The sequence below is a fragment of the Halichoerus grypus genome, chromosome 12 (genome assembly GCF_964656455.1).
Source record: "Halichoerus grypus chromosome 12, mHalGry1.hap1.1, whole genome shotgun sequence".
NCBI lineage: Eukaryota > Metazoa > Chordata > Mammalia > Carnivora > Phocidae > Halichoerus > Halichoerus grypus.
The window spans coordinates 34,462,366-35,510,679 of NC_135723.1; the positions used below are offsets into that span (position 1 = coordinate 34,462,366).

Here is a 1,048,314-nt window from a genome sequence, read left to right on the forward strand (position 1 = left end):
GGAAGGGAAAAATGAAGGGGGGGAAATCGGAGGGGGAGACAAACCATGAGAGACTATGGACTCCAAGAAACAAACTGAGGGTTTTAGAGGGGAGGGGGGTGGGGGGATGGATTAGCCCAGTGATGGGTATTAAGGATGGCACATAATGCATGGAGCACTTGGTGTTATATGAAAACAATGAACCATGGATCACTAAATCAAAAACTAATGATGTATTGTATGGTGACTAATATAACATAATAAAATAAAATAAAATTAAAAAATATATATATAAGTCTATATATTTTTTGTTCTTTATTATGAAATACTTTTTCCCATTTTGCTTGTCCAAAATACAATTTTAAAATAGTCAATCTTACACTTAAAAAGGAATCAAGAATTTTTTCTTGATTCTTCCACTAAAAAAAAAAAAGTAAAATTAGAAAAATGACAACAAGCAATTATAAGAATAATTTAGATCCAAAAATTCTTCTAATAAAGAATGAAATAATACAGGTCAGCCTGAGTTAATCTCTTGTCTATACTGATCAAATGCACAGAAAAGTTGTTATTTCTGTTCTAATTGGCCTATGTAGACACAATTAAAAGATTTATTATAAATCTCTCTCTCCTTTCTCTACTCTTTGATCTCCAATGGGAAAAATAAAAATACCTAACAATGCTGCTGACGTTCTCTTCCATGTAACTTGAGACCCTTCACAGTATCATCTCATTAATTCTGACCATATTACTTAGGTAAGTAATGGGGAAATATCATGATGTGCATTCATGGACATGTGTTAAAGCACAGAAAAATTAATTAACTTTCTGGAAATCATACATCAGTCAACCTGAACCACATCCATTGTCTTCAGTCTCCTAAGGCCTCACGTTCCACCTTCTCTGCTTGCCTCACTGCTCCCTGCCTCCACCTGGGAAAGTGAGCCTCTTTGGAAACTTAAGCAATTTTATGGTTCAACTTTGGTTTTCATCCAATCATTGTGCTTTGTCTTTTCAGATTTGTATTTCTAAGTGCTTGGGTTGGAGGTGATTTTTTTTTTTAACTTTGAGCTGTGAGCTTTTCACTTCTTCAAAAGTTTTGCAATAGTGCTCTCCCAATCCATCAGTGAATCATAAGGTGTCTTTGCTTTTTTCTATATCTAGTTCATGTCAATGCAAAACAGTTTGGAATCCAGCCATCAATCTGGATTGTCTCTCATAAACCTGAGATTCTGCTATTTTGTGACCATTTCTTAAATAGATACTACCTGCCTGAAATTATAACAGGCACTGAATTTTGGAATGCAATGAAGGAAGAAAATATTGCAGACTCATACTATATTAGGTGAGGGAGTGACAAGAGGCTATCTGGAGAGTACTGTGAAAGAGGTTTAAATAAATGGGCTGGGGGATGGGGACAGATTATGAACAACCTTAATAAAGGACAGCTATGATGGCCTCTGAAGAGAAAGACCTGATACTGCCCTGTGGCAATCTGTGTCTTGGTTCTTTTGAATAGGCTGATATTAATCCAGCTGTGATAGTCAAAGTGAGTCTGAATGTGTTTAGCTGGGCTTAAGAGGACCATATAGGGCATGTTGTGATAACCAATGCAAACTGACCAGTTTCTTGTATGTGAAGATGACATAAAAGCACTTCAGGATGAGTTGGGTGTTGGAAGTCAAAGTTGTGTTGGGATTCATGGTAGGTTAGAGACAAGAGTGTGGGATGCGTGGTTGATTAAAGTGAAGTAATACTGGAGGTGTAGAATAAGGTTTGGTGGCTCGTAAGATGATGAGGACCTAGATTAGGGTGGTGATCACAGGGAAAAAAAATAGAACAAAAATACTAGAATGGAAGTAACATGTCAAGGAGTTAAGAGGTCATGAGAAGAAAATTGAAACCATGTGTGTAGATCATTCACCAAGTTATTTGGCAGGAAAGGGGAGAGAAAAATAGGATGCTAGCTAGGAGAGGCAGCAGGATAAGGCAAAGTTCAGTTGAGTAGTGATAGAATCATGTTTGAAGGCTGATTCCAATGAATGAATGAATGAATGAATGAATGAATGAAAAATAAACACACAAACTATTAGTGAGGGACTGGCCAATCATCAATCAACTAAGCAATCAGTAAAATCATCATTGAGGAATACTGTGACTCAGGCAAGGTACTAGACGCTGGAAGTACACAAATATGGCATAATTACCTCCCCAGGTAGCTCACTGCAGGGTGGGAAGACAGGCAATAGATACAAACTAGATATAATGTGGCAAGAGCTACCGACGAAAGAGCAACCTAAGCAGGAGGGCTGAGACTAGGCTTTGCATAGTGGAGGGCATTAACAGTGAGTTTACCCGTTAATAGGTAAGGGTTGGAAAGATAGTTAGATGGGCTCTGTAGGCAGGGAACCTAGTGTGTGCAGAAGAACAAGGGCATGGGAAAGCTAGTAATTCTGAAAAACAGTGATAGTTTTAGATGTATGGCATATAGGATGGAAACGAGGGAGTCAAAACAGAAGAAACCTGAATTAACAGTTAAAGCCAAATGACAAAGGCCATAAGTCAAACTCTAGAGCTTGATTTTTTTTCTGAAAGCCACTGAGATTCACTGGAGAATACGATGCAAAAAATAACAATATGGTCTTTAAAGAGGCTTTTGATGAATACTGTATTCATTTCCTATTGCTGCTATCACCAATGACCTCAAATGACTTTGTGGTTTAAAACAATATAAATCTATTATCTTAGGGTTCTGGATGTCAGAAATTCAAAATGGGTCTCCCTAGGCTGAAATCAAGGTGACAGCAGACTGTGTTCTTTTCTGAAGGCTTCAAGGGAGCATCTGCTTTTCTTGCCTTTTCCCATTTCTAGGGATCTCCCGCATCTCTTGGCTGTGGTCCCCTTCCTTCTTCAAAGCCACCTATGTCCTGTCGAGCCTTTCTCACATCTCATCACTCTGACATTCTATTGCGCTCTTCCACATTTAAGGACCCCTGTGATTACACTGGGCCTTCCTCAGATAATCCAAAATAATCTCCCCATCTCGAAATCCTTAATTTGATTGCCTCTGCAAAGTCCCTTTTCCTTCATAAAATAACATATCCACAGTTCCAAAGATTAGGATGGGGACCTTTGAGAGACCATTTTTGACCTATCACAAATAGCTCACATTTTTTGTTCCCTTTGTACCTGGCTTCACTGAGAACAACTGCATTCTCATATCTGCTTCTGACTCCATGGGCTGCAATGGCATACAGCAAGCAGCCTCCGGAAAAACCCACTGTACACTTGGGAGAGAATCGGAGTGAAAAAGGCAAATAAGGTTTAAGCATTATAATGAAAACAATTTTGATCACATGAATTGCCTGAAAGGGTCTCAAGAACCCAGGGAATCTCAAGCTGCACTTTGGAAACTAGCTATACGAGTACTTTATAGACTATGAGAATCTGAATATTACATAATGTAGCTGAGTAGTTCACAGAATTGTTGCAGTAAGGTGAAAGGCCTATTATTACCTCTGAGAATGAGTTCTTTTTACTTTGAATATGAAGTTAGAATATTTAACCGCCCATCATCATTGGCTGTTTATAGTGAAAAATATATATATATATATTCTTATGGAATCTATTACAAGAATATGTCATTTGTACCAATCAGAAATTCCTCCTTCCTAAATCCTATATGAATTTTCTCAATTCCTTTCAAGGCAATTTGTGGAGAAAGGCTTTTGAGAAATGTACAGTTAGAAAACTAGGTTAAATGAATGCACCACTGTATAAGAAAACAACTGAAATCACAGGTATTCTTAAGGGTTTTCTTGAATTACTCAACCCTAAAAATCTGAGTGAAACTCAGAAGGCAAAGTTCTGGACAAGGGGGAGAATGTAAAAGAAGGCAGGGTGTCTCAATGGAATATGCATTTGCCAGGGACAATGGAAAAACAAAGGCCATCGTCATTTTTCCCAAATCAAATTTGAAGGACTAGTAAAAGAGAATATATTTCAGAATCTTTCACAGTCCCAAAGATCCCTCTGTCCTCATGTATAAAATTATTTAAGTGTGAGATTCCAAGGACATTATATATTAGCCAAAATACCATGCTTGGAAAATAATAAAAGTATTATTTGCAAAAATAACTACGGGGGGGGTTAATTAAAAATAGTACCTTGAGGGGCACCTGGGTGGCTCAGTCAATTAAGCATCTGACTCTTGATCTCAGTTCAGGTCTTGATCTCAGGGTTGGTGAGGTCAAGCCCCTCGCTGGGCTCCACACTGGGCATGGAGCCTCCTTAAAAAAAAAAAAGAAAAGGGTGGATAAAAAGATGGCACCTGGCTTTACTTCCATAATGCAATCTGTCCCCCTTTCTGAACTATCTCTTAGAAATAAAATAAAAATGAAAAGCAACAAAAAATAAGACTAATAATAGTCAACCTATGGCTAGAAACCAGAATTTTTCCATAACTATACCTTACCAATATCACTGATCAAACTTATTGAGAAACACAATTTATGATTCATGAATACTTTGCCAGCTGGAAAAATAGGTTGCCTATCCTAAAAAGTGTGGGGAAGGTACACTTTCAATCACTCAATCAAAAATTCAGGAGCTGTACAAGCTGAGTAGATCTGAGTAGTCACTCCATACTGAGCGGACATTGTATTTTGAAGCAACCAGAGTTGTGCACCTTAGCTCTCTCTTCAGTTTCTCTTTCTGTAGGCACATTTGCAATAAACAATAGCTCAGAAACAGAGAAGGAAACCCTATGTTGTCATATGCTTCTGGGGTAGTATAGACCCCACTAGTAAAGTACTTCAGGTAGAAACAAATAGAAAGAGCTCAGGTAGCTGTACAGGTCCTGCATTGCTTCCTAGTGCTCGACTTTTTAAGCAGAAGTGGTAAGAGAATAACGCACACTTTGCTCACTCCAGCAAAAACAGATGACTGCTAGATATTAGGAATTAGTCTCATAACTACACAGCTACCTGGTTTCTGTGGAGAATTTATGGCATCAAGTTGGCTAATTGTAGTCCAGAAACTTGGACCATTACTATTACTATAACTATTAACAAACATCCTAGGTGGAAAGAGCTCTCTTCATTCCAGACATCATAGAAAGCCTGGTCTTTGAATGCACATAGTCATGAATTTTAATCTTGACTTCTACATTCTAAGTCTTAGCTTCTTCATCTATTAAATGAAAATAATAATCATTAATGCCTGGAAATATCCAGCACAGTGTCAAAGCTGGAGTCAGTACTCAATAAGTGACAGCTATTATTATAAGAAAAAACAAAGGGAGGAAAATTATGATGAGCTTAAGCAAAAACCTTGAGGATCAAGTAAGAGACAACATAGTAAAAAGGAAAGCATGTCTCTAAAAATTATTAACTACAGGAATCAGAGGAAAATGTTTAAATACAATTACACTTTCTCAAAAAAATTAAAAAGTCACAACCTCTACCAAAAAGAAACACAGAGCGGTACCTGGGTGGCTCAGTCAGTTAAACGCCCAACTCTTGATTTTGGCTCAGGTCATCATCTCAGGGGCATGAGATCAAGCCCCCAGTATGGCTCCCCATTCAGTGCGGAGTCTGCTTGAGATTTTCTCTCTCCCTCTCCCTTTACCCCTCTCCCTGCTCTCTCTCTCTCTCTCTCTCTCCCTCAAATAAATAAATAAATCTTAAAAAAAAAAAAAAAAAGAAAAACACAGAAATCCAAAAGGGTAACAGAGTGAAGTTAAAAATAAAGAAGGCTGGGGCATCTGGGTAGCTCAGTCAGTTAAGAATCTGACTCCTGATCTCATCTCAGGTCTTGATCTCAGGGTTGTGAATTCAAGCCCTGTGTTGAGCCTACTTTAAAAAAAAATAATTAAAAATAAATAAATAAATATGGTCAAAAGGGATCTGAAGGGTAAAATTAAAATGTGAGTGTTTTAAGCAAATATTAGAAAAAAATAAAATATTACTTGTAATAAAAGTTGCAGAGATGATACAGAGGAAAATAGAGTAAGTGATGAGAAGTATAAACTTGAATGCAGAGAGAAAAGAAATAAATGAAAAGACTGAGGGCAAAAGGAAAGAAAAACAGAGATTAAAATTCTTGATTTTTCTGAAAAAGAAACAAGAATTATCAGAACAGATGCAATTTATCAAAAATGAAACTGAAGTAAACTTTCCTGAGCTGAGCCAAAGCAACATGTAAGAAAAACATACCACTTGGATACCCTTCCTGAGGAAGTAACTCAAGAGGTATTCCAACTCTATGGAACTTAGATCAGAATGATGAATTCAAGAGGGAAAAAGATGACGAGATTTAAAAAAATGGTAATGGGTGGATGAAGACCCACTGGAGGGTTAAATTACTATAAATTATACCTAATACAAAACACAACTACCTGAGCACTAGACCATGAACAAAAGTAGACAGACTCTGCTAGGGAGCATATGCTAAAGGAAGAAAAAAAAGGGAAGCTGTCAGAAGTAAATTTCAAGATTTTCTGGTGTTTAGACTGAAACTAAGTGCAGTTGACATACACATTGGAATTGGCAGGCACGGGCACTAGAGGGAAAATGCACAGTCCTTCTTACATAAGCATACACATTAAGAAATCAAAGCATTTTTCTCGCTATGTCTCATTGACCAGGATGACGTTATCTCTGATCCAGAACACATTCCAAACTAAAATGTATTAATGTCGAACACTTAATACATAGGCAATATGATTTTAATTCTCTCAAAGACAACATAATTACAATAATAATTTGTGGGATATTCCTACCAGAAAAAGTGGGCTGGCACTGCTTTTTCTTTCTTTATCCAGAGATAAAATAAACAAAAATTTAAGACATCACCTATACAGTTATAATTTTTATAATTTTAGTTATTCATTTTAACCAGAAAGAGCACAATTATTCTTCAATTCAGTTGATGCTCAAAAATATTACAACTAAATGTCCAGTGGCAATCCATGCTCAGAGATTCAGAGACTATGGTTCCAAAACAATTGCCAAGAAAGTGTCAAATAATCCCTCTGTCTCCAGAGAAGTTTCTTCCAAGATTATATTTATCATAACTTTCTAGTGTCACAGGCATTTTTAAGTTACATTTCCTTACTGCTCAAGTAAATAAAGGAAATGCTTAACATATGAGGCATAATCAGATTTTCTAAGATATTCTATCAGAGGTAAAGTAAGTTGGTAAAAATCTAATTGCCTTTTTAAAAGGATTATAGTAAAATCACAATATATATGTTTTATAAGCAACATTTAAAGAAGAAAACCACTTTATATAGGACAGATGTAATAAAACAATACTTAAGACTTCATATAAAACCATTTATTTTCCATTTACAATGTCCCAGTTCCTTACATTATCAGATATGAGCATTTATCACTAAGAGCAGTTTTAAGTCATTTTATGAACAATTTATCCAAAGTATAAAGTGATATAATTATCTTAGGTGCATTTTGCAATAAAGTGAAGCCTTTTTATGGTCTTTTAAAGATAAAAAGAAAACATTCACATTAAAACATTTTACCTGATTTATTATAATGGAAGATTATATAAACCAAAAGGCTAATTTGATAAATCAAATCCAATTGTAAAATTATATAGAAATACGACACTGTAGAAAAAATCATTCTTTCTACTTCACATGTTTTGAAGAACTACATATCATTGCTTTGGGGAAAAAATACATTTCAAGTTGTTAAATATTTCCCAAAAAAATGCAATTGTTAATGTGTCTGTTTCTACCCACAACCTGGTTTTCTCTCTGACTTCTTCAAGATGTTCTGACGTGCCCCCAAGTCTGGGAAACATTGGTACACAAGATCCCTCTGACACAAACCCAACTCTAAAGAAACCCATGAAGATATCAACTGACATTTATTTACAGTTTTGGGTTTTTTGTCATTTCATGGATACTGTATATTTTAATTTGTGTAAAAACGTTCCTATCTCCTTGACAGAGACTGAAAATTAAAATCAAAATGTTTAGCTTTATTCTAATTCCTTGAGTAAGCAATACTTCACAGTCAAAATTCCAAAACAACAAAACTGACTTAAAAATGGAATGTTTGCATATCTTTTTTGTACATTTTGAACTGGAAATATGGCTTTGAAATAACATAAAGGGTCATCCACTTTGAATACGGTGGCATATTTCCCTTTCAGAATTTCCCTCTTGGAAATCCCACAAAGTAACAAGGAAAACAAGATTAGAGATTAAAATTCTTTCTCTATTACATCTAAAATACAGCTTAAAAGAACCCACATAAGCATAAATAAAATTCCTTTAAAGCAGACCAGAATAATGAAACATTGCCATTATTAAAAGATATAATGCAAGAAAAAAATACAATAATTCAGAATCCATACATCAAATGGCAAGTCATTCTCCAAGGGAAAAAAAAATAGACCAAGGACAATCAACATCAATTAATGGCTTTGTAAAGCCATAAAAATTCAAAAATGAAGAAGGAATAAATTGGGAATACAAGGGGAAAACAAGATCAAGTCATTCAATGGGGGAAAAAATCAGTCTCACATTTTCTTGAGATTGTTTCAAAATCTCCATAGTAACATCCAACATTTAACAAGCAGTAGAGCAATTATAAAAATTGTAACCCAAGACATAAACATAGCTAAATGTTTTTTTTAATATAAAGGCAACATTCAACCAATTTTTAACATGGAGAGAATTCTCATTCACCATTCCCAAATTCCTTCTATGTGGAGGGAGTTCCACTAGCAAAACATTCCTCTTCAATCTCTCTGCCTCCTCATCCTCTCCTGAGAAGTGCCTTAGTTTATCATTCATGTGATGGAATTAGGATCTCAACATCATGCCCCAGCCCCTCCCTCTCTACCATTACTCTTGAGAGTTACCTGAGGATAGAGAAAATATCTCAGCTATGCTCAACCATGTATCAGGTCTCGTACAGCATTCCTGAATGTGGGCAATTTTGACATTTGGGGAGGGATAATTCTTCATGCATTAAAGGATTTTAAACCCTGCTCCCCACCTACTAAATGCCAGAAGTACTTTCCAATCATTGGGACAACCAAAACTTCCTATTCAAAATCAACCTGTAGGGAAGAACACCTCCACCCCAGTCCACCCCACCTCCAACAACTGTGACTCTCCAGACTGCTCATGACCATAATGATATATTTACCTAATTCTTGAGTTCAGTATTAGTAAGCCCACCTGCCTGCAGATAATAAAACATAATTGCTAATATTTATTGAGTGCATACCAACCCAAGTACAATCCTAAGCATTTTAAATGTATACAACACTGAATCCTCAAAAGTAGCCTTTAAATTAAATAGTACTATCTTCCCATTGATCCTCTCATTTGGTACTTGGGCAAGAAACATTGAAAAAAAGAGTCAGATATGGGGGAGTCATATATTATATGCAGATTATGTTTTCTGATACAGCCAGGAAATGGCTTTAAATCAGGAAGTATTTTACTAAGTACAGATCAAAGACAGTTCTTGACCTCTGTAAAATTAGTATTATGGAATGAATGTTTGTGTGCCCCCAAAATTCATATGTTGAAGCCCCAATCCCTAATGTGATGATATTAGGAGGTGGGGCCTTTGAGAGGTAATTATGTTTACCTGAGGTTATGAGAGTGAAACCCTCATGGGATTAGTGCCCTTATAAGAAGAAGAGACCAGAACTCACACACCCACACCAATGTTTGCTCTTGCTCGCTTGCTCTCTCTCTCTCTTTCTCTCTCTCTCTCTCTCTCCCTACCATCCCTCCTTTGCTCCCTCTGCCATGTGAGGATAGGCACAAGGAGGCTGCTGTCTACAAACCAAACCAGTGTTTGTAGACACTGGATCTGTCGGCCAGTTGATTTTGGATAGTTAGAACTGTCAGAAATAAATGTTTGCTGTTTAAGCCACTCAGTTTATGGTGTTTTGCTGTAGCAGCCAGAACTAAGACAACTAGTGAAGAAGCATGAGAAGGAGAAAATATGGAAGTCATGGAGAGTATGATACTCTGGAAGCCAAGTGAAGAAAGTTTTTCAAGGGTGAGAGAGAAATCAACCATGTCAAACACCTGCTGAAAAATCAAGTAGAATGAGGACTGAGAACTAATGACTAGCGATAGGGAGGTTACCAATGACCTTGAGAAGACCGTTTCAGTAGAATGGTATGTGTGTGTAAAGGGGGCAAAAGCATGATTGGAGCAGGCTCGTAAGACTATTGGGAGGAATATAGACAACTCTTCTTGAGGAATTTTGCTACAACAGAGAGCAGAAAAATGGGGCAGTAGTTGACAGCAGGCATGGGGGTCAGAGAGGTGTTTTGGGTTTTTTTAAGATGGAAGAAAAGGGCCCAGTTCCTGGTTCACAGACAGCCATCTTTCCACCATAACCTCACATGGTGAAAGCTCAGGATGGCTCTCTCTGTGGCCTCTTTTATAAGGGCTCTAATCCTCTTTGTTAGGGCGCCACCCTCGTGGCCTAATCACTTCCCAAAAGCCCCCCCTCCTGATACCATCACTTTGGGTGTTAAGATAACACCTCTAGGTACCAATTTCCTGTCCAAGTCTGTTCAGGCTGCCATAACAAAAGTATGATAGACTGGGTAGCTTATAAACAATAAGAATTTATTTCTTACAGTTCTGGAGACTGGTAACAGATCTACAGTTGTAAGATCAAGGAACTGGCAGATTCAGTGTCTGGTAAGAGCCTTTTCTCTGGTTCTCAGATGGCTGTCTTCTCAACTGTGTCCTCACCTGGCAGAGATGTCTCTGTTATAAGGGCACTAATTGCATTCAGGAGGGCAGAGCCCTCTCCCAAAGGCCCCACCTCCTGATACCATCAGACTGGGCATTAGGATTTAACATATGAATTTGGGGAAGACAAAACATTAAATCTGTAACACTGTCTCTCCCCCTCACTCACATCATTCCAGCCACATTAGCTTTCTCATTGTCCTTTGAACAAGCCACATATTAGGGATTCTGTTTTAACTATTCTTCACCCAGAACACTCTTACCCAACATCTGTTCACTTCCTGAAAGGTTTTGTTCAAATCAAGGCCATTACCTGGACCACTCTACTTAATATTTCAACCTGTTCTCCCCTGCCCAGAACTCTACTCCTACCTTGCCTGCTTTCCTTCTTCTTTTTCCATAGCCCTTAAAGCCCCCTAAATGTTTACTGATTTGGTGGTTTCATTGGTCATTGTCTATTTCACCAACTAAAATGCAAGTTCCATGAAGGCATAAATCTCTGTCAGTTTTGATCCCTAATGTTTCCCAGTGTCAGGAAAAATTGTCTGACTATTGGAAAAGAGCAAGAGAGATTACTGGGTGTCTTTTCAGTGGAATACTGAACATTTCCAGTAAACCTTCTGAGGGTTTTCAGATTCCATAAAAGGTGTATACCTTTGGTTTGTCTTTGATAGATTCTGTACGGATAGAAGTTAACTTACTAAAAAACTAATTGCAATGCAAGTGTCTCTTTCCATAGTAATACAAATTATTTCTGTTCACAGCAATACAAATGTATTTTGTTCACCACTTCTTATTGGTTTCATCGTTAATTAATGAGTTAAGAAAAATATTTGAACATGTTCATATTTTATTTCTATCAATGTCATATTTTCACCTTTTTGAAAATTATCTTTTAGTGTTTTTGCAAATCGCTAGACTGACTTGATGGATCCAGGTAAACTGGGTTGCCAGAGAAGCATACTTCATTAGCTATTTAAACCCAGCACATCTTTTCTTGGTTTCCACAGTGAATCCCAAGGGGCAATAGAAGCTTAGCTTTGCCAATGGTTTCTCTAGGACTTTTGTTTCCTCTCTACTGAATTTGTGTTTTGTTCTTGCTTCTGGTTTGTACCTAATAAAGTAATTCCCCATTGGTGGCAGCAATGATTGGGAATTTGGTTTATAATCTAACCATCTGATGAATTTCTTAGAGGAGGATGGAGAAGCATTTTCTGTTAAGTGAGAGATAAGAGAAATCTGATTAGCTAGTCTTTTTCGTTTGCTTGTCTATTTGTGACCACGAATCAATTAGGATTTCATACCCATTGAGAAGAAGAAAGTCCTTGAGATCTGAACCAGAGAGTTGTTATTTTTCTCCGTTTATTTATTTACTTTTATTTTTTTAGAGAGAGAGACAGAGAGAGCAAGAATCTTAAGCATGCTCCATGCCCAGAGCAGAGCCCTATGTGGGGTTCAATCTCACAACCCTGAGATCATGACCTGAGCTGAAATCAAGAGTCGGACACTTAACCAACTGAGCCACCCAGGTGCCCCTCTGTTTATTTCCGATCAATAGCTAAAGTTATACAATTTAGTTATACAACACGCTATCCACGTGTCTGGGTGTCTATATGTTTATAATTGACAAAGGTCTTGACCTCTTGTTATGTGAATGCAAAATGTTATCCTATCTCCAAATAGTATTAATAATTTAGATTATATCTCTGAAATTGAAGGAGTTCCATTTTAATTAGTTTATAGAGATTGCTATCAAGATTGTCTAAGCAACTATCATCTCTAATATTTCCATAATTCACAAAACAATAAGGAAACTGAACTTCTAAGGATAATAAACTTCTAAATGCACTGGACATTTAAGGAAAAAAGTCCTGTTATGGAAACTGTTAGCTCAGAAATATTTGAAGAATCCAAGATCACATAATTAAGGCTTAGTTATATGGGCTTAATAATTTTTTAAAAATAAGCTATGTCTTTTCTCTAATTTATCAGAGTAACAGATAATACAAGTGTATATTTTTTTCTTTTCCTTCTATGTCTGTTTTTCATCAACTGCATTTTTTTTCTTTTTACCTTTTGACCCCTTTCACCCATTTCTTCTACCTCCTACCACCTGCTTCTGGCAACCACCAATATGTACTCTGTATCTACGAGCCTGGTTTTGTTGTTTTTGTTGTTGTTGTTGTTGTGGCTTTTGTTTGTTTTCTTTTGTTTTGTCTCTTTAGACTCTACATATACGAAAGATCATATGTTATTTGATTTTCTCTGTCTGACTTTTTTCACATAGCATAATGCCTTCAATGTCCATCCATGTTATTGCAAATGGCAAGATTTCATTCTTTTCAGTGGTTGAATAATATTCTATTGTATATATATACCATAATTTCTTCATCCATTCATTCCTTCATCATTTTACTTTTTGTAAGACGTAGGTTGTTTTCTCATGAACATGAGAGTGAGTGTATCTTTGTGTCATACTGATGAACATGTTCATTTTTGGTACTTGAATATGTGAAGGTATTCTGTGTGGCCAAAGAGAATTTTGTTATGTGCATGCACAGTCATAGTCTGCTAAAATGCTTGTATTGACTGTTTTCAGTTACCTGTCCCTCAGTTTTCTCTGTGCAATAAAAGTCAAATATTTTGATTAAAAGTTATAATATTATGACACAGAGGAAAATGGCAGTGGAGTAGGAGAACCTAGGCTCATCTCATCACACAAACACAACTAGATAACTATCAAATCATCCTAAATGCCCCAGAAATTGACCTGAAGAGTGAGAACAAACTCCACAAGTAAAGGGATAGAAGAGGCCACACTGAAGAAGGTAGGAAGTGCAAAGATGTGGTTTAGGGGAGAAATGGACTGCAGGTGCTGTGGAAGGGAGGGAGCTATGGTCATGGAGAAGGGCAAGAGAGAGTGGAGCACACAAGGAATGCACAAGGAGAATGTTTCCCCAAAGCCATTGGCTTGGAAAATGAGAGGGGTTGAATTTCATGAGTTCTTGCAACCAGCAAGGCTTAAAGCTTAGATTTTTAAAAGTCACCAGGCTTGGTTGGGATAGAGCCAAGAGGCCACTGCACTGCTCCTGGAAAGAAGGCAGGCAAACAACCTGGGGGCCACACAGCGTGGAAACATCAATCTGAAAAATGATCTACAAACCCCTGGCCATGCCACATCTCCCAACCAGAGAATTCTGCAGGGCCTCAGTTCTGGTGGAGCTGGTGTCAGGTCTCATTTCACAAGCAGACCAGACCACACCTAGTTAAAACTCATGACATTCAGGCCAGGAGCCAAACACTGCCTACAGCAGGCAAGGAGAGCCTCTGCAAATGACTGGCCTAAAGGATAGAGCAGCCAAAACACAACAGCAGAGTGCACGCAGCACACACCAGAGACACTCGCTGAAGCGCCAGGCCATAGACACTACATGACCTCTTCTTCATAAAGCCATTATTTTCCAGAAGCAAGAGACATAATTGGCTTTTCTAACACAGAAAAGAATGCAGAGACTTAGACAAAATGCCAAGACAGAGGAATTTATCCCAAATGAGAGGACAAGATTAGGCCATGGTCAGAGATCTAAGCAAAACAGATATAAGTAACATGCCTGATGGAGAATTTAGAGCAACAATCATAAGGATACACAGGGGCCTTGAGAAAAGAATAGAAGACATCAGGGAGACCCTTACCACAGAGATAAAAGAGTTTAAGAAGAATCAATCAGGGATGAAGAACACACTAAAAGAAATTGAACCAGGTCTGGAGCAATGAACAGCAGGCTGGAAGAAACAGAGGAATGAATTAGTGACCTTGAAGACAAAATAATGGAAAATAATGAAACTAAACAAAAGAGAGAAAGAAGAATTATGGAACACTAGAATAGACTTAGGGAACTCAGTGACTCCATCAAATGTAATAATATTCATATTATAGGAATATCAGAAGAGAGAGAAAAGGGGACAGAAAATTTATTTCAAAAAATAATGGCAGAAAACATTCCTAATCTGAGAAAGGAAACACAGGAGGCACAGAGAATTCCCATCAAAATCAACAAAAGCAGGTCAACACTAAGACACATTGTAATTAAATTTGCAAAATATAGTGATAAAGAAAAAAATCCTAAAAGCAGCAAGACAAAAGAAATCCTTAACTTACAAGGGAAAATCCATAAGGTTAGCTAGAGATTTCTCAACAGAAACTTGGCAAGCCAGAAGAGAGTGGCATGATATATTCAAACTACTGAATGGGAAAAATCTGCAGCCAAGAATATTCTATCCAGCAAGGTTATCATTCAGAATAGAAAGAGAGATAAAGAGTTTCCCACACAAACAAAAACTAAAGGAATTCATGACCAGCCCTGCAAGAAATATTAAAGGGGACTCTTTGAGTGCAAAGAAGAGACCAAAAGTGACAAAGACAAGAAAGGATCAGAGAAAATCACCAGAAACAATGATAAAACAAGTAATAAAATGGCAATAAACACATATCTATAAATAATTACTTTGAATGTAAATGAACTAAACACTCCAATCAAAAGACATAGGGCATCAGAATGGATAAAATAAAAATAAAAATAAAAGACCTATCTACATGCCACCTACAAGAGACTCATTTTAGACCTGAAGCCACCTGCAGATTGAAAGTGTGGAGATGGAGAAACATTTATCACACAAATGGATGTCAATACTTATATTGGATAAACTAGACTTTTTTGTTCTTGTATTGTTTTTATCCTGCTTTGGTATCAGGGTAGTGCTGGTCTCATGAAATGATTTTGAATGTGTTCCCTCTATTCCATTATTTGTAAGATTTTGATAAAGATTGACATTAATTGTTTTTTTAAATGTTTGGTAGAATTCACCAAGGAAACCATGTGGTCTTGGGCTTTTCTGTACTGGGAGATTTTTTATTCCTAATTTAACTTTCATTCTTGTTACTGGTCTAAGATTTTCTACTTCATGAAATCAAGATTCATGATTCAATTTTGGTAATTTGTCCATTTTTAGGAATTACCTGGGTTTTTTCCTAAATTATCTGATTTTTTAGTATATAATTGTCTATAGTAATCTGTTATCACACTGTGTATTTCTGTGGTGTCTGTTGTACTGTTTTCTATTTCTCATTTTGGTTTTTGAGTCTTCTCTCTTTTTTTTCTTAGTATAGTTAAAGCATTGTCAATTTTGTTGTTTGTTTTTTTAAACTGGCCATTACTTTCAATGTTATGTTATTATTTATTCTAGTCTTTATTTTATTTATTTCTGATTTTTCTTGGTTATTTCTTTCCTTTACTAAATTTCAGGTAAGTTTCTTCTTTTTCTAGTTCCTTGTAATGTAGTTGTATATTTGAGCTTTTTTTCTTAATACAAGCATTTATAGCATAAATTTCACTCTAACATCTGCTTTTGCTGCATTCCATAGGTTTTGGAATATTGTATTCTCTTTTCTTTTGTTTTGATACATATTTTGATTTGCCATTTGATTTCTTATGTGGCCCATTGCTTGTGCAGTAGTGTGTTGTTAAATGTTTACATATTAAATATTCATAAAAACAAACAAAACTACAATGAGATAACCCCTCACACCTGTCAGAACGGCTAAAATCAACAACACAAGAAACAACAGGTGTTGGCAAGGATGTGGAGGAAAAGGAACCCTTGTGCCCTGTTGGTGGGAATGCAAACTGGTACAGCCACTGTGGAAAACAGTATGGAGGTTCCTCAAAAAGTTAAAATTTTTACAACTACCTACAGTCCAGCTATTGCACTGCTGGGTATTTACCTAAAGAATAGAAAAACCCTAATTCAAAGGGATACATGCACCCCAATGTTTATAGCGTCATTATTTACAATAGCAAAGATATAGGAGCAACCCAAGTGTCCATCAGTTGATGAATGGATAAAGAAGATGTGATATATACACACAATGGAATGTTACTCAGCCATTAAAAAGTATGAAATCTTGCCATTTGCAACAACATGGATGGAGCTAGAGGATATCACACTAAGTGAAATAAGTCAACCAGAGAAAGACAAATATCATATGACGTCACTCATATGTGGAATTTAAGAAACAAAAAATGAACAAAGAAAAAAAGAGACAAACCTAAAAATGGACTCTTAACTATAGAGAACAAGCTGATGGTTACCAGAGGGGAAGTGGGAGGGAGGGATGGATGAAATAGGTGAAGAGGATTAAGAGTACACTTATCATAATGAGTAATGTATAGAATTGTTGAATCACTATACTGTACACCAGAAACTAATACAAAACTATATGTTAACTACATTGATATTAAAATGTTTAAAAATATAAACATAAAACATAAAAATAAAAATGAAAGTTATAATATTATGAATGGTTGAGACTCTACTAAACAATAGCAATAGAGAACTACAACTGAGCATGTGGGGGAAAAAAAGTACAGTTTTGTCCTAAAGTAGAATGTCAGTTTGTCCTAGAATATGAAAAAACATAGTAAAGGACAAAAGTTGAAGCAAGTGGATTTTATTTGCTTGGTTTATAACACCTGAATTTGGAGGGGAAAAAATATATATATATATAAAATGCATTCCAACCTTGGGGCACCTGGATGGCTCAGTAGGTTAAGCATCTGACTCTTGATTTCAGCTCAGGTCATGATCTCAGGGTCATGACATTGAGCCCTGAGTCAGGCTCCAGCTCAGCACAGAGTGCTTGAGATTCTCTCTCCCTTTCCCTCTCCTTCTACCATTCCCCCCAGCTCACGATCTCTCTCTCAAATAAATAAATAAAATCTTTTTTTAAAAAGTGCATTCAACCTTTAGGAAATGTTGAACAATTTTGATGGTCTTTTGTTCTAGCACATTTATAGATAGATAATTTCATAGATAATTCTTTACCTTTTATAAACCTATCTAGATTGCAGAGATTCTGTTTCTTAACAGAATAATTTTTCTGCTCTTTATGTTGACACATTCACTCAATTAATTTAAAAAAAGTGCTAAGGACAAAAGTTTTTTCACTGGTGAAAGAGCTAAGTTTCCTATACTTGAGTTACTTTCTTCTGTGTTCGTTTTAATATACTTTGTGTTCAGTTTGGTTGAATAGGAAAATCAGTGTTATTTCTTAGAAACCCATGAGCCCATCTTCAAAAATTGACAAAATCTTCTCTGACAACTGCTCACTTTGTTTTCCGAACATCATAGCCTATGGTTAGAAAAAAATAATAATAAACTAAAACTTTCAGGATATCCTTTATAACTAAAACTATCTTTGACATTTCCCAGAAGATTCCTGGAAAAATCACAAAGATTTGTTCTTTCATCTAATAAAAAGAAGGATGTTCTTGACCAAGATGGCCTTAATGCTCTCTTCAGCTTGACTAAACTTTAGACAAGCTTCTTCCAGATACTAGGCCCCTACCCTCCCTTCCTTAGACTATTTACTTTAGAAAATTTGCAATCATAAATCCTTTCTCTTTCTCTTTGATATGTAAATCTTTGAAAAAGCCTCCTGCCAGTTTTAGAGCTGAGGACCATCTTTTGCAAAGACCTAGGAACCATCCCTTTGAAAGGTATCATCAAGGAAGGTAGTGCCCCTATCTCTTATTCTCCGTGGGAGAGTAGGAGACTAGCTGTAGTGACTGCCTTGCTCCAAGTTGTAAAACCATCTCCTGTCATGAAGATACAAGAAAATGTACTTTTCCTATGGGAAATACCACTTAGCAAACATGACTAGCCTACAGTGCCCCCACCTCAGCTCTTCAAAATTCTCCTGATGTTTATTTTACTGGAGTTAAGATTTTAGGTCTAGCCTCTCTCCCCTATTGCAATAGCCTTGAATAATGTCTTTCTTGCCTATTTAACTTTGTCAGGTATAATTTCTGCTTTGACCCTATAAATAATTAGATTTGATTTGTTCCATAGGGATCTTAATCAGATTCGATAGAGGAATAGCTGCATAGGAAACACTGTCAAATCAAAAGATATATTCAACCTTCCTTAGATTAAGGTAAAAAGTTACCAAGGTAAATATTTCAGAAAGTTTATGTGTTATGGAAAAGCCTGGTAGATTTGTCAATGCCTTACTGTTTATAACTGGTTTTTAACCTCAAGGAAAGTGCTGATCAAACTCTTAGGAAATCATATGTACAATACTCCAATAAAGAATTTTACTCTTCAAGGAATCAATTCCATTTACAATAGCACTAAAAACCGTAAGATACCTAGGAATAAACCTAACCAAAGAGGTAAAGGATCTATACTCTAGAAACTACAGAACACTTATGAAAGAAATTGAGGAAGACACAAAGAGACAGAAAAACATTCCATGCTCATGGATTGGAAGAATAAACATTGTGAAAATATCTATGCTGCCCAGAGCAATCTATACTTTCAATGCAATCCCTATCAAAATACCCACTGACATTTTTCACAAAGCTGGAACAAACAACCCTAAAATTTGTATGGAACCAGAAAATACCCCAAATCACCAGGGGAATGTTGGAAAAGAAAACCAAAGCTGGGGGCATCACAATGCCTGACTTCAAACTCTATTACAAAGCTGTGATCATCAAGACAACATGGTATTGGCCCAAAAATAGACACATAGATCAACGGAACAGAACAGAGAGCCCAGAAATGGACCCTCAACTCTATGGCCAACTAATCTTCGACAAATCAGGAAAGAATATCCAATGGAAAAAAGACAGTCTCTTCAATAAATAGTGCTGGGAAAAATGGACAGCTATATACAGAAGAATGAAACTCGATCATTCTCTAACACCATACACAAAGATAAACTCAAAATGGATGAAAGACCTCAATGTGAGACAGGAATCCATCAAAATCCTAGAGGAGAACATAGGCAGTAACCTCTTTGACATCGGCCACAGCAACTTCTTTCAAGATACACCTCCAAAGGCTAGTGAAACAAAAGCAAAAATGAACTTTTGGGACTTCATCAAGATAAAAAGCTTCTGCACAGCAAAGAAAACAGTCAACAATACAAAGAGGCAACCCACAGAATGGGAGAAGATATTTGCAAATGACGCTGCAGACAAAGCACTGATTTCCAAGATCTATAAAGAACTTCTCAAACTCAACACCCAATAAACAAATAATCCAGTCAAGAAATGTGCAGAAGACATGAACAGACACTTCTCCAAAGAAGATATACAAATGGCCAATAGACACATGAAAAAATGTTCAACATCACTAGCCACCAGGGAAATACAAATCAAAACCACAATGAGATACCACCTTACACCAGTTAGAATGGCAAAAATTAAAAAGATAGGAAACAAGTTTTGGTGAGGATGTGGAGAAAGGGGAACCCTCTTACACTGTTGGTGGGAATGCAAGCTGGTACAGCCACTCTGGAAAACAGTATGGAGGTTCCTCAAGATGTTAAAAAAGGCTCTACCCTACAACCCAGCAATTGCACTACTAGGTATTTACCCCAAAGACATAGATGTAGTGAAAAGAAGGGGCACATGCACCCCAATGTTCATAGCAACAATGTCCACAATAGCCAAATTGTGGAAGGACCCAAGATGTCCTTCAACAGATGAATGGATAAAGATGTGATTCATATATACAATGGAATATTACTCAGCCATCATTAAGGATGAATACCTACCTTTTGCATTGATATGGATGGAACTGGAGGGGATTATGCTAAGTGAAATAAGTCAAGCAGAGAAAGACAACTATCATATGGTTTCACTCATATGTGGAACATAAGGAATAGCACAGAGGACCATAGGGGAAGGGAGGGAAAACTGAATGGGAAGAAATCAGAGAGGGAGACAAACCATGAGAGACTCTGGACTCCAAGAAACAAACTGAGGGTTATAGAAGGGAGGGGGATGGGGGGCTGGGGTAGCCAGGTGATGGGTATGAAGGAGGGAACGTGTTGTGATGAGCACTGTATTATGCACAACTAATGAATCATTGAACACTACATCAAAAACTAACGATGTAGGGGCACCTGGGTGGCTGAGTCATTAGGTTTCTGCCTTCGGCTCAGGTCATGATCCCGGGGTCCTGGGATCGAGCCCCGCATCAGGCTCCCTCCTCCTCAGGAAGCCTGCTTCTCCCTCTCCCACTCCCCCTGCTTGTGTTCCCTCTCTCGCTGTGTCTCTATCTGTCAAATAAATAAATAAAATCTTTAAAAAAAAACAAAACAACTAATGATGTAGTATATGTTGGCTAACTGAACATAATAAAAAAAAATTTTTTTAAAGAATTTTACTCTCCTCCAGCCCATATTAGTGGTTATACTGGATTAAATTAATCATAACTATTCAGTTTAGGCATCTATAGATAAGTTTGTTTTACTTTGGTGCTTGCCTGCAAGCTCTGCTACAAGTTCCTGATCAGAGTTTGTATCTTCAACACAGGATAGATTCATGTGATAACAGTCTCACACAAAGTACCAGGTTCTTTAAATTATTGCTACTTTAGAAAATAAGTTCTTAGGCACAGAGCTCCAAAGTGATATCACTTAGACAACTTTCAAAAAGTACCAAGGTGGGGGCGGAGCAAGATGGCGGAGGAGTAGGAGACCTGGATTTCGTCTCCTCTCAGGAATTCAGCTGGATAGGGATCAAACCATTCTGAACACCTACGAACTCAACAGGAGATCGAAGAAAAGAATAGCAACAACTCTCTGAACACAAAAGCGACCACTTTCTGGAAGGTAGGACGTGCGGAGAAGTGAATCCGAGGCAATATTCGGGAGGATAGACGGCGGGGGAGGGGCCTCCGTCGGCCGCTTCTGGCAAGTGATAGAGCCACGGAGCACAAAATCGGAACTTTTAGAAGTCGGCTCCGCTGAGGGACGTCACTCTGGTGGCGAAGTGGGGGGTGGAACCCTCGCGGGACAGTGTGGTCTCAGGACCCTCGGGGTCACAGAAAGACCGGGGGTGCCTGAGTGCGGCAGAGCTCCCAGGTACCGGAGCAGGGAAGCCGGCTGCAGAGACAGAGCCCAGGCGCGGGCTCTCAGCTCGGGGTTGCCATAAACCGTGATCCGCGGCACAGTCAGGCCACTGCTCCTCCAGCAGGGACCCAACAAGCGGCAGATCCGGGGAGACTCACCTTCTTCCCCCGGAAGGAGAGGTGCGGGAGCGCACCGTGGGGATCTGCAGGGTTTGGAGACTCCACCCGGGGTCGGGTGCCAGATAGAAAGGCGCGGTCACAGGCCGGGTGAGCGCGGAGTGTGGCCGGAGACCGGGGAGACGGGAGTGACTGACTGCTTTTCTCTGGGGGCTCGCTGAGGAGCGGGACCCCGAGTTCTCGGCTCCTCCGGGGCGGAGACTGGGAGGCCGCCATTTTCACTCTCCGCCTCCAAAGCTGTACGGAAAGCTTGCAGGGAACAAAAGCTCCCGAGAGCAAACCCGAGCAGATTACTTAGCCCGGACCGGCAAGGGCGGGGCAATTTTGCCTCCGGCAAAGACATTTGGGAACCACGGCAGCAGGCCCCTCCCCCAGAAGATCAGCGAGAACAGCCAGCCAAGACCAAGTTTACCGATCAATGAGAACGGCAGAACTCCAGCGCTAGGGGAATACTGCACATAGAATTCATGGCTTTTTTACCATGATTCTTTAGTCTTTCAAAGTTAATTATTTTTTTTAACTGTCTTTTTTTCTTTTTTCTTTTTTTCTTTTTTTTTGAATTTTTCTTTTTCCCTTTTTCAACCAACATCTTATCAATCCCTTTTTTAAAAAAAAAAACATTTTTATTTTTCATTTTTAAAGTCATATTCTATCCCTTCATAGTAGTTACCTGTATTTTTGGCATATATATATAAGTTGTTCTCTCTTTAAAATCTTGAGATAGTTTCTTCTAACAGATCAAAATATACTCTAAATCTCTAGTGTATGGTTTTTTTCTACTCCCCTGCCTGATCACATTCTCTCCCTTTTTTCTTTTTTTTTTTTTAATCCTCTTCTTTCTTTTTTCAAACAACTTATCAAATCCTTTTTTAAAATTTTTTATAATTTCCATCTTTACAGTCATATTCCATCCCTTCATCATATCAACCCTTATTTTTGTACATATATAAGTTTTTCTTTCTTTAAAATTTTGGGAGGGATTTTCTTTTAACAGACCAAAATACACCTAAAATCTAGTGTGTGGCACTGATCTATAAACCAGCCTGATCATATTTGATCACATTCTGTTTTTGTTTTGTTTTGTTTTGTTCTGCTTTTGTTTGTTTTTATCTTTATCTTTATCTTTTTCTTTTTTCTTTTTTTCTTTCTTTTTCTTTTTTCTCTCTTTCCCTTTCTTTTCCCACTGCTTCAGGTCTTTTCTGATTTGTTTAGAGTATATTTTCTGGGGACGTTGTTACCCTGCTAGCATTTTGTTCTCTCATTAATCTATTCTCCTCTGTACAAAATGACAAGACGGAAAAAATCACCTCAACAAAAAGAACAAGAGATAGTACCGACTGCCAGGGACCTACTCAATACGGACATTAGTACGATGTCAGATCTAGAGTTCAGAATCATCACTTTAAAGATACTAGCTGGGCTTGAAAAAAGCATGGAAGTTATTAGAGAAACCCTTTCTGGAGAAGTAAAAGAACTAAAATCTAACCAAGTAGAAATCAAAAAGGCTATTAATGAGGTGCAATCAAATATGGGGGCGATAACTGCTAGGATAAATGAGGCAGAAGAAAGAATCAGTGAGATAGAAGACCAAATGATGGAAAATAAAGAAGCTGAGAAAAAGAGAGATAAACAACTACTGGATCACGAGGGCAGAATTCGAGAGATAAACGATACCATAAGACGAAACAACATTAGAATAATTGGGATCCCAGAAGAAGAAGAAAGAGAGAGAGGGGCAGAAGGTATAATGGAGCAAATTATAGCAGAGAACTTCCCTAATTTGGGGAAGGAAACAGGCATCAAAATCCAGGAAGCACAGAGAACCCCTCTCAAAATCAATAAAAATAGGTCAACAGCCCGACATCTAATAGTAAAACTTACGAGTCTCAGAGACAAAGAGAAAATCCTGAAAGCAGCTCGGGAGAAGAGATCTGTAACCTACAATGGTAGAAACATTAGATTGGCAACAGACTTATCCACAGAGACCTGGCAGGCCAGAAAGGACTGGCAGGACATATTCAGAGCACTAAATGAGAAAAATATGCAGCCAAGAATACTATATCCAGCTAGGCTGTCATTGAAAATTGAAGGAGAGATCAAAAGCTTCCAGGACAAACAAAAACTAAAGGAATTTGCAAACACGAAACCAGCCCTACAAGAAATCTTGAAAGGGGTCCTCTAAGCAAAGACAGAGCCTAAAAGCAACATAGACCAGAAAGGAACACAAACAATATACAGTAACAGTCACTTTACAGGCAATACAATGGCACTAAATTCCTATCTTTCAATAGTTACCCTGAATGTAAATGGGCTAAATGCCCCAATCAAAAGACACAGGCTATCAGATTGGATTAAAAAACAAGACCCATCAATATGCTGTCTGCAAGAGACTCATTTTAGAACCAAAGACACCCCCAGATTGAAAGTGAGGGGGTGGAAAACCATTTACCATGCTAATGGACACCAAAAGAAAGCTGGGGTGGCAATCCTTATATCAGACAAATTAGATTTTAAACCAAAGACTGTAATAAGAGATGAGGAAGGACACTATATCCTACTTAAAGGGTCTATCCAACAAGAAGATCTAACAATTGTAAATATCTATGCCCCTAACATGGGAGCAGCCAATTATATAAGGCAATTAATAACAAAAGCAAAGAAACACATCGACAACAATACAATAATAGTGGGGGACTTTAACACCCCCCTCACTGAAATGGACAGATCGTCTAAGCAAAAGATCAACAAGGAAATAAAGACTTTAAATGACACACTGGACCAAATGGACTTCACAGACATATTCAGAACATTCCATCCCAAAGCAACGGAATACACATTTTTCTCTAGTGCCCATGGAACATTCTCCAGAATAGATCACATCCTAGGTCATAAATCAGGTCTCAACCGGTACCAGAAGATTGGGATCATCCCCTGCCTATTTTCAGACCACAATGCTTTGAAACTAGAACTCAATCACAAGAGGAAAGTCGGAAAGAACTCAAATACATGGAGGCTAAAGAGCATCCTACTGAAGAATGAATGGGTCAACCAGGAAATTAAAGAAGAATTAAAAAAATTCATGGAAACCAATGAAAATGAAAACACAACTATTCAAAATCTTTGGGATACAGCAAAGGCAGTCCTAAGAGGAAAGTATATAGCAATACAAGCCTTTCTCAAGAAACAAGAAAGGTCTCAAGTACACAACCTAACCCTACACCTAAAGGAGCTGGAGAAAGAACAGCAAATAAAGCCTAAACCCAGCAGGAGAAGAGAAATAATAAAGATCAGAGCAGAAATCAATGAAATAGAAACCAAAAGAACAGTAGAACAGATCAACGAAACTAGGAGCTGGTTCTTTGAAAGAATTAACAAGATTGATAAGCCCCTGGCCAGACTTATCAAAAAGAAAAGAGAAATGACCCAAATCAACAAAATCATGAATGAAAGAGGAGAAATCACAACCAACACCAAAGAAATACAAACAATTATAAGAACATATTATGAGCAACTCTATGCCAGCAAATTAGATAACCTGGAAGTAATGGATGCATTCCTAGAGATGTATCAACTACCAAAACTGAACCAGGAAGAAATAGAAAACCTGAACAGACCTATAACCACTAAGGAAATAGAAGCAGTCATCAAAAATCTCCCAAAACACAAAAGCCCAGGGCCTGATGGCTTCCCAGGGGAATTCTACCAAACATTTCAAGAAGAATTAATACCTATCCTTCTGAAACTGTTCCAAAAAATAGAAATGGAAGGAAAACTTCCAAACTCATTTTATGAGGCCAGCATTACCTTGATCCCAAAACCAGACAAAGACCCCATCAAAAAGGAGAATTACAGACCAATATCCCTGATGAACATGGATGCAAAAATTCTCACCAAAATACTAGCCAATAGGATCCAACAGTACATTAAAAGGATTATTCACCACGACCAAGTCGGATTTATCCCTTCGGTTCAACATCTGCAAATCAATCAACGTGATACAATACATTAACAAAAGAAAGAACAAGAATCATATGATCCTCTCAATAGATGCAGAAAAAGCATTTGACAAAGTACAGCATCCTTTCTTGATCAAAACTCTTCAGAGTATAGGGATAGAGGGTACATACCTCAATATCATAAAAGCCATCTATGAAAAACCTACAGCGAATATCATTCTCAATGGGGAAAAACTGAGAGCTTTCCCCCTAAGGTCAGGAACGCGGCAGGGATGTCCACTATCATCACTGCTATTCAACATAGTATCGGAAGTCCTAGCCACAGCAATCAGACAACAAAAAGAAATCAAAGGCATCCAAATTGGCAAAGAAGAAGTCAAACTCTCACTCTTTGCAGATGATATGATACTTTATGTGGAAAATCCCAAAGACTCCACCCCAAAACTGCTAGAACTCATACAGGAATTCAGTCAAGTGGCAGGATATAAAATCAATGCACAGAAGTCAGTGGCATTCCTATACACCAACAACAAGTCAGAAGAAAGAGAAATTAAGGAGTCGATCCCATTTACAATTGCATCCAAAACCATAAGATACCTAGGCATAAATCTAACCAAAGAGGCAAAGGATCTGTACTCAGAAAACTATAAAATACTCATGAAAGAAATTGAGGAAGACACAAAGAAATGGAAAAACGTTCCATGCTCATGGATTGGAAGAACAAATATTGTGAAGATGTCAATGCTACCTAGAGCAATCTACACATTCAGTGCAATCCCCATCAAAATACCATCCACTTTTTTCAAAGAAATGGAACAAATAATCCTAAAATTTGTATGGAACCAGAAAAGACCCCGCATAGCCAGAGGAATGTTGAAAAAGAAAAGCAAAGCTGGCGGCATCACAATTCCGGACTTCCAGCTCTACTACAAAGCTGTCATCATCAAGACAGTATGGTACTGGCACAAACACAGACACATAGATCAATGGAACAGAATAGAGAGCCCAGAAATGGACCCTCAACTCTATGGTCAACTAATCTTTGACAAAGCAGGAAAGAATGTCCAATGGAAAAAAGACAGTCTCTTCAACAAATGGTGTTGGGAAAATTGGACAGCCACATGCAGAAGAATGAAACTGGACCATTTCCTTACACCACACACAAAAATAGACTCCAAATGGTTGAAAGACCTCAATGTGAGACAGGAGTCCATCAAAATCCTAAAGGAGAACACAGGCAGCAACCTCTTCGACCTCAGCCGCAGCAACTTCTTCCTAGAAACATCGCCAAAGGCAAGGGAAGCAAGGGCAAAAATGAACTATTGGGACTTCATCAAGATCAAAAGCTTTTGCAAAGCAAAGGAAACAGTCAACAAAACCAAAAGACAACTGACAGAATGGGAGAAGATATTTGCAAATGACATATCAGATAAAGGGCTAGTATCCAAAATCTATAAAGAACTCATCAAACTCAACACCAAAAGAACAAAGAATCCAATCAAGAAATGGGCAGAAGACATGAACAGACATTTTTCCAAAGAAGACATCCAAATGGCCAACAGACACATGAAAAAGTGGTCAATATCGCTCGGCATCAGGGAAATCCAAATCAAAACCTCAATGAGATACCACCTCACACCAGTCAGAATGGCTAAAATTAACAAGTCAGGAAATGACAGATGTTGGCGGGGATGCGGAGAAAGGGGAACCCTCCTACACTGTTGGTGGGAATGCAAGCTGGTGCAGCCACTCTGGAAAACAGTATGGAGGTTCCTCAAAAAGTTGAAAATAGAGCTACCATATGATCCAGCAATTGCACTACTGGGTATTTACCCCAAAGATACAAAAGTAGGGACCCGAAAGGCTACGTGCACCCCGATGTTTATAGCAGCAATGTCCACAATAGCCAAACTGTGGAAAGAGCCAAGATGTCCATCAACAGATGAATGGATAAAGAAGATGTGGTATATATATACAATGGAATATTATGCAGCCATCAAAAGGAATAAGATCTTGCCATTTGCAACGACGTGGATGGAACTGGAGGGTATTATGCTGAGCGAAATAAGTCAAACAGAGAAAGACATGTATCATATGACCTCACTGATATGAGGAATTCTTAATCTCAGGAAACAAACTGAGGGTTGCTGGAGTGGGGGGTGGGGTGGGAGGGATGGGGTGACTGGGTGATGGACACTGGGGAGGGTATGTGTTCTGGTAAGCGCTGTGAATTGTGCAAGACTGTTGAATCTCAGATCTGTACCTCTGAAACAAATAATGCAATATATGTTAAGAAAGAAAAAAAGAAGAAGAAGAATGTAGCAGGAGGGGAAGAATGAAGGGGGGGAAATCGGAGGGGGAGAAGAATCATGAGAGATGATGGACTCTGAAAAACAAACTGAGGGTTCTAGAGGGGAGGGGGGTGGGAGGATGGGTTAGCCTGGTGATGGGTATTGAGGAGGGCACGTTCTGCATGGAGCACTGGGTGTTATGCACAAACAATGAATCATGGAACACTATATCTAAAACTAATGATATAATGTATGGGGATTAACATAACAATAAAAAAATTAAAAAATAAATAAAAATAAATAAATCTTAAAAAAAAAAAAAAAAAAAAGTACCAAGGTGCTGAGTCAGGATTTCCAGGACTCTTTTTGGTCCAGAAGCAAATGGTTTTATGAAAACATCTGATGACTCCAGCTCCAGAAGAACAAGAATTAATTACATAGGACTAAATGAACAGATGAAGGAAATTTAATTATGGATACTTATTTGGAATATTATTAATATTATTTTAATTTTAGGTATATATATATATGTTAGCACTTCCTCTTTTTCTTAAGCTCATCTCTAGCCCTCAATTTCAGTAAAATCTGCTTTTGAAAACTGATATGAAATACTTTAAAATGGAACCTAATTCTCACTGGACTCCTCCAGATTTATAATTTCTTTAACTGAGCCTACTTACTTTTTATGGCAATATGGTTATTTGCATAGATTTAATAAAAATTTCTCCTTCTTTTTACCAGAACAGAATTGGACAAATCAATGTTGAATCTGGAGCAGCATATCCGAGAATGAATCTCATTTAATCAGGCATGACAAGCCACCGTTAATGAAAAAATTTGACTTTATATATGGATCCAATGTCTACAATGTTCTTCCAGGAAAACCGGCCTCACAAGGGGAAAGGAAGGTCACTTGCTGACAGGCCAGGAACCTTAGCAAATTTTAGGGACCTCAAGAAGAAATTCACATAAATTTAGTTACTATAGGTAAAGTCTGATGGACTTGGTTTCTTAACCTTGGGATAGAAGAACAAATAACAGAACCTTTTAAAGTCCAATCCAAAAGTCCTTATAACGACTTCAAAATCAAAGTTAATTTTGCCTCTGTAGTTTTATATTATTGGCTGGATATAGATTTGAAAAGCAAACTCAAGGAGGCCTATATGGATAACTATTAGTCTTCTAACAAACAATATTAATAATCAGGCAAAACATGATGAGACCAGCCTTTTGGATATTATTTTATGATCACAAATGGGGGAGGCTGAAACTGTCAGAAAAGTTGCCAAAACTTGGAAAAATAGCAAAAGGGATTACTGGGTGTCCTTCACCCCACCCCCAGAATTCTAATGTTCTCTAAATGTTATAAACATTTATTTTAAAAATACTACAGAGGACAGATATGTATTCAAAAAACACAGAGTCATATACAGAAACAAAATATACTGGACCCCCCCCCAAAAGAAAATGACACTATATGCATTCTAGAAGGGAGGAAAACTATTTACACATCATTTATGAAAAAGCAAGTCTAAAAGAATGTACTGCCCTTCCAGGGGAATGTTGGTCATTTGTCTAATACATTCTCCAGGAATATCTGATTCCATGGGGCTGTGCACCCTTGATAGTCTTTGATTGCCTAAACTATTTAACAATCTCTTTAGGGATAGAAGTTAACTTATAGAAAACTGAACAGTAATACAAATGTTTCTAGCTTGTAGCAATTTAAATTATTCCTGGGGCACGTGGGTGGCTCAGTCAGTTAAGCAACTGCCTTCAGCTCAGGTCATGATCTCAGAGTCCTGGGATCGAGCCCCACATCGGGCTCCCTGCTCGGCAGGAAGACTGCTTCTCCCTCTCCCACTCTCCCTGCTTGTGTTCCCTCTGTCGCTGTCTCTCTCTCTGTCAAATAAATAATATCTTTAAAAATAAATAAATAAATAAATTATTCCTGTTCATAGAGTTGCAAGTAAATTTCATCTGATAGAGAATATAAATCTCTGTAAATCAAATTCTCTTTGAATTAGTTTTAACACTACTGGTTCCCTCATTAACTAAAGAGTTAATTTAAAATTTGGCAGATATTCATTTTCTATTTGTATGAGAATCATGACTTTGCATTTTTTAAAATTACTCTTTATTACCATGAACCTAGTATTTATGCAAATAAAGGACAATTAGTGAGAAATATATTTTAATTGAATTAGATTATGTGTTAGCAATCATGAGAATAGTTACTATTTATTAGGCTTTTAGTAAATAGTACCAATACTATGCTGATGCCAATACTTTAGTTATCTTTCCAGGGACTCCGCATTATTACCATTCCCACTTTTTAGATGAAGAAACATGTTCGAAACTATGAAGTTGCCCAGGATCATGGAACTGGTAAATTAAAATCCAAGAATCAAAAGCAGATCTGGCTGATTTCAAACCTATTTCCACTAGCAAGGCTGCCAGCCAATCTCTTAATCTCTCTGGATGTTAGTCTTTCCCTTGTTACCTAATGGCAACCTTTCAAAGTCCGACAAGTTTTTAATTGCCGTACCTTTCTCAGATAGAAGTCTTCATTCACTCAAGTGATTTCAAATGTGTTCAATATATCAAAAGGTGAACTTTTAATTTGAGGAGTCAAGAGACAAAAATAATACAACACAGCACTAATTAAAGTAACTGAAGAAAATCAGCTAAAATAATTAATAAAGCATCCAGTTAAAATACTTATTTAGGCACCCCATTGTGAATGGGCACATTTCAAACAAGAAATAAATGTGAGGGGAAACACAATAAAAGAAATTAATGACCCCTTTTAACATTACAAGTGATAAATTGAAGCTCAAGTAGAACAGCAATGCAAATTAAGTGTAAAGAGTGTTGTAAATTTGAAATTAAGAGGTACCAAAAGAAGATAGGCAAGAATGAAAAAGTCAAGAGTCTGAAACCTAGAGAAAGCTATCTGCAGAGGCAGTGGGAGATGGCTTCTAGACAAGGTTCTCCAGACTGAGTCTCTACAAAGTGTTGTGGAGGACACAGGGAAACTACCCAAAAAACCTGGGTCCTCCAACCTGCTATCATATAACTATCCAATTCATCACCTATTGTGCCTACATAATATAGCCAGAAATTTTGACACACTACAGGTGTCAGCTCCGAATAACCATCAGGAGGGAAACACACACACACGCAAGAAGAGTCACAGTAATCACACGCTTAAAACTTCTAGCTAGATAATCCCCTGCAAGCCTGAAGTATTTAAATTGGGTAAGACTTTTCGTTCGAAACTTACATATAACCTCAAACTTAACTTTTTCTGAAGCTGATCCAATTTCAGATGATGTAAAGAAAGGGTTCCCCGATTTGCTTCACTCCTGAGGCCATGTGATAGAGCTTGGAAGTTCAAGTCAGAGATACCTGGGTTTAACTGGTTCACTTACCAGCTCTGTGACTGTGAGTAAATTAGTTATGTCCTCTAAATCCCAGTTAGATGAAGCAAAAGAGCAAAAGAATACCTACCTCATTAAGTTATAGTGAGAATTAAACACAATAACATACTGAGTACCCGGCATGAGCCTACCACAAGAAATCCACTCAGCAAATGTTCTCATTCCTTTCTCTTCTTCTTCTTTTTTTTTTTTTTAAAGATTTTATTTATTTATTCATTAGAGACAGAGAGGGAGAAGCAGAGGGAGAAGCAGGCTCCCAAGGAGCAGGGAGCCCGATGCGGGACTCGATCCCAGGACCCTGAGATCATGACCTGAGCCGAAGGCAGACGCTTAACCATCTGAGCCACCCAGGCGCCCTCTTCTTCTTGCAAAGTGTAACTGTTTGGGGAATGATTTGGGGATCCCCTGCCCATTTAAAATATTCTATTCCAGAGACAAGTTATATCTACTGAGTTTTTTCCCAATAGAATTAAATCACTGGAAACATTTAAGTTCTATAGAATCGAGTGCACCTTCAACTTTTCCATGTCTTGGCACATTTAGAAAGTAATACTATTCATATGGTGCACAGGGATTAAACAGTCAAGACTGATCACAGTCAGAGGCCATAGGCCTATGACTCTGGCACTTCTGTGACCCATTTGCTACCCCAAAGATGCAGTTGTCCATATTTAAGCTCATCTAAAACCCACTTGAGGTACAAAACTGAGTCATGGGTCACCCATTAGAACTCTAAAATGGTTCTAAAAGTGTGGTTCCCAGACCAACAGAAACCTGTTAGAAATGCAGTCTCTTCACCACCCGACTCCTACAGAATCAGAAATTCTGGGATTAGAGATCAACAATCTGTTCTAATAAACCCTGCAAGTGATTCTGATGCACATTGAGGTTTGAGAATTATGTATGCTCTGTAAGGCTCTCTTAAGTTCTTAAATAACAACACTTTCCATTTTATTGAATGTTCTCATTTTTAAAAAATCTTGCCATTTTAGTGATACATGTGACCCTGAGGTGACCCTAAGGTAGGACCCACTCTTGGATTATCTTTCTCCACGTATGCATGGCATCTTCAAGACCGAATGGTAGAGTTCTATCCCCTTTACAGCCCAGCACCATATGTGTCCCCTCATGGGCCAGAGGCTTAGTATTTGCAGGGAGAGGGATAAGGGAAATAAAATACAGAGTCCAACTGGAAAATACTTCATTCTTAAAAAAAAACTTTTCAAAGGGCCTTAGGTCCTTTGCTGCCCTCTAGAACCTATTTCCTTGAGCACCTATGTAACTTGATCTTTTGCTAAAGCCATTCTTGCCTAGAAGATGAATGAAATTTCCTACAAGACGGGAGCCTTTGACCTTTCCTACTCCATTACATTATGAAAATTAAAGTTAAATAGCCTAATGGAGAAGAGGGGAATTTATTTCATGTTTAATAATTAAAGTCATCATGATGATCAATTGAAAGCATGCAGTGTATTAGGTAGCAAATGTGAAAAAGAATTGTTCTCCAGATTAAAGTGCCATTTTATTATAAAGCAAGCATTTTTAAAAATGCTTTTACAATTCAAACAGCATCTCTCTTATCCCCTATGACCACAAAAATGAGAGACTTGTTCTTTTGTTGTGAGTAATTTCCAAGTGAAAGAGTCACAGTAGGAGTGAGACTAAGTACAGCTCCAAAAGATCTTAAAAGAAAAGATTGATTCATCTTTTGACATTTTGGTTTCTTGTATACTTATTAAAAAGTATACTGTTTTAGTGGAATGGGTTTTAACAAATGTCAACCTCAAGCATTTTTACACTTTTTAAAAACCAGTTCTACACATCAGCTGCTTCCTTATTCACACCTCCGATCCTGGTCCAGCCTGAGGAGCGTGCACTTAGTAGTCACTTGTCTCCACGGAACTTTTGTCAGAGGATTTAATGTCTCCCAGCACTGTGGTTAAAGATTTCTCTTTGTTATTCCACTAGTTTATATTTCATGTGTTCTCTTCCCCTCAAAAATGAATGTTACTCATTTCTATTTTTAATTTTGCTATTTTATACTTAATTAAATTCTACAATATTCATTTCTGAAAAATGTCTTCTAAATTTCATAATATTCTCTACCAAATAGTCTCTAAATTAGCCACAGTCAATAAACAATTTACTCTCCTACTTTTTTTTTTTTTTTGCTGGGTATATTAATCTAAAAAGAACTTTATTTAAGCCAGATAATTGAAATTTTATGTGTTTATAACTCTGTCATTCATATGCAAAATAATGTCATTACTATTGGATCTCAAAAGATATAATCTACTTATTTACAATATTTAAAAACTATGTTTTCCATTACTTTGTCTTGTTTCTGTGTTTTCTGTTTGCTTGTTTGCTGTCTGTAGGTTAATTTCTGCCTCTACCAAACAAGTGATTTTAAAATGTTGGATGGGTGTCTTTCCATCCAGCATCCAATGCTTTATGTATAAACATAAGGAATGATAGCCTTCCATCCAATTAAAAAAAATGGGCAGAAGACCTGAATAGACATTTCTCCAAAGAAGACCTACAGATGGCCAACAGACACACGAAAAGACACTCGAGATCACTCATCATCAGGGAAATGCAAATCAAAACCACAATGAGATTATTACCTCACACCTGTCAGAATGGCTACTTTCAAAAAGATAAGAAATAAGTGTTGGCCTAGATGTGGAGAAAAGAGAAACTTCATGTACTGTTGGTGGGAATGCAAAATGGTGCAGCCACTTTGGAAACCACTATGGAAGTTCCTCAAAAAATTAAAAATAGAACTACCATGTGATCCATCAATTCTACTTCTGCATATTTTTATAAAGGAAACAAAAACATTAATTCAGAAAGTTATATGCACCCCCCCCCCATGTTTACTGCAGCATCATTTACAATAGCCAAGATATGGAAGCAACCCAAGTGTCCATCAATAAATGAACTGATAAAGAAGATGGGGTATATATAAATAAGGGAATACTACTCAGCAATAAAGGAGAATGAGATCTTGCCATTTGCAATAACATGGATGGACCTAGAGGATTTTATGCTAAATGAAATGTCAGATAGAGAAAGACAAATACTATATGATCTCATTTATATGTGGAATCTAAAAAATAAAACAAATGAACAAACAAAACAGAAACAGACTTCTAGATACAGAGAACAATTTGGTGGGGAGGCAGGGAGAGGAATGAAGAAATAGGGGGAGGGGATTAAAAAGTATAAACTTCCAGTTATAAAATAACTAAGACATAGGATGCAATGTATAGCATAAAGAATATAATTAATAATAAGTTATAACAATTTTATATGGTAACAGTAGCTAGATTTATTGTGGTGATCACTTCATAATGTATATAAATGTTGATTCACTATGTATAATATTGTATGTTAACTACATTTCAATTAAAAAAATTATTTTTAATTAAAAAAAGAATGGTAGCCTTCCTTTGGTGATTTTACCAAGAAGTTCTAATTTATCTAGCAACAGGCAATAAAATGTAATGGTTTTGAAATCAGAGATTCCTGGGTTCTAATTCTAGTTCTCCCTCTTAGACAAGTTGAATGACAATGAGAACAATGCTAAATTTCCAGTGCATGGCATATAACAAGCCTAACAGCAACTAAAAAATAGTTTTAGGGTGTTTGGCTAAGCCATATCACCCTCTGACCTGCAGGGTAGATACAGTTGATTCAGTTGTTTACATGGGTCCCCATTCTATTCATCAAAATCCCAGGCATTCTCAAACACTTTATCTAATCCTTCTGGATAAAATTAATTTCATTCTCTAGCATCTCTCAATACTGTGAAGTTTTAACTCAATTACAGACCTTATTTGACTCCTGAAATTCTCTTTTCAGAATTAGATCAGACATATATGCATTAAATAAAATAACATAGCTCTTATATCATACTGCCTTGTATCATAATTGCATATAATATTACCAAAACTAGGTTTAAAATGCTCTCAAATCTTTAAACCTTCCATTAAATTCTCCAGACTGCTTAACATAGAGTAGACATTCAAATAAATGTCCCATTTGATGACCCAGAATTGCAACAGATTATTTGAAGCTAGTTGAGGAAAGAGAAAATTGAGTTTGTTTCCAACATTCCATTCATCCTCCATCTAGACCCACATTTACTAAACTCCTTAAGACAAGAAGATAAAACAACATATTTTACCTTCTGACATTAAAATATCATAGAGAAAGATCCATCTTCAGTTTAATGATTTCTGAGAACTAGGTCATATGCATCTTATTACCACATTATTTGGGCATTTCCATACAGCCAGAGTGAAGATTATAGTGCAGCTAACAAATGCATTCAAATAAATGTAAAAAGTCAGTGTGCATTATTCAAATCCAAAATACATTAAGAGCGGGTTTTATTGGCCTATATCATCAGGAGAATTTCCTCTCCACTTAGTTTACTTGCATTGGCACAGCTTTAGGGAAATGAATCTACAGATAATGCTTTACTTTAAATGGAGCCAGGGAGGGAATCCTATAATTCTCATTTATTTCCTGTATTGTCTTAACTTCCATTTCATAAGAAAAATATTCCCCAATAAACTAGAGTTAAAACTTTGGTGAGTTGGGATCTAACCGAAGAGCTTCTTAAACTCTCTAGCCTTCCAAAGGATATAAGTTCTAGGAAACGGAGAGCTCTCCTAACTTCTTGAAGATTTTTTTTTTTTTTTGGGTGCCTGGGTGGCTCAGTTGGTTAAGCGACTGCCTTCGGCTCAGGTCATGATCCTGGAGTCCCGGGATCGAGTCCCGCATCGGGCTCCCTGCTCGGCGGGGAGTCTGCTTCTCCCTCTGACCCTCCTCCCCCCATGCTCTCTCTCTCTCTCTCAAATAAATAAATAAAATCTTAAAAAAAAAAAAAAAAAAGATTTTTTTTTTTTTTTAATTTCCTTTCATTGTTGGTCACACTCCTAGTCCTCAACAAGTTCTCCAGTCCAGCCATAATTCCCCTCTTGCAGCTCCTAACGTTGTGGGTCCTTCTTGCTTTCGTCTAAGTACTTACCAAATACATTAAAATTTAGCTGTGTATTACTCTCTTTTAGGTACCAATTGTTCACCTTATACTTAAGGAATAAAATAAACCTCAAAATTCCTTACATGAGATTTTATCCCTACTTCCTTAAGCCTATATACTATATATTGTGTTCATTAGCAAAAAATCTATTAAGAATGAAGGGAAGTGTCTATCCATATTACCATTCTTGGTATCTTTTTTTTCACAGGCTCAGGGAAAATAATTTGAACAACACATTTATTGCTAACGGTAGTTCACATTTATTAGTCACTATTCTAAATGCTTTGCATGGATTAGTTCACTCAGTCCTCACAACAATCTCATCAGGCAGGTACTATTATTATCCCCATTTTATAGATGAGAAAATTGAGGCACACGAGGTTAGTTAACCTGCCCCAGATTAAACAGTTAGTGACAGACATGGTATTTGAACCCAAGTAATCTGGCTCCAGAATAAATGTTTTCAATTACTACATTACACTACGTCTTTTGAAATCATGAGCAAGAAAGTCAATCATCTGAAATCCCCATATTGAGGAATAATACAATTAATATTTTAAGTATTCTTTCAAGCATGTCTTTAGATACATTTTCATTCCCAAGATGGCTCCTTCACTCGTATAATCTGACACCTTAACCTCTCTCTCTCCACATGGCACCTCATTTTCGAGGGCTTCAGGGTTTTCACACTTCTCTCATGGTGGCTCAGGGCTCCAAGGGAAAGTGTTCCAAAAGAAGAAAGAGAAAGCTGACACTCACTTCAAGCCTAATCCTGGAAAGTGGTGGAGCTTCACTTCTGCTATGTTCTGCAAGTCAAGCCAGTCATTGAGTCTGTCCAGATCTGAAGGGAGAGTTCATGGATGTCCATATCTTGACAGGAGGGCCATCAAGAAGTTCTTGGCCATCTTTTATCTGCCACATCACAATTAATATATTTTAAGCAGTCTTTCAAGTACGTCTTTAGACACATAGTCACATACACTGTAAATTTTAAAGAAATGGAATTACAAGACAAATGCTATTTTTGTGGACTCCTCTCTGTAAGTAGTTGACTTTTCTCCTCCCAAACGCATGCCTCCTTCTGCCAGCCTGGTAGCCAATGTTAAAATCCTTTTCTGTAGTTATATAATCATATGTTTTACACACACACAAACACACACACAGACACACACACACACATCTTTAGGTAGTCATTTAACAGTTGACAAAGATTCTTTCCTTGACCAAACTTTAGTCAGGCTCCTCTAAGCCCTCTTTTCAGCTAGGCTTTGCCCTTGAGTTTCAGTGTCTGTCCTGTTACATAGCCCATTTTAGCAAGAATCCAAAGTCAGTTTACAGCAAATCTACTCTCTATATCTGATTCCGTAATATATGAGGAGATTCCTCATTCCCTACCTCAGATATCTGATCACCTTGGCCTGCCTTCAGCAAGAGTCCTGTCAAGTTGGTGTAGCCAGAATTCCCCCTTACTCCTAACATTTCCTCTTAATAATTTTTCATCCACTGGCTCCTACCCAGCTCCTTGGCTATAAATGCCCACTTGTTCATGCTATATTAGGAATTGAGCCCAGTGCCATATGGAGGTCTTTTTTCCCCCATTACAATAGTTCCTAAATAAAATCTGGTTTTACTGCTTTAACTACTGTCCAGTTCTGGTTTTTCTTTAACATAAATACATGGGAAATCACTCCAAGTTGCATGGAAAGGAGTTAACATTCTTTTTATTGGATATATATCTATGCTATTAATATATCAAAATGCATTCAACCATTCCCTTGAAAGATAGAAATTGATATTCAAGAAAATTATAAAAAGAAAGTGCTGATGGAGATAAAAAGGTGGATTAAACAAATGGGTCTACTCCTGACCCTTCCTGAAAGCTTACTAACATGCATTCACAGGGAATTTACTGCAAATCTCAAGCCTACAGTGACAAGGATAACGGAAGAGCCCATAACAGCAACAAAATCTTGGAAACTAGAAAGCAGATGATGTTTTGTCAGCCATGTTACAGACCTAAGAACATGAATTCCTCTCAGTATTGAGGAAAGCCAAAACAAACCTATTTATACTGTTAAATCCCCAAAGGATCAGAATTGGTGACAACACATATCTCTGGAAGAAGGGTTGTATGGGAGACTAAAGTGGATTGATTGCAAGTCTATTTAAGAAACAAGAAAGGTGGGGCGCCTGGGTGGCTCAGTTAGTTAAGCATCTGCCTTCGTCTCAGGTCATGATCCCATGATCCCAGGGTCCTGGGATCGAACCCCGCATCGGGCTCCTTACTCAGTAGGGAGCCTGCTTCTCCCTCTGCTTGCTGCTCCCCCTGCTTGTGCTCTCTCTCTCTCTCGCTCTGTCAAATAAATAAATAAAATATTAAAAAAAAAAAAAAAAAGGAACAAGAAAGGTGACATCATCAAGATGGCAACGTAGGTCATTTCTGGCTTCAGTCCCCCTCACAAAAAGACCAACTACCAACTATCCACAGACAAGACATCACTGTGACAGTCCCAGAACCTGGGGGTGAGGCTGAGGCACCCCCCGCCCCCGGGTGACAGGATCAAGAAGGACCATATTAGAAGGGTAAAAGGAGCAGTTTCACTTTGATCTCATTGTCCCTCCCCCAGGCCAGCACAGCACCATGAGGAAAGGGCCCCCTTGGGCCTATGGTTTCTCCAGTGGGAAAACAAGAGTCCAGAGTGGACATCCAGCTGCCCCAGCATTGCAGGACCCTTCTCAGGAGGCCCACTCAGGTCTTTCATCAGGAGGATCACTGAGAGAATCTGCAGGGCTAGACCACTAGGTATCAGATAGAGAAGTGGGGTGGAGGTATAGCAACTAGTGCTCAGATCTTGGAGGACCACATTCTTTCTCATAGTTCTGCCTTAGCAGAGATTTCAGCCAGCAGCTCTGTCCATCTGTAGAACCAAGCCAGTGGCCTGGTCTGGCCAGGGAGCTTGGTTGGCAATTTTTCCCAATTTGGATCCGTAGCCAATGGGCTATACCTGCCATGAAGGCTGTTCTATGGCCCCATGCAGTCAGGGAAGCAAATTCTCAGCTCTATCCAATTGCAGAGCATAACCTCCAATCCTACCTGATCACAAAGTCCACCCTATCATATGATCCAGCAATTCCACTTCTGGGTATATATCTGAAGGAAATGAATCACTATCTCAAGGAGGTATCTGCACTTCCATATTTATTGCATCCTTGTTTACAGTAGCCAAAACATGAAAACAACCTAAGTGCCCATCAATGGATGAATGGATAAAGAAAATGTCATCATACACAAACAAACACACACACACACACACACACACACACACAATGGACTATTATTCAGCCATAAAAAAATAAAAACAAAAACCCAGAAATCCTGCCACTTACAACATGGATGGACCTTGAGGATATTATGCAAAGTGAAATAAGACAGAGAAAAACAAATGCTGTATGATCCTGCTTATATGTGGAATCTAAGAAAACTGAATTCACAGAAAGAGTAAACTGGTGGTTCTCATGGACAGGGAGAGGTGGGAAAAATGGATTAAGGTGTTCAAAGGGTACAAACTTTCAGTTATAAGATGAATATGTTTTGGATCACAAGCTCTTCAGGAGCTTCCCAGGTGTAATTTGAAACTAGCCCCCTACATAGATGGTAGGGAGACACCAATGAAAGACACAGGCCACTCCAGGTTGGTAGACAGCAGTTTCAGAAAGCAAAGGGAACTTACAAACAAGCCTTGTCTTGGGCAGAAGCAAGATCTCTGTACCCGTCACCAAATCTTAAACATTTATATAGAGGTCTTAACTGGGTTCAGTCACATATAACGGCCAGCACCGGCCAGATGGTTTCAACACCACATCACTATCTCAAGGCTATGTCCTTGGAGCAGCCTTCAGGAGCAGGGAAAGCAAGTGGAATCCACATTTCAAGGATAGGGGAGGGGTGAAGAGCCTCCAGTTGCTGGGGTCCAGCTCATGCGTCAACGGGTGGTCAAGTCTTCTCAATGATCTTCCCCAACAATATGTTCTGGGATATAATATACAGCATGGAGATTACCCTTAACAACATTGTATTCTTTATTTGAAAGTTGCTAAGAAAGTAGGTCTTAAAAGTTTTCATCACACACATACAAAAAAAAGCTATATGTGAGGTGTTGAATATGATAACTAACCTTATTGTGCTTACCATTTAACAACATATATGTATATCAATCATCACCTTACATACCTTAAATTTACACAGTGTTATATGTCTATTATACCTCCAGAGAGCTAGGGGGGTGGGGAAGAAACAGATCGCAACTCCAATCAGAACAATCAGATTGCCTCCCCACCACCCACCCCAGCAGAAGACTGGAGGTTTAGTCTCTAAAGAAGGAAAACAAAAGATGTGGCAGTTACTGCTATGTGTTCACCAAAATCAGTTTTCCTTTCCTTCCAGGAAAACAGCTAAACAACATTTGCCAGTCTCACTTTCAGGGAGATGCAAACATGTGACTGAATTACAGCCATTAGAATGTGAGCGGGAGTGATGCCTCTCATCAAAACTTCCCATACATTTTTCTCCTTTTGGCCAACCAGATGCAATGGATCCAGCATAAATTCCAAGGCCATAAAATTGAAATAACCTGGCTCCCTAAAGTGAAATAAGTAAGACCAGAAAAAGACAAATACGGCATGGTATCACTTACATGTGGACTCTAAAGAAGCCAAACTCATAGATACAGAGACTAGAGGTGGTTGCCATGCTGGAGAGTTGGGAAATGGGGAGACATTGGTCAAAGAGTGTAAACTTTCAGTTAAAAGATTAATAAGTTCAGGGCGCCTGGGTGGCTCAGTCGTTAAGCATCTGCCTTCGGCTCAGGTCATGATCTCAGGGTCCTGGGATCAAGCCCCGCATCGGGCTCCCTGCTCGGCAGGAAGCCTGCTTCTCCCTCTCCCATTCCCCCTGCTTGTGTTCCCTCTCTTGCTGTGTCTCTCTCTGTCAAATAAATAAATAAAATCTTTAAAAAAAAAAAAGATTAATAAGTTCTGGGGATCTAATGGTGATTGGTGAATGATGAAATGTAATCTGGTGATTACAATTAATAATACCATACTATACTCTTGAAAGTTTGCTGAAAGAGTAGATCTGAAATGTTCTCACCACAAAAAAAGAAATGGTAATTATGTAACATGATGGAAGGTATTAGCTAGCACCATAGTGGTAATCATTGTGCAATATGTAAGTGAATCAAATCAACATCTTGTACACCTTAAATTTATTCAATGTTATGTGTCAATTATATCTCAGTCAACCTAGGGGAAAAAAGAAATCTATAAAAGTTCAAGTTCAAAAGGATCTTCATTAACTTCCCAAAATGGGTATAACTTTCCAACAGAGTAGGTGGAACTGGTTTTGAAGTTACAAAAAGAACTCTGGTGAACTGAGCTCTATCCTCCTGACAGCATCATTCCGTCACACAACTCCAGGGCACATGATTCCAGTGGGTAATTGTGAATGGTGTCCCTTGGATTGATGCAAGATGGCAGCCTGAATTCCTGTTAAACTATCTCTGTTTTGAACTGCAATAAGTTGCTTTAGACTTATTTGCATTTAAAATATATGAAAGAGGGGCGCCTGGGTGGCTCAGTCGTTAAGCGTCTGCCTTCAGCTCAGGTCATGATCCCAGGGTCCTGGGATCGAGCCCCGCATCAGGCTCCCTGCTCGGCAGGAAGCCTGCTTCTCCTTCTCCCACTCCCCCTGCTTGTGTTCCTGCTCTTGCTCTCTCTCTCTCTGTCAAATAAATAAATAAAATCTTTAAAATATATATATATATATATATATATATATATATGAAAGAGTTCTCAGAGGACAGTGCCATTCGGGTGAATCCATGTTCAAAACCCCTGCTCCCCAGTGCTCCCCAGCATGAAGACACATGCTGAATAAAAGAGCGATGGGGAGAGAGGTCAGGTTTTTCTCAAGTGGCTATTATCTAAAAGCTCAAAGATGTACCCATGTAATGTGTCAGGTGGCTAAATTTTGGCCTAAATAAATAAGTCATCTGGCTCCCTAAATAACCATATAGAAAGCTACCTACTGAACATTACATTAAATTTTGGGTAAGCAAAGTATGAACTTTTACTGTGTTAAGCCATTATGATTCGGGAATTGTCTGTTATAACAGCTAATATTCTTTATCCTAATTTCCATAGAACCTATCCCTCTGAAGTGGGGAGTTTTTTATAACAGAACAAAACAACAAAAAAATCTAAAATGTGTGGGGTTGACATGAAGTTCAAGTAAACAAACATGAGAGTCTGGAAGGCCTGAGACCCTTGTAATGCCAGGCAAAACATTTGATAAAACTGCTGTCTATGATAACTTGAAAGATAGGCCACTGCCTACAAGTTTGGAGCTCCAGGGGAAGTGGCTGGAAAGTGTTGGAGAGAACATATATATTGGCTATTATTGCCTGCTGTCAGCAAGGTATTACATGTAAAAGATGAGCTCAGGTAAGAATTTGTCCGGTTTTCAAGCAATAACAGAAAAGAATAGAGTCCAAAGTCAGAACGATTTACTGGGTTAGAAAATCTGTCTCTTCTTTCACCAAATATTAAGAAATAAGATTTTAAAACACCTTAAGCAACAAAATCCAAAGAGACTTTTCAGCTAAGCAAGGGAATTCAGCTTTGCTGCAGATACAAAATAAGGGTGTCACCTTCCAACCAAGCCACGACTCAAAGTCGTCACTCTTAAGTTGAACGATATGAGAGTGAAGAAATACACAGGGAAAGCTTGAGAATTATGTCTAGGGAAAATCTGTGTGAGTGGTAACCAGTATTTGGAACTTATTGAAAGTAAGTTTTTATTTAAAAACCATCAAAATTTTGGTAGACTTGCCAAAGAAATCATGAGGCTGCTTTAAAGGAACCTGAATTGGAAAAGTCTTAATACAACCCTCCAGAAAGAAGGGACAATGAGAGCTATACACACTCCCAAAGAAGGCAGACTCATCAAAGTCTACGTCTGATGTGAGCATAATGTGCTACGGTGAGTGCTGGAAAAATGAAGGGGGGGAAATCGGAGGGGGAGACAAACCATGAGAGACTATGTACTCTGAGAAACAAACAGAGGGTTCTAGAGGGGAGGGGGGTGGGGGATGGGTTAGCCTGGTGATGGGTATTAAGGAGGGCACATACTGAATGGAGCACTGGGTGTTATACGCAAACAATGAATCATGGAACACTACATCAAAAACTAATGATGTATGGTGATTAACATAACATAATAAAATAAAATAAATAAAAAATTTTTTAAAAAGGTAATGGAGGAGAAAGAACCTCCCAGAAGGAGAGCCAGGGGCCATGAGGAACGGTATCAAGGAAATTCCTCTCCAAAAGCAGAATCAGAGCCACACAAGGAATTTCTTCATCCTCAGGCAAGGACACCTTTATAATGCTTGCCTAAGAGAATTTCAGAATCTATGGACCAGAGATTGTTGTATGTCTCCAATCCTTTTTTTTTTTCCCGGCTTTTCTTTTCCTGAGTAGAGTCTTCTCTGTGTTTATCCCATCCCTGCTCCACCATCACTACAGTGGTAGGAAGAGCAGACAACTTTTCTTCCTTGTGTACATGGAAGTCCCTCATAGTGGGACAGCATATCACACAGAAATCTCAAAGTCAGAACTGGATGCAGTGACCAGATGGGTTGTCTGCCTTGGGGAGGCATGGGGGGTGATATGTTCTATGTGTAGGAGGAATATGAGACAGATCCTAAGTGACCAGCAGAGGAAATGACCACAGAAGTCTCTTTACATTCACAAAACCCTCTTCTTCTCCTCCTGGACACATGCTAGACTATATTTTCCCAACTCGCTTATATTTAGGTGTGACTGAGTTTGGCCAATAGGATATAAATGTAATGATGTCTACCATTTCTAGGCCTGACCCATTAAAACCTCCCTCTCTTTTCCTATCTGCTGGCTAGATTCAGAGATCCAGAGGATTCCAAGGCCCTCAGGGATAGCAGAGCCACAAGATCAAACAAACAACAAAAAACCTGGGTCCCTGTAGAACCATGAAAGAGCAAGGACAATGAGGAGGGGACCATCAACAAAGAGTTGAGAAAATTTTACAGAACAAAAGGATATAAGCTCTATCAAAGCAAAAATATACCAGACAAAGTTCAACAGGCAAAGAAGACTTTATGCAAGGCTATTGCAACAGGCAAGAGAAACCAGAACTAAGTCTGGTTCTAACCTTTGGGAGAGGCTTTAAGACTCGAGTGAGGGGACTGTAGGCCACTTGTGTTTGCTAATTGGCCTTACCCAAAGGGTAAGTAAATTTTCTTGTATCTTTTTTTTAAGATTTGCTTATTTATTTGAGAGAGAGAGAGAGCAAGCAGGGGGGGCATGGGGATAGGGAGGAGAGAGAGAATTTTAAGCAAACTCCTGCTGAGCACGGAGCCCAACGCGGGGCTCAGTCTCACCACCCCGAGATCATGACCTGAGCCAAAATCAAGAGTCAGATGCTTAACTAACAGAGCCACCCAGTGCCCCAAATTTTCTTGTATCTTTATGACGGGAGGTAGTTTTATAACGTGGAGCAAGCTGCCTACCAAAGTTAGGCAAAAATCTGTCTCTATTAAGCCACTGTATTCAACTCAATTTGTCATTGGTATGGTAAAGGATAAAGAGTAAAACACAAAAAAGCTAAACCCAAATAGATCCCACTATATATGGTAACTTAATTATGAAAAAGGTGATATTTAAATTCTATAGGAAAGAAGAGCTTGGCACAAATGACGAGTCATCTGAAAAAAATAAAATGATAGCCCTATCTAAACAATATATAAAAATAAATTTAAGCTACATTAAAGACTTAAATATACAATAAGGGATTAAAAATTTTAAGAAAAATAAGTTTTTTTAAGAAGGTAGATTTATTTGACTGCATATATGAAGATATGCTTGAACTTGCAGGTAATTAGAGAAAAACAAATTAAAGTAGCCATATTATGAGTTTGTGTATATATATATACACATTAGATTAGCAATTTTCTTTAGTGAAGCCTACTTTGATGGCACTGCCGGGAGAAGGCACAACTAGCAGAAATGTCAGTCATTAAGAGTGTTTTTAAGAAACAATCTGCCATTATCAATTAAATTTAAAATTCATATAGCCTCAGACCCAGGATTCCCCTGCATGGATATTAATCACATCTAATAAAATGCCAGTGAGTAAGAATAGCAATACAAGGGTGTTTATTGTAGCATTGTTTGAAGAGGCAAAAACTGTCAACCCGGAGGGGTTTTTTAATGGCACCACTGATGAAAACAGCTATTTCAATAAGTTAAACCAGAAAAACTGAATCAACACACTCTGTTCCATTTAAACACCACCTTTAGGGGCGCCTGGATGGCTCAGTCGTTAAGAGTCTGCCTTCGGCTCAGGTCATGATCCCAGGGTCCTGGGATTGAGCCCCGCATCAGGCTCTCTGCTCAGTGGGAAGCCTGCTTCTCCCTCTCCCACTCCCCCTGCTTGTGTTCCCTCTCTCGCTGTGTCTCTCTCTGTCAAATAAATAAAATCTTTAAAAATAATAATAATAATAAAATAAAAAATAAATAAACACCACCTTTGACTTATCAAGAAAGCTAGTATTTTCCTTCCTCTTCCTTTTTTACACCCTGTCTCTTGGTTACAGTCATTCAGACACTTTCAAATCTCGGAACCCCATGTCAGCAAAATCCCTGGAACCCACAAAAACAGTCACATGTCCAAAGCTTTTCATCAGAAAAAAATTACTCTATTTCTCTTTTCTATGTTCACCACTGTTTCCCTTTAGACCATGCCTCCTTTTAATAAGATATTGCTTTGAGATTCCAGGAAACTGAGTAATGATTATACAACTAAAAAGCAGCAGTATCTACTGTAATCCTCCTCGCATGTAACAATATCTATCTTTCTCTAGAAAGGCGTACACCAAATTCTCAACAGAAGAATAACTCCACTTGCTTGATGAAATTACCATTCATTCTTACTTTCTTCTTTCTGTTCTATAATTTCCACATTTCATTCAATAAACAGTACTTTTGTCATCAGAAGCCACAATAAATATAATGTCTTAACTTAGCATTATCACAGTTCCAATTTTTGTCTTCACCCATATTGATGTATGTATCTGAGAGTGGGAGGGAAGGAATAATCTTTTCTAAAAGATACTTATTTGAATAGTGAAATGAAAAATCTCATTAACAACATATAAAAATGAACCAATAAAATGGTACAGTGACTCTATGTCTGAGCCCACAAATAAAATTTTCAATGTAATTTTAAAGGAAATGGTCCTTCCATTTTAACAGCCTCTAAAACTTGAGAAACCATTCAAAGAACTACTCCCCACTTCCTTTTGTCCAGTAGCCATGTATACAAAAGATAGATGCTAATATATCTATGTAAGTAAGATTTTTTTTCTCTAAGGAAGACCCAGAAAGCATAACTCTATGGAAAATATATTAGCCCATAAAATCAAGTTACTGCTTTTCATATTGGGGATCTTACTGAGAAATAAGTCTCTATAAGGTTATATCATACGTAAAGATAATAGAAAGCATCTTGAAGAGGTCACACACAAAAGAAATCATAATTCTCTCCTAACAGGGAAAAATCACATTACACGTAGCCTTTGTAGGAAGAGATGTATTGAATGCACCATGAACTTGAGGAGACTATGCCAAGGAGAACTGACTCTCCACGTGAGTTGTCCTTCTGATTTAAAGTTATAATACCTTGCCCTCCCCCAATTCCAAATGGCACTATTTCAGCAACTCAAGGCTCTGAAGTGAGCCCATATAATACAGACAAAGTATATCTCAGTCTCATGCTCGCAAATATCCAGATTGACATAAAGCAATGTGAGCAGTGGTAAAACAACACCAGAACCAAAGGCAGGCGTTCTGGATTCTAGGCCAAGAGCTGCTGCTACCTGACCTTGAGTAAGTCCCAGAATTCACTTTTCTCTCATGCATCCTGGTTAAATCAGATGATCTCTAAGTCTCCTGCCAGAAAGTCTATGACTTTGGGGCTGGTTGTTACCAGGACATAGGAACTAACAGCTTCTGCCACCTGCAGATGCCACCAAGGGCCCCTGTCCTCTGCCCTTCATTCCCTCACGTATCTGGCCTGCCTTCCTTCCTTTGCACGGGCCTTTCCTTCCTCCTTCTGCCAATTCCCTGCCTTCATTCAACACTATCACCCATAATTCTCCAATAATAATGGCAACATTCATGGAACCCTTTCTATGTGCCATACAGTTTACATTCATTTCCTCATTTACCTGACAACTACCTTTATGAAACAGGGTAAATTATTTTCTCATGTTCTAGGCCATGAACCTGAGTTAGAAAGACAGTTTTTCCTTTACTCTACCTCTGACCACTTATATACAATAAAGTGATCATTAAACACCTGGTATGAAGTCCTTGGCCATGGTGACCAGAATAAAAGGATCACATGGGTGATCTCACAATGTCTCAGTTCACGGCAGCTGTTCATGAGTTTTGAGCAAATCCCTTAAGTAGTGTCTGAGGTTTAAATGGGGCTGTTAAAGTTCTTGGGGAATGGACTGATTTCTTCCATCCTACGGTAGCCTGTGCTAGTAGTCGTGCTTCCGCTGTAGCAGAAGTGTGGGTGTGATGTGTCTACTTTGACCAAGGACAAAATCACCACACTCAAAGAAACTAAAATTCAACAGGTCAGGAACCAGAGACAAACACTTGGGTCATCAAGACTTTCTTCCCTATTTAATCAATTGACTATAAACTGCTCCTATTTCTCTATGCATATGTATCACTAAGATGTTGTGAAAGTTAAAGGAACTATCAGAAGTATCACACTGTGTTTGTAAAGAATAAAAAGGCTTTGTGTGCTTGAGCAGGCTATTTATCTTCTCTAAGCATCAATTTCCTGATTTATAAAATGAAAAAAGTACCTATTTTCAAGGGGTTTGTACAGAGTAAATAAGATAACTTATATCACCTCACAGCTGTTAGAATGGCTATTATCAAAGACAAGAAATAATGAGTGTTGGTGAGGATGTGGAGCAAAGGGAACTCATGTGCACTGTTGGTGGGAATGTAAATTGGTGCAGCCACTATGGCAAAGAGTAAAAAATTACAGCTAGAACTACCATATGATCCAGCAATTTCACTCCTGGATATGCATCTGAAGAAAACAAAACCCCTCATTCAAAAAGACATATGCACCCCCATAGTTATTGAGGATTATTTACAATAGTCAAGACATGGAAACAACCTAAGTGTCCATTGAAGGATGACTGGATGAAGAAAGTGTGGAGTGTGTGTGTGTACAATGAAATATTATTCAGTAATATAAAGGAACGAAATCTTGGTAGGAGCTCTTTCTCACTCTGGCCATCTTGGTGACTGCTCATGGCTGGGGCTGTCCTGCACCTAAGGCAGGAAGATGGTGGCCACAAAGAAGATGAAAAAGTCACTGGAGTTGATCAACTCTAGGCTCCAACTCATTATGGAAAGTGGAAAGTACTCACTGGGATACAAGCAGACTCTGAAAATGATTAGACATGACAAGTGAAACTGGTCATCCTCGCCAACAACAGCCCAACCTTGAGGAAATCTGAAATAGAATACTACGTACACCATGTTGGCCAAAACTGGTGTCCATCACCACAGCGGCAATAATATTGAATTGGACACAGCATGTGGGAAATACTATGGAATATGCACTCTGGCTATCATTGATCCAGATGATTCTGATATCATTAGAAGCATGCCAGAACAGGCTGGTGAAAAATAAAGCACGCAAAAATTTTTCTTTAGTAAAACTGTCCAGAGCTTGTTTAAAAAAAAAAAAAAAAAAAAAGGAATGAAATCTTGACATTTACAGCAACATGGATAGATCTTGAGGGCATGATGCTAAGTGAAGTAAGTCAAACACAGAAAGACAAATACTGTAGGATCTCACTTTTATGTGTAATATAAAAAAAAAAAAAAGCTGAGCTCATAGATACAGAGAACAGATTGGTGGTTGCCAGCGGTGGTGGTGGGGGGTGGGTGGAGAATGGGTGAAGGGGGTCAAAAGGTCCAAATTTCCAATTATAAAATACATAAGTCACAGGCATGTCATGTATAGTGTGGTTACTATAGTTAATAATACTACATTGCAGAATTGAAAGTTGCTAAGAGAATAGATCTTAAAAATCCTCATCACAAGAAAAAACATTTTTTGTCACTATATACAGTGACAGATGTTCACCAGACTTACTGTAGTGATCATTTTGCAATACATACAACTATCAAAAGATGTTGTAAACCTGAAAGTAGTATAATTTTAGACATCAATTATACCTCCCTAAAAAAATAATAATTTATGGAAGTGCTTGAAGTGGTAAGCATTTAGTACCATTTAATTCAGTAAATATTAGATACAGATGTAGATAGAGATAGTAGAGGATATGATGTAACGATACACACATATATACTCATAAGCAAACAGAGATGATAGACCGACACACACCCAGGAGTCTGAGCATACGGAATCTGATGCTTACTCTCAGCCTTGTGGAAATTATTTAGACCCCGGAATATGCTCAGCTATCATAATATGAACACAATCACTAAAAAATGCACTCTTCTCTCTTTACAGTGAGTTTGAAGAAGTCTGGTGAAACCATGCAAGCAGAAAGCAGCTTCGGCAGATACCCCAGGATAGATGTGTTCATTTTCACTACAAAGGGCTCTGGAGCCACCGTGTGGCCACGTAGCACACCAGCCTACCACTACGTCAACTCCGCAGAAGCTGTTAAGTCTGAGTTTTCCAAAAGCTCCCTTCCACACTGCAAAGATGAATAGTTTCCTTGATTGGAAGAAGAACCCTATCCCTTCTCAGACAGAAACAGTGCATAAAGCTTGCTCTATTGTTTGAACCTATTTTTGTGTTTTGTGTTGGATGATCGCAACTAACCACTCTCCCCGTGAAGCTCCTGGTGGGTCTGTCGCTGCCAATCAGTAGGAAAGATAGGCATGTTACATGACGGACTAGAACATGATCAGAAATGAGCTATACTAGAGGTGTGTGGACAGAAAGGAGGGCTTTGGGGGACACTAACTGGAATACAAAAGCAGGACCAAGGACAGCTGACAGCAAGGGCTGAGTGGGAGAATTCAACTCAATTTTTTGTTGTTTTTGGTTTTTGAGCTGCAGCTACTATGTGTCATGCTCTCTGCTAAGGGCTAGAGAGCTGAAGAAAGCTAACACCTTCAGAAGCTCAGTGAGGAAGGAGAAATCTTGAGGAAGGGCTAAGGAATCACAACCAATATACCATGTTAGAAATTCTCTGGTTAACCCAAACGAGCAGTGCTCTAGGGAAGGAACCCTACTAAGTTTTGTTTTTTGTTTTTAATTTTATTATGTTATGTTAGTCACCATACGTTAAATCATTAGTTTTTGATGTAGTGAAACTTTCCTGGACATAAACATGCTACTAGACCAAAGAAAACTTTAATCCATATATGCCACTTCTGGTTTGGAAGAGAAAACAAGACCTTTCCCTTTCTTTGGCCCGGCGAAAAATCTCTCACTCTTTGGAGGCCAAGTTCAAAAGATCCACTTCTCCACTGGATCTTCCCTAATCAACGAAATGCCAAATCATTGCTTTATCACTTCTTTGAGTTTTAGGCACCCTGTCTTTATTTTATTACCCAGTACTTGGTTCTAAGTGACTTTGCGTTTTTTTCCTGGTGAACTCAGGTTTTCATATACCTTATCGTCCCATTTTACCCAAACAAATGTTAGACCCTCTGAAGACTGAGAATAACTCGTCAGTTTTTGTAGTTTCAGAGTCCTTACCTTGCTTTCCCTTCAGTGGGTCCTGACTGCCATCAGACCCAAGCTCACTCACTGTCCTTCACCCCTCCCCACAAGGCTGTGTGCATCTCCCATTTCTCTTCTTTCTCCTAATCCCTGAGAAAAAGGGGGCCCCTACTTCTGCTCAAAGATAATCTTTCCACCATGTTCTGCCTTTCCTCTCTGTTCACTTTTCTCCAGCACCTAACTCCATCAATTAGTCTCTTTTTTTCATAGCTCTTCAGTCTTTCTCTTTACACAGCTCTCTTCTTCTCAGCCTATAAGAAGAATCAAATCCCACTCACCCTGTTCCCTGACGGCTGCCCCAACTCTCCTTCCTTTCTTATCCAATCTACTGGGGCCATTTCTGCCTTGATACACTCAGTCTGGCTTCCTCCCTCAATTGTTTTCATAAAGTCATCTCAAATGTTGGATCCAACATTTATTTCTTACCTTATTTGATCTTTTTTTTTCCTACCACTTGACACTGTTGGCCACTTGCTCCTTAAACTCTCCCCAAGGAGAAGCAATTTATGGGCTCTTCACTATATACTATGTTCTTTACTGAGCCTGAGAAGTCAAACGAAAAGAAATGGTCCCTGCCTCCCAATAGGTTACGGTCTAGCAGAGAAAGCTGAGTACGAGGTAAGGAAAGTGCAGAAGAAGTCTCTTTGTCTCCTGGTTCTCCTACTGAACGTTTCCATGTTCTCCTTTCCCTACAACAAAGATCTCTCCAGTTTTTGATCACACACCCTATCAATATATACATCCCTAATATACTTATAAATATAAGCACATACATACAATAGAGGCTAATATCTCAAGATAATTAGGTGAGACATGTCATTATCTATGCTGGACATACATTCACATTTCAAATAGTCTTCTGGGTGGCTTCCCCAAAATTACTTTGTAATGAAACTGACAAAGAGATTTAACTTGGAGTAAGAAAAGATACCAGCTCTCAAGGAAGTGGAGAAAAGGGAGCCACTATACAATCTTGGTGGGAATGTTCACTGGAGCAGCCTCTATAAAAAACAATATGGTGAGTTTCTAAACAAATTGAAAATAGAGCTACCATATGATCCAGCAGTTCCACTTCTGGGTATATATCTGAAGGAAATAAAGTCACCATCTTGAAGAGATATCTGCACCCCATGTTCATTGCAGTATTATTTATAATACTCAAGACAGGGAAACAACCTAAGTGTCTGTTGGAGGATGAATAGATAAACAAAATGTGATATATATCATATATATGACATATATATATACACATAATATATAGTATGAATTACATGATTATATTATATATTATGTATTTGATATATAGATTTGTATACACACAAATACACACTCTGGAATATTATTCAGCCATAAAAAAAGATGAAAATTCTGCCATTTATGATAACATATATGAAACTCGAGGGCATTATGCTAAGTGAAATACGTAAGAGAGAGAAAAACAAATACAGAGCAAGATCTCACTTACATGCGGAATCTGAAAAAACTGAAGTCATAGAAACAGAGAATAGGCTGGTGGTTGCCAGGAATCAGGGCAGGGGTGGGAAGGAGTGGAATGGACGAAAGTCATCAAAAATACAAACTTTCACTTATAAGATGAATAAAGTCCTGGGGATGTAATGTACAGCATGGTGATTATACTTAACAATACTGTATTGTATATTTGAAAGTTGCTAAGAGAGTAGATCTTAAAAATTCTCAACACAAAAAAAATTGTTAGCAATGTGAGTTCATGCCATATATATAATATATATAATATATATTATATATAATATATGAAATAAATTATATTATATATTAATATAATATATAATAAATGATTATATATATTATATATAATCATTATGCTGTACATTGCATATGATTGCATATGTTATAGGTCAATTATATCTCAGTGAAGCTGGAAAAAATAAAAATAAAAGACAGCAACAAAACATACCAGCTCTTTCACCTTCTTTTTGCTGATTATGTTTTCATTATGGATATTCATTTTCAAACTGCAATTTCTTTGCAAGAATCTTTTTTTTTAAAGTAATCTCTACACCCAATGTGGGGTTTGAACTCACAACCCCCAAGAGTTGGATGCTCTATTGACTGAGCCAGCCAGCTGCCCCCTTTATAAAAATCTTTTTCAGTGACTGTTTAAGTTGGACTTTATCTTACAGGATTCAGCACAAGGCCATATATATGTATATATATACATATATATACTGCATTTAATGAGTATTAATTAATAAATTAATATGCATTAGAGCTTAGGTATTTTCTGTGCTAAGAAAAAATATGTTTCGGGTCCTTAGGAAGACTTTAGAAACCCAAGGTGCTGTGAGAAACTGGAAAAGCTGCTAAGAAGTGGTTCTGGATCACTGTGCATAAATACTCCACTCTTGGAAATATAAACAACATAAGTCATATAGATTTGCCTTCTTGGTACCGCTAGTATTGGTTTTCAGTTATGGCACCTGGCTCTTTTTTTTAATTAAAAATAAAAATCAATTCTAGGGGAGTAGGGAGTCCCACGGTGGAACCAAGTGGTGTTCCCACTGAGTATTCCCCATGTCCAACTATACGTGAAGAGCCAGCAGAAAGACCATGTGAGAGAACCTCTACACAAGGATGCTCATGGTCAAGATACACAAGAGCTCACTTTGGTACTAATAGCCTCCAGTGTAAGACTAAGCTGTGAGTAATAAGTTTACTCTGAACCTTCAGACAGGCTTCAGAATGAGGAAGACAGTAAGCCCAATGAAGGAAGAAATCAAAGTTCCCAAGCTTGGTATGAACATAAAGATCAGAGTTGGAGGTGAGAATGTGGTGGAGACTTCTGGTTGTTCACCAAACTTTGCTACCCTTTTCCATGCTAATACACCTTAACATCCGACCACCCAGCCAGAGACTGCATCTCCCTGCCTACCTTGCCATATGAGTAAATTATCATCAATAGAATGGGAGAGGAAGTGATCAGGCAACTTCTGTCTCAATTCCTATTAGCAAACAATTGCTTCGGACTTGTACTCTTTCCCTTTCCTGCAACTCGATCATGGACATGCCTATGCCACCCTTCAATCATGATGCCAAGAACAGTGCCCTAGGACACAGCAGGGCAACCAGGTGGAAGGAGTCGGTGTGCCTGAATGACCTCGTGGAGAAGAACAACCTCACCACCTTGGAACACTCACTGCAGGACTATGACCTTACTGCTCTGCGGGAAGCCTGCTTCTCCCTCTCCCACTCCCCCCTGCTGTGTTGTCGTCTCTCTCTCTGTCAAAAAAAAAAAAAACTTTTAAAAAAAATAAAAACTGTACAACTTTGATGGAGTTACTTAAACTTTCTAAGCTTCAGTTCACCTATAAACAGAGGATAATAACAATATAGTGGGGATACTGAGAGAACCAAACCCAGTCCTGGGAAAGAGTAGGCATTTCATAACTGATAGTATCCTCTCTTCTGGAAGCCCAAATCCAGGAATTGGTAGGCACGGTTCTTTATGCCAAGGACTTTACGAGGCAGAGTCCATCACCAGAAATTTTAGGTCCAACTCTCCCAATCAGCCTTCTTGAACTCTCTACTGAACCAGCTCTCCCTATCCAACACTCTCCACTCCCCAATCTCCTACCACCCAAGACACATAAGGTCTATAATTCCTGTGACAATGGCAACTCTGAACCCACATGTTCCTATAGCAGAAAACAAGAAGGACCCAGACTAAGAAAGGTGGGTAAGAGTGTGTGTTGCGTGAAATAAATAACAATGGATATGTGCCCACAGTTTGGGTCTAAATGATGTCTATACATTCATGGACTCCATATTTATGTGCCCTACACAACTCTCCTGAGACCAAGGGCTAAAATCACATTCCACAAACATTTACAACGAATCTATTCCATCAATCTCTAAGTTACAAGAGATATAAGGATTAAAAATGGCGAGGCCTCAGGGGTGCCTGGGTGGCTCAGTCAGTTAAGCATTTGACTCCTGATCTCAGCTCAGGGCTCGATCTCAAGGTTGTGAGTTCAAGCCCCATGTTGGGCTCCATGCTAGGCATGGAACCTACTTAAAAAATAGAAAGTTAATTAATTAATTTTTTAAAAGACAATTTAAGAGGGTAACAGAAACATATATAAACATCTTCAATACAGACAGACTCTAAAAAGTGCTGTAATATATCAAACAATCTAGGGTATGGACTTAACTACTATAACAAAGAGGACCAAGATAGAGTGGTTTAAATAAGAGATTTATTTCACTATCATGAAATGTTTGATATGCACGTGTGACAAAAGGAGGAATTGCCTAGTTTAAGTAATATTATGAAAGTGGTGAAATCTATCCTCTTGGTCCCAGTGCTTCTTTTTCTTCTAAGATACAACCCCTTTACAACCTTCCCAGTGTAAGTCTTCAATATCCTGGTATATCACCCCCTATGCTAGAATATATTTTCAAAAAAGTACTGAAGTATTTATTCATAGTAGGATGTAAATAACTTGTAAGACTTAACATGGTACCATTTCCAGAGATTTTAGCCCTTTGATGAATTACCACAGAAAAAAAGACAATAGAATATATTTTATCATGGAATTTTGAGCATCATTAAGCAGTATTTGGGCAGAGATGGATCTGTGAGGATCGAAATAAACCACCTGTTCTTAAAACATATCTAGAATAGATGTTGACTGTTAACAGTGTTGGTGAATGAGCAATAAATTGCATTGGGGGGAAATATATGGAAAAATTTTTTAAACCTCCAACCCCAAAGTTAGGCCTTCTCTCTACCCCCAATTACTTTAACTTACAGACTTGGGGACAAACTGACCACGTACAGTACTTTGATCATTACCAGGAGATCTTGAGTGAGTGAAGAGAATTTATCATATGAGGCCAGTAGAATCAGAAAATTAGGCCAGTTCAGCTTTATCATGACTGCACTAAAATGATCATTTTGACGAAATATTTCTTCATGAACTTAGGGTAATTTTTTCCTCGTCTTAAAATAAACCTGACTATTCTTACATAGTAAGAAGTAGACTTGGAATTATGATGATCATTAATTCCTGAATTACTGTGCCCTTAGGAGTTAATTTGATTTCCCAAGGAGATAAACTAAAGTTCTTGTCATCAACTTACAATTTGCTGTGTATTGCTCATTGTGATTATTTGTAATGGTATGATCGTTTTTATTTTATCTTTTACACCATCATACTCCATTCTTCTTAAATGGCAGTCCCATCAAGTTCTAAGATTAGGTTGCTTATTGGTCAGGGAGAAGTATTCATAGATTCCAAATTATTATATTTTCCCTGTGATACATTCATGTGAAATCACTAGTTCAGCATTTGATCCCAAATAACATTAAAGAATTGTTTTGTTAATATGCTCTCTTACTATAGTTTGTTTGTTACAAATATTCTAAATGATCCAATTCGTTTGTAGCTCACAGTTGAATTCCTCTTTTAAAATGCTCTAGTTCTTACGAGTCATGCCAAAACCAGCAATCTGCTTTTCAAAATGTGTAATAGTCTAACGCTGTTTTCCACAAATCATACTGGTTTTGAAAAGTATGCTATATAGAAGCTGACTCAGAACATTTTTAGATGCCTTGGCTTTGTGTTTCTAAAAAAAAAAAAAGGAAGCAGCAGAAGAAGAAGAAAGGAAAAAGAAAAAGAAAAAAGAAAAAATCTAGTCATACCCAAATCACAGGTCATTTTGGCCATTTGCATGCAAAAACTGCAGAAATTTCATCTGTAATATTAACTCCTGATAATTTAATAAAAGTTCTTTAATACCAGTTTTTAATCCAATATTGTACTGCCTTTACAATATCTACAAACTAATTTGTAAACAACCTCATATTTTCAATCTTTTTACTTAGAAACATACTATATTCACCACACTAAAATATTGAACAAAAAAAACTTTCAGAAGAAATGCAGAAAAAAAATTGTTAAATTATAAAACAAAAACATTTGGGCCTTGATTTTAAATGTTTTAATTAGAAGCAGAAAAGCAGTCTTAATTGGAGTTGGCTATAATTAGCCAACTTATATTAATATAATAATAACTTCCTTGCCCTCTTCATGTGCAAAATAGATTATGAAAAAGAGAAGGATCTTTGTTCTATGGAAGCTTAAAAAATGAAAGCATATTGCTTTGTTTGATCCTTTTAGACCCAAGATCATTTTAAAAATTCAACAATGCTTAGACTCATTTAACAATCTCTCTTAATTCTTTGTGGTTTGTGCTACAAACACAGAGATTTTTTTTTCTAAAACTTTTTAAAGTGAATATATTCTCGTTTCACTAGAAATAAAGAGTGTAAGATTCTGTTTCTACCACAAGGCGTCAGGCCATGGTAATTTAATCTTCAAAGGGCTTTACTATTACCCCGTGCAAAGTCAAAGACTACAAAAAAGTACATATTAAAACTGAATAGTCCTTAGTTGCCTTAGCTTTGATTAAAGAACAATCACAGAAATTGCGGTTGAGCGGTTGAGCGTTTATTTTCCTTTGTTTTTCTAATCAGATTAGTTCTGAGGATGTTGCAAAATCCTCTTGCAATTCAGGTCTCAGACACTCTACCCTGAGGCTGGTTCCAACTCAGAAAAATAACCCCCCCACCCCCACCCCGCCCCCGCACACATTCTCTCTTTCTCCATACCCCTTATATTTTAAAAACATCCCCCGAAACTTTGAAATAGCGACAGTAGCTTTATTTTAGGGTTGGAGTGCCTGATTGGGTTAGGGTATGGGAAGTTAGCTTCAATATCAGAGGCAAGGAAGAGGAGTTAACGTGGGGTTTAAGAGCCTATTCAGCCAGGGGACAGGATTCGTGCGGTTTAGGGTACAAGATTTGTACAATTTAGGGGGCAAGTCACTCTCAGAGATTCGCATTCGGATTCCCCAACTGTAAATAGCAATCACTTCAGAGAGTTGCTGCGAAGTTTAAAACGGGCTGGCTAAGCTCTAAAGCAGTCCATCTCAAAGTGTGATCTGAGAGTGCTCCAGCATCGCCAGGGAACTTGCTGGAAACACAGAATCTCAGACCTCATCCCAGACTTAAGGATCAGGAAACCTTGAGGGGGAAGGAGGCAAATCAGTTCTAATAAGGCCTACAGGTGATACACGTTAAAGTTTGAGAACCACTGCTCCAAAGAATTGCACGAATGTTCGCTACTCGGGAGATTAACGAAAGTGGGAGGGGCAGGGCTCAGACGGAAGACAGGGCCATTTGAGAGAAAACCGGGAGCGGCCTGGTGGCAATGTGGGGAAACCGTTGGCTCGGCTGCTGGGACCTCCGAGGACTGTCCCTCCGAGGCAGGAGCCGTGCCGTCGCCCGGCACCTGCAGGTGGCGCTGGACGGACCTTTGACAAAGAGGCGGCGTCTGCAGGGGGAAAGCAGGCTCGGCATTCCGGGACTCGGACACCTCGTGGGGCTGGCCGGTCCCCGCAGCAGCTGCGCCCCAACTTACCGCCTGGTCGCGCCGAGGAGCGGGTGAGTCCCTTGAATCGTCCCGGCTCGCTGCTTGCTCCCCGCCTCCGTGTGTCCCCGCGGGGGCGGGCGCGGGCTCGCAGCCTCGCGAGGGGTGTAGCGGCTTGCAAGCCTTCCCAGCCCTGGGGCGGCGGCGTTCCGGGCGAGAGCAGCTCAATTCGCCGCTTATGCGCGGCTCCAGGACGCGCTGCCCTCCAGCGCAGCTCTCGGCCGGACCACACTGCTCCGTTGTGGCCGGTCCAGGGGCTGGGAGCCAGGGACTCACAAGGAAGTCCTTTCGCTGGGGGCTCGAGGGATACGATTAAGGTTTGTCCTTCGGTTGGATTCTGATGGCAAGTTTTCCAGCTTGGCAAAATCGCTGCGAGTTTGCATAGCATTAATGCATGATTGGTTCGTAGCGCTTAAAATCGTGTGACTTGCCTTCAGGTTTCCTAGTAACAGGAAGTTTTCATTTTAAGTTCTGGGATCATTAGTCCTCCTCCTTCAGGATCTGGTTTGGGGTTCAAGTTCTATCCAAATAGTCGATCAAGGAAGGCTTCATATAATGCGTGGGTCAAACCCACTGGAAGGGGAGACATAAAATTTACAAACACTTCTAAATTTTTTTCTCTTTATTTTTTTTTTTAATTTTTTTTCTTTTTTTTTTAAGATTCTGTTTATTTTTTGACAGAGAGAGAGACAGTGAGAGAGGGAACACAAGCAGGGGGAGTGGGAGAGGGAGAAGCAGGCCTCCCGCGGAGCAGGGAGCCCGATGCTGGGCTCGATCCCAGCACCCTGGGATCACGACCCGAGCCGAAGGCAGACGCTTAACGACTGAGCCACCCAGGCGCCCCAAATTTCTTTCTCTTTAAAAAAAATTTCACGGGGCGCCTGGGTGGCTCAGTCGGTTAAGTGGCCGCCTTGGGCTCGGGTCATGGTCCCAGGGTCCTGGGATCGAGCCCCGCATCGTGCTCCCTGCTCAGCAGGGAGCCTGCTTCTCCCTCTCCCTCTGCCTGCTGTTCTGCCTACTTGTGCTCTCTCTCTCTCTGTATCAAATAAATAAATAAAATCTAAAAAAAAAAAATTTCACACGACATCCTGACATTTACTTAGATTTATTTAACACAGATATTAAGCAATGCTTAAAAAAACAGCCCAGGGAAGAAAAACATCTTACCTTTAGGTAGTTAAATGTGGGGCAGCAAGTACATACTTGAAAGTATAGAAGGTTTGGAAATGCAGTGCAATCCATATTGTGCTCCAGTCAATGAGTTTCTTCATATTCTAAACTCTTTGACAAAAACATGAGTCAGTTGGGCTGTGTCAATATTTAGCAGGAACATCAGGTCAGCCATCCTGGTACAGCAAAACGGAACAGTCACATCAGAACTATGTTTTGCTTTTGAAAGGGGATGAAAGTTAGAGAACTTTGGGTCAAATCTGGAGTTCCTAATATCTGAACACTGTGTTGTTTCCCTTTTTTTTTTTTTTTTCATGAAAAGATGTTACTGCAGAATTTAAATTATACATTTGGTTAATGTCTGATGGAAACCAACATATTTTATTTGACAGATATTTTATTTTCTTGGCTTCTGGCACAAATTTGACTGTGGACCACAGAGCCAACAGGCTCCCTCACTGCCCTGGGCTTTTCCTTGGCCTTGCTCTCCAGTATGGTCTCCCTACCATGCAGATGAATGGGTGGATACTTCTCCAAGGCCACTGTGCCTTTTCACCCAGATTCTGTACAAAGTGGCCCTCAATCAGCAAATACTGCCAACTTGCTTGAGGCCCTAGGACCAGGTCTACAAGAGAGCCCTCACCCTTTCCAGCCACGATCTGCCTATAAAACTGTCTTTCTTTGGAATCTATTGCACTACCACACAGTTGTTGAAATTTCTGCCTTTTCCCCTAGACTTTGAGTTTGTGAGAGCAGAGGCTCCATCTCATTTAACTTAGTATTCCCACTGCCTAATATTGTTGTTCACAATATAGTTAATGAGTTAACATTGAATAAGTTAGATTTGCATGTTAACATCTTTGCTGTCCTACAACACAGTTAAAACATCTAAACATAGTGAATTATTCCTTGTTTGGTTACAGTAGATAAAACTTCTATTCCTGGGGTGCCCAGGTGGCTCAGTTGGTTAAGCGTCTGCCTTTGGCTCAGGTCATGATCTTGGGGTCCTGGGATTGAGACCCGAGTCAGGCTTACCACTCGGGGAGCCTGCTTCTCCCTCTCCTTCTGCTGCTTCCCCTGCTTGTGCTCTCTCTCTGTCAAATAAATAAAATCTTAAAAAAAGAAAAAAAAACTTCTATTCCTATTCCTAGACACATACTTACCTCCCAGATTACTCTATTTATAATGTTGGTTAAATCACTAAATGATTTGGAATTATACTTATTAAGCATATAGACCGGAGGCCCTCCAGAACAGACACAAAGTCTCATTTCTTTTTCCTCCTCCGTTGTCTACCAGAGAGTTGAGTTCCATAAATACCTGATGATTGGCCTATGTTTTACTCAGAACTCTTTCAAATGCCAGTGATAGACACCCAAATCAAACTAAAGCAAAAAAGGGAATGTATTGGCTTGTGTAACTGAAAAATTCGTGATCTGGTCTCAGGAACTCTAAATACTTAAAATATACCACCAGGACTCTTCTATGTCTTTCCCCATTTCTCGCTTGTACTTTTGTGTGTTGGCTTTCTTCTGTTCTATTGAAGACCTCTTCCTCCTTAGAGCAAGTAGAAGAAAGCATGGTAGGCTTCTTTCATCCCAACTTAACAAAATGTTAAAAGACATCTCTTTATCTTCCACTCCCATATATAAATATCAGAGAAGGACTCTAATTGGTTCAACTAGGGTTGTATGCCATCCCTAAGCCAGTCAATGCCATCAAGGGAATAGAGAACTGTGATTAGCCAAGACTGAGTCGTATGGCAAAGAAGGGACCTTTCTCCAAATGGAGGAAATGTTTTAGATCATTAAAAAGTAGGGGGAGCCACTCTGGAAAACAGTATGTAGGTTCCTCAAAAAGTTGAAAATAGAGCTACCGTACGACCCAGCAATTGCACTACTGGGTATTTACCCCAAAGATACAAATGTATTGACCTGAAAGGGTACGTGCACCCCCATGTTTATAGCAGCAATGTCCACAATAGCCAAACTATGGGAAGAGCCAAGCTGTCCATCAACAGATGAATGGATAAAGAAGATGTGGTATGTATATACAATGGAATATTAGGCAGCCATCAAAAAAAACCTGAAATCTTGCCATTTGCAACGACGTGGATGGAACTAGAGGGTATTATGCTAAGCGAAATAAGTCAATCAGAGAAAGACATGTATCATATGATCTCACTGATATGAGGAATTCTTAATCTCAGGAAACAAACTGAGGGTTGCTGGAGTGGTGGGGGGCTGGGAGGGATGGGGTGGCTGGGTGATAGACATTGGGGAGGGTATGTGCTATGGTGAGCGCTGTGAATTGTGTAAGACTGATGAATCACAGACCTGTACCTCTGAAACAAATAATACCTTATATGTTTAAAAAAAAAAAAAAAGATAGGAAGGGAAAAATGAAGGGGGTGAATCGGAGGGGGAGACGAACCATGAGAGACTATGGACACTGAGAAACAAACTGAGGGTTCTAGAGGGGAGGGGGGGTTGGGGGATGGGTTAGCCTGGTGATGGGTATTAAAGAGGGCACGTATTGAATGGAGCACTGGGTGTTATACGCAAACAATGAATCATGGAACACTACATCAAAAACTAATGATGTAATGTATGGGGATTAACATAACAATAAAAAAAAGTAAAAAAAAAAAAAAAACTAATGATGAAATGTATGGTGATTAAAAATAAAAAAAATTTTTAAAAAGTAGGGGGAAAATGTGGGCAGACCAAAACAAATATCCTCAGTGTGAATGTTGCACAATTTCAAAATAGATAATATATGGAAAATGTTCTCCGAGCACTTGAACAAAGGCAAATGGTTGGCATTATGTAAAGATGGCTCCTCTTTATTTTTTGAGAAAATCAAGCCTTTAAATTTGGAGAATGTTTTAACTATTTTAAGCTACTCCTGGAAACAACTTTCCACCTGGTAAAGTGTTATAGGTGTTCTAAAATTCAGAAACACTTGGAATGTTTCTGATAATCAAGTTGTTGTATATCTAATCTGTTTTTCTCATTGAATTTCATAAAGTGCAAATTGGCGAGGTATTCCTCTAGAAATAGATTTAGAACTAATGAAAACAGTGAATAATATTGTGATATCATATGTTCCCTTCCTTTAAAAAAATGCTACACCAAGCCTTAGGAGGATCTGTGAAGCGTGTTAAGGCAAAGAATACTTTGTCGGGTAGGAAGTTTGACAAAACTAATTTCCACAGGGTTGACCAGAAGAATAGGCAGTCAGTGATTGAACACAACTCAACAACTCCATTGGAACTGTACTAACAATTCATGTCTTACCAACAAAAACCAGCCTGTTACTCTGATGAGAAAATGGAACTCTGAAAATACAGCCTTTTGGTCCTTTATGCCACTATCAGGGTCCACCTTACCAAGAGTGTCAGAATACATTTCCCCATAAAATCATTTAATTATTATTTCAGATTCCAATATCAACCCCAAAAGTCTATCAAATACAACTTCCTAAAGTATAATCTTACTTCAGCTAACTCCAACCTGTACTGATAACATTGTTACTCAAAAAAATGCATTCCTAATTCTATTTACCTTTGAGCAGAGTTGGCTTTCCTCTAAATGAGCACCTGGAGTTAACTTCTCCTAAAATAAAAGGCAACATCTGACCCTTTGAATTCCATATAGACAGTTTGTCATTCATTGCACCAATAGCTGGACAAAGCAAAGCTGTTATTATTGACACAAGGGCACTGGTTTGAGATTCCGACAGATTATGTGAGGTTAAATGGTAAATCAGTCACTATTTTAATTGTACTTTCTAGGCCACTCTAGTCCTTATGTAAGTAGATTTTTCTATTGCCCTATCAAACATTAATGTCTTAAATAGTATAGACGTGAAGAAGACAATGATGTTTATTTCTCATTTCCATGGCTGACGCTATTCTATTTTACAGAATTAATGGAGAGCAGACAAGATATTACAAACCAAGAAGAACTTTGGACAGTGAAGCCTAGGAGAAATCCAGAAGAAGATGATTACTTGGTAATATATTAATAATAATTCACTGAAATCGGGGCACCTGGGTGGCTCAGTCGTTAAGTGTCTGCCTTCGGCTCAGGTCATGATCCCAGGGTCCTGGGATCGAGCCCCACATCGGGCTCCCTGCTCAGCGGGAAGCCTGCTTCTCTCTCTCCCACTCCCCCTGCTTGTGTTCCCTCTCTCGCTGTGTCTCTCTCTGTCAAATAAATAAATAAAAAATCTTTAAAAAAATAAAAAATAATAATTCACTGAAATCTAGAAACAGAATTTCAGTGCTGTCCTGTATCTCCTAGGGTTCTCACAGTGATTTTCACCCAGTTGACAGGTATCTTCACTCTGATTCCTGTCACTGATACTGCGATGGGCAAAGGTGCAGGGTGGTATATAAGAGAAATTGTATCTTGACGACTGTCATGGACTTAGCTGAATAACCTCAAATAAGTCACTGAAAATCCTGGGTCTTGGTTTATCTATGAAATGAGAGAGTTGGACCAGATCAGCTCCAAGGCCCTTCCAATTCCTTCTAACTTTCTGTGGGTCTAAGTTTCTTAAGAGAGTCATCAGTGCCCATATAACAGTAGTTTTGTAAGCATGCATTTTTTTCATAGGCTTTATGGCAGCTTACCAAGAGATCATCAAGTTGATTGATGATTCACCGTTTAAACAAATAAATTCAATTTTGGAATAAGAATCACTTGTCCCACTTTTGTGCCACCTGAAGATTAAATGTTTCTTACTACATTATTTGACTGAAAAAGTGGTGGAAATTTTCAGTTCCAAACTCTTTTTGCCTTTCTAAATGATGTCAACTGCAGTTTTTACGGAAAGTATTTTATCTTAATTATTTTAATAGGAAAGATAGTGTATGCAGTAATTTTATATAACGTTACTTTTTAAAATTATTTTTGTTAGTTATTTTAATAGGAATAATAAGATATTACAGGTGCATATTCTATAAAGTAAGTGTGCATAAAATAAAACCATTTTCATTTTTCAAGTTAACCATCTTCCTTGCTGTTCTATAATTTTTCATCGTTAACCAGAAAATCGATCTCAGTTGATTGTACTTAGATTGTTTGAACATGCAGAGATGACAGAAGCTGTCCTATGTATCATGCTCAACTCTCTTCTAAATGGGGTCACCGGAAAAAGCATTGGATGTAACAGTGATTTATCACTGAAAGTAAAAGTCAAATGGCGAGAGGCTACTTTTAAACACCAAAAATTATAGAGAACTATGTGAATTAAGGTTTCTCTGCATAAAATGAGGAAATGAACAAGATAATCACATCACATTAAACATTAAAATGTTACAGTTCTACATAGAGAGCTATAAGAAATGAGGAATAGCCTATTGAGTGAAAAAGTAAATTAATTCATTAAAGCAGCACAATATGAAACATCCTAAGTTCTTATATAGAAGTGTTTTGTTTTTTTAATTTTCTGGTATATCAGTCAGTTGGGGAAATGACAAAATAGTCAACATAACCTTTTGTGAATTGTTGACTGCTTAGAAATGCAACTGGATAAAGAAGTATGACTTTCTTAGGAAATAGATCATCTCTATGGGATTTAACTATGTATATAACCTTTGTACCTTCTGATAGAGTATTTGTCAATCATTACTTGCAGAAATGAGATTTTAGAAATATAAAATCAAAGTACAGCATGATGGAAATTATATATTTTTATAACTGTAATGACTATATTATTCCTGACCCTTTGTACTTGAATTAATGAAGAATTTGCTCCTCAGTTCTTTGTGGAGAGTTGCCCAATTACCAGTAAGAATATTATAAAACAAATTCAACCATTACAATACAAGTTTTGTTATTTTTGCCCAAGATTACTGGATTTTTTTTTACGTTTTTCAATTTTAGTTTCCCACTTACATTATTCCATTTCATGCCTTCAAGGTAGAAACACAACGGTCTCAGCTTTCATGGGTAATCTTCTGTCTTTAAAAAAAGCATGTATTCCTTTGTCTTAAAGAAAAACAACAGAAATTAATGGAGAATCCCAGCACAGCTAAATCCATATTCAATCAGTGCTACATCAGTATCCAAAAGCAAGGTTCTGAATGTCCTAAAATTTTTTACTGATAAGCACCATGAGCAAAATAAGTAATGCATTAAAGAGAAATCCCATTGTTTGTTTAAGATGTTGATTTTCTTCCCTTTGTAGGATAAGGACTCGGGAGAGACCAGCATGCTGAAAAGAACTGTGTTTTCACACATGCACCAAACAACCCACTTTGATGGATTTGACTGCCCCTCTGAGCTTCAGCACAAACAAGAACTCTTTCCAATGTGGCGCTGGCCAATTAAAATTGCGGCTGTCATATCATCTCTGACTTTCCTTTACACTCTCCTGAGGGAAATAATTCACCCTTTTGTAACTTCCCACCAACAGTATTTTTATAAAATTCCAATCCTGGTCATCAACAAAGTCTTGCCAATGGTGTCCATCACCCTCTTGGCACTAGTCTATTTGCCGGGGGTCATAGCAGCCATTGTACAGCTTCATAACGGAACCAAATATAAGAAATTTCCACATTGGTTGGATAGATGGATGTTAACAAGAAAACAATTGGGGCTTCTCAGTTTCTTTTTTGCTGTGCTGCATGCAATTTATAGTCTATCCTATCCAATGAGGCGATCCTACAGATACAAGTTGCTCAACTGGGCGTATCAACAGGTAGGGTGACGATGTTGACAGTACCACTAAACTAAAAAATCTAAATCATCTAACAAATCAACGCTTTCTTATTTTAATATCAATACCCCAAACCTCTTTTGAAATGCTGTGTCGGGAATGTAATCTGCATTTTTCAATGTTTTATTATAACGCTTCATTGGAGCTTGGTTATATATAGTTTCACACGGAGGAATTTTTTTTTATGTTGAAAATAGTAAACTATAACTTTAACAACTTAAACGCATATTTTGTTCATGGACAGGGCCACACAACAACCTTCTACCACCCCCACAAGATTACTTTTTTAATGCTAATTGTTCTTATTTACCACACAAGCATGCACATTACAATCCTAACTAGCAAGTAACTATTATATGAATTAACAAAACAGATTTATGTAAATGCTGCATTCAAGGAAAGAGATTGAGCGCTCCTATGTCGTTTGTCATAGAAGAATGCACAAACAAAGTCACAAATTCGTGGAGGCTCCTAGTTATCAGGCCCTCCATCGTGGACAGAGGGAATGTAGAAGGCGATTCATCTGCCGGAAACAGATGTTGTTTGCATTCCTTCTTTCCCCTTTTCACCCTCTGGTAGGTCCAACAAAATAAAGAAGATGCCTGGATTGAGCATGATGTTTGGAGAATGGAAATGTATGTGTCTCTGGGAATTGTGGCACTTGGAATACTGGCTCTGTTAGCTGTGACATCCATTCCATCCGTGAGCGATTCTTTGACATGGAGAGAATTTCACTATATTCAGGTAAATTATATATCAAATAACTCTGGTCCCTCAGAGAGGCAAATCTTTTCTGTGCTTAGAATACCATCAACTATATTGACTTTGTCCCATAAAAAATAACAAATGGTTTTCCAGTAGCAAAGATCCCATACTTGTTTCAATCAAAAAGGTGCTCCCTGATAATTTTTCCTTATCACTTCTAAGTAGAAGTGTTTTCTAGACACAAATAAAAAGCATTACTCAAAGAAAACTATTTCTAACCTTTGAAACTTGTTAGACAATTTTCTGTACACCTAATAACTCCACAGGTGATATTTTAGGAATTTAATATTCACGGTTTATTCGTTCTGCCCAAATAAAAATATTCTTTTGCCTGCCCCCTGATTTTACTTACGCCTTTTAAGTTACACAACTTGGTACTACCTTTAAAAAAGCATCTCTCATTGAAATTTGGAGTTTTAATTACCAAAGGCATTCTAATATCTAATTTTATTTTTTTTTTAAGATTTTATTTATGTAAGAGAGAGAGAGATTGAGGGGGGGAGGGTCAGAGGAGAAGCAGATTCCCCGCTGAGCAGGGAGCCCAATGCGGGACTCAATCCTGGGACTCCAGGATCATGACCTGAGCCGAAGGCAGTCACTTAACCAACTGAGCCACCCAGGTGCCCAACTAATATCTAATTTTAAAGACTGCTTTTTCCAACTTACATTTTATGTAGCTTACTGACTTGAAGTTTCTCAATATTCTTGGAATTCAAGATTATCTCGGACTTACGGAGGTTCATCTCCTAGTGGTAGATTACACCATAAGAAGAGCAGTGTGCCAGAACTCACGGGAAATCCGTGTCTGACAGGATGCAAAGGATGAATTTAGTTTAATCGTAAGCACTGCCGAGATTTTTTTAAAGTACATAGTTTAGCTTCTATGGGTGCTCATTTTTGGAAATTCCCACAAAGTCAGACATTTCCCCACTATCCCTTTTACATGTTTATACATACACTCCTACAGAAACTTTACCAGAACATCTGATTAGGCAGGAAAACATGTCTCCATCTGAATTATTACAATGGAGCTTAGAAATGGTGCCACATTTTCCAAGCACAATATTTGCTGATTGTGTAGGCTTAGCTTGATAGCCATTAGAGTTCTCTGTTCCTCATTAAATACCTTGTTTTTACATTTGCTCTTCCTGTCACACATATGCTGAGCACCACTTTTTACGTTTAATTAGGAATCCAAGCACTGCATCTTGACTACCCAGCCCATTCTACTGTGTACACAAGACCTAATCCATGATAAGTATACAGTACACATTTGGTAAAATTAATCTTCAACCAATCACATATATTTTTCAATTAATAACCTAGAAACTTTCCATTTACAATCCGAGAATTAGTTATTCTATGATTTACCTTGGAGATTGATATTTGAAAATATAAACTTAGCTTTTGATTGTATTCATTGGGGCTTAAGAGTGCTTACTGCTGAATAATTGTGAGTTGGATTCATTCTGGCAGGCTAATGACCATTTCCAGTAAAGCGAATAGAAGTCAAAACTTATCTAGAAGAGCTATTGTCAGAATGCCATAAAATTACATAGGTGAACAACTATTTTTAAGCAACTTTTTCTGGATAGTGCCAAGTATCCCAATACAAGTTGAAATTTTTCTTCACATCTTCATATCTCTATGTAAACAGTGGAAATAGTTGTTGGCATTTTTCCACTTTATCAGGATGTTTGATTTTTTTTTAATTTTTATTTTATTTTTTTAAGACTTTATTTATTTGACAGAGAGAGAGACAGCGAGAGAGGGAACACAAGCAGGGGGAGTGGGAGAGGGAGAAACAGGCTTCCCGCAGAGCCGGGAGCCGATGTGGGGCTCGATCCCAGGACCCTGGGATCATGACCTGAGCCGAAGGCAGACGCTTAACGACTGAGCCACCCAGGCGACCCTGAATGTTTGATTTTTAACATGGGCCACACTCATTCACCTTAGTATTCATGTACCAAAATCAGAATCAGTTACTCTGGTTGCTTTCATAATTGATAAAGATCACGGATATCAAATTGATTTTTGCACTAATCGTCAGTCAACCTATTAATATTTACTGAGCACCTAAAATGCACGAATCATTGTGTTAATTCTGCAGGGAATCTGTGATGAGTCAAAGTCCCCGATTGTAGATGTCTCTTGATAGGCAGAATGAAGGCAAATGCTCAAGAGACAAAGCACCAGACAGATGAACAAAGTATGGAGAGACATCATCATCAGACAGATGAACAAAGTATGGAGAGAAAAGAAAGATGGTGTTATTGATTAGCTGAGGTTGAAAGGAGATTGATTGTGAATTTTCTCAACTTAAATCACCTGTGGACAAAACATTACCCAAAGTAAGGGGGTGAGGTGGGGATGTGTGAGGAGAATGGAAAGATGTGAGTGGGCATTGTTGAGAAATATAATTGGGAAACGATTACAGATGAATGAAGGAGTTTCCAAGCAACAGAACAGATGAGGTAGGATGGAATAAACTCTTACTGAACCAATCCCACCATTTTTTTTTCTTTTGCAGAGCAAGCTAGGAATTGTTTCCCTTCTTCTGGGCACAATACATGCATTGATTTTTGCCTGGAATAAATGGGTAGATATAAAACAATTTGTGTGGTACACACCTCCAACTTTTATGATAGCTGTCTTCCTTCCGATTGTTGTCCTGTTCTGCAAAGCCATACTGTGCCTGCCATGCTTGAGGAAGAAGATACTGAAGATTAGACATGGTTGGGAAGATGTCACCAAAATTAATAAAACTGACATATCTTCCCAGTTGTAGAATCACCGTTTACACACATTTTTGTTCAATTGATATATTTTACCATAAATGTTTCAGATTTGTATTTGTTTAATAAAGTGACCACTTGAGGGTCTTAATGTATCTCTTTGTTGATGAATCCTGAGTTTGAAGTATGTGTAGTTCTCTGTAGATTTGATTCAAAGCAATAAATAAAGCAATCTTGAGCACATTCTCTATGTTCAATAGAACTAAGCATAACAAAATAATCACATCTGATTTGTCAGACTGTGCAGCATTATAAATAATAAAAGGCCTTGCAGTCCCGGTCCCTACAACTCATTAAAAGATATCATGAGCCATGAAAAAATATATTATCTGAATCTACCATGCAAGTATATCCAGTATTTATGATTGTTGTTAAAGATGGGTTTCATTTTCCTGTAACTGGGTGTTATTCATGAAACACCGATTGCAAGAAACACACAGGTTGTGTCTACACGAGCAAAGCAACAGAATAACATCAGATATATCTCCAGGCAAAATAAAACTCAAGCTTTCCAGGAGAAAAAGTAAATTCACTTTTCTCTATATGAGTTACATAAACTCAGTTGAACATAATACACCGGTGAAAGCATACCTTGAACCAGTTCCTCAAAGAGCAAAGTATACATCGGCTGTCAGGACTCGCTAACCCAACAGACTACACTTCAGAGGTTTTTTATAATGAGAATAACTACGAACAATATCTTTTGTATAGGTAAACCATTATAATGATTTAGAATAATAGAGCTAATGCTAATGATACAAATTAGGAAAAACAGTATATTCACTGAGTGTTCATTTTTTTTTTTTAATTTTTTATTCTGTTAAAAAAGGACAATTCTTTTGGCGCCTGGGTGGCTCAGTTAGTTAAGCTTCCAACTCTTGACTTCGGCTCAGGGTCGTGAGATCATGGAAACTGCTTAAGATTCTCTCTCCCTCTCTCTCTGCCACCGCCCCCCCCCCCGGGTCTTTCAGAAAGAAAAAGAGAGAAAGAAAAGAAGAAAGAAAAGAAAGAAAGAAAGAAAGGAAAGAAAGAAAGAAAGAAAGAAAGAAAGAAAGAAAGAAAGAAAGAAAGAAAGAAAGAAGAGAAAGAAAAGAAAGAAAAAGAAAGAAAGGAAAGAAAGAAAAAAAAGAAAGAAGGAAAGAAAGAAAAAGAAAAGAAAGAGAAAGAAAGAAAGAAGAAAAAAGAAAGAAAGAAAGAGAAAGGGAAAGGATCATTCTGCATTATTACATGGGGACTAAGGAACCATCTGGAGTATAAATTTGAGTTCTATGCACTATTGAGATTCAGACTTACAGAGATAGATCTATGCCTGGAGATAGTGAAGAGTTCAGAGTAGCGTAATTGGAAAGAGCAGACAATAGTGCCCTAGAGAAATAATTCACCATTAGAGAAGGAATGTAGGGCTTTAAAATGACAAAGCAGATTCTTCAAGGGGATATAACAATGGTACCTCTTCACTAAGCGTGTGATGCATGTCATACCCTTACCAACCAGCCACGGGATGCCACGGTAAACTACCCGCCCTCTCAACTGCATTGCATGATGGCATAGTGGCAGCATGTCCAGTACTGAGAGGGAGGAATCAAGTGCTGGCCTTCCTCCCACCAAGACATCCTGGAGGCTGCAGCTTGGGAACAGGGTTCCAACCTGAAGCAGCATTTCCGTGAAGCTGTCAGGGACAAACAGCTGAGTTCTGGCTTGGTTATTGGAGTCCTATCTCTGTTCGCCATGGCAACACAGAACAACAGGCCTATTCTGAAACACAGAATAGACCCTTTAGGGAATTCCTAATGGTAGAAGAAAAGGAGTCTACGAGGACCTTAGAAGTAAGGCATAAAAAGATAGAGATTCAATTGGTACTCATAGACTTTTGAAAACCAGACCATTCAAACTTGGGTATCTTTTCTGAATTTTTTACAATGGTTGGATAGTATTATTACTAGAAGAAAACAATAAAAGTTGTCTTAAAAAGAACAAATATTATATTCTGGTGTGAGCTTGGATTTCCTTTTACTCAATGGATGTTTATAGAACACCTCCCCTATATAAGGCCCAGTGTTAGACAGAAGGTATATCAAGAGAGAAATAACCAGTCCCACTCACCGTCTCAGAGGAAAGACAAATTTTAGGTCAGCAATGGATTCTAGGCTTACTGGTATCCCTAAGGAGGAAATGACCAGTTCTGCCTAGAAGGACAAAGTCAGAAAGCTGTGAAGTTGATGCAAAAAAAAAAAAAGGAGGAACTATCTGAAATAAAGTATATTAGAGTCCTTCAGATAGAATGGGAAGCAAAAAGAAAGGTATTTCTCAGCTCCTTTGATAAGGTGATTTTTTTAAATGAAACTACTGATAGAATTAACATGATTGTGGAGGACAGTCACACAGGGTCTCTCACTGGAGCACAAAGAACAGCACCTAGAAAAGCTGCTGGCCAGGAGCCCAAAGCCCTCCTTCCCCAGAGCTTCCTTTTCTACTTAAAATGAAGTCTGTCTAGGGTTTATTTTCTTTAAGCATTTGCTCTATAGGAATCTTACAGTCTTTCATTTAAAAAAAATTGTAAAAATGATGTCATTTTACTATTTTTTTTAAAAGATTTTATTTATTTACTTGACAGAGAGAGAGACAGTGAGAGAGGGAACACAAGCAGGGGGAGTGGGAGAGGGAGAAGCAGGCTTCCCGTGAGAGGGGAGCCTGATGCGGGGCTCCATCCCAGGACCCTGGGACCATGACCTGAGCCGAAAGCAGACACTTAACGACTGAGCCACCCAGGCATCCCCCTTTTTACTATTTTAATAATGAGTTCATTTAATGTTTTAAGACAAAATAAAAAAAGAAATGTATGATTCTGATTTTCAGACCATAGACCACACATCTGAGGAAGCCTGTAAAGAATTATTAAGCACAGGATCTATAAAATTAAACATATAAATTAATAACAAAAATATGTGATTTTCATTGGTAACGTTAACTCTGGAATTTTCTTCCAAGAAAATGAACAAGTTGTAGTAGCTCCTTTTCCTAAAACTGGTCTTCAGAATACAAGCATTAGAAATTTTCCAGCTTGGATTTAATGTTAAGTTTTATTCGGTTAACTAGAAGTCTTCCTTCTTCATGCCAATTTTTCCAGGTGTTTTCAAGAGGCCCTCTGAAGAGGTAATAAATTATGTGATCCATTTGTGGAAAATAATCCTATGCTTGAAGAAATTAATGAATCACTGACTTGTGACCATTACACATGACCCGAGGCTAAAGTTCAGTCCTTTCTTCTCAGCTAATTCTACTTCTTCAGCTGGTCAGGGGGTCCTCACATTTCTTGCTAGTAAGTTGTGAGATTACCAGAACTATTAATGGATGCCCATTTTAACCGTGCCAAGAACAAGTTGCCAGTTCATGTAGCTGTAAAATTATTGACCTGGAAGAGACCGATGAGATCACCTGAGCTGCTAATCCCTTGCCCGGAGGCATGACCCCCACTGAAATGAGGCTCCCTCAGCAAAATGTTTGTATTTCTGGATAATACTAAAGAGAGAGAAGAAGGGAAAGAAAACACAGGTGCCGGTATTGTAATGTGAAGAACCTGTTGATCTTCCCAGAACCAATGCTCCCCTGCACCTCCAGATCAGGGAGTGGCTGGTTGAACAAGATCTGAGAGTCAGAGAACCAGGAAGCTAAGCTCAGGGATTCCTGATGCCTTGGCCCATAATCTGGGAAATGACTTCAGACCTTCCCTGTGTTGGAACATGAAGTTGTGACCACAAAAGATAAATATTAATGGATTTACACAGTGTAAGTGTTGGAAGAGTAGGTTCTATTTTCATTTTTTTAATACAACTTTTTTTTTTTTTTTTTTTTTTTAGAGAGAGAGAGAGCAGGGGAGGGACAGAGGGAGAGGGAGAGAGAGAATCCCAAGCAGACTCCATGCCCAGCCCAGAGACCTACGCGGGACTCAGTCTCATGACCCTGAGATCATGACATGAGCCGAAATCAAGAGTTGGATGCTTAACCCTCCTGAGCCACCCAGGTACCCCTTTAATACAACATTTTTAAGCAAAATCCCTAACAAAAGCCCAGCATGTAATAGAGGTCAGATTTGAAGTGGGCTAGTAGGACCAGAAGCCATACTTCTTTGTTCCTTCTTCCATCCTGCTCACAAGCCTCTGTGACAACTTGGACTCCACAGTGCACAGTTTGAAAACCACTCCTCACTTATACACATGAGGGAACTAATCTTTTTGTCAAAGATTACTTATTTGCAAAGCACAGAAACCTACTCAAAGTCGCTCAGGTAAAGGAGGAAAATATTGATAACATAAAGGGGACACTGATATAACCCACAGGTAGAGGGGATGACTTACCCTTCTGGGCCCTAGAGCTGGTCCCACAAGCCAGGATCTAAGTGCCTCTGCTTGTGCCTTCTCTGCAGACAGATGTCACAATGACGTGAAGTTAAAAGTGGGTTCTTGCCTTTTGTCTCAAATTTGGCAACTAGGCCCACAGCTGAGAACCAAAAGCGCTAAGTAATTCTCCTCATTTCAGTGGACAAGCAGCTGTGGGGTCAGATGGGGTTTGCCGAGACGTTCTTTTCAGCAGAACCAGCCCTACAACCACTCAACATCTCATCGCCAATACCTCTAAGAGGACAGAAGGAGGGGTGAGGGTCTCCTTTGGTCTGGGAAGAGAAACTATGCACACGTCTTACCTCACTTCACCTGAGCACAGAGTAAACTCTTCACCTTCTTTGCATCCTCAATGCACATGGACTTGGCTGGAAAAGACCTACAACAACCGCACTGACTAGCCCTGCTTGACACGGATCATTAACAAATGTTATGTGAACTCTCAACGCTGCTCTCAACTCTCAACCTATGACCTTTGTATATTTCCATAGGAAGTCTGTTTTTCCTATTGTTAAAACTGTATCACACCATCCCTCTGCTCCAACCAATAATAATCTCTCCTCCTACACTCCACTGGTACATTTTCTTTTTTTTTTTAGGAAGTAGATGTACTCAGAAGAGAACTGTCTCATCTTCTTAGAAATCTATCTACCAATATACACACACCTCGTGCCTTTATCCTCTGCTTGTTAAAGCGTTGTCCCTGTCCCTAAGGTCAACACTTCTGTTGCGGCGCCAAATCTCATCCCTTTTTCTACTCAAAAAACTTATAGACATCTTTCCTGTGTCATCAATTTACCTGTCTCCACTGTAGTATTCCCGTTAGGAAACAGTATTAAAAAACAAATAAATAAACTGGCTTGAACCAACGCCCCCCTCTAGTTCTTCACCCATTCCTCAGCAAACTTAAAGTTCCTCAAAAAACTTGCCTATTTTGATAGTAATTTATCTATTCAGCTTTCTTTAGATTAATATTTGTATGGTATATATTTTCCCATCCTATGACTTGCAACTTTCTGTTTTCCCTTATTTTTAGGTATGTGTTTTGAGAGCAATGCATATTTGCTGTTTTTTTATCCAGTCTGGTGACCTTTGCTTTTAATGATAGCATCTACGCCATATATATGTAACATAATTATTGAAACATTTGAACTTCTACCATTTTACTGTTTGCGCCCTATTACTTACCAGTTCTGTTCTAAATTTCTTTATTATATTACCTTCTTTCAGATTGAGATTATTAATTATTCCAGTTTTCCCCCTACAGCAGTTATACTTTTTTTTTTTTTACTATTTTTAGAAGTTACACTGGAGTACAGCATCACTGACTTAGCAAAATCTAACATTAATTGGCACTTTTACTTCTTACTGTTCAATGTATGAAACTTAAACCTTTTTATCTTCATTTAACCCTCTCTTGACATTGTTGTTGTATATTTTAATTCTACATATATTTAGGCCCATCAAGAATTATAACTATTGTTTTATACAGTCATTTACATTTATATGCATTTACCCTTTTGGTTGGTCTTTATTCTTTCCTGCATCCCCTAGGTTCCATCTGATTTCATTTTCCCATTACCTGAAAAAAAATCTTTAGTGTTCCTTCCAGGGCATAATACATGCCTACTGGAAAAAAATTTTTTTTTCATAAGGTGTTGGTCTGAAAATATCTTGATTACATCTTCATTATTGAAAGCTCTATTTTTAATGTTTAGAAATCTAGGTTGGAAATTTATTTTCTTTCAGAACTTTGTAGAAGTTCCATTGTTCTCATGAAAGAAGGGAAATCTCATTCTAACTCTTGGTTCATGAGGTTCCTGTGGCTACTTTATGATTTTTTTCTTTTTGTCTCAGTTTTCAATAGTTTTACTAAAATTAGGCTAAGTGTGGTTTTCCTTATAGTTATCCTAGTTAGGGTTGATAGTGTTTCTTGAAACTGTGGTTTGATATTCATCAACAGATTTGGAAAATTCTCAGTCAGTGTCTTTTCAAATATTGCTTATGTCCCATTTTCTCTCTCCTCTGCTTCTTTCCGGGCTCCAGTGACTCATGCCAATGTTCTCACTATATCTCCTATTTCATAACCTTCTTGCATTCGTTTTTTCTCTATACTTTATTCTGGTAATCACTTTTACTTATCTCCTAGCTCACAAGTACTCTCTTCAACTCTGCCTAATCAGTTATTAAGTCCCTCCATTGAGTTTTGGGGTGTGTGGGTTTTTTTAGTTTATTTATTTATTTATTTATTTATTTAAGTCATCTCTATACCCAACATGGGGCTTGAACTCACAAACCTGAGATCAAGAGTCACATGCTCTTCTGACTGAGCCAGTAAGGCAGTCCCCCCCCCTCCCACATCCATAGAGTTTTTCATTTCTGTTACCATGTACATTCAGTTTTAGAATTTCAGTTTGGTTTGTTTTCATGGCTTACAATTTTCTGTCAAATTTCCTAATCTGTCCTTAATCTCCTTGAGTGTAGTAAGAATCCTAAAGATAAGTTCATGATGCTCCTGTGAGTCTGTTTCTATTATTAAGGGTTTTCCCCACTTGGTTTTCACTCATGTCATTTTATCTCCTCATGTGACTGGGGTTATTTTATTGAGTGCAAGACACCATATATTAAGACATTGTGGAAATAATTTGAGGCCTTAAATGATATTATCTTACTCCAGAACAAATTTATGTTTCCTCTGGCAGGTAGTTAGGGACACTAACAATGTAAGATTTCCTTAATTCCATTTTAATAATTGAGTTTATTTGAAGCTGGGCTTCAGTTTCTGCCAGACTTGAATTACTTCTGATTCACATTTCTTCCATAGAGTTAGTTCTTTGGGATTTCAATGCAAAGCCTAGTGGAGGATGACTACCTAGCTCTCTCCCTTGGCATACTCTGGATTACATATTTTGTCCAAATAATCTCTTGAGGCTGTTAAAAATCCTGTTGAGTTTCTCAACCTCTCAGCTACCTATTCTCCTAATAAAAAAATAGATTTTGGTGCTGAGTTTGTCTCTTTGGGCTTCTTTCTACTTCCAAAACTTATTTTTCTTCACCACTTTGTTAGCTATCCAATACCTTCAGGCAAATAGTTTTTATAATGAGGCTTGTTTTTCTAGTGGTTCTCAGGATTGGAACATATAACTTAGGCAAGCCTTACTGGAAGCAGAAGTCCCTAGAGAGAGTTTACTGTTTCTGTGTCCTCTTCTTCCATTTTCTGTCGTTTATTCTGAACAGCTTTATCCCTCACTATTCCACTGCATCCTCTCTTGCAAGATCACCAAGTGATCAAGTTTCAGTCCTCATCTCATTGGCTCACCTCATCTCAGTAACATTTGACAAGTTTGATGACTCTCTCTTTCTTGAAACATTTTCTTTACTTGGCTTCTGAGCAACCATCCTCTCTCTCCTACATGCTTTCTCTGGTGCCTTTGCTGGCTCCTCTTCTTTTTCCCATCATCTTGGTTAGCAAGGCTAACTCCTTGGCCAGATCTCTGTCTACACCCACAGAATGGGTGATCTTCCTTCAACCCTATGGCCTTGTATAAAACATTGAAAGTATGTTGATGTGTCCCAAATTTATATTTTATTTCCAGCCTTGACCTTTCACCTGATCTCCAACTTATTACATTTAACTACCTTCTTGACAACTTTATTTGAACATCTAAAAAGCATCTCAAACATAAAATCCTAAAAGTAAAATCCAAGGTCTTTCCCATCTCCACCAGTTACTCAAGACAGACACTCAGGAGATATTTTTAGCACTGCTCTTTACCTCACATTCCACATCCAATTTATCAGCAAATTCTACTGGCTCAACTATCACAATATATTCTGCATCCAGCTGTGTCTCATTACTAAAATCATATTGGTCCAAGCCACGATAGTCATACTTGCTCTTTCCTCTTCCTGGAATTCTCTCCCTTTCCCATAAGTAAGTCTTTTACATCATTACATCTATGTTGGTATGTCATCTCTTTAGAGCGACCTTCCCTGACAATCCTGTCTAACATAGTTCTCTTTCCTTGCCACTCTCCTTTTCCTGGGCTTTATTTGTGTAGTTCTTCTTACTATCCAATGTTATATCTTTTATAGAAATACTTGTGTTTGTCTGGTCATCTGGTTCCCCCACTCATGAGAACAGAGACTGTGTCTTGTTCATGACAATATTCTCATGACCTGGAACAGAGCCTGGCACATAGCAGAAGCTCAATAAATACTTGCTGAATGAACCAACAAATGAATGCATGAATGAGGAACACAGTTGTATTATCAATAAATGGTTGAGATGGTGGTATTTAGGAAATAAAAATTATTTAGATGAATGGGTTCTCAAAGTATGGTCCATAGACCAATATTATCAGCATCACTTGGGAGCTTATTAAAACTGCAAATTCTGGAACACTCCCTCCAACCCCAGACCCACTGAGTCAGACACTGGAGGTGAAGAGAGCAATCCCTTCCAGAGATTCTGTTGCATAATCAGTTTGAGAACCCCTGGCTTCAGGGATAGGCCAAACCTGGCCCACTGCCTATTTTTATAAGTAAAGTTTTATTGAAACATAGTCACTCTCATATATTTATATACTGTCTAGGCTGTTTTTGCACTAAAACAGCAGTATTGAATAGTTGCAACAGAGACCTTATAGCCCAAAACACCTATAATATTTACTATCCGGCCCTTTGCAGAAAAAGTTTGATGACCTCCAGTTTAGATTAGCACCTTAACTGTGTGATGATGGCCATGTAAACTCATATATTTATATATCTATCTCTTTCCCACCTAAATGCCACTGAAATTAAAGAAAATCTATGATTAAAGAAGGATCCATAACAGAAAACAAGAAAAGGTGGTATCAGTGAAGCAGAAAACTTAAGGAATTTCCAATTCACAAACAGCATTTTGGGGAGATTAGGGGGAAGCTGATGAGATCAGCTTAACAGAGAAACAAGTGGGAGAAGCTGCAACACAAGATTCAAATAAAAGCTATTCCAAAAGGAAGCAAAAGTTCTTAAGAAAACCCTGGGTGAGTTTTACACTCTAAGCTAACCAAACCAAATCAGTCCTGGAGAAATCACTGGATGAGTCATTAAAGGACCAATCAGAGAATCTGGCCAGTGACCCTTTCACCCAAAGATCGAAACAGCTGGCTGTAGACCTCATTTATAAACAAAGCTAAAAGACTTTGGGAAAGGCTCCTGGCTTCAGTGCTGGGGACTGACAAGCAGAGTCCAGCAAGACATCCACAGTGGCAGCAGAGGACAGAAAGAAAAGGACATATGACTCAAACATTTGTACCAGGATAAACTGTCATGCACAGCTCTCCAAATTTGGATTTCTGGAATCAGAGACTCCCAGAGTAGCTCCTGGCACTGGAGAAGCAGAACTATGTTCAAGGTAAGGATGGGAAGTCCACTTTTACTAAGTGGACAAGCTACAAACCCACTATTGTAGGTCAAATTGTATGTCTCAAAAAGATATGTTGAAGTCCCAAACCCTAGTAGCTCAGAATGTGACTTTACTTGGAACTAGATCATGGCAGATACCATTAGTTAAGATGAAGTTGTAATGGAGTATGGTGGAGCCTTTAATCCAATATGATTAGTGTCCTTATAAGAAGAAGAGAGAGATATAGAGACAAGAAGGTCATGTGAAGACATAAAGATACACGGATACAGAGGGAAGACCACCATGTGAAGACAGAGGCAGAGGCTAGAGTTATGCGGCTGTAAGCCAAAGCACTCCTGGGGCCACCAGAAGACAGAAGACATAAAGATGGATTTGCCCATAGGGGCTTTAGAGATTGCATGGCCTTGCCAACACCTTGATTTTGGATGCTTAGTCTCTAGGACTGTGGGAGAATAAATTCCTCTTTTTAAAAGCCACTCAATTTGGGGTACTTTGTTAGGGCAACCTCAGAAATTAAATCGCCAGCCCTCTGGGCCACACATTCCACTGTGCTCCCCCATTATCACCCAAAGTGGAACCTGCATTCATAGACAAGTAAACGGGGATTCTCATTAGGCCAAGGACATAGACCCTCACCAACAATAAAAACAGATAATCATCACCAAATATTTGAGAAAAATTAACATCATTAGAAAGGATCATCTGATTCAAATAACAGAATAAATAAAACCTACAGAAAATTAATGGAGGCAACAGAATATGACTTTAAAATAAGTATATTTTTGGAGAGATCTAAGAAGATACTACATTCATTAGCAAACACATGACTGCTAAACAGAAACAACTGGAATTCTTGGGCATCAGATCTTCACCACAAAAAATTTTTTTTTAATTTTATGCTGCATAGCACAATATTGTATATTTATCAGGTCAGGAAAAAAGCATGCAGAGAAGACAACAAAATATATTTTGGCATGCAAAACTACATGCATAGTTAAGAACATATATCAAACATCTTAAATGGAAACAGTGGTAGGGAGAATGGGAATGCAAATCAGGGAGGAAGTTTTGAAAAACAAATAAAATAAGACTGTTACATGAACAAATGATAATGTTGTGCTGTGAACTAAGGTGTTATAATTAAGCCAACTGTCTACACTAGGGATTCAAAAAGGAAAATAATTAAATATTAGTGGAAAATTGGAATTCCAAAATAGATATAATTGAAGATTAATTTATAGGACTATAAGACTAAACTGAAGAATTCCTCCAGAAAGTAGTGCAGAAGAAAAAAATTCATGGAATGGAAAATGTTCAAGAAAAGTTAAGGTACTTGGAAAAGGGACCTAGGTGATTTCAAATACCTCTTGTGTAAGTTTCAGAAGGATGGAATGGAAACAATTAAAAAGAAAATAAATAATAAAAGACAATTTTCTGGAGCTAGAGAAGGGCACTAGACTTCAGATCAAAGGGCTCCCTAAGTTGAATTAGGATGTGGGGGAGTATGGGAATCCACACCTATACAATCTTGGTGAAATTTCAGGCCACCAAGGATAAGGAAGAAAAAAAAATCCCCAAAAAGAGAAAAAAATCAGACTATTCACTTTAGAAAAAAAATTTCTAAGTTCTAAGCAATTGAGCAGAGAGTAGGTAGTTATGTGCATCCCTAAAATTTGGCTCTAGACAAAAGCTGGGTAGTAGATGGTATTACTAGAAGGGGTGTCATTAATAATGAGCTAAGGATACTAAAATTATTACTTTCCTCATAAAGCCTCATGTTCTGACAGGAACAAGGCAATTATAATTCTGGTCCTTTCTATAAATGAACTGGTGCCAAAATATCAATGCACCATCACCGAACTTTTTATGTAAAACTGGCCTAACATCCATCTCACAAAAGAAGCAGAGTTTATAAGATCACATTCTAATCTCTACATATCCACAATCCAAAATAATTTCTGTAAACTCTAATAAGTAGTATAATTTCGTGTCATAAATCCTCCATGAAGTCCCCCATTTTGCAGACGACACTGAGGCCAGAGAGAGGAGACTCTTCCAGAGTCACACTTGTAAGTGGCAGAACAAGGCCTGAGACCCAGAGCTCCCGACGTTGTAACCACTGTGTCATGCGGAGAGCTTAGCACTGATCCTTCTACACTCTTGTGTTTGCTCTCCTCTGGGATAAAGGATGGGCATTTGTGTCATTGGGTTGGCAGAGTCCAGAGACTCAAAACAAAGCAAATTTCCCTGTCTTTTGCAGAAATCCTCAGCAAAGCTCTCCACTCAGAGGCAGGAAATCTGAGTTTACTTCAGGTTACCAGATGAGGGAGGTGCGTAATAGTGCTGGGAAAACAGCCATCTGAAAACCCATGTCTAGGCATTGTTTAATGACTACTAATAATTCTTCTTTCTATTGAGACAGAAGGCTAGAAACAGTCTGACACCCCCATTAATCACCACCATAACTTCCTGACTCATCTCAGTTTTTCAGATCCCTGGGCCTCGTAGGTAAAATTTAAAAAATAACTCTGGCAATCATTCCTCCTCCAAAGTAACCCCAGAATAATCAGTAAAATCCCATGGACTAGTCACAATAGCGAGTTATGCTTACAAATTAAGAGGCACCATTTCTTCCTTTTAAAAATTTGTTTTTTTCCTAATCATCCAAAAAGCAAATCTAATGTGAAATTTATTAAATACTGCTTTAAAAACCTGAAATTCAAATAAAAAATAGCCTATTAATGTCTAACTTTTCCATACCTACTAGAGTTTCCTAAATCTATATTACACAGGCTATAAAATGAAATCTTGTCTTTATCTAAAGAAGTCAAATATAGTCTTCCTGAATTTTCTTTGAGGTCAATTGTTTTAATATAGACCAGTATTTTACCTGCTTTTCCTATCTCTGTTAGTCAATCCCAAACCACGTTCCCTTCCACATAACAGTCCTTTGAAAAAATCTATCATTTTGTTCTTTTCAGAGAATAAGACAGAAACTGTGACTAATTCATAAGGAGACGTCAGTGAAAACCAAAGTTATTTCAAGTTTTCACTACATTTGTGCAATGTCACCAGTAAAAGGAGAATGGCTTTCCAGACAATTTTCTGGAAGGAAAATATGAGTGGGAAATACACCAAGCTTGTAGAGTTAAACAATCCCAAGGTAGAAATCACTTTTCTCCTTGGCAACCAAATGCTTGATTTTCATAGTTCAACATATAATTTTAAACTAGGGCAACCAGATTTGCAACATGAAAACTGGAATTTTATTATTAAATGACACCAGGATACTGCACAAATCATACCAAAAGAAACAGCAAAACATTTTTAAAACAGTCTTTTACAATGAATGCTCAGGAATCTTCTCCCTGAGGTAACTATAGAAAAAAAAGAACATTTTGTCTGCTGAGGGCTCAGCTAAATTTGTTCCATAAAAGCTGATGGGATCTATTTCTCACTTCTAAGGGGATAGAGAAGGAAGAATGTACATTGTCTTTAAGAACATCCAGAATGTGGGGGCGCCTGGGTGGCTCAGTTGTTAAGCGTCGATCCCAGGGTCCTGGGATCGAGCCCCATGTCTGGCTCCTGGCTCAGTGGGGAGCCTGCTTCTCCCTCTCCCACTTCCCCTGCTTGTGTTCCCTCTCTCGCTGTGTCTCTATCTGTCAAATAAATAAATAAAATCTTTAAAAAGAAAAATCCAGAATGCGGCCAAAATTCTGCCTCCCACTTGGGCATTCTGCCTTTATCCTGAAAGATAATATCTTTGTGTTATAATAGCTGATGGTAAAACAAACTGTTAACAAAAGGAGGGAGGCTGGAGAGACAGAAGGAAAGGAAAATTATGATTCTAACAGAGCCACAATACTTTCTTGGTTTGTGTTTATTTATACAAACAGAATTAAAAAGTCAAATAGCCCTGTTAGCCAGGTACGGTGTAGTTAGAAATGACTGACTGGGAATTCCCCTGCTTTCATTAAACAATTGATGAGTGAATATTCCATCAGCTTGGTCTTTTTAACATTCCTAGATGGCATAAGAAAACCTTAAAATGGTAAGTGTGTTTCCAGTGATGAACAATTCTCCTGTGTGGTTTTAGAAAAATCATTAAAATTATCAATGCTTTTGCTAATCCTTCTACACTTGCCAAAACAAGTATTTTTAAAGAAAGGCTCTATTTTTTGTTAAAACATTCAACTGGATGCAGGGAAAGTACATAATAAATCTCTAGGGTCGGCATCTACCAAATCATGCAGGCATAAGAGATTTTTCCAGAATTGAAAGAAAAAAGCACTCGGCGACTCCAAGGTGTGGCTGAAAGGAGATGGGAGAAAGAGGCAAGAATCTGATGGACCTGCTTTCTTTGCATTGTCCCACTTCCTTGTTTTCTGTGCTGCACAAACACTATTAAATATCAAGATTTGGTTTCTCCTGAATAAGATACTTAATAAAGAACCATGTTAGCCCTTTCAAGCCCATAAATGCCTTTTAAGTGTTCACAGAATTTTACAACAATTTGATGAAAAAATGTAGCTTGCATAAATTTTATCACTACAAATACTTTTAACTATTAGTAAAGGAGCTCAGCGATGCTGCATACTAAATACATAGGATTTGCTATTTAAATTTGTAAGCTAAGAGGAATCCTAGCAATTGTCTAGTCTAACTTCCTTGTTCTACATTTCTGTTTTATTGTCCCCAAGCTATGTATTGTATTTGCTTCAGGATTATGTTAGAGAAAAGGAGAAATGCTTTTGGAAACGAGGACTAGATGATAACCCTTTTTTAAGGGAAAAGAAAATTAAGGGAGGAGGGAATTTAAGTGTATTGGACACTATAGGAAAGATATTTATGGGGCATAAAATCATTTCTGATGGAAAGAACACATATGAGGTTCAGTTTGCTGGAGTACCTTTTGGTTTCCTCTTTTTTTAAATTATTATTATTTTGTGAGAAGGCCAGTTTTATACAGCATAGAATCAAGTACGAGTGGAGATAAAGTATTTCGCAAAGTTAAGAGATGTGACCATGAGTCCCCTGATCCTGGTTTCAGCCTGCCTACTAAACTGGGTAGGTGCTCCAACAGAGATTATAATTCACCTGAAGCAACAGTGAAAAACAAGGAGAAAACTGTTAAGAGCTCTATGGTAGGAGCTCAGTTAAGCATCCGCTCTTGATTTCAGCTCAGGTCAAGATCTCAAGATGGTGAGATCGAATCCTGCGTCCAGGGAGTCTGCTTGAGATTCTCTCCCTCTCCCTCCCTGTCTGCCTCTCCCCATTAACTCAAGCATTCTCTCTCACTTTCTCTCTCTCTCAAAAACAAAGAAGTGATTTTAGATGCCGTATTATTATAATAAGTCCAGTCTCCAACATCCTTAATAAGGAATCAAACTGACAGAGAACTCACTATTTTGTGAGACAGTCTACTTTGTTTTTCTAAATACCAGCCATTGTGCATAAAACTGCTATTCAGAGTTTAAACCTGACATAAATTCCTTATCTCCTCCTGTTCATCTTGCACAACAATAACAAATCCTCCTTCCAGATATTGTTACATCTGTTAACGATATAACCATTTTGTCAAACTTAAAAACTTTGTGTTCTCTTACAACTAAAAGTCCAACCAATTACCAAGTCTTGTTGATTCCGTTTTGGAATCTGTAGCTTCCAGTTTCAGGTACAAGATACCAGCACGTCTGCTGCATACTCATGTATCACAAAGACCAGCCCTACTACAATATGGAAGGAGACTACGCAAGGATATGAATATCAAGAGGGAACGCTGAGGACCATCTTGGAATCTGGCTAGCACACAATGTGACGGGAAAGATGACCACTGACAATGTTAGGATCCCTGGGGAAGAGGGTATTTATCCTGATCAATCTAGCAGAAAAAATTCTAGAGATAACACTAATTGGCTCAATTTAGATCATATGCCCATCCATGAACCAATAATTATGACCTTTAGGAATAGACTCTCGTAGTCAAGTAGATCAGGGTCCTGTGCCTACCTGTGGCTCTTGGGGGGAAATGGTGCCATCTCCACCTGACCCACTGAATCAGAAAGAAAGACATGCTAAACAGAAAAACATCATGATGTCCTCTGTTCTACCTCACACCTGATGCTTCACTAAGTCTTCTAAACATCCACATATCACCTTGTCTCTTTGCCCTCCTTTTCAAATGGCACAAGGCTGACAAAGTACTCTTTCTAAAAACTCAACTTGGATCAAGCTTTTTCTTTTATCAAAATCTTCCCCAAATACCTCCTCACTGCTTACAAAATCAATCCTTAGTCTTAATCTGGCATTCACAGTATTCCACCATCTCACCCCAAATTCCTTTTTTAGTCTAATCTATAATTTTTCACCTCTCGGTAAAACCAATTTACTCGCTCTCCTCCAAAAATGGCTTTGTCTCCACGGTCTCGCTCACACTGTTCATATCTTTTATTCTCCAAGAAAGCCTTTTTCTCCCTTCTTCCATTATTCAAAGTCCACTCATTCTATAAAGTACAACTCAAAGTTTACTTTCATATAATTTTCCTTAGTCATCCTAGCACAGAGGAACTCCTCTCTTCTTTCTCATGATAATATTTTTGTTGTATTATTGTTTGACAAATATGATGTACAGCTTTATTCTTTTCTTTCTTTTTTTTTTTTTTTTTAGTGGGGGTGAGGGGCAGAAGGAGAGGGAGAGAGAGAATCTTAAGCAGGCTCCATGCCCAGTGCAGAGCCCGATGAGAGGCTCGATCCCAGGACCCTGAGATCACAACCTGAGCTGAGTTGAACACTCAACCCACTAGCCACCCAGGTGCCCCTATACTGGCTTTATTTTATCATGAATTCATATTTCAATAAATAACACACACTATCTACCTATACCTACCTATCCGGATTGTAAACTTCTTAAAGGCAAGGATTATGGCTTCTATTTCTTTTCAGTGAATGTAAGGCTTAGGTTACAATTAATAAGCATCTGTCTATTTGATTTTGATCATACAGCCCTGCAGATTTGTAGATATGAAAGTCTTTAACCCAGTTTAGGAATTTGACTCTCTGATCAATGTACACATTAAGGAAAAATGCCAAGTTTCTATTGACTTTTTAGTTACCATACACTGACACTCATATATTTTTTAATCCAGTCAACACAATTAGCTTCAAACTCCACACTCAAGGAAGAGCTGAGTACACATCTAAAAAGATGTGTACTTTCGGGCGCCTGGGTGGCTCAGTTGGTTAAGCGACTGCCTTCGGCTCAGGTCATGATCCTGGAGTCCCGGGATCGAGTCCCGCATCGGGCTCCCTGCTCAGCAGGGAGTCTGCTTCTCCCTCTGACCCTCCCCCCTCTCATGTGCTCTCTCTCGCTCTCTCATTCTCTCTCTCAAATAAATAAATAAATAAAAAGATGTGTACTTTCTGCTACATTATCTACAGAAAATGAATCTCAACCTTCTAAAACAAATTGAATTGCTGATGCAATAATCTAGATGATTTTAACCAACAGTTAAATACGGCTACACCAATCTAGTTATCTTCAATGATTAGATTTACTACATACTGCTACGTCACTTTTCAAGGAGCCTCTTTGGACCAGAGCACAGTCAATGCATGTTGCTTCCAGGAAGTCATTTCTGAAAGAATTTGGCTGTTTATGCTTTGGCCAGAATTATTTGAATTTTGGCTTGCAATCTCTATTTTGCTTTCCTCACAGAAACATGTACTCACAGCATCCTGGTAACGCCCCACCAAAAGAAAATGAATACTCCTTCATCATGAAAAGACAAGAGCTCTTCCAGGTAGACCCTTGACACGTACTCTAAATGCAGTGAACCCACCCCTCATTTCATCCTTACCAAGTGTCTAATAAGACAAGACAATGTTCTAGGTATTATGAAAAACACTGTGCTAGGTTTTGCAGACCTACAAAATCATCCAAAGTTTACTCCAGTAAGAGAAGTGATACCAAATAATGAGCATGCTCTACATCAGTAATAGGATAAGTGCCATATGTAATGAGAGGAGAAACCTCAAGGGAGGTTTCATAAAGGAAAGGAATCAAGCCAGTGGATCATTAGTAGAGATGGGTCATTTAGTAGTCTCACCAGTGGATAGAACTGCAAATGACATATTGTAGACCAATAAGATGTAAAAAGAGAGCTTACACAAGGGTGTAGTAAGTAAAAGAAGCTAGGGAATTTGGAACAACCCTAGAGAAGAGTTCTAATAGTCTATGTTTTATCCTATAGACAACGGAGATTATCGAAAGTTTTGGAGCACCTGCAAAATAGTGTTTTAATATCAAAGTGAGAAATAATTAAGTCACTAAAATAATTTTCAAAGAAAAAGAAATAGACAGCTAAAAACAGAATCTTTTTCAATAAAAATCACAGATAGCTTAAAAAGGAATTAATAAAAGTCAGAGTCTACATGATGAGTAGGAAGCATAGATTCTAACATTATAGTGGTTGGACCATAAAAAGTAATAATATTATGTAACTGAAATAATTTAGTACTTTCATTCACATTTCATGCTTTTTCCTGATTATAAAACAATCCATATTCACTGCCTAGAAAAAATCCTTAGAAATTTTAACTCTGTAAAATATTACTGGAAACCTGGTATGAAGGAAAATTTAAAGGAAAAATTTAAAAGCTCTGTGATATAAAAGGGACATATCAAAAATCTTTGCTCTAAAATGCAAATACATTGTTTTTAGGGAAAACTTCATTCAAAACCTATTTACAGATACTTTTGACATGGTTATATCAAACTTTTATCTAGTTTATCTGTTTTTAGCACTTTGGATACAACAACTTAGAGAAGTTTTACTGCTAGGGGCTGGCATATTAATAACACCAGAAAATTAAAGCTCATGTTGAGAATAGAGATCAAAAAAACATGAAAAATTTACACTCACTAGTTAGCGTAGTCCCCTTAAGTATAAAACAAACAGCTACTTGCGTCTAAAATTATTGTAATTATAACAAAGTAATTTACATTCTTAATGACCTTGCATCATGAAGAAAACATAAAATTACATAGCACTTAATATGTTTATTACAGTTTGAGAGATGACTATCAAGCATAATTTTTTTAAAAACTTTTGGACTTAAAAGAGAAATTTTCGATTATTTAAATAATTTCATAATTACTCAAAATGATAAGCTGTGATAATAATAGCTTGGGAAAGTTGTCTATTACAACATTTTAACAATTAGAAAAATATAAAATATTAAAGTAAATGATAAGATAACATGAAAGTTGCAATTATACTAAAAGTCAATATGATTCTAATGACCTGTGGAAACAACTGGAATACAAGGAATACAATATAGAAGTCACTATCTCAAGAAGTTTTTAACAGTATTTTTCAGTCAGAATGCCACCACACTTTAAAGGAGCACTTCTTACTGAATCCTAATCCCTTTCTAGCCAAAAGTTAAAGCATGAGTTGGAAAGTTATGGATACAAAATAATTGAGGGATTTAATAAAATCATTATGCCTCTTAATAGGTTCATTATAGCTAGAAATTCAGGTTAGCAAAAGTCAAACAGGAAAAACAAGGATTTTAAAAGTTGGTATAAGATGAGAAATGCTAACTGAAATATTTATTGTACCTATTTTATGTTTGTGGCTCTACACATTTCTAATTTTTCCTGCCTAAACTTTTCCTCTTTGAGTAATTCATTCTGGCATTCAACTTTTCCCAACGGAGTCTATGTGCTTTGAAGGAAAATGACCTCTTCCCCAGCTACAGGGGTGAACTCTGGATCAAACCATACCTGAAACTCTCACCTATTGGATTTTTCTTTTTTTTTTAAGTTTTTTTTTTAATTTTACTATGTTATGTTAATCATCATACATTACATCATTAGTTTTTGATGTAGTGTTCCATGATTCATTGTTTGCGTATAACACCCAGTGCTCCATTCAGTATGTGCCCTCTTTAATACCCAACACCAGGCTAACCCATACCCCCACCCCCTCCCCTCTAGAACCCTCAGTTTGTTTCTCAGAGTCCATAGTCTCTCATGGTTCGTCTCCCCCTCCGATTTCCCCCCCTTCATTTTTCCCTTCCTGCTATCTTTTTTTTTCCCTAGAATTAGATTTTTATTTTTTTTTAATTTTTTATTGTTATGTTATCACCATACATTACATCATTAGTTTTAGATGTAGTGTTCCATGATTCATTGTTTGTGCATAACACCCACTGCTCCATGCAGAATGTGCCCTCTTTAATACCCATCACCAGGCTAACCCATCCTCCCACCCCCCTCCCCTCTAGAACCTCAGTTTGTTTTTCAGAGTCCATCGTCTCTCATGGTTCGTCTCCCCCTCTGATTTCCCCCCATTCATTCTTTCCCTCCTGCTATCTTCTTCTTCTTCTTTTTTTTTTTTTAACATATAAGGTATTATTTGTTTCAGAGGTACAGGTCTGTGATTCAACAGTCTTACACAATTCACAGCGCTCACCATAGCACATACCCTCCCCAATCTTTTTTTTTTTAAGTTTTGTTTATTTATCAGAGAGCGAGAGAGCACAAGCAGAGGGAGAGGCAGAGGCAGAGGGAGAAGCAGGCCTCCCACCGAGCAGGGAGCCCAATGCAGAACTCGATTCCAGGGCCCTGGGACCATGACCTGAGCTGAAGGCAGACACTTAACCAGCTGAGCCACCAGGCATCCCTCTCCTATTGGATTTTTCAATTATGAAAGTCAATATATTTCTTTTATTAAGTCATTTTGAATTGATTTTTGTTACATTATAAAAATGTTTTCAGTTATATATTTATATGTGTGTATGAAATATGTATATGTATGCACAGTTAAAATAATGTAAAAGGGGCACCTGGGGGCTCAGTCGGTTAAGCATCTGCCTTCGGCTGAGGTTGTGATCTTTGGGTCCTGGGATGGAGCCCCACATTGGGCTCCCTACTCATCGGGGAGTCTGCTTCTCCCTATCCCTCACCCCTCCCCTCCTCATGCTCTCTCTCTCTCTCTCTCTTAAATAAATAAAAATCTTAAAAAAAAAAATAAAGAAATGAACACCCATGTGGCAGACATTCAGCTTAAGAAATAAAATATTAGTGTCTCAGAAGCCCCCTGAGTGTTCTTCCTTGTTGTATCTGGCTCCCCACTCCCACCCTCAGAGATAGACAGCAACCTGAATTTTTGGTTAATCATTCCTTGCTTTATCATTTTAGCTCCTATGTATATACCCATATATAAAACCACTTTCAAAATAATACTAAGATATTATATGACTTTTTTACTCTCATTCTCTTACAAGTGAACAGTGGAGTTTTCCAGAGGCTACGTGACCTGTGATATTGCAACAGACTGAATACAGAAACAAGTAAGACAATCCAGTTGTCTATTAAGCCAGGCATTAAAGAAATTTTCTTTTCTTTTCTTTTCTTTTTTTAAAGATTTTATTTATTTATTTGACACACAGAGAGAGAGAGAGAGAGAAAGATCACAAGTGGGGTGGGGGAGCAGAGGGAGAGGGAGAAGCAGGCTCTCCACTGAGCAGGGAGCCCAATGCGGGGCTCGATCCCAGGCCCCTGGGATCATGACCTGAGCAGAAGGCAGACGCTTAACCGACTGAGCCACCCAGGCACCCCCATTAAAGAAATTTTCAAAAAAATATAAAACAATGCCACTTTTCTCACTCTTTGTTTTGGAAAATATAGTTATTTTTCAAAAACCGTTATTTATGTTAACATGTAATTGGTCTAGTGTTGTTATTTTGCAACGACATGGGTGGAGCTAGAGGGTATTACCCTAAGCGAAATAAGTCAGTCAGAGAAAGAAAAATACCCTATGATCTCACTCATATGTGGAACTTAAGAAACAAAACAGATGAACGTGGTGGGGGGAAAAAGAGAGGCAAACCAGAAAACAGACTCTTGACTACATATAGAGAACAAACTGAGGGTTGATGGAGGGAGGTGAGTTGGGGATGGGCTAAATGGGTGATGGGGATTAAGGAGGGCACTTGTCGTGATGAGGACTGGATGTCGTATGTAGGTGATGAGTCACTAAATTCTACTCTGGAAGCCAATATTACACCGTATGTTAACTAACTAGAATTTAAATAAAAATTTGGGAAAAAAAAGAAATGAAATAAATATTTTTTAAATTTTTTCAGTTTTAATTTGGCAAATATTGATAGATATAACATACAGAAACAAAAACTCTGGGGTTCTTCAATAATTTTTAAGAGTGTAAATAGGTTCTGAGACAAAAGTATTTGAGGCAGGTAACAGGAGGAGTACTGCTAGGGTGAATACTATGCATGTTTTTTTTTATTTTTTATTGTTATGTTAATCACCATACATTACATCATTAGTTTTTGATGTAGTGTTCCATGATTCATTGTTTGTGCACAACACCCAGTGCTCCATGCAGAATGTGCCCTCTTTAATACCCATCACCAGGCTGACCCATCCTCCCGCCCCCCTCCCCTCTAGAACCCTCAGTTTGTTTTTCAGAGTCCATCGTCTCTCATGGTTCGTCTCCCCCTCCGATTTCCCCCCCTTCATTCTTTCCCTCCTGCTATCTTCTTTTTTTTTTCTTAACATATATTGCATTATTTGTTTCAGAGGTACAGATCTGAGATTCAACAGTCTTGCACAATTCACAGCGCTTACCAGAACACATACCCTCCCCAGTGTCTATCACCCAGTCACCCCATCCCTCCCACCCCCCCACCACTCCAGCAACCCTCAGTTTGTTTCCTGAGATTAAGAATTCCTCATATCAGTGAGGTCATATGATACATGCCTTTCTCTGTTTGACTTATTTCGCTCAGCATAATACCCTCCAGTTCCATCCACGTCATTGCAAATGGCAAGATCTCATTCTTTTTGATGGCTGCATAATATTCCATTGTATATATATACCACATCTTCTTTATCCATTCATCTGTCAATGGACATCTTGGCTCCTTCCACAGTTTGGCTATTGTATGCACATGTTTTTAACCATTTTTCTTTTGCGTTGCTGTTGCTCTTATAAATTTGTAGTCTTTCGTTTTGGACACTAATGATTTGCTTATATGTGTAGCATGTGTGTTTTTACAATGTGACTAGTAATTTTCAGTCCCTTTGTGGTTTCTTTTGATCATAACGAGTTTCAATTTCAGCATCAAAAAGATGGATCTTTTCCTCTTTTGGTTCACATCCTTATATGTGCATTTTATTTAATAGATCTATCCTGTTCAAAGGTCACAAAGATATTTTCCTGTGTTTTCTTTCTTTTTTTTTTAAGATTTTATTTATTCATTTGAGACACAGAGATAGAGAGAGCGCGAGAAGGAGACAGAGGGAGGGGGAGAAGCAGGCTTCCCCCTGAGCAGGGAGCCCGATGTGGAGCTCGATCCCAGGACCCTGGGATCATGACCTGAGCCAAAGGCAGACGCTTAACCATCTGAGCCACCCAGGCGCCCCTTTCCTGTGTTTTCTTCTGTAAAGATATTTTCCTAGGTTTTCAAGTTTTCCTTTCATAGTAAGTCTTTTCTTTTCTTAGAACTGATTTTTGTGGGATAAAGTACAACTTCATTTTTTTCATAAAATGATTTTTTATGTTAATATAAACAATAGCGCTTCCCTCCCACTGACATTACAAGACCTGCTCTGCAATAAATCATGTTCTTTTTTCCTTTGTGCCTGGGCCAGTTTTAATGTTGTCTGTTCTATTCCCTTGGCCTATTTATTTAACTCTGTGTTATACAATTTTCACAGCATTATATTAGCCTTGTATCTGGAAGGGCAAATCATCCTATATTCTTCTTTTCTGGGAATTTCATGACAATTCTTGACCTCTTGCTCTTCCATATCAATTTTAAAATCAATGTGTCTAGTTCCATGAAAAACCCGGACAGAACACCCACTAGAATCACATTGACTCTACAGATATATTTGGGGACAATTTCATTTTCACGATACTGAGTCTTTTTACCCAAGATTATGGAAGAACCTCACATTCATTTGGATATTCTTTAATACTTTTTCAATGTGGTTTATAATTTTCTCTGTAAAGAGTTAATGTATTTTTGTTAGATCAGTAGGTGCTGGGTGGTAAGGGTGCTATGACAGGTAGTATCTGCCCTGATTGCATTATTTACCTGCTCGTTGCTGCTGTAGGAGACATGCAATTGATTTTTTATAGTGATGCTTTTATCTAACAACCTTCCTAACTCTCTTATTAAATCTCGTAATTTATCTGTGAACTCTTGGGCTTTCTATATAAAGTCAGTTCCTCTGTGAATAACGACAATTTTGTTTCCTCCTTTTTAATCATTATACATTTTATTTCTTCTTTCCTTACTACAGGATCTAGGACTGCAAGTTCAACAGGTTTGAACAGTGATGGTGACAGAGACATCTTTGTCTTGTCGCTCATTGAAGGACACGCTTTACCCATTACATTGGGAAGTGTTGTAGGGTTTTTGTGCAGGCTCAATAGCAGGTTAAGAAAGTTCCCTTGTAGTCTACGTTTACCAAGAGTTTTTTCATGAAAAGAGACAGGCAGGATGTTTTTTTCTGCATCTGTTGAGTTGCAGATTGTCTCCTTTGAATTGTTACTATAGTGAATTACATTAATATATTTGCTAATATTAAATCATCTAACATTCTTGTAATGAACCTAACCATAATGTATTACATTTTTTAATTTGTTAGATTCAGCTTGTTAATTTTTTATTTTTGCATTGATGTTCAAAAACAAAATTTTGCTATTTTTGTCTAATTTTGGCTCCAAGGTTATGCATACCTCATAAATTGAATTGAGGAACACTCTTTCCCATTCTGTTTTCTGGAAAAGTTTGTGTTATACTGGTTTAGTCTGTTCTTTGAATGTTTGACTAACTGACCGGTCAAGTCTCTTAGGCCTGATTTTGTTTGTTCGTTGCTTATGTTTTTACTTTATGGAAAGATTTCAATTAAAGATTCAATTTCTCAAAAAAAAAAAAGTGTTAAAATCTCTTACTGTGGTGGTAGGTTTTTAAAAATATACTTATAGTTCTGTGACATTATGCTTCAAAACTCTGTTATTGGAGAAATGCAAATTTAGAATTATCTTCTTGGTGAACTGATTTTTATCATTGTGTAATAACCCTCTTTAAAGTCATTTTGTCTGGTAGTAATATACTTAGATCATGTCTTCCTTATTTGATATTTGCCTGGTACCCCTTTTGGATCCTTGATTTTTAATTTTTCTATGTCCTTGTGTTTTACACCTGACTCTTACAAATAGCATAAATATTTGTTTCAACACAGTCTGAAGGTTTTGCTTTTTGACTGCAAAGTTTCTCCCATTCACAGCTGTGGTGATGATAACTGGTACATTTAGATTTAATTGTGCCTTCTTATCATGTGCTTTCTATTTGTCCATTTTTCATGCCTTTTTCTCTTTCCTCAAATTTCTCTTCTCCCCCATCCTCATTCACAGCAGAGGATATTGCTTCCTATTTCACTGAGAAAAATGAGCAATCAGAGGAGAACCTCCACAAGCTCATCCATGGCATCTAGTCACTTCCATGCATCTGAACCCATCTGTGTGCCTTTTCTTCTACCGGGTATAAACTGTTCATTCTCCCAGCAAAGACCAGCCCCACCATTTGTGCACTAAATCCGACCGCCCCCCCCCCCCCGCCCCATCCCGTTTCTTGCCTTCTCAGTGACTTTGCTCCAGCAATTCTTTACTCTCTGTTCTGTATCATCCATCTTCTGCTCTTTCTGGGATCTTTCCCATAGTCATATGTATGATTTCTTCTTCCATCTTAAGATATTCCTGTCTCTGGATGTTAATTCCTCCTCCAGCTCCCACTCCACTTCTCTTCTTCATTTTACAGCAAAACTCTTAAGAGTTGTATATACTTATTGCCTCTAGTTTCTGTTCTCCCATTCTCCAAACCAATTAACATGAGCTGAGTTACCAATGACCTTCACGTTTTAAATCTTGTTCTCATTTCTCATCCTACTTGATCATACAAAATCATTTGACACAGTGGATTATTCCCCTTTCCTTGAGCTATTCTGTCCACTTGGCTTCCAAGACATTCAGCTGTCCCCTTGTTCTCTTAGCTCCTTAGTGGCATCTTATTTCCTTTGTCCTTTACTCCTTATCTTTCTCACCACCAAACCTTGGAATGTGCCAAAGCTCAATCCTTGGAATTCTTTTCTTTTTTAACAACTCTTACTCTGTTGGTGACTTCCTGGTTTAAATATTTTGTCTGTCAATAACTACCAAGTTAATATCTCAGGCCAGACCTCCCTCCTGAAGATCAGATTCATAGGCAATACCGCCGTTGTCTGTAACATAACACTCCCAGACTGAACTCCTGATCTTGCACCCTTCCTAATCTGATCTAGACACAGTCTCTCCCTTCTCAATGAATGGCAACTCTGTTGATCCTGTTGGTTAAGCCTAGATCCTTAGCATTATCCTAGATACCTTTCTTCTTTCAGACACTACATCCAATCCGCAATCACATTCTTTGGCTTTACCTTTAGGATATATCAAGAATCCTACAATTTTCCTAGCTCCTCTCCTACCACCCTTGTCTGTACCACCAATACCTCTCACCTGGATTATTACAATGGCCCCCTAAATGGTTTCCCAACTTCCATCCTTGTCTCCCTTCAGTCAATTTTCAACATGGTAGCCACAGTTAGTATGTTAAAATCTTCCGAGGTTTCTCATCTCACTCTTCATGAAAACTAAATTTCTTACATTAGCCTTTAAAGACCTACACAGTCTAGGCCCACCCACATCCCCACATCCCACTCTCTGTTGGAGATCTCTGTCCTCACCTCCCATGGCTGATCTCATTCAACATGCTCTAGCCAAGCAGGCCCACTCTCTGGACATGGCTCCTGTCAGTCCTCAGGATCTTTCTACTTGATTCCCCCTTGTTGGGACACTTTTCCTTTGCTGACTGCATGGCTTTCTTCCTCATCTCTTTCACTTTTAAAACGTTGCATTGGAGACCTTCTTGACCACAATCCATATTTCCCTGTCTTATTTTGTTTTTCCTATAGCACTTACTATCATCAGACACGCTTTATGTAGCTTATTTATTTTTCGTCTTCTCCCAGTAGAATTAGGGTCTCACTTTTAGCACATTGGTGCAAATGAGAATTTTACTCACTCCCCTCACCTGCCCTTTCCCCCATTCAATGGCTCAGCCAGGTGTCTTTTTTTTTTTTTTAAGATTTTATTTATGTATTTGAGAGAGACAGAGAGAGCACAAGTGGGGGGAAAGGGACAGAGGGAGAAGCAGACTCCCTGCTGAGCAGGGAGCACAACGTGGCGCCCTGAGCTGAAGGCAGTGGCTTAACCAACTGAGCCACCCAGGCACCCCTCAGCCAAGTGTCTTTGGACAGTGCATTATCACACACAGGACTGATAGCCCCAAGTATTAATGCATGCTTCAGGAAAGCAGAGATCTGTTTTGCTTGTCGTGTCCCAGCCCCTTAGGATGGCACACACAGGACACTCAATAAATACTTGTAGAATAAATTAATCGTTTGAAAAAAACACATAAAGTAAAAGTTATTAGTTACTTACTGTTTTAAAATAAAACACGGGCCCTCTTAACTAAATGACATACTCCTGGAAAATATAGGATTAATTCATATAACTTATGTCTTAACTAAATGACATAATACTGAAAAATATAGCCTCAAAACAGTAATGACACCCAAAAATGGGTGTATTTCCTGCAGCAAATTTACTACAGTAAAATAACCTAGGAAGATAAAAAGGCCCAATATATACATAGAAGATTGGAAAGTCTGGGAATTCCTTTATTATATAAGTGCATAATAAGGATAAGAACAAAAGAAATGTTGTCCCTGGCATTTTTAAGCCAATGGCCTACATCTTACTTTTTGCCTCCGCAAAGATTCCCTGCAAATTTTAAAGAGTTCTTTTAAGTGGTAAAACCTTTGGTGATTTGCTTAAATACTCACTACTGCTCAAAATTAACCCACAGGAAAAGAATAAAGAGATTATAGAAAGCCTCTAGACGGTATCTTTCCCAGTGTCTCTGTTTATTAAACAATTTTATATCTTCTTTATTAAAATATTCATTTAATTATTTTGCGTATTTTTTGAAGCCTAAAGTTTTGCTCCTCTTCTGAATTTGTGTGAGCTATTTAAATATTTGACATTAATCTTTTGTTAAGTTGACAGGAAACATTTCCCCTCAGTTTATGTTTTTATAAAACATAGAGCTTCAACTCTTATTTTGTTAAAACTATAATTCTTTATTTTGGGGATTGCTTCCATTTATTCAAACTTAAAAAGTCCTTTCCCCACTAGAAATATGACTAATATTCACTTTGGTTTTATCTGATTTTCTTTATCTTAGTCTTTATCATCTGACTTAACCCTTTGACCTAAATAGAATTTATTTTGGAGTATTGCAGGAAATTAAGTATAAAACAATCGTTATTTATAAATGCTGTGATCAGTTTTTATAACATTTGTATAAAATTAAGTCATAATATCTTTTTTTAGAGATAGTTGGGTTTAGAGTCATAAAATTCCAACACTTCGAAGAACATTTCAATTTTACTTAAATGTGTTTTAAATTAAATCAACTAGGTTAAATATAACTTTAAAAATAATAAAACTGATTAAAATAGACTCCTGTTTAATATCTCTTTCTTTCCTAATCTTCTCTGATTCCTTTACAGTCACAGTGTCAAATATTTATGTTTATAGAACTAGCACTTGGGTTTTGTTTTTTGTTTTTTGTTTTTTTATCTTATTTATTTATTTAAGAGAGAGAGAGAGAGAGCACAAGCGAGCAGAGGGGAGAGGCAGAGGGAGAGGAAGAAGCAGACTTCCCGCTGAGCAGGGAGTTCTCTCTCAGGACCCTGAGATCATGACCTGAGCCAAAGGCAGAAGCTTAACTGCTTAACCGCTTAACAGACTGAGCCACCCAGGCGCCCCTTGGGTTTTGTTTCTTAAAGCTGATTTCTTTCATGGGTATTAACAACAGGATTTGTAATGTTGGAGATGACTCAATTATTCCTGGAACTACATCTTAAACCAGGCATTAAAAAAATGATGAAATGACATGAAACCATGAAATAATGTCTTTGTAATTTTTTTTTTAAATAATGAAACAAGGAAATAGTGTCCTGAAAAAAAATGTTAATGGCTGTATTTTTAAAGTTTTTTTTTTTTTAAAGATTTTTATTTGACAGAGAGAGCACAAGCAGAGGAAGAGGGAGAAGAAGGCTCCCTACTGAGCAGGGAGCCCGATGCGGGACACAACCCCAGGACCCTGAGATCATGACCTGAGCCGAAGGCAGCTGCTTAACTGACTGAGCCACCCAGGTGTCCCTGTATTTTTAAAGTTCTTATGAGAGATATGGGAAAAAGGTATTACTGATCGAAAAAGAGAGAGCACATTTTTGGTGCATAAACAAGTTTATCCATCCCTGCATAACACATTGCCCCAATATTGACAGCTTAAAACAACAACTGACTACTTTTCACAGTTCTGTGAGTTGACTGACCTCATCTTGGTGATTCTGATTTGGAGTCTTTCATGCTTTTGCCATCACATGGTAACTGGGGCTGACATCATCTGAAGGTTTAGGTTGGATCCACGATAGCTTCTTCACTCATATGATTTACACCTCAGCTGGGTGGGTTGGTCAGGCACCTGTCTGCACATGAGCTCTCTTCGAGTCTAGGCTGGGTTTCCTCACAGCATGGTGGTCTCAAGGTAAATTTCCAATGGCTACTCGCTTCCCCCAGGGCAAGAGTTCTAAGGGACCAAGGCGGAGGCTACAAGGCTTCTTGTGTTCCAGCCTTAGAAATCACAAAGCATCGCCACTACTGCAGTCTATTTGTTACATGGAGCTAGCCCAGATTCGGTGTGGGGAAAGACTGCACCAAGACATGCCTACTGGAAGGTGGAATTCACTGGGAGGCCATCTTTGGAGACCAGCTACCGCAAGCGTTTTCTACCACATTTTACGTGGTGACTGGTAAAGATGGTGCCCAAAATGACATCAAAAGAATATGATGTGGGGGTGCCTGGGTGGTTCAGTCGTTAAGCATCTGCCTTCGGCTCAGGCCATGATCCCAGAGTCCTGGGATCGAGCCCTCCATCGGGCTCCCTGCTCCGCAGGAAGCCTGCTTCTCCCTCTCCCACTCCCCCTGATTGTGTTCCCTCTCTCTCTGTCTCTGTCAGATAAATTTTAAAAATCTTTTAAAAAAAAAAAAAAGAATATGATGTGGTTAAAAAATACAGAAAAAAAATCAGGAATGATTCTTTAATTACTATGCAGCCAAGTGTGAATTTCCCAGTTTATTTTTCAATCTTTAGATAATCCATATAGCCCCAACTTGTGACCATTTTCCCTTCTGCTACTTTGGAGAATTTACCTGTGTATTCAAACTGATACCAAAGAATGAGAAAAGGGCCGACCACCCATCCACTCCCAACTGGGTGATACCACAAGAAAGTCAGGCACCTTGAAAGGCACATCTCTGTATTAAGTACTAGGTGTGCATGACAACCTACCACAGAACAATAGTTGGTATACTGAAAATGTCGTAGAATTTTAGACCTTGAAGGGATTTGAAGATCAGTCTTCATCTTCAAGACACTCTACCTAAGACCCAGAGTGGTTAAGCAACTTACTAAAGGTTCACATAAATCACTGAACACATTCTAACTTCTGGTCCACAAATTTGCACTACAACATGCTGCCTTTTTCATTTACCTGGTAGTATTTCAATCAAAATGCTAAGTTATGAACAAGGCAACTGGACTTGGGTATGGTTGATCCTTTTTAAATTTTAAGACTTAAAAAGTGAAAGCTGTGGGGTGCCTGGGTGGCTCAGTCAGTTAAGCAATGACTCTTGATTTTGGCTCAGGTCAAGATCTCAGGGTTGTGAGATTGAGCCCCACGTTGGGCTCTGTGCTCAACACAGAATCTCTGCTTGAGATTCTCTCTCTTCCTCTGTCCCTTCCCCCCACTTGTATGCTCCAAATAAATAAATAAGTAAAATCTTTTTAAAAAATAAAAATAAATAAAAAGTGATAGCTTTGAGATAGTGAAGAGTATAGAGTGAAGTATGGAGAGAAAAAAAGCCCGAGTTTATTCTACACCAGTGTTCTCCAAATTTGAAGTATGAAATCTTTTTAAAGAAAAAAGAAGGGGGGGAAGCCCTCAATAGCCATATTGTTGACTTAAACTTTTTATTTAAAAATTACAAGAATATATTCAAATATAAAACTTGGTATAAATTTCTTATGCTTAGGGCACGTACACAACTATAAAACCAAAACAAACTTGCAAGTTATTCAATAATATCCAGCATTTATACTAGTTAATAGGTACTAGGCTCTTTACATATACTGACTCATCTAATACAACAACCAATATTAGGTGCACACTATTATTACACCCATTTACCAGATGAGCAAATTGAGACAGAGATAACAGTCAGCAGCAGACTGAGCAACTAGTCCAGTGTTCTACAGCTGGTAAGTGGGAGAACTGGGTTTCACAAAAAGTTCAAAGATAATTAAGTGAATGTGAAGAATGATATTGTTTGATGGGAATTAAATCACTGCTTGTAATGTGGGCATGGTACTGACTATAACAGTGCAGAATTCTGGGTTTTAACATACCTGCATGAAAATAAGCTGGAGAGTGGCTAATTTCTCCCATCACTTTTTCCCTCTTCTGTCAACTGCGAAATACACCATAGCAGAGGACAGATTAACGACATTTGGTCTTCATTTGAAGGGGATGCTTGTTAGAAATTGTCTACATCTGCTCACTCATTAAGGTTTGGGTTTTGGTTTTTTGTTTTTTGAGACAATCCCTGATTACTCTTTTTTCTTTACTATTGAGATATAATTCACATACCGTAAAGTCCACTCTTTTAAAGTGTGCAACGGAGTGGTTTTTAGTATATTCACAAAGTTGTACAACCATCACTACTACCTAATTCCAGCATATTTTCATCACATCAAAAGAACCCCTCCCCCCAAATAGCAGCAATTCCCCATTCTCCACCCCACCAGTCAGTGGTTTGGCAACTCCTAATTTATTTTCAGTCTGTATGGGTTTGCCTATTCTGGACATCTTATGTAATAGAATCATAAAATATATGGGCTTTTGTGTTTGGCAGCTTTCATTTAGCATACTTTTTCAAGATTCATCCGTGTTGTCTGTATCAGTACTTCATTCCTTTTTATAATAACATGGGAATCATATTCCTTATATGGATAGACTACCTTTCATTTATACATTCCTTAATTTATAGAACTGGTAATTGGGTTGTTTCTACTTTTGAGCTATTACAAATTGCTGCAATAAACATTTGCATGCAAGTGTTTCTTTTCTTTTTTAATGGCTTTATTTATTTATTTACAGACAGAGAGAGTGAGAAAGCACAAGCAGGCGGAGCTGCAAGCAGCGGGAGAGGGAGAAGCAGGCTTCACGTTGAGCAGAGAGCCCGATGTGGGCCTCGATCCCAGGACCCTGGGATCATGACCTGAGCTGAAGGCAGACGCTTAACCGACTGAGCCACCCAGGCGTCCCTCATGCAAGTGTTTCTGTAGACATGTTTTCAATATCATGACGTTGAGCTGTCAAACTCTTTTCCAAAGTAACTGCATCATTTTACATTTCCAACAGCAATGTAAGAGCGTTCTAAATTCTCCACTTCCTCACCAACACTTGATATTGTGATACTGACTTTTTAATTATACCCATCCTAGTGGATGTGAAATGATATCTCATATGGTTTTGATTTGCATTTCTCTAAGGGCTAATGATGTTGAGCATCTTTCCATGATCTTATTGGCCATTTGCATATCTTCTTCAGAGAAGTATGTATTGAAATCCTTCATCCATTTTATAATTGGATTTTTTGTCCTTTTTTGTTCAGCTGTAAGAGTTCTCAGTAAGGTTTGACAGGGTGATATTGCTAGACACCAATGCAATACTAAATGCAGAAAACATGGGCTCAGAAATTGCATGGTTATACTCAGTTATAAGGTGGTCATCCATGAGATCCAGAATCAAGTCTGCTTGCACTGAAGTTTTTATCATTTTTTTAAAAATACACATTTTTAGGGGTGCCTGGCAGGCTCAGTCAGTAGAGCATGCGACTCTTGATCTTGGGGTTGTAAGTTCAAGCCCCACATTGGGGGCAGAGATTACTTTAAAATCTTTTTAAAAAATACACATTTTAAAAAAATACACATTTTAGATGGGTTAGCCTGGTGATGGGTATTAAAGAGGGCACGTACTGAATGGAGCACTTGGTGTTATATGCAAACAATGAATCATGGAACACTACATCAAAAAATAAATACATAAATAAATAAATACACATTTTAAATGTTTAATAAAGAAATATTCCCGGCGCCTGGGTGGCTCAGTCGTTAAGCGTCTGCCTTCGGCTCAGGTCATGATCCCAGGGTCCTGGGATCGAGCCCCGCATCGGGCTCCCTGCTCGGCGGGGAGCCTGCTTCTCCCTCTCCCACTCCCCCTGCTTGTGTTCCCTCTCTCCCTGTGTCTCTCTCTGTCAAATAAATAAATAAAATCTTTAAAAAAAAAAAAAAAAAAGAAATATTCCCTCCACTTATTACCCCCAAAAGTGAATTGTTCAAAGAAACTAAAGCAGTGTTAGTTATACTAGTAAAAGCATCATAAAATTATTTTCCTAAAGCTTAGGATACAAAATGACTGTATTTCAATATTATGGACCATGTAGTAATTAAGAATTATAAGTATCTAGACCATGTTGATATATGGAAATATATTCATGAAACAATGTTAACTACAAAATACCTATCTTATACAAATGCACATTCATATACTTTAATAGATTTATAAGTATTTCTGTCATTTTTTTTCTTCAGACAATATCCATAAAAATATATTTATTCTTATAAATCTATTAAAATATATGAATATACTTATAAATGTTTCTGTCATCTGTCTTCAAACAAAACCCATTTTGAACGGATTATATGTATATTTATGAATCTATTAAAATATATGAATGTGCATTGACAAATTGGATCCCTTGGTTTCAAAAAACCAGTTTCAGAAAAAATGGTTCTATTTTATGAATAAGCATTCTTCACAAAATTTCAGTGCTCAAAACAAATATGGGAATTTGGGGGAATAGATTAGGTAAATGTCTTTATGGTAAAAATTCTGAGGCTCTAATCCATTAATATTCATCACGAGTCTCTAAAATGAAAAAAGTTCTTATTATTTATCTCAAAGTCTGTTATTTTCATCATGATTTATACTTATTTTACGTGCATAAGCAAATTTGTATAAATCTTATTTGCATTTGTTTAGTGATTCATTTAGTGTTTAAAACTATAAATTCTAACAGGATAAATGTATCTGTGTTCTTCACCATTGTTTCTAGTGCCCCAGCCAGGGGATATAGTAGGAGCTCAATAAATATTTTTGTAGTGAATGAATTATTGGAGGAGCATCTTCAGGGACTAGTGCTTAAGTTACACACTTTGGGAACTACCATTCTAAAGTTACTCAATTGTATAATAACTAATTTCAAAGAAAAAAAATGTGTTAACACCTCTAGGCCACGAGAGATCCATTTAATGAAATTACTGCTTCACTTCAGTGGAATCAGTTACTACTTCAGGGAACTGTAGAGATTTCTCAGAGAGCACATCATGACCTGGAAAAATCTTGCAAAAATCATTTTTATACTCTAAAAACTCCAACTCAAAAACAGTAGTAAAAATTTCAGTTACCTTGGAATAAGCTGAAAGGAATCATGTGTGCATCCATGCCAACAATTTTGGGGACACATTTGGCAACATGAGATTTTTCCATCAAGGATATTTGTTTCTTTTAATAGTTCAAATATGAAAAGCAGATATTCCTTCTGGAAATTACAAATTATTGACTGATTCTCTTTTAAGTGATTTTGTATAGAACTTTTTTGTTTTTTTGTTTGTTTTGGTGGAGGGGGATAGTCCACTGTTAAGATAGCTTTTAAAAATATCTAAAATAGGGGCACCTGGGTGGCTCAGTTGGTTAAGCGACTGCCTTCGGCTCAGGTCATGATCCCAGGGTCCTGGGATCAAGCCCTGCATCAGGCTTCCTGCTCAGCAGGAAGCCTGCTTCTCCCTCACCCTCTCCCACTCCCCCTGCTTGTGTTCCCTCTCTCGCTGTCTCTCTCTCTGTGTCAATTAATTAAATTAATAAAATCTTAAAAAAAAATCTAAAATATACAGTTTAGGGGCACCTGGCTGGCTTAGTCAGTAAAGCATGCAACTCTTTATCTCTGGGTCCTGAGTTGGAGCCCCAAGTTGTGGGTAGAGATTACTGAAAAAAAAAAATCTTTAAAAATAAATAATAATAATAATTTAAAATAAAATAAATGGTTTACATGTTTAAGTTTTAGGATAGTTAGAAAGTGGTATATTTTTAAATAACCTTTTGTGAAAGTTATATAATAGTATTGTTTAAAAAAATGAGAAAGCTGCATACTTTTCATTAACTATTAAGACTCATGAATTTCCTCTACTTGTCCTCCAGAAGTGCTAAAAAAAAAAAAAAGCTAATTTCATTATTTGAGAGTAGTATTGAAGTAAAAAAAATAAAAATTGGTATAAAATTTAACTATTTTTTTTCCAGTTACCAAAATGGAAAGAATTTCACCAGCTGTCAATACCTCAACATCACTACAAGCTTAGCTTATGCCTAAATTTGAAACCTTAATAATATTTGGCGGTGGGGGAGGGGGCAAATGTCAAGTCAAACAAAGAATGTATTTCCAAAGCAGCATTTGCAAAGGTTAATCTGAGTGGACTACAGAGGGGAAAGTGCAGTTGTCCAATGATCGATCCAAGACCCCCTTCTCGGCTTTTTTTCCTGGTTAATAAACCACCAGGGAGAGAGAATTTTTAAACTTAATTTGCTGAAATGAGAATTTACTAACGTATAAAAAATTTTACCCAAATTTGAGAATTTTCCTAAATTGATTTTCATTGTGAGATTAAAGATCTCTTGCAAAACATAAAGGAGTCATGACTACTTGGTAATCTGCAGGGAGAAAATTTACAGAATCCCAAAGCCAGAGCCCTTAAAGCTCAGAGATCCCCTGGGCATTCAAGGCCATTGTGGCCCTGAGAGTGAAGTGGCTTTCCCAGGAACAAGTTCTCCTGACTCCCGGTCTAGCCCTCTGTTCCCCAACTCCGGAGCTAGCTTGGCACCGGCTACAGTGAAGGTCAAAGTCAACAGACTAATCTGCAGTCCGCCGGCTGTGAGGATCCTTCTATCTGAGGGAGTTTTAAAATATGGTTCATGAAAGGGCATTTCTAAACATTTTATTACAAAGACACAATCCAGACAAAAGATGGTTTGGGTGCGTAGAGGTGAGGAAAAGAACACGTAGAGGGAAAAAAAGCGCAGTTTCTTGGAGACTTGTCAGGAGCTGAGAGTATGGAAGAGGGATCGGGGAGGGGGTGGGGCACGGCGTAATAAAAAGCCAAGTGTAGAGTGGAAAGGCGACTACGCAGCACAAAAGCAGTGGAGTAGAGAAGTGGGCTTGATTTTTCTAGAGCTGCTTCAAAAGGAACCACGGGGGAGCCTTGCGGAGACTGAAGGCGGGGTGCGGGGCGCAGGCAAGCGGCGAATACTCCGCAGCTCCCAGGCCGGGGAATACTCAAAGCTGGGGCGAAGCAGCCGAGCTCCCCGCGGCACTGCTTGCCCGGGTCGGCACTCACGGTCCTCCCCCAGCTCTCTCTGGGCCCCCCCCCGGACCCCTCCGAGCTCCCGGGCGCCGCACCGCTCCCCACCTCCACCCGCGCGGCCCTCCGGTCGGCGTTCCCGGGCCCGCTCGGCGCTCGGCGCCCTCCCCGCGCGCAGCCCCTAGCGGCGCGTCACTGCGAGGCCGGCCTCCGCGCGCCTCCCTCCTCCTCCTCCTCCTCCTCTCCTCCCGCAATACGCGAGCCAGCTTGGGGAGGCGGGGAAGCAGCCGGAGCTCGACAGCCGCGGCAGCCACTCTGCAGCCGCCCGACGGAGGCGCGGTCCCTAGGCCCTGGTGCCCGGGCGGGCCCCTGGGGGAGTGGGCGCCGCGCCCGGAGAGCCGCCAGGCTCGCCCCAGCCCCGCGTGGGGGGGCGCAGAGGTGAGCGGGTCGGGGAGGAGCGCGAGACCAGGTGGTGGCGGCGGGGTTGAGGGTCAAGATGCAGTCGTCGCCACACGCTGCCTGGGTCCTCCCCGGATTCCGCGCCCTCTGCGGGCGTCCGTCCTCATCTCCAGGCACCGGGAGGTGGGGAGTGGGAAGGCGGGGGAAGGGTGTCTGTTCCACCGATTGCGCCTTCTACTCCTCTTGGTCTTCCGCGAGCTCCCCAGAAAGTCCTGAGGCTGGGCCCGGGAGAAAGGAGGCCAGGAGAGACACCGTCCCAGGTAGGATGTGCCCCACGGGAAAAGGACGGGCAGGTTACCTTCGCCTTCCTGATAGTCTAGCTACTACTTTGGGTTCAGGCGGCGCATCTCACAGAGTATCATGCAGCGCTGCTTTGCGAAAAAGTATTTCTAGTAGTCATTTTGTTTATTAGCCAATTATGCGACCCTGGTGTGTTAAGGCCATTATGTGTTAGGAGGTAATTGGCCTCTTCTTTGAAGTGTCCTAAATTATCTTTGAGCCCCGTGTTCAGCCACAGCCAAAACTTGTTGAAAATTATGCCCTAAAAATCTTGCTCTTAAAATAGAGCAGAGAGATAAAATTTTGTCCAGAGATTTCCGTTTATTATCTTCCCCACCCCTTGGAGAAGGATTGGTGTCAGTTTTTACTCCTCAGGCAGTTCGTTTTTTAGATGGAAAAACTTATTCCGGGCCATGGTTAATTATCACTCATCACTGTGGTGGGTGAAATTGGGAGAAGTAGAATTTGAACTCCTGCCCCTTCCCCCACCCTCAGGATTAAGACTGAGTCCTAGTAACAGCCCCACTCCTGGGGACCCTTAAAATTCTCTCCAAAACACCTCCTCCAGGCCTCCCTGCCCGGCCCCACCCCCCACACAGTCTTTCCACTTTTATTATTTCTTGGTTGTGTTGATCTCCTCTGTTTATTTTTTTTCTTTTGGTGAGTCTGTATTTTTTTACCTTGCATCTCTCCCTCTCTTATTTCCAAGCTTAAAAGCTATTTACAGAAGAACAATACCCATCCTAGATATTTTGCAGGCTATTTAGAAATGGTTTGCAGTTTCTTTCACTTAGCTAGTCAGTCTTTTTTGGGGGGCGGGGGTTGAGACAGTATAAACAATGATAAATTGAGCTAATTGTACAAAAAGGAAATGAAAAGCTGTATTCAAGCCACTTTTTGTTTTACTGGTGACATGGGAAATATACTTGTAGTGAATGAGCGTAATTATATTTTAATACTGAAAATGTAGCACAGATGAAGGCAAATACAATTTTAAAGAAAGGATCATAAATGAGTAAGAAAGGTGAGAAAGAGGGTACCTCAGAAGTTGGAAAGAGTAGGACTGCAGTTTCCAAAAAGGACACAATCAGGACATGAGGAGAGGCGTTTATTCAGTGCTCAGCCAGTAACCATGACATTGACATATCACTTACTTTGGCCTGCCATGTCTTGATCAGCAAAGAGAGGGATCTTACCTATAGACCTATTACATGTCTTTTGGTCCTCACATTTTTTTGATACATTCAACAACAAAGAATATTTATTGCATTCTTATTTACAGGGCTGATTCAGTGTCTGGTGGGGACCCACATCCTGGTTCATAGACTATCATCTTGCTGTCCTCACTTGGGAGAAAGAGAGAAAGAGCTCTCTAAGGTCTATTTTATAAGGGCACTAATTCCATTCAAGAGAGTTCCACCCTCATGACCTAATCGCCTTCCAAAGTCCACACTTTCTAATACTTTCCATTGGGAGTTAGGATTTCAGTATAAGAATTCAAGGTGGCAGGCAGCAGGGGGTGGGGATGGGAACACAAGCATTTAGTCCTTAACAAGAGTTGATCTTTTTAAGCAAGTGACCATAACTATATGCTGTGGAATCTAGGGTGGGTAAAGAGAAACCAGGAGGAGGCTGATGGAGAGTGAGAAAAGAGTGGATCAGTGCATCAGCTTTCTTCAGCTGACTTGAATTATCACTGCAACTCTTTGACTAAGATTATTGGAAGGCTCCGAGATGGTGTTTGGAGATGTCAGAAAGTGAATGACTGAGTGGGGTGGAGCAGAGATTCATTGTTTTTGATGAATGACTGATGTAAACAAGAGGCCATGAGGTTGAACGCCTTATCCATTTGAATGAAGACATCCTGGAGAAGGATGACAACTGTTGGTTGGCCCAGAGAGGAAGACTGTGTGTGTAAGACTATGTTTGTCAAAGTCACTAGTGATAGAGTAAGCTAGAAGTCTGTAGAGGACAACAGTGCTTAGAGGGAGGTGTTACGAGGTGCCACGAGCCTCGAAGGAGCTGAGTGTCTGTAGGAAAGGAGAAGAAAGGTTCAGATGTGGCCTTGCAAAGTCAAAAATACACCTACCCCATCCTCGTGGCTCCGGGGGATTACAGTTTCTTGATAACCTATCTAAATCATCAGGTTGTAGATGTCATCCAGATCTCTGAGGACAAATTAATGCCCTAGATGTTTATATGTGAAACAAATTAGGTTCTATTTATATAGCATAACAGCTGCCATTCAGCCAGAGGAATGTCAAGGAAACCCTTCTAAACAAAATCTTAGGAGGCCACATAGCTGAGTATAATCCAGTTCTTTGACCCTGATGATTTAATACTTGAAGTATTAAATGCAAACAGCAGGTCAAATGGCCATTCAAGAAAACTGTGACCTTGAAATTTCAAGGAACCCATGTGCTACTTAAATACACTTTTAAATCAAGCTCATAAAGTTGAAGTGTCACAGTGTTAAATATAAAGTGATATTACTATTATTATATAGCTTTAAGACTTGGAAACAAAAGGGTTTTAGTATTGGACTGCAGGCGTCAAGTACAACCTCTTTGTTTCCCATGTAACAGAGGAAACAGACTCAGAAAACAAGATTTCAGAAGCCTCAGCCTGTCCTTCCTCCTCAATACCTCAAAAACAAAACTTTCCCTCAATGCCATAGTCTTCTCAATTCTTTCGTCTGTATTACCTGGGAATAGCATTAAATGAAAAGGTAGAGAGACTCTGGGGCCTTGCTAGTCAAAGTGTGGCCCATGAACCACTAGGACCAGGGGCATCACCTGGGAGCTTGGGAGAAACAGCATCTTGAGCCTCACGCCAGACGTAGAGAATCAGAATGTGCATTTTAACAAGATCTCATATTCACATGGAAATTTGGTAGGCAGCATTCTAGAGCAAGTCAGTCCACTTGGAAACCCATCCACTCCAATCAGCAGGGCCTCTGATGCCTGGAGAGCTGGAGTCCCTTGTCAGACAGAAAGAAAAGATACCATTGCTGGACCATTCTGGGATGTTATGACCATTCTGAATGTTATGAAACAACAGGAACAAAGTATGCTGTGCAGTGGGATGACACATTTTAAGGAGTGGTACTGACCTTTCCAGAAAGCGGAGAAAGGGATATTGCAAAATAATGAGTGGTCCTTCTGACACTGCTTCTGCCAGAGGAGGAGAGGGGGCGGGGCAGCACACATGTTCCTCAGCTTCCCGCATTCGGGGCAACTGTTACTCTCTGGCTAGTGTTATTTTTCATTATTACAAACAATGCAAAAATGAGCATAAATGAGGATCAAAATGCCACATTTGTTATTTCCAAAGACCAAACTAAATATTGGCTTGAATCCTGAATCGTTTAGTAGAGTTGTTTTCAAACGTGGCCACGTTAGAACACCCGATGATCTTAAAAAAAAAAAAATCCTGATGCCCAAGCTGGACTCCAGAGCAATTAAACACAAATCTGGGTGGAGGTGACTAGGTATCACTGTGTTTTAAAGCTCCTTGGGTCATTGCAGTGTGCAGCTAGAGCTGAGAACCACTGCTTTAGTAGCTCTGAGACTACAATTCTGCCTCTCCACTTACTCAAGTGATGGGATCCTCTGTGACTCCCAGAGCACCAGGCAGAGTCAGCAAGCCTCACGCTCTTGCTTGTGTGTTTGAAAGCCAATGGGGCAATTTGGGAGATGCCACAATCTCTACTCAGAAGAACTCGGGACTGGGATATAGGCAGGACACTTGGGTTCCTGTGTGTGAGTCTAGTAACTCTTTTCCCCCTTAGGCAACATATATGATTAGGGGTACGTTGGCCAGGTTACCTTGGATCGTTGAATGAAATGAGCACTGATTTAATGACTTGTGGTTCCTTTAACTCCTCTTGATTCCTAAGATAGCCAATGATCTCTCCAAGAGGATGTTGATGTTTTGTATTACTCCGGCGCCTCTGACCTCTGCCTGGCCTTCTGAGTGCATGGGGAGCAGATAATTACCACCCCTTCTATCTTGAAAAGTGTGAAATGAAACGTGTAATAGATTCAAAAATAGTGCGTTTTCTCCTTTCCCAGGATCTGAGTTAGACATTAAGATCACTAGCTAATGCTGAGGAGTGAACCACGGCCAGAGAAGGAGAATATACTAACCTGAGCACAACCATCACTGTTCCAGCTTGTCCCCCCACCCCCCTTAAGAAAAAGCCCTTAAATTCTGTACCTGCACCAAAGTGACACGTGCCTTAGCTGGACTGCCTGGGTTCTAATCCTGGCTCCCCAACTTTCGCACTCATCCCCTTGGACATATTAATTAATTACCTTCTGCTTGCCTCAGTTTCCTCATCTTCTAAATGGGATGACAATGTTAGCACCTATCTCATAAAGCGGTCGTGGGGTTCAGTCTGTTAACACAAACAGCACAAACAGCTGGTACATAGAATGTGCTTTATGAGTATTAGGTAATATTGTTTTTCTAAAGATGAACTTACAGGTTTTTTGGAGTCATTGTGATCATTGTGATCCATTTGTAGGGTAAAAAGTTGAGTTTTTCTGTGTCTAGTCTAAATTCTAACTTTCGTAAAAAAACCCCAAAACATGTTTTTCGAAGCATTCTACCTGTTCCTGTAAAGCCCATTCAAGCCTCTGTGGTGACCCGCATCTGCTGTAAGCATGAAAGAAATTGTACAGTGGGGCTGGAGCGGAAGAGTATTTTTTGTTCAGCTCCAACAGCAACACTGATTCATGGCCATCTGATGTGTTTTCTTGAGCAAGTTATTACAAATATCAACATTTCAGACGTGAGTCACTTAAGTAAAAGAGAATTTGACGGATTTTTTCAGGAAAAATAACTGCGTCGTATTCTATGAAGCCAACAAATAAAAGGGGAAGAAAAAGATTTCCTAAGTATTGTGTAATTTAAGACCATAAAAACATTGCTAATCCCATTTTCACTGGAAAGCTTTCTCAAGAAATATCATTTCTTGAGAAATATCCCTTCTATCATGAATGATAGAAGTCAGTGGTATTTAATTAATCCTTTGTTATATTTTAAAGTCTGTTTTTCTTAAAATATTATTTAAATGCCGGGGAGGGGTTCATTTTTTATTAACTGGTTTATCTTACTGTCATTTAATAATAAGGTCACTCATTAGCTATTGAGGTATTAGGATAATTTATAGACTCCACCCCGAATGATTCTAGCCAGTTTTAAATAGGGTTTTTTTGTGGCTTTTCTGTCTTCTCTTGTCATGTATACCCTCACATGCTAGCACAGTCCCCGCCACCTCTAATGGCATTTCTGACTGGCTGCCTCTGATCTGGGTAATCACTTGGTAGAACTGTGTTTTTAAAAAAATTCTAGGCGAAAACTTCAGTCTCTTGCCTTTTGTGCTCTGCTTCTCGAAGAGAGGTCAGGAGCCCAGCAGCCGTTGGCGCCACCTTGTTGGAAAGGGAGACTGTCGGGCCTCACTCCCGACCTACTGGGTCAGAATCTGCATTTTAACGAGATTCTCGGGTGATTCATGTGCACATGAAAATTTTAGAAGCCCCACTTTAGCATATCAACTTTGTGACGGTTCATTTTTCTACTCTGACATCCTTTGTTAGCTTACAAGTTATGTCTGGCTGGGTTCAAGGTTTTTATAGCTTGCCAAAATATTTTACCTCTAGAAATGAGGGGTGTTATTATAATGTCTGGAAGTGGATGAATGCTTGGTAATAGGTAATTGATGATTTTATTTTCTCTCCCCTAGGATTTCTCTGGTGATCTTGAAAGAGCCCGTATCATGGAATCGATCTCTATGATGGGAAGCCCTAAGAACCTTAGCGAAACTTTTTTGCCGAATGGCATAAATGGTATCAAAGAAGCAAGGAAGGTCACTGTGGGTGTAATTGGAAGTGGGGATTTTGCCAAATCGCTAACGATTCGACTTATTAGGTGTGGCTATCATGTGGTTATAGGAAGTAGAAATCCCAAGTTTGCTTCCGAATTTTTCCCTCATGTGGTTGATGTCACTCATCATGAAGATGCTCTCACAAAAACAAATATAATATTTGTTGCTATACATAGAGAACATTACACCTCCCTTTGGGACCTGAGACATCTGCTTGTGGGTAAAATCCTGATTGATGTGAGCAATAATATGAGGATAAACCAATACCCAGAATCCAATGCTGAATATTTGGCTTCATTATTCCCGGATTCCCTGATTGTCAAAGGCTTTAATGTTGTCTCGGCTTGGGCACTTCAGTTAGGACCTAAGGACGCCAGCCGGCAGGTATGTATTTTTTTTTTAATTTTTAAAATTTTAATTTCTTATTTAATTATTGAAGCATAGTTGACATACAGTGTTATATTAGTTTCAGGTATGTAAGATGGTGGTTCGACAATTCTGTACGTCACTCGGTGCTCACCACGAGAAGTGCGGTCACCATCTGTCACCGCACAACATTATTAAAGTACTATTGACTATGTTCCCTCTGCCGTACTTTTCATCTCCGTGGCTTACTTATAACTGGAAGTTTGTACTTCTTAATCCCCAATTTTATTGGTATTTATCTGGTATTTTGTATTCATATAGTGAAACAAATGTCATCCATTTAAAAACCACATTCTGACACTCTCCAATGATTATCATTTTGAAAACCGTGTATGAGCCCCTGAAAATTCATGTCCTGACCTTGTAAGGGTACATTTCTATCCCTATAAAATAATGTGGAAAGCTGAGAAAATTACTTGGACTTTCCTGTCATAACCAGCTAATTCAGGAAAGGGCAAAGTTGGCTGACGAATAATGGGACACATTACATTGGGTCTCTCCTGGCTTCCTCAAAAATAGAAACAATAAGGAATATGTCTTTTTTCTACCTCTCTCTATCTCCCCAACTCTCCTCTCTCCCGCCCCCCCTCCCTCCTCCTTCCTGGCAGCTATTTCGTAACAGTATTCCATCTGTGTAAGAAACACTATTTAGTATGATCCTCAAGAAGAATGCTTTAGAAGAACCTTTTTATTTTATGAAGATTATTCGTAGAATTTAAAACAGTGCAGTTCGTTTTATTTAAAGTGTAGATTTTAATCTGTGTGGGGAGGTAGATTGGATTTCTTAGGTTCTTTTTTAGGGTATGGGTTCTATCTAGTTCAACTTGAGAATAAAGAAGATGGGGAGCTCCATCAATGCCTTTAGGGAACGAGAGCTTTTATAAGTAAACACATAAAATAATGCACCTTAAATATTTTTTAAAGGTGTAGTTATGCATTATAGGTGAGCATGATGATAAAGTACTTTCATTATTTTTGTTCATAAAGACAGTTCATGCCTTAGATTCAGTGTCTTAGAAAATGAATTCAAGTATTGTTATCACTGTGATAACCATTCACTTTCAAGCCTTTAATTTGGAAGACTAGTAAAAGATTATATACTTTCTAAATCCTTTTTTCTTTTGGATATCCATCAAAGTTTAGGAATGGATACATACCAAACAAACTAGGGATAAACCTAAATTTAATCCTTTGCCCATAATTGTGGTAATTTTAATTCTTTAACAACTACAAAAAATACAAACTACAAAAAATATGGAATTGAATTCAAAGTGAGCCACAGAAGTAGTTTCATTTGTATTCCATAGTCCTGCCTTTGTTATGAATGTTTGATTTATACATTTAGGTTTGTAAATTAAATGAATTTTAAATTTATTTCAATTTAAATGTTACAGTTTATAGGTTATATTTATAGTTAAATTTTATTACAGGGTTTGTTTTTTTTTTTTACAAGAAATAAAAAAAGGTCAGCATTGTCACAGCTGTAATAAATTAATTTAGAATGCTTTTCTTTATTTCTTTGGCCCCACTCCACTTTAGAAGTTCATGAAAATTTGTGTAATAATATAGACTTTGTTATTCATCTGGCTAACGTTAGGTAAGATTAATAATCCAAAGAGCTCTACATTGTCAGCATAATGCAGATTTTAGCATGCAAATATTTCAGTGTGGTCTGTTCCAGAGACCTTATATAAACATCTTCAGGGATATATTTAGGAATATGTTTTCCCCAAACATTACCCAGAGACTTTATGGCAATATTTTTCGAGCCCTGAGTGAGTTGACCTACCCATAAGTAAGGGTGGCTCACTTCAGCAATGAATTTGTGCTCAACAAGTATTTGTTGAATTCTCAACTACAGTAATATTTCTAAGAGGTTTAGATAGTTTGAAAGTCCAACCTCACCCCCACCCGTCACTTCATTATATAGAAGTAACACCTTAATCTTAGATAATGACAGTTGCTTTACCGTTTAAATTAAGCCTTATAATACCATTTTTTCCCCACACAGGTATAGTATCCTTATTTACAGATGAAAGAATTTCTTATTCTGATCAATGAAGCAATATAATAACTTGAGATTATTCATGGTTTTTTAGATAACTTGGTGAATCGGTTTCTAAGCCAAAGATAAATTTTACGAATAGTACAGCATTGTGACATAAGTTAGAGATTTTTAATTGCAAATTCAACCATCCAAAGTCCATGCCCATCTTCTCTCTTGCTGAATGTCTGTAAAGGACAGTGCTTGTAATCCCTCTACTAGACAGAATCACTGCAGTCTTAGAACAAGATATTGTCCTCGGAAGCCTGGGGAGCCCACCCTACCCTGAACTCCACCTAGACCTTACCTTGCCGCTACTGAACCACACGTTCTAGAAACCTTTCTTTCCTCCTCCTTCCTTCCCCTGCAGACGCCCCAATCCCAGTTTCCAGCAGGTTTTTCCTGCATTTTATTTTCATGTCATCACAGGTAGCAAGGACTTTGTTGTTTCTATGACACTGTTTTAACCTATTAATAAATAGATTAATATGTTAGTAAATGCTTTATCTCAACTTTTTGCATCACTCGAGGTCATCACATGCTCCATACGTGAAGTGGACCTTGTGAACGTCACCATTTTTATAAACAATAGTACTGATGAGTCTTTTGTTTTTGCCGCAGGTCTATATATGCAGCAACAATATTCAAGCTCGACAACAGGTTATTGAACTTGCCCGTCAGCTGAATTTCATTCCTGTTGACTTGGGATCATTATCATCAGCCAGGGAGATTGAAAATTTACCCCTGCGACTCTTTACTCTCTGGAGAGGGCCAGTGGTGGCCGCCATTAGCCTAGCCACGTTTTTCTTTCTTTATTCCTTCATCAGAGATGTGATACATCCATATGCTAGAAACCAGCAGAGTGATTTTTACAAGATTCCTATTGAGATTGTGAATAAAACCTTGCCCATAGTTGCCATTACTTTGCTGTCCCTGGTATACCTAGCAGGTCTCCTGGGAGCTGCTTATCAGCTTTATTACGGCACCAAGTATAGGAAATTTCCACCTTGGTTGGAGACCTGGTTACAGTGCAGAAAGCAGCTTGGATTACTAAGTTTTTTCTTCGCTTCGGTCCATGTTGCCTACAGCCTCTGCTTACCAATGAGAAGGTCAGAGCGGTACTTGTTTCTCAACATGGCTTATCAGCAGGTAGGGAACATACTTGTTATTCATCAGATACTAGTAAAATACCTTATCAGTATAATCTGTAAAACGTGAGATTTAAAATAGTGTCAAATTTTACAGACCTTGTGATGGAAATTTTGGCATATTTAGGGAGGGGAAAGAATTTGTTCTTTATACAATGTTTCTGTATAAGAATTATGTGGCCGATTCAAAATCACTTAGGCTAAAAGCTGCTACTATACCTTTCTTTGAAGAATAAGAACAGAAATAAAGGGTTAGTAGGTTTTTTCATTCCCTTTTTTTGTTATGACTGCAGTGATTGCTTTTAGCATTAAACAGTTATTTCAATGTTTAATTTGGCCGTGTTCTGTGAAATGATAAGGCAATTCTCAGTAAACATATGCGATAAAATTAGAACCACTGAAAATACAAAACAGAATAGGAAGCCAAGATCAGGAGGCATACATTTACAAGGCTTTTGTTATCAAAAAGAGGAGGAAATCACTCAGGTGAAGCTTTAGTTCCTCACGCGAACCTTTATAGCACTCAGCTCTGAACGAAAATCTCACAAAGCTTCATGCAAGGAGCTTGATGATGGAGCCGAGTGAGTTTCCTCAATGATTCCCATTCAGCAAATGTAACATGAGGGGTTTCACTGATGCTGTTTGATGTAGCATTTACCAGTGACAGCGAGGACACTGCACCAAAACAAATGGGAGCTTTTGCATTTCATAAGGAACCAAGGCATCATGATCCAAGTATGTAGCGCTTGGTACTTAGGCCTGTTTCAACAGCTTCAACCTAAAATAATGTGAAAAAAATTAGTAAATTGATGTTCTTTAAGCCATTGTCTCTGTAAAACCCTTCTTCTCTTAACTGAATACTAAGGCTTTGATAACTGCTCCACCAGCCCCCTCGCCGGGCGTGGAGTTGTTTGCACAGATCTCAGCCCCTCACGGAGGCCGAGCCTGGACACCATCTTAAATTCTTCAAGCTCCTTCCGCCTCAGCCCTTACCCTCCCCCTCCCTGAGGCCCTCCTACTCTGCTCTACTTTCACTTTTTTCAATAGCGTTTACCACCTCCTGATACACTTTATGTTTTCCTTGTTTATTGTATGTACAATAAACTGCTTACCAGTGAGAAGGTCAGAGAGACACTTGTTTCTCAACATGACTTATCAGCAAGTAAGTTCATCGGAATGTACGTTCATGAGAGGAGGGACCTTTGTCTGCTTTGTTCACTGATAGATGCCTAATGCCTAGAACTGTGTCTGGCACCTAGTAAGGCGCTCACGAAGTCTATCTGTGGGATGAATGAATGAACTGGGAGGCCGGGTAGGTGCAGGTTGTAAGCTCTGGGTCTACCGAGGCATGTTGCTGTTCTGTATTGTTGTGTAGACATCAAACAAGATAATAAGAGCCTTTTTCCACAGAGGAGCTCTGTGGCTTTTTTCGGGATGTTGGTATGATTGTTCCAGAGGCCTAAGGCTCAGAACTAACTTTTTTTTTTAAATTCCAAGTTTGTTTGGTTAACTGGAACTGGACAGAGTTAAACTGTGTTAAGTTAGAATCTGTTATCCATGAATAGATACTTATTTAAATCAAAGCTTTAGCCCAGGGAGTCCAACCTTTGATTTATACTCTAATTATATTGTTTACATGTAAACAGACAATTCTGAAAGTAGTCCCTATAGAGAATACCACACATTCAGAGTTAATCAAGTCTGACTTGATTATATATGTATTATCAATGTAAGGAAAAGACATTTGGAAAAGTACTATAGAGGAATGAGGCAATAGGACAGTTGGAAAAGTATAGCAGTGAGGCAATTCAAGAGAATAAATATTTGCGTTCAGTCTCACTTTATCCATAGGGAAATCTCAGCTTCCTGAGGAAAAGAAAGTAAGAAAAAAGAAATAAATTACATACAAATATTCTTCAAGTGAGAAAAAGAGATACATAATTTAGAAATTCTCTTCCTGGATTCTAAGTTGATCTAAAGCCAGGATGTACCCAAAATAGTCAACCGAGTTTAAACCAACTTAGAAAAGTACCTCAAAACTAAGTCTAACTGCCAGTACTTTTCTTATGTCACCTTGGAACCAACCACTTGGCATTCCTGGTCTTGGGACTCCAGACTCCCTGTAACTGTGATGTATGACAGTGTAGGTGGCAGATTTACCCACCCCCTCGCATGTATGCAAGGAAAGAGAGACTCTTAGTCCTCCTTTTATTTAACTCTCCCTTCTCTTTTCCCCACACCTGGCACAATACCATCCGGTAATAGGTTCTCCATCCCAGTCTGTTAAATTGAAAAAATACAGCTTAAATATGTCTATATATGATGTATTCTTATGCCAAGAGTGAACTGTGCTGAATCTGTGAATATTCTGCCAAATAGAGGAAATTCACATTTACTCTCATTAGGTTCATGCAAATATTGAAAACTCTTGGAACGAGGAAGAAGTTTGGAGAATTGAAATGTATATCTCCTTTGGCATAATGAGCCTTGGCTTACTGTCCCTCCTGGCAGTCACCTCTATCCCGTCAGTGAGCAATGCTTTAAACTGGAGGGAATTCAGTTTTATTCAGGTACGTGGGTTTTTTTGGTGAGAGGTTGGGCGGCATAGAATTTAAGTGTTAAGTACAGTTTAATTTTAAATATGCTTTTTTTTAAAAGAATGCCTTTGGGGCTGCATTTATGTATCTAGCTCAAGGAACAAAAATTGCTGGAAGCCAGCCTAGGACCATTCTGGTTTAACAAGCAAAAGACCAGTACAGGATTCTACTAGAAGACTTTGATAGCACTGCCTACTGTGTTATGGATAAAGTTTGTTTTAAAAAGAAAAAAAATGAAGGTGGGGGATGGGTAAGCTTAGATCAAGTTCAGTGCCAAAAGTCAGTTTGTTACTTGACCAATGAGTGAAGAATTTCTTTATGTTTTGAGTCACTCTGATCCGTCTAGAAAAATCTCATTAATTTGAATTCAAGTGGGGAGGTCAGTCTGAATATTGTAAAAGAAATGTGTGTGTAAACACACAGACACAAATAGTGGCAAATTAGGTAACTGGGCTGATGGATTGCAACAAGCAACCACCCTTATGAATCTTGTTCGTATATGTATTTCATGTATTAGTTGTATATATGTGTCTATGAGTATATACAAAAGGGTTTCAAAACAGCTCTGTGTTCTTTAATAAACATTCACCTTCTCCAGTAAGTTACTTAATAAATGTACATATTTATAAAATATGTAACTCAAATTTAGACCCCACCTATATTATCACAAAGTCAGTATTGGTTGTATCCAAATAGTTTATAGCACAATATGTGGGTGACTCTCACTTGGTGGTACACTCAATTCTGTTTTGTTTTGTTTGTCTATGTGCTTGAGCTTTTTTTTTTTTTTTTTTTTTCCCCCCAAGTCATCTAAAGAGCTCATTCAAGTTAAGGGCATCTCCCTATCTGAATTCATTTTTCCTTTTTGAAGGAAAGAAAACATAAATACTTTTCCAACTGTCAGTTTAATCACACCTGAATAGAGATAGAAGGCCCTCTGATAAAAGGTGTTAGATGGGTGCAAGTGATCATTAAATTGAGATGAGTAGCTGCAAAACAGAACAGCTTTCTGCTAGAGAGTTGATCCTTTCCCAGTGAAGTTAGACATTACATCATTAGACTGATGTAATGTTACAGAGACCATTTCTCAAAGTAAGCAATCAAACGTAGTAATTTAGGGAGCCCAGAATGCTGATCTTTTAGATTTTCACCTATGAACCGCTTAATGGAAGTACTCTTAATAATTTCATTTAATGTGGTCAATAAAACCACATGTTTGAAATGTTATTCATATTACATGCTAATACTATAAGATTTTTCATATTTACCTCCAGCTAGTATATATATGTGGGGCAGGGTGTGGGGGGAGTGTATACCCATGAGAATGCTTTTCAGCACTTAATTTTATTATATATGTATATATATATGTGAATATATATACATATATATACATATTTTTTAATACACATAACTGGTGGAAATGTGGATAACCTTTGTAAAGAAGTTTTGCAGTTTTCATCAGTACTCTTAAGGAAAACCCAGATGTTTTGACCAGTAATCCCCCTATTAGAAATAAGTTCTAAGGAAATAAACCAAAATACAGAAAAGGGCTTATAGGGGAGGAAAGTTGGAAACAGTAAATGATCAACAAAAAAGGAATGACTAAGTAATTTATAACACATCCATTCAATAGAATATTATATAGCATTTGAGTCATGTTTTCATATTTAATGACATGAGGAAAAGGTTCTTGATATAATAATCAGTATTAAACTATATGCAGTGTGGCTTTATTTGTATAAAATAAGATGTGCAAACACATAAATATATATGAAATTTATGGAAATATTAAAATTGTTTAATTCAGTAGAGAACAAAGAGTAGCTCAATAATTTAAGATAAAATAGTTTTAGCACACTGTAAGTATGGTGTAGCTGGACAGGTTAATTTATGAGTTTGAATAATTTGTTCCTTATTCTCTGTTTCTTTTTCTTCCTCCTCTACCCAAGTCTACACTTGGATATGTCGCTCTGCTCATAAGTACTTTCCATGTTTTAATTTATGGATGGAAACGAGCTTTTGAAGAAGAGTACTACCGGTTTTACACCCCACCAAACTTCGTTCTTGCTCTTGTTTTGCCCTCAATTGTAATTCTGGGTAAGATCATTTTACTCCTTCCATGTGTAAGCCGAAAGCTAAAGAGAATTAAAAAAGGTTGGGAAAAGAGCCAATTTCTAGAAGAAGGTATTGGAGGAGCAGTCCCTCATCTCTCACCCGAGAGGGTTACAGTAATGTGATGATAAATGGTGCTCATTGATGCCATGTAGAGTTCCACTCATGCCATCGTTTTTATGACTTTCTTTATGTCATTTGCAAGTGCACTGTCAAATTGATGTGGGCTGAAATCTGTCCAGTAAGATCTCAACCAAATTAGTGGTAGGAGTTTCTTGAAATTAATTTTCACAGACGTCATATTTTGGCAATATGAATTTTTGTTGTCAACTTGTCCATTTTGTTTTGCACAACCATAACACTCCTGTTATTTTAACAAACTGTATTCCATAATCAGGCAAAGATATTTCTGGTTAGTAATATAGATACAACATAATGTTAAAAAAAACCAGAATTTTAAGTTTTAGTATAATTTAATGGATATGTTGTTTTTTTTTTTTCTGAAGCTTACCTAAGGTTTTCATTGTTATCCAGCTCAAGAAATAGAAATGCATAATCACACATTAACTTTAAGAAAGGTCACATTACATTAGCATCTAGGTAAGGGTAAATGGTAACATTCCTATATTTTTCTCATAAGATCGATTTTGAAGAATGTAATTAATTGTATGAACCAGTGTGATCTGTGAACAAACACAAATTTAAAAAAAAAACAAATCGAATCTGAAATTATATTTGAAACGCAATGGAGACATGAAATACATACTGATAATATGTACCTCATGAAAGATTTTATTCCTTATCTTGTTACAGAGCAGTTTCATTTGCCTGTTATTATGTTGGTTAGGGAGAAGACCATGATATTTGGCTTCCAAAAGTGATTTTTCTAATATGGTACCAAGCCTGGGAATCTTACAGTTGTTTCCACTTAGAGGGAAGGTGTGAAGTTTACCCACCAACAGTTGCTTGTCAGCTGATCTACATTGTTGCACGTTCGTCAGACCCCACTTTTATCTGCTATAAGATTTTACTGACGTTCACTGAGGGATGGTAACATGCCAGGCACTGTTCTAAGCACTTTACTTATATTATCCCATGTTGATATTTACAACAAGTCCACCACAGAGGTAGTTACTATCCTCGTTTTACGTATGAGAAAACAGAAGGTTTTAAGAGTAATTTGCCCAAGGTCATGCAGAGCCAGCATTCAAGTTGAGGCAGTCCGATTTCAGAGGCTCCAGTTTTAACCACCAGGCTGATGGTCCCTGCTCCGTCCCCATGCGTTACCATGATGCCAATCTGGATGCTTCCTCTTTGGTCAGCAAAGGCATTGACATTCTTTACAGTGTGTTGTGGGTATCAAAAATTTATGAAAATATTACAGTCATATATTTATGATTGCTTGTGGGATAAACTACAGTTCCTTACCTTGCAAGAGGATCTTGCCTGGGACATGACCTTGGAGACCCATGGCGGTCCAATACGATTCCCTATGCAGTGAGGGACTCCAGGAGAGATAGGACCATAGCAGTTTTAATGAATGGCTGAGGTCCTACAGAATCTTTAAAAATCCCTGTAGAGTTTTTTCTCTTCCAGAGAAGTCCTCCTGCCTGTTCAACCGTTCAGTAGGGACCAGTTTGCAAGCATTAAGGATATTAAGAAAAGTGGTTAGGGGCGCCTGGGTGGCTCAGTCGTTAAGCGTCTGCCTTCTGCTCAGGTCATGATCCCAGGGTCCTGGGATCGAGCCCCACATCGGGCTCCCTGCTCCGCGGGAGGCCTGCTTCTCCCTGTCCCACTTGCCCTGCTTGTGTTCCCTCTCTCACTGCGTCTCTCGTCAAATAAATAAATAAAATATTTTTTTAAAAAAAAGTGGTTAATTATAAATCTACTCTAGAGATATAATAATCATACATATTATTCATAAAATTTTTTAGTGCTGACATTCCACATTAAAACTGCATTTTGTTCAAACCTTGATTAGAATGCCCAACATTTTTTTCCCATTTGTTCTTTCCTTATTAAACTAGAAAGTTGCAGATAAGATACAAGTATGCATTATGTAATTATATATCCTGAAATTATAACTTTTCTAAACTTACCCACTGAGGTACTACTGAATGCAGCCAAAATAAAAGGAGTTTTGGTGTGAGGGCAGAGGGAGAGAGAGAATCTTAAGCTGGGTGCATACCCAGGGGCCCAATGGGGGGCTTGATCTCACGACCTGAGCCAAGATCAGGAGTCGGACACTTAACCAAGTGAGCCACCCAGGCATCCATAGAAGGAGTTTTATTTAGTGGAAGCTACCTTTCCCACCATTGGCTCTTTCCCTACTGCTGCACCCTGTCAATTTGGTAAATCACTCATGATTCTCTGGTGTTCTCTTCTTGGTGAATTTAAGTATCTTGTACTTCTTAATTGAGCTCTCCATTTTCTTTATTTTAATTCTGTTCTTTCCCTCTTGATAATCACTTACTTGCTAGTTCTTAGTAGGAATTCAGTTGGGTGATAACTTTTAAAGGGAAATACCCATAAACTGTTGTAGGGCATTACTGAAATTAACAGCATATTTTCAATATTTGCTCCTCAAGTTTCACTCTCAAGACCATGCTTTCACCAGTTAATGTAAAAATACAATGAAATATTCTTAAAAGTTAGATGACTATTGAATTATATTGTTGCATGTGTATATTAAGTAGCCAATAATATAAATAACATTATCACTACTACAGATAAATGGGGCCTTTGAAAATGTGAAAATAAAAACAAAATTTATGAAAATGTATATAGGATGTAGCTTTTGTTTCAAATGATAATATCTCCTTTTTAGTACTACAAAGATGAAATAATTTTGAAGTTTTAGAATAAATGTAATATATTCATTATAATTCTAAATGTTTAAAAGCCTTTCTAAAAATACAGAGATATTGACTTTTGTTTATTTAATTGACTTTTAATTGCTTTATTTTACCATTTTCTACCAGATTATTTTTCTTACTTATTATTTCTCATAATCACTTTTTTTTAAGTCATTACTCTGGCCTCAGAAGTAGGACTGAATTCTGCTCTTGCTAGGTATGAGAAAGTGGTGGGAACTTTCAAGTAGTGCAGTTTGTTTCCTGATGTGTATTTTGAGAAGTGCCCCTGAGAAAATTATAAGAATGTAGAAAATATACCCAGTCTTAATCCTATGCAAAAAAACTAAGTAATTTTTTCCTAAGAGGAAAATAATCATGGGCTGAATCATGCTATTTAGCGTTTGTGTGCAGATTTCATATGTCTCCTCTATTAAGAATATTTAAAACCATGTTTAAATAAGATTATATTCATGCTAACATATATTTTTCAAAGCATATATGGAAATTTAGCCCAGATTGTCTACATGTAGAGATTTTTATTTAAATTTTAAAATATTTTAAAGTATGAAGAAATTATATTTATAGGTATTTATTGGAGATAATTATTTTGTGCTACATACAGGATTGGCTAGTGAGCTCCAGTATTAAGCTACCTGATTAATTTCTTATAAATTAGCCTAATCTTGACTTGATTAAGGAATTTTACTTTCAAAATTAATTTGATAATAGTAATTTAAGGTATATTCATACTTACAAATTATGAAAATTATTTGTGTAAAAGGGCTTCAAGAATATATCATATCCGATTTTTGTATTGTTTATCTCTTACATAATATGATAAAATTTTAATTGTTTTTAATTGCCGTTTGCCATTAAACTGTTTCATAATAAATTCTGTATGAAGAGTTTTGCCCCCAAATAGAGGTTTATTTGTGAAATGTCAGGTTTCTTATGTGATATTTTAAATAAAGTACCCATAAATGTAACTCATAACTATTTCTTTAGGAATACTTTAAACATTGAACCTGTGTCAGTCTATAGAATCTCTGTTTTGAAATAAGTATTCAAACAGCCTAAAATTTGGTGTTGAAATTATTTTGTGAATTCCTGATGTAAAGTATTGCTACACATAGTATAACATGCCTCAGTCGTGTTACGATTTCTACTTGTGATGTGTTGTCATGAAAAGGAGATAGATGCTCTACCCTCAATTGTTCATAAGTCAGTAAAACAAATTCTGGTAAATATTCAGTATATGTAATTGCTCTAAATGAACCTGTACTGATTTTCGTGGAAACACAGTCTGTTCTTACCTTTGAACAGTAAATTTTACAGGAATGAATGGGTTCTTCAATTTTTTTAATGCAAGAAAATTATAAAGTGCTAATATTCAGAGATTCTGTCCAAAACAATATTTAGTTCAGCCTAAGACACATACATACTGATGTTTTTTTAATTTTCCAAATCATTGGCCTTCCATCATGCAGTCATCCAAAATTAGGGCAGGCTATACATATAGGATTCTCCCAGTGGCTGGATAGGCTAAATTAAATCACCAAAACAGGTGCTTTTGTATGATTTTCAAATTGCCAGCTTCAAGGAAGTATCCTCTTAAGATTTTCCTTGAAGGTCCTTCATAGCTTTGCAGGTATCCAGCCTGCAGAGGAACTGGAAGTTGTCTCCCAATGTCTGGTTACCCTACTTCTTTAAAAGCTGCTGCCCATCACATTACTCAACTGCCCTTGCAGTTAGGTGTCCCAATGGGACTGAGGGTTGGCCAGTGAGATGTAGGGGGACGTATGAGTAACTTCTTAGAAGTCTCTTCAAAGAAAAGCAGCATGTGTTCTTTATCTCATTCCTCCATCTTGCTGCCGGAATTGTGGATACAACAGGAGGCCTGGCAAATGTCCAAGAGGACCAAGGCCACACCTTAAGGAATGCCAGTTAGAAACTGGAAAGATCTTGACTCCTTCACTATTCGACTCCCTTTTCCTATATTTGACCTGCTGTATATTTGGGTTTCTTTATATGAAGTCAAAACAAATCCATTCTGGCCTTCAGTTCTTTGTCGTGATACTGTTTAACACTGTTTGAATGAACTAGATTGCAGTAAATCTTACCTTTAAAAGTTTTTAAAGGATAATGTGCGATTCACATTAGAATTGATTTTCCACTGTTAATTATACTCATTTTCTTGCCTTGATCTTTCATTAGATATTTTGTATCTGCTTGGAAAAATACCATCTTCTTTATAACTGTGTAATGGGTATTTGTTAAAACTCTGTAATCTCCAAAATATTGCTATTACATGCCATGTTTTTATATCATTCTCATAGATATGCCTTATGAACATCTAAATAAAAAGTGTTATTTAATGTGTTTTAACTTCTTTTTTGAAATGTTATATTCAAATGGATTTTTCTTTCTTACTGAATAATAATTTCAATATTTGATGGAGACCATCTATTTCTTTGTAGAAGTATCTAGAAAGCAATACATGTAATAGTTTCGGGGTTTTGGAGGTTTTCTTTGTTTTTGCCAAGATAGTCATTTAGGAAAATATCCACCGAATGAGGTAGTATTTTAAAAATTATTTCAGGGGCACCTGGCTGGCTTAGTCCATGGAGCATGCAACTCTTAATCTCGGGATTGTAAGCTTGAGCCCCACATTGGGTTCAGAGAGTACTTAAAAATAAAAACTTTAAAAAATTTTATTTCATTTTACTAGCATTCATTAAGTATCTTTAAACCAGGGCTCAACATATAATAGTCAAGCTATATTTTCTAAGCTCCCTGATAGCAAAAAACTGTATCTTATTCACTAGTATATTCCCAGTGTCTAATGCAGGATGATTCTACAGATACTAATGAGATAATGAATGTTGACTCATCTTTAGAGAAAATTATGTTATTTATCACCCTACCTTCATGCGGCTGTGCCTGCATCCTCCTGCCCACACCCCTCCCCATCATTGTCTCTATCTCTTGCCTTGCCTGCTGGCCACCATCACCACCATCGCCACACTGTGTTGAGGAGAAACGGACATTGGTGCCTGTGCACAGGATCTGGGGAAGCTCTAGCTTCCCCCGCAGCTGCCAGGAAATGCATGGGTGTTAATGTCCTGAGAGTAGGGTTGCCAGGTAAAATACAGGACACTCAGTTATTATGAAATGCAGACAAACAATGAATAATTTTTTATGTAATTCTATTACAAATATTGCATGGGACTTTTTTTGTTTGTGTTTGCTAAATCTGGCAACACGACCTGAGGGTGATCTTTGACCAAAGAGATGTAGCACAAGAGGGAGCTGGTGCATAAATTCTCCCTTCCTTTCCCCCCGATAAGCTGTTCCTTAGTGCAGTAATTCTTAAGGCCTCCATGAAAATATCATAAAAGACTGAGCAGTTAATTAAACTGCATTTGTTCCAAAGCTATGGCCAGCTCAGTAACACCTATATTTGCCTGCCTCAACTTCTACCTTTTCCTGACCTGCTTCCCAGAGTGCCACCCATTAAAGTGGCAGCAGGTAAATGTTTGTCATTTGTTTATGGTAGGCTCTAGGGAACCTAGGCTGGCAAATTAACTTTGGTAGTGGATTCTTCAAATAGAAAATGAAACATGACATAAATGATGATTTTGACAAAGTCAGGCACTCAGGCGCAAAATTCAGATCAGTTGGGAGCTCAGAGTGGCTACATCTCCCAAGGGCAGATTCACGTTGATCAAATATACAGTGATTGTTAAATCAGAATAGCCGTTTATCACCACTGTGAGAAATAATCAATGTCCTACAGGTAAGGATACCAGTGTTGCCTTAACTAAGCATATTATATTCTTTAATTTGTTCTTTATAAGAATTTATATTATAAACCAAAGTATGCTGGGATTTGTTACAGACTGAATTATATCTCCCTAGAATTCATATTAATTCATAGGGCCTTTCAAGAGGTAATTAAGTTAAAATGAGTTCATATGGGTAGGCCCTAATCCAAGGATGACTGGCGTCCTTACAAGAAGAGGAGATAAAGACAGAGAGGGAAGACCATGTTACGACAAAAGGAGAAAATGGCCATCTATAAGCCAAGGAGAGAGGCCTCAAGAATGAAACCAATCTTGGACATCTTAATCATGGAGTTCTAGCCTCCAGATTGTGAGGAAATAAAATTTCTGTTGTGTAAGCCACCTAGTCTGTGGTATTTATTTTGGCACCCCTAGCAAATTAATATAGAACCTATGGAATCTGAGCAGGTCAAGTCAGTTATAGACCTTGAATAATTGATGTTATTGGAATAAACTTATCTCTTTAATCCTGCTCCACAGTAAAGACGGTTCTATCCTGGGGGTACTACCTCTAACCTCCCACCATGTAAATACAATAGTTTTTAGTTTTAAAAGCTTGAGAGCATTTTCATTTCATGGAATATTCCTATGTCATGGGACTGAAGCCTTGATCAGGTAAGAAATGCTCCATAAATTTGTTTCATTTACATATTACCATTGATTTAGTTCCTCCATTAAGCATGAATAGCTCCTCCACATTCTTGTTTAAAAAATCACTTGCAATTTGGATTATTAGTACATTTTTTATTAGAATGGTTGACTTCAGAGGTGGCTGTTCTTTTACTTTTGTTTTCTGTTGCATGTACTTCTTACTCCCAGATTTGAACTAATGATTCTGTTGGAAAGAAGCAATTACTTTTCTTTCTCTCTTAGGCTTTGTTTCTGTAACAATCAACCTGAAAGATTTTTTAAAACACTAAAGTAGATGAAATTCCAGCTTTATATGTGTTCTTCCTGTTACATAATTCCCCTAAAGCTAATCTACTAAGACTATACTCTAATTACATTTTCTTATGTGCTATAAAAATTCTCTGTTTAAAATAGATTACTCTGACTCACAAAGGAATAACATTTGCTTGAACATTTGGAACATCTGGCATGAGTTTAGAGACTACAAAATTCATATGTAATCTAAAATATTTAATAGAAACATTCTTAAGTTGTACTAATGCATAATTATAATTTTACTAAACATTGCTAATTAGGCAGTGTGCAAACAAGTATCAGAAAAAATATCAGAAGGACAATGTTATTTCTTAATATTACACTTATGTTAAAAATATACTTTATTTTAAAAGTTAAAAATCTGGAACTCATGATGTAATATATGTTGGCTAATTGAATTTAAATAAAATAAAAAATAAATGTATATACGTCAACATATTAAAATGTCTAATCTTCAATCTACAGCTTTTAAGAAATTGCAATTTTAACTTAACAAAGATGTTAAATTCTACAAAATTGTTATCAGAGTGAAGCATTTCTATTCTCTAATTCTCATATGTTTCTTTACTATTATCTTTTTGTTGAAATAATTTACCATTTCAGTAGCCATTTTACCTTTACATCCTTTTGTGTTCTGGTGTCTGGAAAATGTCCTGTGCTCTTGACTTAGAGCCTTCAGAAATCTGTATTAAAGAAGGTTCCATGAATAATGATTAAACTTAAATCCACTACCTAATTTAAACACTTAAGGCTTTTTTTTTTTTTTAAGATTTTATTCATTTGAGAGGGAGGGAGAGGAAGAGGGAGAGAGAACCTGAGAGAAAGTGAGAGAGAGAAAGGAAGAGGGAGAGAGAATCTGAAGCAGACTCCACAGTAGCACAAAGCCCGACGTGGAGCTCCATCCCACAACCACAAGATCATGACCCGAGCTAAAACCAAGAGTCACTTAACCAACTGAGCCACCCAGGTGCCCCCACTGAAAGCTTTTTAAAAGCTTAATTGGTGCACTTACCAAAAAGTTAAGTCGGTTGGGCATCTGCCTTTGGCTCAAGTTATGATCTCTGGGTCATGGGACCGAGCCCCATGAAGGGCTCCCCACTCGGTGGAGAGTGTGCTTCTCCCTCTCCCTCTAAACCCCACTTATGCTCTGTCTCTCTCTCAACTAGATAATTAAAATCTTTAAAAAAAACTCCAAAATAATACTAATGAAAACACAAGCACATACACACTAGACCAGTGCTTCTCAATTTTAATGTGCATACTAATCACCTGACAATCTAGTTAAAATGGAGATTCTGCTTCACTCAGTCTCTCCTGGGGCCAGAACTTACACATCCCTAACAAGCACCAAGCCTATGTAGGTAGTTCAAGGACCCCATTTTGAGTAACAAGGACTTAGTGTTTACCTTACTCTGGGTAGCTTATGAAATGCTTTAATTTGGCTTCAAATCAAATTTAAAAATGAATTTATAATTTAATAAACATTTACTGAGTACCATTCGCCAGACCAGGAGCAAAACATCACCCAGTAACTTGTTACACGTGCAAACCCTTGGACCCCAGACTTAACTGAAGCTGACTCTGGAGGTGGGGCTCAGGTGTTGGTTTTAATTAGCTTTCCAGATGATTCTGATGCATGCTAAATTTTGAGAAACACTACTCTAGATACTGTGCTGAGGGTTTGGGGTGCAAATCTGGATAAGAGGTTCTCCTTGCTTTCAAAAGTCTCTAGTAGGAAGGGGTTGGGCAGCTGAGTCAATAAATACCACTAAGTATGTGGTGAGTACAAAACCATATGACAAAGTGGCATCTAACAGAGGATGTAAAGAAGGTTCCCCCCCCAAAGTCACATGAGCTGAGTTTCATAGGGAGCTAAACATCAGCAGACAGTCCCATGTACAACATATGCAAAGGTAAGGCAGGAAGAAGCTTGGTAGCTTCGTAAAACAACAAATAATTCATTCAAGATGGCTTGAATGTGGAGTGTTGGTTGCTTCTCACCTGGTTGCCTCTCACAGAGTAAAACAAATACCATTAAAGCTAAAAAACAAAAACAAAAACAAAAAACAAAAAAACCACAAAATTGGGATCTTTTAACTTCCCAGGTAAGGCAACCCATTTCTATGAAGAATTTCACTGATTTCACTGAGACGGAGAAGAGTTTTTAAGTGCTAGAAAGGGGAAGCTCATGGGAGTTATGCTAATTAAGCATTGGAAACTGGTGCTCTGGATATAGGACAGAATGAATATATAGGTTTGTAAACAATTGAAGTAAAGTAAATATCCTTGTGCTTGTGTGTCAGGAAAGTGCAATTAAGTCCAATGAGGAGAGTGTGACTTTCCAGTCACTGAGGTTTATGGACCCTTATCAGAATCAGCCTATTGTGCTGAAACACAATAGTCAGTTGATAACCCCCAAATAAGCTCTGCTTTAAGTGGAAAATTTTTCTTCACAGTGCCTCCCCTGCATCTTTCCTTCTGAGATGCCAGGCTCAACACACAAAGGATAACCAAATCATCCAGTTGTCAGCTCTCCATTACTATACTATATTTGGGTGCCATTCTCACAGAATTCCATTGTGTTTATTCAAGTGATTTCAGTCTCTCCTTTTGATGTGGTATACTCAGAATGTGCAACAGCAATTTAGCTGACGTTAATACACTTGACACACCCTTTACACTCTCCTGGAGTAATAGCAACCTTAGACCTACTGAACCCACCTCTAGTTGTAAGGTCTGAGAGGAGCTCTAAAAATACCAAGGAGTAGCTGTAAAGATAAAAGAAAAAAAGAACGCTGAAGTCGAGGCAAGGGAGTTACAAGAAGGGGAGAGTGGTCAATAGGGTAAAATACTAGAGATTAAGTACAGCAAGATGAGGACAGGAAAGTGTCCACAGACCTTGACCACAAGTGTAGGTGACCTCAGGGCAGTTTCAAGGAACCTGGGATGAGGAAAGTGGAAGAATGAACATAAGTGAGGAAATAGTTACTAGAAATGCTCAATTCTCTTTCAAAAAAGCTTGGTTCCTTTGGCTATGATTTACATCAAGTGCTTCCATGCCCAATCTAGTTTTCCTGTTTCTTTTTATTTGTATCACCAGAAATGTCATTCAGTCAAATGTCGGATGTTTGAACCGGTTAAGGAACCTTAGAAATCACCGACCAACCAGCTCATTCTACAAATGAAATGCTGGGAGGTGAAGTGAAATTTATTTTCACTAAGTTTGTTACGTGTAATTTTTAAGGCTATATACTTTATAGACAATATAAAAATTCACGTTTAAATCTTGAAGAGTTTCTGAAGCCTAAAAAAAAAAGACTGAAAGGTTTAAAGGATTTTAAGATAAGTTTTCATAGCCACGGCTTTGGGGGTGATTAACTTATACTGGTGATTATCATGAGCAGCTTTCCATTAAAGTCTTGACCCTTCTTGTGTCATTACTCAGGATACGATGGATAGATAACACAGTAATAAAGATAAAGATTATCCTGACCATTTACCTGGGTACTTATTAAATGCCAAGCACCGCTTTACAAAACTACCATCTCATTCTACCCTCTCACAGCAATCCTATTGGTAAGAAAAGTGAAAAACTGACGAGAAAAGAGGGGAAAGTGGGGCTTCCTTGTGTTAATTTGCTCTAGATTCCATGATTTGACTCAAAAGCCTGTAACACTGTGTACAATACCTTGTTTGTTATTTAACTGTCTGGTAGAGCCACTAAAGTACAAAAGAGATAAAAGGCAGGGAATGTCGGTGACACTGGTCACTTCTCCGCGATGATAAACTGCTCCGCTTCTACCGCTATGTATCCATCATCCATCACTCTCGTGTCCGACATCCACCTCTCATTTCTCCACCCACTCATGATTGATTTAAGAAGGCCCTTGAGAGCTTGTTTGGAGGTTCTAGCAGGGGAGATTTAAGAAGGCCCAGCGCAAACTAGCAAGACTGAGACACGTAACGCCAAGGTAACACTCCACTACTACGTACCGAAGTCTTCTACTGCCTCCTCCTTCCCGCGCGCGAGCAAACCCAGCCACTGCGAGCGGGGAGACACCCATTAGGGTTTGGGGTAGTTTGGCTCCCCGGGCTTCCGTAACAGCCGGCGCTTCTGCAGCCCCGGCCCCGCCCCTAGCAACGCGCTGGCTTGTTAACAACCGGCCAGCCCGCTAGAGCCAAAGTCGGCCGGTGGGCTGCGGCGGGGTGATGCGGCTGGCGTCGCGGTGGCCGGGGCCACTGTCGGGCCCCCGGGGCTTTTCGCGACTGTAGCGGCTCTCAGGCGGCCTTCCCTTTTCGGTGGCGGGGTCTCTTTGGGTCCTGCAGCTAACGGGAACAGGGTAGGACAGAAGGACCCTCCCTCCCATCCCTCACTCCGCCGCTGCAGCCATGTGGACAGCGGGGGCCGGTGCGACGGCCGAGGTCCAGGAACCCGGAGGCAAGATCAGGTCCAGGAGCACTCGCCACATCCCGGTGGTCGGGGTGGTGACGGAGGACGAGGAAGCGCAGGTACGGACGGGTGTCTGTGCTTTGGGAAGTGGGGGGGGGGGACGTTGAGATCTGGGGACAGGGACGAGCACTGGGGCAGCAAGAGCGGAAATGGGGGCCGGAATGGAAACTATCGGAACCCGCGGGACCGAGGTTCCAGGCGCGGAGCTGATGCCTTCGAGAACTGCGCCGCCTGAGGGAGGGGTTGGCTGTCGTCAGCCAACCTGTCCGGGGACTTGTGCCGCGAGCTTCTCCCGGAGCGTCTCTCTAAACCGAGTAAGCGAGGTTTTGCCGCTCTTCTTCGGAAAGTGTGACCACGAAGGTCTGGGAGGCAATGAAACGTTTTTAGTGGGAAAAAAAAAAAAATGGAGTTGATGACCATTTTGTTTGCACTGGGCAACAAATTTGTATTTGTATGTAGATACCTGTTATCAAGTGATGTTCTTGATATAGGCCTAAATTCTCTCGTGTTTAAATTTGCTGCTATTTTAAAACCTGCACCTAGAGGGGAGGAAAACGCTGTTAAAATTAGAAATTAGCCTCGTTTTCATATGAAATAGGAAGCTGGTGATGGAGTCGGAATGAATCGAGAAAGAACAGACCTTATATATTTTACTGTACTTGTATCTGGTTTTGAGTTTACCTTTATTATGAATACAATATTAATTCTTCCAAGTCGGTCTGTTGAGGTATTTCACTTCAGAACCCTCGGCTGGATCTCCACTGGTGGCGGAGGTGTTTAGAAACTCTAAGTCGTTAACATGCTAGGGTTCCATTGCTCCTCCCTAGAGAGTATTGATCAAACCCTAAAACGTGAATACTATGGAGGAATCCTGCCCTGCCTCCTCACACTTGATGGCGTGGGGTCACTATGGGAATTCCTGTTGAGGTTTTGCTAGTCTCAGGCTGCGTCAGGAACCCTGTCTCCTACGTCCACATCCTGGAACCTTGGAGAGTTCCTTGGGAGTGGCCAGTTGACTGGGGACCTCTTCTTTGGGAATAAGGTTGAGCTCTCTGAGTACTGTGTGACATTTACACTGTAGTAACCTGTGGAGCAACAACACTTTTCATGAGGAGCGGAATGCTAGGGGAATTGACCTAATCAGTTTTGTGGAAGTATTCCAATCTGACGGGGAGAAGAAGGACTTTCAGGAACAGCAGCTCTCCACTCGCAAGGCTACAGGGGGTCTCAACTCTACTGCCATTCTCCCAGACATAGCACAACTGAGAAGTAGGTGAATTTGGTATCTGACGGCTCTCCTTGTTCCTTCACTCAGTGTAAAAAAGTGGGGGGTGGGGGGACGAGAGCCGAAGGGTAGGGGCAGTGGCAAGGTTGTATGAGGTAGGCTAGTACCAGTTAAAAAGAAAAAAATGGGAAGTAACTTTTAACAAGCCATTGCCAAGATAGTCTACAACATATCAAGTAAAGCAAAACAAGTAAACCTGGTGTGTATGTGTGTGTATTTTCTCCCTTCCCTTTCTTTTTTCCGCTTCTTTCATTATTACCCCTCCTTACAGAGCCTTGGATTGTCATCCGGGAAGAAATCAATTTCTATTAGAGTTTTTAGCTTATTAATAACTATTTGTAGAAGCATTAATATTTTTTAAATTACTGGAGCAGAAGAAGGCAGTTTCTCTCAAAAGAAATGAAATAAAAACTTTTTAGAGCTGGGAGAAATGATCATTCAGCATTTTTGGGTTTTGTTTGGTTATTTTTACAAATGAGGACCCTAAGGCCATGAGAAGTTAACAGTTACTCAGTTTCTTTACTCAAGTGGGGTCTAGCAGTCTTTGCCATCATTAAAATGATAAACTTTTAGACTTTTGCCTTAGACCAGTGGAGGAAAGATTGTTAGAACTCTTGGAACACTTGAGGTACAGTATATCCGGTAGCTAAGAGTGACTTTGGCGAGTCTACCTCAGTTCATTAAGCCAACTCCATCCTATGCTTGAAATCACAAATTGTTTACCTTTATCTATTTCCTATTTATTTTAATGTTGCTCTCATTCTAAAGAATTGGAAGCCCTTTAGAGCAGTGCTTCTCAAACTTTAGTGTGCATTTGGAACGCCTGGGGATCTTATTAAAATACAGATTGTGATTCTGTAGGGCTGGGGAGGAGCCCTGGATTCTGCCTAACAGATTTCCAGGTGATGATGCCATTGCTACTGGTTGGAAGACCCCATTTCCCACTCTAAGTAGCAATGCTTACTGTATTATAGCTGCAGTAGGGTATGAAGAGTGCTACAGAATTTCACAGGTAACACCGGGAAAGCTGTAGGAGGTAGTTTCATATGGATCTCTTTTCTTGTCACCACAAGGTTTCAGTCAATCTTGGATTAATGTCACATCCTAGTCAGCACCTCTCCCTCTCTTCCCAATCTGTTTCCCGTAAGTACTACTTTATTGTCCTCCTTTCTCCCTCTGAGCCCCACCCCTCTTTAGGATTCCACAGAAGCTTCTTATTGCTTACCTCACCAAATATAATTACACTGACCAAATCACTTAATTCTCTAGGCTTTGTTCCCTTTTCTATAAAACAAGCCTGTGTTAGATGAGTGTTCCCCGAACCAGGGTGGCCATCACAGTTGTCTGAGCAGTTAGAAAAACTGTACATACCTGGGCCCTAACTCACATCTACTGAATCATAATCCCCTGTGTGGAGTCTGGGACTTTTTAAAAAGCTCTCTCAAGTGATCTTTAGCCTCAAAACCACTGAACTAGTTGATATCCAAAGTCTGCCATCCCTAAAGTGCCTCAGGTCTATTCTGTTGTGTTTTCAGGGTTTCCCAATGCATTATCTGAACTCATCTGTACTGGATGCTCTGTTTAGTGCCACGAGGGCAGAATTCTTGCTAGTAGTTTTTTCCTGTAGTGTCCCCCCCCATAATCTCCCAGGATTCCCCAGTAGCACCCAGCACAATACCTGGTACTCAAGAGGTGATATTAAATATTTACTGAATGAATGCCCTCCCCTTTTTTCTGAATTTAAACCTTACCCTACCTCCAGATCCTGCCTCTCTGACATAAAGTACTCTCCCAATAGGAAGCACTACCCATTTATCTTCACCCTCATAAATCCTCTCATAAATGAGCATAGTCCTAGGTCTGAGTCATACCATTTCTCCCCTAATTATCACTTGTGTTATGTTGGCACCTGTTTCATTTGTCTAAATTTTGTCTCTGCCCCTAGAATATGGATTCCTTAAGTGTAGGAAATTTATCTTAATGCTTATGTGTCCTTCTCCCCTGTGACTCTGAGCTCAGAGTAAAAATTTTTTTAAACATAATATCTTACTTAGTCCTCAACTTTACCATATAAACTTAGTATTATTATCCTGTTGCTGAAGCTGGGGCCTTACTTGTTAAGATCACAAAGCTAGTAACTGGGCTAGCAGGTTCCAACTGTACAACACAGTGATTTCACAGGCTTGTACATGATGCTATGCTCACCGCAAGCGTAGCTACCATCTGCCACCATACAGTGCTATTATAATATCATTGACTATATTCTCTGTGCTGTACCTCGCATCCCTGTGACTTATTCATTCCATAACTGGAAGCCTGTATCTCCTATTCCCCTTCACCCATTTTGCCCATCCCCACCATTCTCTCCCCTCTGGCAACCATCAGTTTGTTCTCTGTATTTATAGGTCTGATTCTGCTTTTTGTTTGTTTATTCATTTGTTTTTTTGTTAGATTCCACATATGAGTGAAATCATATGGTATTTGTCTTTCTCAGTTTGATTTATTTCACTTAGCATAATACCCTTTAGGTCCATCCATGTTGTCACAAATGGCACAATCTCATCTTTTTTTATGGCTGTGTAATATCCCAAAGTATGTATATATTACATCTTCCTTGCCCATTCACATATCATTGAACACTTTGGTTGCTTCCATATCTTGGCTATTGTAAATAATGCTGCAATAAGCATAGGGGTGCATATATCTTTTGGAATTAGTGTTTTTGTTTTCTTTTGGGTAAATATCCAGGGGTGGTATTATTGGGTCATATGATAGTTCTATTTTTTAACTTTTTGAGGAACCTCCATACTGTTTTCCATAGTGGCTGCACCAATTTACATCCTACCAACAGTGTACTAGGATTCCTTTTTCTCCACATCCTCACCAATACTTGTTATTTCTTATCTTTTTTATTTTAGCCATTCTGACAGGTATAAGGTGATATCTCACTGTGATTTTGGTCTGCATTTCCCTGATTGTTAGTAATGTTGTTGTTGTTTTCACATGTCTGTTGGCCCTCTATATGTCTTCTTTGGAAAAATAGCGATTTATGTCCTCTGCACATTTTTTAATTGGATTGTTTGGGGGTTTTTTTTGGTGTTGAGTTATGTAAGTTCTTTATATATTTTGGATATTAATTCCTTATCAGAAATGTCATTTGCAAATATCTTTTCCCATTCAGTAGGTTGTCTTTTTGTTTTCTTGATGGTTTTCTTCACTGTACATAACAAAATATATTGATTCTATATGAAAGCAGGAGATTTTGTATGTTTTATTCAATACTGTATCTTTAGCATCTAGAACAATGTCTGACACAGGGTAAGCACTAAAAAATATTTGTAGAATAAGTAAATTGTGATTACTTGACTTGCATAGGTCTCATGGCTGAGCTTTCTTGCCCAAATTTGCTCTCCCTCTGAAAACCTCCACAATCTTCTAGTTGATGTCCTATCCTGCCACTGTCTGTAATACTGTCATGGACTGTGTCATTAAAATTGCCTACCCAGGTTTTAGAGTAATTGCTAAAAATAATCTCTGTGTTCAATTGAGAAGTCAGGCAGAGAACTAAGGTGCAAAGAACCAGCACTGCTGCATCAGACAGACCTGCTCGCCCAGTTACTAGCGCTGAGATCTTAACAGGTCCCGGTTTCAACAGGATGATAATACTAAGTTTATATGGTAAAATTGAGGACTAATTGAGATATAAAGTTTAAAAAAAAAAGGGAGGTGGCACCTGCTGGCTCCATTGGTAGAGGATGCGACTCTTGATCTCAGGGTCATGAGTTCAAGCTCCACGTTGAGCATGGAACCTACCTACTAGAGAAAGAGAGAAAGAGAAAGAAAGAGAGAGAGAGAGAAAGAGAGAAAGAGAAAGAAAGAAAAAGAGAGAGAAAGAGACAGAGAGAAAGAAAATAAGAAAGAAAGAAAGAAAAGATATAAAGTGCCAGACACATAAAAGAAGACATAAATTGCCAGATATATAAAAGGACCACAGTAAATGTTAATTCCTTTTCCTATAAGTATATAACAAATGAGCAGGATTTCTCCCCTTTGACATGTCTCTTGGTAAAATGGGAAGATAAGTTCATCCTATACCTGTAAATGAAGGTTTAATTTTCTTCAAAACAGCTTATTAAACTTTTGATTTAAAAAGGTTTTGTTAAATGTTTTTACAATTCTCCATAAATATAACAGCAATTATTTTGATACTTAACCTCTGTATGTCCTCTTTTGCTTCACTCTGCTGTGTGCTCTCATTTACCCAAACTCTTACAATTATTACTTTAAGCCTCTGATTTGGAAATCTCTGCCCCCCAATTTAACTTATCTCCAGCCTCAACACAAGCCTGTTCGTCCAGACTTTCCTGTCTCAGCAAAGGTTGCCAATACTTCTATAATTCCTCAAGCCCAGGAGTCATCATCACCTTTGCTTCTCTCTCCCACGAAATCAAATCACTCCTTAGGTCCCACTGATTCTACCTCCTTGATGTTTTTCAGGCCATGCCCTTTTGTCAATGCCAGTACCGTAGTGAGGGCCCTTTACAGATGTCTCCCACCTCCTTTCCGGTTCATCCTAGACCTTTCCAATTCAGTCTCTACTCAGCAAACTAAATTACCTTTTTATTGTTACGCTCCTCTGGTTAAAGCCTGTGGAAATAAACAAAGACCACTTTAATGAGAATAAGCAGGGACTATTTAATATTCAGAGCTTACTATAGAAAGAGAGTCAGCCATCATTACTTAATTTGGCAGAGACTCCAAGGCAGGTAGGGAAGCTTTGAAGTGAAAAAAAAGGAATGCTTCTGGTATGCTCTGGTTGGAAGTTGTTGCCATAGGGAAGCTGGAGGTGGGCTACCTACAAACAGGGCATTCTATGTGATTGATTTGGGAAGCATATTTGGCTTTTTCTGGTTGGCCCTACATAGCATATGAGGGGCAAAAAATAGGGAATCTGGCAGTCATTGGCCAAATCCTGACTTCCCTGAGTAAATTGCTCTTCAGTTTGGTTGCTGCAAAGATTGTAGGCGAGAGTTCTGTTGCCATATACAGTCTGGCCATTGTCTGTTCATATACAGTCTCTCAAACCATTCAATAGCCTCTAAAGATCCTTAGCGTAACATACAAGGCCTTCTGTAAAATGGAGTTGATAATAGTACCTACCTCATAGAATTCAATTAGTAAATACATGTAAAGTGCTTATGACTGTACCTGGAAATAGATATCGCCATCATGTTATGATCATTATTGTTATTCATGATTTTGTTGTAGGAAAGATGTTAGGGTTCAAAGCTGATGGCCAAGAAAGAATTCTTGAGAAGTCTTTGGTGCAAAAGGGTTTTATTAAAGTATGGGGACAGGACCCGTGGGCAGAAAGAGCTGCTCTGGGCTCCTGAGGAGTGGCCCATTATAGACTTTCAAGTTAGGAGGGGGTTAGGGATAGTGTAAGCCTCCCAGGTATTTTTGGAAACAAGGTTTCCAGGATCCTGAGGGGGCTAGCTATTGTTAGGAAAAGGTCATTTATTACTGTTTAGTAAAAACTCAATTATGAGACTCTTCAGATATATATTGGTGGGTCATATGCTTGGAGGATGATTGCCAACATGTATCTTGGAGGGGAGGGAGTGAGAGAAAGGAAGTTTCCAAAAGAATTTTTATATGCTAAAGTAGACTTACAGGATCCTGGGGGTTGGGCTAAGATTGCCTTTTTGCCCTTAGCAAAGTATTAACATTGAGGCAGCTGAGTCTCCGCCTGTTTCAAGGACTTGGGATTGGGCTGTAAGTAGGAAGGAAATTTAAGTTTTCTTTTGCCTTTGTTTCTCACATCTATTTGACCTCTCCTTACCTAATTAGCATCATTTATAGCCACTATTCCCTGTACTATCTTCTCCAACCTAGTGAGCTCCTCTCCATCTTCTCAATGTCTTATTTTCTCTTCCTCCAGGCCCTCACACATGCTACTCCCCCATCTCCATCTCTCAAACCTTCAGTTCATCTCACAAATCTTACTCCGTCTCACCTCTGCCTGCAGATTACTTCTTCCGAAAGCTGTCCTGTGCCTTTCTGTGCCTAGTCCGTATGCTTCCAGAGTACACTTTTCAGCATCTGTGAAGCATTTTGTAGCATGTTATCTGTACTTGTATTCCATTCCAGACTGATAGCTACTTGAAGTCAGAGCAATGTTGTTCCCCATACCTAGCAGTCTCTGAAACAGAGAAGCTGCTTATAAATATCTGTGGAAGGAGAAAAGGCTAACGGAGGGAGTGAAGGAGAAATCTTAGAAATATAATATATGCCAAGCAAGTAAAACACAGAGTAGTATGAAGTAATAATGCAACAGAAATCTAAGAGGAACCTATGCCCTAATCTTTACTACTCTCTGTTTTTTAATAAAAGTTATACCTGCTCATTTGAGGAGAACAATTCTGATAATACATGCAGGTATTAAAAAGAAAATTTTGCATTGACTTTACATTTCAATATGCTTTCCAGCCCTCAAAGCCAATATTTCAGAAAATCTGAAAATAAAAACTCACTATATATATTTCTCAGAGAACACAAGAGGAAAAAAGAAGACAACTGAGGTAGTGGTAGATGGCACTGTTAAATCCCCAAATCTTAGAAGGCAAAATTGTATCCATCAAATTTTTTGGTAACAGTAAATGTAATCAGTTAAGCAGTTAACAGTAAAATATAACAGTTTTTAAGGATAACCATAATACCAGGTATAGATCAGTATTTAGTAAATCATTTTTCATTAATTTTTTAAGAAAAATCATTTTGAGTTAATAAACTCACCCAATTACTTATTCTACAGACTTAAAATTAGAATACCTAGCTCAAAATTGTTTTTGAAAGACATTGCCTGAAATCAGAATATGAGTTTGTAATTGTGAAAGGAAAGGAAATTCTAGATTTAAGAGGCAATGGAATAATATCTATGTAGAAATATGGAAAGGTATGTATTATAGATTTAAAAATCAGAAAATAAAATGGTGTTAACACTAAGTGAAATTAGGTATTTACACATGTAAACAATAAGAAAACAGTATATAAATACATGTATTTATATATGTAAACAAAAAGAGAAAATAGTATACAAAAAATTTTTGTATAACTACTTAAATTTGGGATGATAGCACCTCTGTTCCCTTCTCCACTTACCTACAAATAACTTTATATGCCAGGCCCAGTTTTTGGTGCTGGGGATGCCAGAGAACAAGTCTTGTCTTCAAGTGAGCTTTGGGGCCGGGTGTGGTAGGGGATAAACATGCAAATCATTTTAGAACTATGATGGGAATTGTAATGGGTATGCCCGTAGGGTACTATGGGAGCACAAAGGAAGGATATTTGTTCTATACTTTTTCATCCCTTGGGGAGGCAAACACCTGAGCTGAGTTTTGAAGCACATGTGGGGGTTAACCAAGGAGAGGAATAGGATTATCACAACAAATGAAAATATAGGAGGAGTGAGGGCCATTAATGGAGAGTCATTGAATGATTTAGATGAGTTATATTCAGATTTGAGTTTTATTATCCAAACCTAGAGTAGAAGACCCATGTTTAACTGTGCAAGAGTAGAGGCAAGGAGAACAACAGGGAAACTTCCCAACTGAGTGAAAGATGAGAATCTGAATAAATCAGTAAGATGGCATGGGCTCAAGAAATATTTAAGATATAAAATTTATAGACCTTGGACATTCTGTTTTCTTTTTCTTTTTTTCTTTAAGATTATATTTATTTATTTGAGAGAGAGTGTGCACAAGCAGGGGGTGTGGGGGGGGAGGGAGAAACAGACTCCCTGCTGAGCAGGAAGCCCCACAGGGGGCTGGATCCCCAGACTCTGGGATCATGACCTGAGTCTGAGTCGAAAGCAGATGCTTAACCGACTGAGCCACCCAGGAACCGCAACATTCTGTTTTCTAATGCAGGTGACTGTAAGAATGCTGGTACTAACTGAGAGAGGGGATAATCTTCCTTGTTCAGGAAGGTAATCTCCTACCTGTAGTTTAGAGGCAAGTCTTATGTATATCTGCATAGGCAAACTCAGTGTAATTTGCATGCTTGGGATGTGTAATATCTATGTACAGGATCATTTCACTTTCCAAAGTATGGAAGGGCTATTATTCCAGATGCATTCTTGGGCCTTTCAGGACTAATAAAATTTAAAGAGAGTAAAATTATAAGATAATACTAGAATTCAAGAGGCGTGTTTTTTTTAATTTTTATTTTATTATGTTATGTTAATCACCATACATTACATCATTAGTTTTTGATGTAGTATTCCATGATTCATTGTTTGCATATAACACCCAGTGCTCCATTCAATACGTGCCCTCTTTAATACCCATCTCCAGGCTAACCCATCCCCCCACTCCCCTCCCCTCTAGAACCCTCAGTTTGTTTCTCAGAGTCCATAGTCTCTCATGGTTCGTCTCCCCCTCCGATTTCCCCCCTTCATATTTCCCTTCCTATTATCTTCTTTTTTTTTTTTTTTAACATATAATGTATTATTTGTTTCAGAGGTACAGGTCTGTGATTCATCAGTCTTACACAATTCACAGCGCTCACCATAGCACATACCCTCCCCAATGTCTATCACCCAGCCACCCCATCCCTCCCACCCCCCCACCACTCCAGCAACCCTCAGTTTGTTTCCTGAGATTAAGAATCCCTCATATCAGTGAGATCATATGATACATGTCTTTCTCTGATTGACTTATTTCGCTTAGCATAATACCCTCTAGTTCCATCCATGTCATTGCAAATGGCAAGATTTTGGGGGTTTTTGATGGCTGCATAATATTCCATCGTATATATATGTACACCACATCTTCTTTATCCATTCATCTGTCGATGGACATCTTGGCTCTTTCCACAGTTTGGCTATTGTGGACATTGCTGCTATAAACATCAGGGTGCACATACCCCTTCGGATCCCTACATTTGTATCTTTAGGATAAATACCCAGTAGTGCAATTGCTGGGTCCTATGGTAGCTCTATTTTCAACTTTTTGAGGAACCTCCATACTGTTTTCCAGAGTGGCTACACCAGCTTGCATTCCCACCAACAGTGTAGGAGGCTTCCCCTTTCTCCGCATTCTCGCCAACATGTGTCATTTCCTGACTTGTTAATTTTAACCATTCTGACTGGTGTGTGGTGGTATCTCATTGAGGTTTTGATTTGGATTTCCCTGATGCCAAGCGATGTTGAGCACTTTTTCATGTGTCTGTTGGCCATTTGGATGTCTTCTTTGGAAAAATGTCTGTTCATGTCTTCTGCCCATTTCTTGACTGGATTATTTGTTCTCTGGGTGTTGAGTTTGATAAGTTCTTTATAGATTTTGGATACTAGCCCTTTATCTGATATGTCATTTGCAAATATCTTCTCCCATTCTGTCGGTTGTCTTTTGGTTTTGTTGACTGTTTCCTTTGCTATGCAAAGCTTTTTATCTTGATGAAGTCCCAATAGTTCATTTTTGCCCTTGCTCCCCTTGCCTTTGGCGATATTTCTAGGAAGAAGCTGTTGCGGCTGAGGTCGAAGAGGTTGCTGCCTGTGTTCTCCTCTAGGATTTTGATGGACTCCTGTCTCACATTTAGGTCTTTCATCCATTTTGAGTCTATTTTTTTTTTTTTAAGATTTTATTTATTCATTTGACAGAGAAAGACACAGCGAGAGAGGGAACACAAGCAGGGGGAGTGGGAGAGGAAGAAGCAGGCTTCCCACTGAGCAGGGAGCCCAATGCGGGGCTCGATCCCAGGACCCTGGGATCATGACCTGAGCCGAAGGCAGATGCTTAACGACTGAGCCACCCAGGCACCCCCATTTTGAGTCTATTTTTGTGTGTGGTGTAAGGAAATGGTCCAGTTTCATTCTTCTGCATGTGGCTGCCCAATTTTTCCAACATCATTTGTTGAAGAAACTGTCTTTTTTCCATGGGACATTCTTTCCTGCTTTGTCAAAGATTAGTTGACCATAGCGTTGAGGGTCCATTTCTGGGCTCTCTATTCTGTTCCATTGACCTATGTGTCTGTTTTTGTGCCAGTACCATACTGTCTTGATGATTACAGCTTTGTAATAGAGCTTGAAGTCCGGAATTGTGATGCCACCAGCTTTGCTTTTCTTTTTCAACATTCCTCTGGCTATTCAGGGTCTTTTCTGGTTCCATACAAATTTTAGGATTATTTGTTCCATTTCGTTGAAAAAAGTTGATGGTATTTTGATAGGGATTGCATTAAATGTGTAGATTGCTCTAGGTAGCATTGACATCGTCAACAATATTTGTTCTTCCAATCCATGAGCATGGACCGTTTTTCCATTTCTTTGTGTCTTCCTCAGTTTCTTTATGAGTATTTTATCGTTTTCTGAGTACAGATTCTTTGCCTCTTTGGTTAGATTTATTCCTAGGTATCTTATGGTTTTGGGTGCAATAATATATTGCAATAAATGGGATTGACTCCTTAATTTCTCTTTCTTCTGTCTTGTTGTTGGTGTATAGGAATGCCACTGATTTCTATGCATTGATTTTATATCCTGCCACTTTACTGAATTTCTGTATGAGTTCTAGCAGTTGTGGGGTGGAGTCTTTTGGGTTTTCCACATAAAGTATCATATCATCTGCAAAGAGTGAGAGTTTGACTTCTTCCTTGCCGATTTGGATGCCTTTTATTTCTTTTGTTGTCTGATTGCTATGGCTAGGACTTCTAGTACTATGTTGAATAGCAGTGGTGATAGTGGACATCCCTGCCGTGTTCCTGACCTTAGGGGGAAAGCTCTCAGTTTTTCCCATTGAGAATGATATTCGCTGTGGGTTTTCCATAGATGGCTTTTATGATATTGAGGTATGTACCCTCTATCCCTACACTCTGAACAGTTTTGATCAAGAAAGGATGCTGTACTTTGTCAAATGCTTTTTCTGCATCTATTGAGAGGATCATATGGTTCTTGTTCTTTCTTTTATTAATGTATTGTATCACACTGATTGATTTATGGATGTTGAACCAACCTTGCAGCCCAGGGATAAATCCTACTTGGTCATGGTGAATAATCCTTTTAATGTACTGTTGGATCCTATTGGCTAGTATTTTGGTGAGAATTTTTGCATCCATATTCATCAGGGATACTGGTCTGTAATTCTCCTTTTTGATGGGGTCTTTGTCTGACTTTGGGATCAAGGTAATGGTGGCCTCATAAAACGAGTTTGGAAGTTTTCCTTCCATTTCTATTTTTTTGGAACAGTTTCAGAAGAATAGGCATTAATTCTTCTTTAAATGTTTGGTAGAATTCCCCTGGGAAGCCATCTGGCCCTGGGCTTTTGTTTGTTGGGAGATTTTTGATTACTGCTTCAATTTCCTTAGTGGTTATAGGTCTGTTCAGGTTTTCTAATTCTTCCTGGTTCAGTTTTGGTAGTTGATACATCTCGAGAAATGCATCCATTTCTTCCAGATTATCTAATTTGCTGGCATATAGTTGCTCATAATATGTTCTTATAATTGTTTGTATTTCGTTGGTGTTGGTTGTGATCTCTCTTCTTTCATTCATGATTTTATTTATTTGGGTCATTTCTCTTTTATCAATCTTGTTAATTCTTTCAAAGAACCAGCTCCTAGTTTCGTTGACCTGTTCTACAGTTTTGGTTTCTATTTCATTGATTTCTGCTCCAATCTTTATTATTTCTCTTCTCCTGCTGGGTTTAGGCTTTATTTGCTGTTCTTTCTCCAGCTACTTTAGGTGTAGGGTTAGGTTGTGTATTTGAGACCTTTCTTGTTTCTTGAGAAAGGCTTGTATTGCTATATACTTTCCCCTTAGGACTGCCTTTGCTGCATCTCAAAGATTTTGAACAGTTGTGTTTTCATTTTCATTGGTTTCCATGAATTTTTTTAATGCTTCTTTAATTTCCTGGTTGACCTATTCATTCTTTAGTAGGATGCTCTTTAGCCTCCATGTATTTGAGTTCTTTCTGACTTTCCTCTTGTGATTGAGTTCTAGTTTCAAAGCATTGTGGTCCGAAAATATGCAGGGAATGATCCCAATCTTTTGGTACCGGCTGAGACCTGACTTGTGACCTAGGATGTGATCTATTCTGGAGAATGTTCCATGGGCACTAGATAAGAATGTGTATTCTGTTGCTTTGGGATGGAATGTTCTGAATAGATCTGTGAAGTCCATTTGGTCCAGTGTGTCATTTAAAGTCTTTATTTCCTTGTTGATCTTTTGCTTAGATGATCTGTCCATTGCAGTGAGGGGAGTGTTAAAGTCCCCTACTATTATTGTATTGTTGTCAATGTGTTTCTTTCTTTGATTTTGTTATTAATTGGCTTATATAATTGGCTGCTCCCATGTTAGGGGCATAGATATTTACAATTTTTAGATCTTCTTGTTGGATAGACCCTTTAAGTATGATATAGTGTCCTTCCTCCTCTCTTATTGGTTTAAAATCTAATTTGTCTGATATCAGGATTGCCACCCCAGCTTTCTTTTGATGTCTATGAGCGTGGTAAATTGTTTTCCACCCCCTCACTTTCAATCTGGAGGTGTCTTTGGGTGTAAAATGAGTCTCTTGCAGACAGCATATCGATGGGTCTTTTTTTATCCAATCTGATAGCCTGTGTCTTTTGATTGGGGCATTTAGCCCATTTACGTTCAGGGTAGCTATTGAAAGATGTGAATTTAGTGCCATTGTATTTCCTGTAAGGTGACTGTTACTGTATATTGTCTGTGTTCCTTTCTGGTCTGTGTTACTTTTAGGCTCTCTCTTTGCTTAGAGGACCACTTTCAATATTTCTGTGTTGTGTTTTTTTTTTTTTAATTCCAAAATTGATTTACTCTTTTTTTTTTTTTTTAAGATTTTATTTGTTTATTTGACAGAGAGATAGAGAGCACAAGTAGGCAGAGAGGCAGGCAGAGGGAGAGGGAGAAGCAGGCTTCCCGCTGAGCAGGGAGCCCGATGCAGGGCTCGATCCCAGGACCCCGGGATCATGACCTGAGCCGAAGGCAGCTGCTTAACCAACTGAGCCACCCAGGCGCCCCCAAAATTGATTTACTCTTATAAGCTTTTCACTCTCCCCCTTTTTTTAATTGAAGTATAGTTGACACATAATGTTACATTAGATTCAGATGTACAACATAGTCATTCCACAAATTTATAGTTATGCTGTGCTCACCACAAGTGTAGCTCCCATCTGTCACCAGACACTATTACATGCCATTGACTATATTTCCTGTGCTGTTGGTACCTTTCATCCCTATGATATTCATTCCATAACTGGAAGTCTATATCTCTCACTCCCCTTCACCCATCTTATCCATCCCTCCATCATCCCCTTCCCCTATCTTTTTGTCGTAAGATATTTTTAAGTTGCCAAGGGATATCATGTAAAAATAGTGTGTTTGATGTGATTTCTTGATTCTCATGACACAAATTCTAAGAGTTGTGTGTGCTTTTAGGGTGCTTTCAAGACCATGGACCTAAATCGTGTCATCAACCTCCTTGAAGAGACTGATAAAGTAAGCTTTGAGAGAAAATTTCTCTGCTATATCACTTATAAACTATGATTTCCCTGAAAGGTAACATGTATTCCCCCAAAATAAGTCTCCTTTCTTTTTTTTGTTGAAAAGATTTCAACTAGTAAGTGTCTTGTATTCAAGGACTGTTTAAATAAGTTAGTATGCATGTATTTAACCTGGAAGGGAGGCTGGAGGAGGAGATTACATTTGGTTTTGTGGGATGAACAAATGAATGGTGATTATAAACAGAAGATATCATAAGAGTAGAGGAAGACTCTTCTAGCCTTTATTAATTGCTTGTTACCAAGTAGGATGTGGGGAGCAAGGGTAGAAAAAGCATATCATGATGTACTACTTAAAATTTTCTGATATGAAATCCGGAGATATATATACACACATACATACATACTCATACATACTCATAAGTAATCTGTTTTGAGAAGAATCTTATATGGAAATGGAAATGAAATTATTTCAGATATAAGATTCAAAGTGGAGAGTTTAGGCATTGGGAGAAAAGATAATAAATGCATTTAATGCATGTTTACACACCACACTCTCCTGACATTACCCAAGAATCAACAGAGTGCCTAAAAGCCAACACAAAGTATAAAATTACTACAGGATAAAGATTGCATACTTTTAATATGTGGAAAATGGGTTGATCATGGTAGAGCCAATCAAAACCAAACAATGTCTAGTGATTAGTAGGCACAAAAATTTACTTATTATTTTACATTTTTTAGTTTCTACATTTTAAGATAGAAAAAAACACAATAAAAATAATGTATCTCTTGCTGGCTGTGTTTGTTGTAAAAGTTATTTTTAATTTTGAATATATCTGCATTTTAAAAAAAGAAAAAAAACAAAACTCAACGACATAGAGCTCCTACTAGTTGTTAAATAAGGGTAGACCAAAAAAAAATTAAAAATGTATAAAAAAATGCCACAGCTTCTCATGAAGGATATAAGAACTTTAAAAGGACAGAGTGATTCAGTTATGTAAACAAACACATCACTGTATTGATTTTTGTTTTGTTTTAACTGGCTGAAGATGTTTGTGCCAGTATACTGGGCATAATTTAGAGGTTAAAAATACAATTTCTGCAGACAGATTGCCAAATTTGACTTCTAACACCACCACTTATCAGCTAGCTGATATTGGACAAATGAGTGCTTTGCTTGAGCTTCCTATTCTGGAAAAGAGAGATAGTAATGGCACCTTCCTAATAGGGTTGTTTTAAAAATTAATGAAATGACATGTATCTATAGTACATATATGGTGCATGGCATAGAAAAATGCTCAGCAAATTCAAGTATTGTTAATATTATTTCTGAAAACAAATGCTTGCTGGGGCGCCTGGGTGGCTCAGTCGTTAAGCATCTGCCCTTCGGCTCAGGTCATGATCCCAGGGTCCTGGGATCCAGCCCCGCATCGGGCTCCCTGCTCTGCAGGAAGCCTGCTTCTCCCTCTCCCACTCCTCCTGCTTGTGTTCCCTCTCTCGCTGTGTCTCTCTCTGTCAAATAAATAAATAAAATCTTTAAAAAAAAAAAAGAAAACAAAATGCTGCTTTTATATTAACTTAGTTTTGATTCTCAGTTGCCTAGTCAAATTTAAATGATACGTTTATTTTTACCTTCACTGTTTCAGGAAACATTTTATAATGCTTACATTATAATATAGTAATTTAAGAATTACTTGATAAATTTAATGTCTACTTTCTTTTTATATTAAAGAAATTTTAAAAATCTCAACAGATTTAATAGCACAAAAGAACTAAAATAGATAACTTGTTTTAGGATGATTTAGAAGAAAAACAACTTAAATCTGTCAAGAAACTGATGCAGTGTTATCAGAATGGACTTGTATCCTTTACATATATATGTATGTTTGTTTCATTTATCCTGAATTGAGAGAATTTTTATTAGAAAATATATTATTTTCCTCTTGCTGCTGTAACAAATTACCACAAACTTAGTGCCATAAAACAGCTTAAAGCTTTTATCTTACGATTCTGGAGGTCAGAAGTCCAAAATCAGCATCACTGGGCTAAAGTCAAGATATTGGTGGGGCTGGTTTCCTTCTGAAAGCTTTCGAGGTGAATCCCCATCCTTGCTTTTCCCAGCTTCTAAGGTGGCCAGCATTCCTTGGCTCATGGCCCCTCCCTCAAAGTAGCACCACTCTCACCTCTGTTTCTGTGGTCCCATCTTCTCTGATCCTCTCCTGCCTCTCTCTTTCCCAGGTAGGATCCCTCTGATTACTGTGAGCCTATCTGGATAATCTGGGATAACTTTCCCATCTCAAGATTTTTAATTTAATCACGTGTGAAGTCCCTTTGCCATGTAAGGTAATATATTCACAAGTTCTGGGACTCAGGATGTGATCATCTTTGGGCAGGCCATTATTCTGTCTACCACAGAAAATATCTAACATTTTGTGTTTTTCACAGAATTATACTTTTTGTTTTTCAGAATATAAAATTGAAGAAACAGATTAATGTACTTAATTCTGTGCAGATAATGGCAGTTTTTATAGACTCAGAGAGACAGTGGATATAGTTAGGAGGGCCAAGTCAAAGTCTTCTTTCGACCAATATACTTGATTAGTTGTAATTTTGATAAGCTTCTTAACTTCTCCAGCCTTATAAAATGGGGATAACAGCACCCACTGAGGTTGCTAGGAAGACTAGATGAGATAATGTACATGCAAGTGCTTGATAACCAGTAAAATATTATATAAATATGTTATTCCCGTTGTATATACCACCTGATCGGAATATATGGAAACCAGTGCAACTCAGAACTGTCTGTGCTTAAGAACCAGTTTATTGTTAGGTTGTTGTTGTTTTTGTTACAAGCTTTGCATGCATTAGCTATTACAGAAGGCAATACAGTTGTCACAGGAAACTCTCACTGTAGTCGTCTTACCACAGACTGGTAACAGAGAATTTCAGAACTGGCAGTGGTCCATAGAGCACCCCTTCAGTAGTAGTGATCTCCACAACCTCCAAAAATTGTCTAAAGATTTAAGTCTCTAATATTAGCTTGTTTCAGTATTTCAAACATCTTAAGCCTCCCACTCAGGGAAATGTGCCTTAAAATTTTATTTGAATTCTTTTCTTGCCTTATTTTAGCCTCCTTTTATATGGATTTGTTGAGTCCGTCAGTTACCTGAGGGCTTGTGGATATCGAGCATTATTTACTGGTAGCCAAAAAAGTCTACTAGCAAGTAATTTCTTTCCCTGTCTGACCCTGATACCTCAACACCTCCATCGTTTTTTTCTTCTTCAAGTTAGAGAGTTGGTGGCAAATGGCTCTATTTTTTTTTTTTTTTTTTTTTAACTAGGCTCCACACTAGGGCTTGAACTTACAACCCTGAGATAGAGATCAAGAGTCAGACCTGGTTAACCGAGTGAGCCGGCCAGGTGCCCCCAAATGGCTCTATTTCTGAAGGCCTTTCATAGGCTGGCTTTATATGTGATAAAACATAAAGCAAAAATAAGTTAGAGAAGTATCTTGGTCACTTCCGTAGGTACAGAGGTTTGTACTTCCAGTATATCCAGCTTTCCCATCTTTTCCTAAGAAGCTCCTAGAAAGAGACTAGAAGTGATAGGACTCAACCAAAGAAGTATGTCACAACTATCATGTTTCCTTGGCTTTAAAAGAATATCCGTGAAATTTGTTTATGTACCAGTTGAGTTTTTTAAATAGATAAAAAGTGCTGTTACTTCAAGATTTAGAAGAGGTAAATTTTGCTTTTATACTAGTTTTAAATGAAATAAAATCTCAACTTATACCTTAAAAGCAAGAAAATGCATCTGAATAATGTTAATAAAATAAAGAAAAGGTAGGGTTGGGTTGTTTATTCTGGAGCACTGTATGTTTTGTGTGTGAGTGCGGAAAAGATGAAGGATAAAAGTGAGTCATCAACTGTTTTCAATGTGTTATTACTTATTGCCAATAGTTATTGATCAGCTGAATCCATGGTATAATAGTTAGTAATCAAATTCTAAAGATATGGTGAGAAGAGAAAACAATATTTTGAATAAGAGGTTACTGAGACAAAAATTAAATAATGTTCCTGAAAAAAATATGGTTCTAAGTTTTCCTATATACAGTTCAAAATTAGTGTAATTAAAACATTGTCAACCACATTTAACAAAATAGATGGAATTCTATAGATTTTCTTGACAGAAATCTATAAAGACTATGCTAATAAATATTAATCTTAATTTTATTTCTTAACTAAAAGTATTAAAGCCCCTAAGGGATTTAGCACAAATATTTAAAATTTTGAATCTGTGTGCAGAAAAAATTGAAAACCAGCCCCACTTTATAGAATCTGCATGTAATATCCTAAAATTATGTGGGTAAGTTTTTTTTCTTTAATTTACATTAGCATGCAGTATTTTATTATGTTTTATTTTGTATTACAAAGATATGCAGTATGGTATAGTAAAGAGATGACTCAGAAAACTTCACCTGATCACTTGATTCCAGTTGATATTTCAAAGGCAGTCAATTTTATTGTAGTCCAAGATAGCTAGCCACAAGAGATTGAACTGTAAGTATATTAAAATGTTTTGTCATAATAAGTTGTTCTCAAGTGAGCAATAAATGTGAGGTGAAAGCAAGAAATTGTGACTTTTTAGAGAATTTTTGAGAAAATTTATGAACACAGCTAAATAGTTTCAGTCTAGTTTTTTTTCTCTTTTTAGAAAATTTGACTCTCCAAGATACATTAATTTCTGAGTCATGTTTTATTGATTTTTCAAATTTGAATGAAGAATAAAATATCACCAGTCATTTCTGGTATATATTTTTATGTAAATTAGAGGTCAGCATTATAAAATCAATTTTAAATTTGTTTATGTAAATGTAAATTACATAAATATAATTTTTAAAGTGTAAATTAGAGGTCAGCATTATAAGATTAATATATCCTATCCTCCATATTATTGTTTCTCCAACCATTTGGGGGAACTAGTAGTATCTTCACCTTGTTTGCTGCCACATAGTAGCTAATCCAGATATACATTAAAATATCCATTTTTAGTTTTCAATAAATATAGTAGAGATTTCTTTAAGTAGGAATAAACCTTTCCATAAATTTAACCTTCTAAATCTTTCTACCAATTTAACTTTTTAAATAGCATGTTTCTTTTAGTATACAAATAATAGTAGTAGTATGTATACATGGTAGTATGTATACATGGTAGTTTCAACTCTTACTTTTAGTTAGTAGCAATAACATTTAAAAATTTTATAACTATATACACTTCATTTTTTTTGATATCTGAACAAAATCATAAAAAATACTTTATTGAATGCCTTTACCAGGGCTTACTTTTTAATACAGATTGTGAAAAATAAAGAAATAAACTATTGCTCTGGTGCTTTCAAGGAAATGTTATGTACTAATCGGAAATTATTATTATATTGATGTGAGATTATATTGTTATCATTTCAAATTTCAAGGTTCTGCAAGTCCTAGAATACCAGGCCTATAAGCATTACTTTGAGCAATGCCAGTGAAGAGCGCCACCAAGAACTGGTTCTCTGTGAAAGCTGTGATTGAATGTTTCCATACATAAAATGACAAGACTTTTGAATTACACTCTTTACTTTCCCTCAGATTTCATAATTATTCACATTATTTCATTTTTTTCTCCTTTCCTAATTTCTGTTTTCATCCTGTATATTTCTCCACACCTCACGCTCACTTGATCCCCTTCTCAAGACAATTTTGGGGGATAAAAACATTGAAAATAAAAAATAAAACCTAGCCTTTCTGTTTTGGCTTCTATGTAATATGTTTTCTCGCTACATCAGAAGTATAATGCATATTATTTTTATGACCTTTTGAGGGGGAAACTCTTCTAGTGCTTTATCTTATAGATTGTTTCCTCTGGTAGAAAAGGAAAAAGTTTGAGGACAAGAAGAAGTAATTTTAGAGTTCTTCACTTTAGAGATCCAGCTTGAGCTGGATAACAAGTAATAAGTTATTGGTTTCAAATGAAAAATTCTAACAAACACTAAAAAATGAACCTCTGTGGCATTTATAAAATTGTTCTTTCATAGCTTGCCCTTGAAATATCTTGAATTTTTTTCTTGAAAAACTTGAATTAAAAGTCCTATAGAGAGGATATATTATACTTTTATATAGCACATGAGGTTCAAATTTTGAACTCATGAAATACCAAAATAGTTCATATTTTGTATTGAAGAAATAATTTTTATTTCTCCTTTGACATTTAGACTAATGACCTAGGTTTGAATGCCCTGTCTTTTATGATTTTTAAATAAATTATTTTCAAGTAACTTTGGTTATAGTAGCTGTGAAGTATAATTCTAATATCATTAATATTTGTTATTGTTTTTATATAATTAAATATTTAAATTTTTTATTTATACAGTGTTGCAAGATGGCTTTCTTAATCCTTTCCTTTTATGTTCATCTGTCTTCATTTTCATAAACCTATTCTATCTTCTATTTGATCAGTTAGAAACACAAAAATTTTTTGATAGTTGCCAGTTCTCCCAGGGCTACAGAACAGGATATTATCCTCATTTTATTCTTTAGAAAGGATTTTCCCCTACTTTGCCAATGATGGTTCAATTAAGGACTTCATTAAACATAACTCCTGCATTCTTCATTCTTATTGAAGCTTGCCGTTTTTGAAAAAGAAAGTATCAGATGAAATAACATATGCTGAAGATACTGCTAATTCAATCGCGCTTCTGGGTAAGTTAAGATTTCTTCAAGATCGAGGGGTGTAGCATAGGACAGGCCCTACTGACAAGAAAGAAATGTCTTAATCACTAAGTTTTAGAGTACTCTTCCAAATGTAGGTCCTTTTCTTGTTTCTGATTGGCAATTAATCATAGTGTGCTTGATGATAATTTTTTTATTGTTTTCCACTGAGGCGTTTTATGATACCAACAAGATTCTGTGTTCCTTAATTGAAGGATTGGCAGATGCTTATTTGTCTTGATGTTATTTAGTTTGTTGGAATATAACTTTTTTGTAAATCTGAAGTATATGTACCTCTCAATAATCACAAAAATGTTTTCAAATTAAACTCTAATAATTGCTAGAATCTAATTAATTGCTAGAATCACTGAGATCCAAATTATTCATTAAATAATCTAAAATTTTAAATAAAATCATAAAATAGGGAGACATTAATCCTTTTATATCTAAATAAGTTTCATAGTCTTCAATGGTAGATATTCTGGGAGAAATTATTATGGCCTAGAGTGGATAAAGGCATCAAGGAAATTAGGATAAACATGGGGAGTTAGATAAGGTGACCGCAAGGAACAACCAGGTTGGAAACTAACAGGAAACTAATTCTGTGAATCTCTAGCATCGAAATTTACACTGGGAAGCCAACCCATTATCATTAATGATCATTAATCATAATATTAACAGATAAAAGATGTAGGTTTGGTTGATAACATTAAAAAATACCTCTGTTACCCTTATTATTTTTAAATGTTGTCTCTAAGAGTATTGGTAGGCATTTGTATGATAAATACATGGCTCTTTCTTACTGTGTCAGTCTGCTCTTTGCTGAATAATTGCTTGCCTGCCTTCGAACACTTGAAGAAAGTATGAACTCTTAGCTTAAAATGAGCTCCCTTCACTGATTATTGATTGCAAGTGCTACTGTTCTGTACCTTGTTTTTTAATAGCTGGAAACATGAGTTTAAACTAAAATAATTGTATAGATTATAAAGGGTTGAACAAAGCTGTTCGTTTTTACTAATAACTTCCAGTTTCTACTATGTAGTATTAAATCATATTACTTTTTCTTTTAAGTGATAGTTATTTCTGATTCAAGAGTAGGATTTTGGAAATGTATGAGGGAAAAAGTTGGTACTCTGTCTTGAGATTATGAAACAGGAAACTGTGAGAAATGATCTAAACTTAAAAGAATTAAAAGGGTAGAGAAGCAGATGAGAAACCTTAGAATTTCCCATAAACTTGAACATTTGTTTAGTTTTGTTGGAAAACTTTAGTTGTTCCTATTGAATAAATTTTTCCAAAACATAGTGATTTTTTTCAACATCAAAGGAAGTGTTCAAAAAAAATTAAGGGAATCATCTTGAAACTGTCTTCTTTTCTTCTTCTTTTTTTAGTGGTATCTTTTGCAGATAGATTCTCCTAAAGCAAGGGTGACATTTTCCTATGTGCTTCCTCCTTCTGTCCATTTGCATCCCCACTCACTGATCATTTCCAGAGGTGAACATTATGCAAATCCTAATGCAAAACAGGAGTGTTCCAGGAACACCTCATTATCTGTTTTCCTCACAGAATCCACTCACATCTGGTTCAGCCCTGAAGCTGATTCTCCCAACTCCAGTTGTCCCAGGCATGCAGAGGACATGGAATAGTTCCAGAATCCCACAGATCATTTTCAGATTCTCTTAGGGATCATAACTTGTAGTTCGTCGGAGCAAGAACAATCCAGTTTGAAGTATAGGCTGAAGCCAGTTCAGAAGTAATTTAGATAGGCCTGAAAAGGAACCTTCCCAATCCTTCATCTCCACCAAGATAACTTGAACATGAAACTATTATATGTAGGGCAAACATTGCCTAGAAACTCACTGTTTTCCAGTCTGTCTGCAAATTGAAAAGCAGAGCTCACTTGGAACTTCTCTAACCAAAGGATGCATTATTAGAGGCAACAAATTACTGATTCTCTAAAGAGAAAAATGCTAACCCATATCTTGCCAGAATAATAATAGCAACTTACTATATGCCAAACGCTATTCTCAGCTTTTTTTCATATTAATTCCCACAGCAATCTTTAAAGTAGTAACTACCGTTATACACATTTTATAGGTGAGAAAAGTAAGACACAAGTTCACATAGGTGGTAAGTGGCAGAGCCAGTATTTAATCTTAAACAATCTGGTTCCATTATTTATGTTATTAACCATATTTTCTTCTTTTCTTCCCAGGAAGGAGAGGCTGAGTTGATTGAGGGGCCAAATATTATAAGGCTAGGTCCAAGATATTTCACGTATGCATGTGTGCATGTATAAAATTACATGGTCCAGTTTGAACTTCTAGTGGGGATATTTTTAATCATATTACTAACACATTTAAATTTGCAAGTAAACATGACAGTGTTATTAAATAGCAGTCATTTCTCTTTCTGGCAGGTGAATTAATGAAAATACCAAATTCTGAATTGAGGATACAAATTTGTAAGTGTATTGTTGACTTTTATCATGCAGAACCACCAAAGAAGCATATTACAGGTGAAGTTTTCAAAGGTCTTTTAGTAATAACTTATGTCTGTAAAATAATATTCTTTCTCATTCTCTTTGAACTTGGAAAGACACAGTGGGATTGATGCAGGTGAGCTAGGTCTGAGGACCCAGAGGGGTTCCCACTGGACCAGCCAAAAGGGTCGTTGGCTCTGTGCAGGATAGGAATCAAACACAAGCCAAGTGGAAGTGAGAGCAGAGATTATTGAAGACATAGAGAGAGTGTAGATATGGACAGAGCATCCAGAAGACTCAGAAAGGAAAGAAGAGTGAGTCTTGTCCTTGCTTGGGGCCTGTGGTTTTTATTGAGGATTATGGTCAGGTGCACCTGTCTTCTCAGGCTCCCAGAAACAATAGGTGTCTCCACTAAGTCACTTATGCCCTTGAGCCAGGTGTCTTGATGAGTCAATATTCTTGGAAAATGTTTACGATGACTCTGCCCAGTTACTCTTTAGATATTGTCTATTCTGCTGGAAGACTCCAAAGAAATAATTAAATCCTTGACCTTTATAAGGAGGACATACATCATTATATTATATATATAATATATATATTAAATTTAATTTTTTAAATTTTTGAATTGACTCATTACCTGGGCTTTTATAGAAAAATTTTTCCCAGGGGTGCCTGGGTGGCTCAGTTGTTAGGCGTCTGCCTTCAGCTCAGGTCATGATCCTGAAGTCCTAGGATCGAGTCTGCATCATTTGGCTCCCTGCTCAGCGGGAAGCCTGCCTCTCTCTCTCCCACTCCCCCTGCTTGTGTTCCGTCTCTCGCTGTCTCTCTGTCAAATAAATAAATAAAATCCTTAAAAGAAAAAAGAAAAAATTTTGCCTATCCCTGTTCAATACCATTTTAAAATGCCATACACTTTTTTTTAAAGTTGTTATTGCTGTCGTTTAATAATATTACTCATTCCTTTGTCTGAACATAGATGATTACTATGTGAGGTAACTTACATATTTATTAACTAATTGTTGTTAGGTTACCAGCAAGCAAGTTCATCATACAAGATTAAGATGGCTGAGGTCGGAGGATTGGCAAAAACAATGGTCCAATCATTGACCTTACTTGAAAATCAACTTGTTGAGAAACTTTGGGTGCTTAAAGCTCTGCAACATCTCTCAACTTCTGGTTTGTATATTATTAAATTTAAATACTTCTTTCTCAACTATTTTTGTTTCTATTTAACCGTGTCAAGACTGTACAATGTAAATAATTTTTAAATTTATTTTCAGAAGTTAATTGCACTTTAATGATGAAAGCACAAGCAGCCAGTGGAATCTGTGCTCACCTCAATGACCCAGATCCCTCTGGACAGCTTCTGTTTCGTTCATCAGAAATACTTTGGAATTTATTGGAAAAATCTCCAAAAGAAGAAATCATACAACAGCTTAGTAACTTGGAATGTTTGCTGTAAGTAAACAGTTAGGTAGGAATGTTTTTTAACCTTAAAATGATAACCAATAACATAACTAACGTCTTTGTTTGAATTTGTGTTCAATTAAGCTTTTGAGTCATGTAATGACTATGTTTCAGGACATCATTTTTATGCTGTGGTAGAAATGCATCTGTGCAATAGCAAGCCATTTTTTTTTTCTATTTGGAAAGCTTTTAAAGTAGCTTGTTAACAAAACTAAATTATGTCTTTGAAGATGTATAAAATAAATTAGACATTTAAAAGAACTATTTTGTTCATTCAATAACTTATTTTTAAATACTTACTCTCTTCTGGATATTGCAATAAGCATTAGCAATAAAATATAAGTGAGCCTTTAAGTTACTTATTCATTTATTCATCAAATAATTATTGTCTGCTCTGTGCCAACTTCAGTACTAGGCCGTAGAAATACAAACGAAAACAATGCAGACATGATCTCTGCTTCCAAGGAATTTGCATTATGTTAGAAGATGGACAAGTAAACAGGCAACTAAATGCTATGAAAGAGACTATCACAGGTGCTACATGTTCTCTAGAAAAGAGTGATTCAGCACACACCCAACCCAACTGATTTAAACCACATTGGATACTTATGGGCTTATAGAACTACAAGGTCAAGGATAAAACTGGTTTCATGTGCTCAGCAAATAACAGGATGTGACCTTCATCATCCCTCTACAGTCTTCCACGGTGTTAGCTTTATTCCCAAGCTCCACATGGTGAGACCTAAAGGAAGTTTAGCTTCACATAATTACAACCCCAAATCAAGCAGAAGAGAAGACTTCCTCTTCTGAAAGGCCAAAGAAAATTCTTTGAATTGAGTCCCTGTTGGTCCTGAGTGGTCTGGGATGGCCATATGCCATTCCAGAATGATTTACTAGTGACAGAGAAATGCTCTGGCTAAAAGGAAGTTGAAGGCAACTTTGCAAGACCAAAAGAGTAAATGCCTAAATAGAAATAAGGGAACTATTATCATAAGAAGGGCAAGTAAGGGGCGCCTGGCTGGCTCTGTCTGTAGACTATGCGACTCTTGATCTCGGTGTTGTGAGTTCAAGCCCCACACTGGGTTTAGAGATTACTTAAAAAAATAAAATCTTAAAAAAAAAAGATGAACCTGATGAACCCTAATTTGGTATCTAAATGATAAATACAAACTGGCAACACAGAAGAGTTTTGCATTCAGAGAGCATCCTAGACAGAGGAACAGAAGTGAAAATAGAACTTAGCAAAATAAAAAACTGGAAGATACTCAATATATTGGGAGCAGAAAATAGAATCGTGGGAGATGAAGCGAACAGTGTTAGCAGGGACCATAACATGAAAGGCTTGATAAGCCTTGGTAAGAAGGTAGGACTTTTTAATCTTAAAGAAAAACCTTTAAGTAGTTTAAAAAGGAAAATGATATGAATTAATCTTTACTTTAGAGCAGTCACTTTGCCCACAGGTATAGATTTGGATTGATGGATTCTTATCTGATACAGACTTGAATTCTATGGCATATTTGGAAATGTAGAAAAGGTCAGAAATACTTTGAAATGAATAGTATAATATAAAAAAGGGGATTTTGTTGATAGACACTTAAGTAGCATTTGTATGGAAATACTGTTTTAAAGATCTGATTTTACTTTCCAGGGCTTTGAAGGAAGTATTTAAAAATCTGTTTATGAGAGGTTTTAGTCATTATGATCATCAGCTTAGAAATGATATATTAGTAATCACTACAATTATAGCTCAAAATCCCGGAGCACCAATGATCGTAAGTATGAGTCAAACTGCATTAATTTTGATTGTGGAAATAGCTGGTGTGGGGGGAAGGAGTCCTAAACAACGTTGTAAAATTTATTAACTTTGTTGTGATAGCAAGTTATGTTATAATGTCATTATGGTCACCAGTAGTTCTGCCAGTTCTTTACAACCTTTTGGAAACTTGAGATTCTCTTTCATATTTTATAATTCGCTTACATATTTACCATTTATGATGCATTTCTTTCCTTGCTGATGATACGAGTTTATATCTGGCATCATTTCTCTTTCACCTAAAGAATTTCCTTTCCCATTTCTTATGATGCAGATCTGCTGGCTGCTGGCAACAAATTCTCTTAATTTTTTTTATCTGAAAATATCTTTAATTCAGCTTAATTATTGAGGTCTGTGTTCATAGAATATAGAATTCTAGGGGCGCCTGGGTGGCTCAGTCGTTAAGTGCCTGCCTTCGGCTCAGGTCATGATCCCGGGGTCCTGGGATCGAGCCCCGCATCGGGCTCCCTGCTCGGCGGGAGGCCTGCTTCTCCCTCTCCCACTCCCCCTGCTTGTGTTCCCTCTCTTGCTGTCTCTCTCTCTCTCTCTGTCAAATAAATAAAAAAAAAAAAAAAAAAAAAATCTTTAAAAAAAAAAAAAAAGAATATAGAATTCTAAGTTGAACATTTTTATCTTTTGGCACTTTGAAGCTATTGTTCCACTGTCTCCTGGCCTCATGTTTCTGATCAGAAGTATTTGTTATTTCAAGTTGTTTCCCCATGGACAATGTATCAGTTTGCTTTGTGGCTGTTTTTCAAGATTTTCCCTCTACCTTTGGTTTTCAGCAGTTTTACTGTAATGTGCCAAGATGTGATTTTCTTTGTATTTATCCTGCTTGAGATTCATTCACAGAGCTTCCTGAGTATGTAAATTGACTAAATTTGGAGCATTTTTGGTCATTATTCTTCAAGTATTTTATCAGCCCTTTTCTCTCTCTCCCCTCTTCTGTAATTCAGATTACATGCATGTTTGTCGTGAGGTTCTGTTCACTTTTTTCAATCATTTTTCTCTCTATACTTCAGATGTGATAATTTGTATTGGTCTATATATCTAAATTCACTGACTTGTTTTCCCTGTCATCTTCATTCTGTTATTAATCCTATCCAGTGCATTTTTATTTCAGATGTTGTCTTTTTTAGTTTTTGAATTTTTGTTTCCTTTTTATAGTTTCTATTTCTCTGCTGAGAGTTCTTGTCTTTCTGTTTAATATGAGCATCTTTACCATGGATTCTGGTGTACTCTTCTGAAAAATATTTATTCTTTTGTATTAATAGGCATTTAGTTTGGCTCCTCATCCCTACGGTGAATGGCAGGTCAAATCTCAATTCATTTCTTTTAGCCTTACCTAGGATGCTTGAGTAGTCCCTGCCTTAGCATGATTCAGGCATTAGCCAGAGACTTGGCAGTTTATACATGGAAGTTGAAGTTCCCTTTCCACAGCTCTCTCCTTTATGGGATTTCTCCCTTCACTTTTCAGGAGCAATAGTTGCCCTGAGATTACCTCTGCCCTCTGAGTGTTCAAACCACTAAGATAACAGCTTTATCCTGAGTTGTAGCATCCACACATGGTGTGGACTAGGGCCTGGCTTCAATCTAAAAGCCATTTTTTAAAGAAGGGAAACTCACGCAGTACCATCTCCTTCAAAGTTCTGACTCCCCTCCAGTATCTACTTGTCACAAGACAGTTGTTTTTATATTTTGTTCAGAGTTTATAATTGTTACCTGTAGGAAGGTTTCTTATAGAAGCTACTCTGCCATCCCAGAAGCTGAGCCTCCCCATATTTTATAATGTAAAAATCACTGAATGATTGACATCCCAGAGTAGAGATCTTTGGCAATGATATTCACATAGCCACAAACTTTCTAAGTTGTATTTAAAGGAAATTTGGGAATGAAGTCCTCAACCCCAATGGTTATCAAATGATTATCAAATGATTATTGGTTATCAAATGATCTCAACAAAGAACAATCATAGAATTTATATGTGTAAATGGGGGCAACAATCCTACCTAGCTTTCTGGTCAAGGCTGCAATGTTTGGGTAAACCTATGTTTCTTTGGAAGCCCCTGGTTAGTTAATAAATTCTCATTAGCATCCTTGCAAACATTCAGGTGAGTTTTATGAGTCAAATAACATCTTCACATTTAAAGAAGCCATATGGATCCTAAAGCAGTAGCACCATAACACTGCAAGCTCAAAAGCCTAGGGGTTTGCCCCTGTAAACTCTCCCTAATTAAAAAGTCCAATTAGGATATCTCTGACAGGAATGGGTTCTCTCATGCTGAAATGTTTGGAATTCTGGTTATTCTTCAGGGCTTTTCATGTTAAGTAGGAACTGTTATGTTATCTCTTGACGAAACTTTTCACATGAGAGTGGTTGGGGTCAAGATGGGAAGGGGGGTTGTTTAAGAAGAAAAACTGTCGAAAATATCTTTCACCCTTATTTTGTCACTTAAAGGTATAGATAATGAATTAGATAAGTAATTTGTAGTCTTAATACATTTTGGGTAATTACCAAATTTTAAACAGCATCTTATAAAATATTCATAGAATACTGTAAAAATATTTCTTAGAGCCAACAGAAGTTTATATTAATTACAAGTTTATTGGGCTGTATGTTTCCTGCTTTCATCCCTTTCTATTATTAGTACTTTATGAATTCAAATGAATGACAAAGGGAATCTGGTTAAGATAAATATTAGGTAAATATAGGCATCTGTAATTTCCATCTAATTAAATTATCCTTCTGTGTATTTATATTAGGAATGTGGCTTTACCAGGGATTTGATACTATTTGCAACCTTTAATGAAGGTAAAAACCATAAAACTTTCAACCTATAATTATCTTGATGAATCTTATACATTATTTTAGCTTTTACTTTATTTTCTTTTTTTTCCCCTCTCACAGTTAAAAGTCAAAATCCTTTGGTAAAAGGTCTTAAGCTTTCTAATTCCTATGAAGATTTTGAATTGAAGAAATTGCTATTCAATATAATTGTGATCTTATGTAAAGATTTACCTACTATACAGGTAAAAAATAACCAAAGTGTCTCACTTTGTAGTATAACTTTTTTAAAGTCATGATGGCAAATCTTTCATTAACCCATATGTTTACCATAGAAAGTAACTCTTATTGGCCAGAATTTCATCTTCTCAAAATTTCTTTTGCTTATCTGTTAATAAACAGTGAATTCACCAAATTTAAACCACATAAACAAAAAAAGGCAGGAGAACCTTAGAGATTTTTTTATGTATTTAGATCTCCTGAATAAGAAAACATAAAATGAAAAAAAATCCATATAGGCCCATCCAGCCTAATAGTCTACCTCTGACCATATTGTGGTTAAGGCTTTAGTCAGGCAGAATGCAGTGCCGTCATTTTTCAGCAATGTGATCCTGAATAGGCTGTTTAGTTTCTGTAAATCCCAGATATCTTTTTTTTTTAAAAGATTTTGTTTATTTATTTGAGAGAGAGAGAGAGCACAAGCAGGGGGAGCAGCAGGCCAAGAGAGAGGGAGAAGCAGGCTTCCTGCTGAGCAGGGAGCCCCATGCAGGCCTATCATGACCTGAGCTGAAGGCAGATGCTTAACCAACTGAGCCACCCAGGTGCCCCAATCCCAGATATCTTAATTTCAAAATGAGGATAACACCTATCTCATGGAATTATTATGAGAGTTAAAAGAGCTCGGAATTTTTTGGTAATACCACTTTGAGGAACACACACATATATACGCACTAAAATATGCTCAGAGAAGGAAAAAATTGTCTTTACAGTTACAACTTTATTATTTACATCAAAAATATATGCTCTATAGAATCTAAATGTATTTTCTGAAATGCCAAATAGAATATCATTACATAAAATATGGTTTTATTAGTACAGTGAAGTATTATATAACTATTAAAATCTCTATGGAGACAAAATGTACACTACAGTTTATAAACCACTTTAGTTGACAACAGAGTCAAATGGCATAAAGACTATGGTGAGCTTCTTAAAGCACTATGTGAGAGGTGGAATCAACTAATTTTTTTTATGTCGTATGTTTGTGGCCCAGTAATTGTAGTGATAATGAATATGTGTACTGTTAGTTTTAGTTCATGGAGTATTTTGAAAACATTATCCACTTAACATTTATAGTAATGCTAGAACTAGCTGTTGTTCTTATTCCTGCTTTCTCAATTCTAAATCTTGTGTTCATTCCCAGTGGACTAGTAGAAAATTTAGAGAAGTTCATAGATGTTATTGTGAAAAAGTCTTTATAAAATAATGCCAAATGAAAAGAAAATTGAATAGAATATGGCACATTGTCTGCTGCTATCTTGTGAACCATACATAAGCATCAATCAGAATCAGCCATAATATTAACTACGTTGTCATATTATAATAGCTATGCATTTTTCTATTTTATTGAAATCATGGATTCAGTACAATTTTAAAATTCTAGGCATGTAATTATAAATATGGGTTGTGACCTGAGTGGCATTGGTTGACTAGAATATTTGTATAAGTTCTGTTGCAAGTGCTTAAAAATTAGCCACAGATGGGGCGCCTGCATGGCTCAGTTGTTAAGCTTCTGCCTTTGGTTCAGGTCATGATCCCAGGGTCCTGGGATCAAGCCCTGCATGGGGCTCCCTGCTCCGCGGGAAGCCTGCTTCTACCTCTCCCTCTCCCACTCCCCCTGCTTGTGTTCCCTCTCTTGCTGTGTCTCTCTCTCTGTCAAATAAATAAATAAAATCTTTAAAAAATAAAAATAAAAAAATTAGCCACAGTCATTATTTTGGAAAAATTGATATTTTTATAGTATACAGTTGAGTCTGTGAAATGTTTCTTTTTCAAAAAGTGAAGGGAAGAGAGAAATGCCAGCAGTTTATTTGCCCCAAATTTTCTGCTCTTGTGGTTTGATCATAAGCAGGAGTTAAATTACATATATAAGCATAGACAAAAAAATTAACATACATTTATATTATTGTCAGCTAGAGAGTGCATATCCGAGATAAGGGGATCACAGCCAACTGGTTGTTTTTTGTTTTTGTTTTTGTTTTGTTTTGTTTTTGGTACTTACTGTAGGTTGGGATCTTTAGGAAGGAAATTTTTTTAAATTCCTAATAAAACATCACACTGGAAATCTTTAATTTTCTTAGATTAAAGTTGTTTTAATTATGTTTCTAACAAAGTACTTTTTGCCCTTCCTCATAGCTATTAATTGATGGCAAAGTTATCTTGGCTTTGTTTACCTATCTTAAAAAGCCTGAGAAACACAAAATAATTGAATGGTCTGCGGCACAGTATGAAGAATTACAACTGCATGCAATTGTCACTTTGTCATCAGTGGCTCCTTTATTAACAGAAGAGTATATGTTGTGTCAGGGTAATGCTCGAGTCCTTGCATTTCTAGAATGGTGTGAGAGTGAAGGTGAGTGGTATCTGTCAAAATTCTAATTTACATATTTCAATTTAACTCTCAATATATGCATAGAAAAAATAAAATTAATTAAAGAAAAGAGAAATAAAAATATAGATCTGATTTCCCTTTGATTTTCACGTATTTACATGTTGTTTTAAAGAAAAAAATCTGAGATTTCATTTAAGGTTAGACACATTAGTAATTATCGTAACTATAATTGATGCATACCTCTCAGTAAAAGAAATCATTCATATAACCTGATTTAAATTTTTGTATCATTAGGCTTATCCAACAATTATACTAAGTCCTGGAAATATTTTAATTATTCATTCAACAAATGTTTGTTGAATGCCTACTAGGTACTAGATTGTTTTAGCTGCTAAAGATACATTTATATTCAAAATAAATAAAATCCCTACCTTCATAGAGTTTAAAATCCCCAGCCAGAAGTAATGATTCCACATGCAGTCTACCAAATTAGCAGACTACCAATTTGTACAAATACTTTATTTCAGTTCTCATCATTCTTAGAAAGGATATAAGAAATACTTTCTTTTTAAAAAAATGTTTATAAGGGAGTTACTGCATTTTTTTTCTGGAAGTTATTTTGCTTTGGAAATAATTTTATATGATACATTTTCAGTAGATCAAGAAAATCATATATCCATGAGGAAGGAAAAAAATTATAGCTGATTTTTTTTATTCTCTAGTTTCTAATACGCAGAATTACTAAATTTATTCTTGTTAAGTTGTTATGCATTAAATAAAACAATTATTCTGTCTATCCTTTATATCATTTATGTCTACAAAATACTATAAAGCAAAAGAGGAAATGCTGCCTAACATGGGGAAGACTGATAGCTAACAGTTATTGAGTACCTACTATGTGGTAGGCCTTAAACACCTTATAAGTATTAACTTATTTAGTCCTCACAACAAATCCAGGGGTTGAAGGTACTATTACTATCCATGTTGGTCAGATGGGTAGAACTCAATCAGAAAAGTTAAATAACATGTTCTTGGTCGCACAGGAAGTGTCAGATCCAGGATTTAGTACAGGCAGTCTAGCTCTAGAACCTACATTTTTAACCCATACAAAATACTCAGAACAGTATTTTTTAATTTTTTTAGCTTTAAACATAGAACCTTTGAAAAAATGCATATTATTGTAAAGAAGAAAAGAGAACTTGCCTTGCTGTTTATCAAGACCTACCATAAAGCTATAATAATTTAAACTGTATGGTACTAGACAAGGAATAGACCAATGAAATAGCATATATGGGAGGTTGGCATTAACGAAAATGTTATTGCCTTCAATGAAAATAAAAATTAGGTTCTTTCACTTTGTTAAAAAAAATCAAGTGCAAAATGAATTAAATCCCTAAATATGAAAAGTTAAACTGTAAAAATCTTAGAAGAAAACATGGGAAAATATCTTTATGATAACAGGGTAGGAAAAGACTTTGAAAAACCAGAAGAACTTAAACTATACAGAAGATTAATGCATTTAATAATGTAAAATTTAGAAGTGCTGTATGACTAAATCTGAATAAAATAACAATCTCAAATTGAGAGAATATTTTCCACCCCTGTGACTGATAAAGGATTAGAATCCAGACTCATAAAGAACTCAAAAAAGAAAATAACTCTGCAAAGAAGTAGACAAAGAATAGAGACTGCCAAGTCACAGACAAAATTTCAAATTTAAAAATAACATTAAAAGATGTTCAATCTTATTGGTAATCAGAGAAACACAAATTAAGATAATAATGAACTGTCATTTCTCATTTAACAGATTGGGAAAATCTATTCGTCTTGTACATTGTGTCCATATAACCACTTTGAGAAGCAATTTAGGAACTTTAGTAAAATTCAGTGTGGGTATACTCTATATGATTCTGGTGTCACATGGCAAAACCTTTCTCAGTGGGAATAAGAGGACATGAACCAGAATGCTCATTGTAGCAGTTTGTACTAGTGAATGGATAAACTGTGATTTATTTATAAAATGATTGCCAAGGGGCGCCTGGGTGGCTCAGTCAGTTAAGAATCGGACTCTTGATTTCAGCTCAGGTCATGGTCTCAGGGTTGTGAGATTGAGCCCCACATGAGGTTCCACACTGGGCATGAAGCCTGCTTAAGATTCTCTCTCCCTCCGTCTCTGCCCATCCCACACTCTCTCTCTCTCTCTCTTTCTCTCTCTCTCTAAAACAAATAAAATGAATGCTGAAAGCAATTAAATGATTTAGATCTGCTTGTGACAATGTAAATACTTTAAAAAGCATAATATTTAGTAATAGTAGCAAGTTACAAAAGATACACACAATATGACACATTCGAGTAAATTTTTTTTTTTTTAAGATTTTATTTATTTATTTGACAGAGAGAGACACAGCGAGAGAGGGAACACAAGCAGGGGGAGTGGGAGAGGGAGAAGCAGGCTTCCCGCTGAGCAGGGAGCCCGATGTGGGGCTCGATCCCAGGACTCTGGGATCATGACCTGAGCCGAAGGCAGATGCTTAACGACTGAGCCACCCAGGCGCCCCTCAAGTAAATTTTTAAAGCATATTTCTATTCTGGGAATAGGAGAAGGGGGAAAGGATAATATTTATTCCTCTAAAAAAAAAAAAAACTAAAGCAAGTATGACAAAATTTTAACATCTGCTTAAACTCAAGGGTAGATATATAAGGTATCTGATATATTCTGTTTTATTTGAAATGTTTTTGCTTTAAATTTCTTGATGTAAGGTATTAAATTATTAATATTTCTCCACAGATTCTTTCTTCAGCCATGGTAATAGTTTTCATAGTACAGGTGGCCGTGGCAACAAGTTTGCCCAGATGCGTTACAGTTTAAGACTCTTGAGAGCCATGGTCTACCTTGAGGATGAGACTATAAACAGTGATCTTTGTGAAAAGGGAACAATTCAGCAACTGATAGGTAAAACATGTTTGTGTACTTATCAAAGTAGAATACTTATAAATTAGAGGTTTTGTTTAAAATGCTTTTTACAAATTTATTTTATCATTCTAGCTAAGAAACTCCTGAATATTCTCTTGATTTTTGTTTCATATTTTTGCTATAAATCAGTTTGTCATTACTAAAACATCATGATCACTCATTCTGTAAACATCTGTTTACTCCAGATACTATTTCATTTAGGATTATCTTTTTTTTTTTTAATGGGCTACTGTTATCTTTATTTTTCTGGTAGTAAGATGACCACTTTTTGGCCAGGCTTTTGAAGTCATTTAAAAGAGGATAACATTACAGTGCATTTGACATACCAGAACACTAGTATGCTGGGATATACAGAAATGTACACAGGAGATTCTTTTCTGTTATGATATAGCAGGATATCCTTGATTTTCAACTTAGAATTGACTATAATGAATCACCTTATCCCCAAAATACATACATGTGAGCTCAGAATAAAATTCAGAACCCCAAACAAAAGCTTTTTACCTTTGTTAATTAAAAAATAAGTAGTCTTCTGGCCGTAACATTTCCTGACTTTGAAAAGATCTATTTTGGTCATATTCAAATTCAGTGATTGCCTCATGAGTAAGAGATAATTTGCTGGATGTCAATTAATTACAAATGCCTGCTCAAAAACTCTTCTACATGTTAAGTTAAAGTGCCTACTCTTCCATCATTAGTGGAGTGGAGTGGTGCTCTTTAAAATAAGGATACTGAAAAGGGTGCTAAGCAAAACACTTTCTGATGAGTTTACTGAGGATGACCAAACCTGAAAGTAGATTTTATCACTTCCATGCACATCCCATTGTACAGAACTCAGTGTTAAGGTTCCAACCTAACTGGATGGAGTCCAGAAAATACTATATTTCATATGTCCAGGTAAGAGTCTTAATCTTACCTGGGTAGGAGGTGTGGGGTAGAGAAAAGGGTTCTTTTCTTCTTAGGATCTTTTCCCTTTAACTTGAAAGAAGCTGATCTTTATCATGTGAGTTCTTAAAGGCAGTAACCTTCCTTCGCTTACACAATCTAACAGAGGACTTAACAAATAGTTAGCTCGACAAATAGTAACTGCATTGTAATTGCAAATGTTTACAATACTCTTTGTGCAAGCACTGGTATCACAAACATATATAGAACAAGACACTGTGGACCTTGCCCTAATGAGAACAAAAAAAAGATGTGTATCCTAGAAAGATAGCATGTTACCCTACACCATCAGCAAGGCCCTTAATGAGTAATACAGAGAGTAAATACCACAGACACCAAGAGGTTTCAGTAGTTTTTAAGGCTAGGTAATCTTGTTAAGTACCTTTATTGAGCTTGGGTGTGAGGGTAAAGCTAGTTCTGAGAGGGAAAAGAGGAGATGGTCTTTAAAGCAAGGGAACGGCATAAGCAGAGACATGGTGTTAAAATATGTATGACAGTGTGTTCAGAGCTAGCTTAAATAAAGTCAGTTTTATGAAGACATCTATCAACTATACTTCAATTTAAAAATAAAAAAACACATTGGAAAAATGTTTTATGAAAACAAGTAATATGAGATATAATATGTCTGTTCAGGAGGCAAGCTAGGAAGAGTTTTAAATAGCATCCTCTTTAGATGTGGGGAGCCATTAGTGGTTTTGATCAGGGAAGTTATATGCATGGTGCTGTTTTAGGAAAAGGAATCTGGAAGAAATTATCAGATGACTTGGAATAGAACAAGGACAGGGTAAAGGCAGGGAGCTAAAGGATACTGAAATATGAAGGAAATAATTCAAAACATAACATGTGTTACAGACAACAGAGAAAGTGGCATGCCTGCACTCACGTAGGAAGGAAAATGAGATCACCTAGAAAGGAGAAGCAGACCTGTGGCCAACCAGGTTGGATTCCTACATGTTCCTAATAAAGGAGCATAGGCCCATCTGTTCCTGGCATGCTCCTGAACTGAGCCTCCAGCATGCTCAACTAGCTCTGCTAGGGACTGATCCTGCACCTGTCATTCATCCTAACAGGACCAAGAATCATCCCTTCAGGGCCAGCTCCGGAAATAAGTTGTGATTTCCCTGTCCCTCTTACTTTGGAACATAAGTCCACTCCTTCCTGGTAGTGCCAAGGACCCCTTTAATAGAGAAGCAATGATTTTTGTTCCTCATTTAAAGCTTAAAGGAAAATTCCTTTATGAGGCAAAATTTTATTGTGACTGTCATTCCATCAGTGTAAGTGGCTATTTTCCAGTCTTTCTAAATTTTGATTAGAAGCAAGGGAGATATTTCAAAGGACATGCGAATACTGCTACTTAAAGTTATTGAAGATACCTCCAGGTAGGCATAAGGAGAGAATGCAGAAAGAAGTAACAGGAAGAAAAAACATACTTAGAGAGGTCTTCTATCTTTGCCTAAAATTGACCCTGTTAACCATGAGGAGATGAGCAAGTTGTGATGAGGCATTTTAGTCATATATTTGCAAAGGCACTCATCTCTGCCTCATGACACTGCATATTTCTATAAACAGTTCTGTTTGCTGCGCAAAGCATCAGGTTGTTAGGGCATCTTTTAATAACACTCCATTAATTCTGTACTAGAAATGCTATATATATGGGGCTACTGATTGTATTCAGAGCTCAAAGAATCCACTTATCATCTTCTGTCTACAGCTTCTACATAACTGTGCAATTAAAATAGCTCCTTTTAAAATAGTTTCTCTAACTGAAAGTTTATAAGAAGAGATTTTTTTTAAGAAGGGATTTCAAAACAGTAATTGATCAAAATAAAAATACAATGTCCAATAAGTTTACATTCTTTCAATTTTTTCACACCAGGAGTTTTTAAAAATACAATAAGCAAGGCTAATGACAAAGAAGAAGCCATTGTTTTGGAAATTCAATCTGATATATTACTTATCTTATCTGGTCTTTGTGAACATCATATTCCTAGGAAGGTATGTATGCCTGTGAATCAAAGTTTTGTTCAGATCTTCCAATCCAGATGAACTGTTTCTTGGTGTCCATAAATGTTGGGTTTTTTTTTAATCTTGTGAGGATTTAATTTAATATTCTTTTTTATAAGGAGAGTATAATTATATACAATAAAGTATATATATATAAAGTGTAAATTTGATAGGTTTTGATGAATGTATATACCCATTTCACCAATACCTCAATTAAAACAGAGATGACTGTTATTCTCTTTGAAATTATTTCATGCCCCTTAGTAGCCATCCCCCTATTTGCCTTCAGGTGACCACTATTCTGATTTCTGTCCCCATAAATTAGTATTGCCTATTCTTTTAGTTTATATGAATGGAATCACATTCATATAAATGTGATTTATATGAATCACATATAAATGTGATTTACTCTTTTATATCTAGTCCTGTCATCATATTTCTCAAATATATCCACGTTACTGCAAATATCAGCAGTTCATTCCTTTTTATTGCTGAATAGTATTTCATTGTTTGAATATACCCATTTTTTTTCCTCCATTCCCCTATTGATAAACACTTAGGTTGTATCCATTTGGGACTATTATGTATAAACCTTCAGTGGAACATTTTTGTAGTAGTCTTTCTGTGGACCTAATGCTTCCATTTCTCCTAGATACATACCTGGGAGTGCAATTTATGTTCATAAAGTAGGTATATGTTTTTAAGAAACTGGCAAACAGTTCTTCCAAAGTGGCTATCACATTATAAATGCTGTTTTGAGTTTAAATTGGATTCAGGGTGATGGATATGTGATGAGCACTGAGTGTTGTATATAAGGGATGAATCACTAAATTCTACACCTGAAACTAATATTACACTATATGTTAACTAGCTGGAATTTAAATAAAAACTTAAAGAAAAAAATCAGGTTCATACCTAGAACTAAAACTTAGAAAAAAAGAGCTTAATTCCCTTTGATCTTTTTAAATTTTGTAACAAACTCTGAGTCTCTAAGATTAATAACTTAAATAGCAAAAGACAGAATTGGAAAGATAAAAATTTTGAATTATGAAGTTTCCAATAGAGGGAGTCTAGTGAGAGGCAAGAAGAACAGTAAATGCATACCAGCTCTGAACTTTGATGCAATTTTTTCTTATATTCTGCCACCCTGCGCCTGTGTTCTTCTGGAAAAATACTCATAGTCTTGCTTACTGGGTACCAGAACTGAACAACAAAACAATGAGAAAGGTAATTGGTAAGCAACAAATAATAAGTGGTAATAACTTAATATAAATTATTAAAGGTTTTAACTACCATTTAGATGTTTATTTCTCTCTTGGGAATATTAAAAAGTCTTCCATGATAGAATTTTAGCCTCTTAGATTAGTTTTTGCTACCTAGTATTCATCTGACAGGATACTGGACTACATTATTATAATGCAGAAGAAAATCATGGGGCAAGCTTATGGTTTATTTTTTTAAAAAAGAAAGGGAAAAAACAAAAAATAGAAAGGGACATTAAGCTGGCATATTGATTGATACCATTTCTAAAAATGATTAGCTTTATAATAATTTGTCTTAAATTCCTGAGAGTGAGTGCAAATTTGAAAAAAAATATTTGTATAAAACTAACAATGTTGTTCTATTTTTCTGGTATAAAGAGTTTTAGGGGACGGGATGAAACAGGAAAGAATTAGATTATTTCAAAAAATAATTTTAAATAAATCTCTTAGGAAATTTTTGGAACTGAAGGAGTGGATATAATTCTTCGTGTAATGAAAACAGACCCCACAAAGTTACAGACTGGATTAGGCTATAATGTACTTCTTTTTAGTACATTGGACAGCATTTGGTGAGTATTACTGTACCCTAGTTAGAACCTCAATACAAGAAAATTACTTCTATGATATTTGTTGGCTTGAGGTCTGATTTTTTTTTCCTGATAGATTTAAGATTTCTATCCAATTTTGAAAAACTACATAAATTCGTATGAAATAAAGCCTAGAAAAATTAAAACTGTGGATTGAATAGAAATAAAATTAATCCGGGCGCCTGGGTGGCTCAGTCATTAAGCGTCTGCCTTCAGCTCAGGTCATGATCCCAGGGTCCTGGGATCGAGCCCCACATCCAGCTCCCTGCTCTGCAGGAAGTCTGCTTCTCCCTCTCCCACTCCCCCTGCTTGTGTTCCCTCTCTCACTGTGTCTCTCTCTGTCAAATAAATAAAATCTTTTAAAAAAACCATAAATAGGGCGCCTGGGTGGCTCAGTCGTTAAGCGTCTGCCTTCGGCTCAGGTCATGATTCCAGGATCCTGGGATCGAGTCCCACATCGGGCTCCCTGCTCGGCGGGAGGCCTGCTTCTCCCTCCCCCACTCCCCCTGCTTATGTTCCCTCTCTCGCTGTGTCTCTCTCTGTCAAATAAATAAATAAAAATCTTTAAATAAAAAAAAAAAAAAAAAAAAACCATAAATAAATAAATAAAATTAATCCTAGTATGCATGATAGAGGAGGGAACATTTTGGTGCTATAATTTCTTCATGGTGTTGGACTTAGATCAGTTAAAATGTATTTCTGTACCATAATTTAAGCTTCAGTAAAAGTTTGCTTACTTCATAAAAAAAGTTCTTCCCTCAAAACCACACCAGAAAGATAACTCTTCCAATACCTTTTTCAATAGTCCAGAAATGACACTTACCAATGTCCTTTGGAAAGTAATCTTGTCCATAGCTCATTTATAAAACCATTATTGTATCTAAACTTAAATCCTTGTTTTTATTATTTGAATCCATTCCATTTTGGCCTCATCTGGGAAAACACAAGCATCTACTCTTACACGGTATTCTTATACTTGAAGACTGTTGAATTCCTCATTCATCTCCTCTTCAAAGAGCTGAAAACCAATTGATTAGGTATTTCCTAAGCAATATTTTTTCTCAAACTTTTTAGCATTCCTAAAGGGCAAAAAATAAATCATACATATATACATACACACATACTGCTTTTCTTAACATTAATTTAAAAAATTTTGTCTTGGACAAAATTACTTGAGTTTCATGTATCATTAACACTTAACACATTTCTTTTGTCCTATTTGGGTGGGACTCATGAAAGCCACACTGCAACATATTTGGGGGGAAAAATAATGACTATGGACCTAACAGGCATATGCAGAATATTCCACTCAATAGCAGCAGAATACACATTCTTTTTAAGTGCTATGTTAAGAATACACATTCTTTTTAAGTGCTTTATATTAAGAAATATATATTTGGTCCATTCCTAGTACACAGCTCCTAAAACTTTTGTCATTTCCTAATCAATAAGAGCAATGAGAACATCTTTTGTTACAGTATTTGGTCTTTTATTCTCAGTTCCTGTAATAGCTTCAGAGTAATAACTATGAAGGTAGTGTCTTTTGTTATTCATAACAAGCCCCTTTCAGCCACATCTGAGTTTATGTTAATGAGGTAATTTTTAAAAAGATTTTATTTATTTATTTGAGAGAGACAGAAAGAGCATGAGTGGGGGGAAATGCAGAAGGAGAGGGATAAGCATAAAGAAGAATGGGGGTGCCTGGGTGGCTCAGCTGGTTAAGTTAGACTCTTGGTTTTAGCTCAGGTCATGATCTCATGGGTCCTGAGATCAGCCCCGTGTAGGGCTCCTTGCTCAATGGGGAGTCTGTTCTCCCTCTGCCCCTCCCCCCAAAATAAATAAACCTAAAAAAAAAAAAGAATGACTCAAATAAACAACCTAACTTTAAACCTAAAGTAACTAGTAAATGAAGAACAAACTAAGTCCAAAGTTAGCAAAATAAAAGAAATAATAAAGATTAGAACAGAAATAAATGAGAGAATAGAAAAAAAAATGGTTTGTTTTAAAAAGACATCAAAGTCTACAAGCCATTAGCTAGACTAAGAGAAAGAAGGGAAAAGACTCAAAATTAAGATAAATAAAATAAATGAAATAGAACATATCACAACAGATGCCACAGTAATAAAAAAGATCATAACAGATTATTATGAACAACTATATGCCAACAAATTGGACAATATAGAAGAAATAGATTCCTAGAAACATACAATCAAGATTGAATCAAGAAGAAATAGAAAGCCCAAACAGACCAATTACAATAAGGAGATTTAATCAGTAATCAAAAACCTCCCAACAAAAAAGCCCGGGACCCAACAGCTTCACAGGTGAATTTTACCAAACATTTAAAGAATTAATACCAATCCTTCTTAAACTTTTCCAAAATATAGAAAAGGGAACACTTCCAAATTCACTTTATGAGGCCAGTCCTGAGGAACACGTAAGCAAAAATCCTATAGGAAATATTAGCAAACCCAATTCAACAGCCCGTTAAAAGGATCATACACCATGACCAAGTGGGATTTATCCCTGGGATGCAAGAATTGTTCAATATAAGCAAATCAATGTGATACACCACATTAACAGAACGAAGGACAAAAATCACATAATCATCTCAGTAGTTGCAGAAAAAAAGCATTTGACAAAATTCAACACCCTTTCATGATAAAAACTCTCAACAAATTAAGTAGAGAAGAAACTAACACAATAAAGGTCATAGATGAAAATTCCACATCTAACATCACACTCAATGGTAAAAAGCTAAAAGCTTTTCCTCTAAGATCTATAACAAGGCAAAGGTGCCCATTCTCACCATTTCTACTCAGTACTATAAGTCCTAGCCAGAGCAATTAGGCAAGAAAAAGAAATAAAAGGCATCCAAATCAGAAAAGAAGTAAAATTATCTCTGTTTGCAGATGACAGGATCTTTTATGTAGAAAGCCCTAAAGATGCCACCAAAAAAACTGTTAGAACTAATAAATTAATTCAATAAAGTTGCAAGATACAAAATCAAATACAAAAATCAGTTGGAGGGGGAGACGAACCATGAGAGACTATGGACTCTGAAAAACAAACTGAGGGTTCTAGAGGGGAGAGGGGTGGGACGATGGGTTAGCCTGGTGATGGGTATTAAAGAGGGCACGTTCTGCATGGAGCACTGGGTGTTATACGCAAACAATGAATCATGGAACACTACATCAAAAACTAATGATGTAATGTATGGTGATTAACATAACATAATAATAAAAAAAATCAGTTGCATGTCTATACACATTTCTATTCACACTATAATGAACTGTGCAAAAAGAAAATTAAGAAAACAATCACATTTGCAATAGAACCAAAAAGAATAAAGTACTTAGGAAGAAATGTAACCAAGGAAGTGAAAACCTTATGCAGTGAAAACTGTAAAACACTGATAAAAGGAATTAAAGCAGACACAAATAAATGGAAGGAAATCCTGTGTTCGTGGACTGGAATAATTAATATTGTTTAAATGTCATACTAGCCAAAGTGATGTATAGCTTCATGCAATCCCTATTAAATCCTAAAGATATTTTTCTACAGAAATAGAAAAACAATCCTAAGATTCCTATGGAACCACTAATCAGGGAAGTGCAAACCAAAGCCACAGTGAATTATCACCTTATACCTGATGGACTGATTATTATTAAAAAAAAAAAAAAAGATATGTGTTGGTGAGGATGTGGAGAAAAGAGAACTCTTGACATTGGTGGGAATGCAAATTGTGCAGCCACTGTGGAAAACAGTATGGAGATTCCTCAAAAAAATTAAAAATAGAACTACCATATAATCCAACAATCTCACTTCTAGGTATATATCCAAAAGAATTGAAATCAGGATCTTGAAGAAATAGCTACACTCCCATGTTCACTGCAGCATTATTCACAATAGTCCAGATATGGAAACAACCCAAATGTCCATCAATAGATGAATGGATAAAGAAAGAAAATATGGTATATACATATAATGGAATATTACTCAGCCTTAAAAAAGAAATAAATCCTACCATTTATAACATGGATGGACCTGGAAGACACTATGCTAAGTGAAATAAGTCAGTCACAGAAGACTATCTTTTTTTTTTTTCTGTCTAAATGTGAGACAGAAGACTATCTCTTATACATTATTTGTTATATGAGGCATCTAAAACACTCAAAAAATATAGAAGTAGACAATAGTATAGAGACAGTAGAATCCTTGTTAAGTGAGTAACTTCCTTTTTATTTAAGGTGCTGTATTTTGGGGTGTTATCCCTCAGAAGATTACTTTCTTGAAAAGGAAGGCATTTTTCTCCTTTTGGACTTACTGGCAGTAAGTATGATTGTTAATAATTGTAAACAAATAAATAAATATGTTTTTATTAACTCTTTCCAAAACTAAGTGCCACAGAACACTATTCTATAATTAAATATGCCCACAAATTGTTTAGATGTTTGTTTTAAAAAACAAAATCTCACTTGAAGATCCATTATTATTGCATTGGCATAATAAAGGCTCTGAAAATTCCTCCTGTGAAGAAACCTATTTACTTAGGTCAGCACTCCCAAACACATAACAGCAGATAGTTTGTTTTATGGGATTTTTCCCACCCACCTTTAAAGAAATAGTTTGTGAAATGCTAGACAACATCAAAACCCATAAGCATTATTAATAACGTCTAGCTTCTTCTCTTAGTATTAAAAGTTAAGGGCCACATTAGACAAAGGAGTAAAGATTAGCATTTTTAAAGAACTGAATAGTTTGTAGGTAATGTGAAGAATCGAGTGTGTCTTAGACCATTTTACAGAATGAGCAGGAATGAGTATATTAAGTTTGCCAGAAAAGACAGTTGCCATCTAACACCAACAAAGAATGGCAAAGACCCTCAATTATCCTCAAAGTAATTCCCTACTGGCCTCAATTCTAAGTAGGTCCATGTCAAGATGATGTGGGACAAGTGTAATTTGGTTTCAATAAAACTTTGAGAAAAAAAGAAAAACAACTTTGAGAGCTATTCTCATGTAGAGTCCTACCTATGGCGCTGCCTTGACTGCCACCATTCATGATTTTACTAACACATAACAAACCGTGGGGTGCCTGGGGGGCTCAGTCGGTTAAGCGTCTGCCTTCGGCTCAGGTCGTGATCTCAGGGTCCTGAGATCGAGCCCCGCATCGGGCTCTCTGCTCAGCAGACAGCCTGCTTCTCCCTCTGCCCCTCCCCCTTCTCATGCTCTCTCTCTCTCTTTCTCAAATAAATTAAAATAAAATCTTAAAAAAAAAAACCCAGAATAACAAACCTACTTGGATTTAGCAAAGGTACTAAAGTGATTTGTGTCCCTTCATCTCTCTGAAAGAAAATTAGTTGGCATTACATATAGGAGAGCAAACTCATTAGATATAAAACATTACAAACAAAAAATAAATTAATAATAATAATAACCCATTTTGATAAACAGGAGTGAGTCATAACTAGAAGCCCTTGGAAGGTTCAGAAAATTGGACATAATAACAGAAAGATATATGTGTGGCTTTACTAAGTGCTCTATAGCTCACCATGTTTCTCTGATGAGAGTACAAGTATGCCCAGAGACACGTGATTTGTCAGGAGTTTTTCAAAGTCACAGAATTAATTTGGCACGTCTTCCTAGAATCTTGTTTTTAGTTAAAGACTAGGAAATGGGGGTTATATTAAACATGTATATTCTAAATAATTAAATTCGATGTGAATATTTAAGGTTATATAAAAGACTTCAAAGACATTTCTCACTTGTGTTCACTCTCCTTCACCATTAGGGTTTCTCTGATGGAAAGGCATGAAGAAGACTGGTAGGAGAAGCCATATAGCACAGTGGTTATGAGCATAGGCTGCAGTCAGTCTGACTGAGGCCTCCAATACTTGTTAGCTGTGTAACTTGGACAAGTATTTAACATCTCTGTTATATGTTTCTTCATCTGTAAAACAGAGATAACAACAGTATCTATCCCATGCACTGTTGGGAGAATTATATGAGTGATTATGTGTGCATGTGCACATATGCACATATATATACACATATACACTTACATACAGTCTTTGGAATAGTTCCTGACACATATTTTTGCCATGTAAGTGTTCTCTATTTTTATAAATATAATTATTAGATTGTGCTTAAGGTGGATTAAATCAATCAAGTTAATTGCAGATTACAAATATTATTTAATGAAGTTTTTTTTTTAATCAACTCCAAACCTTGAAATTTGCCTCTTTCTCCTGAAAGTGAAGTATAGGAATAAAAACCCAATTGAGGCTCTGTTTAATACAATCTGCTAAAATATTTATTCAGTGTGCAATGATAATAATTGCTAATAATGTTAAATATTATTTAGAGCTTTCTATGTGCCAGGCAGTCTTGTATAATTCATCATAATAACTCTCTAAAGCAGGTAATATTATCCTTCATTTTATAAAAGAGGAAACTGATAATGTTTGCAGTTTAAACAACAGGTTACATGTTTCCTGTGCTATATTCTATTAGCGGTATACTATGATTTAATCAACAAAAAATATTCCAGACACAAATTATTACTGTGTGGAGAATATAACTCTAGATGGACTTTTCTATACCTAAATTTTGGTTTGCTGAAAGCTAGTATCAAAACAAAGGAAATATACTTGATAATTTTTCTTAAATGCTTACTTTGCAAAATACAAAATTACATCTCATTTTGATTTTTTTTCGAATGTGACTGCCACTTGCAGTTACCATCAGTTATTTTCTTAGTCACAACAAGGTTGTAGTCGTTATGAGTCTTTACAAACCTTAATAAAGCATGTAAATTGGAAAGATCCTATAATTACAGTGAACTATGTATAGTACTGTTTACCTTGCTCCACTTAAAATGAACATCTTCACTTATTTTTACAATCTCTCTTTTTCTGGACTGAACCAAATCAATTACATTTTTGGTCATGACATATATTTATGACTACATCAGAATTATATTGAATCTTTTTCTTTTTATTCTTTCTAACTCTTAATGTCTGAAAACATACTTTTTAATGAGATTGTCCCAAGTCATACTTAAGTAGAGTGTGAATTTTTTAAGGCAGTCATTTAGAAGAAAGTTACTGGTTAATAAAAGTGTTTCTTAGGGTTTGTTTGGTTTTTTTTTTTTTGAAGGCAATAATTCTTAAAATTTATCGCAACTCTTTTCCTTTTCCATTTTCTTGCAAAAGTTGAATCAAAAAAAATTCTGTAATCTAATACTTGGAATAATGGTTGAATTTTGTGATAATCCCAAAACTGCGGCTCATGTCAATGCTTGGCGAGGGAAGAAGGACCAGACAGCTGCTAGTCTTTTAATTAAATTGTGGAGAAAGGAAGAAAAAGAACTGGGAGTAAAACGTGATAAACACGGGATGATCATTGGTAAGTGTATTTATAACTGTTAGTAGTAGAAATTAAATGCATATATTTAACTGAGATATAATTGACATATAACATTGCACTAGTTTTAGGTGTACAATATAATGATTTGATACATGTACATATTACAAAATGATTACCACAATAAGTTTAGTTAACATCCATCACCACACAGTTACAATTTTTTTTTCTTGTGATCTTTTAAAATCTACTTTTTTTTTTTTTAAGATTTTATTTATTTGACAGAGAGAGACACAGCGAGAGAGGGAACACAAGCAGGGGAAGTGGGAGAGGGAGAAGCAGGCTCTCTGCTGAGAAAAGAGCCCGATGCGGGGCTCGATCTCAGTACCCTGAGATCAGGGCCTGAGCCGAAGGCAGACGCTTAACGACTGAGCCACCCAGGCACCCCTAAAATCTACTTTCGTAGCAACTTTCAAATATACAATAAAGTACTGTTAACTATAGTCACCACCCTGTTCTTTACATCCCCAGGGCTTATTCATCGTTCACCCATATTTTTAAAAAGAGATCTTTAGAAGATATTAGGGAAGTATGAGGACTTCCACCCCTTTGTTTAAAGTTCTTTTCACAAGAGTTTGTAGAACTTGCTATCAAATTCTGAATGAATGGAAGAAAACCAAGTAAATTAGTAGCGGGTTCATATTTTTATAGAATATTTTCAGGAAGTGATATTTGATTATATTGTTTAACTCAAAAAAAAAAAAAAAACCCAAAAAACCTAACATCATGTCCTAAAGAAGTTCGTTGAGTTACTTGCTTTTACAAATAGATTCAGTAACATTTCATTCACCAATTAAATTTTGGATGTAAATAGAGTGCCTGAAAACAATTTTTATAGTATTTTGTACATTTCTGTTGATTCATATTCATGAAGCAAGTTTACTTTTTATATAAAAGAAGAAATTGTTTTCTTTTTTTTTTTAAAGATTTTATTTATTGGGGCACCCGGGTGGCTCAGTCGTTAAGCGTCTGCCTTCGGCTCGGGTCATGGTCCCAGGGTCCTGAGATTGAGCCCCACATCACGATCCCTGCTCTGCGGGAAGCCTGCTTCTCCCTCTCCCGCTTCCCCTGCTTGTGTTCCCTCTCTCGCTGTGTCTCTCTGTCAAATAAATAAATAAAATCTTTAAAAATAAAAATAAAATAAAGATTTTATTTGCTTACCTGAGAGAGGGGGAGGAGGAGAGAGAGAGAGAGCACAAGCAGGCGGAGGGGCAGAGGGAGAGGGAGAAACAGTCATTGCTGAGCAGGGAGCCCGATGTGGGACTCAATCCAGGACCCTGGGATCATGACCTGAGCCAAAGGCAGATGCTTAACCAACTGAGCCACCCAGGAGCCCCAGAAGAAATTATTTTCTAAGTAAAAATAAATAAAATATTCATAAATTTTAATTACCAGCAATCTACAATTCTAGAGTACATTTTCTAAGCCTCTTAAGTTTCTTTTCATCTAAACTGTTAGTATTGTTGGGACGCCTGGGTGGCTCAGTCGGTTAAGCGGCTGCCTTCGGCCCAGGTCATGATCCCAGGGTCCTGGGATCAAGTCCCACATCAGGCTCCTTGCCCAGCAGGGAGCCTGCTTCTCCCTCTCTCTCCTTCTGCTTGTGCTGTCAAATAAATAAAATCTTTAAAAAAAAATAAAAATAAATAAAAAAAATAAACTGTTAGTATTGTTAATTTTTAAATGAAAATAGTTCCCCTTTAACTTCTGATTTCTATTTCTATTTATTATTTCTGAGTTTTGATCTGTAACATCATAAAATTGTTTTTATATTTATAGCATAATATATAGAACTCAATAGCAAAGGAGATTACAAATTTGTTAAACTGACATTATTCAATTTCTGGATCTCAAAATTAGAAAAGTTATTTACATAAGAGTTTCACTTTTTAAAAAGTTATTTTGTGAAATTTCTATATTTTATGTATAATTAAAATGAAAGCTTTAAGTTTTGCCACAGAATGAGGAATAACTGATTACTAATGCTTTCAAAAGAATAACCATATACAATGTACTATTTTATTCTGTTATAATATTTTTATATATTCTATGTCTGGACTAAAATTTCAAAATTAGATATTAATTTACTAATGTTTTTATCTGTCCTTTCTGTTTTCATGATATGCAATGATTAGATACAAAGAAACCTCTATTTACCAGTTTCCAAGAAGAGCAAAAAATCATGCCATTGCCTGCAAACTGCCCGACTCTTGCAGTTATGGATGTTGCCGAGAATATCAGAGCAAAAATTTATGCTGTGCTGGGCAAGCTGGGTAAGAAGCTACTTGTCAAATTCTCAAGAGACTCTGTTTTGCTGAGTTTGCCAGGTGATTTTGCTTTGGAGTCTTTTCAAACATGATGATCAAAAGTCCCTTTATACAGATAAGTGCATGTTCCATTGTTATCCCAATGCCCAAGCTATGCCCTTGATCAATTAAAATCAGAATCTCTGGGTTTGGGGCCCAGGCATCAGCATCCTTCAAAGCTCCCCAGGCAGTTCCAGGATTAAAGGTGGTGAGTTTAGATGATTAGGCTTAAACATTAGAATTCTGAAATACCTGAGTTTTTAAAGTCCTTGCTTCCTATTAAGGAAAAAAGTTGTCAAACACTCTTCAGCAAGCCAGAGGCTCACAGAACTAACTTTTTCATAATCAAGATGAAATAAAAACTAACTCTGGGCATTAGTTTTTATGATAGATACATACATTTTGGAATCACTTGCTTTGTTACAGTAATTCTTTCTTTATAAACTTTGTTTAGATTTTGAAAATTTACCTGGCCTATCTGCTGAAGATTTTGTCACTCTTTGTATCATACATAGATACCTTGATTTTAAAGTGAGTACCTTCTTAATAATCTTACTATTAAACTCTAATATGACAAAAAAATCAATTGGGAAATAAAAGATCTATTCATAGTTGTAAGCAATCATCCATGTACTCTATAGTTTTTATTTTCCATTTTGCATCTGGTACTGTTCAAGAAACCTACAATTGATTGGGTATCTTCCATAGGATACGATTTCATCTAACTATTACTTTATAAAAGAAGATGGATGTTACTGACAGAGCTATTCAGAAGCTTAACAGAATTTTTAAAAATATAATTTCTTCTCTTTAGAGAGCATTAGGAACTATAGTTAAATGAATTATTGCTTATTAACATAAATTATTAATGTTTATTAAAGATTATTTTATCCTTAATTTATATGATGATCAAATATCAGTTAAAGGATATTAGGTTTCTCACCCTGTTGGTTATATTTTTATTGGCAAATGAATACTTTTGAAGTTTCAGCAAAGTCTTTTTAAGTACATTCTCTTCTGATATTAGTACTATGTTTTTGAATGTTATAAATGAGTAAGTCTCTATTTTCAAATGAAAACAAAGCTCAATTTTATCCCAATCCTGGATATATAAATTTTTCTACAAATATAAGCATACTCAAGCACATTAATTTACAGACAACCTAGAATATGAGATGGAGCTGTCAGTATAATGAAACCATGGAGTTAAGAGCTTAAGATTCAATTACTTTCTGAGCTAGAAGGTAAGGGGCAGGGGACAGTGCTCTGGAACCCCAGTTATCCCCATGGTAATTGCCCTACAAGTTCAGCTTGACCTAACTTTGATTTATTTTTTAAAAGCATTCCTATTCTTTTTTTATTTTTTATTTTTTTAATTTTTTTAAGTAAGCTCCACACCCAATGTGGGGCTCGAACTCACGACCCCAAGATCAAGAGTTGCATGCTCTACGGACTGAGCCAGCTAGGCACCCCCTCAACCTAGCTATTAATACAGGGCTTTTGGGAGGAATACATCAGTAGTTCAAAAGGATAAGAATAAAGCAGCAGTTTCTGCAGCTGTGAAAACGGTGTGACTATAAACCAGAGGGCAGTGACAATGGTAGTGAACTAAACCTAGGTAGTGGAGCCTCATCCACGCATACCTTATCATTATAAAACATTTGAGAAATTACTTCCGAATACTCAACTGTAACTGGTGCCTCAAATCATTCCCAATACACTTATTCCCAAGTAGGAAGATGAGGAGAGGTGGTTCAGTAAGTGTTAACTTTGGAACAACCACCCAAATAAAGGATTACCCAAAATTATATCATTTATTTTTGGTTAATTTAACTTTTTAAACTTAAACTTTGTTATAACAGATTGGAGAAATATGGAATGAAATATGTGAAGAAATAAAATTAGAAAAGTTAAGACCAGTCAATACAGATAAAAAAATTTTGGAAGTTATTACAACAGCATCAGAAAATATTGGAAAGATGGTTGCTTCTCTTCAAAGCGAGATGATTGAAAGCCAAGCAAACCAAGATGTGCAAAATGAACAAAAAGTATACACAAAAGTAAGTCACATATACCATTAAGGCAGGAAATAATAATTTCAATAAACAAGCTTACCATAGGATATATTTGCCTTACCTCTGAATGTTTCAGCACTTAGAGTTATATTGTAGTTTTTCTTACAATTATTTTCAGTGTTTCTGTGCAATTTTTAAAGAAACCATGGAATCAACAGCCTGAGATTCAATTACTATATTCAGTACGGGTTTATGGCATTATGATTTGATTTCTGTAGGCTTACATTTTAAAAAGTAAACAGATACCTGGGGCTCCTGGGTGGCTCAGTCGGTTAAGCGTCTGCCTTTGCGTCAGGTCATGATCCCGGGGTCCTGGGACTGAGCCCGTGTCAGGCTCACTGCTCAGTGGGGAGCCTATTTCTCCCTCTCCCTCTCCCTCTGCCCCTCCCCTCTGCTAATGCTCTCTCTCTCTCAAATAAATAAATAAAATCTTAAAAAAAAGTTAACAGACACCTGAGACACATTTTTTTAAATGTCAGAGTTCCGAAAATTGTGGTCTATTTAAGTGTATATGTTTAGCAAATTCTGACAGTGTTATCTCTGTGACTATATATGTATAACCTCACTGAGAAAGTTGACCCTCATCCCTCATTCTGTGATAGGTCCTTACTGGTATGCCAACCATAGGCATATTGATAAAAGCTTCAATCCTCACTTCAGTGCCATAAAACTTACAATGAATGTTCTATCTATAGATCCAGAGGTAAGCTGGTCTCTGACTTTAACTAATCAGGAAAAAGCCTGCCAGGAAAATATAAGCCATTTTCCTAAAGCTTTGTGTTCAGTTGGAAACTGAACACAACAGAAGTTTTTGAGCAAATGGGTCTTTAAGTGGCTCTAGCTTGTCCCCCAAATACAAAGACAATGCAGATTCCCCACTTCTGCTTGGTGACCCTTCATGATTACAATTAAATGTTTAAAACTCTTTAAGGTGCTTTCCAAAGTGTTTTCTATTGCCTGATCTTTCACATAGTCTATTAAATGTTTATATCTACAGCCTAGTAGGAATTCTGTCTGCGTCCATCTGTGAATTCCACTCCATCTTAGACACCAATTTGCTTGAAACTTTTATTTAAGAGTTTTTATTGCATAGATGCTGCCATTTAAGTAATTTATTTGTTCTCAAGTGGGATAGCCCTATTGGAAGTTCTGCTGCCTCATTAGTTCTGTTGAATGGCAGAATGTCTGCTGTGTGGACGAGCTATTGTTGATTTGTTGGTTATCGTTGATTTGTTATCATGGCTTTGACCCCACTTATTTTTAAGCAGTTGTTTAATTAAATACCCTTAGGTTCATAATCTATATTTAATAACATATTATTTACTAACCAAGGGCATGTGTTCTCTGATTATATATTTAGAGAACTATATAGTCTTTGCAGTTTGTTAGTGGTTATCTCCCTAGACTGCATCACCACAACCAACTCAGCACTCTCACAAAACTGCTTATCTTAAACTGCTAGTCATAACTTAGTAGTTTTACCAATATAACCTTCCGTAAACTATTATCAGTGGCAGCAGGAATCTCTTTATTTTCTCCTGTGAATTTGCTGTTGGGTCATTTATATAGCTTGTTCTGGATTATAATCTGTCTTCACAAGTGATAATCACATAAAGCAATCAGTCTTGCTGAGAATGATTATTGTTATTTTTATATTTAATATTTTCATAACAACAGTTTTACTTTACATTTAATGAAAAGCAGTTCAAATCTTAGCCAAATAATGCAGGAAGGATTTTACTCTAATCCTTTTGCTAGTCAGCCCTAAAATTAACATTGGTAAAATCTAGGTCTTCCTTCAAAATAAGGTCTTTAAAAACGCCCTTTGTTATCCTTTCATAGGAACTAGAACTCTTAATTATCTTTCTCATTTCAGATACAAGCCACACACAAGCAAAGAGAATTGGCTAATAAATCATGGGAAAATTTCTTGGCCAGAACATCAAACACTAAAACTTTAAAGGTAGGATTTTTAAAATATTGTGGTATCCACAACAAATAGACAATGCTGACAGGCAGATTTTTTCAGGAATAAATATTCAGTCACCTTTTCTCCTGACCTTTCTATAGAATACCAACACTGTTAGATCCTTATAAGCAATGTAGGATGAGAACTATGCATTTTCGTAGTTTCAGAAGACGCTACTTTGAGTTTTTTTGCTCTAGCAGTGGGGAGCAGGGGTGATATTCCTGGCTTGCCTAAAGGAGATGATCATTAGCCAGGAATAAGCAGGAGAAATGTGCTCCTACTTTCCACTTTGTGTCATTGATCATTTCTGTAAGAAGCAGAGTGAAGAACAGAAAAAACAACTGTCTGGGTTACCCTCTCCCCCAAGGGTATTTCCCCTCTGTGACCACCAAAAGAAACATTATATTAACACTTAAATGAGAACTGGGGATAAGCATCCCTTTGGGAAAAGGTGATAAGCTGCTTTAGGAATAAGCTGGAAACTCATCTAAAAATTTTATAATGTTGATTGTTCACTTGAAATATGTGAGAAGCACCATGTATTTTCAAAACCTCATTGCTTTTCCCACTCTTTCCACTAATACTTTGGATATGTTTTTATGTAATGTTACAATTCTTCGGCTAGATATGAAATTGTTGAATGTTAAATTAGTCCATGAAAACAGTGAAACCACATTAAGGTAGTGAAACCAAAGTTAAGAACAAAAGCTCACTTGAGATACTGTGTCTCCCCCTTCTCACTAAAAATTCTTCCCAACTCTACTTAAAAAATATCCTCACAACTGCCTGTACTTTGAAGGAATAATTAATGAAAATCAGCCATTCCATGCAGATTGTTACCACAAATTTTACATGTTCTAGTGCCTCAACTACTGAGTTTGAACAAAAGTGCAACAAATTATACAATTTATATTACTCTGTTTGAAAATAATTAAGTGTTCTGAATTAGTATTTATGCAAAATATTTTGAAAACATGTGTCACCTGAGGTAAATTTAGTAATTTTATTAAATTATGTGCTAAAATGTGATTTCCATAGGACCTGCTTTATTCCTTGGTCATATATGAGTGATACCTCTGGAAATCTCAGTAATGTTCTCAGGTGACTGGTGTCTTCTGCAATGTATAAAAGATGTAACTTACTAAAAACTATCTTCATAGCCTAAGTGAGTAAACACAGGTTACAGTGCTACTTAATAAACAGTTCAAGTAGAAATCAGGCATAATTAAATGTACTTCACATACTTCATTGCAAGTATGATAGTTAATGTTTTAATAGTAATTCGTATTACTTTCTTTCTAATTTAAAAATCTTCAGAAAGCAAAAAGACTTCAGGAAAAAGCTATAGAATCCTCTAGATATGGTGAGCATCCACCAAATGCAATATTTCACAGGACAGATATTAAAGGCCTTAACACAACGGTAAGTTTTTTTGTTTGTTTGTTTGTTTTGCTTCATAATTTTTCTTAGTAGATACTGAATTTAGTCTCCATAGAATGATATTTCCATGGGGGTTTTTCCTCATATTTTTTCTTTTCTTTGGTCAAATTTCACATAATTAAGCCATATTTATATCCAAGATACCTTTACTCTCACCCAGTACTGGTTTAGACCCGATCAGCCCTCCAGGATTCCCAAGAAACAGCTATAAGTTTGTATCTTTTCTAAAGTCAGCTGAAGGATGAATGGGTTTTTCTCTTATTGAAAAATTTTGTAAATGAACTCTTATATATACCTTTTGCTTTGTCAGGTGCCTTCTGGTCGGGTAGTAACAGTGGAAAGCACTCCTGCCCGATTACTGGGAGGACCTCTGGCTGATACAGATATTGCTCTTAAAAAATTGCCTATTCGAGGAGGAGCCCTACAAAAGGTGAAAGCAGTGAAAACTGTGAATGAGTCAAAGAAGAGTGTTCCTACATAAAATAATCTACAGACATTTTGAAAAAAAGTTTGCTTATAATTTTTTAGTTAAATATATCTTTATAAACAAAGCAAATAATTTAGTAAAATACTATGAAAAAATAAAAGTAAGCACATGTAATTTATTTGTATTGAAAATATCTACATATAGCATCAGAAGAGTTGTCATTAATTTCTTTGGATAGATCACTAATTCTCTTAACTGAAATTGTAAAACATACTGTGTCAGTTCAACTCCGTTGGTTGCATGTGAGCTACTCCATCTGGTTTAAGCCAATAAAAACTTTTATAGGCTCTGTAGCTATCAAATGTAGGAGTAATTAAGACTACAGGCATTGTTGGATGTAGGAATGGAACTGTGAGTAGGATCTTCTCCTTCCCTAGCAGTTCCTGGATTATAGTCTCCTGAGTTGATACTCAGTAGAAAAGAATACATGCCTGTTTTTCAATAGTCTCTGCAACTGCCTCTGCATCTTGGGACCCTTGATTGGCCACATGCCCACTCCTGAGCCATTCACCATGACTTTGGCCAGATCTGAGTACTGCCTATTCCCAGAGCCAAAAGTAGGCCAACTCCAACCAAAATATATGGATGGAGTGGGGGATCAGGATATCGTTATCCTACGTATATATAAATACTGGGCAGCAAAAACATTTGCAACAAATTTGTTGGTCAAAGTAAAATAAGTTATCTCTGTTATAAAAAGTAAATGTTAGTCATCAGCTAAACAATAAAAATAAAAAATAAAAATATAGATGGTTTTACTCTTAATATATAAATATGCAAAGCAAACTCTAAAGCTACTACTTTTCTTCTTTAATGGGGAAGGGAAGGGGAGAGTGAGGAAATGTTTTCCTTCCTTTGGTGGTGAAGGTATTTTGCCAAAGAATAGGAGATAGATGCCTTAATGCTGGATGTAGAGCAAAGTGCCCCTGTATGCTATTAAAAGATTTCCATAGCCTGTCTCCATGCCCATCAACCCCACCCAGGAAGCCACAAAGTTGAGTTCATGTCCAGCACTGGGAGAGACAAGAACCTCTTTTCTTAAATTGGGAAATACACTGGAATTTGAGTCTAGATTCTAGGCCCAAAGGCACACTCAGCAGTGTACTGGTAAATGTGTAACAATCAGCTCTTCAAGGGGAGAAGGCCCTAATTTGTAGTGTTTGCCAATTTGGATGGTGTAAATACTCCCACTGTGACCAATTACAAGCTACTAACATGATCCTACTGAATGCAAAGTTGGGAAGACCTGCATAAAATCTACTTTATCAAATAAGAGAGGGCTCCATCACCCCCTTGGGCTCACCTTCTCCTACTTCCTCCTTCATCCTCCTCTTCTTCCCGCAACTCACATTCCTCCAGGAATTTTCCATTATCCCCATCTGTGAAGTTAGTAGAATCTATAATGAAGAGAGAAACTGCAACTGTTGTTAATGTTCTAATTAGAATGAGTTGATAGTACACCATTAGCCAGCAGCTTCTCATCCTGGCCCAACTGCCCATTCTTGTGGCCCATAGGAGTAGATAATGTACATCAGCTTACCAGGGAACTTTGCCTCTCCTGAATCTTTTCTCTGTTATCACCACCACCACCAAGATATTAGAAGGCATAATTTGTTCCTCTTCTTCACACAGGAAGCCTTAAGCACAAAGATTCCATCAAAGAGTAGTTACTGGCATACTGGGACAAGAATGGACATAGATAGGAACATGCAATGATGAGATGACCATACGAAAAGCACAGATATACCTCAAGTATATCAGATACAGAATCAAGATGAAGAGTCCATGGTTAAGAACAATAAATCTCTACCTCATTTTGTAGACTATAAGCTCCTTTCTCAGATGCTAAGCTCCCTAAGGTAGAAACCACATTTCATTCATCATTGAAATAAGCACATCAGTAAATAAATTGCTAAATAAGTGTGATGGCGGCCTCAGCTCCTGGCAGCCTTTCGCTTGAGCTCTGCAAGGGCAGCAAAGTCCTGAGCTCGAAAGGAAGATTCATCCAATAAAATACTATACACGCAAGGCTAAACACAAACATTATTAAAGTTTTCAAATGCATTTACTCCATAACAGTGATAGACTTTCTCTAAAATGATGAGACAGAAATACTATTACATTAACCGATACTATTACATAACCAATGTGTAGAAATAGAACTGATATCATTTGGTTGAATATAATTTTTGTATGTAGTACAACTTGGTATCTCCAAACTAATTAGGACTGACTACAATCAAAATAATCTGTGATATCTGTGGACCTTTCCCCCCCTGCTGTGTAGACCTTACTCATCAGGAAGAGGAAAGGTAAAATAGGGCAGGTTGTTACCTAGCAGCAAATTTAACAGCTGAAGAAATGTAGGTGGATGAAGCGTAGTGTTGCTTAATCCAGATACTTGCCCTTGGTAGACAGACATGCATCGAGCTTGCAGATTACAATTCCAGCCACCCTTGCAGTGAGCAAGTGAATCGGTCTGACGATGTCACTAACTATAATAGGTCTCTGTCTCTCCTCACATCCAGTGCTTCCAAGGCACTCCTGAGTCCACTTAGCCTATCCAGTCTGACTGAAAGGCGGACAATATATTTCCCTTCCATGAGTCAGTTGAGACAAAATTTCAAGCTCTCAAACTGAAACTTCTGCTAATAAGCTAAATGAAAATAGAGTCAAAAGAATAAAAATGGAGTTTAATGCATGCAGATGAAATGGTTTCGACACACTTCAGTAATGAGATGTTTACCACATGAGGGAGCTCATTCCTTGGTTAAACTGTTGGCCAGTTATTGCTTATATTGGAGGAAAACCAGTGAATAATCAAGTGAATAACTCATTCATCTCATCCTCAGTCTGTCTTCTGGAACACAAAGTACATTTCATATCACAGGAAAAAAAACTATCATGTTCAGCCTAAATCTTTTCAGGTCAAATATCCATTTTCTGTAATCATTCTTATTTAATCATTCCAGACATTATATCTGGCCAGCCCCCTCTGAAAGGCCACAATTTGTTAATATTCCTCTAAACTGTGACCAAACTGAACAAAGATTTCCAGGTGTAGTAGGACCCATGAAGGATATACTGAAACTAGTCTTCCTCATTTTTGCACACTTTCTGCCAACATAGCCTATGCTTACATTAGTTTCATTAGCAATTATGTCTCATAATTGCTTGTATTAAATTTCCAGTCAAGGATGCTTTTTGAGAAAGAAAAAAGCAGCCCCTGACATTCAGGAACTGGCCCGGTACTATCAGGTCAAAATTCTACAGAAAAACCTATTGCCCAGATCTTGATTTCTAATTAATATTCTCCAATAAAAGAAACCAGGTCTCTTTGAAGAAATGGCTGGTTCCAGGGATGGGTGGAAATACACAAGATGAGTCTGGAGCATCCTATAGAGTTCCTAATGACCAAAGCTGGAACAATTTCAGCAACAAAATAAATAATGTAGTAGTACTGGATTATAACCCAAAGTATAAATAAAAGTCTGAAAGTCCCTACTGATATAAGTAAATAATGAAAGAACAGGAATGAAGAAAGCGGAAGAGAGGGAGGGAGTGAGGGTAGACAAATCTCCCAATACAAAGAATTCCAGATAATTTACGTAGATATTCCCTCCTCCAGTCAGTGGGACATAACTGCCCATTCCCTTAGGTGTGGGTTATGCTTAGTGACTTGCTTCTGAAGAATACAGTATAGAAAGAGAAGAGAAAATAACATTACAGTGGAGAAACCTGGTATCTACTACTTTAGCCAAGGTTAAACATCAGTGATAACTCATGTTGATGGCATATACCCTTGATCTGAAGTATTGAGAATAATCCTTCTGAGGTCTTCATCCATAAAGTCTATAAAGTCAGTCTAACCATGAGAAATACAATCAGGCAAACCCAAATTAGATATTCTGCAACATACCTGACCAGTGCTCAAAATTGTCAAGGTCATTGAAAACATCTGCTTAGAGCCTAAGGAGACAAGATAACTCCATGTAAGGTGGTGTCCTGGATGGAATCCTGGAACAGAAAAAGGGCATCAGGGAAAAACTAGTAAAATCCAAATAAAATATGAAGTATGGTTAATAATTTATCACTATTAGATCATTAGTTATGACAAACATACCATACTAATGTAAGATGTTAACAATAGGAAAAAATTGATGGAGTATACACAATTTCTCTGCACCATCCTTGCAAATTTTCTGCAAACTTAAAAGTATTCTAAAATAAAAATTTTATTTAAAGTTTAAAAAATGATCTTTTGACTCATCTAGTCAGATAATTTTGAATAGGGCAAAAGAGAAATACACATTATTCCCCACTCAACCACATTTTGATCACCATTTCTCTTTTTTTAACTTATTTTTTTTTTTTAAGATTTTATTTATTTGACAGAGAGAGACACAGTGAGAGAGGGAACACAAGCAGGGGGAGCGGGAGAGGGAGAAGCAGGCTCCCCGCAGAGCAGGGAGCCCGATGTGGGGCTCGATCCCAGGACCCTGGGATCATGACCTGAGCCGAAGGCAGACGCTTTATGACTGAGCCACCTAGGTGCCCCTTTTAACTTATATTTTGATATCATAAAACTACTTCTGAATTATTGTATTATTTCCTACTCTACCTTTGTCCCACTGCAATGACAGCTCTGTGAGTCAAGGATTATTTAGTAGCATGCTTCTAAGCTCAATGAGTTTTTGTTGAGTGAATGAACGATGAAAAAAAATAATAAATTTTTCTATATACAAATGACTTGATTTGTACCAAAAATTGCGGGGTAGAGAGGGGATTTTTAACAGAACATGATATCTAAGTACCAGGAAAAAGGCTTAAGATGAACTGCTCTAAAACCAGAATACCCATTTTGGCAAATGTCCTTATTTTTCCTATGTTTAATAATCCAATGTAGCCTGTAAATTCAATTAGGAGAACTAGAAACCAATTTGCAATTAACCTATTTTGGAAGGCTAACAAGTTTAATTGATTAACACTAAAAAGTTCATCATTGCTGCAATAGAAATTTTTATGACAACTATGGTGATGACAGCTGGTTGAACCATTTTTTAGGCTAAAATTATCTGGTTTTGCTTTATGCCATTGAACTTTTGAGCTTCGAAAATTTGCCCACAGGTAAAAGAGAGATAATCTCTAAGGAAAATCATGACCCTGTGCCTCCACCTGTAGGAAATTAATTAGGCAACTTCTTGTGTATCTTTCTGGTCATTTGAATAAGAGAACATAAGACCGACCCTCCAACCAGTTGATTTTATGAGCTTAGCGATCTGTCCTTAATTGGCAAGATAAAATATTTTCAGTGTGGAAATTCATTAGACTTAAAACTTCATATTATCTGCAACCAGTTATATAAAACTCAGTTATATGAAATATTGGTAAGATAAAACTTGAAAGCTATGTGATCCATTTATTCTTTAATATTGGGGATTCTTTAAAAATTGAAGCAAAAAAATAAAATTAAAAAATATATTGGAGATTCTTAACTTGGGGTTCATGGCCCCTCCCCCAAAAATCATACACAAATGATGGACACTCTGTACATACAACTCTTGGTAAAGTGTCTATAGCTTCATCAGAATTTCAAAGTGGTCCATAACTCAAAGAATGTCAGCCCCCACTCCACCCTTTAAAGTTTATTCTTGAATCAAGTCAAACCATCAGAAAGTTGCACATTTGTTGAGTATTATTTGGGGGCTTTTAAAATTATATGTAATTGAGTTTGGCTGTGCAGGCATCAGCTTGCATTGAAGGGAATCCGACATTGCCAGGAACTTGAAAACACAGTGCTGTATACCATGGTAGCCAGCATAAAAACCTATGATTTTTATTGGTTCTTAGTCCTAGCAAAGGCTGGGCTTCTCCTAAACATGTTGTTTGGTTCTTCTTATCAACAGTGTGAATCTTGAAACTGCTCATGAGTCCTTCTTCACCTTGAGAAGTAGGAAACTCAGACCAATTTACAGCTACCCTTTTATCAAAGATATAGGTTTTTACAACATGCATTTGAAAGTATTAATCTAAACTACAACTACATATTATTAGTTTCCTGTCTTCATTTCCCATCATCTCAATTTCCTCATCTACTTCATGTTATCCTATTGTTTGGTATATATTTTTAAAGCTTCATATCCTTTTTGGAATAAGATGTGAGATGTAAAAGGAAATATATTTAAAAAAGAAGAAAACCGAGCTTATAACTAAAGGCAAAAATTCTATCAGACTTCACTTTACTAAAACAAAGTTTCTCATTACGTTTCTGTTTGTTATTCTTTTTAAAAAATGAAGACAACAAAAGTGAGAACATAAAAAAAAAAGTTAGTCCTTAATGCATAGAAAAACACTTTAATATATAGGATGGCTTGGTGATGAAATGTACATTTCAGAAGCCACTCAGTACACTACATCAAGATTAAATATTATTTTTTAGGACAATACTGGCATTAATTTTGGCACAGTTTTAAAGTCAACATTATGTATAAGATACCTTATAAAATTAGTTACAGCATTACTCCATTGACTGCTGTATTTAAAAATATATTGCATTTGAATTTTAAATGTTTTCTTTAAGATAAAGATGCTTTACAAAGATGCCTTCCAAATAAAAAATTGACAAGTTACCTGAAAACACGGAAATGCTAATTCAATAGCCATAAAGCATTTACACAACAACAAAAATACAACTTTCATAAATATTAAAGAATCAGAAATAACAATTTTGATAAATACTACAGGAAATATTTGACCTCGGAAATACTGACAGAATTAAACTTTCAGGTTGATGTCACCTTGCTTGAGGTCTTTTCCATGTTCTTTCTCTTATACGTAAAACTCATGTTTTGTAAAATCCAGTCCTATAATATTAGAGAGGAGAAATTGTTAATTGTCACTCTAATGTGACTCTCAAGATTTCTTACTTTTAAATAACCCTATTGAAAAAACTTTTAAAACCTAACTACATGTCCTATGTTTAAAATTTCTTCAATAAATGTAATAGGAATAATTATAGTGTTAAATAGCTTTCTTATGAACTATTCATGGGGAAAATAAGGTAATAATTTTAATGGTCTACCAAATGTATTATGTCTCAAGATCATTCAGATCTCTGCATATCAGAGCTCCCGCAGGTTCTAAATAATACAAAATTAGTAAAAATGAAAATCAAACTCAATCATATTAGGAAAAAATAAGGCAAATTTGCTACCTTGTTGGCAAATAAGGATTAAATATTGAATTTTTAAGAACACTAAACTGCTGTTCTCTTAAGTACACATTTAAATTACCTCTTGTTATCTTCTGTGGAAAATCATACTTGGGAGGCATCACCTGTCTTCTGCCCATTCCATGAGATCGTGAAAGCAAACAGTCTACATACATGTCCCAGAAATCCTGAGCTATACTTAAGAAGACATTATAATGTCTAGGCCGCTGGGATTTTTGCAAGAACGACATGAAATTCCAGAAAACATCCACATTATGCTGTATCTTGAGTTCCTTGAGATCTATCATGGTCAAAGAGCAAGCATTCCAACACTGGAAATCAATATCTTCTGTGATGCCTGGGCTGATGCTAGCAAGCACCCCCTTTTGAAATTCAAAATCAGCATTAATCAGATTGATTAGCATCATGCAGCCCAGTGGTAGGTAGAACCATCTTCTTGTGACAAAACCCATATTCTATACAGAAGGGAAAAAAAAAAAAAACCAAGGAATATATTTTTTTAAGTTTTTATTTTTTTATTTAAATTCAAGTTAGTTAACATACAATGCTACACCGGTTTCAGGAGCAGAACCCAGTGATTCATCACCCACATACAATGCCCAGTGCTCGTCCCAACAAGTGCCCTCCTTAATGTCCATCACCCATTTAGCCCATCCTCCTACCCACCTGCCCACCAGCAACCTTCAGTTTGTTCTCTGTATTTAAGAGTCTCTTATGGTTTGCCTCTCTCTCTGTTTTTATCTTATTTTATTTTTCCTTTCCCTCCCCAATGTTCATCTGTTTTGTTTCTCTAAAAAAAAAAAAAAAGAGGGAATATATTTTTAAGTTAAAAAGAAAATTATTCGGGACGCCTGGGTGGCTCAGTCTATTAAGTGTCTGCCTTTGGCTCAGGTCATGATCCCAGGGTCCTGGGATCGAGTCCCGCATCGGGCTCCTTGCTCAGTGGGGAGCCTGCTTCTCTCTCTGCCTGCAGCTCCCCCTGCTTGTGCTCTCTCTCTGACAAATAAATAAAATCTTAAAAATAAATAAATAAAGATAAAAAATTTATTCAATTACTTAATGATCTGTTTAAACCTAAAAATTTGTAAATACATACATATGTGGTTTTGATCAAGCCAAATTTGCCTTCTATGTATTTGTTGGTTTTCCTCTAAGTTGCTGACTCTCAGACCTTCCTTTGAAAAAAAAACAGTTAAAATTTGTTTACCAACCTTCTGATAAAGTCTTCAGGAGCCACTGAAATCCAAAACATGTTTATGAAGATGTGATGGATTCATTTCATCACAGACTTTTAGAGCTGAAAGAAATCTTTAAAAGCATGCGCTCCAACCTTCTCCCTTTACAAATTAGAAAAATGCTCCTGATATGGCTCAGCAAGTTCTCAGGTCTCCGGTCACCCTATCCAAGACTCCTACCACAACACATTCCAACTAAGGGGATCAGAATACAGTCCATTCTATGTGTAGCCATGAGAAAAAGGTGTTTATTTATTTATTTAATTTAGATGTTACCAGTCTACTAACCCAAATGGTGTTGGATGCTCAAGCACCAATTTTCAAAATTACTGATGCTTCTTACATTTATTCATTGAAAAATATTTGTTATGCACTGATGCCTGGTACATCCCTGGCTTCTCTCAGGTTGTTCAGGATCTGTTTGGAGATTGACATACACACCTGAAGGAGCACGAAGACAATAAAGGTAATATGAGCTAATATGATATAGTGCAGGGTCAATGACATTCGGCAAAATCTTGGCATTTTCTAATGGTTCTTTGCCCAAGTTTCCCTGCCAACTGATCACTCAGTAAACTGGCTACATAAGTGGACATCGAGGGCTAAATTGGCTTTGAATTGCCACGGAGCTACTATTCCAGGCTGACATTGGAAATGTCCCTGACACAACCTTGACAGCCGGGGGGGGGGGGGGGGGGCGTGTGACAGATCCAGAAGACTCACCACCTCCTTACTGATAGACCGCTGTCTGACACCTCCCCTAAATAAGTTAGGATAAAGAAACAAATCAAAAGAAACAAATTTAAACTTAGGTTATTCCGGTCGTTTCACATTGTCGAAAACTGTGCAGATTCCCCCAAACGAGCTGAGAGTGCGAATTTATGATACGAGCTCTAAAAGAAAAGGACTGGGTGGGGCCTGAGAATTTTCTTCCACACGAATTTCAGGTTACACTCCTGACCAGTGCCCTCCTCCGGGTCGGTCATCCGGACTCGGAAGAGGGAACGCGAGCACGAATGGAGTACCTCTCCTCCGCGCCGAGGCGCGCGTCCAGCGCGGTGTTCCCGTGCGCTCAGCTCGCTCGGGGTCTCGGGCGGCTCCTACCTGGGAGGAACAAGAGGTCTCAGCGCGGGCACCGGACGACTCCCGGACCTCCCGGCTCCCACCCCGCGCCCAGCCGGACCCACCCCCGGCGGCAGACGAAAAGCGGGAAGCCGTCCTCCGCGGGCGCCCAGAGCGCCTCGAACTCGCCCTACTGAAGTGCGTCGGCCCCGCGGCGCTCCGGGGCTGGGAGGCTCTGGCTCGCCGAGGGCGGAGCTTCGGGCTCTGCTGCGAACCTCGCGGGTGGCGCGGTGGTCAGCCCCGCAACCCGAACCACGCTCCTTTTCTAGAGAAAGAGGCGGCAAAGAGTGGGTGGCCACGCTCCCGAGGCCCAGCCCTCGTTTCGCCCATCTTCCCTGACTGGAGACCCACTGGGCCCGCCACGCCCTGCACTGGGTCGCTGCTCCTGTCTTGTACTCCTCCGAATTTCTCGAAATTACAGCGGCTCAGGTATTCCTCGCTCTTTCCCTTCCTCTTTCTGCCTTTCTCTGAGAAAATCCAGCACAGCAGTCAGTCTACTATATACCAAGGGTATCTCCTCCCTCCACCCACCCAGCCTTCCGCCCTATTCTACTATCCAGAGAAAAACTTTCCTAAGGCTATGGACTCTATTAAAATGAACCTCCTTGATGAGTTCTAACCTCTAGCTAAGTGCCATTTAAATTATTAATACTAACACATACACACTTGAAACGTATCTTCCCTGCTACCTAAATAGACAGTGTTTAACGCTGAGAAGAGAGTTTTCCTTAACCTTTCGTAGAATGAAGACTCGGCTCAAGTCCCTTAAATATCTTGACACATCATTTGGACTACCTCTGTGTTTAAGTCTATGCCCAAACCCCAATAGCAATCATCACAGGAGCTGTATGGGAAATCAACCTAAAGCTAGTTGCCATATCCCTACTTACCCTTAGGCAGGTCACCCTTTCCTCATGGGTTCTTCAGCTGGGATGGTGAGGCTATGGTCAAACCCAACAGCCCCATCTCCCAGCAGTTGTCCTCCCTAAAGTCCACTTCTCCCAGCCCTACGGCTATTCAAAGCTCCACTCTGCCCTCCTCATCATATCAGTACAGCCATCATTAGTCCTGCCCTGGCAATGCCTTCTCAGGTCCCTCCCAACTTTAGGACCAGCTCTTCCACAAAACAGAACTGAGAAGTGATTCATTTACTCTGATTAGGTAGAATGCACACAAATCCATCTCACAGCAGATTTTCTGCAGCTCTATGTTTCCAGGCATTTCAGTCCACTATTAATCATGGACTCTTAAAATTAGCAGAGACATTAAAAATTACCTAATCCAACATCCAACATCCCATCTGAAACTTGAACCCCTCCCTCTCCCAAAGAATTCCCCACCCACCAAAGCTGTTGTCCAATTTGACTTGACCTTGGACACTCCACTCCTATAAAATAAGCAAAGGACACAAACTAGTAATTCATAGAAGAGTAATAACCAAAATCCAGTATATATGAGAAAAGATGCTTGCTTTCAAGGAAATAATACATTGTTTTCTCTAATTAAAGTTTAACAAAAATTGAAGCATTTGATATTATACACTAGCAAATTTTTGAGAAAATGAACACTTTCATATGCTTTTGAGAAGAGTGTCAGCTAGTAAGTATAATCACCATGGAAGAAAACTGGCATAATTTTTTCAATCTGAAAATGATCCAGAAATTCCACTCTTACTGTCTACCGTCAAGTCAATGACAGAAAATATCCACTATACGATTGATTTCTCTCCAGGGTCCACTGCTACATTATAAATAGAACCTGTCTAAATGATGACAAATGTATTTTTTAAATCATTGTTGGATAATCCAGAAAGTGAAACCTCCAAGGAAAAAAGGTAATAGAGGAGAAAGAAGAAGAATCAAAGAGTAAGGAAAAGGGGGAAGAGGAGAAAAACAGAAGGAGGCTAAAAAAGTGAGATATGGATAGTAAATTTGGAATTTGTTAATTGATAAATACATATGGTAAAAAGTGAGATATAGATATTGAATTTACACTTTGTAAAGTTATTAAATATGTATGGTAAAATTTCTTGGGTAATTTCTAAATGACAGAAATAAGGAACACAACTTTTGAACAGGTAGAAAATAAAAACTAAGAAAAACAGATTGATATGTGAGCAGTGTATGTGGTCTTGCTCTGTGCTTCGCTGCAGGCTGCAATTTTGTCCTCTGACTCATGTGGGGTTGGCTGACTTTTCTCCTGATTCTAACACAGCCCACTGTTACAGTGAGCAGGCCACTCCAGGCCCTTCCTCCTGGAGGATCCAGAGAACTTCCAGAAGTAGAAGGCAGCTCTACTTCTCTACAAAGGAGTGGGATCTTTTCAACCACAAAGCCTATTGTTGAACCCCCACCTCTTAGGTATGGTGCTGACTCTGCTCTCTTGTCTTTATTAGACTGATGGAGTCCCTGGGGGCTTAGTGGAGAGCCCGTTGCCTGGGAGCTCCTGGACCACCAAAAGTCAACTGGCTAGCACAGAGCCCCCAAGCACCTTCCAGACCATCCATCTAGAAGGGTGTGGATAAGATCTCCCTCCACCAGCTATAACCTTGGAACATGGTACTAAGCATGTCCAGCCAGGTGTCAAATTCCTGGGCAGGCAAATTCAGAGCATAATTGTTATCAGAACTTGAAGGTCCTCTCCATCTGGATGTCCCTTGTCCTGGATAAAGAGCCTGTTTAATACACACATGTGACTGGGTTGCCTATAACTGTGGGATGGAGTGATGTCACTCTTCTCCTTGGGTTCTGCTGTATGCTTTGCTGTCCTTGGCAACTGGACATTGGCTCTGACGTCTTGGCTCTTAGATGGGGGTTTGTGCTTCACGTTTAGCTGCTGGAAGATGGTGTCATCTTCATCCTTGCTTTCTCAACATCTGCCAAGAGTTCCTTCATACTTGGGTGTCTTATTGTCACTTTATTTGGTGTTCAGCCTCTCTTCCATGAGAACTTGTCTGTGTGCAGATAACAGTTGAATCAATGTGTAGGTTGGCTGTAGGAAGGGGGATGATGGAGTAGTTAGTATCCAATTCTTGTTTCACATGTCAAAGTCCTTTCTTCAACATAGTGTGTATGTGCATATATTGGTCTGAAGGGGGCAGTAGAACGGCAAAGCCTGCTCAGGACATGGAATTATGGCTACCATGTGGCTTAAATGAATTTTTCTCATGAAATAAAATTGAATATATATTTTTTAAAAAGAAAGAAAAAGGGATTAGCAAATAGGAACTCAATTCAGAAGGCAAGAATAGAGGGAGAAAAAAAGCATAGAGAAAAATGACAAGTAGAAAGCATATTTAAGATAGAAGAACTAAATCAATAATCACAATAAATATACCTGGTCTGAACTTGTCAATTAAAAGAGGAACAATATGGTTAGATTTTAAATTCTGCTATATGCTGTTAAGACAAGATACACAAAAAAATAAGGACAGGGAAACTTAAAAAGAACAGAAATAGATATACCATGCAAATGTTAATTGTTTTTTTAACTGATACAGTTTTATTAATACAAAATAAAAGAAATGATAAAGGAGAAAAGAGGAATACTGTATAATGATAGAAGATGCAATTCAGGAAGAAGATACAAATATTCTAAATTTACATACAGTTCAACATAGCCACAAAATACATAATGCAAAAATTGACAGAAGTAGAGGGAAAATTGGACAAACTCACCATCATAATGAAAGATTCAACAAACTTTAGGTTAGGAAAACAAATAATTTCTTAAAGTATAGATGATCTGAATGACACAGTTAACAAGTTTATATAGAACCGTGAAACATACAGTTAGAGAACACATTCCTCTCAATAGAAAATAAAGTAAGTCTCATGGACATAAAGCAAGTCTCAACAGATTTCAAAAACTGTTATCATTCAAATTTTGTTACCTGATCGTGATACAGAAAGTTTACAAATAAAAGCAAGAACATAAATTTCCATATGTTTAGAAATTTAGACAACAAATGTTTTTATTTATACAATAATTTTATTTAATAATAAATTTTAAAATAAATTACAGGAGTGCCTAGGTGGCTTTTGATTTCAGCTCAGGGTCCTGGGATCAAGCTCCGCATAGGGCTCTGCACTCAGGAGGCAGTCTGCTTCAAGATTCTTTCCGTCTCCCTCTACCCTTCCCCCTGCTCTTGCACTCTCTTTCTCTTTAAAATAAATCAATCTTTAAAAAAATAAAAATAAATTATAATGGCAACCATAAAATATATAGAACTGTATAATAATAAAAATATGGCATATCAAAACCTGTGAGAAGTCATTAAAATCATCCTTAGAAGGAAATTTACATCTTTAAATTCTTGTGGCAAAAAGGAAGACAGGCTGTGAATTGATGATACAAGGAACCAAATTTAACAGTTTGAAGAGAAATAACAGAATAAAGACCCCCAAAGGATAAAATATTTTATAAAACTACACATTAATGAGCTAGGGAAAAAACAGTTGATTCTTTTTAGAAAGAATAATAAAATAGACAACCTCTGTTGAGACTGATCAAGAAAAAAATGAAAGGAGGTACAAATAATATTAGGAGAAAAATGGTATATATCTTATCTATACATATAAAAAGGAATTAAAAAGATATGTGACCATGAAGAAACATGATATACCATAAATTTGAAAACATAAATGAAATTAATATATTCTTAGAAAAATATATTTGTAAAATTCATATAAGAATGCAAAACCTGAATAGTCAATGACATTTAAAGACCTTGAATCTTCCCATTGGAAAAAAAAAATCAAGCCCATATGATTTTACACTCAACTTTCAAGGATCAAATATTTCCTGAAAATTAAAAAAATGATAAAGCCCCTAAATTCATTTTAATATACCAAAGTGAGAACATAGTGTGAAGAGTAAAGGCACAAGCCCATCTCACCAATAAGTATAGATAAAAAATCCCAGAAACCCCTCGTTGCCTCAGTTGGTAGAGCATGGGAATCTTGATATCCCGGGTTGTAAGTTTGAGCCCCACATTGGCTATAGAGATTACTTAAAACTCTTAAAAAGAAAAAAATCCTAAACAAAATACTAGCAAACCAAATTCGGCAGGATTTATAAAAACACGTCAGTATCGAGCTAGGATTATCCTAGGGTTGCAAAGTAGTTCCACATATGAAAAATCAATTACTGTATTCACCATATAAACAAATTAAAGGAAGAAACCACTTGATAAAATTCAACACACATTCAAGATTAAAAAACAAAACAAAATGAAATAACTCTTAGCAAACTAAGAATAGAAGGAAATTTCCTTAACCTCATATCCACCAAAACCCTAAAACAAGCATCTTTCTTACGGTAAAAAATTAAAAGCATTCTCTTTTAAAGCAGGAATTAGTCAGGGGCACCTGGGCGCACAGTCGGTTAAGGGTCTAGTTTTGGCTAAAGTCTAAGCTCAGGGTTGTGAGATCAAGCCCATGGGGCTCCTCCATCAGTGTGGAGTCTGCTTGGGTTTCTCTCTCCCTCTTCTTCTGCCCCTCCCCCTGTGCTCTCCCTCTCTCTTTCACTGAAATAAATAAATCTTTAAAAAAAATTCGGAACTAGGGGCGCCTGGGTGGCTCAGTCGTTAAGCGTCTGCCTTCAGCTCAGGTCTTGATCCCAGGATCCTGGGATCGAGCTCCACATCGGGCTCCCTGCTCAGCGGGAAGCCTGCTTCTCCTTCTCCCACTCCCCCTGCTTGTGTTCCTACTTTCGCTATCTCCCTCTCTGTCAAATAAATAAATAAAATCTTAAAAAAAAAAAAATTAGGAACTAGACAAAGATGCCTATTACCTCGGCTCACATTCAAAATAATACCTACATAGAAAGGTTAAAAAAGGGGGGTGGGGGTAGTAAAAGCGCTGCGAAGAAAGACTCAGAATTGTTTAGCCTAGTAGAGAGGCAGTAAAGCTACTGGTTGAACATGAAGTTTAGACACCAACTGCCTAGTTTTAAATCCTGCCTTCTAGGTTAAAATGACAATTTGTGGCTTGGGCAAGTTACTTAATGTCTTTGTGACACTGTTTCCTTATTTGTAAAACGGGGATGAAAAACAAACCTGCTTCATAGGGCTGTTTAGATAATTAAATATTTATAAAGTGTTTGGAACAGTGCCTAGCACATAGTAACCATGCTATATATAAGCTTCTGTTTAAAAAAATAATAAAATAAATTATATCCACAGACAAATTAAATTAACAAGAGAGTTTTGTAAGGTTGCTGGATATAGGATCAATCTACAAAAATCCAATGCATCTCAATATATGAGCAACACACAGAAAATATAAATTAGAAAAACAGGTGCTATTTACAATAGCAACAAAAATATAAGGCATTTAGAAATAAATTTAACAAGGGCATATACATCGTTTATGGAAATTTTTAAAAATTTGACTGAAAGATATTAAAGAATCTAAATTTAAAAAATGCTAATATATGGTGTATAAAGATATCCATCTTCCCTGAATAATATATAAAATTCAATCAAAATCAACAAGGTTAATGAAAAGTTATTCTGAAAGTTGTATGATAATGCAAAGATCCAAGATAACTAAGATTTTCCTAAAGAACCACAAGAAGGAGAGAGACTCACTAGTAATTAAACAGGGTGTTATTGGCTCAGGAATAAATAAATCAACCAGTGGAATAGATTAAAGAGCCTCAAAACAGACCCTACACATTTATGGAGACTGTGTATGTAACATAATCAGTTTTGTAGATCTGTAGGAAAACAGTGGCTTTTTCAGTAAATAAGGCTAGGACAGTTGGTTATCCATATGGAAAAAAATAAAAGTGGATTCCTACCTCATTTTATCACAAAAATTAATCCCAGGTAAATTAAGAACTTAAGTGTGAAAAGCAAAGCATTCTAACTTTAAGAGAAATTCAGAAGAGTATCTTTCTGATCTTGAGGTTGGCAAGGATTTCTTATACAAAATGCAAGTAGTGCTAACCATTAAAAAATTAATACATTTAACTACATTAAAATTACTGTTCTGTTAATCACAAGACATCATAAGCAAAGATAAAAGATAACTATAATCAGGAGAAGATAATTACACTACATAAAACTAAAAATAGATTAGAAATAGGATCCAAGATCTAAGAGTCTTCCATGAAATCAATAAGAAAAGTACAAATACCATAATAGAAAACTGAGCAAAAGTCTTAAAGAGGCATTTCATAAATAAGAAAGCATTATGAATGAATGCATAAATATATTCATAACCTCAATACAAGCAGGGAAGTGCAAATTAAGACCACAATCAGATATGAACTAATACCTATAGAACCTAAAGAAGTCTAGCAACATCAAGTACTGGTAATCATATAAAGTATCTTAGTCAGGGTCCTCCAGCGAAACATGGGAAAAAAGAAATATATGTGTGTGTGTGTAACTTTACATATTTAAAAATTTATTATAAGGAATTAGCTCATGTGATTATGGAGGGTTGGAAGTCTCATGACCTGCTGTCTACAAGCTGGTGACCCAGGAAATCTGGTGATGTAGTTTCAGTCCAAGTCCAGAGGCCTGAGAACCAGGAGAGCCAATGTGGGTAAGTCCCAGTCCAAGGGAAAGAAAAAAACCAATGTCTCATCTCAATAAGTCAGGCGAGAGAGTAAATTCTCCCTCACCGGGCCTTTTTGTTCTATTTAGGTCCCCAAGAGATCTCCACCCACTTTGGAGAAGGCAACCTTCTCTGCTCAGTTTACCAAGTCAAATGTTTATCTCATCTAAGAACACCCTAATAGACTCACCCAGAAATTCCATTTGACCAAATATCTGGGTACCCAATGTCCCAGTCAAGTTTACTCATATAGTTAACCATCACACGTAGCAACAGGGACTCTTACACAGCTAAGAGGAGCATAAATTCGTTCAATTAGTCTAGAACACAAATTGGTACTATCTTCTAAGTTTGAACAAGCACATAACTTACAATCTTTTCACTCCAAGAGTATATCTTGAAGAAAGTCTTATATGTGGGCACCAAGAAACTTACACTAGAATGGAATGTTCTTAGCACCGTTCATAAATGCGGAAAACATGGAAACAATCAAAATGACTATTAACAGGAGAATGGCTAAATTAACTGATATGTTCTCATACTGGGATGTTATTCAGTAGCGAAAATGAATGGACTCCAGGGGTGCCTGGGTGGCTCAGTTGGTTAAGTATCTGCCTTCTGCTCAGGTCATGATCCCAGGGTCCTGGGATCGAGCCCTGCATCGGGCTCCCTGCTCAGCAGGGACTCTACTTCTCCTTCTCCCTCTCCCTCTGCCCCCGTCTTGTGCTCTCTCTCTCTCTCTCGTGCTCTCTCTCTCAAGCTCTCTCAAATAAATAAATAAAATCTTAAAAAAAAAGAAAATGAATAGGCTCCAGCTATATTCTTTATAGATGAAAAAAAGCAATTTGCAGAAAATACCATATTTATAAATTTTAAAATTTATAAATTTTAAAGCAAAATGAAACCATATGTTCTTTACAAATACATATATATGATAAAATAATTTTAATAGTAAGAAAGTGATTAGCATGAAATTCAGGAGAATGGTTAGGTTTGGGTATACAAGAGAATGAGATCTAGAAAGAATGTATAAAGAACTTCAATGAGTGGTGGATTCACTAGTCATTTATGATTATGGTTTCCAACATATATATGTTAGGTATATTCTTTCCTACTATGGAATAATGCATAATAAAAGTGTCAGGATAGTACAGAATAATATATTTCAAATACAGAAAGACAAAGCTGGCTGACTGGTCACAATGATTTGAAATGGAAATAAAGAGAACTTATGTTTTTAGCTTACCTGCTTATGGGGGTGATAATAATAAATATGAAAGATGGAAAGGAAGATGATTAGTGGGAAGGATAGATTTGATTTAGTATTTACTGCATTAGAATTGACTTTGAATTTTCTGGAGTATCTAACATTTAGCTAGAAATATAACTAAGTTGAGAGGTCTCTATTTTGACATAAAATTAATTACTGCTTTGAGAATATACAATGATAAAATACAGCTGAGATGAAGATGGAGGACTATGCCTAAATTTAGGGGTCCTTGAACTGCAAATGGAATCAATGAAGGAAGGAGAGAAAGAACATCCAGTCTATACAAGCTCTAGGGTAGTATAATGTCACAGAACCAAAGGGAGGATTTTATGGTCTGAATGTCTGTGTCCCTCCCAAAATTCATATGTTGAACACCTAACTCCCTAAAGGTGATGGCATTAGGAAGTAGAGATTTGGAGGAATGCTTAAGTCATGAGGGTCGAACCCTTATGAATGGAATTAGTGTTTTATAAAACAGGTTCCAGAGAGATCCCTAGTGCCTTCCACCACGTGAGGACACAGTTAAGAATTAGGCAGTCTGCAGCCCAGAAGAGAGCCTTCACTAGAACCCAACTATGCTAACACCCTGATCTTGGACTTCAATCTTCAGAACTGTGAGAAATAAATTTCTGTTGTTTATAAATTACCCAGTCTTTTGTATTTTGTTATAGCATCCCAAACAGACTAAAACAGAGGATATATTTCAAGAATCAGAAGGCTGCAGTAGGTCAAACACTTTAGAGAAGGCTAGGACAATTGGGTCTTGAAATACGATTTTTCATCTGGCAAAAAGGAGGTGCAGTGGTGAAACTCAAAACCACACAAACACATTTTAAAATAGCTATGATAAATTCATGCAGAAGTTTAGATTTAACAGTGTCTGTAATGCCAAGTTAACTAATCACCTAAGTTATCATTATAATGAAAATAAAACCTCTAACTAAACAGATATGTTTTTCTAGCCATGTATTATTTTAATTAAAAATCATCGTTACTACCAGCAGTATATTCATCACCATCCTATCATGAGCATCCTGTTGCTGGCATATCCCCATCATCCAGAAACTCCATCTCTGAGTTGTATTGAAAGCATCTTTCCCTTTCTGTCACTTTAGGTCCTAACCTACTTCAAAGTCCCTTCTACTTAATTCACTCTTACTTCTGCAAGGAGGTGATCATTTTCACTACATTACTTGGTATCTATTCATATTTGTATTTGTATTCAAGAAATATTTTTAGCTGATTTCTCCTTCATATCCATAATATTCCGTCCATGTAGGAAGATGTGTCAGCTTTTCCACAAGGCACACCTAAGTCTTTCAGAACTCTAGTGTTGCCTGTGAGGATTGCCTGGTTGAGTCAGGCCAGTAGCCTATTCATTCCCCCCAATGCCACCATGCTTCTTCCTACCTTCCAATCACTGAGTTGCAGTTCTGTCACACTTGGGTTATCCCATTTCTACTTTATACAGCATGCTTCTCCAAGAAACACTGCCATCATCACAACCCACAGAATTTAGAAGAGCACTCCACACACAGCAGGGACATGGTGACTGACTAATGCTGAACACCTACAAAAAGAAGAATTTTTCAATTCATTGATTTTCTGACTCACTATATTAAAGACATTAATTTGAAACATCTACAATTGCATTTGCTTCTAGTAAACCTTAATAACAACGTATTTATCAAAATGTGATTCAATGACCTTGGGGAGAAAGAGCAGGAAATGAAGTTGAAACAAATAAGTACCCTGCAGAGAAAACAAGCACTCCTTGACTGTGACTAATTGAAGGGAAAGAAGGCATAATTTTTTCAGAAATACTGAGACAAAGATGAACAAAATGTTGTCTCTGGAGACAAGAGAAAAAGAAAAAGTTCAGGAGAGAAGTTGAAAAAAGATCATTAATCCTTACCCTTGCCAAAAAATTAGTAGAAAATATTTTGTTGACATTGTTTAAGAGGAATAAGAAATAAAAGTGTATCTTAGCTTTACTTTATCTTTAGTTTAGCTGAAACATAGAAAGTGTATAAATACCTCTGTATTATCTTGTACTGGTTGCTTTAAGGATCACAATATATAATCTTAACTTTTCACAGGAAAGTTAGGGTTAATGTTGAATCGATTCATGTAAAATGTAGAAATCTTGCCAACTATGAGTTCATTTACTCACCTTTGCATCCTTTTTGCTGAAGTTGTCAAAGGTATTACATCTACATACATTAGATGATACAATATTATAATTTCCATTGTTCTTCATTCCTCCTCCCTCTACTAAGATCTGAATTTCCATCTGTTTTTATTTCTCTTAACCCTGAAGAACTTTCTTAATATTTATTTTTTCAAATTTTTAAATTTAAATTCAATTAACATATAGTGTATTATTAGTTTCAGAGGTAGAGTTTAGTGATTTACCAGTCTTGTATATTACCCAGTGCTCATTATATCATGTGCCCTCCTTAATGTCCATCACCCAGTTACCCCACCCCTCCCACCCCTCTCCCCTCCAGCAACACTCAGTTTGTTTCCTCCGATTAAGAGTCTCTATGGTTTGTCTCCCTCTCTGATTTCGTCTTTTCATTTTTTCCCTCCCTTCCCCTATGATCCTCTGTCTTGTTTCTCAAATTCCTCATATCAGTGAGATCATATGATAATTGTCTTTCTCTGACTGACTTATTTCGCTTAGCGTAATACCCTATAGTTCCATCCACATCATCGCAAATGACAAAATTTCATATTTTTTTGGATGGCTGAGTAGTATTACATTATATATAATGTTACATACCACATCTTCTTTATCTATTCATCTGTCTACAGACATCTGGGCTCTTTCCATAGTTTGGCTAATGTGGACATTGCTGCTATAAACTTTGGGGTGCAGGTGCCCCTTTGGATCACTACATTTGTATCTTTGGGGTAAATACCTACTAGTGCAATTGCTGGGTCATAGGGTAGCTCTATTTTCAACTTTTTGAGGAACCTCCATACTGTTTTCCAGAGTGGCTGCACCAGCTTGCATTTCCACCAACAGTGTAAGAGGGGTCCCCTTTCTCTGCATCCTCGCCAACATTTCCTGACTTATTAATTTTAGCCATTCTGACTGGTGTGAGGTGGTATTGCATGGTAGTTTTGATTTGTATTTCCCTGATGCCCAGTGATGTTGAGCATTTTTTCATGTGTCTGTTGGCCATTTGGATGTCTTCTTTGGACAAATACCTGTTCATGTCTTCTGCCCATTTCTTGACTGGATTATTTGTTCTTTGGGTGTTGAGTTTGATAAGTTCTTTATAGATTTTGGATACTAGCCCATTATCTGATAAGATATTTGCAAATATCTTCTCCCATTCTGTAGTTGTCTTTTGGTTCTGTTGACTGTTTGCTATGCAAAAGCTTTTTATCTTGATGAAGTCCCAATAGTTCATTTTTGTCTTTCTTTCCCTTGCCTTTAGAGACATGTCCAACAAGAAGTTGCTGCGGCTGAGGTCACAAAGGTTGCTGCCTGTATTCTTCTCTAGGATTTTCATGGATTCCTGTCTCACATTTAGGTCTTTCATCCATTTCGAGTCTATTTTTGTGTATGGTGTAAGAAAATGGTCTAGTTTCATTCTTCTGCATGTGGCTGTCCAATTTTCCAGCACCATTTGTTGAAGAGACTGTCTTTTTTCCATGGGACATTCTTTCCTGCTTTGTCAAAGATTCATTGACCAGAGAGTTGAGGGTCCATTTCTGGGTTCTCTATTCTGTTCCATTGATCTATGTGTCTGTTTTTGTGCCAGTACCATATTGTCTTGATGATGACAGCTTTGTAATAGAGCTTGAAGTCCAGAATTGTGATGCCACTAGCTTTGCTTTGCTTTTTCAACATTCTTCTGGCTCTTTAGGGTCTTTTCTGGTTCCATACAAATTTTAGGATTATTTGTTCCAGCTCTGTGAAAAAAAGTGGATGGTATTTTGATAGGGATTGTATTGAATGTATAGATTGCTCTAGGTAGCATAGACATTTTAACAATATTTGTTCTTCCAATCCATGAGCATGGAATGTTTTTCCATTTCTTTGTGTCATCTTCAATTTCTTTCATGAGTGTTCTACAGTTTTCTGAGTACAGATCCTTTGCCTCTTTGGTTAGGTTTATTCCTAGGTATCTTATGGTTTTTGGTGCAATTGTAAATGGGATTGACTCTTTAATTTCTCTTTCTTCTGTCCCTTTATTAGTGTATAGAAATGCAACTGATTTCTGTGCATTGATTTTATATCCTGCCACTTTGCTGAATTCCTGTATGAGTTCTAGCTATTTTGGGGTGGAGTCTTTTGGGTTTCCCCACATAAAGTATGATGTCATTGCAAAGAGGGAGAGCCCTCTCCAGATGTTGGGCTCACATCACATAACTCAAAGCCCCAACCCCATAAATTACATGGTTAATCATTCTGGTGTGGCCAGCCTCCATCCTGAGTCATCTTATTAGCATAAACTCAGGTATGGTCCCAGGGTCCTATTATAAATAACAAAGATATTCCTGTCATTCCAAGAAATTCCAAAGATTTAGAGGTTATCTCCTAGGAACTAGGGACAAAGGCCAGTCAATTCTTTATAACAGTGTGGTTTTCTTTGTATCTATACTATTTGGGTTTGTTGTGTTCCTTGAATGTGTAAATTTATATCTTTCACCAAATTTAGAAAATATTCAGCCATGTTTTCCTTAGATACTGTTTCTGCCCATTCTTCCCCTCTCTCATCTCTTCTGGGACTCTAATTACATATATCTTAGATTTTTTTTAAAAAGATTTTATTTATTTATTTGTCAGAGAGAGAGAGAGCATGAGAGCACAAGCAGGGGGAGCGGCAGGCAGAGGGAGAAGCAGGCTCCCCATTGAGTAAGGAGCCTGAAGTCGGACTCCATCCCAGGACCCTGGGATCATGACCTGAGCCGAAGGCAGATGCTTAACCAACTGAGCTACCCAGGTGCCGTATCTTAGACTTTTTTATATGGTCCTTGAGGCCTTGTTTATTTTCAACATTCTTTGTGTTCTTCAGATTAGAGTCAGGTTCTCTTGACTTATCTTCAAGATTGCTGACTCTGTTTTGTCATCTGCATTTTGCTGTTAAGTTTATCTGGTGAATTTTTATTTCAGGTATTACTTTTTTTTAGTTCTAGAATTTCTGTTTCTTTTTTAAAGTTTCTATTTCTCTGCTAGATTTCATGTATTTCATTCATGATGTATATATTTTCTTTTATGTCCTTAAATACGTTGATAATAATCACTTTCAATCTTTGTCTGCTAATTCCAACATCTGGGGCATTTCTGAGTTGATCTCTGTTGATTGTTTTTTCTCTCAAAAATGAGTTACATTTTCATCCTTTCAATACCTAAAGAATATTAGGTTTTTTGTTTGTTTTGTTTGGTTAGCATGCAACCGAACTGACTGGGCTCAAATATCAGGTTAGTTCTTTTAGACAGGGCTTGACTTCCTGAAATTTGTCCTATTCAGGCACTGTTCAGGAGTCAAAAAGAGATTTATAAAAAGAATTTAAAGACTCCCTAGGTATCTTATGGTTTCCTTTTTCCTTCTCTGGCTCCCTTTTTCCTTTGATTTCCCTTTTACTTTCTAGCAATTGTACTTATCCCAAACTCTGTTCTTTTACTCTTCAAGCCAGAAAAGCTTGAAGCCATAAAACATGTTTGTTTGTTTGGTTTTTTTTTTTAAGATTTTATTTATTTATTTGACAGAGAGAGACACAGCGAGAGAGGGAACACAAGCAGGGGGAGTGGGAGAGGGAGAAGTAGGCTTCCCGCCAGGCAGGGAGCCTGATGTTGGGCTTGATCCCAGGACCTCGGCGTCATGACCTGAGCCGAAGGCAGATGCTTAACGACTGAGCCACCCAGGCGCCCCCATAAAACATGTTTTGTATGACTTTTCGCCAACTTGCAGGGAGCAAATTGAGGCCTGCCCTTATGTCAGAAACCGTGAAAACAGAATTCTGAGTACCTCTCTTCTTACAAATGTCAACTGCCCTTTTGGTCATTCTCCAACGCCAATGTCTTCAAGTTATTTGTTCTTTATCTTTCGCTTAGAGTTTATCTTTGTTATATGTAGGAGGATCAATCTCACAAGAACAACTCATGCCAGCACTCCTCTATGGCGCTTACTTTGTAGGTTATGTAAACAGAAACAGAGGTGTTTCCTTGTTCACTGGAATTGGGGTTTGTCACCATGAGAGTGGAATTGTAGTAAGATAGAGGTTATAAGGCAATTTCCTTAAGTGTAATAAATACAACTAGTTTGAATTCATTGGAGTAACACCCAGTGTTAGTCAAAATTCTATATTATAAAATAATGTAAAAGAAATGTTATGACTTTTCATTATATTTTAAGGAGTTTGCTAGCAAAGTGTTAAAAATGGAGGTTCTTAAAAGATGTTTTATTAAGTATCTTAAAACTGAAATTAGCATACACATATATATGCAAACAGATCATCTAATATGAATGTTTATTTCAAAAGTTAAAGTAACATATACAGGGGTGCCTGGGTGGCTCAGTTGGGTAAGCACCAGCCTTCGGCTCAGGTCATGATCCCAGGGTCCTGGAATGGAGCCCCATGTCAGACTCCCTGCTTAGCAGGGAGTCTGCTTCTCCCTCTCCCTCTGCCCCTCCCCCTGTTCATGCTCTCTCTTTCTGTCTCTCTCAAATATATAAATAAAATCTTTTAAAAAAATAAAATATACAAAATATACAAAATATACAAAAATATACAAAAAACATTATTACTTTTCTGGATTATAGAATTTAGAGTATTTTTTCCTTTTGTTTGTAATATTTTGAGCTATATTGCTTTGTAATCAGAAAAAAAGTGATTTTTAAAATGGAATACATTCTAAAGACATTTTATTCATATTAAAGCATTTTAAAATTCTTATTTATTTATTTTTTTTAAGTAGGCTTCTTGCTCAACATTGGGCTTGAACTTACAACCTCAGGATCAAGAGTTGCATGCTGTACTGACTGAACCAACCAAACGCCCCTAAAGCATTTTAAAATTCTATCCATGCTTTTCTCATAGACTGTGCAATTAATGCTGCATCCATATCACTAGAAATTCTAAATTATCATGGGCTCCACTGAAAATTATACTAAAATAAAAGCAAATATCTGAGTTATTTGCAATTAATTTCCTCATAAACTTATGTCCTTATACCATAAAATCTTTAAGTAGTGAAAGGATTAAAATGCTTAATTTTTAAAGGAAAAATTGTTATATGTAAGAAAAATATTCATAATAATGTAAACATAAGCAGAGAAAGAGAGAAACAGAGAGAGCACTAGCAGGGGGAGAGGCAGGCAGAGGGAGAAGCAAGCTCCCCGCTGAGCAAGGAGCCCGATGCAAGACCCTGGGATCATAACCTAAGCGGAAGGAAGACTCAACCGACTGAACCACTTAGGCATCCCAAGCAGATGTTTTGAAAGCAAAGATCTGCATTAGTAGTACCCTTTTAACCTTCTACTTGTACTTAAAAGTTAACAATGATTTCTAGATTTTGAAGAAAAATTTAGGCTTTACATTTCTTCCCAATGAGGAGAATGTTTTTTGAGCTTTAAGAACAACTGTCACATGTAAGTTCGAGCCCCACATTGGGTGTAGAGATTACTTAAAAATAAAAATAAATCTTAAAAAAAAAAAAGAATTACTGTCACAGGTTGGCTTCTCCAGGAAGCAGGTTCTGTGATAGCATTTTGGAGGCAGGATGTTTATTAGGGAGTGCTTTTGGGATCAACACCTGTAGGATGGAGGGAAAGGAAGCAGGATTGGGCAGAGGGAGAAGTTGAGCTGTAATGCATTTTCAGTGAAGTTCTCAGTGAACTCCATGGGAAGTGCTGAAGCTGAAATTGCCCATCAGAGTTACCCATGTTGAGTCAAACTGGTCAGCCTTTTTAAGTCCCCCCCGCCCCCCGCCCCGCCCCAGCCATTAGTCATTGGAAGACCATGCCTGAATGGATACAACCTTGGCCAAAATGGCTTTTGCAGCTGAGACAATCCTTGAAGGGGCCTACAGCCAAAGGCTATTTGTGGACATCATTCTCAGCAGGTGAGGCAACATGTTCTTCCTTGAAGGGCTCCTGGTGCTACATCTCCATATTTATCACAGTTATGAAATTTCCTTTCTACTGGAAAATTCAACTCAGTGCTAGGTTCAGTATGAAACAAGTAAATTTATAACCATATTTAAAGAAAATCAGAAATTTGGATTATTTCCCAACATGATGGGACATAGAATTCTGGGCAGTAAAGGGGTCATTTATAAAATGTAGTTGAAACATAATTATTTTAACTAAAAACAAGAGACATAATAAGAAGTAGATGGGATTATCTGGCAAAATGTCTAAGAAAGTACAAATACTGTACAAGAATAAAACAATCTTCTGGAGCCACACTTTGTTGCTAAATCTCTTTAGAATTCTAGGAGTTGAAAATAGAGTGCATCAACCAGTATTCTAGGATGTGAAGCTTCTGTACTCTGAGGGTTACAGCTCCCTTTGTGCACTCTCTGCATAGGTCCACAGTGCAGAAGCAAGAGAAGGCTGTACACCAGAAACCAGAGAGAAGGAAGAAGAATGCAAAATACTAAAAAACAAGGCCCAGAACAGAAGAAGATGCCAGGCATAAAGAAGAACTGTTCTACAAAGTCAAAAGGCAAACCAACATAACATGAATACAACTTTATTGAGGTTGGATTAGGTCATCTGGCACTCCACACGACCCAGACTAAGATACACATTCAGTGGCCAGTATTGTACGTCTTCTGACAGGAAATGCCAAAGGAGGGAGTGCTTTCTTAATAAACAATACACCTTAATAAACTACCTTCTTAGCCCATCATCATTCCTCTTACTATTCTCTAACACCGTAGCTATTCCCAGAAACTCTAATTCTTCTCCATTCTGAGTTCCCTGCCCCCCAAAACTTCTCTGACTACTTCTTCATATGTCTTTTCTTTCCACCTTCTCTCTTTCTTTCTTCTGTAGCTTTTTATTATGTAGCTTCACATAGCTTTTCTGGTTTCATTTGTTTTACCTTGTGTATTTGTTTAGACCCACACTTGAATTTAGGAGACCAAATGATAGCCCCAAGGGACCAAAAAAAAAAAAAAAAAATCCTTTCTCTTATGTGTAGGGGATGTTCAAGGAGAACAGAGAGACCATGAATGTTCACAAATCAGTAATTATGACTACCCCATACAATTAATAATTTTATCTCTATTACAAATAATAAGAAGAGTACACTGTATTTTGGAGTTTCCCTATTAGATGTGGCAGATTTTGTTAGGGGTGATTGGGATCTAGACCCATTTGTGAATTCTGAAATAGATACAGAGAAGCTTTCTGGAACTATTTTATAGACTACAACTATTGATTTCCTCTAAACTCTGCTGGGTGGAGATAGAGAACAACTTGATGCTTAGTCCTTTTTAGATTAGAGGAAATATGTTTTAAAACCCATATCTTATGTTAATTTTTAGCTAGAATCCGTGAGTAATGTAGCACATTCAGCTCCCTACATCTAGTTATTTGGGAGTGTTACCATTTAAAAGACCTAAAGCAGATTGGACATCATCAAGAACACAGCCAGTAAAAAATAAAGCATGACTAATCAGGGATTACTATGGGCCCGGCAACACCATGGTGAATTTAAGGGTAGAAAAGCTAAAGAACAGGGGTGCCTAGGTGGCTCGGTTAAGCAGCTGCCTTCGGCTCAGGTCATGATCTCAGGGTCCTGAGATCAAGCCCCACATCAGGCTCCCCCCACTTGGCAGGGAGTCTGCTTCTCCCTTTCCCTCTGCCTGCCGCTCTGCCTACTTGTGCTCTCTCTCTCTGTCAAATAAATAAATAAAATCTTTTTTAAAAAAAGAAAAGCTAAAGGACAGTTTTAGGGTTCAAGGGTTTAGATGTTTACCCTAATGATGGACCAGCTTCCTGAAGGGGACAATTACAGAAAGAATGAATGCTGGTATAGGAGACACTGAGAGAGCAGTTGGAAAAGGGAATTACAGATTATTGTCATTTGTAATCACTGTGATTCTAAACAATCCAGATTCACATTACAATCTAGACAGGTAATATAAGTCTTCACAGTAAATATGTATAGGTTTCTGTAAGTTTCTATAAGTATATGTTATAAAAACTAGGACTACAACTGTGACAATATCAACACATTTCATAATTTTTTATAAAGGAAAATTACCACACTCTTCATTCAACAAGTATTTGATGAGCACTTCTTGTCATTTGATGAGCACTTCTTGTCAGTTGCTGAGCTAAGTTTTGGAGTTGCAGTGGTAAACAAGTAAACAAGGCCCTAGAGGAGGGAGACAGACAACAAACAGGTAAACAAATGTATAAATAAAAGGGATTGCTGTGGATAGTGGCAAGTGTTATAAAGATAATAAAATAGAAAGTGACAGGTGAGTGCTATCTTGGAGATGGTGGTTTCAGAAGATATCTCTGAAAAGATGACATTTAAGAAAATTTTTTAAATATTAACATATAATATATTATTTGTTTCAGGGGTACAGGTCTGTGATTCATCAGTCTTACATAATACACAGCGCTCACCACAACACATACTCTCCCCAGTGTCCATCACCCAGCTACCCCATCCCTCCTACCCCCTCCACTCCAGCAACCCTCAGTTTGTTTCCCAAGATTAAGAGTCTCTTATGGTTTGCCTCCCTCTCTGGTTTCGTCTTGTTTCATTTTGAAAAGATGACATTTTATGCTGGGACTGAAATGATAAGAGTTGGCCAAGAAGATAAGAAGAACTGGCTGTTCTAGAACATGCCAAACAGAGGGACAGCTAGCAAAATGGCCTTAATTTGGGTACATGTTGAGTGTGTTCAAGAGAGTATCATAAACAAATTGTTAGTGGCCAAGTCATGTGGGACCTTAAAACTTTGGATTTTACTCTCATTACAATGGGCAGATAATGGCGAATTTTAAGCTAGAAAAGAAAATGATCTGCTTTACATTTTCAAAGGCTCCCATAGACCACTCTATGGAGCATGGACCAAAGGGGTCAAGAGTAGAAGTAGGGTTATCAATTAGGAGGCTTTTACTACAGTCCAAGAAGTTAAATAAGGGTAAGAGTGAAGGTGGTGAGAGGTTATTGGAATTGGGAAATATTTAGGAGGTTTGGTCAAATAGATTCACTGATGGATTGGATGTGAGAAGCCAGGAAGACTGGAAACAAGATTGACTGAGGTTTTTGGCTTATCAGTTATGTGAATGATTATGCTAATAACCAAGATAGGGATGACTGAGTAAAGATGATGTCACAGAAGTAATGGTAAGGGGGTACAAAAACTCCCTATATTTACATGAATGGGCTTTGCAGAAAGATCCTTGAATGTCCTTAAATGGAATGAAAATTTTGTGGATATGTTCACACAGACTTTAAGTGGGAATATGCAAAAGTGTCATTATATTCTTAAGAGAATTTGAAAAGTTAACTTTGGAAAGTAAAGTCAGCCACTTCTTAACATCTTGCCTTCTGGCTTTTCTTTTTCTTTTTTCCTTTCGTGTTTACAATTATGTGAAAGTAGAGAAGAAAGATCAAAGTTGTTATTAGAGAATTTAAAATATATGTAAAGAAAAGGACACATTTTGAGAGTTGGTCTTTTTTACTTCATTGAGAATATAAATATATACAGGATAGACCTAAAAATACTTCTGGATTCCTTTTTAATTTCCTTGTATATTCAAGATCTTTTGGCATTCCTTGGTATAGGCTATGCTCTGGCCTTCCTGGTCTCCCCTAAACAGACATTTTCTTTGCCATGTCCAAGGGACATTTTTTACCTCGGGTTTTTTGAGCTCTCCCACTGAGGTATAACTAAGAGTATCTCTTATAATCCTTTCTATAAATAGGCATTACATTAGTTGTGTTGAATCAAGAAAACAGAACACTATGAATAGTATGGAATAAGGGACTTATTATAGGTATTAGAATTAATACAACTGGGGCACCTGGGTGACTCGGTTAAGCCTTCAACTCAGGTCATGATCTCAGGATCCTGGGATCAAGCCCGCGTTGGGCTCCCCACTCAGTGAGAAGCCTGCTTCTCCCTCTCCCTCTGCCTGCTGCTTCCCCTGCTTGTGCTCTCTCTCTCTCTGTCAAATAAATAAATAAAATCTTAAAAAAAGGGGCGCCTGGGTGGATCAGTCATTAAGTGTCTGCCTTGGGCTCAGGTCATGATCCCAGGGTCCTGGGATCAAGCCCCGCATTGGGCTCCCTGCTCTGGGGGAAGCATGCTTCTCCCATTCCCCCTGCTTGTGTTCCCTCTCTCGCTGTCTCTCTCTGTCAAATAAATAAATAAAATCTTTAAAAAAAAAAAATCTAAAAAAGAAAAAAAGAATTAACACAATTGTGAGAGAAGCTGAGGAAAGAAAGATCTGAATGTGAATAGTTGGAGGATTAGAGAAAAATCACTTACAAAGGACCACAAAAGGAGGTGTGAAAAACTCTGTGGAAGGCTGCTGCCTTTGTGTCTAGTGGGGGGCCTGAAGTTATTGTAAATCAGCAGGTCAGAAAGAATCAGGAAGAGAAGCTGGACAGACATTAGGGTAAAGCAAGCACACGTTTTTCTTCCACAAGTACAAACTGGAACCTGTGCTGGTCACTCATTATGTCAAACTCCAAGGAAGCAGACCTTGGGCCCGCAGAAAAAGTTGCTGCCTTTGACCATCTGTCAATACATGCTACAGGCCCAGGAACTGGAAAAGTTAAAGGAGGCCATCTTATGGGAGCTAGAGAAGCTGTGGGCCTGGGTGCTAATCCATATGAACAAGGTGAGCCAGAGCATCAATAACCACACACACACACACACACAAGCTCGTGCATGTGCAAGGACACAAGCGTGTACTGAGCAGTGCTGCCTGATGGGAGCTAGAGAAGCTGTGCGCCTGGGTGCTAATCCATGTAAACAAGGTGAGCCAGAACATCAGTAACCACACACACACACACACACACACACACACACACACACACACACAGAAGCTCGTGCATGTGCAAGGACACAAGCGTGTACTGAGCAGTGCTGCCTGAGGCCCGGCATCAACCCTCTGAGCATAATGGCTGCTGTTTCTCCCTTCCAAATCTCATGCAAATTTCTCTAACGGCCAGCTCTAAACTGAAACTACTAACGGGAAAGAAATTCTAGAAACCATAGTTACAGCTGAATTGACACAGTATGAAATTATCAGTTGTGCTGTTCACCAAAATACCATGAGAAGGAAGATAGTGATTCACCTCAACCCCAATCATGGCTTTCGTTAAAAAGACATGGAGTGAGGCTGGATGTATTTAAGACTTACAAAATGTGACAGGACAAAATAATTCAATGAACTCAACTTTCTGGTTCTAGCCACGCTACCGTTTCATCTAAAATTCTCAGACATTAGGACTAGCACTTGCATAACAGTTTTCATAAACTTGGGCTACTGTTGTTAGTAAAATGTTGGCCTGGGCGGATCATAACTTTGACTCAGTCATAATTCCTATGTGCCTATGTAAATAAAATGGGTCAAGATTATTCAATTTTATGTCCTCTCTAATTCTGCTACAGCCTTTTATATCTGGCTTCAGGGTAATGTTTTATAAATAGTAATCTTTGTTTTCTTGTAGCAACACTTCAATGTCTTAGAAGGAAGTAATAGGAAATTGAGGTACTTATTGTTTTCTTTCCCCTTTGAGCCATAATTTCCATACATGACAGATCTCATCTTCTTTTAACAAAATGTGTTTGGGGCACCTGGGTGGCTCAGTTGGTTAAGCGTTTGCCTTGGACTCAGGTCATAATATCAGGGTCCTGGGATCAAGTCCTGCATCAGGCTACCTGCTGAGCAGAAAGTCTGCGTCTCCCTCTGCCCCTCCCCCTGCTCATGTACTCGTGCTCTCTCTCCCTCTCAAAAATAAATAAATTTTTAAAAATGTGTTTGGGTGCCTGGGTGGCTCAGTTGTTTAAGCGTCTGCCTTTGGTTCAGGCCATGATTTCAGGGTCCTTTGAATCGAGTCCCACATTGGGCTCTCTGCTCAGGGGGAGTCTGCCTTACCCTCTCACTCTCCCTCTCTGCTCTCCCTCTCTCTCTCAAATAAATAAAAAAATAAAATCTTTAGAAAGAAATGTGTTTATCAGCTATAAGACACCATTTTTCTTTGATAAAAAAAATAAAGTACCTTTTATCTATGAGAGAATTTTCTGTCAGAAATCTTACATGGCAAGACAAATGACAATATAAAAATTTTTTTCTAAGATGACTTTTCATATGAGAGATGATTTCCTTAATGAAGAGATGCAATCATTCCTAACTGTTGGAGACATAATTTACACAGTAGGCAAAGAGAAGTCCAAATTTGAAATTAATGGCATACAAGAGAGCAGTTCTCACTGTCCAAGATCAGCCCATAGAGGTTTACTTGAAGGATTGTTAATTCCTTTACATTTCAGAAGGGGGGAAAAATGATAAAAGAGGAGGTAAATATCATCCCCAAATAAATATCAGGTATTATAATAGAAAAGTTGTAAAGAGAAAAAAATTCATATTAACACAGTCTTCAGTTCCCCATAGCTAAATTATTAATGAACTAAGAAATGACAAAAGTTCATGCACAGAAGAATTGAAAATAATATATTCATGTTTTAGTCAAATTCAGTTCTAGCCCCAAATTTCATATTTCCCAAAAAAGGAATATCTCGGGACATTGACAAGTTATAGCTGACACATCAAGACGAAGTAGAAGCTTCATACTAAAGTAAGGCTCCAGACCCAAATTCAAATATTTTTATTATTATTTTTAATTCCAGTATAATTAACATACAGTGTTATATTAGTTTTAGGTGCACAATACAGTGAACAAGTTCAGATTTTAAAGGAAATGATAACAAAACTCTTGGACCTCTCAGGTCCTCCATCCCCAAAGGGTAGGGAATAGGGGATGCCTGTTCCCTCTCCTCACTTTCATTTGGATATGCAGGGGCCTCCAAGAAGCCTACTGAGAAAGCACACTGTCTTATCCCTGCAGTGGTGAGGCTTAATGACTACTCTGATTCCCTTCCAGAGGAATCAAGAAGTCAAGAGATCAGCTTACCAAATGCTGTGGTGCTAAAGGAGAAGAGGTTCTATTGTTTGGAGATTGGCCTGCACTCTCAAATTTGCCCAGGTAAAGTCTATATGAGGGTTTCCCATAGCTGGATGTGGGCCATATATGTAGAAGAGCTCAACTTGGATTCAGTTCGATAGAGCTACTGAAAGGGATCAAGGGGTCTATCCACAAGGATAGGATCTAAGTGAATTCCATATGTCTAGAGGTAGCAAGGGTGGAAAGATCAAGGCAGCATTCAAACACAAATTTATCTATCAGGGAACCAGAGGTGAGAGACCCCAGTGGTAGGACTCTTTCAAGTACCCACAAAAGCATCCATAAAAGAGTTAGCCCTAAATATCTGCCAATCCCAGGAACTCAAATCTAGCCCACCAAAGTCAAGTTCAAGTAAAAATATTCTTATCATCTTTTTCTTCCTGCTTCTCATGCTCCAAATCTAGAATGGCCTGAAGCCAAGGTTAGCAAAATGGTACCTAAAATCAGCACAACCTGAAAGAAGGGGTGAAAGATGTAACTTTCTCCCTATGCACCTCCCCTGACTCGTGCTCTCTCTCTCCCTAAAACAAACGAATCTTAAAAAAAAAAAAAAGAAAGAAAGAAAAGAAAAGCTTGGAACTCTAATTCAATAGTGGGGGAAAATTTCCACCATTGGAAAGATTTAAAGAGATAATGGAAAGCAAAAAAAAAAAAAATGTGTTTTATTAGGTCTTACGCTTAGGGCTTGTTCAATGTAAAAGTAATTTTTAAAAAAATCACTCACACATTATACCAATTCCACCCTATAAGGCTCCTGTGTAAACAACTTATTCTTTACTTGCCCGAGATAGAGACTCATCCTTTCCATTGTTCAATTACTGCCACCTCTTTTTGACTCATCAGAAACTTTCTTAGCATTCAGGGGAGCCAATGTATAATTGCTAAACTTTGGGTTTTTTTCCACTTAGTTTTGTTACACACTGGGGTTTGAGCCTCATTTTTTTTACTAATATTATATAAAAGAATTACATAAAATCAGTTCCATATTACCTTTTGGTACCTTCATTTTTTTCCCTCTCCTATCTGTTAGCATTCAGTTTGGTCAACAAAAATGGGAGAATATCCCGTAACTGTAATTGCCTCACTAATAGACATTTCCAGATCAAATAAAATATGTACTGAGAAAAGGACCTAATGAGTATAATTTTAATGAAATACTAACAACAGTAATAAAGCTCTAGTAGGTTGAAGAGTCAAAGGGAGATAGGGAAACTGATACCAGAAATGAATACCGAGGGGCGCCTGGGTGGCTCAGTCGTTAAGCGTCTGCCTTTGGCTCAGGTCATGATCCCAGGGTCCTGGGATCGAGCCCCACATCGGGCTCCCTACTCAGCGGGAAGCTTGCTTCTCCTTCTCCCACTCCCCTTGCTGGTGTTCCCTCTCTCGCTATGTCTCTCTCTGACAAATAAATAAATAAAATCTTGAATACCAAAATTTCTGGGAGCTCTACATAACTAAATGAGAAATTTAGGGGCACCTGGGTGGCTCAGTCGTTGGGCATCTGCCTTTGGCTCAGGTCATGATCCCAGGGTTCTGGGATCCAGTCCCACATCGGGCTCCCTGCTCCACAGGGAGCCTGCTTCTCTCTCTCCCACTCCCCCTGCTTGTGTTCCTGTTCTCGCTCTGTCTCTCTCTGTCAAATGAATAAATAAAATCTTTTAAAAAATAAATAAATAAATGAGAAATTTAGTGCTGTTGGAAGAGTTAGATTGAATGAATAAATGAATTTAAAATCCAACCAGAATTATTACAAATCCAATTTTTTTAAATTATCTCTTTGAAGTGTATCAGGTCCTTAGGAAAGATTAAAAAAACTATATATTTTTTTATGTTCTATACAATTCTTGAACAAAATAAGTTCTTAATTTCACTTCTGTTCACACAACCATATCCTCTAGTAAGTTATGTGTTCTTCACCTTCTCAGAGTATAATCTCTGCCATGCGTCCTATGCAGGCTACGTAATGGGTGCAATGTACACAAATGCTTTTCCATGCTAAAGCTGTAGCTTACTGTGTATGGAGTGATAGTCTAACACACATGCATAGTGTGACAGTGCTCCAGCTGGTCTTAAGGGCTAACTTGCTTCAAGTTAACATGCTCCTTGCCTGCTCACTTAAGGCCCTTGATCTGTAACAGAACTAATTTGCCTTCTTTGAGATTTGCAGACCACTGACCTTGGGGTATAAGGGACCAAAACTCCCAGGCCACAGAGGCCAGCAAGTCGGCTTGAAGCCGCCTTGGCTTTCTGATTAGCCCAGCAATCTTCTAGCAAAATGTTTTTTCTTTTTAAGGTCACACAAATGACTTTACTGACCTCTGCACATCTATAGAGCATACCCTCCTTTGCAGAAAGAACAGAGTACTCCTGCAAAACCACCCCCTGGTACCAAGGAACCAGAACTTCTTGCACAATTTCTGATTACCAAGATAACTCTGTAGTTGGCATCATCGAGTCTGCATGTGATCAAGAAGTGTCACAGACCACTGTACTCCTTTAACCAATTAAAACCATTTAAAAATCTCTGGGCCAGGGCGCCTGGGTGGCTCAGTTGGTTGAGCGACTGCCTTCAGCTCAGGTCATGATCCTGGAGTCCCGGGATCGAGTCCCACATCGGGCTCCCTGCTCAGCAGGGAGTCTGCTTCTCCCTCTGACCCTCCCCCCTCTCATGTGCTCTCTCTCTCTCTCTCTCAAATAAATAAATAAAATCTTAAAAAAAAAAAAAAAAAAAAAAAAAACGTTCAATTTCCTTTAAAAAAAAAAATAAAAAAAAAAAAATAAAAATCTCTGGGCCAGGCAGAAACCTCAGAGTTGGCCTTTGGACAAGAGTCCACCTTCTCCCCCAGTAGCTGGCTTCCTGAATAAAGTTCATATTCCTTTCCAATCAAAACTCATCTCTTGAGTAGTGGCCTTTTGAGCGACAGGCAGCCAAACTTGGGGTTTCGGTAACAATAGGACAATGATTTACATGTTCTTACAATACCACCTTCTAGGAGAGAATATTCTAGATGATTAATTTATGATGAGGTAGTAATAAAGACTTAAAATAATACATGAATATGTTAATATAAACATTTCATTTCCTTATCTGGAATTATTATTCAAATTATCTAAGAATTCTATTTTACTGCGGGTGGAGATTGCTTTATGGAGTATCAGTAACAAGCAACAAAGAAAATGGGTTAGGTAAATGAGAATCTTGAATACATTACTGAATTTCCTGCTGTATGAGCACTCTTGTTTTGGACAGGCAGGAAGCAGCATTATCAAAGGTCCTTCTGATAATTCCACTGCCATTCTTATAGCTGTAGATGATTAAAGGAAAATATTAAAAAGAGAGCAGTCAATGACTCATAGTATAGTAGAAGCCTCTTAAAATACTTTTGTCCCTCTAGTACAAGTAGTTGACAATGGGGGTCTTAAAAACATGATTCAACCAATTCTTAGGATTTCTATAAATATTTCTAAGAAAATAACCTTTTGATGACATTCTTCAAATTAAAAACAGGGTGCATGAAAAGCAAAGCAAAACCATGTTCATTAGGAATAAGTTTCTCCACTCACTATGAGTTCAGGTATCAGAAATAATAGAATTTATTTCTTGCTTTCATTAACACAGCTACTCTGCTTAATTATTCTTGCTTAGTTATTCCAGTAACTATGGCAGTGTCTTAGCCCATATCTGAGCATGTAGGATAAATTAGGAACTCAGTAATTGTTATATGAGTGAAGGAATGAACAAACCATAAATCCCTAGGAAGAAAGGCAATAAATCTACTGTTTTTCTTCACATAGGTTTTGTTTCAGGGCAATAATTATATGACCTGAGGCCCTCACTTTGACAATGCGATATTTTAATCTAGAGAGAGAAAGTTTAGCAGGTATATGGCTCTAATTTGTTCAATCTATTTACCTTTATTACTTAGGAGAACTTGATTTAATCACTGAGTGTAAGACCCCAATTAATAATCATTTTCAGAGTAACAATATTTTTAACTGCAAGAAACTAAAAGAATTTATGTTAATTTTGGAGATTATAAGGCTAACATAACAAGTGAAAATAACTCCATGCCCCACTTCAGGTGATTCATATATCATAGGAGTTAGCAATCTAGCCACTGTCTTTCTTAAGAATAAATTAATTACAAATATTCAGGGAGTATATATTGAGTCTGAGGCTGAGCCAGATGTACCCTGTTAGGAAATATTAAAAAGTATAAGACATAGACATCTAAATAGTTGGAGATGACAATGTAGCCAGCTTATTTTTTAAAAAATCATTTCAAGATTGAGATGGCAATGAGACATAAGAATGAAACTTCCAAGAAAGCAACTTTATAAATGTTCCCACCTGGAACATGGCTATGATGGCTAGAAATACAGCAGTCATTCTGAGACCATAAGGAGATCTTGAATACACTGACATGATCAAATGCATAAGTTTAAGAGGGAAAAAAACACATCTGGAGATCATATGGATAAAGGGCTACAGTGAAGAAGACCTTTGGGTTACATTATTTTCTCTGTATATGAAAACTAGTGAAGCCTGATAACAATGCGTTATAGAATCAACAAAATAATTAAGATTAGAATGAATCTTAGAGAAGCAATGTAAGCTGCCACCTTCTGTTATACTGAGGACACCAAGAAACCTTCCTCTTTCCACGTATTCCCCCACTGGAGGATCTCCCACACTAAAGCTTGAAATTCTTTTAGTAGAAGTTAGGGCCTTTTGTTCATTTCACAAATAGAGATAAAAACTAAAAGTAAATGCCCCAAGGAATTAATGCACCTAGTTAAAATCATGTCAGCTTGTAAAATACAGGTATCATATTCATGCCTGAGATCCAGTTTTGATGGGCACTGTGAGAGGAAAGCAGAAGGGTACTTAGTACCTATAACAAAAAGTAATTATAATGTGCAGATGCAGAAAAGGAAGCTTAAGAACACTAAAAACAAACTATCATTTCAACATTTTGTCGTTGGGGTGGTTCTAGATGAGGAAATGCAGAGAGAAAACATTTTGTTAGTAAATACTAGTAAATCCAATCTAATGATTACTTCTTGCTAACCTATAATATTCATTAAAAAACCACAGATACAAAAAAAAAAAGAACCATAGATGCTGAAAAGTATCAGAAAGTTAATCTCATAACAAATTTTGGGATAAACTACCTCCTGAGTAACTATATGAATAGAGAGAAATGAGATGAATAATATAAAACAATAAAAATGTTTTTTATAGTACTATAGTATAATATAGCACTATACTTTCACTTATGTGTTGTAGATGAAATTTCCTGCAAATCTGAGTACAGTTATTACCTTATAAAAAGAAACAGCCTTATTTATTTATTTGGGAAATTAGTTTTGGGTGTAGAGGAGAAGGGGCGGGCAATGCAAGGAAGTTAGTCAATATCCAAGGGAGTGGTGGAAAATTGATGACAGTTTCACATTACAGACCCTTTAACTTAGTTACTTTGACTTCTCTTGGACAGCAGAACCAAAAGCATGATAGACAAAAGGTAGGAATCTAATTAATAGAAGGTCAGAAGACAAAAGACCAATTTAGATAATCTACAAAGCAGATAATCAATTTAGACAATTTTCATTTTAGTCTGCTGACAAAATTATATAGTACAAAATCATAAAATGTTAGATTTGTTAATTATATATTTGTTCATTTTATACTTAAAATAATAACTACACTAAAATATTTATCAGAATAAATCTAATGTGGTATCCAAGATTATATTCTGGAACAGAAAAATGTTGTAGTTGAAAAAGTAATGAGATCAAATAAACTCTGTAGTTTATAGTATTGTACCAACATAAATTCCCTAGTTTTGACAAATAGTTGTATGTTAACATTAGGGCAAGCTGGGAACTCTTTGGGCTATCTTTGTAACTTCTCTGTAAATTTAAATTTCTTCCAAAATAAAATGCTTATTAAAATTTTTGTATTAGAATAACTCTAGTTTATATTAAACATTTTTTGAACTCAAATTGTGAGGTATGCCAGTGGCTCATTTGGGACTACCATGCCTATTATGCAAAATTCTCTAGTGCCACTGAGTTTAATGGTTTGCCTATACTTTTATCTCCAGAGCAACCATGGGGACGAGAGTGGTGTTTTCTCAGTGGCAGAGATAGTGATATTTTTATCCAACTATGTCTCTGCATCAGGTCTGGATAATACCTTAGGTCATTTCACTTCGTGTTCATTTTAGCTGCACATGTTAAAGGTGACAGTTTCCAGTTTCATGTTTCTTTTACTATCTGATAACCAGAGCTATAATAAATATCTCAGGCTCTGACTGTGTTTTGTTCAAGGAAAATATACTTTATCCTTTGTTTATAGTACATAATGTTCTTCTGTATTTTAGGATGTTTTAGTATCATTTTCTCATTTATTTTTCATTTGCTGTTATCATTTTCCCATTTATGTATTATGGGAAAGAAAATAATTTTGGCCTGTGTTCACTAATAAGAAAAAAAACTTAGAAAATAAATAAGTAGATTGGGCTTAACACTATTCTGACAGAAAAGACCTAGTAAAGATAGTAATCTAAATGGCAGCAAATATTAGCAAGATTAAACTAAGCATCTACATACTAACAGCCTAATGTCCTGACTAATCACAGGTTAAATGACAACCACAACTTTATCGACTGGTGGGGAAGAGTGAGGTTCAGTAGCAACAAAGAAATCAAGACAGAAAGGGATATTTTTCACATTTTGTATTTCCAAATAATCACTTTCATAAAAGAAGGGTAAAAATACGAAAAGAATTCTAGAAATGAAGCCTGAGTGGTTAAGAAAGATTCCAGTAAGACTGGCAGTGTGGTGCGGGTCCGCCTAACTTGGCTGTGGACTTTTTTTTTTTTTTTAATTGCACGAGGCCTTGAGGGAAAGGAGGTGGGTGGAGCTGACTTCAGGGCGGCCACTCTGCTGCAAGTCCTGCTCAGGCTGAGGAAAAGTTATGCTTTTTAATTCTCACAAAGGCGCGCTTTAAATGTGAGGTGGAGAAAGACCCTTGTCTACCCACCTCCAAGAAGCTAACGTCTCACTGTTTAAGAAAAATTTCCTTCCCCACTAAACACAATGAAATTGTTACAGCCCTAGGTCCTGACGTTTGTGTCCCAAGTTTTAGATGCATTGTCTCCGAGCATTTACTAAAGATGACTCGTCAATGAACGAACAGCTTTTCGGGCTCTTTTTTCGCAATTGAATTTGTGACTTTTACGCGTTTGGCTTTATTGTCTGTTGGCGGTTTCTTTGGTTTGGTTTGGTTTGTTTTTTTCCACTCCGCTGCCCGGAGTGAAGACTGTGGTACCTTTGGTCACCTCGATTAGCATAAAAATTCGTGCAAGGCAGTTCAGTGTCCAGTGCCATCCCATACAAAATGTTAACTCCTCAGGTATCCACTGCGCATCCGATTATCCGGTGCCTCAGCGCGCCTCAACATTTTCTCGGTGTTTTTCGCTGTTTTATCCCTACACAGGTTAGTTTCTCCCACCTACCAGTAAGGCACACCGCTCAGCGCCTGCGCCTGCGCCTGCGCCTGCGCGTTCCGCGGGAGTTCGCCATACAGCGCATGCGCCGTCCCTGCAGCTGCGTGCGATGGAAAAAGTGCCGGCCGCCGGTGGTGACGTAAAAATTCTGCGCGTTACCTCGATGCGCACACCTTCTGCGGGAGTGAGCCCTGACAAATCGCAGTGATGGTGCATTGCAGTTGCGTGTGGTTCAGAAAGGTCCGTGACTGGTGTTTCTCATCCTGTTCCCCAGAGCTTGGTGCCTGTAGCCCCACTTGAGAACTGTGGTTCTCCTTTCCTCCCCTTTTTCTTTCTGGGGGCCTCTTTCCTACTTGGTTCTCCTATAGTTGTCTCAGCCCTTCCCGGAGTCAGGCTTGGCCCATGAAGGGTGAGAAGAGTATATCTACCTGGTACGGTTTAGGATGGTTGTTTGGGGGCATAGGGTTTTCGGTTCTTCAGGGGAATTGTGTGCATGTGGGATGGGGAGCTGGGGAAACCTGCTTGCCTTTTAGACTTGCAATGTGGTATACATAGCGTGTAGGTTGACGTTTTCTTTTGGCTCAAATAGTCTGTTTTTCTTCTTTTAGGTAATAATATCCATAGCCAGTTCCTATATATGTTTTCCTGGAGTGCATTCTTTTTAAGAGCTTTCTAAAAACTACTTTTCATCAGGAAACGAAAATAATGTAATTGGCTTGCCTTCTTGCAAGAAATTTAGGTCAGTTTTTATGCAGTGCTCATTTTAGACATCGTTTCTGTAAAAATTTACAGTTGCTTCAAAATTAAAGAAAAAATCTTAAAGAGTCTTACTAGTAATGTTTTGAAACTTGCTGGCATCATTAAAAATGACAAGAGTCAGAGACTCATTTTAAGTTTGGTTTCTAAACCTCTGAATATGATGAATCTAGAGTAGTAAGAAATGTGTCACACATTGAACGAACTTTAAAAACAGGAACTTTCTTTTACTGGAGAGAGATGCATGGTTAGTAATATTTCTGAATTAAATTATACTTTTTTTTTTTTTGAGTTTGGAAATTTTTTGTTTTTTCAGTAAGCTCTACACCCAATGTGCGGCTTGAACTCAGGACCCTGAGATCAGGAGTTGCAGGCTCTACTGACTGAGCCAGCCAGGCATCCCAAATTAAATCATACTTCATCCAGTCCTCAATTTTCCAGAAAATAGGTAGTCAGTAGAAAAGAGACTTGTGAAAGGTTGTATTTGGGTATATGAGGTAACTAATTCTTCAGCTAAAAAGAAATTGCTTCTTCTTTTTTTTTTTTTGTGGTTCAGTTCTGAAAGGCTGCTTGTGTAGCCTTACTGCCATGAACAGTCACCTCCACTAAATGTTGTTTACAAGGGGAATCTATTCACTTATATGTGATGCATTTCTGATCTAGCCTGGCAGAATCAAATTATAAGTTCTTCACCTCCAAGAAAAATACTCTGGCTAGCCCTCAAGTTCATCTTTTATATGTTCCTTCTACCCTGTTCCCTTACAACATTCTATGTCATGGGTGTATTTGCATACTCAAAACCTGAATTTTGAATCTTTGTTGTGCTCCCATCCATTGCAATCTGAGCTCTAGACTGCATCAGGATCACCAAGGGAGCTTTTGCTAAATGTGCTGGTTAGAACTATCCTTATCCCCTTCTCCAGAGTATAGTGGAATGGTCAGTGGACTATACATATTTTGGAAAAAGCTCCCAGATGTTTTTGATACTTAGCCTATGCTAAATGACTAAAGACCATGAATTTAAGAAATTACTCTGTAAGGAATTTTGATAGTTTGAGAGGTTAGTACATAGGATCTTTACCTGCAGAAGTTTAGTGAGGAAAACAAGTAAATACTAAATGCAGTGTAAGATTTCAAAAGGCATAATAATAAAGATATGATCTAATTGCTGAGAGAGTCCAGCAAAGTCAGTGCTAAGTGTTGACTAGAGGAATAAAGAGAGACATCAGAAAATGTGAGATTTGGGTGGGCTTATGATAGAAAAGAGCAAATGACAGTGGAGGAAAAGCATGAGCAGAGTGGCATGGAAATGTGATAGTAGATTATGTAGTACAGAGCAAAGAGGAAGGAGAGGTAGAGGTTGGACAAATGAAAATGAAACTGGAAGAGTAAGTTAATTTTTTTTTTAACGTTTTTTTAAAATTTTATTTATTTGACAGAGAGAGAGACAGCTAGAGAGGGAACACAAGCAGGGGGAGTGGGAGAGGGAGAAGCAGGCTTCCCGCCGAGCAGGGAGCCCGATGCTGGGCTCGATCCCAGGACCCTGAGATCTTGACCTGAGCCAAAGACAGACGCTTAACAACTGAGCCACCCAGGCGCCCCAGTTAAGAACTTTTACTACTGAGAATTTTAGACTTTATTTTATAAGCAGCCATAACAAAAAAACATGAATGGTTTTTGAGTAGGGAGAAATATAAGTAGAGATCAGATTTGTTTTCAGAAAAATATCTCAGGCGGCAGGACAAAGGCTGAGTCAAAGGAATGATTAGACATTGCAAGAGCATTTTAGGAGCCAATGTAATGGTCAAAATACTAAGGCACTTGCACCAGAAAGGAGACATAGGTAATAGAGCTTTGAGAAAAGAAGCAGGTATAGTCAGAGATTCCCCAGTGTAGACTCAATGACTAGATAAACTGTGGTTCCATTATTTGAGAGAATATTGGGGGAACAGAATTTACCTGAGGAAAAGTTTGATTTTGCCATGTTATCATGTATCTAAGGTGACTATTATCCTTTCAACTAATATCTAAGAAAGAGTTGCATATTTGAGAGGTTTCAAATATAAATTAAATGCAGATCTTGCTCTTGGTTGCTTTAGACTATTAAGCTTACTTCCTGATGGAGATGTCCAACAGACTAGACATAGATAATATCTTACCTAGGTGAAAGTTAACTGGTATAGTCTGATATCACCTGGAAGAGAAAGTCTAGATTGAAAAGTAGGACAGGGGCATCTGGGTGGCTCAGTCGGTTAAGTGTCCAACTCTTGATTTCGCCTCAGCTCACGATCTCAGGGTCATGAGATCAAGCCCTGCATTGGGCTCCCCGCTGAGCGTGGAGTCTGCTTGAGATTCTCTCTCTCCCTCTCCCTCTGCCCCTCCCCTGTGCTTGCACGCACATGCACTCTCTAAATAAATTAAGTAAGTAAATAAAATCTTAAAAAAAAAAAGTGGGACGGTGTCAGAAACCTTGAGACAGAAAGTGGGACAACAATTGACAATTGAAAAAGATCTTTTTTTTTTTTTTAAGATTTTATTTATTTGACAGAGAGAGACACAGTGAGAGAGGAAGCACAAGCAGGGGGAGTGGGAGAGGGAGAAGCAGGCTTCCCGCTGAGCAGGGAGTCCGATGCGAGGCTCGATCCCAGGACTCTGAGATCAGAGGATTAGGTGTTCTAACTTGGTAAGCATGTTTGGTATACAAATGATCTCTTTCTCTTTTTTAAGTATGGAAACTTCATTGATAACCTAAGACTCTTCACCAGAGGAGGAAGTGGTGGAATGGGTTACCCTCGCTTAGGTGGAGAAGGTGGAAAAGGTGGTGACGTCTGGGTTGTAGCCCATAACAAAATGACTTTGAAACAACTTAAAGACAAATATCCTCAGAAACGGTTTGTGGCTGGAGAAGGAGCAAATAGTCGGTAAGTATTTACTGAATGACTTTGATTTTAGAAAATTAATCCCTCCCAGAGGAAAAAAAGAGTTAGAAGATCAAAATCGAACTGGTAATTTGAAGGAAAGTATAGTCTATATTTGTAAATGAGCAAAAGTCTACAATAATTGTCTCGACTCTAGTAAAGATAAAAGGTAGATACTAAGGAATGTTTTGGAGTTTTTAAACATTTTTATCCTTTTCTTCTCTCAGTGTCTGTTTATATTCTTTTGCACTTCAGAAAAATGGTCTGAATCTTCACTGTTTTCTTCTAAAATTAAATTTTTAGCAATCTTTAGGAAACCTTTTTCAAATCTCAGCTGTTCTACCCACCCTACCATCACCGATAGTTCTACCAGGATCTTAAGATTTAGAGCCTGTTTCACTCATAAGTCCCTTGTGTATTTTCCTTTGGCTTATTTGGTCTTCTCTCTGTGACATCAAAACCTTCCGTTTATTTTTTGTAAATTTTTGTTATTTTTTATGGAACATATTATGCCGCCCTCAAAATAGGAAAAGAACTTTTTCTTTCGTTACAAAGAAATTGAAGAAAAATCTTACTCAGTTATCTATTTTGGAAGTGGTGCTTGAACCAAGTCTTGAAAGGGGAATAGAACTTTGCCAGATAATCAAGGCAGGAAAAGGTGTGTTGGCAAGTGTACAACATTTATAAAGGCAGTGCATTAGGAGGGAACAAACTGTTTGGTGAAATAATACTTATTTCTAGCATAACTGTGGTACAAATGGGGTGGCTTATTTTAAAATAAAGACATTATAGTCCAGATCATGAAGAGCCTGATATGCTATGTAACAGAGTTTGAAGATTATCTTAGAGTGATGGGGAGTCATTGAAGGATTTTAAATAGGCAAGTGACATTAATAAATTAATGTCTTAGAAAAATCACCCTAGGGTTAATTGGTTAAAGAATGAATTAGAGGTGTTGATTGAGACTAGAGACAGGAGATCAATTTGGAGAATACTGCAATATTTCAGAAATGATGAAGTTCACAGTGTCTGGCCTATACCCATCATTCTAGTTTCATCTCCCTCTATGTTCTGTGTGTTCTGCATTACAGCCATGTTGGCTTTCTTTTAGTATCTTATACTGGTATTTGTCTTCTATCACTGGGCTTTTGTTTGTGTTATCTTTTCTGTAATGCTTTTTCCTCCCCTTCATCCAGCTGCCTCCTATGAATCCTTTAGATTTAAGCTCAAGTCTTTCCTGATCTCCTTGATTAGGTCAGGATTCCAATATGAACTCACATGTCTAAGTTCTAATTCATAAGACGTCAGTTATAATTTTCCATTTTCTCATGTATTTGATCAATGTCTGCTCTCTTGCCAGACTACCATTGAGGTCCATGAGGACAGGGAACGTAACAGTTTAGATCATCATTTCTTCCCAGATATCTAGTACAGTGATTGGTACATAGTAGATACTCAGTTAACATTAGTTCAGTAATGAATTAGATTGACAGAAATGGATGGATTAGAACTATATTAAAGAAGTAAAATAAATAAGACTTCGTGATTGATGGATTATTGAAAGAGAATGATAAATCAAGGATGACTTCCTGGTTTTGACTTGAGGAGTGGGTAGATGATAGTATCATTCTTTGAGAAGGACTGCAGTAGGAAGTGGCATCTGAGATGTAGAAAAAGGGAGTTGTGAAGGGCCCTTGGAGATGTCAGCAAGCACTTGAAATACAGGTCTGTGATTCAGGAATATGGTCAGGTCTAGAGATAAATTTATTGATCATAAGCATGGACTTGAGTAAGTGCATTACAGAAGAGAAAAGGATTGAGGATCAAATTCTGTTATTCACCAACATTTAAGGAAAAGAAACAGAAAGTGTGATCTAAAATAGAGAGTCAGGAGAGACTTAATGTCATGGGAGCTAGGGAAGAATTTAAAGGAGGAGGTAACAGTCTTATTTATCTTGTGGAGTTCAGGTTGATTAAGCCAAGAAGTTGAATAAACTTACTGAATGCCAGAATTTGAATGAACTATTTTATAGTTTTATGAATTATGCCATCATATGTCTCGATTTGGGTCCTACAAGAAGCAGGTACCAAAGTAGGATTTGATGAACAAGAGATTTCCGGGGAAAACATCTATAAAGGCAAATTGGGGAGGGACCTGAAGGAAGTTGGGAAAGTTGTCGGACCACTGTGCAAGTCTAAGCCTTATGAAGGAGAGAGGGAAGGGCAAAGTTTTAGTCCATTGTACAGTTCTGAGAAAGTTTAGGCAAAGCTGATGGTGACTCCTTAAGCAGAAGTTGCCCATCAGAGGAATCCTTGTCTCCTACAAAGGGGCTGCCATAGTAACTCTGCCGTACCAGGTAATTGGCTGGAAGTAGACTGTGGGAAGCATCATCTCTTTAAGATTTCAGAGCATACCAGCTGGGGCCATAGGTCTTTGATGTTCCCTGCAGTCACATCTAAGATGCATTTTTATGGCCCGCTATGGCATGCAATGTTCAATGTTATTTTTATAATCAATTGTTCAATGTTGTTTTTTATCAATATTCAGAAATCTACAAGAGTTTTGCAGGTTACCTTATATGACATTTTGTTTCTGGCAGTAGGACCAAAGGATGAGATTCTTGGATTGATGAAATTGAGCTATCATTTATTTTCATTTTGCAGTGGTAACAGAGATAGTGTCTATTTTGTTCAATTCAGCACACACTTTTTGAGGATCAAGTGTAAACAAGATACCAAAACAGTATCTTACATGTAGTAGACTCAAAGATGAACTCATACAATGGGGTAGGGTATATCATGCTGTGATTTTAAGGTATTGCTTTGTAAATTGCAGTGCAAAAGCATTGTATAAGTTAGTTAAAATCATAAATGATTGATTTGAAAATTGGTATTTTAACTTTTTGAAATATGTATTTGGAGTTTAATATTTAATACAAGGGAGTTTTTTTATATTACTGGTATCTACACATTGCCTCATTTATCTCCCCTTTTACCTCAAGAATGCTTTCCAACCAGGCTGTGTCCTTACCTCAAACAACCGAGCTTTCTCAGTACAGTCTCACCCCTCGCACCTACTCCCACCTCTCCTCATTTTCTGTTTTTCAAACGAAACTCACTTCCTTCCATCTACAGAGATTGTTCCCTATTGAGTATAAATCTGAACTCCCTTCTCTTCTTTTTGTTCATGTGCTTTAGTTTTTGGGATATGAAGAAGTTAATCATGGGAAAAAGAGCTCAACTATTAGACTCCCTTTTAAGTACTCTCAAGTAGTGTTTTTAGACTGTGTCTTTCAATTCTTTAATATGGTAGTTTCAAACCATTTTTAGTGCCACCCATACTGAGAAACATTTTATACTTTTACCCAAACATGTGTATTATCTCTGTTTTCTGTTCTGTGGCATATTGTACATTGTTGTTTTCCTTTATTTTGGGAAAATATACATAACATGAAATTTACCATTTTAATGTGTACAGTTCTGTGGCATTGTACTACATTCATATTGCTGTACAGCAATCACCTATCTCATTTTAAATGCTGATTATGATTGCATTTTGAAAAACATTGCCATAGGGTTGTAAAATCAATTTATTAGATTTCATATAAAAAGTAGAATAGGAAACATTAGCACATATCACGTAGTAAGTACGGTTTCACAAAACTTTAAAGTCATACATATATATGATTTGTGTGTGTACATGTATATGTATGTATATATGTATATATACATATGTATGAATGACTGTATCATTTCTTACTGAGTTGCAGTTGAAAATTGAAAACTCCTGCTCTGAAGAAGCCATGCCTTCAACATGTAAATACCTTTAAAGTGTTCAAGATCTGTATAAAAGTGTCTGTTTCTTCAACTATAAAGTAGAGATAATAATAGTACCTATTTCTCCTTGAAAAAATTAATAAAATTGATAAACCCCTAGCCAGACTTAAGAAAAAGAAAAGAGAAAGGACCCAAATAAATAAAATCACAAATGAGAGAGGAGAAATAACAACCAACACCACAGAAATACAAATAATTCTAAGAGAATATTATGAAAAACTATATGCCAACAAATTGGACAACCTGGAAGAAATGGATAAATTCGTAGAAACATATAAACTATCAAAACTGAAACAGGAAGAAACAGAAAACTTGAATAGGTTGATAACCAGCAGAGAAATTGAATCAGTAATGAAAAAACTTCCAACAAACGAAAGTCCAGGGACAGATGGCTTCTCAGGTGAATTCTACCAAACATTTAAAGAAGAGTTAATACCTATTCTTCTCAAACTTTTCCAAAAAATAGAAATGGAAGGAAAACCTTCAAATTCATTCTATAAGGCCAACATTATCCTGATACCAAAACCAAAGACTGCACTAAAAAAGAACTATAAGCCAAAAATCCCTCATGAACATGGATGCAAATTCTCAATAAAATACTAGCAAATCAAATCCAACAGGACATTAAAAGAATCTTTCACCACGACCAAGTGGGATTTATTCCTGGGCTGCAAGGGTGGCTCAATATTTGCAAATCAACATGATATACCACATTAATAAATGAAAGGATAAGAACCATATGAACCTTTCAAAAGATGCAGAAAAAGCAATTTGATGAAGTACAACATCCATTTATGATAAAAACCCTCAACAAAGTAGGGATAGAGGGGGAGCATACCTCAACATCATAAAGGCCAGATACAAAAAACCCACAGCCAATACTGTCCTTAATGGGGAAAATCTGAGAACTTTTCCTCTACAATCAGGAACAAAACAGGGATGTCCACTCTCACCACTGTTAGTGAATATAGTACTGGAAGTCCTAGCCACAGCAGTCAGACAACAAAAAAATAAAAGGCATCCGAATTGGCAAGGGAGAAGTCAAACTTTACTATTTGCAGATGACCTGATACTCTGTGTAGAAGACCTGTAAGATTTTCTCTAAGATTGCTAAGACTCTACCAAAAAACTGCCAGAACTGATACAGGAATTCAGTAAAGTCGCATGATACAAAATCAATGTACAGAAATCTGCATTTCTGTATACCAGTAATGAAACAGCAGAAAGAGAAATCAAGGAATCAGTCCCATTTACAGTTGCACCAAAAACCATAAGATAGTTACGAATCAACCTAACCAAAGAGGTAAAAGGTCTGTATTCTGAAAACTATAAAATAGTGATGAAAGAAATTGAAGATGACACAGAGAAATCGAAAAACATTCCATGCTTATGGATTGGAAGAACAAATAATGTTAAAATGTCTATATTATGCAAAGCAATCTACATATTTAATGCAATCCCTATCAACATACTAACAGTATTTTTCATAGAGCTAGAACAAATAATCCTAAAATTTGTTTGGAACCACAAAGACCCCAAATAGCCAAAGCAGTCTTGAAAAAAGAAAAGCAAAGCTGGAGGCATCACAATTCTGGACTTCAAGTTATATTACAAAGTTGTAGTGATCGGTATGGTCCTGGCACAAAAACAGACACATAGCTCAGTGGAACAGAATAGAAAATCCAGAAATGAACCTACAACTATAGATGAATTCATCTTGGAAAAAGCAGGAAAGAGTATCCAGTGAAAAAAAAGTTTCTTCAACAAATTATGTAAGGAAAACGGGACAGCAGCATGAAAAAAGAATGAAACTGGACCACTTTCTTACACCATACACAACAATAAATTCAAAATGGATTAGAGATCTAAATATGAGGCAGGAAACCATTAAAATCCTAGAGAAGAACACAGGCAGTAACCTCTTTGACACTGACCATAGCAACTTCTTACTAGATTGTCTCCTAAGGCAAGGGAAACAAAAGCAAAAATAAACTATTGGGACTTCATAAAAATAAAAAGCACAGTGAAGCACACAACCCACAAAACTAAAAGGCAACTTATGGAGTGAGAAGATATTTGCAAATGACATATCTGATAAAGGGTTAGTATCCAAAAAATATAAAGAACTTAATAAAAACTAAACATCCAAAAAACAACGCAGTTAAAAAATGGGCAGAACACATGTCTTTTCCAAAGAAGACATACAGATGACCAACAGATATATGAAAAGATGCTCAATATCACTCATCATCAGGGAAATACTAATAATAACCACAATGAGATATCACCTCATACTAGTCAGAATGGCTAAAATTAACAACACAGGAAACAACTGGTGTTGGCGAGGATGTAGAGAAAGGGGAGCCCTCTTACACTATTGGTAGGAATGCACACTGATGCAGCCGCTCTGGAAAACAATATGGAGGTTCCTCAAAAAATTAAAAATAGAAGTACCCTATGATCCAGTGATCACACTACTGGGTATTTACCCCCAAAATACAAAAATACTAATTTGAAGGGATACATGCACCCCGATGTTTATAGCAGCATTATCAACAATATCCAAATTACAGAAAGAGCCCAAATGTCCATTAACTGATGAATGGATAAAGAAGGTACGGTATACATATATAATGGAATATTATTCAGCCATAAAAAAGAATAAGAACTTGCCATTTGCAAGGATGTGGATGGAGCTAGAGAGTATTATGCTAAGTGAAATACATCAGAGAAAGACAAATACATGGTTTTACTCATGTGTGGAATTTAAGAAATAAATGAGCATAGGGGAAAAGAGAGAGGCACACCAAGAAATAGCAAACTGACAGTTACTAGAGGGGAGGTGGGCGGGGGGATGGGTGAAATAGCTGATAAGGATTAAGGAGTGCCCTTGTGATGAGCACCGGGCATTATATGTAGGTGTTGAATCTGAACACCTGAAACTAATATACTGTATGTTAATTAACTGGAATTTTAAAACTTTAAAAACATAGGGATGCCTGGGTGGCTCAGTCGTTAAGCATCTGCCTTCGGCTCAGGTCATGGTCCCAGGGTCCTGGGATCGAGCCCCGCATCGGGCTCCCTGCTCCGCAGAAAGCCTGCTTCTCCCTCTCCCACTCCCCCTGCTTGTGTTCCCTCTCTCACTGTGTCTCTCTGTCAAATAAAATCTTTACAAAAAAATAATAAAAAAATAAAATAAAGGGGCACCTGGGTGGCTCAGTTGGTTAAGCGACTGCCTTTGGCTCGGGTCATGATCTCAGGGTCCTGGGATCGAGCCCCGCATCGGGCTCCCTGCTCAGCGGGAAGCCTGCTTCTCCCTTTCCCACTCCCCCTGCTTGTGTTCCCTCTCTCTCTGTCTCTCTCTCTCTGTCAAATAAATAAATAAAATCTTTAAAAAAATAAAATAAAATAAAAACTTAAAAAAAAAATAACAGTACCTATTTCATAGGATTGTCCTGAATCTTAAGCTAATATAAATAAAGCTTTTAATAGTGCCTGGTACATATTATTGGCTGAATAAGTGGTAGATGATTATATAATAGCCTTAATGTGGTTATCATTGTGTAATTGTATAATCTTTTTGTTTGTATATTTTTCTTCATTTTATCTCTACATAAAGGTTATTCAAGCTCATTGTAAAAATATCAGATAAAATAAAAAAATTTGAAAAAAAGTCAAATCACCTGTAATTCTTCCACCCATATATAACCACTATTAATCTTTTCTTGACTTTCCTAAGTCTTTTCTATATGTTTATGCAAAATGACTTGTAGCAGTTAGCTTGTAATTATGTGGATGTATATAAAATTGGGGGGTACAAAAATGAGAGCACAATATTTTCCAGCCTTTTCTTTTCTGTTAACATTTTTTTTCCATGCCAGAGAATTGTTCAGAATGGCTGCATACTAAAATACTATTGGAAATAACTTTTTTGGCATTCATTTATTTAGGTAATTATAGACTTTTTTCACTGTTATAGTCACAATGTAATATATATCCTTGTATATATAGTGTTTTACATGATTGTTCAGTTATTTTTTTTAGGATAAATTTCCAGAAGTAGAATTGCTAGTTAAAGTTTGTACCAATTAATTCTATCATGAGCAGTGTGAGAGTAGCTAGATGAGTCTCTTATAACTAAAGTACTCTTATTTGAGGTCAATTTGTTAAAATGTTTGTTACTTAATGGATTTTCCATTTTTTTTTCTAGCTTCTTTGTGTTATAGCAATGATCTCTCTATTTTAGGCATATAATATTTTAGTTCATTATGAGTTAAAATGGCTTGGCAGTTAGCTTGGTAACTTAAATCATTACCTATTATTATTATTACTTGTTTTTATTTTATTTTTATTGTTTTTATATGGTAGTCTAGAATGCAAATAAATAACGATAATTTTCTTTTCCTCTGATATTTGGCCATTTAACATCTGCATTAACAAGACAAGTTGGTTGCTAGTCTTTGTAAACCATTATATTTGCTTGAGTATAGTCCATTCAATATAGTGGGTTTTCCCTATTTTAATTTAGCTTTATTTTTTTGTAGAGTTAGTGCACTGAAAGGGTCTAAAGGAAAAGACTGTGAAATTCCTGTACCTGTGGGTATTTCAGTAACTGATGAAAATGGTAAAATTATAGGTAAGTGTATTGTAGATTCTTTTTTTTTTAAGATTTTATTTATTTATTTGACAGAGACAACGAAAGAAGGAACACAAGCAGGAGGAGTGGGAGACGGAGAAGCAGGCTTCCTGCAGAGCAGGGAGCCGGATGTGGGGCTCGATCCCAGGACCCTGGGACCATCACCTGAGCCGAAGGCAGACACTTAATGACTGAGCCACCCAGGCGCCCCTGTATTGTAGATTCTAAGGTTGTGAAAAGTGTATATATTTTCTAAAATTGTTTGGGAGCTGTGGGGAATAGCTCCTCTTTAAATTTTTTAAAAACTATTTTAACTGCTAATTTATAGGAGATTTTGAAAACTTTATATAAAAGTTGTTCAAGGGGAAAAAAAAAAGTTGTTTAAGGGGCACCTGGTTGTGCGTCTCACTCTTGACTTCAGCTCAGGGTCCTGGGATCAAGCCCTGTGTGAGGCTCCTCACTCAGCGGGGAGTCTGCTTGAGATTCTCCCTCTCCCTCTGGCCCTCCCCCTCACCCCCCAGTGTGCAGGTGCTCACTCAGGCGCTCTCTCTCTCTCAAATAATAAATAAATCTTTTTTAAAAACGTTCAAAATTAACTGCTAGATTTAAGATTATTGTAAAGATACAGTTCTTGAGATTTATAAATTGGAATTTTTTGGCATCTGTTTCTGAACGAAAAATGTCGTTAGTGATTAACCTCACTTAGTAATCTTTGTTCTAAGTATCTTTCTCTGTCTTTTTAAGGAGAGCTCAATAAAGAGAAAGACAGAATTTTGGTAGCTGAAGGAGGTCTTGGCGGTAAATTACTCACTAATTTCTTACCACTGAAAGGCCAGAAACGAGTCATTCACCTTGATCTAAAACTTATAGCTGATATAGGCCTAGTGGGGTAAGTATCATTTGTATTTTTATTTTTACAATTTCAGAGAGAGAGTTCATGAGTAGGAGATAAATATAAATGGTAATTTGGGACCAGTGTTATTTATGGAATTTGTGTGTTTTTTGTATACTTTGAGGATGCTGCTAAATATAGTTATTTTAATATTGTAAACATAGAGTTTCACAATTAATATTTATTTGTAAAAAGAAAGGAAGATCATAGCAATTGAGTAGGCTAGTGGGAATGGTAGGGAATGAATCAAGAAAGAAAAATCAATCAAATGCAGTAGTATAAGAAGGTGAAAGAAAGTTACCAGATACTAAGGAATAAAATTAAAATTCCAAACCACATTTTATGAAGTGTATAGGAGGAAATAAAAAGAGAAAAAATGATTTAGATATTCTTATTCTTATAAGCCTTAATAGAGGTATCACTAAATTGTTGATCAGGTGGCTAATGGCCAATACAGACAGTCTCAACCATCAGACTTAGACACTATTGAGCACCAAGTTGGATCTCGATATGATGTTTTCCTGTCCTTCATGCTTTACTTAGGCTCTGTCCATTCTCAGTACTGCAGACCCCCCCAGTGTTGTCCTCTTTCACAGGCTTCCATTGTTTTCTCAGACAATGTTGTTTAGCTGTAGGGTTTGCAGTACTGGCACCTGACTGAGGGGGACAGCTAGCAAGATAGAAAGTAGGTAAAGGAAGGGAAGACTTCAACTTTGCATTTCTTCTCTCCCTCTCTGCCTGGCCCCCCTTCAGCATTACACAGTAGTCACATGAAACACCTAAGAAAAAGGTAGGAAACACTGCCTTATAGCTGGCTCTACTTCAAACTTCCAGTTCCATTCCTCGCCTTATATAGCTTCTAACTCTCTTTATCTACCATTCCAGCCATCTCACTGCTTCTTTACTAGAGTCATCAGTCTGAATCCCTCACCTCTTGCCATGCCTGTCTAGCTACTAGGTCTTAACATCAGTGGCTTAGAATTCATAAAGGCCCCATTCCTGCTGACATAACAGGGAAAGATGTGATCCTGGGGTTCAAGCTTGTCATTTGCATTTAGTCTTTTCCATAAAACAATATTATCAGGCATAGTTTCTGTAATAATGTATATTTTTCACAACGTTGTGGGCTTAGTAAGATTTTGTGGACAAGACTGAGAATCTCGCCATTCACAGTCTCATTTGTTACAAAAATGTGTTTCAAGTTCCATAGAGACACCTCTGCAGACTAAGAAGAGCCTCACAAGGCTGAGTAGTAAACATCGGGTGAGGATGGGGGACTCAAGTGAGAGACTTTTTGGGTTAGAATCTCATATCCTCTGGAGACCACCTGGAAAATATTGGATAAATTTTGGAACGTCTCTAAGCCTTTGTTTTCTCATTTTTAATAGTGGCTGGAGATGTTGTTAAAATGTTGTTGTGAGTAAGATAACACATTTACAGCACAATACATGCCTTGGATTTATGATGCTTAATGAATGAATGGTAGCTGCTGTCATCATTACATTGCCAACTTATTGGAGAGTACATATAATGAAATACTAAGCTTTTTAGAAGTGGATTTGATATTACAGTCAATAATTAAAGCATCACTTTTTTTTTTTTAAGCATCAAGTTTCTTAAGTACAATGCTTAACGTATGTATTTTAGTGCTTTTAAATTAGGCAACTGTTCTTAAAAAGTTACTACTGTGCATACCAGCATAAACAGATACCTGTTTGCTGGTTTCAGGAATGAACTGAAATTTAGAAGAAAGGTGGGAAGAAAGAAAGATATTTGTACTGCTGTTGTCAGATCTGATCTTTGCATAGGTTGGATTTCAGCCTCTAAAATTTTTATTAAGTACTTTTCAGGAAAAATCTCAATTATCATTTCTTCAACCATTAACATCCTTTTTTTTCTCATATTTTGATCTCTTTGGAAATAGTTGCTGGCATTTTTCTGCATTTAATACTGTTATGAAAATATGAGGATAATGGAAAGAAGTAAGCAAGTCTAGTTAGGGATAATCATGAATAAAAATTATTGCAATTTGCATTTCAGAAAGTTACAGGGGCCTGGGTATAATAAGATATAAGACAATACTGTATTTCCACAGGAAAATGAGTCATTAAAATATCTCACCTAATTTTACTTAAAATTCATTCTAGGAAGATATATTTAATGAGATATTTTAATTAGATTTATTTTGAATGTTAAAAGAGCTCTACTAAGAGGTTATAAATTTTTATAGAATTTCAGATTAATATTTCCAAAATATTATACCATCAGTCCAAGTGAAAGTTTGGCATGTTTTGTAAGAAGAGCTTTCTCCAGTTTGAATGAAAGCTGTGAAGGCAGGGATCACATTTCTCTCATTGATTGCGGTATTTCTGATGCCTAGTATATTGCCTGGTACAAGTTAATGATTAATAAATATTATTTGGATAAATTTAATGAAAGTATTTGAATGGAATTGAGGAAATCATCTCTTTTTTTTTTTTTTTTTTTTTTAAGATTCTACTTATTTATTTGACACAGAGAGAGAGAGAGATCACAATTGGGGGGTGGGGGCAGAGGGAGAGGGAGAAGCAGGCTCCTGGCCGAGCAGGGAGCCCGATGCGGGGCTCGATCCCAGGACCCCGGGATCATGACCTGAGCCGAAGGTAGACGCTCAACCGACTGAGCCACCCAGGCGCCCCGAGGAAATCATCTCTTAAGTGACTCTCATTCCTAGTACTTTCTTTCATATATGGTGGGCCTTTCCTAAGGCAAATTTAGCAATAAAATCAAAGCCTTTAAAACAATATACATTTTAATTATATTGTAATTCAGTATTTTCTTATCAAGAAATATATCTTAAGGGGCGCCTGGGTGGCTCAGTCATTAAGCGTCTGTCTTCGGCTCAGGTCATGATCCCAGGGTCCTGGGATCGAGCCCCACATCGGGCTCCCTGCTTCGCAGGAAGCCTGCTTCTCCCTCTCCCTCTGCCCCTGCTTGTGTTCCCTCTCTCGCTGTGTCTCTCTCTGTCAAATAAATAAAATGTATCTCAAAAAAGAGATAAAAAATGTATCTCAAAAAAGAGATTAAAAGTGTATGTAAAAGTTCAAGGATAAGGGCGTGTGGGTGACTCAGTCGGTTTGGCTCAGGTCATGGTCTCAGGGTCCTGGGATTGAGCCCTGGATTGGGCTCCCTGCTCAGCAGGGAGTTTGCTTCTCCCTCTCCCTCTGCCCTCCCCCACGCCCCACCGCTCGTGTGCTCATTCTCTCTCTCTCTCAAATAAGTAAAATCTTTAAAATGAAAGTTCAAGGATAATAGCTGTAGTGTTTAAAGTTTTAAAAGTTACACAATAAATGCTAAAAGAAAATTTTCTGAAAGAAAAAAGTAGTTATCTATTAATTCTACCACTTCGGGGTGACTGTTAATGTTGGTATATGTCCTTCTAGCTGCATACAGTTTTTTTGCAATGTTCTTTATAATAGTAAAAAATTGGAGATAACCTAAATGCCTAACAATAGGAAATTAAGTAAGTTACAGTGTGCCCTTGAAAGGCGTTCACCTTATATTACTCAGTTTAAAAAGCAGGCCAACCAACTATGAAGTAATCTTCCAGAAAAAAAAAATCAAACTGAACCTGATCAAGGCTTTATCTCAAACTAACAATTTATAGAAAAACTGGGGCAAAGGAGCATGCTAAAGGACATCATGGGGATGTCAGCAAAAAAAAAAATCCAGGCTATGGGAAAGAAACGCTACAGGACAAATGACCCAGTTTCCTTCAAAATAAAATTGCAGGGGCGCCTGGGTGGCTCAGTCAGTTAAGTGGCCAACTCTTGATTTCCACTATGGTTATGGTCTTAGGGTCCTGGGATCAAGCCCCATGTGGGGCTCCACACTCAGCGGGGAGTCTGCTTGAGGATTCTCTCTCTCCCCGTGCCCCTTCCCCTGCTTGTGCTTGCAGTGCGCACACATTCTCTTTCTCAAATAAATAAATCTTTTTAAAAATATAAATAAAATAAAATTGCAAAGAGGAAACAAAATGGGGGGAGACCTTTACCAAGAGAAATTTAAGGGATACATCAATCAGTTGTAATACATGGACCTTAGGTGAGTCCCTGTACAAACCAACTTCAAAAAAAGTATTGGGAATGTGTTATTTGTTGAAGCTAGGTGATTGCTAAATGAGATTCAGTACTTCTCTCTACTTTTGTATGTATTTGGAAATGTCCATATAAAACATATTAAAGAAAAATCTACAAAGCAATATAAGCAATATTTTGTCCTTGTTTGGCTAGAATTAGTGGATTGTTGGTATTTTTATTAGTTTCTTTTTGTTTTTCTATGATTTGCAGGCTTTTTAAAGATAATTGAATTATTTACTCCCAATACTAAAGCATCTCTAGTGCCCAGCATGAATATCTCTTTACTTTTTTCATATGTATATTTCATTCAAGTTTTTCAGGATTATTTTTAATTTATATTCTACTTTTATTCCCGGAAATATTCAAGAAATCTACTTCCTGAAATGTTAGAAATTCAGAGATAAGCAAGTATTATTAATAATACTAATATTTGTTTTAATATATTATTTTTTTCATTTCAGATTCCCAAATGCTGGAAAATCCTCTTTGCTAGGTCAGGTTTCTCATGCAAAACCTGCAATTGCAGATTATGCATGTAAGTATCATTTGTTGTGTGTTTTAATGTGTGGTGGTAAATTTTTAAAGACTAATCTTTCTTTGAGTATGAATAAAGTGACAACTCTGAGGGCCTTAGTTGGAAAACTCTTGGCCGCTAGAATACATGCATTTCCCATTAATCCTTGAAATCTCTTTAGCCCTCAGCAAAGTTCCTAGTACTTTTTAGACACTTGCTTTTTTGCATTTGTTTCTCCTTTGCATATTCATTTATTTGATTTAGTTGTGATTTTATGAGCACCTACCCTTTATCAAGCACTGTTCTTTCATTTAACAAGTATTTGTTTCTGTGAACTACAGTGGGTTCTGGAGTTACAAAGACTGGTAAGCAGAAACAGATACTGTTTGGACTCTTACTGAGCTTACAGACTAGTAGGGAAAGGCACATATATCACACCTGACTGTGGGGGAATATATTATGATTCTATGGAAGAGTAGGTAGCTGCTTTAAATTTCTTTGGGAAAGTGTGATGCCAGGGCTGAGGTGTGAAGAATACATGCGTTCATCAGTGACAGACAGTGGATGTGAAAGGTGCTTCTGTCAGAGGAAATAGCATGGTACACAAAGGCTCTGTGGTGGCAGGGAGATCTGTGTGTCTAGAGAGCATGTAGTAAGGGAAAGAGGGAATTGATGAGGTGGGAGATGTAAGTAGAGACCATATCATATAGACCAGGTAGGCTTTATTTGTTCTTTATGTCTAAAGAGCAGCTGATAGCCTTTTAATCAAAGGATAAAATGATTAGATTTGCTTTTCAAAAAGATCTCTCTGCATATAATATAGAAAATTGATTGGTGTGGGATATAAATGGGTCTGGAAAGAATAGTTAGGCTGTTACGGTAGCTAGATGAAATATGCTTAGGCCACGTAATGAATAAATGTGATAGAATCTCTGCCCTCATTAAACAAAAAGAAACAGAAGCATCCATTAACCTGGAAAATACAATTAAGCCATTCTAAAACTCTGATGAAATAGAGTTAATTTGGGGCTAATTGCTATAAATTACATGCCCAATATTTATTGTTATAATACAGGGACTCTTGAGAAGGAAAGAGGAAGAAAAGTTCAGTCATAGGAATAGGAAGGTGGCTAGTGCAGAATTGATGAGGCTTGAGGATAAATGAATGAGAAAGGACTAAACAAATTTCACCCACAGACCCAATGATAGAAACCTAAATTCTGTTCTACCCACCATCACCTTTATCACGCTCCTTAAAGTACAAGCAAAGAATTTTGAAGCCCACTAATTAGATTAGATCTATGCCTATGCAGATTATAATTGTATTTTCCATTCCAACAAATGAGAACATAATCTGAATTAAATTGTTTATAAAAAAGAAGTATTATTTATTTTATACATAATGCTAAGACAGTTTTGAGAGTACCAGCCTTTTTCTAGCCTTAATTTGTTATTTTCTTTTAGTTACAACATTAAAGCCTCAACTTGGAAAGATTATGTATAATGATTTCAAACAGGTGAGTATTTTTAAAATAAGACACTTGGTTAGAAGTGAAAGTACTTGCTTTTGGTACTTGGACTTTGTAATATTTGATTGTTTCTGTGGTGTTAGGGGGGGAAAAAGTACCAGAATTTTGTTTTTGGTAAATGAGACCATGATCGAATCAATTCTGCTAAGCACGATCATAGTAAAGTATTGTATAAAAATATAACTTTTTGTCCTTCCAAAGTTTAGGTCCGGTTTATCATTATAGCATAGAATCTTCTTTATCTCTTTGATCTCTGTTTGTTCTCATTGCAAGTCCATATTTTACTGCCATATTTGATTATTGATTTTTGTTTCCTAAAAACATTTTCTAAAGTTCATGGAATTGATTTTATTCCAACTTTCTTTCCTAAAAAAAGTTTTTAATTGAAGGGGATTCTGGTCTAGTTATTAAAATTTATTTTTTCTTGATAAGGAATAACTATAGATCTTTTGAATAATTAGAGTAAAAACAAATAACAAAGGAAAGTAACAAAATTTTTAAAATGTGTAATGTATGATAAGCACTTATGCTCCTTGGTACTTACCCAAATGAATTAAAAACGTACATACACACAAAAACCTGCACATGGATGTTTGTAGCAGCCTTGTTCATAAGTGCCAAAGTTTGGAAGCCACCAAGATGTCCTTCAGTAAGTGAATGGATAAATAAACTATGGTAATAATGGAATATTATCTAACACTAAAAAGAATTGAGCTGTGAAGGCATGAAAAGACATGGAAGAACCTCAAATATGTATTACTAACTGAAAGAAGCCAGTCTGAAAAGGCTACATACAGTATGGTTCTAACTATGTGACATTCTGGGAAAAGGCAAAACGATCAGTGGTTGCCAAGGATTAAGGGGAAAAAAAGGATGAATAGAAGAGTACAGAGGATTTTTTAGGGCAGTGAAACCATTCTGTATGATACGATAATGGTGGGTACATGATGATATACATTTGTCAAAGCCCATAGAATGGACAACACCTATATTATATATAACTATATAATAGTTATATAACAGTAAAAAACTTAAAAAAACTTCAGCAGTTATATAGAATAATAAGTAAAATTATAAATACAGGATAGTATGAATATGGAGAACAATATTTAGAGGAAAAGAGAACGTTGTATATTTTAAGGGAAACTTAATTCTCAATAGCAAAATTCTCAGTGGAGAACCTGCAAACAAAATTTCAGGACATGATGAAAAAAAATATTTTCAGGACATGAGACCTCTGTTGTATTTTTCTGTGTGACTGCTTTGTCACATAGCCACAATTTCCTTTAAAATTCTGAAATCCTATCCACAGGGGCAGTATATGAAGAGCAGTGCTTCTCACCCCTTACTGCACATCAGAATTAACTGGGTGGCTTCAGAACAACAATGATAAATGAAGCCTGGGGCCCGGAGATTTGAAACCAAATTCCTTGGGGTAGGGCCTGGGTATCTCTACTTTATAAAAGATCCTTGGGTGTTTATAATGTGCAGTGAGGTTTGAAAACCACAAATGTAGACTAATGGTTAATAACTTATAATTTCAAAAAGGAGTTATAAGAACCTTATATCCTTTACTTTCAAAAATGGTCAGTAGTCCTCCTGGTAGAACATAAACAGAAAAGGAATAATTATGCCACATAATCGATTACATATGGAATTTAAAACTTGAAACTACGGAGCTATACTAAGTCAATGTCTGTGGAATTAATATCCTATACTTTTAAGAATTCATAAAGTTGAAATTCTATGACAGGTTCATATTGAACAATATAATTGATGGAATTCTAAAGAGAATTTATGTGATTAATAAATGTTCAACTAATCCCTAGAATTCTTAAACTGTTAGATTAGTAAGTAAAAATGGGACTCTAATTTCTGATAACAAAGCGTTTTGATTTTTTTTTTTTAAAGATTTTTATTTATTTATTTGACAGAGAAAGAGACAGCGAGAGAGGGAACACAAGCAGGGGGAGTGGGAGAGGGAGAAGCAGGCCTCCCGCTGAGCAGGGAGCCTGATGTGGGGCTCGATCCCAGGACCCTGAGATCATGACCTGAGCCAAAGGCAGACGCTTAACGACTGAGCCACCCAGGCACCCCGATTTTGATTCTTAATACCTTGGCTTTATAAAGATGCAGTGATAATCACAAATTAGTAACTGTATTTGAAATATGAAAATTTTAGGATGTAATTGTTTTCTTTTTTTCAAACCATTTAACTTTGTATTAGATATCAGTAGCTGATCTTCCTGGTTTAATAGAAGGAGCACATATGAACAAAGGAATGGGCCACAAATTCCTCAAGCATATAGAAAGAACTAGACAACTACTGTTTGTTGTAAGTCATATGTGTACCAATGTAATGTTCAAATGAATGTGAGAATCAATGTGTTTAGTTTTCCTAGAAATTTTTTATAATAATAAGATTTAAAGATAAGGTAGTTATCATATGTTACTCCACTAAGTGTTTAAATGGGGGTCAAAATACAGTAAGTAATCTTCATTTATAATACAGTGGAAATGGCATTACTGTATCAGATGTAAATTTGGCCATACTTGTCAAGGTTTAACTCCTTAAGATTGTCAACATACTGCTATGTTATATAGTATCTCTTTCCTACTTCACTAGTGGTGCTAGAGCTATATATGAGATTGTCTGTATAGTACATACAGATTGTTTTATCTATACTAGTTTCTCAATTCATTAATGATTGTAATTTTATCAGAATAATTATGGCTGTCTTGACACCACAGTTTCTCTTACTTATTTTGAATTACTGCATTACCAATAGTGTATAGATTGAGAAATTATTTTTGGCTTGAGAAAGTAAAACATTTCAAAACATTGAAATAATTATTGTTTTTATGTTAAAAACTGTCTCTTTCCATATTTTTTTTAGGTCGATATTTCTGGATTTCAGCTTTCTTCCCAAACTCAATACAGAACTGCCTTTGAAACCATAATACTGCTTACAAAAGTAGGTTTTCTGTTTTACTGTGTTCTGCATTTGGTCTAATATGTAGGCATATAGACCTGTATTAAATAACAGATAATTAGAATAAATACATATCCCACCTCTGCTTTTTGAAGCTTTGATGTCAAAGAATCATCTAAACTTGTTTCCTCCAGTTCTATATTAACCCACTCTTCAACCTATTACATCCAATGAAATCCTCCTCTATTCTAAATCCGTATTACATCTCAGACTTTATCTTGCTTGAACTTTTATTCCTACTTTTTAGACTATTTCTCAATCTTTCTTTTTTTTAAGGTTTTATTTATTTGAGAGGGAGAGAGAGCACGAGTGGGGTGAGGGGCAGAGGGAGAAGCAGGCTCTCCGATAAGTAGGGAGCCCCATGTGGGGCTTGATCCCGGGACTCCGGGATCATGACCTGAGCCAAAAGCAGACGTTTAACCAAGTGAGTCACTCAGGTGCCTCTCAGGCTATTTTTTTTTTTTTTTTAAGATTTTATTTATTTATTTGACAGAGACACAGCAAGAGAGGGAACACAAGCAGGGGGAGTGGGAGAGAAAGAAGCAGGCTTCCCACTGAGCAGGGAGCCCGATGTGGGCCTCGATCCGAGGACCCTGAGATCATGACCTGAGCCAAAAGCCGACGCTTAACAGCTGAGCCACCCAGGCACCCCCGCTCAGTCTATTTTTTTATGCTCTTTCCTGTTTATTCTTTAGGTAGCATTCAGTTACAGTTAATATGCTGATAACTGCCAAATCTGTTTCTGATACCTACGTCTTTTTGGTCTTTCTTTAGACTGGCTGCCTAATAGGTATCTTTCATTGGATGTCCCATTACATTCTCAAACTTAATATGTATACAACTGAACTTTACTAGTCTTGTAAACTAGGGTGTTTGGTTTCAATTCTATCTTTCTCACCACCTGCATTAAGCCCTGTCAGTTCTATATCCTAAATCTCTCTGCAATTCATCCACATTGTTATAATCATCAGTCCCCTCACTAGAATGCTTTAAATATTCCTGTGCCATCTCCTTGCTTCCAGTCTCACTTCTTTCCAGTCCATTTTTTTAATTGAAATTTAGTTGACACACACAGTTACAGTATTTTCAGGTGTGTACAACATAGTGATTCAACAGCTCTATACATCATCATGCTATGCTCACCACAAGTGTAGCTACCATCTGTCACCACACAATGCTATTATAATATCATTCTCCAGTCCATTTTTTTTTTATGGCCACTAGAGTGATCTTTGTGAAAGAACCAAGCTGATGCTTGTTCTCTACTTAGAACACTTCAATGGTCCCCCACTGTTGTTAGGTTAAAGTCTTACCCTGAACATGGTTTTTGAGGTCTGGCAAGGGTTGGCTCCTACCTAGCAGTTCATCTCTGCCCTTCCTGCCTTACTTTCTATTCTCAGCCACATGATTTCTCTCTAGCACAACATGATGTTGCTTACCTCCAGGACTTTGTATATCTTATATCCTTGTCACTTTTTATCTATTATGAATAATGCTCCTGTGAGCATTTGAATATGGGTTTTTGTATGGACATGTTTTCATTTCTCTTTGGCATATATACCTAGGAGTAGAATTGCTAGATAATATGGTCAGTCAATGTTTAACATTTTGAGGAACTGCCAGACTTTTACAGAGTGGTTGCACCATTGTACCATTTTATAATTGCACTAGCAATGTATGTGAGGGTTCTAGTTTTTCCACAAGAATGCCAAAACTTGTTATTTTGTCTGTGTTTTTTATTTTTAGTTATCCTAGTAGGTGAGGTGGTATTTCATTATGGTTTTGACCTGCATTTCTTTAGTGACTAATGATGTTGAGCATCCTTTCATGTGCTTATCAGCCATTTGTATGTCTTTGGAGAAATGTCTGTTCAGATTCTTTGCCCATTTTTTAAATTGGATTGCTTGTCTTTTTATTGTTGAGTTGTAAGAGTTCTGTATATTTTGGATACAAGTCCCTTATCAGGTACATGACTTGTAAATATTTCTCCCGTTTCACTTGTCTTCACTTTTTTTTTTTTTTTAAAGATTTTATTTATTGGGGTGCCTGGGTGGCTTAGTCATTAAACGTCTGCCTTCAGCTCAGGTCATGATCCCAGAGTCTTGGGATCGAGTCCTGCATCGGGCTCTCTTCTCAGTGGGAAGCCTGCTTCTCCCTCTCCCACTCCCCCTGCTTGTGTTCCCTCTCTCGCTGTCTCTCTCTGTGTCAAATAAATAAATAAAACCTTTAAAAAAAAAGAATTTTTTAATTTATTTCAGAGAGAGAGAATGAGTGCATGAGCAGGGGGGAGGAGCAGAGGGAGAGGGAGAAGCAGACTCCCCGCTGAGCAGGGAGCTGGCAGCCTGACAGGGGGCTCCATCCCAGGAACCTGAGATGATGACCTGAGCCAAAGGCAGACACTTAACCGACTGAGCCACCCAGGTGCCCTTGTCTTCACTTTCTTTATGATACTTTTTGAAGCACAAAATTTTACATTTTAATGAAGTTACGTTTGTCTGTTTTTTCTTTTTTTCTTTTTAAAGATTTTATTTATTTATTTGAGAGAGAGAATGAGAGAGAGAGAGAGCATGAGAGGGGGGAGGGTCAGAGGGAGAAGCAGACTCCCTGCTGAGCAGGGAGCCCGATGCGGGACTCGATCCGGGGACTCCAGGATCATGACCTGAGCCGAAGGCAGTCGCTTAACCAACTGAGCCACCCAGGCGCCCTTGTCTGTTTTTTCTTTTGCTTGTTCATTGGTGTCATAGCTAAGAAACCATTGCCTAATCCATGGTCATGAAGATTGACTCCTAAGCACACTTACTTTTTCCAAGAATAATATAAGTATAGCATTAGATTGTCATTATTTACTTCTGAATTATATCAATGTGCTTAATAGAAGTCTAGATATCTGTATTTGGCCCTATGCACAGATCACAATGTCTCTAGGATGTCATTTGAGTTAAAATATATTAACATGTGACCTAACCAGTGAGCATTTTATGAATTTTCTTTGTCACTTAATTTTGTGGTTGTTGAGGTTTATTGCATTTCAGAAATGTGAGTGCGCTCTAGATTACCTAGGCCTACAAAGTAAAGAAAGATATTACTAAATAGATAATCTATATAGATTCTTTAATAAAATTACGTGGTTTTTCTTTTTTGATTTGAAGGAATTGGAGTTGTACAAAGAGGAACTTCAGACAAAACCTGCACTCCTGGCAGTTAATAAAATGGACTTGCCAGGTGCTCAGGATAAATTCCGTGTACTGATGAATCAACTCCAGAATCCTAAAGGTAAACCCATTTGTTCATTTAATGCCAATTTAATGATTACCTATTGGGTGCAGAGAGTGCTAAGTGGTATAATCAATGGAAAAGAAAACTGACAGTTGCTACTCTTAAAAAACTTATGTTTGAAGAAAGAACACATTAATATGAAACTTTCAATAACATTGTAACATAATACTTATCAAGTTTCAGAATTGTGATATGGGCAGTAAGTTAGAAGAGACAAAAGGAAAAGTCAGGCTTCATGAAGAAGTAAAATTTAAACTGGGCCCTTAAAGAGTTAATGGGATTTGGATCACAAAAGGAGAAAGTCAACATCTACCTGTAAATTCTTTTACTTTAACATACCTCACAAGTGGGGCGCCTGGGTGGCTCAGTTGGTTAAGCGACTGCCTTCGGCTCAGGTCATGATCTTGGAGTCCCTGGATCGAGTCCCGCATCAGGCTCCCTGCTTGTCAGGGAGTCTGCTTCTCCCTCTGACCCTCCCCCCTCTCATGTGCTTTCTCTCTCTCATTCTCTCTCTCTCAAATAAATAAATAAAATCTTTAAAAAAAAAAAAAAACATACCTCACAAGTTCTAGACCTTCATTCCCCTAATACACCATAAATTTAAAACCAGAGCAAATAGTTCTAAAGAGGTATGTATCTTTGCAATGCCAGCAAAGTACTGTGAAGAGTGCTAATCTTCTAAAAAGAACTTGAGTACCTACGTGTGTGTGACATAGAAAAATAGATGCTGTTATTGCAAAAGGATTTATTTGTTTGAAATTTGTTCCTAAATGGACCACTTTGTGTAAAGGAACTTAAAGGGACTCTCCACAGTTTTGAGTATTTACCTTTGTAGAACACTTCCTATCCTACAGTAATGATGCTTTCATTTTTCTGAGTCTAGTAGAGGACCTCTTCACAGATGAGGAAAAGTCGGGTGGATGGAAGGTGGCCAGTATGTTTTTAAATAGTACTAACTTCTCTGTTTTTATCCTTCTGATAGAAAGGGGGGAAATAAATTATAGTGTACTAGGACTAGCACACATCACCAGAAGATCCTTTCTCCCTCGAAAAAATCTTTCCCCTGCGTAATTTATGTATTGGAGCTGTCCTTGAGTTAATAAATTACTTTCAGGATATAAATACTTCTGGAACTACTGAGTACTCTTTATTCTTTAATGTCACTTGCTTTATGAGGTCATTGCTGGTTGGTCTTGCAGAAAAGGGAGTTTTCAGAGGAGGTATCAGAAGGGAGGGTAACTCTCTTGTTTGTGCCTATCTTGGACTGTCATAAAACAAAATATAGTGCCCTCAGTGATAATTCCTGAGTTAGCTTCTTTGGACTTACTTGCAGACATATGAATCTCAGAACTGAAGCTCCGTGTTGACTTGTACGGTCTCTCTCAGTCCAGCCTTTCCAGCTCATATCCATGTTAACCCATCCCATCAGTGTGCCATCTCCCTTCCCATTGTCTTGAGGGCAGGGAAGAGGAAAAATTAATATAATAGCTGTCAGCCCCTGTGGGGTGATAGATTGGACTCATCTGAAATGATCTCCCCTTGAACTGTCGCCAAACCTTTTCAATTTTAGTATGGCTCCTAACACCAGTGATAATAATCCTGTAGTTTAGGGCAGCTAAAGGGCAGCATGTACACCTGTGTACTGGGGAAAGCTACTATATCCCAGTCATGAATGATGAAAATCTGTGTTGCCTGATTTCATTGAACTCCTCCAAAAAAAACAAATTTATTGCTTCTGTAAGTAAATCATATATGATTATCTTTTATTCATACTTAATTTGGTTTAAAATACATTCATCCAACAAATATTTGCTAAGCACCTATCATGTGCTAAGAATCTTACCACTGTCATTTGTAAAAACAAGTTTCTGAGAGCTTATTAATGAGGGAAGGAAAAAAGGATTAAAAATAAGTTTTTGGTACCTTGATTCATAAATCAGACCTCTAACATAGTTTTAATTTCAAAGACAATGAAAATCAGCTTAGTTTTGTGTTCCTTGTTTCAGATTTTCTGCATTTATTTGAAAAAAACATGATTCCAGAGAGGACCATGGAGTTCCAACATATCATCCCCATCTCTGCAATTACAGGAGAAGGAATTGATGAATTAAAGAACCATATAAGAAAATCTCTGGATGAACATGCCAATATGGAAGATGATGCATATCATAAGAAACAGTTGCTTAATTTGCAGATTTCCAATACAATATTTTATAGTGAGCCACCACCAAAGAATTCTGTTACTAGCCCCAGATAGATGTAATTTAAACCTATTAAAAATGATACCGAAATTATATTCATTTGAAAGTTTTTCCACGGACATGTATTTTTTAGAAGGTTAGTTATTATTAACTTTCTGCTATAAATGCCATCATTCAAGAACCATACCTTCTTGTTTTATAGTTAAGTGTATAGATAGTAAAAAACTGAGACCTAAAAATGACAACTTAAAATTTTATGGCCAATCCACCTATAATAAAATCCTCTGATATGCCTGTATTTATGATGTCTCTAGTGAGATCATTTATATATATATATAATTACATTATGTAAATATAAATATATTTATATTTAATAATAAATAGAAAATATAATAAAATATAAAACAAAATAAAATAAAAATACATTTATATTTATAAATATACATTTTTATATGTATATATAAATATACAGAAGAGCATTCTCTAGAATATTATTAAAATGAGCAACCAGGTTTTGTTTTTGAGTCTGTCATGTATCTGATTCTACTAAATATATAATAGTTACCTTTTTTGGAAAACCTCAAAACCCTAAATTTCAACATATGTTCAGTGATAATAAAGATCACTGATAATATTTAACAGAAACAAGCAGGTAGATGTTTACAATTTCACCTTTTGGAAATTTTTCTTTCTTAAGTAAAAGTATTTTTTCCTGCTTTGGAGCAGACTGGTATATGTCTCATTTTCTTGCACTCAAATCTGTCTTGTCTATTTTCATATTTTAGTAAAGAGAAGTAATAGGAAGTGCAAAGTTGAAACAATATTATCAATCATCAATATATTAAGATTAAAATTTGTAAATTTCTGAGTTTCAAAAATATAATCGGACATTTTCTCTTCATAAGTTTTATTATAAAATATACATGTTCATTGTAGGAAATAAAATTTAAACCACACAAAATCTTATAAAGGAAAAAAAAGTCCCCATCTTCCTACATTGGGCCCTCTGGTCCTTCCCAAAGAAAATCACTGTTAATAGTTTCTTATATTCCTACAGAATTTTTTTATTCATTTATCTTTTTACTCAAATGAGTTCATCATGTAAACCTTTTCTAAGTTGGGTTTTTTTGTTTTGTTTTTGTTTTTTTTTAAATAGTAGCAAGTTAATGAGCTTTTAAAAATTATACTTCAAAGCTGCTTTTAAATTATTAGAAATTATTTTGGAATTTAAGGCTCAGTGAAGCCTTTACATAATGGTAATAAGTATTACATAAAAATGATGTAAGTATTGTTCTACTTAAATTTCTTCTGATGTGACACTGAGTTTTTACGAGCATTATTTCACTTTTATTTGTTCTGTTTTCTGTTCTCCACTCCCACGTCCCATTTGAGGCCCCAGATTGGTGGCTTTTTTGGTATTTCCTTCATTGCACAGGTATTTATTGAGTGTCTCCCATGTGTCAGGCACTGTGCAAGGCACAGCATGTACAATGTTAAAGACAGGACCTGCTGCCCTTATGGATCTCACATTCACAAGCAGAAACTGCAGGGGATTAGAATAGCCTGGTTCTGCTTTACAACAAAGAAGTAAGAGTGAGAAGAGCATTTGGAATTTAAACATCAGTACTGATCATTCTGACCATGTTTCATTTTGGGTATGTTTTACACTTACAACTTTAGTATCCTTTTTCTCTCTTACTTTTAATATTTCCTAAATATAAAGAAAGAGCAATGTGAGGTCAGTTTCATCAGGTGAATTTCTGAAGTTCTGACACCATAATCTTCTTTTCTGCTGTGGCAAAGGATAGTAGGTATGTGCTAAGAATTAAGAGGAATTAGATCTTACTTGCTCTGTCAGTAATGGCCAGGTTACTACTCTACAAACTAACTGAAGCATTGTGTTATGTAACTCACTAAAATGTTCCATGATTTGTATTTTCTAGTTACTGAAAGTTGATAGTTTTTATTCTAAACAGAAGGAGAAAATCTGGATCCCTTTTTATTTTACAAACAAATACATTTTAAAAACTTAAAGATTTATTTTGAAATATACTAACATCTCAGATACCATTTATTCTGTCCTTAAGCAAGATTTTTTTCATTTTCACCTTTCAAAATATATATACTTTTTGGAAGACTTAATTTTTATATTACTGAATAGCCAGGGTATCAATGTGCTATGTATAATAAATTTTTACCAAGTCCCAGTAGTTCTTGAAGAGCTTGCTATGTCAGATTCATTTACCATGATGAATTATAAGTTTATACCACCAGACGCTGTCAAGTATTAAGTATATTATACTGTGAAGTTGGATTTGTGCTTCGAAGATTTCACCTATGAATAAAAATGTTCCAGAAATATATTGTTATTTTTGCAATATATATCCATATTATTCTTATCATAGCAAAGTGAACTTTATGGAAAATTAATGTTATTTTAGATTTTATTTATTTATTTTAGAGAGAGAGCGAGCATGAGTGGGGCGAGGGGCAGAAGGAGATGAATAAAGAAGGACAAGCAGACACTGCAGTGAGTGCGGAGCCCTATCCAGGGCTTGATCTCACAACCCTGAGATTATGACCTGATCTGGAATCAAGAGTCAGCCGCTTAACCCGACTGAGCTACCCCAGGACCTCTAATGTTTTCTTTTAAGTGGTAAACATGTATTATCTAATGGGGGGGGGTGTCTTCATAATGGGAAAAATCGGGCCAAGGGTCTTTTATTTCAGGTTTTATCTAGTTAGTTTTCTTGTAAAGTTATGTCATTGGGAGGATGGAGTACAGAGATTCCTTTGAGAAAGTTAATGAAAGCTAAAGATTTTTTTTCTTGCCAACATGTACATAAACACATGGACTATTTTCTAAGTAGCTTCATAGGGTTTGCAAAGTTCAGATAAAAAAAATCAGTTAAAGGTAAGCTCCCTGTAGAAATTTGTAATATCATTAAGTTACATTAAAAATGTTTCTGGCGCCTGACTGGCTCAGTCAGTAGAGCTTGGGACTGTTGATCTCAGGGTCGTGAGTCAAAGCCCCACATTAGATGCAGAGCTTACTTTAAATAAATAGATAGATAGATGGATAGATAATAAGTGGCAGCTATTTAAATAAAAGCATACATAATAAAAATTTTTTTAAAATGTTTCAAAGCAGCACCATAAGTTAGCTCACAAACTATAGCTTAAAAATGAAATGAAAATTAGCAGTAGTTTAGGGGAGGGTATGTGCTATGGTGAGCCCTGTGAATTGTGCAAGACTGTTGAATCAGATCTGTACCTCTGAAACAAATAATACATTATATGTTAAAAAAAAGAAGAAGCTAGCAGGAGGGGAAAAATGAAGGGGGGGATAATCGGAGGGGGAGACAAACCATGAGAGACGATGGACTCTGAAAAACAAACAGGGTTCTAGAGGGGAGGGGGGTGGGAGGATGGGTTAGCCTGGTGATGGGTATTAAGGAGGGCACGTTCTGCATGGAGCACTGGATGTTATACACAAATAATAAATCATGGAACACTACATCAAAAACAAATGATGTGATTAACATAATAAAATTAGCAGTAGTTTAAATTGTAAACCTTATACAGAAGACATCTTATTTCAAAAACATGATAACATTTTGTTTGAAGACCAAGTGGTGAATTGAATTTAATGTATATTTTTAAACCTTTGAGTATCTCAAATTTAGTTTAAATCTGTCTCTCCTAATGGAAGAGACAAGTGAAGCAAATCGAGAAACAGTACATTGTCTGTGCTGGTAATAATATCTAACAGTAATGTTTCCATATGCTGGGCAGTGTACTGAGTTGTTCACAAATATCTCTTTTAAACACTACACTATATTGCTTTTTGGTCATTTACTAAGTTGGGTCCTGGGTACATGAATGTTTTGGGGCTTTTTGGTTTTTTTATTTGAGAGAGAACGAGAACAAGTGGAGAGGGGCAGGGCAGAGGGAGAGGGAGAAGCAGGCTTGCCGCTGAGCAGGGAGCCCAATGCAAGGCTGGATCCCAGGACCCCGGGATCATGACCTGAGCCGAAGGCAGACACTTAACAGACTGAGCCACCCAGGCACCCCTGTTTTGGGGTTTTTTAACCTTTTGGGGAGTCTACTGTATTTTATAATTTAAAAAATGTCTTTCCCTTATAAGAGTTTATACCTTGGGAATAAGGCATTTAGATAAACATAGTTAACAAATGTTGGCAGACAACATGCTGTAATATTTACTGCAAAGCTAAATAATAATGAAAAATTTATTTTTTTTCTTAAATAGCTATGTCAGAGAAGCATTGTGTTTGTTTTGTTTTGTGATTGGAGCTTGGCAAGTAGAGGGAAAGTATCAGAGGAATCTCTTTAGCTGTAAGTGGGTGTCACAAGCCAGCTGAAGGAAAAGCAAAATCAAGCAGGTAATAGAAATGAGAAAAGGAGAGAGAAAAGAAAGAAAAGCATGTATGTTGGAAAGTTGTAGTATTTCCCTGTGGATAATTCAGGAGTGATGTGGGTTATTGCCTCAGTTGTCTGTCAGAAGGATGAAAAAGCCAGGCGCAATTTCAACTACCATTTCTGACCATAACCAATCATTAATTTTAGGCAGTTCGAATTTTTGTACTTTTACTGTTTCTCATTATATGACTGTTGCTTAATTAGTAGTTGTGGAAGACTTCAGAGAAGCAGTCACCTTTGTTTATATTATTAACGTGTTTGTAGTAGAGATTAAATTTGTTGGGTTGCCCCAGATACTAAGCTATGTGAAGCACAGCTATTATTTGAATCCAGTCCTCTGAAATACTTAGAATTTGAAGAACAGCATGTGCAGTTTATATTATAATTAATTTTGGAGCAATATATGGCAAAGTTGGGGGTTTTTTTCTATTTATTTTGTAAACTTTAAGTGATTGAAAGTTGAAAGCGAAGAACAAACCTTCCTTTGTTCATGGCACATATTTCAATATATTTTTCTGAAACTGCCAATATCTTCTGACCAGTGCCTTCATTTTCTTATTTGTTATCAAACATTATTACCAGTATTATTCCAATATGAAAGGCTTTAAGAAGACCATGGTGTAATTTTCTTAAGAAAAAGGGTATGATTATAAATCTAAAATATGCCTTCAGTTTTATTTGTATATGGTTTGCTACAAATTGAGGAGATTGAAAATACTTTAAATCAAGAGCAGGCATTGAGTAGAAGCTTCTGGCTTTCAATGGATTTGCAACATGATTAAATGACAGTAGATAAAAGCCTCTGGTCAAGCAAATCCTAAAGGGGAGAAATAAGAGTAGTATAGAATAATTGAGCCTCAGTTTCAAAAACAAATCTTAACATGAACCGGTACTACCTTGAGGTCAAGAGAAATTATAAGAACAATATAATGTGCACGCATGGCCTTTCCTATAAAAATAGAAACCAGAAAAACTCACCTGCTTTAAAGAATCACTAATGGTGTAATTCCAAATTTGTAACACATTCATCAAAAGTTTAACATACAGGTTTATCTGTAAAAACTAGATTAAAAATAGTGGCAGTGGAAGGAGAGGGTAATAGGCATGGTAAATGACAAAGATTTACAACACCTGAATGCAATTACAGGCAAAAGCCTTCAGTTATCCTACTTTAAGCCAATTCTTTTGTACAATTTCCTTCCCTGGGGCACCTGGGTGGCTCAATCCTTAAGTGTCTGCCTTTGGCTCTGGTCATGTTCCCAGGGTCCTGGGATCAATCCTGGGATCGAGCCCCACATTGGGCTCCCTGCTCAGCGGGAAGCCTGTTTCTCCCTCTCCCACTCCCCTGCTCGTGTTCCCTCTCTTGCTGTCTCTCTCTGTCTGTCAAATAAATAAAATAAAAAAATTAATTAATTAAAAAAAATAAAAACTTTAAAAAAATTTCCTTCCCTCCCTCCCCTATTCACCAGTAACTTTATTAAAGAAGATTGGAAACATGTGCGGTCATCCTACCTCTTTTACAGTAGACAACAAAGTCCTAACCATTTTTAAAGTGACAGCTCACTGCTTGATTATCCAGAACCTTCTTCCCTTATTTCTTGTATTAGTTTGCTAAGGCTACATTAACAAAGTACCACAAACTGAGGGATTTGAACAAAAGAAATATATTGTGTCACAATTCTTTAAACTAGAAGTAGGAGATGAAGGTACTGACAGAGGTGGTTCTTTCTGAGGGCTGTTGAGGGAGATTCTCTTCCGTGTCACCTGCCTAGCTTCTAGTGGTTTGCAGTGTTCCTTGGCTTATAGAAGCAACACCCCAGTTTCTGCCTTCATCTTCACATGGCATTCTCCCTGTGTGTGTGGTTGTCTCCAAATTTTTCCTTTTTATAAGGAAATAAGTCATGTTGGATTAAGACTCAAACTAATGACCTCTTTTTAACTTGATTACCTCTATAAAAACCCTGTCTCCAAATAAGGTCACATCCTGAGGTATGTTGAGAGAGTTAGGACTCCAACATTGGAATTTTTGAGGAACACCTTCTACCCATAACATTCCCCTACTTTTCTCTCTATACTTCCCAACTTCCCAATTAATAGTTATTTATTATTTTTTATTTGATAGGCTCCTCTAAAAACTAGTATATGGGGAGGGTTTTTTTTTTTAAAGAGGTATTTATTTCAGAGAAAGAGCATGCATGGTGTGGGGGATGGCCAAAGGGAGAGGGAGAGAGAGAATCCTAAGTAGACTCCCTGCTGAGTATGGAGCCCGTTGTGAGGCTCAATCTCAAGACCCCGAGATCATGACCTGGGCCACAGTCGGACACTCAACTGACTGAGCCATCCAGGCGCCCCCAGAGTTTTTAAAATTAATCTGAATTTGTTGAGTTTCAGTCAGGGACTTGGAAATACTATGGTGAGATATGACTAACACATAAAAAAGGAATATTATGTGCCAGTTAGTTTCCATTTGGAGTTGATGTGTGTAATTTACAGAAGATAAAATTATTCAGAAAAGGGGGAAGGTAGGTAGGATTTGGGTGGGCAGAAAGGGTAGTAGAAAGACATTCCAACTTCAGGAATAGCTTCAATAAGCGTTTAGAGTAAGTAAAGTTTTAGCTACAGAAATCCAAAATAAGGAAACTGCCCTGAATCTGAAGAGTTCTGACTGGTGACAACAACATTTTGGGAATATCCTCCACTTACTATTTCTTGATTTTGAGCACATTATTTAATCTCTCTGCATCTCAATTTCTTTGTCATTAATATAGATTCATTGTGATTAAATTAGATAATTCATAGAAAATATCCTTGGAATGTAATAAATATTGAATGTTCTCTATTATTTTTAAATCGACATTAATATATATGTAAAGAAATTATTGCACATATCTTAATGTGAAGAGGTAAGGGCTTAATTTTTTTTAAAAGATTTTATTTGAGAGAACATGAGAGTGCGTGTGAGTGGGGGTGGGCAGAGAGGGAGGGAGAGGAAGAGGGAAAGAATCTCAAGCAGACTGTGAGCTGAGGCTCCACACGGGGCTGGATCCTATGACCCTGAGATCATGCCTGAGCCAAAACCAAGAGTCCAATGATTAACTGACTGAGCCATCCAGTCACCCCAAGATGAGGGCTTCAAATAGGATTGTGACAATTCTTTGTAGTGAATAAGGGACAAATGGATATTTCAAAGAAAGAATCAGGATGTGGTTCCTAATTTGAGTAAAAGATATGAAGAAGATATCAACAAACAAAAGATAAGAAAGAGGAAACCACTGACAAAATAAGGAATGATGGAAGACATAAGCAGAACAATCATTATTTTTTATTTGGAGAATGTTGAAATTAAAGTAATAAGTTAATCATATGAGCTGGTAATTAGAAACAGTACTGAAGTTATGAAAAGTCTTAGCCAGATGTGGATTTGGGGAGATAAAAAACGGATTGCCCTCTGAAGAAGTTTTTATTGATAGGGCCCCAGGACAGAGCCTTTTGATAATTGGGGAGTGAGGAGGAGAAAGTGAAAGCAACAGGTAGACAGGGAACAAATCAGGTAAACTAGAAGAAAAGTAGAAATGTTGGTGTTTCCAAAAATGAGAAAGCAGAGTTTAGGAAAAAAAGAGGCAATCAGAATTGTGCAATGTGGACCTAAAGGAGGTGGAAGAGAATGAGGACCAGAAAGAGACCCTTGGATTCAAATAGAAAGAAGTGATTAGTGACTGTGGCAGGCAGAATAATGGTTCTGTAAAGATGTCTTCATCCTCATCTTGAGAATCTGTGAATACATTCAGTTACATGGAAAGGGAGTATTACAGTTGCTCATCAGATGACCATAAAATAAAGAAATTATTCGGGGTAGTCTGAGTGGGTCAAATGTTATCACAGTGCTCTTGAAAGATGAGAGATGCAGAAGAATGTCAGAGTGATGTGATTTAGATGTTGAAAGATTCAAGCAGCTATTGCCAAGTTTGAAAATGGAAGGGGATCATAAGCCAAGGAGTGCAGGTGTCCTCAGGAAGCTGGAGAAGACAAGGAAAGTCTCCCCTGAAGCTTCCAGAAAAAATACAGCCCTACCAGCACCTTTAGTTTAGCCCAGTAAGATCTGTGTCAGGTTTCTGACCTCCAGAACTGTAAAATAATAAATTTGTGGTTGTTTTAAGCCACTGAATTTTGTGGTAATTTGGTACAGCAATAATAGGAAACTAATACAGTAAGTAGATATTTGTAGAATTTTGGTGGTGGTATATTGCAGTGAATTTGTTTTAAGATTTGACTTACTCCTTAATGAGTCTCTGTTGAGAAAAAATGGAAAGCCAGGATTGTTAATTGCTGATCTAAAGTCTTACCTAGGGGCATCTGGGTGGCTCAGTCAGTTAAGCGTCTGCCTTCAGCTCAGGTCATGATCTCAGGGTCCTGGGATCTAGCCCCACATTGGGCTCCCTGCTCAGCAGGGAGCCTGCTTCTCCCTCTCCTCCCCACTTGTGCTCTCTCTCTCTCTCGCTATCTCTCTCTCAAGTAAATAAATAAAATCTTAAAAAAAAAGAAAAAAATAAAGTCTTACCTAAAGTACTTCTGAGAATGACATTCTAATAATCTAGTCCCATAGGGTACATAAGTATTTTGTTCTATCTTTGCTATACTAAAGGCCAGGCTAACCATAGATGTGAACTTACCAATAAGTTTAGAAATAGTCCTTCACTTCCTTTTGGTGCTGTTATTTTTTTTTTTTTATCATTATAATCAACTACATATTCATCCCAGCTAAAAGCTGCTAAACCAAGTTAATTCATCAGTGATTGGGAACTAAATTATAAAATGATTTTGTATACAGTTATTGGATTCAATTCAGTTTTATAGATGAAAGAACTGAAATTCAGAGCAAAGAAGTGAGATATGCTGTGTCATATTGCTGTCATCCCTCTGGCTGGCCTGCGCTCAGAGATCCTTTTACCCCCAATCTTTCTTTCTCATAATTACATTTCTAGGTCTAACTTTGGGATTGGATTGCTTCAGGCCTTAGATAACTCTATCCATCCTCTGAAGCAGTATGGAAGATTAGAAGGTGGTTATAATGGACAGATAGTGAGTGGCCTTTTCCCCTTTTCTATCACTAACAAAAAGTTCCTTGAGCAACATAAAATGAAAAATGGTAAAAACAATGTCAGACACTGTTGTAAACTTCTCTATGTATAGTAACTCATTTAATCCTTACCATTATTTTTTTGATGTAGATAACATTATTACTACAGGTAAATCCTGAGCCAGAAGGGGGTCACTTAACTTGCCCAAGTTAAATACAGGCAGAGTGGGATAGGGATGGATGCAACCCTTTACTTTTGTTTAAAACTGTGATGCTTTCTACTGGGTATTTACCCCAAAGATACAAATGTAGTGATCCGAAGGGGTACGTGCACCCTGATGTTTATAGCAGCAATGTCCACAATAGCCAAACTGTGGAAAGAGCCAAGATGTCCATCGACAGATGAATGGATAAAGAAGATGTGCTATATATATACAATGGAATATTATGCAGCCATCAAAAGGAATGAAATCTTGCCATTTGCAACGACATGGATAGAACTGGAGAGTGTTGTGCTGAGCAAAATAAGTCAATCAGAGAAAGACATGTATCATATGACCTCACTGATATGAGGAATTCTTAATCTCAGGAAACAAACTGAGCGTTGCTGGAATGGTGGGGGGGGTGGGAGGGATGGGGCAGCTGGGTGATAGACATTGGGGAGGGTATGTGCTATGGTGAGCGCTGTGAATTGCGCAAGACTGTTGAATCACAGATCTGTACCTCTGAAACAAATAATACATTATATGGTAAAAAAAAAAGAGAGAGAAAAGAAGAAGATAGCAGGAGGGGAAGAATGAAGGGGGGGAAATCGGAGGGGGAGATGAACCATGAGAGACGATGGACTCTGAAAAACAAACTGAGGGTTCTAGAGGGGAGGGGGGTGGGAGGATGGGTTAGCCTGGTGATGGGGATTAAAGAGGGCACATACTGAATGGAGCACTGGGTGTTATATGCAAATAATGAATCGTGGAACACTACATCGAAAACTAATGATGTAATGTATGGTGATTAAAATAACATAATAATAAAAAAATAAATAAAACTGTGATGCTTTTCCTCAAACTTTTTATCTTGAAAAATTTTAAAGATACAGAGAGTTGGAACAGTAAATGAACACCCATACACTGCCTTTCTCTAGATTCAGCAATTATCAACATTTGCCACATTTACTTTATCTCCATTTGGTGTGTGATCATTTGAAATTAGTATGCAACGTGACACTTCAACATCCTTTTTTTTTTTTTAAAGATTTATTTATTTATTTGACAGAGAGAGACACAGCGAGAGAGAGAACACAAGCAGAGGAAGTGGGAGAGGGAGAAGCAGGCTCCCGCTGAGCAGGGAGCCCGATGCGGGGCTCGATCCCAGGACTCTGGGACCATGACCTGAGCCTAAGGCAGAAGCTTAACGACTGAGCCACCCAGGCCCCTCTCAACATCCTTTATACATATAAAATACATCAGTCCTATACAAGACTTCTGAAACCTTTATTTTAATTCAGATATTCACTAATGCAGTACTTCATATTTAGAAGCCACAAAGAAAGGGCCAGGATAGTTGGAATTGTGCAGAAGAGTAAAGTTACTTTAAATATCTAATAGCTAGTTATGTGCTCAGTGCTTTGCCTGTATTTAGTTCCTTAATTTTCAAGACAATTCTATGATGTAGGTGATCTTATTATCCTCATTACAGATAACCACAGAGAGAGTTACACTTGCCCAAGGCCACCCAACTAATATGTAGCAAAACCCCATATTAAACCAGGCAGTTAAATATATTTTTAAATATTTAAAACAAAGGATGCTGAAGTGTCATGATGCCTATCACCTTAGTGATCACACACACACATAAGTGGAGATAAGATAAATGTGGCAAATGTTGATAGTTGTTGAATCTAGAGAGTAAGCATATAGGTGTCCATTGTACTATTCAAGTTATCTGTATCTTTGAACATTTTCAAAGTCAGTTCTAGAGTTTGAGCTTTTCTACTTTGTGCCTTGGTAAATACTTTGTGGAAAAAAGTATTTAAGGATTTTTGCTAACAAACCTTAAGGGGGGAGATCACATTTAGTAGTAAATATTTACTTGGGTACCCAACCTGAAACTATTTTTAGTTTTGTTTCGTTTAACTTTTTTTTTTTTTTAAACACCTGTAACCCAAATCTGGAAGGAACTGAAGGCGCAAGGGGAGTAAGGGGGCCCGGGGCCAGGGAGAAAGAAAGGCAGAAGGTGATCGCAGGATGTTGCCTGCGGCCGGCGGCCCAGTGGCTTCTGGGAATTGTAGTCTCCCAGTCATCCAGGGCATTCCTGATTAGGGCCTCGGGAAAACCTGACTACGCTCCCAGAAGCCTCCGGTGCGGCTCGCTGGGAACGCACTTCCTGGGACGCTGCGAGGGAGACGCTCTAAGAAGCTCCTCAGTGTGGGCGAGTGAAATGTCTTGGATGTGAGAAACAGGTAGGTGTGGTCAGGAATCTGATTTTTGGGGTCTTTTGCATAAGTCGTTGAGGATTTTGTGTAAAATAGCTAAATCGAAGGGAATCAGGGACACTGAAAACTGTTGACCCCACATCTGTGGACGTGAAAATTGAATGAGGAGGTATTTGATCAGGCTTTTAAAAAACTGTGTACACCGGAGTGTGGGAAATGTCGAGGTGTCTTGCCGGAGCAGCCGAGGGCTTGGGCTTGGCCAGCGGGGTGTGCGGTGTGGAGCTCCAAGTTGCTATTTTTGAATCACCAGTTGGTTGTGTAATGATGACCTGCTCGCGGTTCAAACCCACTCGGTGTTGCAGGGATGGGTTTGTTCTGAGAGCGGTAACAGTCACTGTTGCGGTCTCTTTCTATTGGCTCTAACCAGGAGAGCCCCCCCCCCCCTTTTTTTCCTTGCTTTCTGCTAGCTCTGTTGCTCCTAAGGACAGGGCTCGAAGAGAAGGAGAGGAGAGGAGGGGGAGTGCGGTTTGCTGTGGAAGCTTGGTTTGCTTTACTCTGAAGCCCAAGTTGTGTGTAATAGGCCTTGGAAGGGGCCGGTTACCACGTTAGAGAAAGGCCAGACTTGGTGACCCCACTTAGAATGAAAGCTCAGGGATCCTAGTGTGTGTTTTTAATTGAAAACGATTTTCCCTTAATTTGGAGTGAGCAGTTATGCTTGATACCAACTTAAGAAACATACATTTAGAAAAGAAAAATCATAATTTGAAATCTCCTCTGTGCAGACTGTTGAGGACAACATTCTACATAATAATAATGGGGCTAGTGATAAATGCCTTAATCCAGGAAGTTCTCTGGCGTTTATAAGTTTGCATCCTGCCTATTGTAATAAATAGTATTTGAAAAGGAAGTTGTTGGTGCCTAAAATAGATCTATAGAAACATATTTAGATGGCAGGTTGAGCCATTGGTGGAACTGTAAACTCAAAAAAGCATTCTAGTTGCAAATTTTAGGATGCACAATGCAGATCAACTTAGCCTAGTTTTGTTATCAGTGACCTTTTAAAAGGTACAAAAGTTTCTTTTACTTCCAAGACAACTAACTGCACAGTGTTTCCTTGGGCCTCCTTATTCTTAGTTGTGAGTAGGATCTAAAAAATCCATTGTGTGTGTGTGCACTCTCGCGTGTGTGTATAACACACACACATATATATATAATTTAAAGAAGTATTATATTAATTTAGGACATTTTCCCTATTTCTTTAGGCCCAGATCATCTCTACTATCTATTCAGATGTGCATATATTTCTTCCCTAAGTTGATTGAAGTTGTTTTACACCTGTCAAGTACCTCAAAGAGTAAGTACATCCTTTGATTTTACTCCTTTTCCTTTTTCCACCATATATCAGATGGCATGTTTTTCTCTTGTTCAACAAAATGAAGTTATAAGATAGACTTCCCTTGTGAGAGCAATGATTGATAACCTGTAGTTTCTAAGAAAACTCCAATTACAGGTGGAAGGGACTGCTAGTCTTACCATCAAGAAGTAATGTAGCTGCTGTTACACATGTCTTCTATAGCTGTTCCTGGGATTGTCCCAGAAGAAATTACATAGTGATGGGTCTGTGAATTCCTAAAGCTGTTAGCCATTATTCCTGCCTCGGACTTCTTTGAATGCTATTCAAAACCACAAAACAGGTATCTTTTTGAAAATACTTTTAGTTGAAAATGATATATTTGATAACTTTAACTGTGTACCGGATTTTATCCATCTACTTCTGAAAGTCACCATGGAACAGATAGATGACAAATGTGAAGTGCTTGTTTTGAAACAGAGTCCTTATTTGATTTGGTCAGTAACTGCTCCATAGAGAATGCTCTGTTATTATTGTTACATGGCTGTAATCATCTGTGATTGATTGCTGAGACCCAGAAGAAAAGCACATTCCTGGCTAAAGAAAGTAAATAAGCCTACTAATAATCATTATAAATTTAAATTTCTTACCATACTCTGTTTTACAAAAGGCTTTACTATTCATGATCTTATAGATACCTTGGGGGACACTTTACTGTTGAGATTTTTGAGGTTCAGAGGACATAGATGACTTGCCCAGTTTGTAAATGGTAGGTTGTGACTGGCATTGGGTCTCTGGTTGCCTGGATGGTAGTACCAAGTTGCCTCTCACACGGAAACAACAAGCCCAGACATCTATATATTTGACCCAGCTTGAGGCTGTTGCCTAGTTAGTGTTCAAGAGTACTACTTAGATTTGTTGGATTAGTGTGTTCTTAACCTGGCATATTTTCTACAGTCCCTAATAAGGGATTTTCATATGGCAAAAAGATGTTTATCTTTTTTCTCCATTGCTATATTAAAAAGAAAATATAAATACAAATATAGTAAATTGTTCTGCTTTAAAAAATAGTTTTGCTTTGATAAACAGGCATTAATTTGATATATTAACCTGTTAATAAAAAGGGGTATATCCAGTAGTAACAAGCCTGTTGAGTTGAAAACATGAGGATCAACACAGGTACAATTGATTGACTCCTTGGCCACTGTGCAAGTTAACCAGTGTTGCCAAACTTAGTTATGTATTTTTGGAAGAATAGTCTTTATGTAAATACTTGGGAATCGCCTCAGTTTTAGGGGAATTTTTTAGGGGAAGAAAATCACCTTTGTTTTAAAAAATGGGAGAGACTGGCCAATAAAGTGGAAAGTGGAGGGCATGGTTTAGAAGCAGCTTGGAAGCTTCAAAACGTAAGATATGAATGAATGAATGAATGAATGAATGAATGAATGAATGATAACAGAGCAGATTTGTAACTTTCTCTCTGGATCCTGACCATACCCATATGGAGCTTACATTTGTTTCTTTGTTTGTTCAGTTATTTAACAAATAATCGAGTGCTTTCTGTGTACCAGTGTGGGACACAGTGAATAAAAGAGAAGGCTTTCTGTCCTCCTGGAATTCAGACTAGTGAGAAAGATAAATACTGAACAAGGAATTATAAGCATAATCACTGCTCCCAAAGAGAAGGTGCAAAGGTGATTTCAGAGCATTTAACCAGGGCTGGGGAAGGTAGGGGATCGGGGAAGAGAGAACAGGTTTAGGGCCAGCCTCCCTGAAAATTAGAAAAATGAATACCTTTTGGGTAAGCAAAGGATAGAATGGAATTAAGAAAGTTCTAGAAGGAAGAATAGCATGAAGTAAAGCCCATAGCCAAATTTAAAAGTGCCAAATTTGAAGACTGAAAAGAAAAGTAATATGACTACATAGTCTGTAACATGTTAGATGGGAGAGTGACACATAAGGAAATTGAGAATTTGACAGGAACTGATGGTGGGATTTGAAACTTTGGAAGCTATAAAGTTTTAAAATTTAGAAACTATTCTGAGGGAAATAAGAAGGCATTGAATGTGAGAAATGTAGTGAATGTGAGAAATGTGGCTCAGCTGGTGGAGCATGCAACTCTTGATCTTGGGATTATGGGTTTGAGCCCCACGTTGGGTATAGAAATTACTTAAAAATAAAATCTTAAAAAAGAAATATAGTGAAATAATCAGATTTGCATTTGAAACAAGTTATTTTGGATTAAAAATTAATTGGCATAGGACAAGAGTAGAGATCTTTCACCTTCTTAATATGAACAAATCCTAACCTGAGAGCATTATTTTCAGTTTTAAATCACTAAACATACTCCATCTCCCAACTATCCCTATAAAATGATACTTCATCCCTCTAGTGAGATATATGACTTATCAAATCATGCAGATGTGGAGTTAAGAACAGATCATAAAAAGGAAAGTAGCCAAAGAAGGTTAAAAAGAACAGGGACATTAATTCCAGCACTGAGGTTGAAATTAGCTAAAGAAGTGAGGTTAATAGTATTTCCCTTCTGAAAAAATGCCATGGTATCCTTGTTGACTGTGTAAATTAGGATTTTAGTCAATCTCTGGGCTCTGAGCTAAGAATGCTTCAGTAAAAGCAAGTTCAGGGGACTGATAGGACATTTGTGTTGATTGGATGCAGGATAAGTTCGAACACACTTGATCCTGATGTAAATATTGACCCACCTCTGTTCATTAGTGTCATTTGATAGTCTATAATCTAAGAACTACAGGAATTTATTTATAATAAGTCATTCATTCTGATCTTGTTTCTCATTCCCTTTTCATTGTAGGAATTAGTGGTACAAGGCAGCTTGATTGGAGAAATCTCAGTATTTCTGATACTCCCAAGTTTTTTACCCCTATCTGTGAAAGCAAGAGAAATTTATGATTGGGTTAGGACTCTGAGTACGTCGCCTGAAGGAGTTCTGAAGCTTTGAGAGAAACAGAGGGAACCTTTTTCTTATGTCTTTACAGCTTTAATCAAATCATCATTCTCTTTCCTTGCTCAGTCTTTCTCTAACTCTGGGTGATACATTTTTTATGAACAGGTACCTTATTGGTTCACTTTGCTTAATATCTAACAATTATCCTTTGACATGTAGTGATCATACAATTGATTCACTCTCAGCATATTGACTTCTCATAGAACAGCATATTCTTTCCCTCAGTCTGATTGTTAATACATTGGAGCAAGGTCCAGATCTTAGTGGCTTCAGTGTCCCTCCAGGACCTAACAGTATTTTGCATGTGCTGGATACTCAGTAAATACCTGAGTTGAATGAATTGATTCATTGAATGAATTATTACTTGGTAATAGCTACTTCCTTGCCCGATTCTACATTATCAATAGCCTACCTTTGTGAGTTACTGTGGTCTTGGAACAGTGCCCAGTACTCATTTATTCAAATATCCCTAGAATGACTTAATGTTGGGCACTGTGCAAGTTGCTAACAGTGTATGGGGGAGACAGACAGGTAAATGAGCAAAAGCCAGTAAGAAGCTGCATTTTGGAGCTTGACATCATTAGTAGCCTTTTCCAGTGTAAACATCCTCAAACCTGCACCACAGTTTCCATTGCTGGAACAAGGTAGTTTGATTGCTAAAATTAAGCAAGACAGTTTTTCTCCCCATTTTGCATGAAAAATATAAATTAGGACTATAATTATTTTGTTTTGTTTTCATATGTAAACAGTGTATTTGTAAGTAATTGCTACTTCTGGTAATATTGACAGAAGACAACATGATAAACAAGTAGTAAACTAATATTAATGGAGAAACTTAGAACTAATTATGCTTAACTTGAGGCCTTTGAAAAATGGTTCACTTGTGCTTAAACTGATTTTATATTGTACAGTTATATAGATATGTATGTGTAACTACATATTTTCTGCTAGTAAAATTTTTCCTAGTTTACATGATCAGATTAAATATGCAAATAGGTTGTTTTCTAAAGAAAAAAAAATGTGCCTTCCCATTCAGACACATTTGATCAAGTCCTAACCCAGTTTAGCATTTTGATCTTCTTTCTGGCCTCTGAACTCCTGGAAATGCTATTCCACCATCGCAGCAGATAATATTTGACTCTGCAGAGGATCATGGGTACTCTGAACACATACTGTATTCAGAAACAATAATATTCTCAACCTTGCCCCTTCATCATGATCTGACTAAAAGAAGTAAATGTGCTACCTTAAGTAGTCTGTTGTGTTGCCTCATTGGGGGCGTGATAGAAGGCAGAGAAAATATACTTGGGTGGTGTTTGGAGAGTGAGTTTCAAACTCTTAAACTAAAGCTGAATAAGATATTGGTCTTTATACTTTGTCATATGCAGAAAAAGAACACAGTCTTTTAATTTGGAATGAGAGAAAGGCCTGGCTACTTTTTTTCTTTTTCTTACAATAGCATTAATAGAGATAGGTTGTCATTACCTCAGGAATGTGAGCAGTAATGATAATAATAACCAATAACCACAAGTGTAATAACCGGAAGAGCATGCAAGTCATCTTGAATCAGCCAGGAAGTAGTTGAGTAGAATCATTTCAGGGATCTTTGTTCTCTTGTTTTCATTTGACTAATTCAATGGAGAGGAGTTCATTTACCTTTTGTAATTATCCAGTATGCCTAGTATATAGGAATGAGATGTTGCTTTTTCTTATTTAACATTTATTCAGCAAATGTTCTTTAAACTGCTCCAGTATGCCAGGCACTGAGCTGGTCACTGAGTGCTAAGAAGTAGTTAACACTTGAAGTGCTCTTAAAATGTGCCAGATATGTTTTAAGCAGTGGACAGTATATTAACTCACTCAATACTTAACTCTGTGAGGTAGGTACTGTTATTTTTCCCATTTTACAGATGAGGAAAAGGAATCACAGAGTTCTGTAGCTGACCCAAGGTCACTTGGCTAGTAAGGGAGGAAGTGGGGATTAGAACCCTAGCAGTCTGGCTCAGGGTCCTCCCTCAGCCAGTCTGCTGTCCTGTGATCCTTCTTTCTCTACGTCTTTGTCTTTTATGAGCCACCTTCACCGCAGCTGCATGCTAGTTTCATTTTCCATTTGCATGAGCACGGGGGGCTGAGTTTGTGTTGTGTGTTGTTGACGGTTGATGAGTGCTCTGACCTTATATATTTGAGTGGCTGACACATGAAAGTATTTGGTAGATGTGTGTTGAATGAGTGATTATTGACAATTGGGAGACTTTCATATGTGATGTTAAAAGGATTTGAAATTATTTTGATTGTTCCTCTGCTTTGCTGGGAAGTAAAATACTCATGTCCAAAGACTTTAGTTCTTTGGTCACTACCTGGCCCGGCCACTGGTAACCAAGCATAGGTGAGTGCACCTGCGCTCTGGGGTCACAGGCACATGTGTTTATGTGCCTTCATATTGTACGTAGGAACCAGGGACAGACTTCCCTCTTTGCATTGACATCATTAGTTGTGCTGCCAATCAGCACCACCCTTCCTGCTCTGCTCGCCTATTGTCCCCTCATGATTTGTCCTCTTGTGTGTCACCCCCCAGTCTGACTGACGGTACTGCACAAGCCTACCTGCCATGGGCTGTCGGGATGTCCATGCAGCCACAGTCCTCTCCTTCCTGTGTGGAATCGCCTCGGTAGCAGGCCTCTTTGCGGGGACTCTGCTTCCCAACTGGAGGAAATTACGACTGATCACATTCAACAGAAACGAGAAGAATCTGACTGTGTACACTGGCCTGTGGGTGAAGTGTGCCCGATATGATGGGAGCAGTGACTGCCTGATGTATGACACTACTTGGTACTCATCAGTTGACCAGCTGGACTTGCGGGTCCTCCAGTTTGCCCTGCCTCTCAGCATCCTGATTGCGATGGGTGCCCTGCTGCTCTGCCTGATCGGAATGTGCAACACGGCCTTCAGGTCCTCAGTGCCCAACATCAAACTGGCCAAGTGTCTGGTCAATAGTGCAGGCTGCCACCTGGTGGCCGGGCTGCTGTTTTTCCTGGCAGGTACTGTGAGCCTCTCCCCTTCCATCTGGGTCATCTTTTATAACATTCATCTGAACAAGAAGTTCGAGCCAGTCTTTACGTTTGACTACGCAGTGTATGTCACTATGGCCAGTGCGGGGGGCCTGTATATGACTTCCCTTCTGCTGTTTATTTGGTACTGTGCATGCAAATCTTTGCCTTCTCCTTTCTGGCAGCCACTGTACTCCCATCCTCCCGGTATGCATACCTACTCACAGCCCTATTCAGCACGCTCCCGCCTCTCTGCCATCGAAATTGACATTCCAGTAGTTTCACACACCACCTAATGGGGAAATGGTTAGTTCTCAGAGAAGACTTGTAGCCTCACATTTCCCTTGTACAAGGACCCGTATACATTTTCCTTTGTTTCTGACCAGTCAATGAAGCCAAATTTGTATGTCCTGGTAGAATGAAGTGCTGCTAGTTTTATGAAAAGTACATTATTTTAAATGTGAATCATTCCTTTTATCTTGCTTCTTATGCTAGAAAGATTTTTAACCTCTATATTGATACCTAATCAGTTATTCAAGTGGAAAGGGCCTGTGTCTCAGTTGAGGTAATTTAGAGCAACATGATAAAGTAAAAAATAAAGACTAAGAGAGGCTATTGTACATGATCTTTATGAGTATTTTAGAATGTGTATTGTCCTCTTTCTATAATACCTTACACTGGGAAAAAAGGGCAATTTCAAATATAAGAAATTTCTTTCAGGTAAGAGTAATATTTTAACAGTAGTCAGTCTACCAGCTTAAGGCTGTAACTTTTCTTACTTCTCTCTCGGGGCTAATTATATAAAACAGAGTTTCATATTTTGAAGATACTTTTCTTTTGTGCGTTCCTTATCTTCTACCTCATGGCAGTGTATAAAAATAAAATGCATTTTAAGTGATGTCAGAGAGAATAAGTCTAACATTTTAAATAACTACTAGTATGGATACCATTTAACATAATTTTAAAAGTTAATGATTCTATAAATTGTATTATTAGAGTTAAAATGGGCCATGTGATGGATCGGTGCTTCCCCTCTGAGGCAGAAAAGCCTTTTTTTTTTTTTTTTTTCCAGATAGCATCCACCAAGTAGTACTCAAGGTCCTGTATAATCTCTTAGTGACAAAGAGAAAGAAAGAGGCCCAAGTGGTGTATTCTCTTTGAGACAGTGGTAGGGGACAAGCATCTATTCTTCATTGACAACATCAGAGATTCATTCTGGTGGACTGCCTTTTGAATGATGAGTGAAGTAAGTTATGGCTTCACCATGACCACATTCACTCTTGATTCAGTTCCTGCCCTCGTCACTGATTACTTCCTTGAGCATGTATCTTTGCTCCACACTTTAGTGGGTGCTATAGAGGATACATGAAAAAAGTATGAGATCCGGTCCCATCCACTAAGAAATTTTAATATAACAAAGAAGATCAAACTGTTATCTAACAATAGGAAACAGTCTGACTTTATTGGCAGCTGGTCTTAATTTCTCAATCATTGATCCAGGAATATATTTCAACATGGCTTTCTGACAGACAGGCTTATTGTACAATACCAGCAATATTCTGGAACTTAGAAATTCAATTCATTGGATCCTTTAGCACTTACCTTAGCCTAGACACTGTAATAACACTATATCAGATTCATGAGAATGGGCAAAAGTGGTAAAGAAATTAAATTGTTCCCTTTTCACCTCTGAAAGTATGATGATGTATTGAAGAGGGAGGAGTATTTAAAATCTCTTCTAATGGGGTAACATTTAGATGCACCTACATTAACACTGAGATGAATGCTTAGAAATTCAGGGATATTGGGTCTTTACCCTTATGAATTTGAGCTGCTGACTTACTTGGTATAATTTGCTATATATTAGTATCATGTTCATAAGGATATTGTTTTATTAACCATTACAGATTTCACAAACCACTAGTTGCATGGTAAACAGATTATTCCTCTTTGCAAATCTGGATATGATTCTGGTACTTCTGTGGATGTAAGTGCTACTTTCCTTTTTTTCCTAATTACAGCACTGGTTTATGTATATAGCAAATAAATCCAGTTGTAGAATTTTTAAATGCCATCAGTATAAAGCATGCAAAACTATGGTTTTTTTATTTACAGCTTCTGATTACCTTCAGTTCCATTCCTTTTTACTCCTCTCAGACGTAGCTGAATCTTGATCACTCCAAGACAATGGCAGGTAGAATTTTAAGATTAATATTAATTTACTCCTTTGCTAATTAATATCAGTCCTCACTCTCACTAAATTTCTCCAGAAGTGTCAAGAATTTACCATCTTCCTGTTCTTAGTATCAGCAATGTTAAAGAAAAGTTGACTCAGCCATTAATACACTAGACAGGTTTTAGTCCGTGGGATCATAAATGTAAATGTGAAGCTTTTTCTGTAAGCATCTTTTGCAGTCTTTTCATAATCTGTAGCCTCAAATTAGTATTTACTATGGCTACGTTAGGCAAAAGAAACAGATGTTTCCCTTATTGTCTTTAATATTTCAGATTTGCTCTCAATAGCTATTCTTCAAGGCCATCAAAGGAAAACAAGTATTTACAGTTCTTTTTAGTAATTTTTGAGCACTCATCAGGCTATCATTGTGATGGGGGATATGGATTTTTTTGTTGTTGTTGCTGCAAGTTATTAATGTTAAGGGCCTTTTACAGAAGCCAGCTTGAAACAACCTTAAATGTGGTATCATGCACCAGATTTGGTTTATCCAGCCATGAGAGAAAAAAAAAAACAACAACTCTGAGTTTACTTTACTTGTAATTATACACTATAAGAAATAATGTTTGTTGTAAGCTGCAATGTAAAACCTCAGTGAAACTGCACTGTACTTCTTGGTGTTTATTAAAAGATGTATTTTTACAAGTTTTTGTTTCTATCCTTTTCCTCAATGCTTTAAGGTAAAATATTTTAAGGGGCGCCTGGGTGGCTTAGTTGGTTCAGTTTCTGACTCTTGATTTTGGCTCAGGTCATGATTTCAGGGTCATGAGATCGAGCCCCATATCAGGCTCTGTGCTGGGCGTGGAGCCTGCTTAAGATTCTCTCCCCTTCCTCCTCCCCCCGCTCACATGTGCACTCTCTCTCAACATAAATAAATCAATAAATAAAATATTTTGAGAAATGTTTCTCAAATATATGTAAATTGAAAAAGATACAGCCCCATTTAAAGCCCTACAGAATAGCAATTGGAAAGGAATTAGAAAACATGATTTATTATTCCAGAAGCATCAAGACCTTTCATCCATTTCTAAGAGTAGTCCTAGGAATTCACTGGACTGTTTGAACATTCCACAAAAAAACACTGAGTGAAGTTGGTGTGCCAGATTTGCCTCATCAATGGAGTTTTCTAATGGTCTGTGTTCTTGAAAATTGAGAGTTCTCAAATGGTTAGGTGGGAGGACCTTTCCTTACTCTTCAGAACATGAGGTTTCCAGGAGAAGTGGTCCTGATAGGTAAGTCACCTTAAAATTTCTGAAGCTTGGGAGGAGCTTTTAGTTTTTTGGATTGCAGCCTTCTCGGATAGTTCTCACATGCACTCCTCACTGAACCCCTGCTCTATGGTAGCACCTTAGATGGAAGAGCCATCCATTGCACTAGAAATCTGAAGCTGCTTCAGGTTGGACATCCCCAGCTGAATACGCTAACAATTCAGAGTCTGCCCCTCAGTTGGACAGGTTCATTGAGGGTGACTATGTGCTAGAGAATCCCTTCATGCTAATCAAATTCAAAAGAGACTGATTTACCAACCAGAAATGATGAATACAGATTACTTACCACCACTATCCAAGAACTGTTTTTAAAAATATACCATAGGGGTGCCTGGGTGGCCCAGTCATTAAGCATCTGCCTTCAGCTCAGGTCATGATCCCAGGGTCCTGGGATTGAGCCCTGCGTCGGGCTCCCTACTCAGTGGGAAGCCTGCTTCTCCCTCTCCCACTCTTGCTGCTTGCGTTCCCTCTCTCGCTGTCTCTATGTCAAATAAAATAAAATCTTTTTAAAAAATAAATAAAAATAGACTGTAAAACAGATTTCCTTCAAGAAAAAACTGATTCCAGTCCTGGGATAGGGAAAGTACAAGACAAGCCCAGCATATCTTGTTCTTCCAGAAAGTAAGGAAACATTCAAAGAATGATGGGGAGTTATCAAATTACATAGGAGCCAGCTTGAGGTTCCCACTGACCAAATCTGACAATCTGAGCATCAAAATAAACAGTAATGGGTTATAAGCTATTGAATAAAGCAAAACTCTGTGTGTCTATACTGATAGAAATGGAAAGAAAGAAAAGCTGTTTGTTAGAGTAAAATACCAAGAAATAAATATAGAAAAAAAAGATGGAGTTAGGAAAACATCAATAGAACTAAAGCTGGTGGGTGAAAGTTTGATGAAAAATGGGATAAATATCCTGTAAATACTTAGTCTCAAAATTCTGCTCCACAAATGACTTGTTAATTTCAAAGGGAAGAATAGTAACTTTATAGTGGGTAAACTTGCCAGACACAGCTTTAACCAAGTGATCAAATTTATCACCGATAATAAGACCAACACCATTCACCTCCTGATATGATGCAGTAAGACCACACCATTGCTTTTGTGGTGTTTCCATTAAAAAAATCCAAAAACATAGCTTGAGGGGCGCCTGGGTGGCTTAGTCAGTTAAGTGTCTGACTGGCTCAGGTCATGATCTCAGGGTCCTGGGATCGAGCCCTATGTCGGGCTCCCTGCTCAGCAGAGAATCTGTTTGTCTCTCTTCCTCTCCCTCTGCCCCCCCCCCGACTCCCCCCGTGCACATGTGTGCGCACGCATTCTCTCTCAAATAAGTAAAATCTTAAAAAAAAAAAATACATAGCTTGAGATTAATTTTGAGGAAAGATGTGCAGCTTGTCAGTTCCATTTTTGCTTTTTGCTTTCTTCTCTTTATCCTGCTGTCACTCTTCTTCAATTTTATAAAAAAGCATAAAAACTTACCGTCTAAGTTGTCTCCAAAATACTGTATACAGTAACTCTTTTAGGAGGGATTTTGAAGAGCTTGTGTTAGGTCTTCTGAAAAACTAAAAAGGAAAGATCCCTTGCAGAAGAGCTGTAAATCAAAGTCACAGAACCACAGGACTCAGGTCTTAATTAGCTGTCCCATTTCCATCGATTAGGAAAATATCTTCAGTCCTAAGATATACTGACCTGTTAGCCTACGAGTCTCCCCTTGCTCCCCCTCCCCCACAGTGGAGGAACCTTTCTAGGCGAAGGTCATTCCCCCTATACCTGCTGGATGTCTCCCCGCCCTCTAGAAGGGCTGTGGAATTTGGGTAGAAAAAGCACAACTGTAGCCTGCCTAGTATTCATATCCAAATCTGCTCTTAATGGGGAATTTGGGTTGGTTTGTTGTATTTTGTTTGGAAATATGCCAACCTTCAGACTGTTCTATAAAACAAATTCTTTTTTTTTAAAGATTTTTATTTATTTGACAGAGACACAGCGAGAGAGGGAACACAAGCAGGGGGAGCGGGAGAGGGAGAAGCAGGCTTCCCGCCGAGCAGGGTGCCTGATGTGGGGCTCGATGTGGGGCTCGATCCCAGGACCCTGGGATCATGACCTGAGCCGAAGGCAGACGCTTAACGACTGAGCCACCCAGGCGCCCCTATAAAACAAATTCTTAAGCAAATACTGAGGAAGAACATGAGATGGTGGATGAGAAAAAGAGAAAATTTTCCTTATTTTGTATGAAAAACCAATGTGACTGGGTACTGTTAGCAGGAATCTGATAATTGGAATTTTGAGTGGTCCTTGTTCATTAAAATCCTCTGTAGAAAGAATGTATCTTCATGTCTCCAGAGTTTTACTTTATGGAAAAAGGTAACAGCCGCTGCTCATTAAGAGAAAAGGTATTATTGATACTTTAACTGTGTTATAACTAGTGGCCTCACTCCAAGATTCACTCTCAACAGTTTGAAAGGATACTTAGGGTAAATAAATCAAGATAATTCACTTAAATTTAAAAATAATTTTTGCCTCTACCCCCATGTTCCTTTTCTTGCCTTCACTCTCAGAACCTACTCCTGTGATCTGGAAGGTCCAGGTGGGAATTGTAGCAACAGAAGTTTGCTGTAAGATAGGACCCCCAGGTCCTATCAGCCCCCTCTAGGATAAGCAGGTGTCTAGGAATCCTGCCTTCCCCCTTGCTGGCCATGTGGACATGGGCTTTGGCTTAACTGGTCCCTCATGTCCTAGAGCTGCTAACCTGCTCCTGACTACTTCTGTTTTAAGAACTCAAAGGTCCAAGGGGATGCTGGAGCCAGGTGATACCGGCCAATTCTGCACATCTCTTCCCAGCTCTCTATCCCATGACATCATGTTGGTGGCTTGACACTGGCCATATTGGAAGTATGTATGTCACAGAAATTAGCAAATGCCACAAATTAGGGCTTTTCTTTTTTTTCCTTTCTTTCAATTCATTGAACTTCAGCCTAGTTGATTAAGAAATTTGTGATGATAGTGAGTGCTGAGAGCTGTAAAACTTCACCTGCGATAAAAGGACTCTCTGAAATAGACTTTTTTTTTTTTAAGATTTTATTTATTTATTTGAGACAGAGAGAAAGAGAGAGAGCACATGAGAGGGGGGAGGGTCAGAGGGAGAAGCAGACTCCCTGCTGAGCAGGGAGCCCAATGTGGGACTCCAGGATCATGACCTGAGCTGAAGGCAGTCGCTTAACCAACTGAGCCACCCAGGTGCCCTGAAATAGACTCTTAACAGGTCTATCTCCAGTATTGCACTGTCTTCCTTTGCACCACCACTTCATCCTGTACACAGGTAACAATGAACCTAATAAAATGCAAATATGACCTAGCCTCTCCCCTACTTAAAATAATTCAGCAGCTACCCTTCAGAGCAGAATCTAAGCTCTTGCCTTAAGTCCTAATGGAAGGTCTCATACAGTAATACAGGGTACACCAAAGAATATAGAGCCAGCCAAAGTGAACTCCCTGGCATAGCACAATGACACAAGAGTTATCTGGAAGGGGATTTTATCCCCATGCCCATAGCTGATCAGACTTCCAGCGATTGTTTACACTAACAATATCTCCCAAGTCTAATGTGTAACAAAGAATGCAAATTCAATAATAAATAATAGGAAATACCCCTTTTCAGTGACTAGATTGGTCACATGCTTTATTCAAGGAACTTATATTTTGTATGTGACAGAGTAGCATGATGATAGCTATCCTTTAAGATGGCCCCTAATGATCCTTATCTTCCAGCATTCATACCTTTTTGTGGTCCCATGCCACTGAGCAGGGCTGACCTATGTTTCCAGTAACATTTTGCAGAAATGATAGTGTGTGATTTCTGAGGTTAAAGTCATAAAAGACATTGTAGCTTCTGGCTGTCCCTCTTGGATCACTTTCTCTGGGGGAAGCCGGCTGCCATGTTATGAAGATGTGGAAAACCCTATAGTTAATATAGGAGGATATCAATAGCCAGTACCAAACTGGCAGCTCTTGTAAGAGAGCCATGTTGAAAGCAGATTTCCTTAACCCCAGCCACGCCTTCAGATGACTGCATTCCTGGCCAACATCTTGATTGCAACCTGATTGAGAGACCCCAAGCCAGAATCACCCAGCTAAGCTGCCCCCAACTTCCTGACCCACACTAACTGAAATAATGCTTATTGTTGTTTTAAGATGTTACGTTTGGGGCCTGTTATACAGCAATAGATGACTAATACAAAAAACGTAGAGCAAATGCAGAGGACCAGTCTTTAAGAGTATTTGTTTTTATGCTGTGAAAAATATTGTGAACTTTCCTTGCTCACTATTAGAAAAAAATCTCTGTCATGACCCCAGATGCCCTTGAAAAGTGCTGAATGTTGCCCAAGTGTGGTAAAACAGTCTAATCTGAAGTGTGTATATAGGGAGTGGGAGGTGAGAAAGATCTGAGCTTAGTTTAGCAGAGCTCCTTCTAATTTTGGTTAGGTTGTGAGTGGCTACATTTGTTACCAGAGAAATAAACTGAAGAATAAACATACACAGAGTTTGGAATAGAAGTTAAATACATTTATAGTCAAATTAATCTGATGCACATAGTGGTTATGTTGTTTTATGGTTACCAGGAATAAATAAGCCATACTTACGAAAAATACATAACTTGTTTTTATCTAACCATCCAATTACATCCAGCTCTACTGGAAGAATACAAAACAGATAGTTGCCTATGTAGAAGAGGAAATAGCTGATTCTAAGACTCATCAGGCAGTTGAGATGACAAGTAATACCTCCCTCTAGTAAAAACAAATAGCAAGACAAAGAGCCTGTGGCAGGAGTCCTGAGAGAAGGGTTGCTAGAGGGAAACTGAATTGTAAAGACATTTCATTACAGTGAATATAATCTGATTGCTCTCAACACTTGCCCTGAAAAGGGCAATCAGCCTAAGGACACTGAGCTCCTTGGTTGGGTAATAAAAGGGATTCCAAGGAGACACTGTGACCTGAGCGGAGGGATGGCTCAGCAACGCAAAACGTCAAAAGCTAAATTTTCCTACTCTTTTTAGGTTGCTTCTCTCCCCACCGAGCTTGTCAAGCACTGAAGTGGAGAAAGTCATAAATGCTAAAGTGGATTGGAGGAAACTGGTAAATTTTCCCCAGGTAGAACCACAATGCCCGTGGACTTAAGAGCGCTTTGACAGAGAACAGAGTAGGAATTAAGGGAGTCCTAACACCTTGTGGTAGAATTACCTGTAGTTTAGCTCAGGTCAAGTGAAACTCTGTGTCCTTAGAAATGAAGCTGCAAAAGAATGATGAACAAAAATTCAGTTTGTTCAGAGAACAAAAGTGTATGAGTGTTAAGGAAGTAAAGGAATCAAACTTTTAAGATTCTCCAAAGAGAAAAATGGCAAATAAAAAAAAAATCATCTCAGTCTTACATTTTACTTAAAAAAACCAGCTATTGTCAGTCGCATATCAAGCAACTGGCAGCCTGTCTTTTTGTATTTATATATTTGCTTTTGTTTTTACAGATGCCTCTGAAATTTTTGTTAGAAGCAAAGTCACTAAGGTTGCCAAGAGAAATTTGCAATGCTTCCATGGTGGCATAGACATGAATCATGCCAACAGGAACAAATAAGAACACCCCTTTCCCCAATTCCCACTACATCTGTGCTTTTGGAAGGCATTGTGACATAAGGGCAGGACAGGCTTCATGGGCATGAGACCTGTGCCGCACACAAGGCCCTGTGCTCAGAAGGGCCCTGTCCCTGGTTTAATATTCTGTGGTCACTGTCTTGAAATTCTTAATTTTTGAACAAGGGGCACTACATTTTTACTTTGTGCTGGGCCCCCAAAATTATCTAGCCAGTCCTCCATGAGGTCACTGTGGGAAAGGCAATGCACCAGTTTGGGGGCATGCAGATTTGGGATTAGACATCATTGTGAAAGAATGCAGATCAAGCACCTGGTACAGTATGCCTGGTTTTACTATGAGTATTATTCATGAAAGCCAAGTCTAGATCTCAGATCCCAACTGATGTTAGTGTTGGCCATAAAAATAAGTATCTTTATAAAAACATAATTCTATTTTTGCTTTACATTTTAGAGGTGGTTATGGATTTACATTACCACTGCTGTCACTTTTGCTAGGATCCTCATGCCTTCTTATGACTTTACTTGGAGCCTTTAGTAGAGACTAAAAAAATTAATAATTTTCTTAAGTATTAGCTACTTCATGTAGGGTAGTTATGTTTTTCATGATTCTACTGAGAAACAAGGAATTCAGTGATTCCTGATTCTCTAAGAAAACATGAAGATGACTATATACACTAAGAAAACATGAAGGTGACTATATATACCATACTATTATGGTGTCATTTCTGATAGTCTGGGACAAAGGATTTTTCTACTCTCTCCACTATCAAAGCAGCAGGCCCCCTCTCTGGTTGAAGGGAATATAAATTTGAAAATGTATAAAGTGATCAAACAGGGCGCCTGGGTGGCTCAGTTGGTTAAGTGACTGCCTTCGGGTTGGGTCATGATCCTGGAGTCCCGGGATCGAGTCCCACATTGGGCTCCCTGCTCAGCGGGGTGTCTGCTTCTCCCTCTGACCCTCTTCCCTCTCATGCTCTCTGTCTCTCATTCTCTCTCTCGCAAATAAATAAAATCTTAAAAAAAAAAAAATTAAAGTGATCAAACAAATTGTTCATCTTTTAAGCCAGCCCCCAAATAACTGCAATCAGGGAAACATACTTACTCTTTACTTTGGAGAAAAGAGTGATATTGGAGCACCAATCGAACCTTAAGTACTACATTGAGCAGCTCAAGTTGTCCTTACTGTGGGGAGAGGACAGGGAGCCAAGATAGGTCCTGACATTACACAGGATTGAGATAATGTACCTCAAACCAACACATATGAGGTTGTATCTAAATATAGTAAATTCTCATTATTCATGGTAGTTATATTCTATCAGATCACAGTGAACACTGAATTAGTACTGACCCATTGCTCCTGGGATAAATAGAGAGTTAGTTTCCTGGAAACTTCTGGCCATAACATTTTCATCAGTCAATGACTACATAACCTTGTTTTATGTGTATGTCTTTTCAACACCTTATTTATCATTGATTCATTAACATTGAATTCAAAGCCAATAGCACTATAACTCATGCCTGAGCAAAGCTTATCTAACACATGTGTTTTCTCCCTAAAGCATATAAGAACTTTCTTGTACTTTGGAATATTAGACAGCACTTAAGCACTATGTTTGAGGGTGCTTTTAAGCAGTAAAATCACCAATAAAAAACCCCCAAATGTGAAAAACCTGGCACTAAATAGATTGCAAAAAGGGCACTTGTTTATGAGAGCTGTAACAAGAAGACAGTGTTATGCTTTTTGACCTCAGCTAGGAACGAGCAAGATGGGTCATTTGAATTTTTTGCTGCTCTACTTGTGTCCAGGAATGACCATGAAAGCTCATGAGTATTGATTTGGGGGTTACAAATAAATTTTACTGAGTAGGCAAATTTATAAATATGGAATCCATGTGTATATGGAAATTGAGAGGGAGTGATTTCACTACCTTAGTGGACTTGAGAAAAAAAATCCAGTAGGTTTGTTAAGAGATGCACGCAGATAGGAGATCTAGCCGTCTCTCTCATCTCCTTTTCCAGAAAGATGCAGCAGAGAGCACCCTGGACATGGAGTCAGGAGAACTGAGATCTCTACAATTCTTCATCTTTGTCTTACCAGCTGGGCAACCTTGGGTAGGCATCTGAAACTCCATGTTCTTATTTCTCAGTTTCCACATCTGTATGTTGAGACCAAAAACATCTGTCTTCCTTCGAAGGGTGGTTGAGAGGGTCCAATGGATTTTTAAGTTCTGTACCATCTGTACCGTAAACCATAAGGTGTCATATTATGTATCAGAATCTTCCTTTGTAGATGGTTTATCTTCCCAGAAAAAACAAAAGCCAAGTCTATGCTAATGTTTGGATTTGGATAATAAGTATGTTTCCATTCAAAATGCATTATGAGGGCACCTGGGTGACTTAGTCGGTTAAGCGTCTGCCTTCGACTCAGGTCATGATCTCAGGGTCCTGGGATTGAGTCCCGCATCGGCCTCTGTGCTCAGCGGGGAGCCTGCTTCTCCCTCTCCCTCTGCTCCTCCCCCTGCTCATGCTCTCTCTCTCTCTGTCTCAAATAAATAAAAAAAATCTTAAAAAAAAGAACATTATGAATCCAAGGGGATATAATATAAGTATATTCTGGTTAAATTGTCCTTTCTAAGTAAGATAAAGTAATTGAGCCAATAGTTTTAAGACCTACCCCTACTTCTAGGATTTTAGGGACAAATATGGGAGTGAAAATACTTGTGATGTAACAGTGTTGGGATGGGGGCAGTGAAAAGTTGACCCTACTCTAATGTGCAAGAGTTGGGGTGGATGAAGGAGACACTACAAAGGACCAAATCCTTGGTGATGGTTGCAAAACTTTTTTTTTTTTTTTTTTAAGATTTTATTTATTTATTTGAGAGAGAGAGACAGCGAGAGAGAGAACACAAGCAGGGGGAGTGGGAGAGGGAGAAGCAGGCCTCCCGCAGAGCGGGGAGCCCGATGCGGGGCTCGATCCCAGGACACCGGGACCATTACCCGAGCCTAAGGCAGACGCTTAACGACTGAGCCACCCAGGCGCCCCGATGGTTGCACAACATTAAGAATATATTCAGTACCACTGAACCACTTAAAAATGGCTAACGTGGTAAATTTTTTATTATGTGTATTTTACTATAATAAAAAATTAGAAAAAATAAAAAGTGAAAAACCAGTGGTGGGCTGGACTTGGCTGGCTGGAATTTGCTAGCCCCTGCCCTAGTAGATCATCATGGGGGGCATTCCACTTAGGAGACTCTTGGTCTGTAAGAGAGAAAGGGTCTGTTTTTGCACAGTTCTCCAATAATGTGAAGTAAAAGAAATTCTTTTTTTTTTTTAAAAAGGATCCAGCCCAGAGCTACTGCACTGTTCTTCCATCACATTAGGAAAAAGATGCAGCCCTAACCCTTGAGTTCTAGGGCAGAACATATGGAATATGCCGTGGTCCATGAAGAGTCATTCCTATTTCATCATCTGTAAGCTCTGTCCATCTGAAGGAGATGTATGCCAGAGCTGTGAGTGGGTCCCCCCAGACAGGGGACTGGGCACTGATGTCATTTCTAGCTTTTACAGTTTGTCCACAAACTTAATAGGTAGATTTATTTTCTTCTTTTTAAAGTGGCTAAGGTTAAAGATATTTAATTTAGTTGAATTATAGATAGGCTAGAGAAAGTTGATAATAAGCTGTTAGTATTTTTTAAATGAACACCAAAAAAAGTAATTCTTCAGGAGAAAAATCAAATAAGGTATGTAAACCTGTTTTGAAAATTCTAAAATGTACCATGACCAGAAAGCATTAGGAATTGACTGGTATCTCTAGATAAATATGCTTACAAATATCACTTTGTTACCATAATTCCTTTCAAATGAAAGATGTTTAAAAAGTAGTTGCATCTTCAGGTTTGGTATGCCTGGCAATGCCAAACACATTAGTTTGCCAAGACGAGATTTTCTCAGCCCTTTTCATTATTATGCTTTTATTTTATACTTGATATAAACCCAAATAAATGAACAGCTATTTCTGAAACTTATCACCTAACACTGTTGATTCACTTTCCTGTTCAATTGGCATCTCCTGCTTCTTTCTTTGATGAAGAAATTCTCAAACATTTATGTAACCCTGTGTCTACATGCAATTTTTATATTTGGAGCGCCTTAATCAGAAACTAAATATGGATTTCATTTCAATATTTGCCTTAGTAATTAGTTTATGAGAACATAAACAAATAAGTGACATCTATTGCCTAATATATTTGTGCTTATTTATTTTAGATCAACATAAAATATGTCACTTGAAGAAGAGCATTAGGAAATACTTGTGACAACATGGATTTTGATAAGCTGAATATTGTATAAGGTCTTAGGTTTCCCCGTGTATTCATACTTCTCAGTAGTAAGATTGCACCGAATTGTATCATCATTAGCTTAAAGGACAATACAGGAGACATACAAAGCCCAGATTAAGAGGCACCTCTTCCTAGTGTGCTGTCATCCCACCCGTCTCTTTCTAGGCGAACCCAGTGAATTTTTAAAACTATTCAACAGTAAGTCCTTGAAGGGTCACTCCATCCAGAGATATTTTACAGTTAATATGCCACTCCTAAAGATTGGAAACTGTTTTTTTTTTTGTTGTTGTTTTTTTAGATTTTATTTATTTATTTGAGAGGAGAGAACACACATGAGCAGGGAGAGTGGGAGAGGGTGAAGCAGGCTCTTGACTGAGCAGGGAGCCCGATGCGGGGCTCCATCCCAGGACCCTGGGATCATGACCTGAGCCGAAGGCAGACGCTTAACCCACTGCCACTGAGCCACCCAGGCTCCCCAAGATTGGAAACTCTTAAGTTCTTCAGAATTAATCAGCAACAGTGGAATTTTAGGTGTTATTCATGCTAGAAGTAAGATTCTTTGAAGCCTGAGTTTCTCCTGGAAACTCGCAAGTCAGACCATGTGAAACTACCCAATTTTAGTGCATTTTAGGCTAAAGCCTAGTCAAAGCATATGAAAATTTGTTGAGACTTCTTTATGGAAAAAATATTTTTTAAAAGATAATTTGAAGATCATTTTATGAAATGCTGTATTTTGCAGAATACTTTGTGATATGCAAAATAGTTCTTGTTTTAGAGCTGCACTGGGAAGCATGTATAAGTACCAATTATTTTAAAGCGAAAGGCCATATATGGAAAGTTTTTTCCAACCTTCAAATTCTCTTGAGCTACCTGGCTATAGTTTAATTTTTGTGCAACAATTGTGACATCTGGTGGTTAAACTAAGTAATTCCACTGAAGGGTTTCACATGCTGTTTTCCTTAGTTAAATTCTTTTAATATGGGATCTTGCTATTCATACAATACTGTACAAATATCTTTGCATACTTAATCATAAGGCACAAAGACCATAAGGGACAAAGACCAAGTAGTGGAATTCCTGAGTGAAAGGATGTATGTATTTAGAATGTTAATATTGTTAATTCACCATTCAAAGAAGTTTGTACCAATTTACACTTCCACTATGACTGGGAGTAGTTATTCATATCATCCCAACAATGTGTATTACCAAATGCATTCATTTTTGTTTTATTTTTAACTTCTATATAAATGGGGCAGTTCATCCTCTTATGGCTTTTTTTTCCTTTTTCTTTCTTCTGTTTTTTTTTTTTTTTTTGGCCACTTGCATTTCATTTATCAGTGAGGTACCAGCCCACATCTTTATCCCATTTTTAGAAATGTACTGGTTCTTGAGCATGTTTTCTGTGTGCATGTGTGTAAAAGGTTTTTGCGTATTGAGGAAGTTAGTCATTTATCTGTCATTTGCACTGAAAACATTTTTCCCTTTTGTCATTTATTGTTTATACTTTGTGATTGTTTTCTACTTTGTAACATTTTAAATTTTTATGTAGTCAGATATAACAATTTTTCCTTTTATAATTTTAATTTTATGTCATATTTTAAATGGGATATTGGCAAGATACGCAGAATTTTGCTTTTGTTTCTGTACAATTCTCTACTACTTGAAGATATTAATATGAATGTGAATTATATTATAAAAATTATTTTAAGGGAATATTGCATACCATGGAAAGATAATTAGGATCTATAGTTAGCTGAAAAAACAAATTGTAAAATATAATCCCACTTTAGAAAATAAAAGAATGTTTATGCAAACAAAAAAGACTGTATGGAAATGCACCTAAATGTTAATGATCTCAGAGTTGAAGGATTTGAGTAACTTTTATTGTTTTATTTTTTATTAATTTCTATTTTTTAATCACTCTACAATGCACTATATTACTTTATGATTATAAAAAGTAAAACAAATTATCAGAATTAATTCCTGTATATAGATTTCTATACAGTACTTTAAGTATGATTTCATATAGCTTATGTTTTATTCACGCAAAGGCCTAGCACTGCCCTTCTCTCTATTCCCCACTCCACGGACCTATTTCATTCTTAAGAAGTTTGATTCGTCAGACATTTCTTATAAAATAAGATGATATACTCCATTAATACCTTTAAAAAGAGAAATTTCTGGTTCCTGGAGCCAGAAGATAATTGGATACAAAAATATCTGACATGAAGGTTATTTCTTCCACCAAATTTCAGTCATGCAAGACCCTTAATCCTTAGATTTCTCTTCCATACTTGACTGATTTCATCTATATCTTATGTGGGATAAGTAGCAAATATTTCTGTTCTTTGAATTACTTAAAAATTATTTATATAATTATACTCACCCTGTTCCAGAAATAATTTAAAGTAGTAACAACTCACAAAGTTTAAAGCTAAATAAAATGTAGCCAGATGACGTAAAATATAAAATAAACAAGCAAAGAAATCAGAACAAAGAAAATAAGAGATAAAGAGTGATAAGATGAAATCTAGCCCTTAGGGATCAGCGCTCTTCTTGAGGGTGAAATTAACCTTTCTAAGCAGCTCCCTCACCACTACCACCCACCCCCTGTGAAAGAGACTGGAGTTTGAAAAGGTCACGGTGTCCTGAGATTGAGGCCAGAGGGAAATTATTCAGGTGCAGGAGGTTTACCTGTGACAATAGCATAAACTGGGGCTTCCTGTGGGTCAAGAACAAAGCTAAACTCTTTAAGTCCTGGTTCTGTTCAATCTTCACAATAACCCCATTGTTAGTGGGGAACATTTATTCCTGCTTTCCAAGTTTCCACTTGACTCCCTGGGAGGGAAACACAGGGGAGTAGTCCTTTGGGCTTCTCAAATCTGCCCCCTTAGTAACTTCTTCCTCCTCTGGACGAGTTTGGGAGAACTGGTGAGTTTGAGAGAAGGAAGGGCAGCTGCAGCGCCTTCCCCGGGGAAGGCTTGTTCTCCTGACTGGGAAGGTGGGGGTTTTCTCTGGCCCCCTGCGTACTAAGCTTGCTCTGGAGAGCTCTGTCCTTATACTTGTGGGGTTCTGATGTAGTTCTCAATTCAGCTTTGTCCGTAATAAATGCGACACTGTCCACAACCCTTTATCTGAAACTCCTGGGACCTGGTGGGTGGGTTCCAAACTTCAAAAATTTTCAGATTTTAAAAATGTTGTATGGTTCATTTATGGTTTCTGGGACAACTCTCCCTTATCAACCATTATTATTTCTGCACTAAAAGGTATGAATATTCACACTGAGTGGGATAAATTAAGACCATATCACATCAATTCAGATCAGATTTTACTGTCAAATGAGTTCAGATTAAATTGGATTTTTCTGCCAAATGAGTTATGAAAACACTTTTGGCTTTTAGAACTTTTTGGATTTTGAATTGTAAATAAGAGATTACTTGACTGTGTTTTGATCTCTAACTGTGACTTTTGTGTCTACTTTTTCAGTTGGTTCCTGGCCTGCAGAGCAGAGGAAAGCAGAGGTAGGTATACCAAGAAGCTAATAAAGCTTCAGGACTCCTTCTGTGATCTCATAACTTACTTTGTATTTATAATGTCAAATTCTTGCGCTTAATGAGACTCTTCAAAAATATAAGCTTCAGGTCCTACAAAACCTAGGTTCATCTGTAGAGAGAGGTATGATTGTCTTCCCTAAAAGCCCAGTAGCCTAAAGGTAGGTAGCATTATCATCCCCATTTTACTAAGGAAGAGACTGAAGCAGAGACATTAAATTATTTGGCATCCAATTGTAAATGGCAAAATCTGGATTCAAACCCAGTGGAACTCCTGAGTTATTGCTTTTAACCATTGCCTTTCTACATCTGTGGATAAAAATAATAGCTGACATTCTTTTTCCAATTAAATTTCAGAGGTTAGCCTTTATCCCAACAAAAATAACCTATGGCATCTTAATTTCTATCAAATGTCTTAGTCTGATAAGAGAAAAATGAAATTTTTCAAATAAAGTTCTCTAGTAACTAAGGAAAAAAGCACTACAATAACAAACACTTTGGTACATTTTCTTCCAAAGATAATCCACAAGATTATGTCCTGTTTACAAATTATCATTTTCCTGGGGCGCCTGGGTGGCTCAGTCGTTAAGCGTCTGCCTTTGGCTCAGGTCATGGTCCCAGGGTCCTGGGATCGAGCCCCGCATCGGGCTCCCTGCTCAGCGGGAGGCCTGCTTCTCCCTCTCCCACTACCCCTGCTTGTGTTCCCTCTCTTGCTGTGTCTCTCTCTGTCAAATAAATAAATAAAACCTTAAAAAAAAAACAAAAAAACCCAAATTATCCTTTTCCTGATAGCAAGCCTTTAATGTTAGGCAGAATCTACTCCTTTTCTCCAAAATGTAATTGTATTTGCACTTCCCAACAACTATATTTGGCTTTTCGTGAAATTCAATCCAGAAATCAGTGAAAACTGTGTACACAGAATCCTCTGACATTTCTATAACAGTAAACGGTTTTGTGAATATATGACCTCATTTCTCTGCATAACAAGCCTCGAGAAAGGGAAACTGAATACCCACATTTTACAAATGAAGACAAGAGAAAGTAACTTCTCCAAGGTCACCAAGTAGTGGTAAAATTGGCACCATGACTCAGGACATTTCCTCTCCCCTTGTCCAGGGCCAGTATTACCACCTCTGTTTTATAAAAGCCTGAGGGAGAAGTTTCTTCCTAAGGGGAAATGTAGAAGGATGTTTATTTAAAGAGCATCGACTCTGGTCATAGAGGCTCCAGGTAGTCTGATGTATAACTTCATCTGCTGGCTAATTGCTAACTTCACGTTTCTAAGAACAACAAACCCCACACATTCAGACTGATTTTTATTTCGTTCTCAAATTGTGTACTTGGCGTAAGAGAACAATAAGGAAAATGTTCTGTTCCTCACAGTTACAATACTATTTTAAACATTTTGTTATGAAATATAAAGTTATAGAGAATAATGATGATCTTTTAAAGAGGATAATAACCCACCTACGATATGCCTTAACATTTTGCCATATTTGCTTTGGGTATTTTCTCAAGCAATAAAGTCTCAGTGTTTTCCCAATCCCATTCTTTTCTTGCACTACCCAGAGGTAAAACCAGAAAACTAAATTTTGTATATTAATCCATAAATATTTATATAATACTTTTGCATTTACATGTTCTAAATACAGGTTTTTTTGGTATTATATAAAAAGGTAAATTTTATCATTTATATAAATATCTTGTATCTACCATTCTGCAATTTGTTTTTTTACACTCAGTGTTGCTTTGGGATTCATGCTGGTTTGAAAGCTAACAGATATATGCCTTTAGCTTTTGTGATATTGTGGATGGGATCTTCATTTCAACATTTCCTATTTGGTTGTAACTGGTATATGAGAACACTGTTGGTTTGGGATCAAGGAAACTTTGTGAACTCATTTATTAGTTTTAATAACTTGTAGATTCTCTTGGCATTTCCATGTGGGCAATCATCTGAAAATAAGTCCAGGCAAGCATTTTTAAATAATCTTATTTCTCAGTGTGACCTGCTACTTTACATAATAAAAAGCTCCCAGGATATCTGATTTCTAAAATAAAATCATTCTCCAGTATCTACAAGCATATGTTCAAGTGCAGATATTCAGGAAATGCCTTCTTTCCCCCGTCCTGCATGTTTTTCAAAAGGTGTAGTTATAACCATATTCTTTTCTTGCTCTGTCACCCTAAGACTTTATTCTCAGACATTATTGCTTGGTGTGACTTCAAATGGAGCACCAGCAGTTTCAAGAACAAGAAGCAAATGGGTCACTTTTATTTCAAAAAGACCATATTATCCCACTTAACATTATCTGTGATTTTATAGAACAGTGGAGAAATATTTTGGAGAAATAGTCTTTAGCTTTAAGAAGCTCCTAATCAGATTTCTCTGTAAATTGAGAGAAAGGTGTTCTCTTTTTATTTTTTAATAAAACAAGTTGGAGATCAGATATGAATTCAACATCATCTGTTCCCATTGAGAAGAAAAGTTAAAGAGTCAGATAATGAAAATTAAGACCAAAGACCCATTATCTTTGTGGCCATTTATTCTGACCACCTATCAGTACTGGGCAAAAAGACCAGTTGTCTTAATAAAGCAAGTCTCCTGGGAAAGCATACTCTGGTTTCCATGTGAACTGGGAGCCAGAGTTTTAACTTTATGTCTTTTCTCATTATTTTGAACTGACATCATTAAAGGACATTTTTCTAAAACTCTGCTCAATAGAAGACATTATTAAATACACACTATGTGTCAATTAGGCCTCTTTGGATGCAAACAATAGGAACTGATTACTTACGCAAAAAGTTATTGGCAATAGTCTAGGTAGCTCAGAGAGTCAAAGGGAATGTTGATGAAGGGAAAGGGATGAAGGCACTTCTGGGAATCTAGGCAACTAGGAATGAGTAGAGAGTCTCTGCAGAGAACTGCCGCTTGTCAGCCCTACACATAGTCCTGTCTGTGTTACCCCACTCAAGATTCAGACTCCTGGAAGAGAGAGACTGGTTTGCCTGACTCATGCTCTGTGGCCCCTCCTTGGTGTGTGTTTTTGGTGGACTGAAGAAGGGTGGCAGGGAGGGCACCTTCGTTTCCATGTCCTTCCAGGAAATCAGGGTTTTCTTACCCAAGTAAAGGGGAGAATTGCTGTACAGGAGGACACAATAGATACTTCATTCCTCCTCCACATGCTTTTATCAAAGCCCAGTGCAGAGGTTTCCTGGCAGAGCCTCTTGGTAGTGGCACAAAAGGGGTCTCAGAGCCCGGAAGGAGATAGCGCCTCTGAAAGTGGTCCTGAGAATGTATGGAGGGGAGCCTCCATCAAGTCGACCAAGGACAGCAGGCTGCCAGCGTGGATCTGAGTCCTCTTGAAGAAAGTAGCCTTATCATACACAACGAAAAATGGGCTTAAGCCTTTTAAAGATTTGTATTTATTTATTTATTTTTTAAAGATTTTATTTATTTGACACAGAGAGAGAGAGAGAGAGAGAGACAGCAAGCACAAGCAAGGGGGAACGGCAGGCAGGGGAGAAGCAGGCTCCTGGCCGAGCAAGGAGCCTGATGCAGGACTCCATCCCAGGATCCCGGGATCACGACCCAAGCTGAAGGCAGCCGCTCAACCGACTGAGCCACCCAGGTGCCCCAGATTTGTATTTATTTTAAACAGAGAGCGTGGGTGCCAACAGGGAGAGGAGCAGAGGGAGAGGGACAAGCAGACTCTGCCCTGAGTGCAGAGCCCAACCCAGGGGCTTGATCCCCGAGATCATGACCTGAGCCGAAATCAAGAGTCAGATGCTTAAGTGACTGAGACACCCAGGGGCCCCGGGGCTAAGGCTTTAGAACTGAGAAGTGTCTGCTTGGTGGACACTTATGGGTAGGTTGACCTAGATGGCTTCCAGGAAAGCAAAAAGGTCCTCTAAAGGGACTTTTCTTTTTTTAACTTCAGACTATTGTTAGAGCAGTTAGCTAGCTCTGCCACGGGAGTTCTGTGGTGCCTGTCTCCCTGTTGGATGCCTCGGCTCCACTCCGTAGCCAGGGAGGTCTCTCCCTAAAACATCTCTCCCATCATCCTTGTTTTGCTTCTGTTGCTGCTCCCGTTGCCTTTGCCTATAAAGCAGGTAAACGTGTAGACTCCAAAGTGGACCACCTTAGTTCAAATCCTGAACCTTCTACCTACTTTCTGGTGACCCTCTATATCCCTATCCTGGCTAATCCGAGTGACCGTTGTTGCTAATATCTAATCACTTATAGCTCTCCAGTCTTCCCTCCTTCTTTGTAACATTTATTAAGATACCCAATCATAGTATTACCCCCTTCTCCTGAGAGCATCCAATGCAGAGGAAAGTCTTACTTCCTTAAGCCCTTCCCCAAGCACAAGGCCAAATCCTTTAACAACTCCTTTCAAACACCCTCTTACTGAGATACCCCACATTTTCCCATGTTGTGCATCTTCCTGCTCTGTTCTAAGAAATACACCCCGTGTGTTCAACTTCAGGTGTGTTCCTCGTGGTCTTTAGCTGGAGGGTATTGGCACAATCATGGGTTTTGAAATTTCAGTGACCTGGTTTAGCATTCTGGCTCCATTAACCAGCTATATGAACTCACAGGTCTCTTAACCTCTCTGTACCTCATTCTCCTCATTTGTAAAATGGAGGTAGTTGTAGCACTTTTCTATCTGAACTGTTATGAGTATTAACATGTAAAGAGCTTAGCACAGCGCCTGACACATAAGTTATCAATAAATATTTGCTATTTTTATTTGCTCAGCAATAGTAGAATTTTCTTACTTTAACAGAATACTAATTCCAAGATTTGCATTTGATTTTGTCCTTTGATTTGCATTTGATTTTGTCCTTTGATTGGTGGAATTATCCTTGATTTTATTCCATGATTCTTGCCAAATTACATAAATTTGAATTCCAGTGTATGTGTGTGAATGTGTGCATGCATGCATTTGCTGAGAGGATGAAAGGAGGGCCTAACATTTACTGAACATTACATACCAGACACTTTGCTGGGGTTGTTTATTTTTTGTAATGAACAAAAGCTAAGGGGATTTTCATGAAAAACTTTTTGAAGCTAGATGCACAATTTTCCAGCAGAGCTGCAAACAGTTCTGCTGAAAAAAAGGGCCATTTAGCCATCCTCCTGAGGAGTTTGAGTCTGATTTAAGTCTGAAGCAAGGATTTAGATTTAATTTTCCTGCAAGGGGTAGAAAAATTCTCTGCCAAAGACGTGACCTTCAATTTTTTTTTTTTCCCCACAAAATGCCTTTCAGAGCCTGCAGAACAAAGTTAACTCACATGAAAATGTAAATCAAGTTAAGATATGAAATCACATATGCTATTTACTGGCTCTATAGAAGTTTGACAGCAGAGTTTAGGTTGCGACAAGCTTCAAGATATCTGAGAAGACCTTTCATTTCAGGGTCTGGAATGATTAAATGATTAAAATTGCTTTTTAATAATTAAACGTGCCATCTGTATAAGGTAGAGCGTGACCTTTCACCCAGGTCTCTCAGGCTGTTCTAGAATTTCTGCATTTGGCACATATGGTATCAGAAATCCATTGCTATTCTTCCTTTGAAATATTAGAGGAGCAGACTTAGAGCAGCTGTTTTTGGGCTGCCAGATTTCATTGAAATGTGGGTTTTAAAAGCCCTTGGCTTGTCATTTTGAGTTAGCTTACCTTAATCACAAATTTCACCATAATATAATTCAACTGATGCCTGAAACTCAATATAGCAGAACATTTGCTGAACAATGCACTTAACAACACTAACCAACCAGAATGTATGTTTTCCTTCAAAATGTCCCTTTCGGGGCACCTTTGTGGCTCAGTTGGTTAAGCGTCTGCCTTCGGCTCAGGTCATGATCCCAGGGTCCTGGGATAGAGCCCTGAGTCTGACTCCCTGCTCAGCGGGGAGCCTGCTTCTCCCTCTCCCTCTGCTGCTCCCACTGTTTGTGCTCACTCTCTTTCTCTGTCAAATAAATAAATAAAATCTTTTTTTTTTAAGATTTTTTTTATTTATTTGTTTGACAGAGAGAGAGATAGTGAGAGCAGGAACACAAGCAGTGGGAGAGGGAGAGGGAGAAGCAGGCTTCCTGCCGAGCAGGGAGCCCGATGCGGGGCTCGATCCAGGACCCTGGGATCATGACCTGAGCCGAAGGCAGACGCCCAACCGACTGAGCCACCCCAGCGCCCCATATAAATAAAATCTTTTAAAAAAAAATGTCTCTTTCATGTTATATGTGCCCTCAAAAATGTCTAATAGCTTATAAGTGTTCCTTTTCTACAGCAACAAAATACAAGAAAACAGTCTCCACCATGCTGTCTTTCCCCTGGTGGGCCATGTAAAAGGGAATATGACATTTGGAGAACTACCTGCTCTACTATTGCAGTACTACTGAAAAATTGATGCAACCCAGTCATTAAGCCAACTCTAGTAATTAGATAGCAAGCAATGAGTACACTTGCATATTTGTCTCAAATGTCATTTCAGACAATTTCCACAGCTCAGAGATTGACAGATATAGCGGTCAGAACAAAGGAATATCAGTCACCATAAACATAATTTCTGTGTGTTGGGGTTGGCTTTCATAGTGCTCATTAATTAATCCGTAGTATCCTGGAGACTTTTCATCTGCTGGCCTTCAACAGGCTGTTTAGTTATTAAAATTCAGCTTTGAGACTCCATTTGAATGCTTTAAGTACTGACTTAGTGCTTCCTTTGGAAATAAACTCAATTCAACATTTGCATTTAAAAGTGTGGATTTTTAATCTAGAAGCAAAGACAAAGGAGCTAGTCTTATTTTAAAATATGCTGCAAATTTTATTTTTAAAAGCCAATCCATGGGAGAAACTCTTTTAGAATCTGCTATTTAAATTTATTGCTCACATAAACTTATAGCTGGGGATCAAGAAAAACTATCGTGTTTGCCTTATTGTATTCAGGAACGAGAGGAAATTCACTGGGTGTTAAGACATAAGATAAAATAAGGTACATTTGCCCTTTTTACCCACAGCAAGATTTTTAAGCCAACGGACAGATAATAAGTATTCATTCATTTTTTTATTTATTTTAAAAAATGTTTATTTCTGAGTTCCTCCTATATATATATATATATATATATATGGGTACTGGCACACTTACCACTATGAATGAGATTTGTAAGAACTCCATCTGGGTTGAATATAGAGAGCGAAATACATAAAATAAGTATCCATAATACTAGGTGATTTTATATATATACATAGACACAGACATGTGCGCTTGCGCACAAGGATTTATAAATCAAAGGAGAGGACATTTCACTTTGTGAAGGAAAGGTATGCTGGTTATTTACCAGCTCACCTTCCAAATCCATTTTTGACCCTTCTCTTCCCTGCCCTGACCTCTACAGATCGCCTTACCCGAGTTTCTTTGTCTGTCTGGCTTTGGGAAGGTAGATAGTAGAGAGAGCTCGGGGTATTTATTCCCTCTGCTCCCTGAGCCAAACTACGTTTCCCCAACTTTATGACCGCAGCTCTTATCAGCCAGTCCCTCTCCAGTTCTCTTCAGATTGTGGTCTCTCAGGCCCCACTTTGCCCCTTCAGTTCCAGGACTGGTAAGAGCTTCCCTTTGGTGGTCGGTCATCCCTGGGTGCTCCACCATCCTTTGTTCTTGTCATTCCTGCCCGTGCCTCACTATTCAGTCCTCTGCTTGACTTCTCTTCATTTAACTCTCCTGCTGGTGTCTTGACTGACACAGAAAGAAGGAATACAGAAAGTCAAGAAAGGTAATATGGAGGTTCCTATACCTTTGAATGTTCTACAGATACACTTTGGTAAATCGGAGCAAAGTTATTATCCCAGCTAAAAACATGTTTCTCTTGCCACCAGCAGGTGGCATTAGCAATCATATCAGTCATGTTAGGGCTGTGCATTGTTCTTTTTTTTTGAGTCTGTTGGCTATTGTGATACTGTGATTTATAAAAAGAAATATATATTTGGTCTTCATCCATATTTTTGGCTTGGAGCTCCCTAAAACCCTTCGAATTTCCTGAGTGAGAAGAGCAATAAAGTTGTCTTTTGTTATGTTCATGAGGCGACTTTTAGAAAGCACCTAGGGATGGGGGCTGGTAGCCAGAACCAACCCTGTGATCTGAGGGTTGGAACTTGTACTTCTATTTCCCCCCTCCCCCACCTCTAGGGAAGGGAAATGGGCTGGAGGTTTGAATCAATTGCCAATGGCCAAAGTTTAATCAGTCATGCCTCGTCATGAAGCCTTTGTAAAAACTCAAAAGGACTGGGTTCAAAGAACTCCCAGGTTGGTGAACCTATGGAGATTTGGGGAGAGAGGCATGCCTGGGGAGGGCATGGAAGCTCTGTGTTCTTTCTCCATACCATGCGCTGTGCATCTCTTCATTCTGGCTGTTCCTGACTTAATCCCAAGTGGTCTAGTAAGTAAAGTGTTTCTCTGAGATCTGTGAGCTACTCTAGCAAATTAATCAAACTCAAGAGGGAGGTCATGGGAACCCCTAATTTATAGCTGGTTGGTCAGAGGCACAGGTGATAGCCTGGGTTTGTGATTGGTATCTGAAGTTTGTGGGGACAGTCTTGTAGGACTGAACCCTTAACCTGTGGAATCTGATGCTACCTCTGGGTAAATAGTGCCAGAATTGAGTTGAACTGTAGAAACAGAGCTGATGTCCAGAGTATTGTTTGCTGGCGTTGGGGGGACTACCCTTCCCCCACCACCTACACATTGAAATTGGTGACCAAAACCTAAAAGAGCTATTTTTCTCTATTTTTAAAATGTTATACAAACATTAATTCTATCTACCTGAGAAAAGCAAAAGCTGTGAAAGAGTTGAAAAGCTATTTTAATAGGCACACATTTACTTTTGATAAAGGCAAGAGTAAAGATGATTTGGAAAAAATGCAAAGGAGAAAGAAAAGAACAAATTTTGCATGTGCACAAGGAATGAAATTCTTATGTACTGACAAATAGACAGTAATCCACAAAAGACTAATCCAAGAGGCTGAGGCAATGAAAAAAATGTGTGTGTGTGTGTGTGTGTGACTAAAGGATCATAATTAACACAATTAATGCCTGTTAGCATTAGGAAAGGGCTAGGAATTTGTTCCAAAACTTAAAATGAGGAATGACTTTGAGGCTTGTCTCTTGGGTGACTGGATGGATATTAATGCTATGAATCAAATTCAGAAAACAGGAGGAAGAACAAATTTGATAGAAAATGTCAGGGAACAAGAATTCCTGTCCCCTTCAAGGGTCGTTCTAGCTGGACTAGGAATCAAATTGACATGAGAAAGATTAACAGGAGAAAATCGAATGTAATAGTGTATGCCCAAGGAATCCATGCAGACATGGAAGTTCCAAAGATAGTCAGGCAAAATGAGGAATATATGTCATCCTACCCCAAGTGGATAGGGGTCTGGGACTTCAGAGGAAAGGAATGCACTTCACAGAGTGATAAGAAGAGCAGATGTTTGGTAATTAGATGTTTGCTCTGCCATACAAATGGGTGACTCAGATAAAATTTATCCCTGCTATTAATCCTTATTCTGGGAGAGACTCCCCAATTTAGATTCTTCTATGTAGTTAAGGGAGAGGCAAAAGTTTCTCTTGAGCCTGTAAGGTCTTGATTGCTGATTGCCTTCAGTTCAGAATAATCTTCATGCCCAAGTGGCCCATCCTGGGGTGGCCTGTCCTTGGCCCTACTGGAAGATGCCTCTGACTTTGGGTTTAAGGTGTATGAAGGACATTCAGGTAGAGATTTCTAGATGGAACTTGCAGTATAAGACCAGAACTAAGGTGATAAATGATTTTGGGATATAGCTTTAATTTTTAAAAGTATTTATTGAGCGCCTACTATATGCTAGGCACTATTGCTAAGATTGGGTTATATCAGTAAACAAAGGAGAAAAAAACGCCTACTCTGTGGAGCTTATATTCTGGTGGACAGGAGAAAGGAAAATAGCAATAACATAATAAGTAAATTATACAGTGTTTTAGGTAATATGATACCTGGGAACAATAGAGCATAGTAAGGGGATTGGGATTGCTGATATGAACAGATGTAGGTTCCAATATTCTCTGAGGTGGTTCAGATTAAGCCTCATTGAGAAGGTGCCATTTAAGCAAAGACTTGGAGGACCTGAGGAAGTTAGCCAATGGGCTGTCTGAAGGAAGTGTGTTCCAGCCACCATAAAGGTTCTGAGATGACAGCATGTCTGATGTATTTGAGAAACAACAAAGATGCCAGCATGGCTGTTGCCTAATCACACAAGAGGAGAGTAATAGTAGATGATGCCAGAGAGGCAAGGTGGAGAAGTGTCAGATCACATAGGCGTCAGCTTTTTGTAAAAAGCTGGGGTATTACTCTGAGTCAGATGGAAGGTTCTGAATAGAGGTGTTCCCTAGCTTGACTGACTTCCTTCCTTCCTATTTATTTTTATTTATTTATTTACTTATTTATTTATTCTTTTTATTAAGTTTTGAATTTTAATTCCAGTATAGTTAACATACAATGTTATATTAGTTTCAGGTGTACAATATAGTGATTCAACAATTCTACACATTGCTCATTGCTCATCATGATAAGTGTACTTTTAATCCCCTTCACCTATTTCACCCATCCCCCCACCCACTTCCCCCGGGAACACTCAGTTTGTTCTCTATAATTAAGAGTCTGTTTCTTGGTTTGTCTCTCTCTTTTTTCCCCTTTGTTCATTTGTTTTGTTTCTTAAATTCCACATATAAGTGAAATCATATGGTATTTGTCTTTCTCTGACTGACCTATTTCACTTACCGTTACACTCTCTAGCTCCATCCATTTCATTGCAAATGGAAAGATTTCATTCTTTTATAAGGCTGAGTTTATATATATATATATATATATATATATATATATATATATATATACACTACATCTTCTTTATCTATTCATTAGTTGATGGACAATTGAGCTGCTTCCATAATTTGGTTATTGTAAATAGTGCTGCAATAAACATAGGGGTGCATGTATCACTCTGAATTAGTGTTTTTGTATTTTGGGGGTAAATACTTAGTAATGAGATTATTGGATCATAGGGTAGTACTATTTTTAACTTCTTGCGGAAACTCCATACTGTTTTCCACAGTGGCTGCACCAGTTTGCATTCCCATCAACAGTGCCAAAGGGTTCCTTTTTCTCCACATCCTCACCAACATTTGTTGTTTCTTGTGTTTTTGATTTTAGCCATTCTGACAGGTGTGAGGTGATATCTCATTGTAGTTTTGATTTGCATTGTACTGATGATGAGTGATGTTGAGCATCTTTTCATGTGTCTGTTAACCATCTGTATGTCTTCCTTAGAGAAATGTCCATGTCTTCTGCCCATTGTAACTGGATTGTTTGTTTTTTGGGTGTTGAGTTTTATAAGTTCCTGATATATTTTGGATACTAACTTTTTATCAGATATGTCATTTGCAAATATCTTCTCCCATTCTATAGGTTGTTTTTAGTTTTGTTGGTTGTTGCCTTTGCTGTGCAGAAGGTTTTTATTTTGATGTAGTCCCAACAGTTCATTTTAGCTTGTTTTTCTCTTGCCTCAGGAGACCTATCTAGAAAAATGTCACTATGGCCAGTGTCAGAGCAATTACTGCCTGTGCTCTCTTCTAGGATTTTTATGGTTTCAGGTCTCACATTTAGGTCTTTAATCCATTTTGAGCTTATTTTTGTGTATGGTATAAGAAAGTGGTCCAGTTTCATTCTTTTGCATGTAACTGTTCAGTTTTCTCAGCACCATTTGTTGAAGAGACTTTTTCCCATTGCATATTCTTGCCTCTTTTGTCAAAGATTAATTGACCATATAATCGTGGATTTGTTTCTAGGCTTTCTAGTCTACTCCATTGATCTATGTGTCTATTTTTGTGCCAGTATTATACTGTTTTGATTACTATAGCTTTGTAGTATAACTTGAAATCTGGAATTGTGATACCTCCAGCTTTGTTTTTCTTTTTCAAAATTGTTTTGGCTATTCTGGGTCTTTTGTGGTTCCATACAAATTTAGGATTATTTGTTCTAGTTCTGTGGAAAAATGCTGTTGGTATTTCGATAGGGATTGCATTAAATCTGTAGATTGCTCTGGGTATCATGGGCATTTTAACAGTATTTGCTCTTCCAATCCATAAGCATGGGATATCTTTCCATTTGTTTGTGTCACCTTCAATTTCTTTCATCAGTGTTTTATAGTTTTCAGAGTACAGGTCTTTCACCTCTCTGGTTAAGTTTATTTCTAGGTATTTTATTCTTTTTTGGAACAACTATAAATGGGATTGCTTTCTTAATTTCTGTTGTTTTATTATTAGTGTATAGAAATACAATGGATTTCTATACATTGGTTTTGCATCCTGCAACTTTACTGAATTTATTTATCAGGTCTAGTAGTTTTGGTGGAGTCTTTAGGGCTTTCTATATAGAGTATAATGTCATCTGCAAATAGTGAAAGTTTTATTCCTTGCTTACCAAATTGGATGCCTTTTATTCCTTTTTGTTGCCTGATTGCTGTGGCTAGGACTTCAGTACTATGTTGAATAAAAGTGGTAAGAGTGGACATTCTTGTCTTGTTCCTGATCTTAGAGGGAAAGCTCTCAGTTTTTCACATTGAGTATAATGTTCGCTGTGGGTTTTTCATATATGGCCTTTATTATGTTGAAGTATGTTCCCTCTAAACCTACCTTGTTGAGGGTTTTTTCATAAATGGATGTTGTACTTTGTCAAGTGTTTTTTCTGCATCTATTGAAATGATCATATGGTTTTTATCCTTTTTCTTGTTGATATGATGTATTACATTGATTGATCTGTGAATACTGAACCACCTTTTTGCATCCTGGGAATCAATTCCACTTGATCATGGTGCATGATTTTTTAAAATATATTGTTGGATTTGGTTTGCTAATATTTTGTTGAGGATTTTTACATCTGTGTTCATCAGAGATATTTGCCTGTAGTTCTTTTTTCTTGTGTCTTTGTCTGGTTTTGGTATCTGCATGCCTTATAGGATGAATCTGGAAGTCTTCCTTCCTTTTATATTTTTTGAAATAGTTGAGAAGAACAAGTATTAACTCTTCTTTAAATGTTTGGTGGAATTCACCTGTGAAGCCATCTGGCCCTGGACTTTTGTTTGTTGGGAGTTTTTTGATTACTGATTCAATTTCATTGCTGATAGGTCTGTTCATATTTTCTATTTCTTCCTGATTCAATTTTGGGAGGTTATATGTTTCTAGGTATTTATCCATTTCTTCTAGGTTGTCCAATTTGTTGGCATATAATTTTTCATAATATTCTCTTGTAATCCCTCATATTTCTGGGGTGTCAGTTGTTATTTCTCCTCTTTCATTTCTGAATTTGTTTGAGTTTTCTTTCTTTCTTTTTTTTTTTATGAGTCTGGCTAAAGATATCAATTTTATTGATTTTTTCAAAGAACCAGCTCCTGATTTCAATGACCTGTTCTTTTCTTTCTTTCCTTTTTTTTTTTTTTTTTTTGGTTTCTATTTCATTTATTCTGTTCTAATCTTTATTATTTTCTTCCTTCTATTGGTTTGGGGTTTCATATGTTTTTCTTTTCCTAGCTCCGTTAGGTGTAAGGTTAGGTTGTTTATTTGAGATTTTTCTTATATCTTGTGGTGGGCCTGTATTGTTCTAAACCTCTCTCTTAGAACAGCTTTTGCTACATCCCAAAGATTTTGGACCATTGTGTTTTCATTTCCATTTGTCTCCTTGTATTTTTTAATTTCCTCTTTGATTTCTTGGTTGACCCATTCATTGTTTAGTAGCATGTTATTTAACATCCATGTATTTATGCTCTTTTCAGATTTTTCTTGTGGTTGATTTCTTTTTTTTTTTTTTAAGAGACACAGTGAGAGAGGGAACACAAGCAGGGGAAGTGGGAGAGAGAGAAGCAAGCTTCCTGCTGAGCAGGGAACCCAATGTGGGTCTGGATCCCAGGAACCTGGGATCATGACCTGAGCCGAAGGCAGATGCTTAACAACTGAGCCACCCAGGCACCCCTTGTGGTTGACTTCTAGTTTCATAGCGATTTTATCAGAAAACATTCATGGCATGACTTTGATCTTTTTTAGTTTGTTAAGACTTGCTTTATGGCCTGATATATGATGTATTCTGGAGAATGTTCCATGTGCACTTGAAAAGAATGTGTCTTCTGCTAACGTAGGATGTTCTTTTTTTTTTTTTTTTTTTAAAGATTTTATTTATTTATTTGACAGAGAGAGAGACAGCGAGAGCAGGAACACAAGTAGGGGGAATGGGAGAGGGAGAAGCAGGCCTCCCGCTGAGCAGGGAGCCCGATGCGGGACTCGATCCCAGGACCCCAGGATCATGACCCGAGCCGAAGGCAGACACTCAACGACTGAGCCACCCAGGGGCCCGACCTAGGATGTTCTAAGGGCACCTGGGCAGCTCCATTGGTTAAGCGTCTGCCTTTGCCTCAAATCATGATCTCAGGGTCCTGGGATCGAGCCATACATTGGGCTCCCTGCTCAGCAGGGTATCTGTTTCTCCCTCTCTTTCTGCCCCTTCCCCCCCGCTCATGCCTCCCCCCCGCCGTTCAAGTAAATACATAAAATCTTAAAAAAAAAAAAAAAGGATGGGATGTTCTGAATATATCTGTTAAATCAAGCTGGTCCAATGTGTCATTCAAAGCCACTCTTCCCTTGTTGGTTTTCTGTTTGGATAATCTGTCCGTTGATGTAAGTGGGGTGTTAAAGTCCCCTACTATTATTATATTACTATTGATTACTTCCTTTGTATTTGTTATTAACTCCTTTAAGTATTTGGGTGCTCCCACTTTGAGTGCATAAATACTTACAATTGAATCATTATATAAAAAACTAATGATGTTCTATACGTTGGCTAATTGAATTTAAATAAAAAATATTTACAATTGTTATATCTTCTTGTTGGATTGTCCCCTTAATGATTATATAGTGTCCTTCTTTGTCTCTTGTTATAGTCTCTGTTTTAAACTCTGTTTTGCCTGATACAAGTTTTGCTACCCTGGGTTTCTTTTCACAGCCATTTGTATGATAAATGCTTCTCTATCTCTTCACTTTCAATCTACATGTGTCTTTAGGTCTGAAAGGAGTCTCTTATAGGTAGCATATGAGTGGGTCTTTTTTTTTTTTAATCCCATTCTGTCAGCCTAAGTCCTATGATTGGAGTGTTTGGTCCACTTACATTGAAAGTAATTATTGATAGGTAGGTATTTATTGCCATTTCGTTACTTGTTTTATGGTTGTTTTTGTAGTTTTTCTCAGTCCTTTCTTATCTTGCTCTCTTCTCTCATGATTAGTTGGCTTTCTTTAGTGATATACTTTGATTCCTTTCTCTTTATTTTTTGCATATCTATTACTGGTTTTGTGGTTACCATTTGGTTTGTATATAACATCTTCTGTATATAACAGTCTATATTAGGTTGATGGTCGCTTAAGTTTGAACCCATTCTTTACTCCTGTCCTCCTCACGTTTTAGTTATACGATATCATACTTTATATACTTTTATTTTGTGAGTCCCCTTGATTGGCTTTTTACAGATACACTCATTTTTACTGCTTTTGTGTTTCCTACTTTTTATTACTCTTGCTTACGGTCTTTGCTTTCCACTCTAAGAGTAATGTAGGGCTGGTTTAGTGGCCATGAATTCCTTTATTTTTTGTCTGGGAAACACTTTATCTCTTCAATTCTGAATGATAAACTTGCTAGATAGAGTTTTCTTGGCTGCAGAATTTTTCCTTTCAGCACTTTGAATATGTCATGCCATTTTCTTCTGGCCTGCAAGATTTCTGCTAAAAAATCAGCAGGTAGCCTTATGGGGTTTCCCTTGTATGTAACTGCTTTATTTTCTCTTGTTGCTTTTCAAATTATTTCTTTATCACTACTTTTTGTCATCTTAACTACTATGTGTCTTTTTTTCTTTTAAGATTTTATCCATTTATTTGAGAGACAGCAAGCTAGAGAGAGAGAGCATGAGCAGGGGGAGGGGCAGAGGGAGAAGCAGACTCCCTGCTGAGCAGGGAGCCCAATGCGGGGCCTGATCCCAGGACCCAAGATCATGACCTGAGCCAAAGGCAGACACCCAACTGACTGAATTACCCAGGTGCCCCCCCCCTTTGTGTCTTGATGTGGACCTCCTTGGGTTGATTTTTTTTTTGGGAGAAAGATCATAAGTTTTGAACATGTAGAGATGAAATGTTTGTTTGACCTTGTTTGAAGATGTTGAATAAGTATTTTGAAATATTTGACTGGAGACAGGAAAGGTCCAAGCTGGAGATATAAACTTAGGAGTCAGCAGCACATGGATGAAGAGGAGTAGAGGAGAGTTGTTGGAGCAATGCTATTGGAGAGATGTGGAAGGTGAGATCTAGTGCCCTTGGGGCAGGTTTGGTTTTGAATAGGAGCATGAATAATTCCTCTATAGCAACAGGCAGAAAGGCAGAGAATGAGAGTGGAGGCACTAGGGTAAATGTGGAGGTGGAGTCTAGATTTCCTCTTGACTGGTTCTATTTTGCCTGAGATAATAAACAAAGTCATCAACTAAGGTTGATTTGGGAGGGTGATGAATAAGGGACAACTGTTATGTCAGGAGTGTGTGAGATTGCTGATTCCAAGTCAGCGAGAGTTGGGGCTACGTCTCTGGGCAAATTTCTCTCTGGGCAAGATGAAGCGATGAAACGTCATTCATAAAGCACCAAGATACTGAAGTCAGTGTAAGATTTTCAGGCATGATGGGTGGTAACATCACTTTCTCAACTCTCTGCCTGAGGTGGGATGTTGCAATTATCTGAACAGATTCAGGGACTCAGAGCTGGTGAGCTATACATTTGGGCAAGGGGAGGCTTATAGTTAGGGACAGCAAAGTGACGCTCTGAGGGAGGGAGTGTCCTGATCTCTTCTGCTGTTCTGCCCTGAAAATTATGGGTTTTCTGTAACAGGCAACAATCACAATCTTCTGTTCTTAATTTGGGACAATATCAAAAAAGTTTCCCTTTATCTTTTATTTATTTGGATAAACAGATAATTTTTGTTCATTTTGTAGTATGTGTATATAAGTATACATACCTGTATGGAAATGCATATATGGCTAGAAAGAGCAAGATAGCAAGCTTGATTTATGAACAAAGGAGCTTTATACATGGGATTTGTAGACTTACATATTTCCCTTCCTCATTGCAGATATTCAGATCAACTCTAGGAAAGAGCACAGGGACCTTGCTTAAGAACAATAATCACATCTGTTATCATCATTTTTCCTTCCTCTGAGGAATCTTAATATGTTGCTTTCAAGGAAGGAATGCTCAAGAGACGTAAGAAAACATAAGTTAAACTGGCTTAAGCAAAAGGGGAATTACTGATTCAGATAATAGAACAAATTGACTCCAGGGTCTGTCTGATCTAGTTTCCAGATAGATCAGCAGGATTCTGTTTCTTCTTCTGAAATGACTCCATTCTCATGCTGGCTATTCCCTTATGAAGCAGAGTCCTTTGAGAAGCAGATGCCGACACAGAATTAGACATGGTGATTCAGGTCTCCATGAATCAATGTCAACTTGGGCCCTGTGTATAAAAGTCCTCAAAAATGTCAGGTATTCCTCTTTTTACACTTTACAGCCACTCTGGTAAATAATCGTAGTGAATGGGGAAGGACTGGAAGAATCATTATAGTATATTTTTGATGCAGTTGTTTGTGGAGTCCCTTCTAGGACCTGGACACTTCTTCAGTCAATGAGTTCTGGATTTGAAAATTGGCTCAAGTTTGGACACTGAGGAAGGGATTGTGACTTTTTATTGAAGCTATGACCTCAGCCTCCTGCTCTTCCATTCCTGCCCTTTTCTGATTGTGGATGTTAAGCAGCACCCTTGATTAATGCCTCTATTCTACCCCAAGGAATGCCATGTTCTTTTAGCCATCTCCTATGATTCAAGCCCCCATTTGCCGGCCCTCTGACTTTGGCTGTTGTTTTGATTATTGTGGCCTCCTGAATTCTTGTGTTTAAGTACCACCACTTGACCATTATAATTTGGGAGCTCCATCATTCCCATTGGCTATAAGCAAGCCCAGTTCCATGACTGCTTCTACTATCAGTCTTGGCCTACATCACTAAACACTAGCGCCCTCTTAGCAGCATGTTTCTGATGGCCTTGATGTTTTCTCTGGACCCTCTCCTGGGACATAATCATCTGGTGGTTTTTCTAGCCTCACATAATGCATCTATTTCAGTAAGCCCAATTCTCTCAGCCTTTCTATTCCTTCCTCTTCCTTCTGTGTAGGCAACTCAGGCATTACCACTTTCCTCCAGGTTGGCCCTCACTTTCTTCAGACTTCTAAAAGTCAGCCCAACAATGAATTTGCCCCATGCCCTGGGGTCTTGCTAGGGTATTAAATCCCATGTCCCATGAAAGTACCCCCAAGTCGATGAAATCTCACTTATCCAGTTTAACATTCTAGTGCCTGGATAAGCATCTTCAAAATTCAGTATCAGTGATACTCATTGACTCCTTCCAATACAAGCTAGTTATACTATGGAATATAGTTTTTTTCCTCTCTTATCAGCCACAGTGTGTCCTCATCTGGATTCTACTGAGTTTAACTCTAGTTATTGGCCTATCAGCCAGGAGAAGGGGTAGTAGGGACTCCCAGCATATGGGTAGTCCACCTCCACAAGCTCTGAGGTTTCAAGGGGACCTGTAGAGTCAACATCACATCCTCAGGAGGATCCATCCATTTACCAAGGCCATCAGGTATATGGTGGTAAAAAGAAAACTGCATCACTAAGAAATTCAGTAGCTCTCCTCCATAAACCAAAACTGACAGTAGAGATAGTCACAGAACTGGGCTCATTAATATCCATGGAATTAATGAGGCTTCCAAAGTAATAGAGACCAGGTGGTGGTACTTAAACACTGAAGCCATGTTTCAGTCAAGCTTTCCCAGCCAGAACTTTGGCCTTAGCATGAGACCTGCCTGGCTCGACACATAAATGTCTATGGAACTCTGTCACTATCAGGTCATCATTCTTCTGCTTAGCTGTGTCCATTCCCACTACAGGAGATAAAGGCTACCAACAAGATCCTCTGGCTTTCACACTTAGTCTTTAACTGCTAGTCAGTAGCCCTTGGTTTCTCATTACCCCTCTGAAGGGCATCAATACAACTCTATAACCAACCCATTCTGCTGTCCTTGTAGGCACCACTCCCCTTTATCTTTCAAATGATTGAATCATTACACCTGCCAGGACATTCCTCTCCACCATATCATTTTCCTAGATGGAAAATATTTTACCACTAGTGAATTTTTTTTAGCAATTCAGCTCTCGTCTCTCTCCAGGGACTATTCATACTCCACATACTGCTCAAGATGGCATCATTTTTACCCATTGAATAGTAACTGAACCAGTTTCAAAGCTTTACCTTACCATTTGTTTCCTCCAAAATTTCTAGTGGTGTTTGTATTAATTTGTATCCTTCATGGATCAGCTGCCAAGATGCTACTAGAAGTGCAAGAGGTTTATTGGGGAAACAGTTGGGAAAGATAACAGAAAGGGAGCTAGTGAAGGTGAAGAGAATCTTCAAACAGTGATACAGGGATGACACCTGTAAAGGTGAGGTGAAGGAATGGAGATTTGTTTGGAAGGATTTCAGAGTACAGCCTAGTTCTAAGAAAATTTCAACCAGATTGATGCGGAGTCCTCAAGCCAAAATCTTCCATTAGAGGCATTCTGGATTAGTGTTCTTACCATGTTTAGTCTTGGCTGAGAGAAGCCTGTAGGAAGCATGGCTTTGGCATGAATATGGTGGAACATCTATCTGAGAGACAACAGCTGAGGCCATCAGTCACTTATGCTCTAAACTGGGCATTTTCACAGCCACACACTACAGGGTTTCAAGCATGGCTTTTAGCAGCTACAGGGATTAAATCCTTTCAAGTTTGAATCCAGAGAAAGATAAACATCTTTGTCCTAGCATTTCTAGCAGAAGCCCTGAGATTAACTTGGACTGGACCAGCGTGGGTCATGTGCCCACCTATCTACCTCAGCGTGGGTCATGTGCCCACCTATCTACCTCAGGGAAATAGCATGTTCTAATTTTTTTCAGGTCTAGTTTTCACGCCCCACTTCCAGGATAGATTTTGGGGCCCCATTCATACCATGAGAACTGAGCAGTGGTGAAAGGCAGATTCCCAAACAAAAACATGCACATAAAGAATATATGTATTTTTAATTTTAAACGCTATTGCCAGGTTGCTTTCCATAGACATTGTAACAATTCAAAGTTCCACCAAAAAGGAAAAAATGGTACTTTTTCTCCATATCTTCACCAGCAATATGTGTTAACTTTGTTTTAATATTTTTGCCAACCTGATGGATACAAAATGCTAGCTCATTATTACTTCAGTTTACAATTTCCTAGTACTAGCATATTTTGAAATATTTTTTCACACATTCATTGGCTACTTGGATTTACCTTTCTATACATAGTGTCTTTACATCTTTTGTCCATTTTTCCATTGTTTTTCTTTTTTTTTGTCTTTTTCTTGTCAGTTTATATTTTTCATATTATAGCTAATAACCCTCGGTTGGTCTGTCCTCTGCATTGCAGATAGGCAAGGAAAAAGCCTGAAACTCTGCTTATGTCTTGCCCATCTCCATCTTTATAGTCAGTACTAGATCATAGGCCTCAGGGTGCAGTTTAGATCAATATGCCAAGCCTTGGGACAACTGCATCATTCATTTTTGAAAAACAAAGCAAGATAGGACCCAGTGAAGCACAAGTTTCCATGCTCCATCCTTGCTCAAATTTCAGTAATTCTGGAACCACCTTAACAATTTTGTTGTATCCTTTAAATTTTGTACTACTATTTATATTTCTGAAACTTGGCATTTTAACATAGATTTATTTTAAAAGTTTATGTTGTTGCCATTATATCACTATACCCACTAGTTACAGTTTTCCAATACACATTAAAAATAAATTCACAGGGGTGCCTGGGCTGTGCAGCCGGTTAAGCCACCCACTTGGTTTCAGCTCAGGTCTCTGCTCAGGTAGTGATCTCAGGGTCGAGATGGAGATGTCCAGCTCCACGCTCAGCTCAGAGTCTGCTTAAGTTTCTCTCTCCCTCTCCCTCTGCCCCTCCCCCTTACACTCTCTCTAAAATAAAGAAATAAATCTTTTATTAAATAAATTCACAACTATGAAAGTAAAGGATCTCCGTCTGCATACCACTTAGAATACACCATACTTTGGGAAATGACATCAAAGCGTACCCTAGGTCCACAGACCAGTCAAGGAGAAAATCAAGGATTTACAGAGCTATCAGTTTCACTGCTTATCTGCAGCACAGCAACCCCCATGGGGTGGGGTGGATGGTAGCTTCATTTATATCTGAGGAAAATAGCACAGAAAGGTACAAGTGCTTTCCATGCTATTGAGTGGTGGACATTAGAATCCAGGCCTTGCTCCAAAAGCAATAGGGTAACAGGGACCCATCAAGTCCAGTGGGTGAACTTTCCCTAGTGGTCAGGGCTCTAGGAAGCCTGAGCCCAGGGCAGGCCGGGATTGCATTACCAACATTCCGCGTTCTGGCTGGAACACTACAAGTTCTAAGGTTCTGCGAATTATGCTGGGGTCTAGGGCTCAGAAGGGGCTGCCTCGGAAGGTGCTGTGATTTGGTCAGGTCACAGTCCCATCAGGGATCCTCCTGTCCAACCTGGTACCTGGTGCCCACCACAGTCCAGCTGGCCTGGAACTGGCGGAACCCAGGCTGAAGGAGTGATGTGCTGGCTGCGGGCATGGCGCCAAATCCTCTTGCCAGTTTTCCTCTCCGTCTTTCTCATTCAACTGCTTATCAGCTTCTCTGAGAATCATTTTTCCCACATCGCCAGACAGAGGGGCAAGCAGAGATCAAAGTCTTTGGATGATGGTGAGCCATTCCAAGCCCAGAGGCCGATGTCCTATACACACCGCTGCCACCATATTTCCTTTTGGCTGTGCCACTCTGGCAGCCTGAAATTTTCATCTCAAAGTTGTTGTTTAGTGTTGGTGGTAAGATATTTTTTAGGGCTCTTTATGTTTTTGGTGAAATCTAATTTAATTGGACTCAAATTAATTTGCTTTATCAGAAATGTGAAGAGTGGATTAAAACAGTTTAAAAATTTGGGAAAGCATGTGCCCCCCCACCCCACTCACTTTTTACACGACCTATAAATCACATAAAGTTTGTGCTGTAAGCTGTAAATTAGCTAATCAGACTCTGCTCAATAGTCATGGCTAGTCTTAGTGGCTTAAGGTTTTATTTAATACATTCCTTAATTTGTGTCTTAAGAAAGAATTGCTTTGGTCTGGAGACTTCCCTTAGTTTTCCTCCCCAACTGAAGAAATTTTGGAACGTTAAAATTCATGCTGAGTTGAATTCATGAACCTGGAAATAAGATTTTTAGTATCCTAAATTGAGATTGTATAGATAGAATAAGGACAGGATTTGAATTACTTGGAAAATGCCCTGTAAAGCCAAGATTGCTATTTGTATGAAGACTATAAGAATTACTGCTGTCTGGTTTCTAGAGTCTGAAAGAATGTTAGTATCTATAAGGAAATTGGTCTTCCTTACTAAAACCAAACCCAAAGCTCTCAGCTTTGTCCCGAAATGAGACTGCCCTTTGAGAGGATGGGGAGTAGGGAGAGGCTGAATCAAAAGGCCTAGCTTGTTTCTTTTGGTTTCATCTTTCCCATAGATTTTTCTCTTTTGACTCCTTGGTCATCCCCATACATACTCCAAGAGGAACAGTGTTCTAGTACCATCCCCACCATGTTCTCCACACAAACAGTGCCTAAAAACATAGGCCAAGCATAGAAACAAATCCTTCTTTTTGTTCCCTAGCAAATTGGAGTCATACTGGAATTTTTCTAAAGGCTTTATTAAAATGCTGATGAAGAACTAAAAGGGAGTGAACAAAGACACAAACAAATCAAGAATTGTAGGTAATATAGTCTGGTCTCCAAAGACTGAAGGTTCTAATTCTAGGTAGCTCAATTCTAGGACTGACCAAACCTGTTCGATGTTTCTGTGGAAACAGTTTCCCTTTGTGAGGGAAAGCCTAGTTCAGCCTGTCCTGGACCTCCCCCCACCCCCCAATTTTTGCTTCCTAGCCTGAGGCATTTCCCCTTTGTGCTTGCATTCAACCTTCCCATCTAACAGGGACATGGTTTCTTAGACATCATTCCTTCAGCTCCAAATCTGAGAAAATGATTCTAACCCCTACTATGATCCCCACCTCCATCCTTCCTGGCACTCAGATTGATAGGCCTTTCCCACAGGACTTTGTGAATGATCCCACAACAAGTGAGACCTACCACAAAGGGGGTTGCTTTGATCCCCAGAGCTTTTAACCCTGATATTCACTTACATCCGAGAGCTCAGTAAGCAATTTCCTATGAAATTATAGTTGCACTTGGAACTTTGGGTTAGGAATCTTTTCCCCCAATATCTAATGAAAGAGTAAAAAACCACACTAGGGCGCCTGGGTGGCTCAGTTGGTTAAGCGACTGCCTTCGGCTCAGGTCATGATCCTGGAGTCCCTGGATCGAGTCCCGCATCCGGCTCCCTGCTCGGCAGGGAGTCTGCTTCTCCCTCTGACCCTCCCGACCCTCCCCCCTCTCATGTGCTCTCTCTCTGTCTCTCTCTCTCAAATAAATAAATAAAATCTTTAAAAAAAAAAAAAAAAAAAAAAACCACACTAACATGTAGTGATGTTCTTTCACCAGGAGCAACCAAACAACAAAGGGGCATAGTCTAAAAAGCCACTGGCAACCAAGGGAAAAAATAAAGGAAAGATTCTGCATCAGAACAGAATAGTACAGCGTGACAATGCTCCAAATACCACTATCACCCTTTAGAAGTCACTAGTGAGTAACTAAATTCCAAGAATTTTCATTAATACTCCTGGAACTAGAGAGATGCAAATTGAGTGGGTATCCTATTCTTTACCGTTCTGAAGAATAACAGAGGAAATTGTTACAGAGGAGAAAAAAGGGAAAAAGAAGAACTGAACAATGGATGGAAAGGTCAGTTCCTGGGCTGCAAACTCGATTTAGGGGCAGATCTACAGTCCCTTTTATGGAAATGGGTAATGCCTCCAATTAGCTAGAATCCTGGCAGAGGAAAATGACAAAATCTTAAAAGAGTGTAGAGCCCAGATATTCTAACAAACTCTGGCACGGCCTCACCTGAGTTCTTTCCCTTTGTCAGGTGCTGAGAACAACTGAATGAATAGAACATAAAATACCATAAAACTGTAGTTTCTCAGAAAAACATCTCAAGGATAGTTTTAGATGGTCAAGGTGTCACCTACATCATGTCAGCACAAATAGAAGGTCTGAACCCAACAATCCAAGCATTAGTAAGATGAAAATAGACAACAGAGCAACTATGCAAACACTGCATAGCTAACTAAATAATGAAATTAAGGAGTTTGGTAGCATGTAGAAAACAGATAATGTACCCTAGAATAAAACGTAACTCAAGGAACAAATGCAAATGTCCCCACAAGTGCTTTTAGCTAGAGAATCACCAAATAAGAAATAGATTCAGTGAGGGGCACCTGGGTGGCTCAGTTGGTTAAGCATCTGCCTTCAGCTCAGGTCATGATCCCAGGGTTCTGGGATCGAGCCCCCACATCTGGCCTCCCTGCTCAACAGGGAGTCTGCTTCTCGCTCTTGCGCTCTTGCTCTTGTGCTTTTATGCTGTCTTTCTTATTCCCTCTCAAATAATATCTTAAAAAAAATAGATTCAATGAAACGAGTCTCAAAGTAAAGATATCAGAATGAGGTAAAAAGGGAGATTTCTCTGACGAAATACATTGAAGGCTAAATAATATGAATATGAGGCAAGGCTTCCAGGTTTTCTCCTTATTTCCATAAGTACCCATTTATTTCTGCTAATGTTGAACACACCAAGAATATTTGTCATTTACACTCTAAAGTATGCATGTTATATTGGGCTCTGATAGCTGCCTCCTTCCCCTTCTTCTAGCCTAGGGGCTGCTGATATCTGGGAGGAAGTGGGGTTTCACTGTCTTTCCCCTCATGGACTTTTCAGTTTCTTCCATCACCTGTACCCCTAATTCCCAGTACTAAGTTTCCTATATTATATATACTTAGAGTAATTGCTATCACTCAAGACCCTCTCTGAAATTTATACTCCAAGATATTATTTAGAAAAATGAAAATGAACCAAAGGGAAATGTAGCATTCAAGAAAGAGTAGTAAACAAAGAGACCAATAAAACTTAGAGTTAATTTTAAATGTTCGATTTTAAGTCAACAGCAACTTAAATATAATAATAATTTAATAATGATTCATAAGTATTTAATAGTAATTAGAATTCTTGATTATATCTACCTGGGAAGTGGTATGGAGAGGAAAAGGAAGAAAGCAAAAGCATATTAGGATCCTTATATAGGTAGAGAATGTAGATCCTGATTAGGCAAAGATTATAAAGAGGCATATAAGGGGTGCCTGGATGGCTCAGTATTTATGCATCTGACTCTTGATCTCAGCTTAGGTCTTGATCTCAGGAACATGAGTTCAAGCCCCACATGGAGCCTACTGAAAAAATAAGGCACATAAAATATATATCTCAAAAATTTTTAAATAATAGCTTATATGTAAATAGAAACAGGAGGTGTGGCTTCAAAACCACTAGAGGAAATAAGGGAACAAAGAATAAACTGATGGAATAAAATTTACCTTTCAAAAATGCCACTGAAAAAGAAAGCAAGTATAGTAATCTTAATATTGGATAAAATAGAATTTAAGTAAAAGAAAATCTTTAAGTAGAAGTGATAGTCCATGCTGATATTATAGCACAGTACATGAAGATGACATATGAAGCTTTGTTCATCAAACAACATAGTTTTGAAATAGATGCAGCAAAAGTTGATAGAAATAGAAAGAGCATTTGACAAGTTAAATCCACATGGGATCACTTTACATGCCTATATCAGAAATCAACAGATCAAGTATATAAAATATAAGGCTACAATATAGAGAATTATAATATATAAAGCCTTGTGATCTGGCCCCCCATTGTTTTGTTTTGTTTTGTTTTCCTCTTAGCTGTTCTTAAAACAATTCCCCTTCCAGGTAAACATTAGAATCAGCTTGTCTGATTAAATTGTTCTATTTTTTAAATTATTAATTTATTAATTCATTGCAATGCCAATCAAAAAGAAAGTTCTTGTTTTGATATCTGGTATAATATATTTTGATGCCTAGCATCTCTAGGTGTTTCAAATTGTGGTCCTCATGGGAGAAGAGAAGAGGACCAAAGATGGAACTTTATGGAATAACATTTTAGACATTGGTAGAGGAAGTGGAACCAGTCAAAGAAATTCAAAAAGAGTGGCCAGAGATGTTCCAGGAGAACTAGAAGAGAATGATGCCGCACAAGTTGTGAAAAAATATATAATTAAGAGGAAGGAAGTGACTAGATAGAATATAGATGTACAAAAATCAGGCCTGTGGGGTAAGGGAAGAATCTGGTACCTAGCTGTTTAAATAGCTAGTACCTCTTTCTTCAGGAATAGAGTGAAAGAAAGAAAGAAACTATTGCTTCATGTAAAATATGATCATGTAGGTTAGCTGGTCCTCACTGGTTCTCCAATAAGGGCAGGAAAGACTATAGGAAAAATTGCTGGGTAGTTACACAAATGTTTAGTCTAAACCTCTGAGATGGACCGTATCAGGTCATTCACTGACATGAGAGTCAAGCTAAAAGAGAGGGAAATGAGGCCATGAGGGGCAAACAAGTTCAAAGTCAAGGAAAGTGAAGTTCTGAGTGAGGTCAAAATGCAAGTGAGAGAGGAAAGGAAAGAAGATTCCAGTTAGAGAATAGAATATTGGAGTTTAAGATTTCATGGTTGGAGCCATCCAGAATGATGCCAAAATCTAAGTTGAGATTATGGAAATAATTTGCTTAAGATGAAGAATCAAGAGTTTTTCTGGATGGTGGAATTTCAATGTTTGTTTTTACTGTGTACATATTTCTTATATTGAACATGTATCATTTTTATAGCTACAGAAAGACAATAATCCTGTTTTAATTTTGGAAAAAATATAAGTATCAGGAATGAAAATAAGGAAAATATCAGGACTTAGTGGAAAGAAACAAAGCTGTGGACTTTATACTAACTGGAATGTTTTTAGATGCAGTGTAAGAAACCAAGACTTTACATGTAAGAAAAACATAATTTGTCTTGCTTAAGTGAAGCAAAAGAAATGTATGGGACCTCAGAAATGAGTGAATCACCATCATCTCCTTATTTCTCCTTTGTTGTCTCTCCTTTTCTCTGCTTATCAACCTCATTCACTCCTATTAGCTTCCTCCTCAGGGCTTCTATGGTCACTGGAAGCTCCATCCTCTCAACTTCCCAAACAAAGAGAAAGTGGCTCCCTGCCACCTCTTAACCCTCATGTTTTCATTTGTAAATCGTCAGAGGAAGACTCTCATTGGCCTGACTTGGTCATATTCCCTCTCCCTAGACCAGTGTGGTCTGGGATTCGCCCCGTTTGGTTCAGGTGTGCCTTACATGCCTGGCTGGGACCAGGGAGTTTGTGTAGGAGGGGGCAGTTACCAATTGTACCATGTGTCTACTGCTGAGGAAGGAGCAGTCCTGCCAAGGAAGGATGGGTTATATTTCCCAGGAGAAAGGAGAGGTTCTGGTGGTCAAAACAGCTTAAACCCACATTCTGTCATTATTAGCAAGTGAACTTCAATGTGTTATTTGACTTTTCTGAGGTCAGTTTCTTCATCAATAAAGTGAGGTTAATAATAACCACCTTTCAGGATTGTGAAGATTGGTTATAACTGTTTTCAAATAAGCATTTATGTTTATAAATTGCTTAATAAGGATTCCACATAATCTGAGAGTGAAGGCCAATTTATATTTCCCATGAAGCTGGATTGATTGCTGGCTGTGGCTGCTCAGAAAGGGTTTGCATTTTTCTAGTTGGTTCTTTCAGAGAGTCAGCTTTTCCTAGTTTAAACAAAGATGCCCTGTCTTCAACTAGTGCTAACAGCAGCCCTTCATCTTCAACTTTCTCTAATGTATATAATATAAAAAAGGTAAATGAAAACCATGTTGATATCATGTACATGGTGGTATGATGTGATGTGGCAACTTCACCTCTGCAGTATTCTTCCCCCAAACCCATATCTTCAGTCTAATCATGAGAGAAACAGACAAATCAAATTGAGGGATATCCTACAAAATATTTGGCCAATACTCTTCAAAACTGTCAAGGTCATGGAAAACAAGGAAAGACTGAGACACTGTCACAGACTAAAGGAGACATTATGACCAAATGCAATGTGGGATCCTGGATCTTGGAACAGAAAAAGTGCATTAGTATAAAAAACAATGAAATCCTAGTAAAATCTGGAGTTTAGTTAAAAGTAATGTATTGGTGTCAATTCCTTAGTTTTAATAAATGTACCATAATAGTGTAAGATGTTAGCCATGGGGAAAACAGGTGAGAGGTATACAGGAACTTTCTGTATAATCTATGAAATTTTTCTGTAAATCTAACATTATTCCAATGTAAAAACTTCAGCTGTGGGAAACAAGTAGAATTTGGAGAGCCCATGTGGCTAGGTCACATGCCTTTTGTTTCCCTGCTCCTGCCTCCTGAAGTAAGCCTGAAGCCGGCTGCCCCCAACATAGCTGAAGCAGTAGAATCTTTCCCATTGACCTTGCCTTTTAGTCAACTTCCCTTTGGAGGCTCCAAAAGGGTAGGGAGAAGTAATATTCAATAGGGCTTAATTTGAAAAACTCTCGTAAGTCTTTTGCCAGCCAAATCAGATCTGTATCCAATCAAACAATTTGAAATTAAATAGAAAGGCCCGACCTTTCCCACAGAGCTTATGAACTCTGTCCCCAAAATAATAAAGTGACTTTATTGTTATTGCATCACATGAAAGCTAGGGTATTAATTCCAGGCTCTACTTACTTTACAGAGATGTTGGAGTAAGAAAAAGAACCATCAAAATGCTTTTTTTCCAGACTTATAGTTTTTATTCTAGAACTTTCAAATATAATTATATTGTTTATTTTTTTATGAAACAAGAAGAATGAAAATCCTCATCTGGGAGAAGTTTTTAAAACTTGTGGCACAACAAAATGAAGAATTAATTTTTTTTTAATATTTAAAGACCTGGGGTGCCTGGGTGGCTCAGTCGGTTAAGCATCTGCCTTTGGCTCAGGTCATGATCCCAGGGTCCCAGGATTGAGCCCTACGTCGGGCTCCCTACTCGGTGGGGAGTCTGCTTGTCCCTCTCCCTCTGCCACTAAGGACTAATTAGGCAGGAATATCTTAGCAAAACCATGTTGAATAACAAAGGAATTACTAAAAGATGTTTTTAAAGTATGATGTTGTAAATATATAGTGATATTGCCAATTTGTTTTTCCTTATTGGTTTTTGGAAGTTATTTATTAGAACTTAACTTGACTAATCAAAGTTGGATAATGCCATTTCACATTTTTCCCAGCAATAGTAGAAAATAAGAGAGTTAGGATTTAAATAGTACCAATGGGAAAAGTGTCTAGATATGTGAAAATAATGAAATAAAACACTGGGGTATAGATGAGTATGCCATTAAACAGGAATGACTAAATGAAATGCACTTTTATATAAAATTAAGCAACAAATGGTCTTTGCATTTACATTTTTGCACTTAATTTTTTATAGCATGTGCTGTAAAGAAAAATTGTCAATTATGCACAGAAGATAAGAAAGTAAGTTAACTTATATATGAGAAAATTGTCTTGGGAATGTTATAAAGTCACATAATTTACAGTTGTAAATGTACTTCCTTCTAGAAAATTATGCTTTAAAAACAAAAAAAATTTTTTTGCTTGAAAAGAATTATACTTTGGGAAGAATTTTTTGTAAGTCAAGGAAAAGATAAGCCCTTTGAGATGCAGTGAAAATTTCCTTGCTACTCTATTATCCCAAAACTAGAAAGGATGACACATTGTTCCTTAACTAAAATGTAGCTAAGTTCCCTTCTCTGATGATTAGGTAGCTGACATTGTTCTTCACTTCAGATTTGGAAGAAAGTAGAAATGCCATAAGAATTGAGGGGTATGGTGTTACAGAGAGCTTTGCAGCAACCCTTACAAAACCATTCAACCAGTATTGGAGAACTGACAATTAACACCAAAGACAGACATGAAATCACTAATTAGAAAAGAGCATACTCTAGTAACTGGTATCTGTCATAGTGATTTGGATGCACAATTCTGTGCGCCTTCTTATGGTCATCCATGCCAGTCCTTCATTTAATGAGGACCTGGGCTCCTGGCTCATGGACTTCTCCATCTAACCTATGTGCTTTTTAAACTCGGCAAAGGCCCAGACACACTTGATCCCTCAGGCTCCTGACTTCCTCAGGTCTGCATTAAGAAGTCACTTCCCTGGCCACACCCTGAACCCTGCACAGTCTACAGTGGCTCCTAAATTTTCGTTCCCCTTACACTGTACTTACTTTTTGGCGTCAGCTAGACTGCCCTCTAGTCCTTTAATCTCTCATTTTTCCTTCAGCTTATTGGCCCTCTCCTATGGATTCCTTCAAGCATCCTTCCTGTGAATTCTCATGGCTGTTCACTTGAATGAAATATTCTTCCACATTTCTTTGTTTGTTGCAATGGAAATTTTCAAACACATAAAAGCAGAGAAAATGGTATAATAGAACTGTATACCTGCAAGATCCATCTTTTTTTTAACGTTTTTTTTGTTGTTGTTATGTTAGTCACCATACAGTACTTCATTAGTTTTTGATGTAGTGTTCCAGGATTCATTGTTTGCATATAACACCCAGTGCTCCATGAAATACGTGCCCTCCTTAATACCCATCACTGGGCTAACCCATCCCCCCCCCAAACCCTCAGTTTGTTTCCTGGAGTCCATAGTCTCTCATGTTCGTCTCCTCCTCTGATTTCCCCCCTTCATTTTTCCCTTCCTTCTCCTAATGTCCTCCATACTATTCCTTATGTTCCACATATAAGTGAAACCATATGATAATTGTCTTTCTTTGCTTGATTTAGTTCACTTAGCATAATCCCCTCCAGTACTATTCATGTCATTGCAAATGGTGGTTATTCATCCTTTCTGATGGCTGAGTAATATTCCATTGTATATATGGACCACATCTTCTTTATCCATTCGTCTGTTGAAGGGCATCTCGGCTCCTTCCACAGTTTAGCTATTGTGGACATTGCTGCTATGAACATTGGGGTGCATGTGCCCATTCTTTTCACTACATTTGTATCTTTGGGATAAATACCCAGTAGTGTAATTGCTGGGTCATAGGGGAGCTCTATTTTTAACTTTAGAGGAAACTCCACACTGTTTTCCAAAGTGGCTGTACCAACTTGCATTCCCACCAACAGTGTAAGAGGGCTCCCCTTTCTCCACATCCTCTCCAACATTTGTTGTTTCCTGCCTTGTTAATTTTTGCCATTCTAACTGGAGTAAGGTGGTATCTCAATGTGGTTTTGATTTGAATTTCCCTGATGGCTATGATGTTGAACATTTTTTTCATGTGTCTTTTAGCCATTCATGTGTCTTCTTTGGAGAAGTGTCTGTTGATGTCTTCTGCCCATTTTTTGACTTGATTATTTGTTTTTTGGGTGTTGAGTTTTAGAAGTTCTTTATAGATCTTGGATACCAGCCCTTTATCTGTAATGTCATTTGCAAATAACTGCAAGATCCATCTTTCATATATGCCCTCTCCCAGCCAAAATGGATTATTTTGAAACAAATAAGGATTTTGATACTGTATCATTTTACTTACAAATACTTATCACTCTCTCCCCCTCTCCCTCTCGCTCGCATTCCGGGTATGTGTGTGTGTGTGTGTATGTGTGTATATGTATGTGTATATATATATATATATATGTATATATATGTGTATATGTATATGTGTATATATATATATAATAGATACTCTGCTTTAAAATATTACAAGTCCATCATTATACCTAAAAATTAACAACTTTTTTAAAAAAGATTTTATTTATTTATTTGACAGAGAGAGAGAGAGATAGTGAGAGCAGGAACACAAGCAGGGGGAGTGGGAGAGGGAGAAACAGGCTTCCCGCCGAGCAGGGAGCCCAATGCAGGGCTCGATCCCAGGACCCCGGGATCATGACCTGAGCCGAAGGCAGACACTTAACAACTGAGCCACCCAGGTGCCCCCAAATTAACTTCTTAATATCATCAAGCATCCAGGAAATAACCACATTTCTCTTGTTGTTTCATAATTTTTTTGAAGTTCATTTGAACAAAGTCCATGCATTGCAACTGGTTGATATATCCCTTAAATCTCTTTTTATCTATATGCTCCTTCTCCCTCTTTTTTCTTTATTGTAACTTATTTGTTGTAGAAACTGAATTGTTTGTTCTATTGCGTTTCCCACAACCTGGATTTTGCTTTATCCTGTGCTCCGTAATGTGCTCTATCATGTTCCTCTTTCCTATTTTTTGTTCTTGTAAACTGATGATTACATATAGAGGCTTGATCAGCTTCAGTTTAGTTTTTTGGCAGGAATATCTCATGCTGAGGACTTTCATTAGAAAGCAAATAAGTTTGTTGAACATTTTGTGATGTCAGCAGCCTTGATGATCCTTGCCTATACAAATTATTTTATTTCACTGGAGGTTGCAGAAATCACCACTGCTTTAATGTCCTTGCCTTCTCATCTTTAGCTGTGTTGGATCTGCATTCCCTAGACCTGATTGGTCCTTTGGTCTGTTTTTCATTTGTTACGCATTATTAGCCTATTGCTGCTGGAGCATATTGTACCAAAGTCTGCATTAATGCAACTACAAATCCATAGTTTCTCATCTCACCTGAGTCCCAAGACTACCCATTTCTTGCCTTTGGTTAGCAACATTCCCTCAAATTTCCCACAGCAGCAATTCCAAAACTTTTTTGCCATCCTTAATGTTCCAATGTAATCTCACATTCCCTCATTCTCAACAGACGGGTTTTTCTCTAATTTTATAGACAAAAGTAGAGCCTCCAGGGGCAAACTTTACTCCCCAAACTGATAAATTTCTGTCATTTTTCCTCATCCTTATGCATTCTTCCCTTCCTCTTAAAGCAAGAAGAATACTTCCTTCAATTCCCCTGTATTTCTGTTCTGGATCTTGAACATGTACATTTTTGGATTGTAACTCATAGCATTCAGATTGTTTGCATATTTACCTTCCTCCCATTCTCAATTCCCTGAGGGCAGAGTGCATGTTTTATTCCTCTTTGCATCTCTAACAACCTCACACATTTCCCAGCACATGACAGTTTTTGATAACTATTGATTTGAATTAACACTTGAGCCACTAGAAGGTATTTGAAGTCATTAAATTATATTTAATATACTCTATAATATAAGAAGGTAGAGAATTTTATCTTAAAATATTTATATACATAGCCATTCTGGCAATTCTGGGCATAGGATTATTTGAGCATCATTTTTAATATATTCCCAGTATCTCATAGAAGCGAACTAAGGGATAATTCCATATGGTCAACACAGAATTAGGGTGTTATCTTTTGCAAAAAGATGGCCTCTGCTGGTACCTGTTGGTACCTCCCAGACTTTCGGTGACAATGCCTGCCACCTCCCAGAGGGAATGCCAAAATTTATAAATGGCAATTCATGAAGCAACCAAGAACATTTGAGTTCTTCTTGCACTATAAAGGACTGGAAGAGATGGCCTGGTATGCCTAGGACTGTCCTATTTTATGGTGGTTCACCACCATTGACTTGGTGAAATTATTGTACTGACTCCTTTTCATTCCCCAAAATATTCTAATTTGAATGGTATATTATATGCTTATTTTTCTAACTGTAAGGGAATCTTCCTCAGATTCCATCTGAAACATTTCCTTGTGATTTAATAGTATATGGCTAGCCTTTTAAGAGTTAGAAAACATTCTTACCAAAAACAATACTACCCCCCAACACATAGCTCATAACACAGCATATGGAAAACATCTTTTTATTGGTATCTTCTCTTCATAAGAAATAAAATTTCAAAAACCATGCTAAGAAACTTAGTGCTAAGTTTCACCTGGGCTTTCATTGCTGTTGAGAATCATTATGTGTCACTGTTGAATCTTTGGAGTGATAGTTTTCAATCATAGTGTTACAATGACAAATCATGTCATAAGTAATTTTTTTTTTTTTGCCAGGGCCAATTAGAAAACTGGGTTTTGCAATTTAGTAGATTCTAGGTTTTCCCCATACTCACATCTTTCTCATTCATTGCATCTTGATATGGATTATTGCTTGGGACAAAAAGGAATAAAGTAACGGCAAATCCAGTGGGTTTTTTGGAATCTTCCACAAACTACTTTATCTACTGCACAATTCATAAGAAATGACCACTACTCACATGCTTGTAAAATACGCTTATAAATCCCATTCGTCACATCCCACAAAGATGCCCACCTTGATATTATTTTTTCTGAAAAATTGTGTGTGGTGCGTGTGCATGTGCGTGTGTGTGTGTGTATTAGGGCCTGGAGTAGGGGAGGTGGATAGGGTCATAGATCCAAATCTGGATATGCCAGTGAACCATGGATATCACCGATTTTGTTTTTGTAAAGCGTACATATTGCACCTGCTGATTAAATTGTCACTCTCTAGAAAGCAAAAGCAGTGCTTTATATATCTGTGTAACCTCTGCTTTACTTAGTATTTGCCCATAAATAATGAGTAAATGCTCTTTTGATCTTCCCAATGTCCACTACTTTAAAATCTCCCTTTGCACAGTAACAGTTAAAATTTTTCTAAGTATAATATTGCTTGGTTTATACAATGTTAACAAACCACTAAACATTAGTATGTCTTCCCCTTTCTGCATTTGTTTTCATTTTAATGATACTTGCTTATAAAAATGTCAATTTTTATGTCCATATATGCTTATTAGAACAGAGTTCTACCCTAAACCAATACTCTAGCTTTCCCATGGAGCAATATTTACCATCATTTTAAAGTCTTTTAGCTGACTTCTCAGTTGTCACTCTCTTGAGAGTCAGGTTGGCATGGCTTCGTATTTATGTGGGTCATTTTCCTTAGCTACAAGAAAAAAATCCATGTAATTGTCTTAAATTATGCATTACCAATTTAAGGATGTTGAATATAATATGCTGTTCCTCTGGATAATGTGAAGTTCTGCTCTTTGAAGACTTTTTAGACTTAGTTAAGGTGTTAGTCAAATCTTTTTTGTGGTATGTTACAGAAGCCCCCCTCAAACTAATTTAATAAACAGAAATCCAACTCAAACTGATTTTTATTGACTCACAAAAGTGGGAAGTCCAGAGGTGGCCTTGGGATCATGCACAGCTAAATCTCCAAGGATGTTTTTCCCATTTCCTCTCTTTTCATCTTTCAGCTCTGCCTCCCTCTATGTATTGACCTCCTTTTCTCCTATGGCAAATGTGGACATTTTCCATATAGCTCGAAAGAACCTGGCTCCCAACAGATACCTCCCAACGTCTAATTGGCTTGCCAAAAGAAAATTCTAATTGGCTTTATTTGGGTCTTCTGTCCAGTCCAGCACTAGTTACTGGGCCAGAGGGATGGGCTACCCTGACTACCACTGACTGGGTTGGATGATTCCAGTAGGATAGAAATGGTGGAGCAAAACTGACGGACAGCTGCAGAACCACTTAGAACTGAAGGATGACAGCCACAAAGGAGAGAAGGTGTGGTTACCAGAAGGACAAGGCTGGTGACACGAGCTGAGCAAAAGAGTAAAAACAAAAAACAAAAAACAAAAAAACGACCTTAGTCTACTGTATTTCACCCTTCGACTTTTCAGGATGTGAAGATCCTACTTTCCCTATCTCTGCATTTTAAAAAATGTTCCTAGCAAATAATACAAATAACCCTCAACTAAAATTGTCCTTCCCCAAAGTCAGTTAGTTATTGCCCTCTAGCTCTGTCTGGAATCTCAGAGCAGTGTGCATGATGTGCAGATGTTCTGTTGACTGTCCCTGGCCAAGCAGTGAGTTATTGGTCACCAATCTGGCTGCCTTAGGCTCAACCCGTGAAGGAACTCCCTGTTCCATTGTTCTCTGAGCTTCTGTCAGAGAGAGGCGCAGGAGAGAATGTCTCCTTTGGGGACTGCACTGCTTTAGGAGCTCACTTGATGTGGACTTGGTTACTGGGGCCTGGGAATCAGCTTAGCACTGAGTAACCACAAGGTCCTGTCTGACAGGTTCAGGTTTTTTTTTTTTTTTTTAAGATTTTATTTATTTGACAGAGAGAGACACAGCGAGAGAGAGAACACAAGCAGGGGAAGTGGGAGAGGGAGAAGCAGGCTCCCCGCAGAGCAGGGAGCCTGATGCGGGGCTCGATCCCAGGACCCTGGGATCATGACCTGAGCCGAAGGCAGACGCTTAACGACTGAACCACCCAGGCGCCCCAGGTACAGGTTTTTCTGGCAATTCATCTCCCATAAAAACCTGCTGGATGGCATGGATTTGATTCCTAGAAACGCTGAGAACTCTTAACCAAGGTGAGAAGTCTCTGGGCTATAATCTGAATCTAGGCTTTGAGTTTGCAGTTCTAGTCTTTAAGCAACAGTCCAAGAGGATAGGACCCATTCAACCTAAGTGACTCCATTTGACTTCTGGTCTTGGTTAACATGAGAGAAAAGCTGGCCTTAGATATACCACCTGCTCTCAGGCAGTGACTAAGGGGTGGTTCTTTACTTGGAATGAGTCATTATCTCTGCTGGTCTCAGGATGTTCAGCAGGAAGTGATTTGGAGGGGTCTGGGATCAGTCTTATAGGATTGGTTACCAGCACAGAACCAGATTGATTAGGTTAGAATCCAAGCTCCTCTATTCACTAGGTGTGTGACCTTATGTAAGTCATTTGACTGTTCTGTGCCTTATTGTCCTCATCTATAAAGTGGACATAATTTTTCTTAGCTCACAGGGTTATCATAAGGATGAAATGAGTTAATATATAAAAGGGCTTAGAATGATGCCCGTCACATGGTAGGCTCTATTTAAGTGACATTTTTACCACTCTGTCCTCATTTTTTTTTTCCTCTTCCAGATTCTAGTCTTATCTCCTGCAATGGTTTCCACCTTTGTACCTTCCTTTTGCTTACTTCAGCAGGGGACTTAGAATTCACTTTTCCTATTTTTCACGTGATTATCTCAACACCAATGAGCAGAAGGGAGAAGGGCATGAGGTATGACTGATTGACAGCCCCACAAAGCCCACATGTAACAGAGGAATCCCCAGAGGAAGGAGTGAGTGCTACAGACAAGGGGAATGGGAATGAGTATTGAGGGGTGAGAGAGAGGAGAGAGAGAGAGAGAGAGAAACCCTATCTCCTGTAGTTGTTATTACTACTTTATGAACTCATGTCTCAGGTTTAGTTCTCTAAACATAGAGCCTAAGAAAGGGATTCAGGTACATGTGATTTCTTGAATGATTGCTCTTTAGCAAAATTCTATGGAATAAGGGACTCAGGACAACAAAGGGACAAGAGCCAAGAAAAGATATGGTCTTGGGATGCCTGGGTGGCTCAGTCAGTTAAGTGTCTGCCTTCAGCTCAAATCATGAGGACATTGCTTTCATTTTTTTTTTTTTTCTTTCCAAATATAGTGTTTTTGGTGCAGTGAAGAAGGGGCTTGCAAAAAAATGTGTCTTCCATATTTCGGGTGTCAATTCAGTTCTGTATATTGGTCAAACTGTAGAGGTGAGTTGTCTTTATTTGAATTTTTATGTACTTTTTTTCCAGTTAACTTGCAAATACTATATTTCACTATATTTGGAGGATTATAAATTATTATATTTGCTTTATTAAAAATATAGCAAATCTGTTCATTGATGTTTCCTTGGATACAGGCTGATACTGGTTGTTTCCAACCAGTGTTGGTTCAAGCTAGGTCAACATTCATTCTGATTGGTGAGTACCTTACCATACTAGTTGTTGACTACTTTAAGTTTCAGCTCTAATGTACTCTAATAATGATAACCATTACCCAGTGAAGGGAGGTGTTTCATGTTGTTTTAGGAACTCCAGGAGTTTCTTATACACTAGCCTTGGGGTGAGGACATATTGAAATATGCCCAGGAACATTACTCTAACTTGCATTTCCTCAACTAATATAATCTATACTGACAGTTGCCATTCAGAACAGTGACTCCCTAGGACTGAACAAATTTTAATCATCTTTATATCCGTAATGTGTTTTTTTGGTATGTTATATGGTACTTACCAAAGCAGGGAAATGTACTAGAACCTTATAATAAGTTTCCAAAAATGGCGAAATGAAAGCTTTCCTAGTGAACCCTAACTGTATAAGAAAACCCAATCTAGAATCTATGTTTATTTCTTAATTGAAGTGAAAAAAAAACCACATGAATTTTGCCCTCAATTCCCTGTTCTTTCAGGTACTATCAGGTATATTTAAATCATAATTGATTGTAGCAAAGAGCTTATAAACAAGTAATGGTTCATATATTCAGTATGAATGGGAAGCCAGGTTTCCATTTCATGTTCTGTCCTTGTAGCTTCATTTTACGGATGTACACTGGGGGTGGGGGCGATGGAATCTGTAAATGCTAGAACTCTGGTCTCCCAGCAAGCATTTGTTGTCTCTTTGATAAGGAGCTCCTTAACTCAACAAACCTCCCCCTGCTATCTGCATGCATCTTTACAGAAACGGCAGACTGAGGGATCTGCTCCTTTCTGTTGAGATACTGCCTGGAATGAGTTTAGAGGGAAAATACAGGGAAAAAAATAAGCCAGTGGCCTAATAGTTTACCAATCTGGAGATGAAGGACATTAAATGCTACATCCTTTTAGCAGCTCAGATTCTTTTCTAATATTGGTGATTGTTGTATTAATGGTAGTTTTACTGGAGTATATGATGATGTATGTTATACCGTTTTTCCATAACTTGTTAATTTGTATTTAAGAATCAAACTGCATGATACTAGAAAAGATAAAAATATAAGAAATTATTGCTCTTCTATTAACTTAAAATATATTTCTTTTCATGCATTTCAGTTGACATGTTTGGATTCCTGATGCTTCTACTCATCATAATATTAATTGCAGTACTCATTTGGTATTGCTGCATCTTTCACTATTACCTGCAGGAGTATGTTCATTTTCTCCTTAGTAAGAATGCACTTGGGGATAATATCACTGAAGAGAATGCTAAGCTAGTTATCAGGAAATGTTTTACCTTTTTTATGTAATAAAAATAACATATCTATATGATAGGGGGAAAAAACGTTCAGAAGGTAACAGAAGATTATAAAATGAAAAGGAAAATTTAACTTGCCCACCCCCTACTCTACCTCTTACACCTCCTCCCCAGAAGTAATCCTTCTAGTATGATTCTAATGCAGTTCTTCTTTTGGTTACTTCCTATATTTGAACAATATGGTTATGACTCCTTCTCATGATTTATTAACTTCAGATGTTATCTATTGAGTCCCCAGAATGAAATCTGAAAATTTATCTTGCACTATCCATAGTCTTCTGTTATTTTGCTCTTAGTGGGTATTACCATTTTGTTATTTTTGAATTTTAACTATCATTTTTCATTCTTGGCTCTTAAGATTTCTAATATTTCTTCTATTGGTTATTGTTTCAACTTGATTGACTTGATTACTTTGAGTAATTGGTTTAGTGCTCTGTCCCTATATACCAAGTCTTCTCCCATTATTTAAATAAGAGAATTTGGAACTCTGTACTTCTGTCTATTCTTTCCTCCTTCTATCTCCTAAACTCTGTAAGCTTTCTCACTCATTTGACCTTTTTTTTTTTTAAGATTTTATTTATTTATTTGACAGAGGGAGACACACAGTGAGGGAGGCAACACAAGCAGGGGGAGTGGGAGAGTGAGAAGCAGGCTTCTAGCTGAGCAGGGAGCCCAATGCGGGGCTCGATCCCAGGACCCTGGGACCATGACCCGAGCCAAAGGCAGACACTTAACAACTAAGCCACCCAGGCACCCTCTCACTCATTTGACCTTATCAAGTATATAATGTTTACTTTCTGTTCTGTAACTATATCTTTATATCCTGAAATGCTTACTCTATAGTTTGAATCTAAAATTTTAAAAATAATAAACATAATTTTTAAAATCATGATTGTATAAATATTGCTCAGTAAAGACCAAACTGAAAATAGAAAATGTGATTCTATGTCATTAGCTATATTACTTGAAAGAGAATTATCTAGTGTCTGATCAAATAGATTCTCTTTCCTTACTCTCCATTTCTCAAAATCATGCTACATTTCATTTTGTTTCATGTTTACATTGTGACTTTCTTATACAGCTTTTGCATTTTCTAGGGTTTTAAATTACCTTCATTATTTCCTGTCAAGAAGGATAGTCGTGTATATTTATTCCTATCACTGTGATCATTCATCTTAGTATTTGGAAAAATATTTTCATTTTCATCTTATAGACACTCTTCTAAAAGTCTGAGTTTTTTTCTAATTTATAAAAATTAGTTTCTTTTCAGGGCTCTACTGAGCTAAAATAATTTTTTGGATCCTGTATCTTCCTCTTTTTAGAATTCTTTTTTTCCCCTTTTACTGGAATATTCCTCAAGCAACTTTTTCAAAAGGAGTTCACAGAAGATATGTAAAGTGTTTCCATAGTCCATACATGTTGAGAAATTTTTCTCCATTTTCCTTTAGCCAGCAATGCATTACTTTCTTTCCTTATATTGTATACCTTTTCCGAGAAAGACCCATAGACAAGATAGAAAGACCCATAAATAAGGTAGGTGCATACTAATAGGCTCATCTGTAAGGAAAATATGCCCTATGAAAAGATAAAGATTAGCCTAATGTCCTGTTTGTTTACCTGAGACCTCCACTTTGTCTAGGACTTCATATTTTTTTTGGCTTTCAGATTTTATATCTTTTCCATATTAACAAACAAGAATAAAAGAAAACGTAAGATGGAAGATCATTTCTTATTCTTTACCTCTAGAACAAAATTATATCCAGAAGGAAGAACCAATAGGGTATATATTACATGTGTGGTAAAAAGTTGTGGCAAATACATTGTTCTTTTCTTTTTTATATTTTCTTCCCAGGATTCTGGCATCTTTAAAGTGTCATACCTTTTTTTGTACAGTGCTGAGTAAAGTGGCAAATTATGCCCACAAGAGAGTAGGGACCTGAGCAAACATACATCACTGAAGCTTCTTTTGTATGTAGTTTCACAGGAAAACCCTGAAGCCTCTCAGCAAATACGGTCCAACAATTGTATTCAGTTCTGGTTAGCTCTGCTATTCACCCACCATCTCGTCCTTTTCAGTTTCCTTTAGAGATCTTCTAGATATTATTAATTCAATGAACACTGTATACTGTTAGAAGAATTTGTCATATTAAGGACTTATTGCACTCCATAATCCAAAAATCCTGGTTGCATTCCAGAAATATTCATCTTTCATTTAAAAAATACCTTTGAATGACTAATGGAGCATCAAAATATTGATGACTACATTTGATCTAATATTCTTTTTATTCAGCAGATGTGATTTAAAAGTTAAAGCACTTTTAAAAGTTCCAAATGTTAAAGAATATAAATGTTTAACTGCTAATGTACTTAGTGCCTCCTTGACTCTCATCTATTTCAGCAAATATTTACTGAGTATTTATTATGCCCTAGGCAGTGTTGTTGTCACTAAAAAAAGATCACATCCTTACCTTCATGGTGAGGATATACTCTACTAAGGGGACACAGACAAGTCAAAAAGCAATCGTTAATTCTATTGCTAACTTATTGATATTTTTATTGATATTCCACTTATTTTAATTGTGTTTTTCTTAAACACTAAAATCCCCATGGTGGATACATAAAAGGAGAATTTAATTTAATAAACCAATAGTAATAAAAAGTTGCATAAATGCAGTCTAATGTAATGAAATACAGTTGACCCTTGAACAACACAAGTTTGAACTGTGTGAATCCACTTTTATGCAGATGTTTTTCAATTAATACAGTGCCGTACTGTAAATGTATTCTTCCTTATTTTCTTAATAACGTTTTATTTAGCTTACTTTGTTAGAGTACAGTACATATTACATATAACATGCAAAATATGTGTCAATCAACTATGTTATCAGTGAGGCTCAATAGTAGGTTCTTAGTAGTTAAGTTTGGGGGGGTCAAAAGTTATACAAGAATTTTCAACCATGTGATTAGCACCTCTAATTCCCATGGTGTTCAAGGGTTAACTGTAATTTCAATGATAACCTTAACTATTCTGAACATAAACCTCATTAATTCTAAGTTCATCATCATTTTGAACAGAGCTCAAGTCTGTGTTGCTGGAAGACCACGCACAGTTTATATTCACCGTGGGCCTACTGCTGGCAAGTGTTTTCATTTACTTGATGGGATGTCGCAGACCCTCAGTAACCCACAGATGGAAGTCTTGCCCTTACTTTTTTTTAGGCATCAAAATTAAAGTATGGGTAGAAAACACAAGAGCAGATTTCTTTGCTCTAATTTCTAAGACACATTCTTATGACCTCAATAGTTAGTCTAGGATGGGTAAAGCCACAATGTTGATAGAGAAGAGGTAAAAATTTCCAATCCAAATGGGATATTAATAGATTTCCCAGTTCCCCCAACTCCCACTCCACAAAAGCAATTCAACAAAAGTTGACCTTTGCCTTGAGGAATTAATTTACTTCATCTTACCTAGTTGGCTGACCCTCTATCCACTCTTTTCAACTTGATTATTTAAACTTTCCCTTACTTACAAAATTCAAATCTTGGCTTCCTTCAGCTCACCATGCATAGCTCCTGGGCAGGTCCTCTGACTCCCCTGCTACCCAGGCCTGGATCCTAGAACCCCAACTGGAGTCAGAACTGTACCCTCCCCACCTCCTTTCACCTGGGTAATTGGACCATAAAAAATTTTAGGTCAGAATATGGCTGAGGAAAGTGTTTTATAACTGAAATAGAACAACTACAAAGTGCTTCATAATTACTATTTAAAATAACTTTGGGGGGCATCCAGGTTTTTGTGCTGTTCTGGCCCTGTAGGACACAATACTAAATCTGAACAAGAAGCAGGGTGAACCTTGTAGGGGTAAGGATGAAAGGTCAAACACATACACATTCCATTGCCAACTCCTAGATCTTCTTATGTAAAAAATTTTTTTTTTTTTTGTAAACAGGATCGTGAGGTGTTCCAAAAAGCTATTTGAGTTGGGGAGCTGAAGTTCAGGGTGATTGCTGTTTCCTGGGGTTGAAATCAAACCAGAGGACTGCAGAGAATAGTTCTGTGTTTCAGTTTTTCTCCCTCCATTTAAAACTTCACAGCAAACTGGGCTAGGAGAAAAGCTTTGAAAAGAGCACAAGGTTGGGTTTTTATTTATTTTGGTAGAAACAGTTATCTATTCACAGATTGAGAACAATTAGTTACACTAGATTCATTGTAGGGACTACAATGTAATCAAATTAACAAGGCAGGATTATTTTCCACCCAAGTGAATAAACTGCAAACCCCGGGGGGAATGCTTGTATTAAAGCGTTGAGTAAAGGAGACAGGATTCTTCAAAAGGAATTGAAGATGGAAAAATGGGAGATAGTGGTGTCATAGAGATCAAAAAAGGAGGGTCTGAATATGGAGGGAGAGAGATTCATGGGTGTTCTTTGGATTTACAAATTGGGGAGTTACTGGTAACCTATTTGCATGTGATAGTCTAATGAGCATTTATTTGAGACATAGAATAAGTGGACTTCTGATTTATGGAAGAGGAAAATAAGTAACCTTATACACTCTGTATTATTTGACCATGATGCTCCTCACCCACAGTTGTTTTCCAGGAGTGGTGGTAATATGCCCCCCACTTAGTCCTTGGTCTATACTTCTCTAGCAAGTGAATTCAGAAGATGATTTGCTGGGATTATGGATTCATTGACCATCCACAGGTTTTCTGTCACTGGAGACAACTAGTCTTGTGGTCACCACAAAATATTTGACCTTTTCCTCTTTGTTAAATTCATACCCAAGCCGGTTAAGACCTTAAGTCTCTTGGAGCCCTAAATGTTAAAATCACAGTAATATTAAAATCTCAGAGTAGAGATCATATTGTTATTTACAAATATTTTGTATTTAGCATTTTAAAAATTGGTAAGTCATCATTGACTTTTCAGAAAGACTTTGTAAAGGTAAATTGATTTTCTTTTTTCATAGGATATGATGAATAGATAACTGGAAGAGATTTCCAGAGAGAGAATGATGGTTTCTTCAATGGTAAGCTTCCCAGTTGTATTGTATGAATTGTCTGCATGCCTTTTCCCTCCTCCTATTAAGCAACTTTTAAGAAATGTAATCAGAGTTAATTAAGAAAGTAAGTTGAAACCAAATCTGTAAAATGTAAATGATTTTCAATGCCTGAAAACATGTAATAGAAGGCAGCAGAAAAAGGAGATATAACAGCTCCTCAGTCAGGCTGCCTTAGTTGAAATCTGGGCTTCATTGACTAAGTATGTCATATTGGACAACTAACTAAATCTGTCTCTGCTTTAGTTTACCCATTTGTTAATATTAGCTAATAATAGTGACTAAATCATTGGGTAGCTCTGAGGACAAAATGAGATTTTACAGGTAAAATTTTTAGAATTTTCCCCGACATTGTTACTACTGTTACCACCAGTGTTCCTAGAGTAGTCACAGAATCTTGGCACTTATACCTCAGGGTATAAAGGTCATCCTGCCCAAACCCTCATCCAGTGCGAGGACCCTCTTATCAACATCTCCAGCCTGTTGGATGATGAACAGCTTGCGACTGTCACTTGGATGGAAACAGTTACTAATTTGGCTTGGTGTGTGTGTGTGTGTATACCGCATGCAAAGTAATTCATGAATTTACAATGATTTCCTCTTGATTTTCTTTCAGCTTAGTTTTCCCCTCCTCTCCCTTTCCCTCCCTGCCCTTCCCCTTCCTTCTCTTGTCTTTCTTCCTTTTTCCCTTTCTTCTTTTTCTCTTTTTCTTTCTTTCCTTCCTTCCTTCCTCCGTTCCTTCCTTCCTCCGTTCCTTCCTTCCTCCCTTCCTTCCTTCCATCCAGAAGCAGACTCATCAAAGAGGAACTTGATGATAATAGGATTGTTTTAAAATGTTTTATGTCTTCTCATGCTGTGTTGTTGTCTAACTTTTGTATCAGAACATTTCACTTTGAATCAAAATGCTATTGCAGGTGGGGGGATTATTGCAGAAGAGCTTTCACTATACAGTTGACCCTATGATAATCATATAAAGACTTTAAGCGCATAATATAAAAGGCAATATTTAATGCTTTTTGGTTAGATATTGTGTTAAAAATAAAACAGTGAAACATTTAAAAAATTAGACCTGATATTCTAGTACAAAACTTCTATATGGCAACACCTTAAAATCTTAGAATAAGACATTAAAAACATACTAGCACAAATCATAGAACTACTTACAGATTCTTTTTCATATCGAATTAGTAGACTTAAAGAAAAGATAGTGAATTCTATTGAGAGAAAAGGAATTGACCAGGCTTGTTAAGACACAGGACTGTGAGGAGAGAGACATAAAGAGTAAGACTGGGACTGGGGAAGCTTTCGTTTGGGTGATGAGAAAGCATTTGAAGAAAGCAGCTGTCTTAAACTGGGTTCCCTGCTAAATAGGCTCCAAGGCAGAGATTGGCCTACAGGGCTTTACTGGGGAATGCTTGTAGGAATAACACTTGTAAGAGAGATAAACAGACTTGGGCAGGGGGAAGAGTTGAATCGTCATACGGTCACTACCTGGGACAATCTTAAGGTGAGCTCTGGAACCTGGATGGTGTCCCTAATTGAGGCACAGGAGCCCAAACCCCAAATCAACCATCCTTAGATGTGGGATGCTCTCTAAAAGGAGGCTTAGGGGCACCTGGGAGCCTCAGCCATTAAGTGTCTGCCTTCGGCTCAGGTCATGGTCCCGGGGTCCTGGGATCGAGCCCTGCATCGGGCTCCCTGCTCAGCGGGAAGCCTGCTTCTCCCTCTCCCACTCCCCCTGCTTGTGTTCCCTCTCTCGCTGTCTCTCTCTCTGTCAGATAAATAAATAAAATCTTTAAAAAATAAATAAATAAATAAAAGGAGGCTTAATGTGGAGTGAAGCGACTCCCTTTGAAGGCAATTCCAAAAAGAGCCTGGCAGCTGGAAGAATGAGTGCCTGATCCTGGAAGGGTGGGCTGGGCAGCGCACAGTAGCATCTACCACAGCAGTTGTCATTGGTTTGGGGGAATACTAAGAATAGTGATGCTGGGAAGACAGGACTTTGAAGTGTTCTACTGCTCATTAAGGGCACAATCCTCCTTCACCACTTAAATGCTTTCTATACAACCTAAGTAAATATTTACATTTCTTTTAATTCTATCTTTCCATTGTTATTGAATTGATGATGGTGATGATGGGGAGGATGATTTGACCCAATGCAGAGATTGGGTCAATGTGACCAGCTTTATTTTCAGGTTAAATAAATTTTGGAATGGGATTAGTTGTGATAGTGACTGAGAAGGGAAAGATACGTAAACTGATGATGGTAGGTTTACTCGAAAAAGAAGGTAATTGAAAAATGGGATGTCTTGAGGAAGTAGAAGCAAACAGATCTAAAGGGACAGAAACTGGGGGAGTAGATTGTGGCCAGAGAGTATAATCTCCTTCTAGAACATTGAGAGATGCAACAGTTTAGAAGACAGACTAGCAAACATTTTCTATAAAGGGCCAGATAGTAAATATTTTAGGCTTTTGGGGTCTTATCTTCTACTCAGCTTTGCTGTCATTGTGCAAAATCAGCCATAGACAATACATAAATGAATGTACATAACTATGTCCCAATAAAACTTTATTTACAAAAACATGCAGAGGGCCAGATTTGGTCTGAGTCATCGTTTGTGGACCCCTGGTTTAGATGACAAAAAAAGACCGCTGAATGGCTGTGTTTGACTAACTTGTTACACTGATTTGTGACTATATATATATATATATATATTTTTTTTTTTTTAGAGAGAGAGAGAGACAGTGTGCACCCTAGCAGGAGAAGTGGGAGAGGGAGAGAGAGAGAATCTTTAGCGGGCTCCACGCTTAACGTGGAGACCAACAGGGGCTCTATTTCATAACCCTGAGATGAGATCATGACCTGAGCCAAAAATCAAGAGTCAGATGCTTAAATGACTGAACCACCCATGCACCACTGTGACAGTTTTTTTAAAGATACCAAATAAAATAGCCAAAGGAAGATACAAAGAGAAAGCTAGAATAAAGTAGCCACATGTAACTCATAACCCCATCCCTTCTGTCACACGCTTGATTATGCATAGCCTTTCACTTCATGATTTCCTAAGTTCTTCATGCTTCACATTTATATGCTTACTTTGGAAATAATCAGTTTTTGAGATAGAAGCAATGATTAATCCAACCAACATGTGCCACCCTGATAAATCCAAATGGGTTTCAACAGACGCATCATAAGAAGTAGCTAATCTCATTGATAAGAAATGTAGCAGCAACCCAAAGGAATAGATTAGACTTCAGGAATACACGTGACAGGGAAGGGATCTTTCCACTTAATTTGTGTGATTTTTGACAAATCTTTTACCCTCCTATACTTTATTATGCAGCTATCTGATAAAAACACATTTGGTACTTTTCCAGAGTTTTGAAATCTATGTGACACATTTTAAACTCATTTGAAAATGATGTTCAATGCCTTTTTGCAATAAGGCAGTGTTTTTCACATCTAAGTAGCCACCCAGCCAAATCCACAAACAGGGATGTTATTAAGGAAAGCCTTTGTTGGGCTGTAGGGGAGAAGGGATGATCCTAACAATCACAATTGTACAGCCAGTAGAGATTTGCTTCAGAATTTCATTCACTCTTATAATTTCGGTGCCCAAGTAATTAAAAAGGGGAATGAGGAGAAGGCTTTATGTCTCTTAGCTGTCTTCTGGGAAACATATGCTGTTGAATTACGTATTAGGCATACCAGAGCCTAATGAGCAAATTGTGACTGATAATCAAGGAGAAAGTCTTAACCTGGGTGTCCTTCTGGTGGAGGAGAGGGCAGTTAAAAGGCTGAGGGTGAGTGGCAGAATGACAATAGCTTTGTTAACCTGACTCTGTAGATTAGATGATCATTGCCTGAAATGCCAGCGTCTGGTTGGCTGTAAGAAAATGCCTTTTTCTCCTTTCACTCACCAGTTTTTCTCCCTCCATTTAAATGGTAATTACACATTTGTAATGCATTGCAAGTGTGTCTAGTTTTACTCAGAATCCTCCAGGAGGGGCGCCTGGGTGGCTCAGTCATTAAGCATCTGCCTTCGGCTCAGGTCATGATCCCAGGGTCCTGGGATCAAGCCCCGCATTGGGCTCCCTGCTCAGCGGGGAGCCTGCTTCTCCCTCTCCCACTCCCCCTGCTTGTGTTCCCTCTCTTGCTGTGTCTTTCTCTGTCAAATAAATAAATAAAATCTTTAAAAAAAAAAAAAAGAATCCTCCAGGAGCTCTAGAAACTAGTACTTTTATAACGACGGATACTTTTTTGGAGTTATTTCTTTGCTTGGGATGATTTTGTTTTTATTAATTTTCAACATTCACCTGCATTTTCCCCCTTCAAAACCAATAGGATTTTCCCAATCGAATAGTAGCATTGGCAAAATTGAATAATGACATTCAAGTCATGTAACATTAAATAATATCTGTATTTTAAGTATCTTTTAATTATCTTGGTAGTTACTGCATGCATGTTAATTTGGTATTGAGTATTGTTTTCTCATAAATAAGTCAGGCAATTTCTCGTAAAATCACCATCCCCTAATTATTCCTTTTCAAAATTATATTCTTGTATTCCTTTAAAATCTAATGGTTAATTCTGATACTGCATATTTCCTTTTCCCTCTCTTCTCTCTGTGCATGGCATTTAGTTCAGATTCATTTTGGCATTTATATCAGTACCCACTTATTTCTTTAGGTGTAGTATTTTATCTTGACCTTCCAAGCTGAATGCAGTAGAAGCACCAGGCAAAACATAATGATCTGGAGAAATTAATAAAGACAGTACTAAATATAGATCCCTCAGCATGTTCCTGACCTAGTGTTATTTACATAAGCAATCATTTTCTATCAATAACTTATCTTTCTGATATCAAGATCATCTTAATGTAAAACTCCATCAAATTCTTGGAAGAACAAGCTTTTTTTTTGGACAAGTTATTTATAGGATTATGTAAGATTGTGTAGTCAATATGTAAAGAAAAAAGTTGACAAAATGTAACGCAGGAGTAACATTTTTTCTATAAATGTATACAGTGATGGTTCTATCAAAAGGTATCTAAATGAAATAGAACCACATAAATGAAACCCTGTGACTAATAAAATAATAATTATTATTATAATCAGAAAGGCAGTAGTATTTTTTTTTTTCTTAAGGGACTCCTCCTAAAATATGACAAGTGCTTTTTTTGGTTGGTGGGGGCAGGGGAGTTAAGCAGTCAGGTTTGAAAGTTGCATCTGGAATTTATTAGCTGTGAGATCTAAGGTAAATAGCTTAACATCTCTGAGCTTCGATTTCTTTATGCATATAGGAATAATAATAATCATTTTGCAAAGAAGCTTAGGAATAATGTAGGAAAGCTCCTGAAATATAATATATAATCAACAAATGCTAGCTCTTGAGCAGGGGAAAGAGCCAGACAACATACCACCATCAAGTAGAAAGAGTCCAATCCCCAAACCAGCAAGCTCCTGGGTTCTGTTCTCTGCCCATCACCTGTTAGCTAGTTAATACTGAGCAAATTATTTAAATACTAAGTCTTCCTATCTAAAAGGGAAATAATAAAACTATGAAAGTTGTGTGAGAAGTAACTTAAATACTGTATGTAAAGCACTTTTTTATAGTACCTGGCACCTAGTAAGTACTCAATAAAGGGTTCTATTTTTGCATATTATAAGCCTATAATGTCACTATAGTTCTGTAGGCACTTGGGAACATGTAAAGGAACCTTAGAGGGTAACTTGAGACACTTTAAAATCTTTTAAGGAAGATAAGACCTTGAGATAAGTATAAGTTTCCGTAGTATAAAATATAGTAGGTTCCATAATGGGGGTCCATAGGTACCTGAGAGATGAGTTAAAGTCTAGAGAACCTGTGTTTGCAGGATCAAGTAGTACTACATGGTGGCCATTGTTGCATCTCAGCTGAGTTTGAGGGTGGGCAGCATATCTACCGGCAGAGATTGGAGCTTGTTAGGGGGAGAATGTTTGGAAGAGGAAGCAGAATGTGCAATAAAGGTCACGAAAGTGAAAAAGCACAGATTATATGTGAGTTTTGGTTAGAAGGAGGAAGTTTTTATGTTGAATTTGTGGTAATAGCAAGTTTCTAATGCACGTAGACACTCCAGAGTTGAGAGCATGGTTGCGGAGAGCATCTGCCTGGCTCAGTCGGAGGAGCCCGCGACTCTTGATCTCGGGGTCGTGAGTTCGAGCCCCACGTTGGGTGTAGAGATTACTTAAATAAATAAAACTTAAAAAAAAAAAAGGACAGAGAGTTGGGAGCATGGGTGTGGCATGGAGGAAATTTGAGCTGGAGACCTAAATGAGGAAACAGTGTATATGTAGCCACGGGTGTGGGTGAAAATACTGTGGTGTGTGTCAAGAGAAGAACAGAAGGTCAAGGATGGCTCCTTCAGGACGGCCTTAATCTAGGATGTGGCAAGAAGATGGAGGAGCAACTCACACAATGAGCAAACCAGGAGGTAGTAATGCTAAGGTGTAGAATAAGGGCAGTCAGAAGCACCACACACATGCCACAGGCAAGAGGTCTCCATACACATAGTCTGTTTTGTAAACTGCAGTCATGTTTTTATACTATTAAGATGTTTCAGGATACTGAATAGCACTTTGCTAAGTACTAGGCACTATGGTAGCTGAAAATAGATTATAGCTTTCTAAAGTGCCTTAAATTTCAGGATACATTTTCTGTCCTATGGGAAGGGCCATGCACAATAAATGGTTTATCTGACAGGATACAGGTTGCCTGGAGCATCATGTAGAATCTGAGCAATGCGCAGGCTCAGTGGGAAAGAACACTGAGATCTATTAGCAATATCTCCACTCTGAAAGGGGTAGGGAATACTGTTTCTAAGTCGGTCTTCTCTTGATTAGATGCTTTCTAAGGTATTGTGAAAACTCTAAATTTCTATGGTTCTCAGAACCCCATTTATCATACACATCAACTAAAAAAAATTAAAAAAGCAAATGACTCTTCATGATTTTGTAGCCCAGTTTTCCAGTGCTAGGACTTGTAAAATGAAGCTGGATGTTGGGCTTTCTAGAGTGAATAAATGAAATGAAAAAAAAAATTATGTGCATTCAGCAGAATATGTAAGGGAGAATGACTGCACACCTTCAACTCAGCTTTTAACTACTTAATGCAAGTGTGAAGTGTGTACGTGTGCCTGTGTGTGTCTGTGTGTATTTAGTTGTTTGGGACTTTAGATAAATGTTCTACTGGGAGTATGGTGGGACTATGTAAAGGGAATTGAAGGTAATTGCTTTTTACTGTAAGATGAAAAAAGGTTATTTAAATTTCTCCAGTCAAGGACTTTGATTATAGAAAACCACAGGCGGGGAACATAAAGAGCAAACGCTGAGTTGAATTATTCACTGAGGGGAATTTATGGTAACCACATTAATAAAGTTTTCGATGAGACTCTCCACTGTTCTATGTGAATAACTGATGTAGAGAAACTTCTATTTTATAAGGACTCCTTATCAAAGAAATTTGCTGTCTTTTTTAATGACTCACTAGGTTAATTTTATTTTTTAATAACCCCAATACAGAATAGATTGATTCATTTTATTTTTTCTTAATTAAAACATTTTTTTAAAAATTTTTTAAAGATTTTATTTATTTATTTGAGAGAGAGAGTGCAAGTGAGAGAGCACAAGCCAGAGGAGCAGCAGAGGGGAGGGAGAAGCAGACTCCCCACTGAGCAGGTGCGGGCCTTGATCCAAGATCATGACCTGAGCCGAAGGCAGCCGCCCAACCAACTGAGCCACCCAGGTGCCCCTAAAACATTTTGTATTGAAGTATAGTTGACAAGCAATGTGCTATTAGTTTCAGGTGTACCACGCAGTGATTTGATGACTCTATACATTATGCTGTGCTCACCAAAAGGGTAGCCTCCGTCTGTCATCATACAAGGCTATTACAGGACCATTGACTCTGTTCCCTATGCTGTGCCTTTCATCCCTAAAATTTACTGTTCTCAGTCTTTTTTTTTTTTTTTTTTTTTTGAGAGAGAGAATGAGAGAGCACGAGAGGGGGAGGGTCAGAGGGAGAAGCAGACTCCCTGCCGAGCAGGGAGCCCGATGCGGGACTCGATCCCGGGACTCCAGGATCATGACCTGAGCCGAAGGCAGTCGCTTAACCAACTGAGCCACCCAGGTGCCCCTTACTGTTCTCAGTCTTGAAAAGGTCTTGAAAAGGTTGTCCATAAACACTCTTGGAAAATACCATTATAATTTAAATACCTACTAGAATTAATTTTAAAATGATTTGCTTTGCAGAATTCTAGTGCTCTATAGCCTCTTGTATTTCTTCTAACATATTTACTGTGTTGTAAGACTATACCAATCATTTCATCCCTGTGTCAGAATATAAACCCCTTGACAGCAAGGGCGCTATTTTATCACCAAACCATTGCTGTCACTTGTGTGTAGTGCCCAGCTGCTCTCTAGCCCTCTCTGACTTTTCCTCGTGTCCACTGCTATTTTCAACCCCTCTGACAAAAGTGTAAGACATGGTGCCTGCCCTCAAAAAACTTAAAATCCAGTTGCTGAGAGAATAACCACCAGAAATAGATAATGAAGTGGGGAGATAACCAAACACTTAGAGAATAGGTCCGAAGTGATTATTATCTTAAAATCTTAATTATATTTTCATGCCTTTTTTGACAACAGATAAATTCTCGGTGATAAGGCAAGGGCTTTCCCTATTTGGGCTCAAGAGATGGGACAACATGTAAAAACTCTACTATCTCTATCTCCTGTGCACACTTATTATATCTTTTCCTTGTATCTTCTATTTTCTTTCTGATAAGGGCCTCTTACACCAATTCCTGGTACTCATTTATTAAAACTCTAACTTTTTTTCAAATCTCACCTTAATGTCACCAAATTTTCCTGGTCTCCCTTCAGCAGATGTTACCTTTCCTCTTAGAATCCCTTTCCCTTTGCCCCCACCCCACCCCACGCCCCGCTCACGCTCACATGTGCATTTTCTCTCTCTCTCTCAAATAAATAAATAAAATCTTTAAAAAAAAAGAAATGAAGAAATTCTGAGGATCTAATATATGGCATGGTGATTATAGCTAATAATACTGTATTATATACTTGAAAGTTGCTAAGAGAGTAGAACTAAAATGTTCTCACACAAAAAAGAAATGCTAATTATGTGAGCTGATGGAGGTGTTAGCTAAGGCTCTGGTGGTAATCATTTTGCAATATATAAGGACCAAGTCAACACACTGCACACCTTAAATTTACACAACGTTGTATGTTGATTATATCTCAGTAAAGCTGGGAAAAGAAAGAAAGACAATGATCCCAGCGTAGATACAAAAAAAATGAGGAGCAAAGGAATATAATTCTGTTGCTTGGAAGAAAAGATGGGACTGAAATTTGAGGGGGGGCGGCGAGGTGGGGAACCTGCTTGAGATAAATAGGAAGGGCCTCCTTGAGGGAGTAGGGTTTAAGCAAAGACCAAAATATGATAGGGAGTTAGCCAGGAGCAAGGTAGGGGGAAGGAACATTACCAGGTGGAGACTGGGATGAGACAGAGATTGGCGTTTTGGAGAAACTGAAGTTCAGCCTGGCTGGAGTGAGCAAGGATCAGATAGTGTGGGCATTTATAGGCCATTAGAAGGAGTTTGGGTTGCACTAGACTTGACTGAGAGGGTGTGATTCTCAGCTGGGTTTAATAAGCCTATGTTAAATGTAGGGGAGTAGGTATTTGAGATGGAAGAGCAAAGTCACGGGATTGTGACTAAGAATGGTGTCAGAGAAGGCAAGAAATAGTCTGAAGAGGAGCTGATTGGTGCGTATGAGAAGCTTCTCTTTGGGAGGGCATCATGCTATATATAGCACAGCGACGGCCTTACAGTAGCCAACTTTGATGGGCTCTTTCTCGGAGCAGACAAAAAGTCAACCTGACGTGGTGACCTTTTGGAAGAGATGGTTTCTTTTCTGAGAAGTTGAACCTTTTCGGGGAATATATGTGCTGAGTGAGCTCTCTGACCTTCGGGCAGGGTGCATAAATGCTATCCTTCACGAACATTCAACTCTTTTCCTTTCATGTCAGCAGAAGGAAATAAATCATTTATGTTAGTTTTGGTAACTGAAGGCTTTTCATTTCCAATTTACCCCCGTGTGTGTGACTAACTTGAGTTGATAGTCATTATTCGCCATGCACAGCTTTTCAGTGGATGGACCATGAGTTGGAAAGCATTACGTTTCTGTGAAAATTGGTGTAAAGGCCTTGAATTTAAGCTTTCTAGTCTAAACATGAAACCTGAGAGTTTACATTGTATTACATTTTCAATAATGACTGTGTCCTTTTTCTTTCAGGCTTCCTTCAGGATTTTAATCATCCTTACAGCCTCTTTGAAAATGATTGAACTTTCAAATTCCCTTAAGTTAAAATTTTAAATTCTATTGAACATTTTTGTAGAGTATTTCATTACTTTTACATTATGACTTGTTCAGTAATTTGAGATCATAAGGGTTGAAGAAGCTCTTGAGACAAGATTTTATGGTGAATTTAAAAACTTTTTAAAAACTTCTGAATAATCTCCTTCCTAGCTAGTTTTACAATCTTAGTGTTCTTTCCTTGGAACATAAAGTGGTATAAATATAGAATGTTCAAACATCCAACATGTAAATTTAAATATGGCATAGGGATTAGAGGCTACACCCAAGATTACGTATGACATTGTTGTTTTCTAATCAGTGTTACCAGACAATAAACACTCGAATTCTAATTTTGTTTATATTTATTATTACCAAAAAAACCCTGCTCCACTATTCAAAATCTTCCCTGGAATAGCAAATCTGAGGTAATATTTGGTATCATTAGTATCTGTGTTGATGACACTTTGGGTGGATTAATGACAACATTTTTTTTTTTTTAAAGATTTTATTTATTTATTTGAGAGAGAGAGAATGAGAGAGAGTGAGCACATGAGAGGGGGGAGGGTCAGAGGAAGAAGCAGACTCCCCGCCGAGCAGGGAGCCTGATGCGGGACTCGATCCAGGGACTCCAGGATCATGACCTGAGCCGAAGGCAGTTGCTTAACCAACTGAGCCACCCAGGCGCCCAATGACAACATATTTTTAATGCTGTAGATACTTTAAAAGAGGTGAAGACTCTTAACCTCTTAATTTAAGGAAACTCTTAATTTAAGGAAAATACTAGAGGATTTTTTTAATGGAGCAAAATTATGCCAGACTACCAATACCAGGTAGTTTCTTCATTAAAATTCAGTAATGTTTTGATACATTAATTAATAAGTGTGTTTCACCAACTTTTTTTTAACTTCTGCCTTTTAGGCAAAATTTGGAAGATGAAGCATAAACTTATATTTGATATTGTTGCTATTTGCCGTACTTTGATATAAAACTAATGTGGCTTTAGTTAAATTTGACAGGGGAGGGAGGATCATCTGATACCAAAAATTGTGAAGAAAATGATCCATTGTCATAATGAGGATGAATAAAGCTTGATTCTATATATTTAGACTCCCCCCGCCCCCCCGCCCAAGATATCAAGACTGGAATTACTAGAGCTAGGAGAAACCAAATTTGTCTAAGTTGAGGTGGCCATAACATCCAGCAAGACAGATCTTGCACTGGATCAAAGATTGATTTCTATGTTTGGCAGAAAATTTGACTTTGGTTGAAGAACTGAAGCAGCAATATAGAAATAAGTAATTTGTCTTGTTCCACCAAAACCCAAGAACTTCCTCTGTCTTTTTCCCCATGAAGTGATAGACCATCTAGTCAATCAAGGCTCTCTCCTGTCTGCCTCAGGTAATGTCTTTCCACTTAAGCTCATTTCCTGGACTTTGTCCTTATTTTATTTTCTCCTCAGCTTTACTGAGGTATAATTGACAGGTAAAATCATATATATTTAAAGTGACAATTTGACATACATATACATTGTAAAATTATTACCACAATCAGTTTAGTTAATACATCTATCACCTCACATAGTTACCTTTGTGTGTGTGATAAGAATGTTTAAGACTACTCTCATCGCAAAGTTCAAGTATGAAATACAATATTATTAACTATACTCACCATCACTCATCACATCTCCAGAATTTATTCATCTTATGACTAAAAGCTTGCACCCTTTGACCATTTTCTCTTCATTTCCTCCACCTGCTAGCCTGGTAACCACCACTTTATTCTCTGTTTCTGTGCATTTGGCCTTTTTTTTTTTTTTCAGAGCCCACTTATAAGTGAGATAATATAGTAGTTGGTACTTCTCTGGCAGGTTAATTTCACTTAGCATAGTATCTTCCATGTTCACCCACATAGCTGCAAATAGCAAGATTTTCTTCTTTCTTATGGCTGAGTAATACTCCATTGTTACACACACACACACACACACACACACACACACCCACCTTAGGGTGAATACTGAACCTCACTGTGAAAAGAATACATAGTCCTATAGAACTCTGTTTGCCTTTATGGGTTTTTTTTGTAATATGTTTTTCAGTAGCTTTCTCGGGGCTTATATATGCAATGCGAACCCAATCAGCCTCATTCTTCAGTTGTAAACACAGTGCTGGTACTAAGATAGCAGACAGATGGGGCCCAGGAAATGCAAGTTTTATTAAACTTGTTACAGACTGAAGCTTTATTCTCATAATTCTAGGTAAAGGTGTAGAAAAATTTTGAAAAATAACCAGGAGTACTTGTTTTCCTGTTTATAAGATTACCATTTGCCAGGTTTAAATATATCTTTTTTATTAGAAAGATTGATATCTCCAAAGCATACTAACTTTCAAAATGTTAAAAATATATCCATTTTGTGTTAATTCTCCACATATGGCTGTTTTCACAAACTTTTCAAAATCTCATTAATTGATGTCTTTGGGAGAGTTTCATCTTTCTCTTCTTTCACCATAACAAATTTCAATTTCATTTCTCACTTCAAAAACAATTCAGTATGGACTGTTATTTTCTGTAGAATGTCATGTCACCTCCAATAAATTGTGAAAAAAAATCATCCTTTAATCACACAACCTGAGTATGGCTCTTGATTTATAACCACCTGAAAAAAGACTTCTATAAATAAATACCAAAGGAAATAAAAAGTATTAAGCCATGCTTTATTTATTTTATTGTAATTGTAGTAGAATTTTCAATTAATTTCTTCATTAATGGCCCTAATTAATTCATTCTAGAATCTACTATAATTCTATATTTTAAAAAATTATTTACTGACTTTTTTCAATTTTTTTCTTACTTACTTTATATGATCAGATTGAATAATTATCAATGTATCATAAAATACTATATTTAAAGAATTAGTGATTTTGGATTTGTTTGGTGTTAAATGAAATTATGAATAACGTTGTTCTCTTGTGCTCTGTTTGACTTTTTTCTTTCATCACCTATTAGGGAATCTAAAAAAGTAAAGTGCAACTCAGCTGGCTGTCTTTGAAGAATAACAATTTGAGATGAGAGTAAGTTGATAGTGTAGTAATAAGGTCTGGTGATACGTTTCCCAGGAGAGATCTTATGCAAAAATGATAGAGGGCTGCCCATCATTGAACACAGAATGCTGACATTCTTGACTTTAATAGGGACGCATTTATCTCTCGCACCTGCCCCAGTATATGCGTAGCTGTCATGTACTCCAACAAAAGAGAGGAAAAATCGTCACTATGATTTAAGAAATATGCCTTGGCATAAGAAAAAGCAAAATATTTTGAGCACTTAGAATTTATTATTATTTTTTTTTTTGCTCTATTACGCCTGGCTTCTAACAGTGAATTATTTAAGTTATATGTAATAGTATTAGAATTTTCCTATTGAGTTCATCAGTATGACTTCATCATTGTAGAAAGCTCTTTGAATTATTGAAAAGACCCTGTGTGTGTGCTATAGGAGTAAAAGGTTTTTGCATTTGTGATTACTGAATTTTCAGCAGTACATAACAAATGAAACACCTAGATAAAATGTAAATGCGGTCTTTACAAGTATATCAATAAGACATAAAATTTAAAGTTGATAAAGTTAAAACTTATCCCAAACACTTCACTAATTAAAACAAACAAGCAAAATCATGGAATAAAATGCATATTGAAATTGATTATTGAAAAAACAAAGGGGGGGCGCCTGGGTAGCTCAGTCGTTAAGCGTCTGCCTTCGGCTCAGGTCATGATCTCAGGGTCCTGGGATCGAGCCCCGCATCGGGCTCCCTGCTCGGCGGGAAGCCTGCTTCTCTCCCTCTTCTACTCCCCCTGCTTGTGTTCCCTCTCTCGCTGTGTCTCTCTCTGTCAAATAAATAAATAAAATCTTTAAAAAAAAAAAAAAAGAAAAAACAAAGGGTTCTTAAAGGTTTTTAGATTCCTGACAGGTTGACTATGGAACCAGAGCCTTTAAATGTGTTCAAAATATTGAAGTGCTATTGCTTTTTTTTTTTTTTAATGGCATTTTTATTCCTATTACTGCTTCCTTGGGTAAAATTATGAAGGAAGTCTGTCAGATCTCTTACATTTATATTTTCTCAGCAGGTATGCCCTCCCATGGCATTTTACATGCTGGCTTTTCTGCTGCTGCTGGCTTTCAATTCTAACTCTTCTTTTAAAAATATGCAAGAGATTTTAAGTTTATGTACATACATGTGCATGCATAGTGTGTATCCATATATAAAGCATAACAAAAATTTACTTTGACGGATCTTTTTTCTTACTCATTTTTTTTTGAAACAGATTTTTTTTTTAAAAAAAGCTTTTATTTATTTATTTGACAGAGAGAGAGTTAGCGAGAGCAGGAACACAAGCAGGGGGAGTGGAAGAGGGAGAAGCAGGCTTCCCGCGGAGCAGGGAGCTGGATGCGGGGCTCGATCCCAGGACCCTGGGATCATGACCTGAGCTGAAGGCAGACGCTTAATGGCTGAGCCACCCAGGTGCCCCTTTTTTACTCATTTCTTAACAAACACTAAAATTAAGTACCAAAATTAATTTTCTCCCATAAGAGTATGTACCATTAGAAATTATTCACCTATTTCCAGTGCTGCTGATATTACTTAAAATGTCTTTGGACCTCTTCCTTTGAAATGTCCTTAAAAACCTGCAAAACATTTAAAATACATCTTTAGTAGTGGCAGGTCATCATTCTTTGAGGATGGCTGAGAATGGGAACAAAGAATTTGTTTTTGAAAGGCAGAAAGGCATTCAGAGCCATATGTGATGAACAGGTAACAGATTGTTGCAGATAACCCATTTTTGGTCAAAGTCAGGTTTAGACTATAAAGAACTTATGTGCACAGGAAAGGAAAAAAATGAAAAAGCAGGGAGGAAAAAGTGGGGGGCGGACCAACTATGATAGCCATTTGTAAAGAAAAATCCAAAATAGTTGCAGCAGTTGAAAAAAGCTTTGTGTTTTTCATGGTGACTTCTTTGAAAGAATGCAATCATTTGGAAGTACTGGCAGCCCATGAAGCTCTGAGGTTTTAAATGATTTTCATTTATAATTCTGAGCTCATTATATCCACATTGGGATTTAAAGTGAACAGCATATAAATTAAAACGGACTCTGATTAATTCTTCCTAAGGCTCTATTCTAGGCCAAAAACCTTACTCCCTTACTTTCCCTTTTGTACCATCCTGTGTGATTTTTACTGAGGAGACATCTTCTTGGCTTTGTGGAGTTTCAGAAACCTCTTGATTTGCATAGGTAATGCTGAGTCAAGATGGCTCTAGGAAATGTCAGCTTTGGACAAAAGGAGTGAAGCAAATTTTAGGAAAGAGGGAAAGGCGCCTAGATTCAGAGAGAATCACCATTCTAACCAGAACTTGGGGTAGTTTTCAACTTCGGAAGCTACAACCTGAGGAGGGATCAAAAAAGATCAATTTAGGGGCACCTGGGTGGCTCAATCTGTTAAGCCTCCGACTCTTGGTTTCCGCTCAGGTCATGATCTCAGGGTCGTGAGATTGAGCCCCCTTTGGACTCCGTGCTCAGCGTGGAGTCTGCTTGAGATTCTCTCCCTCTCCCTCCCCCTCTGCCCCACCTCCAGTGTGTGTGCACGTGCTCTCTCTCTCTCAAGATAAATAAAATAAAATCTTAAAAAAAAGATCAACTTAATACCAGTTGCCAACTGCAATTTCATACTAATTGTCCAAACTTCTTTGTCTTATGTCGTGAGATTGATGTTATGCTTGGAAGAAGAGACCAAATTTTAGACTTGGAGACCTAGTCTGACCCTGAATTACTTGTGATCTTGACAGATTTCTTCAAGAAAAGGGTGGTTTTTCTCATTTTCTAATGAATCATTTGAGACAGACAGGTAAGAGTGCCCCAATTGTATAGTTAAGGAACTTGAAAAACAAGCTTGACACAGTAGAATGAATTGCCTAGGATCATTTGGCTTTAAGAAGTGGAGCTAAGCTTGAAAAGACATAGTTTTTGTCTCATAGGAAGCTGCTTCTCTGGGACACCTGGGTGGTTAGTCGGTTAAGTGTCAGACTCTTAATTTTGGCTCAGGTCATGATCTCGGGGTTGTGAGATTGAGCCCCTTGGGCTCTGCACTCAACAGGGAGTCTGCTTGAGATTCCCCTCCCTCTCTCTTTGCCCCTCCTCTCTCTCTCTCTCTCTCTCAAAAATAAATAAATAAATCATTAAAAAAAAAAAAGAAAACTGCTTCTCTCTGAGATTATAGCTAAAAAATTTCCTTTAAGTTTGTCTAAAATCACACAAGAAAGAGGTTATTGTGTTAGAAAAATACTTCTGTCAATGAAACTGAACAATTCTGGAGGAAATGCTTTCTCAACTGTGCAACAGTAAACCAGAAAAATCCATGCTTGATTATAAAGTTAAGGATAGGTTTACTTTTTATTACCCTTTTATTTGGTTCAAACACTTCCAGTGACTTCCAGTGACTTCCAGCTCAAATGTTTTCTTTGTTCATCATTGTGAAATTCCCAAAGCACATACGATTAATACATTAAGGGCAGTCTTCTAGTCATCTGAAAATCAAATTCCATGAGGAATCAGGTTCTATATTTAGAAATGAATTTATGTTGAATTTTTAATCCTAACAACATTTGAGACCCTACTATGTACAAAGCATTATAGGTTGTTCAGAATAATTTCAATAACAACACTGCATATAAGAATATTATATAATGCCCTGGATATCATACGCTGTGGATACAGATTCTAACTAAAAGGATATTTTCATATCCTCTTGCATAAACTTACTGTTGTAGATGGAGGTTATTTCATTTGAAAAGATAATTGCAACCAAAAAAAAAAGATTGAGTGTTTATAAACATCTGCAATTGCCAGTATGATTTTTTTTTTTTTTTTTTTTGGTATGAAAAGAGGGCAGAAGAACAAAACATCCATGTTTCAAAATGCTTAATCAAATGTCTCTCATTCTCTCCAATTGTCTCTTCAAAGATGCCTGGCAAAGTTTCTCCAAAAGAGCCCTCATCATTCTACAATCTTGCACATTTGGTTTGTACTAAGGGAAAAAGAAAGGCTAGATTGCTTCAGGAGAAAGAACCACTTACAATGTTCTATGACATTGAGCCACATTAAGTACGATGTTAGGAGATGATTACAGTATTCTATTTAGTATATACTTTTTGAAGTGTTACGTGGTATATGTCATTTGATATATACATATTTATATATAAATGTATATAATAATGTGTGTATATATATATACATTTTTAAACATAACATTTTGCTAACTTTTATAAAAATACTGACCCTCAGATCCCTTAATCAAGAACATAATTTTGCCATACTTCTCCTTGGCAAGAAAATGAATCAATTTAATTATTATTATTAACTTATGCAATAACAAGGATAAAATTTTGTGTAACTTTATGATAACAAAGCATTGTCAGAATCTTATAACCCAACAAGAGGCTTTTTTCTTCTTTCCCCATATTCCTCTCCCTTTACCTCCTTCATTTTTTTTTGTTTTTCCCTCAGTCTTATTGAGATATAATTGACATATGACCTCGTATTACATTTAGTGTTAGTATACAACATAATGATTTGATATATGTACATATTGCAAAATAGTTGCCACAATAAATTCAATTAACATCCATCACCTCACATAGTTAGAGTTTTTTTCTTGTGATGAAAACTTTTAAGGTCTACTCTCTTAGCAACTTTCAAATATGGAATATAGTGTTGTTAACTACAGTCACTGTGCTTTATATTACATCTCCAGAACTTACTTATTTTATAACTGCAAGTTTCTACCTTTTGACTGCCTTCACCTATTTTACCCACTTTCCGCTTCCCGATTCTGGGAACCACCAATCTGTTCTCTGTACCTGTGAGTTCAGTTTTTTAGATTCTTCATATAAGTGAGATCATACAGAATTTGTCATTGTCAGTCTGACTTCACTTAACATAATGCCCTTAAGGTCCATCCATGTTGTTGCAAGTGGCAGGATTTCCTTCTCTTTTATGGTTGGATAGTGCTGCATTGTGTGTGTGTGTGTGTGTGTGTGTGTGTGTGTGTATATGTTCACACTGCATTTTCTTTATCTATTCATCTGTCACTTAGGTTGCTTCCATGTCTTGGCTATTGTAAATAATGCTGCTATGAACACAGGGGTGCAGATATCTCTTTGACAGAGTGACTTCATTTCTTTGAAGAAATACCCAGAAGTGGAATTGCTGGATCATATGATAGTTCTGCTTTTAATTTTTTGAGGACCCTTCGTACTGTTTTCCATAGCAGGTGCACATTTACTTTCCTAGTAACAGTGCATAAGGATTCCCCTTTTCTCCACACCCTTGTTATCTCCTATCTTTTGGATAATAGTCATGTTAACAGGCGTGAGGTGGTGGTTCACTGTGGTTTTGATTTGTGTATCCCTGGTAATTTGTAATTTGAACACCTTTGCATTTACCTGTTGGCCATTGTATGTCTTCTTTGGGAAAAAAGTGTATTGAGTTCTTCAGCTCATTTATTATTGGATTGTTCATATTTTGCTATTGAGTTGTATGAGTTCTTTATATATTTTAGATATTAACCCCTTATTGGATATATGATTTACAGTTATGTTATCCCATTCTGCAGGTTGCATTTTCTTTTTGTTGATGATTTCTTTTGCTGTTCAGAATCTTTTTAGTTTAACGTGGTTCTACTTTTTTATTTTTCTTTTGTTGCCTTTGCTTTTGGTGTCAAATTAAAAAAAATCATCACCAAGACCAAAGTCAAGGAGCTTACCCCCTATGTTTTCTTCTAGGAGTTTTATGGTTTCAGGTCATACATTCAGATCTTTAATCCATTTTAAATTTATTTTTATGAATGGTGTAAGATAGGGGTCCACTTTTATCCTTTGCATGTGGCTGTCCAGTTTTCCCAACACCATTTATTGAAGAAACTGTCCATTCCCCACTGTATATTCTTGGCTACTTTGTCATAAATTAATTGGCCATATATGTGTGGATTTATTTTTGGGCTCTCTATTCTGTTCCATTGATCTGTGTGCCTGTTTTTATGCCAGTATCATAGTGTTTTGATTACTACAGCTTGTAATATAGGTTGAAATCAGGAAGTGTGATGCCTTCAGCTTTGTGCTTTCTCAAGATTGATTTGGCTATTCTTTTGTGGTTCCACACAAATTTTAGGATTGTTTGTTCTATTTTGGTGAAAAATGTCAATGGAATTTTGACAGGAATTGCACTGAATCTGTATATTGCTCTGGGTAGTACAAGCATTTTAACAGTATTAATTCTTCCAATCCATGAACTTGGAGTAGTTTTCAGTTTATTTGTATCTTCAATTTCTTTCATCATTTTTTATAGTTTTTATTCTGTAAGTCTTTTCACCTCCTTGGTTAAATCATAGGTATTTTATTCTTTATGATACAGTTGTCAATAGGATTGTTTTCTGAAATTTTCTTTCTAATAGTTTATTTGTATGTAGAAATGCAAAACTGATTTTTATATATTGATTTTGTGTCCTGCAACTTTACTGAATTCATTTATTAGTTCTAACAGTTTTTGGTGGAGTCTTTAGGATTTTCTATATATAATATCATGTCATCTACAAATAGAGACAATTTACTTCTTCCTTTCCAATTTGGATGCCCTTTCTTTCTTTCTTTCTTTCTTTCTTTCTTTCTTTCTTTCTTTCTTTCTTTCCTTGCTTTCACCTTTTTAAAAAGTTTTTTAAGATTTATTTATTTGAGAGAGAGAGCAAGCAAGAGAGAACATGAGCAGGGGAGCGGCAGAGAGAGAGGGAGAAGCAGACACCCTGCTGAGTGGGGAGCAGGACCCTGGGATCATGTCCTGAACCAAAGGCAGGTACTTAACCAACTGAGTCACCCATGTACCCCCTTCTTTCCTCCTTTTTGCTTGATGGCTCTGCCTAGGACTTCTAGTAGTATGGTGAATAAAAGTGGCAAAAGTGGACATCCTTGTGTTGTTCCCGATCTTAGAGGAAAAGCTTTCAGCTTATCATTGTTGAACATGATGTTAGCTGAGGGCTTGACATGAATGGCCTTTAATATATTGAGGTACCTTCCTTCTATACCTAGTTTTCTGAAAGAGTTTTTTTTTTTTATCATGAATGGATATTAAATTTTGTCAAATGCTTTTTTTGCATCTATTGACATGATCATATGATTTTTATCCTTCATGTTGTTAATGTTTATATCATGTACATTATGATCAAGTGGGATTTATTCCAGGGATGCAAGGATGTTTCAATATCTGCAAATAAGTCTTTCATTTATGTTTGTTTAAGTAACCATATGTCCCAATTTTCCCAGGACCATCCTACTTTATACCTGTTGTCTTGGGGTAATTAAAAATAGAACCCCCTCAAATAAGCACATGAAAACATGTTCACCATGGTTAGTCATTAGGAGTATGCAAATTAAAGCCAAAATGAGATATCACTACACACTCACTCAATGGCTCAAATTATAAACACTGACCACCAATTGTTGCTGAAGATGAAGATGTGGAGAAACTATACTTTTAATACATTGTGTAAAGAATGTAAAATGGTGCAACCACTTTGGAAAATTATTTGATAATTTCTTAAAAACTTAAATACACCTACCATACCACCCAGCCATTTTATGCCTAGATATTTACATGTGGAAAATGAATACATATGTCCATACCAAGACTTTTACATGAATGTTCATAGCACCTTTCTTTGTAATAACTCTAAACTGGAAACCCAAATGTTCATCAGTAGGAGAATGGACAAACAAATTATGGTATAGCCGTAAAGAGGAACACTACTCAGAAACAAATAGGAAAAAATTATTGAAACAACATATAAGAATCTCTATGTGAAAGATGTCAAACAAAAGAGGACCTAGTATATGATTCTGTTTATATAAAATTCTAAAAAAGCAAACTTGTGACCAAAATGAGGTCAGTGGTTGCCTGGGAATAGAAAAGGGGGATGAAAGGAGAGATTACAAGGTGACACAAGGAAACTTTTTGGGACGATGAATATGTTTATCATCTTGACTGTGGCAAGAGTTTCACAAGTATATGCCAAAACTTACCAAAGTGTAAATTTAAATGGGTGAAGTTTATTATATATCAATTATACCTCAATTACACGTTTTTAAAAATGCCACCTTTCACTCTCAAAGGTATTTCAGCTCAAATGTTGGTATTATTCTTTCTTAGTCTGGGTCCTGATTTCATAGATTTTTAAGTAGGGTATTGTGATTTATTCAGTTTGTGAAAATCTACTTATAATATGTGTACTTTTCTGTATATATATATTATACTTCAATCAAAACATTCCCCCCCCCCAAAAAAAGCCTGAAATATTCCCTGAGGGAAACATGCAGGAAGTGTTCCAGTTGGAAAGTAAATTAAAGGATGACCCTATCCTTTGTATTTTTATTTTTTTAATGCTAGAGAAAAGAAAACTAAGACTATAAACAACTTGCAAAAAGCCACAAAAATAGTAAATATTTCCATGGAGACTTCAGCTAGTTCTTTCTTTCCTGAAAAATCTATGTCCTTTCCTATGCTTTTCAGGCCAGTGAAAGAACTGGTCTCTCTTTAATGAAGGATTATTATGTTAAAAAATAATCATCTTATTTATGATCATCCCTTATATATTTATGTCATAATTCATGATCATTCACAATAGATTTGTTCAGAGCCGAAGAATAATATTCATTTCAATACTCCAGCAAGTTTTGGGACAGAAAGAAACTGACTTTTGTCAATTAGTTCAGTGGTACCAATATGGTCTTTGGGACAAGAAGCTGTATTAGAAAAGGATTTTAAGAAAACAAAAGACCTAATCTCAGGAAACAAACTGAGGGTTGCTGGAGTGGAGGGGAGTGGGAAAGATGGAGTAGCTGGGTGATGGACATTGGGGAGGGTATGTGCTATGTGTATGGTGAGCACTGTGAATTGTGTAAGACTGATGAATCACAGACCTGTACCCTGAAACAAATAATACATTATATGTCAATTAAAAAAAAAAAAGACCTCCCACTAGTGGAGAATATAATACTGAGGATAGAGTGAAATGACCAGTAGAAGATAGTAATCCACTTATAAGCATTTTGAGATAGTGAACACTTAAGAAGAAAAAAAATCCATGCATTGATATGGATTTTTATGTATTTTGGTGCCAGCAACTCAGTGGAAATCTTTTCTCTGTGGAAGATATTTTTTTATTACCAGGGTAAAAAGAAACAAATAAATCTTTGATATTAAGTAGCAATTTAGTTTAGAAATTGATTAATATTATAAAATAATAAACTGCCTTTTAAGTAATATGGCTTATAGCATTTTAATAAATACTCCTTAAAGATTAAGTTATATTAATATGATGCTTTGCATACAGTAGGCCATCAAAGTGGCATAGACTAATTTCGATTCATAGCTGGTTTAGGGGAAGCAGAGAGAGGGAAAAGGTAGTAAGGCAGATAGGGAAGAAGGAAAAAATAGGCATAGTAGAGCAAGAGACAGCAGAGAAATGTTCTGTTGGTTTCTAAAATAAATCATTTTTAGTGATCTTCAGCTGTTACTTGAGGCTCTAGCTACTTACAGAGTGTAGAAGATTCTATGGGTTGCCTATTCAATATCTACTTCCTTATATGCATATGTTAAAATGACCCTGATTTTGTTCAAATAGCTGTCCTCCATGTGGCCATCTACTCAGAGAGTCTGGTCCCATTCCCAGCCCCAGAGGGTAAATCCTAATTGGTCTAGGGCATTCTCATTTTCCTTGCCAGTAATTGTTTTAGAAAGGACACATGACCCAATTCTGACCAATCAGAAATGAGAAATCTGCTGGGAGTTTCTAGGAAAGGATTTCTCACTCTTAGATAAGACACAAAAAAGACACCTTCCTCTTCTTTATTTGGGCAATATTATATCTGAATGTGACTCCCAGAGCTGCTTCCACGACTTTCCTATCATGAGACAAACAAGTCTGGAAAAAGTTGATACCTAGAGAAGAGCAAAACTGAAAATTGGAAAGAACCTAGGGCCCTTGATGATGTGATTGAGACACTAAATTATCCAGCCCTGGGGTTACTACTCACCAGCCAAATGATCTCGAAGATTGATCTGGGCCTCAGTTTCCTCAGCTATAAAATGAGGAAGATGAATTTTTGACTTGATCCAACTGGGACCTTCAGCTCCATTATCATCCCATGGTTCTCGAAATCCATAAACCATTTCAATGACGTTACTGCACTCTTCTTGCTGGTGAAAATATATAACCCAGGGAATGCAAACATCAGTAAACTCTAACATGATTTTTTCAGGGTCATTTCTAGGAACACGAGTTTTAAAAGTTGCCTAGGGCCAAGCTATTAAAAGATTTCCAGGCATTCCAAATATCAAAAGCTGATACATGCTCAGTGTTATCATAATGGAAGAAATAATTGGTAAGAAGCTCAAGGAAGTGCTGAGAAGCAGAACCTAGGCTGTAACTCCCAACATTCCTGTTATTATATTGATCACAATATAAAAAAAGAGATGGGCTAAGCCAGGCAATCTCACCTCACCCATTTTTCTTTGGGTCATTAGACGTTCATATTAAGGTATTTTGTAACTTGGTGACTTTCACGCTACTCTGACTTTACAATTTTGAAATTTCAGCTTAAATGAGATGAAATGGAATTGTCTTTTGCACCAGGAGGTCACGAGAACCCTTCTATCTCTTTTGCTTTCTGTGGTGTTGCTGCTACCACCTGTTAACTAATATCCAATGTTTCAAAACCATTTTCTCTTGGTATGGGTGTGTTAATGTTTCAGAATTGCCTGACCTTTCAAGAATTTACTATTTATTTTCAAGGCAAAAAGAAAAAAAAAGAAAAGAAAAGAAAAGAAAAAAGGATTTTACATCAAATGAGGTTTTAAGCTAAATGAAATGCAAGGCCTATCCCACTCTTGAGAATCCCTGAGAAGTAAACATTTTCCCCAATGGAATTTTTTCTATTTTCAAAAGCAACTATCAGTGTTTCCAAGTTATTGATAGAAATGGAAGTTTTTAAGCCTTAATCCATCTAAAGCCTGCCTTATGTGTAGGCCAAGAAGTGGAGATTTTCAGGTGTCTTGGGATGTTCCTATTTGTCCAGCATCTGTGCTTGAAATGCCTGCATAAGGCAATTAACCTCCACCTGGGATAGGCTTCTCCTCTTCCTAGAAAAGATGGAAAAGAGGACTCTTGAAATATTTTTCCAGGCTCAAATTTCTATGAATAATTATGATATGAATTAGGAAATTAGTAAAGGCTATTTTACTTCCTTCCATATAAATTGAATATTTATACCTGTAATGTACAAGGTACTATGCTTTTATTTTATGCAAAAGTTAAAGTGTTAGGGCCAGACAATTAAGCCAATAGAAATGTAGACATCACCTTAGAAACCCTGGACAAAGAAAACAAGTGATAGAGCTAGTGGCAGGAAGAGGTAGGTAGAAAATCCTGCAATTTGTGGCTTAAATTAAATTGTATCTTAGTTTCCCATCTATAAAATGATAGTACATTGAATGCTTTTGGCTATTAATAAAAGCTACTTGTTTATAAAGGACTTAAAATGTTATGAATTATTGCAGAGCAAATATAAGCTTGACTTGGGAATCTTAAAACTAATGATATTCTCACCAAATGCTTTTTAAAAAGTGCTCAAACTCTCTTTTGGTCATAATGGTTCTAACATTGCAAATATCACTGTCAAAACCACAGGTTTTCTCTGACCAGAGTCTTCTTTGGAAGTAATGTTAGGGAAAGCCAGCCCATTTTCATCTCCCTGCCTCATTTCCTCTCCTTTGTCTTTTCCAAGGATGCCCTCTATTCCAAGGTTGCCCACTATTCCTAATTCCACCCATAATTCTGTTTAGTAATAAATTCCGCAGACTATCTGCAAGCTTTTCGGAGTTAGCTCATCATACCAGACCTGAATCTCTGAGCTGTTCACTCAAACGTCTGTTTTCGACAAGCTTGGAGTCTCTGCCGTGCCTTAGATTCCTTTCTCCTCTCTCCCTTCCCCTGGTGGGCTTGTCCATGAATACAGCATCTGCCTCAGTCACCCTGTTTGCCTTCTCACCTTCCTTAGCTAAGAGTAAGGCCTCTCTTCCTAGGATCAAGCAGGTCCTGCGAGGCCATCCGACAAAACAAGTCATCGATATCTTAGAACTGAGCACCAGACAATATTTTCCAGTATTATGGCTGGCCTCCTGGCTTAAACACTATTCCTCCTCCTTTCAGAAGCAGTCCCAACTTTTGTTTGAGATCCACCTTTCCCCCGCATTTTAGTCAAATAGACAGGGTAGGCCTCTATTCTAAGCCCTAGAGGATGAAGTTTGGGACCCAAGAGAGCCTGTTCCCACAATAATTGATTCAGAGGTGGGAATGTGACCTAAAATGAACCAAGCAGAGAAAATGATAGGACTTCCCCTAGAAGTTGTAGGATAGTTGCTTTTTCTTCTTTGGTTAAATTTAAACCTGAAAGGTTATAACTGAAGCAAGTTTGACCTTAATATTTGCAGGTCACAGAACAATAAAACAAATACAGGTCTATGTTCTAAACATGGAAACATATGCCTAAATATGTAAAAATTATAAAATCAAACACAATGTTAAATAACAAATTGTTGTTTTTCTCCTATCTGGATGAATATATTTTCATAATGACCTGTAAGTTCAGGTTAATTATCTCAGACCTAGATTTCTAATTTGGAACATGAAAAGGTCACACATAGTTTAGCTCATCTCTTCTTCTCACTCCTGCCTCAATTCTGTACCACAAGAGGATTAATAAGCCATGTATGAATACCTCAGACTGTTCATTCGAACTCTATACACATCTTCTGCAAACAACTAACTCTTGGACCTAAAGGTAGGCAAATTGGCAATTTAGTTCACCCTTAGGTGGATAGACTCAAGGAAGAGGCCTACATAGGGCTGAGAATTAGCTTGGACATTTTTCGCAGAGAATTCTTGGGTCTGTGGTACCCAGATTATAATCTAGAGGGATATGAAAAGATTCTAGGGGAGTACATGCCTTTGGCTCCAGAGCTCTTTGCACCATGGGGAGGGGACATGGCTGGAGGAGAGCAGAGAAAAACTCTCTATAGTGCAAAGTCCAGGGGAGGGGATCCTTTTGCCTGGATCTAAGGGTAGCACTTAGATGCAGGAAACCATCTTACAACCATGAGGGTAGAACCTATCTTAGAATAAATCCAACATAACAAAGAGGAACAAGCCAAACCAAGAGATAGAGGTAACTGGGTTATGTTTATATCACATGAGACTCCATATAATAAGCCACACCTAAAGCTAACCTCATCCTGGGACTATCCATTTTATGAGCTGATTCATTTGTTTTTTTGGTTAAGCCAATTTGGGGTGAGATTTCTGTCACTTGCCAACTGAAAGAATCATGTCTGATATAGGCTTCTTAATGGTGTTGTGTGAATGACTCATGTCTGGGCTGCTCTGCTTCCTAAGACTGTGGGGTTAACCTTGATCTAACCAATCTCCTCAAATCAAAGAGTTCCCCTACCTCCTCCCATATACCCTGGTGGGGAGGGGCTTCCATGTCCAATGTCTTGACAATCTCTTCTTTGTCAGCCCCATTTGCCTAGGGACCAGCCTGCCTCATACCTACATTCTCCTAGTTTGTAAATGGAAGGAGCTTTCAACTGCCAAACAATAATCCACTCATTAAAGTATTGCTAAATTTATAACAGCCAACAGTTGAGCCAACTGAAAATAGGCCTCAATGTGATAAACCACAAAGAAAAGACTCAAACAACCTAATGAACACTATAGTCTTGAAAGCATCAATTCTTCATTATCAGCATCCTCAGTAAGGACAGTCCAAACATGTAGAAAGGAAATAAATACTCCCATTTTGAAAACTGGTTCTTCTGTTTATTGACAGGTTGCATTCATAATTTAAGAAGATGTGTATTTGTGTACAAAGTTTTGTTTCCTAGTTCCCATCTCCAATGGCCCATCTGATGTTAGCCCCAGTTAATAAAGGTTCAGCTCAGAATTCTGGCCCCCTAACAGAGACTCTAAACCCTAGAAATTAACTTTCTGAGGTCATATAGAACACTACATGATAATGAATGAATGAATAAATGAATGAAAGAAAATACTTTATCAATTTCAATTGATATATCACTATTTTCCCCATGAAATCATGCCCCAGTGAAGTGTGTGATTTTTTTTTTTTAACCAAGAAAAGTATTGAAGATGGGGCCATACATGTATATTTTTAAAAGTGAATATCACAACATAAACTTCTCTGGACATTAACCCAACTACAACGAATCCCTAGTTATCTAAGAAAAATTGTCCCCTGCTCCCATAGATGGAAGGTATGTCTGCTCTATTCATACACATGCCTCATCACCACTGCATTCACTTTTGGCCACAGAGAGGAAGGGGATGGGAGCAGGAATAAAGTTGACAAGCAAAGAAACAAAGATGACAGACCAAGATGAGAGACCACAAAGAGACTTGCATACACAAAGCAAGAGTGATGGCCAAGGATCTTGACAGCTTTCAGTTCCTGGTTCTACTCTCATCTGAGGTCCACCTTTGATTCCTGCCTATTAGCTCTGAGAAATTCCCCATAGACTTCCAAGAAAAAAAATTTTTTTTCCTCTTTAGGCTAGGTCCAGTAGGTTTTTGCTAATTCAAATGGAAATTCTTAACAAACATATGCTTTATAAAAGTTTGTCTTCTAATTTGTGTACAATCATGGATTTTCAGCTCATTAAACTTTAAAGAAAATCTCAAGAGTGACTTGTTTTGGTCTAAACATATTCTGAAATTCTGCAATTATTGTCTAAACAAGAATTTGCTCTTGAATAGAAAGAACAAGAAAGTCCTATTTAAAGCAGTTCTTTTTACTGTGGATAATGTGAATAGTGTAATTTGCAATGTTCATGGAATTTTAAAGATCTTTCCCCCTGAATTTCTCAACAGTAATTAGATCTCTAATCAATTGCTAAAATCCATAGTGACTCAAATCATCAGCAAACTTGAAGATATTGACCTTCACTTCTTGGTTTTAATGGTCTCTATGTACTCTATATTTCAGTGATTCTAGCACACAGTGACGTTGTCCTTGAGTAAAAGAAAAGAAGTATTTTCTATCTGCCCTTTTTTTTCTAACCTTGATTTATTCCCCATGCTTTCTTTTATTTAAAACAGAAAACAAAAACAAACGTCTATAAAAACCTCCTTATCATTTAAACATTTGTATTGGTTTGCTAGGGCTGCCATAACAAAGTACCACAGACTGGGGGGCTTAAACAAGAGGAATTTATTTTCTCACAGTTCTGGAAGCTAGAAGTCCAAGATTGAGGTGTCGGCAGAGTTGGTTTCTCCCGAGGCCTCTCTCTTTGGCTTGTAGATGGCTGTGTTTCTCCCTGTGTCTCCACATGGTCTTTCCTCTGTGCCTGTGTCCAAATTCCCTTTTCTTATAAGGACAGCCTTCGTATTGGATGAGGGCCAGCCTAATGACATCGTTTAACCTGAATCATCTCCTTAAAATACCTACCTCCAAATACAGTCATGTTCTGAGGTACTTGAGGCTTAGGACTTCAACATCCTAATTTGGGGTGCGGGTGGGAGGACAGTGCAGCACATAACAACACTTAATATTTTTTTGAGTACCTCATATGAGCTATTTTAAAGATTGGGAACAGCTTTACCCTCGTAAAGGCTCCAGTCTCGAGGGGCATCTTTTATTTAGAATGCTGTTTAAGCCTCTGTGACGTAGAATAGGTGGGAATTCCTCTCCCACGTTAGAGTTCCAAGGTGAGCAGCCCAGGCCCACTGGATGGCTGTGTGCTGTCCCAGCACTCACTTTCTGTCTGGCATGGGTGGTTCCTCTGGTTCTCACCACCACCTCCACATCACAGCCAGCAGGAAGGAGGAAAGGGAAACGCACACTCCTTTTAAGGGCATGACCTGGAAGTTGCTTCTAGTCAAAAGAGAGTCATAAATCCACTGGTGGCTTCAAGGAAGGCTGAGAAAATGTCCGTATCTAAGTGGTCATGGGCCTAGCTAGAACACGATTCCCTGTGGATAAAAGAGCAAATGGGTATTAGGGGACAATTAATGGGGACAGGGGCCAGAAACAGGCAATGACTTTACATAATGGACTAAGTGAGAAAGGGGCATTGGGTACAGAAGCAGCCAAGGCTGTTGTAAGAGATGGAAAAAGACAGAGATGCACAGAGAGATAGAAACTAGAGACCAAAGACCAGAGAGAGGGCAAATGAGAAGGAAGCTGCCTGGTTTCCACAGCTTTTTAGATCCCGATTCTAACCCCTTGTGGGAGTCCTCTCTTAGTCCTTATTTTTTAATTCTAAGTTGATTATAAATTCAAGTTTTAGTTTCTTTCCAGAGTGACCTTCCTATTTACAATGTCCATTTACCTGCCAGACAAGTGCTTGCTTTCAACTAACAATTCAGAAAACTATGTCTTAGTCCTCATTCTAACTGGAAAAAAGACTGCCATAATGACAAGTAGGAAAAAAGTCAGCTTCACAGTTGTTTGATTATATACACTGGTATTTTAACTATGTGACCACAAGAGTCTTTTTTTTAAAAAAGAAGAAATGTATAAAAGAGGCTGAAAGTTATTGGCAAGGCTTGCTAACCCTGTTAAACCCTTCTATTTTTTAGTAAAACATCCTTTAAAAGAAATAGTCCTCTTAGAAAAGGTGCCACACACATTAGAAATTGTTACCACAGGATTGTAGTTTTTTTAGCAATGAGGTTTTCCTATATGGTATGATAAATGCATGCAAAATATTTCAGTCAAAATTTTGATCTACCAGTGGTTGTTGAAAGCCACAAAGCTCAGATGATCATATAAAAGTTTAAAAGGGAAAAGCATGTACTTTATTTATTTCCTAGAGAGGTTCCTAAATGGTAATCCATAAATACTTCTGGATAAAAAGAAATCTGAGATTCCAAAATTATTTACTCTGTAATCAATGTCAGTGAAAATGCACCGAAGCAGCTAGATTTTGCTCATGGGTCCTTGGACTTTGGCCACCCAGCATTCATTCCTCCTTCTTAACAGCACCCAGTTTCCTTTGAGAAATTACTCCTTCTGCTTTGGAAATACTCCTGGTAAACTGATATGTTAAGGTCTCTTCCCTGCCGCTACAGATGAGAAAGGGGCCTTTGGAGGCTCTTTTTTTTACCAGAGCCTTTTATTCTACAACCAGCTGGAGCTGGGGGCTAACACTTGATGTAAGCTAGGTCAACTTAAAGCTAATGCCTGGGCATCTAAATCTTGAATAGAGTAAAAATGAAATGGACATTGATAGGATTTACTATTCCTGCACTGGCACTTTACTCACTGAATCTAGGCACAGGCCTCCAAAGATTTGCATAAATTCTATGAGTTTTCATATAATTCCATTGTCCTTCTATTCAGCAGACTTGATTTGTGTTGTGTTCATTCTAAAAGCTATGATTCACCTTCTATCTATTGATTTATAAATTGACCACATTGAACTATGATTTCAAAACTAAACCACAGACACACACACCACCGCCACCACCAACAACAACCTTACAACCTATGAAAGAATTTAGTCAGGAAATACCAACAAATGAAAAGATGGACGGAAAGAGACAAGTATGAATAAAGCTGTTACAAAGTTTTCAAAGATCTTTACAAACATGGTAATTGTCCCCAATAGAAAAAAAGAGGGGCGGAGGGAGGAAATATCAGAGTATCACAGAAAAAATAGTTTGACTTTATCAGTAATCAAAGAGAAATAAAAACTAGATACCAACTTTTCCTCATAAAATCGAAAGTGATTTAAAACATCAATACTGTTGAAGAGGTGGTGAGATAAGCAATAAACTTCTGGTGGGTGTTTAACTGGCTATGAGTTTTCCAGAAAGCAATTAGCAATATGCAACACGAACCATCAAAATCTCATAAATTGTATGAGTCAGGCAGGTAGAACCATGATGAGGGTTACAGAAAATGGGATTTATTATATGAATAGAGCTGTTAGTTGTGGGAAAAGCCCAGAGAGGATTTGAGAATCAGAGAAGGAGTCACTAACCAATACTCAAGCACCAGGGTGGGTGGACAAGGCAGAGCAAATCTGAGAAACTGATGTAGATATGCAAAAGGGGATTTGTGGGAATGTCTCTGGGGGACCATTGCCTTTGAGGATCCCCAGCCAGACAGGATGGCTGATCTTGGGCCACTATCCATCAGCAGGGCCAAGGGACAAGAAGAAAGGCTGGGTGCCAAGGTACCAGGAGAAGTGTGGGGACAACCAGGAACCTGATGAGCAGCTCAGTTTCTGACGACAAAGATCTTCAAAGAGTAAGCCAAGCTGCTGCCTCACTTCTCTTTCCCAAACTTCACATGAGTTCCTCTTTTGGCCAATTCTACCTCTAAGTGTGCAGGGTAAGGAATTCTGGGTAATATAGTTCCCAGTGTAACAAAGTTGAGAATAGAACAACCCAGCACCCATATCTTTTGATCCTGTAGTCCCATTCCACACTTAGGAATGGATCCTAATGAAGTGGAAAATGTAGCCAAAGATTAAATAAAAATATAAAAGGGCTGTCATAGTTAACACAGACAAAATTAGAAATAAGTTAATTTCCAATAATAGGGGAAATAGACTAAGGTAAGACACAGAAAGGACTTCCACTCATTCATTTAAAAAATTATTTCAAATGGCCTTTTAATGACATGATTGTGTCCTCATGATATAGAATAAAAAAGTAGGCACAAAATTGTATCTGCATTAGAATTATGATTTTGGAAACATGTGATTTGACTTTCCTTTTATGCTTTCTTATTCCCTTCCTTATTCATTCTTCACAAAGCAAGCAAATCCCAATATAGTTTTCCAACGCACCTGGAACAAAATCCAAACCGTTCTCACAGTCTGCAAAGTCCTTCTTGGTCCTGCCTTTGTGTTGATCTCTGATGGCTCTTTGCTTGGCTCATTCAACTCCAGTCCCACTGGGCTTTGGACAGTTCCTAGCTGAGGCTAACATTCTCCCGCCTTAAGGGCTTGGCAATTATTACTTTTGCTTAACATGCCCTTCTCCCAGATCCTGACTGACCCCTTCTCGTTATTCAGCTCTCAGCTCAAATGTCACCTCCTTTAAGAGGCCTTTCTCTGAGCACCTCATCTACTGTCTCCATTCCCCTTCCCACCCAGCAGTCATTCTCCCTCTCATTACCCTGCTCATTTTTTTCCTTAACTAAAATTATTGTGCTTTTTACTTAGCAGTCTACCTCACTAGAAAGCAGGGAGGGCCCACAAAAGCAGGAACATTATCTGTCACATTCATTGTTGTACCCCTGTGACTCTAACAAAGCCACTAAGGCTCACTATGTTTTCACTGATTGAATGGATAAATGAACAAATCAATTTTCTGAGTTTTCTACAATGAGCATCTTCCCTTTTATAGTAAAGAAAAGGTATTTGGAAGGAATATGTTGCTTGAAGGGCAATCTTGTGTCAGGAAGGATTTCACCTGTTACATAACGTAAGCTTTCCCAATTGTCATATCTAGTGATTATCCAGGACTATTTTGGCTGTTGTATTTCTCTTAAAAGATAGGTAGGAGTCTCCACTGTACAGGAAAAAAAAAATGTGAATTCAGTGTCAGCAAAAGCACAGGAGTTTGTAAAGCATTCTCCTGGATAAATCATGTCATGTGTAGCAGTTAAGTAGCCAAAACCCATTTTACCATGATAACACTCTAGAACTCCCAGAGATCATGAACTCAAAGCCTGTTTTAGGGCTACAACCACCTCCCCTTCTAGCTCAGTGTTCAGTGACTGTTAGCACCTCTGTTTTGCCTCACCAACGCCACCCATCCTGCCCCAAGTCTACTCTCTTCAAGACTCTCAGCCCTCCTGGCTTTGTGTCTTACCCTATCATGACCAAGGGGCCAACCACCCTGACTGGTTAATCCTAAACTTCCTTTTCTCTATACTTCAGACTCTCTGAGAAAATCTCAACTATAGAGAAATCCAACTGCTTATCTTCTCCATGTTAGTGTCTTGGCTTTAAGCTGTCTTCAGAAGAACAAAATTTTATCTCCTTTTGCCTTAGATTGCCTTTTTTACGTTCCAGTCTTTTGATGTCCCTAGTTCACTAGGTACTTAAATATAATGGAAGAGGTGAGGCAAGGCTTTGTGATGTCAGGCTATGGAGCCCAAACATTTTCACCTTCCCAATCCAACAACACACACACGCACGCGCGTGCGCGTGCAAGAGCCGGAGACAATACCCTGTATGTTAGGTTTCTTTGGAGCCTTCCCTCCACTGCAGTGGCCAAGAATCATCCAGGCAGCTGACATATGATTCACTCACTTGGCTGAGAACTAACATAAAAGGGTAACACATACTCTCTGAAACCAGCCAGGCCTCTAGTCTGGGGAAATGTTTCATTCTTCCTGGGATAGGGCTAAGTTTTAGGTATAAGAAATGAAAGCATCCAAGTAGAGCTTTAATTAGATTTTATCCAGAAGGTAGAGTAAAACAGGTGCACCTATTTCTCAAAAAGTCATTTTGGGGGATTTTTCATAAGACAATCTTTTCCAAAATAATCAATGACAAACTTCTAACACTCTCCTGTGGCTGATGAGTTTAACTATCTTTAGCAAGCATGAATTCCACTGAAGGCAGATAAATAGACAACTTTATGGCAGGTAACTCTCCAATCTGGCCTGTTTTGTGCTAACTTGATTCTGAATTTTGTGGCAAATGAAACTCTGTTTCTTTTTTAGACTCTGAAACTGGCAGCTATTTTGTTCAGTTTTATGGTTAAATAAATTTTGTTATCAGCCTCAGTGATTTTTCATGCTTTCCATGTCCCCCTAAGAGAAAGTAGGCAATCATCAGAAAATAGCCATGGAGACCTTCCTCTTGCTATTACTAAGTGATGCTGGAGAAAAATCACCCTATTAGGCAGATTGATTTCTCTATAAATTTGTGGATACCCACTTCAGCTGGGCTCACAGCATTCCCTGTCAATCTTCTGTTTCTGAACTCACTTCCTTCTCTTATTCTCAAACAACTTTTTCAAACCTCTACTACCAACATTCCAATTCTTTCTTTATTCTCAGGAAAAGACTGTATGACTTACTTGGCATAGAAAATACAAGCCATCTGAAACACACTCTCTCCACACTCAACTACAGTTATACAAAACTAATCTAGATCCAACTCTTCCCCCTTTCTTTCTATTACCATAGAAAAGATCTCCCTCTTCTGCTTAAAGTTCATCACTCTGCAACAGACGGTCTGTAAGATGGATCCCAAGAGGGATGCCTGGGTGGCTCAGTCAGTTAAGCAGCTGCTTTCAGCTCAGGTCATAATCCCAGAGTCCTGGGATTGAGCCCCGCATTGGGTTCCCTGCTCCCTGCTCAGTGGAGAGCCTGCTTCTCCCTCTCCCTCTGCTGCTCCCCCTGCCTGTGCTCTCTCTCCCTCTGAGTCAATAAATAAATAAAATCTTAAAAAAAAAGATGGCTCCCAAGGATCCTCACTTAATGATATTCATGACCTTGTGGTATCCCTGATCCTCCAAAGAAGGTTGGAAATAGGTGACTTATTCCAACAAATAGAACACAGTGAAAATAATAGAATGTCACTTCTTGTTAAAAATGTTGTAACCTCTGTTTTGGGTATTCTCTAGTTCTCTCTTGTTTTTTCATTTATTGACCCTGAAGGAAGCCAGCTGCTATGTTGTGAGCTGCCCTGTGGAGAAGTTCATGTGTCTAGGGAGGCCTCTGGCTGACAGCCATCAGGGAACAGAGGTTCTTAGTCCAAGAGCCTGTGAGGAAGTGAATGCTCACAATACCCACATGAGCAAGTTTAGAAACAGATCCTCTCCCTTCCCCCTACTCTTGAGTCATCAGATGAGACCACAGCCCAAGCAAGTAGCCTCACAGCAACTCCATGAGAGACCTTTAGCCAGGTGCACCCGGTTAAGCCGTGCCCTGGTTTCTGACCTATAAGAACTGTGAGATAATAAATACTTGCTGTTTTATGCTGCTAAATTTGGGAGTAATTTATTATGTAGCAATAGATACCTAATACAACCTTCATCTATGCTCTGGATCTTTCTCACCTGCTTCTTTTTTCCACATCTTCAAATCTTCCCTCTCAACCCACTCCTTCTAATTAGCAAGTGCACATGGTAAAATGATTTTTTAAAAAAGAAAATCTTCAATTCCAACTCCCCTTCCAGCTACAGCTGTATGTGTCCCTTCCTCTTAGAGCCAAATTTCTTGAGTTATCCACATGTACTTAATTCCCTTTCCATTCATTTTCTTTCCATTCCATTCACTCCCTATTCATTCCACTGCAATGTAGTCTTTAGCCCCATGAATTCTACAGAAACTTCTCTTCCCCATGTCTCCAGTGTATCCAATGGGAATTTTCAGACCTTATTTTGCTTGACATTCAGTACACTTCATTCCTCTGAAAAATGTTTTCCTTCCTTCCTATCAATTATACCAGACTCCCTGGTTTTCCTCCTATCTTTCAGAACATTCCATTTCAGCCTCTTTTGCAGGCTCTTTTTACTCTGCCCTAAAAGCTTGTGCTTCTCAGGGCTTAGCCCCAGGTAGTCTGTACTTCTCACTCTATATATACCACTTGGGCAATCTTACTTCCTAATGAATCCCAAATTGATATTCCCAGCTCCTTCCTCAGCTCCAAACACATATATCGAATGGCAGGGAACTGAAAATTTTAAAGTATTTTGAAATAGTTCTTTAGACTGCAGAAAGAACAATGAATTGGAAACCATTTGGAAGGCTGCTACAGTTATCCAGGCAACAGATAATAATGGTGTCCTGGCCATGGTTGTGGCATTGTGAGTGGAGAGAAGTGGACAGAATTGTAAACTATTAAGAAAAGAGAAAGATAACAATTGCATATACAGACAGATGGAAGTCAAGCTGACTACTTTTCTAGTTTAGGCAAGAATGGCCAAATAGTAATATCATTTGCTAGGGTAGAAGAAAAAAAAATGGCGGATGAGGGTAGTACTTAATGACAGGTTTTGTTCTGTATTTGCTGAGAGGAGCAGTGGCTCACAAACTTGCATGTACATCACAATTACCTGGAGGACCTGTTAAGTCACAGATTGTTGGGCCTCATCTCTAGAATCTCCAATACAGTAATTCTGGAGTGGGGCCTGAGAATCTGCATCCTAGCCAGTTCCCAAATGGTACTGATGCTGCTGATCTTGGGACCACACTTTGAGAAGCACTGCTCTGGTCTTGTTGAAAATACAGACTCTTAGGCCCCATCCTTGTACTACCAAATCAGAATCTACATTTTTAAAAAAAATCCTCGCATTATTTATATGAACATTAAAGCTTTTTTATTGAGGTGCAATTGACATATAACATTATATTAGTTTTGGGATGAACATTAAAGGTTGAGAAGCATTAAAGCTCTCATTTAGATGGTCTTGTGTAAGTCAGGCTATTTCAAGTTCACCCTGTAAATATGGCTTTTGTGCTGTAGAATTATTGTCATAACTTCATGTAACTTTCATCTTTCAAACCGGTTTAAAAAAAAGGGGTCAAATCATGTGTGTGGCCGTACTCTTTGCCTCATTAATTAATCCTCCTCTAGATCTAAATTTCCTTCTTGAAAACATAGAAACCCTAACAATAAATGCACAGTGCTTCACATAAATTGGAATATGTTATATGTAAACCAAACACTTGGTATTCTCTCTGTGGTTTGTATTCTACTTGCAAAGTTTTTCAGTTGATTTGTTAGGCTTTTCACAGGTTGCCTTTTTTTTTTTAAGATTTATTTATTTATTTTAAAGAGAGTCTCAAGCAGACTCTGTGCTGAATGAGGAGCCCAACGTGGGGCTTGATCTCATGACCCTGAAATCACAACCCTGAGATCACAACCTGAGCCGAAACCAAGAGTGGGAAGCTTAACCAACTGTACCACCCAGGCGCCCCTCACAGGTTGCCTTTTTGAGGTTGCTGCCTGCCACACTTTTCAGTTTTACTCCAAGCTGAAATATAACCCCGTCTTAATTTCCCAAAGCAAGACCTGGCTATAACTTTACCAAAGACTTGGGGATCTATGGAATGGAGACTTGCAGAAAACCAGCCCCTGCACACAAGTGCTTCAGGAGTTCACAGCTACTCCTTCCCAAGGAATATTCTGACCTTTGACTTTATTCCTTGACCTGTTGCTAAAATGTACTTCACCTTCCACCCTCAACATCTGCCTTCTGCCCCATGTTTATGCCTCTTCCAAATTACCACCTACTTGGAACACAGAGAAAAATCTAGTTTTCCCCTCTTGTCCTGGTGCAAAGCCTGCCCCGCTCCGTGGGTGTCATTTGCAGTCTAGCTCCTTGGAGTCCTTGAAACTCTCCAACCTGGAAGAGATTTTGGCTTTATCTTTGCACAGTCAAAAGGTCCACTGGAGGTTTCTAATCACCACTCCTCTACCCCCCACAAATTTACTTGCCTTCAGAGGCAGTTGGTGAAATAGAAAGATGCTGCAGGGGGCTGGGGGGCAAGATGGCGGAGGAGTAGGAGACCTGGATTTCGTCTCCTCTCAGGAATTCAGCTGGATAGGGATCAAACCATTCTGAACACCTACAAACTCAACAGGAGATCGAAGAAAAGAATAGCAACAACTCTCTGAACAGAAAAGCGACCACTTTCTGGAAGGTAGGACGTGCGGAGAAGTGAATCCGAGGCGTTATTCGGGAGGATAGACGGCGGGGGAGGGGCCTCCGTCGGCCGCTTCTGGCAAGTGATAGAGCCACGGAGCACAAAATCGGAACTTTTAGAAGTCTGCTCCGCTGAGGGACGTCACTCTGGTGGCGAAGTGGGGGGTGGAACCCTCGCGGGACAGTGTGGTCTCAGGACCCTCGGGGTCACAGAAAGACCGGGAGTGCCTGAGTGCGGCAGAGCTCCCAGGTATCGGAGCGGGGAAGCCGGCTGCAGAGACGGAGCCCAGGCGCGGGCTCTCAGCTCGGGGTTGTCATAAACCGTGATCCGCGGCACAGTCGGGCCACTGCTCCTCCAGCAGGGACCCAACAAGCGGCAGATCCGGGGAGACTCACCTTCTTCCCCCGGGAGGAGAGGTGCGGGAGCGCACCGCGGGGATCTGCTGGGTTTGGAGACTCCACCCGGGGTCGGGTGCCAGATAGAAACGCGCAGTCACAGGCCGGGTGAGCACAGAGTGTGGCCGGAGACCGGGGAGACGGGAGTGACTGACTGCTTTTCTCTGGGGGCTCGCTGAGGAGCGGGACCCCGAGTTCTCGGCTCCGCCGGGGCGGAGACTGGGAGGCCGCCATTTTCACTCTCCGCCTCCAAAGCTGTACGGAAAGCTCGCAGGGAACAAAAGCTCCGGAGAGCAAATCCGAGCTGATTACTTAGCCCGGACCGGCAAGGGCGGGGCAATTCTGCCTCCGGCAAAGACATTTGGGAACCACGGCAACAGGCCCCTCCCCCAGAAGATCAGCGAGAACAGCCAGCCAAGACCAAGTTTACCGATCAATGAGAACGGCAGAACTCCAGCGCTAGGGGAATACTGCACATAGAATTCATGGCTTTTTTACCATGATTCTTTAGTCTTTCAAAGTTAATTATTTTCTTTTAACTGTCTTTTTTTTTTGAATTTTTCTTTTTCCCTTTTTCAACCAACATCTTATCAATCCCTTTTTTAAAAAAAAAACATTTTTATTTTTCATTTTTAAAGTCATATTCTATCCCTTCATAGTAGTTACACGTATTTTTGGCATATATATATAAGTTGTTCTCTCTTTAAAATCTTGACATAGTTTCTTCTAACAGATCAAAATATACTCTAAATCTCTAGTGTATGGTTTTTTTCTACTCCCCTGCCTGATCACATTCTCTCCCTTTTTTCTTTCTTTTTTTTTTTTAATCCTCTTCTTTCTTTTTTCAAACAACTTATCAAATCCTTTTTTAAAATTTTTTATAATTTCCATCTTTACAGTCATATTCCATCCCTTCATCATATCAACCCTTATTTTTGTACATATATAAGTTTTTCTTTCTTTAAAATTTTGGGAGGGACTTTCTTTTAACAGACCAAAATACACCCAAAATCTAGTGTGTGGCACTGATCTATAATCCAGCCTGATCATATTTGATCACATTCTGTTTTTGTTTTGTTTTGTTTTGTTCTGCTTTTGTTAGTTTTTATCTTTTTCTTTTTCTTTTTTCTTTTTTTTCTTTCCTTTTCTTTTTTCTCTCTTTCCCTTTCTTTTCCCACTGCTTCAGGTCTTTTCTGATTTGTTTAGAGTATATTTTCTGGGGACGTTGTTACCCTGCTAGCATTTTGTTCTCTCATTAATCTATTCTCCTCTGCACAAAATGACAAGACGGAAAAAATCACCTCAACAAAAAGAACAAGAGGTAGTACCGACTGCCAGGGACCTACTCAATACGGACATTAGTACGATGTCAGATCTAGAGTTCAGAATCATCACTTTAAAGATACTAGCTGGGCTTGAAAAAAACATGGAAGTTATTAGAGAAACCCTTTCTGGAGAAGTAAAAGAACTAAAATCTAACCAAGTAGAAATCAAAAAGGCTATCAATGAGGTGCAATCAAATATGGGGGCGCTAACTGCTAGGATAAATGAGGCAGAAGAAAGAATCAGTGAGATAGAAGACCAAATGATGGAAAATAAAGAAGCTGAGAAAAAGAGAGATAAACAACTACTGGATCACGAGGGCAGAATTCGAGAGATAAACGATACCATAAGACGAAACAACATTAGAATAATTGGGATCCCAGAAGAAGAAGAAAGAGAGAGAGGGGCAGAAGGTATAATGGAGCAAATTATAGCAGAGAACTTCCCTAATTTGGGGAAGGAAACAGGCATCAAAATCCAGGAAGCACAGAGAACCCCTCTCAAAATCAATAAAAATAGATCAACACCCCGACATCTAATAGTAAAACTTACAAGTCTCAGAGACAAAGAGAAAATCCTGAAAGCAGCTCGGGAGAAGAGATCTGTAACCTACAATGGTAGAAACATTAGATTGGCAACAGACTTATCCACAGAGACCTGGCAGGCCAGAAAGGACTGGCAGGACATATTCAGAGCACTAAATGAGAAAAATATGCAGCCAAGAATACTATATCCAGCTAGGCTGTCATTGAAAATTGAAGGAGAGATAAAAAGCTTCCAGGACAAACAAAAACTAAAGGAATTTGCAAACACGAAACCAGCCCTACAACAAATCTTGAAAGGGGTCCTCTAAGCAAAGAGAGAGCCTAAAAGCAACATAGACCAGAAAGGAACACAAACAATATACAGTAACAGTCACTTTACAGGCAATACAATGGCACTAAATTCCTATCTTTCAATAGTTACCCTGAATGTAAATGGGCTAAATGCCCCAATCAAAAGACACAGGCTATCAGATTGGATTAAAAAACAAGACCCATCGATATGCTGTCTGCAAGAGACTCATTTTAGAACCAAAGACACCCCCAGATTGAAAGTGAGGGGGTGGAAAACCATTTACCATGCTAATGGACACCAAAAGAAAGCTGGGGTGGCAATCCTTATATCAGACAAATTAGATTTTAAACCAAAGACTGTAATAAGAGATGAGGAAGGACACTATATCCTACTTAAAGGGTCTATCCAACAAGAAGATCTAACAATTGTAAATATCTATGCCCCTAACATGGGAGCAGCCAATTATATAAGGCAATTAATAACAAAAGCAAAGAAACACATCGACAACAATACAATAATAGTGGGGGACTTTAACACCCCCCTCACTGAAATGGACAGATCGTCTAAGCAAAAGATCAACAAGGAAATAAAGACTTTAACTGACACACTGGACCAAATGGACTTCACAGACATATTCAGAACATTCCATCCCAAAGCAACGGAATACACATTCTTCTCTAGTGCCCATGGAACATTCTCCAGAATAGATCACATCCTAGGTCATAAATCAGGTCTCAACCGGTACCAGAAGATTGGGATCATCCCCTGCATATTTTCAGACCACAATGCTTTGAAACTAGAACTCAATCACAAGAGGAAAGTCGGAAAGAACTCAAATACATGGAGGCTAAAGAGCATCCTACTGAAGAATGAATGGGTCAACCAGGAAATTAAAGAATTAAAAAAATTCATGGAAACCAATGAAAATGAAAACACGACTGTTCAAAATCTTTGGGATGCAGCAAAGGCAGTCCTAAGAGGAAAGTATATAGCAATACAAGCCTTTCTCAAGAAACAAGAAAGGTCTCAAGTACACAACCTAACCCTACACCTAAAGGAGCTGGAGAAAGAACAGCAAATAAAGCCTAAACCCAGCAGGAGAAGAGAAATAATAAAGATCAGAGCAGAAATCAATGAAATAGAAACCAAAAGAACAGTAGAACAGATCAACGAAACTAGGAGCTGGTTCTTTGAAAGAATTAACAAGATTGATAAGCCCCTGGCCAGACTTATCAAAAAGAAAAGAGAAATGACCCAAATCAACAAAATCATGAATGAAAGAGGAGAAATCACAACCGACACCAAAGAAATACAAACAATTATAAGAACATATTATAAGCAACTCTATGCCAGCAAATTAGATAACCTGGAAGTAATGGATGCATTCCTAGAGATGTATCAACTACCAAAACTGAACCAGGAAGAAATAGAAAACCTGAACAGACCTATAACCACTAAGGAAATAGAAGCAGTCATCAAAAATCTCCCAAAACACAAAAGCCCAGGGCCAGATGGCTTCCCAGGGGAATTCTACCAAACATTTCAAGAAGAATTAATACCTATCCTTCTGAAACTGTTCCAAAAAATAGAAATGGAAGGAAAACTTCCAAACTCATTTTATGAGGCCAGCATTACCTTGATCCCAAAACCAGACAAAGACCCCATCAAAAAGGAGAATTACAGACCAATATCCCTGATGAACATGGATGCAAAAATTCTCACCAAAATACTAGCCAATAGGATCCAACAGTACATTAAAAGGATTATTCACCATGACCAAGTCGGATTTATCCCTGGGCTGCAAGGTTGGTTCAACATCCGCAAATCAATCAACGTGATACAATACATTAACAAAAGAAAGAACAAGAATCATATGATCCTCTCAATAGATGCAGAAAAAGCATTTGACAAAGTACAGCATCTTTCTTGATCAAAACTCTTCAGAGTATAGGGATAGAGGGTACATACCTCAATATCATAAAAGCCATCTATGAAAAACCTACAGCAAATATCATTCTCAATGGGGAAAAACTGAGAGCTTTCCCCCTAAGGTCAGGAACACGGCAGGGATGTCCACTATCACCACTGCTATTCAACATAGTATTGGAAGTCCTAGCCACAGCAATCAGACAACAAAAAGAAATCAAAGGCATCCAAACTGGCACAGAAGAAGTCAAACTCTCACTCTTTGCAGATGATATGATACTTTATGTGGAAAATCCCAAAGACTCCACCCCAAAACTGCTAGAACTCATACAGGAATTCAGTAAAGTGGCAGGATATAAAATCAATGCACAGAAGTCCGTGGCATTCCTATACACCAACAACAAGTCAGAAGAAAGAGAAATTAAGGAGTCGATCCCATTTACAATTGCACCCAAAACCATAAGATACCTAGGAATAAATCTAACCAAAGAGGCAAAGGATCTGTACTCAGAAAACTATAAAATACTCATGAAAGAAATGGAGGAAGACACAAAGAAATGGAAAAACGTTCCATGCTCATGGATTGGAAGAACAAATATTGTGAAGATGTCAATCCTACCTAGAGCAATCTACACATTCAATGCAATCCCCATCAAAATACCATCCACTTTCTTCAAAGAAATGGAACAAATAATCCTAAAATTTGTATGGAACCAGAAAAGACCCCGCATAGCCAGAGGAATGTTGAAAAAGAAAAGCAAAGCTGGCGGCATCACAATTCCAGACTTCCAGCTCTACTACAAAGCTGTCATCATCAAGACAGTATGGTACTGGCACAAAAACAGACACATAGATCAATGGAACAGAATAGAGAGCCCAGAAATGGACCCTCAACTATATGGTCAACTAATCTTTGACAAAGCAGGAAAGAATGTCCAATGGAAAAAAGACAGTCTCTTCAACAAATGGTGTTGGGAAAATTGGACAGCCACATGCAGAAGAATGAAACTGGACCATTTCCTTACACCACACACAAAAATAGACTCCAAATGGTTGAAAGACCTCAATGTGAGACAGGAGTCCATCAAAATCCTAAAGGAGAACACAGGCAGCAACCTCTTCGACCTCAGCCGCAGCAACTTCTTCCTAGAAACATCGCCAAAGGCAAGGGAAGCAAGGGCAAAAATGAACTATTGGGACTTCATCAAGATAAAAAGCTTTTGCAAAGCAAAGGAAACAGTCAACAAAACCAAAAGACAACTGACAGAATGGGAGAAGATATTTGCAAATGACATATCAGATAAAGGGCTAGTATCCAAAATCTATAAAGAACTCATCAAACTCAACACCAAAAGAACAAAGAATCCAATCAAGAAATGGGCAGAAGACATGAACAGACATTTTTCCAAAGAAGACATCCAAACGGCCAACAGACACATGAAAAAGTGTTCAATATCACTCGGCATCAGGGAAATCCAAATCAAAACCTCAATGAGATACCACCTCACACCAGTCAGAATGGCTAAAATTAACAAGTCAGGAAATGACAGATGTTGGCGGGGATGCGGAGAAAGGGGAACCCTCCTACACTGTTGGTGGGAATGCAAGCTGGTGCAGCCACTCTGGAAAACAGTATGGAGGTTCCTCAAAAAGTTGAAAATAGAGCTACCATATGATCCAGCAATTGCACTACTGGGTATTTACCCCAAAGATACAAAAGTAGGGACCCGAAAGGCTACGTGCACCCCGATGTTTATAGCAGCAATGTCCACAATAGCCAAACTGTGGAAAGAGCCAAGATGTCCATCAACAGATGAATGGATAAAGAAGAAGTGGTATATATATACAATGGAATATTATGCAGCCATCAAAAGGAATAAGATCTTGCCATTTGCAACGACGTGGATGGAACTGGAGGGTATTATGCTGAGCGAAATAAGTCAAACAGAGAAAGACATGTATCATATGACCTCACTGATATGAGGAATTCTTAATCTCAGGAAACAAACTGAGGGTTGCTGGAGTGGGGGGTGGGGTGGGAGGGATGGGGTGACTGGGTGATGGACACTGGGGAGGGTATGTGCTCTGGTAAGCGCTGTGAACTGTGCAAGACTGTTGAATCTCAGATCTGTACCTCTGAAACAAATAATGCAATATATGTTAAGAAAGAAAAAAAGAAGAAGAAGAATGTAGCAGGAGGGGAAGAATGAAGGGGGGGAAATTGGAGGGGGAGAAGAACCATGAGAGACGATGGACTCTGAAAAACAAACTGAGGGTTCTAGAGGGGAGGGGGTTGGGAGGATGGGTTAGCCTGGTGATGGGTATTGAGGAGGGCACGTTCTGCATGGAGCACTGGGTGTTATGCACAAACAATGAATCATGGAACACTATATCTAAAACTAATGATGTAATGTATGGGGATTAACATAACAATAAAAAAAATTAAAAAAAAAAAAAAGAAAGATGCTGCAGGGTTTCAAAAACGCTAAACTTCTAGCTGCAGATAGAGCACCCTTTCCACATAAAATAGTTTTGTTCATTCATTCAGGTGATAGATCCAACTGTCAGAAAGTCACATGTGTGATGGCTGTGTTTTTAAACAGTATTAGTGGTCATTTGCGCGTACTTGCTGTATGACTACAAAGAATGACTCAACTATGAGTCAAATGCCCATTTTTTACTTCTCATTTCCTTTTTCCAGTATTTTTCAAAAGTTTCCTGCTTATTGACATAATTTCAGTGAAATTAAACTTGAACAAAATCTTTTTTATCAGGCAGTGAGGGAACAAACAGATATTCAGTGGGGGGAAAATGAAACTCAACTTATACCTCACACCATACACAAAAATTAATTCAAGATAGATTATAAACTTACACATAAAATGGAAAACTATAAGGTTTCTAGAAGAAGTCATAGGAAAATATCTTTGCAATCTTTGGGTAGGCAAAGATTTCCCTAGGAAAGCACAGAAAGCACTAACCGCAAAAAAGAAAACAAGAATTGGTAAATCAGACTTCATGAAAGTTAAACACATTCAAAAGACACTGTTGAGAGAATAGACAAGCCACAGACTGAGAGAATATGTTTGCAATACATACATCTGACCAAACACTTGCAACCAAAATATGTAAAGAATACATACAACTTAATAATGATTTAAAAAACCCAATCTTAAAAATAGGCAAAAAGATTTGAGCAGACACTTCATAAAAAATATACATCAGTGGCCGATAGACACTGGAAAGATGCTGGACATCATGTTCTCATATAATTTTAAAGCACAACGAGATACTACACATCCACTAGCTAGAATGGCTAAAAGTAAAGAGAATAAAAACTCTAAACTCTCATATATTGCTAGTGGGAGTATAAAATGATGTAACCACTCTGGAAAATTGTTTGGCAGTTGCTTGTAAAGTTAAACATATCCTTACCATACGTTCAGCGATCCCACTCCTAAATGTACACCCCAGTGAAATGGAGGGACGACTGCCCAGACACCGATATGCAAATGTTCATAGCAGCTTTGTTCCTAGTAGCGCTAGATTGGAACCACCGCGGGTATCCATTAACAGGAGAATGGATAAACAAAGCGGGGTATAGTCATAGAGTAGAATACAACTCAGCAATAAAACTAACAATTGATGCAACAACAAGGATCAATCTCACAGCATTATGTCCTACTAAAAGAAGCCAGACTCAAAAGAGTACATACTGTATGATTTCACTTACATGAAGTTCAAGAACACATAAAACTGATCTATGGTTACAGAAATCGGAACAGTGGTTGCTTGGGGATGGAGGTGGTAGGAATGACTGGGAATAGGCCAAGAGAACTTTCTGCCATGACAGAACATTCTATCTCTTGTGTGAGTTTTGTCAAAAATGATGGAATTGGACACATAAGATCTATGTGTTTCCCTCTATTTAAGTGATATCTCAATATTTTAAAACTTGAGCAGCTTAAAATAATATAGTAACTGCATTTTGCCTCTCTTATAGCCATGGATCCATTGATCCTACTAATTCTACCAATGGTCAACTACTCAATGGTAGTGATGGATAGCAGTTATATGTGTCATCTAGTCAGGTAAAACTATTGTTACTATGAATCTTCTGAATTTTGTTAAACATACCTGCAGATTTATTTTAACTTATGTATTCAACTATACCAAATGTAGATTTGTTTTCAACTCACTTTTTTCAATGCTTTTGTTTATCTTTATCTTCTCATCTGAAATGTCTTCAACATGTTGTCCCTTGCTACCAAAATCCCCCCCAATGCATTACACGCAGTCCAAGTGCCGTTTCCTTTGTGAAGCTGTTATTTCCCCCGCAGCTAACATAGCTCTCAATTCTTCCCTAAAGTAGGGAAGCGCTTTTTCTCTCAAGTACTAATTCCCATGATGATGAAACAGCTTAAAATATATTTGGAGTTTTGTTTCTGGAATGACCTTCTTTTCTAGAATGTAGGCCACGCAGGGTTAGGCACACAGAAGGCACTCAAATGCCTAAATAAATATATGAACTAAAAAAAGTTTAATCTCATATAATGTGGATTTCCTTCCCCTGAACTCAGAGTATACATGTAAGAGATAATTTAAATGTGTCCAAATAGGTCTTGCCTTAACGAAAAAGAATAATTATAGGAAAATTTGAATGATACTTTAACTTTTAAACTCTTATGGTAAAAAATACATTGTTTTAATAACCAAGGTTATTTTATACATTACAATCATTATACTAGAGAAAGTTCAACAAAATAAAATAAAGGTGATTGACAATTTCCTCCTTATTATCAAAAGACAAGAGACTGGTTTGACTAGAAGTATCTGTTTTCAATAGGCACGTTCTGCTTATCTTTGGTAGGAAGTTAAAAGATAGCTCTATATTTCAGATTATTTGGGGTAGTGACAAACATTTAGCCTATTCATTAATGAGAATATTTTATACTTTCATTGCAGAGGTTAGTTGTATTATGTGATGTGAGAGCCTGTAATATGTATGAGGGACTGTCGCTAAATAAGTGTATTTTGGTTTTCAGTGGTTACATTCTGTACTTGCTGACTGAGGTTCCTATCAGTCAGTCCTATATTATAAAGCAATAACAGAAATATTGCTAATAAGTGACGATTCATTACACTGGACGTACAAACTTGGCTTCATGAATTTGTTAATTGTTTTTCACTGTTCTGGACAGTAGCCAGTCTCCATTCTTTTTTTTTTTTTTAAGATTTTATTTATTTATTTGACAGAGAGAGACACAGCAAGAGAGGGAACACAAGCAAGGGGAGTGGGAGAAAGAGAAGCAGGCTTCCCGCCGAGCAGGGAGCCCGATGCGGGGCTCAATCCCAGGACCCTGGGATCATGACATGAGCCGAAGGCAGACGCTTAATGACTGAGCCACCCAGAGGCCCTGCCAGTCTCCATTCTTACTACATGAATATTTCAAAGGCCCTGCCAAATAAGTTCATAAAGAAAGTAGGAATTAATATAGTATTAAACAAAGTACAGTAATGTAAATATTCTATACATCAGATCCTAAGGTAAAGATATTGACTAAATTGAAAACCACCAGAGGGCAGCTTAATACAAAAGTGATGGATACTTAAAAGAGTATGGTAGTATTTTTAAAGTAATTCCAGTAAGTTAAATACTATAGATACAGAGGAAAGAGAGTGACAAAAGACATATTTAATAAAATACTTTAAAATTTCAATTATAACAGATGTTTATGAGTTTAACATATTTGTATATTCTATATTCCGTGTACTTTTTAGTTGATCTTCAAATATGAATGTGAATTAAAATCCCCTCCCCCCATTTTTTTGGCAGCAGCTAAATTGGACAGGAGGTCAGGCCACTTGGCCAATATTAAAATTTTTAAAATGTGATCTTAGGTTTTCCTTCCTGTGGTGGCCAGTGCTTTTCCTAAGAAAGAAGTCATTGACACCACTAATTTGTTTTGTTCTAATTTAGTGGAATTAAAAATGAAAATTAAGATGATAATGATGATTCTCTTTTAAGTACTTTTCATAATTTTAAATAATTGATGTATGCAGCTGTTTGCTTTTTGTCTCTGCCTCTTGTTTAAATACTCTATGAGGTCAAGGACATGTACTTTAAGGACCTTGCCAAGTACAGTGGCTAGGAGGTTGGTTTTCAATAATTACTTGTTTCGATTAAGTAATTAACTGTAAATTCTTAAGGGACTAACATTTCTGGAGACTATTCTATGTTTTCATGTAGTCAACAGCAATACCTCTGTCTATCCATCCACACACCCATCCGTCCATCCATCCATCCGTCCATCCCTCCATCCACCCATCCACACACCCATCCATCCATCCACCCATCCACACACCCATCCATCCATCCACCCATCCATCCATCCATCCACACAGACATCTAACCCTCAAAGAGAATCTTCAGAAAGGGTTCCTTTCTCTTTGGTAATTGAAAAAGAAACTTTCTCAGTGAAGATTTCCCAGTTCAAAGATCTTCCTTCTAGAATGCATAAAATTGCTTGAGGAATCTTTACAATAGTGGAAGCCTCTTTTTTTTTTTTTTACAAGACTGACAGCTCTCTTTCTTGTTGGCCAGTTCCATGGTGAGAGTACGGGCTCATCATGCTGTTTCCCTCCTGGTTGCTGGTTAAGAACTACCTTTTGACAAACTAAAAGGTGAAGCCTTTCTTCTTTCACATGATTTATGTTATTTGTCTTGTAATGTGTCAGAGTTTCTGAAGAAAATTCATTGTCATTCTTGTGGCTTCTTAATAATAAAAATGAATCTTAGGACTCTACCCTGGACCATGATCTCTTCTCACTTAAAAGCCCCACAACCTTAACCATCACCTCTATGCTGATGCCTTACAAATTTGTACATTAAGCCCTGACCGTTTCCCAAAACTTCAGATTTTTGTATCCGCCTGGATGATCCACAGCCACCTTCTACCCATAGTAAGAAGGAAAGGAAAGGGAGGAAAGGGAAGGAAAATGAGAAGAGGGGAGAGAGAATAGAGAGACTGAGTGTTTTTGTAGTTTACTTTCCACCTCTCCTCCTCCTTAAAAACTGTGAGAATAGAAACTTCTAGAAATTTTTGGCATCCATCAACAGCAGAGGCTTGTCTTCCTTCCATCTGAATATCTGGGAAGACAATGCCATTCAGAGAGCCCAAAGACAGCATGGGGCAGCTGAGATAGAGTAAACTGTCAGTGTTTCATTTTTAGGCAAAAAGTGAGGCAGAAGAAGATACCTCTCCCCCAAGTTCTTCAAAGCCTACAAGAGGCAGAGAGAAGATACAAATTTCCATATCCCAAGGCTTGGGGACGCTAAGGATTAAAGCCAGTGGTCTGCCAGAAGTCACTGTAAGGGGATCACCTAGAACTGGGGGCTAGGTGGCAGAAGGACATCCTCCCCAAGAGGGCTGAAGGGAGGCAAATCAAGGGCATGACAGAGTGATGGGGTAGGGAAGGAGGGTCAGGGATTGGGGAAGAGAAAGGACAATCACAGGTCCTTAACAGTGTTTGCCCAGAGAGGAGACCGAAAGTCACACTGTCCAGGCACTCAAAGAGCACTTGCAGTAAGGGTGGGACAAGACACCCCTCACCTGTGGTCCGTGGGAACCAGCATCCTGCCCCCAGTGCCATTACGTTCTGAAAACTGTCCCATCCCCCAGAGATCCTGAGAAGGGAGGGAATGGAAGAAATCTTGAGAAATGAGGGCAGGAGTTCACACTTTGTAATGATAAAATAGTGAGCCAACTCTGACTGGATGTTTACCAAAAGGCACTCAGTTTTATGCTGAAAGTAACTAAGCTCCCTATAATTGACAAGATTAAGTGTTTTCACTGTCACTGGAAATGGGATCTCACAGCAAGTGGAGCTCAGTCTGAAGTAATAAAGTAATATTTCTATATAACGGAGATGTGATTGAATTTTGTAGCACCTACACAGAACTTATCCCACATTCTCTCACCTGCAGATGAATTGTATGTTTATTTTACTATCTTTTCCCTCTTTGCTATGCATAACACCAGATTTTTATAATGTTGGGTTAACATTTAACTGTCTAACCAGTTCTTTTTTTCACTTAGTCAAGAACTGTGAACATTTTTTCAAGTCACCAAATATTTTCCCTTAGTGTAATTTTTTTAAAGACTTAATTTTTTAGAGTAATTTTAGGTTCACAGCAAAATTGAGAGGGGCTTTCCTATAACCTCCTTGCCCCCACACATGCACAGCCCTGTTATCAACATCCTCCTACCAGTGTGGTACATTTGTTACAACTGATGGATATACATTGACAGCTCATGATCACCTAAAATCAATAGTTTATCTTAGGGTTCACACTTGATGTTGTGCATTCTATGGGTCTGGACAAGTGTATAATGACATGTATCCATCATTAGAGTATTATACAGAATATTTTCACTGCCCTAAAAGTCCTCTGTGCTCCACCTATTCATCTCTCCCTGCAGCCCAACCCCTGGCAACCCCTGATCTTCTTACTGTATCTATAGTTTTGCCTTTTCCAGAATGTCATATAGTTGAAATTACACAGTATGTAGCCTTTTCAGATTGGCTTCTTTAACATGGTAATATGCATTTAAGGATCCTCCACCATCTTTTGATGGCTTGGTAGCTCACTATATTTTAGCACTGAGTAATATTTTATTGTCTGGATGTACCACAGTTTATTTATCCATTTACCTACTGAAGGACATCTTGACTGCTTCTAAGTTTGGGCAATTATGAATAAAGTTGCCATAAGCACCCATGTGCAGGTTTTTGTGTGGGCATATGTTTTCAACTCCTTTAGGTAAATACCAAAAACTATGATTGCTGGATAGTATATTCAGAATAGGTTTAGTTTTGTAAGAAAATGCCAAACTGTTCTTCTAAAGGGGCTGCACCATTTTGCATTTCCCCCAGGAATGAATGAGAGTTCCTATTGCTCCGCATCTTTGTCAGCATTTGGTGTTGTTAATTTTGGCCATTCTAATAGATATATAGTGATATTTCATTGTTGTTTTAATTTGCATTTTCCTGATGACATATGTGAAGCATCTTTTCATATTCTTACTTGTCATCTGTATATCTTCTTTGGTGAGGTATCTGTTAAATTCTTTGGCCCATTTTTAAAAATTGGGTTGTTTGTTTTCCTAGCGTTTTAAGAGTTCTTTGTATATTTTGAATAGCAGTCCTTTATCAGATGTGTCTTTTGTAAATATTTTCGCCCAGTCTGTGGCTCATTCTCTTAACATCATTGTTCATAGATGACCATGTTCATGAGAACATCATTGTTCAGCAGAAGTTTTTAATGTTAGTGGAATCCAGCTTATCAATTATTTCTTTCATGGATTGTTCCTTTGGTGTTGTATCTAAAAAGTCATCACCACACCCAACATCATCTAGGTTTTCTCCTGTGTTATCTTCTAGGAGTTTTATAATTTTGCATTTAACATTTAGGTCTATGAACCATTTTGCATTAATTTTTGTGAAGGGTGTCAAGGGTGTCTAGATTCATTATTTTGCATTTGGATGTGTAGTTGTTTCAAGTACCATTTGTCAAAAAGACTATCTTTGCTCCATTGTGTTGCCTTTGCACCTTTGTCAAAGATTAGTTTAATCACCTTTACATGGGTTTATTTCCAAGCTCTCTATTCTGTTCCACTGATCTATTTGTCTGTTCTTTTGCCAATATCACACTGTGTTAATTGCTACAGCTTTATAGTAAGACTTGAAGTTGGGTAATGTTAGTCCTCCAACTTTGTCTTCTCCTTCAATATTGTATTGGCTATTCCGGGTCTTTTCCCCCTGCATATAAACTTTGGAATCAGTTTGTTGATATCCACAAAATAACTTGTTGGGATTTTGATTGGGATTGCATCTAATCTATAGATCAAATTGGGAAGACCTGACATCTTGGCAATATTGAGTCTTCCTATCCATGAACACAGAGTATCTCTTCATTTATTTAGTTCTCTGATTTCATTCATCAAGAGTTTTGTAGTTTTCCTCATACAAATCTTTTACATATTTTGTTAGATTTACATCTAAGTATTTCATTTTTGGGAAACTACCATAAATGGCACTGTGTTTTTAATTTTAAATTCCATTGTTCATTGATGGCTCTCAGTATAATTTTTTTAAATTTTATTTTGTTATGTTATGTTAATCACCATACAATTTTTAACAGCAGCATTGTAATTGATCATATGGCTGTTTGGTAACTTAATTAACTAACCTCTTTCTTTTAAACAATATTTAGATTGTTTCTTGTTTTCTGCCTTTTTAAATACCAATAAGATAATGAACAATCCTATACATATATCTTTAAACGTTCCTAAGAAAATTTCTTTAGAATAAATTCCTTAAATTGGAATTTCTGGATCAAAAATTATGCTACTTTAAAGGTTTTTGATACATCTGGCCAAATTGACCTTGAGGAATGTTAACACTTTAAATTTCAACTGACAGTGTGTAAGAGTGCCTCTTTCCTTACATCCTCAGCAGTGCTGGGTATTACAGTGTTTAAATTCTCTTTTGAAAAAATATTTTTGATTGAAAAAATTATGTTATTTTAGTTTGTAATTATATCATCACTAGGGAAATGATACAGTAAACCCCTTTATTGAGGATACCAATAATTTGCCATATGCTGTCAGTATTTTCCCCACTTCGGTATTTTTTTTTTTTTAAGATTTTATTTATTTGACAGAGAGAGGCACAGCGAGAGAGGGAACACAAGCAGGGGGAGTGGGAGAGGGAGAAGCAGGCTTCCTGCCGAGCAGGGCGCCCGATGTCGGCTCGATCCCAGGACCCTGAGATCATGACCTGAGTCGAAGGCAGACGCTTAGCAACTGAGCCACCCAGGCGCCCCTCCCCACTTTGGTATTTTGACAGGTATTGAGCTCATCTATGAGTACAGGAGAGTGGCATCGAAGGTATGAAAATATCAGTAATGACACAAGCAATAGGTATGTGTGTGCATGTACATGTGTGTATAACCAAATGATTTATGCTTAAAGAAGTGGTTAATGAACATGGTATAAGAATCCTCTTTTACTCCTCAAAAAGTTAAACATAGTCCAGAATAGGAAAATTCATAGAGACAGAGAGTACACTAGTGGTTGCCAGAGGCTAGGGGGAGGGGAAAATGGGGGTAACTACTAAACAGTACAAGGCTGCTTTTTGGAATGATGAAAATATTCTGGAATTAGACAGTGGTAATGATTGCACAATTTTGTGAATGTACTAAAACCAACTAAATTGTACACTCTAAATGAGTGAATTTTATGGTATGTGAATCATATCTCAATACATTCATTATTTTTATTTATTTTTTTTATTGTTATGTTAATCCCCATACATTACATCATCAATACATTCATTATTTTTAAAAGTCACTATGCTTATTTTTCAAGTATACAAGTGATAATTTGAATAAAAGGACAATGTGTTTTAAATCATTTTCCCAGGGCAGAAGAAAGAGCAGAGGACTCTAGGCTTATTGAGCCAACATTAACTCAAGGATAATGGGTGCAAGGTTTCCATTTGGGGTGGTAAAATTCTTCCTAGAATTAGATGTTGATGATGCTTACATAGCCTGATGAATACACTAAAACCCAGTGAAGTATACACTTAAAATGGTGAATTTTATGGTATGTGAGTTACAATCTCAATTTTTTAAAAAGTGTTTTTAAAAGTTGACACAAGGACGCCTGGGTGGCTCAGTCGTTAAGCGTCTGCCTTCGGCTCAGGTCATGATCCCAGGGTCCTGGGATCAAGCCCCGCATCGGGCTCCCTGCTCGGCGGAAGCCTGCTTCTCCCTCTCCCACTCCCCCTGCTTGTGTTCCTGCTCTCACTATCTCTCTGTGTCAAATAAATAAATAAAATCTTTAAAAAAAAAAACAAACCCTAAAAAACAAAACCACTCTACAAATGCGAGAAGAATTTATTCAAATAACTTTCTTCTTTTTTTTTTTAAAGATTTTATTTATTTGACAGAGAGAGACACAGCGAGAGAGGGAACACAAGCAGGAGGAGTGGGAGAGGGAGAAGCAGGCTTCCCGCCGAGCAGGGAGCCCGATGCGGGGCTCGATCCCAGGACCCTGGGATCATGACCTGAGCCGAAGGCAGACGCTTAACCGACTGAGCCACCCAGGTGCCCCTCAAATAACTTTCTTCTTACCCAATTTCTTTTTTGCCTGTCACTCAACAGCAGACAGACTGGATTATCTGTCAGGAGAAACAGTCCTGAATTAATCGCATTCACAGTTGGTGTTTTCTTTTAAGATTTATTTATTTATTTGAGAGAGAGAGTGTGTAAGTGTGAGCAGGGGGAGGGGCAGAGGGAGAGGGAGAGAGAGAGCATCCTTGAGCAGACTCCCTGCTGAGCAGGGAGCCTGATGCAGGGCTTGATCCCAGGACCCTGAGATCATGACCTGAGCCAAAATCAAGAATCCGCCGCTTAACTGACGAGCCCCTCCATGCCCCCCTTTCACGTTTGAAGTGCTCTTACCAGTATCTGTAAGAGAAAAATCAATTTGATTAATCAACTGGAATTCTTTTTTTTTTTTTTTTTGGTGCCAATTTTAAACAGTTTTATTTAAGACACTGCATTTTCCACTTAACAATACAGTGCTTATAAAGTGCAATGTTATTTCCTTTCCTTGTGCATATATTCCATACCTGAGTATCAAGAATGCCCAGTGTATTTACTATAGCAGCTTGACTTTAAAACTACCATGAAATTTGCACAAACCTGGGTCCTTCAAATGTTTTGTGTAGAACAATGCTAGACCTATTTTCAGGTTGGCTTAATCAACCTCTTCAATGGTGGGCCCAGTGGAGGCACCACCGGATAGAGGAGTTCCACCACCAGGGAAGCCCCCAGGCGTTCCTCCTGCACTGTGGTACAGCTTGGTAATGATGGGGTTGCAGACTTTCTCCAGCTCTTTCTGCTGACTTTCAACTTCTTCCTTCTCTGCGGTCTGGTTCTTATCAAGCCAGCTGATGATTTCATTATACTTGTCAAGAATCTTCTGTTTATCCTCATCATTGATTTTGCCCTGAAGATTTCATCTTCAGCAGTTGCTTTCATGTTGAATGCTTAAGATTCAAGCAAGTTTGAACTAACAGGCGTACGTTTGCCCACCCCCCACCCGTGGCGTTCCTTAGATTGAAGTCGCTTTTGATGATGCTAATGCATCTTCAATGTCTCTGCTGTAGATAAGAGTACAGGAAAAGAGAACAAGATTATATCACTACAGACAAGAGCCACTTGAGCAAGGAAGACATTGAGCGCATGCTCCAGGAAGCTGAGAAGTACAAAGCTGAAGATGAGAAGCAGTGGAACAAGGTGCCTTCCAAGAATTCACTTGAATCTTACGGAGTTCTTTATTGTTTGTTATAAATAAATGATGCCTGGACAATGATAGGTACTGAATTTGGTTTGCTGAATGAAGTCACAAGCGCTATAACTTAAAACATTTGACAAGATTCCACCTCCAAGGCTGTTAAAAGTCAAAACAATGGCTAAAACAGCCCAGTTACCAGGGAGATGTAATTTTTGTGGAGAGAGAGTTGAATAACAAGAACCACAGCCATGTGGTAAATGCTCTTCTTCTGGCAAAATCAATCATGTGGTGACTGTCCAGCATGAGTGCATAATACCAACATTATTTACCATGTCTATTAAAAAAAGAGTGCAAGGTAAAAGTAAAAATGTGAAGATGGCATTAAACTCTGTATTGTTCTATACTACAGCATGATGCTGCACAACAAAATGCACATAGATTCCATAAACTCTGCGAGAAAGTAGGACATTTGCAACGTGCACAAGCATAGAACAGTGAATCCCTAAGGGAGAGAGGGAGAAATAACCTCAAGTAATAGACTCAAGACCTAGAAAAGGGTTAAAGGAGTCATTATAAATTCAAGATATTGGTAAATGCTAGCCATAATTCATGAAGAAGGTTGAAAGGAACAGACTGGTCCTTTCTTTGAGGTTTTCTTTATCACATTAGCAAAGACTACCTTCTACCATCTGTTTTCAACATTTGTTTCAACATTTTGCAACAACTTGATAGTATTTTTTTCTTAAATAGCTTTATTGAGATACAATTCTTACATAGCACATAATGCATACATTTATAGTGTACAGTTCAATGGGTCTTAGTATATTCAGATTGTGCAATCACTAGCACCATTTAATTCCAGAACATTTTCATCACCCCTCAAAAAAGCTCCTACTTGTTAGCAGTTGCTCCCCATTCTCCCCCTCCCCACAAGACAACCAATAATTCACTTTCTACCTCTATAAATTTGTCTATTCTGGACATTTCACAAAAAAGGACTCATACTGTATGTGATCTTTTGTGATTGGCTTCTTTCACTTAGCATAACATTTTCAAGATTCGTCCTGTTGTAGCGTGTATCAGTATTTTATTTCTTTTTATTGCTGAGCAATATTCCATTGTATGGACATACCACATTTTGTTTATCCTTCTATAAGTTGTTAAGTAGACACTTGGGTTGTTTTCACTTTTATAAATGCTGCTGCCATGAACATCTGTGTACAAGTTTTTGTGTGGAGATATGTTTGCCTTTCTCTTGGGTATATACCTAGGAGTAGAATGACTGGGTCATATAGCAACTCTATGTCAACTTTTTTTTTTTTAAGATTTATTTATTTATTTTAGAGAGAGAGAGAGAAAGGACCAAGGGAGAGGGAGAGACTCCCAAGCAGACTCCAAGCTGAGTGCAGAGCCCGACATGGGGCTCGATCTCATGACCCTGAGATCATGACCTGAGCCAAAACCAAGAGTCAGATGCTTAACCGACTGAGCCACCCAGGCACACCCCTGTTTTTGTTTTCGTTTTTTAATTGTAGTACAGTTGACATACAATGTTGTATTAGTTTCAGGTGTACACCATAGGGATTTGATAATTCTATACATTACACAATGCTCACCATGTTAAGTGTAGTTACCCTGTATTATTGTTATTACAATATCATTGACTATATTCCTACTATACTTTTCATCTCCATGACTTCTTTATTTTACGACTCGATGTTCATACCTCTTAATACCCTTCACCTGTTTTGCCCATCTCTCCACTCACCCCACTCTGGCAATACGAGTTGGTTCTCTGTATTTATGAGTCTGCTTCTATGTTTGTTTGTTTTATTTTTTAGATTCCACATATAAGTGAAATCATATACCTGACATTTCTTTGTCTGACTTCTTTTACTTAGCATGATACCCTCTAGGTCTATCCATGCTGTTGCAAATGGCAAGATCTCATTCTTTTTTCTGGCTGAGTAATATTCCATTGTATATATGTATATCATATCTTATTATTCCACTCATCTATCATTGGGCACTTAGGTTGCTTTTGTACCTTGGCTATTGCAAATAATGCTGCAATAAACATGGGGTGCATATATCTTTTCAAATTAGTGTTTTCTTTTTCTTTGGATAAATACCCAGCGGTAGAATTAGCGGGTCATATGGTATTTCTATTTTTAATTTTTTGAGGAATCTCCATACTGTTTCCATAGTACTGAACCAATTTACATTCCCACCAACAGTTCAAAGGGATTCCCTCTTCTTCACATCTTCCCCAACACTTGTCATTTTTTGTCTTTTTGATACTAGCCATTCTGACTGGTATGAAGTGATATCATTTTGGTTCTGATTTGCATTTACCTGATGACTGGTGATGCTGAGCATCTTTTTATGTCTGTTGACTATCAGTATGTCTTCTTTGGAGAAATGCCTATTAACGGGGCCCTGGGTGGCTCAGTCGGTTGTCTGACTTTGGCTCGGGTCATGATCTCAGGATCCTGGGATGGAGCCCTGCATCAAGTTCCCTGCTCAGTGGGGAGTCTGCTTGTCCCTCTGCCCCCCCCCCACTCGTTCTCTCTCCCTGTCTCAAATAAATAAATAAAATATTTTTTAAAAAAGAAATGCCTATTAAGGTCCTCTGAGCATTTTTTTAAAAATTATTTATTTATTTATTTATTTGAGAGAGAGAGTGTGAGCATGAGTGGAGGGGAGGGGCAGAGGAAGAGGGAGAAGCAGGCTCCTCACTGAACAGAGAGCCCAACACAGGGCTCGATCCCAGTACCCTGAGACCATCACCTGAGCTGAAGGCAGATGCTTAAATGACTGAGCCACCCTGGTGCCCCTGAGCATTTTTTAATTAGGTTTTTTTTTTTTTTTTTTTTTGGTGTTGAGCTGTAGGAGTTGTTTATATATCTTGGATATTAACCCCTTATAGCTATGTCATTTGCAAATATCTTCCCCCATTTAGTAGGTTGCCTTTTTGTTTTCCTGAGGGTTTCCTTTGCTGTGCAAAAGCTTTTTAGTTTAATGCTGTCCCTATAGTTTATTTTTGCTTTTGTTTCTTTTGCCTGAGGATACAAATCTGGAAAAAATGTTGCTAAGGCTGATGTCCAGGAGATTACTGCCTATATTTTCTTTTAGGTGTTTTATGGTTTGGGGTCTTAAATTTAAGCCTTTAATCCATTTTGAATTTATTTTTGTGTATGGTGTAAGAAAGTGGTCCAGTTTCATTCTTTTGCGTGCAGCTGTCCATTTTCAGTTTTTTTTAAACAATTTTTTTTTTTTTAATCCTCACAAGAACCTTGGGAGTGAAGCTAGGCAACACTTGCCCCATTATTCTTCAGTGGATAAAGACATGAAATCAGGGAGATTATGTGATGTGTTTGCTCAGAGGTGTATAGGAATCCAGAAAGTCTGACTCTATTTTATTTCAACTTCACTTCTAGAATCAAACAAGGCTGATAAGCAAGCCTCCCTAACATTTTCTAAACTATTTTACTCAAACTTGATTCTAACCTAAAGTTACCTTTATGAGGAAAAAAACCCCACTGAGCTCTTTGCTCACTGGGATCTGGTATTCCATCCAATCTCCATATGTCAGTATATAAATTGACTCAAGTTAAAAAAAGAAAACAAAATATTTCCTCAGTGTTTGGGAATGGTGAACCAGAAAAGATTACCTACAATGTATGAAGAGGTAAAGTATACCTCTGCTTTTTGGTAAGAAAAGTTCAGAAATGATTGTGCTTTTTTTTTTTCTTTTTTAAAGAAAGGACTATGTTTAGTTAATGAAAATTTCACAAAACTTATCTTTGGCTAGATATTAAACATAAAAATATCCATTCATTCAAAATGATAATTTTTATAAAATTATACATAGTAAAAGCACATGGATCAGATTCTTCATCTGTTGCAAAAATTTTACAGCTTTAAACATTGCCCAAATGTGTGTAAGTGCTATATTTGGAACCATTTCATAATAATAATTTCTCACTTTTATCCAGCACTAATTGTGTAGGGTGTAGGAAAAAAACCTATATTCCTCCTCCTGTGTATCTCTCTTACTCTCACACTATCGTTACCTCACTCACAGCACTTCTGACACCAGATGTGTGGGGTTTTTCCCCACCAGGCAGATCTGGGACACCAGCTGGGTGTCCTACAAGTTAACTCAATTCTGACACTATCTACCTGGAGGTAGCATCAAATTCCATAGATTCCCATGACCTCCTCCCCCTTGGATTCATTTATTTGCTAGAACAGCTCACAGAACTCAGGAAGACACTTGCTTATGTTTACCAGTTTGTTAAAGGCTATGATAAATGATACAGAGGAGCATCTAGGTGGAAGAGACATGGAGGGAAAGGTATGTGGGAAAGGACATGGGGCTTCCATGTCTTCTCCCAGCACCTCCGTGTGTTCACCAACCTGAAGTCTTTTACAGATTTTTGTGGAGGCTACATCACGTTGGCATTATCGATCATTAACATCATCTTTAGACCTCTCCCTTCTCTAGAGACCGGAAGGTGGGCTGAGAATTCCAAGCTTCTAATTGTGGCTTGGTCTGCCGGTGACCAGCCCCCCTCCAGGCACCCGCTAAGAGTCACCTCATTAGAACAAAAGACACTGCCATCACCCAGGACATTTTAAGGGATGTGGGAGCTCAAATATTAGAACCAAAGATGCTCCTAATGCCCTTGTCACTTAGGAAATTGCAAGGGTTCTAGGAGTTCTGTGCCAGGAACTGGAGGCAGAGACCAATATATATATTTTCTATTATCTCACATGTACTAAGAACTATTATAAGTGGTGTTTATAAGTATTAAATTATCTAATCCTCACATAATGCTATGAGGTGAGCTCCATATAACATAACAGAATTTGATGTGACATGACATAATGTAATCAAACATAATATACCTTCATCTTACAGATGAGAAGACTGAGGCAGAGGGAATGAGTTTCTTGACCAAAGTCTCATAGCTTTTATGAACTAAGGTCAAGATTTGAACTTAGGCACTTACGTACTACCTTCTTTAGATCAGATGCTTTCACGTTAGGCGCATGTTCTTAATTCAGGTATCAGCCGCTTCCCCCATACTTGTCGAAAGCAAAGAGTGAGTTCACCAACACCGGGGCCTTAGCAAATTTGAAATCTTTCTTTAACATCTTTCCATTTCCCTTTTTTTTTTTTTAAGAATTTATTTATTTATTTGAGAGAGAGTGAGAGAGAGAGTTCACGAAAGGGGTAGGGTCAGAGGGAGAAGCAGACTCCCCACTGAGCAGGGAGCCCAATGCAGGACTCGAACCCGGGACTCCAGGATCATGACCTGAGCCGAAGGCAGTTGCTTAACAAACTGAGCCACCCAGGTGCCCCACCACTCTTTCCATTTTCCTCAATATATCTGTAATTCCTTTCTTTTGTCCTCGTCCACCCTTTTCTGTCCTCCCATGGGCTCCTGCTCAGACCCCCAGACCCAATCCAGGACAGCCCTTTTATCTAGCTGAACTGTTCCTTCTTTTTTCTGAATCTAAGTGGGTCCCCGTGTTGCCTCAGCTATTATGAGGAAAGCCCAGGAATATTTTATGCCTACAGAGGAACCTATTGATTAGGCCACAAAGTCTGGTCAGGATTTGAAGGTGACCAAGAACAATGAGTCCTAAGGTTGTTTTCCCTTTGGCTTATTCCAACTTAGCCAACAAACAATGCAAGGGATAGATAAGAAATGAAGGATGCAAAGGAGTGGCCTTGACTATCCACTACCTCCTCAGTTTCCTACATGGTGTATCTGAAATTTAATGGAATTTCCTGACCATAGTGAAAAAGCACTAGGTCAGAAGAGCCCAAACTCCGGGCTAACTTCCTTTGACATGTGTGGTAGGGAAAGGAGTCCCATCATGGCTCAAGGGCCCACAATTTTTGCCCACTAGGAAATGCTTGCTGTGCCATAGTCACTTAATTCTATGTTCCAGGTTTTGGGGGCCTACAGAAAAATTTATCATAAAGCTAATGAAGTTTAATCTTCAAGGCTCTTCATTTCCCCAGGCCCCTGGGAGTGGCGGGAGTTGCTTGACGTTGTAGAGTGTTCTAGGTGGGAAAGGGAAGCCAGGCTGTAAAGGAAACGTGTCTGTGTAGGCATTTCTGGTATATGTCCTAGAGACCTCAGACAAAAGGACTTGAGCCTTTCAAGCTCCGGTGTTTTACTGTGATTTCTTTTCTCATTCTAAATAAATAGCCAGTTTGTACTCAATTTATAATTGTAAATTTGTTTAATTAATTAATTAATGCGTGTAGAGGGCTCATAAAATTGCATCAGCATGAGGCCACACCTGGAGCCTGCCTGGTCCTTCTTATCTTAGCTGAATTAAAAAGGACCTGAATTTGTTGGAAAGAGATGGGGGAGCCGGCAGCCTGTGCTGGACATTCTGCTTGCCACTCCAGACCCCCTCTCCACGCTTCTCTCCCCTAGTCTGTAGCTGAGAAGACTCTCCTCTTCGGATGCATCCCTGGATCCCTTGCGATTTAGTCAGGGTCCACCTGTGGGGACCCCCACAGGAGGTGGGACGACAGGAGGAAAGGGCTGATGCCCGTGGCTCCTTCTTTGGTCCCAGCTTGGCAGCAGGGAATGGGACTGTGTCGTCAGTAGGCCCCCACGCTTGGCAGGGCCCCGCACTTGACTTAATGCTTTGCTGACACAACTGGGAAATCCTTAATTTTATCTTTGAACGTGTGTTTTGTTAATGAAGTCTGATACACAAACAGAGGAGATACACACTGTCTGTGTCGGCCAGTCCCGGCTGCCCCATTTGCATGTAGCATCTCCAGTGCCCCATGATAATAGGATTCCTGTGAATCTGTGGGAGTTCAGTGAGACTCAAAGCAAGAACAAGGTAAAGCATATCACATCTACAACTGATTAAACTCTAAAATGCCTCTTTCCACAATGGATCGTGGATCACCACATCAAAAACCAATGATGTATTGTATGGTGACTAACATAACATAATAAAATTAAAAATAAATAAATAAATAAATAAAATGCCTCTTTCCGTTTGAACCAAAATTTGCTTCAAATTCAGAAGAAAGGCAATGACATTCTAAGAAACACGAACAGCCAAAGAACTCTTATCATATTCTTTCCTACTCATGTTACTTCCCTGTATTAGCCAACCACTTACACTAAAAGTGATACCACAGAAAGAAAGGGAAAGATAGGGCAATCCACAGCCGCTTTTCCTTTTAGTTCCTCTTTACACATCAGTAAGCCAGAGGCAAAGAGCGTTGGTATAATGTGTGTATATAAAGAAGTGAAATAAACAATTGAGTTAGTTTTGTGCAGTGTTTATACTGTTCTAGTAAGAAAAAAAATATGTATGCAGGAACTATAAAATACACATTGTATCATTTTGGTGATTTTGCATATGTGTTAAATGCTCTCATATTGCATCTAAAACTAACATTGCACATTGTAGGGGCGTCTGGCTGGCTCAGTTGGAAGAGCATGCGACGCTTGATCTCTGGGTCGTGAGTTCGAGCCCCATGTTGGGTGTAGAGATTACTTAAATACATAAATAAATAAATAAACTTAAAAGACAAAACCAAACTAACATTGTACATTGTAAATGACAAGATTCATGATAATGATTTAAACTTCTCATTTTTTCTTCATTTAGAATGGTGTTAAATTGAAACATTTAAAAACATGACCAGTCAAGAGAGAGGGAAGAGATACTGTGGAAGAAAAGCTAAAGCTTTATAATGTAGGACTTTTTTTTTTTTAAGATCTTTATTTATTTATTTGCCAGAGAGAGAGAGTGTGAGAGCACAAGCAGGGGGAGCAGCAGGCAGAGGGAGAAGCAGGCTCCCCACCAAGCAGGGAGCCCGAGGTGGGACTCGATCCCAGCACCCCAGGATCACGACCCGAGCCGAAGGCAGACGCCCAACCGACTGAGCCACCCAGGCGCCCCTATAATGTAGGACTTTAGCAACATTTTTTTTCTTGCTTTTTTCAGTTCGCGCTGAGCTTCACACAGTATGTCTTGGGCCATGGTGGCCAGTGGCCGCATTACTCCACCGAAGGCCACAATTCCTGACAGGTGGCCCTTTTCCTACTCCTCCAGGGCTCCCTGGGTGCCAGGAGTTGGTCCTTTTCCCTCGTGCCTTCAAGCCTGCTGCTGGTAGCATTTCCCATTGTTGCCACTCCCTAGTTTCCCTTGAACTCCTGCCCACAACTTTGCAAATAACTTTCATCAGTCTCTCTTTTACACTCTTCTCTTTGTTTTTATATATTTCACTCTAGACAATGTCAAACACAGACAAATAGAGACGAGGATAATGGACACCCACGTACCTACTATCCTGCTTCAACAGTACTTCTTTCACTCCTTCGGAGGGTGCCATTTGTTTCCTGCGGGGATCCTGGCTGATGGAGGGCCTTCCTGTGCATTTTGACTGTTCACTACAGCCTCAACAGGGAGCAACAAATTGGCAGCTTATTTCTGAAAACAACCGAATGGACATTATCGCACAGATTAAAATGGAGGAAGTGGTTTTAGACAACTTCTCTGCCTGTTCCGTGAAACTTGGTTCCTTAACTCCTTTCCAGGCACCCTAGCTCATCTTAAACTGGGCTTTGTTTTGTACACAATACTACAGAGAAGGGACACATTTGGTGCTGTCTAAAATAAGTGAATCACATTGATCAACAACATTTATTCCCACAAATTAATAAATGCTTTATCTTTTCACTCATAAGACAAAAGGAAACACTTGGGAAGAATTTTTTCTTTGTGAGGGAGTCCTTTTTATGAGAGGATTGATTGTGTGGTCATAGATAAGCAACCTATCTGTCTTCTACAGTTTCATGAAAATAATTTTGTCATTAATGAGATTTGCTAGTAAGGCAGAAAGGTCATATCTATAAGGATAGAGTCATTTGTAATATGAGACCCTGGTCTCCTTTCTCATCAAGAGAAAGAATCATTTCAGATTTAGTCTCTTTGCCAGTAGATACAATAAAAGTAATATACAATTTTATGAATTAGTATTTGGAAATAGACTGTTTTTCATCATGACCCATCAGGGGTCCATAGAATTGTCTAAATCAATAGGAAGCTAGAGAAGGAAGAAGTAGGGAAAGAACTAATTTTATCGAATGCCTTCTTTATATTATAAGTGCTCTCAGCTTTATTATCAGTGTAATCCTCGTAGTAATCCTAGGAGGTAGATGTTATTATTCCTGTGATAGACAGGAGGGAAGTGAAGCTCAAGGAGGATAAGGTGCTCCAAAGCCCACAGCTACCTCATTACAACAGCCACTATTTACGTATTGCCGTGTTTGATTCTATGGGCAGCACTTTACAGCCTATGAAATTTAACCTATACCCATAATTCAGATAAGGTGGCTGAAGCATCTTGCTCCACGGTCACATAGATGAGGACTGGCAGGTTAGAATTCTGAGTCAATCCTGGCTGATTTCAATCCTTACTATTCTTACTACCGTCTGTTGGCTCCCAAGGGAGATGGGTACGCTGTTACAATTTCTTTTTCCATCTCCAGCTTCTCTTCTCCTTTACCAGTGTCCATTCAATCATTCTTTGTTAGATCTTTCACTTTGATAAAGGACACGAAAGCAAATGTGTGCAGACAGGTCCTTTGTCATCATATTTCATTGCACAATCAGTCTCAACAGTGGGCCTGTTCTTTCCTTGCTCATTTTGTTGTCTAACATAATTTTCTCCTTTCATTGTCTCCAGTCATTTGCACTCAAGTACTCCTGAAATATTTTAAGAAGCAATAAATTCCTCACCACATTTCTAAGTTGATGCCTAAGATTCTTTATCATGCTAAAAGAGTTGTAAATATACATATAAATTCCAATGACATTTAAAAATAAGCTGTCACATCACTATTTAAAAACTCTCTAGTAGAATCTAAATAATATAGCAATTTGATGCCCCATCATACATTGGAAGTATACATAAATAAGTTCTTCTTTACCTGTAGGAAATTTTCTTTTGTTTGTTTTTCTTCTTGAAATTATATTTCCATTCCACTTCCTAATACATCTTTATACTTCAAAAATTTCATGAATCACATACTTCTATGCAATGAAAATATGTCAATAAAGGGAAATAATTTTAAAGTTTTTGTGACCATAAGGCTCTAAGTGTTAGAAAATTCTACACAATTTCGCAAAATAGCATAAATGCATTACAAGTATTGATGAATAATTACTAGATATAAAATGTAAAATTGTATTGGGATTGTGGTTCTTAATGAGATGGGTAAAGTCTTTCTCCCCAGATATCCAGGGATAAATATAACAGGCTTCAGCATTAATGATGAATGTAGGATATGTAGGTAACAAGTCCTGAGAAACTCTTCACCTAAATAAGTAAATAGGAACAATAGAGGTTTGTTATAGCAATAGGGCTCAATTCTTTGAATGCCTCTCAGTTCTCTGCCAAAATTTACATGGTAATCTATCATCAAGATTAGTTTTAGTAATTTCTCATCTGACAAGTCAATTAGGCTTCCTTCCCTTTGTGGAAAACGGAGAATCGTAGTCCATCTGACTTGCAAAAGGATTAATTACCCTATCATTAGAGTCATTCATTCCCCCTTTCTTGAGCACCCTAAAGGTTCTTCTAACCCAGGCAATGACTTAGTAGCTTTGGGAGGAGTGTGAGGTATGCCTTTCTATCATCAAGTGATACAAGAAAGGTGACTGCAGAGGAGAGAGGAAAGGAGAGACAGCCTAATAGGAGCTTTCTTGTGTCATTCCATTTTAGGAAAGCTTATCTGAAACAATCCATGGCCACTTATTCCCTTCCTCACCCCCACCCCCAGCTCCAGAAGACCACATACCTCCCCTCCCCCAGTGGATCCTGTTCTCTTGCATTTGTTTTTCAAGGCTTTGCTCATTTGGCCCTTAGCACTTGGCACTGGTGATAAACGCTGTGACTGGCTTTTTTTTTTTTTTAATTTTATTTATTTATTTGAGAGACAGAGAGAGCATGAACAGAGGGAGGAGCAGAGGAAGAAGGAGAAGCAGACTTCCCACTGAGCAGGGAGCCCGATGTGGGCCTCCATCCCAGGGTCCTGGGATCATGACCTGAGCTGAAAGAAGATACTTAACTGACTGACCCACCCAGGCTCCCTGTGGCTAGTCTTTTATGTGTCCTGTGAAATGGGTCTTTTTCCTTCCCATCTTTAGTACACATTGTCTTAAAATTTTAAGCTCTTCCAAAGAGCTCCCCTTAGGGCCTTGTAAATAGGGCAACTATATGAGCACAGATATTTATCCTGGCCAATCCATTTGGAAAGAAAGAAAGGAAGGAAAGAAAGAAAGAAAGAAAGAAAGAAAGAAAGAAAGAAAGAAAGAAAGAAAGAAAGAAAGAAAGAAAGAAAAGAAAAGAAAGAAAAGAAAGAAAGAAAGAAAGAAAGAAGAGAGGGAAGGAAGATCCCAAATACTCTGGAAGATACAGAGAGGATTTTACATTATAAGAGGTTGAACCTGTATAAAGGGGCTGTACATCAGGCGAGTTATTCAAGCCTCTTAGACTTACACAGATATTGATTGGTTGCCTCCATTCAACATCTACTCCTCACTTTCCCCAGCAAGAACACCTCCAGCTCCTTCTCAGTTGTATGGCTTTGGTGGTTGATGCCATCTCAGCTCTGCGGTTAAGACCTGGAATCTGATGTTCCTGGCCATAGGAATTGATTAGTTCAAGATAGCACATAATTCAACCCAAGAGATTTTGCCCATGTTTCTTGAGAGAAAGAAAACATTTAAAAAATTTTAAATATATGTTTTGACAGATGGTCCTGACAGAGATGCTTTCTTTGCTGCTGGACACGAGTGAAGAGAAGTAGCTCCAGGAATCTCTGGTAGCCATCTTTGAACCACAAGGGAGAGGTCTCTTAAACATTATTTGTTTGTAGTATAATTTCCTTTTCCATCTTGAGCTTCTCAGAGCTCTTGGCAGAGCCAAAAAATGGAGAGGAAAAAAAACCTGGGAACTGGTCATGGTCATTTGATCTAGGATCAGCCTCTCCCTGATGTGGGTAAATTCCCCAATATTCAGTTATGTGAACCAATGAATTTTTCTTATTGCTTGTTAATCTGAATTGAGCTTCCTGTTACTTGCTACATAAAAAGTAGTAACTAATTTAATCACTACTGTAATCAGAATATCTCTGCATTTTTTTTTGTTAATCATTTTTTTTTCACAAATTGGGACTAAGATATACATGGTTTAAAGAAAGGATACCATCGTTTAAGAAGATTGAAAAGCGACAGGCTTAGATTTCCATTCATTTCAGGAAAGAGATATTGGTGTTTGTATGGGTCAACATACAGCACCTCTCTTTTCTCTATGTGATCTCCAAAGACGTTGAGATCTAGATCAGAATGTCAGCATTCTTACTGATGGAGCTGCTGTGGTCAGAGCTTAGCTGTATCATCATAGTGGGCTTCCTAATACTTTAGGCCTGAACTGGACTTCACACTCAGCCACAGACACTGAACCAGCACAGGCCTGTTCTTGTAAAACTCCTGACAAGGGCATGCAGACAGATACACGCTCAGTAGATAAGCTGGCTTCCAAGAAGAGGGAGAAGCGGGGTGGGGCTTGGCTTCAGCATCCAATGTCCTATGCCAATCAGCATGTCAATCCTCTGATCTAGAAGGAAAAGGGAGGGGCAGGGGCTGAGAGTCAAGAAAGCAAACATACAAAAATATGTAATCAGAATTGTAGCAAATACAGGGAGGGAAACAAACAAGGCCTTGTGTAAAAAGAAAAACAAATGAGTGAGGTTGCTTTAAAATGTGTAAGCTGGAAGGCTCTCTGAGATGACATTTAAGTTGAGACTTGAAGGATGAAAAGGAGCCTGTCATTCAAATGAGAGGAGAAGGTTGGAGTCAGGGAGCATTCCAGGTAGAGAGATCAGCAAGTACAAAGGCCCCAAGGTGAGGAAGAGTTGGTGGGGAGAGTCAGGCAGGGGCTGAACCACGTGGAGCTATGAGTGACAGTCAGGTGTTTGGATTTCATTCCGAGTGCAGCGGGAAGTTGTGAAACCATTGAACAGTTTAAACAGGAGAGTCAGGAGAGTGACATGAACTTTCATGGTTTAAAAAGATCCCTTTGGCTGTTCTGAAAATGAACGGGCAGGTGCCAGAGCAGAGACAGGGAAGTCAGTTGGGAGGATATAGCAATAGTCCAAATGAGAGATAATGATGCTCTGATTTAGAGTAGTAGCGGTGGAGATGAACAGAAGGAGAAGAGTTGGAGACATTTTAGAGATAGGTTAGACACAGTTTGCTCGTGGATTAAATATAGTTAATTATATTATAAATATGATTAAATATGGGAAGTAAGGGGCATCTTGATTTTTGGTTAGAGCAAAATGTAATCCTTCCTTCCTTCCTTTTTCCCCTTTCCTTCTTCTCCTCCTTTTTTGTCTTCTTATTACTATTCTTACTACTCTTAGTATGAGAAGATTACATCAGTATTTTATTTGTAGACATGTTAAGTTTGAGATACATAGCTGAGACTCAACTATATGGATATATGAATTTGGAATTTACATTTGGGGTATACATTTGGGAATTATCAGCAATTAGATGGCATTTAAAGCTATGGGAATGATTGAAAGGCTCTCCAGAGAGAGTAGATAAAGAGAGAGGCCAAGGAATCAGAGGGTCCTCAACATTTAAAGGTCTGATAAAAACAAAAGGGCTAGAAAGGAGATTGAGAATGAGTAGCCAATTGGATAGGTGGGAAACCAGAGGATAACATCATGGAAGTCAAGAGTATTTCAAGGAGGGAGTAGCCAACTCTACCATGTGTACTCCGAGAACACCATAAGATAGGACAGAGGGGTCTCCTGCGTTTGGTTCCATGGAGGTCTTGCCCTTGACAAGAGTGATTTCAGCAGGGGAAAGAAACCTAACTAGTGCACTGAAGAATGAATGGGAGATGAAGAAGTGGAAACAGAGTTGTGGGCAACCCTGTGGAAAGATTTTGCTATGAAGGGGAGTAGAGAAGCTATAAAGTTTAGGGAAGGAAATGTGGGGACAAGGGAGGTGTGTATGTGTGTTTAAAGACAAGAGATTTTAAAGCTGTTTGTTGCTGATGGAGATGGTCCAGTAGGGTAGGAGACAGTGACATGCAGGAGAGAAAGGTTAAGCAAAGCAGTGAGGTCCTTGAGAAGGAGATTGAATCCAGAGCATAACAGTAGAGACTGAAAATTGAGTGGAAGGGCCTGTCATCTACCTGTCAGGACAGAACAAGGAGGTGGGAGCAGAAGTGAGCAGAGATGAAGGAAGGTCCATTTGATCCTTATGCTGCCATATGTAAATCAAATATGGTTTAATTTATAACATTGTGAGACTTTTCACAGATACAAATTCACAAAGAAAAACAAATTTCTTGGTCAAAGCCTATGTGTAAATTTTTTCACTAAAAGTACATTCTGATTGACCATATTTTGAATTAAGTATAAGAGAACCAAGAGCATTCTATAATTATGATAATAGATATGATTACTGACATTTGGAAGCTGCTTGCCTAAGTAGACCAGACAATTAGAATTTCACATGAAATAGGCTGAGGTTCAAACCTATATGGGACTGAGTACTTTGCACAGAGAAAAATTTCCATGGCGGAGAACTGCATTCTTAACCTGTGCCAGGTATTTAAAAAACCTGCTGTTTTGGTCATAAGGGAGCATAGGGAGGGGGTGGAATGGGTGGGGAAAGAAACATTACGGATGTTGTGCAAACTCATCACTGCTGTTGGAAAAACAACACAAAACCACAACCAAGTCAGTAACATTATCTTTGGCCTGTAAAGAATGGTACGTTTTTTTGGCTGACTATCATCCTCAATAATTTATCTTGTTGTTACATAATGTGTTTCCTTAAGAAAACTCAAAATGCCCTACACAAGTTATTTCATTTGTCTTCATTGCATTATGAAGCTGAGAGCAGAAGGGAAGTTGTCTAGACTAGGGCTGTCTAATAAAAATATAACCCAAGCCATGTATGAGATTTAAAATTTTCTAGTACGTACGTTTTTTAAAAAGGTAAAAAGAAATAGGTGAAATTAATCTGAATATTATGTTTTATTTAACCTCATATATCTAAAATATTATCATTTCAACATATAGTGAATGTTGAATGAATATAAGCAATGGCTTATGAGATCTATTTCATTCTTTTGTTGGTACCAAGTCTTTGAAATCTGGTGTGTATTTAACACTTAGAATACATATCAGTTTGGATTGGGTGCATTTCAAGTGCTTGGTGCCACATGGTGTCTCGATTCTAGAGAATAATGGAAAGGATGATGGTCACAGGATTCAAAGCCTGGGCTCTGTTGCAAGCTAATAAAATGTGAGTAAGTGTTTATCACTGTCCTGCTCAAAATCCTCCCAAGACTTCCCATCACTCTTTTTTGTTTTGTTTTTTAAAGATCTTATTTATTTGAGAGAGAAAGAGAACAAGCATGAGGGGGGATGGGGCAGAGGGAGAAGCAGGCTCCCCACTGAGCAGGGAGCGAGATGCAGGACTCGATCCCAGGACCCTGGGATCACAACCTGAGCCGAAGGCAGATATTTAACCGACTGAGCCACCCAGACGTCTCTTCCCATCACTATCAGAACAGCTAACCTCTTACCTATGAAGCTGAACATGATGCAGCCCTACCTCCCTTACCAATTTTATGGCTTACCAGTTTTCCCTTGATCTTTCTGTACCCACTCCTGCCTCTGCCCTACCTTAGATGGTGGCACTTCCTCCTCCGTCAGCCTGGAATGCATCTTCTCATGGCTTAGTAGATGAATTTATTCAAGTTTTAGCCGAAGTGTCATCTCAGGAAGACAATGATCTAAAATAGCAATTTTCTCTAGCCACTCTCCAGCAACTTACCCTCCTTTCTTAGTGTTCATTACACTAAGTTCTGAAAATATGCATGCACTTCTTAATTTGTTTACTATCTCCTCCAATAGAAGGTGAAGTTCTGTGAGGTCAGGGGCATCGCTTTGTACGCTGTTGGATCACTAGCAGCTGGAATGGTGCCTGGCACACAGCAGGTTTGTTGAATGTATGAGTGGACGGTGTTATTTATGGCAGATCATTTAGAGGGTATAGTGTAATGTTTAAGGGTGTACATTCTGGAGTTAGACTCCTTGAGATCAAATTCTAGCTGTCTGCTTACTATCTATTCCTTTGTGTAATTATTTAACTTTAAACTTCTGCTTCCTCATCTGAAAAATGGGGTTGTTAATAATAGCATCTATTTCATAGAAATGATATTGTTTGGTTTTGAGGGTTAAATGAGATGAAGTATATAAAGTACCTAATACAGTATCTGGCCTGTAGAAAGGACTCAAGAAAATTTCCCATTATTATCTGTGAAATACAGATTAAAATGAGTGCTTTGGCTTACATGCATCCCTCAACCTACCCCAGTGCTCCAGAGACATGGCTCTTGACAAGGATACTAACACTCCTTTCCCTTTGCCTCTGCAATGCGTATGTTCCCATTTCTAACTCGGCCACCCTTTTAACTCCACTGGATACTGTCAAACATTTTTTTTGACTTCCATAGTACATAGGCCTTCCTACTGCTACTCTGCCAGTTCTCTCTCACTTCCCTTTGCCGACTCCTCTTCCTAATCCCTTGATTATGTTCCTCCAGGCTCTGCTTTTGATGCTGCTTGCTCTACACCCACTCCCTGAGCAGTCTCACCCACTCCTAGGATTTCAATTGTCATTTCTCTGCTGCCGATTCCGGATCTACATTTCCAGCCCAACTTTCACTCCTGAGCTCTAGGTCCATATCCGCAGTGGGCTTCTAGCCATTCTGCTTGGATTTCCAATACTGAAATCATTCCATTTCCTCCAAACCTGCTCCTCTTATAGGTGTCCTATCTTAATCAATGGCCCCCACCCACCCCTTGTCCAAACCAGGAAATGCAGTATCAGTCTTGAGTCCTCCCTCTTCCAGACCACAGTCCAATCAATCACGAAGTACTCACAAATCTGTCTTTTACCTTCTCCTGTTGTCCTACCTGAATCCAGGCCAACGTCACTTCCTGTCTAGATTCCGGGCTAGACTAAGCTTCCTAATAGTCACCTCTGTATCCACTCTTTCCTCCCTCTAATTCTCTACAAAATAACTAGAGTAATCTTTTTTTTTTTTTTAAGATTTTTATTTATTTATTTGACAGGGAGAGACACAGCGAGAGTGGGAACACAAGCAGGGGGAGTTGGAGAGGGAGAAGCAGGCTTCCCGCCGAGCAGGGAGCCCGATGTGGGACTCGATCCCAGGACCCTGGGATCATGACCTGAGCCGAAGGCAGACACTTAACCACTGAGCCACCCAGGCGCCCCAATAACTAGAGTAATCTTAATGAAATAAAATTCGGTCTCACTATCATGCCCAGAGCCTCATTGCTTAGAGCTGCAAGGTGATACATAGCTCCCCATTGCCTTTAAGGATAAAGTCAAATTTAGCAGTAATTTAATTATATATGTTCAAAAGTTAAACACACATACAAACAAAACAGCAGTCCTCAGCATACCCTCTTCCATGTTAGTGTCCATCATCTCTTGTGCTTTAGCTCCCAGGACGCAACCACTATCAATTATTTTACCTGACTCCTTTGGAATCATTTCTGTACCTCTAAAGAACATGTTTATATTGCCAATTTTTTTAAAAAAAATAAGTGACCTCCAACTCTAGAAGTTGAAGATTCAGCTTATTTTCACCAACCCCTACAGTACTTACCATATACATGAATACTTCCCATTCCTCATCTTCTCAATGTGGCTAAAACTTAATTATATTGCATTTAGTATTTGCGCTGATAGGGCTTTGTAAATCATAGTGTATACTAAGCTGTGAATATTTATCTTTTCTTATATAATTTTTTGCTTTTTTCTTGGGTTAATTACTGCCACCACCACCCCCGCCCCCCGCCATAACTTGGTTTTTGTAATAAGAGGCTTGACTCCATTTTGATGTTTGTTGACAGTTTTCAGTCTCTACCCCTCATTTCCTATCTCCCCCACATCTGAGTAACCAAGAAAGAAGACCTGTGTAGGCTTTTACCTCTAAGTGTCAATGGGAATTTCAAATATAGTGCAGGCTCGAATCCTTGTTGAGTGGAATCCCCACTATGCTGACTCTATCCTTTAATCACAATCAAAGCCCCAGACCACTCCTAGCCCTTTGCTCATTCTCTCACCATACCCCTGAATGAACCCTTTCCCTGCCGGGAACCCCCAGCTTAGTGTTAGTACTAAATATACTTCATTTATATTCACTGGTGGGTGCATTGTGTCACGTGTCTGGACACTCAAATAAATTCCTGAGTGGTGATCATGCCTACCTCTGGGTAGACTGATCTATGTACTTTCTACATATTTATCATTAATACATCCCCAAACTGCCCACACCCTTGGTTTTGTAAATTTTCCCTCAACATACTTTAAACGCCGGTTATTTTATCCATGTCATTTTCTTGATGATCTTTCTCCTGGGGCCTCTGGTTGATCTTTAAGATTCCCTTAGAGCCATGGTCTTAGATTTTTTTCCTTTCACCATCATCCTGTCTTTCTCATGTATTGGAATCTCATTTCCTAGATTCCATTTTCTCTTTTCTTATTTTAGTTGAACAAATCCTCTGATAGCTTCCTCTGAGAGAAATGGGCCTATGAAGCAACATTTTTGATCTTTCATGTCTGAAAATATATATTCTGTCTTCCCACTTAATTAATAATTTGGCTGGGGAATTCTACATTACAAGTTACTTTCTTCTACTATTTTCTAGCATCCAGTGTGGCTGTTGAGAAGTCTGAAGCCATTCTGGTCCTTAATTCTTTTTAGATCCTGTTTTTCTTTTCTGGCAGTTTGTCAAATATTCTAATACCACAAAAGGTTTTGCAATTTCATGATGTGTCTCCACGTAGGTTTGTTTTCATCCACTGTCTTGGGAGCTCAAAAGGCTGCTTCAATTTGGGAAGTCATGTCCTTTCATTCCAGGAAATTTTCTCAAATTGTTGTTTCCTTGATAGTTTCCCCTCTCCATTTTCTCTGTTCTCTCTTTCTAGAACTCCCATTATTCAGGTATTGAACTTCCTGGACTAGTTTGTCCTTTCTCATTTTAAAAAAATCTCTTCTTCTCTTTCCATCTTTTTGTTTTACTTCCTGGGATTGTTCCTCATCTTTATATTTTAAGCCTTCACTTGAAGTTTTCTTTTATACTATGATATTTTTAATATTGAAGAATTCATTTTGCCCTCTGGCTGCTACTTTTAAAAATATTTATAACATCCAGGGTTGCTTGGGTGGCTTAGTCGGTTAAGCATCTGACTCTTGATTTTGGCTCACATCATGATCTCAGGGTCTGGTCTCTGGCTAGAGACCAGAGTTGGGCTCTGTGCTCAGTGGGGAGTCTGCTTCTCTCCTTCTGCCCTTCCCCCCTCCAAATAAATAAATCTTTATTTTATTTTATTTTTTTTTTAAGATTTTATTTATTTATTTGACAGAGAGAGAGACACAGTGAGAGAGGGAACACAAGCAGGGGGAGTGGGAGAGGGAGAAGCAGGCTTACTGCCGAGCAGGGAGCCTGATGCGGGGCTCGATCCAGGACCCTGGGACCATGACCTGAGCCGAAGGCAGACGCTCAGTGACTGAGCCACCCAGGCGCCCCAAATAAATAAATCTTTAAACAAAACAAAGTTAAAAAAATATTTGTGGCATCCTGTTCTTATCTAATGATTGCAATATCTTATACTATTTCACTATCTTTGAATCTTTGAAGATATTCATAATAGGTTTTTTTTTCCCCCTCCTGCATAGTCTTTATTTCTTCCTGGTTGCTTTTCTTTTTCTTTTCCTTTTTAAAGGTTTTATTTATTTATTTGTCAGAGAGAGAGAGAGAGCACAAGCAGGGGGGGCGGCAGGCAGAGAGAGAAGCAGGCTCCCTGCTGAGCAAGGAGCCCATTGCCGGACTCGATCCCAGGACTCTGGGATCATGACATGAGCCAAAGGTAGATGTTTAACCGACTGAGCCACCCAGGCATCCCTTCCTGGTTGCTTTTCTATGTTAGTTTTGGCCTCTTTCTTATTAGAATATTCCATCAGCTGTCTGGAGATTTTTGTCTATCCGCCCAAATCTAGGATACAGGTACTAAAAAGTTTTAGGCAAAGTTAACTTACATTGTTGGGCCTGGAAACTGGGTTTCACTATAGGGCAATCAGTTGGTCAGAACCATGGGAAGAAAGTGAGGAAAGAAAGTTAGGCATCTTGACATTCAGTTATAAACCTTCACTAGGTTGCCTGTCAGCCCTGCCAACTGCTGGCTTAGGGTTAAGCTTTCTTGGGGCTGCCAAGTCAGTAACTACTCAATTATGGTTTTTCTGGCTTCGAAAATTGTTTAGGTGTTGTTTCTTCTTTTATTATCTATGTGCTTGTGGACTTTTGCTTTAAAAAAAAATCCATTCAAACCATTCATGATTCAGTCAGTTAAGTGTCCGACTCCTGATCTCAGCTCAGGTCTTGATCTTAGGGTTATGAGTTCAAGCCCCATGTTGGGCTCCACTTAAAAAAAAAAAAATCCATTCACTATGATTTTGTGGGTTTTCAAGAGGAACAGAAAGTACCATGAGTGTTGTCTAACATTTCTAATAGTCCTTAGATAGCCTTTACTGTGTGATCACTAAAGTGACTACTTTTTGGTCCTTGTCAAATTCACCAGACCATTTCATATCCATTTTATACTCAAACCACCTTTCAGTTTCTTGAATGCACTATGCTCCTCCTTTTTCATCAGGCCCCAAGTGCTGATCCCTCTGCCAGGGACTCCTGCGTGCCACCTAACTACTTCTACAGATCTTTCAGGTCTCAGTTTAGCTGAGATTGCTCAAGGTGGACTTGTCTGACCCTCAGATTAAGGAGAAATCTCCCTATTGCATGGTATCGATAGCACCCAGTTCTTCCTCTGTTTTAAAATGGGTCATCTTTTATTTTCCCTCACTAGTCTGCAAGCTCTGGGCAGGCAGGGGCTGTGACTATGCTCCACCCCTTTCATTGCAGTGTATCCGCTCTTAACACAGTGCCTGGGACATAGTAGGTGTCAAAACACATTTGACCAAGAAACAGACTCTAAACTGTAGAGAACAGACTGATGGTTACCCGACCCGAGGGGAGGTTGGCAGGGGGATGGGTGAAATAGGTGAACAGGATAAAGGAGGGCACTTGGTGTGATGAGCACGGGGTGATGTATGGAAGTGATGAATCACTAAATTCTACACCTGAAGCTAATATTACACCTATGCTAACTAACTGGAACATAAACAAAAACTTGAAAACAAAATAAAAAATAAAGCATTTGATAATTATACAAATGAAAACAAGTCAAATTACTTGCTTATGATAAGAAAATAGAGATAGTGCTGGAAACTGATTCTCTCAATCCTTTCTGTTCAAGTCTATCGGCCAATCTCTGTTTTCTTGGTTTGCAATTAGAAGAAATTACATATACTTGGTTTTAGGAAAAGGAGATGATGATCTCTTAAATTTGTAGGTGGGAAGGACCAGGATAATTGTCTATCTCTTGTTTACAGCTGAGAAAGCAGAGGATTGGTGATGCTGTAGAGGTCATTACAGAAGGTTCTGGAACTGAGAGTATCTTCTGGCTCCTAACCCTGTTTTCTTTTTTACCATTTGAAACACACCTAGGATGTTACCTCTCCAATCTTACTGTCTTTTATGCTCCATGAATATTTCTCCCTGGTCTTCTCTATCTGATTTTCATCAAATAACTACCATCATATTGTTACTTAAGGGACTAAATCAATGATTCTTACTTGATGGGGGTTGTACAGGAATCATCTTGGAGGTTTCTTCAGTCTGTATGTGCCCCTTCCTCCTCCTGCCTCTCCAGTCCCTGCCTAGGATGTTCTAGAATGATCCTTTGAAAACGCTTCCCTAGTGCTACAGACTGAATGTTTGTGTCCCCCCAAAATTCATATGTTGAAACTTAATCCCCAATATGATGGTATTTGGAGGATCTTTGGGAGATGATTAGGTTATGAGGGTGAAGCTCTCGTGAATGAGATTAGTGCCCTTATAAAAGATGTCCCAGGGAGCTCCCTCACCCCTTCTGAAATGTGAGAACACAGTGAAAAGTTGACAGTCTCCAACCTGGAAGAGAGTTCTCACCTGAAGTCAACCATGCTGGCTTCCTGACCTCAGACTTTCAGCCTCCAGAATTGTGTTTAAAAGCCACCCAGTCTATGGTATTCCATTTATAGCAGCCCAAACGGACTAAGACACCAAGTGATTTTATTTTTTTTTAAAGATTTTATTTATTTATTTGACACAGAGAGAGAGAGAGAGAGAGAGCACAAGCAGAGAGTAGTGGCCAAGGGAGAGAGGGAAGCAGGCTCCCCACCGAGCAGGGAACGCAATGCAGGGCTCAATCCCAGGACTCCGAGATCATGACCTGAGCTGAAGGCAGATGCTTAATTGACTGAGCCACCCAGGCGCCCCAGACACCAAATAATCTTGATATGACTCATCCTCATAGGTGGGGAATATTTTATTAAATATTGGTTACGACCAAATTGCATTTTATTAATCCATTACCCTGACACACGCTGCAATGGCTCAACAAGTGATAGTTTCAGAATGTTTAGTTCATTTACAAACACCAGTTAGAGTAGAAAGGAGCCTCTTTTTCAAAGTTGGTTGTATTATCTTTCAATACCATACTTTTAATATTTCCCTTATGGTAGGAAAAAGCAAAATACAGCACTGGGATTTAGGAGCTTTGATCCATCCATTAACCTGCTTGAGTTTGGCTGGTTTTTTGAACTCTCTCTGCTTCAGAATAGTTCCTTTCTATACAATAAGGACAATCCTAATTATACCCAAAGTATAGCAAAAGAAAAAGAAAATGTCCTATAGCATGCTACAAAAATGTTTTATAAAAGAAAAGTTTTTGGTAACCAAACTGTATCTCAATCTAAAACTGGATGCTGTGTGATGATCTTGGGGATGGTCTCTTGGCATCTCCTGGCCCATTTCCTTGTGTAACATAATGATAATGATAATGTCTCTTAGAGTAGTATAGGTTAAAATGAGATCATCAATTTATAGCCCATTATAAAACCATAAGTATTTTAATTACATTTAAAAATAATAAGTAGTGAGTTTAGCTAGCGAATATGATATGTCTGATGATACCATCAATATAATTATCCTATGGACACATTTTCTGGCTTATAAGCCCTTGATTAGAATAGGCATGTGAGGGTTGCCTGGGTGGCTCAGTTGGTTAAGCCTCTGCCTTCTGCTCAAGTCATGATCCCAGGGTCCCAGGATTGAGCCCTGCACCGGGCTCCCTGCCCAGTGGGGAGTTTGCTTCTCTCTGCCCCTCTGCCCCTCTCCCACTGCCCCTCTCCCACTGCCCCTCTCCCACTCGTGCTCTCTCTCTCTCTCTCAAGTAAATAAATAAAATCTTTAAAAAAAAAAAGGCATGTGAATGCAGATGAACTGTCAAGGGCCTTGGAAAGAAAGATTAGGATGTTTTTGATAGAAGAGCTGCATTTCTGAACTTAATTGCCCCTAATAGGACTTGTCTAGACTGATGAAAAGGCATAAGGTTTTGATTCCCTAAAGCATTAGCTTCTGACCACTTTCACATCCATATCTAGAGTTCAATTACAGGACTGATCCCTGAAATTTAATTCTGGTGGATGTGGAATATGGTGCATTGAAATGGATGACAGTCATAAATGGGGACCCTTTCTTAATGACACATCTATATCACACACACAAATAACACCAAAGGGCCTAATTAAGTGACTTGTATCTTCGTTAGAAATGGTGGTTGGTATTTTCTTATATGGACTTCCATTGTACAAATTATATAATAATGGAAAGCAGGAATGAGGTAACATTAACATTTATTTAAGCATGGTTTTAATAGGACAGGGCAATTTACCAGTATTTCGATGCATGCTTTGACCCTGGTAGTTAATTTTCTTCAAAACTCTTCTGAGCTAATTTATACTTGACATCATTTGGATGTTTTGGCAGCTTCTCTGTTCTTATTATAGCCATTTGCAAGTAGATCAATTACTTAGGTCCCTAGGTCTCTTGAATATATGATGAACAAATATAGAATTACCTATAAAACAATCAGACAAATACAGGTTTTATTTCTGCACAAGCTTAGAGGTTTGTGGCAACAGTGAGTGATTCTGTAAATGTGAAAAGGATTGAAATTAGGAGTCACTAGGCAATGGATGGCTGATAGAACAGGGTGAGGGAAAGTTGGGGGGCTCCATTTATATGAGTGTGAATACCGTGGTTTCTGCAAACTTCCATTTTCCTCCCCCTTTTTATTTTAATTTGCTCTATGTCAAAAAAACAAAAACAAAAAACAGGAACGCTTAAGGCCAGACATTATCCAACAATTGGAACACAAAAGTTGGTGACAAGAGTTTCGGATTCCATGTACTAGTTTCACTGATGACTCGCTGGGAACTTGGTGTAAGTCACCTAGCCTTGTGCTCCTTCAGTTCCTGCTGGATGTGTTCAAAAAAGGAGGATAATATTTGATCCTAAAAAATAATTAACTAGAGTGACTGTTTAGATTTTCTAAGAGGATATTTAATTATGTAAATTTCTGCCACTTTAATAATTATAACCTGCTTGTATGTCTTAATATTTACCCTTTGGCTAAATTCTAAACTTTTACATTAATAAACATACATTTTCTCTCTTTAACTTCACTTTCTAACTCTATGCCCCACGTACTTGGCATCCTTGTTTCATGGATTTTTTTTTACTGACAATATCTTTTCATACTGTTTCAGATTGGTAAATCTGTTTCTGCTTTTGCCGGATTCTAGATTCTAATCAAATCCTCTATATTTCATCTTATTTGGATTAGGATTCATTCCCTTAAAATTTACTGCCAGCGTATTAGCCTGCTATTTTTCTTATATGGACAAGATCCATTTATAATAAAAACATAATTTATGTATAACTGAACTAGAAATAATGTATCCCATTTCACATAATTTTTGTTGATGGTCTTCGTCTGTCTTATTTGCATGTTAATTACTCCTCATTAATATATCTACCTTGTATATAAGCTGGGAGAGGAAAAATTTCACCATTCAACTTAAAATCAGAATCTTGCAGCTATGAATGCCCTTAGAGGTCATCTAGTTCAAGCCCCTCATTTTATAGATAAGAAAGTGTGTAAGTCACTTACTTATCTAAGGCCACACAACACTTAAGAGTTGGCTCTCCAGCCACTGTTGCTACTGCTCAAGGTCTAATTAATACATATGCATGCTTTAAATGATGAGTTTGATTAAGGTCAACCCATGCTGGGTTCAGCCTCTAGGTAAGCTTATCTGTTTGTATTCAGATTCTGCACCTTTAATTCAGGCCAGCCAAAACGATAACCTTGTGAACTGGAAGTTCGGATGGAGAACTGGCACAGATCCATCCTCCCACTGAAAATACATATGCCACACAGATGCTGGATAATCATCTTTGTTTCTGAGGACAACACATCACTTCTCAGTGGCAGCAGTATATTCCACATTCATTTGACATTTAATTTATATCCACTATGAAATAGACATTGCACTTTTTGTACCTAAGGTCCCTGCCCTCAGTGAACTTAAAATCTAGGATGAAGACAGGTGAAACAAATAACTGTGTCAAGAGTTGAATCCTCTAAGTGTTCACATTTTAAAAGCATCCAGTTAAAAATTTCCTTCTTTGTGTCACGGTTTCTTGCAAAACTAACCATTTTAATATATAACCAACAAAGGAAGTTGTTAAGCATATAATGGAAAGTCGGTTATTCATATTTGACAAGGTTTATTTGGTCCATTACTGTCTCTCCTGTTAGGTATACTATTGTGATTAGGTGAAGCTTGTTGGAGGTGGGAAAGCTGAAGTTTTGGAGTGGGGTAGATAAAAATGAAGTAAATATTATTTTTATGTTTTAAATTAGTATTTTTATTAGTATTTATAAGTAATGTGTTCTTTGGGTAAAACATTCAAATTATACTTAAAGGTATAAAGGGCAAAGGGAACATTCTATTCTGGTATGCACACTTAACAGTTCTTTGTTCTTTTTAAATTTTTATTTATTTATTTGAGAGAGAGAGAGAGAGAGAGAGAGACCTTGCGCAAGTCGGGGAAGGGGCAGAGGGAGAGGGAGAGAGAGAGAATCTCAAGGGGATTTTGTGCTGAGTGCAGAGCCCTATGCAAGGCTCTATCCCATGACCCTGACATCATGGCCAGAGCTGAAATCAAGAATCAGACGCTCGGGGCGCCTGGGTGGCTCAGTTGGTTAAGCGACTGCCTTCGGCTCAGGTCATGATCCTGGAGTCCCGGGATCGAGTCCCACATCGGGTTCCCTGCTCAGCGGGGAGTCTACTTCTCCCTCTGGCCCTCCCCCTCTCATGCTCTCTCTCTCTCATTCTCTCTCTCAAATAAATAAATAAAATCTTTAAAAAAAAAAAAAAGAATCAGACGCTTAACCCTGAGCCACCCAGGCACCCCTTTGTTCTTTTTTAAGAGAAATTTTCTATGCACATAGAAATATATTTCCTCCCACAAATGTATTAATGATTAATATGCTTTTTATTCACTTACCCTAGATATATTTATCCAACAATACATACTGATTTATCTCATTTAAAAAATGTTTACCTACTGTACCTTTGTATGGATATACCATGATTTACTAAGGCAGAAGCTGACCTTTTAAAAAGTTGGAAATATTAAATACTGGGGAGGTGAAATGGAGAATCTATATCTGTATGTGTATTTACCTATATGATACTGTCAGAGTGACTAGGATAGCCACAGACATACAGTAGTCAAAGTTTATTTTTAAATTTTTTTTAAAGCTTTTATTTATTTATTTGACAGGGAGAGAGAGCACAAGCAGGGGAAGAGGCAGGCAGAGGGGGAGGGAGAAGCAGGCTCTGCGCTGAGCAGAGAGCGGGATGGACCTGGGGCTCGCTTCCAGGACCCTGGGATCATGACCTGAGCCAAAAGCAGACACTTAACCCACTGAGCCACCCAGGCGCCCCGCAGTCAAAGTTTATTAAATTAGTAACTATTTTATCTTTGTTGACTGGTAGATAGAACCCATCAGTATGTTGATTGGTTGCTTTTTGTCTTTCCATTCATAGCTGCTGATAACTTTCTCCCTAACTAACCCGAGGAAGTGGTAAAAGTCAAACTCTTTCCCGTCTGAGGACATACTTGGTGCTGTCTGTAATATCTAAATATGGTCACTAGGACCCAACATCCTTGCATTTTAACTCATACGGACTTTCTTGATGAATTCCCCACCCTCCTTGGCTCCCCACTTGGCTTGACTTCCTGTCTTTTATCAGGAGCAATGTATCAAAGACCCTATAATGTGCTCATTACAGAGCAGAACAAATCGAAGTGTTCTACCTCACAATTTAAGGAAGGCAGGGGGCTAGTTTTTGTTTTAAGATAAAAATCTTTCAACAAAATACAAACTCCCCAAAACTTCCTTTAAACCAAACAGCATTGTCACACACTCACAAGCTCTTATTACTTACACAGCCAGATGACTCAAGATTACTAAATTTCTATTCATAAGGAGTTTGCTGGCCCCAAATCAACATTCAGGCCCTCCCCCATCTTCCTTCTCTCTCCCCTGGGAGACTGACGTTTGGAGCGCTCGCTGCACCACATTTTAAGAGAATGAAGACGATGTGTGTTTGCTGCCTGAACTGTTTGTTCTGGGATTTTATAAAGCCTCCTCCAACCCCCTCCTTTTTAAATTTTTTTTTGTGTGTGTGGGGGGGCGGGGAGAGGAGGTCAGAATCTTTTTGGCCTCCAAATCTTCCAGTTTGGAAATATATTCTAAAACTGGTAGAGACGAAGGACTTCTGTTTGCTATTTACTACGGAACTGGGTGTTCCTATCAGACATTAGCTACATCTACATTCCCATCAGTCACTCAGAGTGACACGGGGTGAAGGAAACAGCATAGCCCTGCCTTGGGGGGTTACAGTTGACGCTTCTACCTCTGCACTTGACTCCCCTAAAAAACGGGCCCACCTTTCCCTTTGGATCTTTCACTTCACAGTCTTTCTGGCAAAACTGGCGGTAAAAAAAGTCACCGTCAAACCTGAGTGGTCCCCCAGGCCTTTCCATTCCCCGGACTCAGAGGCAGTGGTGGCGGCCACCCCCTCCCCCGCAACTCCTCGCTCTTTTCACACGCGTTCGTGGCAAGGAGAAAACCACTCAGATAAATGACCGAGATCCAGAGCCTTCCCTTTGGGTGGCCTCCCCACAGCGTGAGACGGAGTCCCCGTCGCGGCCCGTTCCCAGCCCGGGCTGCTCGAGGCCCTCCGCCGGCCCCGGTCGTGGAGCGCGCGGCCGGGGCGGGGCGGGCCGGGCCGGGAGAGGCGCGCGGGGGCGGCCGGGAGGGGGCGCCGCGGGGGCGCGAGCCCGGCTGACAGGCCCGAAGAGGACGCGACTCCGAGCCCGGGAGCCGAGGTCCCGCCGGGGTCCCGCGCCCGGGGTCCTTTGCCCAGGGAAGGCGGGGCGGAGGCGGCGGGAGGGGCGGTGAGGGCGGGGCGGGTGGCGGTTCCGCGCCGCGGCTCTTTCTCCCGAGTGCCCGAAACTCGGGGCTGAGAACTTCTCCCCGCCTGTGCCCGTGCACTCGGCGACCCCCGGCTCCCGCACCTCGTTCCCAGCCCGCCCCGCCCCGCCCCGCCTCCGGCCGCGCCGCCCCCACTGCCGGCCGCCCGCCGCGCCGCTCTCGGTTACAAAGGAGGGAAAATGAGCCGGGCGGCGGCGCGGCACGGGGCTACCGCGGCGGCGGCGATGGCGGCCGCCCCCGGCACCACGTAGAACGCCCCCGCCCGCCCAGCCGCGGCCCAGGCCCGAGCGGAGCCTGCAGCTCGCCACTCGCCTCCCGAGCCCAGCGCGTCGCCTCCTGGCCGGAGGAGGAGGAGGTGGTGGAAGAGGAGGAGGAGGAGGAGGCGCCGCCTTCTTGCCGCGCGCCCTCGCCGTTGTCTGCGCTCCGCTCTGGACCAGTTTGGGGAAGTTGCCGGAGCCCCGTGTCGCCCAGATGTGCGACCTCATTGAGCCGCAGCCGGCCGAGAAGATCGGCAAGATGAAGAAGTTGCGGAGAACTTTGTCGGAGAGTTTCAGCCGCATTGGTGAGTGGCGCGCTGCCCCGGGCACCCGGCCGGTCGCCCCCGTCGTCTGCTCCTCCTCCCCGCGCTTCTGGCACCACCAATGCAGCGGCCACCCGGGGCTGGCGTGGGCTGCGCTGCGAGCGGACGGTGGACCGAGCAGTGCCCGGACCTGGGGGGAGGGCGACAATGGAAAGGAGAGACACCCCTCTCCCTCAGGATCTGGGGGTTCGTTTGTGGATGATCTTAAGCCTACAGTTTGGGTTCCGTCTCCTCGCCACTAGCGCTCGGGCTTTCGCGCCCGCGGTGGACAGGCGATGGGACGCCCCGGGCCCCGCTGCGCAACCGGCTGCACGGCCGCCTGGGTCACTTGTTATTTTTATTTATTTATTTATTTATTTATTTATTTATTTATTGCGCGCAGGCTTTGCTCTGGGGTGTTTAGTAAATAATTTAGCTTTGGAAATTGGTGAGACGTTGAGTTGTGCCTTGGTATTGTTTAAGACATCCAACGTAAAGGGAAGTGGGACAGATACCTTGGGACCTTTTGTTCGGTACTTCGGGTCCTCGAAAGCGAGATTTGGCTGTTCCGTCCCGAGCTCTCTGAATCTTTCCATTGCGGCAAATAAATGCGCGCTGTGAACTTATCTGAACATTTAGGAATGAGTCTCCCGAACTTCTCACATTTACTAGAGCTCCGGAACTATTGTCTTTAAACCAGCCAACCAACCAAATGATGTACAAATAAAAACTGACTGAGAAATGTTTAGGACATTTAAGAATAAATCCATGTCACAGACTATAACAGGGTGACAACAGTATTGTGTGGAATGGGTTTGTTAGCTTTTTAGGGTTGGCCGTAGAAAGCCCCTTTTAACCTTAAGACGGTAGCTGCTTCCTCTAACATTATAACTTTCATTTATGTAGGTAACTGTTTTCAGCAAGAGAATCATACAAACACTAAAAATAACCCCTCAGATTCCCTAAGAAGCCTTCTAGCCTTTGTTTCACTTGTTTAACATGTCATCCATGTTAATGAACGTGTTAATGGAAATTAAGCATAAGGTACTTAATTCCTTAAAATAAACCCCTGGGGTGCATATGAGTGTTGTAGTCATCCTTCCATCCCTTCCTTTAAAAATCATTTTATAAGTGCACTCTAAAATATGCAAACTTTGTTCAAGCAAGAGAAAATATGGATCAAAATTTAGCCTAGTTTTCTTTGTCTTTAACTTAAAATTTCCTATTGGTATACAAAATCTCTTCCAAAATGGCTGTAAAGTTATGGTGTGAAACCAATATTTAATCCTGGTTTTACTTATTACATGTATCGGATATTTGCAGTTTCACTTTTACTTAGGGATGCATATGAAGAGTTCCTACATGCAAATGAAGATTGAAACCAAGAAGAATGTGAGAGAGCAAGGTGTTGAGTTGGTGTGCATTTTTAAGGAGAGTGTTCTGCCCGGGACCCAAACCATCACAGAGGCGGGTTCTGGAGTCCATTAAGCCCTGTTCTAAAACACATTAACTGTATATTTACTAATGCTAATGACTCTGTTGGAGCCCTTCCAGTTTTGTGTTAAATAATTCATTGCGGTTGAATCTCAGTAAGAAACCAAGGACATTAATACAAAAATTCCTTATGTTTAAGCAATTTCAAGATTTTGATCTCCAATCAGTAAAATTTGGATTAACTACAGTGCTGGCAAGTGGGGTATTACAGTTAATTGGATTTTCTAGCTTACTGAGAGTTAGTGATGTGAAACTCCTTTTGATTCCAACACTTCTTAAAATATGTTCTAAGATATAGTAGATTTTACTTCCTCCCTTTCAGAAACAGTACAGTGCAGTGAACATAACTGATTATTTCTTGTATTGATGGAGGGTCATGATTCTGAATAGTAACTCTCATTCTGGAATACTGTAAAAGGAGATAAAGAGGTTTACATGGTTACGCTTGTATATAGCAAATCCAAGACATGCATTGGAAATGGGATTACAGAAAAATGCATCTTTGTTATCTATGTATTTTCTTAATGTTTTATTAGCAAAATTACAAAGCAATAAAATCAATTTGATTATGTAAAGATTTTAAGGTGCTTGAGGCTATGGAAGGGAGTTTTTACTATGGAATTATATAGTGCATAGATTCAGGATGTGGGCTGTGTGTGTCAGACCACTGGGATTTCCCATCTTGCCACTTGTAGCTGTGTGACCTTGGACAGGTCCCTCCACTTCTGAGCTTCAGTTTTTCATGTACACCTCAGTTTTGTTATTGGCACTTAGTGAAATAACGCATATGATGTCCTGTATGGTACATAGTGCAGACTCAATAAATATTCATAATATGTTATTACCGTTATTGGTGATTACATCATATTGACATAATTGATCTTCTGGGTGGGAAGCAAGAGAAGTGAGGGGAAGAAGTGGCCACTGACTTTACAGTATAAAAACAGGATGGGTTTTGGAGTTAGTCTGGTCTGGGTTTGAACCCTGTTTTCCCAGCTTGCTGTGTGCCTTGGGCAACTAGCAGAATACCCCTAAACTCCAGAGTCCACAGGTATAAATTTTCTCAAGGTTGTTGTGAAGATTAAATCAGGTAGGACACATAAAATATCTAGTGCAGTATCTGTTCCATGTGAAGAACAGTACTGGGGGCTGATATTCTTCCTTCCCATTTCTCTGTTTATCCCCCATCTTCCTCCTGTCTTCACTGGTACTTCACGAGGAGATCAAAGAGCGAATGGTTTATTCTTGTTGAATAATACAACATCTCAACATTTTCATTCCCTTTAACCAATCTACAATGGCTTTTGAAATAAACATACTGACTTAATTTTGCTTTTTTAGGATGATTCAAAAGTGTAGCTTGTTATATGGCAAAATATACAGTATCATTGTTTAGCCATGAGAAATTAATCATTGATAGAAAATGAGGACAACGTTTGAAAGTATGTGATATTCAGTGTTTATTATTAACGGTTTTGACTGTATAAAAGTGGTAATGCTAATGTTTAATTCATTCACACTTGAGTGATCATGTCAACTTTGTCACTACCCATCCCAAATACAGCTGATCTGAAATTACTATATTGTATAAGGTCTAATAAAACACATTTGCTTTCAAGCCATAGCACTCTAATTTATGACATCTGCCAGAGAGTGACTATAACACAGTTACAGTTCTTTTATAAGATGGGTGTAATTGAATTTCAAAGGCAGTCACTGATTTCAGTGGTGAGTATTTATCGTTTTCTGCTAAATAGTGTCAGTGTGTTCACTTATTTAGGAACTACTGTAGTTGTCTTATGTTTTTTGTTGTTGTTTGTTTTTTTTTTTTTTTGGTTAGCATAAAAAACGACAAATGGGAACTTAGTTGTTAAAAAGGTTATATTAGGGGCTCCTGGGTGGCTCAGTCGTTGGGTGTCTGCCTTCAGCTCAGGTCATGATCCCAGGGTCCTGGGATTGAGCCCTGCATCGTGCTCCCTGCTCCGCGGGAAGCCTGCTTCTCCCCCTCCCACTCTCCCTGCTTGTGTTCCCTCTCTCGCTGTGTCTCTCTCTGTCAAATAAACAAAATCTTTAAAAAAAATAAAAAAAAATAAAAAGGTTATATTAAAATCCTTTTCCTCTTTTCTTTCCTTCTTTCTTTTAATTTTTAAATGATAGCCTAGGAGGAGGAAGGCTTTCTGTAATATCTGGCGTAAGAGTAAGGTCAAACTGGCATTTCTTCATATTCATTTGAGTGCATTTCTTCACACTTATTTGGATTAACTTGTAGAGAAAGGAAGTTTGTACTCTGTGATATTGGAGATGAACCCCATGTATACCATTCCTTTAAAAGATGTAGTTTGTGAGAGAACTGAATGAAAGGAAGAGGCTATGGTTACATTGAATTTTGGGGTTTGTTACCTTGTGCTGTAAGTGTGTAATGTAGGGTCCAGCTGTCATGTGATAAGTCCATTCTTAAGAGTAAAGGTTCAGGCACAGAATTTAAATATAGTACCAATGTTCTCTCCCCATGTAGTTTCAGAAGATTTTAATTTGCCAACTGTGAAATGGAATTTATATCTATGATCCTTTCATAAGAGAAAATAGTGTATGGTTTTCATATACCAAAACTTTAGTGTGTCTCAAAATATAAGAGGCTGTTGTTTTGCCATTGAGGTAGAACTCATTAATTTAACAAATAATTATTGAGTACGTCATATGTGCTAGATACTGTGCTGACATTGAGATTCAGTGGCCACTCTTACCAGTCCTCAAGGACTTTAAGAGGATACAGGCCAATGAATGGGCACTGACAATATAGAGTGACAAATTTTACCAGGAAGATTAACATAATTTGCTGTTGGAGAACATATGAAGGACACCACTTTAGTCTTGGTGGGATCATGGAAAGCTTTCTGGAGGAAGCAGTGTCTGAGTAGAGGACTAAATAGGATATCTGAATATCTTAAATGATTTAATATATACCACCTTGTTAACCCATAAAAATGTAATATGCTCGCTATTCCAAGATACCTTCGAAGACAATTGTGAGTTTACATTTACATGAATGATTAATGACAATCAGGGAATGTAATCAATAATGACATGTTGTGTGCTTGTTTAGGTCAGAGTTTATTCATCAATGACCTGATAAATATTTGGCAGAGACGTCTTTAATTGGTCTTTGTTGTTACTGTTAACTGCTGTTCAGGGCAAGGATTCAATATTTATAAGTAACTGTATAAAGTGTCAGTCTACCAATAAAGGGTTTCAACGAAGCCATAGCTTTTTTGGGGTCTTAAAATGTTCTCCCCTGTGGTATCTTGGGCTTGAGAATAGAATGCGGGGGAGAGAATCTAGCTTCCTGCTACTTATATTTTAGAAAACACGCCTGCAGTTCCTCTTCTATTTCTTCCTTCTCTTTCTGTCTTCAGACCCACCTCTTTATCCAGGAGGCAAGAAAGAAAGAGCCCCGTCCAGATGTCAGAGACATTTTAGTTTTTTGCTTTCTCTCAGCTTGAGGGTCTTCATTCTGTTTGCAGTTACCCGAAGGATAGTATCAACTGTAGTTCCTATTTGATGCTTTGCTTAAGACAACCCATGGCTAAATTTTGGAACTTTATCATGTCCAAAGTAAATAAACTATAGGAAGTTTGTGCTGTGAATTATAAGTTTGGTGCTTTAGCTTTGCATCTTGCATGACAGCCACATAATTTTTCATTTATCTTTGTTAAATGAGCTAGGTATGAGGCTGTACAGTGATTGACTTTGTATTTGAAATCACTGAGCTAATCATTTCTTATTCCAAAAAAAAAAAACCACTTTTTTTTTTTAGATGGGACAACTTGCCTATATTTATGTAGGTCATTAATATTTTATCTAGGAATCACTACTGAAGTATGTTGATTAGAGGACATGCCTTAGGTTTGAGGGAAGTGAGGATTGTAGTTTAGTAACATGGTTGGTTGATATTTAAAGAAAGCCTTTCAGATTAGAAGTTTTACATTCTAAGTTAAAATATAGCAATTAAAGATCATCTAGGCTCTTAGCTTTCTCAATAGCTTTCTATCGAAATAGCTTATTTTGGATTTAATGTAAGTTAAAGCAAATACATAATAAAATGTGTGTAAGTAATTGAATGCAAGATAAGCCATTTCAGACTAGGAGAAAGGGCTGTTTTTTAATTTTTCACTCAGAAGAAGTTGTCTTCTAATAAAGCAAGTAGAGAAATTTATTACAGATCAGTTTCTTAGGCAAAAAAGAGGAAAACTAAGAATTAAACTTTCAAAAACATTTTATCTCCCTCAATCTGCCCTCATCCACCTTAACTCTCCACAACCTCATCTATAGTAGGAAACAGAAAATACCCTCTTCAAGATTGCTACACTGTGTAGTATAGGCTCTGAAATGATAGCTTCAGTTTAAGCACATGACTTCTCTCAGAGCTTAATTGCCAACATAATTTGCTTTCCATTGCTTTTGTCAGAACATAGCTTTCCAAGTAAGAGCGACACAAGTGCTTCTATCCTGACTAGAACTGTCTAGTATAGACCAGTAAACACCTATGCACAATTCTATAAATTGGAAACATTTCTCCAATTAGTGGTTTCAGCCAAATTAGTTCCTTTGTGCATTCTCCTTAATATGAAACATTCTAAGTAATTGTAGGATTTAAGGAACTAGGGTGTTTGCCAATAATGCATGAAATACTTCTCTTTCTCTTTAGAGTAATAAAATTCCAGTTCTGAAGCTGCACATTTAAATAAATTTTAAGTATTTGCTAACTCCTATAAAATATTCTGAATGTATTGTTTCCTTTCGTGATACTTTGTTATAAAATGGATCATGTTGAAATGCTTGAATTATGTCTCTGCAGTGCTTATTTTACATGCTTAGTCTTTTCTCACCGTATTTAAACTTCCCTCGGCCTGAAAATCTCATTCAGGGCACAGTGCAGAGGGGGTGTCATCCTGACAGTTGGTTTGGGAGGACCACACACTGTGCCCAATGATATATGCTCAAAACCCAGGAGTTGAGGGGGAAATTTCTTTAAGATTACTTTTTGATGCTTTCATACTTTCATTAAAACGTTTTTCTACTAAAGAAGAGATAGGGGAAAGATATGCATACTTCTTTTCCATACTTGGGAGGATCGTCCATTTACATATTTATGAAAGTGTTTCACAAAGATGCATGCTGTGCAATTCTCTGTCTCATTTGCAGCTTTCCTATTTGTATCATAACATTGTTATTCAGGTTGGGGTACAGTTTTACTTTCTGAAATGAAAACACCATACTGCTTTGTTTTCCTTCTGTTTTCTAGAACTTAGATGCTTAGCCTCTTTGAGATGTTTCACAATAACTGTTTCCTTTCCCTTTTTATTTTATAGCTTTGAAGAAAGACGACACCACCTTTGATGAGGTAGGTTAAATTTCTTTATCTAACGTTAGATGTATTTAATTACCGCCAGGTACAGTTAATAGGTGCCAACTTCACACTTAGAAAAAAAATGCCTTAAAAAAAAAGATGACATCTCTCTAGTTACATTATTTTCAGTTTTAAGTAATCATTCGAAGGAGTTTTGGTAGCAATCAACATAAATATGTCTTTTTAAATGAATAAAGGATACCCGCTGGCCTTTGTATTGCTGCTTTCTTAATGGTGGTGGAGCTGGTGAAGCCCAGTGTGAGGTGGATGCTTAGGGCAAGTCTGGAGTTGTTGGGGAGTTGGGCATCACGGCTCCCTGCAGCCCTCCTCTGAGTCCGGGTGTGATGTGATGTTGACGCCACATATTGTCTGTGAGACTCCCACAGGAGAAGCTGACTTTTCCTGTTCTTGTTTTTCTCTTCTTTGTATATCAGATCCGTCTTTATCTACTTGCTACAAAGTAGCAAAAAAAAGTCTGTTCCAGTAAGGCCGAGGGTTCCTATGTAATTAATAGCATTCTGAATGTGATTTTTAAATTGTATTCTTTCCTGAGTTTTGTGTAGTATCAGTGGGAATCACGAGAGACACAATGTGTTTACAAAATATTCTCAAGAGAGCTATAGAGTGAAGTGTTTCATTGTCACCATCCAAAGCCACAGTTACTGATCTGTGTTATAAACTGGGCCACGTGTGTCTATATATTGGGAGTTTATATGTGAACACAGAGGTATACACACAACGTGCTTATCCTGCAGCCTAATGGAGCCTAGATTAGTTTGGTTGTGGTTGTGATTTTTCAGTTGCAGATTCTATGAAATATGCTACCTGTCGTCCCTCTGTGTAGTGCTTCAGAGAAGTGAGGACATTTGTGCTCAGGGAAAGGCCCCTTGACCATGTGGTTGGCCGGGGTGCAGGGCAGGACCACACAGGGAGAGCCTGCTCCAGATCGGGATTTTGGATGGGGCCAGTGACGTTTGGTTCTCACGGTCTGCTGCTTCGTCGTTTGCACCTGTTCTTTTTTTCCTGGCACCCAGCTCTGTGGAGCTATGTGTCCCTGGACTCCAAAGCAACTTCCCCTACCAGGAGTCCTGAAACATCCTGTAAAACTTAGTTATTCTAGACCTGAAGCAATAGAGGACTATTTTCTTCCTCATCTGTAGTAGGTAATAATGATGTTCACCTCTAAACCTGTATTTCTGGAATGTCTGCAGTGTTACTGAGATGCTTCTAGGAGAGTATTTTCTTCTCAGAAGAAATCAATGTGAGAATATTGGACACCTTTTCTCTCTTTGTAAAGAAAAGTCTCCCCTCTAATTATGGAGGTAATTTAAGCTTACATAAAAAAGAAAAATAAGGAAAAAGAGAAAGAAAAATCTGCCAATCCTATTATCTAACTACAACCACTGTTGAATGTTCTTGCTTCTTTCTCCTTGTTCAGAAACCAAAAAAAAAGCCATATATTGCATCCTGCTTTTTTTCTTATAAAAGCAATAATGTGGTATTTTCCCATGTTTTTACAGAGGACTCCTAATCATTATTAGGGATTTGAAAAACCTCCTGTTTAGTTTAAATGCCATTGTTAATGACTGTATGTTATTTTTCACGTGGCTGTGAGATTAGCTTTCACAAAAATCTGAGGCTGGAACCTAGATGAAAGTTAAGGATATATCAAGCCAATAACAACCCACCCTCCTTTACCCGGAAACCTCTGCACAAAGGTCTGGATTTTGTCATTTGGGGCAAAATTATCCTTAGCTTTTACAAAGTGTTTTCCTTCCTCTGCACTGCAAGAGATTGGTTAAAAACCTCAAATTAGTAAATTGCAGAATGGTACACCTGGAAGAGATGTTGGAAATCATGTGACCAACTTCATCATTTCACTGATGAAGAAATTGAGGTCCAGAGGGGCCAGGGAATTTCCAGTTAATTATGGGAAGTGCCAGGGTCAGGCACCCAGGAGACAGTAGTAGTAAAGTCATGTCTGGGTGTAAACCCGAACTTGACTACCCTTTCAGGGGCAATTGACTTACTTTTTCCAAACCTTTTATCAATTAGAGATACTTATCTCCCTCCTAAGATTGTTCTGAAGATTAAATAAGCTATGTATGTAAAGGTAACAGGTAGTGATGGGCACATAGTAAGTGTCTCAGTTGGTATTGTCATTGTCTTTGTCGTTATCATCATCATCATCATCATCATCATTTCTTTACCGACGTTCTCACCATGACATCACCTTCTGTATTTGGAAGGGCTACAAGGAGGAAGGAAAGATTTAGTTCAAAATTAAGAATTAGAGCTATAAAGAGAGTTACTTTCGGATACTCCTCTAAAATTCAGCTTTGTAATCCTCGGGTGTCTTGCACGTGGTTAACATTCAATAAATATATCTGTTGAATATGAGTAAATATCTGTTGCTAATAAGGAAAGAGAGTGTTGAACCAAATGTTAGTGTGGATTCTCCTTTGCCAGTTTCTAGCCATTCAGTTTTCTCATTTGTAAAATCAGTCAGGTAGATAGATGATCATCCTCAAATTGCTTTCTATCTTTAAATGTAGGCTGAAATCTTACGAATTTACAATTTTACTAAGATCAGAAAAGAGCACTGCGTCTGTGATTAAATAAACAGAAAATCACCAAGTTGTTCAATGACTGTCTTCAAACTACAGTGTTAGAAGTTTTCTTGAACTCATTTCTTGGTCTTCTTTTCCTCTTGTAGTCTTTTGGAATTCAGGTAAGATTTGACTCTTCAAACGTGGGGGCTGGGTAAGGTTCTTAGATATACATCAAGGTGTGGCAACTCTCTTCTCACTCAGTATTTATGAGGTGGAGGGCTACTTAGCTCGAGGCTAGAGTGTAGTTGCTACTCCCTGATTGCTACAGAGGATTTCTCTAGGGTTTGTGTAAATGTTTGACCTTGAGGAGAGGAGAAAAAGAAATGTGGACCTATTTGAAAGACCTATTTATTCATTCATTCTTAAATAGGCTAAAATACCATGACTGCAAATTTTTAAAAGCATCCTGGAATTATATTCAGGAACAGTGTGCTAATGGTTGTTGTAGAGAGAGAATGAGGCACTTTGGAAGTTAAGTATGGAGGGATGTTTACAATAGGCAATTTTGTTGGAGTAGGAAATTTTGTTGAAGCCCATCATATTTGGGGAGAGGATGACCTTTTGGCCTTCATTCATTGTGTATCTGGGCCCTGATTAAAATAGGAAGCATTTTATGCTCTGCGGGTTTAATCTATATATTTGATGTGGATAGACTAACCATTTATAAGGATATCCTGATATCCTTATATAAAGTTGCAGAACTTTCCAAATTCTTTCTCACCTTTTTGTCCCCAGTAGATGTCGTAGGCCATGTCCCCTGAGTGGTCCCATTTTCCCTGTGCCAGTGAACAATATTATACTATGACTTCAAGGAAGGCTCTGAATCTTATTTTTTTATTTAGTGATTTGTTTTAAAATGAGACCTAAAGTACATTGGGGAGGGTATGTGCTATGGTGAGCGCTGTGAATTGTGTAAGACTGATGAATCGCGGACCTGTACCTCTGAAACAAATAATACATTATATGTTAAAAAAAAAAAAAAGAAGATAGTAGGAAGGGAAAAATGAAGGGGGGGAAATCGGAGGGGGAGACGAACCATGAGAGACTATGGACTCTGAGAAACAAACTGAGGGTTTTAGAGGGGAAGGGGTGGGGGATGGGTTAACCCAGTGATGGGTATTAAGGAGGGCACGTATTGCATGGAGCACTGGGTGTTATATGCAAACAATGAATCAAAAACTAATGATGTAGGGGCGCCTGGGTGGCTCAGTCGTTAAGCGTCTGCCTTCAGCTCAGGTCATGATCCCAGGGTCCTGGGATCGAGCCCCACATCGGGCTCCCTGCTCAGCGGGAAGCCTGCTTCTCCCTCTCCCACTCCCCCTGCTTGTGTTCCCTCTCTTGCTGTGTCTCTCTCTGTCAAATAAATAAATAAAATCTTTAAAAAAAAAAAAACAAAACTAATGATGTAATGTATGGTGACTAACATAATAAAATTAATAAAAAATGAAAATAAAAAAATAAAATGAGACCTGAAGTATAAAAGGTCAGAAAATACAGTTAATCTCTTCCAATGTAAAAGTACTTTGCCTAAAACTTTTCGAACTTTGAAAGTAAAAAGTTCTGAGTAAGTATAAACATATGTATATAGAAAGAGTTGGAAATGTCTAAAGCCACAACAATTTATGAATTGTTCTTGTGTGTAAATGAAAAAGGTTAAATTGTGTAGTTTTTGTTCTGCTTCATGCCTTTGTGTTATTTTAGCTCTGATGAATTGCCAGAACAGTGTTGACTATGCTTGGCTCTTTAGTGAGACATACAAAAATTCTAGTGATTGAAATAAACCTTTGAAAATACAAAGAGTTTTGTTTGTTTATCATATATAATCCAGATAATGAAGCACTTATTCGTTTGGAAAAAAATGAATGGTCACTTATAAGTTTTCTAATTCTTCTGTGCCCTGGTCAGTTGTTCCTTGTTTGCACAGTAGAAGGGCCTGCCAGCACAGGTTTGGGCATTTTCCAGCTATTTTATTTCTTGTATCCTAAGGAAATGTGTACAGAGCGTCTGAAATGTCTTAACATTTTTACATCTGATCTCTTAACTTCCTCAAGTACATTTTTATAGGTTAACTTGCTTCTTCCCTACTTAATATAATAATTTTGTGTGCTAGATGGGGGTAGTAAGCATTGATCTCTGCTTCTAGCCCAAGCCGTCTTTGTAATTATGTATAAAGATACACTGGAGAGGACAGATTTCCAGTAGTGATTTTTCTGAGAACCCGATTCTAGGAAGCAGGTACAGATATGATTTGGGGATAGCCCTGGGCAGTATTTTCCCTGCACTGTGGGTGGCGGGAGCCGTTGCCGTCTTGTTCAGCACCTGACTACTGTTAGCACCTCAGGCCTCAGTCTGCGAGTCACGTACAGATTGTACACAGCCGTCGAGCCGCCGACTTCCCAGACTTCCTCATGGAAAATACGAAATCCCAGTAACAGTCTTTCCCTGTTAGCTTCCCCATGCTTTCTTTTCTTTGCTGGCTCCCTGTTTCCAGATGACCCCTTCTCCACCTGCCCTATCCCCTTCTTCAGCCTGCAACCCATCCCCCTCCTCTGTTTCCTTCTCTCTTCGCTCATTGTACATCACTCCCCTGCCAGTATCCTCAATGGCCGTATCCCTTTGTACTTTGCTGGTAATCTACTCTGCCAGCCCTCGATTCTGACCTGGCATCTTTTCCTCTCTTACCCACTGGCTGCCAAGAGCTGCTTGAGGAAATCACTCTGTAAATAAATTTATCATCTCCGGCCTTCGCTGGAACCCGAGGCAACTGTGCGCAGTCTTGCACTGTGTGGCTGGCCTGTTTCCTGCTAAAACCTTTCCACGTCCCTCAAACCTCCTAGCTACCCTTCTCCACCCCTCCTTCCTTTAGGAGATGACTCCCCCTCTGTATTCGTTTGCTAGACTTGCCATAGAAAAGTACCACAAACTGGGTGGCTTGAACAACAGAAGTCAATTGTCTCACAGTTCTGAAGACCAGAAGTCTGAAATCAAAGCGTGGGCTGGGCTGGTTCCTTCCGAAGGCTGTGAGTGAAGGATATGTCCCAGGCCTCTTTCCTTCGTTTGCAGATGGCTTTCTTCTCCCCGTGTGTCTTTGCATCACCTTCCCTTAATGAGTGTCTGTGGATCCAACTTTCCCCTTTTTATAAAGACACCAGTCCATGAAGGAGGGCACGTGATGTCATGAGCACTGGGTGTTATATAAGACTGGTGAATCACTGACCTCTACCTCGGAAACCAATAATACATTGTATGTTCATTAATTGAATTTAAGTAAAAAAAAAAAAGAAAAAATATAAAGACACCAGTCATATTGAATTAAAGGCCCACCCGACTCCGGCATGTCCTCCTCTTAATTTAACTAATGACATCTGCACTGACCCTATTTCCAAAGAAGATCACATTCAGAGGTACGGGGTGGGGGTGGGGGTGAGGAAGACTTCCACGTAAGAATTGCTGGTGGACACGGTCCCACCCGTAACACCCTGCAGCTCCTTGGAACACTTGGTACTATTAGATGTCAGCACCTTGCCTGCGTGGGTACCTTCATTTGCTCCAATTTTACTTCCCTTTTTCTGGTCTCAGAGGAGGATGTCTTTTCTGCTGTCCCAGGCTAGTTCCTCCTCCTTCCCTCTCCATTCCTTTCCCTGCTTCCACTCCAGGAGTGTGTGTAATTGAGTCTTTCCTTCCTTGTCTACTTGTCCTTTCTTACCCTGTCTCTTCCTTTGTACAGGTGTTCTACCCGGGGCGCGGAGCGCGGGCAAGCCCTCCCCATCTCTTCCGTGGCAGCGGAAGCCCTCTGTCCACTGTGATCATTTTGTCATGCTCCCCCGAGGAGTCTGTCCAGCCCTTGCTTTTGGCTACTCCCTTATTATACTTAAACGTGCCTGGCTGACCTCGCTTGCTGCTCTGAACTCCACGCCCAGATATTAGATGTTTCTCCCTCTGTGTCTCCACGTCACAGTCTCAGCACATACAAAATACTCCTAAACCTCTGCCTTTTCTCTTTCCCGTATCAGTGATTTTCCAAGGCAGAAGCAACCTGACACCGACCTGCGCTTCCCTCCAGGCCCCACATCCTGCCACTGGCTTGGTCCTTGTTGCCTCCTGCCACCTCCCTTCCCGCTGCTGAGGTGCACAGTGAGCCTCAGCCTCTCTTGCCTGGGCTTGCAGTCAGCGTCTCACGGCTTCCCTGCCTACAGCTTGCCTCCTGTTCCAGCACTGTACCAGATCTGAAATGCCAGTCATGCGTTTCTCTGGCTTAGTATTTTATTTTTTTATTTATGTGTTTATTTATTTTTAAAAAGATTTTATTTATTTATTTGACAGAGAGAGACACAGCGAGAGAGGGAACACAAGCAGGGGGAGTGGGAGAGGAAGAAGCAGGCTTCCCACCGAGCAGGGAGCCCCATGCGGGGCTCGATCCCAGGACCCTGGGATCACGACCTGAGTCGAAGGCAGACGCTTAACCGACTGAGCCACCCAGGTGCCCCTCTCTTGCTTAGTATTTTTTTTTTTTCTTTTTTCTTAAGAGAGGGAACACAAGCGGAGAAGGGGGGGGCTAGAAAGGGAGAAGCAGGCCTCCCGCGGAGCAGGGAGCCCGATGCGGGACTCGATCCCAGGACCCTGGGATCATGACCTGAGCCGAAGGCAGACGCTTAACGACTGAGCCACCCAGGTGCCCTCTTGTTTAGTATTTTAAAAGCTCCCTCTTGGCTGCAGGTTGAAGTCCAGACTCTTAACTTGGCATTCAAGGCCTTCTGTGATCTATCTCTTGCTCACCTTTGCACCCTCATCAGTTGTCTCTTACTTTAATGCCTTCATTATCATTCCAGCTGCCACCACCTCAGTTCCGACTTTATCACTTTTACCTTTTTTTTTTTTTATCCCAGTAACCTCTTAATTGGTCTCACTGTTCCGCCTCTCATTCCTCTCCGCCACCCTTCCCCACATGTCTTTCTTGTCATGACACTTCCTGATTCAAAGATTTGTGCAGCAAGTATTTATTGATGTGTTTTTTATGTCAGCCTCTGGATATGCTCTGAACCTGACTCTCAGTCTAGTAAGTCTCACAGAATTTAATCCCACTGGCATGTACCTGTTGGCCCGCTCCTGTCATCGTGGAGTATTGGGCCTAGGCACAAATTCAGCCTCACTCTCTTTATCGTAAGATTTTACATGACTTTATATCCGCTTTTATTTTCACCGTGGTCATGTCTGACATCCCTGGAACCTGTCCTGTGTAAGAAGTCTGGAAATTTACAGACTATTCTCTGACTGTGCCAGTAATCTGGTACGTACTAATTTTTCAAATGCGACATTTCAGGTGGCTGAAAAAGAACCTCACTTCCTCCTTAATTCTGTCATTGGAACTTAGTTGAAGTTTTTGGATTCTTAAAACTTTCTGTGCTTTAGTTTTTCCTTTATAAATGTTTGATCCCATTTACTGTCTCCCTAATTATGGTAGACATAATTACAATAATTATGTCTCGTCCCAGACAGTGGCTAGAATGTGTAGGTAGTGCTGTAAAAATTGAGAGAGGAAGTAACATGTCACACAATGTAAAATGTATGACATTTGGGAGAATTAGTCACTTCCATATTCTTAACTCCCAAAAGATAGAATGTTACAGAAATTGAAAGCATGAGTTGGGTCCCGTTTGTCTTCGTGAGCTCTGTGCATCCTGCTGGCAGGCCTGTTAACCTGTAAGAGTCTCACCTGTAAGGGTAGTTGATGTTCCCTTACTGGGTGTGCTTTGATTTGCATGTTTGAATTCTTTTGTAGAGAGCTGACCTTTGGTGTAGGGAGTGTTTTTAATACAACTTAAGTATTCATGATATTCTTCAACAAGAACAAAATGGGCCCAGCTACAGGGAGTATGTTATACCCATTTTCTTTCTCACTGAAATTTGAGCCAGTGATTTATAATCTACGAATCCTTAAATTGCTTGGTTGCATTTGCGATGGCCTCTTACTCTGGGCACCATAATGATAATTGAAATCAGCTAGGCCAAGGGGTTAAGGTTTTCACAGGACTGGAATCATGTTCTGTACTTGATCAGGAGTGTGCTGACCTTTAGATCAGTGTGACAGATAAGTGGCCCTTCTCTGAGAGATACACTTACTAATTTTTTTTTGTAGTCTAAAACACACTTAACTCTTTTTATTCTCTGTGTCATAAAATTGACAAAAGACACAATTACAAAAAATTGGAACCAAAAAATTGCTCTCTATTTTGCAAGCTTGATTCCTCCAGGATGCATCAGTATGAGGTTTTTGGAAGGCGCTCTTTCACTATGTAAAGACAATAATTGAAGGAATATTCAGTTTTTCCTTCTGAATCTGTTTTGTTGTCAGTATATAAAGTTGGTTTAGTTTAGTTTTTAAGTTTTCTTTCTTTTCTTTTCCCTCCCTCCCTGCCGTCTTCCTTCCCTCCTCCCTCCACCCCCTTCTTTTTTCTTTTCTTTGTTTTAAAAATATGGGTCTGGGGATTTCCTTAAAAAAAAATTTTTTTTTTAATGATCTGAAAATATGGCAGTAGTCTGTACTACAGTGTCTTGTGCAATATTATGTGCTTGATTTAAAATGCTTCTTTTCTGAGAGTATGTCATATCCCACAGGTGTGTTCAGATGATGAAAATGACTGAGAGCCACTTTGTGTATATATGTTTTTGAACTATTAGAAAGGAATTGAAGATGGACATTAATATAGTCACGTGCGGTCTGAATTTTTTTGAAGAGCTCTTGATTTCAGATCATGCATCCCGATTTTTGGCTCAGAAAAGTAGTTTTTTTGTGTGTGTTTAAGTCTTTCTAAATAGCGACTCTAAATCCTAAATTCCATGATATTAAATGTTATATGCAAGAGTAAGGAATATGTGGACCAAAAATTTTTTAAGGCTTTTACGACTAAAGTAGAAAAAATTGTTGTAACATGTAATTGTATACTCAGCTTAAGTCTTGTCAGATAGAGTACTTAGTTGACTTTTCACTGATAACATATTTTTCTAACCTGGCAAATCAGACTCGTAAGTATTGAAAGAGACTTGGAATTGAACACAGTCTTGGAGTCACCAATTCTCTGTGCTTATTTGTGTTTTCTCAATCTATGTATACTCTCACGTGAGATGTCTGTAAAGTGTGATGTCTAGAAGGTATCTTCATATTCAGTGTGTGGGAATTAGCGTTCTCGTCTAGCCAACCTCAAACACATTGTTACAACTCTGTGTTCTTATCAGCTGAAATATTGAAGTGTGCACATAATTTCCTTTAAAAAAACGTAGAGCAGATTGATGTCAGTCTCTCAATTGTTTTTTGATGTATTTTCTTGAATGGGAAAGAAAGGGGCTGAGTTGCAGTTAGAGTACCAGGAATTTGGCATATCCAGAGTTTGCCCATGGGAAACGTGCCAAATATGAAAGTATGACATTTGTCTTGGTGGATACAAACTAGTCTGTTCCTTGCCTTAAAGCTGGGCTTATGACTGTAACTTAGTTACTTCAGAGCATTATTTCTATTTTTAAAGGATTTTGAAAAAAAGGAGATTGCACCAGCTCTATAAAACAGTGATGAGTGTGAAGGGTGAGTTTCTAAATGCTTCCTAAAGATGTCAGTGCACTTCCCCTACTAAAATCACACACTTTGAGAATACTGCTGCTGCATCTAACCAGGCTTCTTTCTTGGGAGTCTGTCATTTCCCACAGGTGTGCTCAGATGATGAAAATGACTGAGAGCCACTTTTCTGAGTATCTGTTATTGAACTATTAGAAAGGAATTGAAGATGGACATTAATATGGTCACGTGCGGTCTGAATTTTTTTGAAGAGCTCTTGATTTCAGATCATGCATCCTGATTTTTGGCTCAGAAAATGGAGTCCTAGTTCTACAATTGTGTATTTCTTCATATCTCAGTTTTCTAGATATTTTAGCCAAAAGAAAACTAAGACAGTGATCAAGAATAACAAGGAAGGGGCTAAGTAGACATTAGTCTACAACAGAGAAAAATGAATAAGAATAACTTACAGTTATTTTTTTCAGTTTTAATGAAAATTTCATTAATTAAAAAGTTAAAGATAAAGAAGAGATAAGATTGATGAGATAAAATTGTGTTAGTAATCGTCATTCAAAGCATGAATTACAACTTTTGTGTTGTAGGTGTTCATTTATTTAAATCTTTAGTTGTGTAGTTCTCTTTATATCGTCTTCAAGTGAAATGATGGAGAATGTTCTGCAGCGCTTGATTCTCTTCTCTGAAAAGAAAGACTATTTAATTTTATAAATGAGCATTCTTGGGTCATTAGATATTGGGGTTCAGGTGTGCAAAAGGCCTGGTAACATATGGCCTGTCCCCAGACGCCCTAATTGAGCTCAGAACTTTCCCCAAGAGGTTTGCATTACTTTATCTAAATGATGTGTTATATGTGCAACAAAAAGGTGCTTTAGTCATAAAAGGAAGAAATAAATAAATATATACTTTGTAAGATACACTGGTTTGCCTTTATATTAATTTTTGTACAGTTATTAGAAGATAAAAATCTTAAAGCCCATATTAATGACATTAATTGGATGACCACAATTTTGGATGATTCACTTTTAGTAACTACAACGTTTCCTTTATTTTCCTTATCATATTTTTATATATATGCATTTATATACATACATTTCCCTCCATTTGAATATATTTTTAGGTAATACGGGTATATCGAACTCACCCTGGACTTTTTTTCAGGTTCAGAATTTTTCCTTCTTATCACAATTGCATATTTTTCACTGAATAATTTTAATACTTGCTATTAAGAAAGTAATCATGCTCATTACAGGCAATTTCTTAAATATTAAAAAGCATAAAATAAACGTTACAATGTTGAGTGAAAACAACCATTACACATCGAGTAGGATCTCAGCTTTGTAAAACATACGTATCCCTGTATGCGGGGAACATCTGACAAAAGGAAATACAACAAAAGGGTAATATGGAAATTGAGGCTCATTGAAGTTGTGACTTGCTCAAAGCCCCTCAGCTAGACAGTGGTCTAATCCATGATTGCAACCCATTCTGTCTGACTCCAGCATGTGCTTAGCATTTTCCTGGGCTGCTTACCAGGAGAAGGGAGAAGAACAACAACACAGGCCCTATGGGTGTACTTTGTGGCGTACAGATGGGGGGAGGACCTAAAGTTCTTACAAGGATGCAACTGATGTTTGGTAGATGAGTGATTTTCCTAATAAGGAATAAGAGCAGGTAAACTTAAAGGGTTCCTGCAGTAGATCTGTGTCATTTTTGAGCCGAGTTACACTCATTTTACAGAGAGGGAACAGGGCCAGGAAGATTAAATAAGTTGCTGAAGAGAAACATGGGTAGTGTGAGATCAAGAAGGCCTCTTGTCTGAATTATTCTTTGCATTTTAGATTTCAATTTCAAGGTTATGTTAAAACTGTGCTTGTATTTCCATTTTTGTCTGGATTTGGGTGGGGATTGGATGGAATTATTTGAGATGTAAGCTTGATCCTTCTGGTAGTAGGAGTTGAATACAGATTTCCTTAGGGCTCTGCAGACAGTGAAGGCTATGGAAGGGTGATGATTGGACCAGGGACCATGGATCACCAGCTTGCCTACAGATTGGTTCCAGCTGGGAGGCATTATGAACTGATGCTGGCGTGTGTTTTAACTGGCATGGTCAGAAAACAGTGTCAGAAGATCTTCCAATGGGTGTAAAATTGCCTCCTTAAACAAGACAAGTAGTTAATATCAAACAGAAAATGTCAGATAAACTCAGTTCTTTTCTTTAAATCCTGTCTACACACACACACACACACACACACACACACGCACACACACACATGGGCATGTGAAGTGACTCTAGCTTCATTTTTATTTCATATTGTGACAACCAAAATCTCTATGAAGGTTAAAAACATGGCAGAGAAAGGCAGATATTTTTAATATTTATACCTTAGCCGAAAAAGAAAGATTTTATAGGTGGGCATGGAGAGAGATGTTGACTACTTTGTATTCCTTTTCATTGATAACCTGGGAGCTGAGAAAAGAAACAGACCAGTTTTTTCTCTCTTTCTCTTCTTCCTATGCTTCTGACATCACTGGGGTTTCTTCTTTCCTTTTTCACCCCGCAAACTGCTTGGTCTTGCTGGGGACAGTGAGCTCCATCTTGTCTGAAGCAGATGGCTCAGCCGCCTGCACGATGCTTCTCTCGCCCTGAGCCCCTTCACAGCCCAGGCAGTGGGTCCAGGCTCCTGATGACCTGCGGGCTGCCTGCGCCATCCTTCCACTGTGACCAAGATCATTCTGTTCTGGTTCGTGACTGGGCGAGGGAAGAAGAACACAAAAGCAGGCAGGAGATGCTGATGTAAAGGAATTGGCCCCTGTTTGACAATGACCAGAATGACCCCTGAAAAAAGACTTGAACTTCCTTATTCTCCCCACTGCATTTCAGGGACTGGTTCTGGCACATAAAATTTTTGTCTTCTTTGTTTACCACCAGTTGAGTAGGGAAGATTTGAGGGCATGAACATAAAGCGTGATTTTAGATTCTTCTCTGATACAAGTTGGGCTCAGAAGCAGGAGAATTTGTGCCTCCTTAGTGGTTTTTTTTTTTTTTTTTCTTTTTGATGAGAAGGATCAGAGAAGTGAAAATATCAAGAGAGCAGAATCAGTTTTCCGGTCACCAAGCTCATTAAAGTTAATATTTACTTTAAAAATGAATGTATTTGCCAACCCTTCCTACTATTTGTTTGGGGCGCATTTAACTTATGTGGGAGAGCCTCTAACTAGTTTCCATTTCCATTTGGGCATTTTTCCTCCAAGGCCAGTGGCGTGTGTGATGTGCTGCTGAGCTCGGTTGTAACACCTATTTTTTTTTTTTTAACTTCAGATTCCATTTATCTTGAGGGTAAAGGAAGGGAAAGAAATGAAGCTGTCAGATTTTTCCTGTTTCTCTGTGTTTACTGCTCAATCTTGTTTTCAGTAACTCAGTTGACACATTCAGGGGTTTATGAAAACTAGAAATTTGATTAAAATATAGCCTTGAAACTCAAAGATTACATTTGAAAACTTTTGATATTTTTATTGTTCTTAATTAGAATAGTGTTATATTTTTATACATAAAATGACACCTGGTCACTCATGAAAAGATAAAAAAATTCAGATGATAAAAAAACCTGAAAATTTAGAAAAATAAAATTTCATATTTAGTAAGGAATTATCTTGAATACTTTTAAAAGAATATCATTTCAGTTTACAGTGTTTTTTTTCCTGTGTAGGAACATGGTATTTCCCAGTGCTGTTCATGTTTTATCTTTTTTAAATAAAAATCTCTTCATAAAGTACATTATTGTAGTTTTCTTAGTCTTTGTGGCTTGCTTTTTTCATTTGTCATTAATGTTATTTTAAGACATCTCTTGAAAAATAATTGCTAATTCAGAATCAATTTTTATTGTTCTTGTTCCCATAGGATTTTATATATTTATTTTCTATTTTGCTTTTTTACTGAACTCTGTGGGTTCCAGGATTTTTCAGGGGCTTCCTTTGGGTTTTCTAGGTATATAATCATATCATCTGCAAATGATTTTTTAATCTCTTCCTTTCTTGTATTTATCAGTTTTTTCCTCTTGATGCTTGTAACTTTCTAAATGAAAGCTGTTATTTTTCTTTAGGTCTCAGATGAATATTTTTCAATATAAAAATTTTTAATGAACATAAAATATTGATTATTTCAACTTCTCTAGATATTTAATAACCAAAGGGTAGAGTAAGTTTGGTTGCTGAGTTTTTAAAACATCCTGTGTCGCAGAACTGATGATTAGGCTTAATTATTTGAAGGTTGTTTTGAGGAATGTTTAAATTTATACGTTTTAAAAAAAGAGATACTATGTGCCTCTTTAGTACCTTTAGTTTGACATTCCTTTGCTCTTAAAAGTCTATTAAATATTTCTGTAGTGAAAGCCACAAGTGTGTCCTGTAGATGGTACAATTAGTGCATAGTATTTTTGTCCAGTTAGAAATCTGAAAAATGCGTATGAACTTTTAGTGGGACATCTACCACCATTTCGGGGATCAGTGAGGATCACCAGTTTGGGGGTGAGTCACAGGAATTATTGATTTGATGTTTGATGGGCTAGGTATTTGTCTTTGAGAGTTGATTTATTTTCGAATGATTAACTGATCGGCACTGGCTGTCTTTGGTTGTGACTGTGTTCTCTATGTTCTCCCGGGCTGTGAACCCATTCTTCTCCACCCTGTGCTCCCTCTGATGTAGGGCGGTGAGTAAAAATCACTGTGGGATCTTGCTGCTCCATCTTCCAGCTGGATTGCCCCTTTCCCCACACAGACAATCTGTGTGCGCCTCCTTTTCCTTAACTGTACAACAAGGATCGTAATCTCTACCTGGCAGAGTTATTGTGAAGATCAATCAGATAATGCTTGTAAATTCTTTAATAGGTCTTGGGACATAGCAGGTACTCTTCTTCATAGAACTTGATTGTACCACTCGCAGCACCCGTCACACTCGGTGACATTTATGTCATCCTCCTTTCCACACAAGCTGAGGGTCGCATGGTGCCTGCCTGGCTTTATCATGGGACATCAGTGATCTAATTTTAGGAACCTCCTCATTTTAAAGATGGGGAAACTGAGGCTGGGAAGTCCAAACTTAGGCTTCCTCCTGCCACTGTTCTCCTCTGCTGTCACAGTAGCCTTGCCTTGACCATGTGCTGACTGGATCTGGCAGAAAGCAATGTCCACTTGTGGGTTTGTCAGCTAGATGGGCTTCGGTGGATGGGATTTTATATCCCAGAAGATACTCAGGAGCTCTGCGTTTGTGAACATTCTTAACCAAAGCTTTAGTAGGGAACAGTGCTCACATCCATCCCATCTAACAATGTGCATTTGGTGACAGGAATTTCCAGGAAGATCTGTGATGATTACCCTGTTTTCAGAGGGAGGAAAATCTTCCCCTGCTTTCCCACTTCTGGGTGGCTGCCTCCCCTGTCGTCTCTGATGATGTCCATGTGGTTCTCTTTCTTGGTTACCAGCCTTTTCATGGGAACCTATTCATTGTCTGGGCAAGGGGAGCCCTTAAGTCCCTACTCTCTATTCTGTGTCCATGAGTTGATGAAATGGGAAATTTTCTCCATCAGGATGTTCTCCTCTCATACATTTATTATCACAATCTTGGGACCCGTTGTCTGAGTAGATATTTGCATCCTTACAATCACCTCTTATTTCTCCCCCACGGGAGCATGTGGTTTTTGGGGGGAGGGGTGCGTTTCTACCTCCTTCTGTATCTCATTTGCTCAGCGTGGTGTTTTGTACCTGGTATGTGCTGAGTAAGTGTTGCTTGAAAGCATAAAGGGACACTAGTATTGGGGTCTTTCGGTGAGTTTAGTTCTATAATTCAGATATAAGATTTCTTTTGTCCTTATTTTTCAGAATGCCATAGAAATTCACCAATCGTTTATTGACGGTGACACTTAAAAAAAAACCCCTTAAATATAAATAAAATAAATGGAATACATTTTTAAATCTTCTCAAAACATTGGCATTATTATTTCTACTTTTACAGATGGGGAAACTGAGATTTAGAGAAGTTAAGCAACTGACACAGGGTCGCAGGGCTAGTGAGGTGTTGGAACTGGAGGTGACCTGGACAGCCCCCTGGGCCACAGCTGAAGTGGGCTGGGCATGCGGGGAGCCTCCTGGACTGTGGCCTTTTTAAAGGAGCCTTGAAAGTTCCTTGCATTTAAATGGGCTGAATTACATTTACTGTTGAATTGTGTGACTTTTAAGTTGCAAATGAATGCTAAGAGTGTGTTAGGGTAGCCCTTGGCTGTGGGACTAATTGAGAAACAAAATGAAAGTGCTGCAAATAAATTGATTTTCCTACTTAGAGTAGGTGCTCACTCCACTTCTATCAGTCTTGTGGCGTTTGCCTTCAGGAGTCTTTCTTGTCTAATTAAAAGCTACAGGCCAGATGTTGTGCGGTGTCAATAATTTAGTACCCACGTCTTTCCCCCCACCCCCAGTTGTTTCTTTGGAAACAGTTTAGAATAATCTACACGTTTTTTTAAAAAAAGTGAAGTGACTGTCCGTTTGTGTGGCAGTGTTTTTACTTATTTAGAACGTAAGGATTTTTCTGTGCTTCGCTTGAAACTATTTTCTAGAAAGACTGTGGATCCAATGTGATGACCTTTTCAAGTAGTCTCTCGCTTGTAATGGGAGGGAGAATCAAGCTGTGATCCATGAACACATGTGTTGGGGTTAATTCTCTTTTTATCTTTGGTTTTTCCTCCTCATTCCCGAGATCTGTGAAGATCAAGCATTTGAGATTGCACACTAGTGCGTTGGGTTTTCATCTGGGGCTGTCCCTTCTCTAAGTGGGGAGTGAAGGTATTGGGAGGGTGGGGCAGTTTCCCTAACCTTATCAGTGGTTTGGGAGATATATTATTCTAATCCTTAACATCCTAAGCAAAGACTACCCTGACTGTGTTTTTACTGAAAGCACTTCCTGTCATTCTGGGTAGTTTATACTGTTTATTTATTTACCTTTGTGTAAGGAAATTCCTTCTTTACTGTCCTATCTTATCTTCGATCAAAGTTTCCACCCAGGGACCCTTACTTAAATAGCTTTGTCTGAGGCTTGTGTGTGTTTTCTTTCCTTCCTTCATTCTTTCTTTTCTTCTCTTTGAAAAGCTGTCTGAGTTTTTGCCCCATCTGCACTCTGGTTTTCCTTCTTTCTATTTATGACTATTGTGTAATGAATATTCATGGTTCCCATTATTAATGTAGTAGCAAGCCATTTGTCAGCTTACTGGCTTCTTTGTACTATAATTTTTAAAAAAATCTGTTTCTTTTATTTATTTTTTAGTTTTGTCATCTTTCTTTGTCTTCTTAAATTTTGTTTTTTCTAGAGTTTGTAATCATATCAATCCCTGGCCCCCAACCGAGACATATGTGCAAGTCTAAAACTGCACAGTACAGGATGTCGAATGGCTTACAAGGATTTCTGTTGTGGACTGAAAGAGTGGATCTGTGCCTTCTGAGCGTATAGTCTGACCGCATGAATACTAATAATTAGACATCTTTTATTTTAAGAGAGGGGCAGCTGTTACTGTAGTTGAATTTGAAGATCTTTCGTCATTTTGCTCCTCTCTTTAAAGGGCTGTTCTCCATATATGCATGTCCTTGGCAGAGTTGATTGCAGACCCAGATACTGCCATGTTGATAGCGTGAAAAAAGGAGGAAAAAGAATTTGACAGGAAAATATGAAAGGTTCTGAACATTAGATTTTAAGGTGTTAGGTTTGTTTTCTATTTATTTATTTATTTATTATTTATTTGACAGAGAGAGAGACACAGGGAGAGCAGGAACACAAGCGGGGGAGTGGGGGAGGGAGAAGCAGGCTTCCCGCGGAGCAGGGAGCCTGATGTGGGGCTCGATCCCAGGACCGTGGGATCGTGACCTGAGCCAAAGGCAGACGCTCAACGACTGAGCCACCCAGGCGCCCCTAGGTTTGTTTTCTTAAGTCTTTTTTTTTTTTTCCAGTTTATTAAAAAAAGAGTAAAATACCTAAGCATTGTGCATGTCAATTCTTTTTGAAGTGATTTGAAGGTAGAGTTTCCACCGTCTTGCATTTGACTGGAAGGTCTAGCAGTGAAAGTTCCCCTAGAGCATCCTCAGCTGTCCCTTGGAGACTTGATTAGGATGGCATTTGCAGTGATGATTGTGCCTTCCTAGATTTTCAAGCTCTTTATTTAAATCAGTACTTATTATCTCTCATTGTTGTTAAAAAAAAAAAAAAAAAAGCTTCTGAACCTTAAAATCCAGTGATCATTTCCCCTAGAGGGTTGAGTTACTGAGTATGTGGTATTAGAGGGACGGACCTCTGTCTCCCTCTTTGCCAACATCACAAGCCCTGAAACCCCTATGCATGCTGGCTAATCCAGGCAAGAGTGTCACTGCATAATCAGAGCAGATTTTGTAGGGCTTCAAAGTTTACAAAACAATCTCATATGTTATTTCGGAAAATTCTTGCAACAACCCTGTGAAGTGTGGTGGGTAAGTATTTTCATCCCTGTTTTGTAAAGGAGGAAATTGCATTCTGAGAAGGTGAGCACTGTGCCCCAGGCCACAATTTTCTCTTCTCACAGTGGAGCTGGGCCTGGAGCCCACGTTTCTTGTCTTCCTACCTTCCCTGCATTATTCTGCTTCATCTGACAAAGTCAGGATTTAAGGACGTTGTGTTCAGGATCAGATTAGGGAAGGTGTGTGACCTAAACACGCTAGAAACAGGGATTTCAAAAATGTTAGTTCTTTCCTCGGTACTTTAATGACAAATACTACGAGTTACCCACTAATTTGTCCATTCAGACAAATGTGTTTTATTTTCCATGTTCCATGACAGACTTACAGACCTGAATCCTTAAATTCACATCCCTGTGAAGAACATAAGTCCTACTTTGTATTCTTCACATGCCTCGAGAGCCAGCAGCTCAAACTGTGGCACGAATATTGAGAGTTTGGCTAAGAGGAAAGAAGGGAGAAGTGTGGCTAGCAACGATCCTCTAGAGAATAAGAAGAAACTATGACATTTTTGGACGGCATTACGAACTGGGGCAAAGGTTTGGCGAAAACAGGAAGCTGCCTTTGAGAAGAATTTGGCGTTAGATACGGATTCGAATCCACGTTCTGCCACTTAGTAGCTATGTCACGAGGAACAGTCAGTCTCTCTGTGCCAGTGTCTCAGGGCCCTTCTCTGAGAGGCTGTGAGGAGGCTTCATGGCCCCGGTGAGAAGTCAGGGTGCTCCAGCCAAGCGGCCGGGTGTCCTAAGCCTGCAGTCATGTCCAGGCTCCAGCACTTCTTGGCTGTGTGGTTCCTAAACTCCCCATGCATCTGGAGCAGGGGGGTAAGAATTATACCTGCCCCGTAGGGTTGTTAGGATCACATGAGTTTTAATACATGTAAACTCCTTAGAACCATGAATGGCTCATGATGAATTCTCTACTAAAAGTTATTTTTAAATGGGATAAGGTAGGGAAGCCCCTGGTGCCTCTATTAAGCTCTCACTACGTTAGTTTTTTTTCTCTCCTATATAGATTTGTTAAGATTAAGCCTAATGAATCTAAAAAACCCCAGAATAGAATGTTTTCATATTGCATCAGATTTCATTCATGTAGTTGGTGGCCTCTTACATCTTAGACATTTATTTTTTTAAATGTGATCTTTTTGTACGGTTAATCACTTAAAATACTGTGTTATATCATGTCTAGGAAATTCAGTATAAGCCTTTCTGAGAGAGAAGGCTTTGTGATAAAAGCCAGCTGCCCAGACATTTCCAGCCTCCTCACCCATCCCCCAGCCGACCGCCGAAGCGGCAGGTTGGCGGAGATCCAGCTTTCCTCCGAAGCGATGGGATTGTTCCAGGGGCCAGGAATGAGAGCAATCTGCCCAGACTGGAGACGGCTTCAGCTCCTCCACTTGCTTCATGTTCCTAGTCTCCTTCCCCAACGGACCCAGCCCCATTTGCCAGCGTTGGGGATATTGTTTTAGCACTGGGACGCATGGAGGTCTTCATATTAAAAAAATGATTTTTGAATCTATTTTTTAATTCCATGGAAGTTTTTCTGTTTTTCTTTGTACCCCGGGAGAAGAGCTGTGAGTTCATTTTAATTTACAGCTACCTGTCTGCCAATTGGTAGGGGTCGCCTCTGGCTGTTGTCCAAGTGTAGCACCTTTTTGGATCTGACTCAAGTGTCGAGACTGTGGTTTCACCTTCCCCGATTTACATCGGGGAGGGAAGGTTTAGTTATTTGACTGGCTTAGGCCAGGAAATTATTGGCTATTGTCAATGGAATTTGTTTATCTTTTCCACTCCTCTGCATTCCTAGACTCTGAGAGAAGTCATCATCACTGTGATTGCACTCCAGTCTAACTCCTCCCCTTTGTCTCTTTTTATTAAATGCTTGCTATTTTTCTCTTTTTTAGATATAAATTCAGGGACCCCCATACAGACATTTCAGAAAGGGGTCCCTGAATTTATATCTAAAAAAGAGAGAAATAGCAAAAAAAAAATCTACCGAACATCTCTTCTGTCCTCTTTTTATTTGGCTACCGCCTAAATGTTTTCCGCAGGTATTCTCCAGGATTTAGGATATATCTATCTACGTAACTTTTGGCTTGATGCATGCATAATTCTCGTGAGCTTCTAGACCAGCACTGTCCAACAGAACTAACACAAACTGCATACGATTAAAATCTTTCTAGTAGTCTTATTACAGAAATAAAAGAAATAGGTTATTTTAATTTTATGATGTATTATTTAGCTCAATATATAAAAATATTATAATTTGGACATGGAATCGATGTAAAATTATTATTGATATATTTTCTACTTTTTTGTACTAAGTTTTCAAAATCCGCGTGGCATATCTCTGTTTGGACAGACCCCATTCATGTGGTCAGTAGGCAGATGTGGCCATATGTCATATGTCACCACAGATCTATGCTGGAACTTTGCTTCTGTCCTGAAAAGGCATTGCGCTGTACTGGCAATTATGTCCCCATCGCAGTGGCTTAGAAAACAGGCCTGAGTCTGTGCCTCATGTCTTTGCCCATAATTAACACATGCCTAGAGAGATTTCCTTTGTTAGGAAAACTAATTGTGGGATAAAATATCCTAAAACGTGAATTCAGAGTAGCTTGTGTCAAGTCACCCAAACAGTTGGCTGACTTACTGACTGCTCGTGATAAAAATTGCTTTGTCTTCTGGAAGCACGAAGCAGTCAGAGCAGGACTCAGCATTAAGCCCAGTCCCTGGATGCCTTCTCTGACCCAGAAGCCATGGAAGTCCGTTTCATGCTCCTGAAGACCACAGCAGCGCTGCGCGTGGTGCTCGTGAGTGACCTGGGGCTCTCACGCCTCGCTCCCCACCGCCGGTACCATTCAAGGTCACGAGGTTTCAAGGGTGAAAGGTGATTGATGTTTAGGATGCTAGCTCCCATGCTTTATGCCTCATCTTGTGCCCTCATTTTTCCAGGACCCCTCAATTACCTTCTTTGAGAAAATGGTTATTGAGTGTTAAAGACCATTACTGAGTCTCAAATGTACATGGTTATGGCTGGATTTCGGCCACTGGAGGGTCAGTATAGTCTATTTTAGGACAGCATTTCTCAAACCTTAATGTGGATGAGAATCACCTGGGGATCTTATTAAAATGAGATTTTGATGCAGCAGGAATGAAGTGGGGCCTGTGAGTTTGCCTTCTTCAGAAATTCTCCGGTGATCCTGATGCTGCTGGTCCAGAGACCACACTTGGAGCACAAGGATCTTATGGTCCAGAAATGCCAATCTGTGATAAGTTTTTATCAAACTGCAGCAAAAAGAGGAAAATAATAATGTAGTGAGTGAGATTTTCTACCACTTTTGCTTTATGTTTTTTAACATTCAAAAATAATTTCTTTTCTGCCTTCTTGTTACCATAGTGATTGTAAATGGTAGTTATTATTTAAAAAAAATTTTTCATTGCAAAATTAAAAAGCTGACAACCCTATTTATGTCTCCAAGTTAATAAAAGAAAATAATTTCACTGATCCACAAACTGTTAAAGTCTGATGTCACCACCACCTAAATTAGGAGTTTGTAATTTCCTTTCCTGGCACTTACAGTATTTTGTATTGATATAATTACTTGGGTAGTTGTTTAATGCCACTTTCCCCACTGTGCTCTAAGCCGTATATATATTTCCTCCCCCCCCCCCACTACTTTGTCCCTACTGTCTAGCACTGGGTCGGGTATCCTGTTAGTCCCTAATCAGTATTTTTAGGACAGTTTTATTCAGTGGGTCTTAGTGGGAGTGTTTTGGAAACTCGTGGGAACGAATTTTGGTTGTCCACAAGAATGGAGTATGCCACTGGTGTTTGATGGGTGGAGGACCAGAGGTGCTAGACATTCTGGGGTATATAGAAAAATAGCCAACCGATGAAAGCTTATTCTGTGCATTCTGCACAATCTTAGAATGTCTCTATTGAAGATTCAGTTGGTGATAAAAGCTATTTGTAATTACCTGAGCCAAATATCTAACCCCGCTTAACATATGAAACAAAAACTTTTGTTTTTTTGGCCCAGTTTTAATATATTCTGAAATTTTCAGTAATGTAACTGCTGAGTACATCAGAGTTGTACTTTGATTTATTGGAGACTTTGCAAAGACATATCCACCATTTTGGCAAATCCCATCACTAGAAGCAGTGCTGCTTGTGGTATTTAAATTGTACCAACACACATTTATGGACAGTGTGATGAATATGGATATACATATATGTATACACACATGCACACACACACAAGTTCAGTCTTTATTTAAAAATATCCACTAAAGAGTATTGACAATATGCAGGTGAATGTCTGTCTTTTAAATTCATATTTACTCATTAAAAATAGTTGTAAGCATCTTATTATCTCATTATATCATTTATTGTAGTCATGTCTATTTGCATACTAAGATATATATACATATATACATACAGTTTACACATCTGAAAGACAGTAAAAAATTACTTCTCTTTATTTTGCCTCTATATTACGGTTTTCTCTCTCTTTCCATGTGTGTAATCACTATCTCTGGATTTCAAGCATTTGCTGTGAAAAGGTGGCACTGATCTGATGGGGCTGAAAATCCCTGTTCTTACAGGAGCATCAAGGAATCAAACATTCCTACATTCTGGCTTTGGCTGATTTTTCCAAGCTGCTCATTGAGTAGCTGTGAATTCGCTGGGTGATGGACATCATGCAAGTGATAGTGTTTTGTGAGTGACTAAACACACAGCGACATGCCTTAGCTGACTTGGTGACTCTGCCTAGAGCTCCTGGGAAAGGCAGACTGCTCACCTGAGACCCACTGTTGTGCTTCCCCTGTATTTTCTGTTCGGGAAACAGACCATCTTGGAGGAGGGGGTTTGCCAAATGCTGACATAGGATGGGGTCTAGGGAGTGCTGGTAGTGTTGGTGGGGCTATTTTAATGAGTTAAAATTCAAGTTTGTCAGGTGAACAGAAGTAGATGATGTTTTATCTTTCCAGGAAGAATTTCAGATACTTAGACCAGGGGTCATTATTGTAAGAATTTTTGGACAGTTATATATTTGTCTGTTTGAGAGTGACTTACGACAAAATCCATTAAGTCTCACAGCCTGGGGAGACTTGTGTGTCTTTCTCAGCGGTTGGCTTGGATGTGCTACCAGGCACAAAGGCGGAGGGGAGTACGCAGTGTACACGTGGTGCCAGGAAAGGGGACTGAGTTGGGGAAAGACGGTAGTAGTAGGTTCCACAGCAGAAAGCCCCTTCTCACACAGATAATTCCAGTAGGCTTAGCTGGCTAGAATGTTGCTCATTAATTGGAACTAGAAAGATGTAGGAGGCTCAAGGGTAATTGGCACTGGAAAAAGTTCACCGAAGGTGAATCCACTTAAGATGGAGATCAACATTTCATGTCTCATATGCATCCAAGGTTTAATTGAGATTTGGTTCTTATGGAAAAAGAACTGATAATCATGAAAATAAAGTTTGTTCTGGTTTTTATTTGCAACTATGCGCTGCTTTTTAGAAAAAAAATGAATTAAGGTTTTCTTTGGAGTATTCTGGAAATTTTCTGATAACACATTTGCTATCCATCATTTAAACATAATCATAAAGGGTCCTTTTTGTTTATTTTTATTTTTTCGAGGGATTTTAAAAAGTTTGGTAATCATTTCATTCTCTTTTAGAGCATTGATAGAATTAGCAATTGCTTACATCTTTAATTGTTAATTAAATTATCCTGAGATCCTCATTTTCTGTGGTCTTTTCCAAAGTCGCTTTCATTATTCTCATGAAATATTATCTATTTTGCAAGATTTGTAGTTGATTTGTTTGAATTTTCATGCTACTGGCAGGAGGAGCAGATTGGGGGGAAATATTTGACTATGGAACTGATTTTAGAAGTCATCAGTTCTCCAGAGAATATTTTTGAGTTCTCATGACCTAAGTTTGGGGATAAATATTTGGATCACAAATCCCCTTGTAACCCTCAGATTCTTTGTCTATTTTGTGATGCCAGTTTGGTGATAGAATCAAGGGATGAAGTGTGTTTATCCTCCATATCTCTATCACAGAGTCTTATGCAAAATAACTTTTTAATAAATGCTATTGAATGGGATTGTTGAATTTATATTCTTCTATAATTTCATATTTGCAAAGTTTCTCTGTGTTGCCCAAGGTAGTTATAACATCTTTTTTATGCTATACTTTATAAGGTATCATTTTCACCTAAAATTTGGATCATGACTATTAAACATTTGCTTCAAAGAGAACACTTTATTCTTTGAAATTAATAATAATTAAACACACACACACACACACACACACACACACACACACACACAGAGGATAGCATCTGCGCAGGGATCTTTCCCCTCAGTGTTACGAGCAATTATGAATCATGACCAAAGAGAGAGGCCTTGTAAATTATGAATATTCTGAAAACAATGAGGCATATTCTCCTGCTACAAAGATAACACCAGAGTTAATGGAAGCACCATATGCCTAGGGGGAGATGTCATCAAGACAAACATGTAGTTTGTCAAAGTGACATTTGGATGAGTATAAGCAATATTAACCCAGTCATAAGCTCTTGTCAAGTTTAAATCTGATTTTAAAAGTAGCTGCATTAGGTTTGTTTGTATATCTCTGTCTAGTGTAGCAAGTGACTTGAAGCCATCAAACTTTTAGGGTAAAAGAAAATGACATAAAAGTAATCAGTAGTAAGATCGCTTCTCACCAACTGCTGAAATACAAACCTTCTTTATTATTTTAAATGTCTTGACTGCTTTGACCCATCCTATTTTATTATGAAATTTTGGATAAAGTAAGCTGCTTTCTCCACCCAAGATACCACTTTCTGTCCTGTATAGAAAGAGGTGTTAGCAAGGAGAGACTTTGTGTAATAAGACAGGTATTCATTATGCATAATCACCCCAGGGAGCATAAGACCTTCTAATGCAGTTGTCTTCCAACTGGGGAACATGTACACTTAGGGGAGTAGAAAAAGAATTTCCAAGAGGTATGTAGGCTGGATAATTTTAAGAGAATCCCTTTCAGATCCTTATTATTAATTGGATGTATTCTTTCTGAGAATTGATCTCCCTGAAAACACACCTATGGCTGGGCATCATGCAGACTCTTCTTTCCCACTTTTCCTTCTACCATAGGTTTCTCCTGTTTCTCACACACACACAAATACTGTTCCCCATCTGTAATCTAGCTGTGGCATATTGGCCCCAGGTTTTCAAAGCCCTGACCTTGATCAAATGAAGGACCAACCAGTTCGTAGCTTTGATTCAGGCAAATCTTAAGGCCTCTTAACCATCCCCTACCCCATCTATTTTATTAAGCAATACATTGCCAAAAAAATTTATTCCTTATGTTTAATGACTATCACAATAAACACTGTACATATTGTGTCCTATTAATAATAATTATAAGTAACATATTAAAAATAGAAAAATAAAAAATAGAAAAATAATTATAATAACTGAATGCATAAGAAAAATATTAAAGCTTAGAGTTATATTGTCACAGGAAATCAAAGACATTTAAGTATTGTGACGTATGTATAAAACCTTTTTGGCAGAGAAGTATGATAGAGTATTCATAAATCAGTAAAAGACTTTCAGGCATAAGTATATTAGGATAAAATTCTGAGGGAAAAGAGGAATGAGATAGGATTTCAAGGAGAAAAGGAGATGATGTAAATTTTCTTAGCACTTGTTCATGTACATTTTATGTGGATTATGGTAAGAATTGGTATGGATTATGGTAAAACACATTTAAAAGGACACACATTAATAAGTGAAAAGACAGTCCACAGAATGGGAGAAAATTTTTGTGCATGATGTATCTTATAAGGGACTAGTATCCAGAATATATAAAGAGGTACTACAACTCAACAATAAAAAGACAATAAAATGAATTAAAAATTGGCAAAGGATCTGAGCAGACATTTCTCTAAAGAAGATATACAGATCACCCATAAACATAAGAAAAGATGGTCAGAATAAAGATTTTATTTACTTATTTGACAGAGAGAGAACACAAGCAGGCAGAGTAGCAGGCAGAGGGGGAGGGAGAAGCAGGCTCCCCTCTGAGCAGAGAGCCCTATGTGGAGCTTGATGCCAGGACCCTGGGATCATGACCTGAGCTGAAGGCAGTTGCTTAACTGACTGAGCCACCCAGGTGCCCCCCCATAAACTTATGATGAAGTGTTCCAGATGTAACCTTAAAAATTAAAAAAATTGTGCACAATATTTCTTCAGTCTTAAGTATCAATTTTTTGGTTGTATAATATTTCATTGAGTTGATGCATGCTACTTTGCTTATTCTCCTCCTATATAAAGACTTTCTTTTTCTTTTTATTTTATTTATTTATTTATTTTTAAAGATTTTATTTATTTGACAGAGAGACAGCGAGAGCAGGAACACAAGCAGGGGGAGTGGGAGAGGGAGAAGCAGGCCTGCCGTGGAGCAGGGAGCCTGATGCGGGGCTCGATCCCAGGACCCTGGGATCATGACATGAGCCGAAGGCAGTCGCTTAATGACTGAGCCACCCAGGCACCCCTATTTTTATTCTTTTAATTAATGAAAATCTCTGTGACATTTTAGTTACTTTTACTTTCTTTTCTTTTTTTTTTTTTTTCTTTTTGCTGTTTCCTTTGGAAACAATCCTAGCTGACTCTCAGGAATGAATAGATTGCTGAGACTTTTTTTTTTTTTAAGATTTTATTTATTTATTTGAGAGAGAGAATGAGATAGAGAGAGCATGAGAGGGGGGAAGGTCAGAGGGAGAAGCAGACTCCTTGCTGAGCAGGGAGCCCGATGTGGGACTCGATCCTGGGACTCCAGGATCATGACCTGAGCCGAAGGCAGTCGCTTAACCAACTGAGCACCCAGGCGCCCGAGATTTTTGATAGGTATTTCCATGCTACTTTCCTGAAGGGTTGAAGTAATTTTTGTCATTTAAAATGAAATTTTACTCTTGTGTTAAATATATAATGTTCCCTAGTTTAGTAAAAGTTGCTTTACGTTGTATTTCTTTGACTAAATTGTTTTGAAACCTGTGTTTATTTCGCATTATTACTTCATGAATGATGAGCATTTTATCTATTCAATGAGCACTTTCTGAATACCCACTCTGTGTCAGGACTTGTGCCAGCTACTGGAGATACAAAGGTGAGAAAGACTTATTTAGCCTGTGCATTCAAAATAATTCTGCATCTCATGGGGAAATAATTACAGTAGGTAAAATGAGGGCTTCAATCAAAGTATAAAAAAGGTGCTTGAGAAGGAGTTTGGGGGATGTGGCAGTATAGGAGGCGAGGTGATCTATGTGTGCAGCTTGGAAGATGAACCAGCCTTTGCCTGGAGGAGAGATAAGGGGCCAAGAGAGGGCATTCTGAGTGAAGTGGGCAAGGAGTCCCCAGAGTTCCCTCTGGCTGACAAGTTGTCAGCTCCCTTGCGTTTCCTGTTGATTCACTAGTACATGCAGTTGCTGTTGGTTTTAATATGCTTGCACTCTTTATATCCCATCAAATATTAATATAAATGTTAATCTTTGTCATGTTTAAGGCAGATATTTTAGTCTGTTCTTTGACTTCTTATTTTAGCTACTTTTCATCTTTTACATTCTCATCACACAGGATTATAATTACTTGTTTTGATGTGTACCATATGGAAATTTCTTAATTCATAAAATTATAGATTTGGCTGATCCAATAGTAGCAAAATCTTGTTTCTGAAAGTGGTTTTCCACTATGTGATGAAAAGAGTTGTGAAATGTATGTGGAGCCCCTATTTCCCACACCCAAGTTCTTTTTTTGTCTGACGCCTTATGGTAATACAGCCTGGTATTATTCTGACGGCTGAGTCAGGAAGCCAGGAGACCAATTTCTCTTTACTTGCCCATCTTCTCCAGGTAGAGTGGCTTAATTTATTTAACCCAAAGAGCCAAGCCGGCGGTATTACGCTGTATGGTTCTATGGCGTCAGTGAAGGGACAAACTTGTTCACTTCTCAACAGCCTGAGATTTTTATTCTTTCAGCAATATAGTAGATACTAAGAAGTGAGAGAACAGAAATCAAAGGGAGGGCACTTGAATTATGACTAAATTATGTTTCCCCCCAAATTCCTGTGCTGAAGCCTTAACCCGCAATGTGACTGTTTTTGGAGATAGGGCCTTTGTGGAAGTAGTTGAAGTTAAATGAGGCAAAAGGGGAAGCTCTGATCTGATAGGGTTAGTGTTATTATTGGAAGAGACACTGGACAGCTTTCTTTCTCTCCCTCTCTTCCTCCAATGTGAGGACACAGTGAGAAGGTGGTGGTCATCTGGAAGCCAGGAAGGGAGCCCTCACTAGAAACTGAATCTTGCCAGATTTTAGTCTTGGACTTTCCAGCTTCCAGAGCTGTTGTTTAAGTCACCCAGTCTGTGGTCTTTTGTTACGGCAGCCCAAGCAGTCTAAGACAGGCGTAATGATAATAATCAAAGCAATTATTGACTGCTTAACATGTATTAATTTTGGATTTCTTTTCAGCAAAGTATGAGTTAAGTCATATCTTTATCTCCATTTTACAGGTGAGGACTCTGATGATTAAGTGACTTGTTCAGGTCTCAGTGTTGGGAAGGGATCTATAGATCCCTGTTGAGCTTATGTCCAATTTGAGGAAACAGCTCCATGTAGTTCATTTACAAAGTGAGTGTGGATAAAGATTCACCAATAACCACACGTGCAGATTACAAAGTGTTTCCTGCTCAAAGAAGCTTGGGAAACTTACACCCTTTTCTTGGTAGATGCACATTTAATACTCAAGTTTCAGAAATTCTTCAGTGAAGAAACTTGTTTAAATTTACCCTCATGTTTCTCAGATCACTTCCCAGGGGTATCCCCAGTGATTTGCCATGGAGCAACATCTCTGGGACACCCATTTGGGTATGCAGCTCAGAGTGGCCATCAGACTCCTGCACTGGCCACCAAAGGCCAGTTTAATTTACAGTGTACTCAAATGTTCAATGAACATGGATGGATATTTATTATAATTTATGGAATTAAAACATGTAATGAGGTTAGTCGGTTTGGCGTCTGACTCTTCATTTCTGCTCAGGTTGTGGTCTTATGGGGCTCTGTGCTCAGCGCAGAGTCTGCTTGAGATTCTCTCTCCCTCTCCCTCTGCTCCTCTCCCCTGCATACACTCTCTCTCTCTCTCAAATAAATAAATAAATCTTTAAAAAAATGTAATGAGATTATGTTCATGTTACTTCAAAACATTCAGTTCAATTTAGCTTTTATTCTTGCATAAAGATTAGGCAAAAAACTCAAGGTAAATAGTTAGGAACTTTAGACATCTTACCTCTAAGGAAAGAGTAGATGCCTTTATAAAAATGAGCTCCTCTGATTTTAGTGAGTACCTGCCGTGTGGCAGGCATTTTACAGGAAAGAACGAAGGTCCCAAGCTCATGAAATTTACATTGTACAGAGTTGTGGAGATGAGAGGTTACATGTGTCCTTTTCAACATGTTTATATACATCCCTACAAATTATTATAGTTGGAAGGTTTTCTACACATTATTACTTTGGGCACTTGGCCTTTTCTTGATAAGTCCTCAGTTTTTTCAGGCACTACTGTTTTGACTATGGAAACTAACTTTGGGCCTGTCCTTGGTTTACAGTGTATCAGTCTATAAATAAATCTTAGATCTAATTATTAAAAGAACTCTTTCCCTTTTTAACAACCTCAAAATGATTTAAAATCTCTAAAAGAGACTGGTTAGACTGGTTCTACAGTCCACCTCTCCTTTTTTTCTCTGTGACTCAAAAGGAGTTTTAAAATTCTAGACACTTGCCAGGTATGAACTGAGAAAGAATCTAAACATCTGGGTGAAAGTGTTGGCAAGGTTGTTTAGGGGTTTTCTCTCTAGTCTCATGCTAGCATTGCTTACAATGGTTTCTTAGGAAAATTCTGGGTATTTTCCTCCTTCATAAATAGGTCATAACACATATTTGATATCACTTAAATGAGTGTTTTTAGACAGCTGTAATTTATTTTTAGTGAGATTAACCAAAGTGCCCTCACTGGTTAGCAAACACAAGCCCATTTTAAGACATAAAGTTCTCATCTTTAACATATTGGCCAAAAGAGAAAAAGACTGTTCTTTTTAGAAGCACGTTGTCCTGCATCAGTTTCCTTCTAAGTCATACGCACGGAGAATAATTAACAGCTACTTACTAGACTTCCTTTAAGCAGGTCACTGATCTGGGAAGTGGTCACTTTGTCTCAGAAAGGGTTTGGTCAGTGGAGAAGAAAATCGCACCTGACATTTATGGGTAGAGCCAATGGGCGGGAGCAGCCAGCTTTTTGATGGCAGTTGTGTACTCTGGATGACTCCCCGCAGTTAGTAAGATGAATGCTGACTTCTCTTTATTTCTTTAACCTTGCCACTCTTTGCCTAAACATTCAGAGAAAGGCAATTCTATCACAGTTCATGAGTCACAAAGCTTAGAGCAGGAGGATGCTGATCTTGTGGATGCCTCCAGTGCTTGAGTTAGTGGTTTGCGTTAAGATGGCAAAAGAGCTTTCATTCCCTAATTAGTGGGAGGCACACTGACAGTGTGAAGGACCTTTTTGCTCCTGGAGATGATTTGTAATGGCTGAATGTACATGCGAGTGGCTTAAACCCAAAGGCAGACCCTGGCTGCTTTGGACTACATTGTAAAATTAGTTGAAAAATAACTCTAACTTAAACCTTTATTTTTTTCTTTTCTGTTCTTTTTTCATGTTAAGCTCTTCCCCTTACTTAAAAAAATTAGAAATACATGCATGCAGGACAAAAGAACATACAGTAAAATGTTTTTCTCCTCCCAAGTCCCTAGTACTCCTCCCTAGAGGCAACTATGAACAGCATTTTTAAAGATTTTTATTTATTTATTTGACAGAGAGACAGCGTGAGCGGGAACACAAGCAAGGGGAGTGGGAGAGGGAGAAGCAGGCTTCCCACTGAGCAGGGAGCCTGATGCGGGGCTCGATCCCAGGACCCTGGGATCATGACCTGAGCTGAAGGCAGATGCTTAACGACTGAGCCACCCAGGCGCCCCTGAACAGCATTTTTAAAACTCCTTTCTGACACTTTCTAGGCTTATGCTCTCCTTCCTTTTTATACTAATGGGGCATATCTTGTTTTTCTTCCCAACAATATCTTCTGACGGTGTTTCATATTAGCCCATATGCAGCTCCAACTCATTTTGTTTATAGGGTTGCATGCTGTTCATTGTATTGTTGCATTACAATTTATTTACCCATTTTTAAAATTGATGAACATTTCGGTCATTTATAGAATTTTATCCTGACAAACAGAGGTAACTGGATAGTTTTGTTCACAACTGGAAGTGCTGAGTCACTTAGGCTAGGTATAGTTGTAGTTTTAATATATATTGCCAAGTTACCTTTCAAAGAGTGTGCAAGGATCCACACTCTCACCACCCATAATACCTGTGTTTCCACCCTTTGCCCTGATGTGTTTCCTGAAACTTGCTGATTTTTCCAGCCTGGCCCATGAAAATTAATGCTCTACTAGTTGTTTTAAATTTGTATTACTTTATTAGTTGGGCTAAGCATCTTAAGTTTATAAGCTATTTTAATTCTCTCTCTCTCTCGCTCTTTCTCTTTTCCTTTGTCTTGTGAATTCCAGGCTTCTTTCAATACTTAGTTATCCTTGATGATTGCTGCACAGTTTAGCGGGGGGACACCCAGAGACTTGTGTCTTAGAACCTTCTTAGTGTCACTAGAAACCTTGGAGGTCATGTAATTCCACCTCCCAATAGGTATAAAAAATTTTTGTAATCTTTGATCATCTGCTTGAATGCTTCCAGGATTACGGGGGCTTAAAACGTCATGGGCATCTAATTCCTCTGCTAGCTTTGGTTGACAGAAAATTCAAGATAGGTTAAAAGAGTAGTGGAATAGAGAGGATGGGAGTAGCTGGACTCTTTAAAGAAACCACATTAATGAGGCTAGAAGATTCCTTCAGGCCCAGTCAGGGGACTGGGAGCAATGTATGTTAAGTGAGTCTTGTCCATTTGACTAAGGAATGAGAGGATATAACCAGGGAGGACTTTTTGAGGGCATGTATGTTGTTGCTCCATAGTAAGTTATCTGGAAACATAGGCCTTAAAATAATAATAAACATCTGTTAGATGTTTATTTAGAGTTAACTAAGGTTTCATTAGAGTACATTAGAGTTCCTGTTGGTCAGGAATTTGGGAGCCACCTAGCTGGGTGGTTCTGGCTGTGGGGGTCTCGGAGGTTGTAGTCCAGATGTTGGCTGCAGCTGCAGGCATCTGAGGGCCTGACTGGCCTGGAGGATACGCTTGCACCATGGCTCACTCGCGTGGTTGTTGGCAGAAGGCCTCAGCTCCTTGCCACACAAACATCTCTGTAGAGCTAGAGAGGATGTTCTCAGATTCAGGCAGCGGGCTTCTCCTGGAATGAGTAATGGAAGAGAAAGCAAGATGGAAGCTGTAGCATCTTTTATGACCTCAGAAGTGACACATGGTCATTTCTGCAATATCCTGTTGGGTATACAGGTCAGCTCTATTTCACATCCACCAAGAGTGTGAATACTAGGAGGCAGGGATCACTGGCGGCTTTCTTGGAGAATGACTACCCTCTGGCCCCCAAAGATTCACATCTCTCTTACCTGCAGAACAAAATACACTCCTCTCAGAGGCCCCAACTCTCATTCCAATACAGAGGCCAACTCTTTGTGTCAGAGAATTAAGAGATACTTAAACAGATTTTAGACATGCTAAGAATCTATTAAGAATTTTCCTTTGTTGGAAGAAATTGTTGTTATTTGGGCAGTGTTCTCAATTATACCAGTATTTCTGTATGTACTATCCTATGAAAAGTCTGGCCCAAATACATAGGAAATAGGTTTATATCCTTATATTCCTTCCGACGGAGGAAAGGAGTTCTAGTGAAATATTCCAGCTTATTTTTGGTCAAAAAACCTTCATTACATTAACCAATTCTCGAAAATCAGGGTTAGGTTCTTAGAAAGCCCATACTGGGGAGTTCTCCACCAAGGAACTTGAAACGGAATGGGGAAAATATGGATATCAAACTGTGCTGGCTATTTATTTGTGTTTTCAGCTTCAAGCCCACCATCTCCTACTTTGTTTTGGAAGGCTGCAAAATCCACTTCCCAGATTCCCTTCCCGGCTGGATTCCTGTTGGTTTCCGGCAGTAGGAGACACTCGTGGGAAGATTGAAATGGAGGAGGAAGGCGGAGGAAGGATTTTGCTGTTTTCAGCTCCTGTCAGCCTTTCTCCTGTGGCCAGCTGTAGCTCAGGTCTATAGTTTCTTTCGGAATTTTTGACATCAACTTTGGCCCCTAACCAAGGTCCAAGGGTCAGTTATACTGTTGTGTGTCTTGTTCCCTCCACCCTCCTTGTAGTCCCTTACCAGCCCCTCCTTGGAGCACCCGGGTTCTGATAACCCCACATCTTCCCTTTTATTTCTTCAGTCCCAAGGTTGTAGCTGCTTCTAGCAGTTACTAATATTGGGGTTATCTCTGTGTTTCCGTTTTACTTGTCCAGTCTCCCAACACGTATGTAATCACTTTCTTCTATTAAACCTTTGCCATTGAAGATACCTAATGTCTGGGTGCCTGGGTGGCTCAGTTGGTTAAGGGACTGCCTTTGGCTCGGGTCATGATCCCGGAGTCCTGGGATTGAGTCCCGCATCGGGGTCCTTGCTCAGCGGGGAGTTGGCTTCTTCCTCTGACCCTACCCCCTCTTGTGCTCTCTCTCTCAAATAAATAAATAAAATCTTTTAAAAAAATAAAATAAAATACCTAATGTCTCAGATTTCTGCATTCTCACGGACTAAAAGAGTTACTCAGGTTTCTAGATTAGTCATCCTTCGTAATTACTATGACCTGTTCGTGGTTAAGTTTTCTTTGTTGCGAGGTCATAGCTAGAGGCCACTGTCCTTCATCTGTTCTTTGTCCGGATGTTTGGTGCTTTTCTGATTTTTAGTGCTCATAGTCGTTGACTTCATTTTATGAATCTGTACTCGTGAACAAGCCTCCAGGATCCCTGCTTCCTTGTTTCCATAGTGGTCTTAGAGGTGCAAGTTACCCGAGATACCTGAGTAGTTTCCTTCAATGTACTTAAAACCAGTACTTTCTTCATTGATTCCCAGAACAAGGGAGTATATCCTCTGTCCTTGGCTCTACCTGGTCCTTCCTGAGCACCTGCGTTTTGAGCCTCTGTCCTCCTAAATACTGCCCACTGGTGGGCAGCTGGGGACCTGCACTTATTTTCCCTCTTCTTTTCTCTTTCCCAAGACTTTTACTCCTGCTCTGCTAATCTGCTTTCTTCCCCTTCTCCCAACTCCAGTTTTCTCTTTTTCTTATTATCCCCAATGGGAATGCTTTATAGTTTGTACATATTAAAATTTGAAGCACTTGCCGAAAAGGTGTATCTGCTGAATTACTTGAATTTTATATAAGGAGAATTTTTGCAGGAGGAAGCATAATTACATTAACTTATGAATCAAGTGAGCATTTTCTTAGACCAGAGGAAAACAGCTAGTGATTTCATTAGTGATAATTCTGTTCTGCAGGTGAATAAATTCATTAAGGCTTTACACTTTTATTAGAGGGGTTTTGTGGGTTGTTGTTGATTTTTAGTAAACATTTATCTTGCTGCCCTGTTTACACAGTGCTATATCAAGTAGGTGCATTGGGGGATAGCAGAGGAGTAAAATGACCCAGGACTTGCCTGTCTTCAAAGACTGTACTGTGTACCTGGGGACATAGAACACATACACTGAACAGCTACGGGAACAAAATAAGTGTGAGAGGATGTGATAGAAACTGTACTTAAGTGCGTGCAATGGGGCATATAATAACGATGCTTCCGGTGTACAGGCACTAAGCACTTTATGTTGTCTCATTTAATCCTTACAACTCTTAAGCAGTTCCTCTACTTAGTCCTCTTTTGCAAGTGGTGAATCTGAGACTCAGAGGTCTGAGGATACATACCTACAAAATGTGAGTCTGAAGACTCGAATGGGTAGAAGTGAAGGTTGTGTGCACTTGTGTCATGCTTGTGTGCATGTGTATTCTGGGATGTGCCAGATATGTTCTATTTACTCCCCTGGATCCCTTCTCCATTCTTCTCCAGCCCACTCTGTGCCCTGGGTGACTGACCTGTGTGGATTACACCAGTGAACAGCCTAGCCCTTGGGATTCCAGACAGATTTGACCAATGGGGAGACCCACTGGGGAGAACTCTGGAGATCTGAGGGCAGATGGAGAGTGATTCTGGGTGTTTGGTCCTCTAGCTCTTCTGTACTAAGTCTTGGCCTGTTGGCTCCATAGCACTCCCTGCCTCCTGCTGTCCTCCCTCTGTCCCCTCTCTGAATTCCAGGAATCAGCTCACCCCTTGACCTTTCCAGCACAGAGGGGTAAGGATTATCCCCTTAGTAGCACTAATCCTACCCCTGACTTTATTTTATTTTTTTAAATTATTTATTTGAGAGAGAGAGAGAGAGCACGCATATGTTGAGAGAACACGCAGTCGAGAGGGCACGCTTGGGAGAGGGAGAGGGAGAAGCAGGCTCCCCACTGAGCAGAGAGCCCGACATGGGACTTGATCCCAGAACTCTGGGATCATGACCTGAGCCAAAGGCAGACGCTTAACCGACTGAGCCACCCAGGCACCTCCTGCCCCTGATTTTAAAAGTTGTTTCTTGGTCAAACTCCATTTGAATGCATTACATCCAGTTTGAGTGTATCTTGTGTTTCCTGTTGAAACTGATGGGAGGAAATACTTGTAAGGCATTCCTCCCTTCCCGTCCCTCCCCTCCTTCCATCCTCACAGACTGTTCTGCATAGAGGATAAGAAATAGCTAAGACATGGTCTCTCTCAGGGAACTTAGAGTATAGGGTAAAATATGACTAATAATAACAGAAAGGAAATGGATTTGAGAAGTCAAGTGACTGAAGAGAGAGTCTGGCACATGAAATAGGTGGATTACCCAATGTGAAATGTAGCCGGCAATTCACAGATTTGTTGCTTATTCTTTCTCCTTGTACGTTAGCTTTGTCCCCTGGCCAGAAGTTTGAAAAACTCATCTTTATTTAGTTTAATAAAACAACATCAAGGAGGGTGCAGAGTCTTTTTAAAAAAGTACATAACTGGAAGTGTGGTTTTCAGAACTCATTATATTCACTAAAAATGTAAACTCACCATAAGTGTTGTCAATCAAATACAATTCTCTACATGTGTCCCTGGATTTAAGATGCATATGAAGTTTTGGAAGGTCTACCAGTTGTCACTGTTCTTGTTTTAAACTAATAGACTATTCTTTGGAACAGGTTCAGGTTTACAGAAAAATCAAACAGAAATTAGTTTTCATATCAACTCACAACTCCCTCTTTTTACCCTCCCAGTTTCCCCTGTTATTAATATCTTGTATTAGTGCGGTACATTTGTGAAAATTGATGAGCCAATATTAATTATTATTAACTGAAGTCCGTAGTTTACATTAGGGTTCACTGTGTTGTTCACTTGATGGGTTTTGACAAATATATAATGACATGTATCCACTGTTATAGCATCATACAGAATAGTTTCGTTGCCTTAAAAAGTCCTCTGTGGTCCACCTATTCATCTCCTCTCCCCTTCCCCTGAATTCCTGCCAACCATTGATCTTTTCATTGTCTCCATAGTTTTGCCTTTTCTAGAATCTTGTATGAGTTAGAATCATACCGTATGTAGTCTTTTCAGATCAGCTTCTTTTACTCAGCAATATGAATTTAAGGTTTCTTCTTGTATTTTTGTGGCTTGACGGCTCATTTCTTTTTATTGCTGAATAATATTCCGCCGTCTGGATGTACCACTGTTTGTTTAACCATTGACCTGCTGAAGGACATCTTGGTTGCTTCCAGATGTTGGCAAGTATGAATAAAGCTGCTATAAACATTTGTGTGCAGGTTTTTATGTGGACCTACGTTTTGGAGTGGTGTCCCAGGATTTAAGAGGTAAGTGGAGATTGGGAGGGTCTATCATGTTTTGTTTTGTTTTGTTTTGTTTTTGTAAATAGCTAGAAAAAATATTGTTTTTGTTTCTGCCCATATTCAGTTCTGGTGCCATTATATTGGTGTGGCTGATTAGATGAGCACTTAAGGCGAGGACATAACATCAAAAGACAATACAGGAAAAGGAAGTATTTCTGGAGTCAACTACCCATTCTCAGATGTGAAGTCCGGTCTCTAATCCTGAAAAGGGGTTTTTTTTTTGAACTAGTCAGAGCCAAGGGCAGATTCTGGCTTCCTTGCCAGACACACTGAGGCTGAATTAATCACATAGTTTTATGGGAAACCTGAGAATCAGAGTTGAAATACAAACTGAATATCTGATCTACTAAATCAAGTATAAAATACTGAACTGTTTTGCGATTTTATATGAGCAATTTACCCAATGACTTTTATTTCAAATTGAGGAGAGTAAACACATTACAAATGCATATCTCGTGTATGAACACATCTTTGGGATGTTAATGTGGCTCTTCCTTGCTTTTGGGTAAGCAAAGAGTCATTCTTTCTCTAGACTTCCTGTGGCCACCAATAATTCTGTCAAGGGGTCCGACATCCTGGGAATTTGCCAGCCTTTCTTCTGAGACTTTGACTAATGCTGAAACGCCCTCAGGGTTTCTAGTGGTCTATTTAAGTCTACTGGTTCAGTGTATGTGGGTGCTGAGCCAGAATATATAAATTCCCATCTCGAAACTCCTGAGTGGTGTAACTTCAAGAAAATCACTTCAACTTTTTTGTGTTTTAGAAAGTACCAAGCCTGTCTCTGCTGCCTGGGGATATTATAAAGGTGGATTAGCCCATGTTTTTAAAGCACTTAAAGCTTCCCAGGGGAAAGTGCCTTGCAACTTCCAGGCATAATTACTGGCTCTATTCCAGCTGGAATAAGGCAAGCAGAGTGCACTCACTTTAAGCCAAATGCTCACCCTTTTCTTTTGAGGACTCCACTTAGCTCCTTTGTAGAGGTAATGTATCTTGCATGTGAAAGCATTTGAGTTGCAGTGAGGGATATTTTAATTATTATTCAGTATTCCATCATAGATTTGGACTCATCATTTTGTATCCGAACCTAAAGATATCATACACAGTGGCCCAGAATCTTCCTTAACTTAAATGAAAGTGGACAGGTGCTTCTCCTTCATGTTTCTAAAGAGCACTTAGGCTAAGCTTCTTGATCTGGTTTTTCCTGTTTAATGGAACCGTTCCAGCCTGCAACATTCTGCATGTAGTTCAAAGCATCCGGTGTGATAATAAAAGTGAGAAACATTAGGGAATGGCTTTCTGATTTCCTACAATTATTAATAAAAATTATAAACAAGATGTGTATATTTATAAAACATTTGTTTTGGTTTCATAATGGCAAAAATATTGCACAACATCTTACTGCTCTTGGAGATTTAAGCCTCCTGTGTTGACATCAACAGATAACGTGGGAATTGGAAATAGGTGCAGAGAAATAGATATTTTAAACTATTTTCTAAAAAATAATTTATGGAGGAGAAATCGATGTCACAAACATTTGGTGGATTGCCAAGATCACTGTTGCTCCTTTACTGAATTTCTTCTTTTTCTTTTCGTAGTAATAGGCCCTCATACTTCTCTTCGGATGGGCTCATTTGACAGCCCCGACTATTCACTGGGATAAGGACTTTGGTTGCAGTTTGATTTGGTTTTGTTTCTTCTTGTTTGAAATATATTTAGCAAATTTTCAGTGACTTTATTTTTCCCTCCATCTTATTACTGTCATGACAGAACTTTTGGTAGTTGATGCTAGCAGTTTTCTTTCTTTCTTCCTTTCTTCCTTTCCCATTCATTTTTTTTTTCAAAGATTTTATTTATTTTTCAACAGAGAGAGAGACGGCGAGAGAGGGAACACAAGCAGGGGGAGTGGGAGAGGGAGAAGCGGGTTTCCCCCAAGCAGGGAGCCCGATGTGGGGCTCGATTCCAGGACCCTGGGATCATGACCTGAGCCGAAGGCAGATGCTTAAGGACTGAGCCACCCAGGCGCTCCTGTGCTAGCAGTTTCTTAAGTTCCACGTAAAAGCTCAAAGCTGGGTGTAAAGTTTAACATGATAGTTCATTTGAGTATCTTTAGGTTTTTAGTGCAAGGATGGTAGAAATGCTGTAGATCTGCACTGTCCAATACTGTAGTCACTAGACAGTAGTGACTATGAAGCATATGGAATGTGGCTTATGGGACTGAGAAACTGAATTCTTAATTTTAATTAATTTAAATTTAAATAACCACACAGTTAATTTAAGTAACTGCTGTATTGGACAGCGCAGCGCAAGTGAGTCATTTAGTTACTAAAGGCTTGCCTTAGATTTTATCTTAATGTCCTGGCAGATGCAGCAAAAAAAAAAAACAAAAAAAACCAAAAATAAAAATTGATCCATCTGTTTACTTTGTGCTAGAGATTTCACTGGATATTTAATTTTTTATGATTTATAACACCCCCATGAGCTCCTGTTTTACTGTGAGGGATCCAAGGCCCAGGGAGCATAAGTAACTCAACTGAGGTCATAGAGCTAGTCTACATTTGTTCTTTCTGTTTTGTCACAGGATATAATTTTGGGTCAAATTGTGACATCAGTTTTTTTGTAGAACACCTCTCAGTTTAGGTTTGTCTGATGTTTTCTTTTGATTAGTTCCAAGTTTTATAGTATTTTCTTCACCCCCAAATGAAACCTCATACCCCCTAGCAGTCTTCTCCTAGTGCCTAGCAACCACGAACATTCTTTCTCCACAGATTTCCCTATTCTGAAGGTATCACATAAATGTAATCATACACTACAATATGGTCTTTGTGATTGGCTTCTTTCCTTTCACATAGTGCTTTCAAGGTTCATCCTTGTGGAAATATCTGTCAGTACTTCATTCCTTTCTATGGTTGAATAATATTACATTACATGGATATGCCACGTTTTGTTTATTCACTCATCAGTTGGTGGAGACTTGGGTTTCTAACCACTTTTTGGTTATTATGAATAATCCTCCTATAAATATTCATGTATAAATTTTGGTGGAGACATATGGTTTCTTTTTCCTTGGGTGTATACTGTATACCTAGGAGTGTAGTTGCTGGGTCCTGTGGTTACTCTATGTTTAGCATTTCTGAGGCAGGGGTAGTTATTTTTTGATAAATGTGGTTGGTTCTCTATTTTTTCTTGCGGTTTCCGTTCACTAGTGAATTAGGGTTGCAGTGAAGTGTAGGTTCAAGACAGCAATAATAGTGGATCTGGTACCCTCCTTTAGTACCACAGAAAACATTTTTTAAAAAATAATCTACTTGTTTTTACACTTCTGCACATATGTTTGGGATTAAAAAATGGATGATGTTCTTCCTCATATCTTTTTTTATACTTTTGTTTGAAAAAAAATATATATACAGGTTGGTATTTATATAAGCAGTATTCCCAGTGTAATGTGGATAGTAGGAGTCTACAGATTGTTGGTAGAATATCAGTTGAAATAAGAATTTGTACTTTTGAATAAGTATTCAAGATCGCTGTGGGGAAAATTTATGAACTTGAGACAGGACAATCTCTTTTGGTTTATGGCACTTTTCTAGGCCTTACTGTGTTCAGACCCTAAAGGATTGGACTACATGCCTCCTTGCTGATCTGTCTGCAAGAAACAGCAGCATTTTAAGGCGATATAGCTTTTTTTTTTTTTTTTTTTTTGCTGTTGCTTGATAAATAGACGTTTCTTTCTGAGACGACAGAAGTCTGCAACTACTTCTTAAAAGTACACATAGTTTAACTCTGCAAATGTTGCCAGAAATGATGTTGTTAAAATAAGGTTATGATGTACTTTGGTCTGTAAGAATATAACTCTAAGTTACAGCACAGTTGATTTAAAAAGAAAGAAAAAGTCCTGAGATAAGAATCTCCACACTTGTGGTATTTTCCTAATTTCTCCTGTTTTATCCAGATATTTCCTATTGTATATTTTTTGTGCTCGGTGCTAAGAAGATCATAAAAGTATGTGTGTTGTTCTTGTCTTTAAGGAGCGTATGCAAATAACGATATAAAGCAGAAATGAAGAGAAGGTTCCAAGAATGATACACAGAGATGTGGGAAGGTTTCAAGTGGTTCAGAAAGAACTGAGCAGTGTGGGGTCCTCGGATGGGATGGAATCCTGGAGCTCGGGGCTGTATGTGTGTGTAAATCTTTTGGGTTGACTCTTTTTTCTTTTTTTTTTTCCCAAAGACTTTTTGTTTGGTTTTAAGTTTACAGTAAAATTGAGAGGAAGGTTTCCCCCTAAGGTCAGGAACGCGGCAGGGATGTCCACTATCACCACTGCTATTCAACATAGTATTGGAAGTCCTAGCCACAGCAATCAGACAACAAAAAGAAATCAAAGGCATCCAAATTGGCAAAGAAGAAGTCAAACTCTCACTCTTTGCAGATGATATGATACTTTATGTGGAAAATCCCAAAGACTCCACCCCAAAACTGCTAGAACTCATACAGGAATTCAGTAAAGTGGCAGGATATAAAATCAATGCACAGAAGTCAGTGGCATTCCTATACACCAACAACAAGTCAGAAGAAAGAGAAATTAAGGAGTCGATCCCATTTACAATTGCACCCAAAACCATAAGATACCTAGGCATAAATCTAACCAAAGAGGCAAAGGATCTGTACTCAGAAAACTATAAAATACTCATGAAAGAAATTGAGGAAGACACAAAGAAATGGAAAAACGTTCCATGCTCATGGATTGGAAGAACAAATATTGTGAAGATGTCAATCCTACCTAGAGCAATCTACACATTCAATGCAATCCCCATCAAAATACCATCCACTTTCTTCAAAGAAATGGAACAAATAATCCTAAAATTTGTATGGAACCAAAAAAGACCCCGCATAGCCAAGGGAATGTTGAAAAAGAAAAGCAAAGTTGGCGGCATCACAATTCCAGACTTCCAGCTCTACTACAAAGCTGTCATCATCAAGACAGTATGGTACTGGCACAAAAACAGACACATAGATCAATGGAACAGAATAGAGAGCCCAGAAATGGACCCTCAACTATATGGTCAACTAATCTTTGACAAAGCAGGAAAGAATGTCCAATGGAAAAAAGACAGTCTCTTCAACAAATGGTGTTGGGAAAATTGGACAGCCACATGCAGAAGAATGAAACTGGACCATTTCCTTACACCACACACAAAAATAGACTCCAAATGGTTGAAAGACCTCAATGTGAGACAGGAGTCCATCAAAATCCTAAAGGAGAACACAGGCAGCAACCTCTTCGACCTCAGCCGCAGGAACTTCTTCCTAGAAACATCACCAAAGGCAAGGGAAGCAAGGGCAAAAATGAACTATTGGGACTTCATCAAGATAAAAAGCTTTTGCAAAGCAAAGGAAACAGTCAACAAAACCAAAAGACAACTGACAGAATGGGAGAAGATATTTGCAAATGACATATCAGATAAAGGGCTAGTATCCAAAATCTATAAAGAACTCATCAAACTCAACACCAAAAGAACAAAGAATCCAATCAAGAAATGGGCAGAAGACATGAACAGACATTTTTCCAAAGAAGACATCCAAATGGCCAACAGACACATGAAAAAGTGTTCAATATCGCTCGGCATCAGGGAAATCCAAATCAAAACCTCAATGAGATACCACCTCACACCAGTCAGAATGGCTAAAATTAACAAGTCAGGAAACGACAGATGTTGGCGGGGATGCGGAGAAAGGGGAACCCTCCTACACTGTTGGTGGGAATGCAAGCTGGTGCAGCCACTCTGGAAAACAGTATGGAGGTTCCTCAAAAAGTTGAAAATAGAGCTACCATATGATCCAGCAATTGCACTACTGGGTATTTACCCCAAAGATACAAAAGTAGGGACCCGAAAGGCTACGTACACCCCGATGTTTATAGCAGCAATGTCCACAATAGCCAAACTGTGGAAAGAGCCAAGATGTCCATCAACAGATGAATGGATAAAGAAGAAGTGGTATATATATACAATGGAATATTATGCAGCCATCAAAAGGAATAAGATCTTGCCATTTGCAACGACGTGGATGGAACTGAAGGGTATTATGCTGAGCGAAATAAGTCAAACAGAGAAAGACATGTATCATATGACCTCACTGATATGAGGAATTCTTAATCTCAGGAAACAAACTGAGGGTTGCTGGAGTGGGGGGTGGGGTGGGAGGGATGGGGTGACTGGGTGTTGGACACTGGGGAGGGTATGTGTTCTGGTAAGCGCTGTGAATTGTGCAAGACTGTTGAATCTCAGATCTGTACCTCTGAAACAAATAATGCAATATATGTTAAGAAAGAAAAAAAGAAGAAGAATGTAGCAGGAGGGGAAGAATGAAGGGGGGGAAATCGGAGGGGGAGAAGAACCATGAGAGACAATGGACTCTGAAAAACAAACTGAGGGTTCTAGAGGGGAGGGGGTTGGGAGGATGGGTTAGCCTGGTGATGGGTATTGAGGAGGGCACGTTCTGCATGGAGCACTGGGTGTTATGCACAAACAATGAATCATGGAACACTATATCTAAAACTAAGGATGTAATGTATGGGGATTAACATAACAATAAAAAATTAAAAAAAAAATTGAGAGGAAGGTACAGAGAGTTCCCATGTACCCTCTGCCCTCACACATCATAGATAGCCTCCCCTGTTTTCAACATCATTTTTCACCAAGGATGAACCTTTGATTGACTCCTTATAGTAAAAGTACAGCCATATTAACTTGGACTTCACTAATTGGGAACTTTTTGTGAAATATTGGGTAAAGGTTGAGCTTTCACAGATTTATTCCAAGAAATTAATAGCATCAGTGACAAAAAGTGAATTAATGGCATCAATGACATGAAGTAAATGTTCCCCTGTTTAGGAGAAGAGACTGGTTCAAAGTACTTTTGTAATGAAGGAGCCATGCATAAACGTTCCAGCAACATTTACTGAATAGTAGAATGGTGAGAAAGAAGAGTGCAGTGGCCAAGAACACAGATTCTAGTATCTGACTCCCTAGTTTCAAATATTGGCTCTATTATTTACTAGCTCAGTGTCTCAGGCAATTTATGTTAACTTATCTAAGCTTCAGTTTCTTCTTCTGTAATATGGGAATGATAATCTTGTCTACCTCATAGCATTGCTGTGATGATTGAATGTATTAGTACACATGAAATACTTAGATCCATGTTTGGTACCTGATGAGCATTCATTAAGTGATAACTTAATGGGTTCCTAGCACTGTGTTAAGTGCAGTGGAGAGATAGAAGAGAATTTCTGGTGTCAAAAATCTTACAGACTAAGAGGTAAAATAACATGTGTTGATATATAATATACATACAACTTCACTATAATATAATTCAGATAAATGCTTATTTTCTTTCTAATTTGTGATTTAAAACCTATAATCAATTCAATGGACTTTGAAAGACCTAGCTCGAATCTCTTCAGATAACAGAAAAGTAACAGCCATTCATATAACATGCTCTCTTGTTAAGACTTTTTCATAACTCTGAATGACCTTCCCTAGTTGGGTTGATTTAGTGATATCCGACTAAGCCCGTTGGAGTGAAGGCACACTAACCTTCATCCTCACGTATCTGGTGAATGTATCAGTTACGAGAAAATGTTCCTGTTTCTTGAATATATTCTTATAGCCCAGCTGCAAAACATTGGCTCTTGAGCCTAAGTAAGTAGAAGCTGGCAAAATCATGGAGCAAAGCCACTGCGTGAGATACCACTTGGCACCGAGAGACCGAACTGATGTTGGTCATTGGGCCATTTCCCAGTGATTCTGAAACCTTTCCTGAGAAAATGTTAAGACACTGGGTAGTTGAAGTCTGTGTCTGCTTCAGGAATCCTGCAAAAACTTTTGAGAGGTTGAGATTTGCCCTTTGAGGTCTACTCAAGCTGAAATTAAGAACTAAAATACTTTGCACAATTTCTGTTGGCAAAAGATACTTGTGGCTACTGCTGTTCCTTTTCTAGCTTTGTTGTTATTTTAAAAGTGTGCTGAGGGCAGCTGTAGTGCACAACTCCAGGGGACAATACTGGTGGATGGTTTATGTAAAGCGTGCCCCCTGGAATTGTGCAGTACGTGGCCTGCACAGCTGCACATGGAGGTCCTAGTGCTGCATTTGGCTTCATCTTGTCCTTAGAACCTGTTGTGACAAGTTCTTTGGAATGTGTCTTAGGAGTGAAATTGGGCCTTTCACTGGATAAGGTCTTGAACTCTAAATACTCAGATAACCCTGTATTTAACCGCATGCCTTCTCTGTCTGGTGGCATTAACCCAAACTCTCAGGGTTATTACCCAGGTTAGTATGACATGCGTTATCACTGTAAGGCATCTAGTGACTGGTTTAAAGGATTTCTAACCCTTGTGCGCTGGGACTTCACGAAGCATTCTTCACTTTGAAGCCTGATTTTTGTTGCTACAGCCACTGTTGCTGGGATCGAACCTTCTGTTGTCACTTGAAGGTCCGGGGGGGTTATAAATGCACGATGCTCGTGTGCAAGAAGCTGCTCGATCTCATACTGCAAGTTGGGCCTCTAGCGGCTCTGGGTGGGGCCTTGGGGTCTGGAGCAACTGCAACAGCTGCCCTAGGAGTCATCAAAGCCCTCTCCTGCATTACAGTAGGATTAAATATGCTATTTGCTAGAGCTGTGTCTGGCAAGAGTCTTAGACCACTTCCAGGAAAGAAAAACAAAATTACATTTCACAAAGGAGTAAGAAAAGTTGGCCCTGGTCTCCATGAGGTCACTTCACTTCATACAAGAAGTTTGTGCTTTTTATTTTAACCAGTTTTGTCGGTGCTTTGAGGAAGACTAATTAAGCTTGTGATTCTAACTTAGGGAAATTGGAAAAATAACTATTAACTTTGGGGTGACTGGAACCAAGGTGATGTATTTTGCTCATTTAGGTTATTATTAATTTATATTTACTAATCAACAAATGAGATCGCTGTTCTTGCCCAGATTTTTTAATTTCACATGTTTGGTAGTTAGGACTATTGGTATAAAGTAAGTCTGCTGACTTAAACACAGACATCTAGAACTGGAAGAAATTCTTTTTTTTTTTAAAGATTTTATTTATTTATTTGCGAGAGAGAGAATGAGAGACAGAGAGCACGAGAGGGAGGAGGGTCAGAGGGAGAAGCAGACTCCCCGCTGAGCAGGGAGCCCGATGCGGGACTCGATCCCGGGACTCCAGGATCATGACCTGAGCCGAAGGCAGTCGCTTAACCGACTGAGCCACCCAGGCGCCCTAGAACTGGAAGAAATTCTGATACCATTTATCACAAGCTACTCATTTTACAGGTGTCAAAGCTGAGACTCCAAGAAGCTAAATAACTTGTGCAAAGTGACAGAGCCGATGAGTGGTAGACTCTGATCGGCACCCAGGCCATGCTGTGCTGGCGAGACATGAGTCACGCTCCCTTCTGTCCCCATGACAGGCACCCTGGAAAAGCCAGGCACTGGCCCGGGCAGGTACAGAACCCCTCTGTGCAACCGAGGTGATTCGCATGTCAGCACTTGATTTGAATGGTGTGGGGTAATGGTTATAAAAGACGCTAGGATTTACTGCAAGAGTGACCCTGCGGTCACTTAACTTCTCTGTCCCTCAGTTTCCCAAACAGTAAAATCGCATTTACTCCACATACAAACTCAAGGATGCTATGAGCGAATACTTACAAAGCACTTACTACAGTGTTTGGACCACAGTAGGTGCTCTGCAACCATGAACTGTTAGGATTATGTACTGGAAGTTGCCTTTTAATTTTCTAAAGCCCAAGTGTAGGAGAGGAAGTATCTCTAGAGAGGTGTAGACAGTCATCTTGTGATTTTGCTTGTGAGTTTGAAAAATGGAACAACTTTGGCACCAGGTGATCATAGTTTGAATCTGGGCTCGTCTACTTTCTAGCTATTTGACCAGATTCAGCTCTTGCCACAGTTTATCCAGTTAACCTGCCAGCTGAACACCCGCCCCATCTTCATCTCTCCTTTTCTCAGTCACTGTTTTTAATCTCAGCACCTCTATGTGAATGCTTTCTGTTTCTTTTTCTTCTTCTTCTTCCTTTTCTTCTTCTTCTTCTTCTTCTTCTTCTTCTTCTTCTTCTTCGAGAGAGAGAGAGAGAGAGAGAGAGAGAGAGAGAGAGACAGCAGGAGCCAGGGGGCAGAGGGAGAAGCAGGCTCCCCAGTGATCAGGGAGCCCAGTGCAGGGCTCGATCCCAGGACCCTGGGATCATGACCTGAGCCGAAGGCAGACCGCTTAACGACTGAGCCATCCAGGCATCCCTAAGGCTTTCTGCTTCTGATCTCTGAAGAAAATCCATTATGCCTTTGTGACTGTTGTTGTAGCACAAGAAACTAGAGTTATTCCCAGGCTTTGAATTTTTATTAGCCAAATTTCTGCTTAAGATTTTTGGTCATACTCTTCTATTCAGAGTCTCTCTCTAAAAATTCATTACAACCTTCAATCACCCTTAATAGAAAGCAAAAACAAATTTCTGTCATTTTCATGGTTCAAGAGTTCCTTGATAATGCTTTCATTTTATAGACCTCTCCTCTGAAGAATAGAAATTGCTTTTATTTTTTTTTTTAAAGATTTATTTATTTGAGAGAGAGAGAGAGAATGTGAGCATGATTGGCAGGGACAGAGGGAGAGGGAGAGGGAGAGAGAATCTCAAGCAGACTCCATGCTGAGCGTGGAGCCTGATGCAGGGCTTGATCTCAGGACCTGAGAGCATGCCATGAGCTGATACCAAGAGTCAGACACTTAGCTGACTGTGCCACCCAGGCACCCCAGGATAGAAATTGCTTTTAAGGAAATATTTAGTTTTTAGAGTCTGAAGCCAGTGAAAATTGTTTACAGTATCCATCTGGAGGGTTTTAAAATATAATATTTTCTAATATGTTTTTTGTAACACATTTTTTTATTTCTCACATTTGGTGTAAAAACTTTCTAAATGGATTTTTTTCTCTGGCGCGTAAAATTGTGTTGTTAATAGTATTTAAAGAGCATTCATTCATTCATTATGCGTTTTGGCAGGTGCTGTGCTAGGTTCTGAGAACATAGTGAATGACAAATTTGGCTTTAGCCCTTAAGTAGTTTACAGTGTAGTGGAAAAAAAAACCAGGTCTTCAAATGGGTAAGGAAAGGTTAAAGTCAACAGAAGTCACTAAACTGTACTAGTTCTGAACCAATGAATATTAAAAGAAAAACTGTTCAAGAGGGGATGAGCTGTGAAGATAGGTCAAGATGCATGTATTTTTCCCCTCTATGATTGTTTACTTTTGCAAGGACTATAACAATTTATTTCTCCAAACTTTATGTGGCACAGAACTCAAAGGATCTTAGATATTTTTCTCTAGGTATCTGAATCTATGACAGATTCAGCCCCATTGGAGCATAGTGTTTGAACTTCAGTGTGCAGCAAAGCAAGGGAAAGGAAAAAACATCCATCTATAACTTAAGACCACAAGTAGAGACAAGGTGACTCTTCTCTGATGGACAACCCCACAGTTAAACGAAATTTTGAATGCCTTTACTCTGCACTAGATATTTATCTAATGATTATAAAGTTGGATTATCACAGATAATCCCCCTCCTGAAGCCAAAAAAGAACAAGCAAATAATCTCAAGTCCCCCTTGTTTCTCCACTGCTTGATGATATTAGGAAAGCTCACATCCAGTATAAAATGTTTTCTTTGCCCTTTTTGAAAGAGGTAGGAACTTAATACATTTGATAAAGTTTATGACTCATAAATGGTTTATGGTCTTTATCTTCTATTGGACATCACCTACACAGATAAGTTTGATAACCCATAGCAAGATCATCGCAATCTGGAGCCTGTTCTGTGCTTGAGAGAAAGTGTACAGATCTGAAGAGTAAAGCTGATTGAAGGGACTCTACTTTTGGGGGTAAATTCTGATAAACCTCAGCTGATGGTCAGCTTAGCTCTGTCTTGGAACCCTAAAATTTTTATCTAATGAAAAAGAATATGAAGTCATGTTTTACCTAGGCCAGGTCATGATTCAACTGCAGTAATTACTGCATTTTATATAATTACATCCACCAGATGCCTGGAAAATCTATTTGCTTGTTCCTTTTAATTGGTGGGTATTGTTTTTATTGTTAATTATCCCATGTTATGTATTCAATTTGATAAACTGCATTTTGGGCGATGTTGTTTAGATCAGCATAATCCTACTTAATAAAAGTAAAACCAGGCATCAGAGTGCACAGTGCCTGAATGTAAATAAATGCACAAAGTGCAGGGTGGTAGGGTGCTAGGTGTAGTTGGAAGGCTCATCCTTTATCTGTAGCTGTTTATATCCTGCAACAAATCCAAGCTCAGTATTGTCAGATCTTTAAAAATATCAAGGCACTCAAGAAATCCAGACTTTATGTTAAATCAAAAAATTTAAAAATATCCATAACTAATTATTATTATTTTTTTAAAGAGCACAATGGATGGCAAACAAACCAGTTACAAAGCAAATCCCTAGCCAGACAGCAAGGGGACAGTTTTAAACCTCAGCTGCAGTCAGGGTCGATAATTGAAAGCGCAACACGGGAAATGACTACAGAGCAGCTTTTAAGTAATGAGGGGCAATTCTTTCAAGTGGCAGTATATCCTGGAAGCTTTCTCCTCTTTCTAGAAATCCAAGCATAAGAGGAAAACGAGATTCTGGAGAGGTATTTTCCATGTGTGCAATGCAGGAGAATTGCACATTAAAAAATGTCTGCATTTGTAGCTGATAGTAGGGTGAGTTGGAATGGTAGTAGTATTGCACGAGTGAATTATACCCAGGCTGAAGTTTAAATAATTGTAAATATGGAAGAGGAAGTTGCTTCATTTAGCAAATCAGATCTGATGTGCACATGTGACTTATCCAGGGCAGATCATCATGCTTCAGGGTAGATATGTATCTACTCGGGGAAACCAAAAGGAATTACAATTTGGACTACATAACTCCTCTGTTTAGTCCTTCAGTGGCTTTCCAAACTTAGTAGCCCAGCAAAGCCCTTCTCTGTCTGACCCCTTCCTGCCCCTTCAGCCTCATCTTCTGCCAACCCTCATCCCCTCATGTATTCATTCCCCTTTTTCAGTAATAGGGGGCCACTCTCAGGTCCCAAATGCTTTAGTGGGTCCCTTTGCTTTTGCATCCCTGTACCTGTTACTCCCTTTGTCTTGAATGCGGTGTTGCCTGGTTAGCTTCTCTGATTTCCAGACTTAGCTCAAATATCTTTTTTTTTTTTTAAAGATTTTATTTATTTATTTGACAGAGAGAGACACAGCCAGAGAGGGAACACAAGCAGGGGGAGTGGGAGAGAGAGAAGCAGGCTTCCCACTGAGCAGGGAGCCCGATGTGGGGCTCAATCCCAGACCCTGGGATCATGACCTGAGCCGAAGTCAGACACTTAACCGACTGAGCCACCCAGGCGCCCCTCAAATATCTTTTCTTAAGCAGAATCTTTCTTATATCTAAGTCAGCATTTCATAAACTCTAGTTCAGGATGGATCTTAAAAAAAGACAAAAAATTGTATTAATATCAGCCTCAGAAATGATTCTGATTCTCTGCCAAGGTTTGCAAGAGAAGTATTTCATGAGCTTACTAGGTATGCTGTATAAATCAGTGGATTTACGTGAGTTTCCCAAATTAGGCATATTATAGCTCCTTTTGGATAACTCACGGCGCACATGAGCATATTAATGACTCTGAGAATTAGGGTAGTAAATATATTACCTTTGTTTGACCCAGTGTTTCTCAAACTTACTTGACAATGGAACACTTTTGTTTGAGAACATCTGCTAATGTTTTGAGGAATGTCTGATTTGGGAGTATAGTTTTGGAAAATACTGCCCTAAAATATGGTTTTGGTTAATAAGAGGAAATGTCTTAGGAAGGAATGTCCTAGAAGTAATGGAAACAAGAGAGTGTTTTTGTCCATTTCTTTGAATGGATTTCATGACTTGGTTTCAGTATTTCAATATTTACATTATCAGTGGAGACCCTTTAAAGCTCTGGCTGGCCTAACTGCCACATGGTGCGTCCAACAATAAGAAATGCAAATTTCTATTACAATCTCTTATAATTTTTTCTTTGAAAAATTTCATACACACAGTAAAGTAAAGAGGAGGGTATGTTGAACCCACATATTCCTATTATGCAGCTTCAACAAAAATTTTGGGACTTTTATTCTTTATCATGTACCCTCTTTCTGCTGACCTATTCTAAAGCATATCCAAGATGTCATGTCATTTCATGCTTACACTCTTCAGTATGCATCTTCATAAAAGGGGTTGTTGCCTTATATTACCTCAATAATATTGTTGCACTTATGAAAATTATAATAATTCCTTGGTAATGTCTAATATCCAGTCCATATTGAAACTTTTTAAAAAATTGAGGTATAATTCACTATACCATAAAATTCACTCTTTTAATGTACAAGTCTGTGGTTTTTAGGATATTCACAAAGTTATGTAACAATGACCACTATCTAATTCCCAAACATTTTTATCAGCCCCAAAGAAAACCTGTACATTAGCAGTCACTCCCCATTTTCTCCTCTCCCCACTAACCTAATTTTTCTCTCTAGATTTTGCCTGTTTGGGGCACTGTGGGATCTTTTGTGACTGGATTTGGGATGTTTCCACTTTTTGGTTATTACCAAAAAAAAAGCTTTATGAATATTCATGTATCAATTTTTGTGTTGACATTTTCATTTCTCTTGTGTATATTCCTAAGAGCGGAATTGCTGGGTCGTATGGTAACTCTATATATGATTTTTTGAGGAACTGCCAAACTGTTTTCCAAAGTGATTGCAACATTTTACATTCCCACCAGTAGTATACGAGGATTCCAGTTTCTCCACATCCTTACCAATACCTGTTATTGTCTATTAGGTTTTAGCTGTTTTAGTGGATGTGAAGTGGTCTCTCGTTGTGGCTTTGATTTATATTTCCCTAGTGACAGATGACGTTAAGCACCTTTTCATTTGGATATTGATCATTTGTGTATCTTCTTTGGAGAAATATGTATTCAAATCCTTGCCTAGTTTTTAAGCGGGTTGTCTTTTTATTATTGGGTTGCAAGAATTCTTTATATATTCTGAATACTAGTCCTTTATCAGATATATTGATTGCAAATATTTTATCCCATTCTTTGGGTTTCATTTCACTTTCTTGATAGTGTCCTTTAAAGCACAAAATTTTAAAATTTTGATCAAGTCCAATTTACCTATTTTTTTTTTCTTTTGTTGCTTGTGGTTTTGGTATCATACCTAAAAACCATTGTTTAATCCAAGGTTGTGTAGGTTATGCCTATGTTTTTTCCTGAGAATTTTATAGTTTTAGCTCTTACGTTTAAGTCTTTGATATATTTCTATTTCATTTTTGTATATAGTGTAAGGAGGGGACCACACTCTTAAAAGTAAAATGTTAGCTTCAGCCTTCAGGGTGACCTAGAAGGATAGCTATTTTCCCTTTGCCTCCATCTACTCTGTACCCATCCCCCGTTCCAACTCCTCCATCCTTACTAATCATGACATAATTCATTAGAATCTATTTGTGTACTAGGGAGTAGTATAATCAGAGTCTATGAGAGGACAAAGTTTCTATTGCACATGTGATTACATTTAATTAAGCAAACAACCACGTTGTAATGGACATCTGCTGTTTTTGCCTTTCTTGCCTACTCTTTATGTTTTTCTGGAAATGGCACTTGGTTTGTTCTTTGGAGTCCCCTCCGCACAGTCTCTGTCTATAGGCTGACCTTACAGCACAGACTCCTGCTCAAGGTGTGGGCAAATTGCGCTGACTTAGCCAATGAGCATTTTATCTCTAGAGCCATAGTGATTGGTTCAGAGATGGGCACGGACCCAAAAAGGGTCAGGAGAGAGATACCTATAATTAGTGGGAAAGAAAACTGATGTAGCCTGAAAGTACTACTATCTTATTACCAGAAAGAGGTGTCTGCCTGTTTATAAAAGCAGTGTGAATAGGAAGATGAGCTGGGAGATGGCTTCTTGACTGCCCGTTGAATGACTGAATGTAGCTTTGCCTGAAGCTTAGACTGCTCCGGTCCTTTCTGTTACACGAATCTGTATATTCGTTTTTACATTCACAGCTGAGAGAGTTGTGGTTGTTAGAGACAGCATGCTAGAAGCTGAAGACACAAAATTTCTATAAGATACTTTCTGCTTTCATGGACTTGACAGCCTAGAAGGGAGACAATTTTTTTTGGTATTTCATATCTTCTATTTTGGCTTGTTCTTAAGAAAGAACCCCTTTCTTAACAAAAGCTGGTAGGGTTTGCAGTAACATTCTTGAGAAAAAAGTAAAGAATAGAGGAGAATTTTCTGTGGATGAGCCTTTTGTTTAGCACGTTGCCAGCTGGATGTTTTCATCATTCGGAGTTTGGTACCCAGACTCCACTGGAATGGCTGGATGGCTGCCATTTTTCATCCAGATGGTGCTCCCTGTGCCTGTTAAATCAGGCGGGAAGTTGTGGTCCTCGTGTAGATTGGCAGCATACCTATTTCCAGCCTGCAGGATTTCCAGCATACTGAATTTGAGATCTAACAATTATTAGAAGTCACAGATTCTTTTTTCTGTCTCTCAGGAGATTGTTTTCTTGATTTTCTTACTGAGCTACTGTCTCCTCTGCAACCCCCTTAATTAGAAGGTTAGACAGACTCACTGTAGCGTGGAATAAGATGATCAGAAATAAGTATGAAAATGGTAAGATTTAAGCAAACAACAAAAGAGAAGTCAAAAAATATTGTTTTCTTAAGTATTGAGGCTAATGTTTGGTGCTGTTCCAGGGGCAAGCACTCAAAATCTTTATACAGAAGAGGCTCAGAAGGGGAAATCGGTGTGGTAATCAAGATGATGTATCTTGAAGTTTCATTTGGACAGCAAGACCATATTTTCTCACTTTGTATGTTTTTTGGGGTGGTGGAATAAGGGGCAGCTGACGGAGTGATTCTCTTCCCTCCCTCTTCCCGAGCAAACTTCAGTATGTACCGCCGCTTATTTCTTGTATCATTCCCAGTGCTCAGTGGCATTGTTTATAATGAATTTGCCACTCTTGTGATTGTGATTGTGGAACTTGCCTAATGGATAAGAAGTTCCTGTGGCACATTTACTAGTGGTGTGTAAAAACAAAAACTAAATCGGCATGACATATGCCCACTGAAAGTTTGCTGTCTAAAACTGAGGATGACACAAAAAGACAACTGTGTTTAAGCTGGGCTGCAGATTATTCTGTTCTCTTAGGTGTCCAGGAGCCATTTGTCAGAGCTTTGGGAATAGAAGAGCCTGTTATCCTCATGTTGAGTGTAATTTATTTGGGGGGATAGGTGGGAGGAAAATAGAACTTTTGGAATTACTCGGACCTAGTGTGAAAGGGTGACTGGAAGAAGTGAAATCTGAGTAAAGCAGGGAGAGAAGAATCTAGAAGAATATAGGAATATAGAAAATCCTGTAATTTTTTTTTTAGTCATAGCTTTATTTAGATATAATTCACATGCTGTACAACTCATCCATTTAAAGTATACAGTTGAGGGGCGCCTGGGTGCCTCAGTCGTTAAGCATCTGTCTTCGGCTCAGGTCACGATCCCAGGGTCCTGGGATCGAGTCCCACATCTGGCTCCTTGTTCAGCGGGAAGCCTGCCTCTCCCTTTCCCACTCCCCCTGCTTGTGTTTCCTCTCTTGTTCTCTCTCTCTCTCTGTGTCAAATGAATAAATAAAATCTTTTTTTTTTTTTTTTAAAGATTTTATTTATTTATTTGACAGAGACACAGCCAGAGAGGGAACACCAGCAGGGGGAGTGGGAGAGGGAGAAGCAGGCTTCCCGCTGAGCAGGGAGCCCGATGCGGGGCTCGATCCCAGGACCCTGGGATCATGACCTGAGCTGAAGGCGGATGCTTAATGACTGAGCCACCCAGGCGCCCTAAATAAAATCTTTTAAAAAAATATACAGTTGAGTGGTTTTTAGTACATTTGTAGAGTTGTGCAACCATTACCCCAATAAATTTTAGAATGTTGCACCTCAAAAAGCAGCTTTATGTATTTTACTATCACACCCCTATTGCCCTTTGCCTTCTCCCCTCCTCAAGCCCTAAGCAACCACTAATATACTTTCTGCCTCTATAGATTTGCTATTCTGGACACATTTATATAAATGGAATCCTATAGTTATAATAGTGGCCTTTCATGTGTGTCTTTCACTGAGCATAATGTGTATAGACCCCCTCCCTGTTGCAGTACTTATCACTGTTGCATTCCCTTTTGTGGCTGAATAATATTTCTTTTTCTTTTTTTTTTTATGTACTGTGTTTTTATTAAGTTTGGAATATTTCCTATTTTCTTACTTTTTTTTAATTGAATAATATTTCATTGTAGGGACTTATCATATTTTGTTTATCCAGTCATCATTTGATTTACATTTATGTTGTTTTTACCTTTTGGCTATTAGGAATAGTATTGCTATAAGCATTTATGTGTAAGTTTTATTCTTACATGGATGTAATAACAGGTCAGTGGGAAACTATTCTAGCCAATATGTCAGAAACATTTAGTTTGCCATAGTTTCAATGCTGGTTGACCTTTTATACCACAAAAACTGTGACTTACTTCTAAGGAACAGATACAGAATTCAGGAGACTGATTTTTAGTTCAAGTTATGGAGCTGGAACTTTAAGTGGTTCCATTCTGAGGAATTATTAAATTTATTCCCTTATACACATCGCTCTTCAAGACAGTGGTTCTCACACTTTTAACATTTCACTCTGCCTAAGGGAGAGGACATTCTTCCATCAGACTCTGTGAGGATCTCTACTGGTGATTCTCAGGGAGCAAGAAGGGGCAGTAAGTAGACGAAATAAACATACGGATATCCTTCAGTGTGTTCAATACCATCATGGTAACTTGGTGATAGGAGAAAGAAGAGAGATGGTGCCGCCATCCTGGAAGAGTCAGTGAAGACTTCACAGTTGTGGTCACACTCAAATTTGAATTTTTAAAAAATGAGAGCCTGGATTTTTGCCACATTATAAAATAGCTTAAACTTTTGCTCACTAATTTTTTTATTACCATCATAATCACTATTGTTTAGCACTCAATATTTTTTTTGTTTTTAAGTGCCACTCCTTTCCCTTTTTATTAGAGAAACAAAATAAAAGAAATCATGTTTATGTAACAAACTACCAAACTGTGTCAGTTGAACAGAATTAATTTTTTTTCTATGAACTATTATTACTGCTTTCTTCTGAGCTATTTTATATTTAAGTTTTGACTGGCTTTTTCGTTCTTTTAACCAACTACTAAACAGAAAACTTGAAATGGAATAGGTGGAGCTTTATGTGGAAAGATGAAGTTCTTAGTGTGGAAATAATAGATTTTATGAGTTTAAAATCTTAGTTCTAGTGTTACCATTAATTCAGATTTTTGCATAAGTTTTCTCAGTATACTTTCACCATACAAATGACATTTTGAAATGTAGGTTACTGTTTAAGGAACATGAATGAATTATTGTCTTATTATAGATGTTATGAAAATTGCTTAGTTTATTATATTAACTATAGAATTTGGAAGAAACTCTTAAAATTGATTAATCCGTTGTCCAGAGGTACAGTAGATGGTGCTTGTTGGCAAGATTTTCTCTAGAAGTCTCTGGCTTCAGTATGATGATTATTCCAACACACGGCATTACACTGAAAAAAAATTGTGTGTGAATAACCACAAATCCATCTTTTATAGATCGCAAAACTATAAATATCAGTCCTATTTGTTATTCAACACATTGTTGCTTTGCTTTCATAGTTGCTACTAATTGCACCAATAAAATAATGGAATACTATGATTGGTGCATTTTTAAGAATTTTGACATCCTCTGAGTTTATATCAAAGTTAAAACTTATTTTTATAGATATCAAGAATTGAATAAATGGAATTAACAACTTGTTTGTCACTCCATAAACACGCCACTTACTGTTTTTTATAGACTGTTCAGTCATGCTGATTGTATTGGGATTAATGCTTTCTTGTGGAAACACTCTGACATTTGGGCTTTTGAGTAAGTTGGTTGTCTTGGACCTTAGTTCCATAGTGAGATGGTCTATTGTTCATAATGAAGGGGGCTCTAAAATTGCAAGGCAATTTTGAATGAGTCTTATGAAAAGGCTGCTTCCAAAGATAGAACAGTAGTTTTAAGAGTATGGTTATCTATAGCAAGAAGACAAATACAGCCTCTAAAACAAAGCCATGTGTTCGTAATCAGGCTATGGGTCTGCCAGGGTAGGATCAGGAGGGAGAGTCTGTAGAGTTGGGCCTCTGGCTGGGGGAGGTGGCAAGGATCACTCGGTGGGATTGTCAGTGTGGATTGGAGGTTTCAGCCTGAACAAATCCTATCAATCTAGAGAGATCCTGGTCATAGCTAGAGAAAGACAATCAGTTTGGAAAGGTAGAACCACAACTCCTCTAGAATAATATGAAAGATGAATTTCCACAGATGTAGAGATGTTGAAGGTAAGAAGAGAAATGAGCTGTAGACTACCTTCAGCAGCTTAATTTGCTTCCATAATTATTCTGGGAAATGCAATGGTAAAACAAATTTGAACTTTTAGATTTAGATGTTTTAGGGATGATTCTTTTCTCAGAGGTCTAAAAAAAAATCATGCAATGCATAATTATGGTCTGTGCAAGCATCTTTTCCAAAACATTTTGTCTAGGCAGTTTTACAAATGGTGAATAGAAACCACAGTTACACCTTTGCTCCCCAACCCCCCTCCCAGGAAGCACTGCCCACTCCTGCCCTGCACACTGGCAGCTCCAGGCCTCCTGGAAGAGGCAAGACCTCTCTCAGCACTCCCATTCTGGCTTGGTGACTAAGCCAAGTGCATCTTTTACCTTTCCTTCCCTGCCTGGAGGGGGCGCCCCACTCCAATCAGAAGTTAGAGCCCAGCCCTATCCATCTGGGATTTATTTTGGTACATGGTGTAGAAGAAGATTGAAATAGTACTGCTTCTCCCCAAGAGTTGATTTTAGGAGACCTGTTTATTGAGTACAGTTCGTTCTCATTACGTAGTGCTTGGCTATGGTGGGGGGGGGAGCCATATGGGCTTATCCATAACATGGATCTCATTAGTACTGAGATGGGGTTGGTGATGGTTTTGAGGGTCAGAAAGCCTGGAATCTTGCCCATTCAACCTTCCTTTTCCATATACTAACTTTTATATATAGTAGTAGTTTTTTTCTTGAGATACTATTTTCCATTGATCTTTGTGTATATTCTTGTGTAACACTTTCTAATTCTTGGTGTGGCTAGTCTGCCCTTCAATTCTGTTTTCAAACTACTTTTAAATATTTCTTCTGTTTGAATGCTTTGCTTTTATGGTCTGAATATAGGCCCTGCCCCTTCCGTGCCCCCCACCCCATGTTGGCATAGACTATTTAGAACTTTTTTCTTGAAATGTTAATTTGGCTACTTTAGCAAAGTAACAATAGTTAATTAGAGGGTATCATGAAGTTGATAGGAAAGGATGTGCTCTATAAAATAACCAGTCAACTGTAACTCTATTAAAGGGTATATATGCTTAACTTTTAAAGAGCACCTTCTTGAATTATACTCAGAAATAGAACCAATTGAATGCACCAATGTAATTTATTCTCTTTTCTATATATGCAAGGAGATATACAAATTGCCTGTTTTCTATATCAGTTAAGTATCAGCAACCTCTCTGTGAGCTTATATGATTCAGACTTTGCAAAAAGGTACACAACAGAGAAAGAGAAACTTTCATGGCAACCATGATCTTGCTTCTGTATTTATTGATTTCTTTACATTCTGCTTGTTTTCACAAACATTTCAGGTTGCTTACAATAAAAGTCCATTTAAAAAATACTTTATTTATTTGAGAGAGAGAGCGATAGAGCGGGAGCGGGGTGGAGGGGCAGAGGGAGAGGGGGAAGCAGACTCCCCGCTCAGCAGGGAGCCCGACTTGGAGCTCCGTCCCAGGACCCCAGGATCATGACCTGAGCAGATGCTTAACCGACGGAGCCACCCAGGTGCCCCAAAAGTCCATTTTTAATAAGACCTAAAAAAATGAATATAGGAAGAAGAGAAGTAGGAGGGGATGGATGGTGAGGCAGTATGCCAAGAACTTTTGGCTAGGCAAAGGTCCCGTGAGCTGAGGTTAACAGACTTCACAGCTCCTCAAGAAGGCAAACCGGTAGGCCAGTCTAAGAACAATCTTTATAGATTCCTTCATCTATTTAGGAAATATCTATTGAACACCTACTGTATGTCTGGCACTCTTTTAGGCATTGGAAATATAGTGGTGAGCAAACCAGACACAAATCCCAGCCCTCATAGAGCTTAAATTTTAGTAGAGAAGCCACAATAAACCAAATGTATAACCCATGTGGTTACATTTAATGGGAATAATTGCTAATGAGAAAAATAAATTATGTGTGGAAGGAAGATAGGAGGTGTTGCTCGGGGGGGAATGCTTACCATTTTGATGGAGTGGTGGAGGGAAGACTTCTTTGAGAAATTGACTTTGGAGAAATGGCCAGAAGATCATGCTGGAACAGTAGGGACATCAGGGGAAGAGAGGTGCTGGCAGAGGGAGCTGCCGGAGCCAAGGCCCTGGTGTGCTTGGAGGAGGGGAGGAGGGACAAGAGGCGGGGGAGGTGAGGGAGGGGAGACTGGTAGCTGGGTGTGGTTAGCACCTGCAACTCCAGGACCAGACCTAGATGTTTCAAGGTTCTTCAGGTAAGAAAGGGCAGGGCCACAGATAGAACCGAAGAAACTAGCCACACATACCTTCTAAGTTTTGTTCGGTTGTCTATCAGGTTTTTAATGTGCTCTGAGTCTCCAACACCTTGAAGAGTGAGCAGTAATGGTGTATATGGGTACAAGTTTACAGTTTCTTTTCTATTTACCTGGACATAGACCATTTTGAAACACTAGCAGACATTTTAGGATGTACTTCTAAATTTGATATATTACTGTTGCTTTTAGAAACAAACGAGAAAATTCTGACCTCTCTGGATACACTTGGCATTATGAATACGTAGACAAATACCCAGTAAGAGAGTGTTGTGCTATCAGCTTACGAACTCTGTGGTTCGTAATCTAAGTAACGATCCCTGAAATATAATTTCCTGTCATTCCGCTACCTGCCAATTTCCCCCTAAATTCATGGGTTCTACAAAACTTACTGTGAAACTTGAGATGCTGAGAATAGTCGACTTCAGATTAATTTTATACTTTTTTCCAGACAAAGGTGTGTTAAAATTATGCCACTGCAGTCCTGTAGTCATTTTCACACTTATGGTGTTGTTGGCTGTTTGTTATTATTGAAAGAAAATAGAGTGATGTTTATAAAATCATGGTTTCAGTTCTGTTCCAGGAAGTCTAACCGGGTAGTCATTTTGCTGAGGTCTCTTCTGTGTACTCACTAAAGGGGAAAACACCCAATCACTCTGCCTTTTCGAGGTGATGGGGAGGAATACATAATGTATTTTCTTGGAAGCTGTTTTTTCCTTCTTGTGAATAGGAGGAGGGAAGCCTACCATCTGTGCCCTGATGCATGTATAATCAAGCCTGTTGCCTCTGAAGTTGATGTTTGGTGCCGAAGATGAGTGGATTTTTCCATTTTAGTGACATTTATGATTTTTATCACTTTGTTTGTGGAAAGGGAGATGGGGGCGAGTGTTATGAATGTCAGGTCTCTGTGGTTGATCCAGGGCACGTTGTTTCTTTAGGCCACCAGGGGAATGGATTAGGAAGATGCCCAGTGGTGCCCCACACAGCTGGACCACAGAGGCGCCTCTTTGGCAGAGTCAACAGTTGGGCCAGAAAAGCTGTGGCTCAGTGATGAGTGTAAACACTGTTTAGTTGGAATTAGGAGTGGAGCTTCTGGTCTCCCGGTTATTAGCTAATGAAGAGTGAAGTGGAGGAGAGGGGCAGCCTTTGCTGGAGAACAGCACTGTTTGAAGCATGTGATGTAGCGGCCTTATTAAGGGAAGCCGCTTAAGTTCAGAATATGTGATGGAGCCACAGCTTTGGAAGACGGGCGTTTGGTGGGTTCTGCAAGACTGAGCAGAGGGACTAGCAGAGGGGAAGTGGTTTGCCTGGCCCCCTTGGCCAGTGCTTGGAATAAAAGCAAGGTGTTGGTTGCCGAGAGCCTTCACCCATCACATTAATTGGTACATGAGCAAATAAACCTGACCTAGAGCTTTAGAGGGGAAGAGTGATAGCAAGAACCAGGGCACTAATTATCGCCTGCATTATTATTTATGTTTATATCTTCCCCACTAGACCTTGCATGTCCTGAGAGTTGTGTTTATGCTTAGTCATTTTATATCACTGCTATATACTGGAATGAACTGACGGATGGGATGAATTTCTCCTTTTAATATCATTTTTTTAACCTCTTCAGTAAGGTAAGGTAACTTGATATTCAGATATATTTTGAGTAGCCCACAGTATGTAGCATCACTTTTCTTCCTTTTAAAGGTGTGGGATTTAATGAAGAAGGATTACATAAGGGCCGAGAACAGGGTCGTCTTCATATAAATGCAGAAGTAATCACTGGTTCATTGTATATCAGTTCATTCATTCATATATTCATCAGACATGCACTGGGCACTGCTTATCATGTGTCAGGTGCTGGGGATGCAACACACAACATAATCAGTCATTTAAGAAGGAGCTCACAGACTTCCGTATTTGAAATAGAAAGAACAAGAGAATAATCATCCACCTAAATTGTTTCCCAAGGAATTGTATTAGGAAGAGTTGCAAAGAGAGTCGGGAACAGTTCTTAAGAAACCTAGTTCAGAGATAATATTGTGTGATCAGCTTAAGATATATTAACTGAAATAACTTGAATTAAAATAATTTAGGGGCGCCTGGGTGGCTCAGTCGTTAAGCGTCTGCCTTCGGCTCAGGTCATGATCCTGGGGTCCTGGGATCAAGCCCTGCATCGGGCTCCCTGCTCTGCAGGGAGCCTGCTTCTCCCTCTCCCACTCCCCCTGCTTGTGTTCCCTCTCTCGCTGTCTCTCTCTCTCTGTCAAATAAATAAAATCTTTAAAAAAAATAAATCAAATAATTTCAGTTACATCTTCAGATAATAACATTTTAAAGCTTGTTACTTAAGATTAATTTTTCTGATAATATACGCAAAGTATTTCCATTAGTGTTTTATAATAATACTAATGACTTATTAGCCTAGGTAATATATTGTCTCCTTATTGGCCTGTAATGGAAGTTATCTCAAACTGAATAAATGTACGTTTTGTCAAATTGTTTACTCCTTCCAAGGACCTCTAGAAGCACCAGTCCTGAAAGCAGTTTATTTTAAAAGAAAGTTATAGGTCATATTGCAAAGAATGAAGAAAGATCCAACTGGTATAATTTTTTTTTTTAACCTCTTAAAATACTCTGCACGTTGTGGATGTGCAAGAAATGCTCTTAGTGACCCCAGTAGATTTATTGAATCCGAGGAGGTGGTTTTCCTTTTTACTACTTTTGTTGGCATAGTGCAGCTATGTTGTATGATTTGCTATATAAATCACTGAACCTCTCATTTTTAAGAATGAATTTTTTAAATGATCTTTTGCTATTTAGATTCATAGCCACCATAGGCTATTGAAGAGGCTACCTTAGAGTGTTGAGGATGGATGTCTCCACTCAGAAATGTGCTGGGCTCTCAGAGGTCATTATCTTCATTATCTTTCTCCTAGTGCTTTGGATGTGATTAAAAATGATTCTGTGTAGGTAGAGTATGAGGGTTTTATAGCATTAGCATCTTTTTGTTTATATATATATATATGTATGTATATATATAAAATTTTTGTTTATATATACGTATTGGTTTATATATATTTTACACACATATGTATATTTGTGTATGCGTATATATATAGTGTATATGCATACATAAAACATATATATCCCTATCTATATATGATAATTTGAGAACTGAATACGAAAATATCTAGTCTTGTGTAGCATTGGAATTTCTTTATATTGTGAAATATTAGCTCTACTAATGACATTCATTAGAAGGACATCAGTTTTTATCTGTCTTGGATTTCACGACAGCCTCTTTGAGGTGAACTTGAATTTTCTTGCATCATTAGACATATTTTCTAAGGTCTGATTAAAAAATACTCAGTTTATTTTGTTATCTTAGGTTGTCAAATATTATTTAATATAATGAAATTTCTTCATCCATAAGCAATGTGGATAGAAGAGCACCAGTTCCTCATTGATTGGAGAAATAAAATATAGCATGAATAACAAATTTAAAATCATGGTGTAGAAGAAGCCAGATGAGACCCTGGAGTCAGACAGAATGAGTTTCTATTTGTCTTGCTTTCAAAGACACTGTTATATGTTGGAAATCTATTGGGCAAATTAATCACATTCCCTCTATAGGCAGTTCATAACAAAGCAGTGCATTAAGTTGCATGTCTTGTTGTCATCACATATCACGTGTGCATAACGTGTCCTGATTCGGATCAGCTGCTGGAGTGATTGGACACTTTTGTTCCTTCGAGTCCTTGAGGGTAGAGAAGAGGTGGGTGATAGAAGTTAGTTCTGGGGACCCTGACAATTACCATTGCTTTATAGGTACGTATTTCCGATGGAGATGCAATTGTGGTCACAAATTAGAAGACCGAATAACTCATTTTTAATGGTTTAAAACTTTGTGAGGCAAACCAGACTTCAGCCATGCCTGGGTGTACTTTAGAATATGACTGTCTGCACAGTTAACACATTTTTCCAAAAACTCTGTTGGAAAATTGAAGCCTCTTTTATGGATTCTGTGAAGAGACCAATTCCTGCGTCTGGGAGCTGTGTACATGTTCGAAAGTACGGATGCTCGGATTTATTTTATGGGAGAGGATCAAAGTCAGAGTTTTAACTCCCCTTTTGTCCTATGTTCTTGTTATTCCCTTTTTATTTGTACATTCATTTTTTTATGAAATACTTTAAAATTTGACTACTTGGCACACATTTCAAACTGTATTATGTAGCATCAGACATTTCTGCTCTCTCATATTGCTGGTCTATGAGAAAACAGGGAAGCTCTTAAGCTGAGCCTACTTGCCTATAAACTTGATCAAATGTCACTTTAATCCCTGTGCACGTCTGGAAAACCAAGAGCTATTCATGCAGTGCTTATTAGTTCACTTGTTTGAGACAAATATTTTCATTATATACTTGGTGGAGGTGACCCCATTTGGGTATCTACCAGACACTTTCATAGCTGATCTCTACTTAATAGACGTGTGGATTAACAGGTATCCCCCACTTCCTCTGGGAGCGGACTGACTGGCAGTGCTCAGCTACTTTGTAGGAGGCCCATGCACAGCTGCTCATTGGCTACCTGCATATTTTCGCTAATTGTACTTGTGTTTGTAATAATATAATTAAGTAACAATAAACTGGTAAGATATAAATGCATAAAGAAAAAGACTGTGGTTGTTGCTATGAAAAGTAAGTTAAATGTGTTGGAAAGATAGGATACAGGCATGTTCTTTTTTAAAAAAAATATTTATTTTAGAGAGAGAGTGAGTGAGAGTGAGTGGGAGAAGGGGTAGAGGGAGAGGGAGAGAGAATCTCAAGCAGATTCCCCGCTGAGCATGGAGCCTGACATGGGGCTCCATCCCACGACCTTGAGATCATGACCTGAACCAAAATCAAGAGTTGGACTCTTAACCTACTGAGCCACCCAGGCACCCCAATACAGGCATTTTCTAAACATTTTTTTTTTTTCTGTTGACTTGGGTATAGGAGAGATAGCTCTAAAGATTGTACAAATTTAGGAGACTTTAGCCCAAGCATCTTTAAATCTTTCCCTTATGAAACTCAGTGGTGGAATTTGTAGATGATGTTCTATGGTTGTAGTTAATGTGGGGAAGAGAAAAGACTGAGTTCCTGGACCATCTTCAAAGAAAAATCCTTCATTCTATTTCAAAAGATACCTGTGTGAATGTCCATTTATAAGAATTAAGTAAAATGTTTGGGGCGCCTGGGTGGCTCAGTTGTTAAGCGTCTGCCTTTGGCTCAGGTCATGATCCCAGGATCCTGGGATCGAGCCCCACATCGGGCTCCCTGCTCAGCGGGAAGCCTGCTTCTCCCTCGCCTACTTCCCCTGCTTGTGTTCCTGCTCTCACTGTCTCTCTCTCTCTCTGAAATAAATAAATAAAATCTTAAAAAAAAAAAAAAAGAAGTAAAATGTTTAAGGAATACATTATGCTTTTTTTGGTGAATTGTTACCTTAAATAACATCTTTTTTGTACTGTTCCTTTAGTAGTGGTATCTACCAATGGGTAAATTATTAATTTACATTTTACATTAACTTACCTGAATCCTTTTAAGCACTGAGGTTATATTTGAGCTTCATTATTTTGTGATTTTTAATTCAGATAGATCCCCGAATATTAAAGTTTATATATTCACTATCTAGTAAGAAAACATCAAGAAAACAGTAATAACCTAAAAAAGCTTTCAGGGAGAATATATAAGTATCTAAAAGAAAAGCTTTTCTTGTAAAAGTAGAAGCAAGCTAAATACATTTTAACCTTTTTATTTGGAAATAATTTAAAGTTAATGTAAAAGTTTTAAGAATTAGTGCAAGAACTTTAAGATATCCTTTACCATTTGCTTTGTTGTTTGTCCTATCTGCCTGTCTGGCTAGCTAGCTATCATTTATCTAATGTGTGTGTACAAATAGATATAGGTTCTCTCTGTCTCTCTGTCTCTCTGTCTTTATCTCTCTCTCTTCCTCTTTTGTTCACACACGGACTCACACAGACACACACACTCTTTTTCTGACCTATTTGAGAGTAAGTTGTTTATAAGATAGTATATATTTTCTAAGAATAAGGATACCCTCCTATGTTACCACAGTGAAGTTATCAACTTCAGTATGTTTAATATCGATCCAATATTTTTTATCTAATCTGTGGTCTGTTTTCCAATTTTGTCAATTGATCCAGTTACCTTTTTTATGGCATTTTTTTTTCTCCTCCAGTGCAGAACTAAGCCCAGAATCACACTTCGCAATTAGTTGTCATGTCTTTTTAGTCCTTTTAAATTTGGAATGGTTCATATTTTATGACATTGATATTTTTAAATATAGTTTCTTTTTCTTTTTTCAAAAATGGAGCATCTCTCGTGTTATGTTTGTGTGATGTTTCCTGTGTTTAGATGCAAGTTGTGTGTTTCCTGCTGGAATATTTCATAACTAATGATGTGTTCTCAGGGTTTCACATCTGGAGGCACATGATATCTGTCTCCTCCTCAGTTTTGATGTTAATTTTGATCATCCACTCAAGGTGTTAGCTGATTTCTAAATACTACTTTTCCCCTTCCTATTAATAGGCTATCTGAGGGGAAACATGTTATTTCCGTGCAAAGATCTTGCTCCTCATCAAAATATTCGTACCTAGACTTAGTATCCGTTGATTGTTCTTTACCGTTCTTTACCGTTGCAAAATGGTGATTTTCCCTCTGTGTTGACCCACCAGTGCTTGGCCTTCTTATATAAGCAATTTCTTTTTCATTTATTTATCTACTTATTGGTGTGAACTCATAGTTTCCTGTTTTTTCCCCCTCTGGTTTATAATTCATTACTTTTGTAAAAGTTATTTTGGTGCTCAAATTATCTGAATGGGTGTGGGAGCCTCTTCAATGTGGCTCTTATCTTTGTGATATGCCAACCATTTCATTTTAGTTCTTACTTTATGACACAATTAGGTGTTATGGCCTTATTTTATGCCTTCCTGATCCAGCATTTCCCCAAGGAGCCCTGAATTCTTTTTGAGTGGGGACTGATGTTAGAAACCCAGGTTCTGAGTGCGTGTGTTCCTTGCTTCTGGGAAATCTGCTTTTAGGCCCTTTGAGCAGACAGAGCTAGAAAATGTATGCATGCAGGGGCGCCTGGGTGGCTCAGTCAGTTAAGCATCTGCCTTCGGCTCAGGTCATGATCCTGGGGTCCTGGGATCGAGCCCCCATCTGGCTCCCTGCTCAGTGGGGAGCCTGCTTCTCCCTCTCCCTCTGCCCCTCCCCCCCCACTTATGCTGTCTCTCTCTCTCTCTCTCTCAAGTAAATAAATACAATCTTTTAAAAAAGAAAATGTATGCATGCATATTTTATACATACATGCATATATACATTCACAACCCATATATGTATATATGTGTGCATGTACATACCTTTACACATACATATTTTAGAAATCTTGAGTCCACACCTACCCCTCATAGAGTTTTTCTTTGTGTTTCTCCATTTCCTATCTGTATCTCTCTTCTTCCATGGTAAGAACCCTAGCTTCCAACAACTTCAGTATATTTACTCATTTGTTGAAATCTTTAATGTATCTCAAATAGTTTCAGAATTGTTTTGCCCTAACACTCTGAATCAAGCCTGATAAAATGAATTTAGCGTTGTTTACCAAGTTCTCTGCCCCTTCCCTCCTTCCAACTAAGAACACTGTTCATAAATTGTGTAAGTTCTTCTCCCCCTCCCTCTTCTCCTCCTTTTTTGATGTTGCAGTGTGGTTATATCATTCATTTAAAATACAATTTGGGATGATTTGTTTCAGTTTGCATTCAGTTTTAGTCCTCCCTGCCTGTCCTTGTTCATTTAATTTTATTTTTTGAATATCAGTAACATTAATATGCTTCCAAAAGTTAAAAGTACACAAAAAGATACACCAGAAAAGTATCACCCCCTCTAATGTCCTTAACACCCTTTTCCTACTCCTTAACCCCATACGGGCAACCACCTTCTTTGTTTCACCCACACTGAAGAGGTGGGGACTGAGGATCCATCTTTTGAAGGGAAGCGAATGGAAAAACTGGGAGATGTGTTTTATCACCACCATGTCATGTTTATGATTCTTTAAAACCTGTCTGTCTGGGCGCCTGGGTGGCTCAGATAGTTAAGCATCTGCCTTTGGCTCAGGTCATGATCTCAGGGTTCTGAGACCGAGCCCCACATCAGGCTCCCTGCTCAGCGGGGAGTCTGCTTCTCCCTCCCCCTCTGCCTCTCCCCCTGCTTGTGCTCTGTCTCTCAAATGAATAAATAAAATCTTTAAAAAAAACCTGTCTCTCTATCTCATGTACATACATATGTTTAATTTCAGATTCCAATCATGTACAAACACCCAGTGAGGCCATCTATATACCCTGTAACATAAATGAGGTTGTCTTATACTTACCTTTTCCACTTATAATATGCTGTGCACACGAGCATATTAAAGTTTCTGAGAAACTTTTTAAAAATCAAACCAAGTTTTAAAAATTTTCTTGACCATAGAATTTCCTCCTACTTCTCCACCCTTAACTTTTTAATAATGTTCCAAGGAGCTAGTCACCCTATACAAAAACTTTGTTCTGGTATCATCTTTAAGCACAGTACTTATTGTTGTTTCAAGTGTTTTCATCATGTTAAATATGTTTCTTTTTATTACTAGTTGGCTGATTATTTTTTTAAGTAGCAGGACTATCTTGAAAGTTACCATGTAGTTCTTTTTTTTACTGTTAGAGATGTTCTGTGATATTCATTGGACCCATTAGTGTAATATGTAATTACTAATATATAATTACTTTCATCTATTTCCTAACGTTGGACAGCTTTACAATCTTGGAATACATCCTGTTTCATCGCAAATTTCATTTGCCAGTGTTTTTATGAATTTTATATTCATATTCATAAATGAGACTGATTTAGGGTTTTACAGTTTGCGTTATGTTTGGGTGTGAGGGCTATGCCAGTGATTAAAGAATTATCTGTTCCATGAAGATTCAGCAGACTTGCCCCAAAGCAGCTGGGTCTGGTACCATTGGGATGATAGATCTTTGATGACTTTTAAATTTCTTATGTTGTACAGCTTGCTACATTTCTTGGATTAATTCTGGCAATTTATATTCTTAGAAAATCCTCCATTTAATCTACTCCCCCTCCCCAAAACGCTCAGTCCTGAGTATTTCTCCTATTTTGTTTTTCCATTCAAACTCATTAATTTCTGCTTTTTTTCTTTTTTATTCCATTATTCTTCCACCTACTTGTTTGGGGGTAAATTGTATATGATGGAGATCTGCTATTTAGTCAAAAAATGTAATGAACATCTTTTAAATCCACTAAATACTTAAAAATCACAATTGTGATGCATCCTATCCTGATTTATTTAGCTAGTTCCCTGGTTATAGACAATTAGATTCTTTTTGTTTTTCTTGCTATTAAAGTCAAGGCTGTGATTTACATCCATATACATATATCTTTGTATATGTTTTATCCCTCAGAATACATTTTGAGAGAATTTCTAAGTCAGTGTGAAATTATGTTTTAACGGAAAATGCTAAACTGTTCACCCGAAAGACTATTCCAAGGTAATCGTTTGAGAACCCCATACCATTGCAATTTCTGGATCCTCTTAGCTTTTACCTAAATTGACGTGATGAAATTATTTTGTTTCTATTTGTATTACTTTGATTTCTATTAAGGTTGAAGTATTTTCATTGGCTTAATGGTCATTTGCTTTTGTGTGTGTGTGTGTGTGTGTGTGTGACTAGTCTGTTTCTATCCTTTGCCAATTTTTCCATGGGTAGTAATTTTTTCTTATTTTAGGAGCTGATTGTATTTCTAGGGACAGTAATCTTTGCTTTCCATATCTATATAGCAAATAATTTTTTCCAGTTTGTCATTTTTCTTTCAAATATGCATAATTATTTTTTTTTCATTTTCAGGGAATCAAGTCTATCACTGGGATTGTGTTTAAGTTTTCTATACTAATATGAGAAAAATATCCACTTATATTTTCTTCTGGTAGTTTCATTTTTTGCATTTATACTTTTTAATTATCTAAAATTTATTTTAGCATAAGGATCGAGTAGGGAACTCATCTTTCCCTTTCTTTTAAATCGCTTTTCAGTTGTCTCAATAGCATCTATTGAACGATCCATCTTTTCCCCACTGCTTTGAAGTGCTACCATTATCACAAATGAATTTTCAATATATACTTAGGCCTGTAACTCAATGATAATATTACATTGATTTGTCTTTCTTTTCCTGTGTCAGTACTGCTCTCTTTTAATTACCAAAGCATGATAATACACTTGGCGTACATTTAGTCTTCCAATAAATATTAGAATTTCTTTTCAAAATTAAGACCATTTCCTATTTAGATTTTGATTAGCATGGCATTGTATTTAAAATTAATTTAGGAAGAATTGATATTTTTAGTATGTTTAAATCTTTCTGTTCAAAACAAATTATTTCTTCGATTATTTGTTTTCTTCTCTGTTTCTTATTTGCATTTTCTAGTTTTCCTCATATAGGTACTGTGGATTTCTAATTAATTATTTCCTGAATATTTTAGGGTTTTTTTCTTGATATTTTGATTATACTTTGTATTCAGTTATATTTTCTGTCTGTTTTAACACTTTAAGAAAGCTGTTGTAATTTACATGTTAACTTTAACAAACCATATAGCATAGTATGTGTCTTTGGGCATGTTGCTTGCTCCAACTTTCTCCTAAGAAGATAATAGTTGTAGCTGCCTCATAGGGATTGTTTAGAGTTTAAATAAGATGATATTTTAAAGGAATTAATGCATAGTTCTAAACAAATGTTAATTGCCATTATTAATATGATTTTTAGTTTTTGACCATTTTTGTACCGAATTTTCTTATTACCAGTAGATTTTTCATTTTATTCTCTATAATTTCCAAATAGTCAGTCATTCACCTGTAAATAAATATTTTGCCTTTTTAGTTCCAATTAGGTATGATTTCAAAGTGCATTTCTGAAAAGCAGTTTAATTCAGGGAAAAGGTGTCGGATCATTACCATTTTCAGCTGCCTTTGACTTACTGAAATGTCAATCATCTCTTAACGTAAATGAATTTGGGGAATGAACTTGTGAAAAATGAATTATATGGTGTGGTTTTCTTTATTTTTTTGAGAAGCTCCTGGAAGACCTGGTCTGTAAGAAAGGCCTGTTGCCCACAGTGTCTTCATTAGACCCTGAAGTCAGTGTTATCCTATTAAAAGAGGAGTCTGTCTTGTTCTCCAGTGGAGCCCATCTCCCCATAGAAGTACTAGTAAATATTGTCAGTTAAATGGAATAACCAAAAATTGTTATGTGGAGTGCACAAGATGATATTAAGAGAATTTTTAGAAAATATTTTATTTATTTGAGAGAGGGGGGTGGTGAGGGGAGGGGCAGAAAGGGAGGGAGAGGGGCAAGCAGACTCCACGCTGAGCCTGAGTGCAAGCCTGACAGGGGGCTCAGTCTCATGACCTTGAGATCATGACCTGAGCTGAAGCCAAGAGTCGGATGCTCAACCAACTGAGCCACCCACGCGCCCCAAGAGTACTTCTGTCATTATTTTCTAAAAGTAAGGTGCTGTCAGGAAAACGGTAAGTCCAAATTGCCACTAGTGGCTACCAATCCTGAGATAGAGATTGTTGAAGTCAGTAGAATATTATTTTGCCTTCAATTCAAATTTTCCATGTATTAAATATTCAGTTGTGCTTAAAGTGAATTTTAAGTGAGTAATGTGGCTTCATTATATTGTATGAACAACAGAAAATTTAAAAACTTTATCCAAATACCAAATTGTTCATGAGCTAAAGACCAGGGAGGAAGAAAGACTCAAAAACCCATTTATCATGGCCTCCTCTAATGAGTGAATGCATGATCTAATCGTGAATGAATTTTTTTTTTTTTTAAAGCAGCATCTGCGACTTATGCAATTTAGAAATGTTAACTTGCAACTAGGTCAAACCATTCACATCAGGGCAGAAGGTATAATTTATTCAAAAAGACATTTCAGTATTTCTTAAGCCATGATCTGGGTGGGCTGCAAACTGCATGTAAACATGACAAGTAGAAAGATTTAAGGGATGGCTAGAGTAGTGAAATATGTTCCTTTTTTCCCTTTAAACCTAAAATACCATTTTCAACATGGGTCTGTTACATTAATCAACCAATGTTAAGGGTCTATTTAGAGCTGCTTTGAAAGTCAGGCTGGATAAGAAGCAGCTCTGGGCTATTGGACTTTTGGGTTGAGGGACATTAATTAAAACAAGACTATAAGGAAAAAGGCTTTACTGAGGAGGTGGAATTTAAACTGGGTTCTGAAGGGTGAACAGGGTTTGGGGAGCAGGTGAAAAAGGGAGGCACAGGGGGAAGATGGGAGTGGTGGGACTGAAAATAGGAATAATTATGGGCTAGGAGGGCAAGAACTGATCCAGATACATATTAATGACTAAATGTGTAGTGGGATGGGGAAATAGGGAAGCAGTGTGCTAGGGTTTTGGACTGTCTTATGACTGGGGAGGTTTTTACCTGAGGTACTTTGGGCAACAACCCTCCCCACGCCCCAAAGAAGGATTTAGGCAGGTATTTAAAACATAGCATTTTACCTTTAAGACCTAATTAACTTTTTCCAAGGGAATCTGTAAGAGAAAGGCATTATTAGTCTTGAGGAAACTTAACCTGGATCTTAATTTCTGGATATTCTGATAAGACTGTGAAATGGTGGCATCTTTTGCTGATGATCTACAACAAATAGGAACAGTTGCTGCAGCTGAAAGCAGTAACTGCTGAGGGACAGAAAAGACAGCCAATAAATACTTGATTTAAGTCACCAGGTTTGACAACTGAGAAATGTGACTTACAATTATGATTTCTTTTTTCACAATGTCACCTAAATCAATACCAACAATATTAGAATGACAAAGTATAAAATTAAAGAGCTCAGACCGTAAGGACACGATGAGGAGGGGAGTTCCAGAAATTCAGGCTGGATTGTGGTAATCACGGAGCAGTCAGAATACACATGTAGAACACATTCCCGTGACCCTTTCCTGCATTGAAAATGAACCGAATAGAATTATTGCTTCACAGATTTCCTGCAGACATCCAATATCTGTTTTTGACACCTGGGATCAGTCATAGACCAGTGAATACAGATTTCTAATAGAAGTCAGTAATGACACCTGAGAAAATAAATAAGATGGAAATATAAATAGAAATGACATGTCACTTTGTGATCATATTTAAAAACCCAATAATTTCTTGAAGACTTATTATTATTATTTTTTACTTAGGTCATAATTAATCATCGCCATGTGTCACTACTATTAAATTATTTAATTAAAAACCTGTTTAATAATTTCTGCTTCATAAAAACATTGTTTTTTCATTGTTTATTATTTCAATGGAAATGGCATGACAGTCACACGTGTTACAGCATTGAGTCATTAATTCATGTGCAATGACAGTAACCACTATTAAAATATCCACTGCTAACGGATTATTGCAAAAGTAAACTGGAGAACACAGTGTATTGCAGGTAAACATGATATATTGAAAATTACTATTGTAATAAAAATGATCCTACATAGTGATCTAGTGGGAGAATGTACTAAGGGGATTTTTGAGACCACAGGCATTAAAATCTGCCTTGGTGTCCATGCTGACTTCAGAGACAGTTTCAAATAGCATAGAAACAATGTTTACAAGGTGATAATGTGATTAAATTAGGCCACCAACTCAAACATCATAATAAGTTTGCGGAGTCCTTCTCTTTGTTTTCCGTTCTCCTTCTTTCTTTTCTTTCCTCCATCCCTCTCCCCTCCGTCCCACCCACCGAAATGACTGTGTTCCTGATGTCTACCAGATGGTGTGTTCAGGGGTGCAGCCCTAGACAAGACGGAGAAGTCAGTCTCTCGCCCTCCCACAGGGTTTGCCCTGAACTCTGCTCCCCTGTGTTCTGCCAGTGCCCCAGTTTTCAGACGAGTTGAACAGTCAATTACAATACGGTGCTCGTATGATTATCAGAGTCATTGATAGGATATCTTTATCCTGGCACTCCGGGAGAAGCAAATATGGCTAAATGTGGTTGAAGAGGTAGAAAGAGACTTGTGGAGTTCTTAAAGGGACCTGTGGTGGCTTTCAGGAGCCACAGAAGATGATGGTGCTGATTTTAATGATGAACTTAACCTCAAATTTATGGTTTTAAAAATATTTGGTACTGGTACCGATTAAACACTACCTTTATGTTTATCTGTTATCATCGGGATCATTTGTTATTTTATGTGTGGACTGAAGGGATGTTTAGGGAAGCTGGGTGTGGGTAGAGAATTTCTCTAAGTTGTTGAACCAAGAAATGACAGAAAAGGGAGGCAAGTATTAAAGTGGGAGGGTATGCAGGAATGAAAATAAAAAGGTGTAGATTAAGTGAGCTGTAGTCTATGAGTCCTTGATCTCCCTTGAGGAGGAAGACCGAAGGCATTTTTACAATTTAGGTCTTCCTGTACTGGTCCCCAGGGGGAACTGTTAACCTAGAGTAGTTTACTTGCTGACTGGGAGACTGTCCCTTGTGGAAGGGTAGCAGATCCGTGGTTGTTGGGGACAGACTGCGTTTGGATATTCAGTGTGTATAGATTGAGTTTCCCTAAGAGAATTTTTACCTCAAAATAATATTTGAAAGTCCATTAAATTTTCTCCAGTTACTTGGAAGACATGAAATATACCTTATCTATTTTTGGATCCCTCCCTAGGTAGGCTCTAGGCACTTAATCATTGTTTGCTGAGTGGATGGAAGAATTTGAAAGTTGCTAATAAATCATGAATTACTTGGAAATCATTCTTTGATGATCTTACTGTAAGAAGAGAAACTTTGGGTCTTCTTTGAGAAAGTTTTTACAGAATTTCAGATTCATGATTGTTATAAGAGACTTATGCAGTGGGGCGCCTGGGTGGCTCAGTCGTTAAGCGTCTGCCTTCGGCTCAGGTCATGATCCCAGGGTCCTGGGATCGAGCCCCGCATCGGGCTCCCTGCTCCGCGGGAAGCCTATTTCTCCCTCTCCCTCTCCCCCTGCTTGTGATCCTGCTCTCACAGTGTCTCTCTCTGTCAAATAAATAAATAAAATCTTTAAAAAAAAAAAAAAGAGAGACTTATGCAGTCTAACTGTTCTATTGATAACTTAACATTTTTAGGTTTTATTTAAAGTTTCTAAAGTTAGGGGTGCCTGCCTGGCTCAGTCGGTAGAGCATATGACTCTTGATCTCAGGGTTGTAAGTTTGAGCCCCACTTTAAGTGTAGAAATTACTTAAAGGTAAAATCTTAAAAAATTTTTTTAAAAGTAAATAAAATTTCTAAAATTAATGGAGACATATGAAACTGCATTAGAATAACCTGACTATTCTGAGCATCTTCATTTTTAATAAAATGATGTACCATCAAAATTGAGGGCCCACATCTTTACACTGTAAATCCTCTAAGGCAGATATCAGCCTATTTTTAATGCTCTGACAGGCGTGCAAGGTGGGTTTGCTTGATATTTGCTGTCTCAGAAGAGGCAGGTAGTGTCACACTTAAGCATGTGGGCTTGATAAGGTGTGTTCCAGTTTGAATTCACACTCTACTAGGATTCCTATTAAGTGGCTTATTTTTTCAGTGCTCTAGTTTTCCTCACCTGCAAAATGGGAATAACAGTGTATCTACCAACCTTAAGGGACTTATGTACAGATTAAATATGGCAATTCGTGTAGAACAGAACTACCTGATGGTGTTATTATTAACATTATTAACTTACTTCACTATGTCTATGCAATTTTTTATTTAGGAAGTGTTTCTTAAATGAATTTAATTAAATGCCACACCTTTATTTCATCTATGAAGGAAATTCCTTTAGAAACACTGAATACTCCATTTGTAACAGTATTCGATATAATAGTGTGGTTTCTCTCATATTGAGCCAGATGGCGTTCTCTAGCTACAGAATAAAGAATCCTTTAGCTGTGTGTCATTTTTGGAGCAATCACATACATTACTTTAAAATGAAATTAACATGGAATTAAAAATTGATATATGGTAATTGTATAGAATTTTCCACTTAATTGTAAGAGAATTATTTTTGCATCTAGATATTTTAAGAGCATCAAAAAGATTCATTACAATAATTACACCTGAAAGGGCTTGTTTTGACAAAGATTACTTTAGAAAGTAAGCAAATAAAAGTGAAAACAGAAAAAGCCTGTAAGTTTAATTATAAATGTGACCACAGTTCTCTCAATACTCAACTCAGATTTAAGTCTATACTGTACTCTGCATTGTGAATTTTCTATTTCATTTTTATTCATGGTAATAATTACTTGAAAAAAATTTTTTTTTGAATTCTAAAATGTATTCTTTATTTGGTCACATGCAGTTTGGTGATTTGCAAATAGAAATTCACAAATACTTACTGAATACCTAGAGTGTGTTTTATCTCAGCTCTGAACTTTGAGGCTATAGCGGTGAACAAAACAGACAAAAATCCCTGCCATGCTGGAACTTAATTGTGAGGGGAGACAGGTAATAAACACAAAGGTGAACTTTATTTGTCTGACATTAGTAAGTACTATGGGGAAAAATAAAGCAAGAGAATATATGGGAAAATTCGTAAGTTTAAATAGGATGGTCAGGGGTGCCTAGGTGGCTCAGTCGGTGAAGCGTCGGACCCTTGATTTCGGCTCAGGTCATGATCTCAGGGTCATGAGATCAAGCCCCGTGTCAGGCTCTCACCCTCTCCTCCTCCCCACCACTTGCGTACTCTCTCTCAAATAAATAAATAAATCTTTAAAAAAAAAAAACAGGATGGTCAGAGGAGACCTCATGGGAAATGTGGCTTTTGAGCATAGACTTGGAGGCCGTGAGGGAGTGAGCCAAGTGGATGCATGGGGGAAGAGTATTTCAGATAGAAGCAACAGCAAGGAAGCTATCGTGGGTGGGACAGAGTGAACAAAGAAGAGTAGTCGCAGTGATTTCAGAAACATAAGCAACGTATGGGGTCTTATTGACTAGTGTAAAACTGACTTTTATTCTTTTTTTTTAAAATTTTTTATTGTTATGTTAATCCCCATACATTACATCATTAGTTTTAGATGTAGTGTTCCATGATTCATTGTTTGTGCACAACACCCAGTGCTCCATGCAGAACGTGCCCTCCTCAATACCCATCACCAGGCTAACCCATCCTCCCAACCCCCTCCCCTCTAGAACCCTCAGTTTGTTTTTCAGAGTCCATCGTCTCTCATGGTTCTTCTCCCCCTCCGATTTCCCCCCCTTCATTCTTCCCCTCCTGCTATCTTCTTCTTTTTTTTTTTTCCTTAACATATATTGCATTATTTGTTTCAGAGGTACAGATCTGAGATTCAACAGTCTTGCACAATTCACAGCGCTTACCAGAGCACATACCCTCCCCAGTGTCTATCACCCAGTCACCCCATCCCTCCCACCCCACCTGCCACTCCAGCAACCCTCAGTTTGTTTCCTGAGATTAAGAATTCCTCATATCAGTGAGGTCATAAGATGCAGGGGGGGTCGGTAGAGGGAGAGGGAGAGAGAATTCTGAGCAGGCTGCTGCCCAGTGTAGAGTCCAAGGCAGGGCTCGATCTCATGACCCTGAGATCATGACCTGAGCTGAAATCAAGAGGCGGACACTTCACCAACTGAGCCACCCAGGCGCGCCACCCGTTGGAAGTTTTTGAGCAGATTGAAGTGATTTGGCTTCCATTGTAAGAGCACCATGTCATCAGCTATTCTGACAAAAGACAGTAGGGAGCAGCAGGAGACCAGATGAGAGGCTCCTGCAATTATCTGTAAGATGATGGTGGATCCGATCACCATCCAACTAGGGTGGCTGCTCTGGAGATATGGAGAAGTGGTTGGAGTCCTGATTTACTTTGAAGGTAGAGTCAATGTGATTTGCTAACGTATTGGATATCAGATTAGACTCATCAAGGCTTTGGATCTGAATAACTTGACTGGTGGAGTCACCATCAAGTGATCTTTGAGGAGACTGTTGAAGGAGTCTGTTCCGGGATTGCTCTTGGGCAGGAGATCAGTAGTTTTGTTTCAGATGTGTTGAGTTTGAGGGAAAAGGTACACATTTCTACGTATATCCCATAGCACATGTGTGTTCTTTAAAGATATAAAAAATAAAGAAAAATGAGTTATGGAGTGCTCCAATTTGAGAAATACATGCATTTTACATTTAGAATTATTTTAATGATTCACTTGATTGCAAATATTTAGGAACCCGTATTTCTGGCTTGCTTCCTTGTGTCATTACTCCGTCTAACACTTTTTTCCCTATAAGCCGAGTGTGTGTTTTTGTTTGTTTTATTGGTTTGGTTTTAGATAAATACACCCAGATATTCCATTACATATCTATCTTTCAGGAACTTATCTTTCAGATATTATCTACATCGGATAGCCATGTGTTTATCCCAAAATGATACCACAGTTGCTCAAATTATTTTTTCTGTAATTCTGTTTTTAAATTAATTCAAAACTAGCTTATAAGCCACCCGGGAAAATTAGTCTTGAAGGGATTTTCAATTTTTAGACATGGACTTTCATTCAACCTCAGCTTTGGCACATTGTACATTGATACCCCTTAAGAGTCAACAACTTTTCATGTGACAAGCTTAGTCTTTCACTCATAAGTAGACTCATGTGGACTAATGAAGGTACATGAGGGCTCTGCTTGCTGGAGACTATGCTGGGGATGCTGGGGAAGGCAGGGGCCCATGACTGTCCTCTGCCTCCTTCTGCCCAGCACTGCCAGGCACTACGACTGTTCTCACCTCTCAGGCTGCAAGGGGCGGGGGGCGGGAGAGGGGTGGGGGTGGGGGCAAGGGGCGGGGGGGGTCTTTTTATTTCTCTGAAATAGATATTCTATTTTAAAAATCTGTTTACTCTCAGTAGATACTTTTAAAGTAAATGAGGTATTGTTGTATTTGCTAAAAAAGGGATATTCTTCAATTATATAGTATCATCTTAGGGAAATCCTTGTCACAAATTTTCCTTGTTTCCCAGATCAGGATTAGTTACAATTCTCTTGAAGATACTGGCTTTTGACTTTATTTTTAAAATCTTTACAAAGACTCAATCATGTCACTTAACATGGCAGCTAAGAAGCTTACAGTCAGATTTGTATTTGTTGTCTAGCAAATGTGAAATCCTTTTCCTTTGACTTAATTTTTTCACACACTTAATTTTTAATTGTGAAAAAAACCATATAACATGAAATTTACCATCTTAACTGTTTTTAAGGGTATAGTCCAGTTGTGTTAACTATATTCACATTGTTGTGCAACAGATTTCTAGAACGTTTGCATCTTGCAAAACAAATTCTATGCCTGTTGAATAGCAATACCCCATTCCCCCTCCCTCTCATCCACTTATTTTTAAAGATTACTTTGTAAAAATCAAACACAGATAGAGCATTAAAATGTCAGATCATACTAAATGGATGATTATTAAAAAAAAAGCACAGCAGTTTATTTCCCATGTGTACCCTCATTTTCCTATTTCCCTTTACTTGCCCTAATCTATGTAGACAGTGACATTCAACTCTTTTCACTATTTCTCTAGTATTTTTAGGTTGTATCATCATTCTTATTTAAATAAGTAGTGTATATTTTTCATTATGAAGATGTCAGTGTTCACTATCCAGTGCTATCTTTTGCCATTCATGTACACCTTTTTGTTTCAATTTGAGTTAATAATTCACACTTGTTGCCCATTTGCTTACTTTTCCAAATTCCTTATCCTTTTTATTTCCTCCCAAATGTGCTGACAATCTTTTAAATGATTAAATGCTTTTGGGGACTTCTGTCTCACAGCTTCCACTTTTCCAGCTCGAGGATAGATGGCCTATTCCAGGCCTGAAGAATCTCCATTATCCTGGGACTTCCCTCAGTACTCCATCATGTTGGATTGCCTGAATGAAGATTCCATGCCTGTGCTTCCTGTTTGATAGAACACTCAACCAGTAGTTTCCCTAAGGAAAAGAATATGGGTGGCTAAATTTTTGTTACTTTCATGGCTGAAGCTGCCTTTATTTCTGATCTCACACTTGAATGATAGTTTGACTGGGTATAGAATTCTATGTTTAAAATACTTTTATCCTCTAAAATTTAAAAATTAATGTTCTATATTGTCTTATAGATTTAATTTTCACTTTCAAAAACTCTTTGCCATTGTAATTGCTAATTTATATATGTGTATATGTATCGTAAAAAATATTTCTTTGGAAGCTCTTGGGATTTTTTGTATATTATTATTTCTGGTATGATACAATTTCTTAATAGTTTGCCTTATAATAGGTGTCTCTCTCTCTCTCTCTCTCTTCCCATTCATTGGGCTAGACACTTGATGGATTTTTTGAATCTGAAGACTTGTAACCTTTGGTTCTGGGATAGATCCTGGAGACTTTTTGTCTTTTTATTCTGGGAAATTTTCTGGTTTCATTACTTTACTAATCACCTCTCCTCTACCTTTTCCCTATACTTTATGAAACTCCTGTTAGTTAGATTTTGGATCTACTGGATTATGAGATTGGTATTCTAATATTATTTGTTCACTTGCATTTCCTATCCTTTGGTCTTTTGTTTCTGTTTTCTAGATTTCTTTGATTTAGTTTTCCAACTCCATGCTTTCAACTTTTACTTGTTAATTATATTTTTAATGTCAATCTATTTCTTGGTCATTGATGATTTCTTTTACATAGCATTCTGTTCTTTTATATATGTGATCATCTTCTTTCTCTGAAGATATTAATTATAGATTCTATTTGTCTGTATTTAAATTAGTATTCTCTAGGGGATATTAAATATGACTTTTTTTAAAACAATATAAAAAGGTTTTTTTGTTTTGTTTTTACTTTTAAAATATTATTCTGTTTTATGCAATGTCTGTGTTATATCTAGATCCCCCTTTCTCCCCCTGTTTATTTTTGTACGTTACTCTTTATATTGGAGACTGTTCTTAAATGTATGGTTATCATTTTCTATCAAGTGTTTTTTAAAAGTGAATCCTGACATGTTGATTAGTACCTCTCTCTGTGTGTATAGCTTATTGGCAGGTTGTTTTGTTTGTCTGGTGATGAAGTAGCAAGCAAGTTGCTTCATCAAGGGATTCACAAATGTCAGTATGTGAAGTTTTTCTTTTTAGACAAGTTTATTTTTCCAGAGGAGACTTGTAACATCTTGGTTGGGGAAATTGGGCTCCCTATATGGGAGCAGATCAGGGAGTAGATCTGAGAGTCTCAGTATTTTTCACTTTGCAAATTCTCACACAGTCCCTCTGGGTTCAGTCCTAATTCTCAGTCTGCTTTCCCTTGATGATAACTCTGATCCTTATACCTGTAAAGATCACTTTCTCCAGAAGATAACCTGGCTGCATTGCGGAGATCTAGGGGTTTCAGTTGCACCATAGAGAGATTTCACCCAGCTCTCTTCTTTCTGCTTCTGTTCCTCACTCCTCTGTCCTTGGTTTACTTGGCTTGTCTGAGTTTTGTGCATGAATTGGCTCACATCTCATTGGTATCCCCCTGACAGGCACTTGACCAGCAGCTTTCTCTGCTCTGTCAAACTGATAATTGCTCCACCGGCACTGTTGAAATGTTTCTAACTTTCTCTTTGTTCTGTTAGGCTTATGTCCTTTTTATTCCTTTACTGGCATGTATTTTTAGAGGAAAGGAAACAAAAAGGTCCAGGTGGCTAATCTGCCATGTTTAACCAGATGTCCCCTTCAGCTTTTTGAGGTTTTATTTTATCTTGCTATATTGTAAGTATTTCACTATTCACCTTAAAAATCATTTCTGGAATAAGGCTGGGTATAAAATGTTTTGAAAGGTGGTACCGTGAGTGAGTATAAAACTGTAATATGTAGCAGGACACAGAATTGAAAGTTAATGAAACCATAATATAGTGAAATAGTGAATAGAATTTAGTGTGATTAAAGACAACCTTGCATTTTTAGATGTCTGAAATATATAATCACCATTCTTTCTACCTGGATTGTCTCCCCCCAAAACAAAAAACAAAAAAGAAAAAGAGAGAGAGAGAGAGGAAAAAATGACAAAGAATAATGGATTATGCCCTTAAGCATATTTTGTCTCCTTTACTACATCTTTTTCACTGCCCTATAAGCACTTTAGAGATGTGGGCACCTTGAAAAATGGCTGTGCGATTCTTGCTGACTACCGTAATTTTTTATAGATTCTATTACTAAAAATAGATTTTAAAATAAAAGAATTCAGATTTTATAGTTTGTAGGTTTTTTTTTTTAAAGATTTTATTTATTTATTTGACAGAGAGAGAGAGACAGCGAGAGAGGGAACACAAGCAGGGGGAGTGGGAGAGGGAAAAGAAGGCCTCTTGCTGAGCAGGGAGCCCGACGTGGGGCTCGATCCCAGGACCCTGGGATCATGACCTGAGCCGAAGGCAGACGCTTAATGACTGAGCCACTGAGGTGCCCCTATAGTTTGTAGGTTTGATCAGTATCTGTTTTTCTGTGTGAGGGAACTATTCTAGGAAAGTTCTATGAAAGTTCGTAATTATTACACTATTATTTTTTAAAGATAAGTTTAATCTTTAGTGGTCATGTGACTTAAATTTAGGTAGGCAAGTGAAAAATGTGTAAGAACCATTTTATATTTTTGTTTGCTAAGTTGGGTAGCTAAGGTTATTTATTTGGAGTCTAATCAAAAATAGACCAACTCCTCATATTTGTATTCTATATATTTTATTGAGTTAGCACATTTTTGTATATATCTCCTAAACAGTGAATAGTGCATTCATATAAAAGCACTTTGTTTGCTGCAGTATATTTCGTATATTGATATACAGATATAAAACGTTGTATTTGAAGGTTAATTAGCTTTTGAGCACATTGTAATTGGTTTTTTCATGTCACTGCTTCTGCATTGGCCAAAGTCCAGAATTATTTTTATTTTTTATTTTTATCATATGTAGTAAATGCATCTATAGTGTTTACTGTGTGCAGGGCACTGTCTTAAGTCCTTCATGAAGATCAGCTAATTTATTTCTCACAACAACCATCTGAGGTTGGTACTGTTTATCCCCATTTTCTGGTGGAGAAATCTGAGAGAAGTGAAGGAATTTGTCAAAAGTCACACAGCTGGTAAATAGAGTCATGCTGTGAATGCAGGCAGTCTAGGTCCTGCGCCCATCATCCTGACCACTATGATTTAAAATAGTAACTCATTCCAGAGTGATTGCTCTGCATCCACAAAAAGTTGGGACAGCTCCCCTTCAGTCTTTATCCAAACCATGATAGACATTAAAGGGTTTCAGCTAGTACTCATGGAAATAGGACTGCCTCCCACTTTATTGAGACTCCGTGAATATCTTAAAAAGAAGATAAAATCAATCTGGCATGGTAGAACCTGGGAGATTTTATAATCCCCCCACCATAGCCAGTGAACCACAGAGAAGGCAGGCGGCCTAACACCTTAAATGTCTCAAAGGTATGCGTTATTGACCAAAACCTAATGGATTCCTCCAGCACAGGGGTATGCCCAGTTCTCTCCATAACCGTCCACATTGTATCACTCTGAGAGGGTGGGCCAGATGGCCAGTTTTCAGAGGTAGTAAAATAAATTCGCATGTCTTCAGCTTGGAATATCTGTATTTCCTCTTTGTGAGGTCCTCATAGATGCACATTAGACTTTGATAGACAGTGTGATGTTGAGTCCTTCCCACATTTGTAGGTCAGCAGATAAATAATCAGAATGACTCAGACCTACTGTCAGTGTGGGGGGAAGATGAAGATCCTTTGAGACAACGAAGGAGCGCAGATTATCTCATTCCTGTGTTAGAAGATGAGTGTGCTGGATCGAGGACTCTACACAATTGAATCCCAGAGCTGTTACAAGTCCACAAAGCTCAGATAAAAGCACAGAATATCCCTTCTTGTGTCTGAAGCCAACATGGCACCCACCATGTGCTGTGTTAAGGAGAGACTAACATGACTGAAAGATTGCACCATAACAGAAACCAGAATATGGGGAATAGTATGGAATTAAGGTGTTGTGTAATAAAAACTAGGTACTTCTCAGTAAGTAGATGCTTTCCAGTTACCCACGAATTCAGAATCCTGGGAGGTTTGGCAGATAAGGAACAATTTGGCCTGCAGGCTTTGGCATGAGCAGACTCAAGCTTGAATCCTGGTTCCACCACTTATGTGACCTTGACCATGCTGCTCAATCTCTTTAAGCTTCATTTTTCTTCTATGTAAAATGGGGGAGAATAGTAGTACCCATCTCCTAGGATAATCAGTGGGATTAAATGAGATATTATAAACAAATGTTTGGTACAACGACAGGCACATTGAAGCACTGAGTGCCTTTTAGTGATAATAGTGTTAGTTGTAATCACCATCATCATCAGCCGCAGCAGCATCTCCCTCTCCTTCACATGCTCATCTTGTTGATTTCATGTGCTAAGTGTGTCCAGATTTCTTTTCTATTCCTGTCACCTCAGTTTTAGTTTTCCTCTCTAACCTACACTTGTACAGTACTGTCCTATTTGGCTTCAGTGACTCATCTTATACCTCTAAAATCCCTTCTCAAAATTGTTGCTATTGATCTTTTTAAAACTCAAATGTGACCATGCCCCTCACTGCTAAATCCCTTTCAGTGTTCCTCAGAGCCTTCAGGATAAAGATGATCCTTCTCATAGTTATAGGACGAGATTTTCTCTTTGGGTTTAAGACCCAGGTGGTTATTTTCAGCTCTTACAGGCTACATTTCACAATCTTGGTGAAAGGGACAAAGGGTTATGCTTCCTTGCTACATCCTAGATCATAAAGTCAACCACTGAGCACTCTGCGTTGCTACATTGGCCAGGTTTATGAAAGAGAGCTAATGATCTTGAGACCCCCGCCAGCCATGATCATACAGCTCTTTAGTCAAGTCAGTAACTATTTATGGAATACTGTCTATGAATTTAGCAAATTAGATTGGACTTGTTCTTTCTGAATCTCAGTCTGATACCCTTTTCATTTAAGCAATTTCTGAATTTACTGTGGGTCACGAATCTTTGGGGAATGCAATAGCAAGTAGAGTTTATGTACTGGTTATTTTTATCTTATTTTGACTCCACCAGAATTTCTATATATCTGTTTTGACGATTTGGAAATTTGGGAAGGCAGGTTATAAGACTTGGCTTCCCAGCAGTATCTGGGTCTCCCTTCAAAGATATCATTCTCAGGAGGGGTTCCTACTTGCATAAGATTATTTTATATTTTCTTTGTTTCAATTGTGTGGACTCTAAAGTTATAGATCTGATATCTTTGTAGACGCAAACCCGGTTTCATTTTCTACCTTATAGCATTGACTTGCATTTTTCATTATATTTTGCATAGAGGTCACTGCACTGCTAAGATGAGAGAGAAAACCTGCTTTAAATTCAAGGCATTTCTTCTATCAAATTAAAAAAAAAAAAAGATTCTCCCCAGAGAGAAGCATTTTGCCAGCAGGGTTCTGTAGCTTGTAGGGTGTACCAGGAGAAGGTGCATAAAAATGTGAAGCACATGAACGAAGGTATAGTTCATTTAGCCTGTGTGTGAAAAGCCAGATTTCTTTTTCATGCTGTTATAGGAAGTATTTCAGATTTTGTACATATTTGCTCTTTTTCCATTTTGAAATGGTTGCTCTGTGTATTCTTCCCAAAGGTATTTAAAATGTGATGACTTCTGTGGAATGTAAATATTAAGGTTGATGTCTAAAGGTCGTTTTTAAAATTTAAAACATCTGCACTCCCTCATACTTAAATATTTATTGAGCAGAAGTTGTATAAGTTATATAAGCTGGTGGCGAGTCCTTGTAATAGACCCTAGTCTGTGATGCCCACACAGATTTGGAGGAAACAGGCCAAGATTAGCACCCATTTTGTAAGTGTTCCCACCTGGCGGCGGGCGTCTTCAGGGGTTTCCCCATTCTTCCCTAACTTGAATCTTTGTAATGAATAGCTTTTGCAGATACTGTTCTTTTTGGCTTTTTCGGGAACACCACACACTCACAGTTGTGTTGGTGGGGAACTTCCGGGAGGGGCTCCTCAGGGACGTGGCTCGGGAGAGCAGAAATTGAGCTAGTTTGTGCTGCAGTGTAGCTGTGCGGTGTTGCTTGTGTGTCCGGAGTCAGTTCAGCGGAGGTCCCAGGCACACGTGAAGTCCAGTGAGCGAACATCTACTCTGGTCATCGACTTTGGGTCCTCTGCCTTTGTTCATTATTAACGATTCCCTTTCTAGTTCCTCTCTGACTTGATATGAATCATAAACCTGCTCACGGAGCAGAGAGAAGTTGTTTAAGCTGGCTCTGATATCACATGTTGTTCATTCACCTGAGTGGTTTTGCTTCCTTTTAAAATGGATGCATAGTGTAAGGATGGTAATGTGAGAGCTCATTGAGGCAGAACAGATGTGTCATTGGAATTAAGTCATTTGCCTGAGGAGATAAAAGCAGACATAGGTGGGTTATATAAATTAAAGCCACAGTTCACACCAAAGGGATGGCCAGAGGGTGGGAAGGAAGGAAGAATGGATTGCTGTCATCAGACTCTGCTTCAGGGTGGAGCTCTGATCTTTTCACTTTTGCACCTGAGCACTTGGCCCTGTGCCATACCTGTGATGGGTGTTCAGTATATGTTTTTTGAAACAGTCGAAGATGGAATAACTGTCAAACAAGATGTTGACAGTAAGATCTAAGAAAAAAGGGGAAGTAGTGATTACATAACAAACACTAAGCATACAGAGAAAGCCAAGAGGAATAGAAGGCAAACCATGATTTAAAAAAAAAACACAAAACAATGAGGGCGCCTGGGTGGCTCAGTCATTAAGCGTCTGCCTTCGGCTCAGGTCATGATCTCAGGGTCCTGGGATCGAGCCCTGCATCGGGCTCCCTGCTCTGCGGGAAGCCTGCTTCTCCCTCTCCCACTCCCCCTGCTTGTGTTCCCTCTCTTGCTGTGTCTCTCTCTGTCAAGTAAATAAATAAAACCTTTTTTTTTTTGGCTATTTATTTATTTATTTAAATAAAATCTTAAAAAAAAATAAAAACAGTGAAAGCAAACCCACTTAAGGTTAATTGAAAGGCATCTGATTCAAAAAGAAACTTCGTAGATTGACCATATTTATTCTATATTAAGTTTCTTTATACAAAGAAATATTAAATATGAAAATCAAACCTGTTTTAACCTTAACAACACAGGATTTTTTTTATATGCCTCTTGTCTGGAGCAACTGATTTGAATTCTAGGCTATTCTGGTATGTGATCAGATGCCAGTTTTTTTACGAATTAAAAAAAATAATTGAGTTTTCTTGTTGAATATTTCGCCACCCAAAGTAGTATTAACATTTAGTATTATAAGTAAGTTAACTGATTTACTGTGCATATGTGAGAATCTGTGTGCATTAATTAAAGACGGTCATGTGAATGTTCTTGAATTGAAGCGCTAATTGATTAAAAGTTGAAAATATTCAAATAGGAACATGCTGAGAAATGTTTCATTGGGAAAATTAGAGGAAAGTATGAATGTGCTAAGATATGTTTCATTGAGAAAATTAGCTAAAACTTTTTGAGCAAGAAACTATGAATACCCTTTAGGTATGAATGTTAAGGGGTTAAATAATCATTCAAGACTGGTGTGGCGTGTCTTATTTCTATGCAGACCTTGAGCAGCTAAGTTGCTACTTCAACCAAGGACAGACATGGTTATGTGGGTTATATAATCTTATGTGACCAGAGTAATTTTTCACAAATGAAACTGCTATTTTTCTGCTTATGACTGCTTGTTGCCTACAGGATAACATCTAAAACAGGCCGGCACACAAGACCCTTCGCTATTTGTCTGCTTTCAGTGTTACCACAGTTCAGTTCAGTTTACCCATCCCACTTCCTTCTTCCCCTGCTCTCTCCCCAGATTTCCTGTAGGGAACTCCTTACATTCCTATAAATATGTTACAATATTTCCTATCATTTGTTGTGCCCATGCTGCTCTTTCTGTGTAAACATTCCCTAGCTAACATTATGAGGCTGTAAAAATGTAACTTGGAAAATAGTTGATGGCTCCTTTTGGTGTTATACCATCTGTATTAAAGGAATAAACAATCGAAATATATATTGTCTGTTCCCATAAGCAGCGAGTAAGAGTATAGAAATGATTATTCATGTATTCATCCAACATATTTATTGAGCACCTATTTGCCAGGCACTGTGTTTGGCCCTGGAGATTTATGAGTAAGCAAGACAGAGAAATCCCGGCCCCCAGGAAACGTTTACTTTAGTGGGGATGACAGGCGGATAATAAAGAGAAGTAGAGTGGTCGAGAAGAAGTGCAAGGAATATCAAGCAAAGCAAGGGAAGCGGAAAGAGACACATGAGGGGAAGTGTTAATAAAGTGGTCGGGGAGAGTATGTCTGAGAGGGTGACATTTGAATGTAGATCTGAAAGAAAGTAGGGAGCAAACTGGGAGAATATCTGGAGGAAGTGGCCTTGAGGTACAGAGGGGCTTCATGTTCTTAAGAAACAGGAAAGAGCTTAGGGTGGCTGGAGTACCATGAACAAGGGGACTGGTAAGAAGGTCAGAAAAGTAGCCCCTTGCCGGTCATGGTTATGATGTAGCATGTTATTCTAAGTTAGAAACTGTTGGGTTTTGAGCAGGACAGTGACACTTTTTAAGATACTGGTTGTTGTGTATAGACTAGGGCTGGGGGGGAAGAATAGGAGAGTGGCAGCAGAGAGATAAGTTAGGAGGCTGTTTTGATCATCCAGAGATGCATGGTGGCTTAGACGAGGGTGGAGGCAGTGGAGGTGCTGAGAAGTGGCTGGATCTAGTATATGCTCTGAAAATAGTGTGAAGAGAACTAGCTGTTGGGTTGGATGGAGGATATCAGAGAGAGCAATCAAGGGTTCTCAGGTTTTTGACTAGGGAAATCGAGTGTATTAATGGTAGGGCCATTTATTGAGATGTAGAATATTGGGGTTGGGAGGGTATGAAATCAGGAATGTGGTTTTGGACCTGGTAAGTTTGAGATTCATGTTAGATATCCAAAAGGAATTGTCTTATAAACAGTTGAATATATGAGTCTGGGGATGAGGGAAAGGTAAGGCCTAGAGGTATAAATTTGGGAATTCCCGGTATATTGGTGACATTTAAACCATGACATTTAAGATTCCCTAAGGAGGGAGTAGAGACAGAGATGAAAAGAGATCCACATCCCAGTCTTGGGACACCATCATCTTTGGAAGTTGGGAAGAAAAGGAACCTCCAGCAAAGGCCGCTGAGCAGCAGAGCCAGTGAGGCAGGAAGAAAACTAGTGAAGAAAGAGTTTCAGGAACGAGGAGATGATCAGTTATGCCAGTTGCTGCTGGGAGGTCCAGGTGAGGTCTGGGAATTACCCACTGGAATTGGTATGTGGAGGCCACGGCTGACCATGGGTGAGGTGGAGAGAACAGAGATCTGATTAAAATGAATTTAAGGGAGTTTTTGCTTTTGTTGTCTTTACTTTTTGCTGTCAAAAAATCATTGCCATGACTGATATGTGGCTATCATTTTGCAATATATACGTATGTTAAATCATTATGTTGTGAACCTAAAACTACAATGCTATATGTCAATTATATCTCAGTTCTTTTTCTTTTCTTTTTGAAAGCAAGAGAAGCAGTAGAGCTAATTGGGGTTAACTACTCTTTTTGAAGAATTTTGGCTAACAGGGAACAGAGTAATGAAGCTTATAGCTAGGAGGGGTGGCAGGATCAAGGCAGATTAAGGTAGAAGACAACTTTGGGAATACTAGTTTCATTCCTCTCCCCTCTTTTTTGTGAGGCAAGAAGACATGCTTTAGCTGAAGCAGTCCTTAGCTCTAATATTTACAGTCCCTAGAAACATGAGAAAATTGTCATTGAAAGAGAGAGGGCTTATTACATTCTCTATGGTATTGAAAATCATTTTGTAAGGTATCAGATTTTGGTGCAGTTACAATGTACTTTCTTCTTTTAACTTTTCAGGTGTTAGATGGTGTCTTTGAACTGATATAAAGCTGAACTGCCCTGTGTGAGATCGTTCTATAAACCTAGGAGTAATTTTAGAGTACAAATTTTAGAGAGGACTTGTATGTCTGAAGCAACATTGATGGCAGTTACAGTATTGCATTTCTTTTAGAATATCTAAATGGAGTTAAAAGAATCAGACATTTTCCCAATAAAAAGAAGTGTTGGATGGACATGCCAATTGTTAAAAAAAAGTTCTTAAATTATACTTGAAGAAAATTAGCTAATACAGGCTACTTGATGCTTGTCCTGATAGGTAGGGTTAGTTTTAGTTAAAATTAACTGTGTCACAATTATACGCTTACTTTATATTTTCAGTGTGTGGGGGGCATATCTTGGAGAAAGGGTTGTCTTCAGAGTCCTGTGATGGTGGTATTTTCACTTGTGCTTGTATACACTGTTCTAACAGTAATTAATTTTTATTAGTGTTTATATTCTTTTTTTTAAGATTTTATTTATTTGACAGAGACACAGCGAGAGAGAGAACACAAGCAGGGGGAGTGAGAGAAGGAGAAGCAGGCTTTCCACTGAGCAGGGAGCCCAATGCAGGGCTCGATCCCAGGACCCTGGATCATGACCTGAACCGAAGGCAGAGCTTAATGACTGAGCCACCCAGGCACCCCTAGTGTTTATATTCTTGATTTAATTTCATCTAATTGCAATGACAGCACAATAATGAAGTCTACCTATAAATTATTTTACCTACTATTTTTTTAAAAATATTTATTTACTTATTTATTTTTAAAAAGATTTTTTTTTTAATTTGAGAGAGAGAGAGAGCACAAGGGGGTGTAGGGGCAGGGGGAGAGGGAGAAGCAGACTCCCCGTTGAGCAAGGAGCCCAATGTGGGGCCCAATCCCAGGACCCTGAGATCTTGACCTGAGCCAAAGGCAGATGCTTAACCCTCTGAGCCACCCAAGCCCCCGTTTTACCTACAATTAAAATACAATTTCTTAGTTATACTACCTTATGCTCCTTGCACATAGAAGTAAAATACTTTGGTAAATGGAAGAGTGGGATGACGATTGAGGTTTAGCACATGTGGGTAGACTCTGCTTCTACATAGATATCATCATAGATTTTAATTTTAATTTTAATAAGAAAGCAGATTATTTGTGTATGTTTTATAAGCTGATGCCTCAGAATTTTATTCCTTCTTTGATCAGATAGAACATTTTGTTTAGTGCAGTCTCAGAAGACAGAGTCTTGCTTCCTGATTGGCATCGGTTATCTTAAAACACCCCCAATTCTTTTGGTACGTGTGCATGCCAATTTAGAACTGTTTATTTGAAAAGTTACTTGGTTGCTCCCGGCAAAATTGATTCTTAATGAGTTTTTGTTTTCTAATTTTCTCTTGTCCAGGGAGTTTCCAGTGGCAGCCAGGTATGAATACATTATGTGGCTGATTTTCCTGTTGGTAAATGTAAAGTTTACTTCTAGCATTCGATACTCACTAAATTTCCCTTGTGTGTCCTGATGGTGGTAAAATCTCTTGCTATCATTCTAATCTGTTCAATAAACCTTGTCTTTGAAGTTTCATTATGTAACCGTGGGTTCTCAGCTTCAACTTGACTCTTAAGCTGCAGCTTTGTAGTTACAATGGGGAGACATGATAGATAGAAGAGGAGGAAAGTCTGGAGAGGGGGGCAGTGGGGAGGAAGGAGGAGGAATCAGAGTGAGCAAAGCTTTCTCATTAAAACTCATAGAGAACTATATATAGCTCCTTCTACCTTTAGCCAAAGGAAATATCAAGAAAGGCTGTAGGGTAGTGCATATAGCTGTTAAAAAAGTAGTTGAATTTAATGGAATGGTACAAAAGCACAGTTCAGTTGCAATTGCAATAGAAATAGAAATATAGATACTGGAGAAAAATCCGTAGGAATTGGTGGACATAAAGAATGACTGAGAAAATGAGCCTGACAGCCTGTGGTTGCTATAGAAGCAGAAGAAAGTGCCCAGGCTGATCTGAGCCAAGAGAACCCAGACCAGTAGCAAACTTCATGCAGAAGTATGAACCCCAGGTGTGTCTGAGGTGCCTAAAGGCTTAGTGCTGAACTCTCCTCCATTTGCCTTATGCTTATCGCTGGGCTATAAAAGTCTTTGTTTTACTGAACGCTGTTCTAAGCAGTTTAGACACCAGTTAGCCTCACAACAAGCCTCTAAGGTATTGAATTATTATTATTATTATTGTTATTATTATTATTATTATTATTCCCATATGTTAGGTATCTTGCCCAAGGTCAGGAACCCAGGTTTGTCTGGTTCTTGAGCTCACGTTCTTTTCCATTTAGCTGTTCTGCATCTGAGCTTACATTGAAGTTAATGCTTCAGTGTACCCATCTATATGGTTTCACCTGTGATGTCTCTTTTCTCCTTCTCAAACCTGTATTATCTCTGAGGGTATTGACTTAAGGAACCTTGGTGGAAAGGAAATATCTGAACCCAGATCTGCACCCAGTTGGGGCTCCTTAAAGCCAGGTGGTCTTCCTGGGGCTGTAATTACTTTGTATCCAGAGTAGGAACTGATTGTGATGGGGTCAGTCAGGAAGTATGAATTTTTTGTTTTTTTTAACATGAACTTTTATATGAATTGAAGTTTCTTTGAATGGTTAGGAGAAACAATGACTATATAGGGAATCAGGTGCTTCAGTGGAGGATGGATAAAACCAAGTTAATCAGTTTGGTCTTCGTATTGTGATAAATAAAACGTTACCTTCCCTAAATTAGAATCAGGACTGGGGAGAGGAATGAGAGCTAACGATGGTCTCCAAGTTACCCATGACTAGCTGTTGCAACCATTCTCAAAACTCAGTTTTCCTTAAGGAATATGGAAAAAGAGTTTGGTTGTCTGCATTGTGGGTCACTAGGAAAAACACATCTTTGAACCAGATGGGCAGGCAGTGTACTTGGAGTCCCTGGAGTCCATCCAAATAATCTTCCACCAAAGGGGAGAAAAGAACCATTGTTCATGAGGGTTCAAATGATGGAAGTTGTTCAGCTCTTCCAGGCTGTGCTCCTATGATATTACAAAGGTTCTTTGTTAAGTTATCAAATGACATCCAGATAGAGATAACAATTCTTGTGCTAAGAGTGATCATCGCTGGTTTTTGGATATACATTTTCTACCAACATCTTAGCTCTGAATTCTTTGTGACTCTACTATTCAGAGCTTGATTACCTAATGTGAAAATCTGCCAGTTTTGCTTTATCTATGAGACTTTCCTCATTCTGAGTTCCTATAGTATTTTCTTTTATATCTTCAGTGGCAATTATTTCTGGTATTAAGCTTACTTGTTTAGGTGTCTGTGAGGACAGCAGTTGTGTCTCATTCATCTTTATTCCCCCTATACTGCTTAATACAAAGCTCAATAAATGGTTGGTAAATGAATAGAATGTGAAAAAAAATCCTTTAGTAATGAAATACAGAAAATGTAGTTTACTCTCTGTCTTCTTTACATACTCCACACGTCCCTAGTGTACTTTTGTGACTTTTTCTAAAATTCCCTTGCGGTTACTTGTTTAATTTTTAATAACCCTCTTTCTTTCATGGCCAGAAAGCCTTTAAAGCCCAGGTCAGTGTAACAAACTGATTTCCTTTTTGTAATTCCAGTGACATTTCTTAGCTACCTCTGGCTGCTGGTATTTACCAGCAGTTTATAAATGGTATCCGCAAGGCCAAATCAGTTGAGTATCATTTACGTGTTGTGCCTAAAATCTGAATATGTGCTATCACAGCAGCTTGTATGCCTGGTTAAACTAACTGGTCCGAGCATTTAGGCTTTCTACAGGTGCAGAGAACCGGTTCATGGGTCATGCTCCATGTCTTGTGGCAGCTATAACTTCCCCTGTAAATTACAAGAATAAATTTAAAAGTTTAATATATATGATAATTTAGTACAAATTTATAGAAATACTAGTATGTACCATAGGTATGTGAAGCCACTTTGTGAAAACATTTGGCTGCTGTTAAACCCATTCTTTCCTACCGTCATCTGAGTCGACATCAACCCTAAATCTCCTTTTCCTGGGGTTTAAAGCAACGTGTTTACGAAGTTTCTTAGCCGCAGCTCTAGCATCAGTGTTTCGCCCTAGCCGCCTATCCTTTCGTACATGTATTTCCACGAGCACTAGCACTCTTGGTTACAAGGAACTGAAAATCAGCTCGAAGTGTTTAGAGGAAAAAATAGGATTTATGGGCAGGTTAGCGTGGCAGGATAGAAGCAAGGGCTGAACAGCCATGTTTTAAGAAGTCAGCCAACTGGGACGCCTGAGTGGCTCAGTCAGTTAAGCGTCTGCCTTCGGCTCAGGTCATGATCCCAGAGTCCTGGGATCAAGTCCTGCATCGGGCTCCTTGCTCGGTGGGGAGCCTGCTTCTCTCTCTGCCTGCCACTCCCCCTGCTTGTGCGCGCTCTCTCTCTGACAAATAAATAAATAAAGTCTTAAAAAAAAAAAAGTCAGCCAAGCAGGCAGTGCCGAGGACCTCAGCGGCTGGGACCAGAGATGCCGTGGTTTCAGTGCCGTCTGTCTCTTGCCCTCATCTCTACTCTTACTCCTTGTTAGTTTCAGGATTTCAGTCCAGCTTCTCTGCAGGGCTTGAGACACGGATACCGGTGGCTTGTCAGCTGATGATGCTCTCTGCTTTGCCACCATCAGGAGTAGAGGGGTGTAGGGTCCAGTTCAGCTCTGCTTGGAGAAATCCCAGGGAACAAATGGCTTAAGTTGGACGGCTGGTCTGGTGCTGGACAGGAAACAGCCCTCCCTAGCCTGCAGTGCATGGCGTCATGGGAGGAACCACTCCCGGAATCAGCTGATTTTCGGAACCATTCAAGTGAAACATTCCACAAGAAGTGGCAGAAAGGACTGAATCAGTATTTGAGTGCTGCTCTTCTTAGTGTTTCACTGGATACGAAAGGAATGTAGGAGTAAAAGCATTTCAGAGCTGGTAACATCCCTGGTACTTACGCATTTTTGCCTCGAACCTCCTAGTGAGACTGGACTGGTTATATGATCATCTGACAGCTCTTCCTTACACAAGTGATTACTTTGGTTTGCTTTCTGTTCTTTGAGGATGGTGTACGTGTGGTTTCAGCGTGATCTCAATCATACCAGCATTAGCTTGAAAAGGCAAACACCAAGACATGGGTCAAAGGAAAGTTAATTAAATTACATAGGAGCACCTATTTTAATTTCAGTTGTGAGTTTCTTCAGTTGGTTATCTTTTCATTATCATGCTTACTGTTGAATGCATAGCATTGTTATCCATTCTTTTCCGTGGCCCTGGTTCCTATTTTATTTTTTAGGGGTATAGAGTGAGACAAAGGAAGAAAATTATTTAATAAATCCTTTTTATTTTAATATTTGAAAGTATATACTACATCAGTGGCAAGGAATTTCTAGATTAAAAAATGTCAAAGGTGATTTAAAGTTATTTCTGTCTGTCTATTTGACAGGCTCATTTAAACAAGTTTTCTTCCTTTGGGATTTTCCTGATTCTCTAACTAAGTAGAATTTTAGAAAGCTGGTCTAAAGTTCCTAAAGGCAATAAAGCTGACTTATAACCCTGAACTAGAAAACTTTTTCTTCTCTTTTCATAGTTAACATAAAAAAACTTAAGTAAGTTTTTAAAAAAAGACTTAGCTCCTTAAGAAGCTTTTTGATAGTCCTGGATTTGTAGCCTCTCTCCATACTGGAATCCTGACATCAGGAAGAGAGAAAATCCTCACATCTTTTCTCAATGCCTTTTGCCTTTCTTCTTGCTTCTACCTGAGGATTTTGTGTCTGCCACTGAAGTCTTATAATTTAATTCACATTTCTAAGATGATATTAGTGCTACACATTTGGAACTCTCTGATACTGTTCTTTTGTGAATATGGTCATAGTAAGATCACTTTTACACCTGCGTCTCCTGCTCAGTTTCTCATACTTGGGGCATGGCACCCCGTTAAAAAATTGGTTGTGTTTTTGCAAGGGTGTGAGTAGGAAAAACCACACTAGGCCATGCGAATACCTAGGCATTTTATATGTTACTTGAATAAATAATAAATACATAGTGTGTAGAGATATGTATATAGAAACCATGTAATGCATATTTTAATGCAAAAGTCTTATGTGCCACGGATTAGAAATTTAACTGAGGAGAAGCAAAGACTCAGATGTAGACAAGTTGTTACCCAGGATAATTGAAGACACACAACCAGGAAATACAACATATAGGAAGGAGGAAAATTGTTCCCTAAAAAAGAGTAGACTGAACCCTTGGTTAGAAGCAGAACTATGATCAGACATCACATTTTTAAGGGAGAGAGACAAAAATAAGGCCTGTCTTTTTATTACTGTAATATGTATCTACCTGTTTCTATTACTAGGATTCATGATAATCAACCTTCCATGCTGCTTTTTGACAAACATAATCTAAAGTTTCCTTGCTATACCTCTGTCTTTGGGCTTTTAATCTCCAACCTAGATGATGTTCATAACTGAGCTTTTTTCACCTGGACACATATTATCTGCAGTTCATGGTGACTAGCATAGGATTTATCTCTAGCCAAGAAACAAATACAGAGCATCTATTGTATGCAGGACCCAGTGTCAGCACTGTAGGGAAGACAGAGATGAAGAAGATACGGCGTGTGTGTGTGTGTGTGTGTGTGTGTGTGTATTATGGTTTTTGTTTTTTGTTAGTGCTCTGGATGCATGGATTTTGAATAGTCTACCCTCAATCTTATTTTCCCCATAGGCCCTCATGTTTCTAGGGTGCAAATTAACAGAATGCAACATTTTTCAAGAACAGATTTATTGGGTTGTGATAGAATTACCTGTATTTACTGATAAAATTAGTTCATTTTTTTCTCCTCTAGAATCCAGAAAGCACTCAAAGTTGTGTAAATATTAAGGAGAAAATCCTAAGGTTTCCATGAAATGACATGAGTGATATATGGATATTTTTGGTATTGAGAAACTATTTTAAATAAATAACATTTCTCTGAATATATGGAAGTCTAAGCAATGACTAGCATTAGTGGAGAAGAATTAAGTCATAACATTTTTAGGGTTTATTAAAAAATAAAGGTTTAGATTTACTAAAACCTTGTGAGCATTTTAAAACAATCGTAATATGAACATTTCACTGTAAAACTTTGCAGTAGAAAAAAATTGCTAGGGTTGCCTGGATCTATAATAATTTGAAATTCAGCCTCTTTTTGGGGGGAACTTCTATCTTTTCTCTGTCACTTCTCAAAATAAAATATCTTTGCCTCCTTGAGACTTAAAAGTTTATTGAGATTAATTCATAAGGCAGACTTATTGTATTAGATTTATATGCATAAAGTAGACTTTGCTCTTACCCCTTTCCTGACCTTATTTCCTTATTTAATATTTTCATTTTTCCTTTTTTGGTTAAAAAAAAAAAAAGAAGGGCTTTCTCTATCCGTTTCTTCAATACTTCTTTTGTCTGGGTTCCTTTTTTATGGGGGGAGGCCGTCTGTCTGTTAGACTCTACTTCTGTGAAGGTCGGGCATCTGGCAGCCTCATAGGTCTGAGATGGCTCCAGGTAGGCTGATAGGAAATCAGAATTTCTGCCCAGGTGACAAGTACCACAGAGCCGAGGGTGCAGCCTGTGGTTGGGGGGTGACTAGGCCAGTACTCCTCTAGGAGAAAGTTCCTAGTTCTCCTTTGCACCCCCCTTTTCTCACATTTGCACAGACCTCTATTCACAGTGTTCTAATAAGCCTGTTTGTCTAGTTGCCCAAGTTTAGGGATGGTTGAGGAAGCCCGTGACAAGACTGAGAAGAGTGTGGTGGCGTTAGGAGGAGGTGGCCCGTTCAGAGCCTTAGGAAAGGAAGCCTGATGGCAAAGAGAGAATAAACCATAAAGAAGATGCAAAGGGTCACATGGGTGTCGGGTCTGGAGATTGGGAGCCAGTGGCCCTGGACACTCTCGGTTAAACCCTGATGGCTGTCACTAATGTTCACAGTGGACCCAGTCCTCATCAGTTGAAGATTAGACTGTGTTTATTATAATCCTTTTGAAAAGTCAGGGAAGTGCATGATACTATAAAGGGAGATACTTCAAGGGATCAGTTTTTGTTTTCCTGCAAAAATGACCTAAGCAGATAGAGGTCAGAGTCTCGCATTTTTATCAGTTTTCTTTCTTATCTTTTCCTTTATATCTATCAAGATGATGTTTTTACAAAAGACTTTTGTAAATAGACCCTTTATTTTACCAGCTGTTATTGTTCTTCTGTGGTGTGGTTTCAGAGACATCTCAATGTCCTGTAATAAAGATAGTCTTAATAGCAGTGGATTGTGAGTCCTGTACGACATGAACATAATGATTAATTTCCTGTAGCTTTGCCTTCTAGCCTGTTTTTTCACTTCTGCTTTAAGGCCAAGCTTGTGTATAGCTGTATACATACGTTGACACTATATTTTTCCCACATGTTCTTCCCATACATTCCTAAAGGCCCCTTTTGTTCCCACTCTTCGGGAGCCCACAGAATTTGTCTGAACAATGGTCATCCACAGCAGCTCTTCCTGATATTTATTTATTTAGCAGGTACTGAGTGCTGTCCTAGGGGCTGGGGCAACGCAGAGAGCAAATGAGTAGAGGCCTGTGCTCTGGAGCCATTTACATGCCAGGGAGGGCAGAAGACAAACAAATAAATACATTAGATGGTGCAGCAAACACAGTGCGAGGTGATGGGGAGGGAGGAGCACCAGCAGAAGGGGGAAGCCAGGGAAGGACACCCAGGAGGAGATTACTGACATCCAACCGAGTAATGAGAAGGCGTCAGCCAAGCCTATCTGAGGAAGAACATTCTAGGCAGTGAGAGCAGCACAGACACATTCCCGAGGCAGGAATTAGCCCTGAGGAAAAGAAACATTGTCCATTGTGGCTGAAGCGTGGAGTGGTGAGTGCTGGGGGTGCCCTGCTCAGAGTGGCTTGGTCAGTGGGTGCCTAGGCTAAACAGAAGCCCTTCCTCTCCAGCCCCTAGTCAGTGATGACCAGTCCAGGCGTACTCAAGGCCGGCCCTCTTGCTTCAGGTGGGAGGAATGTTGGGTGTGGTTTTTTCCTCGGAGGCCACTCTTCATTGCTTTCCCCCATCCTCCCTGTCCTGCCTCCCCACTCCTTCTCTCTGAGAGCATGTCCTCAGTAAATTAGGTGAACAAGAATCCTGGCTGAGCTCTGTTTCTAGGAAACCATAACCTAAGACACATAAGTGAAGTTCTGACCATTTTTTTGCAGGTTCCAGACCCTTATATAGTTGCCTACTCACCACGTCCACTCGGATGTTCCAAAGATACCTAAAACCCTCAACGTGTAAAAACTGAATTCATGATAATTTCTCCCATATCCATCTTCCTGTATCCATCCCTCTAGCTTATGATTCCACCTTTCCCTTTCACTTAATTATAGTAAGAATTCAGGGCCATGCTTGGATTTTCCCTTTCCATTAGACCTCCTGTCCAGTCACACAACAAGTAACTCAGAGTGAATGTCTCTCACCTCCTTTGTCTTTCCATCCCCATTTTTTTTTTTTTAAGATTTTATTCATTTACTTGAGAGAGAGAGCAGGAGGGGGGGGGTGGAGCAGAGGGAGAGAGACAAGCAGACTCTGCACTGATTGCAGAGCACGACTCGAGGCTCAATCCCACAACCCCAAGATCATGACCCAAGCCGAAACCAAGAGTCGGACGTCCTACTGACTGAGCCACTCAGGCTCCCCCATCTCCATTTTTGTTGCTTTCGTTCAGGGCTTTGACTGAAGTATTAGTCTCCCAAGTAGCCTCCCCAGCTCACTCCTGCACCTCTAATCTGTTCTATGCCATTGCCCTGTTGTAAAATGAAAAATCCCACCCAGCTGCTATTCTTATAGTCCTTTGGTGCCTTCCTGTTGGATTAAATGGCAACTTCCTGTTGGATAAAATCCCTAACTTCTTAGCATGGTTTATAGGTCTGTTACGCTCTGGCATCAAGCCATCTTTCCCTCAGCCTTCCCAGCTGCCACCAGTCTATTTACTGCTCGGTGGTTTCCTTAGACAGCTTCCAGTTTCAGGCCTCCGATCCTTTTGTCCTGTCCTGCTGGTCCTCAGATGTCCCCCTTTTGGCCAGTGCCTGGAAGACTCAGCCTGGTGCTGCCTCCTCAGTGAGGTCTTCTCTGAGCCACCCTTATTTGTACCCAACTAAGCACTCCCAAAACACATTTCAGTATATTATAATCACTTGCTTTATTTTTAACCGCTCACTGGGTTCCTTGAATGCAGAGAACGTGGCTGTTCCTATTGCTGGGGGCATCAGCACACGTCTGTTGAATGAATACATGAAAAAAATAAAGGGGAAACTTTATTTCGTGCAGTTTGTTGGTTCTTATGCAGGAAAGTTTCATGACCATGAACGTTATACATGTCCTTATCTGCCAACTCTATAGGAAGGAAGATATAGGAACTACTTGGATGAGGTGACTGAAGATAACACTTGTAACATTTTTTTTTTTTTATATTTCAGGGAACATTGAATGATGGGGGAAGGAGGTAAATTAGTTAAGCCCTAAAATATGGATTTGGGAAATTTATAAATTCTTTTAAGTATTCATTTAATATTTTCTAGATAGCTAGCATTGTGCTATATGCATCGGGGGAATAAAAAAAGAAGCAGTTGATACAGTTTGTTCCTCAAGGACCTTAAAATGGGGGGAAATGTGAACAAGAGAGCTTTTTTTTAAAATTAATTTTATTTTATTATGTTAGTCACCATACATTACATCATTAGTTTTTGATGTAGTGTTCCATGATTCATTGTTTGCGTATAACACCCAGTGCTCCATGCAGAACGTGCCCTCTTTAATACCCATCACCAGGCTAACCCATCCCCCCACCCCCCTCCCCTCTAAAACCCTCAGTTTGTTTCTCAGAGTCCATAGTCTCTCACGTGAACAAGAGAGTTTTGAGGCAGCACATGATTAAGTCTTAAATGATTTAAGTAAAAAGCACGGTTGGTTCTGAAAAAGGAGAGTCTTTGTGAGCTGGAGGGTTGAGCAATCACAAACAAAACCTCAGATTCTTGGGGTGCCTGGGTGGCTCAGTCGTTAAGCGTCTGCCTTCAGCTCAGGTCATGATCCCAGGGTCCTGGGATCAAGCCCTGCATTGGGCTCCCTGCTCCGCGGAGAGCCTGCTTCTCCCTCTCCCACTCCCCCTGCTGTGTTCCCTCTCTCACTGTGTCTCTCTCTGTCAAATAAATAAATAAAACCTTTAAAAACAACAACAACAAAAAAAAAACAAAAAAAACCCCTCAGATTCTTATAGCAATGAAGTCCCCTCTGCAGAAATGGTGCTCATGGACTTCAGTAGTTTTCAGATATTAAAGAGGTAGCTTTCTCTCTTGGCTTTGTTGAAAAAGGAAGCACATAATAGTTGTGTTTGAAGAACTTTTTGTAAGTTTTTGAATGAACTTTTGTGTTGCAGAAAAAATAAAGTTCAGTATCTTCACAGTGTGATTCAAAAGGATGAAGGTGAAAATGGTTTGCAAATGGGAGATATCTTTTTTTTTTTTAATTTTATTTATTTGAGACAGAAAGTGCGTGAGCATGAACAGGGGAGGACCCCGGGATCATGACCTGAGCTGAAAGCAGATGCTTAACCGACTGAGCCACCCAGGCGCCGTGGGAGATGATTTCCTTAAACCAATTAGGATGTGAAGGGAAAACACTTTTCCCTGAGCTTTCTAATTGTAAGTGCACCCAGTCCTGGGGGCTATGAGAGTATCGGCTGCTTGCTCACCAGGGACACAGTAGTTACCTCCTCTTGTACTTTAATCTCTTAATTAATTAAGTATCTGTGATGTCAGATTTCATGCTTAAACTTTTAAAATTTCTTGCCTAAAGTGTTTTTCAGTTATATTCTTGTGTCTTAGCCTAATTTATATCCTTTCGTGGTTCTGTATTTTGAGGATAGGAAGTACTTTCAACAAAGACAAATTGTAGCTTAATCACTCTCCTGTAGGGGTCGCTATAAGAGTAGCCTTTTGGCATTCTTCCTTGCCACCCAGCACCCAGCACTGTGTGGTATGACTTGACATAATTAACCCAAGGACTGTGAGATCTGCTTTGTGTTGGCATTTTACTTTTGGGAGTGACAGAAGCGCTAACCCCTCTAACCAAGAATTCTGTAGGCTCGTAACTATGTATCTTATCACTTTGGTTCTGTAAGTGCTACACCTGTGCATTTTTAACCTCATTTATTTGGTGCATGGTTATTTTAGAGTTCTCATTATGCCCCATTTGCATATGAAAAATATATACACATAGACACATTAAACTATTTTAGTGGCTTTTGCAGCACAAATGATGGTAGCCTTCATTGGCCTGCTATAGGACCTCAGATTATTGTTTAATGAGGTTGTCACTCAAGATCCTTACTGGCTTCCTCCAGTGCTTTTTAAAAAATGAATTGAGCATGATGAGGTACATCCCCTTGATTAAATGTTTTTCCTCCTATGCAATCACCATTAGCTGTTTGGCTCCCATTCTGTATTCTTTTGAGGCAGCCCTGCATTGCAAATCAATATCTTTCTGAAGAGACCGTGTTGTGAATTGCCTGGACAGCATATGCACTGTTACTTTGGCTGCAATGCTGCTGCAGAGCCTGGTTACTCTGCCTTCCTGGGAACTCCACAGGCAAGTCCATCGTGTTTGGAGAAAAAAAAAAACAACTAGATTTTTTTGGGGGGAGAAATGAACTGTTAAAGCTATTGATACTGAATGTTAGCATGCCCTTTGTATTCTTGTGAACTATTTTTGGTCTTATTCCACTGAGGTTAGTTTCTCTTAGGTGATTTCTGGTGTGTGTTTGTGTGTGTGTGTGGTTTTTTTTTTTTTTGCTTTTGCTTCCCCCTTTCTTGGTTGTAGTACGGCCGTACCATTTCAGCTTGCTAGTGCAGAAAGATGTGAATTCAGTTGCTGTATGAGCCTGGCCTGGTGCAAACACATTGCTAGAGACATGTTAAAGAGTTCCAGGTGAATCGAGCCTGAGAGAGACAACAGCAAAACGGTAAGACGGAGCATGCTTAAAATTAGAGCAGGGGTTTTAATTTGGAGCATCTCGGCAAGTCTGAATCCTGACTCACTCATTTACAACTTGAAAAGGATTCATTTTATGCATGTCATTTCACTCACCCCCTTCTATTTAACTGCCAAAAAACATCACAGATTGATCAAGGGGGTATTTAAATTAGGGATCCGACAGGAGGTTACTCACGGAGAGTCTCTTGAGGCTCCCAAGGCTACTGCTTGTAGTTTGTAAACACCAGTAGCAGTGATAAGACGAGGAAAAGGTTTAGCGTTTGTGCTTCTTTGCCATAGCTGAGTGTTATTTCTTCTGAAACTCGTCTTATTTGTTACAGCTTAAAGAGATCTTACAGATTGTTTTGCCTGGCTTTGCTTGGCTGAATGCCCTCTGAGTCAAGCCAGTGAAGGACGGGAGACCACTTCTTTCATTTGGGTAAACTGATGTCCATGAATTAGCTGGATTGGATCTGAGTGGAATAAGCATCTCTAATGTATTAGGGCTGTGGGGTTTCCTCCTTGCTCATTCCACCCGCTTCCCTTCTAGAGCACAGAAACGTACCTGCTTTAAGTCTGTGCTTTCTGGCAGAAGTCAGTGTGCTGGTATTTTGCATCATTACACCTGGAGTGGTTATGCTTTCATGTACGGAAGTGATCATCCTTCATGCAGTTCTGCTTGAAGTGCTGGCTCTAATCGTGGACTGGGAGCATTTTGGATGCTAATGGAGAACCCCGCATGCATGAAGGACTGGGCTAGCAGACAGGCTACTCCAAAATGCTGCTTACCTGCTTGTGCTGAGGATAACAGTTGAGAGACAGAGATGTAAACCTTGGTATCTACAGGGGTGGCATTTCTATTTCCTTTGTTAATTGGCACACAGTATTGGGGGTGGGGGACAGCTGAAGTTGCAGAACATATTTTAATATTATTCAAAGTGAGACAACTACATTACATGGTCCTGGTGGATTTATTAGGATCCATCTACTGTATAGGTGCTGAATATCCAGGGTGTCAGGATTTGATTTTTTGCTTTAAAAATATTCTACTTACATGTACTGTAACTCAGCAAATCACGTAAAATGTAAATAAATGATGCAGATAGTGAATATCCGTTGAGAAAATCATCAGTAACTTGCTGTAGCATGTTGGTCATAAGCCAGTTGTGTATAATTTTGTGACATTAGTATTTTTAAAAAAGAACACATGATTACTTGATAGATAAGTGAGAGAAATTTTTGAGGGGGGGCCACTTAGGAGCCTTAAATATCCTTCTATGTTTACTCAACTCTTGATTACAAAGGTGGGACACTGATTTTGGGGAATGAATATTTGGATTTTCTTCCAAAGAGAATTCAAGTTTTATTTTAACCACTTATTACTTCCTAAAAAGTCAACATGAACTATAAGCTATTCTTTTCCATACTTCAGTTGTTTTTTTCTGAAAAAAAGTTTTTTCTTCTGTTCAAAAGATGATGTACTCTGTGTTGTTTTTTTTTTCTGAGAGTGATATGTCCTAGCTATTTATATTTTTACCTTCACTTTGTATAAGCTGTGAGGTTTATTTTTTCGCCCTATGACAGAAGGAATTGTACATTTGCAAGAAGTAATTTTTAAAAAGGGGAAGAGTAGAGCAGTTATATGACATTGATTTTACAATCATATACTTTTTTAAAAAAAGATTTCATTTATTTATTTGAGAGAGAGAGAAAGAGAGAGCACGAGCAGGGGAGTAGCAGAGGGAGAGGGAGAAGCAGACTCTCCACTGAGCAGGGAGCCTGATGCAGGACTCGATCCCAGGACCCTGGGATCATGACCTGAGCTGAAGGCAGACACTTAACCAACTGAGCCACCCAGGCGCCCCACAATCTACACACTTTTTAATTCCTCATTCTGCAAACGTTTATTAGCCATCTACTATGTGTAAGACATTGTAAGACCTGCTGTGAGGAAGTACAATGAACTGATACACTCCCTTCCCTGAAGGAGCTTAGATAGAGTAGCATTGGTATTTTTCTCTGGAATATGCTCCTTATTCTTTCTTATGAATAAGTAAATTTGATGCTTTTTAAATATTACATTTTCTCTCTAGGAGACTCCTTCTATTTTCTTTTAATCATTTATTAAACAAACATTTATGGAGAGTCTACTGTGTAATGGTGTAACTGCTCTGTTAAGAGTGAGTCAAAATGATCTGGGACCTGTCCTCATGGAACTTACCATGTACTGTACTCCTTTTTAAGATATTTCCAGGAGAAATTTTGGAGTAGGTTTCTTTCATTTGGGACAATTGCAGTACAGATATTGTATGCTTTGATTTTTTTCATTTTTTAATTGTGGTATAAAATCTACTTACCACAAAACTCACCTCTTTAATCATTTTTAAGTATACAATTCATTGGCAGTAAGTACTTTCACAAGGTATTGCTACCATCACTGCTATCCATTTCCAGAACTTTTCCCATCATCCAAATAGAAAAACTCTGTACCCATTAAATAATAACCCCATTTTCCCTCCCCCTGGTCCCTGGTAATCTCTAGTTTACTTTCTGTGTCTATGATTTGCCTCATCAAGTGGAATCATACAGCGTTAATCCTTTTGTGTTTGGTCAGTTTCACTTAGCATGTTTTCCAGGGTTCATCTGTGTTGTAGCATGTACCAGAATTTCATTACTTTTTTAATATATGCTTTGATTTTTTTCTGGGGGGGAGGGGCAGAGAGCAAACCTTAAGCAGGCTCCACACTGGGCATGGAGCCCCATGCAGGGCTCGATCTCAACCCTGAGATCGTGGCCTGAGCCAAAATCAAGAGTCAGACACTTAACTGACTGAGCCACCCAGGCGCCCCAATATAGGCTTTGATCTTTATATGGAAAAACAGCAGAATTCCCCCTTATATGATTTCACTAAGTCAAGTTTCCATATGGGCACCATAATAGATAATTTAGAGATACTAAAACTCAAAGCTTGCAGGGAGGGACAGGAAATGCGGAATAGAAATTCACTGAGGGAATAATCTGTGGATATATTACACTTGGATTCTCTACATGCCTGGTAATTGGGCTACTTAGATTTTCATGTCAGTTCTTGACATGAAACAGTCAGCTGAAATATTCAGTGGAAGGCTGGACTGTGGCTTTTGTCATTATTAACATTTGAATTTCACCCCCTCTGCTTCAGTTCCCTTACTCTCTCTGATCATGTTGAGGTCCTTCTGCAGACTCTTAGAATTGGCAGGTTCTTCAGCAAGTGTGTTGTCTACTTGGCTCATCACCACTGGTTCATCCAGTGGGAGAGGGAGACTTTACTCAGTCTCCTGATATCCACTGCAAACCCTCCTTCACTCCCCACTGCTGTTTTCAGTGAATGCTCAACCTGAAAACCTCATGTTATCTTCTGAGTCGGGCAGAGAGGAATAGGAGAGGGTATAAGCTTTTTGCCAAATTAAGCAGGTTTCCATTGGATGAGGTAAGCCTGGTTTCGTCAATATAGCATTCTCTTTCTCAGATTTCTTCCGGATACTGTTTATCTTAAATCCAGATGGTTTTTATGATAGAGAATCCTTTTTAGAAAGCCAGGTTAAGGCTCCCAGAGGTATCCATTTATCTGCCATCGACTGATTTGATGATTCTTGGATTGGATCTGTCAGTGGTTTATGTCCACACTTGTATTCAGGAAACACAAACATATAAGGGAAAGGAAGATTCAACATGGTAGTGTCTCATTCCTGAATCATTCCATCTTCCCATCAGCCTGTCATTTTTAATGATTTTAATGCTTTCTGCCCACCCTAACTACTTTGCTGTTCAGCCTTAACTTTTGATATGAGGCTGATTCAGAATCAGGTCAGTCAAAGGCATGTTAAGTTTAGGTGGTGGAAGTAGCAAGGGATGAAGGGAGGATGGATGAGAGAACCATAGACCATAAAGCACTTACTTCACTCAGCTTTAAAAGTGCCTTCTTTTGCATCAGGAGAAGAGAGAATGAGAGAAGTGTTGTGGATAGGTCTGGCCTTTGCTTATTTCTCCTGAAATATAAATCCCAGGGAACATGTAAGGAAGACATCCCAGTGGTCAAGAGCTTGGGCTTTGTAGTCAGAGTCTTGGAATGAATCTTGTTCCCTCTGCTTACTCTCTGTGTCGTCTTGGACATGGTACTTTGTTCTTGTGTGCCTCAATTTAAACATCTGTAAACTCGGAATAATGATCATACCTCATGGGGCTGTTGTAGAGATTGAGAAATTACTTATAAAGCATTTTTCAAAGTAGCTGTTACATAATAAGAGCTCCATAAGAACCATCATCATTATCATTGGTATCTAAAAATCCTTCATTTCCATCTCTCTTTTCTTTCAACTTGAATTTATCTTGCCCAAGTTTTATCCTTTCCCAGTTTGCTTGTTTATTGAGCATATATGACAGTTATTAGTGTTATTGTGTTTGAGGGGATAAAAAGAGGATTTGAAAGAGTGTTCCGGTCTTCCATTTATCATGTAGGTTTTGGAAGGGTATATGTTCTATAAACTTCCTCCTCTGCCCCGCTGATACAAGTTTGCCCCAGCAGCTTTTTCCTCAGCTAAATGAGATCTTGCTAAAGTACAAAGAGGACAGTGAAATGTTCCTGGAAGCACTGAGGCTTATTTTCAGGTGGCAGACGAGCAGCAGGATATGTGTACCCCACTGCTCTGCTCTATTCACCTTGACGATCTCCGTCCGGATTCACTATTGACTTTTCTCAGTCATAGGAAAGGTTGACAGAACCAGCCCTCATGAAATAAGCTAGGACTTTATTATTAATGGATTGCTGTCAAATTTATTATTGCTGAAATTTTAGCTCTTTACAATAGATGGACCTGCACTGAAAGAGACTTCCATTTTTTTCCCCAAAGGTTCATTGTTCCCTGTGTTTCTCTTCATAAGCTCTGTGTGGTTAGTGACCCATATATGATTCTCTGAAAATTTTAAGAGCTTCAAAAGTCAACCCTATATTGAGTGATGCCCTATATTTTTCTGAATTCTTTGGTCAGGTTTGTATCTCAATTTATTTTATTAGAATAAAAACATTAAACTTTTAAACTTTATAGCATCACTCTTGACATTAGTCACTAAATTATTATTTAAGCATTAATAATACATCTAGATTTTATTAAAAAGATAGTTATTGTAGGTGAGGAGATAGAAGTTGTGCTTATTTATAAATATACCCATCTGTTTCAGAGTCAAAAGATAGTACACAATTTTATTTCTCCTTCCGGAAAGGAATTTAAAAATATTTATAATCTTTATTTTTAAATGCTGTTCATATGGTTACCAGGGGAAAGAAATTCAGGCCCTAATGGATCAGTCAGTACCTCCAGTAGTGTCTTTTTTCAGTTTCCATTTTTAATGTTATTATGCCTTGTGGATGCTTGATCCTACGTGAGGGACAGAATAGCGAGCTACAGATATTTGAAAGGTATAAACATGAAGGAAGAACTAGCCTGGTTTAGTACAAAGAAGCTATGGGTGGTGCAATGAAATTCAGAAGAGAAACAAAACAATTCAGAAGGTATCTGAGACTATAGTTTCCACAGCCTTTGAGACAGATGACAGCTTCTCTGGTCCTTGTGATGTTAAAAAAACCAAAAACTGAAAAGAACCACCTCAAACAGTAAGCCTATGTATACAGGTAGAACGCACCCTGGACCATGTTCATGATTTCAAACAGCCATGAATCTGGAGTTCAGCCTGATCTGTTTATTGATTATTAGTACTTCTGGCATGGTAGACATTTTAAAATCGCTGTAGGTTATATTAGTCAGTCCTTCTTGCTAGGTTATTTCACACCTCTGCATGGCGTGGGGTCCTTTGAAAACACTCTGGTTTCCCTTTCTCAGGTTAGGAATAAAAAGAATAACTATATTTAAACCTGTAAATTTTGTGAGAGAGGGGAAAAGGGTTCTTATTTGCAGGAACAGACTTTTTCTTTTCTAGAATAAGAGCTTTAAGGGAATAGTGTCTTGATGAAGAAACTAATTAGCCATGTTGTGAGCCACTTTGTGTAGCCTGAGTCTTCTGTTTTGTCGAGAATGGGTATTCCAATTCCTCACTGCAGCTGTGAGAATTTTGTACGTTGGAATAGGCTTTTGCTTTGTGGAATCTCAACAAAGCCACTCCCTTACTTCGTGTGGGGATTCTCATTTCATGTGCCCCATTTCTGAGCCCTCTGGCTATAAATGGGAGAGGGTAGGTAATACAGATGTCAATTGTAGTATTTCATCTCCCAGCACTATATATTCATTTGGCCATATGATATGAATGCTACACTCTTGACTCTTTTTTCCATGATGGAGTTTTAGCCAGTATATAATTATGGATGCCAAGTGAGAGAAAATTCACATATCTTCTTTCTCCTCTTGACCTTTTTGGGATATAGAGTATGTTTTTAGTGGAAACAGTGACTGAAAGCCACCCAGACTTCCACAGAATTGCCATGTCCTTCTATTTGTAAATAGGGGTTCCTGTCCCTTATCCAATCTAGGGTGGGACATATTCAGTTATGCCAGGTAGGCAAAGGGCTTTTTTTTTTTTTTTCCTCCTCTCCAGGGGAGGACCTGTTTTAGGATACATGGTACACTTCACAAATGTAAGTTCCTTTTAAAATGTTGTTTCTAGGTCCTAAAGTGACTTCCTTCTATTTTATTATTTTTTCCCAAAGCTACCAAATAAACTCTGGTAATTAAAGAGCAAAGCAAGATTTTGGGTTCAAATCTCCTTAGAATAATTTTGTGGTAATTTTTGTCAGAGATATGGTAGTCAATGGCAAAACAATGCTTCTGTATTAGAAACACACAAATCCACAAATTTCTACAAATGGTACAGATGTGGTTGTGACTCATGTATATTCTTTCTTCTCTGCTTTTCACTTACTCTGATCCCATTGCTTTAAAAAAATTCGTAAATATCTTGGATATACCTTGTTGGACAATTTTATTTCAGAATATTTCAAAATTATATTAAAAATTATATGAAATTGCCATGACCTTTTGTGGGAAGTTTGAGTAAAAATGTTGCCCAATGAATATTGAAATGATTATCACTCATATAGTACCCAGAGTTTGAAACAAATTTTGCCTCTTAAACTCTTGACCTCTCGCACAATCTCAATCTCTTATTTGGCCATACCAGCAGAATCTATCATTATATGGTGTAGGGCACTGCACCTCAATTCTTAACGTGCACACAAATCCCCTGGGGATTGTGTTCAAATGCAGGTTCTGACTCAGTAGGACTTGAGGGGGACATGGGGTGGCATTGAGATCCCAGGTGTTGCCAGCACCGCTGGTCCACAGCAGAAAGGGGTTAGAAAATATTCTGGATGAAATCCTGATTCCCAAAGATAGCTACGTTCCAAAAAAATCTATGTAGGCCTCAACTAACAATGGGGCATTTTTATAATTTACAGTTGTGTTCATCAAACGTTGTGTTAAATTTATCATTATGATTTGGGTGAAATAAAGAACATAGAGGTCAGTAAGTAGAAGCATCTGTTTACACGAACCTGTAAGCAAACTATCACGTATATCTAAAATCAAGAGTATAATTATTTTTTTAAAAATTGTATTTATTTCTAGAGAGGGAGCATGGGCGTGCTCAAGCAGGGGGAGGGGCAGAGGGAGAGAGAGAGAGAGAAAAACATCCATTTCATGCTGATGCGGGACTCAACGCAGGGCTCGATCCCACGACCCTGAGATCACGACCGGAGCGGAAACCAAGAGTCAGCCGCTCAACCGACTGTTCCACCCAGGTGCCCCTCAAGAGTATAATTATAACAGAAGGGAAAGGAACTAAGTAAAATTATTTTAGCAACGTATATTAGCGTTCAAGCTGCTGAGAAGACCACCGAAATATTTCATAATAAAACTAGCCAAACAATCATCAAGACCCTTGGTGGTAGAGCATTGAAGCCCAGTGAGGGCTGTAACAAACCTGTGGTCACTGAAGTGGCATAAAGGATTCGAGCGTCCTCAGGACTTCTCCATTCACCTGTGTCCAGTAGCCAGTGGATTCAGGGTTTAAATGAAATTAGGTCAGACCCCAAAGAAACCAGTCAGTAGAAAAATAAGCATTTTTAAATGAAACCCAGTAACAGACGTGGAATTCTGGTGAGCAGGAACAGCTGGGAAAGCCTTTCCATTGACTGGAAAAGATCTGGGCTCAGAAGGTGCCACATTGTTAGGTAGGGAGGACCAACTGTTTTCACGGCCTCTGTTTAGTTAAAGGGAAAGACTCATAATAAGGAAAACAATCCATCTTTGAGTAGATATTAACAGAACACCCATTTCTTGCCATCTTTTGGGCTTTCCAGAATATTAAAGAAATGGAAGATGGTGATTTCTGTGCTCAAGGTGTTTCCATTTGGGTCATAGAAATACAAGGAACACATGAGAAGCAGAGCAAAACAAAAACCTCCTCCCATCCCGGCAAAACAAACTGAACACATGCCAACAAATTCCACAGTGGCTTATATGGAAGCATGCAAGACAGTGTTTATTTAAGTGACAGATGATGAAATACAATCTAAAAATGCCCTAGTGGTTTTGCGAGGGCATTTTTGGCTGTGACAGTGGCAGTGACATAAGGACACGACTGGGGTTTAGTCACCCGAACCGGCGTTGCCACACGTCCTACGATGTGACCACTGCGCACGCTGCTCGCAGATGATTTGTCGGCCAGAAGGTCCAGGGCGCCGTCACAGTGCTGGGTTTTTGGAGCTAAGGCAGACCCACAGCGCCTGGAGAGGTCAGGAGGTGCTCGTGCTCGTGGTCTGAACCTGTCTGCCTTCCTCCTAAACCTAAAATCCTAAGGGAAACGGGATGTAAAAGGAAGCACAAGGAAGTGAGGTTACGTGTCTGGCCTTACGTAGTTGATCTATTTAAAATCATTTACCGGCTGTCAGCTGCTGCCTCAGGTTCATAATAGGAGAGTCGAGCTGTAAAAGATCTTAAGAGCTATTTACTCCAGCTCTCTCATTTTACAGATGAGAAGACTGAGACGCAGAGAGTGTAAGTGACTTGTTCTTAGTCACTTACATGACATATGCAGACAGGAGGCTTTGCCTGGATTTTAGCTAATGTTCTGAAGGTGATTTTAGGCAAGATCTTGGTTCCGGGGGCGCGTGGGTGGCTCAGTCGTTGGGCGTCTGCCTTCGGCTAGGGTCATGATCCCAGGGTCCTGGGTTCGAGCCCCGTGTCAGGCTCCCTGCTCAGCGGGAAGCCTGCTTCTCCCTCTCCCACTCCCTCTGCTTGTGTTCCCTCTCTCTGTCTCTGTCAAATAAATAAATAAAACCTTTAAAAAAAACAAAAAGATCTTGGTTCCGGTAAAACATAGCTGTAAGTAAAAATACACCCATGCATATATCCCTTTATGTACGTAGAGATAACACATCCCATATCTTTGCTCCGTGTAACCATTCACACTGCCACCTTTGTGCGCATGCACACACGCACACACACGAGAAAAAGAAGACCACAAGCAAAGAGAGGGAGCATACTTTTAGATCTTGCAAGTTGAGGTTAGGGATGAAGGAAGCTGTCATGGGTTATGATGCCAGAAGCATTAGGAATTCCTCCTACTCCACCCCCTCACCCCCACCCCCACCAGAATACCTTGCCCACCTACGCACCCATACCTGAAATTCTTTTTAAAAGGAATGAAGCTTTTTATTCTATAATGCTTGAAGTTCAGATAATTCTGGGACAGGTTACATTCTAAGTGTTCAAAAGCTTGTAGATGACTGATGATGGGTTTTTTTTATTGGGAGCAGATTCTGAGAGGAGACACTGAGTAGGAGAAACCTATCAGACCCTCACAGGGTAATGGATGAGGGGAAAAACAAACATAAGAGTTGTTGCAGTATCAAGATTTTTGCCTAATTATATTCGCCAGCTTTGTATTGGACTGGTCATGGATATTTCTTCCATGAATGTCAGAAGACCATGACTTAGCTTACTGCCTGACTCATCATGCATATTTGCTGTGGGTCATCGTAGAGTCCTTTAAGCTAGTTCTTTCCCTGGTGTCTGTCTTCATGAAGAGTGTGGGGTGAAGAAGTGGAGAAGATCGCACCATGAACTCAGTAAAATGCCGATCACCAGAAAATGGTTGATTCAAAGGGACAATTTTCAGCTTGAATGAATTCACTTGAAATGAATGCCAACCGTAACTGAATTAAGTTGTGCTCTTTCAAACCCACTGCTGTGAGTTTGGTAGACAATTGTCTGGATTTTCCATAGCTCCAAGCTAAAATCGTAGGTCAAACTGTGACTTCTGGAGCTTCCAACACTATTTGAATTTCTAACAATTTTTACTGAGTTTTGAGTCCGCCAGCTAATGTACAGACTCCTGTTAATTATGAGTGAATCAAAATAATTGATTCAGATGAACACCCACATAAGTGGGTGCATCTCTAACCTTGTTTGAATTCTAGGTTCTATTGAATTTACTGGAAAAAAAAACCCAGAAGTTTATTTTGGTATTTGTGATGATTGCTTCTTTTTTATCTGCCTTCAAGTACCATGAGACATCCCTGCTTATATAAATTTTATCACTTTAGTTTCCAAACAACAGGCACAAGGAACAAAAGTGCAGTCATAAAAAGACACAGCCTCACTCCCGTTAATATTGGAATGTCTATTATTTTCAGGCAGTACTGATAGCCCAGCTATTTCCTGTGATTGGCTTTGGGAAGAGGTACCAAAGGTGTTTTCTTCTGACCCTATCATTTGAGAAAACCACTCTTAATCTATGTAAAGCCCTTACTTTCTGTAAATTAGTAAAAAACCTTTCCTAGACCCTTCAAGTGGAGATTTAAAGGAGAAGGTGCTCTTGGCTGGTGGTGGTGGGGGGGGGGGTTGCTATAAAATAAATAAGAAACACAGTCTTTGCCAACTGGAGGAGACAGTCAAGTTGTTGAGGTTAAAGTATCACAAAAAGAATAATTATAGTCCCAGGTACACAAAATATTGGAGCAAACTAAGTGGTGAGTGGGATTTAATCAACAAAGGCTTCTGAGCAAAGATAATTTTTGAGAAGAGTCTTTTTTTAAACTGAAGAATAATTGGCATATAATATTGTATTAGTTTCAGGTGTATGATAGAGTGATTTGATATTTATATATACTACAGAATGGTCACCATAATAGTCTAGTTACCATCTGTCACCATACAAAGTTGCTACAATATTATTGACTATATTCCCTATGCTGAACATCTCCATGTCTTATTTATTTTATAACTGAAAGATTGTACCTCTTAGTTCCCTTTACCTATTTCATCCATCCCCAACACCTTCCCTTCTGGCAACCATCAGTTTGTTTTTTGTATCTATGAATCTGTTTCTGTTTCATTTGTTTGTTTTGTTTTTTAGATTCCACATATAAGTGAAAACATACAGTGTTTGTCTTTGTCTGAATTTCACTTAGCATCATATCCTCTAGGTCCACTCATGTTGCAAATGGCAAGATTTCATTCTTTTATATGGCTGAGTAATATTCCATAATATTTATATACACTATATCTATAAAACATCTTTTTTATTCACTCCTCTGTTGATGGGCATTTAGGTTGTTTCCCTCTCTTGGCTAAATAATGCTTTGATGTAACGGTGTGCAGATGTCTTTTCGGATTAGTGTTTTTGTTTTCTTTGGACTAATACCTAGAAGTGGAATTGCTGGATCATATGGTATTTCTATTTTTAATTTTTTAAGGTACCTCCAAACTGTTTTCCATAGTGGCTTCACAAATTTACATTTCCACCGACAGTGCATGAGAATTCCCTTTTCTACACATCCTCACGAACACTTGTTATTTCTTGTCTTTTTAATATACTAGCCTTTCTGATGGGGGGAGGTGATATCTCATTGTGATTTTGATTTGCATTTTCATGTACCTGTGGACCATTTCTATGTCTTCTTTAGAAAGTGTTTATTCAGGTCTTCTACCCATTTTTTATTCAGATTTTTTTTTTTTATTGAGTTGTATGAGTTCTATAGAGATGTATTTTGGATTGAACCTCTTATTGGATATATCACTTGCAAATATCTTCTCCCATTTAGTAGGTTGCCTTTTTGTTTGTTGATGGTTTCCTTCAATGGGCAATAGCTTTTTAGTTTGATATACTCCCATTTGTTTCCACTTTTGTTCTTGCCTGTTAAAACAGATCTGTCGCATTAAGAAAACAAAGGATAAAAATCATATGATCATGTCAGCAGCTGCAGGAAAAGCATTTGACAAAATTCCACACCCCCTTAAGATAAAAACTCTCAACAAAGTGGGCATAGAGGGAATGTACCTCAGCATAATAAAAGCTATACATGACAGACCCACAGCAAACATCATACTCAGTGGTGAAAAGCTGAAAGCTTTTCCTTTAAGATCAGAAACAAGACAAGGATGCCCACTCTTGCCACTTTTATTGAACATAGTATTGGAAGTCCTGGCTGTAGCAATTATGCAAGAAAAAGAAATAAAACACATCCGAATTGGAAAGGAAGAAGTAAAACTGTCACTATTTGCAGATGACATGGTACTACTTACTGAAAATCCTAAACCCTCCACCAGAAATCTATTAAAACTAAAAAATGAATTTATTAAATTTGCAGGATACAAAATCAACACACAGAAATGTGTTCCTATATACTAATAACTATCGGAAAGAGAATTTAAGAAAGCAATTCCATTTACATTTGCATCAAAAAAAGAATAAAATAGCTAGGAATAAATTTAGCCAAGGAGGTGAAAGATCTATACTCTAAAAACAAGACATTAATGAAGGAAATTGAAGATGACACAAATAAAGAAAACAAGCACGAATATGATTATTGCAAATTATATTACTGTACTTACACTCATCCTATTTAAAACACCAACATTGTGGGTTTAATTAAGTTTATTATTATTTCTATATGTCTTTGTATACCTTATAACCTAGGGTTATAGATCTACTTATTTAAATTATTTGCAGGGGTTTCAGTAATATTTTTTGAATCTTCTTGGGGTTGTGTAATCTTTACAGATCCACAAACCAGTGGCTTCTCAGAACAGCTGGGCTTATAGGATCTGAGCTGTTCACTGTTGGGGTCTTGGTTGCTTTTTCCACAGTGATTCAGATCTGCGTCACTGGTAAGCAGTCAGTTGGGTTTTTTTGTTTTAAGGGTTAAATTTCACTTAGTTATTAAAATTTAACTCATTTCCAAAAAATGCCTCCCGCCTTGGTTTCATAGAAGTTTTCTTTGTGATCTGGTTTCTCTCCACTGGGCATGTTCTTTGTAAAACATTGCTTAGGCAACATGGCATACTCTTCAGTCTGTTATTGTGTTATATTGACCTGCCCTGGTATTAGAGCATGTCCTTGTTGCTGCCCTTCCTACACTTGTGCTGCGTGGGCTCTCTTAAGGCCCTGAACAGCCATTCCTGCTTTGGGTACAGTTCCTACTTTTTTTAGCACTAGTTGCCTTCCTCCTTATTTAATGCACTTCCATGGATTAAAACCAACCATATCCTATTATGTTCATGCTTCTTTTATTTCATAACTGCCTTTTGCCCTTTATATTAACTTTTCTCTTTTAAAATCATAATGGTCTTTCCCTAACTCAGCTTGTTCCATTTAACCGTAATTTTATTTTCCTTGTGATGCCTAAATACATAATCCCAGTTTGGCTGTTAGGAATCCCTATAGGCACTCCTTTGTCCCTTCTAGCATTGCCCCCTGACATTTTTTAAAAGACCCTAGTTTTCTGGTAACAGCTGGATATTTCACAGCTGTTTTGTGTTTTCTGCCTCATGAACTGGAATCAGATTACCTTTCAAAGATTCCTCTTTTTTCGTAGTGGAGAATTGGAACATAGACCAAAATCTGGGCTCTAGAGGTACACATGAAAGTTAGTAATGCAGCTAAGAGCTACTGTTTGGTGGTTGGAAAAATCTGCCTTTTTGAGGTTATGGGTTCCCATTGATTTTTCCCAGTTTGACATATCATGCTTCTGTCCTTTAGTTTTATTATAGTATCAGATTTTATGTGTCTTCAAGACTTTCTGCTGCACTGAGCATAAGCATTTTGTTGTGGGAAGAGATTCTATTTGGGTAGGGGGAATGTTTATTTATGTTGCTAGCAGGCTGGTAGAAGGAATCAGATGAAGACTTGGGCACCGGGGAGTAGCGCCTGACTTCTAGAACCCTCTTTCATTGCTAGGACTCCAGTGTGCTCACTCTTCTCTTCATGTGCCCTGGGTTCTTCAATAAATTTATTCTTCAAGCTGCCAGAAATTGCAGCTTTCTCAGGGGAATGAGTACTATTCTTCCTTCATCTGGCCCGCATCTTTCTCTGGACCCAACCCCTCCATCTTTTCGGGGTCTGCAGGGTGAGTTGCCTGACAAGCTCATGAGGTCAACAAGGCCGGCTCCCTGTATCTTTATGAAGGGCCTGGATGCTTCTTTCTGTTCTGCTTGTGGTTAGCAGAGCTGGCTAGATCGTGTTTAAGTTGTTTGTCCCAAATATTGGAAACTTGAAACTTTTCCAGAATAGTCATTCTGTCCTATGTGGAAAATTCAAGTATAGATTACTTTCCTGGATGAAGATACATGCACAAAGCAGGTGCTGATAATGGTATTATTCACATAAACCCCAGGCAATGTGGAGACCAGCATTAATTGTGTATAACCTTAATTATGTAGAGAACTTGTTTGTGGGCTTTATAATGCTGATGGAGAAAGCTCTCAATATATGGTCATTTATTGATGATGGTCCTAAGATTCGTCACTGACTTTTTCCTGGATTGGATACAGTAGTATATCAAATTCAGAAAGTGGTATCTGCAACATGTTCCTAAGAACATTCTGCTCAAATGTCCAAGTACTTCAAGCAATTTCAGTAAAGTGAGCGTATTAGTTTTCTATCACTGTGTAACTTACTACCACAAACTTACTAGCTTCTTAGCTCCGTTTCTGTAGCAGTCCAGGCACAGCACAGCTGGTTTCTCTGCCCGCAGGCTCACTCGAAATCAAGATGTTGGGCATGGTTGTGGTTCTTACCTGGGGCTCAGGATCCTCTTGAGCAGCTCACTAGTTGTTGGCAGAAGTAATTTTCTTGTGGTTGCAAAAGGACCATCGTCCCCATTTTCCTGCTAGCTGTCAGCCAATGAGCACTCTCAGCTCGCCCAGTGCTGTGCCATGTGGCCCCCATTTCAGTTCACAGCATGACATGTTTGCTTTCTTCCAGGCTACCCAGATCACATCTCTCCTTTTTTCCTGCGACTAGCTGAAGGAAACGCTCTGCTTTTAAAGAGCTCGCCTTGGTTGGGTCAGGCCCACTCAGGATAATCACCCATTTGCCACGTCACAGAATATAATCATGGGAGTGATATCTCATCGTATTCACACTCAAAGGGGAGGGGATTATTCAAAGGTGAGAAATTTGCGTTGGGGTATAGTCATGAGCATCGCTGCCTTCCAAAGGCGAGGGACATGAGGTGTCATTTTAGAATTCTGCCTATTACAAGGAGCTTGTCGTTAAAAAAACAAACAAACAAAAAAAAAAACAAAAAACTTTTGTTGCTAGTATTTTATGCACAGATATGTATGTTTATTATTTTTTGTGTCAAGACTGCTATCTTTTTGACAGTAGCTTTTGGATAAGAAATGTTTCAGAGCTTCAGTCCTTTTAGCAACAGCAAGAAGACTGCTTATTTGAATGAACTTTCTCACATCTGATACATTAATTTGACAGAACCTTAATGAGCTTTCTGGTGGGCCAGGCACTGAGCAAGGCACGGTAGGAAAAGGGTGCAGTAACGTGGACAACCTTGTTGCCTGCATGGAACTGGGTAAGAAGATTCTGAGTCTCAAATGTGCTCTGCAAATGTGTATTTGCAGAGTACCCGGAAAGCGTGGTACTCTGCAAACCACTGTGGCCTACAGATACGTTTTAAAATGAACATATGAAGTAGGAACTAACTATCAAGAAATATGTTGTGAATGTAGCAAAGAAAATCACAACCATAGGCATGTTTCCATATAAGTATGCTATTTCCAAGAAGTTTGTTTTATGTTAATGATAGTTTTCTGCTTGTATTTTGTTGTTTGTTAGTAGAGGGCAAAATGATAAATGTGAAGTGCTTAAGAATGTTTGTGGGAAATATTTAAAGTTTAGGAAATTTTGTTGAAATATTCTTTCCCTTCAAAATTAGGAAAAGGCTGCCACTCTTCTGCCTTAATGGTAGAACGCTTTAGAGAAGCTGGTTTTCCACAGTGTGTAGTTCACACTGATTTTTACAATTATCAAGTGTGCTATAGTCAGGTCTGTGAAATGAGAGGCGACCTGACTGAACATGTAAGTGTAGGGCCCTTAATATAAAGCATGAGGAAAGACATAAGCAGTACATTCCGTAAGAATATCTCTTGTTTAAATTGCACAGATTCAGAGGATTTATCCAAATTCCAGTTAGGGTACATCTGTCTCCAAAACTTAACAGATAACCTTGCGAGTCTTAGTTTTGCCAGAACTGTTAGCACAAAGAACGGCAAATGAAAGGTTTATATGGGTTTGTGTGATTTTGTGAACTCGTTAAGAATTAAGTTCATTCTTTCCGCTTTGATGGTGCCCTCACAGCTCTTCTTTCCTCTGCTGACACGTTGAAGTGACATTTGTCATTTAGCCCTTGCTAATATTTTTTGCTGTAGCTGTGTTGGTGTACATGTGTTACGGATTTATACTGCATCGTTAAATGTCCCCCAGGTCTCTAGAAAAAGTTTTTCACACATATTTCCTATAAATATAGAGAAAAACCAATATTCTATCTGATAAAATATATTTTACTAAGACGGTTTAAAGACCTTGAATAAGAAATAGAATATAGGGTTAAATGGAATGTAGGGTTAGCTCCATATTCTCCTTTGCAAAACTAAGAGATGTTTCTGTGGCGCTCTGCTTCCTGGTACTATTTTCAAGGATAGAGTTGTAGTCCAGATATGGTCGCCATTTTCCCATTATCCATGTATCAGTTCAGTCCACATATGCATCTTTTTATATTATCATTTTATATACATTTATTACCTCATTTGATTTATATATGCATATGTAAATCTTCTTTTAAATTAAGAAACTAGTAATATTTTATGGCTGAAACAGAGATTAGCTTCTTCCCAAAAGTGTCACAGTAAATTGAAAAGACCGATGAATTGGTTTCTTTCTTTCTTTTTTTTTCTTTTTTCTTTAGGTTTTACTTCTCTCAGCCATGTTTTGTAGTTCCTGTGTATAGATCTTGCACATATTTGGTCAGAATTATCATTAAATATTTAACATTGTTCAAAGCTGTTGTGAATTGTTTTTTATTTTATTTATTTATTTTTCATAAATTGTTTTTTTAATTTAAATTTCTAATTGTTGCTAGTATCTAGAAATAGAAATGCTTTTGTATATTGATCTTCTATCTTGCACCCTTGATAACTTATTTATTAATTCTAGTGGGTTTTCTTCTGTAGATTTCACTGGATTTTCTACATGGATGATAGTGAATAAAATCGGCTTTACTTCTTCCTTTCCAGTGTAGATGCTTATTATTTCTTTTCTCCTGCCTTGTGGCATTGTCTAGAATGTATAATACAATTTTAAATCAGATTAGAGTGGACATCTTGATTTGTTCCTGTTCGTAGGAGAAGGTTTTCAATTTCTCACCATTAACTTTTATGTCACTCTACTTTTTTTGTAGATACCTTTTAATCAGCTTGAGGAAATTTTCTTCTATTTTTAAAAAGTTTTTATTTTAATTTCAGTTAGTTAACGTACAATGTTACATTAGTTTCAAGTGTACAGTATAGTAATTCAGCATTTCTATACATCACCCTGTGCTCATCACCACAAGTGCCCTCCTTAATCCCCATCACCTATTTCACCCATACCCCCACCCACCTCCCCTCTGGTAACCATCAGTTTGTTCTCTATAGTTAAGAGTCTGTTTCTTGATTTGTCTCTCTTATTTTTTTCATTGCTTGTTTGTTTTATTTCTTAAATTCCCCATATGAGTGAAATCATACAGTATTTGTCTTTCTCCGACTTATTTCATTTAGTATTATACTCTCTAGCTCTGTCCATGTTGTTGAACATGACAAGATTTCATTCTTTTTTATGGCTGAGTAATATTCTAGTGTATGTATATACCACATCTTCTTTATCCATTTACCTATCAGTGGGCACTTGGGCTGCTTCCATATCTTGGCTATTGTAAATAATGCTGCTATAAACACAGGGGTCCATGTATCCCTTTGAATTAGTGTTTTTGTATTCTTTGGGTAAATACCCAGTAGTGTGATTGCTGGATGATAAGGTATTTCTAATTTTAACTTTTTTTTTTTTAAGATTTTATTTATTATTTATTTGAGAGAGTGAGAATGGAGAGAGGGCACATGAGAGGGGGGAGGGTCAGAGGGAGAAGCAGACTCCCCGCGGAGCAGGGAGCCCGATGCGGGACTCGATCCCGGGACTCCAGGATCATGACCTGAGCCAAAGGCAGTTGCTTAACCAACTGAGCCACCCAGGCGCCCTATTTTTAATTTTTTGAGGAACCTCGTGCTGTTTTCCACAGTGGCTTCACCAGTTTGCATTCCCACCAACAGTGCACAAGAGTTCCTTATTCTCCACATCCTTGCCAACACCTGTTGTTTCTTGTGTTGTTAATTTTAGCCATTCTGTGTTTCTATTTTTAATTGGTTGAGTTTTTATCATAAATCGGTACTGGATTTTGTCAGATGCTTTTTCTGAGTCTATTGAGATGATCATATGATTAAAAATATCTATGTATTAGTTATTTACTGCTGCATAACAAATTAGCCCAAATCTTAACATCTTGAAAGAGCAAACATGGTTTATCTAACATTTTCTGTGGGTCTAGAATTCAGGTACTCCTTAGCTGGGTGTCTCTGGCTCAGGGTCTCTCTGAAGTTTTGATCAAGGAGTAGGCCAGAGCTGTGGTTATACTTGAAAGCACAGATCATGTTGGTGTTTTCAGGCCCCAGTCTTTCTGCACATGTGCCTCTTGACAGGGCCGCCTCATGGCATGGCAGCTGGCCTTCCTTAGGGCTGAGTGATCTGAGAGAGAGGGAAAGAGTACCTATACAGAAGCTCAGTCTTTTTATTATTATTTCTCTGAAGTGATATTCCATGATTTCTGTCATATCCTATTTATTGGATACAAGTCCAAAAGTAGCCCACATTCAAGGACTAAATGAGAGTGTGAATACCTGGAAGTGGCCATCACTGGGAACCATTTTAGAGACTTCCTACCGTTCTTTATTAAAATGGTAAACTACACATTGTGTGCGTGTGTGTGTTTAGAGAGAAAGAGAGAGTGCTCGTGAGTGGGAGTGGGGGGAGGGGCAAAGGGAGAGGGAGAGAGAGAATCTCAAGCAGGCTCCACACCCAGCGCGGAGCCCAATGTGGGGCTTGATCTCACAACCCTGAGATATGACCTGAGGTGAAATCAAGAGACGCTTAACCAGCTGAGCCACCCAGGCGCCCCTAAAATGGTAACCTACACATTTTTGAATGTTAAGCCCACCTCACCTTCCTGGGATTAATTCTACTTTTTCATGATTTATTATCCTTTTTACATACTATTGGATTAAATTTATTAGAAGTGTGCCAATGATTTCTACATCTATATTCATGAGAGCAATCAGTCTGTAATTTTCTTATAATATTTTTGTCTGGTTATAGGGTTGGAATGATGCTTGTTTCATATAATAAGTTGGAAAGTATTCTTGCCTCTTTAATTTTTTTTTTAAGAGTTTCTGTAGAATTGGGTGTTATTCCTTCCTTAAATGTATGGTTTACTTTGCCAGTAGTGTTGCCTAACCCTCGCTTTTTCTTTGTTGAAAGGTTTTTGGCTACAAATTTAATTTCTTTAATAGACATAGATTTATTTAGTTTATCTGTTTCTTCTGGAGTGAACTTTGGTAGTTTTTGTCCTTCAAGGAATTTGTTTCATCTAAGTTGCTGAATTTATTGGCATAAAGTTGTTCATAATTATCTGTAGGTCTGTAGTGATGTCACGCCTCTCCAATTTCTGATATTGGCAGTATTTGTTTTTATATTTTGTCCTTATCAGTCTGGCTAGAGGTTTATTTATTTATTTTTTAAAAAATCTTCTCTGAAAACGAACCAACCAGCTTTTGGTTTCATTGATTTTCTTTATTGCTTTCTATTTTCTATTTCATGTATTTACATTCTTTTTGTTTGTTTATTTGTTTGTTTTTAAAGATTTTATTTTATTTATTTGAGAGAGAGAGTGAGAAAGAGAGCACAAGAGGAGGTAGGGTCAGAGGGAGGAGCAGACTCCCCGCTGAGCAGGGAGCCTGATGCAGGACTCCATCCTGGGACTCCGGGATCATGACCTGAGCTGAAGGCAGTCGCTTAACCAACTGAGCCACCCAGGCGCCCCTCATGTATTTACCTTCTGATATTTATTCATTATTTTCATTCTTCTCCTTATTTTGAGTTTCAGTTGCTCTTCTTTTTTTGGTATTTTAAGGTATAATCACATTGCTTGGAGACCTTTCTTCTTTTCTACTATACGCATTTAGTACTATAGATTTTCTCCAGTTGAAGTACTACTTTAGCTATATTCTACCATTTTGATATTTTGTGTTATTTTCATTTAGTTCAAGATACTTTCTAATTCTCCTTTTGTATTATTTAGTTTCTAGATATTTACTCTCATACTTATCTTTTAAATCCCTCTGGCTCTGTGCTCACTTCGGCAGCACATATACTAAAATTGGAACGATAAATCCCTTCTGGCTCCTTTTTAAGGTATTCTCTTTATCACTGGTTTTAAGCAATTTGATTTTGATGTGCCTTCATGTTTTTTCTTTTTGTGTTTCTTTTTTTTTTTTTTTATTTATTTATTTGAGAGAGAGAGAGTGAGAGAGACAGCACATGAGAGGGGGGAGGGTCAGAGGGAGAAGCAGACTCCCTGCCCAGCAGGGAGCCCGACACGGGACTCGATCCAGGGACTCCAGGATCATGACCTGAGCCGAAGGCAGTCGCTTAACCAACTGAGCCACCCAGGCGCCCCTCTTTTTGTGTTTCTTATACTTGGGATCTGTTGACTTCTCCGGCCCATGTGTTTATACATTATTATAATCTACTTGCCTCAGTGTTGTGGGTGGTTTCACATCCACATCACATCTATTGCCTCTTACTATCACATCCTTAAGAAGAAAACATAAATCCTTAAAAATATTGAGTGCGTCTCATCTACTTGTGATAAATTGTTAGTTTTTGATCATGGGTAGAGGAATCTGCCTTAAATCTTTTCAAGACACCTTCAACAGTATTGTGGTTTGCTAAAAAGTATGATGATATCCTTCTCATTTGACTTAATTAAAATTCACCCTGTGCTTTGCAGTTGAGTCATACTCTTGGGACAGAGCTGATGCTTAAGATTTCTTTTTTTTTTTTTTTTAAGATTTTATTTATTTGTTTCACAGAGAGAGAGAGCAGGAGTGGTTGCGGGGAAGCAGAGGGAGAGGGAGAAGCAGACTCCCCTGCTGAGCAGGGGCCTGATGCAGGATGCTGGGATCATGACCTGAGCCAAAGGGAGACGCTTAACCGACTGAGACACCCAGGCACCCCAAGATTTAATTAAACTTTTTTTTTTGGTTTGTTTAAAAATTTTTAAGGAAGGGCATAATTTAATTATATGTACTTTCCTGCTCTAGCAGTTTTAAAAAATTACATTGTCAGACATGTTTATTATACAATTCAAACACTACAGGGCATATAAAAAGTTAGTAATCTTACCCTTTACCAATTCAATTCCAAATGTCTGGAGGTATCTTATGTTAACAGTTTGGTGTGTTTTCTTCTATTCCTTTCACTGTGCTCATACATACACATATAAATATTTATGTCTATGTCTGTTTCTGTGTGTCTGTATATATATATCCATATCTTTATCCATTCAAACACGTAGATACATGTATTCCTCATGTGGAATCATCCTATACATAACACTCAGATACTTCATATTTTTATTTTAACAATATGGGATTTTCTTCTGTTTTCCTGCTTTTAAAAATAAAGATATGGAAACTTCACAGCAAGAAAAAAACTTTAAAAGCAATTTCAGAATTACCTTTTCTCTAGAGAGAACAATAAAGTTTACCTAACTTCACAGACAAGCTAGATGCCATAAAATTATTTAATAAGAACAACATAGTCTCCAGAGTATAGGAAGAATGAAAGGCTTAGAACGTAGAGTAGAAAACAATGGGGCAAAAGTCAGAGACTAAAATAAAATGCAAGAGTGGGGCAGGCGGGGCCAGAGAATGAGGGAAGTTGGGAAGCAAATAGGGGTCTTGTGGATTTTGAAATGAGCGGTATTCAGTGTTTCTCTTTTACGGTATTATTTCTTTATATTCATTAGTTTGGGTATTAGAAAAAATACTGTTTTCAATTTTTCAACATCTCTAACCATTAGCTCTTTTATATGCACAAGTTTTATATTCCAGTTTGGAGATGAACTTCGGATGGGACAGATTTACTTTTGAAATACATGGTGATCTTTTTCTCTAGCTGTGTTAGCTGCTTCCATGATGACCCGTCAGTTAAAATGCCCATCTGATTTAGCTCAACTGATTTTTAAAAAATTATTATTATTAAGGCAAGTTGTCCAACTTCCTAATGATTCAGAATCATTGCACTTGCAGGCAGGTGATAAAATGTGTGACAGGGTTCAAGAACCACATTAGGGAACTAGTACCCTAAACCTTAATCTTCCCATTTTATGGATAGCATTTTTAGTGTCTGCCCTAAATGAGTAGAAGTGGAATAATTATGAGGAATTTTTTCATACTGGGATTTAAGCTGGTATAGCTTTCAGAATGCGGACTTTCTGAGCATTTTCTGAAATGGAAATTAGCAGGCTTTCTAGAATAATAAATCATGTGTTTCATGATATTAAAGCTTCAAGTGGGGAGTTCTGAATTTCTTTCTTTCTTTCTTTTTTCCTAGATATGTGTCACAAAGATGTCTACACGGAACTGCCAGGGAATGGATTCAGTGATCAAACCCCTGGACACAATTCCTGAGGATAAAAAAGTCAGGGTTCAGAGGACGCAGAGCACCTTTGACCCATTTGAGAAACCCGCTAATCAAGTAAAGAGGGTGCATTCAGAGAACAATGCTTGCATTAACTTTAAGTCCTCCTCCACTGGCAAAGAGTCTCCGAAAGTTAGGCGGCACTCCAGCCCCAGCTCGGTAAGTGCAGCCTTCTTAACCAGCGGGGAAGCAGAAGGAGTATCCCTCCAACAGTCGTGGCCCACTGTGCTGAAAGAGGGCAAGTAGCTTTATCAGTGCATTATTATGCACGCTCTCTCAGGGTGGTTTAGTGTTTTTGGGGGGCGGGGCGGGGAGAGCACAATCTATATACAGACTCTTTATTCGTAAGTACTCAGCAAGCAAATGAGAAATGATTCAACTTATTTTTGGAAAAAAAAAATTTTTTTTTCTAGTTGTTTCCAGTTAGAGGATTTATTTTTAAACATCCTTTGGTATTTCAAATCCTTGGAAAAGGATATTGAACTTTACTGTTTTTGCGGGCAATATAGTTTTGAGTTCGGTAGATTCACAGAGAATGTCGTTTCAGAGTAAAGGTTCAAATTTATTCACTTGTCCTCTTCCAGTTTGTTTTCAGTGTAAATGTTTTAAATTTAAGAGCTAGATGTTGAAATTGGTCTTCTTGAGGAAAAGTCCTATTCATCATAATGAAATTTTCTTACACTAGATTAAGGCAAGTCTTGCCTTTTGACCTAAGGAGGTGTAAAGTTCTGAGGTAAATGCTGCTTTTTGACTGTAAAATTTTTACTGAAACTTTTATTTCCAAAACCGGCCTTCATTTAACCTTGTAAAAACCCTTATGATCTTTTAAAGTTAAGTAATTTTCAGATTTAACTTACACTTAAGAACCTTTTGAGTAGATGTTCTAAGAGTTTAAAAGGTAAGAGGAGAATGCTAAGATAATTTTGATTCTATCATCCTGCTAAGAAACATGCCATTTTATAAATATTACATTTGATGAGGGCAAAGCAGAGCCAGAAATGTCAACTGCTAGAGGAGTATTGACACTTCAGTTAAACTGTATGACACTGCACATATCTGGTCACATTTTGTGTTAATGAAGCCAAAATAAATATTATCAATGCAGCATTTATGAAGAGCATTGATGATCTGCTTTTTTTCCAAATTGACCCCATAGTCTTGTCTATGAGTGCAAGGTAGCATCCGTCTAGGTCACAGACACATCACTAACTTCTGGGAGAACTTTTAGATTTAGTAGCATTTTAGAAGAAATGAAAGAAGTTGTTGAGAATGATTAAGCCTATGTTATGGAAAGAGAGTTATAGATATTTTACTATAGAGTTATCATAATATTATTATATATCAGCCTAAAATGATATATAGAAATTGGCATTTTCAGATATTGCAATGAGGCATACTTGTACTAAAGAATTATTTACCTTTTATCTGAAATTTAAATTTAGCTGTCATGTATTTTATCTCAATACTAGTTATAATCTACTGGTGTATTCCTTTTTATGTTGCTCAGATTCTTCCTACTTTAACCATTGGGAGCTCTTTCAGTTTGGCTCCTGTGCCTTTTTGAAATGTCTTTGTCCCTCTGTTTTTGGAACATGTCCTTACCTTCTGGTCCTCCAAGACACTTTTGGCTGATATTGTATTTTTCCCAACCCCAGACCTAAAACCGGCCATTTCTCCAAAGAATCTCAGTTCCTTTTATTGGAGAGTGGTAGTTAGAAACCAAGATGTGGGTGCTGGCTGTGCTCGGTGCTACCAGGGGTCATGGAGATTTAAAAGTCAGCGCGTACGTCATAATATAAGTGATAACCATGGAGTTTCCATATTTTTAATATTTAATAAGGAATTAGTTTCAGTTTTTATCAAGGAAAGTTGAGTGTTACCTGATGCTTTTTGCATTTCTCTCTCTCTCTCTTTAAAGTTCCATTTTATCTTTATTAAAGTCATGCTTGAACATAGCTTAACAGATCAAATAGACAAGTCTGGGGGGATGGCAGTGGCCTAGGTTTTGAAACTCAGAACAACTAGTATAGTAAAACCAGAACCAGTGGATAATATTGGCAACAAATACAGTTGACAAGTATTTCTGTGAACCTCAAAATAGAAGTGAGGAGGGGAACAAACCATGAGCAGTTTTCAGAACTGCATGGTGTTAGGAAGGGTGAGGATGGAAGCTCAGGGAAGGGAAAGGACTCCTCTCTGAAACTCTACTCTCATAGCCCCCCTCCCCCCTCCATTGCCATCAGGTACATACTGGCAGCTTGTTGGGACATTCTTAGGACAGTGGCAGCAACTGGGAGGGACTTTGATGGCTTCTGTGAGTAGGTGAGTGCAAGGAGACCAGGGTGGGTTACTGATACCGGAGTAGTCTACTGGCCTTTCTGTGACTCCTCTAGAACGTCACATTGAAGCCCTGAAGACCTTTCCAGGACGAAACCCTGCCCTGAATGGAAAGTGCGGAAGTAGGCTTCTGTGTAGGTCACATTCAATGGGGGCAAAGGAAATGGATGGTCCAGAAAGAAATGTTGGAGCAAAACAGTTGAGGGAAGATCTCAGTGTGTGTGCTAGTTTGTCTTTATTTTTTAACTTCATGAAACGGATAAAAGAACTTTATTTTAGGAAGCTAGAAAGGCTATCTTGGCCACACCCCTGTCTTAAACTACTGAATAATTCATTTTACTTAAAATAACCAATAGAAAAATTAGTGGTTGAATCTTATACAAAACCATGAGGAAAAAAAAAAAGAGAAAAAGGAGCAGAATAACATCTTTACAGATAATGAAGTCAAGCTAGAAGGAGGTGAAATTATCTTTATTTGCAGATTTTTGATGATGTATCTGGAAAATCCAAAAGAATCAGTGGAAATACTCTAAACAGTGAGAGAAGTTAGCGAAATAGCAGGTTAAAAATTAACATACAAAACCCAAGAGAAACCTTTATAAAAACGAGAATCATTATTGAAAACTGGTAACTAAAGCAAATAACTAAGCATTTATTTTCTGTGATTCCTACATGAAATTGACCTCATGGTAACCTAGTTTTGATGGGGGGGGGTGAATTTGTCGTTTAGAAATAATCCCACTAATACATCAAGAAAGAATAATATATTTAGGAATCACAATTTGGTAATCCCTGATGAGGTAATACATGTAGGTAATGATCGTCAGTACCTGCCGACATCACCAAGAGAGATAGCCAGACATTGTGATGTCCTAATGGAAGTTTACGCAAAGCACCTGCAAAATTCAGCCCGAATCTGAGCAGGGCTCTAGATATAATAACCACTGGAACACATCAAGAGAGGATTTTCCCTGTTGTGTTCCTATCCCCAAATATATTTCCCCTACTTTCTGGCTTTTAATATATGGCGTTTGTGATCTTGTGATGCTGTAAATGCTATTCATAGCAAGGCCACATGATATACTATGATTGAATTTCTTTCTCTGAAGAACTTTCTAACATTTATTTTTTTCTTGAAGTATAGTTGACACACAATGTTACATTAGTTTTAGGTGTACAACAGAGTGATTCAACAACTCTATCCTTCTTTGCATAACTTTCAGATTTTCTTAGTCGTAATTGCTTCCTCTTCATTTATTCATAATTGATATAATGATTTATTATAATTTCAATTACAAATTGAGGTCCCAGATTATTTGGTAAAACTATAAAACTTCTGAAACAAATCAGAAATCAGGTAACTTATCAGTTTTTCTTCCCCCTGAGATTGTCCTTGACGTTGTCAGTCCTTCTAATCCAGTCTGGACTACTTGATCTCCAAGCCTGCTCTCCTGAGGCTTCCCTTCACTAGCTTCCTGAGAAGTTTCTTTTCCCTCATTTTTGTGTTAAATGCCTATGCTTTGGGTTATGTGTTTTTCTTGTTCTTGGTTTATGTCATTGCACATATGACCGTACCTTTATTCATACTTGGTAACTTGATTAATAATCTGGGTATAGGATTCTAGTTTAGAAAATAAATTTTTTCATAGCCTTTTGAAGACATTGCATTGTTCTTTTCTAGGTCCCTTTATTGTTATTTTAAGCCCTAGACTATTCTGATTCCTAATTCATTCTTTGTGGAAACTCCTAGAACTTTGTTTTCATCCCTGATGTGGACCTTTTTCTCGGTACTCAGGGAATCTTTTCAGTTTTGAAATTAATTTCTTTCAATTTCAGAAAATATTCTTTTATTATTAATTCATTAATTTTCTTTTTGGTTTTCTCTGCTTTATGGATATTTAAAAAAAATTTTTTTAATGCTTCAGTTAAATTTTTAATTGATGCTAACATTTATTTCCAAAAGCTCTTTCTTATTCCTCATATGTTCTTTTGAAAATCAATCTGTTCTTTTTCAATGAATAATATATTATCTCCTCTGTTTTTGAATATGCTAAATGTAGCTTGGGGGAATTTTGAAGAGGCTTTTTTTTTTTTTTTTTACTACCTAAATGATCTCGAGTTTCCTTTGAGTTCTTTGTTTTGGTTTTGTTTGTTTGTTTGTTTGTTTTGGTTTCTGCCTTGCCTGTTGAGATTTTTAATTTTGGTGAGTCTAGATCATGCCTTTGGAAAGAACTCTTGACTGAGTTCATATTATGAACAGTGTACAAAAAAGTTCATAGGAAGTTCTTTGTGCCACCAGTGCTTGTCCACTGGGGGAGGCCTCAGCATAGGGAATATCAGAGAAGACCTAGTCATTTCATAGGAGGACTATCAGATGTCAGTTATCAATCCATCTTTTTCCTTGGCTGAGTTGATCCCCCAGAGCAAATTTACCAGTCGATTTTTTAGGATATGAGAGCTTACATGCTATTTTTCTGAGATGATCAAGAAGGGGCCCAGGGTCTCCCAGTCCTACACAAACTTTCTTGTGCTTTGTTTTCATTCAGTATGACTCTTCATCCTGATTTCCACTGTACTTGGTGTGCCAGTTCTGACCTGTCTGGTTCAACCTCTTCAGAGAATAAGCCTCTGCTGGGGATCACGGTAGGGCATACACCTGTCTGAGAGAGGCAAGTTCCCAGGAAAAGGACCTGTTCCTTAAACCCACTCCGACTAAGCACTTTGCTTTTGGCCTCTTGTTGAAGTTCAGCTTCCAGTTCTTGAGTGTTTCTGGGATTCTGAAGTATGAACTGAGTTCGTTCTTCTTGGTTTACGCCTTTGGTCATCGTCCTTGTCAGCAGCCTCCCATCCATTTGTCTCCCGTCTCCAAACTTTTGTTTGTATCTTGTCTGCAATCTTCTTACTTGTTCTATTTGCCCTTGTGAGTTATGACTTTACTGTCAGTTTAGTAGATTGGTGAGGGCAGAGATAAGTACATGTGTTAAAACCACCATGTTTAACTAGAAATTTCCACTGTTTCGCTCCTATTGTTAACTTCCTTTAAGATTCTTTTTCTTGAGTTTCTTACTGGGCTTACCCTTTCCTGTTCTACCCCAGGAAGTCTTTCTTATATATCAGACCACTTATATTACTTTGTGTTGAAACTGCTTTGCTTTATTTTCTTTATAGGAGTTTTTGTCTCCATTCAGTATGCCTTAGAAAAAATGTCTTTGCTCTTTTCTCCTCAAGTTGGAAGTGGTTTCTTTTCTCTTTTAGCTTGGTGCTATAATACTCTGTTTTATTCTGAGTCCTTTCTACATTCTGCCTTTTTGTTCTCTTCCCTATTGCGATGGAAGAGGGTATTTTATGATACTCTCTTTATGGAAAGACCATTTTCCTTTGGATTCCTCATTGGGCAGAAAATGGAGGCAGTAACACATCTTGTGTAATACCACTCTACAGCCCGTCTGATAGTGTATGGGTTTGCTCATTTCATACCCACAGGCATGGGAGTTTTAGGACAGATTTTGTTAAACAAATTTTTAAAGGCTAATAGGCATCAGAATAGTCCCTTTACCCAAGGGCCAGCAAGATTAATGCCATATCTTTATTCTATTGTTGTTTCTTTGAAGTATTAGTTATTTTGAATAGGCTCCAAGAGCACAGTTGAGAAGGAGGGAGAAAGTGAGCAGAAGTGTGGCACTGTGCTGAGTCCCTGTTTTAGTGAGGACAACAGGATAGCTGTTCTTGTGTCTTGGGATTACTGTGGTGGATGTATTGTACGGTACCACGTCTTCCCAACTGCCCTATTCACATACTGGTCATTGCTAGGAATCATGACTGAAATCAAGAAACCAAGAATACCTTGACCTCAGAGACCATCGCATTCATTTGTATACTTCCTGAATTTGTTTAGACGGTGGCACTTTAAAATTCAGGCCGAATTTAGAGAATGTGATTTTATTTGAATTGGTATATTTCAAGAGGTATTTGACAGCTTTTATTTGCTTCAGACATTTCTTGAGTGCCTGCTCTTCTGGGCCACGTCCCTGAGTAGTTTGATACTGTCACTGACAGGGCAAAGCTTTCTTTCCCCTTTTCCCTCCCACCCCCTCCATCCCAGCTGTGCTCCTCAACAGCTAGCGCTATTGGAAGTGCTATGGGAGACTGCCTGTCTTGCTCGCCCAATTTAGAAGGGATTTCATTGAGCTGTGCTATCATAAGCTAAGCTTAAAGAGAACATATTTTCAGAAATTCATATTTAGATTAAGGTCTATACATTCCACCCCAGAGTCCTCCAAATGTACCTCCTCCCATCTCCGGATAAATCTATATCCCATGATACGCAGGCCCAATCTGAAGAGGGGAAGAAGGTGCACACTTGAGAGTCCCACTTCAGTTCTCAGGGGTTTATCCTTGAGCGGCGGGGTCTTATCTTGGCATTGCCTCCTTGTGCTGACTAGAACATTCCTAGAGAGAACCAAGCCCCCTCGTTAGGTTGTTACCACCTGTGGTGCTTGGGTCTCTCTCTCTGTGTAGCATCTAGATCTATTTTGTAACCAAGTTATCCATCAACTGTGGATTACCTTAGTGTGATTTGTAATCGGGCTAGAAATACAGGATGCTAGAGCCTCTTAGATCAAAGGCAGAAGAAAAATTAGCAAAGGAAGATTTCACTTGAAATTCTTGTTTAATGAGGCCTCATGAATCCTTCCCACTTTACCCTCACATCCACTCTCAAAATTATAGTATAATACTGTAGTGCAGATTGTGGTTTTCCTGCAATTCAGGGCGTCATCAGTAACGTTAAGCAAGGGGTTATATATGAAGGTTAAAATCAGTTTTCAATGAATTCAATATGAAACTCTGGACATTCCTATAGCCATGTCATGGTATCATTAGAATGGACATAGAAGTATACTCATGCATTTTATAAAAATGCAGTTCAAAAATACATCCCTGCTTTTAGGAATGAGGTTTCAGTAGATGATAAATTTAAGCATAATTTAATGCCTGTTCTATGAGGATTAGGTCTTTATGGGAAGATTCCACCAATGCAGTAGTGGTAAAGAGAATAGGTCCTTGATTCTAATTAACTTGGTTTGAATTCTAGCTCCGCCTTTAGCTACAGGATGTTAGATGAGTTATTTACTTCTCCAGTCTTTAAAATCTTCATGTTCAAATGAGGGTACTAATAGACCAACCTCAGGGCGATGTTATACGGATTAAACTTAGGTGCTGTATTTGAAGTGATTAGCTCAAAGCCAGGCACTTAGCAAACACTTGATATTAACTAGCTGTCATTGTTAATTACACAAACAATGAACTAGAACTAGCAAAGGCCATGAGCATCTCCTTCATGGCAGGGTGGCAGGCACCATTCAGCTGGAATATTATCTTCATTTTTTTCATTATCTATGCCAATGTTCCCCTCCACTGGTCCATACAATTGATGGTTCTCTGTACCTTTATTCTATTTTTACAAAAAAATGTATTTACATTATCTCATTAAATTCCACATCTCTGTGCAGTTAGTGTGTTGGTTAGTAATTGCTGATTAGCCCTCTGTATTTCCAATTTTCTAAAGTGCTATCTCAAGCCTGCGATCTAAGTAGGGAAGTGATAAGCAGAGAATACTTGCCCCATAAAACTGTTTCCAATTCACCCATGCACCTGACCGCAAAGAGCCAAAGATAATATTTAGGATTGACTACATATGGGTTTGATCTAGCATCTGTTTAAATGTTGATGATTTAATAAGGTTGCGAGAAAAAAAATAAGCAAACTCAAAGCCTGAACTTTAATTATCAAACAAAATAGGACCTCTCCTTCTGAATTATTCTTAATTTCATCCGTTTGATGGGAAGGATTTTATTATTGGCCTCTTTAATGACTTAGCAGTTGGATTCCTTATTCATATGCATAGTAATTACAGATCAGAACATTTCTAATTACTTAAAATAGGGGGACTGACTTTATAAGAATCTGACTCCTAAAGCTCAGACTATCTTAAGACATGCCCTATTCCATAGGCCCATTCTTTTTTAGATAAAAATTTTTAGAGAGACATTATGTGTGTATGGAGCTATGAAGCTAGCATGATTGATCTGTAGATTACAGTGTATTTCCACAATGTATACATATCAGTTTCACAGGGAAAATAACATTGATTGTCTTAGCATCAAATGTGGCAAAATATTAATTTTCTGCCATCACAATATTAATAGGGTGTATATGAACCATGGTAGTTAGTGCATCCAAATCCATTTAATTAGATAGAGTACTTTGTGCCATTAGCATCTTCTTTTACTTGATTTTTCTTGTGAATAAGTGGTTTTTTTTTGTAAGCATATTCTCCTTGTTTTTCTGATTTCTTCAATTCTATTTCTTCAAGTAGTACATTTAGTGTAGTCTGTATCTTAAAACGATTATATCAACTCTGATATATAAGGCAGTTGATAAAGAGTGAAATATTTTAGAAAATTATTTGTGCCTTTTCAGGAGGAAAAAATATTGGCGTCCTCTTCTTCTACCAGTTTTGTGTGACTATGTCTTGTACTTGCTATAAATACGCATTAGCAGTTTATCTCCTAATAGGAGTAAAGGGGTAATTTTCTGCTGCTGCTTTTTTTCTTGAACATAGATTAGATTTATTCTTAAAGGAGCACAAAAGCAAACACAGACTTCTCATTCTAATTTTAAATAATTTAGAGTGGAACTGTGAACACAATATTTTCCCCATTGAAGATCATTTTATACTGAAGTTTAATATAGGTTTTAAAATTTCTATTTAAAACTTGGGCTCAGGAGGGTGATGGTAAAGTGTGACATTCGCAAGCTGTTTCCCGGTGATGAAAAATGCATGAGAACATAACCCACACAGGACTAGTCAGGCGATTTTGAATGTAATTTTCCATTAAGTTTTACTTGATTCAACTCAACACATGGTTTGTACCTTACAAGTTTCTTGAAGAAAAGAATACGTGGTCCATTGTTTTTATTAATCCCTTCTTAGTATGTCTAATTCGTATTACTTTTGACCTTTCTTCTTTTCTAGTATGTGCATATGTATTTACATTTTCTTGTTATGTATTGATTTGGCTGTATCCCCTGGGTCTTAAAATGTCATGTCCTCAATGCCACATATTTATTTATGAATTTTCAATTTTGATTTTCTTTCTCACTCACACGGTTAAACTATTTAAGGTTTCCTTTTGTTCTTAATTGCTAATTTTATTGCATTATGTTCAGAAAAAGTAACTTAAGGTGTTTCTGCAGTTTTAAATATTGAAAGTGGTCATTTTTTTTTTTGTGAATGTTAAATGTATGCTTGAAAAGAATATATATTAACATGTGTATTAGATTAAAATGGTAATTCTCATATTCAAGTTCATAAATCCCTTACTTCTTCCTTGTCTGCTTTTTTGATGTCTGAGTGATGTATGTTTGTTGCCCATTATCACCGTGAATTTGACAATTTCTTATTTTATTGCTACCAGCAGTAAAATATATACATTTCAAAACTATGTTAATTGACTCATACTAGTTCATGATTATTAAATTTCTTTGTGGATATTAATGTTCATTTTTATGAGATATACTAATTTAATCTATTTGTTGTTTTATGAATTCTATCTTGTTTGTCATCAATATTGCGATAATGCATTATTTTGTAAAATTCCTTTTTTTGCTGTATTTTCCCTTTGCTCCTTTATTTTCAGATTTACTCGTTTTAATTTTGTCTCTTAGGAATATCATATTGCTAGACTTTCTTTGTTTTTTCAATCTGAGAAGTTTATATTAATAAAGGAAGTTTGTTCATTTATTTTTATTACAATCAATACGATTGATTGATATGTTTTACACGATCGATATGTTTAAACTTAAGTTCTTATTTTATGAACTTTTACTTGACGTGTTTTCTTCTTGAGCACCCCCCCCTCCTCTGACCTTTCACTTTTTATTTTCATCCCTCTCCTCATTGCATTGTGTTCTTCTATTCTTTTCTCTCTAATTTGTTTGGGATTTGTGTATCCAGTTCATGTTATTTTGTGATGACCCTTGAAGAGTTAAGAAACATACTAAAACATATGCATTTGGAGTTACTCAGTTTCTGCAGTCTGTCCTGATCAATTGAAGAAATCTCAGCCTGCCGTTGCTTCTTTTTTCCTGTGTTCCTTGCCTTTCTGTGCTTCCCCCATCACTCCAAGTACATCTTACATCAAGATAATACAGAATTCTGTATCTAGATTTTTTTTTCTGTAGGTGGCAACATTACATCTTTTCCATCCTACTGACAGGACTATTTTGGGTATGGTATTAGTGATTCAGAATCATTTTCGCTATTTATTTTGAAAATGTTGCTTAATTGTCTTTTTGCAGTCATTGTTGTCTGTGAGGATATTATGCTGATTGGGTATTTTTTCTATTTAGGTGCAACCTCTCCCTAAAGTTTTCTAGGGGAATTCTGTTCAAACATTGAGCTTATTACTTTTCATATGTGTCCATTCTTTTATTCCCTGCCCATTGAATATTTTATTTCATTGATTAAATATTTAATCTCTAAATCTCTAATTGTTTCTTCTTGAAGGATGTAGTATCTTCTGAAATCTCTCTGAACATACTGGTTATTTTTATTCAAAGTTATTCTTGGCAATGTCAACTCTCTTACCAGGGTTTTGGTTTATCTGCCCATTAAATATTATGCCTTTTTTTTCCAGGTATTGATTTTCCTGAAATGATTTGTGATTTTTGATTATATACTCATTTTTGTATTTGAGAATTACTGTCAGCTTATTCAGTTTTCTGTAAATCATCTGTAGTGATCTTATGAGAGAGGCAAGGATTACAGCTTGGGCATGGGGGGGATTGTCATCCTTTTTCTAGGCAGTGGCTGCTTCCGTCCTTGCTCTGCCCCTCTGGCCTGAATACCCACAGTCTCAGCTGTCTCCTCTGTGCAGATGTTCCTGCAGTTTGCTTGGGAGGGCACCCTGTGCTCAGCTGTGTTGATTAGTTTCACATTTTCCTGGAGACTCCTGCTTCTTTTATTTGTAATAGTCTTCTTCTCCAGGTTGGGGCTTTAGGTTGCCCCAGTCTTTTCTCTGAAGTTTTGATTCTGATTACTGTCTCTCTTTCAGAATTTCTCAAAATTTCTGATTAAATATTGGCACTCTTTCTTGTTTCCCATTCCTGTTTCTGCTTTATTATTTTTGAAAAATATCTTCTCAGTCACTGTGTGGCATTTTGGGTGGGAAGGAGGTAAGAAGCATGTGTTCAACTTGCCACACAGGATCTTCATAAATGGTGGGAGTCAGATCCATTGCCAGTATGTTATGTTTTTCATAAGTGGTGTAAGAGCACATTCTCAAGGATAGTGTTCTATAAACTTTCTGCAAGAAGGTCTTTTCCTGAGCTTCTGAAAATCATTAATTATGCAGCAACACAATCACCAGTAACTTTTTATCGATTATTTATGTATTTATAACTGAGATTGGATAATTCCATTAAGATGCTTTTAATTCCTCATATAATTATCATTTTCTGATACGCTTTGATATTACCCTTTTATAGTGACATTAAAATAATAGGTAACTTGGGGGCGCCTGGGTGGCTCAGATGGTTAAGTGTCTGCCTTCTGCTCAGGTCATGATCCCAGGGTCCTGGGATCGAGCCCCACATCGGGCTCCTGGCTCAGCGAGGAGCCTGCTTCTCCCTCTCCCTCTGCCTCTCTCCCTGCTCATGCATGCTTTCTCTCTCTCTCTGTATCTCTGTGTCTCAAATGAATAATAAAAAAAAATAATAATAGGTAACTTGCCCCATGGAGGACAGCACTCCCCATGTCTTGTCTGGTGAAAGTTGAGGCGGGCTGGGGACAGCAAGAGTGATGAGATTACTCACTTCCAGCACTTTTGTCATCTTGATGGGATGTACCATGTCTTTAGGAAGAGTTATTTTGCTGCAGCTAAACTTAAGGGTCGGTTTATAATACATAAGACAGTTCTTTTTGTATTAATGAGTAATATCTGAGTGATACATCTTTGATTATTTGTTTGCATTATTGCTAAGAGGTATTGGAGGGGTACCTTTATCTGGCTGAATATTATACAGTCATGATTTACAACAGGGGTCAGAGGGTAAATATTTTCAGTTTTGTTGGCTGTATCATCTCTGCTGCAGCTACACCTCTGTTGTAGCTTTCAAGTCGTAAGACAATATGGAAATAACCATGCATGACTGTTTTCTAATAAACTTTGTGGACACTAAAATTTGATTCTCATATATAATCTTACTGTGCTATTAAATTTTATTCTTCTTTTGACCACACACCCCATTAAAAAAAAAAGAAGTAGAAACTTTTCTAAGTTTGTGGGATGAACAGGTGTTAGTTTGGACTAGCCAGCCCCTAATTTAGAAGATTATATAATAACATGGAAAATATTCATAATATGTTGAGTGGGGGAAAAAAGCAGATTAAAATCAGTATGTTTAGTGTAATCCTATTTATGTAAAAAAGCAGTCATCAGCATATAGATAGCACTGGAAGAAGAGATACGAAAATATTAATGGTGGTTCTTTCTTGGTAGACAGATTATGGGTAAATTTAAACTTTCTACACTGTGTTTATTTGCATTTTCTGAGTTTTGTATCCTGAATAGTTATCATGTTGTTTTTTAGAATAAATATTCTTATATCAGAAAAAAGCTATTTAAAAAAGTGACAGAATTTATACATTTTTAGCAAAATTGGCCTATTCATTGTAATTAGTTTGATACAATCTGTTTTGTTTACCCTCTGCTCCATTTTTAGCCGACAAGTCCCAAATTTGGAAAAGCTGACTCATACGAAAAACTGGAAAAACTAGGGGAAGGCTCTTATGCTACAGTATACAAAGGGAAAAGCAAGTAAGTTCATTCGGTTTTTAATATTTCACATTTAAAATGTACCTGCTCTCTTAATACTGATTATTAACAATTAATAATATTAATTTATTTAAATAATTCTCCTTTAATATACAGTAGATTTTCCCTCTCAGTTTTTGTTGTTGTTGTTTTAAGAAGTGTGAAAGTCAGCAGAATTGGTTTTCCCTGCTAGCAAACAACTTTGCAGACTTGTCCAATTTATCTTTTCTGTCCTACCCCTGCCCCCCTACCCCCAACATTGGGGCTGGAACCCTCAAATGAGAATTCGTTTCCAGGTGAATGATATGATTAATTTCTTCTGGAGCTTTAGTGTTTGCTTAAGAATAAGAGTACTGATTTGACAAAGTCAAATATATTGGCCATTCTTGCGTCTTTTTAAATTGAGCTTTTACTCCATCTAAATAAATCACTAAATTAAAAAAAAATGCAGACTTTTTCTTTTTTCCTACCTGTGTACTTTGACACCATACTACATATATTTTCACGTGGAGAAACAACCTTCCCTTCTGTTGTTATTCTCCACACCCCACCCCCCCCGCACCCCCCTGCCCAATGCTATCCTGGGGTCAGGCACAAGTTTGGATTCTTGAAAAGCTTACCCCATATGTTTCTGATAGGCCTCCTCCCTCTTTTATTGATTAAGAGTGCAGAGTTACTATATTCGGTGGCATGTAGAAATGTAATGCTATTTCTCAAATAACTGTAGGAAATACAAATCTTTACCTTAAATAACATTACCAAATAATGTTGAAAAATAATTTTCTGAACCATTCCCTGTTTTTGTCTCTCTTTTAAGTCATTATGGAAGATAGGAAATTCTAACCTAATTAATTACATAAAATCATGTAGTGGAAAATTCTCTGAAGGAACTTTCTAAACACATAATTGGAAATTTTGACCATTTAGGTAATCTTTGGCTTTTCTGGAATGTAGTTTTTCCTTTGCTTATGTTTTTTAAGAAGATGAAGAAATATTTCTGACAAAGGAAGATATGTAAGTAAGGATGCAGGAATAATATAAGTAACAAATAATAGTACTAATTTTGAGATTTTAAATATTTACCAAAAAAAATGTCTTTTAAAAAATTTGTATGAAAAAGAAACATGATGGGAATAAAAAATCAAGTCAAATCTAGAGGGCTGTTAATGACTTATCTAGAGTGCCTGAGCATTATAGAATATTGTTGAGCAGTTTTTAATAGAGGTTGTGTGTGAAACTTTATATTCTTTCCTAAAGAAAAATAGTTATTTCTCTAGTATATAAAAATTAATTGTACATTTAATGTTTATAACGTGAGGGTCACTACACTGGATTAAGCAATTGTTTTGCATAATGTATGGTATATCCATTGTCTCATCATTTCTCATGATGCCCTACAAAGATAGTTCCTATAATTATCACCTCCATTTGACTAGGAGTCCTGTGCTTGGAGAGTTTTCACCACTTGTCCAAGTCCACACAATTGGTTAGTGGCAAAGCTTGTTTTTGGCTCACGTCTCTCTGGTTTGCAGCCATTCTTTTCCTAACCATTATGCAATACTGCTTGCACAGTATAAGGCCTTTCTCGGAAAGCCTTGGTCCTTGTTGAATATTCCAGATGGTTCTCACATATGCTCTGGCTTGTTGTAATCATGAATCAAACAGAAGCAAACATATTATTTCATTATAAGGAAATACACCAGTTACTTTTAAGTGCCTTCCCAAAAAAGATGGGCTCAGCTGATTTCCAAATGTAAGATAATAACTCTATTAAATGTTTAACTTTGTGATTTATGTCAAAATCTTGGAGATAGTTGAAAAATCCTCCATTTATTATGCTTGAATAAAAGAAAGGCTGCCTTTTAAGTATCTGCAATCTTTGAGAAGGGCAGTTCTGGACAGTTAATACTCTTCACTCCAGCAGGCCTAAATGTATCTTGTCAGCATTTCTCAAGCAGTTTCAAGCCTGCTGGTCACATGTAGCATTTAATTTCCTCCAGCTGGAGATGAAAGCCATTGACCACTCACCTGCTTTAAGAGAGGACAGATTGCCTGTGCTTGCTTGCTTTAGGGTGGCAAGGTCAGGCCAGAGCACAACAGTTACATGCCGTCTAGCAAGGCTTGAGAGCTGAGTTTGTTTGATGTGTCCCCTGAAGTGCTGTAATTTAAATAGCCAGTGAAATGTTGTGCCCCCCCATCCCAGGACTCCTCACCACTCTCCCATACATGTCGGCATCCCTGCCTCCCATCTTTAAACATTATCTTTAGCATCTTCTCCAAGAGCAGCTATCATTATATTGTGGTAAAGTTGCCTGGTATTTGTAGAGATCTCACTAATTTCTAGTTTGTGAGCATTTTACAAATACACCTTGAATCACATGGGTCAAGTTGGGATTTTGCCACGAACCTCACTGTATTAGTTTGCTGGAGCTGCCAAAACCAAGTACCACAGACTGGGTGGCTTAACAACCGAAATTTATCTTCTCGCAGTTCTGGAAGCTGGAAGTCTAAGAAGGTGTTGGCAGAGTTGGGTCCTTCTGACGGTTGGTTCTGTAGGGGAGAGAATCTGTTCCCTGCTTCTCTCCTAGCCTCTGCGGTGAGCTGGCAGTCTTCGGCACTGCTGGCCTCTGAACGCGGCACTTCAGTCTCCGCCTTCCTGTCCCCATGGTGTTCTCCCTGTGTGTGTCTGGATCCAAATGTCCCCTTTTCAGAAGGACACGAGTCATACTGGATCAGGGCCCACCTGCATGACTTCATTTCAATGCAGTTACCTCTGTCAAAGGCCCTATTTCCAAAGAACCTATGTCATATTCTGAGATATTAGAGATGGAGCTTCAGTATATCTTTTTTTGAGGATATAATTTAATCCATAACACTTACACATTTCAAACCTCAGTAATTTGGCATTGCACTCATGACAGTGTTCTTCTTTTACTATTTATGGTATATCTTGAGTCATCTTTTATTTCATGGTTCTTTAAATAATACAGGCAAAGGAGATCCTCCTCTCCCCACCCACAAAATGTTTGTGTACTTGTTGATTTAAGTGTAGTTGCTGGTAGTTATAGTATAGAAACTCTTGAAGGAATAGAGAGGCTTTTTATTACCTTGAATTCTCTTGAGTTTCTTACTCTACATAGATTGGGAAGAAGCTGGCTGAGATTTCTATACTGCGTAGCCCCCTTGGTAAAGAGTTTGGTTCTAGGGGCGCCTGGGTGGCTCAGGTCATGGTCCCGGGGTCCTGGAATTGAGCCTGGGCATCAAGCTCCATGCTTAGCAGGCAGTCTGCTTCTCCTTCTCCCTCTGCTGCTCACCCTCACCCCCCGCCCCCCATTTGTGCTCTTTCTCTCTCTCTCTCTCAAATAAATAAATAAAATCTTAAAAAAAAGAAGACATTTAAAAGGACAAAAAAAATGTAAAATACCTGAATGAGCTTGTATTAGTCTTTTGTAATTTGTGGTAATTATGCTTTTCTTTTTAATACAAAAAAAAAACCTTGAAAAGGCAAAAATAAATAAATAATAAAAAAAGAGGAGCCTGGTTTTAAAGAATATGGCTGGTACTGCAACCATGTCAACACACAAAACTCACAAACAAGCTCTTTAATTTTTTTAATAAAAGCCTTGGATTTCCCACATTTTCATATTTGAGTAGAAATATATTTTTTTTAAATCAGTGTTCTTCAGCTTACTTTGTGTGTGTGTTTATGTTTGGGGAAGGGAGGCAGTTTATCATCACTCAGACTACGAATCTCTATCCTGGCTTGGTTTCCTGATTATGTTCTCTCTTTTACATCCCTGTAGCATTTAATATAAGATTTTAAAAAATTATGCATTGTATAATACTTTGCATTTAAAAAATATAACATTTAAAAATGTTTTTAATTTAGTACCTCAAAATCATTTTTACCTTTCAGGAATTTTCCCAGGGACTTTTGTACATTAAGAGACTTGTTAACATTTTTTTTTTTTGAGCTTACTCAACTACTGATGAGTGTTTATTATGTTGTTTTTATGCCCTTTTTATACTGTAGGTGAAGAAGAGGTGAATCACATGCAGATTCTGACCTCAAGTGCCTTCACAGTTTTGAAGGGAGATGGTCCATATACCTAAATAACTCAACATAAGTTAGAATGTAGTGTATTTGATATGAGCTAGAATGCAGTAAAAAAGGCCCATGTAAAATGGTGTGGGGTTTTCAAAAGGAAGGAAGAGAGGATGATGTTGACTAAAGTATTTTAAATATGTTCTCTCCAGGGGTGACTGATCAAATTCACAGCCTCATGTGCTTTTATTTTTTCAATTTTTTAAAAAGTTTTTATTTTAATTCCAATTAGTTAACATACAGTGTTATATTCATTTCAGGTGTACAGTGTAGTGATTGAGCACTTCCATACATCACGCAGAGCTCATCGTGACAAATGCCCTCCTATGTCCCCATCACCTATTTCACCAGTCCACCCCCCCACCTCCCCTCTGGTAACCATCAGTTTGTTCTCTATAATTAAGCGTCTGTTCCTTGATTCTCTCTCTCTCTCACTTTTTTCCCTTTGCTTATTTGTTTTGTAAATTCCACATATGAGTGAAATCATTTGGTATTTGTCTTTCTCGGACTGGCTTCTTTTGCATCAACAGAATGAAATCTTGTCATTTACAAGGACCTGGAGCTAGAGAATATAATGCTAAGCCTCAGTGCTTTTAAATCAAGCCTCCCTCATCACTGTGTGTATTCATAGGAATCCTTGGGACAGTTGTCTTTTGGGCTGTGGTCCCCAAACAAATATATTTTCACCCTTTGTTATCAGACTCTCCACTAAACTTATTAAAGACTGGGAGCCTTAAAGGAAAAGCAAACTGATTCATTTTGATTATTGTGCAAGTTTTGATTAAGCAAAAGTGTACTGTTTAAGTGTTAAAGTGGAATTGGTTTAAAGCAATGTAATTTGGCAGGGTCGGTGGGTTGTTTATGTGTGAGCACCCATTAAGGCCTGGCTATTGCAGATAAGGGCTCGGACCACAGACAGTCACCTCAGACTTGAGATGTGGTGGGACCACGTGCTTCTCAGTGTACTGGGATCTACAGGTGGGGCACACCCAGTCTCTCCTAGATGTCTGAAGCCCCCCCAGTTCTGCACCCCATCATGAGTACTGAGAAGTTATGAACCTTTCCTCTTGCCTGGAACAGAGTTCTCTCCTTTCCTTCCTACTTACCTAGGGGGTATGTGAGGCTGCAGATGCTTGCTTTTGATTTTCTCATACTTTGTGTCATTTAGCGAAGGAAAAACCTGCTCTTTGTTCCATCTCTGGAATTAGAGTATTCGACTTATTTAGACTAAGTCATCTCACAGATGGTCCTGATTTTTGGTCCTTTTTTTTTTTTTTTTTTTGCTTATCTTGCATTTCTGTTGAGGGGATGGTGCCAAAGCATTGCTCCTGTGGGAGCCTGCTGAACAGAGAAGCCTGCCCGCACGGGTTTGTGCCAGCCGTAAATTGTTATCTCAGAGGTCAATAAGAACAATGGACGAATTTGCTCACTTTATGTAACATGAGATTTATGGGATTGAAAGTGCCAATCTTCTTTTAGCATTTCATTCTGCCAATTTGTGCTGAATAATTGAACTTGAATTAAACGACCTCATAAATTGAGAGACTATGCCAAACCAAGACTGAACTCTACTAAACACATTTCAAAGAGCTCTTCAAAGCCCCAGGAGGAATAGGGGGAGAAATGCTGTTAATTAAAACAAGCAGCAGCAAGAAGAAAGGCTGTGGCAGTTAATCACCTTTTCAGAATATGTGAGATTAAAGAGGTGCCTCTCACTGCTTGCCCTGAAGGTCAACTCCATTGAAACACTATCGGGGGCAGTTTGAAGAATTCTAAAAATCAGAAATCCCCAGATGGAAAACACTGGACTCCTGGTTCACTGAAGTTTCAATCTTCGGTGTTGACACCTGGACTGTCGTGCCAATCTCCAGCGTCCGGAGAGGTTGCCTCCCACAAAAGAGGCAAATCTGATTACATTTTATGAGCTCTGACGCAGGAGGCTCCTGAGGCCCAATCTCTGTCTCTCATTAGGTCTGCTCTGATTTTCTTTTAGACTTTGGGACCACAGGCCAAAGCTTATTATCACCACTCACATTAAAGATCAAGCCTGTATCCACGCTATTAATCACAGGGTCTGAAAATGGCATCATAGTATGATAATGCTATCAGTGTGAGCTTTGTAATTTAATGCACAAAATGCAGCATTACAATGTACAACAAGAGAAATTGGATTAGAAAGAAAAAAGCCAATGGAGTAAATGAGTTTACGCCTTGTAATTTTCAGATCCGGTGCTCCTTCTGTCTAGGTGAAAGTTGAAAAAGCAGAATTCTTACCCTTACGTAGGCCAAGGAGGATAATGGCCCACCCACCAAATCTGCTAATTAAAAAAACCCTAAAGTCTATTCAAATTGCAGATTGAGCCCTGACTTCCTTTAGAGGAAGAATGCAAGGCATTGGAGTCTGGTTCATGGGTACAGCTGGTTTCATTTAGCTTGCAGCAGATAAACAAACAATGCCTAATCTTTTTGACAAAAGCGACAATGAGGATATTGTTTAGGCAAGAAGCATGATTTCAATTATTAGACTAAACTATGCAGGAATAACTTTCCTATTAGACAATGTCTAAATGTATCGGCCTCTGTTAGCCATTTTTATTACCAGAGTCCTTTGATCATTTGATTAGGAGACCCTCAAAAGAATCTGTGATATTTGCTGTCTTCAGAATTGTGGTCATATATCAGATCTGCCCAGCTGGTGAAAATGGAGGCATTTTTTTGGTTAGGGGAGGAATTTTTTGAGAGAGTTAGGGTAGAATTTCCAATTATCGTAATGTCAGGGCTTCTTGAATCTTTCTCCCATAGTTCAATTTAAGTGGTTTTTGAGGAGGACAAGGGGAAGGATATTATGATAAGATAGGTTTCAGTTTAAAGCATACCCACATTCCTGAGTTGCTTCATTATTATTGTGATTCTTTTCGTTTCAACCAGGATGCTGGGGAAGTAGCATCTTTCCATTTTAAATTCGTGGTTCTCAACTGGTTCTAGATGTTGCTCCTCAGAAGACATTTGATGATACCTGGAAATATTTTTGGTTTTCACAACTTAGGTTGTTACTGGCATCTAGAAGTCAGGGATGCTGTGAAACGTTCTACAAATGAATAGGACAGTCTCTCACAACAAAGAATCATTTGCTTATTTGCCTCCAAGTGTCAATAGTGCCAAGGTCGGGAAGCCCTGTTTAAACAAGGAGTGCATGGAGGCAGTTCACATTTTCTTTCTTTCTTTCTTTGTTGTTGTTGTTTTTTCTGTTTTTGTTCTTTTGTTTTGTTTTTTGTCATGTCTAGTTAAAAGAGCTCCTTCCCTTAGAGACATTTACCAAGACCCTAGTATGTTCTGTGTACTGGGCCAGGCGATGGATATGTAATGGTGAGCAAAACTAAGTTCTTCTTTTCATGGAGCCTATCATCTAGTGGGGGAGAAAAAAACGAATCAAGCCAGCAGACACATCTGTAATTTAAATTGCACAAAAGAAAAGAGAGCTGTGAGAAGGAAGATAGAGAGTGGTGGGTTATATATATTTGCGTGAGAGAGAGGGGTGAGCAATAAGCATGCTTTAGATGGATGGACAGTGGCAGTCTTGCTGAGGAGGGGATACTTACTCTTAGATCCAAAGGAGATGTGACCAACCAGGGAAAGTTCAGGGATGAAAGTGCTTCAGGCCAGACCCCCAGGAGGGGTTGGTGTGTTCTACAAACTCAGAGAGCCCCATGTGAGATGGGGTATGTTCAGGGGAGACTGGTATGAATTGAATTTTGAGAAATCTCCAAGGCCTTGAGGATCATGTTAGGAATGTTCTACTTATATATTACTGCAAAAATGAACCACTTTGAAACATAGAGACTTAAAACAATAGCTATCGTTTTTTTGCTCACGAATCTGCAGTTGGAGAAGGGTGGGAAAAGTTTGTTTCTTCTCCCTGAGGTATCATTTTGTGCAGCTTGACTGAAATATGAGGGACCCATTCCCAACATAGCTTACATGGCTGGCAGGTTGGTGCTGGCTCTTCTCAGGGCTTGGGCTTTCTTATAGCATGGTGACTGGGTTCTCTGAGTGAGCATCCCAAAACATAGGAAGTGAGACTTCTGGCTTCAGCTCCAACATGTAAAGAGCTTGGAAGCTGATGCTCCCATCTTTTCAAAGAGGAAATGCTAGGCGAACAGAACATGTGAAACTTTAGTTCAATTCTTCAGAGAATGGAGGCCACAGGGCAAACCACTGTACTAAATTCTGGAGAGACTGACATATCCAGATAGAAATAGCCCAAATCTCCTCACCAGGAGCACAGGCTGCTGGAGCCATAAACTGGGAAGGATACTTAAATGGTAATTTTTATGAGTTGCTGGAGATGGGCTGTGGTCTAGCATGAGAGTGAGAACTCTTGGGGACCACAGTCTTAGGGACACCCCCACACTTTCTTTTGTTTTGCCTCCGGGAACCCTACAGGGTTCCCACAGTGAAGATCATGGAAAGATCCCCTTGGGGCTCTGGCAGGGGAAGAGGAAAAATAATCATAAAATACAGCCAGAGTGTTCTCCATCACAGAAGCCTGCTCTGCAGGCAAAGGTTTTTGCTAGAGCCTTATCCCAGCTGATGGGAGTTTCTCCCACTCAGACTCTCTCCAGCCTGTCTGTCTCACTTAAGTGGGAGAAACCATACTCAATAATGGTTAGGGACTCACTGCAGTCAGGGAAGGAAATAGGGGGTTGAAAGGGGGAAAAAAAAAACTATACCACTGGAGAAACACTTGTGAAGGTCACATCCCACGATGCAGGTTCACTAAATGAATTCAGACTCACTCAGAAGCTTTGAGAATGTTCACACTCCCTCATACCTTACCATCACTCCAGTGTAATAACAGTAGATTATAGCTGAGAGAGTTGCAAGACAGGCTCTCTGTGAGGAGGAGTACTAATGTAAGCCTCAAGTCAGGAGGAGACAAAAACAGGAACACTGGAATCATTTGAAGCAGTTACAACAAACAGTAAACACAGCCAGATTAACATAAATCTTTAGGTTTGGCTTTCAACAAAAAATTACAAGGCGTTCCAAAAGATTGGAAAAAATACAGCCCAAAAAGACAGAGCAGTCGTCACAACCAGACTCAGATATAGCACAGATATTGGAATTGTCAGAGAGGGAATTTAAAATAACTGTGATTAATATATAAGGGTAAATGGATAAGGGAAACAAAAAGCAAGAAAGGGTGGGTAATGTAAACAGAGAAATGAGAAAAGAATCTAAGAAAGAATCAAAAGAAAAGAGAATTTTTTTAAAAACACTATAACAAATGAAAGATGCTTTTGATGTGTTCAGTAGACTTCAACACAGCTGAAGAAAGGGTCAGAGAACTTGACTATAGGTCAGTAAAAAAACCTTCCAAACTCAAATGCAAAGAAGAGTAAAAATTAAAATGTCTGAGAACTATGGGATAATATCAAAAAGTGTAACATATGCATAATTGGAATACCAGCAGAAGGAAGAATCAAGAAGTATTTGAAGTAAAAATGGCAGAAGACTTTCCAAAATTTATGACAGATACCAAACCACAGATCCACGAGGCTCAGAGCACGCCAAGTATGTTTATATGTAAACAAATCTGAAAAACAAAAATAAAAACCCTGTATACCTAGGCATATCATATTCAAGCTGTGGAGAAACAGAGACAAAGAGAAAATCTTAAATGAAGCTAGAGAAAAAAATACTTTACCTACAGAGGAAAAAAAATAAGAATTTCATCAGATTTCTCATCAGAAACCACAAAAGCAAGAAGAGAGCGGAGTGAAATCCTTAAGAAAAGAGGTTAAAAAACCACCAACCTAGAATTCTATATCCAATAAATATCTTTCAAAGGTGGAGGAGAAATAAAAACTTTCTCAAACAAAAACTGAGGGAACTCATTGGCAGTAGACTTGTCTTATGAGAAATTTTGGAAGTACTTTAAGCAAAATGAAAATGATACAGGTTGGAGACTTGGATCTCTATAAAAAAGAGCGTTTGAGAAGGAATAAAGAAAAGTAAAATAAAATCTTTTATTGTCATCTTAGTTGAACTAGAAATGCACTGTCTATCTAAAGCAATAATAGTAACAGTGTATTGGGAGATTATGGCGTCTAGATAAGTGAAATGAATGACAGTAGCATCACGAGGGGTGGATGACTGCAACGGAGAACACTGTTGGAAGGCACTCTGCTACACAGGAGCTGATACAGTGTTATTTGAAACTAGACTTAGGTTAGTTAGAAATGTAAACTCTAGCACAACACTATGAAGATTTCAAAAAGTATAAATGATACACTAAGAAGATAAAATAGAATTATATAAAATGCTCAATTAAAATTAGAGGCAGAAAAAGAGGGAGCAAAAAAGGGACAAATACAATAAAAAGAAAACAGTTACAAACAGGATGGATATTAATATACCTATATCCAAATCGCTTAAGGTATCATTGGTCTAGATGCACCAAGTGGAAGAGATTATCAGTGTGGATGAAAAACAAGATCCAACTCTGTGTTGCTTACAAGAAACCTACCTTAATTGGATTAAAAGTAAATTCATAGAAAATATGCCATACTAACACTGTTTAAAAGAAAGCTGGAGTAGTTATATTAATTTCAGACTAAGTAGACTCTTTTGAAGACTCAGAAACCCGTCAGGATGAAGAGGGGGCATCACATAGTGATAGAGGTATTAATTTCCCAAGAAGATATAATAATTCTAAATGTGTATGCACCTAACAATAGAGTGTCAAACTATGGGAGGCAAAAGCTGATAGAACTGAAAGGAGAAACGGACAAATCCACTCTTATAGTTGGAGACTTCAACACCCTTCTGTCGGTAACTGATGGATCAAGCAGGCAAAAAGATCGGTAAGGAATAGATGACCTACACAGCACTTCCAAGGTACAGAAAGTGGAAGCTGCCAGCATTTTAAGGCCTGTGCCCAGAACTGGCGCTGTGTCACTTTCACCTTCTTTATTGATCTAGTGTTCCGAGAGACCAGAATCAAGGGTAGAAGACATAGATGGTGCCTCTCCATGAGGAATGTCAAAGAATTTGGGGGCTATGTTTTAATACCTCACAATATAGCCTGGATTTCATTTCAGTCTAGAATTAAATCTTCGCTCTCACCTTTGCAGAGTTCTTTCACTTATCTTTTCTGACCACATATTCACTGATGCCTTTTTGGATTAACCTCACTAAGTGTTGGATACATTCCTGAGAACAAAGACCCAGTGTGGTGTTTGGTGCCTTGTGGAGAGGGGCATCTTACGTGCTGGTTTGCCTAATACAATCCTGGTTTTTGCTTGTTGTCTTTGTGTTATTATTAATAGTGTTTCTTTTCACTAATTCAGTGTTTTTACTATCCACTGTCTCCATTTGGGTGATAAAATATATGACCACCTTACTTATATAGAACTTTATTCCTCTAGAGACTTGATAAAGCATTTTGCCAAAAACCAGAAGTTATTTAAAGTGCTTTATTATGGAATTCAACTGAGTATTTAGAAGCATTAATTTCGGTGAACCTTTGGGAGCTTTTTAAAAATTGTGATTGTCATTGAACCTCTAATGAAGATTTGTCAATTAATTTAAAAAGATTCATGACGATTAATGACCTTTAGGTACAGCACATTCTCTTAGACAGCAGGGTATGGAGTCTAGAGGTCATGATTTTTGTGGAATAGAAACTGATCAGTCTAAAATTCAAATGATCTACCCAGATCCCTTACTGCTCATAATATAAATGATAGGCTCAGAGTAATTCAAGATAGTGGAAATGCTGGAAATTTGAAACAGGAATTAATGAGTAAGCTGGGACTTGGGTGAAGTCAGTTGCTATTAGAGGTCAAAGAGTCAATGACATTGGGGAGGGTATGTGGTATGGTGAGCGCTGTGAATTGTGTAAGACTGTTGAATCACAGACCTGTACCTCTGAAACAAATAATACATTATATGTTAAAAAAAAGAAGAAGATAGTAGGAAGGGAAAAATGAAGGGGGGTGGGAATCGGAGGAGGAGACGAACCATGAGAAGCTATGGACTCTGAGAAACAAACTGAGGGTTCTAGAGGGGAGGGGGGTGGGGGGATGGGTTAGCCCGATGATGGGTATTAAAGAGGGCACGTATTGAATGGAGCACTGGGTGTTATACGCAAACAATGAATCATGGAACATTACATCAAAAACTAATGATGTAATGTATGATGATTAACATTACATAAAAAAAAAAGAGTCAATGAGTTTTAGTCAGATGCTTATAGTTTATTTAGCATTGGCACATACAGGAGGGGTATACTATAGCATTAGGAGGAATTATAATTGTGGGGAGATGGCAAAAGTACTTGAAAAATCTAGAACTATAAATTGCATAAAGTAATCAAGTACAAGATTTGGATTGTAGACATTGTTGATTTGGGATGATTTTTGAGGAATGTGACATCTGGTAGAGCAAGATCAGAAAGGAAGGCTTTGGAGAAAGGAGTGGGGCGTGATCTGATTCTTTCCTAAGTATGTTTGGGTTTCCTGGGAAGTTCAACTTCAGGCTCTTGTTTGTTGCCTCATAATGAACTGGCAAGTGACACCTACCTTTGTCAGTAGAATCTGAAAATGGAAAAGATAATACAAGCTCAGTGACTTTTATGCAGAAACATATCTGACCTTAAAAAAAATCTCGAGACAGAAAGGAAATGTAAAGATTTTAGGTATGAGACATTTTTCATGCTTAATGGTTGATAACCAAGCAAATATGTGCTTTCTTCCTTCCGGGGTTCAAGGACATAAACATACAGTTCCCTGTATAAACGAATTTTTGAAAATTTGAAAAATACTTGTCTCTATTTCAAAATGGTCTCTTGGGGATTGCAGTATTTTTATTTTATTATTTTTTTTAGATTTTATTTATTTATTTGAGAGAGAGAGAGAATGAGAGAGAGAGAGAGAGAGCGCATGAGAGGGGGGAGGGTCAGAGGGAGAAGCAGACTCCCCACCAAGCAGAGAGCCCAGTGTGGGACTCTATCCTGGAACTCCAGGATCATGACCTGAGCCGAAGGCAGTTGCCTAACCAACAGAGCCACCCAGGGGATTGCTGTATTTTTAATGGTCTCTCTTTTTAGGGATTTAAATCAGCGATCCTACAGATCTATGAGCATTGTTTGAGCTGAGGGAAAACACTAGGAACTTCCGGTGAATAGTTGAAAGCCCTGTTGTAATTCAACAGAGAATAAGATAGAAGTCATCCCTTATTGGCCTGATGCGTGAGACAAGAGTGAATTCTTAAGCAGCTTAGCAGCCAGCACAGGTACCCACAGATAAAAGAGCCCCTGAAGAAGCAGGAAAAGCGACCAAAGGCTTTTGTTGTGTGTGATCAAACCCCTGAGGAGAAAGAAGAGGGATATGGAGATACTGAGAAAGCAAATAAATGTTACTAACCCAGGCCAATTGGGGATCCCAGAGGAAGCTGAGTTCCTAAGGGGAAGGCAATGGGCTGGGTTAAACAGAGTGACAGATTTGTGGGAGTTTTTTGTTTGGGTTTTTGTTGTTGTTGTTGTTGTTGTTGTTGTTGTTGTCTGCTTTAGTCCCCGGGAAAGTTTTAGTGTAAAGCTCTGGAGAATTAAGGGCACCTGGGACTGTGCCCAAAGTAAAGCACAGAGGATTATTAAATTAAAATAGAATGGATCTCATCTCTGAGTGAAATAGAAGTGATGGGATAATAGAACACCAATAGTTAGAGTTAGACGAAAGACGAACCACAGAATCTGAGAGGGATTGCCTAGAAAGGCAGCCAGAAAACCAGCCAAATGCCAAGGAAGGCAGAGAGTTACGGGGGCCTGTGGGTGATAATGTCAAATATTCAGCAAGGTCCTGAAAAGATGCGTCCTGAAAAGAACCCCTTAAATTTGCAACTAGGAAGGTTTTTCTTTAGTTCCTGTAGGGGACTGGTGGGGTTAGAGACTCACCTGCTTTGGATTGAAGAGAGAAAGGGGAGGACGGAGGCCGAAATGCAGGGAGTGAGGTAGCAAAGAAGATAGGACAGAAGTATTTTTTGTCGTTTTAGTTTTAAACCAGACAGGAAAGAATTCAGTATGTATATAGATTATGAGCCAGGCATCAGTAAAAAGGGAGAGAAAAAACAACTAAGGAAACACTTGAAGTATGTTCTTGATGAGGAAATTTGAGGAACTGTTTTCTCTGTTGCTTGAACTTTATTCCATAGGTCTTTGATAATGCCTCTCCCTGTCATGTGTTAATAATATATAGATATAAAATAGTTTTTATTGCCAGTTTCACCTCATTTAGGACATAGATCTATAAGAGTATTATTCTTCGTAAATATCTCTTCTATTTTTATTTGTGTTCTTTAAAAATTTAAATACATCATTGAATTCTGTGTAGCATATGGGTTTCTCTGCTTTCCTCTTTTTCTTCATTGATACTAGTTGTAGTTTTTAAATGACAATATTTTTGTGTATCTCTCTCTCTCTCTCTCTCATGGTCATACCTTTCTTTCTGTAATTTAGGGTCATGAAATAAAGCTAAGATTATGGAACACTGGGTTAAGCTTCATTTTGTCACTTGTGAAAATAGGGCAAATATTAGAATTGATTTCACATAGCTGTGAAGAATCTATGAGAATGAATGCATTTGGAGTTTTTTAAAACATCTCGAATATAGTACATGTTAAATGAATTCGGCTATTACTTTTTTCTTTGTTTTTTATAACGATTCTGGAAAAGTTTTGAAATGAGATGATTTCTCCCATTTTACAGATGGAAAAACTGAGGCCCATAAAATCTGAGTAATTTGCCACAGTCACTGACATAGCTATGTGGCAGAGCCAGGACCCAGACTCAGTCAGCCCACCTCTAGAGCTGAGTTCTTAATTTTTATCTCCTTTTATTTTTTGCTTGCTCATTTTATTTTGAAAAAACTTAAAATCTGTGCTCACTCTCCCCTCTTATTAATGATTAACTCTAGGGTACGTGGCCAGTTTCTCCCATGATTCTTAATCTTCCCTCTGTGCCTCTGCTGTCATTTCTCATTAGTCTTGTATCGCCCACATTCTCCACTGTTCTAGGCAACTCCACAGTGACACATAGCTCCCGTCTCCCATACTTCACCGTGCTGATTTGTGGCTTTCCATGTAGAACGGACTGCATGAAATAGAACACTTACTGCTCCCCTTTTCCCTCCTTTAGATACAGTTATTTCGGACAAGGTTTTCCATTTCATTGCTGCCTTCTCTGTGTGGACATCGGCCCGAGATTCAGTGGCACCCATTGTCTCTTACTACTTTTTCTTCGACTCCTGTGACACACACAACTCCTGATCTACCAGCACGTTTACAACCCTTTTGTCCTTCTCATAAATAATGGAGGAACTAATATTATAGTAAGAGCAGTACCTTAACAAAATAATTCTTTCAAATAGGTTTTTGAGTAAATCAGGAACTCAGCACCCTTGAGTCACCCCTTCGCCCCCAAGTTATTCCCAGCCCTAGCTGTGAGTGCAGTTAAGCATTCAAAATGGAATTAAGAGGAGAAAATGATTCTGCTTGTTGTGTCCTTTGAGAATCTTGCCAAATTTTCTGGCCCACTTTTCTTTGTTCTTTTTTGTCACTTCCTTATGTACTTGTGTCTAAGCAGGTACATTTATATTGTTTGTATGTATTTATTCACATAAACTTTCAGATGACTTGATTAAATTTTAAATCATTTTCGTGATAGCTGGTGGGACCTGAGCTAATTTACCATTGACCCATATGTTAATAAAAGGACTTGTTTAATTAATAAGAGCTGGAGAGAATATCTGTATGGAAGGTTATTTTGTCTAATAAATATGGTCAGGTGAATGATGCTTCATGACAAATGCAATTTTTGAAGCTGACATGGCCAGATCTCTACCTAGGGACAATGCTAGTAGCCACTTATTTATTTATTTATTTATTTATTTATATTATTTTTAAATTTAATTTAATTTTATTATGTTATTATGTTATATTAGTCACCATACAATACATCATTAGTTTTTGATGATTCATTGTTTTCGTATAACACCCAGTGCTCCATGCAGTACGTGCCCTCCTTAATACCCATCACCGGGCTAACCCATCCCCTCCTCCCCCTTCCCCTCTAAAACCCTCAGTTTGTTTCTCAGAGTCCATAGTTTCTCATGGTTTGTCTCCCGCTCCGATTCCCCCCTTCTCCTAATGTCCTCCATGCTATTCCTTATGTTCCACAAATAAGTGAAACCATATGATATGATAATAGACTTTCTCTGCTTGACTTATTTCACTTAGCATAATCTCCTCCAGTTAGTAATCAGTCTGCAGAGTTATATTTCCCTTTCTACTTTTCAAAAATTTCCCCTTGTGTTGCATATATTTATATAATATACAAATATACATATATTCATGTATGTGTATAAATGAAAAAGAAAATGCAGGTAGCAGAGATTGTCTTTGAAAGTTGGAGAGAGCAGAGTTGACAGGTTGAATGGTGGGCTGTAAGTTTATACTCCTGAGTAACAACATTGTTGCCCTGAAACCTTGGGTGTCTCAACTTCTCATCTGTCACTTTCTTATTCTACTTCAGAGCTGGAGCCATTCCATCTATCTAAAATGAGTAAATTTCCCTGTTTTCCCAAATATCCTTTAAAATTCAATCATACTTTCCCCGTAGTCGTTCAAAATGAGTGAGCTTTTATAGCATACGGGTTGGATGCTTCTCTGACATATGATTAATCATGCTTTCTCACTTTCTGAAATTCATAATCTGAGTCCAGTTGAATAAATAGTGGCCTGGATTTTAAGATCATAGTAAAAAGAGGAAAATAAGGGGTGTGTTTTCTTTAAAAACCAAGAAAAAAGAATAAAAACTAAGAATAAGGTGATTCTATGTGTTATAACCAAAGATGTTTATCTACCATGGACACGGGACATTAGTTTTATAGTGTTTATTTTTTATAGTAAGTTTTATATTACTACATATGTAGCTGTAGGTACTATATATATCGCTCTATGTATGGTTATATATACACACAAAGACACATGTATATATATGTGTGTGTGTATAACTATATTCCATTTTTAAACATGGAACATGTATAAAATAAATCTTAGAAAAAAAGAGGAAAATGGTAAATAATTACAAAGTGACTATTTTATTTGCAAGTATTTGACATAGAAAGATTTAGATATATGTATTCAATTTACCCAACGTACAGATATATTACCTTTTTTCTGTTTACTTATTATAAGATAGCATATTACACCAGCTAAAGTCTTATTTGTTTTCTGGGCCAGGATTTGTATGTAAGGTGCTGTCATGGGAGAGAGTGCCTCAGCTGGGTGACTACTGATGATTTCCCATCTGCTGCAGTTGGAAGAAGAGTCATGACATTTGTCTCCATTCCTCCTTTTAGGCGAAAATCTGAGTGAATGTCTAATTATTTTTCAGTATATGTTGCCTCTGAAGTCAGAGACTTTAACCTCCAACACTCATTTTGAACTTAAATGAAAAGCACATCGGAAAGCTTTCTGTTAATGTCTGAAAAGATTCACACACACAAAGGAGAGACATTTAGGAAAGCTGACTTTCATGAATTCTTAGTTATAGAAATTATTCTATCGGGGAAAGCAGATGGGATCTGCCCTATCTGAAGCTGTGTGCTAGTTTAGCCCTTGTTGGAAGTAGTTGACTTCATTCATTCTTGTGTGCAGTATTTACTGAAGCCAGACTCCGCAAAAGCCATGTAGTACAAGGAAAAGCTATAGAATGTGGTTTCTCCTCAAAGTGGCTAAATTATGTTGTCTCACTGGACAAAAATTAGCATTCTTATTGGAAGCTAGATTTGGTGCCTGAGACTTGACATCACTGAATAGCCTTTTGTTCAAGATCTTGTCAGTTTTCCTTACTTTGTAGCACTAAACCTGGCAAAAAGATTCCTCTTTAGAAAAGGGATGCTAATGTCTTGTTTGATGGTGATAAACTCACATGTTACTGCTTAGAAAGCCCTGCAAGTTAGCACAGGTGGATTTAACAGGTTGTGTATTTGGCTTTCTTTGTCTTTACAATAAAGACTTGCCACCAAATATTTTATGGTATGTACACATGGATACAGTTTAAATCCTGGACATTTATTAATTTTTAGTATGTTTTAATGTTAATCTGTATTTATAAATATATTAATTTTATAGCCTGTTTTTTCTCCTTTTAATTTAATTTAATTTAATTATGTTATGTTAGTCACCATACATTACATCATTAGTTTTTGATTCATTGTTTGCATATAACACCCAGTGCTCCATGCAATACATGCCCTCCTTAATACCCATCACGGGGCTAACCCATCCCCCCACCCCACTCCCCTCTAGAACCCTGTTTGTTTCTCAGAGTCCATAGTCTCTTATGGTTTATAGTCTGTTTTAATCTATATATCATGAAGTACATTTAGTAGACTTATAAGCTCAGTTAACTTACCTTTATTGGTTAGGAATGTATATTTAAGTAACAGATGGACATTTTTGATATGTTAGCTTTTACTTCATTCAGAGCTCTACCCTAAAAAAAGTGTTAGCAGGTAATAAATATATTGATGTCTTGCAAGATCAGAGGTCTAATTACTTTACTGGATCAATCCTGTGGTGGACTAGAGGCGTCCAGATCCCTCTTGAGTCTACTATTTATGCTCTACTGATTCCCTCGTTTTTACTCTCTGTACTTTTAAGTGGGCCTCCCCACCTCTTTCTGCATCTTTGTTTATAGATTCCTCTGTGTAAATGGCTTACTTCTCCTTTTCACATGCCCATGGTCTATCCCATCTTTAAGGTCCAACTCAAGTCCCACTCATACTGTGAGATTTTCCTGGCTTCTCACAAGGCACTGTCCTTGATTAAACTTTAGTTATGCTCCTCTAAGTCCTCTTCCTGACTAGGCCCTGACTTTGCCTGCCACAATCCACCCTCCCCCCCCCGCCCCGGCAACCCCCTGTCCTTGCCAGGCCTTCTTAGCCTAGTTTTAGCAAGATTCCTGCCATTTAGAGAAAATCTCCCCACCCTTGCTATATGGTTGCTCTGGCCTGCCCTTAGCCAGGATCCTGTTAGATCAGGTTAGCAGAAACTACCCCTACCCTTGATGTCACTTCTTAGTAATTTTCCATCCATCCGTGAATGACCCCCTAACCTCTCTGTGGCTCTAAATCCCCACTGTTCTTGTATATTCAGAGTTGAGCCCTGTCTCTCTCCCCTATTATAATAGTCTTGAATAAAGCCTTACTATTTAAACAGGTGTCAGAATAATTTTTTCTTTTTTTTCATGATTTAGTTACTGCCTTGCTTTCTGTGTCCTTTATTTCCTCATATGTATGTAACTTATATTCATATGTATGTCATGTACTCTTATGCATATATGTGTTCTTCAGCACCTATCACAATGCTATTAATACATACTCAAGTATAAACATTAACTATGTAATGACTGGGGAAAGTGTTTAGGGATGCTGTGACCACACTCTTTAAGTGTGTTGAGAAGACTTTGACAGATGGCCCTTGGGAGTAGAGATTTGTAGTCAGGACATAGGAAGTTCTTTCTTCAAATGCACATTTGATTGCCATGGGTCTTAGTTCTTCCAAATCTAAAGTCACATATCTGGGCTCATAGAGTAAAATCTTCTAGCGTATCTGTCCTGGAGGTGATTTGATTGGTTGCTTTCCATCACTAGGTATGAAGCGGTTCCATTACCCTAAATTCCAGCCAGGCCAACTCAAGGAACTGTGCCCCATATAGGTCCTGCCCCCATGTGGCTGTCAGGCCCATACTTGCTTCCTCTGTCAGGTCTTTCTTGCTTGACTAGTGGGGTTGCTTTGATCAATATACCAAAATGAAAGTCATGAAAATTTATGAAAGAAAGAAGTACTGGGGCCATTTTCCTTAAAAGGGAAGTATGAGCTTGTTTGAACTTGAGGCTTCCTGGATTTTATATCAGCTCATCCAGTAAAAAGATAGATTATTAAACCACAAAAAAAAAAAAGTAAATGACCAAATATAAAAGTGGGATACCATTTAAAAAAAATATCCACCCACAGAAAGAAGTCTAGAAGATACACACACATGTTGAAAAATTTACCTCTGAATAATAGGATTATTTTGATATAATTTTTTTTCTGTGTTTGCCAACCATTTTGCCATAAACACATGTCACTTTTACAATTAAGATAAGACTTATTAATGCCCATTCCAAAACACATTGATCTATTTTAAGGTTTGTAAAAAATTATTAGAAAACACAAAGAATAATGACATTGCTTTGACAGTAAATAATTTGATCACAGGTGTCTGAAAAAAAAAATACACTGATGTAAGCAGAGCGCCTCTGTTGAATGTAGGAGTAGTGCGAGAATATGGCTCACATACCTTTCTTCTGTGGTTCATGCTGTAATTATTGCTCCCCCACAGAGAATTTATGAGTATGGGTTCTGAAGTCCGACCTCCTAAAAATTCTGAAACTGCCTCTTTTGGTTGTGTGATCTGGAACTGTGCCTTGGTTTTTTTTTTTTTTTTTTTTTTTTTTAATAAAGTGGAGATGACAATAGTATCTATCACACAACTTTGTTATAGGGATTAAATGAGACATAAAGTCCTTGGCCCAGGGCCTGTCACATTGTAGGTGCTTTAACAATAGTGATATTCAATGCAAGTGCTATTTTTGATTTAAAAGACACCTGTTGTAATTTTAAACCTATTGGCTGTATGTAAGACCATTTGATTCCAAATCAGGGTAATTTGTACTCTGGCTCTAGTGCTAGGTTTTGGAAGTAATACTAAGCATAGATCTTATTATATCAATTCTACATAATTTTTATAAAGTCCTTATCTAATCAGCTCATTAGTAAAACATGAATTAATACAAAGCCTGAGCCTCACCATGTGTAGGTGGATTGTTTTCAACTTTATGTTTAATTGAGTCATTTTTTGCATTGGCACCTTGCTTGCCTTTACAGCAGTCCGTTATAGTACCCCTTTTATTTTTAGGAGAGTAATAACAGTCTTTAGATTTAGTAATTAATGATGCCTAGGCATTGTTCTCCAATCCTTTTTGTCATAAAAGACTTCATTCAAACTAGATAAATTTGGCTTTGCTTGATATTGTTTTAGAAAATTTCATTTCAAAGGTATGTAACAGTGACACATTTTCTATAATTATGACAGTAGTCCAATTTAATGAAGAAAATAAAAATCACTCATAATCCTCTTGACTTGATAGAAGTCTTCGTCCTTTAACCAAGCTACTGTGTATTTATAATAATTATCTTTGTTGGTTGTCCATGGGCCTTTGCTGCCAACCCAAAAAAAGAAAATAACCAGGTTGCTATCCTGGTTGTTACATAAACTGGATGGGTGTGTGTGCGTGTGTGCTTGCGTCTGTGTGTGTGTGTGTGTGTGTGTGTGTGTGTGTGTCTTTATTAGAATGGGTAGAAAACAGTCTGAACTCTGAATACCCCTGCCTAATGGCTCTCCAGGGCTGCTTTAATTGTTTTATCCTGCTGTTCCAAACTTCACTTAATTTTGTATGGCTATGTTTGAATGGAAAATGCAAGATCTCTGTGATTAACACTACTTGGCAACGAGTATTTGGGGATTCCTTAAAGCCTTGTGGTGAATCAGTGATGTGCTTTTTGGTGCATCTCATTTAACTTTTTTGGAGACGCTTTTTTCCTGCGAGTGGAGGCCTGACTTCTCTCTTACGATGATGAACATGTGTGCCTCAACTAGAGAATGAGGACAATTTCTGACTCTGTTAGCAAAATGGGAACATCATGGTTTAAACATATCTTTGCACTGAGAAAGCTTGAGATGTTCTAAGGTGGAGCATCAGACTTTATTCTCTTCTTTAATCCCAGCTTGTGTAATGGCTCAGGCTGATTGTGATGCTGTAGTTAGACTTAAAAAAAAAAAAATGAATGAGTGGATTTTATTTTTATATTTAAATATAGTATGAGATATAGTATGTAAGCATTAGCTAGAAAATAATAAGTAATCCAAGATAGGGAAAAATGATATTATCATCAAAAAGTATATTCATTTCTTTTCTGCTTTTTTGAAGCATTTTCTATGGGAAAAAAAGCTTCTGAAGATAAAAATCTATTTGAAGTGGCAACTTGACCTCAGAAAGAGAAAATTTGATTTCTCTAGAAATGTAAAATGCTGCCTTTTCAAAGACCGCAGTAATATGCTTCCCCAGACAAGTGTGCTTGAAAGTGGGACTAGGGAAAAACAGGGAAAAACCCAACTTCTTTTTTTTCTTAACCTTCACACCGTCCCTTCGTTCTTAGGTTTCAGTGCGTATGGGCACCTTTGGGTGTTGTATGTTTAGGGACATAAATTGTATGTTGTAGAGAAAAATTTGTAGAAATATTTATTTATTTATTTATTTATTTATTTAAGATTTTATTTATTTGATGCAGAGAGACACAGCGAAAGAGGGAACACAAGCAGAGGGAGTGGGAGAGGGAGAAGCAGGCTTCCCATGGAGCAGGGAGCCTGATGCTGGGCTCGATCCCAGGACCCTGGGATCATGACCTGAGCTGAAGGCAGACACTTAATGACTGAGCGACTCAGGCGCGCCATTGTAGAAATATTTAACACAGTGAATTTCAAATCTCACTATGTGTGAAAAATCAGTTTCTAAAAACTCAAACTACATTTTACTTATTTTTAATGAAACCCTCTCATCTCATTAAATAAACATGCCCCTCTCTAGTAATTTCAGGAATATGTGTAACCAACTACCTTTACATTTGTAGGTGTCCTGGGTATCTTTTCTGTGCTTTGTGCCTTTTTTTGATATTTGAACAATTCTTCCATTCCTTGTCTTTGATTCCTTTGCCTTACTTTTTTTTTTTTTTTAAAGCAACTTATCTTTGTTTATCTTGCATTTTAGTTGCTTGATACGGTCTTATTTCTTCTCTGGCTGGTAATCTCCTCAGAGGCTGTATGTATGGGACTTTTGCTCTATCCAAAAATGGTTCCTTGCATCTGGAGGTATTCCAGAAGAATACCGAGAAGTGTCCAGTCCATTGCCCTAAAACTCTGGAAGATTAATGTAAAAACGGATGGTGAAAGTCTCTCAAAACCAAACCAACACAGACCAGATAACCACAATACAATGCAGCTCAGTGAGAGAAGGAGAGCAAGCATCAGAAGCCCAGGAAAGGCTAAGGTTTGAGGTGGATACACAGAAGATGCCACTGGGGTAGAAAGGTGCTAGAGAATGAGTGCAGTTACTCCCCTCTGTTTTGCTTACATCACTGCTACCGAGGCGAGTGAGCTTCTGGAACCAAAACACAGAACAAATATAAGAGTGAATTAAATTATCAAATGTCTTGGGAAGTTTGAGAGTACTATGGTTCTCTAAGGAGTTCTGGTTTAAGACTTAATATGATTAACTGAGTTTTAAAGAAATTAGGGTTGAGATTGTCCCATCCCTGTCAGTCATCTTTGAGGAACTATGAAAAATTGGCGAGGCATTAGTAGCCTTGAGAGGTCCACATAGTCATAGAAGACGGATTCTCTGAACCAGATCCAGGGGAAATGGTGTGACCGACCTTCTTTCTGCATGCCCTTCTCATTCCCTCTCCCCAACAGAACATTTTAGGACAGATTATCACGCAGATGATTTCTGAGTAGTTAGAAAACAAAATAGCGATCTAAGAGTTCATAAATATTATGTCATCCCTAAACAACCTTAATTCCTTTTTCTGATCAGATTGTTAAGCTAGTAGACCAGTAGAACCCTGTAGATACTGTATATTTGTTTGTTTTTCAGATGGGTAACGGTTCCTGTTTATGTTCTGATAGGTAAGAGAGTGATAGGCAGTTGAGTGCTATGCTGTTGCTGGTGGTGGGTTTACAACAGGCTGATTAAGGATCCCTAAGAGTAGTAGGGTTTCTTGTACCTCCTTTACATGATAAGAGGTTGACTCATTTGTTCACCACTGAGCCCTAATTATGTGTCAGATGCAAATTTTCTAGTATGGTCCAGTGGTAGAGGTAGATGGTCAGTGTCATGGTCTGAGAAGGAGGGGCCACGGAAACAAAGGACTAGATTGGAGAGGTTGAAAGTGAAAAGAAGAGGGAGGAGAGAGAAAAAGAAAGAAAGGACATTTAATGAAGCCAGGTCCCCAGAAAGCTGGATGGGGTAGGGGTCAAGAGTGTGGTGTCAAAGGGCACTGTCTTGGACCTCATCCTGTTCAGTGTTTTCATTCCTACCTCAGATTAGGACACAGAGGAGGGTGGGTAGCCAATGCCCATCAAAAACAGGATTGGAATTTGGAACATACATGAGGGGCATGAGCAGTTGGTTGCTGCTGACAAGTTGGAATTTTATTAGGGATAAATCAAACTCCTGAAGTTGTGTTTAAAAAGTGAATTATTAGGTATAGGGCAAGTTAGAAATGGTGTGATTTCAGGGCCCCTGAAGAAAACTCAGGGGTTTTTGTTGTTGGTAAGATTAGTTTGACTTTACAGTATTTTGTGACTATCACAGTTTAAAACATGCTTAGGCCAAAGTAGTACAAGTTCGATTTCTGGAACGGGGCAGGGTACTATCCCAGTCCACTCAATGCTTTTCAGACCACATCTGGTAGTGTGTCCACCCTGGCAACCACATTTCAAAAGGGGCTAATCAACTGGGACTTCTCAAAAGCTTGCAGCTAAGACTAAGGGCTAGTCAACTATTTCAAATAGTTACTACTATTACTTTTGGATGTTTATTGTAGAAAAGGAGACTTGGACGTGTTCCAGACCAGACAAAGGAAGAGAGGCAATGAGAAGTTGATGTAAGAACCTAAAGGCTTAACAGACTGGTTCTCAACACCCCAGGGTGTTTTAAAAAATACAAATGCTTAGGACCCCACCCTACCGCCAATTAAATCAGGAGTGCGGCCAGGCCAAGATACGTTTTAAAGCTGCCCAGTTGATTCTACTGTGCAGCCAGCACCTTAATCTTCCATGCAGCTGCAGAGGCTGGCCCCAGCCCCCTCCATGCCTTGTCTAATGCTCAGGGGCAGCCACAACAGCAGCCCCTGTCCCACCTGCTTCCAAGAGACCGTCAGGATGGAATCTCTTCTGCTCATCACGGGCACCACCCAAGGGATAAACTCCCGGATCATCTGCTGTCTCTCTGACCTCACCCCCCTACTTCTCACTATATCTTTTACACTGTCCCTTTCTGTCCTTCAGGATCTTCCTGTGTCTTCTAGATCTAGAACATCATCCTCTGATCAACAAACATAATCTCTACCTCTCTCTGAATTTTTTCTTAACTTCTGCTTTAACAGAAGGCTGGCTCTCTCTAGAGGTTATTACTTCTCTTGAAGTCCTCCAAATGACTCACAGGTTTTTATGTCTAGCCTAGATTTTTGTACTGGGATCCAGATCCACAAATACCAGTGCTTACTATGTGTCTCCACTGGGGATGCTCCCAGACTAAGATCCTCCAAAACAGGACTCTACAGCTCTGTCTGAATCTCTTCTTCTTTAGTTTCCCTCAATTCAGTTAAGTGGTACCTGCATCCACCCAACATTGAAGTCAGAACATTTGGAATCATCTTTTACAACATTCCCTGTGCCCAATCCAATTTATCCTGACAGGTTGTTGATTGTGTCTTCAGAATGTCCTTTTCCTTTTTCCCATTCCTCTTACCAAACACTGTTTTTGTGCGGCTGCCATCTTTCCCTGGGACCACTGCAACAGTTTCCTGCCCTCCCTTCCTGTTCCCACTGGTGTGCTCCTTCAGGCCATTCTCTACCATAGTAGGTGAGCTGCAGACACATAATTTAATCATAGCATTTCCTTTCTTTAGATCCCCAGTGTTTTTCTTTCCTTTCCTTTCCTTTCCTTTCCTTTCCTTTCCTTTCCTTTCCTTTCCTTTCCTTTCCTTTCCTTTCCTTTCCTTTCCTTTCCTTTCCTTTCCTTTCCTTTCCTTTCCTTTCTTTTTCTTTTCCTTTCCTTTCCTTTCTTTTCATTTCCTTTCGTTTCCTTTTGTTTCCTTTCCAATATTTTCTGTGGCTCTTAAGGACCTCCATGATCTGGTTCTTCCATTTCTCTTTCCAGGTGCCTTCCTAACTCTCCATCCCCCCCCCCCCCCAACAGCAAGAAACTCCAGTCATTCTTTCCTTCTTATATTTTTGTTTAACACATTGTGTTCTCTGCCTCTGAGATTTTGTACGGTTGTTCCATCTACCTGGTTGTTCCAATCGCTTAGTCTATGGGTTCCTTCCCCTTTTTGCCTTGAAATTTATTTGTTGAAGAGACAGCTTCATTTTTCCTATAGAATTTCCTATATTCTAGATTTTCTCATTGTATCCCAGTGGTATCATTTAACTTGTTACCTTATCTCCTTAATTAAGTAGTTAGAGTGAGACTTGGTCAGATTTGGGTTGGGTTTATTCCATAGGAGGGGATGCCTGCTTCCATCAGGAGGTGCATAATATCTGATAGCCTCATTTTGTGATTTTAGCAACCATTAATAATCCATTAAGTGATTATGGTTAAGAATGGTGTTATTCAGATTCTGTCATTCCTTCTTCGTTTGTTATATGCAGTACATTTATAAAGAGAAACTTCCATATATCAACTATCTCGTTAGAGTGAAGGACAGTGTATATGAAAGTATATGAAGAAGGAAGGTAAATGCTTGATATATTCTTTTCAACTGTTTTGAAACTAATGATATGGTTTTGTAGTACCCTCCAAATACGACTCCTGAGTTGGTTTTGTTTTGTTGCATTATAAACTTATTGAATTAAATGTGTTTGATAGCTTTCAATCACAGATATTAGTTTAGTGATGCTTAAATTTTTCCATCTTGGATGAGTGAGAACCTATTTTTTCTCTTTGAAACTTTATGCCTGTCTCCTTGGTGAGACCTAAGTGCAAGGATCATGTCTCTGTTGTTTGTCCTTTATGCCAAGCACAGAATCACTCTCTCTCAATTTGTTGATTTAGGGGCAGGATATTAAAACTTAATTATGGGACAGACTGTCTTATGAAAGAGCATTTAGTTAGTCTTTGTGGATTCAGAACTTGAATCAGAGAGTGGAAGTTACAGGAAGCAAATTTTGGCTCAACATAAGAACCAAAAAACTTGGGGTAGTTTAGGGGAGTTGAGTTCCATCAAGTCTTTTGAGGGGCTGCTTTGTTCCAGGGAGTGAGAGGACAAGGATAAAAAACCAAATCAGTGAGGATCTTTTTGCTTGGAGCCTGAATGGTCATTGAGGTCACTTCTGCTTGCAAGGTAGTGACTCTCAAATCCTTTGTTGACAGATTTTATTTTTGGAAAGGTGCAGAGTTGGTTGGTTTAAAATTGTTGAAATGTAATTATTGTTTTATTCCATGAAAAATATATGTCACTCTAAATTTGGTTCAAAGTATCATGAGTTTGTACATTGGATGAAACATTGGCAATGATGAATTATGCGTTAGTAGCAATCATTTCTTTTATAAAAGGTTATAATTGTCCATTGAACAGATTTCTCATTGCATTAAATTCTCAGACTTTTTGCATTGTTAGTCACATTCTAATAAATAGCCATTATACTATTCTCTTTTTAATCTTTGGATTTTATTAGTCGTCTTCTCTCTGTATTGATAAAGATTAGCATGAAGTGTGATTACTGGCAACTTACTTTGAAATTCTAATTTATTTTTCCAGAATAAAATATAGTAAATAGCACTTTCAGGATATTGCAGAATTGCAAAGATTTCTCATTTACACCTGAATAAAAATTGAATTTAGATGGAGATAGCAAGACCAAGTGTTTAGTTAAATTTTAAATTTTTGAAGTATGTATGTAATACAGTAAGTCAGCAATTTAGCCAGTGTCTTAAGAGGGAATTAATAAAAGAAGCACTATTAATAGTACCTTTAAAATATTTTAATGACTTTTCTGAAAATTTAAAAATTCAGCCCAATATATCGTCCTTGATATACTCTAGTTTGCCATTGTCGCTTCCTCAGTAGTATCTACATTTCCTTCTATTGCTTCTAGACAAACACAGTAAGGAAACAAGCATTGGATCTGTCTGCACTTGGTATTATTTCCTAGCAGTTTCTCTTGAGACAAAGTCATAATGGAAGAGAGGCAGAATATATTAAATTTTCCAGAGTGTATTAAATTTCTTTTAGGTATATTGCCTTAATTTCCTTTGTATCCTCTAGATATAATTTCTTCTAGGTGTTAGCACATGGACACTGTTTTCAAAGATGACTTAGATAATATTTGTAATTTTGTTTTATTGTACTAAATTATCCTATGAATTTGAAGTAACTAATGGAACAGAAAACCTTTGGGCTTTCCTTTGAGAATTTTTGCTCATAGGAAATTCTTTCTGTGCATCATCTTTTGAACCTGGAAATTTTACCCTAAAAGGGGCATTTTCCTTTGTAGGTTTCACAGATGTTGAATGAACAAATGCATGAAAAAATGAACGGGCTGTGTTCCTTGTTCAAAACTCCTAGATCTTCTTGTTTTTCTCTCGCAAGAGAACTTTATTTTTTACAAACTTAGGGCATACAGAACTGCGGACAGAGTTTCTGAAGTTCATAGAGATTTGGATTTGTGGTTAGAACCAGTTTGAAAGCTGGATCCACTTGAACATGGCTCTGCCAGGACACTCAGTATCCCCATGTCTCTGTGTGTGGAAAGCTCTGTGCTTGGGCATTCCCCTGGCTCTTCCTCATCCTGCCTTTGACAGCTCTTCTGTGTGACCAGTGGACTGAAGGATGATTCATCCCTGGGTCTGAAGTCAGCTTGGCCAAGTGAGATGTTGAAAAATTAGAGAATAGTAAAGAATCTCTGAAATTAAAACAGCTCCTTAAATAGCTTAGGACAACTGGGTAAAACCTGGCAATACCTCCAATAGAATGTTCTGTAGTATTATTAACACAATTAAAAGTTTTTTTTTTTTTACTATGTTAATCACCTGAATTAATGTCTTCATTGCCAATCAAGCCTTGATTGCCTTCTATTCATTAGCTTTTGATTTAATTAATGAGACTTGTTAAAGAGGAATCTTCAGTGTTTTCCTGTAAACAGCTCTCATTTATTGATTCAATTGGAATTTTGTAATTATTCTAAGGAACTTAAATCAATGTTTGAAGTATATGTTTTGGATCTTTAATAAAATCGTTTAAACTACACAAGGTAGTTATTAGATATAATAACTTCTTTTCTATGTTATCTCCTTTTCTGTGTGATTCTATGTCATTTTTATAGAATAACAGATATGTTCTTTTGATGTCTTTAACAAAATGACATTTCGTTAGAGTTAGTAACTTGGAATTTCAAGTATTTCAGTCTGTGCTAAAGTTTATAAAAACATATGCATCAAAGGTAGAACATTAGAAAATTGGTAATGTTATTTTTTCCCAAAGATATTTTTTCCAAAAGTGGAGCAAGTGACTTAGCATTTTTTCCTAGGGCTTTAGAACTGAGGGTTCCAGTAGTTGGTGAGTGTCTAGACATGTAGAGAAAAACTAATTAAGAAAAGAGAAAGTCACAATGACTCTAAGGTTAAAGAGCAATTTGATAATCAATATGATTCCTAAGGGGAGACCACTAAAGCAGCTGAAGAAGAGGGAGATACTGATTAGTGGTCTAGACACAGATAATTAAAGGATAGTGGGGGTTTTGAAACATGGCTGTTGGGTGCAAAAGGGTTAATTAACAAAGCATTCTATAAACTCTAAAACTTTAAGGAAATGAAAACTTGCCATATCCACATGTGTCAAAATCAAAGAGGCTACACATTTAATTTGAAAAAGGACAATAAATACTTAAGCCAAACATGAAAGGAGATACTGAAAACTTTATTAAATTTGAGATTTCTGAAACTTTTGAAAGCAGCAATTATTATACTTTAATCTTTTTTTTTTAAAGATTTTATTTATTTATTAGAGAGAGGGAGCATGCACAAGCGAGAGAGCATGAGCAGGGGGAGTGGGGGAGGGAGAAGCAGGCTTCCCGCAGAGCAGGGAGCCCGATGTGGGGCTCGATCCCAGGACCCTGGGATCATGACCTGAGCAGAGGGCAGATGCTTAACCGACTGAGCCACCCAGGCACCCCTAAACTTTATTCTTGAGTTATCTTTCAGGTATAAGAAAGGAATTATCAGTATATTAACATTATTAATTCAATAAATGTTTTTGAGAGCCTACTCTATACCAAGCAGTTTTAGGCACTGGGCACATAACAGTTAACAAAACAGAAAGAGTTCCTTCACTCCCAGAGCTAATAGTCTAGCATAAATTTTAAGGAAATTTTTAGTGTTATGTAATATAATACATAAAACTCAATGTTTCTAGCTGTTGTGAGTATCATAACTATAAGAAATTAATGCTTGGAGTTTCAATTCATGGAGAATGATGCTTCAGAATCAGAATTCCATCAATCTACTTAAAGGTGTTCTACCTCTAGTTGCATTTAAAGAGTAAGTGTTGGCTTAGTTGAAGGTTTCTCTCCTTTTAGTATATTATAGGGGAATGAATTATGCTTCATGGTCTGAGAGTGTTTTAAGTATATGACCTTTAAAAACATGAATTCCCTATATTCTAGAATTCAGTTCATGGTGCATATAAGTTAATGATCTCAAGGGAAGTAGAAAAGCTTTGTGGGAAGAAGGTTGTGTGTATTTTTAATGGGTGAGGGGAAAATATCTGTAAATGTGGGGAAAGTTCCAAGCAGTTCCTGGAAGCAGTTACTGCCTCCTCTGGGAAGCCAGTGATGAGCTCAACTGGGCTGAGAAAAATCTGTGCAGATGTTAGCACTGACTGCATCCCAGCCTCAAGCCCCGCCAGAGACCACCCCCCACCCTTAGTCATAAAGGACAAAGTGAGAGCACAAGGTACAGTCTCCAGTGGAACTCCATGTGCATATCAATTTTTTGCCTGCACCTGGGTACCTAGAGCACAGTCAGGAGTGGAAAAACCAAGGTAATGTACTGAGGAGCGAAAGGATGCAGAACAGAAAAGCAGTTGGCCTATCATCCCAGCTGAAAGACAAGGACAAATACCTCCTAACCTTGAGAAGAGGGCACATTGTGGGGCTTTATAATCAGATGGCCTTATCCCATTAGGGTAACCAACAAAGTACTTCCACAGTTAGCGCAATGAGGAATGCCACTGGGATGGTTGGGCTGTGCTGAATTCCTTGGACTTTCAAGTTTTGTGTCTGTGGCAGTTTTTCAAGCAAAACCAGACCAATTGGATGCAGTTCTTAAAAAAGAGACATTCTCATTCTTTGTTTCAGACTCAGGCACTGGATTCTCTGGACCACATGAGTTCTTGTTTGCTGGTTCCATAAGCTCTGAAGATTTGTGGTTGCAATTTTTATCTATCAGATTGGCAGAGTCAGTGGTTGATAACATAGTAGAGGTGAAGGGGCTAACAGGAGCTCTTACATTTGTTCTGTAGGAAGTGTAGGTTGGTACAACCTCCATGTAGGATAATTTCCCACTATTCATCAGAATTAGAATTTAGATATGCACATACATTTCAAACTTGAAATGCCACTTTTAGGAATTTATCTTACAGATATGTTTTTTACCTGAATGAAGTTACATGTCCAAGAATATTTATCACCATCATTGTTGTAGTAGCCAAAAATTGGGAACATGCTAAACGACCATCTGTAGAAGACTGGGATTAAATGAAGTATATTACACATATACAAAGGAGTACCCTGTGGTCTTTCAAAAGCAATAGAAAGTTTTCTCTATGAATTTATGAGGAAGTCACCAAATTTATTAAGGTAAAATACACAGTGTGCTCTGTCTAGCATACTACCATATATGTGTGTGTGTACGTATATATGAACAATGGTAACCCGTGACCTCACAGGATGGGAGCTGGGTGGCTGAAGGAGCGTAGCAGAGAGACCTACTTTTCATCAAATGCCTTCTTGTACCTTTTACATTTGTAATGTGTGCTTGTTTTATCTATTCTTGTTAACAAAGGGTACTGCTGGGCCTAGTAAAGGTAAAGGAGAGCGTTCGCCTAGAAGACCAATGTAGATTGTCATGTTTTTGTTAACAGAATTGACTAGATAAAAAAGTTATCTGCCTAGTGCAATCTGACTTTTAATTACAGCCGATACACATTTAGAATACGTCTGGAAGAACCATCTGCTTTGGATAGGTCCTGTGTAATCTTATAATAGTAAAACATTCATAACTTTTATTTTGATGATATACTGACGTATCATAAGACACATTCAGACCAAATATAATTTTAGAAGGCTCTAGTAAAAAAAAATAACGAGAAAGGGAGGAATGAGTGATATTGAGAGAGAGAAAGAAGAGGGAAGAGAGGAGAGAGGAGAGAAGTCTGAGTGTCGAGTTTCTGACCTTGGGGATTGAATGACCTCAGCTTAAGACTGAAGATGAAGACATTTCAGCCAAGGACATGAGGAGCTATTGGAAAAACTAAGGGAAAGAGTTATTTTGATTTCTTGATTTCTAATTAGTCTGAGAATGATTGATCAAGCGTGGTGATTTTGTTAAGCACTAGTTTTCTAGTTCCTTTCTGGAAGGAACATAGAGGGAATCATAGAAAACTTTGGTTAAATCTTGGACGAGGCGAGTGTGAATATTTAAAATGTGAATATTTAAAATGTGAATATTTATAATGATGATATAAAATTCCCAACCTTGCTGAAATTAATCTTGTTGTGGTGGCATAATTGAGTCACTGACATTTTCAGTGCAAAAATGCATAAAATATAAACTGTAAGAAAATTAGAGCCGTAACGGGAACATACTCTCACGGATTCACTTCTCATCTTTTCTTCCGTTTCTGCCAGAGTAAATGGGAAGTTGGTAGCCCTGAAGGTGATCAGGCTGCAAGAAGAAGAAGGTACACCTTTTACAGCTATCAGGGAAGGTAGGCATTTTCTCGTTATCTTTGCTTTTGTGTTTGCATGATGCCTGTAGCTGTTTAAATATTACTCACCTCTGCATATGCAGAGTTTGTAAATTATATGGTTATATCTCATTGGAAAGTGTAAACTGAAATTTAAAAATCAGTATCTCTTGCAATCATATCGAGTCATGTTAAATAAAATAAGACAATCCTGCTGTATACTCAGGTGTGGGGGAAAAAACCTGATGTGTATTGATGGTGAGACTAAAGCTGACTGAGGAATTTTATATGCTTGGTTTTGTTTGTAGGGTTTCTAAGGTACACATTAATCTAGCATTACTTTATATTCATGACTTTTAAGAAAAGTCCTTACACATACTGGGCTCATGCTATCTTGTTAGTCATTTGTATTTCTTCTTTCTTGATTTCTTTGTTCCTGTCCTTTACTATTTTTTCCGTTGGTCTTTCTTATTGACATTTAGATACTCTTTATATATTAGCATCATTTATCTTGTAATATTTTCTTTGGTCATTTTTCTAAAAATTTCTCTTACAACATAGTTTGTTACATACATGTTTCTAATTTTTATAAAATAAAATTGCTTTATATTTTATTTCTGCATAGTTTCTCTACTCCAAGAGAATAAAATATCTTTTTATTAGTGGGAACTTTTCAGTTCAGTTTCACAACTTTTAGTATTAATAGCTTTCCCTCCACTACATTTAAAAATTTTAGTGCCAATATAGTTAACAAAGTGTTATATTAGTTTCAGGTGTACAGCAATATAGTGATTCAGCAGTTCTGTACATTACTCAGTGCTCATCATGATAAATGTATTCTTAATCCCCTTCACCTATTTCAGCCATCCCCCCACCCACCTCCCCTCAGGTAACGATCAGTGTATTCTCTATAGTTAAGAGTGTTTCTTGGGTTGTTTTTTTTGTTTGTTTGTTTGTTTTTTCCCCTTAAATTCCACATACAGGTGAAATCATATGGTATTTGTCTTTCTCCGACTGACTTATTTCACTTAGCATGATACTCCCTCCACTACATTTTTAAAAGTACAAATTATCTTGACATAAGACTTCAGCTTATTTTTTGCACTGAAGGAACTATAGCTGGCCCACCACAAGATAACTGTGAGTGATTTACTGCAATAATATCATTAAGGTATTGAGGAATTATATGTAGTCTGTCCCTGGTCTGATTTGTTTCTCACAACCATCATTATGATTTACATTTGTTTTTGAGAGGCGTCCTTTCAGTTTTCACTTTCTCACCTCTCATTCTCCTTTTCGTACCACTTCCGTTTGGTTTCCATCATTCCTACTTAGCTGAAAATGTTGTTGTGAAGGCATCTTTATGAAATATTTGTTACATAAAGAGGGTGCTCCCGTCTGATGGGATTGGAAACCACTGGTTGAGATAGAGCAGTGGTTCTCATTGAGCTCTGGTGGAGCAAGGTGGAGTGCTCTTGAATTTGATTTTGCTAGACCCTGAGTGCTAGGGTGTAGGAAAGGGGCAGAGAGAGGCTGGGCCAAGAGAGAAGCAGGAGGAAATGAAACTGGGCAGCAGGCACGCTCCCTAGCGTGTGGGGTATACACTGCAGTTTACCAACCTGCCCTTGCTGTTCGTGCTAGCCTCGGTTCAAGGTTCAGAGCAAGTTTATAATGGTATTAGAGGATCCAGTTGTGACAGTTGGACTCATCAGTGCGAAGTTCAAGGGGAGAAACAAATAGAGCCAAATTGAAGTGGTTGTTGATCTGTTCATACTGCCTAGGTATGAGGCAAGGCCGTTGGGCACAAGGTAGGCCTGAGATAAACTTGGGAACAGGCCCTGGGAGGCAGTTGTGTCAGAGAATGCAGGCCTCTGTGGGTTAGGGAGCCTCTGAAGACTTTTGAACTGAGTGTATTAGGAAGATAAATCTGATATTAGGTATGATATAGATTAGATGAGGAGGAACCTGGAAGCTGATAAATCAGTCATTCAAAGTCATGCAGATTTGAAATTACGAGGACCTGGATTAATTAGAAAGCAGTGACAAAAAATGATTTGTAGAGAAAGAAATGCCAGAACAAGGTGAATTACTGGTTAGAGATTATTTGAGAGGGAAACATAAATGGTTTTGAGTTTGAATGAGTAAAAACATGGTGCCAGAGAGAGAAATAATTTGTGTTGCTTTTAACACTTTGCAGTTTGAAAGGGCGGTTATCTACTGTAAGCTTCACTTGAGCCCTTCGAAGGGATTTTGTATAGAGTTTATACTGTTTATAGAATCTGTGATACGAGTATGGAATTGAGGCCTAGAGAGGTTAGTTGACTTGTCCAAGGCGTTGGATCTTGTACCTAGGCTTTCTTAGTTAGTACTCTGTGGAGTAGTAGATTTGAGTTTTGGACTTTCTGAGTTCATGATACGTCTATACGAAAATGTCTTTTTGGCGATGTGGGAGTAGATCTCATGAGAGTTTAGCATAAACAGTATATATTTAGCATGGTCCTTAACAAACTGAATGAGTGTAAGATTTTTGTGGGAGAGGACTTTGAGCAAAAAACAGGGAGTTAAATTGGAAGGGAGTGTAGTAAGGTGGAAAGCCCCGTGGATATTAGAGTCTAGAAATCTGGGCTTCATTCTGGCTCTGTTTTCCATCACCTGCCGGACATCTGGGCTTCATTCTGGCTCTGTTTTTCATCACCTACCAGACAACATGAGGCAAGTCACCTATATTACTTTGCTAGGGCCCCTGTAGCAAAGTACCATAGGACAAGTGGCTTAAATAACAGAAATTTACTGTGTCGTAGTTCTGGAGGCCGGAAGTCCGAGGTCAGGGTGTCGGGGTCCTGCTTCAGAGGGCCATGAAGGCAGGATCTGTTTCAAGCCTTGGCTTGTGGATGGCCATCTTTTCCCTGTGTGTTCAAATCATCTTCCTGCTACCTCTGTCCAATTTCCTTTTCTTGTAAGGACACCAGTCATATTGGATTAGGGCCCACTCTAATGATCTCAGTTTAGCTTAATTACCTGTGAAAACCCCCTGTCTTCAAGTACGGTCACATGCTGAGGTGCTGGGGTTAGGACTTCAACATGTGAATTTTGGGGGGACACAATTCAGTCTCTAACACCACCTCATGGCTCTAGGCCTCTGTAACCCTGGTTGTGGAACATGGGAGTTGGTTTGTGCCATCTCTCAGGAACCATCTCCCTCTATATTATGGTTTTGATTTCCCACGGGATCTTCAAACTCAGAGTTTTGAATACCCTGGAGAGCAGGGAAGGCTGCAAGAATTGTTGAGGCCTGGAGGAACAGATCACAAAATGACATTGTATTTTCCATTGAATAAAGTATTTTGAGGTTTCCTAATACAATCTGACTTCTCGGTGATTTTTAATGGAGATAAGTGACCCGACAGTAAGAAGAGGAATTAAACTTTGGGTCAGTTTTGGTTATTTACTCCTCTCTTGCCTTCTTATTCCCTCCTCTCATAGTCTTATTTTTTCATTTTTCTGCTCTGTATGTGTGAAAGCAAAAGCTAGCACAATTGCTCCCTTTTGCTGTGTATAATGATTCATGCAAAGTAACTCCTCTGTGTATCTGGTGGTAGAGTTTGAAATATTTAGAATGGGGGGGTGGGTGATGTTTGGGATATGTTCATTTTTGCATTTTTACATTTTTGCATCTTTACATTGATGAGGGTGTAGCATGGCTTGTTCAATTGAGACGAAGCACTTTAATTTGAGTTTGCCTCTTTTCTGCTGTTTTGGTCAATTTCCTCATTCACAAAATATCAACAGCAGGAGGATTTCAAAGGAGGAAAACAGAAAAGTAGTTTTCAAGTGGCCACTTAGAACCTTACCTGGGAATTTAGATTTTAACACATAATTTTCACCTAAAGTAGAACTACTTGGTCAGCAACTCTAATCTTACCTGGATTTATGTCCAGGGATGGATTTTGAATTTTATCTCAGAGCTAGAGTGCTTACTGGCTTAATTCGGGTTCAGGTGCTTTGAGACTCATTCTATTTTTGATGGCAGCTTAGAGAAATTAAGCAGCAGTGCTATGGGCTAGCTATTCTATTTTTTATTCTCATATGATATCTTCATAGATTCTGATGGTAAGGATAGTCAGGAGATACTGGCATGGTTTCAAAATGAATAGATAAAGTTTCTTAGGATATCCCATCTTTTTTTTTTTTTTTTAAAGATTTTATTTATTTGTTAGAGAGAGACCGAGAGAGACAGAGAACACAGTGCGGGGAGGAGCAGAGGGAGAAGGACAAGTAGACTCTGCACTGAGCACCGAGCCCAACACAGGGCTCGATCTCGCAACCCTGAGATCATGACCTGAGCCAAAATCAAGAGTAGGACACTCAACCCGACTGAGTCACCCAGGTGCCCCAGGCTATCCCATCTTTATAAACAACTTCAAGATGTCTGATGTCTGTATTCTTGCTCTGTGATACTATATTCTAGATATTCAACAATTTGTTTGTTTGTTTGTTTTTGGCTAAGATTTGCCCAGAGAAAGAATAGAAGGGAACCAGTTATCATCTTTTGTGAATTTTTGAATACCTAATAGTTTTCTTAGGCAAGAGTTAAGAGAAATCTAGATACTGTAAAAGAGAACAGTTTTCTTTTAAAGATTTTATTTGTCAGAGAGAGAGAGAGCGCGCACAAGCAAGGGGAATGGCAGGCAGAGGGAGAAGCAGACTCCCTGCTGAGCAAGGAACCCAATGTGGGGCTCGATCCCAGGACCCTGGGATCGTGACCTGAGCTGAAGGCAGACCCTTAACCAACTGAGCCACCCAGGCATCCTTCACCCTTCCACATGCAGATCTTTACTGAATCTCCCTGTTTTCATTTCAGTTTATGCAGCTAGTTTAGAGGGACTAAAAGATATTGAAGTACTTAGGGCATAAAATGATGAGGCTCTGTAAAACAGTGGAGGGAAAGAGGAGATGAATGTGTTTGGGAAGGACTTAAGAGGGATAGCTGGTAGGGCTTGGTGTTTGACTAGACATAGAGCTTGATAGAAATGGGATATTCAGAGTATTCCAGGATTTTTGGCATTCATGAATAGTTAGATAGTGAAGCCAATAATAAGAAAGGCACTACAGGGTAGGGGAGTTTATAGGAAGGGAAAGAGAGTAAGTTCAATTCTGATCATGTTAATTTTGAGATCTGGCCTTCAGGTGGTAATTGTTTATGTAGTGGTGCAATTTAGATAACCCATCAGTTGTACCTAAACTGGGGACCTTACCCCACATTCCAAGTACATGATCTCATTTAGTCTTTCAACATTGTGGGAAAGGTTGATGTTATCTTCATTTTAGTAATTAAGAAGCTGAGATCTAAAGAGATTTTTGTCCAAAGTCATACAAATAAGTGGCAAATTTGGGTCTTCTACCCAGTACCCAGGCCAATGCCTGACGCCTGATGGTCACTCAGTACATGTTGAGTGAGTGAGTAACAGAATAAGTGAGTGAAGAAACCCCAAATCCTTTAGTGTTATTCTACTATATTGCATCACTGTTGAGACAGAAACTTCTATGATCAAAATTGTATATGGATTCTTTTCAGACTACTAAGCAGAGAGGTTAGGAAGGTTACGAAGGTTAGGTTAGAAGTTGGGAAATCGCCCTAGAGCAGTCGGAAAATGTTGAGTCTTGGTGAAGACTATGGCACTAGCTACATGAGCATAAGTGAGTCACTTAACATATTTAATCTTCAGTTTTTTCATCTTTGTGATGAAGGGGTTTGAACTATATGATCTTAAAGCTTTACAATTAAAATAATAGTATCAGCATGAAGCATTACCTGGATAAAGGATCCTTAATTGTATCATCAGTATGCTTCATACACACATGCTGTAATGTGATGCACATTTATTGTGTTTAAAATATTTCTTTTAAACCCTCTAATAATAATCCTTTATGTCTGTCACTGAAAAAATTAACATGAATTGCTTCAGAGCATTTGACAATTGACAGACAAGTTTTTCTTTAAATGGAAGGTAAAAAATCCATGAGTCTAGACTTTGATTTTAAGTAAGCTTATGTAGATTGCCAAAATTGTTATTCTTTGTAAGAATGAATAATTTGATGGACGTCTGCCAATAGATATCAACAAAAAATTTGCAAGCTGTTAGATCATGTGACTTTGAAAACTGAAAATCATATGTTTTCCTTTGCATGTCTTTAATTTTAAAGGATGAGGTTTTTTAATAAAGTAACTTATTTTTTGTCCCCTTTAAGTTTGTAAAAAATTTTATATTTTCTATTTTATTTGGAAATAGAGATTTCCAATTATATTTGGAAATATAAATGTAAATATTTTATTGGAACTATAAATTGAACTATGATACATTTATGTTTAAAATATTTTTAGGGTTGTGCAACTAGTTCTAATCTGAAGGTGTTTATAATTGGCTAAAAATCTCCAAGGACTTTTTCAGTATCTACTATATGCTTATGTTTTAAAAATGCTATCTCATTTAATTCCTCCCAATATTCCTGTGTTATGTAGAGGTATGAATATCTCTGTATTATGAAGTGGTGATTGAGGCCTGGAGATAATAAATTGTCTTGTATTACACAATTTACTAGTAAACAGCTAAGTTAGGATTTTAACTGGGGTCTTTTAACTAAAGTGTTTGTTTCAAAGATGGTAATTTCTTCTCTTCAGAATTTCTAATCTAAAAAAGTTATGGGAGTCCATAATCTACATATAAACTGTTTGTCTTGACATTATTATCATTGCTACTACAAGTTGCTGTATAAAAATTCCATCCAGGCACCTCTGTTACTTCTCAATATTTGAAGTTGTATTGTTGATCTATGTATGATCTATTGATAGAAATAGTCAAAGGATGACAAACAATGCACAGTAATTAATTCATGACCAATGTCTTGACAACTGACAGAATTTAGTGTCATTTATCTTCAAGCTCTAGATTAAGGTAAATTCTTTAATGTAAGGGAATAGTCAAGGACAATAGTAAACAAGGAGACTCTAATATTCATTAAAAAAAATAGATATGTCATGTATATTGGAAAGGAACTTGACAGTCTTAGAGGAGACGGATGAGCAAAAACATATTGAAGGAATAATTGCTAAAAACTTACTGAAATTGTTGAAAAATTGAATTAATCTATTAATTCAAGAAGATAAATGACCCCCATTAGGAGAAACATAAAGAGACCAAAACTTAACACCTGTCATAGTCTAAGTTTGTCTCTGAAAGACAGAGACAAAGAGAAAATCTTGAAAGCAATAGGAGGAAAGCAATAGGAGTAAAGCAACTCGTTACATTTAGGAGGAGAAAAAAAAAGTATGTTTAAGATCTAACCTGTTATCTAAACCAGAGGAGGCAAGAGGCAATTGGTATATTCAAAATGCTTAAAAACAAAACAAAACAACCTGTAAACCAAAAATTCCACATGTAACAAAAAATATCCTTCAAAAATGAAAGTTAAAGACATTTTTAAATCAGCCACAAATTAGGAGAAAATATTCTCAAATAAAAGATTTTTTTAAATTTTATTTTATTATGTTATGTTAATCACCATACATTACATCATTAGTTTTTGTTGTAGTGTTCCATGATTCATTGTTTGTGTATAACACCCAGTGCTCCATTCAATACGTGCCCTCTTTAATACCCATCACCAGGCTAACCCATCCCCCCACCCCCGCCCCTCTAGAACCCTCAGTCAACCAAAATATCTAAATTATATTAAAAAGGTCCCAAACTCAACAATTAGAAGACCTCCTCCAAATTTTTAAATGGGAAAGCAATTTGAGTATATATTTCACCAAGAAGACATATCAGTAGCTAATATAAGCCCATGAAGTGATGCTTGAAGTTGTTAGTCATGAACTAAATGAAAATTAACACCATAGTGAGATGTGACTGTATACCCAATACAGTGACTATAATCAAAAAGACCAACAGTACCAGGTGTTGAAAAAGGATGTGGAGTAACTGGAACCTTCATAGTTTGCTGGTGGGAATGTCAAGTGGTACAGCCACTTTGGAAAACCTTTAACAGTTGTTAAAAGTTGAATATGCAGTTACCATACAAACCAGCATTTCCACTCCTGAGTATCATATCATCTCCCCAGGAGAAAGGAAAACATACTTCTATGCAAAGACACAGACGTGAATGTTCCTAACATTACCATGCTGAATAGCCAAAATCAGGAAACAATCTAAATGTCCATCAACTGTTGAATTGATAAACAAAATGTTGCATATCCATACAGCAATAAAAAGAAGCTAACTACTAATAACATGCTTCAACATGTTTGGACCTCGGACACATTATGCTTGGTTATATAAGCCTGGTTGTATATACATAAAATTTCCAGAAGGAGCCAATCTATGAAAACAGAAAACAGAGACCCATGGTTGCCTGGGGCTGGAGCTGGCAGCAGGGATTGGCTGTAAACTGTCACCCACCCTGGTGACATGAAATTGTTCCTGTGCTAGGTTGTTTTTATGATTTGACAAATCTGAGTTGTAATGGCTGTAGAACTCTGTAGATTTACTTAAAGTCATTAAATTTTATACTTACAGTGGGTATATTTTATGGTTTATAAATTATACCTCAAATAAATTTTCTCCTAATTTTATTAAAATATATGTAGGCTTAGCTAAAAATATACACTTAGCTAAAAATATGTTAACACTAGTGATCATTATTAATAATAAATTATTACATTGCAAAACCTAGAAAATCTTTTTTCCAGTTTCTCTAAACTTGTATTATTTTCGTTATCAGAAATAAAACTTGTTGACTATAAAAACTGACACCTCCTATTCTCAAAGATCTTAAAATTTACTAGTGGAGAAAGATAAACATGTTGGCAGTTGAATTTGTAGGACTACAGCTACAAAAGTCTCTTGGGGGCCAGAGTGAGTGGGAGCCTATTGGTAAGTCAAAGAGCCTTGAAACTCATGAGAGAAGTGGGGACACCTGAGCAATGTTGGCGGGTCACATTTCACCTCAGACCTTGAAAAACAAAGCATCATTCCAGTCCCTTGTCAGAAGCTGTCTTCTAGTTCGCAGTATTGACATCAGCTTATATTATAGCCCTCATACTTCCAGGAAGCCAGACAACACAGAGTAGCAGAAGTGTGCTGAATTGACCTGCCCTAACCACTTGGAAGAAGGAAAAGAGACACCCTATGAGGTTGCAGTGAAGAACCTTTTGAAGTTGTGTGTCACTGCTGTCAGGTTTTGACAGACAGCTTTAATCACAACATACTATTTGTTCAGTGAGATAAGATAACCCAGTATGAACAAAGTATCCCTGTATAATTTACGGAGCCAAGATACTGATTGAAAATGACAACTGGCGGGTTGAACTTTTATGACTCCACAGTGGAGAAGCTGCCGGAGAAGCTCCATCTTGGAGGAAGGAATGTCCTTTGCCCTTTCTCAAGCCTGAGTTCTCCCAGCCCATCCGCAACTCTGCTTTGACCATCTTTTTTATTTTAATTTTTTTAAAGATTTATTTATTTGGTGGGGGAGGGCAGCGGGAGAGGGGGAGAGAAATCCAGGCAGTCTCTGCACTGAGCCAGACGCAGGGCTCAATCTCACGACCCTGAGATCAGGACCTGAGCCCAAACCAAAAGTCTGGTGCTCAGCCGACTGTACCACCACCCAGGCGTCCATGCTTTGACCATCTTTCAAGACCTTGTTAAAGTGCTCTCTCTTTCTGAAACCTTTGCTGGCTTTCGTAGAAATAATCTTTTTCTTTTGGGGCTGCTTTGCCTTGCTTGTTTTGTTGTTGTTTTTGCTTATACACTTACCTCTTAGCATTTATTTATAGCACTTACATTATACTTTATGATATGGTCAGGTTTTTTTTTAAATACTTCCTTTTTATTTTTATTTATTTTTAATTTTTTTTATGAACATATAATGTATTATTTGTTTCAGAGGTACAGGTCTGTGATTCATCAGTCTTACATAATTCACAGCACTTACCATAGTACCTATGGTCAGTTATTTTTAATTGTAAACTATATATATGGCCTTTAAATCCTGAGGGTTGTGATGTGAAGCAAGCACTGGCTAGTCAGATTCTAGATTTTTCCCTTTTGTCACCAAAATGGAACTAACCAGACTCCAGTTAGAATTTTAATGAATTTAAGCAGTAATGAAAAGTGCCATGGTAGTTTGTGAATTAAAAGGAAAAGAGCTCTGGTGTGGTGGTGGAAGAGATGGGGTTTGGGCTGAGCTTAAATGATGTTGTGTAATTTGTTCAGGCTGCTATAACAAAATACCAGAGCCTGGGTAGCTCATCAACAGCAGAAATTTATTGCTCACAGTTCTGGAGGCTGGAAGTCCCAGATCAGGGTGCTGGGATGGTTGGGGTACCCTGGTCTCCAACTTACCTTTTATTCTCACATGGCAGGAGAGAGCTCTGTGGGGGTCTTTTTTAAAAAGAACATTAAGTACCTCCCAAAGTCCCCACCTCCTAACACAGTCACCTTTGGGGGTTAGGATTACAACATAGGAATTTTGAAGGGAGAGCACAAACCATCAGACCATAGCAGATAGGTAGGATTCATATACAGAGAAATGAACAGAGAAAGGCCTGCCTGCTAAGGTAGCTGACTCAGGTAGGAAATATCACTTCCTTCCCCTCTCAACCCCATCACCAGTTTGACTGGCATAGAGGAGTTTAAATCTCCTGACAGTGGGGTGGGTGGGTTGCCCCTAAATGTTTTCTAATGAAAACTCTAGCTGTTCTTTTGTTCACTATTATTCTACTAAAAAGGTAATCTGGGTGGATGTTCTCTGCAAAGTCTTAGTTTCTAGGACTTCTGTTTTTTATTTTTTTATTTTATTTTATTTATTTTTTACCTGCTTTTTTTTTTGTAAATGAGGAATTTTATTTATTTATTTTTATTATTATGTTATGTTAATCACCATACATTACATCATTAGTTTTTGATGTAGTGTTCCACGATTCAGTGTTTGCGTATAACACCCAATGCTCCATGCAGTACGTGCCCTCCTTAATACCCATCACCAGGCTAACCCATCCCCCCACCTCCCTCCCCTCTAGAACCATCAGTTTGTTTCTCAGAGTCCATAGTCTCTCATGGTTCATCTCCCCCTCCAATTTCCCCCCCTTCATTCTTCCCCTCCTGCTATCTTCTTCTTCTTTTTTTTTTTTTTTTTTTAACATATAATGTATTATTTGTATCAGAGGTACAGGTCTGTGATTCAACAGTCTTAGACAATTCACAGCGCTCACCATAGCACATACCCTCCCCAATGTCTATCACCCAGCCACCCCATCCCTCCCACCCCCCACCACTCCAGCAACCCTCAGTTTGTTTCCTGAGATTAAGAATTCCTCATATCAGTGAGGTCATATGATACATGTCTTTCTCTGATTGACTTATTTCGCTCAGCATAATACCCTCCAGTTCCATCCATGTCATTGCAAATGGCAAGATTTCATTCCTTTTGATGGCTGCATAATATTCCATTGTGTGTGTGTGTGTGTGTGTGTGTGTGTGTGTGTGTGTGTATATATATATATATACCACATCTTCTTTATCCATTCATCTGTCGATGGACATCTTGGCTCTTTCCATAGTTTGGCTATTGTGGCCATTGCTGCTATAAACATCAGGGTGCATGTACCCCTTCAGATCCCTACATTTGTCTCTGGGGTAAATACCCAGTAGAGCAATTGCTGGATCGTATGGTAGCTCTATTTTCAACTTTTTGGGGAACCTCCATACTGTTTTCCAGAGTGGCTGCACCAGCTTGCATTCCCACCAACAGTGTAGGAGGGTTCCCCTTTATCCGCATCCTCGCCAACACCTGTCGTTTCCTGACTTGTTAATTTTAGCCATTCTGACTGGTGTGAGGTGGTATCTCATTGAGGTTTTGATTTGGATTTCCCTGATGCTTAGTGATGTTGAGCATTTTTTCATGTGTCTGTTGGCCATTTGGATGTCCTCTTTGGAAAAATGGTTGAAAGACCTAAATGTGAGACAGGAGTCGATCAAAATCCTAAAGAAGAACACAGGCAGCAACCTCTTCGACCTCAACCACAGCAACTTCTTCCTAGAAACATCGCCAAAGGCAAGGGAAGCAAGGGCAAAAATGAACTATTGGGATTTCATCAAGATAAAAAGCTTTTGCACAGCAAAAGAAACAGTCCACAAAACCAAAAGACAACCGACAGAATGGGAGAAGATATTTGCAATTGACATATCAGATAAAGGGCTGGTATCCAAAATCTATAAAGAACTTATTAAACTCAACACCCAAAGAACAAATGATCCAATCAAGAAATGGGCAGAAGACATGGACTTCTGTTTTTTAAAATTGTTTTTTGTTACTGTCAAATGGGTTGCTATAGCATGAATTCTTTTGTTGATGCTGGATCATTAATATCTGGGGTAGTTGGTGAGCAAAAATCCTAGAGACCCAGGATCCATAAGGGAATATCATGAAGTCTGGGAAAGTAGAGATAGGACAAGAACTGAAAAGGAAGAATGCGTCTAGTCGAGGGGATTAGTAAGGAGCCAAGAACAATTTGAGTGTCTTAAGCAAGGGTGAGTTTGAGGAGGACAGCACCATTTACAGAATCAGGAAGCAGGAAGTGGCAGCAACTTTAGGGTCACAGCGATTGAATAGGTGTTATTTACATATGCCAAAGTTGAGGTGATAGCCATTTATCTCAGTAAAAATCCCTGAATGGTAGGATTGTCGAGCTGAGAAGAACGTTGGTGATTATGTAATCTGGTTCCTTCATTTCACAAAAGAACACACTGAGTCCCAGAGAGTCCAATAGATTGTTCGAACTACCAAAATCAGGAGAGTTCAGGCCCGGAGTGAGAGTCATGTGAGTCATTACTGTGGAAAAAGGTGGTCAGAGATCTGGCAGTGAATTACATCTTCAAAATGCAGTTCTCACCACAGATTATATCTGATCTTGGTGTAACGTGCCAAAAAGCGACGTCATTTAGGTTTCTCTGTTATTTCTCATTTTCTTCTGACATTTTGGAATGTGGTGGAACTCTTCAAAAGACCATCAAATAATTCGTGTTTTAATTTTCAAAAAGCAAATTAATAGCATGTGTGGGGAAACATACCATATAGTTTATTGTGGGAAAAGTTTAGAAGTAGAAAGCTACAGGAAATTTTAGTGGAGGACATTTATATTTTTTGGACATGTGCCATCTCAGTCAAGTCCCTGAATATACTCATAAGAATTGAATTGATAATAGCACTTTTTAAAAGCCCTAACAATTTGAACAGGGCCCAAGAAAAAGAATTAAGGGAAATAATAAGCAAGAACTTGGCAGTGGTTCTGTCTTCGTGAGCTGATACTCCTTCCTTCTGTCCTAAAGTTTAGGGCTAGTGTGGGCAGGAACCAGCAGCAGGGGTCAGTTTTAGTGATGCCAATTTGGTTTCACAGAAGTACTTACGATCATAAAATTTTCTTGATTAAGACTAGGATTAATTTTTCTGTAGGGGCTTTTTGTGGGGGGGGGGGTGTCAGCATTTTAAGGCAATTTCCATGATGAGCAGCAGATTGATTGGGTTTAAGATGATTGAGATAATATTTTGTTAAAGATCTGAATGCATACTAGTCATTTAATGAATAGTTGTCTGTGACTTTGCTTTCTAAATGCCTTTAATTATTCTATAAAGATTGTAAGTCTTGTGGGAAGCAGGTAAACACTTCCACTCTCTTGGGGACTTCCAGGGTTGGTCTGGATATGGAGTAGGTCTTTCCTTCTGCCCCTTTTATGTTAATATGTTTGGAATGTTGTAGATGGTTAATGGTGGTAAAGGGAACCAGTAACTCCTACCAGCTATCCATTCTAACTGACAGATTGTAAACCTGATGGACTGATTACCAGATGGATTGAAACCCAGGTCCATCTGACTCTACAGCACAGCTCTTAATACTAGGATGTGCTACTTCTCAGAGGCAGGATTACAGTGGTTAAGACTTTACCCTTAAGTGATTTGCTACTTCATGGCCCAGAGCCTCAGACAGATTTCCTTTCTTAGTTCTCTCTAGCAGAATCATGAACTACACTTGGAAAACAATTGAAACTTACTGGCAGGGATATACCCATAACCAATTAAATTTTGGGAACATAGGTTAATCAAATACTATAGACATCCTGCTATTTCATAAAGTGATTAATATAGCAGAACTTATTGATACTGCACATGGTGGAGTAGTTAGTGCAAAAGAAAATATTTTTGAAGTGTTGCTCTATCAGGGGAGCTAAATCAAACTGAAAATAGGAAGACATGAAAGTATAGCTGCTTATCACACAGTTTTGTTTTTGCATAATTGGACGTTTTCAGAATAGGAGACTTCTGGTAGCTTAGCTCCCATTTGAAAAACTATACTTCTAGATATTTCTTATACTTCCAGATGGTTTTTACCTAAGTAATAGATTCTTGAAAATACTGAGCCAACAAGCCAATGCTATTACAATTTCCGATTTACCTAAACCATTAAAAATAAAGTCACAAAACTAGAGTAAACTTGGTTTGTTAGGGATATTTTCCCTCAACTGTAAATTTTATGCACAAGATGGAAAAAATTGCTGGTATTAAATCTGCAGTATTGAAGAGGAAGTCCTGCCTTCTTAAAGTAAAACCTTCATCAATCTAAAAGGTTTTAAGTAAAACAAAATCTTAAAATGCACAAAGAGCAAATGGGCCAGTCTTTTGTGTGTATATATATTATCTGTTACCCAGACTTTTCATGTGCTGCCATATTATTATGCATATTGCTATACTTGGAGCAAAAATAGGACCACAGAAATATATGGGCATAGTATTTCAATGATTTGATAAACCTGGGTATTGCTTTTGGGTGTCATAAAGCATCTAGGCAAATCCTTAAGTACAGTGATATATTACTTTGGTCTGTGCATGGAGTTGTTAGCAGAAACTTTTATGTGTCATTGGAGGGCAGTATACGGTCTTTTATATTTCAGAGATGAAGTATAATGCAAACGGAAATTTGAGATGATGGTCAAGAGCTGAGATTTTCAAACCCCATGCACTGTTCTTATGAGGAATGTTTATTTTTCTTTGTTTACAAGAAAGTAACTGAAGTGATTTGTTATGCATTATATGACCCAGAGGGTATCTAGCAAGCTTTTTTTAATGTTAATATTTTCAGGATACAGTTCTTTCTGCACACATGCACATAAATATATACATTGATACATCTCTGCAAATTAAAAGCTTATTTTAGATAACTCATGTTTAATAAGTGCAGTTCATGTTTTTTATTTCCCTGATGAGTGCGATTTTTTTTAAATTTCATAGAAATAAACATGTAGGAAACTGTCTTCTTTTTAGTTGCTGTGGGCCCCCTGAGTTCATGTAATCACTCTAAGCAGTTTGTATCCTTTAGAGAAGAGAGAGAGAAAACATTTCTTTAAGGTTTTATATGGTCATTTATAATGCATGTAATAATGTAGAAAACCAGTCTTTTGAGAGCTTCCAGCTTTTTGAGGAAGTCTTCCCTCACTAGGAAGAGGGGGACTTCTCGTGTTGAATATTTGCTCTTTCTCTCGAGAGGAATGAAATTCCCCCCTTTGAGATAATTTTGATAAAAGAATAATTTGATCCGAAGTCACATGAAGTTTAGAAAGCAGGCATGGTAATTCAAAGATAGAAGTCAGTTATTCTTTTATAGGCTTTTTCAAATTAAAAACTTGAATGTTTTCCCTTAAAAGTTATCAGTGACCTTTACCTAACAAAAACTCATGACCTTTTCAAATTTTTGGTCATCCTTTTTTTTTTATTTTAAAGATTTTATTTATTTATTTGACAGAGAGAGAGACAGCGAGAGAGGGAACACAAGCAAGGGGAGCGGGAGAGGGAGAAGTAGACTCCCCGCCGAACAGGGAGCCCAATGCGGGGCTCGATCCCAGGACCCTGGGATCAAGACCTGAGCCGAAGGCAGACACTTAACCAACTGAGCCACCTGGGTGCCCCAAATTTTTGGTCATCCTTAACACCATTTTGTCATTTGACACAAAATTTGCTGCTACCACCGAAGAGCTGTATGACCCTTGCAGTATTTAAGTAGGCATCCTGTGTTGTATTTTTATTTGTTAAATCTGACATCTTGAAGTCCCCTCTCTTTTCTCTGGAGGCCTTCTCCTTTTTCCGTGTCCTGTGGGCAGCCTGCATACCATACCCATGGCCCTGACTCTCCTCACTTCCTCATGGAAGTTCATCTGCTCTTATGGTACCAGGTGTCACCTCCCTGTGCTGGTTTCCCAGCCCACATCTGCAGCCTTGACTACGGCAGCCCCCAAATTCAAACAGCCCGAGGTGACCCTTACTGAATGTGCTGCTACTGCCTCCAGCTCACCGTGACCAAACCAAACTGTCCGGAATGCTGCGGACCAGGGATCTCGCTGCATTCCGAGTCAGCCTTGTTTCCACCGGCGGAAAGAAGTCTGCCGGGTGCTGGTGTGTCTGACTCCCCTCTCTCCATACGTAATCTGTACACTTGTCACCAAGGTGGCCACGAGTTTCATCCTCTTCGTTGTTCTTTTTACCCAGATGTAAAGTAGTGAAGGTCCTGAAATAATTTCCTTTTTGGGCCCCTCTGATTCGCGTTCCCTCCTTTCAGTGTTTCCTGCCTTCTGCTGTTGGATTAGTCCTCTTTCAGCACAGTCTGGGGTCGGATCCCTGGAAACAGACTCAGAGGCAGAGTCGCATGCAGGTGTATTGGGGCGCGGACTTCAGAAGATAAACTTGCAGGGAAGTGAGGAAGGCGGGGTTGGGCAGAGGGGGATGCTGACTGCAGTCAAGTTGTGCCTGAAGCCTCAGCTGAGCCTAGAGAGTGCTCCAGAGTTGAGATGGCCTCCAGAGTTGTTGCAAACTGAGAAACAGGGCCAGACCCTTATACACCCCTCCCTCGAAGGTCCCCCCACGGGGCCCCTGATGTGCTCCACTTCAAAGGCCCTCTAATTTCATTTGCTGTATGGCTGTCCTTTGGTCTGCAACCGCCATAATGATCTCTTCCTTTCTGCCTTCTCAAATGCCTGCCTCTGAGCCAGTCACCCACTGAGAGGAGGGGTAGGCTGTTCCTGCAGCTAAGGACTCTTCCCAGCAAAGGACACAGCTGTGGAGCGGCAGCTGAGGGATGGGTGTGCTGGCACTGAGAGGGCTGTGAGCCCCACCAGATCCACTGCCATCCCATTCAGCATTTCATTTTCCTGTAGGAACCTGAAGTGCTTCCCTACTGGCTGCTTCATCAAGGTAAATGTCTCTGCCTGACTTCGAGGGTCCCTCCCTTATCCATTACTTGGCCCCACCCTACCTGCTGCTGAGCTCAGTTTCTCGCCATCTTGCTTCCCTCCCCTCCAGTTGAGGAAGGGTTATCCTCGGTGGAGGGTCTGCCAGTAGTCTGCTGTGTAGCCTCCTTCATATTCCTGCCCACCCATTGCCTACTCCACAGCATTTCAAGCCTTTGCTTTTGGGGTCCTCCCCCTGCAACAGCCCTCCCGTCTAGGTCTTCTCTTATGCTTTGAAACCAGTTTATGTGTCCAGCTTATAGTTAGTACTGTACAATTCTGTACCTCATTGTATACTTCATCATATTTGTCCATTAGCTTTGTGGGTATATGTGTGTGTGTGTGCTATTCTTGTGTTTAACATTAATTATTACGGAAGGTGAGACTTACATTTAATTTCTTTGGTATTTTTGGCAGAATCTAGCAGAATGCTAGTCTCATATTAGAGGCACATTGAGTGGCTGTTTTATTTCCCAGTTGTTTCTGTAAGCATCACAAACAAAAGTAAAAACCAACCAAAGAAACAAAACACCTAATCGAGTGATGAGATAAGCTGGAGGGAGTTTTCTGGAAAGACTATATTTGAGTTCAAGGGATGACATTTTCTGAGTTTCAGAATTACATGTTTCTGTGAGTTTGTGTGGCTCCTGCATGGATGACTTGAAGTAAAATTATGAATTAATAGCAGTTTCCTTATCCTCTTGTCCCAGTTCACTCTCTCACACCGTTTTTGGGCCAGTGTAGCCGGTGTTCCTTCCCTGTGATTCCAGTCTCCCTTGAGGAATTTTCTTCCCGTCCTGGTATCCAAGTACAGCGTTCCCCTCCACACCTTCCTCCCTCAGCTGCCCTGTAACCTCTTCCTTTAGCCATAGAGCAGCCTCCCCAGGGCATCACCCCTGAACATCCTTCTGGTCGGCTCTCCTCTTCAAAACTTACATGTATCAGTGAACAAACTACGTTTATGTACAACAAAACATAATGTTGGCTGAAAAGAGGCAGACACAAAAGAGCATGTGATAATTGTCACAAAAATGGGCAAAACTAATCTATGGTGTTATAGTCAGGATAGTGCTAACTGTTGGCAGCAATCGTATTTAGAAGAGCACACAAGGGGGTTTCTGGAATGCTAGGAATTCTTCATTTCTTAAGCCAGTGCTGATTACATGGATGTGAGCTTTGTACTTGTGAGTGGTACTTATTTATATGTGTGTTATATTCTGATAGAAAGTTTTAAAAAATTAACTCTCGGCTTGGCGAGCTGATCACTTTATAAGCTCTTCTGTGGATGGGGGCATTTGTTACTCTTCTGGAAGTACTGATTTAGAGGTAGTAGAAAGAGGGGAGTCATGAACTTGGCCCTCTTTGTTCACCCTTATCATGGTGTTTCTGGGGAAGAGTGTGACGTTGTTGAACCCATCTGTCTGCTACTGGGCATTATTATAAATTAATAACAAAAAAACTCATGTTCAAAGTCTTGAATTTTTCTTCCAGTAGAGCCTAGTTATCAGATTGTTTTTCCTTGTCTTATTAATTCCTCCTGTCCCGAAGGAAAAGTCTTTACTTTTGTTTCATCTTCAGAAAGAGTTACAGAACAGTTGATCGCAATTTTCCTTAGGTGTTCTAGATAGAACAGTAATCTTTTGAAAAATATCTCCCGTTGAACTCTTCAGAATATCTGGGAAGGGAAGGTTGAAGTAGAGGAAAGTATTATTGGTTGTTTACTTTGGCTGTATCATTCAACTTGGATGCACTTTCTCATGGTACCAAGGCTTCCAGCAACAGAGAGAAGAGACCCTGTTGGACTTTTTACTTTTCCTTGGGTGGTGTAAGTTAATATAACAAAACTGGAAAGGCAAAAACAGGAGAAGTGCAGGTAGCAAGCTATAGAGGGAAAGAGTAGATTTGGATCAGCCAAACCTAGTCTCCAGTTTGGATTCTGGCACTTAGTAAGTATGGGAATTTGGGCAGATTGTTTAGCTTTCTCTAAAAGGGTGGTCACTGTGCTGTCTTCATGTGCAAGATTCGTGTGATGATTAGACATAATGATTGTATAGCTCCAGAGCCAGTAAGTGCTCAGTTAAAGGCTGTGATGACATGGGACTGGAACAGAGAGGACCCACATTTTCCAGATTGTTATTTTGAATACACGGTATTTCAATAAAGGTATCCCATACCAAGCACTTCCGTATGTTGGGAAATAAAAATAAATAGAAGGAAACAATCCTTCCTCTTCAAACAATGACACAAAATTTCATGAAAGAATTAAACAATTTTAAGGCCATACATGAGCAAGTATTAGAGAGTTTTCATAAATACACGGAGAATCCAAAGTAAATGAAAATTCTTGTGAGATGGGGTTTGTCAGGGAAGGCTTATATTCACAGAGGAAGCTTTGCCTAGAGCAGAGTTTTGGAAAATTAATCATAATGATGACAGGCAACATTGATTCTGCATGGATTCTGAGCTGGGCATTGGACTTCCTGCTTTATGCATATTATCTTGTCTAATCCACACAAGTACCCTGTGAGGGATAGCTGCTGGCATTATTTCCATCTGATGGCGAGAAAAACCAAAGCTTCCGGAAGGGACGCAGCCTACCCACAAGCACACAATTAATGGAGTGGTGGGGCCGGTGTCCAAAACCCTGGTAGCCATCTCTGCCATCCTCAGAGTGAACACAGTATTCGTACGGGGTAGTATCTAAATTGTTTTGGAAACAGTTGCTTTCAGGGGACCTGTAAGTCAGTTGGGGAATTAATAATTGTACCTTTGTTCTCTTAAATCGCAACAGAACAGCAACTAATGAAAGGTAGCATGGTGTAGCGGATAGAATGTGGATGTGGAGTGGGATGAACTGGTTTCAAGCCCTTGCCACTTATCAGCTGCTGTGTGGCTCTGGACAAGTTACTCAACAAAGCTGGGCATTCATTTCTTACGGTATCTTTAAAAGAGAGGCAAGAAATAATGTACTTTGCCATTTTGCTCTAGGGGCTGTTGTAACCATCTCCGGGGTTTATGAAATTGTCAAGTGCTACGAAGTAAGTTATTTTTGTTAGTGTTATAAGTAATAGACTTGGTGATGATGATAATAATGATAGTGGTGAAGATGATAAAATAACACCAACAATAATAATTTAAAATAGTAGTAAAAACAGTCCATGATTGCATTGTGTCAGATGGCCACAAGGATGGAACTGCTCTTGCTGGCAATATTTCAGATATTTGCTGATTAAGTGGTTTTGGTAGATTTGCAGTTTATGCCCTTCTTGGCTCAAACAAGCAATTAAATACTCCTCAGGAAATCATGAAAGGTTACCTTTAGTTGTACAGCCTATGCTGTTGGAATTTTGGCTTCAATTCAGGACTCATGGCCAAATTAACATCTGAATCACTGGAAGCCTATTCATAAAGAATACAGAACTAAAGTTTATGTACTCAGCTAAAGTGACTTGAGTTTCACAATGTAGCCAGGAGATAGAAACTGTTCTCCTGTACTTTGTGCTCCAATTCACAGACTGAAATGCAGCCTGCTGTGGGCCTGTTATTGTGTTTCTGTGTAAGGGAACCTCTGACTTGGGCCAGCGCCTGTTAATTTAATGGAGGATGCCTCCAATTTAGCAATTGTGATTCGTAAAGGGCCCCTAGGGCCCTCCAGGAAAATTTTTATATAAATGAGAGATAATGGCAATAGTTTTAGTCTTTCGCAAATCATCTCTTTAAGTAAAATGCCTTGTGAAAACTACTAAAACCATAGTATAATTATTTCTAAAAATTAAATTCAATTACTCTTAGAGGGACTTCTTCAGAGCTAGAAAATATTTATTTCATGCTTATAGTAGTTGTTGCCCTTGCCTTTCTTGCTGTGGTATAAGTAGTAGAGACTCGTGTATACAGATGCCTATCTTGGAAGTGGTTATTTTTAGATCAGATTTTTTTTTTGGATGACTGTCTTTTTTTTTTTAAGAGATAGCTTGATATTGCAAATTATAGCAAATACAGTTCTTACAAACAGAATTTTTCAGATAGTATGAACTTTTAATATTAGGGACTTGGTAAATAAGTGTGAATATTTTTAATAAGCTGTTTTGCTAATAGGACTAATTCTGTTTGACAAAATTTCTGTATCATAAATTTATCATTGTTTAAAAATGTTAGTACTCATATTTTGGAAAGGATCCTTTGAGGGTGTAGATTAACATAAAAATCACACAGAATGTGGTAGTTATGCTTCTGGTAGTCAAAACTCCTAGCAGTTTTATTTTTTTAATCAAAGACTTGATTAGTCATTTGGATAGAAATTTCAAGAAATTGCCTTTGCAATTATAGCTATCTTAGAAGAATTCTTTCCAGAAAAGTTGAGCAAGGATGCCAATTAATTCCAGCTGTTGGAGTGCATTGTATGTAAATGTCTGAGTTCAGCCTCCAGTAATTTAGAGAGAAGCTCTTAAATGCTATAATTTAACAACCAAAAAGCTTTGTAGGCTGTTAGTCCACTCATTTGACTGAATTTTTGAATGAAGCATTGATTTCTGCGTTTCCTTTTTCGTAAGCTAAGTATTCCTGGCAGTGTTGGCCATCTCTGTGGAGATGCCAGTTCTAGTAGGAAGATAAGGTTGGGGAGGTTTAAAAAAAAAAAAAAAGCTTAATTTCTAATTTTAAAATTATATATTACTTTTAAAATTTCTTTTTCTCCAAACTGAAATACTTGGTTGCATATATGTGTTTTTTTTTTCAACAAAAACTGAATATACTTTTTTTTTTTTTTTTTTAGAATAGTTTTAGGTCTACAGAAAAATAGAACAGAAAAAACTGTTCCCGTAAAGTCTCCCCGGCACCAAATTTGTTACAATTGATGAATGAATATTGATATATTAGTATTAACTAAAGTCCATACCATAGCTTACTTTTGGGTTCACTTTGTGTTGTACAGTTTTGTGGGTTTTGCCAAATACATAATGACATGTACCCGTCATTACAGTCTCATAGACAATGGTTTTACTGCCCCAAAGATCCCCTGTTCTTCCCCTGTTCATCCTCCCAGCCCCTTCACTCCCTGTCCCAACCCTGGGCAGCGACTGATCCTTTACTGTCTCTATAGTTTTGCCTTTTTCAAGAGTGTTGAACAGGTGGAAGCAGAGAGCATGCAGCCTTGTCAGAGTGGCTTCTTTGACGTACTAATATGCATTTAAGGTCCCTCTAGGTCTTTTCAGGTCTTGATAGCTCATTTCATTTTAGCACTGTATAATCTTCCCTTGTATGGATTATCACCCAGTTTAGTTGTCCATCCACCTATACTGAAGTTGCTTCCAACTTTAGGCAACTATAGATAAAGCTACTGTAAACATTCTTGTGCAGGATTTTGTGAGGACATAAATTTTCAATTCCTTTGGGTACTTAAGTTCTTTTTACCTAGGGAACAAGTAGACCCTGAGTATATAGATGAGGGTCAAGAGAAACTCACCATTCCTATGGAGGTCAGAAGTGGGAGGTTGGGAGTAGGAAAGATTGACTATTCACAGTTCACAGTATGGGTTATTGGGGAGGAAAAATTTTATTCTACCCTTTAAGATTCTTTTGGCTGATATAAGAATTAAATTGACATGAGGCAGATTAGCAGGAGAAAATAAAATTTAATTACATATGTATGGGGGCTCCCTAAGAAGATGAGGTCCACAGGCAGGCAGGCAATTGAGGCTTATATGCCATCCACAGTTGAGGCAAAGGGGATAGGAGTCTGGGACGTCTAAGGGAAGGAAAGCAATTTACAGGTAGATGGAAAAGAGTAAAAGTCTGCTGGGCCATGCAGTAACAATAGGACACGAGAAGAATTTTAACAGACTGGTAAATTCCTCCCTGTCTCCCACACCAGAGTTCATATTGTAAGTAGTTATCTATGGCCATAGCTCCTTGCTGGAGCAGGTCTTCTGTCTAAATTCTTGTAGGCAGGGGGCGGAGGGTCAAAGGTTGTCCTGAACGTTTTGTTTCTTAAAAATAGTCAGCCTAGAATAATCCACATGCCAAAGAGACACATTTTGGGTTGGCAGATTTTTCCTTCCTACAGTGTCCAGCAAAAGTTGGCAAATGCCAGCCTGTCTCCTGCCAGTGGCTAAGTGGACCATGGGAAGAAGCTGGAAGGACATTTTCCTGCTTCGTTACAGTTCAGGGCAATCGAGAGGAGTACCAATAAGCAGCCCTAATTGGTCCCATTTACAGGTCTGATTAATAAGATTCCCATAAATACTTTTATTTATTTATTTTTTTTTTTAAGATTTTATTTATTTATTTGACACAGAGAGAGAGAGAGAGAGAGCACGAGAGGGAACACAAGCAGAGGGAGTGGGACAGGGAGAAGCAGGCTTCCTGCTGAGCAGGGAGCCGGATGCGGGGCTCGATTCCAGGACCCTGGGATCATGAGCCGAGCTGAAGGCAGACGCTTAACGACTGAGCCACCCAGGTGCCCCCCCCATAAATACTTTTAAACTGCATTTATAAATCTGGTATATTTAGTTCTTTTTAGACATTCAAATGCCTTGATCTAACAACCAGAACTTCTCCAAGTACTTAAATTGTTTCTGCAAACCTAATAAAACCACATTTATAAATACAGTTCATCTTAAGAATTCTGATGCTGCTGAGAATGTAGTGAAACTCTTATGCCTTTCAATTTAAAATCGTAAGTTGGAAAGAAATTAAATTGAAATTACAAGCATAGTTTGTTAACATATCAAACTATCTTAAACATAATAAATGCTTTATCAGCTAAATGTTGAACTTTGTCCAAGTGATTATACATTGATTCCTAAACTTAACGTCAGAGGTTTTAATACAGTGGATTTGATTTGATCCCATTATGTCTCTGTTTGAAATTAAACATTCCCAGAGTTCTTATCACATAGAGTAATTTAGAATTATCATCCCAGGAAGATCAGGCTTGTTATATAAAGCGAATTAAGTAACTTAGCAGCCAGAGATCTGAGACCTGGAGGGCTGCCATGTGGCCGTCCAGGGGCACTCTCTCTCAGCCACTGAAGGACTTGCGTGCCATTTTATATAGTCCGTATCACAACTGGTAGAGACAACAGGTCTCTACTCTTAAATAATTCTTTTATCTCATTTGGATCCTTGGATTGCAGAATCAAATGAAGGAAGTGAAGGATGTCCTTCACTTCCTTCAACTAATCTCTTCACCTTCTCATGGAATTCTATATGCTTTTCCTTTTTCCTGTCTTGTTAGGTCAGAACTCTTAAAGCTGTTTTAATCTAATTCTACTTGAATTCCCCTGTCTTTCACACCTTCATCTGTGTCTACACATGTTGTGTAGCCACAGCAATGAAGTCTTGCTCATGACAGTTATGTTGACCAAGTTTCCAGCTATCTCTGCTAGAGATGCTCATCTGTTTGTTGAATGATGCACTGAGAACAGTGACCATCGATCATACTTGTTAAGCAAAGGTGAAGAACTAGTGTCCTGTTAGAATTCAGCTAGTTGAGGTTTCATGTGACATTTATGTGGTATGTAAGTATTGTCCATAAGTGGCAGGGTAAGTTTCAAATACAGAGTTGTATTTGCTCTGCTTTTTATAAGAGATCCAGTATGAAGTACAGTTTTTAGGTTAGATTATTAAGATTGACTTGTGTCTTTCTCTCAGCCTCCCACATCTAGTCCATCAATAAATTCTTTTGGCTTCACCTGTAGAAAAGATCCAGAATGTAACAATTTCTCACCACAGTCTTGGCTGCCATTATCTCCAGCTTGGGATTTATTGTTAAATAAATAGCCTCTTGATTTTCTTTTCTTCCACAGTAAACCCCCCCCCCCATTTACAGTTTATCTTCTATATAGCATTTGGCATGATCTTTTTAATACATAAATTAGATAGTTATTCTACCACTATCAACCTTCCAGTGGCTTTAATGATCATAGACAGAAATCAAGATATTTTAGAAGTATGTTCTAGCTGCTGGCTTCTTTCCTACCTCATATCTGATCTGTGTCCCTAACTAGACTGGCCTCCTTATTCTTCCTTGACCACATAGGACACATGAAGTTCCACCTTAGGATCTTTGGACTTACTGTGCCTCTTACTCCAGCTCTTTGCCCTTGAATATTAGCATGCCCTTCACATTTAAGATCACTTCCTCAGAAACATATTCAGAGGGTACATCTGATCACCCTTTCAAATTTGAACTCCCTCTCTGTCACTCCACCATCGACACACACACTCTAACCTAGTCCCCATCACTGTGTGGTCTTTTACTGATTAATTTTTATTCATAATCCTTACCAATAGCTAGCATTGTCCTGTATATTTCTTTGTATTGTTACAACTTCTATATTATATCCCTAGCACCTACCAAATAATTCCTGGCACTAGTAAGTGTTCATTAACACTTACAGTACAACATACTTGCTGAATGAATGAATGAATGAATGTCTTCCTCATTAGGATGAAAGCCCAGTGAAAACAGGGCTTTGCTTGCCCATTCCCAGTGCATCCCCTTTGACCCCATAGGAAACACTCAATAAATATTTATTGAATGAAAGATGGCCTGATTTAGGCTTAAGTCTCTGTGAGGCATTTTAATTCTGGGTCTTAGATTCCCTTGACCTTGTCTTACTTATAGTAACGCACCCCCTGCTTGCACCACTCTTCAGTGATGAAGTGACCAAGTGGAGTCTTCTGTAAGTTAGACATAACAGAGTCTGATTTAAACACTGTCATTGGGCCCTTAACTGATTGATTTAATTTTCCTCATGTAACCAGAAGTAAAATTAGTAGTATAAGCACATAGTTGAAAATAAAGTGGAATTCTTGAAATTATTTGCAGACTTGGGGTTGCTAAAGTAACTTGTCATCTTTAGCATGGAATTTACAGTAGACATTGCTATTTAAAAATTTTTTTAAAGCCACTTTACATACAGAGTGATTTATAGTAAAATATCTGGGATTTAAAAGAAGATAAGAGTGTTTAAAAAAAAATACCTGAAAATCCCTTAAATCAGTTTGAATTTTTAAAATATCCAGGATGAAAAAATAAAAAAGAATATGTTGCTAAATATTGAAGTATCATTGAGGATAAAATAAGCCCTTATGTTTGAAGAGTGCCATACAGTATACAAGATACTTTCCCTACTTTATCTTAAGCAGTTATGGGCCTGAGATTAGGTTTAATAAAAATACTTGAGCTTCAGAACATAGGAGCTTATCTAAAAGGCTTTGAAGAAGTTCTTTTAGAGAAAGGTACTCAGGGTTGTGGGTTACTATCCCTAGGGTGAGTCAGTGGAGATGAAGAAGGTCACATGGGTTAGGACTCGGGAATGTTTCTAGAGCTGTTGGTGGCCCCTGTACCATTCTCACACTTGTAGCCATCTGCGTCCCACCCTCCAGCCCTCGCCTTGTCAGCCACCATGTCCGCGCTTAGCTCTTGACTCTGCCCTTGTCTTTTCTCCAGAGGCGTAGCAGAGTAGTGAGACGATGGGATTCAGAATCACCAGGCCTGGATGTAACCTCTGACCGGCCACTTGCTGTTTTATGGGCTGACTTTATTTCAGATCTCATTTGTGTTCTATAAGCATGTTCCATGCTTCCGACTGTTGGTTGATTGATATTGGAAACCACATTTCTAACATTTGTGAAACCATTAGACAAACAGTGACTATCATATGAATACCGTGTAAGGGCTTTGGGGCTGTGATTCTCAAACACTGTGTGAATCAGATCCCTTGGGGAGCACCGGGAGCATGATTCCAGGGCATACCCCAGGGATGCTGAATCGGAATCTTTGATGCTTATGTACAGAGATCTCATTTTTTCAGTTTTGATATTTGCAACCACTGTTCTGAGAACCCAGGAAGAATTATAAGGTGTCGTCCCTGCCTTTCAGATGCTTGTGTCTAGTTAGAATATGAAAATGAACATGAATGGCACAATTAGACAATGATGGAGTTGAATCTTCGTTTATTTGGTTGATGTGAGTGGAGAGGAGCTCTAGAGAGGACAGCATGGGGTTGGGTGCCCTTAATTTATGTCTGGGTTAGAGAGTTTGGATAGAAAAGTATCAGATAAGGTGACAGCAAGATAGCAAGATGTGTTTTGGTTTATCAATCATAAGAATGGCTTCAAAGCATATATAATGTTAAGTAGTCTTTTATGTATTTTTATCTCTACACCCCCCCAAAACTGGTAAGATTTTTCAAGAAGGACATAGAAATAGACCCAGCCATTTTGGTTAAATTTATTTTGTTGTGAAAATAAACAAAAACCTCCCAGCCTTTTATAAATTTGAGTTACATCTCCTTTCAAATTCCTTTAAGAATGTGAACTTTGGATATTGCAAAATAGTTCTCATCATCTTAACAACAATTTAAAACCATTTAGACCAACTTACCCAATTGCTTCATGACAAAACTGTACAGGCAGTTGACTAAAAGATCCCGTGGCAGTGATTAGATCATTATAAGCTCTTGATGGTTGTCCTCTTGTAGTATGGTCAGAAAGATTAGTGGCTTTCTGAGACTTTGTTATAAGGGCTTTTTTTTTTTTTTTTTTTAAAGATTTTACTTATCTGTTTGAGAGAGCAAGCAAGCACGAGTGGAGGGGAGGAGCAGAGAGAGAGGGAGAAGCACACTCCCTGCTGAGTAGGGAGCCCGATGCGGGGCTCAATCCCAGGACCCTGGGATCATGACCTGAGCTGAAGGCAGATGCTTAACCAACTGAGCCACCCAGGCACCCCTAGGTTTTTATAAGTAAAATGGCTTTTATAAGTAAATGATCTGAAAATAAGATGGAATCGAGGAAACTATATCCTATTTTGTATCTCTTATTTAGCATATGTAATTAATATATCTTCCTGGAAATTATTTTCAAAAAGATATTAATCAACAATGCTAATAGGTGTTCTTTGAGAACAAAGCTATGATTATCACGTAGATTTGGTTTGTTGAAACAATGGGAATATGTGTGACGTGGAGACTGACTTGTCTGAAGCTGAGTAAAAAGCAAGTGAGGCTGGAGGCTGAAGTGGAAAGGCTAAGGTGGGGGGAGTGGTTAGGTTAAGTAGGACCTTATGTGTAAAAAGTTGTGATTTTATTATGAGTGCAATGGGAAGCCATTGGTTAATTGAGAAGAAACTAAAGGGTTTGTTTGCCTATTTGCAAGGGATTGGTATGATCTGATTTAAGTTTTAAAGGATTCCTTTGCATTTTTATTTTTAGTAGGCCAGAAAGAACATTGTTGGTAGTTTAAATTAAGGTGATAGTAGGGAGATAGGGAAAAGAGAATGGAATCTGGATATATTTTTGGTGGTACTACTACTGTGCCTTACTGCTGGACTGATCCAGCAGATAAAAATAAAATAGGAATCAAGACCAACTCCTAGGTTTTGTTTGTATAGCATTTCCTGGAATGTGATACACTGTGGGAGTAATGTTTTGGGGGGCAGATCTGGGGGAAACCCAGAATTCATCAGTTTTCCAAATTGATATGTCTAGTTGGCAGCTGGATGTATAAGGCTGTTGGTGCTCAAGAGACACATAGGCTAGAGGGAAAAACTGGAATAGATGGTCTTTAAAAACCCACAGAAATAGATGAGATCATTCAAGGAGTGAATGTAACCAGAAAAGAGGGCCCAGGACCGAGCCCAGTGTTTAGACATCAGTCATAGGAGGAAGAGGAAGAGAAGCAGGAAGAGGAGGAAGCAGCAGAGGTGACTGAAAAGAGTGTCAGGTTAACGAGAGATAAACAAGAGAATAAAGACATGGAAGGAGAGAGTAGTCAAATTTGTCAAGAATTTTTAAAGAGTCAGAAATTGACTAGAAATAATCAAAGAGATGGAAGCCAAATTAGAATAGCTTGTGGACCAAGCAAAAGATGATCAGAGGAATCAGCAAGGATTGGCATCTCTCTGAAGAGTAACTGAGAAATGCTTGTTGGAGGTCATTTAGAGTGGCAGGTGGGGGATGGAGAACTCGAAGCCGAGGAAGAACACGTAGGCTGTGTGTGCTGGCGGTGATTTGGTACAAAGAGAGCAAGTGTAAGTTGTGAGAGAGAACAGATCATTGCTAGAAGTCAAAGGAGAGATGATAGAGTCTGCCCTTGACAAAAGCAGTGTATGACAGAGACAATGAATACAGATGTACCTGCTGTATGAGAGACTCTGTACAAGACAATGATAAGGAAAGTCAAAGCTTGTTGTTAACAGTCATGTGTATAAATGTGAGGTGGTCCTATTATTTTACAAGTACTTCCACTATTACTGCTAGCTTTCCTTATCTCTTCCTGCCTCTTTCTCACCTCCTACCAGGGCACATACAGTAATACAGTATTAATACAGGACTCTGTGTGTGTGTGTGTGTGTGTGTGTGTGTGTGTGTGTGTAGTGTTTCTCCAACGATGAACAGCAAGTAGAATATTCACCTCTTTTAGATTACAGACTTTTGAATACAAATGATAAAAAAAAAAAAACAATGCACATTTCAGGGTTTTCTGGAACACCTGGTGTTTTCCTATGGTCCCCAGATTGACTCAGTTCTTTAGTTTAACGAAACAACTGAGCCATGTTCCCTCCATTCTGTGTAGTATAGAGCAATGATTATTCTTGGGCACTGTGATCAAGTACGTGATTTATGTGAGAGGAAGTTTCTATGCCATGGAGAGTTTGTTTTTAGATGTGGTACGCTTTGCAAAAATATTTTTTAAGTAATATTTACAAATGAAATAAAATTCTAAAATGCTGAATGATAACCTTAGTATGTTAGAACATGATACCAGAGTCATCACAAATTACACAGAGGGAATTAGAGCTGGACCAACTGCCACACCCCCATAAAGGCTTCTGTCTTTTTTTTGCCCTTTGGTTTTATACCCAAAGGCTGGATATGTCATCTCTATAGAGGAGAAAGGCATGTTGGACCCAAAAGAGCATGACCAGAATATCACAGATGGATTTAGAAGCCAAAAGAGCCTGGCTTTCTTTGAATTTTGCTACTGGATTCTGCCTTTTTGCTTCTGCTTGCCCTAATCAGGGCAAGTGGACAGACATGTTGTTTCCATGACGCAAATTATAGGACATCCACCGGTCCTAATTCTCTTGACCGCAGCAGATATGCTGGTAGCCAAGTAAGAAGTTTTGTGGAAAGTTGGGGTGAAAAAAATGTTGAGATTTAATTTCATTCATTCATTTAAGAGTTGAGGAAGTGAACCAAGTCTGAGAGGTTAATTGCGTTACCCAAGGTTGCATAGCTTTTAGTGTAGAATGAAGACTGTGGCTTGGTCTCCAAAGTTCTGACTCGGTGCTTTCCTGGCTATGCTTATGCCCCTTGCATCCCTACAAAGAAGTTCATTAGCCATAATGAACATTCTTGCTTGTCCAGTGTGGTGGAATTCATAAAAAGATAGCTTTCTAGTAGCAAAGGTTATATGCAGGAGACCCCATTTGTTTATTTCCTCCCACCCCATCTGTTCTTCTCCCTGCAAGAGACTTTATTTTTTTTAAATATTTTATTTATTTATTTGACAGAGAGAAACACAGCGAGAGAGGGAACACAAGCATGGGGAGTAGGAGAGGGAGAAGCAGGCCTCCCACGGAGCAGGGAGCCCAATGCGGGGCTCGATCCCAGGACCCTGGGATCATGACCTGAGCCGAAGGCAGACGCTTAACGACTGAGCCACCCAGGTGCCCCTGCAAGAGACTTTAATGGTCTCTACTTGCTGTGATGTGTTTTTCAAGATTCAGAAACAAATGGCGGATTTATGCCTCAGGGGTCTTACAAAGGTCTTGTAGAAACCACATATCACATATAAGAAACAAATACTTGTATTTGCTGGTCATTTTTCAGACTTCTCCCAATAGTATCACTGAACTCTGTGCTTATCTTCGCTCATCTAGGATAAATCGTTGTTTGTAGTAAAATATAATTACAGATAATAGAGTTATATGCATAGTTTTCATTGAGAATCAAAGTAGGATGTGTTACTGAATGCCTGTGAATAGTGAATTTTATTCTTTTTTGAAATTGTTTCTTAGCATGATGATGATTCTTCATCCTTCCTCTCTGTACTGACACACAGGTTGGCTTGCTGGGACATTCATTTCAGTGCACCCGAAATTTATTGTATGCCTACTGTAGACATGTGGAAAGATATAAAAAGAATGAAGGGTGAGAGTTAAGCTGACCGTCATTTAAACGTAGGGATAGATGGATGAGAGGCTGGAAATAACTTGCTTCAGGGGATGGGCTATGTCTGTTTTCCTTCTGAGAGGGGCTTGACTGTCTTATTACCTTGTCACTGTCACCAGAAGCTGTCAGCCTTTCAAGCCAAGATGTTCTTTTCTCCTATCTTCTCTGGCCTAGCAACTTCCTATCTTCCTTTCAAAGCCTCCTTGTGTTTTAAATGACTGAAAAAGATAGTGAATGCAGATGTCCCCATTGTGGAGACTGGCAGAATGATTTTTCAAGAACCATGGGATGACTGGAGCTCAAGTCTTACTTTGTCACTTGAGCCATGAAGTTTGGAAAGTTCATGATGCTTAAAAATAAAAATATAAGAAGGCTTTTTGTTTTCTTTAAAGCCTTATAGTGATCTGCCAAAAGTATCCAACAGAACAACCAGAACAGGACATTCTCCTAAAATTAATTATAAAATGCCTTTTGATAGTTTGAGACTTAGGGAGGCAGGAAGAACTGGTTTCTTAACTGTGGTCTCTTCCATCCCTTGCTTTGCTGGGGCAGGGCAGGGCTAGTGGGTGGGGAGTTGGAAAGATAAGGGAAATTTGTGGCCTGAGTTCAATGTAGAGCAATGCAGAAGCTCTGATGAGTTGTATGAATTCATACTGTCAGATCACTTAATGCATGGATTCTCATCTACTGAAGAGCATACTGGACTCCATTGAGAGGTTTAATCAATATTGCATTTGTAGAAATTCTGAGGGGTTTTCCTTTACTTTTTCATTGACACTATGTCTGTTTGAATGAAAATGCGAGTGAATAAAAAGAAGATACAAGACAGTACACACACACACACACACACACACACACACACAACTACATACTTATATGGTGGCATATGTATAGGAAAAAAGGAGGAAAGGCAACAAGTTGCGGTTATCTACCACCTGGGATTATGATAGATCTTTTTGCCTTTTACCTTTTGAAATTGTTAAAAAAATTTTTTTGGCAATGAATATATTTTACTTTCATAATCACAGTAAAACACATTATTCCTATTTAAAAAATAAGTCATGGGATTTTTAGAGTAGTGAAACTATTCTGTGTGATAATGTAATAGTGGACACATTTGGCACAACCCATAAAATGTACAGCACAAAGAGTGAATGTGATCTGTGGACTTTAATTAATAATCACGATTAATAGTAGCTTATCAGTTGTAACAAATGTAACACACTAATAATATGAGGTGTTAATAGGAGAAACTGCGGGAACTCGGGAGAAGAAGGAGTATATGGGAACCCTTTGACTCTGCTCAATTTTTCTATAAACCTAAAACTTCTCTAAAAAATAAGGTCAGTGATTTAACAATAAAAGTGATGCAGACTATCATTAGATATTTTTAAAAGATTTATTTATTTATTTTAGAGAGAGAGCAGGCATGCATGGGGGGCAGAGGGGCAGAGAGAGAGAGAGAGAGACTCTCCAGCAGACTCCCCACTGAGTGTGGGAGCCCGACATGAGGCTGGATCCCACAACCCTGAGATCACGACCTGAGGCAAAATCAAGAGTCAAAAGCTTAACCAACTGAGCCACCTGGGTGCCCCAGAATATTGTTAGATTTTTGAGAGTAACTGAACATGTTGCCCAGTGATCTCTGTTAGGAAACTTCACCTATGGCAGCACTTGCATATATAGTTTTCGGCTGAGTGATGGTGTTTGCACTGTACATACCCAGTTATTGGCTTTCCCCAGGAAGCTAAGGGAGGTGGCGGGATTAGAAGATGTGGTTAAAACAGGGTACTTCTTAAATACCTGGTAGGTCCAGACACTTGCTGTGGAAAGGAGGAAACTGATTTCTATGGAGTGCCCACCCTGTACTGGGCACTACACTAGGTGTCTCGTATGTCCTCAGGGAGCCTTTGTTGTACCCCCGTGATACAGATATTAACATCTTCATGTTATAGATGAGGAAGAACCTGAGCAAGGTCACAAGCTAGCAGAGACCAGAGCCTAAAATTCAGATCTACATGACCCTATGTTCTTTTGACTTCTAGTGATGATTCTTAGTTATGTACCATCCAAATTTTACCTCTTATTTTGTCTTCTCCCTCAAGATGCCATTTTGATCCTATGAAACTATCATTTGACATTTTGGCAATAACGTTAGGCACCTGACTTCATTTTCTTTGTTCTTATCTAGCGATCCTCACGAGTATTTAGTGCTATGTGCGACTCATATGAAGGCTTTGTGAAGGGTTTGAAAGAAGCCAGATTAAGGTGAGACATGTTCACTTAATAGTGAGCTGTGCAAAAGAAGGCAGTGAGAGTTTGTGCCAGGAAATAATTTGGTAATACAGCTTTAGGAAAATGAAGGCAGCAAGGAAGGGGATTAGAAACAAGTAGCACAGATTGGAGAAAGCAGCTGCTAGAAATGGCTTTTGAGACGAGAGACATCTTTCTCTCGGAAGAACCAGAGTGTGTTGATCACAATCTGGTGGTTAAACACACACATCTAAGTGCATCTGTATGCGTGTGTGCGTGCGCACACACACACACACACACATTTGGCACTTTGTTGTAAAAATTGGTATCATAGTTAACAAGTGGCTAGCGCCGCGCAGTCATCTAACCGGAAGATAATGGTTAGGACCTGGAATCCTACTTTGTAAACCTTGCTAATCCTTCTGATATTGGCTGAGTTGCACTGAAGGTGCGATCCTCCTAGATAAGGAGGTGTCATGGCATTTGCTGAGCTGTAGTGCAGCTATTTCATAGGAATACCAGACAGCCTTATTGCTAATGTTGCTTTTATTGGAAAGATTTGCAAAGTGATTGTGATTTTCCCACTTGGTTTTGTTGGGACCAATGTATTATTATTGTAAGGAGCGTTCTGCTGTTGTTGAGTTTGCTTGTTTTAAGTAGATGGGGGAAATTGTAATAGCTCCTTAAATTCACATCTTCTTCACTAAGAATAACATCTACTGATTTTTGATTAGAGGTTATATGAATTTGATATAAACCAAAAATTGGCATCAAGTAGTGCTATTTCTCTTTCAGCTCTAGTATGTTGGCCAGTTAGTCATTAGTCTCAGTCCTTTATTCCTTCAAAAAGTACATACTTGTAGTTTCATGTAAGTTATGTATATTTATCACACATGAAGAGATGTGAATTTCAATTTTAAAAGTAGTGATTTGGGGCACCTGGGTGGCTTAGTCGGTTAAGTGTCTGACTCTTGATTTCAGTTCAGGTGATGATCTCGGAGCTGTGAGATGGAGCCCTGTTTAGAGCCCAGCATGGAGCCTGCTTAAGAGTCTCTTTCTCCCTCTGCCCATCCATCCCCCTCTAAAATAAATAAATAAATAAATAAATAAATAAATAAATAAATGTAATGATTCATCTTGGTATTTTAGATTAATTTTGCAGCTTTATCCAAAAATGACTAATGACTTGATTATTTTTTGCATGAAAGTTAATTGATTATCTTCTTAAGCCACTGGGAATTAACTATCTCCGTCTTAGTGGGTTGACCTTGTGTATAGGATAGATATTTCTACAGCTCTGAATTTTAAGCATGATGTTTGTTAGGAAAAATCACATATCCAGTCACATTCTTGAATGAAAAGTGTCCTGAATGTAAAATCTACCTGTGGCTCTGGTCCCAGTGCTAAGATGGTGGCAGGGGATCCTTTTGGCCAGACCTTCCTGGCCAGGCTGCCTGAGGCAGAGATGCAGTGCCCTGGAAATGAAGAGAGTTCTCCTGTGCCTGAGAGTGCCAGGAGCAGTCTCTCGGGAACTTTCTGCTCCAGAAGCCAAAGTCTACCTCCTGGTTAGAGGGGGAAAATCCTTGTAAGGGCACTATATAGGGAGATCCAATAGCCTGAAACCCGTCTGGATAGCGTAAGCTCCTTATTTGAATCCCTTGTGTAATCCATTTTTTTTCCTTCAAAATCAAGTGGTAATTCAAAACTAGCAGGAAATAAAATGTCCAATTTCAGATGTACAACGTGTAGGCAAGCAGAGATTGTTTCTGCTAGCTCTCTTCTCTGGTGTCATTCATTTGCACGTCTTCCCAACAAACCTTCTCATAACACTTGTTATAGTAAATGATATTATTTATATGACAAGTGACAGGCACCACTCAGTGCTAACCTTGTATTAGACATGTACATTTTCATTACCTCAGGTAATAAAGTTTTTGACAGTGATATGTGTGGGATAGTGTTATTTTTACTGAACTCTATCCCATCGCTAATCTATTTATGTGACATCTTGAAAACTTTTACTAAGGAAAAGGTAAGCATTTCCATCCTATTTTCACAGAGCTACCAAGTTATGATTGTGGTTTTGTAGTTTAAAATGTAATGGATTTTTTTTTTTTTTTAATTCCCATTGCTCCTTGGAGTACCCTTAGCAACAGGTATATAACAGAGCAACTGAGCAATAACAGGGTCTACAAGTTCAGCAAGAAAGATTTTGAAAATTTTAAAAAGCATTTTAATCACTAATTGCATAGACAATTAATAGTGGGGCCTCAAGAGAATCATCCTGTGGAAGTGTAGTCAGGATTGGGAATGAGGAGAGAGGAGTTCAGAATCTGCTATCAGTAAATCCTGACCTTGGCCAAGGGGGTTAACTTCCCAGCATCTCAAGCTTTAATCTGCAAAACAGGGAATTTGGTCTAGATGACCTGAAAACTCCCTCTCAGCCAGCATTGTTTTCATCTAAAAAGATGGTGAAAGAGCAGTGGGATTAGGAGTTAAGGTTAGGAAATGGAACTTCTAAATTTCTGTGCTGGGTTTTAGTCTCTCCTTGAAAATGAAATATGAAGTAGGGGCACCTGGCTGGCTCAGTCGGTTGGGTATCTGCCTTCAGCTCAGGTCATGATCTCTGGGTCCTGGGCTTGAGCCCCACGTTGGGCTCTCCCTCTGCTTCTCCCTCTCGCTCGGCCCCTCCCCCTGGCTTTTGTGCGCTCCTTCTTTCTCCCTCTCAAATAAATTAAAAAAATCTTTTTAAAAAATAAAGGATGAAGCTAAATTATCCTCTCAGAACTTCTAGGTAGAAAATTCTCTATTTTCTGGTGTACATTGATAGTCTGTTTGCACATTTTTTCCCAAAAAAGATGGTAGGAATGATCAGCTTTCATTTCTAAGCTCCGGATTCATAGTTTATGTGATCTCACCCCCCTCTGAAGTCAACACATGATAGATAAGAAAGTATCAGTGCTGTTTATACATCAGGATTTTTCTATTGCAACTCACAGACCACTTTCACTCAAATGGTTTAAGTGAAAAGGAAAAATATATTATCTCACACAATTAGAAGTCCAGAGGAAATGTCGGGCTCCAGATGCTGTGTGGTACTCCCTGCTTCCTCAGTGACTCTGAGCAATTCCTTCCTTAGTGTTGGCTTTGTTCTAAAATGGTATGCCTCCCATCAGTTCCAAGGTGGCAGCCTGTGGCTAAATGCTTCCTTGTTCGTGTCCAGCGAGGAAAGAGAGGAGCCTCCAGCATAGAGTCCTTTATTTTTCTTTTTGCTACTTATCATACTGTAACAATGACATATTTTATACCTCCTTGCCCCACCCCCGCTTCTTTCTTTCTCTTTTCTTTCTTTTCTTTCTTTCTTTCTTTCTTTTTCTTTCTTTCTTTCTTTCTTTCTTTCTTTCTTTCTTTCTTTCTTTCTTTCTTTCTTTCTTTCTTTCTTTCTTGTTTGTTTTGGTTGTCTCTCCTCACAAGAATAGAAGCATGATAGAGTGGGATTTTTGCCTATTTTTGTCTTTTGTTCACTGTTTTCTCCGGCACAGTGCCTTATACATAGTAGTCACTCAGTAAACATTGAATGAATGGATGTTTTTGATGTTTTATAAGCAAATGTTGCATTACATATTTCTCTGAGCTTTAAAGTAACATCTGTATTTTTGAAGGTATTGAAATGATAGAAATTACATAAATCTGGCTAAACATTTTTGGACATTTTTGTTTTCATACCACTTGTTTTAAAGGTTTTGTTTTACTTCTCATCTTTTAAAATCACTAAATGGAAACATGATTTTCTAGGAGAAATTTCCATCAGAAAATTGAGTAAGTTCCTTATTTGAATCCCTTTTGTAATCCATTTTTTTTCCTCAAAATGAAGTGCTAGTTTCTTTAAAACTAGTGGGAAATAAAATGTCCCATTTCAAATGTACAGTGTGTAGGCAAGGGGAGATGGTTTTTGCTAGCTTCCTTTTCTGGTGTCATTCATTTGAATAATACATTCTCAACAAACCTTCTCATAAGACTTGTTATAGTAAATGATATTATTTATATGACAAGTAACAGGCAGTACTCAATGCTAACCTTTTATTAGACACGTACATTTTCATTTCAGTTATTATAATACTTATATGAGTTTTTCTGAAAAAATAAAATGAGAATTGTTTTCCCCCTTGGTGACACTATTATGTCACTGAGCTAGGATGGCAGTTAGTAATCTTGTTTCTATCCATTACCAGCTGTTCTGTCAAGTTGTCACTAGAATAGTATATTCAGGTAGTTAGTCCTATATGAAAGGACTCCCTCCTTTTGGACAGCAGTCTATTCTATTCCTGCTGGATGAACCTTCTAGAAATTCAGGTCCTGTTCAGCCCTCCCCTCTTTTTTGTATACAATAGTAATTGAACTCCAAAAGAACCTGACAGTGGGGACCCAACCTTTGTCTCAAACTTTGTCCCCAGTACTTCCCTTTAGACATTTGTTTTTTTAGTCAAAATAAACTACATAATATTTATTCATTCATGACTCTTGTTCTTTCCCCATACTCAAGTTTCTTGAGCTCCAAATGTTCTATCACCTTATAGCACATCCATAGTTTTTTCTAGAGCAATTTATATGGCACCCCTATTACAAGATTCCATATATATATTCCATATATATATATATATTTAAGATCTATTTATTTATTTGACGGAGAGAGAGACACAGTGAGAGAGGGAACACAAGCAGGGGAAGTGGGAGAGGGAGAAGCAGACTTCCTGCCGAGCAGGGAGCCCGATGCGGGGCTCAATCCCAGGACCCTGGGATCATGACCTGAGCTGAAGGCAGACATTTAACGACTAAACCACCCAGGCGCCCCTCCACACTTTTCTCCAGTTAGAAGTTATTTCTTTTTCTTCTTCATTGCCTTATTTCAGTCATTCAGCTGTTCTTCTCTATGGCACTTACATAGGTCTGTGATAGTAAAGTTATTTGTGTGTCCTTTCTCACTGACTTGAGTGTAGAAGTTTTGCTTAGCGTGAGGATCTAGGTAAGATTCTTCTTTGAGGTCCACAGTCTGTGTTGTCGCTGAGCATTCTCTGTATCAGCTCCAGGAATGTTTACAGGAGGTCATCTCAGTTTGCTGGAAGTAGCTCATCTGCATATTTCCATCAAACTGAGCAGTACCCCAGGTCCTAAATTGGGTCAAAGAAATATATTTATTTGTTGAAGTAGCAGGAAAAGAGGAAAAAAATACAAACACATCAGTTATCCAGTCTACCATGCCAGAGTAGGGTTAACTATAGTCAGGGCAGAGGATAGGAATATCCTGTGGGTGTGATCAGTCATCACCTGGTTATGGGTCAATCACTTGCCTTGATTTTATGAAGAGATTCATTGGAAAAGAAATAAGCATCATCTAAATAACCAAAATGGCACCCCACAGTCTCACATTGGGGCTCAGCCTCTCTGTAGACTATTGCCCTGTCATTTCCCCTTACCCTTGTCAGAGAGCAGTTCACTTTCTGGTTGGTCCATTTCCCCAAACCTGTTATATATGAATGAGGGGACGGCAAGCAGAACTTTATTTCTCATTACCTTCTTCCCTTCCAAGACTCCAGCAGAAGATTCGGGGGAGGAGAGGGTGTGGCAAGGAAACTTATTTATTTTTGGTTCCATTCCTTTATCTTATTTGGGGAAGCAGGGCTGGTAATTGTACTCATCAGAACATTTCTCTCGGCAGTTCATACCAAGCAATATGGAGTTGTCCCTGGATGCTTGTCTACTCCATAGCTAACCTAAGCATAGTATGATTTTAGCTTATATTGCTAGAGGAGTAAAATCTTAAAAGTCTTTCAGCACTTGCAGTACCTTTCCACATCTCCCAAGGTTAGACAACTGCAAACAGATCACAGGTGTATAATAAATGTTAGCTGAATGAATGAATAATCATTTGGTTAAATAGATACCTGTAGAGAACAAAAGAATTTTGAAATTTTTTTCATTAATTTTTTATTAGCTACATTTATAATAGTAAATAATAGATGATCTAAGTAAAAAAAAAATTAAACTCTCTTATAGTGAGTATAAGAAAAAAAGTAAACTACCACTCCATCCACACTTTATTTCCTGAGCCCAGTGTCATTCAGCATAGGGCTGTCTGTTCGAAGCTTCTGGAGCATTACCATCCCCTCCCACTTCCCTTTTAAATACATACTGCTTTCAACTTGATGTCCTTTTCTCCCTCTCCCACCCCAAATGAATATATCTTAGACATGTTTTGTTGTTAATACTTATAGAAGTATTGTTCTTTTTTTTTTTTTTAAAGGTTTTATTTATTTATTTGACAAAGAGAGACACAGAGAGGGAGGGAACACAAGCAGGGGAGTGGGAGAGGAAGAAGCAGGCTTCCTGCTGAGCAGAGAGCCCGACGCGGGGCTCGATCCCAGGACCCTGGGACCATGTCCTGAGTGGAAGGCAGACGCTTAACAACTGAGCCACCCAGGCGCCCCAGAAGTATTGTTCTTTTTAATAGATACACAATTTTTTTGTTATATGAATGTGCCACATATTATTTAACCAGAACACAGTGAATTTAAGACAGTTAAGAATATTTCAAAATTTTCACTGTTTATTAAGAACATGAAGAGAACATTCTTATTAATGTATCTTTGCTTATTTCTACATCTGTCTATAAATTTCCAGGAGAAATGCTGGTTTAAGGCCTATGGGAAGTATTTTAATTTTTTAGTGATTTATTTATTTATTTGAGAGAGAGATAGAGAGCACGTGCTCACGAGCAGGAGGGGCAAGGGACGGGGAGAGAGAATCCCAAGTAGAATTTTTGCCGAGCTTGGAGCCCAACATGGGGCTTGATCTCAGGACCCTGAGATCACTACCTAAGCTGACACCAAGAGTCCGACGCTCAACTGACTGCGCCACCAAGGTGCCCTGGGAAGTATTTTAATTTTTAATAGATGTTGACCAATCTCCTCTCCCACCTCAGTAACATCTGGCCTCAAATAGGGTATGAGTATATGAATTTCCTTAAATCCTTGCCAGTGTTAAATATTATTTGGATTAATTTGCTCTGAGTTCCATGTTTGGGTTTCCTCCCAGATGATTGCTTTCCTCCCCACTGAGTCCTTTGTTGGTTTTGGGGGATGTCAGGCCATCATAAGTGATGCCTGTAGTTCTCTCAGACTTTAAACTCCGCAGTTTTCTGGGTAGAAGCCTGGCACAGTGGCTTGGAAATCAGAGACCTGGCTCTTGGCGCAGCTTGGCCATCAGCTTGCTGTTGCTACTGTGAATCAGTCCATTTTGATTATTTCTCATTTTCCTAGGATGTTTAATGCCTACCTGACATTTTCCCTAGATCTCTGAGAATGAATTGGAGAAAAAGAGAGCTAGAAAGAAGTGATGTACCAAATTGTATGACTTTTGACAATCTCTCTGGGGCTACAATGTTCTTATCTAAAAAAGTACATCAATTGGACTGAATGTCCTCCAAGGCCTGTTTAGATCTGTCAGTCAATGAATTTGTATTCAAAATGACATGGGGAAAAAAAAAAAAAGTCCTGTGCTAAAAGTCCTAAGGGGCTCCTGTTCCACCTAGTGGGCCTCGGTGGGGCTTTGAGATGAGCAACTTGAAATGGTTATAATTTCATTCCTGCCTGTTCTTCTTTGGTAGGAATTGTGATCTTGCTGTAGTAACATGTTCCTCATTCTCCTTCTAATCCCCTTTCTTACTGTGTGGTTTCTGGGACTCATAAAACCCACTTTGAATTGGCTGCTTCCAGTTTCCTCATAAGTTTTACTTTAGCTTATACAGTCAAGGTAATGGACTTTTATACATGACACACAAATATTGATTCAGAGATCACAGACTTTAAGGTCCATCCAGTATCAGGCTCTTAAGAGTCTCTGCCAGTCTTGGGGGGACAAGGAGGGTAGGGAAGCATAGCAGTGATGTCTTATATAAGAGGCAGGTTGTGTAGCTCTGGACATAAAACTTTTATCCACATTTGGTTTTTCTAGAAAAGCCAAAGTGTAATGCATTTTATGTGAGATCCCCCAGTTCTTAAATACTTAATAAATTTCTAAAACATCACAGAAGCCAAACAAACCAAGTTTGTGGGTTGGATTTCACTCTGTTGTGACCCCACGTATGGTTTAGAACCTCTTCTTTTCTCATTGATGTTGCCTTATTGTTTATGAGTTTATCTCCTCCTGGGTAGAATGTTAGGATGTAATACCAATTTCTAACATGAGCTTTTTGAAATAGACTTTCAAATATCTTTCACCATCTCTTCCATCATCTGAAATGTGAGTGGAAATAAAATAATGACTTCTTAGTTATAGCAGGAATATACAGCATTTCATCTACTTATGAAAGGGAAACTCCTAATGACATCCTATAGGATGCTTCTTTGCTTCTTTTTAAAATTCAGTGGAATCTATAGCCTCAGTGTATTTGTCAGTTATTACACAATAAGAATGCATTTATTTTGATCAACGTACCCGGCTGAACTAAACACATTACAGGAGGATAATCAACCGACAGTGGAGTGCAGTAGTAGGAGTCCAGTGGCAAGTTATGGGAGATCCTTTAAGGATTTTACTTTTCATGTTTATGCATGCATTATTTAATCACCACTTAACAGGCATCTTCTCTAAACTCAGCCCTGAATTGCGTGCTATGAGCACAGCTGGAGGAAGAGCAAATAATGAGTGATGGGGGATATAGACAGGTGGAAATAGGGAATCAGGTAATTATAACACTGGGAAAGACACCTCACAGTGTGGACGTACTCATCGAAAATGCCCCTAACCTGAGCCCTGGCGGTCCGCAGAGACTTCCAGAGGAAATGATAGCCAAGTAAAGATCTGAATAACCAGTACGAAGGAGGGGCCCCGAGGCTGTGAGAGACGGCAGGGCAGAGGGAGGAGCACCCCGGTGGCCCGAGCTGTGCCTGCATGCCACATGGCTGGAGTTCAGAGTGTGGGGGAGAGTCAGGAGAGCTCCCTCAGGAGCCCTGTTGTGCGGGGCCCGTGAGTCCTGTCAAGCAGCCCTTGAAAGGGTTAAAGAAGAGAAGAGCCTCAATCAGTTGGACATTTTTTTTTTTTTTTTAAAGATTTTATTTATTTATTTGACAGAGAGAGAGACAGCAAGAGAGGGAACACAAGCAGGGGGAGCGGGAGAGGGAGAAGCAGGCTTCCCGCAGAGCAGGGAGCCGGACGTGGGGCTCGATCCCAGGACCCTGGGATCATGACCTGAGCCAAAGGCAGACGCTTAACGACTGAGCCGCCCAGGCGCCCCAGTTGGACAGTTTTTAAAAGCCAGTTCGAATCGCAATTTCCCCTTTAGCTCTCTTCTTACTGCTGTCTTTTTAGACCTCTTTCGTCCCGGTGGTGCAACTGCCAGCGAGCAGCCCCACAGGTAGCTCGCATGGCCTCTGGTCTTCTCCGCTTCAGGGTCTTTTGCCCCCAGCACCTGGCTACGAAGATAAAGAGAAACCACGACCACAGGAAAGCACTAGGGAAGAAGACAAGAAAACCAAGCCCGTGAGAGAAGCAGATGATGCCGATTTTGATCACAGACGTAGAATTGCACTGTATCAGGAGGCAGGAGGCCGGGAGCTGAGACTTAGGGCCAAACTTCGTATATTTTGGTTTCCTCAGTTTTCAAAGGAAGGGTTGTATTATACACGGTGGAAGGTGACACTCATTCTCACGCGCACGATGGGTCAGTCACCTTGTGCGTAAGTCAAATCATAGATGTATTTAATGCTCTAAGATTTGTCATATATGTGTATGTATTTGTGTGTGTACAATGTTTACGAAGCAAGAGGAGGTTTTATTAGAAAGGGAAATGTGGGTCAGTAGGAGTTGGAGCACATCTGAGAATCCGATGGTGATGCTAATGACGGTGCATGCTTACCGTGTGTCCAGGAGCTGCCTTCTTATGTGGAAAGGCAGGTGCTATGAGCAGAAACTATTTTCAGTACCAGGCACAAGCGTACCTTGGAGAGACGCTAAGAAAGGCCCCTCCGCAGTCACACTTGAGCAGGCTCAAGTGTCAGGAGTCAAACAGTTTGTTTGCTGCCTAGGTGAATGTACCATCAGATTCCTCTGTGGGGGCCGGAGGTGCAAAACTTGAGACCATAGTCGAGAATCCTATTTTTCTTCCCCTTGGTCATTTTCTCCAATGGCAATTTTTTTTTTTTAACTACCACGACAATCGGAAGTCACCCTGCTAATTTAGAAACATAAAACATATATTATACAGCTTACTTATCTTTAACTTTACTCCCACAGTTATCACCGTAGAGAAATGTTTGATCTTACGCAAGTGTATCATACCTTGCGTGAAATCTACCACTTCTAAGATGTTGCCAGTTTTGCACAACGAGATAGTGACTTAAAGAAGATAATATGAGACTCTATTAAGATTTTTAAAAGCCGTTCTTATCGTTTTTGTACCGAAGTGGCTTCTCTAGTGTAGGGATTTAGGCAGTCCTCACGTTCAGAAAAGGCTGGCAGGAGCCGCCTCCCCAAATTCATTCAGTAACAGTTTACTCGTGTTAACTTGGCATCAACAGTTTTATTTTTTTATCATCATATACTTCTGAATGCTGAACACTTGAGATATCACTCTGTCCTTTATAGGTATATTTGTTTTCCTGTCTTGCTTTTTGTATATTTCCAAATACAGAAAAAATCTCCTTCAAATGCTGCCGGAGCCAGAAGGAGAGAGGAGAAATGAGAGCACTTAGAGACGGGGGCTTGCCAGTCCTGCCTGCCTATGATCGGAAGGCAATCCCTGACCGAACCCTTAATTACCTTTCTGACATTAAATAACATGTACAAGCCCTGAACGTTGAAGTAGGGCTAGAGCGGGCCGGCGCTCTGTCATTACTGAGCATCACTGAGCCCAGAGAGAAAGGAAGCCCTGGAGGGAGGGGAGCAAATCGGGAGGCAGAGTATTAGTGACCTTCCCATCAGTGGCAGAGCTCACTCAGCAGGGCCGAGATGAACTCGGGTCCCCACCGGGGCCACCGCTGATTAGAGGCGGCATGGAGGATTTCCAGGCCTTGTCCAGGCCTAGGGACAGTTTACGGAGTTTTGTCATGGGAAGGTAGAAGGTCATTGCCCTCCTGAAGGTTAACCGGTGCTGTGGGCCTGTGCACTTTCCACTGAATTAAGCTGTAATTTGAAATTTTTATAGCTTTGACTGTGTTATTAAGTCACATGCAGTAGTGGTATATTTGAAATTTCAATTCAGGGATATTCAAGGGTAAGAATTAACCCCAACCAAAATTCATCTTCATTTTTTATAGTCTTTTCCTTCTTCCTTCTGTGCTCATGGTCTGTTTATAGTATCTCCAGACCTGCTGATTGTATTTGTTTATCAAAACACTGGTTCCGATACAGGGCTTATTGCCAGCATTTTACATAAAATCTTATTCCTTCACAGATTTCAAGAATTATGGGATTGAAAAGTCCATATAATGATGACCTTATCAACATTGGATTATATGAAAAAGCTTTATGACCTGACTTTTTTCTTTTTTAACTGAACAGGAAAAAATGCACACATTTTTCAAAATACCATCAAATTTTCAGAATAAAGACTTCTCTCTTCCTTCTAGCCCAGGACTTTTAATCTTTCAGTGGCATCTGTCTCAGCAGGTGTGTGTGTGTGTGTGTGTGTGTGCGCGCGCGCCCGCGTGTGTGTGCGCACAAGCGCTCACGTATGTGAGAGAGAGAGAGGAAGAGGGGGTGGGGGAGAGAGAGGGTAATGGATACTAGGTAAACAAACTGATTGATTGTCTTGCTGTTTCTTTTGATTTGCTTGTGGAACAGTGAATAGATTGTAATGTAACTAAGTGCATAAATACATGCACACACACATACACAGCCCACAATCATGCTACCCATTTCTCCATATCAAAACCATAACACAATGATTTTTAAGCTTTAGGATGCATAAGCATTGAATAGAAGGGTTGGTCAAAATATCAGATGCCAATTTCATAGGGACAGGAGTTTTGTCTGTGTTTCTCCCGTTGCCTAGTGATTGGCACACAGTAGATATTAAATAAAAATTTCTTGGATTTTTCTTAGGTCCCATCCCCATCATTTTGGATTTGGTAGGTTTGGGATAGAGTCTAATGAATTTGCACTGATAGCCGTTGGTGTGGATTGGATCATTGAAGGACCATGCTTCGAGAAACACCTCCTGGCGGGCCTGTCGCTGTGGTGATATGAACAGTCTAATTCCTGACAAAGGGTGGTAGAGTTTTCTGTGTCTGGAAATAAGCTGCAAAATTATGCTGCTTTGTGGAGGAATCTGACTGCGCTCTACCACTTGAATGGTATCTGCAAAGTTGAGTGTCCTCTGTGCAGGCCCCTATGTACTGGACCTTGAAACCATGGCAAAGAAAATATTTTCTGACTTTACACTTCTGTTTATTTTTGTGAAATACAATAATAGCTATTCACATATTTTCATGTAAGGATTGAGGTTGAGTTACATTTAGTTAAACAGTGATGGCTATTATGCTACCAATGTTTATTTTTCTTAACCAGAAGACGTAAGAGGCTTGGTGCCAAACCACACATCTTTCTTTATTGCATACTTTGTAGTATTCTTACTGACTATACATGTAAGCCACATGTAATAAAGTGTAAAGTAGTTCTTCCAGAAACCCTCAGCTCCTACACTGAAAAGTACCTGGAGCATAAGTGCTACTATTTCCAGCCCTGTCACTTAGCAAGATTTGTTTCTGCAGAAGTTACTAGCAAGATGTTTACATTAGAGGAAACCACCCGTCTGCTTTCCCATCCTACCTACATGCATGCGTGGATTTTTCTAGTGGCAAATGGGAACAGGATCAGCTACAGCATGGAAAGGCAGCTGGTGGGTCATTTACAGGTTCATCTGGGAGTAATTGGAGACAATCAAACTAGGAATCTTTTTCAGGGAGTACATTAATCTTAATGCAGGAAAGTAACTATTTAGACAAGAAACAGTTTCAACATTTTGGATTAACGTCTGATGTGGGAGCAAATTAGAGGCTGATAGGGGCCTGCAGTGTTCCAGAGTAGGAAAAGAGCCCCTTATAATGTAAGCATTTGCACCAATACCCTAGCAAGGAGGGATTAGTAATGAGGCCGGGATTAGTAGTGAAGGATCACATTGCAGTTATAATGATTCATTATTGTAGATGTGTTGTAGTTGCATATTAATTGTGTAGTTAAACATCTGTATGCCTTTTTAGTGCTATTTCAGTTCGCTTTAGCCAACCCACTTGTAACAAAGAACTTTTCAAGACCTCTTTTGTAGTATAAAAGGAATATACCTGTATCATCAACAATTCAAATGATATAGAAAGGTACATGTAGAAAATTAAATTGTTTCTGTATTCCTCCCCTCAGCTGTAACCATAGTCTGATAAGCAGATTCCTCCTTTTTTTTTTTTTTTTCCCTATGCAGAGTTGGGTCTTGGCCCTTTGGTGGCAGATTAATCGGTTTGAATGTTAGCAGTGGTAAAAGTAACAATGCATTTGTGATAAAGTTAAAATTGCTTTGAGCCAGGTAAACTCTATTAGGTTGAACTGTGTGAAATTGCTGTGTTGGTAGGTCAAAAATGTCAAATATTGCCAGTTTTATGTGGCTCAGCTATACTATGAGAGGAATTTGTTCTTTAAAGTGTTTAGTAAGCATTCGCGGTGGTCCTGTGAGGCTGCAATGTGGAGGTAGCCCCCCGCAGACTGCCCTTTGCCAGTAGGGGGGTGGGGGATAAACAGGTATTGATGGCAAGGGGAATGGTTGGGTCTGTAATTTCCAGTACCACATTTCAGGTTTGCGACGTTGGGGATATTAGGAGTGGAGCAAGGCAGGAGGAATATGCAGTGGGATTGAATTTCTGTCTATCCGCAAATAGAAAAACTTAGCTCTGGAGCAAGTAAAAACAGTAGACTTTTTTTTTTTTTTGATGGATAGAAAGCGATTCATATGATATTTATAAAGTATTCCTAATGTGTTGTATCATCTTTCCACGTTTGGATGATACCTGGTGGTCAAGAAACATGTCTCCAAATCCTATCATGTGATTTTAGTTTAATTAAGTTTATATGATATCACATTTTGGCTTTGTGTTTTGGGTGATCCATGACCTCTTTTTCCCATAACACAGAGTTGACTCTTTGTATGTGTGTGCGTACAAGGTATAAAAAGCAAAAAACATGGAGTCAAAGATACAGTTCCATTTTTTAACCTGATTCTTGCACTTTTTCATTTGTTAGCTTATGGGTATGTGCGTGTGTATGTGTTTATTTATCATATTAGATATCATTAAGGGAAGGGTCTGGAACTAAGTAGAACCGCAGCCTTTCTCCTGGTATGTAGCTGAACTAGGCAGCATACCTTGCAGAACTGTGTACAGGTTAACCTAGGAGCTGTGTATCTGTTCATTTTTCTGTCTAAACCACCTAGTCCTCACAGACACAGTTAAATAAGCAATCTTGTCTTTTCTCTGCATGCATTGGTTTTTTGTTTTTTGGTTTTTTGTTGGTCTTTTTTTTGGTTTTTTTGTTGTTGTTGTTGTTGTTTGCTCTCTACCCTTGAGATTTTCCCATTCAAAATACTTTAGCTATGAAAATATTCAGAATGCACTGGCAAGTAACTTCTCGTTGAAAGTAAGTAGTTTTATTATTTCTAGTATAAAGTGGATTTCAGCAGCCTTAGAACTATCTAGCTGTGGGCTTAAAGAAAAAGTTCATGTCTGTTGTAAGTTGTAGCTTGAGGTATGGTTGGCTCCTTGGGTTTAATGAGTAGTAATGTTTGTCTTCTAGAAATGTCAGATAGCAGCCTCTCCAGTCTACCCCTCAGGAAAAGAGGACATTTTAAAAAAAGAGAGAGGAATATATGAATGCACTACTTCTTTCCAGAGGCTAACGGGGGAGTGAGCAAGGATAGGTTGTGTTTGTTTGTGGTCTGTCCTTTCCTAGAAGGATTATCATATAATGACTTAGAAAACTGATATATTAAAGAAGGTTTTGTTCTTTCTTTCTCTATTAACATTGCTTGTAACTGATAAAATGAACATACTCTGGGGTCGCCTGGGTGGCTCTCGGTTAAGCCTCCGACTTCAGCTCAGGTCGTGATCTCAGGGTCATCAGATCCAGCCCTGTATTGGGCTCCACGCTCAGTGGGGAGTCTGCTTGAGAGTCTCTCCTTCTCCCTCTCCCTCTGCTCCTCCCCCCACTCCTGTATGCTCTCTCTCTCTCTTTCTCACAAATAAATAAATAAAATCTTTAAAAAAAATGAACATACTCTGAACTCTTCTGTTAACTCAGAATTTATTTAATCATGATGAAATTGGAGTTTAGGTGAAATTTATCCCTTCCAAGTGGGAGTCGAAATTGAAGATGTTTATTCTCAAAGTGGGAGGTTGGAAGTTTCAATATGGCAGAGAAGCAGATACCTGAATCCTGCTACCAAATGAAGGGAGGCTCCCTGTGTCCTTCTGTCCTTCTGGGACTTTGTCAGAGGCACAATTATCTTTAAGCACAACAGTGTTTTTCTGTTTTTGTATTGTTTCAACATCACAGTTTTGAAACCATTGTTAGAATTTTACCCCCAACCCTAAAATTACAAGTCTTTTGCATCACATACAGTTGAAAATTTTTCAAACCTCAGTGGTGAAATGAATTTAAAATGTTGCCATATGTTTACTTAAAATCTGTGGAGAAACCAAGTGAGGAACCAAGCATGCTGGAATTACTAACGCTAATGTTACAGGATTTGTTTGTCAGTAAACGATGAGAAAATAACATGTGTTATATCCATGATATTATTAGGATTACATGGAGAATTATTTTGACAGTGTTTGTCTTGAAAAGGGAGACATACTGGCTTTAGAACTTGTAGGTGCTAATCACTGGTCTGACTTGGCAGCCCAGGAGCCTCACTTGCCGTGGTAACAGCAGGAATTCCAGTTTCTGGCAACTTGCTGGGAGCAGTGGTTGCTGCCTTGGCAGGCTCATAACTAGTCAGGTCTGGCACCTCCTGGATGTTGATAGGATGTTGATAGAGATCGCGGAGGGTTTTCTGACCTTCCATGCCTTTTGTCTGCCATCAGCTATGAAATTAGTGGCTCTGTCCTTTTTCAAATGCAAATTTATGATGTTACGCTCAAAAGAAAGAAGGTTTGCTTTCAAATACAGATATGGGTACCTATTTAACTGATAGTCTACTTCAAAAGTGTATATAAATGTATTTAGAAATCGAAAATCTGTAGTAATTGAGACTTACAAGAAAGAAATGTGGAGACTTTGAGTCTTCGTGTAGAAATGGTCAAAAATATATAAAGCAATGACATGACTTTTTTCTATAATATTTGTCACTGTCAGGAACAAACCATTTTTTCCCCAAGATGAATGATGGCAGAAATTCAATTTTCCTGAAATTGTAGGAAAAATGCCACGGGAAATGATGAGTGTGAAGACATTATTTTGAGAAATGAGCAACAATTTAGGTGTAAGTGGCGAGAGAAAAAAGGCGATGATGGGGTGGAGGTTGCGGGGGAGCAGTTAAAAAAATCCCAAGGTAAAGGATCCTCAGGGCCCGGGATTCTTAATTTAGTGGAAGCTTCAGTACCTTTTTGGGGTTGTTGCTGATAAGGATGGATCCTCACTGAATTTGACAGGCTAAGGGGTTAACTTGAAAAATGAAATTGGACAAGATTACAAATCCTGTTGTATAATATATTTCCAAAACTTGCCTCACAAAGCCAGATTGCTTTCATACAACATGGGATCGTTTAGGCCCTTGATTCATTTCACCTATCTGCGTCCTATACCTGGTGGGTGTGAAGTCCCATACCTGTTCATCATTTTCAAATACCCTGTTGTGGTTTCAAATATTGAACTCTGAGGATGAGTCTGCCTTGGAAGTTCAGTGCAGGCCAAGTGTCCTTTTTAAAATAAGCAAATGTGAAGTTGGTCCCCAGATTAATATCTGAAAGCTAGCTATTTAATAAAGTTTTAATTGTTTAAGACTGATGGGCCAGTTGAATAGTTAAAAGAAGGAAGATTATAAATTATTGGAATTAATGAGACAAAAGTCTATCATAAGTCTATATGATGGTTGTTCCTTCATAGTTCGTGTACTGTGATTTTATTGTTGTAATTATTTTCCCATGTGTGCTAATTTACAGAGCTCCAGTAAAATAAACTTGTAGATGTTTTTACTGTAAGGTTTTTAGTGTATAAAACTAACTTGCCCATGGCAGGTCTATGTAGGACGGGAGAGGAGGCCTCACTATGTAGCCTGGACTTGTCTGGCCTTGGACTATACACTGTTGCTGATTGAGTTTCAGGGGAAGCACGCTTCTTGTTGTCTTCCAGTGTTGGAACCAGCTACACAAATTAGTTCTCTTTCCAGGGCGCCTAGGTGGCTCAGTTGGTTAAGCGACTGCCTTCGGCTCAGGTCATGATCCCGGAGTCCTGGGATCGAGTCCCGCATCCGGCTCCCTGCTCGGCGGGGAGCCTGCTTCTCCCTCTGACCCTATCCCCTCTCATGCTGTTTCTCTCTCTCTGTCAAATAAATAAATAAATAAAATCTTAAAAAAAAAAAAAATTAGTTCTCTTTCTGGATGACCTTCTTTGGGCCAAATATATGTTTATTAAAGTTTGTCTTGCAATTAAGGAACATGTATATGGTCCCGAAACAGTTTTGCCTGCAGAAGTCTACAGAAATTCATAGCAGTAATGGCGCCTGGGTGGCTCAGTCGTTAAGCGTCTGCCTTCGGCTCAGGTCATGATCCCAGGGTCCTGGGATCGAGCCCCGCATCGGGCTCCCTGCTCCGCGGGAAGCCTGCTTCTCTCTCTCCCACTTCTCCTGCTTGTGTTCCCTCTCTTGCTGCGTCTGTCTGTCAAATAAATAAATAAAATTTTAGCAATAACAATAGCTCTAATAAAACAACTGCTCACATTCATTGAGCTCATACTAGAATTTATCTGTATGCTTTCTCTCTGCCTTTCTGGGGAATGCCCAGTGCAGCCCATCTTGCATGGTGATTACCTATCTAAAATAGGATATATGATATATGTAATATCATTTTATTTGAGTAAAATATTAAATAATCTAGATTTGCTTTTTTTTTAAGTATGTTAAAACATGGGTGCATTTCTTTATTTTTACTTTTTTAGTAGACTTTATTTTTTAATGCAGTTTTAGGCTCACAGAAAAATTGAGTGACAAGTTCTCATATACTCCCTGCCTACCACCACCTACCTCCTCCCCACCTCTGCCCCTAAGCCTCCCCTACTATCAACATCTCTCACCAGCATGGTACATTCCTTACAATTGATGAACCTACACTGACCATCACTGTCACCCAAAACCCAAGGTTTACATTAAGATTCATGCTTGGTATTATAAATCTTTTTGTAAAGATGTGGGTGGTTTTGCAGTATTACTGGGTATCAAGAATTTGTCCACGGCCACCAGTGCCAGTAACTAGGTTATTTTATGACTTTGGGAGAGCAAATAAAAGCACACATGACCCACATCTTTAAAAGCATTAGGAGATGCCGCAAGCCTATGGTTGCAGAGTGGTGCAAGGGAAGCTTCAGACAGGTTTAAGAGACTGTGTAAAAGAGTAGAGGGGTATGGAGGACTTAGATGAAGCCCAGACAGAATCACTTCAGAAAGAGAAAACTGGGACTCCATGAGGTTCACAGCACTGACTACAGAAAAGATCGAAAGCGAATAGGATTAGAAACTGTTGGCTGGAGGAGAGATTCACATATTTAGGGAAAGGATCGTACCCCTTGAAGTTGGCAGTGAAAGTAAAAAAGGAAAGAATAAGGAGAAATTAAGGATCCTGTAGAAATGAAAAAGAAACAGAACACCCCAAACTCTCTCCCTTTCTGCCACCAGCACCATCCATAATACCTACATAGAGGAGAGAAGAACTGATGTAAGAGAGGACTCTCAAACTAAGAACACAGACCCTTGAATGAATAAGACTAGAACAAGCACATCTATATAAAACTGTTGTAAAAATTCAGAAAATATAAAATAAATGCATTTCAAAAAACAACCATAAAATTAAAGAAAACTGTACACAACAAACTGTAATCTAAATTAAATTTTCTTATTCAGGCTCTTGGGTATATGAAACCTAAAAACCCCACCTTGAAGTGGTAATACAAAAGCTAAGAAGAAAAATGCACAAAAGCCGGGCGCCTGGGTGGCTCAGTTGGTTAAGCGACTGCCTTCGGCTCAGGTCATGATCCTGGAGTCCCTGGATCGAGTCCCGCATCGGGCTCCCTGCTCGGCAGGGAGCCTGCTTCTCCCTATGACCCTCACCCCTCTCATGTGCTCTCTCTCTCTCTCTCATTCTCTCTGTCTCAAATAAATAAATAAAATCTTTAAAAAAAAAATGCACAAAAGCCAAAATGAAATGAGTTAATTGAACTCCTGGGAAATATAGAAGAAAAGACAAAACTAAATCAGAAATGAAGACTAAGTTACAAGATGCCCAAGGGAAAATGGATTGAAATGTCAGATGACCCAATATATTCATATTTACATTAGATGTAAATGGTCTAAATATCAGTTAAAAGTTGGAGGTTGACAGAATGGATTTAAAAAGCACATGACCCAGTGATATGCTATTTATAAGAAACTTACATATTCAAATCTAACTATATTGGTAGGCTAAAAGAAAAAGTAAAAAGATACATCATCAAAACTAAGCTAGAGTGGTTATATTAATATCTATAAAACAGGCTTCAGAGCAAAGAAAATTACCAAAGACAGAGAGACATTATATATTTATAAAGGAGCCAGTTCACAAAGAAAACATAGGAATCCTAAATGTATATACAGTAAACATCACACACAAAGCAAAACACATAAAGCAAAAACTGGCGGAATTCAAATGAAGTTGACAAATCCCCAGTTACAGTTGGGGATGTCAACAACCCTCTCTTGGTCACTGATAGAACCATTTTTCAGAAAGCCGGCAAGTACAGAGAAGAACTCAGCAACATCATCAACCAACAGAATCTAATTGGCGTTTATAGAACTCTCCACCCAATTTCAGCAGAATATATATTCCATATGTATGGCATGTATACCAAGATAAACCACATTCTGGGTAATGAAACAAACCTTAACAAATTTAAAACAATTGAAATCATACCAACTATGTCCTCTGGCCATAATGGAATCTAACTAGAGTTTAACAGCAAATAACAGGTGAAATAATTGGGGGAGGAGCTTCATCTAAATGAAAACTCTCTTCCACTACCCTTGATTCTGAATAGTTACTGGCTTGGAAAATGGGAAAATAAATATCTCATCTGACAAAATGATAATGAAACATATCAGTTGATTATTATCCATCGTCTCTTTGTCTACTTTGTTTTACAGCTTCTCTCTTAAAAGGACTAAAACATGCTAACATAGTGCTGCTTCATGACATCATCCACACCAAGGAGACGCTGACACTTGTGTTTGAATATGTGGTGAGTAAAATAAGAATTCAGATTTTATAAACATAAATAAAATTCTTGTAGTATTATGATGGAGTTTCTTATTTAAGTTGCTGTACCGAAGTATTTTATCTAGTAAGTTTATATAATTTTGAACAATCCAGAAAAATTTTAAACTGAATTTTCATCAGATATATTATCTGTTAATAATCTATTTGTCACTGGATATGCTGTAATTTTTAGGTTTATCAAATAGGATTAAACAGCATGACAGTGATCACTCCATCAAAGGAAGTTCTTTTTCCTTTGGACTTACAACTTGGTTTCTCAGAAGCATTCTTACTAAGATTTTTTTTTCCTTTTTGGATGGGTGGGGGAAAGCCTGATACTTACAATTTAGACTTCATAGTTTTCTCCCTCAGTTCGTATTTCAGCTATTAATTAAAACTTCCAATTTGCATAGCACACAATGTAATGATCTTACTGTGTTGAGAGTATTACTGCTAGAAGACTTGGACTTGAACTCATAATTAATCTTTCTCCGTTTCTCCTAGAAAAACATATGGTATTTATGTAGCACCACTTCAGCCTTTAACTGTGGAATCATGAGATGTAACCATGATAATTAACATCCCAATTTTCACAGATGGATCTGAGAACATGTAATTTATGATACAAATGACATTGGTGGAGACTTTTATTGAGGAGAGTAGCTATTGGTATTGTGAATGTATTAGGATCCCATTTTATAAATTACCACACTACTTTTTTAAAAAATTTGAAATAGGTTCCATGTTTTTTTAAAAAATATATAATAGAATGTATATTTGCAACATTTTTATCTTGCTAATGTCTGCCTGTGTCTGTTTATCATTTGAAAATTGTTGTCTTATGAAGAAGCCATTTATCTTCTCTATTTACATATAAATGATAGATACATTTGAATAATATGGTAATGTGGCTACAAGGACAGCTAGAGCTGAGCAGTTGAATATATTACATGCTACCAAGAATGGATGAGATTCGCACATCAATGCAAATATAATTTCTTTTGTTTAATCGGTGATTTTGGAGTCAATAATGTATTCAGTTGACTTAGAATTGGAATTTTTGTTTCATATTTTCCAGTAGGTCTAGTTGCAATATTGCAATTAAATCTAGATTTTTCTTAGTATACTTGACTAACTTTTATGTTTTGTAGAAAAGAAGATTTCAAAAATGTACTTATTCCCTCCTCCAAAATTAGATGGTTAAGCTAGAAAGAAAAATAGTTTGGCCTCTAAAATCAGTAACGTTAATAGAGAAACTAACAGAATTAATATGAAAATATGTCCTTCAAGTCTTAAAAGAAAACTAAATATATTTGTGAGGCTAAAATCATTTGATGATTTTATATGCTGTGGAAGTGACCACATGAAGGAAATTCACTGTTCTAAAATATTTGCTAACTGATTAAGACTGACTTTTAAACATGTCCTATAATATTTGCTAACTGATTAAGACTGACTGTTAAATAATCACTCTTCTTTGTGTGAGTGAAATTTCCCCTGGTCCCAATTCTTGTGGAGCCATCCCAGGTCAATCAGCCACATAATAGTGTGGATATCAGCAGTACTTTTCAGGCAACGTTTTATTCCCAACTTCTCTGAGGGAGTCTAGATGTAGCTTAACCTATTCTCTCTTTGAGAATGAGGCAAGCTCGCATCATTCATGGTTTAGGACTGCCCTGCCTTGCCTCTCCTTGGGTCCCCCACTCTATCTTTATTTCCTCACCTCCCCATTGTTCCTGCCTTCCTCTTTTCCATCTAACCCTTGTCTTTTTCTGTTCTTTTCATCTCTTGTCCTTTTGCTCTCTCTGGTGGAGTACTTTTTGTTGCTACAACTAAAGTTTGTTTGGGTTTTGTTTAAGTAAAATGTTTGAATGGATCTCTGAAATCAGAGTTGGGGTGGGGGGTTCCAGACTGTAGAAATAGCTTACAAGAGTCTTCTGAGTTAGAGTTGGGGAGGTGTGGACTCCTTGGCAGTGTTAGTGTGACCATGTGGCAATTGCCCAGTATAAAAATAACTCCCCAGAATATTTCCTAAAATTTTTATTTTTTTATACTGTTTTTTCATTGCTTGTTGTTTGTACATCTACTGATACCTTGAGGAAGATTAAGGCTCCTACATATTTTAATGGATTAATCAGATTGCTTTCCTCACAGTATCTGGCAGAAATAAATTCTGCTTTTTTCTTGTATGTTTCATAGTGATGGAAAGGCAATAATAATTTCAAAGCATGAAATGCTGCCTTGGGAATTAGAGCAGATCTAGGTGAGGGACATAGGGTAGGAAATCAGAGGGCACTGTAGGCTTGGCATGATGAGTGGTGGATCAGAAAAGGAGGTGAAAGTATGACCACGATACTAGAAATCAGTAACTAAAGTTTATTTATTGTTTTATGCTGAGCATTCTGCTGGGGGCTTTACATTCATTACCATTTTTGATGTTCTCAGTGGCCTCCTGGAACTGTGAATGTCACTTTACAAAGGAAAAGAAAACTAAGGATTAGGGAGATTAGGTACTTATCCAGACCCATTTTACTCTGGTTCCCAATTGTAATGTTGTATCTCCCACTTATTTTTACAACTGTAGTTAGATTGAGCCTTTGGTCAGAAGAGGAAAAGGAAATTTTCTTCTTTCTTTCCACCACCCTCCCTTATTCTGCTCTTAAAATCCTGAGTGCAGTTAAATCCTGAATCGGTTAAACTGCTTTGTTCTTTAAATAAGTGTTGTGCACTGGTCAAAAGCCTCATCATTTAAGATTTTATTTTAATTATGAAATGTTTTTAAGTTTCCATAAAGCAAACTTATAATTACAGTATTGCCCCCTGTATATCATTGGGATCTACTTACACACACACACACGCACACGTACACGCACACAGAACCTTGTTGTTTAGCAAGCCCTGAAATCAATATCAAACACTTTAATGTGCACTTTCCTAAACTTAGTGCTTATATTGCCACATTTCAAAATTGTTAACATCAAAGTTGTTTTCTAAAAAAGGTTGATTTTATAGTTCCATGTAATTAGTAGTACCCTTTTTTTGAGGAAGGGGAATAAGTAAGTTAAAAAGTGTAAGACAGGAGCGCCTGGGAGGCTCAGTGGATTAAGCGTCTGCCTTCAGCTCAGGTCATGATCCCAGGGTCCTGGGATCAAGCCCTGCATCGGGCTCCCTGCTCGGCGGGGAGTCGGCTTCTTCCTCTGCCTCCCTCTCCCCTTGTTCCTGCTGTCTCTCTCTCAAATAAATAAAACCTTTAAAAATAAATAAAGTAAAATAAAAGTGTAAGAAAAATACACCGTGCCCATTGGAACCCTAGGTATGAAAGAAAAGTAAAATAACTTAAGATTCACTAGGTACTATTGGATTTTTTCTTTGGATTTTAGTTAAGTGTTCGAGGCTTTTTTTAAGGTTCCTATGTAATTTGAGTTCCACCCAGTGAAACACTCTTATTTATTTATTTATTTTATTATTTTTTAACTTAAATTTTGATAGTTAACATATAGTAACATTCTTCTTTATGATCATATACATACTGCATAAAAACATTTCTGATCTTTGCTTTAAAAGAGAACTTGAAGTCCAGCTGCTTTGTGTTAGTCCCACGGATGACATTGCAGGTTACACAAAAGCCTTGGGAGGACCAGAATAATGACATAAGTGATGAACAGTTAGTGATGTGGAAGAGCACTGGAAGATTTCAATGACTTTGGAGGTCATTATTAAAACTCTTCAGTGGATAATAGGATACTGCTAGTATACACTGTCTCTGCAGTACTGTGGAAAGCTCCTAAAATGTCTGAAATTTAGATTCTTATACACTTTCAAAGCGTGTAGATATAATCCGCGAGCTGCAAGGTTGGGGACCCGCTGGAAAACGTGCAGCTCAGTTTGCTCCTGTTTTCAGTCCTGTCTTCCTGCCATTGTTGTCCAATGTGAAGGAGCATTTTTAACCAAGGAATGAGTCAGTTAGCTTGAAAAATATATCTGGTTTCACAGTGGTTTAAGACATTGTTATAGCTGCCCTTTTTCCTACATGGGTTTGAGTGTTGGCAGAGAAATACTATAGAAAACAGTGAAAGTGCTAACAATTTTTTTCTACTTAAAAGAAAGTTAAGCAATTTAGTTTTTTTTCCCCTTTTCTTTCCTTTTTTGGCCAAAGACAAATTAGTGCCACATTAACCTATTTAACATCATGCTGAAAAATTTAAAACATGTGATTATGTAAATATATATTACCATTAAAGCACATAACTATTCTGTTCTGGTTTTTATTACATGAGATCAAAGTATGTGTAGCAGAACTCTTCATTGCACATTTAATTATTATGTATAAGAAGAAAAACAACAACCCTATAGCTTATGATATTCACTGGAGCACTCATTTTATTTCTTCTGCTGTGGGGCAAACTAGTAAAATAGTCAAACTAATGTGCAACATTATGTAAAAAAAAAAATCTATATTACATATGAAAAAAAACTGTGTCTCCAAAAATCATGTGAAGTGATTTATGAATCACCAAAATTCATGTACGTTATTTTTTTTTTTTAAGATTTTACTTATTTGAGAAAGAGAGCACAAGCAGGGTGAGGGGCAAAGGGAGAAGCAGACTCCCTGCTGAGCAGGGACCCGGATGTGGGGCTCGACCCAGGGACTCGACTCTCGGGGACCTGATTCCCAGACTCCATCCCCGGACTCTGGGATCATGACCTGAGCTGAAGGCAGACACAACCTACTGAGCCACCCAGGCGCCCCTATTTTTATAGTAATTTTATTCTACAAAGCCCTCTCTCATACACATTATTTCCTCAGATTCTGTCTTTAGCCCTTTGAGGTACATAAGGCATATATTATTGTTGCCCAGTTTTGTTTGTTACCCAGTTTTTATCGAAGAGGAAAAATAATGCTTAGAGAATTTAAAGTGAAATCACTCAGTTAAGTTAAAAGGGTAAAGACAAGACTTCTGTGCCCAGATCCTTGTTATCCTCTCTCACCTTGACGGCTAGTGTTGGGATGAAGACCCGTCTTCAGAGTTTTATATGATGGTCTGAGGTGTGTGTGATGTTCAATATGGGACTGGCAGCTGAAAGTTATGTTCTTTCTTTGCTCCCTGCCACACAATTTACCTCATTATTTGGTTTCTCTGCCTCATACATTTTGATTTCTAAGTCTATGAGGAATGCTTTAATTTGCATGATTTTAAGCCACATCTGTTCTCAAAAACTGTAGCTCTCCATCAGTATTCTGATTTCCAGATTAAACCCTCCTGGGGCAATGGAACATCTTTCTGCTTCCTGTGAGATAAAATACATGTGCACATGTACAGGCACATACAGCTGTAAATGGGGGTGATCAGGGGCAGCCTCACCGAGAAGGTGAGGGATATTTATGTAAAAAATCTGAAGGAGGTGAAGGAGGAACACACAGATATTTGAGGCACGTGGTGGAATTCAGGATATATTTTCAAGGCTGAGCTGATAGCATTTGATGTGGGATTTGACAGATGAAGAGGAGTCAGGGATGACCCCCAAGGATTTGGACTTGAGCAACTATGATAGTGGAGCTGCATGAGGAAAAATGGGGCAGAGTACAGGAGGAGCAGAGTGGGGAAGACGTGACTCAGATTTAAATGGGTTAAAGTTGACATGCACCTTGTATGTGCAAATGGACATGTCACAAGGCAGTTGGATGCATGAGTCTAGAATTTAGGAAAGAGATCCAGGGTAGACATTTGGAAGTTGTCTGGGTTGTAGATATTGTTTGACAGGGGGATTGTATGGGATCACCAAGTGTGGTAATTGTTACATTGGTGGTCCTCAATGAACCATGCCTTTGAATACCCACCCCCTTGTGCAATCCTTACCCCTTAATCAAGGCGGGGCTTTTGGTTGCTCTAACCAATGAGCAACATGGTGGAAGTGACACTCCGCCAGTTGTGGTCCTGACAGCTTCTCTTTTGCAATCTTGAGCATCCTGACCAGGATGTGTTAGAATTCCAGTTGTCTTGCTGAAGAAGCCATGTGGCAAGGGAGAGGCCACAGAGGACATGGAAGAGAACGGAGAACCTGGAACACAGTGTAGAGTTGGGCTCTACGTATCGGACCCCAGCCAAGCCATTTGCCCAGCCTAGCTAAGTGCCAGACGTATGACGTGAGAAGCCATCTTGGGGAGGGGGGAGGGTGGCGCATTCTGGGCTCACAAGTATCACCTGGCGCCAAGGGCCGTTGTCCCTGATATGCCTTTTCTGAATTTGCAACCCAGGAATTGTGAGAAATAATAACATGGTCATTGTTTTAAGCCATCCAGCATAGGGTTGGTTTGTTGTATGCAGTCAATAACTAAAACAGCCTATGAGTGAATGAACACAGAAAATGGAAAGGAATTTTATGGACTGACCCCTGGGGCATTCCACCATGAAGGGTCACAGTGATAAGGAACTATCAACAAAGGGTACTGAGAAGAAAACACCAGTGAGAAAGGAGACTGTTCATGAATTCAGAGGAAGCGGTTTCATCGGAGACTGAGCGCAAGAGCAGAGCAAGTGCCTCTCCAGTGCATAGCCCAGTGTCTGGCGCATAGTAGGTGCTTAGCAACTCTGTTTTCTGGGAGGGAGTGAGTGACATTTGAAGCAGGAAGAACAAGAGATTATAGTAGTGTCACTATCTAAGGCAAACAACCGAGAGAAAGTGGAACTAAGTCACGTTTTAAAATTTTTTCTTTATCTATTTATCTACATCCCATCTTTAGTTTCCATCGACAGTCTTTAGTTTTTTTCTCTGAAAGCAAATATTCTTCCAAGCAGAAGGTGCAGAGCAGATCTGCCTCCACAGCAATTAGAGCAGGCCTCGGACAACGGGACGGTCAGAAACCACCTCGTTGTGTCAAAAGGAATTAAAGGGCCTGGCTGCTCTGAATAAATGTACCTGTCCGAGTTCTCTTTTGCCAGCAACAGAAATTCTCTTTGGCTGAATTGAACAGACGAGTTTATTGAGAGGATATCATGTGGCTGACAGACCTGCTGGGAAGACTTTAGAAACCGGCAGGAACCGTGTAAAGCTGACGACGCAGACCGGAGCCAAAACCATGCCACGGAACCGGCCATGGAGCACCCTGCTGCCCCCAGGAGTGTCGGCCCCAGACACTGTCTCTTACCTCACTGTCCTGACCACCCCAGTGACTGGAGGTTATTACCTCTGCCGATGATGTCAAAATTGCATTGACGTTCTCCCTGCTTCTTCAGGTTGCGTTAGCTCCTACTGCAGAGTTCGGTTTGGTCGTGTGTGGTAGGTGACACTAGGTCACATGCTCAAGTTTTGACTGCACAGGCACCTGAGAGAGCGGCCTTTGGGCTTTTGCAATAGCAGCGGGGCCTTGCCTTCCACCAAAATGCATAAAGCAGGGGATTTTCACAACACAGGGAGTACGGTCAGATTTAGAACACACTTTGCTCAGTTCCCTGCTCTTCCCAATCCCCTCCCCGCAAAAAACACCTCATGAACATCCACTGGAATGAGTTCATTGTGTAGCCCCAGATAAATTACATCTAGAATGTGAAAAGAAGTGCCTGTAGTGTATTAATAGAACTGTTGTTTATAATCTTTGAAAAATCAAGAATGAAGGTGAGCAGAAGTAATGCTGGTTTTTAAAAGGTGGTGGTGGGGGGGCCTGGGTGGCTCAGTTGGTTAAGTGTCTGCCTTCGGCTCAGGTCATGATCCCAGAGTCCTGAGATCAAGTCCCACATCGGGCTCCTTCCTCAGCAGGGAGCCTGCTTCTTCCTCTGCCTGCCACTCCCCCTGTTTGTGCTCTCTCTCTCTGACAAATAAATAAATAAAATCTTTAAAAAAATTAAAAAAAAATAAAAAAACAAAAATAAAAGGTGGTGGGAAACAAACCTGAATCTATGGACACAATAAGCACATGATAGAACGTTCGTGAAATTCAAAACTAGATCTTTGGACATTAAAGTCTAATAATCTTCATTCCCTTTTAGTAAGTAACAGTGTTATTACTTGATTTCAGCAAAGCTTGTGACAGGGGCTCTCATGACATTCTTAGATAAAATTGAAATCCAGTTGTCACAAGATTATTATTCTTTCCGTTTATTGCTGGATGAACAACTTTACCCAAAGCCTATTGATTAATGAATTGACATTAGGGTAGAGAAAAGTTTATCAGGGTATGCTGGAGGGCATTGTCTTTGACCTTGTCCTGTTTGATATTTTTATTAATGACTTAGATGAAGACATGGTGATGGTGTGCTTGACCTATTTGTGTGTGTCATAGCTGGGAGCTATAATTAACACTTGGGGTGATGGAATCAGGGCTCAAAAAGAATCTGATGAAATGATGAATGGGAACTACAGGGTGAATTGCTGTGGGACAAATAAAACAATGTGGTTAAGAGAAAAAAAAAAGGCAAGCCCAAACTCATATGGAAAAACAGGGTGGAGGAAAATTAACTTCAAAATGCAGTTAATTTCATATGAAAAAGACTAGTAATTTGTTTGGTTCAATGAACTGAAGCAAACAGGAGTATGCACCTAGGGTGGCAAGAGGTCTGTGAACCATGTACAACATGGAAACAGTGACTTATTCGGGAGGATTAGATGTACTAGAGTAGAGAAAAGGTAATGTGTGTATTCCAGACAGGACAAGAAAGCCAAGCGTGGGAGTTCTGGGGAGGCTAATTTTGGCTTAATCCTGGGAAAGATATTCAAATGTTTTGTGTTACTTATAAATTAAATGCAATGTCTTGAAGTGTGATGAATGTCTTATCGCTAAAGTATTCAAGTAGAGCGTAGGTTGATCCACATCAGAAATTCTGTAGGGAGGGTTCCTGACCTCTACTCTATGCAAGGGGTTGAAATATGTAATTTAGTATGTTATTTCATGTTGTCCCAACCAAAACCGTGAAGTAGGTGGAAGGTTCCTCCATTTTGCAGATGAGGAAATTCATGCTAAGATGTCAGAGACTCCATGTATGCCCTGTCCAGTGGCTGCATGATACCATCTCCTGTGTCAAGTGTGAATCCAGGTGACTCCAACTTTACATAGCAAAGGACTGACTAAGGTTTTGCAACTGTTAGGTGAACTCATTTCATTTGGCATAACTTTTAGAAGCAGAAACACAACTTGTTATGGTCATTCACTTATTCATTCATTCATTCATTCATTCACTCATTTGTTTTCTCCTCCAACATATAGGAACTGTCTTCCAGGGATTATCCTTGAGCTCTAGAGATACAAATATAAAACCTTTGCTTTTAAAGAGGTTGAAGTCCTGTGGAGGACTGTGATCTTAGGCTAGATAGTGTCCGTGTGCCATTTGGGTTATAAGCTGCTGTCACAGGTCTTCCTGTGCCATGGGACTGGAACACATTTGTGTTTTAGTGAAAACAGCGAGAAAACCGGATTTGACTTATGGAAGAATTTCTTTATGGAAGAATTTCAAGGATGTTTTAGTTTCATGTATGGAGAACTAGTTATGCAGTGTCATAGTGTGATCCTATATTCTGAAGGGGGCTGGGTTGTCATTCAGATCCAAGTACCAAACATGAACAGATGTAAGCATTGTGGATGACTGAATGTGCAGGCGGCGTAAATAGAAGAATTCTGAAGCAGAAGGAGAGACTAAAGAGAAACAAACTTGCTTTCAATCAGTGCTCTGTTATAAACTTCTCATTCTGTCTAATTGGTAGGACAAAGTCAATTAACTTCTTTGCTGTCCTTTACCGTAATGGCTTTTACTCATCTGACAAGGAACCCTGGTCTCTTTTAGTCATTTTCCATTGTATTTGTTCACTTACTATGTTGGGTGCTGGGATTTTAGTTTATTTTTTCTGTTTACATCATACCTATCTTCTCTGTGTTCTAGTTTTATTTCATATAGTTGCCATCCTTATTAGGAAGTCCTAATCATAGTTCAGTATTTTAACTCGCATGATTTAAGATAGAAGTGTATCTGGTCTCTTAACTGTTGCTATAGTAAACCCCTGATTATCCACAAAAACACACAGTTTTGAGTACATTCCTGTAAATGAGACTGCTTTAATGAGAACACGCTCTGCCTCTGTGGGCTCTTTAAATTCTTAATTATTTTTCTTTAATTTTGAATTTCATCATTTAAGCTATAGACATGTAATTGGGAAGCTGGAATAATGTGTGATATTTGAAGAGAGTACACTGAAGAAAAGACTTTATTGGAAGAAGCAGATCATAGGGAAGGTAAGAACAGAAGTAAAAAGAGAATTCCTTTAGAAAGGAAAGAACATACTTTGCATATTAATTGTTTGGATTTTTTTCCTCGCAGGAATTATTTCCATATTTCTTAAGTTAAGAAAACAGTAATTTTGGGACAACTGAGCATGTTTCAGGGGACAGGTGGAGGCCGTAGAGTGATGCATTAAATGTAGTAAGACTGACAGTAATGATCAGCTTGGAGAAATTAGAGAAACGTTCCAGCTTAGGTGCTAAAGTTGCTGTCTGATGAAAGTACCCGAGATCAGGAGAAGAGGATCAATAATTCCAATTACCTTCATATTATGTTTGATTAGGCCATGAAGTGATTGAAGAAAAAAATCATTAGCAAATTTATCTCTAAGTGAGGAAGTATACATTATTATATATCATACAAAATGGGGTGTCTGCAGCTTCTCACCAGTTTTCAGAATCAGTAACTTGAGAAATACATTGCAGTATAATGCCCATTCAGGATTTTCTTTCCTTTTATTGTTGTTAGTGTTATTGTTGCTCTTCCTATTTCGTGCATTTCAAGAACAATTTAATTAACATCATATAATGTTTTAGTCTAATATGTGTTTTGTGCTTTGGTAAAGGGATGTTAAACCCACTCCAGGTTTAAATCATTCATTTTTGTTGATGTGATTGTTGTTTTTATGTGAGTTACACATCATATGCATATAAAGAGTCAAATAGTTTCATGGTTTGCTATGAAAAACAGCAGTTTTTTACTTTCCAATCTTTTAGGTGATTCTTTTGGATTTTCCTCTGAAAATCTAATAAGACTTTCTTTTATTACCACCTCTTGTCACCTTTTGGCATCATCCATTGACTCCTATGGTGGAAAACCTGAATTTAGTGGGTTTTTTTTCATTATTCCATTTTTAACAAGTGAACGCATCCTATTCTGCCGTCCTCCCATCCTCTCGTCCTCTTAGTGTAGATGTATTATAATTTTGATTAGATCAGAAGTTCAGTATTGACATTATTATGTCAATATAAATCTTGTTTGTAGCTGAGGCATATAGTATACTGTGATTACTTTTCCTCTTCAGTTCAACTTTTGGTTTCCCTGAAATTAATAACAGTTTCCAATTTTCCATTTCTACCATTAATTTAAGGCCTTCTCAAGCCTCTGCCTGGTGCATCTCCCTTCTCTGGCTTCGTGGGATGCCCTTCTGCTCTCTCCTGAGGTGGAGCTTCTTTTCTCTACATCTCATGTTGTTTTATTTTGGGGGAACAGTTTCTAGTAGCTTTCTGGGAAAGAGTGTGTGGAAGATTTTTTTTTTTTTAGATATTGCATTTCTGAAAATATCTTTATCCTGAGCTCATGCTTGATTGACATTTTGACTAGATCAGAATTCTTGGTTGGAAATAATTTCATTAGAATTTCAATTGGATTGCTCTGTTGTTGTCTAGTTTCCGTTGTTTCTGTTGAAATGGTTTTCTTTATTTCCAGTGTTCTGAAGTTTAACAATGAAACAAAAAATAGACCAGGATGCCAGCTTTATTTTCATTTGCACCTTTTCAATCTGGACATTCCTGTCTTTACATTCTTCTTCTTCTTCTTTTTTTAAACAGTTTTATTGAGATGCAATTCCCATAACAGAATTCACTCTTTTCAAGTGTCTACTTCAGTTGTTTTTAGCATATTCACAGAATTTTGGGAACCATCATGACTATCTGATTTAAGAAAATTATGTCACCCTAACCAGAAGCTCCCCTACCCATTAGCAGTCACTGAATTCTCTACCTTTCCAACCCCTGGGGAACACTAATCAACTTTGTGTCTCAATGGATTTTCCTGGACTTCCTTATAAATGGAATCATTACTATGTGACTTTTTTTTTTTTAAGATTTTATTTATTTATTTGACAGAGAGAGACACAGCGAGAGAGGGAACACAAGCAGGGGGAGTGGGAGAGGGAGAAGCAGGCTTCCCGCAGAGCAGGGAGCCCCACGCGGGGTTCGATCCCAGGACCCTGGGATCATGACCTGAGCTGAAGGCAGACACTTAACGACTGAGCCACCCAGGCGCCCCTACTATGTGACTTCTTGTGATAGGCTTCTTTCACCTCACATTATGTGTTTGAAGTTCATCCATGCTTTAGAGCATATAGCAGTACTTTTTTTTTTAATGTAATATTCCATGGTATGGATATACCACACCAGTCATCCGATGACTCTATCTTTAAGTTTTTGAGACTGTCAAACTGTTTTTCAAAGCGAATGCCTCATTTTATGATCTAACCAATGGGGTTTGGGGGTTCCAGTTTTCCGCACCCTCAGCAATACTTTTTGTCTGTTTTTTTTTTTTTATTACAAGTGGATATTTGATGGTTTCTTGTTGTCATTCTTTGAATTTGCCTCCCAACTAATGATGTTGAGCATTTTTTAGTGCACATATGTCCTTCTGTTTCAAGACATGATCTTAAATTATTTTGTTGTGATTTCCTCCTTTCATTTACGTGTTTTTCTTTGGATCTTTTATTATTTAAATGTTGAACCTCCTGTATTGCTTTTCTAATTTTCTTGTCTTTTCTTTCCTATTTTTCTAATTATTTTTCCTTTAGCCCAGCCTTAAGGGACATTTTCTCAACTTACTGTTTCATCTCTGCTGTTGAGGTTTTTACATTTTAATATTATTTCTGAGATACCTTTTTGTTCTCAGAATATTCCATTTTATAATATTCTTATCTTGTTTCAAGGTTGCAGTATCTTTTCTTACCTCCTGAAGTATTAATAATAGTCTTTTTTTTTTTTTTTTAAGTTTTCCTAACAGTATTTTCTCTGTTTCTACCAAGCTGTTACTGTTTTTCTTTTCGTTTGTTCTGGTCTCTGGCGTAAATATTAGAGGCGTTGGTTTGATAGCTGGGGATTCTTGGCTGTCTTACTTAAAGATGGCACAGTAACAACCTTAAAGATGGAAGCCTCAAGATGCAGGCAGCTGGTTCTCCATTCGTTTCAGTGTAGGAACCAGCCAAGCCAGTTTGCTGAGAAACCCTTGATACTAGTATCCATCTTGTCCTGCAGTGCTCAGAGATTCCCAGTGAAGATTCTTCTGAATTCCTGCCTGGAGGGTAGAGGCCTAGCTGTTCTGGAAGCAGAGTGGGGTATAGGACCCCCCGGTAATTATCCTGTTTCAGAATGGTATCCCTGTCCCTAACTGGTTGAGTGTTCCAGTTCAGATGCTCTGTTTTACCCTCTCTAGGTTTGAGAGGCACTTCTATATGTAAGCAGAGTGGGAAAGGCATCTAAAGATTAAATAACTACTGAAAAGACTTTCGACCAACCTCTCTTCCACACTTTAGACCACCACATATAGACCTGTTCCTTCCCACGTCCTGTGCTACCAACCCTGAGCCTTTTGGTGGTTCTGTTTATAAATAGGGCCGCTTCTAGGCTTTCCCCTCTGCCAGGTTAATAAATAATTTGTTTGTTTGTTTGTGTTTTGCTGCTAAACATGCTACCATCTGTTTTGGAGCTTCTAAAATTGGGTGTGGGATTCAAGAAGGTGCAAAGTAGGTGTATATGTTCAGTTTTCCATCTTTACCTTGGAATCTCATCAGTTCTTAATAAGTTTAAATATGAGCAAATGCTCGAGCCTGTCATTGTGTAAACCACTGTGTAATTAGATCATTTTTTTCACATTGATGATTGTGAAGCATATAAATCTTTGCTATTTATCAATTGTCAGAGTTCATCAAATGTGACAAGGCTAGTGGGAGTGAAGATATTTATATTAACTGTTCCTAGATTATTGTCCCATCAGTAAAATTTTAGGCACATGGGCAGTGTCTCAAGTGCGAGTTTGCCTTCTTTAGGATGTCCTGTCTTGATGGAAAATATTTTTGCTTGATAAATGGTCGGTTAGTCATTATTCTGTTTGTTCATTTGTTGTTATAATTTGTTATGATGATCGTGGATGTTGATATACTCTGTAAGTACATACTCATACGTTTGATACTATTTTAAAGCCATTAAGAACATTTTTACAATGTAAGTGTATAAGAAAACAAACAAAGGTGAGAAAGGTTCTGATTTTTAAATTTAATTATTAGGAACATATGCGGCTCCTGGGTGGCTCAGTCGGTTAAGCATCCGACTCTTAATTTTTGGCTCAGGTTCTGAAATCCAGCCCTGCATACAGGCTCTGCCCTGGGTATGGAGGCTTCCTGAGATTCTCTCCCTCCCTCCCTTCCTGCCCCCTCTCCCCCCTTAAAAAAGGTATTAAGAAGGTATAGATTGCTTGTTTAGCCAGGTTCATTATGTTTTTGATTGCTGTGTATAATTAGAGACCTCCTTTTTAGAAAATGAATATTTTAGTGGTTCTCAGTTAACATCCAACTTCAAGGGAGTAATTTACTTTTTTTCTCACTGGCAGGTACAAGTCCAGTTAGAAATCCCCAAAAGATGCTCATTCAGAACCTGAGAAATTAATTTCTCGTGGCAGCTATTTGCTAAGTAAGAATTTTCCATCTTCTAGGTTTTTCCTTTTCTCTTGATTATGCGATCTGTGTTTTAAAGCTTCAGATTTCAGCTATTAGCTTTCACTTCAGCCATCACGGGGACGTTTGGAAGATTGAATTCGTTCTCTTTTTTCCTCCTTCTATTTCTCTACCCTTTTTACTTGGATAAAGAAGTTAAAAGCATCAAGGAAAGATGAAAATGTTGAGTAGTCTCTAGCTAGAATTTAGGAAATATATTAAGGAAAGATATCTAATTCTAAAAATAAGATAATCAACAATACTGGGGAAAAGAGGAATGGTGAGAGATGATTAGTAACAGAATATTTATTAGAAGAAAAGAAAGGACTAAGGATTTTTTTTTTTCTTTTTGGTAATCAGATTTCACCTGAGTAAAAATACCATGAACTGAGTTATATCTTATAAAGAGTGGAAAAGGGGGACATAATCATTCTTGTTTGTCATCATGACATCTGGTAAGAAGAATGGGCTTCTAGTTTCCCTGAGGGCAGGGGCCGGTTTATCTTTTGGTGTATCACATAGTAAAATTACAGTGGGAATTCTAGAAATCTTTGCCAAATTGGTATGATTATTTCCATAGAGTAGATGCATCAGGCATGAGTGTGTGTGTGTGTGTGTGTGTGTGTGTGTGTGTGTCACAAACGTAGTAGAGTTTTTTTAAGGTTTTCATTAAAACACACAGAGTGTGACAGACTCAGAGACACGGGGTCTATATCCTCCTTTATAAAGGAGGACTTGCTTCCTCGCTACAGGAAACAGTCACAGGAATGCTTCCCCCTGTCAGCAGCTCCAGGATCTGCAGAGACCCATCTGGAATGAGGCCATGCCTTCTTCCAAGCATCCTGGATCCGGTGACTATGTTAGTTGGGGGTATAAAGACCTGGTCGTTTCTGCCCAATGCAGGGCGGCACTGGTGCCAGGTTGGCCAAGGCTTTATTGGCCTGCATGGCACCGTCATTTCTTTTCCTTTGTCCAGTCCTGCTTCCTTATCCTTCCTTCCACCTAATAAACACATTTTAGTTCTTTTACATAATAAGCATGTTGTACCCCCAAACTCTATCTGGAGAACCCAATCTATGACACAGAGTCATAAAGATTAATTTAAACACATAATTTAACCCTGTAATTTAACAGGGATTTGTTCTCTTTTAGGGAATTACAGTTAGACTATGGGGTTCTGACTTAAGTATCCAAGTATACCAGACATGATACCAGAAAATCGTAAGATGTCGAGAGTTCAGAGGGGGCAAAAAAAATACACAGTATAGCAAGAACTTCTAGAAAAATTAACTTTAGATGATGGATGATTGAATGAGTTCATGAAATTGTAGCATGCCTTCGAAGTTACTAAATCCTTGACAGCAGGACTCTGAAAAACAAACTGAGGGTTTTAGAGGGGAAGGGGGTGGGGGGATGGGTTAGCCTGGTGATGGGTATTAAGGAGGGCACATACTGCATGGAGCACTGGGTGTTATACACAAACAATGAATCATGGAACACTATATCTAAAACTAATGATGTATGGTGACTAACATAATAAAATAAAACTAAAAAAAATAGATTAAGAAAAAAAGTCAGTGCAGTGATGAGCACTGGATAATGTATGGGAGTGTTGAATCACTATATTGTGCACCTGAAACTAACATAACACTATATGTTAACTATGCTGGAATTAAGATTTTTAAAAAGTCAATGCAAATATATATATGTATATATATATATATATATATATATATATGTGTAAATATTTAATAGTCTTACTATATTATCAGTGGGAAAATGTGAGTATCATTTGCCTAATGCAGAATACTGTATTCTTAATATTCAGATCCCAATACCTGCAGGAAGATCTTACCTCCTTTCCATTTTGAACTTAGGTCTGATGATGTGGATGTCTTTGGCCAATAAATTGTGAGAAAAAGTTATTTGTTATCACAGCATACATAACTCGGCCTGTCCTGGCTGATAACCCTAAGTTACTTAGTATCCATCCACCCCAGAGAAAGTGAATATGACCATGTGTTATATTTCAAAACTTTTTTTTTATGATTCATACTACTCAGATGCATGTTGTGTGTGTGTATGTCTGTATGTTTTTTTATATGTATACTCATATACCACATATTGCTATTTTTAACCTTTTAAAAAACTCACAGAAGGTAGTGCGACCATTGTTTTGGAATCAATAAGTGTAGCTATGTAGCAGTGTTTATCCACCTTTTAAAATTCATGTGCCCTTTAAAATTCATGTGTCTTCATATAAAAATCTCATGCTTTTCTTTGATATCATTTTAAACCTTGGATAAATTTAGAGTTCTTAATGAAACAAGTGATGATTTTAAAAGATTTTATTGAACACTTGGTTCTGGCTTTTTGACATTTAAAAACCACATGTTTTGTCAGTGAGGGCATTAAATCAGCTTGCTTACCAGAAGCTTTTGTATCATAAATAGTGTCAAGGATCAAGGACAGATGAGGTCACCTTCCATGTCACCTATTGTTTCTGCTGTGGTTTTTTTTTTTTTTTTGTTAGAAATTATTACAACCAGCTTCATATATTGAGTATGATAATTGCATGCCAGGCCTACTAGTTTATTTGGAAGTAAATATTTAGATATTTTGTCCTAAATTTTTTTTTATAGCTGTTTCAAATTCAAGCACCATTAACTTCTTTTACATTTTGCTAAGACTTTCTTTCAAATGGTGTTTTCAACCACAACACCAGGACGGCCCTACCTGAATTCATTCTAGATAGACTTGGTGAGATTTTATTCTTTCTCTTGAAATTTTTTCCAGTAACCCTTTTATGGCAAATTGCACTAAGTCAAAAGAATGAAAAGATATTTTTAGCTCTGATTCACTGAATATATAACTAGATTTTGGCATAAAAGCTTAAAACATATCATGAGGAGCAATAATGTTGGTCTTCACTCCTTGAAGTTTCAAGATTCATATTCAAAACATCAACTCTATCTGCCAAATATGTCAAGCTCCTGGGAAAGTTATTATCTTGGCAAGTTTGCAAGTATCTAATGATTGAGAAAAAAATTAAAAGTTCTTTTTTAGGGGATCTTTAATTTCATACTATGCATAGTAAGGAATTAGCACATTTTCTTTGTCCGTGAATTGAGCAAAGCCAGTAACAAGAAAGATGAAAAAGTCAGATCTTTGACAAAATTTTTTATGACAGGTAATTCAGCAGTTTGACTTTTGGCTGTAGATCCTGAAAAAGAGCTACTTTAGAATTTCTGCTCTACATTTTGGCAGTGCTCGGAGTACAAGAATTAATGACTTTGGGATTCCGCACCCGCCCACCCTGGTGATCTGAGGTCTTCTTATTCTTTGCTATTAAAGGAGCTACTTGAAACAAAACTTTTACAATTTTCTGGATTTCTAACGGTATGTTTTACTACTAGTACTTCAGTTTCTTGCATTTCAGGGCATCAGACTCTGCAGGTAAAAATTTGCATTTAAAAAAACAATGTTGGTGTGACCCTTGTATTCACTAAGTTTGAGAAATCTAAATTACTTTGCCCCTTTATGTACTATATTGAAATAATTACAGTTGTGCTTAATAATCACATAAGCATACAGATGTGCTTCAGCTGTGCCGCAAGAATAGCGATATAAATTACCGTTTTCATCAGGCATTGCCATTGGCCAGGACTTTTTCTGAAAGCTTTGTCCTTTTATACTCTATGTATTTCCACCAGCCAGGAAGATTTAAATGAGCTCTACCTTTGTAATATAAATTTATTTTTAAAACCATTTCTCTAATTCAAGAGTGTTTTATGTGTCCCTTTTCTATAGCCCACAAACTTTGCCCCGTTTATAATCAGATATTTATAACCACATTTAAGAACTCCAAAGTGTTTTGAATTATAAAATCTTAATAGCATTACTTCTAATATATCTCTCTGTATTTCCTTGGGGGAGAAAACGTTCTGATATTTTTACTGCTGGATCAAGTGAGACGAACAAGGTTATAAATGTTTCATTTTAGGTAAGAGGAAGAAGAGTATTATTCACATTTATTTGACTGTCATTCTTATTTCCCTCAAAGTCATCCCTGAGCTCCCAAATCGTGAATAGTTTTTATTCATTTTTATACATTTTACGATACTTTATCCATTCTAGGATTTTGAAAATATATTTTGATTTTCATTTTTTAGGCCAAAAAAGACAGGTGACAGTTTAACAAATTATATTTGTTTAATATTTTAATTGCCTTATGTGTTCCAGAGTTATTATTTTTAAAATTGGAAAAACATATACCTGAAGCTCATTACAGTATAATTTATAAAGTTTTCTGAACCACACATCTGGTATGATCAGTCCCTCGGTGGGTGTTACTCCGACCCTTTAGAACCAATATTATAAAAAGAAACCTCCTCTATTCTGCTTTATAGCTGGCCAAAGTGATCCCAGACTGGCCTCTTTGATTCTTCTACCTTACCTTCCCTCTTTACTGCCGTCTTTGTCTCCTCTCTTCCATTTCAGTTCTGTTTCTAACTTTTTCCCCTCATGTTGCTCTTACCCTGTAATTTCAGGATCTCCTGTATTTCTAGCAGGGTGGCTCCAGAGGGTGTTTTCAGAGTTAAGATATTCTTGAAAACTATTTCAGTTCTTTTCTTTTCTCTTTGATCTGCTTTGACTCCAAAAAATTTTATGTGGCCCACTTTGTTAACCTTTTTTTCTTTCCCCAAATTTTTGAGGATGTTGGATGATCAGAGCATTCCATTCTTTACACCCATTGGCTTTTTATTTTTCCTTTTAAAAATCAAACTGGCTTCAAAATAATATGAACATCTTTTTAAAGTGGCTGTTTCACTCCATTAAAATTTATTATATGGTTTAGGCTTGTGAGTGGTTTCCCCGAGGGCATATAAACCATACTGGGGAGCTCTTTCCTTCACTATTTCAAGGGAAAACATTTTACACATTCTTCTGATGCAGGAATAACATATGTTTCTGTAGAACTACAATGTTCTACTTCTGGAAGATCCCGCCAAGTTTCTTGAAACTTTCCAAATTTATACTTTGAATTTTTTTAATTTTAGAAAGGAAAATAATGGATGCCTCCTAGATGTTTTATAAACTAAATAAATTGTAGAGATAGAGATATGGATAGAGATATGTATTCCGTTTATGGATAAGCCTGTACAATATTGAAACTACTTCAGACACAAACTGTTAGAGCCTGAATGTCTGCATTCTTTTTATCAGAAGAATGGCTCACAGCAGTCTTAACTGCCTGGGTAGGGCTCTATAATCTGTCTACCCATACTATCATTGCCAGAAGCCAAATAGTAAGTTTTTTGTTTTAATGGAAAAGATCTTTCAGGTTGCTGGTTTTACATGATGGGAATGTGGTTGGAGATGCTTCCTGTTCCAGTCACCAGCCCCAGGCTGCCCATGCGTTTTGGATTCAGAAATGACAGCTGAAACCAATTAGGGAGAATTATGGGATAGCAAAGTCACATATAGGTTTATTATGACCAGAAAGGAGAAGGAGAACACATTATATGATTTTTTAAATGGCTAATTTAATTAGGAATGAGCTGCAGCACTGTGGTGGCTGTGGGAGGATTTTTGCACAGTATAAACCGCTGTGTGTGTTAGCCAACCCTGCCCTTCCCGGGGATATGTGTGGGCTACTGGGTAGAATTTCAAACATTTCCTAAGTGGCTTAAAACCAGGTAGAAATAAAATAACCCAGAAACAGACTTTGTAATCTGTAACATAATTCTGTGCAAGAAGAGTTGAATATGGGAGAGTATTCCACTTGAGAATTTATCTTTAGGTGATGATGGAATAGATTGCAAGACCATATTATCGCTACTGTCAGACCATGTCCCGTGATGCAACTTGAGGCACCATAATCTAGTAGTAATTAGAATTTCTACTTGAGGGGAGAGATAGCACTTTTGTACTTGTTCATAAATGTCTTGTTCTTGTCATTAAAGATATGGGATTTCAGTGTATTAGCATAAAGGCTAAATAACATTTGATAGAATATTGACAGTTTTATTTTTTAACCACTGTTTTAAAAATGGGCCTCTTTGGTATATAGTAGGTACACACTTCTCAGTAAAGCATCTTAAATGGCTGTGATTTTGTTTTAAAGGTAAAGTTGATTAATGCATCTTTTTATTTTTTTTCTCACTAATGAATGATGCTCACACGTTGTAACTAACAACATTAAAATTTCGTTAATTATGATTTGGGAATGAAATAGATGGGTACTATAAAGCTTAATGGAAAAAATGCAATTTCAAAGTCAATTTAAACCTGTGGACTTCATATCAGAGCAGTTTGAAACTAACTGCTCAGTAATTTGATGTATTAATTCTTACAGCAATGTGGGCTGATTAAAACAGAGGTTATAGCTAGAGGAGAATGGCATTGATTGCTGTAGAAGAAAGGAGGGCTCAACTTCTATAAGTTTTCTTCAATTGCCTCTAGCAGCAACTCTTCCCCAGTGAATTACATGACTTTAATGAGCTTCAGGTGAAATAGATTAAAAACTAAAATGTTCGTGAGTTCTACCAAAGTTCACAGCTACCCTTCAAGTGTGGTTTCCGTTAGAATGCCTGTGGTGTGTTCCAGACATGGGACAATGGCAATGAAGGTGACATTAGCCAGTAATAGAGTCAGCCTCACAAGGAAACATCTGCCACAGTTGCTGCTTTGGTCACACTAACAGTTACCATTGTGGCCACTAATCTGGGGACCACTTGCACTACCACTAAAGAGTGGAAATAATTGCTCTTGTTCTTCGAAATTTGCAGTCTTTTTAATGTGATCTCTTACCAGTCAGAGTACTATTTAAAGGTTCTTTATTATGAGTCACTTACCTGGGAGAGATAGGAGTGTCTAGAATCAAACCGGGATGAGGACTAGGGAGCTTCATAAGTAATCAACAGTCAGGAAAGGGGGGGGGGGGGCTCTATATTTTTATGCTCCCAATTTGCACATGTTTATCAACTAGTTGTTAACATATTTTTTTAATCATGTTCCCACTTAATATTTTTTGTTCTGTAAAATCAAGTTTTCATGAATTTCAAAATGAAACTATACCTGAACCTTGGCGTTTAAACATTAAAAATAAGCCTATCCCTTAAGAATAAAGATATTCAAAATTAGTTTTATTATTTTGTGGACTCTTCCCATATTCTTGCTCTTGTGAAGTCGTCTCTTTTTAATGATATAAAAAATTATACCAGGCTTGAATATACTGACGCCCCTCTCACTGTCAAAATGGAAAAATAAATGAAACAGAAGCAAAGACTGTGGAGGCTAAGCTTAACACAACTTCAGACTGAGGATTTCTGCTGGTTATCCCCACGGAAAGACTTCCTTATTTTTAGCCCACGTGCTAAAAATAGGGCTGTGCTATTTTCAATGTCATGTTTTGGCAGTGCTTCTGAAGAACATCCAAATTAGCTGCCAAATGTAGCGGGCACCATACTTAACAGATGCATGTGTTTGGGAAGGGGCTTTGTTTGGATCCCCGCTGGATGAGGAAAGGTCAGTCCGAAAGCCAGTGGTAATTCAAAAGCATAATTTCCCAGAAGATCTTGATGTCTCTTGAGTAGGAGGTTTGATTATTTAAAAGTCCAGCGATTGGAAAACCTCACTTCATGGAGAATATGTTGATTAAAAAAAGAAACATAGGCACATACTTTATGGCAAAGCCTACTTAACCACGGACTTAGACTTCTCTCTGCCCTGGAATATGGGTGAAATTTCATGTCTGAGAAGTTGTCTGAGTTGGTGGTCTCCAGATAGCCTTTTTACCAATGGCTTTCAGTGGAGGGATATTGCTGCTCTCTCCTGACCCAAAGTCAGTTTGAAACAGAGTAAGGGATGGAGAGTGGCAACTATGAAGAGCTGAGTGTCATAGTCTAGCTTGTTTCTCGTCTTTTTCTCTGGCTGGCCTGTCTTTCCGGGTCCTCTTTTAAAGGTCTTTTCTCTGCTCAGGCCTGTTTTGAAATGGTCATTATATCCATAATTTGTCTTTGTAGTTTTCGTTCATGTGTTTCCCTTTAAGTCTCATGGCTGTTCATTATGCAGCTCTCAGGTCTGCATACGATTGAAATTAACAGAGACTCTACTGTGTGAAAGTGCTTACGAATAAAAAGTCTTTTCCAATTTTCTGTGGTCTTTCTATATCCTGCCCTTTTTTATAAAAGGGAGATTTCTCTCCTGCTTTCTAAAGTGATCCAGCCACAAAGTAGTCAAATCAGTATGGGGAAACCCGAATATGTGGCAAACTCCTTTACAGAGAGCATTTATGTTCAGGGTATTAGGAGTTTGGGTATGTTCCTCAGATTCCTTCTCCTAGAAACACCTATGTTAATAACCAAATAAATGCTGCCTGCCTGATGGGTAGTCGACAGTGAGGAAGGAGGAAACTCATTTTGAAAGAAATATATGCTAGTGTGGGGATTGAGCCCTTGGAGCCCCTTTCTGCTCTCACTCTGTCTCCTGCTTGGTCTGTAAGTCTAGCCATACTTGATAGCTTCATTTAAAACCATCCACTACATGGAAGATTGATGAGGTGTTCTTAGGCATTTAGGTATAAACCTGTCAGACACAAGTGCTTCTAAAGGCATTGCCCTGAGGACCAGCAGCAATGATGGAGTGAATAGAGGGAGGTGTAGGAACACGAGGTGAAGCATAATGTAGTGAAGGAAAGAGATGTCAGCCAAGAGCCAAGATAGAGATGGGAGGGTGAAGAGGAATTATGTTTGATCTGTAGTCACCAGCCATCTAGTCTAGTGACCTGCTCCTTTTCGTATCAAAATAAGAAGTAGCCAGAGATCAAGCCAGATGGATCTGAGATTATCTCTGTCTCAGGGGATACTGATCTGTTGGTCATATGCTATAGGGGCCTTCTGTTTAAACCTAGGATGACTTTAAAAAATGGAATGACAAAGAAGTATCTTATAGCATTATTACTAAGGCTTAGTACTGTATTTCCGGACCAGTGCAAATCATAAAGGTCATATGATCCAATGAGTTGAACTGAGGAAAGAAACAAGAAAGAAGAGATGTGGGGCGCCTGGGTGGCTCAGTCAGTTAAGCATCTGCCTTTGGCTCAGGTCATGATCCCTGGGTCCTGGGATCGAGCCCCACATTGGGCTCCCTGCTCAGTGGGGAGCCTGCGTCTCCCTCTCCCTCTGTTGCTCCCCCTGCTTGTGCTCTCTCTCTATCAAATAAATAAATAAAATCTTTAAAAAAAAGGAAAGATGTAATGAAATTTGTAATTTAGGCACATCTAATGTAGATCCAGGCATGATACTGTGTATTAAAAAAAAAAGAGAGAGGGAAAAGAAACCATTTTTAAAGCAGGCAGAACAGAAGTTTGCCAGGGTACAAAGTGGGACCCTGTACTATCTCTTGTCTCTTTTTCCGTAGGAGATTCTCCGGATTCTTGCCCCTAATCACCCAGAGCAATCTGAAGTTGATTGTGTATTTCCTAAATACAGTCTCACTGGTTGTGTACGGAGTGCAGTGGAGTATGAATGAAAATGTCTGGTTATGAAGACAGGAAGAACACTATATGAGGATGAAATGCTACCCTTACGAGTTCCAGTTTTCTGACTGTATTTATCATTCCATTTTTAATCGTAATCCTCCCAAATATCCCCACTACTCTAAACACACCACAGAAAATCATCATCATCATCACCTGTAGCATCTACCATGTGCTAGGTAGTGTTCTGAAACCATTATGATATTTACTCATTAATTTTCATAATATCCATTGAGGTAGGTGTACTAGGAATATTCTCATTACACGCATGAAAATCTTGATATACAGAAGTTATGTAACCTGCCCAAGGTTACACAGCTAGACAGCCATGTGTATATATGCATGTGATGTATATGCACACATACACACATTTTGATGCCATACATCTAAGGAAATATGAATTTTAAAATTTAGAAGGTTTGGAAAATTCTTTATTAAATTTCCCAAGATCTCATTTTGGAGAAGCCTCCTTCTTGCAATTCATAATGCTAATGTCATTGGTCATATACTTAGAAGGATATCATGTGTACCTTGAGGATCAGGAATATTCCCCCCCCAATATGTTTCCTTCTTCATAGGTTGTTTTTTTTTTAATTTATCTTATTTATTTTTTCTTCCAAGTTTTTATTTAAATTCCAGTTAGTTAACATATTAGTTTCAGGTGTAGGATTTAGTGATTTAACACTAAATAACACTAATAACATACAACACCCAGTGCTCATCACAAGTGCCCTCCTTAATCCCCATCACCTATTTAACCCATCCTCCATGCAGCTGGCCGGTTAGCTCAGTTGGTTAGAGCATGGTGCTAATAACCCATCCTCCTGCCCACCTCCCCTCCAGCAACCCTCAGCTATTCCCTGTAGTTAAGAGTCTGTTTTATGGTTTGCCTCTTTTTTTACCCAACCTATGTTCATCTGTTTTGTTTCTTAAATTCCATCAACTGATGAATGGATAAAGAAGTTGTGATACACACACACACACACACACACACACACACACAATGGAATATTACTCAGCCACAAAAAGAATGGAATCTTGCCATTTGCAATGAAATGGATGGAACTAGAGAGTATTATGCTAAGCAAAATAAGTCAGAGAAAGACAAATGCCATATAATTTCACTCCTATGTAGAGTTTCTTAAAATTTTAAACAAAAAGTTTGAATACTTCTTTGGAAAAAAATTATAATAATTCACAAGTATGTAAAATCTATAGGATGTAAAACTCTATGAGAGCAGAGACTGTCTTATTTATTTATGCAAAATCAGCATTTAATATATCTTATTTATGTAAAATTAGCATTTGATAAATCTAAATAAGTGAAATATATAATACTGTGAAGATTTTGTACCCAACACCATTCCACTTCTTTAATTTGTTAATTTTAGAAGCTCACATTAATAGGTGCACTTATGTTGAACTATTTCTTCATTCCCAGCTTTAACCTTGTTTGGTACTGATGTGTAGCCTTGTAATACAATATTGAATTCTGGTACCTACTGTCACTAGAATTTAAATACATCTCTGGTCATAAAGTGGTTGGTTTAGTTCTCATTACCTCTCCACTGTTTTTGCCTGCTTTGACATTTTAACCTTAAAGGAGTGGGAAACATTTTATCTTTTTTTTTTTTTTTTTTCTTTTTTTGCGCTCTGGGGTAATTTATATCTGCTACTTGAAGGTTTGGAAGATTTTCCATTAAACTCATCTGAACTTAGTACTTCTTTTTTAGGTATAGCTGTTCAATTTCTGTCTCTTGTAGAATCGAATTTAATAACTTACGTTTTTTTAAGAGACATAAGTTTTTATCTAGATATCAAATGTATTATTGGTTTAAAGATGTGTATAATACTGTTTGGTTTATAGTATTATATGTTTATTGTATATTTTTAAATCTTCACATTTTTAGTTGTGTCATTATTCTTATTCTTAACACTGATTACATCTTAACAAAACTCTTCACTTAAAAAAAACACAAATTTTCCAAGGTTTGTTTGTTTTATTGGGCTTAAAAAAATTTTTTTTTTATTTGAGTATAGTTGACACACAATGTTACCTGAGTTTCAGGTGTACAACATAGTGATTCAGCATCTCTCTATGTTATGCTGTGCTCACATCAAGTGTAGCCACTATCGGCCACCATATGACGCTGTTACAGTCTCACTGGTTATATGATTGGGCTTTTCAAAGAAATGGGTTTCTCTTTAATTGATCAAGCCTGTTGTTTTCTAGTTTTCTAATTAATTAATTTCTGCTATTAACTACATTAATCCCATCTATTTTCTTTGGGTCTCTTTGGTTTTTTGGTATTCTCTAGCTTTAGTTTATTGGTTGTTTTATTTTTTTCAGTCATTCTTATATTAAAATTAATGAATGTAATTAATGATCTATATTTCCCTGACAGTAAAGCTCTGGCCATTTTCCATTGCTTTAAAATTTATGCTGTATCTCACTATCATTTTTAAATAATTTAAACATTTTTGGTTTTCTTTATTTTTTTAAAGAAATTTTCCACAAAAATAGATTTTCTTTCCTTGTTCCTCCTTTTCTCATTCTCACCCTTTAACTGCTTGTCTTCCTTCATTATTTTATTTCTGTTATCATTGAACTTAAGACCCTATTGACTAGAAGAAGCATTACTTGATGTACTAGTAAGAGAAAAAAAAAAGGCACTCAATTAAACTGTGATTTAGTACTTTTTTATCATTCAGAGTTTTTACTTTATGCCCACTGAAGGAGCCCTACAGATTTTAATTCTGGCACTTTTTATAGAATCTTACCTGAAGTTTTTAATAAATTATGGTTTCCAGATAACAATTACATCTCATTCTTCCATCTTTTTTCCTCAGATGGTCCTTACATTGTTCACTGATGACCCATGCCATCAGAGTAATAAAAATAGAAAGTTTGCTCAAACGCAGGCGATACCAACTACATTCCAAATACTGCCTGGGAAAGAGCAAATTCAAGCTGTCATTCCAATGTCAGAGAAAAAAAGAATTGTATATCTTAGAGTGGATGAAATACACTACATTTTGATTTTAATTTTATTTTAGTTGTGGTGAGAGGATGTAATATCACTTCTGCTGTCTAACTTTTAAGGCTTTATCTGTGTCTAATACATTGTCAAGTTTTGTGAATACGCCATTTGTATTTAAAAAGCATGTGTAGCATGAGTTGAATGGGCACAAAAGGAAACACGCTATTTAATTGTATTATTCATATCCTTTATAACCTTCCCTTTTTTTTTTTTGCCAATTCCATTTGTTGACTTTTGAAATAAGTAAGCTAAGTACCTCAAGATTTGTGAAATTATTAGTTTCTTCTTTTATTTTTACCAATTTTTGCTATATATTGATATGCCATGTTGTTAGGTTTGTTAATGTTCAATACATTTTCCTTGAATTCTGTTATGTCTAATATTTACATTGATATGATTCCTTTACTGGTATGAATAACAAAATATAAATAACATAAATATATAGTATAAAATACATTATTTGTTATTTTCATATTTTTTGTTGTTTATCATTTTTAGTTTGTATCTTGGAAACAGTGTAAATTGGATTTTCTTTTGTAAACTGAGATTTTACATTTTTATTAGGAATTGTAACGTATCATAGATATATAATTACTGATAAAATTGGATATACTTTCTGTTGTTTTATTTGTTGTGTGTGAAGTGATGAACAAATGTGGTACAGTTCTTCCTCTGTGGATTTTATTATATAATGGGCAATATCTTAAATAATAGCTCATTTTTGTTTATCATGTTATAGGTGAAAAGTATGTTCTGTTGTACTATTTTATCTGTTCTTCAAAAATCTTTAAGGGAGGTGTTAGCCCTATTCAAAAGGACAGAAAAATTAACATGGAGTTACATGGCAATTTGGGGACTAGAATTCATTCCTCAGTTTGGTAAATGCAGTCACTCAGGAAAAACTCCATGGAACTCATAATTATATTTTAGCGTCATTTTTAATGAGCTATACTATATATAAAACTATTTCCACCTTTCTTCAGTTCTTCTCTGTGTTGACATTTTGCCTGGACCGAAGAGGCAATAATTTCCAAATCAAACATAGTTTCTGTCCTCAGGGAGTTTGACTTTCATTTGGAAGCTCAACACCTTGGGTGTGGTCTAAGATAAAGGCAGTATTATCTTAGAAAGAATCTAAAAGCATTTCTTCAATCCTATTTTCTTTCCCTTTTCCCTTCAATTGGCTAACTTCTTTCATTCTCTACTCATGTCTGATTCTTCCAGAGGCTTTTCCACCGTCTCTACACCACAATACGTCCCCCCTGGTATGCCCTCAAACATTGCCCAGTCCTGTTCCTAAAATGATATACAAGATAGTGTACTATAATTATTGGTATATCTGTTTTTTGGTTGGTTTTTTTTTTTTTCCCTACTTGAAACGGTTTCATTTAGTTCTGTGTCCTTAGCGACTAGTGTAGTAACTGGAACACAATAAGGGCTTAAGAAGCACATGATGAATAATGAATGAATGCTAAATTTTGTTCTGTATCCTCAGCAATACCACCTGGCATGCAATAAAAGCTCAATAAAGGAGTCCAAACTGTTGTCACCATGGCTATAGCAAGATTCTTGAATATAGCATAAAACTAAATTCTTCAATAATTAAAGCCTGATAATGGGGCATAAATACTCATGTTCAGTAGCTTTTCCAGAATGATAAAACGTTTCATTGTTATAAATCTTATAGTATCCTCTAATAAGAGAAGAAAAATTGGAATAGCAACTCTACATGTTTTTTGAATTTCTATATAATTCATAATATAAGCAGAATAAGCATTAAGAAGAAAATAAATACAATTGTGGGCAAATTGAGCTTGAGATAATTAAAAGAATAACAGCATAAGATATATTTAGAGATCTTCCTTTTTAGTTATATATTGTGATGAGCACAGGGTGTTGTATGTAAGTGTTGAATCACTAAATTGTATACCTGAAACTAATATTACACTGTATGTTAACTAACTAGAATTTAAATAAAAACCTAATAAATAAAACCTGTATCTGGATAATAGTCATCCTAATTTATAATTTTGAAAGTATTTCTATTAATTTATAAAGTATATTTTGCCAAATACATTCAGGAGTTCTGGAAACTTATTAAATTATTTTTTATAGTTATGAGAAATTTAAATAAATCCAATGATTAACTTTTCTACAATGATATATTTGTAGTATTTTCATCTCATATAAAATAAATAATCATAACTTGCATTTGCACTTTGAAAAATACAAGATAATTGCAGTTTAACTGGTTTAGTGTGTGTATGTGTGTGTTGGTTTAGTTTTTTTTAAGTTATGGTACATATATTTATAGTTAAGTTATTTTTTAAATATATTTTCAGTGATTAGGAAATTAGGCACTTAAATCATGGACATGAATTCCTTCTAATACACAGATATGTTTAATATAAAACAGCGTAGAGATAAAGATAATGATTCAGTTGTGGTTAAAAATGATAGGGCGGAGAAGCATTCAACTAAATACACTAAAAAATCCACCCACTTGTCTTATATTTGCTTTGTTCAGAAGGCAATGGTGACTTTGAAGTAGAAAAATATTGATTCATCATGTTATAGCCAAAGGGATGTTAATACATTTTCCCTTTTTTCTTCTAGCACACTGATTTATGTCAGTACATGGACAAGCACCCTGGGGGGCTGCATCCAGATAATGTGAAGGTAGGAAAAGATCTTTTTAAGCTGAGGGTTAGCATTCTTCATGTGTATTTTTTTAGTCGAAGTCTAATCTCTCTACCATAACTTAAAAAAAAAAAAGTTGTGTAAAGAGAGTGATATTGAAATGAAGCATGGTTATTGCTTTGTTTAGTGATTGGAAACTGTGTTTAAATATTAAGTATTTTCACTGGAATATTATTGTTTAGAACTTATTCTATTTTTGTTTCATGGAGAAACAATTTGCTAATAATAAGTGAGATCCACTGGAATACTATTGTAACACTGTTTTTAAGAAAAGAGAGTCTCAGGTAGCTCTACCTTGGACCTTCATACTAAAGTGCCACTAAGTTTTAATATAAAATATTATGATCCAAAACAATGTTATAGTGAGTTCTCAGTGTATATTTTTTCATTTGTATGTACAAACAGATAAAAATAGTTTCCTACTGCTCTCTTTCATTTCTTTTACTACAAATTGGATTACTATGTGTCAAAAGAACTAAGTTTTTCTAAGATTTGACCCAGCAGCCATCTTGGAAATTGTCTCAAAATTTCACACTTCGAACAGGAGACTCTTTCTTAACATATGTGAGCAAGTCAGAAGATACCAAAGTTATATCTGAAAGTTTAAGGATGTGCTCACATTTTATAATTCAAATGACTACATTCATGATCCTGAGAATCAACTGAGTACTGTGGATGTATGTGAAGTAGAATTGTGCCCATTTCTTCCCATTCATTATCTATCTACACCACTCTCTCCAAGAGACACCTTCTTTCTTTTGTACCTTTCCCTTTGGTTGTAAAGGTGTATGTGCTCATATGCTATTTTGTGTGTGTTTATTTTGCTCTATAAAAACAATATATATTATTGTATGGCATTTAAAAAAATATCATGGATATCCTTTAAAATCAATACATCACTGTGTAGTTTAATTTTCCTAATAACTGCATATGAGTCCATAGTATGAATGAACTGTAATTTTCAACTGTTTTCTTATTCATGGATCTTATGTTGTTTCTAGAATGTTGTTATTCTAAATTATTCTAGAGTAAATAGTAGTTTAAAACCTTTACATTCTTCTTTTGTGTATCAGTTAATGGATTTTCTTTATTAAGAGACATAACTTCAGTTTTAATGAATTTGACTGGAACATTTGCCCATGAGGTTTTGAATTCTAGAAGGACTATTTTCCTCTACTTTCACAAGCATTGACTATAACCAATCATTTTAATTTTTGCCATTCTGATGAGCAAAAATAGAATATCTTTTATGTTAGTGTTTCCTTGACTGCTAGTAATACTAGTATCTTTTTCACATGTTTCTTGACCATTTGTAATTATTTTGCCTGTTCTTATATATTGTCCATTTTTCTATTATTTATTTTCTTATTTTTAATAAGTTGCAGATGCTTGTTAATATTTGTGGCATTAATAATGAGGATTGTCATGATGGCCAGTTATGTTGTATAATTTTAAAATGCATGAACTTGTAACAGCTCTGAAAAAACATTGTTTAGACAAATAATAGAATCAATATGTTTCATATAGCTCTTTTTTTGTTGTGCACTTTTTCTTTTGTTTTGTTTTATTCATAGATATCTTTTAAATTTTTTGACTATTCATTTTTCTTCAAAATCAGTATCCATTGACATAGACAGTTTTTTTAGTAGTTAGATTGGGAAAGAAATTTTGACAGATGTTTAAGATGTGCTTTATTAATCTTGCCATGTTTAAGCCCAACTCCAAACATTAATATCATAACATGAGCATAATTTTTTCTTTTTTTTCCTAAACATTAAAACATTTCAAGTTGTTTCATTTACACATTAAATGTTCTCTTCTTAGGGTTGATTGGGTTCAAAACCAACAGTACAGTACATCCATACTGCTGTTTCCTACCTTAATCCTAGGGATCTGTGGAGAACCCAGGGGGAGCCCAGGGGTCTGTTAGCCTCACTGGACAGCAGCAGCTATTCTGAGCAAACTTTCATTTCCTGACTTCCAAGTTCAGTGACAGGATTGAGATTAAAGACCTGACTGAACCTTTTCAAAGAGTGGCTCAGTTGCTTAAGCATCCAACTCTTGATTTCAGCTCAGGTCATGATCTCAGGGTGTGAGATTGGGCCCCGCATCAGGTTCCGTGCTCAGCGCAGAGTCTGCTTGAGGTTCTCTCCCTCTCTTCCTCTCTTCCTCTGCCCCTCCCCCTGTTCTCACACTCTTACACTAAATAAATAAATAAATAAATAAATAAATAAATAAATAAATAATCTTAAGGAAAATCATGGCATCACTGGATTTTTATTGTCCTTGCTTGGTTTTCTCACCAGCCTCTGTGTGTCATTAGTTGTGGGCAAGTATTGGTGGAAAATTTTGTTGGTGAAACAAAGAAAAGAGCTTTTTCCACAAAGCATCGTTGTGTTCACCATCCTCAGGCCAGTGTCACTGATGATTTTTGTGGCACTTTTAAGTTCTGCTTCTTCCGTGCCATTTTCTTTTTCTTTTATCTTCTCGTGGTTATGAGGAGATTGATCTCTGTATTGTGGTTTTTCAAGAACTAGTCTGTACTTCCTTGAAATCATGTTTCAGTAGCTCTTCCCCAAGTTTTGCAAGTTTTTCTCTCATTCCATGGTCCTCCATTATACTTCAGATACCTAGTGTTTGCTCCCTGTTCCCAGCCCTTGTAGTGCCGTGGCAGTAAACATGGTTTCTAGTTAGTGTCACCTAAGGTGTGGTGAGAAACTTAATGGTGAATGTGTTCTTCATTCAGCCTAGAAATAATGTCAAAAATTAGATGCAACACCCACGGTGAGTCTGGATATTAGTCATATAGAGCAGGAATTATACCCACTCAGAAGTGGTTTGATGTGGTCACAGATTGATGCTCTACTACATTTTTGCCTTTAAAAGAGCATGATACGATTTACCTCTTCTTACGCCTTTTTGAATAACTGAAAGTCAGCAAAACATATTGATATATGGTATTCCTTTACCCATCGCTGTTGAAATCTTGGCTCCTTGAGGATTTGCCAAAGTGTACTGGATAGTCTCAGTACTTCTTAAGAGTACAAGAAACCTCAGTAGTCCTTGAAAGGTCTTCAAATATGGCTCCATGGCAGAGTCACCTGCAAAGCTTTATATATATATATTCTCTGTTCTCATCTTCCAGAATCAGAATCAGATTTCAAAATCCCTTTAAGAAGGGAATGGTGGGCATTTGCTCAGACCCAGGGCTGAGAGCTCAGGGTGCCTCCCATGAACCACAGTGTCCCCTCGCTCTCCCTGTGACCCTGATGGCTTTAACCCCACAGGACATGTATGCTTGCTAGCTATCCTGGCCTGTTTCCCTCTCACAACCTTACAGCCTGCCTTCCCCCACGGCTCCTCACTCTGCCAGTGAGGTGGTCACAGTGGGCAGGGGCTGGGTGGGTGGGTGCAATAGGGAAGAGTGTGAGAGACAGAGTCTGGCCTGTAGTGCTTCAAGAAACAGGTGTCAGACCTGTTTCTACCTCACAGTAGAAAATTGTAAGCATCTTTTGTGGATAATCTGACCAGTCCAAGAGACCAGAAGAATCCAGGTGACTCTACAGTGAAGACCCCCTTTGAAAAGTAAGTAGCTTGGAGGAAGCAAAGTTGCGTGCATTAATTAGAGAAAATAGGAAAGAAAACTTCCAAAAATCATCAATATTCTCCAAGAGGTATAAGAATAATGGTATATCTATAAAAGAAGAATGATAGGCTATTTTTAAGAAGAGGAACTTAGTGAACAGAAAGTTGCTTTAGAAATTAAAAATATGATGACAGAAATAAAAATTAACAAAAAAGGGTGGATGATAAAGTTGAAGAAGTATGCCAGAAAATAGAGCATAAAACACGAATCTAAAAATGAAAAAGAAAATATCAAAAAAAATTAGGGGTCCAGTCCAGGGTATCCAACATCTGAATAATTGGAGAAAATAGACAGGAGGGAATCATTAAAGTAATAGTCATTAAACTACACTATTTCCAGCTATGAATGATGTGAATTTCAAGATGAATAGGGTCCATTAAATGCCCATAACATTTAATGAAAATAGACTGACAAAATTCATTTATTGCAAAATTTCAGAAGAGTGGTTTCAAAGAAAAATACTACAAAAGGATCGGCTTTATTGCAATGGACCAAAATCACAGCGGCATTAGGTATTTCAACAGCGACATCAGAAGGGAGACAGCAGTGGGGTAGTGGCTTGGTGGTTCAGATTTCAGACTATTCTTCTGGGGCGCCTGGCTGGCTCAGTTGATAGAGCATGTGACTCTTGACCTCAGGATTGTGAGTTCAAGCCCCATTGTAGGTGTAGAGCTTACTTAAAAATAAATAAAATTATTCTCTCAACCTATTATGCTATACAAAGTATCAAGTAAACCTGAGGGGAAAATAATTATTTTCAGATGTTCAAGGAGTTGAAAATTATGCCTGCCCTAGCATCCTTTCTCAGGAAGCTACTCAAGGATGTACTCCACTAGAACTCGGGTATAAACCAAGGCAGAGAAGACAAAGAAACCAGGTAACAGAGGCTAGCCCAGGAGAGAGATGCAAGAGATTTTCAGAACAATGTTGAAAAGAGTCCCAGGATGACAGTTATGCATCAGGTCGGGACAGTAATCCACTGGTCCGATTAGAGCAGGTCAGAAGTTGCCAGGAGAGATTTCCAAGAAGAGGAAATTGTTAGGTAGAACACCTAACATGTTTGAGCAGATTTCCAAGATGGGAAAAGAGTTTGGCGTTGAATTAGCAGTAACTACAAAGAAAACTAAATGAAGGAAAACAAGCCAGTAAACAAAAGAACTAGATCATCACTAACACCAGGAAAAACAAATTATTGTGCAGGGGGAAGAAAAGTATTCATAGTAAACGTGATGGCTCAGGTCACAATCGTAATATTTAAACATTAATGTTGGTATAATTAAAAAAAACACCTCTTTAAGTGAGTCTGCTGTAACCAAGCAAGCTCCTTCCAGGATTAGCATCCTAGAAAGGGCTTTTTGACTCTTTGTCCAATGTTCTTTTCCCTACACCGCAGGATTAATACATTAAATTACTGTAATTAGCTTATTATTTGACTTTATATGCACTCAGTCACATAGGTTTGTCGTCATTTTCATATTGAAGATAATACTTATACCTTCTCTGAGGGTGTGGGAAGTTAAAAAATAGAATGCAGCTTGTTAATGCCTGTGTTTTGGCATCTGAATTGCAGTGCACGGAAGCAGACGGCCCTTATTACCATGTTGGTTTCCATGGGAGGCCACTCACCTAATTATGCGCTGGCTTTTCTTCACCTGCTTAGACACAATGCACTCCTCCAGGGTTACATTCAGGATCTGCACTGCAGGTGAAATTATTCTCAAAGAAGTTTGACTATGACATAGTGACAGATGTCCCACTGGTATTTCTATTTGATGTATTAACGTATTTTTTTTTCATGTGGTGATATTTATTGTCACCTAAATCTATGAATGCAAAATGAAGAGCATAAGAATAATATTTACTAAGTTAACAGCTGTTCATAATGCTGAGCTAGATGTTAATTAAAAAAAAAAAAAACAGTTGAGCTAAAATAAGACCTTGTAATGGTTCTCTGTAAATTTAAGGAGATGTGAAAACCAGGTGAGATAAACTATTATGTTGAAAAGAGCATGTTCTGTAATAACTCCAAAGCTCTGTGTTTGCCTAAATAGCTCGTAGATCATTAAATGATTGCAATGTCATAAATACTGAATATGCATTATGTTGAACAGAAGGAAAGTACAGTGATCAAATCCTTTTGCTTCTAAATGTGGCAATTTCGACTTTTAGTTTCATTATTGGGCAGCAAGACAGTATATGTGAAACGTTTATCTTGGATTCTAAAAATGTACATATTTTTATTTACATTTCATATATCCTTGTTTATGGTAATAATATGGGATGTCTTGTCAACTAAAGTTGTTCTTTAGTGTGAATCTTCTCAAGCATTACAAAGATGATGTATCATTGAAAAATGGAGGGGGGAGAAAGAACAACTGGAATGGTACATAACTTGTGATTTCATAACAAAGCATGGGATATTCTACAGTGATTTTATACTATATCCTTAGCAAAACATCTGTTAAGTTTTATCTTGCTTGATGTATATTCCTTGTAAGTCCTGGAATAAACTCATAACAAAAATTGTCAATGTTAACTAAATTTCTAGAATCACTGTGCTTTCTCAGTATGACATTGTGAAATAAATATTCGCTATTAACTAATGGTTTGTTTCTTAGCATAATATGAATTTTAGACAAATGGGTAATTTTAGCAGTTAATTACTTAGAGGGCAATTTAAAATCTCAATCAAAAGCCTGAGGACATTGTCCTTGTTATAAATATTTATGATGATTAAAGGTATAGCAACCAATTGCTAGAACATAATTGGTATGTCAGAAACTGGTTAGAATTTTGGGGGGAGGGTAGTTAATTTTTTCCCCCTTTAAGCCATTCACTCTGAATTTTATTAGGTTTTGGCTCTCATAGTTGAGTTGAATGCAGGACTTGTATTCTTCAATTTATAACTCTCAGTGATTTACAGATTGATCATTGAGGTAAAGGAAATGACCATAACAGTCTAAATTTTGTCCTTCCAGTGTTTTATGTGTTCTTTAAAAATTAATAATCATGAGAGACTGAAAATTAAGGTTCATGGAAAAAAAGATTAATTGCTGCTGTCTCCAGCTAATATCTAGAAATGTAGACGCGTGAATTTTAATATCATGACGACATTGGATCCTCCTGTGTTTTTCTGTAATATACCTTCATTTCCATGTTATCCTAATGGCTTTTCTAGAAGATTCCTTGCAAAAATGCATTTGCAGTTTTTTAACGCAACTGTTTTGGGATAACCCAAAATAACCAAAGTAATTGTGAATACTGTGCCTTAGTCTCTGAAATATCTGAAATCCAACTGGCATAAAGCTGAGTTTCATTTTTGCATTTCAATATCTATATTAATTAAAAAGATATGAGGATTATTATGCTTGAAATATCGCTATTTTTCTTTCATAGTCCAGGGAACAAGCAGGTGTATAACAGACAGAATAATGTTATGCCAAATTAAGATTGTCTTATACAGATGGCACGGAGAATTGATTCCTAAATGAGACTTTCTAATGTTTAGATAGAAAATCAGGTGTTACCTGATTTTCTCCATACTCTGCTTTAGAACTCTCATTTAGCTGGTAATGATTTCCTACTATGCGTTACTGTGAATATATAGAGACTTTTCTCATTCTGTATTTTGGGAAATAGGATTATTTCATGAAGCTATTAAAGAGTGCTTTAGTCTCAGCACCTGTCCAGGTTTCTTTTGAACATTTTTATCCTATTTTTATTGTAACAGAATAATCTTCCATATCTAGAAAGTGAAGGATTAACAATCAAAGAAACAATAAAAGAAAGTGAAACTCCATGTGTTGATTCATATTGTGCTGGACATTCAGAAGGGGTCTCAGTAGTGAATTTCTGGTGAAGCTGTGGGGCCGCTTTCAGTTGTTCTGATCATGTCTTTTGTATCTTTTTTTTTTTTTTTTTAAAGATTTTATTTATTTGACAGAGAGACACACAGCGAGAGAGGGAACACAAGCAGGGGGAGTGGGAGAGGGAGAAGCAGGCTTCCTGCCGAGCAGGGAGCCCGATGTGGGGCTCGATCCCAGGACCCTGGGATCATGACCTGAGCCGAAGGCAGACGCTTAACGACTGAGCCACCCAGGCGCCCCTCATGTCTTTTGTATCTTTGGCATCATCTGCGGATCTGCTTGTCACAATCTGGATCAGACAAAGGAATCAAGGCAGCTAATTAAATGGCAGACTCTTTCTTAGGAGTGCTTTAAAGCCTAGATTGAAAAGAAATCACCCCAAAGATTGATGAAGTATGGTCATTGGAAGTATGCCATACGATATTTTGTAAGATGGAAGATAATTGTAAGATGAAATTACCCAGCCTGGGGAGTACCCAATGAGAGTACGTCCTCCTGGGTTTTAATCTTCAAGCCATTCACCTTGCTTCTCTCTCATTTAAGATGGATCCTGCACTTGACCCCTTTGTTTGTATGTTTTCCAAGACAAACATGAGGACCCAGGAAGGAAATCAGCCTGAGTAATAAAGTCATGTACACACTACCGAGGATTTTTCTGATTTTTGGACCGGTACAGCCTTCGTGTGACTAGCCAGTACATCGCGTAGCTATTTTGTCATTAATGTATCCATTCCTATTATTTGAGACCTCTCTGAGAGGATAGAAAGAGAGCTTTGTTGATCATTATATCCAAATTCAAAGTGTTTCCTGCATTCCGTTTGAAATTTTTCTGTGTTATAGCTTATACATATGAGCTTTCTCTAAGACCCTTAGACTCAAGATTTATCACCTGTGTCAGTTTTTCAGTGTGCATCTCTCTCTCTCCTTTTTAATTGTAATTTTATTGTGTTTTTATCTGGAAGCCTGTACCTCTCACTCCCCTTCACCCATTTTGCCCATATCCCCACTCCACTCCCTTCTGGCCACCACCAATTTCCTGTTTATGGGTCTGTTTCTGCTTTTTGTTTGTTTGCTTGTTTGTTTTTAGATTCCACATGTAAGTGGAATCAGATGGTATTTGTCTTTCTCTGACTGACTTATTTCACTTAGCATAATGCCCTCTAGGTCCATCCGTGTTGTCACAAATGGCAAGATCTCATTTTTTATGGCTGAGTAATATTCCTGTGTGTGTGTGCGCACACGTGCACATGTGCGTGCTCCATCTCTTCTTTATCCCTTCATCTGTCAGTGGTCCCTTGGGTTGCTTCCATATCCTGGCTACTGTAAATAATGCTGCAGTAAACATAGGGGTGCATATATCTTTTTGAATTATTATTTTCATTTTCTTTGCGTAAATACCCAGTAGTGGAATTATTGGATTATATGATATTTGTATTTTTAATTTTTTGAGGACTCTCCATACTGTTTTCCATAGTGGTTCCATCAATTTGCATTCCCATCAACAGTGCAGAAGGGTTCCTTTTTCTCCAGTTCTCGCCAACATTTGTTACCTCTTGTCTTTTTGATTCTAGTCATTCTGACAGGTGTGAGGTGATATCTCCTTGTGGTTTTGATTTGCATTTCCCTTACAACGAATGATGTTGGACATCTTCTCCTGTGTTTTTTACCATCTGGATATTTTCTTTTGAAAAATGTCTATTCAAGTCCTCTGCCGATTTTTTAATTGGGTTGATTGGGGTCTTTTTGGTGATGTATAAGTTCTATATATATTTTGAATATTAACTCTTAATCAGATATATCATTTGCAAATATTATCTTTCATTTCAGTAGGTTGCCTTTTTGTTTTGTTGATGCTTTCCTTCGCTGTGCAGAAGCTTTTTATTTTGGTGTGGTCCCAGTAGTTTATTTTTGCTTTTTTTCCCTTGCCTGAGGAGACATGTCTAGAAAAATGTGTCTGTAGCCAATGTCAAAGAAATTACTGCCTGTGTGTTCTCTTCTAGGAGTTCTATCATTTCAGGTCTCACATTTAGGCCTTTAATCCATTTTGAGTTTATTTTTGTATATGGCGTAAGGAAGTAGTCCAGCTTCATTCTTTTGCAAGTAACTGTCCAGGTTTTCCAGCACCATTTATTGAAGACACTGTCTTTTTTCCATTGTATACTTTTGCCTCTTTTATCATAGATTAATTGACCGTATAAGCATAGGTTTTCTTCTGGGCTATCTCTCTCTCTTTTTAAAAAAGTTTTATTAGTCTTGTCAATTGATATTAAGACACTTCATGTTGATTAGTGTCTAAGATGTTACTTAAAGCAGTAAAACCATTTTAAACTTCATTTATTACTTATCGTTGTGTGTAAAAAAAGAATGACCCTTTAGTTAGGGGAGAGTAGCATACACGCACAAATGAAGTTGAGAAAAATGTGTATTTCATGCTATTTCTTTTAGTTTTATAAAGTGCGTATCAATCAGGTCAGTTGTGTAACTCTGAACTATATGGACAAAGAGAAACCTGATAACAGGTCTTAAGAAGATTATATTATTTGAATTCTTTGAAACAACTGTTTCAGTTTTTCTCTTGGAAAATGACGTTAGGTAACTATTTAAGGCCAATAGCTTAAGTTTGACCATTTTGTTTCTACTTAGCTAGGGAATATTTCTAATACTAATTTTAGGCTGTTAACCAACTTTATTAAAGGGAAAATTCTCATCCTCAGTACTACCAACTTGCTTCATCATATACACAAACCCTCATAACTTGGAAACCTACTTACTGTATTAGAGCTTCTTTCAAGGAATTTGACAAAACAAAGATCTGTCTTTCAAACCCCGTTTGACTCCCTGTAAGCATCCCAGCTCTGGTTCCCATGGTTTCAATCTGCTGCTTAAGGAGGATGTCTCTCTGTACCTTGCTTGGTATCTACCATTGCACTGAGGCCAGAAGAGAGGGCAGAATGGGAGGCCAACTTCCCTGGTATACTCAAAGATCACAGAAAGTATGCAAGATCTTTCCCACAAGAGCTTGCCCAAATACCTGAAATTCTCATTTTTGGAGTTATTCCTCTCCAGAAAATTATCATCTTTAGGAATAAGATATTCATGCATAAATATCTCAGAGAATGTAAATTAAATAATTGTTATATTATCTGGAAATGATAAAATGTTATTTATCTCAGGACCTTGAGGGAGTGGAACAAAGAAGAAGAAAATTGAATGGAAGATCTCAAAAAGGATAAAAAGTAGCAAGACAAATTACCCCTGGAGCTCAGATTTTCCAAGAACTACACCTATCTGTAGTACGTGGCAAAAAAAGTCTACATCTACAACCTGATGGCTGGACATGGGTATTTGTGTCTTACCCATCCCAGTAGCACACTTCACACTGTCAAGGATGTCCAAAGTGACACGTAAATTATACCATAATATTGAATATCTGGGGTTTTGTTTCTGTCTCCTTTACATCTCCATATGACAAGCTAAGCATTCTTTCCAAAAAATTTAACACATGAAACTGCAATGATGCTTTGTAAAATAGGAACTGTTTGACATGAATTCTGTACATTGTATTTGCAATTAGAATTTGGTATTTGCATTAGGTACTTGCACATTTGAAACTCACCTAAATGGAATGAATCATGATGAATCATAACTGTGGCCTTTAAAAATTTCAGAAAACCTAATATTGTAATGACACCATTATCTGATGTATATTGTAAAATATTTTGACATTTCTCAGATATTTTGGGGTCTCAAAGTTTCTAATTATTTTCCATCTCCAGAAAGTTTGATGTCTGGGTAGTTTCATGTTTGCACAGCCTATGGGTTTTTAAACAATACAATGGTAAACAAGGAACATATTATTTGAAGTATTTATGACCCATGTACAACTTTGGTTTATTTGCCACTGTCATATTTTCTAGCCTTAGATTCACACCATGTATAGCTACTTCAATCAAATAGTACATGTACTTTTTAAAAAAAGTCAAACAGTGCACAAGCAGTACTCTTAATTACCGGGTGTCAGAGCAAGACAAAAATGGGTTCGAATATTAGTATTACCTCTTACTTGCTGTGTGGCCCTTTGGCCGATTCATTTGATTCCTCTGAGCCGTTGTTTCTTTATCTGTGAAATAGGGGTAATAGCATCTATCTGGCAGAGGTGTTGGGAGGATTAAATTATCTAAATGAGTGTAAAGCACTAGCACAATGTCTGTCATCGTAAGCACTTAGTAAATGGCAGTTATTATAGCTCTTTTATTTGTGAGTCCCTTTCATTTCTGTTATTCAAACAATTATGAAATGATAGCATTACAAGGCGAATGACTATTAAAGGTATCTAAGACTCAATCAGTCATTTTCAAGATGAGAAATTTAAGATCCAGAGATGGTAAACTTGGCTCCCAGGGGGCACAAAAGTACACTAAATGTCTTTGTAAGAATTGGTTATATACCAGAAGGCATGGGGTCCATTGCTAATAGCTCTAATAAGCCTCCTGTAAGCCCTGAGAGACTCTAGACGTTGCTTAAGAAAGTTGACCCATGAAAATCCATATGATGTTCCTGTGCTTAGTCTCATGTGAAGTGGAACCACACATATTAAATAATTCATGCATTTCAGACCATTCATAGAACCCAGTGACTCTGAACACTGATCACACATCTATAGACTTTGAAAGGGAGGGAAATATAAATCTTGTTGTTTACTGCAAGTACCAATAATTCTTCTGAGTAATAAAACATATTGAGTCCAACAATGTGTGCCTTTTACCCACTTAAAAAATTTTGATAAAAGGCCTTATCTTGATTTTTTTTTATCTACTTAAAACCTAAGTAGTTTCATAAGGGAATAGATAAAGTATTAAAGGCTATCCCCAAGAAGTATATAGCATGGCACTGAGAATACGAGCTGTTTCCTGCCAGGGATGACAAGACAACTGGGCTATAGATAGATCTGCTGCTGGCAAAAATGTTGTGTTCATCAGATTATTGCTATTTAAGGCATTTTCCCATTCGGATTTGTACTGCAGAAAGTGAACGTATTCAAACTAGAGTATAAATCCTCAGTGATTATATTGAAGAATTTGGAGGAATCTCCTTTTATAAAGTTGAAGAGAATATCCTGAGGTGACAACGTATTTTTAGGAAGACCTTATGGCTACTATAGTAGAAAGATGGAAAGAGAGTTTCACATCTGTTGATAATACTTATCAACTTCAGTACCTAAAGCCATGTTATTAATTTCTGAGAGGATTTTAAATAGCAAAAACAAATTCAGGAATCATATACTCATTACATAATATACTAATTGAGACTTTTACAAACTTGGGTTCACTTAGTAAAAGCACTTTCATTATATTGGGTATATATCTGTGTTCATCCATGCATTTATCAAGCATCAGCTGCATTTAAGATGATGAGATATAATGGGGAGTTCACAAGCGCTGTGTGATGGATGAATGACTTTGAGTAAGTTTCTTGTGCATTTAGAGCTTAGTTCTCTTATTTAAAAGAAAAGAAAAAGTACAGGATGATTGATGGAAAGGATTAAATGATACATGTAAGAGTACTCAGAACAGCTTTTAAATTAGAGTAAACCTTCAATTGGTATCAGTCCCCCCTCTTTTCAGTTGCTGAGATTCCATCAATATGTACCAAGTTTTATTAGCAAATACCAAAGATGATTTGTACTTCTTTTCTGTGCATGTGGCCCCTCTTTGGTGGTCCTTCTTGCCTTCACACTGTCCCTCTGGTTTTCAAAAAGATCAAGTGTAGGTTATTGTGTGGTGATTTATACAACCAAGTGGAGTGCCTTTCTCAAAATTTATATGGGAAAGTTAGATATTTGCCTGCTTATCTAACAGAAGAGATTCCCAAGACGTGAGTTCTCAAGACATTTCCAAAGACTGTTCCATTCTATTTAACTTAACATGTCCACTGCTTCCTTACAGCCTCCCCCAGCTAGCAGTGCATATTCTGTTAAGCACATTAAAATATTATTGCTAAAACACCAGCTTTTCTAATGTGTTTAGTGAAGTGTACTGTTGTCCCCCTGCCACCATTACGGTTATGATGATGAGTTGGTAGGTTTCTAGTTTTATACATTGTCTTTTCATTTATTTGGGTTTTTCTTCTTAATTTATCTCGTGACCTGCTTGCTTGGTCATTTCAATATTTTCCCTCAGGGTAGCAAGAGGTCTGGCATACAACACATCATTTCGCCTTGTGCATCTAGTGACTGTTCAATTTGATTTCCTAATAAAATTTTACATGTGATGACTGACCAGATTGCTATGATTTATCCCTTCCACGGGCTGCTCTTCATCTTATGGCAGGATCCGTTCTATTTTATTTTTTTTTATTTTAGTTGGAGCCTCCTCCTCCGTGCCTCCAGTACACTCCGTTTGTGTTGCTGTTACAGTGCAGACTTCTCGAAGTGGTAGCCATCTGCTGGTGTGTCTCTCATACCCAGTGAGCTGTGAGCTTCTGGAGTCCAGGGACTCCATCTAACACTTTATTTATCTTTGCATCCCTCGTGCAGACAGCACCTAGCACGACACACGGCTGGCACTTAATAAATCCCGAGTGAATTTATTCTATGGAGATTTGTTCTGACTTATCTTTGTGCATTGCTCGAAGAGCTAAAAGTTGTTTGGGGGCTAGCACCATGTTTGGGGCTGTATTTGTCATGTCTGGGCCGCGTTTGTCATGTACACAATTGTAATTGGAGTGTGTAGTTGCCTCCTTCCCTGACACCAATTTTCTTAATCTCCTTTAATATGATACCCTCTTTGAATAGCTTCTGCATTAGCATGAGGATTATATATTTTCACTCATTAGTAAAGGTATTAAAAGAAGAGCCCTTTGGGACTGCCTGATTTACCCACTTCTACCCTTAGTGTTTGGAAAATCCCATGGCATTGTTTCCTCTCTGTTATTTTTGTATCTGCTTCATCCAGATGTTTCTAAATTCAGCTCAGTAATCACAGTACTGGTATAGGAGTGTCAGCTGTGTGTCCGGGTTAGGAAGATGGCCGGGGCACGCCGCCTGTGAGAGGCAGGATGATACATACGTGGTAGACATATGCAGAGGCTGCCCCTGGAGCACAGCGAGGAGCACCTCACGCACACCTGTGGAGGGAGTGAAGGCCTGGGGAGGTGGTCACGGTGGGCTCCAGGGAAGAGCGGTTCTTGAGGTGAGACCTAAGAAATAACCTGAAGAATCACAGGTAACGGGGGGGCGGAGGCTTTTTTGTCAGAAAAGAGGCAAGAATAAAGGTAAAGGCTTGAAGAGCACTGTGCTCGGAGCGTGGGGGTGGGTGAGATTGCGTGAAGTCAGGGAGCGGAGGGCGATGAAGCCTGAGCCCGGAAGGCTGTGGTATTATATGCCCAGACTTGATCCTGTCAGTTGGAGGAAGCAGCTTCTATGTCAACATTTTGTCCACTTGTGTTGATTTCTGGCCAAGATTCCTATAGTGAGGTAGGTGGTCAAGACCATGGACTTTGGAATCGAACTGCCTGGGTTCGAGTCCTGGCTCTGCCCCTTAATTGCTGTACAACGTGGAGAAATTTTGTGCTTCATTTCCTCATCGTGAATACAGAGATTATAGTAGTACCTCTTTCATTAAAATCGTTACAGAGATTAAATGGGGCTGCATTCGCGATGCATCCACAGAATGGCAGTTGGCACTTGCTGTCCCTGAAACTAAAACTCATAAGTCTCTGGTAGGCCCCAAAGGTCAGTTAGCTCCTTGCAGAAGGCTAGACTTTCTTTTTAAAGTCAGTTTATTTTTTGAAATCGAGTTTGTTATGTGGTCTGCTTTTGCCTTTTGTTTTTAAGCTTTTGAAAACACAAAGTAGCTTTATTGGCTCACTTTCTCCCTTCTAAACTGGAGGAATATGGATTTTCTTAGAAACTGTAAGCTTTAGGCTTCAAGATGGAGGGGGTATTAGGAGTAAAGAATGAAGCTGGATGGTGGCGATGGTGTTGTCTTTCCATCTGCCACACAGGAAGGATCAAGAGGAGGAGTCTAGAGAGATGTTTGCTTCCTGAGGTTCTTGAGCCACTAATTTAATCTAGGCTAACATAGAACAGACTTTTCCTTTCTGATGCTTAGATTCTGGAAATAATGACCCCAGGCCTTCACTGCTCCATAGCATGGCATCACATACAAAGATTTTGAAATGAATTTATCTTACTGTGATTTCAAGGTATCCACCCTGTAAAAAGTTTACCTGGCTTGTATAGCCCCCCGTTAATCGGAAGATATTCCAGAAATGCTAGCTTCAGTGCCCTCAAGGAGTTGCCAATCTCTCCCATTTAAATATTCTGGAATCCTTATATCATCAATCTTTGACAACTGATTCATTTCAAATTTCCCTGAAACTGCTTTTTGTTACTAGCTAATTATATAGACTAGAATCCCGATGGCAGTTAAAACATTTGTTTTTATTTTTGTTTTAAAAGATTGATTTCTAGGAGCGCCTGGGTGGCTCAATCCGTTAAATGTCTCTCTTCAGCTCAGGTCATGATCTCAGGGTCCTGGGATCAAGCCCCGCATCAGCTCCCTGCTCAGCGGCGAGTCTGCTTCTCCTTCTTCCTCTCCCTCTGTGGTATCTCTCACTCTCATTCTCTCGCAAATAAATAAATAAAATCTTTTAAAAAAACCTAAAAGATTAATTTCTAAAAACTAGACATTATTAGGATTATTTTGCGAAGTAAATTGTTTTAAAATATTTCCTTTTTCGGGACACCTGGGTGGCTCAGTCAGTTGTGTCCGACTCTTGATTTCAGCTCAGGTCTCCATCTCAGGGTCGTGAGTTCAAGCCCTACATTGGGATCCGCACTGGGCATGGGCCTACTTAAAAATAAAATAAAATAAAATAAAATAAAATAAAATAAAATGTTTCCTTTTTCATAAACAGAATATTGGAAACCCTCGCAAATCACATTGTTATGATCAAAATAGAAATATTTGATATGATCCAATATGAAAATAAACACATAAGGCCATCAGTCACTTCCTAAAATTATTTCTTATGAAAGTATTGCTCTTAAATTCTTGGTTTCTCTATTTTCTGTTTCCTTTCGGGTGGGTCTGCTTTGTAATAAGTGAAGGTGCGTGTCTGTCTTTAGGCAATAACTAATCTCTTTGGCCATATGTGCAAAAGCAGTATAATTACAATGTAGTATTAATTGGGCCATGGGACTGTTTTGTTTTAATTATTGAAATCATCTTATCTTTCCATTCCTTAAAGCATGTTAATGGGTGAATCACTGGATAACATGTTTATGTCATTTCTATGGAATTAAATATGTGCACATTTACATAAACTTGGTAAAAAAAAATTCTGCTTCCTTTGATAATGTTACAGATAGATTTTTTTTCTGCGTCTCAAGCATCACTAGAAGCCTGAGGAAATCAGATATTATAAAGAATTGATTCTTTACATTCTGCCTAATTTATAAAGTGCAGATTGGATTATAGATTTCTGGCTGAGGAGGGTATCATTCTGGGTTGACGTAATAAGTTGGTAGAAAATTTTAGATTTACTTGTTAATGAACCAGGGATTTCCATACCTTTAATGCACATTCTCTTTAAATGATTTGGGTAGGAAATTTAGTGATGGGTACCCATTTTTACCAAATACAAGTGCTTGGCGACTGTATGTAGAAACTGGCATTTATCTGTGTTCAGATTTTAACTTTTGTCTCCCTATTTTTTCAGTTGTTTTTATTTCAGTTGCTGCGAGGGCTGTCTTACATCCACCAGCGTTATATTTTGCACAGAGACCTGAAACCACAGAACCTTCTGATCAGTGACACGGGGGAGTTAAAGCTGGCAGATTTCGGTAGGAAAGCAGTTAATTACCAGTCTATTTTGTCACACTGTGAGAATGCCAGGCAGATGGTGACACTGCATTTGTTTAGGTTTGCTTCTTCTATCATTGTCGATCATGGGTAACATTTTTTTGAGGCTTGAAGGAAATTTTTTTTTTTTAATGATCAACATCATGCTTCGTGGATTTATTAAAAATTCACACTGCTTGTTAGAGTCTTGAATAATCATAAGCACAAATCAGATGTCATATATTTCTAAAGGAAAAGTCCAATTTTGAGCATGAAATATATTGAAAGAAATCTAAATTTTTTCACCTTTTACTAATAATGCAAAATGTCAAACCTATTCCAAAGTGGAAGGATAGGTATAAGGAACCCTCATTACCCACCACCCAGCTTCCGCAATTATCAATCTGTTGTCAGACTTGAAGAAACCTGAATTTAAGCCTCTGGACTTTTTGGGGGCATCACAAAATATATTCAATAGTACATATTGCCCTGTGGTTTTAATAACTTAGAAATCTAGGGCCAGGGTTAAGTTTTCCAGAAATGACTGTTTCAAGACTTCTCAATAATTTTACAAAAGTAGACACTGATTCCAATTTAAAAGTTGTGGTTTTCAGTCATTGTAAGTCATCCCTTCCTTAAAGTTTTGAGGTTGGCCTCTTCCAGCTTAGAAGCTTTCCTCCAGACTCTGTGTTGAGTCCACAAAGGGGAGCAGAATTGTCTCTTCGCTGCTAGCTCTCGTCCCCTCATCAAGTGTGACATTCCTGCTTCGCCCTGGCTCTGTCACAGCAGAGAGGGTGCTGAGTCGATTCCCAGCACCGGGGGATGCTGATGGCAGCATGATATGTTGACATTGCATTGCCTCAATTATTTTTGAATACATATTCTGATTAGAAATTTGTTCCATTAAGAGTGGAATAGAAATATTACCCTTGGGACATAAACATGCCTGAGGTTGAGATACAGGCTTTTGATGAAATATGATTATCTTTTCCCTCCCCACCTTCCGATAAATAAAAGAGCAAGAAATGTCTGTTTCCTATTCCAAGGTTAGGAGACTGTTCAGTACCTTTGGAATGAATCTACTCTGTTGGGTTTTAAATATTCTTTCCTTCTAGAATTGAAATAGAATAAAAGTTAGCATAACGAGTGATATATTGTGAAAGTGTCATTTGTTCTCATCTTGTTGGTAGAAATGATGAAACTGTGTGTGTGTGTGGTTTATTGCCAGATTTTAGCATCAAAATAATACAAGGTGGCCAGACATAGTCTTTCTATTACAGAGTAGAAAATAACGGGAGAGTAGGTGAGTGGAGGAGAGATTTGTGGTTCCTCAAATATAGGGTTATTGGATTTGCTGTGAACATTATTTTGTGGTTTGTCAGTATCAGGAAGTTAATAAGGCTTCATAGTGGTTTTCCTCTGGTGTTTTAATATACTGTGAGGTGTGTGTTGGGGTGAGTAATTGCATTGAACATTTAATTCTATTGAACGTGGTTTTCTTGTGTATTTGTAAAATACATTTTACAAAGTTAATTTTGTTTATATGATCAAGGGTATGATGGGATTCTATGTAAGTGCTTACTGGGGATTATTTGTTAATTCTATGGCAATGTTTTTATTGTAATTGTCAGGTAAGTTCATCTTAAAAGATTCTTTTGGGTCTTTAAAACTGACATTTTATAATACCAGATTCACAAATAAATTGAAATGCAGTTTTAAACAACTTAGGAAGTGTTTTAGAAAATTAGAAAATTGAGAGATACTCAGAGCCAACATTCACATTTTCCTTGTGTTTTTCCCTAGTACCTTTCCTCTCCTCCTCCAGGCTCTTCTTTTTCAAAACATTTTCTTTTGTAAAGTTTCCACCCACGAATATGCCATGCACATTTTCTCATGTTGTTAAATGTGAAAAAAATCATTTCTAACAGCTTAGATTTTTCCTTTCATAGCCCAAACCTCGTCTCTTTATTCAGTTCCTTACCAATGACCATTTAAGTGCTTGCTGCATTTCCCTCTCGGGGGCAGTCCTGTGCTGAAAGGCCTTGTCGGGGAAGCTGTGTGTGCCGCACTTGCAGTGTCCGTATTCTAAAGCCTCTGATTCCTTGCACCAGCCTGTTCTGCAGAAAGGTTGTGCCACGCACCTCCCCCCTCAGCATCACGGATTGAGTCTCCTTGCCCGGAACACACCCTTGGCATGCGTCCTCTGCACAAAGTATAATAAGCGAGACTCATCCACCAACTGACAATTTCCCCCCAATTAATTGTGCATTATTTTTGTCTTTTAATTTAAGACATGCAATTAACTGTGATTTACTGCACTTGGGCACGTGTTTATGTCTGAGCTGAAGGAAGCATAGTAGAAGCTGTGGAGAAGCTAGACAGTCAAAATGGGATGGTTCCAGGCAGCCGAACAATTAGAAACACCAGGTCTTAATTCAGACTTTGATGTATAAAGAGCTTTAGAAGCAGTTCTTTTGTCCTTTTTTTTTCCTTGTGTGAAAATTGATTAAAAGAGACAAATGAAATCTGTGTGAGTACAAGTGCCATGTTGTAAGTGTTACTATTTTTATTAGAAAAACTACTTGGGGAGTGAGGGGGAAACACTGAAATTTATTGAATTTATTCTGAGTGTCAGACACTTAGAAATTCTTATTTCACTGTGTCTTCAATCTAGTAAGGTATATTAACCCATGTTTTTGAAAGAGACCTGGGTTCAGAGAGGCTTGACCACACAGGTAACTGGTTGAAAAGCTGGAATTCTTCAGTAGCTCTTGCAGTGCACTGAAATGATTGTGTTCATTGGTTTATCTGTTTACTTTTTTATTCCAGTACTTGATTGTAAGTTCTGTGAGGGCAGGGACTCGGCTTGTCTTTCTTACTCTTGTCTGTGCTATGTCTAGAACCATGCTTAGCACATAGTAGGCATTCAGGAGATATTGGTTGAATGAATTAAAAATATGTATGACTAAATTGAGTGTTATTTAAAGACTAAGACCCACTGAGGCTCTTGGGTTGCTCACTGGGTTAAGTGTCTGCCATCGGCTCAGGTTATGATCCCAGAGTCCTGGGATCTAGCCTTGCATTAGGCTCCCTGCTTAGTGGGGAGTCTACTTCTCCCTCTCCCTCTGCTGCTCTCCCTGCTCATGCTCGTGCTCTCTCTCTCTCTCAAATAAATAAATAAAATCTTTAAAAAAAAAAAAGACTAAGACCCACCTAAATTTACTAATTTCTTTCTGCTTCTTTGCTTTGGTAAACCAGCAGTTAAACTAATTTTCTCTTCATCAGTGCTATCTTGGCTGGGTACAGTCAAAAGTTAAAAACTTGTTAGTGTTGGAGCCTCAGGATTGCTTTGAAGCTTAGGCCCTACATACCTGCTTGGTATTTACTATGTATGTAACCTTGGGCTGCAGAAATACAGGTCACTGAGTGAATGTAAATGTGCACAGAAGGTGTCTACGATTTGCAGTTCCTACTCTGCTGGCCTTAAATGATCATCTCATTATATTGTTGTTTGGGGCAAAATGTGTTGAACATTGAATTAGGAGAGCTGGCTCTGTCTATAACTAGCCTGTGACTTTCACGAAGTCATTTATCGTTTCTGATCCTTAGGCTCCTCCACTGAAAAATAGGAGCATTGGACTGGTACTTTCCAAGATCCTTTTAAGTGCTATTTTGTTTTGTTTTTATGTTGTACATTTCTGAAATTATTAATTTATTTTCTAATAACCAGATATTTGCTGGTGATTAAAAATCGGTCCATTGAATCTGGAATCAGTACTATACCATCCCTCCCTTGAATCTAATTTTTTTATTCTATCTTCTGGAAATTCAAACAGATGAGAGCCACAGTTTTATAATATGCACTGAGATCACATTAAAAGAAAATTATTGAAGTATGACAAGTAAATGCATAAATAAATTCACCAAGAAATTAGTGTTCATTTGCAGTATAGTAGTATGAAACTTAAGGATATATTTCCATGTAAATGAGATTAAAACAAAATAGATGAGTCTATAGACTTTCCTGCAATCCCCGTAAGACAAGGATGGTGTCATCCACATTTCCCTGCTATTCTCCTGCTGTTTTAAAGGGTCATGCCTAAGTCTATGGAAAGACAGCTGGGCCAAATTTGGCCCTGAAGAAATGAGACAGTGAGAACTCAGTAATGTAAGCACATAAGCTTTTGGCTTATGTGTATTATATATATATATATATAATTATTATTATTATTTTTTTTTTTTTTACTGACTTTCCTAATGCAGGAACCTTGTTAAACATCTCTGTGGTTTTAATCAAGGAAAGTTGGGTGGGTCTCTTTCCCACCAGAGGTCTAAAATATTACCTTCCTAATGTTGGCAGTTCCTCCTCCAGGCTGTTCCCTGTTCCTCGTCTTGATTTAAGAAAGGAAATTATTGTAAATCACATTTTAGATTAATTTGCGGAACACACCAGAGAAGGAACTCTACCGAGGCCATGGCGAGCCTGGGGTTTGTTGGTAATGTGCCTCTCCGAATCCGCGTGGGGAATAGTGGAAAACAGAAGGAAATCAGCTGCTTTCAGATGCAGAGTAGAGTCTGTCAGTTTGATAAATAGAAAGTGTCTGAATAAATGCCTGTTAGTCCCCAAAGTATAGACCTTTAACTATTTTTTTATCATTAGCATATAAAATTCACCGTGGAAGCCATAGTTACAAATTCAAGGTTAGATATAACTTAGTCCATTTGTTTGGTCTGTAGGATTCATTTTAACTCTATCTTTGTTTTGCAATATATTTTCTATTAACAGAATTAACTATATTTTCCAGTGAGGTGTCACTCTGCTTTTATAAGGCTTTCTTTCTCAGCAGTTTAACGCATGAGCACTTCTAATGCAAAGTTCAGACAATTGTTTTCATATACATCTGAAAACTGAAGAATGTTTTTAGAGCAATTGATGCTGCAATTTGAACCAAAGAAAGATCTATTTTTTCCCTAATTTTTCTAGACTTCATTAAAACTCCAAATTAAAATGTACATATCTGAAAATTTATCAAAGAGATTATTAAGATTACATGTTAGAAATAATTTTGATCGACATGTGAACTAGACAGTTATTTTAAAGATGTGGTAACCCTTTTGAAAAGGAATGTTGATACTTAAAATCGTCTTCTCTCTGATCATAGCATCATCACTTAGCTTCATTATTTAAATCTTGCTTAATATCCCATTCATGCCTTCGAAAGTTTTCTCACATTCAAGGGGGATGGATGATGATGCCAATGATGATAACATTATATTGTTTTTCTGTTTTGTCTTATCACAACGTAACTTCTCCCAGGTATGTGAAGATGCTACATATATGAGAGATTTTGTTCTCCTTTTAAATAGACTTTATGCTTTAGAGTGGCTTTAGATGCATAGTAAAATTGAGCAGAAAGTATACAGAATTCGCATGTACTTCCTGCCCCCACACATGCATTTAATTACCAACATCCCCCACCAGAATGGTACATTTGTGACCATTGGTGAACCTATACTACATGTCAGTATCACCCAGAGTCTATGGTTTACATTAGGTTCACTCTTGGTGTTGTACATTCTATGGGTTTTGACAAATTATAATGATGTATCTGCCATTATAGTATCATACAGAAGAGTTTCACTGCCCTAAAAATCCTCTCATCTATATGGGTTTTTTTAAAAGCTGTAAATGGAAACAAGAAGAAAATGTATGAATTGCAACTCATATGCATATTCTACTCTGTCTATGAGAAACCTCTGTGTTCAGTCACCATAAAGCAGATTGAAGCAGTGTGGATGGGGGTTGATTGCTAAGAATGGCAGCTTCCAACTCCATGGAAATGAGGAAATTCAAAAGAGTGTTAGTTCGGTTTTAGCCATATCATGCATGTGAGGTAATGAGACATTTTAAAATGCAGAACAGACTGCTACAAATAGGGCTGATCATCTCATTCTCCACTATGGATGGGAACCTTCTGGGCAAAGGGATTTCAATATGCAAAATTATTGTTTGTTTGTTTTTGTTTTTTTACTATACAATATGAGGGCAGAATTGTTGGCAGTAAATCAGATAAGTGATGCAGGATCTGAGTTGAAATATACTGATGTGTTTTTAGAAAAAAGTCTGCAGGTGGGTTGACTGCAGCGCTGACTGTTGGCGGTAATGACCAGAGTGGGGGAATTGTAGGTGATGTTAGCAAGAGCGACAGTGAAACAAAAGAAGACAGTGTGAAACAAACCTCAGAATCATGAACACTCACAGGCTACTCAGGACAACAGTGCTTACACTTGAACATGAGTTTTGTTAACGTATGGGTCGTGTAAAAGGTTGCTTAGATTTTAACAATTCACTGATGTCCCTGAATTCACAGATCTTCCTCTGTCTCCTGCTCTTTCCCTTCCAAGAAGCCACGTTTTTAAAATGCAGCCCAAGCCAGACTCCACTGAAACATACGTCAACAGGCCTGATTTATACTAGAATCTTGGTCATAGTGAGTCATGTAGTCTGAGGCACATGTTTTCTAACATTTTTACTGGGAGCTAGAGAAACTGGCTACCGTGGAAAATCTGAGATATATTGTAAATTCTGAAAGCTAGACATACCTAAAAAATTTGTGATTTTGATGGGTTTTTTTCCCCTCACTTTAGTACTATCAGTTCAATATTAGTTTGCTTTTCCTCTTTTGTTTTCTAAGGTTTTTAAAATGCCATATGGGTTGGTTTATTTACTTTTGGAGTAGTGCATATTTATATTAAGAATTTTCTTCTCATCGTGAATAATTTCTTCTGTTACAGTAGATCAACATAGGAAGCTAGGACTTTTCTTTTCTCTTGTTAATAAAAGAAAGTACTGGAGGAACGCCTCGGGGTCTCAGTGGGTTAAGTGGCTGCCTTCGGATCAGTTCATGATTTCAGGGTCCTGGGATCAAGTCCCGCATTAGGGTCCCTGCTCAGCGGGGGAGTTTGCTTCTCCCTCTGCCTGCCGTTCCCCTTGCTTATGCTCTCTCTCGCTCTCTCTCACTCTCTCAAATAAATAAATAAATAAAATCTTTTTAAAAAAAGTATTGGAAAATTAAAAAGTACAAAAAAAATTGAGAACTAATGATCTGTGTTGCTTAGAAATTTTAGATACATGTCTGAAAAACAGTCTTTTATCACATACTATAAAAATAAACTTGATGTATATAATCAAGCTTACAGATCTAAAATAATATAACTTCTTGCAAAAATTCAAAACTTAAAAATGGAACGTCTCTCAGTTAAATATCTGTCAAGTTATTTGACATTCTAATTTTTAACCTGGAAGGATATTGATATAAAATGCGGATTGAAGTGTTTGGTTTTTCTTTCCAGTTTTGGAGTTAGAGTTGACAGCTAAGGAATCTATTGTGTGAATGTTATATGTGGAAACTGTGCTTAGAACCAGCCTGGAAGTCATAGAAGGGGGTCAGTGAGTTGGCTACATTGAGTGCCTCCCCCGACGAGAACGGGACAAGAAAGGTGTAAAGAGAGGCCTAAGAAAAGTCAGAGGTGGTTTCTGAAAAGATATCGGTAAGCTCTCGACCTACTTAAAATATGTTGGGAGCATCTAATCAGATTCACTACTATTAATGTTAAAAGAACAATATAAAATAAGTATGATGTGGCAGCCTTGCGCTCCAAGAGTTGGAAGCAGAATGTGATATTATTTTCGAAGCCCTCATCCAGTTGTCAATAGAGTCTTAGCATTGGGAAGGTTTTGTTATTTTTGTTTTTCAGATAAAGGCAGCAAGTCTATGATGGGAAAGTTAACATGAATCTGTTATCATTGTATAAGAAAACCCACTACATTCACATTTCCAGAATTTTTCATTTTAGATTTTCTCTGGATTTTGAAGGAAACTCAGAGATTGTCTTGTCCAAATCCCTTATCTTAAACATGTATACACTTTGGCCCAGCGATGGAAAATAAGTTAACATTGAGCCTGTTACTTAGTAAGTGATATGTTAAGTTATTAATGTTACTGTGGCCAGTGTCTCTAGAGTCCTAATGTAGTACCCAATAAACTGTGGATAATTTATTTAGCACGTGCGCAGGCTTATTCCCCAGACATATGAGAAGGTAGAAGTGCTGACCAGATGTCTAGGTCAAAATAATCTCTCTGGGTCTGGGTACCTGTGTCAGCTGCAGTGAGATCCTTGTGGGGAAGGGGGTGATCCCTCAGTCCTCACATTAGAACTAACGTGTGCATCTTGGGGAAATGAAAAACAAAAACAAAAAACCCCACCAGTATGAAGAACGTTTCTCACAGTAGACCTGCAGGAAACCTCATTGGAAATATAAGTTGGAACGGAGCCTTGGTAATTTATGAATTAGAAGGAACCACCCTCTTTCATTATGTTCCTGGGAGAAATTAAAGCATTGAGCAGCCCTGTGGGCAGAAGAAGGCTGAATCGGCTTTAACAGTGTTCCGCTACGACTCAGCTGTCCTGGGCAGTAGCTGGGAAATGCCCTTGTTGCCTCCCAGTGGGAGAGATCTGTTCAGATCTTGCCTTTTCCACAGGTTGGGAGTAAATAGTACACAATTCCAGGGCAGGGGAGATGTAACAGACGTACTACTTAAAAACATTTCGATCTGAAATAGAAAACTTTTTACACGGGAGCACATATACCCAAGTAAAAAGAGAAGATCAAATAAAATGTCCCAGAATGGTTAGGGTGCAGATTCTGGAGCCACATGCCGGAGTTTGAATCCGGACTCTCCAGTTTACAAATCATGTGTCCTCGGGTGAATTACCGAAATTCTCGGTGCCTTAATTTACCTGTTTAAAAATAAGGATGCTGACAGTAATACGGGGTACCTCATAAAATTGTTAGAAGACAAATAAATGAACACTTAGAAATCATGTAAGGACAGTGCCTGGCTTATAGACAGTCCATATAAATGTCATGTTTATCATTATCCCTTTAGGGTTTAGGGTTGACGTGTTCAGAATGTTACTTTTTTTTTTTAATTAGTTTTTGATGTAGTGTTCCATGATTCATTGTTATTTGTTTTTAATGCAATTTTTCCCCCTGAAGTGTATAACGTAGTTTCTTGCCTTTTTGAACAAGGATGTAATAAGGAATATTATTCAACAGTTCGTTCAACAGATTTTTCCTGAGTGCCTCCCATGGACCCAGCACTGTGCTCGTGGCTGAGTGTACGGTGGTAAATCACAGCAACTTGGTTCCTGCAACTTTCCTCGCAGGAAAGTCTTGCAGACGCTATTTTGAATATCAGTTACTTTTTCTGTGGAGATGCACCAAGGGCTAATGAACTTTTTTAAACGATCTGATTTTTAAATCGTTGTCTTGTATATTTTATGGAATTGTCACTTGTCTATTTTAAAGTATAATTACTGGCCAAGGTGGAATGTTCAAAGTAATAATTCTCTACACATCAATGTTAAAAACTTTTTGTTGTTTGTAGTTCAGATTTTAAAATATATCTATCACAGTGGCATTCAGTTTACCTTCCCCGGTAAAGGGACTAGAATAATTTAATAAGAGGGACTAATTCTTGCGACAGAAGTTTTCACGATACGTTTGTCCCATTCGTGTCATTCTTTGAGAGTAAAATTATACTTCATGTTAGTTCTTTTATGAGGCAGACACTTGGTTAATTAACCAAGAAATCTGCTGGTATTATACATATTCTCCTCATAAACATCTGAGTGCTTCTGCCAAATGTTTCAGTAGGAGAGACCTGTGAGATAAGAAAATTTTGTGAACCGTGAGAAGAATCATCCCTAATGAAAAATATAATTATACCTTAGTGCACACTGTAATAAAGAACTGAGTAAATCCTTGAACACTACAAGAATGAACGCTCCTTATGTGCAGTGTCCGTGTTTGTAGTCTCTTAGGAGTCGCTGTTGCTGCAGGAATTACTTTTACATTGTCAGGTAATGCCGAAATCTAAATGAAAAATGGCATATTGATTTTTAAGGGTCCTCAGAGATTTGATGCTTTGTAAAACAGAGTCTATAAGAAAACAGTGTAGGTCCATTACAACTTGTTTTCTAAGACTTGTGGCCGTTTTTTTGAAATGAGATTTGATGTCAAAGTTCATTTGACCAGTCTATAATGTCTCAAGAGGAAAAGTACACAGCTAGAAATATGCATAAATTAAGGGACATACTTGTAGTCTTCAAGAAAGGTATGCATAGATTGTCAAAACAAATGATTTAAGATTGTGGGAGATTCCTTAGCAAAGTCATACGTCAAGCAGTTTGTAGCATGGATCCTTCAGTCCAGTAAAAATATCAGTACCTTACATTTTGTCAGCATGGGCTATGACAGCAAACTTAGTCACTTTTTAAATTTTAAGAATTGCTTGTTTTACCATCTTTGTGAGTGACATGTCTGTGATCTTTGGAAATGGGCATCTATGCTGTACAATGTGGAAGCAAAAGATGAGGATTTTGCCTAGTACAAGATGTAGAAGATCCAGTGGATCTTCTAGATCTAGTGGAATCTAGATTCCAGTAGATCTAGTGGATCTAGATTCCAGTGGCTGGAAGCATTTTCATTTTTGAATATTGAATTCAGCCTTGGAAAAATTGTAGTAGTTGAATCATCAAAACATTTTATCAGAAGCACTTGACATGATTGCTTTTAGGAAATGAAATTGATTCAAACCTCTGTCATTTCTAATAATAATAATAGCAGCCCTTTATAGTTCATGAAGTGATTTCATAGCTCTTATTTTGTGTTACCCTCATCATCCTGTGAAGTAGACACTACAGGTCTCATTACCCCCTTTTTAATATGAGAACATTGATTTGTGCTTATAGTATTAGCTCAGCATGGGCATCAGATTGATATTTTTTTAATTTTTAAATTCCATATGCATATATTTATCTATGTAACACATGATTTACAAGAATTAATTAGTATCTAATGGCTCACTGTAAAGTTCATTATTAAAAACAGTAAGGGGGCGCCTGGGTGGCTCAGATGGTTAAGCGTCTGCCTTCGGCTCAGGTCATGATCCCAGGGTCCTGGGATCGAGCCCCACGTCGGGCTCCTGGCTCAGCAGGGAGCCTGCTTCTCCCTCTCCCTCTGTCTCCCCCCCGCTCATGCTCTCTCTCTCTGTGTATCTGTGTGTCTCAAATGAATAAATAAAATCTTAAAAAAAATAAAATAAATAAAAACAGTAAGAGTAAATCAACATTTTAAGGAGTCTCCTTGATGATTTGATTGTTTTTGCTAACTTCTTTCAGCTATGATGAAATTACCTTTGTTTCTCCTTTGACTGATAAAGAGCTTGTATTTGTCTTTGTCCTCTTAGTTTTCTGTGATGCTTTGTGAATATTATTTTCAGTCTTTGGTTCATTTGCATGAACTACTTTTTATAAGATTTAGTTTATTTTTTAATTTTTTTAATATATAATGTATTATTAGTTTCAGAGGTAGAGGTCAGTGATCATCAGTCTTATATAATACCCAGTGCTCATTATATCACGTGCGCTCCTTAATGTCCATCACCCAGTTACCCCATCCCTCCCCTCCCCCCCAGCAACCTTCAGTTTGTTTCCTATGATTAAGAGTCTCTTATGGTTTGTCTCCCTCTCTGGTTTCATCTTGTTTTATTTTTTCCTCTCTTCCCCTATGACCCTCTGTTTTGTTTCTTAAATGCCACATATGAGTGAGATCATATGATAATTGTCTTTCTCTGATTGATTTATTTTGCTTAGCATAATACCCCCTAGTTCCATCCACATCGTTGCAAATATCAAGATACCATTTTTTTGATCGCTGAGTAGTATTCCATTGTATTCCACATCTTCTTTATCCATTTCATCCGTCAGTGGACACTGGGGCTCTTTCCATACTTTGGCTACTGTGGACATTGCTCCTATAAACATTGGGGTGCAGGTGCCCCTTCGGGTCACTACATTTGTATCTTTGGGGTAAATACCCAGTAATGTAATTTCTGGGTCGTAGGGTAGCTCTATTTTCAACTTTTTGAGGACCCTCCATACTGATTTCCAGAGTGGCTGCACCAGCTTGCATTCCCACCAACAGTGTAAGAGAGTTCCCCTTTCTTGGCATCCTCACCAACATCTGTCGTTTCCTGACTTGTTCATTTTAGCCATTCTGGCCAGTGTGAGGTGGTATCTCACTGAGGTTTTGATGTGTATTTCCCTGATGCCGAGTGATGTTGAGCATTTTTTCATGTGTCTGTTGTTGACTGATATTTTAACATTGGCATTTTTGGAGTCTGTAGGCTTGAAAATAATTCATCCTGAAATCAATCATCTTGGAAGATCATATGACTTCTTTTATATCTTTTAAATAACAACATGAAGAATGTTCAAGTAGTTCTGATTTTCATTATGATCGGTGATCTTTTAAATATGAAAATTATAAATAAATGTGTTTTGCTGTCCAGCACTTTATGAACGGGAATAGTTACAAACAAGCTCTTTGGTCTCCCTCCAAGAAGTAGAGAAATTTGGATGTGAATTTGAAATTGTCTTTGAATCACTAAGTGAATGCCAAAATAAACAATACTTTTACCCTCCAGCTCTAAGGGGCTGTCTGTAAACTGAAAGCTCAAACATTGAAGGTAGTCAAACATTCTAGTACATGCCAACTTGCCCTTTCATTGCCAGAGATAAAATTTCTGGAAATCAGGAAGACATTAAAAAACAAAACTCAAAGCCCTTTTTCAAAGTGCTCATTGTTAGACTTTACTCTCCCACTTACCTTCCTTTCTCCAAGCTGCCCCATCCCACCTCCGGCTCACCCCCAGTCACTGTCGATGCTGGTGGCAGGTGATTTATATCCCTGCTGTGAAGGGAGAGCGAAGGGGGGGGGGAAAGAATGAGCACTGTTGTTTTGTCTTCTTCGTAGCGATAAATTGTTTTGTTGAGAAATACAAGTACGTAATTTGTTTTGCCTATAAAAATATCATGCTTGGTATATCTAGAGAGATAATCACTACAGAGATGTTGGAAGTGAAATTTTTTCATCTTTGTATTATTTTTTAGCAGGAGCCAGTCAATTCCCCCAGTTAGTTGGATGGCTGTTGTCCTCTTTACACACTTACTCTGTCTTCTTCTTGCAGAGGCATTCAGAGCCAGCTTTTTTTTTTTTTTGAGATTTTATTTATTTATTTGTTAGAGAGAGAGAGCTAGAGAGAGAGAGAGAGAACACGAATACAAGCAGGGGGAGCGGTAGGCAGAGGGAGAGGTAAGCAGAGGGAGAAGCAGGCTCCCCGCTGAGTAGGGAGCCCGAGTCGGGGCTAGATCCCAGGACCCTGGGATCATGACCTGAGCCGAAGGCAGATGCTTAACCGGCTGAGCCACCCAGACGCCCCTCAGAGCCAGCCTTTGATTGCTGTTTCTTTTGCTGCTTCCGTAAATCTGAAAAGGCATTTCTACAACTGTTATACAACCCATATATTCATGAAAAATAATTTTTAAAATAAAAAATTTTTCATCGGTCAAGTCAGTTTAGGGTGAATTTCATGGGTGTGTCTTACCCCCCCCCCCGCCCCAGTGAATTTGTAATATATATTAGCTAAGTGATTAAAGGCCCTTGACCTTCCTGCAGTGAAAATAAAATCTGGTATTGCATCTCTTAGATTTATTTCATTAAGGACACATTTTTGACTCTGGAATATAAGTTGGGAAAATGTTGGCATATTAGTTATATATTGCTGTTTAACAAATTACCACAAACCAAGATGCTTCAAACAACAGGTGTTTATCATCTTCTAGGTTCTGTGGGTTAGGGATCTGGGCGTGGCTCAGCTGGCTGCCTCTGCTTCCACGCCTCTCACATGGCTTGAATCGAGGTGTCATCTGAAGGTTCTCCTGGGGAAGGATCTGCTTCCAAGTTTCCATGGTTGTTGGCAGAATTCGTTACTTGCAGTCTGTTGGACTCAGGGCCCCAGTTCCAAGCTGGCTGTTGGCCAGAGGCCACTCTCGGCTCCTTGCCACATGGACCTCTCCAACATGGCTACTTGCTTCCTCAAAATATTCAAACCAAGAAGGCAAAAAAGTGAGTCTGCAGCAAGACGGAAGTTACAGTCTTGGCCATATTCTGTTTTTTAGAAACAAGTAACAGGTGCCGTCCCTACTCAACAGAGCGGGGAGGGGTTCCACAGAAGTGTGACTGTCAGGAGGCAGGGGTGTCAGGCGAGCGACCTGAGAGTCTGCCAGCCACAAATGGTATAAAAACTACTGTCCACTTATCTCTTGATAATTACACTGTGTGATATGACTTTCCGTAAGAAATAGCAGATAACTGAGCATGTAAAGCCTCATGCTAGGGTGTAAAGACGTATAAAGGGTGTCGGTAATGACGCTGCTGATGACAAATAGTGATGAGAAGTAAGCCTTCATTGACTGCTACTTCTGTCAGGTGCTGGGGTGAGCGCTGTGCTTGTCGTCTCTTACCTAATCTTCACATGAGCCTCCTTTTCCAGAAAACAAAATGGAAGGTTGAGAAGTTAAGTAAGCCTGTAGGTTGTTCTCAAGCAGTTCACTGAGAAATTAGACAAGTTACGCCACTAATTATACTATTTTTCAGCGGGTGACTTCTCTCTACAGGACGGAAGCCCAGGAAAGGGTTGGGGCGACTTAGAGGGGACAGCCCAAAGAGGTCTTTTCCAAGGATGAGTATAGGATATCATGAGGTTTCTGAGACAGGGACAGGGACGGGGTACAGTATAAGTAAAGGCAGGTAGGTTTCCATGATGGTAATACTTACAGTCCCTCTACAATAACATGACAAAGGATAGACCTATTACCTTTAGCCACAGGCAGAGATATTGGTGGCCGTGTGGGCAGCAGAGCCAGAGAGGAGATTAAATGTCAAGTGGGTAGTGGCAACAGTAGCAGATGGCAACTGTTTGGTTATATTTTCTATTATTTATTTATCCCCGGCCTCTCTCCAAAATGGCCTTGCAGCAGCTGCTGATCTGATGGTCCACTTGCTCTCTTCTTACTTAGCCTGCTGCTATTCTGGGCAGACGTGTTTCCATCCACCCCTTGCCTTCCCTCCGGTTCTGGTCTCTGAGTTCCACCTTCAGACAGGTGCATCTGGGAAGGCGCTGGGTGCCGGTGCCCAGGGGGCCTGGGGCTGCAGCGCAGGAGAGTGTCAGCATTCATTTCGCTGGCCTTCTATCAGCTGGAACCTGCTGCCAGTTGGGCAGGACCGGGCCAGGCCCAGTCCCTGCACAGACAGGCCCCTGGGACGGAGGCAGGGCGCTTAGCCAGGTGTCTGCAGCATACAGTGTGATGTCCAGAGCCCATTGACAGATCGGGGGGGGGGGGAGGGGGGGCAGGCTGTGAGAGTAAGCCCTGGTGCGCTCTCCCAATCCTCTGGGCTAGAACGGTGTCAGTAGCCAAGGTTCACAGCAAACACCAGGGCTGAGGAACTAAGCAACGGTCGTCTTCTCTGGAAGCCCCTTCCTTGGGCAGAGATGGTAGCAAAAAGGTAGGCTCATTTAATAAAAAGAGCATGAGAGTAGGAGTGAGAAGTCCAAGCACTTGTTCTAGCATTTTAACTAACTAGCTGTTGGACTTTGGACTAGTCACTTAAATAGGCAGTTTTATTTTTGTAAATTAAAAAAAAAAAAAAAAAGACGACAGGATTTAATGATCTTTAAGCTTGAAATCCCAGATTTTAATATTTTTAAATGTCCTTTAAAAACTCTTCTCCGAAGTGAGTCTACTCTATTTTCTACCATATATTTATACGGTTTGTGGCCATTTCCTTAAAAATACCTTTGCTGATTTCAAAAGTCAACTTCTGCTTTGCCCATGAAAAAATTTTAATCTGGAATGGAGATTTTATTACCTTTCTTAGTGTAATCATCCCAATGACTGTAACTAGGTATTATGGATAAAGAATGGTGAATAATTTTAATGCCTTCAGAAAGGCTAATTTTTTTTTTTTTTTTGCAATTCTATACATTTCTCTGTGCTTATCAAGATAAATATGCTCTTAATCCCCTCTATCTATTTCATCCATTCCCCCCACCCACCTCCCCTTTGATAATCACCAGTTCTCTGTATTTAAGAGTCTGGGGTTTTTTGTTTGTTTTTTTCTTTGCTTATTCATTTGTTTTATTTCTTAAATTCTACGTATGAATGAAATCAAATGGTATTTGTCTTTCTCTGACTGACTTATTTCACTCAGCATAATACCCTCTGGGTCCATCCATGTTGCCACACATGGCAAGATCTCATTTCCTTACGAATGAATAATACACCTTGCCTTCTTTATCTGTTTATCTACCCACGGACACTTGGATTGCTTCCATAATTTGGCTTAATCAGTAAATTATGTTGCAATAAACATAGGGGTGCATATATAGTTTTGAATTAGTGTTTTTATTTTCTTTGGGTAAGTGCCCAGTAGTGGTATTACTGTATCGTTTGGTATTTCTATTTTTAATTTTTTGAGGAACCTCCATATTGTTTTGCACAGGGGCTGTACTAATTTGCATCCTTACCAACAGTGCACAAGGGTTCCCTTTTCTTCACATCCTCGCCAGCACTTGTTATTTCTTGTGTTTTTGATCCCAGCCATTCCGATTGGTGTGAGATGATACCTCACTGTGGTTTTGACTTGCATTTCCCTGATGATGGGTGATATTGAGCATCTTTTCATGTGTCTGTTGGCCATCTGTATGTCTTCCTTTGAAAAATGTCTCTTCAGGTCCTCTGCCCATTTTTTAATCAAATTATTTCTCTTTAAAGTTGCCATTTTTTTGTAATTTTATTTTTTTAATTTAATTTTTTATTTCAGTTAAATTAGCCAACATATAGTACATCATTAGTTTTTGATGTAGTGTTCAACAATTCATCAGTTGCATATAACACCCAGTGCTCATCACATCACGGGTCCTCCTTAATGCCCATCACCCAGGTACCCCATCCCCCCACCCACCTCCCCTCCAGCAACTCTCAGTTTGTTTCCTATAGTAAGGAGTCTCTCATGGTCTGTCTCCTCTGATGACTTCCCATTCAGTTTTCCCTCCCTTCCCCTATGATCCTCTGCACTGTTTCTTATATTCCACATATGAGTGAAACCATATGATCATTGTCTTTCTCTGGTTGACTTATTTCGCTCCGCATAATACCCTCCAGTTCCATCCATGTCAATGTAAATGGTTAAGTATTCATCCTTTCTGATAGCTGAGTAATATTCCATTGTATATATGGACCACATCTTCTTTATCCATTCATCTGTCGATGTACATCTGGGCTCTTTCCATAGTTTGGCTATTGTGGACATTGCTGCTATAATCATTGGGGTGCAGGTCCCCTTTGGATCACGACATTTGTATCTTTGGGGTAAATACTCAGTAGTGTAGTTTCTGGGTCGTAGGGTAGCTCTATTTTCAACTTTTGGAGGAACCTCCATACTGTTTTCCAGAGTGGCTACATCAGCATGCATTCCCACCAGCAGTATAGGAGGGTTCCCCTTTCTCCGCATCCCCGCCAACATCTGTCGTTTCCTGACTTGTTAATTTTAGCCATTCTGACTGGTGTGAGGTGGTATCTCATTATGGTTTCGATTTGTATTTCCCTGATGCTGAGTGATGTTGAGCACTTTTTCATGTGTCTGCTGGCCATTTGTATGTCTTCTTTGCAGAAATGTCTGTTCATGTCTTCTGCCCATTTCTTGACTGGATTATTTGTTTTTTTGGGTGTTGAGTTTGATATGTTCTTTATAGATCTTGGATACCAGCCCTCTATCTGATATGTCATTTGCAAATATCTTCTCCCATTCCGTGGCTTGCCTCTTAGTTGTGTTGACTGTTTCTTTTGTTGTGCAGAAGCTTTTTATCTTGATGAAGTCCCAATAGTTCATTTTTGCTTTTGTTTCCCTGCCTTTGGAGACGTGTCTAGCAAGAAGTTGCTGTGGCTGAGGTCAAAGAGGTTGCTGCCTGTGTTCTCCTCTAGGATTTTGATGGATTCCTGTCTCACATTTAGGTCTTTCATCCATTTTGAGTTTTTCTTTGTGTATGGTATAAGGAAATGGTCTGGTTTCATTCTTCTACAGGTGGCTGTCCAATTTCCCTGGCACTGACAGAATAAAGTTGCAATTTTTTTTAAGACAAAAAAGGTTTACAGAAAATGATTGATAGTATAAAGGATATCTTTAAAAAAAAAATCTGTGGCTATTTTGTTTTATTTTGACAATTAATTCCCTCAATGTATTTTTAGAAATGCATACTGCATTTGTTCACAGCATTTGATGCAATGTCGTGTTTAATGCTATGTAATAGATTTAGAGTAATTTAGTCAACAATTTAGAAGTACTCTTCTTGTACTTGTGGATTTTAATATACAATCATAATTTCAAAGATTAATCCACCCACATGTACTAAATTTTACTTAAGTCCCAGATGTATATTTCAAGTAGTTTCTCTTTTCACTCCTTTAATGAAATATTTAATGAAAGAAACATTGAGATCAATAAAGAAAAGGATAGCAAATTAGAGAGCACCTTGATGATTCTGGAACTCACATTTGGTTTGAAGATAGTTCCTAAATTTAAAATGTCTTCAGCTACACTTAAAGATTCCAAATAAAGCTTTATTGATGAGGATAAATGCCTGAAAGAAAAGCTATCTGGACTGACAAGAAAGGAAGAGTTAAAAGTCTATGTATGAGATTCTGTAAAGGACATGTGCTTCAGATGTTAGGTTTCTGTCTTTAATTCCTAAAGGAGAAGACACTGTGTAGTCTGGCACAATAGGAGTTTATATTTTATTGCTGACAGCTCTGTTAAAACCGTGGCAGTCTTCTGGGAACATTGTCGGTCCTCTCAAACTTAGCATGTGTGATGTTTGCTGACAAACGAGGATAAATTGTCATGTTGCTGATTCTGAGTTCGAACTTCTCAAAACCTACCTAACTATATTCTCACATCCATTATTTCTGGTTATTTAGATCAGCAGGCCTTCACGTGGTTACATTAGATTTGGAAAGGAATACTTCATTGTATGAACTGTAAAAAAAAAAAAATTTAAATCCTAGCTGCTTTGGGCAGTTTTGACACTTTCATCTTAAGGGAAATCTACTTTAAGTATTATACTTGCAAGCAAATTTCCCTTTCAGGAAGATTTTTTTGTTTTTTTTAAACATCAGAATTGCCTGATGGTTCAGCTTGCTCATGCAGGTTTATCTTGGTCTTCGCCGCTAAACTGGTTATTACTCGACAAACCTGTGTTTTAGGAGACAACTTGGTGGTAGTGGTGAGAATATTTAAATAATAGTTTATTTCAGCTTGGTCTACCCAGTCATTAGCTCATTGCTGCCAGCCATCAGTTTCCCTGCCACACCAGGAAAGCCTGTCATTTACATCCGATCACTATTTTAGGACTCACATTATGAAGTATAAAGAAATACGCTAGAATCTGAGGGTGGAGGCGGGAAGGGGGTGTATGATGACACAGGGCTGGGTGAGGACTTATTTGACCCTTTTTCTTTCTCTCTTCTAAAAACAAGTACTTTTTTTTTTCCTGTGCACACAGTAATAGACATTTCGCAAAACAAAAGGGGAGTAGAGTGAAAATTAAGTTTTCTTCTCCTCCTGTTTTTTTATTCCTTTCCCCACAGGCAGTTGCCTTTACCTGTTCCTTATGTTTCTTTCTGGAGATAGAATATGTCTATGTAAGCACATTTTTAAAAAAAAATGCAGATAGTACATAGCATACCCACTGTTCTTTATTTTGCCTTTTCTCTCAACCATTTATTATAGCTGGCTCCATATTAATACATTTAGATTTATTGGCCTTGTTGGCTGCATTTTGTAAGCTGTGCCATAATTTATTTAGCCACTTTCCTTCTGGAATTTGAGGCTATTTTTCATCTTTTGCTAGAGACAGTATCACAATGAATATCCAGGTACACAAGTCTGTGTGTGTATAAATACAGGATAAACACCTAGAATAAAAGGTACCATTGATCACTCTCTGGAACTTGTGAAACACACCCAGTGACTTCCAAGTTTAGTTCAGCCAGTCAATTCAGTGAACACATTATACATTCTAGGCCCTGTGCTGGTCCTGGGGACTTTCAAGAATCAGACACTGCCTCTGCCTTAAATAAGTTAGCGTCATTCTCCATTGACTGTGATGCTCACAGGTAAAGTGCCACGTGACCAATCATGACAGGGAGGAATGCCTTCTGACCTCCAGATTTAGGGAAGAACTTGGAGCTGGGTTGGAATTAGAGGTGGGAAGCAGCAGTGAAGGACATGGGAAGGGTGCTTCAGAGTGTCTCCTGGGCACACTGCCTCCCCCCCTCGTGGGCACCCTCACCATCCCTGCAAAATGCCAGGCCTGCTCCTGCCTCACTTGTGGTGCCCTCTGCCTAGAATACTCCCCCTAGATTTCTTTATGCCTTGGTCCCCTTACAGTGATGCCCACAGCGCATCGGAGCTCCTCAGCTTGGGCCCTGGTTATTTGCCTGAGTGCTGAAGGTATCCTGGTGCATCAGAAACAGGTACCTCGTGTTCCTTCACTCTGCTGTCCCTCTTGATGCCACCAGAAAGGTGCCTCTCATGATAGCATCGTGTCATGGCTGGCTCATCCCTGGCGTTTGGCACTGCCATGACCACTCTGGCCTCCTCAGCCATCTGCCCAAGGGCAGAGCAGACCCTTCCCTAAGGCTGCTACAATACAGCCAACATCAGGCTGTCAGTCCCAACAAGATTTTGAGCATTTGGGGAAGGGCAGGGCCGCTCAGGTGTACCGCTTCCTTCTGTTTAAGGTTCCCCACTCAGAACCTAGAGGTCCCTTCTCAGAGTGGGGGGAAAGGGTCTCCTCTCTGTTTATGTCCTCCTCATCTCTGTCTGCCTAAGACTGGCTTCTGTCTCCCCAAAGTGAGTGTTTCCAGTGATCTACCTAGAAATCAGGTGCCAGGCCTCTAAAGAGGAAGTTCCCTCCTCATGAGAATCTGAGGCCCCTGGGGGATCTAATTTCAGATCTCAGGGTCCGCCTTCCATCCCCTAGCCACAGGATTGGCCACTCAGGCCCGCAGCCCCAAGAAACAATCATTGCACTTAATATTTATACCGAAACAAAACCAGCAGTCCAATATCATATGTGTGATAGGATTTAGACTTAAATGTTACCACAAGTTGGGCTTTATGGGTTTTGTCCTTTTTAGGGTGAGGAATAGCTCTCACCACATCCCCTTTCTTTAGTCCTCTGGCTTCCTGAAAACTTCTAATGGAGAACAAGGGGGAGCATTGTTGTGTTATCTCTGTGTTCCTTGAGACAGCAAACATCTTCCTCAAAGAACCTCAGAAGCCCATTAGCTTTGCCAAAACATGCACCCAGTTTACATTAAACCCTTCGCTCTGCAACATCAAGATGCAGGTTAATTTCACAGCTTGCCCCAGAACAGTGGGTAGGGACTTGCCATTTATGTAACAGAAATTTTGCCGTTAAGTTGGTTTTCTTAGAATAAAGGAACAGTCAGCCTCAAAGATAAATTCAGGTCTCTTCCTTTAGTAAAACTGAAAGCTGGAAGCTTTGAAATGATGTTTTGTATTTCTGCTCATCAAGGTTTTTTTAAAGACAAAACAAACAAACAAAAACCACAAAAAAACCTCTCAGGTCTGGGCATACGTCTTTCTCTGCTTAAATGAACTCTCTGAGAGGTAGCTGGGGTGCTGTGCGGTATCCTGTGCAGAAACCTGGTGTCATAGTTGGCATCTAAGCTGGTTTCACACATCGGAGTCTTCCAGTGCCTAGTCCAGCATCCTAGTGAGCTTCCCTGGGAACAGGGAAGTTGTTCCCTGTCCAAATGTGATTTAGACAGACATAGTCTTGTTTTAAGTACGGTATTTTACAGAGGACTTGGTGTTATGTCAGGGTGCAGAAGGGGTGGAGGGTGGTAGTAAGAAATGGGCAATCATAAGAAATGAATCTTTCTCCGTCTATATGATGGAGAGATAAACATGGAGGTAAAAAGTTAATAAAATAGTTTTATATACTTACTGCCAAGTGAGCTGAATGGAGAATGACATGTGATGTAAAAATTTAGAGGAGAGGTTGATTAATTCTTGAGGTTTTATTTATCTAAATTTTAAACATATTAGTTTGAGAAATAATGGAATTTGTTAGGAAAGTATATCCATCACTTATATTATTACGAACCAGTAGCTTATATATTAATAGCCTTATTTCTCTTTGTATTTGTATTTAACATATATGTGAGCAGTATAAAAGAATTAAAGAATTTTATGTGTGTTTTGGGTTTACTTCTAAATAACAATAACAATAAAGGATCATGAGCTTTTATGTGATTCACTTTTACTCACATTGGGTTTTTAAACATTTTAAAATCCAGGTACAGATACTCTATTGAGATCTGACAGAAAGTCCAAGGTATAAAATAGTGGATCAGGTGGGTTGGGCCATTCTCCCTATTGGTCAGGACGATATACACATGCCACCTGCTATAGGAACACTGTCTCAGGGGTTGGTGGATAGGTGGCTGTTCTCAACATATATGTCCGTCCAACAGTAGACTCACTGTGGGCCAGACACCATGCCCGGAGCTGGAGATAGAAAAGCACATGAACCATGGTCCTACTTTCAGGGAATCTGGTGTGGGGCAGATGGTGGCCGACATGTGAGTGAATGACTTGGCAAGTCCACTCAAGCTCGGGGCTTCAGTCAGTCAGAGAAGAGGAAGGCTCATTACCTGGACCAGGGACGGGAGGGCAAGTCAGGGAAGCTGCTGGAGAACTTGGCCAGAGTATAGCTTTGAAGGACATGTAGGAGTTCATCAGCTGAGTTAGGCGTTCCAAGATATGAGACCATGTTGTGCAAAGAAACTGATGTGAAAGCAGATAATTACAGGTAATTTGCCTAGAACATAAAAAGGAAGGAATGGGAAGAAACAAGGCTGGATTAATAGCAGGGGAAGTCTTTGGATTTTGGACTTTCAGGATAAATTCCAGAGAATCCATTAAGCTCTTTAGCAGAGAAGTGACATGATCAGATGGTGTTTTAGTTAATGGTGACAGCCAATGTGTTGTGAGTGTCGTATGAGCCAGGTGCACTATGAAGCATTTTCCATGCATTTCTCATTTAATTCACACAAGTACCCTGAGTCAGGTGTGATCATTGTATCAGAGATCCTAGAGGGGAACAAAGGGTAGCTCAAATGGGGTGATGGAGGAGAGTTTGAGGTAGGGACTATTTATGAAACTGTGGGCAGGGTTGAAGATGTGAAACCCATCCAGGCTAGCAATAGTGGGGAGCCTCTACCACTACCCACATGAGAGCTTAAGAGAGAAAGTGATTCTGGAACCCACTGAGCAAGAGTGGTGGCTTTCCAAGGGAGGACTTAGCCACTGCCATTTACTTGTCCAGCTGGGAAGGAATTGGATGGGGGAGGGGCGGGAGAGGGGTGCAAGAAAATACATCCATCTCGCTGTTTTTCTTCCTTCTCATACTCTGATCTTTGGGCAGTGTGCCTCCCAGTGGTCAAACCCAAAACTTGAGATCAAAGGGCCAAAGATTCTGTAATTAAAGGCCCATTAAGGTCAGCCTCTGGGAAGCTTAGAAGGTGGGGGTCCCGGCGGGGAGAAGAAGAGTCAGGAACACATTAGAAGAGATACATGGAGAATATCCAGCAGAGTTATTACCTGCCTTTCACAGAGGAAGCAACTAAAACTCAGCTAGGTTAAGCTACTTGCCCCAAATCACACAGATTGTAAGTGGTGGTCTCACCTGACCGCGCCGAGGAAGCTCTTAGGCGCTGCATGGAAATGTCTGTTCCTCAGACTATGGAGAAGGAATAGGAAGGGCAAGTGTGCTGGCTGGGTGACCAGTTAGGAGCTCTTTCAAAGGTTCAAGGCCCAGAAGGGTAAGGTTGAGGAACTAAAGTGGCAGTGAGACCGGAAAGGGGATGCATTTGCTGCAGTGGAGGCAGAATGGACAGAGCCGTGGAGCTCAATTTCTCTCTCATAAGAAATGATAGTATCATAGAAAGTACGGGCTGTCTTAGATCCTTTCCAGCACGAAAGCTCTGTGACTCATCTCTGCAGTGGTTGTGATACATATTTATTCCATGGAATTAATGTATTTTTGAAAATGTTCCCCAAATGCTCCAAACGCCTTCTTTTGGAGGCTTGATGTTTATTTATTTACTACGTTAGTGACACCCAATTCCAGTGACACAACAACCAAGATTGTCACCAGGTATCACAAAACATGTTTTAAAATCATCAAAATAAAGTAAACATGCTCATGTCTTTTAGTAGATGTTTTCCTTTAATTATGTCTGGAAAACTGTACTGAGTACAGTGTGGAGACCCCAAAATATAACTTGACCTCTACTCAAGTAGTATGATAAAAGAAAAGGAAAAACTAAAAGCACAGGAGAAAAATTCAGAAAAATTGGGCAGCAACCATAAAACAAAAAAAAATATTCAGCTTGACCCAAACCTTTTTTTCCCTTGAATTGGCTCAATAATTGCTTCATTAATTTGAACTGATTCAGTTGGACATTTATTGTTGTAAACACATAAAAACCTCTCAGTTAAAAAATTCACATCAGGGCAACTGGGTGGCTCAGTTGGTTAAGCATCCCACTCTTGATTTCAGCTCAGGTCATGATCTTGGGGTCGTGGGATCGAGCTCTGTGTTGGGCTCATGCTCAGCACAGAGTCTGCTTGTCCCTCTCCCTCTGCTCCCCTCCCCCCAATAAATAAATAAGGTCTTTAAAAAAAAGTTCACATCAGTAAAGACACCTCAGAAGAGCTTTTTCTTTTAAAAAAAATGCTTTTTAAAAAATTTTATTTATTTATTTGACACAGAGAGAGGGCACAAGAAGGGGGAGTGGCAGGCAGAGGGAGAAGCAGACTCCCCGCTGAGCAGGGAGCCTGATGTGGGACTTGATCCCAGGACCCCGGGATCATGACCCGAGCCGAAGGCAGCCGCTTAATTGACTGAGACACTCAGGCGCCCCCAGAAGAGCTTTTCCTTGTGTCATTACATGTCCTACAGAAAACCGCACCCGAGTTTGAGATTTCTGAAAAAAAAGGGGGGGCAGGGCCCTCAGAGCCCTTTAAGATAGATAGCACCCCTCATACTCACCTTTTTCTTTCTTTCTTTCCTTCTTTCTTTCTTTTTCTTTCTTTCTTTCTTTCTTTCTTTCTTTCTTTCTTTCTTTCTTTCTTTCTTTCTTTTTCTTTCTTTCTTTCTTTTTTAATGTTTAGCTCTTCCTCTCTCAGTTATCACAGTCTCTGGCTGACTGCTCCATTTCTGGGGCTACTGCTTTCTGCCGCTTTCCACTTTAAAACAAAGCAGCAGATGAGAGCTCTTCTCATCCCAGCGATTAGACCCTAAGTGAAGGTTTCTGAGCATTTCTCCAAAGTACTTCCTTATCAAATTGCTCTTTTCCTTGAGGGTCTGTTGTGTGATTGTTCTGTGAGGCTCTCTACACAACATCAATCATTTTCTCTCATTTCCTCATATTTTTGGAACCTCCTTCCAGTAAAACCAGCTTGTGTTTTTCTTTAAAAGATTTATTTATTTATTTGAGAGAGAGAGAGCACGAGCAGAGGGAGAGGGAGAAGCAGACTTCCCACTGAGCAGGGAGCCCGATGCAGGGCTCGATCCCAGGACCCTGGGATCATGACCTGAGCCGAAGGCAGATGCTTAACGACCGAGCCACCCAGGCACCCTGAGATGCAGTAGTTTTAAAACAAGTCTGCAAATTACTTGAAGCACCTCCCATTAAGAGGTGGGGTCTAACTCCCCTCTCCTTAAATATTGGGCTGATCTTAGTGACTTGCTTCTAATTAAGAGCAGGTAGAAGGAGTGACTCTTTGTGGCTTTCAAGGCTAGTTCATCAAGGGTGACACAGCATCCACCCAGGCGACCCCAAACCATTTTGTGTTTTCTCCTCATTTCTCTTTCTTGTCCTCACCCCATCGCTTTCCCTCTCCCACCAGGCTGACCTGCCACCACTCCAGACTTGGGAGTCACCCAGCCTGTGCCACTCCAGCTAGATGGAGCCCAGGAACACGTTTGTTCCCAGATCCCCGGTCTTCCTGGGCACGCAGTGGCGCTGCCTGTGTGCATCCTGGCCTAGCCACTTAACACTGTGTAACGGGGGTGAATTCGTTTCCGTTCTGTTAGATCAGCATAGTAATAATCATACTACCTTCTAGGTTGTTGTAATGACTAAATGATGTCATGTATCTGAAAACCTAATAGATTGTAACTGCTCGTTCAATTCTCATCGGGTTTGCACTAGCATATTCACTGATTTTTCATATTTTAGTATTATCTATAGTAAGACCAGGTAAAAGTATTGCACTACCCCCTCCCCCAACTTTAAAAAAAAATTTAGGTGGTTTAGGAAGGAAATGGGAATGATTTTCTCATAAGCCTTCCAGAGGAACACTCACTCTAATTTCTTATTTCCCTTAAAAGCTCAAAAATTAATGAGAGCATATGTTGTCATTTCAAATGTTACGTATGGATCATGTCATCTTTATAGATTGGCTTCTTTCTTGTTAAGCACAAAGGATACCTCTGGCATAATCATAATTATTTTTATGTAATTTGACCTAACTATAGTTGTGATTATTCAGCAATCTTTCTTTAACACATACCAGTGCACACTCTTAGAATATTTTGGGTATATATATTAATACATATTTATAACCAAATGGCCTAAAAGCTCTGAGTAATATGTCTTGATTTAAGACTGATATTTTTATGATGAACTTAGTATGTTTCACCTCTAATTTTTTTTAATTTTTTAATTAACATATAATGTATTATTTGTTTTAGGAGTACAGGTCTGGGATTCATCAGTCTTACACAAATCACAGCGCTCACCATAGTACATACCCTCCCCAATGTCCATCACCCAGCCACCCCGTTCCTCCCACCGCCCTCCCCTCCAGCAACCCTCAGTTTGTTTCCTGAGATTAAGAGTCTCTTATGGTTTGTCTCCCTCTCTGGTTTCATGTTTCATTTTTCCCTCCCTTCCCCTATGGTCCTCTGTCTTGTTTCTCAAAATCCTCCTATCAGTGAGGTCATATGATACTTATCTTTCTCTGACTTATTTCGCTTAGCATAATCCCCTCTAGTTCCATCCACGTCGTTGCAAATGGCAAGATTTCATTTTTTTGATGGCTGCATAATATTCCATTGTATCTATACACCACATCTTCTTTATCCATTCATCTGTTGATGGACATCTAAGCTCTTTCCATAGCTTGGCTATTGTGGACATTGCTGCTATAAACATAGGGGTGCATGTGCCCCTTCGGATCACTACATTTGTATCTTTGGGGTAAATACCCAGTAGTGCAATTGCTGGGTTGTAGTTACCTCTAATTTTTTAAAAATTGGGAAAAAGGGGCGCCTGGGTGGCTCAGTCGGTTGAGCGTCCGACTCTTGATTTCGGCTCAGGTCATGATCCGAGTCATGAAATTGAGGCTCTGAGCTCAGTGGGGAGTCTGCTGGGACTCTTTCTCTCCCTTTGCCTCTGTCCCTCCCCCACTGCACCCTCTTTCTCTCTCTCTCAAATAAATAAATAAACTTTTAAAAAAATAAAATAAAAATTGAGAAAAAAATCAGCATGGATTAGGAAATTCATCAAAATTGCCAATTTAGTCAGATTATGAAATTCATTTTCTGTATTATGTTGTCATCTGGCATTGGAATAATAACTATGGTTCTCATAAATGAGAAGCAGAAACTAGAAAATGAAATGTAAGCCAGTGAGCTGTGAAAATGATGTCACACTCTACTAGAAATGATTTCACATTCTCTGTGAATGCGGATGTGATGTGAGGGGGTCATTAAGGTGGAATTATTTACTTAAAGGCCTTTGAAGAATTTGAGCTTATATGATCTTCACACATTTAATTTTAGTAATATTTTCTTAGGATCACTGAGTTTTTGTACGTGGATGGGCTCAAAGTTTCCTTAGTCTGACCCACGGGTCAGCAAAACTTTTTCTTAAAGGGCCAGATACTAAATGTAGCCCATGGGTTCTAGTCTCTGCCAACTACTCAGCTCTGCTGTTTAGTGCAAAAATAGCAGCAGAAGATATGTGAATGAACGGGTGTATCTGTGTTCCGGCAAAATTTATTTACAAAGACAGGTAGTCAGCTCACAGGCGCTTGAGGAATCTGATCTCAGCCCTTTTATTTTACACATAACATAGCAAGCAAGCTTACGTGACTAAACCAAGGAGACACAACTAACTAGTTAATGTCAGAACCACTATCAGGCATTTAGTTTTTTCATATCACAAGTCTTTCAATATGCAGGCTAATGCTCTGATAACAACAGCACATTGCTCATGTGGTATTCAGCCGAAGGATTCTCACGGTTTGGTCTTACCATCATCAAACCTATTAGTTTCATTTAAAGCAGTATTTCCCAGAGAGGTATATTGTTTTTAACTTCTATACAAAATAGAAAATAAAATTTTCCTATATATGAAATTTAAGTATTTGAATATTTTCTATTTTTTAAAGATTTTTTTAAATTCAATTAGCCAGCATATAGTACATCATTAGTTTTTGATATAATGTCCAATGATTCATTAGTTGTGTATAACACCCAGTTCTTACCACATCACGTGCCCTCCTTACTGCCCATCACCCAGTTACCCCATCTCCCCATCCACCTCCCTATCGGCAACCCTCAGTTTGTTTCCCAGAGTCAAGAGTCTTTTTTACTTATTTATTTGAGAGAGAGAAAGAGAGAGAGAGAGCATGAGCAGGTGGGAGGAGCAGAGGGAGAGGGAGAGACTCCCCACTGAGCAGGGAGTCAGACGCCTTGATTCCACGGCCCTGAGATCATGACCTGAGCCAAAGGCAGATGCTTAACCAACTGAGCCATCCAGGCATCCCTGAATATTTTCTTTCTTTTTAGAATGTCTATATTAAAATATTGTGATCGTTTCTGTTATTTAAAATGCAAGATGAAAAAATCTGTGCCCTTTAGGATAGATAGTAATTATGCATAATTTATTAACTTTAAAAATTCAAAGATAATTAAATAAAATCAGAGCAAAATAAAATATTGCCTTAACATCTTTAAATGTCTTCTGCACTTAATTTCACTTTATTAGAATTTATTTTCAAAGAATACTGTTATTCAGTTGAAAGACTCTAACAATTGCCAATCAAAACATTCTTAAGGGTTTTTGGAATCCTGCAAAGACTAGCTTCTGTTAAAATAGAAATCTGGACAGAAAGGAAAACAAAGATGTTTCATCAAAGGAAAGAAAAGGATATTATAATTGTAATCCCAAAACTTTTTTTTTCCACTTTAAACAATACCATGTGATATTAAATGTATGAAAATACCTTCAAGTACCCACATTTCCTGCTTCCTATGATGGCAAAAATGGGCAAAGGGATTGGAAGAAGTCCAACTTTCATAGTGCTTATAGAGAAAGATTGGGCATTGAAGTCTTTTATTATTTTTTACATTGAAGAGTATCCCAACTAAATTTTAATTTTCAATTATATTAATTTCAGCAAATATAGTTCATTATTGTCTAAAATGTATTTTGAAATTGATAACTTTTGCCATGGACAGACTTGAGGTTAGTGTAACAATCCAGCAAGAGATGAGGACGACCTAGGGAGGAAGAAAAGAGGGAAATTATAAAGTAAAATCTGTTGAATTTTGTAATTTTGTAAATGGAAGGAGTCTTCAATGAAATAAACCCCCTGGCTTTGGTGAATGGATGGATGGTGATGTTTAGTGGCGAGTTCTAGAACACTGGAAGAGAGAACATTAGTTGGAGAATTGGGGGCAGGAAGAATGTTTGTGATACCCATGTAAGATCTACATGGACTTTTTTTGAATAAAAATCTAAAGTTTTAGGGGAAGATTGATGCTAGAGATATTTATTTGGGATCATTAGCATGTAGAGAGTAACTGAAGCCATGGGAGTAAATAGTGTCACCCAGGAAAACTTGCCAAGTGCAAAGGGAAGAGGTTGAAGCCAGAACTCTGGAGGACACCAGAAGAAAATACTTTTTGTTTTGTTTTGTGTGATGGTTGTTTATCGATACATTCTAGGAGCAGCAGTAAAGAATTTTCAGAATGTTTTAGCACATCATAAGATATTAATATAAATCCTCTAGGAGGAAGAGGACTCCATTAAACATTTATATGAGAAAAGACATTTCTGACCAGTTCCCAGGACTGTGGAAAAGAAAAAAAAAAAAAAAATATATATATATATATATATATATATATATATATATATATATAAAAGCCTTCCTCCACCCTTCCTCTATGGACTGGCACATGGAATAGAGAAGTCTTTTCCTTTCCACCTTTCCAGCCTCACTGCCAGATGGTAAAATATTACCCAAGTATTTCGTGTCTGTTTGGAATCAAGTTGTGAAGAAAGGAGCTGCTCTCCTAGAAATACTGATTTTGTCATTAAGAGCAAGACTCTTTTTCTGATTGTTTAGTTTGGGGAATGAGGAATGTTGAGAGAGAGGTATGGGAGCTGCTCTCATATAAAAACAAAACTACTGACAAGGACAAAACAGTGGCACATCCTCTGGGAAATGGTAGAGCCTATTCCTTTATAGCATATTTCAGTTGAGTTTTGCAAATTCATCTAGTTTTTGCCATTATTCCACTTAATTAGAAAGAAACAAGTCATTGTTGTCACTTCTTTCTCAATTCCTTGGTTGAAGAATTGAGCAGAGACATGGGAATTATCATTCTTGAACCCCTATCCTAGGTTTAGCGATTTTCTTCATAGAATTAGAGGTTACTCAATCCCTAGTCAGTCTTACCGCGTGCACAAGGGATGCATTGGAATTTGAAAGAATAATTAGATGTGCACAGAATATAAAATCTAACATATATCTGTGTACAGCTAAAAGAACTTTTACTGTTTTTGGAAACTGAAACGGTTTACTAGTGAAATGCATTTACTCCTGGACTCATGGCATATTTCCCGTATTGACAATGCAGAGGGCTGTAGGCACTTGTGGTTGGGGTCATGTTGAGTGCCTGTAGGACATCTTTATGCCTAGTGAGGAATGGGATAGCCCCGGATCTGAAACCTGTGGACAAATGTGAGCTGGAGATCAAATCTTGTGAGAAATCACCTATGGATGACATTAAAACGTGGCATTAGCCACAGTTACCTGTACACATTTGAGAAAGCCCTGGTTTGACTTTACAACCCTAGACAAAACCAGCAGTTAAGAGGCAGATGGGGGAAGGTCCCAGGAGACCAAGCCACTCCTGTTCACTTTTCTATGTCTGAGAAGTCAAAGGAGTAAATTTAAAAGAAGGGGGGAGTAGCCAACAGTGTCCATTGCAGCTTTGAGAACTATTAGGTAAGGCCTGAAGGGTGTCCATTGGTTGATGCTAAACAACTAGTCTGTTTAGGACAGATGTTGGAAGCATTATCAAATGATTTCTTTTGTGCCCCTGCCAGAGGGTAGAAGCAGGCTCAGGGTGGCAGCCGATGTTGGATCGCCATCTTAGAGAGATAAAGTAAAGGAATTCTTTCATTGGGTAAAAAGTTAATTATGAAGCTTAACTCTTCTGGAAATCTAAGATTCTTCTGTGCTAGCTAGTATCAAGGTTGCCCAACTTTGAATAATTGGCAATAGGGTTTGAACAGCAGGATTTTTTAGTCTCCTCTAGGGTTTCTCATGAGTTAGAAATGGTAACCTGTTAAAGTGGGATACTCTGATTTGTTCTGTAAGCCATTTTAGATGTGCATAGGAACACGCACCCTTTCGTATGCACACACTCAGCCTAAATAGCAGCGTGCAAATAACCTGTACTCATCTGTTTAGCAATTCACTTTGCTTTTTGACTTTTAATTCAAACTAAACATTAGTATAAGAAGTTTTGATAATAACCCATGAACTTCATCCTTTTTAAAAGGTAGTGTAGCTCTCTTCCTGTAGTGTAACCATAGCAACTGACAAGGAACAGAGAAAGAAAGCTTTCACACACGCTGTGCTAATTAATCCTGTCCTACAGTTTTCCTTCAGCTGGAGGATGCAGTTTAATAAATTCTGCATGAGTAAGTATGTTTTGATGCATGACTGTAAATACATGGCAATATCCTTACCAAAAATATTTATTAAAAATATAGTTATATATATTCCTACTTCAAGGTATACTCTTTTTTTGATTCATTGCTTTAATAATTTGTTCCCTCCCTGAAAAATTTTGGGATCTATATATCTTTTTAACTGAACAGACATATTTTTAAGATGAAAGCCTTTTGTTTATCACCATATAGGACACCTTCCACAAGAAAATGTCTTAATTGACTATATTGAAGTGAGATGATAGAAGAGTTTTTCTCAAGTGATGCAAAGGAGTATGTCTTAAAATATAGTAACATTCTTCAATGTGACACATTAACATGCAAACCATTTTAAGAAACTGCCTTAGCACGTTAAAAAGTTAGATATCGCAAACTCATTTTCACTTTTGATTTGGGAAGTTATATGACCCATATCAGTGGTGTTTGGGTAGTCCCTTGACCTAAACGTGTGGGAAGGAGGAGAATAATGGAAACAAAGAGCTTTTCCTTTTCATATTTTTCAGACATACTTAACCACTTTTACAAACTTATTTTCAGAGTAAGCATACTTGACCTGAAATCACATAATTATTTAGATTTATACTATTTCTAGGTTATTTTGAAGTCTTGTTCTCTCTTTAAACTGGAAATACCACAGTTTTCTTTAACTAGCCTGGTCTTCTAAGCTGTTAAAGAAAATCTCAGAGTTTTTTCATTCTCCTATTCCTCTAGCCTAGCTTTCTGTCAGCAGGGCCTCAGAAAAACCAAGAGGATCCAGCCTGAATGTTTTTGGCATCCCATTTCACATGACAAGAGCATATGGAACGAGTCAGAACCTATTTCAAGGACTTGTACTTAGCTCTTTGGTCTCTGTATAGCAACATGCTCATTTGAGGAACTAAATCTTTTTTTTTTATTATTTAATTTAATTTTATTATGTTATGTTAGTCACCATACATCATTAGTTTTTGATGTAGTGATCCATGATTCATTGTAACTAAATCTTTTGATGGGATTATTAAATTCTGGAAACACTTTACCATCCTGATTGTCCTATCTGTTTAGTTTTACCTGAATTTAGGTAGGTTAAAACGTTGTAGAGAAAAGTAGAGGTTACTATGGAAATCTATTATTAAATAGTTGTTCCATTCATGTGCAGAAAGGTAGAGTAGCATATATATGTATGTATGTGTATAGTCTGTACATTAATATAGGATACTTATCAACATTAACCAATTTATAATATACCATTGTATTATTATAAAAACTGAATTGTAGAAAAAATTGAGTTACTGTAACCATAGCTGAATTAACTAGAAATTATTTGTCTCATCAGCTGTCCTATTAATTTTAACATTTTCATATAATACAGTAAAGGGAATATCAAGTGTTTAATAAACAGGAGAAAAATCATGTTCCTAAGTAGTACATAAAAATATACATAATCAACATTAAAAGGAATATGTAATGGTACATTTATTGTAAAAATGTTATATGTGCTTTGAGCCTCACAGTGATAATACTTTTCGCTTGTTATTAATGAACATACCCAGATAGAAAGCTATCACACGGATTTTTTTTCTTTTGAAAAAGAGCATCTACAGATTTTGTGATTTTTTAAAAGGAATTATATATTCATTGTAGAAAACTTGGGAAAAAAACCTTGAAAAATGTATTAAGTAAAGAAAAAAAACCGGAGGGGCGCTGGGGTGGCTCAGTCAGTTAGGCATCCAAGTTTTGATTTTGGCTCAGGTCATGATCTCAGCGTCATGAGATCAAGCCTTGTATCGTGTTCACGCTGGGTGTGGAGCCTGCTTAAGACTCTCTCTCTCCCTCTTCCTCTGCCCACCCCCTCCCCCAAGTAACAACAACAACAAAAGAAAAGCCCAAAACTGGATAATCCCATTTTCCAGAGCTAACCACTAAACAAATAGTTTCTGCCAATCTTTTTTCTATGCTAAAGTACTTATGGTTATGAGGTCAAATTGCACGCAGTCCTTCACTTAACATATTACTGTGACCATTTTCTCAATTTCTAAAATTCTTAGAAAACATTTCAGTTTATTCTACGGTATCTCATCATCTCTATGTTCCAAATTTAACTATTCCTTTATAGTTATTTATGTAGGTGGTTTTCAAATGAGTTTCCTGAACATTTCCTGGTAAGTATTTGTCAGAACACTGAAAGAAAAAGTAGTTTTGGGACAACCCTTTGAGAAAAACCTCATATTTTCTTCTTTCAGATTCATAATATATATTAGAAAAAGCAAGGGCACTAAGAAGTCTCACAGTATGAAGACCTGTTTTAACTTTTTAAACCATCTTTTCCCAAAATCATTTGACCTTGGAATCTTTTCTCCTAATACTTACTTATAACCCATAGCACTAGGGTTCCATGACACATTCTTCGGGAAGTCCAGGAGATTTCTAAGCTTCTGTGTAATGTCTCATAGTTTATGAATTGTTTGTTTACTTTCCTGGGATTTTGTCAGGTCCATGATGCTTGATTAGGAAATAGAAGTGACTGTTGGTTATTGGCATTATTTGAAACAGGCAGCGATGTACTTTCCCCAGCCTTTCTGGTAACATTGACAATGCATTTGTGATTCTGTATTACAGTGTCATGTTTGACCTTTTTACAACTGTGAGCATTCAGATTTAAATTTCCTTGTTCTATTAATGCCTATTAAACTTCTTTGTGTTTCCTTTAATCCACAGGTCTTGCAAGAGCAAAATCCGTCCCTAGCCACACATACTCCAATGAAGTGGTTACCTTGTGGTACAGACCTCCAGATGTCCTCCTGGGCTCGACAGAATATTCCACCTGCCTTGACATGTGGTGAGAAATGGAAGATTTACTCTAGCTAATGTATCTGTAATGCGTGGTCTGGGTCATGCCTAGACAAACATTCTAACAGTTTGAATGAAGATTAATGGTGCAGGAGTGTTTGCCTGTGTGTGGTAGGATTGCTGGATTTAAAAAAAAAACAAAACATGATTGGGAATATTCCCTAATCAGAGGCTCCCTTGCAGATGGTGTCTGGTAATGGTTCTTGATGGACAGGGGCAGAGAGATTTTTCTGTCAGGACAGTGATTTTTCTCCCTGAGGGTCTTAATTTGTAGCTCTGTTTTATAACAAGGAGGCGTATATCTCCAAACAGTAGTATGGGTTGGAAATAGAGAAAGTGTGTTTCAATTCAACAACAAAGCTCAGATTAAGTGGCCTGAAAATTTTGGTGTTACTGTTAGTCACTAAATTTGGTGTAGTACACTCTTGAGAACTTGGTACAAATTATCCAAAATGAAACAAAACAATTACTTTTTAAAAATATCACAATAAGTTTAATTTCAATAGAGTCTCAGTTTCACACGATGGTTTAGCAAGACTTAAAAACCTGTTTAGGAGGCCCAAAGACTGACAAGATTTAATGCATAATTATTATTAATTATAAGGTATAATGAATTCCCGGGGTGCCTGGGTGGCTCAGTTGGTTAAAAGTCTGCCTTTGGCTCAGGTCATGATCCCAGGGTTCTTGTGTTGGGTTCCCTGCTCAGCGGTGAGTCTGCTTCTTTCTCTCCCTCTGCCCTTCCCCCCCCCCCACACACACTTGTGCTCCCTCTTTCTCTCAAATAAATAATTTTTTAAAAAAATCTTGAAGTATAAAGTATAATGAGTTTCCAATCCAGTGTGATCTAAATCAAATAATCAAATAAGGGAATAATCTTATTTTTAGTAGTCAGGAAAGTCTTCCTAGAGACTTGAAAATGTCCTCTATTAATAGAAAATCCCTTTTCTAGACCCACAGTTGTGTTCAAAGTAAAACGATTCACATTGCACTTGTGCTATTTTATCATAGGAATCTTCTTCCATGAATGATTATGCCCCCATGTATGAAATTCAGTTACATGTTCTTACAATGTTTATGACCTCAATAAAACTTTAGCATGTGTTATGCATCTTCCTGCCATGTACTTACTTCACTGTTCTTCCCTCAGTAATCTTGGCTTTTAGTAAATTAGGCTGTAATGAGGCCTGGCATCTTTCCTGATGTTTTTGATCCAAACCTTTTACAGTAAGAAAACAATCAAGTTCCTTGTGATGTAGGGCACAGTGTAGATTTTCTTAATTTAGGCTCCAGCAACCCCCCCCCCCCCGCACCAGGAGTAAGATTTCAGGATCTGTAAAGCCACTGAAAATATATGCAACATTTATGTACACATGGATATATTTATTTTTATGGGGTGTAGATCTGTAGCTTTCAATAGAGCTATAAAAGAATCTGGGTCATCAAACAGCCTAAAATCTATTGTCATAAATTTTGTAATGCCTCATAATAAATCTAATACCAAGGTAATGCATATTCCAAAACACTGAGAATAAAGATGACCATCTATCATTAAGAAGCTGAGCCAATTCATTTTTCCATTACACTTTTTGGCTTTTTTTTAAAGATGGTTGTTTACACAATTAAATTTTTTTTTCCCCCCAAGAGTAAGCAGAGGCTTGGGCAAAAGAGGTATTTTGATCTTTAGTCATAATGGAGGAAAAGGTTGGAAATAAGGGTCAGTTATCAGGATTATCAGTTACTACCTTTCTCATTCCCTACTTCCTTCCTGCCTTACAGTTGAGAGTTGGCTATACAAATAATCATTAGTTAATATTCTTGAGTTATGGAGTGTTTTTATTTTTTGAGTATGAAAATTCTTGGTTGTCTTTTAGTGAGGTCAGTTAAGGACTCTGCTAATAGAACATAGTTTGGAAATATTTGTGACTTGGAGACAGTTTTGTCTTAGTGCTTGGCAGTTAAGTCTCTACACTCATAATCAGAAGAAGCTGTTTTTTATACATTAGTGGCTAATTTTTTCCAAACCTTTAAAAGTGCTCTTTAAAGTACAAAGAACCACATGGATTTTGACTTGCTGATATGCCTGTTTCTGATATATGATATTTGATTTCCGCCCACCCATCCTTTTTTTCTTTAACGTGTGTCTGCGTGTGTGTGTGTGTGTGTGTGTGTGTGTGTGTGTGTTCATCCTCTTGAAGAAGGCTTAGGTTCTTTCTGCCTATTTGCTTTAAACAGAGAGATAATGAAGCATAAAAAGAAGACTGTTATTTAAGTGGAGGGTAGGAAAACTGATACAAAATAGAGGACCCCGAATGCCCTTTTGTCTGCATGCCAAGATTATTCATTGCCAAAACCAAATAGTAAATGTGTTGTGTTTGAGCAGTTCCCATGCTTATTGGCTTTCCATTTTCAAGCCCTAAAATCTGAGTTCTGTCTATGCCATTCCTGTCATTCTGACTCTGATTTCATTCCAAGCCATTTTCTAAAAGCCATTTTGTTATTATTCTGTAAGTCTGAGAAAATGTATGTATTTTTCCAGTTAGAAGTTCACAGGCACTGATTTTTGCATAATCAATGACATCAATGCTGGATATTCACAGAACTAGAGATGGGACTATAATTGAGTCATGGCTCAGCTGCACCAAAGAGAAGTGCAAATATGAATGCATGCACAATAGCGGGGAGGCAGGTGGTAGTGGGTTCAGGCTATTTTTACAGTTCATTTACCATCCTGGGGCAGTAGGGTAGTAACTAAAAACTAACGATCCCTGCACAGTGTTACATTTCCCAGTTTTCTGTTTGAATAGCCACAGGCAATAAAAATATTAATGAAGACACATATGCATTAACGTTGGCAGCAAGTGATGGAAAATCAGAGCTCGCCGTGTGATGATTTACTGCTCTAGGTCTCCAGCACTGTGGCAGTGTGGAAATATACATGCAGTTCGAGAACTCAGCAGGAAACGTAGGTTTTTGGTACCTTTGTCTCCCTCCGTGAAGGAGGATTTAAGCAGAGGAATCAAACTGGACATTGTCTCACGTATAACTTCTCTTAATTCTTGGATTTTATAACTCTTTGAAAGTCAAGGCGTAGGAAATCATCTTTAAGCTTCTAAACCAAAAGGCTTATGAAGGACTGAGAACCACATTATGAGAAGTGCCAATGTGAAAAGCAGCTTATCTGTGTAGTTCCTCCCCGGCCAGGGAGTTCTGCTCTAGCTGTCGAGGTCATTGCTCTAAATGAGCTTTAGGTTTCTTTATAAAAGCTCAGAAATATGTTTAGAGTGGCATTTGTTTTCTCAAGCGGAAGGTCACTTGGGATTATTTTAAGGGATTAATTTGTAACATATGGTGACTAATGTAGCTAATAAATAATAGTATCTCATCAACATCACAGTGCTTCTGGGGGCCACGCTGTGTAGTGGCCCTACCTTGTGGCCCTACCCAACACGATGTGTGAAGAATGAGAGCGCACAAGTCTCTTCCTTTCATCATCTTTTTAGAAGCTAATTAACATATTAACTATGCTTGTCAAAATGTGGGGCAAATCATTTATAAATAAGCCTGTCAAATGTAATGAGATGCATATTAAATCATTCTTTTCTCTATTACGTCTCTGATTTAAGATTAAAATTAATTTTTTTAACATTGTAGCAGCTGGATGGTTAGAAAAAGATTTCCATACCAGTCTTGATATATAGAAAAATGTCTGCTTCTAAATTGATTCTGCAAAAATCAGAAAAGAAATTACCTATTTATTATTATAAGGCCATTTAGCATTGATTTTTACTAAATAAGACTAATCACCATACATATTGGCAATGTATGGAGTTCTGCCATCAACCTTAATGACCACTCCTGAACCAAGGAAATTTATGTAATAAAATAAGATTTCCTAGGACTCTGGTTTGTTTACCACTGTTTTAAGAGAGAGAATCATAAATGAGTTCTACTGTAGCCCCCACCCTGAATATAAACTTGTTCTATATGAGGTCCTGTCTTGAGTAACTGAGTGACGGTAATAATAGTAATGGAGTCTTAAGAAACAGTAATCATAATAGTAACAATAATAGATATCTTATTGGACACAAACTGCATTCTAAGTTTCTCTGATGCATTTTTATCTTATATATTTTAATTGCTATCCTGCACCATTATACAGTGGAAGAAAACAAAACACAGAGAGACTAAATAAGATAGTAAAGTTCATTTAGTTAGTAAATAGAGGTAACATGCAAATTTAGGGCTAACTCACTGCAAAGCCCTTTCTTTTTACACCATATTACATAATCTCTTCTTAAGATGATTTCTAAGAAACTGGTTTTTATTTTACTGGTAAAGTGATTCTAAAACACAAATACGGTAAAATTCCATTTTTATAGTTTAGGTTATGCTCTGAGTCATTTTGGATCCTTTACGTGCTTTGAATAAAGTAGGTGGCCTTCACTCTCACTCAGCTGGTTTGTGGACTGCCTTTCTCCACTCATGTCAGTGTTCTGTATCATATAGTTTTATTCAAGGAGGAATTTCTTTGAAATAAACTTATGATGTGAATCACTGGATTGAATGCATTTTCATGAGACCAATATCGATGCTGGCATGTATTTTCCCAACTCTTAAACATTACTCACTCACCACTGCTGCTAAAATGAATGAATCCATTTAAAAAAGAATGGTAGTGGGGCACCTGGGTGGTGCAGTCAGTTGGGTATCCGGCTCAGGCCGTGATCTCAGGGTCATGATCTCCGGGTCCTGAGATTGAGCCCTGCATCCGGCTCCATACTCAGTGTGGAGTCTACTGAAGACTCTCTCTCCCTCTCCCTTTGTCCCTCCCTACCACTCTCTCTTTCTCCTTCTCTCTCTCTGACAAATAAATCTTTAAGCAAATAAAAATAAATTTAAAAAAGAATGGTAGAAGAATGAGAATTTGAGTTCAGGAGCTACATAAAGTCATCTGTCTGTCAACATTATTTACACATTTTCTTATTAATCAGTTCATAAGACCAGAGAGGATTCAAATTAGTCACTGTCAAAAGTAACAACTCTTTAAGAGCTCTTGAGAGCTGCTCAAATAATACATGACCCAGGTGACTTGTTGATGTAGCCGCTGACGATGCCATAGAACATCATAGAAGAACAGGGCTTAGTCAGACAGGCATCTAGGTGGTTGCAAGCCGAGCTCATGAGGCAACCTAGTTTCTGACCCGTTTCTACTACTGGAGTCCCTTAAAATTAGGAAGACCACGTAGTATAGCATCCATACCAGGATACTTTTGAAAGTTAATAGTTGTTCTGCTGGGGCAATAGGTGTAAAACAGAGATTTAACTGTGGCACGTGGCCATCTTTGTCATAAAGCACTAGACAGTAATTTGCTAAATACTAGTTGTCAGAAGAGCCTTAATGCATATGAGTGCTTAATTCAGACCTAAAGACTGCTGGCTACAAACTCAAGATTCCTAGCAAAAAACTTCTATTACATTGCTTAATAACGAATTATTTCCAAAAGTGCAATTCTTGAATATTAGATTATTATGGCATTAGAGAGTGGCTGCCAAAGTGTTGAATTTAGCAGTGGCTTTGGAGTGCAAAGGAACCAGTTCTATTTCTCTATCAAAAGCTTAGCATGGTTATGGTTTTTACATCCCCTGTTTGTCTATCAGTGTGTGTTTGTGAGAGAAACAGTGTATGTGTGTTTTTAATGGATATGTTCGGTCATTTATAAGTGATAATTTAACTGAATAATATATAAAATGAGGCCTTACATGTAGTCTTCACTACTAAATATTTTAAAAATAAATTAAAATTTCCCTATTTTTGTCAAAGTTGCAAAGTAAATGGCTACCCACAAACTGATTTTTGGGCAATATTTGAGTAGCCAATCACAATGACTAAGTTTCACAATATTAAGAAAGCGCTTGGTGTATTCAGCTACCTCACTGGTTTGTGAGAATTGCAAGAGATGGTTGATTGTGAAATTCCTTAGGAAATCTAAAACTCCACAAATGCTGAGAATAGTTTTCTTATCAGCTCTTAATATATTAATCAGCTAACCCAAATATATTGCATTTCTATTGAAGTATTGCATCCAAGGGTGCTCCAAGATATATAAAAGAAATGGAAGATTCTACATTTGGTTTTAGGGAGATTAACATACTGTTTGTATCTAGAGAATTAGAGAGAAATTTTGGCCCAGAATGTTCTCATCTTACCTTTGTGTGTTTCTGTGTGTTGTGTGTTTAATTTGGAAATATTAAATCAAGCCCTCCAAAGTTAGAAAACATTGGATGTACACTAGCACCTTTTATGTGTTAATTTGTGTATTTACTCATGTAGGAATTAGAAATCAGTTCTCTAATCACATAACTAGCAGTGGTTTGCTGTGTAAAGGAGAGGCAAAGTTGTAGTAGAAAACACATTGAAAGCCTAAATTAGGTTCTGTCTCTGCCACACCTTACCTGTGTGATTTTGGTTAACCAAATCCCTTAACTATCCTTATCTTCAGTTTCCAAATCAGAAATCTATTTCAGGTATAACCAACAACTCATAGCCACCACCACAGTAATACTAGCAAAGATCATAATCTCCTGCCTCACCTATATTTAACCGGAAGCAAGTACTTCCAACTCTTTTAGTATCTACCTCCATATGTCTTAAGTTGTTTATATTGCTGTTTATTGATTTATTATTTTAGACATTATCTACTCTGTAGGTGTTATGGTAGATGAGGATTTAATTTTCTTCCATCACCCATCCCCCATTTCACCTTCACCCCAAGCTCCCAGTAAAGAATCTCTATCACATTTTGATACATTAATATGTAAATATTATTCATGGTAAGTCAAGTAATATTCATGATTATGTGTCCTCCTTGTAGAATCTTTTGCTTTTCCTGGACTTTATGGTTGTCTCTGATTTTTATTAGTTTAGTTGTCTTTGTTCCTATTGTTCATTATTTATAGGTGTAAAATATTTGTCAATTACCTACAAAAAAATATTTTCCAAATGCTCAAGCACATCAGCAAATCTCTCTATACCATTTAAGTTTCTTGACATCACCCTCCCTCAACTTCTTCTTTGAAAATTTCCTCTCAGCTCTTTGATTCCTTGCGTTAGCAGAGCTGAATATCTGTCATGTTGTGACTTCCATTTGCCCCTCTAGTATTGTTGTAGGTCCTAAGATGGTTATTTGTTTCTCTCCAAATCTGTTCTCTACCCATTTGTTCCCTGTCCTATGGCCTGGATGGCTAACCCCTATGCAGTACCTCTTCCAAGCTGCCTTGGCTTCTGGTTTCCAGTTGGGTTCAGGCAGTGGACAGGGAAAAGAAGGAGATTGAATATTCTTCCCTAATTCTTTTCTTTAGCCCACATTTCTGGAAATGACTGACTGTAACTTCTGTGGGTAAACCCTTCTTCTGTGGCTCTAGCTGTCAATAGATTCCACTAACACTTGACCTTTTTAATTCTAGGGGTAATAATGGCTATTAGTTCTAAGGTAGGTAATGGCTTCCTGCTGTTGCTAGCCTCTTAGTGTTTTAATATGTCTTATTGGTTCCCTTACACCTCTGTAAGTAATCACCTCATTAAAGTCTGTTCTGAGTTAGATTCATTTTCCTTCTGGACCTTTACTGGTTCCAGATTCCCTATTTCCTGGATTCCATGTCTTCCTTCTTTAGTATACTCAAAAAGAATGCATTAGAGATACAACTTTCAAATTCTTAGTTTTCTGAAAATGTCTTTATTCCACTCTCACACATGATTGATAAACTTTGGCTGAGAATATAATTAGGTTTTTCTTCCCCCTCAGAATTTTGAATGCATTACTTAATTTCTTTAGAGCTTCTGCTATTGTTACTGAGAAATCTGATTCTATTCTTATTTGCAGTCATTTGTATGCCCCCTCATACTTTTTCTCTGGAAAATATTAGACTCTTCTAATCCTGATATTCTGAAATTTGATGATAATGTCCTTTGATTGTTTGTTTTTTTGTTTTTTTGTTTTTTTGTTTTGCATTGGTGCCGGGTAGATTCTCTTCAATATAAAGACATAGTTCTTAGAAAAGTTCTTGAATTTTTTTAAATGATTTATTTCCTTCCATCTTCTCTGTTTTCACTTTTGGGAATATTTGTAATAGTTTGATATTGAAGCTCCTAACTTAATCCACAATTTTTAAAAACATTTTCTCTCTTATTTTACAACTTTTTATCTTTCAAACTTTCCATCTTTTCTTAAAAAATTTTAATTACCATATATATAAGTGCCCACTTCCTATTCCTCTGGGTTCTGTTGGAAGCTTTCCTTAAATATGGGGTTGGAAGGACTCCTTGGCTGTCCATTTATTTTTATAAATGAGGCACTATAATTCTGTATGTATACGTAGGGGGCACCAGTTGACTTGTAAGTTTATTATATATTGTTCAGTCAAAAAGCTGGACTTTTCAGTGGGAGATCCATACATGCCAGTGTCTGAAGGCCTAGTCTTTGTTCTTCCTCACATGCTGATTCCTGGCCTCCAGCATCCTCAAGGCAGGACAGGAGAGGGGAGCTGATGTCACACAGGCCAGTAAACATATTTTTCACTTAATTTCCCTTTTCTCAGCTCTGTGCCTCACCCTGATCTCTTTTATTCTCAATTTGAGGCCTTTTGTTTTTAATTTCTCCAGGGAATAAACACTCAGTGTCCTGCTGGTGGGTTGGGATGGAAGATGGTCAGAGAAGGCCTATGGGTCATTTGCTTTGTGCAGACTTCCAGGTCTCCACTCTATTTCCGGTTGCAGACTCATCTTCACCCTTTCTAGAACCTGTATCTCCCAGTGCTGAGCCTTTTCTGAGTTGTCCTAAGTAAATAATCTGACTATAACTTGAAGTTGTAACTGCCTGCAGTCAGCCTAGATTTGCCACAGCTTCATCCACATCCTCTGGAAAAAAGTTCTCTCCCATCCACTGATGTTTCCTCATCTATTTATTTTGTCCTTGTTCAAAATTTTATTCCTTAACTCACACTTTGGTCACTTTGGAGAGGGAGAGGGCGTCTGTGCACATTTTGCCCATGTCCTACTCTTGTTGAGAATTTAATATTCGTGGCTTTAACTAGGGACAGTTGACTGCTAAGATCCTTGCCCTGTAGAAATTTGTGATTTTGCTTGGACACAGATGTGAGTTGTAGGTGCTAATGGGTGGGAGCCAATCAAACAGCACAGTGCAGGCTGGAGCCTCTTGACTGCCAGGACTTAGTGTGACAGTGGACATTTGTCATCCTTACCACTAAACTGTTAGTGACATATGACAACTTTAGTCATGAAAACAAACTTAAAAAGAAAGCCATATGTTTTTTGAGGAGCTGGTGATGAAAGGGAATAGAATGTGAAGTGATGGTTGTTAAAAAGACAAAAATTGTACACGAATTTAAAGAATTGGCTGCAGAAAGCAGTCCTTTGGATCCATGGCCTGTGTGGATGCAACATAAGCTTGCCCTTAAAACAAGCAAAAGCAATTAGTGAAACTCTTCCAACAAGTGTTCCAGTCGGTATAAAGTTTGTAATCCAATGAAGGTGAAAGGGTGGACTGTTAATTTATGTGTACAGGCAAGATATGATTGAATGGAAATGTAACCAGGGAGCAACTGAGAGCTTGTATAAGCATCACTGTGTGATTGTAGTTAGTAAAGGGATTTGGATGTCTACTTCGTACTGTTCATTGAACGATGGAAGTGGGGACTTCTGTACTGTTGTGACATTTGTAAATTAATTCCTCAGGACACTGCATTATCTGGAGTGTACTTTAATTAAGAGCCACATCTTCATTTACTGGTATTCTGCTGTGTGAATTAATATAACTTAAATTTACTAGTGGCTTTCTTGATTTTAGACACTGTATTATATAACTGAGAAATTTAGGTTTTTTTTTTTTTTTTCAGTTTTGTTCTTCAAATGCAGCGTCCTTAGATTCCTATTAGGTGTCACTAGGGGATAAAAAGAAATGATACAAAAACAGAAAAAGAATTAAAGTGAAACTTAACTAAAATAACCTATTAGTGGCCAAAAAGCAGGCTGCTAAATTCCATTAAAAAATAAATAAAATCAGGGGCACCTGGCTGGCTCAGTCTGTTAAGCATCTGCCTTCAGCTCAGGTTGTGATCCCGGGGTCCTGCGATCGGACCCCATATCGGGCTCCTCACTCAGCAGGGAGTCTGCTTCTCCCTCTCCCTCTGACCCTTCCCCCTGCCCGTGGTCTCTCAGGCTCACTCTCTCTCTCTCAAATGAATAAATAAAAAATCTTAAAAAAATAAATAAAACATAATCACAGTCTGTAACAGGCACTTAGTATTTTTTTTTTTCATACAACAAATGCTTTACTATTCCATTGAGATGCTTACAAATACTGAAAAACACCCAGCCCAGGCCCAGCAGCCATGGCCCAGTGCTGGGAAGCAGGGCAGGGAGGTGGGCTTAGTGTTAGGGCTTGAAGGGCTGAGGCCACACAGTTGGCAGCCTGGTCCTTGGCTCTCCACTTCTGTTGCCCTAACGAGGCCAAAGGGAGGGCAACCAGACCTCAGGGTCCTCTCCCTCTGCTGCCTCTCTTGTTCAGGTTTTCCCCAGGGGGTATCTGAGCAGTCTTCCATCCCTGTTAGAAACTCAGCCTATACAGAACCCCTCTAGCTGCCTCTCCCTCTTCCTCTGGTCTCTGGATGCCCCAGCTTCATTCCTTCTGGCTCTAAGCAAGGCAGGAGTGGAAGAGAGAGGTCTGGACTGGGGGTCTGGCAGGCTGTGAGTCAGGGCCTGGAAACACAGGAAGGGGGTGGGAAGGTGGTGTTCAGTCCCTTATCCCAGCATGAGATGCCTGAGGTCCTGGGCTGGAGAATTGGCTGTATGTACCCTCAGATGGGCCCACAGCTGAAGCATGGCGTTACCAGGAACCGAATCTGAGTAGCTCCCTGTTTTGCTATACACATGTGAGTTGTTCATCGTTTGCTATGGCATTTTATATTTCTCTGTATTTCCATAGAGACAGTAGATTCCAAGAATGAGATGTTTACATAATTTCATTTTCTGTAGCGCTTGGCAAGGCTTTTCTATTCTTATTGATAATTCAGTGGCTCTTCCTTGATTGCTAGCTTGTACCATGTTTGCCTCTGAAAACAGGATATATTCATAGCCTACTGTAAACTCTACAAATTCAACAACTTTATTATCTTAACTATATACATTTTCATCTATTGTCATTTAATCCTAACATGTTTAATTTAGAAACTGTTTCAGAGTTTTAGCAACCCAGTGAAATCAATTCGTGTTTTTGTTATATTGTTATTCTATGGCCATTTTAAACCCTTGCCCCCCACCCCCCAAATCTGAAGGTGCTTGGTTATGTTGCCCACATTAGCTGGTTGGTGGTGGCACAGGGGAAAACAAAACAAAACAAAACAAACCCTCTGGAGTCCTAGGGGCAGCCTCCTTCCCACAAAGATCTCCCTTGCATAACATAATAGGAGTATCTTTATTCATTCAACAAAACCGTACAGAATGTCCAGGGGTTCGAGCATGAAAAAAACCTGGTCCTTGACCTCAAGCAGCACCCACTGGTGCTACCGATGGTCTAGACTGCAGAGCCACATGCCAGGGCACAGCGTCAGGAATATTCCATGAAACCCACAGACGTCACCAAAAAATGGACAAGGTGGATTTCCAATGGAAAGCTCTTTGCCCTCAGGTCTTCCATATATTATCTAAGATATCAGATTGTTGTCAAATATTTTACTGTCACGTATCATCTGTGCAGTCATATATCTTAGGAGTGCCCACGCCAAGATTCTTAACCATAGTCCATCAAAGTCCAGCTCTGCCATGTGATGACTGGAACTAAACGTAGTAACTGAACACCCTGCAGATTGAAGTTCAGAATTCTCCCCCGTAGAATGATAGAGTCATTTACATGAAGGTTTCAGCAGTCATTTCTCTTCCTGATACGCAGACATGGTTTCTCTAAAAAGATTTGGTATGTCATTTACTTTGATCTTTAAGAGAATTACCCATGAACAATTTTTTTTCCTGATTCCTCATTTCACATTTTGCAGGAGGATTAATACATTTGCAGGGAGAAATCTTATAACTTCCTTTCTGCATCAGCTGTCATATAAACAGAAATTAAAGATGTGCAAGGCTTATTAATTTGTTTTCTCTTGTCCTCCGTGGCCTACAGTTGTTCCTTGGAGAAGTGCTTTCACTGGTAGCATTTTAAATGACTAATCAAATGGGACTTCTCTCTTCCTGTATTGTTCCGTAGTATAAGAAATACTATTTTTTGCTATCCAATGCAAAATTTTGAGTTTTACATTTTTTTCCTTACCGTAGTCCTCAGTAACGGCCTTACCTATTTACATTTTTGTGTTAATTGTGACTAGTTTCTCAGATGTTCCTGGTCCGAATATTCCTACTTATCTATATAACCCGTAGCTGTTGTTTTAAGATTTTATCTCTGGGGTCTTCATTATCTGTGGGAGTCGGTTTTGAATTTTCAAGCATTTTTAAACAGCCACAACAATCTTATTTTCAGCACTGAGCAATGATGATAGACTTCAGTTTTTAAGGGTAGTTTTATTGTTTTCTGTGCCTGCACCTTAATTTTGAAGATTTGATTTTGTTTTATTCTCATCCTCGTTAGTATTTGTGTCATCAGTAATGAGAACCAATTTGCCATCTCTATTTCTTCTTTTTTTAATCTAACAGACCGACCAAACAGACATGTTCTAACTAGCGAGGCGGCATGGCATCACGGAGGGCTCGCTGGCCCAGGATTCAGAGTCACCTTTTCAGGTTCTGGGACTGAAACTAAGACATTTAAACATGTAGTACAGTTTCCTTACATGTAAAAATCAAAACAGTGTCGTAGGCATTCTCTAAATTCCTCCAGCTCTAGATTTTAGCATTCAAGTAAATTGTACTGCCAAACCAGAGGTTTCCATAGAGGCTGCTGGAATTCCTTCAGAGTAGCTTACAAATAAAGTTAGGGTTTAGATATTCTGGTGAAATTTGGTTTAGATATTTTGCTGAACTGATTTTTTTTTTTACATTTAATATAATAATAATAATCATAGGTCTAAGTCAAATTCTTGTCTCTACTGCAGTTTCTTATGTGCATTCCTCAGACTAGCTTATGCATTCATTCATTCATTTGTTCATTTTAAGGATATTTATTAAACGCCTATTTTGAACTGGACTTTAGATCAGGTCCTGGCACTTACAAAGATAAGAAAAACCCATCCATGCTTTCAAGGTCAGAGGGAAAGGCAGTGGGATAAGCTATCATACAAGTAGACAGTTAGGACACTGGCAGCTCAGAGATGAAGGTGATAAACTTACCCTTGGTGGTTAGTTGAGGAGAGGTGGGGAGGTCAAGGAAGGTGTCATCAAGCAGTAATTAGTTGGGCTGACAGGTCAAACCCGCCTTTCAAAGTTGACAAAATTTGGGCTAAGGGACGCATAGGCCATGCCGTGGACAAAAGTAACCTACCTTGATGTTTGTGGGTAAATTAGAAGGACGGAGTTTAAGAAGCAGCTGAGAAAAAGGAAGGAATGGAGGGAGGGGGAAAGTGGTTAGAGACCAGAATGGAGAAATATTTAGGAATAGTTAGGATATGACACCTTGATGATGGAATGAGAGTAATATAGGAAAGGTAAGGGTTTCAGATGACTCCTGAGTTTCTAGCTCAGGTAACTGGACCAGAAAGCAGAAATACAGCTCTGCCATATGATTCGACATACAAACACACACACTAAAATATACATGTATGAAAATATATGTGTAATGAAATATACATACTAAAATATATAGTTAGATATATGCATATAAAATGTGAGCAAGAAACGTAAGGAGCATTAATGCCATTGGTACTTTAAGGTGGGTGGGCTTCTTGATCTTCCTCCTAAGTCTTATTTCAGGTGTGGATCCTGGGAAGGCGGTTTCCACTCACATACCTGTTCCCTCCTCCCGGGTCAGCAGCAGGACACCCTGGGCCTTGGCTTTACTCAACTACATTAACTTTCTTTCTTTTTTTTTTTTTAAAGATTTTATTTATTTATTTGAGACAGAGAGAGAGAGAGTGCACAAGCAGGGGGAGGAGGAGCAGAGGGAGAGGATGAAGCAGGCTTCTCGCGGAGCAGGGAGCCCGATGCAGGGCTGGAACCCAGGACCCTGGGATCATGACCTGAGCCGAAGGCAGACGCTTAACTGATTGAGCCACCCAGGCGCCCCTACATTAACTTTCTGTACTTCATTCTTTACTTTTGTTTAATTTTTGTCCTGATATGTTTAATTTGTAAGTGCAACTTCTTAAGTTTTTCACAGTTTGAAAAATAAATCTTAGCATTCCCCTTACATAAAAGGTCTATTGTTTGGGATTGAATATTTCCTGAGATGAGCTTTTACATGCAGTCTTAAGGTTTGGTTTTGTTTTGTTTTCATTTCTTGAGAGCGAAGTACTCCACAGAAGTATTTGACTAAGATATATTGTGCCTATCTGTGCCTAATGAACCACTAACCACACAGTAAATGATGAGTGACAGTTTAATCAATTCAGTTCCTTCAGTAGTCACCAAGGGCATGTGGAATGTAATTTTTTAATCTTTCACTTTTCAAATACTGCAGATGCCAACATGAAAAGATCACGTCTGTTATGTGTAATAAATTTTCTTACAAGGTATAGGAAAAAAATTCTTTTTAAATTTTGGTCTTTTAAAAGCTAACCTCCTAGGGAACAGAACTCTTTGGTCCCTTTTACAAATACATACATTCCAACAGAGAAAAGTGAGATAAATAAATGGCCACCTTGGTGCATCAGATCGTACTAGCTTTAATTGCATAATGGTGCATTTCAGTGAACCATGGCTAAATAAAATTACCTATTAGGTTAATTAATGTGGAACCTTTCTGAGTTAGTATTGCATCACAGTGTGTAAAATTCAGATTGTGTTTAGCATTTAATCTAATTTACTTTACCAGTCTGCTGTTTCTTTGTTCCTTTGGCTAGAGCCTGAATACACATTCAGAAAATTAACCTGAGGTAAAAAACTCCTTTCAAGACAGAATTACCTAGATTCGTTTAGATTCATGTTCCTCAGTTTCTGGTCCTGTGACCAGCAGCATCTGCATTGCTTAGGAGGCTTGTTAGAAATGCAAGATCTCAGGGTGCCTGGGTGGCTCAGTTGGTTGGGTGTCTGACTTTTGATTTCGGCTGAGGTCTGGTCTCAGGGTCGTGGGATCCAGCCCCGGTCAGGGTCTGTGCTTGAAATTCTCTCTCTCTCTCTCTCTCAGCTCCTCCCCCCACCCCTCATGCTCTCTCGCTCTCTTTCTCTCTCAAATAAATAAATAAATAAATAAATGAAAGAAAGAAAAATGCAAGATCTCAGGCTTCAGCCCAGACCTAGTCAGTCAGAATTCTGTGTTCTACTAAGATCTCCACCTGATTAGCATACACAATAGAGGGTGAGAAGCAAAGCTTCAGATGCTTTTTTACTGACTGACACATAGGCTTTGAGGAGATTTCTGGTGCCAGCCTAATGTTGGAAGAGAAAAGCAAAAGAACTAACTTGCAGTGAGTTATGGTTCTGCTCATGTGCTTTCTTCCTGCCAGAAGCAGCTTGACATTCTGTCTTTATCTTCAGCCCTCTTTCCAAATGTTTTGACAATGCAGATAGTTCTGAATGGTTCTAAATGATTCTCTGAACTTGAGTAGAGGCCTCCTAACTTGCAGTTAGAGAAGTCTGCATGGAAGGGACAGGTCTCCCCTCCAGGTGATAGTGTGAGCCAGGCGGGTCGCTGTCCACTGTGCCCAGACTCAGATACACAGGCTACGCTGTGCCATGATCCCGCCCAGACTCTGTAGTTAAGCTCTGCGGATTGAGAATGAAACTGCCACTTGTCTGCTTAAAGCTTTCTATCCTAAGGAATTTCAAGCCTTTGCTAATACATGGATGGGATTAGAAGCTAAAATCCAGGATAGGTTTTTTTGAGATTTTGATTGCACCATATTTTAAAACATTAAAAGTCCTTCTACATTGTGTACTGGGACTGAACCAAACTGTTGCCCTGAGAATTAGGAAAGAAGGAGAACAATGTTTTATTTTTTGCTGACCAGAATAAGATTAATGCCAAGAAGAAAAATAAGAAGCTCTAGGTCCTGTTTTATATTTCTTCATGGGATATAATCATCTGTTGGGTTAATTAATATCTTGTAACACTCATGTCTTTGTGAGAAAATTGAGTATACTCCACTTGAAAGGCCATGTGTCAGATGCAGATATTGTTTGAGTATAAGAGCTGAGGGATCTAATGAATCCCTATTTTAGTGGAAGGATATAAAGTTATCCAATGGGATTTTAATAAACATGTACATTACAGTGCATCTTAACTGGTTACAATAGTGACTAACCCGATTTCATTCAGGTCTGGGAGGGCCGCTATATTGGCCAAAACCACTTTGACTCATTTGAGCTGTGCCTTTCAGAGTAAGAGACCAAATCCTGGTTCTGACAACCATGACAGCAGCTGGTCCATTTATAAGTAAATACATTACAGTTGCAGGAAGTAAACATGAGAAGCTGGAGTTAGGGGCCCTAACCCAGTCTGAGAGATCAGGAAGCCTCCCCAGAGAAGTGCTGGTGAGCTTGCTGTTCCCTACTCTGATGGAGAAATGTTTTTGCCCCTTCTCTGGGAATTCCCTTTTTTCTCTACATTCACACTCCCCACTAATGCCCCAAACTTAATAGTACAGATAAATTTTTCATCTTGAATTCCTTTGCCATAGAGTGTGCATATCAGTTTTCAAATACCTTTATATCAAAATTCATCTCTGCACCCCAAAACTGCTAGAACTCATACAGAAATTCAGTAAAGTGGCAGGATATAAAATCAGCGCACAGAAATCAGTTGCATTTATATACACCAACAACAAGACAGAAGAAAGAGAAATTAAGGAGTCGATCCCATTTACAATTGCACCCAAAACCATCAGATACCTAGGAATAAATCTAACCAAAGAGGCAAAGAATCTATACTCAGAAAACTGTAAAATACTCATGAAAGAAATTGAGGAAGACACAAAGAAATGGAAAAACGTTCCATGCTCATGGATTGGAAGAACAAATATTGTGAAGATGTCAATGTACAATCTACATATTCAATGCAATCCCTATCAAAATACCATCCACTTTTTTCAAAGAAATGGAACAAACAATCCTAAAATTTGTATGGAACCAGAAAAGACCCCAGATAGCCAGAGGAATGTTGAAAAAGAAAAGCAAAGCTGGTGGCATCACAATTCTGGACTTCAAGCTCTATTACAAAGCTGTAATCATCAAGACAGTATGGTACTGGCACAAAAACAGACACATAGATCAATGGAACAGAATAGAGACACCGGAAATGGACCCTCAACTCTATGGTCAACTAATCTTCGACAAAGCAGGAAAGAATGTCCCATGGAAAAAAGACAGTTTCTTCAACAAATGGTGCTGGGAAAATTGGACAGCCACATGCAGAAGAATGAAACTGGACCATTTCCTTACACCACACACAAAAATAGACTTAAAATGGGTGAAAGACCTAAATGTGAGACAGGAGTCCATCAAAATTCTAGAGGAGAACACAGGCAGCAACCTCTTCGACCTCAGCTGCAGCAACTTCTTCCTAGAAACATCGCCAAAGGCAAGGGAACCAAGGGCAAAAATGAAATATAGGGACTTCATCAAGATAAAAAGCTTTTGCACAGCAAAGGAAACAATCAACAAAACCAAAAGACAACCGACAGAATGGGAGAAGATATTTGCAAATGACATATCAGATAAAGGGCTAGTATCCAAAATCTATAAAGAACTTATCAAACTCAACACCCAGAGAACAAATAATCCAATCAAGAAATGGGCAGAAGACATGAACAGTCATTTTTCCGAAGAAGACATCCAAATGGCCAACAGACACATGAAAAAGTGCTCAACATCACTCAGCATCAGGGAAATCCAAATCAAAACCTCAATGAGATACCACCCCACACCAGTCAGAATGGCTAAAATTAACAAGTCAGGAAACGACAGGTGTTGGCGGGGATGCGGAGAAAGGGGAACCCTCCTACACTGTTGGTGGGAATGCAAGCTGGTGCAGCCACTCTGGAAAACAGCATGGAGGTTCCTCAAAAAGTTGAAAATAGAGCTACCCTAGGACCCAGCAATTGCACTACTAGGTATTTACCCCAAAGATACAAATGTAGTGATCCGAAGGGGTACGTGCACCCCAATGTTTATAGCAGCAATGTCCACAATAGCCAAACTCTGGAAAGAGCCCAGATGTCCATCAACAGATGAATGGATAAAGAAGATGTGGTGTATATATATATATATATGTGTGTGTATATATATATACACACACAATGGGATATTGTGCAGCTATCAAAAAAGCGAAATCTTGCCATTTGCAACGACATGGATGGAACTGGAGGGTATTATGCTGAGCGAAATAAGTCAATCAGAGAAAGACAATTATCATATGATCTCACTGATATGAGGAATTCTTAATCTCAGGAAACAAACTGAGGGTTGCTGGAGTGGTGGGGGGTGGGAGGGATGGGGTGGCTGGGTGATGGATATTGGGGAGGGTACGTGCTATGGTGAGTGCTGTGAATTGTGTAAGACTGATGAATCACAGACCTGTACCTCTGAAACAAATAATACATTATATGTTAAAAAAAAGAAGAAGATAGCGGGAAGGGAAAAATGAAGGGGGGGAATCGGAGAGGGAGACGAACCATGAGAGACTATGGACTCTGAGAAACAAACTGAGGGTTCTAGAGGGGAGGGGGGTGGGGGTATGGGTTAGCCTGGTGATGGGTATTAAAGAGGGCACGTTCTGCATGGAACGCTGGGTGTTATACGCAAACAATGAATCATGGAACACTGCATCAAAAACTAATGATGTAATGTATGGTGATCAAGATAACATAATAAAATAAAATTTTAAAAAATTCATCTCTGATTAGCTTGCTGCCCAAGTTATTTCAGGTCGAACCTTAACTGACATCTGGTGGTCTAGCCCACGGTTCTAGGTGGTTCATGCTGCTTCCAAGGAAAAGTTCATCAGAATGCAGAATGCACAGAGGTTCTTTTTCTCTCATGTAGTGAAAACTCAGAATGCTACAGCTCCTCTACTTAAAATGACCGATTCTGTATACAGTTCCAAGGAAATGCAGTCCTTCTTCATTTTTTTTAATAATAAACTTTAAATTTTAGAATTGTTTTCGATTTTTTAGAAAAACTATAAAGACAATAGAGAATTCCTGTATCGTTCTCACCTGGCTTCCCCTGTTTGTTAACATCTTACACTACAATATGGGGACAGATGGTACATTTGTCTCAACTAAGGCCCCCACAATGTTCCATTGCTGTGAACTAAACAGCTTCATTTTGACTTCACTAGTTTTTCCTTAATTTCTCTTTTGTATTTTAGGATCCTGTCCAGGACAGCACACTACATGTAGTTGTCATGTGTTCGTAGTTTCCTCTGGGTTATGATAGTTTCTCAGACTTTCTTTGTTTTTCATGACCTTGACAGTTTTGAGAAGTACCACTCAGGCATTTTGTAGGCTGTCCCTCAGTTTGGGTTCATCTGATGTTTTGGGAGGAAGATGACAGAGGTGAAGTCGACCTTCTCATCACATCACATCACATCAAGGGTACATGCTATCAACATGACTTAGCACTGGTGAGGTTAACTTTGATCATATAGTTAAGGTCCTGTTTGCCAGCTTTCTCCATTGTAAAGTTATCATCCATCTCCTATCCCTGCCTCCATACTCTACTCTTTGAAAACAGGCTGCTCGGCTCAGCTCTTACTTGGTGGTAGGGGGAGAGGGAGGGAGGCTTACATTGCTTTTGATTCATTCAGTCACCAAATATTTTTGAGCTCTTACTATGTGCTGACACTCTGCTCTGCCCTGGGAACAAGATGGTGAACACTACTTTGTCCCTGATCTTGGTCTTCCATCTAGAGGAAACACAGCCCCAAAAAACAAAGACAAGTGAATATCCTTTGAATATGAGGAAGGAAACAAACTAGGGAATGGAGGGTGAAACATGGAGCCTGGGCAGTAAGGGGAAACCCGCCTTACGTATGGTGGCTGGGAAGGACATTTCTGAAAGGAGCCGTTCAAGCTGACTGCACACTAACAAGAAGCACTTACCCATGCACAGAGTGAGGGGAAATGCATTCTGGGAGGAAGGAACAGCAGCTCATGCGCAGATCCTGAAATGGGGAGGAGGACGGCATGTTTCAGGAACAGACAGCAGAGCAGCATGACTGGACAGAGGAAATCTCATGGGTAGAGGTGTGATGTGAAATTGGCAAGCATATGGGGACTTCACACTCCCAGGTCTCCATTCTTAGTTTTAAGGTAGAAAAAAGCTCAAGCTATAATTTTAAAAATCTAATTCTTCTCCTTTTATCAACACAGAGACACTGATGTTAGATGTGGATAGAGGGAGGGCAGATGGAAAGAAAATAACTTGAAATCCTTTCCAAACACAGAAAGCTTATATTTATATTATATTATATTATATATATTATATTAATTTTCATTTATCAGGTAAAATTTCCTAATATTTATAAAAATAAAAGGTAGTACTTCCACGCAATAAACTTTGGCCTAAACACAAAACAAAAATTTCTGAAAAAAAGTTCATAAAAGTAAATTCTCCTTCCACCCTATCCATTATTCAAATCAATTCACCAAACCCTCTATCTTGAGAAGAAATCCTTAGAGCAGTGGTTGTATAAGCACTGTTATTAAAAGTCACCATACACGTTTGCTCCCAGTTTATTTCTCAGTTAAAAATACTTTAAGATGGGGTGCCTGGGTGGCTCAGTCGTTAAGCATCTGCCTTCAGCTCAGGTCATGATCCCAGGGTCCTGGGATCGAGCCCTGCATCGGGCTCCCTGCTCAGGGGGGAGCCTGCTTTTCCCTCTGCCTGCCACTCCCCCTTCTTGTGCCCTCTCTCTGTGTCAAATAAATAAATAAAATCTTTAAAAATTAAAAAAAAAATAAATAAAAACACTTTATGATAGAAAAAACACCGTAAGATTAAAATATCCTTCTTCAATCAAGTTTTAAGAATCTACTAGTTTTTTGGCAAAATACATGGCAAGTTTTAAAGCATATCTACCACAGGGAAACTGCTGAGGAAAATAGCAAAAAGCCAGATCATTTCTGAGGGCCCATTTCTATTAGTGATTTATTAACAAATCATTGTACGATGTAGTTTCTTTCATTTTCTTTCTCTAACTGATGAAGGTGATTTCTTCTATTTACAAGTATGCTTTTATGCAAGTGAAGTGTAACATAGATCAGGGTTTGGCAAACTTTGTCTGTAAAGGACCAGATCATACACATTTCAGGCTTTTCAGGGCATATGGTCTCTGTAAGCAGCTATTCAGCTCTGCTGTGAGGATGAGAAAGCAGCATAGACAACACATAAGTGTGCGGCTGGGCTCTAATAAAATCTTATTTATGAACACTGAAATTTGAATTTCATATAATGTCCATATATCATCAAATATTCATCTTTCGTTTGTTTTCAACATTTAAAAAAGTAAAAGCCAGGGGCGCCTGGGTGGCTCAGATGGTTAAGCGTCTGCCTTCGGCTTGGGTCATGATCCCAGCGGCCTGGGATCGAGCCCCGCATCGAGCACCCTGCTCAGCGGGAAGCCTGCTTCTCCCCCCACCCGCTTCTCCCCCTGCTCATGCTCTCTCTCTCTCTGTATCTCTGTGTCTCGAATGAATAAATAAAAAAACCTTAAAAAAAAAAAAAGTAAAAGCCAGTCTTAGCTTATAGGTTATAAAAACAGGCTCTGGGCAGGATTTGGTCTGTAGTTTGTGGATCCCTGCATATTATTGTGTGTGTGGCCCCCTTGTCTTTCCCCCGAGTAGAGAGAGGGCTGATACTACTGCTAAGTCTCATTCATTTGCTGCCATGAGTGGGAAAGAACGAGGTGGCTTTACAACCAATGGTTGTAATGGCTTCTGTCCTCGAGACTGTTTTATCTCCTGATCTGTAATCTGGGTTTTTCACCTGTATGTCCAGTTGGTGAGCTTCATCCATCATTGAGTCCTAGGATACAGAAAAAAGGCTTAGCTTAGTGTATGGACTTCTGTTCTTTTTTTAACTCTCTCTTCCACTTTCTAAGCGCAGCCATAACAGCATTTGGCTCTCCCAAGATTCCTCATGTACAGGGTCCTGTTTTCTCTGTCTGGAATGCCCCATTCCCACTCCCATGCCATCACCCCGTAAGGCACCACGTTCCGCTTTCCTAGTCTCGTTAGACTTCAGGACTGCAAGTGCATGTCCTCCTGTGCTCCTTTGGTATTTATCATGGGAATTGTGTAGAATGTTTTAGAATTACTGTGTTTATAGTACACAGACATACTTGAAGGAAACTTGATAGTTTTCCCCAAATTGACGACAGTCCTAAAAGTTTACATGACTATACCAATCAGGAGAAGGGAAGCTGAAAGAACAGAAAACTTTTCTACTAGACTATCAGAAAAGAAAGTCATCATTATGCTAGAGGAACAACTGTTATCTCTGTATTCTCTTTGTAGAAAATATTCTAGAATTCTTATAGAAGAGGTAATCAAAGATTATGCAGCCAGAACTGTAGAAAGAAAAATATTAGAGAGGTGTGTCAGTTAATAAATACGTTACATTATTTTTCTGAATTTAATATTATTTGTCCTATTTGTTAACTTTTAAAAATTTGTGATTTCTTTTGATTTATTTTCTCATTCTGAGTTCACTTTTGTACTCAATTTTTATTCATAATTTTGTATACTTTTTCAAAGATTTATTTATTTTAGAGGGAGAGTGTGCACGCAAGCAGGGGGAAGGGGCAGAGGGAGAGAGAGAGACAATCTCCAGCAGACTCCCCGCTGAGCACAGAGCCCGACACGGGGCTCGATCCCAGGACCCTGAGATCATGACCTGAGCCAAAACCAAGAGTCAGCCACTTAACTGACTGAGCCACACAGGTGCCCCAATTTTATATACTTTTTCAAAATAATAACTCCCAAATTGTTTGACCTTCACCCTTAAAAAGTTGTCCCTACATAATCATAATTACAAAGAATTATCAGTTCTGGGGCACCTGGGTGGCTCAGCTGGTTAAGCGCTTGGGATTCTCTCTCTCCGTCTCCCTCTCCCCCCTCCACACCCACACCCTGCTCTCTCACTCTCTCTAAAATAAATTTATAAATATTTAAAAAAAAAAAGAATTATCAATTCTGCTTAAAATCTTACTTTGAATTGTGGTGAAGAAATCACACATCTGCAGCATAAATTAAATTTGGCAGTTTTGAGTTTGGAAGAACTGAAGGATACATGGGCGTGGGTGGGTGTTTCGTACATTGTCTTACCAGGTAACTAATCGTGTGTGAGAGTTTGAACACAGTGCATCCTGTGACAGCTTTAATTGTAAGCTTTGTGACCAGTTCTTATTCTTGAAAAATTTAGACTGTGTGGGTGATAATTACATAATTATTCAAATTATCAAAAGAAGCAACAAATTAAAGGAGGCATTTCCTGAAATAAGATTATATATCATAAGTATAGAACTTAAGTGATTGAATTCTTTCTCAGTAAGCCACAGGGCAACTTAATCCATCAAGCACTAGGGAGTGCAAGGTAATAGAGGGTAGCAAGGGGGAAGAAAGCGGAGTAGGCGATAGTCCCTTCATATTAAATTGAAGGGCTTCTATTGCTGTGTGGCAATAAGGCAGCTCCAGTCATAAAGTATTCTGCTAGGCTATAATATGTTGATATGTTTGACACTTCTGCTTTATAATTTTCTTGTGCATTCTGTCACCTTTTATACATCCTTTAAGTATAATTCTGTCAGCTTTATTAGTATACCCTCACACATCTTTGGAAAATGATGTCATCAGAAACATCCATTAGAAATGAAAGTCCAGGGGCGCCTGGGTGGCTCAGTCAGTTAGGCAACTGCCTTCAGCCCAGGTCATGATCCTGGAGTCCCGGGATCGAGTCCCGCATTGGGCTCCCTGCTCAGCAGGGAGTCTGCTTCTCCCTCTGACCCTCCCCCCTCTCATGCTCTCTCTATCTCATTCTCTCTCTCAAATAAATAAATAAAAATCTTAAAAAAAAAAAAAAAAGAAATGAAAGTCCATGTCCCTTAGCTGGCTGAGCAGATAAAAGCCTGTGAAAATGCTCTGTCATTGTACTCCAACTGAGTAAAATTGCAGCATAGATTTATCTTTTAATTGTTCTAAGTATTGTATTATGGAGGTGATCTGGACCAAGCACAAGTAGTGCTAACAGCATTTCTGTAAGTGTGTGTAGTGGTTACCTCACCCGCCAGCTTGCTGGGTACCCAGTGGGGGCAGCTGTGGCTTCTGCTGAGGGTCTGCACACTCAGAGTTGCAGCCTGTGCTGGGAAAGATGAAAGCCAAATGACACTGAATAGAGAGAATACCCTGAATGTTGGAAGGAAGGTGTCGGTAGCTATTGAAGATCCAAGATACTTTATGTAAACGTAAATAAGAAGACAGTAGAGGGGTGCCTGGGCGGCGACTCTTGGTTTCAGCTCGGGTCCTGATCTTGGGTCGTGATCTCGGGTCATGAAATGGAGCCCCATGTCGGGCTCTGTGCTCAGCTCAGAATTCTGCTTGGGATTATCTCTCATTCTCCCTCTACCCCTCCTGCTTGTGTTCTCTCTTTCTAAAATAAATAAATAAATCTTGAAAAAAAAAATTAAAAAAAAAAAGACAGTAGAAATGTAGGTCAGTAGTCTTAGAAAAGAATTATTGGCATAAAAATTTGGAAGGACACAAATTGAAGTCTTAAACCTAACCAGGCATCTGAAGCCCCAATATTTATAAGAATATCATTGCATTTTTAGTATGCTAATAAAATGATTGTCAAAATGTATGTTGTGTCTCAAATCTAAAATGAAGACTTGTGTTAAACCCAATCTGCCTAGAACGCTGATTTTAAAGTTAATGATTTGTTATTTAAATGGAATTATTTTTATGATCTATAAGGTAGCATTTATTTGTTTTTAGTCATTTTGATTCTATTTACTTTTGGTATTTAATTTGGATAGAAATTATGTGCTGTAATAGAGAAGAGATTTCTGCAAATGCATTACTTCTTTAATTCAATACATGGTTTATATACAACTGTGTAACAAGTGGGGCAGTTATAGAGATGTAGTCCCTTGTCCTTAACCTCTAAAGGATCTGAAATAAGTTAAAGGCACAAGGGTTTTGCTCACCCTAAGTTGAATATGAGTGCAGCAATTGAAGAGGTATCCCAGTATGTTCATGATTTCATCAGAATGCTTTCAGGAAATAGAAACCCATTCAAGGTAGAACCATTTAATATATATATATATATATATATATATATATATATATATATACACACACACACACACTTATAGAACCATTTAATATATATATATATGTGTACACACACACACACACACACATCCTGGAAAATTGCTAGAAGGTAGAGAGTGCTAGCAAAAGCAATGGATTATCTGAATATCCAGGCCTTAGGAAGGTGGGAACCAGGTCAGTTCAGGGGACTTCATCTGCAAAAAGACTGTCCTTCCTAGTGCTCTGTCGTTAATGTGACTTATCCCATCAACATATGCTAGTTTCTTTCCAGGACCCTCTCCCAAGTGATTGTTCGTTAAAGTCCCAGCAGAAGTATCTGATTGGCTCTCTGCCTATACTATGGGTTGGTTGTTCTACTGGGTTAGGTGCAGGCCACTGTGGTCTGGGAAGCAAGTCTCCTGATCTTCTGGACTGCCTTGCTAGACAAGGACTGTGAGCATGACCTGCTGAGCTAGGAGGGGAAGTTAACCATAGTAGATGGCTGATATATTGAATGAGAACTTAATAAAATAAACTCATAAAGGGAGCTATTATGTCTGCTGGAATACTCATAGAAGAAGGCTTTATGGAAGAAATGGCATTTAAATTAGGTTATAGAAATTGGGTTGGATTTATATGTTACGAGCAAATAAATGAAGAAGGAGGGAGTTGTAGGTAGTGAAGCAATTTGAGTCAAGCTGTATGGGTTTATGCTTGGCCCGTGGGCAGATCAGTCCAGCTCAGCAATCCTCAGTGTAGCTGCCCTGAATCACCAAGTAGCCTGAGTCAACACCTGGGATCCAACCTAGACTGATTGACACAGGATCTCTGGGGTTTGTGTTCAGATTATTCACAGTTTTTAAAAGTTCCCCCCAGATGATTTCGATGCAAAGAGAGGTTTGAGAACTCCTGGGCAGCTTGAGAGGACAATATATTAAGAATTCATGAAATGGGGTTGGAAAGGGGTATTTGAAAAAGACTGGAGGCTTTCTATATCAGGCTAAAGAGTTTCTTGACTGTTTCCTGTAAGTAAGGTGGAGCTGCTAAGTGTTATATTTTATTGGTTGCCACCATTTTCTGAGCCCAGTGTAGCTGCAGCTATTAGAGACCTTTCAGGGCACTAGACAGAGAGGGAAAGGAAAGAAGTAGGGTCTAGACATGTGGCACAGCCCTTGGTACTCATTAAGAATGTCATTTATTCATTGTTTCTCCTCTGTAGGAGTAGACGTCCTAATTCCAGATTTAATTTACTAGGAGATATTGGAGCTTTTGTACAATTCTTTTTTCTTCTCTCTTTAGGGGAGTCGGCTGCATCTTTGTCGAAATGATCCAAGGGGTTGCTGCTTTTCCAGGAATGAAAGACATTCAGGATCAACTGGAACGAATATTTCTGGTAAGTTCTTTACAGAGTGCTTCTGAGAAAAATTGGTTTCTAATTCATCCTTTCATGAGAAGTTGTACAGTGCTGGTGGAAAATGATTTTACACAAATTTATTGGTTGTCACATTTAATTCTGATGCATTTTTTGCACCTTTGAAAAAGCAGGAAATTAGTTAAGAATTGTGTTTTTAAACTACTGTACACGAATAATGTGCCAGAATGGTAGGAAATGATAGGCTGTCTGCTGTAATGTAGAATAGTGGGTTAAAAATGAGGGCTCTCGCAGAAGAATTTCAATTTATGTGGATGCCCCTGCCCCTTTAAGTGGGTGGAGCTTAACTCCCTCCCATCTCCACCCACTTAAATGTGGGCTTTGATTGGTAACTCTTTCCATCAAGTAGAGCTTGGAAAAAGGAGGGTAACTTTAAAATGGAGAACAGGCAAACCACCTCAGCCAGGTCTTCAAGGCTCGCCTCATCAAAGATAAGTCGCGTTGGTAGCCTGAACCTTTGCTATAATGTGCCACTGTCTCTGTGGTCTTCCTCTCAAAAAACTCTAACCCTAGTCTAATCACAAAAAAAACATCCCACAAACTTGAGGGACATTCTACGCAATACTGCTTAGTACTCCTCAAAACTGTCAGGGTCATCAAAAACAAGGAAAGTCTGAGAAATTGTCATAGCCCAGAGGAGGCTAGGGAGCGTGACAACTCAACGTAATATGGTATCCTGAATGGAATCCTGGAACAGAAAAAGGACATTAGGGAAAACCAGTGACATCCGAGTAAAGTGTGCAGGTTAGTAAGTATCAGTGTACAGTTAGTTGTGACAAATATACCATTTAATTGAAGATTTAAAGAGGAAACTGGTGAGGGGTATACAGGAATTCTCTGTACTGTTTTTCATAACTTTTCTATCAATCTAAAACTATTCTAAATTAAAAGCATTTCAATTTTTAAAAATCTGCACGAAGAGAAAATAAAATGTGTTCTGGTGCCACACAGTCTGGGTTTATCACCTGCACTGCCACCTTGGACAAGGGACTTAATTATCTGAGCCTTAGTTTCCCTTGGGAGAAATGAAAGCTAATAACAGCACCCATCTCATAGGTTATTTTGAGGAATAATTGACTTAATACACATAAAATGCTTTTAGAACTATGCCTGGCACAGAGTTGATATCCCACAAGTTATTATTTTTATCAAGTCATTTTATACTGAATATTTTTATTCAGTAGAACTTCCACATTAGCTAATATTCACATACACCTATTTTTTAAAACATGGAATCAGAGCTAGACAAATTAAGGTCTTTCGTAAAAGGATTTAAACTATATACATTGTAGCAGTCAATCACATTATCATACGTTTCCCTTCTTTAATAAGACTCCCATATGAATTCACTGGGGCAAATTTTAGTATGGACCATAGCAAGAGATAAACTTATCCTATAAGCATGTATTTTAGGTATGCAAATGCAGCATTAAAATATAGCTTTCATATTAAGTATAAGGACCCTGGAGGGTGTACTGATATGAATTGAGACACTCCATCACTACTGTGTTCACCTTGACGTTAGCAGTAAAATGATTACAGAAAGTGGACAATGGAACTAGAGAATCAAAGCACGTGTGATTCCTCCATGCTGTATCCTGTACCCCAAGTGCCCCTGTAAATCATAGCAGATGGACAACTTCTTCCAAGTGTTGCCATATTGATTTCTTCTCCCAGAAGCTGTCTGTATCCACTTTCCTTTTAATTTTACTGAATTATTTTTTACCCATAAATTCCCACACTGAATGTTAAAATAATATCTTATGATTATAAAAACAATGCATCTTTATAAAGAAAATTTCCAGTGTCAAAAAGGATAAAAGCTGGGGCACCTGGGTGGCTCAGTCGTTAAGCGTCTGCCTTCGGCTCAGGTCATGATCCCAGGGTCCTGGGATCGAGCCCCGCATCAGGCTCCCTGCTCAACGGGAAGTCTGCTTCTTCCTCTCCCACTCCCCCTGCTTGTGTTCCCTCTCTCGCTGTGTCTCTCCCTGTCAAATAAATAAATAAAATCTTTAAAAAAAAAGGATAAAAGCTGAAAAATCACCCTTTGTCCTAGTAAGCAGAGAAAACCACATTTAGTGTTTTTACATATATCCTCCATTTCTATACACGTTAAGAAAAATTGAATCATATTTTATATACCTTTTATAACTTTTTTTCACTTAAAAATATGTTATTAACACCTTTCATTGAAAAATGAATCCAGAAACTTCTCATTCTTAATGACAAAGGAGTGTTTCATTGCATGGATGAGATGTTATTTGCTTAATCAGCCCCATGTTAATAGCTTGTTTACAGTTTTTAACTATTATTAAGTGCTGCCAGATACATCCTTTGCATACTAATCCTCTTAGTTAAAAATAATTATTAGAATTCAAAGTCCTTAATTCAATAACATTTAATTTTCATAAATTTATTGACTGTTCTTACACTTTGATCCCTTCATCTGAAGTCATGAAACACTTCCTTCTCCCTGTTCCTAAGAAAACCTCTTACTGAGTTGATTGAGATTGTACTGAGCCTGTAGATTATATTAGGAAGAAAATATATAAAATTGAGCTTTCCCATTTAAGAATAAATTATATTTCTTTATTAATATTTTATTGTCCTTTGCATAAATGTACGGTTTTTATAAATATTTTCTTTTCCTATTTTCTACTTAAGCTTTTATTTTCATTCAATTATTTTAAATAACTTTCCAGAACTATTTTCTTAAAAATATAATAAACTTGTTTATTTTTATGTCATTGAAAAAAAATAGCAGAAGAGGGAATTTTAATGGGCTGTGGTTTGCATCATATAGATTTTTATGCTAAAACATATCTTCAAATATTTAGCCTTTTAATTTATTTGAAGCTCAACTATAATGATAATACCACTTAATTGTATTCTGAGAATAATTTCCTAAACTTTAGTTTAGGACTGTTCACTGACTGTTCACTCTGCGATAATTATTGAATAATGCTTATATAACCTTGTTAAATTACTGATTTTTATACTAACATCACTAATTTACTATATTTGAAATCAGAAAACTTCAAAAGGGAATCATACAGAAAGAAATATCTTCATATGTACATTATTTCCAGATGAATTTAAAAGAAAAGGAAATGGCTATATAAATGAGATATGTGCTACAGCAATAGAACCAAAAAATGAGTTTCATAAAAGCGTAGTATATTGCTATGACAATAGTTCAAAGATTTCATTTTACATATTATTTTTATAATGCAGTGATTTCCAATAGGTACTATCTTGTTGGATTGCTTCCTGTTTGCAGATTTGCCTATTATTTTTTTAATTTTATGGCAATAATTTCCTAATTTTATGGGTATTCAGAGACCTTTGAGCTATGACTAGGCTTTTAATAAATCAAAGAAATAAATCACTGCAGATTTCCCATAGGAGTATTGGTACATGAAACCACTGTTTGCTCCTGTTAGAGCACAGAGCTCCTTAAATGCAGATAAATATCGTGATTGATGGTAATAGTTTCTTCATTTACTGTAGTTTTTTTTTTTTTAACGTGCATAATGATTCTAACAAGTAAAATGTCCCTTGGCAATTAGGAGATAAAGGTCATTATCTATATAAAATTGCTGTGTTAGAATTAAATAGTAATATGTTTCACTGTGAAGAATGAGACGTGACCACAAAGAGAGGAATCTACAGACTTCTTGAGACAGTAAATGTTATCATCTTAAATACTTATTTTCTCTACCGAATTGTTTAAATTTGCAAAAAGCAATATATCCCATCAGACAAGCTGACTCTCTCAGGAGTTGTGCGGTCACCGGAAGAAGAAATTGTACTAATCCAATATAGTTAAATCACTGGGAAAAAATGCTTTTCCTTGGTGACCTTTTATGTCTGGTCTGAATCAGAATTACTATTAAAGTGTGATTAAATCCCCTTTCACAGGCTTCTCATATAAATTGCCAGAGACCCTTTTCTAAAGTGGCGGTTGTATATCTGGCCAAGGAGATAATCAACTTTGAGAAATCATGAAACATGGGATTATTTGGTTTGTTTTGTATTTTAATACAGGGATTAAGTTCATTCATTCACCTGTGAACTGTGTATAGAAAGGTGGTTAATAACTTTGAAGAACAAAATTAATAGCTTGTTACCCAAGATAACTAATATAATTAACTCCCACACACTGAGTCTTTACAACAAATAGGAAAGGCAACAAAGACCAGTCAGTAAAGCCCTTATATTTTTCTTCCGAAGATTTTCTCTTTCTTTTTTTTTTCTCTTTCCCTCGTTTGGTGGAAAGGAGCAGTTCACGTTTTTAACAAGCGCATTGAACTTATTTCTGCAGCATAATAACTGGGTTGATGTGTATTAGGTGAGCTGGCTCTGCTACAATCTGAGATTTTGCCACTAAATCATTTTCCTTGAAATTGTGATACTCATATGCAAGAAAGGAAGGAAAGTGATGGAAGTTTGACAAATTATATTCAAGACATTTGGAATCACCAGGTGAATGGGCACCTACTTGTCTAAGCAATAACTCCACTATTAGGTGAAAAGAGTGATTTATATTCATTTCTCCAGCATTACCTCTTTCTTTGTGTGGCATGAGGTATGCTATTCACCTCTGTTAGTTGCAAAAATAAGCAGGAGATGTATTCATCCTGGTAAATATATATTCAGAGTGACAAAATCAGAACTAATAAAAAAAATGTGTATTCTAATCACATTGTTCTGAATTGATAAAGAAATCCACTTGGTGGAACCCTGGGAATATGGGTCTCTCTCCCTTCATGACAGCTGCACAAATGGCAGAGAATGCTTGCAAGCTGCCTGGGACCCTTGGCAGATGCTTCTGGGTTTGTGTGGCTCGTGGCCCAATGTACAGCGGCCATGACAGAGGAGCTGGCATGAGCTTGTTGTGGGGCCGTCCTTGTTCTCCCTGCCTTTGAATGTTGATAACCCTGAGGATCTCACCTCTCCCTGTTTTCTAGATCTTCGGGCTTGCAATGAAATTTCATCCACCAGTTGTTTGTTATCCTGTTGATTACTTGATTAATACAGTTGTTAAAATGTTCCTCTTCCTCATATATATGTCCTTCAGAATTTATGTGTGTGTGTGTGTGTAGTGTGTGTGAGCGTGTGTGTGTGTGTGTGTGAGTGAAAAGAGCCACTTGCAACTTTGAAAGCTATTACTCAGCCTGGTTTTTGAGTCACATCCTTCCTTCAGCCTCTGTGTTTTGCCAAGGACTAACTGTCGGAATGTGGTCTTCAGATTCAGTTCCAGCCCTTGTTTCCCTATCCTGGCTCTGTTTCCAGGATCTTAGCTCGAACGATAACCCTGAGGATAACCCAGAACAGCCATATGGAAAGTAAGAGAAAGCTGGTGGTCATTATCTTTAATGGCTGTTACTATCCAATGGGATGTAGGAGCCACATTGTTAAGATAGAATATTGGGATCGCAGATTGTATCCCCAGTACCACTCCTGGATTTGCTTGAGGTGATTTCTGGCATACTTCTTCAGCACTCACTTTGCAGCACTAGATACAATGGAGATGTAAGGGAATTGTGTGCCCTGGGGAAACTGATGACAATCAAGGTGGGCAGGCAAGACATACCTTTAAGAATAAAGTCACGAATAATTGCTGAGCAATTGGTCAGCAGAAGGGAGACCCAGTAACAGTGGCAGATCCTGTACTAGTTAAAATACTGAACTCAAAGAGTTAAATATTGGGTTCTAATCCTAAATTGTTGTTTCCCTGAATAAGTCCCCCTTTCTAATTGGAGTGCAGTTTCGGCATCTGTAAAGGGAGGAGTTGAACTAAATGATTTCAATACTGTCTTGCAGTGTTAACCTTTTTTAATTCTAAAAATGCATGATATTACAGGATTATGCATAAAGGCTGTGGGTGTTTAAAGAGAAAATTGCTAAGAAAATTTTTGTCAAGCATTGAAGAGAGTATAAGACTTGAAGTGGAATAGGGGAGATGGAGACATCAGGCAATGGTGCAGAAGTGAAGTGGGGACGATAGGAGTCTGTCCTGCACGGGTGGGAGGTGAGGCTAGGTGTTCGAGCCTGGACTTTGATAGACTGAGGACTTTTTATCTTATTTTATCTATGAAGTAATAAGGAGATAATATAATTTTTTAACCAGAGTAATAATGTTAAAATGGCATTTTATCAAAATTAATACATGATTAATATATGATGATAAACTCAGATACATGAACACTGTAGAGAACTAAGCAATACATGTTGGGTTGAAGGATATTGAAAATATTAAATAGGAATTTTCTAATTGGTTTATTTTGTTAAGATAGAGAGTGCGCATGAGTGCGGGGTGGGGGGCGGAGCGGGGTTGAAGGGCAGAGGGAAGGGGAGAATCCTAAGCAGGTTCCACACTCAGCTGGGAGCCCGACTGGGGGCTCCATCTCACGACCCCGAGATCATGACTTGAGCCAGAATCGAGTCGGACACTTAACTGACTGAGGCACCCAGGTGCCCCATTAAATAATTCTTAAAGTCAATTTTAGAAAAACAAAGTCAGGGAGATAAATTATAATACCTCCCATCCTGGAATAAATACCTCTTTTAATTCATAAATGTTTCTTTCAAGCCTTATCAATAGGCTCTCAGGCACAGTTATTTACATGGTGGCCAATCTTTTTCAGAGTGTTAAGTTTATAAAAATAAAGCAGCTTGAAAAATTTAAAAGCAGTATGTAAATAAATAAAAATCATCATTCAGAGATAAGCAGTATTAAGCTTTTTTCTATTTTCTTTCCACAATTGGGTTAATAATAAATTTATGGGTTTTATATCCAGCTTCTCTTTATTTTCACATTAAATTGGGAGCAATTTCCAAGCCATTAATATATATACTTGAAAATATTATTTTAATTATACTATAGTATCTTCTAAATGTGCCCAAATGTACTAATACATAGGTAATTTGCTTGCGGTTTTATCCTACACTAAGCATCACATATTTTTTATCCCCTTCAGTGATTCTTTCAGCAAGGATTACTAGGCGCCTGTTCTGTGCCAGGCACTGTGCCTACAGGCCGTGGTAGGACACAGTCCCTGCTCCCCTCAAAAGTGCTGTCAGCTGGGCTATATCTGAATAGCTTCCAGAAAGTCACATCAGAAAGATGTTGCAAAACTGTTGTGATATGTCTTGGATATAAAGGATATAGACGAGAAAGGAATCAAAAATAACTTCAGAGTGTCAACCTTGGGAAACAAAGTGATTCGTGAGAGCCTTGAAAATAATGGGAACATTGAAGAGGAGTGCTCCCAGAGAGGAAGGAAAAGACAGCTCAAGTTACTGGACTTTATATGGCAGCCAGGGATCCCAGCTGGGGAGGCCCACAAGTCGTACAGAACAGAGTCAGGAGGAAGACAAAGCTCAAGGGATCATTCACCCAAAGCAGACAAAGTTGGGTCCCAAACCACAGTAGTTCTTGAATAATGAAAAGGTGGAGGGGAAAATGCAGTGGAGTGCTGTCTAAACCTTACAGACGCTCGTGGTTTGTGGGCGGTGGGGCGGAGGTAGGGAGCTAGACAGGAGAGAATCAGTGCAGTGACTCGAAAGGCAGTGTAAGGGTGAAGAGCGGGGAAGTGAAGGATAAGTAAGGAGGGGGGACAAAATCACTCCCTCCAGGAAAATTAAAGATCAATTCAGGTGTGTTTAGCTAGTGGGTGGGGTTAGGAGTCCCTCCTCTCTGTGTTCCCTCCGTGTGTTTCTCACTCGGCCTGTATAGCATATGGCACGCTCTGTTTGCTCATTAAATGCTTTTAGACCAGAGGAGGAGAAGGATTTCCTGTCTAAGAAATTGAAGAGCCAACACAGAAAATACATCTGGGTTTAATTAGAAAAGTTTAGACTGTCCATGGTTTTCAAAGGAGACTTATGATTCTCCTCAGTGTCTCGGGGGAACGTGGGGGGTAGGCTCAAGGGAGGCCCACTTTCAGCCCCTCCACTCCTGGCTCTGCCTTTATTAAGATTTTGTGTACGAAATGCATCTCACTGCTGAAAGAGAGGTTTATATCTTAAGATCCTCCCAGGTCAAGGTTCTATGAAAAAAAGAAAAAGACCATGTGCGAAAAAAATGATAAAGAGAGATCCAGAGAAAGTGAAGATGAAGAAATTTAACAGTTGAGTGATTCATATAGGGAGACATTAGATAGACATTCTTAAAAAGAAAGTTCTGTGCTAATTAATTAGCTAATAGAAATGTTGGTAGCAAACTGTAGTAGGGTCATTTGTCATGAGAAAAAACAAGGACAGTAGGATAGCCGACTATAGAATAGCTAATCCCATTAATTTTTGCAAAGAAACTTCTATTTGAATACCAGCTGGTCGGGGTGCCTGGGTGGCTCAGTCGTTGGGCATCTGCCTTCGGCTCGGGTCATGATCCCAGGGTCCTGGGATCGAGCCCCACATCGGGCTCCCTGCTCGGCGTGAAGCCTGCTTCTCCCTCTCCCACTCCCCCTGCTTGTGTTCCCTCTCTCGCTGTGTGTGTCTCTCTCTGTCAAATAAATAAATAAAATCTTAAAAAAAAAATGAATACCAGCTGGTCATTATGTAGAAATTTGAATTAGCTCACTTGGTGAAAAAAGTATTTTTTACCTTGAGTATTCTTGCATTTACATTATAGTGTTACAAACTTTCTGTGAATGGAAAATGATAATATTTTCATTAAATCATTCATTTTTTCATTAAGTTATTAATTTCTTCAACAAATATTTATTTTGTAGTTACTATGGGCTAAATATTCTTCCCTATTCTGGGGGGAGAGCAGTGCAAAAAACAAAGTCCTTGTTCTCTTGGAACCTGTATTCCTATGGAGGAAGATAGATAATAAGCCAATAAATGTATTGTGTCCCATAACTGTTGCATGAGAGATGCCACTTTACATATGGTGTTCGGGGGAGATCTCAGAAGGTGATACTTGTGAAGGTAGATACCAGGGATCTAGGTGGAGGGAATAACAACTTGTGTGTCCTTAATGATAATAGTATCAAAATCAGAGTTCTCAAGCCTGAATTTGGTGAATTAAGGATCATTCTTTCTAGTGCATCAACATGATTTTTAATACTATTGTTACTTTGACCTCCTTCATATAAAACATTTCCTTCTGTGAGAAGTCCTCACTTTGTGTGAAGCATTAACTTCCTGTATCTGCTACTATTCAGACATCAGACAGAGTGAATCAACAAAGTGAGTTGGAAGTACACCCGTGTGCATGTTTCGGGTTGGAATTATGCTGGAGCTAGGGATTTGAGCTTCCTGGTTTAGTTCACCAGAAATATTGGTATAGATAAAAGAAAGTGGGAAATGTTTCTGTTTTGGAGAATAGACGTTGGTTTAAAGGAGAGAAAAGAGGTAGAATATCTAGAGGATGCAGAGAGCCAGAAAGCACTTACTTCTGGAAAGTCAAAAGTGAGAGGAATTTCAAGAAGGAGAGATGTATCAACTGCATCAGATACTACAGTAAGGTCAGCAGAAGATGGTGCAGAGAAGAGGCCCCTGGTGGGTAACTTCTAAGGGTTAGTTCCAACAGTGTTGGATATTTGAAGTCAGATTACAGTGGGCTTAAAGAGTAAGTGAAAAAGTGGAAACATTGAGTATGGACAACTTCTTTGAGAATTGACTGAGGAAAGGTGATTAGATGTCACCTTACGGGTATTTTAAAAATCAAGATTTACAAATTTTATGATATGCCATAAATATTTTTAAAATAATGAAGACCAGGGTGTTTGTAAGGTAAAGGACCCTAAAGATATAAGAAAGCACATTTGATGGATCAAAGTATTGGAATAGGCAAGAGCAGATGGGTGACAGAGAGGGTGCTTTGGCAATGTGGATGAAAAGTTTTGCTGAAAGGTAAGAAAGAAGAAAGGGGAGGAAAGAGAGGAAGATTTGAGTAAATATTGTAGAGGAGTAAAAAGGAATGTAAAACTATCATGATCTACATGATTCGGAAATGGAGGGGTTGTGGCTAATGGTGACGTGCATATGGGAGGGCAGACGTGGAGAGGAATGGATCGTATTTGCGGTGCTGGTGTAATGCCAAATGGTTTGTGACTGTCATATGACAAGAGAAGGTAGTTGCTGACAGCATTTGTTAATCGATGTCAGTTTGAGATATTATTGTAGAAATAAAAGTGCTGCATTTCTAGTTTCTATGATTTATAACAGTTTACTTTCCTATTAACACAGGATTGCTTTTAGGCATATCCATCCACCTGTAAATATTTTCCAATTGTAGGAGTCTTTACCAAAGACTTTTCTGGAGGTAATGGTTCACATCTGTGGTCTAACATTCTTAAATGTCTGGGAAATGTTTTAACCTAATATATCCTTGTTCTATATTACCATTTTACTATTCGTGACTTTATTGTCAGTATGTGACTATTCACTGACTACTGCAGTTATCTCTTGTCATGTAACCACCTCAGAACTTTGGGTTAGGGGCACCTGTGTGGCTCAGGCAATAAGGTGTCTGACTCAATATTGGCTCAGATCATGATCTCAGGGTTGTGAGATCGAGCTCCACATTGGGCTCCACGCTGGGTATGGATCCTGCTAAAGATTCTCTCTCTCCTTTTCTCCTTGCCCTTACCCCCCACCCCAAGGGGAAAAAAAACAAAACAAAAAAGAAACCTCTGGGTTAGATCAACAACAATCATTTTTTAAAAATTATTTGTCATAGTTCCAGGGTCAGGAATTGGGTAAGGGCAGTTCTGGACTTGGTGGAATTGGGGTCTCTCATATGGTTGCAGACAGACGGTGGCTGGGGCAGGAACAGTGAGAAGCCGGCACAGTTGGGGATTGGCCAAACATCTCACTCTTCTTAGAGTTTTGAGGTCCTGCATAGGTTGTCTCCATGTGGGTTAGTTTGAGCTTCCTCATGGTATGAGTTGGGTTCTAAGAGTGGGTGTCCAAAGAGGACCAGATGGAAACTGCATGGTTTCTCTTTAACTTAACCTCAGGAGTCATTCAGTGGCTCTCTGTCCCTTACCCAGAGTCAAAGGAAGGGGACATAGACCCCAGTTCTAGATGGGAAGAGTGTCAAGAATGCTGGGGCCGTGGTTTAAAACTGCCACACTGGTCACATAAATTTTCATTAGGGCATATCACCAAGTTGAGCTGATAAACAGCTTTGTAGGAAAAACGATCTGGGAAACAATTTAATCAAGCTCCTAGATTTTTTGGTCATTTTTTTCCCATGCTCCTGATAGCCATTATAGTGCTGCTTCTCATGATAAACATCAAAGTGTGAATTGTCACAGAGTGTTACTTGGTAGGTCATGAGGTCCCTCATTTGCTCACCCTCCTTTTCTTCCTTTTTGACTAACAAGTTCACAGATGTGTCAGACTGAAAAAGATGGTGAAAAAGATGCCATAGTGTGACACGTCTGAGACAAAAGAGGAGGTGGTGACACTTCTTAGCACATCTTCAGAATGTTATCCATAAAGTAGATTTTCAACTCCAATTCTGCCATGATTCTTTTTTTCCATTCTCAACGTGCTTCGTGCTTCGACATATAGGTCTTTTATTCTTCAGAACATCACCTTTGTTATCTCTTGTGGTTGGCAGCATCAGATGGCTTCCAGTGGTCTCCATCTCCTGGTATTTATGCCCTTGTGTAATCCCCTCCCCTTGAGTATCAGCTGGACCCAGAGACTTGCTTCTAATGGACTATGGCCAAAGTGATGGGATATTTGATGCGGTATTACTTCTGAGGCTAAGTTAAAAAAGATTACTACTTCCTCTTGCTCACCCTCTCTTACTGTCTCACTGGCTGACTCTGAGGGGAGCCAGCTGCCATGTTGTAAGTTGTTCTGTGGAGGGACCCGCTTGTCAAGAAACTGATGTTTCCAGTTGGCAGCCAGTTGAAGACCTAAAGTTGACAACAGTTCTGTGAGTGAGCTTAGAAGTGGATTCTTCCCCAGTTGAGCTTTCATGTGAGAACACAGCCATAGCTAACACTTTACTACTACCTTGTGAGAGAGCCTGAGCCAGAGACACCTAGCTAAGGTGGACCTGAATTCCTGATTAACAGAAAATGTGAGATAATAAATATTTGTTACTCAAAGCCCCTAAGTTTTGGAGTGACTTGTTCTACAGCAATAGATAACTGCATCTCCTTTGATCCCATGACCCAGAAAGGGGAGATACTGTTACTGTAGTTTTACAGCTGAGGGAACTGTCATCAGAGATTATGTGAACTTTTAAGAAGACGTGTTTCGTAAGTACCAGAACTGAGCTGAAATTCTAAATCTGCTGACTCTTCCACCAAAATAGTATTTTGTTTTGTATTGTTTGGTTGTTTTGCTCTGATTCATAACAAGGGGTGTGCATTAGAGTGACTTGGGAATCATTTCCTGAATACTCATTCTTGGGCCTCACTCAGGGCCTTCCGAATCAGTCTCTGAGGATGGGCCTCTATGCATTCTAACAAACAAGAAGGCCTTGGTTGATGAGTCTTCTTGGTTAAGAGCATCCACTCTAAAAGGCACATGTCCTACTTTGAAACGTTATAGATGTTTTAAATTTTCTGGCCTGATGTGACAACCTAAAGACCTCATTAGTGCAGGCACCCTATCCAGAATATAGAAATCCCTATTCAGTCAGATGAAGTCTTGTGTTTCTTACAGGGATACTTTTGATATGACCCTCAAGGGACCTGCCCTTTTATACAAGTATATTTGGGAGTTTCTTTCACATTGCTTTGTATTAACAATATTAGGTGACTAGTATTAGAATGTGTACACAAGCAAACAAAGACTTGTAATCACCATATCCCAGCACTGTAACTTCTGTGTGGCCTGATCACTTGATTAATATGCTGTTTCTCTCCCTCATTTTGCAACCTACATTTTCTTAGAAGAGTAGAGGCCTTAGAAGACTTTACTCACAAAGATAAATCTGTCCAGGCTGCTAATCTTTTTGTGAGGTATGAGTTCATTTAAAATCTGACCTTGTATCGTCTCCTGCCCAACCCCTACAAGGAAATTTTTTTAAAACAGACTTCTCAAAACATTCTATCCTAAATTGATATCATGTCACATTATTATATATCTGGACAGAAAGCAATGGCTGTTTGATTAAAATTTATCATATAAAATAATCTACCCAAATCATTGGAGCACAGCCCCTAGAGAACAATTTTATACTAAGTCAAGGTAACAGATTATCTGACCTTGGAGCTGAATTTTTCCTCTATCTCACTCATCTCTTTTGACAATGACAGTCATATGTTTTCCATGTATGTGTAGGCTGTGACATTTTTGTATTCTTCCTAAAATCCCTTTGTCTGTGGGTTTGGTTGTACTGGGAAAGTGTTGAGCACTATCTATTTTAAATACACCATTCGAGGAATTTTTTCTTATTGTAGTGCCTAATATAAACTCAGTCTTCTGTTCATTTTGAATAACCCCAGATACTAAAATTTTGTCAGCAAACTTGAGTCTCTGGGAATATATTCTTCTCCAGGACAAGAGGAAAAGTCCGTCTGGTAAGAATTGGTTTAAGGACACAGCCCATGCGACAAACATCTGTGACTTTACACCTGCCAGGAGTTCCTCTTCTCTTATGTCTGATGTCTAAATATGACCCTTCCTTCTAAATACGAGAAATGTCCCCTCCCCCCCAGTGAATTTTTCTCTGGTTTCCCAATTACACATTCTCTTTCCTTCTCCTGGACCTCTCGGTCTCTTTACCCAAACCTATCTGCTGTCTCCCTTCAGTTTTGACCTTGCAGGGCGGTTGTCTTTGCTCTTCTTCCCCAATACAGTTTAGGATTTGGGGGTGTGGGTGGGGGACACAGGAGTGCTTTGTGCAAATCGGGCATTAGTATGCACTCTGACGCTGCAGAGGTCTTGACTCATGATGATAGAATTACCACAGATAAATGATCACATTTCTTAAACTTCATTGTCTTTTTAAAATGCATCTTTTGGGGGAAGTCTGTGGGGATGACATTAAGAGCCACTTTAAAATTTAAAGACAATTTCTCTTCTTTTGTTTACTTGCTTAAAAATAGATGTGAGTGCATGCTTTCCTTTAGGTCCTCCTTTTGCAGTTCCTTGTTCTAATAATATGTAAATCACTAGCGGCAGACAACATGTAACATTCAGATGCAGAGATCATTTTACTGAAGCTCAATAGAACAAATTACTATCCATTTGCTCTAAGTAAAATTCAGTATTAAAAATGTTTCATGTTTGCCAAGTGAAAAGTAAATAGCTGAAAGGTATTAATCAAACCATTTTTGGAAAATAATATTAGGTTCATATCTCAGATCCCATTTTATTCCCAATAAGATGAAATATTGTTTATCTGTCACATGGAATGGTGATGTATGCATGTTTTGATACGATTATTGACACTTGGGATGTGATTCAATTCATTCAGCCATTTTGAGTGCCCATGATACACTTGACAGTGGGCTTTGGTGAATTTCTATCTTGAAGAAGTTTGCAGAATTTTTGTTGAGTTTTCTTTTTAGTACTTAGTACTGGGTGTGCGGCACTGGGGAAATCAGGAAGTTAAAATCATAAAGGAACTAAATCTGATTGCCAATTCCTTTTTAATCTTCTTCTTTATAGTGAAAAATAGTTTTTAGACATAAATAATTACTGTATATAATTTTGATCTCTTAATATACCATGATATCAAATTAGATGTGACATGGGCAAGGTGTTAACTAACTTTAGTGAAATTATAGCCCTTGAGCAACACATTTTTAAACAAATGTGTAGTATTTGTTCATCTTGCCACATATTAAGCTCAATTTTTGCAAACAATAAAATTGATACTATTATAGAGGAAATCTCTGTATCTTCGACTCAGTTTTGCTGTGAACCTGAAACTGCTCTGTAAAATAAAGGCTTAGGAAAAAAAAATGCTGTAAATGCATCAAAGCAGAATACTGTCTGCAAAATCCATTCTCCCCTTTGAGTCAATTGTAAGATTCCCCCTTCAGGAGTTTTATCTTCTTTCTCTCAGTGAGCCGCTACATGGAAGGGAATGGACACTCAGGCAATAACAAAATTTATTGCTTGGCAATGTGATGGTAGCAGTGCTGGACGGGGCAGGGAGGTGCAGAGAAGTAAGTTCCAGCCACTGAAACAAAGGAGCAAATGGTGTAGTAACAAGGTCAATTTGAGGCATCAAAAACCCACCTATAATCAGTACTTGGGGAGGAAGGGTGAGAGATGGGGAGCATTGCTGATGATCATTTTTCTTCCTGTATATTCAAGTTGGTATGAACTGGTTAAAATGGGAGCATTCATTTATTTGAGCAGACCTGTATCGACATTACTTCAAAAAAGGTAAGAGGGGCTACATGGCATTATCCATCACACAAAGCTCAGTGACTTTAGTAGAAGACAACAGATCTTTTACCATTGAGTTTTAAGACAGAGTGGCATATTTGTTAAAGCATAAATATTTTTGGACTTAAAAATACTGCATTATTTTTTACTGGGAAACCGTCCTGTCCCAGCCACCCACTTTAGCATTGCTTTAACACAAATTTGAGAAAAATAATGACTGAGACATACAACGAAGTGGTTTTATTTTCTCTACTGATATTTTTATTTCTTTGTCTTCTAGTTTCCAAAGTCATGATTTTATTCATGAAAATGCTACAAGAAGCAAGCAGGGTTTTTTGTTTTTTTTTTTAAATAAGCCAACTGCTTACTAATTCCTTGCTCAGAAAGTTAGAGAGCTGAATGAAACACAACAGAACACTCATTTCCTCCTGCCTTTTGACTTACCATCTACTGATGGGCTTGACCCAAGAACTGAGTTTTGACAAATGCCAGGAATTGAGCCTATAGCTGGAATTTAGTGTTCAAAACCCTCTATTAAAGTAAAAAGATCTATAGACATGTCTTTGATAGGCTACTTCCATTTCACCACTCAATATTTTACAGTCTCTTCTCATGTGATCTTGCGAAAAAACAGCTGTGCTTTACTTCTCGCTGATGTGCACATTTATCCCAGATTGTTTCCACTGATGTCAGCCGGGCCTGACAAGCCAAGCCTTATGTCTATAGCATTGGGATGGGATCCAAGAAAGTAGTAGAAGGACTTGGCCACTCCTGTAGGTACAGAAAAAGATGCTGCGATCCCACTGGTAGAAGTCATGCATTAAGGTGTTCTTGCAATGACAAAGAAGAGTGCTCTTTTTTTCCTCCCACATACCCCAGGCTGTTCTTTGATAAATGTTCATGCTGTAGGGCTGCTTCTGACAATATTTAGGACATTTTAGAAAATAGAAAAAGACAAAGAATTCGTTTTGAGGCTCTTTCCCAAACCCTTAAAGAAGTAAATATTCTAAGCGAGGTCTTCACATTGACTGACAACTTCAAAAGAGCAACCGGTAAAGGGAGGAAATGAGTCAGAATACTTCGGTGGCTTCGGGAAACTGGACCAAGAGCTCAACATATTAACTAAGGTGGATTACACATTTTCAAAAGCAATATACATTTCTAAGTCTTTTTATTCGTATTTGTTTGGTCTTCACTGGAATGAAGTTTCTGAGAGCAAGGTAGTCACATGGCAGATCAGTGTTTGGAGATAAGTAACTAAATGTTGAAATGGGAAGTAAAACCAGCGGGCAAAAAAAATCGTGTTTTTTTGTTTGTTACCGGGTTTGGTGTTTAGTCTTAGAATTTCTGAAAACTCAGTATTTGCTTTCATACTCTTCAGCGGCTCTTGGTTAGAAATGCTTCCTTTTCTTTTGTTCCAGTTCATCTACTTATGATAAAATTTTATCCCAACGAAATAGGCTTTTAAATATTGTGAAGGAACGGTAGTGCACTGTCTAAGATGACAGATTAATTACTTCTTTTCCCCGTAAGGGAACCAGGAAGAATTTGAAGACATACTGGCGCTGATAGCTTACCCCTAAGGTCTGCATGTTCTACCAAAAATAATGAAAAAAGGAAATTCAGTCCTGCTACTGACTCTCAGGATATACGGCTTTGATAATACCAGCCTGTCGTTTCAGATGATGAGATAAAAAAAAAATTCACTCAGGAAAGAAAGAAGAAAGCAAATGAGATTTTATCCACAGTGTGTTGCAGCATAACCTGCTGGAGAAATAAGGTAGTGATAATGAAAACATAACATCAGGGTATCTTCAGTGGGCGTTCTGCTTTTTCTCTTTTCCTTTCTTGGGAAGGGCAATACTTTTTCAAATGTGAATATAAAAAAGATGCTTTCTTTTTCTCCTATCACTCAGTCCTTTACTTCTGAGCAGTGTTTAATTAATTCCACTGAAGAAGCCCCAGGGGGGAAATTAGGATACTTTGCGGGAATTTGTGTATTCACCTCCTAGAAAAGTCTGAGGAACCATATCAGTCGACCTGAATGCTCTGTCCTGCCTCCATTAAAACAACTCACACATAAATCTTTCCTATAACTGCAGCCAGAGAGCTTAAACCTGATTGTTGTCTTCAAAACTCTTTCTCTTTGCCTTAACACTGTATTTACGCCTAGTATATATATCACTTAAGAATCTGTAATAAATTTATGGAACTTATGACCCTAAGAGATGATAGATAGTAAATATAAAAGTATGTCAGGGAATTTTTAAGATAAATTCTGGAATCAGATTTCATGATTTCTGGACTGGTTGTTGGAAGACCTGACTTCTCAGCCTGTCTCTACTTATAATTAGATATGCTTAGGCAGGACTCAGTTTCTTCACCTACAGAATGAGGTTAGAGTATCCGTAGCTTTCAAAAACAAAATTTTTAGTAATGTAATTTTTTAAAATGAATTCTCTCCTAAAATCCTGAGACCCCACATTATACCTGCTTGGCCTCTATTCTTCCCCCTCCCCCCCAATATGGCCTTGGTGTGCCTGCAGGAAATTGTAGGACTCCAAGAAACTTAGTTTGAGAACCACTGGACTAGATGATCTCTATGGTATGGCCAAAATTTTTAGTTTTCTCTACAGTAGTTATTTTATTGTATGTTTGTAATATCTCATACATTTTAACATTAATGTCATAAGGGTCCCTTTATGCCTCGATATACTATTTTGAATATATTGCCTTCATTAAAATATTTATCCTTGTCTTCTGATTTCCTTTAGTTATTTGGTTAATTATTTTGATCACTGTGTAGTATAGATAAGTATTTTAATCCCATAGCAATTATTTTCGTGGCTCATAGTATGAATTGTGTTTTAGTAAAACATTCATGGACTAATTCAACCAATATTTATTGAATATCTACTTTATGACAGAAACTGTGTTAGAACCCAGGATGCACAAATAAATAAAACATTGTCCCTATCTTCAAGAACGTCAGTCTGGCGGGGAGAAAGACAGGAAGCAACATAGTGATGATAGCACGTGGTTAAGTGCTGAGTTCCAGCCTCATGTATCCAGTCTCCTGACTAACTCGTGTGCTTGGATGTCTAATAAGAATATCAGATGTAGGGGCGCCTGGTGGCTCAGTTGGTTAAGCATCTGCCTTTAAGCATCTGCCTTCAGCTCAGGCCATGATCCTGGAGTCCTGGGATCAAGCCCCAGGTCAGGCTCCCTGCTCAGCTGGGAGTCTGCGTCTTCCTCCCCCTCTGCCCCTCCCCACTTGTGTTCTTTCTCTCTCGCTCACTCTCTCTGAAATAAATAAAATCTTTAAAAAAAGAAAAGAAAAGAATATCAGATGTAATCCATCTAAATAATGGTTCTTGATATATCACAAGCAAAATCATTCAAATCTTTTCCTTCTCAAGTTTTGCTATTTCAGTAAATGGCAGTATCCCTCACCAAGTTGGCTCAAGCCAGCAATTTAGGAGTCCTTAATTTCTATCCTTTCCTCATCCAGTGCATGAAATACATCAGCTAGTTCTTCTATTACTTCTGTTCTCAAATTTTGACTTGATTTTTGATTCTCTGCCTCACTAGTTCAAGTCACCATTACGTCTCCCTGGTTCCTGCAGCAGTCTCCCTCTGGTCTCCCTCCTCCCCTCCCCCAACAACACTCCCCTGACTTTCAAATGGCAGCAAGAATTATTAGTTAGCAGATTGGTTTGGCTACTGCAAGAGAGACAAAAATAGCATGTCCTAGAGAAAAATAGGTGGATTTTTTTCTCACTTCAAGCTGGTGGGTCCATAAGAGATTATCCATATGATAATCTCACTAGACACAGAAAAATAATTAATTGAAATTCAACACCCATTTATGAGCAGAACTCTCAGCAAGCTAGAAATAAATACAAGAGAACCTCCTTAAACTGATTAGAGATATCTATAAAAAACATTCTATTTAATGGTGAAATTTTGAATGCTCTGACTCTAAGTTTCAGAACAAGGCAAGTATACCGTCCCCTCCCTAAACTCCTATTCAATATTTGTGGGCCAAATAAGACCAAAAAAAATCAATTAGACCAAAAAAAAAAAAAAGGGAAAAGACCTAAAGATTCACAGACAACATGATCAACTATGTAGAAAATCCTGGGGTGCCTGGGTGGCCCAGTTGGTTAAGTGTCTGACTTTTGATTTTGGCTCGGGTCATAAGATCAAGCCCTGCATCAGGCTCCACGCTGGGAGCCCAGCGTCAAGCCTGCTTATGATTCTCTCTATCCCTCTCCCTCCCTCTCTCTCTCTCTCTCAAAAAAAAAAAAAAAAAGTAGAAAATCCTAAGGAAGCCATAAAAAAACTACTAGAAAAACCAATATATAAAAATCAATTGCATTTTTATATACAGCAACAAACAATTTGAAGTTTTAAAATAGCATCAAAATAATGAAATACCTAGAGATATCTATCCAATAAAATATGTTCAACATTTGTATTCTGCAAATTATAAAATACTACTGAATGAAATTTTAAAAGATTCACATAAATGGAGAGATATACCATGTTCATCAACTAGAAGACTCAATATTATTGTGAAGTCTCCCAAAACTGATCTCCAGATTTAATCTGTTGAGAGAAAGAAAAGATAAGGCAGTAACTGTAAGAAATGTCCTGACTAATAAAATCTAGAATAAAGAACAAGTGTGTTATGTGTGAAATTGAGGGGATGATGGTATTGGTGAGGAATAATTTCTACTTTTTCTTTTAAGCTGAATGTAAGCAAGATCAATAGTAGGACAATACAGGGATTTTTTTTTAAAAAATGGACTTTGAAGGAAGCTCCCACTTTTCCTTAAAGACTATCAATTGATGTCATCTTCTGGTAGTAAGTTCCTGCTAAATCAGATGAATAAGAGCTTAAAGGACACAAGAGAAGGTCTGAAGTAACCTGGTGAGCAATGTGCCAGACTGACAGTGAGAAATGAATAATGAAAGTAATGAACAGCATTAAGAGCCTACTTGAGGCTCAAAGTTGCTACCTCCTTCAATGGATGGTTATCAGTCAGGATCCAATCTGGAGTCAGTAACCACACTGTAATTTGAACAGGGATAGCTTAATATAAAGCGTTATTAACTATTTACAAGAGATTTGCTATTTTTTTCTTTTTCTTTTTTTTTTTTAAGAGGGTATAGAAAATGATGCTAAAGAATATCCTAAAGCTAAAGTAGAGAACCCAAGGAAGGAACAAGCTTAGAAAGGGTTTCCTTTGCCAAATTTGGGGGTGACTTCACTGGGAAAGGTGTGGCTACAGCCCACTGGTTGGAAGACGAGCTCACTCGGTTGTCCCAGGCCAGAGTTGGTCCACAGCTATAGAGCAGGCTCGTTACATGGAATTACTGACCAAGGCTGGCTAGTTGGCAGCCTCCCTCTGGGATGCCAGTGGGCCTAGGCTCATGGGCAGGGTATTGCAAACAGGAAATCCCCTCTTGGGTTCGGCACGCGGGCAGTCAGGAAACTTCTGGCTAGGACTGGAAAACTGGAAGGTGGACACCATTGGGTGGCAGGGCAGGTGCACTGCTGGGAGTCATGTGCCACTGGATGGAGCCAAGATCCTTCCTCCTCTGGGGTCCTCCAGCACCATCTACTGACAAAACTTAACATTGTGCCGGCTGGCAAGGGAGAAATGTTCCAGTATCACATGGAGACAGTGGACGGTGCCCTTGGAGCTGAGTAAGCATTACACTGATAAAGGAAACAGTTCTTAACTTCTACCCTGAATACTTATTAACAATTTCAGGGATCTTATTTCCTTTTAAGGCACATATGAGTACATCCGCTAATTTTATTAAAAGGTGTCATTATTAAATAAAGGAGAAAAAAGTCTTACACACAGTGAGTCAAAGGAAAGCAAGATTACGACTCCAGCCTAGTCAGAACTCATGGTCAGGGACCCTTAGAACATAAGCAATTTAAAACTGAGTTTGCTGCACTTGGATAAAATGACACATTTTGGCAGAATCTTACAGTTTACAATTTCACATTCCAGGGTGTGGCCGCTGTACCATTCTGACACAGAATTAGCATCTCTAATTAATGTTATGTAAAACAGAGGCCTGTGAGGCCCAGCCCTAGGAGACGGTTCCTTGTGAGGCAAAGAGTATTTTTAGGACCAAACCGGATTTTTCTTTTAGGGTCCACATGGCACTAAACAGATGGTGACGTGGGTGGCTGTGGTTTAAGAGCTGAAGCGGTCCATAGAGACACCCAGGCTTGTCCTCGTCCCACCCTAGAGGCAGTGATGGCCATAGGCTGGTCTGGGCGGCTCTGCTGCAGGCTGGTGTCAGCCATCCCCGGAGGCGGACACCACGGGACTCTGCAGATGGGCAGCGCCCAAGACTGCAGGGCGGCTGGGAACTCAGACAGCTCTAGCCTACTGGCCACATTCAGAATTAGCATAACCATGCCTATTTTAATCTGAAAAGGAGCAGAGAACTCCCCCCGACCCATAGCTCTCTTTAGCTCTTAAAGGTATAACTTAATGTTGAAACTGCCCTTCCCCCAAAAGGTCCCTTCTTGTAATTGTTTTTTAATATTCCAATCTGTCTGCTCCCTAGGCTGCATTTATCCAGAAACTTGGATTCTGGCTAGTTAATGGGGTTAGGGAGCAAAGAGAAAGTCATTTAATACGTACTTATTTTTTTTTTCTCCAGAAAAACATTATATACATTCTTTTTGATAGAAATTCCTTGCTCCCAACACCTATATTACCAAATTTGTTTTCTAAATTTGATCACAATGCCGTTGTTCGTACCGTTTGTTCTCTGTTAGTATCCTGTCCCATTTATTTGATCTTGTTGTCTTCTTTGATTTATTAAACTAAAAAGCACTCTGAATTCCACATATGTTGGAATTATGTAAATTTAGAAGTTAAAATTTCCTCCAGCAGCTCTGTAATCCCCTCTCTGGTACTTTTATTAAAAATATCGAGCATATTCTTTCTTCTATGCATATGCAGTCATTCATACAAATAGTATGTGTTTGTGAGTAATGAGTGTTTCACCCCCCCTCAAAAAATGTTACAAACATTGCTTTCAACTTGTTCCATTTTGTTTTAACCATGGCATGATGATCCATTCTCTGGCTATTACATATGTATCCCACCTAGTCCTGAAAATTTAGGTTGTTCCCAGTTTTCTACCATCATGGAAGAGCCTGCTGTAGGAACATCCTAGTTTTTACCCAGAGCTTTCTGCACTCGTATATTATCTCTGCAGAAAATGATTCCTTGAACACTGCTGAAGACACCTTGAACCTTTTTATAGGTTTTGACAAATCATCCTCCCAAAATGTCGGTCCAGTTAATACTCCCCTTAGCCATGATGCGTGTGCCCTCCTGCCTCACTTTGATGCCAGTATATCACTGATTCTCCCCAGAAGCTGCCCTCCCCTTCACCGTGACTGGTCGGGACTTGTCAGTGTTATTGTTTAGCCCATGATTTGTTTTCCTGAGCTAGAATTGTAACGAAAGAAAAATAATTTTCCCTCTACCCTTCTGAGTTCTTAGCTGAAACCCATGCGATGAAAGACTAACAAGACAAAAACAAGTAAGTTTATTAACATGTATACATGGAAGAAACCCAGAGAAAAATGCCTGACTACCCTAGGTGGCTTAGAATTCAGACTTAAATTCAGACTTTCCTTAATAGGGAAAGGGGAGGAGAGATGTAGGCCTCTTAGGGGAGAGTAAATTATTTTCAGGAAAGATAAATAGGCCTTTAAAAAATAGGTGAGGGGGCATCTGGGTGGCTCAGTTGGTTGAGCGTCCAACTCTTGATTTCGGCTTAGGTCACCATCTTGGGGTCATGAGATCGAGTCCTTCGTGGGCGTGAGCCTGCTTAGGATCCTCTCTCTCCCTCTGCCCCTTTTCCCCTTCTCTCTCTCTTAAAAAAAAAAAAAAAATAGGTGGGACGTATAATAGTTTGTGCTGAAGTTTGTCTCTGTGTGGTGTCTACTCTCCAGTCCTTCGATAAGAGTCAGTCTTCCATGGCTGTTGAAACTTCCTTTCAGGGAGGGGATTTATGAGAATTGACTTCCTTCTGGAGAATTTGTCTTTAGGCAGATAAGGGAAGGTCAGAGAAAGCCTTTCCTGGCATTTGCTGTTTTTCAAGTACCTCAGCTCAAAACAATCATTCTATGAAAATGTCCTATTTTGTGGTGGCACGTTCTGCTACCCTTCAGAGGGAACCCAACGAAAGCTTGTCTCCCATCTTAGATAATTTGCCAGAGTAGCATTATTCCCAGGAGACAGTATTCTGACCAGACTTTCTTGGGAGTTATTATAACAACACCATGCTTGTAGGGAGGTGTGGGCCATCTCACTAAATTAACCAGGGCCAGATTTCTTTATCCTGTGGAATGGGTGATAAAGTTATGGTAGTTTTTTTTTTTTCTAAACAGTATACATTTCCAGACAGAGCACTGCTAGACGCATTTATAAAATGTATAACAATCAGATAACTGTTACCAGTAATTGGCAGTCAAACAAATCCACCACAGCGACAACCACCCACCACAGGAGCAAAATAAATTCGTTATTTTTCCTTTTTTCCCAGATGAAGAGAAGTCTCAGATTCATTTCAGCTGGATAGAGTGAAAAAGCCTTCAAGCTAGCAGCTGTCAATAAACCATTTGGTTTTTTTTTTTTTTTCCTATAAAGACAATGCAACATCTCTAAAGATAGTGAAAACAGGAGGGGGGATCCTTAACCACCCCTTTATTTTCATTTGTATACATGTCCTAATTTTGATCCATCTGTCAGTATTTTTCACGGTTAAAATCCTTTTATGAGCACAATTTTACATTCTGATTTTTTTTTTTCACTTTAAGCACGACATTTTAAATAGTCCATGTAATAGTTGCAGCCTTTGTGGTCACCGTGTGTTAGTTCGGGTAGGAATGGTGGTGGCCTCCCCCAAAAAGACCTTTGCCTCCTGGAATGTCCTACTGCCGAACTAGAATTGCTCCTTCTGGGCACACCAGAGCCTTGCAGGGGGTCTGGGAACGCGAGCCAGGGGAGCGAGAAGGCCAGAAAACAGGGATGGTGGCGTCTGCCATAGCTGCGGCAATTCCAGGCAGGAATTTGTTGTCTGGACTTCACAAAGCCCTGCTGCCTCAAGGTGAAGCCAGTTAGCAACCTGAGATTGTGACTTGAGTGGGGCTGAAGGGATAATCAGAGTAATCAAGGGCAAGTAAGACAGGCAGGTGAGGAAAAATGCAAACAGCTACCTAAACAAGCACTGTGGATTTTGATTCAAGCTTAGAATAAAGGCCAAAACTAAACTTTCTTAAATTCAGACTACATTTGAGGTCATTGTTGGAAGTTTCTTGTGTGTTTGTTGTTGTTAATTTTGCTCCTTCCTTCATCCCTCCATTCCTCCTTTGTATTTGTGTTCTATCTTCCAATGCCTATTGGGCAGTAATGTTTTGGGGTTTTTTTTCTAAAAAGTTTAAAACCATGGGGCGCCAGAATGGCGCAGTTGGTTAAGGATCCAACTCTTGGTTTCGACTTGGGTCGTGATCTCAGGGTCATGAGATCGAGCCCTGCATTGGGCTGTGCACTCAGCACAGAGTCGGCTTGAGACTCTCTCTCCCTCTGCCCGTCCCCCACCTCTCTAAAATAAATAAAATCTTTTTTTTAAGATTTTATTTATTTCTTTATTTGACAGAGAGAGAGACAGCGAGAGAGGGAACACAAGCAGGAGGAGTGGGAGAGGGAGAAGCAGGCTTCCCGCTGAGCAGGGAGCCCGACGCGGGGCTCGATCCCAGGACCCTGGGATCATGACCTGAGCCGAAGGCAGACGCTTAACGACTGAGCCACCCAGGCGCCCCTAAAATAAATAAATCTTTTTTAAAAAATTTAAAACCATAATCTTGAAGGGACTGGAGCCTATCAAAGTGAGTGAAGGAGAATTTGCAGTTTGAAAAAGCATATTTAGTTACCTATTCCTTGTTCCTGTCAGAATACTTAATTACTTCTGAAATTTTAAATAACATTTATGGAATGTATGATGATTTTATTTCTAAAAGAGGATATTGAGGGGCGCCTGGGTGGCTCAGTCAATGAAGCATCTGTCTTTGGCTCAGGTCATGATCCCAGGGTCCTGGGACTAAGCCCGGAGTCCAGCTCCCTGCTCAGGAGGGAGTCTGCTTCTCCCCTCCCACCCCCACCTGCCCTTTCTCCCTCTCTCTCTCAAATAAATAAATAAAATCTTTAACAAAAATAAAAGAGGATATTGAGTTAACTATATTTTTAGGAAGTCAACCTTGGAACAAGAGTACAAAATTTCATTTTATGCCAAATTTTCACCTTTTGAGGGTATGTCTCTTTTGAAAGAGTTTAAATCACTTTTGAGATATAATAGACCTTCTATATTTAAGGTGTACAATAAGTGTTGCCATGTGTATACACCCACGAAACCATCACCACAATCAAGATAGTGAATACAGCCATCATCCACAAAAGTTTCTTCACATCTCCTTATAATCCCCCCATCCCTTCCCTGTACCACCCTTCCCTGCATTCCCAGGCAACCACTGATTTGCTTCTTGACACTATAGATTAGTTTTATTTTCTTAAATTTTGTATAAATGGAAATATAGAGGATAGACTCTTTTTGGGGGAGAGGAGTCCTGGTGTTTTTCAGGGAGCATAACTATTTTTATATTTATCTATGTTGTTGGTAGTATCAGTAGTTCATCCTTTTTTATTGCTGAATGGTATCCCACTGTGTGGATGTACTGCAGTTCGTTTATCCATTCACTTGTTGACGTTTTGGTTATTTCCAGTTTTGTTGTGTCTGGTTATTACAAATAAAGCTGCTATTAATAAGTCCTTATATGGCCAGTGTTCCCGTTTTCTTTGGCTGAATACTAAGAGTGGAAAAGCTGGATCATCTGGTGGGTGTATGTTTAACCTTTTAAAAACCTGACAATCTGTTTTCCAAAGTTGTACCATTTTACATTGCCAGCATCAGTGTATGAAAGTTCCAACTCCACATTTTTAATTGTAGACATTTTAATAGGTGTGTACTGATATAATAGTTTGCCTTGCATTTTCCTAATGACCAATAATATTGAGCATCTTTGCATGTACTTATTTGCCATCCCTGTGTCTTCTATGGGAAAGTATGTGTTCAAATCTTTTGCTCATTTTTTATTGTTCTTTTTTTTTTCCAGATCCTTGAGTTTTGAGAGTTCTTTGTATATTCTAAATAGAGAATTTATCAGATATATGATTTGTGAGTATTTTCTTCCAGTTTCTGGCTTATCTTTTCATTCTCTTAATAGTTCTTTTGAAGAGCAGAAGTATATAATTATGATGAAGCCCAAAGAAATGTTGGGCTTCTGCCGTGGTCACAAAGATTTTCTTCTGTTTTCTAGAAGTTATAGCTTTAGGTTTTATGGTTAGGTCTCTGATCCATTTTTTATTAATTTTTGAATGTGGTGCCAGGGATACATCAAAGTTCCTTATATATTTATCCAGTCATTCCAGTACCATTTGTGAAAAAACTATCCTGTCTCTGCTGAATTGCTTTTGCAACTTTATTGAAAATCAACTAACCATGTATGTATAGGTATCAGTAGACTATTCCATCTTGATGCCAATACCACATTGTCTTAATTACTGTAATTTTGTAATAAGTCATAGTCAAGTTATATAAGGGCTACAACTCTGTTCTTTTTAGAGTTGATTGGCTAGTCTAGATCCTTTACATTCCCATGTGAATTTTAAAATCTGCTGGTCAGGGGCGCCTGGGTGGCTCATTTGGTTAGGCATCTGACTCTTGATTTCAGCTCAGGTCATGATCTCAGGGTCCTGGGATTGAGCCCCGAGTCGGGCTCTGTGCTCAGCGTGGAGTCTGCTTGGTATTCTCCCTCTCCCTCTGCCCCCACTTGTACTATCTCTCTCTAAAACAATTTTTAAAAAAATCTGCTGGTCAGTTTCCACAAAAAGCTTGCTGGGTATTTGGGATTATGTTTAATTTATAGATCATTTTGGAGATAATAAGCATTTTAATAATCTGGAGTCTTCCAATCCATGAACATAGTATATCTCTCCATTTATTTAAATCTTCAGTTTCTCTCAGCAGTATTTTGTGGTTTTCAGTGTACAGGTCTTGCATATCCTTTGGCAGATTTATAACTAATATTTTTATGCTATTGTAAATTGAGTTTTTTATTTAAAATTTCCATTGTTTATTGCTAGTATATAAAAATACAATTGATTTTTATATCTTGATCCTGTATCTTGCAACTTTGTTAAAATCAACTTATTCTAGTAGCTTTTTTGTAGATTCCATAGATTTTTTTTTATGTAACTAATCCTGTAATTTGTGAATGGATAGTTTTTTCTTCTTCCTTCCCAACATGTAGTCCTTTTATTTCTTTTTTCACCCTTTTGTACTGGCTAGAACCTCCAGTATAACGTTGAATAGAAGTGGCAAGAGTGGACATCCTTGTTTTTGATCTTAGGAGGAAAGCATTTAGTCTTTGACCATTATGAATGATGCTAGCTTAAGTTTTTTTTACAGACATTTTTTATCAGGTTCAGGATGTTCCTTTTTATTCCTAGTTTGTGGAGAGTTTTTATTAAGAATGGATGTTGGATCTTGTCAAATATTTTTTTCTCATCAATTAAGATGGTCGTATCATCTTGTATCATCTTGGACAAGAAAAAAATGCTGTTAACTTTATCTGTGTTGCTTTTAAGATTCTCTTCATCCCTGGTTTCAAATAATTTGATTATGATGTGTTTTGGTGTACTTTTCATTATGCTTTTCTGCTTAGAGTTCATTAAACTTCTTATATGTTAGTTTATAATTTTCATCAAATTAGGAAAATTTTGGTCATTGTTTTTAAACATATTTTATTCTGCCTCCCCTTCTCACTCCTCTCCTTCAGAGATTAAAATTACATATCTGTTTGGCCACTTGATTCACTGGTTGTCACAAGACTCACAGCTATTCTTTTCCCTTTTCTCTTTTTTCCCCGTTTCAATTCAGAGCATTTTTGTTGCTATGTCTTCAAGTTTACTCATCTTTTCTTCTTCACTATCTAATTAGTCATTAATCTCATCCAGTGCATTTTGCATCTCACATGTTGTAGATTTTATCTCCAGAAGTTTGGTTTTTTTTTAACTCTTCTGTGTCTTTACTTAACATGTGCATTCTGTAGTCTTTCCTCTACCTTTTTTTTTTTCCTCTAGCTTTTTGACATATGGAATGCCTACATAATAATTTCCTTTTCCTTTTCTACAAATTCTGTGCTAGTTGTCATTTCTGGGTCAGTTTTTTTTTTTTATTGTTTTTTTTTCGCCTCATTATAGTTGCATCTTCCTCCTTCTTTGTGTGCCTGGTAATTTTTCATTCAGTGCTATACATCGTGAATTTTTTCTTGCCATATTTTGTATATTTTTGTATGCCAAAACATATTCTTCAGGTTGTTCTTTGACATGGTCAAATTACTTGAAATAGTTCCATCATTTCAGGTCTTGCTTTTAAGCTTTGATAGCAGAATTCAAGTTACATTTAGCATATGGTGAGTTTTTCTTCAATACTGAAGCAAGATCGTTCTTAGTACTCTAAACGTGCCTTGTGAGTTTTGAAGTTTTCCACTCTGGCTATTGGGAATATGCACTATTCTCAACCCTGTATGGGCTCTGGGCACTGTTTCCTCTAATTGTTTGGGTGATTCTTTCCCTAGTATTGGGTAGCCTTTTATGTATTGATCAGTACTTAACTGAAGATCTCTCTGGGATTTGTTGTTGTTGTTGTTGTTTTTCTTCTTTCCATTGTGACTTAAGAATTTTCTTCAGGCAGTAAATTAGAGTAGTCATAAATTTCATCTTGTTTGTTTCCTGTCTCTTAGGAATCACTGTCCATCATTGCCTGATATTTAAATACTTGAGAGTCATTATTCCATTATTTCATGTTTTCTTTGGTGTTGTAGTTGTTTCAGTCAGGAGGGTAAGTTTGGTCTTTCTTACTTGAACTTGACTGGAAGTTGTGACTATTTCTTCATGCCCCCAAGCATTCAGCATGCTGCTAGGTATGTAGTAAATATTCTTTAAAAATGAATATAAAGAGTCATATTATAAATAAACATTTTTTTAAAGATTTTATTTATTTATTGGACAGAGAGAAAGAGGGAGAAAGAAAGAGCACAAGCAGGGGGAGCAGTGGGAGAGGGAGAAGCAGGCCCTCTGCTGAGCAGGGAACCTGATGCGGGGCTTGAACCCAGGACCCTGGGATCATGACCTGAGTGAAAGGCAGACGCTTAACTGACTGAGCCACCCAGGTTCCCCTAAAGAGTCATATTATAGATACACATACAAATAAATGGGTCACGTGTAAGTGAAAGAAAACTATGTAACTTGCTGAGAGGATGGGATGGTAAGTAATAAATGTCAGACAGCAGAGCATTTCTGAGCAGGGTTTTCCTGGGAGTCCCTAGATTGCTCCATGTCCTGGCCAGTCACTCAGGGTACCAATGCTTCTGAATTTTACCTTCTTCCAGCACTGCCAAATAGAAGAAATCACATGGGCATGAACTACTTAAATTCTTACTTCTTAACCTGATTGATGAAAACCAGCAAGAGAGGCATCAAGTCATCACAATCCCAGAAGTTCCCAAACAGGCTCAGATTTACATAGTAAACAAAACCCAAATTCCGTTCTTCCTTTACTCCCTTTATTTCCTCTTTCCAGGTTCCTGTCCAGTGCCTCCCTCAGGGAGGTCTTAGCGGGACTTCTGATTTGTTCTTCTATGGATAGATAGATGCCTGCACATCATTTGTTGTTGATCTAATCTATTTTTCACCATCTTTCTACTTTGAGTCTTGCTTTTGGACAGCGAATTATTCTTTGCTTACATCTACTTGCTTCTACCATTTATTAGAACTTCTTTATATTTTATTATTTTTCCTACACCTCTCAAAATTTTATAAGCCCAGAAACTGAGTCAAGTTTAAAGAAAGACATTCTAGAAATCATCAAAGGAAACTACTAGGTTATTTTCCACAGGAGACCTTTTTTCTTTTTCTTTTCAAATGTTACTCTGACATTGAGAATGTTCCAGCTTCTGTTCTTCATAAATAACTCCAATCTGGTTGAAACCCGGGTTCTTATCCTATCAATGTACCAGTGTTTTTAAGGAAAGATCTTTCTCTAGAGCACAGTCTCATTATCCTTGTGTTTTCATTCCTGCTGCTTCTCCTTGATTTACCTTTAGGTAAGAGAAGGTGGTTCTGAGTCAGGAAAATCTTAGTGTCTAACTATAATAATCACAAGCTTTATATAACAAAGTTAATTTGAGGTAACATATAATTAAGACTCAATCTAAAGAGGGTTAGCTCTGCAAAGAAGAGAATGCTAGAGTGTTTTCAGCCCTGCATGAGTCTGTGTGACTAGTGAAATAACTATTCAAAATTGGAAAATTGGACTGGAAAGTAGGTGACATAATTTTATTTTCTTGTATAGTTACAGATGTGCTGAGAGTATCACACATAAACTCTTCTGGTGTTTAAGCTGATGACATTTTTTTAGTTGTCAAGATATTAGAACCTTAAAACATCACACCAAATGACGTTTCTTGTCTTTCTGCTGGCTCCATCACTAAACTTCACCTTCAGTTTATTGTAGTCTAGCCCTGAGTTTTAAAGTCACACATGAGGTGAACCAAGTTGTAATACTCATTATACTGATGTGAAGATAGGTGGGCTTAGGGAAGCAGAGAACATAATTTAACTGCAAAACAAACTTCCGTTTGTTTATGTTATGCTGTCCACTATTTGGCTCCCCTTGCTTCCTCAGATTAGTTTATATCTCAGGGATTTTCTCTTTTGTAATTTTAACACTTCACCATTGACATGGAAAAACTGAAACACAAAGGTAATCTGGAACAGAAATAGAGATTACTTTGTGAATTTCTCATTCTTTTCTTGGAGTCAAAACATAAGATCATGCTTAGAATGATGGTTTAGCCCACATTCTTTTTTCCAAGATTTTTTATAAATGTTAACCAACTCTATAGCATTAAATATGCCATTGCGTACAAGGATAATAATTTTTTTCCTCCTCTTTATTAGAAAACCATCTATTGTCAGCAGGTTAAGTGTGATATATTAGTGGCAGTAATACTAACCAAGCATCTGGATTTTGTGAGCATAAAAGAAACTGTTATTTTAAACAAACTTACCGTAGGTTAATGGTCAGTAAGCTAAGTTACTACCAACGAGGGTTAGTTGTCATTATTGTTACAAGTAGAGACTTATTTGATTTGAGATGTAAGTGTCACATTCCACAGGGGGGTGTGCCCTGGAATGTGTGAGGGGGCAGCCCGGCTCAGGTGCTGGTGCCTGAGTACCCACTTGCCCAGCTGTATAAACCAGCCATTTATAATGATTCACTGTTGACTGGGGCAACTGGGACAGTTCCTTTCAGTTCTCAGTCTTGGATTTGTTTCTTACTCATACTAAAAGACATAATCCTTAAGACTAAGTTTTTAAAACCCTATCCACTGTCACTAATCTTTATGTATATACTTAGTATATCTCCCTTCCAGCATGCTGTCTTCACCTAACAAAGAATGTTCTGTGTAGTGTTTCATTTGATTTTGCCTTAGTCTATTTGTGCTTTTGCCTTTCTGCATTAGGTGAGGTGTCAACACTTTGATCTCTTCTTACCTTACTCAAACTCACTTGCCCATTGTTTTTGTGAAATCTGGTAGGTCTCCTCACCAAACCCCTTTATTTACCAAGCTCATTCTTATTCCTCTTTCTTTTCTTGGGCCATCACTCCTTCCTCAAGTCACTCCCTGCTTGTTTCACTCCCTTATCCGTGTTCTGTGCATTCCCTGCTGCTATGGGGTCCACAGCCTCAGGAAGCTCTTCCTTTACTAATTCCTCTTTACTCACAACGTGAGTGCTTCTCCTATATGCCATCTGCAACCAGCATTGCTCACAATAATGGCAGATACATCCAGCAGCATTTCTTTTCCCAGTGGACAATGTTTTCTTTTTCTAGTTCCAGAATTTCCACCCCTTACTTCACAGAATATGGGTAAGACTCAGTTCTGTGTTTGTATATAAAAAATACATATGAACATCCTGCAAAACATTTGTTAGCTTTTACAGGAAGTATCCTAAAATGGTGACATATATTGGCAGATTACTCAGCTTTAAATACGTTTTAGGAAGTTGGTGGGGGCTTGGGTACATGTAGCATGTCAAAATTTCTCCCATTTAAAGAAGCTGGAAATACAGTCAGTGGTATTGCAATAGCAGTGCATGGTGACGGGTGGTGGCTACACTTGCGGTGAACACAGCGAAATGTATAGACGTGTCCGATCACGATGTTGTACACCTGAAATTAATGTAACACTGTGTGTCAACCATACTTCAGTAAAAAAATATAAAAAAGTATCTAAGTAAGTACTGGGAGATAGACTGTCAGTTAGCATTTTCATGCAGAACTTTGGCTTTTCAGAAATAGATTCCTGACCTAAATTGAGAAATGCCTATCCTAACCATCATTAAATAAATAGATCCCTGCTAGTAGCACGTTGGAGGATGCTGGTTGGAGCCACAGGGAGCTCTTCCTGTAGAAGCAGCAGCCCTCTAGCCAAATCTTCACCTGCAGAACCGTGCCTAAAGGTTAGAGCTTCTGCTCTTGTGAATTTTAATTTGGCAATATTTGAAACCTGATGTGTTTGCTGGAAAAAACATGATACTCTAGCATGCTTCTACCAGTCTTTTTTTTTTCTTTTTTTTTTTTGGCAGAGAGAGAGAGAGACAGAGAGCACAAGCAGGGGGCAACAGAGGGAGAAGGAAAAGCAGCCTCCCCGCTGAGCAGGGAGCCCGATGCGTGACTTGATCCCAGGCCCCTGGGATCATGACCTGAGCCAAAGGCAGACACTTAACCAACTGAGCCACCCAGGTGTCCCTCTACCAGTCATTTTTAAAAAACATTTATTTGAGAGAGAGGAGTGCAAGCAGTGGGGAGGGGCAGAGGGAGAGAGAGAATCTCCAGCAGACTCCCTGCTGAGCACGGAGCCCGACACGGGGCTCTCAATCTCATGACCCTGAGATCATGACGTGAGTCGAAATCAAGAATTGGATGCTTAACCAACTGAGCCACCCAGGCGCCCCTCTACCAGTCATATTTTTACACATGCCTCTCATTTTACCATGACTTTTGGCAGCCCTTCAGGCCTCTAGTACTGAATTTTGTGTATTGCTCATTTTTAAGGCCGACTATTCCAAACTTGCTCTCAAGCATTGCTAAAAATCCATCAAGCCATTATCGTAGGTGTTACAGTCACCGAGATGAATGGTCATATGTATTAATATATACTCTTTATAGATTATACCCTCTCTAATTCTGTAATGTTTCCACATGGCCCCTCCTGGACTGTTACCTCTTTTGAAATGTGAGTTGTGCATTTTTTCTGTTCCTTTTCAACCCACCTAACCGAATCTGCTATCATATCAGATGTTCAGTGAGTACTTGTAGAGAGATTTGCAGTCCAGGTCAGAAGCAGAATTGCAGGGTACGTTTGAAACCTGAATAACAAATCGTTTATCTCAGGCCCTGCTGCGGTACATCCTGTGTTACTACGTATGCTAGATGCCCTTTATATTCATCATCTAAGTTTTAAGGTTTTGGAAACTAGATTCTATAGGTAGAATGGGGGAGGGGTGAATGGCTTTTTTTTTTTTCATCTGTCAAACTTTCAAACAGAACTAAACAGAGCGTTGTCTGTAGTGACTTCATACGTGCCCAGTACTGTAGAAGCACAGAAAGTGACCTGTAAGGGACCTTTGTTAAAGCCTCCCACAAACGTCAATATGCCTATTGTTCCTGGTAAGAAAAAGAGGAAAAGGAAATCAGAAACACAATCCCTATATCAAAGAAGAAGGCAGTCTAAGTCCCTATGGGACTCTTGTTTGTCTGTTCTTGGGTCCCCAGTGATGTTTCCTTTCTTCACTTTATCTGTTGGAATCCATTTGTAATGAGCAAAAATGGTTTAAGGACTCAGGTCTGTTTTCTCTGAAGTTAATAGTCCTTAGTGAGATATATTCTTCTTCTCAAAAGAGACTGACCTAAGACTTTATTCCCCACTGTTTTCTCCAATATGGAAAGATTTTCAAGATATGTAAAAGAAAAAAGGCAAAGTACAAAATGGGTCTGAGTGTCCATGAGCGGAAGGAAGAGCGAATGGCTGAACAGATGGACATGTTATGATGTCTAGGTGGTAGTGCCCAGAGCATTTCTAGAGGGCACTTTCCTGCAGGACTCAGGACTGGGGCTGTACTAACAGACTCAATTTTATCGAATACTCTTACATACTTATGTCTATACCTATACTTTTAATATTTTGCTATTTGCATATGATATTTTCGTAATGATTTTTTAAAGTTGAAAAAGTTTTTAGAGAGAAGAGCCCTTTTAAAATGAGAAATTAATCTGCTGGTCAGCTTTCCTGTAAACTTTCAGCCCAGCAGTAGGGTGTGTGCCTGGTGATGCTCCCTCCAGCGCTGGACATTTGGTCTGTATGTTGCTCTTATTGCTACTTGGTCTGTGAAGTTGCTGTCACTTCAGCTGCTTGGGTACCTGTTTGCGCTTGACATAAGCAGGGCAGATGGGCAGTGCTTTATGATAGATGAGCGTCAGCGTTTCCGGAAAGGCTCTGCCTTCAAAGAGCTCTGTTAGAATGGCCAACAACCAATGTATTGTACTACTGCTCTTGTTCTGTGAGTAGGTGAATCTGTACACAGAGATAACAGAGCATTTTGAATTACAGGGCCAACAGTGTGCAAAAGCTAGCCAGCTTTCCAGATTATTTCCATAACTAAAGCATGGTGCTGCTAACCAGCTTCACCCAGCTCCAGGGCTTGGAGGAAACCAAATTAGGCTGGCTTTGCATCAGCCAGAGGTTGTGCTGGCAAACAGTAAGCAAACAACTATGACAGTGTTTCCTAAACAGAGGCATGGGGACAGTGGGATTACTGTGAGTGAATTTATTATGCAAATTCGTGGCATTAATGATACAAACTAGATAAATTTGAAATCCCCTGTACAAAGGAAGCAAGAAGAAACAGAAAGGGGAGGAAGCTGTCTTGGTTCAGAAACCCAAGCAGCACCGTGATGTTGCAGAAAGAACCTAGGCCTTGGGGTCAGAGCTCCCTCTCATCCTCTATTTATGAGCTGTTTGTCTTCATACGGTGGTCTTCCCTTTCTGAGCCTTGTCCGTGTCCTGAACACGGAGTAGCTAACTTGTTAGGATCGTTATGATAATTGAAGATAAAATATATAAAGAGAGTTTCTATTAGAGAGAGCCTGGCATAGAGTAGGCCCCATAAGTCAGACTAACTTTGCTGTTCGTACTGACAGAGCTGTGGCCGCCTCTGTGCTAAGCTTGCTTGCACGCACATCATCTGCATCAGCCGCAGTGGGCTGGCTCAGCTCTGTGAATGGACAACTCCATCCACCTAATAGCTTCATGGAACTTTTTCTTTCATGTCTGTAATATTAAGCTTTGGCGCTCTTTCTATACTCTTACCCAGGGAAAATTACACCAAATAGACCTAGCTTTGATCTATTTTCAATTTTGACTGAATTATGGACAATAATACTGTATTTTAAAGTATAGCCAGATACTGCAGGCTACAAAAATTCAAACCCTTTTTAGTCTTTTCAGATCTTGAAAGTAGATGATTAACCATTGTCAGCTCGACATTGACTTGGGCTTTCTTAGCTATTGAACTCCTGGCTCCAATTCACACCTCCATTCTCCCTTTAATCTTGTATAATTTTTTTGTAATGCCTTAATTTCAGAAGTGCATTTATGTGTTGGTTTTGTTATTTTAGCAGAATTATGATCTTTGGTATGTTCCATCCTAAAAGCTGCTTTTAGCATAATGGTTACGAAGCATCCGATAGTCAACAAAAGGACTATTAAAGCATTAATTGTATCTTCCTTCACTGCTTAGGGCTTTCTTCCCCAGAACACCCATGCTGTGAAATTCCATGTTAATAAGACCTCAGGTAGACTGAGATTGCAAAGAACTCTTCCTATCCTATCCTAATGCTGTATAACAAACCACCTCAAAATTCAGTGGCTTCAAACGATTGTTTTTGTTTTTGTTTTTTAAGATTTTATTTATTATTTGACAGAGAGAGACACAGCGAGAGAGGGAACACAAGCAGGGGGAGTGGGAGAGGGAGAAGCAGGCTCCCCGCGGAACAGGGAGCCCAGTGCGGGGCTCGATCCCAGGACGCTGGGATCATGACCTGAGCCGAAGGCAGATGCTTAATGACTGAGCCACCCAGGCGCCCCCGATTGTTTATTCTTACACAAATGCTCCTGGGTTCGTTGGGGTTGGCTGATCCAAGCACAGCTTATCGTCTACAGGTTGAGTCCAGGTTGGCCCCACATATTTTCCATTCTCCTTGGACCAGCAGGCTCATCAGGGCATGCCTTTCTCTGGTATGGCAGAAGAGCAAGAAGGGTGAAAGGAAACATGTTCTCCCTCCTAAGTTTGCAACCGCCCCTTTCTTGTCCAGCCCCATTCCATTGGCCAAACAAGTCAGCATGATGTAGAAAGACATATGCAAAATCATATGGCAGAGTGTGCAGTTATAGGAAGGAGTGAAGAATCAAGATCAATAATGGCCATCAGCACATCTGGCTTTGCCACTAACCAATGAGGACCTTTGAACAAGTCCCCAAGCCTCAGCTTCTCAATGATTGCATTCATTCATGGCATTCAACAGGTGATTTTACTAGGGGTGCCTGGCTGGCTCAGTCAGTAGAGCGTGAGATGCTGGATCTCTCGGCTGGGTGTGAGTTTGGGCCCCATGTTGGGTGTAGAGATTGCTTAAAAATAAAATCTTTTTAAAAAATAATTTTCCCGTCTTCTTGGAGCCAGGCATTGTTCTAGGCGATGGGACTATAATGGTGAACAATATTGTGAGAAATCCTTGCCCATACAGGTCTCATATGCTGGTTAGAGATATATAGTAAATAATGTTTGTGTATGTACATGTGATCATGAGTGTGTAATGTGTCAGAGAGTAAAAAGTAAAAAGCAATGAAGTAAGATTACATAGGGTAAGTAAAATAATTCACCTCTCTCTGCCCCAGCGATTGCCGCTATTAATGATCTGGTGTTCGTGGTTAAGGGGATGAAGAGTGGAGCCTGACCATCAGAGTGTGAATTCTGCTCTTCGTTTTACTTGCTTTTTGATCCTGGACATGTCTATCATTTTTCCATTGCTGCATAACAAATTCCTACAAACATAGTACCCTCAAGCAACATACATTTATTACCTCATGGTTTGTGTGGGTCAGGAATCCAGGCACGCTTAGCTGTGATCATGGTCTCGCAAGGCTGAAGTCTGGGTGTTGGCTGGACTGTATTCCTTTCTGGAGCTTGGGATCTTCTCTCAGTCCCGTGTGATAGTTGGCAGGAGTCCACTCCTGATCATAGTAGGAAAGATGTCCTCACTTTCTGGCTGTGAGCTGGGGGCTGTGGTTTCCTTGCAGTTGCCCTCACAACATGGCAGCTTGCTTCTTCAAGGCCAGTGGGAGAATCTCTCTCCATTCTGCTCTCTCTCCAGTCTAAGTCTACCAAGACAGTCTTACATAATGTAACATAACATAACATAACATAACATAACATAACATAACCATGGGAGTGACTCTCCCTTCACCATTGTCACATACTAGACTAGACTAGAAGCAAGTCAGTGTCTGCCTGCATTCAGTGTGAGAGGTTTATACAAGGGCAGGATTAATGGAAAGTCATCTCAGAATTCTGTCTGCCAGAAATATGGCATACTTAACTTCTCTGTGTCTCAGTCTCCTCATTGGTAAAATGGGGGTGATGATAGATCTACATCATCAGGTGGTTTTGAGGATTAAAGGAATTAACAGAAGTAAATCACTTAGAACAATACTGATTACAGAGAAATCTCTATATGAGTACCTATTTTTCTTATCTGTAAAATGTGAGAATTTTGTTAGGTGACTTCGAAGATCCCTTCTAGTTCAAACGTTTAATGATTTTGTCATAATACACTAGTTTAAGCAAGGATAAGAAATCTACTGGTTAAAAAAAAAGAAAGGAAAGCATAATATCGGGACAAGTTGAAATTAATCTAAATAGACTGTATGGTCCAAGGAGGCAAGAGTCATTCTTCCGCTATGTTGCCATCAGTGGAACCTCCGTAAGTGCTTCATTATTTGAAGTTTCGTGGATTGCCTTGATGAGGACTCTTTGAGGGAGGACACAGGCCTTCTAAGCAAATATTTCTTTGTAAGCAACTTTCCTCCTTGGGTCACCATACAGTCCCCTAAATTAATTGAAGCCTGTGGTTTCAGACCACTGGATGATGCCACTGGATTATAACGGAACGGTTTGAATATAGGTGCTAGTTCTATATTTGAGACGTTTGTGTGAACGGCTTTTAACCAGACTTGTTGAAACGTGAATGACTGGAGCAATGCAGCTCCTAATTGCCCTCTGCCGCCCACATAGGCCCACGAAGAGAGGGCCTTATGGTCATCTCTCTAAGACGCCTTGAGGCAACAGGAAGGGTCCAGGTCTTGCCGTGACTGCTTCCCCTGCCAAGAGCCGCTGATGAAAGCCGCTCCTTTCCAGGCAGGAAGTGTTTGCGAGTGGGGGGCATTCAGTCTACAGATCAACTCCACGTCCTGTCTCTTTGGATGATATACTCTGTCTGGAGTGATGAGGAGCCAAGGGACCACTCCAGTAGTTGTTTATGTAATTCATACATTGAGTGTTTACATTCTCTATGGAAAAGTCCATCATTTAGAGCAGGATTTCTCAAGAGCAGCACCACTGCCCTTTTGAGCTGGATATTCTTTGTCACAGGGGGCTGTCCTCTGCATTGTAGGCTGTTTAACAGCCTGGTCTCTATCCACTGAATACCAGTGGCAAGCCCTCCCCTGCTTGTGACTACCAAGAAATGTCCACAGATAGGACCAAATGTCCCAATGCATTCTAGGTATCTATTTATTTACATAGTTATCATGAATTTTTTTAAATAATTAAAACATGCATGATTTAAGAAAAAAAAAACCTCAAACAATATAAAATGGTAAGAAATAGAAATATGTCTCATACCCTGGTACCCCAGCACCAGGTTTCACCTTCCAGAGGCAAATATGTTACCATTATTTAGGTCATAAGAGATCTCTGGGGATTGTACTGGAATTTATATCCATGCAGACCAGATATGGGCATCTAGTTACTATAAGACACACGGATTTATGTATTATATTTTTATTAGCAACTTTTTTTAAAAATTTGTGTTCAAGATGAAACGAAAATGACTGGAATGAGTCTCTTTTAGTTTGTTTCTGTTGTATTTTTTAAAAAGCTTGTCAGCTTTTTCTGGACTGATATATGGCCTCTTAAGAAGAATTATTTCCTGCACAGTGTGAAGCAGTATCCCCTTAACTTATTCCCTTGGCCTCTGGAGTCTCTCCCCATGATCTGTTTTAAGGCTGATGCTGTGTGGCAGTAAGGAAGAACTCTTTGGGGCATCAATATTTTAAGCCCTTGAAGTAGACATTTTTCATCAAATGAAACCACTGAATCCTTCAGAAGTGCTAACACCTGATTTTTTCTGGGAGTATGTGAACTGTGGTTTTTACTGATCCCCTTGTCCTATTGAGGACACGGCATACTTCATGAGGTTGTATTTTTCACATCATGGCACCATCTTTTCACCCAGTGGAATACGATGTCCTTATCGAGGCTCATTCATTTATCAGTATGCATGATTCACCGTTTTCATAACAAATGCATTTACCCCATGAATCCGCTTCCTGTATTGTAGTATCATAAAATGGAAGTGTGATTTTTGTTGGTCTTCGTGGTGGTGGTGGTGAACTTCCCACCCAGCTGACTTCCACAGCCTCAACAACACTGATCATCATTCAGGGAAGATTTTTGAAAAGGATCATTCCTCCTCCTGGCAAAACTAAATAAGTGCTCTCACAATCCTGATGACATTATAAACTGATGTGATGATTCTACAGAATACATTAGAAAAAAATTTAAAATAGTCATATCATTTGGCTTAGAAACCAGGTTTCTCAAAGTTGCTAAATAGTCACAAGGACACAAAGATTTCTGAATAAAAAAGTCCAACAATAGGGAAATACGTAAATTATTATTATTACTACCACTACTATTACTATTAACTAACAACGCACCATGGTAATTATTTTTTATGCATTACCTCATTTAACTCTCACCATGTTGTGAAATAGGTGTTATTGTTATTTTTAACCATAGCAGAAAAGTGTGTCTAAAAGAAGCTAAGCCACACATCAGAAGGGTAATGATTATGATGATGATGATGATAGTCATGGCAGCCGACATTCACTGTCACTATGGCACGTGGTATGCTAAGTACTTTGCATGACCAAGAACACAAAGAGGTAGGTATTCTCTGTTATACCCATTTTACCAAAGAAGAAACTGAAGCACGGGGAAGTTAACTAGAATAAAAGAGGTTAAATTACAGCATTGAGAATATTTCAGTTGGATTTGAGTGCAGATAGATTGATTTCAGAGGCCACACTCTTTTTTTTTTTTAAGATTTTATTTATTCATTTGAGACACAGAGATAGAGGGAAAGAGAGCATGAGCAGGGGGAGAGGCAGAGGGAGAGGGAGAAGCAGGCTCCCCGCTGAGCCAGGAGCCCGATGCAGGACTCGATCCCAGGACCCTGGGATCGTGACCTGAGCTGAAGGCAGCCGCTTAACCATTTGAGCCTCTCAGGTGCCCCTAGAGGCCACACTCTTATCATTGTGCCTACCAAGATCATGTGGTTGGTATGTGAATGGCAGACCAAAACCCAAACTCAGATCTCGTGGACAGTCTGTTAGTCACTGAGAAGCACAGCTAATTAGTGAAGCTAATTCCATATGATGGATTGTCTTGTATGTGATGTGATTATCTACTGTCTTCAGAGGTAAATGGGGGTAAAAAATATAACACACAGAGGTTATCAAGGATAGGAAGAAATGAGTTCACTCATCATATTAGAATTACACTCCCAGTTTCTGGGACTCTCTGAACACCTCTTCCTAGTTTCTTAGCAACCTGAGTACTTAATGTTCTCATCTTCCATATGTGTGCTGCTGAGTCTGCACCCATGAACATTCTTTCTACCCAACCAGCTAAGAGTTTTCTGCCCTCCCCTCACCCTAGGCACAGTCCAGCCTGGCCTCAAATGCAAATAGTGTTGAATAACTTTAAAGTGATTTAAGAATTGTGGATGTATGTCTTGAGGTGTTTTGTTTGCTCAGTTATATCACCACTGGCATCATCTTTAAAAAGTGAGGTCTTCTTGGCCAGGGATGGGAGGGTCTGTGTGCTTTCAAAATGTTTGTGTCTAATCTCGTAACGGGACTTTTCACAGTACGTGTTAATAAGAGAATCAGACAAAACTGGATTGCCTTGCACTTTACTACAGCTGTACCTGTCACTTTGTTCAGATCTCTTAATTCTGAAGTCAGCGACAGAACAGCCCATAAATTAAGGAGATGGGTTTCTACCAAGGGATTGTCCAAAGATAGAAAAGTAAATTTTCAATGACATCTTGGGGAAAACCCAGCTCATCAGTTCAAGTAGGAGGTGGTTTAAAGCTTACACAGTGAATAACTTAGTAGAAGACAGTGAGTTTTATGACTTCGCTCTCTTAAATTGTACTTATGCAAGTGTGGTACATGGGATGAGAAAGTGCTGAAGATGATGGTTCCGGTTCTTGGACTCAGGTCTCGTACTTTAAGGGACTGTGGATGACCTTGATCATACGGCCGCTGCCTCCTTCTGACAAGGCTAGTGGGCAAAAGAAAGACATAATGGCTCTGTTTGTAAATTGCAGTGTAGTCTGAAAATGCGTCTACCAAGGACAACCTTGTGCGATTAAGACTCTGAGTGAACTGCCAGTACACTGTCTTTAAAGCAATGCTGGAAAAGAAGAGCGGCCGGGAGCATTTTCTTCCTTTTTGAGTTGTATGTATACTTAAAAGAATGAGTCCCCTAGGACTCTAGGCAGCAGTGCCATGGGCCAAAATTCCTAATTTTTTTTATCTTTCAAAAATGCCCACCACCCTCCATCTCTGTTCTTCAACTTGTTGCACGGTAAGCCTATTTTAATGATAAGGAACAGTAAGGCAGACGTGGATGAATCTTCAACCATCTAGGTGAGCTCTTTGAAAGGACTGTTACCTGCCTTTTTAGTGAACGTGGTCGTTAGAAGACTCTGCGCCTTGGTTGGACTGGCCTTTTGCTCCCGTTTGTTGACAGGCAGGCTTGTAAGACTGTCCTTTGTCCCCCGCAGCCTGTTAGCGGGAGGATGGGGGCATGGCGGAGAGGGAATGATGGATGAGATGTTGCCTTCCTGAGAGATCAGAAGAGCTGACAGCTTCAGCTGTGTAGGAGGCCACACCATGTCGACATCCAGACCCCCAACTTTTGGGAGACTCTATCCTTTACTGAAAATAATAAACTATCCTGGCAATGTTTTTTGACGCGTTGGTAATCCAGGTGAAAACAACTTCTTAAGAAACAACAAGACAGGATGTTCTTACAGAAGTTTGATGGAAGATAGGAAGAAATACCCATTGCTGGTCCAACCCCTGATTTGTCTAAGGTTTTTAATCTCCATTTTGTCTTTCACACGGGGATAAAATTCATGGTCAAGGTCATCATATGTGTTTAAATTACTTTCATGGTATAATCTAATGGGAGTCCATTAGATCTCTAGAGTCCAGAGACCGTCCCTTCTCCCCTCCCCCCACCAGTCACCATTTGCTGTGTGACCCTTGGAAGTCGCTCAGCCTGTTCCAAACACCATTCGTGTATCTCTGTATAAATCAGGGATCCCCATTTAGGGTTTATTATTTATTAGATCACATTTCATATTTCCATATGCTGAAGCTTCCTCCCCCCAACGCCTCTGGGCATTATAAACTCTCTGTCCAAGCTGTGATGCAGGATACATTAGAGTCTGTGTGTTTCTCACTTGGAATACCTGTAGGACAGGTTCAGCCTTTCTTTTCCTTGGGACACTTAGACGGGCCTCAGAGCTCTTGGCCTACCATCGCCACCCTTTGCTATGTAATTGTGGAGTTAGCACTAAGTATCAGTGTCTCAGCCAGTGCTGACTGCCGTTACAGAGTGCGGTAGGCTGGGTGGCTGGAACAGTGAACATTTGTTTCTCACGGTTCTGGAAGCTGGAAGTTCAAGATCAGGGTGCCGGCATGGTTAGATTCTTGGTGAGGGCCCTTTTCCTGATTATGCCTTTACATGGCTTTTGTCAGAATGTGCACAAAAAGAGATCCTGTGTCTCTTCCTCTTTTTATATGGGACCTAAATTCTCATCATCGGGGCCTCATCCTCCTGACCTAATCTAATCCCGCTTACCTCCCAAAGACCCCACTTCCAAATACCATCACATTGGGGTTAGGATTTCAATGAATAAGTGGGGGGAGGGGGGTTGGCACTTAGAGCACTAAGTGTTTGAAAAAACTGATTAAGGGGTGAGGAGGAATTCAAGTATCTCTCTGCTTTAGCATTAATCTCTTAGCTGATTCATATGTAACCCAGTGTGCATAACTTTCATTATTTCTAGTTACTGGAAACTGATGGGCCCAATATAGCATTGATGCATAAGTGCACTGAAATGTAATGTGAACTTAACCAGATAACCCACAATAATCTAAGCTGGTGCTGATGAGGCTAAATTAACACCAGTTTACAATTTAAACTTAAGAATAACAGCAATTGAAATTTACAACCATGGGGTTATAACATGGGAGATGAACCCGTAGCTCAGTGTTGTCCAGAGAATTGCAGAACTCCAGCTGTCTTCGTTTACCAGTGGTTGTCAGGAAGATCCAACGTTGTCAGAACTTGAGTGGCAGCCAAAATTCCTGAGATGATACCTCATTTTCAACTCTAAGTAATTTACTAATTTTAGATTATAGATACCAAATTTTGGCATTGGTATTCTAAATACCAGTTCTTGACTCACACTGACTCTGTCAGGAATAAGTAGCCCATTTGTAGGTGGAAGTCTATGACAATTGCATGTCAGTCGCCAAGAGAGTGGGATCGGGAGGGGCCCGGTGGACCTAGAGCTTGTTATCGTGAACATCACCCTTTATCAGGGACCGACTTTTCCACAGCTGTCCTAGCTTCTGGCACAATCATTGGAAACAATAAGTTCCCAATAACTTTCTACGGATCAATATGTAGTAATAGACACATGTTGAAATTATGGCTAAATTATAGTTTAAATAGTTAAATTGTATAGTTAGTTAAACCCCAGTTAATTATAGCTAACTAGTATATATACAGTTGCAAAAACTATAATAAAATATTGCAGCTGTAGGACGCTCTATAGAAATACCTTGACCTAAATTTTTTAACAGCCTTCCTGCCAGTAAACTTAGCAGAGGTTTCGTTGTAACTCACACCTTCCTGCATACCCCATTCAAAGCTCTAAAAATAACAGCATCTCTTTTTGGAACAGGTAAATGTCTAGATTGCCTTTGGTAGGCAGGCTCTGACCTACATACTTCGAATACAGGCACAGCCCTTACTCCCGACGCGGTGGGTGAGGCTTTGTCCTGCTCTCCCTCCTCCTCCCCGGCACCGCAGACACAACACAGGAGAGGGGCTGCCTCCTTTCGAAGCCCTCCACCATTTCCAGGGGCTCTCTCCACTGCCCCACTCTAAGTGCAAGTAGGTGTCTCCATGAAAGAAGTAAACACGTAGTAAAGGGGAGAAAGAACATCCAAGCCGATCACCTGGCAGAGACACCCTGTGGGCAAGCCTCAGAGCCCACCTGACTGTGGTTCCCCATTAACCAGCGCTAAAAATGCAGGGGAAATGATTCACTTTCTGACCACCCCTTCCCCGGTCCACTGGAGTGTCTGTCACTGCTCCCAAGTCACACAGCTCCCGTTTTCGTGCTTGGCCTCGATCTCCATCCCAGCATCTGCCTGGGCTCGGAAGCCCCAGGCCAGCCCGTTCTTCCTCTCTGGACTGGTACTGCTGCCTCAGCTTAGAGTTTGACAAGTCTTGGGGACTGGTTCCCTGTCCTGCTCTCTGGAAGAGAGGTGTGACTTCCACACTGGCTGCATTTGGATCAGAAAGGCTGTTGTCCGGGCTGGTTTGGCTCTGTAGTGTTTTTTGGTTTGTTACAGATATAATAGCCTTTCATGCATCAACCACCATGTAGAGAATCATTTCTTTGGGAAAATACTTTGTCCCAAGCAGCTCTCAAGCTATTAGAACACAACTCCATTTTAGGTGCTGATATTTAATTTTTGCTTTATGGAATTTTATAGTCATAAAGGGAAAATAAGATCCCTGCTAAGCTTTCACTTGCCATTTTTACATAATGGGGTTTTCTGACTCTTGGGCGGAACCTGGTAAACAACACAAATGCTCATGAGTGAGAAAGTGGATGAATACCATCCCATTAACATTACAGTCACACGAGAGTTTGGATGAATCTTAGCAATATAATGTTAAGTGAAAAAAAAAATTCCAAAAGATTAGCTACAGCCTTGTATCCTGAATATAAAATATTAAATAATTAAAAATACTTTATAATCTTTATAAGGACAATAAAATTATATACAAACAAAAGATAGAGAATAATGAACATGAATCAGGATGGAGATTGCTTCAGGTGGGCATGGCTGGGTGATTGCATGGGGCCTGAGCTAGGATTAGATGTGGCTGTTGTTAAATAACCCAGTTCTTGTCCGGGACGGTGAGCTCATAGGTGCTTATTCTGTTAATGGAAACAAAATTCTGTGTACTAGGTTTAAGAAAAAGAAAAAATATGTATTAAATACATCCTCTTTTCTGTTACATTTGTCAGGTTGGAATAAGAATGAATGACAAGGGGCGCCTGAGTGGCTCAGTCGTTTAGCGTCTGCCTTCGGCTCAGGTCATGATCCCAGGGTCCTGGGATCGAGCCCCGCATCGGGCTCCCTGCTCAGGGGGAAGCCTGCTTCTCCCTCTCCCACTCCCCCTGCTTGTGTTTCCTCTCTCACTGTATCTCTCTGTCAAAGAAATAAATAACATCTTTAAAAAAAAAAAAGGACTAACCCTGTTTAAAAAAAAAAGAATGAATGACAAAATCAGCTTTCTTAGTAAATAGCTATAATGGGAGTATCTTTGACTCTGAGACCAATCTGAGTGTGCGCAGGAAGTCAGCAGAGGCACGACAGGCCTTAGCTGGTGAGGTTGCTCGGTGGACCGCTCAGCTTCGGTCTGTCGGTCTTTGCTGGTCTTGCAGCCGTAAACTGCTTTGGAAGTCAACGGAGATGAATTTACAGTCCTATTAATAAAGTGCTGGCATCTGAATGTTGAGGTGGGAAGGGCACCAGACGTAAATCCAGGTTGTGTCCTGGTTCTGTTTTTCTCTCCTAGGGCACCTGACCAGGTTGCCCTTCTTTGCAGTTACAGTTTTCTCATCTGCGAAGTCGCTAATATTGTCCTATTTTATTGGGCTGATCGCAACTCATGAAATAATAGGTGTGAAATTGCAAACAGTAAAGCAGCTTCAGTGAGGTTATTATTGCTGCAAGTGGATATTTCTGTTTACTTCATGTTTTGGATGCATAAAATATCCATTTTGAGTATCATGTATAGATAATATTTTGTAAATGGTAATTTTACTCTGTAGTAGGCTGAATAAGGAACACCTAAAAATATTAGACCCTAAATCTCTGGACCTGTAATTTTACCTTATTTGGAAAATAGGTTTTTACAGATGGGATTAAGTTAAGGATCTTGAAATAGGGAGATTATCCCGGATTATCCAGATGGACCCTAAATGCAGTCATCAGCGTCTTTGTAAGAGAGGAGGTTTGATACAGAAGAGAAGTCAGTGTAGGGGCGGAGGCAGAAATTGGAGTGATTCAGCCACAAACCAAGGGAACCCCCTTAGCCCCCGGAAGCTGGGAGAGGCAAGAAATGGACTCTACCCTAAAGCCTGGAAGGGAGGGTAACCCCATAGATGCCTTGATTTCAGCCCAGTGAAAATGATTTCCAATTGCTGACTCCAGAACTTAAAGAGAATTAAAGTTCTGATGTTTTAAGTCAGCAAGGTTGTGATTATTTGTTACAGCACTGACAGGAAACGAATACGTTCGCTTTCACGTGTTCTTGAAGGAAATGTAATTTTCTAAAACATGCTCAAGGATGCAAAGTTTCATAGTGTTGCAAGCCAGTTCCGTAGCTTTGTCATTTTTAATTTTAATATAAAAATGAATATTTAAAATGCTACATTTTTGAAGGCAGAAGTTATAGTTTTGCATCTTTGTGTCTCCCGATAATTAGCACATTGCTTTGCACACAGGTGATGCTCAGTAGATAGGAATACCACTTTCATTCAAGAAGAAAACGGTGATCAGTTTGGGCCTGTGGTATGTGTCATATGTGACACAGACATGTGTATGTGTCTGTGTCCTAGAATTTTCATTGGCCTCAAGTTTGCAGCTGAAGTTAAGAGCATCAGTGGATTATTGTGTTCTGCCTGTTTCCAGAAATGATTCGAAGCCTCTTGCCATAAGAAACACCTAGGCTTTGAGATTGTTCAAGTGAGGACAGGAGCGCCGTGTGGGGGATGAGCTCGGAGGCATAGAACACCGAGCCAGACTCATGCAATCATGGTCATCTGCAGTGGCTCCTGATACGAGGTGCCCGCACCACTGAACTGGAAATTGCCCACAACCCCCTGCCCCTTCCAAATGCTACTTGAACAAATATACCTAGGTGCTCTGGATGAAGGTAACTGTGACCAGAATTTCCCCTCTACTGCCTGTGCTTTTTAGGTTGAAAAATCCAGTTAGAATGTGTTCTTTCAAGCAGCGTTTCTCACTCTTCGGTGTTGACATGGATCACCTGGGGTTCTTGTTGAATTATAGATTCTGACGCATCAGCTGGGGAGTGGAGCGCGCGCTGCCTTCTGCAGGTGATGCTGATGCTGCGAGTTCACGGACCACGTTCTGAGAAGCAAGGCTCCAGCATCTGGTGCCCCTGCCTCCAGGTCCCGCCCCCTGGGTTCATCTTTCCGCATTTCGTGCCCTGCTTCAGTCAGCCTCGCTGTGTGGCATCTGCTTGGCAACATCGCCTCCCTCCGGCCTCCGCAGCCCCCACCCTCGGGCTCCTGACCAGCGCACGTGCGCGCCCTTGACCGCGGCTCCCGCAGCGCGCGGCGGGGACTGACTGGCTGAGGCTGAGCCCCAGCAACATGGCCCAGCGAAAAGAAGAGAAAAGCCGTAGAGATGAGAGTGCAATCGATGAGGGAGTCAGGGTTTAGGGAGACGGGAGAGAAACAGTAGGAGAGAGGGGGGAGGGGAAAGAATGAATATTTTATTGGAGGAAAACATATTTTAAATGAGCTGCTCTTGGTGCAGAATTTGCCAGTGAAGAGCATTTTCTGGAGTAGTTTCAGATTTATTCTTTAGTTACCCTAAATTCTCTAACAGCCAACTGCTTGTTTTGTTCACTTACCTGCTGTTTGTGGCCCTTTGGATCCAGGCCAAAGACTTAAAAAAAAAAATCTATAAACCATCTAACTAAACTGAGGGCCTCTAAGAGACTGCCTGGTTAGATTGGGCCAGTCAGTCCCAGCCCTTGGTGATGTTAGAATCACTGGAGAGCTTTAGAAAATTCCACATACCTAGGCTGCAGCTCGGACCAGTTAAATCAGAATGACTGGGGTGGGTCCCAGTCCTTAGTGTGTTTTTTAACCTGTGTTTTTTTTTTAAACGCCTCCCAAATGATTCCCATGTGCAGCCAAATGCCACTAAACTAGACCTTTACCTTCCAGCGGGTGAATTGAATTCACTTTAAGTAGAACTCGAAGAACTGTCCTTTAATTTCAGTTGCTTCCCATCTGAACCCTTGCCCTGTTGAAAACTCTGCACAATATTTTGGAAACACCATCTCTTTTAATCCAGCAGTTGAGCCACTGATTAAATACTGAAGCAGCTTCTGAAGTCCCAGGCAGCTTTTCATTTTCTCAGTGTGGTGGCTCCCCCTGCTGGCCATTCTCGGTAACGGTTGCTGCTCTGCAGAATCTCACTGCTTGTTCTGAGCTCTGGAACACAACCAACCTGGAATCACAGCATCTTAGAGCTGCTTTTCTGATCCCATATGCAACCTGTATGCCATTGGCCATTGCCAAAAATGAATAGTGCAGACATTCTAACCCTTATCTAGTGGCATTGTAGATAAAGCCTAGGGAATGGTGGAAGAGAGGAACTATATATGTGTGTGGTGTATATGCATACACACGCATATAATATACATGTGTGTATATATATATACCACATACATGTATATATTTGCTTATCATGCTACCAGAAAAGATTCTGATGTCAGCCATTGATTGTGCTGGTTCTCTGCAAAATAATTAATATTGAGACATACTTTGGATAGAAAATGGGGAAAGAAAGCTTTCATCCATATCTTCTCTGCCCTCCTTCATCTAATCATACCCTTTTCCTTATCAACTCACGTCTCCTTATCTATCCAGTAAGTTATAATGATGGCCAAATATAAACAAAGGTAGATGCAAATGCAGGACCTCATCCTGTCATGCAAACTTGTAGTATTATGTCAGAATTTTACCACAGATGACCCTTATGTCAATGGAGGCAGAATTTGATCCTTATAATATCTGATTGCAAAATATGGTACAGTCCAACCCTTAGCTGCGATTAAACCTCATAGGGCTGCCATTCCAGTTTATACAGCTCTTGTACTTAGAATGCCCTTCTCTGTTGTACATTAATATCTTAACCCATTGGCCCTTGTTTTCCATCCGACTCCGCACAGCATAAGTCAGTCCCCCTGTGACATTGCTGTACTTCATCTGTTCGAGGTGATGTCCCACACCATTTCTTTTCAGAGGGTAGACCACCTCCTGGGACATGGGCCCACCACCCCCTTTCTGGGTGCATCCTGTAGAAGACTGTTTTCGTCCTTCTCCACAGGCAGCCCCTGGTACTGGCACAGCAATCCAGATGTGCTCTGACTAGTATGATTCAGTGATGTAATCTGCATTAGTTGTTTATTGCTGTGTAACAGTACTACCACAGATCTAGCAACTTGTTTTTTAAAGATTTTATCCGTTTATTTGAGAGAGAGAGCGAGCACGAGTAGGGGGAGCGGCAGAGGGAGAAGCAGGCTTCCCGCTGAGCAGGGAGCCCGATGTGGGACTCGATCCCAGGACCCTGGCATCATGACTTGAGCACAAGGCAGACGCTTAACCGACTGAGCCACCCAGGCGCCCCACAGACTTAGCAACTTAGCATACATTTATCATCTCACAGTGCTGTGGGTCAGGTATCCAGGCATGGCTTAGCTGGTGCTCTGCTTCAGGTTCTCCCAGGGCTGCAATCAAGGTGTTCAGCTGGCCTTCAATCTTTTATGAGGTTGGGCTGGGGAAGGATCCGCTTCCAAATCATGCAGTTGTTGACAACATTCAGCTTCTTGCGAGCCATTAGACTGGGGGCCTTGAGTTTTGCTGGCTGTTGGCTGAAGCCACCTCCAGTTTCTTGTCTGTGGCCTTCCCAGTATGACTGCTTGCTTCCTCAAAGCCAGCAAGGGAAAGAGTCTCCCAGCAAGGTGAGAGTTGGCATTCTCTACAATATAATCACAGAAGTGACATCTTGTCACTTTTGCTATATTCTGTTGGTTAAAAGCAAGTCACTGGTTCCATGCACAGTCAAGGGGAGGAGGGTAAACACCAGCAGGCAGGGATTATGGGGCTATCTTGAAGTCAGCCGACCCCAGTCCCCTTTCATTTCCACTGGGTGGTCTCCTAGAATTTGTACTCAGCTGAAAACCACGAGTCCTTGGCTCCACAGATTGTTGTCTGCCAGGTCTTTCCATCTCAAACAATTAATAGAACCCAAGTCCTAGGCTTCATGTTTATTGCTATTAGGTTTCTCTGTGTTAGCTTCAGCGAGTTGTTCCTACCCGATTAAATATTCTTTAAGTCTGGTTGGGCCATCAGAATATTACACATCTTTTCTATTGCGTCATCTGAGAATGTAAGACATTTTTCTATGATGTTCTTTAAGTCACTGATGAAAATGGTGAAGAAGTTGGTACCTAGTAACTAGTGCGTGGTGTGTGTGTGTGTGTGTGTGTCTGGAAGGGGGAGGAGAATGAAAAAATCCTTGCTCCTCATACCCAAAACTTCTTCTGGAGTCTGGTCAGTTGGCTGTGAATCATTTAACAGCATCTGAGCCCCACGGCTGCCCTTTCTGATCCTCCTGGGAGCAAGATCGTGCCGCTCTTAAGAGCACAGTCATTCTAGTCAAACCAAGCTGGCACCACCCACTTGAGAACTGTTTTTCTAGATAGAGCGCACACAGGCAGGAGAAGAGTTAGGAAGTCCTGCTTTTCTGTGGCTCATCTTTGAACTCTATAGCACCTGTTCCAGAGTGCAGTGTGTGACAGCCAAGCCCAGTTCTGCCGAGCTTCTTCACAGGCTGCATTTAGGACTTCTCCCTGAGGAATCATAAAGAATCTTCCAGAACCCAAAGTAGTACAGTGGTGAAGCAATTAATTTTAAAGATGTATGTTGTATGTGTGGACTTTCAGAGTTTTGGTGTAAAAATCATCAGTTATCTGGTTGTTCTCCATTTCCTTGCATTCGTTGCTAAGTCAGTTTGAAATCAGCCAGCACTGCCCCAGAATGCCCACCTCATAAAACCGAAAAACCTAAAGTGGGAACCCAGCACGTTGCACATCACTGCTTTAGTACATACCCGTGTGAGCCAGTTTTATCTGCATTTGATAGGCCCGAGTTTCTCTGCGCCGGAGTCTCTGTGAGAGACTTCTCTGACCCTTTGACCCAGGAAAACTATTAGCAGCCCTTGTTCTGTTTAAACTGTGGGCATTCTTCAGGAAAAGCCTACGGACTCATTTTTAGCAGCCCTGGGACCTGACAGGGAAATGTGAGAATTCGTGCAACTGTTAGTAATTTGAAAAGGTAAGTAAATATTTCTGACAAGCACTAGTTCTTGAGCTCTGAGCTTTAGACATTTAGAATCCGCTCTTCGTCTGTCTGTGGTAAAGTAGATGTTTCAGCAGAGAGACCCTCTTTTTCTGAGTGTCGTCCTCTGCTCATCAGAGGCTGACACGGTGGGTGGGATCATTACCCGTCAGTGCGGAGGTAAGCCCAGAAGAGTAAGTCTGGGGTCCTTAAATCCTAGTTCATCAGGGTCAGGCAGTGTAAACCTCTACTGAGAAAGTGAGATCATCCCTTGTTTTTCTTAACAGATGCTAAAAGTCCAGGAAGTCACAGACACCGTTCTGGGAACTGTGTATGCATGAGTATAGGGAAGTGAGACCATTTTGTAGCTTGTGTTTTGGCATTTGCTTTCTATTACCATAAATATGCTAAAGAGTTCCAAATGTTTTTCTGGACTTTAATCCCTCTCCTGAGATCTGTATCTGTATTTCCAGCTGCTCTTTACACCCCACCCCCCCATCTTGATCTGCAGGCTTTTCTCCCGTTCAGTAGATCCAGGATTAAACTCATTGCCCTCAGCCCCCAAATTTGCTTTATCACCTACATTCGTGATTTTTAGCTAATAACTTCTTATTGCCTATAAAATGGCTCTTAAATGGTAAGAAATACATTTTGTTTTTTTAAAGATTTTATTTATTTATTAGAGAGGCACAAGCAGGGGGAGGGGCAGAGGGAGAAGCAGACTCCCTGCCGAGCAAGGAGCCCGATGCAAGACTCCATCCCAGGACCCTGAGATCATGACCTGAGCCGAAGGCAGACGCTTAGCCGACTGAGCCACCCAGGCACCCCAAGAAATACATCATGACTCATAAAGCACTCATATACATATACTCACACAGATGTAATGTGAATAAAAGTTTCATAAAACAACATGTATCTTTAACATGTATATTACCTTCTGATATTACCTGTTCTACTCATCTTTAGAAAAATGCTGATATGAACACTCTGTGTGAAATTTACAATCTCCCAGGGGGTCATGTGACCTGTAGTCTGAGAAAACCTGAGACAGAGATAAAGTGCAGTCCCCATTTATTCGTTCCCTGGCCCTAGCCTCCCCTTCCATAACCCAGCCAACAATCCAGTGACACTAAACTTCACGCTGTAACCCAGACACGGCATTCGCTCATTCAGTCAACATGTACTGAGCGCATATTTGGTGTCAGGCTTATTTGGTGTAGGCACTAGGGATCTAAAGATACGAACACCGCAGTCTCCACTCGGAGGTCTACGGTGCAGTGCACAGACAGACCAGTAATCTGACAACTGTAAGGCCGTGCGTCGGTCCTGTAGGAATCCTGTACCAAGCCCTCAGAGATTATGAGGATCACAGCGTGTAACTTGGACCAGAAGGTCTTTCGGGAAAGGGTGGCTCAGGAGCTGAAGCTAGAAAAAAAGTAGGAGTTAAGCTGGCCAGTCGTGGGCAGGGCATTCCAGAAGAGGAAACCACTGTGAGAAGGTATGGGGGCATGAGCAGCAGGAGAATTTGGAGAACTGAAAGTATTTCGATATAGCCCTTCCTTATAACCAGTGTTCCCTGCTGTCGCTACCCACCCCCACCCCCATGCCCCTTTTCTGTACTTGGCCAGCTATTACTCAGTATTCCCTCTGCCATGCAGCTGTTCTCCCCGGCCCCAGGGAACCTCAGGCACACCCCCACTTTGGGCTCTCAGCTCCTTCTCCCCACACTTCTGAGGAAGCACTTGTGTTGAAGGCAGCCCATCGCTGCCCCCCCATCTGCCTCAGAGTGGGAGCACCTCCAGGCATCTCATCCTTCCATCTTCTGTGATGAACACAATAAATGTTAGCCCAGTGAAGACATGGCCCAATAAAGGAACAGGGAGACGTACCAGCCACGGGCACAGGTGTCAGGTGAAACTTCTTGAGTGACCTTGTAGAAGACGTTTTAACGTATCATAGCATGTCTGTCACTTTAAGACTGAAAGCCTCCTCAGATGTTGTCAACCTGCCTATTTACAGACGTGGGACCACCTTCGAAAGGTCGGTGGTGCTATTTTCTTCTGCCCTGTTTTATTTGCAAAAGATTAGTTTTTACTTTTAGGGAATACCTCTTTTTCTAACCAAACATGTCCTGGTTGTGGAATGTCTTAGTCAATTAATAGAAATGAAAATCTGTCAGAGACAACGTACACCCACTTTCTGCTGGGCACACGTAGCCTGTCATCTCTAACCGTGCATTTAACCCAGATTGCCTTCCCAAAAAGGCCTTCACAGGAAGAAAGGCTGATTTTTAATACTTCTTTTCCTTTGCCCACTTTCTACCCACATTGTATTTCTTGTGCAAATGGCCCAAGAGTTGTAGGCAGGAGAATCTGAGGTGTGGAGTCTCATCAGTCGGCGTTACAATAACTCAGAACAGGACTTACACATTTTCTATGCATTCTACTTACGCATTTCTTTGCATTTTGCTAACACAAACATTGTAGAGACGTGTACCCTCAGGGTCACAGCCGTACTTACTAGGAGTGAGAGAATGAGGTTCAAGTTCCGGCTGGACTTTCTGTGGTTTATAAAACCTTCAGAGGGTCTGTGTCATATTTGATGGATTGACTGTGATCAAGTCGTGATTTTGAGCCGAAAGTTTCTCCCTTTAGTTGCTCAAGTCCTTCCCATCCTTCATGCAGATTTTAGTGGAAGCTCAAAGGGGAGCATTCCTCCAATGAGCTATGTGCGCTGCTCACGAGCCTGGTTGTCTCCCTGCCTTAAAATAATCATTGGAATTAGTGAAAAGAAGGGGGAAATGCCTTTTGCAGACACTTACCGCAGTAGCTCGTGTCAGACAGTGTCTCCGTCTCCTTTCCTGTCTTACAACCCCCTTCCCCGGCCCTCTCCCTGTCTGCCCACCTCCCACCCAGCCCATCCATAGGGTCACCTTCCTTGTGTAGATGTGCCTATTACTGTTACTGTTGATTGTGTTTGCAAAATTAATCAGTGACACTTGAAAAGAATTGTATTATCTCATCCCAGAACCCAGTGGGGAACCTCATACATGTAGTTAATCCCGACTCACCAGAGTAGGAAGCCATGAGGGAGACGCTCACTGCGTGTTTGCCCCTCTGATATGAGGGCCCCGTCCCCCTAGTAAATAAACGCACAAATCATCAAAGCTCTGCATTTCCTTATTGCACAGCATTGCCTGCTAATGCTCGGATAAAGTGAATTTGCTAAATTCCCTCCCATGATATCTGCCATTCCTCCTCTTTTCCCAGCTTCTGGCTTTATCTCTTGCCCTTTCTCACCTGTTGCACTGTGTGTGTCGGTCCATCACAGTTTGAGTTATGCACGGCATGGGGCACCAGACTCTCCCACGTGGCCAGTGCCACCCTGACCTGAGCCTGTTTTCTAGGGTCACTTTGAATAATATCTAATACATAGTGCTTACTCCTGCCAAGTAGTGTTCTCACCACAAGGGAGGGGGGTGCTGTTATCACCCCCAGTTTACAAAGGAGGGAATTGAAAGCTCAGTTCAATGAGGAACCTCAGTGAGGTTATTTCTTGCCCATGGTCACATGACTAGTAAGTAGGGGAGCAAGGATTTGAACCCAGGGAGTCTGTTTCCAGGGTCTGGGCTCTTAACCCTCCAGCTCCACTGTTCCCGACTGGTGAGTTACCATGACCACGGACTGTGACAGCAACCTGTGGTGGACCTGGGTGTTCGCATGGGGCGAGCCCAGTTCTGTATGAGCTGCAATTGCCCCTTAATTCCTTCAGCCAGATCAAACATCGTGGTGGTAAAAAAAGAAATGGGGAAAGAAGGTGAAAATGTGGATGAAGAAAGGAAAGAGTGTAGAGGGAGGACAATATGGGGGGGGGATGGGGAAATTCTAAGCCACATAAAGATGTCATCTGAAATGAGTGGTGTGGGTCATCGAGAATGAGCATCCCAAGCTGCTTGTCCTGCTTCTTTGAAACATCGTGATGCTCAGACAGAGGATGCGGGGGATGAAATGACAGAATGCATAGAACTGCTAAATGATGAGACATCTAATGCTGGAGTAAAGGACAAAAGCTCATGCAAGAATCATGAGGGACACACACATGCTTGATTCAGTTCCATGGAAATGACAGCTTATCGCTGGCATCCTAAGCCTACTTATTAAGTTTGGAGTTGACAAAATGCAGCAGATTTCACTGCCTGCATTCAGCTGCATGTGTTAAAACTCAGACATTCATCTTGGGTGGCTCTTTAGCTTTTAGTTTGGGGTTTGTTTTTGCTGAAATAAAATCCCTGGCACACGATCATGGAAAAAAAAATCCAGAGTTTCATCATATGCAGTGTACTGTTTTCTACACTGGAGAATTTTGAGTGCTTTGGAAGTAATAAGTCTGTTTCCACAATTTCCTGCTCTCCACTAGGTTCTTGGAACGCCAAATGAGGACACGTGGCCTGGAGTTCATTCTTTACCACATTTTAAGCCAGGTATGTTTCATTAATTACAAATGACTAAGTGCTTCCTATATGCAGAGTGAATATATACGTTTTCCCCCTCAGGCTTCTATATTATACCTTGAAAAATTCTGGTTACTTGCTCTTGTATATTCTACCTATTAGTGGAGTTGTCCTTTGTTTTTACAATGTATTTGTCTGTAAAGATAGAGTTAATGACATTCCTTATGAGAGGTTTTCACCATATGTATCTCATTTGAGTTGACTGGCTAATAACGTAACCGTATCATCATCGGTTAGACTGGCATCCCTGTCTATAAAACAAAATTTAAATTAGGATACTATGGTCTATCTGTGACTTCTTTGAAACAATACTAGGAAAAGTATTACATTGTAAAAATGAAAACTTTACATTTTGATTTTTTTAAAAACTAGTGATATATATAGTCCATTAGTTTGAGTTTAAACATATAAAATGTCCTGCATGTCTGTCGTACAGCATGCCATCTTTTTTAATGTAAAATATTTAAACCTCTAAACTGGAAAATCTGAGAGAAAATGCAGACTTTTTAAAATAAGTTGTCACTTTTTCCTTCGCCAGTAGATGGCAATCAAGAAACTTTCAGTTTTAATAATTACACTTAGAAAAAGGATCTTAAATGTGGTAATTTAATTTTTATAGGAGAGATGAAAGGTTTGGAATTGGAAATTTAATAAAAATCAATGGAATGAATTATTGTAAAATAAATCTCTTGTTGTTGTTTTTTTTTTTACTCTGTTACAAAACATGGATTATAAAGTGTAGACCCACCATAAAATTACTGAAAGGGATTTTATGGAAGATCTAATAGCCCATTATTTTATGAGGGAAAAGAGCTATGAATAATTTCTGTTATGGGAGCCAAGTTTATTCTCTTGTTCCTCTTCCCCTCTTTTGGGGCACCATCAGGAATAAATTACCAATCCCAAAGAATGACTGAGTTGGGAAACTATTTTTATTCTCAGTATTTTTCTTCTGAGAGTGAGAATTCTTCTATCCTCTTGGCTTGCCCCAAGGACTCTTTGTACTTTTACTGAAATTTTTAAGTAACTTCTATGTTCTGAAAGACTATAGAAACTTAACAAATTAAGATGGATTTTTTTTCTTCTTTTTTTAACCAAGCAAGAAGCGCCCTTTAATTGCTCCAGCTTTTCCTGATGGAGTCTGGGAACACAGCTCTTTGTAGATGTTCCAAATGTGGGCTGTGAAAGGTTAGCTTCCCCATGTTAGTATCTAAAATCTTCAGTCCTGGGAAAATAAAATAGAGGAGACTACGAAAAGATTTTGAATAAATAAAGTTAGATGCAGAGAGGAGTAATTAAGACAGTCGTTTGGTCTGCCAAGGTTCTGCACCAGAAAAGATGGAGTCATATGTTTATTCTGGTGTGAACAGAATTAATCTCCATCAACAATATACAAAAGCATTTATTAAATGTGTTCTGCAAAGTCCTCTGATGTAGTGCAAGTCAAGCTAATAAATGGGGAACTTCATGAGATCAGGGACTGTGCATAGTTCATATTTTGGTGTTCAATAAATATTTGTTGCTCTGAACTAAAACAGATATTATTTATGTGACTTTTCCGGGATAGACATATATAAATTAGGCTATATATGTGTAAGTTATTTACTATTATGTATAAGTACCATTACAGACACTTAATACATAGAAGGTAACAGGGGACCAGAAGAATGATGTGTTTAGATGGTGAACGGCGTGGGTGCTGACAAACAAGAAAGATATTCCAGGCGAAGCTTGGGGCTTGTAGGTAAGAGTAGACATGATAAATGTTTTTTGAGTTAGCTTGAGAGGTGCCAAGGGGAGACAAGGCAACAGACTGAGGCAAAGGAAGCAAATCTGAGTCCTTTCATGCAGCACTTAATCAGATCATCAGGGGAGTCCTCACCTCGGACCTCCCGAACCTCATCCTCCAGGGGGAGAAGATACTCATTCCCAAATGAGAAAAACAGCAGTGCTAGGGTCTGCCTGTCCCACTCCCACTCTGCACCTCCTTATTCTACCCCCAAAGGGTGCCTTAGAAAGTCTGAGGGAAAGTAAGAGAATCTGAACCTTAAGGACGTACTTTGTTTTGTTTTGTTTAATAGAGTTCATTTTTTAGAGCAGTTTTAGCCTCATAGCAAAATTGAGCAGAAGGTACAGAGATTTCTCCCATACCCCTGCCCCAACACATGCACAGCCTCCCCATTATCAACATCTCCCACTACAGTGATACGTCTGTTACAGGCTCATGAACCTAAATTGAGGCAGCATTATCATCCATAGTTCATAGTATACGTTAGGGTTCGCTCTTGGTGTTGTATGTTCTGTGGGTTTGGACAAATGTGTAATGGCATGTATGCACCATTATAGTGTCCTACAGAGTAGTTTCACTGCCCTAAAGCATCTTCTGTGCTCTGCCTGTCATTCTTCTCTCCCCCACCCAACCCCTGGCAACCACTTTTTTTTTTATTGTCTCCATGGTTTTGCCTTTTCCAGAATGTCATAAAGTTGGAACCTACAGGGTGTTGCCTTTTCAGTTTGACTTCTTTCACTTAGTAATATGGACTTAAGTTGCCTTCATGTTTCCTCATGGCTTGATAGCTGCTTTCTTCTTAATGCTAAATATTTCATTATTACGGTATATTACAGTTTATCCATTCACCTCCTGAGGGACATCTTGATTGTTTTAAGTTTTGGCAGTTATGAATAAAGTTGCTATAAACACTTGTGGGCAGGTTTTTGTGTGGACATCAGCTTCCAACTCCTTTGGGCAAATACCAAGGAGTATGATTGCTAGATCATACGTACTTTGCTTAATTTTTTAATAACTAATAAATTTAAGCAATTCAAGATATCAAACAATATGAAAAAGGAGCATGGTGCAAAACCTCCCCAACCCTGTCTGCCATCTTCCCACTTCCTCAGAACCACTGTCCCCCCACCACCCATTTTATTAGTTTCTTATGTTTCTTTCCTTTATGTAATTGTGGGAAATTATGACTTTATATTTCCAGTATTAAACACAATTCTGGATCTTGCTTGTCTCATTAATGCATCCTGTGGGTCTTCTCATATCACTCTGTAGAGGAGGCCAGTGGGGCTTATAGCTGCATTGTTTTCCATTGTATGGATTTAAGCTATTCCCTACTTATGGGCATTTGGGTTGTTTCCAGACTTTTGCTATTATAAATATCATAACCCTGTACACATATATACATGTCACATGTATGCAGGTATATGTGATGGATAAATTACCAGAAGTAGGATTAAAGAATCAACAAATATATACAATTATAACTTTGAACACTCTGTAGATTGTCGAAAGGGATGGTGCCCATTGGCTGTGTTACCAGCAAACACATGAGAATGTTGCTTCTCCACTCCACAGGCTACAGCCAAACTTTCAGACTTTGCCAATCTGTTAGGGGACAAAAGGAATCTCAACACAATTTTTAATTTCATGCTCCTTTTTATGATGAGGTTGAGCATCTTTTTGTGTTTCAAGATCACTTTCATTTCCTTTTCTGGGAACAGTTAATATCTTTTGCCAGTTTACAGTTGAGTTATGTGTCATTTTCTTACCAATTTCTACAGTTCTTTATACGTTGAGGAAAGCAATTTTGAAAATAATCCTCACTCTCATATCTTACTTTTGTTGCTTAACTGAATAAATTTTGCCCTAAGAAAGAAAAAGCTATGGTGCTTGAGAACAACGCAGTTTATATTTTTTAAAAGATCAGTTGTTATTAGAGATCTATGTATAAATCTACATATATGTACCTTTGAACGGAAAACTGTTTTCAAATGGATTATCTTATAGCTATGATCTAGGTAATGAATAAAGCTAAAAAGCTAAGTCTCTTGGTTTTAACATATTGTAATCTAATTACCTACAAGGTCTTTTTAGTTGTTTTTTTAAATTAACTTATCCTTATAGTTAATTTCTATAGAATAAGTCCAGTGTATTTATTAATTCAACAATATTTATTGAGCACCATTTGTGTGGATAGGAAGTGGGGATGTTGCTGTGAACAAAACACACAAGATCCCTGATAGGTAGGAGAGACCTGTAATACATAAAATCTATAGTATATTAGGTGGTGATGAGTACTCTGGAGGAAAACAGGGCAAGAAATGGGATCAGGAAATGCCAGGGAAGGGGGCACTTCACAGTTTTAAATTGTAAATGTAATCAAGGAAGATCTCACTGAAAAGATGACATTTGATTCAAGGACATGAGAGAGAGAGAGAGAGAGAGAGAGAGCCGTGAAGTTATTTGCGGAATTTCCAGAGAGAACCGCAAATACAAAGGCCCTGCAGTGGGAAGAGGAGGGTTTAAAATCAGGTCAGAGGTGACAGGCACTGTGCCAGCATGAGTCCTTCATCTTTTACTCTGAACCAGGCAGAAAGTACTGGAAGATTTTGAACAAGGTGGCACACGATCTGGGTTGCATTTTACTAAGATTACTCTGTCTCTTGTGCTGAGAATGGGGGGCCCAGGCCCAGGCAGGGAGACCCGCTCAGAGACTGGGACAGGAGTCCGGGAGAGAGATGATGAAATGAGGCATGAATAAAATGACTTTACCTTCTCAACTTCTCTGTGTTAGCGGAGAACTTAACCTGGCTTTCCCTTGGAAAGTAGAGCAAAGCTAGAGAAACATTTTTAAAACGATTGCCAAAAAATGAAAAGAACAACTAGATAACAACTGGGTCGTAGTCTTTACTATTTAGTCTGTATCCTCTTCTGCTCTTACATTTATGCTGACACCAGATTCCTTAACCTCATTCCTTAACCTTCTGTGGGAATTCGCTTACTCCCATGACAACCAGGCAGCTGAGACTGGCCGCCGCCGCGTAAAATAAATATATGTAACACACACATACACATACATGTGTGTGTGTTACATAGAATAAGGAGTCTAACTGTGGGAGGTGCTGCTTTTGCATCATTTTCTTCTGTTTGAATTTCTCTTTAAGGTAATGGGAAGTGGGTCTGGTTTTTTGAACCTCATTGCTTTCCCGTTTCTCTTCCTTCACCCTTGGGGTTTTGTGGTATATGGCCTCCCCCCACCCCGCTTTCTCTTTCTTCCACCTCCTCCTGCCTCTCCCGCCCCCCCGCCCCTCTCTTATATCAGAGCATCTCCTTTTATCAACATGCTCAGGACGCTTGCTGTGGGCCAGCCTCAGAGGTGAGAGGTTATTCTTAGCGCTTCAGTAATTCTGTCACCTCTGATCAGATTCATCACAGGACAAGCCCTGTTCCCTAACAAAAAGTAAAAGTCCACTGTAAAATTAAGACAATTTTCCTTTCACTTGTTTCATAGTTACTCAGTAACAGGACACTTCTGCGTAATGCTCGGTGCCTCAGTTTCCCTCTGAGATAGTAAGAGTCTTCTGCATGTGAATCCCAGCATCACTTTCTCCTGCCTGCTTCGCCCACAGCTACTTTACATCGACAGAGGCAACACGGCTTCTGTGTCCCCGGTGAAGTGATACTTGAAATTCTTTGTTATATAAGACAGACTTAGCATTAATATTTTCTAAAAAACACATCTTGCATACACATTTGATATGTTGTTTGGGCTTTGCAGAATTGTGGTCATTCCTAAATCAGGATAGAACATAGGTAGACATTGGAGGCTCTCCAGGCTGGTAGAATCGGGGCAGGTGACTGAGGATGCCGAGAAGACTGAAATTTCCTCCCATCGAGGAAAACCCTTGGGGCTGGGAGCGGAAACACTGTTTTGGTTGTGCTGTAACTAAGCAAATTGAACATTAAAGCAGGAAGAAGCTTCAGGGGGCACCCGGTCCTGCTCTCTCCTTTGTCGGGTTAGGAACCCGAGGGCAGAGATGTTAAGGGGTTTCTCCAAAGTTAGTGTCAGAGGTGGGTTTCCATTCAGTGCTCTTTTTTTCCAGCATACATCATGGAAGATCATGCTACTGGACCTGAGCATGATTACTGTATTGCGATTTCTCACTGACCTTTTTCCAGTGAGCATTTTATTGACTGTTAGTCTATAAAGAAAATAACAGAAAACTAGAGAGGATCTGATCTCTGTATCTAGTGAACTACATAGAACCACAAATACCACTTTGTATTAAGTAGTTTGGCCTCAGGGTGCCTAGGTGGCTCAGTTGGTTAAGCATCAGACTCTTGATTTCCGCTCAGGTGGTGATCTCAGGGTCTTGATCTTAGGGTCGTGAGATCATGTCCCACGTCGGGCTTCATGCTGGGTATGGAGCCTGCTTAAGATTCTCTCTCTGCCTCTGCCCCTCCCCACTCTATACTCTCTTCCTCTCATAAATAAATAAACAAATAAATGTAGTTTGTCCTCAAGATAACATGTAGACTCCATGTATGATACTTTTATTCACCTGTTAAGTGCTTCCAACAAAAAGGGGGCATTCAACAGCATTCCTTTAATGGTAGATTATCATTCAGGAGTTTAAAAAAGAAAGGCACTTTCAGGAAGAAAAAAATGTTGCTAGACCAGAAGCAATTAAAAGTAATAAAATTTAGACTAAAATAAATCTGTGTTCCCAAATCAAGCAAGAGAACAGAGCATTTCTAAAGTGATTATAGTATTCCTCAGAGAAAGTTATCTAATACAAGAGGCTGTTTGATTAAGGAAGATTTGATGAAAATAGAATGTTTTTCAATGAACGAAGTGAAATAAAAGTTTTCCATTGGAGGCAAATTGTAGAATGGTAGTATTTTAAACATTTTATGCCCAAATCTAAGCCCACAGACACATTGACCTTGAAGACAACATTTAAATATGGACTTAGTTCCAAACAGAGAAAGACAAATACCATATGATTTCACCTAAATGTGGAGCCTGACCAGACAGGCAGTAGGCAGGGGACGGGTTAAATGGGTGATGGGTGTTGTATGGAAGTGATGGATCACTAAATTCTACACCCGAAACTAATATTACACTGTATGTTAACTAACTGGAATTTAAGTAAACACTTGAAAAAATAAATGAATAAATAAAAAGCAGAAGCAGACCCGTGAATACAGAGAGCAGACTGATGGCTGCCAGAGGGATGGTGCGGGGAGGTGGGCAAAATGGGAGAAGGGGGGAGGGAGATACAGGCTTCTAGTTATGGAATGAGTAAGTCAGGGGGATCAAAGGTACAATAGGGACTGTAGTCAATTGTATTGTAGTAGAATTGTTTGGGGACAGATGGTCGCCACGCTTGTGAGCATACCATTAATGTATAGAGATGTTGAATTTTGTTGTCCACCTGAAACTAAGATAACATTGTGCATCGACTATATTTAAATAATTTTTTTTTTTTTTAAAGATTTTATTTATTTGACAGAGAGAGACACACCGAGAGAGGGAACACAAGCAGGGGGAGTGGGAGAGGGAGAAACAGACTCCCAGCTGAGCAGGGAGCCCGAGCCGAGCCCAGGACCCTGGGATCATGACCTGAGCCGAAGGCAGACACTTAACGACTGAGCCACCCAGGCACCCCTAATTATACTTTAATAATTTTTTTAAAGAAAGGAAAAAAGAGTATGTGCAGAACACCAGAATAATAAAAAAGAAATTTAAGTTTAAAAATATAAAATAAAATATAGATAGATAAATATGGACTTACTTGTACTAAGGTTTTGTAATGAGGTGAAGAACTTCTCCTCAAGTCCTGCCTATTCCACAGGCCTGCCTGAGGCCCAGAACCTAGATCCAGACTTAATTCCAGAAGGAAGGTGTAAATTATTTCAGAAGTAGGATGCTATGGTGATAACACCTTACATTTTATGTTATATTTTATTATTTACAAAGCACTTTAACATATTACCTCAATTGGTATTTAGAGTAACCCTGAGTTATTATAACTTTGTCGCTCTAAAACTGTTGTCCCATTTTACAGACAAGAAACTGAAGCTCAGAGAGATTGTGTGGCTTGCCCAAGGCTCTCTTTCAAGGATGTAGCAGAGCCAAAACTCAATCCCAGGTCTCACAGTCCCTAGCCTGGTATTCTCACCCATGCCTGTGCCTGCCTTCAGATGGGTTTCCCTAACTGCAAACATAGGGGCATGAGGGAGAATTGTCAGGCTCTCCTCAGCTCTGCCTTGCAGCATCTTGGAAAAGATCTATACCTTCTTGCAGACACTAGTACCCCCTCCACCCCTTTTACCCCGTGCTTCCAATAAATTGTGAGCTCCAAAATGCCGCCTGTAGATGTTTACCTTCAGATGTGTGGTCCTTAGTACATATTATGGGAATTACCCAGTTTCATGATTTGCAGCCCTAAGGAAGGTTGGACCCTTAGCCTTGATTCACACTCTTGGCTTTTCCCCTGGTCTTTAAGAAGGTGGTAGAAAAACTGTGGAAGCAGCAGAAATTGTGTGGGATATTCAGTGCAGGAAGGCTGAAAGGAGGACATCTTCATGCCAAGCTGAAAGGAGGACATCTTCATGCCAAGATGGTGCCTTGTAGAGACCACACCTTCAGTCAGGGGACCCTTGTGGATGTGCAGAGAGCTCTTCCTTGCTCTTCTAGAAGAATCTTATGTCTCCACCCAGCTCAAAAAGTCCTGTGGAATTTAAGTGAGATAATCTATTTTTTACATTCTCTTTATTGCTTTGTAATCACTTATATTCTACCTATTTTTAAGAAGATTTTGAGCTAGCTGTATGATTGATATAAAAGTGCTTTTAAACTGCTGAGGGCATGTAACTACAAAATAATATTTTGGACCATTTATAGTGTCCTCTGCCTGGTATTTCCTTTCCCACTCACCCTTTATGCTTTATCTCAAGAATTGTTTTTTATGTCTTTTTTTTTTTTAATTGTTAGCAACTGTAATGATCATGGGTTACATCTGGATATACAAGGGTGTAACTATGTGACGATTATAAAAATGGACTTTAAAAATTATTTTGCAAATATCTCACTCTTATCTCAGATTTTATTGCTAAAAACTGTGGGTCTGCCTGACCCAAGGCTTGGGACATTTAGACTCTCTCCACCCACCATCAACCACCACCTTCTCCGACTCTGTGGTTCCTCCTCCCATCAATAAATGCCACTCTGGTCAGATAGTGAAAAAGCCAGTTAATCAGTAAATTTATGAATGAGGTGAACTTTACAGAGCAGAGGAAGCTTTAGCAAAGGTTAAATGTAAGAGGAAGGGCACAGTGCCTTCACTTTCGCACTCTCTGATTGAGGTGGGCATGCTGGGAGCTGCGAGCGGGAGAGAGCATGCCAACATGGAGAGGCCACATTCAGTCCGCAGTAACGTGCTTCACATACTCTCACGGCTCGGATTCTCACTGAGGGCTCCACTAGGTACCAGGCAGCATTGTAGGTGCTGAAGACACAGTCGTGAGTAAAGCAGACAAACCTCTTTCCATGTGGAGCTTATGTGCTCAAGGAGAGACAGGAGACAATTACAGGGCGGTGTGGCTGGAATACTGTGACCACAAAGAGCCGCAGGTGATTCAGAGGGGTGGGTTCTGGAAGGCCAAGGTGAGCGGTTAGGATTTTATTTGAAATTCGAGAAGAATCATTGAGCAGGGAAGGTTTTTGATCAAGGAAGGAAATTGATGTTTTATATTTTCAGAAGGACCCGCTGGCTACAAAAAGTCATGGACCAATGGCAGAGATGGAAAGAGGCTTTCACCTCAAGTGTGAAGTCTTCTTGACTGGGAGTTTCTGTCTACAGCTCTGCATTGAAAAGGGTCTATAATGGCAAGTCTGGACTTGGGGGAAATTATTGTCACACCAGTTAGCAGAGATGCCATAGACTTGGGGGATAGAGCTGACCAAGGATCTGATATGAAATAAGTCATAGAAGTGGCCAGTGCTATAAAATAAAATAAAAATAGGGGCGCCTGGGTGGCTTAGTTAGTTAAGCATCCGACTCTTAATTTTGGCTGGATCGTGAGATCGAGCCCCTTGTCCAGCTCCACGCTCGGCGCAGAGTGAGCTTGAGATTCTGTCTCCCTCTGCCCCTCCCCCACTGTGTGCACTCTAAATAAATTAATAAAATCTTTAAAAAAAAAAAGCCAAAAAGTTTGATAATGACTCAACACTGTAAAATAATAATAGGCAGTAGGCAGACCTATGGGAGGGAATATCTTTATGAATTGCAGAAACCCATTGCATTGCGAAGTGGGGACTCTCTGTACTGATTTTCTCTGTATCTGCTTGAAGAATTTCCCATGTACTTTCACTAGAGGGCATCAGTAATGACGGAGACTAGCAGAGTGTCTAGAAAATGCCAGAGAAAATGTAGTAAGATTACAATTTTAAGGAAAAATGAAGTTCTTCTGACTGCAAACTTAATCAAAACAGAGCAAAATCCTAAGTAGGCTGGTTTCATTACTCTTCACTCTTGGAATTTTGTAAAAATTCAGTTGGGGCATTATCTACACCTCATTTCACCAAGGTCGATATGGCATGCCAGTCACCAAATAAAGATTTCCCCGTCTCTTCAACAATCCTACTGCCCCACCCCCCCAGAAAAGAACTAAAGTACTTGTATACTGTCCAGTGCATGTGATTTGGTTAAAATCATGTCTAAGAAAAGAATCAGAAATTCAGCCTAAGAGTGAGAACAGAATCAAACAAAGACATGGATAACTTTCAAGGTACTGAAAGAATCGTCAACTCTTTAAAAATGGCATGCTTGAGTTGTTATATACCATTCACAGTACCATAAACCAGCCATACACTTGTTATTGCTTTCTTTCACTTATAACATGATGTTTTATATATATCCTGCACACAGTAAGTGCCAGCAAATGTATAACTAGAAATCTATGCATTGCAAAAGGTTCTCCATGTCTCCTGACCCTGAACTTTCAAACATATTTCCAAAAACTTTAAAAATCAAGATCTTAGGAAGGGGGACAGGGAATTGGAAGTTTAGATCTAAAACAAGACAAGTTGATTCCTGCGTTCAAGTTGGGTCTTGACCCCAGTACCTTGAGTAGTTAACTGTGTCCCCAGGGAAGGAGTGGGACCCCCACAGGCTTAAGCTTTGCACGATTAACCATCCTGAGCAGTAATTCCACACCACTGTGAGAGATTCATGACTAAGTGATTGAACCAAGGATAGGATGAAGGTGGGATTTTCTCTTCTCTGTCCCTGGGACTTTATAGGCACCCAGAGAATAGTGCTTGTAATCTGAGAATTTGTGTACAATTTTCAGCATTTGAAAATTCTTAGAAACACAGAATAATGACTGAAAATTGAAGTGCTAGTTGGTTGGTGATGCTGTTTGCGTTGTATAGTTTTTGACTGTTTGCCAGATGCTTTCATGTAAATCACCTCAGGAGGTCCTCCTAAGAGGGCAGGTAGGCAGGAAGATGGATGTAGCTGAAGATCTGTGAGGAACTCCCTACAAGGTAGCACTGGGCCAGAACCACATGGAGCAGTCAGTTCCTCCATGATAGGGCTTGAAACAAACCACCCCAAAGTCAGGCCAAACCCAGACAAGTATCTGTTAATTGCTCGAGCCTGTGTGGTGAGGTGGGTTTCAGCTGATCTTGTCTGGGTTCTGCAGGGTTCACCTTCAAGGTGATATAGGACAACTGAGGCACCCAAAGGTTGTTTTTTTTTTTAATTATGTCCAAGGTTACTAGAACTAGGAAGACATGGTCTGGCATTTCTTATGAATACAAGACAGATTGTTCTCCTAGACAAAAGGTTAAGGCACTGACAGCCTGTGGAAAGGGTTCTGGTCTGACCACACATCTCGCATCCTCCTTGGAACGGCAGCTACGAAATAATGCTCTTCCTGTGACAAGAGACAGGAAGAGCACAAGGCCACAGACGCATTTCAAACCCGCACTGTGTCAGCACCACTGACATCCATCGTTGACGCCAAATATCATATCCATGGGGCAGAGAAGGGAGGGTGGGGAGAGGGGTGAGAAGAAATATTTGCTGAATAATAATCTAAATCTCCCATGTTAGAGTTTATGACTTCTAGGCTTATCAGCTACTCCTGGCTAAAATAAGTGAATCTCACAGCCTTGATTTGTTTAAAATCATGTTGATTTAAAACACTTCTTTGGGCCATTATCATAGGGATCATGCAAGACAAATACACATGACTATGGAATAATAACTCTTTTGCTAGTATGAGGTCAAAGGAAAAATCTTGGTTTATTTTTGATGCAAGGAATATTTTACTCCCAAATATTCAAGTAAGACATGATAAACTGACTACTAACAATTGGCTCAGTTTTAAGATCTGATGAAAGTTCCTGCACTTACGCTTGTCCTCGATACCACACTGTCAGAACATCCTTGGAGCTAACAGACAATAATGTTGGCAGTGGAGATTATTAAGAAGGGACATAACTGTGTAGCTACACGGATGCTTTCACCCCCACAGCCAGCTTTGTAAATCCAACTAACAATCTCTTGATTATTCAAAAGGACAATTGCTATTCTCTCAAGGCTAATCCTTGCTCTCCACGAGTGCATTAAAATCACCGACTTACATATGAGGAGTTAGAAGAGTATGGAAGTGTCTGATTTTTTTGTCATTTCTTTTTTTTTTTTTTTTTTTAAAGATTTTATTTATTTATTTGAGAGAGAGAATGAGAGAGAAAGAACACATGAGAGGGGATAGGGTCAGAGGGCGAAGCAGACTCCCTGCCGAGCAGGGAGCCCGATGCGGGACTCGATCCAGGGACTCCAGGATCATGACCTGAGCCGAAGGCAGTCGCTTAACCAACTGAGCCACCCAGGCGCCCTGTCATTTCTTTATTGCATCAAAAGGGGCACTTTAGTTTAGCTTGAGTATTTACTCTCCCTAGAGTGATACTGCTTTCAGTGTACAATATGTCTGCCTCATAGATGTATAACTTTACCATACAGGATGGTCCGTTTTTCCAGCATATCAGTGATAGTTGTGATAGTAGTAGTAGTAATAGCTAGCAGGTATTGAACGTTTACTGTGCATCAGACACTCTTATCAGCTCTTGAGGTGCCTTTCCTTATTGAACACTCACGGTAACTCTATGAGGTAGGTACTGCTATTATTCCCATCTGTGATATAGGACAACTGAGGCACCCAAAGATTTTTTTGTTTTTTTAATTATGTCCAAGGTTACTAGAACTGGGAAGACATGGTCTGGCACTTCCTATGAACACAAGACAGATTGTTCTCCTAGACAAAAGGTTAAGGCACTGACAGCCTGTGGAAAGTGCATTGGGAGTGGGGAGAGTGTGGCTTGTGTGCATGTTTTTTTAAGACTATTTTTTAGAGCACTTTTAGCTCTAAAAGCAAAACTGAGCAGAAGGTATAGAGATTGCACATACACACCCTGTGTGTGCACACAGTCCTAGCCTCCCTGGTATCAACATGCCCCACGAGAGTGGGACATCTTGCATAATTGCTAAACCTACATTGACACATCATTATAACCCAGAGTTCATAGTTTACATTAGAGTTTACTCCTGGTAAACATGGTACCTTCTTGGATGTGGACAAATGTATAATGACATGTATTCACTATTACGGTATCATACAGAATAATTTCACAGCCCTGAGAAATCCTGTGTGCTCTGCCCACTCCTCCCTTCCTCCTCCCTAACCCTGGCATCCACCGATCTTTTTACTGTCTCTGTAGTTTTGCCTTTTCCAGAATGTCATCTCGTTGGAAGCGTGCATGTTTTATATTGCTGGTTAAAGGAGCTTTGTGATCTGTTGTGTTGCTGCTGGCTTTGTGCATTGTTGAGGTCAAACTTCAGGTCTCTTCCAGCGGGGCCACAGAGGGGTCTCCTGGTGTAGTGGCGAAGAGCATGGACTCCACCTCCAGACGGGCTGGGTTCAAATCCCATCTCTACCACATGTGAGCTGTGTGACACGGACAAGGTGCCCAGTGTCTCACGATCTTAGTTTCTCTGTGTGTAAGATGGAGATGACTGTAGCCCGTCCCCCATAGTGTTGTCATGAGGACTAAAGTGAGTGCATGTTTGCAAACTAATATACGGAAAATGTTTGCTAAATATCAATTAGGAGGCTTGGGTATCCCAGCTCTTTGGTAAGGAACAGTAGACTGGGAGCAGAGTTCTTGTTCAGCCTGTCCCACTAGCCTGCATCGTGGCCTCAGATGACTCAACCTTTCGAACCTCAGTTTACTCCTGAAAATGAAGTGGTTAGACTCCCTGATTGCTCACAGTGCCCGTGAAGGGACTGAGCGCCCCCTTCCTGATCTCTTTCTCCCTTAGGGGGCGTCTAGATGGAGGGATGGGTGGGGACACATGGAAAGTGAGACACAAAAATCTTTCTTCTCCTTTCTTTTCTGGGTACTGTAAAGATATGTTACGGTTTGTGAACAGTACACTTTAGACTTGCAAGAATACCTGTGATTAAACTTTCCTAGAGAAAAACATCTCATGGGAAAGAGGAGCGTTCCATGACTTTTAGGTTGGATAGTTTGAAGACCTCGTTAGGGACTGTGCACTCACAAAGCCACAGTTGTATGCATGTCCGAAAAGCCAAGCCATCAGAAGTAAAAATATTTAATGAAATAGTAGAACGTTTGTTTCTAGAAGTTGCTCCGAGATTACTCATTTTAAAACGCCCACTGCTGGGAATTAAAAGATGATTTGCTGCATCCAGGGTAGGTCAGGGTGCTTCAGTCTCCTGCTTGCATGTCTGAAGGTGGCCGCTGAGCATTCTGAGGTAGCCATCTGGGTGACAGCGTCAGGGCAGTGCAGTTCTGTTCAGCATTAATGTGTCATGTCAGAGCCTCTCACTGGTAACATTCGAGCTGTGCCAAATCACAGTCATTATGTATTTTGGGGCTATCAAGTGTCTTAGAGCTGTGAATTGCAGTTGTGCGAACATACGTATTATTTCTAAAATGCCTGTTTAGGTCGCTCTGCTTTTTTTGGAGTTGAGATATCTGACATCCCCATATTTTGGAACAAGTTTGACCCTCTCCATCTGGGGTAAACTCTCCTCTTCTGTACAGGAATTCTGCTTTACTTCAGTTGTAAAAATTATAGATGGTTTAAATCCAGCTTTTCTGTCTCGATCAGACTATCACCTGAAATGTTTACCGCTGGCTTGGCTTTCCTAATAGGAGAAAGTGAAGTTTGCATGAAAATTCTTGCGCATACTTGTCAATATAGTTTTCTTCTATTGAAGACCCGTTAGTATTGGTCCCATGATTTATTGTAGGCTGCTTATGACCATGTATGTTTTGTGCACTGCTGTAGATCCACAGTGCCTGGAACAGGGCCTGGCAAACAGTAGGCACCTGATAAATACTTGTAGAATAAACGAGAATGAATGAATACTCATGCCTCCTATCCTAAAGGATTTAAGGATATTTTACGTTACATGAACAAGTAATAAAAGTGATTGTTTGAAATCTCACCAGCATAATTTGTAAGTGTGTTCATTGTTCACCTTCTAAAGGACCAGCGCCTTTTGGCTTCCCTGAAACAATCCTGAGAAAGGCCTCAGGTTCACCACCTCTGCCAGGTGATAGGATGGCCACGGCTCTTTGCTGAAATTATTACTACTTTCTTACAAGCTCAGTAAGAAAGAGTAAATGTATTTGTTAAAATATAAAATAATCCTAAAATTTTTAAATTGTGAATACTTGAATATATTGTTGAGAGGAGTTAATTATCAAGCACATCTAACATTTCCTGTGGCATCTTGAACATGCTCATTTTTATATTGACTTATGAAATACTTGTTCCATGATATTATTTACGTTGGATGATATTAAACCTGTTTACAAAAGATATACTAAAGTCTTAGACTTTGTAAGATCTCACCTCTATTGCCACCCCTCCCAAAAAAAGAAGGAAAAGCGTTAGCTTACAAATCCTGATTTCACCTCTCAAGTCCTTTGAACATACTTGGGGTTTTTAATTGGTTGATTGATGTAACTGTTTACTCATATGTTTTCCTGTTATTGAATTTAGAAACACAGCAGTGTCCCGGAAGATACAAGCCAAAAAAAATTGGCGAGAAGGAAATGAGGGGGATAAAAATTGAAATTATTTTCCTGGTGTACAGAGTTCCTACCTATAAGCAAATGAGGACGTTCCAGTTTAGGTTTTCTCTTGATGTGGGTTAAAGTCTGCTTTCCTAACGCCTCAAGCCATTGCAGTTGAGCTCTTTTAAGCTGGGAACCTGGAATGCATACCATTGTTCTCCACTTGTTTTCCTGTGGAATTTCAACGACCCGACCCGCAGCACAGAAGCATGGCAGTCTGAGGGAAAACCTTTCCAGTTCTCTGTCTCCGCTCCGCGCCGCCCCCCCCCCAGCACGTGGCATAGCAAGTGATTTCTTCCGTGAGAGCCGTCCTCCCTGGCCTCCCTCTGCGTGTGATCATCCTCTGCTATGTCCCTGCAATAAGAGAAGGTGAAAACCAGCCTGCAGGTTTAAATTAATTGCACTCCTCAGTTATGCTCGGAGTTTAGCCAGGGCCTTACATCACAACATTCTAAACTTCCAGTTTACACATAATTGGAAAGAGCTGACATTAAAGTAGTCACTGACAGAGTAAACTTAACTAAAGCAGAACAGTCTAAAACACTCATATGCAAATAACTTGAATAATCTGATAAAATTATTCATAGGCCCTTGAATATTTTATTAAAGATACCTGTTAGTGGTTCTGAGCCCTGGATTCCAGCACCTTTTTGTTTTTCAAACTGATGTGCCTAATTATATTGTGTTTGTTCTAATGGAACATCACTTTTATTCGTAATGGAAATCGTTTTTTAAAATATAATTTTTTCATGGAGTCATAAATGTAATGCATGTTCCTGGCCAAGAAAAAAAAAAATGGTAGAGCCTCCTCCATTTGAAATTGTGTACTTTGGCAGTTAAGATCTGGAAGATGCTGGATACAAGAGAGCAGCACCTGTGTTTTACTGGGGCTAGCGGCAGGTATTTGAGTTTATCCTGTCTTCATTTGGAAAAGAAAGAGATGCACTTAGTGGCTCTGCCTCTGGGCTCCTGAGGAACAGTGTCCGTATCCACACTGCAACACCCTTCACTCTGTATTTGTAATTCTGTATTTACATTTCTGTGCCACTGAACTATAATCGGGACTTTTACCTGTTTCTACGTGTCCAGTGCAGCTCCTGGCATCCCGGCAGGTGCCCAGGTAACATTTGCTAAAAGAATTCAGAGTTTACATGAATAGGGATGGAAGGTAAACATAGGAAGACCTCATTCTTCATTCTTCCTTATTTTTTCTACTTACATATGGCGCGTTTCAATTTGGGCTCTTTTATGCACAGCTAAATCTGACATACTGTGTTTCTAGAAAAAAAAATTCTATTAGCATATCCTGTCAAACTCTAAATAGAGGCAATTCTTAGAACTAATATTTATGTGCAGTCATTAATTGCCAAGAATAATAATTTACTTGTAAATGCAAGATTGTATTAATTTTATCTGTAATGGAATTCTTATTCCTCCTGAAATCATAACAAATTATTAAAATTGCTTTGTGGGGAGTACAAAGTTAAAGAGATCAAATTTGTTTTACAAGAACATTTGATGTAATTAATTTTTAAAATGTCTCTTGCTTTTTTAATACCAGACTTAAGATAATAATAATTTTTTTAAAGACCTTTATAAAAAGAACTGTTCTTCCCATTTCTCCCCCCCTTGTCAGCTAATCCTCAAACCTAGAATATGCCTTTAAATTTGTGCTCTATGCCTGAATTACATTGTGACTTTATAATGCAGTCTAGTAGAGACTAAACTCAGACATCAGATGTTCTTTTGAGACTTTTAATTCCTAATTGTTGGTGAGCACTTTGACCTGTAGCTTTAGAACAGTGGCTGTTTGGAACCGGGCCTGACCACGTCATTAGAGCATAATGACTAGTTTCTGCACTGATTGGTCAGAGCCCATGCCCGGCAGGTTCTTAAATATTTTAACAATTATCCCAGCTTGAATGATGACTCTGAAACTCCATGAAAATCTTCAGTACTTTCTGAATCATCCTGGAAAGATTCATGTATTCTTGGGGGTAACAGTTGAGTTGAATATGAAATTCTCAGTCTTTGGAACTTGGAAATTAGAGATCAGTAAATCCTCTGTTCGTCATCTTAATGCCTACCTTTCTGTCATACCCTATATCCAATCCATCAATAAATCTATTGCTCTGCCTTTTAGCAAGCTGCAGACTGACTGACCCCTTTTCACTACAGACACTGTTTCTAGAGCCCAAAGTATATCATCTCCCTCCCGTACAGTTGTAAAAAACTTTTCTTCATCTCCCTGCTTCCGTCCTTGCTTCCGAGAGTGTATTCTCGAAACAGAGGGCAGAGTGGTCCTTAAAAAATGTCTGGATGGTGTGTTACAGGCTACAGGGGCTCCATGTGAGCTGGTCTTCTGCCCTTGTGCCCCTTCTCTGTCTCAGCCTCCACTTCTCTCTCCTGGGCTGTCTGTCCACTCCAGCCACCCTGTCCTTCAGCCTCACTCCAGCCTTGCACATCCCCACGAGAATGTGAGCTCTCTCCCTGCATGAAGGGATTTTGTGTGATTCCCTTCTATAGCCTCAGCCCCTGAGAAGGACACTTGGCACACAGTAGTTGCTCAATAAATAGTAGTTGAACCAATGAATCATTGCACAGTATTTCCAGTCATTCTGTTTGGATAAACTGTGTTTAGAAATAGGAAGTTGAACAGGTTCTTAAATTTCTTTTTGTTCTTATCTAATGGTATCCTTCCACAGGAAATATACCGTAACAAAAGCAGCATCAGTCATTTAGATTCTCTCCTTTAAAAGCTTGTCATTAAAAGCAGACAACATTGAAAAAAGACACCAACCAATATTAAGCAAAATTAAGCCTTTAAGTATTAAATTTTTAAAAAGAATCAAGATCAATATGAAAAAGATGCCATTTAATTTTATTGGAGGACACACACACAAATCCTTTCTGAATGGAAGACACACCATATTGTTATGTACAAAGATTTTCTGTCATTCTTTTCAGATAGGTAGATATTTTAATGAAACTCCAACCAGATTTCCAATGGGAACTTTATTTTATTGATTGACTGTTTTGTTGGAAACTCACCTTCCCTCATCACATAATCTAAAGTGTCTCTCTCATACTGGTCAGTCTACATTATATCTCCTTGTTTTACTTTGCTGGAACACTCTTTTTTGCCCACCTTTATTGGGATAGAATTGACATATAGCATTGTATAAGTTTAAGGGGTACAGCATAGTGATTTAATATATGTCTCTATTTATACCACAGTAAGTTTAGTTAACAGATCCATCACATCACATAGTTATAATTTTTGTGTGTCTGTGGTGAGAACTTTTAAGATCTACTCTCTTATTAGCAACTTTCAGATACACAGTGCAATATTGTTAACTAAAATCTCTATGCTTTACATTACATCTCCAGAATTTATCCATTTTATAACTGGAAATTTATATCCTTGGATTGCTTTTCATCCATTTCTCTGTCTCCCCACCCCCTGCCTCTGGCAACCACCAATCTATTCTCTGCTTTTATGAGTTCAGGGTTTTTTAGATTGTATATTTAAGTGAGATCATACAGTATTTATCTTTCTTGGACTTATTTCACTTAGCATAATGCCCTCAAGTTCCCTCCATGTTGTTGCAAATATCAGGATTTCCTTATTTTTTACGGCTGAATACTATCCTTTGCATGTATACACTACATTTTTTTCATCCATCAGTAGACACTTGGGTTGCTCCCACATCTTGTAAGTAATGTTGCGGTGAACATAAGGGTGCAGAAATCTCTTCAAGTTAGTGGTTTAATTTCCTTCAGAAATTAAATACCCTGATATGGAATTGCTGGATCATATGGTAGTTGTATTTTTAATGTTTTGAGGAACCTTCCTACTGTCTTCTGTGGTGGCTGCACCAGTTTACATTCCCGCCAACAGTGTATAAACACCCCCCTTTCTCCACATTCTTGCCAGCATTTGTTAGCTCGTCTTTTCGATGCCGGCCATTCTGACAGGTGTGAGGTGACATCTCACTGTGGTTTTGATTTGCCTTTCCCTGACAGTTAGTGACGTTGAGCACCTTTTCATGTACTTGTTGGCCAGTTGCATATCTTCCTTGGGAGAATGTCTGTTCAGGTCCTGTGACCACTTCTCAGTTAGATTATGTGATTTTTTGCTATTAAGTTATAGGAGTTCTTTATATATCTTGGATATTAACCTCTTATCAGATATGTGGTTTGCAAATATTTTCTCCCATTCCGTAGGTTGCCTTTTCATTTTGTTGATGGTTTCTTTTGCTGTGCAGAAGCTTTTAGTTTGTTGTGGTCTCACTTGTTTATTTGTTGTTTTTATTGCTTGTGCTTTGGGTGTTGTATCCATAAAATCATTGCCAAGACCAGTGTCAAAAGCTTTTTCCCTCTGTTTTTGTCTGTGCTTTCAGGTCTTACATTTAAGTCTTTATCTTTTTTGAGTTAATTTTTGTGCAGGTTTAAAATAGGGTTCCAGTTTCATTCTTTTGCGTATGAATATTCAGTTTTCCCAGTACCATTTATCGAAGAGATTATCTTTCCTCCATTTAGTATTTTGGCTCCCTTGTCAAACATCAGTTGATCATACATGCATGAGCTTAATTCTGGGCTTTCCATTATGTTCTATTAGTCTATGTGTTTGTTTTCATGCTAGTACCATACTGTTGTGGTTGCTATAGCTTTGTAAGATAGTTTGAAATCAGGAAGTGTAATGCCTGTAGCTTTGTTCTTCTTTCTCAAGATTACTTTGGCTGTTCAGGGTCTTTTGTGGTTCCATACACATTTTAGGATTGTTTTGTTCTTCTATAAATACAGAAATTGCCATTGAAATCTCAACAGGGATTGTATTAGATCTATAGATGATGTTGGGTAGTATGAACATTTTACCATATTAATTCTTCCAATCCATGAACACAGGATTCTTTTCCATTTATTTGTGTCTTCAATTTCTTTCATCAGTGTCTTAATAATTTTCTGTGTACAGATCTTTTATCTCCTTGGTTAAATTTATTCTTAGGCATTTCATTATTTTTGATGCTTTATAAATGGAATTTTTCCTTTATTTGTTTTTCACATAATTCAATGTTAACATACAGAAACACAACTGACTTATGTATATTGATTTTGTATTCTGCAGCTGGACTGAATTTATTAGCGCTAACAGTATTTTGGTGGAGTCTTTAAGATACTGTGTATATAAAATCATGTCATCTGCAAACAGAGACAGTTTTACCTCTTCCTTTCCAATTCAGATGCCTTTTATTTCTTTTTCTTTCTTTCTTCTTCTTTTTTTTTTTTCCCTGACTGCTCAGGCTCAGACTTTTAGTAGCATGTTGAATAGGAATGCTGAGAGTGGGCATCCTTGTCTTGTTCCTGACATTAGAGGAAAAGCCTTCTGCCTTTCATAATTGAGTATGATATCAGCTGTGCGTTTGTCATGTATACCCTTTCCTGTGTTGGGTACATTCCTTCTATACCCAGTTTGTTAAGGGTTTTTATTACAAATGGATGTTGAATTTTGTCAAATGCTTTTTCTGCATCTATTGAGATAATCATGTGACTTTTGTTTTTTATTCTGTTAATGTGGCGTATTACATTTATTAATTTGCATATGTTAAACTGTCCTTGCATTCCAGGGATATATAATATAAAAAGACATTATTTTTTCATTGCTGGAAAATGAAAAGTAATCTGACAGCATCTATTAAAATATAAAATGTGCATACCATTTACCAAGCAGTTCTATATGGAGAAATCTATCCAATAGAAATGAAAGCATTAGTATACAGAGTTAGATGTGTGAGGATATGTATTGAAGCATTGTTTTTAAGGGGAAAGGAAGTGGAAACTACCTCTGTTGTCACCAGTAGGAGAATAGTCAAATACCTATGATACTTCTATTCTATGGAATATTATACAGCTTTAAAACAATTGTTACATCTGTTTTCTTGCTTTGAAGGACTATCTGCTATATATTAAAAAAATTTCAGAGACTGTTCATTGTACAATCCATTTTTAAAAATTAAAACAGTATCTGTATGTGTATATATGAATGGGTTTGCATTTATAAACATAAAGAAATATGTGGAAAGAGACATACCCAAGCCATTAACAATTGCTGTATCTTCAGGAGTCAAAAATAGGGAGCAGGAGAGGAGATTATTAATATCTGTTCTGTGCTGCTTTATTGTTTAACTTGGTAAAATAAACATCTTAATTTTTAAAATATAATAATGATGACTCAGTGAAAAATGTAAATATACATTATAGGACTTTGGTAGTTTGGCTTTGAGCCAAACCAAATAGATGTAAGAAAGGAAATGTAAATACCAAATAGTGTAAGAAAGGAGAACCAGCATTACTGTATTGGATCAAAGATGTCTTCACAGTGGAAGCAACAACTCTCACTTCACTGATGTGTCAACGTTCTTCAACATACTTACAGTTTGGAGGCTTGGAATTTGTGTTTCTTTTTTCGACCCAATTAAAACTTAGTTATTCTAAGAAATAATTACTGGGAAACCGGATTATGAAATAAATCACCGTAACAAAAGAAAACAAGGCTTCATTATTTAAAATGTTAAGATCTTCCTATTTATTCTTTGTAACTGCCCGATCTGAAGGTGAAGACTTCCCATAACTGACATAACCATGGCTAAGTCAAACACTACCTTTTTAAAAGTTGAGGGTTGTTTTTTTTTTAAACATACTTGTAATGTATACATTTGAAACAAAGATTGTTTATCATTTTTCTCTTTTATTTCAGAACGCTTTACCCTGTACAGCTCTAAAAACCTTAGGCAAGCATGGAATAAGTAAGTCTTTATACAGTTTGTCCTTGTTCTCTCTTTCTCTTCTCTCTCAATCTCTCTCTCAGTTCTTAAAACTCTCCAAATAAGTTTGTCTTGACATTTTTCATTTGCCTATCCAAGTATCCATCCATCCATTCATTTAACCGTTAAATAGTCGTTAAGCCCTAACTGCGTGCCAGCCACCGTGATCAGCCTAAGCTGATGCTGTTATATATGAGTTTGGGTTCCTACAGCAACGTGGCGTTGCTTCAGAATTCTAAATCCTAAAATTCATTGTGCTTAATCTTCTCATAACTAAATTCCAAGAAATATTTTCGCAACAGCAAAATAGCATCTAAGTACAATGTAATGACTGATTCTGATCTAAATAATGCAAGTGACAAACTCGGAGCTAGATAAAATTGATCTTTCAGATTTTTTCAGTTTATCTGTTGTTCCACTAAGTCTTGTTGGAAAGCTAAATACATGTATCACTTGAAATGTATGTGATTTGTTTATTTAATTTCTGTTCTCTCATCTGATCTCATTGAAATAGTTTCATTTATTGGTTTCGAAATTTGATGAAATCTGAAGATCTGGGTTTCTCAGGTTATTCAGAGGTCTTTTATTGCAAGCCAACCTGTTAATAAATCATTGAAAGTTGGAAAGCAGAGTGATTGAGTCACTCTCATTAGTTGTGGAGATCATATTACCAGCATGATGCTGGGAAAAAGGTAACTGGAACTGCTTTGATTTAAAAAAATTTTAATTTGTCATAACAGAGTTTTGTCTATGGGGAATTTAGTGTTATTGCCTCAGTTTTTACTGTTATGACATGTTTAATTTTAGATGCCATCAATTATAAAAATAAAAAATAAGAAAAAACCTTTTTATAATAAAAATATTGTCAGTAGATCAGTGGACAGCTTATTGTGAGGAACTCATGGAATGAGTACATACTCTGCGGTGGTTTATTTGGAAGATTTGGCAGTTTATTTTGATTAAGTTCATCCTTAGAAGAGCACTGGGATAATTATTTTTGTCTAACACAAGGCTTTGCGTTTTGCCATTTGAAGAATCAGCTCTCAGTATCTAGAGTCTCCTCTGGGAGGCATGCCCTCTGCTGGGAACATTCTGTGTGTGTTCCTCCGCTCTTGTACCCCTCCCCTCCCCTCCCTCGGCTGATCAGCGGTCTAACATTTTAATTAAGTGCTTTCATACACCAGGCACTGTATACAGTAGACAGTTCCTACCTTAATTAAATGATCAAACACATTCTCTCATAGTTGCTCAAAAAGTTTTGTCCAACCAGGTAACCATCTTATGAAACAATTCTTTATAAAGCAATTGAATTTCTAACCCATCTTTGCAGTCACAGGAATATCTGGCAAATCTACACAGAGCATTTGTGGAGAATAGCCATTTCCTTCCTTCGGAGGGGCAGAGCTAGAATGACCTCCAAATTGCCCAGGAAGATAAATGGCAATCCTTATCCACTTAGAAGAGTCTACAAAAAATGGGAGATGGGTGTCTGTAGACGATGCTGAATGATATTTCGTCCGCTGTCCTCTTGTGGCCGTGACCCCACTTCTTAGACGGCTGACCCGCTGTAGCCGTTCGCTTTTGTAGCTTGTATTCAGCACCACCCGACGCCACAAGCTCTCAAGCACGTGCCCAGATGAATGAATGGCCCTTCTCGTTCAACCATTCCACAGTGACAAGTGGGATGCCTCGCGGAGAAGGTGCTTCTACCCATGTACAGTACTCTACCCCAGGGAAACGAGGTTATCTCATGTCCTTCTAAAAGAAAAGAAAATTGAAAGAGTATTCAAGCTTTGCATTACTTCACTTCATTCTGACCACCTAAGACCTGATGCCTACTTTGCTCTGAGAGGTGTTGATCATGTTACAACAAGAGTAGTTCATTTCATTGATGAAAATCAGGACGTGCAATCCTCTGGTATTGATGTTTTAGAAATTTTTAAAACTATGTGCATTGTGTGCAATCTCCAAATTTTTCTTAAAAGATGCTGGGTAGTCAGTAAATAACGCTTTTACTTTTGAGGGCAAATAAGAATTCTTCGGAATATGATTTTTTGCAAAATGAGAACAGAGTTTTCTCTTTAAGATGTAATGTTGGGGATATTTATTATTTGCATTTTTTAAAAGATTTTATTTATTTATTTGTCAGAGACACAGCGGGAGAGGGAACACAAGCAGGGGGAGTGGGAGAGGGAGAAGCAGGCTTCCCACTGAGCAGGGAGCCTGATACTGGGCTCGATCCCAGGACCCTGGGATCATGACCTGAGCCGAAGGCAGACGCTTAACGACTGAGCCACCCAGGTGCCCTTATTATTTGCATTTTCTATGAACGTAGGATTTATGATTTTTCTACCAAAACCAAAGTAGGTTGAAGGAAATCTTAACATTTTCATGTAAAGTCTTTTTTTTTTTTTCATGTAAAATCTTTTTAATGAACTGGTAGAATTGTAGTTAATGTCTTTCTTTTAATCTGTAACATTACATATGCTTTTAAAAAAAAACTAGAATTAATTCGAAAGCATCTAATAAACTGGGTTCTACCATTAGATTACTTTTAAAGCATTTTAGGAAAAATATTAAAAGCTGAGCTTGAGGTAAGATTTTCAAATTAGAAACATAACTTGTTCAGAACCATGCTATTTTTAAGTTCCCGTAAGTCTTATTTTTTTGTTGCCTTAAAGGATTTATCTCAGAAAACACTAAGTAATAAAATATCACTAAAAATATTATACAAATACTACTTTCTGGCACCCCAGTGTTATGTACTGAATCCTTAGAGCCAAGCCATAACCTCTAGCCCACTAGAACCCAGTGAAATTTAGAGAAAACTGAGAATTCAGAGACATTAATTATATTATTGATTCTTCCTGCAAATGGACTTGTGACTTTGCAGCCATTGACGTTTCAACATCTCTCACTTTGGAGTGTGGTTTAGGTTCAGGAGAACTGCATTTAAATATTATTAAGCCAGTGCCGGCTTTCTCCATCACTGCTAATTCATTTGCTTGTCTACAAGCGCAATTACGAAACTAGAGCAATTGGTAAATTCTCTTGTACAGCAGTAATAGGTTCAAAATAAAGTGAACTAATTTGCAAGAACTAATTTGAATTCAGTTTTGATGGGTTGATGTAAGATAGGTAGGTTACTAAAAAGTAAGTCACCGTTCCAAATTAAGTACCAATATCTTTAAAAAATACGTATTGACTCAGCTATTAAAGCTAGTTGGTGCATTAACCTACCTAAAAGAGCCAGAATTTCTTGAGAAGTGAATCCTCAAGTCTCTTTGAACAGCTGTAACAAGTGAGCCAGTTTACTGGGGGGCCGAGTCCGCCCTAGGTAACACCAATACAATTCCCTCCTGACTTCATTTATACCAGCAACCATGGGCATAATTTTATCCTTTGAAGGATTTTTTAGTATTCTGGGGAAACAAAGCGGTGATAGGAGGAAAATATCAAAGGATCCAGCAGATATCTAAACTCAAAAAGACAATATAAAGAAGAAATCTTAATTATAGGATTGGGAATGATAAATATATATTAATAAAAAAAAGAAAGTCCTTTTATTCCCTTATGCTGGACATGCATGATTTGTGTGCACTCTTCCTGCTTAAAGGGGATTTTGGATTAAAGGGAGACACATCTTAATTTTATAAATACATGTACTGTTTTCTGACCGCCTTCAAAAACATTCCATTTTATTTCATTGGAGTTGTAAAGACTCTATTTTTCTTCCAAATCTCTCTGTTTATAGTTGTCTGACATTGGCATGTATATGCAATCAGCCAAGAATTTCAGCCACTTAAAAGATCTTTTATTATTTTGGCTAGAGAGGCACCCTTAGTATACGCTCTCTGGCAATGTTAAGGGTAGGATTCCAGGAACACATTTGCTTGCTTTGGAACTTCTTAACAGCTGAACAATTTGGAGGGGTGGGTGGTGGGTTGAAAGGAGCAAAAAGAGAACCCAGGGTAAACCACAAAGTTACAGAGGACAGATTTGGAAAACACAACTTGTGGCTGATAAAGCAGTGCATGTCCACAGACTTGAAGAGGTGGAGGCCAGCCTTGCCCTGCTTTCTCCATCCACGTGCTCTGATTCAGCTTATAATCCTCTGGTGGGGTAAGTCTGACTGAATTTCTCCTAAGAACTGAAAACATCGCTTCTTTAAAATATGTAGTAAATACAGAGACATTGTGACGAAGCTACTTTAATGGAAATGCAAGAGTAGAGAAGAAGACATTCACCTGTATATATATGAATGTACCAGCAGTCCCAAACCCTAATTCAGAAGTTTTAAAAGTGTTTTCTAACTTTGCATTCTTGCACTTTCCTTGAATACGTTCTCAAATTCAATGATTAACTTCCAAACGTATTTTAAAGATGACCTGCTGGATAGTTGTGGTGCATGTGCATAAAACATAATGAATTTAAAATGATTTTTAAAGGAATAACATACACTTCACTCTATATATTTATGCTGCTGATTCCCTATTTTTCTTATTGTCCTATCTGATTGCGTTCCATTAAGATTTAAATCAGTGCCTGCTCAAGAAACCGAAAGGTCCCGTTTTTCTACTCTGCCTTATTGTTCTAAGTTGATCTGAGATTTTCTAAAATAATAATATACTGCACAGTAAGTTAGGGCTTTCATCTTCTGAACTAGTTTAGAAATGTGAGAGGAATGTAAGATCGGCTGTTGGCACTAGGAGGCGCAGTTGAGCTAGAGTCTTAACATCCTCCACTTCCACATTTTTTTTTCCATTGTTGATCATTTTTGTTATAATTCTATTTACTTCAAAGTAACAGTTTTAATTTATTTATTGCCTGGAGATTTCTTCTCACAGTATTTTCAAAGAAATTATTCAGTACATCATCAATGCACTTTTTTAGGCTTGGGTTTGTTGGGATGACAGGCTCTGAAGCAGACATTTTGGAATTCCATTCTCTTCACTCCAGGGTGAGCTGGAGCTGCAGTCGTCCGCTGCCCAGCTTGTGGATGTGAGCCCAGCATCAGGAGGCTACCTGGGGTGCAATTCCTTATGACACCCTTGGAAATAGTTTTCAGCACTTGGTTAGTCAGATTCAAGCAGGTCTCTGTCCTGATCTCAGACACCCACACATGGTGTGTTTGGAGGCCCCAAAGTTGCAGTTCAGAGAAATCGCTGGGGACATTCATTTTCACAGAAATGAATCACTAGTTCAGGTCCTGAAAGCATCATGGAGGTGTGATGTTTACTCAGTCTGTTAAACCGCTTGCTACCTCCCAGAGAGCAGTTCTTCTAGAATATTGCAGACTGGATGTTTCAGAGGGGAAGGAAGAGGTCCGGGCTCTGGTGGGAGCCTCAGGGAAGACAGACGGCATCAGGGGCTGTCCAAGGTATGGGTCGGGGCAGCTACCAGGAGGACACAGAGAAAGCTAGCCAAGGGAAAGGTGGCAAATTTGCCGGAGGCCCAGACCTGGCTACTAAGAGTGGCAGTGGTGTAGATGTGATAACAGATGAAACATACCTCGTCAGAGGTCTCACGTACCCTCCTTGACCTGTAGTCAGAGCTGTGACGGGGTCGCTGTGGTGATGAACACTTGGGCAGCCTTTTGCAGTGTAGAATTTGCTTTCATATATGTTATCACATCCTCGTGTCTTTTTTTTTTTTTTTTAACAATCTTGGGAAGTAGTCAGGACACATACTATCATCTCTATTTTATAACTTAAAAAAAAAAAAAACATGCTCAATGAGGTCAAATGATCAGTGTTATTGAAAATTACAATTCGGAATGTAGCCGCCAAAGTGAACCTTAGGAGAGAAATACCAATTTTAAAGCCCCAATATTCAAGTGGATCAGTATCTGATTTTGTTTCGTTCTCACTACAACCCTGGTTGGGGAGATCTTTTCTGGAAAATGATGTCATTTATGCCCAGTCTAGGTTTTTAGCAGCAGGAGAGCTGGGGTGGAGTAGAAACCTGACTTCTGTCCTGGGGAAAGTGTTTGCAGCCGGCGACCACACACATCAACTCGGGCTTCCCCTGGGCCGGTGTGCGACAGTCTAAGTGCTAGAGATGACAGGCCTCCCGGCCGCCCGTCCGGACCCTGCTAGTGAGATCTGTACCCTGTCCCACACAGCTCCACTTCCCCCAGGAAATTACCCTCTGTCATTCTGTGCCATTGCCAGATTTCTTGTCCTTATGTTTCTTGCGGTAGCAAAGAGTTTGCTATTAATAACAACCCCTGGTGATGGTCAAGGGCAGACCCCGTGCTGTTGGTTATCTGCTGAGCACGAGGTAGTTTTTGTTTGTTTGTTTGTTTCCCTTCTGATAGACAGAAAATATCCATCTTCTCTCTTACTAATTGGCAGTACGTGCCAGGCTCGGGAGCTGGCAACAGCCGTGGTTTTTCATCCTTTCGGATTATGTGTTGGATTCCTCATCCCAGAGTACACCCTTCTGGTGCAGCTAATACCTTCCTCCTGCCATCCAGCTCATTAAGGAATAAAATCCAGCCATGCTTCTGAAGTGGCACAGAGCTTCCAGCAGCAGCTGGGCTGCCTGATTCTGTGAAAGCCGCACAACAGAGAGAATTAGGCTTTCTCGCGCTGTTTCCCAAAACAGATTCTAGAAGGGTACGTGAGCTGAGGAAGTTCTTCTGCCGCTCCAAAATATGCAGGGGGCTGTTTGTGTTCTGTGGCTGCCGTAACAAATCACCACAAGTGTCTTGGTGTGAAACACCACAGCAGTGGTGTCTGAGTTCTGTCGAGCTGGAGCCTCGGTGGGCCCAGCTGGTTTCTTTGCTCTGGGCCTCCTGAGGCCGAAGTCGAGTATCGGTTGGGCTGGGCCCTATCTGGAGGCTCTGAGGAAAATCTGTTTCCTGGCTCATTCAGGCTGTCGGCAGAATTCAGTCCCCTGTGGTCACGGGCCTGAGCCTCCTTTTCTTTAGCGGTTGTCAGCAGGGAGCCTCACCCAGCAAAGGCCACCTGTTTCCTCATCACGCTGCCCCTTCCTCCTTCGAACCAGCCTCAGTGAAAGGGGTCTTTCTCACTGCCTCAGAGCCCTCTCACTTCCCCTCCCACCCCCTCTCTTCTGCCTCTGCTTCCAAAGGCTTACCTGCATAATCCAGGTTAATCTATTTTAAGGTCTGCAACCTTAATTATGTCTGCACTTTTGCCACAGAAAGTAACACATTCACAGGCTTCAGGGATTAGTGAGTGGACATCTTGGGGGCTGTTCTGCTTTTCCACAAGTGGGTACTGGGGTTTCCTATTCAGCGATGAGTCATGGGGTAAGGCAGAGTAGAGGAGGCCGTCCCAGCTGTCGCCAGGTCAGACACAGTCTGGTTCGTCTGATCTCTGACCCATCTGGTGACAAGCACAGGCCTCTGACTCTGGCGGTTCCGTGTTGCCTGGTTCCCACTGGTATCCTCAAAATTATGTATGAGGAAGAAATAATTTTCCACCCCACCCCCACCCCCACCCCCATAGAGGGAAAAAGGGATTGTTCTCCGGAAAGTTCATAGCCTCTGAGATAACTGAAACTTGGACCAAAGATTTCTTTCCCCTCTAGATCAGTGCTGTCCAGTGGAACCTTCTTTGCTGATGAAAACCTTTTCTATCTGCCCTGCCCAATGCAGGAGCCACTAAGCCCCCTACGGCCGCTGAGCACCTGCCGTGCGGCCAGTGTGACTTAGGAACTGAATTTTAAAGTTTATTTTAAACTTAATTTAAGAGTTAGTTTAAATGTGAAGAGCCGTACGTAGCTAATATTGGGCAGCACAGCTGTAGATGAACATGTAAACTCTTCACTTACTGTAAGTGCCAACCAGCGTGGGAGAGGCGTGCACGTCTGATGCTGTGGAAACCCCACGCCTCCGAGCTCTTGGCATTTTGTGCTCAGGTGTCCAGCGATCTTCCTTTAGATTTGTGCTTCTCACCCCTGTCTTTTATTTGTAAACACTGAGAAGATAATAGCGCTGGAGGACCCGGTAAGTGTAATAAATCTGCAGAGGAACTATTGGAAGTATCAAAGAACATCAAGCAGACATGCCTTCCCTCCCTCCCCTCGAGAAGCCATGCTGTTCCCTCCCGAGGGGGGCTGCCGGCTGCGAGCGCCTCTCTTCCTTTCTCCTTCTCGTGTTCTCGCTCGCTCTTTTCTGTTGGGAACTGCTCGGGCTTAGACACACAGCTCTCTCCCCTCTTTGAACTCCCTCAAGACTTCACCTCTCTGCTGTTGTTCCCGGCCCCCTGGATCTACCCTAACTCTACTCAGAAAATATCATAGAGGCTCAGCTGCTTCTTCGCCCCATATGAGATGCTATTGAGAGGGCTCCGTTTTTCTAAATAAGCCTCCATGGACCCCTGTGGGTACGTATGTTAATTATTCAGCTTCAGAACATTGAAAATTACCACAATTTAGAAAGTGAAACATAAACAGAAATGCAGTTTTTACTGTACTTTATTTATTTTTAAAAAAACTGGATATGAAAAAAACTCAACACTTATTTTTATCCTTTTCTTTTGATTAAGAAAATGTGAATTTACTGAACTGTCAGCCTCAAAATTAAGGTGAACATAAGAAGTCACTGGAAAAAGAGATGATTTTAACAATGTCATCTTCTGTGTCCACTATCACCCACTCCATTCTTTCCTTTGGTTGCTTATCATGAAAATTAGGATTGGACAAGGGTCCCCCTTGTCATATGGGGAGACTTTCTATGAAACTGGGTGTAACTTCCACCCATTGGGAACATACAGCTGATAGACTCTTGGTGTTGACGTGTGCATCCCATATCTGCCGTGTAGACGGTGGTCCTACTGACCTGGTGAGATGCACAGCCAGTAAATACTGTGACGTGAGCCAAGGAAGATTAGAGATGAAGAAGGAAGGCTGCAAAAGCTCAGTTGGCACAGATGGCAAGAAAATGCCTGAAGTCGGCATATCATAGGGGCCAAGTTCCAGTCCTAGATCAGCTACTCAACGGCATAATGTTCAGGAAGCTCACTAATCAACCTGAGCCCCAGTTTCTCAGTCTTTAAAACCCTTGGCGTGAGGATTGGATAAAGTATGGGTGTAAATGATGGGGCACCACTGGCCAGCTTAGCTTACCTCCCTCCTGCTTTTCAGCCCACCCTGTACTTCCCTGCCCGGCAGGGCATTTCATTCAGTTCCCAATAAGCAACGGTCTTGAACATGAATCCCACTGTTATACAGGGTCCCCAGACATCTTCTGGACTACACCTTTCTAGGAGCACACGCTGAACTGTTTGGTCACGAGATCATTTTTTAAAAATACTTCTTATGTAGAAATAAGATTCCTTCATTCCCAGCAGTTCCTTCCTAAGAGTGATATGTTAACAAATAGCATTATACATAATTAATGTAAAACTGATTTATCCTAAGTCTTGAAACACATCTACTAGACAGTTTTCCTAATTAGATTGAAAGAAACCCACAGACACTGTTACCACGTTCAAAGCGTCTGTTAGACCTTTCCTGTCAGGCTCTTCATACATGAACTGATGGGTCAGACCAAACTAGCTGTGCTAGGCCTAGGTGTCCTCTTGATCCAGGGGTTTCAGTGGTGAGACCGAAAGTAGTTATTCTTGCTGTTTGGGGGCTTTTAAATGGGGCAGGTGAATGACTTATCCCTAGAAACACAATGAATGAAGGCCGGGAGCATGGCCTTAGTTTGCTACCTCTGTCATCACTGGGGACAAAGGTAACTTGGCCTTTCTCTTTCAGACATTGAGCCAAGTCTATACCCTAAAGCACAAATCCCATGTTACCTTGTTATATTCATCATGGGAGTGACTTTAACAATAGCTTTCATTATGTCTTTAACAACAAAAACAAAGATACCTTAAAATGCCATAAACAGACACACATACAGCCCCCAAATCAATTCTCTTTTGTCTTACCTAAAAGAGCATGTTTAGATCATTTGGACATTTTGGGGATCTCAAAAGAATCTAGTGACAATTTACAATTGAAGTCTCATAGTATATATGTGTGTGGATGTCCTTACTCAGACTATCAACGAGATATAAGTAAGTAGAAACATCAACACGAAGGGATCAATTTTCCGGCCCTTGTCGCCTTGTTACATAGCACATCTTGTGTGTCTGTATGTGAATTCTCTGCTAGGCCTCAGCTGTGTTTAATCCCTCAAGACTTGATGTACAAACATAGTGCCAAATAGAGAACTTCCCTTAAATTATTCAAATTGCCCCATGAGTGATTTCCCACTCTTCCTGCAATGGAAAACATTTGATCATAAATTCAATTAAATCAGTCATCATCTTTGTGATGTTTGTCCAGCTAAATCCTTTAGTGACTAAAGCAATAAACACCAGCTGTGTGTGTGTGTGTGTGTGTGTGTGAGGGAGGGAGAGAGAGTGTGTGTGTGCATGTGTGTGTGAGGGAGGGAGAGAGTGTGTGTGCATGTGTGTGTGAGGGAGGGAGAGAGTGTGTGTGCATGTGTGTGTGAGGGAGGGAGAGAGAGTGTGTGCATGTGTGTGTGTGTGTGTGTGAGGGAGGGAGAGAGAGAGTGTGTGCATGTGTGTGTATGTGTGTGTGTGAGGGAGGGAGAGAGTGTGCATGTGTGTGTGAGGGAGGGAGAGAGTGTGTGTGCATGTGTGTGTGTGAGGGAGAGAGAGTGTGTGTGCATGTGTGTGTGAGGGAGGGAGAGAGTGTGTGTGCATGTGTGTGTGAGGGAGGGAGAGAGAGTGTGTGCATGTGTGTGTGTGTGTGTGAGGGAGGGAGAGTGTGTGTGCATGTGTGTGTGAGGGAGGGAGAGAGAGAGTGTGTGCATGTGTGTGTGTGTGAGGGAGGGAGAGAGAGTGTGCGTGCATGTGTGTGTGTGTGTGTGAGGGAGGGAGAGTGTGTGTGCATGTGTGTGTGAGGGAGGGAGAGAGTGTGTGCATGTGTGTGTGTGTGAGGGAGGGAGAGAGAGAATGTGTATGCATGTGTGTGTGTGTGTGTGTGTTTATGGCATGACTGTTGGGAAAAAATTGATTTGAAGTCAAGATGAAGGATAGTTCTCATTTCTTAGGCCAGATTTTGACCACTTCACTGCAGCCAGTGTTTAAAAGATTAAACTCTTAGCAGGGATAAAAATCATGTGTATTCCTTTAAATTCATTGGCTTTTATTTCGCAACTCAGAGCCTAGTCTTAACATATTGAGTTTTAGATCAAAACTGGCATACTTCGGAGATGTTAGTGAAAGCTGTCAAACCACATCAACCATTTTTCTTCCTTTTTCCTCCACACCCTCCCCTGCCTAATTAAAACAAAGGAAAAATGATTGTCAACATACTTTTAAGCTTCTCCAGGAAAATGCCATGATAGGACTACAGTACTATTTATGATTTCTCATATTTATGTCAGGTGAGGAGGTAGGGTTTATTAAAGGCTTATAAGTGTTGATTGTTTCTCGGCTTGATCCTAAAGCCTTTCAGACAACAGATATAACTAACCGCTTCCCCTCTTTTTCATCATACTTTTGCTACTGATCCTATTCATTTGGATATAACTGAACCCTTATTCTTGCAGATCTTTACATATGTGTATATCCGTGTGGCCTGTAGAGGGCAGCATGTTCTGGGGGAAAAAGAAAAGTGAGATAAGCAACTGATTTTTTTTTTTTTTTCCTTTAACAAAACAAGTAAGATATCTCCTGTAGAGAAATCAGAGCTTCCCCATGCTTTGATTGTCTGCCACTCTAGGTATCTGCTTAGATGGAGAATGTTATTGGCTCAGCTACCTTGCAGGCTGCTTAATTAAGGATTACACCAGATTCCATGCCTTTGCCTCTGAGTAGACCGAAACACATCATTTTATTTATAAACATGAACACAAATGTGATTTTTCCATTTGTCTCTCATTTCTTGTCATCCATGACTGAAGTTTAGAATTTGAATTGAATTATACCAACAGTTGTGATTTTATTTGTGGTCAAATTAGGCTTTACTCTATTCTGGAATTCTACTACCTCCCATCTTTACTTTTAGGTTGTGACCCCTGAAAGAATTCTGATGTCTCTTCTTTTCCCCAAGGAAGTGAAAAAGATTTCCACAGGGACATCCTCCATCCGTCATAACTTTAGGCTCCTTCTCTTAAGGGCCAGCACATTTTTGGAATAATCACTGAGCCAGTCCTCTTCTCTATAGCTATATTCACTGCTATTCTCAACCCAGTCTCTACTTCTCATCTAAAGAACCAAATCCTCCCAGTGTATAAACTACACAATTCTTTTTTTTTAATTTTAGAAATTTCTAGAAGCTGCAGCCAATCCTGAAAGGACATAGAGCAGCACTGTGCAGTAGATCTTTATGCATTGATGGAAATGTTCACTGTGTGCACTGTCCAGTATGGCAGCTGCTGGCCACATGTGGCTGTTCAGTAACTTAAAATGTGGTTAGTGCAGTTGAGGCACTGAATTTTTTTATCTTGTTTAATTTTAATTAATTTAAATTTAAGTAGTCACATGTGGTTTGTGGCTACCAAATTGGACAGTGCAGAATAGAGCATGAATTCTGACCAGTTCATAACAAATGTTCTACCAGAATATATGGTGCGGTGGATTAGATTTTGTAGCTAAAAATCTACTGCTCGGCCTTTTATTCTCTTGCTTATTCCGTCTCATATAGCTGTAAGCTTAAATCCAAATCCTCTGACTCTGCCCCAGGATTTTCTCTCTCTCTCAGAACATCTGAGAGATTTCCAATTTTCCAATCCTTCAATTTTAATATTGAACATACCTCTCTTGGGTGTCCAGAATGGAGTTTCAAAGCCTAGCATTTCGGCACACTGATTCTATGGGCATCTAGCATGTCGCCGTCTCAGTTTGGTCACCTCTTTATATCTAGTTTTTCCTAAATATAGAAATAAAATTTAAGAATGTGCTAAAATGTGTCAAGCTGCAAACAAGCTTCTTCCTTAATTTGGAGTATATCCTCCCCCCCCTTTGTATGAAACAGTTCTTTGCATTGACTAAAAATAAAGCCTGTGCTTGTTCCATCCATTCTAAAGTGACCTCAATATCCTTTTGAAAATTTTCTTGGAAGTTCCCAAGTAATAATTTTTTAGATGCTTCTGTATTTTTACAGTGATCTGCAAATGCTTATCTTCAGTTTTTTACATTATGCTGATATTATTGGTTTTAAGACATGAGCAGACTTGTTTTTTTAATAGTTTGTATCATACCACTAGCTTCTGCCTGAAAACACCCTTAACCCATGTATACCTGGCAATTATAAGTAGTTGGACCCCAGAGGATAATAAATGTGCAGCCTTTTAACTTTATTCATTTATCTTTCTTTTATTTCAGCTGTAAAGATAAAATTAGTGCTCAAGCAGATAAACAGCTCTAGCAGTTATGCCAATTTGAGGTTTCTTTAAGCCATGGATGTGGAATGATAGCCCTTCCATTATAAATCATTTTCCACGAAGAGCCAAATGTGGAGTTAAAGGCAGGAATAAAGGAATGTGCAACTCAAAGGTTGTGCTCATTTTAGTAAAGACAGCTTCAGCCTAGTCCGTGCTCACCATCAAACCACCCTTTATAGCACCCATGCCCCCAGCTCCATAATCTCCTCTACAAAATGAGGGACAAAAGCAGGGCTGGTTGATAGTCACATTTTTCTTTAAGAAACTAGCCTCTTGGAAAAGCCTCGGCATCCCCACACCTCAAGGCACAGCAAAACAAAATAGGGAGGCATCATGACGTTCTTGTCAATGCTAATGGGCTTTGGGACTGGGCTCCCATGCACAAAACCAGTTCCCTGCCATTGGTAGGCTTTCTGTTAATGGACATGTGTGTTATCTGCAGAGAAATCATTAGACGGAAGTCTCTATACCATAGCAACTGTTTCTGTGCTAGGAACAGCCATTTGTAACTTCCCGAAGCACTTTAGGCTATTTGATAATAGTGATGCAATCACATGCAGATTCATATAGGCACAGAGAAAAAAGTGAAAGGTCAAAGGCAAGAGCTTAGAACGCAGAGAAGAATGTAAGGTGCCAGTTCTTAACTCTTCCTGAGTTGGAATGCACCCTACAGATTGGTTGCTAAAGCTCACGACTTTAATTACACTTCTCATATAGGAAGAAATAATGTCTTTTGATAGAAATATACGAAATATTTTTTTCTCAAAATGTAAAGATCTCTCCTCTGATGGGTTCTTGTATTTATAGCATACATCACATCACAGAGTAGACTAAATTAGTTTCCAGGGCTTGAGCCACACAAAACCAAATCAAACACAACAGCAACAAAAAAATGTTTTCTCCATGCTAACTTTAGACTCAGCCCAGGCCATGTAAGAAATTACAGTAATGCCTCTCCAAACACATGTTGCAGTAAGTCAGGATTCTAGTAGATGACAGCTGGATATTCTACAGTTCTGAGGGCCATGGTTCAGATGTCTGTGAGTCCCTCTACTTGGAAACCATTTGAACAGAAGGGTTGGGAAGAGAAAAAGAGGAATGAGGATGGCTGAGGTAGAAGACTTGCTTTTTACCATTGTCTTGATAAATGTGTATTTGAGATCAGCCCCCAAGTGCCTGCTAGGCAAGAGAAAAGCAAGACATCCAAAACAGGCCAGAGAAACAGGAACCAGTCATGGTAGGCCACAAAATGAGGAAGATATTAGACAGTTATAAAGAGGACAAAGAGGGCACCAGCGTGGCTCAGGTGTTAAGTGTCTGCCTTTGGCTCAGGTCATGGTCCCAGGGTCCTGGGATCGAGTCCTGCATCGGGCTCCCTGCTTGGCGGGAAGCCTGCTTCTCCTTCTCCCACTCCCCTGCTGGTGTTCCTGCTCTCACTCTCTCTCTCTGTCAAATAAATAAATAAAATCTTCATTAAAAAAAAAAGAGGACAAAGAGTCAAGGGGAGACTGACAAAGAGGAGAGTGTACCTTGGTATGTAACACAACAGAACACATTTGCAAATCTTAAAATTAAGAAACAGTTCCTGAAGCAGATCTATCAAGAAAATGTATCTATCTTTAGATATGTAAAAGGATATTGGAAATATTTTTACTTAAGATGTTCTGTCATTGTTCTATTTGATGAGCATTTTAAAAAAATGAGATTTTGGGGACGTCTGGGTGGCTTAGTCAGTTAAGCATCTGGCTCTTGATTTCGGCTCAGATCATGATCTCAGGGTTGTGAGACTGAGCCCCGCATCAGGCTACTCACTCAGCGGGGAGTCTGCTTGAGATTCTCTCCCTCTGCCCCTCCCCCCACTCATGTGCTCATGCTCTCCCTCTCTCTAAAATAAATAAATCTTTTTAAAAAATTAAAAATAAGTTAAAAATGAGATTTTTTTCATATAAGTTTACTCATGACCTTAAGGCTTTTATTTTTCCCAGTAGTTGTAAATTTCCCAATGAGGTATTTTCTACCAAAGGATTTTCAGGAATATAGTCCGATTTGGAAAAGAATATTATAGTCTTAAAAGACTCCTTTTCCTGCATTTATTAGGGTCTATTTAACTTTTTACAGGTATGGAAGTCATGGAGAAGTAGCTGGAATGTTTAGTATTAAATACCAGCAGCCGCACGTGTTCGTGGCCCACGTGGGTGTGTCTGTGGCAGGCCGGACGCTTTGTCCTGTTCGTCTCATTTAAACCTGAGAATAACTCTGGAAAAGTTTTCCATGTTTTTCTGATAGGAACGTTTAAGCTGATTTAGAAAGCTTATTTCCCTGTCTTCAATTATATTGTGGCCTCAAGAGCAGATCTGGAAATCTGCCCCTCCTTTGTTATACCAGCAGGGCCGAGACCAGGGTGAGGCAAGGAAGGCACTCAGCTTGGGCTCAGAATTTAGGGTGACACCAAACAAGAACTTAGTCATCAAGATACATAACATTTTAATGCAATATTCTAAAGAACTAAAAGATCACGTCAGTGGTTCCTATGCTTCTATTGAACAACCCTTCGTTCTTCTTCTGAAACACCGGTGCTGGGGAGGTTATAGAGAAATGGGCCCATTTATTTACTGCCAATGGCACTGTAAACTGGTAAACAATGTGGAAAACTTAATGGAAATGTGTTAAAAGTTATAAAGAGACTCATTCATGGCACCTTCAAGAAATTTGATTTCGCGTCATGTATAGGTTCGGCAGGTGTTGGGGAAGGCACCGACGAGGTTGCTGTTCCCCTAGCGCTTACCTTCTAGGCTATCAAGGACCATACACAAGCAATAAAATAATCTCAGAGAGTGACAAGTACATGAAGACAATAAAACAGGGCAATGTGATAAAAAAGGAAGAGTATGGGCAGCCTGAAAGCCGTATGAAGGCTGGGGTTTTGCCTGTTTTGTTTCCTTCTATATCCTTTGCACTTACAACTGAGTTTGTCACAAAGTAGGCACTCAAGAAATACGTGATGAAGAATGAAGGTGGAAGAACCCCGTGGTAAGAGTAGAGCGAGTGGGAGGAGAGGAGGCTGGAGACCGGAGGCAGAGGCCTGCTGAGGAACAGCCTCATGGGCTGCAGACGGGATTTTTACTTCCAACAGGAAGCCTGGAGAATTATGTTTTTGACCTAATAATTTGACTCTTTGGTGTTTATGCCAGAGAAATAAATCAACGGAATAAAAACCAAGCTGCCCAAAGATTGTCATTACTGTGTAGTATATTCTATTTTTTAAAAAGACTTGTTATTAACCTAACCAAGATTCAGGAAATGGGGAAAGGTATGATAAATCATGATTCAGGGACCTTGGGGAATATTATACAACAATGTTAGAACGGTATTATGAAGACTCTGAAAACATAAGGAATGCTTCCTGTGTCTTTCTGGAAAAAAAAAAATAAAAAATTATATGCACATTAACATATTAACTATAAAATTACATCTGTGAACTGTGACTGAAATGTAACATACAAGATGAAAACAGTTGTGTTAGGGTGGTACAATTTGGGGGGATTGTTTTTCTACTTTCTGAAAATTGTCTTTAATATTACTGTCACAGTATCTTAATAAGAAAAATATGTTGCTTAATTAGTACAGAGTTTCCGTTTGGGATGATGAAAGCGTTTTGAAATAGATATTAGTAATGGTTGAACAGTATTGTGAGTGTAATTAATGCCACTGAATTGCACACTGAAAAATGCTTGAAATGGCAAATTTTAGGTTTATATATGTATTACCACAATTTTTAAAAACCCAGATACCTTCTATAATCATCGGCACAGTTCAGTAGCCTCCAAGGGGCCCCCCATGATCCCTGTATTTTGGTCTTTATACCCTTGGGTAGTCCCTCCCACACTGACCCGGGTTTGGTCTTGGTGACCAATAGTGTGGGGCAGAAATGATGGCATATGAGTTGTGGAGTTAGGTTATAAAAGACTGCAGCTCCTTCCTTAGCTCGGACTCCCTCTCTCTCTCATCACGGGCTCTGCAGTAGCCCACTGCCAAGTCATGTGAATAGCCCTCTGGAGAGGCCCGCATGGTGAGGACCTGTAACCAGCTAGCAGCCATGTGAGTGAGCGGTCCTGGGAGTAGATTCACCAAGCCCAATCCAGCTTCAGATGACTGTAGCTCTGGACATCAACTTGACTGCAACCTTGTGAGAGACCCTGAGCCAGAACTACCCGGTTAAGCTGCCCCAGAATTCCTGAACCTCAGAAGCTGTGTGATAATAAATAGCCACTGTTTTAAGAAAAGAAGATTTTAAAATTTCCATCTAACTTCCACTGCAGCTGTACCCGTGGATAAACAGTTTTCCCCTATCCTTGAAGTCCTACTTTCTCCTCTTACTGGAAGTTCTTGGTGCAGCAAACTTTGTGAATACAAGTATAGTAAAAGGAGAGCTGTGTAGTAAAGTGGAAAAAAATGTTTTTTCATCCTAGCACCCCAGTGTGATAGTCACGAAGCTGAGTGCATCACCAGGACTTGGCCTGATATAAAATGCCTACAACCATGTTTTTGCAATTGGAGATTTGGTTAAACTAACTACAATATTTAGGGAATAGTGAGTGAAAAGTAAATATCGCAAGTATAAAAAAAGGGGGAAAAAGCATACACCACCAACAGGAAAAAAAATATTTACAATGTCCAGATTTGTTGGTTATAATTTTTTTTTCTTCACTAGGGGGAAAACAAAAAGCTAAAATCACCTCAATATGGACTTGAGTTTGACTTTCAGGAGTTTAAAGAGAGCTTCTAAGAACTCAGGTTTTGAAAGGAAATTTTATCTTGTAAAAAATATGATAAAAATTACAAGAAATAAAATGATACATTTGCTCAGACCTACACATACTGGAGTAAACACACCTAACTGATAAAAATTTATTACTTCCAAGATCGTAGACTTATGCTTTTATTTTCCTTTACATGTTTCAGGATTTTCTAAATTCTCTCAAGTGACCATGTCTTACTTTTGTAATGAGAAAAAAAAAATTACAAATCAAACCTTTAGAAGGATGATACACAGAAGAAGGCACCAGCATCTGAGGCACAGACCATGCTCTGCCCCTCATTTGCTGTGTGACCTCGGCTGTGCTGCTCCTCTCTGAGCCTCAGTTTCCTCATCTGTAAGGAGGGATGATCATCTGGTAGCTGGATATGCGGAATAGGGAGACAATGAGAAAAGTCTCTAGCACATGGTAAATGCTCAATAAATGCTTTGTCCTCTTTTGTATACCTTCCCATAGTATTTAGAACAAGGGTGGGATGCCTGGGTGGCTCAGTAGGTTGAGTGTCCGACTCTTGATTTTGGCTCAGGTCATGATCTCAAGGTTGTGGAATGGAGCCGGGAGCTGCTAGTCGGGCTCTCTGCTCAGCGGGGAGTCCGCTTCTCCCTCTCCCTCTGCTCTTCCCCCTACTCGCACTCAACGCACATGCGCGCGCGCTCTTTCTCTCAACTAAATAAAATCTTAAAAAAAAAAGAAGAGTGTCATTTGCTAGCTGGTCATGTCCTTTGTGATAATCAGGGGAGATCAGATAGTTCAACAGGTAGTTGATTCAGAGTGGAGTCTAGAAGACATGCTATGATAGGGAAGATAGGAGACTCCTTGTAGGAGCAATAAACACTAAAAGGTATTTTGACTTTCCTTCCTGAAGATCATCAGGCCCTTTAAAGAGGATGCCAAACTCTTCAACAGTCCTAATCCAATTCTTGTTTTGGACATAAGCATACAGACAGTTCTTTTTTACATCATAATGAAATCATATATTTTCAAATTCCAGATGCGATATCATAAGATAAAGAAGCTGAAATTAGAGTCCCCAGAAAATATATTCTTCATTTGCCTTGTACTAAAATTCAACAACCCATAATAAGCTCTGATCTAACCAAATTTTCTTTCATATTGATTTAATGGGAGCACTGGTTTTGGTGATTTTTCTCTAATCCTAACCATTTAATATCCTTGATCTATAAGATGACAATTTTTTTTTTTTTTGTAAGGAGTAGGGGAGCATCGGGGGGCCTAGGTGGCTCAGTCGGTTAAGCATCTGCCTTCAGCTCAGGTCATGATCCCAGGTCCTGAGCAGGGAGCCTGCTTCTTCCTCTCCCTCTGCCCCTCCCTCTGCTTGTGCTCTCTCTCTGAAATAAATAAATAATATCTTAAAAAAAAAAAAAAGGAGTAGGGGAACATCTCTTCTATATCATCAGTGGGTGCTAAACTATGTATCTTTTACCTTAATTTTTTTCCTTTTTACATTTTTCTCAATATTTTGGATCACATCCAGTCTCTAAGGAAATAAACATGTGAAGAGTTCTGTGGAATGTTCACTGTGCTGGTATTTTTCTTCCTTTTGTCATGCCCCAAGATTCGCCAAAGTTGATATAAATTCACCATGCCTTCTTTAAAAAGCGTAACAGCAAGGCATTCTTCCTGTAGGAGTCAGACTGTAAAAGGTGATTTCCTTTTACTCCATTTGGTTTAAGCCTGTAAAAAGCATTAAGTGAAAAATCTGATATATTTGTTAGGGCATTTATTGCATTACTAAGTTATATTTGCAGTTCTCAGTGAAAGGTTTATTGAGAACATAAACTTTGAAGAGGTTTTGTTCAGGATTAAAGATATATTTTTCTTCTCTTTTGGTGAAATAATATCACACAAAATGATGCCTTTCAGGAGCTATTTTTAGCACTGTTTATAGTCAGAGGATGCACAGTTCCATTCTGGTGAAGCAGATATCAGCTTCCAAATCCAGCCTCTGATGATGAGATTTTTAACTTCTACAGGTTTCAGAGGAATGAAAGGCTCTGAAGTTACCAGTTTCCATTAACTCAATTTACCATAATGTAGACGCACCAATAAGTTAAACAGTTTCCTAGCCGTTTGTAGTGAAAATGTTTTTCATACTGTTGATGTAATTTGGACTAGATATTTAGAACCTATCCATCTGAAATGTAAAACATAAACCATTGCTAAGGTCTAATGTGTGTTGGTGGTTGTTTTTTTTATAAATGAAAGTTTGAATTTAAACTCCTGATGTAATCTTTTATCGTCCAAAATGAGAGTTGTCTTTTTCAGAAGAAATGGTGCTATAATCGGTCACTCAGAATTCAGGAAAATTGGCTCATCTTTATTGTCTAAGCAGCAAAAATATCAAAACCAGCGCAAGGGTAGAACATTCATGAACAATTTGCTTCACTCTTGATTCTGTAAAGACGTTTTGAAAAACTTGTGAAACAGGTGAAAAAATATGATGCCTATGATCGATTGAAGCAAGTTATGGTAAGAAAAGGTCAGTCTTCACAGCGGTCCTGTGGAGCAGAAGAGGGTTATTAATTTTATCCTGATCTATATCCAGAAGTTGGAAAGGTTACAAGTTGCCTGATGTTCTTCAGGTAACAATGGAATTCCATATGGGGAAGGTCATGTGGTTCTGAAGGCCTTGTGTTTATGATTGGATATAACAATAAACAAAATAACTGGGACGTTGAAAGCCAAATCTGTTGAATGCACATTCTTTGGGTTTTGTGGGTATTCTACACTGACTTGTGATTTTAGAATTTTAAATATTCTATAAATTTTATCCTTCTGATTATAAGGGTTAATTATTATTAATGCATTTTTACCTATTTCTTTAACTGAAATAAAATATATCCTTTTCTATCCTGTCCTTCAGTCAGAAGATTAAAAAGTAATTATTTGTGTCTCTTCTGCTATAAACCACATTAAAGTCAAATACTGAACATAAGTACAGAATCGTTTAATCACTAGTCCACTAAGTCTATGAATCTTTTCTAAAATGTAACTGAGGTACAAATAATGCCTGACAGGTGTATACTATTCCTATAGAAGAAAAATGTCAATGTTTGGTAAGCTCTAACACATCTTAGAGAATTTTTAAAATTTTTTGAATTTTTAAAAATTATATTATTTAGACAGAATTAGAGGTTGAGTACATATGGGTGTTATATAAGCTATTAAAAAATAAAATTTTACAACTAAAAAAGTAACTGCTACTAGGCACTGAGAAGAATTGGAGAGGAAATTAACATGGGATCTCTGCAGAAATAGTGTAGTGAACTAGGTAACCTTCTCTTCCCTATAAGCAGGGAAATGAAAGCATGATTGATGCAGGAATTAAATAAAAATAAGTTTAAATACACAAGAGTTTTTGTTTAAAAGAATATAGCAAGAAGTTCACTTATATTAGCTTTTCTCCATGAGTATTTTATGATAATATCTGTATCAGTGGATTTATAAAATGTAAGTATGAAAATCTATAGCTTCATATTAGTACATGGGAAAAGCTAGTATAATTATGTGAAAAGTTAACTGATTTTTTAAAAGCCAAACCACTCTTTATTTGATTTCAGAGTGAACTTAAACATTCAAAAACATCTATTTCTCCAGGGACGGTAGAAAATAGTCATAAATAAAATCACAGCTAGGAAATTTGGGGTAATTTTTATCTAACTAAGCTCTGCAATCCAAAGCAAGAATTTAATATTTTCCTTTTTCTGGCCCACTTTTTGGCAGTTTATAATACTCTTGAGTGTCAGTGCTAATGTTTTCAAAAACTTGATTCATTCACATCCTGCTGAGGACTCTCCAGCACTTTCTGTACTTTTCCACCAGATAGAGTTTACTGTAAGGGCAACTATGTATTGAGTAAGGGTTAGATCTGAAGGAGAGACCTAGCAGTACAGATTGGTCTGACTAGCTTCGGAGACTGTTCATCTTATCCATGTTAAAGCCGGACTCTCTTTATTGTCTTTATTTAATATAGGGCAATGTGGGTGTTAACAAGAATATAGAATGGAGCACTGGGTGTTATACGCAAACAATGAGTCATGGAACACTACATCAAAAACTAATGATGTAATGTATGGTGATTAGCATAACGTAATAAAGTTAAAATTTAAAAAAAGAATATAGAAAGAACAGTCTCTACAGAAATAGAGTTCAGAATTAAAGGAAGAGAGAAAGATAGAAAAATGTAAGGTGTCCATAAGGAAAACTTTAAAATAACCCAATAACCCTCTTACCAACTTGGCAACATACATCCTAGTGTGTGTAGGATAGTAGCAGTAAATCTTTGGTGTGACATGTAGTGGACACTAAGATTTAAGAGTGACAAATCTAGATACTCTTCATTTTGACCCTTTGATTATCTGGGTGAAATAAAATAATACATGTGAAAGCACTTTGTAAACTGTAGCATTCCCTATGTGTAGCATTATCATTATATAACATTTTGACAGGGGAGCTGACCACTGTGGGAATGAGTGTCTTCCGGGTAGATTGTGTCGTTAAACAGTTTCACTAGAATAAATGAATGAGAATTGAACAATCTTCTGTGTACAACAAAACACAACCTATTTATGGAAACTAATATAAAAATGTTATCTGTTTACCTTGAGGGAAGGAATCTCATTAATTTTTTTCATAGCAGTGCATTGACAAAGGAAGTCTCAGCATTAAACAACTCTATCTCTTCATTATTAATGTAACTGAGAGTCTTGCCTCTCATTTCATTGCACAGCCCAGCACCTGGGGTTGAGAAGTTCGCTGCACAAGCCTAAACCTTCCCTTCTATTAGTCTTTTATCTTCTCTCAGAGTTGATTCCAATGTCAGGGATTCCCTTCATGTTCTGCTTGACAAATTACTGACCCCTCTTTGCAAAATGAATTAAATTTGAGCCTGTTTTCTAAAAACAAGAGCAGTTTTATGACCACAGAGTCCCCCTAAGTCAAAAGCTTTGATAAGATGGTAACTAAATGAGCATTTTGCTTTTCCTGTGTAGACAAGAAAGAGTACCACATCTGACAGCCCTGGTTACAGTTGAGGAAACAGCCTGTCTTTATGGGTGGGTGGACCTCTGCACAAATCATTTCCAAGAGATTACTTGTTGCATAATCCAATGGCCAGTGCCCTTGTTGACATCTTTGCCACAGAGACAGCATGTGTACTGCCAAACGAAAGGATCCAGTCCCCCAGCTTTGCTCTGTGAAGAGTGTGACAGTGAGTAAAGCATGAATATATGGGCCCTCAACATCTCACTCCAGCTCACTCTTTTTCCAACTCTGTGAGACAAAGCACACTCGTATGCTCCATGTACAGGCCTACGGTGTATGTAGTTCTATGCCATCATAGAATGCATCGAGGAATATTCTAGAACCTTTTGTTCCCCTTAACTTCCTCTTCAACTGTTATATGGAAATCAGTATCTCCAATGCTCTAAATAAATTGAACTACTACACCTCTACTCTTTATATCCAGCTTTCATGAGCTAACATGTTAATAGGGGTGCCTGACTCTTTTTTTAAATAAGATTTTATTTATTTGAGAGAGAGAGAGAACGAGCAGGGGTGTAGAGGCAGAGGAAGAGGGAAAAGCAGACTACCTGCTGAGCGGTGAGCAGGGAGGCCAACGTGGGGCTCGATCCCAGGACCCTGGGATCATGACCTAAGCCAAAGGCAGACGCTTAACCAACTGAGCCACCCAGGTGCCCTGAGCATGTGACTCTTGATATCAGGGTTATGAGTTCAAACCCCGTGTTGGGCATGGAGCCTACTTAAAAAAATAAACATAAAAAATAAAATGTTAATAAATCCCAGTGAAGATTTCTATAGAGATATTTAGAAGTCAACTCTTGGGAACAAAATGTAACTTGTCTTAGATGTTCCACAGGCAGATGTATCATCAATTTTGGAGGGAGTCTTTTGGAACTACAGTTTAAAAAAACAAAACAAAAACCAAAGAACTTGTAATCCTAGTTTATAATGTACCTTTAAAAAGGCAAGGACCAATTTCCTTCTCACTTAAAAAAAACGAAAGAAAGAAAGAAAATGACACCCTCCAGGGGATGTATATTTTGAAGATTTATCTTAAGATGTTTTTGCTCAAAAATGATGGCTTACTTTTTAAATGCATGTTTCTCAGGTAAAGTAAAACTTCTATAGGTGTAACATTTGATCTACTCAGTCCTCAAGTAAACACCCAGTCATTGCACAAATGTCATGTCCCCAGGCTATACCGGGAACCATGCCTTACAGGAAGGAGCCCTAGCCGCCTCACCCTAGCTGCACTCTCCCTTTTTTTTTGCTTCATCATTTTCATCCTCCACCTTCAGTGCTCTCTTCTCAACTCTGTCAGTCCCCTGTAGTCTGGCAGAAGACTCTGGGTTCACTTTGCTCTTTGTCTTGGTTTTCAGAATGGCTGAGAAACTTAGGTGGCTTTGAAAGCAGTTAGTTGACAGGTTGAGTGAAGAGAAGTGAGATGCACATTAGATCATTTCTTTGGTGACGGCGGAAAGTTCTGGTAGGTTAGTGATGGCAGGCCAGTGTGGCCGTGCTAACCCTCCCTGCCTCTAGGTCACAATGTGGTTCTTCCTAGATTGGAGGGCATATAACCTTAGAGCTAGACAGCCCTTCAAGACCATCTATTCCATCTCCCTCATTTCTGAGGCACAAAAACTGAGCTGCACAAGGGATAAAGAAAATATCCTGCTCCATATCCCTGGTCTAAGGCAGTTTTTTACTGTTCATGTTACCTTCTTTCATACCTTTCTTTTTAATGCAGATTGTGTGTGTGTGTGTGTGTGTGGTGTATGGATAAGGACTAGGAAAATGAAAGATACTACGATTAGAATAGCAGCATTCAACCATAGTAAAAGCATTTGTTTGAAAGTTACTTATAAGATTCTCTACACACACACACACACACACACACACACACACACACACACACACTGGATTCAGTAGGGATTGCCTCTCTTTGTTGTCATCTAGATTTATCATTTTAAAATTCCTTAGGTTTTTCAGAGTTTCCACAACAACAAACATCTTTTACTTTTTAAAAAAATGAATGTGGAATGAACACGAAAGTCCTCTGTCCCACATACCCTGCCAGGTTTATGCGACCCTTCATGAACACAGAGCTCCCTGGGTCCACCCTCTGAGCTGGTAGGCACAGTCTGACAGCTGGAGGCAGGTCCCTACTCAGTGGCCTGGGATCAAGCACTGAGGTCAGTAGGAAGGCCTCACCACTGGCAGTCCCATCTCCCCATTGCCGGAACATCCCTTGAATCAGAAGACCCCCCACCCCAGACATGGAAGTCCCAATGTCAGCCACTCAGAGAGTCAGCTGTCTACCCCTAAGGGTGAATGATCGTTGTGAAAAACCTGCAACACCCCATCTCTCTACACTGCTCCCTCCACTGAATTTCCTTGATGAGTTCCCTGACCCTGCCTTCTCACATCTCTAGATGGCCTGATGTCCATCCTTCAGGACCAAGAGCCATCTGAAAAAATTCTGTGCCCTTTGTTAACCCCTCCCACCCCCAGCTTCTGACAACCACTGATCACTCCTTCGTTTCTATAATTTTGTCTTTGCCAGAATGTCATATAAATGGAATTACTGAGTGTGTAGCCTTTGGCTTCTTTCATTTAGATAATGCATTTGAGACTCATCTATAAAGTTGAGTGGTGAAAGAACCTTAGCCTAGGGGCACCAGGGTGGCTCAGTCTGTTAAGCATCTATCTTTGGCTTGGGTCATGATCCCAGGGTCCTGGGATAGAGCCCCACATTGGGCTCCCTGCTTGGCAGGGAGCCTGCTTCTCCCTCTTCTCCCTGCTTGTTCTCTCTATCTCAAATAAATAAAATCTGATTTTATTAGGAAGATTATAAATATATACTTTTGGGAGGAAAGAGTCTCTTCTACTACCACAAATCTTGACCTAAAATGCTGGAGAAGGTACAACAAGCACATCCTTTCCAATGCATGTGCATAACTGAACCAAGAAGACAGTAAGTGAAATCTCTCAGGGACCAAGAATGAAGAAACCAGAGTGATAAGGAAGTGCTAAAGTTGCCACTGCCCTGAAGTGTTGCTAAAAAAGGAACATGGATCCACTTGGGGTCAGGACACAATGCTTTCGGCCTAAGAAAGGCACCGCATAGGAATCAAGATTCCTCACATAGTCAAGACACTCAAAGCACTTTACCTCAGTAACGGGCTGGCTGAAAAAAAAAAATCTGCTTCCAGCAAAAAGAGACTGGCAAGGACAACTGTGTTGGCTTTGGCTCTGGATGGGGCTGAAAAAGTCCCCTGAAAATTCTATAATTTTAGGTTTAAATTTACATCACTCACATGGTTGCAGAAGCCAACAGAAAGAACTTAGAGCACCTAGCTGTTAAGAGAACCCCAGGACTCCTGACAGAAACAAAAGAAAATCCCTATGGGGAAAGATATTCTCAACCCAGGCCAGTCAGAATTCCCACACATTAACATTAGCCAAGCATGAGCTCACAATCCAGAATTGTAAAACATTTGAGAAAAAGTCACTGTGAGTGAGGGTCAGTCGCAAAAGCAACAACAAAATTGGCCTCCTCCCTCACCCAGAATTTCAGATATTGGAAATTATGAGACATAGAGCATAACTATATTTAAAATGTTGTAAAGAAAGAAAAGATCAAATCTAAAACTTAAACAAGAAACCAAATTGGACACACAAACTTGTCAAAGACTTAAAAAGAACTTACGAAAACAAAATGAATGGGGAAAAAAGCATATTAATGCAGCTGATTAGAGAATTAGTTGAACTGGAAGATAGCTCTGAAGTAATTACTCAGAATGGGGAGCACAGAGGGCAACAGATGGAAAAGATGAAAGAACAAGTAAAGACATGGAAAATTTAATAAGATGGCATTATGTTGTGGTTACAAAATGAGAGAAGAGAGAGAATGGGGATAGGCAGTATTCGAAAAGTAATGGCTGAGATTTTTCCCCAAATTGTTGAAAGACATGAAGCCTCACATTCAGGAAACACTGAATACCAAGTAAGTTAAATGAAAAGAACACCTTGGGGCCCCTGGGTGGCTCAGTCAGTAGGCATCTGCCTTTGGCTCAGGTCATGATCCCAGGGTCCTGGGATCGAGCCCCGCATCGGGCTCCCTGCTCGGCGGGAAGCCTGCTTCTCCCTCTCCCACTCCCCCTGCTTGTGTTCCCCTCTCGCTGTGTCTCTCTCTGTCAAATAAATAAATTTAAAAAATTAAAAAAAAAAAAAGAACACCTTACATTACAATTGTAAAAGGAGAAAGAGAAGAGCTAACAGCGGCAACAACAGAAGCCTGTGAAATAGTATCTCCAGAGTTAAGGGAAAGTGCTTTGAACCTACAATTCTGTCCCCAGCCAAACTGTTACCCTGTATGAAAACAAAATGGAGAAAATTTGCCACTATGTTCTTTTGTCATGGAGAGAACTTCTGAAGTTTGTATTTCAGATACAAAAAAAACTAAGGAGAGAAGGAACATCTGAAACATGAGAAGAAAGGTGATGAAATAAATAGTAAACATGGGTAAATCTAAATAATAATAATTACAGCAGCATTTAATATGTGTGTTTTTAAAAAGTACAGAAAATAGGGGCGCCAGGGTGGCTCAGTTGGTTAAGTGTCCGACTCTTGATTTCAGCTCAGGTCATGATCTCAGGGTTGTGAGATCGAGCCCCACGTCGGGCTCTGCTCTGAGCATGGAGCCTGCTTAAGATTCCCTCTCTCCCTCTCCCGCTGCCCCTCCCTCCTCTAAAAATAAATAAATTAAATAAATAAAAAGCACAGAAAATAGGAATAAAATATGAGACAATACTGTCTGAGAGATGGGACTAGTGTCATCAGAAGTGTTCTAATGTTCTTGTATTGTTCAGCGGGAAGGTAAAGCTACAGTTTAAACTTTAAGCAGTTAAAGTGAAATGTTAAAAAGTTAAGGAGCCATCCGCTAGGAGAACTGAGGGTGAAGGTATAAAGTGTGGAAGTTTCTTCTGATATCCTTGACGGTAAAACAAACAAACAAAACCCTAAACAAAACCAACTGAGGACACACCTGGTTGTAGATTGAGAGGTTCTGTGGTGTTCTTGGTCACATATTTATTACGTTTCTGAAGGGCAGTGGAGACTTTTGTGGGGAACACAGCATGACCCCTATACAGACAGGTGAGCTATAGAAATTCATTACTATTCCACCAAGCAGCTCCATAAGAGGGGTTAACTAAGACACAGGAGGATGGAATTAAAATCAGGAAAGCATTTTACAAGCATTCTGACCTAGATGGGCTAAACCTGGGGGAGCTTCCTTTCTCTTGCCTCATTACTGGAGTAGAGTTGCCTCTCCTTGCTGGGGCGTTCATTTCATTTCCCGTTACTCCCAACGTCTCGCTCAAAGCACTGAGACTTACAAGTGTAGTATATTGAAGTAGACTACAGCTTCTTCACCTCACTTCTATATTCTGTATTCATTTTTCTTTCAATTCTTTCATCATCCTATTGAGTGTTTTTTAACTAAGTATGGCTCAGATGAACTGACCAATTCTTGTGAAGTCGTACACAGGACAGTCTATCCAGTGTGACCCCAAATAACTTAAAAAGTGTGGCATTACCACAATAGGAAGAATATGTGAAGGAACTTACCACACTGCTCTTGCAGAGAAAGGCGGCGTCTAGGTTCCAGACTGACCATTTGATGGTGATGTGCTACCATCCAGCCAGGCTGTTGACCCGTTATGTCTTGGAAAGAGGAAGTTTCTTTAAGAACCTAGTTGTTTTGTCACTGTCATCATGTTGTAGGTCTTGGGAGAGCTCTAATGCTTGTTGTCCTAACATTAATTGAAGGTGGGATGAGATATAAAGATGCAGGAAAGTTTAGAAGACGAAAGTGGAGTAGAGCTTTTTTTTTTTCTTAAGATTTTATTTATTTGACTGCTCCCTCTGCTTGTGCTCTCTCTCTCTGTCAAATAAAGAGACACAGCGAGAGAGGGAACACAAGCAGGGGGAGTGAGAGAGGGAGAAGCAGGCTTCCTGCAGAGCAGGGAGCCTGATGTGGGGCTCGATCCCAGCACCCCGGGATCATGACCTGAGCCGAAGGCAGACGCTTAACGACTGAGCCACCCAGGCTCCCCTGGAGTAGAGCTTTTAAAAGCAAGCAGCTCTTGTCCTAAAATCCAGCTGCACTTCATCTTTACCAGTAGTCATAGAAACTGCTCTTACAGTCAATAAAACTGGGCTGCCTGATGCTATTGTCTCAGAAATGGAGCTTAAGACGGGACCCGGTTTATCATACATATTAGCCAACACATAGGCTTGGCGAATGGGAAGTCTAATGAAGCTTTCATAGGAGTATTGATAAGCAGTTCTATCAGGCCTCCAGCTTGGCAGAATTGCAGCCTCTGTGTTTGGATTATCATCAGGCTGTTTGGAAACTTAGCAAAAGATGCTTGCTGTTCAGCATTTAAAACGTGCTTATCATTTTTATCAATTGACCTTTCCAGGAAGCGTTCAGTATTGAGTTATAAGTCTTCTTCAAATCTATTCACATGCCAGAATCTTAGCAATATATAAAAAATATAAAAAGATTGGGTGCCGAAATACCCAGCCACAATACTTGTATGTTTTTAATATCATACAGAATTAAAATTCAGGAACTGTGAAAAACAGTCTAGATCTTCTATGGTTTATCCCTTCAGTCATTTCAAACATTGATAGTAGGACCTGTATGGCTATTTGCCTGCTACTTTATGTTTATACCTCTCGCATTTAAAACAGGTTTGTGTAACCACTGATTTTGTTGGCTTTTGGCCAAGTCTGATAATGATTTTTTAATGTCTTTCTATAAATCTCATTTTGTGCTATTATGAAAACCTCCATTGTGAAAATCACAAACCTCTGGTTGAAAAGTTCATGTAAAATCCACATTGTAACAGAAGCACATATCTTTAACATTTCCAGACAAAAACATCTTAAAGTTAATTGAATGTTTGCACTTTGGGGTGCAAGTTAAAAGAGAGGGTGGAAAAATGTGGGAGTGAGCTATTAAGTACTTTTAGCAAAATGTCCTGTAGGATGTACTGAATGTACCTGTTAGTAAATATTTGTTTTTAAGATAGACATGCTTTGTTCTTGTAGCTCAAATAATTCTTAATCATAAAATTTCTGAAAGTTTGTAATTTTTTCCTATTTTTATTGGAAGTTGTTTGCCAACCATTGTTGATAAAAGTGTGAATTTTTTCCTTCTCTCCCAATCTTAATTGCAAAAAGAGAAGTTAGTTTCTGCTAATGAATTGAGTAGGTGTCTAATATTTTGTTTTCCTGTTGATCTGTGTAACTTAATATTTGTATACTTGATAATTTGTCATATAATTGATAAGGTGGTACTGTGTATCAGTGTTCAATCATATATTTATAATTTCTGGAATGTATGATTCTAGTTCTTTGGGAAAAATAATTTGTAAATGTCCATCAGCTTGTAAAAACTTAGTGCAGGAATTTAAACATTTAAATAAATACTGAAATGGAAAAAAAGAAAGAAAGAAAAAGTTAAGAGTAATCATTAAACAGATGGAAATAGAATTTATAACTTCTAAAACAGAAGATGGAAATGTTTGATTTTAAAATTCAATTTAAAAGAAGGCAGGAAAAGAGAAAAAAAGATGAAGGACAAAACAGAATGCAGTATTAAAATGTTAACAGTAAATCCAAACATACCAGTAGTCACAATATGTAAGTGGACTAAATTTTCTCCTTGGGTAACTATTAAATCCAGCTATATAATATTTGTGAAAGAGACCTTAAAATTATGGACATGAAACATTAAAAGTAAGAGGATGACAAAGGTATGCCAGGCAAGTACCAAGCAAAAGAAAGCTGATGTCATTAAATTAATATGAGGGGAAAAAATGACTTTTAGCCCAAAAGCCTTATTGAAAATAAAGAAGGTTGCTGCTGAGAGATTGAAGACTAAGTTTATCAGGAAAAGATAAAAGTGCTAAACTGTTACACGTTGAATTACCCGGCTTTAGAATATATAAAACAAAAATTAACGAATTACAAGGGAAGATTTTTAAATAGATCATCACCATGAGAGACTGAAAACAACCACAATCATTCTAGCATTCTGATAAAATGCACTTATGCTTTGGGATAAAATGCCCAAATAAGATATCCTGGAAGTGTCCTATCTCAAACAACTCGGATGAACTCAAAAAGTGGTTCTGGTAATGACAAAGACCCTGCTGTTGAAAATGTGGACAGTTGGAATAAAAGTGGTTCTTGAAATGCAAGTGAAGAAATAGACTTTCTAAATTAAAATTGTGTAATAATGAAAATATTTTTATATATATCCTGAATATCACAAGCATTTGATTATTTCATCACCATTAAAGTTTGACATTAGTCATGTGGAGGGAGGAGAAATGAGGTTGTCTTATATTGGCTAATTCCTTATATTTAGTCGGAATGTGATCAGCAACTATGCAGCGTGTGATTTGTGGCTCCTTGGAGCCAGAGGGACTGCGGACATAGGTGGTTCATCGCTCTTGTACAGAATCAAGCCGATAACTCAGCTGTAGCCTCAGTCTGGCGCTGGTGTTGTTTCATCAAAGCTGTGTCAGACTGATACCAATGATCGTGTTCACCATGATTACATATAAACTGTACATTCAATAGAAGTGCAGTTTTTACCATGAAGTCTACCTATCTCGAACTTTGCATTTGGTATTTTAAAAGATGTTAATGAAAAGTTTATAATAATGGGAGTCTTAGGAAGAGGCAGCAATAATTTGGATGGCCCTGGCGCCTCTTAAAGGAAAGAAGGAAAAAAAAAAAACTATAGAGAATTTTGAGAATGCCTCCTTTTCCTATGCACAAATTTGTCTTTGCCTGGCAGAGACATTTAAAACCAATCCACTGATCGATCAGTTTAAAAAAACAAAAAAACAGCCACTACGACAGCCAAATACTGAACCCATCTATGAGACCTTCACATATGAAGACCTAGAGAGGCCTCATAGGTGGGGTCTTCAGAGTAGTATTTTTCTTTGCTCCTTCCCTGTTTCTTCCTCTATCCAAATTCGTTACCTCCTTTCCTCTTCCTCATTCCCAGTCCTCCCCTGTGCCATAACAATTTTAAATCAATGCTGAAGAGCTGCTTGAGTATGGGAAGCGGGTGAATTGTTGGTTATTGAGGAAAATTCATTGGCTGTGTGTTTAGTAGCTTCAAGACTTTGAAAAAATACTCATCAGCAGATACAACTTGCCTTCACACTCTCTAGCTCTCTCTGAGTCAGTGTCCTTACTGCGCTTGTTGCAGAAACTCAGGAATCCATGGGTTGCCTTTAGAAATTATCTGAGAGGATAACAAATGCAAACCACTTTAGAGTCAAGTAATTCTAGATGGGTTTAAATGCTAAAAAATTGCTTTAATTTAGCAATTAAACCTGCTAATTGAGCAGTCCACACCTTTCTCCGACTCCCGACTCCCGCTTAGCTTGCACTGCTATTAGATGGAGACAGAGTTCCCTTGTCAGACTAAATAAATATGAGCATTGTGTGGAAAGTGCCTAGGAAGGTGCCTGACACGTGTTTGACGACCCATAAATGGCAGCCATTATCAGGAATACTTCTATTATGTTTATGTTAGTTATCTGGGTTTAATTGTGCTGAGCAATGAAACAGAGATTCTACAAGAAGTAAGGCTGGGCTGGACTGTGTGGTCTGATCTGCATTTGAAAGTTGTACCCCATGGGAGATTTGACTTCTCTGCTTTGTTGGTAATCTTGAGACACATATTTTCTATCTATTGTTTCAATGGTCATCTTGAATTAATTCAGCCCCATATGGGTTATACACATTCCCTTTGTTAACCTGCATGTTAATAGCATGATTGCTGATATTTGATGGCGTACTTATGCCAATAATTTTATATTCAATGTAAGAAAATATAAATTCTTAGAGGAAAAGTAACTTCAGTAACTAGAGAACGTAATAGTAGTTTTATTTTAATTCTCCTAGTTATTTTGTATTAATTTTCTTATAAATGTATCCAGATGTGTATGCAATAGGTAGATTCTATGAACAAATTCTGGTAACTATTTGATGAATTATCTCCTGAAATTTTCTCTACCTCGGGACCTTGTTCTATCCTGAAAGTATCAACCTTTTGCTTAGAGTAGAAATATTTTCAATCAATGAGATGAGGATATCAAGAGTATAAAAGCTAGTTTAGATTAACAGATGCCCCAAGAAACAAAGTGAATTCTGCTTCTGTTTATTTTCAGCAGGTAATTTAACTCGGTTTTGGCCAAGAATAAATAGGTCCGGAAAAATTAGGTGAGCTTTATGTCTTATTCAGTGGATTTTCTTGTTTGGTCTGATTTCTCTTTTTTGCTTGTGTTTTCAGGCTCAGCTATGTGAATTATGCAGAGGATCTGGCCTCCAAGCTCTTACAGTGTTCCCCAAAGAACAGACTATCAGCACAGGCTGCCTTGAGCCATGAGTATTTTAGTGACCTGCCCCCACGGCTATGGGAACTGACCGATAGTGAGTATGACAGATCTGAGACATCCAATCAAAGCAGGCATATCATTTTAGTGCCTGTGTGTAACGTACTTGTAGGAGGAGTCATATGTTTTTATATGTGCATATGTAAGATTATGTATGGTTGTATGTGCATTACATGTACACATATATATGTGTGTGCATCTGTAGACGGGGGTGGGGGGAGACCCAGTGAGAGAGAGAGAGAATGAGGAAAAGGGAGTCATGTGTGTATATATTTAGTGGAATCCTGCCATCCGATTGCTAGCTTACCAGGCAGAAAAAGAAAATGGATTCCTTTTTTGCTATCTCTGCTCTGCAGTCTGCAACTGCATGTCTTTGTATTTGATTATGTTTGTGTCCAGAAGAATGATCTGAGCAGTCATAAAGGAAAAGGAAAATATGATTTACATATTTAGTGCTTTATGCATGCAGTACTTTTTAACTGGCTGCAGTACACAGAGAAGAAATGATTCATTTTTGTTTGATTCTCAGAGACCATCTTGGTTGTAACAATAATGTTAAAAAGGGCTGCTATGCAGTGAGCTGACGAGCAGAGTTGGCAATTGGCTAATGCACTGAATTGACATGTAAGAACCGAAGACTTGTAATTCATTTCAACTACGAATGCTCCTGGTATTCATACAGACAGCGCTTCTCTGGATCTTTTAAAACAAAACACATTCCTGGGTGGGTTTTTGTTTTGTTTTTACAAAAGCGTTCGTATTTACACAGCCTTTTTCAATTATATTTTAAATATTTGGGAGATTTATGGCTGGGAGGATCTCATCTTTCTTCCAAAGTGTGAAACAGAATTCTTGTGAAATTTTGCAAGACACTATTGCAGTAAGAACATTTTGGTTCAATGGTGATGTGTTCTTTCCAAATGCCAATTTGAAATATTCCTTCTCATACTCTTTTCTAACTACCTTAAAAATTAATATACTGCCTACATGCATAGGTATTTATAATATATTTATTAATCCTTGGGTATACATTTACTGTAGACATACAGAAAGTTATTTCTTTAATCTCTTGGACTTTAGGCTTTCCCCCCATTGTAGTATTAGATTCTCCTTGACAACAGGACCCCTTTATTTTGTAGCTGAGTCCCAAGTAACAACTCCTCTTGCATATTTCAACCCTAAATCTTTTTTGATATCCTACATTTAATTTGAATTTCTTTTTATCCTAAACTGTCTATAGATATATTAAGCCACTACTCACTACTCCCCCTTATGCTTAGTAAATCTTCTTTAACATTTTACATATTCCTAACCAATATTTATTCTATATTCTGCCCTCCTTTCTTTCTAAAAGTCTACCCGTTGACCATCATGACAGCTCTTCCCATTTTTTTTTTTTTTTAAATTAAAGATGAAATTTCTGTGGAAAAATAATGAATTAGTGGCACATCTTTCTATACTGGAAAAAAAAAAAGATACAAATGGGCTCATTAGTTTATGGCTCATCAAATTCAAACGTATGGTTTGTTTTCCCATTTAGTATAACTTGTAACTTGATATCACTCCTCCTTGGTGACATCTCAATCCCATCTGATTCGATGATTGAGTTTAAGCCAGGATTTTGATGGTCTACGAATTCTGAATTCTGTGGTAGTACTTTTCTGTTAATATGGACTTATTACCCACTTGCCACTTAGTTTATCAGCCAGTGGTTAAATCCAGTTTCTATCAGGAAGTAAATGCCTACACATTATCACTCAGCAGCAGGCTGCCGCCGGAGACAGCCTTGTCCCCGTCATTAACAAGCACAATGTATGCAGAACACCAGAGGGGAATTAAAACCACAAAAAATACCTCAGGGTGGTATTTTTAATATGAGAATTTAATTTGTAATTTCACAGATTAAGAATTTTGGCTGCATTAATCCCTTTATCAGCTCACAGCAGGCTATTTGCAGAAGCATAACCATAAGGCGATATTCATTGGCAGAAACACGTCTTTGCATTAACGTTAAACATCAGGAGCAGTGAAACCTTTTGAAGGGGGGAGAATAAAGATGAAAAATCATTATATTTTTAAAGCAAGATTCTGCTAAATGCCTCCGGTAACAATTTTGAGTTACAGAAATGCTATTTCTGTGTCTAACAGATAATCATTATGAGGCATAAATCCAGTCCCAAGAAAGGACAATCCTGGTATCAAATACTGGAGTCATTTCCATTTAGAACAACGTGCTAGTCCTTGTAAACATGTTTACAAAACAAAATTCCTAGACTTCGGATACTTTGAGAACTAGTTCTTTTAGGTGAAATGACTTCTTCCGGGGACTCTGTTATCTAGGTTAATATTCTGCAGACTATATTTAGAAATTATTCAAATTACATTTCCCGTTAGTATGGAGTCTGATAAAAGTTCACCACCTGGCAAATGGCAGCAGCGAGGGTGATATCCTCATGTGCTTCCTTTAACAAGAAGATTTGGAAAGAGGTCCACCTGAGAAGAAGTGTTGCAGAACCAATAAATGGATTGACTTAAAAATGAATGAATGAATGAATGAATGAATGAATAAAATGGATTGTCTTAAGCAACGAAGTATTGGTTTAGATTCATCAAATCCAGGAACCTCACTGTATTAGTCTGCTCAGGCTGCTATAACAAAATATACCTTAGCCTGTGGGGGCTTAAACAACTAGCATTTATTTCTCTTAGTTCTGGAGGCTAGGATGTCCAAGATGGAGGTACTGGCAGATTTTGTTCCTGGTGAAGCCTCTCCCTGGCTTGCAGAAAGCCACCTAGCTATATCCTCACACAGGCAGAGAGAACAGTCTCTCCCTCTCTCTTCCTCTTTATAAAGCCCCTAATCTTATCATGTGCCCCCCCCACAACCTCCTCCAACTCGAATTACTACCCAAAGACTCCGTCTCCACATACCATCACACTGGGGCTTAAGGTTTCAACATATGAATTTGGGAGGAATGCAATTCAGTCCATAGTGCTTACATTCTTAAAGATAGTTTATAGAGTTTTAAAAAGAATATCCACAAAAGGAAAACACGTATGCAAGCAGAAAGCAAAACCAGGTTAAAAGGAGAAAATTGGAACAAAAATAAATTAAAAGTGGGCTTGAGCCTTCTTGGCCTACTTTAATATATCCGACTCTGTGAGAAGAAGGGTATCAGGTGTCGTTACAATCCCGGTTACACAAAGCACTGCGGTTGTTCCGTGGATCGGTATAAAAATGAAGTTGTATGCTTATGTCAGACTCTTCTTTGCTTTGGAAGAACATTTAACAATATAATATCTTTCTTTAATATACCGCCCCTTAAAATCTCACTAGTTTACATAATACCAAAATTTAGAAGTGATGTGTTAGTGTACCACCAAAGGGGGAATTACACATTCATCAAGCAAGAATAGTGATACCTGGGGATCTGGTAGTTAAAGCTGGCTAATTCTGGTGGCAGCCTGTCATTCTCCCTCTGTCCTGAAACCCCAACAGCCTTGCCCCACTTCTTCACAGAAATTTAATTGCAGGGAAGTAAATGGAGGGCTGATTTAGAAGAAATTCATTACTTTTCCGAAATACACCACAGGGCATTCTCCTGTGTATACTATCAAGTTACATAAATTATTGAAGTTGAACTACCCTTGTCAAAGTAAATGAACAAAATACACTTCATAGCACAGAGTCCTTGATTTTATTACATTCATTTGCTAATTCACAAAACTCAGATCTGCAGTAAAAGAAGGGCAACAAATTGGTACAGTGTGTGGAGCACCGGACTGGGAATCAGACCACCTGGATTCTAGCTTCAGCCCCACTGGGAGCTAGCCGGGCAGCTTTGGGCAAGTGCCTTGATCTCAGTGGGTTCCTGATTTCTCAATTAGAGACACAGTGATCCCTAAGGACCTTTCCAGCTCTGATGTTTGTGAGTTTTCCTACTCATTCCTATATACATCCTGTATATTATCTTAAAACAACATTATAGCCATTAATGTAGCCTCACACCGTCTTCTTAAAAATAAAACAAACACACCCAGTTCACATATATTTACTGCTTTCAGCTAGTTCCTAGACTTCCATTCTCTCGTGAGTCCTTTTAAACAAGGCTTTCATGCACAAGGCTCTGGAACTGTTGTTCTCAAAGTCTCTGTCCATTGGTCTTTCCCCAGCCTTCATCTAGATCCATCAACAGAATTCAACACAACTGTCCATTATCACTTCCTAGTAACGCTTCCTTCCCTTGGATTCCAGGACAGAACACTCCCACGGCTTTCCTATTGCTACCCTAAACTCTCCTCTTCAGACTTCTTTGTGGATTTCTCCTCATCTGCCAGCCCTCTCACTTTTAGAGTGCTCTAGCGCATAATCCTCAGGCCTTTCTATCTACATACGCTCCCCAGAGCCTCCGTGATCTCATTCAGTCTCATGATTTTAGGTATCATTTATACATTGACAGCTTCTAAATTTCTGTCTCCAGTCCCACCTTCCCTGACTCCAGACTTGCATATTCAACTGGCTATTTGGCATCTGCATTTGGCCCTCTAGTAGGCATCTTGAACTTAATATCACCAAAACCGAACTGATCTTTCCCCCCAGGCTTGCTCCATCTGTCCTCTCCCCCTTGTCAATAAATGGCAGCATCGTTCTTCCCACTGATGGAAGCTGTCCTCTATGCCTCTTCTTTTGTCACACTCAACCCCAGTTCTTCCACAGACCCTGTTGGCGCTCCCTTCCAAATAGATCGAGGACACACCACTCCTCACTTCTTCACTGCTATCACCCTGCCCCACGGTGCTCCCCGTCTTCTCTCACCTGCGTTTTACAGTAGTCTTCCGTTTTGCCTGCTTCTCATCTTGCTCCTTGGTGTCAGCCCTTGCTGTTTCCTCTTCCTGTCGTTTGTGCTTGCTAGATTTGTGCCTGGCTTGCTCTCTCACCTCCTTGGGTCTCTGCTCAGATGTCCCTTATCCAGAAAGCTCTAGGGGCGTCTGGCTGGCTCAGTCAGTTAAGCGTCCGACTCTTGATTTCAGCTCCCATCTTGATCTCAGCGTTGTGAGTTCAAGCCCCGCCCTGGGCTCCATGCTGGGTGTGGCGCCTACTTAAAAAAAAAAAAGAAGAAGAAGAAGAAAAGAAAGCCTTCACTGACCTCCTTCCACCGCAGCATTTCCAGTTTCTCTTCCCTGCTTTATTTTTCTTCATAAGACTTACTGCTAGTTCATATATTTTTTGATTGTTTATCATCTGTCTCCCCCGAATGGAATCCACAAGAACAGGGATTTCTTTTCATTCTGGTTTATACGCTACAGGATTCCAAAATACCTAGAACAGTGTAGGCTCCATAAATATTTCTCCGGTGAACAAATGAAAGAATGGCGTGAAGGAAGTGTAAGATATGTTGTTTCCAACCCAAGTTCGTTGTTCTAGATCAGAGAAATACGAGCACGAATATCAACCGCCCTGTGGTTCTGAAGGGAAGGCAGACCGTGCTGTTAGATGTGTATAGAAATCTGTGTCAATGTGTGGCTGTTACCACTTGACATTTCAGAGACCAACACATACCATGATGTTTTATGGGCTGGATATCTGGAATTGCATCTCAGTCTCCATGTTTTACAAGGAAAGATTATAAATAATCTATAAATATATAAATGGAAACTCTTTATTCTGTCCACAGTGTCTTCTATTTTTACCGTCCCAAATGTAAGATTGCAGCCAGAAGCTGGAGAAAGCATGCGGGCCTTTGGGAAAAACAATAGTTATGGCAAAAGTCTATCAAATAGCAAGCACTGATGAGCACAGCATTCTCAAGAAAGCACAGGTAAGGTGACCTACTTTGCCTGGAAAGTAATAATGAATAGACATTGAATAGATCTTTTCAATGAAATATTTCAGATTCCTTTTTTTCCCCTATGAGTCTTATGAATCTCTTGTGTTCATAATGGCATTCATCACAGATTCTCCTGAGGAAAATACAGTTAGTCATATTTTCAGGTACCTACTGGATCCTAGCCAAAATTGTATTTTATTTATGCAGTCGTAAACCATTTCAGTTATAAGCAGATCATTTTAACTACTCATATATTCTTCGTTGACGTTAGAAAAAGGTTAACCTTGGGCCGTAGCTAAGTCACAGATTTACTTTATTGGGCCCATGCCATTTTTCAGATGAGTTGTTCTCATTTTAAAATGGAGAGATTTTACACAAAGTCTGGATTCTTGGCTTTTTTTTTTAAATCAGCAACTCTGGCAATGCTGCACTCGCACGTCCCTGCCAGAATCTCGTGTGTATAACTGAATGGTGGCTGCTTCCCTTGGAAAGAACACGCGCTCCCTCGTTTAGCTCCGCTGCCGTGTGGGCTACTCAGCCCACTTCTGATTCTTCCCTGGGCCCTAGTACAGACCTTATCATGATGATGCTTTTCTTTTTTCCCTGTGCTATTCCTTGACCTCTGCTATTCTGCAGATAGGAGGCGTCATCTAAACAAGGCAATCTCTTGCATGTCGCCTGTTCTAGTCACAGATGCTTCACAGAAACAAGCAGAAGACAGCTGCTTCTGAAAAGGCTGTGTCTTTATTGCCAGATGGAAACGTCTGGGTTTTTTGGGAATTTTCTGCCTATATATATCTTTCTGGGGTTTTTTGTTGTTTTTTTTTTAAGATTTTATAATGTAACATAACTCTGAAGCAAATGGAGAACACACTTTTTTGTGGGGAAGGCTTTTTATTTGCTAGCCCGTATGTGTTCCTTGCTCATGTGGATATTCAGTAATTAAATGTTCCAGTGAATCGAAGGATATAGACAGTATTGCAAGAGCCCCTCTTCCTTCTTCTCCTTCTTAATACGAGATATGTTAATAGGCTGAATTGCCACCATGGTGAAAAGAACAAATGAAACTGTCCACCTTGTCTTGGGGGTGATTTGCCAAAACCTTGAGTTATGTGGAGGACTTTGCTGTTGCCTACATCAACGTGGGGGCCAATTTTGGCCTCTCAGGAATATGGTGGTGATGGATGAATGATGGAAGTGAAAGCTCCCCAGGTAAAACATGGTGTGTAAATGCCAGTCAGAAAATGTTACTAATAGACTCGCTGCTCCATATGTAACAGTAAGATTCTTCATTCTTCAGGTTATTTCCCCCCATTGGATACAAAGTTACCTAGAAGCACAAGTTCACTCCCTCCCTGGTGTTTGTACTCCCATTCTGAATTTCAGTTGGTCACACAAAGAGTGGGCTGAGTTACCTCCTGGTTCTGAGAACAGGTTTAATTCATGAGGTTTGTAGAATATGCTTTTTAAAGTGTTTAACCTGCATTACCATAATGAGGGCCCCTGGCTTCAGAAATCCCGAAGCCAATTCAGTTAAAACAAAAGATGGACTGTATTTGTGCTGCCTCATGCGCCCAGCACACAAGCAAGCTTGAATTTCAGTCACAGGGCTGTGTGTCTTTTCTTCTCTGCTCTTTTAAGATCTCTGACCCGAGCCTACCTAGCTAGTCAAAGCTGCTAGAAGGTGCTTCAGGTCAGCTTCTCCTTGCAAAATCAAATGAAGCTGATTGGACAGAAACAGTGCCCGTAAGGTCTCAGAAATTGCTAATTAAAAAAAGGTTTATAAAAAGAGGTGCTCAGAACTTCAGTCATCCATATTTGAAAGCTTTTACAAAAAAATGTGTTTTCTTTGCAGTATATTTTTTGAGCTAGATTTAAGGTTATACAAACTCCTTCCTCTAGAACTATTTGATAATAATATAAATATGTTCTCTATGAGTTTTCTCCTTTTCACATCAATTTTTGAGGCTTTAATATTATAGTTTATGTTGCTTTCTTCCAAATCCAAATACCTCAGCTTGAGTCAACATTATAGTGAGGAAACATCTAAGTTTTTCTTTTCTCGGAAAAGCTACAGGGAAGCTGGATTTTAAGAGTTTTCTGTCAGCCAGCAGAAAAAGAAACCATTTTAATTTTTCACCTTTGTGGGTTTTTAATTTCACTCAAATGAGGCCATCTTAGAAATCAAATAGTACAGCCTATATATTGGCCTAATACATCTGTGCAGTGGAACTTCTTCTGACCAATAGCTGAATATTAATGTCTATATTGTAGATATGACAGAGCAAAAAGTCTACATAAATAAGAGCATTTGTATAGAAAAACATGTAATTCCCTAGATTTTGATTTTGTTGTTGATGAATTAATTAACTGTTTAGAGCAAGCTGTGGCATGTTTAATTTTTCTCAAACTTCCCAGTTCTTTGTAAAACCTAGAGAAATTGGGAAGAAGAGGGGTGGAAAAGAGGTTGAGGGCCCAATGAGGCTAACACTGTAATCTAGCATTTCAGCCGTCTCTCTTTGGGGAGTTGCACAGAATCAGGATGAAAAATGCATTGAATCACTTCTGTTTTTGAAATGATGGAGAACTGTTCTAACTTTCCTCCTATACCTCAGTGCCAAATTGTTTCTAAACTTGCATACTAAGGTCACTTCAATTATTTAGTTAATAATCCTGGATTTGCAAAAAGTGGCCTTAGTGGAAAAGCTAATGAGAAGCATTTTTCTTTGCAGCAGAAAGCAATTTTGGTTCAGAGTCTTATAACCAAATTAAATGAGAAGAAAACTGCCTCCACCTAAGTTAAAAATGGGGTAGGTGCCACTGGATGATCAAAATACTGTGCTTCCTACATGTTGTTATCCTCTAAAAATGTTAGTAGACTAATGCTTTCATAGATTGTCCCCACTCTTTTTACCAGCATTGAAGGGTAAGACCATCCTAAAGTCTGAGAGAGCCTGGAAATGTACATTGAAATTTTTCCCGAAGACCAGAAGCTATCAAATACCACATCCATTTGTATCACTTATATTTCCATATAGCAATTCCAAACACGCCCCTACGCTGAGCTTAATTTTCCAGTCATTCTGAATTGAGACGGAAACTGCATGATCACTCTGTCTACTCCTTTTGCTGAATACAGGGGTAAGAAAGACCCTCTGGCATCATTATCTGAATGTTCAGTAAAGCAGGTGTTCTCATGCCCTGGGGAGTTTTTTAAAACTGCAGGTTCCTGGGGTCCATGAATCTGCACTTTGAAGGACCCCAAAGGATGTTAATGCAGGTAGCCCTTGAACCACATATGATGGAATCTTCAGTAAATATTCAAGAACTGTATATTTATGAAGTAAAATAATCAACTTATTTGGGTCAGGACTGGATAAAGACAGACTAGGAAAATCCATCCCTTTCCTTCCCTTCCATATTCTTTTAAGGAAGAATAGCGCAGAGTTATGCTCTCCCAACAGGGTAACCCACTAGCCACGTGTGGCTCTTTCCATTTAATTTTTAATTAATTAAAATTAAATTAGAATTTTGTTTCCTCAGTAGCAGAACCCCATGTCAAGTGCTCATTAGCTACACATGACTCATGGCCACATACTGGGGACAGGGCAGATGCAGAACCTTTCCAGTATCACAGAACACTCTACTGGATGGCACTGGTGAAGCGCATTGCCCCTGCCTGCCTTTTTAAAAAAAGAATCGGGAAAATTAAAACTGCATTCAATCAGTAAAACTATGTTTCAATTCTGGATTATAGCCGTCTAAGAGAAGCTTGAATTGTGTGAGGAAGGGACACCTTCCATTGAGAAGACAGGTGGCCGGGTGCGAGGGACAGAGACAGATCGTTGAGAATGACAGGAAGAGCTGTGCAGTGGGGCCGGGGAGACCACGAGGGAGTGGACTCGGTCAGGTTTCTTCAGTTAACAGTGGTCTTTGTTGAGGTTGCTTCGGGAAATTAGGCAGAGCAAGGCCGACGGTCCACGCAGCTGCATAGACAGGCCTCACGAAGACTGGGTGTCCATCAGAATCCAGCAGGAGCCTTACTTTGCCTACCACCTTAGCCACCAGCTCAGCTCTGGTAACCGCTCCTGCCGACGCGGATGGCTCTTGCTGTCCTCGGTGCGTGACATGATGGCGGCTTGCTTTTTCTGGCCGTGCCTCTGCTACCATTTCCCTCTCCTCTTCATCTCATGGCTTCCACCGGCTTGTTTCTGCTTATTCATGAATCCTGCTTATTGTCATTTCCCTTCGTCCCTCCATTTCCAGGACAGCCTCTCAGTGAGCTCTTTTACTCGGATTCAAACCTTCTGCAGGAGCAGCGCTGATTGGTGTAGGCATCCTCGTGAAGCAGAAAGCAAAGCTTTGAGCTAGGCTGTTGTGTCAGTCTGACTGGATTGCCTTGGGCCCAGCGCCGAGCCCTGATCCAGTCAGCTGAGCTGTGAACGGGGCCAGTCTTCTCTTAAGGAACGCCTCAGGAGAGAGTTCTGGCTTTAGCAGCCCCTGAAGCTTCTACAAAGCCCAGAGTATAGCCAGAAGGCACCTTGCCTGGCCTGTACACTATGAAGGAAAACAAAATCGAACAAGTACAGAGGGAAATTCCAATTTTAATGGCATGACAGCACCCTCATTGTGTGATTTTTTTTTTTTTGACGAAAGGTCTTTTTAAGCCATGTTGCATTTTCTCAACTGTAGACACAAAAGGAGATAATACTCATTAATACTAACCACAGTGTAAGAAATGCAAGTATTAGTTGTAGCTTTCCTTTAGCAGCAGGAAGTTTTCTGGGTTTTTTCCGGCAAGAACTTACTTTCTGCATGATCCTACAGATTTTTTTTTTCCCTCTCAAACGACTACAGTTTTATTATCTCTGTTGTCTCATGCAGGTGACAATAGTTGTGGAAATAACAAGCAGAGGAGGAAACAAACCTTAGTGTTCCTCACAGATTTTAACTGAAAGAATCCCTGGTTTTTGTCATTACCCCTACATTGCTGCAGATGAAAAAATACATCTTATTCAGGAAATTGACGGTGCTGTGAACCACAGATGCACAATGCATGTTATGAACACCCAATTGAGAAGAGGCTGGAATGTTGGCGGTTTAGTTTTCCCCACCCTACCTCCACCCCCCTTTCCTTAGCTTCCCTCCACCCTAGAGAGTCTATTATCTCCTCTAAACTCTGATGCAAAATAGTGGGCTAAGGATGCTTGTCCCTTCTCTTCTCTCCCTCCCTTCTCTGTCCCTCCCCTTTCCCTCTCCTTGGGTCACCTCTGATCTGTACCCTGCGTCACCACCACCACCCCTGTGAATGGATTAGCAAAGGACTCGGAGGCCTTTACTATCTAAGTCTGCTTAATTATGTCCTGGGATTGTCACAGAGCAGAATGAAAATAAAGTTAAATATATCATGCTTCATCCAGGGTGCATTTTTTTTAAGTATTTTTTTAGAATGACATAATTTCGGACTTCTAGAAAAGTTGCAAGAATAGTGCAAAGAAGTCCTGATACCCTTCACCTACTTTCCCCCAGTATTTGCATTTTACTGCATTTGCTTTATCATACTCATTTTCTCTCCATCCTTCCCTCTCACTCTCTTTCTCATACACATACGCACACACACACACACACACACGTGTGTATACACGTTTTTCTAAATCATTGTTTTTACATACATGATGCTCCATTACCTTTAACTATTTCAGTGTGCTTTTCTTAAAATTAGCAGAATTCAGAGTGATATTTTTTTAAAAGATTTTATTTATTTATTTGACAGAGAGAGACACAGCAAGAGAGGGATCACAAGCAGGGGGAGAGGGGGAGGGAGAAGCAGCCTTCCCACTGAGCAGGGAGCCCATGCAGGGCTCGATTCCAGGACCCTGGGATCATGACCTGAGCCAAAGGCAGACGCTTAACCGCTGAGCCACCCAGGTGCCCCCAGAGTCATATTTTTAAATAAAAAAAAATAATAATAGTTTTTTTGCCCTTGCTTTTCTTTTTCCTTTCTCTGAAAGTTTTTAAAAGCAAAATGGCTAAAAGAGAAGAAACTGGTGTGATGCTCCACAAATTGGTTCATCAGTCCATGGATGCTCAAAAATTAGCTATATTTTTGTGATTCAATTTTCCAGGTCAGATGAGCTTTCAAATTGTGGAGTGAGGGTGGGGGAAGGCACTGCAACTTGCATCTTCTGTCTTTTTAAAACCCAAATTAATTTCTTAGGGACTATTTAGCCAGCAGCATAATATGAATGAAGCTTTCTTATAAGTAATGGGCACAAGGTGTGATGTGGCTAGTAAGCAAGATATCTATTAGAATGCTTGGCCAAACTATTATGAAGTTAGCAGTCACATATAACAAGTAGTTATAATCAGTTCAGGTGCTCTATTTTTCCCTTTCATTTAATGTTGATTCTTACGAATTTGGGATACAGAGGGAATCGTCTATGCCCTAAGTGCACTGTATTGTATTATTAATACCAGGATAGCAGCTGAGTCCCACTAGACAGTCTTTGTGGTTTGCGGATGCTCTAAGAAGTGTCTGAGCATAAAAGGAGGCTGTTTGAGTTGAAGTGGGTTGATGGTCTGGGATGACATTTGAATGCATGGAGGACAATGTCTAAATGACAATGTCGAGAAAGGAAGGCAAAAAGAAGCTTGAAACTATTCCCATTGTCCCATGGATGCTCATCACTCCTCCTGAGATATTCCTCACATGGAAGCTTTGTCTGGGTAGAAACAGGGAATGGGATCAGGGAGGGATAGACCCTGGGACCCTGGGACAAAAGCCAGGGATTCAGGTCCTTAGACACATTAAAATTCCAGAGAGCAAATGTAATGAAAACTACAACCCAAATGTATTTCAAGTCTAACAAAGTTAAACATTTTAGCTAAATTATTACAAGTATATTTAACAAAATGTTTGCAATACTCTGAGATGCTTCTATGAATAAAGCTTTTAAGAACATCAGATTGGTTGTGCAAATGAATAATTTACTGAGTCTCTTTTGGAATTTAGGATAGCTGTTTCCTTTACCAATGCACACACAGAGACACACACACACACACACAATACACTCACACAGCCAAGTAGAATAATTTTCAACAGTCCTAGAGTTGCTAGGATAACATCATAGATTAGTCCAAGGATTATTTTTCCACCCAAGGAAATAATGTACAAGGTCTAGAACAAAATACCAAAGTTGTAGAAATTGATGGAAATTTATCTCAGAATAGATATCACCATGTATGCCAAGCATGGAATCAAATACTGCACTGTTAACTTCCATATTGGGTGAATTTTTTTTTCCTTTAAATTATCCCCATTCTTTTAATGTAGTTTGCATTATGTATAGTGCCCTTGGATTTTTAATTGCTCCAGATTATCATTTTCAATGCAATTAGTAAAATGCCCTCAATTACATATAATAATTACTGTAAATGGGGCTATTGGCCTAATTACTATAAATGGGGAAAGATGTGTGATTATCATGTGCAATTAAATCATATACAGTATTTATTTTACATTATTACATACAATAGTGTAATGATAACACATAATTATATTGTATCATTCCTTGGTCAACAAATCTACTTCATACTGAGATACCTAGGGTAGTGATCCCGTGTACTGGATCTTTCTTCCTAAAGTAATTGGGTATTCCTTCTGCTGGGAACCCACTAAATAAACTGATTGTGCACAGCAAGAAAAAATCTGGAAGGAAAAAATTATTTTATCTCCATTAATTAGGAATGCCCAGATTATCCTATTTTGTCAGTGTTAAATCCTCCCTGAGCACAAAGCCAGCCTCCACCATACCTGTTTGTTTTTATGTAAATGGGTAAAAATCAACACCCCTAAATGGTGGCAACATTTAAAATATGCCTGGGGAAAAAAAAAAAGACGTCCTTTCTTCATTGTGGCAAACATGATAATCATCCCTAGTTTACAAATAAATGCACACTTAACAAGCTTATAGCACATAATTAATTCTGCAAAGGATGCTGTTTGGCAGAGTGGGATTATGAGAATTGCATATTGATAGTGGCAGGAGAAATAAATCTATTTTCTCTGCGAAGGTAGGGTGTTCTTGTGTTCTCTAGAAACTGGCACATCTCAGAGGTGTTGCTCTCAAAACGATCTCAGGATGGAAAGAAATCAGTAATTACAGAGCCAGGCATTCGGTTGTGTCCTAATTTTCCCACCAGTTTTTCAGTGTTTCAGCTGCCTCAGAGACTTAAAGTATTCTCATTAGGTAGCTGCAGAGGCAACCGCTTGCCTACTCCCTCATTCTCTCGTTCACATTTCCTTTTTTTTTTTCCATTCCTGCCTTGGGAGTGACTGTGAAGATCATTTGCTGGAATGATTGGCAGGTTAGAGGATTCGATCAGATGAGTTCCTCTTAGTGCAGGTCAAAAAGGCTAGTTAGCAGGAGCTGTCGAAAAATGCCAGCAGCATTCGAAATGGGAAATGTCATGACTTCGAGGCAGGGGGTGCCACCTGGAACAGAAAGCCCCCAGCTCATTAGCAAGTTACAGGATGTGGGCTTAACTGGAGGGAGCAGAGAAGGAAAGATAATACCCAATAGGGAAAATGATTGTGAAGTGGAATTGATTTCATGTATAATTTGTTTATCACTAGAGGGGACAAATGCTGTCCTTCTGACATGAGCAGAGGAGTATGGACTATGAATGAAGCAACTTAGCATAATCTCCAGGTTGAGCTTTGGATTTGAAGAATGCAAACTTCTTTATTCTTAACTGTGGAAATGATCAGGTCATGTTACATTAATTAAAGCTGACATACTCTCAAATGTTTTATCTGGGCAATTGTGGCAATTGCAACAGAAACGGATAGAGATGGGCAACTTCAGAAAAGAAGAAGGATTTTTTTTTTCCCCTTTGCTGGCATGGAAGACTAGCTCAGTTGCATACTGAATTATAACAGGGCTGGTGTTTATCTTCAGTGGTTAGCTAGGCTGCACAAATCGAACCAGGGTTCTCGATTCTCCTGCAATCTCATTTATAGAAGAGAGCATTTGCCCTTTGGGAGATGTAGATCTAATCCATGTGAAAATATGTATGTATATTTTAGAATATGACTGTATCATATTTTGGCATAATGTTAAAATTTTAATTTTTTTAAAGGGGAAGCTCTCCGATTTCATTACTGCCTAGTTGTCAGTTCATCTAAAATTTGATATTTTGCCATAAAGTCAACAACTTACAGTAGCCATAGTTACAGACAGAACTAAACCAAAAAGGTGTCCTCACAGGAAAAATTAATCTGCAGTTTGTAAAAAGAGAATGTAGTGGCAAAACAGAAAAGAATATTGCCTCTCATGTATTCAGACTGAACTCCAAATTGAAAGCTTCCAGTATTTCTACAGTGTATGAGATGAGCTTCAGCCTAAAGCCTTTCGCTACATAAATTCCATCAGAAAATGTCTTTTCTTTTGATAAGGAACTTTTATGGTATCATTTATCTTTTACTTGGAGATCTTCATCTTGTTATTTTAAGTCACAGATGCCACAGCTGCAAGTCTTTCTGGGTGTTTACTAAAGGATATTTACTTAGCGTCCAGATTTTGGTTAAAGCATATATTTTCAAAATGTCTTTGCCTTGAGTTTCTCTTTTCTCTTAAATATTGAAACCTTTTACGAGGCAGTTATGAAATAGCCAATGCTTGTTTTATCAAGCAGTCTCAGACTGCTGCCTTAAGTGACTAGGAATCTTAAAACCTCCTAGTCAAAACACTGGTGGAAAATGCATTCTGTTCTGTATTCAGCATAAAAAGCTTAGCATTAAGCTACTGAATATAGCTGTCAAGATATACTGCATTAGTTTTGTCAAATCTAAAACTTTAAACATCAGCGTGAATCCACTCATCCCCTCATTTGGGAGTTTTATTGTGTGGTCCAGAAGCTGGCCTTTGAAAAAAAATATATGAAATACTATTTGAAATGGTTCATCTACATCTAAAGTTAAGATTTTTTTTTTTATTCTGTCACAGTAACTCAATTTGTTAATAACTGACAGATGTATTCGAAAAATTGAATAAATCAACTATTTTGAGAGAAACGATTGTCAAAAAAAATTTTTTTTTAGTAAGAAGAGAATTGAGTCTAGTCATCCACAAGTGAGTTCCCAGCGTTCAGACTAATTTTTAACTAAGATGTCCTTACCTCTCAAGACGGGCAAGCTGGAGCTATCTGGCCATGCAGACCCGGAGGTGAATGTGGTGTGCGTGTTCATGTCTGGTCTCATCCGCCATCCTTTTCTCCATTTCCTGCCCTCAATTTGGCCTTCCACAGTCAACTCTGCAATCACAGACTTTGTAGAACTTCCACTCTTCTGTATTCTTCTCAATTAATCTTCTCTCTATTAACTAAAATAGTAGTTGATACACATACTGACATTCTTGTATTTAGCATTCCCTTTGTTGAATATCTTCACTGCTTTAGAGATTGAGTCACCTTGTTATTTAAAGTTTCACCTTCGGATTTGTGGGTTCTCCTAAGATAAGGTCCCCTCAGATAAAGCATCCTTATAACTGTCGTCTGTATCAGCAGTTCTCAACGTATGGTCTCTATACCCTGGGGATCCCCAGAGGCTCCATGGGGGTCAAAATTGTTTTCATAATAAAACTAAGATGTTCTTTGCCTTTTGCACTGAGGACATTTTCAGTAGTGATGCAAAAGCAATGGTAAGTAAAACTCCTGGCTCCCCAGCATGAAACAAGGCGGTGGCACCGAACTGTATTTGTAGGCACTAGTTTTTGGTGTGGGGTTTTTGGGTTTTGGTTTTTGTGGTTTTTTGTTTTTTGTTTTTTTTTGGTGTTTTGTTTTACCACTACACAGTGGTGTTTTTCAAAGGCAGTTTCGCTTAATAATGTCCTTCATGAAGAACTGTGATTCATTTTCTTACACCTCTCGCTTTGAGTAAATGTCTTAATATTCTGTGTGACTAACTGGGCAGTTGGCATAAGCCATCTCCATATACCGAGTTACTGTGGTTGTCTCGAGGAGAAGCTCCAGTGCAGGTGTTTGAGTTGCAAGGTTTACTAGCTGTTTTTCTTCCTGGCATTTTTGTCAAACATGAATGAAAAGTGAGTCTGTCACCCAAGGAAAACAACTGATAGCCTTTGCTGTCAATGATAAAATTAAAGCTTTCAATAGAAAATTAGAACTGGGGGAAGCTATCATAAACTTTATTTGCCCCTGTGAGCTTGATAGTTCCCCAAACACTTCTCAAGTGAGACGGCTGGTGATATTATATAGTGAAATGTGTCAATGTTTGAAAAATCTCTAACACATTGAACCTGTATTTTCCAAATGACCAGTGCATGATTTTAGAAAATCACTGCATGGATAAACTATTCACTGGAAGTATGAAATAAACCAATAGATGTTAAAATAAAGAATACGAAGAATTCACTGATACCATTTCAGATTTCCCAGTGCAGCTGACCCTTAAGAAATTACCACTTGTTGGGGCACCTGGGTGGCTCAGTCGGTTAAGTGTCTGCCTTCGGCTCAGGTCATGATCCCGGGGTCCTGGGATCGAGCCCCACATCAGGCTCCCTGCTCAGTGGGGAGCCTGCTTCTCCCTCTGCCCCTTCCTCCCACTTGTGCTCTCACTCACTCACTCTCTCTCAAATAAATAAATAAAATCTTTAAAAAAAAAAGAAATTACTACTTCTTGAGTTTTGTTGTGATATAAAAGAATATATATCCATGATTATCTGAAAGGTCTATTAAAATACTTTCTTCTTTTCCTACTATGTATCTGGAGAGGCCACATTTTCTTCACTTGCTTCAACCCAAATAGTATATCATAGGACAGATTAAATACAGAAGCAGATATGAGAATCCAACTGTTTGGATCCAGCTAGACATTTAAAAAAAGATTTGCATAATTGTAAAGCAGTGCCACCCCCTCACTAATTCTGTTTGAAAAATATAGTTATTTTTATTAAAATAATATTTAATGTTAACACAATGGGTTTTTAATGAACTAATAAATTAATATTTTAAAGTATCAATTTTAGTTTCAAATATGGTAAATATCTATAGTTATAATCCGTATATACAGAAGATCTTTGAACGTCCTCTATAATTTTTTTTATCATTTTTTTCAAGATTTATTTACCTATTTTAGAGAGAGTGTGCTCACACACGAGTGGGGGAAGGGCAGATGGAGAGGGAGAGCAGCAGACTCCCCACTGAGTGTGGAGCCCGAGGGGGACCCTGAGATGCTGATCTGAGCTGAAATCAAGAGTCAGATGCTTAACCGACTGAGCCACTGAGGCGCCCCGGGGGTCCTCTGTAATTTTTCAGAGTATAAAGTATCCTTAACCACCAAAAAATGTGAGAGCCACTACTCTATATCAGCAATGCCATTCATTAACTCTAACATGCTAACTGGTAAAAATATTGGTAATATTTTTCCCCTTTTAATAAATTGCTATTCAGTGCAATCTTTTTTCTTTATAAAGTTATCCCAGTTCTAACCATCTAATTGAATATCTCAGTTTTTCAATTTACGATGGGTGTAAATCCTTATTCTTGTGTTCACAAAGATGCCATCTGAAAATTATAGTAGAGTACCATTTACTATGCCCTTGATGATTAGTAGGCCAATTCTTTTTTTTTTTAAGATTTTATTTATTTATTTATTTGAGAGAGAGAAAGAGAAAGAGCACAAGCAGTTGGGGAAGGGCAGAGTGAGAGGGAGAAGCAAGCTCCCCGCTGAGCAGGGAGCCTGATGCAGGACTGGATCCCAGGACCCTGAGATCATGACCTGAGCAGAAGGCAGATGCTTAACCTACTACTGAGCCACTCAGGCACCCCTAGTAGGCCAATTCTTAAAAGAATTTTTCTATATATTAGTTTTTTAGACTGCGACTTTCCTTTTTTTTTAACACATTAGTTTTGACCTTGTAGGGAGAGGCTCTGACTAGATGATTCTAAAGCATCAGGCCAGTTCACATAGCTTGTGTATAGGACTCAGGAGGACTGCTAGAACAGCACCCAGAGCAGACTCAGTATAAATTCAGCTTCTTTTAGGAGAATGAACTCAGGTCTTTCCCTACCCACTGCTATGAGGTCACTTGTAGAAATCTGGGTACATTTGGGGGTTCAGAATTGAAAGTAACTATTCAGCATGAGTAGCGATCAGATTAGGGTTGTATTTTCTTAACTCCTTATTTTGAAATACTTTTAAATTTACAAAAGAGTTATAAAGCCAGTGCAGAAAGCTATGCCCTTCACCCAACTTCTAATATTAACACCTTTATAACCATGGTACATTTATCAACTTAAGAAATTAATGTAGGTACCATACTAGTAATTAAACTACAACTGTGATTGTAGTTCACCTGTTTTCATACTTCTGTCCTTCTGTTCCTGGCGCCCATGCAGAGTAGCACATGGCATTTAATCATCGTGTCTCCTTACTCTCATCTGGTCTGTGATAGTTTCTCAGTATTCTCTTGTTTTTCATGACCTTGATTCTTTTGAAGAGTACTGTTCAGGCATTTTGTAGTGGAATGTCCCTCATGATGTTGTCTCATGGTGATGGATTTCAGGGAAGAGTACCACCCAGATGAAGTGCTCTTCTCCTCACACCATGTCAGGAAGTACATGATGTCCACAGGCCTTATCACTGGTCATGTTGACCCTGATCACTAGGTTAAGACGGGTGAGGTTTTAAAGCCACTGTGATATTCAGAAAGTAAAATCAGAGAAGCAGGAAGTCTGGGACAGGTTCTCAGATCGAAGGAATTCAAGATGAGTTCCTGAACTGAGGACAGGGCTGCTTGATGTCGGACTCGGGCGCTGGGCGGGGGGGGAGGGATTACTCTCGGGATTCAGACCTTCCACCTGAAAATGCGTAGAAATGAAGGAGAGGAGTCACTGGCGAAGAGGACAGTGTCCAAGTTAGGAAATCAGAGATGGCCCAGCCGCTGACTCATGATCAGTGATAGGATTCTGCAACATGTCCAACAGAATGTGAAATATATATCGTGAACATGAATAAATGTATAACTATTTTGCACGTGTTGGGAATAAAGCCAAAGTTTCATCCCCTCTGTACTGAAGTCTCCTGTGATTTGTCTGTCTAACCCCACTAGAATCTGAATCTCTGCCTACAGGAATTTGGTGACATTTTATCCTCGTTTCACAATTTTATCTCCGTTTCCTAGTATGGCACATAATTTATGCTCATTAAATATTTTTAAAATGTTGACTGAATTAGTGAATATCCAACTAACTCATCATACCATAATCTCCTGTTCTTTTAGCAAATATTTTTTGAGTAGCCATTATGTTGGTGCTGTTCTAGGAAGTAGTGAATAGGACAGTTTCTAGCTTCAAGACCCTCACAATTTAGAGACACAGATAAGAACATTTAAATTTCAGGATGATGAAGGCTACAGTAGAAAGTTGCATGAAGTTACGTTGGGGGACAGATGAGGTAAAAATTAATTCTGCCAGTGGAGCTTGGAAAGGTCTCACAATGGAAGAGATTTTGAGCCAAGGGAGGAATTATATTTTCCATGGGCAAGAAGGAGGAGAAGGGTGTTTTCTCACAGAGGAAACACTGAAAGCAAAGTCATGTCACAAAGTGGTAAAGGTAAAGAGCATGGATAGGAGAAGTGAGAAGGGACAGAACTGAAAACAAGATTTGAAGCTGGATTGTGAATGGTCTGGAATGACATGCTAGAGAGTTTGGATTTTAATGTGATTGCCCGTGGGGAAATATATACGACTTCCTGGTCAAATACAGAAGAATCAAAACATCTTAAAGCTGGGAAGATCCTTTAGGGACTATATAACAACTTGAAAGAAGATGTAGTATTTTTTTCTTTTCTTTGAACTTCTTATTATGATAAATCATGTCTTGAAAATAAGTAAAGAAAATGTATAAAATTCCATTCACAGTTATGGCTAACATAATATTAGAATATTAGAAATTATACCAATATTTACCCTTCTTTTTGACTGAAAAGCTATTCATCCTTCAGCCCTAAAATTTTGTGAATCTGTTATAGGTATGGTTCCTTTAGTATACATTTTTCAACATGTATGTAACATGTTTCTTGGAAAGTTACGCATGAATAATTTTAGTTGAAACAGTATGCCTTCTCTGTTTACATATCTTTTTGTGAAATGAATAATGACTCCCTTAATTTAAGTGTTGTGAATAGGTAGAATTTCAATATGAACTTTAGGGGAAATGCAAAAACTAAAACGTGAGATAACTAGTTTTCCAGGGATAAAAATTTAAGACAGTTTCTTTTGTAGTGTTGTAATGCTTTTGAATGGTGACAAATGGTAACTATACTTATCATGGTGAACATTTCATAATACATATATATACGCACACACACATATATAATTTATGTATATATACACATATACATATGTAATATATGTATAATACACATATATAATATATGTGCATATATATATGGAATTGCTGTATTGTACACCTGAAACTAATCTAATATTGACTATCAACTATACTTCAAAAAATTAAAACGATTTTTGAATTGAAAGAAATGTATAAGAATTTAGATCTTCATGGTCTTAATTATAATGTGGTCAGCACTCAGTAGGTGTGCAAAAGTTATTTTCATGAATAAATTCAAACATATTTATGAGCTTTAAGTTCCTATAAGAGTAAACTCTAGTTTTCCTACCCATTTTTGCCTAAATCCAAATAAACTGTTAAGTATTTGAAGATCTTAAAGTCTGTCTACCCAATTACTTAAAACCACCTAAGATTTAGTAACTCAATAACATTTTTGATCATGATGACAATAATGACAGAGAAAAAATGTTAAAACGACTAACATAAGACAGATTAAACAAACTATTTAGAATGGACCACTTAAAGTTTTTTACAAGAAATTATTGAGTACATTAAGATATACCAAACTAGATAGAATATTATACCAGCCTTAAAAATTATAGTCATAAAAGTAATGAACATGCAGAAATACATGGGATCATGTGAAAAAAGTAGAACATTCTGCTTATATATATAAAACTTATGTGTAAGGAAAAATGACTGGAAATACATTAAATTGGTATATCCCTGGTTTAACAGAGAAAAATGGATTTACAAATTTTATTGCATAACTAAGAAAGTTAGTTAATTTACAGTTTTATAGCCATGGTAGGTTCTTACTATAATTCCAACCACAGAGCCATCTTGAATGGGTCCCAGCTCTTTGATGTTCTCTCATTACCAGACTTTCCTCTGTAGATAGTAGCATATGATGCAGAGTCAAATACCAAGCCAAATAAACTCATTTATAACCACAGAGCATTTCATTATTTAAAGTATTTTCTATTCTCCTAAGAAATGCTGGTAAATTAACACTAGAAATAGCAGTGTCCAAATTATTAAGGAACAGCATGGAAACGTAGTTTAGCCAAAGCAAATAGAAGAGCTAAAATAATCACATCAGAATAAAAATTTGGAATTCCAGATTCTTCACCTTCTGCTTATCTGAATAAATTTTTCAAGAGGCTGTTTTTTGAGTCTGTTTTAATGGGACATTGTCTCCTTCCCTATGCCAAGACTAATTGCACAACATTGTTCTGTGTGTTGAGAGCGTGGAGACATTGCAAGGAAGCCATGACAGTTTTCCAGTTAAATCCATTTAACTACAGCTCAACATCTCATGGCTGATGGAAAGTCTTCGAGGTAAATAATTTATCACCTCACCTCGTCCCCAAAACTTCTCCTGATCATGATAGCGTTGGTCTGCCTGCAAGAACATAATACAATCTTTGGTGGTCACGGCCCACTTCCTGGGACCTGAAATGTTTGCAAGAGGTCAGAAATTAAGATTCTTGACCTTCTCTCTGTCTTGTCTACAGCTTAAGGATAAAGAAGAAAGTCTGATGAGGCAAAATCATTACCTTTTATTTGTACCTTTTATTTGTATCTTTTATCTGTAATGCAGTGTAAAAATAAATTTTGAGAAGAAAAATGTATAGGTGGAGAAAAATGCGTTTGTAGAATATTTGTGTCAATGAAACATTCACTGTTAATTCTTTTTCACTTTCTTTGTGACTTCCCATGTGATACTTCACCATTCAGTAAGCTTTGTTTTTGAACTGTTTTCCTATAGTTTCTAATTTCTACCTTCATTCCATCTCTTGACTTGAAATATTCCCTGGGAGGAGTGAAAAAAGAAAAGTGTGTGTGTGGTGGGGGGTGGCCGCGTGGGGTGGAAGGAAGGCAGAGGGAGGGAGACTGCTGGGGGGGAAAAAGATTTAAATGAGAACTAGAATGAATGCCTCACTTGTTGGCTTTTAGCACAATTACCATACCTTAGGAAATATGCAGGGAATAGTTAATTACGACTAAATGAGCCCCTTTTAGAGGCAGTGGCAGGCCCGGGGAGCTGACTGTCAGAACCTTGAAGGATGTTGAATTGGCAGGCTGGTCTCCGTGTCAGGCGGGTGATGGTCTGCCGGGGAAGCCAGACAGAGAAAAGATAGCTGGGTGAGAGTAGCCTCAGACAAGGGAGCCACGGATGGCATTTGCATACGTTTCCTGCAAAGGGGGTTTAATCCAAAGAAAGGAGGAGATTTCAGTATTGTCAGGCAGGCTTTGTTCGGGGTGGAGAGCAGAAGGAAATCTGAAGAGGCCTTTCTCAAAGCCTTGGTCTCAGCCTTGAGGTTGTTCTAGTAAAGTTATGTTCTTGAGGGTTGTTTGCACACTATTGTCTGTTTGAAGATCTTCTAAACCCAAAGGGCTCAAAGTATCCCCCTTTTCCAGCACAAAAGAAGGGAATTTGTGTGGTAAAAATGACTTGTGTTGCAAACTGAACCCAAGCACCCTTTGTTCTTGCGCAAAATACTCTGAAGTTCAAGGATGTCTTTTCGAGCCACACCGAGTGAGTCACAGCAGTGTTTGCAGGCTAGAAAACAAGGTAAAACCAACCGATACTTGTGTCTTTCTTTGCCAGCTCAAAGAAGTCCTTAACATAATTCCCCAAAAAAGATGGCTCAAAAAATGTGGCAGATTAAAAAAAACAATTTTTGATTGCCCTGGATCATTTTTACCCTGTTTCTTCACAGAATTTTCCGAGATTGAAGTGTTTAAGTCTAAAGTTGAGGCAAACTATTTGGACCATTAAGCAGAAAGCTTTCTCACCACCTGACCAACCTTATTTTTTCTCTGGCAACATGAGCTTATGATTGTGGTGTGTGTCCAATTGTCCAAACTATGTCTCCTTTTATAAACTGTGGTGGACTATGGAGTATGCGATGGTCTTTTCTTCAGCAGAAGTTTCTCTAATAGTCCACACATTTATAGTGAGGAGCGTGTATCTGCAATACCTGCTTATGTAATAAATCGTCATGATATTTATGGGTCAGAAATCAGGACTTGTTCCAACTGCACTCGTTGGTGTGAGCCTAAGTACCCATAATCCTTACAGTTGAGGAAAGTTATGTACTAAAACACAGAATCTGAGTTTTAAAAAACTACAGTGTACTTGTCTGTAAGGATAATGTGGGCGATTCTGAGTGCCTTTTAAATTTGTCCTCCATGTGGAGCTTAATGCTTCAGAAAATGTGGGCTTTATATATGTATATATATATATACATAATTCAAAACATACAAACTAAATGTGGCTTATAGCTGATTAAGCAGGATATACAATAAAACTTGACCTTGGAAGTTAGAAAACAAGTAGGTATTTATTCATAGCAACTAATTTAGCTTGAGACTTTTTTTTATTAAAAATATTACTTTGTCAATTTTTTTATTGTTGTTGATACTTTTGCTGGATTTTTGGCTCCTTTGGAGACCTGCAAAGAAGACCCTATACAAATTCAAAATAAAAATAAGCAATGAAAAATCTGTTTGTCTGAGGGTCTAAAAGACAAGGAAATGCCCCTCTGAATTTCAAAATAAAGGTGAAACCTGTCACATGTAAAAAAAAGAGAGAGAGATAGAAAGCTTACTTTGAAATTAGCGTGAACCAGCTTCTGAAAGACAGTTATGCCCTCTTCATTTGGTAAAGTAATTAAGCAACCTTTTATCAAGATAATCATATTTTCAGGTTTCCACTGATGTTGTAATACCAGTGAGTTTGGATCAAGGTGAGGCTGGAAGCTAAGACATTGGCAGTGGCCAGATTAGAGCTTTCTGATGTTATAAATGAGTAGATAAAATGGTGCTTGCTACTTTCCTAAATACGTTATTTTTTTGTTATTGTTGAGATCCTCGTCTCTGAACTAAGTAAACTCTGCTTTGCTGGAAGTGGTGCATTTCTTTCTCCTGCTTTGCATTTTTCTCTGTGAGAAGCGTGTCTGAACTGGGGGGACCTGAATATACCTCTTTGTTGCTCAGCTCGTCAGGCACAGCGCTGCGTTCTCTTTCCCACCAGGAAGGTCAGGCCGCTGGGGGCCGATCTGTTTTCTGAAATGAACCTACTGTCTCCCTGGTGTCTGACAGATTGAAACAGTTGTCTGTGTTACTGTGCTTTCAGTGCTTTTTAAATGCTTCATTTTCGGGGAAAAACGTACTATATGGAGGCTACAGGAAAAAGATAAAAATTTTTAAAAGGACTGGACTTTTGGTATTAATATTTATCTAAAAGACAAATTTAATTAACTTTCTAAGAACATATTTACAGATTAGGAAGTTAGCTGTATGCACCATGCATACACACACTCACACACACCAAGATAAGCCTTCACTTACGAGTTCTACTTCTAAAGACTTATACTGAGGGTTCTTTTTTTTTTTTTTTTTTTCCCCAGTCGGAGTAATAAAATTATGAAGTATGGAACTGTTTCAGTGGTAGAATTTGTAGAAGTAAGAGTCTTTTGTTCACTTAGATTTCAGTTTCATGTATTTTGATCGGAGGTATGTATAAAGCCTGAAGAAATTTGTACTGTGCTGAGCCTCACTTCAATACTCTCCAGATAATTGAGCTAATTAAATCTTTACCAACATTAACACAACACCAGCATTCCTTGGACAGTGGATAATTATTGCACGAACATGGCAAGCTTAAACTAAACAGATGAAAATAGAGTCCTGTGGAATGGGTATTGAGTTTATTCTTTATTCATCTTTTGATAAGGTTTAATTAAAACTGCCTCTCTCCATTGTGGTGAGAATGAATGTGCTTGTTTTCATAGTGAAAAGCAAATTATTCACTTCAGCCATGGTTCAATAATCAAAGCCTTTGCGAAGTTTTGGGTTATAGTGTAGCTGTGGGGATATAATTGCTGCAATTCTGTATGAAGGCTTTATCTTTTTTTTATTACTTTCTCTTATTTTTGTAGAAAGAAATTTAGAAAAGCCCATTTTGTGATTTGGTGTGGAAGTACGTATGTCTGAAGCCTTCCGTGTACGTTTACCATGGCTAGGTTTGTTTTTTGTTTTTTGTTTTTTTCAAAGGTGTATTTCTTACAGCTTCTTGCTAAAATGAAAAATGAAAAGGGACACACATTTAAATAAATGGTGTTTGAGATGGGTCTTTTAAGTTAGTGTAGAAAGTTCAGTGAAACCTTTAAATTCTGTGGCTCCCACTGGATTGGCATGGTACCCAACCATCCTAAGGGTAGAAAAGGAGAAGACACTGGGAATTCTTTCTGCAAAGACACGTTCGCATTCTCTTTCGATTTCTTCAAATCCACTGGAAAGATTTTCCTTGTTGTTCGTTAAAGGGGGTGGTGGTTTTTTCCCTTAGGTTGGTGATAATTTTGTAGCATGAATAGATTTTATGTATATTAATGACAACTTATTTTCAAACTGTTGTCATGACTGTGCTGGGATTTCTTTTCCTCTCTTCTGCTTTTTTTTTTTTTTTTAAATAAAATTGGAGATTGCAAGACATAGGATGTTTTATGGAATGAAGGACAAAAATAAAACTGAGCCTTGGGCATCAACTGGAAGCAGAGACTCAAACACAGACACGTTGTCTCTCCTCCTCCTTTTTGTTGCCTAGATTCTGACTTTCCCTGCTTTTCTGGTCTATGGTGGAAGCCTTTGTGGACTTGGCCCATGATGTGTCATAAGAAAAAAAGACCAGACATCGCCGTAGGTCAGCATTCCTGACTCCCTACCAAGGGAATCTGCCCTTCTGAGATCAAGTGAATTAGCCCTACATCCAAATGGTAGTGCCTCCGCTTATGACTGCTCACTGCACTTCTTCCTCTTCAGTTTCTTAAAGACAACAACATGCAGACATGAGCAAAATTTTCTTATCTATACAATTATTTTAGGATTGTCATTGAATGTGGTACTTTTGAACTCCCTTCACGTGCAGTGATCATTATCCGGTGGACTGGAAATAGTGTTTCTTAAATGGAATAGACAAGATGAGAAAGGAGAATGTCAGATGACAGGTGTAGTAAGAGCATTGTTTGATGGAAGTTTTGTCTCAGCTCTGTGTGTGGGTTTGTATGTGCTCGCGTGCCCCTGTACTGAGTCACTTAATAAAATGTGTTTTTGCCATGAGTTGTGGCCAAAACAAGTTTGAAAGCCAGTGGCTGCTCCTCTGATCCCCTTCGAGGTTTCTCTTGGGAGGTGGGGGCGGGGAGACACTGGGCAGAACTCCAAGTCCATCACTCTCCCCATCAAAGTAGCTCCACTTTAATCTGCTGTCTTCGTTATGTTTCCATCTAAAATATCTTTTAAACAAAGGATGCAGTGGCCAAAAGTTTGAATAAATGATTTCCCAGGTCCCTTCTTCGGACTTTTAAAGCTAAGTACAGTAGCCGCCAGGACCAGATCAGGCCTTACTTTACTTTTCTGCTCTAGGGAGGGTTTGGGAAACTCTCCAGCCCTCACTTGTTTGGCTGGCTTGCTTTCTTTCTTTCTTTCTTTCTTTCTTTCTTTCTTTCTTTTTTTCTTTCTTTCTTTCTTTCCTTCTTTCTTTCTTTCCCTTCCTTCCTCCCTCCCTCCCTTCCTTCCTTCCTTCCTTCCTTCCTTCCTGTTGAAATGCAGTTTCCCTACTAATCCTATAGAAAACTCTGAGACTTAGCATATAACCAGGACAACACTAAATCTGAACAGACTTTAAACAGCCTTACCATTAGAAAAGAGGAAAGCAACGAGTCCTTCTCCCTGCATGTTTCCTGTCTGATTCATTAGGGAGGGACGAAAGGCAGAGGTGAAAATCGGTGACATGAGCAGGAAGGAGTCAGGCAGCCTCACGTGCCTGAATAAGGTCCTTAGAGAACTGGGGATCGAGGGGAGAGGCAGTCTCTTTAATCGAAATAAATAATAAGAAAATGAGCTGACTTTCCGAAATGTGCATTTTACTTGACTTCCTTTGGAAAGTTAAAATTGGTTTAGCCGTCACTTTTTCTGCCTTTGACATCCTTGAGGGGATGATCTAGGTGACACACAGTGTCCAAAAGCTGGGATCTCATGTTGAACTCTTGTTTAGTTATGAGTTCTGTTTTGTCTATATGCAAAAAATGTCAAACAGTTATGGGCTTCCTTTCTTTGGACCTTATGGTAATGGACATTTTATTGGTCATCCATTGCATTAATATAGCCTGTTAGCAGTAGCCTTCACCCTGAACAGGCAGCTCTCTAAACTCAGGGAAGCTGTGTAGAGTAGGTCTTAGGGTCTTTGGCTTGGCCCAGCAGCTTGGGCCTTGAGGCATCACTGACTATTTAACAGCTCCATGACCCGGGCTAAGTCTTAACCTCCTAAGCCTTAGGTTTTCCTATCTGTCAGTCAGAAAGAATAGTGCCTTTCTTATCAGCATGTTGAGATTAAATGGGATGATACACATAAAGCATTTAGCACAGTGGCTTGCTTGGTTTATAACAAGGGTTCAGTAGCTATTATGAATCCCAAATTCCATGAAGTCTGTGGTAAACAAAAGACATATTGACTCGAAGTCTTTCGTAATTGTTTTTGGTTTGTCTTTCCATTTTGTTTACCAAAACAAAATTTTAAAAAAGCTAGAAATCCTTACAACACAATGTATTTCTTGGTACAAATCATATATAATCGGGCCACCTGGGTGGCTCAATCAGTTAAGCATCTGCCTTCGGCTTAGGTCATGATTCTGGGGTCCTGGGATCTGAGTCCCGCATTGGACTCCTTGCTCAGCAGGGAGTCTGCTTCTCCCTCTCCCTCTGCTGCTCCCCTGCTCATGCACTCTTTCTCTCTCATTCTCTCTCTCTCTCTCGGTAAATACATAAAATCTTTTAAAAAATCATATATAATCATGACGGAAGGAAGAACACATTGAAGTTCAGTTTGGCATGAGTTTTAAAGAGGATGAAGAAAGGGGATTGGTGAGACATTCAAGAGACTATTTTTTGTCATCAGCAAAAAAGGACAAAGGTAGAACTGAACCTGTTCCAGGCAGGGGATGGCAAGAATTTACTTGAGAGAAACAAAGACCATGATAAGGTGGAAGCAGTCTTTAAGGAAGATTATTTCAGTTTCATGGCCCTCAATAGAGGGTTGTTGGAAAATCATTCCAAAGAAATCATTCATGTGACGTAGTCGTGTGGTTGAAGTGGGAGGGAATAGGCAAGAGAAGAATTAAAATTGCCTCCTACTTTGTGAGCCTAGAGCATTGGCCAGATGGCATCTTCCCTGGTGGCCTGGAAGAACTCGGAAGGGGTAATCGGTAAGTGGGGACAGTGAAGCCGTGTGGCCACAGCCAGTAGAAGAACGCTTTAGTTTAAGTTGGTGTATCAATAGAGAGTGAGCAATTAAAAGCAGAACCAAAGAGGATAGCGCTCTGATGAGGTCAACATAATGGTTCAAAAATGGGCTCAGTGATACTGAGCTGTGGGGAAAGGTTGGCACAGACAACAGAGAGAGAGGTCAGAAAAAAGGCAGAAATAAGTTGTAAGTGTGTCCCGCTCAGCATCCTGTCCAGGACCTCTTCTCTGTGCAGAGTTCCACACAACGAGTGTTTGTCTTGCTCTGATTTTCCAAAACACTCTGGAGGCTGTAACCTGGCAGCCTTTAGCAGACCCTGGCCACACACATTGGATTTGCCTAAAACAGTGTTTTTAAATCTTTAAGATAAGAGCCAGCACTTACAACTACGTAGATTCTACCTAAAAATCCACATTTTTCTGCATCTCATTAAAAAGAAAAGGACGATTGAGCCATTCTGGGCATTCTCTAACTGCAGTGATCAGCGAGGGTTGAGTCGTGCCTTCTTTAGAAGAGGCTGTGCTGTGAACTCTGCCACAATCTCTGCCACTCCAACCTGTCCTCCCACCACTGAGGCTAGGAAGCAGATGCTTCTCACCTTCACCTTTTTGCAGTTGTTTATCTTACATAGAGGTAAAAGGAAAGTGAGACATCACTTGTAATGATGTCTCTGTCCTAAATGACAAATGTAAAAATAGCCAAAGGAGCTTGTTGTTGAAGAAAAATTGACGAGAGCAAATTTCTTTATATAAATTAATGTAGCACACTTCCGTCACGAATGTTACCTCCTTGGCCCTTATTGGCCTGTCTTAGAATCTTTTCCATTTGGTAATTAGTCAGATTTATTTTACTATTATATGTGTTTACCTTCCACTTCCAAGAGGACCTACCATAAAGCTTCTTGAGGTAAAGTCAATCTATTCCGTAGCATCTAGCATAGTGTTGCACATAAAATGAAATATTTGCCTTTAGTTGCTGGGGAACTGGTAGCAAACTGAAAAGAATCTAACAGGTTTCCAAGGAAGAAAGATATTCATGGAAATAAATGGCCCAGATGAATGAGAACCAGAAGACAATTGGCAAACATGTATTAAATGCCAACCAATTACATATAGATTTGTGAGCTATCCGAGGCCATGGTTGTATTAGTCCGCTCAGGCTACCGTAACAAAATACCATAGACTGGGTGGGTTAAAACACCAGGCATTTATTTCTCACTGTTCTGGAAGCTGGAGAGTCCAAGAGCACGGTACTGGCATATTTGGTTCCTGATGAGAGTCTCTTCCTGGCTTATATGTGGTCACTTTCACACAATGTCCTCACATAGCAGAGAGGGAGAAGGAGAGCTCTAGTCTCTCTTCCTCTCATACGGATACTCATCCCGTCATGGGGGCCCACCCTCATGAACTCATCTCAACCTAATTACCTCCCAAAGCTCCAATCCCAGATACCACCACATTGGAGGTTAGGGCTTCAACCTATGAATTTTGAGGAACATCAACCAGTCTGTAACAGTGGTCCCTTAGTGTCAAGTAAGTGCATTAAATGATAGAAGATACAGATGACCACTAGCTCAAGGTAAGAGGCGAGAAGTATACCAGTGTAAATACAGTGCCAGGAAAACAGAGCAGGGACAGTCCCCGCGGAGTCAGGGAATGCTTCGTGGAGAGGAGAGCAGTGAGCTAAGGCTTGAAGACAAGGTGGGATATTTATAGTCCGGGACTGGCCTCCAGAGAGGCGGACTTAAAGGCACAGAAAGGCTAAAAAGTCCAGGGTGTGTTTGAAGTGGACCAGAAATGCAGTGGCCCTGGACAGCGCAGTACGAGAGTGGGTGTACGGGTGTGCCCAGAGAAGGGCAAGGAAGAAAATCCGACCAAAGATCATTCACTGTAATGTCTGAATACTCATGTGCTATTCTTTTCCTGAACCTTTTCCCTTTATTTCTAGAGAATTCTGCAGTGCACAATAAAACACAGTGATCGGGTTTATAAGAATAATAGTGACAACATCTCACTTACTGAGCGCTCACCGTGCGTCAGGCATCCATGTTGAGCGCTTGAGTGAATATTCTCTTAGTCCACACAACCACCTTCTGACTTAGGTGTGCTCATCCCCATTTTGCAGAGGGGAAAACTGAGACATGAGCTGGTTGTTCACGTCGCCCACATCCCGCTGAGTGGTGCAGCTGCTCTCGTAGCCCCATTCAGCAAGGGGCTGGAAATGTCACCTAGTAGCGCCTCGTCTCGTTGGACCCAACGCGGGTCTCGTTCTGACTTCCGACAAGCCTGCTCTACTTCCGATGTCTCCATCACAGTCTGTCTAAGCCTACGCAATTATTTAGTTGCTGATGTCTCGAGGAACTTGGACTACCTCTGGAGATAAAATTAGAGATGCGAGAGCTACGGTTGCCCCCAAAACCCTGTCCAAATTGAGTTAATTAATCTGTAGCTCGAAAACCCTAAAGGCCCTATTTAAATACAATTTCACTGTTAGTGAGAAGCTCCAGGAACCTTGATTAAAACTGAATGCAGTCAGAAATAAAAAGTGTAAATCTGTCTTTCATCTAAAATTCTCAACATGAAAGTTGGGCGCAAGTTCCTATTGTTTCAGTTGGCTCTTAAAACATGTATCACAGTTATTAGTAAAATGATAATGTTCTATGTAAATTTCATGAAGGCCCGAGTGGTCTGAAAACATCTGAGATTTCTACATAAGCACTTGTTTTTTAAAACATATCCTTAAGATACTATTATTACAGGCCAAATTCAGATGGTATTACCATTTTCATAAATATTTCTTTCAGAATAAAAATCTCGTAGGTACAGTAGAATTCCTGTGCAGCTTTCGTCTCTGACCAGTTTTCTTGGATTCAAGCAGCCTGTTCTTATTTATGTCACCTTAAGGGACAAGGGAACACAGATCATCCAGAAGCCATTCAGTTTGAGAACGCAGTATTTGAACCTCAGCTGTGCTATCGTAGTCATTTTTGGCATAATCTAATAGTAAAATTAGTCTGTACTTCTTAAAATACTAGTCCTTTTGGAGCAGGAATTCTAGAATGTCCTGATGCCTGGAGCAAGTCCACAAAAGGGATCATACACTTGACAGGTATTTGAGGGCTTTTTAAAAATGTATAGCAAAAGCAAACAAAGTAAAGAATCAAAGGTAAGAAAGCATGCAAGGGAGAGATGATTGAAAGAAAAGCATAAGCTCTTCCTCACTCTTCATTTCTAGGCTATATCTTTACAGTTGGGTGGGTTCCAGGGACATAGTGGCAGGGAGGAGAGAAAGAAGGGAGGCTATGGTGGACCTTCCTCCCTGCAAAGAGATTTAAACACTGAGATTGTGTTTCTCTCCTTTCGTTTTCACCTTTTATTTTTTTTTTATTCTTAACTAGTTGCTGAAGTATGCGTGAGGAAAGCCATAGGTATTTGCTGTTCAGAGATCAAGTACTCTTAAAAACAAAAAGAAATGGTTCTCAGGGTTTTCCTAAGAAAAACACTAACTGAATGAGACAGAAGGAGGGGTGACCTATTCTCTTCAGCGGTTTAAGATTTCCTATTGATGTGGATAACCAATATATGCAAAGGCCTGTTCTGATGGAGCAGTCTCAGTACCATCCGTATAGTGCCTTATTTCTTTAGACACACCTTTTTAGAAGGCTGAAATTTAAATTAATAAACCAGTCAGGGCTGCATGCCGACATGACTTGAAAGTTAACTGGAATTTATTGATCTGCAGCCTACAAGCTGTTCTTTGCCGCACTGCACATAAGAAAGCCCGTCTTTAAAGTCGCCAAAAATTTTTTTTAATTAACTCAGAAAAGATACTTTACATCTTCAGACAGTACTGCTGTTTGACTGGAACCTTCTCCCCTCTACCCCCTCCCCCCCAAATTGGGTCATTAGTGACTAGGGTTGACAACAGCAATACTAATGCAACATTCACAATCCGTGTTCCATTTTCTGCATTAATTGAGAGAATGGAACCAGTGGCTCATGGGACCCGCCACCCTTCCTCAGTCTGTGGGAGGGATGGGAGGGGAGTCTCAAAAGCTGGGGATGCAACTAGAAGGCTCCTCATTTCCTTTATTAACCTGTTAAGAATCTAGCCTCCCAAATGTCCCAAACTTCTTACACCTATTTCAATTTTTCCCCGAATGCTTTCTCTTGAAGAGCTGCCTGTTGTGTAAATCTGAGCCCTTCCTATCAGGTGTCCTAAAAGAGCCTTTTAAACTTCAAAAGGGGTTACCTGGCTCTACTGTTCAGACAGTGAGCATAAGGGATACCCCCACTTGCATCCTTTGTGATTTTACAAACTTTTCCAGTCACTCCTCTCAACTTCTGTTTTTTCCTTGCCAAGCAATTTTTTCACCCTCGTTTTTCTATCCTCCATTTTTCTTTCATTACACACACACACACACACACACACACACACACCAATGAGGTTCTCCCCCCCCTCCATTTTTAAAAATAATACTTAGAATATTTTATTCTCTCAGTTTCACTGGACTTTTCTAATCAGATATCTTATAGGACATAGTAATCAAACTTGTCCATGTTGGGTGGGGCAGATATGCCAGTTTGGTACAAAAGTAAGAGCATCATCTGCTTATCACCTTTCGGGTCTCCTGTACTCCCCCTTCTTCTCTCTTCTCTTCTTCTCTTCTCCTCTCTCTCTCTCTCTCTCTCTCTCTCACACACACACACACACACACACACACACACACACACACAAAATCTTCCCATGGTTTTATCACATGAAAGAGGCAGATGGGTCATACAGATCTTTCTTTCTTTGAGTGTGCTTGCTCTCTCTCTCCAAGATGACTTTTAAAATAAACAGAAAATCCAGATAATGCTGTCTGTTAGTTACTTGTAACACTTCTCTGATGAAAATTGTTGTTTCTACTCATTATTTCCCATCTTAAATCTACTCCTTTCTCCATGAAAAAACACTTTCCCCAATCTCATGTTAACTCCATTTTTATAAACTATCTTTGATGTGGAACCTTGTCAAAGGGTTTTTAAAGTTTAAATAAGTTATGTGCCCTGCTTATTTACCTCTTCAAGTAACTCAAAATGGCTGAAGAGTTGTGCCCCGCCCCCCTTCTCCCTCTCTCTCTCTCCATTGGGCTCCATCCCAGGACCCTGGGACCATAACCTGAGCTGAAGGCTTAACTGACGGAGCTACCCAGGCACCCCTAAATGAGCATGTTTAACATTAAAATCAGCATCAGGAAATCAGTCAAGAAGTGAAAGGGGGGGGCACCTGGGTCCCGCATCGGGGGCCCCTGCTCAGCAGGGAGCCTGCTTCTCCCCCTGCCTCCCTCTCTCTGTCTCTCATGAATAAATAAATAAAATCTTTAAAAAAAAGAATGAACACCATAAAAATTTTTTTTAAAAAATAAAAATTTGCAAATCAGATAATGTGAACATAATTACATTTTACTGAGATAGGAGTTGTCCATTTCCAGTCCCTTTAAAAAGATAGATGGCAGCTCCTTTGGTGGGTATGAAGTTGGTCAGGTAATAATTAGCTTTGGTGCCCTAGGGTAGAAAATGGGAGTGTCCCCTATAAGTCCATCTCTATTCTGGATGTTTAGGCTACAAAGTCAAGTAAGTCTTAGTGCCCACCCTTCCGGATACCGCAGTCTTCTGGGAAAGACAAGCAGCACTCACTGAATCTTGCCCGAGTCATGAGGACTGCGCTGGGTACAACCAGGAGTGCGGTAGGACCGCGGAGGAGGGCTAGGTCAACAATGCTGCTGGTGGGACTCCTTGCTTAAAGGTATTATTTTATGTTTTCCGTTCGCTTTGTATCAGTACAGGTCAACAAATGTTCACGCAGTCCTTCCTGCGCGCCAGGCGTTGTGGAGACAAGATATAGCTGTTGTCTGTAAGGGGCCTGTAGACGAACAGCTAACGTCGTTGACATTTTTTATAAAAACATAACACACTAGATGTGAAAATTTACAATTAGGAAGCCTGGGCCCTGTATTAGAGGCCTAATGATTTTTGAGTGCTCTGGATGGGCCAGTAGTCCTAGCTCATTTTTAATAATAATATTTATTCAACACTCTGCTTTCTGTCATAAAACAGTTCTACCCTCTTGAAAAAGAACCATCTCGAGAAATGGAAGCGAAAGGGCCATTTCCGGATACGGAGTGAACAGCCCTGCAGCGAGGGAAGTAGTTACTGGGTGGGAGATGTTATTTCGTGGGGAGGAAATGCTGAAAAGAGCTTTCGTTCAAAATATTCCCTCCCTCGTCCGAAGGCCTCTTCTGAATGCGCTCTTCCCTTTGGGAGCTCCTTCAGGAAAAAAGTCAGCAGCGCCTTGTGCGTGTGTTACAGCCCGTTTCTTTGCTTGGGTCTTTTCTGGCTTCCCTACCCTCGGCGCCACCCTCCTTCGGTCGTGCAGCCTCTGGCGCATGCGCGCGCAGGAGCCCGAGGGCAGAGGGCTGCTGACTCCTGCACATGGCATCTCGTGTTCAGCGGTTCCAGCTCTCTCAGCTCGCATGTAGCTAATGCATGAAATGTTAATACTCCTTAAAAAGAACATATGTTACAATCTCAGTGCCTTGTCAGACACGCTGTAATCTGTTAGCAATTTTAGACCTGACAAAAGCTTGTTTCTTCGCCGCGTTATCTCTCTCCCTAGTTTTTCCCCATTCTGTGTCCTGGGCAAGTTCAAAGCATGATGATGACATTAAATAGCACATGTCTTGGTTTTGTTAGCCAGCTCTATATGAATGTACTGACTAATTTCACTATATGGAATTCAGTATGCCGTATGGGTGTGTTCATTCATTTCATTCCGCTCCATTTTCTCCCCCTCTGTTTATTGACCCGATGCATCCAGATCTATAATGGGGGGGGGGGGATTGATTGACTCAGACAGTAGAGGACTGCAGTGTAGTGACTTCACGCTCGGTTGTTGGCTAACAAGGCACCATAGTTTTTATTTAGTGAGGCCAGTGGCAGGAGATGGAGAATGGTGTAGGGTCCAGCTGCCACAGGCAGCTTAAAGAGCTTCACGGTTCCAAATGTGAGGGGAATTGTCTCTTCCCAGCAGGTAAGGGACAGATCTAGATAGAGTCAATTGTGTTCAAGATGCTGACTGGCCTGGCCAATTCATAAATCCAAAAAATTACAACATCCTTCAGTTGGCAGGAAGTGGAAGAGAACCTAGGAGCACACTTAACCCTTTTAATGCCATAGATGTAAGACCTCCTACTTGCTACTTGTTTACAAGGAGACATTTTGTGTTTTAAGCATATATTTATTTTTGTTCTGTTTTGTTTTAAAGACTTATTTATTTTAGAGAGAGAGAGTGATGGGGGAGGGGCAGAGGGAGAAGGAGAGAGAATACTCAAGCCAACTCCCCACTGAGCAAGGAACCCGACCTGGGGCTCGATCCCAGGACCCTGAGATCATGACCTGAGCTAAAGTCAAGAGTGTGCCGCTTAACCAGCTAAACCACCCAGGCGCCCCTAAAGCATTTATGTAAATGTAATTTCCCTGCCTATGTTTCCTTTTAAATCAAAATATGTTAGATCAACTAATTAATTATCTATTTAGGTGAAATATAGCCAGTCAATCCATTTACTTTTGCTGTTTATAGTAAAATAATGTAACACATTTTCATTCTTTTTAGACTTTTTTTTACATGTTGGTCTAAAAAACTAGAGAAGCTTGGTGCACCTGGGTGGCTCAGTCAGTTAAGCGTCTGCCTTCCACTCAGGTCATGATCTCGGGGTCCTGGGATGGAGCCCGGCATCAGGTTCCCTGCTCAGCAGGGAGTCTGCTTCTCCTTCTCCCTCTCTCTCTCTCTCTCAAATAAATAAATAAAATCTTTAAAAAATAATAAAAATCTAGAAAAGCTTAATGTTTATGTGCTGTGTGTGTGTTTTAATTTTTGGTAAGTCAAATGGCCTAGTGAATTTGGCCTTTCCTCCAACCATGAAAAGTAGTTTACTAGGTCAGTAAAGGTTCTGAAGAGGAACATAAAGGACAGTGTTTATCCTATTAAGAAAACTGTTTTTATGGCGCCTGAGTGGCTTAGTTGGTTAAGCGACTGCCTTCGGCTCAGGTCATGATCCTGGGGTCCTGGGATTGAGTCCCACATCAGGTTCCTCCTGCTCTGTGGGGAACCTGCTTCTCCCTCTGCCTTCCACTCCCCCTGCTTGTGCCCTCTCTGTCAAATAAATAAATAAAATCTTTAAAAGAAAAAAAAACTATTTCCAAGCATGTTAAAATCACTGTTAATATGCTAAGTCCAAGTGAACCGGTGAAGGACCTCTGCTTGATAAAATTAGCCTTCTTCTTGTTTCTGTGTATACTTAAAGATAATATAATTGTATCTCTTTAAACAGTATTAGAATTTAGATTTTGATGCAACTATGTCTTTCAGGACATTAATCCAGATAGATTTTAGTATAATAAACACAAGATCCATATTTCTTGATTATTTGCCTCATTAATGCATAAACTATTTTTGTTTATGTGGGAAAACTCTCCACTAAAGGACAGAGATGTCACTACTAATATTTGCTATTTAATGTCTGCAATGTCCCGAGGATTGTAAAAAGCAGGCATAATTTATTCTTAAAACTTGAGTTCCCTTGTGGAGACTACTCCATTTGCTTCTGCTTTAGTGTTCTACCCCTGCCCTTACCCCCTCCTTGCCCAGACCTGGGTCTTCAGGCTGTCTCATAGTGTGGGACAAAGAACTCAAATTCTCAGTGCTAAAGTGAGTCTGATTTGCTAATAGTTACAGGTCCAGTGGGAGCCTCCTCATTCCCAGAGTCCATTCGTTTCAGATCATATCCCTGATACAGATTGGCCCTATTAAAAGTGGCTCCTTGTTATTCAGATCCAGATACCTATGGATCTCATCATGCTCTCATTCACACAAAACATTGCCTTCACCTGGTAAAAGCCCAAGGGAATGTGGTTAGCCTATAAAGTGGGGGGACTGACTTTCCCTAACTTCAGAGTTCTGCTGGGCTTCCGTTGAAAACGGTGCCTTCTTTATTTCTGATTTTTATTTCTCTAGTTGATTTCTAACCAGTTCTTATTTTAATGATGTTTGCCATACTTTCACAACAATATACATAAAAACTAGTTTGGAATGGCGTTCCTCTTGTACTTCCTCATTTGATCCCAACGGGCACTTTTGTTCATGATCCCATAGATGAAGAAAAGGAAAAATGCTTCCCTTTTTCTCCTGCATATTCTCCCTTTGATCCAGGTTCATGCTCAGATGGATGACAGAATCCACTAGTAGTTAAATATCTACATTATATGGTTGCTAAATGGAAAGATAAGTCTCAGTTTTGCCCACTTACGATGTAATGTTATGGCCTATTGAGCTCAAAGAGAGAAGGGAAATAGTCTAAAGAAATGGAAATTAGGGCCAACATGAGATGGAAGAACCCTTAGAGTATGCGGGCTCAGTTAGAGTTATACCCATGTATTACATAAAACCAAGCCTGGGTGTTTGAGATTATGGGATTCTGAAACACAACCAGTGGCTTGATTGGCTGTATTAACCAATCAGACTTTCCTCGTGTGGTTACAACTTCTCCCAAGTTCCACAGAGAAATTATGGCTTCCCATGTATAGATCACTTATTCATACAGTGTTAAGTCTTGTGAATCATGGTATGATCTTTCGGTCCCCACAGATACATGGCCACTTTAGAGTCATTTAGAATATAGTGGGAGAAAAGTAACAACTGGAATTGCCATCTGAGAATTTTCACAATGAGTGAAAATTATTTTTTCCTCCTCCTCCTACCACCCATTTTATCACTAAATCTCTAGATAGGAACAGTCTTCTGAAATAAGAAATCAGTACGATGTGTAAGACTTACATTATATTTTCAAGTTAACTTTTATGCATCTCTGAGGTCTCTGGCAAAGCTAACTGGAGATAGGACTTATTTTTTAGCTCTAACAATTTCATTCATGGAGATCTTAAACATTTCTTGTGCTGGTGTTATATTCCAGTCATAAGTCATGTGAAAATTGCTTCCAGTATTTCCCTCAAACTACTTGTATTTATTTTAGATACAGATTTAGCTATTTCCAGAAATCTATAATTCATTCAACAAGTGTTTATTGAGTAACTACTATGTGCTATGTGCTGGGCCAGTAAAGCTTAGTTATGTATTTTTATTCCACTCAAGGAACTGACACTCGAGCAAGAGAAACACATATGTAAGTATATCACTTTAATTTAGGTGGGAAGTACTGTAGCCAGAGTGTGAAAAATGTGATGCAGAAAACAGAGAATAGCAGCTAAGACCAGCATGTAAATAATAAAGCTGCATTACTAAATGGGGGAAACATTATTACCACTTGCCTGACTTGTATATGGTAATGATGACTTTTTATAATAACTGTATGGCCTACAGGTTGAATGCCATTTTCCACACATGGTAAAACTAGAAAGAAATACCAAACATTTATAAATAAATCCAAGTTATAGTCTAAGAATCCAGTGGAGGATTGATGTATCTGCATTGGTGAGGTGTGAGTGATGTGAGGCCCTGGTTGGGCCTTGACCAACTGCAGAGCTGGTGGGGGATGGGAAAGGGAAGCCTAATGAAAAGACCAATCTGGCTGGGGTCATTCTCCTGGAAAGACACAGAGGTTGGGATTCAAGAACCAAGAAGCTTTAGACAAAGGGGCTTGCTTTGAAGGCATGGAAACTTTCAACCTAATATAACAGATAGTAACAGATAGTATTTATTATTGTGTCCTTGAGCAGGGAAATGACACTGTAGAAGTAGTAAGATACTATTTTTTAAATAACATTTATCATGGGAGGGATCTCTGATTACAATGTTTATATACTGATCATAAAATTTTGGAAAAGCATGAAAATAAATCCCTTAGAGTCCCAATACCTCAAAACAGTTTTGGTTAACATTTTGGTGTATTTGGGGGGTTTTTTTGTTTGTTTTTATTTTGCTTTTTTTTTTTTTTTTTTACAAAATTGGATTCATACTCTATATAACTTTTATAACCTGCTTTTTTTCCCCCACTGAGTAAAACTTAAACATTTTCCCATGTCACCAAATAGTCTTCTGCAATGTCCTTCTTAATGATGTGTATTCCCCTGTATGAATGTGCCACAATTCTATTTAACCAACCATTGAACGTTAAACTTGTTTCCAATTTTGAACTGCTGCAAATCATGTTACAGTGAAGATCCCTGTATAAAAATCTTCCCGTACACTACTAATTATTTCCTCAGGATAAATTTCCAGAAATTTTAACACAAATTTTGAGCCCATAGGTATGGATAATTGAGGTTGCTAATATATTGCCACATTTAAAACACCGTTTTAGAAAAATAAAGTGGATGTAGTGTGCAACATGGCTTGGATGAGAGATTCTGTGAGAAGCAATTCAACATAGTGCTAAAGAATGCTAAGATTAGACAGCTTTGGTTCAAATCCTGGCTTTGCTTGGGTGTGACCTCGGTCAGAGAAATTCATCTCTACTTAGTTTCTTCCTGGGTAATGAGATAATTCATATGAAGCATTCAGAGCAATGCTTGGCACATAATAGTTGACACTGTTGAATTGTTATTAGTATTATTATGGCAATAATTTAGGCTAGAGGTGGTGAGAGCCTAGATTCAGTTAATGAGAAGAAAAATTCAGAGAGAAATCTTTGGCAAATCAGTAGGACTGAGCAGCTGATTGGCTATATTGGCCAAGGGAGAGAAAAAAGTTAAAAGAGAGAGAGAGTCAAAAATTTTAAGCCTAGGGAATAGATTTCTTAGTGATGGAGGTGGCTCAGACCATACTCAAGTTGACATGGTGGTGGAGGGACACAGGCTGGTGTCTGTAAGTTGCAGAGTGCAGACTGAGGAAGGCCGTGTCGATTTGGGAACGATCAGGAGTGACCTTGGTGACGTAGAAATGGATGGACTCCCAGGAGAGAGCCAGGCTCAGGACCCTGGACTGCGGGAGGTGAGTGGAGATGGGAAGAGCAGGAAGATGGACCAGCCACAGAGACCGAGAAGATTGCAGAGGTAGACCAAGAATCAAACTGTGGGAGCCGTGGAAGGATAAAGGTCACAAGGGAGAGGGTACTCTGCTGTGCCAGAATAGCGGAGAGTTCAGAGATGATGGGAAGTAAAAACCATTCCTAATTCTAGCTAATAAATGGAAAGCAACAGAGTTTGAATTTTTTTGTGTATTCTGACGGTTCTTTTGTTGACTTTTCCTTCTAGCGTCTTAAAACTTTTCTTGTGAATCTTAGTCACTGTGCTTTCATGGTCATTTTCAAACACTACTTAGAATTCTTCTTTGCTCTGTTAGTTGCATTTGAAAGAAAACTCGCAAAGCAGTTAGTCTTCCAGCTTGCCCTCTAACAGATCTTTGTTTCTCATTCATTTCATCTTCGGCACAGTTGCCTAAGCATTTGGTTCATGTAACCATTAAAAACGCATGAACAAAAATGCTGTAAAATAAACAAGGCTGCGATATTTTATGCAGTAATCACTTGCCAAGCCTCCCCTTTGAAACTGAAGCCATTTTTGTGTCATTGAAGTATAGTAGAATGATCCCTAAGCAAGATTTCTGTTGGGTTGATGTATTAAAACAGATGAAATCATTTTAAGTAAAATGTTAAAAGCATTTACTTTCTAATTCAGACCAAGCTTGATCCAAAAAATATTCATCATTCATCCAAAATTTAAAAAAAAAAAAAAACTTGCATTTTGACCCCCGATTCATTTGCTGTGTAAACCGGGAAAAACTTTTTCAGATATAAAAACTGTCATTAATGTAAATCATTTCTTATTTCATTCCACTTCGTGCAAGTTGTTTTCTCATATCATTTCACTCTTATTACATTTTGAGCTTTGGCTTATTGACACTAACTTATCACCTTCTAACTTTGTAAGTAACTCCTTACTAGAATTGGCCACCAGGCCTCTCCTGACCAGTGACCTACGTATTGGTGTTCCCCGTAACCCTTAAAGTACATTTTGTTTTGGTTTGGTTTTGCATTTAATTTGAAGTATACTTTTGCTCTAGGCCTGGTCTCCCCGACTTTAAATCATCCTGAGGTTGATTTTTCCCCAAAACATGTGTTTGGGGTAATTTTTAAATCTCTTTGTTAGATTCAGCTTAAACTGGGTTTTTTTTCCTCCTGTTTTCTATTATTTCTTGGGTGCGCAGCAAAGCACTGAGCCCAGATGGATTCTTTATAACGGCTGTTTGACAACGATTTAAAGGAGGGAGTGAGGAGATCCTTTTTTTTTTTCTCTTGCCTACAGCTGCTCTCAATATGGCTCATCACGACTGAAAGGAAATGAATAAAGATGAGTTATCTGAACTGAAAATCAGCCACAGAGCAGAAGCAATTCATACTCCCCAGCCCGTCCACGAATCCAGTAGGGAAAAGGAAGTCATTGCTGTCGTTTATTTATTCATATATTTTTAATGGTGGCAGGATTACTTTTTAGATCTTGTACCTTTGAGTAGTGGCCATTTGGAGCATTTGTGAAAGGCCATATGGTTTCAAATGAGATTTCCATCACATTCTGTGCATTTGAAACTATTTATACAGCACTGAGCTCTTGGCATGCCCAGCACTTGGAGCATGAGCAGACCCATGAAAACGCCGTAGACAAAACTAGAGAACATGCAAATAAATAGCAGTTAAGGAAATGTTAGTGGTTTGACATGCCATTTCTGGATCGGCCTTCACTTGGATGATACAACCTATATTTTATTTTAAGCAGCTATCATTTCCATATTTTGTGCATTACATGTCTCCAGTGATTAATTTCTACCCTTGTGACTTAGGTATCTTAAGTGCTCAAAAGCGTTTCAGACAGGGAAACATGTGGACAGAGCATTCTGAATTTGGGTCCAGCATCGGATGGAGGATGATGTTCCCTGGAGAAGTTGCTGTGTCACACGTTTCATGTTTTCTCTGTAAGAAGAAAAGTTGTGTATAAGTGTGAAAGGCAATTTCTAGCTGAAAAGATCTCATGTCGCCTGAGATTTGGGGATATGAGCACCGAAGCTCTACATACAGTCAGCTTTTATCCACGACAAGCAACAGGCTCCCGATGGCACGTTCCGCAGAAGCCATACTGTGCTTCTAGATGTACTTCCGATTCAGACAGACCTGGATTCAAATCCCAGCGGCGTCATTTCTCACTGTGTGTCCAGGGGCAAGTCCCTAAATTTCTCGTTTTCTTTATTTCCTAGTAAGTATAGGATTGATCTCACAAAGCTGTTGGAGAATTCATTGAGAGAGGAGGGATGTCAAGTGCCTCCTAGTCCCTCGGAGGCATCACGGCCTTATGGCATGGCCGTCAGCTCTGGTTTCAGAGTCAACTGTCCGGGTTCTGACGCCTCCTGACTGTAGCCTTGAGAAGAGAGCCCCCCCTTCCTCATCTAGACAGCAGCAGTGACCACAGTCACATCTCATGACTTGTGCTGAGGAGAGACTGAGATGTCCCACCTACGGCACTTAGACTAGTACTCGCCTGGTTCAGGGAAAGTGCTCAACACTCTCACATGCTGACCTGGCAGGATGGTTGGGCAGATGGGCGTCATGTCTGGGATTCCTAGCATGCCCTGAACACACAGTGAGTGGTGACTACCGTCCTTGTCATCCAAAAGTAATTCCATGTGGAGGCCCACCTCACCATGAGCACTCTTGAGTGGACCACCTGGCTCATCGCTCTGGAGTTCATCCTAGCCACAGCAGCATATGGTCTGGCACTTGCCATCTGTGATGCTCCTATTTTTCTCCAAAGCCATGATGAGTTCCACAGCTCCCAAGAAACTTCCTGTTTCTCTCATGATAGCCATTTGCCAAACATAGAGGTTTTTGACATCCCAGTTAGGCATGGCACTTCCAGACTTGTTACACTGGAGATGCGGAATTGGTCACAACTTGCATATTAATTTCCATTAATATGGAACATTCTCTAATTCCCGAGTGGTGTTCTCTGCAAAGTCATGTGTCCTTTCCAAGATAAGTTACACTGTATTGAAAATTACTATAGAGAAGGAGGACCGGGGGCACCTGGGTGGCTCAGTTGTTAAGCGTCTGCCTTCAGCTCAGGTCATGATCCCAGGGTCCTGGGATCGAGCCCCGCATCAGGCTCCCTGCTCCACGGGAAGCCTGCTTCTCCCTCTCACACTCCCCCTGCTTGTGTTCCCTCTCTCGCTGTGTCTCTCTCTGTCAAATAAATAAATAAAATCTTGAAAAAAAAAAAAAAGAAAAGGAGAACCGGGGTACCTGGGTGGCTCAGATGGTTAAGCGCCTGCCTTCAGCTCAGGTCATGATCTCTAGGTCCTAGGATCGAGCCCCGCGTCGGGCTCCCTGCTCAGCAGGGAGTCTGCTTCTCCCTCTTCCTCTGCCTCTCCCCACTGCTCCTGCTCTCTCTCTCTCTGTATCTCTCTGTCTCAAATGAATAAATTAAAAAATTCTTAAAAAAATAGAAAAGAAAAGGAGGACCATGAGGGTCCATTCCAGGGCAGGTGTATATAGTGAGCGATCTTGCTGCCCTGTCAGAGGTAAAGAACTGACGGGCAAAGGGTTAACATCTTTCTCCACCTTAGCTATAGTCACGTCCTGAGGTGGGAGGCAGCCATGGGGGGAGGGAGGTATTTAATATGCTGGCTATCTTGAAGCAACTCAAAAAAATTACATTCTTAAACTTCAAGACTCCAAAAGAGAATGGAAATTATGTTGCATTTTCAATGATGTGCCTTTCCCACAGGAGAAAAACTTTTAATATCTGTGAACACTTTCTTTAATACCCAACAAATGTGATATGCTGCTAATAGAAAAAAAAATGCCTATTTCAGTTGTGTGCTTCATGGTAATAGAACAATACAGAGTTGATATTGTAGTAACTAGGCTCTTAAAGTACCCTTCTAATGAAAAACAGCACTGTTTGGGCAAATATTTTCTGGCATCTTTATATTTCCTTTAACTGGAAACAGAGAAAATGTTGGCTTGGTGTCATGACCACAGGATACTGTGTTTCCTAACTAAAAACAAATTGTAAGGACAGTTTTGCCAAGAAAAAAATGAAGGTGGTTGGAAGGTATGGAATGGGCTTCTGGTGCTCAGCTCTAACAGCGTCACCGCCGTAGCTTGGCTTACTGCTGAGCCATCCCGCGTGGTAACGCTATTGTCTGCTGCTAGTTCCTCAGGTATAGTCACTTACTGCCTTTCTGCCTCTTCTGCTCATTGCCCCAGTGGTAAAAAAAAAAAGGATTCTGTAGAGATGAGTAACTCAGCATCATGAGAATCCTGAACACTTGCAAATTTGGAAATATCTGAACTCTAAAGCAGATCTATTTATCAATTACCCATAGGCCAGCTATTCAAAGCCCATATTTTCAAAGCCCATATTATCTAAAGCTGTGTCACAACTTTACTGTATGTACACATGGGAACAGAGGCTGTGCGGGAGCAAGGGAATGTGAAACCTTCCCCTGGGTTGCAGAGTATGGTGGCCTCAAGCAGAGGGGGAAGGAAACAAAATTGGATGTAAGTCTGAGTTGTGCATCTAGTGGGGAAGAAAAAAGCACAAATCTAGAAGACAGGCAATGGGATCATAGTTCGAGTTACTAGCCTAGGACGGGAGGTGCCCAATTCATCTTGATGAGTAGAGTCTGGAATATGCCTGTGGTGGTGTTTATAGGACGCCTGCAACTTCAGTCACAGATGGTGAGGGAGCCGTGGAGACAGAGCAGTAGGTCAGATGTGCTCCTGGTTCCCCTCCAGTTCCAAGCTTTTGGATCATATACTACTTTCTTAATGCATGAGTGTAATAGGAAGACATGTTTACAATATTTAATACCTGGGATCAAAATGAGTCAGGAAGGTTTCACTTTTGTCTGAAGAAATATTGATTAGAGATTACATTTAGAAATGAGATCCACCTTGGTTGGGAGAATGAGATGGTACCGAGATTTCCTCTAAAAATAATCTGCATTACTTTATCCAGGATGGAGAAAATGAAAAGGAGAAAAAAGCACAAGATAATAGGGAGGAAAGAGCCATCTGGGTGGAATAAGACCATGTGCTCCTGGCTTTGCCTTCCCCAGATCTTCAGCAGATTCCACTAACAGCATCTCTCGTGAGCCGAATTTCGGTGGATGGGTCCCAGGAGGTGGGAGAGTGCTGGAGCACAGCCATGGCAGCATAAGCATCACCCCTCTCCCCGGAATTTACAGAAATCTTGGGGATTGTGCACCTTCATGGGCTCAGGAGTTGCCTTTTTACCCAGACTTAAAGATCAGAAAAGCTTCCAGCCACCATCCGGGTAATACACATATAAAGGTGTGTTATGACAGGGAGGGGAAAAAAATTCACATATGCAACCTGTGGCCTGTTAATGCTTGTGGGGAAGTGTTTAGTTCAACAGATGACTGAAACCTGGAGCCATATTTAGTTTCCGGTTATCCATTCATTTTACTTGTCCAGGTTTACAGGTAATCAGATATTTACCATATACTGTATATATTTTTAAAGATTTTCTTTGTTTGTTTCAAACCTTTTACCAAATCCTGTACTTGCTATTTCCTTTTTTCATTTTCTTTGTTATAATGTATTTGTCAACTCCACTTATGTACGTGGATATTAATGGGTTTTTCAGAGTACAAGGTATGACTATGCAGTAATGCAGTTACTCTCATTGGCCAAAACAAAACCAAACTTCTTTATTTCATAATCCTATCATAAGCATTATGTATTTATGGCATGGTTCATTTGCCATGTGATTGAGGGCAGTTTACAAATTTATATATAATACAAAAGATGAAATAAATTATTGACTGTCTCCAGAGCCCCTGACTCCCAGGGGTTCACAGTCTCGTTGGAGAGGGAGATGGAGGCCCACAGAAACCGTGGAAAGACAAGTCCATTCAGTGTCAATATTCTGAATGGGGAGACACTGCTCCTGGCTGGGATACTCAGAGTGGAGGTGGGGTTTGATCTGAACCTAGACATGTAGGTAGGATAATGGATATTGTGGGTTCGAAGAGGGTAGGTGGACAGACAGGGTTCAGGCAGGAGCGACCCCAGCACAGAATCGATGCAGGGACAGCTGGGGTGCGCACAGGGCAGCACGGGCAGATGGCTAGAGGGTGGGTTTCTTAGAAAGAGTGGAAGGTAACGCTGAAAAACTGAATTTACTTCCTTTAGAAATCAAGACATTTGCCATATAATTTAACAGCTAACCTGACTGGTGAGGTTCTTGAAATGCAAGACTTATTGCTCAAAGCAGTGCGTTTTTCTACAAGACCAGACAGAGCACAGTGAGAAATAACTTTGTATTTTGATTCAAGGTGACAGCTCAAGCTATTTTTATGATGGACCTAATCCTAAAACAGCTTTGGAGCGAAGGTACCAAAATCAAACTTTTACAATTGAGTCAGTCAGCCTCTTCATTATTTTAATTATACTCTCTTACTAATAAATCCTTACCTTTACTGTTTCAAAACAGCTTGAGGCAGATTAAAAAAAAAAACCAAATGAGCCTAAGATGGCTTTTAAAATCTAACATATGAGGGGCGCCTGGGTGGCTCAGTCGTTAAGCATCTGCCTTCGGCTCAGGTCATGATCCCAGGGTCCTGGGATCAAGCCCCACATTGGGCTCCCTGCTCAGTGGGAAGCCTGCTTCTCCCTCTCCCACTCCCCCTGCTTGTGCTCCTGCTCTTGTTATCTCTCTCTCTCTGTCATATAAATAAATAAAATCTTTAAAAAAATAAAATCTAACATATGATTGGAAAAGAAGTAGTTAAACCGAATATTAAAACACCAAAGCTGTAGATACTGCTAAAGTCTTCTTGGCTTTCCCCACATAGCCAGAACATAAGAAATAAAATATGGGTCTTAGTTGTTTAAATTTGTGTATCAATAATTTCTAATAACAGTTCAAAAATGGCGTACCAACATGAAACGTAACTACATTTTTTATATAGCACTAAAGTAAAAAATCTCCACGGAAGTCGAGAAGCAAATTAGCCGTTCCGCCTTCTCCAAGCTTGATACTTAAGAAAGATTAGCTTTTTCTCTTGGTATCTGAAATGTTTGTTATTTTTTAAAAACTCGTGAAAGAGAAGCACATAAAAGAGAACAGTCACTGCCTTGTTTGGCAGGCAAATGGCATTAGCATGGACAGACTTGCTGGAAACCCCTCAATGGAGGAGTTTATAACACATGGAAACATTAGATTATATATATTCTGACAAAATGGTCTTTCTTGCAGAAGAGCATCTTCTTAAAGCAATCCAACAAAAACATCCAAGTTCAGGTTTTCAAAAACTTCTGTTCAAATCCCACAGTCCCAAGTTGACTTCATTAATTCAGTTACTCCATACGTATTTATTTATTGTTTCGTGTATGTACAAGAAATTGCGCTGGGTCCAGTGTTCTCTTCAAGCACCTATTTCTCTAAAAATCTGTATTTGCATTAATAAGTACCTTTTCATTTTTTTTCTTTATTAAATATTTCTTGTCCATGCAATCCCAGCAATCATTTGAGCTTTATGTTAAAGGGAAGTGGTTTTGTTGTCGGTTCAGTGATACCTTTACATTCCTTTCCCTCTGAGGGATGGCCTCATGGAAGAGGTAGAAAGACTTTTTGGAGAGGAAGGGAGAGGTCGGAGGCAGGAGACTGGGGAGTCCAAGCTTGGAGAGGGGCTCTGTGAAGGCACCAGTTGAAGAGGAAATGGGAAGGATGGACGAGAGCAGGTTACTGTGAACTGGGCTGGGAGGCAGAAGATAAGGGAGCCAGGGACAGGGGGCACCCAGAGGCTTAGGGTAGTGACAAAGAGCAAAAGCCCTGGGGTCAGACTCCCAGCTTCAAATCCCAGCCTGGCCACCTGCTGACTCTGTAACCTGGAGAAGTCGATTACCCTCTCCACGCCTCTGGTTCCTCATGGATAAAATGGGGAAGATAGTAGTAACAATAATAACTGTATCTACCTCATTGGATTGTCATGATGATTAAAGGGAGTTAATACACATAAAATACTTAGAATAGTGTCAGGCACGTAGTAAGTGATCTATAAATTTTAGCCATTATTAGGGTTATAGAACCCTATAGAGAAGAGACATATAGTCTGAGAGGACCGCCTCGGTTTGGGCGTGTGGTGGTGCCAAAGCCCCTCCAGACTCCCTTCTCTGAGAAGTGTTGTGCATACAGTAATACAAATTATGTATTTAGAATACTTACATAGGGGCTCCTGGTTGGCTTGGTCGGTTAAGCATCAGACTCTTGATTTCGGCTCAGGTCATGATCTTGGGGTCCTGGGATGGAGCCCCAAGTCGGGCTCCCTGATCTGTGGGAAGTCTGCTTGTCCCTCTCCCTCTGCCCCTCCCCCTGCTCTCACCCTCTCTCTATTTCTCTCTCTCAAGTAAATAAAATTGTTAAAAAAAAGAATACTTACATAATTGTTCCTCAATTATCATCTCTGTTTTCAAAAAAAACAAATGTATCTGTATGTTCCTAGAAGTAGCACCGATGGGATTCATTGCTCTCGTTCACTGCTCCCAGTAGTGATGATTTCCCCCCTGACCAACAAGGTAGTTAGTCAGGTTGTATTAAATGTGCTGTACAAGCCCGTAGCCAGTGAAAGCAAAGAAGATCTTCTTGCTAGAATGTAATTATATTGTCTCCCTGGGTCCCTGAAATTGCTCCTCATGTCCAACCCATGTCCTTCTGGTCCAGACAGTCTGGAATAAATTGGTGCAAGGAAGTGTCTAGGTTCTTTAGAAGCCAGCACAAGGTTTTATGAAGCTGCTGGTGGTTTTGCAATGTAAGTATTCCTAATAATAGGCCGAGGGTTTAAAATTCAGGAGTTTAGGCCCAAGAGGAAAATAACACTGTGGTTATTCTGAATTATTGAGAAATGAGGTGGTCCATATAAGAAAAAAATTTACATAAATGGAGTTTGCAACTTTCGGTACACAAACTAATTGCTGTTATAACCATTTTGGATAAGCACATGCATAAGGAATTCATTAAGGTTTTGAGATCCCAAATCATGGGCTTGAGTCTTACAAGTAACCCTTAACAAGTTGCATGATTATATTGTGTTTATATTGTCTAAGTGTTAGTTTCCTCATTTGGGAAATGGCAATATTAAGAGCATCTACCTCACAGGGAAGCTATAAGGATAGATTTCAGGAAGTGCAGATAGCAGGCAACATTATCTGCATTGCAGGACATTGGAAACACACTAAATGTCCAATAAGAGGTGAGTGATCAAATCAATTATGGTATAGCCATATGACGTTCATTAGCTTAACAAGCCATTCCTTCACTGATGTAAAATTACAGCCAACTGAGATCCAAAACTATGAGGAAGTCTTAACTTTGTGGAGTAGAAATAACAATTATAATAACTAATATTTCCACAGTGCTTAGATGCCAGATCCTATATAAGTCTTGCACTTATAACTACTTATTAAGTCCCCAGAACAGCCCTCAAGGAGAGCTACACATGCGGCTGCTAGGGCAGGGTATGGTTAAGAAATATGCCGGGCTGGTAAGTGGCCAGGCCAGAGTCAGGGCAAAGGAATTGGGAGATGTGTGTGCAGTTAGGAAGTCGGGTAGACTCCACATGGCCCCTCCAAGTCCCACCTGTGATTTCCTAGACAGATGTAGAAAGGCCGGGCTATGTCACAGATGAATAAAATGCACCATTATTGCAACGTCGGCGTTAATAGGTGGCCTGAAATACAGATGGAGACTGCCATCCTTGGAACAGAAAGCCCTTCCCGTCTCAATCAGCGGCCGGTGATTCTGCAAGCCCCACATCCAATTGCAGACCACTTTTCTGCCTGCCATTATCGAACACAAACTGTGACGTACCGAAGGGGGATCCAAGATGAATTTGTAAAACATCATGTCAGGTCCTTTCTAGTCCCAGTATCCCCTGGTGATCCAAGGTTGGGGTCTAAAAAAATAGAACAGAACAGAGAAGAGGAAGGAACACCAACTTGCCACAGATACACATAGAGTGAAGGCGCTATTTTTGTTTAAACGACAGCCGAGAAACAGTTATTTGATCCCTGCTGCTTGAGGGACAGTAGGGAAAGAAAGGTATTTTTGTGATCACTCCTCAGTGTTCCCCGTGCGGCTTGGTTCATACAGTCACAACAAAACCCAAGCTCTAATAATACATTGCAAGCAACCACAGATATGGTGCAAGCATTATGCAGAGTAGCAACTAACATCCAGCTTCCTTTTGATTACTTCCAGGCCTGTGACATTTAGGATGCAGCACATTTCTTCTAACCTCAGAGAACTCACAGAGTTAACAGCATCTAATAATCATGTGCTGACATAGAAACTGTAAGGAATTGGTGTCCTTTATCTGTCTTTCATCACATTTAGAGTGAAAGGGTGAATGAGTACCATATTAGGAGTCCAAAGATATGGGTTTTGGACTAAATCTAACCTCATCACCAACTAGCTGTGACCTTGAGCATGTCATCTAATCTCTATGAGGCCTCTCGCTCCCTTTCTCTAAAATAAGGATAGAATTTTGGGTCTCCGGAAGCCCTTTCAACTCTCATATTCTGTGCTAAGTCATCAGTGAGTTCTGATAACAGTTTCAAAAGGGAATAGCGTTCATCCCATCCCCCTGGTAAAATCAGACAGCAGGAAGACCAAGAAAGAGGACATCCCAAATGCTTGTAAATGTTTACCCATCAACTGCGGATGGCTCGAATAGTTATCAAAGTAGGACTTGCGCCCCCTTTTCTGAAAGGAGAAGCGAGACTCTTAGCGTGCGTTTGAACATTTTAAATGTCAGTTGCCTCTGCATTGTTTTTATTTTTAAAGTTCTCTCTATAGCATCATCATTCTCAAAGTTAGTCAGTCATGGCATTATTGAGGAATAGAAGCATGAATGTTTTTTTTTTAATCTCACCCAAGTCTTTACTAAGTTTTATTCTGTTGCAGCATGCTTGAAAATGTGTGGGTTTGGTCAACAAGTGCACACTTCTTGAGCAAAACGCAGAAGAGCAGTTTTCACTGTTTTCCTTCTACTTTTGTCAGTGCCCTTCACTGTTAACTCTCCCAAACCCCACAAACCATCTCAAGTGAGCTGTTTGCCAAATGCCTGTTTCCCTAATCAGGAGGCGGTGTGTTACTGACAGCCTTATGTGTAGAAGGTCTAGATGTAGAGACACTGGAGAAATGCATATCTGGATTTCTATACAGATTTTTTTTTCACAGAAGTCTAACAAATTCATGTAGTCATATCTTAGGAAAGGAAGTGTGTTGGGTAGCTTGAGCCTGCTACCCGTAGAGGCTCTGTGTGTCTGCTGTGAAAGACCAAATATCATCCCAGTGGACCTGACCTAGTTGAACATAAATACACCATTGAGGAGCAACTGGCTTCAGAATTAATAAAATTTATGAATAAATAGGATGGCCTTGCAAAGTGGCTGAACTAGAAGTGCCTCTTAATTAATTTTTTTAAAGCAATGTAGCAGGCTTTAGCTGCCCTCCTGATGACAAAATTTATGAAATGAAATTATTTTGTAGAAGGCGGTTGGATGCCTTTCCATTTGCATTTTGCAAGATTAGAAAATGAATTTAACCCATAAGAGGATCATAATATAGAGCCTTATATTTTTTAATAAGTTGCTGATCCAGCCTAGGAGCTCATGGTTGTTGGGGCTGGTTTTACCATCCAAGTAATTGGGCATTTTCCCTTTTTATTTGTAAGGTCTCTGAGTATGTGGGAATGTGTTTGTCAGTACATCTCAATTTCAGGTTTTGTTTTCCATACTCCCTGGTTTCTCTGACCTGTCCCAATAACACAGCTCAATCTGCATCTGAAGTTATTACTTGTGAAAATTGAGAGAGCTGGGCAGCCTGTGTGCTCCTGGACCCACTGGTGAAGCTCATTAAAGAATCAATCACCAGTGAGGACGTTCATCCACAAGGGCTGGAAAGGAAGCATCCAGATCCTTCCTTCACTTGAGAATATAATTCAGAAAAGAGGAATATTTTTCAGTTGTTGCTCACTGAAGCTCAATTTTGAGAAGTCACCATAAAAGATGAGGCTGAGAATTATAATTGGGTCTTTGGTATAGACAAATTGTACTGTCTTTTGATTTTTTTTTTTATTTTAAATTCCCCGTAAAAGGTCACTGGATACAAAGACAATCTCTGAATTTATTGAAGGGAAAGCTACAAAGCTGTTCTATGCAGCTCTATATATGCCTGTTTGTATTCCATACTCTTTTGTCATCCAGTAACAAACAGACAAAATGGAATTCAATCTAAGAATTTCTTTACCGTCTTTTAAAGATTTTCAAGGACTTATGTCCAAACAATAATGAAAAATGTCTAGTTTAAAAGAGAAAAGACAAAGGCCCCCACATTTGCCTTGTATGGTATTGTTTCTGCATTCAGAGTGGCGAATGTTAGAAATACATTTCGAGTTGCCATTCACCCAGGTATCTTTTCGGCTCCCTTGCCTGGGCGGTGCATTTTTGACATGGTGGCCATTTCTGCGTTCACACTAAAGCAACTCACTGCCCAGCTGAGTGCTATCGTGTAGACAGGGTCATGGCTGCCCTGTGAACCTAGTCTCAATGCCATGTTGCATTTGGGGCTATTTGCTGGGTAACTAATTAGGTCTCAACCTGATGTCTCAGTTTTGGGTTCCAAATTGGCCAAGGGGACATGATGACATTGCCCCCACATAACAGGGGGTCTGGGCTCCTCCGATGGTAAGAGAAGCAGTACAGTGTGTGAATCCTGGGCCAGCCACTTGGTTGTTTTGCAAAGCACTTAATTCTTGGAGCATAATATTCTCATCTAGAAAAAAAAATGTGGAAAGAACAGTATCTATCTCATAGGTAAGAAAGAAAGCCATTTTGTAGAAGGTAGTTGGCTAGTTCACACTTTACAAGATTAGAAAATGTATTTAGACCAAAAGGAGATCATCATGCAGAACCTGATGTTTTTTGTAAGATGCTGTTTGAGCCTCAAAGCTGATAATTGGGGCCACTTTATATATGGTGATGTGAATTTGATAAATTAACTTTTGTAAAGTGGTTAGAACAGTGCCTGGCACATAGTAAGCATTTTGTGTCAGCTGTTGTTATTAATATAAACGCAGGTGTATGCTTATCACAGTCAGGGAGACCCTTGCAGAAGTCATAATTGAGAAATAAAATGTTAAACAAAATGTTTATGCTCTTTAAAGTTTTACTTTACTTTTCAGGCATGGTAGTATTCACCTTATATCCATTATCGTGTTGAAGACTACATGATTCCTTGGAGAACATATATTTTTCTCTGTTAAAAAGGAATTAAACAGTGAGTGTTGAAGGAGTAGGCATTTTCCGTTTTTACCCATTTTTATATGTAGACCAAATATCCATTAATACAGGCTATGTTTCCTTTCTAGAATACCACACATTACACCATCATGCTGCATTCCTTTCAATTTTTTAAAAGTCCTTTCTTCATTTAGAAATGTATTTTTCGTTTACCCACTTGGAGAGGTAGATAGCGTAGGTATTATTATTTCCAGTTTACAAATGGGGACCCTGAAGTTTTGTGAAACCAAGGTGAAGTGACCATCCAAGATCGTAAACCAGGTTCGTAGTCCAAGGCCACAGTCATAACCCAGACCTCGACTGGGCTGGGCTTCCACCCCAGCCCCTTGACTGGTTCCTCACGCATCTGCTGAGCAGTCATTTCCAAGAGCTGAATAAAACCACCAGCTTTGCATGATTTCCAAAGCTATTGATTGTGCCCCTATTCTTCGTTCATCTTGTGGATAATAAATCCATCCATTTAAAGACAAGAAGAATTCAGTGTTCAGCTGTGGTCTGCTACACACATGTCCACTTTCCTTGCATTTCCTTTGAACAGAACACAGTAAAATCTATTGTACAGCTCACCGGCGTGATATCGCTTTGATAGACACTGAGTGACCTAATATACACACTCCAGTGTACTCTAATCTGTGGTCTCCCAGCTCCCACTCGGCAGGAATTCTGAGATGTTGATGGAACCCCGTGATTTAACAGAGCAGCCGGGCTGCCCTTTCACCCCTCATACTGGTTCTGACAGCTGCCTGCCATGTGTAGGGAAAACCTCACAGGCTGAACCCCTATCACAGAGTAAAGGTCCTTGAATAAACATACAAGCATGATCATGCTACCACTCTAGAATGTTTTGTTTTTTTTTTTTATAATAAATTTGCAGTGGGGAAATTTTAGAGCTGAAGATCAGTAGCACCCCCAAAGCGTGCCGAGTACCTTCTCCCTTTAAAAGTAAAACAAAATAACATACACAGGAAACCTTGGTCTTGTCCACACTTATTTGAGTGACCCGTCTTTTTCAAATGGATTAAACCGGCTTGCCATTACCCAGATTTTTGCACTGGGAGAAGTAACAGCCCTGCCAGAAATGATGTGCAGCATCTCCTGGGTTAGTGAGGAAACTCTATTTGTTTTTAAGCTATCAATTTAATCCACCCTGCCTTTTTACTTTTATCAGGATGTTCTTCAGGTAAAGAATGGAAGGAGGCTTTAGGCAGGACTACCATCCTAAATATAAAGTTGGTTTAAAAAAAAAAAAAAAAATCCCTCCTCAGCCCAAATAGCATTGTGCTTTATAATACATTCTTTTCACATACAGTACCCTGCATTATCATGGCTAATGTTTTCCTGCTGAGCTGCCATCGTCTTTTGTCAAGCTGTCAGGGTATTAAATTGATGTACCTTCCGCATTTGGATAGAGGTCATTATCCTGTTGCCTGGGTGCATTGCGTCTGCCGAGCAGGTTAACTGCTTGAGGTCTTTCATCTAGATAAATGTTCCGCCAGCACTTCTGCTCTGTGATGACATGAGCTGTTCCTGAGAGGTCAAATAGTGATGTTGTGATAAGCCGTTCCCTGTGTGTTCACAGATATGGAAAAGACTGGAGTCAAACTTCATCACAGGCCTAAAAATAATGATAAATGCTCATCTTAGTACACGTCTCCCCCAGAATTTGTGGCTCTTTAGAACTATGGACTTATGTTTTAATTTTATATACAGAGAAAATGTTTGCTCTTGAGTGTTTTATTGTTTCCATATTATAAATGACTCCACAAAGTGTGCTGGAATTTCCCCTTTAGTTCTGATGATGGCAGAAATAAATGACTCTGTGTGTGTGTGTGTGTGTGTGTGTGTAAAAGATAGTATGCATTATAAATTTGCAGGTTTTCTAATATAAAATAACATTTAGAGTAGTTTGAAGACCACAGTATTAACACCTTGATACTGTCCACATAGGAAGACAAGGGGAAAGATACAATTAGATCATTTCACTTTAGTGAAAACTGACTTGCTAATCAAAAATAATTTTGGTTGCTTGTATTTGATTTTTTTTTTTTTGAGAGAGAGAGATACAGATATTTATTTTAAGGGACAGTTGGGGAGAGGGTGTATTTAATTTTTTATAATGAAGAATATACCAAATAAAAAGGAAAAATGATTTTAAGTGATATTATAACCAAATAACTTTTTTTTAAACTTGTTTCTGAATTCCCAGGTTTTCAATTCAGTTTTTTCCCCATCTTTTTTTACTGTGGTAAAATACATAATAATGTAAAATTTACCTACTCAACCATCTCTCGGTGTACAGTTCAGCGTGGTATGAAATATATTCACAGTGTTTGTACCCATCACCACCATCCATCTCCAGACCTCTTCTCTTTAAGTGGTTTCCCAACTGAAGCAGGCTTTATCTCCGTAGCTTCCACGACTAGTGTTGTTATATGAGCTACAAGATGCTTTTTTGAGTAAATAAATTTTTTTAAATCTTTTTTTTAAATGCCACTTTAAACTATAGCCTCCTTTGAAATGTAAACACATGACACTATATAATTTTAGCCAAACTGCCTCATTTTAATCTTTGACTAACTTCATTTTATATCTAGTCTTTTAAAAATATATTTAGTTTCTTTTTCTTAATGCATACTGTTACTTTCAACAGTTGGCCTAGATTTTAGATTATTGCTTTATTATTAAGAGTCACCTATGTACAGTCCACAAATGTATCATAAAACAAACTTTAAATCCTGCCTAGAGGCACCATCTTGTTATTGAACTTAGAGTTAGTGAGGTCAAATGCACTGGTAAACTTTTTCACTTACCTGCTATTAGGTGGTGTAGAAATAAACATGAGTGAGACGGTGAGAACCACCTTCAGTGGAAGATTCTGTATTCCCTTTCCTGTCCAGTAATTGTATCACCATCAATGCAGTGGCCTGAACTAGAAAGCTCAGTACCTTCCATAACAGGCCCTATCTCTTAACCAGACATTGAGTGAGCCCCCACGGCCTGTCAGTCCTTTCTGAATACTGTCTTAAAGTCCATTTGCTTTTCTACACTCCCCATTGTCTTCTAGCCTTGGTTGAGGGCCTCTTTCTTCCTCATCTGCTTCCTTAATTGTTTCTCTGCCTCTAGTTACCCCGACTCCCGTTTCTCACCACCATCCGTCTTCCTCACTGCTAAGAGAGTTTTCTTTCCAAAACATCAATCTGATCAGTCACTCCCTACTTAGAAATGTTCCAGTCGGTCCCATTGGCTGGAGAATAAGGAGCCCTACATCATCTGGCCCTGATCGATCTTTCCACCTAATCCTCCCCCTGTCCCCCCAAACCTTTTCAGGACTACAGCCATGGAGACACTCAGGGCGCTAAACATGCCCCCCTCTCCCACTCCCTAGACCTGTTTCCCTCCCGGTGGAAATGCCTCCTTCCTTAAGCTTTCAGACTTATTTTTTTCTTTTTCTTTTTTTTACTTCTCCAAGAAGAGGTCATTGTTCTAGCTCTTTTACCTTGTACTTTACTACTGCACTCACATTACAATTTTATTTTGGTTCATTTATATGTCTCCCTCATCAAATTATGAATTCCTGTAAAGCATGGAGCATGGATCACATCTTATCTGTAGTTTTCAAACTAGGATGAATCTGCCCCTCTACACCCAGACTCTTTCCTAATTTCCTATTCTGTGCTATAATTTGTCTTCTTGAGAATACCTGCTGCTTCACCTTTCCCAATGGCCCTTCTCCCCCTTCACCAAAGAAAGCATCCTCTCTCCCAACCCAGCCTTACCATGTAGTATTGTCTTCAGCTGTAGAGACCTCCAGGCAACAAAGAAAGGGATACATCCACTTCTACCTACCAGAAAGCTTCCTCTAATCAAAGCATCCAGACTTATTCTAGTAATAAACACTGTTCTTCCAGGGATATACCAACTGATTTGGGGAGAAGGGAAGCCATCTTCATCTACCTCACTAAGAGATGCATTTCCAGTAAAAGTTTAGTTTTATTTTTAATAATTATTTTCAATTTTGTAATATTTTATCACTTGGATCAATTTTCTTGGGAAATTTTTAACTAAAATTCCTGTACATATTTATGTTATAGAGTATGATAGAGTGATAACGACATTCCAGGATAAGAATGCATTATATTAGGATAAAATTCTATTAGAGAAGTGCAATGGATGTACAAGATAAGGAAAAAAATGTATGATGTAAAATTTCCCACTGTTAAAGAATAATTTATTCTTGTACTTTTTTTAATGGAATATGGTAGATCCAATATAGTTATATTCCACTGGACCCACTTTAAAGAACGATGTAAAATCTTTAGCTTAAAATGTCAATATTTTCAGTAAGGCAACATTACATCCTTTACTACCATTCAAATTTATGATAAAAAATATCCCATTTCAACTTTAAAATGTGCAGAGGAATATACAGTGTAACAAAAACATTTGTGGAGTAGTCAAGCAAAAGAAGGTTGAAGACTTAAAATAATCACATTCTAATCCTAGAAATGCAAAGCAAATGTATGGAATGTTTATCCTGTTGTTGTCTTATTTTACAGTTTTATTTACTGTTATTTTATTTTAGTGTTATAAAAGTTATCCAAGTTATCCAACTAGGCAAATTCACTTTCCTCCCAGTTATACCAAACAATAAGTATTATCCAAAGGCTAAATAGGACCATCTAGAACACAGGTCTTCTGCCCATCCCCGTAGCTGGGCCTAAGCCAAAGAACCTCACCGATATCCAATGGATACAGAACTCACTGGATTTCTTTTGTGCTTTCCCAACTTTATTAATTCCTGTCCTTGCTGCTGATCTAGCATGAAAGAGGCTAGGGCAAGAGTTCAGTGTGATTTGGATTTGGAATTACACATTTGAGAAATCAGTGTCATCTGACATTGTCATTAAATATACAACCTTGATTCTTTTTTTCTTTTTTTTTTTTGACTGCACTCAGATACCAAGAGCTCATGAACATTAGGTTAAATGTGTAATAAGATCATTTGTGATGGGTCCACAGTCTTCAGATTCTCCTTGTGAGCTGAGATACCAAAACACAACCACATGATTAATTCAACCAGATGTTCCCCCCTAGTAAATATCATCAGTGTTTATCATGAAGGTGCTTTCCTAGATGCTTGGGATGCAGAATGCATCACAAATTCACAGCACTCCTGCCTTCAAGGAGTTTAATTAGTTTTAATGAAAAGTTTAAATAATAATGCAGTTCATGCTGTGGCTATTAAAGAATCATAAAAGTAATATTTAATGACACACTGAAATATGCTGTATGCCTTTCCCTAAGGTTGCAAAGCAGCTATGTATAGTACAACCCCATTTCAGTAACTAAAATATACTCATATGTGCATAGAAATAAGAAAAATACAAGCAAAACGTTAACTGTTTTTCTCTTGATCAAGCAGAATTATGGGCGAGTTTCATTGCCTTTTTGCTCCTCTGTAACTTCTACAGTGAGGAGATCCTTTTGGTAATAAAGCCATTGTCATCGGGCCTGGAGATGACAGAGGTTTTAGGTATGAAGCTAGGGGCTGTGAACAAAAGAACAGACTATGAAGACAAATGGGAGAACCTGCTTCCCTTAAGATCCTTTTCGGAGGTCGGAGCTGTAGGCTCTTACTCATATCAGCCCTGATTCCAGTCTATGTTCTCTGGCAGCCAATTCCATTTTTGCTGGGAAGCCAGGAGGGACTGAAGACAGACGTGGACCATCTGCCACGAAGCTCTCGTGTGGCACACGCTTGGGCCTTGGTCGTCCAGAGCCTACGGGAGTGAGTGCCTGATGGCAGACAGGTTAGGGTCTGCATGCACTGCCCTAGTGCCCCATTATCTGCAGCTTGTCCAGGAGTTCCCTTAGCTTTTCCCATTGCTGAAAAACATATTGACACTTTCACACTCAGGGACTTAGGGGTAGGAGGTTGGAGTAAAGAGTACTTGGTCTTGCAGTTAAGGCCTGGCTTCAGCCCCACAAACTAGATCATCTAGAAAGCTCCTTAATTTCCTCAGTTTATATATAGAAATATCTTTCAGATGAGGATTGTGCCACCTGTCATGCCTCCTTAGGGAGAATTTGAGAGAACAAAAGGAAAAAAATGTAGATGGAATGAACTTTTTTTTCTTTTTAAAAGGAAGGCCTACAGAAATAGAAGAGATCACATTAGAAAATCTAACTTTACACTCGGAGATTATCCAGAGACTCAGTTTTTATTGACATTTTAACCAGCTCTTATTTTCTGGAAAAGGTTGAGGACTAAATTTTGCACCAGAGAAGGAAAGCGTGCACACATTACCCTAGCTGAAGTGCAGCTTGCCGCAGCCGCTCTGTTTACACACTACAAGTAAACGCCAGCTCTCAGGTTCACGCTGCAAACCTCTCATGCTTAGTTGACTTCTAAGGGATTTAATCAAGCTACAGGATATATGATTCAAAGGCCAAAAAAAAAAAAGTAATTAAGAAAAATATCCTTTCTATGGCAAGAAAAAAGCAGATTGTTTCCATTAATTTTATGAGTAATTTTGTTTTTGTTGGCTGAAAATGAAACCCAGGACGGGGTGGTGCCCCGTGAGAGGGAGGGCTTACTGGAACAGCGCAAGGTTTGTGTCACAGACGCTCCTCACCACGCAGTCACATAAACACACGTGCACACAGACCGGCTGCCGCATCTGAGGACACTCGGAGCTGGGCTCGCCGGCTTCCCCGCCCAGCTTTTCCCTCCCGGCCTGCGGTTCTGCTCTACTCAGCTCTCAGTGGCTCTGCTCCTCTCTCCTCGGCATTTCCTATCAGCCTCTGAGCCCCTCCTGTCTTTGCTTTGAAAGGTCTCTTGAATCCCTGCGCTTTTCTTCATTCTGTCATCTCACACCTGTATTTCTGTGAGAGTTCCTCTGGGCACCACCAGCCGAACAACAGACATTTACGGAGTGCTTGCCGTGACGACAGGCTCTCCCTTGTTCCCCTCCACCCTGATGGTGACACATAATAAGTCTTCCAAAATGCTGTTTGCATCATGCCATTTCCCTTCTCGGTGATCTAAAGTGACCCTTTATGTCTTTCTACCACCAGTCTAGCCTCTTCTGTTTGGATTTCAAGGTCTTTCACATTCTGACTCCATCCTCCTAGAACCTACCCCAAAAGTCCCACTTTCTCTGCTCAGACCATTTCCTGTCTCCGTGTTTCATTTATTCATAGGAATAAATCCATACGAATCCACTGAACACCTGCTATATACATGCCAGGCATAGTGCTAAGTGCCTAATATTAAGATGTAGTTCCTTCCATTAGAAGCTCCAAAAGTCTAAAGGTGGAAATACGTCAGGGAACAACATAATATGATATGGTCAAGGTCCTGTGATGGTTGTACAATGTGCTGGGTACGTTAGAGGAAAGTGACTGCTGAGTCCACCTGAAGCAAGCGGACAGTTTTGTCCAGGGGGACCAAGGATATTGTCCAGAGGAGACCAAAACCAGACCGAGGAAAGAGAAAGCTGGGAGTCAAAAGCAGGTGTGCCTACCTCATGCTAGAAACCTGATCTAAATCCCAAGAGCAGGAATAGAACTTCAAATGAGGAAGGAGTCAAGAGTGAGATGAAAGGAAAGTCAGAAGGGGAGCATGCAAGGACCAGAGGGTAGGTCCTGGACAGTGACAGAAAACTGTCAGAATGTAGAGGACTCAGCTTTATTAAATCGTACGTGTTTGGCTTAGAAGCACCGAATTGTTGGGGTAAAGGCAGTAGTGGGAGCCAACACAAGGAAGCATACGATTACTATGGCTTAAGCACAAAATAGGTGTTGGAAATAGTTACGATGGGAAAGGAAAGTCAGGGTCCTATTGAGAAGAGTTTTGATTGCCCACCCCAGGCGTATGGATTTTGTCCCATTCGCAGTTGGCAGTGGGGCCATCAGAAAGGGCTGGCCAGGCAGCGGTGTTGGAGCAGGTCTTGGGTGAGCTCGTGAGTGACGCTCCCAGACACAAGTTCTAGAGAGGAGCTAGAAGAGAACACCTTTTTCTAATTGGTATAAAGGCACAATATATATTGCACATGGTAGCCCCAGTTGTCATCTGTAGGTTAGGAAAAGGATTCTAGCAACAAATATTTGTTCTTGGATTCAGTTAACATTTATCGAGCACCTCCTATATTCTAGATGCCATTGTAGACCCTAGGGACTCAGTGGTAAATAAAACAGAACATCTCCACCCTCACCCCAGAGAAAGTAAGCAATGATGTTAGAAATCAGAGAACTATTTAGAAAGCTGTTGCCCTTCCCTTGGCCTTTCTCTTTCCAATTCCAGCCACCCTATAAAGCCCAGCTCAGTTCAGTCATCTTCCCCAGAAGTTGCCCCTCTCTCCTTCCCCAGACCTTCTAGTTGAAAACTTTTCTTAAAAACTCTGATACTTAACCTTTTTTTCTGATTACAGAAATAATATATGTTCAATATATGAATTTTAAAACAATATAAGTACATAATATAAAGAGAACATACTCCATAATCTCACTCACTAAATATAACCACTTCCCATTAGTATTAGTATAATGGAAAGTCTAATATATTCCTTCTATACAGCCACCAACATATCACTGTCATCCTCATCCTCATCTTCATCGTTACAAAATGGGCAAATTACTTCCAAAGTTACGGTTTTAGACTTTGTACCTGGAGAGAGCACAGAATTCTTCTGTTTTACAACTTTATTGAGATATATCTCACATACCATAAAGTTTACCCATTTAAAGTGTACAGTTCAGTGGTTTTTAGTAGATTCGCAGAGTTGTGCAAACATCACCACAATCTTAATTCCAGAACATTTCATCACCCTAAAAAGAAATCCTGTAGCCATTAGCTGTCAGTCCACATTCCCATAGCCCTACATCCCCCATGGCCCCAGACAACCGCTAATCTGCTTTCCGTTTCTGTGAATTGGAAATTCTAGACAGTTCACATCAATGGAATCATACAATATGTGGTCTTTTGTGACTGGCTTCTTTCACTTTAGCTTTATATTTTCAGGGTTCATCCGTGTTGCTGCCTGCATTAGTACTCTTATTTCTTTCTTTCTTTTCTTTTTTGTTTTCAGAGTAATACTCCATTCTATTCTTATAGCACATTTTATTTATCCAGTCTTCAGTTGACGGACATTTGGGTTGTTTCCACTTCTTGGCTGTGAGGAATAATGTTGCTCTGAACATTAAAGTGGCTGCTTTATTTTACATCCCACCAGCAGTGTATGAGGATTCCACTTCCTCCACATTTCCATAGGGCTCCTTTGAAAGAAGGAGCTGCCTCTTACCCTGGACTAGAAGGCTCCCAGGTAGGCTGGATGGCTGTGAATTGTCCATTTGTTGTACATTGTATATAAAAGCTTTGTCTTCCAAGTTTATGGTAAAGTTGTGAAAAGCTGCTTTTGAGTGAATCCTTCTCTTTGGGAAAAAATACTTACACAGATTGATATTCTTCACCAGAGGGACACATTTGACTATAGTCTTTCTTTCAGCAATCACATGAATCCAAGGTGGGTTGTTTTTTTTTTTTTTTTTAGTTTGTTTTTTCTTTAAATTCTGAGACAGAGAGAGAGCCCGAATTTAGATATCAAGAATTCTGGACTATTACTGATCCCATAGAATCTGTGCTAATTAAAACATTTTCTTTGAGGGTTAGTTATAGCCTTTAAGGGAAAAACAGGCATATGAAATTTTATATTACTGAAAATTTAACACTCCTGAAAATAACAGAAGTACAATAGATCTGCAAGAGGAAATACCTTCAAAAACAAGCTAAAGGTGAAATATTAGCTCAATTAAAACATGAGAATAGGTTCAGGATTAAATAAAGCATTCACAGAGAATAGCTAAGTTATTAAAAACAGTACATAATTATGTCTATGTCAGCACATCTCTTTAAAACTTTCTCTGATTCTTTTAAACATAATAATTACTCTTTGTCCTTGTAATAACGTATATACTTAAATACTGTTAAGTACTCCTCTGGTAAGCTCTTTGCCATATGCCCCAATTAAGACATCCATCTTTTTTCATATTGCAGTTAAGACGCATGAGAATCAATAACAGCTACTTCAGTGTTAGTTTTAAACCCAAACTTTAGGGGCACATGGGTGGCTCAGTCAATTCAACGTCTGAGTCTTGATTTTGGCTCAGGTCATGATCTCAGGGTCATGAGATCGAGCCCCTCATCGGGCTCTGTGCTCAGCAGGGAGTCTGCTAGAGATTCTCTCTCCCTCTGCCCCTACCCCCAATTGTGTGCGCGCTCTCTCTCCCTAAAATAAATAAATAAACCTTTAAAAAAATAAAAATTAAAAAAGTAAGCCCAAACTTTAGTGAGGGCAAATGTCACAGGAAGTGCGTGGAAATCTCTTAAGACAGATGGTTAGCAACTTCTTCCAAACATATTTATGAAGACGGTAATGTTCCAAGAGTGTCACTTAAATGTTTTTCATGTATTTAAACTCATATCCTTTATTACTGGTGATGAACAGTATAACAAAATTGAAGCGTTAGTCAATTCTTGATGGAATTCAGAAGAAAAAGTAGTAGAGACTAGTGTTTATCTCCTCTCAAACTAAGCAACTGAAAACAATATCCAGACAAAACAGAGTCCTCAATGTTGTACGCAGTTGTCAATTTCTTCCCCTTGGATTCTGAGTTCACCAGCTAAGAGCTAGAAGTTTAGGGCCAACGTGTATGTGTGTAGATATATAGATAAGATATAGATTAGGTAGGTAGGTAAGTAGATAGATAGATAGATAGATAGATAGATAGATAGATAGATAAATAGATAGACAGACAGACAGACAGAGGAAACATACCACTATCATGTTTAGAGTAAGAAATTCAGAATCTCTATTTAAAGTTTTAAATAAAAATTACTGAATCCAAATCTTTTGTCTTGGTGCTCATTATAGAATATGGTTATAGAGAAACTAGTCGTTGGACGAAGACCATAATTCCATTGCCTTATTGTCAGCATTATATCATACCTCAAAATAAGGTATGACTGTGGAACAACAGAATATCATTATGTTGTGTAATTGTTGATCACTTTAGAAATTAGAGATTCAAACCTAGTTTCCTTTCTGGAAACAAGAGGATATAATAAGAGCATGTTAAATTTAAAGGACTCATCTTTAATTTAGTGACCAAAGTGCCTTAAAGTATAGAGTTATTTGATTTTCTTTTTTCATACATGTGTTTTATGTGTTTGTAGCTAAAGAAGTTGAGTAATATTTGACGTTTATGATTATTTCTATTTAGATATCTTTTTCTTCTTTATCATTTCAGTCCATCACTAATGCCTTGAATAGCTACCATTACCAAAAAAAATCACAAAATAATTCAATTTGGATATACAATGTTCAGCATGAAACATATTTTACTTCTTCCTTTTTTTTTCTGAACAATTTTCTTTTAAACATAAGGATATTTAGCAACGCTTTAAACAGTGCTGATCAACTAAGCCAAATTCCAAACAGGTCTAGCTTTTCATTGCAATTACCAAATATTACCATCTCACCGCCAGTTATGGGGTCAGTAGTTATTCAGCACATTTTATGTGGGTGTGTTAATTACACAAATAATTAATAAATACATTCTTATTGAAAAGTATCCAAATAACACATTACCATAGCTAGTAGAACTTTAAAGTTTCCACCCTGCAGAAAATCTTGATCTCTTCTCAGAGGGAGTCACCATTAACAATTGGTACGTATCTTTCCAGATCCTTTTTGACATACATGATCTCTCATGCTTATGATTTCAAAAAATACTATTACTTGAATTTTACTCAGGTTCAAATTCTATTAAGTTCAATTTACCCAGCCTGAGAATAATATTCATATGAGAATCCCAATTTTTTCACCAGATACCCAGAAACTTTTCTCTTACCAGAAGGAAGAAACACAAGCAAAAATAAAACAGTCTAAATCTTGGCAGATGTACCCAGTAGTACTATTCATTTTTTAACATAAAAGCATGCATTTTCTTATATGGCTTGTAGTATTTTTCTCATTACCTTCTCAAATTTTGTTCTGTGCTTTTTAGAAGTGAATCTTCTCTCCTGCCATCACAATAAAGTAGAAAGAGTATGGGATTTGGAGTAGTAAAATCTGGGAACAAGTTCCAACTTGGCACTTACTAGTTGTGAGTCCTTAAGTAAATTATGTGTATTCTCCACCCTTCATTAATGACGAAACCAACCACCTCACTAGGATTGTGTTGAAGAGTTGATAAGTTGCAGTTTTGGTCTGAGGACTTGTGATCCAAATTAGACCCGATAGGCGTGTATCTTTCGGAATGGGCTAGGTTTTGCTGTGGCTTACTGTAACACGTTTATTTCTTGCTCACACGTTATGTCCAATATGAGTCACTGGGGGCTCTGCTAAGAGGGACAGGCCAACAGAGGCTACATCTCCACACGTCCTTCCTGTCACCTTGGCAGGGGGAAGAGACGTGCCAAGATGAATACTTGAAGCAGCCACCTGGATGGGCGCATTTCATTGGTCTGAGCAGGTTGAGTGGCCATGCCTAACTTCCAGGGGAGATAGGAAGAGCATTCCACTGAGGGCACCAAAGATAGAGAGCTGGAAAGTGCCGATTAACATACTAATGACAGCCACAGAAATGTTAGCAAACATTAGAGAGAATGTAAAGCCTTTCTCGGGAAGGGTGAAAAGTCATTCCTGTTATTTCCTGTGATCCCAGAGATAGTCAAGAAAGATTTCCAAGCGAGGAAAACAAGTTTGGGGACAAAAATGAGAGCCTTGTGTGGGTTTCAGGCATGGAAAGGAACACAGGTCAAGGACTTCAATAAGGAAAGAAATTGAGGGAAGAGGTGGTATTAGAGTGAAATGCACTGCGTCTCACATGTGACTAGAGATCGAGCCCCGTGCTTCTGGGTCTGAAGAGGGTTGCAAACTGCAGCCTGAGCGAACTCCCCCTCAGCCCCCTCTGCACATCATCGGATGTGGTATGTCTGCCCCATGCAGATGGGTTCAAAGCCTCTTGACTCCACCTTTGTGCTCAGCTCCTGGTAGTGCTTCTGGTGTCTGGTCTCACTGTTGGCATTATGTTCTTGCTTTTGGCCTTTGTCCAGCTCCTCATGCTTCTTTATCGTGGAAGATCACCTACCGACCCGGGGCTGGTAACATACACCGTGGCCGCCAGGCTTCACAAGCCACTAAAACAATCATAGCAAGGTTTTCTATCCCTCTATTCCCTCAGAACCTCTAAAGAACATCCTGTTTAAAAGTAAGGGAAGTGAACCTCCCTATTATTTAAGAAAAGACATTTCAAATGAAAAAAAGTTTAGATTTCATTATGCCAAGCCTGGTTTTTCCTTACACTTCCTCTGCTTTGCCTTAATTGTAGAAGGGTTCTGAGTTTGCAAGATGCTTAGGATCCTGCCTCTTAATGTTTAGAATTTCTCTTCGGAATATTCCTTCAAGAATATCACCAATTGACATTCAAGTGGTGTGGGTGTGTGTGGGAGTGTGTTCAGGGGAGGGAGAATAAAGGAGGAGGAAATGCAAAGCTTCAAGGAGGGGAAATGAGAAATGGCCTTGTTGCGTCTGATCAAGTGCAAAACTGTGGTCAAAAATGTACATATTTGACTTGGAAACTCTTAGTCCCTTCTTTATTACTACTCAAGGAAAGAAATGGTAAAAAATTAAGTTGTATAAAAGTAAAATTATGTGGCTCATGGAACTGAGGCGGTTCTGTGCAAATGCCCTTGAACACCCAAACCAGCAAGCAGATCCGAGGGAGGAGCAAGGTAGAGGGACAGTTAGGTGTGGTTGCCATGGCAACCTTGTACCAAGTGGGATAAGAGTCATCCCTGACTCCACATTTTCCTTTTCCCTCCTTAACTGGTTCCTGAAGATTTGCAGTATTTGGGCTCTCAGTGCCACCATGCCAGGTCACAGAGAGACACCATAAGCCATAAACCTTCCTTGTCTTCCAGCAAGGGAGGAACAAGTAATTCATGTGCCCAGGATGAACAGGGTACAAGTGTCGAGAGAGTTCAACCAAGAAGATGAAAGTGAGCAAGAGTCATTGGTATGCCGAGCTTCCAGACCAAGCTCTGGTACGCCACAACTCTGAAATGACAGAACCAGAGTTAAGACCACAGAAGACAGATCAGTCTGTGAAGAGCAGAAACAGCAGACCATGAGTTGGTCTTCTGATGCTAAGAACAAACACTGTTATTGGTAAGAGAAACAAAACTTTGTCCAGAGAATAGGAATATGAAGTATTTCTCTAACAGCCTTGGCTCTCTTAACCATAAAATATAAAATGCCTGCCTTTTGCAGGTGGGGACCAGAGGCACAATAAATCCTCTCCAGCTTCTCAGGTGAGTTGTCTGCAACCCTCTCTGAGAGTGAAAACATAGGTGGCCATATTGAAAACAATTGCAAATTCTTGGCTGATACCATTTTTTACCTTAAAAGGAAAAGTAAGAGTTCAGGGTCATTGGCAAAGTTATGAGAAGCTCTCAGTTTTATTTTCACAATGCTAAAATGAATAAATACAGCATATGAAACAAAGTGATAATCAATGGCATTGAATATAATTAGTAAGAATGGGTACAATAGAGTTAGTTTCCATTTATCTGTTATCCTGCATTAATGTTGGTACATCACATAATGACTTTAATAGAGAAGAAAGGGGAGGGAAGAATGAAGGATTGTATGTGGGGAAGAGTCTTTGACTCAGCTCCTCATACTCCAAGGATCATCTATATAGATCCCTGTTTAGCTCCCTATGTAGGGACCCACAGCTTCCATTTATGCTTCTCTTGCTGGCAATTGCCTTCATCAGATAGAATGGTCCAGGTTCCATCTTTCTTGAAGGAAACATGACACGTAAACTGAATGAAATTTTTAGTTTGTTTTTGTTTGGTTGGTTGTATTTTTATCATCGAGGGAGGGTGTAAGAAATCATGTTAGCCTTTTCCTCCTTAACAGAAGTCTCCCTAGACTGTGCCACTTGTTCAAAAGGAATTACCTTCAAGTACTTAACTTTCATGGAAGGTATTTCCTCCACAGTATACTCTAAAATTATGGCTAGATGGTGGAAATGCTCTTGATGGTTCAACATTCTGACACTCTAATCCTGAGGTCCTTGACCTGGGTTCCCTGGACCTATTAATGGAACCAGCTTAGACTGTATGAAAAAACCTGCATGAAGTTATAGAGATGGAGTTTTCTGGAGAGAATTCATTGGTGTTCATCTGGTTCTCGAGTTTGGCAGTGACTCAGAAAGTTTTAAGAATTATCACAGTCCATGGGGCACCTGGGTGGCTTGGTTGGTTAAGCGTCCAACTCTTACTAATTTTGGCTCACGTTGTGATCTCAGTGTTGTGAGGGCTCCATGCTCATCATGGAGCTTGCTTAAGATTCTCTCTCTGCCCCTCTCCTGCCTCTCTCTCTCTCTCTCTCTCTCTCAAAAAAAAAAAAAAAAAAAAAGATTACTGTGATATTTGTGCAGTGCTTAGATAGCCCTCTAGTGACCATGATTACATACTTTTTAACAGAAAACTCTTGTCATTAATTGTTTTCTAGTCTCTCTAAATTATTCCTTTGCTTCATTTCATACCTTTATTCCTAGTAATTGCCCTCTACCTTGTGCTGGAAATCAACCCATTAGAATTTTTCCTAATAAAGCACTGAGTGGGACGCCTCGGTGGCGCAGTCCATTAAGCATCCAACTCTTGGTTTCGGCTCAGGTCGTCATCTCAGGGTCGTGAGATTGAGCCCTACGTCAAGCTCTGAGCTCAGCTTGTAATCTGCTTCAGACTCTCTCTCTCTCTCTCCCCCTCTTTCTCTAAAATAAATAAATCTTCTTAAAAAATAAAGTACTGAAAGAGACAAGATTTAACTTTACCATGTTAATTCAGGCGTGAGCAGTTTTACATCCTGCTTGGACCAAGATCCTCAATAATTGGTTATGAGAACTCTGGTACTATATAATTGCTTATATAAACTCTAACACTAAAACTCGGGAAGTCAGTAATTAGAAAACAAAAGAGCTTTTCCGTTTTAGCATCTCAGGCACCCACTCATTGTGCATGACATCTCATGCAGAGCCACCGAATCGAAGAATTGCAAAAGGAACAAAACCAAAACAGCTTATTGAAGCTGATGAGGCTGGGTTTGTTTTTTTCCCCACATTTGTAAACTTCAGACAATGTACATTCTATTTAATTATGTTTAAAATGGAACTGGAGTCATTTTCCCCCATGATAACATGAAGCAACTAAGTCACTAGATCTGTTTTTTGTGGGTTTTTTTTTTTTTTTCTTCCAAATGGCCCCAGTGTTCAAAGTCAGGACTTTTGAAAGGACTTAACAGAGCATCATGAGACGTGATAGGTGCTTTAGGGTACAATTTTAATGCCAGCAGACTGGAAAACAAACAGCATAACCCAGACAAGGCATGACTTTGTTCTTTAGCATTTGTGTGAAGAGGAAATAAGATCTTTCTGGGATGTGCTCTGGCTCACAGGTGTGGAAGAGAAGATGTCACATTCCTGACTTAACCACATTGTGTGTGGGATTCTGGTTTGGGGGGCAAGGCAAAAAGGTATTGCCTCGCCTCCCACTATAAGAGCTCAACTCCCGTAACTCTCTTGGTGCTTTTGTTTTAGTCTGCTGCAAGTGGACACTACAAAAGCACGAAGCATCCCTAATCCCACGAGCCTGGTGTGCGCTGGCTGACATCACTGTGGTCTCCAGCTCTTTTGCCAGTGGAAGGGAGACACTGACCCCAGGCCTCCAAGCGCTGTTCTTTGCTCTGCCGCTAAACCACTGAGCTGTTGGCACTTTCATTGTTTTATACCAGTAGGAAACCAATTGTGTTGATGTGAGTGTCTTATTCATCAGATATTACAGCCTTCACATTTTTAATGAGCCGAACCTCCTAGTCCACGTCGTGCAACCACAGTGAATCAAGGCAGGAGTGTGGTGATGATGTTTTCTGATTTATTGCAGTTGCTCTTTAAAAGATTTGACAGTATTTCAGATCTCCAGATGCTGCAGTTTGAAAGTCTGTCTGAGGTCGTGTGCTAATCAAAAACAGCAAATCATGTCTGAGTTGGAAAGGACAGCAGAGCAGTGAAGCTAGGCATTAGTGCACGTTTGTTTTTCCTTTTCCTTTTAAATGCATAGGCAAATATAAAGACGCAAGTGAACAAACTATTTAATGAGTACCTAAGGCATCTTTCTGGCGCATGGTGATTGATAAGGGGGCGGGGAAGGGGTGTCCCGTGCAGCAGAGAGTTGGGCGACATTTGCACGTCTCATCCTGTGAGAGTGGCAGTCGTAGCCACCTCCTCCCTGCCGCCCCGCACAGACATGTGTGACTTTAAATAGATGGATTTATTGAAAGTGCCACTGAGAATTGTGAGGAATAAGCTGATGGTCTTGAATTCAACAACCTCATTAGAGCAGAATGGGACCGACCATGGCTTCAATAAAAAGAACTTAGAGAAGAAGATCTAAAACTCAGAGTCAAGGAGAGGTGAAAAATCCCTTGGCAGCTGAGATCCTTGGCAGGCTCAGATCCCACCCTCTTTCCAACAGCTCTTTTGCTTACTCTCAGGGCTTAGCATTTGCAACACTTGGTGACACGCATTTTGAGACTAGAGCGTCAGCAAGTCTTAGTTCGTGTAGTAAAGTGCCGAGCTCGCTGGCTCTGTTGTTATAATAAAGTTGGAAGTAACAACTTGTGAACCCTTTTGTCTCTTTGAGGGTGACCGACTCATTCTCATTTGTCCCAGTTTTAAAACTGAGAGTCCTCCATCCTGGAAACCCCCTCAGTCCTGGCAAACCGGGACAGTTGGTCCCCCTGGTTCCTAGGAAGGCTGTGATTCCCCTAGTGGGTATTTAAACCTGGAACAGACCTCCTGCTGCCATTGTGCCAGAAGACATTGAACCAGTGATTCAAGGAGTAGAACTTTAAAACAAACAAACAACAACAACAACAAAACACTCCGTTTTATAAAATCTATTATTTTCTTACCATCGTGGTCCTATTTTTTTAGGCACTTTCATTTAATGAGCAAATAAATGGAAATACACTTTGAATGAGAGAAAATGCTACCTGAGCACAAAATGCTAGTATTTACTTCTCATGACATGTGTTCCATAATTCTATCTCTCAGAACTCATCTTGGCGATTAGATATAGTAACTTGTGGGGCGCCTGGCGGGCTCATTCAGTGGAGCATGCAACTCTTGATCTCGGGGTTGTGAGTTCAAGCCCAACGTTGGGGCGGAGATTATTTAAAAATAAAATCTTTTTTAAAAAAAGATACAGTAACTTGTTATAGCAGTGTAACTAGTATCAAAATGCTTTAATTGTAATTTTGTGGAGATGTGTATCCATTGACTTTACATGTAGATAGTTTCCCTGACTCAACACTTAGTGATTTGTCCTTGGTCTTTGCCGGCAAGTTGTTCATTGGCACTGTTCACGTGGTGGGGCTGCTACATGGGAAGGAGTTGGTGGAAGGTGAGCTGGCTGTCCAGCATCTGTGTCCCCCAGTATGACCTTGTTGGACCCGCCTGGGGTGGGGGGGAATGCGCTATGGTAACAAATGTGTCGTTCTGTGATGGTGTCAGAATGCGCCCACCAAGAATAGATGTTACTGCTAGATATGATTTCCATTTTCCTCCCTGTGTTCAGCAGAATACTCCTGTAAAAATTCTATGGTTTATGGGGAAAAATAGAGTAAGAGGCAGACAGCTCAAAATGTATTCAACCTGGTAACCATAATGTTTCCATCTATTCAGGCCGCTATAACAGAATACCACAGAATGGTGGCTCTATAAACAACAGAAATTTATTTCTCACAGTTTTGGATGCTGGAAGTCCAAGAGCAAGGCCCCAGCAGATTCATGTCTGATGAGGACCCTCTTCCTCTTCCTTCCATGTCTTCACATGATGAAGGGGTGAGAGAGCTCTCTGGGGTCTCTTTAGTAAGGGCACTAATCCCATTCATGTGAGTCCCACCCTCGTGATCTAATCACCTCCCAAAGACTCCACCTGGAAATACCATCACACTGGGGATTAGGTTTCAACATAAGAATTTGGGGGGCATACAAACATTCAGTGTAGAGCACAGAGCGCTCACGAAAGCAGTAGAAACACTATAAAAATACTAGCATCGCTTACAGGTGAAAGAAGATTGATGAAAGAAAGGGTTGACGATGTAGAATTTTGGATGACAGAGCAAAATGTGCTAAGATCTAGGAGAAGTGTACAAGAAACAGTTAATTCCAAGACAGAGCATGTGGCCAAACCAAGGCAAGAGGAAGCCCGTAGGCAAACAGACAGCACGTACGGTACTGAACACCTCTTCAGCTCCCATACAGCTGTCTTCCTGTCTCTTGCATATGTGCTGCCCTGACTTGGTGGCTCAGAATCTCTCAAATGGCTTTAAATCTCTCTCATGAACCAACCTGACTTCTGGTTTATGCTGACACCATTCTTTATGTACCGGCCGTTTGTAATCTAACTTCGACCACAGAAATTTGTGTCTTAGCTTTGCGGATTTCTGCAATACGATGGTTCGCGGGACACAATGACTTTGTAGGTGATGATATTATATTGAATTCAAAACCCTTAGCATGGAAACTTCTGCTTCAACACTTTGGACAATAATACTAGACAAGTTTTAATTTGAAAGAAAAAAAAATCCACCCAAAATGAAGTCTCAGATCTCCTCTCAGATCTTTTAATTAAAGTCAGACATGAACCCTTGTGTTTCTCTGACTGCTAAATACTTAGAAGTGGTTTTATGATATTTGTGTGTGTTCGTTTTAAGTTGTGAAAAATTCACACACTGCTAGGTTACATAGCTTTGTATTTGGTTTATTTAAATATAGGTTAGTAGGACTGTAATATATAGGGAAGGTTAAAGAGTCAGAATCCTGTTTAATTAACTTATCCCACTTGGCAGCCAGTCTGTTATAAAGGTATGCTGAGCAAATCAAGCTTCCAATACGAAATCCTTGAAAAGAATTAAGTCTCATTTGGTAAAGGCTTTGCTATTCTTAACTTTGTCATTGAAACTATTTGAACAAGCTATTTCAAACCTCACAGTATATGTATTTGTGTGTGTGTGTGTGTGTGTGTGTGTGTGTGTGTGTGTGTGTAGAAGATGGCCTGTGTCTTGTCTTACAAGACCTAGATCAGTACTTTATTGTCTCCCTACGCTTCCCTTGGCCCTCACTGAGACGGGATATACTCCCAGAATTGCCATCCACATGGGTCTAAAATATGACTAGTCTTTTACATAAATCTGATTTAATAAACAGTCACACCATGAAAATACAGCATTCTTTTCAATTACCACTAATTATATATCATACAATGCCTGGTCTTTAATGAGGATTTCAAGAAATGTTCACTGATAATGATGATTATTGAAATGATATGTTAAGTCCGTTTGTGTGAGGAATGCTTTGTTTTGAAATGTTAAACTTATAGCTTTGCCTAAAAATTTTAATTAAAATCTCCACTTTGGCATGAAGCTTAAAATGTGCAAAGTCACTGCAATTAGTGCATTGTGCATCCATATGGATGTTACCAAACGGCTTTCAACTTAAAGGATTTGAGCTATTTTGAATGATGGACCTTCTGTTAAGCTTAAAACCAAGCCTGTCTATCCCTGCATTCATTTTAATTAATATTCTCTTGCTAGTCTCAAAGATGTGTTCTCTTCTGGGGGGTGGGGGATGGTGAGGAAGAAACATGATTATCATAAGTCAGAAATAAGTTACAGAAGTAGGTTTGACTAATTTTCTACTTCCTTCAAGAAGCTTCAATACAACGTCAAAGTAACTAGAAAACACTGATTTCAGATGTTCTAAAAGAAAACCTGTATTTCTAGCCAAATCATAACATAACTCACTTTAAAAAAAATGAAGAAATTAAGCTGTCCCCAGATTTTTTGAATCAGTATAAAGATTAAAACTTACCATTTTGAGTCCGATATTTATATAAAATCTACAGTATAAAATTTGAGTATATGTGTTCTTTATGTACAAATGAGTATATGCACCGTATATGTATGTACTTGTATTTATACATATTTTTACTTCTGAGAGATCTGTACTTGCTCAGTTGCTTTAGGATTTAGCAACCTTATTTCTGGAGTTAATTTTCTTAAGTAGTGAACACTCCTTAAAGATGCATTAAGTACTAAAGATTAAGTTCGTTGTTTTTCTTAGTATTTTAAGCAATATCAAACTCAAAGTGGCACAGCCTAGTAGTTTGGTTTTTTTTTTCCTGGATATTTTCCATGTGAAATCTTATTAATATGGTGCTTGGGGAGGGGAAGCATTCTGGGCTTTGTTTTCCACAATATCAGAATAAATTCTGTAGACAGTTATATGTGTTAGTTAAGGCCCTGATTTTCTAACTGTTCTCAAACATCTCTCCTCAAGCCACTTTCTATATACCTTCAGAAAGCTGTTCACTCTGATGGCCACTGGAATCCTTTGACTTTGCCAATTTAGGCTAATTTTGAATGCTGGTTTAAAAAAGTAGACAGCTAAAATGATCCAAAAAGATCTTCACTGAATTCTTAAGAATAAGGTAAATGTGAAAATTACAAAGCAGAATTGTAATTTACCAGAACATGTGGGTAAAATAATTCATCTGACGTGTGACTAGGAGCATAAAATCAGTAAGTCCACTCTAGAACACCGCCTTTGCAGGCCTGTTTTGTTTTTGACTTCGATTCCAGCATGACAGAAATTCATTCCTCACAGCCACTAGATTTGGCACAAAGATAACCTAATTTTTCCATATTGACTGAATGTTTAATTTTTATTCCCTTTTTTTAAAGCATGTCATTAATTGCATATCTATCTTGAAATGACTCCTTATTTACCAGTGGTTTGGATTCTGCATTTGAAAAGAAGATTGGAATTGGTTTTAGTTTAGATAAGAAACAGATAAAAACTGAACTTGGTCAAATGCTATCCGTTGTTTTTCTCGAAGATAACTTCATGATTTTATAATTCTATACTGTTTTTGCTATTGTGAGGCAGCTTTCTCTCTGTCAAATTTTAATAATTCTTCCCTCTCTATTAGGCATCTTAACAAAGAGTCTCTGAAACAGAAATGAGCGGATTACCCTATAGCCTCACATACATCCTGGTGAATATCCTGTTCACAATTTAGGCGATGAAAGGAAAACCTACAGTTGTTTTAATTTGGAACCAAAATAATCACTTCTCTCCAATGAGGCTTAGAGGGGAAGAAAATGGGCCAGAGTCTTCCTGTAGGGGGGAAAAAAAAAAGATACTTCGCAGAGGGGCAATGCAGCAGGGGGAAAAAATAAAATAAAAAAATAAAACAAGCACAAAACCTTAGAGTGGGTAAATAGGCTAGTGAAAGAAAGGCCATCTGATCGCATTGGCAGCACCCTGAGCTGGGGTCCTCAGCGGCATGGTCCCGCCAGCGTGTAAACTGCACGTGTGTGTGTAGGGGGGGTGTGTGTGTATGTACACACAGAGATTTAATGGGGAGCACAGAGGGAATTAGAAAGAGCCAGGTCCGTTTTTAATTTGGGTCTGTTTGCTTGCATTTAGCACTTAAGGGCTTCTACATTCAGTTTGCTCAAAAGAGTGATGAAGCACTCCTTGCTTATGCCTCAAATCAGAAATGCATGAAGTGCAGCTGCAGAGATAATACATTTTCCCCAAAGGCTTTGGCTGAGCAAATTAGGTGTCAATGGGGTGCCTGCGCAGGCAGTACTCTCTCTAATTAGTCTCTTGAGCCTAGTTGGTGGCGGGTATGAGATGATCTAATCAATTGGTCTGTGTCTGATGGTTGGTGTAAAAATCCTACCAGGCAGACTCTCTCCCACAGGTCACCCACCTGCACAGCGGGACTGCTCATTTTCATTTTTCATCTCCTCCGTCACATGATGCTGACAGTTGGTTTTAAGAAAATTGAATCCAAAAAATATCTAGTTCAGAGGGCACATGGGTCAGAACAAAGTTGCATTATGGGTACCAGCGATCCAATTAATTAATATTTATAGCTGAGAAGCTCTATGTAGATATTTCTGAATAAGGACTTTATCAATAAAATCCAATTTCTTTAAAACATTCGTTTCTAGGGAAAGAACATTGTAAAAGCAGAAAGCAAGATAAAAATGGCATCCGTTAATCTGATGATATATATACCTATGAGTTGATGCACACTTAGTTGAGCTTATGGTCATATTCACTGTTCATTTGTATTGTATATGTGGTCTATTTTAATAATCAATTAAATGTAAGGGAAGGACATCCATTGCTATTATATTTTGCTTCCCTGGGAATGTTGTATCCCCTCACTCCTTCTACCCACCTCCCCACACATCAAACGTATGATTACATTTAGATCTTAAGGAATTTTTCTAGCAGTAAATTGACCTACCTTACATGTAGTCCTTGAAAATTGAAACTAATGCTGAGGCTGCCCAGGGAGGGGGAAGGGGCATCCCGTGCTGCTGATGAACGGTGTCAGGCAGAGTACCTGGCACAATTTGGGCTATAGAGTCATCTCATATAGATGGGAAAGAGGCTACCTCTCATTGGCACCTCCCTTCTTTTTTATTCCTGGCTCCTTCCATTAAATGTCTGAGCCCAAACCTAAGTAAAGGACTTATCCATAATCACCGTGTTCACCATTTATTATCCAATTACTATTATTATGCATTATGCTTTATTATCCAATTCCTGCTTATGCCTTGGGTTAGGTACATACTATTCTTCTAGAGATTACACTTAAAGAAGGCAAAGACAAACACCATCAATGGCTAAAAAAAAAAAGGTTGAATCAACCCAACAGGATAGTGACATGCCACAGATTATGGTGACAACATCGTTTATTATTATGTCAAATCAGATACCCTGAAAATCACATCATTCAAATAGAATGTCATGAGGTTAAAAAAAAAAAAAAAAAGCTTGGCGCACAGGAAGGTGTTAATTCCACCCACCTTTCTTGGCTCGGGGTGTGTCCGTGGATGGCCGGCTCTGCCCCCCACACGGTGCTCTTTCAGCAAGAGCACAGGCGCAGCACTTGCCCTCTGTCAGTGTGCCATGAGGGAACCCTACTTCTAAAAACATACTCCACTCCCAAATGTTCAGATTCCACCTTCTTCCTTTCTATTCATTCAGCAGGGGTTTCCTGAGTATCTGAGCAGGGGCTTGGCTATGCTCTAGGGACACAACAGTCAACAAAACCAGGTTTAATCAAGAACATAATGATGCCACCTGCCTCCTTACTTGCTCCCTCACAGGAAATGTCCCCACACGGGAGGGACATTTGAAGTCACTCGTTCAGGAGGTCAGCCTGGGCAGGTCTGCGTTCTGTGGATTAAAGTGGTAGAATGGAGGAGAGCCAGGTCATGACTACAGTCGGCCCTTGAACAACACGGGTTCCAACGACCCAAGTCTGTACTTACATGCTGATTTTTTTGATAAATAAAGAACAGTACTGTAAATGTATTTTCCCTTATGATTTTCTTAATAACGTTTTCTTTGTTCTAGCTGACTGTATTGTAGGAATATAGTACATGATACATATATAAAATATATGTTAACCAGCTGTTCGTGTTACCAGTAAATCTTCCAGTCAACGGTAGGCAGTTAGTAGTTAAGTTTTTGGGAGTCAAAAGTTCTATGCAGATTTTCAACTGTGCAAGGGGCCAGTGCCCCAATCCCTGCATTGTTCAAGGGTCAACTATATGTCATTTCTGTGTGGCAGTAGGAACTCATGCCTAGGTAAGCACATATCAGGACAAACCCACAGCTCTTCCATTTGTCCAGGGTGGGTGGGCAGGCTTCCTGGAAGAGCTTCAGTCTCTGTTTAAGCAACATGGAAGAGAAAGAGCATTTTTTCATCTGCTTAATAAAAATGTCAGGTTTGGTAGCAGGCTTGGGGACTAGCTGAAGATGCATGTGGACAGGAGTGTTGGAAATGTTGCAGGGACAAGTGCTCTCTGTCTTTGATGTCATGGGCCTCAGGAAAGATGTCAGTGCAGAAGCCAGAATGCATGATTACATGGGAGCCACAGGTAGAGCACAAGATGGATTTACTTCATTTCCCTGGGAGAATGGGGGCTAAGGCAGTTGGTCTCCTTTAGTTATTTTTGCTAGGGTGGTCACTTGTTTAAGAAGAGATCTGGGCAGCCTGGCAGGGGTGAGGGCTGGCCAAGTGAGCCACAAGCAGCAAGTATTTGAGATAATATCTGAGGAGTTTGGACTTAGTGATAACAAAGAGCTTCCACCGAGGCTTCTCCCTCCACCCCCGGCCTCTCCCAGAAACTTAAGGTAAGGGCTTTTTGTCTCAGTCACTGAGGACGGAGAACTCTTAAGAATGGAATGTTACCTCTATCTCATACCACATACAAAAATTAACTCAAAATGGATTGAAGATCTAAATGTAAGAATTAAAACTATAAAACTCTTAGAAGAAAATGTAAATCTTCATAACCTTAAGTTTGACAATGGATTTTTAGATATGACACCAAAACCATAAGCAACAAAAGAAAAAAAATGGATAAATTGGACTTTATCCTAATTAAAATGTGCATCAAAGAACATTATCAACAGAGTGAAGAGACAGTCCACAAAATGGGAGTAAATATTTTTCAAATCAAGGGATTGATTTGGTAACATTGGGGGTTACCAAAATATATAAAAAGTCCTACAACTCAACAACAAAAAGACCAACAACCCAGTTTAAAAGCAGGCAAAGGACTTGGAATACATATTTCTCCAAAGAAGACATACAGATGGCCAACAAGCACACGAAAAGGTGCTCAGCCTAACTAATCATTAGGTAAATGCAAATCAAAACCACAATGAGATACCAGTTCACCCCGCTAGGATGTCTGCAATCCAAAAAAAAAAAAAAAAACAGAAAATAACAAATATTGGCAAGGGTGTTGTGGAGAAATTGGAACCTTTGTGTATCGCTGGTGGTAATATAAAATGGGGCAGCCACTGTGGAAAATAGTTTGCCAGTTCTCCAAAAGTTAAACATAAAATTGCCATATGGCCCAGCAATTCCACTCCTCGGTATTTACCCAAAAGAATCGGAAAACAGGTATTTAAATACTTGCACATGAATGTTCATAGCAGCACTATTCATAATAGCAAAAAGGTGAAAACAATCCAGATATACATCAACTCATGAATGGCTAAACAAAACGTGGTATATCCATTGGCCACAACAAGGGATGAAGTTCTGATACATGCTACAACATGGATGGACGTTACGCTAAGTGAAAGAAGCCAGACACAACAGGTCACATATTGTATGATTCTGTTCGTATGAAATATCCAGAATAGGTAAATACGTAGAGACAGAAAGCAGACTGGTGGATGCCAGGGAGCTGCAGCAAGAGGAGAATGGGACTGCTTCAAGGGTGTAGGATCTCCTTTGGGGGTAGCAAAAATGTTCTGGAACTAGACAGAGGGGGTGTTTGGATAACATTGTGAATATCCTAAATGCCACTAAATTATATGCCTTACAATGGTTAATTTTAGGTTCTGTGAATTTCACCTCAATGAAAAAGAAAGGATGGAAGGTTAACCTTCCAAAAAATCATCCTATTAAGCAGAGGAAATGAGTCGAGAGAAGGGAGGATGCTGTTCTTAACAGCAAGCTGGAACTTTTTGCTTTCTTGGTCAAGGTAGTAGTAGAGTTCTTGGCACGACAGCCTGTGTGACGAGCAGTGGGACAGCTGTGTCTCAACAAAAGGTCAAGTTTCCTTCCCTGCTTGGGAAGATGACAGTGTAGCAGTGTAGACGGGAACAAACAGGCCTAAGCAGGCCTCAGTGACCTTGAGCTTTAAATGGAAATGAGGAGTTCGTTCTGGGCCTGGAGCCTCTGGGCTGTGTGACTTGATCCTGGGAGTGTTTCTTTTCAGCCTTCCTGGCAAGACATTACTTTCCCATCCTAGGGACTCAATGAAAATGCTTAAGGACCAAACAGAAATGTGGAGAGGAAGAGAGAGAACATTCCTTCTTTCCCCTTGACCCGCTCACAGGGAAGTAGTTACCAAGTTTAAGCAGGCACAGGTTAAACTGGAAATGCACAGCCGTATGCAGGACACGAGGCTGGCAATTCAGGTCATGCTGGCCAATTCTCACTCTGCTGAAACTAGGTCTGATAATAGGCAACCAAGGAATTATATACAGCCGGGCTTTTTATAAAGCATGTATGTGATCCCTTTTTCTATTTCATGCCCATAAAAATGAACACGAGGATATGTCCTTTTAATGGTCTGTATGATGCTACAGGCACTTAATTAAGACCAGTATTACTACTAATGATTCGGGGAAGGAAATTTGCTGACTTTCTTCTAAATAATCCAAGAAGAGGTTAGATCATTTAAATTCATGGAGTTAAATTATTTTAAGGGGAGAAAATGGAGTCAGAACATTTGCTTATCATGGTACGAGGACTGTTTTGGTGAAGGAGACCCCTCTGCCTCCCATAAGTGCGCTCGGGGTGGCTGCCGAGAAAATGGATAGACTTACTTTTGGCCTGACCAATTTTGATGTCTCGTGTAATTTAGAAAAAAATGAATGATGTAAGTTGTTTGTTTTTGGTTTTGGGTTTTTTTTGGTGTTTTTGTTTTTGTTTTTGTTTACATATAGCAATTTTCTCTTTTCCTCCTTCCAGGATTAAGTTGTCATCATTCTGGGAAGAAAAAAAAACATTAACGAAGTGGCCAATAATACGAAGGGAATGACGGATCAGTTTCCTTCCCCTCCCTGTGGTGGATTTCACTTACAAGAAAATTGAAGCTGGCAAGACCCTGTTTTCTCTGCAATTTATTTAAAACCTTGCACGCATTTGGATACCTTGTGATTTCCAAGAACTATGTGAAGATTAAGCTTTGCTTACTGATACATGGCATGTATTCTTTTCAGTCTTTTGTGTTTGATTTTGTTTGATTTCCCTCTGCAGTGCAGCGTCTCTGTAAAGGTTTTTATGCTTTCACCAGCCATGTCTTAAATACATTAAGACAACACATTTGGTGTTCACACTTCTTCAGTAATGTCTGTACTTGAAAGCCACATAGTGGCATAAAACAATGTGTGTTTTCTTTAAGAGCAGTGTACATTTTGCAACCACCAGGAAGGAAATTTTTAGCTAAAGCAAACCCCTGTTCTCAGGCTGACTTGACAACTTGGTCCCTAGCTGTGGGGCCCCACTTGTCGCTTACCTTTTGAGGACATCTGCAAATGTGGTTTTTTTCTTGGAAATAACTGCACATGTATATAGGATATTGGAATCTGCTTAGCATTTTCAAGCCACATAGCATGACTGTTTTCCAAGCAGGTTGGAAGTAAAGAAACAAATCTCAAGCATTAAGAACAAAGACAGGGATAAATTGCTTACTTTTCAACCTCTGGAAATTGAGGTGACTTTTTACATGTTTTCTGGGTTTTGTCAACATCTTATATTTTCCATCCACTCTGTTATGCTTCAGGAGCATTTTCTAAGTGGAGGAGAAAAGAATGAGGAACAGAATGCTTACAACTTGGGTGCAAAAGAATTGTATCTGCTGGATGAGCCCCAAAAGCCATCTTGTCTAGTTACCATTTTAAAAAGCAAATTACAGAGTTATCCAGAGTTAAAAATTTGCTCATTTACACCAAAGCACCTTTACATTATACTTTCTAAAACATTCCAAGCTGATTGGAAGACATCATTGGGGACCTTAACTTTAACCAGTCTCCTGGAAAAACTGTTTGAACGCAGGTTGTAGAAACAATGCAGGAGTCTTGCTTTCAAGATGGCAAGGGAAAAAGAAAGGCCCAGCTTCCCTTATTAAGAAGATGAGGGGCCTCAAAGGATGAAGGCGCTTATGTGACAAGGAGGGAAAAGTGGACTGGGCACGCGCTGTGCTTTGATGGGGAGGGCGAGCTGCCTGACGCAGGCCTTCTCCCAGTGGGGCCGGCCTCGCTGCACAACCCCAAATAATACTGAGGCCAACGGGGCAGTTATGGAACTTCATCTAAAGCATGAAACCTAGCCCCTCAGGACACCCAATTCCTGTGGAAATACTTTTCATGTACGTTGTTTTACATTTTCCTGTTGGTCAGAAAGAAGGAGAGATTGAGAACTTGAAATGCATCGCACTTTTTAGGATCAAGACTAGGAATTATGAGCCAGTTTGGCAAAGGCATTCTCTGAAAGTCCCGTGAGGGAAAAGCTTCTTTCTGGTCAAAGCCAGTGTTCCTAGGGAATTGGACCCAGAACTTCTAAGCATTAAAAGGGCACCTTCCCTGGAGTGGGGCATGAATAAATATGTCAAGGTCACAATCCATCCTATTCAGAAGTAGCATTCATTGAAAGCTTCTAGGTGCAAAGCAAAGAATTACTTACTAATTGATTTTAAAGAGAGCAAAAGTTACCCAAGGCTAGAGTGTTTACTGTTTGCTACCTAGAAGTCTTTCCCATTCTTCTCTCGGACATTCCAACCCATTGGAAGTCTTTAGTGATATTTTAATGTGTGCTTAAATTAGGATTCCTTAACATAAATAGGGAGAGAAAATTTTACATACAATCAAGAACAGCCTTGCCTGTGATTGGTTTTGAATTATTTCTTTGGGGGAGAGGCATAACTTTTGTATTTTACTAACTTTAAACCAAGAGCAGCTGATGATTAAATCTTGCTATTTAATAAGCTTTCTAAGTTGAACATTTGAAAATATTTAATATTAAGAGACTTCGATTAGGAATGTTAGTGTCATTCAGAGATATCTGCCCCTGTCATAGGCAGCTTCTCTCGGGAGAGGAAACATAATGCTACTCAGTGTGGAGGGAAATCTGTTTTTTACACAGACATGTGTCTCAGAAGGTCTCATTTAGGAGGTTTGTAGCTCCCCAGTCTTGTCCTCAGTACAGAAAATCCAAAGTTGGGTTTGTCTCTCTCCCCTCTCCTCTCCTATTGGCAATCCGTCTTCCCACCTCCTCTCTCCCCGCCCCCTCCCACGGAGGGCAGCCATGAAAATCATTACAGAATGTGTTCATTAGCAGATTTATTATTCTATTGAGAAAGCACTGGAATGTTTTGTGAGATTATTTTTATATGAAGGACTAGCCTGAATTCATACAGCTGGAATATTAGGAACTCATTAGCATGGTGATGGTATCAGTGCAACGTCAGTGCACGCACAGGATTCTGAAAGAAACTTTGGGACATTGCCATTTTCTTAAAGGAACAGTTTGGTTGACTTAAAGATGCAGGATACATAAGACATGAAAAAATGTCTTTGCAGTGCTCAAAGGAAAAACAAAAAACAGGGGACATAAGGCAGGGGTGGCTGTCCATCCACTGAAAAAAGGGTGAGAAGCTATTTCTACCTCCCAAGAGTAGTAAGAGAAGTTTCCAGGGGAGCCTCCAGGTTTGCAGAGAAAGCAAGACCTCTTGGTATCTTTCCCTCAGTGTGTACATGAAAGCCAGTGTAATTAATACCCTAGGTTATGTGTCTATATAAAATACTCATCTGTGAATAGTACTTACTGGTTTTGTAATCTTTGTTACATAAGAGGATGTTTAGGCTGTACATACTGGGGTAGATTTTTCCCTGCCCCCTATACATAGGAAGATGCTGCATAATTGCACATAACTTCTATCTCTCTTACTGGCTTGTAGGCAGAGGAAACCACGTATGTTACTGCCTTGCAATTTTCTCATATACCAAAAACAACAATAACAAAAAGGTCTCAAGTAAAATAAGCAATCTCCTATTTTCATTCCCCTTCCTACAGCAGCATATTTTAGAGGCACATACAAAATCTACATTCTCTAGTTGGGAGTGGATTTTTTTTCTTTTATCTTTTTTTTTTATTTTTGTATGATACACTAAGATGTGTACTTTCTAGCAGAGGGTCGGTACCTAAGAAATGTGTTAGCATCATTCAGAAAACTATTATACTCCAAAATGAAACATAGTAAGGAGAATGGAATAATACATGTTGCATATTTGTTACCAAGTGTAATTTGTCTGTATTATGAAAGATGTAATGGTTTGTCAGCTGTCACTGTTGTTTTCTTGTAACATGATATGGAATAAAGTATAGCAGAATCTCTGTACATTTTCTTGGTACATCTTCTTGGTGCCCAGTAACACCATAGAGTGTCAAACATTGTCTTAAAAACTCTTAGGCACAGTCATTTTTGGAGTGAAATAAAGCAAACAGGTAAGGCCCTTGGATGTGGGAAGGAATGAGTTAGCTGGAATGTTCCAGGAGTCTGTTAAAAGCTCCCCTCACACACTTTTTTTTAAAGCTTTTATTTTTTTAAGTAATCTCTACACCCAACGTGGGGCTGGAACCTACATCCCTGAGATCATGAGTTGCATGCTCTATCCACTGAGCCAGCCAGGAGCCCCAAGCCCTCCCTTTTTTGATATGGTTTGTCAGATTTGGGTAAAGGGGTAGAGGCTACATAGAACAAGTCTGTGTTTTCTTGGAATTGTTCACAATTCCACCAGCTCCTTAATGACATCCACCACACGTTCCATGCATCTGAACCGATCTGGGTTTGTTTAATGACAATCCTATTTATCTTTTATTGTCTCTTTCTTAATTATCTTGTACATATTCTAAGATGAGGTGAGTAGGTTACCCTCCCCTCAATACAAATCAAAGCTTCAGCTCAGCATGCCCACATTCTGCCAGAAGCATCCTTCCCTGAGCTGAGCATACTTCCCTGAACACCACCTAGTGGGCGCCTGCACTTGGATTGACAGGGCCACCTCGGAAAGCCAGTCACATTTCTGTCATCACCTCCTCCTGGTCGGACCTGTCAGCTTCACAACTGCAAACAACGCCCATCCCCCCTCCCCCATGATTTCATAAATTGCTAATAGTGTTCGTGCCAGGTACAGTTATCAATTTATAGATATGCTATTTGGTGATTTTAAAATGCTTGCCCTTGAAGGGGCACCTGGGTGGCTCAGTCAGTTGAGTGTCTGACTCTTGATTTCAGCTCAGGTCATGATCTCAGGGTCGTGAGATCGAGCCCCGTGTCCGGATCTGTGCTCAGCGGGGAGTCTGCTTGAAATTCTTTCTCCCTCTGCTCTCGCTCTGCTCCTCCCACTCATGAGCTGTCTCACACTCTCTCTCAAATAGAGAAACAAATCTTTTTTGAAAACGCTTACCCTTGAAGGCAAAAACGCATTTCAGGTCCTGCGTTCGGATGACCCAGGACGCCTGGCTTTCCCCTGCAAGACCCTCACTCACCAGCAGCGGTGCCTCAGGTTATCCTTCCCTTGCTCCTCTCCCACAACTGAGTTTGTGAGCCCTTCACAAGCTTAACATTGTCACAGATTTCAGAGTTTCTAAGCCTTTCTCAAGCTTAACCTTCTCACAAAACCAAATGTCCGTGTTCTCAGCCAACGCACATCCCATTCCAGAAGAGCTCGGGCGAGCCTCCACGGCTTCTGCGCCCCACCTGGCCCTGCTGTTCCCCCCACAGCAGCAGGTCAGCCGTGCCAAGGACACGTGCGTTTCTGCACGGCCCTGCCGCCACCAGGGGCTTCTGAGACAGGAGACTGTGTAAAGGCGGACTTCGTGGTAGCCAAGGCAGAGACAATGAGACACGAGGCAAATTTCTCAGTTCGACGGGAGCCAGAAATCACCCTGCGAACCGCGTGGAGTTAGAGAAGTGCCGAAAGAATAAGCGCTTTCTGGGAGGAGTTTCCGGGCGTGGGCCACCGTCCTGCTTCCAGCGGCCGCGGCGGCGCGCGTGCCCACGTGGGGATCACTCGCGCTCCCGCGCTGGAGCCTCGCTGCGCCATTTAATCCTCTGAGCTCTTGATAAAAGACAGAAGGAGCAAGAGGGCTGGTCTCTACAAGACGCCAAAGAATTAGCTTTGAGGAATATCTTGAACGTTTTAAATGTGGCCATCGAGATGACAGTCCCCTGTGGGCTCCGTAATTGCCCAGCGTCCGCTGCTTTTTCCGCAGAGCTGTTGCAGCTCGGCCGGGTTGGAGGATGTGCCGGGCGCTGGCTGGGACGAGCAGTTAGAGTCGGGAGGGCGGCACTCGCAGAGTTGCCATTGGCCCCCAGAGTGAACAGAAAGCAGAGGGGAAGGTGTTGGAGCAACCCTGTGCCACTGGGTTAACACGTACGGTCGCTGCATAATGGCGGGCATTGTCAGTCCCCGCAATGAGGACCCCACAGTGGCCCAGCAGCCTGCTGCTACCAGTGGGTGGTGGCGTTATGGGCATTAGCTTTGAGAAGCTTATACAGCAGAGGGGGCTAGGATAAAGGACACAAATCAGGGGAAAACTGACAAGATTAAAAAAAAATCCAAGGCCTCGTATTTACTGTTCATCCCCCATGCTCTCGGTGTACTATATTGTGTGTGTCGAGTCCTGCTGAGCGAGAGCCAGGCACAATAATAGCTCGGAGCAGCCTTGCAGCCCCACAGCCAGCCTCTGCCATGGTGCTGGCTCTGCTGGGGGAGAATGGGATCCTGATAGAGTTGTCTTTTTTGTCCTTCCCTGTGAGACCACCAATAATTATGGAGGGCACGCTGCAAAGATGGGGTAAGGGTGGCCCACTGGAGTGTATCCTGAGAAGTGACCCAGCAGGGGTCCCGGCGAAGGTGTGCGCAACCGGAGTCCAAGGCGGGCCTGCCTGACAGAGGCACACAATGCTGGGCTCGCCCAGGGACGCGTGTTTGAACCAGCAGTTCAAGGATTTCAAGAAGTAGAAATGAAACTTGGCTTTAGACATCATACCACGGTGGGAAACAATGATCCCTTTTCCTCGCTCCTCCTTCAGCCAAATCAGGTAACTGGGGACCTTGTGTCCTCAGAGAAAGGCTGTAATCCACTCAGATCCTTGGGGAAAGTAGGCACAGGTCCCGTAACCTGATTCTGCCTTACATTTGAGGAATTCCGATCCTCACGTTACGTTCGCTTAGCCCAGTGGTTCACGGCCCTGGCTCTCATTAGACTCATGGGGACATCTTCAAAACACCCCAAACCCAGACCAATTCATCCTAAAATATTCAGAGTGGGGCCCTGGCATTGGTCTGTTTGGGGAGCTCACCAGGTGACTCTGTTGAGCAGACCTACACGAGAACTGCTAGAATCTTCCCTTCCTCCTGTCTGTTGCTGTAGGGGTAGGGTAGGCAAACTTTTTCTGTAAGAGCCAGGGAGCAGGTATGTTCAGCTTCCCAGGCCAGACAGCCTCTGTCACAACTCCTTACTCTGCTGTTGTAGCATGAAAGCAGCCGTGCCCAATACACACACGAGTGGGTTTGGGTTTGGCTGTGTGCCAGTCACACAATCCATGGGCACTGTAGTTTGAATTGCATATAATTTCCACATATCGTGAAATATTTTTCTTTTGATTTTTTTAAACACTATTTGTAAATGCAAAACCCATTTTTAGCTCACAGCCTATATAAAAACATACAGTGGGCAAGAATTTGCCCGGGGTCTGTAGCTTGCTTACCTTGGCTTAGAATACAACCCTGGTAATGGGGGAGGCAAGGAGCACCCCTGACATTTGCTGGGCCCAGGGTAGAGTCCAAATGGAGGCCCACATAGCTTATATCTAAATATTTAAAAATACAAATCCAACTAACAAAATGTCAAATATATTCTGTTCTCTTACCTGGACAAATACGTCTTCATAATAGCCTGGAAGGCCAGGGTTGCACTTAGAATTGCGGAACTTCTCGAAGTTCTTCTCCAAAACGTGTCAGCATGTAGAGCACCCGGTTCAAGCCCCCTCTGCTGCTTTTCACTTCCCACTCCTAGCTCTAGGGGTGTGGATCCCGAGTGAGAGGCTTCACGTGCATGGGTATCAACACCCCTGCTCCCACATCCATACTCTGTCCTACCCTTGGCAAACAGCCCCTCCTTGGCCAACCCTTGGGGACCAGGTGCCTATCCTCAGGGAAGGCGCTTGAGGGGGAAGACTCCATATACCGAGAGAATTCCAGAGTCCCAGACATGTGGAATATATGGAGTAGAAGTGGGGGAGGTAGGTTCCTGTTGAGCATGACACCATGAATTCCTCATTCTGGAGTAGGGGGTGGGAGTGGTCTGCCTGCAGAGCCAGACCCTTTAAAATGGGAACCAGAACAGGAGCCCCTCTTGCCTGGGTTTAAGGGCAGTGCTGTTGGGTGATAAGAGCCTGAGAATTAGTTCCGGTGGGTTTTCAGATTCCTTGTGCATTTCTGTTGACCCACTCTACTCCAAAGCCATAGAAATGGGCCCTATAATGTGAGGCAGAACCACTGTGACAAAAGGGAAAAAAAAAAAATGGTTTTAGTCTCTCTCTTAGAATTAAAGGATCTGGCCTCCTCTCAGTCAGGTCCTGGAACCAGCTGGTACCAGTTCACAAAAACCAAAGGTAAAATATGTAGGAATTTTGTGAGTCAGTTCTTAAATCACTGATAACTTGAAATCAGATGGGAGTATGTACACCACAAAAATGGGCAAACTGTGCAAATCAGGTCCTTTTTTTTTTCTTTCTGTTTTCTTTTTTAAGAGCTGGTTTCCCAACACACCACTGACTCTAGGCCCCTTTCCTTCCAAGCTCGTCTCCCATGTCTCCATGCTCACATCTACCTGCGCCATGCTGAACTTCCCACTGATCCCTGGATATTCCAGACCTTCTCATGGCCCTGTTCTTTTGCAGATACTGTTCCCTCGGATTAGAATGCCTTTTCCTGTTTTTCTAGCAGCCAAATTCCTATTAATACTTTTAATGTTCAAAAAGTCTCTTGCAAAGCATTCCAGAACTCCCCTCAAAATGATTCCTCCTTCCAAGTCCCCACATCACTTTGAAAATGGTAACAATAACAATAACAAGTCTTTTTTCAATCTCTTTATCCTCAAGACTGATGAGAGAGACCAAGGCCCAGTATTTAACAATTTTTTAAATAAATCAGTTAAAAGGATAATACAGATTAAACAAGAGTGGAATGGAATATAGTTTACCTTCCTAAGAAATTGTTTAGAATCCTGCAAACAACATGAACATACCACACGTGTACTCTGTGTGACTCTACACAAAGCCCTGCCCGGATCTGTGGGAGAAAGTGAAACCAAAGAGGGAAGATTTCCGGTTGTCCTCAGGAGCTCACAGAGGCAGGGGTTCCTACACCTGGCTGACCGCCCAAATCCCCTAGGGAGCTTTCTAAACATTCCTACTGAACCCCAGTCTCCGAGGTGCCAGTCTAGGCATGTGTACTTTTCAAAATCTCCTCAAGGGTTTCCGTTGGTCAGCCATGACAGCGAACCACCCTGGAGGGAAGCTGAGGTGCATAACCTTCTAACCAGTCTGTTCGTCTGTCTCAGATTTCCCCTCTACCCTCTCCCCCTGAAGATTCTATTCAAATCGCAAATCATTTGAGAGGCACTCAATTTGAGGGGAGCCTATCGGTAAGTTATTTCCTACATCTTCACAAAGCAAAAAAGGAATGGAATTCCCAGTTCTTTCCCATATTCTGTGAAGTAGTGGGAGCATTACTGAATCTGTGTACCCCTCATATGGATACCAGAGTTCCAACATGTGTTCTGATATGCTCGTCTTACTGACTCCAGAGGAGAGCCACACCCTGGGGGATGGCGCTCAATTACCCTTCGGTTTCTGTGCCTTGTTGTTGTCTGCCAAGCATATCAGAGAATTTATGGTAGGCTGAAGAAAGTAGCATTTTTTTTTCTGCTGTTGGTCATTAACATCCAGGTGAGGTTGCATGCTTTCAGTTGTTACCAAGATTGCAAACCAAACATAGTACTCTATAGGTGTCACTTAAGGATCCCCATTGCTGTTCATCCCATGTCATTGCATGACCAAATTTATTCAAATTTATTCATAAGTTTATTATCAGAATCATGCTATTTTTGTTCATCTCATTTTGTGGGCCGGCAAACAAACCCCAAGAGGACAGGTGCATCTTGACTAAAATGTTGCTGTCTTTGCATGGAAGTCATTGACTGCTGACTGAGGTCCTATCATTAGTGGCTGGGTTGGGCGGAAGGTTCATTTGGAAAGCCTAGAGGAAAGCCTGGTCCCATACTGAGGAGTAGACAGGCAGCTCTTTGCATGCGATGGAAATGGAACTTGGATGTGTGTGTCTCCCACCTTCCCCGCAATATAGAGAGCATCTGGGATGGGATGGGAAGGGGCTTCCACGTGCTGCCTTGTCAGGTACAGGTGCGCTGGAATTGATCTCAGGGTGTATTAAGGGAACTCCCAGGTGAATGCCCAGAAGAGATTAATGAAGTCAGGACACCAGGTATATAGGGACTGGCCTTGACGCTTAGTGTCAGATGAAGTTAAGACATGGTGTCAAATGGAAGTAGAAAACCGGGGGAGAGGAGAGAAAAACTGAGAACACAGTCGTCTGGACAAAGGCTGGAGATGCTGACCAGCACTTACAACTGGGTCTGCACAACCCCTATCATACCACCTCGCTAAAGAACTCCAAGGATTCCCATTCACAGACAATGAAATGTGACTGGTGCCCTCCTTGTTCCAATTACGTATTGCTGGATAACAAATCGCCCCCAAATTTAGTGTCTCCAAACAACAGTCATTTATCATCTCTCACCAGTTTCTTTGGGCAGGAGTTCAGGAGCAGTGCGGCTGAGTGGTTCTGGCTTGTGATTTCTCATGAGGCTGCAGTCAGATGGCGGCTTAGCTGGGGTCATCTTTAAAGCTTCATCACTCACATATCTGGTGCCACAGCTGGGAGGTGAAAGAGCCAGAACAGAGCACACCACTAACTTCACGTGGTTTCTCTCCAAGGTCTCCTAAGCATGAGGCTCAGGTTAGCTGGACATTTTATATGGTGGCTTGGGGCTCCAAACCACATGCACCAAGAGAACCGGGTGGAAGCTGTGTTGCTTTTTATGACCTAGTATTCTCTTTGCTGAAGTGAGTCACTAAGGCCAGCCGACATTTACAGGGAGGAGAGTTAGATTCCACCTTTCGATGGAAAAAAAATGTCAAAAACTTGTGGGCATGTTTTAAAACCTTAACAATCTGGGCGCCTGGGTGGCTCAGTTGGTTAAGCGACTGCCTTCGGCTCAGGTCATGATCCTGGAGTCCCTGGATCGAGTCCCGCATCGGGCTCCCTGCTCGGCGGGGAGCCTGCTTCTCCCTCTGACCCTCCCCCCTCTCATGTGCTCTCTCTCTCTCACTCTCTCTGTCTCAAATAAATAAATAAAATCTTTAAAAAAAAAAAAAAAAAACCTTAACAATCTGCCCTCCAGCCAGAAGTTATTTATATTGATCCCACATGCAAATGCACTCGCCCCCTCCCAAGACCCCCAAACAGCTCACCTGGATGGCATCCATCCAGGTTCAAGGTCCAGCTGCCCATCATCCAATCAGGTTCAGGTGCTGCTCGGTAGGTGCAGATCCCCAATTACAATCTCCCGAATACTGTTCTTGATCTGAAGATCTGTGGACGAAAGTGAAAAGCTATGGCTCCCCCACCCAATATACTTTGGTGAGAGAAGCATAGGATAGCCACTTAGAGACATTTCAGTAGTCTGTGACAATCTGGTAATAAGCCTGTCGCAATTCTGAAATCCAGCCAGGCACTGATTAACCAAGCTCCTTGATTAGAGCTGAGTAGGAATGATTCTTCATGGCACTTGATTCCATGGACTCTAGCTTCCTCCCTCTGAATTATCCTTCATGTTCTAGAAGATGTACCCCATCTTTTTAAAAAAATATTTATTTACTTGAGAGAGAGAGCAGGGGGAGGGGCAGAGAGAGAGGAAAAGAAGCAGACTCCCCACTGAGCAGGGCTCGATCCCAGGAGCCTGAGATCATGACCTGAGGGGAAATCAAGAGTCGGACTCTTAAACAACTGAGCCACCCAGGCGCCCCAAAAATGTACCCCATCTTTATAGCTGAGCAGTTTCTTCAGCCTGCTTCTTTCCCGGAGAATTTTAGGAACCCAAAAGCCTCTTTTCATTTTATACTACCTCTGTCCCTTTTAGCCTGAGCTGACAATGTTTTCATTAGTAAAAGTCTGTTTACGATTTTGTTTCCCACGAATAATACGTTATATGTTAATAAAAAAAATTTTTGTTTCCCCTCAGTCTTGTTGAGATTCACTCCATGAGACAAAAAAACACAGCCACAAATCTCACTGAGATAAGCTTTTCTCTACCTTAGACTAGGGCTATTGTGGGACTGTGCCCTTAAGATTTTTAGAAACATTTCTGTTAATGGAGACATCTCAAAGGCATGCTCTTAAGATCTTTAGAGGGACCCTTGGCTGTTTGAAAGACTCTGTAAGGCACTACCTTAAACTGTGTGAGGTCTTAGCAAAGGAATCTTGAGTCACACCGCTACCTTCATCTTTAGATGGAAATTACATATATTAATTTTAGCCTCATCGGCCATCTGGAGAGGATGAAACTGAAAAATAGTTTTATTTTTTGAACCCCTAAAGTCTTGGCTCTTTTATTTAACATTGGTTTTTTGGTTTGGTTTGGTTCAGTTTGGTTTTTTTACTTCATCTCTCTCCTCTCATATTTTACGGCAGTCAGAAGGATCAGGAAGCACCTTCAACACAGTGCCTGGAAAGCTTCCTGGATCCATTAGGTACATATTCTGTTTTCCATGTTACCACTGGTGTAAATACTGCAACACTTCAGAACAAGGGGCCCCTCTCCCCCAGCTGCCAATAATCTCCTGACCTTCCTTCAGTTCTTCACCCGAAGCCTCTCCAAAGCTCCTCCGATCTCTGCCCTCCACTTCCGTTATGGCAACGCCTCGCCTCTAGGTACCAAAAAATTTCCACTGATCTATTGTGAAACAAATCACCCTCAAAATCGGTCGCCTGAGAACAGCATTCACCTGTTTTCTCTTTCACGGTTTCTGTGGATCCAGCATTCTGGATCAGCCTGTTTGGGTGGTTCTGGCTCAAGATCTCAGATGTTACTGGGTTTGGGGCCAACTCAAAGGCTGCTTTGCTCACATATCTGGCCTGTGGGCTGGGAAGAGGGCATGGCTGGGGCTGGACTGCTGGGTCTCTGTGCTCCTTCTCTGTGGTTTCTCTAGCATGGCGGTATCCCTGCTCCAAGGAAATATACCTCGAGAGAGAGAGCCTGGTGGATGCTGTGTCACCCTTGATGAACTAGCTTTGAAAGCCACAAAGAGTCACTCCTTCTACCTGCTCTTAATTAGAAGCAAGTCACTAAGATCAGCCCAATATTTAAGGAGAGGGGAGTTAGACCTCACCTCTTAATGGGAGGTGTTTCAAGTAATTTGCAGACTTGTTTTAAAACTACTGCATCTCGGGGCGCCTGGGTGGCTCAGTCGTTAAGCGTCTGCCTTCGGCTCAGGTCATGATCCCAGGGTCCTGGGATGGAGCCCCACATCGGGATCTCCGCTCTGCGGGAAGCTTGCTTCTCCCTCTCCCACTCCCCCTGCTTGTGTTCTCTCTCTCGCTGTGTCTCTCTCTGTCAAATAAATAAAATCTTAAAAAAAAAGAATGCATCTCTGGAGTTAAACAACATAGAGGCGCTGTCCTAGTGTGTGTTTGCTTGCTGATCAGGATGAGTTTGGTAGACTGGGAGAAAATCCAAGACTGTGATTTTCTTGGAATTCTGGAAGGTAGATGTCTGTTTTTAAAATTATCTTCAACTGAATGCTATCCCCCAAAAGCACTTGGAAAACCTTGGCCCACCTTATGGCTTTTGAATCTGGAGGTGATAACTGCCTGGAGTTCCACTTGCCTTACAGGAAACCATGTGTTATACAGAGTTTTGTTCTTGTCCCTCTTTAGCTTCCTGCCTCCCAAAGCCAAGCAGCCACTGTTCCAGAAAAAAAAGAACCCTCCTCAAGTAGCCAACAAGCAGCACTCTCTCCATCTCTAGCCTCTAAGACTCGCTAATGCTTGGATTTGACTTAGCCTGAGTAAGTAGCTTTTTCATACTAATTTTTTTAAAACCCTGTTGTGCCAAAGGATTAAATAAGCAATTGTCTAGCTTTAAATGCCTCACTGGGGACTAAAATAACACCTTTCGGGACAGACAATCTAGTTTTCGAACCCACTTCATTTAAGGCAACAAAATCTCTTTTCTGTGTGGAATGCAAGTGTTGTAGCCCTAGCTAAGATAGTATGCAGTCAGTTCGAGGGTGCAGAGATTTTTCTTTGCAGGCTGACAAATCTAAGTATATATACGGGTGTGTGGAGGGGGGTGCAAAAGAGTTATGTTCAACCCTCAGAGATGACTGGAGTCTTCTTTTCTATATTTAGACTGTGTCTTGCAATTCATGAAAATGAATTGCTTGTTCTTTTCCTTCTTAAACCATTCCTCTGCCCTCTACTCTCCTCAGGCTTTATTTATTTATTTTTAAAAATAACTGAGTCACATGTGAGCCATTCCTAAAGCTGAAGACTTATTTTTAACAGCTTGCTCAAACACAAATCCCATTGTTCACATCCTTAGGGACAGTGAGTTACTCCAGAGGAAAAAAAACGTAGAGATTTTGTATACATTTTTTATTCAGTGAATAATTTATATTAAAATAAATTGTGCAGAAAATCTGAAAGATCTTTGAGTAATCCAAAGATTATTGTACTGGGAACCAAAAAAAAAAAAAAAGAAGAAGAAGAAATGATTGAAATCTACAAACCTTTGGAGGGAGCTGTGAGAGGAATTTTCATTCAAAGGTTTTTAATGGTGTCCTTGTTGTTGTTTTGAATGCTAAGTTTCTATCTGTTGTTCCAGGGAGCTCCCTGCATGCCACCTTGTTCATTTCCTCTTCCCCACTGCTAACATGTGTTGTTGGGAATCTAGGAAGTTGTTGTTGTTGTTGTTGTTGTTGTTGTTTTAAGATTTATTTATTTATGAGAGAGAGAGAGAGTGGGGTGGGAGGGGCAGAGAGAGAGTCTCAAGCAGACTCTATGCAGAGCCCGACTCGGTGCTTGACCCCAGGACCCCAAGATCACAACCGGAGCCAAAACTGACTGCGTCAGCCAGGCAGATCCTCTCAGAAGCTTTGATAGAGGCTCAGCTAAGGTAAACCTCCAGGATCATTGGGTATAGACCAGATGAGTGAGGGAAAAAAGTCAGCAAATAGGGCAGAAGAAGAGAGAAAGAGAAAGAGGCAGCAGGATACGATGACAAAATATATTGAATCAAATCAGCTTCCAGCTCTTAGTCTCTTAACTTTAATTACATTTTCCTTCTTGGGTATCAATAACATTGCTGCCAAAACCCTACAGCTATGGGAGACATAAACATTTAAATCTACCAGAGACAGATGGCAACATCAATCTTCATTGTCGCTCTCTTAGAGGATTCCCAGCAGTGCTGCCATCTGCGGTGAATGGGACATTAGAGGTGACTATTTCCCACAAGGGCGCTTTTTAGATTTACCTTCAGGAAGTAAAGATGCTTCATTGTTTTAGGGGGGATTTTGTTGGCTAAGATCGTGGGAATTACAACAGCAATAGAAAGCTAATGCTGGGATAAAAGTTACCAGTTAGCAACCCTACAACTTCCTTTCTGCTCAGCCTCCAATGATGGTAGATGAGATTGACAGCCGGTCACCTCTTTCCAAAAAGTTTGCTCGTGACCATACAGAGTGGCCAGGCTAACAGATTGCCTTAATTTTAGCCAGGGAACGTCCAAAAGTCAAGCCCTACTTTTGAACAAAGAATCTCAAAGACTCTATTTGAATCTCTGATCATACACTTAACCAGAATAGGGCCTTATGCTAGACTGTCCTAATGTCTTAATGTTTTTCTGTTTATGACAACCCTTGGTAAAGTTTGATTATTCTTCACTAAATACATTATAACATACTTTTTAAGGTATGTCTAGAGGTTAGCCTGTTGTATTTAAAAACACTTTTTGTGCTTGGTTTTTAAAATCCAAATCTGTAGGGGCGCCTGGGTGGCACAGCTGGTTAAGCGTTCAACTCTTGGTTTCAGCTCAGGTCGAGATCTCAGGGTCGTGGGATCGAGCCCTGTGTCGGGCTCTCTGCTCAGCGCAGAGTCTGCTTGGGACTCTCTCTCCCTCTGCCTCTGCCCCCACAACTCTCTCTCTCTCTCTCTCTCTCTCTCACTTTCTCTCTCTCAAATAAATAAATAAAATCTTTAAAAGTAAAAAAATCCAAATAAAATCCAAATCTGTATACCTTCTATAATTATTAATACCTTTCATTGCACTGGACATACCAGGGGGTTTTACAGAGCTGTGTCATAACGCTGAATGGGCTTCATGATATTTTCCCTGGTACCTGGGATGTTTACATCTGTTTGAGTGCCAATAAAGGAACAAAACTGGTCCCTGTCTGCCAAAGGAGATAGAACAGAGGAGACATGAGGCACTCAATTCAAGAATCATACTGCAAACTTTAAGAGCCAAAATTGAGGTTCTTGACGCCATTCAAAGAGACTTGTGGAACTGAGAAACAGATCTAGATTTAGAAGAGATGGAGTTCCATAATCTTTGATTAAAACCTCTTCCTCCATGAACATAAATGTTAAAACAAGCAACTTTTAGCAGCCAGGGAGCCCCGACTGAATTTAAACACATGTAAAGAGGGGTTTGAAGGAGGGAACCTAGCACAAAGAGGCATCTGGCATGCAGAGTCTTTGTGTAGAAAGATGGGTGAGGCTCTCTAGAGCTTTCAGCCAATTAAATTGGAATGCCTGTGTCTCACAGAATACCTAGAGTAACTGATAATTCTCAGAGTTTACTCTAAATTTCATTGGCCTTGAGCATCGGTATTTCCACTGCCTCTGTGAGACTCAAGCTCTCAATTTCCACCCCAAACAGTTTCAGGTGCTCTTCCTGCTGCCCATTCATGCCCCTTCACACCCTCCTCCATGAGGTAGCTGAGGAAACCGTTGGAAGCCCTCCTCTGCGGCACGCCGTCCCCTTGTTTCTCCTGCATTCCGTGTGCAGGCCATGCCAGACGTCAGTGGTCTTCTGGTGGCACCCGTTCCCTCTTACCTTGCTCCTCAGCCTGGAATCCTTTGCTCCTGACTAAACCACCGACCAGTTCTTGGTCTCTCTCACATTCAGGCTTTTGCTGTGTGTTCTAGGGCACTTTACTAGAGCATATTAATGCCCCCATTTTATGATAATTCTCCTCTCTGCACGACTCCAAGCTCCGCTTGCTGCCTGCATGAGCACAGGGTCTGGTGCGCAGTCAGCCCAAAAAAAAGATGTGTTGAGTTAGGGCATGTGTAAATACCCATGCCGCTCCCCTCCTTCCATGCAACATGCTGATTAATCTCTGGCCATTCTGCAAGGCTGCCCCAGGAAACCATCCCTGACCTGTCCCTGCTCTGCTTCCCCAGCACCCTATCCATAACCTTTCATTTACTTCATTTTATCTACTTACATTGGGTTACCAGTATTTATGTTACTTATTGACTTACACATTTGCTATTTCTGTGGCCCAAAGGGCCAGATGTCAGCAATTTCCTAGGGTTCAGCCTAATAGAAAAGCAGGGGCACATGGTAGTTCTCTATCAGACCGACCTAGGTTGAATACTGGCTCTGTCGCTTCACTCGCTGTGTGTCCTTGTCAAGCTCCTTAGCTTCTCTGTGCCTCAAGTTTCCTCATGTGTAAAATGGAAATAATCATAGCAACTGCAACAGAGTAGAGGCAAAAAGATTAAAGGAGGTAATGCATATTAACATGCAGCACACAGGGCTTGGGTCATAAAATAAATGTCAGCAACAGTTAGTCAATAGGTCAATGTTTACTGGGAAAGCCCACCATGTGCCAGGGCTAGTGCTAGTTGTTGGAGGTACAAAGGTGGGTAAACTAAAGGCAGGCTTGCCTTTGTGGAGCTCATAGCCATTAGAAGTAGGCTAATGAGTCTAACCAGTGCCACAAATGGGGAGGTACTGAGTGCTCAAGGCCCTGTTTCCCAAGTCTGCTGCTAGGGTGGAATCATCTATTTATATATAGACCTAGTTTCCCAACTTAACTGCAAAAGGCTTTGACTGTCTCGTTCCCTGGTATATGGTGGATGCCACAGCTCAGCAACTAGGATACAGTGGTTACTCAATAAATGTGTGTTGAATAAATCCATGAATGAGTCAACAGTGAATGAATGAATGAATGGTGGTTCCGGCTCTAAGGACATATGGGAGAGAAGCTTCTCAGGTCAGCATTCACAGCCAAAGCAATCAGGAGTTCTCTCTCACAAAATTGAAGTTGTCCAGTGTTTTGCTACAGAGACTATTTTTGGTGGAAATGGCACATAAGTGTTGCTCAGCCAGATCCTGGGTTTTTGACTGGTTATTGTTTATTTTTTAACTATCTTTTCACAAGGTTGTAGCACCAAAAAAAAAAAAAAGAGAGAGAGAAAGAAAATGCTATTGAACATTACTGTTTATGTAAAGTATAATCATATAATCAAAGAGAAAAACAAGAGGTGCTTTTTTCCTAGTTCACCATTCATTCATTCATTCATTCATTCATTTCACAAGCATTCCATGTGCTGGGCACTTGGTACATAGCAAACATTTGGGAGAGAAACAAGCACCCCCCCAGCCCTTTGCTTCAGGGTCTTGTTTCTCTTACCTTTTAGCTGATTTCATTATGAACATCTATTTGTTTATTTAAGAAATACTTGCCAAGAGCCAACTCTGGACCAGGCTTTGTGATGGGCATGAGGACCCAGTGATGAGCAAAAGCCACCTTGGCCTCGGCTTCCATGAAATGTGGGGTCTAACGGGGAGGACAGTGGGAACCGAACAGTCACGTAAATATGTGGTCGAAGTGCAATTAGCACAGCAGAGGAAAAAGAGGGTACAATGAGATGATACAACAGCGGGCTGAGCTGGGAAATCAGGAAAAGCTTCCCGGAGGGAGTGACTTTTTAACGGAGATCTGAACAATGAGACAGGAGCCGGAAAGCTCTAGATGCCAGTGTCAGGAGAGGGGTGGGCTGGGGCCTCAGAGGCAAAGGAGAGCCGGACAGGGGCCAAGGACATTCAGGTTGTATGATGAATTTTTAAGAATGTTAAGGAAAGATGTCATCTGCTCAGATTTACATGTTTCACTGTTTTCCATCAATTAGATTGTAGGTTCTTTGAATTATGAGGCCATGTCATACTCATTTTCATACCTCTGACCGCATCCAGTAGAGGATGCAGGTGGTGCTCAATTGATGCTAATTGGATTTGGGAAAGGAGGCCGGCGACATGACCTTGTACCGGGATGTTAATGATGACCTAGTTCAGTGGATACTTGTATCTCCAAACCATGAGATGTTCCTAGATGTCCCCCAGTGCTTTCCCCTAGGCCATGCAGATGAGAGGTGAAGGGGCATGGCACTGTTTTTCACTTAAGAAATGTTTCTGTTTATATTATTTCTCTCTGAGAGAAAGGATTCTCAGCTATCCTTTTGCCTGGATTCTCATTAGGAGAATTGCTAGTTGGCCACAATCTCAACTGCAAGACTCCCTGAGCATCATTTTGATGATTGGGGGTGAGTGGGGGTGAGGAGTGTATTCTCTCTCCCTGGTATCTTCTACCTCAGTCTGATCAGCAATGCAGAGTTCCATGTCCCCTGACTTCACTCTTTCATATTCTTAAGGCCTTTGCCACCCACAGGCCAGTCAGTGGGATTATGGGCGTCTTTTGGGGACTGTGACTTCTGTGGGACTGACTTTTCTTATATTTGGAGAGCGATGCTCAGCAACTATGGTAAATGCCCCCATATTCTGTGAGAGAAAATTTGAGGTGATCAGCAATACATTGGCCACTTCCATCGTTGGATACTTAGGGAAAAGCACTTTGGAATAGGGATAACAGATAGCAATACATTTCAGAGGCCCTTTTCACACAGTGATGATTTTCTCAAAATGAAACCAGATCTCAAGGATCTTTGTCCCCTCCCGGGAGGCTTTTCTTCCCAGTATGTGGACAGTATGTGAATATGATTATATAAATGCAGCAGGAAGATGTGCTCCTGATCACTCTTTAAATCATTTGGTGCTGGCAATGATCTCATTTGTAAAGCCACCAGAAACCACAGATGATGGCTAAATTATCCACATTTTCTTAAACCGCTTCCAATATCTATCTGTTTGGCTGTTTTCATCCCTTCTTCTCCCTTGTGCTGTTCTGTGATACCGCCTCAGCCTCAGAGATTCAGAGCGGCCGTCTGCTGAACACATGAATACTAAAGAATTGGTTTCCTTAGTAACAATAACCATGAAGCAGCTCTCAGAACTTCCTGCCTTTCTGTCTGTCTGACTTTCTGTTTGTTTTCTGTTGGTTGTATGGAAAAAGAAGCCCAAATCAGGCCTGCCCATAAAAGATGCACATCAATTTTGTGACCCATAAGCGGAAGGGAGGCTCATCTCTGCTGAGGTCACATTCCTTTCCTCAACCCGCTGCCCTGTTCTGTGAGGTTAGGGCTAAGCCAGAACACCTGCAATGGTTCACGATCATCTCAGAATCTTTTTCTTTCTTCGAGTCAAAATTTGGAACGCAGAGCCAGAGTGTAGGACACATAACCGAAATGACTCTTTCTCTGTGGGTCACCAACATGGTACTTCCCAGAAGAGAAGACGTTTTTTCTTTCCACAATATTTTAATTATAAAAGGAAAATGTTAGTTGGGCAGAGAAGGTGTTGCTGATTTTCCGGGATTTCTTTTTTTCAGTGTCTGTTGTGAGAAATTGCCCTGCTTCCTGCCCCAGCTCCCAACTCCGGTCAGGAGGAGGCCACAGGGCCTCCCTCTTCGGAGGGAGCAGAGGGAGATGTGCCGCAGGAAGCTTTAGGCTCCCCATCCTACCACTGGCTTCCGATCTCCTTGTCTAGACTCTTGATGAATTCTGCCATCTTACCTCCTGGGCACATCCTGGGGTACCTGCCCTCTGTGGCTTCATCTCCTGGCTGGCCTAGATTCCTGGCTATGGCTATAGAAGTGTGCGTCTGCCGGGCCGAGCACACGCCTGCCCCTTCCTGTGTCGGCTGTCTTCTCAAGGCAGTGTCCACTCGACACACAAACACAAACAGAGCCCTGCTTAGTGCTAGGCATGATGCCGGACACTGGGTCCAGGAATGAGCAGAAAGACCCAGTCCCTGCCCCCATGAGGATCACAGTCTGAAACAGTAATTTGGGTATAGGGCAATGGTTAGAGTCCATTACAATAGGAGCTATACGCAGGGTAACGAGGACCACTGAAGTTCAGGAAGCCTGTAAAGTTGGAGGCGGAACAGGGAAAAGTTCCTGAAGAGGTTAAGCCTAACCTAGTCTTAAATTTAAAAAAAAAAAAAATAGTAGGAATAGATAAATATGTTGAACACTTACTATAGACTAGGAACTTGACATGTGTTGTACATTCATTATTTAATTCCCACAACTCCTGTGAAGCAGATTCTATTACCATCCCCCACTTTACAAACTGAGGCTCAGGAGTCAGACTTTCGCACAGTCACTGAGCTTGGACGCAGCAGAGCCCGCAGTCAAATCCAGAGCTGTGTGACAGCTAAATCCAAAATTTTAAGCACAAGCTGAGTGGAAGGAAGAATCGCAAGTGGTCCAGTGTGAAAGTAACAGGGGGTTACTTTTGCCAGAACATGAGTGTGGGGTGAAGCATGGAGAGAGGCAGGCAGGGCTGGCTTGGGGAGGCCTTGCTGATGAGCTTGGCCATGGTCCTCAAAGTGAAGGGAGCTGCTTGATTTGCATCTTGGAAAAACCTTTCTGGCCATAGTGAGGAGGATGGCTTTGCAGGCATAGAATTAGGGATAGGGAGGTAGTAGTCAATCAGTAGTCCTGGTAAGAAGTGATGTGGGCCTGAATGTGGGCATCAGCAATAGGAGCACAAAGGAAGGGATCTCCCACCGCTTTTCCCAAGAAGCTCCATCCCCTGGACACCTCCTCCTTCCCACATTGCACCTCCAGCTCAGCCTCCAGGGCTCCTTCGGACATCATATCTTCTAATCGGTCTGGGCTTACCTTACCCTCCCACACCCTACACTGCATCTCATTTTGTTTCCAACTCCCAGAGCCTTGTATAGCAATAATACTTAGCAAAAGAATATTGAATGGAACAATGAATGAGTTGAAATAGTTTCTGATTTCCCACCTGTTTAACAAACCCCCCGGTCCAGACCATTGCAGTCTTGTTGCTGCCCTCATTCAAAGGTAATACAGAAAACTGGATGGATGTTCTGACCGAGCATGAGATATGAGTCATCTGGTTGTCACAATGCAGATACTCATTGACTGATATGTAGAATCATCTCCTCTGTCTTGGATTTGACACTAAGAACACTAAGTGACAAAAGTCGAACAGTATAGACCTCAGACAACTTAGCTAGAAGAGAAAGAAGTGGAACTCAAGAGGTTTCTTCTAGGCAATTTCATATTTACTTATATAGACAGGCAGAGATGGGCCCTTTCTTCATACTTCTCCCAATAAAACAGTGGGCCAAAGCCTGGTAGGATGGTGACAAGTGAAACAGGGCACACACACAAAGAAACGACTAAGATATTCCCATCAGTGGAGGACCTACTGCGTAGCATTTTGAAGGCAACAAAGTTCATAGTTCATAATGTGAATAGCCTCTCTCATCTGGTGGTCTTAATTTCTCCTTGATCTAGAAGAAGTAAAAAATTTAAAAAGTAAACATAACCTGCACACGGTTATTTATAGCAGCTTTACTCCTAAGTCCTAGAACTTGGAAGCAGCCAAAATGTCTTTCAGTAGGTGAACGGATAAGTAAACTGTGGCACAGCCAGACTGGAATATTCTTCAGCACTAAAAAGAAACGAGCTATCGAACCATGAAAAAATAGGGAGGAACTTTAAATGCATATTACTAGGTAAAAGAATTCAGCCCGAGAAGTCTACATACTGTACAATTCCAACTATATGACATTCTGGAAAAGGCAAAACTATGGAGACCGTAAGAAAAATCAGTGGTCGCCAGGCAGGGTGAAGGGGATGAATAGGCAGCATGCAGAGGAGTTTTAGGGTGGTGGAAATAAGCAATATGATATTATAGTGATGGATATATGTCACTATGTATTTGTCCAACCCACAGAGTGAACTGTAATGTACACTGGAATTTGGGTGCTTATGATATATCAGTGCAGGCTCATCCTTGTTTAAAAATGTACCACTCAGAGGAATGATGTTGATAATAGGGGAACTACACATGTGCAGGGCAGGAGGTATATAGAAAATCTCTGAACTTTCTCCTCGATTTTGTTATAAACCTAAAACTTCTCAAAAAGATAAAGCCTTAATTAAAAAAAAAAAAAAGACAAGAAAACACAAAATCAGAACAAACAACTGTGGAGTGACCTTAATTACGTCAGCTTCAATGGACTGAAATGCACATAATATTCTATGGCCCAGCATTTTAGCAAATAACTCAAGGCTTTCTACTTGGTGTACGTGTTCCCAAAAAAAGAATTCTGACAAACTATATACACCCCATGCACATTTTGGATTGCTTTAGAAGAGCAGGACTGAGATGGACAAAGGATTCAGGGGTCCCACTTATGTGGAACCCTGCCCCCTTTTGTATGAATCTGCCAATAAATGCAAGGGTGGGGGGGAATGAATGTAGTTCTCATATACTGTGGCAAGGAAGAGCCTGTGGCCCCTGACTCCCTGACCAAAGGCAACAAATAAGCCACGGCAACTCAAAGAGACACAGGAAAATACAACTAGTTCTTCAAAAACCATACAAGAGCAATTACCATATTTTAGCATATGGTTCCACACTGAATTATTTCACAGTTATAATTAGGTTGTTAATGCGGTACAGAATTGGAAGATACACTAATTTGGTGTACGCTTTATCTAATCTGCTGGAAATGCAACATTTAGAGGGCTTGACTCTTCACAAGCGATTAAAAAGGACTTCTTCAACTTAACTTTAATATCACACTCTTTTTTTTATTGTGTTGGCTTTGTAGTGTGTGTGTGTGTGTGTGTGTGTGTGAGAGAGAGAGAGAGAGAGAGAGACAGAGAGAGAGAGAAAGCAAAAGAGAGACAGAGTTTCCATCCCAGTTATAGGCACAAGCAATAAACCTGTCTCTGATTTGTTTCTACTATTCATCATGTACAATTCTTTTCTTTCTTGCTTGCTTTTTTTTTTTGCCTTCGGTGAATTAAAACTGAATTTTCTTCTCCAGGACACTTCTCTGTTCCAGTCATAGTAAATACCAATTTCATTTCCATCCTATTATTTTTCTAATTAAGCATTTGTCATGCAAAAGAAGATCTAAGGTGCCTCTGCTTTCCATTATGTAAAATATTCAGTTATGATAATAGCTTTGGGATGGCATCTTGAAGGTGTTATGGGAAGAAATCAGGGAAGAAATAAAATAAAATAAACTGTATTTTACCTTGGACTTTTGCCCATTTATTTTCTCCCTGGTTTGCCACAATTACTAATATTGACAATGTCCCATCAATTGTGAAGGATGTACACATAATTAGCATCCTTTAATAAAGAGAATTCTATTAAGTGCCTATCTAAAATTTGTTTTAAGGTTAAATTTTTTCTCTTCTATTCACACTTAGCAAAACCTATAACTTCTATACTTGATGAAATGTGCCTCTGAGTTCAAATTGTTTCAGAACAAAGTAGGAATATGTCAGAAGGACAACTTGGTATTTCTTGGAAATTCTTTCTTCCTTCTTATGACAAATCCCAAGGGGCTAGCCTCTGTCGAAGGAGAATTTATTTTCTAAATCCTTTGAACACAAAGCTTTTCCATTTTCTGTGGCAAGATATTTTTCCCAGACAAACACTAACAATCACATCGTGTATCTATACTTATATCCATACATATACTGTATATATCCACCCATATGTATGTGTGTATATATGATATTATATATATTATGTAGATATACATGGTATTATCTATTGGTTTATAAAATCTTAGACTTTAATTTTCAATTTCCATAGCTGGCACAGAGTATGCTGTGAAATTGGATTTTATAAAGGTGAAACTATTTCTTCACAATTTCTCAAAATGTAGACTGAGAGCTTTCTGGTTTTGGAAGGAACCCTGGTGTACGTTCTGAAATTGCCAACTCCTAAAACACATTGTGTGTGGGGGTGTGTGTGTGTCTGTCTGTCTGTCTGTCTGTCCACGCCACCTGAGTGCTAGTAGTTAAATCTCACTGTGAATAGCTGAGCGCTCAGTATTTTCAAAGCTGCCCTTATGGCGTCCCCCCCCCCCCACCTCCCCTTTACTGGACTGCTGCATCTCCCCCAGCAGCTCCGAGTGTTGCCTGCTGAAGACTTACATATGCCCCCCGTCTTCGGGGAAAGTTGTGGTGGGCTAATAGAGGAGCCACCTCACCCAGGAAGTTGGTGGGGGGAGGCCACAGTTAATGGCTGATTGATAAGTATACCAAAGGCTGGCACCCTGAGCCCAAGAGAGAGCAGTTGGGTGGTGTGGTTAATGCTCCAGAGCACCCTCCAACCATGGCCCAGGCCAAGGTGGCCTCTGCCTGAGTCCACACCCCTCACCTTCCCTCTCCTGCTTCACTCCTGCCCTTAGCGGGGAGGTTTTCCTGAATAACACTTGGTCAAGAAATTGCCTGCACTCAAGTCCCTGTCTCAGGCTGTGTTTCTAGGAAACTTCTTTCAATTTTAGACTTTCAATTTTCTAATCAATAAAATGTAGATAAATCATTCCTGCCTAGTCTCTTCCTCAACGTCGTGGTGGAAATAGTAAATTATATGGAAGAATTTTGTAAACATCTGAAGCCATAAGAATATTTTGCAGGCAACCTGATGTATTATTTATTTTAATATTTCACCTTAGGTTCTATGCAAATATGGTTGATTTCTACCAACTTGTGTTTTTTACACTTTAGGCTAACGTCCACCTTGCTGGTTTTATCATTCCCTAGCAACAGCTGATTTGTAACAGTTGCTGACTTGTCGCTCTCTCTGCACACCTGGGCTCTCCAAGGTGAATGTGTGAAAGAGATGTGAGTCCAGCAAAGGACAGTGTCAGTCTGGGGAGCACACAGGCCTCACCAAAGGCCAACTAAGCAAGAACACAAGATGTGGTTTTGTCAGATCTTCACATGGTTTTAAGCTAAGCCAGGCACCAGATTTTTATGTGGAATCTCCAGATTCTTAAATACCGACAGTACATTTTTAAAAAAACGTTAACACCCTACTATTCAAGTAAACCATGACTGGGGGCCTAACTGGGCTGTGTCCAGATTTAAGCTCCTGAAATAACAGGCCAGGTGATCCCCACTGAGGTCTCAGCTCCCAGCACTGTGCTCAGCACATGGTAGATAAAAGGCCCTGGATGAACAGAACCAGTCAGCAATGCGGGTTTCCAAGGAGTTAAATGAATGACCGCTGGTTTTAGTAAACAGTTCTCCACTTTGTAAAAACTACTTAGCATATGATTCTTTTCCCTAAACAGTATTACAACATATGCAGATTTTTATTCACTTACCAGCCTGCTATTGCACAACTTTTCAAGGACACTTAGTCTGTTTCCTGATCTGTTAAACAAAAATAATTATGCCTGACCTGAAAATAAGCAAAAGCATGAAAAGGGGCTTTAAAACAGGGGCGATCAATCCAGATGTAAGAAATCACTGTTCTCTAAATTCTGCCCTGGGATCTAAATCCCATACTCAGAAATTTGAAGCCGAGGAACAGAGGCTCTCTTATCTTTCTTCTAAGATGGTGTTTCCTTAACTGTAGTCACGACTTTTGCTCTAAAAACTGCATTATTATTTTCTATTACTATTAACTGTCTGATCTTTTTTTTTAAGTCAAATACATTTTTCCCTAACTACCAACTACCTTTGTCAGCTACCGACTCTATCTTTGTCCTAAGCAGTAATATCTATGAATGCACAGGTCTCATGTCCTAGCATTTAATTTTGTACACATACACACACATACATATACACATAAATAGGTGTATGTATACTTTATATATATATATATACACACACACACATCTAAGTGTGTATATGTAAGTTGCAACTATGTCCCATCTAAAATCACCTTGCTTATCACCAATTATATGGTGATATATTCTGCCCCCCCCCTCCGGAATAGTAGAATTTCATAGGAATACTTTTTGCCTCTCTCAGTCTATTAATTTACTCATTGGGCATTTGTCACCCATTGTCTATCTCATGTAAACCTGGAACAGGCAGGAGAAGATTAACATTATTGGTTCCACAAAATTTTAAGCTACTCTAAAAGCTTTGTGAGCCCACGTGGCTAATGAATTTCAGGTAGGAAACTCACACTCCAAATCTCCCGGCTCCAGATTCCTGTGGACTTGGTAACACAACATTCAGGAAACAGAGGGCAAGCCCGAGAGAGCCATATTTGTAAAATGCTTAAGCTTTCCTCTTAGAGTCTGCCCCAGGGGAATCCGGGTCGTGCTACTAGCAAGTTTTACTGCAGCAAAGTCTGGTGGCGCCCTTCTCAACAGCTTTCATGCGGGAAGCTCTCTGGTGCTATGTTCCTAACTAAACCAACCCCCAGCATTGTCATTTCTGCGGTTGGCTTTAGCTATTGAATAAGATAATGGCATTCAAACCAGTGTCCGTTAGGATATGAGATGATGTTAATTACAATCTGCGTGTTTAGGTGGTGCCTCTCTCGGCAAGTACTAAGCGTGTTACAAATGTTATCTCATTTTCATCTTCATGACACCCTTGTGAAGCAAGCATTTTTTTATTGCATTACTACAGAGAGAGCAGCTGAGGCGTGAAGAGGTTAAATGCATTGCCCAGTCTGAGAGCAGATCTGAGATCACAGATCTCAAGCCTGGTTTGTTGTTGTCTAAAGAAAGTATCTGTAATGTATTAGTGTCTGGGTTTCACACCAAATGTAGGGAATGTCTCTGAAAATATTTACATTTAGGTCTGTATACTCATAGGCACGTTAAACTTTGCATTCCGTGTGGAACAATGACATGTGCCTTCTCCAACTAGCAAACAAACATAGGGGTCCAATGCTGGAGTCTGACATACCAAATGCCATCTGCCAGATAACTTATTTAATAAATCTTTATGTACCAGGCACTGTTCCAAGTGCTTTATAAATTTCTAAGTACCGTTACGTTCCTCATTGTACAGGGAAGAAAAGTGAGGAAGCTAGACAACTCACCCAAATGTCCCACAGCTGGTAAGTGGCAGAGCTGAGATTCAAATCCACTCGATCTGGTTCCTGAATTCATGCCTTTAAGGTGAACTTTCTGCAGCCATCAAGCTTTTAACAGTTATTTGTTTGAAAATGTACTATGTCTCTCCCTCATGCCAAAGTTGTTTTTTGTTTTGTTTTGTTTTGCTTTGCTTTGTTTCCCGTCAGTGGTTATCCTCTTAATCCTAATTCTGGGCATAATCTTCTCATGTAGCCAATGATTCAGCCCCCACCCCAACTGTGCTTATATTCTAAATGGATGACTAGCTCATACTCTAGCAGAGTGACTAGAAAAGAGGGCTTTGATCTGTATCAATCATCAATCCATTCCACTCAGAGTCTGTCAAGACACCTCCCACAAGTATAGAAGAAAGGAAATCCTTTTTTTTGTTTGTGCTTTGGAAAAGGAAGAAGAGTGAAATTCTCCCACCAGTTTGTCCCAGGATTGGGATGAGTTTTCACCGTAAGCAAAACTATTTCTCACAGGTGACTTATGCAATATACCTTTTGTTTGGAGAGTGTTTTCATTGTGTTCTATATATTCATTATCTCATCTGATCCTTACACAACAGCCCAGTGAGATAATCAGGGAAGGGATTTTTATAAGCGCCATTTTACGGATGAGAAACTGAGGTTCAGTGTCGTTAAATAAACTTGTCCACAGTCACCCAGCTAATGAGCTACAGGAGCAGAATATGTCCAGTGTCATATGTTAATAAGCCCTATAAATTATCTCATCTCATATGAAGCTTAATAGCTTCTGGTGATATCATTGCTAAAGTTGGGCATTTAAGCCAATAAAAATCAGAATAATTCCTTCTTAGGATTACAGACAGGACACTTGAGAACATTTAGTGATTTCCACATTCAGCTACCTTCTCCTGTTTGAGACAACATGAAATAGACTCTCCAGGGTCCTCAAAAGAAGGGTTCCGTGTGGCTACTCCTTACCAAACCTGGGACTTGTACTTGCTTACTCGATGAGACGCTGCCCATTGCCCGAATGAAGAGAACCTCTAGGTCTGAAGAAGAGCCATCTCCCTTATTTCAGGATGTGTTCTTTGTCCCCTGGTTATAGACACTGTGTGCTGGAGAATTCGTTCACTAAAGGAGGAATGAAAAGGCAATTCACTCAAATGAGTACTATATGGGCTGGGCTTGGACCCTGGAGGTCAAACTGTCAACTTCTACTTTCTCTATTAAATGTCTTCTATAGAAGATTGCTTATTTTTCTCTTCTAGTTTCTGGGACAATTGCAGTGAATTGCCACTTGTTATTTCAGATTTTTAAGACTTAGTTGGCCCATTTATTATTATTATTATTTATTGATATTACTCCAAGGGGTGCCTGGGTGGCTCAGTCATTAAGCGTCTGCCTTCGGCTCAGGTCATGGTCCCAGGGTCCTGGGATCGAGCCCCGCATCGGGCTCCCTGCTTAGCACGAAGCCTGCTTATCCCTCTCCCACTCCCCCTGCTTGTGTTCTTTCTCTCACTGTCTCTCTCTCTGTCAAATAAATAAATGAGTGAATCTTAAAAAAAAATATTACTCCAAATAGGTCATTGTTGCAAGCATTGGCTTCTCTCCTCCTCTGCAGAAGATCTTTACCTCTGCCTGACTAGAATCAGTTGTCTGATGTGAGTTTCTTCGGTTGTCCTTCCTGCCACCTCAGGATTTTCTGGATTTTTCTCCCCAAGTCCATCTCCTTGAGAACTTCACTCCATCAGTCACAAACATCTCCCCCGACATTCCCATGCCACTGTGTGCCTCAGCCTTTCTCTCTTCACTGGAACGTTTCCCTTTATCCACCAAGAGGCTTAAACTTTTCGATTTCGCTGCATCTTCCCATTCTTCATGGCACACTCTTTGCTGGCTTCTAGGACATTAAAGCCTGACTTCTGTCTCTTTGCAGTGTGTTCCATTTACTCTCATTCCTCCCCCTACCCTAAAACATAGGTATTCTCCAAAATTTAGTCCTCAGTATTTTACCCTTTCTCTGGAATTTCTCATTTGGTGGTTTATCCATCACGTTGTTACTACCCTCGTGTCTGATGGAATATTTCATCAAGTTTCCTTTGAAACAACAGATCAATTTTATTTCTAAATAAAAAATGGAATGCTCTAAATAAAAATTTTAGCAAACAGGAAACAGAAAAATATGAAAAGACTAATACACTATAACCAAGTGTATGAGGCTTACTCTAAGAATGGAAGGATATCTCAGTATTAGGGAATTTATTAATATAATTTACCATATTTATAGATTGAAGGAGACAAAACTCATATGATTATTCTACAGATGTTGAAATTTGATAAAATCTTAACATCCCTTCCTACAAGTCTCAATATTAGGAATGAATGGATAGTGTTTCCTTAACATGATAAAATAAATGTCTCTCATCTCAAATGTCAACTTTATCCTTAATGAGAAAACAGTAGAAGTATTCTCATTAGTCAAAAAGAGAACAATTATGCTTAAGAACACCAGTATCATTTAATATTATTCTAAAAGTACTTGCCAACACAATTAGATAAGAGAAAGAAATAAAATATAAAATAGCAAAGGGGAGGAGGTAAATTACAGTTACCAGAACATCTTAGAGAATCAACTGAAAAACTTTTAACAAACAATAAAGGACTTTGGTCTAGATGTATTAGACAATGTATGGGAATACAAGTATTCTCACTTCTTGCTGGTGAGAGTATAATTTGGTACTACTTATATGGAGAACAATTTGGAAAGAGCTATAAAAATTAAAATATGAGTAAACTTTGGCCCAATAATTTCATTTCTAGGAATATATTCTTGTACTTGCACATGTACAAAATGATATAGGTCCAAGGTTTTCTTTTTTTTTTTTTTGCAGCTTTATTTGTAATACATGATGAGAAGCAAATACCCATGAATAGAGAACTAGTTGAATAAATTGTGGTACATCCTACCCAGTAGAATATTATGTAGCCATTAAAAAGAATGAGGTAACTTTATGTGTGTTGAGTATGGAACTACCTCCAAAATACATTAGTAAGTGATGGTAGGAAGGTGTGAAACCATGTGTATGGTAACTTACCATCTGCATGTAAAAAGAAAAGAAATGGGAAAGAGTGCACATGCTTGTGCTTATTTTTAAGTACCTAAGGAGCTTCCGAAAGTTGTTGTCTCTAGGAGTGAAACTGGGAGAATAAGAGAAAGGAGTGAGAGGAAGATTTATTTTTTTGCTATATGATTTTTTGTTATTGATTGGTAGTAAAACAATAAAAAAGCATTAGTAAAATAAAAATGCTTTTAAGAAGATCCAAAAACAAAGGAACAAAAACAACAGTAACACAAAATCCACTGCCTCTTAGAAGAAATAGAAAAGAAATCCATATGGACTCTCTTCAGTGGCTATTGCTGTGTAACAAATCACCCCAAAGCTGCATGGTTTAAAACAACAAAAATGTAACATGTCTTACAATTCTGTGGGTTGACTGGGCTCAGCTGGGCAGTTCTTCTGTTCACAGGGTATAACTGAGATCACTCAGCAGGTGCCCTTGAATGCACAAGATGGTGCCTCAGCTCCAGGACCTTCCTGCATTCCCTCTCAACATTCAGTAATCCTGGAGCTTCTTGACAGCATTGCAGCTGGCTTCCCAGATCACAAAGACAGAAACTGCCTGCCTTTGAAGGCTTGGCTTGCAACTAGCGCAGTGTCACTTCCTCTGTGTTGTACTGCTGGTCAAAGCCAATTCTAGACCAGTTCAGACTCAAGGGGAGGGGAAATAGACTCCCATCACTTAATTCAAGGAATGGCAAGGAATTTGTGGTTATCTTTAACCCCTGCAGACCTCCACATTTGCTCAGCTCAAATCACCACAGCTATCGCAACAGCTATTTGGAATTCTTTAAAGTGTTAAAAAATCTGGGTCAGATCATCTTATGTAACTCCTAATAGTTACTGTTTCTCCAAAAGAACAAAATAGCTCAATATCTGGCCTTAGGTTAACAGAACAGTAATTTTATAGACTCTTAAAATTCAAGAGCTGCTTTAAAAACTGTTTAAAATCCAGGTAGAATTTATATAGGTCTGTTTTATAGATGCAAAGATCAGGTGGCATATCTATAAAATCTAGAGAAAGTAGGTAAGGTGAATTTTAATCAACCTTTCTTTTTCAAAAAGAAAAGCCAATATATTTCTGTAAAGAAGATGAGTGTTTCTGGAAGGCAAAAGCAACCATAAATCAGAGGTGTCAACAAGCTCTATTACTAACAGTAGAGAAGAACCTTGCCCAGGAACTCAGCAGTGCCCTTACTGGCCACCAGGAGTTCCACTGGCTTCTTGGGAAGGCTGATGAAAGAGACGTGGGGCTCAAGATAAGGCTACCAGTCCACCAGAGTTCAGATATGCTGTTGGCTATAATCCAGCCTTCTCATGGGTCCTCAAATATGTCTTACTCCTTCTTACCTCTGAGTTTTTGCACCATTCCTCTTTACTCTCTCGCCTTCCCATGCTTTCCCTTTTGGCTTAGCTAACTCCTCTTCATCCTTTAGCTGATGGGTTTGTATTTCTCATCCATAGTGAAATTTTCTCTGGGCCTACCCACTTCCCAAAATTAGATCAGATGTTCTTGGGGTGATTCCTACTTCTGTTGTATAAATAATTTTGCAGAGCTGCCTCACTCCTTCTCTGGGATCTTAACCCAATATTCAGGGGTGACCCCCCCCCCCAACAACCATGTCTGTACAGAAAGAACAGCTTCCCTGGCTCTGATCAATTAGTCCAGGGGCAGATGCTACACTCAAGATGGACAAAAGACATTCCCTTTTGAACTGAAAGACTTGAGGTTTTGATAACTAAGTCACATTAATGAAGCACATCAGAAAGAAAAATCCATAAACTCCTACCAAAGAGGTAGAGCTAATTTGATTCTTGCTTAATTATCTCCTCCTTGGATCCTGCTAGGCACCTCTGTGACCTTCCCATGTATCCCTCTCCTTGATGAAGCTACCCAGAGTTGTCTGTAACTCCCAACCAAAGACTTAACATAATTTATACCAACTGCAATGAACTTATGTATGCATGTATAATGAGTGGTTTAAGTCTATGTTTGTGTCCGTTTCAGTGCTAGAATGAACGCTCTGTGAAGACAGGATAGATGTCTGCCTTGTTTGGTGTTATACCTTGAACACCGAGCAGAGTGCTTGGCACATGGAAAGTGCTCCATGAACATATATTGAATGGAAATAAATGGTAATATAAAACTGATGAAGCTCTTTGGGAAGAGACTTCACTATGTTTTGAGCAGGAGGCTTAGGGGACCATTGTGGGTTTAGAGTCCATGTGGGTGAGAAATGCTTTGAATGGTAGCTCTTGACTGAATTACTCTGTTAGTCACATAGCTCAACCTTTGGAAGACATCCTATATTATCTGATGGCAGAAAGAGTAAAGCGCAGAGACCCTGTTTACCTTTGGATGCCAAGATGAGCTGACGGAGCTTTCTTACTATAGATGGCAAAAAAATCTTCCTAATTTAGGCAGTGCAGGGGAAGGGAATGGTAGCTCTGTGAAGCAGTGGACCCTGCGGGGCTGTGCGGCCCATCACAGACAGACTGGTGAGAGGGCAGCTTGGCAGCAGGAACGAGGCTGGCCGAGTCTCTGGTGGTCAGTGTGTGAGCACAGAGCGGCCGTGACAGCCGTGTGCAGCAGGGAGCGCCCCTGGAGCTGGATGGAAACGCGGGGCCAGAGGCGATCTCATTTCCTGTCTACAACAGTTCCCTGGAAACAGGGCTGGCAGAGCTGACATTTCAGTATCCATAGTGGTTCTAAAACCACACAGAGTTCTAGGGTTGCCCCCTACTCCCCAAGCTCTTAGCACTTCCAGGCCGGTGTCACAAGGGTAACACCAGCTTAGCTGCATGCTGGGATATTCTAGTAAGAATTCCTGCAGAACACAGGTTTTTAATTCATCACAGAGGTGCGTCTCTTTGTAATTTTTTTTTTTTAGAACATGAACCTGCTAGATAACTTGGTCTGATGTGTGAAAATTGAGTTCAAAAAATGGGAGCTTTTTACTTCTGCACTTAAGCTACCTACTTTCTAATTGCCCTAAAAGATGAAACAACTTTGCATTAGAATATGTCTTTTTTTTTTTTTAAGATTTTATTTATTTATTTGACAGAGAGAGACACAGTGAGAGAGGGAACACAAGCAGGGGGAGTGGGAGAGGGAGAAGCAGGCTTCCCACCGAGTGGAGAGCCCGACACGGGGCTCGATCCCAGGACCCTGGGATCATGACGTGAGCCGAAGGCAGATGCTTAACGACTGAGCCACCCAGGCGCCCCAGAATATGTCTTGATAACAGCCCAATTCTTGATGCAAAACCGTCCCTGAACTTTGGAATGACATCCAACCGAGAGTCAAAGACGAAAGCCTGATTCCCCCTCCCCGCCCCCCCCCCCCCAGTAGTCACAATACAGGAATCTTCAAGCCTCATGACTCACTCCATTCTTCTTGGGGAAGGTTCCAGCTCTACCAGTTCAAGCTTGTCCAATCCTGTCGGAACTGCTTTGCCAATGTACAGGTGTCTCTGTAGGGGTGAAACATTTTGTTCAGTTGCTCTGAGACCACAAAATCTGTTTTAATAGCAATTTTATCCAAAACATTTTTTTTTCAGTATTGGTGAGGGCCTATAGCTTTAAAATTTGTGGTTAACAATTCTTAAAAAGCTTTACTGTAGTTAGCTAAGGAGGAATTATACAGCGCAGTGGTTAAGCCCCTATAGTCTATAGCTAGACAGCCATGGTTCAAATCTCCCTTCACCTGTTCATTAGGGTGTGACTAGTTCTTAATTCTCTCTAAGCCTCGTTTCCCTCTTCTGTGAAGTGAAGATAATAATAGGACATCCCTCAGCAAATGAATGTGAGAACCAGCTAGCACATCGTAAGCACTCAGTAAATGTTATTATTAAAACTATCTTTAACCCTGGAATATAAAATAAAGTTATTTTATAGATTCAGATTTCTTCATATGGCAGGTTTTAAAAGTTGCTACAAATCCTTTTGACACTGTTCCCCTTGAAGAGGCACCCATGTCCCTTCCATTTGAATCTGATCAGGCTTGTGACTGCTTTGACCATTAAAACATGTTGGAAATGACGCTGTGTGGCTTCCAAAGCTAAGTCATGAAAGAACATGCAGCTTCTGCCTCATTTGCTGGAACATTGAGCTGCCATGTACCAAGTGTGACTACCCTAAAGCTTCCATGCTGGAGAGGTGACTTATATCGCTCTGGCTGACAGTCACATCAGAGCCCAGCCATCCCTGCCTTGGGGCCAGGCATTTTGGAAGTGGATTTTCCTGTCCCAACTGTTCCAGCCCTCAACTGCCTGAGTCACCCCCCAGCGTTGGAGTCCTCCCAGCTGAGTCTCCCCATTTCGTGGTATACAGATAAGTCATTACCACTGTTCCTGTCCAAATTCCTGAGTCCATGAATCATAAGCACAATAGAATGGCTATCATTTTATGCCACCACATTTGGGGTGGTTTGTTACATAGCAAGAGTTATATGGCACATTTAGAAAATGATGGATTTAGGGGTAGTCATGGGGGAAAGGGAAAATTTACCCCATGGGAAGATCAAAATCATTAGATCTAATCTTGATCTGTGTGCATACTTTCCAAATATCTGTGAATTTTTAATGATGGCAAAGTTTACTCTCTTCTTTCTAAACTAGGATGCCTGTGTTAATCCGAAGGGCTGGCAGCAAACAGAATGCCATATAAACTCCACAGACTGCGAGGCCCGGAGGGGAAGTACACTAGCCCATGTAGCAGAGACTTCACTTACTTCTGTTCTTGAGAGAGCCGAGGGGAAATGAAAGCTGAAAAGAAAAGCCCTTGGTTTAAACAGACGCGATTGCATTCCAACCTATCAGATCAATAATGCAGAGATTCCTCAAATCAATATGCTGAGGCAGTTTTATCAAATGCACTTGCCTATTGATTAATATTCTGACTTTTAAATGTAAATATCCATACCTCTCTGTTGTGATCAGAATTACAGAATATTAAAGCCAGCAAGATACACAATACCCATTTAGATTATCACCCTAATTTTATAAACAAGGAAACTGAGGCTCAGGGAAGCAAGAAAACTCAGTAAGATAAAAGAAGTGCTTTTTACCCATCACTGAAGAATACTCCAATGTCCAGGCCTTTCTTCTGATGCAGAAAAATGTAAGAATGGCAAGTATATCCCCTAGGGGTGTACCCCATTAAATCAGATCACAAGAAAGCTGTATTTTTAGTCTTTTTTTTTTTTTTTTTTTTTGTCTCCTTACAGAAACACCTTCCTGCACCTAAGACATACCATTATATCTTGGTTCTTATTGTCGGTGGGTATTAGAAATGGCCATCTGACACTGCCCTACGGTGTTTGACATCCTTTATACTAAAACATCCAAATAACTTAGAGCTAGGTTCTTGAGCAGAATTTTGTATCCCCTAATGAACTTTCTTTAATTAGGTTACAAAAGCTAGGGAATTCACCTTGTTTCCCTTGGCATGCTGCTGTGGTAACTGCATTTGAATTCTGGTTGCTCCACTGACAGACTGTGTGAGCAAGGCAATGGCTTTTTTTTTTTAATATTTTATTTATTTGAGAGAGACAGGGGGAAGGGGAGGGGCAGAGGGAGAGGGAGAAGCAGGCTCACTGCTGAGCTCAGGGCTTGGGGCTCAGGGCTCGGGTTCGATGATGCGGGGCTCCATGTGGGGGCTCCATGCGGGGGCTCGATGCCAGGACCCTGAGATCATGACCTGAGCCGAAGTCTAGACACTCAGTGGACTGAGCCACCCAGGCGCCCCTGAGCAAGGCAATGTCTTAAGCTTCCATTTCTGCTTCTTAACTGAAGCTCATCATCTTGCTATCTTCATCAGCATTGTTGTGAAGATTAAGTCAGGTACTATGATGATGACAACTTTCATGGGGAAAAAATGCTTTCTTTCTCTTTTACTTTTTTTCAAGTATTAGGATCTTTTTAGCCTTAGATGTCTAATAAAGTACAAATAGCCGGGTACTGTTCTTTACCCCCGGGCCAGAGAAATGTTGTCAGATCTGAAATGAAATGCCTCATTGCATGTTCATTTGTTCTTAATCATAGTCCCAAAGATGTTATTTTAAGAATTTTTACTAATACTTTAGAAACCATGGATTGGCTTCCATGTTACCTTTGGCCAGAAGATTTCAGGTTAAGGCAAGAAAAAAATAAACAAACAAACGAAAAACAATTTGATTACACTATGGTTTTAAAAGATGCACATTATTCCCCCCCAACAAAAAAATGTCAAGTTGTCCAGAAATGAGAGCAGAAAGGCTTGCTTACGGAGGCACAAGTTTTACTTGTTCTCTTAAAAACTTCTTTCCGCACCAAAATGATTCCAAACTCTGCTCCCCACATCTTAGCCAATCAGAGAGGCCTCTTTCAGCTCATGAAACATATGGTTTTAATTTACAAGGGATCATCTATATTTCTTGCCCAGGCCCTCACAGAAGGACTACATTTTAAATCCAATACAAATGCCTATATGTTTTGCAAAAGTTTTCCCAGAGTATACACTATTTCCAATTGCCTAACGACAACAGACTAATTAAAGCAGAGTCATGAGATGGCTCTTTGCATCTGGTCTTTGGAGAACCTGAGACTTAAGTAATGTATTTAGCAAAGTCTTCTTTTATAGTTTAATCTTTGACTTACAGGACAAATTTGGGTAATTATTATCCTACCTTGTTGATGATAATTCAGGGATGGTGATTTCTCTTTCCTTCTATACTTCTATTTTTTAAATGTGTTTTGTGAGATTTGTGTACAAATAATCCACGATTCATATTTAGACCTACCGAATATACCCATCCATATTAAATTTTGGAGTCTTACCAAGTTCAAAATGTACATTCTAGCAAATTATAGCTGACTCTCAAAAGATAAGTCAGTTTAGGATCTTACTATGAGTCAGCAATAAGTGCCCTGTAAGATAAAGGTCAAGATAATCAAACTTATTGTCTCTTTTGATAAGTTGTTTTAGGAAAAGCAATATAAATTTTTTAAAAAGATGGACCTTTCAAAGAGAGTTTCTAAATTGAGGCTCTGTGTATAAATGAATCCAAAAACTATCCCACCAATGTCAAGTACAGATTTGTGTAAGAATGAAGGAAAAAAGGAACAAAGAAAAGACACTTAGTTTTAGAATTGTTGCAAAAGAATACAGATGTTTGGGAAGACAAGTATTAGCTTATGCAGAAATTCCTGGGTTGGAAATTCAAGAAGGAATAAGGTAGAGATCTAGTGTGAAAGCTCAGGCAGCGTCTCTAACCTCCAGTGTCTCTGCAAAGGCAGTATGATAGACTCCTAGGTGATGCCTCCCAGGTAGGAGGGAATAGCATAGTCTGAGTTTTCTCTATCACTATCATCTCCCTAATCAATCAATATCACTTCACTAGGAATTCAAAGAAAAGAGTGAACTCCTGACAGGTGAGATACAGAGGTGAGAGTCCAATCTTAGAGTTTCAAACTATATTATGTCTTACAGTTTCTAACTATATTAGGTCCAACCCAGCATTTCTCAAACTGCATTCCACAGAGCACGAATGTCAAGCAAAATATTTACATTCTGGGTCCCAGCGGTGATATCCCTATTATCCTGGCATAGAAAACTATGTTAAATACTGAGGAATTACCGTGATCTGCACATCTCAGAAACCACATTTTCTTCTATAATTTTCAGGAGTAGACGTATTCATATTCTGTTACTCAGTGGAAGCCCATAGACTTTGGTCAGACACAGGCCTACTCTGCTACTTACTGGCTATAGACCCTTAGACATGTTGCTTAACTACTTTGAGCATTAGACTCTTCATCTATTAAAAGAAGATAATAATTAGTACCTTACTTCAAAGAGTGGTAAAATTTAAGTGACAAAATGTAGTGTACATTAAGAAAAACAATGCCAGATACATATGATTGATGCTCAAAAATATAGCCTTACCCCGTGTTATATCTGTTATTCAACAAAGATACTTCAAGCCTGCCACCCACAAGCCAGCAACAAAACAACTCACCTAAAAGTTCAAGCTCCGCCAGGTTGCATGTGGAGTATTCATCTAACTGCTTGCGTGTCCATGTGCACTCAAGTGTATGTAATTGGAACTGGATCTCTAGCCCTGGTAATTATCCACATTCAACCTGACATAAGCAGTCTGAAGAAACTTCAGAAGATTTGGGAAAGGCCTGATAAAACAAGATCTTTGATATAAGAAGACTTGACAGAGTCTGAAGCTTGAAGAACCAATATCGAGGAGGAACTGGGTTATGTTTATAGTTCTTGCCTAATTGAAATATTTTTATTACAAAGTTCATAATAGTTCATACTTATTTAGTCATTTTTTATATGTGAATCTCAAACCTTTCCACATCCTGAGAAAATAATATATTTTAGATTAAAGTAAAAATAGGCTGCTCATATTTCTCTTCTACCATTTTGTTATCCATAGCCTGCATTACCTCCCCAAAAGACTTTCCATAACACTAATTGTCATTAGTTCCAACTCTGAACTGTTCCTGATTTTAATAGCTTCCTCTATAACACAAAGGTTTAATAAATGAAATACTGGATTGGTGTAAAATAAATAGAAAATCTAGGGTTTTTTAACTTTGGAAGACAACTCTCAGGAAAAGATTTCTTTTTTAGTTTTATAAGGTCTTTTTTTTTTTACACAATCTGCTGAGAGAGAACTGCAAAAAACTGACTTTTTAAAAAAAATTAAAAGAATGATAACTACTGAGAAGAACATAGAAAGGGCTAAAATAAGCATCTAATGAAATTCAAACCAAACAAGGCCAGTTACTTGAAGTTCGTCCCTTAACATTTCTGGGTCTAGTATTTTTCATTATAAACAGGAGAAAATCAGCTAGTTCCTAGGTGATATCTTTAGTTTCTTCCAGTTCCATGATCTGGCAAAAAATACTTTTTTCTTCTCTCTCTCTTTCTATCTTTCTTTTTTTTTTTTTTTAAGATTTTATTTATTTATTTCACAGAGAGATAGCGAGAGCAGGAACACAAGCAGGGGGAGTGGGAGAGGGAGAAGCAGGCTTCCCGCCGAGCGGGGAGCCCAATGTGGGTCTCGCCGAAGGCAGACGCTTAACGACTGAGCCACCCAGGCGCCCCTCTCTCTTTCTTTTTTAATTCTAATAGCATTTCTGAGCCTCCTCCCTAGTAAACTTCACTGTCCAGTGGAAGGTAAAATAAGCTCAAGAATTTCAATAGAACAACTTTTAAAGCAGGAGAGTGTCACCTACTCTGAGGAACAGAACTGAACACTGCCTTATTCCCTGTGCCCCATCCTGTGGGGGAGAAGAGGGTTTGGAGCAATGGTGTTGGTGGATGCTTAATGCATGTGATGCTTCTTGGTAACTAACACGTTAGAATAAATTCACTTTTCACCCAGCCAAGTCACCAAGAATGACCTTGAGGGAATGGAACCCAAGATAGGTAGGTCTTTACAAGACAGGAATGGTAGAAGGAAGATGTTGGTAAAGTTTCTTGGTAAAGTTTCTAAGTATGGTATGCTATCAGCAGAAGAATGAACATCAGGACAGAAGGCTAGAGAAAAAGTGTCCCTGGAAAACTGGTAGGCCAAGATGCTGGAAGGTAAAATGAACAATTATGGACTATGAGTGCTCAAAGGACCTCAGAGAGCACCTTCTTTTCAATAACAAAATTTTTCATGAATTATTGTCAATACACACACATACACTCACATACGATACCTGTTGTACATTTAGTACCTGTTGCATTTTCTTTTTAAAAAATATTAGGAACCCAGAAGTACTTTAAAACAAATATATATTTTATGAATTTACTACATCCATGACTGTTTGAAAAACAATAATATATGTATCTGAGACAAACAGATGTCATTTTGGTTTAATGGGTAAAGATACGACTACACATTCTTGAGAGACACCAACATGCTTGGTGATGAAATTCACAGTGCCCTGTTAGTATGTGGTACAAGTACCACCCATCTCAAGTGGTGACCTTTAGGTCTAGACTAATGTTCAAGGTTCCCAAGCGACAGCGTGCCCCAGGTTCCATCTTTCACAGCCATTCTGAACCCCCCACCCCGTGTATGTGGGAGAAAATGACCCTTCAAAAGCTCCCTATTGTCTGTATACTGTTCAGCCCAAACTTTTTAGTATGGACTAAAACTTTCTCCTGCCTTCCTTATGATATCTCAGCCACAGTCACTCCTCACCCCCACTCCCTTCAGCAATTTAAGTACTTCAGAGCTTCTGTCTTTTGCACCTTCCACCCACCTCTCTATCGGAACACTTCTCACCCATTTCCACTGGCTGGCTGCCTCGCTGAGCTCATTCAGCTTTGAGATGGACAACAGGCTAACTGATCTACCTTTCTATGCCCCACTGCACTTTGCCCTCCTGTAAGGCTGAGCCATGACTTACACATCTTTGTATTCTACTACCTAATATCGCTTATAGCATAAGAGGTGCTTCGTAAGTGTGTATTAAACAAATGAACAGATAAACAAAAGATAGAAAATAACTGTAGAAAAGTATCCCGAGAGTCTAATCAGAGGCCAACAAATCCTAGGTGGAATTAATAATACAATGGCACTTTATTGATAAAACTGAGTCACCTCGTTAAAGCATCATTAAAAAAAAAAACGTAGGCAGAAAACAAGAAGAATGTAAGCAGGTTGAGATGGATTGTGTTGTTTAGAATTAGGAAGGGAATGTGCAGTTAGCTCTTTCGCTTTCAGACTTCTCTGTATTGTTTGTTAAACTGGCATCCCCAGCTCCGCATACCGGTGGAAGACCACCACGCAGCAGCCCAGCCTGTGGCTCCTAACTGGCCCAGGTCTGACACTCCCAGGAGTGGCCCTTGCGCCATGGGCGTCCCCGGGTTTTGGAAGGCTCCTAATAGCTCCCCAACAGCCCAGGCTGTTCGCCAGCGATGCTTCTGCTCCGGTCCGAGGCACTTCTGCGGTCCCGGGCAGCGAGGACGCTCCCGAAGAAAGGTCGTCGGGTTCTCAAGATTTTCTCTCTAAATGTCTAATAGACATCCTCCCTTTGCTTCTGTTTCTGACTTGATTAAAGAGGAGAAAAAGGACTACTAGAAGGATAATAGTAGCGGACGGCGCATCTGGTTTTACTTTTTTCAATTCCGTCAAAGTTTGTGTTTGTGTTTTGTTGTTGTTCTTCATTTGACAGCGATCCCGTGAACTCCTCCTTGGGGAAATGGCGCGTCCAAAGCCCGCCAAGCCCAGGCTGAGAGCTCTAGGACTTATTAGAGTAATATTTTAAACAAAACCTCGACAGACAGAAACTCAAAGGAAGCCGTGCGCTCCTTAAGTCAAAGGCATCTGTTCTGATCGCTGCGCTCGGTTTGCTGTTTGTAACCAGCGTTAAGAGCAGGATTTTTAAACATGAAAATGGATAAAAGAAAAGAAAAGCTAAGTCCCGGGGTCCGCCGACTCCTATTCATTATCTCCAACAGCATATGGGACCATTCTCCCACTAGTCCTCGCCCTTTCTTCCGCAAAAGGAAAGGCAACCAAGCCTGTCCCGCTTCATAGCAAACCCACTCTTTGTGCCTGAGCGGTGCCTCGGCCACCACTACTACCTCCTCCTCCTCCCGCCCCCTTCTCCTCCCGCCCGCCGCCGACTTTCGCTCAAGGAGGCAGGCAGCGGGCGCCCTTTGCGCCGGGAAGCCAGTGCCGCGATTGGGCGACGGTCCCTGAACCTCCAGTTCCGCGTCGGTTTCAAGGCTCCTCCCTCCTGGTGAAAGACAGACTGCGGGGCGCCTGGAAACCGGTCCGAGGGCGCGCGCGAGAGAGGAGAGCGAGCGAGTTGAGGGATTGACACAAATGGTCAGGCGGCGGCGGCGGAGAAGGAGGCGGAGGCGCAGGGGGGAGTCGAGGCCGCTGGGCTGCGGAGAGTTGCACGCTCTACGGCGCCGCGGCCACTAGCGCTGCGCCGCCAGCCGGGAACCAGCGAGCGAAGGGCCAGGAAGGCGGGACGCGACCCCGGCGCGCCGGAGCCACCCGGGCTCTCCCCGCCGCCCACGCTTCATGAATCGCAAGTTTCCGCGGCGGCGGCGGCTGCGGGACGCGGAGCGGGAGCCGGGGGAGCGGGCTGAGCGCGGCTTGGGCTCGACGGAGGGCACCGGCGCGGAGGAGATCTCCCCGGCCGCAGGGGGAGCCGCCGCCGGCTGCGCCACTGCCAGCCCCAGCCGGGCGGCGCCAAGAAAGGAGCCGAGAAAGTATGGCTGAAGAGGAGGCGCCTAAGAAGTCCCGGGCCGCCGGCGGCCGCGCGAGCTGGGAACTTTATGCCGGGGCGCTCCCGGCTGGACGGGTGGCGGAGGGGAGCGGGGACGCGGGCAGCCGCCGCCGCCGCCGCCCCCCAGCTGATTCTGGACGTTTGGCGCGCCGGCTCCTGCTACTGCTTTGGCTCCTGGAGGCTCCGCTGCTGCTGGGGGTCCGGGGGCAGGCGGTGGGCCAGGGGCCGGGCCAGGGGCCCGGTCCGGGGCAGCAGCCCCCGCCGCCGCCGCCGCCTCAGCAGCAGCAGAGCGGGCAACAGTACAACGGCGAGAGGGGCATCTCCATCCCGGACCACGGCTACTGCCAGCCCATCTCCATACCGCTGTGCACGGACATTGCGTACAACCAGACCATCATGCCCAACCTTTTGGGCCACACGAATCAAGAGGATGCGGGCCTCGAGGTGCACCAGTTCTACCCCTTGGTGAAGGTGCAGTGCTCGGCGGAACTCAAATTCTTCCTGTGCTCCATGTACGCGCCCGTGTGCACCGTGCTGGAGCAGGCTCTGCCGCCCTGCCGCTCCCTGTGTGAGCGCGCGCGCCAGGGCTGCGAGGCGCTCATGAACAAGTTCGGCTTCCAGTGGCCTGACACGCTCAAGTGCGAGAAGTTCCCGGTGCACGGCGCCGGCGAGCTGTGCGTGGGCCAGAACACGTCGGACAAGGGCACCCCGACGCCTTCGTTGCTGCCGGAGTTCTGGACCAGCAACCCTCAGCACGGCGGCGGGGGGCACCGTGGCGGAGGCTTTCCGGGGGGCGCCGGCGCGTCGGAGCGAGGCAAGTTCTCGTGCCCGCGCGCCCTCAAGGTGCCCTCCTACCTCAACTACCACTTCCTGGGCGAGAAAGACTGCGGTGCGCCCTGTGAGCCGACGAAGGTGTACGGGCTCATGTACTTTGGGCCCGAAGAGCTGCGCTTCTCGCGCACCTGGATCGGCATCTGGTCAGTGCTGTGCTGCGCCTCCACGCTCTTCACGGTGCTCACGTACCTGGTGGACATGCGGCGCTTCAGCTATCCGGAGCGGCCCATCATCTTCCTGTCGGGCTGCTACACGGCAGTGGCCGTGGCCTACATCGCCGGCTTCCTGCTGGAGGACCGAGTGGTGTGTAACGACAAGTTCTCCGAGGATGGGGCGCGCACAGTGGCGCAGGGCACCAAGAAGGAGGGCTGTACCATCCTTTTCATGATGCTCTACTTCTTTAGCATGGCCAGCTCCATCTGGTGGGTAATTCTGTCGCTCACCTGGTTCCTGGCAGCGGGCATGAAGTGGGGTCACGAAGCCATCGAGGCTAACTCGCAGTATTTTCACCTGGCCGCCTGGGCTGTGCCGGCCATCAAGACCATCACCATCCTGGCGCTGGGCCAGGTGGATGGCGACGTGCTGAGCGGGGTGTGCTTCGTGGGGCTCAACAATGTGGACGCGCTGCGCGGCTTCGTGCTGGCGCCACTCTTCGTGTACCTGTTCATCGGCACGTCTTTCCTGCTGGCCGGCTTCGTGTCCCTCTTCCGCATTCGCACCATCATGAAGCACGACGGCACCAAGACCGAGAAGCTGGAGAAGCTCATGGTGCGCATCGGCGTCTTCAGCGTGCTTTACACGGTGCCAGCCACTATCGTCATCGCCTGCTACTTCTACGAGCAGGCCTTCCGGGACCAGTGGGAGCGCAGCTGGGTGGCCCAGAGCTGCAAGAGCTATGCCATCCCCTGCCCCCACCTCCAGGCGGGTGGAGGCGCCCCGCCGCACCCGCCCATGAGCCCAGACTTCACAGTCTTCATGATCAAGTACCTTATGACGCTGATCGTGGGCATCACGTCAGGCTTCTGGATCTGGTCCGGCAAGACCCTCAACTCCTGGAGGAAGTTCTATACCAGGCTCACCAACAGCAAACAGGGAGAGACCACCGTCTGAGACCCGGGGGCTCAGCCCATTCCCAGCCGTCGGCTTCGTCCTAGCCATCCCCATAAAGCCGGCCCCGTGGAAGCCTTGCCAAACCTGGCTACTTGAGGCTTCCTCACTAGCCGTTCACTTTTCGCAGGCTCCTTTTTAACAGCACAGCTCCTGCAAAAGCTTCCGTCCCTGGGGGCAAACGGACTGGAGGGCCCGACTACAGCAGGGGGGATAGACAGACCTCTCTCGTTCTCACACTCTGGTACCAGGACTGTACGCTTTTATGATTGTAAATAGCCTGTGTAAGATTTTTGTAAGTATATTTGTATTTAAATGACGACCGATCACGCGTTTTTCTTTTTCTTTCTCTCCCCCCCCCTTCTTTTGGTTTTGTTTAAATTTTAATTATTTAGGGCCGTTTAACCATTTGAGGCTTTTCCTTCTTTCCCTTTTCAAAGTACTGCAGAGGTAAAACGGGAGCTCGCGGTGCTCTCGCTTGTTCTAGCGCGCCCCTCCCTGCGGCGGTCCGGGTGCGTCTGGGGCTGAGCGGCCCGGGTCACTTCCCGCCTCCTCTTTCTACTCCCCCCTTTCCCTTCAGTGCTTGGGGTCAGGTCTCTTTAGATACAGAACTCCACGGAGCTTCCAAATCGGGGGCGGGGGGGGGGGGGTGGGGGCGGAGGCCTCTGCCCATCCCAGGTGTTTTCTTGTGGGGGAGGGGGGCAGATTGTGAAGGCCTTGTCCCTTGGACTATCCGAAACTGAATTTTTCACCGTCCAGAGCCCCATAGCTTCGAGGAGGCCCCCTGGATATGGGCTGTGGCAGTCCCAGCCTCCCTCCACACTGGCCTCCCAATGCCCAGGCACTCCCTCCTTCCACCTAAGTTGGTTAGAGGGTGAGTGGGATAACCAGTGCCAAACTTTTTCATGTCTAATTTTTGGTGGATGAGCTCATTTCATTCTGGTGTCTAAAACCTGGTATGGGTTTGGCCCACGTCACGGAAAGATGTGGTTGCTGAGATTTGGGAAGAGGCAGGAAGCTTTGTGTGGGTTGGGAGAGACTGAAGATGGGGTTTGTAAAATGTTAATTCTAATTGCATACTGATGCCTGGAAAACTGCCTCTAGGACTGAGAGCCCGCATTTAGATTTTACCTTTCTATAAAATGGAAACATTAGGTCACCTGGAAAGCTTTGTTAAGGAGTTGATCTCTGCTTTCCTTAACAGGACAGCAGGACCTACGCTGAATAGGAAAACTTGAAGGAGATTTCGGTGTAATGGACTTCCTCCAAATGAAGTGCTCCTTTCTTCTTTTTAACCAAATAATAATTAGACATATATCAGAAACTTTACAATGTAAAAGTTGTACACTTTCAACATGTTATTATGATGATTATTCAGCAACATATTTTGAGGGAGGAACAATCCACATCACTAAAAATAACCTTGTAAGATGCCAGGAGGTAAAGAAGGTGGAATAATTGATGGGGTTAGCTCCTGAAACAAACAAAATATGGGCATGCATGGTAAAGGGAAAGTGTGTGCAGTTCTCCCGCATTGAATCCTGTGTGCTCCTTTTTGGATTTACAGAAATGTGTCAAATGTAAATCTTTCAAAGCCATTTAAAAATATTCACTTTAGTTCCCTGTGAAAGAGAGGAGGAAAGCAGTCCTTCTGGTTGTATTGTTTTAAATTTTAAGAGTTTATCAAAATGCCAGTACTTAGGACCTAAATTTATCTATGTCTGTCATACCCTAAAATGACAATGGTCTTTGGATTTGGTATGCATTTATTCTGTTCACTATCACAAAATCATCTATATTTATAGAGGAATAGAAGTTTATATATATATATAAAATACCATATTTTTAATTTCACAAATAAACAAATCAAAGTTTTGTACAAAATTATATGTTTTTTGTGCCTGAAAAATAGAGCTGGAGCTGTCTGAACTATCTTTGCATTTTATAGTGTCTCATAGCCAACCCCAAAGTATATAAATTCAGGAATTCAATGAAGAAGTCTGTGCTTACACATTCACACTAGCCCTTAAAGAAGTGTCCTACTTGCGGTGTTGCGACTGATTGCCAAGTTCCTAGACAACATCTGCTTTCATGACAGTAACGATATAAAATAGAAGTTTCCAAATTATTTCTTTACTCAAAGAGCATAATTAAAAAGAGAACTCTAATTTTAATATTAAACCTTTTTTTTTTTTTCCTTTCAAGGGGTAAATTTACATGACTTTTTATAATATGGAGGTTTATTTAAATCATCAGGCACCACCTTGGTCACGATTTTTTTGAGGTACTGTCTTTTATAATCTTCTTGGATATTCCAAAACCATAAATAGGTAATCAATAAATGGTTAACTGATTGTGTGTTTATTAACATTTTAAACAGTAGTTGGGCGTATAAGGTTGTTTTTGTTGTTTGCTTCAGAAGAACCCATTTTTATATTGTTCAAGGAACCTTTTCCAGAGAAATTATCTAGTTGGTCTACTCTTAGTCAGAATTTATATATATATATATATATATATATATGTAATGTGTATCTATCGATATATACATATGTATATATGTATCGGTATCTATAGATACACATACGTAAGTATATACACACAATTTTTATAAAATAGAGGTACAAAGTTTACTTACATATTTTACAATATGGAAATAAGGTTATGAGAAATGGAAAATGCCAGATGAAAAACCTCAAATACCTTTGGAAAACAAGTCTCTTATTCCTTTACAGACTAAAAATATTTATATTAAATCTTCCCATGAAAATATTTTGTGATAAAATGACAAGGAACTAAAATGAAGACCATTGATACAATCGAGTTACTTTTGTGGTTATAACACAATTAATTGTCTTTTAAGTCATCATTATTTATTTTAAGGCAAATGAAAAAATTAAATCTAATTGAAAATACAGCATTCAACTTTAAGTAGCAAGATGCAATTTTATGGTCTTTTTTCTTTGTTTCAATCTACTGTGGTAGATATCTGAGAAGGTTTTATTGTGTAGACGTTTTAAAAAAACAATTCTTAGGCCAAATTAAAACATGTCTCCTCTTTAGGTATTTCAATCAGATAATTTCTGGGGGAAAAAAATTTAAGATTATCAATCTCAATGCAAGAAATAAATATAAGGCATTCTTACTGTGGGTGTCCTTATAATGATGTAACTATAAATTTGATGCAAAGGTTTTATAATGCTGGATTTAAATAGCCTTAAGAGACATTTTTAGGTCATCATCAGGCTTTGTTTTTAGGAAACAACTTATTTAAAATTGTATAGCATAGAGAAAGCCAGTGTATTCTTTTGTTTCTTATCATACTAGTGGCAAAACAAGACTTTCTTGGAAAACCATAAAGGTACCGGGAATACGGTCCCATTAGCATGCTGTTTCCATGACAAACCCTATTTTCAGATGGTTTGGTTTGCCTATTTTTTTTTTAAACTGGCTATCAGTTGGAGTCAATTTTCCCCCTCACGGTGTGCTTGATTCAGCTTTTATAGTAAATGTATACAGAGTATGAAAGCCTTCTGATGCTCTTTAAAAAAAAAAAAAAAGCCATTTTTTTTACTTAAACTTTGTGGGAGCAGAAAGTCATATTTTTAATCTCAGAGCCAGCCAGTGTCAAACATTTGCAAAACAGCTGGACCAGATTTTTCAGTTTGTCTGGGGTAGTCACTTGTCAGCCCAGGTTTACAGTCCTGGTCCTTTTGTCTCCACTGGGCAATGAAGGCTGTAGTTACATCATTCCTAAAGTCCAACATTTAACTAGGAAAGGAGACCTCAGTGAAGAGTTGGTGGCCAATTAAGAAAAAAACTGCCAAAACCACAAACCATTTCAGGACTTGGGTGGCTCCAGATCACTTTCACTGATACCATGTTTTAATCTTTAAAAAATTTTTGTTTTTTTGGAAGATGCCATATTTTCAGGGTGTGTTTGTGTTCAACTCCAGCTACCCTTACCTTCATTGCTTTCTAATCTGTCAGTTGGCTATAGGCCACAATTTATGTAATGGACATGCAATTAACTGAAACCAGTGGTATTACACTGGGTATCTCTGATACATTTCTGCTTATAACACTGTGTAACTGGGGCTTGAGAGCTAAGAATCAAAATGTGGTCATTACATATGTCTTGAGGTGGACGCTAGTGATATTGTTATTGAATACTTCACAGAATATAGTCATTTCAAAGTCTTGCAGGATTAATCTGTAGGATCCAAAATAAGATGCGGAGTACATAGAAGAATTCCCCGGTTACATTACTAAAAAGGAATTGCAATACTACCTTAAATTCGAGGCTTTTATTTTAAGGCCCTGACATTTGAAATGAGGTCTTACAAGGTATGTGCCAAAAAAGGTGAAGTTTTTTTTTTTTTTTTTTTTTTGGTGACTCCTAAGACTTATACCTCTATTTTGAAATGTTGGCATATGCTAATAGCCCTTAGAATTTGAAAAACAGTAGTTGAGCTTCAATCATGATTCAATTTCCTTAAACTTCTTGGGCTTAAATATTTCTGTTCACTTTGGTCATAGCTTTTGACAATGGATTTATTAAGCCATAACAATTATAGTAACAAAATAGCTTATTTGGAACCTAGTGACTAAAAGACAGGTTAAGCTCTAGACCAATTTTCTTAAGTAGTGTCATGATGTGTGGCGACAGCTGTCTCTACCCCATTACAGAACGAAGTTCCTGTCTAAGACTCTCCTGTTGGAGATTTTTGTTTATGAGTTGGTTTGAGACCCAAGTAACAGGTCGAATAAGAGGATTTTTCACAGAAATCTTTCTCATGTAGTGAATTGGCTCAAGTACAATCTATAAGCACATCCCACAATAAACATACAATAAACAGTCTGAGGGTTATCAGTCTTGTAGGTCAAGCAGATTCTTAAATGGCTTGAAGAAAATAAGATATTTTTCAGTGAGATCTCTCTAAACAGATCCTTTTATTTTAAGATGGTGATATTCTAAAGAGGTCTATTTTTGAGTGATAATTCAAATAACACTGCATTTCCTAAAGGAATCATCAATAAACTAGAATGGCGTATTTGTATAACTAATAATTTTAAAAATCAAGTATTGGAATAGCACTAATTTTGCACATTTTACACCCATGCTGTCACCCATGCTATTTTTTTTAAATAAAATTGACTTGAAGACAATAATTTTAAGTTTTAAAATTTATAATATGCATTTCTCATGTGAAGATCTCAAGAAATTTTATTCACAGGACAGACTTTCAAAACATATTCCTAGGAATATAGTGATGAACATGAAAAGGAACCACTCTTGCTGCTTTGAGATAGGTTCTTTGTGGCCTGGATTTCTTTTCTTTCCTTTTTAAAAACCAAGTATCCTCTAATTTGTAGATATCTCCATGTTTCAGATCTCAATACCTGTTTGAATTAAATTTGCAGGGGAATAACTGCAGGATCCCCCCATAGACAAAGTGTGGCCTTCATTTCCTTTCAAGTTGGCAGCGTGTCCTTGCTTAAATGAAGCACTCTGAGACAGATTGTTCTCTTGCCCTTGGAAATGCTCATCTTCACAAACACAGCAGCAAATACCTGGAAGTCATATAGGCTAGTTAAATGCATATTCCAAATGCCAAGTGCTACTTGATTGTTAGAAGAATTTTTTTTCCCTTAAAAGTAGATTTAGAGACTATTCTTGACCTTATCTTTCCAACTCCTGGAAAACACTTTCTTTTTTTAAAGTTAACTTCAATAAATCCTCTGTCAAAAACTCAAAACTCAGATAAGATGACCCATTGTTTAGGCTTGCCCAGGGCTGAGTGGTTTCTTGGGATGTTGGACTTTCAATGGTCAAACCAGGAGAGTTCTATGCAAGCTGAGATGGTGGGTCACCATGATTCATGGATTAAATTGTGCTCCCCAAATACAGTGAAAGCTTCCATGGTGGTCACTGGTCCAGCATTAATAGTATTCCACTGCAGCGCTAGCCTTTTTTAATATCAGATGAAAAGCCAATGAACACAGCCCTTTGTAACTGATCTTCACAGTGAGTACCAATCAACAGAAGCTGAGTGGAACGTGAAGGTATAATGGAACAAACCACATCGATATCTTGGCCATTCTGCCTTCTGCCTCCTAAAGAAATGGTTCATAGACACAAGAATCTCATTGGCCACTGAGCCCTGTTCTTAACTACTCAAGAAATCAGGTTAAGTGGATATTTTTGTTTTAAAAAAGATCTCAGAAGTATTCCCCTGGAGTGAACAGAGTTTTGTTTTGGTTTTGGTTTTGGTTTTTTTTTTTTTTAAAGATTTTATTTATTTATTTGACAGAGAGATAGTGAGAGAAGGAACACAAGCAGGGGGAGTGGGAGAGGGAGAAGTAGGCTTCCCATGGAGCAGGGAGTCTGATGCAGGGCTCAATCCCAGGATCCTGGGATCATGACCTGAGCCGAAGGCGGACGCTTAACGACTGAGCCACCCAGGTGCCCGTTTTTTTTTTTTTTTTTTAAATTAATGTTAAAGTTCATTAGATTGTAAGGAACTGTTAGGCTTTTGCATATGTTTATATTTATTTTGCTTTCCTGTATAATAATACGGTCTCCTGAAATGAGTTTACACACTCAAGTAGGGATTATCCCAAATGGCAATATCTCAACACTTAATTTAATTGTCACACTTTTTCTCAGAAGTAAGTAGGTTTAGCATCCATACTTTTCCCAAGCAAAAAGTATCTACAGAAAGGGAAAAGAAGTAGATAAACGTACAATTCTACCATGGTTATTGGGAATGGTGGAATGCAGCATGTGGAACATGCAGTCTATGGTTTTCACATTTCTATTCATATGAAAACGCCTCAGAGTTGCTCCACACTTTTTATATTGAGTTCATCCTTTTTGGCATCCTCCTCATACATCTATTCCTATCATCCTTCTTGCAGTGCACAAAAAATTTCACTGCCTTTGTTGCTGAAACAGAACACACTATTCTTGCTATCTTTTAACTAAACGCAGTGTAAAGGGATAAAAAAGATGTGCAGATAAGGTAATTATTTCAGGAGGTACCTACACATTAGTTTCTAGAGCTGTGATTCTCAACAGGGGTCAGTTTTGCCCCCAGGAGATATTTGACAATATCTTGGCCACACACAACTTTTATTGTCATGACTGATCTGTGGAGTTATTATGGGTACTTAGTGAGTAGAGGCCAGAGAAGCTACTAAACATTTTACAATACACAGGACAGCCCCTGACAACAAAGGATTATCTGATCCAAAGTGCCAAAGTTGAGAAACCCGGATCTGGAGGAATACTGAAAATGGTGAAATATACATGTTTTAAATAATAAAATATATTAGAATTATAAACTAGAGTTGAGAAAAATATGGATTTATTTGTGTCTACAGCATGTGCTTTGCTTTTGACCTACAAATTTTGTTTCAAATTGATGAATAGCTTGATGATATTGCATAACAGTCAATGTCTTCATCTGCTTGGGCTGCTGTAACAATATACCATAGACTCTTAGTTCTGGGGCTTGGGAAGTTCAAGATCAAGGTACCAGCAGATTCAGCTCCTGATCCTGCTTCCTGGCGTATAGACAGCCAGCTACCTCTGTGTTCCCATGGCTGCCATGGGGGTGGGAGAGATCTCTCTTTTCCTAAGGGCATTAATCCCATCACGAGGGTCCCATAATAATGAGAGACTCTAAACCTCATTATCTCCCCAACGTCCCACCTCCAAATACTATCACACTGGGGATTAGGGTTTCAACATACGAATTTTGAGGGAAGCAAACATTCAACCAATAACAGTCCATAAAATGCCTGCTTTTATTTTTTAAATCTAGCATCATAATTTCAGTGGGAAGAAATCTGTAAATAACATGAAACAGGTCTACTGAAAAATCTTATAAAGATGTCTGTTTAGTACTATTTTTTATACTTCATATCCCACATTTCCATTTTCTTTTACACATTTCCTTGCATCATTGAAGGTGCTAAAGTGCAGAGGAAAAACTCGGGCCTGGGAGCCAGAAAACCCGTGTTCCTGTATTAACTCTGGGCTAATCGGGTTAAGGTACCTTGGGTGAATCTGACCCACAGGGTTTCATGAGCAAATGGAGATACTAATGATATACTCATAATAGATATGAAAGCCTTTTTATAAACAGAGAAGCTCTGTACAAATGTGAAGGGTTTTCACTATCATTCACACTGAGCTAAGTAGGGAAAGAGGTTGAGATATCTTGAAGGCTCCCTCTTACTTTGACTACCTTCCTCCCCACCTCCACCTGCTACCTCTTTTAGAAAAGGATGTCCCAGTCACTGAAGGGATTCAAGGTGACTGGGGGTGGGTGGCTTTCTTTAGTCTTCCTGGTCACCCATCTTCTGGCTTTATCACTACACTTGGGTTCTCCCAGATACGTGGAGCATTTTTCCCAGTTTTTATGAGACTCTGGTTAAATTTAGTGTAAGTCAATCTCTAGTGCATCTACTGTGCCATTTGAATGGGGTTGGGTCCTGGTTAGGAGAAAGAAAGCCCTTCTTCAGGAGGACTCTTTAGGGGAAAAATTCTTTTACACGAATGTTTGAAGGTCAGAGAAGTAGGAGAGCTAAGAATATGTTCCAGACCAAAATGTGGCAAATTCACAGGCAGATGCTGGATTGAGAGTCCTCACAGGAGGGGCAAAGGTGTCCCAGGAGCTGTCTGTCCTTTTGTTCATTGGTGAGTTGGGGTTGATGTGAGAAGCAGCTAGGATGGGAGGTGCTTTATGTCACAGTGGGGTCATTTGGCATTGGAAGGGGGAAAAAGAAAGGGTATAAGGAAAACCAAAGTCAACTACTCTTTCCTGGGGCCAGTCCTCATGGGGGTGAGTACAGTAGAGTAGTTGAATGGAAACATTCCTCAAATAGGGCCATAGCCTTCGATTAGAAATATAACCTTCTTTCTTCTTCCTTTTCAAAAAAAATCAGTTTTTTTGGACATAAAGATGTTGAATGTCATCTTGGAAAGAATGTTAGAGTTGTAAAACCTGGCTTGAATCCCAACTAGCTTGTAGCCTGAGATCCATTTATCTCAAATGATGATAATAATTTTTTACTAATTCATATGACTGTTGGGAGGATCAAAGAAATAAAGTATGTAATGATATTTTTAGCACTGGAGAGTCACCTACAGGTTTTAGTCTTCTTCTCCCCACCAAATATTTGTCTCTCTTCCTCTTCTACCTCTTCTTCATCACCCCTCCTCCTCTCCTCTCTCATCTCCTATGATTCCCTGTCCCTTTCCTTCGTCCTTCTACAACTCACCATTATTGCTGATGGAAATTGAAAAGGCACAATCCAAACTAATGCCGTATTTTTTCTGCATCCTCTTATCAGGCTAAGCATGTCTTACAAGACTTATTCAGATAAAAGATTAAGCTAATGGGCAGCCTTAAGGTTAAATGACACAAAAAATGTTCTGTATATTAATCAACTAATGATATTGCTCTTAAAGCATGAGTGCATTTCTATGCATTCATGCCTGCTTTGTGACATACTATTTCAAATTCAGTTTCTTTATGGCTGCTGACAATTCGGATCTAATTGGTAGGTTGTACACTTGGGTAACGTGGCAAGAGTTCTTGGAGGCCACTCTAAATTATAATAAGAAAGAGACTCATAATTTCCTTTTAGAAATATGCTCCTCTACTGGATTGATAACTAATTGAAGAATTGCAGGAGCCTTAGGTTTTCGTCCTTGTTGACTATATCGCAGAGGGAACTTATTCAATAGCACTTATGAAAATGTTCCTTTGATAATACTGAAGCATACCAAATGAATTTTGATGTGTGAAGTTGAGCAGGGTTGAGGGCTTGTATCAAAGCAGTTGATTGGTCATTTCATTATTTCCTCATATAGAAAGAGCAGCTAGCCATTTTGGTGCCTTGGTCATTCCTGTGGTCTAGTGTATTGATTTTCTATTCCACTGTAACAAATTACCAGAAACTTGAAAAACACAAATGTATTATCTTACAGTTCTATAGGTCAGAAATCTGACTTTGGTCTCACTGGGATAAAATCAAGGTGTTGTATGGCTGTGTTTCTTTCCAGAGGCTTTAAGGGAAAATCCGTTTCCTTGCATTTTCCAGCTTCTAGAGGCTGCCCCCAAGGCTCCATGGCATGCTTCTTCCATCTTCAAAGCCAGAAATATTGGGTCAAGTCTTTTCTCTTACTGTCTGATTCTCTGTCATTGGGAATGGTCCTCTGCTTTTAAGGACTCATATGATTAGATGGATACAGGATAAGGTTCTAAGGATTAGAGCATGGACATCTTTGAGGGCCCATTATTCTATCTGCCACATCTATGTCCAGCTGTTGGAAACAGCTAGAAGATCTTTCTTTTAGAAGTATTCCCACCACAATCTCATTCTTCACAATTCTGTTTTTTAAAAACCGGCTTCCTGAATTTCTTCTGTTCTCCATTTCATTCTCTCAAAGTATGCTTCTGTCAATGGCCAATTCCTCATTGATTTCCCCTCTCCCTTTACCTCAGTTTCTGTTAAGCACTCTGCAGACCAGTGCTAATCCTCTAACTCTATAGATTTCTTTATATTCCAGATGTCATCTTTCTTCCTCTTCCTTGCTATATACATCCTCTCCTTTGCTACCCTTTATGTTACCCTATGTGTCGTTTCAATACATATCCCTCTAGATTCATGTTTTGTGTCTGTCTCAGAAATAGGTCAGAAAGAGATGGCAAATGACTGATGTCAACCATCTTCTCCCAAGTGAACACATATAAGCCCACCACTTTTATTGCAGATATAACTGAATGGTTTTCCTGAGAAACACATCTTTCAAATGATTGCATTTTTGCCCTTTGATGAAGGGCTAGATGTGAGAGATTGTGAACATAGTTCATCTCATCTCCAATTAATCTGATCTGTATTTCTAGCTGTGATTATAGATTTTAATTCTTTATGAAGTTATCATCATGTTTAAAGGGAAATTTTTTTTTCTCATGATCTTTAATTTAAATGTTTTGTAGAAAAAGAAAATCTCAGTTGCCTGGGTTGCATTTTTTACCAATTCAGGTAATGAATACGCCTGCCCTAGTTTAAAATGTTATGTTGACACTTTTGGAAAAGAAATTTTTCTAGCGTTACAAGTGCATTTTTAAAAATGTTCTCTAAAATATAATTTTTAGTCTACACTAGAAATCAACTGCAAGATTTTTTTCGATCCAGACTATTACAGCTAAAAGTATACATTTTCCTCCTATATACATATAAATCTCTCTGAAAAAAAATATGCCTTTTTCAGCAGCTATTTAAGAAGAAGGATTTCAAATATTCATAGGTATCCCCAAATATGCATTACTTGCAAGCACCTAAATTTTCAGGGAATATATAGAGATATAGTAGAATGTCTAGAAATCAGTGATGAGTTAATATCTGCAAAGGGATGTCTAATACCACTATCATTTATTTTCTTTTAAAATTTTAAACTATTCATCCTCTCTATAGTTTTTTTTCCCCAAGTAAGGATAATTCAGTAACAGCCCAGGGGTCACTTGAATACAGTATGGCTATATAAATAGAGAAAACGTGTTTTAATACTGGCTTCATTAGAGCGAAGTTGAATTAACATAGGAGGTGTAGGGTATGTTTGAAGATCTCAGATAAAACAAGTTATAATGAAACCTAATTCAATGTTAACTAAAATGAAAGCAGATGATCTTCAAAATATACAATATTTATCAGAGGTAGCAATGGATGCTAAGAATTTTTAAAATTGAGTATACTTAAGAATCACTCAGGGAGTTTATTAAATATGAGGCTTTCTGGCCTCGCTTTTAGAGACTGATTTTGTTGGCCAGGGAGGTGTTGAGGAACCTCCATTCTGGTAGTTTGGATGTTAGAGGTTTTTGAGGTGCTTTTTTTTTTAAGATTTTATTTATTTATTTATCTATCTATCTATCTATCTATCTGAGAAAGAGAGAGCACACGCCTGAGCTCACACCATGGGGAGGAGCAGAGTGGGAAGGAGAGAGAGAGAGAGAATCTGGAGCAGACTCCCTGCCGAGCCCGGAGCCTGCTTTTTGAAACACTGGGTTAAGTAAAGCTAAGGAAATGAGTAAGGGACCGATAGTGCTCAGTGGAGGAAGACACGGGGCTTAGAGAAGAAACACACTAGCAGACCCAAGTAGGGCCAGGGTGATCTTGGATGAAACTGGTGACAAGATACACAGGAGTGGCAGTGGCAGTAGGACTCTCTGCTCCACCAGCCTCTCCCCTAGGTTTTGATAGGGACAACTCATGTATCTCAAGCTTTAGGAAGTGTTTGGCAAACACAACTGCAAGGCAAGCCCCTAGCCATTCCTCCCACTTGCATACCTCCTCTTGTGAAGATGTTGTGGAAACTTCACTGGACTCTGGACCTCAAAACTATGAGCGCTAGTGGGGGCGCCTGCATGGCTTAGTCGTTCAGCGTCTGCCTTCGGCTCGGGTCATGATCTCCGGGTCCTGGGATGGAGCCCTGCGTCACGTTCCCTGCTCAGCAGTGAGGGGGGGCTGCTTCTCCCTCTGCCTCTGCCTCTGCCCACACCCCCCCACTCGCTTGTGCTCTCTGTTCTCTCTCGTGCTCTCTCTCTCTTCAATAAATAAATAAGTTAAAAAAAAAAACAGCTATGAGAACTAGCTTTTTAGGACTCTCAGTGGAGAACAGACCTGTCCTGCCTGCATTGTCTTTGTCCCCAGAGATCTAATTCAGGAACAGCCAGGTGCCAGGCTGATATGCCCAGCAGGCCCCTCTTCGAGGCCACTGAGCGGTTTGCCCAGGCCTCAGATTCTTTTAATTTTACTTTTTATTAAAAGAATAGGGCCTTAATTTCATAACTAGAGGTTAAAATTTAATTTAGAGTTATCCCTCTAGTTAGAAGGCTTTCAGAATCTAATCAGTTCACCAGCCACTAGGTAGGGAAGGAGAAGGGTATAGATTGTCTCTTGCTTAGAACCGGCTTGCAACAGCAACATGGAGAGGGAGACAGTGTGGCAGGTGGAGGCTTGATGGGCCAGCAGAGGTGGGACTTCAAAAGGCTACTGGTTTCCCCCAGGCTGGGCCTATTCGCTTTCAGTGGGGCAGCCTTTGGCAGAAGCTGAGCACGCAGGCTACTCAGGCAGCTCACCTTCCCATCCTTTCCGATTTTGTTTGTTTAGGTTTTTAACACAACTGACTTCTTAGAAGGCCCTTACCTCCCAGGGAATTCACTAATCAAGGTAATACTCTATTTATTTGCATAAACAAAGCTTTATGAAAGAGAAATTCATTCACTAACTAAGAAATGTGATCCTTTCCACTGTTGTACGTGAGTGCTTCAAAGCACCATTGTTGTTCACATCAATTAATCCAGGTAACTGGGAAATGTGAGTAAGACAGGGCTCAACTATATCCCAACTGATTTTACAAGATTAAAAAAAAAAAAACCCAAGCCCAAGATATCTAAACTTCATGTTGTCTTAAACATGTTAAGAACTTGCTTCCTAGGAAAGAATAATTACAGTACAGGGGAGAGGACAGTCACATCTTTTTAGAATGAAGTAATTTTATTCCATAGTACTTACTGGAGCTTGGAAAGTTTCAAGCAGCCTTTTCCTTTGTGCTGGAAATAGGCTTGGAAGAAATACCTCCCCCAGATATGGTGAATGTCATGTTAGCATCTAGCTAGGGAATACGAAAAACAATGTTTGATAATTTTGTTTATTATTGAAATGGTTTTATAGTCTAAATAAAGATGGGTATTAAACTTCAAAATAAATATTAGATCTAATTAATTAGGAATTAACTATTAATAGTCTTAATACTCAATTCAAAAGACAGTTTATGATTAATTTAAAAAAGTCATTAAGCAGCCATTTCTTCCAAATAAATTGTGTAAATTTCAAGGCTGAGGAAAATGATTTTTTTTAATGAAGTTCTCAAAGTTATAAAAGAAAGTACCTGAATTACCTAGAGATGTTTGAAGTGATCATCAAACAAAGTCTTATGCAGGAAAATATAATTAATCGATCTCCCACACATTCTACCTGCCCAACTAATCCTGTCAGTATTTTTTATTGAGATATAATTTACGTACCATAAAATTCTCCCTTTTAAGAAGTGGAAAGTTCAGTGGGTTTTGTTATTTCACAAAGTTACACAACCTCACAACTACCTAATTCTAGAATATTTTACCATGCTAAATAGAAACCCTTGGGCCCCTGGGTGGCTCAGATGGTTAATCGTCTGCCTTTGCGTCCTGGGATGGAGCCCCGCATCGGGCTCCCAGCTGAGTGTGGAGTCCGCTTCTCTCTCTCTCTTTGCCCCTCCCCCTACACGTTCTCTCTCTCTCTCAAATAAACAAATAAAATCTTTAAAAAGAAACCCTGACCTATTAGCAGACACACCTCATTCCTTCCCACACCACTGTCATTCCCTTAACAACTACTAATCCACCTTCTATTGGTATAGATTTGCTTACCCTGGCTATTTCATATAAATGGAATCCTACATGTGGCTTTTGTGTCTGACTTCTGTCAGCCAGCATGATGATTTCTAGGTTCATCCATGTTTTAGCATGCATCAGTATTTCACTCTTTATTGTGGCTAAATAATAGCATACTGTATGGATATACCACATTTTGCTTATCTATTCATCAGTTAATGGATGCCTTAAGCTCTTATGAATAATGCTGTTGTGAACATTTGTGTACAAGTTTTTGTGTAGGCATATGTTTTTTTTTTTTTAAGTTTTTATTTAAATTCCAGTTAGTTAACATACAGTGTAATATTAGTTTCAGGTGTACAATATAGTGATTCAACACTTCCATACATCATCCTGTGTTCTTCACAAGTGCACTTCTTAGTCTCCATTACCGATTTCACCCATCCCCCACCCACTTCCCCTCTGGTAACCATCAGTATGTTCTCTATAGTTAAGAGTCTGTTTCTTGGTTTGCCTCTCTCTTTTTTCCCCTAGGCTTGTTTGTTTTGTTTCTTAAAGTCCACATATGAGTGAAATCATATAGTATTTGTCTTTCTCTGACTTATTTCGCTTAGCATAATACTCTCTAGCTTCTTCTCAAACGGCAAGACTTCATTCTTTTTGATGGCTGAGTAGTAGTCCATTGTGAGTGTGGGGGTGTGTGTATATATATATATATATATATATACCACATCTTTTTTATCTCTCCATTGGTCGATGGACATTTGGCTGTCTCCATAATTTGGCTATTGTAGACAATGCTGCTACAAACATCTGGATGCACGTACCCCTTCAAATCTGTATTTGGTACCCTTTGGGTTAATACCTAGTAGTGTAATTGCTGGCTGGTAGGGTAGTTTTATTTTTAAATTTTTGAGAAACCTCCATACTGTTTTCCAGAATGGCTGCAGCAGTTTGCATTCCCACCAACAGTGCATGAGGGTTCCCCTTTCTCTGTATCCTTGTCAGTTGTGTGGGTGTAGGTTTTCAATTCTCTTGTGTTTACACTTAAGAGTGGTGCTGGATCATATGGTAACTCTATGTTTAATTTTTTGAGAAGCTACTAAACAGTTTTCCAAAGTGGCTTCAACAATGTTTGAGGGTTCTAATTTCCCCATGTCCTCACCAACACTTGTTATTGTCTTTTTTATTGTAGCCACTTTAAGGAGTGTGAAATGGTATCTCACTGTCGTTTTGATTTGCATTTTGTGTCTTTCAATATTTTGGAACAATTCAGTGGTGAAAAAGGAAAATCATGATGTTTTTCATACCTCTAAATAAACTGAAAAAGGAAAGTGACTCTAGAATTAGTTCATAGCTTACCTGTTTATATATATATCAGTCTATTAATCAAAAGGATGCATATGGCTTATCAAAATGTATCGTATAACATAAATGTAGAAAAATATAAAATATTACTAATAGGTAATAGAACTTACTGTATTAAGCAAGTAGGAAACAGGTAAGGTAATTTGTAATATGCAACAGGTGTATTATAAAGCTTATACACTCACCAGTGGTTGGTTAAAATTTTGTCTCTGAGCTTCCTAGGAGCAAAAGTATAAAGTGATGAACTGTAAAATCCATAATGCTTATAAGACTAAAAACAATTTAGAATCTTTTACTGACTGTTGTAGAGTCACTATCTGTTGTCTGCATGATCCCTCCAATCTCAAGAAGGTCCCGAATCTTGATGCAGTCCCCTTCACTGCTGACTATTCCAGATGATAGAAGAGCTAAAATTAGCCTCTCACTTCCTCCTGCCTGCCAAGTCCTTAGCTATATACCCTGCTTCCCCTGCCCTCCGTTACCACCGAGGAAATTCAAACTCCAGTCTTCCAGGCTAAACTCATGTTCTTTTTTCTTGGTAGGTCCTTCATACCCCCAGACAGAATTAATTTTCCTCTCTGTGTTCCCATAGCACTTTTTAAGTAACCATTGTATAGAATTTATCACGTATGTGTCAGCCTTCCCCAGTGGACAGTGACTAGTTTCACAGGAGGGAAGTGTCTTCATTTTCATACCCTCAGGCTGGGCACAAAGCAGCTACTCAGGAAAGGGTGGTTGTGTCAAATTGATTTCATCAATCATTCCTGACTTCCCACCCTCCCGCGAATACAGGTCAGTTGTTACTGTCCCTCTTTATAAGTGACTCCCAGAATGAAAATATGTTTTTCATATTTTAGTCTATTGGTGTGCAAAATGCCCATCTGCTCTGCAAACCAGGTTTTCCTCAGCTTCCACTTTCTAATCTAAAAGTAAGCCTTTATTTGTATCCCTGATGAATATCATTTTGTTTCCTGCAGGAAAAGATAACTTCATCTTGTCAGGCTAAAATGATAAATTTCAGTTTTAATTCTGTCATCTGTCATATCCACTCTATAAACCAGCTTGATGTCATCTGTGTATGGGAGGATAATATGACATATGTGCATTTGCCTTTTTAATATAATTATGTATTAAGTGCCAAAGGAAAAAACATCCAGTACATCTAATTATTTATAGGAAATTTTTGTTGTTCTTCTAATTCACGATTCTAAAATACCACATTTCTCTCTCCCTCCACCCCCACCAAAGCTTTCAATAGCTGTGGAAAACTATGCAGTCATTTAACATATGTGTTCTCTGCCAGATAGGTCTCCCTGAGCCCCACAGACACATAATGAGCAGTTATGTGTGCCCACTCCTGTGGCATCCTGTACATTCATTAGCTTAGAGCTTACATATTTTAGGTAATAGTTTGTACAGTTACCTCTTTTCCTTACCAGGCTATAGTCTCTGCTTTATTTAGTATCCCAACAGCTTAACACATTGCCTGGCTAAAATTTTATTTGAGTCAAATCTACTTTAGATCAATTACATAATATGTATAAATACTATATTCTTTCATGTGGTCAGTAAGTAAAAAGAGCGGGTGTGATAATCTCATAGTAGCAAGAGACATTATTTCAGGGACGGTCAAGGCAGTCAATAGATGAAATTATTTCTCTGATAGGACGATTTCAGGTTTACCATAAACTAATCAAATAATGAGTTACATTCAGCAAAATTTAAAACCTCTTAAAATAAGGGATCTAATAATTTGTCAGTAAACAAAATGTTAGTTTGGAATGTAATCATTCCAAGGTTTATTTTTATTTGTTGTCCTGAGCTCTCTGCAAAACTCTAGGCTGAAAGGCTGAATCAATGGGATCACCTTAGGCACTACTCAAGGGTTTTCATTCCTGAAGCATTAAAGGGAGCTTATTAGAAGCCACTCACACCCCAAAGGAGGTCCCACAGTGGGAAGTCTAAGGACAGTGTTATGGTGAGAACTCAGTATAATTTGGTTTTTAAAAATTCCACTCTGCAAGACATCCCCATGATATAAATATTCCTAATTAGCACAGAATTTCAGTTCCTTCATACAAAACGCTGCAGTGCAATTTAAGGCTGCTTCAAATTATCTTAACTCGTCCCATTTGGCAAACTAAGCCCAGGTCTTAGGAAATGTGGAGCTGTAGTGTGCAGGAATGTGGGCAGGCCGTGCAAGCTCCCTCCAGATCTGAGAGAGCCTTTTGTTGACCTTACACTGAATCCTTATGTTTGAATATACCATCAGGATGCAACAGCCAGCTACTGGCTAACTGACAAGAGAAACTTCTGGAACACTAGGGCAGAAAAATGTAAGAAGTGGAAAACTACCCAAAGTGAAGTTATTCAAATATGGTTTGCTTCTTAACATACATTCACATAAGCAGCCCTAATGAAAAGTAGGTTTTCTGTTAGCAGATGCTGAAGAGACAAAAATCCTGTCTGCTTTCTTTCCTTTTGGGGAAAGGTTAGTCACTGGATGCCATGAAAAAAGAAAAAAATCTCTAATTCCTGAACCCACCCAATATTTTTAATATCTTGACATCTATATTTATGTTCTGTCAAAAAGTTAATAATATGAAGGATTTATTATAAATCCTGAGCTTTATTTCCTGAGTCAGAAGAGCAGTTATTAAGGATTCACATGCACGAGGCATTGAGTTTGTGCTATGAAACGGTCCTGTTCTCAAGAAATTTACAATTGAAAAGAGATATCATTCCACACAAGAAACATTTTTTCCCCTACTTTCTTCCACTACCATAAAAAAATAAAGTATAAGAATTAAGAAAATGAACAAATATTACATCGGGCTCTCTGCTCGGCGGGGAGTCTGCTTCTCCCTCTCCCACTCCCCTGTTTGTGTTCCCTCTCTCGCTATGTCTCTCTCTGTCAAATAAATAAATAAAATCTTAAAAAAAAAAAAAGAAAATGTGGAAGAGGGAGGGAAAAAATGAGGCAGAAGGTAAAGAGAATGGGGACCAAGAATATAAATAGATTAAGAAATGATTGCATGTGGCAAATGAGATCACACTGTGACTCAAACATGCCTGCAGAGCACAGGCAGAATTCTTTTTTTTTTTTTTAAGATTTATTTATTTATTTATTTGAGGAAGGAGCGCAGAGGGAGAGGGAGAGAGAACCTCAAGCAGACTCCGCACTGAGTGGGTAGCCTGACTCGGGGCTCAATCGTAGGCTCCAAGATCATGACCTGAGTGGAAAACAAGAGTCAGTTGCCCAACTGACTACACCACACAGGCGCCCCCAGAATTCTGTCTTAGTGAAGACCAAGCCACCTCCTGGGATACAACTCACCTAGACTGAGAATCAAATCCCCCCAGCATGGTGGAAGATTAGTGCCAGAGTATGGGGAGTGGGATGTCCAAGGATACTGCCCTTGGATGGATCCCCATGGAATTGTGCCTAAAGCCTCCCAAGAAGACAGCCCGAGGATGAACGCCAAAAGTGTTGTTTTCGTTAAAGTCTATAAAGACACGTAGCATGCTTCCCCACTGCATTGACAAAGTGCACCGTGATGGGGGTGCCCTGTGGTAATGAAGGTCACTGTGACTTGGTGTTGCTTAAAGTGTTGGCTCATTAGCAGCTTTGGCAGTTTGGGTGCATTTGCTTCACTAGAGCTATGATGTTATAGCATCATCAGTGCAGGTTGAAGTGACTGGTTTTGACATTAGACAGAAGTGACCCAGGGCCAATGGGGGCAGCAGAGGGATGGCAGGAGTGCCTCCATAGAAACTCCATGGGATGCCGCAAGCTTCACAAGTTCATCTCAGAAAGAGGAAAATGCTGGGCATCGTTTAAGAACTGTGAGGATCATGTTCTTGAGCACATGTGATATACTTTTCAGAGCTCTTGAAATTAGTGGGTGAAGGTGTATTTTAGAAATGAACTAAAAGAGGGGTGCCTAGGTGGCTCAGTTGGTTGGACATCTAACTCTTGACTTCGGCTCAGGTCATGATCTCAGGGTCATGAGATGGAGCCCCACCTTGAGCTCCACACTCAGCGTGGAGCCTGCTTAGGATTCTCTCTCTCCCTCTGCCCCTCCCCACACTCACGCGTGCACGCACTCTTTCTCTCTCTCAAAAAACAAAACAAAGCCAAACAAAACACTAAAGCAGTAACCATAGTGAAGTCCAGGGTGCAGGTTATGAATAGGGTGACATGTAATTTGTCATCTAAACAGGAATGATTTTGAGAATGAAGGGTGTGCTGCTAATAAGACAGCAAATGTAAAATAAGAAAGTATGGTCACACTATGAGGAACTGTCCTTTTCAACTCTGTTAGTTTTGTAATGTTTGCAGTTTTATCCTGAGCATATATTTTTTAAATCAGAAAAATATATGAAATTATGTAACATACATCCAGATGAGGAAAGGGGAAGAAGGTCTCACAGAGTGACAGGGCAAAGATGGAAGCATGATGTTTGCATTGTTATGGTAACCTTAGTACCACCCCCAACCCTGCATTGTAGTCTAGAAAATTGTCTGCAAATTATTCATCATTCACTGGCAACCCCAAAGCAGCTTACCTTGCTTAGCATTGTCCCACTGTCCCAGCAGTTCGGGTATGCCCCACTTTAGTTACTGGGTTTTACTCTCTGCTGTGTCTTCTCTCTGGGATAGTAGGCTTTCAAAGTCCAAAGGGACATTTTTATGTTAAAAGCCTGGGGGTAAAGTTTAGAAACACAATGCATCTCATCACAGCGGCCACAAAAGTCCTGTCAAGATGCTGATGGTAGAAAATTTCTTTATAGAGTACCCTTGAGATCGAGATCCTAATTTACTTTGTTCCATATTCACAAAGAGAAGTTGACTTCTTTTTTTAAATGAAGTTGAGGTTTTGTCTTTCGTGAATTCTAACATGTAGCTAGAAGCTTCTAGCGCAAAGCATACTTTTTTTGGTTTTAAGCTCTAAGTGACTTTACAACTTCTGAAATAGAACTCTCCTCTGTCCATAGGGCTGGTTCAGATAGAATATGTGGTCAGTCTTTTGCCATCGTCCCAGCCCACTTCCTTGAACAGCTACCTTTATGAGACAGATGAGATTTAGAAACTCGGCTCCTTGGAGCCCACGGTGATGCAAATAAAGCTGGAGTGGATGCCAGTATATGAGAGAAGGGGGGCCACCAGTCCACTGACTGAGTCTGATCACTCTACAAAAGTTGGTATCACCTGCAAAAGAGAAGGCCTGGCAGGAGAGGTAGCTAACTGTCTTGTCTGATTTAAGATCTCTGCCAAAAGTCTCCCTAAAAGTTACCTTTATTAACCTTCCTGGTATTGGAAGATCTCCAAGGGCTGCATTTTTGTGTTCTGTTCACAGGACTATCCCTACAGCCTGTAACAGTGACTGACATATAATAGAAGCTATATGCCATATAAAAATAGTTTAATAAAAGAGTATTTCTTCATCTTTAAAATCTTTAAAATGCACGTTATTAGTTGTACCTGTACCCAGGATTGACATTCAGCTGGACATTCCATTTTGATATATAATTTCAGTGTCACAGGATGGTGAGGATTGCATGAGTTCAAACATGTAAAGCACTTACCGTAGAACCTAACACATAGCAAGTGGTCAATAAATCTTAGCTGCCATCAGTTGGAAGGCGGGGAGGTTGACATCCAGGGAGCCTGGCGAACAATGAAGAAGCCTGGTAGTGGGCACCCCTGAGTCGGAGAAGATATCACAGTGGTTCATGCCGAGTCCCACCTGATTTGGGGGAAGAACAGTTGCCAAGGGTGCTGTCGTCCTTGCCTCCTGGGCCCAGGCTTGACCTTGACTGCCAGGATAGGGGATTACAGGAGACAGAGTGCGTTCCGAGGGGCACTGGTGATGGTAGAGGCAGAAGGGCAATGAGGTGGGAACTGAAGTCAAATGCATCCTCCACCCCCACCTGCCAGGAGCTGGTTTACAACCCAACCATTAGTTTGCTATCCTTGACTAATACACTGTATATTCAGGTCTCTATTCTCTATTAAAATGCAAATGTCCTTGGGGCAGGAGGTCATACATTAACCTACCACCAGTAAATGGCATTGCTTGGGGATACTGTTCTCCCAGGAATGAGATGGCAGAATTCTGAGAGAACGGGCCACAGGGCAGATAGGTTTGATAATGCGGCACCGAGATCACCTGAGCACGGGACAATGCCCAGGAGAGTGGTAGCCCCATCCTGCCGAGGAGGACCACTGTGAGTGGGGAGCTGCTGGGGAGTAAGGTGGAGGGTGCAGGATGTGAACAGAACATGTAGGAGGGCCCTCTTACCAAAACAATAATCTATTGTTTACCCAGCAATAAATCTTGTTGCAAAGATGAGAAATACAGCATTATTTTCAGAAGGTTTTCAACTTAATTGCTCTGGGTTGGTTTTTTTTTCCCTAATAGATTTATCAATTTAGGATACAGTGCATGGTACTCTTTGGTTAGGCTACATGTATGTAAGAATGAAGGCAGTTGTAGAAGGTGAAGGTGGGTTGGAATTTATGCTATTTGTGTATTTGGTAATAATAATTCTTACACTTCACATTTGTATAATGCAATATATATATAGTCTATATAATCTATTTAGTCACAATAATTCTGTGAGCTATGGAGGACATGTAATATTAACTCTATTTAATACATGAAGAAACTAAGGCACAAAGAATTAAGATACAAGAATAGTGGTAGAAGCCTCTGGGGATAGGGATTCAAACCATGGTTTTCTGACTTTAGATTCAGGGATTTTTTTTTAAATCATCACTTGGCTACCTCTCAACCACAAATTAATTGGTGGCATCTGTCAAGCTGAAAAACAAAATCATTTTCAGTATTTTTTCTTTTTGCCATTAGATAGAAGAACCTCCGGGTCCTACCAGTTTGCTCTCTATTAAGTATACTAATTGAAGAATAAACTAGTTCTGTTCTCTAAAGCAGCAGTTCTAGAGGATACACATGATCCATCTGGGCATGGGAAGAAAATATTAGGACTTTCAGTTTCATATTTTGGGATGTGTTTAAATGAACACACCACTACAATATAGCTTAATAAATATATACATAAACATACACACACATATATAGCATGCTTTCTTTTTTCTTTTTCTTTTCTTTTAAACACTGAATTGCAGTCTCACAAAAGCTTGGAAATCATGGTTCTTAACTGGTACCACTTTCTGTAAAATGTCTGCCCTGTTTAAGCACACTTCTTTTGTTTCACCTTGAGCTTAGGGCAACAGAGTATGGCAACCAGGCTGCTGTACCCAGAATAACAGAAGCTTTGAGTGAGAGTCTAGAGGGATCAATTCGCCTAACCCCTGCATTTGACAGAGGAAGAAACTGAGGCTTACAGGGGTTAAGGGATTTGCCCAAGCTGACAAGTTAAGGTTGAGCCCAACAATATGGGAAACGGATGGAAAATCCAGTTAATGCTTAGCTAGCCATGGTAATGTGTCATGGGGCTGGCTTGCAGAAATTAAATCCGTTAATAATCCCCAAACCTTATTTTAGCCAGAAGTTTTAAATGCCTCACCTATCAAACCTATTGCTAAAGATAATAATGTAATGGCTTCATTTTTCTTGGGCCCCCAAGAATGTCTGCATTAAGCAAAAATGTCCCTCATATGCTGCTCACTAGGTACCTGGTTACATACAAATATAAATAGTGATTTAATTATACACAGTAATTGGTAAAAACACTTGTATTGACACAAATATACTCCTCATCCCTGACTTGTTCTAAGAATGGAACCAAAGTACAGTATTCCCCATTAGGTAAGTAAGTACTCAAAATCCACTGAATTTTGAAGTACTATAAGCCTGCTTCTGAAGGGACCACCATCTCTTTGGAATTTAAGACCAGAACAATGCTGGACTATTGTCATAGGCTAAATTCCAGTGTGTATTCAATTCTGTTCTGAACTCACAATTTTCTCCCATTGATCTGGCCATATATTTAATCACCAGTGCGAAAGGGTTTTATTTACTGAAATATGGAAGATAAGATTAGTCTCCATTACTTTTTAATTTTGTAAAAATGTCCAGATCATTACTGAATGACTTCCTCCCTCTTGTGAACTTTAAAATAATTTTGCCCTTTCAAAAGCAAAACAAAATACCTCTAAATTACAATCACCAACCTGCTAGTATCTTTACTAGGAAGCTTATGAAATTTATAGTTTGGTTTAAGGAGAATTGACTTCCTTATACTGTTGTCTCATTTTTTTCCCCCAAATAGGTGTTATTTAATTTAATTTATTTTAATTTGGGGGAATTTAATTCCCCCAAATAGGTTTTCAATTTTTATTTATTCAATCATTTTATGATTGCATATGGCATTTTTTCCATTCTATTGTATTTTCTAACTGTGCATCATAGATTACTGTGAACATTTTTTTTTTTTACAAATTTTGTAATCTGTCACTTCACTGAATTTTCTTATTACTTATAGTAGTTTTTTAGTTGATTCTCTCGGGTTTTCCACATAGATGTCCATCTCTTATATGAATAATGACTATTTTACCTCCTTTTTTGAGATTTGTATACATTTTGTTCTCTTATGTAACTGTATCAACTACGACCAGAGCAATTATATAACTATGCTTCAATTATTGAGCACTAAGAAGTTTTTCCCATTACACCAAAGCTGCAGTGAACATCTGCACAGAATTTGAGTAGTTTGGGTCATTTCCTTAGGATAGATTCCCACAAGTGTGATTTGTTGGTAAAAGCCATAATAATCTTAAAGAATTTTAGTACATTTTACCATATTTCTTTCCCAAAAGGCTCTATCAGTGATCACACTCACCCTCCTCCACTGTCCACAGTCTGGAGGCTCCTGGCACAGATGCCTGCTTCCCGTACCCTCCTTTGTGCACCTTCCCTTTGCTGCCCACTCGGGGGGTACCTGGGAATTCCAGATCAAACCTCCCCACATCAAATAAAGATCAGACACAAGAACATAAAAATTGCAACTCGAATAACCGAATAATCAACGTGGAGATGACATTTCAATGATTTGGAGATGATTTGCTTACTCAACCTGCAAATCATCCTCGCCTCCCCTTTTCCCTCATTCCTCCTATTCTGAAGACCACTGAGCGCAGTAGTTTCCACCACCTCAACTTCTCTTCTCCCCATTCTTTATTCTCCAACCACACCGTTACTGGTCTAGTTCAGTGGCTCATCCTCTCTCATGGGGACCACTGTAATCCCATCTAAATGAGCTGACCACTCCCACAGAACCCTTGCTCCACTTCTACTCAAAGCCCTTCAGTGGCAGGAAAACTCCTGAGGAGAGTCACCATCTACCTGTTCAGTTTCTCCTTTTAACCTCCCACTTACATACTACCTTTGAGCCATACCAGAGTATTTGCAGTTCCCCGACAACTTGCAGTTCCAAGCCTCTGTGTTTGCATGTGCCATTCCAACGACTGGCGTGCCCTCCACAGCCCCACATACCCCCAACCCCATTCACCCAGAAAAATCCTTTTTATCCTTTAAGATCCAACTCAAAGGGCTCCCGTCTGGTAAAACATTGCCCATTCCACTCCTCACCCCCCACCCTAGAACTATTATAGGAAGGCTTACCCATTGATGGAGTATGGCAATATTTCTTGTTGTGTCCAGTTACTGGGGTTCTTATATAAGTGAAACAAGGTTGATACAAATTGGTAGAGACTGGCTTTCCCCCCTTTTTGGTGATTTATATTTGTTTAATGTGACTTCAAGTTTATTCAGTACAAATCTATTATCTCCACCAGCAGTGTAAACACAAGAATCAACACTGCAGAAGGGGCCTCCATATGAGCCAGGAGAAGGATGCTTACAAGGTAAGAATCACTCTATGCCTCCCTGCTTCCTTGTGCCTCAGTACAAGTCAGCCTTGCTGACTGTTAACGATCACCTTAGGCCCTGAAGCACAGTGATGAGAGACCTCCAGTGACTTGCAACTTCAGACAAAGCTTTTCGCCCCCCCCCCCACTTTTTTTTATGGTAGGGGAGAAATCCAGAAATCCTGTGAGCTAGTTTGATAGGTAAAGTCTTAGAGCTGGAAGTGGGGTGCAGAGGGTTAGCATGTCATTCAATTCAGTTCTTTGCTTATAGAAAGACAAGAGGAACAAACCAGTACCTCCTATTTCTAAAGGCCCGTGGGAATGAAAAATCCTTTGTTCATCCAAGCCAGCTTCTGTCAGCCCTCATCAGCAAGGAGTCTCTGGTTCTCACTTCCTATCCTGCCTGCTCTGTATCTCCTTATCTATCTCTTCCAACTCCATTTCCCTCCTCTAGGGTGACTCACTTATCTCTGGTTCCCTGGAACTGCTAGGCAGCAAGTGTCTTCCCTGAACAGCACCAGTCACATGCTTCTAACTTATACCAGGAGAGCCTCCCTCTGATTCATGTTCTGCAAAAGTCAGGGCGGGGGGGGGGGGGCGCAGGGGTGACGGGGAGGTGGGGAGCAAGGAGAACCTCACAGATAAGCACATACAGCACCCACAATTCAACAAGGAAAAACAGAAGAGGTGCTCCCATCACACACCTGGGGGATGAATTTTGCTTTACAGCACAGCTGCCCTTCTGCAAACTCTTCTAAGGCATGCCAATTTATTCCAAATTCCACCACAAGTGTCTGTGAATGTCTAGTGAGATGTTCAAAGCAAGTTAACCATCTACAAGTTGGAGGAAGGCTCTTTTTTGTGGATTCATTGAGAAACATGGACAAAACTGCTAACATATGTTTCTGTTGCTAGACCTTAGTCTTATCACAGTTTGAAACTGTAGAAAATCAATTACGTGCTTTGAATTACTCCCTTCCCTGGCACAAAAGCATTTCTTCATTCTTTCGGGATAGTGAATACTTTGCAACATCTACCACTAAAAGCCTGTTAGGATTCTCTGCTAAATTAATGTAGTACAAATAAACCAAACAGAAGGCCAGTAGAATGCCAAACATCTCCCTCTCTCCTCTGTTGTGGCTTCCTTGCAGCTTCGGACCTTTCTGCCTTGCTGATGCAACATCTGGACAGCATTCAGGGTTGTTTCTCAAGGACACAAGCGTGCACCTCCGGTGAATTTCAACTTTCAACATCTCTCTGGCTCTAATCTATATTTAATGTTTCGTGACTGGTAGTCAAAGAAGCTTCAGCTAAATATCAGGTTGGAATGAAAATGATCCTTGGGAGAACATTTGCTTCCAATGTGCGCCAGCAAAGTGTCTGTGACAGAAGCTTTCCCTGGAGATCTGTTGCCCATTCTCTTGCAGTAATAATAATTACGCCTTATGATTGCTGTGCCCACATAATCAAAGATCGCTTCATCAAATGTGATCCCGAGGGGAAGCTGCCTCTGCTCCTAACTGGATGTCAGTCACAGAGAGCAGCACCCCTAGGGATCCCCAATCTTTCTTTTGCCCTTTTCAGTACTGTGTTGTTAGCATTGTGTTTCTTCATATTCTTCTCAATGCAAATGATGTGTAAATCATGCCCTCCAGAAGGTGCATGTGGTGAGGGGGAGAGGGTGGAGAGAGAGGGGGGGCTGGTGTATTCTTCTCCCTCGGCTCCCTTCCCCAACCTACCACAGGGATTTCTCGCATGGAACATAATTACATCTGTGCCATATGGGCTCATTTATATTCTATTACAGGTTAAGCTAATACGACTCAGAAATATGCTAAAAATACCTCAAAGTATTCTAGAGCTGTCAAAACACTTGTCATTTCTTGCTCACCCGTTTGATTGCTAGTGTTTTTGTTTTTGTTGGGAGATTCAGAGAGCTAAGAAAGCATGCTGGCATGCTGGTGTCCAGTCTATAAATATAGTTTAATTTCCTGTATTATTGCAATCTTTGGGCTTGCAAAGAAAAGATCTTTCTTTATAGACCTGGAATGGCCCCAAGACATGGGCACTGAAGCCCCTATACTTGTAGATTTTAATTTCCCAAGAGGTAGAAAATACAGATTTCAGATGTGTGGTTTTGTCAGCTTTAGAATATTTCTTGTCTTTGTTTGATGTAATTATTCATTGTGATAGAGAAACACCTGCAGTGGGCTGACACACCAAAAAAACGTGCTGCTTGAGTTATAGGAATTGGTTTGGATGTCAGGCAAATCTTGTTGAGATCTTACATGTAGCATGATAATGAGAAGTACAATCTGTAATGAGTAATGAGTTCAATAATGATTTACAGGGGCATGTTGGGTTGTTTGTATACAATGGCTAAAGTCCACCAACCCGTTAATTTCTACCATCAGTTTGGAAAATTGGTAGGTCATGCTTGTGTAGACTCTTAACCTAATGGTTTGATTATGTAATTAATTTTTTCATTACCACTATCTTAACATGTTAGTGGAATTTTTAAAAATTAATCTTGGGAACAGAAGAGCAAGCACAAATACTGTACTCGCCCATGCTTGACAAGTAACATTTCCAAAGCTTATAGGGTGCTAATCACAGTATCAGCCATCAGTTGAATACACAGACCATTTAACTGAGAACTGAACTCCCACAAAAGCATACCTTTCTAATTTGATAATAACTGTTCTATACTATCTGGTATAGTATAGAATAACTGTTCTTTTTTTAAAAAAAAAGATTTTATTTATTTATTTATTTGACAGAGAGAGACACAGCTAGAGAGGGAACACAAGCAGGGGGAGTGGGAGAAGGAGAAGCAGGCCCCCCGCCGAGCAGGGAGCCCAATGCGGGGCTCGATCCCAGCACCCTGGGATCATGACCTGAGCCGAAGGCAGACGCTTAACGACTGAGCCACCCAGGCGCCCTGGCATAACTGTTCTTTACTATCTGGTTCCAATCTCAACTATGCTACTCACTAGCTTGTTATCTTGGCAAATCCCATAATTTTTCCAGTTCCCCCCATCTGTAAAATGAACATAGGAATAGTAGCTTTCCCCCATGGGATTATTGGAGGTATTAAATGAGATAATATATGTAAAATCCTAGGCACAGTGTATGGCACATAATAATCACTTAGTAAATATTTGTTGTTATTATTGTTGTTGATTTCTAGTTTTATTATAAACAGCATCTTTATAATTATATGGCTCTTTTAGGTAAAAATTAAGTTTTTGCCCAAATCATGTTAGTTGCACGAACTTCCATTTCTCTTAGATCATATAGGCCAGAGGTTCTTGGCATTTTGGGATTTTACAACCAAGTTCTTGCTCCATTTAGAATCATTAGAAATTTTATGAACTGGCATGGGAAGAAACAGAAAAATTCAATGTTAATGCACTGAAGACAAGATTTTCTACTTAACATATAATTTTTAAATATTTGTACATTTAGGATTGCTCAGAATACAAAGTGAACTCATGCAATTGCAATGTCACATTTAAATCAGAAGGAATTGTAGTTTATACTGGGCAAATGGTTGAGCCAGTAACTATAACTATAACCAAGTTTTTAGTTTTTGCTTCTTTCAATTCTTTTCTTTAAATTATTTTATTTAAATTCAGTTAGCCAACATATAGTGCATACTTAGTTTCTGATGACTTTTTTCAATTCTTAATGTAGAATTATTTGAACACTTTGAAGGGGTGTGTGTATAGGGTGTGTGTGTGTGTGTGTGTGTGTGTGTGTGTGTGTGAAGGGGAGAATCTATGTTGTAGATACTTGCACACAAGAGAACTAATTTTGGGGTTTCATTTAAGTGTCCCTATTCAGCCTCATGACCTTGGGTAAGTTATGTGCCTTCCTAGTCTGCAAGATTGGGCTCTAGATTCTCAGGTCTTCCTTCCTTGTATGCTGTTTATATTACTATTAAGAGTACAATGAAAAAAAGTGGAATTGATATGAGAAGGGCTGTGAGATGCCTGGACACTTCAAACCTGGGTTTTTGAATGGAAGGTCTAATATAAATGATATAGAAATAGGACTTTTCTCTTTCACTTGTCTTGGTTTGTGGTGAGGGATAGAAGCAATGGCAAAGTGACACATGGACAGTCTTTCACAGGTGATCATCCTCGTCTCCCTCCCTGGCCAGGCTGTAGGTCTAGGTTTTTGGACAGGATGCCAAAGATTTAAAGGATTCAGTAGCCAGGGAAATAGCAATGTGATTCTAGACCTTCATGATTTATGAAATTTCATGATTAGAACTGATATTTTTCAGTTTTTAGAAAATGCTTTTTCCCTCTCAAAATTACCCCCAGAGACTTTTCTGCAGAAAAGATAAGGCATACAAACTTTTTTTTTTTTAAGATTAATTTATTTATTATTTGAGGCGAGGACCAGAGGGAGAGGGAGAGAGAGACTTAAGCAGACTCCGCACTGAGTGCAAAGCCCCACACGGGGCTCCATCTCAGGACCCTGAGATCACGACCTGAGCGGAAACCAAGAGTCAAACGCTTAACCAGCTGTGCCACCCAGGGGCCCCAGGCACACAAACTTTTAATGGTGAAGTTCAGTCATCTTTTCTTTAGTTTTTTCTTTCAACTGTATTGTAAATTGCTTTAAAGTAAAAATAAAAGTTTTCCTCTTTAAACTTACATATTAAAAATAAAATAAATCTTTAAAATGGTAAACAAGATTTGTTTCTCAGGCTGAGTCAGTATGAGATTAATGTTTTTCAGAATGTCATTTGGTTTGACATTTGGTCTTTTCTTATAATATCTTCCCTAACCTATTCCCCCATTGTCCACATGAGACCACAGAGGGTGTTAGAGATAAGGATTGGTAGAAATCTATTTTACTAAGAGCCAAAAGGAAGTCTTTTTCTTTTCCCCTGTAGTTTTTCTTAATAGATCAGGAAACACTCTTTGGGAAAAGCTGGAAGTAAAAGTGAAACAATATTAAGACAACCACTAGGCTCACAAACACATTCATTTGCTCCTGTGGGGAGTGTGTGTTTGCTTTTACTTTAAGCCAGAATTCATTATAAACTTAAAATTAACTGCATTCTCTCTAAAAAATGTCCAGCCAGTGCAACCACTCTGGAAAACAGTATGGAGATTCCTCAAAAAGTTGAAAATAGAGCTACCATATGATCCAGCAATTGCACTACTGGGTATTTACCCCAAAGATACAAATGCAGGGATCCGAAGGGGTACGTGCACCCTGATGTTTATAGCAGCAATGTCCACAATAGCCAAACTGTGGAAAGAGCCAAGATGTCCATCGACAGATGAATGGATAAAGAAGATATGGTATATACATACAATGGAATATTATGCAGCCATCAAAAGGAATGAGATCTTGCCATTTGCAATGACATGGATGGAACTGGAGGGTGTTATGCTGAGCGAAAGAAGTCAATCAGAGAAAGACATGTATCATATGACCTCACTGATATGAGGAATTCTTAATCTCAGGAAACAAACTGAGGGTTGCTAGAGTGGGGGGTGGGGTGGGAGGGATGGGGTGGCTGGGTGATAGACACTGGGGAGGGTATGTGCTATGGTGAGTGCTGTGAATTGTGCAAGACTGTTGAATCACAGATCTGTACCTCTGAAACAAATAATGCAATATATGTTAAGAAAAAAAAAAAGAAGATAGCAGGAGGGGAAGAATGAAGGGGGGGAAATTGGACGGGGAGACGAACCAAGAGAGACCATGGACTCTGAAAAACAAACTGAGGGTTCTAGAGGGGAGGGGGGTGGGAGGATGGGTTAGCCTGGTGATGGGTACTGAGGAGGGCACGTTCTGCATGGAGCACTGGGTGTTATGCACAAACAATGAATCATGGAACACTACATCAAAAACTAATGATGTAATGTATGGTGATTAACATAACAATAAAAATTAAAATAAGTAAAAAATAAAAAATAAATAATAAATAAAAAATGTCCTGCCAGAATGTGTCTTAATAAGGGACGAAGACCCCCTCGCTCCCATTAAAAGCCTTGTTCTCCCAACTTAACCTTGAAAGGCAGCAGAAGTAACCTAAATTGTAACCATTCTGGCTCTCCATGCCAGATCTAGATGCTTAAAGCTTTCAAAACATAGCTACTCTGTTCCTGTGTCTTCTGTAAAAGACATTTGTCCTATCTAGAAGGAAAGATCATTTCAAATTTGAGCATCCATTTATAGAACTTCTGGACAGAAAAGCAAATTCCCAGAGTCCCAATTGACTGAAAAAAAAAATTCTATCATATAAAAAATTCCTCTGAAGAAAGAAAACTCAAAACTTTAGTCACAAAATTGTGTCATATTTCACATAACCTATGTAAACTATCCTCTAGAAGACAGTGGGAAATCTGAGAGTCATGGCTAATTTTTTTTTTAATTTTGGAAAATGCTCCTAGGAAATTTAATGCATTAGAATTATAATGTTTACTCCATTTTGTTGTTTTTTATTAATACACCTTTTTCTTGTATTTTGTAGGAAATTTAGAAAATCACAAGAGATATAAAGAAAAAAATAAATTTCACAGAGATAACCCCCTTGACATGTTGCTTTATCTCTTTCTAGTCTTTTCTCTATTCATAAAGATATATTTTAAAGTAATGAGATTGTGCTGCATATAAAATTATGTATCTTGGATTTGCCCCCTTAGCATTCTTTCATCATTTCCTCATGTCTTTAAATATTCTTCCAAAATTCTATTTTTAACAACTGCATATTTCATCGCACAGTTGTTCCATAACTTTGTTTACCTTAATTTTTCATTGGAGATATTTCCTTCTTAGTGATTTTAATATGCAGTGAATGATCCTTCCAATGTCTTGGGTTCTCAAACTCCTGACCTCTTTTTCCCTAGTGGTGTTGTCCTTCTGTTCGATAGCCACCCATTCCCATGGGCAGCCCCTGCTAAAGCATGTCACTCTCACTCTCTCAATTTCATGTATCCCACCCTAACCAACATCTCCTGACTTTCTGGATCACCCCCTCTAGTATTCTGACTATAGTTCTTTGACTCCACTGGGACCTCCAATTCTACCACCTCTTCACTACCTCTTACTCCCTTCCTGTCCTGGCTCCCCTTCACCCAGCTGAATTTCATCCACAACAGTCATTCAACTGTGTGCACACCTTCAATTTCATCCTCCATTCCTCCGTCATGTTTGTTTGGAGAAACCACAATGCTGCTTAAATCCAGTTCTTTGCCTACTCTGTACCTGCACTTGGGTAACTTACGGCTGGAGAACACACAACCAAGCTCATTGCTCTCACTTTAAATTCATAAGCACAAACGCAGTGAACCCTGAGTGCTCAAAGTAACCGTTCTCTACCTCTCTAGTCCATTTGTTCCCCTACTTGTTGACTATTTGCTACCTTCTTCTCTCCCCTCAAACCTCCAATACCTCCTCCCCTAATCTTTATCATCTTGGCTGATGATGTTGCATCCTGCTTTCCTGAGAGAGAATAGAACTTCCACTGACCCTTACAATCACTTCTCCCCCAACACTCCCATTTGCCCTCCCATATGCCACTGCCCCGCCTGCTCTCAAAGATGAGTATCCATGCTCCTGACTAAAGCCAGCCCTTCCACCTGTGCACCCAGTCCCATCCCTTCTCACCCACTTGTTTTAGCAGTTCAACCTTCTCTCTCTTATATCCTCAAAATGTTCATTCTCTCCTGGATCATTTCCTGTAGCACAGAAACATGCTGTTATTCTCCCATCTGTCCCTATAAACCATCACCCATTTCTTTGGGCTCTTTACAGCATAATTTGTTGAAAGAGAAGTCTCTACTTGACATTTCTTTTTTTTAAATAAATATTTTATTTATTTATTTATTTATTTATTTATTTATTTATTTGAGGGAGAAAGCAAGGGGGGGAGGAGCGGGGGGGGGGGGTGGGAAGAACCCCAAGCAGACTCAGCGCTGAGCATGGAGTCCAATGCAGGGCTTGATCTTAGGACCCTAAGATCATGACCTGAGCCAAAACCAAGAGTCGAATGCTTAACTGACTAAGCCACCCAGGTGCCCCTCTACTTGACATTTCTGATTCTTTTCCTTCCACTCTCTCCTAAATCCTCTCCAATCACGTTTTTCTATTACTTCACTGAAGCTGCTCTTGTCAAGATCACGAATGACTTCCCCACTGCTAAAGCCAATGGTCAGTTCTCACTTTTCATATATTTGACCTTTCTTCATTTGGTTTCTGGGATATCACACTCTCTGGGATTTCCTCCTACCTTTTTAATTGTTTCTTCTCAGTCTCATTGGTTTTTCCTCTCCCACCTGATCCCGTAAATTTGGGGGTCTCCAGTGTCTTGGGCCTTAGTCCTCCTCTCTTCTCTGCCTATACTTATTTCCATGGTGATTGCATCTAAACTTATGACTTTAAATACCACTTAAATGCCTAAGACTCTTGAGTTCATCTCTTTATCCCAGACCTATCTTCTGATATCCAGGCTCACATGTAGTGACCTATCATATCTTCCTTTGGTTGTCTCAAATTGAACATGTCCAAAACCAAATACCTGATTTGGCCCCTACACTAGCACCGCCTATAGCTGTCTCCATCTCAGTTGATGGCAACACAATTTTCCTGGGGCCAAGGCCACAACTTTGGCATCAACCTTGATCTTTATCTTTTCTCACACTCTCCATCCAATTCATCAGAACATTTCTTCTTCTATCTTCATCATATACCCAGAACTTGACCATTTCTCAGTACCACCTCTGTTACCACCTTGGTCTGAGCCACTGTTACCAGTTTCCTAACCTATTTTGCTGTTTCCATCCTTGCCCCTCCCACCATCTATTCTCAGCATAGCAGCCAGAGTGAACCTTTTAAATCTAAATCTAATCAGATTATGTCTCTGCTTAGAATCTTCTAAAGATTCTCCAGTTCACTCGGAGTGAAAGCCAAAGTCGGGGCACCTGGGTGGCTCAGTGGGTTAAGTTTCTATCTTTGGCTCAGGTCATGATCCTAGGGTCCTGGGATTGAGCCCCATGTGGGGCTCTCTGCTCAGCGGGAGCCTGCTTCTCCCTTTTCCTCTGCCTGCCGCTCCCGCTGCTTGTGCTCTCTCTCTCTCTCTGTCAAATAAATAAATAAAAATCTTTAAAAAAAATAAAAATAAAAAATAAAAAAAAGAGTGAAAGCCAAAGTCTTTGCAGTGGTCTACTAGGCCCTGTGTGTCCTGACCTCAGTTTCCTATCTGAGCCCTCTCCTTCTCCTCTCCCCTGAATTCACTACACTCCAGCCACATTGGTCTCCTTGCTGTTCCTCAAACACTCCAGGCAAATTCCCATCTCAGGGCCTTTGCGCTGGCTGTTACGTCAGCCTGAAAAGCTCTTCTATTCTTTATGTGTATGTTACCTTCTCAGTAAAGCCTGCCTTGGTCACCCTATTTTATAATGCACCCCCAACATCTCCTGTTCTGATCCTCCTTATCGTGTCTTCTCATTCTTCTTTTCCTCCATCATTTGGAAAAGCTTCTCGTATCACATGGGAAGATTTTTTTTTATTTTAAGATTTTCTTTATTTGTTCGAGAGCGAGAGAGAGGGAGGAGAGCGCACTAGCAGGGGGAGGGGCAGAGGGCGAGGGAGAGAGAGAATCTCAAGAAGACTCCACACTGAGTGCAGGCCTGATGTGGGGCTCCATCTCATGACCCTGAGATCATGACCTGAGCTAAAATCGAGAGTCAGACACCTAACCTACTAAGCCACCCAGGTGCCCCTCACATGGGAAGCTTCTAACAAGCTATGCAATTATTTTATTAAGTTTGTGTTTATTATGAGCGTTCTTGTCTGAAATGTAAGCTCTCACAGTGTCAGTGTCTTCATTTTGTTCACTTAGATATAGTAAGTGCCAAGAAAAATGTCTGACACATAGTAGGTGTTCCATAAATACTTGTTGAAAACCTTTAACACATAAGCCTATTCATATAGAAAAGGCAAACATTTTAAAGGCATGTTAATCTCCTTACTTTAGTCACTATTTGCTTTGCAGAACCTGCTATCTAAAGTCAAGTGTAATTTCTAACTTTGGTTTATAATGCCTGAGCTGAAGCTTCACTTTTTCTATCCTTTGGAGAAGTTGACTTTCAAAACTGTTTTGATGATAGATAAAATGAGAAAGAATAGCAAGGTACTGAAAAGTAAAGTGAAGAATTATGACAACCATCTGGATATTTCAGCTACATGAACTCCAGTGGTGAACCCCTGTCATCCCGTGAAATAGATAGCTCCCAGCAGAAACACTTTAATTTGTCAATTGGAGCATGGAGGACGGTGAGTTGGAATGAGCATGGTGGGGGGTTGGCTGTGAAAAGGAAATGGAAAGTAAAATGGAAGGAAAATAGATGTGCTAGAAAAGGCATCAAGTACCTAACCCTTGTAAATGACCATGCCTATAGTTACACGTTGGAAATGCCTATGTTTTTTCTGACTGAGAAAATTGTGATGTGTGCTTACAGCATAGAAAGGATGACATTTCTCTTTTCCTCAGATCTGAAATATTGTGTTGGTTTTTAACTTACATGGAGAACCGAACTGTAAGAAGTTTGCTTAAACTTCTCCCCCACCCCACGTTCCAGAGCCTGAGCTCATGCTACTACTAATCTGCTGGGAAAAGCAGATTGAAAAGGATTTAAAGAGACCCTTTTCAGATATGAAGGCATGCGAATCCAGCCAGGGAGACAGGCGTTTACAGCCACTAAACAAACACCTGCATTAGTCAAGGAGCACTCAGAAATAGGGCTCGACCTACCTGGGGAGGATTTTGCTAAGGAAAGCTTGTTCTCACAGAAGAGGGAAGCAAAATTGCCTCATAGGAAACCAGTTGTTTATGTGCACGCAGCTCCAGCCACCTAAAATCATTTTCTCCTTATCTGCTTTAATCAGAGTTTCCTATTAGTTTTTTCCCCAGTTGCTTTCCAGTGTTGACAACAACCACTTTATCGTGGGTGGGCGAGGGTTGGATGGGGCAGGCGTGGGGAATGGGCAAAATGAATAGTAACCACTCTCGTTCCTTACTATTGCTATGTTTTACTTGTTGGGGGGAAATAAAGGAAAGTTAAACAAGTGTTTTACCAAGGCCACAGCCAGGTTGCTCAGGCCTCAGAAGGGCAGTAGGTAACCAGGAGGCACAGAGCATAGGTTTTTCAGAACAGAGCAAAGTGATCAGTGAGGAAGGAGAGGTAGAGAATGCTAGGATGTGTGTATATTGGGGGACACTGCAATTTTCAATAGCATGCACAGACAAAGCTTTATGGAGAAGGAAACTTTTAAGCCAAGATCTAAAGGGAGTGAGGTCTTAATCATGGGAAGGAAAACATTCCAAGCAGAGGGAACAACAAAGAACCTGAAATGGAAACATGCTTAATGGGTTTGCAGAACATCATGGATGTTGTGTGGCTGGAATTGAGTGACCCTGCTTTATTTCTCCCTGATGCTCATCACCACCTGACATGCGATATATTTTCATACTGATTTGTTTATTCTTTGTAACCCCAGCACCTAGAATAGTGCCTGGCACATAGTAGGCACTGTGCTTTGCTACCCAGATTCCCCTTCAGGAACAAAGACTGCTGGGCGTACTGCCAAAAGACAGTTCCTACCTGTCAGCCTCAATCTGTAAGGAGATGGCCTACAACCAAGAACATCGCTCAAAGTCACCCCTCCTTCCTGTTGACAAAGACTGATCAATGCAAGAGTGTAAAGTCCTGGATGCCATGCCCCAGTGTGGGACAATTCTGAAGGGCCACCCAAGTTCTAGAACTTTCCGTAGGTTTGGCTGAAGCCTTCCTCGAGTCTGTATCAGAGCTCTACTTTTCTTTCTGCCCAATTCTAATTTCTTCCTCTCCTTTCCACAAATGTTGATTTCGGGTGCACTCCCTGTTTGACATCCTGCATGCTAAGCTCTGTCTCATAGTCTGCTTACCAGGGAATCCTACCTGAGAAGGTGTCAGGGGTGGTACTGAGAAAACAGATGCTTGAATTTTGGAGGAGAAACACCTGCCAACTGACAGGCACTGAGGACTCCAACACTGATGGAATGTGGTATGTCCCTCACAGTAGGTAGCAGTGCAATTGTTAAGCCTTTTATTGATGGTAAACCAGGATGATATACTACTGAAAAGAAATGTGATAGTGATACATTATATAGGCATCTGAGAAGTATGGGAGCAATTATATCTATAAGGACTTTGGAATTGAGTGGTGGCTCCTGCTGAGCTCAATTAACGCTCTCGGAAAAGATTTTTGTAAAATGCTGAGGGTGATTACTCAGCAATGAAAAGTCAAGTTTGAAGACCAAGGGGCTTCCTTGGTAGCATACAAAAAATTGTCCATTGCCTGTAGGGGGAAGGCATAAAAAGTTGAGGAACAGGACTAAGACTTAAATGTAAGAGAAAACAAGCTCCAGAGAATATAAACTCCCAACCAAGGAGGATTGTCTTCTATCCCAAGGTCAGCTTTGTTGTGAGAAAGTGGACCCTAACACATGGGATGGGACTTCTAGCTTAAAGCCCCTGAAAATCTTGAATCCATAGCTACAGTGCATTCTGGTAAATATCTAACAACTAGCTCTTCAATACATTCATCAGATATACTTTAAAGTTTATTCCATGCAATTATTATTTTCTTCATTACTTCCTTTGTCTGGACAGTCAAGAAAACAATTAAGACCTGATTTAAACTGTTCATTAATTTCCATGGGGTAAGTACTCCCACTATGGCCAATTTCAAGGTGACATTTCACTGAACATGCTACTCATTAGCACCCTGTTATATATATTTTCGCCATACAGACACAATGGATGCAAACATCCTTGAGAGCGTAAGTAATAGTAAAATGTAGTAAATCACTAGAGAATGAGTTTTCAGTATGTATGACCTTTGTTTTATTTTTAATTTGATTTTAAGTTTTATAATTTTATTTATAATAATGGGTATTTTTACAACTGGCTCACAAAATTCCTGAAAATTGAACAATTGGCTCTTGAGATGGGGAACTAACCAGTAAAGAATTCTAATTTACTTAAATAGCAATCAGAGGATCTGGTGTGAAATCAAGTCTCCAAAATTTACTAGGATCTAACACATTAAGATTATGCAATTTCGTTACATAGTCAATGAATCTATCAAGGAGAATGGTACGATTAATCTCT

The 1,048,314-nt window shown here is 38.9% G+C and overlaps 9 protein-coding genes, 2 long non-coding RNA genes and 1 pseudogene across 20 annotated transcripts; 9 read left to right on the plus strand and 3 right to left on the minus strand.

Annotated features, from left to right (window-relative positions):
• The first annotated feature begins 49,056 nt into the window (after positions 1-49,056).
• LOC118551030 (large ribosomal subunit protein eL30 pseudogene) lies at positions 49,057-49,407 on the plus strand (annotated as a pseudogene).
• A 9,297-nt stretch (positions 49,408-58,704) lies between these two features.
• STEAP1 (STEAP family member 1) lies at positions 58,705-70,597 on the plus strand. Its single transcript, XM_036116507.2, has 5 exons — positions 58,705-58,969; positions 64,054-64,142; positions 66,324-66,836; positions 67,434-67,598; positions 70,150-70,597. Exons 2-5 carry the CDS (start codon positions 64,059-64,061, stop codon positions 70,405-70,407), a joined length of 1,020 nt encoding a protein of 339 aa, XP_035972400.1. The 5' UTR covers positions 58,705-58,969; positions 64,054-64,058; the 3' UTR covers positions 70,408-70,597.
• A 36,575-nt stretch (positions 70,598-107,172) lies between these two features.
• On the plus strand, positions 107,173-127,149 carry STEAP2 (STEAP2 metalloreductase). 2 transcript variants are annotated; one of them, XM_036116505.2, is made up of 5 exons: positions 107,173-107,398; positions 113,448-113,972; positions 116,680-117,207; positions 119,612-119,776; positions 121,753-127,149. In XM_036116505.2, exons 2-5 carry the CDS (start codon positions 113,481-113,483, stop codon positions 122,038-122,040), a joined length of 1,473 nt encoding a protein of 490 aa, XP_035972398.1. In that variant the 5' UTR covers positions 107,173-107,398; positions 113,448-113,480; the 3' UTR covers positions 122,041-127,149. The 2 variants fall into 2 exon arrangements, with proteins under 2 accessions (XP_035972398.1, XP_035972397.1); XM_036116504.2 differs by lacking the exon at positions 107,173-107,398 and adding an exon at positions 107,467-107,679.
• On the minus strand, positions 118,938-133,626 carry LOC118551027 (uncharacterized). The gene is made up of 3 exons (XR_004924850.2): positions 133,551-133,626; positions 130,173-130,240; positions 118,938-119,072 (listed from the first exon to the last, which is right to left on the minus strand). It is a non-coding gene; the product is annotated as an uncharacterized LOC118551027 (long non-coding RNA).
• A 186-nt stretch (positions 133,627-133,812) lies between these two features.
• Positions 133,813-190,927, plus strand: CFAP69 (cilia and flagella associated protein 69). Of its 4 annotated transcripts, XM_078059233.1 has the most exons (23): positions 133,813-134,066; positions 148,737-148,796; positions 150,597-150,662; positions 153,057-153,166; positions 155,465-155,541; positions 157,970-158,068; positions 159,059-159,208; positions 159,313-159,490; positions 161,148-161,271; positions 164,076-164,124; positions 164,221-164,342; positions 166,513-166,729; positions 169,497-169,661; positions 172,504-172,622; positions 174,344-174,462; positions 178,731-178,812; positions 181,697-181,889; positions 184,040-184,177; positions 184,665-184,741; positions 186,073-186,270; positions 188,162-188,248; positions 189,572-189,676; positions 190,005-190,927. In XM_078059233.1, exons 1-23 carry the CDS (start codon positions 133,947-133,949, stop codon positions 190,173-190,175), a joined length of 2,826 nt encoding a protein of 941 aa, XP_077915359.1. In that variant the 5' UTR covers positions 133,813-133,946; the 3' UTR covers positions 190,176-190,927. The 4 variants fall into 4 exon arrangements, with proteins under 4 accessions (XP_077915359.1, XP_077915360.1, XP_035972393.1 ...); XM_078059234.1 differs by lacking the exon at positions 169,497-169,661; XM_036116500.2 differs by lacking the exons at positions 164,076-164,124; positions 164,221-164,342.
• Positions 190,928-196,519: 5,592 nt separating this feature from the next.
• Positions 196,520-197,864, minus strand: FAM237B (family with sequence similarity 237 member B). Its single transcript, XM_078059846.1, has 2 exons — positions 197,474-197,864; positions 196,520-197,044 (listed from the first exon to the last, which is right to left on the minus strand). The coding sequence occupies exons 1-2, from the start codon at positions 197,862-197,864 to the stop codon at positions 197,010-197,012; spliced, it is 426 nt and encodes a 141-aa protein (XP_077915972.1). The 3' UTR covers positions 196,520-197,009.
• A 1,110-nt stretch (positions 197,865-198,974) lies between these two features.
• LOC144379661 (uncharacterized) lies at positions 198,975-199,936 on the minus strand. The gene is made up of 3 exons (XR_013442987.1): positions 199,835-199,936; positions 199,673-199,751; positions 198,975-199,088 (listed from the first exon to the last, which is right to left on the minus strand). It is a non-coding gene; the product is annotated as an uncharacterized LOC144379661 (long non-coding RNA).
• Positions 199,937-231,404: 31,468 nt separating this feature from the next.
• Positions 231,405-259,073, plus strand: GTPBP10 (GTP binding protein 10). Of its 3 annotated transcripts, XM_036116497.2 has the most exons (11): positions 231,417-231,550; positions 231,919-232,049; positions 234,794-234,987; positions 243,366-243,457; positions 244,202-244,346; positions 248,929-249,002; positions 250,446-250,498; positions 252,738-252,845; positions 253,408-253,485; positions 256,653-256,776; positions 258,786-259,073. In XM_036116497.2, exons 3-11 carry the CDS (start codon positions 234,848-234,850, stop codon positions 259,034-259,036), a joined length of 1,065 nt encoding a protein of 354 aa, XP_035972390.1. In that variant the 5' UTR covers positions 231,417-231,550; positions 231,919-232,049; positions 234,794-234,847; the 3' UTR covers positions 259,037-259,073. The 3 variants fall into 3 exon arrangements, with proteins under 3 accessions (XP_035972387.1, XP_035972391.1, XP_035972390.1); XM_036116494.2 differs by lacking the exon at positions 231,919-232,049 and having other exon boundaries at positions 231,405-231,550; XM_036116498.2 differs by lacking the exons at positions 231,919-232,049; positions 243,366-243,457; positions 244,202-244,346 and having other exon boundaries at positions 231,405-231,550.
• An 11,754-nt stretch (positions 259,074-270,827) lies between these two features.
• CLDN12 (claudin 12) lies at positions 270,828-281,187 on the plus strand. Its single transcript, XM_036116492.2, has 3 exons — positions 270,828-270,955; positions 272,191-272,282; positions 277,838-281,187. The coding sequence occupies exon 3, from the start codon at positions 277,871-277,873 to the stop codon at positions 278,603-278,605; it is 735 nt and encodes a 244-aa protein (XP_035972385.1). The 5' UTR covers positions 270,828-270,955; positions 272,191-272,282; positions 277,838-277,870; the 3' UTR covers positions 278,606-281,187.
• On the plus strand, positions 278,170-398,295 carry PTTG1IP2 (PTTG1IP family member 2). The gene is made up of 9 exons (XM_078059239.1): positions 278,170-278,300; positions 289,471-289,563; positions 295,281-295,315; positions 333,094-333,187; positions 333,337-333,397; positions 334,505-334,598; positions 337,782-337,843; positions 339,679-339,738; positions 395,690-398,295. Exons 2-8 carry the CDS (start codon positions 289,498-289,500, stop codon positions 339,690-339,692), a joined length of 426 nt encoding a protein of 141 aa, XP_077915365.1. The 5' UTR covers positions 278,170-278,300; positions 289,471-289,497; the 3' UTR covers positions 339,693-339,738; positions 395,690-398,295.
• A 26,361-nt stretch (positions 398,296-424,656) lies between these two features.
• CDK14 (cyclin dependent kinase 14) lies at positions 424,657-968,129 on the plus strand. 4 transcript variants are annotated; one of them, XM_078059237.1, is made up of 15 exons: positions 424,660-425,086; positions 431,947-431,978; positions 558,835-559,080; positions 572,044-572,138; positions 605,096-605,175; positions 659,340-659,434; positions 689,371-689,433; positions 706,690-706,813; positions 741,612-741,732; positions 768,468-768,561; positions 825,472-825,535; positions 848,297-848,345; positions 881,995-882,134; positions 887,773-887,916; positions 964,703-968,129. In XM_078059237.1, exons 1-14 carry the CDS (start codon positions 424,996-424,998, stop codon positions 887,886-887,888), a joined length of 1,410 nt encoding a protein of 469 aa, XP_077915363.1. In that variant the 5' UTR covers positions 424,660-424,995; the 3' UTR covers positions 887,889-887,916; positions 964,703-968,129. The 4 variants fall into 4 exon arrangements, with proteins under 4 accessions (XP_077915364.1, XP_077915363.1, XP_035927377.1 ...); XM_078059238.1 differs by lacking the exon at positions 689,371-689,433 and having other exon boundaries at positions 424,657-425,086; XM_036071484.2 differs by lacking the exons at positions 424,660-425,086; positions 431,947-431,978 and adding an exon at positions 535,266-535,404.
• Positions 968,130-1,006,346: 38,217 nt separating this feature from the next.
• Positions 1,006,347-1,011,816, plus strand: FZD1 (frizzled class receptor 1). The gene has a single exon (XM_036071489.2). It carries the CDS (start codon positions 1,007,507-1,007,509, stop codon positions 1,009,463-1,009,465), a length of 1,959 nt encoding a protein of 652 aa, XP_035927382.1. The 5' UTR covers positions 1,006,347-1,007,506; the 3' UTR covers positions 1,009,466-1,011,816.
• Positions 1,011,817-1,048,314: the final 36,498 nt, after the last annotated feature.

Coding starts and splice junctions, on each gene's coding strand:
- STEAP2 (XM_036116505.2), top strand. CDS start 113,481: ATGGAATCGATCTCTATGATGGGAAGCCCTAAGAACCTTAGCGAAACT. Junction 117,208..119,611: donor TCAACATGGCTTATCAGCAG/GTAGGGAACATA, acceptor TACTCTCATTAG/GTTCATGCAAATATTGAAAA. Junction 119,777..121,752: donor GGGAATTCAGTTTTATTCAG/GTACGTGGGTTT, acceptor CCTCTACCCAAG/TCTACACTTGGATATGTCGC.
- CDK14 (XM_078059237.1), top strand. CDS start 424,996: ATGTGCGACCTCATTGAGCCGCAGCCGGCCGAGAAGATCGGCAAGATG. Junction 689,434..706,689: donor TGCATCCAGATAATGTGAAG/GTAGGAAAAGAT, acceptor CTATTTTTTCAG/TTGTTTTTATTTCAGTTGCT. Junction 848,346..881,994: donor CTTAGGCAAGCATGGAATAA/GTAAGTCTTTAT, acceptor TTGTGTTTTCAG/GCTCAGCTATGTGAATTATG.
- CLDN12 (XM_036116492.2), top strand. CDS start 277,871: ATGGGCTGTCGGGATGTCCATGCAGCCACAGTCCTCTCCTTCCTGTGT.
- STEAP1 (XM_036116507.2), top strand. CDS start 64,059: ATGGAGAGCAGACAAGATATTACAAACCAAGAAGAACTTTGGACAGTG. Junction 64,143..66,323: donor CAGAAGAAGATGATTACTTG/GTAATATATTAA, acceptor TTCCCTTTGTAG/GATAAGGACTCGGGAGAGAC. Junction 67,599..70,149: donor GAGAATTTCACTATATTCAG/GTAAATTATATA, acceptor TTTCTTTTGCAG/AGCAAGCTAGGAATTGTTTC.
- FZD1 (XM_036071489.2), top strand. CDS start 1,007,507: ATGGCTGAAGAGGAGGCGCCTAAGAAGTCCCGGGCCGCCGGCGGCCGC.
- PTTG1IP2 (XM_078059239.1), top strand. CDS start 289,498: ATGGAGTCAGGAGAACTGAGATCTCTACAATTCTTCATCTTTGTCTTA. Junction 289,564..295,280: donor TACCAGCTGGGCAACCTTGG/GTAGGCATCTGA, acceptor CTACTTTTTCAG/TTGGTTCCTGGCCTGCAGAG. Junction 333,188..333,336: donor ATATTGGTCAAACTGTAGAG/GTGAGTTGTCTT, acceptor CCTTGGATACAG/GCTGATACTGGTTGTTTCCA.
- GTPBP10 (XM_036116494.2), top strand. CDS start 231,518: ATGGTGCATTGCAGTTGCGTGTGGTTCAGAAAG. Junction 249,003..250,445: donor TGCAATTGCAGATTATGCAT/GTAAGTATCATT, acceptor ATTTTCTTTTAG/TTACAACATTAAAGCCTCAA. Junction 250,499..252,737: donor TGTATAATGATTTCAAACAG/GTGAGTATTTTT, acceptor ACTTTGTATTAG/ATATCAGTAGCTGATCTTCC.
- FAM237B (XM_078059846.1), bottom strand. CDS start 197,864: ATGGGTTTTGTCACAAGAAGATGGTTCTACCTACCACTGGGCTGCATG. Junction 197,045..197,473: donor TCCACAGAAGATAACAAGAG/GTAATTTAAATG, acceptor CTAATATTATAG/GACTGGATTTTACAAAACAT.
- CFAP69 (XM_078059233.1), top strand. CDS start 133,947: ATGTGGACAGCGGGGGCCGGTGCGACGGCCGAGGTCCAGGAACCCGGA. Junction 134,067..148,736: donor CGGAGGACGAGGAAGCGCAG/GTACGGACGGGT, acceptor GTGTGCTTTTAG/GGTGCTTTCAAGACCATGGA. Junction 174,463..178,730: donor AGTACATTGGACAGCATTTG/GTGAGTATTACT, acceptor TTTTTATTTAAG/GTGCTGTATTTTGGGGTGTT.